We start from the raw sequence: 1,132,114 nt of genomic DNA on the forward strand, positions 1-1,132,114 counted from the left end.
TTTATGTAAGTCACAAAAATCACAATGAGAAACATAATTCAATAGAAAATATACATGTCTATATTTTATTTATCCTACCTGCAGCATATGAACAGGCAATGCTTGATAGTTCCGATGATGTCCTCGTCACCAAAGAGCGAGAATTGATTCGGATATTTTCATATGTTCAGGTAACTGGCCCAGTTAACTCTCAGATGTTTTTCAATGTATTTACAACATCATATAATACACAACTTCATCTTTCCTGGGGTAACGGATGGTCTTTAAATTTGCTGAAGACAGCTGAGACTGTCACATCCCAAAGGCATGACCTTGCCTCTCTGGGCTATGTAGGATTATCCGAGGGTCAGGTCAGAGACTTGAAGAACTGCAGAGAACCTACAGGTAAAGGCAGAGAGCAAATATAACTGATAACGAAGGTAAGTTTCTGCTTTCTTGCTTGATCACTCTTACCTAACAGCTCTACTGTTGGATTTTATGTATCCCCTCCCAGTTTAGATCTCATGGTCAGATTTTTCAGAGTTATCCTTTCTGGAACCATCCATTACTTTTCATTTTACTCTGGCAACTGACCAGCTGCTTCCATTGCTTCCATTGGTGCCTGTTGAGGACAGCTAAAAAATAAGGTTAAACAAGCAAAAATCCAACCACCACCACCATACTCTGATGGACTCCACCACAAATAAGCCCTGCCTGACATCAATCAAACCCTCTCTCCAGTTCTCCGATTCTTTTATTCATCCCTGTCCCCTAAAGCTGATTCTTGTTCTGGTGATTTATTAAATTCAATGCCCTTAGGAGTCAAGTAGTGAGGAAGCAGGCTAGGTAGGATATGGGGAGAAAAATGCAAGGAGGAATATGTTTCACCAGGAGGCTATTCTGTTCCACTGCAAAGCTCTAGTCATGAATTGCCCCCACAGAGATGGTCCCACCTTGAGTCAAGGGAGTTGGTGTTTTCCCACTTCTATGTCAATACCTGGCTGGGGTCTGCAGCCAAGAGGTGGTCCTATTCTAGAGAGGGTACAGCTGCAAGAACTTAGCAGCCAATAGTCATGGCAGTCAGAGGTGGGCACACTGCCAGTAAAGGGGATGCAGATGGGGTACCAAGAGTGACCGGTGTAACTTCCTTCATACTAGCTTTTATTCTTCACACCAGATTTTTTAAAGGCCTCCCCCATTCCATTTAAGGTCTTGAAGAAGTAAAAAAACTTGATGCCAATTTCCCTCAGCTCTCTTGCCACCTCAATACTTCTCCGTAACTCCGCTGTTTGTACCATCCCCAAAGTTTCTCCACATTTTTAGCCTTTCTTGTGTTTTGCCATTCTAGATCAACATAAGAAATATTTTCCAGAGGTTTTTTTTTTTCCCTTTTGCTTTCCATTTCATCACCGTCTCTCATCTTCAATATACTCATTTCTATACATTCTTCTTTTTTTTTAAAAAAAAAAAAAAGCTATTCCTTGATATTGTGCACTTTGGTCCACTATATTTTCTCACTAACAAACTTTTTGAAAGAGTAGTTTTGGCTCCTGTCTCCACTTAATTACCATCTGTTCATTCCTTAACCATTTTCTTTTTTGGCTCTAAATTGCAATATAATCACATATACTTGGAAGCGGTAAAAACACATTTTCTTCGCTGAAGGAATATCATGATCTGGTTTTTCTGCCGCCAGGATTATTACTGAAATTATTCCACAATAGATTAGCTATCTCCTCACCAAATTCAATGGCATTTTCTCAGTTTCAAAATCCTAAATGTCATTCACCATCACTGATTAACGCATTTTTTAATTTCTTTTATTCGGTAGAGTGAACTGGAGAAAAAGTGTATCCTTTTGTATTGTATGGAGAAAATTGTATCCTATTGGCTTCTATTTCTATTTCCGTGTAACAATAAGCCACAATCAACAGCATAAGAAGTTTCTTTCAAGCTAAGGACATTCTGCTGATTGTCAGGTTGCTTGTTGGACAGAAAACTTAGATGAGTGTCCTATTCAAATTTGGGTTCAAAGCAAGATTATTCTGCATAGGTGTGAAGAGAGAAACCCACAATGTGAATACCGGGTAGAGTGAATCATTAGTGAGGGAGTAAGAAGCACAAAATTTGGGATATAAAATACATTTTAAAATATATAAAAATATCTATGGGGATTTTTTTAAGTAAAATTTTGCATGCTATGGGACACAATTCTTCCTGTTAATCTCATTAAACCATCAGTCAAGATTATAAAAATTACGAAGCCTGGTATAACTATCTTATAAAAACCAGAATTGCCTGATTGACTTAGGATAGAAAGCAATCAACCAGCACATAAAAGTGGAAAATGGACAATGAGGTCATTCCTGGCTTCCTCAATTCTACATTATACTCTGCTTGAGGGGATCCCTGGGTGGCTCAGTGGTTTAGTGCCTGCCTTTGGCCCAGGGCATGATCCTGGAGTCCTGGGATCGAGTCCCGTCGGGCTCTCTGCATGGAGCCTGCTTCTCCCTCCTCCTGTGTCTCTGTCTCTGTCTCTGTCTCTCTCTCTCTCTCTCATGAATAAATTTAAAAAAAAAAATCTTTATACTCTCCTTGAAGCTACTCTTCAATTCCATTTGCTGGATATAGTGTGGAGGTGGTTGACCAGTAGTACATAACCTTCATTGAGGACTTACAATTAGACAGGCACTATGATAAACATTTTGTATAGATATTTTATTTAATACTCAAAACCTGTATGGAGGTTGGTTATATTATTAACCCAATCTTTCAGATAAATAAATTGAGACTTACACTGATGACTGCTTTAGCTATATTTAGTTGTAATTGTAACTTCACTTTTCCAATCCTTACTAGTAAACTGTCATGGTTTTGTTCACCTTTTTATGTCCTCTCTTCCCAAATACGACTACAGCTTATAAAATACAGACCACACCTTAGTATCCTTTGTATCTGACAGAATTTGTGATGCTGAGAATACCAATTTAGAACATACTTCTGAAGACACTGAAGGTGTCCTAACAGATTCAAGACACACAGGATGAAAAGCTTAGGCTTCTTAGCTTTTCAAATTATTATTTACGAAATGCTTACTGTTCTTAAAATAATCCCTTAGGCCACTTATTTAAGTAGAAAGTTCACTGGAAAAAAAATCATAAAGGCACAAACTCCATGAGGGCAGAAACTCCATAGGTTGAGTATGTCATTGACTAATATGTTTAATATCAGTGGTGATAGAATATTTGGCCACTGATAAAACACATGAATAAACCAGTTAGAAATATTTTGGATACTATAATTGCACACTGCATATGACCATCAGCCCTTCTAGTGCCTAATGCCTATTTACTGTCTCCAATAAATATTGGAATAAATGTGAAAGAAGGGAGAAAGAAAGGAGAGAAGGAAGGAGGGAGAAATGAGACTTTCTTCACAATTCTAAAATACGTTTAGCTGATATATAAACTCCATGTGTATGTCCCAAAGGAAGCAAAGCACAAAGCTTTTAAAATTTCCTTTTAAGGGAGCACCTGGGTAGCCCAGTTGATTAAGTATCTGACCCTTCATCTGAGCTCAAGTCTTGATCTCAGGGTTGTGAATTCAAGCCTTGTGTTGGGCTCTACTGTGGGTGGGGAATTTACTCAAAAAAAAAATTCCTTTTCAGAGGTAAATGTTGCTTATGGATTGATTGCTATAGTTAAAATTCTTGTAAAAAAAAGGGGGGGGGTTATTTTTTTCTTATAAAGAGAATACCACTTGATCCACACCTTAGGATTTGGTGTTAGGATAAATTTGTTCTCACCGTGGCTAAAGATGAAAAACACTTTTGATCCCTAGAAATGATGCTTTAGTAATACAGGTTTGGAAAAATCAGCTTTGATCTCTCCTAACACCCTCACATGTGCTTGAATATTTGCTAATTCCTTGTATCTAGTGGTGATATTTAAGAAGGACTCCAATTTACTGGTACCAGCATAACCTATGCCAACCTACTGGTGAGAAAGCAGCATGCTCTGGTAGCTTAACAACTCCCCAGATCCTCTATTGAAGCCACTGTGAGGGATAGATGGACTTCCATTGCACCACTTTCATCCAGTCACTTTTTATGGTTATAACTGCATTTAAAAGTCACCGTGGCTGTCACTGATCCATCTTGGCATTCCAGCTGATCCTCCATATAGTCAATCTTGCTGCTTGAAACCATCAGTATCTGTAGTGCAAGTATGTCAAGCAGTAGGAATAGGGAGTTCAGCATTTCATTGGCTGTCTAAATCAATCATTTTTTGAGCATGAATAAGTCATGCTTAAATGGATGGCTTCAGCCCACATTAAGCAACACTTGTGTGAGGAGAAAGTTGAAAAATAGAATAAATTCAGGTGTGGGGATGCCACAATGCATTCTCCTTTAGCCAGTCTCACTTTTTCTTTTGCCAAAATGATAGATATACAATCACTTTAATACAAATCCTGCTTAAGTCTCCTGAAACTGATTTAATAGAACAGCTTGTGATATTCCAGGAGAGAACTCATTAAGGAAATTCAAGATTCTGAAATCAGAATAGCGTTGCTGCCTTTCAGAACATGAAATGATAGATGGGAATGTCTTGCTATGCATGTTTACCAGAAGGCAGGTGTATTTCATTCCCTTGATCCCTTAAAGAACAGTTGAAGGATTTTTTCAGCATTAACTTCTCTCTTTTCAATTCCATCATCAATCTGTAATTCATTTCAGGATGTGTTTTTGTTGGGCATCTGTCTCGGTGAGCATTTCATTGGTTTCTTTTGAAGGTCATACCTTTGTATTTTTCCTACAGCAGAGTTGAGATTTTGCCAAGAGCAATGGGTTATGTGCTAAGGGACTAACCTATATTTCTTCAGTTTCACATTTTCCGTGGCCTCTGCCATATTTGGTTGCATACAAATACAAGAACAACTCACTGCCCCAAAAGAAACCTTAATGATTGAGGAGATAACTGCACAATAGAAATCAAGAGAAAAACAAGACCTCCATGCTGTAATGCAAGCTATAAACAGACACATGGACTATTTAGGTGAATTACCAAAACTCTCATTCAATATTCTCACACTTACATTCTACACCTGTGTTGATAAACCTAGTTGTATGATTTTACATTTCATATAAGATTAGAATCATCAACTAGTAACAAAAAAGCTGGCAACATTTACATTGGAAAAAGCATAATTACCTAGCAGAGAAAAACCAACGTTTATAATTCCATTATATTCATATAATAGAATACTATAGAGCAAACAAGCCAAATGATTTACAGCAAGAGTTCGCAAACTTCTCTTGTAAGAGACCCGGTAGTAAATATTTTAGGCTCTGTAGGTCATAAGTTTCTGTCACAACTACTGAACTCTGCTGCTGTGACAAGAAAGCAGCATAGACAATATGTAAGGCCGACTACATCCCATGGCCAATATTCCAATACAACTGTACAAAGACAGGCAGTGATACAGCTCTAGCCTGCAGGCTGTAGTTTACAACCCCTGATGTACAGTTAGGGAGAGAAACACAGACGAGTCTCAAAAAAAAAAAGAAAAAAGATTCAGAATGAAAAAAATAAGTTGCTAAATGATATACACAGGGTGATGCCACATATTTATTGAAGTAAAAAAAGACATGACATTTCATTGTATGGTGTTTATGGATCGACACACATATCCTAAAATTAAAAGAGCATGCAGAAGAGTGATAAACATAAAATCATGGTAGTGATTATATCTGGAGAGAAAGCTTAGGGGAAGAGGGAAAACAAGATGTGCCAGCTATTTCTGCAATAACTTTTCTTCTTAAGCTCTATGTTGGCTGCAAATATGTTCATTATATTACTGTATAGATTTTTGTGTAACTGAAATATTTCATAATCATAAAAATAGGCACTTTAACTCAAGCAACATGGCATGCTGGGGCAATTTAATAGGGGCAAAAAATGAATTATACCACTTAGTATCTCTAAGTTTATCAATATTTTACATGAAGCAAAAAGAAAATTCATGCATATAACAACAATTATAAAGTTAATAAAAAATAGAAAAATTCAATTTAGAACAGACTTCTGTTGAAGAGTCTAAACACATTTTAAATATATTTCAGAAAGAAAACAAAGTTAAGCTCTTGAGCTAGAATATTTTAATGCTTATATTGCTTTCTGTTATTGAAGACAATCATGTGGAATATTTCATGTTTGATTTGCCAAAAAGAGTTTTAGTACGTTGTAATCTTTTTCAGTGTTCAATATCATTTAAAACATATGTGAATATATTTGTATTCTCCAAATTTTCTAGGAATCTTTCCTTACTTCTCGGTAAAAGTGACTATACTATATTTTTAAAAACAGCATGGGATGGGCCTGCTTATTCAAAGTGGCTTCCTCAGCAGAAATTTTTAAGGTTTTAAGCAAAAGAACATGTGACTTTCAAATCAGAAAATTGTGAAAGTTATTCCAATATAAGTGACCTCAACTATACCTTAATTATCATTACCAGGCAATAAATCAGTAACCAAGCACTAATAAAGAGGATTCATAGGAAAGAAAATTCTTTCTTCTAAGTGTGGAATTTTAAGGATTACTTCTTGAAGGTATAAAATATCCTTCCAGTTACCGGGAATCAGAATAACAAACCTATAGAGGTTATAGACTTTTTGAAGACAATAAACAATTTTTCATGTAAGTATATATTAATTATTGTAATCAATACATAGACAATGTTCTAGTCCCTGAAAAGGCAATTGTGTATAGACAATCTTGGCTCTGTCGGTTGCAAGAACCTAGAAGTAACAACATCCTAGTAGCAATGAGCATACCTCACACAGAAATCTTAGTTTCTAATAATATTCTTCAGAAAAAGGAACCAACATCAAGACAGTGTGGTACTGGCACAAAAACAGACACATGGATCAATGGAACAGAATAGAGAATCCAGAAGTGGACCCTCAAATTTATGGTCAACTAATATTTGATGAATGGATAAAGAAAATGTGGTCTCTGTATACAATGGAATATTCCTCAGCCATTAGAAATGACAAATACCCACCATTTGCTTCAACGTGGATGGAACTGGAGGGTATGATGCTGAGTGAAATAAGTCAATTGGAGAAGGACAAACATTATATGGTCTCATTCATTTAGGGAATATAAAAAATAGTGAAAGGGAATAGAAGGGAAGGGAGAAGAAATGGATGGGAAATGTCAGAAAAGGAGACAGAACATAAAGACTCCTAACTCTGGGAAACGAACTAGGGGTGGTGGAAGGGGAGGAGGGTGGGAGGTGGGGTGAATGGGTGACAGGCACTGAGGAGGGCACTTGACAGGATGAGCACTGGGTGTTATTCTGTATGCTGGCAAATTGAACACCAATAAAAAATAAATTTATTATTAAAAAAAAAAAAAGGGATCCCTGGGTGGCACAGCGGTTTGGCGCCTGCCTTTGGCCCAGGGCGCGATCCTGGAGACCCGGGATCGAATCCCACGTCGGGCTCCCGGTGCATGGAGCCTGCTTCTCCCTCTGCCTATGTCTCTGCCTCTCTCTCTTTCTCTCTCTGTGAATATCATAAATAAATAAAAATTAAAAAAAAAAGAAAAGAAAAAGGAACCAAGAGGGGCACCTGGGTGGTACATTCGGTTAAGTGTCTGACTCTTAGTTTGGGCTCAGGTCCTGATCTCTGGGTCACTAGATGGAGCCTGGCATCGTACTCCACACTCAGCACAGTCTGCTTATGATTCTCTCTCCCTCTCCCTCCCCCTCACCCTCCCCCATGTGTTTCTCCCTATTTCTCAAATAAATAAATAAATCTTTTAAAAGAGGGGAAAAAAAGGAACCAAGATTCCACTCCTTGGAAAAATGTCTGAGTCTAGAACAGTGGCAGGGAGGACACAGGATAATCCTGATCATCTCATAGAACCAGAAAGGAAGGAAATGCCCAAGTACATAGACAGATGGGGACACACATGCACACACATACACACACACACAACAATGGGAGTATGTCAAGGACACATAGGCACCAACTGAAACAGCTCCTAGCTGTCGTAGCTGGAACAATCTGAGTAACAAAACGAAGTAGAATTGAATTATAACCAAATATAAAATAAATACCCATGACTGTGCCGATATAAAAAATAATTGAATAACAAATAGGGGAAAAGTGACAAATCTCCCACTCAGACAAATGCCAAATGATGTATATAGATACTCTATCCTCAGTGAGCTTAACCATAACTCCTTATTCCTTAATTCTGGGCTGCTCACAATAACTTCTTTCCAAAAATTACAGAATAGAAAAAGGGGGAAAAGAGTAACTTTATAATGAAGAAACTTCATAATGAACAAACACTACTTCAGTCAGGTGATCAAGGTCAACATCAACAGTAAAGTCCTGTCAATAATAGGAAGCTTTATATGATGTGAATAAAATGGCACTTTATTTTTGTGGTCTTCTGACCAAGAACACATCATCCCAGTCTAATGATGAGAAAAATGGACAAATGTAAATTGAATGACATTGTACAGAAGACCTGACCAGTATGCCTCAAAATTCTCAAGGTCATCAAAGACAAGGAAAATCTGCGAAATTGCCAGATCAAAGAGGATTCAAGGAGACATGACTACTAGATGTAAATGACACCCTGGATGAAATTCAGATAAAGGACATTAGGTGACAATGAAGGAAGTCTAAATAAAGTGTGGACTTAGCACTGAGTTATCAATAATGATCCCTTAATTATATGTACACTACCAAAGTAAAATGTTCATATAAGTGAAACTGGATGTGGGAAATATGGAGCTCTGTAATATCGTCACAATTTTTTTCTGTAAATTTAAAACTGTTCTTAATTAAAAATTTATTTTTAAAAAGAAGCAATTGTGCAGTTTATTTCTCCTTTGTTATTTAAACAGGAAATGTTTATTGGCTACATATAATTCAGCTATGTTGAAGTAGATCTCCCCCGAGCATTTATCCCCATCTGATGTAATGTATATTTATTACTTGAAAATTACCATGAAAGCAGAGTTTCTGCATGTTTTATTTAATGCTGTATCTCCTTCATTAGATTGGTTAGCTACTGTTAATCAACAAACCACTCTAAAATTTAGTAGTTTTAACCAATAGTCATTTACTATTTCTCACATGTTTATGGATCTATAGGTAGTTTCCCTGTGGGCAGCTCCCCTAGGAAATCTGTGCCAGGTTTGGCTGATTCTTGCCGGTTTCATTCATGAGTCTTTGGCCAGCTGGCTCGTAGCTGAAGGCTCATGGGTCTAGGATGGCCTTAGCTGCAATGCCTTGGCTCCTTTCTCTCTGCATGTCTCTCACATCCCTATAGCAGGTTAGCCTGGGTTTGTTCTCATGGTAGTTAGTAGCAGGGTTCTGTAAAAGGGAACAGAAATGTGCAAACATTTTAAAAATATTTCATGAATATTTCATTAACTTTGCAGTTGTTTCATTGGTCCAATCAAGTCACATTGGCCAAGCCCAAAATTGGTGTGCCAGGATACTATCAAAGGCTTTGGATACAGAGGTGTAAGAAAGGGAGGCTCTTGATACAATCAACCTATCAGAATCTTCTAGAATAGCGCTAGGCCCATAATAAATAATAAGCACTTGGTAAATATCTGTTGAATGACAGAATGAAACTTAACTTCTTTAAAATAACATAAAATTTTTATTGATTCTATACTATGTGCAGAACACATCTATTAAATGTGAAATCTAGAAATTTCCTTTATGAAATATAGACTCCTATAATACATATGCAAATATAAATTTAAATAAACAGAAAATGAAAAGATACATCAGACTTAACAACAGTCTTCATTAATGTGTGTGTGCTTGAGTTTAGACTTTCTATTCCATTTCATTAGTTTATCTACCTTTATATGAAAGTCCACACTATTTTAATTACTGTAGCTTTCTAATGGAGATTAATATCTTGTGATATAAATCCTCCAACTTTCTTTATCTTCTTCAGGATCACCCTGCCTATTCTTAGCTCCTTTGCCTTTGCAGATGAATTTTAGAATTAACTTATCAATTCCCACAAATTGATTTTGATTGAGATATATATATAATATATAGATATTAAATCTATATATTATTCTGGGGAGAACTGACATCTTTACAATGTTACAATCTAGTACCATACAATATCACTTCATTTACTTAATCCCTTACTAATAAAGTTTTATAGTTTTTTGTGTTGAAGTTTTGCGCAGCTTTCATTCAATTTTTCCTAGGTCTTTGATTTTTGTAGATGCTATTATTAACCAAATCTTTCAAAAATCTTATTTACTATGGTTGCTTGCTGCTATATATTTTAAATTTGATTCTTTGTTTTTTTTAAAAAAAGATTTTATTTATTTATTCCTGAGAGACACAGAGAGAGAGAGAGGCAGAGACACAGGATCAGGAAGAAGCAGGCTCCCTGCAGGGACCCCAATGTGGGACTGGATCCTGGGACTCCAGGATCACACCCTGGGCCAAAGGCAGACGCTAAACCCCTGAGCCACCCAGGGATTCCCCTAAATTTGATTCTTTTATATTGAATTTACAACCAGCACACTTACTAAATTCACTTTTTAATTTGAATCATCTGTTTATAAATTCTTTTGGAAGTTTTAGGTACACAACCATGTCCATCTGTGAATAATGATACTTTTCAAGTACGTGTGTGTGTGTGTGTGTGTGTGTGTATTTTACATAGATTCAAATTTGTCTTTTTTTTCCAATGTCAACAATAATATGCCAGTGATCTTTCACTCATTCTAATTCTTATTGAATTCATATCGAACCAACAATTCTTCTGTTATTCCTTGAAATGTCTTCTATGCACATTCCTTCATTTCTCTTTTCATAGCCCCTACCACCGTGTTTCTCATCAGTTATTATGGAGATAAATATAATAGTGTCTTAGTCATTCCTCATATATCCTCTCTTCCTTTTTTCACTCATGATTGACCCCTTCATTAAATTATATGATAGTAATATAATATATGATAGTAAAGTCTATCACATTACTATCAACATCAACTACTGTTCCTTAGGCCCAATATTCCCCTGATTCTTTACTCATTTCATGAAAAGTCTAAATTTCTCAACCTAGTAAATTTAAAACTATAAGAAATAGTCCCTAATATAACTTTGCAGCCCATTCATTTCTGAATTGTACATCAAGACAAACTGTTTACTTAATTCAAATCTTCATGCACTTGCATTTCCCTATTATAACTTGGCTTTCTTTAGCTCCTTCTACTTCACACCTATAGAATCTTTCCTTTTACAAATATTTTCTACTTCTTTCAAATGCATATAGAACTCCTGCTGTTCTTTTCATATAGAATTTAATTAGATACTGCTTTATAATATTACTTGATACTTCTCTTGAGCTATATAGATATTTTCATGTGTCCTGATTTCCCAAAATCAACAAGTTCCTATAACTCAAGATTTAGCAAATAACTAATTAATGAAACTATGTTTCAGGCATTTTGGAGACAAGGTGTTTGCCTGTCATGATCACAGCAAGATAAAGAATAGTCAAAATTAGATATATTTTTTTACTTTTTTTAAGTGCTGTAAAGAAAATGAACAGTAAGATGTGGTAGTAGGTGAGGTCAACTTTGCAGTCATCAGTAAAGGAATCTCTTAGGAGACCATATTTGTGTCAAGAAAAATATGATGAGTAAGAGCCAACTATGATATAAGTTGAGGAGAGAACATTCCACACAGAAGGAATAGCAAGTAAAAAACCTCTAACAGATGAAAGAGCTATTTATGCCGAAGGATTAGAAAGGAGGAGAGTTGTCTGGAGATAACTGAAGAGGGAGACCGTATTCATATATCTTCTTATATGAAGATATAAAGTTATCTTATAACTTTATAAGATAAAGTTAGAGGAGTATATAGATTACTAAGGAGCTTAAAAGACATTGAAAATATTTGGATTTTTCCTAAGAAGGATTGGAAGCCAATGAATGGATATAAAAGTAGGGGAAAACATGATTTCTTTTATTCTTGCATAAGATCATTCTAGCTGATGTGTAAAGACTTAGGTAGATTAAGAGCAAGAATAGAAACTGGAAGACAAGATTTGAGGTTAATTTCAGTTTTCTGGGGGAGAGATGATGTTAGTTGGATTCATTCAGGTGGAGGTTGCCAATATGGAGACAAGTCAATGGAGTTGAGAAATATTTTTTTAAGATTGATTTTATTTATTTATTTATTTATTTATTTATTTATTTATTTATTTATTTATTTGAGAGAAAGAAAGCACAAGCAAGAGGAGAAGCAGAGGGAGAAGCAGACTCCCTGCTGAACACAGAGCCTGATCCCAGGACCTTAAGATCATGACCCCAGCCAAAAGCAGCTGCTTAACCAATTGAGCCACCCACATGCCCCAAGAAGTACTTGAAAGGTGTAAAGATCTGGACTTCATAATGAATTCGATACAGACAGATTGAGCAGCCATTTTTACTGCGATTACAGGAGTCTTGGAAAGGAACAGGTTTTTGATGGGGGTTCCATTGTTAGAAGACTAGACTATTGACTAAAGCTTCATAGTGGCAGATGATATGAGTGGGGAATAAATAAATTTGAATTATCAGTGATAGAAGGTATTTAAGACTGTGAGACAAGATAGCATCCAAGAGGCCAACTAATTAAAGAAGAAAAGAAGGACTAGGACTGACCCCTGGAAATTCCAAAATTTAAAGGTCTGATATAAAAGGGGCCATGAAAAAAGACTGAAAAGGAGCAGCCAATAAGACATTAGGAGCCAGATAGTGTGGTGTCACAAAAACTCATAAATGGATATTTACAGAAAGAAGGAATAGTGGACTGATTAAATATTACTCAGAAGTTAGATAATTTAAGAAAAGTTCCCATATAATTAGGCAACATAGAGAAATGTGATTTTTTTTTTTTTTAGATTATTTGAGTAGTTGGTATGAAAAACAAATTGGAAGACTCAGGCTGGAGGAGGGAAAGAAGGAGGTGTTGGAGGCAGTGAAGATAGATCACAACTTTTTTTTGATAGATCACAATTTTTAAGAGATGTTTTTCTGTAAAATAGTGAAGAAATATGTGGTGTCAGCTGGAGGGTTTGTGAAGTCAAAGGACATTTGAGATTTTTGTTTTTTCTTTGGGCTGGTTTTGCTTTATTCACTTGAAGATGGATGTTTCCAGAACATGTGTATACACTGATGGGGATGAAATGGTTCAGAGAGAAGGACTAGTGATGTATGAGAGAGAAGCCATAAGTTGAAAAGTGATGTTTTAAAATATTGCTGAACTGATCTGACCCTGGCCCTTCAGGCTCATAAATAGAGCACACTCCTTATTGTTCCTATTACCAAAGACCTGGGTCAGCAGAGATAGATAAAACTTGGCATCATCCCAATGCCCAGGCTGACTATGAATCTCAATCTTCTCTCTTTTCCTTCATCTACTAATTTATTTTACATCCAAAGCTGTTAACAAGTCATGAAATATGTGTAATGTCATCCTTTCCACAGTTCCTTTATGGAATGAGACTAGTATCTTTAAGAAGAAAATGGTCAAATTTATATAATGAAAGCAATGAAGAAGCAACAAATACTGTCAGTCCACAAATTTACCAAACAATTTTTAAATTTGTTTTCATTAGACACCAAATTCTTCACATGATGGCTGTTTGCTGAAGTATGCTTGAAGGACTGTTGTAGTAAACCAGGTGACTTGACAGCAGGTGCCATACTGATGGATCAGGAGAGGAAGGGAGCCCCAACTGCAAAGGTAGGGACAAGCTGGGAGAAAAGGCAGCAAGGGGAACAATGGATAAGAAGGGAGGGAGGGGACAGGTATGAGAAAAAAGTCTGGAAGCTGCTGAAGTTTCCCTATCTGGCTTATTATGACTCAGGGTGTGTGCACAGGGCACATTCCTAAATATGTCTAGGTTCTTTTTATTTTTTTAATTTTATTTATATATTTATTCATAGAGAGAGAGAGGCAGAGTCACAGGGAGAGGGAGAAGCAGGCTCCATGCAGGGAGCCCAACGTGGGACTCGATCCTAGGTCTCCAAGATCACACCCCAGGCTGCAGGCGGCACCAAACCGCTGCACCATGGAGGCTGCCCAATATATCTAGGTTCTTGCACAGAATCCTGCTTTAGAGAATTTAGAGTAGGGGTGGGGCAGCTGAGGTTAGATAACTAGAAAACAGAGGAACAGCCCCTACCTAAGCAAGGTCAGCTCCTGCCGGGCACAGCTGGAACCCAGGATCAAGTGCTTGAAGAAGATGAAGGCAAGGCTGAAGTTCTAGTCCAGTCCAGCTTGCTCAGAGGCAGCTGAGTTGAACTATGAGAAGAGATTCTCAGGAGTCTGTTAGAAATGTATTCTGGTCTTGGCTGAGACAACTATGTGAGCCTCCTGTATCACATCACCTCTCTGGGATTCAATCACATGGTATGCATAACTAACCTAGGAGTTTGTAAGTGCAATGTCTGAGTGTCTGGTTAAAAAAAAAAAAAAAAAAAAAAAGACTGAACCCTGGTTGGAAACCCTTTCACTTGTTCATTCAGTCTTCCAATCTGTATATAATTGTGTGAATTACCTAGTTATTATTAACTTATCAGAAACACTTGTTGCAAATATCCTAAACATGAGGAATTGATAGTTTTGTTGATACTTAGCAAAACTGGGAGTTATTAAATAAAGACATGTTCTGAAGAGTACATCCAGAAGAGCCTTCCAGACGGTTTCTTGAAATAAAAGCTTGCTGAGGAAAAACCACTTATATCATTTTGATTGATAAAAAATTAATTTTTAGCATTGGAGAGATGGTTAAATATTTTTTATGTTTTCCTACTCATAGATATGCTGACTGATATTAAACATTTTTAAATAGCTGTGCATAATTAACTTTAAACCCCATTTTCATCTCAAACGGGCAATGTACTGTGTAATTATTAGTGACTAGCAAACCCTATTTCACAGCCCAGAAATTCTGTAAATCAATGACATACAATATTGCACTGTTCTACTTAATTTTTTTTATTTTTAAAGTCAATAGTATAGCTTGGGTACACATTCATATTTTGTTGTATATGTATAACATGTTTTGGTGCATACACATTTTTATGGTTACCTTATATATATCACAGGTAAGTAGTTATTTTATACATGGAAACATAAAATTTATTATATAAATAAAGTGAAAAAAAGAATACTTTTAAATACTACAATAATAATGGAATGAGACTATGGCAAGTAGTATGAAGGTAATTATAAAAACAGAACAAAGCAGAAAAACTGAAGTTTTTTAAGAAATGCTGTCTTAATAAAGAAAATTAAAACGCTGACCATCCTTAATCAAAGACTTGTCTTTTCCCCAATCAATGACTACAGAGAATCAAATTTATTTCTCAAGATCATTCTGGAGTTAGAGCCATTTTCTTACACTTGTAACTACTTTTCTTTAAATAGGCTGAAAAAAATTTTAAAGCTACTTTAAGAAATGGTGCTCAATTATGATTCCCAGTGTATCAAGGTGATTTTTTAAAATTTAATAATGCTACAATATAACATTTGAGTAGGTATAGCCCTACCTATATTAAAAAATGAAAGTTAAAAAAACTGTATTACTGCTACCTAAATATAAGGTTTGCCCAAAAAAGGCTCATAAAATCCTTTCTCAGCTGCCCTGAGGTGGTGGGCTGCAGGAACAGGCATTCCAATGAAATGATAACAGCACCAGCTGATTGGCCTGAAACAAGGTCACAGTGCAGACCAGAGAGAGCAATACTTGAAAAGTTGCCTGAATTTTGTTTTAGAAAGGTAACTTTTGCCTATTCTCTGAAAATTGCTAATTTTACTCTGAAGCTTGTGGACTCAAATACTCAAAAACTGAAAGTTAGAAATTCTTAATCATTTTTGCTATTCATTCAGTGACAAGTTCAAGGAAAGATTAACCAACCACCTTTGCAAACATTATCAATAGTTGAGACAAAATTATTTCTTCTCCTGTGTCTATTCACTACTCATCACAGGAGAGACCCAGAGAGGAAAGGTACCTGATACATATGATTTCAGATTTTAGAAATTTAAGAGCCGAAGAGGACCCACCTCAGAAATCATCTAATGCAGCTATCTGCACAAAGGAAGAAATTAAGGCCCCAGAGTGGAAGTGGCCCGGGCATGTGCACATGCACGTGTACAACCGACTAATGATACGGAAAATGTCACATGTTCTTTGTAAGGCAAAATCTTTTTCAAATGATATATGAGGATTCGCCATCTCCTCATTTTTGTTATTTAATTGAAGGTGTTTCTTTCAAAGAAAAGTAACATAGATCCCTATATTCTAGTTTACAGTTTGCCTACATTTTCTGTCCTAAAATGTATCTCTAAGAAATAGTTTTCCGGAAAACTGCTTATCAAAAGGAACAGGAATAAGGGTGACACTTCAGAACAGGTATCAGAGACCAGGAGACACAGAGCTCAATATAATAGCCCTCAGTTGGGAGCCTTGAGGCCACCTTGATTTGGTCTCTATTACAGCTAAGACAATAACTCTCCCCTTCTTAGAGCTGGCTCACATCAACGAGTTTATTTCATTTCTTAAAAATAATACATACCCACAGAATTCTTTTTTTGATCATAGGAGAAATAATAATTCATGGTTATTATAGAAAATCTGGAAACCTGGAAAAGAACAGGAACAATAATAAAAATCAATCTCAATCCCACTGTAGTGGGAAATTATTGATTTCATTATCAGAATCCATTCCTACTTCTTAAAAACCTCTAGTTTTATTTTTGAATTCGTATGTTTCTGGGAAAACAGATGTCTTTCGAGCACCAAAGGGGGTGCCCAATCAGTGTATATCCCCTGTCTGTGGCCACAGTGATAGTCAGGAGTAAAGTCAACTGTGTGATTGCTTTTTTGATGAAGGATATTATCTAATTATCATATTTATTGCTAATAGCTCCCAATATGTTTTTTTCAAGATTTTTAAGATTTATTTATTCATGAGAGACACAGAGAGAGAGGCAGAGACACAGGCAGAGGGAGAAGCAGGCTTCCTGCGGGGGACCTGATGCAGGCAGGACTCAATCCCAGGACTCCAGAATCACGCCCTGGGCCAAAGGCAGATGCTCAACCACTGAGTCACCCTGGTGTCCCTCCCAATCTGTTTTTGTTTTCCTTATTTTGTTTATGATATTTTAATATAAACAATTACTGAAATTTTTCATGCTTGCAAGTACACTTTTCTGTTTAGAATTTTGTTATTGCTTTCAGGTTGAAGAGTCCATTTCTGCTATGGCCTGAAATTTTGTGTTGCCCCAAATTCATAGGTTGAAATCGTAACCTCCCGATATAAGGGTAATAGGAGCTGGGGATTTTTCAAACTGATCAGTTTATGAGGGAAGAGCCCTCATGAATGGCAGCGGTGCCTTAACAAAAGACCTCACAGAACTCAAGTTCCTTCTACCCCATGAGGACACATGAGAAGGTGCTACCTATGAACCAGGAAGAAGACCCTTAACCAGGATGTTACCATAAGACATGTTGATCTCAGACTTCTAGTCTCAGAACTATAAGAAATAAATATCTGTTGCTTATAAGCTACTTAGTCTGTGATATTTTGTTACAGCAGAACAAATGGACTAAGACAATAACTGAACCAGAACCACTTACATATTTATCTAGGTTTATGGCATCATGTCTTGTATCAAATAAAAAAATTAATACTAGTTAGAAAAGCAACCCAAAAACTGTAAGTACTTTCTATCCATATAGTCCTAGGTTATTTTTTTTCATATGTGTTATTTTTAATTTATTTAGCATTCACTCAAAATACATTCATTGAGTTCAGACTGTATGTTAAACTCTGTGGCCATTACACTAACAGAGTTTCTATTAGAAATAGAATATATTCTATATATTCAGAATTATAATAGAAATCAGAATTATAATAGAATGTCACAGGGACTCCTGGGTGGCTTTGCTGGTCAAGCAACCAACTCTTGGTTTCAGCTCAGATCATGATCTCAGGGTCCTGAAATTGAACTCCACATTGGGTTCCATGCTGAGCATAGAGTCTGCTTGAGATTCTCTCCCTCTCCCTCTGCCCCTCCTCCTGCCCTGTCTGTCTGCCTGTCTCCCTCTCTCTCCCAAACAAATACATAAATAATCTTAAAAAAAATAAAGAAAGAATGTCCCAAACTTCAGATTTAGGAAGAGAATTTCCTTATACTTGAAGTCAATATGATGGACTCCATGAAGGATTCTGAGGAGGGCAGGGAAGGGTTTAAAGGCAGAGATATAAGAAGCTGAAGTATAAAGAGGGAGAAGCTTAGGGAACATGATTCACCTTCACTGAAACCTAGCACACACGAAGAAAAGTAGTTAAAAATAAGACTGGACAAATGGAGATAACACAACACAGAGGCCTTGAAAAATCAGACAAATTTGTACATTATTTCTGGCACAATGAGTCCGTTCAAAGGGTTTTTGCAGGAAATTGAAAAGAGAGATGTTTTAGCAACTATATCGCTAAATTGTATTTAAAGAAAAGACTGAATAATTACATATTTCTAATCTTGATAATAAAATAAAAAGGAAATCTGACAGCTTTTGATAGTGTCAAAGACACTTCACATGATAGCAGATAAGTTGAACCACACCTACAGTTTTCTTAACAATAACAAAGTTCATTCATCACTTTATAGGAAAATTGTTATATTGTTCTTCCTTACCATTTATTTGAAAATGAAAGGGTCAGGAATGCTATCCTTCAGGTCCTCCTGCGAGGTCCTCAGAGATAGAAAAAAAATTCTAATGAGAAATTAGTCAAATAAAGCAAGGAGAATAGCTGTGAGGGGTTTTCTCCTCCATCTTGTTCTCTTAAGATTTCCAAACATTATATTTAAGTTTTGAAGTAAATACTACTCTTCCTCTCCATTTTTAATTGCTTCTTAGGCTGATAGCTATCTTTAGAGAGACACAGTGAATTTCTAATTCCTATTCATGCATTGTACTCTTTGCTACTATGAAATTAAATTCGAGCTGAAAGTGGAAATTTTCCTGCTGCATTAATTCCACCACACACAGCATAGTTTGAATCATGTTGCTCTTCATGGTTTCTCCTGGGGGCAAAGTGAACTTCATAGAGCCAATTTATGACCCCCTATAGCAATTTTATGAACCTGAAAGTATGGAGCCACCTCTATGTGCTTTTCATGTACCTTAGAGAATCAGATTCAGATGTAATAGAATTAATCTTTGTATTATATTCCATGAAATGTTGACGTTCCTTCTGCCATACTAGCTCACAATGCCCTGAAAAAAATTTTACCTTAAAAAATTCTAAATATTGAAAATAATGGGTTTACATTTATCATGGTCCGTTTGAGCAAGATGCCCAGGTATAACTAGGGTCTTTATTTGAACTAAATCCTGATCTAAAGTCCTATTGTAAATGTGACCCCTAGATTTTTATGGCCGGGCTATAGTTTGAATGAAAAATTACCTCATTTAAACATAGTTTCAGGTAATGTTTTTCTTGACTTTTATACAATGAAGTGTTTTACTGCAGCTGCTAGTGGATAAGGTACAAATTTTCAAATCAATGTGCTCAGCACTTTTGAAGAAACTAATTCACTTTTCATAGAGCTAAAATCATATACATTTATACTCAAGCATTAAATTCCTAAAAAATATCTATTCTGTGATACTTACCTAATAGCAATACATTCATATTTAGTAACTAGTATATTAGTATTTTAGTACTAATTCAATTATTTGTACATTCTGGTTATGCTTTTATAACAACAGAAACAAAACTGCTCAAAAATGGTAATTGTTGAAATATTTCAACAACTTAGTAAGAGTAAATCAAACTGAGTGTCAGAATATTAGGGGAATAAATGTGTAGACAGTATTTGATTAGGCCATAGTTTATAATTAAACATACGCAAACTATGGTAAAATTTAAAATGCCATAAAATTATTATTATAAACATAAAAACTAACCATATTTTAACTAAGGGAACATTTATGAAATATGTGGAAAGTAAGTGACCTTCAGAAGAACATAGTGCGTATATATCTAAGCAACAAATAGCTCTGTAGATAATATTCAGGTAAGTGATTCAATTATCAAAGTGATGGCTTAATCCCAAAAACCTAAATTAGAAAATAGAAATAAATGAACAGATCAGAGAAAATATGGTTGTCTGGATACTCACTGACCAGTTGAGTACAAAGCCAGTTACTGACAGGATATCTGTTGACTTCAGAAAATGAAAAATAAGCCAAACTCAGAAGGTATAAACAAATTTAAAATCTTACTAATTAAAGCAAAAATAATAACTATGTGGGGCCCCTGAGTGGCTCAGTCAGTTAAGCATCTGCCTCTTGATTTCAGCTCAGGTCATGATCTCAGGGTCCTGGGGTCCAGCCCCAGCTGGGCACCCCACTCAGCAGATTGCTTATCGCCCTCAGCCGCACCCCACCCCCGCCTCAGTCCCTGCATGTCCTCTAAAATAAATAGACAAATAAACCTTTTTAAAAATATTCATAATAATAACAATATATAGTAGATCTTTTAGCATATTTAGAAGTAGAATGTGTGACAAAAATACCATAAAAGATGGGAGGGGGGAAAGAACTAATTTTGTGCAGATTTCTTCCACTGCCATGGAAGGATACAAAGTATTTGAAGGTAGACTCAGAAGCTAAAAATGTGCATTAAAATCCCAAAAGAAACTACTTTGATAAAAGAAAACAATGAGGTGTAGTTGATAAAACACTAAGTGGAAATAAAATGAAGTCATAAGAACAAAACTTAGTTGATACAAAAGAAGACAAGAGAAGAAACAAATTGGAACAAAGAACATATGAGGCATATACAAACAATAAACTCAGAGATTTAAATAAAATCATATTGATTAATTAAATAAGCAAGTTAACCTCAAATATAAATAGTCTAATCACTGAATTAAAAAAACAGAAACTTTAGAATTAAAAATCTAAACACAACTATCTGTTGTTTATAAGAACCAGAAGTTACACTACTGTCTGTATATTTGAAAATTGTTTAGAGAATAGATCCTAAGGATTCTCATTACAAGGAAAAAAACTTTTTTTCTTTCTCTCTCTCTTTTTTTTTCTATCTACATTAGAGAATGGATGTTAACTAAATCTATTGTGGTGATCATTTCATAGTAATATAAGTCAAGTCCTTTTGCTGTATACGGTAAATATACACACTGCTGTATGTTAATTGTATCTCAATATTTTTGGAAAAAAAACAAATTTTATGTACAACAACACAATGAGGATAAAAATTTTAAAATACTACAAATTTATGTAAAATGAAGTATATTTTGAAACAAAATATTACTAGGGATAAAGAGCAATATTTTATAATGACAGAGAGTGAATCAGCAGGAGGATATAAAAATCACAAATGTGGATGCATCCAAAAAACATAGCTTCAGAATAAATGAGGAAAAAAACTGGTGGAGCTTAACAAAGAAATAGACTAATCAACAATTTGAGTTAGATATTTCAATACTCCTCTCTTGGTAACTGCTAGAAAAAGTAGAGAGGCCATCAATGAAAATATAAAAGACTTGAGCAACTTTTATCAAGGTACTTGACCTAACTGATGTTTATGCTTAACTCCACCCAAAAATACCAGCATATGGGCTTTCGAGTACACTTAAAATATTCATCAAAGAAGAGCATATACTGAGCCATAAAATCCATCTCAATAAATTAAGACTAAAAACATATAAAGTATGTTCTCTACTCAAAATGAAATTAATGACAGAATAATATAGGGAAAATCCCCACAGATAGGGAAACTTAAACAACATATTTCTAAATTAGACATGGATTAAGCAGAAATCCAAGGAAATTAGAAAAATACTTTGAACTAAAAGAAAATGAAACCACAATACGTTAAAATTTGTTGGAAATCATGGCAATAAGTGCTTACACTAAAAATAAGAAAGATCTCAAATCAACGACCTAAGGAACTTCCATCCTAAGAAAGAAAGAAAAAAAATCATATTAAACCCAAGCAAGTGGAATAAAGGAAATACCAAATATAAGGATAGAAGTCAAAGAAATAGAAGGCAATAAGGAAAATCAATGAAATAAAAAAAAGTTGTTTTTTTGAAAAAAAAATCATTAAAATTGAGAAACCTCTAGCAAGCCATCTGAAAAAGAAAAAAGGAATAACATGCTTAGTCATCATAAATGAGAGGACATCACTTCAGATTGTAAAGACATTAATAAGATAATAAATATCATGAACAATTTCATGCCAATAAATTTGAAAACTTAAATGAATTGTATAAATTCCTTTAGAGACAAACTATCAAAGCTCATGTTTTAAATGAACTTGTGGTTAAAACTCCTTCCAGAAAGAAAATTCTAGGCTCACAGGGCTCCACTGTTGAATTCTGCCAAACATTTATTTAAAAAATCATCATGATTCTACACAAATTTATCCGGGAACTAGAATAGGAGGAAATATTTCTCAATTCATTTTAAGAGGATATCAAAATCAGACCAAAAAAAAAAAAAATTAACAAAAACTTCAGACTACTACCCACAATAAAGCATTAGAAAAAATCTTTAAAAATCTTAACAAATGAAATCGAGAAATCCATTTTTTAAAAGCAATACATCATGACCAATTAGAATTTATTTCCTGAGTGCAAAGTGGTTTAACATATGAAAATCCATCAGGAGGATTCACCAAATTGTGATATTAAAATTAAAAATGAATTGCCTTAATAGATGAAGAACAATACATTGGACAGCATTTCACAATCATCATGATAAAGAAAAAAAAAAAAAAAGAAAACAAAAAACCTCTTGGCAAGCCAAGAATGAAAAGAACTGTTTCCAATTGAAAACAAAATCTATTGAAAGCCTATAGCTAACATCATACGTAACTGTGAAAGAGTAAATGTCTTCTGCTTAGAATCAGAAGCAAAACAAGGGCGCCTACTTTCACCACTTCTATTTAACACAGCACTGGAAGTTCTAGTTACAGTGGTTAGGTGGAGATTTGAAGTGAGCAATAGAAGTTTAATCGTAAGTCAACTAGTAGAGCCTAATATTATTACCCTGTGAGAGAGGGAGGTACAGCCCAAATACCTAATTGGCCCTTTTCCAGCCTGAATTCAACTACTTAAATAGTTTGAATAAGGTTTTGATTCATTGTGTTTTATTTGGTAAATTGTACTGCTAAATAATGCCTTCTGAACATAGCATAAGAACGATACTATAATTGATGTTGGCAAATCGAACTCCAATAAGAAAATATAAAAAAATAAAAAGAGAGATGAATCATGAAAAAAAAAGAAACATATCAATAATAGTTGAACAGACAATACCAATAAACTAATCAATCAACTACTATTCTAACTGCTAATCAACTAGAAACCTGTAGGGAAGTTCCTTAAGAATTTCTGACTATTCCCACTATATCTCTCTTTGCTTGCCAAACTCTACGTTCATCTGATAAGTAAATACAGACTAAGCCTACTGTAGTAATCATTTCACAATATATGTAACTCATTTATATCACTACCCCTTAAACTTATACAGAGATGGATGTCAATTATTTCTCAATAAAACTGAAACGAAACATTTTTTAATTAAAAACATCTTTAATGGAAAGAAATGATCTGTGCAAATTCAGTAGGTAAGCTGTCTCTTGTGGATTGCCTCTGAAGTTTTTGCTAAGTGCATTTTAGATGCTCCTCTAAAAATAGAATCCTACTATATGTAATTTGTGTTCAAAAATTATACTGAACAACTACATACATCATAAAGCTAATCACATCAATAAACTGTAATAGATTTAATTTTCCATTTCGTTAATTTTTCACCTCTAGAGTAGGTCCTGCCTTGATCTTCAGAAACTGAATTTGGTTGTATTCCTTATGTGTCTGCTTGATGCACTCTAAAGTAAGACTGAACAGTTTCAGCTTCAAAAATAACACCAATAAAGTTTATGTATGAGAAAGGTGAGTACTTCTCTTTTGTGTATTCTTTCTCGATACACATAAATGCTAACAGCCCTGTACATATACATGAGCATAGGCATATTTTACTGAAAATCACTCATTTCACCAACTAATAGAACTCAATTCTGTATTTCTAAAATCATAATTATCAAAAGTATATACTCGTATAGTCAATGTTATCCTACGAGCATTGGACGGTGAGCATAGTGCATAGTATGATGTATAAACTTGTCAAATCACAACGTTGTACACCTGAAACTAATGTAACATTGTGTTCCAACTGCACTCAAAAAAATGTTTAAGTATAATTCTTCTGTAATGAACATCTTTGCTGAAAGCCCCACACTATTTCTAAAATTAAGGTAAGAAGTGTATTTCTATCTTTATTATTTCCTTGTTTCTGTGTTAGTATATATCCAAAGTGATGCATGAATGGACCGTGCTAATTGGAAATTAAATGAATATCCCAAGGTCCCACAGAACTTGCTGAAATCAGTGGTGACGTGCCTTAATCTATAGGCAGCATTAACTTCTGTTTTATGCGACAGTGTTCTGCTGACTGTTGAAACTCTAAGTCACCTTGTGTGGACCTCCTAATGCTTTTAATGGTAAAGCCATGGCTGCTTACTGTCTATCATTCTTAATAAGAGAAAGAAACCCTTAAAGCTTAGAAATAAGAAATGTGACTAAGTGCAAACATTTAATTTGGGAATTAAGAAGGAAAAAACAAAAGGGGCAAGGGATCAGAGTTGGGATCTCCAATCTTAGACCTCACTAAGGTCCCTGCACATGGAGGCTTCACACCTTGGAACAGGAGAGCAGGGGTAGTAGGGCTCTGGGAGCCCTTAGATCTGGCCCTTAGATCTGGCCCACACAAAGGAGAGCAGAGTAAAGCACCCAAATGCTCCCCCGCCCCCGCCACTCCTTCCACTCCTATACACAGGGTGCACCGAGCTGATTTGCATGTTCATCGCTGTCTGCTTTCTGAAGATCATTCTTCTCATCCTACATGTTCATGGAAATGAAAAATAGAACAGGATTGGGAGTGACTTTGCATAAAAAGTTGTCATGGGCAGGACATAAAAAGGAAGTGAATCAGCTTAGCTAATAGATAGCAACGAATGCAATAAGCCCCTGATTGAAAGAAGAAAACCAAAATGGGAGCAAAATAGAGGGAAAGCCAGGGAGGAGAGATACATATTTACACCTCTCTTATGTCATCCTTCATAGGTGAACACAACAGCACTGCTCACTGAAATCATTTTTACTGTAAGAAAACATACGTAGACACACACACATATATGTATGTACTGATAACTGTGAGCACTCCAGTGTTTTTTATGCACTCACAAATATCAGGCACCACATGGAAACAGTGAAGTGACTTCTGAAAGACATTTCCAATTACACGTCCAAAGGGTGTAAATTATCAGAATGATAAAAATAAAAAACAATGGGAACGGTGCTTGTCAGAGTATCTCCATTTTCTCACATTTATCTTGAATCCACATGCAGTGCTTTCATGGGGCGAGATCTGGAAATCAATACTGTAAGTGAAATATCATTGGCATCCTCTCCTCATTTCAGCTGTGGTGTGAGTGAAGAGCGGTGATGTCTCGATAAATAATGTTTAGCTTCAGTGTCTTTTACCCTCGTACCAAACAGATGAGCAATTTCTGAAAAGCAACTGTAGAAGATGCACTTTTACCTCTTCATCAAAAACATATAAAAATGAAATATATTGTGATATTTATTACCATGTATATTACAAACCACCATGGCGATCCAGTACAAATGGCTTTTTTCTCTGTGGCACCGACCTTCAAAAGTGATGATGTGGAAAGCCCTAGACTTTATGACAGCTTAACTAGAAATACATTACAGCTGCTATATTAATATGTAGTTGTGGCTTTGCTATAAAGCTGGAATATGGAAAGAAACTCTAAACCTTGTGCTCTGCTATAAACTTTAAATATGCAGAAAAATATGTTCATGAAAGCAGCAGAGGAGGTTGAGACAATGTTTATATGAAATGATGCTGCTGCTTCTTTGTAGCCTCAAAACTTCATGGCAGTTTTTGCATCACGTAATTCAGTATTAGCAACTGAATGGCTGGCCTCATCTTTAGCACAGCAGATCAGAAAAGCTTTCCAAGTTTGTAAGCGTGCACGTTCACACTTTCAGATCCCTGTGCATGGTGGCATGTGAGTCTCTACAGATACTCTATATTGAGTATTTCCTGTATAGAAAGAGATAGGTATAGATATGTTTAAATTCGATATTAAATCAACGAGTATGTTTCAGTGACCAAATGCTGAGTAGTGAAAAATTGATGGGCAATGAAATATTACTTTGAAAGCATCAAATGTGCTTCCTCTTTATGACTTCAAAGCACTTCAATATGCATAAATATTATGATGCTACGTTTTAGGAACCAATTTAACACCTATATTCAGTTTGGTGAATATTTTGGTTTTAAGTTCAAGCAGCTTTCTCTGACATATAAATGCTGTCATGGTGCATACCAAGATAATTTTTATAGGATTTCATATTTGCAAACATCCTCCAGCAGGGACATAATCTGTTCTTTTCTGTGATGGTGTAGGTGGGCATAAGATATGGCTTAAGCCTGCACTCTCAAATGGAGTCAGACATTTGAGGGCCTGTTTTAGTCAGCTTGGGCTGCTATAACAAAATAATACCATAGATTAGAGGGCTTAAAGAGCACATTCTTATTTCTCATAGTTTTTGAGGCTGGGAAGACTAAGATCAAGGTGAAAGCAGACCCAGTTCCCAGTGTGAGCCCTCCTGCTGCTTGCAGGTGAGATTGCCTTCTCACTGTGTAGTCACATGGCAGAGAGAGAGAGAGAGAAGGAGAGAGAGAGAGAGAGAGATCTTCCTATTTTCCTCATCTTAAAATAATACTATCCCATCATAGAGAACCCACCCTCATGACTCATGAAAACCTAATAACCTCAAAAAGGCCCTATCTCCAAATACCATTACATTGCAGGTTAGGTCTTCAATGTAAGAATGTCATTGGGGTGGGGGCGGAGGGACAAAATATAGTCCACAGCAAGACCTAATATCTTGATCCATTTTAGCAGATTTGCCAGTTTTTGCAAATCATTTAAACAACAGGCATGAGGTGGAAACAAGTTATATTAATTTTTATATTATTGTCATAACTAATTTCTGAATGTTGGTTTTGTATATAGTCAGCATTTGGTATCCTAGAAAAAGGAAAAATATCAATAACGTGTCCTTGAGAGAAGTATCAGCAGCCAAAATGGCAAAGAACTAGGTTGTAGATTTGGCTGAAGTGATAACTTACAATGGTGTGAAGTGAAATGAACAATATAACATAAATTAGGATGAAGGCAAAAGAGCAAATGAAGTAATACTTGTAAGTCACCTGCCATACACCGTGTCCAAGTGTTGGCCATTTTATTTTAAACACACTACAATTAATTCCCAATACTTGTCAAAGAAAGACGTAAGTAATATTAGTCTACTTTTATAGATGAGTAATAACTTGCCCAAAGGTCATACAGCTGATAGTTACAGGGCTCAGAACTGAACCCCAGGCTACTACACTGCCATGGGAAAGAGAGCAGAGATAATCCCTTGGCTCTGTACATCCCCAGGAAGAAAAGATGGAGAGAGAAGGAGATTGTTATTGAAAGAGCTGTGCATGACAGAATGAAGGGGGAGAAAAAAACCACATTTCCACATGAATCTGAAAATGGTTTCTGAAAAGAGAAGTTGAGATAATAATTCTCACAATTTATTTTGTTCCGATTTTTCTATTTGCCTTGTATGCTTTAAAACTGATAATTCTATTTGTTCTTTAGAGTTATATTTTTAAGAGAATTCCAGTGTAATCATGTCTAATCTGGCTAGAACTGGTTTATGTGCCAAAATGTATGATCTAATCTGCCTAATATTGTAGCCCCTCAGGCTGATGTGGCTATTTAAATGGAAATTGAAATAATTAATATTAAATAAAATTTAAAGTTCAGTTTCTTGGTCACAGTAGCCACATTTCAAGTATTCAATAACCACAAGTGGCCAATGGCTGCTATATTCGGCAGTGCAGATATAAAACATGGCTCTCATTGGATTAGGTTTTATGGGACAGGGGCTGCTCTTGAGTGTCAGCAAACTATGGCCTGTGGACCAAAGTGGCATACCATGTGTTTTTGTAAATAAAGTTTTATTGGAACACAGCCACACTCATTCCTTATGCATCATCTATGGCTGCTTTTTGTACTATCACAGCAGCCTTGAGGAGCTGCAAAAGAAACCATACATCTCAAAAAGTTTCTAACATATTTACTTTCTAGTCCTCTAGAGAAAGTTCACCAGTCTTTGTTCTAGAAGATGATTCTCATAGGGGTTTGTAGCTCATGTTCTGCAGATCGACATGCTGGAATTTGAAATCTGATTGTGCCAGAAATTACATTGTTTCTCAAAGCATTCTTTTCAGTTGTTTGTAAAATTAAAATAATAATACTGAGTTTTGTGAGCTTTAAATGAGTGAGGATTTAGTCAGCAAAATGACTGACTGATACATTGTAAGCCCTCAAAAAAAGGTTAAGTTTTTATCACTGTTATTTTCATTGATATTATTATTCCTGTAGCTGGCAAAAGATGTGCAGAAGTATCCTGTCTCTCAAATCTCAGATTAGAATTGCAATTCAAGAGATCACAAATTAACCAAAGGTACAAAGGCCCAATGTTTTACAGGCTCAATGCCGTAGGTAGATAATTTACTCCTCACAATGTATACTAATTTTAGGAATTATACATCTTTTGAAATTTTATATATTTTTTCCACCTAGTATGTCAGATACATAAACACATTTGAAATATACCATGCCCATGAACCAACAAGCCAAACTCTGTCTGAAATCCCTTTGGCGCGTGGTCCAAAGGCTTGGTTCTATGTGAAGCTGTATGGGGAAGCTAAATCTGTCTTTGATAATTGCTCTAATCCTCAATTATTTTATGCTTAGGGATGACCTCTCAACTCTTTGGCCTGATCAGAACGGCCAGGTGCAGTTTCCATGCTACTTACCTTCCTCCTTCCTTCTACTACCTAACAATAGCTCATGCTTGTGGTGCATGGGTGGCTCAGTCAGGTAAGTATCTGCTTTGGGCTCAGTCATGATCTTGGGGTCCTGGAATCAATCCCCACATTGGGCTCCCTGCTCGGTGGAGAGCCCACTTCTCCCTCTCCTTTTGCCCCTCCGCTTTCTCTCTCTTGCTCGATCTCAAATGAATACATAAAATCTTTTTTTTATTTTTAAAAAAAGCACAATAGTCTGTTCTTATAGAAAATTAGGAGGTTGTAGGGGAACTATTTACAGAAAATGACTTTGTCAGTAACAGAGTCACATACAGATGGTGGAAATTAACCGGTGGCAAAATTGTTTGGAAAGCTCCCAATATGATCTCATCTTCTTCTCCTTCTGTCACCCCTCTTGATTTTGGAACTTCTCATACCCCAACACCTCCCAGTCCCAGATCACTTAGACAAATGAATTCACTATTTTCATATGACCCTCCAGTGCCTAGAGCCTCTTTCCCAGACATTAATGTCCTAGGCACTTGCCCCATGCATTCAAGGACTAATGGATATGAGATCAAAGTAGAGTCTACAAAAATCAGGTCCGATGGGAAACCACACAGTTTAACAGGCTGTTCTCAGTTTTCTTTATTTTTCCTTCCAATGTTTCCTCAGCCCAACATTATGGACTTTTAGCTGGAGTTATTACTTGCAACAATATTTATCATTGCTTGCATGCATTAATCCTCTTTTCTTAAATATTATGTACCACACTTATTTCCAAATGAGCCTTGAAATAAAAAGAATTGGGGGAGGGGGAAAATGTTGCACTTCATATGTACCAAATAAAGAAAGAAGGGTAAGAGAGAGATGGAAATAAATCTACATTGAAATTGACTGTGCTTGAAATCATGCTGGGCCATTTACAAATAGTAACTTTGTGAATAATTCTTTCAACACATTTCTGAAGCAGGTAGTAAAAGCTCCCTTTTGTTACTGGGAAAACTGAGATTCCGAGAAATTAAATAATTTGCTAATAAGAGAGTATGGATCAAGTCCAGTCTGATTCCAACATTTATCTCTCATCATTTAAGGTAATCCATAGTGCATGCCATTTTATATGGTGGAATGTTTTTACAAGTGAAAATTATCTGTGATTCATCTCTTGCATAAATCTGGAGCATAGTACAATTTGATAAACTCACAAATAATCATAAATGCCAGCAATGGATTTGAATTACAGGAGACACATACAAATCTCTAAATAACCCTGTCCTTGACTTAAATTTGCAGTGAGGGCCATGTTTGAACAGCAGCTGGTAGAACTTCTTGAGCTTAGGTTCACTGCCTGGCACCACAAATTGCACAGTATAGCTTGCACTGCTTTTCTAGAATACATGCTTCCAGGGACCTAGAGCATTTATCTTAATCTGGAGCATTTGAAAGTAAATGGAACCTAGCACTCCCCACTAGATGAAACTTGGCCTTGGTTATTTCTGATGACTTCAGAAATCAGATCTCTCTCTGTTAGTCATCTTGGCAGATGATTTCAGACACCTGCCATTTATGCACAGGAGAAAGCACTAATGTGTTTTGGATTTTTGTTGGCTAAGAGCCTCAACCTTAAAATTCTTCTTTTACAGAGCTTAATTAAGCTTGAAATTGGTGACCTATAGGATATTTTACATTTAGTGATTTCTCTGAGTAACAACAATATTTGAACATCTTGTCAGATTTGAAAAGATTAATTTTTTTGTCTCAGTTTTGTCTTAGAGGAACTCAAACTCACATTGGGATGGTAAATATGCTGCTACAGCTGCTACAACTTCTATGTGACAGCAGAGGCCACCATTAATTGAGTGCTTTTTCTGCTATGGAGGTTCCTAAGGCTTTGATATACTGATCTCATTTATTTAAACAGCACAAGAACTCTGAGACACAAATCCATTGTTCTCACTTTACCAATCAGTTAATGGAGTTTCAGAAGGCATAGGGGGATTTACCCAGGGTTCTCTAACAATAGATGGCATACACAGAATTTGAACTGAGATTATTTGAGACCAAGCAAGATGTTCTGAACTACAGGTAACAAAAGGCAAAGGTACAGAGAGAAGTACTCATGTTTGAACCCAGAACCTTACGCAAACCACAGGGTAACAGGTGCAATAAAATGAATTGTTTCCCTGGAAACTTGTCCAGTTCTGTTCCAGTGTCTCAATCACCCTTTGCAAACTGTGTAGAGGTTTTAGCCTAGCTTAACTTTGCAATCACCTGGGAAGCTTTTGAAAAAATACCTACTAACTGAGCACCACTAACTAAATCAAAATATCTGGGAGAGGAGTCTATGTATTAGACATGGGTTCTATAGTGAACATTTCTTTAAGATTTTTATTTACTTGAGAGAGAGCGAGAGCATGTGCACAAGCTAGAGAGAGTGTGAGCTAGAGAGAGCACGAGAAGAGGAGCAGAGGAAGAAGAAGAAGCAGATATCCCCTTGATCAGGAAGCCTTGACACAGGGCTCCATCCCAGGACCCTGGGATCATGACCTGAGCCAAAAGTAGACACTTAACCAATTGAGTCACCCAGGTGTCCCTATAGTGAATATTTCAATAAACAATTCCACTAGCACCAGAAAGATAGGGTAATTTTGAACATAGTAGGGGTGACAGTTGTTTCAGTGGTATTAAGGGGAGGTAGATGAGGATGAAATAGTGGGGAGGAGAGATCCCAAATAAATTCTCCCAGCATTTTCAGGGATAAAAATCATTGGAGGCTGCATCAGTGCTTGCTGGTACCCACTCCCCCCATATACCTGTCCTACATCCACTAAAGTCTCTGAGGAGATCTCTGTGTCTTGACAACTGTAGTAGCCAGGCAGTCCAGTAACTGTATTGCAGTTTAAAAATACCTGATGAGTGGATAAATAGATGAAGTGATTTCAGTGTTCATTGGTTCCACAGAGGTGCAATGGAGCTTTTCAAAAAACTGCTTGCATTCCATAAAGGCAAATTTTATTGCCAAAACTCCTCTTCCAAAATATCATGATTCTTCTTCGTGGGAGTTAATTCAATAAACAACAAAGCATGATAAGTGGAACATATCTGGAGACTTATCTCATTGGGTCAAGGCAGCAGTGATGTCACTGTGAGAAATTTCTGCTACTTTACAAAGTAAATCAAATCTGGGTGAAGTGAAATAAGGATAAAGAAGAAATTCGCTTTGAGTTGGATGGAGTTAACTCTAAAAGCTGGAGTCCATTTCAAAAATAGATCCTTAGTAAATACTAAAATATCTGCCACTGAGATTACAAAATAGTAGTAAACCCAAGAAAATGCTTTACCTCTCATAGACTACTGTGTGTGTCTTCTGGAAGATTCAATTTACAAGGCTTGAGAAGGAATAATGTACCCTCAATAAGTCAATGGTTCCCTGCACGAATGTACATTTTTCAAACTTGGTCTCAGAAGTGCAGGAAGCTCATATACACCAGATAAATACTTGTTTTGTCACAAAAGTATCAAAACATTCCAGAAATAGATAACCACGTTGTAGTTAAGAAAAACCACAGGCACCTTATATGAAATGGCCAGAAGTTTGTAGGAACATTACCCATAGATTGCAAAATTCTGTATGTGAACCAGATACATCCACTTTTCTGCTCATTTCTATAGCATTCTCAAGCTTGACAGAAAATATTGAGATGTTTTAGAAATCTAAGTTTAAAAAAAAAGAACATAAACCCCTTATAGACCTTTCAAGGGGATCAAATGCATATCTGTTATTGATGGCAGACTTCAGTTACAGAAATTTTGTAAGGACTCTGCTCCAAGTTCTTTGTGTAAAACATGAATGCCCCAATGGACAAATTTCTTCCTGTAGATTCACTCATGGAATCCCTAATTTCAGCCTAGGCATTAAATATTTCTCTGAATTGGATCTGGAGACAAGTCATACACAAATATATTGGCAGCATTATAAAAGGCTTATGCTTTTTTCCCTAAATAAGACATTGATGCCTGGCGCCCACCCCCAGACATCCTTATTTAATTGGTATGGGGTAAAACAAATAATAATAATAATAATAATAATTGATATGGGGTGTGACCTGACATTTGAATTTTTTAAAACTCTCTAAGTAATTCTAATAGGTATAAATATAAAAAATATGTGAACCATATATTTGAAGAAAACTAGAAAATTCTAATGAAAGAAATTAGAAGAACTAAATAAATGAAGATATATTTTATGTTTGTGGATAGGAAGACTCAATATTGCCAAGATTGATTTCCAATTTGATCTATAGATTCAATTGCTATCCCAATCAAAATCCCAGTCTATATTTTTAGATATCAACAAACTGATTTTAAAGTTTATATGGATATCCAAAAGGCCCAGTATAGCTGATATAAGACAAGGAAAACAAAATCAGAGGACTGACAGTACCCAAAATCAAGACTTACTATAAAGATATAGTAAATTAAACAGTGTGGCATTAGTGAAAGAATAGACAAATAAATCAGTGGGACATTAAAACAGTGTGGCATTAGTGAAAGAATAGACAAATAAATCAGTGGGACCAAAGAGAACCCCCCAAATAAACCTACACAGATATAGCCAAGTGATCATTGACAAAGGAGCAAAGGCAAGTCAGTGGTGTTGGAACACCTGGATATCTACATACAAAAAATGAATCTGGACACAGACTTTATATCTTTCAAAAAAAAAAAAACAAAAAAACAACTCAAAATGGATCACAGATCCATTAAATTAAAACAGTGTGGCATTAGTGAAAGAATAGACAAATAAATCAGTGGGACCAAAGAGAACCCCCCAAATAAACCTACACAGATATAGCCAAGTGATCATTGACAAAGGAGCAAAGGCAAGTCAGTGGTGTTGGAACACCTGGATATCTACATACAAAAAATGAATCTGGACACAGACTTTATATCTTTCAAAAAAAAAAAAAAAAAAAAACACAACTCAAAATGGATCACAGATCTAAATGTAATGAGCAAAAAATTTTAAATTCCTAGAAGGTAACATAGAAGAAAATCTAGGTGATCATGGGTTTGAAATTACATTTAAGATATAACATTAAAAAGATAGTTAATGAAAAAAATTGATAAATTATACTTCATCAAAATTATAAACTATTTGGTAAAAGACACTATCAAGAGAATGAAAAATGTAAGCTACAGCCTGGGAGAATATATTGAAAAAACCCATGTCTAAAAATGGTATACCCAAAAAAGAAGTCCTAAAACTTAATACTAAGAAATTTTTTTAAAAATTAAAAATTGAGCAAAAAACCTGAAGAGGCATCTCACCAAAGAAAATAAACACATGGCAAATAAGCATATGAAAAGACATTCACACCATATATTAGAGAATTGCAAATTAAAACAATGTGACATGATTATGCACGTATTAAAATTGCTTAATAAATAAAACATTAACAATTCCAAACATTGGTGAGGATATAAAACAATAGGAACTCTCACTCATTGCTCATAGGATTGCAAAATAAATAAATTGTGGTACATCCATACAGTGGAATATTATTCAGCAGTAAAAAAAAAAAAAGAGCTATCAAGTCATGAAAAGACATAGAGGCACCTTAAATGCATAGTTAGTAAGGGATAGATGCCAATCTTCAAAGGATATATATTATGTGATTACAACGATATGACATTCTGGAAAAGGCAAAATCATGGAGGCAGTAAAAGATCAGTGGTTGTCAGAGGTTGGGAGGAGGGAGGAAGAAAGCATAGACTACAGAGAAAAAGCACTGGGGATTTTTCCGGGTAATGAAATCATTCTGTAGGATACTGCAATGGTAATTATGTAACAGTACACCATTTTTCAAAATCCATAAAACTGTAGAACAAAAGAGTGAACCTTGATATAAGATATGGACTTTAGTTAGTAACACCATATCAATATTAGTTTATCAATTGTAACAAATATACCACATTAATGCAAAGTTTTAATAATAATAAAAAGGGAAACTGTGTGGAGGAGGTGTTGGTGAGAAGTGGTATATGGGAACAATCTATACTAGAAAGTACTAGTAAGTACTCAATTTTTCTTTAAACCTAAAATTGTTCTTAAAAAAAAAAAAAAAGTCTACTAATTAAGAAAAGAAGAGTGACAAAGACATTGTTGATTCAACCTCAGGCCAAAAAATAACAGGAACTAGACTTAGCTTCCCACCTTATTTTCCTACCTAAAAAACTATAAAAATATGTAAAACAGTTCCAGGCAATGAAGGAGAGTGATCTATGAGAGGTAGAAAAAAGAATAAGATGAACTCTAGGAGAGCGAATCCTTGTTATGTAGAGCAAGTTCATGGCCATGGTGCAAGAAAAGGGAATGCAGATAAAGCCTGGTGGTATCCCACTAAGAATTCATCAGTTAATGAATGTGAGGAAATGACACAAAGTCTGGAAAGTACCAACCAGCAAGTTGAAAGGGAGCAATTCTGAGTTTGCAGAGACCAAGAAGAATTTCTCTTCAAAATAACCTACCTGGAAAATCTCATCATTGACAAGGCATCACAGAGGGTATCCAGAAAAATTCTACCTCAGTGAAGTAGAAATGTAGTCCAAGACAAACAAAGTTATTCCACTGTTTAACAGAGCTTAAAAACAAGCCAGAAAGGAACAGCCTATTTTTAAGTAACTTCACTAAATCCCAGACCACAGTGGAAGAATATTTAAAGGGATGAAAAAATCCAGAACCCAGGAATAGAAAAGTAATATTTGCATTCAATAAAAAATTGCCAGAAATGAAAAAAAAAAGGCAGGAAAATACAAATACAAATTGCCAGAAATGGAAAAAAAAAAAAAAAAAAAAAGAAGGCAGGAAAATACAAATGATGAGGAGAAAAATCAGTCAATCTAAAACAACCCTGGAGGAGATGACAAAATTAGTGAAAAGTTATAACTGTAATCTATATATTCAAAAAGCTAGAGGAAATATTAAGCATTATAAGTAAAGATAGAGAAGGTATAAATAAGACCAAAATCAAGGTCAAAAATGCAATGTCCGAGATGAAAAACACAGTGGTCGTGATAGACAACAGATCTGCCATTGCAGAACAATTTCTCAGTGAACTCCAACACCTGGCATTAGAACTACTCAAAATGAAACAGGAAAAAAACCCTACATTTTCAGTGATCATTGCTGAAAAATCAAAGGGTTTAATACATATGTAATTAGAATCCCCAAAAGAGAAGAAAGAACAGAAAAAAATATTTGAGGGAATAATGCCCCCAACTTTTGAAAGCATGATGAATACTCTAAACCTACAAACAAGAAGTACAATGAGCACCAAAGAAGGAGGATGAGGAAGAGGTTACCCCAAGACCCATCATAATCAACTGCTTCAGGCAGCCCAGGTGGCTCAGCAGTTTAGCACCTCCTTCAGCCCAGGGCCTGATCCTGGAGACTGGGGATCAAGTCCCGCATCTGGCTCCCTGCATGGAGCCTGCTTCTCCCTCTGCCTGTGTCTCTGCCTCTCTCTCTCATCTCTCATCTCTCATGAATAAATAAATAAAAATTGTTTTAAAAATAACTGCTTCAAATCAGTGATAAAGAGAAAACTATACATACATTTAATTTAAAAAAAGATAGTTTGCGTAGAAAAGAAAAATAAGAATGAAAGAAGACTTCCTGTAAGCCATCCACGACAAGAGGACAGCAAACACCAAGAGGGGGGAAAAAAACCTTTCATCCTATAATTCTATGGCCAGAAAAAAATATTTTTCAAAATTGAAGGCAAAATAAAATTTGACTCATATATAAAAATGCCAAAAGAATAATCGGCAGTAGACTTGTCCTCTAAGAAACAGTGAAGGGATTCCTGTAGGTGATGGGAAATAACACAAGATGCAAATACGGATCTATGCAAAGGAATAAAGGGCACTGGGGAGAGTAACAACCTCTGTAAATATTTTTTAAACTTTTTCTTATTTCTTAAGGATCTTTAAAAGGTATAGGACTGCTTTAAGTAAAAATAGCAACAATGAGCTTTCAGTTATACATTTAAAGTGTATGACAACAAGACAAAAGACAAGAAGAGACATTGACATACATTACGATAAAGTTCATCGTATGTATGTACTTGCTGTATGTCAAGTGGTGTAATTGTCACTTGAAAGTAGACTGTGACAATTTAAAGATGTAGACTATAAATTTTAAAGCAGCCATTAACTTAACACGACAAATGGTTATAGCTAACGAGACACCAAAGAAACTAAAATTGGACCATAAGAAAAATAATTAATGCCAAAGGAGGCAGGAAAAGAGAGCAAGGGGAATAAAAGAACAGATGGGACAAATGGAGAACAAATAACAAGATGTTAAATTTAAAACCAAGCATATCAACCTTCACATTAAATTTAAATGTAAATATTCAAATACATTTTTAAAATTCAGACTATTGTCAGATTGGATCAAAAAGAAAAATAAACTATATGCTGCCTAAAGAATTACATAGGAAATATGAAAACATAAATAGAATAAAAAATAGAATGCAAAAGGACATATAGCGCTAACAACATTAAGAAGAAAGCTTGAATGATTATATTAATATCAGATAAGTTTACTTAAGAAAAAAGAACATTAACAGAAATAGTGTCATTACATAATTATATATGAATCAATATTTTAAAAGAACATAATTGCAAATATTTATGCATCTAATAATAGAATTGCAAACACTGCAAGGATAAATAGAAAAATCTACAATTATAATTGGAGGTTTAAATACTACCCTCTCAAAAGCTGATAAAACAAGTAGACAGAAAATTAATAAGGATAAAGAAATAAATAATAATAGTATTGAGTATTGATCAACTTGATCCAACTGACTTATAATATAGTCAACAGCAACAGAATATGCAATCTTTTCAATTGCACATGGAACATTTAACAAAGTAGACTATTTTCTGGGCCACTAACAAGACTCATTGATTTTTAAAAAAAACTTAAATTATACAAATATGTTCTCTGACTCCAATGGAATTTAATTAAAAATTAACATTAGAAAGACACCTGAACAATTCTAAATATTTTGAAAATGTTCTTCTAAACTTACAGATTTAAGAAGAAATCCAAAATTAGAAAATACTTTTAACTGAATAAAAATGAAAGGACAATATAACCAACCTTGTGAGATAGAGCCAAAGCAGTATTTAGAACAAACTGATGATATCAGAGGAGTGGGAGTCGGGGTGGGGTTGAATAAGTGACAGGGATTAAGGAGTGTGCTTGTTGCAATGAGCATGGGGTGTTGTATGGAAGTGATGAATCACTGAAATGTACACCTGAATCTGATATTACCCTGTATGTTAATTAGCTGGAATTTAAATAAAAACTTTAAAGAATTTAAAGCATCAAATGCCTATATTAGAAAAGAAAGGTCTCAAATCAATTATCTTGATTTCTACTCGTAGAAACTAGAAAACCAATTTATCTCAAAGAAAACAAGAGAAATAAAGATCAAAGCAGAAAACAATGAAATAGAAAACAGAGAAATGATGAAGGAAACTGATAAAACTAAAAACTATTGCTTGTGAAAATCAATAGAATAGATAAATGTATAGTCACCGTGATCAAAACAAAGAAGTTAGAAGATACAATTATCAATAACAAAAATGAGAAAGAGGCTACTACCACCGATTTTATATATAGGAAAGGAAATTAAGTGACAATTTTGAACAATTTTATGCTGATAATTGACAACTTAGAGGAAATAAAAAATTTCTTGAAAGATATGCACTACCAAAATCTTACCCAAAAAGAAATATGTAACCTGAATAATGCATGGCTTTTCTGTTTTGTAGAAAAATATTTAATCCATGTAGCTAAACAATCTATCAATAGGCCTACCCATATACAATGACTTGATTTTTGACAAAAGAGCAATGGAAAATTCCATCAAAAAAAAGTATTCTTTTTGGGATGCCTGAGTGGCTCAGCAGTTGAGCATCTGCCTTTGGCTCAGGGTGTGATCTTGGGGTCCTGGGTTCGAGTCCTGCCTCAGGCTCTCCACAGGGAGCCTGCTTCTCCCTTGCCCTACGTCTCTGCCTCTCCCTCTGTGCCTTTCATGAATAAATAAATAAACCTCTTTTTAAAAAGTGCTCTTTTTAATCAATGGTGCTGGAATAATTGGATATGTCAAAAAATGAACTTTGATCCATGCGTACCATATAAAAAACATAATCCATTCACATAAAATGGGTCCTAGACCTAAATATAAAATCTAAAATTTTAAAACATCTAGTCAAAAACATAGAAAATATTTGTGATCTTGAGCTGGGAAAAAAAAGTTTCTTACTTAATTAAACAAGACTGGGACACCTGGGTGGCTCAACAGTTAAGCATCTGCCTTCGGCTCAGGGCTTGCCCGGATCAAGTCCCACATTGGGCTCCCTGTGAGGAGCCTGCTTCTCCCTCTGCCTATGTCTCTGCCTCTGTGTGTGTGTGTGTGTGTGTGTGTGTGTGTGTGTGTGTCTCATGAATAAACAAACAAATCTTTAAAAAAAATTAAACAAGACTCCATCAACAAAATTTTAAGAATTTCTACTTTTCAAGAGACAGTTTCTCCCTCTTCCACTGCCTACTGCTCCCCTTGCATGTGCTCTCTCTAGAATAAATGAACACAAATCTTTAAAGAGAGAGAGAGAGAGAGAGAGACTGTTAACAGCTTGAAAAGACAAACCACACCCTTAGAGAAAATATTTGCAAATCACTTACCTGACCAAACTGTTCTACTCCTAGATATTGTCCCAAGAGAAATAAAAGCATGCATCCATATAAACCTTGCACTTGAATGTTAATAACAGCTTTATTTATAATAGCCAGAAATTTGAAACAACCTAAATGTCTATGAACAGGTGAATGGGTAAACATATACCTGTACACCCATACAGTGGAACACCATTCAATAATAGAAAGAAATGAACTGTTGGTAGACACTGTAGCAACAATGAATCTCAAAATAATCACACTAAGTAAAACAAGTAACATCCAAACAAAGTACATACTGGTTGATTTTATTTATATAAAATTGTAAAATGAGAAAACTAAGCCCTACTGATAAACAGATCAGTTGCTGCTAGGTGCAGAGATAGATGGTTTACAAATGGGCCTGAGGAATCTTTTTGGAAGTCGTGGAAATATTCACTATCTTGATTATAGTGATGGTTTCACAGGTAGGTGTGTGTGTGTGTGTGTGTGTGTGTGTGAAAATGTTAATATGTTCCCTTTAAACGTTTATAATAGGTTAGTTATAAACCAATAAATCTTTTTTTAATAATAAATTTATTTTTTATTGGTGTTCAATTTGCCAACATACAGAATAACACCCAGTGCTCATCCCGTCAAGTGCCCCCCTCAGTGCCTGCCACCCAGTCACCTCCACCCCCCGCCCTCCTCCCCTTCCACCACCCCTAGTTTGTTTCCCAGAGTTAGGAGTCTTCCATGTTCTGTCTCCCTTAAACCAATAAATCTTAAAAAAAAAAAAAAAAACAGGTAACTTGATTTTATCAGAGAAATGAAAACTGATGAAATTAATAGAATATCTAAAAAAATTCTGAATGAAAGATCAAGGAAAAATTCCAGAATGGAAGATCTAAATAGGTAAACAGATAAGTGAATTAAGAAATAAAGGAATAATTAGCATTAGCACATTATTTAGTTAATGTGGGACAGGTATTGTGATAATGACCTTAGTACATGGAGCACGGGCTGTGGTGGCAGCAATGTTGGCGGCTGACAGCTCATGGGTGTGTCCTTCTCTGATACTGCCCTCTATCAAAGGAAGCTGCCTACCCAAGGTCAGGCCTCCTTTCTGAGGAGTTACTTGCATCCATTGATTGGTACAGGAAATGCAAAGACTCCCCCTGCACTCCCACCCTTGCTTTGATTGAGACATTTGCAGACATCCCACCTCTAGAGTTCCCCATGGAATCATCTGACTCTTCTGTTGCGTGTGCAGAGCAATTCACATTTCTCCCCACCAGAGCCTTCAATCTCCTACAAGTGTTGATTCCCAGAAGTTTCTCCAATTAACTTGTTACAAGCAAATATCAAAGCCTCAAAATCTATTTCCCAAGGAAAGGGGTCTGAGAGAGTTGATTATGTTATTGCATCCACCAAGCAATTCTCTAAGGTATGTTATGCTAGTATCTAGGTTTTACAAGTGAAAAAAGAACGGAAGTTAGAATTTTAAGTAACTTGTCAAAAATCACCAGGATAATGGTTGGAGGAGCTGATAACACAGGCCTTCTTACTGCCAAACTATACAGCCTCTTGGAGTGTTTTTTTCCAGGAATGAATCTAAAAAATCAAATTTAAGTGTCTTTTTAAATAACATTTCAGTTGGCATATTATATAAATGCTGAAAGCATAGTTTATCTTGATATATCAAATTATCTCAAGTAGCTTTATAAGGTGAAATTAGATATAAATAATGGTATAGATAGATGAATTAATAGCTAGTTGAATCACTGTACCCAATGAGTGTTGATTAATAGGGCCATGTCAAACTAGCCTGTGCATTTTTTGCAGGCAACATATTGTTAAGGCCTACACAGGCCTGCCACATATTTAGCACTGATAAATGCTTGTGGAATTTAATTGAAATCCTCTGGAGTCCCTGATGGATTGTCACCAAGCCCTATCCTTGACCTTGTCTTATATGATATTTATATCAATGAATTGAATGGAGCCCGCAATCATACCTACAAAATCTGTAATAAATGTTCCATTAAAATAGCACTAATAAATTACATATTAAAAGAAAATTCAAAGATACTTAATTCAGCAATATTTATACAAAAAAAATATTTATGAAGCAGCCAGTATGTACTAGGTCCCCTACTATACACTGAAGCCACAAAATTGACTAAAACATTTCTGATTGTCTGGTATAAGATAACGTTTAATAGATTTTATGAGAAGTGCTAGATTTACCTTCCACAAAAGCAATTACACAATTTGTAGTAACTGATCAAGGCTTTGGGTTTGCATTGGGCTGAGGATACAATTACAGGAAACCCAGAAGTATAATATTGTTATCAAGATTATCTGAGTCAGATGTATTCTGGATAAATGGAAACACAATGTAGATATAAATAAAAGGTAGAATGCCCAGCTGTATACTGACTTGGTCAGACCACATCTATAATACTATATTCAATCTGACCACCACATTAAAAACATCACATCTAACCATTTAAAAATGACACATACATTGGCAATTACCCAGATCAAAAAGAAAGTAGTAGGTTTGCTCTTCGATGCTTTGGAGAGGAGGTGAAAGAAAATCAGAAGGAAGCACATTTTGATTTTACCTATGCAAAAACTTTGTAACAACTACACCGATTTCAAAGAGGAGTGTTCTCTCTCAAGATATGGTGAGTCTTCTCTTCCAGGACGTATATTTTGTTTTTTTGTTTTGTTTTGTTTTGTTTTTTAATATAAATTTATTTTTTATTGGTGTTCAATTTGCCAACATGTAGAATAACACCCAGTGCTCATCCCATCAAGTGCCCCCCTTAGTGCTCATCACCCAGTTACCCTCCCTGCCCACCTCCCCTTCCACCATCTCCAGGAAGTATATTTTCAAAAGCAGCTGCATAATATTAGCTCAATAATTTTTAAAGTTATTTCTACTTCTAAAGAACAGGGAGACCTTTTGGCTTTAGGATCAACCATTTAAGGGGATTGAATGTCGTTATGATTTTTCATGGAGTTCATACATCCTGAAAAATAATGCATGTATTTCTTTCAATAATATATTTCCCCCAAGATAATATCCCCACAAACTCTGAGGAAAACCAAATTCGGAATGAACAATCTTTGTGAAATAAGTTCCAACAAATGGATTTTATCCTTTATTCTATGTATTTGAAAGCTCAAATTATTAACAATGTGGTAAAGATCATACCATACTTGTCTCCTGACCTCACTCTACCATATAATTTACAGCCATTTCAAATCTTAGCATAATATCTATATGTTCTGAATTAATGGAATATAGATATAATGCAGCTATTGCTTTTGGTGTCAATTTATTGAACTGAAACAACAATAAATTTTTATGTGTGTGTCATAAATATGATATGTATTTTTTTTCCTATTTGAGGGCAAAAGATAAATAATGTAAGACAAGAAAAATACTAAATGATATTTTGAATTCTCTCCAACCAGACAACAACTGCTATGAACATTGCATGTATTATTGAAAATAGGTAAATATTTTGGAGTCATCTGTTCTCTAAAGAGAATTAACATTTTTTTCTTTTTTGCTAAGATCCAAAGAAGAAGCTCTTATTTTCTCTCTCTGGAAAAAAAAAAGTGGTGAAAATCACTCACATGCCATCCATTGGAAAAGAAAGACTAAGGACACCTGGGGGTTCAGGGGTTGAGCATTTGCCTTTGGCTCAGGGTGTGACCCCAGGGTCCTAGGATCTAGTCCCGCATCAGGGTCCCCACAAGGAGCCTTCTCCTTCTGCCTATCTCTCTGCCTTTCTCCATGTGTCTCTCAAGACTAAATAGATCAAATCTTAAACAAAAAAAAAAAAAGGAAACGACAGACTACTAACCAGCTATAGAACAATGAGCCTTGTCCTGAAATCTTTGTATAAAAAAATTAAATGATTTTTATAAAGTTAACATCTTGAAGAAGAGAGATGTAGACAGGAAGAGAAGAGAGGAGGAGAGGAGAAGGAGAAGGAGAAGGAGAAGGAGAAGGAGAAGGAGAAGGAGAAGGAGAAGGAGACAGAAGAAGAAGAGGAAGAGGAAGAGGAAGAGGAAGAGGAAGAAGAAGAAGAAGAAGAAGAAGAAGAAGAAGAAGAAGAAGAAGAAGAAGAAGAAGAAGAAGAAGAAGGGCAGCTCTCTGGGGCACCTGGGTGGCACAGTCAGTTAAGAGGCCAGGTCTTGGTTTTGTTTCAGGTCATGATCTCAGGGCTTCTCATGATGAAGCCCCATGTCAGGCTCCGGGCATGCACTTGAGATTCTCTCTCCCTCCCCCTCATGCTCTTGTGCTTGTCTCTCTCTATCTCTCAAATAAATATTTTTTTTAAAAAAAAGCTCTCACATAGTACAGTGACTAGTAAAGTCAAGTAACACACACTTTTCTTACAACAAATATCAGCTGGAAAATACATCACTTCTCAATTTGTAGAAAGGCTAATAATTCATTATATGCAACTATCAACTCTGAAGACATTGGTCTTTTAACAAAAATCAAATAATGTGTCATGATTCTAAGACAAGGAGCTAATTAAAAAACAGAAAGTTGTGATTTTCACTTTGGGATATTGTAAGAGAAAAGGCAGATATGAAGAAATAAAATGGTTTGTAATGCATTTCTGTGGAATTTCATAAGAGCTAAAGTTTACTCAGAAAAGAAATTATTCAGACGATAATTCACAGAAAGAACTTTGATAGAACTCTATAATAACTTATAGCTTTGAGCAAATTTAAATCAGTATCAACATCCTGATAACAAATATAAGTAAAATACCTATTATGTGCAAGCCCTATAGTATGCACACTATACTGAAAAGAATAGTGAAAAGGAAATTTGAGGATGAAAAGAAATTTAATAAATGCACCCTGTTCTTACTGAGCTTAAAGTTGAGCAATCAGAGGAAGGAGATTGGCTTTACCACGAGTATCACAATTAATTTATAATGGCTTCCTGGAGTGCTATATAGTAAAGGAATCTGATAGAATGCCAAAGCTTTACAGGAAAGGGAGCCGTTTTTATTTATGAAGCTTGCCATTGGCATGGGAAAGAATAGTGACATCACGTGGATAGGCAGTATACGTAATGGTTAAAGCACAGCTCTGGAGCCAGACAGCCTGGGTTAAGAAAAAATAAGTATATTAGTATATGCTAACAATTAAACATATACCCATGTTTATACACCCATTTGAAGAGAGAATGAGAGATAAAGAAAAACCTATTTTATTGTGCATTAGTATGTAAGTGGATGAGAGATCACACAAACTATTAAGGAAAGATTTCATAGAAAAAAAGAAAGGAAACTAAATTGGTCTGTAGGAAAGGCTAAGAACTAAATAGGTGGAGTGAAAGTTCACCATAAGAGGGGCTAGGCTGAGCAATAGCAAAAAGTAGATTAATCCAGAATGAGGTTATTCCATAAACTGAAACATCTCTGTGAGTGTTGTTGTTCCAGTAGAACTCCTTGGATGAAGCAGAAATTTCTTTAGAAAGCCACAGAGAGGGGGCAGCCCTGGTGGCTTACCGGTTTAGCTCTGTCTTCCGCCTGGGTTGTGATCCTAGAGACCTGGGATCAAGTCCCACATCCGGCTCCCTGCATGGAGCCTGCTTCTCCCTCTGCCTGTGTCTCTGCCTCTCTCTCTCTCTCTCTCTCTCTCTGTGTGTCTCTCATGAATAAATAAATAAAATCTTTAAAAAAAAAAGCCACAAAGAAAACAGAATGCCAGAACAAGGATTATGGACATAATTTTATGCTTTAGGGAATAATTGATAGTTTTTAAACAAGGAAATAATGTATTTTAGAAAAAGCGTCTCTTAAAAGTATATTGGAAGAATTCTGGAAGCTCAAGGAAAATAGCTTCAACAAAGGAGGATTCCTGTGTCAGCCCTCCAAAAATCTATACAGATCATCAGATGGCATGTTTTAAAAAAACAAGAAAAATGTGAATTTAAAAAGGAGAAGATAAAAGAAAAGAACAACCCCCACCTGGTATTTTAGAGCTTTCCATATCTTTAGACCTCATTCAAACACTGGTGACTTAATGGATTCTACTAGTAAATGAGTCACATCAGGACAAATGTGTTGCCTCCATGAGGAGTTATTAGCTGTGGGCTCTGAGTTTACGCCAATATCCAGGGACTCAAAATACCCATATTGGTCCAAGAGTCAGAGTGGGGAATTGTGGAAATCATACAAATCAGATATATTTGTCCATCTAGCAATGAGTTCAGTGGACCAGATTAGATGATTCTATTACTTTGGAAAAGCACATGTCATAACTGTCAAAATCTTCATAGGTTGGCGTGTGTGTGCCTGTGAGGGCTATTATAGTAGAAAAGATCAAGGACAGTGCTTCTCCCAAAAATAAATAAAACAAAAGTGATATGGATTCTGAGGCAATTCCAGAAATTAATGCTGAGAATGAAGACCTGACAATGCAGGTGTTAATTCCTACTGTATCCTGAATAACTCAACTCTTTGGCTGACACAGGTTCCTCATGGATTCTGGAGGATGACAATACGTCATCATAAACTTACTCAGAAAGTGATATCTGTCACAGCTCCCATTGCAAGTATGGTTGTCTTTACTGGTACAAATGACTGGAGCCCCTTGCACCTGGTACGCATTTATGCATCTATGGGCTGGTGAATATTTTCTTCTCAATCCTGATTAATAAAGACAATCAGAAGATGACCTTTCTCTGGCAGGTACAACAGCACTACGCCCTCTTTGTCTTACTTAAGAGCTGTTTATAGTCTCTTCATCTCTGTCATAATGTGGTCTGCAGAGACCTCCTGGTATCCCGGAAAACATAGTGTTAGTATTTAACATGATTGTGTCATGCTAATTAGGCCTAGGAAAGTAGTATTCTGTTTGTAAGATTTAGGAAGACACATGTATGTTGGCAGGTAATGACAAATCCTGTGAAAAGCCAGGGGCCTGCTGTATCAATAACATTGCCAGGATTCAGTGTTCTACAACACGTCAAGATACCACCTGTAAAGTGAGAGACAGTGGCAATAGGTTTTTTAGTGTGGCTAAGCAAGTTGTGCATAAAATATTCACTTTAAAATTCCCATCTCATTAAACTTTTGAATATCTTCTTTTATGGCAGAGTTTAGCAAACTTTTTCTTTAAAAGGCCAGATAGTGGGCACCTAGGTGGTTCAGTCGGTTAAGCACCTGCCTTCGGCTCAGGTCATGAGTCCAGAGTCCTGTGATCAAGTCCCGTGTCAGGCTCCCAGCACGGAGCCTCTTTCTCCCTCTCCCTCTGCCTGCCAATCCGCTTGCTTATGCACTGTCTCTGTGTGTGTCAAATAAATAAACAAATAGCCAACTAGTAAATATTTTATACTTGTGTACCACGCTCTGTCCTTCTCAACTATTGGGCCATTATAGCATGAAGCAGCCATAGACAATGAATGAATGGGCATGATGGTATTTCAATGAAACTTTATTGATAGGCAATATACCATATGTGACCGGGGGTACATAGTTTATCTCAGCTTTATAATATACCAGGAAGTCCCAGCATCCCAAGCTTCTTGACTCTGGAATATGGGTTTAAATTAACACCTCCTCCCACTGAGAGAAATTGAAGCCAAACGGATGGCAGGCTAGGTAATACAATACTTAGCATCCTCTCTAATCTCACCTAAATGTTTTACTAATGGGGTACAATATCAAAGAATTTAGAGACCATATTTGAATAGTAAATACTCTATAAGTATGAAGAACCAAGTCTTAAGATTTTTCATGCATAGTGTTCACATAGAGGGGGGAGAAAGGGAATGTCCATGTAAGACATCTAAAAATTTCAGGGCTTTCTGCTTTATGGCTAGATGAAAAAATTTTTATGAACTTTGCTTCCTGGGATGACATTATGGAATCTGCTATGGCTATGGAAAAGCAATAATGCTTCCTCTCAATTTCATAAATCTAAACATGCAACTTCTATGATCTTTCTTGCACTCACTGTCCTCCAAATGGAACACTTCCTCGTGTATAATGTTAATGATTAAACAATCGGCTTTCAATGTGCATTTAGTTGATTGTGTGTTCTTCATTATCTTGATATCAGTGTTGTCCAACTTCAATCATAGGTATAGATCATACTTTAAGTTCACATCTCCATATCTTATGTTGAATACAACCAATGGCTAAAACAATGCTCAGAAAGATGATCAGCCCAGGCCTAGATGATTGTGATTTTCTATGACAGGAACCTCTCAACATGACAAAAGGGGAATATAAGGTCATCATTCTACCTCTAGACAGACCTTACAATACTTCAATCACTCCCAGACAGGTAACGAATACCTTTCCCCATTTCTGCTGGGATATTGTGAGTTGCTTATTACTTCTCTTTTATAGGCAATTGATTTTTCTTATGCACTCCATGTCATCATTACCGTCTGAGTAATGTTAATGCATCCTCACTATTGTAAACTATTTCATTTTTGCTTTAATGACTTTTTCCTCCTAAACAAACATTGAGAATCAGGAATTTTTAACTCTTGTCCTGCTCTTCCATTTACTGTTCATGTGACTTCAGGCAAATCACTCTTTCCCGAGCCTTAGTTTTCCATCTGTTGTAAGTATTCAATCACAACACTCTAAACTCATGATATCCCTTCAGTGGTATTAAACCACTGATTCTTTCCTGCAAAGTTTAACACACCTGCCAGAAAATGAGAAGTGTTTAAGGTTGAGATTAACTTAAAGTTCATCTTTATCTTAGTTTTTTCTCACTTGACAGTATTTCCTTTAGATCCTGTGTAGTTTTCCCTTTAACAATATAGACCATGCATTTGACACATTGACCACTCCCTCTTTTGCACTTCTTTGATCCCCACAATGTAAACTATATATATAATTTTTTTTTTTTTTTTGGTGCCCATTGCTAGATCCTCATCTAGCCTTCCCTCCGATATCTGTCTTCCTCAGGGCTCTGTCCTGATGTCCTCCTCCAGTCACCTCACACAATCCTCCATCTATACACATGGTTTCAAGCACCTTCTATGAATCGATGTCTGCTAATCGATATCTCCAGCTCGTATACTTCCAGAGCTGCACCACTTAGTGTTGCTGCCTGCTTGATATCACCAATCAGGTGTGGTGCAAGCACCTCCAATGTTATGTATCTGACGTGAAACTCATCACAGCTCCCACTTCTTCTCTGTGTAGTTCTATGCTTGTTCAATGTCTCATCATTCCCTCAATTGCTCAAGCCATGAACCTGGAAGTCATCTTTGAATATTCCATTCTCAATTCCTACATGCAACTAATGTCTCTGGAGAGTGTAACTGGGAGAAGGTACAAGTGGGACAGCTTTGCTTTTGGATCATATAACAGGCTTCTGTGGACAACTTCCCCCTCACCCCAAGAGGACATGAAGTTTGGTCCATGTGAGAAAAAGTTCATTAATTCATTTTGTAAAAAGTAGAATTCATATATTTTAAATGCCATGGTCTTCTCTAAATTTGAGGTTTACTTCCAGGGTGAAATTAGTGAGGTGATCTAAGGGAGTGTTCATCCTGCTAACTGGCTGCATTTAATTTTATTAATTTAATATATACACACCCCAATCCAGCCAGAAGTGCTTCTATTTTTATTCAAGTTAAAACAATAAACAATACACATTTTTATCTAACTCTGGTTTTTTGAAAGAAACAATCTAGAAAGAGACCCTGAATTGAGGTTTGTGCCAAATTAAAGAAGTATAGAAAAACTCTACTTTCTGTTAGCTTATAACATTCAATTTCCTTCTTCCATAAAAGACCAAGGATTCATTACCCATGTTGATATATTCCATGTCAGGTGACTGCAAATTTTCAAAAACACAAATAGAAACAAAGCTTTGACTCTTCCACAGTTTCTCTTCAGATAAACCTCATCAGAAAAATATTTACATAAGAACATGCATGAAATTACTTTTAAACATACAAGTTACAGCCACAATGAATAGAATTTAAATGGATTTTCTTATTTTTCATTTTACCAAGTGTTTAGTAAATGCTAGGCACTCTTTTAAGTTCTTTATAAATACAGTTGACCCTTGAACAATGAAGGGGTTAAGGGCACTGACTCTCCCACAGTCAAAAATTGCATATAACTTTTGACTCCCAAAAAACTTTAAATAGAATTATTTAGAGATTTTATTTATTTATTTGAGAGGGAGAAGCAGACTTTCTGCTAAGCAGGCTGCTGAGAACCCTGAGATCGGGACCTGAGCCAAAGGCAGACACTCAGCTGACTGAGCCACCCAGGCACTCCAAAACTTAACTATTAATAGCCTACTGTTGACCAGAAGCCTTACCAATTACATAAATTACTACACATTTTGTATAAGTATTATATGCTGCATTCTTACAATAAAGTATGCTAGAGAAAAGAAAATGTTACTGAGAAAATCATAAGGAAGAGAAAATACATTTACAGTACAGTATTGTATTTATAAAAAAAAATTTCATATATAAGTGGACCCTGCAATTCAAACCTGTGTTGTTCAAACACCAACTATACTAATTTATTTAACCCTCAGAATAAGCCTGAGATAAAAGAGATGTTTCATAAAGTCTGTAAGATGAAACAGTGCTCATTTTACAAATCAAGAAACTGATGGTCAGAGAGGCAACTTACCTAAGATTCTATAGCCAGTAAAGAGTACAACTGGGATTCAAACCAGGCTATCTGGCAGTAGAACGCATCTGCTTAATCATAATGCCATGGTCAGAGTATTTCTTAACCTGACTTCAATCAAACTCAACTGACATATGCTATATTTCTTGGAGAATCAGGGTAGTCAACTTTATCTGAGTTTCCAGATGTATAGTGAAGCACTATAAAATCTTCACAACCTATATGCAAATTATTCCTGTACTGTCTCCTTCCTTCTATTAGGCACAGGAGAAATGGTTTCCCCGCTATCCAAGTATCTGTCAGAAATTAGTTCCTAGAAGAAGATATACTTCTGTCTTAAATTTAACTTCAACAAGATCAAGGTGATATTCAAAGATGAGATTATTTAGAAGTGGTTCAGGACATAACAGCACTAGAAATGAAATGTAGTCAAAGTTTCTGAAAAGACCACAAAGACCAGAAATTTTGTCCTAAAGAAAGAAATGCTTGGAAATGCAGAATATGTGCATTAATAATTCACAAAGAAGTCTGTAGCACTACATAAAATATTCCTAGCCAGACCCTGGCCATGTGGCTTTAAATGAATTTGGGGAATAATTTTATAAACATCAGGTGTGTTCGGTCTGTGACAGACACCCACACAAGGGCATTTATATAAAAGCAATTGTTCTAACATGCGTTCTAAATGCTGACATCAATCTAACATCAAATGAACCTCAGGGACAATGCTCTAAATTTGAATGTTATTTCTGATTATTAAATAGTTATTTTAGATTTCTCTAGGCCATCGTACAGAAGCTAAGATCATTTTGTAAACTTTAAGCATGACTGTCATTCAAGTAATTTGATTAATAATATGCTGAGGGAAGCAAACTGATATAATTATGCACTCATATTTAAAATAGACACAACTAACTCTAAGATATTAACTAAAAACGCTATGGCATCATTAGTCTTCAGCTTATCAGATTTATACAAACTGCAAAGGTAGAATTATATGGCTTTTATTTATTTTATTTTTTGTAGACAACATTTTTGCTAAATGAATAAAGCTAAACCAGACACTTCGTATGTGTTTATTACCTATCAACTAATTTTTAGGATCAAATTAAGCTTCTTCAGTTCTTTAGCAAGTATCTTGCAGGATGGCCTTCTGACTGACACATAAGGTCAAACCATCCTGCCATCCCTGCTGCCAATCCAGAGGCCACAAGCACCTCTTATGTGTGCCCACTGTGATTCCTGTCACTGCCACCACATGACTGGTGGCTCTTTGTGTTACATACAAAAAAGCTAGGCAATATATTTTCACCACATAGGAAGGCTTCAGAATAATGGAACAGGTTTGCAATTAAGTCAGCATTGTCTGTTTTATAAAATAGAATTCAAAGCTAATAAATTCCATAAAATTTGACTTAGCCCAGAAGTGAATTTCACTCCAATACCTCTGGAGAGAGAATTTTAAATTACATGGTTACTTTTTAATTAAATATTCTTGACCATCAAGACTTATTTAGGTCATCGTTAGACAAGCCTATGCTCAGGAAACTTGCTGGATATTTATCCTCCCTTCTTTTACAGAAATGATCACTTAGAGTGTGATCTCTCTGAAAGTAAGCTTTTTCTATTATCTAATCATACATTCTTATAGCCCCTATCAGAATTCTTGGCACATAGCAGTTTCCTAATACAAATGTACTCATTCAGCCCAGCATTTATAAAATGTGCTCTATATCCCTGACCTACTTTATAGACATAAGATCACAGAAGTGGACCTGTCTTCAAAAAGCTTACAATCAAACAAAGGATATCAGTACAGCGTAGTAGATTTTCTGTGTGAGTCTGTGTCAAATCCTGGGAGAGTACACAGATGGTACACCTGCCTTCTATGGAAGGAAAGGCAGTGCTCAGATTAGATAGGAATGCAATGAGAAGGAGAGTGGTATGCACAAAGTCATCCAAGGTTGCAGGACAATAATGGTCAAAGTTTTAAGTAACTTAACTTGAAGGGTAGAGTGTGTGATAAGGGTAGTGGGAGAGGAAATGGGGTCATGGAAGAGGTATGATAAAATACTGGAGAAGCAGATCCAAAAAAATTTGAACAAAGTGGAAGAGTTTGGATTTTATCAGGAAGGCTATGAGAAATAGCTGGAAGTTATTAGTAGTGAACTAACAGGATTGATTGGGATTTGGGAAAGAACTCCTTAACAGCAACATATAGATTGAATTGAAGGGGACTGAAAGACACTGCAGTGACTCAGGAAAAAATGGCAATGATAGGCTAAATTATAGCAGTGACAATAGAGAAAGAAGGAAAAAACTTTTTTAAAAAAGGTTTTATTTATTTATTTATTTGAGAGACAGAGAACACAAGTCGGGGGAGGAGCAGAGGGAGAAGGACAAGCAGAATCTGCACTGAGCATGTATCTCAATGCAGGGCTAGATCCCAGGATCCTGAGATCATGAGCCCTTAAGATCACAACCTGTGCCGAAATCAAGAGTTGGACACTCAATTGACTGAACCACCTAAGCGCCCTGGAAGAAGAAAACATTCTGAGATACTGTGGAGATGGAATAAATAAGACCTCAAACTGACTATGAAAAAACATCGGGAGAAGGGAAGAACAGTTATGCCTGCTATGATTCTGCTCTGGTCACCATCGTGGATCTTGCACCATCATCAGGAGACAGGCTATGAGAAGAAGAGTATATTTGGTAGATTATGGGAGGAAAAAACTGATGAGATCTAAATGTGCTGAGTTTTGTTGCACTGTTGGATCATCTGGAAAGATGTTATCTAATAATACTATTCACTGTTATCTAATAATACTACTCACTGTCATTATTTTCACCCAAGCAATTTCAGATGGGTTCCAAAACTCAGCAGAGAAATGTGAGCCAGAGAAAGAACTTTGGGGATCATCATAACATTGGGCAGTGTTTTTCAACCATAATTGTGTATCAGAATCATCCAGGAGCATTAGAAAATGTCCTTGTCCAGTACTTCCCCCTCAGTATTACAGGGTATTAGAGGCCCTTCCCCTGGTAAGTCAGATGTACAGCCAACAGAGACATCACAGATGGGTAGACATGGAAGATGGAAGGTGAGATCTGGACAAGTAGGTAGGATGACAAGAGGTCTTAATGTTCAAGGTTTTCAGACCAAATTCATCACCTTACATGACCAGCTCTTTCTCTAGATTCTAGAATGTTACTTATCATAATGGGACTATGGGAAAATATGAACCACAATATGATGGGAAAATGCAAAGACACTAGAATCTACCGTTTTTGTACTACCTATCATGAGACATTGTGGGAACGCCAGCAACTATCCCCACCCTCAGTCATGCTGAGAAAGAATTCAAGCAGACTTTGAGAACCCTGGGGACTAGAGAAGATTCAAGGCATGATTCTTCTGTTGATGGTAGCCCTGTCCCTGGACATGTGGAAGCAAGCAAAAACTCTAGCAACACCATCCAGCTGGTAACAGCAACGTTGGTAGAGCCTCTAGTCTGAAAATACTGCATTTACATCCTGGGCTCGCAGGGAAATAGAGAGAGGGATGATGAACAGTTTTTCATATATGAGAACAACAAATGTGAGGGCTCCCTCCTCCCATCTGAAAGGACTTGTTGGTACCAACAGCCTCTTTTGACCTGGCCCTCCAGGTGGTCCACAGGAAATGACAGATCCAATGCTTCTCGAAGAAGCAGTCCCCAAAAGACCAATAGTATTAGCAATCAGGCTATTCCTGAGCTGAGCTGAGCATAACAGCAGAGAAAGAAGACTCCCTCTTTCTTTCCCAGCCCCTTACACATGTGTGTGAAATCATAGGCTATCTGTGGTATCACCTTCTTTGGAAGTCAGAGCCCTTCCTGCTGTGTTACAGCAAGTGGTCTGTACCTCTGGACCAAGCATTATCAACAGAAACACCCAATGGAAAGTCACCACTGTTCTTTAGGAAGCTTTATATAACTCTGGCTTGATCTGTTATATGTAGAAGAAGCAAGGCTTAAGTAGGCCAAAGTAGGTTATAAATATGAATCTAAAACCAGGATTTTTCCCTCCATATGATAGGGTATATTTGGAAATAATAAATACGGTAGTCCAGTTTGGCTAATTGTAGAATAAATACAGGAAATGAACTCAAAATAATGCTGGGGAAATGGTTTAGAAGATAATTTTATGCCCTAAGTCTCAAGGAAAAGAGTGAAAACCAAATTCAGTAGGGTGGAGAGACGGTAGCGTGCAGCATCAGTGCTTTTTGAACAACTCATCCATTCTATTGCACAAATATTTCAAAAAGACCCTGGGATATAAGACAATAAAGGAATGAGTATGTGGACGTGTGGGGAGAAACCAAGAAAGATAACAAGTACAAAGTCCCCAAGAGCAGAAAGAAGGCAGCCAAACCTTTGTTGACCTAATTTTGGATTCCAACTGCCTACCTAAATATTCCTTCATGGATATCTACCTTATTTATACAAGATTTGTTTTGTTCTGTTTTGTTTGTTCTGTTTTTGAGAGATACAATTTTTCACAACATGGGGTCTTTGGGAAGAAGAAAAAAAAAAAAAAGTCCTCTCCATCCTCTTTGTCCTCTAGAAAGATTAGAGCCAAAATAACTGTTTAACGAATCTACCACCACCATTGCTGTCTCCTAAGCCCTACTATCATTTTTTAGTAGACCAATTTTCTCTTTTATTGTCTGTCGACTGAGGATATACGGGAGCAGCCCTTTATTGTTATATGAAACATTCCCTGCAATTTGGGAAGGCTGAGTTTTCTTTTTGTACTTCTAATTATAAAGGGGAACCTGGACACAGCATGATTGAAGATATCAAACAGCTGTGATGAACACTTCTCTGATACTTTTGATTCATTAAAAAGCATATTTTGCTCCCTTCTGAGTAACAGCTTCCCAGAATTTCTGTAACACAATGATATTCTGACCAGCTTGATAGTTTCATATGTGCAAAACGTCATTTTTTTCAGCATTTTGAATAGAAGCCCAAAGTTACATGACTTTCTGGATGTTTTAAAGGACACAAAACACCTCAGAGAAAATTGCTTCTTAGTTATAGCTTCTGTGAAGCTAGCAAGAGTTTCAAGTTTACTGGTGTCTTTTCAAATTGGGAATATTCGAAACTTGGTTTTTTTTTTTTTTTCCCCATCATGTCACTGTAGGTCTTACCTCTTTACTCTCTTGATACTCCCTCTATTCAATGCAACTTCAGCCCAATGGTAACTCTTCATAATTTACAACTCTCCTAAAAACAAAAGGCAAAGGAAAGCTAGCAGCAAGTGCAAACAGAGCACTCTTTCTTGTCTCCGATGAAGTAAGTTTCTGGAGGATATAAAAATAGCATTATTCAAGAGGAGAAATATGGTCTTCAATTTGACCTTGACCTAATTATTGAACTTGAACCAAGCCCGGCTTCAAACCATGGCGATATTGGTAAAGTAAGGCAATATTATCTGACAAGATCCGCAAAACACCAGGAACTTCCCTGCTTAAAATACAACCTTTTCATAGAGGCTCCATTAGTAATCCATTCATTTGGGGTTCATGCTACTTTATCCCTACAATTACCTGCAAGCACCATTTATGCTGTGAAATACAGATGGTTTAACTTGAGTCTATGCAGCACTTCTCTTGGATATTTGAGTAATAGGACATGGGAATATAAAGGAAATGGGCAAGGATACATAACGTGGAGGTAAATGCTGGTCAAACCACACTAAGTCCATTTCTTCAACGTTTATCCTAGAGGCGGCCCTATGAGAGAGCCAATGGTTAAAACTCTGGCCTTTCTACAACCTTAGTGTAACCACAGAGGATGAGAGAAGGGAATGGGGGACCCAGTAAGTCGGTTTCTCCTTTAGAAATACAGACGCAGGACCAATATGCCCAGCCATTTTCATCAAATTAAATCTGGACGGAACACCCACTTGGATGGTTTCAGTCTATAGTAATTTTAAGTGCACGTTTTATGTCTTCTCTGACACAGAAGAGCACTGCAATAAAAAGGTGACAATTTGATACTTGCAGGCAAGTGAAAAGCAGAAAATTACTCCAACCTAGCAGAATAGGTTTTTTGAAAATAATATTAGGATAGCTGCCCTGAAGAAGGCAACAATTTGAGGGTTGAAATCCCAAAGAATAAAAGATGGGCTGTACAATGTAAAGGTTGTAAAATAATTGCCCATAACCATAAAAGTCTCTGTAGCATAAACATGGTGTGTTTTTGTTTGTTTGTTCATTTTTTTGTGTTTTTTTTGGCTTTAGTTTTCTTTGCCCACACCATGTGTCAGCAAAAGACAGAATATTATCATCACTATTTTGTTGCCTTCTTCATTATCCAAATGCTTTATAGACATTGATTAGTTAACTATATGAAACCTGCCAGGAGGGTCAGTATGATTAACCTGAAGGCAGAGCCAGAGTGCCCCAAGGTTAAGTGATTCATCCTTCCCTCCAAGGAGATCAGTGGAGGACAAGATCTCAACTCTAGAGTCCCTCCATCTGAAGCTGTTCCTAGCCTGGCTAACACATGTAACAGTGAAACTGCTTCTTCTTCCTCCCTAGCATAACTGATGCCAGAAAAGACTGGAGATTGAACACACTTACTGGTAAAGAATGAAATGTTATCCTGGTGAGATTCCCTATTCAATTAGAGTAGGTACATCTGGGTAAGCTTTCCAATCTGCAGCCAGTGGAGGAATTTCCACTTAAAGTTCTTATATCTTCTTGCAACAATTTGTTCCTTCTCTAAGTATTTACCTCATCATGCCCCCAGACGAAGGTTCTAGGCTCCAGAGATACTGAAGGGAATTTGAGATCCAAGATCCTATTCTCATGAGGTTTACTTCCTAAGGAGCTGAGACTAACAATAAAAACATTAAAGAAACAAGAATCCTAACAAATAGTGTAAGAATGGGGAGAGAATTGACACAGGATGAGGTGTAACTGAGCCTGGGTGATTTTTTAATGGGGTACTCAGGGAAGAAGTCTCTAAGAAGGTGGCCTGAGAGTAAGTGACAAGAAGGAGCTTAAGAAAAGGAAACCAAAGAACCTTCTGGGAAGAAATGAAAGCCAAAGGAAAATCCTTAAAGTGGAAGCGAGCTAGATAAGGCCCAGGACCTGGGTGCAATTCCCTGTGTTTGAGGGATGGTCAACAGCTGGGTGAGTTCAGTAATTCAAGGTTAGAAAAATCAGAGTACCAGAAGCTGGATATCAAAAAGGGAACTCTTTAAGTACTGATGTGACAAAGTCCTACTCCTATTTGTAAAACATTACTTTGGCTGTTATTTTGTGAGGAAAGACCAGAAGGAGGGAAACCAGTTAGCTGGCTGTTGGATAGCTGAGGAGAGACATGGTGCTGACCTGAACTAGGATGGCAGCAGTGAGGATGGAGATAACTGGATGGACTTATTTAGATTTTGATGGTAGAAGCCGTTAGGATTTGCTAATAAAGTTGAGAAATATGGGCAGTGTGGAAGCAAAGACAACTCCTTTATCTTCAGGTAGAAAAATGAAAGAAAATTAGAAAATGTTGAAATCTAAGGCTTGCCAAAATGCATTTCAACTTGGAGAAGGCAGAACACCAGGAAATAAAAGGAAATATCAGGAGTATCTCAGATAGCCTGGGAGGTCAGAAAATGCCTCTTTAGGAAGTGACTTTTTCTTTAAGATTTTATTTATTTATTTATTTATTTATTTATTTATTTATTTATTTATGAGAGAGAGAGAGAGAGAGAAAGAGAGCACAAGCTGGCAGAGTAGCAGGCAGAAGGAGAGTCCCTCCTGAGCAGGGAGCCTGACATGGGGCTCCATCCCAGGACCCTGGGGTCATGACTGGAGCTGAAGACAGATGCTTCACCAACTGAGCCACCCAGGTGCCCCTGGAAGTGACTTATAAACTAAAGTCTGAAAGACTTAGGTGGAAAAAATGCTGTGACTGTCACTGGAATGTAAAGTCATAATTCATATATAGAATGTCTTACTGACTATAGCCGTTATGTCTCCTTCAGGTTCTAGAGACAGAGCATCTGGTCAATTGGTTGAGTGGCCCTCGGGCAGGTATCCAGTCCTAGACCATTCAGCTGTAGCTTGGGAAATCAGAATGTGTCACAGGGTCTATGGTTTCCAAGTCGTAGGGGAGAGACCTTTGTCCTACAAGAGAAGTTGGGTATGACAGCAAATTGACTTATGTGTCTAATATAATCTTCCATTCACCTTTGTATTCACAGAGCTTAGCAAGAGTACCAGGCATATAGGAAACACTCAATGTCAAGTGATTAAATGAATAAAGCAATTAAAGAGACAGGAGGCAATTTGGGGCTTCTCTTAAGTAGTAAGGAAATCTATTTCCCAGATCAATCACAACCATCTTCCAAATGTACTATTGCCTCCATTCCCATAATCTCTTGAAACCATGCCTCACTAACAGACATGTTAACAATATGAGGATAGAAACAGTTCAGTTATTATTGACACCTAAAGTTTCTCACATCTGACTCCTGTGCTTCTCAAGCTTTACAGAACATAAGAATCACCCTGGCCAAATTCCTAGATCTCTCTCATTTTAGTACAGCCAGAGTAGAACCCAAGAATATGAATCTTAATAAAATCCAACTACTCCACTTCTGGCTGCATATTCAAAAGGAGTAAAACAGGATTTTGAAGAGATATTTGTATACTTATGTTCACAGCAGCACTAGTCACAATAGTCAAATGTGGAAGAAACTCAAGTTTCCATCCATAAATTAATGGGTAAATAAAATGTAGTACATACATACAATAGGATATTACTCAGCCTTAAAAAGAAGGGAAATGTTGACATATGTACAACATGGATGAACTTTGAGGGCATTATGCTAAGAGAAATAAGCCAGTCACAAATGACAAACACTGGATCATTCCACTTATTTGATGTATCTAGAGTATTCAAATTCACAGAGATGGAAAATAGAATGGTGGTTGCTGGGCAGGGGAGATGGGGAATTGTCATTTAATGGGTAGAGAGTTTGTTTCACAAGTTGAGAAAGTTCTGTAGATTGCATAATACTGTATATATCTGTAACACTACAAAACATCACACTTAAAAATAAGATGCTAAAATTTAAGTCATGTGTATTTTACCACAATCAAAAATAAAAAATAAAAGAATATGAATTCTGGCATGCCTGGGTGGCTCAGTGAGTTGAGCATTCCACGCTTGGTTTCAGCCCAGGTCATGATCTCAGGGTTGTGGGACTGAGTCCCAAGTCAGTCTTGATGCTCAGTGGGGAGTCAGCTTGAGATTCTCTCTCTCTCCCTCTCCCTCTTCCTCTGCCCTTCCCCCCTCTCGCATGCCCTCTCTCTTTCAAGTAAATAAATAAACCTTTTTAAAAAAGAATATGAGGGATCCCTGGGTGGCGCAGCGGTTTGGCGCCTGCCTTTGGCCCAGGGCGCGATCCTGGAGACCTGGGATCGAATCCCACATCGGGCATCCCGGTGCATGGAGCCTGCTTCTCCCTCTGCCTGTGTCTCTGCCTCTCTCTCTCTCTCTCTCTATCATAAATAAATGAAAATTGAAAAAAAAAATTAAAAAAGAATATGAATTTTAACAATGATCCCAAGTGATTAAGATGCAAGTGAGGACATTAATCTTTAAAACCACCACCCTCGGGATCCCTGGGTGGCGCAGCGGTTTAGCGCCTGCCTTTGGCCCAGGGCGCGATCCTGGAGAGCTGGGATTGAATCCCACGTCGGGCTCCCGGTGCATGGAGCCTGCTTCTCCCTCTGCCTATGTCTCTGCCTCTCTCTCTCTCTCTCTCTCTGTGTGACTATCATAAATAAATAAATAAAATTAAAAAACTAAAAATAAAAAAAAATAAAATAAAATAAAACCACCACCCTCTAATGGGTCCTTTCCCATATCTGATCTATTGCACACTGAAATGGCCTCATGGATTCTCTCTGCCCTCATTACCATTGTCACTGACTTAATTTAGTCCTTATCACCTACTTATTGGATTCCAACAGCTACATACTGTTGTTTTCCAGCTCTGATCTCTCCCTATCCTGCTCCACCCTGTTCTTTAACTCATATAACTTTCCCAAAATGATGATTTCTGTTTAATATAGATAGATTATGATACTGATAGAAGAGTAGAATGGAATGAAAGAAAATTTTTAAAAGATGTGGAAAATGGTCGACTACAAAGTCTATTATGTTTATATAAGAATTATAGATTTGAATTCAGTCTTTTCTATGGTTTAACCTCCTCAAACTTGAAGTCTTTTGCTTAACATGATCTATGAAAGAATCCTATTTATTTTCTTCCTCTTATATACTAAATACAAACACTGCCCACCACAAACATGGTCCTCGGTAGTTTCAACATAACATCTTTGCCAGGAGTATTTTCACCATAAACACGTTCACTGTGTAACTAATGGTCATAATGGCAATTTTGCCATAAAAGATAAAACGATGAAGAATAAAAAAGAGAGGCATTGAAAAAGATGTAATGAAACATGAAAAAATTAATAAAATTAATTCTCAATTTCTTCCTTCACTAAGAAAGGATCGATTTTCCAAATACTAGGATTCAAATTTATAACTGAGCTTCATAGTGTGTTGTGAAAGCCTTCTACACTTCTACACATTGTCCATTCTTGGCGTATTGTCATGTGTCCACTGATAGGCGTTCCTAAGTTCCATGGGGAATGTGAATGCAACCAAGTTTGTTCATTGTAACTGATATATTACCACTTTCTCATATAGCCTACTATGCAATCTGGCTTTACAGTCTCTTATTTCACATTTGCAGTGAGTTCCATCATTGTATTTTCCATCAAGTTGATCTACATAGTCGTTATCAGCTGCTATTTTAAGATCACCATGTCTACTCATCATTGTGTGGGCTCATCACAAGGGCTAAGTTTTTACATAATATAAAAATGGGAAATTTGTCAATGAAGAAATGGAACCAAACTGTCAACCAGTTATTTTATCTTTTAACACAAAACTGCCTTATAGCCAACTAGTTATACCATGAAAACTGCCTTACAGCCAACTAGTTATACCGTGAAAACATTTGCAGCCAAATGCTTGCAGGAAAGATGTCTACATCAAAGATTCTTATGGTGAAAATAGCAGACATACACAAACCCATCTCACATCCTCCACTCACCTACCTCCTCATGTTTTCTAGAGACTCTGCTTCACATGACCTGATACTCCCTGAAAGAAATCCAAAAATGAGAGTATTCAGGAAGTCTGGTGTCAAACCAGTCTTATCCACAAACAAACTGCATAAATGCAAAGCAATTTTCTTAGCTTCCCTGAGATCCATTGTTTCCATCTGTTACAGTAAGAGCACTGACTCAGATTAGTGGCTTTCAAACATTTTGATGACCAACCCCTGTAAGAAAAGAGGTTTTACCTGGCAAAAAAGTTTCACAAAATTTCCACACTGCTAGCCCTTACTCTTACTGCATGTGGGAGATGATGATATTTTATCTCCCAATCTTTCCTATTATATCCTGTATTATTTCTTTCTTAAAAAAAAAAAAAAAATGCTGGTTGCAACCCTAGTTGATTTCACAACACTACCAGATCAGAGTCCCAATTCAAAAAACACTAGTGTAGACAGTCTTTATGGTTTGCCCATTCTAATGCTCTATAAATAAATAAATATGGAGTTTCTTTTGCATATTTGTGTGTTTTCCTTATTTGTATATTATCAGTTATACAGATAAATTCTTGGGAGAAAAATAGGTTTCTAAAGATTCTCTGACCACTCTAATAAAACAGCACAGATTCCTACTGCAAATTCATAAATTAATAATTCATACATTAAAATAGTTTACTTAATAAAAACACAAGACAACAGAAAAGAAATTGGATTTCTGTCCTCGTCTTCTCAATGAGCCAAGTACAGATTATATTTCAACTATTCTTACCATGATTAAGGCAGAAGCACCACAATGGAAGGGATATCCCTTCATAATTTGGTTAAATCACTGGCTCTCAACCTTGGCTTTACTTTAAAATCACCTGGAAAAGTAAAACAATTTTCCGACCTCATTCTAGAAGTATTAATTCAGAATGTAAATACCAATTTACCAATTGGAAATACCAATTCTCAGTATTTTTGAATCTCTCCAAGTCAGGGTTGAGAACAATTAGACTAGTTGATGCAACAAAAAGTCACCATCCTTTTGGTACCCACTTAAGTCCAGCTACAGAAACCAATCAGAATGAGGGCAAACACCACAGATTTAACATTCCCTTTTAATCCCATGACCCCATATTCTTTGCTGTTGTAGACTCAATGTGCTGCCCCCTCAACAAAATTCATATGTTGAAGTGCCAGCCTTCAAGGTGATGATGGTATTTGGAGGCATCTAGTGGGTAATTAGGTGTAGGTGAGGCCATGAGGTAGGAATTAGAGGAAGAGAACCGGGCTTGAGAAGGTGGCTCTCTGCAAGCCAGAGTGACAGCTCTCACTAGACTCAACCATGCCGGCAGCCTGCTCTGTCTTTCAGCCTCCAGAAGTGTGAAGATTAAATTTCTGTTGGTTAAGCCACCTGGTCTATGGCCTGAGCTAATACACTCCCCTACACTTCACATTAATCTTCTTCTCTCTCATCATCTTCACAATCCATAACTGAGGACCATTATCTCCTGCAGTTTCAGCAAGAATGTCTTTAAGTCCCAAATCTCCTTTGTTGGCATGACTAAAATGCCTTAACAGCTCCTGAGTGTAAATGTCACACGAGATGGGTAAATCTATCCTTTCCTGTCAGTTGTACAATTCACTGTGGGGGGCAGCTGCCAACAGCTGGCAGATGCATCATTTTGAAGAACTGATAGCTGAGAGTGAGGAGTAGGAGTAACAAGCATCCCATCATACAGGTGATGGGAAGGTCTTGGAAGGTAGGCTGAAGCAACACAGGCATGTGGGAATACATTCAGGCAGACAGAAATAGTGATGGACTCAAGGGTGGTGGAAGCTGTGATTTTGGCTTTTAATATAACAAAGTCTAATTTCTGGGTAAATCACACATTAAAAACAAGCCACTGAAGAGAGAACATGGAGGTCAGAGAAAAATATACCAAAAGATAGTTCAATGAAAAAATTTAACAAACATTTAGTTTGAAGGGTTATGGTGCTTTTGGCTTTTGCTCTGTAGGCTTGATTTTATCATGGTGATTAGTTTTTCTCAATAATCAAATTAGTTGAATTTTGAGACATAAGAGGGTTGTTTTAAATTTATGAATCCTCGGTTCAGATGAAAGCTACTAGCTTTTATATGCTTCCTTACTGCCACCTGGTGTATGTGAATATATTGCAAGGGAAAGGCAACCTGGTACAACCAGCTTACCCGTGTAAGATCAAAGCTGTTGACTAATCAGCTTAATTCATCTATACCTTTGATGTAGTTCAATGAGTTGAAAATATAATAGAGAAGCATCTCCATTCACTAATATGGCTTTCTCTGGCCTTCAGAGACATAAGGACTTCCTATTGTTTTGAGATTATGACTTTTTTATGATAATATTAAATATATTTTAATAAAGTATCAGTGTAAAGAGGTGGTAGTGTTCTTATTTTATCATCATATTTTGATTAGTGTACTTGGCAAAAAGAAACTGGGACAGGCAATCCGTCTTTCTGAAGAAGGTAGGAGAGGTGTTCAGAGAGGTATACACACTCTCTCGCTTTCTCCTCTCCCTATCACGTGAACACCACCTCACTCATGTTGAGTTGGCTCAAAATCTAGAAAACAGTACGTTTGATGTAGATATCTCCTCAGTGGAAGTGCATAGATGCTTACTATAACTGCCTCTTGGGTGGTGATAAAAATCATACAAGGGTTTATGGTGAAGCAAGAATTGAGCTTCTTTCTCAGTTCTGAAGGCTTCTACCAGCTTGGCTGGTACCAGTAGATACTCTACAGAGATGGATAGGGATGCTCTATAGAGAAACGAGGGGTAAGGGAAAAGCTGCACTGAATCATGGCACATCTATTCCTGCTCTATGTAGCTGCATCATATCCATTAATTTCTGTGTCAGTGGACAAATATATTGGATCCTGCAGCACATGCATATATGGTGTGTGAGTGGTGTGTGTATGTGTGTGTGTGTGTAGGTGTCCATATTCTCTTCCTATCAATCCATCACCGAAGTAATAGCTCCATCTTACTCCCCCCACATACATATTCCCAATTTTGTTGTTACTGTTGAAATTTTGCAGGACTATAAAATCCACAAATCTAGGAAGCATTGATACGGTTAATGACAATAACAGAATGTGAAAGGAATGAGCTATTTTGGAGCCTTATTCCCTTCAGTCACTTACCAAGATGAGCACAAGCTGTTAATTATACAGCGCAGAAAATAGGCCAGCAGATACTGGTGAGATGCTAGGTTGAGAAAGGGGTGGCTGGTGGTGGGTGTGGCAGGAGAGGCTGGCTCATGAGAAAGGGGAGGATATACCTTAACTGGAATTTGGGAAGAGAGGCTGAAATAGGAGCTCAAGGCTAAGACTTATTCACATGTTTGCTTAGAGACAGGCCTGTACTTGGCCTTTTATTGCCCAGTGATCTGTAAGCATTGGTTTATGGGCATGTCCTCAACAAGAGACAAATTTTGGAAAGAGAAACACTAGGCAGCAGAGGCGTGGGTAACTGAACATGGCTCTCACTCCCTTCTTACCTCTTAGGTTTTATATAATAGTGACATCAATTGCTATGTTGTTTTTTTTTTATTCTCTTCTTCACACGTCTCTTTAATCAATATCATAGTCAAGGCTTATGAAACAAATGAGAAAAGTAGTTTATCAAACTCTAAAAAATTTGCCTACCCATTAAAATGTATATTCAATTTCTTAATTCTGTTCACCAAGACATTTAATATTTCTTAAAGCAATGCCTGATTATTCAAGAGATGCTTATTGTTTTCAAATATTGCAAGTGTCTATTGTTGGCAGAATTCTGACAGCTTCCAAAGCTTTAGCAAAGCTCACCAACTTGGTTTAATTCAGAAAAAGTCTCATTAACTTAACTAGATCAGAGAGTCACTCTGCCAAAAATTAACCTATTTAGCACAGAAATAGTTCCTCTTTACCTGTAAGTGTCATCAATCCCAGATCACTGCAGTCACACTGTCATTTTCTTTTTTCTCCACCCACAAAGACTGAGACTCCTGCAGCTCATAGAATGATCTGGCATTTTATAATATTGGGATCATTTAAAGGGCCAGGTACATGTTTTCTCAATTTTAATCTACACCGTCTCAAATACAACTTTTTACTCTAATGGATTTTATAGAAATTATCTTTCAAAAGCCATTTTTAGACTAATGTTAAAGTTCTACCAGTGATATTTATTTCAGGTCTTTTCTTTAAAATGAACAGTTACTGCTATTTGAATAAAACAGAGGGAGGTTGCTGAAAGGGGATTTTTTTGCTGCTGATTCATACAATAATTGGAAAGAGAAAAGTAGCATGCATGAAAAGCAGTAATAGTACTTTTTTATTCTGTAATCATTGAAGAGTGGGGAATTGTATAATATTTGATTCTCTATTAATACTTACAACGGCAATATATCAAATTTGAATATTTCTGTTCACTTTCATCAAACTGGGTTCTCATTGCTTTTTTAGTAGCAGTGGCTTAAAAAGCTTAAGTTATATTTATAAAATGAGCAGTTAAGTGTTTTATTGATGAGAAAAATTTAAGTTGAAATGCAGATATATTACTAAGAATCAGAATGATTGAGCGAGAAGGCAATTTAGAAGAAATATAATGGAATGCTCATTCTGACTCCTCGTTTTATTGTTTCACAGATGAGGAGACTGAGTCCCAATGAATTGCTTAATTCTACAGAGCTAATCTGTGTGTGTGGGGGGGGGGGGAGAATTTACTTCATTTTTTAAAGGAAGCCAGTAATGCATATTGCCTTAGATTAGGTGCTACAAAAGCATAGTTTATTTTCGGACTCTATAAAAAATGAAAAAACTCAGCTTCTTCTAGCGTTTAAGAAATACTATTTGCTAAGGTCTTTTGATTATACTATTCCTTACAGATAAAATAGGTAATAAATGAAATCATTTACATTATTGAGTTCGTCGTTGGTATTCATAATAGAAATGAGATCAATATTTTTTACGATATTATTAATTGAATTGGTGGGATTTTTGTGCCACTGAATAGATTTTTAACAAGTAATTGACACTTGAGACGGATTCACATTCTTACCTAAACCTAACATAGGCAGAAAGACACAGGAGCCTCCACAAAGAGAAAACCATTTAACCTTAAGCCCCAGAGGCAAATCAAAGCCAGTCCAAAGTTCTCACAGTGACCTACCCCCTTTTGAAAAGAGAAATACCCTAACTCCCAGCTCACATCTTGCAAAAGAAATGTTGTATCTGTGTCAGTCCTGAACAAACAGCCTCTTTCTGTAGCTTCAGGTTTTATTATTCTCAAGAATGGCCCTTGAGAGCCATCACAGCATTTATTATGTGGCCTTTCTAAAAGTTTCAGATCCCCAATAGTTAACTTCATCATCTAGTTTTGGTGTATATTTTCCTATAGATGAAATGGGCTTTACCAGCTTGTATTAATACAACAGGATTGAGGTGAATCTTGGCCTTTTGTTTTAAAAACTTCCTTTTAGAAGAAAGAGAAATTAAAAGAAAAATCACAGTAAAGGCATTTAAGACAATGAATCAAGCTCTAGAGATCTACTGTATAGCGTTGTACCTACAGTCAACAATGCTATCTTGTACACTTAAACATTTGCTACGAGAGTAGATCTCATTTTATGTGCTCTTACCACAATGATATAAAATTCAATAAAAGGTGGGGGAAAGAAATATCCTTAGAATCTGCTCTAACAAGTGAAGAGCTTACATCAAAAGAAACCCTTTAGTATTTTCCCTTCTTTTACTCCCTCTACCTGGAGTTGCCTCTGGTGTATTGCAAGCTGAGCTGCTTCCTAGCCTACCCTGCAGCTGTTAGGCTGAGGGCTTTGTGTCAAAAGCAGAGAACGTCCAAGATGCCTGCCTATAAGCAGCTGGGACTTTTTCCTCATGCTTAAAATCAAAGTTCTATCAGCTGAACTTTATTTAGATCTGGCAAGTCCGGCCTACCTTTCATCAAGTCAGGCCACATAGTCACCAGCAGGAACCCATAAGAAAAAAAAAAAAAAAAAATAGACCATACCCTTTTTCTAAAAAGAGACATTTGAGCAGGTAATTGCCCCCCAAACCAAATGAAAAGCGTTTCCTTTACCTGGAAAACCTGGGTTTACTTACCTCGCATAGATCAACCAGAAGAGTGAGTCACTGCCAGGTGTGTTCAAATCAGCCTTTATCTAAAGTTACGGTCACTTTCAGTGAACGATAAATTTCCAGGAAAACTCTTATGTAACAGATTTTATTTGGAAAATGTATAATGTATAAGTTCAAGGGTGAAAAGCTTCTATTACATGAAAGCATTTTGCTCTTTATCCTAAATGCAACAGGGAGTCATTGAAGAGTTTTTACAGAGCAGGAGCTCAGTCCTATGTGTTTTTGTTGTTGTTGTTGAAGATTTTATTTATTTATTTATTTATTTGACAGAGAGAGAGAGAGAGAACACAAGCATGGAGAGCTGCAGAGGGAGAGGGAGAAGCAGGTTCGATCCCAAGACCCTGAGATCATGACCTGAGCTGAAGGCAGGCATTTAACCCACTGAGCTATCCAGGCACCCCATGTCTATGTGTTTTTAAACTACTTTGTTTCATCCAGGGCTGCATTATGTCTTCCACATCATCCTTATGGACCTCTTCCTCCATTTCATATCTTATTTATATATTTATTTTATATAAAATACATTATTTATGTTTATATATTTTATTGCATATATATACAGAAACATACATATATATGCTTTATTTGGTTACTGTGTTAGTATATAAATGAATATAATCAAGGCTAGACTATATTTTTTCTTTTTTTCATATAATCCTGGCTGCATTCATTTATTCATGTATATTTTACATATGAATTCATATATATGTATATATATACACACACACAGTTCATTTTATTTACACATACCTCACTGTATTTGCATAAAGGTGAATATATATAATCCAGGCTAGACTATGTTTTCTTTTTCCTCTCTGATATTAAAACATTTTCCTGGGCCCCTAAAATTTTTGTGGACTCTCAGCCCTGTCCCTACTCTGCCCCATGCATAAGGCAGGCTGGTCTTATCAGGAGAGAACAGATTTTAGTCAAGATAAAATAGAAAACTATAATATGACAACAGGCAAGAGAAGGTGGCAGATACAGACAAGAAAAATCAATAAAATATGATTAGTTTAATTTTAAAATAAAAATAAAACATAAAACATTGACTCATACCCTTTAAATATATATTTAGAAATATATCAAGAAATATATATCAAGAAAACTAACCCAATGTTTGCTAAAGAGTGAAATGCCCTTATCCTGGTCCATTTAAATGGTGACTGAGAGCCAAGGAAAGAGAGGAGTGGAAAAGAGTGGCCAGCGAACAGGTGCAAAGGAAGAGGCCAGGGGTGGGATGGGGGGCAGAGGAACAGAGGTGGGAGAGGGAGAGAAATACAGAGCAGCAAGAAGAGAGGAAGAAGGATAATCAAGAGGGAAATGTATGTGAAAGCTCTTTGCACACCACACAAATGTAGGGGAATGTTAACAGCAACCTGAGGACACATTTGCCTGGGAGCCTGGAGCCAATCCATTAAAAACCTTTTAATGATCAGCCATGATCCTTCCGAGGAAATCCATAGAATGTGGGCCATTATCAAAACAGCACTTTTTAAAAGGAGCACGAAGGCTTGGCAAGCCAACATTTTTGCAGAGAGGCCTGTTGGGGAAATCTGGCATCACATTGGATGCTTGTTAGAGGAACTACACATGGGGGGTTGTCGTTTCCCTTGTTCTCTCTGTAAAGCTTCTGCAACGTCATTATGTGAAAAACACTCCAAGATAGTTTATATGAAAAAGGCCAATTGTGCTCACAGCCACTCCCTCCTCTCCTCCCAACAGAGTTTGACAACCTCTATGCTCTGCTCTCAGATCACCTTTTAATGCTCCGCCCTACGTGGAACAGGAGTGATACCCAGTGAGTCCAGCCTGGCTGGCTTCCCTCGGTGGCCCTACTCTCTCCTCTGCAATTTTGGTTAGTCTTATGTCGGCTTTGCCTGGCCATAGTACCCAAGTATTCAATCAAACAATGTAATTTAGGGGATCCCTGGGTGGGTGGCTCAGCGGTTTAGCACCTGCCTTTGGCTCAGGGTGTGATCCTGGAGTCCTGGAATCGAGTTCCACATCGGGATCCCTGCATGGAGCCTGCTTCTCCCTCTGCCTGTGTCTCTGCCTCTCATGAATAAATAAATAAAATCTTAAAAAAAAAAAAAAAAAACAGTAATTTAGATGTCGTGAACACAGACAACCCATTGACTCTAGTAAAGGAGATTATTCTCCATAACATGGGTGGGCCCCAGCTAATCAGTCAGGGGGACATAAATGCGAAAAACTGATGTTTCCCTGAGAAAGAAGAAACTCTGCTTTAAAACTGCAGCACCAGTTCCCACCCAAGACATCCTGGGCTGTCAGCCTGCCTTACAACATTCAGATGAGGCATCCTTCACATCCTGTGAGCCAATTCCTTGAAATAAATCTCTTAATATGTATATTCTCCTGGTTCTGTTTCTCTGAAGAACCCTGGCCGAGACAGTCTGGTACTAGGAGTGTTTCTAGAGAAACAGCGTCTTAAGGATGAGTTTTCCGAATTGGTCCTGGGGATTCTGGAACTAGTTCTGTAAACTAATTAAAAGGAGGCACTAATGATCCTAACACCAGTGTTAAAGAGGGTGCTGATGGTCCATGGGGTAATGTGGAAATTGAGACATGAAAAATATCACCATTGGATGCCATTCATCAAAATGTAAGATTTTTTACAGATGTAAAAGGCGAGCTTCTGGGTAACTATGTATTGATATCTTAGAACATTTTTGTCGAACTAATGAGTATAATAATGAAAGTGACTCATTGCTCCTAACTGTACGGAGGAAGTGGGTAAGGAAAAGGATGAGTTTATGGCTTTCAAACTCCCTGCTCTACTGCAGCATAAATGACCTGCAAGGTTCTGTGTCTGCCCTAAAAGAAATTCTTACCTCCTGGAGCTGAGGGGCTGAGATTCCTGAAACAAAAACAAAAACAAAAGCCAGAGACTCACTCATATTACAAGTGGCTAAATGATAACACAAGTGGAATTCTTGATCTCTCGGGATGTAGCTGGAAAATCTTCTGTTGGGAAGAATAAGCTTGTGACCAGTGGATCTAATCAACCATCTCAACAGAAGCCAGGAATAAAAACAAACTTATCCAGGTAAGATTGGTGGAGGGTCCTCTTGCCTGAGGGCTTACACCCTTTTAATTACATAGAAAAATACTGACAAGTTTTTATTTTAAAGAATTTTATATCAGCAGGAACACTGCCAGCCTGCATTTTAAAAGGAGCAAGATTCAGAAGATACACAGAGAAGATGATCTTGTGACAACAGAGTCAGCAAATGAAGTGTAGCTAGGAGATAGAGATTGCCAAGGAAGCCAGGTACAGGCAAGGAAGGATTCTCTCTGGAGCCTTTGGAGGGAGCATGCCCCTGCTGACACCTTGATTTCAGGCTCCTGGCCTCCAGGACTACGAGAGAACAAGTTTCTGTTGTGTTAGTCCACCCAGTTTGTGGTCATTTTGTAGAGCCACCCAAGGGAATTAACATAGCCACCACAGCCACCCAGTACATACTCCATACAAGCCTCTTCCTCGTTGTGGGAGGGGGGAGAAATGAGCGACACAGAGAAATTATAGATCTTCTGTTCCTTCTTGGAATGTATGGAAATTCAGAGGGCAGGTGGTTTTTCAAAAAAAAAAAAAAAAAAAGTTTTAATCTTTACTTACATTTTCTCTCAAGATCCATAATACAGCCTGGTGTATCAAAAATTGATCTATAGAAAGATGGTTCAAAAGAAAAGAAGGTTTTCCTTCTCTTGACTCAGATAGTACTACAATTATTAATTATTGCCAAAAAGACTAAACCGAGCAAGTAGAAGAAAGGTTGAGGAGAGATTAGAGAGCAGGCCAGGGAGCCAGTTTATTATAAATGCATGGCCTAGAAGTGAGTGTAGAGGCCCAAGAGCAGTTTATCACAGAGGCTGTTTGAGTTCAGAGAGATCTTAGATATTATGTAGTCTAGAGACATGGTATTTACCTGGAGACAAAATGTAGGGCAACTTTTCAGTATGCCTAGAATGTGAACATACGTAGTTTAGGCCTCTGAGGAATAGAAACCACAGGGACAGATGCACAACACTTATGTCCATGCCCCACGAACTGGAGAAGAGCCTGGTGGGAAAAAAAAAAAAAAAAAAAAAGCAACAGCTTGGTTCTCAATCAGTGTGCTGTGGCACCTTGGTGTGGCTCTCTGCAAACCCAAACCACATTTTGGTCTTACTGGGTCCTGATCATACTGTTTCAGAGACATCTGTCATACAGAAGACTGGGCTGAGTGGGTCCTGTGCCATGAATTCGAGCTATCTAAAACAACATGTTTCAAAGAAGTGTTTACCAGAATATGACAAACTAGAAGAGAATGGAATGAAAAAAAAAAAAAAAGTTCTAAAAAAAAAAACCAATACAGTGACAATATATTTAAATAGGTCCAAGATAACAGAGCAATAATTGTTAGTATTTTGTAAGATGTATACTCAAGTACTATTTGCGTTGTAATTAAACCTAATCTTTAAAACTGTTTTTGAAAGACTTTTGATCATTCGGTATATGCCGTTAAAAGCTGTGTGATCTCAAAAATGTTGAAAACTACTGCAATAAGATCTTTCATCATACTTTACAGATTCATGTTTCAGTAAAGTACCACCAACCTTGGTTAGCTGTGTTGTCAAATCATAATAGATTGAAAACAGGCAATTAGAGGGGAAGGACTCTGGGGCAGCCACACTTAGAGTTGACAGCCTGGTAATGAGGAAGTGAGGCTCTAACTACTATTTAGCTACCCAGTAAAAAGCTAATTTGTCATAATAATAGCAACTCTCAGGTGTTTCTGGAGGGCCTTGAGCCTAAATTGTGTACCCACCGAGATTCAGCCATGTGTGGGCATATCAGAAGGGCTGGGGAGTTACACACAAGATTATCTATTTTAAAGAACAATCTTAGAGCAGCCTTCAGAAAAGAGTACTTGAGGCACCCACAGTATCTGTTACTCATATTATCCTTTAGCTGAATCGCCATGAACTTGTCCATTCCTAAGGAATAATGAGGCTGCAATTAAGAAATGAGAGACCTGTTGCCATATAAATTTCTTTGAGTTCTTAGGGCCAAAATAATTCAAAAGTGAGAGCAAATGTCCTCTCTCCTTGGACACAGCAGCTTCAGAGATGTGACCTTGCCCCAGAGGAGCTTGCAGACATCACAGGAAATGACACCGAGTCAGCAAGTCCCCCGGCATGGTGGTGGGGGGTATGATAGCCCTCACTTCATCACAGGTAACAGAAGTCGTGGCATGCCAGTATCAGGAGGCAACATTCACTTTAGTGACATCTTAACTCAGTGCAGCAAGGACAGTTTGAGCAATCTAGATTACCCTGTCTGTGGCAGCAGGCCCAGCTGCAGTGGTGGAGTTGAGGCGTCTCCATGTGTCCACATCACTCAAGAGATCAGGAGCAGAAAAAGACACCATGGAGTATTTGAGAATTGTCCCTTTTCCCTCAGAACATAGGACACATCCTTAGGTGCTTTCAGAAATCATTATGGTGGTGGGGGTGGGGGTGGATTCGGGATTCCTGCAGTAACGAAAGGCAGCTAGGGTCAAAGAAAGTAGTTATTGCCATTACTGTCACTGCCTTTTTATTTCCTGCCAGACTCCCATGTGGTCCCATGTGATAGTTCTGGGGAAATGCTGACTACATTAAGAAAAAAGTGTTAATTATTTTAAATACACCATTTAAGATAGCAGGTGGTCCATAATACATTTTAGGTGTGTTTTCATCAAAATTGTTCTTTTATTTAAGGTTTATGCACTTGAAGCTGTATGCTTAAGTTATCTGGGAAATTCACTATGTAGAATAGCTCATCCCTGACAGCCAGATAAATAAGGTATTGCCACAATAATAGTAGTAAGCCCTGAACAAATTTGATTAACAATGGATTCAAGAACAACCAGTGTGAAGAACAACTCTTGGTTTAATTAGGAGCAAAGCAACTTCTATTTTCAATAATTATATATTAAAGTTGGGCCAGATTTCGTAAAGAATCAATTTTATTGTCCAACGCCTTTGTAAAAATTACTATTCTTCCTTCCCATCTCTACCATAGTCTGGCTGTTAGAAATGTAAATTTATGGTTGCTTTCTTTTGTAGCATAAATATGCAAGTACTGAAGTCTGTATAGTTGCCTTAGAAAGACTTTTCTTACCATTCACAGGGGAAGGCAAACATTTAACTGCTTCACAGCTGGCTGTCTTCTGCTGTGGGCGGCCTCTGCCATTCTTCCCATGCTAGAATGGACTATAAAATTAACAACTGAATGTTATGATACTCTGCAGGGCATCATGCATCTGGCCCAAGGATGCATGTTGGGCAGCAGTGACATGGGTAAGTAATTGCAAATAGAGATCAGATTCCCAAATTAGATTGGCTTTTTTTTTTTTTTGCAATAGCAGCTCTCATATCCAATTTGCATACTGTACATTATCAGCTCAAATGCTAATAAAATTTGCCCTGAGCAAATTGTTGCTTTGAATAGCAAAATGAAAGCCTGGGAGAAAAAGGAGAAAGTAGTAGTGGGGAGAATTCAAATGTACTAAATAATAAATGTAATAAATAATTTTTGCACGTTTTCCCATTAAAATATTGGATTTCCCTTGTTCAGGATTTTCTTTTAAATGAGAAAAGGCTATGCCTATACCTAGACGTATATCTAGACTGCAGACTCTCTCACCTCCGAGACCATGAGAAAAGGTAGAAAATATCTGGACTGTGAACTAGCCCCTAGGGTGTAGCCTTGGATAAGATCACTGAGGAGTCTTTCCTGAAAAAAAACACTTCATGAAGAAATACACTACCAAAATTGAGGCAGGTAGTATATTATTTCCAAAAAAATGATATGGCCCTCACAAGGTATGTTTGAGGATAAAATGAAATGTGTGTATACATGTGAAGTAATGTTTAAGTAGTCCACGCCCAGGATGATCATTCAATCAAAGCATCTTTTCTTTATTTAATAGGGAATGGAAAGCAGTAGTAAACAGAAGTCCTGCAAAGTTTCCATGTCTCAGACAAGAGGACTGGAGTAGCACTTTTGTTCTTTATCAGCTCATAAGAGGCTTTCCAAGTACCATCTCTTTTCTCCTAAGAAATGGATTATATTCTCAATTCATAAAAATATTTAAAATGGAGCTAAAAAACGTCCATACTTTTGCCTCAGATGCAGATATATCTGAAAAAAAAAAATAGAGCTGAAGCAACACAGATGAGCCTTTTAAATAGTTCTCCTTTCTGATTTCTAAAGCCAACAAATAGGACGTGTTTTGCAGAGGACACTCCAACAAAGAAAAGAAGGTCTGAAGTCCACTTGTTCACTCTCTCCTTTATCAGTGACTAAAACAGTGCTGGGACCTGCTTCGCTTCTTTATCTGGAACACTTCCATAAACAGAAGGATCCTCTCAAGTCTAATCATTTCTCTGAGGCTTGTCCAGAGAGCCAAGGAAATTAAAAGGGTAGAGGAGAAGGCCATCCTCCTTTCCGTTTGGTGGGATGACACCAACTCCTACATAAGATGGAGAAATGACTTTAAAATTATGAATTTCAGTGTATATTTTATCAAACTAGTATGTCTAATAAATTAAAAATAGAACTATCTTTCTAATGAGAATAAAGACAGCAAGGATATATTTAACTCATGAATAGGAAAACCAGGGCAGCCCGGGTGGCTCAGCCATTTAGCACCGCCTTCAGCCCAGGGCTTGATCCTGGAGACCCAGCATCGAGTCCCACATCAGGCTCCCTGCATGGAGCCTGCTTCTCCCTCTTCCTGTGTCTATGCCTCTCTCTCTCTCTCTCTCTGTGTGTTTCTCATAAATGAATAAGTAAAATCTTAAAAAAAAAAAAAAATAGGAAAACCATCAGGATGGGGAAGCCGGTTCAAGGCAGAATTGGAAAGACTGTTTCATGTCCCCCCCACATAATAATATCACAAGTTTCAGAGTCATCTATCAAGGGAACAGAAATCTTTTGCACCTCCACAGAATAGAGTCTACATGTTAACAACGTATGATTTCACACAGGCTTACATATAATAAATAGTAAATAGTAAAAATAGAGGTATGTCCATAAAAGAATTAAATAAGACCATGTTCTTTACAACATGGGGAAAACAAGCAGTGATCCTTTTGCTTTTTTTTTTTTTTTTTTAGACTTTACTAGTGCTAAACTGCTGAGCCACCTGGGCTGCCCAATCCTCTTGCCTTTTTTGCAAATTTTAGACAACCTTTTTAAATATCATCTAAATTAAATCAGTAACTTGGATTTCCTCTCAAGAAGTACTCTTTGCAGTGATTTAAGAAAGCTGTAGTGATTTAAATGCCCTTCACCATCTGAGATACGCCTTCCATCTTTGAAAACCCAGCTCAAGAATCTCCATAACCCCCATGTTAGAATGAATTGCTACCCCTTTTGTGTTCTCTGTACCTTTTGATTATAATCTCACTTTTCATAACTCATTTCTGTGCCTGCATCCCGACAAGATTGTCAGTTCTCTGATATGAAGATTATGTCTTAATCATTTTAGCATGCCAAAAGCCCTTCTAACACAGTGCTGTAAAGAAAATACTCCCTAAAATCATCATCATTGGTTGTGAACAAAGACCAGATTTCCATATGATTTTATATAATACCTCTTTATTGGAGGCTAGAGTAACCTGCCCAAAAGATGATTAGTTAGTAGCATATTATCCCCGCAGAGCGGGACAATCAGCAAAAAGTCACCAAGAATTAATGCAACATAGTCTCTTCTAACACATGTTAAAATGCACAATCCATAGTCACCTCATTTCATTTACAATATTCATAATTACACATACAGTATCTTAATTGGTTTAGATTTATTCTCCATTTTGTACAAAGGACTGTTGTCAGCCACAACTGGATGTGGCAAATATGCACTCATCCAGGATTTACAAGGCACTCATGCCTTAATTAACAGACCTTATATCCAATGAGTAGTAAACTCATTTAAATTTCAATAAAATTAAATGTCCATGTTTATGCAGTCCTTTATCTAAATGCTGCCATTTGAATAGCAACATCTATTTCATTTTTCCCTTGGTTTCCCTTGATTAAACTTGTAGTAGATTGTATTGAGGCTGAATTATCCAAAAAAGAATTCAAAAGTTCTTGGCATTTATTCAGTGTAGCAGGATGGAAATACTAAAGTTTTAGCAGTAACGACATCTGAGTTTCTGCAATGCTGCAGATTTTCCCAAAAGATGGGAAATAGGATGACTTAGACTAAACCCTAGTCAAAATCTAAGTGATATCTTTGTCAAATTACATGCACATGCAGTATGACTTTTTTAGATTTTAGATACTAGATCTAAGCTACACCAAATTAGTTGAGAGGTGGTTTTTCAGGAGAGCATTTATCTCCATATATGCCATTCATGTGAATAATTGTAAACTATGGTCTAATGGCCCACTGAATCATAATCTACTGGGTAATATCCAACATTTTTAGAAGAAACAAAGAATAAAAAAAATATGTTAGGGCTTTATTGTTGAAAATACTCCAGTGTGCTTTTGCATGTACATTTAGAAATTATTTAGTATCCATAAGGGAATGTGTGTGTGGGAAGGGAAAATGCTATTCCATTGGCTGAGGAAAAGTAATGCAAACAGCAGGTGCTTTGGTTCACGCCTAAATTCTGCATTAACTGACCAATTACGTGCAGAAGGACAACTCCCTTTATTACTACGGGCTGTGTCAGCTTCTCTATAATTGAAGAGATATTTGCACCAAATATTCCCTGATGTCTTACCCAGCTTTAATATTCAACCTCTATTTATATAGGACTAGGGAAGGATACCTTAGAAGCATTAAAAAAAAAAAAAAAATCCTTGCCTAAATCCTATCAAATCACTAACCACCAAAGATTTTTCTAAGTATTTATCTCTAACCCATTCACCTCTTTCTAACCTATAGTGGCACCGTTGGTTCAAGCTTCCAAGAATTCTTTTTTAAAGATTTTATTTATTTATTCATGAGGGACAGAAAGAGAGAGAGAGAGACAGAGACAGAGACACAGAGGGAGAAGTAGGCTCCATGCCGGGAGCCCATCGTGGGACTTGATCCCCGGTCCCCAGGATCACGTCCTGGGCTGAAGGCGGCCCTAAACCACCAAGCCACCCAGGCTGCCCCAAGCCTCCAAGAATTCTGCCTGGATTTTGGTAATAATAACCTCAGTTGGACTCAGCCATCCATCTACTCTTTGCCTAACGCCTACACATGTGCACACACACACAAATTCTTTATTTTTTTTCACACAATTCTTTTGCCCATTATAGCCAAATTGTGTTTTTAATGAAGAAGTGCATTCCTTTAAAATGTAATTAACCAGGGTCACTCCTTCCTTGGCTTTCTTTTTTCTCTTTGGATAAAGCCAGAAATCCTTCATATGGCTCTCCAGCCCTATCTCATAGCCTTTCTAGAACCCCTCACTCCAAAAATCTAGGACTTTTCTTAAACCCTCAGGATCTTCAGCATGAAGAGTTACTTTCACCTCTCTTTACCAAACAAGTTCCTCAGGAAATTTTTCCCCAATTCACATACCAGGTGAGATTGATACCTGTACTTTTCTTCCTTACTGTTTAGCACAATTATGGTCATTAAATTCTTTAATATCTATGTTGCTAGATGACTTGAGCCAGTTTGCAACAGCTGGCAGGTCACTCAATTAATTAGGAGCAACCTCCATTAAATAGAAGAGATTTTCTACAGTCTCCTCAAAAATATGCTCACTAATGGATTGTATGAGACAATTCAATGAGTCTCCAATAAATTCTTCTACATTCATTTATTAGCTAGGAGGCACCAAAACCTCCCCATATGAGTGGATCCCGCTTTCCCACCTGGACTCCGACACACACTTTTCTGGCCTCTCTCTTCTCACATGTAATATCTTCTCTGTAGACTCAGCCAACCTTCCAGTCACACCTGGTGTTACCCTTCTGGTAACCAGAGTAAGAAAGACCAGAGTTTCAAATGCCTATGTGTTGGACTGCTAGGCCTATTGTGTATGGTACTTTTGCCATTCCCAAGGTTACACTAGCTGAGTTAAAATTCACTTAGTTTCCAAAGCCCTCCCTCCAAGCCAGGAGGTTGATCTGAAGGGACTTCCAACTCTCAGGACAGGTGAGACCCTCACAGTGAGCCCAGGTAACAGTGCAGATGGTGGCTCTCTGCTTTCACAGTGAGCTCCATCTGGAGGGCCTTGGTGTATTTCCTCAGAATCAGCCTGAGGCCAAAACATCTATTTGTCAGTGGTTTAAATGTAGTGAATTTCAAAAAGAAAAGAAAAAGAAGACTACAGGGCTCATTCCTCTTTTTTTTAAAGAGCAAATTGGCTACTTTGTCTCAAAGGAGAATTTTCTTTTTTAAGATTTATTTATTCATGAGAGACACACAGAGAGAGGCAGAGATACAGACAGAGGGAGAAGCAGGCTCCATGCAGGAGCCTGATGCAGGACTCAATCCCTGGACCCCGAGATCACACCCTGAGCAGAAGGCACATGCTCAACTGCTAAACCACCCAGGTGTCCCCCAAAGGAGAAGTTTTAAATACATAAGGCTGCTGGGAGGGGCAGCTGAGTTTTAAGTTTCAAGTTAAAATAAAAATAAAGGTAATATAATAGCACACCTCTAGAGCAATTAATTGTTCTTTATTGACATCTACACAACTTAAGAGGGACCATTCAGGGAATTCTTCCCAGAACAAAGAAATTCTAGAGATGACTTCTGCCTCCTAATAGCAGAAACAACAGCAAGGATAATAATAGCAAAAATGAATTTAAATTCTGTCTAACCCGCTACATATGGATGCCATAATTATTCCTAATAGTTTGTTTAGGGGTTATTGGTACTAAAGATATTAAAGATGTCCTAATAGAAAGAAAAAAAGAAAGAAAGAAAGAAAGAAAGAAAGAAAGAAAGAAAGAAAGAAGGAAGGAAGGAAGGAAGGAAGGAAGGAAGGAAGGAAGGAAGGAAGGAAGGAAAGAAAGAAGAAAGAAAGAAAGAAAGAAAGAAAGAAAGAAAGAAAGAAAGAAAGAAAGAAAGAAAGAAAGAAAGAAAAGACAGGAAGAGGGGAGAATCTGCATCTTAAGAAAGAAAATCTCTTAAGAAAGAAAATGCCAAGAATGATTCCAGATGATGAAACAGAAGATCTGAAGGCAAAAGTTGCCTTTTTCTCAGCTGTAGTTTAGGTTGAAGGTTTGTCTTCAAAAGCCTTTAACTTATTTATTCCTTTCTTCAATGAATATTATGTGCTGACCCTGTTGCAGAGACCATGCTGGGCCCCTGTTCAAGGACCAAAGTGAACATATATGTAAAAATGCTTTGTAATGTATTATGCAATTATAGGCAAGGTATTGCCCCATGGCTAAAGTACAAAATTCAATTGAGTGAATTTTAAAGATATTATTGACTTTCTTCATTGATTCATGAATTGGCCAACAGTCAATCGAGCAGGTAAAAAGGAGAGCTGTACAAGGTGAAAGATTTTTATAGACCAAAGTGAGCAGGAACAAGGAAGGTACAGTGCACATGGGCTGATTGGGCAAAGTGGGTTACTTCCCCTATGTGGAGCAAAGGGGAGGCTTAGAGCCCAGTCCGTTAACTTGTACTGAACAGGCAAATGCTAATCGGTTGACCTAGGCCTTCCTTTTTGGAGAGAGCCAGCATAGGAATTTTTTTTTTTAAAGATTTTATTGATTTATTCATAGAGACACAGAGAGAGAGAGAGAGAGGCAGAGACACAGGCAGAGGGAGAAGCAGGCTCCATGCAGCGAGCCCGATGTGGGACTCGATCCCGGGTCTCCAGGATCACACCCCGGGCTGCAGGCGGCGCTAAACCGCTGCGCCACCGGGGCTGCCCCCAGCATAGGAATTTAATTAAGTTCTGGTTTGCTGACATGGAGCTTAGCGTGAGTGACTCCATCATGGACCTAATCTGGTGACTTTAATAACCATGCAAGTTCTCTTTTGCTGTAAGGTCCATATTGTTAAGGGAACAGAAGGACAGGGATGTTTCATTCTCTAACAGCATCACAAAGACCTCAGTCTTTAGAGTTGAAAAGTTCACAAGAGCTTAGACTGAGTAACGATCTCAAACTCAAGTCAACTTCCCACCATTAATGGCTGAGATTCGCCAAAGTATGGAAGGTGCAGCTGTGTCTTAGCTGGAAACGTAGCTGATGTAGCAGTTAGAGCCCCTCGCAGGGAGCCAACATGTTCACAGTGACTGCAGGGCAAACCTTACAATAAAACTGTGTGCTGCTGTTTTGATAGAATTTTATACATGTATTTGGATTTTACCTATGTGTACGATACCACAAATTGGGAAGCAGAGTTTGGCTGCAAGAGATCATCTAATTTGAAGTACAAAATTCTCTTGGATATTTACCTGTGGTTAGTTTACAAATGCAAGGTCTGTGGCCCATTCTAAACCGCTCTGCCTATACTGTGCTGATAGTGTTTTTATTTTCATGACCAGAAAAGATGAAGAAAACAAAAATTACCTGTGGATCTCTGCATCCCTTGCATCCCATTTCAAATATCCTAATCACCTCCAGAAGACCCCACTTAATCAAATGACTACATGAAATAAAACTACACGAGCTAGTTGGGAAAAAGATACTTAGAGCTTTTTCAGAGCAAAGAAGAAAGAATACACGGGTTTTTTCTAGCTCTTCTGCTCATTCTACAAATACGGAGTGTCTACTCTATGCCAGGCATTGATCTAGGCACTTAGAATAAATCAGTGAACAAAGGAGACAAATATTTATCATAATGGTACTTATATTCTAGCTGAGAAGGAAAGACAAAAAATAAACATAATAGATATATTGTAGAATTGTATTAATATGAGTAACACTAGCTATTGCAAAATAAATATCCCAATACCTCAAATGCTTAGTCCAAAAAGGTTTCTTTTCCTCCATGTCATAGTCTGTTATATGCTGGGTGCCCTCATCCATCTTGTGATTATCATATCTGGAAATGTGACATCTAAAGTCACTGTATGAAGATGCAAAAGAAGAGAAAAATAGAGGAAGCAAAATTGCCTTAACTAAGAAATGGTATGCATTATTTCTGCTTTTATATGATTGGCCAAATCAGCTCATAAGCCCCTAACTGCAGTGGAAGCTGGGAAATCTAGAGCAGCACATAGACATTTGATGAACACTAAAGAGTCTCCACCCTAGTATGTTAGAAGGTTAAAGTGTAATGAAAAAAAAAAAAAAAAAAGAATAGTGAAAGGGGCATTTGGAGTATGTGGGCACTGAGTAGTAAGCACAATGATATTTTAAGTAGGGTGGTCAAGGAAGGCCTCTGTCAGCAGGTAATTTTGGAAATAAGAATTTGAAAGAGAGAGAATTATTCACATGGATATTTGGGAGAAGAGACATTTAAGCAGGGGGAATTAGCCTGAGCAAGAGTTACAAAAGAGTGTATTTGGCTTATTGAAGGATTGTCTGAGAAGGCACTGCAGCCAGAGCAAACTGAGAGTGGAGGTGAGGAGGGGGACACGTTACGGAGGGGCTTGCCCACTCTAAGAACTTTAGAAATCTGGAACTTTGAAGTTGGAACTTTTGCAGGATGTTGAGAAAGGAGTAAAATGATTTATATTTTAAATAGTCATTCTGTCTTGTGTAATGAGAATAGGCTGTACTGTAGACGAAGGGTTAGGAACAGGAAACCATCACAATAACTCAAGATAAGATAACGGTGGCTTTTACCAGGATGGTAGAAATGAGGATGCAGAGGAGTGGCTGGATTCTGCAAATATGCTGGCGATAAAGCCAACGGAATTTCCTAGCAGACAAAATGTGCGCCAGAGAACAGACAAGCCACAGGCTAATGCCAAGATTTTGGCTTGAGCAACTCAGGCTAGAGTTGTTCTCACATGAGATGGTAAAGGGCAGGCTCTGAATTTCACCTAATGCACACATTAAGCTTAGATATCAAATTATGATTGTATAAGTACTGAGTTAATTCCAGACGTCTAAGCTTAAAATATAATTTAGGGAGTTACAGTCATATGGATGGCATTTAAGCAATGAGATTGGATGAGATTCCCAGAGGGGTGAGTATAGAGCAGAGGATTAGAGATTGAGCCCTGAGGCACTTCAGTATCAAGAGAGCAGAGGGAAAGGGGTGACATAGAAAAAATATCTGAGAAGGAACAACTAGTGAGGTGGAAAGAAATTTAAGAGCGTGTGGGATCCTGGAAACCACGTGAAAAAAAAATAACGGAAGAGGAGTGATGATGCCAAATGCTGTCGATAAATCCAGTTAGGTCGGGACTGATCATTGATAATTGAATTTCGCCCTAAGAAAGTAACTGAAGACTTTGAAGAGGGGTTTTTCAAACCCCTGAAATGAAAGAGAAGTGAAATGAAAGAGAATTCTAGTGAAGATGTGGAGCCAAGGGCTAATTTACAAGAGAATGAAGGAAAGAGGAATTAAGAACTCCTCAGAGAATTTTTACTGAAAATTGTACCAGACAATGGACTGGGGCATTGGCAGGGGTAGTGGGGGGATTGGGATAAAGAGAATGATTTTTAAAGATAGGAAATTAACCTCATTTTTACATGTTGATTTGAATGTTCCAGTAAACAGAAAAATAAATGATGTAAGAAAGAGAGGAGAGTGCCACACCCATGGATGAGCAAGAAGGAGGAGATCCAAAGTAGAAGTCAAGAGGGCACCTCAGTGGCTCAGTCGGTTAAGTGTCTGCCTTCGGCTCAGGTCATCATCTCAGGGTCCTGGGATCCAGCCCCATATTGGGCTCCCTGCTCATGGGGAGTCTGCTTCTTCCTCTCCCTCTAACCCTCCTCACCCCTACTCATGCTCGTTCACTCACTTTCTCTCTCAAATAAATAGAATCTTAAAAAATAATAATAATAAAGCAGAAGTCAAGAGATATGCCTTAGAAAGTAACCCAGATTAGGAAAGAAAAAGAAATATATGCCTAAAATGGCTCTTCAGGGAGAGAATGAAAGAGACACACACAGAGATAGACAGAGAGAGAGAGAGAGAGAGTGCCAACAATATTTGTAACAGACAGTGCTAGGTAAGATAACAGGTTTAGGAGAGGAATTTTTGTTAAAGAAAGTATTTTATAAATTCCACTAGCTGCCATTTAATACATAAAGGCTGAGCCAGGTAAAACGATCTGTAGAGTTCTTTTCATGATTGATAAGCCCTGAACTTAGAGTTAGAACTAAGAGGGCCATGACAAAATGGAAGCAAAACATAAACTAGTCACATTGAGATCTAGGAAAATGAGGAAAGGGAAGAGAAACAGGATAGGGGAGACAGATAGGAGGAAGGTGCACACAGGTTGACATTTGTCTTCATTCCCCCTCCCCCAGCCTAGAGAGTAAAGGGTCTAAAGAGACTTTAGGAACCTTTGGATAAGTTGAGGGACCTTGAAAGACACAGGGTTTTGCTTTGATTTATTGTGTATGCTCCAAACACACATAGTTGAAGGCTGTTGCTGCCTAACCTCCTCTGGTACCACTCATCGAAGGTTCCTGCTCACAACTCTTGTTTATGCAAAGGGAAACCTAGTTGTCCTCTGTTACCATAAAATGTGAATAAACTAGAAATATGTGCAAGTGTGATGGAGACCTTGCCAGAGTGAGCTGCCGTAGATGTCTGGTCTACTGCCTGGTTCTGGGCCCAAGAGGAAGCACTGCCAACCTCAAAGAAGATCCCCAATGATCTTCTTTAGAGATAGAACACCATGAAAGAACAGAAGGACACCGTGACAGCTGACTGGGTGCTGAGTCAGCAGAAAACGAGTACCAGAAGAATCCCAGAAAAACCAACCCAACCTCAATACACCAGCAGAAAATGCAGGCAATACATTTCTCAAGGTCCGGAAAGTAGTCCCAACCTATCCATAGCCTTCTCTGGGCAACCCTTATATAAAATGCCATCTTGGAGAGCTGGAGGATGGTGATAGAAATCTGAAATATTTTTAGCAGAAGATACTGAAAACCATCTAAACGCAGGACGGAGGCTCATTTGGCCGCCACCCTTCTTCTGATTGCCCTGTGTTTTGAGGACTAGCATCACTTGTTGCTTCAGGGTTTGCCTTCTGATTAGTTGGTGTCTGTACTAGACCAATCCCTAAATAATTTGATTTTCCTTCTTAAAGGTACTTTCTAAATTTTCATATCAGGCTGCTTTAAGCCTAACCAGACTAAAAAATATTATTTTCCCTCATTCTCAGAGAACAAGTAATCATGAAGAAGACCAGATAAAGTAGAGACAAAGTAAATGTTTTACATTTCCCCTATGATGCTTCCTATCTCCATGGTGGTTTAAAGAAGTGTACCATCTCACAGCAAGTACGGCTGGCCCAAGGAGAGTATGGATGCCAAGATGGTTAGGGCTACAAGGAATTGGTAGAAGTATTTACTCCTTTTTTCTTTCAATATGTACGTATTGCAGGTCTTCCATCCATGAGTCAAGGTCCCAAGATACTGTTCACAAGTCCATGGGGTAAAATCCTGAATGAGGGCATATATAGTTCCTAATCTGCAACATGTTTGCTATCACCACTAAATAGAGAATTTTGATTTAAAAAATGAATTTTAAGTATTCCACTGAGCAATATGAAATATACAGCATAAAAAGATTCAAGGTGGGATCCCTGGGTGGCGCAGCGGTTTGGCGCCTGCCTTTGGACCAGGGCGCGATCCTGGAGACCCGGGATCGAATCCCACGTCGGGCTCCCGGTGCATGGAGCCTGCTTCTCCCTCTGCCTGTGTCTCTGCCTCTCTCTCTCTCTCTCTCTCTCTCATGCTCATTTACTTATGACTATCATAAGTAAATAAAATAAAATAAAATAAAATAAAATAAAATAAAATAAAATAAAATAAAATGATTCAAGGTGATAGAGGCAGGGACTCTTTCCTGGTCATCTTCATCCTTGTGTCACTTTGATTTGGAGGTTGTGGTTCTTAACTAAAGCACTCAGTCAACTACTTTCCTTCTTTTAATTGGTCATTTTAATTGATCTCTAAAATTTATATGAGACCATATCAGGCAGCAGTTTGGAGGAAACAAGAAAATGTCTGGCATGTTTTTATGCAATTTGGGAAACTTCACAAACAGGAATTTTTTAAATAATGAAAATATTGAGAGTATCTTTAGTACATATAATACAGTACTTGATATAATGAAATAATAATGAAAATCAATGCAATTTAAATGTAAAAGATGCAGTTCTTAGATTTTATTGGGAATAGGTTCATCTAATCATGAGTGGAGGTACCAAACAGTGGAAGAATGAGCAATGAATCTCCACTGTGTGTTAAATTGCTGCCTATAGAGAACAGACGGAACTCACCTAATTTATTTTCTTTTTTTGAAAGGATTTTTAGATAAACCTTTTAAAAAGCACAGATCTTAGGAGTGCAGTTTGGGGAGTTCTGATGAATCTATGTATTCATATAACTAACACATCAATCAAGAATTGGAACATAACCATTACCTAAATGTTTCCTTCATCCTTTCCTGCCCCATCTCCCCCACTAGAGGAAAAACACTGTTTTGATTTCTACTTCCACAAATTTGTTTTTGCCTGTTCTAGAACTTCATACAAATTAAACCATACATTTGAACTCCTTTGTTTCCTGTTTCTTGTGCATAATGTGATGTGTGTGTGTGACTTGTTAGTTATTGCATATATTGGTGGGTGGTTCCTTTTCATGTCTAAGTTTTCCAGAAAACTTGGTGGTGTTTTCAGTCTTGTGGGTGGTATAGGTGACATTTCACAGAGCACTTTTTCATGTATTTGCTAAGCATTTTTATATCTTATTGTATGAACTGTCTGTTCAGGTCTTTGCCTATTTTTAATTGCTTTGTCTGCTTATCATTTTTTGTAGGGTTTATTTTTGTATTTTAGATACAAGTCTTTGTCTGCTATATGAACTGTATTTTTTCTCAGCCCGTGGCTCACTTCTTCATTTTGAAACTATTTTCTCTTACTTGCAGCTCATTTTATAATTTTATTAATGTTTGCCTTTTGATGCACAGATGGTTTTTAAATTTTATTACGTCTGTTTTGCTACAGCAACAAATACCAAGATAGGTTACCTAGTACAGCTAGAGAATAAGAGAACGGGTCTATTTTGTTTGGTTAAACAAAGGTTAACTAAACCCTATGTACATATTACCTTCTTCGATATTTAAAACATTGCTGTGAGGAGACATTACCCACTTCTAGGTACAATCTTGGGCAAAAAGAGGTTAAAATGAGTTGTCTAAAGAGGGACCCAGTATTAAACCAAAGTCTATCCAAATTCAAAGTTTATGTTCTTCCCACTATAAGACACAGATGCTCATTGAGAAAGAGAAATGATTTAATTTCACCCAGACTTTTATTTAAGATTTTATTTATTCATGGGAGACACACAGAGAGAGATTGAGGCAGAGACAACAGGCAGAGGGAGAAGCAGACTCCATGCAGGGAGCCCGATGTGGGACTTGATCCCAGGACCCCGGGATCACAACCTGAACCAAAGGCAGACGCTCAACCTCTGAGTCCCCCAGGCATCCCTCACATAGAGTCTGATACAATTCTTCTTGACATTGCATTCTTTAGTTCTCCAAACCTGGGACCATAAAAACTGAAAGAATAATCAGCCACACTGACTAAAACCTAGAGTGAATTTTTTTCCTAAAATTATTTCCCAGAAAAGGAGTCACCTCATCCTTGACTTTCAACAAAATCTATTAGGTTGCAGAATAAACTGCCATTTACATTATTTTGAGCTGTAAAATAATATATTGCTTGGAGAAAACATATTAATCTGAAACAGGCATCTAAGTTCTGAGGACTTCTATCAGCCAACTGGTAGGGTCTGTGCCAAAGAATCAATTAAACGAACAAACAAATGAGCCAATAAAAACACAGCACACATTTAGTGATCACTTCTGTAGGGATATCTCCGAATCGCATGCTAGATTTTGTATGAGTTAGGGCAATGCCAGATTCTGTTACAAATCAATTCTCAAATCTCTATTTTTTTAACAGAACTGAAGTAGAGTTCTTGCTGCATTAATGACAAATGGAGTTGCTGCCAGATGGCCAGAGACTTTCCTCCAGGAGTGCTGGAGTCTTATTTGGAGCCTCCATGAACCTCTGGAGGAGAGGTGAGCAGAATACAGCCCGCAGAACACAGCCATGCCTCTCTGTTGATCATATTGTCTATGTCTGCTTTCCAAATGCAACAGCAGCTTTGCCACAGAGACCACATCACCAAAATAGTCTAAAATATTACTGTCGGGTCCTTACTATAAAAACTTGCCAACAGCCTACAACTAGGGAAAGGGAAGATGGGAAAGGCACTCCCTTCAGCAGCCCCAACCCAGAAGTGACACACCTTGCTCCCGCTGAGATCTCTCTGGCAAGAACTAGTCACATGGCACCACCTCTCTGGGACCTCCTGGTTGAGAGGGGCTTGAGAAAGGTAACTGGGGCTAAGATGCTATTTCCCAGTGATGGTTCTAAACAGCTCAAGATAAAGCACAAATTTTTGGTGGACACCAACTGTTCCTACTGCAGCTGTCACTTTAGACAAGATTTTTAAAGATCTATTGGAACAGCAATAGAGATCACATATATGCACACTCAGAATGAATAAAAAACCAAATGTTCTAAAGCTGGGACTTGAGATAAAATTTCCAGCGACAGCACCCTACATAGATATAAAAATTTCAATATCTCACATTAGACAGCAAGATAAAGTGGTGTGAAAAAAACTGTGTTACATAATTCAAAATGCTGTTTTAGTGACACCGAAAGCATAAAAAAGGTATAAAAATGCATATGCAGAGTTTGATTAAAAACATTTTACAAATATAACACTTCCATATTGATATATCTCATGCCCCTTAAATATGTGTAATTCAATTAAACAATGAAGTATAAATACATATTTGACTATATCATTACTTGCCTAAAACTGTACCTATTTGTCATGTAAGGGACATGATAACCCACAGTATCAATGTCACAGGGTTAAGCAATCAATGGGATGTATTGATGACAAATGAAGGAATAAGAGAGAGCATAGGCTCTCCCATACTCCCGTTGCAGGAGATGTGCCTGCATGGACAGAGCTACTATGAAAAACCCTCCAGTAGTGGGAACCTTAGTCCTGTAAAGCATCATATAAGTGAGCCAGAGAAGGGGAACATCTAGTCTTCTATGAAATAATAGATTGAGGGATCTTGAGGCCAGGAAATGACCTTGGATTGCTTTCTGAGACCACCTAAAACACTGCACATATAACTGTTGAAATATCAGTGAAGGCTTTGATGCCAGATCATAAAAAGGAGAATGGGGAGATGTTCCCAGGGCCGCATCTAAGAGACCAAAGGTTGGTATCTCCTTAATGCTCATGTTAACCTAAAAACTTCGGGGAATGATATTGTCATTGGAAAAATAGAAGGATTGCCATATACTTGAGTTTGTATGGCCTATAGGCCATGGAGATTGTCCTTTCACTGATGCAGGAGACAAAAATTAAAATACTTTATGTAAATTGAGGTCAAAATTTTGGTGAAAATACTATTGAACCTTATTATCATAAGGGGTTTGACTTTTGTCTCCAATTTACATTAACTTGCTTTTCCCTTATTTCAAATACAAGTTAGAGCCTTAGCTAGTTTCATTTACTTTCTCTTGTCATATTTTTGCTGTGATTCTGCACCCGTATGACTTTTTTTCTTATGTGATGTTGGCTCCACTTTCAGGAAATACTAGGAAAAGAAGTGAGAGCAATAGTTATTAATCCAAGCATAATATTCTTAAGGCCCTAAAGCCTAGGGTGTGATGCTCAGATTTTTATGTTTAAGTAAAATTTTTAAAATGACTACATCTTCCAGGATAGTTCTCTATTATTTCTATTGAGTCTCATCTTCAATTACAAAATAAATTTGATTTTAGCACTACTGATACTCTTTCCAGTGCCTGAATTTTCCTTTATTATTAAAAAAGGTTGTTGGCTTCAAGAGAACCTAACCAAGATCTGAAAGGCCAGAGTGGTTTCAGAAATCCTGGAACTGCTCTTATAAGATTAAAAGAAAACCAATACTCACTGAGCACCTAGTCCTGTCATTTATTCAGCTAAGCATTTATATACATTGTATTTCACTTCCACACAAGAAAATTATAGGGGATATATTGATGTTGTCATTTATGATAGAAAAAGTGAGAGCCAGATTAGTAAAGCATCTTTCACATATACCCTAGCGTTAGCATTTGAGGCCAGGACTATCTAAAGAGTATTCAAGACAGGGCCATAAGGTAGATGACTTCTCTCCCAATGTCCTTGAGTCCTACTCTAAATTCCTAAGAACAAGAATCTAGTTTACCCACCTGGGTCAGAAAACCACATCTGGGTCAATGAGCCATAGTTAAAGGAACAAGCCTCAGAGACTTGGTTGCACAGTGGTTGAGGATGCCTCCTATAAGCCCAGGGCAGTCCAGAAAAGGGAGAAGGGGGGGATGACCCATGATCCAGCAAGACACCAAAAGAGGAACCTGCTGCATAGTCTTCAGTATTATCCCCCAGACCTGATAGGAATACTCTGTAATAGTAAACAGCCTAATCTAGTTCCCGTCTTTTCACCAATTCTTAGTAAATCATCTTTCACTGTCCAATTCTAATTGGTTTCCCAAATCAGGATGAGTCCTCTCTTAGCTATGCTATCATTCCTGGATCCCACGCCTAGCCCTGTTACTTTCCTTTTTGTTGTTGTTGTTGTTGTTAAAGATCTTATTTATCTGAGAGAGAGAGAGAGAGAGAACACGAGCAGGGGGAGGGGCAGAGGGAGAAGCAGGCTCCCCAATGAGCAGGGAGCCCGATGTGGGGCTCAATTCCAGGACTCCAGGATCATGACCTTGAGCCAAAGGCAGACCCTTAATTAACTGAGACACCCAGGTGCCTCCCTCTTGTTACTTTTCTAACACTAGCAAAGCCCATTTCCTCTGGCCTTGGCTTTTAATGAATCCCAAGCTCTACTCTTTCTCAAATACTGGGCAGTCTTTCACTAGGCTACACAGCTAGCATTTTCATCAGTGACTTCCTAAGATAAAAAGTAACTTTGTCTCTCTTACAGAAGTCTTGAAAGTTGTACTTTACCTTTTAAAAATTGCTTCCTCGAAAACGATCTGTTTAACAATCATAAACAACCCATCAGCATGTACACGCACACAAGCTTGCCTGTTGACCATATATTCTCTAAATACGACGAGTTCTAACACGGCACAGATGTGCTCAGTTCTTCCCATACTATATATGGTTGTAGAAAGTGATCCAATGACCAGCACAGCACTACTGCACATAGAGTACTGACAAAGTGTTTGTGGATTTGATTTGAGCTCCTCTGGAGAAGATATGTTACTGGAAACAGCAGCTGGAAAATAATGTTGCTTAAGAATTATGTAACTTCTCTTTATTATATAACTTCTTTCCGTTTCCTTTGTATTTGTGTTGTGTATATGTGTGTATACATATACAAATACACAAAACATATTCATACACAATATATAATGTTTCTTGGTGTATGTGTGTATATACATTACATATAGAGATCACATATATATTTATATACACACAAATATATATAATGTGTCTTTTCTAACTTTATATAAATCTAACCCACAAAATTTACCTTGAACAGATTTATTTTGTATTCATAGTCACATTAGTTATTTTAACATCCTAAAAGTCTTCTGAGATTTCCAGTAGTAATTCTGAAACACCCTTTACTTCAAAACAATGAAGTATATCTTTTAGAGCTCAAATAGAGTACAGACGCCCAAATCTCAAGTTAGATACAAATTTAAATAAATCTTCTACTACATTTAGCCAACTTATGAAATGATAAAAGCAATATAAAGGTTGGGGAGGAGAGGCATATGGGTAGAAGTTGCTCACTAACGCTGAATTACAGCTTCCTAACAGAGACCATTCACAGTGCAGGGCAAACAAAACCCTTGGACTGTGAAAGATTTATTTATTTATTCGAAAGAGCGAGCAAGCACAAGCAGAAGGAGCAGTGGGAGAGAGAATCTCAAACAGACTCAGTGCTGAGCGTAGAGCCTGACACGGGGCTCAATCCCAGACCAAGGGATCATGACCTGAGAGAAAACTAAGAGTCTGTGCTTAACCAACTGCACCACCCAGGAGCCCCAAAATCCTTGGACTTTTTTTTAAAGATTTTATTTGTTTGCTCATGAGAGACACACAGAGAGAGGCAGAGACATAGGCAGAGGGAGAAGCAGGCTCCATGCAGAGAGCCTGACTGGGACTCCATTCCAGGATCACGGGATCACGACCTGAGCCAAAGGCCGACGCTCAGCCACTAAGTCACCCAGGTGCTCCAAATCCTTGGACTTTTAAGAAGAAAGCCAATACTCACTGAGTATTGTATAGTATAAGAGTGATTAAGGACACACCATTACATAGACTATTCTACTATTCCTAAAATAACACCAACACTATCAGAGGGCCTGAAATGTCATGTAGTCTGATTTATTAGCCCTCTCAAGAGAACTTGACTTGTTTTGTTTGCTACAAATTAGAAAGATAAGAAAACTGAGCTACCTAATTATTTTACCTTAATGACGAAGCATTTTCTCCTTTCATCCCTGGGCCCAAAACCTGGTTTATGACAGCATTTTTTCCCCAACTCTATTAAATTATCCTCTTCAAATTTGTCTTCTATAACTTTTAGCTTTGTCTTAAAGGCCAAGGAACACCAAGGACCCGACAGCACAAACAAAAGATTTAGGAAAACCAGCAATGAAGTGAAGCAGTGGAACTTCCTCAAGATTATGACACAAAATCCATTGAGAGATATGGAAAAGAAGTTTTTCCCATTGTATCCAGCTTCCATCAACCCTACACCTTTCCCTCTTACCTGTACATGCGTCTCCTATGGACAAAACAAACATGGAAAAGTGTATGTTTTCAGTTAAAGTGATTTTATGAAATATTTAAATTTTAATATTAGAATTTGAATGAAAATAAACATAGCCCTAAGGTTTACCCTATATTCTCTTTCCCCATTGCTAGCCAGGACCCCATCTTAGCTCTCATCACGCTTAGTAGATTTCTAACTGTTCTTTATCGAGTATCTCCCTTTGTCAATATATTTTGCACTTCTAGCTATTTTCCCCCAAAGCACCACTATTAACATCTCACTGCCAGGTCATGAACCAATTATCTAATACGTAAAATTACATTTCTTTCCTGTAGTCTCTACTTTCATGACCTCATGCCACTTCTTGCCTACAACAGAAATTCTTCTCTCTAGCCTGGCAGGTCCTATTATTTGTCACAATGAGTCTGTTCTAGTATTTATGTTGTTACGTCCATCCAGAATGCTCTTTCGTCTTCACTTTTCCTGCCTAAATGCTGTATGGTCTTCAAGGTTGGGTTTACTTCTCAGCCTCTCTACAAACGTCTATCCAAATTCCACTGATGTTTCCAAGTTCTAAATTGGTAGGCTATCTATGACACGGGCAAGAGAACTTCTTGCCCATGACTTGAACCTCAGGCACCCTATGTATCTCTCAATCTCTTTCTCTTTCTCTCTGTCACACACACACACACACACACACACACACAAACACACACACACACACACACAGAATCCCTTTGCTAAAGAACACATGGATACTTATGTCATTCAGAGTCCAGTGGTCAATACTGGCAGAGGGCAACCCTTAACCTAAACATCTACTTTGGTTGATTGATACCGTTCAGGTCCTAGAGGCCTTCTCCATCTTATTTTCCCTATGGCGCATTTCACTGTTGGCGAACACCGTAAGGGATTTGGGTTTAGGGCCTGCCCATTTGTGATATGAACGCTGCTGTACGGCACAGGAGCAAGATGTGCTTTGATAAAAGACAAGCAAGACCCATTAACTTCTCACCCTGACTCTCCAACTACATGCTCACAGTGGAGCTTGCATAGCAAAATATCATTTCCCAGAACTGCCGAGTGTCCATGTTCTTGCTTCCATTACTAATTGATCTAATTTGCAGCTGTAGAAGTATTCATAATTTAGCATGGCATTTGCAACAATTACCAAGTATGACTAGAAGCTTTCTGCAGTATTAAAAAGTTCATATAATTCTTATGTTTATTTGTAAAAATTACATTTCTATAGATATAAAATGTATGAAGTATGATACAAATTCTTTACATGTGAAACTAGATGCTCACTGTATATTAGAAAATATTCAATAAGATTTCACCTTAAATTTTAAAAATAAAATTTTTATTTATTTATTTAAATGCCAATGTAAGGTTTTTTTATATTCATTAACTATAATTTATAAAATTTATACTTACCCATCTATTAGAATAGGTAATTTTGACTAGTTTTCAATATTTTAGTATAAAATAGTTTGGTTTTTCTTTTTAAAGATTTTATTTATTTATGAGAGACACAGAGAGATGCAGAGACATAGGCAGAAGGAGAAGCAGGCTCTCTGCAAGGAGCCCAATGTGGGACTCAATCCCAGATCCCAGGATCACACCCTGAGATGAAGGCAGAAGCTCAACTGCTGAGCCACCCAGGTGTCCCTAAAATAGTTTTTAAAAATTGGTTTATACTTTAGTAAAAATAATTCCAAATTCAGTGCCCTTTAATACAATTATATTTATTGATTAGTGATTTTAAGTCATTAGTGTAATAAAAAAAATATGTGAAAATATTAACTAGGAAGGTTAGCAGTTTTTTAACTTTCCTAAAATGAAGGGAACAAAAATAAATATGAAATAAATGTGTAATAGATTACAAATTATGTATGTTTATTTTATTGTCATTAAACATTAAAACAGTAATAACTAAAAACAGTCATTGTTGGTATTTTGTCAACTTTCAGTCATATGAAAAGCAAAGCTTTGCACAGATGTTTTTATTTCTTCATTACATAAAATACTTTGTCAGAGAAGGAGGAAAAATATGTCTTATTCAATACTTTGGTAGCTTCTCCTATAATTTTAAAACATGTAACACATGATAACTAGGCCTCCATTTGTAACTCCTGCCTTAAAACTTGCAACTATTGTACCTGGCCATAAAAATGTTTATCCAGGGGCATCCGGTTAAGTATCTGACTCTTGACTTTGGCTCATAGGATTCACTCCTTCTGCCCCTCCCCTCACTCATGCTCTCAATCTCTTTCTTTTTCTCTCTCTCTCAAATAAATAAATGAATAATCTTTTTAAAAAATGTTTATCCAAACTAAAATGTAAAACTACTTCCTTTTCTATTACTGTCGCCCCTGTAGGCATGTATGTCAACTCTCTTCCCCCATTAAATGGTGACTCACTGGGCATGTCTTCTTCCCTTCCCTATTTCTGATGGTTCTCATCACTATTGTGAGCAATACATTGTTCTCATCACTATTGTGAGCCAAGCCAATACATTAACAATGACTGTTAATTGGTTAGAAAAGAAAGGAGGTAAACACCATAAGATTTCACTCTGATGTGGAATGTAAGAAACAAAACAAATGAACAAAGAAAAAAAGAGACCAAAAAAACCCAGACTCTTACATATGGGAAACAAAATGGTGGGTGGCGGGGGGGGGGGGGGGGGGGGGGGGGGGGGGGGGGTGGAATAGGGGAAGGGATTAAGAATCCACTTCTCTTGATGAGCACTGAGAAATGGATAAACTCATTTATTGTAAACCTAAAAGTAATATAATACCTGTATTTTTAAAAAATGTTCATGAACAGGTGAACACATTGTAAATAAATACCAATAAAATTTTAAAAATAAAAAAAAATTTAAAAAGATGAGAGAAAATAATTACGAAATTTAAAATAACTAGCATTTCCAAGATGAGTCTTGGGTGCAGGTCGGTGGTGATGACAGGGTTGTATCCAGCCTGGAAGATGACAACTGCCCATAGAGACATAAAAATAGCATGAGGAGCAAGAGTAGACCTCTCTAATGAGGCTTTACATAGTTCCTGCCTGATAGAAAGCTGGTGAGCAAGAGTCTTCCTGATAGAAAAGCAGGGTTTTACAGCCACACAGCAACATTCAACAGTGTTTAATTTGAAAATGAGAGGAATAAGAAGTGAGTTCTTAGAAAGCAAATCTGCAGTCAATCTTTTTTGTTGCTCTTCTTTGCAACCATGTCAAACTCTTTCATTTCCAGACTCTCGGAGAGGTTGCTCCAAATTGATTTTTGGGTGAGCAAAATTGGAAGCTGTCCCCCCTCCCCACCACCTATCCTCACTAAAGAGAAAAGGCTTGATATTTAATGTTCAAATGACATTTAGTGACTGCCGGGTTACTGTTGACTATTAGCTTTCTTTAAAAAAAAATATTGAAACCATTATTTTACAAAGACATTTAGGTTTTGCCAGTTTGAGAGCTATTGTTGAACAGCTGCAAAACAGTTCAGTTAAAGAGATTTCTTGTGTGCAGAGAGCCTAACACTGCAAAATAAAACTGGCAGATTGCTCTCGTATTAGGTGCTTTAGTAAATATTTGTAAGATCATGCTCAAGGTAGCTTTTACTTGGGAAATGCAATTCACAATATTCCTGAAAGATCAATCGTGATTTTCTACAGTTTCCATATTCTTATTATCTGTTCCAAAATACATATATGTTCCTATATACATAAACCATGACTTGAAAAAGGATTTATATGAAACTCAAAATCTTTGCAAAAAAATACATCCTCATACTGAACTATTGTTAAAGTCTATTTCACATCTTATTTCTTATTTTCCTGTAATTCGAGTCAATAAATCTAAATAAAGCTCATTTAGATTTTAGCATATGTATGATATGTTCAAATTAAATTATGGTGAAATATAATTTCTAAAAGATTAAGCCTCAAGGACTCAGATTGGATACCAACTACCAGAAACTCTGTGAACCACAGTAAAACAAGATTAAACACTGAGCTCCTCCTCTTCCATTTTCTCTTCATGTTCCTTTCTTTTTCTAACATGAAAGCCATTTAATGGGGCCAAGCAAGACAGGCATTGTGCAGGAGTAGGGGAACCAAGGGACAGTGAATCCCGGTGACCCGAGGGATTGTTAGAGGCCAAAAGGAATGAGGACATGGCCACAGGAGGTGCATCCGGGCATGGTGCACCGGAGTTTAGTGAGGGAAAGAGAGGGATACCACACCCAGGGGCAGGCTAGTGCAGAATTTCCAAACTCAAGGCAAGTAAGGAAGGTTCCCGTATCTGTGGGGTAACATGAGTAAGGATGAGGAGGGCATGAACACAGGGTAATTTGAGGTCCAGCCCTGGATACCTGAGCACAGATAGGGTGGGGAGTGTGCCTATAAGGGGGGAACCTTTTAATATATACAGAGAAGCATACAGAAATGAATACAGCTGTAAATGTATATAGGCATGTATATACACATATTCATACATATATTCCTTAGGTTGATCCAGCACACTCCAACAGCAATGACACATCCAGTGTCCACATCTTAGTTTCCAAATACCATTCCTTCCCTCTGCACTTAAAGGAACCAAATCTCCTTGGAGAAATGGCTGATTCCAGAACTCGTGTAAGGAAAAGTGTTAGATGAGCCTTGAACATCTTGCTGTGCCAAAGAGGAATGAAGTACTGCAGAAAAAAAGTGCACTGATAGAAATAAATTGCAAGCTTGATGAAGAATGGAATATTTGTATAGTCTCAAAGTTACTTCCCACAAAATACTTACTCTTTATGAAGGAAAGACAAGATTTTTACTAAGCTTGGCAGACACCATCTTGATCAAGTGACCAAACTTGTGACTGGTAATGGGACAAATCAAAATTGTGTGCTACTTGATAAGAAAAGAACACGGTAGCACCTCTGTGATATCCTTGCCAAAGATGCATTGTCTAAATCTAATCGTGAGGAAGCATCAGGAAAACAAACTGAGGTGACTTCTATAAAGTAATTCTCTTGCAATCTTCAAAAGTGTCAGATGAGGAAAATTAAGGAAAGACTAAGGAATGCTTTCTGATTGAAGGAGAAAAAAGAAATATTACAACAGATTCCGAACTGGGATTATGAATCCTTTTGTTATAAGGGACATAATGGGGATAAGCAAAAGTTAATGTGGCCTGAGGAGAAGGGGGGTAACAGCGCATTCTTTACAACTTCACCCTGTTGATGTTTATATGGTGGTTATGCAGGAGAACTTCCTGTAGAAAAAAAATACTCAATGTCTTTAGGAGTGATGGGTCATCAATCCAGCAACTTACTCTCAAATGGTTCGAGAAAGAAAAGAATTATCGTTGCTACTTTTCTGTTAGCCTGGAATCGTCCAAATAATAAAATCTGAGCTGAACATATAAAGAAGTTCTCCTCTTAAGAGATAACACAAAATAATCTGAGAGAAGCCCTAAACTAATTTATCAGAATCCTATTCCCTCACCTAATTGTATTCCCATTTTTCATTTAGATAATATGATCAGAGCCTACTGTGCAAGCTTATATAGTAAAGTTATTACATATATAATACGGAAAAGTCAGGAAAGCTCACTTACACCACCTTCTATGATGCCTAAATTTCCATAAAAGGAATCTTTCCCCTGGACTAAGAATCATCTTTCAAAAGGACTGTTGTAGAAAATAATTTCCCGAATGCCAGATGATCAACTACAGATAGGAGAGAAGCACATGTGCAAGATGGGCTTATGTAATCCTTTTCTTGTCCAAATGTACTTTGAGAATAAAGGACAGGAGGAGCAAATGTCACATCCTAGGGGAGAAGCTGACCTTGAGTGGCCAAACCAAAGTCTATTGACCAAAAGAAAGCCATCAACACAGCCAGAGATCCATGAAGTCAGCATGACCGGGAAGAGTGTGGGGTCTGGTCTGGGACAAATGCTCCATGGAAGCCATGGGCTGTAAAGTGATTATACCCAAGAGATGAAATAAACCTGAAGGTAGACTGTAAGCACGAATGTAGGCTGTAAGCACGAAGCACTAAAAAGTTAGTCAAACATGATTCACAAGCCAGAGAACCAAAAAAAAAAAAAAAACAAAAAAACAAAAAAACAAAAAACAGGAAAGAAAAAGGTTTCCAAAAGCAAGTACACAGATGAAAGAGGTTTAAGGAAAGATTAACTTCCCACATGAGGGATGCTATTGTGCGGTCCTAGTCGATCTTTATCCCAATTTACTCCCACCTTTGGTTTGAAAGCACAGAGTAGAATAAGAGATAGACCTCAGTCTCTACCCATCTGGTCTCGGGTTTTGCAGGTGTGGAAAAGAAACACATTGTATTGTGGTAAACAAGAGATTCTCATTCAGAACTCTCTTCAAGGAAGGACTTTCTGCCTTTCTGTGGAGAATGCAGTAAACAGGCAATTAAAAAAATTGTTAACGAGGACGTGGAGAAAAGAGATCACTTGTACGCTGTGGGTGTGAATAGCATTATGGAAATCCGGAAAGATTCCTCCAAAAATTAAAAATAGACCTATATTATGATCCAGCAGTCCCACTCTGCATAGGAAATGAAATCAGTTTCTCAACAAAATATCTGCCTTCCTACAAATACTGCATTATTTACAATAGCCAAGATATGGAAACATTCTAAATGTCTGTTGGATGGAGGACTTAATAAAAAAATATGATATATATATATATATATATATAAAACGGAATACTATTCAGCTGTAAAAAAGGAAACCCTATCATGTGTGACAGCACGGATGAACCTGGAGGACATTAAGTAAAATAAGCCAGACACAGAAAGACAAAGACTCCCTGATCTTACATCTTGAATCGACAATAATCTAACTCATAGAAGATGACTATACTTTGGAGATATAACATGTGGTAATGTGATTGCTGCTAATAATAGTGAGTTGTACACTTGAAACGTGCTAAGAGGGAAAATCTTAATTCTCACCAAAGGAAAAAGAAAAGAAAGAAAGGAAGGAAGGAAGAGAAGCTGGTAACTATGGAGCAGGTCGCTGTGCACTAGTTATCAATCCCAAGAGAGGCTTCTGAACATTTTTCTCCACTGTATCTTGTTGTCAGAGTCACCAGGAGCACAATGCAGTTGAGCATTGCAAGGAACCATGCTTTACTCCCACAGAGAAGAGACAGCAAGACCAGCTTCCACAGTGGACACTGGTCCCATAACCAGCAGTTTTCACTGGAAGCCAATGCAGGGCACCTTGTCTTACACCCTTCCTGGGGCACAGAAATTCCCTGCCCCCTCCCCCACGGAGGAGACATGCCACATGGCACCTGCACAAGCTTCAAGCAAAGACAGAAGAGCACTATTTGAGCCTCACATGGGGAAAGATCCCCACACAGGGTGATAAGCCTGACACAGGCTCCTTATATCTTGGTAAGGACATGTCCTAAATGCAAAGCCCATTCTAATACAACATCATGAAACTGGAAAGATGGCATGTGCCAGACTGCTTAACTACATGAGGTGATGGACATGTTAATTAGCTTGACTAAAAAAAAAAAAATTAGCTTGACTACAGTGGTTATTTCACAATGTATGTCAAAACCATCATGTTTTATACCTTAAATATATACCATTTTTATTTTTCCAAGAAATAGACAATCTTTGCCTCCCAGCTCCCCCAGGGTTCTCCCAAAGCACAGAAAGCCAACTTATCCAAGGTGCTCTCTCCCCAGGACATCCCGCTTCCAGAGGCTGAGCAAGGTGTGAATAGGTGGAGTGCTCACTCCAGACTCCCCGCTGGGCCTCCTGAGGCTGCCTACACCCCCCACTCTGCTCTTTTCCCCTTCCTTTTATTACTGCTGATCCCTAATAAACGTCTTCTCTTATCCCAAATCTTATCTCTGTGTCTCCTTCCAGAAAACCCAAATTATGACTGTTGGTATTGGAAATTATCCAATTATCCAAATTATCCATGAGAAAGCATCGTGGAGTTTGGGATCAGAATCCTCACTGCCAAGCTAGCAATGAGGTAAATGGAGCCAGTCTCCAGTACAGGGCAGTGGTCCAGTTGTGAGCATGTTCACAGGTGCTGAACTGGGACTAGGTACTAATAATGGAAGGAAGCCCATTAGTAGGTGTGATGTGTCAAGCTTATGAGGCAAGCAGTGTTGATGGCAATCCTAAGAGCCAACGATGGTCTGATGTGCTACAGAGAGATGGCAAGCTGAGATGAATAAAAGCTAGTTGAAACTCGGGTGTGAAAGCCAGAGGATTCATTCTGGTTGTCTGTGCAGAGCCTGGGACTAGGGAAGACCAAATGAGACATTCGCTTCAGCTGAGCGTTAAGGGAGGGCCAAATGCCAAAAGCTTCAGTAATCAGGAGTGCCTTTCTCTGAGGCCTGCGAAACCTTCTTTAAAAAAAAAAAAAAAAAGATTTTATTTATTTATTCATCAGAGACACAGAGAGAGGTAGAGACATAGGCAGAAGAAGAAGCAGGCTCCCTGTGGGGAGCCTGATGCGGGACTTGATCCCAGGACCCCAGGATCACACCCTGAGCTGAAGGCAGATGCTCAACCACTGAGCCACCCAGGCGTCCCTTGCAAAACCTTCTTTAAGGGGATCCCTTTGGTATTATGCTGAGTGAAATAAGTCAATCAGAGAAGGACAAACATTATATGGTCTCATTCATTTGGGGAATATAAAAAATAGTGAAAGGGAATAAAGGGGAAAGGAGAAAAAATGAGTGGGAAATATCAGAAAGGGAGACAGAACATAGAGACTCCTAACTCTGGGAAACGAACTAGGGGTGGTGGAAGGGGAGGAGGGCGGAGGGGTGGGGGTGACTGGGTGACAGGCACTGAGGGGGGCACTTGATGGGATGAGCACTGGGTGTTATTCTACATGTTGGCAAATTGAACACCAATAAAAAATAAAATTAAAAAGAACTTACAAAAAAAAGAGGATCCCTTTGGAGTTGACATTGGGAGGAAAAAAAAGGAAGAGATACCAAATAAAAAAAAAAAAAAAAAAGGAAGAGATACCTACTTAACATAGCTGCTTATGGATATTTTCTTTTTCGGTGTCTACAAATGTTTTTAGAACATGTTAGCCTATGCAAGGTACTATATGTGTGGGTGTGTTAGATTTTGTCTATCCCAGGGGGTCCCACCAAGGAGATTTTGCTCCCAGGGGCCATTTGGTGATACCTGGAGATACTCTTGGTTTTCATGGTTGGGGGTGGTGTTCCCTGGCATCTATATTGTGTGGCCTGGAGATGCTTCTGAACATGCTATAGTACACAGGACAGCTACCCATACACAATAAACAATTATTCAGTCCAAAAAGTTAGTAGGTTGGGAAATTTTGGTCCACACCCCAGGGTGGTTACTGTTTGAAATATGCTCAAGACAAGGGCATGCTGCAGTATATGAATTATTAGATAAATGACCCTAATCAGGCGTTCAGGGGCTCGAGGTAGCCTCTACAAATGTGAACCATCACTATCTGAGTAGCACTAGTGGACTCCATAAGGAGCATTCGAAATTAGTGTTGTGGGACATCCGGGTGGCTCAGTGGTTGAGCATCTGCCTTCGGCTCAGGTCATGATCCTGGGGTCCTGGGATCTAGCCCCACATCAGGCTCTCTGCAGGGAACCTGCTTTTTCCTCTGCCTATGTCTCTGCTTCTCTGTGTCTTTCATGAATAAATAAATAAAATCTCTAAAAAAAAAAAAAAAGAAATTAGTGTTGTAAGAAGAGTGGATTATAAACCATGAGCAGGCACTTCTGTCCTTCCACGTGTAGGCATATGAGATCTGGCGATCCCTGGAGCCTGTGCACATCACAGGGTGCTCTTGGGCTAGAGCCCCAGTTCAGCGCATGTCTTTGGAGAATGTATCACTTGATCCAACAAGTTCAGCTGGCTCTTGGTAGCTCTCCCCAGTGCTAATTAACCCCCTGTGGTAGTGCCAAGCCCCTGCTGAATCAACCCACTGCAAACAGGAGTCGGTCTTCCGATCTCCGAAACCCTCTCCTCGGTGGCCATCATCAGCCTGCCCCCTATTACGTGTAGTGCATGGCGTAGAAAGAGGTGAAGGCTCAGGCCTCCTTCACCACAATATCACCGTGTCTTATGATGAAGCCAAGGACAAGGACAGCATTGACAGATACTGAGACAAGAGACCTCAGCATATTTGGACCTTTGTAATAAGCAGGTTATTTTTGGTAGAAATCAGTATCCATTTTGACACAGGCTCTCTTTATGAACACTGAGATCTCCAAAAAGCGGATTCCTGCAGGCTGCCTTGTACGATTCCTGGCGTGTCTCTCTCATGGTGTAGTGACCAAAACTACTGTCACTTGTGGGAGACTTCAGAGAGTTGCACGTCTATAACGAGGCCTTCTGATCACTCTGCTGTGATGAATGCAGCGCCTTTGTTCTCAGTAGTGTGCTATTTCAGTGGCAATTCCTGCCCAGTTGGAACAGAAAAAGATCCTGAATGCCACTTTGCAGCATTCAGTAACACCACTATTGGAGACTCCCCTCAAAACCCATATTCAAACTAAATGGTCCTTAAGGATACAGTTGGAGTTCCTCCTAAGATAATTATTTTCTTGATTTCACCATACCAATATACGAACATAAGTCCTTTATAGAAAATAAGTATTTTTTTTGTTCGCACACAGCCCTGAGAGATTTTAGATGTAGACACGAGTCCTCTGAAGCTGAACTTGTGTCAAAACAGTCACAATACTCTACACTTGATTTTTCATAATTTGCTTCAGTAGATACTTAATTAAACGCCATGTGATAGAGCTAGCACTCCCTTAATGCCTACCGCATACAGAGTAATATTTTGCTCTCAAGTGAGGGGAAAAAACCTGAAAGGAAAAATTTGTAATTGTTAGCTAGTATTCTCAACTAAGCGACACTCAGATCTGTGTCAGATCTTCTCAGAAAGTTAAATTGCACGTTATTATATTTTTACCACAAAACATTCATATTTACCTTATAAAGACCGCACTAGTTATTGTGAGAACATTTGAGGCTTGCCCAGTTTCTCTGATGCTCTTTGTTGTTGCTGCTTAAGAATGGAAAGCTCTCGGGACGCCTGTGTGGCTCAGTGGTTGAGCATCTGCCTTTGGGTCAGGGCATGATCCCAGAGTCCCCGGGTCAAGTCCCACATCAGGCTCCTGGCATGAAGCCTGCTTCTGCTCCCTCTGCCTGTGTCTCTGCCTCTGTGTGTGTGTGTGTCTCTCAAGAACAAATAAATAAAATATTAAAAAAAAAAAAGAAAAGAATGGAAAGCTCTCTGAAATCCGCCTCCATTAAAGTAACAGAGCAACATTTGGTTCTCACCACGTTAGGGGGTTCTGTATTAAGAGGGGTCCTAACCTCTTCTCCTTGAGGTAGATGCCTGGTGATGGGCAAATTCCTCTGCGTCCACCCTTCACACGTTAGGTGTCCAGTTCTGCATTTGGAAAAGATGGCCCACCGAAAAACGAGAGGGCTAAACCCAGTGGAGAAGTAATGAATGTTGTGTCTTTCTGTTTCTGCAAAGGGGAAGATTTTTGTTTTTAAGTCTCTTGATTTGCATGAATTTTCTGCCTCTTTAATTTAAAATAATTAAAAAGTAGGCTTAATTAGAAAGAAGAAAATCCTGGGTCCCTGGGTGGGGCTCAGTGGTTGAGCATCTATCTGCCTTTGGCTCGGGGCATGACCCCGGGGTCCTGGGATCCAATCCCATATCCCATATCCCCTGCAGGGCGCCTGCTTCTCCCTCTGCTTGTGTCTCTGCCTTCTTTCCATGTCTCTCATGAATAAATAAATAAAGTGTTTTTTAAAAAGACTCTGGTTAAAAAAGAAATGCCTGGTGGAGCTCCAGCCCCACTACAGCTACTAAGTATTCAAGCCTTAGAAAACTGGCAAAACCATTCCCCCGTGCAAGAAATGATATAATAAAATGATAAGGGATGCCTGGGTGGCTCAGTGGTGTAGCACCTGCCTTTGACCCAGGGCATGATCCTGGGATCGAGTCCTGCAACCGGCTCCCTGCATGGGGCCTGCTTCTCCCTCTGCCTGTGTCTCTGCTTTTCTCTCATGAACAAATTAAATCTTAAAAATAAAAATAAAAATAAAAAATAAAAATGATAAATCCGAAGTAGTTATGTTTGTTTTGCGCCCAGGATGAGGCTGCAGCAGCAGCAGCAGGGCGGGAGCCGGAGCGCGTGCGCAGGTGACCCAGGGCAAGTGGCCAGGGGGAGCCTGCGTGCATGCGCGGCCACGGGCCTCCAGCAGTGTGCAGGCTCCAGGCCCTGCGCAGGTGGGAACTGTCAGCTGATGGGAGCGTCGTTCCTCCAGGGGCCTGGGAACGGAGTGAGCCTGGGGGAGCTCTGGGGCAAGAGACGTTTGCAGTTGAGAGTCGCTGAGGCCTTTCTCTTCTGCTGGAGACACTCCTGCCAGGTGTGTGGAGCAGGGGGTGGCCGGGGAGCGTGGGGTCTGCTGTGTGGTGGTGCCTTTGAGTGAGAGGTGGGACAGGTCTGTGATGCGGAAGGTAGGGGTCAGCTCCTGACTGGACCTACCCCCCACCCCAGGGCCTTCGGGGAGGAGACCAGTTTGTTACTAGATGATTCGTTGGTCTTCTCTTTTTGGGAATGGAAGGTGCGAAGGGGTCTGCGTGGTGACAGAGGATGGCCTAGTATAGTCGCTGAATGTGGAGTCAGGTGGCACAGGCCTCTCTGGCAGCCTGCCTGCCCCCCAAGCATCATCTGGCAGCTCTGAGACCTGAGGCTCAAACTTACTCCTTTCCTATTAACCTACCCTGGGCAACCCAACCCAGCCTCAGCTGGGACACCCAATTAGAACCTTGGCCAGGTTTCTGCAATAAACACTTCTGATTAAAAAAAAAAAAAATTGGAAGCAATTATTTATTTATTTATTTATTTATTTATTTATTTATTTATTGCCTCTGAGTAAAATAGACTCAAGTGCCCTTCCCCTCTGCCGGAAGGAGGAAGGGCAAAGGTCACCTATGAGCGCAGTACAATAATTGTGTTAGTCTAAACATAAACGCTTAGACTGCTGGTAAACCAATCTGAGCTACCAGTCTCTGGCATTTCCATCCCGGGGAACCACAGTGATCAACAGCAAATTGTCATTGAACAGTTGTTGTCAGGAGAGCATTAGCAGCAGCTGTTGGAATTAGGCAACCAAATCTGGCCTCTTGAGAAAGCTGGTCCAGGTAGAATCAACAAAGTTTGTAAGTAAAATGGTTCTGAGCTCTGAGGTTGCATGAGAACTGAACCAGGTTGCACGTGTGGTTGGATAGGGGCAATTGAACACCCCAAGGAAGTGGCAGGGAGGGGACCTAGGTGAAATCTCAGGAAGGTCCCTGAGCTTTGAGAAATTTCTTCGGGGAGATCTGTGCAAGGTTAAAAAAAAAAAAAAAAAAAAGTTGGTAATTTGACTTTACAGGCATTTACTTTTCTGTGTTGGCTGTTATAAGCAGCTGCTTTTGTCTTGTGTGTGTTACAGATAAATACGATGATTACTGAACTATTTCTAAACAAATACTTCTGAGTTGCTGGGTTGTCTTTCCTCCATGTAATCATAATATTGGCCTTGTATAATAGAGTTGGCTATAAAAGGCAAGCTCTGTTGAATTTGTTAATTCCCTTTGTTATCTGAATCTGAAGCTAGAAGGTGTTGTCCCCAAGTATTTGGAGGTATCTTGGTAACAGTCACGTAAGAAACTGTAGTTGTGGGGGAAGTAATTTTTCCACTGAATTATCTTTACTAAAATGACACCTCTTAGACATGGTGACATGCTGTGCACGTCCTCCTCCAGGTGTGAAGGGCTCGTCCTTTGGGCTGCTGGGAGAGCTGCCTGATAAAAACTTGTGGGTGTCTGCTCTTGCAAAGGACCGCCTCAGCCTCATTTTTGTGTATGCCTACCCTTGAAGACTGACCAAAGGGCAGGCATGGAGGCTCCTTCAAGAGACCCAGTCTCCTACTCCCAACTCTGGATAGTTCCAAAGGGCCACTCCCAGCTGCAAAGCTCTCTGGAAACCTGTGGAGACCTTTGCTGGAATTGTAGCCTCTCTCCAATCCGCCTTTCCTTCTCTCCCTTCCATAGACAATGATCTCAAAAGCATTACTTAATAAATGCCATCCCCTGAGCACTGGATGTTATTTCTATATGTTGGCAAATTGAACACCAATAAAAAATAAATTTATAAAAAAAAAAAAATGCCATCCCCTTCATGGTCATCTCAGCTTCAGTCTGCTTCCCAGACAACACAGCCTGTGACACTGTGTGCCAGGCATGGTGCATCACAGCAAACACGAAGGTGAGATTTTGGAGCGATAGAAAACTCACCTGACGTGTTTCCTTGACAAGGATCACAGTCCTGGGATGCCGGAGGTTGAATGACTCAGTTGCCTCATGTATTTTGTCCATTTTTATGGTTGCTGGAAGCAGGAAGGGACATGTAATATTGGTTATACTATCATGGCTGAAGTGGAAGTGCAAAGGCACTTTTCTGTTATAAAAAAAGATAAAAATGGCAGACTCAAGTCAGGCATAAAGTTGGTCACTGACATCTACCTTGGGCTAGTATTTCTAATTGGATAATAGAGATGACTTCTTAAGATTTAAGAGAAAATGAAATTACTGAGTAAAGCAAACATCATTCTGGATAAACCACCCACAGGTATCCTTTGCCTGTTTAATTGAGCTAATGGGTATCCACAGAAATGATTTTGGTCTTAAAATCTCAGTAGGGGGATGCCTGGGAGGCTCAGTGGTTGAGTATCTGCCTTTGGTTCTGGGCATGATCCCGGGATCCTGGGATCGAGTCCCTCACAGGCTCTCTGCAGGGAGCCTGCTTCTCCCTCTCTTTCTATGTCTCTGCCTCTCTCTGTGTGTCTCTTATGAATAAATAAAATCTTAAAAATAAATAAAATAAAATCTCAGTAGGGACAGATAACCTTCTGATAATTACATGTAAGTAGAGTTAGATTTTTTTAGTCCTGCCCTTTTTCCCCAATAGGCTCTTGTAAAACCACCTCTTGTGTTCTGACTTGCTTTTCTTTTATTGACTTCCGTACTAGCTTTGCTCCATCTGTCAGGTCACTGCATCTACTATATAAATTATGAAAACTCACAGATGCCCTATATATTTATTTAGAGTTCTGTCATTAAGATCCATGTTCTAGCTCCTCTGACCCCCCAAAACCAAGTGCTCATATTCCTGTCCTAGTTATTTTTCCTTTTGATCTTTGTTTCTTTTTTCTTTGCATCAGCATACACATCGGTAGGACAAGGAAGAGACTGTTTCTTGTCTCTGAAAATGGAAAGTGTCATGTATCCTCCCCACTGTGGAAGCTACAATATCTAAAATTATCTTCCCAAAAACCCATATCATTTATGGTGTACCTGAATAAAATAAAAGGGGAAAATAACATTTGGTAAATGTGTTCCATATTAAGATAAAGTCTATTGGTTGAACCATTTTTTTTAATGCATTCCTTTAAGAAACTCAAATTGATTATATGAGGCCATATTGACTGAGTAATTTTATTTTCCATCTCCAACTTGTGCAATTGGAGACAATTAACTGTATGGAGAAAGATATAGATGCTAATGCACTACTCTGATACTGTCATGGCACCAACAAAACAAAACCATTTTTTCCTGGAAATGCCTGTGTAAGAATGGGTCACGTCATAAGGATGGACTTCCTGATGTACTAAAAATATATCTCTGGCAAGATTGCTAAGCTCCAGGGGCTGTCAGAGGAAAATCTTTTGGGTTATTAGTTGTTCATATTCTGACAGTAAAAAGTGTTCTCTTGAGACTTAGGGAATTCAGTGTGAGTCTGACATCACAGGACTGGATTTCTCTCCCTTAACAGACCCCGCCTGTCCCCTATGAGAAGTCAATCTTTTTTTTTTTTTTTTTTTTTTTTTTTAAAGTTTAAGATCTTTTTTTTTTTAATTTTTTTATTTATTTATGATAGTCACACAGAGAGAGAGAGAGAGGCAGAGACATAGGCAGAGGGAGAAGCAGGCTCCATGCACCGGGAGCCCGATGTGGGATTCGATCCCGGGTCTCCAGGATCGCGCCCTGGGCCAAAGGCAGGCGCCAAACCGCTGCGCCACCCAGGGATCCCCGAGAAGTCAATCCTTAAGACAGGGGAGGGAAACATGAAGAATTGTGATTATATATACCACTATGTTTTCCCCACAATAAGAGGACTCATCCTCCTTTTTAAATTTCTTTTGGCACTTTTAGAATTTTATAAATGATGTCGTAACTGTAGCTTTATGATACAGATTTAGAAGAATGTTGTGATTTCTAATTTATTCCTTAGGGTAAGAATGTTGTTTTAGTGTTTTTATTTAATTACAATCCACTTACACAAAGTTGGGATACCATATGAGTTTCAGATGAGGAAATGCCACCGACATATTCTAGTTGATCCATAGCAGTATTATAAAATTAAATATGCTGTATGCCTTACCTGAGCTCTCACCACCACTAGTATTAAGTGAAACACACCCACCTTGCAAATCTGGAAAGAAAGTCTGTGTTTTGACAGAGTTCAGTGAGAAGGAGCATCTTGCCTTAGCATTAAATGGTGAACCGACAGCTCTTAGAGAGAAGCAAATGCAATGAGGCCCAAGCCAACAAGGTCTGGGCACTTGCAGAGGGAAGGAGAGGCAGGAATTCTAGGTTGATAGGAATGCAATATGGGCTCACTGTCTGGGGAAAGGGAATTAGTACCATGAGGACCAATCTGCTTTCTAAAATTCTCAGGATGCGTGACCTGAGCAGCTGCACAGATTTGTACCTACAGAAAAGCTCCCTGCACAGCTACCACTGTGTGGGTGTGGGTGTGTGTTTGGAGGAGGGCTAGTCCATGCTCTGCTCATGAAGCTGTATACCCAGCTTGGGGCGGTCTCCATCTGAAGGAGAGGACAATTTCAAATTCATACCAAGTTATCATATGCAATAGTGGAGGCAGCCCTGTCATCTTCTCCTTACCCTTCCTCTCTCCTTTCCTTCTTTTCCTTCTGCCTTTCCTGCCCTCGTCCTTCTTTCCCCCTGTCTGTCCCGTTTATCAATCCTATTTCCTTCCTTATCCTCCTTCAGATGCTAAAGGGAGCATTACCTGGATATGCTGAGAAGTTGACTTTATTAATGAATCAGAGAAAAAAGAATAATAAAAAACAAGGCTTCTGGGGGCATCTGAGTGGCTCAGTGGGTTAAGCATCTGCCTTTGGCTCAGGTCATGATCCCAGGCTCCTGTTCAGCAGGGAGTCGGCTTCTTGCTCTCCCTCTGCCCTTCCCTGGCTTCTGCTTGCATGCTCTCTTTCTCTCTCAGATAAATAAAATCTTTAAAAAAAGAATAAGGCTTCTGGGGGAGGGAATGAGGAGGGAGGAATAGATAGGGTGTATTAAAATCTAGATCTGGGGATTTGGAATGGGTCCGAGTGTTTTGAGTGGACTGACATCATGGTAAAAAAACAATATTGGAGAGAGATTTTTCTAGCAAAGGTATCAAGAGTGACTTAGACCAAGAAGAGACTAGAGAGACTCATTTCAGTTTCTCATGAATGACTGAAATTGCAAGAAAATACCCATAAGGAAAGAAAGAACAGCTGAACTGCACTGGACCAAACAGAACTGGTCAGGACTACACTCAGGAAAATCAAGTGAGGGTCAGTGGGACAAGGTTATAACAAAAATCCAGTGACTGAATTCTGTAATAGAACATGTGTTGTTTTACACTGTTACTGGACTTTAGTTAACTTGGAACAACTCCCCACATGAGCATGTTAAACAGGTATGGAAACAAAAACAGAATATTGCAGAATACTGGAATACCGAGTAATATTTGTGTGAATTAGGAGTACTATTAATTCCTTCCTAATTAAAAGAATGCCAATTGACAGGTTAATGGGGCAAAGGAGTAAGTAACTCAGATCTCTCTTTCAATTACAATTTCTTGTTACAAAAATTCTAATGGCAAGAGTAAAGTGAAAATTTTAGCCTCATGTGATTTAAAAGTTAGAATTCCAAGACTCAATTTTGGCAATCTGTTTCCAGCATTTTATACATGTTCTTTAATTTTATTCTTTTTCCTTATAATGAGCACACAATTAACTGAGTATTCAACTGGAGCTAAAAATTCACCATTTTTAATAGCCAGTTATTTCAATCTTTGTCTCAGTTTTATGAAGTTTAGGAGACCTCAGTTCATCACGTTTTCTACTTATCACTTTATTCTTTTGGTAAATGAATAAGGGCGAATGCAATAAATTAGTCAAATAATGAAGGAACACCACTGTGAAAATTGGCAACACTGACAAAACAGAACTGTTGGCTGTCAGGCAGTGCCAACGTAGCTCAGAATTCTTGTTTTTGAGATAATGCATGGACTAAATTCAGAGCATTGCTGGAAGTGGTTTATGGATACCAGTGCATAATAATGTGAACTAAGGTTAAAGTTTATGAAAGATGGACATACAAAATTAAAGGCCCACCCACAGTTTTTAAAACCACCCTTCCAATGAAGTTTGTAATAGTGTCTCTGTGAAGGTGATAGAGTCAGCCCACAGAAGAATCTAGAATATAAAAAGATAAGAAATATATTATTTTAAATATAGAAATTGTCATTATTTAGATTTGCCAATGCCATATACATATCCCAGGTTATATATAATATATATAAATTGGGATATAAATATATCACACATATATATAAAACATATAATACATATATATGTGGTGTGGTGTCTCTGAAAAATGACAGCAGTAATAGGGAAAATGCTCATCTGGAGTTAATCTTAACCATAAACAAGAACTGGTTCATAATGTAAAAGTGATAGGATCTTGTGGAAGAGTGACTGGCATTCTGGAGAGTCTTAAAGAAATTGAGAGTCATACAAAGAATTGTCAGATATGTGTAATAGACTTAAATAGTGCAGAGTTTGTGGTTCCATGAAAAATATCTGGGGTATACTTCTTGTCTCCTATAGTTTTTCTGCTTCCTTTTCCATGACAAAATAGTTCTGTTTTAAATCTTCAATTACCAGCCTTAACTCAAGAGTCCTTAATATACGACCAATGACAACCATAAACACTCATCTGAGATTCAGTCTCCTATCTTCAGTTGCTTTCTGCATTATTTAATGTATTGACAAGTGCGTGGATATTGGGCTTTGGAATAACAAGATTCAAATCCCAGCTCTGCTCTGCAATATGTTGACTGTGCAACCCTTGGCTAGTGAGTTAATTTCTAAGTCTCAGTTTCTTTATCTTAACATTGGACAATACACATACATCAAAAATCTTATGTGAAGATTAGTGAAATCATATATATATATATATGTATATGTATATATGTAATGTGTATATATGAGATATATATCTCATATATACACATTTATATATCTCAACTAGAATAACACCTAACATGGTATTCATTCATTGATTCATTGATTCATTGATTCATTCATTCAATGTGTATCTATTGCTTACTACATGCCAAATACCATATAGGCAATAGTGATACAAAGGTAGCAGGATGGGCACAGTCCTGCCTTAACAGGGCTTAGAGACTTAGAGGTGAGATAGGCAAGCAAGAAGAAAATCACTGTAGTGTATTAATGGGATGGCAGACTCTTAAAGAGCCTTAAAATGGCTCCCAAAAGCAATGAAGTCTGCACTAAGACTAAACTGGGAATGAGCCTAATGAAGCCAGGGGCCAAAGTAGGGCAGGAGGGAAGACAACGCAGAGGAGATAATATGTGTGAAGGCAAAAGAGCTACATTCCATGCCTGAAGAACCTCGAAAGTTTAATTCTAGAATACTGCGCGCCAAGTATAGAGTAGCAAAAGTTGAGGCTGCGGTAGGAATGGAAGAGTCGTATTAGGCAGGGATTTACAAAGGAATTTATACTTCATCCTGAAGCTAATGAAAAACCAGTAACATTTTGAGCAAAGGTGACATAATTATATACTTTTTAAAAAAAAATCAATATGGATGGAGCAGACTGATGGTGAGCACTATTGGAAGTAGGGAAATCAGCTGGTTTATATTTGGCCTCATTCACTGGGTTGCCCTTCACTGTTGGTTCTCACAGATAAATCCACCCATCCCACAGTTTGTTTGGTTATCTGCTAGAGTCCTCTAAAGACTTTCTGTACCAACTGAAAAAGAATCACTCTCAGATCATGAATTCTACAGAGTTGGACCAGAGGGCCGTATTTTACTTGCCGTTTTTGTATGGCATGTCTACACAAATTAAATTCATTTCCCTTCCTATTTCCTAAATACGTATTATCTAACCACCAGTAAAGCCACGTTGTGAGTCAGCTAGTTGTGGGTAAATCCTTCAGGTACATGGATGCGATAGTAAGATGCCTGATTCTGTTCTTTTAACATCCTCCTGTTTCCCCTAAATTGTTTAAGACTATCAAATTGCTTGAAATATTATGAAAACTACTTGACTTAAACTAGCTTAATTTTCTTCGATTGCTGCTGTAACCCTTCATACAGGTAGTTTCCTTGCCATTTTATCTCAGAGTCTGCAGCAGTAATCTAAGTAGCTAGAGGCAAAGTGGAGAAAATTGATGACTACAAATATATATCGGATAGAAAACAGGATTAGGTAATAGATTGGATATTGGGAAAAGGAAAGTTAAGTGGATAGAAAAGAAAATAATATAAAGAAATACCACTGTTCAAGGACTTAATAAATACTATTTGCTCATCTATATTAGGTCATAGAGAATTGGATGTCCTAACATCACATCACAGTCAATGCATGAGTTAGATGTTTCTTTTCTAATCATCTGACATCATATCCCTCTAACTGACTTCTTTTTTAAAATCTTTTTTTAAAGATTTATTTATTTGAGAGAGGGGAGGGGACCAGGGGAGGGGAAAGAGAATCTTAAGCAGATTCCCTGCTGAATGCAGAGCCCAACTCAGGGCTTAATCCCACAACCTCTGAGATCAGGACCCGAGCTGAAACCAAGAGTCGGATGCTTAACTGACTGCACCACCCAGGTACCCCTAACTAACTGCCTTCTATTCATGGTTCTTAAGAATCAACCAGTTTAGAAATAAGGCTCTCCTGGATCCTTACATCTTCTTTTTCCTATGCATTTATTTCCCCAGTGCATTGTTAACTCATGCTTGAATCAATAGTGTAATTTTACATTTGGTCTTCCTGGTTCAGCCAAGCTGGAAGCAAACCTGAAAAAAAAATTAGTAAAGACCCTACCACCCACTTTCACAAATCTTATAGATAATTCTGTTGAGACCCACAAAAGTTAAGTGTACTGTCTAACATCATACAACTAGTAAGTTCAAAAATGACAATTATAACCAAGGAAATCTCTGTGACAATGTGGTACCTTTTCTATCACACCCCACCTGTATATTATTCTGCTTTCAGATTTATCTTCTTCAGACACTAATTTCAACACCTCAGAAGCTGCCAGTGGCTCTCCTTTGTCTGAAAATACAATCCAAATTCCATCATCAAAGGCTCTCAATTATCTGGCCTTACCTAACTGGCTCTTATTTCCCCCACTCCCAATCTCAGCTCAGACCTCTACATGTCTCTTTCCAGAATCATTCTCTCCTGCACGCACCACACTCGTTAGAGGCTATAATATTCATTTAACATGCCTATGACTCTAAAATTCTATTTTTTAATCCTTAGCACAATCTATCCTTTCCTTTCAAGTCCATTGAAGCTCCTTTCATTTTCTCCAAAACAACATTCTTTTGCTTTCTCAGCAATAATTGATCTCTAATTGAATTACTGCTTATATTATACATTTGGACAAAACAGTGTTTGTACCTTGCTAAATACTTAATAGGAGTAAATAAGTTAAAAAAAAAAGGAGTAAATAAGTTGTCTCTTACAAATTATTTTTAAAATGCTTGAGGAGGGCAGTAATCACACCTGGCATTTCTTTTGTGTTCACGTTAGCAAACACAGTGCTCATCATTATACTACTCACCCAGCAAATACTTGTTAAATGAACAAAATGAATTTTCGCTGATATTGTTAAAGAGAAATATATTTTCAAAGCAACCCTCAATTTCTTGGCTTTTACTTGGGGTCTCAGCTCTCTGTCTCGCACCATCTACTGGCAGAAAATTTGCATTGCTGAGAGAGGGAACTAATTTTTTTTTCCCCCAAAGCAAATCCCTGTGTCAACTAAGAGCATACTTCTTACTATTCAAATCAAACCAGCACCTCAAACAATCTTATATACTCAAGAATCCCTGGATCCTAGAATTTATATTTGGCCCCATCAAGAAGTTGTTCTCTAACACAGAGAAACAGTTTTATTATAAGTATTTATATATTTTAAATTAAATTTGGGAAATTGGCTGCTACTTTGCTTGATTTAATTTTAGAATTTATAGATATTTGTAATATACAAGTTCATCATTTGAGTTTGGCTAAAGTGCCTGTGGTTATTTGTTAAAAATTGAGTATCAAGAGCTTATTTCACAGTGTATCTGAACAGTATTTCAATTTTAAAGGATATTCAAATTACATAGTTTCACTTTGCTTGCTTTTTCTACAAATATAATGCTCCACAATTCTGAGAACAATTTTAGAGAGTATTATAGACCATTAGGCCTAGAAGACAATGTTAGTGATCGTACAGTCCCAAACACAATTTTATACACAAGGCTATTCCATATAAATCAATCTCCCCCTCCCACTTAGAAATGAACAGTACAGGGTAACATAAGTGTATTGTCTTATTATGATTTTTCTTATTACTTTCTGATCGAGTAAAACTAAAGTTATTCATTTGTTTGTGAGATACCTTCTACATTTTTAACCACCTTAGAACTCTGCCTCAAGGCATCTCAAAAGCCAAGAGTGTCATCAGGAATCTTAACAGTATTGTTTGGGAATATAAGATCAAAAATAGCCAGAAAATACATAAAAGAACATTGCTGAAAAGCACAGAGAATCAGGAAGTACAAATTCCCTAGAAATTGAAATCCCCACCCATATGCCAAAAATGTTCCTTTTCCATATTTATTTTTCATTTTTTCTCACACACCTGATATCCTTACCTTATCAAGTAGCTAAACTTATTTAGTATCAGCTGCATTTTCACCAATCTCTCCTCCACTTCTGTAGTTTTCAACTTTTTTGTTTTCTTATTTATCTAATAGAAATCCTAGTAATGGTCCACATGGCCCCTGAGTCATTGTAAGATTTTGGTGGACTAAAAACTAATCAATGTGAACTATATGGAGAAGTTAAAAGTATATTAGAGCTTTAAGATGTTATTATCATTCCTCTCGTAACCACTAGTGACTTTGCTGTAAACCGGAAAAAAAAAAATTGTCTTTGTATACAAGATTATAGGAATACAGGGAATTATGGAAGAAAGGGCAACATTAAATCTGTCTTAAATCTGTCTGCTTGGCTGAAGCAAAAGGAGCAGAGAGGTGAACTGGAGGAAATCAGACAAACGTTGGTATTCAAGTCAGGAAGTTGAGGTGGCCTAGCAGGCCGCCTGGCTTGGCTGTTCCCAAACACGGGCCAGCTCTTGTTCTCCTTTGTTCTTTTTTTCAGTCCCAACTCAACTGACTTACCTCCCCGACTACTCCAGACGCTTTCTCTGTTGGTCTCCAGTGTCTTCAGAACTGAACACTTTTTCTCTTCTCCAAGTAACCTCCTCCCTTCAACCTACATTTCTGGGTTTATCTTGGATAAATAGGTCTCTCCATCCAGAGCCATTTGATTTCCCCTGGGGAAAGAGAGGACTCTTGTTTACCCACCACAATGAGCCAGATTTATATATATACACATAAGCCTCAGTGTGGTTATATGAAGGAGGTCACTCGTTGACCTAGCAAGGGGAATACTCTCCATCTAAGTGCGAGTGTGTATGTGTTGATGGAGTGTAGTGTACAAATCACAGGGTCCACAGGTGAACTACAGCAGTCATCAGCTGGTCTGAAACACTGGCCAGATTAAGTCGTGGATTAATCCTTACAGACAGAAAATAGCCTACTTTGTGCCTCCCAGTGTCAGAAGCCATCTCCTCACTGTTCTGCCCTGCAGTGGTGCTCTTGACAGAAGACACTTATTCATCCTATAGGAATCATGAAGCTAGCACTCCATGATTTTCTGTGGTTATTCTAGCCCCTTCTAAGCAACAAGATAATGAAATGAACCCTTTGATGTGCAGATGTGATGTGTAAATCTATAGGCTTTAAAGGTTTCCACTGACAGAACTGGAAGTGGTAGTGAATGTCACAAAGCTCAAGTTCAGCTCTGTGCTTAGGTAGGAATCACTTGGCACAGAGCAAAGAAGACAAAATGAAGATTAGATATAGATTTTTTTTAAAAGGCAAACACAGCCAGACATCCTGAAATCCCTATAACCTAAGAATTGAGCTTAGTGTGGATGCAAAAATAAAATTTGAATATTAAATCAAATATTTGTAATGTCTCGTTTCTTTCATAGTTTTAATAATTGAACACTGAGGTCCTAGGGAATTTCTCCAAATGTGAATAACTTAAATATCATTGACCTATTTTTTAAAAACAAAACACTAAAACTCAATGTTTTCTCTCTATTGCACATAGAATCACTATATTCGTGGACATCTTAATTTGGAGCTTTATGTCATCCACTTCATAAATCTGTTTTATGTATTTTTTAAGATTTTATTTATTTATTCATGAGAGACAGAGAGAGAGAGAGAGAGGCAGAGACACAGGCAGAGGGAGAAGCAGGCTCTATGCAGGGAGCCCGACGTGGGACTCAATCCTGGGTCTCCAGGATCATCCCCTGGGCTGAAGGTGGCGCTAAACCGCAGAGCCACCCAGGCTGCCCCTGTTTTATATATATATATTTTTTAAGATTTTATTTATTTATTTATGAGAGACACAGAAAGAGAGGCAGAGACATAAGCAGAGGGAGAAGCAGGCTCCATGCAAGGAGCCTGATGTAAGACTCGATCCCGGAAATCCAGGATCATACCCTAAGCCAAAAGCAGACACTCACCCTTGAGCTACCCAGAAGTCCCATAAATTTGTTTTTTAGATCAAGCCTGGAAGTGTTGATAATTTCTTGCTAGCAAGGTCAACTATCAAGGCGTAGTAATGACTGTTAAGAGGGTATTAGGCAAGTCAGATCAAGAGGAAGTATCTCTACAAACAAGGAACCAAGATCCCAAATATAATAGAAGATCCAAAAATATAAATCTGCTGTTAAAAAAGACGATTAAAATAATGGCAACAAATTTTCCAATTCACTGTACTTGCCCAGTATAAATAGAAATTATATGAAATAAGATAGAAGGTATATATTATCTGTCCTCTTCCTCTAAGTTCAATTTTTGTCTTTGAACTATGTTAAATTTGATTTCTTCCCTTTTTATCTTAAGGATGCATACTTTGTTCCACTCATGCTTTGAGCATCAAAAAAAAAAAAAAAAGACTTTATTCTGCAGCTTAAATGTCATTTTGCAACTCTAATAATCTAATTAGAAGAGTCTTCTTCTATTATTCCACAAAATCTGAATTCTTGGTGTATTTTTGTGATTTCTTCCTGAACTTTTCCATCCAACTGGAAATTGTTGCTTCCCTGAACATTTTCAAGAAGACTAACAATGTGCTGTTAACATCACTAACATTGAAAAAACAATGTATTATCTTTGAAAATGTTAAATTACTGGCACATACGGGGTATTTTCCCCATAATTTATACATTCACTCATTCCACAGACTGATGAAGTACATTCCAAATCCTTAATTTAGAACCAGAGAACCTGAAGATGTATCTGAAAGCACACACAGATATCCAGACCCCAGTTAAGAGACAATGCATTGCAGTTAAAGCTACTACTTTAGGGGCTTATTTGAGGACACAAATGCACCAATGATTCCAAAAAGATACGGCACTACCTCGTTATATCTTGGTCATTGAGATTATTAGAAGCATGCCTTTGGCTTTATTTCCTCCAAATAAAAATCATTTGAGTCTATAAAAAGACATTCGTGTAAAAAAATAAGGTAGAGAACTTGAGGGTGTGAGAATATGTGAACAGTCTACAAGGAGTCTCAAGTTGAGAATCTCTGGTCCAGTTCAAGATCTTGATTTCCCCTCCATGAAAATTCTAGTTTCTACCTCACACTATCTGCCTCTGGTTGCCCTGAATTGTATCCCGCCTGCTTTATTCCCCCCATTGCTAGCTTTCTCTCCAGTCAAAGTATTAATTTATTCAGCAGCTGACTAACTATGGGGTCTTTTCTGTATCCTTTATGTCTCCACTTAAATTGCTCAACATATGGAGCACATTTATAATCGTTGTTTCAGTCCCCAACTCTGCCAGTTCTGACATATGGATCAATTTCAATAGGTCCTTCTTCTTATTCATGTTTCCCTGACTGATGTGCTAAGATGATTGGATACCAGAGAGAATTTTCTCTTGTTTGGTGCTGAATATTGCTTTATTCCTGCAAGTACTCTGGAGCTGTGTTCTGGGCCAGTTATATTAGATGAAAACAGTTTGATCCTTTCAGGTATTGTTTTTTGGATTTGTTAGGTGGGGTAAGAGCAGTGTTGAGGATTAGAATCAAGGTTCAAGATACCCTACTACGGAGGCAAGACACTTCTGAGTACTCTCTCCAGTACCTTGTGAATCTAAGGTTTCCTATTTCCTATTGCTGGTGACAATAGGTAATATTCTTGGCTCTGAGTGCAAGGCACTGCCTCTAATCCTTTCACTGGCTTTTTTCTCTGGCCTTGGGTACTTCCCTTGTATGCATTTACTGATATCTTCATCTGGAATACACAGAGGGGAACCCTCTACAAATTTGAGGGTCCCTCTCTCTGTCTTCTTTGTGTTACTCTGTCCTACAAACTCTAGCCATCTTGATCTCCCTGGGCTCTTAGATAGGTCTCCTCAACTCAGGGACCCTGTCCTCGTGTCTAGCACTGGGACATGGGCATTCCAACCAGCAGCAAGCTGGGACAGTCCTAAGGCTCACTTCTTTTTTTCTCATCTCTCAATGATTGCTGTTCTTTGTTGCCTTATGTCCATTGTCTTAAAAACCATTGATTTACATATTATTTAGTTTTCTTGGTTTTTTTAGGTGGGCAGGTAACACTAGTCTTTATTATTCCATCTTAACTGGAAGTGGAAGTCTATTATCTTATTAAAAACTGAAGTAAAAAATAAATAAATAAATAAAAACTGAAGTCAATTAGAGTCTCGGAATCAAGGATACATAACAAAATAATTTTGTTCATAAATTGTACGTACTCCTCACTGCATCAATTAGTGTACAGGCTAAGATATTATAACAAGTGAATAAAAATTCATGCTCCACGAGGTCATTTAAGACATTGATTTAGGACATGCCTCTTTGAGTCCTGTCTCTAGCCAGCCAGCCATATTTCCTGCTAACGCTTTAGGATTTCAGTTACTAAAAGGAAGATGGGAAAAAATGATGCCAAGGACAATAAAAGTTTTGGCCACAAACACTAAGAAAATTAATGTAAGTGTCTAATATTCTGTGTATACTTTATTTTATCTTTTGTTAAAAATACCTAAAATGGTTTTAGAGTTTGGGGAGAGGTGTAATTTTAAAAACTCTCAGGATTATAACAAATAATTAACATACTCAAAGATTTTCAATTAATCTATACTTATTCCTCACTTGAGTTTAACACTAGGCTGCTTTGGGATTTTTCTAAAATTTTGTAAAATACTCATTTAAAATATAAAGTAAATGCTTCACTGTGAATTTTCTATATCTGTTGTGATTTTAAAAATAGATGAATGTGTAGGAATTCTCAACCTTCTGTTTTCTTTTGATATGCCATTGTACACTATTCATTGACTAAATTCTTCAGGCCTGGTAACCTAACAAGTAGCTTCTCTTATCACTAGGTCCTGGACAAAATGAATCAAAGCACGAAAACTCATATAAGGCTGATTTGGGTCCACTACCCTCTCATTAATTTGATGAATTATATGAATATTTCAAATGTCAGAAGACCTATATATGTAGGTATATTAGTCAACATAAGAAAACAATTTAAAGATACCTCATGAGTGTATGGAAAGAACAGTTCTATAGACAGACGGTACCCATGGCAGACAGAACTTTGATTTTCCTGTTACACGTTTGGAGAGGGCTCCCTGGCTGCATAACTGGAAACCTAAGGTTTGGTTCTTGTGCTTCCCTTCCACTCATGTCTTCTCAGTATCCAACCAAGGACTCCACTAGGTTCAATAACATCAGCACCTAGATTCAAGAAACCATTGGTCTTTTTTATTTTATAGAAAGCCTCCAAGGGCATTTTATCCCTTTTTTAATATCTTGAGAGAGCTGGTCAATTCATGGCAGCAGATTTCCACATTTTTAACTTTCTAACAGCACAGGGAAGGGAGGTAGTTCTCCTTTAAAAAAACAGTAGGATTTAAAACCAGAAAGGTGCACTTACAATTTTCTATTCTATCTCAAATTTATGAATCATATTTTTGTAAGAATGTAACTATGGCACTATTCTTAATATATGCTTTTAAAATCTCACAATGATGCTGAATTCTAAATGGAGATGTGTGTTTTAAAAGCTTTAGGGTCCAGGGTGGGGAGCTAAAATGGCCAGGGAGTAGAAGGACCCTAGGCTTGCCTCAACCCTCGAACACAGCTAGATAATTACCAAACCATTCTGAATACTCGAGAAATTGACCTGAGGACTCTTAGGACAACTGTACAATTAGAGGGAGAAAAGAGGCCACTGCACGAAACATAGGAAGTACAGAGAGATATCTCTCCTTGGGGGAGGGGGGAATGATCATAGATGCTGTAGAGAGGAGGAAGCCCTGGTTGCAGAGAAAAGACTAGAGAGAGTGGAGTGCACAGGGAGTAGCACAAGAGGAATACTTGCCCAGAGCCATGGGCTGGGAAAAGGAGAGGGGCTGAATTTCGTGAGTTTTTGCAATCAGTGGGATTCAAAGACTGGAGTTTCAGAGGTCTGCAGTATGGCTGTGATAGAGAGCTAAGGATGCCATCCTAATCCTGGAACAGAAGCAGGCAAACAATCCCAAGGCAGACTGCATGATCTGAGGATCGCTTATGGGGCACGAGGAGAGAGAGACTCTTCATACTTTTTGGAGCACATCTAATAGAGGTGGCATTGCCTCTCTGGGGACAAAAGAACCATTGGGTGCTATTTCCTTCCCCCACCCCTCAGCATGGGTGCAGAGACACCTGCCGAGGGCAGCTAACTCAGACATTGGTGGTTTAGCCTGCTTCCTCCTAATCCCATGCCCCTGCACTCTGGTGCAACTGCCCTTTTGGGTCAAACCTGCATCTGTCCCAGTGCAGGCAGACCTTTTCCCAAAGGTCAAGTGCAGGTCCCCACCATACCAGGTCCTAAAGTTTAGAATTTTAAAAGTCATCAGGCCTGACTAGTGCAGAGCCCAAGGTACACTTTGCCATTTGCTTGTCACCAGGCAAGCAAGTGACCCAGAGGCAGACAGTATGAAATCAGTTATCTGAAAAATGTGATGGTGTGTGCACCAGGGGAAACTGCTCACTCCTCTGAAAGTGCTCCCATAAGAGCACCAAGCAGAGACTCCTCTCTCCAGGGACAAAGGAGCTGGCTGGTGCTATTTCCCTCCCCGATGCCTCAGCATAAGCCAACTTCAGTAAAACAGCACAGCACCAACATTGGCTGCCTAACCTGCTTATACCAAGTCCTGCCCCCCTACACGCTGCTGGTACTGCTTTTCTAGGGCAAGTCTGCCTAACTATGAACACAGAGGGCCCCTCCCCAAGAAGACCAGCACAAACCCCTGCACAACCACATCTATTGGCAATAGAGATTTTCAAAGCTTCATTTCTAGTGGAAATAGCATGAGATCTCTTTTAGTGAGCAGACCAGAGTACACCTAGTTAAATCTCAGCACACTCTCAGATCCAAACATACCCCACTACAGGCAAGGAGAAACCCTGCAGAGGACTGACCTGAGCAACAGACAGAGCAGCCATAACACAGCAGCAGAGTGCACATAGCACACACCAGAGACACTTTCTGAAGCACCAGGCCCTGGACATTATATAACCTTCATAAAGCCATTACTCTCAGGATCAGGAACATAACTGGCTTTCCTAACACAGAAGAAGACAGAGACCTAGGCAAAATGCCAAGATGGAGGAACTCATTCCAAAATAAAGAACAGTAAAGTCATGACCAGGGATCTTGTTAAAACAGGTATAAATAATATACCTGATACAGAATTTAAAGCAACAATCGTAAGGATACTGCCTGGGCTTGAGAAAGGCATAGAAGACATCAGGAAGACCCTTACTGCAGAGACAAAGGAGCTAAAAATGAATCGGGCTTAAAAGAAAAATGCAGTAACTAAGATTCAAAACTGACTGGATGTAATGATCACAATGATAGAAGAAGCTGAGGAATGAATAAGTGATGTAGGAGACAGAATTATGGAAAATAATAAAGCCAAAAAAGGAGGGAAAGAAAAATCTTGGATCATGAAAGTAGACTTAGGGAACTTGATGGCTCTATAAAGCATAATATTTCTATCATAGGAGTCAAGAATAAAATAGAGAAAAGAGGCAGTAGGCTTATTTGAGGAAATGATAGCTGAAAACTTCTGTAATCTGGGGAAGGAAACACATATAGATCCAGGAAGCACAGAGAACTCCTATCAAAATCAACAAAAGCAGGGCAATGCCAAGACATATTGTAGTTAAATTTGTAAAATATATAGAGAAAAAATCCTAAAAGCAGAAAGACAAAAGAAGCCCTTAACTTACAAGGGAAGACCAGTAGGGTTAGCAGCAGATCTTTCCACAAAAACTTGGCAAGCCAGAAGGGAGTGGTGTGCTACATTCAACATGTTGCATGGGAAAATTTGCAGCCAAGAATACCCTATGCAGCAAGGTTATAATTCAAAATAGGAGAGAGAAAGAGTCTCTCAGACAAAAACTAAAGAGTTCATGAACACTAAACCAGCCCTGCAAAAAATATTAAAGAAGACTCTGAGTGGGAAAGAAAGACCAAAACCAACAAAGAGTAGAAAGGAACAGAAAAAATTTCCAGAAACAATAAACAAGTAATAAAATGGCGCTAAATACATATCTACCAAGAATCACTCTGGGGGGACTTTGGTAGCTCAGTCAGTTAAGTGTCTGCCTTCTGCTCAGGTCATGATCCCAGAATCCCAGGATTGAGCCCATGTTATGGTCCTTGCTTGGTGGGGAGTCTGCTGCTCTCTCTGCTCCTCTCCCTGCTCATGTGCTCCCTTTCTTTCTCTCTCTCTCTCTTGCACGTGCGCATAAGTAAAACCTTTTTAAAAGGTTTACTCTGATTGTAAATGGACTAAATGTTGCAATCAAAAGACGTAGAGTGTCAGAATGGATTAAAAAAAAAAAGACCCATGTATATGCTGCCTACAAGAGACTCATTTTAGACTTAAACGCTTGCAGATTGAAAGTAAGGGAATGAAGAAACATTTATCATGCAAATGTATGTCAAAAGAAAGCCAGAGTAGCAATACTTATATCAGGCAAACTAGACTTTAAGCCAGACTGTAATAGATGAAGAAGGGCACTATATCATTATAAAGGTGACTGTCCAACAGGACGAACTAACAATTGTAAATACTTATGCCCCCAACTTGGGAGCACCCAAGTATATAAAACAATTAATAACAAACATAAAGGAACAATAAATAATAGTAGGGGACTCTATTACCCCACTCACATCAATGGATAGATCATCTAAGCAGAAGATTCACAAGGAAACAATGGCTTTGAATGACACGCTGGACCAGATGGACTTAACAGATATATTCAGAACATTTCAGCAGAATACACATTCTTTAAAGTGCACATAAGACAGTATCCAGAATAGATAATATACTAGGTCTCGAATCAGCCCTCAACAAGTACAAAAAGATTGAGATCACACCATGCATCCATTATAACTACAAAATTATGAAACTTGAAGTCAATCACAAGAAAAAATTTGGAAAGACCATAAGTACATGGAAGGTAAAGAACATCCTATTAAAGAATGAATGGGTCCACCAGGAAATTAAAGAGATTAAAAATACATTGGAAATGAATGGAAATGAAAACACAGTGATCCAAAACCTTTGAGATACGGCAAAAGCAGTCCTAAGAGAAAACTATATAGCAACACAGGCCTACCTCAAGAAGCAAGAAGAGTCTCAAGCAACTAACCTTTATACCTAAAGGAGCTAGGAAAAAGAACAAATGACACCTAAAGCCAGAGGCAGAAGAAGAGAAATAATAAAGATTTCAGCAGAAATAAATGTTATAGAAACAAAATAAATCAATGAAACCAGGAGCTAGTTCTTTGAAAGAATTAATAAAATTGATAAACCCCCTAGGCAGACTTATCAAAAGGAAAAAAAGAAAACACCCAAATAAATAAAATCACAAATGAGAGAGAAGTAACAACCAACACTACAGAAATACAAATATAAGAGAATATTATAAAATAAATGATATGAAAACAAATTGTGCAATTTGGGAGAAATGGATAAACTTCTAGAAACATAAACTACCAAAATTGAAACAGAAAGAAACAGGAAACTTGAACAGACTGATAACCAGCAAAGAAATTGAATCAGTAACCAAAAATCTCCCCCAAAAAACAAAAGTCCAACTCCAGATGGCTTCGCAAGGGAATTGTACCAAAGATTTAAAGAGTTAATACCTGTTCTTCTCAAATTACAAACAATAGAAATGGAAAGAAAACTTCCAAACTTATTCTATGAGTCCAGCATTACCCTGATTCTAAAACCAAAGATTCTACTAAAAAAGAGAACTACAGGGGCACCTGATGGTTCAGTCAGTTAAGTATCCCACTCTTGGCCTCAATTCAGGTCATAATCTCAGGGAGGAGATCCAGCCCTCCAGAGATTCTCTCTTCCTCTCTCCCTGCCCCCCACTTGTGTTTATGCTTTCTCCCTCTCTCTCTCTTAAAAAAAAAAAAGATAACTACAGGCCAATATCTCTGATGAATATGAATGCAAAAATTCTCAACAAAATGCTAGCAAATAAAATCCAACAGTGCATTAAAAGAATCATTCACCGCTATCAAGTGGGATTTATTCCTGGGCTGCAGGGGTGGTTCAATATCCACAAATCAATCAACATGATACATCACATTAATAAAAGAAAGGATAAGAAAACCATATGATCCCCTCAATAGATGCAGAAAAAGCATTTGACAAAGTATAATATCCATTCATAATAAAAATCCTCAACAAAATAGGGATAGAGGGAACATACCTCAACATAATAAAAGCCATATACCAAAAACCTACAGCTAATATCATCCTCATTGGGGAAAAACTGAGAGCCTTTCCTCTAAGATCAGGAATAAGGGATGTCCACTCTCACTACTGTTGTTCAATGTAGTATCGGAAGCCCTAGCTTCTAAAAGCAGACAACAACAACAACAAAAATAAAAGGCATCCAAATCAGCAAAGAAGAATCAGCACATCACCAAAGAAGAAATCAAATTTTCACTATTTGAAAACAACATAATATTTTTATAGAAAACCCAAAAATCTCCATTATAAAATTGCTAGAACTAATATATGAATTCAGTAAAGTCACAGGATACAAAATCAATGTACAGAAATCTATTGCATATCTATACACCAAAAATGAAGCAACAGAAAGGGAAATCAAGGAATTGATCCCATTATGATTGCACCAAAGACCATAAGATACCCAGGAATAAACCAACCAAAGGGAAAAAGATCTGTACTCTTTTCCTCTTTGGTTGAAAACTACAGAACACTTAAGAAAGAAATTGAAGATGATGCAAAGAAATGGAAAAAAAAAACATTCCATACCCAAGGATTGAACAAGCAAATATTGTAAAAATATCTATACTTCCCAAAGCAATCTCTACATATCATGCAATCCCAATGGAAATACCACCAGCCTTTTTCCCAGAGCTGGAACCAACAATCCTAAAATTTGTATAGAATTGCAAAAGATCCCAATAGCCCAAGCAATCTTGAAAAACAAAAAGCAAAGCTGGAGAGTCATCACAGTCTTGGACTTCAAGTTATACTTCAAAGCTGTAATGATCAAGACAGTGTGGTACTGGCACAAAAACAGACACATAGGTCAATGGAACAGAATAGAGAACCCAGAAATGGAAACTCTATGTTGACAAAGCAGGAAGAATATTCAGTGGAAAAGAGACAGCCTTTTCAACAAATGGTGTTAGGACAACCAAACAGCCACATGCAGAAGAATGAAACTGGACCACTTTCTTATATCATACACAAAAATAAATTCGAAGTAGATGAAAGACCTAAACGTGAGACAGGAATCCATCAAAATCTTAAGGACAGCAACCTCTCTAACATTGGGCATAGCGCTTCTTACTAGATACATTTCCTGAGGCCAGGGGAAACTAAAGCAAAAATAAAGTATTGGAATATCCTCAAGATTAAAAGCTTCTACACAGTGAAGGAAACAATCAACAAAACTAAAAGACAACCTATGGATTGGAAGAAGATATGTACAAATGACATATCTGATAAAAGATTAGTATCCAAAATCTATAAAGAACTTCTCAAACTCAACACCTAAAAAATAAATAATCCAGTTAAGAAATGGGCAGAAGACATGGATAGACATTTTTCCAAAGAAGACATCCAGATGGCTGACAGATGCATGAAAAGATGCCCAACATCACTCAGAATAAGAGAATACAAATCAAAACCACAATGAGACACCACCTCACACCTGTCAGAATGGCTAACAGTAACAACACAGGAAACAACAGATGCTGGCGAGGATGTGGAGAAAGGGGAACCCTCTTACACCGTTGGTGGGAATGCAAACTGGTGCAGCCACTCTGGAAAACTGTATGGAGTTTCTTCAAAAAGTTAAAAATAGAACTACCCTATGACCCAGCAATTGCACTACTAATTTTACTCATAGAATACAAAAATACTGATTCAAAAGGATATATGCACTCTGCTGTTTAAAGCAGCATTGTCAACATTAGCCAAACTATGGAGAGAGCCCAAATGTCCAATGACCGATGAATGGATAAAGAAGATGTGGTATATGTATACAATGGCCATAAAAAAGAATGAAATCTTGGGGCACCTGGGTGGCTCAGTCAAGCATCTGCCTTTGGCTCAGGTCATGATCCCAGGATCCTGGGATCAAGCTCCACATCAGGCTCTTGGCTCAGTGGGGAACCTGCCTCTCCCTCACCTACCTACTCCTGCTTGCTGTCTCTCTCAAATAAATACATAAAATCTTAAAAAAAAAAAAAAAAAAAAAAGGATGACACCTTGCCATTTGCAGTGACACGGATTGAGCTAGAGAGTATTATGTTCAGCAAAATAAGTCAAAGAAAGACAAATACCAAGTGATTTCACTCACATGTGGAGAGTAAGAATCAAAACAAATGAACACAGAAGGGATAAAAACTCTTAATGATATTGAACCAACGAGGGTTGCTGGAGGGGAAGTGGGAGGGGGATGGGATAAATGGGTCATGGGCATTAAGGGAGGACACTTATTGTGATGAGCATTGGGTGAGGTATGGAAGCGTTGAATTAACTATATTGTACACCCGAAACTAATATCACACCGTATGTTAATCCCTGAAATTTAAATAAAAACTAAAAAAAAAAAAAAAAGACATTTCTCCCAGAATGTTCTTGGGCATACTAGAACAGGGGAGGGCAGAAGCCTTGAAAGATAAAATTTCTTCATAATACAAGATGGAGAGGTGCCAGGGGGTGTCAGAGAGAAACTCTGGAGTTGAATTCTTATGAGGAAGAATATAACTAAGGAAGTGGATGGTGGATATAAAACTAACAAACTAAATCACTGAAATAAAATTTTGTACTTACTTGATACGCTTTAGGTCTGGGGGAGGTACAGGAGAAGGACATTTTAAAGTTTGTGGAGGGGGAAATAAGTTTGCTCTGTCGTTGTAAGCTTTCTGTGGCAGAGATCTTGAATGATTAATAAAGAATAGTCACCACCTGGATTTAGGGAATTTAAGCAATAGCATAGACACATCCCCTTGCCACATGCTAGCTAAGTCCATTTCCAATGTAATTCAGGCCATTATTATAGCTAAATACTGTCAAGATAAGCTGTTTCATGTCCCGTGAGAGTGAGCGTACACCGGCTTGTTAGGAGACGAAACTGCCTCAGCTTTATATTTCACATCAACTTTTTGTACCTCTGTATTGTAAACCCCTAAGGGTCTCCACTCTTCCAATTTTGTATGATTTTCACATCAAACCAGACTTACATTTACACATGAGTGCAGCAAGGCAATAGCACCTAATGAGCTAAGCCTTAGCTTTGAAATCTGCCATCCTGGCTCCTGCACTTACAAACTCTGTGATGTTGGATAAATTACGTAACTTCTCTGATGCTCCATTTCTATTATCAGTAAAGCAGGGGTGATAGTCGTTCAGTAAGTAAATAAATATTAACTGAGTGCAGGTCTGTGTTGGATACTAGAGAAGGAACAATCAACAGAATAGATATGCCTGCTTACCCTGAGAACTCTATAAGTGGGCCGGTTGTAGCATCAGATTTTGTTTCTTTAAAAGGATTTTATAAATCTTAAAGTGACACAATAGGCAGAAAATTCTTAGCAGAGTGACTGGTATATAATTGTTCAAAAACATGCTGTTTTAATGTGGGTTTTTTTAATCCTTTAAAATTTCATGTTATTTACATTCATTTAACAGAGAGCGTTGTGTTTTGATCACTACTTCCTTCACATGGCTAAAAAAAAAATAGCTACTTCTATAACATTGGTTTCAGACGTACCAAGGAAGCCCATATAGAACTAAAATACTCTTACCGCTTGATGCTAGACCTTAACAAACGTTCCAAACCCAAAATCACATCTCAGTTATGGGCAACAGTATGTTCTGGGGGAGTAAGTGAGCTACATACTAGAGGGAAGATGTGTTTAGCTTAGGTTTTGGAGAAAATTGAAATTAATACATTTTATAAAGTGAAATACTGTGGAGCTTGAAGGTATGTGTTTAAATATGAATCAAGTTGTATGTTATGACTTGAGAGGCATCTCAAGCTTATTCTTTTTTTTTTTTTTTAAGATTTTATTTATTTATTCATGAGAGACACAGAGAGAGAGAGGCAGAGACACAGGCAGAGGGAGAAGCAGGCTCCATGCAGGGAGCCCGACGTGGGACTCGATCCTGGGTCTCCAGGATCAGGCCCTGGGCTGAAGGCGGCGCTAAACCCCTGAGCCACCCAGGCCGCCCCATCTCTAGCTTATTCTAAACGTGTGCTGCCAGGAGACAGGATACCTAGTTGCTTCCAAATACTGGAATTTTTACTAAGGTTTTTGTAGATATTCAAAGTAAAGGACTGAACTTGGGGTGGAGTAATGATTAGAAACCAACACATTCATTGAAGTCGAGTCTGTGTCTTTCAACCATAAATGCAAATTGTGAACCATCACTGCTTCCCCCACCAAGCCGCTGTCATGTTAAACTCTCCCCAGTCATCTGGAATGCAGTTCACAAAAACTGTAGCATAAATAACCACATTTACATTTAAGTTGTTACTTTTCAGCTGAGGAAAGCGACCACAAGTGTGCCTCTACCTCTTTACACTGACTGGCAGAGAGACACAACAGAGACATCATCACTGTCCCAAAGGCAGAGCACGGTCAAGTTTAAGCTTATTTGAGAAATTTACTTTGAATATGGTTACCCAACCAATGCTTTTTTTATCTAGTTTACTAGGTCAGGATTTCAGCTTTCTTATGAGCACTCAGAGGGATTTCTGAGACAGTAACTGAGTATACAAGTATTTCCCCCCAGGACATTGCCTAGCTTTCCTGTAATTAAAGCTGATTCTTTTTTTAAAGGGAGAATCATATTTCTGATTTTATATTTTCCTGCATCAAAGAAGGGACGTATAATGTTTGTCTTCCACAGGGGAGCATAAGCGGAGAAGTAAACACAGGGAAGGCTTTACATCCCAGCCCCTGGGAGAAATTCAGCAAGGGCTGTGAATAAGGGGGTCAGTCATTTAAAGGCTGAAGCCACCCAGGAATTAATTACATCCCATGTAAGCAAGCTATCTGGCTGCTGCCGCGGTGTTTCATTATCTCTTGGTGCATCTTCCTAATGCAACTGAATTAAGAATATCGTTCCGTATCCAAACATTCCAGGTGGGAAGAAGTGCTCTTAACGATTCTTCTTTTCTCTCTTCAGCTCTGCTGTACCTGAAGGATGCATGTGGCAGCAGTGTCAGGCCACATGGTGATTCTCCGTGATGGCATTCCTCCCTTAGATGGGTAGATATATAGGGAGGAGATAGAGATCAAGCTTTGAAAAGCACCCCCAAAACCTTAAAAATCAGTGAAGCGGGGGCAATATGCAACCCTCCGGCAATATCTCATAAAATCAGCTCAGAGGCTTCTGGTAGATGTGCTGACACTGTCCAAAGAGTTGAGGTTCAGATTCCCTCCGAGAGAAATGTGATGTCCGTCCTTAATGCTGGATAACTAATTACTGTATCATGGAATCAACCGAAAACAAGTTATGCTGGAAAGAAATGGAAGAAGCCCTGAGGACATAGATCCATGGGAGTAGCAGCACAGAGAGCCTTGTGCCTGCTTCACAGCAGGTGCTAGCCTCACACAGGTGGCATCCAGAGAGAAAGCACGCGCCACAGGTGAAGGCTTGAGCTGGTGGTGGGCATAAATCTAGCATACCCTCTACTCTTTTTGTGACCTTAGGTAAATTGCTTATTCCTGTAAACTCCACCTTGCTCATCTCTGCCATATGGAAATTAAACCTACTTCAAGTGGCCATAGCCCTTTGAAAGAGGTGATGCTTAAGAGATCTGTAAATAATTAGCCCCCAGATCGTGTTAGTTGCCTTCATTAGTGTTACTCTTGGTGGGGGGAGGGAGAAGCACTCACCAGAGATGCTGGGTGTAGCTCTCGCGGAAGGGGAGGCTCCTCAACACCCCTGAGGCCCTCCAGTGATCTCTGCAGTCCTCAGAAGACTAATGTCTGTACTCTAGCTCAGAGCAAGAAGGATGGCTAGCCCCAGCCTATTAAATGCTCCGATCCCCACTCCGATTCATAAGAAAAGCCCATCAGGATTTTTTACCCAGAAAAAAAATCTGGATCTCATCCAAGCACCCAAAGTTTTGGTTCTCCCTTTTTCAATTCATAAAATGTGTTTAATGCTTATTTAATGGCAGAGCTGAAAAACACTACAAATTGGCCCAGAAATTGAGAACTATGAATGCACCATGTAATTTTCTTACATTTTAAATGGTTTCCTTTCTCTTCTCTTCCTTGAAGAGAAAGTGAATGCAAAAAAAAAAAAAAAAAATTTACTGAAATGGGCAAAACTTAAACCTCCAGCATTAAAAATTTTACAGTAGTGGAGCGGTAATCTTATGATATATGGTCTAGTCATATTAAATATAATTTCTAAAATAAAGAATTCTGTATCAATCTAAAAAGTGAAAATTTTGAATTTTCTAAGTACTGTGCATTGAAAATGTGAGCTTTTTTTTTTTAAGTTTTTATTTATTCATGAGAGACACACAGAGAGAGACAGAGATACAGGAAGAGGGAGAAGCAGGCTCCCCGTGGGGAGCCTGATGCAGGAATTGATCCCAGGACTCCAGGATCCTGACCTGAGCCAAAGGCAGACAGACACTCAACCACTGAGCCACCTAGGTGCCCTGAAAATGTGAGCTTTTTTTTTTTTTTTTAATGTGAGCTTTTAAGGTAAATTTAAAACTATAGATTTAGACTGACCTCATGCTTCCAAATTGGAAGTCAAAACAATTGATTGCAAGCATTCCCGTGTTCTAACATCTGCTTCTTCACAATTTCCATATCCATACATTTAATGCAATTTTTTCTCTTACCCAGTACAGTTAACCTGTAGGAGCATTACCAAGTTGTTTCAAATCTCTGCAAAAGACTATGTTCCAAGCATCTCAGTCACTTTCAAACATAGGAGTTTGAAGCAGTTCAGAAACTGCATGTTCAGAAAATGGTATGTGGAAAAGAAATTCAAAATGAACAGAATTTAAGATTGGGGAAGAATTTCAGCTTCTTCATATATAAAGCAAACCTTGCCTATGTATATTAAAATTGCAAAAACAGGTTTTCTTCCCCCCTGCAATTGTAGAGTTGCCATCTGTTAAAGTCAAATTTTAATAGGGTACACATAATAAAACTAATTTTGAGTGTGTACTGATAATACTGTGAATAGCAAAATATGATCAAGTTCTAAATGATCAACTTATTTATAAAGCAAACCTAAAGGGAATTATTTCTTTAATTACAACAGAGAGTTGGCAAACACCTAGAATAAAATAATATCAAGTCCCTGGAGTAATTAGAATGTTGATACAACGAACTATTGACTAAAGATGATAGTTCCTGATTTACCCTGATGCGGTGAAGATTTCATCTAATTATAAAAAGTAAGATACAGGATTTATGAAAACTGTTTATAGGAGAAGTGGGGTGAGATAAAAGCTGCTTGTTGATAAAGACCCAGCATTGCTGTCTTCGCTTCTTTCTCGCACCTATCACACTGACGTGCAGGGTGAACTTTCACCAAATGTTAGTTATAATAAACCAAATTTGGGGTTGCTAAAAACCAGCTGCTGAGATGTTTGAGAGCTTATTTAGGCTACAGTGCTGGGGTACAAGATAGATATTGTAGATCAGGGTCAGGCAATACGTCAGCTTCTATAATATATCTGGAGAAGAGAGATAATTAGATGGATATTCACAGGCTTTTTACTCATTTATTTATTCAGCCATTTAAAACAAATATTTACCAAGCTCACCAGTGTTCCAGAAAATATCCTCAGTCCCAGACACTCAGCAAGCATCAGGTTAGTCTTTGATCTCCAGGATCTTATAAAGTCAAAGCTTCACCTGTGCTCTGGCCACCTAAGCCGACGGGTGTCCTGAGAGAACAGGAGTGGTGAAATTTCTACTCCTAGATCTAATGTCATTCCTTTGCTTGGAATCCTCCAAGGTTTGCCCACAGTTTTAGAATAAAGTTCAGACTTCTTGGCGTTGCTTACAAAGCTCTCCTTCAGCCTCCCTCTGCATACCTCCTGACCTCAGTTATGTTCCCTCCTTTCACACTCTGAGAGCATGAATGAGTTATTTTGTTCCTCAAAAGCCTCTGCCCATGCTGCTCCCTTCCTCTGCAATGCCTCTCCCTGAATTCTTTACTGGAAAAATTGTATGGATCCAATTGCTGTTTCAATTCCTGATTTCAGTGTCTGCTTCCCATGGAAGAGAGCATATGTGCACATACACACGCACAGGCACACGCACACCCCACATCCAAACATATACCATTGCCTTTTCTGGTGCTCTTATGCTGAGCCTTTGTAATCCTGGAGCATCTTCAAAGTGCCTATCATTTAGGTTTGCAACCATTGGCTGTTTTGCCTCAACAAAGTTGCAAGAGGAAGTTGATCTTATTGAATGTTATATAAATAGCACTTACTAATTCATCCGGCCACTAACAGTTTCTCAATAGAAATCCTTACGTTATAACAGATGCCAAATATACCAAGAGATGATTCTGGAAATGAAGACGTTTCAGAAATGAAATAAGATCCTTAGGTTCTGGACCCTATGTATTTCAATTCGACCTTTTTCTGTCTTTCTGCCTTTTTACAACTTTGAGTTAAATATTTCCATAAGCCGTATCTGTATAAGCTGTGACATAATTTGACCCAAATTTAGAAAGAGACTAGATATTTGTGCAAAAGTCATAGAGTAAGAAAAGCAGAGATATTTGATGCTCAGTGAATCCTAAATGTAGTCTCTTCTATCCTCAGTGCTGAGGGAGGGTTCTAAGGGAACTGCCCGAGTTTCTTTGGTCACTCCAAAAAGGAAAGCACAAACATTTTCTACTGAGTTGCTAAAAGTGCCTCCCTGCATAGGTTTGAATGAAAAATAACAAGTTGGAAAGCTCAGAGATATGGTGTGGTGAAAGAAAAAAGTGGTGAAACCCTAGAGATTGATTTACTTTAGATGAACCATTCTTAATATCTCCTTTGTGTTGCATAAATTCACAAGAATGTTATTAATTGAATAGAGTTGATCGTTTCTGTGATTTTTTTTTCAGCAGTAATAAATGTGGCCCAGAGCTAAATTAAGACGTCCTTCCACTACTTTGGGCATAGCATTTTTTCTGAACAGCTGGTTTCCGTTAATAGGCATATCCTTCCTGCCAGAGCAAGCAAATTTGTAATCCCCATCATGCTGGCTGTGTAACTGCCCCAGAGCACATAATCACAGAGTACGTTCCTGTTGCTTTACAGGGATTTTTTTCTTTCAAAGTTGTACTTTGGGGAGACACACCATCTATTTTGTACTCTGGTTTCATGCCTTTCTTTAATTATAGCATCTGATATTTATGGTAAGGAGAAGGAAATACAACTAAAGGTGTACAATTACCTGTTTAAAATATGTGAGCTCACAAATCCTCAAAGTATAAAAAGTTCTCTGAGATGCTATAGACACATATTTCAAATCACAGAAGCATCTCTTACCACACAATTAGGAAATATTTAAAAAACAGGCTTTGGCCATACTATATTCAAGATTTAGCAAGCTCTGAAATGCCCTGATCAGGAGGGAAATGACTGCCTGATGATAACCCCAAAGTTAGTATTAGGGGTATTTGGCAATGCAATAAGATTTGGATTTTTGAGTTGTACTTGGTTTTATTTTTTCATTTTAGGCACTGATTCTATTCCTGATTTAGTAGTGGGAAAGCAATAATTGGGCTTAATACTCAGTTCACCCAGTAAATCAGATCATGGTTGATCCATAATTTCTGTTTGAGTTGACTCTCGTGGGGATCCACGTATGTTTAATTTGAAATATTTACAATTTAATTCAGAATGTACAGTTATTTGGAAAGAGAATGGGTAGATTACCTTTTCCACATGTGAAAGGAAAACTCATGTAAACAGTTTGAAGGTAAATATTTCATCTATTGAAGTGCAAGTAAAAATGTTTTCTATCACTTAAGCATAAATAAAATACACGATGTGATTTTTAAAGTATATAGGAAAAGGTTTCTTTTCAAAATTTCCTCAAAGGTTGGAAAGAGAACTGAGATGAGTTTAATCAGGAAGTGTAGGTAAGATCAGGCAGGAATAAGTGGGGAAATCATGCACGGTGATGAGACTGAGGCAAATGATTTCAAGATGGATTTACTTGGTGCCCACCCCTGAATGAGTCAGCCCCAGAATGTGGTCTCCTGGTGGGGATGCAAAAGACCCTGTTGGACGTGAAGAGGACACTTTCTAAAGATAATTTTAATTGACAGGAGGAGAAAATAGGCCTGAATTCATATTATCTAATAATATTCAGAAAAAAGAAAAAATCCAAAGAAGTGGGAAGAAATATAATTAAGTCAACACTTGTATCCAGAGACTTTTCAACAAAACAATTTCAATATCAGTTTATAAGTTGCCATTCTTTTCAAATATGCATGGGACTTTAATCATAATCAACAAATTCTGGGATATTAAACAGAATTATATAGATTGTATTCTCTGATCACAGAGAAATAGGTTAAAAAATCAACAGTAAGTAACTATTTAGAATCTCCATATGTTTAGAAATATACAGGCACAATAGCAAATATATCCCAACACATTTGAAAAGTTATATAAAATGAAAAAAATTTTAGAAAAACACAATTACAAACACTGGTGCAAAAATAAATAGAAAATCTGAATTGTCCAATGTCCGTTCAAGACACTGTTCCCATGATTAACTCTAGGCCACCATGAACACTCTAGGCCAAAATGGTGTCATCAGTGAATTCCACTAACATTTAGGGAAAAATAATTCAACTCCTGCACAGATTCTCCCAAGACAAAAAAAAAAAAAAGAGGGAGCATTTCTCAATTTATTTTAAAATTTCAGCAGGGTCTGAATATAAAAACTGACAGAAATATTGAGTAAAATACTGGCAAATCAAATCCAGCAAATATAGGAATAAAACATTAAAACCAAGATTGGATTTGCTCCAAGAATACAATGGTGTTTTGATATTAAAAGGCTCCAAATAACTTGCTACACTATGAAAACAAAAGAGAAAAAATATGACCATCTCAACAGTCGCAAACAAAATATTTGATAAATTTCAATATCCGTTCATGCCAAAAGCAAAAATAAAATCTTATTAAACTACCCAAGAAGGAAATGTCCATATGTAGAAACCAATTTCAGGTTAATTTTATGTATAATTACAAAAGGTAAATAATAAAACTTCTAGAATTGGAACCTAAAGGATAAGATCCTGTCATTCTGTAGGAATAGGGCAAGTTCTTAAACCAAATCTCACTAGCTATAAAGAAAAATTTGATAAATCAGACTATATTAATAAGAATGTCATGAAATTCATGAGAAGTCATCAAATAGAAAATATAAAAATAACCACCGAGTAGGGGTGCCTGGATGGTGCAGTTGGTTAAAAGCATCCAACTTTTGGTTTCAGCTCAGGTCATGATCTTGTGGTTGTGAGGTTGAGTCCCACATCAGGCCCCATGCTGAGCATGAAGTCTGCTTGAGAGTCTCTCTCTTTCTCACTCTCCCCCGCTAGTCCCCCCATTTGCATGCTCTCTCTCTCTCAAAAAAATACATACATACATATATACATAAACACGTAAAATATTTTTTAAAAAATACCAAGTAGAAAATATTTGCAAGCTGTATAACCATAGAAGCTCCTATCCAAGTATATACAAATTAATAAGTAACAAATAAGGAAGACAACTTAATAAAAAACAGGTAAATTACTTAAATCAGAAATTCACAAAAGATATTGTCCAATAATCTAATTAAAAACTTTCTATTTCTTTAGTCATCAGGGATATGCAAATTGTAAATGCAGTATGATACCAATGCCTGAAAACATAGCTAAAAAAGTTTTTAGTTGCATTACTAAACTAAACTAATTCCTGTTGGCAAACAGGAAGTCAGAAGAACTCTACCTCTGATCACAGGATGAATTTTACAAAAGCTGTTTGCCATTATCAAATAACACTGATAATTGACCCAACATTTTCGCATTTCTTTTTAGATGATTACTAACAGAAATACACTCACACATGCATCCGAAGGTCACACACAACAATGTTCATATCCACATTATTTATAATAAGCAAAAACTTAAAACAACCCAAGTGCCCAATAATAGTAAAATAGGTAAATTTATTATGATATACTCATACAATAGGAATAATAGCAATGAAAATTAACAGCTAAATAAAACAAAATGAATAGTTCTTATAAACTTAACATTGAACAAATGAATTTAGGCACAATATAGTTCATACAGTAGATTACATTTAAAATCATGCAAAAATAAATCTCTAGTGTTAGAAATCAGTATACTAGTGATCTTTAGGTAGAGGGAAAAGGTTGTGGTTGTAAGGGGCACAAAGTGGGTTTCTGAGGGCTGGTAATGTTCCATTTATTAACCTGGATCGTGTCACATGATTAAGTTCATTTCTTGGTTCTTCATTCAGTAGTACACTTATGATGTGCACTTTTCTGCATGTGGATAATATGTGTATTACACTTCAATGAAACAATTTTAAATAATATATTAGAGATTGCCATTTTCAGCAGTATGCTGGAATAGGTACTTAGAAAAAAAGTCTAATACAAACTGCTGAAAACGAAAAAGTTAGAAATAATATCACAAATCTTGGGGCACCCGGGTGACTCAGTCAGTTGATATCAGTTCAGGTCATGATCTCATGTATTGTGGGATTGAACCCTGAATCAGGCTCTGTGCTCCGTGGGGAATCTGCTTGAGGATTCTCTCTCTCCCTCTCCCTAAGCTCCTCCTCCTGCATGCTACGCGTGCTCTGTCTGTAAAATAAATCTTTTAAAAAAGAAAGAATATTACAAATCTCTTTATAAATGCGTTACAAGAAAATTAGCGACAGCCACAAAAACTAGGAAAGAAGAGGAAAATGAAAACCAGGCCTGGAAGTGAAGCAGTGACAGCTTTTGCTGTCATCTGACCTTGGGATATTTGATAATTTCATTAATGAAAGGGCTTGATTGCCTCTACGGAAGTTAGGCATTTGACCTAACATTCCCACAAAAAGGAAGGATTCTCCAAAGCCTACACTGTCAGGGAAAGGATGGACTAGGAAATGTGTGTGCATGTGTGTGTATGTATAACTGTGTGTGGTTGTATGTGCATGTGCACGCATGTTCAAAGGGAAGACAGCAAGGAACGTTATCAGGCTTCACCTCTGATTTAGATAGGAAAAAAGCCAAATTGTCTCCTTAAGAGCTGGCATGATACCTTCAAAAAGTATAATCCCACATTCCATCTGCTTTGGTTTAAAGTGTGTCCCGCCTACCAGGTGAGGAAGGTCTTTGGAACTAAGCACATTGCCAATTCATACTCAGGGCGATCAGATCAGCAAGGACCCAGCACTCACCTCATGTCACCACCCTTTTGCATCCCTGGTCTTTCTCACTCTGCTTTCTGGCTCATCTTCACTGTCTCCTAATATTATCTTGTGCTAAGCAGCCAGTCTGTACCCATCCATCTGTGATTTCAGAGAGGGTCCTAGGATTCCAGCACTTTTTAAATACAGCAAGATCGGGTGACACAATCAATATAATCACACTTGAGTCCTCCACATAAAAAAATCAAACTTGGCCCATCTGCCATGTAGCCTTCCAAGCCATCTCAGGGAGATCCACCTGTTGATGGTCACTTTTTTATGAAACTCTTCCTCGCTGAGATGGGACAGGATGTGGAATAACATGGGCCATGTCCTTTAGCTACTCCTCGGGCTCCCATTCAACCAAGCATTCTAGCAGCGAACAATGTCTTGGGTTGACCCTTCCAGTCAGGGGAACTGGCCCATTGGGTCCATTTGAATAAAGCTATGTGGTAGTCTTTAAATGAGGAGCATGTTTTTAGGAATCACCTGTCAGGGGTTGTAAAATTTTAATTTCATCAAATCAGCCTTCTCTGCAGTAGATCCTGCCTCTCTCCTGAGAAATTCCCTCCGAAGCTATTAATAAATGTGAGGAATTCTATTCTGGGCAGGCTTTTCCCCCAAAGTCTCGTGTTTCTCAGGATATTGAGGGCAACCTAGTCTTCCAATCGAAGTTGATCTTCCTTTGAAGTATCATATTACTTTTTCAGCAGTAACTCTCGCAATATTTAATACTCTCTGAATGTAATTATAGTTACAGGACAGTAACGTCACTGTTAAAAGTGATATTATTCCCCTAAATTAGCACTAGATTATAGAATATGCCTCAGCGAATCTTAGCCAAATTTATGGATTAATGCTAATGTATCACCCTAGTACAATTTGTATCAGTGAAAGATGAGTAGGTTAGTCTGAGGTTTCTTGTTCTTGTGATATTTCCTAATCTTACCTTCTTCATTTTCCATCTGTTTTCACAGAATTTATAGGATAATCTCTTATGTGACTTTGGTGGGTACCACCTTAAAGTTTCCTGATTTGCATTTTCCAAATGGAGTTTGATGGTTTTCATAAGGTTTCCAATTTGAATTGGTAATTTTACAAACTAGAACATTTAATTATTTCTAGTACTGAAAAAAACACTCCATTTAACCATAATCTCAGGTTTCAAAAGTTTCTGAAAACATGTTCAAAATATTGGACTTCTATATAATTGACGTAGGCTGAGGGAAAAAATAGGTTAAGTACATTTTTATTATATTTTGCATGATCTTGCTATTTTACTATTTTTTATAAATGTGGGATTTATATTTTATTTTTGAAAATCACTTTGTTCGGTGAATAAAAGAGAAGCAAAACCAGATCCATTACTTCTACATTCTCTTTGTCAACAGTGCTGGGTTTTTATTAAACACTAAGTATACTTGTGTTAAATAAATAGAGTAAATCTTTAAGTACTATGCTACCTACCATTTCCTCATTTATCTTACCGCATTAAAAAGAACTGTAAAGCATATAATCAACTTTTCTTACTTTTGATATTCTTAAGTGTCAAATAATTTGCCTTTTTAAAATTTTAGACATGACCAGTAGATATTTCTGATCCTTTTTATTCATTTTTGTTGTATATATACCCTCCCAATCCTGTACCTTGATATTTTTACACTCACGTTTGTCAGTGAATCCCCTATGCAGTTCACCTCTCCATTTTTTATCTACTTTGAAGAGCACTTTTGGAAGAAGACCAGAACACTCCAGTCCTAAACCATGAATAATTCATGTTGTACAACTTCAGCCTGACCTTCCCTGGCTCCCACAGATTCCTCCATTCAACTCTCATTGATTTTAGAGTGAAAACCGAGGCCACGTACACTCTCTTCTTCACACCCAAGAATCAATGTCCCTACTTTTATATAGCTTCCAGGCTCAGAGAAAGAATAGACCTTTTATTATACTCATGGACTTATAGAGATAAAGGGAACGTTGGAGGTCATTGAGTCTAAGTCTTTTTGTTTTACAGTCGATGACCTGAAGCCAAGAAAGGTATAGCTAGGAAACCCAAAGATCCAGGGATATCTATTCCATTATCCTTTTAATTCATTCTCTTTTGTTTAATTAAAAAAAAAACCCTGTTGTTGTCTATCTTTGCAAGATGCTGCTTTATCAAAAATTTCTTCTCTCTTGGGGCCTCTGGGTGGCATGTCAGTTAAGTATCCAACTTCTGATATCAGCTCAGGATGTGATTTCAGGGTTGTGATCTCAGGATCATGAGGTCGAGCCCCACGTTGGGCTCCATGCTCCACGTGGAGTCTGCTTAAGATTTTGTTCTCCCTCTCTCTCTTTCAAATCTTTTTAAAAAAATCCCTTGTCCCTTTAATATATTACTGGCAACTTTTGTTCACTCCATCTGCCACTATAACAATAATAAATGCATTAAATTATAAGCAAGGTAAAACCTAACAGTTGCTTTAAAATATCAGGCTTACTTTTCTTATATATCAGACTTCTAAATTTAGAATGGTAGAGGCCTCTCACATTGGTTCAGCAGCTTCAGGATGTCAGAACTGGCTTATCTGCAGTGAGTCAGCCTCCTCTTCATAGTCGCAAGATGACAACTTAGCTTCAGGCATCACAGGTCCTCGAGGCAAGAGGAAAGGCTTAAAGATACAGTACCAGTCATATTTGTACCTTTTACCAGAAAGCACAATTTTCCTCCCAATTCCACTCAAACATCTTCCATTTGTATCTTGTTGAACAGAAATATACCATGCGGTACTCTTGAATGCAAGGAAGGCTGGGAACTGTAGTGGGTTTTGCTTTATGATTTTTTTTTTTAATTGTGCACATTGCTGCCCTCAACAAAATTGAGGTGTTATCAGTAAGGATGATAGAGGACGTATAATGAGTTTGCAGCTAGCAATAGTCTCTGGTATACTGGTACCATTAGAATAGAATCCACCTTCCTTCTCATGGCCTCCAAAGCGAGGACCTTGAATAACTTGTCCCTGCCCCCCTCTTCAGCTGTATTTTGAACCTCCCTGGCCCTCACTACTGAATTCTAACCAATCAGCCTTCTTTCAGCCCTTTAGTAGGCCAGGCTTTTCTCCTCAGGGCGGCTTCTGTCTAGCATGTGCTTCCCTGCTCTTCCCATAGCTGGTTCATTCTGCCCTCAGATTCTAGAACCTTCAGGCTCCAGGTGAAACATTATTTTCTTGAAGAAGTTTTCCCTGACCATACTACCCAAAGAACATCTCCCTCTGTTCTTTATCATCAGGTAAAGAAGACTTTTTTCTTTAGAGCAATTATTACAATTTGAAAATAACCTCATATATTTTGTTAGTTTGTTTTTATCTCATCTTGATAGATGAGACGGCTGACATGACTCCTTTAGTCATTCACCTATCCAACAGAAGTTTATTGAGCAGCAGTTATGGGCCAAGCCCTATCCTGAGTGCTAGACACAGCAATGAACAAGATAAAAAGACCCTGACTGCAGAAAGTTCACATTTTAGTAGAACAGACTGTGATCGCTGTGTCTCTTATTTCACATACTGGCTGATGTCCAATAAATATTAATCGAATGCATTAATAAACAAGTATGACTTGCCAGAAACTATATTCACACTGAGGATATAGCCTTTATTCCTTTGGAGTATACCACCTATTCATGATTATATTTTTAAACAGAATAGTTTTTGGCTTAAACAATCTACCACAATCACTCTTATGAATTATAATTGAAGAATAGTATCTGCAGAAATTGCTCATTAAAGTTGGAATAATTTTATTAAGAACAATCTCTAAATAATTGGAGTAATTTACAAGTTATTTAAAATATTTAGACAAGAGGTTTAATGAGAAGGTTGGAATTAATGGCAACTAAGTTTCTATTGTATTTTTTACATCAAACCAAAGAGATAATGAAAAATGAAGATGCAGTGGGGCACCTGGGCAGCTCAGTAGGTTAAGTGTCTGACTCTTGATTTTGGCTCAGGTCATGATTTCAGGGTTCTGAGATCGAGCCCTGTGTTGGGCTCCGTGCTCAGCACAGAGTCTGCTTGTCCCCTCACCCTCTGCTCCTCCCCCTGCTCACACACTCTCTCTCTCTCAAATAAATTTTTAAAAATCTTAAAAAAAGAAAGATGAAGATGCTGAGATAAACTAAAAGATAATTCCAATGATAAAAAGAAGATCAATAGGTATAATTAAGGTTTTATAGTCTAACCACTATTATTTTAACCAGTCCAGGAAAGAAACCCTGGGTCACATGTATTTCCAAAATGTAATTTTTTACCATTAGATTTATTAAGAAAACCAAAAATGAAATTATGTGTATTAGCAACAGTTGTTGCTCCTAAAATAATGAAGATATGCATACTGTGCTTTAAGATACCTGATGATAATGTGATGGAAATGGCCCAAAGGGTCTGAATTGCAAATCATAATGTACAGGCTAACAAAAAGTTTCTCAACACTCCTAAATATTCAACAGGTGTGTGTAGTAGGAAATCAACCTCATACTGGACTACCAGCTCATTATCAAGGCCATGCCTCAGTTTCTCCACCTATAAATTTAGAGTAACAGTACCAAGATTGCAAGAGTGTTGTAATTGACAATGAGTAAGTGCTTTGTGTAGCACCGACTGTTACACATAAATTTGCTGTTATATACATATATAAAACAATATATAAACTTATTTTTATATAAAAATATGTACCTTATAATATGTTGTTAATATGTGTCATATATATAATATACAGTTGTAAAATATTTCTTGTTATATATAAAACAGCAAATTCTTATTTAGCAGTTTGTACTATGCAAAGTAATTTCTTTTTCTAAAAAATATATATATTATTACTCTAACCCATTAAAACACACACATACATATATATATACATACAATTGACCTTTGAACAACATAGGGTTTATCAATCCCCCAATGTGGTAAAAAATCTGTGTATAACTTTTAACTCCCCCAAATCCTAACTAATAACCAATTGACTGGAAGCCTTACCAGTAACATAAACAGTTGACACATATTTTTGTAGTTTGGGTTTTTTTTTTTTAATTGGAGTTCAATTTGCCTACATATAGCATAACACCCAATGTTCATCCCGCCAAGTGCCCCCCCTCAGTGCCCATCACCCAGTCACCCCAACCCCCCACCCACTTCCCCTTCCACTACCCCTTGTTCATTTCCCAGAGTTAGGTGTCTCTCATGTTTTGTCACCCTCACTGATATTTTCACTCATTTTCTCTCCTTTCCCTTTATTCCTTTTCACTAATTTTTATATTCCCCAAATGAATGAGACCATATAATGTTTGTCCTTCTCCGATTGACTTATTTCACTCAGCATAATACCCTCCAGGTCCCTCATGTCGAAGCAAATGGTGGGTATTTGTCGTTTCTAATGACTGAGCAATGTTCCATTGTGTACAGAGACCACACACCCTCCTTATCCATTCATCTTTCGATGGACACCGAGGCTCCTTCCACAGTGTGGCTATTGTGGACATTGCTGCTAGAAACATCGGGGTGCAGGTGTCCCGGCGTTTCACTGCATCTGTATCTTTGGGGTAAATCCCCAGCAGTGACACATATTTTTGTATGGTGTTTGTATTATATACAATATTCTTACAATAAAGCTAGAGACAAGGAAATGTCAAGAAAATCATAAGGAAGAGAAAATACATTTATAGTACTATACTGTATTTATCAAAAAAAAATTCATGTATAAGTAGACCAATGTAGTTCACACTTGTGTTGTTCAAGGGTCAACTCTATTACTCATGAAAATTGCTTGAACCTCTGATTTAATTCAATTCGAATTTTTTTTTTCAATTAGAATTTTGTAACTAATCATGTCCTGATCTTTCATTGTTACTGAATTTGCCCTTTGATTAGGTCAACTAAGTTTACTCCCAAAAAATAGAATGTAAATTTTCTTTGTTTTTGATGCATTAAACATTCTTTCTCATATTCACCTAAACAATTAAATAGAATAACTAAATACATGAAATTTAGTTAATCCCAGAAGCAAGAGTTGCTGTGGCATAGAATGTGACTATCTTTAGATAGTCAAACAGAATAACTAAAATATATGAAAAGTTAAATAATAATGCAAAGTCACTTAGGTCAACTGAACTAGAAGCTCCATTTGGGTAAAACAAGATCTTATGCTTTTTGTTTACTATAGTAGATGCTAAATAAATGCTGATAGATTGACTATTTAGTTGATAAAAATTAGATTTTCTTAAACTTACAGAAAAGTATTTTCATTCAATCCATATGGTTTTCCATTATAAATATTTTCACATGATTAATGTTTCATTTTTATATATTTACTGTTAATGAAATCAGATATTTTAAGAATATTTCTTATTCAACTTTATATTGAATATATATTATGTGTTTAACTGCAAGTTGAGTTAGCAAAAGCAATGCAGTTTTTTCATTCTTTGGACCATTGCCAAAATTGTCAATAAGGGCATGTCAACTATCAATAAATGAAAAACAGTATTTTTATACAATCAAACCTTCTAAAGATAGTCACATTCTATGCCACAGAAATTCTTGCTTCCGGGAATTTGGGCTCTACCACATAATGTAACCATGTAAAAGATATGCTCATAATAGAGAAATTCTGTCCAGTAGACATGCTTTCAGAATGAGTAATTCAGTCAGACATGTCTCTACAAATCTTTTTTCTGTTTTAAAAAAGAGCGATTGAGAGAGAAGAGGAAGTGTCTATAACCACCAGAAATAGCATGTACCAATCCAGTGAAAGATTTAAAATTTGCAGAAAATTCTGATGATCATCAATTCTATAATTTCTACCACATACACTGAATTTTAAGTGGAAGTTTGATTTATTTTCACTAGTATAAATGTATGAATGATAAGGCAGTGCTCTTTGAGATAAAATATGCTTTATCCCTGAAAATATATTCACATCTTTCATTCAGATTAGAGATAAATGCACACATCTGGGCCACTTTCCTTGTCATCAAGAGGAAAAGAGAAAAACTATTTTTCTTTTTTATTATCTCTTAAATATATGTAGATATTGATATATATGTATAGATATACATGTAAAGATACTTTTCTATATCTCAGTGAATACTGATACTGCTACTCTCTACTTACTGTTTTATTCTGTGATTTCTATAAACTTTGCATCTTCAGGTGCTATGCGTTTCCTAAGTAATTATGTGCCTTGTTGACTGCGCATATGCACATATGTGCAATGCTCTTCTGTCCCCAGGTGTCAGTGTTAACTTGTTCATTTAAGTCAAGCGACTGCTGGCAGGGAGCCCAGATCACTGGGGCCATGGCAGCTACATGGAGACTCCTTCCACAGTATTATTGATGATAACATTTCAAGCAGCTGGGATAGAGTTTGGAAATACTGTTCTCCCAGACATTTGGTTTCACCCTCCTCCTTGAGCAAAAGTGGACTGAGAAGTAGTATCAGAATAACATTTCTCCCTTCTCAACTCTACTCCACCGTATGTAGGCGAGGCATAGTCATGGCCCGTGGTAGTCGGAGCACCACTGGCTTGCCCTCAGTATGGATGTAAGAAGGGTACTTTTTCCCAATATTTATTTTTTTATAAAAATTGTTCATGTGGGGACATCTGGGTGGCTCAGTGGTTGAGCATCTGCCTTAGGCTCAGGGCATGATCCCTGGGTCTGGGATCGAGTCCCACATGGGCTCCCTGCAGGGAGCCTGGTTCTCCCTCTGCCTGTTCTCTGCTTCTCTTTCTGTGTCTCTTATGAATAAATAAATAAAATATTTTAAAAATTATACATATGTACATGTTTTACATACATATACATAGTGAAATGATTATTATAGCCAGGCTAATTAGCATATCCATCCCCTGTTATAGTCACTCTCTGTGTGTATGTTTGGTGAGAACATCTGAAATTTATTGTTTTAGTGAATTTCCAGTAAGTAATACATTATACACTATAGTCATCATGCTGCAGATTAGATCTCTAGAACTTATCCTACTTAACTGCTGCTTGACCCTTTGGCCAACAATATCTCTTTCATCCACCTCCCCAACCCTGGTAGCCACCGTTCTACTCTCTGCTTCTACAAATTCACCTTTTTTTTTTTTTTTTTTTTTAGATTCCACAGGTATGCGAGATCACATAGTATACTCTTTCTGCTGTCTTACCTTTCTTAGCATAATGTCCTCTGGATCCATCCATGTTGTCACAAATGGCAGTCTATATATGCAACGAAATATTATTTACCCTTTGAAAAAGGAGACTTTTTTAATACAAAAAGAGCTGTAAACATAGTCTCACCAAAATTATTGTGCTCATATATGACAAATAGATCAATCTGAAAGGTTTGCCTGGATGCTGTCTTCTTTACAGAAACATTTGCCATTCCTTCACCTAATTTGTGGATGCATATGTGAAAATATGAGATTAGAAGGATTTGGAACCACTGAATCTTTATTCTAAGATATTTAAAAAAATCAGAGTGATGTATCAGATGATATCTTCACTATTTCCAGACAGTGATGAGTACAATCAACATCAAAAGGTAGTTTTTTTTACTCTAGTGATCGTATTTCTTGAAAACAAAAGTTGTCTGTTATCTAATGCTATCTTCCATCAGAATAAGTTTAATGATCTACAACTTGAAAAATCAGAAAATGGTCATAATAGTTAAGCTTAGATGCTTTTTAAGTTTTCCTTGTCCTAGGGAAACCAAAGAAAGATAGCTTCATAATTCACTTACATATTTTAATTTCCTGTACTCACATTCCTTCTGTGAACTCTCACCACCAAAATATACACAAAATTCTTTATTTTCTCTGAATTTAGGTAGGCTTTTTTTTTCATATTGAGTCTATTCTATAAGCCTATAATCATGGTTTCTATTTTTCTTTGTGCTTTTTTTCTTTGCAATTCCTGGTGATGGGAATTGATGCAGAACGTGGTACCAGAATGTTTTACCAGTTGGAGAATTAAATTGCCTCATTTAAAATAATTCCAAAAAGGAGAAACTGTATGGTACAATTAAAGAAGTACTGAGCTTGCAGGAAGATCCTAGACTTTTAGGGTTAACTGTAGGACCTAGAGGAAATCTCTTTAGCTCCCTGGATCAGATCTGTGCCACTTTAATAAAATATGGCAGTATTGAAAAGTATTTTTATAAACTCCTAAGAACTCTAATATCCATGTAGCACCTAGCATATGCTGAAAATATCCAAGGGCTATAAAAACTATAGCAAAGTAAAATAATGGTATTTTCCTTGAGTGTTCTTAGATATTGGGGGGGGGGTAAAAAATGTGTAATATAAAATCTAGCCCCTTAAATTTTAAGTGTACAGTATAGTATTATTTTGTATACAAATTATTTAACAGCAGACCCCTAGAATTATCTCATCTTGCATGACTGGAACTATAGACATTAAACAACAACTCCCCACTCCCTCCTCCTCTAATTCCTGGCAACCACTATTCTACTTTCTGTTTCTATAACTATGACTATAGATACTTCATGTAAGTGGAATCATGCAGCGTTTTTCCTTTCGTGACTGGCTTATTTCACCTAGCCAAATCATCCATGTTGGCTTAGCATTCGACAAGATTTCTTTCTTTTTAAAAGATAAGTAATATTCCATTGTATGTATAAACTAAATTTCCTTATCTATTCCTACATCACTGGACATTTAGGTTGTCACCACCTGTTGACTATTGTGAATAATGCTGCCGTGAACATGCCATGAACAGACCACTCTCAAAGATCCCAATATCAGGGCATCTGGGTGGTATAGTTGATTGAACATCTGACTCTTGGTTTTGGCTCAGGTCTGATGTCAGGGTTGTGCGATCAAGCTTTGCATCAGGCTCCGCACTCAGCACAAAATCTGCTTGAGATTCCCTCTCTCCTTTTTGGCTCCTTCCCCCTGTGCTCTCTCTTTCTCTCTTTCTCTCCCTCTCTCTGAAATAAATCTTTAAAAAAAAAAGATCCTGATATCAATTTTGGGGGATAAATATTCAAAGGGAGATTGCTTAATCAAATGGTAATTCTATTCTCATTTTTTTTTTTAGGAACCTCCATACTGTTTCCTATAGTGGCTACACAATTTACGTAACCAGCAACAGTGTACAAGGGTTTTAATTTTTCCAACACCTCACCAACACCCCAGTAATTTTCTGGGGATTTGTTTGTTTTTTAATGATGGCCATCCTAATAGATATGAGGCAGTATCTCATTATGGTTTTGATTTATATTTCCCTGATGAATAATGATGCTAAACATCTTTTCATGTACCGTTGGCCACTTGCAGGTCTTCCTTGGGAGAATGTTTATTTAGGTCCTTTGCCATTCTAAAAATGATGTTGTTTATTTGTATATTTATTTTGCTCCTGAGTTGTAGGTGTTCCTTAAGTATTTTGCTTATTAACTCTTTATCAGATATATGGCTTGCAAATATTTTCTGCCATTCCCTTGGTTGCTTTTTTTCAATTTGTTGATTACATCCTTGCTGTACAGAAGCCTTGCAGTTTGATATAGTCCCACTTGTCCACTCTTGCTTTCGTTGCTGTGCCTTCAGTGTCACATTCAAACTATCATTACCAAAACCTGTGTTACAAGGTTTCCACCCTGGTTTCTTCTAGGAATTTTATGTGTTTAGGTCTCATGTTTAAGTCTTTATTCTATTTTGGGTTGACTCTTAGGAATAGTGTAATACAAGTCTAATTTCATTCTTTTGCTGTGAATATATGGTTTTCCCAGCATTCATTTGCTGTAGAAATTCTAACCATTATATAGTCTTAACACACTTTTCAAAGATAATTTGCTCTGTATTCTGTTCCATTGGCCTGTATATCTGTCTTTATACCAGTACCACACTGTTTTGATTATCCTAGCTTTATGATAGATTTTGAAGATATAAATCAGTCTTCTTAGATCTTAATTGTGACATAGTTTACACACATTCAGAAATGATAGATTAATATTAAACAAAGATTAAAATGAAAGGAAAGGAAAATGTTGTAGAGATCAATAAACATTAATTACTATTACTTGGTAAAACATAGAAAACGTGGATCTTATAGTTTGTGGAGAACTGTGCAAATAAAGCCCACTACAAGCTCAAAGGGGATTGCTTTACAGATATTTAGAAGTCTGTGCAAGAGTTGCAGAAATAAGGGACAAAGGAAGATGTGTCAGTAGAGGTAGGCATGGTCGTCTTTCACTGCGCACTTTAGAGCACATTTGTGATTAATACGCTCCATTTAATACTTGTTCTTTTCTTGTTTTCCCTTTTTTAAAAAGATTTATTTATTTTAGAAAGAGACAGTAAGCCAGGGAGGGACACAGGGAGAAAAATTCTCAAGCAGACTCTCTGCTAAGCGGGGAGCCTGATGCTGATGCAGGGCTCAATCCCAGGATCCTGAGATCATGACCTGAGCTGAAATCAAGAGCTGGCCACTTAAACAACTAAGCCATGCAGGCACCCCGATACTTGTTCTTTTCTTAGTGGTCATTCCACTTATTCCATGAATGGAAACCCCACTTTCCCTTGTGGACGCAGCTTCAACTGTGGTTCTCTCTCAAGTTGAGGCAACTTCATTGAGATTCCAAATCACTCACAAAGATGTGAAGCTGAATCCCTTGTGTTCAGTCTTTACCTCTTATGTTCCCTTTTTCTTCCTTCCTCCTAAAAATCCAAACTCTCCTAACACTCATGCCACCCAGCTCGATCCCCTGACATGCCTCTTAGTTTTGTCATTGTGTTAATTGCCAGGGCTGCCTGTATAAGCTCCTAGGGTGACTTAAATAACACACATTTCTTTCTCACAGTTCTGGAGACTAGAAGACTTAAGATCAAGGTGTCAGCAAGGTCGGTTTCTCCTGACCTCTCTCGTGGGCTTGTAGATGGCCTTCCCACTGTGTCCTCATGTGGGCTTTGCTCTATATTATGCATCCCTGTTCTTTTTTTTTCTCCTAATGAGGACCCCCATCATATTAGATTAGGGCCCCACACTATGACTTCATTTTACCTTAACTACTTTCTTAAAGGCCCTACATCCACATACAGTCACACTGGAGACTAGAGTTTCAATATAGGAATTGGCAGTGGCAAAGGAGGGGGGAGTGGGGTAGGAAGCATAATCCAGTCCATAACCAGCATATACTGCATTTTAGTCAGTTCCCATCACTTAAAGATGATTTTACCTGCTTTTTTCTTGTCTTTCTCTCCTCTTCAATTCTTATAACCATTCTTGTCATAAATACGCACTCACATGACCTACCCACCCAGTTCTGCTTTCAGTTCCATGAGCAACTCATCTCCAATATGTTTTTCTTCAACCAATCTGTTTCCAGGTGTCACATTTGCAGTAAATCCATCCCCTCTGAAACATCAATTTAAACATCAAGTTCTTTGATCAATGGTTCCTATGTTTCCAATTCATTGTTTCTACCCTTGAATCTCTAAAGCCATTCTCCTTGCTTATCACCACAGTATTGTCTTCTTCCTAAGAGTTTAGGTTCCATGTTCCAACAGTACATCATATTTTTACCCTTCATAGATGGTGTCAAATTTGTTTATGTTTCTCTCCTTTCTTGTTATTTGTTTAAAATGGATTGTATATAATTATATTTTTCTCTAGACTCCTAAATTAAAACCAGAACATTTATTGAGAAGTAAAACAACTGAAATTTCTTTTTTCATTTTCAATTCATAACTATATAGACCAATTAGGTATTCCATTGTCTGGATAGCCTTCCTATGTTAGTAAGATATTCCCCACATTTATAATAATTGACCATGTACTAAGTCATAAAGTAAGCTTCAGAGAAGTAAGTTTCTCTGCCCCAAGATAATTAAACCAGACATAATAATTAAAAGATGCAGTATATAAAACTTGCATTTGGAAATTTTGAAACATACTTCTAAATAATTTATTGAGCCAAAAAAAAGTATAAATTTAAAAGTGCAGCTAAGTAATATTTTTAAATACCTTGCTTTGTATTTCATATAATGAAATGGTGAGGTTTTTTTAAGATTTTATTTATTTATTCATGAGAGATACACAGAGAGAGGCAGAGACATAGGCAGAGGGAGAAGGAGGCTCCCTGCAGGGAGCCTGATGCAGGATTCAATCCCAGGACCCTGGGATCATACCCTGAGCTGGAGGCAGACGCTCAACCACTGAGCTACCCAGGCATCCTGAAAATCGTGTTTCAAGAGAACTTTATAAAAGAACAAACACTCCGTGATACCACTTATATAAGGGATATAAAGTAGTTCAACTTGTAGAAGTGGAGAATACAATAGCAGTTTCCTGAGGTTGGCAGGTGGGGAAAAATGGGGATCTATTGTTCACGGTGTCTACAGTTTCAGCTGTACTAGGTCAGTTCTAGAGATCTGCTGTACAGCACAGTATATGAAGTTAATGTAGTATTGTGCACTTCAAAATTTAAGAGGGTAGATCTCCTATTAAGGATTTTTACCACACACACACACACACACACAAATGGAGTGTTTTTACTACACAAAAAAATGTGTTTTTACCCTCACCCCCAAAAAAGAGTCTGGGAAGTACGGAGTATGTCTAGTACTTTCACTGTGGTGATGTATCACAGGTGTTTGCATATGCCCAAACCTATCAAAGTGTGCACACTATATACATGCAATTCTTTGTGTACAAGTTATAACTCAATAAAGCTGCTTTTAAAAAGAGAACTTTATAGTCTAAATGACTATATTGTAACATAAGCTGGGAATAAAATTAATTGGCTAAATTCTCATTTTAGAAATCTTTATCCTTGAGGGAAAAGCTGCAAAAGATGATAGAAGAAATAATAAATACAGGGTCAGAAATTAGAAATCAAGGACTCAATTGAAAAATAAAATCAAACTTAGTTCTTTCAAGCAATTAATAAAATAGCAAACACTGTACACGTTTATTAAGGAAAAAAAACAGAAAAATATAAAATTTCTACCTAAAAGAGAGACAAAACTACAGACATGGCAGAAATTCAAGACACAAGGCAGAGAGGAGTTTTTGCTCTGGTTAAAGATTTTATTTATTTATTCATGAGTCAGAGAGAGGCAGAGACCCAGACAAAGGGAGAAGCAGGTTCCTCACAGGGAGCCCTGATGTGGGACTCGATCCCGGGACTCTGAGACCATGTCCTGAGCCGAAGGCAGGTGCTCAGCTGCTGGGCCACCCAGGCATCCCTGCTCTGGTGCTTTAAGCCTCTCATTGTCCATTCCTTATGTAGAGTGCAGCTATAAATTCTAGATAGAATCCAAAACAAAATATCTGAAAACTCTGAGAAGTAAAGAAAAACAGATTGTTCAAGGGGTTCAAAACTTAGAGATAGAACTTACAGAGGAATGGATTTTGGGTGACTTTTCCACAGGGACAGGTCACAGGTATGGAGACCACTGCCCGAACAGCTAATGGTCCAATAGAAACCCCAGCAGAACCTCTGGAGTGGAATCAAGGAAAGCCCCTCAGAGCAGAAGAGAGAGGAGAAATTCTCAAAGGAAATAGAGCCAGAGAAGAACTTTACCTAATTTTATATATGAGCTTGTACAAGTATCAGCTTACCTCTTGGGCTTCCCATCTGCAAGATTAACCCAAATGAGAAAAGTAAACACTTAGCTGAGATTTGAACACTACTCAGAAAATGAGAGACAAAATTTACTATATAAACCTAATTATGTTTGCCTGCGAAGACAGAAGTGCTGATACTATCTAGAAGATTATAACTAAATCCAGAATCTGTACAACAAAACAAAACAAAAATTGCAAACAAAAATTTTTGTAATCACAAAAATTACAAATTATACAGTAAAATATCCAAAATTGCTCACCATGCAAACAAGCAGGAAAAGCTAAGCTGATTTTCAAAGAAAGAGACAATCTACACATGCCAGTTCCAAGATGATCCAAATGTTAGAATTATCAGACAAAAGCTTTGAAGCAGCTATTATAAATATGCACCATCATACAAAGGAGAAAAAAACATTTCAAATGAATAAACAGAAAGAAAATATTAGTAGAACAGAAAATATTTTTAAAAAACTAAATGGAAATTTTAGAGCCAAAAAAATAAAATCTGGAATTGAAAACTTACTGTATGCACCGATTAGCAGAACAAACATGTCCGGTAAGCAGTAAACATGAAGATAAGATAGATAGATAGATATATATAGACTATATATAGATATAGACTATATCTATATATAGACTCAATCTTTGTTGTTTTCAGATTAGAAGCAATAAATCTGTAACATTCCAAACAATGTAAGTAAATGGGATCACTTGAAGTGGCAAATGATTATTTTTTCCCCAAGTTAAGATGTACATTTCTTGGGTAGAGATAAGAAAAAATTCTAGTTAGTTCTGGATTTCACCTGAACTGGCTCACAGATTAATACTCTCAATTTGTATTTGACATATGTATATAAATAAATATAACCCTTGTGTGAAGATTCTGAAAAAAATATATATATATTTGTTTGGAAGAAGAGAGAGAAAACAGAGCGAAATGAAGAAAGTATGAGGTATCTGTGGGACAGTATCAGTGGTCTGATGCACATGTAATTGAGGTCCCAGAAAAAGAGAAAGAGGTTGGTAACCAACCCCTAAAAATGTCAAGAAATAATGGATTAAAACTCCCACAATTTGATGATAAACTTATATTTACAGATTCAAAACACCCAGTGAACCCTAATCAGGATAACATCAAAATATCTAGAAACATCATCATCAAACTCCTGAAATTAAAATGTTTTTTAAAAAAGTAAAACGTTAAAGGTGTCAAGAAAACAACACATTACATATGTGGACAGTTTGAATTACTGCAGATTGACATCAGATCAGAGAGGCCAGAAGACAATGGAATAACATTTTTAAAGTGCCAAACGAAAAACAAAGAAAAGAAAAGCACTCTCAGCTCAGAATTCTGTATCCAGCAAAAATATTTTTTTAGAAATTAAGGCAAAGTAAAGACTTTTTTGATGAAGGAATACCAAAACAATTTGCCACTAACAGCTAAACAAATATAAAAGAGTGTTTTTCTCTTGCTATGTATATATGGCTGCCTATTATCTTTTGGGCAATGTTTGTAGATGTAATTATATATATGAAAACTATAATAAAGTTAGTGGAGCATGAGAGTAAAGAAACCTATGTGGTTGCAAAGTTTTTACACCTTAAATGAAGCAGAACAAGATTAATGCTAAGTAAATGTACACGTTTAGTCAAATAGATGGTAACATAATACAAAAAATATTTAGCAAAAATATCTAATACAGAAGTTAAAATAGCATGCCAAAATTATTCAAATAATCCAAAAGAAGGCAGAAAAATGGGAAAAAGGGAAGAAAAACTGGAGAAGACAAATGGAAGATAAATAATGGTAGATAAATCTAAAAATATTGCATTAATGTTTTTGGTCTAAGTATTTCCATTAAAAGGCACAAATTAACAGAGTTTTAAAAAAGCAAAATTCATTCACAAGCTGCTGATGAGGGACACATTTTAGTATAAAAATTGAAGTAAGTTAAGAGCAAAGAGAATTAAAGATATGCCATAAACAAACCATAAACAATATTAAATGAAATGGACTTCAATACAAAGCATAACACCAGATATAAAGAGCAACAACATACAGTAATCATGAGGTGTAATTGATGAAGCATTCATAGAAATTATAAATGTGTACACCTAATAAAAGAGCCCCAAATCACAATGAGGATAAAATTGAAAGAATTAGAGAGCAAATTGGGCTATTTTACAAAGGACTGTGATACCACTCACTCAGAAATGCAGCATATGCATTCATTTCAAATGTACATATATATTCACCAAGAGAGACCAAAAAAAAAAAAAAAGAACTCCCTAAAATAAAACTTCAGACCAGATGATTTTACTGGCTGATTGTATCAAACATTCAAGGGAAAGTTTTAAACTTTTTTTCTAAGATTTCATTTATTTGAGATAGAGAGCAAGAGAACACAGTGAGGGGGAGGGGCAGAGAGAGAGAGGGAGAAGCAGGCTCCCCACTGAGTGGGAAACTTGACTGGGGGCTTGATCCCTGGACCCTAAGATCCTGACCTGAGCTGAATGCAGATGCTTCACTGATTGAGCCTTCCGGGCGTCCCTCAAGGGAAAATGTTATACAAACTTCTGCGGAAAAATTTTAAAAGGAGGAAGGCAGATAAATTTAGCACCAGAAACTGTCAAAGACATTACAAAACAATAGATGGAGGCTGATGGCACTCATAAATATAGATGATGAAACCTTTTAAATCCAATATTCAATGGATAATAAATTATGACCAGATTGAATTGATCAAGGAATAGAGTTGGTTAGGCATTCAAAAGCTACCAGTGTAATGCACCATGTTAACAGAATAAAGGACAGAGCACAGATTAACACTTCAATAGATACATAAAAAACCACTGGACAAAACCCAGCAACCATTTATAAGAGAAAAATAAAAACACTGACAAAACTACATTATAGTAGGAAACCCTCTCAAACCGAAAGAACATGTAGTTAACATCATATGCAATGAGGAATGACTAAATTCTTTCCTTCTAAACTCAAGAACAAGAAAAAGATGGCCACTTTTGCAACTTCAGTATCACATAGTACTGGAGGCTCTAGCCATTCTTACAAGGTAATAATAAATAAAAGGTGCGAAAATCAAGGGAGGGAGAAGTAAAGCTGTTAGCAAATGATATAATTGTATATAGAGAAAATACCAGGGAATTTTCAAAATGTCTAGTACTAATAAGGATATTCTGCAAAAATCAATTCCTTTCTTGGTAGTGGCAAATAATTGAAAATGAAATTCAAAAAACAATGCCATTGACGCTACAAAACATTATTTAGGAATGAATCTGACAAAAGAAGTCTAAGACTTTTACACTAAAAATGACAAAACTTTGCTGAGAAAAGTAAATGGGGATAGATTAGGGAAGTAGTTTTAAAAAGTTCATGGGCTGCAAAACTTGAAACTATTATAATGGCATTTCTCTCCAGAATGATCTGTCAACTCAATGCAGTCCCAATCAAAATCCTGATAGGCATTTTTTTGGCAGGGGTGGGGGAGGCAGTGGGCGGGGAAAATAAATTGAGAAGCATTGCATAGTGTATAAGGTCACTTTGAGGAAGCAAAGGAAATGTTCATGATTTGGATTTTGGAGACGGTTTCCAGGGTTGTACACATATGTCAGAATTCATCTATTTTATACTTGAAATACATACAGTTCATTGAAAACCCACTAGGCCCTCATATTGTAAAAACAAAAATATAAAGATGAGAAAATTTTGACCACCTAATGTCCATACATTTGAAAACTTACACAAAATGAGCAAATTCCTAGAAAATTATAAAATATGAAGACTGCTATGAAAAAATAGAGAGTCTGGACAATTTAAAACTAATAATTATTGAATTTATTTGTTTAAAACAATCTTTTCTCGGGCAGCCCAGGTGACTCAGTGGTTTGGCGCTGCCTTCAGCCCAGGGCCTGATTCTGGAGACCTGGGATTGAGTCCCTCATCGGGCTCCCTGCATGGAGCCTGCTTCTTCCTCTGCCTGTGTCTCTCCCTCTGTGTGTGTGTGTGTGTGTGTCTGTGTGTGTCTCATAGATAAATAAATAAAATCTTTTTTAAAAAAAGTCTTTTCTCAAAGAAAATACCAAAGACCAGATGGTTTTGCAGATGAGTTTGATCAAACCCATAATGAAAAGATCAAAGACTTCCTTAAACTATTTTTGTTTATTTCAAGTTTTTATTTGAATTCCAGTAAGTTAACTTACCACGTAATATTAGTTTCAGAAGTAGAATTTAGAGATTCATCACTTCCGTACAACACCCAGTGCTCTCCACAAGTGTCTCCCTATATACCCATCACCCATCTAGCCCATCCCCTCCAGCAACTTTCAGTGTGTTCTCTAGAGTTAGGAGCTTGTTTTAGGGTTTGCCTCTTTTTTTTCCTCTCAGATTCTTTAAAAGAATAGTGAAAGGGAGACCAGTAACCCAATTCAATCTGTGAGGCTAGAATAACCCAAACAGAAACATTAGATGCAAACAATACAGAAAATGAAAGTTAAAAACCAATCTCAGACTTGAACATGGTGCAAAATTCCTAAACACAATTATTAGTGAAACGAATTCAGCAGCATATGAAAATAAAATACATAATACCAAAATAGAGTTTATTCTAAGAATACCAGGATTGTTTAAAACCCAAAATCCAAGGGGTGCCTGGATGGCTCAGTTGCTTAAGCATCCAACTCTTGATCTCAGGATTGTGAGTTCAAGCCCTGTGTTGGTCTCCATGCTGGGTGTAGAGCCTACTTAACACCCAACAATCCAAAACTACAACTCAGAAAAGATCATGCGATTTTTTCAGAGCTTTGGAAAATGTATTATGTGAAATCAATTATTTATTATTTTCCTTAATTATCCCGGAAGCATGGAAGAAAACCTTCTTAACCAGATCAAAATTATCTCCAGAAACGAACTTAGGGGTGGTGGAAGGGAAGGTGGGCGGGGGGGGGGGGGGGGGTTGACTGGGTGACGGGCACTGAGGTGGGCACTTGACGGGATGAGCACTGGGTGATATTCTATATGTTGGCAAATTGAATACCAATAAAAAAATAAATTTATTTTTAAAAAGTATCTCCAGAACAGAAAGATAAACATTATTCCTAATAAGGAAACAAAAGAATTTTCCAGTAGCCCATTTAATGCTTTTGTAAAATCATTATAAAAAGTATACAAATTTCCTATCTTTGGAATTAATGACTGAAATAGAAATATCAAAATTTTAAAATGTTATGTATGAAATTAATGATGTCATGAATAATCTGTATGCTCTATGAAATGTGACCCTGGTAACATATCTGAAAAAAAAAAAAAAGAGGCTAAACTGAAGAATTATAGGACTCAAACTATCAGAAATCAGAAATGAGACTCACATGAGAATGTTCCCAACATAAGAGGGATGTTGAAAAGAAACTGGATGACAAAAAAAAAAAAAGTCCATTAAGATGGGGGAGATTTTTAGATTATTTTCCCAGTTATTTGTAGTCCTGTAAAATATATTCCATATAAGGTGTCATATTATAGCTTAGAATTAGTTCATTATTATGTGTTATTCTGATAAAGATACTGTGAATATCATTCTTTGATTATTTATACCATTGATTCAGTCAGTCAAAAATTTATTGAGAATTTACTAAGTGCCAAGGCACTCTTGAGCCATTAAGATACACAGGGAATGAAACAGATGAAACTTGGCCTTCATGAAACTTACATTCCAGTGAAAAACCTAGCCAATGGAGCACACCGCTACTCAGAAATCACAGGGAGTTTGAACAATAGTGGCAAACTGGAAATAAAAATCAGTGATAGTCAAAAGTAAGCCTACTATGTGGTAGTAGCTGTCAATAGGGCATTGAAAGAAATATGTAATTATCATAGTACATTATCAAAAAGTTTGGGAGGGCAAAATTCTGCTGGCAGTATGTGCCTAGTTAAGAAAAAAAGAAGTTAACCTACCCAAGTCAGAAGAGCAGTTATATTTACTGAACTACATCCTGAATGTAACACACTTACTTAAGGGCAATGTTGCAGTGCTGGGTAAAGCAATCCCTAAATATGTCAAGTGGCAATGTAAAATGGGTTCATTGCACCCTGGAAAATGCTTCATAATAAACGATGCCATACAAATATGAGCCCTTTGCTGGGCTAGTAACTCATATTCATGAAGAGGATGCATCCAGCGATGATCATTTAATTAACAAATATAGAAGATTCTAAAGAGAAATGATCCTTCCCTTATGCCGAATGTGTCATCCAATATCAGTGTCACTGCTGAGGTATCAGAAATGTCAGATAAATCTTCAAATGCCTTATACTCCATGCAGTGGAAGTAATTTCACTTGGGAATAAAACTGCCATTTGGCTCAATTACCTTCATACGGTCTAATTCTAGAAGGCAGGCAGGTTTCCTATTCAACATTCTTTTAAGTTTCGAAGGATTTCATCACCAGAATGATTTCCCTGGACATGGAATATGTTTCACTTCGGCATTAAACACAGTTTAAAAATCAAACAATCTTTGGGGTTTAGGCAATTTAGATCTCCCAGTTAGTGGGATTTTTTTTTCTAAAGCAAGCATAACAGTGAGGAAATGTTGCCATTGCACTGTATTGCCGATCAGATTTTAAAGACAACTGGCAGAGGACTGATATTTTATCAATGAATTGTGGAATGAGTAATTTATGTAAGGTCAACAAAGGTTTATAGTGAGAAGGCAGGTATCCAAAACCCTGTAGCACTGGTTATTTACCGTTCATTTCTGCATGAATGTTCCTTGTACACAGTAAGCTTTGCATTTAAAAGCACCTGATAAGATGGAAATTTAAGTTCATAGTCAAGTTTGTTTTTCAGCTTAGGGGTAAGTGATGCTTTGTTTTAGAAAAAAAATACAGCAGTGTTACTACAATGTATGCACAACACAATATAAATTCTATTTTTTAAAGATTTATTTATTTGAGAGGGAGTGAGAGTAGGAGGAGGGGCAGAGGAAGAGAGAATCTCAAGTGGACTCCCTGCTGAGCATGGACCCCCCCCCCCCCCCACACACACACACACACAGGACTCAATCTCAGGAAGCTGAGATTATGACCTGAGCGGACATTAAGAGTCGGATGCCCAACCCACTGAACAACGCAGGTGCCCCTATAAATTACAACTTTAAAAGAACATTTAAGTTGTATTTTGGACAAAATAGTTGAATTTTGACAAGCTAAAGAAAGATTTTACTATAGGGTGCCCCCCAAAATCAGATTATTTAATCAACATTATTCTGTTTTTAAATGATTTTTTTTTAAATTTTTATTTATTTATGATAGTCACACACACAGAGAGAGAGGCAGAGACATAGGCAGAGGGAGAAGCAGGCTCCATGCACCGGGAGCCCGACGTGGGACTCGATCCCGGGTCTCCAGGATCGCGCCCTGGGCCAAAGGCAGGCGCCAAACCGCTGCGCCACCCAGGGATCCCTAAATGATTTTTTTAAAGATGTATTAATTTGAGAGAGAGAGAGAGCACGAGCAGGGGGTGGGGGGGCAGTAGAGGGAGACAGAGAAGCAGACTCCCTGCTGAGGAGGGAGCCAGCCCAATATGGGGCTCCACCCCAGGACACTGGGATCATGACCTGATTCAAAGGCAGATGCTTAATCAACTGAGCCACCCGGGGACCCCTTAAGTGATTTTTAACTAAATATCTAGACATAACATTTAATTTTAAGAAACTAAATTTAGAAATATTTTCTAAAATGTAACTATTGTTGAGTCTATTATTACTTTACTAAAGTAAACAAAACATTGTATATATAATATTTAAGGAGTGAAAAAATAAAAGGCATGAGTGGAAGTTTATGTCCAGGTGTTTCCGATTTTGAATTTCTAATTGAATACTTCATGATACTGTGTTCAAAATGCCTTTCATAATACATTTTAAGTTTGGTCACCTTTAAGAATATATATTTTATTTTTCATAGATATGTTCAATTTCAAATTGTTTTCAACCTCCATTTCTTTAATTAGCACTGTACTCTTTTTCAATGGGCCTGTTTAAAATTACAACTATCAAAAAAATAAAAATAAAATTACAACTATCTTTAGCATTAGATAATTACTTAGTCATAAGAAATTTCTAAGTATTATGTAATAATACATTTTCATCTATTTCTATGGGAAAATGGATCTTTATTCTGCACCAATCATTCTCTCAAAGATCTTTTCTCATTATGTATATCTTGTCATCCCAAGTGTTTTGTACCAATAAATCCAGAGAACATTCTTACTCCCTAAGTCGTCCAAAGGAATGAGGAAGTGAGGGAAGAAAAACCTAATTAGCTAGAAGACAGTTCATTCTAGCTACTTAATTTAGAAAAACAAAACACTATCTGCTTTGCTTCAGTCTACTCCCAAGTGGAAAAATAAATAAAAGACAGGTGTTCGCTTTGATGAGCTGACAAAAGATATCACCGGAGAACAAAATTATATATTTTTTCACATAAGTTTGTTATCAAATAAACTCAAATTCAATGATCATTTCATTATTTCGTTTATATATATAGTTGATAATGTATTACTGCTAAGATTCTCATTTTTGCAAAGTTTATTCAGGTATATAATAACAAAAAATGGGCCATTTGTAAACATTGTATTGTTTCCAACCTGTATAAATTATTAACAGAATCTTTATAATTTATACATGAGAACTTTTATTATTCATAAATTAGAAGAAATCACCACCATCTCCTATTTGCACTTACTGAAATTATATTCACTATTCAACCCTCAGCTGAAACTTTTCCATTAAGATTTTGCATTTCACTTGCATATCATATTATCATAATCCCTAAGTATGTCTCTTTCATTTGAACTTCTTTATCACTTCTGTGGGGAAATAAAACTTGGATTTCTCAGTGCTTGTATAAAAAGCCTAGAGTCTTCACATGTGATGAAAACTAGGTCTGTATTCATTGGTTTAGCTAATTGTTCTGAGTTGTTCTGAAATGAGGAAGAAGGATACAGCTTCTCTTATCACCTGAAGTAGGTCCTTAAATTAAGCTCCCAAGGTGTCCAGAAGATTCAGGTGCTATCTCCCTAAATATTTACATTTCAAAAGGTATGGAATCCAGACCTTGGAGACATTTCTAGGTCAATACAGTCAGAGATTCCCAAAGTTTATTTGGCCTCTGAAAGACATATTTGCAATAACAAAGGGTTAGGGTGAGAAGCCAGGATCTTCTTGTCTCTTCTCAAAGGAACATAGTTAAATTGTTTTGTTTTTCTCCCCCTCTCTGTCCTTTCAGGAGTGAAGGGGGAATCCATTATTAATCCACTGTCCTTTGTTCCTCACCCATAGAGTATCCATCTAACTCCTATTTGAAGAATTTCCATTGCTCCTCATTGTATGGTCAAGGGGGGAAGGTGTGGAGCAGGGTGCAGGGAGGTAGTTACTAAGGACTCAGTCTCTGATCCAAAGCACCTCATGTGTGCATTCAGGGTAAAATTAGCAAAGACATATATTAACCTCAGTAAAAAAAATAAATAAATAAAACTTTTTAACACTTTCTGGTAACTTCATCTATCTTGATTTCCTCCTCGCTTTATCCCTTTGCAGTACATGTGCTTTGGACATTTAAGAAAGCAAGTGTTTGTCCCAGGCAGAGTGCTATCAGTGTTTGTTCCATGAATATGGATGGATTAAGCAAGAAATGAGCCCCTATTGTCAAGTTGGGATGTGGCAGGAGAATCTCCAAAGTGTGTAGAGTAACGGGCATTTGACCTTTGTAAGTAGCCATAATGGTATATGGCATTAGATAGTAGGAAAACCAAAAATTACCTATTTATACAGAAAAAAAATGCAGATCTTTAATTGGAAAAACATCTGTTCCTGACATTAGTTATTTATTAAATTAGGAATTTAAATATTTCTAAATGCATTTAAAAGTTTATTTAGTCTCTTGGTATAGTATTAATTTTGTCTTGTATACACATTAATGGTTGAGAGAGTTTTGCTGTATTTTTTTTCTGTTTTAGCTTTCTTTGGTATCACTGCTGTCAAACAAAAAAGGGCAAAGTGTGTACCAGGCAAGAAGATCAGCCTGTGAGGGCTCTGAGGAAGAGCAATGCAGCTGGGCCACGGTCAGTAAGGGGAAGAACAAACTAGATATTGCTGAAAACGTAAACCAGAGCCACATCCCATGGAGCTGGTAGGGCATGTGAAGGCTTATGTGGAGCCTTCGAAAGGAAGAAGGAAGCCACTTAGTACTTATTTTTAAAAATTTTATTTGGAAATAATTTCAAATGTAAAGAACAGTTGCAGGAATTGTGTTTGAATGCTATCCTTGACTCAGATTAACATTTTGTCCCATTTGTCATTTTTCTCCTGAATTGTTAGAGTATAAATTGTCTATATTATTCCCATTTCCCTAATTATCTCCAAGGATTTCCTAAGAACAAAGGAATTATCTTGCACCAGGACAGTATCAAATTCTGCAAATAGTAAGTGTTAACAATACCACAACCCATGTTCCAATTTAGTCAATTCACCCATGTTGGGCTATATTCATATTCTATCATTGCTCTAACAAGTTACCACAAATGTAGTGGCTTAAAACAATACAAGTTTATTTCTCACAGTTCTGTAGGTTACAAAGTTGGTACAAGTCTCACCGGACCACAATCAAGTCATTGGCAGACTGGGTTCCTTTCTGGAGGATTCCTCCCTCACTCATTTGAGTTGTCAGCAGAATTCAGTTCCTTGACATTGTAGGACCTAGATCCCTGTTTCCTTGCTGGCTGCTCAAGAAGCCACTCCCAGATTCTAGAGAGCATTTCACTTACTGGCTTGTGACCCCCCACCTCCATCTTCATGGCCTTCAAGGATGGTCCAGAACTGTTGTCTGTCTGTCTCTCTTTCTCTTTCTCTTTCTCTAACCATAGGAAGATTCTGACTTTTAAGGACTAGTAATTAGATTGAGCCCACCAGATAATCAGGATAATCTCACCTGATCAACATATGGAACCTTAATCACCCCTGAAAAATCTCTCAGCCATGGAAAGTAAGGCATTCCCAGGTTCCAGGATCAGGAAGTAGACATCTTAGGGGAGGGGCATTATCCTATCTACAGCACAGGGTAATAGCTCTGCCACTTGGCGCCCTAGCACCTTGCATATCTCCACCTGGGCCATATAGGCAAGATGGCCTTGAGTCCTGGCAGATGTCCTAGATTCCTCCTGGATTGAAGAAAGGTGCAGCCTTGGGAGAAGCTTCCATGAATCTGCTCCTCATCCCTCTCCCTAGTTTCAGTTGAGTAAGGCTCTTTCTGCTCCCCCCACCCACCCTTGCCACATAGCTGTAGGTGTCTGAGTAAGTCTACATAACTACTTGGCTCCTCAGACATCCACCACCCATGCCACCTGTTACCTGGCCACTGCAGCTGGTGTCATCTTGTGAGGGACACGGGGAGCTGACACCATGGTGACCTTGTCCATGGCATGTACGTAACACACTGCCTGAATCTATTGGGCCTGTTATCTCCTTACTGGCCAGATCCATGCAAGTGTGGCAGATCAGCTCAACAGCTGCAGGAGTGATCCTTTTGGCCTCAGCACCTACTATGCTGCTGCGTACGGCCTGCTTGACCACTTGATGTCCAATAATGTCCTACATCATGTTGTTTTTTTCCCACCTAGGATCCAACCCAGCATTATGCATTGTACTTATTTATCATGTCCCCTGTATTTCATTTAATCTAAAATAATTCCTTTACCATTCTCCCTGCTGAACATTGACATTTTTTTTTAAGATTTTATTTACTTTTTTATTTATTTAGAGCTCATGAGCAGAGGAGGGGCAGAGGGAGAAAGAGAATCTCAAGCAGACTCTGCACTGAGCATGGAGCCCGATATGGGGCTTAGTCTCACAACCCTGAGATCATGACCTGAGCCAAAATCAAGAATCAGATGCTTAACTGACTGAACCACACCGGCACCCCCATTGACATTTTTTTAAAGATTTTTTTTAAATTTACTTATTAATGAGAAGCACAGAGAGAGAGAGAGAGAGAGGCAGAGACACAGGCAGACCCATTGACATTTTTAGAGGACAGTTCTTCCATCTGAGTTTTTTTTTATAAATTTATTTTTTATTGGTGTTCAATTTGTCAACATATAGAATAACACCCAGTGCTCATCCCACCAAGTGCCCACCTCCATTTGAGTTTTATCTAACATTTCCTCCTGATCAGAGTCAGTTTATGCATTTGGAGCTGGAGTGCTGAATGGCTGTTGTGTGTTTTTATTGCATCACATCAAGATACATTTGACATCCATGTAACCATTTTAGGTATGCTCACTTCCATCACTGAGTTAAGCTAGTAGCCTAAACTAGTAAGTTTCTCCACTATGTCCTTACTATTTTTCCTTTTGCAATAAAAACTCTGATGTAGCAATATCTTGATTTTATGCAAATATCCTGCTCCTCCTAAAATTTCCACCTGCTAGTTTTAGCACCTTTTGAAAATTCTTGCCTAAATTATAAGGATGATCATTGCAAAACTAGTTTTCTAACTTCATCATTCAATATGTATTTGTTATTTGGCATTCTGCTAAAAGGAAGAGCTGTTCCTTCCTAATTACTTATTTAGTTGGTTACTTAATTATATTTAGTTATGGTAAAAATCATGAAATGCTTGTTTGAGGCTATCTAGTTTAGAGAATGGCATTGCTGTTTTCTTCTACTTTGTGATTGGGTTTCATGGGGGGAATTTTCAATAGCTGTGGTGTTGTGATTTTCATTTTTTCTATCTTCCTTATAGTAACTCTGTATGAATGTGATCTGCTCTTCCTTTTCCAATTCATTTTCTGGACAGAATTCCTTATTCGAAAGTGCCCTCTTCAATTAGAGTGAACTATAGCTTCATTCTTGGATAACATGGTTAGTATAGGGGCAAGTTGGTTGTCTTGTGGTTCTCTATCATTTCTGCAGTATCCTTCCTTTCCTCCTCAGACATTGTGCTCTCCTTCCACCACATATTTATAAAGATGCCCCCTGCTATCTATTTACTTTCTTGAGAAGGGTTGCTTTCTAAAGCAGCCACTCAGGCCCACACATTTCTGAGACCCTTCCCTATAACCAGAGCTGTGGTGAGTATCTTTACACTCAGCACTGGACTTTTTCTAGGGGTGACTTGGAGTGCAATTGGTCTGTGTCCTTAGACTTCTATTTGCTGCCACTCAGCTCACCCTCTCCTGCTCTCCATGTGCACAGGCCAGCAGTGGCATCAGAGGCTCCAGTGATAGTTCTGTTGTTATTTATGCAGTGAAATTTTTGCATGCTCCTTATTAACCTGACCAGTTGTTATGAAAATGCGCAAAGAAATTTGGATATAGGGACACCTGGGTGGCTCAGTGGTTGAGCATCTGCCTTCAGCTCAGGGAGTGATCCTGGGGTCCTGGGATTGAGTCCCCCATCGGGCTCCTTGCAGGAAGCCTGCTTCTCCCTCTGCCTGTGTCTCTACCTCTATCTCTCTGTGTCTCTCATGAATAAATAAACAAAACCTTTAAAAAAAAAAAAAAAAGAAAGAAATTTGGATATAGGTAGCCGATTACCTGAGGAAAAACTGGAAATTCACATAAGAATTTAGGCAGAGGGTTGATATGATTCAATTTGCATTTTGAAAAGATCCTTACTTCTTTGAAAGGAGTAGATTATAAGAATCAAGGCTGGATTCAGGACGTGGTTTCAGAGATGGTTATAGTTGTCCACGTAAAAGATTGTTCTGTTTGGATCAGAGATTCTGACAGGGGAGATAGAGAAAAATATACACAATCAAGAAATGGTTAGAAAATTTAATTGAAAAGACTTAAAGATTAATTATATGTAAGATGCCCAGCATCCTAGCATAAGCCCCAAGTGTGCTCTTACCTCAGAGCTTTGACATGTATTTTCCCACTTAATGGAATACAGATTACTAGATATGGAATGCCACCAGACACACACACATGCACACACACACACAAAGACGTCTACATCTTAGTCCCCAAAACCTATGAACACCTAACCTGACAAAGGTTCTTTGCAAATGTGATAACATTAAGGATCCTCAGATGGGGGTTACTATTGATTATTCAGGTGGATCCAATATAATCACAAGGGTCCTTATAAGAGACAGAGAGAAGAACCAACAAACCAAGGAATGTAGCCAATGTCTAACAGTGGAAATCATAAGGAACAAACTCACTCTCACCCTCCAGAAAGAAAGCAGCTCTGCCTGCACCTTGATTTTAGCCCCGGAAGAGCCTTTTTGGACTTCTGACCTCTAGAACTGTTGCTGAGTTTTTGGTGATTTATCATAGCAACCATAGCACAGTTATTCCATGTTTCTCACAAGGTACCCCTTCCCTTTCTCTAAAGCTCTCCTGAAATCTAACCTCATTAAGAAACCTTTCCTGACCATCCTATCTAGAATAATCCTCTCACTCTCAGTTGCTTTATTCTTCTTAATAGCTGTTTCATCAATTAACCTATTATGCATTTGTGTTCATTGTCTTTATTTGTCAATCAGAGCGACTTGCTTTTGATCACCAACTGCATTGTAGAGTCCTAAAACAGTGCTGGGCACATGGTGGTAAATATTTCCTGAATAAACTTATAAAATGAATGAACTATGGAATGGTAATACCATTTTCTAATATAAATAACACTGGTAGGAAAAGGATTTGGAGAAAAATAAGTATAGTTTGGGTATATGATGAGTCAGATGAGGCACTGTTTTGAACTCAAGAGGACAGCTAGTCCTATTCATGTAAATATGGCAGTCTTAATATGTGGTTGGTAGCTGAGATCATGGAAGTAGGTGACTTCTTCTAGAAACAGCATACAGTCCTTTATTGGGCATCATAATATGGGTTGCCTTACTTGTACTTCAGCATTCCGGAAAAAATATTCATTTTCTTCATCATCTCCAAATACAGGTTTCACCTTAACAATTTTATCTTAATTAATGGTACTGTCTACCAGTCATCCAAATAGAAACTTTGACTCTTCCTGCCTTTCCTACATCAATATCAAGTTACCCAGATGGGAGCAAGATAAAGACAATAGTCCTAACAAAAGGGAGCCAGGAGAGTCCAACAATTACACAAATTCTGTTGATTCTATTTCATATAAATCTCAGAAGTCCATCCATTGGCCCTGTTCCTACTGCCTATGCCCTAGTTCACAGATTTTCTCTTACTTGGTTTATCATAATAATCTCCTAGCTCCAACCCTCTTTTCGAATTTATCTTCCTATCATGAAACTAAAATATAAAATCTGTTTCCTGGCAATAAGAGAACTCCCTGGCATACTATACAAGATCTCTTACAGTTGGTTTCTAACATCCCATACCATACTTAATTTAAATCTCAAATTTCTACCCTCCCAGATAACCGCCCCCTCCAAGAGATGCTGTTTCAACCCCTCACGTGATGAACATGGCATGCTTCTTTATGCTTCTGTGCTTTTGCAAATGTTGTTGTTACTTCCCCATCTACCCAGACTCAACCCATTCTTCAAAATCCACCTGAAACTTCAACTCTTACATGGAACCTTCTATCTGCCTTTTGGACCAATGTTGGTTCCTCAGTGTGATCCCAAACTAATGTGCATATTTTTTTTATGGTGGAACTCTTAATACTCTTCTGAAATAATTTACTTGCATGCCTGTATTCATGCTTTGCAGTATTGTCAGCACTGCAAACTTTTTTTTGGTCACATTTGTTTCATACTCTCATGTGACTGGCATAGTGCCTGGCTTTTATTAGGTTCAAAATTACAGTATTATGAATGACTAAAGTCAAGCTCACTGAATTATAGCTTTGGAAATAATACATGAGGGAGGTCTAAAGATGTTTCCTAAAAAGCTTCTGATGCCAACTTGTATATGTTTATTTTTTATTATCTCTCCTTTTATTATCAAGAGGTACTATACTGTGCAATATTGGTTAAAAATGCTTTGCAATAATCAGAGAATAAGGGATGGGAGCTAATCATTTCAGGGTAAGGCAGTTTTAGAGAAAGATCACAGGAGACAGAAGTGGAAAAAAACTGAAAATCATCAAGGTTAAGATCACATTTCGGACTCCATTGTACCCCATCTTGTATCCTCTCATTCCACTGTGTACTCCAGCCTCCAATGCTGCCACCATTCTTAGGATGCATGATGGACAGCACTTTGTCTCCACTGTACTATACTCTGCGTCTTCCCAGAGTCTGGAACCCTGCTAGGGAGGGGTGAGAGGCTCAAAGAGCACAACAAGTCCAAATCCATGGGAGAATGGCTGTGGATAACTGGCTCTGTGTTCTGTTCATCAAGTGGAAAATTTTGAGATTCGTTATACACAACTCCTTAAGAATCCCAGGATGGTCTAGCCTCAGTTGCCCACGGTGGGAACACAATAGTTGTGGCAATGAACAGTATGGGGCAAAAGTAATTTTAAGAGTGTGGAGTTGGCCTCTTTTGTTAACTACTTCAAAAGCCTTGAAAAAGATATTTACAGGGTCAGAATTAGTACACTTACAACTCAAAGCATGCTGTGAAAGTCAGAAAACTTCGATGCAGTGTGAAAAGAAACCTTTATGTTGTAGACTCATGAGACAAACAAGGCTGAAAATTATATCCAGGACATATTTGTGAGGGCAACAGAGCCGAGAACAGACTATATGCATAAGCTCAACAGCTGATAGGAAAGTAATAGATCTAAGAGATGAGGCTTTGGGATATATAAAATTAAGATTTTTGAGTGCCCAGGATCTTTTGCATTCTATTTAGGTTAGCAGAATTAACTATCTCCCCATTGTTAGCAAAGGAAGTATCCCTTACCTGGAAAGGCTGAAAATACCTTACCTGAAGTAGATGTCTTGCTACATGATGCTCGTAGCTTCCTCCTTTAGAACAATCCATGTGGACTCCCATTGCTTCCAGGTTAATAATTGTAGTTGGAACATAGCACAGCCTCGATAGGGAAATAAAGTGCTTTCTCTAAGAGAGGTAGACATCCTCTCAGTTATGAGGCCTGGCTAAGTTTGCATGGGTAGCAAACAGGAACAGAGTGGCTTTTGAGGGTATCCAATCAGAAAAGACTGAAATCTGGTCAGGCAATAATGTATTGACATAGGAAGACTCATGATTTAGAATTTAGAGTTTTACGCATTGACAAGGACACTTAGCACCAGCCTAAATATGTTTATGTTTGGTCCTTAAAGTTAGGACATAACATTGGCCTGTAACAAATTTTGTAGAAATTGCCCTGGCAGAGTACCAGGGAACACCTCAGAGGTGTGGGGATGTCAGAATGGACCTTTTACACAAGACTGGAGAAGATGCCATCTGATCATATTTCCCAGGAGGGCCCAGAGAACAAGCCCTTTACTAACACAATAAAGAATCACAAGTACAGATGGCTTGCCCACTTTGATGATATGGTGATGGCTATCCTAGAACTAAGGTCTAGTTAATCAGTGGGAATGAGAGGATTCTGGAATGAGAGACTAGCTGGAAGTCCTCAACTGACCAAGGTAAGATGCATGCAGTCCTGTAATGGGCAATGAGCCTTAAGTGGCAACTGGGGTACTTTGATCCACAAAGATCTATGACGAAGTGTAATATTCTGAGGAATTAAAAATATAGGGAACCAACCATTTACGTCATTTAAGAAACAATTGAGAATTGTTTAGCAGAATGTTAATGTCAGCTACCACACTGGAAGGTTTGTAATCTCTCATTCCATTCCCAAATCTGATCAAGTTCACAGACCCAGGGCCCATTAATTGATGAGGAGGTGATGTTCAGAAAGGACTCTGAAAAGTTTCTAGAAGTGTGTAAAATCAATATTGCCCCAATCATTCCCCAAAGGGAACATTAGGCATATCCCAGAGTAACTGTGTGCTCGAGAAAGGGAAATACCCAATATTTTGAGGATTACTGAATATACCATCTGCTCTGACACCAATACCTGGGAACCCAAAAGCCATCATATTGCCTGCAAGAGTGGGGGCTTATGGAGGCCAGAGGATAAATGAAATCCTATCCCAATGAGGTATCACAGTGGATCACTGGGTCTATAAACCTATTGTGTAGTTTTTTTCCCCACTCTCCTAATCTATGACTGGAATTAATATACTTAGGATCTGGCCCAACCGGGACCTATAGAGAGAGAAGGGACCAACCGGAAGTCTCTGATGTGCACCATATCTTTTCTATTCAATCTGCTATTTTAGTTGAAGTAGTTAGAAAAAATTTACTTTACACAGATATGTAATTGGAAAAGGTAAATGTTTCATATCGTTTTCAGATAATTGCTGTTCTTTGATACTACACTAAAATTCAACAAGTAGTGACTTTTCAAATGTGAGTTTCAGTGTGGAATCCGAAACTGTATCAGTGAACCTTTCATACTTAGTTACTTAATAACCCATTTGCCTGTCTTGCATTTTGAATACATCTTTTTGCCGGTTCTGGATTTTATAGTATCTTCTTAATATGGACTCATTTCGTTATACAATAGCAAAAAAAACTTATTCATTATGATCACCACTGATCTTCTCAGAAAGGTCTTTAGGGATTTAGAAGCTGCAGTGCACAGTGCAGTTAAGCATTTTCCAGAATGCTAATTGTTGCTTTAAGGCTTAAATTTTGTCGTAATAAACAAATTCCATCAATTTTCCTTAAGGTGACAGGTTTGCTTCATTCATTTGCAATAAAATGTCTGCCAAGTTCCCAAGTCTCAATGACCAGAGTTTGTCCAGCTGTTGTTCTTTCAAGTAAAATGCTACTGTGGGGAAAAAAAATAAATGACTAGAAAAACTCAATCCTGAAGACAACCTTCATGCTTTGGTATGCAGCAAAAGGTATTACATGTACACTTCCCATTTCAGCACACAGAATATTGAAAATGCTGAGTAAAGTGTAACACAAATAACGTCTTATGGAAAATAGCTATATTTTCGAGACAGTGAACAGCAGAGTGACACTATTTTACCAGATCAGAAATGAATACTTTTATTTCATCAGGATATTCTTAACTTTTTCCCCTCTGAGTGCCTGGCAGTAGAGAATACAAGTACAGGTCGGTGCTTATTTGATTTGTACCAAGGCATCAGCAGCACTGCCAACCATTGATGTTGGCATCACTGGTGCAAGTATCAACGGTGTAAAAGGGGAAAATCACATCTTATATTATTATGAAAATAACTGGAAACAGGTCTCAAGAGTCCCTCAGAAATCCACAAACTATACTTCGAGAACTTCTGCCTTAAAGCCAATGAAGGCTGGAGTACCAGGTAGAAATAGAGACTTTTTGAGCCCCCAAATGTGATCTTTGTGAAAGTACCACACAGAATAAGGATCAGAAATTGCAACAACACTTTTCACGAGTCCCCAGCATGCGAGCAAAGGAGCTTCAGTCCCTGATGTTTCTTTCCACTGTGATGGAAACAGCCCCAGGTCCTAGCAGACAAAGAAGGCAAAGTTGCCTTTGAGAGGAAGCCAGTCACTGCTCTCCCCCCAGTTATCTTCACAGATAACCAGAGGCTCTGGGAAATTCACGTGCACCTTTTCCTATCGCCCTTAGAGCAAGGAACAATTGTGAGAATAGACGTTGAAGAGCAGCTGAAATGCCACAAAATTCCCAGAGGTTGATTTGCAAAACAAGATCTAACCTGAGTCTAGTAAAGGTTCCCTCTTCACCCTAACAGGCTTGTAATTTCATTAGCAAGGAAATACATCATTGAACTTTCTAAAATGTCTCCATAGTCCCCAGCACAGCACTGGCCCTATAATAAGACTTAGATAAATACCTGATTCACTGACTTATTGATATAATAAGAAGCTGAGCTGAGTTCGTGGGTGATGGAGGGGAACATAATGAAGCAAATATGCCCCAGGCAGAGATATTTCATGCAAACTCTCACATAATAGAGGTATGCACTCATGATCAAATTCTCTTAGTTCCATTTCCTTAATTTTTTTATTTGCAGATAAAATATCATTTTTAATGTCTTTTCATTTTCATAGACACTCCATATAGTTTGTCCTGTTCTGTAAACAATGCTCTAGTGGCTCATTCTCAGCTCGGCCTCACTCTGAGCCCTACAACCAACTGGTGGCCCCAAACAGTGCAGACAGCAGGAGGCTGACTTGCTGCCACCATGTCTCAGGCACAGCAGGTACTGGCGGGGAGTCCTGAGGTCCTTAGGAGGGCTGTGGCAGAGAATGCGCTGGAAGAGTCTAGTACTTCTCGTGTTATATGGCGAGGACTTGAAATCTATTTCCTAGGTATCAAGTGCTTCGAGAGTACCTCCCTCAAAGCACCATTTTGCTACTGTGACATTTAACAGACATTTCAAACTTGAGAATGCATTCAGCAGCTTTAGTATATGCTGGCATTGAACACAGCACTCAAAAATCTGGTCCGGAATGAAAGAAAGATCTTCATCTAAGCCCCTTGCCTCTGCAGAATGCTGCGATCGACTACAATGACCCAAAGAGACTAAATAACTTATTAAGTTTTAGCTCGTGTACAAACCATCTAGAAGATCAACATTTCATCATATGTATGTATTATATGTTTTATGTATATTTTCCATACATAATATGTATATACGGATTACATATATTTTATGTGTATCTACTTATATTTAGTATCCTCTGATTTTTTTTATTTGTTTGATTTTCAGAAAATGAAAGTCCCATTGCTAGCCTTCATCATTAGCAAAATGGGCTCTATGAGGTATAGTTTTAGGACCAGCGGAAGGGCCCCACCCCCCAGCCTTCTGAAATTCCCTCTGCTCAACCCCTTGTAGGTGAGCGAAAGCCCTTGCACAGAAGCAATGTTTTATGTACAAAAACAGCTGTCTTAAAATATACAGTAGAGACAGTAATTTTTAATTCCTTTATACAAAAGTATAAAAGAATTCCCCATTTGGTGGGCAGATATTGCAAAAGCCTGAGCTCCTGAGGGCAGTGGGTGCCATAACACAGTGTGGAGGAGGATGGAGTACCCCAGGGGGACAGAGGAGCTTTAAAGAAGGGAAAGATCAGAGCTACTGAACACCAGCTGCCCGGATTTCACAACTTCGTCAGGCCAATTCAGAAAATGTCAGTTCTTTGAAACAGTACTATACAAGACAGCCTTATTTAAATAATTCTCCTGAAGCATGGCTGCCCTCCACTAATTGCTTGTTACCCAGAGCTGTCCTAATAACAGAGTTATTTGGTGTTTTCTTTGCTTACTGTTTTCAGGGAAAAACATATTTTAGCTTTTGATGCTTGATTTTGTAATGTCTGCACGTGTATAAATATTTCGATTGTGATCACTTCTCTACAGCAAGTTCTATACATGAATGGAAGAATCCAAATGCGCAGGTAGCGTGGCCAGAAAATTCACCTGTTTGTTTGTTTGTTTGTTTGTTTGTTTGTATTGAGAAACCAGGGCCACACCCCTCCCACTCCTTCATCCTCTTGTCTTTATAAATGCTGCTGAGGGCTAGAAGCCTCTAAGAACAAAACACAGAAGAAGAAAGCAAGGACAGAAAACTGCCACGGGGTCCCGGCTCCTTCTACTTCAACAAACCTCTCTGCTTGTAGACGTCAGGTGCACCCATGGAGCTTGCTTCCAAAGCCTTGGCCCAGCTCTTCCAGGATTTTACTGCTTCCTCTTCTTTTTTTTTTTTTTTTCTCTCTCTCTCTTTCTCTTTCTCTCCCTTTCTCTTTCCCTCCCTCCCTTCTCTTTCTCTCTTTCTTCCTTACTCTCTCTCCGCATCTCAGACAGCTGTGTCTCCGTGTCTCATCTTCAAACTCCACTTATTCAAAAACTCAACTTACTTGAATATTGTTAATCCACGATGTCTGAAATTGACTTCTCCTGTCTTAAAACCTCTAGTGCTTAGAGGAGAGTTCTCCAAAAGAGCAGAATAGTAGAAAAAGAGGCATGAGTGAGCCCAAACGTGTTCTAGGTGTATTCTTTATGTTATTTTTAATTTTTTCTTTCCATGGTATGAACTCAGAAATGGAATGCATATATAATATAGAGAGAAATGGAATGGAATACATATTTGCACTACAATCGGTTTTCCATGGCCCACCAGAATATAAAATCAATCCGGAGTTACCATGAAGTCAGGCTTTCCATCAGGACTCTGGATGCTCCCTCTGTCCTCCGTGTGGCTCCTCCACCTGCCTCCCTCTGCCCCATCTGCGCACACTGGGTTGGGGCACATGACACCTCTGACCTGCCATTTGCAATCCAGTGGCTCACACCATCTTTCTATAATTGCTGTTCTGGAATTTTTAAGAGGTTCACCATTTTATAAATCCTTGTCAAATTATTCCAGCTTGAAGAATAATTCTGGTGGCGATATGCCCAAGTGATTTATTCTCTACTTCATCTTAAATATTCTCACAATCATTTTTCTCCTTTAAGTTTTTTTTCTTACTTTCATATTTTTGCTCTTAACTCTTCCTTCTCCTCAAATCCATCTAGAATAACAGTTTAAGGTTTCCATGCCATTGCTTTTTATCATTGTGCTTAAATTTTTTACTGCTTCTATACTAATGTTTTTAGGATTTGGTCTTAGCATTTATTTCGAATTGAATCTATTTTAACTGAAGTTTTAAATTTTAGCTTTAATGTTTAACTTTCATATTAGAGCTCAGCTCTCCTATGTTTATGGGAATTAAGAGTTAGTAACATACTCCCATCTGTTTAACATTTCTTCTCAACATTTTATGTTCTTACAATTTTTAAAATATATTTTCCCAATTGCACCTCTTCTCTTATTCTTTTCTATACCCTTTTATAACATTTGGTGAGAACCTTGGTCCCCTTCTGTGTAAATTGTGTAATGAGTCTGAATTATCAAAAAATAGAGGAGGGTGCAGGTTTATTTCTGGAGTTGTCCTTAGGCTTACTTCTCCGGCATTTCCAAACAGATCTAGACCTCACACCTCTAATGAGGAACGTTCAAAAACAAACTTGAAACACTCAATTTAACCTATAGGTTAATCCTTAAAAGATTTTGTTCTTCCCAGGTAGGCTTCCCTTCATAAGGGAGGGTCTCTCATCTTATGTAGAGAGAGACACATTTTGACATTTATAACCTTTGCACATATTATACACATGTACCATGAGCCTGAAGGTTTTGCAAATTCAAAGCTAGGGCAGGACCCTCCATTCACTGCCCCTGGCCTGAATCCTGAAGAAATCAGGTGGTTATAGACCTGCTGCCAGTTATAGACCTTATGATTAATAATATAGCAGTGAACCAGAGAAAAATTCTAGTTACACTTGCACACTCAATCAATTTTCTGGATTGTGACAGTTCCCTTCTCAGAGGACCATCCAGGGGTCCTCCAAGTGTTGGAATACACTGACCCCCTTCACTCATTGGAAGGGTTAAGGTGAAGGTTCCAAGGAAAATTTGATCCAGATTCTGAGAGATGGGTGTTTATTTATGTGGGGAACTATATTGGGAAAATCCCAGGATAAAAAACATACCAGACCCTAAAGAGAAGAAACATTTTTGCTTTAGATCAATTTTTCGGTTCTCTTTAGGAAAATTCTGTATCGCGATGGATAGAAATGTTCTTCCTAAAGGAGCACTGAATATTCTTCTGGGGAGAATATAATTTCAGAAAGAAAACCTAAATCTATAAAGTCCTAGATGAAAATCAAATTATTTGTGGGTTTTTGCACTTTATATCCCTTCTGGTGAACCCTACTATGTAGTTTTTTTGTCTTATCATGGAGTTAACTTGAATTTCCATATAATGACGAATGTCAATGAACATTTTTCCATGTGTTTCTTGGTCATTTGAATATCTTCTTTTGGTGAAGTGACATTCAAATCTTTTGCAGATTTTGTTTTTTTTTTTTTATATTCTTATTATTGAGGTATAAGAGTTTTAAATGTTTAACACAAATGATATGTTAAGTACCTATTTTGAAAATATATTTTTCAGTCTGTGGCTTTTCATTTTCTTAAAAACCCAGAGAGGCTTATGTGTTTTGGCCAGGATCACACAGCAAGCCCGCTTGATTCTAATTCCACTGTTGTTTCCAATAAGCCATAATAAAGGCAGACTTTCCCCTCATACCACTGAGGAAAATCTGTGGTATGAGAAACATACCCACAGATCAGGAATCTATGGTGGGGGAAGGGGGCAGTAATCTGCAATTAATATGTTGCCTCTTAAGAAGAAACCCTGTTGGTAATTTCCCAAGTGGAAAGACTACCAGGCTCAAGTATTAATAGTCAACCCTTTGGTTTTTTAAGACCATTTCTAATGCAAGAAATAAATCTGATTTTTAAAAGCCCTCAGGACACATGGGTGACTTGGTTGGTTAAGCATCCGACTCTTGATTTTGTCTCAGGTCATGATCCCCAGGTTCTGAGACTGAGTCCTACATTGAGATCTGTGCCGGGCATGTAGCATGCTTCGGGTTCCTTCTCTTCCTCTGCCCCTCTCCCCACTAAAAAAATTAATAAATCAATAAACTTTTAAAAGCCCTCAATGTTTGACATGGACTCTATATATAAACAAATTTAAGCTTTAATAGAATGCAAAAAAAAAAAAATAGCTTTGCAGAGATTTCAGTGGGCCAGTACTATAAAATAGCAGTTTATACATAAGCACAGAATTTTGCTGAAGTAACAGAACCCCCATTTAAGGCCATAACAATGACCTGAGTGTTATTCTCTTTTCCATAGGAACACACATTCTAATAGAACATCCCTAGTCCATGAAGAGCACTGATATGTTTGTACTGATCATTTGTATCCTTCCACTTCATTCCCTTTGAAGTAACTGGCTAGGCATAGAAGGATATACAAAGTGACCTAAACATGGACTCAGTCTACCCCTTTGGCCTAATGCTTCTGACCAACTTATTGACTTTATTTTCCTCTAAAAGCAAAATTTATTTAAATGTTTCTTAATGACCTGAAAGAATTCCTAGTTATATTCAGTTACTAATTTAAGACAGTACAAGAAATCACGGAAAAGCATCTTATTTCCTAAACGATTAACTTCAAAGGAAATTGCAACTTATGATTTACCAAGAAATTGTCACATTCCAGAGAGAAGATTTTATGATACATGCATAGTTTCTCCTCAACTGAGACAGATGCATATTCTTTCAATTATATGGAAGCAAGTTGTTTTCTGAGTTCTTACAATGCTTTCTGATTTTAAAAAATTTCATTTAAAAGCCTAATTGGAAAAAAACAGAAAGAGAAACAAATGCCTGGGGAAGATGTTCTTACCCAAGAACTGATCAAGGAGTTCTTTGAACCATGGGCTTTAATTATTGGCTGGTCATTTCTTTTTATCCACACTGTTGGCATGGTTCCAGCTACATGGATGCAAAGGATAGTCTATGTAAGTTTTAAAAGAGTCACTCAGTACTTACTTCTGCCAAAATTGTAGACTCATCATTTTAATCATTTTATTATATAGTCTGCCTAAAATGCATGCCACTGTTTTCCTTGATAAACAGCAGACTGGGCCTTATCAGGCCTGTAGGTCAGTAAACCTAGAATTACATGCAGAATTTGGACATGAGTATTCCTCAGATGAGCCCAATTCTAAATTTTGTTTAAAGTTTTTATTTTTATCAAAATTATATGCCTATGTTTTAAACTTAAATATTTCTGTACTATTGTTATATAAAATAACTTCCCTGACCAATTCTCCTTTGTCCCATTCCCTCCTCTCCTTAGGTAGCCACATTCAATTCTTTCCAAGCTGACATTTTAAAAAAATTACTTTGATATTATTAAATAGCATGCTTACTAATTCTTGACTATTTAGCTTTAGTGTTTTCAAAAGGATACCCATTACAGAGGATGAGGATGAATCTTTATTTTCTCTCCCACCACTCTGTACTTGCCTGTCCCTCATCTCCATGTACTCTTGTTATAGTTTAATCATAATATAAATCAATAGTCAACATATACGTTGATAGGACTATGTAAACACTATTCCCAGCTGAGTTGCACAATAAACTATGATTACTCAACCTCACTGTACACCTCTTTGTTTTTCCTGGGTTAATAATTGCATACTTGTCTAATTTTCTAGGTAATTATCAATTTAACCTTAAATATTCAGGCAATCCTGTATCTCTCCTTAGTAAATAACAAATATATAAGGTAGTCTATCAATTTCATCTTCTTTAAGAAATATCCTCTGGAGTCATCTGAGGTGTTCCCATATGGACCAGTTGTTTACTAAACCTCCATCCCCTCCTAAAGATTCCCTTTTCTCTCCTCTCAGTGAGTTTTTTTATTGTTTTTTATTTTATACCTTCCTCATTCCTGGGTTACTTTCTTATTTTGATAAAGGATATTTTCCAGTATCTCCCAAGATAGGATGCACTAGTAGTAAATTTTTGAGAACTTACATATCTAGCAATACCTACTTTTTTTTCATACTCCATTGATAACTTGCCTGAGTATAGAATTATAAGATTGGAAATCATTTTCCTTTAGAATTTTGTTCTCCAGCTTTTAGTGTCTAGTTGGGTTTCCCACCACCCCCCCCACCCAAGGGTTCTGGTATGTCTAGATAATTTTCCTTGGTGAAGGTGAAATTTTGCCCATTTTTCTAGACACTCATTGGGCCTATTTGCTTAATAACTCATGTATATCAGATCAGGAAAAATTCTTTAAATCATTGCCTGAAAAAAAAAATCATTGCCTGATAATTTTTTCCCTTCATTTTCTGTTTTCTTTCTGAAACTTCTATTATTTATATAATGTATCTGCTGTAGTTCTCTAACTTATTTATTATTTCTCCTATTTTCCATTTCTTAGCTCTGTTTTCTGGGAAATTAATTTTATTTTCCAGTGTCTACTGTTGAGTTATTTTTTTCTGCTGTCTTATTTTTTAATTTTGAGGTCTTTGTTTCCTATGTCAGCATTTTTAGTTTCATCTGTTCTTGTTTCATGGTTATAATAGCTCCTTTAGTTCTTTCAGGATAGTCATGATGTTTTTTAAATCATCTCCGCTTTGTGTGTATTTCTAATCATTTCCTCTGTTTCCTCCAAGTTTCCTTTTTCCCTTCTTCATCTGTTTAATCTCTCCCTCTCTCTTTAATAAAAGAGGTTTTCCTCAGCTATCTGGCAGGTCTAAGTTGTCTGTTTTAATTTAAGAGTAAGAAAGTAAGAATGGACTCAATAATACATGGGCTAAGACTCAAAGCATGAATTTTATTGTGAGATGAGCAGAGGCACCTAGGTGGCTCAGTTGGTTGAGCAAACGACTCTTGATCTGCTCAGGTCATGATCACAGGGTCTTGAGTTTGAGCCTCGTCTTGGGCTCTGTTCTCAGCATGGAGTCTGCTTGCCCTTCTTCTTTCTGTTCCTCCCTCTGCTTGTGCTCTCTCTCTCTCTCTTTCTCTCTCTCTCAAATAAATAAATAATCTTTATTATGAGGGGAGGAGACAAGCATTTTATTAGAAGATCAGTGATGTTGGGACATCTGAGTGGCTCAGTGGTTGAGCGTCTGTCTTTGGCTCGGGTTGTGATCCCAAGGTCCCGGGATCAAATCCTGCATCAGACTCCCTGCAGCAGGCTCCCTGCTTCCTGCAGGGAGCCTGCTTCTCCTCTGCCTATGTCTCTCCTCTCTCTGTGTCTCTCATGAATAAATAAATAAAATATTAAAAAAAAAAAGAAAGTAACCCTATGTGTTCAACATCCTTTGCCTAATCACAGATAGGAACAACCTAGCGACCACAACTAGCTAGTGTGAAGTTTATGCCACCTCTGAACCTCAGGGTTTACAGGTTTAGATCTGTAGAAGCTTCCACCCTCTCCTACCCCAATTCACAAGGTCCACAAGTTTGAAGTATGCAGTTAGGATATACTGCCACTGGGTAGTGGATCTCAGTATCATTCCTAAGGTCTCAACTATAAATTGCATATTTTGAAAGAGATTCAAAGTTTATCCACTGATGTTTCTGTTCATATTATTTATGAAAAGAAATGTTTTCCTTTAAAGTGCAAATATTTAAATGTGTCCTAAGAAGGAATACAAGTGACGTTGAATCGGTTTGATACGTAATTTCTAAGGGAAATATCCTTCTCACTAACCTTTGTTATAAAAAACAGTTTAATCCAACCCTGTTCTTTATATAAATATCATATAGAATATTCCTTCTAACACTTCTTGAATTCTAAATTTCAAAGCAATATTTTAAATATTTACCTATGACTTTTTAGCCTTCAACAACTTTTGCCTTCCAAACCTGGAAGATTTTGAAATACATCTTCATTTCTCCTAGTATTTTGTTTCTTCTGGCTGTTGTAGTCCGCTGAATTGCTAGTGATACCTGGATAAATCTTCCCACACCTCATTAGAGCAAGAGAGATCATGCCAAGAACCAAAATCTAAATCGGTCAAAAGCCATTGTGAGAATAAGTAATACTCAGCACTAAAAATAAGCAAACTATTGATACACATAACTTAGGTACATCTCAAGGACATGATTATGAGGGAAAAAAGCCACACTCAAAGGTCATCCACTGTATGATTCCATTTATATAACATTCCCCAAATGACAAAATCATAGAGATGAAAAGCAGTTCATGATTGGCAGGGAGGAGGAGGCAGGTATGACTCTACAGAGTAGCAAGAGAGAGATCTTTGTGGTAATGGAGTAGTTTTATATCTTGACTGCAGTGGTGGCTACACAAAGTTACAAATGTGATAAAATGATACAAAACTATACATACAATGGACCAATTTCAATTTCATGGTTTTGATATTGTAATAACTATGTCAGATAGAACCATTAGGGGAAACTGGGTGAAGGGTACCAGAAACACTCTGTACTATCTTTCCAATTTCCTATGAATATAAAAGAATTTCAGGGGCACTTGGTGTCTCAGTCAGTAAAGCATCTGCCTTCAGGTCAGGTCAGGATTCCAGGGTCCTGGGATCGAGCCCCACATCCACCTTGGCCTCCCTGCTCAGCAGAAAGCTGGCTTCTTCCTTTGCCCCTCTCCTTGCTCATGCTCTCTCATGTTCTCTCTCTCTCTTTCTCTCTCTGTCTCTCTCTCTCTAAGTAAATAAATATTTTAAGAAAAATAATTTCAAAATAAATTTTTAGAGAAAAATTTAAAAAGAATTAATAGGGGCACCTGGGTGGCTCAGGCAATTAAGCATCCAACTCTAACTTCTGATTCAGGTCATTATCTTAGGGTGGCAAGATCAAGCCCCATGTTGGGCTCCACACTCAGTAGGGGTCTGCTTCTCTTTCCTGCTCTCCCTTTGCCCCTCCCTCCACTCATGCATGCTCTCTCTCTCTCTCTCTCTCAAATAAATCTTTTTTTTATTTAAATAAAAAGAACAAAGAAACCAATATCTTTTAATAATCAAAACTTAGATACCTGAAATTTATACATTAGAAATTGCTTTGAAGTACACCATCAGTTGTGGGCACCTTCTGTCCTGTTGTGTCTAGAGATGAAGTGAGGCAGTAAAACTCCCAGATTCCAGGTAGCAACAAATGAGTTTTATCTCACTACATCATGTTCTACATCACCACAGTGCAATTCATTTATACAGTTTGAGGATCCATGTACCATAATTTCTATATTGAGTTTGGAATTTAGCTTGAGTCTTAATTTCTAAATTTGTGCTTCTTTTTGGCTTCAACCTATTGAAACGGCATTTTTTTTAATGCTTTAAACTTGAATGTCTGTATTCAGTAATACAGCACCTTAGAATTTTGCATTTTTTTCTTTATTACTTGTCATATAGTTTTATTACTTCTTGAAATATTGTTTTCTTTTATTGTTCTGGGCTAGAGACTGTTAAAAGGTGGCAGCAGTTGCTCAGAATAACAACAACATTTTATGGAGAAGTTTAGAACCTTTATTCCATGAAGAAAAGTCATTCTGAAGTTTTAATGGTGCCCCTATCAATCATCACAATTATGTTATTGTTTGAACCTCACTACTGGAAAACAATGTGTGATATTCCCCCAAATCAAATTTTAATGAATAACAACTTGGTATTTACTGCATTGTTATTGTATTCTGGTAGCTTTGATTTACACTTGAATCATATCAACCATATATTTAGTTGATATGAAAGGCATTCCCCAGGCTAAAAACGGACTATATTCTATTCACAAATTGATGATTTTTAAACATAAAGCTTATTTTCTCATAGTAACACTATTACTTATAGTTGATTCACAGATTAATCTACAGTCAGATTTAAACCTAGAATTGGATGTATTACAACCAGAACTGTCATGGACCTATCCACTATCATTAAAGATTTGTTGATGTTGTTCCAAAAAATCAAACAAATGCACAGTTCTTTGAGGAAGATCTATTCAAACAGAGTAAAATGTCTCATATTTCCTCATATTACGTTTTCTAACTCTCCAATTGCTTATAATCTTGCTCACATTCTGTCCAATTCTGGCCTCGTGCTGACCTCCTAAGTTCAGTGGGAGATAAGGCCTCCAGCAGGAAGTTCGGATTCCACAAAGGGCACCCTGCAGGGCAAGAAGGTCAATTTGAATCCCTTTGCACCTCATCTTCCTTGCCAGTCATCAAATCAGTAGCTCTCAATTTGAAATGCATCCTTCCCTATCTGCTCTATGATACTGTTATTGTTAGCCCTTTGAGCACTTCTCTTTCAGAGTGAACACAGCATCTGAGGATGCAGGAGGGACACTCTTCTTTGGGGTCTCTGTGTGGGTGTGAGGGTATCAGCCTGGTTCTGCCAGAGACACTGATACAGAGTGCTTCTTTGTCCATCCATCCACCTTGCAGCCTCCACATGGTGTGGCCTTTCCATGGGAACCTGAGCCCCTCTAAGAGCACCAGCACTGTAGAAGCCTCATACCCCAATTCCCTCTGCGGCCCCCACAACCCTCTGCCCCTCTTGTGCCCTATAGGTTCCTACTGAGCCTCTGGAACCCATGGCTCTGCAATCCTGCCCTACTTGCTAATCACCTGCTCGCTTCCTGCTGGGCCAAAGCTGTGAACTTCTTCTCTACTATCCAGAGGTGGAGAAGGGGACAAATAGAATGGGCAACATGAGGGAGACAGTAACCTAAAGAAGAGGTTAATCCTAAAAGTAGGGTGATGGTTGGACATATGCTAACATGCATCATTCCATTCTTCTCAACAGCAAAGAAATGACTGTACCTACCAAAAGAAAATTCAAACAAGGAGATTTCATAGGTTGAAATGAGAGAGCTCCATGGGGCTGCTAGTCAACATCTAAATAGCTTTCCTGTGAGATAATGAAGAGGTGGAGGTTTCTGTTTCAGGAGGAGAGATTGAGAGACCTTGGGAAGCTTCAAGACTCCTTGGTCTCTTGGGGATGTCCTTGGATTGACTAGACCAGATATTTGTGTGTAAATTGTATTCTGATGACCAGACTGTTTATGTATTTGGAGGGGAAGGAGGATCTATGTTTGGTCAGATCTGTTAGCTTCATTTAGCATGATTTATACTTTATCATGTTGACTATATATCCTATCCTCCAGGAAGTCCAAGTTTTTCTTTTTGTTATATCTCAGCTTGGTCTCACAGAATTAAAAAAAAAAAAAAAAAAAAAAAAGGCTTCTGATGTGTCTCAGAGATTTACCATCATGCCAATTAGACAACACTGGTCAGTAATTTTTTAAAAAATCAAGGCAGAGAGTTCTAAAATGCAGATTGTCTGAAGAAGGATGGGTCTGTTTGAGAAGTCATTACCACCCATCACTAAAGGTGTCCCAAGCAGAAGTTGGACATTGGAGCTGGAAAATTACAGAAAAGCAGAAAACCATAGAGGTCTTATCAGCCCATGACTTCTAGGATTCTAAAAGCTGGGGGGAATTTGAACATTAAAATAATTACAGTTAAGTTCATTGAATTCAATTTTAGCCTATTATTCTAATATACTATTTGTGTGGCACAGATGCAGTTCCATTCTTTTCCCAAAAGGAGACAGCCTATGTCCTTCAAAGTGTAATTCTTGTGCACAAAGTTGACATTCAGAAAACGTGATCTGAGAGGCCATGCACCTCAAACTGTAAACAATAAAGGAATACTTACCCCTAAATTTTGACAGTGACCTTTAAGTATTGTTCTATTTCCTACCTGTCTAATAATATTAAGGTTTAGGTTGGAATATGGAAGCATGAATTTAGCTCTGGGGAAAATACTACTGTTTATAACCATGGGAAGAATTAAAAAGGAAGGTGGAGTTTTTTTAAGAGTTTTAAAATAATAATCCATGGGTACAATAGACTAAAAAAGTAAAAACAAACATTTTACTTCCAACATGTTTTTATTAAATTTCATGTTTTATTTTTAATAAAAAATAACTTAAACATATCCTCTTGTGACAAACTGCCATAAGCTAAACTTTCTTAGATTCGTTCAGAGTTAGACAGGAATTAGATTTAAATCATTTATACTTCTACTTATATATTTCATCAATATGTTTTTCACAGTTCACCAATGACCTACCTCAGTGTTCACAGAGCATGGCACCAGCATATGCTTGGAACATTTGATTGCTTCAAGAGAAGAAGTGATCGCAGGTTACAAAGTGAGTTTTTAATCAGCTTTCTTTTATAACACTTATCCTCTCTTGCCATTGGCCTCAGGCTTCCTGTTCTCCAAAATTCTTAGGCTTACATTTTATCTCTTTATCTGTTCAAGTGTAGCAAGCTTGTATCCAGTTCTACATGAAATTAAAATGTGTCACCACTCTCCTAGAGACATCTTATATTGCTTTTAATAATGTGTCCATCTTCTGTCATGAATAGGCAAGCACTAGTTCATCCCTCAATAGATGGTATTGATTCACTAAACCCTAAAGATTTTTGACCTTTTTAAAAAGTGATTCCCACTGCACAAGATATTTTACAAAGTGACAAGGACTTCTGTGCATTGAGATGAAATTGGTACCATTTAAATTGAGCATATTTTCTGGGGAGATTCAAAAATTGTATCGTTAACTAAGGGACATTTTGAATAATTTCAGTGTGCTTTTTCTGAAAAGGGAAATAGTGTAAAAAATGAGACTTCATGATGTAAATTGAATCTAAAATCAGCAAAGGGATTAATAACCTAAGTTGATATTGATATAAATTAGCTGTGAAGCTGAATAATGCTTTTGGGTATGAAGGAAGGATTAAACCAGAAACTAATTAGGCAATGAATGATCCAAATGACTGTGTACTTGTGATTTAGAGTCAAAAGATCCACATTCTATTCCCATGTCTGCCACCTGATGAAATTTACTTGCCTCCAAGTGCACAGTTTCTTCACAAGTGAAAGGCGGGGGCTGAATTAGATGATTGCTGAAATCTTCTCTGGATTTGGCAATCTATGATTTAGCAGGTTCACATGTCATCCAAAAATAACCTCTGGTCCAAGCTGGTTAATTTAAACAAAAGTCCTATATTCATTCATTCAATAAATATGTATTAAGCAAATGTTACATAAAAAGCATTGTAAGGTCCGTTGTAATAGATATTTGAAATTCAAAGTTTGTCGAAGGAAGTTTGAGTCTGACCTATCTGTACCTCATCCCAATAGAGGTATCCTGAAGAGCATCAAAAGGCACATACGGTTTGGAAGAGAGGTTGGAACTGGAGCTAGGGATTTGTGAGGGATCAGCATGTACTTCTCTTTTGCAATCGATGAATCATTAATACTAAAGGTGAGCACCAAGGGTCACATTTATTAAGGTAGCACATAGACCCATGGTCTCTTCTGGCCTATGGAATCTGGTGACAGATAGTACTGCCATTGATTCCTCATTCTCAGACACAAATTACTTTTCTTCTTCTCTCCTGTATCCTCCATAGCTGTCATCATTATGTCTCTCACTTGAAATGTCTTGTAGTTATTAAAATAATTTCTCAAGAGTATACACATTTCAAAGGTAATTTAGTAACCTAAAGGGATTATCTGACAACAGTGGAATGTTGGGCATCAGTGATAAGCTCTTGGAGGGATATTTCTATGAGGGGGGTATTACCAAGGCCTTAAAATTATATCATCAAGGTGAACATAAACTATGCTAATGCAAAATGCATATTCTTGAGCTTGCTTTTGCAAGCCATGGTAAATCATTCTGTTCCTAAGATTAAACTGGTAGTATCCTACTTACTTCCACTTTCAATATAGACATACCCAGGCAAATCACATATGTATTTACTAAATTGCTCAAGTACTTCCCATTTTCAGGAGGTTTTGTGTGCATGTATAGCCAAGAAATATTCTCATACTTAATGGTACTGTGAACAGATTTCTGTTATTTATATGCTCTTCATACTCAAATCAGTGTTTCATAGAGTACAATTTCTTTCACTCTATATCTTTCATTAGATCTATCTCTATCTCACTAAGCATTCAGTTAAATATGCTCAACAGAGTTTATCAGTTAAATATGCTCAACATGAGAGTAATGAATTCATTCATTCATTCATTTATTAAACCTATATAAGTTGAGGTCCTAATATATACTAAGTGCAGCTTAACTTTTTAAGAATATAAAAGTGAGTTGGGGTACCTAGGTGACTTTGTTGGTTAAACATCTAATTCTTGATTTCAGCTCAAGTCATGATCTCAGGGTCGTGAGACTGAGCCCTTTGTTGGGCTCTGTGCTGGGCATGGAGCCTGCTTGGGTTTCTCTCTCCCCTTCTGCCTCCACCTCTTCCCCCTTTTCTCTCTCCCTTCTCTCTCTTTCTCTCTCTCTCAAAAAAAAATATATGTAAAGATTTATATAAAAGTGGATATATAAAAAACAGAGTGTTTCAACTGTCAAGTGGGAAAGACAAGCAAACTGAAAGAGTTCTATCATTGCTTATAATATAAAAATTATATATATGTATATATATATAATGAAAAGTTAAATAAAACTTTAAGAGCTATAAACAGGAGATGAATTAATAATCATATATCCAATGTCCATACTGCCCAAAGCTATTTATAGAGTCAGTGGAATCTCTATCAAAATTTCAATAACATATTTCACAGAAATAGAAAAAAAATAATTCTATGAATTATGTGTAACAACAAAGTCCCCTAATAGCCAAAGCAATCCTGAGAAAGAACAAAGCGGGAGGTATCACACCTCCTGGTTTCAAATTATATTACAAAACTATTATAATCAAAATAGTATGGTATTGGCAAAAAAAAAAAAAAGACATAGATGAAAACAGATATCGGCAAACATAGACTAATGGAACAGAATTGAGAGCCCAGAAATAAACCTACACATATACAGTCAACTAATATTTGACTAGAAATCCAAGAATACTCAATGGGGAAAGGGTAGTTTCTTCAATAAATGGTGTTGAGAGAACAGGATATATTATATGCAAAAGAATGAAATTGGACCCCTATCTTAACACCAGTCAGAAAAATTAGTTTGTGGTAGATCAAGTTCTTAAATGTAAGACCTGAAACTATAAAACTTTAGAAGAAAACACAGGGAAGAGCTTCCCAACTTTGGTCTTGGCAGTGATTTTTTGAATATGAAAACAAAAACATAAGCAGCAAAAGGAAAAATCAAGTGGAACCACATCAAACTAGAAGGCTTCGGTGCAGCAATACAAACAAAACAAAAAGGCAACACAGTATAGAGAAAATATTTGCAAACCATATATCTGATAAGTGATAATATCCAAAATATGGAAGAACTCATCAACTCAATAGCAGAGAAACAAATAATTAAAAAACAGGCAAAGGATCTGAATAGATATTTCTCTAGAGAAGACATAAATGGCCAACAGGTACATGAAAAGGAGCTCAACATCACTGAACATCAGGAAAATGCAAATTACAACCCCAATGAGATGACATCTCACACCTGTTAGAATGTCTGTTATCAAAAGGCAAGAGAAAACAAGTACTGGTGATGTTATGGAACCTTTGTGCAGCATTGATGGGAATGCAAATAGGTATAGCCATTGAGAAAACCAGTATTGAAGTTCTTCAAAAAGTTAAAAATGGAACTTCCATATGATCCAGCAATCCCATTTCTGGGTATATATCCAGAAATATATAAGAAAATGAAATCACTGTCTCCAAGAGTTGTCTGCACCCATGTTCATTGCCATTATTATTCATAATAGCCAAGACATGGAAACCTAAGTGTACATCAACAATAAATAGATAAAGAAATAAGGACAATGTGATTTTATATCTCTATATAGATATAGAATAGATCAGCCTTATTATTCAGCCAAAAATAGAAAGGAAATCCTGCCATTTGCAACAATGTGGATGAATCTAAGGGCATTATGCTAAGTGAAATAAATCAAAGAAAAGACAAATATTGTATGATCTCCTTTACATGCAGAATCTTAAAAAAGCCAAACTCAGAGAAACAGATAGTAGACTGGTGCTTGCCAGGGGCTGGGGGGCAAGGGAAATGGTATTGGTCAAAGATTATAAACTTCCAATTCTAAGATTCATAAGTTCTAGGAATCTAGTATACAGAATGATGACTATAGTTAACAACACTATGTTGTATACTTGAAAATTATTAAGAAAATAGATCTTAAGTATTCTGACCATCAAAAGAAGGTAATTTGTGAGACGATGAATGTGTTAACTAATTTTCTAGTGGCAATCATTTTGCAATATATACAACGATCAAATCAGCATGTTGTACATCTTAAACTTCCAAATGGTATATGTCAATTATATATCAATAAATTTGGAAAAATACAAGACTTTTCCCATTGATTTTCATTGCAGTAAAACTTACAGTGACTTCTGATATTTACCAAATACCATATAGTCTCTCTGAAAACTGTGTAGAAGAATATCATCTAACATTAGGTGTAAAATTATGTCATATATTTTAATTTGGCCAAATAAATTAGAAAATATATTCTGGTTCATGTGAAGTTTTCTTTGAAGACTCCGACTTGAAGAATATTGCATGAAATAAAGAGAATGAGTTAAGAATCTTGCATTATGAATGGAAAATAATAATTCAATTCATAGTCAAAGACTATATTCATATTCATTATTTACAGTCAATTAAAATACCAGAGGCAACTTTCTCTAAAACTACCAGCAATAAATAGAAATATGTATGTCAAGAAATAAAAGAAGATATGGAATTAATTATATAATGACAAAAAAGTTTTTTTTAAATGTGTTACATCTTTCTCACTCTAGTGGTTTCTAGTTTGTTTTGCTACATAAACATGTATTTACATGAATGTGTTTTGTATCTTGAGTTCATATCAGTTTATAGTTTTATATCATCCTGCTATATACTCTCACTGTGAGTATACAGTATACACAGGAGAATTCTGCATATATGAATTTCTCATTATAGAAACTTTCATCTCAATAGATTTTTTTCCCCCTCTTAGTCCATAATGCTCTAAGGATTGCTTACTGGTCAATGTTGATTTTAAAAACGCTAAGTGTGGGTTTATCTTTGATCTCATGTTTGACTTTGCAAATGAAATGACTCGGATTTGGGAAGACTAGGTGTTTGTGTTGGGCTTCATGCTGAATGGTGACAGCCGTTCCAGGCTCTCAGAAATAGCAGAGACAGATCTACAGCTTCACTCATAGCCTGTTCTTCATGGTGAGCAAAGTACATATGTATCAGTAGATTACTAAAGAGACTATAAAAATTGTTAAAATATAACTCAATAGGAGTTGAAACTTTCAGGCAATTGAAATATTAGTCTTCAGATCAAGAGAGGTTTTATTACTGATGTGTTGGAGCAGATCTCTCTGATGAACAAAACTGACACACTTGGGCACTATACCCCTTACAGGAAATGGAAAACTATTTATAATTGCCTCAGTGGAGTTTATGAGAACTGAACCTGTCCGGCTGAACTCTTTCTCAACACCGTCCATCCTTAGTTACAGCTATCCATTATATATTTTGTAAGTGTAATTATTCTCATAGGCCCATTTGGAGGTTGCATGATATTGGCCTTATTTTCTCTGGCACATTTGTATGTGATCAAAGATAAACCCACACTTAGTATTTTTAAAATCAACATTGACCAATAAGCAACTCTTTCTTTTTTACCAGATTGCAAGTGGTAAGACAGTGCAGTCTCTCTATTAAAATGAGATTTCTTTGCTTCATAATTTAAATTCCCAATAACAAATACGATGCAACAATGGATCCTCCTTCTATAATTTTGTTACTTCATGCTCTTTCTTCATAACCCTCATCAGAACCTGAAAACCATTGGAAAAATGCTAAAGTTGGTAAAACTGCATTTTTACACTTGAATTTCCACAACAAACTCAAGATTCTCTCACCCCTAAAAACCTAATAAATTGATATAAGCCCAGATAAATTAACCTGTGTATAACCTACTCTGCTTGCAAAGGATTCTAGAAGCAAATAACCCATAAGCAATGCTACATTTTTCTGGATTATTCGAGATGTTACATTAATTCCTTTGGGCTCTATTTTTTTAATCTCCAAAATGGAGAAAACAAATTAGCCTCATGTGGTTTTTGTAGGCTTAAACAAGAGAATTAAAGAGGGACAAACTGTACATGAACTAAGTGATTCTCTGCCTGGTTGTACAGCAGAGTCTTCTGGAAAACTTTAAAATTCATAGAATATATTCTCAGAGATTCTAATTAAATAGATCTGGCTTGGAGCCCAGGGATCTGTGTTCTTAACCTCATACCAGAGGTTCTGATGGGTAATGGTAACCAATTAGCTTAATAAAAGTTACCTTTATTGCTTTCTAGGATCCAAGTTTCCATATATTCCTTGTCGCTGTCCTGGGTGCTGCTGGAAGTAAATCAGTCTGATCCTAGGTTTAAGCTGGTTCACCCCTATAAGCCTTCACTTTCTTACTTGTATTTTTTCACTTACTGTCTCGTATCCTTTTTACTTTTCCTCCTGAGCCTTGAGTTCCTGGAGCTTCAGGAAACATTAGGACACCAGCCCTTGCAGCCTACATGGTTGTCTGTTTGCTACCCTCTGTTGTATTACCATTGCAGCTGGCTTGAAAGCCTTGACCTCAATTGAACATTTCTAGAACACTTTGTGGCAAAATTGATCCAGACCCTGCTCTGGCATAGCCAACAGTTTTGCCAAAATTGTGCCATGAATTATTGTGGTTGATATCATAATTTTTAATTTTGTATTGCTCTTCTCAGAAAATATTTAACACATTTCAGTATAATTTTTTAAACCTCTTCCTTGTTCCTGAACAGCCTTTAAACTTCAGGACTTCAGGAAGTGGTAATATATCAGCTACATTAGTTATGGCCGCATATAACAAGAACCCCAAAATAAGAACAGCCTAGATACTACAGATTATTTCTCCTTTGTATAAGAGACATCCAGAAATGGGCATAACAGAGCTGATATGGCAGCTCCATTGTAAAAAAAAAAAAAAAAGGGCATAGGGTTTGTGAACCTGTTATACTATCCTAGCAGGTGGCTTTTATTTATAAGATTATCTCATCCTATAGTATTGTTGGAGTTCCAGTGTTTGCATAAGCATTTCTGTTACCCAGTAAGGAGGGGAAAGCAAAATAGAGATTTCTCCCAGTTCTTTTTAGGTGTCCTCAAGGAAGTCCCAAGAGTTCCACATTGCTATAAGTCTACGATGCTGCAGGAGAAGTAGGGCAGTGTGGTCATCTAGCTGGGTACATTGCCATCCAGAATAAAACTGGAATTATTTTACTAAGGAGACAGGGATAACAGATACTAGGGAGCAAACTGCAGTCTTTGCCACAGGGTGATCAATAAAATAAATACTGCTAATGATCCCATCACAGTGAGATTTCCAACCCAGCTACTTAGTGTATTCTCTTTCATGTAATGTCTGGCCAATAAAACTGGTTGTGGAGAACGTAGCTGGGGGAGTATTGATGATGGCTTTCTCTGATTCCTTATCCAAGAAGTTGTTGAAAATACAACCAGGGAGACGGGAAACATAGGTCTCAACAGTAATTGCTGTTACTTTCTGACCACTTCCTTTGTGTCAGGAGAATTACATGTGCTCCATTATTGAGTCCTTACAACAAAACCAAGGGATTATCATTCCCATTGTACAGATGAAGAAACTGAAACTTAGAGAAGGTTAAGTAACCCAGGCTGTGCCCTTTACTCCAAGTCTGCACTGCTGTTGCTTGAAACAACTATTGCATGGCCTGTTTTAGGGTTGGGAGTCATTATGAAGCTGAAAGGTAACTGCAAGTTTATAAGCTAAGAAATATTAACAGATGCCTACTAGGGGATTCACATTGGAATGTGGGCATAGAGGGGACGTATCATCACATAATCACCACTTTTCAGAGCAGCATTTTCACAGTGTGCCCTTCAACTGGATATTAAATGTTATTTGATTTTTTAAAAAAAAGCTACGGTGAAATAAGTTTGAGAAATATTGGGTAAAATCAAGTTAACCTGGAGTTTTCAAAGTACAGAAGAGTTCACAGCTTTAAACATGCCAGTGTGCTTTCTCCATGTGTTCATTTTATGCCTTCTACTCTTGTCAATATGCACATAAGAAGTAATATCATAGGTAGAACTTCTTCCTAGCATTGTGCCATTTTTTCCATTTGGCTAAAGCGTTTTTCCTTTCTTCACCCTGTCTTTTCCTAGATCCCATCTAGGAATTATATCTAATTTTTTCTTAATCTTCTGTTGTAAACACAAGATCATAAAATAGTCATTTCTCTGTTAGTTTTCCCACTCAGAAACATGGGCATCCCTTGAGGTCAATACATATAGATCAAACTCATTTTGTGATAACTATGTGATATCACATATAATTTACCAATGACATTCAAAATAACAAACAATTGGTAAATGTCAATTGTATCTCAGTAAAACTGGAAAAAATTGTTTTTGTTTTTTCTGGACATTGATCAGTTAGAATGGTCTTCTAAAAAATAAAGAAAAAAAAGAAAAAAGAAAAGAAAAAAAAAAAAAAAACCCTGGTTTATTCCAATTGATTCTCAAACCTGCTGAGCAATTTCTAAACCATTTCTGTATGAGTTAATGTTAATGTTTCTTGGGTTTTTGTCACCACAAAAATAATTCAATAAATTTTATTGTAAGGTAATATTCTTATATCCTTTTACAGAATAAAATTGCAATTATCTACTAATTAGCATTTAAAATCAGTGTCTTTATTTCTATAAGAAATGGTCACCAAAAAATGGGATTGCTATTTCAAAGGGTACATGTATTTTTTAATTACTAATTTTTATTGTTATTACCTGAGAGACTCCAACTACCAGTGACATGAGAGTGCCTGTTGCCCACCTTTTTGACGGCATGAATTTTCATCACATCCTATTTTTTGATAATCTAATGGGCAAAAAGTAGAATTTGTATTTTCTAATTGCATATTACTGCTAAAATGGAGGATAAACATCTTTTCACTAATTTACTGGCACTTGGATTTCCTCTTGGCTGAGTTGCCTATTTATATACTTTGCCTCTTTTGTATTACTTATTTCTCTTTTTCTTGTCAGTACATAGCTTTTGCATATTGGGGCACCTGGGTGGCTCAGTAATTGAACATCCAACTCTTGATTTCAACTCAGATCATGATCCCAGTGTCCTGGGATTGAGCCCTCCATTGGGCTCTGTGTTCTGCAGGGAGTTCTGCTTGAGGATTCTCTCCCTCTCTTGTCCCTACCCTGTCTCTCAATAAGTAAATAAATATATATTTTTTAAATTCTGCATCTTAACCTTAATCTGACATAAATACTGGACATGGTTCCCCCACACTATTGCTTTTCATTTAACATACTTTCTTTGGATTTACACAAATTTTAATCATTGTGCAGTCAAATTTGCCTCTTGTTTTAAAGATTCCATGAGATCCCTGGGTGGCTCAGCGGTTTAGCGCCTGCCTTCAGACCAGGGCGTGATCCTGGAGACCAGGGATCGAGTCCTATGTCAGGCTCCCTGCATGGAGCCTGCTTCTCCCTCTGCCTGTGTCTCTGCCTCTCTCTCTCTCTCTCTCTTTCTGTATCTCTCATGAATAAATAAGTAAAATCTTTAAAAAATAAAAATTAAATAAAGATTCCAGAATTGCATTCTTGCTTTAAACAGTATCCTTCACTCCACAATTTTTCAGTGTCTATGTTTTCTTCTAGACTTTTTGTTTCATTTTAACATTATTATCCATGCTACATTCTATTTTCTGCATACTGTGAGGTAGGAGTCTATGCTTCTGTTCTTCCACATGAAGAGCCATCTTTGTCAGCACCACTTATGAAATAAGTCACCCTCTTCAATTACTGAATTAAAGTAACACATTTGTCACATATTACATGTCTGTATATACTAGATATATTTCTGGATGTTGTTTTTTCTACTACTTTATTTAGCTATTGCTTTTCTATTATCATACTTCTTTATTACTCTGATTCTGTAGATAGTTTCAGTATCTGATAACCCAAGAACTCTTTCACTATGTGATTCTTTCGTAACTTTGGGAGCTATTCTCCAATATTTATTTGTCCATTAGAATTTTAGATTTGGTATTCTGTCTCAAAAATAAAAACACATGAAGTGGCACTTTGTTAAATGCATATATTTGGGGATACAAAATAATTTTTTTACATTCTGGAACATAGCATGAGTTGAGCATTGTTCAGATCATTTTATATTTCTTAATACAATGTATAGATATTTTTTGTATAGAGCTACAAAGCAATCTAAGTTTATTCCAAAGTATTTTACAATTTTGTTATTGTTTGATTTTTTTTTTCATTTTCCATACAAACGAATTATTTCCAGTACAGATAAAACCTAATGAATTTTGTAAGGCTATTTTTTATTCAGCTAGCTTACCACCTTCTTATATTAATCTTACTAGATTTATTCCAGGGTGTATATTCATAATAAGTCAAAAGACAAAACAATCCAGGAGAAAAAAATATTTATAACAAAATGACAGATTAAAAATATATTTCTTGGGATCCCTGGGTGGCGCAGCGGTTTAGCGTCTGCCTTTGGCCCAGGGCGCGATCCTGGAGACCCGGGATCGAATCCCACGTCGGGCTCCCGGTGCATGGAGCCTGCTTCTCCCTCTGCCTGTATCTCTGCCTCTCTCTCTCTGTGTGTGACTGTCATAAATAAATCAAAAAGAGATTAAAAAATAAAATAAAATAAAAAATAAAAATATATTTCTTAACACATTAAAAAAAAAAAATAAAACCTGACAAACCAATAAGGAAAAAAATGTGATAGAAAATCTTATAAAGAATATGAAAAGGTAACTGATATAAAAGGCAAATACAAAGAATAACAGAAATGGCCTGTAAACATTTGAAAAGATGTTAAAACTCAGGACATTAAAGAAATGCAAATTAAAATGAACTACTATCACACTGGTAAACATTTCACAGGTTGCCACTGCATAGTTTTAAAGTGGCAATAACACTGAGAGACTCCTTAGCCATTCTTAATGGCAGTTTCAATTTAAATTGAACTTATGTCAATTGGTACCTACCTATTTGCTTGCCATTAGCTCCACCAGAATGTGAACATTCCAAAAGGACAGGGTTAATCACAAGATGAAAGACAGAGACAGGAAGGAGATTGTATCATGGAAGAAGAGAGTCTATTCTCTTTTCAGTTGCTAATGTCTGGAAGGACCTGCAGGGCAACTCATTACCAGAAGAACAAACAGCTTTGCTATTAGATAATCATGAGAGCACAGAGTAATGAGAATGTGCAGGTATCTTCTTTAGCCCATACAGATGCACCTCTGCTGCCTACGTGTTGTTTACTTCCCTCAAATCATTTCTCTTCTCTCCTTTCATGTTCCTTGAGTCTTTTCTACTATTTCCCCTTGACCCCAGGACTCAAGGCTGCATTTGGAGGAGTTATGTGAGGGACTCTGCTGCTGAATCTATTCAGTGAATCACTGGATAGAATCAGATATTCAGATTCTTAAGAGTAGAATATCTATCTATCTATCTATGAGACATTAAATTATTATTGACAGCCTTTCACAGCATAAATCAACTACATTTATTCTACTACAAAATGTTGCATATTTATTCCAAGGCGCTCCTCACTTCAGAAATGAATGCGAAGCAGGAGAGAAGTAGAAAGTAAACTTTGACACATAATACTCTGTGAAATATAGTAAAATATGTTAGAGACAAGAATCTTGTTGATCTTCTCTGGCTGTTTCTATATATCTCAGCTTTAAAAAATCTTATAGAATCCAGAAAGCTCAATCATATTCTTCCATTTAGTAACTGAGCCAGGTATTGACCAAAGAAAATCTGGAAATCACTAGAATGAGAATGTCTTGGACATTCTAGGATCTAGGTTGTTGCTTAGATCAACAGAGGACAAGAATGGAAAACACCTATGTGGGGTTTTTTTCGCCTCTCGTGTATATAAAATGCACTCACCTTTCAACTCACTATGGCCATTTGATTTATTTCCTGGATTTTGTGCCTTACCAGAACCCATCATTCAGGTTCAGGCCAGCACTTCTATGTAATGAATGACTGGAGCTTTTTATTCTTTTAAAGCCATTTTTTCTATGCCCTGTCTACATACCCAAGAACATAATAATTCAGGTTGAGGATGTTAAGGATTAGCAGGCAGAGAGTTCAGTCACTAAATCATTACATCAAGTTCTGGGTTCTTGCTTTTCTATCCAATTGTCTTTAGAATTCTCTTCCCAACTTCCCAGTCTATCCAGCTGATAAACACTACCCATTGTTCAGAACTCAGCTAGAATTAAGGAATCTTGCCCATCTCCCAGCCTTCACTGCCTTCTATATCCAGGCCAGGCTGTTAATCATAGTATGTATTATTTGAGGCTTTTGGGGTTGTAATGTATGAAAACAGCTACAGAAAAATTTAAGGAGTAATTATAAAAATAGAAAAGACATGAATGTAGCCATCCTCAAAATAGAAGTTGAGCTAAAAAGAAAGATGTTGAAGTCTCTTTCTCATCTTGTTTTTTTTTTCATTTCTGTTTTATTATTTTCTAGCTCTACAAACCAGTCTTATCTTTTTTCCCTCTGTCTACATACTGTATTGTGACTGCCACACAGTTTTAGTGGTTAATTTTACAGTCTAAACACATACAGAGATTTAGTAGCATTCAGAGCTCATTGTCATACTGAAAGAGGATGATTGACCCAGCTAGAATCAGGTGGACCCCAGGATCAACCACTAGTAGCTAAGCAACAAAGTTTATAACATGAGTGTCAGGACCCAAACCCTGTGGATAAAGAAAATTTTTCAGAAAATTGGGCAACATTTTAAGCAGGAAAAACCTCCCAAAATTGTTTGCTATAATCCATAATATCTTCTTGAACTGACTTACCTAACTTAACCAAAATAGAATAGAAATCGTTTGAGAGCTAGTACTGTATCTATCTCATCATTAATCTTTCACCATGTAAGGCTCAGGATGTGCCACATAATACGAGGATGTGCCTCATATTGTTTATTAAAGAAATGCCTTTTTATTAAACCCTTTTGAATGAAACGTTCACCTGGGTGCACATGGATAGTCTTATCAGAGCCTTAAGAAACTTGAGTAAAATCATAACCTTACATGGAGTATTTGTGGGAGGTGGGGCAAGACAGTATACTTTAGTGCCCACATGAAAGCATCTTTGGCCATATAATGAGACAGTAGAGCAAAGTGATTTTTTAAAAAAATAGGTTTTGGATTCAAGGACACCAGGGTTTGAATAAGGACTCTGCCACTTTATATATTGTGGGCTAAGTTATTTAACTTCTACACATCAATTTCCTCATCCATAAAATAAAGATGATAATATTGCATAGGAACATTTAAATACTGAAATGAGATAGTATATGTAAAATGCTGTACAAGAAAGTAAACAAACAAATGTGGGTTTTTTCCCCTCTTCCTACGTTTAGCATAGCTCCCTAAGTAAATTGCCCACCAAGATGCTCTGAAGTGCTTAGAGAGTAAATATAATGAGATTTAGGAGTCATAAATCAAACCGAGATTTCCAGCAAAACTCATATTGAAATATTGAAAAATTAAAGCAATAAGGAGATTACTGAGATTGAAAAAAGTTTAGACAATAATAAGTTATCAGAAAATTAAAAAAAAACATTTTGTGTATCAAAATTAGAAATTCATTTTATATATCAAAATTAAAATAGATCTGCATTACAGTAATTGAGATTTAGGGAAAGATTATCACCAGTCCTATACATAATTTTCCCCCAAATTAAAACAATTATTTTCAATGCAATACAATTTTAAATAAAATCTAAATATGATGAGGTGTCTAATAAAGTCCCCAGGATATTACATTGGACTTTATGTAACCTAACAAAAATTTTTTTATGGTCCTAAATAAAAAGATAAGATTTCTTGATGAAGGAAATAATAATCAGCTCATAGAAATGAACTTGTGTTTTACTAGCATTCATTCACATTTTGATTCATTGGAGAAGCCTCTGAATGTCACTATATACCAAGCACTCTACTGGATTTAGTTAATTACTAATGATGCTTCTAAAGTGCATCATTGCTTCAAAAAGAAGATAAATGTAACATTCACGTATGCCTCTTCCACAGTGTAGACTCTCCTAACGAAAGGAGAGATCAATTGCTATTTGTTCCTTTTGGCTTCGAAGATGAGGACCACTTGTCCAATAAATGGACATCAAAACTTCAAGGAATATGAGGCTATGTTCAAGTGAATCGATTTGCCCTAACAGAGAACGGTAATGGGAAAACTGTTTTATATTTTAGTCAAGTCCAAATATCTTGAAAAGATTTCTTTTTGAATTCCAGTATTCTCAATTCTGCCAGTAGGTTGAAATGAGGAGTTACCTTTTTGATCAGTAAAGCTTATAAAGTATTCATTCGCATAACCTCCGTGCTCAAGACTCTTGCCTTTTCCTCGTCTTTTCACTTGTTCAACATGGGATTTAAAATCGAATTATTTTTAGTTTAAAGATTTTTCCTCCCTCAAGACTTTTTCCAGCTTGTCTCAGTTCTCTTTCTTAAGCAAGGATTACATTCTCTTTTTGTCTCAGTTATGGATAGAATAGCAGAGTCCCTTAACTCAAACTGCTCAGATGTTCTGTTTTTCTGTGTTGAAGGCATTTCCCTCAGGGGTTTCTGTAATCATGCCAGAGCCTACAAAGTAGGTGATACTATGAGGTGAAAGGAAGCTCAGTTGGGCATCAGATGTAGAATTTTCCCCCCCAAATATCACCTATCGTTTAGAGAAACTGTATCTTGATCCACAAAAAATAGTTAGATCTCATGGACTCATTGACTCAACAACAAAATGAAAAACAAAACAAAACAGAACCCTGATGGATAAGTTAGAACGCAAACACATCTGTCGTTGATGAGAAAGGTCTCTGTCCCCTAATCTCAGATCACTCAGTTCTGTCTTTTTGTTGGAAGACAAAGAATGCATGAAAACAATAAAGCTAAGCAGTGAATAAAAACAGGAAAAATAAGAAAGGTGATTTTAATTCAGTTTTCCTGATCATAAAATGATTCTTGGTTTCTGGGCAAGATGGAATAACAGGGGTCTGATTTACTGTTCTCTTCTGCATAGATTCTCCATGGTCTTCATATTCTAAAGTTACTTGAGGCATAATCTCCCAAAAGCCACCCAAACCCATCCTCTCTACTCATTGCCAAGTGTTTATTTTTATTTTACCATATTGTAATCCTTCCTTTACCTGCCTTTCCCTAACTAGGCTGTATCCATCATTTGCATACCTTCAAACACTGGCATGTAGCTGGCTGTCAATAAATATTAAATAGGGAGGGAGGGAAGAAGGATGAGAGGGAGGGAGGAAAGAAGAAAGGAAAGAAGGAAGGAAACTATATATGTATGAGGATACTTTGAAAAGATTTATACTCAGTGACTACACTTTCTCTAGATTCCATCACAATTTTTCCTTTCCTTACACACTCTAAAAATTATTAACTTTTTTAAAGTGATTTTAATTTAATTCTTTCTGATGTTTAGGGAAGCATATTTAAATATAATGATGGAACTTTTTAAATCTCAGTGTAGAATGGGTTATTTCTGAAAAGATTTCTGAGGACTGCAGGTATAATTTTTATACATGGATTTTTTTTGTAATAGTACTACAAACAAGTTTCTCTTGGATTTTTTTGTTTTTATCCACTTCCTCTTAATAAATCTGTCAACATGTACCATAGGCTGCCATTTCCAAATGACTGTTGCTCATCAAACCACACCACCTTTATGTCCAAAAAACCCCACCTTCTTCTTACTTTCAAAATATTAATTTTCGGGGATCCCTGGGTGGCGCAGCGGTTTGGCGCCTGCCTTTGGCCCAGGGCGCGATCCTGGAGACCAGGGATCGAATCCCACGTCGGGCTCCCGGTGCATGGAGCCTGTTTCTCCCCCTGCCTATGTCTCTGCCTCTCTCTCTCTCTCTCTCTCCCTCTGTATGACTATTATAAATAAATAAAATAAAAATTAAAAAAAATATATTAATTTTCTAAACTACACAGAAATATTTTTGCATTTGAAAAATGGTATTGAGGAGTTTATATTAAACTCCAAAAAAGTTGAATGGTTAAACATGAAAATTAAAATCCTAAATCCCAGAAGATAAATTTTAGGCTTATTTAGTCTTTAAAAATATAAGTTTCTTAATTCTGAAGGTAGATAATTGAAAGAAGTAATATAAAAGTGTTTAACACTTAAAAATCAAAGAGACAACTTCTTAAGAAAATTTCTTTATAATACATTAAATATTGAATACATACTCAATCAAAATGTAAATAAAAATATTTAAATCCCAAAAGGTGATTCAAGAACATCTTAAAACTATAGTTATCAAATATATATATAACATCAGTGAGTCTGCTGATAAAATATATATATGAACTGAAACTCTTATATAATGCAGGTAGAAGTGAAAGTTAGTGTAACATTTTAGGAATTGATCTAGAAAGATTTATTAAAATGATTATAACCCTTGATCAAATATTTATATTTGTTGGTATTCTGAATACATTATCCAAAAGTAAAAGCAAACCACATGCATAGAAACATTCAATACTAGAATTACAGTATGTAATATTATTGTATAGCATTATTTGCAATAGTATATCATACTATAAAGAACCAAAATATCTAATAATAGGTTTTTCACTAAATACAAAAATCATAAAAACATTGAGCTGTTAAATTTAAAAATATGAAACTATTTAGCAAAGTGGAAAATGTTTATAATGTGATGTTAATTGAAAGAGGATATGACAAGTTCTACAGTATGTCTGTAATGAAATTATATATGGCCACAGAATAGATCTAGATGGGAACATGAGAAATCTAAATATTTGACTGATTACAAAAACAGAATAAGTTGATTTTTTTTAATTGACATATGTCAATTTAGATTCTTGATGACAAAATGTAATTGACGCACTCATTTTTTTAAATGAAATAACAGAAAGCTAAATTTAAAAGGATCCTTGCTTGGTAAGTTTCTTGAAGCTAGCTTACACAGTGTATGTGGCTAAAGTTCCCAGATTATCAAATAGAAAAATAGGGCTCCCAGTTAAATGTGAGTCTCAGATAAACAATGAATATGTTTTTGTGTGTGGGGTGAAAAAATTTTATTTTGGCTGATTTTTATAACTCTTTTGAAAATATTTCACCTCAAAGAAAATTGAACTCTTTCTACTACTAAGTCCATTTAAATATTTGAAACAGGGCCGTCTAGGTGGTATAGTCAGTTAAGCATCTGACTCTCAGTTTTGGCTCAGGTCATGATCTCAGGGTCCTTGGATTGAGCCCCAGGTAGGACTCCATGCTCAACAAAGAGTCTGCTTGGGTTTCTTTCCCTCTCCCTCTGCCCCTCCCCTCTTCTATGTGCTCATGCTTTCTCTCTCTCTAAAATAAATAAGTAAATATTTAAGAAATAAAATAAATAGTTGGAACATGATTTTACTATAGAAGCATTTGTTGCTTATTTGAAATTCAAAATGGAGTGATTACAATTTTATCTGGCAACCCAACTTATGCTACTTAGTACCCCATATCAACTCCAACCATTAGCCATTTATATTAAACAGTGGTGCTCCTGTGTAAGAAGTAGTAGGGGTAGGGAGGCAGATGAAAAAATCACAAGAAGATGCAGCCTTGGCTTTTACCAAATACAAAAATGTTTAATTTTATTGTCATAGTGCAGCCCGGGTGGCTCAGCAGTTTAGCGCCTGCCTTCAGCTCAGGGCATGACCCTGGAGACCCGGGATCGAGTCCCACATCGAGCTCCCTGCATGGAGCCTGCTTCTCACTCTGCCTGTGTCTCTGCCTCTCTCTCTCTGTGTCTCTCATGAATAAATAAAAATATTTTTTAAAAAAATTTTATTGTCATAATACATCCTCTAGGGAATCTTGATTTTATCCCTAAGGATCAGGAATAAGAACAGATTCTGACACAAAATTGAGATAAGAATGCTGAGGGAGAAAAAAGGAAAATATTGAGGGAGGGGCACCTGGGTGACTCAGCCAGTTAAGTGTCTGCCTTTGGCTCAGGTCATGATACTGGGGTCCTGGGATCAAGCCTTGTATCAGGCTCCCTAAAGCAGTTGAAGAAGATCCATAATGGTCCAGGAACCACAGTCACTGGTTGATCTAATCAACTCTTTCCAGATTATTTACTTTCTTCAACACTGTGCTCATGGTCATCTGTGGCTGGTTGGCTGAATAAAGCATGTGGCAATGTATAACAGCTTCCATATTATAGCTTTATCAGCTAATAAGATGTTTCATGGAAATCTGATATCCACTTTCTTCTGGATATATTATAAATCTCAGTATCTTTTGTCAAAGGTATAAATAGCCCAGGCCAAGGGGTTGGCTGGCTGTAGCAAAGACTCTACAGTGATAATCGACTTATGATGTTGCAAGCCTGTAAGGAAGCTGGTGTGGCTGGGGCTTAGTGAACAAAAGGAAGAGTGACAGATGAGTGCAGATAGGTAAATGGGCCCCAATTCTGGACCAAGTATTTGGATACTATCTGAACTTACATGAGCAGCCCTTGAGGGATGCAGAGGGAGGATTGATACTCTGATTTAGGCAAGTGATGTGGTTTTATTCCCATTAATTAGGAGTGATTTTTGACAGACAGCTTACTCCTATGTAATTGTTGCTATGAATAGGGGTTGCAGATCAACTTTTCTGGAAATAGAATCATGGAGGGTTTTTTGGCAGACATCTCAACACTCAACTGGCTTATATTTACTAATCCTATGCAGTGCTGTTAAGTCAATTTGATAAATAGACTGAATTTTATAAACAACATGTTGCTGAACCCAAACCATGATTATTCATCACCTTAACTACTTCAGTAATTTATTAAATTAATTGGTGTTCCTATTTTCACTTTTGCCCAGCTTCAATCCAGTCAACACTGAGCCAGTATAATTTTTAAATGTAAATCAACCAAATCGTGTAATTTCCATGCTTACAATGTTTTAATATGGGGGCTTGCTTCTGGGTTTCTTCTCAGGATATAAAGACCAGGAAGGATCATCACTCCCATCCATATATGACACAAAATCTAAGCAAATTTCAAGTTCATGGCTTTAAACCCACCAGGTGTGGAAGGAAAGGCATACTCACTACGGGGCATAAAACCTATCTATGTCAGACTCCACTGTCCCTGACAAAATATCCAGCTTTCAACAAAAATCATGAGGTAAATAAAAAGACAACAAGGAATAACATACTGCCAAAATACAAAACAATCTATACAACCATACTCAGATACGACACAGATATTGGAACTACCTAATGGGGAATTTAACTCTGTAAATAGCTCCAAAATATTCTTACAAATTCAAGATCAGATGACAAGTGTTACCAGAGGAAGGAAGGAAGAAAGGAAGGATGAGAGGGAGGGAGGGAAGGAAAGAGGGAAAAAGGGAAGGAGACGGGGAGGAAGGGAGGGAGCTAGGGAAAGAAAGGGAGAAGGGGAAAAGAGAAAAAGAAGGAGGGATGAAGTGGGGGAGAGAGAAAAAAACCATAACAGCAGTGAAGAATGCCTTTCATAGACATGACACAGCTGAGAATAGTCAGTAAACTTGAAGATCAGTCAACGAAAAGTCTTCAGAAGGACTTGGATCTCAATACTCAACAGTAAGAAAGCAAACACCTCAATAAGAAATGTGCCACAGATGTGGATGTTGCATCAAAGAAGATCTATAGATAGCAAATAAGGATAGAAAAAAATACTCAATATCATTAATGTAAAACAAAACCACAATGAGATACCAATTACTTTTTAGAATGACTAAAAAAAATTTTTTTCAAAGAGTTATTTATTTATTTATTTATTTATTTATTTATTTATTTATTTATGATAGACATAGAGAGAGAGAGAGGCAGAGACACAGGAGGAGGGAGAAGCAGGCTCCATGCAGGGAGCCCGACGTGGGACTTCATCCTGGGACTCCAGGATCAGGCCCTGGGCCAAAGGCAGGCGCTAAACCGCTGAGCCACCCAGGGATCCCCCTAAACAATTTTTTAATTGTTAATATCATACTTAGAAGGATGCAGAGCAATGGAACTCTCAAACATTGGGCATATGAAATGCTATAGCTACTTTAGAAAATACTTTGACATTTTCTTAAAGCTAAACATGTACTTACAATAAGACTTAACAACCTCAGTTCTAGTGTTTACCTAAGAAAACTAGAAATAATGTTCATACAAATACCTTTTACATAAACATTCATAGATTGGGTTTCTGGTTTTTGGGTGTTTTTTTTTTTTTTTTAGAGAGAAAGTATGCACTCATGAGACTGCAGTTGGGGGAGTAGGTGGAGAGGGAGAGAGAGAATCCCAAGCAGGCTCTACACCCAGTGCAGAGCTTAATACAGGGCTTGATCTCATGACCCTGAAATCATGACCTGAGTCGAAGTCAAGAGTTGGACACTTAACCGATTGAGCCATCCAGATATGCCTCATGGTTTTTGTTTTTAAACTCCAAAGACGAGGATTCCTGGGTGTCTCAGTGGTTTAGCGCCTGCCTTCACGCCAGGGCATAATCCTGGAGACCCGGGATCGAGTCCCACATCGGGCTTCCTGCATGGAGCCTGCTTCTCCCTCTGCCTGTGTTTCTGTCTCTCTGTCTCTCATGAATAAATAAATAAAATATTTTAAAAGATAATTCAGGTACTCTTCAAAGGGTAAATTGATCAAATCCGGGACATCCATTCAATACAGTGTTAATGAACAGTTGAAAAGAAGGGACTTCATTCACCCAACATGGATGAATTTCAAATGCATTGTTCCAAGAACAAGAAGTTGTATCCAAAAGGCTATGTATCCTGTGACTCCATTTGCATGGTGTTCTGTAAAAGACAAAACTGCAGGTAGGGACAGAGATCCAGGATTGTCACAGATTGAAAGAGAAGGAAGGAGCTGAGGACAGATGGGCCATGTGAGGATGCTGAGGGGTAAAATGATGCCTGCTTCGTGACTCTGGGGGTCAGTACACCACTTCGTGCATTTGCCAAAATCACAGGACTGCATGTCTCAAAGAGTCTGTTTTACTGCATCTAAAGTAAAATGAAACAAAAAAAATTACCAACAGCCTCTACAACACTTAGAATAAAATGGGAGTTGATTTCCATGCCCTGCAGCTGTGTGGCTCCTCTCTACCTCTGGCTCCATCCTCACCTCCCGGCCCAGGAAGCCCCAGCCACCCATCCCTTTCCCATTTCATGCTTTTCCACTTGCCATTAAACTCCTGGAAGATCTTTCCCCCCAGGTGTTTATTTGGTTGGTTCCTTCTTATCCTTCACATCTCCACTTTACTGTCGTCTCTTCGACACCCTTCCTTAACATCTAATCTAGAGCAAATTCCTCTTATTTGGCCTTCCCTCTGCCACATTACCTTGCTTGTCACTTTACAACAGTTATGAGAATTTGAAATCTCTTTGTTTGTTTCGTCATTTTTAAATGTTTTTTTTTTTTTTCTTATTCATTAACTGTCTCCATTTCTAGAACACAAGCTCCATGGAGGTGGTGGGGTTGGGGGCATGTCTCTTTCAGTTACAGAAGTCTCTGGACCATATAATAAGCATTGATAAGTATTTGTTCATTCATCATGTTAAATCTTCTGAGCTACTTCCTCCATGCTTCTCCCAGGCAGCACTTGACTCATATAAAAAGGAAGAAAAAGAAATGTTTGTATATAACCAAAATATTTCAAGAATAAGGTGAGTTATATTAATTAATTGATGAAATAATTTTTTAAAAGAGGTTTTGAGCCAGATCAAAAAAATCTCTACAGTTGCCCTAAACCACAGGTTTTGGTTATAATTTTGTCTGAACATGGACTCATTTATTATTGGGCTCTGGAAGTGGTTGCTTGAAAACACATGCACTCAGATACAGATTCCTTTTTATCTGAAAAAAAAAAAAATATTGTAAATCCCCTTGTGAAAGACATGAAAGCAGAAATTGTTTTGTTTGCCCCATCCTGGTGTTTCAGATGCTCAGCACAGATCCATACACGTAGTAGTAGCACAATCATTGTTTGGTGTATGCAATAAATAATTAATCAAGATGATTCCTCGATAGACAAACCCAGTGTACAAATGCGAAGCGTGGTGTAGAGATATCGTGGGTTCTACTGCCAGCTCTGAAACTAATTAGTGGTGCGACCTTAACCTTTCTGATACTCAGTTTCCATGGAATGAAGGAGCTCAGTTAGATGAGTCCTCATGTCCTTTCTGAACCTCTTGGATTTTCTCCTATGTTGTATTAAGGAATTTATTGAAAGATAGCTTTTAGAACTGGAACGGTTTTTCCTGCAGAGTCAGTGTTTCTGAGTGAAGCAAAATCTCTCAACTGTCCCAAGAAAACCTGGTCTATCCTGAATTTAATGTATTAAAAGAAACCAGAGAGAGAGAGAGAGAGAGAGTGTGTGTGTGTGTGTGTTTGTGTGAAACCAAGCAACACAACTTGGAATTGAATTAAAATGAAAAATAATAAAATTGAATATAGCTTATCTAACCAAACATAGTTTATCTTGGAAGCAGCTCCTTGAGGCAAAGTAATCTTAATTAGTGGAGAATGAGCTGGTAGATGGAAACTATTTTAGGAATTCTGAAAATGTTCTGAGCATTTTCCAGGCCTTTTATGTCCTGATGACACTCTTTTGCTTGTAATTATTATTACATCTAATATTTCTCAATGTATGACTTTCCTTTTTCTGGTTCTAATGTACCTCTCTGTCATAATTTCTACGTGTAACAGTCATGCTAAGTCATTCATTGACCTTCTCAATTGAAGAGAGAAAGATGAAGATGATTACAGGTTGTCCCGAGGCATGTGGCAGGCTTGCAAGGGGGCCAGGAGACAACTGAAGCCAACAGTAACAGTTTGTATTGGTGGTATAAGAAAGTAACTGTTTACAAGGAATTAACTAAGCTTGCAGCCATAAAAGGACTAGGCTATGGACTTGGTGGGATTTCTGAAAACAAAGAAAAGAGAAGATGGGAAGGGGGTACTGGGTGACCATCACCACCCTGGGTGACATTGGTCCAAGATGCTGTGGGTGTGTTCTGAGGGAACCAGAAGGAAAGGTAGAGCTGCTTCAGGACAGATGATTGGAAATAATTTTCCCTTTCATGTTCTTTAAGTCTTTCCACTGGCTCTTTCGGAAATTGGCCTTCCAGTCTTCTTGTGCTGTTCTTGTGGTCAACATGGAATCATAATATGCTATCTACCATTTGATTATATATAATCAAGTTTCAGAGTCATGTGGCATTCTTGTTAACATTTGAAAATGTTTAAACTCTTGAGTCCTCTGCCTGTAACACATTATGTGATGCAAATAGACACTGTCCTATTTACATCATAGCACTATGACTGTAGAGCTGTAAGGACACTGTAAATTTTGAAGGAAAAAGCCCTAAATGGTCTCAATGACAACCCAATGTTGACAAAGTAGCTTCTGTTGATATGGAATAAACAGCCGTAATGCAAGTATCACATACTTCGGTTGGAAATTTATTCTAAATGAAAAAGAGATGCAAAGGAAACAGGTCTACGTATGCTGGTAAAAACTACAAGAAATCTAAATTTTATCAGCTTACTCCCTCTTTGTTGAATGGGTCTAATGTGATGTTTCTCAAAGTGTGGTCCACAAATCACCTGCATCAGAATCACCTCCGTGCTTGTTAAAATGCAGATGCCTGAAATCTGGCCTGAGCTGCTGAGTCAGAATCTTTGGAGATGAGCCTGATATTCTGAATTTCAGCAAGCTTTCTATATTACATTTGTGTTTGCTAAAATCTCAGCATCTCTAGTGCAATGCAGGATCCCGTTGTGTCAGAGCAGGCACCATGCCAGCGCTTGGCATAGAGTTTACCAACCACAAAGTAAACTGCCCTTCCTCTCGCCCCACAACCCCCTACAGTGCTTCCAGACTCTTCTTGCCGATGACATAGATTAGATGCTTCCAAGCACTCAAAAGCCCAAAGGTTAATGAGGCATCTCATTCATATTTCATGATTGCTGTTTGCCCTTCTCTGCCTTTGGGACACACAATGGAAAAGTGCAATCAATAGAATAATATCAGGGGCACCAGACAATTAGAAGATACCAGAAATAATCCATAGACTCCTACAGTATTTAAAGCAAATGCCCTGAATTAATAAATTATCAACAGAGATCATTATTTCACCAGAATTTGTCCATGTGTGAAAAAAAAAATAGATCAAACCCTCAGAATAAACAGCACCTACAATTTCTTTGTTCAATATCCCACTCTCAACATGGCTGTTTTCATGTCTGTTCTGTTCCTTGTCATTGAGGCCATCAGTCTACTACTTTGTTCTTTGTGCTCACAGACTATTTAGAGCTCTTTACTCTCAAGCTAATATGCTCACACATGGGACCATGGTAGAAAAGACAGGGGGAGTTCAATATGTCTGTGTGGAAGACTAATTCCTCTGACATTCACTTTCTAAATTCTCTAAATCTCTGCTACATTTTAAAGTGTACTTATTGCGTAAGGTTTTTCTTAAAATCTTCTGGGAAAAGGGTTCTTTATTAATTATTATTCGCTGCATCCCCTCTTCTCTGGCTCTTCTATATAGCCCTTTGCTTTATATTTAAAAGTTGATTTAGGATAGTAATAATAAGCATTATTGAGTATCTAAAATATTCCAGAAGTTTTGTAGGCATTATTTTTTAATCTTAAACAGGCATTTGCCCAAAATATGTTTTTTGCAACTCAAGTCCTCCAAAGCATTCTTTTCAAAGAATAGGATTTGGGGAATTAGGTAATTTAGGAACTGCTTCACATTGTATCTTGACTTTCCAATTCCCCAAACACACTCACATATTAAATCATCTGAGGAAATCTACAGTGAAAACAAAACAATGCAAAAGCTATTTTCCCCAGAGTCTCTTATGTTGACTTGATCATGAAACTTTTAGGTTTAAGTGAAACCACTGTGGAAAATGCTGCCTTAAGCCAAATTTGAAAACATTTAATATTATTATTGTTATTGTTATTCTTACTTTACATATAGAACATGAAGGCAATGAAATAAATGATTTGCCCAAATCCATACCACCAATGGGTAGCAGAGCTGAAATTCTGACTCAGAAATCCACTTTGTATTCACTACTTCCACTGTATGCTTTCTTCTTCAAAACATTTTTGAAATTCTATACACTCAAAGAAACTCACATTTACCAATGGATATTGTATGTTCAAGGGGGGAGAATCCTTATTTATCAATTCTTCATAATTCCCCTCGGGAAAACAAATCTTGTTTATATAATAATGAGTATAAAGCATTAACCCTCAACACTGGTTTGCTCTGTGACCATTTTTAACATTAAATTTTAAGACAATTAAAAAAAAATTAAATTTTAAGACAAAATATTTGAAGTGGCAATTCATCCCAGGGCAAGTTTTCAAGAGATGTTGAGAAAGAATTTAGTGAAAAAGCATACTTCAGAGCGTGACATTAGGGAGAAATCTTCACAAAAGAAAAAAGGAAGGCAGGAAGAAAGGAGGGAGGAGGGAGGAAAAAGAACAGGAAAATTAAAGAATTAAATTTGGGGTGAGTGAGATGGCGAGAATAGGATTTGCTGTTCATAAGATCAAAGGACGCACTACCTTGCTTCCAGGAAAATGTTGTGCATAGATGTCTGCATAGAGAAGTCCAAGTGAAATAAGTAAAAATGTTCATGACAGCATTGTTTACAAGAAAAAATTGGAAAACAGCTTATGTCCAAACATAAGGAAGTGTTTAAGTTATGCTATAGAATATGGAGATAGGTTTATATGAACAAATAGGAAATAACTACAAGATGTGTTTTCCTCCATTAAAAAGAGGTCACAGAATAGTATGTATAGCACGATCCCAAATAGTGAAGCAAAAAGGTGAGGAGGCTGAGGTGAAGGAGATTGTGAAGGGCACCTTGCTTGCACGCCTGTGTTTGTTGCTATTTGTGTTTAATAGCCATAGGCACGTAGTCTCAGATTACTTTTCTTATTTAAAAATAATTTTAAGAGATCCATTGGAGAGTGTATGTAACGCAAGTGAACAAAACATCATCTGTATCCAGACAACCCGAATTAAACTGTAGCTCTGCATCCTATTATCTGGGTAACTTATCTTTTCTTAAATTTATTTGAGTCTTCACTTTACCAACATAAAATGGGGATAATTAATATGCGTCTCTCAGGATTCCAAGGCTTATAAAGGTGCCCAGGATAGGGTACTTAGGATTAATAATAGCAAATCACTTTGGAGAATTAGCAGTATATCACATATTTTATTGTGTGTTGTTGTGTATCTTTTGTTTTGTTTATCTGTTCCCGGATGCAAGTCCCTTGAAAAAAGATTTTGTGACTCATACTCTTAAATCTCTGTCTCTTCTACCATATTTACTTACCACTACCTGGTAATATTGTAGGATATTGCAGATGGGGGAAATAAAGTGGAATTATGTAAATTTTGGAGCTGGAAAATATCTTAGTTTACCTAGTCTGATTTCCAATTTTTTCCACTAAGAGAACAATTAGTTGTCATATTAATTAGTCCATTAAATTTGTCAGATTTATAGTGTGCATCCCAAGGTACTTTGTCTCAATGCTAACGGAGGTCTATCCTCCTAGGAAATCTTCCTGCTTAACTCCTTCATTGAACTTCATTTCCTAGTAAACGGGTGATAAGTTTAATATTTTTTTAGAGGCAAGACAAAGTTCTTTATTAGAAAATGTATCAAAACCTCAGCCCCCTGAGCCAGGTACAGAAGAGGAAGCTACTCCAGCACTGGCAAAAGTACCCAGGGAGGTTGCTTCACCAAACATACTTCCTCAGGACCATAATTGGACATTCACGGAGGTCCCAGGAAAAGTCAGACCACTCTTCTCTCCATGGAAGAGGAAGGGAGTCTAGCACTGTTCTTTCCCCAAGGGGCCAGGGTCTCCCAGGAGACATCACATTAAATCATGATGTAAGGATTCACAGTCACAAGGCCTGGCAGGTGATCCTAGGAAGAGGGACCCCATCCCCAGGCCTGAGGGAGCCCAGCTCCAGTCTAGCAGTGAGGAGAGGCCTCCAGCACAGCACTAGATTCGTTCCCTGCGCATAAAGGGGTGATGATAAGTTTAGAACATGGGATATTGGAAAGTGTACAAGTCTGAGAACCTTAAACTTTGGGAAGGCAGAGATTGACCGGAGTGGAGAGAGAGAATATAAAAACAATGGTACAAAAGACAAACCATCTGTTTAGTCATTCTTCACATTTATGTGCATCATGTCACTTAAAATAATGTCTTGTGCTTGCTTTGGTACATATATGTGTTGGATGGCTGTACCGTCTCAAGCAATAAAAGTAAGGAGAGGCAAATTGATGAAAAGACATCCCCTCTTCGCCTTACTTGTATCTAAGTTAATAGAGACCATTGGAATATTATGAAATATTTTTCAATAACGGTATTTCAGAGTTACATTTTTCAAGTTTCCTGTATTTCATCACAAATACATATCCTAACAGAGTAGGTCTTTCATATTTCAGGGCCAGAGAATTAACTCCCTATAAAGCAAATACTTTTACTTGAGGCAACATGCCCTACAGGAATCATAGCCTAAAAGAAATTTTTTTCCTATTATGAAATATTTTCAGTCACACAACGTGTATAGAAAATAACATAATCGGGCAGCCTGGATGGCTCAGCGGTTTAGTGCTGCCTTCAGCCCAGGGCATGATCCTGGAGACCTGGGATCGAGTCCCACGTCTGGCTCCCTGCATACAGCCTGCTTCATCTCTTCCTCTCTCTCGCTCTCTCTGTGTCTCTCATGAATAAATAAATAAGTAAATAAAATCTTAAAAAAAAAAAGAAAAGAAAAAATAACATAATCAACAAGGTGTACCCCTGAAAATTAACAAACAAAACATTACAGATACAAATGTAGCACCTCTCAAATCACTACCCTGGTTTGGACATTTTTCATTCCTTTCCTGTCTTCATACTTTGACTAGAAAGTGTTTGAAAGTATCCAAACTGGGACTACTGGGTGGCTCAGTGGTTGAGCATCTGCCTTTGGCAGCTCAGGGCATAATCCTGGGGTCTGGGGATGGAGTCCCATATTGGACTCCCTGCGAAGAGCCTCCTTTCCCTCTGAACTGTGTATCTGCCTCCTCTCCCTCTCTGTGTCTCTCATGAATAAATAAATAAAATCTTTTTTTAAAAAAGAAATTATCCTAACTACATATAAATTGTATCATTCTTTATATGGCCTTATACAACTTGCTTTATTTGCTTCAAGTTTTGTTTTTGAGGTTTATACATATTGACACTCATAGTTCTGGTTTATTTATTTAAGCTGCTGTTGGTAAAAGTCACTTATAAGAATATATGATAATTTAGTCTCATAATGATGAGAATTTATGTCGTTTTCAGATGACTTGCAAACAACATAGTAATAATATTCTAGTGTCTATATATCTTCTTAGTTCATGGGCATAAATTACATAATTGCCAGTCATAGGATATGTGCATCTTCAACCTTGCTAGATACTACTAAATTATTCTTCAAATTCACTTGCCAGTTTATACTCCTACTCACAGACATAAGAGATTTTCTGAGGTTTGAAAATCCTCACCAATACATAGAAGGGTCCAACTTTATAATTTTAAAAGAGCTAGCTAGTTTTGTTTTTCTTTAAGTATGTATTATGGTAATGAGATGTAGTTTGTTTTTTGTACCATACTTTGCAGATAGCAGAAAGAGATGAAAAGGAGAATTGGACATATTTGGGGTAAAATAAAAAATAATAATGATAAAACTTTGAAAGGCATCTAAGTATAAGAAAATGAGGAAATATTAAACATCCATTTTAAGGACTTTGACATGAGTGGCATTATAAATTCCCTTTGCAATTCAAAGGAATGCTCTAAGATAAAATCCTTTAATGTGTGTGTGTGCTTTATGTGTCGTACACATGTCTCCTGACAATTACAAGTCTCAATACATTATGTAAGACAGATCAATTAACTATGATAAAAGTAATTTATTCTTGTGCTTACTATTTAGAAAACATATTAGAACTTAATATTTTGATACGTTTGGAGTTTTATTCTGAACATTTTTTGTCTTCTAACTTTCAGTAGCTTGTTAGAGGGTTCTTCAATTTCTCATTTTGATCCTTCCTTTCTTGTTTACAGTTACAAAACTCTTCTAATGGTCTATAATCTAAAGAAGGTCAAGAATCAGTATTCCTTTCACTGGACAATTAGAGGTCCATGACTGTGAACTTTCTATTGAATGCCAGACTTCATTCAGGATGTTTTCACTTGGGTTTTTCTCAGGTTAGTATTGATTTCTCTTTTCAGGGCAATATCTTTTCATGTAGTAATGCCTTAAGCAGAACACAGATCCAAGAAGAATTTGAATTTTTATCTGCTGAATACTTATTTTCAAGACTTTTACATATATTGTCCCCTTCCTTCAAATCAAAAGCAGGGCTAAACCATTTTCCCTCGGAATTATATTTCATATTATAGGTTTAGAATTTCAAATAGGTAAGGGATTTGATTGGGGAGAGAAACATAGAGGGAAAGGAGTTGAATAAGCTAAAGAAAGGTCCCTTCTCAACTCCCCAGTGGTTTATATGGTTGCAGACTCTTAAATAATTTGCTATAGCCCAAGTTCTTGTAGGTTGATGCTGTTGATTTGTCAGTGCAAAGATGGGGGGCAGGCACATTACTCAAGCTCACAAAACTAACATATAAAATAAAAATATCAATTTATAGATTTATGGTAAGAAAAAATGACTTTGGAGGGGACCCACCACTCAAATCCTTTGGTCTTTGTACTTTTCCCTGCAGACATGCTACAAGAGAAGTCAAGTTGTCAGATTATATGGTGAACCTGGAAACCCTTTCCTTAAATTAATTATAAGAAGTGTAGATATTAAAAATAAAAATAATAAAGGCTCATGCATGAGAAGAACAAAAATGTCAGGGTTAAGAAAAAATACCTAAGATTCCTAATCATTTTCCCACAGACCATGGAAGATATTCCATCTATTGAAAGAGTTAGAGTTAACATCCCTCCCATAAATAAAACTCCAAATCCAGATATTTTCACTGATGAATGGTACCAGACATCTCAAGAAGACATAATACCAAGCCTATGTATACTCTTCTAAAAAAGTGTAGAGGAGGGAACATTTCCCAACTTATTTTATGAAGTCAGCATTATCATACCAAAACTAAGCATAAATATTACAAAAGAAAACTGCAGACTAACATTCCTCATGGCATAGATGAAAAATTGAATCAAGCAATATGTAAAAATGGTAATATCCCAACCCAGTAGGGTTTATCCCAGGAATGCAAAGCTAGTTTATGTTCAAAAGTCAATCAGTGTATCAACAGATGCATGATAAATGAAACATGGTATAGCCATACAGTGGACTATTAGCAAAAATAGAAATGAAGTATATGCTACCCCGTGGATGAAAATTAAAGATATTATGCCTCATGAAGTAAACCAATCACAAAGGCCACATATTATAAAACTCTACATATATGAAATATCTAGAATAAGCAAAGACATTACACAGAAAATAGATCAGTGGTTGCATGGGGGGTGGTGACATAAGAAAGAGAAAATTGGGAGGGAATGGTAAAAATTATCTAAAATTGGTAATGGTTGTACAAGTCTGAATGTAAAAAACATTCTATTGAATTGTTTGATATATAGGTAAAGCTGTTTAAAAAGTAATGTAATTTACATTAGCAAACTAAAAAAGAAAATCATGCAGTCATTTCAATAGAGGCAGGAAAGCATTTGCCAAGATCTAAAATCCATTCCTCATTAAAAAAAAAAAAATCTTAAGCAAACTAGGAATAGAAAGGAATGTCCTCACTTGATAAAAAGTATGTAGGACAAACTTACAGTTAAGCATCATACTTGTTTTCCCCATACAATCACATTTGTATCAATCATACATGTCAGTGGTCAGAAAGCTGATTAAGGAACTGCAGGTTGTCTGCTTGGGATCTAGATCCAACTGGTGGTAATTTCATAATGAATTTTGAAGAGATGAAAGAGGATTTCTACTTCAAAAATAGACTCTGATATTAATGGTTTCTTAATTACAAACATTTATAATCTAAGTAACATTCTTCTAGCCAATAAATTAAGCAATCTACATTGTCCGACCCAGTATACAGTTTTCCCACTATGTATAATAAAACTATTTTCCACATAAATGAGAATCTGTGCTTTGTAAAAATGCAGTTTTGGGTAAAGTGTTGAAGTTGGAAATGAAGGTGATGCTTGCAACTGCTCTCCAAAGGTGTCCAGCTACTACTCAGCTTGTGTGTTTGGCACTCAGTTATATGGAGGAAGAACTGAGGAATAAAATTTGACATGGATTTAGAAGTAAATGATTTTTACTAGGCAACACCTTTTTTTTTTTTTTTTTTTTTTTGGCAACACCTTTTTTTTTATTGTTCTTCTTTTTTGGCTTCTATTTTCTATTATTTATTTGTGCCTCTAGAAAAATTGTGTTTTTCCTGAGCAGTCGGGGGGGGGGAGGGGGGGCGGGTAGGGAGCTTGTTTCTTTTTTTGTTTTTATTTCTTAATTTCATGGTCACTACGGAGTGTAATCCATTATGTTCCCTGTTCGGTTGGTTACTTTTCATATATATGCATCATCTTACTCCATATTTCTTGCAGTAAATATACTCATCCTTGTTTTATTTCACTTTTTCCCCTCCAATTTTACTCTATCCCTATTCCAACAATTTATTGTTGATGTTGCTTTATCTTGTCATAGCATGTATTTTTAAACCAGTAAAAGCTGACATCATCCTGTCATGTGAGTTTCAAACACTATTATCCCCAAGCCCAAGCCAGCCCTTTCCAGATGTTGGAGGATGGGGAAAAAGAAGTGGAGACATATACAAAATCTTCCATTTCCTTAAGACAAGAATGCTTCCCAATTTCTGTTTCTAGCCTATTAATTCAGTGTATAGATCATCTTGCTTTCTTGTAGTGCTGACACTTTCTTTACAGCCATACTGAATGTAGGGCAACACTCTGATTTTTTTCATCGCTCCAAAATACCACTGACATAAGGCTATTATTGTAGTAGACAATTACTTCTCTAAAGAAAAGGGTGCTCCCTGTGGAGGCAGATTAGACCAAAGTAAATACTTCTCTATTTCATGCCATTTTGTAAATTGCTTTAATTCCTTATCAAAATAAAGGAAGCATATGAATATGCAGTTAAAAATCTTTCTGTTTCTATTGCTAATGTACAAATCTGTACAGAAGTGTTTAAAAAAAACAAACTGAAAGACTTCCTTCCTCAATTGCTTTTTTAGGGAAAAAAAAGTAGACACAAAAACAAAGATGTCACCATACTAGCATAAATGTGATAATCTCGGAATACACAGTATTAGAGAGAAAGTGGAGCTACAAGAATTCAAACATTGCTGTGGGAAGTTTAAAGTAGCAAATACACTTCAGAAAACAATTAAGAGTTATCTTGTAAGGTTGAGCATTTACATATCCTGTAGTCACATAACCTTATTCCTAAGAATAAAGACTAGAGTTGAACTGTCCAATGCAGAAGCCACTAGCCACCTTACCCTATGTCATTTTGAATTTTAAATAAATAGAATAAAATGCCCCATGGTAATGAGAAGACATGGTTCCAGACCTTGGTCTCTAATATGATTTTCCAACAAAAGGAATCAGGCTCCTTAGAGAAATGACTGATTCTAGAATTGGGGCAGGAAATATATACGATGAACCTGGAACACACACTGTCTCTCTTTCTGATGGAGGTGTGTCAGAGATACAGGAAACAACTGATGGCCAAAGCTGGAATAAGGAGCAACGCACAAAATTAGATTATTTCCCAACGTAGAAAAAAGTATGCATATGAGTTCATACTGATATATACTATTTATTGAATATGAGAGCATATGGAAGAGAAAAGACAAATCTCCCTTGTAGAATTCCAAAGAATTCCCACTCTGTAAGTGTAGGCTACACATAGTGACTTCATTCCAAAAAGTACAGCATGGAAAGGAAGTGCAGGGAGGCAGAGTAAAGAGTAAATCTTACAGACGATGATCAAGGTGATCAAGGTCAACGGGAGCAGTGGGTGGTAAGTCGTGTTGATAGTTATTTGTAGTATGTACCCTTGATATGATATGATAAAAAATGGCACTCTTCCTCTGTTGTCTTCCTCCCCCAAACCCATGACTCCAGTGTAATTATGAGGAAAACACCAGAAAATCCCAATAGCAGGACACTATACAAAATGCATGACCAGTACTCCTCAAAATTGGCCAGGTCATCAGAAACAATGTCTTCTATTTCCAACATCTTACATCAGTATTGTGCATTTGCTAATAATTACTGAACCAATATTGATTGTTAACTGAAGTCCATACCCTATTAATATTCACCTATATTATAATTTAGGTGCTATTCTAATCTAAAGTCCTATTCCTGTTCTAGGATGCCATCCAGGATACCACATTAAATTTAGTCATCATGTTTCCTTGGGCACTTTGTGACTGTGTCAGTTTGGGGGACTTGGAAATAGAACACATTGGGTGAGAGACATAGGGGAACTCTCTGTGCTACCTTTATAATTTTTCTGTAAATCTAAAACTGTTCTAAAAACTTCAGTTGTTTTTTTTTTTTAAGAAGAGATACGATCAGAGAAGCAAAACACCAGTAAAGAAATATGAGGAAACTCTATGGCATGGACTATCCTCTTTTTCCATTCATCTTTGCATCAAAATAAATTTTTTCAACACTCCATACGTTGATTTTTCTTAGAAATTAAATGCATAAAATCAATTATGTAAAAATTTTAAATTAAATAAAAATTAATTTTCTCAGTTGCACCAGCCATATTGTAGGTACTCAAAGATCCATGTGGGTATTGGCTGTGACATTGGACATCATAGATGTGGAGCGTTCTCCATCATTACAGAAAGTCTATTAGATGGTGCTGCTCTGTAGACACTCTTACAAATGTGCATCGGTAGATATACATAAGCATGTTTACAGAAGCATTGTTCATGATTTGTTTAAAGTGTAAAAACAAAACAAAACAATTCCCATCAACAGAAGAATGGATAAATAAATTATGACATATTCATAAAGTGGAATCCTATCCAACAGTGAAAATTAATGGATTATAAGTTCATATGTCAACGTGAATGAATCTTTAAAATGTTGAGTGAAAGAGGCAATTTTAAAAAGTCACATATATTATGAATCATTTTTAAAAATTCAGAAACTCCAAAACCAAATCATGCATTGCTTAGAGATACATTTGTATCTGGTAAAATTATAAGGAGAAGCAAGAGAATGATTACAAAATTCAGTCCAATCTGAAATGGAGGACAAAGGAGACATTTAACTGGGAGAAATATTTGGAGCTTCAGTGGCACTGGTAAAAATGTTTTTGCTCAGTTTGGGTGGTGGTTCCAGATTTGTTTGTTTTATTATTATGCTTCGCAATCTTCATTTTTATTTCATAAGATTTTTTGACAATATCATCTTCTCTGTCAAAGCCTTATCTGATTTCTCCTTTTGCTACATATCACTTACCAATTCTCTCTATTATGGATTTCTCATTCCCATTATCAAGTGTTGCTCCACTAGAGCAGTTGAAATTAAAACTGGCTATCATGGGTTTTACTATTTGTCTGCTGACCCTTAAACAGTTTTCGTGCTTCCAAATCTGCATTACTACATTTTAGTCTGGATTTGTAGCCTAATTTAGCACTTCAAAACTCAAAATGAATATTAATATATGCTTCTCAATTCAAGGGACATTATCTTGCAAGTCAAATGAGCAAGGCCAATTCAGACAATCTATTGTTTAATCTTGTGTCATCCAAATATTGACTGTTCTTATAATGGAGCATCATTACCTAGTGGAATCAACAGCACTTGAAATGCACGAAATGTTTCTGAACTCACTTAGTAGCCTTTATTAATATTCTTCCATAAAATGCTGTTGACACTGTTTCATTCATATTTCAAAATCCTCTCCTTGATTTACTTAACTAAATCTCTACCCACTCTTTCCAACACTTTATTAATTACTAACTTCCTTTTATATCCTGCTAGGGTTTTAAAACTAATAGGTGGGAAAGCCTATTTGGAATTATGTTTTTAGTTATTTCCCATGCTGCTTTTCTGAATTACTATATTCCTCATATTCATATTTTAAAACAAATTATATGTTTAACCACAACAGATGGATATTCTGGTTATTTTTAATGATACATAAATTTTTGAATTAGCCTATTTTATTTTTAATTATAATGTTTAAAAGTGCTCTACTGTTCAGAAATTAGATATAAAGAAAAACCAAATCAGGTTAATAGAAAAATAGGCAGTCTTTTCCAGTTAGCTAAACATTTCTCACAAAGTAAATTAGAGAGTAAAACTCCATAGTCTAAAGGTATAACCAAAGCTTTCCACTGCGATCATTGTTCCATTGTCTTATAGGTATGCCCTGAAGTATGTGCTGACTCCAGTAAAAATTGTAAATATCTATTTTCTTTTTTCAAGGATTTTATTTATTTGAGAGAGAGAGAGAGAGAGCACAAGGGTAAGGGCAGGCAGAGAGAGAGAGGCAGAAGTAGGCTCCCCACTGAACAGGGAGCCCAATGTGGGACTCGATCCCAGGACCTCAGGATCATGACCTGAGCTAAAGGCAGATGCTTCACCAACTGAGCCATCCAGGGACTCCAGTAGATACCTGTTTTCGAAATAAGAGAAAAGAAAATATTTTGGTTAAGAAATTATGTACAGCTGACCCTTGAATAACGTGGGGTTGTTAAGGGCCCCGACCCCCCTCTAGGAGGCAGTCAAAAACCCACATAAAACTTTTCACTCCCTAAAATCTTAACTACTAACAGTTGTTGACTGTTGACTGGAAGCCTTACCAATAACATAAGCAGTTGATTAAAATACATTTTGTTTTGTATATGTATTATAATCTATATTCTTACAATCAAGCAAGCTAGAGAAGAGAAATGTTAACAACAAAATCATAAGGAAGAGAACATACATTTACAGTACTTACTGCATTGATGGGAAAAACATCCACGTGTAGGTGGGCCATGCAGGTCAAGCCCCAGCTGTTCAATGGTGGACTGTAACCCATACCCACTTTTTAAGGCTCCTGTTAGGGATGAAAACCAGCCTCATTTCCACTTTCACAACATTAAGAGAGTAAGAAAGTGAAAACTCACGGTGTTGTAAACGAGTAGTGAAAGTTAACTAAATCTATAATAAATCTCCCTCAATGACAAGGCCAAGAGAACTGGACAGAACACCTGTGAGCCCCCTCTGCTGTGCCCCACCCACCCCAAAATAAGTAGAAATGTTCCTTGGTCATTCCCATTGTCTGGGCCTTGAAGCAATCAGAAAATGGCTCCCAATCCTGCAAAGGTCCAAGGTTGTTGCCTAAGACATACAGTTACCTGCCAGTAATCCATTCCCTGTATCCAGCTGGAAACTCCCCAATTCCAGTAAACGGATCTGCAGAAAGTGGAAGGAATTGGCAGTGGCAGGATTGAGAGCTGTGATTTCTGCAAGCAGGGGTGGCATGTGGGGCAATCCTAGAAACAAGAGCCTTAGCTGCCATGTTTATTGAGAACAGGGCCTTTCTATCATCCGATTCATTTATATTTGTAAAGAACCAAGTATTTTGTGACTTTTTTAAAGATTGTATTTATTTATTCATGAGAGACACAGAAAGAGAGGCAGAGACATAGGCAGAGGGAGAAGCAGGTTCCAGCCAGGGAGCCCAATTTGGGACTCCAGGATCATACCCTGAGCCAAAGGCAGATGCTCAACCACTGAGCCACCCAGGTATCCCAAGAGCCAAGTATTTTGGAAGAAGTGTCCACACCAGATGAAAGCAAATAGGCATCTAATAAAATGGACTGCCTACACAGCCATGTCCCTGCCACCTCTGCCCCGGCCCCACCCTGGCCCTAACAGCATTCACTTCTCCCCTCATCTGCATGGTAACAATGACTTGATACTATATGAGTCCAGTTCATGGACCATCGCTGATTGGACCATGGGTGAAAAATAGTTGGGCCAATGAACTTCTTCCCTAGGCCAATTGGACTTGGGAATACAATTTCAGATCATCAGAAGGTCACAGAAGAGACATTCTTTGAGAGCTAATGACCGCTGTTTTACAGCTTCAGTAGCAGAATTGAGCATAGGAGGGGAGGCTAGCCCTGAAAGGAAAGGAGGAGGAAACGGGAGGGGAGGAGAGGAGGAGAAGGAGAGTGGGAGGAAGAGGGAGGAAGAGGAGGATGAAGAAGAAGAGGAGAAGGAGGACGGGTGATGGAAGGCAAAGGCAAGAGCAGAGAGGAGACAAAAGCCCCAGTGACATTCTATCCCTGGCGCAATTGTTCCTGCTGCGCATTCGTTTCCAAGATACACTTTCGTATATTCACACTAATCTTTGTTTTACTCTAACTTAAGCCACCTACATGAATTTGTGCTGTGAATCCAGTACAATTCGAGGAAGAGGGCAGTGCTTGTTATAGAGAGAGAATTTAATTATTCTTTACACCACAACTTGCCGAAGTGCTACAAATAGACAAAGGAGCTTTAACCTACTCCAGAATATACAAATATTCTCATGTCACAAAGAGTGGAATGCGCTGCTCACAGCTCTGCTCGCAGGGAGGATTGGCTCTCCGAGCTGTGTTCAAAGCCACCTTTGAATGTGGCTGTCATGTAGCTGCCAGCCATTTTCAGCTTTCACACACACCACCCAGACTCCTTCATAAACCAAACGGGCTTTTTCCTCCTTCTGCCTCCACTTACACAGGACCTGCCATATGCCCATGGGAGTGGGCCCCAAAAGGGCTGGGGTGTGTTCCTGGTACAGGTGTCTAGGAGACCTGTTTTTTCAGCTTGCTCATGTCCTCTGGCCCTTTAGGGACTCTTCCAGATGTACTTTCCCATCTTGTGATCGCCTGCTACTAGGCTCGCCAGACTTTCTGACTCTGCTGATCCAACATAATGCAGCTCTCAATGAACAGTTCTAGATACAGTAGTCATTTGATGCCGCGTGATCAAGTTTTCAGTCTCCACCAGGGCTCAGTAACATGCCAGGAAGCGTCTCTAAAGTGACATAACTCTTTGCTACATGGCCCTGCTTCAAATTCCAGGGACTGTGTTAGTATTTTCTCACTGGGGCTTACCATGAAATTCACATTGAATCTTTCCCTACCATTAACACCCATAGTATCACAGGATCCGCTGGATCATATGACGCGAATGCCAGGGCCCTCAACCTTCCACAGAGCCCTTTCCTGGTGCAGTGCCAGCCAACGCCAACACCTTCTATGTCATGCAGTGTTAGAGAAGGAGCAACATTCCTGGTACTCTTGTGTCTCCTGGCAAGGGTACACCCCATCTCTTGCTCCTTGATGAAGTATTAAATTCATGTTCCAAGAAAGAACCGCTAAGTGAATGATGTTAGCTATCTAGTTTTACATTCTGGCCCCCCTTTTCATGCACCTGAGCTGGTAGGCAATACGTTGATAACTGGTGCAGAGATCTAGTGATATGATTTCAAGGAGATCTGTGGAGGTCATTCATCTCCCCAAATGTCTCCATATTGTGCAAAACATCTCTCATAGAGTGTGCCTTCTACTTCATGACCATGTCTATTGGGGCTTTCTTCAATGTAGATGATTCTGAAATCTGAATCTCTAGACTCGGTCTTGTCCAAGTTAACCCACTGGCCCTCAACTTTCTCTCCTGTCCTAGTTCTTTCCTCCAACCCTGTCCTGCTTCTCAGGATGGGAAAATCAAATGGAAGGCAGCATGGCATTTTGGAAACAGCAGCAGAATCCAAAACAGTCTTCACCAATGTAAGATTACATTTGAGGCTAGCTTGGAGGAAAGAATGAATTGAATATCTAGAACCAGAGTAAGGTAGGTCCAGGCAGCGGAAAGAAAAAAGGAAAGGTACAGGATGATGAGATGTGGCATGTGTGAGGAAGAGGAGTGATCCAGTGTGATCTGACAAGCCTTATAATTCTCCAGGTGGATCAGGGCGGGGGGGGGGGGGGTATTTTTGTTGTATTTTTAAAAATATCTCAAAGCCATTTCAAGGAATACAAGCTAAGAGCCATAGAAAAATGGAATATTGTATTTTATATTTGGACTCATCACTGTAGGGAAAAGAAAAGATGGTTATTTCCCAGGTCATATATACAACATGTCAGTTAATAATTTCTCATTGGACATGCACCCTTTTTCTCAGTAGCCCCTCAATGTTGCTCCACATCAAATTCATTGATGACTATCACCTTAGTGCTTTTCCCACCACATTAATGACTCCAAACCTATAATTTTCTGGCTTTCACTTCTTTTTTAATTCTTTTTCTTCAGGTTCCGTCTTTCCCTAGTCAATTGCTTTCCATTTATCTTGATTAAACCTCACTCTATTGATTTTTGTCCTTTCTCAAACTTCTCAGAAACCTGCTGTATATTAATTCTGTTTTCTGTGGTATTAACTCTCCCTCCTGGCACCGGGTTACGTTTAGGGAAGCTCTAAAATCCAACAACATTGGGTAACCTCCTTTTCAAATTTTGGATGCAATTTTTAATTCTAATAGGATGAGAAAATATATTTTACATTAGGAGGGGATTGTTCAAATAATTCACTCTTGCTTTACTGTAGAAAATTATAACACTAAAGAGGCATCTACTAAAAAGCTAAACTTTAATATATGCCTTCCTTTACAATCTTTACAAATGCCTTCTCTTTAAAATAAAGAGATAAGTGCATATCCCAATATCAAGGATACTGACTATTTTGAGCATTAAGATAATAAGCAGAATACAAATAATATATAATTACTTTTATTTTGCTGTGTATCAAATATTATGCATTCATTCATTCATTTAATTTTCATGAGAGTCCTAAGAATGCACACCTAAGTAATTTATTCAATGCGATGCAGCAAGGTGGGATTTGAACCCACATATTTCTGACTCCTCCTACTGTGATAGAATGCCCCACTTTTAATTTATTCATGCAACTTAATAACTTATTTTCTGAGAGTCTGCTATTTTCCACGCACACTGCTGGACACTGAAGATACAGTGATGAATAGATAATTTTCAGCTCTCATACATCTTGTCTGTGACTTAGACAAGTCTCTCTCTTAGGTTCATCTATATACATTACTGAACATAAAATGAAACCACTAGACAAAAAAAAAAAAAAAGAAAGAAAGAAAGAAAAGAAAGAAAGAAAGAAAGAAAGAAAGAAAGAAAGAAAGAAAGAAAGAAAGAAAGAAGAAAGAAAGAAACCACTAGACACGAGCTCCTTCAGTGGACCTCCCTGTACCTCAAAATGTGTTCATACCCGCCCATCTTTCCTTCTCTCCATTTCACTTCAGAGGGAGAAATGTCCATCCTATTCTCTTGGATCTACTGCCAGTGGCCAAAGCTGTGGTTTTGATCCCATGCACTTCCAACATTTCTGGAAACTGTTTTCCCTTAGTTATCACAAGACTCTCTCATCTTCAATCTCTCTCTCTCAACCAATTATTTCTTTTGGTCGAAATTCTCCAAAAAAATAATTGTTAATTTTTTTGGTCTTATTTCTTAAGCAACCACTTTCATTTTTGTCCTCAGCAATAACTTTAACAGCTTTTAGACTTGTTTTGACACTTTCGTGCATCCTATTCACTCTACAAACAAATGTGGTGTATCTTTTGCCTCCCCATTTTCCCACTTGAAGGTAAGAAGAAATAAATATTAAGTGCCCTAATCCCTCCCTCTACAGTATGATCCTTCTGAGGAATGTGTTTTGCTTGGCTCTGCAGGGTTTCCCTGGGAGATGTGGCTGTGGTCACACTTGGTGATGGCGTGCTATTTGCTGGCTGCATCCATCGCTGTCACATCTTGTTCCCCTACCAGCACACAGGTACTTCATCCACTCAGGTCCTCATCTCAGGTTTGCTCAGAGAACCCAAATTAAGAAAAGAGACCCTTTCAAACCAAGTCCTTTTTATTCTAATTCTTTACGCTCTTTCCAAATCTTTCTTCATATGTTCTCTGAAACTGTTTTGTTTTAAGCACTTCTCTTCTGGCTCCTGTGTGAACTTGTCTTGCTGCCTCTACCACCTTCTCCCTCTAAACCATCCCTTACACACTTTGAGTACAACCTTTCCTAAAATGTATACCTGCTCATGTCACTTCTCTGCTTAAAAACTTTTGAGGTCTTTTTTATTGTCCACAGAATGAAGTTAATGTCATTGATGTGGACTATTAAGCCCTTTTTAAATGCACACCAACCTACATTTTTGGTCTTATAACCTGCCATACTGCCCATGGTCCAGCCACATCAAATTAGTTATGCCTTCCCTAAACACGCACGATTTATTTTCATAACCCTTGTCTTTGCACACAGTTTCTTCTTCGTGGTGTGTCCCTCTTCTCTTTCCCTCTCTCCCTCACCTAGAAACACATTCATTCTTCAAGACTCCACCCAGATGCATCTAGAAAACATTCTTAGTTTTCCTAAACATGGCTATATTTCCAACGGGATGGTGTAGCACTCTGTTCAGATCTCTATCCCATGACCTACTTTCTATTGAAATTTGTGTTCACACATCTGTCTCTGTCACTAGCCGGTAAGTTCTCCCAGGTCGAGACCACCGTTTACCAATCTTGTTTCTGAATGCTAGCAACAATACCTAGCAATAAGTATCTGGATAAATGAATGAATGATAGAAACTATAGGGGCAGCCCTGGTGGCTTGGTGGTTTGGCACCATCTTTGGCCCAGGGTGTGATCCTGGAGACCCGGGATCAAGTCCCATGTCAGGTTCCCTGCATGGAGCCTGCTTCTCCCCCTGCCTGTGTCTCTGCCTCGCTCTCTCTCAATCTCTATCTGTCATGAATAAATAAATAAAATTAAAAAAAAAAAGAAAAGAAACTACAGTTAACTGATGTGAAAGGAAAGAAGCAAGTGGGATGACTCTAGGCTTTTCACTCTCCAGTTTCCTCCACCCCCCTCCTCTACCAGAACCACCACATATAAACTATAATTACTGAAGTATATTTAATTTTAAAGCAAGTCTCAGGTACAGCATAATTTTTGAAACAAGAAGTCCGTTCCAGCCCTAATAATATCTCTCAGACTACCACTCCAACACATGAAAATCTTTTATTAAAGATACAAACCTTTCATTTCAACACTAAAGAAAAAAATGCTAAAGTTCAAATGACTTGGGAGTTAACATGTTTATGCAAATTAGTTTTATTGCTAAAGTAAATTGTATCAAATTTTGATATGAGTAGAGGACTAACAACCAAGAAGGCAATGAGTCTCTGAAGAAGTGGGGCTACTGGTGCCCTGAATCCATTCCTTTGTACTGAGACAAATGAAATTTATGCACAGAAGTGTTATATTGTGTATTTCCACGTGTTCTACTAAATTGCAGATTCTTTCTTCTTCTACCACCAAAATGTGTCTATCAATGTCCCATTTCCTGAGGACCCTGCTCTGAACTTGTCTAGGCCGGCAAATATATGACCTCTTTTATAGTATTTCATTTACCTCAATTAAATATTTACTGAGTGTTGATTATATGCTCAGCATAGAGGGATGCTATATCTAATATTTCACAGTATATACAAGCCCAGTTTTTCCAACACTCTAAGTGGGCATTCATTGCCTCCAGGAAGAGTTGTTACGGTCAAGCCAGTTTAAGAGAGCCAATGCCACTCTTCATATAATAAAAATGATTTGAAAGAATGTGTCATTTAACAGAGAGAATATTTCCCTTTCCTGTACCTTAACCCATCCTCTGTTCCTTTTTTTTTTTTTAAAGACTTTATTTATGTATTTTGTTGTGCCCAAGATTGCGAATCCGAGAAACCACCAAGGAGCCGACACCAATGCAAACACACGAGGGTTTATTTACAAGCTCAAGCTTGGGTCCAAGTATACTCCATACAGCAGAGCAGAGGCTTGGACCCCGAGACTAAGAAGCACAGCAGGGTTATAGGGGCCAGTGGCCAATGAGATTGTAACATACGCAGAAAGTTGCACAGTCATGTTGGTCCACACGCAGGTGGCCAATTGAATTACGATTTACCTTATAGTGACCATTTGAACTAGCCTATTATTCTGGTTAGAATTGGCGCACAGGTTTGGCGGGCAAAAGAGGGGTTCTCATTCCTTGGCTGGTTAAAGGTCAGAGGTCCCGCATTCCTAAGTGTGCTGGTTTCTGATAAGGGTGTGCTTAATAGCTAAACTCGGGTGAGGGAGTGCCTTAAACTACAGGCAGGTGGTGTGGGGGGTTTTACATGAGATGGCAGGGGTAGCACAAAATGGAGTTAGTCCTGCTCTGCTTGTCCAGGGGTAGGGGATTTTTGTTAGATTTCCTGGGTCCCACATTTCCCCCTTTTTCAGAGGATCCTTTGCAGGACCCAATCATGGGTCCTGGGCCCCTGTTGACAAAGGCAATGGTCTTAATTTTTCTCGGCCTCCACATATTTAAGAGAGAGAGAAAGTGAGTGAGATTGAGGAAGAGAGCATGAGAGAGGGAGGGGCGGAGGGAGAGGGAAAAGCAGAGTTCCCAGCAGGGAGCCCAACTCAGGGTTGGATCCTGGGGACTCCAGGATCATGACCTGAGCAGAAAGCAGATGTTAATCAATAGAGCCACCCAGGCATTCCACCCACTCTCCTCTCCTTAGACCTCAAAGCTTCTGTACTGAGGATGAGGGAAAAGTAACTGAAGACCCAAATAAGTATAAATATTCAAGAGAAGAAGGCTTGAAAGAAAGAAAATCCCCCTGTTCTCAACAAACCCCATCCACATACATGCAGTCCTGTAGTGTTAAGATTGTTAGAGAAATATAGCAGCATGGCCAGAGCCAGCCTCCAGGGCGTCCCCTGACCTAGTGTGGAGTAGAAAATCAAACAAATTTTCCTGAGTCCCAGGGAAGATCAAGGAATTATCAGACGTTGAGCCACACTGAGAATGTCCTGAACTCTGCATGACATAGCTACAACCTGTGTGGTCTGATGAGATGGGACAGAGCCAGCCTGCACAGGTAATAACCAGTTTTCACACTCATCAATCGCCCAAGATCTGTGGGCCACCTCAGGAATGGGGATGCCCAGAATTGAGGACATCTTCAATTATCTGAGGTCAAATTTTTACCAAACAGAAGAATGAAGGCAAAGATAAAGAACTTTGATTTATAGCAAATGAAAGATACATTTCTTGTAAAACTGAAGTTGTGATCTAGCATTTATGCCAATACGTCAGCACTTACCTAAAGCAGTGAATGACTCTAAAAACAGAGTGAATTATAGGGTGCCTTCCTTAAAAAGAGTCTATGGAAGGAGAATGGACTTTAGACCCAGACTTTAGACACAGCTTGCATGTCCCCAGCTAGGGCTATGTGTTTATATTGCCTGGCTCGCTTTTGTCAGCTATAGAATGAAAATAATGTTTTAGAATTAAACAAGGGGTGGAAGTTAAAATCCTGGATACATGTTATGAGCTCAGTAGATGCTATTTCCTTTATTTCTACAAAAACTATTTTTTTCTTTTTTTTCTATTTTTTCTTAATTTAGAGGCCATATTTATATAAAAGAAAGAATAATCATGCCAAGATATAATGACTCAATCCTCTAATTACTTAGAAAGCATGACTGCGGACTTCTGTTACAGTAGGAAGAAGGTGACATTCTGCTGAATGTGTAGCGACAACTTTTTCCCTCCTACCAAATTCCACAATGCTGATTTCACCTGCTCCTAGATTTCTTAGATGTTTGGATCAGAGTTTAACCTAAGTGAACTCTGGTTGTAGTGGCCACACAGAGCTCATCTGTAAACTTGAGGTATTGTCTGATCACAATATAATAGAAGGAAGCTTTTTTTTTTAAGATTTTATTTATTTATTCTTGAGAAACACAGGGAGAAGCAGAGGGAGAAACAGAGGGAGAAACAGAGGGAGAAGCAGAGGGAGAAGCAGGCTCCCTATGGGGGGCCCAATGCCAAACTCCATCCCAGGACCCTGGGATGACGCCCTGAGCCAAAGGCAGATGCTCAACCACTGAGCCATCCAGGTGCCCCAGAAGGAAGCTTTTTTATTTTTGCTCACAGTGGTAAGATTTTGTGCAACTGAATTTGAATCGTAAAGTCCATTTCAAGCACACCCTCTTTAAGCACTGGTCTCTGCAGATGAAAGGAGTAAAATGAGGTTTCTAATTTACAGTGAGTGTTATGATGCACAAGGTAGCCATAGCTTTCGGGGAAGGAAAGTGAGGACTTGACACAGCAATTTAGAATTTTTATAGTTAGTATCATTTTCTTGTTAGTGGGTCCATTGACAATCATAATATCAGGGCATAAAAGTTGGTGTTAACTTTACTTTGCTATTCCCAAATTTTCACCTTATTTTTTTTCTAGTTCAAACAATCATTGACAATTATAGCTGAAGTGGATTGTAGAGATCAGTCAACCCACAGACAGCAGTGTGGCAGTTTCTAGGCAGAAGTTCATGTACAGGTGGTTTAATTTTCTCTCCTCAAAATGTTTCCTCCTCCTTTTCTTCTTTTTTCTTTCTTCCTTCCTTCCTTTGTTTTTTTTTTTTTTTGTTACTGTTCATTTCTATTTTTCTCTTTTTTAATATCAAAGTATGACTTAGATACAGGAAAGTGCCAAAAGCTTAAGTTTTTTAAAGATTTTATTTATTCATGAGAGACAGACAGAGAGAGAGAGAGAGAGAGGCAAAGACACAGGCAGAGGGAGAAGCAGGCTCCATGCAACGAGCCGAAATGGGACTTGATCCCAGGACCCCAGGATCATGCCCCAGGCCGAAGACAAGCACTAAACCGCTGAGCCACTCCCACATTTCAATCAAAATACTGAACATTTTTACAGTTTCTTGTAGCCCTCTTATAATCAAAACAATCCAAAATAGCCACTATTCTGATATCTGTACCCACAGATTAATTTTTGTTTGCTTAATTTTAAATCTTGCATAGACGGAATCCTATTGTATGCCATCTTTTGTGTGCATGAATACAGCTGCTATGAATAATCTTGTACATGTCTGTTGGCAGACATGTGCATCCATTTATGTGTATTTATCCAGGAATTAAATTACTAGGTCACAAGTCATAAATATTTTATATATATGCTTACATCTGCCAGTTTTCTGAAATGATTGAATTGGTTTATATATTCAGCAGCAATGTATGAGTTCTAGGTGCTCCACATCCTCACCAATACTTGGTAAAATGTTTTCAATGAATTTTAATTTGAATTTATCTAAGGTCTATGTGAATCTTCCTCAGTCTGTATGCCTCCCCCTGTTTCCCATCCAGACTTTAAGTTCAAGGCCCTTGAAGGCCGTTAGCCAAATAACAACTAATCTCATCCAATTCCTCATTTACCAGATGAAGAAAACTGGCCCCAGTAAGTCTACCTCGGTAACCCTGCATCATATAATTAGTAACAAATTTTGAATTAGATCTCAGATTGACTGGACTTCTAGCCCAAGCCTCTTTCCACTGCATGGCACTGCCACCCACTGCTACTCAGTCCCCCTTTTGACTCTTATCCCCAATTGCTAAATCCTCTTTCAGATAATTTTATGAAAGAAAAGGCACTTTTGATGATGGGCCTCGCTTGGCACCATATTGTTGGCCTGTATCACAACACTTTCTCTTGCTTCTCTTCTTGAACAATAAATGGAAAGCATAACTTCAATTATGTTTCAGAGAAGGTAGCATGCAGTAGTTAAAAAAAAAAGACTGGAATAGGAATCATCAGTTGACCACCTGCTAGATTTTACAATCATATTGAAGGAAAGAAGAGCCTACTAATAATGGAAATAGGTCTTTCTTATCCTGCCTCCAGGGCTCTATTACCACATTCACAAAATCTTTAGGGAAAAAGGGTAGTGGCTTACTGGCAAGTATTTCTTCCTCATCCCCACCTAATTCATATGGTATAAACACTCTCCTAAAAGCAGAGAGGGATATAAACAAAGTTATATGAAGAAACATGATGTGATTTGAATTAGGCAAAGACTATTAAAGAAGTTTGAAAAGTAACCAAAGACACTGACAATGTCTATTGTTTTCCTCAGTTTCTTTACATATGAAACGAGGAGTTAGCTGAATTATTTTTAAGATTGCCATTGGCTTGGTAGTTCTGTGAATGGATTAACCATAAACATAATTTATATGATGGAGGGAAAACATAAAGCAAGACCAGGGTTTATTTATGAGGATCTTGCTTGAGAAACAGACTTAATTATGTAAACTGGAGACAAGTGTCATCTGATGAGCTGGCATTTCCATTAATTGGTCATTGACATGAACTTGTCTTATTATTATGTCATCATCCATCATTCTCCTTCTCCCGCCTCACCTGCCTTCCAACTGTATTTGATTAAACAAATTTACGTTTAGTATTTGACAAAGAAATACTTTCTTTTCTTATACAGTCACACTGTATCAAAGTGATATATTCCTTACTGGTTTATCTGAGAAATATGTGATCAATTATTATGCTGTACAAGAGCAAAAATCTGAAAGCAATAAATCTATCTCAAATGAACAATATAAAATTGTATTTATAGAACCTGAAATGAAATTAACATTAGTCATCTTTTCACCAAATGATCTGAAGCATACTTCTTGTTCCAGAATGATCTGAAGCAATAGAATAAAAACTCAGAACTTTTGGGATTTCTCATGTCTAAAAAATAAATAAATAAAATAAATAAGGCCTGTGAAAAAGCTAGATTAAAATTACCAGGGAGTGTTTTGATTTGTTTTGACAGTTTGGGAACTCCAGTGATAAGACATTCAGTACCTCACTTAGGAATCACCTTTTCCCCTTGTCATACAAGGATTCATGTTTTCTTTAATTAGAAATTGATTAGAAGCCTAATAAAGCTTGATGAGTGGTTACACTAAAAATCCCTTTGCAAAAGGCTGAACTCTATCTACTTGCACAATTTCTTTCCTTGTGCTCACTCCATGTCCTCAATCCATGTCTGAAAAGAGGTTGGAGAGAAATTCAACTTATTTTTCTTTGTATAGTTTCTCACTAAATTTTTAATTACTTAGGAGCTGTTCTAATGGGTAGGTCAGAGTAACCGAAAAAGTGTAAATAATCTTTTTTTGTACAGAGTGAGATGAATAAATTTAAAGATTTGCTTGAAGTTTCTAGAGATTTGCAGAAGCAAAGATTTGCAGGAGGAGCACAGGCTTCGTTGAGAGAAATACTTTAGTTTACACCAACAGGAAGTGGTTTGTGATTCACTAAGACCAAAATCTCTAACTGTCCCCTTAAGGACAAATATATGCCTATTTGAGTCAGAAATGCAGATTCTGTGAGTCAGTAAAACAGTATAAATATCTGGGACTCCAGGATGGCTCAGCAGTTTAGTGTCTGCCTTTGGCCCAGGGCGTGATCCCGGAGTCCCGGGATCAAGTCCCACATTGGGCTCCCTGCATGGAGCCTGCTTCTCCCTCTGCCTGTGTTTCTACCTCTCTCTCTCTCTCTCTCTCTCTCTCTGCATCTCTCATGAATAAATAAATAAATAATTTTAAAAACAGTATAAAAATCTTTCAACAAAAGCTATTGAGTAAAGTTCAAAGTCTAGTAGCTCCACATGGCGGTGTAAATGATGGCCCTGGGTCACATTTTCCTCATAGTCAGGCTCAGGACTTACCAAGTGTGTATTTTGACGGAGATACAGAAAGAGGGTTACAGGTAAAACTTCTGTGGTGATGGGTAAGCAAGAGATCTTACTATTCTTTACCAGAGAAATAAAAAATTCTGTGGAAAAATAGATCAGTGAAAAAAGTCTGACCTAGAAGTAAAGCAAGCAAAGCACACTTAAAGCAAAAACAGGGTACAGAGAAATGCCCTGGCTGGCAGGTTCTGTTTGGGCCCAATAAGGAACACACTCAGCATCAGGTACCACCAGGGCAGTTACCTGAGCGAGAGTGCAACAGGGTAACACACAGGGATGTGGGGTCATGCCTAGGTGTAAGAGCAAGTGAGTAGAGACAACAGGCAGGAGTGTGGTCACCAACAAGCATGGTGAAGCTGAGTCGGGCAAGAAATGGCTCAGTGGGGATCAGAGGGACCATAGTCAAGGAAGTAAGAACAGCAAAAGATACCTGAGAAGATATCAGAATCCTGTCTTCCCACGGATTCTTATTGTTCCTGTTGTTCAGTGTGGTGGTTGATTTATCCGAGGAAATGACAGGGTCATTCTTCCCTACTAGAAGGATCTGAGGCCTAGAGGAGGGGTTTTATTTTCATCTAAATAAACTTTTTCTAGGTCTATACTGGATACTAGTCACCCTAGCCAGTCTGGAGCTATACCCAAGAAGCCAGTGGAAGCAGAATCCTTTGGATATCCTAAAACTTCCATTGTTCACTTCTTCCCTAAAACAAGAGTCCCAATGTAATAGCTATGCTCTTACCCACGATTCTCATATAAGCCAGAAAAAAAAAAAAATCCAAAGAGTCATATAGACTCCATGCTCAGCACAGAGTTTGCTTGAGATTCTCTCTCCCTCTCCTGCTCTTGCTCTCTCTCTCTCTGTAAAATAAAAAATAAATATATCTTCAAAGAGTCATAGAAGCTGGATATAGCAAAATAGGCAGCTCTAGGGAAAACAAAAATAACCAGTTGACTACTGCTCGTCAATTTGAGTGGAAAACTGAACCTGGATCCAGGATGGAATCTCAGTGAAACTAGAAAAAGTGAAAACATTTCTTATATGCCTCAGGGAAAAGTAAAGGCTGCGAGGCCATGTACAGGCCAGGTTTGGGAGGCAGACCAGGAGTGTTGGCTATAAATTTCAGTGATTGCACACCTGAAAGAATTTATATTTTTAAAAATCTTCAGGTATGGCAGTTTCTGTTTCAAAATATCCTTCCTAACCACAGTGAAGGGATTAGGGAAGAAAAGAACTAATTTATCTGAATTTTTAAAGCAGTATTTAAACTGGATATTTTTAGGTTAAAAAAAAAAAAAAACTATACTCAAACACTCTAACCTTTGTTTAGAAACTTCGTTTCTTACAGGGACACGGTTGGCAATTTTGAGTCTACTTAAGTATATTCTAGTGTTGAACAGATAAGCAAATAGTTTATAGATAATGAAAGCCAGGCTTCACACTGTTGAAGTTTTGAATAGAGAAAGGAAACGACTAGAATGAATTGTGCACTGGTGGATTAAGATTGGAGGTATTAGCATGAACTCATGGTCTTTAGATGACAGAGAGAGAGAGAGACAGAGAGAGACAAGATCTTTTTATGTGCATAGTTGGTATTGATTCGTGATTGCCTACTGCTGTCTGCTGGGAGCACCAGAAGCAATAACACCCAGGAGAAATAAACACTTTTTAGCACCACATCTTGGTTTAAATACATGATTCTCCAGTAAAAAAGAAACATTTAGAGCAGTGGTTAATTCCAGGGCTGGAGCAGGGAAAACTCAAGATGAGCTTGGAGAATCCTGAGAGGTTGTAAAGTGAGGAATTACTCCAAAACGAATAGGGGTTTCAACATGCTGAAACCACCACCCAAAGAGCTCTGAATAGCCCAACTGGGATGTTTTAAGATGAATGAATGAATGAATGAATGAGTGAATGAGATTATAACCCATGAAATAAAATAAGTACCAATTAGTAAATGTGGGAGACGAAATAGCTCTTATTCACAGCAGAATTATTTTTAATAAACATGGAAAGAGTGAGGAAGTAGACAATTACAACAGCACAGTAATAAGCAGGCAGGCAAGATCCAGCCATGGATGCTAAAATTAGTGGGCGAAATCTTGAGAAACTGTAATTTCTCAAACTATCCCCCCAAGATATTTATTAATTAAAAACGCAAACTACTAACGTCAGAGGGGAGAAGCCAGCAGATGCCACCTTCACTTGTGATAAGACAGAGTCTTCACGCACTCCCTGGGAAGGGCACAACACTTCTGTGACACTCTTGCCAAAATAAGCATAATCTCAGTCTCCTCCGGGGAAAACATCAGACCAGGGGAAGTTAAGGCACTTTTATAAAACAACAGTCATCTTCAAACGTGTCCTTGTCATGAAAGAAAAGACAGTAATTGTCCAAGATTCTGGGAGACTTAGGAGACATGACAAGTTGCAGTGTGGACGTGTGCATCGGATACTAGAACAAAGACAAGCTTTAGGGGAAAAGCTGGTGAAATCCAGATAAAGTCTGTAGTTTACATCATAGTATTGTGCCAAGGTGAATGTCTTGGTGTTGGTAACTGTATGACGGTTACATTGTGTTGACTAACACTGGATGCAATTGGGTGAAAGGTAGAGAGAAGCTCTTCGTACCGTTTTTGCAACTTTTATGTAAATCTAAAATTATTTCAAAATAGAGAGTTAAAAACTATTTTTACTTAATTATGTCTGCTGTCTTCTCACTGCATTTTGGATTGAATTGCATTGAAATGATTTAAACTCCAAGAATCAAAGACCAAGGAGGGAATGATGGGAGGAGAAAAAATAAGATGACCAATTCTCCAGAACTGAAGCTACTGAGGAGGACCCCAGGGGTGGTGTCAGGCAGTGTCAGGGGATGGGGACCCAGCTTCAGCCTAAATTATAATCTGCCTTCTCCAGCCATATTTCGTGGACTATGGAGCTGTGTCCTCCAGAAGAAAACTGACATTAGGGACTGAGGAGAGTCTGGAGAAGAATTTACTTAAGGCAGCATTTCTCAAACTTTAGTTACTTTGCATATCATTGTCACGATTCTTATTAATCCTTATGCCTCCCGAATGATTGCTTGCTGGATGATTTTTATGACATTGGCCTTGAAATTACTCACTTTTTAAACTTGCTCTTATCTCTGTGCTACCTAAAATCATCGTGGGGCTCCTGGGTAGTGCAGCTAGCCGAGCATCTGACTCCTAGTTTCAGCACAGGTTGTGATCTCAGGGTCATGAGATCAAGCCCCGCATGGAGTTCCTCACTCAACCTGGTGTCCGCTTGAGATTCTCTCTCCCTCTCCTTCTGCCCTCCTACTTACTCTCTCTCTCAATAAATAAATATTTATTTTAAAAATCATCTTGCATGTCACCAGTGGCTCACAAACTATAATAGAGAGGCAACTGAGTCTTAGAGGTTGTGAAGGAAAGCTACCAGAAATGCAGAAGCTAAGGGGACCCTTTCCCATACAACACATCACACACACACACACACACACACACACACACACACACACACACACACACCACTGTCTCTCCCTAAGCAGAGGGAAACATGGAAGAGGAGCCAGGCATTCTTGCAGCTTTGGCATGAGAAATGCCAGGCTTTGGAGCATTGAAGGATCCAGCAAACATAAGGTAGCTCTGGACCCTCTAGCACATAGACTATCAGGAGTAGGGGTGACTGTCAGGAATCCTGGAGTGGCAGAGACAGCAGAGGAGGGAGGAGTGGTGGTGGCACTGAGCCAGGGAAGGAAGGCCAGACTGGAGGTGGGAGCCCTTGTCACTATATCTGGAAGCACCCAGTATAGCTCAATGCATAGGCATAAAGCTTCTTGTGATTGTCAACAGGGTCCCACAGCTGTAAGGCCCTGTCAGGCAGGGCGTGTGCTGGGAACCACACTGAATAGGCTGGAAGGGGATTGAAGCAAACAATCGTGTTACAAAGTGACAGAAGGAACATGTATCATGACTGTTTGTGCAATACCTCATAGGACTCTGAGAAATAACTGGGGGCCAACTCGTGTGACTTCATGTGCTTGGAGGTACTGTACTAGTACCTGGGGAGGCAGTGAGAACTAATCTCGCAGGTAGCAGCCATGATATACAGTTATGGGAGTATAAATTGATAAAGCCATTCTACAAACATCTGGCAGCACTTAGTGAAATAAAGTGTGGGTGCATCTTATGATCCCTTAATAGGAGAAAATTTCCTACATGGTCTTCTAAGAGGAATTGTTCATTACAGCTTGGTTTGTGGTAGCATGTATTTGCAAGCAATCTAGCTGTTCATTATTAGAGTAGTGAATAAGTATAGTAGGGGCATACTATGGAACACTAAGCAGCAATCAGAACAAGGAATTACATGTGTGTAACATCACATGTTTTGAGCTTAAAAACAGAGAGTTGGGAGAAAGTACAAATTGATAAAATAATGTACTTGCTAACACTTATGTACACTTTTTATGTGTCAGGCACTATTCTAGGCCCTATATGCTTATGAACTCACTTGCTCCTTGCAAAAGCCTCATGAGTTAGGTACCGGCATTGTCCCCAAGATTATATGTGAGGAAATTAAAGCACATAGACATTAAATATTAAATGAGTCATCCAAGATCATATAGTAAATAAGTGGCAAAGGATATATTTTTTTTTTGCCTACCTCTAAAATCCATGCTTTTAACTACTACAGGATACCAGTACCTCTCTCAATAAAAAACAGGAAGCAACTTTGAATTCAATGCACAACTGTGATGTTAAAAAACACATACAGACTATCATAAATAAATAAAAAAGTTAAAAAAAAAAACACATCCCAAAATTTGAGTACAAATATATAAAGATACATAGTACACTTCTAAGAACATATAACGAAAAAGAGCGGAATGACTGAATATGCCTTTTTGGAGTAGAGCAGGTGAGAGTGAGTGAAGAGTAGGAGAGAAAGAGGAAAATAAAGTGAATGAAATAATGTAATATAAACTACATAAAATAGGAGTAAGGCTTAGAACTGACGAGTCATGCGGGGGAGTTTTAAGAGAAAGCAAGGGAGGCCCCGTGCTGAGAGTGTAGGTTCAGCGTCATCCAGCTTGGGAGTAAAACAAGCAAAGCCTGAAACTACTGGTCTACCACATAAATCAAAATGCACTCAGTAACTGGAGGAAGCATTACTCCAGGATAGAGAATCTGCCGTTTGGTTCGTACTTACTATATAATAATTCATTAAATTACTTGTCCATTTATTCACCCAAGCAGAATTGTTCTTGAGTTGAGATATAATTGACCTATAACAATATGTTAGTTTTAGATGTATAACATAATAATTTGATATATGTATATATTGCAAAATGATTGCCATAATAAATTTAGGCAACATCCATCACCATACATAGTTACAAACATTGTTTTTTCTCATGATGAGAACTCTTAAATGAGTTTCTCTCCTAGAAAAACTAAGAGAAACTCTTGGTTTATAGGTTTCTGTTTCTTTCTTTCTTTTTTTCTTAGATTCCACATATAAGTGAGATAGAGTATTTATCTTTCTCTGTCTGACTTATTTCACTTAGCCTAATGCCCCCAAGTTCCCTCCATGTTGTTGCATATGGCAGGATCTTCTTCCTTTTATGGCTGAATAATATTTTGCTATATGTATATGCCACACCTCCATTGTCCATTCATCTGTTGATTGGATGTCTTGGCTATTGTGAATAATGCTACAATGAATGTGGAGTGCATATATCTTTTCAAGATAGTGATTTCACTTCTTTGGATAAATACCCAGAACTGCAATTGTTGTGTCATATGGTAGTTCTATTTTTAATTTTTGTAGTAGCCTCTGTAGTCTTTTCCATTGCAGCTGCACCAATTTACATTCCCACCAACAGTGCACAAGGGTTCCCTTTTCTCCATGTCCTCGTCAACACTTGTTATTTCTTGTCTTTTGATAAAAGTCATTTTAACAGGTGTGAGATGTTTTCTCACTATGCTTTTGATTTGCATTTCCCTGATGATGAATGACGTTGAGCATCTTTTCATATACCCGTTGACCATCTGTTTGTCTTCTTCGGAAAAATGTGTATGCAATTAATCTCCTTTTTAATCAAATTGTTAGGGTTTGATTTTTTTGAGTTATGTGCATTCTTTATGTATTTTGGATATTAATTCCTCATCAGATATATGATTTGCAAATATTTTCTCCCATTCAGATAGGTTGCCTTCCCATTTCGTTGATGGTTTCCTTTGCTGTACAGAAGCTTTTTAGTTTGATGTACTCTCATTTGTTCATTTTTGCTTTTGTTGTCTTTACTTTTGGTGTCAAATCCAAAAACTCTGTGCCAAGACCCATGGCAAAGAGTTTTCCAGTTTTATTTTTTTCTGGGGTTTTATAGTTTCAGTCTTATATAAAGCAAAATATTTTGACCCCAAAATTTCATCCCTGTATGCCTCAGGTTCTATATCTTTGACCTACTAACTCTCTTTGTTGTGTCAAGAATTGTTTTTTAAGATTTTATTTTATTTATTCATGAGAGACACAGAGAGAGACACAGGCAGAGACACAGGCAGAGGGAGAAGCAGGCTCCATGCAGGGAGCCCAACCTGTGACTCGATCCCGGGTCTTCAGGATCACACTGCGGGATGAAGGTGGCACTAAACCGCTGAGCCACCAGGGCTGCCCTGTGTCAAGAATTAAATAATATCTGTTAATCTTATATCTAATTCATAATGGGTCTTCCTGGTAGCAACAATCACTACAAAATAAAACTGATGACTAAAGTTGTGCATTTAGGATTTATTAATGACTACAAAGCATTGGAAATATCAAACATTTCCTGCAAAAATATATCTCAAAATTTGGCTCAAGAAAACAGTACTTTTGATACACAGGAAATAATAGACACAAAAGAAAATGGCAGTGGTGGAAATTTTAATCTCTAGTATTGGATTAATGGATGGATTTAATCTTTTGTTGTAAAATTTATGCAGAAAACTGTTTTCAACTTAGTTTCATTAAAATAAAAATATAATAAAATTTAATGACTTTTACCCCTGCTATATAAAAAGTGATTAAGTAATATAATTATAGTTAGCTCCAGGAAATTCTTTCTTACTGAAAATTCATCCATGATGGTATTTAACGTATCTGTAGTAACAAGAAACCAACCCTCTTTTAGGGTCACAAACAGGGAGAACATTAGGTTCTCACAAACTTCAAAGCAACACCATGGCTATTTGGATACTGGGTAGAGCAAACAAACCCATCCAAATCTATATAAAGGTACTGGAAAATTCAATTAAAAGTTTAGATTTCAGAGTCAATACTGTCAGCTAGCAAGAGCAGGAAAGCTTTTCTAATCTGAGTCTTAAGTGAAGAATAAGATTTTAATGGGCACAGAGCATGGTCAGAGGAATAGGAACCATTTGAGATAATTAGTTAAATAAGGAAAATATGACATGATAAAGAAGACAAAGGATAACCTATCTGGCTTGATCATAGGTTATATGTAAGGAAATAGGAGAAGATACGGCGGAAAAAAAATAAGCTTGTGTCAGATTTCAAGAAATCTTTGAAAATCAATCTGCTTGGTTAGAAAGACCATCAAACTACCTAAAATTTTTGTTTGTTTGATAAGCGAACATTGATAAAATAAAAAAAAGAAAAATCTTCAAAATCTGGGATGCTTTAGGAAAAAATATTAGAAATTATGCACTAAAAGTCAGGATCCAATGATGGAATTTTGCACTTTCTCAAGTCCTAGTAAAATATCACACTAGCAAAAAGAGAATCCTCATAAGGTCCTTGTTCAGAGAATGATCTCTTTGCCCAGCAAGTGGAATAAATTTACTGCTTAGAATCCATCCCAACTGTTTGACGCAGCTCCAACCCAGCAGGACTCTGCCTTCACTGCAACCTTTCAAGGACTTGGGACCTCTGTCTGTGGCTGTCACATCCTGCTCAGGGCTCTTCATCTCTTCGGCTGAACCAAGCTAGCTGTTGTTAGAATGGAAAGAAGCCTAGAAGAGAGGACACAATTAGCTTCTCTGTTCAGCCACTCCAGAGCTTTGTCACCTGGGCAATTGCCTTGCCCAAACTGGGCTTCATTATATCTCCCTGCCAGATGAAGAACTTGACCTGGGATGACCTCGCAGTTTCCTCAAGCTCTGACTTTTTATGTCTCACAGACATTCCTTTAATAAGCTACCCAGCATTTCCAGAACCACTTTCTGCAATGCAACATAGAAAGTTCTCGAAAGCACGTGTTAAGAGATCCAGGTTCAGGACAAAATTATGAGGACATTAATATGTACTTTCTATATTCAGTTGAAAATACAGACCTCACAAATTTGCCTTGTTTCCATATACCTTTAAATAAGATGCATCTGAGCTACCTCAGCATAGCTGAGGTGTGGTCCAGCATCATTCTGCCCCACAGATTAGAAAACAAACAAGTTCTAGTTCCATTCTATTCTATTCTTTTCAATCTGCTCTTAATACTAATAATGGCAGAAATAAATGCAGTGATCACTAATGTAGAGATTAGGATCAGAAGACGTGTGTTTGACTATTATCACTACCACTTACTACATTACCCCGACCAAATTAATCTCCCTAAGCCTTGGTTTCTACATTTATAAAGTGATATTTTTGTGAGAATTAAACAAGATAATGTAAGGAAAGACTTGACTCTTATTAGAGCTTGGTAAACAGAATGTAATAATACTGTAAAGCATACAGAGAATATTGACTCCTAAAAGGGGATGCCTTTTAATATGGCAACTTCCCTTTAAAAAATGTCTGATTTGAAAAAGCTACCTGCTGACATTTACTGTTGTCTAATTAAGTGGCTCTTCATATTGACTTTATGGTAGAAACATTGGGGAATTTTCAAAGCTACCAATTCCAAGCCCCACCCACACCCAGTAAATCAGAATATCTGGCTCCCTTAGATGAGAGGATGTGCTGGAAAGATAGGCTACTCAATTTGAGAGCTCTCAGATCTCAAGATCTCGACATAATTTAAACTGTAGGGACTCAGATCTAATTGGATTGCATCCTCCCATAAATACCTGAAATTTATAGACCTGGACTAGTTTATAGGTGAACTCATGCTATGTTTTATACAGTGAAAATCCCCTGCAGGAAAGCAGTGATTTTTTTCCCCCCAAACCTGGGATTCTTATACAGTCTGTATATTCTGGGAAGTGTTCCTTTTCAGATATGCTGATGAATGTCTAAATCTGGAGTTTGGAATCAATTGTCTGTCATCTAGCTCAGACCTAAAAGCAGAAGGCACACCTGAATGATATATAATGACAAGATTAATACCACAAACCATACTGGACTGTTTTAGTATGTATGTTGGTGTGCTAGTACGTGATCTGATAACAGGACATGGAGTAATCTAGAAAGAAAAAAAACTTTAAAGTTTTTTATTCTCAGTATAAAATGTTTTCATGTATTCTCAGTTTATAATGCTTTATTCCTCAGTTTGATAAAGGTATTTTGTACTTAGGAGCTTTTGTTTTTAAAAATAAACTTTTAGGGAATACCTGGCTGGCTCAGTCAGAAGAACATGCAACTCTTGATGTGGGGGTTGTAAGTTCAAGCTCCACGTTGCGTGTAGAGATTTACTTAAAAAAAAAAAGGGGGGGGGGAATCCCTGGGTGGCTCAGTGGTTTAGCACCTGCTTTTGGCCCAGGGCGTGATCCTGGGGTCCTGGGATTGAGTCCTGCATCAGGCTCCCTGCATGGAGCCTGCTTCTCCCTCTGCCTCTCTCTCTCTCTCTCTCTCTCTATCTCTCTATCTCTGTCTTTCTCTCTGTGTCTTTCATGAATAAATAAATAAAATCTTTAAAAAGATAATAGAAAAGGAAAAAATATTAAATTTAAAAAATAAAATAAAAATATTTTTAAAAAGAGGGATCCCTGGGTGGCGCAGCAGTTTGGCGCCTGCCTTTGGCCCAGGGCGCGATCCTGGAGACCCGGGATCGAATCCCACGTCGGGCTCCCGGTGCATGGAGCCTGCTTCTCCCTCTGCCTGTGTCTCTGCGCCTCTCTCTCTCTCTCTCTCTGTGACTATCATAAATAAATAAAAATTTAAAAAAAAAATTAAAAAAAATATTTTTAAAAATAAAGTTTTAGGAGTAAAAGGGCCAAATAACTAAATTAAAAAATAAAGAGAAAAATTTTGATAGTTCATATGACTATTTCCATTTCAGGTTTGAAAGCATACTAGTGTTATTTCAATGATAACTTGTATATGCCAACATAAGTTTTAGCCATCGTGAGTCACTCCTGCTATGATAAAGATGAGATGACTACACCATTTTTTCCAGTGAAATTGCCACAGCTCAAAATGTTGAACCTCAATATATCATTAGCTATATTTAGAAATGACACATGGTACTAAATAACATTATCACTTTTCTCCAAAACAGGTGATTCTCTTTAGAAATTAAATTGCAAATTTGTCATTGGGGTTCCTAGACTCTGCCTCCCATAGCATATCGTGAATTAAATTGGCATAACTAAATATATCACTATCAGTCACCAAATATCCTGATGTCATATCTTGACAAATTTTTCAAATAGTACCTTTGTAGATGAAGCAGTTCATATCATAAACAAAGATATCTTTCACTAAAATAATAGCAAGTTTAACATCCTGTGATTATTACAATGGAGATTAATTCAAAAGATTCCCTGAAAATAAAAATTAAAAAAAAAAAAAAACAGGACGGGGAATAGAGACAGCACTACTCAGAGCTAGCCCCTGATCTTTGTCTAATTAATAATGTGACTCTGGAGAGATTACTTAAATTATCTGGGCTTCCATTTTCTCCCTCTATCTCTCAAATCGTTTCAAGCTTCAATATTCTGTAATTCTTTAATTATATGTGCTGTCATGTTTATAATCAAGAAAAGCAAAAGCTCATTTCCGTGATGCATGAAGTGAGTGAGTTTCTCCTTGGTTCTGTACTGATCTTTAACATGAAAATTCTGGTCTGCCTGGGACTGATATTTCTCCATTAAAATGAATCAACTTACTTCCCAGCCTAAGTTACTGTTCTGTGATTTGGGACAGCTATATTATTTAAGGAAAAGGTGAAGCTTCTGTAATAAGGAGGCCCCAGAACACAATGACCTAAAGAAGATAGAAGTTTATTTCTCTATCATCTATCATTCCAGGGGACCTTAGGAGGTGGGGAGGACAGCTCTTTTTCATGAGGTTGTTCTGGCATCCAATTTCTTTGCCTCATGCTACTCCTCCATTCCTCCAGGGTACTATGCTCATCATAATTTGGGAGTTGAAAATTTCGTTAGTAAAAGAAAAAGTTCTGGTTTCAAAACCTCAGTTTGTGGTGAAGAGTAATTCACAGAGGGGAAGTGATTTGTCAGGTGTGATACATCTACTCAGGGTTAGCATTCATCCGGCACTTTATCAATTTCGGCCATGTGTATCTTCCATTACTTCAAACTCAAAGAAGGCACTACTTTAGTTAAGCACCATGGAAAGATCAGTGGCTTTTTTTTTTTTTTTTTAATTTTATTTACTCATGAGAGACACAGAGAGAGAGGCAGAGACATAGGCAGAGGAAGAAGCAGGGAGCCCAATGTGGGACTCCATCCTGAGACTTCAGGATCACACCCTGAGCCAAAGGAAGGCACTCAATCACTGAGCCACCCCCATGTCCCAGATCAGTGACTTTAGAGTAATAAGCAAGCATCTGTTTCTCTCTTGAGCAAGTGACATGACACTGCATACAATGGAAATAATTATTTCATGGAGTTGTTGGTATGAAATCACATGATATCGGGCACCAGAGTAGATCAGTGCGTTAAGCATTCATCTCTTGGTTTCAGCTCAGGTCATGATCTTGGGGTCATGAGATCAACCCCCCCTTCCAACTCTGTGCTCAGCAGGGAGTCTGAAGAGTCTCACCCTTTGCCCCTCCCCCTACTGGGGTGCTCACTCTTTCTCTCTTTCAAATAAATTTTTTAAGAAGGAAATCACATAATGTAAATAAACTTACTTATAATGGAACTAGATACATAGTAGAGGCTATATATGCTCCTCACCCTTCCTCACACGGATATGGAAGAAAATGCTTTTCTATGCTCAAGTACTGCATTGTGGTAGCAAGATACTCTACCACAAATATCTCTTAAATGACCAGCCTTCTGAGCAATACAGTGATGTTTTACATTCGTGTAATCCTCTGCCATTATCAAACTACATTTGCACATGTGATCTCATTTGCTACCACACTGTGAGGCAGGTAGTGCCAGAAAAACCTCCCTCATTTCAGAACCACATGCATACCATTGTGTCACACTTTATACTTCCAAAGCACTCCAATATACTTTATACTATTTGATGATCACAACTTTGTGAAGAAGGAAGAGCAGATGTCATTGTCATCATTTTATATGTAAGAATCCCGAGTTTGGGAGAAGTCATTCGTTTTTTGTTTTTTTTTTTTAATCAGAATATATATAAATTTATATATGGTCAGTTCTCAAAAACTATTTTTTAAACAAAAAAAGCAAAGGGATAAATCTGACTCTTGATTTCAAATACTATTTTATCTTGAAGTCAGAGAGAAAACTATATCCCACAGTTAGGACAAGATCCTGATTAAAAATATGGACTGGTATATTTCCCACGGGACTGTACCAGAAGGTATCGGAGGTATTAGAGTCACAGAAATCAGGGCTTTTTCTCAGCATTTCTCTCTGAAAAGATAGAGATAACTGCCTCTGTGACTGTGGAGCCTGCCTGACTGCTCTATTACTTACTCTCCTCTCCTCCTACTTCAGCAGGCTGTCAACAGCAATGGCTCTGGGAGGTGGAGCTGTTGATCTACCACAGTGATGGTGTGGTTTCACTGGGCCAAGGAGGGATCTCTCCCCTAGGACCTGTGGATTCTCAAAGTCCACTGACTCTGCAATCTCCACTTCTGGGAGCTTACTCTTTTACAGCCAAAAATGCTTTGAGCTGCAGGGATCTATTTTTATCAACTAGGGATCTATTTAAAAAACAGACAATGTTAAGGGATCTATTTTTATCAACTAGAGGTCTATTAAAAAAAAATAGACAATGTTAAATGGTCATCATTCTTCGTTCAGTGGCTCTGTGATAGCAGATGCAATATCTCCATGATTTTCCTGGCCTTTCCTGGCAGCTGCACCACCAGCCCTCACATCCCTTTTCAAGACAAGATGAAATGGGACACATGCAAACATCTGCTTAAGGCTCTCTCTCATTGGCCAGAACTCTATCATATGGCCACTCTTACCTGCAAGAAAGCTAAACATGTAGGCTTAGAATAGCATCTGTTTTCACTAATCTCAGGGGAATAGAGTCTGGATATTTGGGTCATAGGGAACTAGCTTTCTTCCTAATGTATTTTTCTTTTCAAAATTAAAACAGAAAAAAATGACAATCTCCTAATCATTTTTTAAAAATTGGTAAATAATTATGTACCAATACAGAAAAAGTTCAAAACTATTTTGTATATACACACATCCAATGCCTAGAGAATGGTCTGGAAAGATATATACCAAACTTTTGACCATCATAACTCTGGGGAGAAATGTTAAATTCACTTATTTTATTTTATTTTATTTTGTTTTGTTTTTAAAAACAAAACCTCAAGTGTCACTTGCATGAATCTTTCTTTTAAAGAAGATACTGACCAAAAAATTCTTGGCGACCAAGTTCTTGAGATTTTAATTATCACCTATCTTCTTCATGAATATTCTCTCTATATAGAAAAGATGCTTCCACAGAGGCTATCTATACATTTAGCTTTTATCCAAGTGATTTTAATGAGATTGATTTCTTAAAGAATCTTTGTCCTCTGTGTTCTTGAATATTTAGAACCGTGATGTTCTACTGCAAAACAAACTTACTTATACCATGAACTCCTCACATTAATTTCTTCACCCTAGAAATAACATATAAAGTACTAATAAGATTTACTCTATGATGTTTAGTCAAACTAATATAACACATTTAAGTGCCACATGTACTATAGGAAAGAGAATAATTATGTGTAATGAATCTATAAATTACACAAAACCAGTGGGCTGCAGTTGAGCTTATTAGTGATAAAGAAATGGGATAATAAGCTCAACAATGGAATGATGTTCCATATGGGATTATTAAAGCAGCAATTTTTAAAAGAGTATAAATGGAAAACTAAAAGTACAATTAGTTCCAGAAGAATATTGATTGCGCCCTGTAGTTTTATGCAGAAACGATAAAATGAAAACATGTAGTTCTATGATTGACTATTAAAATATGATGCAGACAACATTTATAAGCCAAATGTCATTATGCTTAAGATAATATCACCAATGGGAACAATGTGTGCCTCATCACTACCTATAAATTACATTTCACACTTCCAACTGGATGCCTTGCAGCCTGTTCCCTTTGAAGAAACAATAAGAATTTATTTAAAAAAATGTTTAAAGTATATACACATTAAAAACTGGAATATTTGGGCCGTTTGGTATAGCTCATAGACCAATGTTGGCAAATAGGAGGCACATAAGAGCTATTGTTGAGTAGAGTAGATTGCTAGACTGAAATACACACCCAGGGATCCCTGGCTGGCGCAGCGGTTTGGCGCCTGCCTTTGGCCCAGGGCGCGATCCTGGAGACCCGGGATCGAATCCCACATCAGGCTCCCGGTGCATGGAGCCTGCTTCTCCCTCTGCCTATGTCTCTGCCTCTCTCTCTCTCTCTCTCTCTCTGTGACTATCATAAATAAATAAAAATTAAAAAAAAAATTGAAATACACACCCAAAAACATTATCTCTGGGAAATGAGATTAGAAGGCATTTACATTTTTCTTTCTTTTTTCTTTTTCTCTACATCTCTTAAATTGTTTTAAAAGATTTTATTTATTTATTCATGAGAGACAGAGAGAGAGAGAAAGAGGCAGAGACACAGGCAGAGGGAGAAGCAGGCTTCCTATGGGGAGCCTGATGTGGGACTCTGTCTTGGAACTCCGAGATCATGACCTGAGCCAAAGGCAGATGCTCAACCACTGAACTACCCAGGCATCCCCATCTCTTACATTTTTTTTTAAAGATTTTATTTATTTTATTAGAGATGGAGAGAGAAAGAGAGACAGAGAGGAGAGAGGAAGAAGCAGGTTCCAAGTAGGGACTCAATCCTGGGTCTCCAGGATCATGCCCTGGGCTGAAGGTGGCACTAAACCACTAAGCCACCAGGGCTGCCCTAAGTATTTAATGAATATATATTTCTTTGTCACCAGATAAAATAAATGATAATTCAATCTTTAAAACAAAGCAAATTAAGGCAAGCACCATTTGAAAACCTACTGGGTTTAGGTTACTGAGTCAGGTAGTTAGGAATAAATCACACTCAGAGTTATTTGAGGGAGACTAACAGGCAATGAGGTGAGGACAACAGCAAGGAGATACCTGATACCTGAGGCTTTACAGCCTCAGATTTTATGCCTGTTGTCACTTAGAAAGCAGGTATTCAGGAACATGTTGCTCTTCTCTGAATATAAACCTGAATATCTCTTTGCTATTCTGGGGTAATGGTCATAAATGAGCCAATAGCCTCACGGCCGGGTGAAGGGGGAAGAAACACAAAAGAACAATGTGAAAGAAAGATTAAAATGCCAGATTTGTGCTACATATGCATATGTGGTCTGAATTCAGGCTCTCCACATAGAATGCATCCTTCCCAAACAATCAGGAAAAATTGATTTAAAGGGGAGAAACCACATAAGACATGATCCCTTGATGCAACTTCATGGTAGTCCTTACCAGTGAACCTCTGAAGGTGATACTCTCGGATGATGAGCATGGATAGAGATTATAACATATGTGACATACAAAGCCATATTAGGCAAGGCAAAAAAATACAAAGATGATAATTCATAGAATGGTATTCAAATGTAATAAAACTAACTGAAAACAAAGAAAGAAAGAGACTTACAACAGGATTATTTAAAGAGTTCAAAGAGACACCATGCAGAAGAGTACCTTTCAGCAGGAACAAGCAGTTATGAAACAAGGAAAGGAGAAAGTCCAGAGCCACGGTAGTAATCCTAGATTTGAAACAAAGTCATTGAAATAAAAGTAAAATACTTAGTATACTAGTAAAAGAAGAGAATAGACACCGGTGAAAAGAGAATTAGTACATTGGAGAAACAAAGTATATCTCCCTTAATATAGCACAGAGAAAAACTTGAAAGAGAAGTCAAGGCTTAGAGAACAATGAGAGTGAGAAGCTCTGGCATCTGTCTAAGGGAAGTTCCAGAAAAAGAAGAGAGAACATGACTGAGAGAAAGTATATAATACAATAATGGCTGGCAGTTTTCTGGAAATCAGTCAAGAGATAAACCCTTGGTCCAAACAGAGCTAAATGAAATGCTTAAATCTACATCCAGATACATGTAGGGAAGTCAGATCATCAAAGATGAAATGATAACTATTTAAAGCCACTGGAGACAAGAGAGCAATTTTTCTATCAAAGAACTAAAATCAGACTGAGATGGATACCACATCAATAAAAATAGATACAGGAATGCAGTGGAGAAATGTTTCCAAAGTACTGAAGTTAAGTGATTTAGAATCTGAAATTTTTAAGCAACAAATTATTATTTTAGAGAAAGGATAAAAAAGACATTACATAAATACAAGAATATAGAAATTCATAGGCCACAGAACTACTCAATGTATTTCTGCCTAGTTCAGTTGGTGACCAACTGGAAAAAGCAACTGTTTCCAAGAATTGGACAACAGATGTGAAGGGAGTGGTCCTGGAAAGAAATAAATGACAAACTAAGCCCCATTTTCCAAATTGTGACATAGTGCATGAAACCAAACAGAATGCAGTGGCCTTGTTGGACTAAGGAAACTGATTAGAAATTGGGCATTGAGGGGAAGTTATGGAAAAACTTATGTAACTTTACTAAAAGAAATAAAAGAATTATAATCACATGAAGACATATACCATGTTTGCGGGGAGAACATACTAAATACATTTATTCTCTTCCAATTATCCTGTAAATTTCATTTCAATAAAAATTTATCCTAAAATTAAACATGGAAAAAATAAAGGTATATGCAAACCCAAGACAACTTTTTTTCGAAATGAAAACACAGAGGGAGTGTTCACACCTTGAGGCAGAGAAGATATTAAGACACAACATAAAGCAAAGGGAGATGAGTTTGACTATGCCACAATTCAAAAATTCTGTAAGGCTAAAGAAGCTATAAACAATAATCAAAATCAAGAAAAGGCCAGGAAAAAAGTACTATCCAGAATATATAAAGAGTTTTGGAAATAAAAATACATCAATAAAATGGTAAAAGGAGGAAACACTAGAAAAAGACAATTGGCAGAAGAGGGAATACTATAGCAAAGTAACTACAAAAAGTTGCCCAATTTTGACAATTATCAAGGAACCACTAATTGAAAAATGAGATACCCTTTTTCCCTCAAGTCAAACATAAAAATGTCTCATAGTATAAAGTGCTAGTGAAGATACAAGGAAAAGAAATCCTCATACACTGCAGGAGGGAGTCAGAACAAGTACGGCCACTCCAGAAGATAATTAAGCAGACTATAATAACATTGACAACACATAATTTGAACCCTGACATTTCATTTCTGGACATATTTCTTCCCTCCAGCATCTCACCCCCATCCCAAAATGCTTGTATATTTGCATGAGGAAACTCATTCAAAGATGTCAAAGATGTCTTTGCAGTGTATTTTTAATAATGAAAATAAAGGGAAGACCAACATAATTGTATGTAAACATAAGAATGAACAAGTAGCAGTATCCTTGCGATAAAATATAGCAATTTAAAAGAGTGAACTAGATTTATATATATTAAAGTGGTTTGGGATTAACATAATGGCAGATTATAGAGAGCACATACAAAATAAAATAAGATATATATATACTCACATATATGTGAATAAATATATATATATACATATATATATATATATATATGCTTGTGTATGTATTTTGCTTATTTTTAAGGAATGGAAGAGTAAGCATCATAGAATTTCAGGTTCAAAATTATGAGTGGATCAGCTAAACTTATAATACTTTAAGGAAAAAATACTGAAAGATTTGTGATAAAATATTAACAACTGTCCACTTCAGGTGGAAAAAGTAATTGTATAGTATTCTTGATCCTCTATTCTTTTAACTATCTTGAAGCTTAAAAAAATCAATGTATGTGTAACAGGTGACAGAATTTAGGAGGTGAAAAATAATTGAGAAAATCCTGGGTCATTGCAAATACTATCAAAAGTCACAAGTCATTTGGGGGACCTTGTTCTGCTTGTCAGATGTAGCGTTGAGATATCAAGATTTTCTCTTTTTATAAAAGAGGTAAATTAGAATGGCTTAGGCTTCAAGAAGAAACTTTTGTTGGTTTACCTTAAAAAACTCCCCCCTGAAATATTTGTTGGTAACACAGAAACTTGGAAGAATTCCTTTGTTCCCTGTTCTCAGGCAGTGAAGTTTTCCCTAAGAACATTTTGAAGCAAAAACCAGATACAAGGCCATGCTCTAACGGCACCATTAAATTGTTCAGCACTTGGTCTGGTACTTACAGTAATACTTAAAGAGTTCCCCCAAGACCCATCAGAATAGAGCTGAGATATTATGTTCATTCAAACAAATGTCTTGCAATTTACACCTAATGAAATTTTCTCTAACATTGTTTCCTCCGCTCCTCCCTCGTTAATCAATTAAGAAGGAGTAGAATTAAAATACCAACTGTAACATAATGCAAGAAAGTTTTCCAGCACTCCGTAACTGGGGAGTAAGCAAACTAGCACACGGTGTTTTTAAATGTGTGCAATACATCAGAAGTGGACAGAGGAAATTAATGTGAACTTGGGGAAAATAATACAGCTAATATTGTTCAGTAGCAGATCTTAGATTTTGTTTTTCTCTTTGATTTTGAAATTATTGGATACTTTTATGGATGTTGCCAGTAAAATAATTCTAGTTTTATTGCTATCCATATCCTGTGGTTTTATTTCCTAATAAAAAGATGTGTAGTGTTAGTGTTGTCCTGAAATGTAATTGATTTCTGAGAGGTATAATTTGCTATCTGGGAAATGGTCTTTTGAAAATTTCTATAAAATATAGTACATGGATGAATGAGATGCTGAGAAAGACTGCCGTGCCAAAGAGTAATAATGGAGATAAAAATTATTTTTCATTATTTCAGTATTGGGGAGTTTTGAGTTTAATTTACTGAGCTTTTAAAAGCTTTTATCAAAATTGTGTATTTCAATAGAAACCTTCAAAAATTAGTTTTGATGTCATGAAATTTTTTTCATTCCTCAAATCATTATGCTCTCAGTAATTTTAAATTGAACCCACCTTCTCTCCTACCAGAAAGGCAGACATACTTGGGAGGAAATCAATGATCACAAGAAATTTCACTGGGTAGTCCTTAAATTTACATGACAATTCTTGATTTTTTTTTAGGGTCTAGCCACAGGAATGTACCAAAATATCCCAAAGAACTTCAAATATATACTGAGAGCTCATGTGAAGCACACATCCTAAGCATTACAGGAGGCACAAAGACAACTGGGAGGAAAGATATATCCGCTTTTATTGCATCAATCTCCCATCTTTCAATCTCCTATTGAAAGATATCCCGCTCCTTACCAGAGACGTGAGGAGTATCTGCCCACAGATCCCAGCCCCAGCCTTCAAACGCTTCATCAGCCTAGCAAGGCCACTGGGGCTTTGGGAAGTAGCCCCAAGGAGAAAGCTGACTTTGCGTGCTTGCTTTTTCTCCAGAGCCACACCCTGCACCTCTGTTGTCAAATTGCCAAAACAGTTGCTTTGCATATTTTGCATATTTGCGCCTTTATGGTTGTTGATGATCTTCATTCCTACAGCATGGTCAGACCTGGAAGTCTATTCTCCTCTCTTCATATCCATATAACTATTATTTCTTTTTTCCTTCTCCTCCCACACTAGTCTGAGCTACCTGAGGGTTGGAATTATTTATTTGCTTATGATACAGACCTAAGGACCCAGCAAAATGTATATTGAATGAAACTAAAGGGACCAAAAATTTGAGTATGATTAGTGACCAAGGGTTTTTCTGATCCGGTTTTTATTATTTCCTCTGAACAAAGATGATTTCATTTTGGATTTCTCTTCAAAATAAGAATAAAATGATCAGAGGTAACAATCTCCGTATACAGATACAAAATCCCTTGTCCACAATTCTGAAAACCACTAGAACTCAATTTTTTTTCCAGTTTTGTGCCAAAATTCATTTGGTATTAAAAGCAGACCAGAAATGGCACGGGTGGTCAGCTATGTCTCCATGTCCCAGCCAAATGTACTGGCACGGATTATTGATCTTTGTTATCTTGTAAATTTTGGTTTAACTGAACAATGAAAATGTCAAGAATTAAAATTTGGGTAACATTGAAAAAAAGGAAGTGTATGTGATTATCAGCAGTGCTGAAAATGGAGTTATTGGACAACTATAAAGCATTCCTCCTGAAGAAAATAGTGTGGCACCTGCCACCATAGATGATTTAGAGGAAGGCAAAGACAAGATGCTGAAGCTTTATGGTGACAGTGATGACAAGAACCAAGGAAAACAGGGAAATTGTTTCAGAAGGGAAAAAATAAAGAGCTTAACAATGGGGTGATTAAAGAGTTCTGATTACAAAAAAAAAAAAATTTTAAGTATAGTGTTGATCAGTTTGCTGGACAAGCAAGCCACTGTCCATGAAACAGAGAATTTTCCATGATATGCTTATCAAATGTTGTGCCTAAGCAAATCACACATATTTTCCTTTCTGTTCTTCAAGATAAGGGACTATTAAGAAAATGGGACCTCGTCAAAATCCTTACATAATGCCAAAGTTTCAGTCTTCAGCACTCTTGCTCTACTGGGGAAATGCCAAACAATGCCATTCTGAGCCTTTACTTCTAGAATTAGACCAGCCAGATCACACCCTACGAGTATTCCAAAGTGTGATGTTTAATGCATGTGAGTTGGTGAAAATAATATAAAAAGATATTATAAATCAAAATCGACTTATCATATCAAATAGTAATATGTGAATTTAGACATGTTTGTATTTACCATATGTTAAAAATAATTATGCTATTAGAAGTGGTTTTGGAGGCAGGGTTTTGTAGGTCTCTGAACAATTCCTTTCCACTTTTCTAGCTTTCTTATTGGGTCAGCCTGTTCCACAGATAACACAAGAGAAACATGGTACACAGAGAAGGGAAAGGATAGAGCATAGAGCTATGATTTTTTGTTGTTGTTGTTAATTAGACTCTGGTATTATGAAGCTAAATTCTACTGCTATAATGTCCTTGAGAATTCCTTTGAGAAGAGATGTGGACCAGAATCACAGAAATTCTGATTTATTCACCCATGTACAAAGTGCTTTTTTTTCATTCCCCATCTTTTTTATTTATGCCATTAATTATGTCTAATATTATTAGAGTAAAATCACAGCATATAGAGCATTCCGGATCATTTTTCTGCACCATATTAGATTTCAAGAAAGTTGTCTGATTTTCACTTGTTTTTACATAATTGTGTTTGTATAGATGCAGCCACCAAATGGTTTTTTTTTTTTTTTTCTTTCTGGGACATAAAAACAATTTAATAAACCAGGTCTTGATCCACATTACCAATTAGAAACCTAAATACTGTGATTTGTTTATTTCCATAGTATAAACACAACTCTGAAAAAATGTGCCTCATTTCATGGATTGTTTTCTAGATAAATGAAACCTTTCCTTTTATACCTAATGGATTTAATGAAATGTATATAAAAAAATTTTCTCTTTCTCTAATAAATGTTTTTTAAGAATGTAAAAATTATATATCCAAACATAGACAATATTCTTGTAAGTTGTGTAGCTACAATTCCAAATGATAAAAAAAAACACTGAATGCCTTTCCATTGACTAAAAAAAATATAGAGATTATAAGAGCTCTTAACAAAACATGAAATGATCTTATCCCAAACAATAATAAGAACATACAGATCTGAGCAAACTTGAGATATCACTTTACCTTCCTAAATTAGCAAAAGAAATTCTAATTTTTAATTAACTTTGTCAAAGGTATGCAAAACTAATATACTTCTGTACTTTTACAAGCTTTCTTGGAAAGTAGTACAAAAGATATTGAATCATAAAAATGTTCACATATCAATTATTTAAAATAATTCTGGTGAAAAAAAATAGTCTCATAAAGGTTATTTAGTATCTAATGTGAAATCAAAGTACCACAATAATAAATGTTATGTTGACTATAATCACAACTATCAGTAAAAACCCAAAATCTTGCTCTTGCACAGAGATCTAAGAGAAAGCTAGAGCCTTATTTATCAAGAACAATCAAAATATTATCTTGTGGATTTTCTCTCCATCTTTTAAAAAAGGACAGAAGGAAATTATTTTTAGGCTGTAGAGCTGCTATATCCAATATACTAATCATTAGCCACATGTAGTTATTGAGCAACTGAAAAGGGACTAGTCCAAAGTGAGACATGCTATAAATATAAAATATACCCTGGATTTCAAAAATTTAATATAAAAAAGAATGTAAAATAAAAAATGTTATATTGATTATATGTTCAAATTAGAATATTTAGCTACATTGGATTAAATACTATATTATTAAATTAATTTTGCCTGTTTTTATATACATTTTAAAATGTGACTAGTAGGCCATTAAGCATGATTTTGAACTAAAGAACACCCAAAGACAAAGAGTTACAGATTCTTGAGAAAGTAGTCTACCAAATCTGTGAGGTGGCTCTACAGTGGACCAAGAAGGTATGGGCAGGATACCCACTGCTGGGAAAATGTTTGATTGGATCCACCATTAGTAGTAGTAGTAGTAGTAGTAGTAGTAGTAGTAGTAGTAGTAGTGAGACTGCTTTTGCTTGCAGCTGCATAAAATTCAATTCCAACTATATTGAATAATAAACAAAATGTATTATTTAATGGAACTCAAAAGTGCACAGGCAGTCCAGGTAACTTTTGATGCCATAATTCCATAATTCAACAATGTAACAAAAATCCAGTGTCCTGTATACAAAGCTGGATTCATACTAACAAGAGCCCCCTTGTGGCAGTAAGATGGTTCTCATGTGATAAACGGGAGAAGCTGTGCTTTAGACTCTCTAGTCTAAGACCAGCCAGGGAAAGAGAATGTGTCCTTATGTCTTTTTTTTTTTTTTCTCTCATGGAATGAAAAGGAAGTTTCTTTCCCAAAAGATGCTAACAAATGCCTCTCATTAGCCTTAATTGCATCCCAGTTTCATCTCTAAACCAATCACTGTTGCCAAGTGTTAAGATGAGCTGAATGACTTAAGGCAATCAGAGATCACCACCTGTATTTGAAAGCTCAAGGCTCGAGGTCAGTCCTGCCCAAAATGCACAGTTGGGAAATTCAGAGTTGTTTAGAAAAGGATAAAAAGGAAAATGGATGCTGGGGATGTACCCAACAAATATGCACTCTATAACCTGAGGCATAAACACAGAGGCAGGAATTCTGATGGGAATTTTAATTAACATCTTAGCATGAGAAAAAAATACCCACAAGGGAAAATGAATATATATACTTTGTTAGAATTTTTTTTACTTTGTACTATCTCCAAGTTCTTTGCTTTTCATCTCAGTTTTTTTTTTTCTCATAATCTGAACAATATAACCCTTAAGCTTAAGAGGCATAGGTATTTCTTTTTCTCATTAGGAAGAAAGGAATTAGTGAAGGGATACTGAGCTAAAGAGCTAGGAAAACATGGACACAAACCTAAGCAAGTATTAAGAGTTTGGAAGGACAGACATAAATCCCTCACTCCATACTTCTGCTTATCTGTCCATGTCTTAACTAGATTTATCCAAGGGAAAAAGGATTAAAATTCTGATTTGTCATTGACTATGACATTGCCTGTGCCACAATTAACTGGTAGATTTGCTTTCTATATATATTAAATGAGTAGTGTTGCTCATATACTTCCTTTATTCATATTAAGAGTAAGTTGGTAAGGTATTTCTTTTTTTTAAGATTTTATTTATTTATTCATGAGAGACACACAGAAAAGGCAGAGACATAGGCAGAGAGAGAAGCAGGCTCCCCAAGGGGAGCCCAATTCAGGACTCAGTCCTAGGATCCTGGGACCATGACCTGAGCCAAAGGCAGATGCCCAACCACTGAGCCACCCAGGTACCCCTGGTAAGGTATTTCTATCCGTAATTCTGTTTCTCTTATTTACCTTATGATCTTTCAATAAAGTGAATAAAACTGAAGGATTCTAGTTGTCTTAGCTGTAAGTGGGAATAAGTAGAAAGCCTCACTTAGACTCTGAGTCGAATTGTCTGTCCCAACTGACACTAGAAGTTCTCGATTCCAACCACTACATTAAGGGATTTTGAGTATTCACACATTTATAAAGGCATTTTTGTCCTATTTTGCTGTAATTCTTGTTGAACACAGTCACCTCACTTAAGAAATCCAAAAAGAATAAGAACAAGTAGAAGAATTTCAGCAATAATCCCCAAATAATAAGGAAGAGAAATAACTTGAATTCTGTCCAAAAGAGGAGGTAATAACTTGAATGACTGGAATGGGTAGTGGCAGAGAAAGAGAAAAGAACATCAAAATTCAGCCCTTGAAATGGAGGCATTCAAGGATATTGGCAGAAATCAAAGGTGGTTCTGCAGGATCAATTGTAGAAAAGCACACAGAAAGAAGAAAATATGAGAATAATTTTAATGTTAAATTAGTGGTTTTTCCAAGGTCGTATTAAATCCAATAATTGCTTGCAAGTAAAATCAAAAAATACTTGCCTTGGGTGAAACAAACAAAAGGATAGACAGCAGAGTTCCACTTTAAGCATTGGCAAACTAGCTCATTTGCAACCAGCCATCTCACTAAGAATAATTCAGTAACATCAAAAAAGATATTTTAGAAGTCTGTTTCAATGCTTCAGAAAATTACTATAGTAGATATGATGGTATATTCCCTACATGCCCCAGTCTGTCAATGAAGTACCCATTAATTATCCCAGCTGCTAAGAGTGTTGGCAGCCTTCAGCTTTCAACTGTGTCCCCTTCAAGGACTTGAAGACAGCCACCCTGTCTCAGGCTATATTCCTTCCTGAGGGCCCCTTTCATCCAATGACCAACATGATGAGGGAACAAAAAAACCTAGCATCTTTACCCCAGTACGACTCAACTCTAAAGGGCCATGCTAGCAGCAGAATATCATGTAAGGTCGGCTGAGGTTTGTATTGCAACTGCATTGTAGTTCAACTTCTCCCAGTCGGTCATATTTCCCTTACTCCCCATAGGTGCCAATCCCCAAAGAATTTACCAATAAATTTACTGTATGCAAATCTGCATCCCTGATTTAGCTTCACAATAGTGGATAGTTCCAGGCATGTGGTGGCAATGCTATTGTTAAAGCTTTCACTGATGATGAGCCAGGAAGGTATGCCAGTGAGAAAAAAGTCAGCTGATGGTAACAATGTATTGAACATTGAGAAATGCAGAGAAACGATAGTTATAAGGATGCTGGGATGGCTGTTGGTGAGGAATATTAATATTTTAGAGAAAGGAAATTAGTCTGAGGGTGAGTAATTGCCAATTTAATCAAAAGTGTAAAAGCCAATGGGCATCCTTGTCAGCATTTTATTTTTTGAGATTTTGCATTTATTTGAGAGAGAGAGAGAGCAGTAGGGAGGGACAGAGGGAGAGGGAAAAAGAGTCCTCGCAGACTCCTCGCAGAATGTGGAGCCCAACATGGGGCTTGATCCCACAACCCCGAGATCATGATGTGAACTGAAACCAAGAGCCTGATGAGTAACTGACTGCACCACCCAGGCACCCCCTTGTCAGCATTTTAAAACTCTTCTGCAGCCAGAGGGTAGAAAACTTTAAAGAACAGGCCCAAGATTATTATAAGATTATTAATTATAAGAGCAGCAGACCTGCTGCTAGAATGAATGAATTCTCAAACTACAAATCTGCTATGCCAAATGTTTGGGAGGAAAAAATGGGACTCTGAACCTCTTCTTCAAGACAAGAGGGTTCAGGGGATTCAAGATTTTTAAGCACATCAATTCAAACATCCTCATTCCATATCTCAACAGAGATCCTTTGGACTCCCAACCAAGATCATGCCACATGCAAGTGAAGAATTTTATACCTTTTGGAAAGAAAACATTCTAATAGAAACAGAGCAGATGACCATGGAACATAAAAGAGTCAGGAAATCAAAGCTTCCTATGATAAGCTGAGTTCTCTCAGACCCACGAAAGGCGGCAGGGCATAGCAGCAGTTCATTGTAAGATATATGTAGCTAATTTGGATTTGAGCTTGAGCAGAGCCAAAGAGTACACTTAAGACCCTCGCGTCATCTACCACTAGAGCACGAGCTCCTCTCCCTCACCTGACACCTAGGTCATATGTGTGGTCCCTTATAACTAACTGATAGAGGAGAAAAAGCACTGAATTTACAGTCTTCATGTATAAGCAAATAGAGATGGCCCTGAAAGACATCACTAAAAGTGAATCTTCCTCATGAGCAGAACCGTGGACAGTTTACCTTGTCACCCGATCTATGGAAAGAGAAGTTACTGCAGGCTTGAATACATACACATTGGTGAGCAATGGTGATTTATTGGGCTGGTTGATCAGGAGCTGGAAGGAGAGAAATTGGAAGATCAGAGACAACCCGGAGGTGTGAGGAGGAGGGTGTGGGAGGGTGTGTGCAGTGTGAAGTTCACTGAAGCACACATTTTGATAGCTTTGTGATGTGTCCCCTAGGCTAGGCTGCAATCCCCAGAATCCCCTGCCCAGTATGTTTCTTGTTAGGATGGGCTACAAGTAAAATTCTCTCTTGAGAACTGGAGGATTGAAGTGAAGAGTAACCATAGGAATGACAAGCAGCTCTTCTTCCCCTCATTGCTCAAATGCCAGTCTAGGTGCTATGGTGCAGAGATTTTGCAGATGTGATCAAAGTCCCAAATCAGAAAATTTTGAGTTATTCAAAAGGGAGACTGTCTGGGATAGGCCTAATATAATAAGGTAGAAGCCATTTAAAGAGACCAGACCTTCTCTGAGGTTTTAGAAACCCCAGGTAGAAAATGGGAAGAAAAAACATAAAAGAATCTCTATATTCTGGGTATGCTCTCATTATTGCTTATCTGAAAATCCTCCTCACTGGCATAAAGTAGCAGGTGGGCCTGCAGTTGCTCTTTCTTCAGTTTAGATCTTTCCTTGTTGTTTGCTTGATTCATAGGCCAGATAGGTGTGTAAAGCTCCATGGGGAAGAGCCCTCCCTAGCTTTAGCAATACCCTTATCATCAGGATCAGAGGGAACAAGACCAGACATGGGTTTCAGTTTGTCCTTGTGGAGTTCCAACTCATGCTCATGGGTTTTCAGGCTGTTCACAGTCTTGCTGACTCCTGGCTGTGGTCTCCAGGCTCCAGCATTAGACATGGAGACTACTTAGGCAGCCCTCACAATTGTGCCAGCCAGTTCACCATAATAAATGATGGGGCACATGACACCAAGTTCTAGAGAAAAAGGAAATCCATAAAGGTAAACCCATATTTGGCTTTACTTTTTCTGATGACAGATTTCTTGTGCTAAATCATCAGTTGAAAGACTCAGAAAGTAAGAATGAAGCAGAGGCTAGAAAGCTACACAGAGATTTCAGCAGTTTCACTGAGGCTAAGGGCAGGGAAGATTTTTACTTCAGGGCTAGTATAGGAGGGAGAGCCTGGAAAATACCCTCAGCACAAAGAACTACACCTCAGGAATAAGAATGTACTAGAAATTAACCATCTTCAAGGACTAAAGACTAGCTTTGACTTGGTATAATTTCTGCTTAATGTGATCTGCCCTCGGCCCAACTGCTTGTCAGAAACAGAAGAAAGTATTTAGCAGAGAAAAAGAAGGCCAAGAGCCAAAAAATTATTCCTACAAGATTTTTAAAAATATATTAAAAATAATCTGTATTAAAAAAAAAACCACAATTAAGAAAACTAAGAGAAAAAAATGTGGTATAGATATTGGTATTACCAGGTTGAGATTTTAAAATGCTGATCATATGTATATTAAATAAGATAGAAAACAACAGTAAAGGATAGAAAAGCATGAAATAAAAATCACATTAAAAATCTAGAACTGAGAAAACAAGAAATGCTAATAGAATTCGGTGATGGATGGTCTTACAAACAGATTAGCAACAGTTAGAGAAGATTTAATGAACTAGAAGATATGTCAGGAGAAAATGATTCAAAATGGAGTATAGAGAGACAAAAAAGATTAAAAATGCAGAAAAATAGAATAAGATACATAGAAAACATGACAAAAAGTACAATTGGAATTCCCCAAAAGACAAGGAGGGAAACTAGAACAGAACCATATTTGGGATCTGAGTCTAGAACTCTCAAAAATTTCCAATTCATGAGGGAGGGGAAAAAGTTTCCAAATCAAGATATAAATCCACAGACTCAAGCTGGAATAACAACAACAAAGGGTCAATCTAAAAGATAAGAGAAGTTTGATTTATCTTTTTGGATCCGAGCAAGTAGCTCCTTCATTAGAGAAACAAATGACTACAGGTCTAATTTTTAAGATATTTGAATATGTTTCTAAGATAAGTGAAAGCAAAATGTTGCTAAATATATAGCATATTGTTCCCCATGGCTAGGATTTTTTTTCCCGAATGCTGAAAAATCTAGGAATGTTTTATTTCCCCACTGTTATATATCCAACAGAAATCTGTCTGCATGTGTACCAAAGACATACTTAAGAATGTTCATTGCAGCATTATTCTCGAGAGCCCCAATCGGAAACCACTCAAAATATCTATCAGCAGTAGAATGAATAATTACCTATCACAGTATATTGACACAGTAGGATTCAACATAGCAATTAAAAATGAATGTTGGTGGGGCACTGGGTGTTTCAGTTGGTGAAGCACCCAACACTTGGTTTCACTCAGGTCACAATCTCAGGGTCATAAAATAAAGCCCCGTGTTAGGCTCTGCATTCACTGGTGAGTCTGATTGAGAGTCTCTCCCTGTCCCTGACCCTCCTTTTCTGCTCCTCCCCTTGTTGATGCTCTTTCTCTCAAATAAATAAATAAATAAAATATTTTTTTAAAAAATGAATGAACCTTTGCTATATGCAGCAACACAGATGATTCTCACACACATAAGCAAATGAAGCTGACATAAAAGAATATATGCTCTATGATCCCATTGAAATAAAATTCAGAAATAGGTAAAACTAATCTATGATGTTAAAAGTCAGGATAATGCTTACCTCTGACCCAAAAAAAAAAAAAAAAAAAAAAAAATGGGACAGCAGTGGGAAGAAAGCAAAACCGGAACGTCAGAGTAATATTCTATGCGTTGATTGGGTAGTGGTTACACAGGTGTGTTTATTTCATAAAACTTGATGAGCTGTTCAGCTATGATTTGTACTTTTCTGTGCATATGTTATATCCAAAACGTTATTTTTAAAAAGGGGGACATTTTTCACAAGGGCTCAGCAGTTCTGACGGAATTTAAGGTCAACAAACATTCTGGCTTCTGGAAATGCGAAAACAGAGGCGAGAAAGTGACATAACCTATGTGTCCCCTTTCTCTACCTTTCTTTCTCTCCCCTCCCTGCTTCTCGTGACTCCCTTACCTCTCTCTCTCCTTTCTCTCACGTCTACCTGCCAGAGTAAGACAGATGAAGTAGTAAGAGTAGTTAATAGTGTGATTAATATCATTTATTCCTAAAGGGTTTTCTTAATGGAAAATGTACAGGATTTGAAGTACTCTTGTTTGTTTTATTCCCAGCAGGAAGTAGAACAGATCTGATATTTTTAGCTTCTGTGTACAGACAAGGTAAGCACTCATTGAGATTGGCGTTGCCCATTCCGGATTCTTGTTAAATAGCTTGAATATGACCTCTGGCTTAGATTTTTTTAAATAAATAAAAGGTGGGGGGAGCTTCATGTCAAAGCAGATAGACACTAATTATAAATGTAAACTTTAAATTTTCTGTAAGGAAAAAATTTTGATTGCTGTAAGAATAAAATAAAGCAATCCGACAGTTTTCTACGCCAAGGGGACTACAGGTGATAGCTAGTAAATTGAGAGATATCTCTAATGTTCCAAAGCAATTTTCTGCAGCCGGAGTCATTCCTTTACACACCTGCAAAAGATTCAGAAGCCCATGGGGAAGTAAACATTTATTTCAAAAATAAACTTTAAAGTTTGGAAATAAAAACAGACAAGCTGTTTTCGTCTATAAGAAAATGTGGCTCTATGCTACCAGAGGTACTGTAATCAGGATTTCAAAGAGCGGAAAGAACAGGTGACAACTTACTCCGAGACACTCAAAGCAAGTGAACTGCAGAACAAGTGGAATTTACATCCAGTAAACACCAGCTAAGCAGAGAAAACCAGAAATAAGGAGGCAGGGGTTCCAACTCCAGTTTGCCTCAGATTCTGAATTTTCTCCTCTGTAAAATGGGAACAAGCAAGCATGCTCCATCAGGAGGGGCAAATGATCAGATGAAAATTCTCCCAAAGGAAGTAACTTGCAACTTGTATTTGTAATTATTATTAAAACCTTCTAAGGCCCATTTCTTCTTTTCCTTGTGCTTCCTCTTTTTCCTCCTCCTTTACATTTTTTTCTCCCTCTCTTTTCCTCCTTTCTCCTTATCTTTACCATTTTCTTTTTTTCAAAGATTTTATTTTTAAGATATTTCTATGCCCAACGTGACACTCCAACTCACAATCCTGAGATCAAGGTCACAAGCTCCACCGACAGAGCCAGCCAGGCACCCCTGCCTTTTTCTTCCTTTTTTACTTTCTCTATCATGGACATAACTGTCCATAGCATGTTATTTTGACTAACCATATGGTGTGTGTGGATACAGATATCAGTATAGATAAAGGTATAGATATAGATTTGTATTTCCCTCTTAACAATCAACTAAATTGCTATTTTTACTTGTTTGTGACCCAAAATGAATGTAGCTTCAATGGGTCACTGGTTTACAGGAGAAAAATTAAAAACTTTCTGTACTCCAATCTAAAAGAATCATCCTCAAAATAAAATTTTGTTTATTGAAATAAAAGATTTTGTTCGTTACTGAACGATATTTGAGGGTCACAAGGAGCCAACCTATTAGTGATTTTCCTTTCAGGGACACTGAACCAAACACAACCTCATTTCCTTTGGCTGCCCTGTGTCCTACCCTTGGGTGAGTATGTATCTAGCATGCCTCCCTTCTCTGTCCACTTCCAGAATGTTAAATGAGATCCCAGGATCTCTGATCAATGTTAATCAATCAATAAACACTTTCTTAGCATTCATAGTATGCATAGCTTGTGTTAGATCTTTGGGACACTTTGAGTCAACAGAGATGTGGTTTCTGACTTCAAATATCTTGCTACACATTTATCCTGGGAAACAGTATAAATTTAATCTTTTAAATAAGAATAGATCCATTAAGTCTTATTCACTCTTTCAATAAACATAGAGTACCCTTTGCTGGGTGCTATCAGACTGGTGAGGATACCAAGAAAATTAGGGGAGGATCACTCTACTTGAGGCATGTACCATCTAAAAGGGAAGAAAGACAAGTGAACAAACCAGTATATTATTATACTACAATGTAATAAGCATGGCAATAGTCAGAAAGAAGGATTTAACTCCCACTGAGGGAATCAAGGCTTCATAGCAGAAGAAGCATCCAGCTGAGGCTAAGGAAGCTCATGGGGACTGGTGGAAGCAAAGAACAGATAGGTGAAGTGTGGTTTTGTTATGTGTTGGCTTCTCTTCCTCTGTCCACCCCTCAAATGCTGGTATTCTTCAGAGTTCTCTACAGGGTCCCCTTGGCTTCCTACTCTGAACACGCTATTAGAGTCATTTCATCCACTCATGGCTTCTATGCCAGGACTCCCAAACCCCCATCATCAGCTTAGAAAACATCTATTTAACCACTGGCCAGAAATCTACCTTTAAAGTATCCAGAGCCACTTGACAGTCATCATTTCAAACTGAACTTCCTTTCTTGGTATTTCCCACCTATAATAATGCATCAGCCCCCTTAATTGGTCTACTCTTGTCCACTCTCAGTACTAGGGACACAACGATATCTCTAAAACATGAATTTAGTCTTGACATTTTCTCCTTTAAACTTTTCAAAATATTTCCATTGTTCTTAGAAAAAGTCAGACATCTTTTTCTTAATAAGATGCTGGATTGCCTGGTCATTGTTTACCTTTCAGTGATCTTTCTTGTTCTCTGGACTTCTCATTTTATATCCTAGTGATACTGAGTTTCCTTGAATTCCTCAGATCAAACATAATTTCAGGATTTCCCTGCTTGGGTGCTCTCTGCTCTCCACATAGTCTCCTCCTGTATTTTGTCCTGGGTAAGGCCTTCTCATTCTCCAGATGTCAGATTAAAGGCCTCTCCTTCTGGAATGCCATTCCTGGCCCTACAATGCAGGCTGGCTCCCATCCCCGAGGGTTCCCTCCACAGATCTTATTATACAGATTGTGCTTGCCCACTCACTCATTTGGCTATCCCCCCTCCACTGCAAGACCCTGGAGAGTGAATATGTCAGCCTTGAATAATGTCCTACTCTTTGGCATGTCAGTTCTCCACATGTCAGAGGAAAGACAGATAAGAACTGGTAAACATAAAGCCAGAGTGTGAGAGAAAAAAGCAAGAAGAAAGCAGTTTAAGAGAGTGCCAGGCACAGGTAAACCAGAAGAAAGAAAGCTCGCCTAGACAGAGGGCATGTGGTTCGGAGTCCAGAGAATTAAGGTATTGAAACTGGTGCTGGTTTAGAGATAATATTGACAAGCTCATATGGAAGAGCCTAGCTTAGGCATTACCCATTTCATGGCTAAATCCAATTCTTCTTTTCATTCAGATACTCCCTTGAAGAGCAGGATTATAGACCTAAGAGGTCACCTAAAGATTCTTGACTATTGGCCTCTCCTGAGGGATCTTTTATTCAGTTCCTCAGCTTCCATTGAACTCCTGGAGGGCTTGAACCACCACCCAGAATTAACATAATACAGGCTGGCACAGGGTGCTTTCTAGTTTAGTGAAGATATTTGTTCAAATAAGTTCATGTTCCTATCTCAATTGATTGAGAGTTGGAAAAGGACTTGATTATTTTTTAAGATCAACATATTAGTTAGATAAATACTTGCTATATCTCATTGGACTCATTCATGTAAATCTTGGAAGAGCCATTGGATCCTCTCTTCAGTCTTGCCATTACTGGAAATCAGTTGACAAATTAGCACAAAGCAAGACTATCATAGCTATAGAAGTTTGACCTAAAACATAATTACTTCTTCCATAACCAGCGTTACTCAAATATGTATCGTTCTGGAACGTGGTATGGAGCCATCATAGAATCATCACTAAAACGAAATTATTGAATTACTAAAATGTGCTAGTGTAAAATAAACTCAAGATAGTTCTCCTGTTTTTCTTTTTCTTTTTCTTTTTTTTTTTTTAAGTTCTGCTGCGCTCAGGAGATCAATTTTATGTTTCTATAGGTGGACTTATGGTATGTCAATAACTGAGAAAATGATGAAAGCTCAATAATCATGTGTGAATAGATTTTTAGCCTGTAGCCAGAGAAAGCAAACAGCTTGGGACTCACTGATTAGAAAGGTTCCAACAAGTCAAGGGGACATGTTATTATTCCATCTCACAGAGATGGATCCATCTCCCAGAGGGAGAGGATCCTTCTGGGAATGGATGACATATAGATCAACACAAGACACTCGGGGAAGAGTTCAATTCCAGGATCTAGGCAATAGCAAAGGCCTAAGCAGAGCTTCCTTGTGGGGGTAACTAGACTTCAGGCAAACCTCAGTCACTTACAAAATGTGAATTAGACCCAGTTCCTTTCTCTCAGTTTCTTTGATCTGCCTTCTTAATATAGGCTCTATTTTTGATTGGTCATGACCTTGAGATCCTAAAGTAGCCTCCACATCTCTCTGAGCTACCCAGTTCAAGGTTTAAATTTCAAGAAAGTCTGTGACTTGGGGAGTTCAAATTAAAGTCCTGGCTTTGAGTCTCATTGGACCGTTTTGGCCAGAGTTGAGACAAATTTCTTAACCAACCATTGTGACCAAGGGGATGAGACCTGTTGATTGGCTTAAGCCAGTTGGGTTCTAAGTTAGGAATTGACGATGGGTTTCCTCTCAACTAACTCACATGGCTGGATGATGTGTGCTATTATTTAGAAAGGAGCAAAAAAAGGCTACATTCTGGGAAGGCATCCAAAAAATACCCCGTTTCGTATCACTACAGTGACACCAAACATTTATTGTGTACATAGAATATGACAGACATTGTACTAGGTGCTGGGCTCGGGGAAGATTTAGAATGAAATATAGGGGATGTGGAAGATATAAAGATAAACATGACATGGTTACTGATTATGAGGACCCTAACCCTCTTTTTGGGGAGACAAACACCTTAATAATTTTCTTGGCAAATCATGCCAGGGAATCGACAAACATGAGTCCTTCATACAGCCACACTGGAGACCAACCTGCAAAACAACTTGGCAATGAACCTGGGTCTCCCTCCTGCCTTCATGTTCAGTGGTTCCCACATCTTGTGTACTAAGATCCTTTTATGGGGCTTATTTTGACAAAGCAGGAAAGGTCCAGATTATTGTGAGATTGTTGTAAATAGATGAGGAAGGAAGCAGAGATTTTCATTTTAAATTTTGAAAGGTTTTATAAAACCAGTGATTGCCTAAGATAACAGCGCTCATTTATTTAAATCACCCTCCATGTTTTCTTTCATAGTTTTCTTTAAATTTAATTTAGACAGCGATTATTCTTCCTCCAGCATTATGTCTTGCCTGTCTCCCCTCCTGCTGATGGTGTTTTTAAATAATGACAAAATGACATTAAAAATTCAATCAAAATGGCCATTTTTTTCATCACTCTTCGACTAGAATTATGTCTTAACTGTGAAGAATAGCCTTTTCCTCAGCGTGTGGAACATTATTAGAATGTACCGCCAAGATTCACAGGGTTTCTCTTAAAATACCAAGTCTCGCTTGTGTATTATAAAGCCACGTTTTCTGTGCCTGGCCCATAACCTAAGTATTTGGTTATCCTCTGAATTGCCAAAAATTTTGTAGTGCTCTGTTTAGATTTTCTTTAACATGTTATAAAATATCTGCTGCAGAAAATCTGGTTGGTTAGAGGATTATACAAAGTTAAAAGCGATAGAAGCTTTCTTTACTGCCCCCTAGTACCACTGTTCAGGCTTGAGCAAGAGACTGTAGGAACTGGTAAAGCCATTTTAGATAGACAGGAAAATAGAGATGAAATAAGCCCCAAAGGATAAGTATAAGCATCCTAAGAAATCCTTCTAAAGAAGAGCAGTAGGGGCACCTGGGTGGTGCAGTTGGTTAAGTGTTTGAATCTTGGTTTGGCTCAGGTCGTGATCTCATGGTCGTGGGATCAGGCCCCACATGGGGCTGCATGCTCAGCGTGGAGTCTGCTTGGTACTCTCCCTCTCTCTGTCACTCCCACTTGTTGTCTCTTTCTCTCTCTCAAATAAACAAATATATCTAAAACAAACAAACAAACAAAAAAAAAAAAACCAGAAGAGCAGGAAGGCCAGTGGTGGCATATAGACCCAAAAAAGATAAGTGCCAACGGGACTGTCAGCTTCTGGGTGGAGAACAAGTGTAGAATGAAAGAAAACATAGCTGGGGGAGGGGGTGTGAGAGACCATGGGTGTGCCCTGGAAAGGAAGGGCTGGTGAGGGGTCCTGGAGAGAGCCCTGTGGAGCCCCAGGGAGCACCCTCAGGGAAGAGCACAGTGAGGATTTCACTTTTCTGCTTCCCAATGTGTGGCCTAGCGTGCATGCAGTTTTTGATCGATTGATGCTAACTACCCCCCTCTCCAACCCTCTAGCCCCTCAAGCCAATAAATCCCTACGAGATTTGTTCAGAAACATCAGAATTCATATATGATGGTCCTGTCCATAGGAAGATTGCCGCTGGTAGAACAGCAGTAAAAAGTTGTAAATTAAAACACACAGCCCCCTTTCATCCTCTTAATTAACTCTGAGACATAGATTATTACATAACTCTGTCTCATTTCCCGGTTGTTTTGTCTGAGCTCAGAGTTAGTAGTAATAGGGCCACCACATGCTCCTTCTCATCTCTAACAGCAAGTGCTTGGCATCTCATCCTAAAGGAAATGCCAATTTTAGATGGTCACTTTCACATCTAGGTTCCAGGAGCTGTCAAAATACCCTTGATGATGTGCAGAGAAGTTCTTGCTGAGGGTCAAGTCTGTATCTCATATGGAATCTTTCTCCTTTATTTTGCCCTGAGAGTGAACTACTTCTCTCATCCTTCTTTGATGTCTCTAACTTTGTTAAGTCTCCCCAACCTATATCCAGAGAATTAAAGCAGGCTTCTGTGTTTTGACAGGGTAGCTAGGTTGGTTGACTGTTTGGAGTTATGTATGTTAGTAACCAATAATAGTTTAATAATTTTTCTAGGTAGATACATATGAATTTTTAATAGAACTCTTAATATTTTATCAGAAAGTATTATCAGGGGATCATGAAAAAGTAGCCTTTCAATATCCCCCACATAAACCATGGCTGCCTGCCTTCTTATGTACAAGATCCCTTCTCCCTGCCAATCTTACCGGAACCCTTTGTATTTTCTCCTATTGCTTAAGTGTCTGCATATTAATTTTATATGTGTATGCCTATTTGATGTTTGTTTATTGATCTTTCTGCCCTTTGGATCCATGTGCCTTGGTGATGCCTTAAATTTCTTAAATTGAAGGTAACTGGAGGAGAGGGAATCTGCCTAATTCTACCTAATATAGCATTATATTTAGGTAAATGTTCTTAATAAGTGATTTTTATTATCAAAAAATTATATGTGGGGACGCCTGGGTGGCTCAGTCAGTTAAGCATCGTACTTTTGGTTTCAGCTCAGGTCATGATCTCCGGGTCCTGAGATCAAGCCCAGTATCGGGCTCCATGCTGGAGGTGAAGCCTGCTTAAGATTCTCTCTCCTTTTCTCTTTGCCTCTCCTTCTGATCTCTCTAAAAAAATTATGTGCAATATTATGTCCCAGAATTATTTATTCACAGTATCTTTTAGGGGGTCTACTGTTCATTTGCCTTTACATTTAACTTTTTAAAATCTCTTGTAATAGTGTCCCCAGCAGAGAGGACAAGAGCAGCAGTCCTTCAAAAAGTGGGGAAAACATAGCAGACAGGGTCCCCTCATCCCTGAATATGTCCCTGATCACAGAACTCTGCGTTTCATTTCCCTGGAATGCAGTGCAGATCACATAGTTTTTATAAGACACATGTTTCCCCTGAGAATTTAAGATGACAGCTTTCTACTCAAGCCACCAACTTCCACATCTCTGTATGTCAAAAATTCGTTTCTTCTTTTTTTAACCTCTTATTTTATAAATGAGAGAATTGAGATCTTTAGAGGTTAAATGGCTTATTCATGGGGACACAGCTAATTAGCAGACTTGCGGACATCATTTATCAACCTTAAAATGTCCTTTCAGTACGTTGCCAAGTATAACCTATTACCTTAAGAAAGCTCCTTTCCTAAGAGCTAGGAGTTCTGTCAATACTTCCCACCTTCCTTTGTAATTAACTTTTGTTTTATCTCTCTTAATAGAGTCCATAAAACAGAGGACAAACAGCAGTAGGTATTTTTAACCTGTTACAGTTTCTGTATGTTATTAGACCAACTTTAAAACAATGTAAAATATCTAAAAGTAAGAACCAGCCGTGGTCTTCCCAACATCATAATGCCACACAAGTATTTGATATGGGGCTCCTTCCCAAACTTCTTCATTTAATCTAGCAATATATACTTTTTAGAAGGCTGTAGAGTATTTGTTAGATGGGTATTTATGTGTAGCATTGTTCTGTTTTTTTCTCTTAACATTATCATGTTCATTTTTCTATCCTTCTGCAAAACTACAAAAATTTCTACAAAATGCGTAATCATGATACAAGAGGATAATTAACATAACCTTTCCCTGATTCTTGGACACTTAGGTTATTTCCGGTTTGTTTCTCTTGTGAGTAATGCAGAAGAAAACACATCTGTGCAAGAAGAAGCACACCAGTCTTTACACAGGGAACCAAGCCTGGGACATATAGCCTCACGCCAGGTGAAAAATCTGGTTCAGATTTACTTCTGAGAAAAACAACATGCAAATATTGATCGTTGTCTTGACATGGAATACATTTGCTTTGTCATGACAGGGCTGGGGATAGAATGAACTTCTCTTTGAAACATTGAAATGTTTTTCTTAGAGTGTAGACTACTTTTTTGAACTCTAAATTCTGTATGTGTAAATATTTCCTTTTCTTCAATTTAGACAAGATAGGCAGTTTTATGTTATAGTATTATATATATACTATTGACCAAGTCCTTAATACATGTTATCCAGAACCTTCTCAGAAATGTATAAGGGAGGTGCTATTCCTCTGTTTTATAAATTTACAAATGAGTAACCTGAGGCTCAGAGAGCTTTGGCAACTGCAGGAGCCAATTGTCAGTCAGTTGACTTCTAGCCCACATTCTTGACATTGGACTGTCTCATGCCCCATCACAACTGAGCAAAAATGAGAGGAAACAATACTCAGTTGTTTCATTGGCACAGCTTTGTTGAGATGTAATCCACGTGCTATATGATTCACTCCCACCAAGTGTGCAGTTCAATGTTTTTTAGTAGATTCACAGATTCGTGCAACCAGACACAGTCTATTTTAGAACATTTTCATTGTGTCAAAAAGAATCCCCAAACCCTTTAGTTATTACCCAATTCCAATCCTCCCACACTCAACCCTGAGCAATAATTGATCTACTTTCTTTCCCTATGGATCTCCCCATCTGAACTTGCCTGTCATTGGAATCACACAACGGATGGACTTGTGTTGTGTCTGGCTTCCCTCACTTAGAATAACATCTTCAGGGTTCATCCAATTTGTAGCATGTGTTAGTACTTCTTTCCTTTTCATGGCCGAGTAATATTCCATTGCATGGATATGCCCCATTTTCCTTATATTGATGGACATTTGGGTTGATGGACATTTGGGTTGTTTTACCTTTTGTATTACGAATGAGGCCGTGACAAACATTCATATACAAGTTTTTATGGGTGCATATGTTTTTATTGTTCTTGGCTATATATCTCAGAATAGAATTATAAGGTCACCGTAATTATGATTAATTACTTAAGGACGTACCAGACTTTCTAAAGTGGCTGCACCATTTTAGAGTTCTACCAGCAGTGTATAAGAGTTTTCATTTCTCCACATTTTCATCAATGCTTCTTATAATCTGACTTTTTTATTCTAACCATCCTAGTGGGTGTTTTTGACTTCCTGTTCTAGTTGCCTAGAGATGCCAGGACTATATTCAGATGGACGTAAAGACTTTATGTCACTGTTGAGGAACAGTGACATATCCCCTTTGGGGATAAAGTAGATCTGACCAATCACAGAAAAAAGCTCAAAACCGAAGAAAAAATAAAAAACAAGGCAACTCAAAACTGCGTTTGTTTTTGTCAGACACAAAGGCTTAAGAGTGAGGAATACTTCTGTAATCCACCTATCCACAATCCTTATTAGACACTGAACTTATTTCAGTCGTAAAATGGTAGTTATTGGATATGTCTCTTTACCTCAACGCCCCCCCTCCTTCATTTCCTACCCCTTCATCTAAGTCACTTGTGGATGTGAGAAAATTTATTCTCTAAAGTCTCATCTGCTACTTACTTTTCAGGATTACTAGAGAATTTATTCAGTACAAATACATTTACTGAGCATCTTCTAGATCCTGACCTGGGCTATGGAAGGTGTTGGAGCTCTAGTTGTGAATACAAACCAAATAAAATGCTTGCCACATTGGGACTTATCACATAGTGAGGAAGAAGTTATCAATCAAATAATCACACAAATTTATATAAATCCACACCTGGGCTAGGTGCCACAGGGACAGGTATTTAATTTAGGGATTTACAAAAATGGTGTGTGCAGGGGAAGTGGGGAATTGGGTTGGCAAAGAAACTTTATTTGCAGGGAATATTTGTGACAGTGAGATGTTGAGTTTATGGCAGTGTATTAATAGTGTCACTTGATTTCAATTTTTCTTGGACCACACAAATAGCTTCCAGGGAGGTTTTCTTCTGGGAGCTCAGAGAAAAACGAAAGGTCTTTTTTCCTTACAATAAACAAAAATAATTTTGCTAACATAAAAGCTAGTGTTCTGAAAGATGTGTATATTAGCCTCACTAACAAGCTACCCCAAACATTCAAATATATTTCCGTGGACCTGATCACACAAAATCTGTTTTCTTTATGTGTATTTAGCTTTCTTTATTTCTTTTCCTTTGCTTCAAATCTACTTGTTTTTTCAGGTGTTTGTTACCGAGTCCTTTGTTTTACTATTTTAGATGTTTATTTCACATAATCGATGGCCCTTTTTTGAGTGTTTGAAGTTTTATCTGTTATTTTATCTACAAATAGATGAAAGTTTATTTTCAAAGCAAGACAAATCTCAGAGATTTCTACTTCGTATAAAGAGAAATGGCTTTGATCTTTTACATGTTTGTATCAAAGCCAAACTAGACTTCTAATTTATATATCTATTATTCCCTATTGTTTTAACACTGTTCTGTGGAGGACTGGGCTTCCAAACAAGTGGACTTTATCTGGATTTCTCCTGGCTTGTGTACATCTTTTTAAAATTGTTTTTAAAGGTTTTATTTATTTATTCATGAAAGACACAGAGAGAGAGGCAGAGACACAGGCAGAGGGAGAAGCAGGCTCCCCACGAGGAGCCCGATGTGGAACTCGATCCCGGGACCCCAGGATCATGACCTGAGCCAAAGGCAGATGCTCAACCACTGAGCCACCCAGGTGCCCCCTGGCTTGCTACATCTTAATGCCTGATGCTGTACAGCTAACATAGGCTCTGAGTTCAAATCTGCACCTGAGTCCAGACTCTCTTACCTACTCTGTGTGTGATCGTCAGTGGGCTGTTGAACCTCTCTAAAACTCAGTGCTTTCATCAAAACAAAAAATGGAATACTTCTGTGGGGTTTTTAGCATTAAACAATATAGTTAATATAAACTATTTTGTACATTTGAAAAAATATATTACAAAGGGTAACCTGTTGAATAATTACATTATTTTATAATGTCCAGTACTATAGATTCATCTGGAATAGAGGAAAGCTTTCTTCCTTCCTCTCAGGAGAGCTCAAGGCATTTCCTTTCTACATACTAATCTCTCTTGACCAGTGAGAAGGGTAAGCAACTCTCTTTGGGTGACTAGGGTCTGAAACCTGGCTTCTTGGGAAATCAAACACCAGCTGATTGGCCATCGAGTTCTACTGATGAGGGAGAAGTGTGCATGATGAAATGCAGCATCTTGTTTTATTTTATGGGAGGAAGGAAGATGAAAAGGTCAAGTCAGCCAGTCCTCAGTTGGGTCCCTAGAGTCTGAAGCGGGGTTACAAGAAAAAGGAGGTGGTGTCCAGAGCCTGCTCCGAGGCAGCACTTAGGAGCCAGAGGGTTCTGGAATTACCTTGGGGATGCCACTAAGTACTCAGGGAGCCTTGTGGCTGCCCCAGCCCTGCACTTGGCTTCACAGACAGAACCTGCTAAACTGCTAGGTTCAGAGCCTGATAGTGGCACCCAGCAGCAGCCACAAGGTGATGAGGGTGACCAGCCACTCCCAGTTCACAGGAACACCGAAATCACCTCAGCAGTGGTGTCAGCTGAAGCCCCAAAAGACAAGAGCTCCGCCCTATCGAGAAGTTAATAAAAAAAAAAAAAAAAATGACAGAGCTCTTTAAATATCTGGGAATTCTTGAAAAATTCCAAAGAAGAGAAAAGATCACCACCCAAACAACTGAGGGACCTCTTGCCAATTGGGCGGTTGTTTGTGGTGGAGGACAGGATGGGAGCCTTTGGGGATTTTTCAGCTAAAGCAGAGAAGAAAAGTGTGGCGTGATTTGCACTCTGAGTGATGGGAGGCAGTTCATAGCTTTTGCACATATCCACAAAAGGAATAAATATCAATTATTTGATAATGAGAGAAGCCTCTACATTATTTTGGCAGCGACACTGAAATAATAAATGCCTATATGATATTGTTATTATTTCTCCATGGTGGGTCCTTTTCTCAAATAAAACCCCGTGCTTTAGAAAACAGGTGTAAAACCATAGGAAGCCTGACTCCCTTGTTTTATCTCCCTCTTTCTCTTTCCTTTCTTTTCCCCCACATCCTAGCTGTTTCCTTTTTTCATCCAGCAGGGAAATCTCCCCTCAAACCATCACAAGGAGAAGTTTCCTAAGTAAGCACTTGATCATCTACATCCTGGACAGTGATTCTGAAATCTGCACGTGTCTGCGAAGAAAAGGTGATACTTAAAAAGTTAGCTATTTAGATAAAATATCTACGAGATCTTTTTTTTTTTTTTTTCAGGTAAAACATAACAAAACAGATGTGGTCACTGGTAACAGAAAGGGTTCTTTGGGGCTAAACTTAAGCTGAAAACCAGGACTTATTCAGATAAAGTATCTGGTGAGGTAAAACCGTAATACCTTAGTGTAATAAGATTCTGTATTAAAATAGCTGAAGTAGAAAAAAGTATATGTAATATTCCGCCTACCTAAGTAATTATGACTTACAATTTCTTTTACTGCTGTAGCTTCCAGGCCTGACCTTGTTTACCCTTGGAACTTCTGTTCTAGAGGCAGAAAGAGCCTTGTGTGGGCTGAGGAGAGACAGCAGGAGTCCTGACTCTTACAATGGTGTTGATTTGAATAGATGGACCAGGTGTTTCTTTTTGCTCTTTTAAGAACTGGTATTATTTTTCCGAGAGGCAGCAGAGTTGGCGTACATGCCATGTACTTCTTTTTTTGAGACCTTTTGAACAAATGCCTAACAGGACCTTAAAAAAAAAACATTTCCTAATAATTAAAGTGAGCCCCTGTGAACAGAAAGTTCCCAGTGAAGAGGCTGTCACATTCTTATTAATCATTATCTATTTTTAAGACAAAAAATAGTATCATGACAACCTCATGATCAGGTAAGAGGATACAGTCTCTGAAATTGTTAAAGCTTTCAGAGAAGGGCTTCCTGACATTCAAAATATTGCATACCCTGGTCTGTCTGATGTTTCACAATTAGAAAGTAATTCCTTTGGATAAGTATCCCTGACTCCTGTTAACAGAATGTACTATGCTAGATGAGTAAATCAGTAAAGAAAACCTGAGGACAGTTTTGCTAAAAGCAGATTCTCTATCAGGGCTGACTCATAAAAACACAATGTGAGTCACATGTACTTTTAGCTTTTCTAGGAGCCACGTTAAATAAGTAAAATTAAACAGCAGCAAGTAAAATTCATTTTAATAATGTATTTAATTTAAACATTTAAACAGGAAATAAATAGTAATGAGCTATTTCAGATTTATTTTTGTGCCAACCACGAAAGGACAAGTATTATATGATTCGACATAGGCGAGGTATCTAGAGCAGAGAGAGAAATCCATAGAGATAGAAAGTAGAGTGGTGGTCAACATGGGCTTAGGATGGAGGAATGGGGAGTTATTTTTTAATTGGTATAGAGTTTAGTTTGGGGTTATGGGAAAATTCTGGAAATGGACGGTGATGGTGGTTGCATCAGATTGTGAACTGCTTAATGCCACTGACTAAACACTTAAAGATGGTTAAAACAGTAAATGTTGTGTTATGTACATTTTAGCACACAAAAAAAGAAAATTCACCGCTGTCGTTCTGTGTTAATATTTAGTCTTTTAGGTCTGACTTTGTTTCCTTTACTTTGGGAAGATCAGCTTCTCCATGCTGCTTGATGATCATAGTTTAGGACGTGTTTGATTATATTATTAATCATAAAATTACACCTGTTTTCTATATGATGGAGTATCCAGGGGTTTATGTGACAGTGAGTGGGTTCAACTTTCACTTGGAATTAGAAACGCTGGAACCCAACTGAGACTCAAACACAATGTTGGAAAAGTGGATTCCTGGTATGGAGGCGGGTGTGCTCGAAAGGAAGAGAGCTGTTCAGTTCAGTGGAAGAACTGTTATTTTAAAAATACAATAAGTGAAATTCTGGCTTTTGATGAGACATTTTAAAACACTTTCTCATTAGTAAATGGACAAAAGGAATTGCCAGGGTTTGGGTTTTTGTTGTTGTTGTTGTTTTTCATAATGACTCCCACCAGTGCTGTACTCAGCCCAGCAACAGGTGTGGGCATTAAATTGGAAAAGAAGGGAACATCTTTTTAACTTAAAAGTCAATTAACCGGTACATATGTACTGAGCTTTAGGATAACCTTATCTTGATAATCAAACCTAAGAGCAACTTTATATTGTGGATGAGAGCAAGTTTCCAACTTTCCTGTTGGAAATGTTTCCATGTGTCCTGCCCACAGGACATGTGTCCTGCCCTGTTTCCATGTGTCCTGCCCACAGAAGAAATGTGATGCTAGGAAGCCCGTGTTCGGCTGTTGGAGAGACCTGCGTTCAGACCCCAGCGCTGGCATTATTAACTGCAAAGCATTAAGAAGTCAGCTAGACATTTTGAAGCTCTTTCTCACCTGTAGGATGGGGAAATATTTACTTCTCAGAATTGCCATGAGGATTCAAGGTAATTTACATGAAGTGTCTGACACTGATAAATGAACACTGCAGTTGCTCTCCTTTTGGAAGTTAGCTTAGGACTTATTCAACTTCTAGACCTACTTTTACTTTGAGGAGGGTAAAAACTTTATTTGTCCCTGTATTTCATAGAATAATTCCAATAGCAATTAAATAATTGTTTGTTTAATCACCCGATAAATGCCTCTCCCCCCGTAATATTTTTTTCTAACACTTTTTGTAAATCCCATGAAGTCCAGGGACCTGTTGTCTTCCCTGGTGTATTCGCAGATCCTTGAGAAATCACACAAAGAGATAAAGAGCCATGGAGAAAAGAGAATACTAAGGCTTGGGTGGTACCCCAGGATAGTAACCATAATTCTGAGACTAAGAGCTTCATTCATGTTCTACTGGACCCAGTTAGCATGAGCTATCAAACACAGGAGGGTGGGTTCCAGTCCCATCTGAGATGTCATCTTTGCCCTGCCATCTACTTCACAGTGGTTTATACTCTATATTTCATGATTTATATGACCAATGCATATGACCAGTGCATACGACCAGTGTATATGCATTGTGCCTACCACAGTGCCAGCACATTAAAAGTATTCAACAGAAACTTTTAATAAATCAGTTATAAATCAACCTTCTTCATGAACCAATGTGAAGGTACCCCTGACTTTGTAAACTGTAATGGTACTGTTCATATAGTCTATCACCTTTTGATCTAAACAGTCACAGAAATCTCAATATGTTCCTCTTGGCACAGATGAAATTGTAGAAACAACACTAGTCTGGTTTTGGAAAACGTGGCTTTTAAATCACTTTGACTTTGGTTTGTCCATCTTTAAAATAAGAAAGTTGACATAAATGAACTCTAGTTTCCTTCCACATATATCATTATTTGATTTTAAGATATGTATACTTCAGACAAGGAGAAAACAGTGAAAGATATAATTAAAACATTGAGTAATTTTTAGTGATTTAAAGCAGTGCAATAGCTTCCAGTTACCATAGTGTTCTGGGCAACTTATTTATATCCACCGAGTCTTAGTTAACTATTTAAATCAATGTATGTTGAAGATACTGGTCCTAATCACTCTGATGTCAGGTGAGAACTCTTGGGCAACTTCTCCATAATGCTTCCCGTAGATGGAGGCTCCTTGAGCCTGAGCAGGTATTCCTTTGTCTACTGTGTTGAAAATTTGGATGCTAAAAAATAGAGCCTTTGGAAAACAGGACCATAAATCTATCTACCCCACCACTCCACTCCTTGTTGACCCATAAAAGCAAACTGTTCACATAGATAGTTGGGTGACTATGTCTCCATCCAGTGTTATCTAATATAAACCAGAAGTACACTTCACCCTCTAATTTAAGGAATACGCAGAAAGTTATCTTTCTTGCAGCAGTCCTCTCTGGAGTGCTGTTTAGCTTCGTAGGTCTTCCTTTCAACTCCCACTTTCACTGGAATGATCCATTGAAATAGACTATTAGATAAGGTATTGTCCATCACCAGCAGACCTTGCAAAAAGATGGGGGTCTCCTGGAGCTGGCCTTCCGTCTTGCCTTTCCGGTAGCTTCAGAATCCCCAAGATTAGGTAATTGATATGTATATGTACAAAGTAGTGAAAGTCAAAATATTTAGGAACTGGCTCTGCAGAAGCATGAATCTAAAACAAAGGATGAGGGTATTTATTGCTGCAGAAGGGTCCTGAAAGCTCCCTGATGTGCCAGCAGTTAACCATTTACTTGCTGATTCCTGAGAAGGTCAGTGGTCCCAGGAATAGGTCTAGAGTGGCTGGATTGGTAGGCAAAAGAACATTTAGGGGACCTCAGGGAAGTATAATAAGAAGGAAGAACTTAATATTTTAACAATTAGTATGACCATAATATTGTGGGCTGATGGAGTATCAGCCTTGAGTATGTGTGATTGTTCTGCTAAAGAGTTCAGACAGTTTCAAAAGTGAATTACAATAGGAAGGAAAAGGTTAAAGCTCTAGCTAAATTAGATTTCTCCTTGCAGCTCCAAATGAAAGGCAGGCAAAAATGTAAATCCTAATCTTCATGTTCAAAATGCTCACCTCCTCCCATCCTTGGGATTGCGTCACATTTCCCAAGTAGCTCCTTAATCTTTCTGTTTGAATTTCCAACCACCTTCCCTTGGGAAAGCCTTTGCCTCCTCCTACCAAGAGAAACATCTTCATGTGGATCATTCTTCCCTTTGCCCAATAGTAAACCAAAAAGGCTTGAAGTGTCCCGAGAAGGATTTAGCCCAAAGGATAACAAAACTCCTCATCTTTAAACAGCTAGGGTGAGAGTGACCTCCAGTACTACTGGAAAGTTCCAGTCTGAGTTTTTTTTTTTTTTTTTTAATATTCTTACCAATGTGAGCTATAGGTCTCCCAATTTTTAGATTTTATTACACACTCCTTAAGGCAAGCACATCTACTTAAAAATCTCATTAACCATTTTCACACTACATAGTTGCTGAGAACTGAATTATGTTCCTCAAAGATTCATATGTTGAAGCCTAACCTCCAGTGTAACTGTATTTGGAGTAAGGAAGATATTAGGTTACATGAGATCATCATCAATGTGGAAACCTAATCTGATAGGATTCGTGTCCTTATAAAAAGAGACACCAGAAAGCTCACTCTGCCTTTGCCATGTGAGGTCACATCAAGAAGGTGGCCATCTGAGAACACCTGGGTAGCCCAGTGGTTGAGTGTCTGCATTCAGCTCAGAGTACGATCCCGGAGTCCTGGGATCAAGTCCCACATTAGGCTCCATGTGAGGAGCCTGCTTCTCTTTCTGCCTATGTCTCTGCCATTCTCTCTGTGTCTCTCATGAATAAATAAATACAATCTTGAAATAGAAAGAAAGAAAGAAAGAAAGAAAGAAAGAAAGAAAGAAAGAAAGAAAGAAAGAAAGAAAGAAAGAAAGAAAGAAAGAAAGAAAAGAAAAGAAAAGAAAAGAAAAGAAAAGAAAAGAAAAGAAAAGAAAAGAAAAAGAAGCCATCTGCAAACCAGGAAGAGAGCTCTCACCAGAAGCCACATTGGCCTGCATGTTGATCATGGACTTCCTACTCCTAGGCATTTTATTATGGCAGCCTGAATGGAATAAAACAATAGTCCAATCGCATAGTGAGGAAGATAATATTTTTTCAATTAACATGGGACTGCCATATCCTTTGTGCTAAATGATCTTATTTATTCAAGAAAAGTACTGCTTTGTTTTCTTTTTTTGGAGATTTATCTCCAACCTAGTAGCCTATTTCAGTCTTTGTTAAAAAGAATGCAAGCCTTGGGTTTAATGGTGGTTTTCCAAGCTTCCGAAAAGAACCCTGAAAAAGACCTTCTGATGAGGGGGATGAGCACTGAGGAGGTTTCTCTGATCATTCCATGTGCTACACTCATACCAATATCCTATAAATCTACTTCCTGCTCACAAAGAGCTCTCTTGAATTGTCAGAACTCTGAAACATACATAATTGTTTCATTTCAAAGATGTTAAACCTGGGCTCAGAACAATTAAGAAATTTCCCAAAAAAAAAAAAAAAAAAAAAAAACCCAGCAAATTAGCATAGGATACAGATACTAAACGAAGTCCTCATTTATGAGTCTAACACTTTATCCACTATGCTATTTTTTTCTTTCAGTTTTGTGCTCCTTCCCCTCTTTTGGTGCTAATCTTGATCCTGATAGAGGATAAGTTTCAAATGTTCAGAACTGTGTCAGCCTAATCAGTTTTACACAGCATCTTAGGCAGATGGCTATTAAAATCAACTTAATTCAAGATCTATTTATTGAGTATCTACTACATGCAAAGCACTATGTTAGGCGTTCTCTCCAGACCTCAGGAATTCAGTTACCAACTGATGATAGCCTGCAATCAAATTACATTATTTTAAAAAACATCTTTTTACAGACATGCCTAAATTGATTCTGGAAGAAATAAGGTTTAGGAATCTATGGAATTGTCTTCCTAGAATACTTCTCTTTTTTGTTGGCTCATTAACACCGCCCCAGCCCCCACTCAACTATTTTGATAACAAAGGAGCTGACTTCTTCTTATCTTATGTGAGCCACCCTGATACCTAACCCAAGCTGGGCCAATGAGTCCTTTTCCTAGGGTTTTAGAATTTGACATCCAGCGAATCAAAGTAAGTCTCTACTTGGAAACTAAAAACTGAAAGTTAATGGTTGGAAGCTATCAGTAAGGATACATTCCCCCACTCCCAACCCTGAGGGTAGAAACATAGTCTGCAAAAAAGAGATAATGATGCCAACAGATAGGGATAATGGAGGCTGACCCACTCTCAAGTCTCTGTTTTAGAGGTTCCTGAGATCCCTTGGGAAAGCTGCTCCTGTTCTTTCTAAAATTTGGTTTCTACTCTTCCTTTATTTCCAAAAACCAACATTCTGGGGATTCCTTGAATATGTTTGTTCCTGGTATTTTTATTTCCATTTTATGCTTTTTTTGCTTAAGTGATGTCAAGTTGGGTTTGTGGCTTCCAATCAAAGCCTCAACTGATACAAAGATCCACACATCATTTTAGTGGCAAAGTAGGGGAAGAGATTCAACTCATCATAGTCTATAAGTAAAAGTAAAATGTATGAAAATAAATTTTAACATCTTTAAATAAGATCTCTTCATTACTTGACTTTCAAACATTATTTCACAAAGAACACCTGAATTCTGCGTCTAGAAAGATACTTGGAAATTATTCCATGATAATATTTGAATGGTGCCATCATATTTTTTTACATCTAAGGACACAAAGTTCCAGAGCCTTTAAATGTCAAGCCCAGTTGTGTCAAGAATGGAATCAAGTCACCAGAGTCTGAGTGATATATTCCCTTCCATGCAAATATAGTGGCAGTGTCCAGGAACATACTAGACAACAACTAAGAGTAACACACTGTGCTGGACACTGGGGAAATCACTGTGCACATAATTGACGATACCATACAGAGTAGGATGGACATCACCTTTATCTGTCATTGACAGAGTTTCCATTTTCTCTCCACCTTTCTGTCTCTGGCTCTTAATCTTTTATCTATCTGTCTACAATTTTTACCTTTTCTCTGAGTTTATCCACCAGCAAGGTTGTCATATGTAACCACAAGGTATATTTATTTACCTGTCTTTTGTATCCCCTGTAGTCCCAAGCACAATGCATCAAAACTGGGATTGCCTGTTGGATAGTCATCAGGCTATCGGTGATAACTGAAGTGCTTCATAAGTGCTCATATTTTTCTGAAGGACCAACATTTTTGGAAATACCCATGATTAGAAGGCTTGAATAGAGTAAGAAAGATTCTGGAGGCACTATGTGGCTCAGTCAATTAAGTGTCCGACTGTAATGTCAGCTCAGATCATGATCTAGGGCTCACACCTAGTGGGTAGTTTGCTTGAGATTCTCTGCTGTTTCCTTTGTCCCTCCCTCTGCTCATGTGCCCATGCTCTTTCTCGCCAATAAATACATAAACAAAATCTTTATTTAAAAAAGGAATCCTTGAAAAAGAGAGATGAAGTTGAGTCCTTTACACTTTCTCTGCCAAATTCGTTCCTCCCTTCCATCTCCTTCCATATTTCCTCTGGCTAAATCTTCCTCACTCTTCAGGTCCTAGCTAATATCTCATTCCCTCAGGAAAGACTTTTCCAGACCCCCAAGAGTAGGTTTATGATTTCCCATAATAAATTTCCATGTATTGCATATTTCGACATTTGTGGTACTTATTACACTATTCATTATTTGTTAATATTTGCATTTGTCTCAAAGATGAAGCTCCTTGAGGAGCTTGTCTTTCCTGTTTTCTGGTGGATTAGTGAGACTGACCAGTACTTGGCATGTAAAAGACATCTAATAAATGCTGTATTTATGGATGGAATGGAAATACATTTTCATAGAAACCAAAACACAGAAAACAGGAAATTCATTCATTAATATACCTATTCACTAGTTAATCAAACATTCAATAAAGTTACAGAGCCTGTCTGTTATATTTCTAACACAATGTTATATGGAGATTGGAAGAAAAAAATCTATTGCCCCCTGAGAATGATGTTCCCTCTAATGGGGGGAGAGTCACTTTCACAAATTCTTCTAAGCAAATATAAACACTTCTAGATAAAATATAGCTATGCGAAATTTTCAACGTTACCAAAAACTATAGAGAAGTCAAGAAGAATCAAGCATATGAAACATATTACCTATAGGCATGGCATGGAATTAGTAAATTTAAGATTTGTAATTTTCTTAATTGTTTGATATGTTTAAGCCTTACCTTCTTTAAAAAGGTATATACTTAATTCTTGTGCTATAGTAAGTCTGTATATAGTCCTTCAGATTTTTTTAAAGAATTGCAGACCAAACTGTAACGTTCTATTTAAAATATATATATTTGAAATATTTTATATAAGTTTTAATCCATCACAAATACCCACAATATATATCATACTAATGCTAAATACAACTCTAATTTTGGGATAAGAGATGTGATAACTGTGTAAAAATATTCTACCAGAAAGAAGAAAATAAACATCTCATTATTCTCTGCTATTTATATGTGTATTCCACTCACTCCAGTGAATAATGAAGCGGCTGTTAAAAGTTCAGTAAAAGATAAAATACTAGTGATCCTGAACCCCAATTTAATTAGGCTTGGCCAGGATTTATTATGAGTGTAGAGAGACCGTCGAGCAAGTTTAAAGAAGTGAAGCTCAGTGGAGATTATCTATGCAGTGTGCATATGTATTTATAACTCCACTGGGCTCCTTTAACTCAACAAATAACCTTATTTTTCTCTTGCCCAAATAACTTTCTCTTTTGGAAAAAATAAATTTCCTTGAACAATAGGAACACTTATTTTTAAGTGTAGGAACTGGCTTTATTGTTGGTCAAAAGAGGCTATAAATCAAGTGATTCTTACTATATATTTGAAATCTATGACTAGCAATCTGGTGGGTTGAGAAGCTTGCCCTACTGAAACAGCCGTGCTGTTGCTACACTTAATCCTTGAAGGCACATGTTCTGAACTGTCGGGGCTCCACTAACTTGTGAAATTGTGATTATTCCTTTTGGGGACAATGTTACTGGGCCTTATCTCATGGTAAGATAAAGTGACTAAATTATATTCTGGGAGTAGAGCTGCTCACTCAATCAAGAAACAGGCTTTTCTAGAGTGTGCACAGTCCAGTCCCTGAAACAAAATGTCACTTCCTGGAGGAATAGCCCATCTTACCATTCATTATAGATGGCTGTGCAAGACAGTGGGACAGGTTTACCAACATGATACTATAGATGCCAATTTATTCCATAGAGTGAATTGTTGGATTTAAAATGCCATCTGTTTTTGTTGGGACATACTCGACCCCCTATCTCTGGAGAAAATTAACGTGACTTCAACATGCTATATGAGTTCACAGGGCGTAGGGAAGAGTTCCAGGAAGTTTAGACACAATTAATTCAATAGATACTCAGAGCTTTATAATTCTAATAGAATCCATTGTCGTGTCAAAAGTGTCTTCCAATATTATGCTGAAAACCTGGAACATCCTGTCCTTGAATGTTCATTGCGGTCGCTGAAAAGGGCTAAGGGAATTCATTTCCGTTTTGTTTTTTCACTCTTTGTTTGAACTTTTTTAACTAACTATTTTTTCCACCCTCCTCTCTTGCCATTGCTGGGGTAGCGAGTATTTGTACAGCTGTTCTCATCTCTGAGCTGCTGAATAAGGGCCTGATTATTTCAAACAACTTTTGTAATTAGCCTTCAAGAAGCAAATTGCTGTGTTATGTACAGTATCTGTGATTACGATAAAATGTTCTTTTTTATAACATTTCAATGTGGGCTTTAATTGGCAAGCCCCAGCAGCTTGTTGAGCATTCTGTGAACTCACTCAATATATTGAAAAAACAGAAGAATATTTGACAATCAATAGAACAAGTACAGTACTTTTAGCTCAGTTTGGTTTTAAAAGGATCTATTAAATCAAAAAAACCTAAAATGCAGTGTTGTACTTCTTCCCTGGAGGTAATTCTGTGACTCAGAAGTGGTAGTGATAACTTAGCAAGCTCAGTGATTCAGGCAGATAAATCTCCCAGGTTCAGCCATGCTTTGATATTTCTTTATTTAGCACTCGCTCAACAAATACTTAGGCAAACAGTTAAGATCCCTTAGAATTATTGTCAGGTACCCCCTGGGGAAATGCTCCCTAAAGCTCCCTGTCAGATATCACCAGAGAAGATGACGCTATGGGAGACTCCTGGGGCCAGCTTGAAGAATGAGCTGCCTAACTGGGAACTTACTACCCTAGCAAGGAGACAGGCCACATATGCTGGGGGTGGTGACTGTGCATGTTGGGGAAATACTTTCTGCAGCTAGCTATCCTTTTTCCCTGTTTGCCCTGTTTCCCAGGTGTGTTCAGGTGGCTATAATTTCAGGTGCTATGTGATTAGTGCATATATCTACATTTAGCCATGAAGAATGTACCCAGAAATCCAGGAGCTCAAACTGGACGAGACTTTGGCCTTTGTCCCTTTTAGGAGAGAGTGAATGCATTTCTGAGTAAATGTATGATAGTTGCCTTATGCTAATGGAACTGTCTGAAATTGTTAATACAAGTATGCATTACCTATGTTGGGAATTAAAGGGTTCTACACCCAATTTCAAAATGTGTGGGGTGGAATGGGGGGCTTCCCATACCACTAAGCAATTCTTAGCACTAGCTGGATGTCCTACAATTCAGCTCAGTTCTGACAATATCCACTCAGAGGTAACATCAGATCCCACAGGTTAAGGGGTCAGTTCTATAAGACTGCCCCTTGCCCTGACCTGACTTCAGACACCAGTCACAAGTCCAGGTTGCCACCTGTGCTTCTGACTGATTGGGTATAGACTTGCCAGCGTGGCTCATGTAACTCAGAGAAACATTTAACTTATAAGATTACCTATTTATCATTAAAGTGTATAACTTAGAAACAGCCAGGCAGGTACAGAGGTTCCCTCTCTAGCCAGGACACTCTGCCAGCAGATAGATCCATGTATCTACCAACCCAGAAGCTCTCCTAGACCTGTTTTGGGGGGTTTGTATGGAGGCTTCATTACATAGGCATGACTGATTAAATCATTGGCCATTGGTGATTGATTTGACCTCCAACCCTCCACTCCTCTCCAGCCATCCTTAGGTGCTTCCCAAAAGTCATCTCATCAACCTAAGCCCAGTTGTGGTTGAAAGAGCCTGGTTATAAATAACAAGACACTGACTTTGCCTTAATGGTTCAGGAACTGGGGACAGGAGACTAAATAATAGAACAGAAAATAATCTCATTGATCTTATTGCCCAGGAAATCACAAGGGTTTTGGGAGCTGTGAGCCAGGACCAAATATATATGAGAAATATATTTGGGTCATCTGAATGACTAAACGTATATTTCCTATGAATCACAATATTGCAGGAATCTAAGAGGTAAAATCTAGCAGACATCCATTGTTTATCCCCATTCTTTGTTCCTTCTTTATTCTGGTATAAAACCCTCTCTCCCTTTCTCTCACTGCCTGTCCCCAGTCTAATGATACTGACAATTATGAACACCAACAATATGGCACAGAGGTGATGCTGACTGGCCAAAAGGATTCTACAGAACCTTGTCCAGAGATGGGTGCTGGATTCAAACAGGCCTGGACCCCTCCACAGGGAGTGATCTTCATTCTGGGAGGTCATTGATGGGACTGGGTGCTGATGTCTTGGGAGACCAAGGCAAGGTTTCCCACCTGTGAGCTAAACATGGAAGAAATAAGGCTGTTGGTAGAACTTTTTTTTTTAAGATTTTATTTATTTATCCATGAGAGACACACACACAGAAAGAGAGAGAAAGAGAGAGGCAGAGACAGAGGGAGAGGGAGAAGCAGGCTCCATGCAGATAGCCTGATTCAGGATTCGATTCCAGGACTCCAGGATCACGCCCTGGGCCGAAGGCAGGCGCAAAACCGCTGAGCCACCCAGGGATTCCCCAGCTGGTAGAACTCCTGACATCGAAGACAACATTGTCATACTACCTAGGCAGGAAGCAGAACAAGAAAGACATATTTCAGATGAAGCCGTCATTGGTCCAATGGAGGACCAATGCCAAACTGTGGCATCTGGAGATCCAGCAAAGCAGTGAACCTGGTTTGAGGATTTCTAGAAGTTCCTGCAGCTCCCATACAACTCTGAAGAGATTGAGTGTCCTCAAACATAACCGACTTGTTAGACTTGGGTCTTTAGGTACACCCCAAATCAGTATTTTGATAAAAGTGGTTTTTTTTAGAGGTGATTTCAGGAAGCAAAGTGAAGAAGTGAGAGGTGAGACTGGAAGAAGGATGAAGAATACCAGTAAAGAGCAAGTTACTGCTATGTACAGGGAGGCCCAATCATACCAGGACCTTCTGAGAGACTGCATGCATCCTGCACAACAGACAGCAAAGAATCTGGATCTTTATCCACCAACTCTCTTCTCTCTCTTTAATTGAGGGTCACTCCTCAGCATTAACTTCCTCTGCACATTCAGCTTGCCCACAAGCTTGTCCATGTGGCCAGAGGTTGCTCCCACATAGAGGCACAGAAAGTTGAAACCATCTACAGGTGCCTCCCAAGGTGGGTCTAGGGCATGTATGTGGAACACCAAGAAAGACTGCTGCAATTTGTCACCACTCTTGGGGAATAGAGTTCTAATTATTTTATTAATTTGATTTACAAAAATAAATATTCTAATCAAAAAGACAAAATAAAAAAAATAATAAAAAGACAAAATAAGCCAATTCATGGAAACCACCTCTTTACACCCCAGCTCCAAATATAAATAAGTGCAAATGCAAATATTTAGTTTAAGAGTGGTTCATTAGAGCCAAGGTTTAAAAAAACAAGAAAAAAAACTCCAAGTGACATATACAGAACACGTGCTGCAACGACTTGAAGCAACGTGGTCCATGGGAGTAACCAAATATGTGATTTAGGACTAGGATTGTAAAACTTGAGTGAAGACAACAGTTTTAAAAATGTATCAGATAGATTCTAGATGTGGAAAATATAGCCACTGAAAGAAAAATGAAGAAATATATGTTTTTATTTCAAGTATTGTAAAGCAATGCATCCCAGTTACAAATACAAAAAAGTAACTTTAAATATAACAAAGTACTAGAAACATATCTTTACAATTCTGAGGGCAAAATTATTGAGCAAGAATTTATTGTATATTTGGCTAAATTATGAATCTATATGGTAGCAGAATTAAGATAAATTTAGATATACAAAGACCTTGCCGTTTACTCTCATATTATCTATTCTTTGAGAGATGCCTGAAGATGTACCTCAGCAAAATGAAGGAGAAAACAAAGACAGAAAGGACAGAACTTCCCAAAAACAGCCATTAATGGAAGATCTTGGATTATAGCCATGCACAGACCTGGGGAGTCACGAATCTATATATTAGTTAGAGCAGGAGGCAAGGAACTTCAATATCAATAGAGAAGGGAAAAAAACGTTTAATAGACAGTATGATTGGAAAGAGAGGGCATTCCAGAGAGGATGGGGAAAATGGCAGAGATGTGAAGCAGCATCATGTGTTCAGGGAACTTGCAACATTTCAGAAGTCAGAAGTGACAAGATATGAGTCTGGAGAGGTAAGCAAAGCAAAATCGCTCAGTGTGCCATGCATAGAAGATGTGTTGTTACCCCAGGCCATCACCACTGCTGCACACCCAAGAATATGACAGTAGGACCCCACCAGTACCCCCACCTCTCCTTTCAATCTCTGGCTTTTTTTTGGCAGGGGTGTGTGTGTGTATGTGTGTGTGTGTATGTGTGTGTGCCTGTATTTATTTATTTTTTGTTTAATTTTAATTTCAGTACAGTTAAAATATACTGTTATGTTAGTTTCAGGTGTAAAATATGGTTATTCAACAATTCCATGCATTATTTAGTGTTCATCACAATGAGTGTACTCTTAATCAGCATCACGTATTTCCCCCATCCCCCCCACCAGCCTCCCTCTGGTAACCATCAGTTTGTTCTCTATAGTTAATCTGTTTTCCAGTTTGTCTGTTTTTTCTTTTGCCCATTTGTTTTGTTTCTTAAATTACACATATGAGTGAGATCATATGGTATTTGTCTTTCTCCTACTGACTTATTTCACTTAACATTATACTCTCTAGATCCGTCCATGTTGTTGCAAGTGGCAAGAATTCATTCTTTTTTATAGCTGAGTAATATTCCATTGTTTACATGTATATCATTTTGTCTTTATCCATTCATCAGTCAAGGACACTTGGGTTGTTTCCATAATTTGATACTATACCAACCCATATCTAAATGGCCAAAGCTAACCGAGGTGAAATTTGAAGTAATCAAGTGTCCCCTTTGATGATACTTTTTGTGCCCTTTTGCTTCAGGGGCTGAATCTACCATCTGGAATCTAGGATTTTTGCTTCAATCTCTCCTCTACAAAATTTACTTTAGTAAAAGCTTCTAAAGTTAATCATTCATCATGTAAGAGTGCTACAAATGAATGTGCTGTTATCATTTTAAGCCTTTTTGACAACTGTGAAATAAAAAGTTTTGCTTTCTCCTTGGTAAACTGTTAACAATAAGCTGACAGTGCTCCAGTTGGGGAAATTTTTCTGAACTTATATAATATTATCATCATTTAAAACCAGATAACCCAGAAAGAAAACCTCTGAGGGTTTAAATATAATTACATATTAAATATAATTTACACATCTGTGTATATAATAAATTTACATAGATAATAAATATAATTACATTTAATTACATATTCAAATAATACAATAAAATCATACTTTTAAATTTAGCAAGATTTTTAAAACCTTGTAATCATATAATTAAGAGAAATGATAATTTTATAGTGAAAACATTTAAATATGTTCAAAATAATAGAAATATGATTATGCTATGCTTAACAAATTAAATGCTAATTTTTTTTAATTACATGTTTTGGTTTATATTTCCCAGCACTTCTCTTTGTAGTACCCTAAGTTTAGTCAATGATAAAACCCCTTAATACCACTACCTTTCATCTACTGAAATTACTGTAGTAATCTGTACTTTTCTTTAGCCCAGAATTCATTATCTTATACACACAGAGAAATTTTTCTTCAGTCTATATAACATACTCTGATAGGAATGGAAGCAAATTAAATGAACAAGAGATGCTACAGGATTGATTTAGTAATGAGAGAAACACTGATCTGCTGGGGCAGCCCAGGTGACATAATGTTAGAACAGTTCTAAAACTTTACCCTGTGTTGAGCCTATACTAGCTAAAAACAATCACTAAAGTTGGTAGATTTAGCCATGTTAACCTTTTTATTGTGTAGGAATAATGACGAACGTCCATTTTAGAAACCAGAGAAACATCAAAGATCTTTGCAAAACAAATACTTCTTTTCCAACACAAAAAATACTAAACCCACAGCCCTTAAATGTAATGCTTCTATTAATATAAATGTAAAATGTATATAAACATGCTCTGTACACTGTAAAGTGTCATTATACAAAAGTATTGTAAATGTCATAAAGTGGGAAAATAAGGATCAGGGTCAAATCTTAATCCCAAGGGGCATGGTAACCTCAACTCTTAGCAGAAGCAATTACAACTCGGTAATGATAAGATAATGTCGAGGGATTCCTAGATCCCCTAAACCTAGGGACTTAGATTGAATTTATGACCTAATCATTTGTGAATTCCTCTTGTGGCAAAATATGCTAATATAGGTAATATATAGATATCCATGTGTATTGCTTCCAAAGAGATGTTCGTTTTCTTAAGTTGATTTTTCCATAGGATTTCTATTTTCCCCATTAGTCTTAAGTCCATTGTTGTAGACTCTATGTAGAGTGACTATATAATACATCACCCAAACCAGGACACTTTTGCAAAGATAGGAGGTGCTATCAGGCATAAATATATCCTGAGGAGCCTGGGACATGTGGTTACCTTAGCTGTAGAGACGGACAGTATGGCTTCAACCTAATGAACTTCTGCAGCTATCCTTGTATTGAGGTTTTTTAATTTTTAAGCATGAACGACCTAAAACATGTTAATCATCTTTCATTTAGCTTTTTCAGATAGTTCACAACCTTTTAAAATTGTATGTTTAAACAATCAGAGATTTACTTGGACCTATCTATGAATGCTATCTATTCCCAACCTCTTTGGGATCAGTCAAGACAAGTAAAATGTAAAAGGTTATATATGGCACCAAAAATCAATCATTACCGCAAATATTTTTCATTAATTCTATAATTGATCAATAAGCACTATGTTTATTACATTCAAGTCATTACCAAATCATAGTGTATTGTAGGCGACAGAAAAAAAAAAAAAAAAAACATACAATCAATACACAGCTTGACAAAACTATCCTGGAAGTATCTACAAATAATTGGTAAAGAGGATACCCAAGAATTCTCAAAGGAGGTAAGGTTTAAGCTGAGTCTCAAAAGATAAGTTCATTGAGTTGATAATGACATTTCAATTCTCATGCATAAAAGTATGGAAGAATTCAGAAGTGTGGCATGTTAATGCAAGGAGATCCGAGACTACATCAGTATGACCTAATATAGCTTTTGACTGAACCAAAAGGTAAGTTAAAACTCAACCATGAAAGGCATTGGCCAAGGCTGATGATAAGGATACATATGGAAGATTAAGTTCTAAAGACAGTAAAAAAGGTGAGAATTACAGTTAGTTAAAATTGACCTTGAAAATCACATATACTGTCCATAGAGTACAGTATTCATTTTTTAAAAATATAATCCTATGTGGTGTCCTTGTGCACAGTAAGGCTCGAGATCCACTAAATTTCCTATAGGAAGGACCAAGTAAAATTGACATGCAGAGTATCCAGTCATTCAAATCTTTCTACTTTTAAGATAACTATAAAATCTGCAGGATAGGGAATAATCCTCTGCTTGCTTGCTTGGGTTATCAAATTCTGCTTTAAGATTAAGCCTCTATAACCATAATTCAAGCTAATTTGATTAGATGATGTGACTTCACTGTGTTGATTAGATTCACTTGATACAGATTGTACAGAACACATTCCATATAGAATGTTACAATAAACTAACTATAAACCCAGAATCTATAATTTACCATGAGTTAAATTAAATTTGTCTATCAAAGAGATACCATTTGTATAGCAAAATTTAAACAAATTTAAGTTTTATAAGATTAATTTAACTTATGAATAACTTTTAGATTAAATTATTCTCATGCGAATGCAAAATTTTAATTAAAAAATTGGCATTGAAACCTCTACTTGAAAAATACTGTTAGCGGTTAGTCATCAATGTGCTTGAAAACATGTATTTCTTTGTTTATAGATTTTTCTGTAATATGCTTTTTCACTAATTCAGCCTGACTCTGTCTCTCAAACTGCCCCTCCTACTCTTGTTATATTAATTTAAGTAGGTACTGTTTTAATGTTGTAGGCTTCTCCATTTCTAATTAAGAATGATATTAGGCAAATCAAATTAAAAATAAAGCAGAAGCTGCAAAACTGAGTTAAGATGTAAAGATTGTTAATAAGGTATGAACGCAAATAGATTACCATACTGTGGCTTTTTAAAAGGACTTACTTTAAATGATAGATCACTCATATCATGAGTATTACAAAGATGGGCTATCGTCTACCAAGAGTCATTTTTAATTTTTAAAATTACCTAAAAAATATTTAAACTACTAAAAAAGAATGTAGAATGAATTAGAGTCAGACACTTTCAAAATGAGGAACATAGAGATAAGGTGTTAGAATAAATTATCTATTCTGTCTGTATTATTTAGCGTTATCTTGGTGCTTTTAAATTAATTGTACTGAGCTAATGGAACTATGAAATTAGCCTTATTAAAAAAACCTTGAGATCTAGAGTGAGTAAATATTTATTGAGTGCCTACCGTTTAATGATGCAAGACAAGAGTTCTTTCCAGTTTTTGAATGGATGCTTGTATTGCGATGTATTTCCCCTTAGGACTGCTTTTGCGCATCCCAAAGATTTTGAACGGTTGTATCTTCATTCTCATTAGTTTCCATGAATCTTTTTAATTCTTCCTTAATTTCCTGGTTGACCCTTTTATCTTTTAGCAGGATGGTCCTTAACCTCCATGTGTTTGAGGTCCTTCCAAACTTCTTGTTGTGATTTAGTTCTAATTTCAAGGCATTATGGTCCGAGAATATGCAGGGGACAATCCCAATCTTTTGGTATCGGTTCAGACCCGATTTGTGACCCAATATGTGGTCTATTCTGGAGAAAGTTCCATGTGCGCTTGAGAAGAATGTGTATTCAGTTGAGTTTGGATGTAAAGTTCTGTAGATATCTGTATTCAAATAATTTGAGGTATTTTTTAAACAAACTTCTCAGTACATTCCATTGGAGGGCTCCATTTTTAAATTTTGTATTTCTCTATATCCCATCTTGTTCTACAAAAGACTTTAAAGTTGCCAATATATGAGGGTACTTTAAGGCATGTTTGAAAGCAATACCGTGAGTCAGTATATATCATATCAACTCCATTAGCATCGTACAAGCAAAAATACTATTGGATTCTGTAGAGAACAAGCTGCTTCTGTCTTTGATGATCAGAGAAGTCTTTAAGGATTTAGTACTATTTGAATCTGGTTTCAAAGGACAAATCAGATTTCAAATAAAGGGAATTGTAATTGCAAAAACAGATTATTTCAGAGTCCAGAAATGGGTTACTTAAAGGAAAGAAGACAGGCAAGCCCATGATGCATTTGAGCAGAGTGGATGCACCTAACTTTTGTTGATGGCTGATTAATTTGTTGGTTGGTTGAGAGAGGGGGGAAATAAGATGTCCCTTCATTGGTCTTTCAAGCACTGAGTTCAAGTAAGGGAAATGATGAAATTAGAAGGAGTCGTGTAGAGAAGACAGGCTTAAAAACCTATCACAGACAGACCAGGGATCAGTATCAGAGCAAGTTATTTAACCCTTGAGAACCTCTATTATTTTGTCTTCTAAAATAAGATTAATAATTGGTTACTACAAAACTTAAATAAGACAGCATATGTAGAACATCTAGCCCTGTAGCTCTGATGTGATTTTTACTATTGGAAAGAAAGAGGGCAATGCAAAATTTTGAGTGTTAATAAAAATGACAATGCTGTTGAGTGCTTACAGCGTGTCAAGCTCTGTTTTAAGTGTTTGGCAAGTATTAATTTACAGGAGGTTGAGGGAGTAGATTTCCCAAGGTCACAGAGCTAGAGCCGGGATTTAGACACCAAAACCAGCTCTAGTGAAGTTGTGACTGCAAAGGCCCTGGAGTCAGGTGCCTACATGTGAATCCTCCTGACAGCACCACTTTCTAGCTGTGTGACATTGTCAAGTAACCATCTTTCTGTGGCCTCAATTTCTTCTTCATGTGGAAAACGGAGTTACTCCTTCTTAAGGGTAAGTCTGTGTTACAGTGAAGCTTTGTTTATCAAAACACACTTTTCTCTCCCCTTGTCATAGTTTGCTGACCACTGGTCTAGCCAACTACCATCTGGGTGACATTTTGAAAATCATTTAACTAATTTTTCTAACTTTACTTTCCCCTTCAACGTCAAAGCATTATTGTGAGGGTAAAAGTAAATGAAGTGTGTAGAAGTGCTTTGTAAATTCAAACTACTATAGATTTTAGACTTTATAGTGTAAAGTTTACAAAATATAAATTGCTCTAATGGAAGATGGCATCCATTTCTATTGAAGAGCCATTGATCCCAGAGTCCCAGTGTCTCAGAATCTCAAGATCCAATGATGTTTGAACTGTTTCCTTCCTAAAATTTACAGGATCTGTGACTAGTCTTTAAAGCTTCCAATAGTGTATTTTTGATCTTTCATATCAAGCCTGTTCTTCCTATTCTGGGTTCTCATGGGCATGTATTCTGGAACTAATAAAGTAGAGACAGTGTCCATTGACACGGAGTTAGTGATACATGCTGAAAATAAATCAATTACAGGAAACCTTTGTCCATCAGAGTTCTCAAGATCCTGATTTGGTTCATTCTTTCAACAAATATTGATTGGGCTTCTATTACAAAGTTAAGCACATCAATGTCCTCGAGATACAAAGATGAATAAGATGAAGCCCCTAGTCTGTGGGAATAGACCTGTCACATGAGCTGTACTATTTCAGAATATGAAACTCTTCTACCTTGGATGGTTCAGTAAGCAAGCAATCTTTGAGCTGGACATTCAAAGATTTTGCTAAGGAGAGAATAAATGTGTGTAGTCATGAAAGGACATGTCATGAGAGGGCCATGATTCAGAAAAGACATTCATTTGCACGCTATCTTTGTAACTTTTATCATGGCTACATACCACATTCTATTATTCATGATTTCTTTTTAAATCAAAACATAGTTTTAAGTTTGAGTAAATTTATTTACAAAGAGTGACGCCTGGGTGGCTCAGTGGTTGAGCATCTGCCTTTGGCTCCGGGTGTGATCCCAGGGTCCTGGGATCAAGTCCTGCATCGGGCTCCCCATGAAAAACCGGCTTCTCATTCTGCCTATGTTTCTGCCTCTCTCTCTGTCTCTCATGAATAGATAAATAAAATCTTTAAAAATATATTTATTTGCAAAGGAAACCTAAGTTTTGTTGGAACAGTGTTCTCGGATATAAACATTAAAATAAATTAATGATTATATAAATAAAATATAGAAATAAATTTTAAAATGTTAATTCTAATGCCATTAAACATTATTTCCTTGACCACCAGTGACATGCATTGTACTTTGGGTAACGTTTGTTACTTTGGGTAACAGCATCTGGAGGACCGGTGAATTCAATGAGGGATTTGAAATTACCTAATAAAATCACAGAATGTTTAGTCTAGAAGGAATCTTAGAAGCCATGTAATCTAATTGCCTACATTTTACTGAGACCAAGGGAGAAAGTATTTTGCCCAAGATGGCAAAGATAAATCTTGAATTGAGAACTTACAACTTCTAATCTAATGTTCTTTCCAGTGCTCCATGGCATTAGATTTAGTTTTCAATACTTAATGACTCTGATAAATAAATTTATAGATCTCCAATTTTAGCATGAGTCATCTAAAAACTTGCTTGGAAAAGAATGCATTCAAGATGCCCTGTTCTTTGGTAATGACATTAATAGCTTTAAAAAACGCTAATGAGATTTCTAATTTCACTCGATACCACTGTTAGCCTAATGCCCAAAGATAAAAGAGTGAATAATGGCCCTTCTAAATAAACATGGCAAACACAAGATGTGTTCATCTCTGCTCTGCCATGAAAACTCCAGCAAAAGAACAGTGAAAGATTATTTAAAAAAAAAAAAAAAAAAAAAAAAAACGTAGCTTTCCCTCCAAAAAAAAAAAAAAAAGAAAGGAGACAACAGTAGATAGAAGGTAGCGATGAAATTTTGTGACAAGGAAAATAAGAGGATAAGCAGATACTGAATTAGCAGAGTAGAGAGATTGCTAGTATTGAAGTACCAACAAGCCAGGGCATGGGAAAACCAAAGCAAAAATTGAGAGCTCCCAGCACATTGGAATTGAAGGATAGGCTTTGAAGTGGAAGTAAAAGCAGAAGGATCAGTTGAGAGTCTGAATAAGGAGCAATTAGACCCTGCTATCTGTTCCTCAAACCACATAGCCAGACAACTGGCCCTTCTTGGGTAATTAAATCAGCAAGTCCCTGGGCTCGGGACCCCAGGCATAGCTGACAGCCATGCTTAAAAGTGAGCCTAGTGGGCAGGTGAGACCTCCTTCCACTCTCCCCGTACTCCTGGGACAGCCTAAGCAGGTGATGAAGGGATTCGTTTCTGATGAAAGTAACCAGGACCAAAGAAAGAACCTACAAGTACTGACACTTCAGTACCCCTTAATCAAATGAACAGTTAACCCAGTCAATTGTCCTGGAGTAAAGCTGACCAATCCCCCCAGGGCAAAAAGTGCCTCCAGCCCTCACACTGGCTTTGTAATAATTCTCTTTTAACTATGCATGGACAAAGGATCACCAGACATTTTAAGGGCAGCTTTAGCACAAAGAACAGTCAGAAATTAACAGAAATATGATCTGAAATTGAGAGATAAAGGGACTAGAAAAACCTAAGCAAAATTTTATTTAATTATTTCCAAGAGACAGAAGATAATTGTTTTCATTAAATAAAATCAGGTTACCAGGGAAAAAAATTTGAAGAACATTTAAAAATCAATAAAATTGGAAATTATTGAGTAGGAAAATACTTTTTTAAAATCAATGAAAGGTTGGGTGTTGAAAAGAGGAAATAACTCCCAAAAAGCAGAATCAAAAGATATATTATTAGGAAATAAGAATAGAAGAGAAAATATTTTAAAAAGTAGATTTCCCCAGTGAGACTTGTATAGAATTGATCTATTTTAATCATCAAAGAGGGGGAGGAGCAAGATGGCGGAAGAGTAGGGTCTCCAAATCACCTGTCTCCACCAAACTACCTAGAAAACCTTCAAATTATCCTGAAAATCTATGAATTCGGCCTGAGATTTAAAGAGAGACCAGCTGGAATGCTACAGTGAGAAGAGTTCGCGCATCTATCAAGGTAGGAAGACGGGGAAAAAGAAGTAAAGGAACAAAGGCCTCCAAGGGGGAGGGGCCCCGCGAGGAGCCGGGCTGAGGCCGGGGCGAGTGACCCCAGGACAGGAGAGCCCCGTCCCGGAGGAGCAGGAGCTGCACCGACCTTCCCGGGAGGAAAGGGGCTCGCAGGGAGTTGGAGCAGGACCCAGGAGGGCGGGGATGCCCTCGGGCTCCCGGGGACAGTAACAGCAACTGCGCACCCAGGAGAGTGCGCCGAGCTCCCTAAGGGCTGCAGCGCGCACGGCGGGACCCGGCGGGACCCGGAGCAGCTGAAGGGGCTCGGGCGGCGGCTCCGCGGAGGGGGCTGCGCGGCCCGGGAGCGCGAATCCAACAGCGCAGGCCCCGGAGCACAGGGCGCCGGGACACAGCCCAGGATCCCGCCTCCCCCGGGACAGGCAGAGGCCGGGAGGGCCCAGGACAGCGAGGACGCTCCTGCCCCAGCTGAGCACATCAGCGGCCCCGCCCCGGAGCCTCCAGGCCCTGCAGACGGAGTTCCTGCCGGAGCTGAATCCAGGTTTCCAGAGCTGCCCCGCCACTGGGGCTGTTCCTCCTGCGGCCTCACGGGGTAAACAACCCCCACCGAGCCCTGCACCAGGCAGGGGCACAGCAGCTCCCCCAACTGCTAACACCTGAGAATCAGCACAACAGGCCCCTCCCCCAGAACACCAGCTAGACTGACAACCTCCAGGAGAAGCCAAGGGACTTAAAGAACACAGAATCAGAAGATACTCCCCGGTGGTTCTTTTTTTGTTTGTTTGTTTTTGTTTTTGTTTTTGTTTTGTTTTGCTTTTTGATTTGTTTCCTTCCCCCACCCCCTTTTTTTCTCCTTTCTTTTTCTTTCTCTTTTTCTTCTTTTTTTTTTTTCGTTTTTTTTTTCTTTTTCTTCCCTTTTTTTTCTCTTTCTCTTTTCTTTCCTTCTTTCTCTCCTCTCTTTTTCTCTTTTTCCCAATACAACTTGCTTTTGGCCACTCTGCACTGAGCAAAATGACTAGAAGGAAAACATCACCTCAAAAGAAAGAATCAGAAACAGTCCTCTCTCCCACAGAGTTACAAAATCTGGATTACAATTCAATGTCAGAAAGCCAATTCAGAAGCACTATTATACAGCTACTGGTGGCTCTAGAAAAAAGTATAAAGGACTCAAGAGACTTCATGACTGCAGAATTTAGAGCTAATCAGGCAGAAATTAAAAATCAATTGAATGAGATGCAATCCAAACTAGAAGTCCTAACGACGAGGGTTAACGAGGTGGAAGAACGAGTGAGTGACCTAGAAGACAAGTTGATAGCAAAGAGGGAAACTGAGGAAAAAAGAGACAAACAATTAAAAGACCATGAAGATAGATTAAGGGAAATAAACGACAGCCTGAGGAAGAAAAACCTACGCTTAATTGGGGTTCCCGAGGGCGCCGAAAGGGACAGAGGGCCAGAATATGTATTTGAACAAATTCTAGCTGAAAACTTTCCTAATCTGGGAAGGGAAACAGGCATTCAGATCCAGGAAATAGAGAGATCCCCCCCTAAAATCAATAAAAACCGTTCAACACCTCGACATTTAATTGTGAAGCTTGCAAATTCCAAAGATAAAGAGAAGATCCTTAAAGCAGCAAGAGACAAGAAATCCCTGACTTTTATGGGGAGGAGTATTAGGGTAACAGCAGACCTCTCCACAGAGACCTGGCAGGCCAGAAAGGGCTGGCAGGATATATTCAGGGTCCTAAATGAAAAGAACATGCAACCAAGAATACTTTATCCAGCAAGGCTCTCATTCAAAATGGAAGGAGAGATAAAGAGCTTCCAAGACAGGCAGCAACTGAAAGAATATGTGACCTCCAAACCAGCTCTGCAAGAAATTTTAAGGGGGCCTCTTAAAATTCCCCTTTAAGAAGAAGTTCAGTGGAACAGTCCACAAAAACAAAGACTGAATAGTTATCATGATGACACTAAACTCATATCTCTCAATAGTAACTCTGAATGTGAACGGGCTTAATGACCCCATCAAAAGGCGCAGGGTTTCAGACTGGATAAAAAAGCAGGACCCATCTATTTGCTGTCTACAAGAGACTCATTTTAGACAGAAGGACACCTACAGCCTGAAAATAAAAGGTTGGAGAACCATTTACCATTCGAATGGTCCTCAAAAGAAAGCAGGGGTAGCCATCCTTATATCAGATAAACTAAAATTTACCCCAAAGACTGTAGTGAGAGATGAAGAGGGACACTATATCATACTTAAAGGATCTATTCAACAAGAGGACTTAACAATCCTCAATATATATGCTCCAAATGTGGGAGCTGCCAAATATATAAATCAATTATTAACCAAAGTGAAGAAATACTTAGATAATAATACACTTATACTTGGTGACTTCAATCTAGCTCTTTCTATACTCGATAGGTCTTCTAAGCAAAACATCTCCAAAGAAACGAGAGCTTTAAATGATACACTGGACCAGATGGATTTCACAGATATCTACAGAACTTTACATCCAAACTCAACTGAATACACATTCTTCTCAAGCGCACATGGAACTTTCTCCAGAATAGACCACATATTGGGTCACAAATCGGGTCTGAACCGATACCAAAAGATTGGGATTGTCCCCTGCATATTCTCGGACCATAATGCCTTGAAATTAGAACTAAATCACAACAAGAAGTTTGGAAGGACCTCAAACACATGGAGGTTAAGGACCATCCTGCTAAAAGATAAAAGGGTCAACCAGGAAATTAAGGAAGAATTAAAAAGATTCATGGAAACTAATGAGAATGAAGATACAACCGTTCAAAATCTTTGGGATGCAGCAAAAGCAGTCCTAAGGGGGAAATACATCGCAATACAAGCATCCATTCAAAAACTGGAAAGAACTCAAATACAAAAGCTAACCTTACACATAAAGGAGCTAGAGAAAAAACAGCAAATAGATCCTACACCCAAGAGAAGAAGGGAGTTAATAAAGATTCGAGCAGAACTCAACGAAATCGAGACCAGAAGAACTGTGGAACAGATCAACAGAACCAGGAGTTGGTTCTTTGAAAGAATTAATAAGATAGATAAACCATTAGCCAGCCTTATTAAAAAGAAGAGAGAGAAGACTCAAATTAATAAAATCATGAATGAGAAAGGAGAGATCACTACCAACACCAAGGAAATACAAACGATTTTAAAAACATATTATGAACAGCTATATGCCAATAAATTAGGCAATCTAGAAGAAATGGACGCATTCCTGGAAAGCCACAAACTACCAAAACTGGAACAGGAAGAAATAGAAAACCTGAACAGGCCAATAACCAGGGAGGAAATTGAAGCAGTCATCAAAAACCTCCCAAGACACAAGAGTCCAGGGCCAGATGGCTTCCCAGGAGAATTTTATCAAACGTTTAAAGAAGAAATCATACCTATTCTCCTAAAGCTGTTTGGAAAGATAGAAAGAGATGGAGTACTTCCAAATTCGTTCTATGAAGCCAGCATCACCTTAATTCCAAAGCCAGACAAAGACCCCGCCAAAAAGGAGAATTACAGACCAATATCCCTGATGAACATGGATGCAAAAATTCTCAACAAGATACTGGCCAATAGGATCCAACAGTACATTAAGAAAATTATTCACCATGACCAAGTAGGATTTATCCCTGGGACACAAGGCTGGTTCAACACCCGTAAAACAATCAATGTGATTCATCATATCAGCAAGAGAAAAACCAAGAACCATATGATCCTCTCATTGGATGCAGAGAAAGCATTTGACAAAATACAGCATCCATTCCTGATCAAAACTCTTCAGAGTGTAGGGATAGAGGGAACATTCCTCGACATCTTAAAAGCCATCTATGAAAAGCCCACAGCAAATATCATTCTCAATGGGGAAGCACTGGGAGCCTTTCCCCTAAGATCAGGAACAAGACAGGGATGTCCACTCTCACCACTGCTATTCAACATAGTACTGGAAGTCCTAGCCTCAGCAATCAGACAACAAAAAGACATTAAAGGCATTCAAATTGGCAAAGAAGAAGTCAAACTCTCCCTCTTCGCCGATGACATGATACTCTACATAGAAAACCCAAAAGTCTCCACCCCAAGATTGCTAGAACTCATACAGCAATTCGGTAGCGTGGCAGGATACAAAATCAATGCCCAGAAGTCAGTGGCATTTCTATACACAAACAATGAGACTGAAGAAAGAGAAATTAAGGAGTCAATCCCATTTACAATTGCACCCAAAAGCATAAGATACCTAGGAATAAACCTCACCAAAGATGTAAAGGATCTATACCCTCAAAACTATAGAACACTTCTGAAAGAAATTGAGGAAGACACAAAGAGATGGAAAAATATTCCATGCTCATGGATTGGCAGAATTAATATTGTGAAAATGTCAATGTTACCCAGGGCAATATACACGTTTAATGCAATCCCTATCAAAATACCATGGACTTTCTTCAGAGAGTTAGAACAAATTATTTTAAGATTTGTGTGGAATCAGAAAAGACCCCGAATAGCCAGGGGAATTTTAAAAAAGAAAACCATATCTGGGGGCATCACAATGCCAGATTTCAGGTTGTACTACAAAGCTGTGGTCATCAAGACAGTGTGGTACTGGCACAAAAACAGACACATAGATCAGTGGAACAGAATAGAGAATCCAGAAGTGGACCCTGAACTTTATGGGCAACTAATATTCGATAAAGGAGGAAAGACTATCCATTGGAAGAAAGACAGTCTCTTCAATAAATGGTGCTGGGAAAATTGGACATCCACATGCAGAAGAATGAAACTAGACCACTCTCTTTCACCATACACAAAGATAAACTCAAAATGGATGAAAGATCTAAATGTGAGACAAGATTCCATCAAAATCCTAGAGAAGAACACAGGCAACACCCTTTTTGAACTCGGCCATAGTAACTTCTTGCAAGATACATCCACGAAGGCAAAAGAAACAAAAGCAAAAATGAACTATTGGGACTTCATCAAGATAAGAAGCTTTTGCACAGCAAAGGATACAGTCAACAAAACTCAAAGACAACCTACAGAATGGGAGAAGATATTTGCAAATGACATATCAGATAAAGGGCTAGTTTCCAAGATCTATAAAGAACTTATTAAACTCAACACCAAAGAAACAAACAATCCAATCATGAAATGGGCAAAAGACATGAACAGAAATCTCACAGAGGATGACATAGACATGGCCAACATGCATATGAGAAAATGCTCTGCATCACTTGCCATCAGGGAAATACAAATCAAAACTACAATGAGATACCACCTCACACCAGTGAGAATGGGGAAAATTAACAAGGCAGGAAACAACAAATGTTGGAGAGGATGCGGAGAAAAGGGAACGCTCTTACACTGTTGGTGGGAATGTGAACTGGTGCAGCCACTCTGGAAAACTGTGTGGAGGTTCCTCAAAGAGTTAAAAATAGACCTGCCCTACGACCCAGCAATTGCACTGTTGGGGATTTACCCCAAAGATACAAATGCAATGAAACGCCGGGACACCTGCACCCCGATGTTTCTAGCAGCAATGGCCACTATAGCCAAACTGTGGAAGGAGCCTCGGTGTCCAACGAAAGATGAATGGATAAAGAAGATGTGGTTTATGTATACAATGGAATATTACTCAGCTATTAGAAATGACAAATACCCACCATTTGCTTCAACGTGGATGGAACTGGAGGGTATTATGCTGAGTGAAGTAAGTCAGTCGGAGAAGGACAAACATTATATGTTCTCATTCATTTGGGGAATATAAATAATAGTGAAAGGGAAAATAAGGGAAGGGAGAAGAAATGGGTGGGAAATATCAGAAAGGGAGACAGAACGTAAAGACTGCTAACTCTGGGAAACGAACTAGGGGTGGTAGAAGGGGAGGAGGGCGGGGGGTGGGAGTGAATGGGTGACGGGCACTGGGTGTTATTCTGTATGTTAGTAAATTGAACACCAATAAAAAAAAAAAAGAAAAAATAAATAAATAAAACATTCTTCCTCTCTATGAAGGAAGGCTTAATAAATATAGCTCAAGAACATATCCATTAGGAAGGCCTCATATAATTTATAGAATCTAGCAAACAGCTTTATTTTGTGTTTTAAAATAGCTTATCTATGGTTCTGTGATAAATGTGTTGTATTACAAGGAATTATTTATTTGTTCCACCAACTAAACATTGGTTTCTAGGAAGAGGGGACTTTTTTTTTTTTTATTCCAATTATCTGGAATAAATGACAAAATATATAGCAGGATCTAAATAAATATTCATTTCTTTCCAAAAAAAAAAAAAAAAAAAATCATCAAAGAGAAATTTCCCCAAGTAGTTCCTTGGGTATTTTCCATTCACATCATAGATGTTTGCATTAGACTTGCTCCAAATTGGGTTATCAAATCTTTTGATTGAGAACAGAATATTTTAAATGTTTAAAATAGTCAAGTGGCAGCTGAACCATATGAGCATAGTCTCCTATATATGTCACCATCACCTTATTCTTATTCCTGCTTTATCAACTTCAGCCCATTTGGCTCTCGTTGCTTAAACAAGCCTGCTGTGCTGTTCCTGGGGGAACTTTCATTTCCAGAGCTGCTTGATCCAATGAGTAAAGACCTTGGAGATACCGTGTAGAAATTCTTGCAACAATCACCTAATCGCATGGCCACCCAGAGATGCCAGCAGTTTGATCACTGTGTGAGGAAACCAGAGCTGGGCATTAGTAAAAGCACGAAAAACAGATTTGATTCAGGATCTGTTCAAAGGTGGGGGACAGGGGGTCACTTGAGTGCAGAATGAGTATAGACTTGAGTACACAGCATAGACAAGCGGGAATCTAGTGAAGGAAGAAGTCGGGGATGGATTCTCCCTTAAATTGGATTCCACGTGGTAGAGATGGAAGCCCAAGGTCAGGCTTACTCAAAGGAGCCTGACCAAAGTTTGGTCAAGGAGAGATCCTTTGTCATCACCTTAACACAATGGGGTGTTCACTACACTTGTAGTTTTCCCACATCATTTTAGAAACTGAGTTGAGCGCATGGCATTCCAGCCAGCTAAAACCAGTATGCAGGAGCAAGCAGCCTCCCCAGCCTAACCGTCCACACCCCACACCCACTCTGGTGAGCTCTCCTACATTGTGCCTCTCATCCCCCAAACGGAGATGTATGTGTGCACTCCCAAGTGCTGTACGGTAGAGCCTAAGAGCTCAACTTGAAACCAGAGGGTGTGGGTTCAGATTTTGATCCTGCCACTTGGTAGCCATGTAATCTTGAGAAAATTATCTCATCTCCCTCCAACTCAGTTGTTGCCTTTTGTAAATGGAGATAATCATTGTACATGAGGGGTGCCTGGGTGGCTCAGTGGTATCTGCCTTTGGCTCATATCATAATACTGGGGTCCTGGGATCGAATCCCACATCGGGCTCCCCATAGGGAGCCTGCTTCTTCCTCTACCTGTGTCTCTGTCCTTCTCTCTGTGTGTCTCTCATGAATAAATAAAATCTTTAAAAAAAGAAATCGTTGTACATGACCTCATAGAGTTGTGAGGATTCAAGATTTTACATGTAAAGCACTTGGAACAGTGTGTGGTACATGGTAAAACCTATCATTATATATACGATTACTAGTATATATATTCTTTGATGTTTGCTGTTCTGGGGAATATGGGATCTGCCAATCCCCACTCCCCCATGCTCTCGGCCTGAGACTTCTCCATCCATCCGCTCCTCTAAACCCAAACTTGCTCTCTCCCCACCACATAATTCTTTCCTATTTCTCTAGATTAAACCAGTGCCATATTGGAAAATAACAACAACAACAACAACAACAACAACAACAACAAAATCTCATAGAATCTTACAAAGAGGGTGAGACAAAACTGAATCTTCCCATCAGTGAAGCAAGCTAATTGTTCTGGATCCTTGGAAAACAAGAAACACTATTTTTAATGGGTACTATATTTTGATGAATATTTTTAAAACACAACATGATTTAGGGAAAAAAATATTAACTCAGGAGTTTTTAATGAAAAACAAACCCTTTGGGATCCCTGGGTGGCACAGCGGTTTGGCATCTGCCTTTGGCCCAGGGCGCGATCCTGGAGACCCGGGATCGAATCCCACATCGGGCTCCCTGCATGGAGCCTGCTTCTCCCTCTGCCTATGTCTCTGCCTCTCTCTCTCTCTGTGTGACTATCATGAATAAATAAATAAAATCTTTAAAAAAAAAAAAAAGAAAAAAGAAAAACAAACCCTTTGCCCCCAACATGCTCATCCTCTTCTTTCCCAAGAGCAAACATTTTTGACACTGAATATCTTTCTTCTTGTCATTGTCTTCCTACTCAACATAATATGCTTATATTAATATCTCTTATTTTTTCCACTTTATGCACCATCTAGTGCTTTTGTGCTGTGGATGAGGATGTAATTCATTTACACTATGTCCATCTCCCCCTCCGCCTCCTCCTAGCATAGTGGCATCACACTTTAGGTGAAATCAGTAAGCCATGGTTACATCACTACAAATACGGAGTGCTGTTTACTACAAAGCAAAGTGGTATATTGTGATTTTTTACCATTTTTTTTTTTTTTTTTTTTAGAGAGAGAGAGCGTGCACACTTGTGCGGTGCTGGGGAGGGGGCAGAGAGACTGGGAGAGAATCTCAAGCAGACTCCCCGCTGAGGGGCTCCATCCCAGGACCCTGACATCATGACCTGAGCCAAATCAAGAGTCAGACAGTTAACCAACAGCCACCAGCCACCCCTCCTTCTCCATTCTTGTAAAACCCTTTGTTTGCCGGGAATTTCAAATTGATGCTTTATCAGTTCTTCCACTATTTGTCTTTTCCATATTTGAAAGGGTTTGCAAGTTCTGCTTCTTCTTCCAAGAACCAGTAACTCTGAGGAGTTTCCATTTTAAGTGCAGCGTTGTCTGGCATTTTCATCTTCTTGGACTTCTGAATTGTTCCAGAGGGTACCTAGCTGCACTAAGTTTTGTGATTCATCCTTTCCAGTTCTATCCAGGTGCCGTCGTTGCTTCTTCAGTCCATTGTGCATTGGACTGACTTATGATTCTTCATGTCCTGTGGCTAAGGTTTGCTACTGAGCAACGAGAAGAGCGCAGGCTTCAAGTACTTAAATCGACCACTTACCGAATATGTGATCCTAGGCTATGTAATCACCCTGGCCCTTCAATTTGCCACTGTGCATTAAGAAATATATTAGAAAATTCTTCAAGAAATACGCATTTCCTTATTGAGCACATAACATGTCCCTCGGCACTAGTCTAAGCTCTTTACATGCATTTTTCTCATTTAATCCTCATACCAATTCATGAAGTAGATAGTAGCATAATCCTCATTTTACATCTAAGGAATCTGAGGCAAATGGAGTTTATAGAACATGCCTAAGGTCACACAGCAGCAAAAAGGTGGAGCCAGGAACCACACTCAGGAGGAGACTGACTTCCCAGCCCAGACTCTCACCTCTTACAGCGTGCTTCCCCTTAGAACGAAAATGTGTCTTGACAAACTATTCCCCATGATAATAAACCATACGGTTTCTCATAAGCATTCCATGTCCCAGGATTTATCTGTAAAGGCTGGTCAGTCTAATGGAACCTTCTGTTAAAAAACTGATCGGCTGTAACTAGTCTCTAGGCAGAGCCCGAAGCCAGCAAAGCGGAACAGTGGATAGAGTGACTGAGTACATTCCACACAGCAGATGGGACCCCACGGGCTGAGAGCTTCAGTGAGCCTTCTCGCTCCATTATGGCCTCAGCCACCACACCAGTGATGCAGAAAGTTCACGTCACACCTCCAAAAACCTGGCTCTGCAGCCTCCTACCCAGGTCTCTCATTACCAAGAAGCAAGCCTTATCCTCCTCCTTAACCTATCTCCTTGGCTCACCAAAAAGATTGCATGACACTCAACCCCCAAATTACTGGCTCTCTGAATCACCTGAGATGCTTTCCAAGATTGAGGGGACAAACAGATTATAATGTACACACACATCTGTCCTTCTGGACGTCACATCTAGAGACTCAGATTAAATAGGTCAAGGGAAGGGACACATTACACAGTTTTTATAAGCTCCTCAGATGATTCTGATGATCAGCCAGGTGTAGGAACCAGTGCTCCAGGCACCTAGCTCCATGGTCACATTGGAAGCGTCAGCTCTCTGCCCTGCGTGGCTTCTTCTGCAATGCAACGCCGTAATCAGCTGGCCTTACTCCTGTTTCTTTCTTTGCATCTTAGGGTGCCTGTTTAACTGTTGACCTTTATATTTTCTACTTAGATCATCACAGAGCTAAAACCACAAGCGTATTTCTCAGCAGATATTTCATGGACCTTTGATATTTGCCTTTTAAATTGATTCTTTTTATTGGATCTTTTTCCTTCTGTAAATTTTCCATATTAATTCCCATGGAAGTATCCCCAATTCTCATTCTCCACCGTTCACTTTGACCTTTACCTTGACCCCTCGACTCCCCTGGTTTCTGATTCACCATCAGATTTAAGTTCCCTTATCCCTTTGCACATCTGGGACCGTTACAGAGGGACCAGGCCACCAGATGGCCATAGACACATGTTTACTGGGGGGACAAGGAGAATGAGAGAGAGTTAAAGTCACCTAGTTATCTGATCCCCTGCTGCTTGCTTCCAGGCACCAGGCACCAGTGGCTCTGCTTTCTCAGCAGGAAGCTGGCAAATTGCAGAGTGGCAGGAAAGCTGTATGAGAGCCTGGAGTGGGGAGAGGACCAGAGCACAGGTAGAAAAGATGTCATTATCAAAAGACTGATACCTTGCACTTCAAGACTAGAGAAAGAACGGACAAAAATAGATGGAGAGAGAAAGAGAGATCTATTGACCCAGGTTAAGAGTGGCTAAGGGGCTTGTGCCAGGCTGTCAGAAAGTAGGAAATCCATGACCTCGAAAGTAGGATTATTTTCTGTGCTAGAGGTGATGCAGGATTAGGTGTTTGAAACAAAATTCCTCATTTGTAAAATAAACTGGGTCCTGATAGAGCTCAGACTGATGGGATGTGAGTAGGGAGGACACTGAATAAAGAGAGAGCTTTCATGCTTAGGTGGGTGAATATTTTGCTTCCCCCCACAAGGAGTGGCAGCAGCAGGAGGCATTCTGATTTGACTTCGAATCACATTGTTGGTACAATAATTTCATTAGAATACTTTCATTTTGGATGTTTATCAGTTTATACGTGCTTCAAATAAAAGTGCTCAGTGGACTGTGATCACTGCATATCCAATTTCGGTAATCCTGAGTTGGCCAGGCTGTTTAGTTAGCAAGTACCTGACACCTTATTTTCACCTGGAGGACATCTCCGCAGGACAGGAAACACCAGTGCTGGCTGGGAGGGGAGGGGGGCTCCCCTCCCAGATATATTATTGCTTTTTGAAAATGTTACAGAACAAAAACCACAGCTGAACATAAATACCACAAGGAAAAACATGCTCTGCCCCAACCTGAAAACCTTTGGCCTTGCCTGGCAAACTTACTTACCTTCCATTTATGCCTCAAAGTCACCCCACAATAAACTAGTTCATGTTCTCTCTGGGCATTTCTAGCTATTTTTTTTCTATGCTACCACAACAGTTTGAATGACTCTATAACGTACCCTGTTGATCATGATGTATTTTGAATAATTGGGTACATCTATCTCTCAATTACATTTTGAGTTTTCTCCCAGGAACTGTGTTTTATTCACCTTCCTAGCCCTTGACGGACAATGTGGTGACAGACAGGGAAGGGAGGGCTTACCAATGAGCAGCGGTAGGCATACTAGAAATAAATATTTCCATAAAATATTTTAATGATGTATAGGCGTGAGGCCCTATCCCGGGATAGGCTTGAAAATCTAGCTCTAAGATTAAACAGGCTGAATATCCAGCGGCGAGATAAAGGTAGAGATTTGTCACGACTCTCAGAATCTTGTCGCTGTGTTACATTTCCACTGGATAGAGGGTAAGAGCTCTGGATTTTGAGTCCGACAGCATGGAATTTACTAGCTCTGAGTCCTTAGGCGAGTCACTAAGGCTCAAAGCTTATCTCTTCCTCTGTATGGTGAAGAAGTTAAGGAAATGAAATAAGCACAGTCCTTGGTATGCAATAAATATTATCGTTGTCATTGTTATTCTGATCCAACCAGATTTGTACAAAAAAGGAAAAATATTATCCTGGAAAAATAAATTATCGATCCCTAGCCCTGCATTATGAATGTCAGAAAATCTTGTATAACGTTGATAAGTAGAGACTAGGTACTAAGCCAAAGCTGTGTGTCTGTGGTCTGCAGTGATGTCTATAAGCATGAATGAGACTGGTGGGGAAAAACCATGGGTAAATAATAATCGCCAAGTTACAGTTCATCATGTACCTGTTAGTATAGAACAAATGGCTTTCCTGAATTTTGTAGACTGAATTGTGTTCACGGAATAGAGCCCTAACCTACCATGTGCTTTGAATTTGATGATGGTGTCCTTAAGAAGAAAATTAAGGTTAAATGAGGTCATATAGGTTGGGCTCTCAACCAATAGGATTGATATCCTTAGAAGAAGAAAAAGAGATACCAGGAAGTCAGGCACACAGAAAAAGAGACCCTGTGAGACCCCAATGAGAAGAGACCTGTTTGCAGACCAAGAAGGGAGACCTCACCAGGACTTCCGGCCAACAGAACTGCAAGGAAATCAATTTCTGTTATTTAAGCCATCCAGTCTGTGGTATGTTGTTACAGCAGCCTGAAAGAATTAATACACTGAGTAATAGTACTCTTTGGTTTCTCACAATATGTTCTCTCTTTCTGGAAGGAGGGATCTGGAGACCACATAGTCTGGTCCTTCATTCCCAGTGGACTCCACCTCCTGTTGTGCATACACAAGTTTTCCTTCTACTCAGGGCCAGAGGGGAAGCTCCCACATCAAAGGCCTTCTCAGTGCTTATCTGCGAGCAAATATTTATGGCAGTTTCTTTTTATCTGTTAAAAACAAAACAAAACAAAACAAAACAAAAAACCCACAACCTTCTTTTTAAGGACACAGGAATAGCAGATGTGAAGTTATGGTTCCAATCCAAAGATGCCACCTCTGATGTCTGAACTTTTTCTAGAACAGACTCCTCCCAGAATTTCCCCAGCCTGGTGCATAGGAGGTCACAAAGTTTGGCTAAATGCTTAACTGAAAACTGAATAGCGTGTCAACTTATCTTATTCACACTCATATGCAGGTATATATACACACACACACACATTAGCTTTAGTTTATGGCACTTATTGGACAGGAGGAACAATAAAGCTAAAAAAGAAAAACAACTAGGGGATAAATTTGCATAAAGTCACTGAAAAATAAAATAAAATCATATCAGGAGCCTGCCCTGAAGTCCTTAAATTCAAATTTGCTAATGAAATTTTCAGTATTACCTTAGAAATACACAGATGTACTTTTTATTTTTATCTCTTTTTTAGCAGGTTCAGTTTTTACTTTCTCCCTTACCTTTAGAAAACGCATCTGTTTGGGATTTCTCCTGTTCCCAAGGCTATAGCTGGAGTGTGGAACTAGCTGATGCATAGAAGGGGCTGCCTTGTGCTTGCACCTCCCCAGGCCTCCATCCCCTGCCCCCAGGCCCCCACCCCCAGACTATTAAATTTGCTGCTGACTGCGCTGACAAAGCAGTCAGGAAGAGTTGGCTGTCTCCAATTTTGCTTTGGTCAAGGAATAGGAAAAAAAAAAAAAAAAAAGGAATGGGATCTGACCCACCTGCCTATTTCCTTTTCTAAAAACACAGAAAACTCACTTTTTCCCAAAGCTTGGGAAAAAGTCTTTCGTTGGAAGACTGAGGGAAAACAAGTCATGAATGTCTTCATATTTTTATAATACTTCAGCTTTCTGGAAACTTGCGTTGATTAGTTATTTGTTTTTTCTGTTTATGTAATAACTAACTAAAACTAATATTTCACTCATTACATTATCATGCATTGTGGAAAACTCAAGATGGGCTTTTTTTTTTTTTTTTTTTTGCATAAAAGTTCAGCAGTGAAACAAAAATACCTCAATGGCAAGCATCTATCACTCTCTAGTTTTCATTTCCTGAATATTTGAGGAGAGAGGAGGGAGGACATGATGACACCTGCCATTACTCCTGTAAAGAGTTCTTCATGGGTTAATTTTGTTCATTTTTTTAAAGATAGTTTTTTTCAGAATTTCTGTTTTGAATATTGCTTTCTACAGCTTCTGATGGCTCAGCTCACACTCGGACCTTCTCCCATTTAAAAAAAGTGAGAATAGAGGTGGTAATTTGGGATACTGTTCTGTACTTAATTCACTTGAATATCACCAATTTAGTGAAGCTTTTAAGAATCCAGAAGAAAAATGGTCTTTTCACAGACCTCTTTATCCAAAAAAAATGAATCTAACTACTACAGATGGAATTATATAACTGCTTGTAAATTTGATCAACAATATTTTTAAAGGATTAAAGTTGATTTCTAAGCCTTAATTAAAGAAGAAGGGAGGACAGATAAACACTTTCACCAAGAAATTACAACCAAATACAAAAATAAGACATTGAAACAAAAATCATTTTTGGCAAGCCACAATATCACAATATGAATAAAAAAATGAAAAGAGAATCAAGTGGGGGGAAAAAAAACTATTTAAAACTACAAGTATGTACCTGGAATAGAGCTATGATTTCCTGTGTATCCTATTGGCAGATATTTGCACATGAAGAAACTGGGAGAATAGAAATGATGTTGAGAAATTTATGTACAAATAACCTTAGAGATGATCTAATTTTTCATTCTCAATCTTCCTAGTAAGGAATAATAAGCAATCCAATATTACAAAGTGAATAACAACTAGTAAGCTAACTAAAATTAGCCAGCATTTTCCTCTCTGGAAATAAGTCCTGGCTGGGAAGTATAACTTGCTTCAGGATTTTCTCCATTTGTGACAGACAGAGAGGCAAAGGATATAGTAATGTTAAAAATTAAGGTTTATATATTTAGTATTTCTTTTTTTCCTTCATTTTTCTTTCATATTTTTTAGCAACCAACTGTCCTTAATCTAGATACAGAAGAGTCAGGTGTCTGCTATGAGTTGAGTTAACCCTTACATGTTTGGTTATATATTAGGGAACTGACAATTTAGACACCATCTCTGGACAGGTAGGAAAAAGACATAAACCAAAAAGACAGATTTTGACATAATTGTTGTGGCCATGACTCCTTCTTCCCATACAAGCATCTTCAAATAGATAAATACTTCTTGGTTTTATTCTTTTATGTCAAGAGTACAGTGTAAATTATTAGAATAAGAAGTAAATTTTGCAAGGTTACAGAAAACCAATTGTGTTACTATACACTTGCAGTGAACAATCCAAAAATGAAATTAAGAAAAAACAATTCCATTTACAATAACATCAGAAGGAATAAAATGCTTAGTAATAAATTTAACAAAAGTAGTGCTGAACTTATACTCTGAAAATTATAAAGCATGATTAAAATTAAAGATATAAATAAATAAAAATATCAATACTCCCTAACCTGATCTACAGATTCCATGCAATCTCTGTCAGAATCCCAGCTGAATTTTTCATAGATATTGACCAACTGATTCTATAATACATGTGGAATTACAAGGGACACAGAATAGCCAAAACAATCTTTAAAAAGAAGAATAAAGTAGGAGAGCTCAGACTTCCTAAATTCAAAACTTACAACAAAGCAACAGTAATCAAGATGGTAAGGTCCTGAATCAAGGACAGACATATAAACCAATGAAATGGAATTGAAAGTCAGAAAAAAAAAAAAAATCAGACACACTGTTGCCAACTGATTTTCAACAAGAATGCCTAGACCACTTAATGAAGAAATAATTCAGTCTTTTCAACATAATGATGTTGGCATGAGTGGTAATCACATGCAAAGGAAAAAAAAGAAGAATAAATTAGATCCTTCTTACACCATAAGCAAAAATAAACTCAAAATAGATCAAAGACCTAAATGTAAGTGCTTAACGTATAAAACTCTTAAGAATAAAACAGGAGGGTAAATCTTCATGACCTCAGATTTGGCAAAGGATTTTCAGACATGACATTAAAAGAATGAGCAACAAAAGATAAAAATATATAATTTTGGTATTGTCAAACTAAAAAGTTTTGTGCTTTAAAGGATGCCATGAAGAGAGTGATAGCACACAGAATGGAGGAAAACATCTGTATGTCATATATCATAAGGGAGGCATACCCATAATATGTAAAGAACTTACAACTCAACAAAAAGAGACAGCAATCAAATTTTCAAAATGGGCAAAGGGGTTGAATAGACATTTCTCCAAGGAAGATATACAAATGACCAACAACCACATGAAAAGATCTCAAAATCTTTAGTCATCAAGGAACTTCAAATCAAAACTACAATGAGATACCACATCACACCCACAAGCATGGTTAGAATCAAAAAGATAATAAACAGGTGATGGCAAACATGCAGAGAAATCAGAACCCTCATACACTACTGGTAGGAATGCAAAATGGTACAGCTGCTTTAGAAAACAATTTGACAATTCCTCAAAAAATTTAACATAAGGTTACCACATGACCTGGCATTTTCACTCTTCGGTATATATCCAAAAGAAATTAAAATACATCTCCGTAAAAACTTGTGCATGAATTACTATAGTAGCATTATTCATAACAGCCAAAAAGTGGCACTAACACAAATATCCATCAACTGACAAATAAAACAAAATGTAGTATATCCATACAACAGGGGATTTTTTTTTAATTTGGCCATAAAAGGGACAAATGTACTGATATGTGGTGCAACACCAATGAACTTCAAAAACATTATGAGATGTAAAAGCAGCCAGTTGTAGAAGTCCACATACTACAAAATTTCATTCATATGAAGTTCCAGAAGAGGGGAATCTGTAAGACAGGAAGTAGTTGCTTACAGCTCAAATGCTTGCTTGGTGTTGGGGGTGTCATGGGAGAAAGAAAAGAGGTAGTTAAAGAGTACAGGGTTTATTTTTGAGGTAATGCAATGGATTTTTTTTTTAAGACTTTATTTCTTTAAGTAATCTCTATCCCCAGTGTGGGGCTTGAACCCATGACCCCCAAGATCAATAGTCACATGCTCTACCAAATGAGCCAGCCAGGCACCCCGTGGCAATTCAATGTTCTAAAATCGATTGTAGTGATAGTTGTACATAACTGTGACTACATGAAAAACCATTGAAATTGTACACTGTAAATGGGTAAATTGTATGGTGTGTGAATTATATCTCAATAAAGGTGCTTTCAAAAAATTTTAAGTGCACCATATCAGTAATCCGGAAAGTAAAGAAAGTTATTCCATAAAATGCCTGATACATTATGCATTTTCATTTAATTTTTCATTGCTCCAGTATTTCCAGAATTGCAGCACAATTATTTTTTTCTAATATGAAACACATCAACATTATCTTTGGTCCCCAGAGCTTGCAGAGAAAAATTGGAACTCCTTAGCTTGGAATTCAGTGATCTTCACAATCTAGCTGTATACTACCACTAGAAAAAAAAAATCGATTTAAAAAGTTATATGAGCACAAGTAAATATTTAAAACCATACAAAAGGATATAAGTGAAAAGTGTAAATCTCCTTCCTATTTCAAATTCCTAGTTTCCCTCCTATAGGAAACCGATTGCCAATTTCCTTGGTATCTTCCCAGGGATGTTTTCTATGGCTCTGTACCCAACCTACTGTGGTCTCTCTCTCCAGGCATATTCCACTCATTTAGCACCTAAGATGGACTATCTTTATTATTAATTATGAGTTCATAGCACCAAAAATCCAGTACCTTCTATGTTGTAGATATCCCAGTAAATATTTGTTGATAGGCAAGATTAGAGGAAACTCCCCCCCCCACCCCAAAAAAAAAATTCTTGGCTTTCTGCTGACAGTAGAGACCTCAACAAGGCAAGAGAGGTAGCACAAGGATAGAAGTAAATGAAGGAAATATTTTCTGGAATGTTTTCACAAATGCAGAGGGACAAAAAAACAAAAAAGCCCAACACACTAACTTCCATTGAGAATAACTAAACTTGCTATTGCGTTTTGGATAAGTTTACATACTGGCTGAGAGTAAATCATACTCCCCACATGGAAATTCATGGTCAAATAATTGTGTTCATGAAATGTTACAATTATACACCCGTAAGCAATACTTTTTTGTCTTGAGGTCCATGGGATGCTTTACCAGATTACAAGTTCATTTCTAACACATAATAGATTTTCTCCTTGTAGCTCAAAACCTAGCAATGAAGACAACAATGAAACAATTGCTCTATTCATATCTCTGTATTTGATTCTTGGTATTGAGAAAAGTCATGTTTCTCTTTAAGTAACTTCTATAACCATTTGCCTTCTTCTCACACCTTCTTTTCACACTTTTTCTAGATATATTCTTTGACTTTTCTGAGTTAGTAATCATTATATTTACTTCCTTTATTTCTACATGTTTTATGAGATTGAATAACAATCTTAGTTTTTTGTACTCTTTCTGTTTTCACTTTGCTTCACTAATTAGGAACTTCTAATTAGGAACTAAGCAGGTATTCCCTTGAAGACCACAAATACAAAATTATGATGGATTCATCTTGCATTATTAAGTAATAATACTATTTTCAGATTGCACTTCAATCTCAAAGATTGGTTTTCCAAGATCCAATCTTTATCTTTCTAGGGTACTATTAATGGTGGCACAGTGCTAACTTGCCTGGACAAAATGCTTGCAAGTGAAACTAATAAACTTCATTAATTAGTGAGGTAGTTGAATGAGCAGGCTGCTTATTAGTGTTTGAATGGTAAGATGTTAAAAACAAACAACGGGGGATCCCTGGGTGGCGCAGCAGTTTGGCGCCTGCCTTTGGCCCAGGGCGCGATCCTGGAGACCCGGAATCGAATCCCACGTCGGGCTCCCGGTGCATGGAGCCTGCTTCTCCCTCTGCCTATGTTTCTGCCCCTCTCTCTGTGTGTGAGTGACTATCATAAATAAAAAAAAAAAAAAAAAAAAACGGACCACCTAACCATATAGAAAGTTACAGTTGAAATACCCAAGTGATTTATTTAAATGTTTTCAGTTGTAGAATTTCAACTTGCTCCTGTATGTGTTTATTGGTTTGTACTGTTGTTAAAATAATGATATGGTTAAATATTTCATTTCTTCTTTCCAGAAGGCAGTGATTAATTCCACATTTCAAGATTCTTTTCAGCCATGTGCTTTTTTAAAAAAGATTTTATTTATTTATTCATGAGAGACACACATCGAGAAAGGCAGAGACACAGGCAGAGGGAGAAGCAGGCTCCCTGCAAAGAGCCAGATGCGGGACTCGATCCCAGGACCCCGGAATCTGAAGCTGAAGGCAGATGCTCAACCACTGAGCCACCCAGGCATCCCCAAACATGTGCTTTACCTTAATACAATACAGCAAATAGACCAAATTAAAACTTGCCAATCTATTTGCTTTTCAAAAGACTGAAAACATCCCAAATTAATTCTAAATTTTTGTGTATTTTTTATAAGTTTGATGATTGACATTTGAGCTTAAACATGACTTCTATAACCTCATCAATCTGTGTAATATGTTTAACAAAACATACTTAGTAAAATGTTTACTTAAGAGAGACCTTCAGAATGCTAGTTAACAAATGATAGAATGATATCATATATTTGAGTACCTTAATATTTTTTAAATCATGCTCATTACAGACAACAGAATGATCCATTGGTGGAACTCCAACCACAGACCCACAGATGACAAGCTATTTAGTGAACAATTTACTGTGTGTCTCATTACCTTTTCCCCAACCACAGGCATGTTAGTTCATTCTATTAACCTTAATAAGGTTGCCTTTGAAGCTCTTTACTTCTAAGATTTAAATGGGAACTCTGTCATATGTCAGCCTACAACGGAACCTAAATAACCAGACCAATAAAGCAGATGCAATGTGTTAAAGACTTCATCTGCTACAGATGAGTTAGGATGCTTCCTTTTGCTTAAGTGAAGCTATTTATAGCCTGTCGGAAAATGAAAACTTAAGCAAGGAATAGGTTTTTATATCCTCGGAGCACTGATGCTCCTTCATCCTTTCAGGTTAGCGAAGCACATCTCTCTCTAGGGCTGACCTATATAATCCTCAGCCCAGAAAGTTATTCTAAACAGAATAATTTGAAAACCCATGAAGTGTATACACTAAAATTTAAGTCACAAAGAGCTTTCATGTTTCTAACTGAGCCAAGACAATATTAAACAGTTGATTTTGTATGACCAGCATATCCAAAGATTTGGTTCTTTACAAATGGAATAACTGCTTGTTTTGAATGCATTTTACTACTGAATGAAATGAAAGAGTGTTTAGAAGACTCATCATTTTTTGTTCGTTTTATAAAATAATTGGAAAATCCTGAGTCTTAGAAGTTAAGTGATCTTAACATCTAACCCCTCTGACAACTAGCTGCTCAGCCTCTGCTGGAAAACTTTGAGTCACAGAGAACCGAGTGCATCATTATGGAAAAGTCCAAGATTTAAAAATTCTTCCTTATGTTTAATCAAAAGCAGTTCCAGTAACTTATGTTCATTCTACCTCTTGGAGAAACCTAAATCAGTCTAAAGTCAAGGAGTAAATAAAACTATAGGTGAACAACAACAACAAAAAGCATTTCAAACTTGGTTTTCTCGAATCCTTGATTAAGTAGTTCAATCTACGTACAAGAACTTCCCAAGACATATTTACTAGAATTTCATGAAGCAAGGGAAGCCCTAATATGAAGAAAAATATATTTTTGGCATCTGAGAGATCAAAGATATATTTGTGAATACTTTTCCTCTCACTTTTGTGGCCTTTTTTCTATTTCCTTCAATTTTCCCTTTAAATTAAATCTCTTTTCCACTGAAGATGATTTCAGCTAGGTTCCTCTCTGATTAAAGTAAATGACATTGTTATTCCAAAGAGATGTTTGTTAGACTGAGTGAATATCCAATTGGTGAAATGTAGAGAATAGAATATTTTGGTACCTTTTACCACTCTGAGAAACCATTTCCCTCTCCATGTGTCCTAGGTAAGTCACCAGGGGGTAAACTACAGAGCTATTCGCATTGCTTATTAATGCACAGCCACACATTATTTGCTAACGGCTTTGCACCTTACAGGAAATAATGTCTTTAGCACTGAACCCCTAACGCGGGATAGCCTCTACCTCTCTGGGAGGAATTTATCCTCGAGGTCACATAACAAAATGCCTTTCTTTCAAATGACAGTATTAAAATTCAAATTCCGTCTTTGTTTTTGCACTGTGCTGAATCAAACAAAATCTCAGATTACATAATCATGCATGCCCATAGCATCTGAAAACTCCTCCTTTGGGGGGGATGTGATAAATGAGGATTGCATCTGGAACTTGGTTGCCAGAGGTAAAGGCTAAGTGTGAATTTGAATTGGATCCAAAGCCTGATGCTTAGTTGGACATTAAAACTGTCAAGTGGTCTTATAAAATACACCTGGTGCTTGCTTCACCGGGCCAGTGGGCCTTCAAAGTGCACTGATTTCCAAGTTGCATCCCACACTCTTGAGACTACCTAAACATCAAGAGATGTGAAACTGTTGACACAAGAGGCTATAATGTTTGCAATAAAATATTCCATTTGTCTCTTTTTTATCTATGCATTTTTTAAAATTATTTAAATTATAGGGCACTTAAGGATGTTGTTCAGGCAATCAAGTTTTGGACAGGCTTAACATTTAAACTTTTCTAAGAGTTTTAAGGAACCTTACTCTGTGAACTTCCTATAGCTGCATAGATTTATATAACAATGTGTTAAGGGATCCCTGGGTGGCTCAGCAGTTTGGCACCTGCCTTCGGCCCAGGGAATGATCCTGGAGTCCCGGGATCAGGTCCCACGTCCTTGCATGGAGCCTGCTTCTCCCTCTGCCTGTGTCTCTGCCTCTCTTTCTGTGTGTCTCTCATGAATAAATAAATTAAAAATCTTAAAAAAAAAAAAAAAAATGTGTTAAACTTAATGACTAATTGGTTGGCCTTTTTAATTCTTACTTTTTTTAAGAATTTATTTTTGGTGACATGACCCTATTTTATTACGCATTGGTTCTTATGTTCTGTTTTTTTTTTGTTGGTTTTTTTTTTTTTTTTGGTTCTTATGTTCTAAATAGACATTCTGGGTTCTTTTTTATGAAGGCATAACTTTCTTTCTGCACTGATACTTATAAGCATGTGAACAGTTGCTAATGAGGTTTTCATTGGCAAAGAAGGTAAGAATGAAGAAGTAGTTGCTTTTAGCATCTCTATTTAGAATATGTGGTGACTTGTGATAGATAGGGAACTATATTTTATTGTGCACCCTAGGAAATTCTTCTTAGACTTTCTTGGCCTCAGATTCCCCACTCATAAAATGGATATAGAAGTGTCACATTTTATCAAATCCAAGACACAGCTGATTGTGATATACATCATGTAACTAAGGAGAACAAAATACTATTTAAACTACAACACTGTCTTATCCCTTGGAATTGTTGTTTGATACCTATTAAAAGGTCTGTTTTCAGCCTTATTTAGACCTATTTAATCATATGTGACAGATTTGTCTCTGTGATTTTCCCTGTGCACAATAATTCTCAGAAAGAAGAAAGAAAGAAGAAAGAAAAGGAAGAAAAGAAAAGAAAAGAAAAAAAGAAAAGAAAAGAAAAGAAAGAAAAAGGAAGAAAGAATCCGGGAATCCTGGGATCCAGTCCTACATCAGGCTCTCTGCAGAAGACTACTTCTCCCTCTGCCTAGGTCTCTGCCTCTCTCTGTGTCTCTCATGAATAAATAAATTTTAAAAATCTAAAAAAGAAAAGAAAAGCTATATCCAAACTGTGAATTCACAGGCAATGAAAACTGTTTTCCTACCTACTATGGCTACAATCTTCCATTAATTAGAGACGTTCCTATCATCAGAGATATAGATATGTGGGGAAAAAAATATATCTAAGTCTCTATAAAGTATGGAATTATATTATGATCAATAATCTGATAGACCATTATTTTGTGGTTTGCTTTTGTTCTTAGAGCTATCAAAGTCTCTCAAGTACTATGGACAGAACCACTCTCAAATAAACTTCCCTCTAATTAAGTATACAGATAAGAGTGGCTTTTAACAGTAATTCCCTGTGAGATTGACCTAGAAGGCACCCAAATGTATAAGCCAGGCTATCTTATGTGCTGTCTTTCAACTTATACCACCTCCTGTGACAGGGAACCTTTAAAAAAATGATAGCTCCATTCTGTCAAGCTTTACAGACTTTAGGGCTTTATATAAATCCCATTGAACCTACATATTCTAACTTGATGGCCTCATCCTCGCTGAGTACTGCACTGAACTGCTTCAGTTCAGTCAGTCAGTAGAAGTATCTTTGGAATCGTTCGGTACATGCCTCCATGATTCACTTTCCCTGGCTCAGAATGCAAGGTGTACAGTACCGCAGACTTGATTTCTCCAAATTCAGTAACCTTCCTGGGTCACTCAACCAAATGAGGAAAACATTAGACTGCATAATGTAAAAATAAATCTCATAGGCAGGGATCTTTGAAAAGATTACAAATGTCTAGAGTTCATACTTAAACTCCCTTCGTCTATGTAATGAACACAAACCCAATTTGTTAAAATTCATCACTTTTGTGTTTTCAGAGTAAGAGCGAATTATTACAGAATAAATAAGAAAAGCTAGAGTCTGCTGTTGCCAATAATTGTGTATTCCTGTTCATGAGGATAAAATATAAAACGTATCATTTTAAAAGCAACCTGTTAAAAATTCTGTGAGTTTTCCAAATTTTGAGACATTTAGTGACTTTGTACTTACTATCTGTCCTCAACTTATAGCTTCTCAAATTGATTAAGTCTTCCTTTCAGTGACCTAGCCACACATCATTCCAAGGGGAGCCCTGACAAAGGGACTTTGGATGCCGCCCTGGATTTTCATCCTGAGATGTGCTCCTCTACTGCCCTCTACTGTAAGTATCAATAATTTCTACAAGGCTGCCAGAATGGATACTGTGTTATTCATTAAAAAGCAGAATATCAAGTAAAAGCTCTACTTTGGAAAGAAAAAAATGCAGAGATAAGCTTTAAAAAACAGATAATTTTTCATTATAAATTAACACCAAAAAAGTTGCTGTTTTAAGTCACCATTACTAAAACAGTGTTCCAAAAATATGACAAATCGTGCTAAGCAGAGTTGGCTACATTTGTTGAGGCAGGAGGAAATTATCTCAGGATCGCACATTGGAACTTTTTCCTTCACTCCATGGTAAGTAAATGAGTTAAAACATGAAGTATATAGTAAAGTCCATAAACTGATTTCTCCCAATTTCCTCTTTTTTAAATGTCTCCTTTCCTTACTGAGAAAAGATATTCATTTTTCCTCTTCCATCAAAAGTAAAATGTAATATATGGTCAATTATATTCACTCTTATTTATACTTGTATCAATTTCACTTTAACAAAAGTTGATTCAAATTAAGGCTTTTGTTATTTCATTTTCTTCTGTTCTGCCTTCCTTTCTTCCTGCAAAAAAAAAATATTTGTTGAGCAACTTGTACCTTGTTGAGAGCTGGAATTTGTTCCTATCCTCATGGAACTTACAGTCAATGAGGAGAAAATAGACATTTAGCAAGCAATTGCAAGAATCACTATTTAATTATAATTTTCCAGAACAACATTACAGATCCAGCAAGTAGTATAGATAAAGGCCTCTAATTGTGAGGAACTCTACAAATTGAAGAGAAATTGAAAGGTCAGCATGCTAAAGATATGTGGTATGTGAGGCTGGAGAATGAGGCAAGAGTGGAACATGCGGGATCTTTTAGGACCTGTGAAGTCTTTTGGCCTTCATCTCCAGAGCAGTTGGAAACCATTAGTCATTTTAGGAAGAGGAGGACATAATTAGACTGTGTTGAAGAGAGATAACTGTGCCATCTGGATGGAGCAGTGGGGAGAAGACTGGACGCAGATTCTTTAAGGGGATATTGCCTGAATCCAGTGAAATATTATAGAGGCCTGAAATAAGAAGGAGGCAGTGGATGAGTTGGAGAAATTTTTTAAATACACATAGGAAAGGATTTGGTGTGTGGTTGGAGGAAAGTGCAAAAGGGGGGAAGTTGTGGAATTAGACTAAAAGGAAGAGTATTTCTGAAGTAGAGGAGGCATGCAAATTCATCACTAGGTGTGCTAAGTTTCCTATGTTATTCAAAAACAAAAAACAAGGGGCACCTGGCTGGCTCAGTGGTTGAGTGTCTCCCTTCAGCTCAGATCATGTTCCCAGGTTCCTGGGATCGAGTCCCACATCAGGCTCCCCACAGAGAACCTGCTTCTCCCTCTACCTGTGTTTCTGCTTCTCTGTGTGTGTGTGTGTGTCTCTCTCATGAATAAATAAATCTTAAAAAAAAAAAAAAAACCTGCTCCTTTATCTTCTCCCGTGCTCACATGGCAGCACATATGCATACACATAGAAATCCTAACATTTTAAAGTGATTTCAGGCACATTTTAGTTATATGTCAGCTAAGCTGATATAGAAGACACATCCTCCCACCATAAATGTATTGAAATGTTAAATATTTAAATATACAAATATGTGAATATGTATATATGTATTTGTTTTGTGTATGTATGTGCATATGTATATTGTGTATAGATGTACACACACACACACACACACACACATATATATATATGTGCTTGATGATTCAGCTGCTGCTAATAAGGACTCAGACCCTGCTAGAGACCTGACAGTGGGGGACCAGAACACTAACGCACATCTGGGACTCATGTGGAGGGCCTGCGAGAAGTAAACCTTTGCATGATGCCACTTTCACTGATGAACTCAGCCAAGAAAAGCATAAGGAACCTCTGTTGTATTTTATCAGTGTATCAAAGGGAAAGGCAATTAAAAACCAGCTGGGAACAAACTAGCCTGAAATTTCTGCCACACATTGGTGCAAAAACTTTAAACTAAAATTTTAAAGTAAAATCTAATTCATAGATGTTGAAATCCAAAGGATATTTTTATAAGAAAACACAAACTACTGTTTACCTATAACCAAAACTTTTAAACCATATAAGAAACAAATAACAAGGGGATCCCTGGGTGGTGCAGCGGTTTAGCGCCTGCCTTTGGCCCAGGGCGCGATCCTGGAGACCCGGGATCGAATCCCACATCAGGCTCCCGGTGCATGCAGCCTGCTTCTCCCTCTGCCTGCGTCTCTGCCTCTCTCTCTCTCTCTGTGACTATCATAAAAAAATAAAAATTAAAAAAAAAATTAAAAAAAAAAAAGAAACAAATAACAAGGTGAAAGAGTCGGTAGATAGAGCCACTAGGAAAATTAAGACTTAAAAATTACAAGTGATTTAACAATCTGAAAAGGACTTAAAATAAGCTTACAATAACTGAAAAAGTGAAAGAAATAATAAATATCATAACAGGACATAATGGTGTGAATAAAACATCAGTTGGATTTGAGAATAAATGAAAAAAACAATTTTGAAAATATCAAAAAATTAAGAGAAAATACCTTCAGAATATGGTTGAGTAGCAAAAATAAATGAATAAATAAATAAATAAATATATAAATATTGAAAAGAGAATTGTTAGACTCTCCAAATAGAAAATAAAAGATTTATTTTCTAGAGACATCTAACCAAAAAAGATCTGAACTCAGGAATAATTGAATTTCAAAGCAAGATGCCTAAAAGAATAGTTCTATAGGTAATGGCTTGTAAGAGGGAAAGTAATGAAATCGATAACCCATTCTATCCTGTGGATCAACAGTAAAAAACTGTCCATAATGGGCACAGAACTTCCAAAGAAGTTTTTGGGATTTAAGTTTTAATTTTCAACTTGATGAAAAGAACGTCCTCCCCTATAGAAGTATGTGGCATAAGATCTGCTGTCTGCATAAACAACCAGAAAACTGCATAAAATATATGAAACAGCAGAAATGTGATGCCTGAAAGAAGAGAAACAAATAAGATGAACCCTATGATTATTTCAGCTTTTTATTCGAAACCAATTTCCACATTACAGCATAGATAGAAAACAAAACAAAATAAGTAAAAACAACTGCCTCACTGAGATGAAAAGACAGTTTCAAAATTTGGGGAGGTTAAGATGGCTGAGATTTACAGGGAAAAGTACTAAGGAACCATGCAAAAAAAAAAGCTTGAGAGATCTGCATAGAAATCACTTCAAGTCAAAAAAAAAAAAAAATAAGAAAGAAATCACTTCAAGTCTTTGAATTAATTTCTGGTCATGCATTAAGTACGAACTCTACAAGACCAGCCAAAAACAACATCTAGAAAACTATAAACTAAAAACTTCCCAGACTTCATTTTTTTAAAAAGATTGTATTTATTTATTCATGAGAGGCACACAGAGAGAGAAATAGAGAGATAGAGAGAGAAAGAGAGAGAGGCAGAGACACAGGCAGAGGGAGAAGCAGGCTCCATGCAGGGAGCCCGACGTGGGACTCGATCCCAGGTCTCCAGGATCAGGCCCTGGGCTGAAGGCAGTGCTAAACTGCTGAGCCACCCGGGCTGCCCCAAACTTCCTACACTTCAAACAGGGTTGGGAGATATTGGAATTCCTATTAGCCAGAGAAGGACAAACCTGTTAAATACACAGGGAATTCACTAGAGACCTCAAAAGAGTCATGCCTTAGTACTGAGACTCAATTGTCTTAGAGTAAAGACTGCAGTGCCAAAGACGTATTCTAACAAAGGCTGAAGACAACTCTCAGGAGGATGAAAGTAACTTAAAGTAACTTAACTGTCTGCCAAAACAAAGTTCAAGATCTCTAAAGAAAGAAAACAAAATTCACTCAACTATACAAAAATCATAATGTCAAGCATCTAACCAAAAATTGCTAGATATGTAAAGAAGCTGAATTGCTTGACCCATACCCAGGGTTGGGGGGAAGGCTACAGAAAGATCCCCAAATGGCAGAGATGATGATATTAGCAGATAAAGACTCTTAAAAAGCTATTATAATTATACTCAAGACTTTATAGGAATATGGAAGATATTTTAAAAAAATTTTTAAATATCTGTTTTAAAATAAAACAGAACTTCTAGCATTGAAAAATTACAATACCTGAAATGAAATTTCTTAGTGATGTCAGTATCATGGTGGTATAAGATGTCCATCATATTTGTACTTCTCTCTGAACAAAAATTCAGCATCTATCCACAGACAAAAATGCCCTTGAGGGAGCTGTGGGATTCCAGCACCATATAACAAGGAATCCAGGAGGAATCTTGCCTACCCATGCATAGAGTAACAGGTAGACAGACCCCAGCAGCAGTTGTGGACTCTGCAGCCAGCCATTCATGAACCAGCTCCAGCCTCACTCAGCTATGATCTGGAAGCCCCTGGAAAACACTGTCTTAGCTAATCACTCACATCTGAGAGAGCATTTGTAGAAGCACAGGTTTCCAGAGGACAGGATCCAGCACGCCATTAGAGCAAACAAACAAACAAATTTGGACACATGAATTTGGATTGGTAAGAGGAACAGCTTGACTTTACCCACATCATCCCTCTCCTAAGGCAGCACAGCTAAGGGCCCTCACCAAAACCAAAGATCTTACAGGAAAGGAATAACATTAACTTCTATTTCCTCATGATCATAGATGCAAAATCTTTAACAAAATATGAGCAAATTAAATCTAATAATATACACAAAGGATGATACAACATAACCAATTAATGGAGTTAAGATTGATTTGACATTTTAATATCAAGCAAAGTGATTGTCATATTAACTGAATTAAGTAGGAAAACCATATAATTGTAATCTTGTATCATGTAATCATATAATTATATAATCTTAACCAGTGGGGAGAAAAAAGATATTTCACAAAATTAGCTCATTTAGAGTGAAAAATCTCAGCAAACTAAGGAAGAGAAGGGAAATCCCTCACCCTAATAAAGCACATCTATGAAAAACCTACACATAACCTTATAATTAATAATAAAAGACTGAATGATCTATGCCTAAGATTTGAAGCAAGGGAAGGATGTCTATTCCTTTTGAAATTATACTGGAGGCCCTATCCACTGCAATAAAGCCAAAAATAAAGATAAATAAAAGACATACAGATTGAAAAGGAAGAAATAAAACTGTATTGTAGACAAAATAATCAAATTTGCACACATGAGCTGTAAATTCTAAAAAATCTAGAAAAGAGTTAAATGACCAATAAGTAAATTTAACAAGATCACAGGACACAAGACCAATTTAAAAAATAAATTATATTCTGTATACTAACAGGAAACAATTGATATATAACAGTTGATGTATAGATATCCCATAAGTGGCACAACCCTGAAGTATCTGTTTCCCAGCACTCCCAATAGGATGTAGCTCCAATGTCTGATAGAGATACCTAGTTTAGATACCTGGATACCTAGATATCTTCTTGTAGTCCCTTCTTTAATAACTCACCTCTTGATAAGTGCTTCTGTACCTCCAAGTAAGCCATATTTGACCCCCAAATACTGTGGGGGTTATGGATGCCAACCTCCCATGTAGTTGAAAATCCAGATATAACTTTTGACTCCCTAAAATCTTAATTACTAATAGCCTACCATTGAATGGAAGCCTTGCCAATAGCATAAATGTTGATTCTCACGTATTTTTTATGTTATATATATTAAATACTATACTCTTATGATAAAGCAAGCTAGAGAAAAGAAAATGTTAAGAAAATCATGAGAAAATGCATTTACAGTACTATAATATGTTTATAAAAACAAAATCCACACATAAGTGATCCATGTAGTTCAACCTCATATTGTCAAAGGGTCAACTGTAGTTACACCCCAAATCCCTGTCTTAGGTTCTGCTCCTGAGAAACCCAAACCAAACCATGTGGTGATATGGTATGGCCTGACGTTGAGGATATCATTGTGTTGTTGTGTACTTCCTGAGAAGTACAGACAATGGATCCTCTGTGTACAAATAGGCACAGATTATAAATAGGTGAAGTGAGGGATCATAGGCTGTGGGCCAGCAGTGGGGGAGGGGAGAATTGGGGTGTTGGGGCAGCGGGAGAGGAGTGTCTCTGCAGTGTGTGGTACTAGGCTATGCCTGTAGAAACTGTTTTGAATTGATTCCTTTATCAATGCATCATGATTCCTTTATTGATGTAATGTGATAACATCACCTTCAGTTCCCACTGATATTTGCAAGCAGTCAAAAGCCTATGATAACCAATGAAAAAGAGGCGGCAATATCATCTTGACAATCTGTCTACTTTTTCCCTCTTCGTGCTCCTGAGTGAGTGTTACTCCCAAAGGGCAAGTTGTGAGAGAGGAGGATGCTTTTCTCCTGCATTCAAAATTGCTAACCTCACAAGTCTTCATCTGGGAGATGGGAGAGGAAGAAAGTTTTTAATCAAATATGAGATCTAAGTTTTACAGTGGAATAGCCCAGAATTTTAATAACTGAGCCTATTTTAATATCCAGTCTTTAGTCTTATATTGAATTTTAGTATTAAAATATACGTATTTAATACTTAATTAAAATATACTAAAAATACTATAATACTATGTGCTATATATAATTAAAACATATTAATTTAATGCTTAATTAAAATGTACTTATTTTAATACTAAGAGTGACCAAAAAATTATGAATTGGAGTGATGTCCTAAATGAGACTCATATTCACCAGGAGATAGAGACGGGCAAAGGGTGGGTTCTGTGGTTTTAAACAGAGCACAGCTGGCAGTAGTCACCGAAAAATAAACACAGAGAAGTATATAATATGTACTATAATATGTACAGAGAAGTATAAAAATATACAGAGAAGTACATATGAGTATATAATATACATACATAAATGCTGTTTAAGTAGGCTACCTCTATTACCTGAAGTATGCAGATATATTTAACCATTGAAAAAATAAAGCATGAATTTGGGATGCTGCTTCTGAAGGATGGTTGTAAATACATCCAAATCACCTGGATTGCCAGGATTTCTGGGAGTGTGGCCCCCAAAACCTTCATTTTTAAACAAGCTCCTCATGTGAATCTTAAGAACATTACAGTCTGAAAAGTATTGTTCTTCATTTTATTCTGTACCTTGCCTTTTTTGGAGATATTTTCTCCTACTTTATTTTTCTTTTTAAAGATTGTTTTGGCTATTCTGTGTCCTTTGTAATTCCATATGTACTGCAAAATCAGTTTGTCAATTTCTATAGAATATGGTTATCTGCTTCATTTCATTTAATCACTGCATCAGATTGTAGTGTATTATTTAAATTAATATATTCAATCATTCCTCTATTTTGGACACTTTTAACTTTTTGCCATTTTAAACTATGCAACAGTAATATCTGTGTGCATATTTCATCAAAAGGTATGCAAGTACTATTCTCAGGCAGAGTTTTGGAGAGCTGGATCACAAAGTACGTGCATTTAAAATAATGATAGAAATGATCAAATTCACTATCAGAAAAGGAATTACCCACTTACAAAATGTAAATGTGTATGAAAATGCCTATTTCCCCAAGTCCTCTTTAACACTAGATATTATTCGTCTTTTCCATCCTTTAATTTTACAAGTTTTATTGTTTTTGTCTGGATTTCCATAATTATTAGAGAGTTGGGCATCTTTAGTGTATTTATTGGCATTTTTTTTTTCCTTCCATGAACTGCTTTCTTTTTTCTTACTGATTTGCAGAAGCTCTTTTTTTGTTCGGGCCAGTAGGTTTTTGCCTGATTTTATGCTGTATATATTTCTTCCCTATGTACTGTTTTATCTCTGTAGATTGTTTTTGTCTTTATAGAAGCTTGAAATCTCTTAGTCAAATCTGAGTTGACTTCTGAGTTTTATGAGTTACTGAGGAAGACCTTCATGATATAAATATTATTTTTTAAAATCTTTACTCAAAAAAGACTTGACCTTTATATTTAGCTTTTTATTAGAAATTTATCTATGGTATGAAATAGAATTTTATTTTTATTCATTTCCATGTATAGATAATTGCATCAAAGATACTTATTTAACAAGATAGTTATTAACTATATCGCTATATTTTTTGTCTAATGTAAATTGTCACCTTTGTCATAAACTAAATTCCCACACGTGTTTCTGAACTCTGCTTTGTTTTATCAGAGTATCTGTTTCTATGCTCATGCTACCTTTTTATTTTCTATTTTTTTATTATCTTTTTTAAAACTAGGCTCCACACTCAGTGTGAAGCCCAACACAGAGCTTGAACTCATGACCCTGAGATCAAGACCTGAGCTGAGATCAAGAATCGGAGCCACTTAGGCATCTGACCATTGTGCTACCTTTTAAAAATTATTGTGATGACACGTATTTTTCTTTACCTACTCATAAAAGTCTCTTCCTATTGACCTTCTTTAAAAAAAGAGTTATTAGGGTGTCTGGATGGCTCAGTCAGTAAAGCATCCAACTCTTGATTTCGGCTCAGGTCACAATCTCAGGGTTGTGAGATCAGTCCCCACCCTTCATCTGGCTCAGCGCTGCTTCAGATTCTTTCTCTCCCTCTCTCCCTGCCCCTCCTCAAACAAAACAAAACAAAACAAAACAAAACAAGTTATTCCTTTTCTGACATACTTACAAACCAGTTTGTAAAATTCCATAAAAATCTTGTTGGGATTTTGGAAAGGTATTGCATTATTTTTATTAGATTTATTTGGAGATTTTTTTTCTTTTTAGTGATAATGAGTCTTTTCAATTAAGAACATGTATGTCTTACTATTTAGAACAAAATCTTTTACTGAAAACAGGATAAGTTTTCAACATTTTTTTTTTTTGCAGGCCTCCAAAATTCTATAATTTATTGATAGAAAAACACGTAATCATCAAGACTATGATTTATAGGGTAAGGCTTTTAAATACTGAATAGTGGCAGGCTATGACGTGCAAAATATGCCACTGTGCATAAGGAATATTTTGAATGAAAAGCACTTGAAAACCAGCAGGTTCAAGAAGTGAACTCTGACCTCTCTTTGTCTTCCTGAAAGCAAGAGATAAAACTCCCTGGTGAAAGCTGCCCTCTGTATTGGGAGGAAAGAAACATTCTTTTTTTTTTTTCTTTAAACATTTTTTTTATTTATGATAGTCATACAGAGAGAGAGAGAGAGAGGCAGAGACACAACAGGCAGAGGGAGAAGCAGGCTCCATGCACCAGGAGCCCGATGTGGGATTCAGATCCCCGGTCTCCAGGATCGCGTCCTGGGCCAAAGGCAGGCGCCAAACCGCCACCCAGGGATGGCGCTGGGCGCTGCGCCACCCAGGGATCCCCTGGAAAGAAACATTCTTACCACCAGAGACCCAGAGTGGAGGCAGAGAGGATTCTGTACAAAGGGACCTTGTTAAAAGAGTTTATCTTCTGTTAGCCTCCTCAATACATTTTACTTACTTTTCCACATTGTCTTTCTTTGTTTAACCTAGTTTGAAGGCATTTGGATTTTACCACTTCTTTGGGTTTTCATTTACTTATGAGGGCTCCTATGTTACATAAAACTTCTATTAAATAACTCTGTATGCTGGTCCCCTGTTAATCTGTGTTACGTTAATTTAATTCTCAGGCGCAGCTGGTGATCCTAAAGAGGAAACAGGTGAAGTTTTGTCGTTGCCCACATTTATACAGCTATTCAGTACATTTGTATCATCCCTTTTAAATTCATTTCCCTCCCCCTCCAGGAGTCCTCCTGCATCTCAGTAAATAAAATTACCATATACCTCATTGCAAAAGCCAAAACTGCAGGACTCAAATCTCTCATACCACATGTTTGATGCATGACCAGGAAGAGCTGATTCTTACCCCAAAATACATCCCAAATCCCTGTACTTTTGTGCTTCTCTACTGCGATCACTATAGGACAGTCATCATTTCTTAGGTGATGTGTCAATTCAGACTAAGGTTGGATAGTGTATAACCAAAGGTTGACAGAGTGGGGGAACTAGATAACAATGGCTTAACTCGACAGAAACTTATTGCTCTTTCACAAATATAATGGTGTTTGAGACAAGGTAAGAGTTTGTTCCCTTTCACTACTGAAAGCCAGATTATTAATTCCTGAAACAAGAATGTTTTCTTTTATGCAAGTGGCTTCCAACATGCCTGGGAGTTCATGGAGTGGCCAGGTTTTCCTAAAGCCTTTTATGCATTTAAGTATTATCCATTGGTTAAATAAATAATATGTCTAGCTCATACTTATTCTATGGCATAATAGACATTTTTTACTGATATGCCAATCTTTTTGTGGTTAATAAATCCTACACAAATATATGTATATACACACATACATATTATGTATATATGATATGTATGAATTGTACATATATGAAATTATACATATATAAATTATGTGTATATATACATACACACAATAATGCATATATATATAGAGAGAGAGAGAGAAAGAGAGAGAGAGATCGAGAAAGATGGGGAGGGAGAGAGGCAGAGAGAGAGCTTACTATGCACCATATACTGTTTTTGGCCCTGAGAATATAGCAGTAAACAGATTAGGCCAAGTCCCTGCCTTTTCATGGAAAACAAGGTCAATAAACAAATGAAGGAGTGTTCTAAAGAAGAAAAACCATGAGCTAAGAGAGTAATTGGGGGAAGTAATTTTAGATAGGAAAATCAAAGGCTCTTTGAAGAGGTGACATTTGAGCTTGAAATGGGGCAATTATGTGAAGAATTTGGCAGGACAGGAAGGCAAACATTCCAGAAGGAAAATGAAATAGAAAGGACTTGCTCTGCATAAAAATCATGACAGGAACAAGTTTGGCAGGATCTTCATATGTAAGGGGAAGAAATGCTAGAAGATAAATTGCAGATAAGCAAAGGCCAGATTATTCAGGGCCTTTTCAGTTTGGATTTTATTCTTAAATCAACTGATGAGTTTTAAGCAAGCAGGGACATGATCTGTTTTACAGTTTAGAAGAATTTTGGCTACTCTGTGGGCACCAGAGTATAGATAAGCAGGTAGGTAGAAGAGGAAAAACAGACAGTGGTTATTATGGGGTCTGGATAAGTCACATCCAGGGATGGCTAGCTTGCTCTCAACGTTAGATCTTTCTCTGTTTAGCAATAGTACCTGTCATTTTTTTTTTTTTTTAAAGATTTCATTTATTTATTCATGAGAGACACAGACAGAGGGAGAAGCAGGCTCCATGCAGGGATCCTGATGTGGGACTTGATCCTGGGACTCCAGGATCAAGCCCTGGGCTGACAGCAGGTGCTAAACCACTGAGCCACCCAGGGATCCCCACAATAGTACCCATTTTTATCAGCTCTATTGCACCCCACTGAAAAGACTGCATTTTCCAGCCTCCCCTAAAGCTAGACCGGCCACATGATTAAATGCTGGCCAACCAGATTTGACCAAAGTATTGTGTGAGACTTGCAGGAAGCCTCTAAGGATGTTGAACTTCACCTGAGCCTGTGCTCCAGTAAGACGATGATGACTAAGAAATTCCCTCACCTTCTTGTTTGCTGAACACCTCCCCACTACCTTTTTGTGTTCCAGGAAAAGGATTACTTCATTTCTCTCCTCATAAGACTTAGATAAGACTCCCATAAGGCTCTCAGATGATTTCTTTGTGTTTATCTAAACCCCTGAGGAGGCCACAGTTCCTGCAAGTCCCTGTTTTTTGAGATAGAATTGACTACATAACACATTGGTTTCAGATGTATCCAACATTTCATTCTTTGTCTCATGAATGATTAGCTGATATTAGAAGTCTTTGCAGGGAAAGAGCTAAACACAGAGATAAGCATTTCCTGTTCAGCTGACTGAGATTTCCCCTAATTGCAAAAAGGTCCCAGGCCTACATCATCCCACCTAAGACTTATCTATGTCTCCCTAGAAATCAAAGGCAAAATTACACTGTGATGACACCTGGATCTTAGGATCTAAGATATGCTCATTATTACAATAGCCTGAAAATTATCTCCTTAATTGTCTGGTGCATTTTGTCTTTCGCATCTTTTTATAAGGCAGACAATGTATCTTCTTTGCCCTTCTTCCTTCCTAGTACTTGAAATGTATAAGGTGAAGGCTGGAGCTCAGGCAGCCTTCTTGGACACACAAGGTGGCATACATTTAAAATGAACCATATCGGGCAGCCCGGGTACCTCAGTGGTTTAGCGTCGCCTTTGGCCCAAGTTGTGACCCCAGAGTCCCCGGTGGAGGCCCACCTCGGGCTCCCTGCATGGAGCCTGCTTCTCCCTTTGCCTGTGTCTCTGCCTCTGTCTCTCTCTCTCTGTGTGTGTGTCTCTCAGGAATAAATAAATAAAATATCTTTTTAAAAACTAAATGAACCATACTATATCAGACTGTGGCAAGGCTATATAAAAGAAGCATAAAAACGTAATGAAATTATAAGCAAAATGATTGTGAGGGATTTGAGTGAATATCAAGGAAGACTTTTGAGATATTATACTTTAGATAGGTCTTAAAACAATAAGCATTTTTATTGATGGATGAGCCAAAATGACAAGCATGATAGAACCTGGATCCAAATTGACCTTAACAGGTTGGAATAAGTGATCAAAAGAATGAAATAGGCAACTGGCTGGATTTATGGACTGAAAGAAAAGGCAAATTGGGGTGTCTAGGTGGCTCAGTTGGTTGAGTGGCCTCTTGATTTTGGCTCAGGTCATGATCTCAAGGTGGAGAGATTAAGCCCTGCATAGGACTTTGCACTCAGGAGGGTATCTGCTTGAGATTCTCTCTCTCCCCCTCTGCCCCTCCTCTCCTCTCTCTCATTCTTGTTCTCGCTCAAAATAAATAAATAAATATTTTTTAAGGCAAATTAAAGTTATTTATCAAGGAATCCAGAAGAATCAGGGTGTTGGAGAAAGAAACGGAGAGACTCTGGGAGGAGCAATAAATGATTTCAGTTTAGCCACTTGAATCAGAGGTAATGGTCAAATATTTAAGTGGAAACATCCCGAAGGTAGTTAGAAATGCTGCATGAGCTGTCATAGTGAGCTCAGAACAGGTATGCATTTTGAAGTTGAGAGTAGATGTAGATGAGCTGATGGAAGCTGCCTAGAGATGGAAACTCCAAGACCACTCCAGGCAGCTGTAGAAAGAATAACTGTTGCAGCAGAGGGGAGTTGGCACCTTGGCTCATAGCCTCCTATAGATTTTCCCCCACCAGTTGTGTGGAGCCACACTGTTCTGCAAGACTTTAAAAGATGTGCCAAGAAAAAAGTGTTACTTGTTCCAGTGTCTTTGAGACATTCTGTGTTTGGAGATAAACAGCTTTTCCTGGTCTTCATGAGATGTTTAAAGATGGATAATGTGTTATAATTCTCAAAGGAGTTTAGTAATAGTGTGCTGTGTTTTCAGAAGTTACTGCACTGCAGAAAATTTTTATTATAGAATCTTTTGGAACAATATACCATATATTTTGAACTTTATCAGCTCAAGAAAATGAGGGCAGAGTGGAAGATAATTGGGAAGGAAGATAAAGAGCCATCTTTGTGTCCTGGAGAAAACCACATAACCTGCTACTAACAGGAATTCTTTGTTAGAATCCATTGAAAATTTGGTTGAAGCGATGGAATCTCTACTCTGAAAATTGTACCATGTTTGTATGTGTGGTGTCTTCTTTGGAAGCCCCGAACATGCCAGTGATTAAGAATAATGACTCATAAAAAATAGAAGAATGACTCATTAATTTTCTTTTATATACATTTTTACAAACTTAATTTTTTTAATATGCTGCAAAATATTAATACATAAAATACAAAATATGAAATCAAAAGTTATATTTCCCTCAGCCTGAGGTCTCCTATGTACTTTATCTCTTTTTCTCAGAGATCACTTTTTTTTTAAAGATTTATTTCTTTATTTGAGAGAGAGAGAGAGCACTAGAGGGAGTGAGCCGGAGTGAGAGGGAAGGGTAGAGCGAGAGGGAAAAGCAGGCTCTCCACTGAGCAGGAAGCCTGACATGGGGCTCAATCCCAGGACCCTGCGATCACGACCTGAACTGAAGGCAGACGTTTAACCAACTGAGCCACCCAGGTGTCCCTCAGAGATCACTTTTTTCTTTCTATGGATATCCAAATGCATTTTAAAATATAAGTGGGATTGTTCTGCCATTTGCATTTAAAAAATTTACTCTGTCATGAGTATTTTTCCACGTGACGGCATATTGATTTTGCTTATTTAAAAAAAATTCCTGGTACGATATAATTTTCTATTCCCTTGTCACCACTCTTTATTAATCCATTTGACAAATCTTTATTGAGTCTCTGTTATGGGTGTGGTATCCTGTTGGCTGGAGAATAGCAATGAACAAAACAGATATGGTTCCAACTCTTAGGGAGCTAGTAGAAGACAAATGATAAAGAAATAAACAGGTAAGTTAAACAACTACAGATTGTGAGGATAGCTATGCAAGAAAACAATCCTAGATGAGAGAAGGAGTGACTGGGGAAGAAAGATCTATACCAAGTCTTGATGAATGAGCCAGCTGTGAGAAGAACTGGAGAAGGGGCATCTCAGGCTTTTGCAAACAAGTACATTATGAGCATTCAGTTAGTACTCATCGATGGCTTGCTCTTTGCCAGCAACTCAGCTAGAGTATGAGGATGCAAAGGTGAACTATTAAAATTCGGTCCTTGTTGTGTTGGAGCCTGTATTTTAGGGTAATGAATTAAGATATAAAAGACCTTAGCACAATGACTATAACAAAATAATTGTTCAATAAATGTAAATTTGTTTTATTATTTAAAAGTTTGCAATCTGGAGACACATGGGTGGCTCAGTGGTTGAGCATCTACCTTTGGCTCAGGGCGCGATCCCAGGATCCTGGGATCCACTCCTGCATTGGGGCTCCCTACAGGGAGCCTGCTTCTCCCTCTGCCTGTGCCTGTGACTCTGCCTCTCTGTCTCTCTCATGAATGAATGAATAAAATAATTAATTACATATTTTTTAAAAAAATAAATAAATGTTTGCAATCTGATAAATTTATCTCACTGTTCAAATTGGCTTTTCCAAATGCTACCAATGTTATGATAAAGGAAATGTTCAACTTTTATCGTTTGTGGGCCTTATTCCTGCGCTCCCACAGAAATTATATTTTAACATTTACTAAGGTCAAAATGAGTCTGCAGAACCCCAAAGCATGGGTTCTATCTGCATCCCAGGCATGCATTGTACATCTGCTTTGTTAAAGCCTTAAGAAAGCATTTTGAACATAAAAATTAAGAAAAAGGAAGAAACTTACCTGGTTCCTGTAAGGTTCAAGTCCTATAGCCCTGCATATACTAGAAACTTACGATAAGGTCTACAACTTTCTTTTCTTTCTTTTTTTTTTTTTAAGATTTTATTTATTCATGAGAGATGAGAGAGAGAGAGAGAGAGAGGCAGGCAGAGACACAGGCAGAGGAAGAAGCAGGCTCCATGCAGGGAGCCCGACGTGGGACTCGGTCCTGGGACCCGATCCTGGGACTCCAGAATCATGCCCCAGGCTTAAGGCAGGTGCTAAACCGCTGAGCCACCCAGGGACCCCCCAGTCTACAACTTTCTGATATGTCCTTTGTCTAATGATTTGTAACTTTTTATGTTAAAAAATGTATATAACCCCATAGCAAATGTTCCTTTGCCAGAGAAGTCTCGTGTAAAGATTGTGTATCCAGGGCAGCTGCCCTGACTTGGGCTCAAATTAATCTCCTTTCTTTTAGAAATTCTAAAAGGTTTATTCATTTTGTGTCAACAGTTGTGTTTTTCACATGTTTATTTGCCATTTGAATATTTTCTGTAACTTTCCTGTATATATCCTTGGTCATTATTTTATTCTTTTATTTACCTTTTTTTCCCCTAAGATTTTATTTATTTTATTCATGAGAGACATACAGAGAGAGAGAGAAAGGCAGAGACACAGGCAGAGGGAGAAACAGGCTCCATGCAGGGAGCCTGATGTGGGACTCCATCCCGGGTCTCCAGCATCACACCCTGGGCGGAAGGCAGCGCTAAACCTCTGAGCAACCCGGGCTGCCCATATTGTTTTGTTTACCTTTTACTGATGGATTTATAGTTCTTCATAAGATCTAGATAGAACAACCACTTGTCTGTTATATATGCAAATATTCTCCCTTCACCTCCAGTTTGTTGTCTTTCTAGTTTCACTGGTAGCATCTTTAAATATGTGGACTTTTGAAATTTATTCTAGTTAAGTATTTCAATTTTCTTCTTAACAATTTTGGGAGGCACTTGGGTCTAGGTTATGCATAAAAACTTTGCAAAGGTGTATGCTACAGTTATAAACAGTGATGTCATCAAGATGTACATGGAGTACCATATTCATGGAGCAGGATAAATATTTGCTGCAAATCGATATGTGCTAGCACCGGGCCAGGTGCTTATCTATCACTTGATCTCTAAAGAACTCTTCCTAAGTAGGCAACATTGTTTCTCTCTTATACCTGAGGAAACTGAAGTTTCAATGTCCCACAGCTAGTAGGTGACATAGTTGAAATGGCCTGTGTGCCTCAACTATGATTGCACATTCATGGTATTTAATTAGCAGTTTGGTTTGAAACTGTGTATGAGATAACGTGTACATTTGGCTTAAGAGGCAAATAGGAAAAACACCGGGAAATTCTATTTATCTGGTAGCTAAAAAAATGAAGGAATATAGACAATAGCGTACTCTTCTATAACTGGATTGATGAACCCTGGGTATTGTGAGATAAACGGTCAGATATTAAAGCAGTTAAAACATTTCATTTAGGAACTACCAATAGTAGAAGAAACAGCTGAGCTCCATTCTGATTTGTGCAGAAGTGATTTGGATGTGTTAAAGGGGGAATAAGGGAGGGAGAAGATGAGGACCTAGTAGGGTCAGAGAACGAAGAATGACACAGGGTAAGTCAGCGTCAGTGTGATTAGGACAGCTCTGCTGTCCAGAAGTAGGGATTCTATCCCCCCGTAGAGACTGGGAAACAGAAGCTCTATCCTTCCTGCTGATTATATTCCAAAGAAAGGGTTTCAGGTGCTAGAAAGAGAGAGTGCATTAAGAGAGAGAAATAAGTACTTCTGAGTTGTTAGAGATACATGTCTCAATTGTAAGCCCTTTGAGAGGTCAGGGCCTATCATCAGGTGTTGGCTAGAACAAACACTAATTTTGGCAGCTGTGAAGATGGGAACAAAGGACTCCAATAATTCGAAAGTAATACCTAACAGACAGGATGGGTTCCCTGATGTCACGGGAGGAAACGCTAACAATTTAAACAGGCAGAATGACCATGAAGAATGAAACCAGTCACCCAGCCTCAAGTGACAAGCTTGCACAAAATTCAGCAAAATTTGCAAAAAGACTCCTGCAACACTTTGTGTCATGCTCTCCAAGGGCTGCCACATCCTGAAACTGCCACCAGAAATTATCAAACTGTATCCTGCTTGCCATTCTGCTCTTGAAACTAGTAGTTGGGGACTTAAGTCTGACCAGGTTCCATAAAAAGCACAAAATTTGAGTGTTTTGCCTAATTCTTCCCTTTCAGAGCATCCTCTTAGTTTGTAGCTGAAGGTTGCATTTCCCTGTTTGCAAACTGCATGATAATACAACCTTTCCTTGCCTTTGACCAAATCCACATATTCCAGGATTTTTTGTTGACAAGCTTTCTCAGGCAGGCATTTTATGGGGGTGAGAGGAACAGCACTGGGGTCAACCAAGCAACAGGCCTGGTGCAACTAGAAGCCATATTGGAAGTTGGTCAGGTGTGTTAGTCTCACAGAGGTCTCCAGGAGCTTTTGTGTGCTTGAGAGATGTGCAGTTCTCACTAGATCTTGGAGCCATGATTTATGAGCGACATTAAATATAGAGATTGGAACTAGGGTGGTCAAGTCTAAAAATCACATCACATTAGAACCTTGAGAAAATTCAGCTTAGCCTAGAAAAGGTAAAGCCTAGGTAGTTGTCACAAGCATGCTGTGGAGGTGCACACATGAGTCCTGTCTTTCCACAGTGTCAGCTTTATTTAGTCATAAAGCAAGGTTGACATAATTGTAAAGCAGTTTCAGGATTTCAAACTCAATGACTTTTTGCCACATGTTTACCTTAGCTTCCCATATATCATACCTAAGCAAAGCTAAGACAACAAAGTCACCCAACAAACAAGCTACAATAAGGGGTAGGAAGTTAATGAACCAAAATCAAAGTCTGTCTGGGAGTGTGCAGTTGAGATAAGGACTCACTCCAGTCAGAGCGAGCCCCTTGGCATGTGCTGCTTGTTATGTTCAAGCCATGGAGAATCTCTGTTCAGAGATCCATAGGGCCGAGCCTTTGTTGGCAAGTGCCTTTTTGATGTGATCAGTGGTGAAAGGATCATTATCTAGAAAGTCTGACAGTTTCTTGCAAAGGTCCTCACTTCTTAAAGTTTAATCAGACTTGAGCCTTCACAGATCTCCTTTGGGTTTGCTGATTATGAGTCCTGGGTATCCTCAGCTTGTACTATTTTCCATAATATCTGGTCTTTGCGACAACATCCTTGGCTGCAAAAATCACTGCTTAAAATAGGTCACTGACATGAGTGACTCTATCTTGCTTTGTGCTCTCTTCAGTACATTTAGGATGATTATGAGCACCAGGGATCCCTCTAACATGTGGTATTCCTGGGAGGTGGGGGGGGGGGGAACAATGACAGATACAGGGAGGGGATTTTTGCTTACCTTAAGAAATTTTCTGGTGATTAGGGTTGCTCAATTTTGGAAAAGGCTGCATGGCAACAGAATGAGCTCTCCATCCTGGGAGTGTTAAGGAACAAATGCAACCTCATTTGTTGGGTTGCTTAAAATTTGTTTGGGTAGCTTAAAATTTCTTCCGTCTAAAGCTTGACTGACCTTGGGGCACCTGGGTGGCTCAGGCTGTTAAGCGTCCAATCCTTGATTTCAGCTCTCAGGGTCCTGGGATAAGCCCCCAGTTCTTCTTAAGCTCAGTGGGGCATCTGCTTGAGGATTCTCTCTCTCTCTCTCTCTCTCTCCTTCTGCCCCTCCCCATGCTTTCATGCTGTGGTTTCTCTCAAACAAATAAATCTTAAAACAAAACAACAACAAAAAAACTCAAAAAACTTGATTGACCTGGAAGATAAAACAGCAAGTTATGTTGTCAGCCCAATGCATTTCCTCGGGAATGGCAAGGCACTGCAATTCAGGACCTGCAAGCTACGGCAAGACCCTAGGCAAGTCCAACAAACGGGAGGACCCCATTATTTCAGCTAGAAGGAGGCTGCTTTGAAGGGATAGTTGCAGAAAAGCAAGGTTCAGGGTGATGAGGGTTTCTCATTGGCCCGGTTTGCAGGGGTTGCTCAAGGACACCACCAACATCTTGTCCCGTTGGGGCCTGTTGCTTCCTTCTTCTGGAAGCTTCTCCCGTTGGGGTCTCTAATCAGTCCTTCCTCTAACTGGCAGGCGAGCGGTCCACGTTAGGGAGGTTTCCCTTTCACTACTTTCCGACAACTTTTCCTGATTCGGTGCACCAGGGAGGGAGCAGGGGCTGGGCTGGCGCAGGCGGGCTGGGCAAGGATGCAGCAGGCAGGCGGGGGAAGCAGGGGGAGCGGGGAGGGGCCCGGGAGCACGCGCCCCGGGGGGACGGCAAGTGTGCTAGGCGGCGAAGCCGGGCTGAGCGCCGCGGAGGGCAGCGGTCCACCAGAGAGCCCGGGCGGCACGAAGCCGGACGAAGCGGGCAGGGCGGGCGGGGACGCCTCAGCGCGGCGGGGGCGGGAGCGCGTGCGCGTGCGCGGCGGGGGCGCGCCGCTCCGGAAGGGGGCGGGGCCGCCTCGCGCGCCGTTCCTGAAGCCTGCGAGCGTCTGCCGCGCGCCGCCGAGGCTCCTCAGCTGAGCTCGGAGCGGTCGATCGCGCTCCGCTCGCCGCCGGCTCCACCCGCCGCTGTGTAAGTGCGGCCTCCGCTCGGCGAGCCGCCCGCGTCCTGGGCGCGTCCTGGGCGCGCGGGGGGCGGGGCTCCGCGGTCCCCGGATGCTGGCGGTGCGCGCGGGGCGGGAGGAGGGGCGGCCCCCGGGCGTCGCGCCCCCGGTCGTGGCTCCTCCCCGCCGAGCGGGTCCGCCTCCGCCTCCGCCTCCGCCTCCGCCTCCCGGTGGGGGCAGCTCCGCCCGGAAGCGGCCGGCGTTCCGGAGAGTCGGCGCGCGCTTAGTTAAGAGCGGGGGCGGCTTCTAACGCGGCGTTTCTGTTTCCTTAAGGCCGAGCCCCGCAGCCCGGCATGGAGCATGCTTTTACCCCGTTGGAGCCCCTGCTTCCTACCGGTACTGTACCTTTCCCCGCGCCCCGGGGCCCCTGGCCGGCCCCCTCGTCGCAGCCCCGAGAGGTCGGACGCAGAAAGTGTTCCCGTCGGCCACTGGTTCCCGAGTTCCGAGCCCCGAGGCCGACTCCCCGACCTCCTGCCTCAGTCCCCCCCCCCACGCCCCCCGTAATAAAAACCAAAAACCAAAAACCAAAGCGGGGGCTACACCGTCGTCCTGGCCGCACGGAGCGGCTCGGTTTCCCTGCCGGGCTGCCCTGGAGGAGCGCGAGCGCCCCCTGCGGCGGGAGCCCGTGGGCCGCGAGCCCTGCGACTAGGCTCATCCGCATCGCCTGCCCCGCCGAGTCGTAGACCCCGAGCTCATCCCGCCGGTGGTGCGTGGCCCTACAAGTCGCCCGAGGGCCGCAGAACTCGCCTCAGGGTTGTCACTGCCTTAGAGCTGCAGGCCGCCCTCCCCTGGGGCGCAGGCGGGAGGTGCATTTGCGAAGCTAGCGTTCCTTGTCGTGTGTAGTCACGGACCCACGGGATAACCTCTTAGTACTGTGTTTCCTCACCAGCTTTTCTTTGCAGTGTAGAACTTGTGTTTTATCAGTTTGCAAACTTCTTTAAAAAAAAAGAGAGAGATTTTTATTTATTTACTCACGAGAGACACGCAGAGGCAGAGACCTAGGCGGAGGGAGAAGCAGGCTTCTTGGAAGGAGCCCCTAAGCGGGAGCTTGATCCCAGGACCCCGGGAATCCTGCCTTGAGCGAAAAGCAGTCGCTCAACCACCGAGCCACCCGGGCATCCCTCAGTTCGTAAATTTAAACGGAAGGCATAATCCGATGTTTAAGGTTTCCCGTAAACACGTGAATAAACGGGTCTGGCGAGGGTATCTGGGGTTTGATGGGGTTTGATGTGGGCTTGCCCAAGTTGTTGCACATCCTGGGAGTGTGGTTGGTAAAGAACAGGAGTTAGGGACCTTGACTTCTTATTCTCCAGTTATTCACCATGCTGAGTTTTACACAAATGCCTTTATTATCTTGCTTGCACGTGAAGGAAAGTGGTAACAGAACTAGTATCTAAACCCAAACCTGACTTGGTTAAGAGGTTTGGGGTTTAATTATTACTGTAAATAGCTTTTCTTTTCTTTCTAAGATTTTATTTATTTATTCATGACACACAGACACAGGTGGAGGGAGAAGTAGGCCCTGTTCAGGGACCCCAATGCGGGACTGGATCCCCAGGATCACTCACGCCCTGGGCTGAAGACAGCGCTAAACCGCTGGGCCACTGTAAATAGCTTTTCAAAAGTTGAGAAAAGCAATGGCCAACATTTTTGCAAAATAAGTTCTTGGTAACTTGGTTATCTCGTGGTAGCCAAACCAACAGCATTTCCATAAGTAAACATCGGATCCCCGCGTTCTGTTGATAATTTAGTTTTGTGGTGAAAACCTAAGTGCTTTACTGTGATAAAAGAAATTTTTGACTTTTAGTATTGGTGGGCCCTGGGAAGCTAGCTATACTCAAACATTTACTAAGGTCAGACTGACTCTGCAGAACCTCAAAGCATAGGCTCTGTTTGTATCCTGAGCACATACTGTACATCTGCTTCATTAAAACAAAACCCAAAAAGGAACATTTTGTACACAAAACAAAAAGGAAGAAACTTCTCTATTTCTCATAAAGTCCTAGGAACCCTGCAAATTCTAGAAATTTAACATCTTCAGCACTCTGAAATGTTGTCTATTGACTTGTAACTTTTTATGTAAAAAAAAAAAATGTGTTTAGTTGTATGTGAAATGTTCCTTTGCTGGAGCACACTTGTCTTTGCTAAGATAATGTATCTAGGGCAGCTGTCCTGACTTGGGCTCTAATAAAATTTTTTTTTTTTTATTTTTAAGAAATTCTAAAAGATTAATTCATATTGTAGCAACATACGACTGAAGATTTCTAGTGTTTTCTCTGTTGAAAGGAATTTATCCTAGAGATAGTACAGTATAGTAAGGGAATCAGAATCTCTAGGTTTAAACCCTAGTTTTGCCACTATTTACTAGTGTTAAATTACAAAAATTCAGCAGTGAATGTTAGTGATGTAATTGACATTATTAATCAATTTGTGAAATTTGGCAGCATCCCAGCAGCAAGTAGAGGGGAGCTCCAGAAGGCTACAGAAAGGCAAAGGTTTTTCAAGGCAGGACAAGGAGATCAACAGAAATAAAGATTGTTTGGAATGAGGTCATCTTCCTTTGGGGAGATGGAGCATGTTCCAGAGAGACACAGGCAGAGGGAGAAGCAGGCTCCATGCAGGGAGCCCGACGTGGGACTCGATCCCGGGTCTCCAGGATCACGCCCTGCGCCGAAGGCAGTGCTAAACCGCTGAGCCACCCAGGCTGCCCTCAGACATTTAATGTGTACCTAGTAGCGAAGTAGCTTTTCAGTCAGTAACTTCGGTGGATCTCATTTGTAGACGTGGTTTACCTGTGATACTTACTCAGATTTAGTGCAGCGGGCTGCCCAACAGTTAAGCTGGCTCTCTTAGCTAAATGCCGGGTGGACCAAAATGTTTACCCCTCTGAGATCCCTAGGTCAGAGAAAGATTTATGGGTTTTTTGGATTTTTTTATTTTTTAGTAGTGGGGAGCAACTAAAAAGTAAGTTTATTATTTAAAGAAAAACAACTAATGTAGATTGTGAGAGTAACTTATTAATAGTTGGCATATGTTCTAAATACTCATTTTGGTCCATAGGCCTCAGCATGTTATTAGTCTTGTTTTAAAGAAAATGGATTCATATTATAAATTGTTTTGTAAACTATTCTTTTGGGATAGTGAAAATGTTTTTTGTTTTTTGTTTTTTTGTTTTTTTTTTACATTGTATATGTTCAAATTTTTTCAAACAAGTGTTTCTAAAGTCCATCCTACTTAGCCAATGTTATCATTCTAAAATTTTGGTTTTGTAAATTCTGTGTGTGTATATGTGAAAATAAGTAAGATAGGAACTGTTTACCATTTTCCAGCAACTTTTTTCACTTATTATGTTATCCATTTATATAGATATCTCAAGGTTTCTTTTTAACTTTAATACCAATGTACCTAATATATAATTAGTTTCAGGTGTACAATATAGCGATGCAAAAACAAAAAAAAACCAAAAAAACGATGATTAGATGCCACAAAGTAGGTGGCAGGGACTTAACTGTGTGTACGTTTGTTGTCAGGCCTGAGGGCCTCATCCATCCTTGTCAAGGGGAGTACTCGTTTTCTCTCCTTTCATACAACACTTCAAGTTGCACTATAGACTCAAATGAACTAGTCTTTCTTATTAGACATTTAGGGTATTTCTAGTTTTTATTGTTACTATCTACAATGCATATTTTTGATCATGATGTTTTTGCATATATATGAAAATGTCAGTATTATAAATTCCTAGAAATGAAATTGTTGGATTAAAAGGGTATGTTTGCATTTCTGTTATCAGGAGGAACCGACAACTAGCTAGTGTGTATTTTTTGTTAGTAGGTGCTGTAGGGGTACAAAAGTGAAAGGTGTGATCTCTTCTATTCATGAGTTTATGGTCTGGTTGGAGAGTTGAGAACAAAATAAATTCTAGTTAGATGTTGAATTATGTATTATAGGAACCCACATAGAGAAGTTAGGAACTCAGGGGAAGGAGATGAGTGCAGTTTGGAGTAGGCAGGAAGTCATGGAATGGATAGACCTCAGCTGTGCCTCTTTAAAAAGCACTAGATTTCAATTGAGAGTAGCCTAAGGGGAGCAAGAGAGTAACATAGAAGATGTGCCCTGAGTGAAGGCTTAGTGCTGCCTTCGACCAGGTATGAGCTCACCTGGTGGTGAGTGAAGAGAAGTAGGTCTGAGAAGGTTGGAGAGTGCAAATGAAGATTGTGGTTGAGGAGTGAGGGTAGTACCAGATTGTGGAGGATAGAGAAATTTAAAGCAGGATGGGAGACAAGAAGTGTTTCTGAAATTTTCTGTATCTCCCCGCCCCTTGGAACATTCTTTTTTTTTTTTTTTTTTTTTAAATTTTTTTTTTTTATTATTTATTTATGATAGTCACAGAGAGAGAGAGAGGCAGAGACACAGGCAGAGGGAGAAGCAGGCTCCATGCAGGGAGCCCGACGTGGGACTCGATCCCAGGTCTCCAGGATCACGCCCTGGGCTGAAGGCAGCACCAAACCACTGCGCCACCCTGGGCTGCCCCCCTTGGAACATTCTATGCAAAGCTGTCATCTCTGTCACAGTTCTGTATTGTTAATCTCATATGGGTTAAAGTCCTTCTCTTGGACTTGAAGACGCTTTGAGTTCTGATTCCTAACTACTTTTCCAGAATACATTTTATCCTTCTCTGTGCCCAAGCCAAGTGAACTACCCATGTTTATTAGAACATTTGTTCCAGATTTAATACTCTTGCCTTAGCTCATGCTAAATTTATCCCCTAGAATGTTCTTTTTCAATCCTTAGAGTTAGTATTACATTTTAGCCATTTGGTGGATGTCTAGAGGTATCTCTGACTTTAATCTATGTTTCTTTATGGCAGAATGCTGATTTTTTTAACGTTTATTGGCCTTTTGCAGGTCTTTTGTGAAATATTTATGACTCTTGCCATAAAGAAGGGGAGGGGTCTATCGTTTTACTCTTTTTTTATTTTTAAGTAATCTCTATACCCAACATAGGGCTTGAACTCATGACCCTTAGATAGTCATATGCTCTATCAACTGAGCCAGATAGGTGCTCCATCTTTCCTTTTTTTTTACAAATTAATAAAGAGTTGCCTGGCTGATGCAACATGTGATGCTCAATGTTGGGATTGTGGGTTCAAGCCTCACATTGAATGTAGAGATTACTTAAAAAATAAACTATTTTAAAAAACAATTTGTAATTTTTGTTTTTCTAAAAATTGATGTATAATTGACATAATACTGTATTAGTTTCAGATGTACCGCTTAATGATTTATGTGCATAGTATTGCAAAATGATTGCCAAGCAGGAGTTTCTCATATACTCTGCATGCAGCTCTTTAAATCTTGATTTTTCTCATCAGTAATATACAGAGAATGAGACTTTCCAAGGACAGTTATTGGGAAGATTTAAGATTACGTGTAAAGCATTTTAACACTGATAAATGGCAAGAATACAAACATTTTTATTTTTCTCATTGCCTTAACTTTTTATCTAAAGATTTTTGTTTTAATTCATAATGAACAATATTTAACTGTTCTAGGCATACAATTGCTGTTTTAAACTCAAGCATAGGTGATTTTTCAAAATGTTTTTGTAAATAGGGACAGTTTCTGGCTTTGTTCTTCAGTGATCATTTTTTTTTCATGAGCTTTATATTCTGAACTCCATATGTTTGAAAGTAGATTTATTTTAAACACCTGATTGCTAAAATAAAAGTGAAGAGTCAGACTATCTTCAGAACCATTATTTCACATGTACTTATTTCATAAATGTAAGACACAGCAAATGAAGAGGTATTTATTTCTGGCTTATAAAAATATTGATGTTATTTAAAAATTTTTACAACATAGTACATGCGCATTATAAAAATTTAGAAGGTAAACAAAAGTGAAATAACAATGCCATATTCCATCCTCTCAGAGATTACCACTTATTGCCATATATGTGTGTAAGTGGTATGTGTGTATTTATATCCCTCCAGATATTATACCATGAAGTATTGTTAAAGTATTATATATATAATTATATATATATGTTATATATGTAACTATACAGTGAAGTGTTTTTAAACCTAAAGGAGAACATACTATAAGTTGTTTCATTCAGTTCACAACTCCACATTTTCTACCGAAAATTTCATAGTACCTGTCCATATTTCAATTTTCCCCTTGTTCCAAAAATAACTTTTCTAGTTTCTTGTTCCCAACTGGGACCACCTGTGTGTTCTTCAGTCTTTTTAAATCTTGTTCAGTTGTTCCTCAGTTTTTAAATCTCCCTTAAGATTGAATATTGAAATTTTAAATCACTTTTATATCACTCTTAAATGGATCTGATGGAATAAAAAATATGGCAGATATGAAACATTATTCACTTAATATATAAAAAACTCTAGTTTTAAAAGTTCTATTTTATTTTCCCCACCTAATTTGATCATCATAAATAAATTTTATGCTAGAAGGCCTTTTATCTATCACTTGGTATTTCTTTGCAAAACGATTATATACATTTAATTTTTAAAAAGATTCCTGTGACCATAATGCTCTTGGGAATTATTTCTTCTAAACTGAATTACCATGGTTGAGATTTATTCTGAATTTAATTACCATTTTAAGTACTGTTAGTACACACTTGATCAAGTCACTGTAATTGTATTAAAATTTTTTATTATAACTAACATTTACATAACACTGTGCTAGGTGTAGTTTTAATGCTTTAATAGGGCGAAGCCTATACAAAGTTTAGGAACTAGAAGACTAAGGTTTGAGTTTTAGTCCATTATAAATTATGTGACATTGGGCATGTCACTTAATTTCTTAGAGCCTTAGTTTCTTTATGAAAAATAAGAATATATCCAAACATTAAGTCCTTGGGCAAATTTAAGATAAAGTATAAAAAGCTGGTTTAAGGAGTAAAGTTCTATGCAAATGTACAATTCTTTCCAGTAGATGAACTTTATTATACTGATGATTACATTTTGGATTTTCTATGATCTTTTTTTTGAAAGTGAGAGAGCGGGGGTGAGTAGGGTCAGAGGAAGAGAGAGAATCTTAAGCAGGCTCCATCTCACAATGCTGAGATCATGATCTGACCCGAGATCAAGAGTCAGCCGCTTAACTGACTGAGCCATCCAGGCACCCCTCTACCTTCATTTTTTTTTTAATTCTTAAAGGGGATATAGCTACTTATTTTAGTGTTTTCAGTCCTATTAGGCAAGTTAGCAGAACTATTCTGTTTCCTGAATTCTGTATTTTTTCTCATGCTTCTTCAACTTTATAGGTTCATGAAATTATTAATAGTGGACATACTTTTTTGATGCCTCATGGTTAAATGGTAATAAATCCAGGAATATTCTGTTCAGTATAGGATTCATGCCATCTCTTATTTTTGGAATTTAATTTCCATTGAAAATGTCCGCTAACCTAACCTCACAAGAAGCATGATAAACTCTAAAGAGGAGTATTGGCGTTCTCTAATTTACCAGTTGCTAATTTGGGAATTTCTGGGAAACTGAATCCGGAGTTCTGACTTTTTTATAGTGATAAATGTATCCTGGCCACCTGTGTTCAGTAGTTCTCTGTATTTTGAAAGAAACCTTCAGATGTCCCAAACATAGCTCTGAATTATGAACTCCCATCCCTAATCTACTCAGGAAATCATAGTAAGAATAACCCAGGGGTAGACTTGAGTCTTCTGTATTTGCATTTTGTTTTAAGATTAAACATGCTTCAGTATATAGTAAGAACACATTTTTTTTGGTTATATCTACCAACTAGTTAGGCATTTTTTTTTTTTTTTTTGAAACTTGATTTGGTGTCCTCTCTGGGTCTGTACTGTACAGTACAGTGGCCACTAGCTGCATATGTCTATTGAGCACTTGATATATGGCTGGTGTGAGTGAGGAACTGAATTTGTAACTTAATTGTAAAAGCCAAAACTCTACTCGGTAATTGGAAAAAATTTAAATGTTTGGAACAATGTATTCATGTACTAAGGCTGCCATAACAAGGTACCATAGACTGGGTGGCCTGATTCTCAGGCTAGGTGTCCAAAATCAACGTGTTGGCAGCTTTGGTTTCTTCTGAAGCCTCTCTCCTGGGCTTGCAGATGCCTGCCTTCTCTTTGTATACTCGAGGATTGCCTGTTGGATTGTTTTACTTGTGTTCTAATCTCCTATTCTTACAAAGACCCCAATCCTATTGGATTGGGTCCACCCATAGGATTTTTTTTTTTTTTTTTTTGCTTTAATTATCCTTTTAAAGGCCCTATATCCAAATATCCAAATAGAGTGACATTCTGAGGCACTGGTGTAGGACTTTAACAGGAATTCTGGGAGGGCATAACGCAGCCCCATACAATATGGCAATTTACTTTCAGCTGAAAGTGTTTTTGGTTGTCTTGGTCCATAATTCAGAATTGTCATGATTACTAAGGGAGGTTTTTAATGTCCCTCCAATAGAATGTAGATGGTATATGAATCAAAAAGACAGTTTTAGTCGTACTTAGTTGATGTTTTGTGCTTCTATATAAAGTTGATTAAAACGCTTTTTGTGTATCAGTTATGGGCCATACTGCAAGAGATGCTATAGAAAAATAATTGACAAACCTTACTGTGAAGAGTTCAGCCTGCAGCAGGCCATTCAATCCAATAGAAATGTAATTTCCTATGTAACTTAAACTTTTTTCCAGTGGCCTCATTAAAAAGATAAAACAAGTGAACTTAATTTTAATTATATATTTAACCTAATATCTAAAATGTTACTTCAATATATAATCAGAATAAGCAACTATTAACGCAGTAGTTGACTTTTTTCATTAAATATTTTTTATTCGTTTGAGAGAGTGAGCGCATGTGTGTGTGCATGCACCAGAGTGTGAGCAGGGGCAAGGGTCAGAGGGAGGGGGACTAGCGGACTCCCAGCTGAGCAGGGAGCCTGGGTCAGGGCTGGATCCCAGGACTCCGGGATCAGGATCATGACCTGAGCCCAAGGCAGACACCTGACTGAGCGTCTGAGGTGCCCCAGTAGTTGACATTTTTTGTACTAAATCTTCAAACACCAGTGTGTAGTTTACATCTGAATTCAGATGCTAAATTTTCTTTAGAAATATTTGATCTGTATTTAATGATAATTTGTGACAAATATATAGAAAACTTGTCATTTTTTTTAAGATATCATTTATTCATTTGACAGCACAAGCAGCGGGGAGCAGCAGGGAGAGGGAGAAGCAGAAAATTTGTCATATACTCTATTCATATCAGCAAGGAGCAACTAATAGACTCATAATTTTGGAATGAACTTCATACACAGGAAATATTCCTTTACTAAGGGGAAGCCTTTGGAAATGGATATTGGAGTTCGTACTGGGACTAAAATCCTGAGTTTTCTGATGACCTATTTTTCCTAAAAGTAGCATGGCATTTTGTTATTTAGATCAGAGCACTATGCCTGCTTTGAAATTTGGAAAACTTGCAGGCTTTTTTTTTTTTTTTTTTTAAACTTTATGGATGGTAAAGAAATCTCTGGCTAAAGCTGCTGCTTAAGGATTGTTATATTTTTGTTATCTGGGGCTAGTTATGATATCTAAGAGACAAAGTAGTGGATTTTCTAGTTTCAGGGGTTAATCATCTTACTTTACTCTCCTGCTACATCAGAAATCCATCCCAGGTAGTTGTCAAGTCTCTTAAATGTTCAATGGGAAATTTACTCCTTTGACTAGTTACACTTTCCTTGGGGTAGGACACATAATTGTTGGAATTCTTTTTATTCACTTATATTTATTTCTGACTTGCTGCTATAACTAACCTTCACTTTGTGTGTTTGCTGTAGTTAACTTTTTCCTGTGCTTTGATTGATTCTCATACCTGCTTTAGTTTTTGTCGTTCTTTTAATTAGTGTCACCATATTTGATGACAGAAATGTTTGGCTTATCCTCATTGTTAAGGGACAAATTGTTTCTTTTGCCTTAAGTAATATCTCATTAACTTTATAAGCCAGCTTTTCCACATCATCTAGAGAATCAATTTCCTGTGTTTTACTGGCATTAAGTCTCTAGCATCCCCACCTCATCTTTCCATATTAGCATTTTAATAGCTACATGCTTTTAGAAGCTAATGCCTCCAAAGTGTTTAAAAATAATCTTAATTCTTAAAAAAAATTTGTAACTTGGTATAATGTAGCTTTATCAGAAGTACTAGTTTTCTTTTAGATGGAACCATTGAAATTACCAAGTGATGTTATGAAGGCAGTTTTAATGTTCACAATGCTAAAATGTTATGGCTTGATCACACCAAAAAAAAAAAAAAAAAAATATCTGTGGGTTTTGATACGTTAACACCAGATGTCTTTTGAGGTTTTCTAGGAAAATGAGGTGTGTTTGTGCATTAACATCCCATCAAATGAATTTTATTATCTTTTTTTTTCTTGATTAAATCCATCAGAAAGAGTTATTCTTTGTAGGTGGCAAACAGATGCTCAAACAAATGGATTTCATTCTGAGAGTATTCCTGTATCTTTATCACACCATTGTCTTTGAAGTTATTCATTTATCACAGTGGAAGAGTTTCTTTTGTTTTTATGACTTTTGGAGAATTTAAGCTTTTGATTTACTTTGAGGTCATGTGTAAGGTTGTGGCTTCTGGCCCAACTGCTGCTGCCTGTTGAAGCAACTTTGTTTTTCATTTTCAAAGTAGGAAAACTGCTGTTGCAATTTATTCCCAATATAGTAAAGATGTGAGTAGTGAATCCGATGTGTGTGTGGGTGCAATCTTAGAAATCCTAGTGTTTGCAGGACAGGTGTGTCTTCCTTAGTGTCCCTCTGAGATGGCCATCTGGCTTTTTTGCTTGAACACATTCAGGTAGCTCTATTTGAGGAAACATATACCATTGTTGGACAACTGATTGTTAAAAATGTATATTTAAAATAGGCTGAAGTAGACCTTTCATTCCCTTATTTTCCAGCTGAAACTGTGTGGAAGACTTTGACTTGATTTCTTCTTAGCTGCCTTCAAATATTGAAACACTTTAACCAGATTCTTCCTCTTTTTTCTCTTCTTCCAGGCTAAATACTATAGTCATTTGTGCAACAGTTACTTGAGTGCTGATATTAGGAGCTCGTCTAGGTACTGGAAGAGATACCAGCAATTTTCTTGAGTTTCATACTTTTTAAATCCACTAGCCCACTATGGGTATCTATAGTCTACACCTGGAAAATTGGGTGTTCTTGTCAAGAATGCTTACTGGGAACTTTTTTTTTTTTTTTTTTAAGATTTTATTTACTTATTCTTGAGAAATACAGAGAGAGAGAGTGGCAGGCTCCATACAGGGAGCCCGACGTGAGGCTCGGTCCCAGGACTCCAGGACCACGCCCTAGGCCGAAGGCAGGCACCTAGCTGCTGAGCCACTAAGGTGCTCCTTAAGAATTCTTTTTCTTTTTTTCTTTAAATTAATTTATTTTTGTGTATTTTTTTATTGGAGTTTGATTGGCCAACATAGAGTATAAAACCCAGTACACATCCCATCCAGTGCCCCCTCAGTGCCTTAAGACTTCTTTAGAGTAGTTTTAGGTTTACAACAAATTGAGAGCAGGGTTGTATAGGTTTCCGTTGTGCCCCCTGCACATGCACAGCCTCCACCATTATCACTTCTTACCAATCACAGTGAGACATTTGTTAAAATTGATACTACATCATCACCCCAAGATCATAGTTTATCCTGGGGGTATACATCCTATAAATTTGGACAAATGTATAATAGATCCATCACGAGAGGATCATATGGAGTATTTTCACTGCCTTTAAAAATCCTTTGTGCTCTGCCTGTTTATCTAAGTTCTCCCACTCCCAACAACTACTTAGCTTTTTGTTTTCTTCAGAGTTGTGCCTTTTCCAGAATGTCATAACTCTGAATCATATAGTTTGTAGCTTTTTTCAGATGGACTTCTTTAATTGATCATGCATTTAATGTTTCTCCGTGTCTTTTCATCGTTTGAGAGTTCTTTCCTTTTTTAGCACTGAGTAATATTCCATTGTCTGGAGGTACTACGGTTTGTTTATATACTTGCCTACTGGAGTACTTCTTGGTTGCTTCTACGGTGTGGCATTTATGAAAAATGCTGTCCATATCTGCGTGCAGGTTTTTGAGTGGACACAAGTTTTTAACTCCTTTGGATGATGCTTAGGAGCACCATTGTTGGATCATATGGTAAGAGTATGTTTAGTTTTTGTAAGAAACCAGCCAGCTGTGTTCCAAAGTGGCTGGACCGTTTGGCATTCTCACCAGCAATGTGAGACTTCCTATTGTTCCATATCCTCACCAGCATTTGGTGGTGTCAGTGTTCTGAGATTTTGGCCATCATGACAGGCTTGTTATATTATCTGTGATAGTGTTGTTTTAATTTGCATTTTCCTGATGACATATGATGTAGAACATCTTTTCATATGCTTATTTGCCATCTGTATATCTTCCTAGGTGAGGTGTTCAGGTCATTAGCTCATTTTATAATTGCATTGTTTGTTTTCTTATTGTTGAGTTTTAAGTGTTTCTTGTATATTTGAAAAACAACCCTTTATCAGGTGTGTCTTCAGCAAATATTTTCTCCCAGTCTGTGACTTACCTTCTCATTCTCTTGACATTGTCTTTTGCAGAGCAGAAATTTTTAATGTTGCTGAAGACCAGTTTATCAATTATTATTCCTTGGGTTGTACCTTTGGTGTTATGTCTAAGAAGGCCTAACCTTACCTAAGAACATCTAGGTTTACTTCTATTTTACCTTGTGGGAATTTTATAATTTTGCATTTTACATCTGTTTTGAGTGGATTTTGGTGAAGAATGTAGGATCTGCATCTAAATTACTTTTTTTGCCTGCGGATGTCCAGTTGTTCCAACATTATTTTGTTGAAAGGACCATCTGCTCTATCGTCTTGCTTATGCTCCTGTGTCAAAAGATCGGTTGACTGTATTTGAGTCTATCTCTGGGCTTACTATTTTCCACTGATATATTTGTCTACTCTTTGCCAAGACCACACTGGGAAAGCTTTAAGTTTCTTAGCATTAAGTGTGATGCTTACTGTAAGTACTTTGTAGATAGTCTTTATCAAGTTGAGAAAGTTCCCCTCTGTTTCTAGTTTACTGAGAGTTTTTATGATGAATGAGTGTTGGATTTTTTCAAAAATTTTTTATGCATGTAGTCTTATAATCCTACTATATTTCTTTTTTAGTCAGTTGATGTGATGGATTACATTGATTTTTGAATGTTTGCTCAGCCCTGCATATCTGAAATCTAACTTCATTGTCATGTATAATTCTTTTCATACTTTTCTTGAATTCATTTTGCTAATATTTTGTCAAGGATTTTTACATCTATCTTCATGAGAGGAGATTGATCTGTAGTTTTCTTAAGATGTTTTTGTCTGATTTTGGCATAAGGGCAGTGCTGACCTCAGAAAATGAGTTAGGAAGCATTCCCTCTGCTTTGATCCTTTGAAAGAGATTGTGTAGAATCTTTCTTATATGTTTGGCAGAATTTACCAGCAAACCTACCTGGGTCTTGTGCTTCCTATTTTGGAAGATGGTTAATTTTTGACTCAATTTCTTCTTCTTTTTTTTTTTTTTTTTTTTTTTTACTCAATTTCTTTAATAGATACAGGTCTATTCAGATTATCCATTTCTTCTCGTGTGGATTTTGGCAGATTGTTTTTTTTTCAAGGACTTGATTTATCTAGAGTATCATGTTTTTGAGCATAGTGTCATCCATCATATTCTCTTTATATCCTTTTAATTTTCATTGTATCTATAGTGATGACCCTCTTTTATTTCTGTGTTTCCCATTGCTTTAAATGGTAGTACCTGCAGGGTATTGAGAGTCTTGCACCAGGAAGGTTTTGAAAAATCATCAGAGGAGATGGATGCTTTAGGATTCCTAAAAACAGCAACAACAAAACAGGAAAATGGAGCTATACAGACCTTTCTTTGTATTTAGAAATTTCCTCTCCTTTTTTTTTTAAGATTTTACTTATTTATTTATGAGAGATATACACACACACACAGGGGTAGAGACACAAGCAGAGGGAGAAGCAGGCTCCCCATAGGAAGCCCAATGTGGGACTTGATCCTGGGACTCTGGGATCATGCCCTGAGCCAAAGGCAGATGCTCAACCACTGAGCCACCCAGGATCTCTAGAAATTTCCTTTCTAAGAACTTGCTATTCACGTTGAAGCCCGCAGACCAGCACCATTGGTTTTATTCAGGAGCTTATGAGAAGTGCACAGTCTCTGGTTGACTTTAGAGTGACTGATGGAATAAGAACCTTATTTTAACAATATCCCTACATGAGTCTTATGCTCTTTAAAGTTTGAGAAGCATGGACTAAGAAACATCAGATTCTGTTTTAAAATATTTTTAAAAAAATCTCCATCACAATTAAGGATGATGTTTATCATTATCCAAAACTTCCTTTAAGCAAGTGACATATGTTTTTTGTTTGTTTGTTTGTTTTTTAGCTTTATCATTTTCCTTAGAAATGCATAGTGTGATAATGCAACCAGGACACACCAAGTGGCAAAGAATGACTCATCTGCCTGACGCTGTGGTGCCTTTCTGTGCCTGAGCAGTAGCTGAAGTGCATGTCTCCTTCGCTAGCAACCTGTGTGCTTTTCAAAATACCCGCATATGATCCTGATCTTCTATCAATAGAGTTGGGATGGTAACTTAAGGCTTTTCTCATAATAATTTTGTTTTGATGTCATTTAATACTCTTTTATCTCTCTTGAGGAAACCTACTCGTTTATGTATTTTTAGGCCATGTAACATTTTATTCAGTGAGCCAGCATTTGAGTGCCTACTATGCATGTGGCATTTTGCTAAATTCACACAATTGAGTTGTGTGGCACAAGTCTCCATGGAGGTTATAGCCTAATAGGGCAAAGGGATAAGCAAATCAGAAATTAGAGTGCAGCGTGACAAGAGAATCACAGAGGAAATCCTGGATATTAAATGAATTACATAGAAAGGATTTGGGGATTTAGGGCTTTTGGAAAATGTTTGAAACTGGGAAATCTACATAAGTTATTTTACATCTCTCAGTGGACATGTGGGTTGCTTCTCTATTTATTTATTTTTATTATTAATTTTAGAAAGCAGGGTGGGGAGAGGGAGAGGGATAGAATCTTAAGTAGGCTTCATGCCTAGCTTGAGTTCATGACCTGAGTTGAAATCAAGAGTCAGTTGCTAAACAGATTGAGCCACCCAGGTGTGCACCCCCCCCACCCATGGATATTTGAGTCGCTTCTATATCATGGCTATTATAAATAGTGCTGCTGTAAACATAGGCATGTATATGTGTTTTTTAAATTAGTGTTTTTGTTTTTAACATGGATATTGTACTTTGTCAGATGCTTTTTCTGCATCTGTTGAAATGATCATATGGTTTTTATCCCTTCTCTTGTTGATGGGGTTTATCATAATGATTGATTTGCACAACTTTAACATCCCAGGAATGAATCCTACTTGATCATGGTGAATTATTTTTTTAATGTATTGTTAGATTAAATTTGCTAATACTTTGGTGAGAATTTTTGCATCTATGTTTGTTAGAGATATTGGCCTATAGTTCTCTTCTTGGTGGTGTCTTTACCTGGGTTTGATATTGGGATAATGCTGGCTTCATAGAATGAGTTTGGAAATTTTCCTTCCTCTTCTGTTTTTGGGATAGTTTGAGAATAGGTATTAGCTCTTTTTTAGATGTTTGGTAGAATTCACTTGTGAAGCCTTCTGGTCTTGGACTTTTGTTTGTTGAGACTTTTTTGATTACTGATTCAATTTCATTGTTGATAATTGGTCTGTTCAGTTTTGTATTTCTTCCTAATCTAGTTTTGTAAGTTTATATGCTTCTAGGAATTTATCCATTTTTTCCTTCTATGCTGTCCAGTTTGTTGACAAACCCTCTTTCATAGTATTTTCTTATGATTTTTGTATTTTTGTGGTAGTGGTTGTTAGTTTTCCTCTATTTCTGATTTTGAATCTGCTTTCTCTTTCTCTCTCTTTGAGTCTAGCTAAAGGTTTATCAATTTTGTTGCACTTTTCAAGGAACCAGTTTCTGGTTTCATTGATCTGTTCTATTTATTAGAACATAAACATTTATTTATGTTCTAATATTTATTATTTCCTTCCTTTCACTGACATTGGGCTTTTCTTTTTGTAACTCCTTTCAGTGTAAGGTTAGGTTGTTTATTTTTCTTTTTGAGGTAGGCCTGTGTTGCTTTAATCCTCCCTCTTAGCTTTTGCTGCATCCCAAAGATTTTGGACCACTGTTTTTCATTTTCATTTGTCTCCATGTATTTTTTAATTTTCTCTTTGATTTTTTTTTTTTTTTTTTTGGTTGACACGTTCATTATTTAGTAACATGTTATTTAGCCTCCACGTGTTTGTGCTCTTTCCAGATTTTTTTCTTGTGGTTAATTCCTGGTTTGATAGCATTGTGGTTAGAAAAGATGTGTGGAATACTTCAATCTTCTTGAATTTGTTGATATTTGTTTTGTGGCCTAACCTGTGATCTGTTCTGGAGAATGTTTTATGCACTTAAAGAATGTGTATTTCCATGGTTGTTGGGTAGAATGTTCTGAATATATGTTAAGTCTTTCTGGTTTAATTTAGTGTCTTTCAGAGTTACTGTTTTCTTGTTGATTTTGTTTGGATATTCTATCTGTTGATGTCTATGAGGTGTTAAAGTCCCTTACTGTTATTTTATTACAATTTGTCCCTTTATATCTGTCAATAGTTGTTTTATGTATCTAGATGCTCCCATGTTAGATGCATACATACTTAAAATTGTTAAATCCTTTTTTTTTTTTTTAAAGATTTTATTTATTTATTCACGAGAGACACACAGAGACAGAGGCAGAGACATAGGCAGAGGGAGAAGCAGGCTCCATGCAGGGAGCCCAATGCGGAACTGGATCCCAGGACCCCGGGATCACGCTGTGAGCCAAAGGCAGAAGCTTAACCACTGAGCCACTCAGGCGTCCCTGTTAAATCCTTTTGTTGGATTTTTCCCTTTATCATTATATAGTGCTCTTCTTTGTCTCTTCATACAAAGACTCTTCATACAGTCTTTGTTTTATAGTCTATTTTGTCTGATATTGGTATTGCTACCCCAGCTTTCTTTTCACTTCCATTTGGATGGTAAGTGTTTTTCCCTACTTTCACTTTTAGTCTGCATATGTCTTTAGGTCTGAAGTGAGTCTCTTGTAGGCAGTTTATAAAAGGGTCTTGCTTTTTTGTCTATTCAGCCACCCTATGTCTTTTGATTGGAGCAGGTAGTCTATTTATATTCAAAGTAACTACTGATAGGATTGTACTTGTTGCTATTTTGTTACTTGTTTTCTGGTTGTTTTTGTGGTTATTCTCGTTTCTCTTCCACTCTTACTTTATGGTTTGATGGCTTTATATATATATCCCCTTCTCTTTATTTTTTCTTATCTGTTAGAGTTTTTGCATTGTGATCACCATTAGGCTCATATGTAAGATCTTATGCACATAGCAGTCTATATTAAGTTGAACCCATCTAAAAGCACAAAATTTTAACCCCCTCCCCCCCTTTTATGTATATGACACCACACTTTACATCTTGTTATTTTGTAAATCCCTTGACTAGTCTTTATGGATATAATTGACTTTAATGCTTTTGTGCTACTATAAGTATATAAGTTTTATAAGCAGATTAGTCTGCTACTTTTATTATATGTGTATTACTTTTGAAATTTTTCCCTTTCATAATTTTCTTACTCTTGACTATGGCCTTTTCCTTCTACTCAAAGAATTCTCTTTAACTTTTTTGTAGGGCTGATTTAGTGGTGATGGAATTAACTCCATTAACTCTTGTTTCTCTGGGAAACTTTATCTCTCCTTTTATTCTGAACAATGGTTTTGCTGGATAGAGTATTCTTGGTTGCATGTTTTTTTCCTTTCTGAATTGCAAATACATCATGCCACTCTCTTCTGGCCTGTGAAGTTTCTGCTGAAAAATCAACTGACAGCCTTTCCCTTATGTAATTGTTTCCTCCTGCTGCTTTTAAAATTCTTTGTCATTACTTTTTGCCTTTTGAATTATTATGTGTCTTGGTGTGGACGTTCTTGGGCTAATTTTGTTGGATGCTGTCTGTGCCTCTTGGATCTGGATTTGTATTTCCTTTTCCAGATTGAGAAAGTTTTCAGCTATTATTCCTTCAGATATGTTTTCTGCCCCCTGATCTCTCTCTTCCTTCTGGAATCCGTATAATGAGAATGTTACTATGCTTGATGATGTTGCTGAGTTCCCTTAACCTGTTACCATTTTTTATTACTCTTTTTTTTTTTCTTTTTGTGGTTTAGCTTAGTTGCTTTCCATTACTCTGTCTTCCAGCTTGCTGATCCATCCTGTGCTTTTTCTAATTCTAATCCACTGTTATTTCTCTGTAGTGTGTTTTTAATCAGTTATTGACTTCTTTATCTCTGATTCTTGTATTTTTGTGTTGAAGGTCACTCTGAGATCTTCCACTCTTAAGTTTAGGGAGTATTTTTATGATGATTACTTTGTATTCTTTATCAGGCCTATTATGTTCATTTCATTTATCTGTTTCTGTGTAGTAGGAATGTCTGTTCCATCTCTTGATCTTACAGTGGTGGTTTGATGAACAGATCCTGTGGTGCCCCGTAGCCCAGTGTCCCATGTTCACCAGAACTTGGTACTTTGGGAATGTTCCCTCTGTGTGTTACATGTACCCTGCTGTTGTGGCTGAGCCTCATTTGGCTGCAGTGACTCACTTTGCCTGCTGTGGACCAGATTTGGTTCCTGCTGTTAAGACCAGTCCAGGGCCATAGTGGGCTTATATAGTTGGTTGGTGTCAGCAGTCAGACCCGGTGCCTGCTTGTAGTCCATTTACTGGGGCTGCAGTGGCAATGAACTACAGGCTGCTCTCCCTAGGTTGCCTCCTGAGAGACTTTTGTTGGTGGGCAGGCTGGTATTCAGCCCAGATGCCTGGTGGGGCTGGAGCTGGAGACATACTGACTGGCAGTTAGAAGACTCAGCCGCCAAGACTGAGTTACTAGGGTATGTGGTTATCTTCCTCTCTCCTCTCCTCAGGACAAGAGTCACTTTGAAATGATGCTGCTTCTTGCTGGAGCTGCTTGCAGGTGAAACAGGGCAGGAACCCCTTGGGGAGGGAATCCTGCTGAGTGGGGCATGTTGGATGGAACATACCTGCAGGCAGACATGGGGCTGGGATGCATGCACTGCATCAGCAAGGTAGGTGAAAAGTGTGGTTTCTTGCAGGTGTCTGTCCACCTAGGCTGGCGGGGGGAGGGGTGTGAGAGAAATGGTGTCCACCTCTTTTGTTCTTGGAGAAATCTCCTAAAGTCCCTACTCCTCCAGCACACATTCTGGGATTAGTAAATTCCCTACAGGTACTTTTCAAAGTACTATTTCTATGCTATATCTTGGTGGGATTTTTACTCTGTCCCTCTAAGGGTGGGCATTTAGTTTCCCCTTGCCCTCTGGCTCTCCTGTAGCTGAGCCTGCTAATTTTTGAAGTACGTGCTATTAAGTCCTGCTCGTTATAAAAACTCAGAAAGTTCAGCCCTGCTAGTTTTCAAAGCCAAATGTTATGGGGACTTGTCCTTCCAGTGCAGGTCCCCTGTGCCTTGGGTACTGGGTGTGAAGTCTCCCCCTCCCTTCCTTGAGCTTGTGGGGTATCCCTCCCATTTGTAGTGAGTCTGGCCAGGAATTTGGTTCCTGACAATGTTTTCATCTTTACTTTTATTTGCCATGTTTCTTCGTCTGTATGGTTAAGTAGAAAGTCTATTTGGCCAGTCTTTGAGTTCTTTTCTGGGTTGGATGCACTGATGTGGTTGTTGTGGGACAGGGTAACCTCAGGATTCTCCTGTTCTGCTGTTGTCCCAGAAGTCCATGATTTTATACATTTTAAGTTTTGTATGCTTGTTCTTTGTGTGGTATGTATTACCTATTGACTATAGAAGATGACTTTTTGTTTCTACACTAGAATGTTGCAGTCAACTGAAAATGTCTCTCACCCCCCGATTTTAAGTTTTTTAAAAATTAAAATGAATTTGGAAATAAGATGAGAAGCATTTGGGACTGAGGTATCCAAGGAATGGAAAGTAAAAGAATATATCTGTGATGGAATGGAAAGGCTATGACCATTGACATAGGAGTATCAGGAATAGAACATGACCAGGGAAAAGTGAAATGATGGGAATTTACAGGTATCTGGTTTCTGAGGCTATTAAGTAAATTTTATAATCAGACTAGTTTGTGGGTGAGAAGCCTGATGGAAACAGTGTTTACTTTTTGTTCAAAACTGTAAAATAGTTCACCTTTTCAATTTCTACTTTCTCTTTCTTGATTGGAATTACTATTATCATAGGAACAATTAGGTTTTGAAAGTCATCTTTGCCTATTAAAGAGTCACCTAATTAGTGTTACCTGCTTCAGTGGCTCTGTTAGGATTTGCCTTCAGTAATTCCTGCTGATGAAAGTCTTATGTGAAGGGAGTCCAAATGCATGCCAGCTCATACAAAATGTCATTCATAGAAACAAGTAATTCAACTGAAATGTGCATTGGGGTCTGATATCAGACACTGTGAAAGGATTATGCATATTGAAGTATTGTATACTTGAAATCGATCATAAATTCACCCTTTCTATTACTGTTAGGAGATGAGTTACTGTTTCCACTTGCCAGGTAAGAACAATACTTGAGATAAAATCTGACATTACACTTTTGCCCTTCAACTGCTTTTTGAAGTGTAAATGGCCTATGTTTAGCCAATCTCCTTGTTATGAAATTGAATCATTTTTATGGAATCTGAGCTAGAACTGCTGATGCAGCTATTAACAGACACAGAAGAACTACTCAGTTGAGAGGAGCACTTTAAAGGTGGTTGAGTTCAGGGAGGAATTTTCTGCTCTCTTGTATCACTCTATTTGTGCCGTGTGTGAGCTGCATAAACTGTACTCATTTTTATCTGTTTGTGTTTGCATAATAGCTATTTGTGTTTGTATCCTCAGTATAAAGATGATGATGATTAACTCATACTTGCTGAGAGCTTATTCTGTGTGAGGAGCTATTCCAAGAGTTTTACGTGTATTACCTTGTTTGTTCTTCCAACCTTTCTCAAGAGGAATATATTTACTCCCGTTTTAGACTTGAAAATACTAAAGTACAGAGGTACCTTGGATATCTTGCCTGAGGTCACATATCTAGTTATTGGTAGAGTCATGGTTTATACCTAGGCAGTCTGGCTGCGGAGCCTGTTACATAGACCCTATACAGTATTGATTCTGTATATGTGCATGTGGGATGCCTGATAGTATTCTATTTCTCCTTGGGAGGCTTTCCCAACCTCTGTATCTCTTCTCTCTAGGACTGCTTTAAACTTGCTCTCATCCTGATCAGTGAGGCCACCACTATTCTTACTTGGCGATTAGATCAGTTAGGAATGTCTTTGGATATAAGGGATAGAAACACTAATGGCACAGTACATTTAATGATTAGGGCTTTATTTTTCTTAAATAACAAGAGGTCTTGGACGTAGGTGGTTGAAAGCTGATGCAGCTGCTGGATACTCTTGATAGGGACTCACACCTGTTCTTTGTGCTCTTCCATCCTTACCTGCTGACTGTTGACTTCATGCTTGTTAGTCTCATGGAGGCAAAAATGGTTTTTGTAACTCTAGTATTAAAGATCCATTCCAGGTAGAAAGAAAGGGATGGAGGGATTCTAAAAGGGGACAGCCAGCCTTGCTCATCCTTTTATATACAAAAAGAAAAAGCATTTCTAGAAGATTCATGCAATTGACATTTTATGTCCTATTGGCCAGAACAAGGTCATATGATCAGTCCTAGAGACCAAGCACATGGAATCATGTTATCATGACTGGTTTAGACCAGACACAGTGTGTCATCTGGGGCTTCAAGGATATACTACCACCCACATAAGTTGAAGTTGTATTAACAGAAGAAAGATTGGGTGGAGGTGGGTACTGGGAAGACAGGTGACCACGTTGACCCTTTAAATGAATGAATATCTTTAGGTAGATACTGTGATGGAAATATTATTGAGACTTTGGCTCACTGTTTTTATATGCTTTGGTGAGTTTTTGTCTGCCACTGTTATCACTGTGGTGTTCTAATGGTATTTTTCTATTTCTCTTTTCCCTTTTACATTTATTTGTATCAGTATGAACTTGTGTCTATTTTATGGATTAGAATCCAACAATATCATTTATTTTGTTTCATAAATTTTTACAGCTTTGACCATAGAGAGCTAAGATGGTTTCCCCAGCCCTTTTGAGCTATCTCTATCCTTTTTAAGCATTTTTAATTTCTGGCACAATAGGCCTATTTTGTATTTTCCCTGTCCCAGCATTTGAATCAACAGTTCAAGGAGCCCAGGCTCCTTTTATTGGAGAATAGTATTTAGAAGCCAAGATCTTGGAATTTTCTCTGCTTATTGCTGTTGTTGTATCATTTTTTTTAAGACCTTGTCTGTGGGGAGAGCCAGGGTAGTATGTACACTAACTCATGCATACATATATCTACTCTACTTCTATATGTCTGTAGATGTGCACAAAACATCTGAGTTCACACTGATACCTCAAATGAAACCCAGTATCACAGGATTCATTTCAGCCTTCCTGTGTTCCTTATTTGCATTTTCTTTGACAGTGAGAAACCTGGTTCTCATTCTCCAGGATATGTTTACTTGTTTGTTCAGCCCTAGTGTACGTATAATATGCTTGAGAATTGCTAACCCATTACCCTGTGAGAAACAAATTCACTAACTGCAGCACAAAATTTGTACATCATTCTTGTTCTCTTGAGCCTTACAGTATCTGGTCACTGTTTCCAAAGTGCTCTTTGAATTTTATTGTGCTATTTAACAAATCAAATAGTTGTTGGATTTGTCAAATGTAGGATAAAATGAAGAAAAATAGGAAAGTATGTAAAAGATGAAGGAATTAGGGCTGTTTTTTGAGGGAAATATGTGTGTTTCTCTGAAATCCTAGATTGGTTTTTGACTTCTGACACAGTTGCTAAGAGGTATTTTAGGTAATTTTGATTCAATTATCAATTTATCAGAGAGGTGAAATAATATGTTAATACAATACTTAAATTCCTTTGTATATTTTACTAGTATTAAAATTGTTGATTTTTAAAAATTCCCTTTTGATATGCTTGCAAAAAGTTATATTTTAGTATGTTTAATAATGGCACATGATGTATATCCAGCCTGATCCCATTACGAATTGTTTTAAAATAATTAGGTAACCTACCTTTTTTTTTACTTTAAAGGTCATTTTACCAGAACACTGTATGTAGTATTCTTGGAGAATGCCAATAGTATAATGCATTAAGTCTCTTGCAGTGATAAAATTATTGTTCTGTTTTCTAGAAGAGGTGAATTTGAGAAAAATTGGGAAGAGTTGTTTCCTTCTTACATATAGACAGCCAAATTAAAATATATATATATTGGAGCCCACCAGATTTCTTATCCTTAATGGAGCACCTAATTTGGGTGGTACTGTAAATAGAAACATACCTGAACTGAAAAGTCGTGCAAGAAGAGATATAATGATTGTATATTTAAGAGTTTTTAAAACAATAGTAGTTATATTTGCTCTTATATATATATTTTTTAAGATTTTATTTATTTAAGAGAAAGAGCACAAGCAGAGGGAACAGTAGGGAGAGGGAGAAGCAGACTCCTCACTGAGCAGGGAACCTGACCTGAGCCAAAGGCAGATGCTTAACTGACTGAGCCACCCAGGTGTCCCTAACTTATATTTCTTTTGTGTGCCATAACTTAAAGAAAAATGTCTTCGCACACAATATCATTCTAGTCAACTTAAACAGCTCCAGTAGATAACATCTGGCCATATATATAGCCAGCTTATTGAGAAAATCCAGAGTATATTACATTTTATATTTTGTTAAATAAATACCCTATTAAATACTATCCAAGTATAATAAAATTGTAACTATATTCATTACTATGTGTCTGTTCTATGTCTGCGGAAACAATCAAGTTTTAAAGTCTATCTTGGGAGGATTTGCCAGGTAACAAAATTCAGTGGGTCCTGTAAGGAGTAATTGCTGATTTGAGTTAATCAGAGTTATGTCTGTTAGAGTTCACTTAAAATGTAGAGTACAAAATGGGATCTCAGGAAAGCTATAAAAGTTATTTCATTGGGTTTAATGACATGACTTAAAATTAGAAATGCAACTGCCACTGCATCTTATAAGTTACAGCAAGTAATATTAAAACAAAAAAGATTGATTATAGGTTCTTGTCCTTTTCCCTTTTCCCTCTTTTTAGCTTTAAAATATTTATTTTTATTTATTCCTTTTTTTCCCCTTTCAAGCCTCTTTCCAATCTCATTTGATTTTTAACGATTTTGAGAAGCAATAGGAAGTAAAGGAGATCTCAAAACAGATTTTTGAAGTGGACAGAAGGGGCATGTGTCATGCATGTATATAATTTATCGTATGTGATGATTTTTAGAATTATAAGCATAACAAATGTATATATAACATATATATAGCACATGTATATAAAATGTAGGTACATAACAAGGTCTCAAAATCAATATTAATATAAATTGTCCTTCCATCTAAACAACCATCTGTTCTCTTGTAGCCTTCCTCATCAGAGTCTTTTCTGAATAGACAGGCTTTTTTATGTAGAATTCTGCCAATAAATTATGTATCCCAATATGTTCCCTGTTTTTGATAAAACTAGACAGTATTTGAAAACATAGAAACCTCATCCAAAACTAATCACTGCAAAGTGATCAAATAGGATTGCATGGTAGCTGGTTGCTAAATGCTGTATTCTGCTGTAAAATAGCATAAGGGCACACAGGGACTGTGGTTTGTGAGCATTTTGTGTTACTGGATATACTAAGTGTCAATTTTAGTTAGCCTTTGGGTTTTATGCATAGCCAAGGTTATTTGGTTTTGTAAAAATAAATTAATGGGGAAGGATTGTTCCTGTGGAGTGTCAGATTTTACTCTGTAAAAAAAAATTATTTTCTTGATTAGCTTTAACAATAACTTTAAATTCATGTAGACAACTGATTTTTTTTTTTTTAATAGTTTCAAACTTTTTTTTCATGGGAAAGAAGTTGTAATGTTGGTCAAGGTCTCAGACTAGTCTTTAGAGGCTCACTTAATGTATGAATGTAGCAGGATTGTCCTAATTCTAGTAGTGAGATATTGTTTCTAGCTTCTGCAATTCTGGCAGGAAACTTGAGATTGGGACTCTGGAGGGGGCTGTGGAGGCAGGTTTAAAGGGAGTGGAGGAAGGACCTCCCCTGCTCCTGAGGCCTTCCGTACTAGAAGTGGTGGCTTCTGTATGTCTAGGCTCAACTCCTGTTGGTGAGTAATTACGGAGCCTCATTTTATGTAGTAAAGCTCCATTTGCCCAATAAACCACAGGCTACATTATAACATTTCAGTTTTCCTCTTTCATATAGTCCTTGTGCATGAGCAATGGTAACTTCAAACTAATTATAATATGGAACTGAAATCTGAGTGTTCCTGGAGAAGCTTGGAATACATTGACAGCTTTTTCTTTGAAAATTACTTTAATTTCTTTTATCTTTGTTCAGTATCTTAAGCTTTTAAAATAAGTAGTTTTCAGGAGAGCTGCTCTTCTTTCCTGTAATGTCAGAATCCCACATAGTGATAGCAGGCTAAAATTCACTGAAAAGTAATTCTCTCTCTGTCTCTGTCTGTCTCCTCTTTAATGACAACACTGTCAAACTAGCAGTGGAATGATGCAAATAATTTTTGTGGGCTCTAGCTATTACTGTCCTACACGTGGAATTTCAGGTGTATTGAGGCTTTATGCAAGCTTGAAGTATAGGCAGCTGATCTGATAGTTTGCACATGTGAAGGTTTGGAAGTTTATTGTGTTTTTTTTTTTTTGGAAATTCCCATGTAAAGTTTCTAAGGGATGACAGAGTAAGCTGAGTTACTCTACAATTAAAGGCTTCATGATTTTTCTCTCTTTCAGGTTTCTATTGTCCATAGGAACGGCAGAGTGATGTTTCTTCCAAAGCTATAACCTTCAAAATCCCTTCTTTCTTCAGACTTTCCTCTAAAGTGTTACATTTCAGTAATTCTGTGGTTAGCCCTTGAGAATCCATGATTTCTTTGCTATCGAGAGAAATGACAATCTTGAGATACGAATGCTATTCAGGAAACTTTACTAGTGATCAGATAGCTACAATTCTGGTTAATTTGGATTGCAATTTTTGGCTGGGTTCTGGATGATACAGCATTGTAATGGTCACCTGAGTTCAGATTTGGCATTGTTGTCTAGGTTTTGCCCTACACCTCTTTTTCCTGTAGGAGGGATACTTCTGTCTTTTTTCTCTACTTTTACACTTCTGACTATTCTTGAAATGTTCAAGTATCATCTTCATGGCCTCCTCCTGGGAGAAACTAGAGTCCTGTTCACTTTGAACCTGGGAGCCTGTGGCCCTGGTGTGCCTCTGCAGGGTGCGTTGCATTGTCTCTCTCTTTTTTTTTTTTAAGATTTTATTTATTTATTCATGAGAGACACACAGAGAGAGGCAGAGACACAGGTAGAGGGAGAAGCAGACTCCCTGTGGAGAGCCTGATGTGGGACTTGATCCCAGGACCCCAGGATCACGCCCTGAGTCAAGGGCGATGCTCAATCGCTGAGCCACCCAGGCATCCCAGGTGCATTGCTTTATCTCTGGTCAAAGGAGGAGGCTGTTGGGGATTCTTAAGAGCTTGGCTTGGGTGGTGAAGAAATCAGATGTGTTTTCTTTGTTAAAAGGGAAAGGATAATGAGGCATATGACAAAGTATGTGGTAGAGAGTGGTTGTTGACTAAGGAATTAAGCATTGATGGGCTGATTTAATCCTAGATCATTTAGGGCTTCTGCTCTGACCGAAGAGTAAGAAGTAGCTAATATGTTGAAGAAAGTATTTTTTAGAGAAAAAGTGGTGGGCTTCTCATTTGATATAATTACAGATATAGTGGACTATTCTATTCTATTGTTTTTCGCTGAACCTTTGAATAGACCTCTTGGAGAGCAGTAACTGAATGTGAAAAGTGACGTCATCTCTGAAACAGAGTGCCGGAAAAATGCCCTCAAAGTCTCTGAAATTGTATGCAGAGATCTAGCATTAAAGGAAAGGCTTAGTAGAAGTTGCATATAGGGCCAGAGTTCTTTAGTGACTTTAGAAGTCAAAGTATTTTTTGAAGTTTTTTTGTATAGTATGAAACGTCATGATAATATACAGGGGAAAAAAGTATATTTCAATTGCTACTGCAGGGTACATAGAAGAATGAGAATAATTTGCTATGAAAATACGTATATTTGGTTATATTTGGATCTTCAGTGATGTTTGTATGTATTTGTGTGGAATCCATTTTGAGTTTAGTTACATACTTAACTAAGGAACACAGAAATGAGGCTCAACTTGCAGAATGATAAACTACTTTAATAGAATGTCATAATCACAAGAGTAAAGACCAGCTAACCATTTTTCTATTATACTCAGAATTTTCATTACTATAAAATTTCACGTTAATAAACAGCTAAACTTTAAAAACAACTTTCGTAAATTTAATTAGTTGTTTATTAACAAATAGAGAAGCACAAACTTGCTCTTCTTCTTTTTGAGGAAGCGGAATCTGTATAGTTACCTAAGCCTTAAATTTCATGATATTGAGTTGGGATTACTGACATTTAGTATATGAAAACATATATGCTTTTGGAATTACTTTAGAAATATTCCTTCATGTTTTAAAGTAGAATAATTCTCTGGTTGAAAAATGAGCTTTAAAGTCTTATTTTCCACAAATTCTTATTAGAATTGAGGATTTATATTATATCAAATTATGTTAAATTTGTGTCATGCTGATTAGTAGAGGTTGGACGTAAAAATGTAAATTGATTTTTTTTTTTGTGTGTGTGTGTGTGTGTGATAAAGAAGACTGATACAACTAGGGAGTTTTCTTCCCCCTTAGAAATATATTATGAGTTACAAAAACGTGGAAAATGAAGAATACATTAAAACTTGTAATGAAGGAAGAAGAGCATTTTTTTTTCTTCTGCCTCATATTGTTTAGTAATTTTAGAGTAAATGTTGCGGAATTAACTCTAGCCAGTCTTATTGTGAAGAGGGAGGATGTTTGTGGATATGTCTAAAGCTAATTGCAAGCAGTATTTGGATCTTTTTTGAAAGATAAAAGGTGATGAACTTAATGCTGTGTAGTTCCGGTAGCTTTAGTACTGGCAGCAGGAAATGAGCTGTTTGTGAAAATAGCATGAAATGTAATTCAGAGCATCTGTCTAATTTATCAGCAAGAACAAACTGCTCAAGTTTTAAAATATATCAATTGCTCTAGGTACCCATTATTGACCTGTTCAACCTTCTAATGTTTGCTTAAAACTAGAGAAAAGTTTGTCAGTCGTCTTAAAATAAGCCAAATGAACCTCTTATATTTCTTTTTAAGTATTAATTAAAATTTGAATTTGTATCCTGCTCACTATTAAAACAAATAAAAACTTGATTAAGGTATAATAACCAGAACCAGGAAAGTATTTAGCCTGATGAGTTTTCACATATTGGATGTACCCCCCCTGTCATCAGTACCCAAATCTTCTTGCTAGGCCTGTAGTGAGGACTGTGGGAGACCTCCGTAGGTCTCTAGATTTAGCAGTGTGGAATCATTGCTGACTGATGTGAGTGTTTGCATTGGGTGGGAGTGAAAGCCTGATAGTGTAGTGGGTTTAAAGAGAATGGGATATCAAGAGATTGGGGAAAAAATTAGGATTTTCCAAAAAAATTTTTTGAGGGATTTTGCATTAACATCAATGAGAGAAATGGAGAGAGCACTAGGGATATAGGTGTGTGTGTGTATGTGAAAGTATGGAGAATTAATACTCCACATTAAGCATTATGTGAGCTGATAGGAATGGTTATATGGGAGAACAAAGGGTAGAAAAGGACAGAAGTGATGGGATTTCATGATGAGCTCTAGTACAAGATGGAGTGGGATCCAGGGCATGGGAAGAATGGAGTGGAGGAGCATGAACAGTTGCTTGTGTAGAAAGGAGAGCAGTGATGATGTAGGTGGGCAGATGTATTTGTGTGACTTTGTGCAAGTTTCCTGACTCCCTTTTATTGTTGAAGAAAGATGAAAAGGTAAGAGTGAGAAGGAGGTTGGAGGGGAGAGAAGTGAAATAACTAGATGAGCATGGAGCATGTGGACCTTGTGTAGACCTGTTTCCAGTCGTTCAACTTGGGCCATCCTCTGTCCCTGAGAAGCATGTTGTGACTTTGAATAGTTTTTTCATTTGATTTGAGATTAGTTATTCCCATTTGTCATCAAATAATTCCATCTCCATGTATAATTCAAAGGTATTTAAAATGCCCCCCCCCCAAGCCTTTTAGCTCTGCTGTTGTAAAAGTCTGGAAAAAGTCAGCCAGTGTCCTCTCAAATTTTCAGTCCAAGAACATGCAGGATTTAACACCGGGAAGTGCTTAGTGGGGCCGGACTCCTCACTGCTGGCTCTGGGGTCCTGGCCATCTCAGTGGCCCTCTGCTGTCTTCTCATCTTCACACCTGGAAGTGGAAGTGTAGTACTATCCATTCAACAAAGCACTCAGAACATTTAGGGCTCAGGGAGTGCCAGTTAGAAAGGATGATTGCTCACCCCTTCAGCTTCCATATTGTGGCAGAAGCAGCTTTAAAACAACAACAACAACAAACTTCCTGGTTGGAAGCAGTTAGCCTCTTTTGAGTCCAATTTCTTTCCCTTGGTCACTCCCATTAATCTACAATACATACAAATGCAAAACTCAAGTTAATTTTTTTTTTTTTTTTTTTCATTTAGTAAGGTGGGCCCAGCTCCAATCTGCTCTGACAGTGACTGCTCTGACAGTTGCTTTTGATTGAGTTGCCTGGTGCCTTCCAGGAAAGGTCTCTCCCTCCTGATGTGGGAAAGGTTCATATGACACAAATACTTCCTCAGTGTTTCTTCCTGGGTCTGCGATAAAATTGGCTACACACCAAGAAGTCGCTGAATAAAGGAGAACCACAGCATGAGTGGATTCTTCTTGCTTTTGGGATAGGGCAAAGGTGGCTGGGTTACGATCTCTAAATATTTGTCGAATACTGGAAACCTTGTCTAACCTGATGATTTTCTATATTAAAAAAAAAACAAACTCAAAGAATTTATATGTGTTCTGAGGAAATAGGACATTTTGGGGGTTTCACCAGATGAGTAAAACTGCATTGTGCACAAAATGTGCTGTTTTACTGAGAATAGTAGTGCATGTTAAAAAGAGGCATTTTTGTAAACTAGTTTGTTGTAATTGAGTCTCAGTGAACCAGGAGGCCATGACAGACATGGGAGCTGACTAGGAAATAGTTTATGGAAGCAGGAAAGCACTGGATATTAGACCTGGTTCTTAGCTATTTTGCACATCTGCTGAGTGCAAACCCATCTGGTGTGCTATAGGGGAGACCAAAGTTTCTGCCCTTGAGGTATGGTGTGGCGATGGTATAAAATTGTAGGATTTATGAGAACCCAATTTAGTCCATTCTCCCTCTTATATATCCATGCAGCCAGAGTATGCAAATGCAGCCTCATACTGTATGGTGATGATTAACTGATGCCGTGGTTTGTCAGTGTACAGGTAGGATTGCAGGAGGCTGGCATCTGCATGTAACTTGTTATAGGATCACTGTGCTTTTAACTGTTCAACTGATTTCACAGCAGTTACCACATAGTTACATTTTCAAGTTACAGAACATTTAATCAACATAGGAATTTTATTTTGTGGAGGGGAGGAGACATGACCAATTCAGAAAATTCTGTTTAACACCAGGTGGGCTGCAATTTTTTATCTTTTCTTGAACCAGTATTTTTAGACATGCCTTGTTGGTTACATACAACTTCTTGGATGCTGATCTTCCTAAAATAATATTTAGTCATCCTTTTTGTAATAGCCCATTTAAGGACTATAATTCCATTTTTGACAAGAATATAAAATTTCAAGTGTTGAATTTTGCTTTGTATTTATTTGTAAATGAATTTTATTATGGCTGTAAGAAAATTGGTGAGTGCTTGATTCAAGACAATATATACTTTTAAAGTGAATATAATCTGTAAAATTAGCCTTAAAGTGATATACAGAATATTATATCATTTAATATGGCAAAGTGTCAAAATAAGGATTTTTTGGGTAACAATCTTATAAAGTGAATATAAAGTGAATATAATCTGTAAAATTAGCCTTAAAGTGATATACAGAATATTATATCATTTAATATGGCAAAGTGTCAAAATAAGGATTTTTTGGGTAACAATCTTTTTTTTTTTTTTTAAAAAAGATTTTATTATTTATTCATAGAGACACAGAGAGAGAGAAGTAGAGACATAGGCTGAGGGAGAAGCAGGCTCCATGCAAAGAGCCTGACATGGGACTCCATCCAGGGTCTCCAGGATCAGGCCCTGGGCTGAAGGCGGCGCTAAACCGCTGCGCCACCAGGGCTGCCCAACAATCTTAACACTTCATGGAAATGAATAGTAAAGTCAGTAAAACAAAATGCTAATTATCTGATTCAGAGATCACTAGGAATATTGAGTGAAAGCTAAACTAGAGAATAGCAGTGTTATACTGCTTCTTGGATGGACACAGCTTAACTAGAAAAAATTAGATCTTAATCAGAAAGGCAGTATCAAGTTTTAGGTACAAATTTTTATTTCAGTGTAAAATTTGGTTTTTGTGTTGTGTGTCAAATATATTGTCTTGTAAGTGAGCTTGTTTTTTTAATAAGAGAATTATTTACTTTTTGTTTGTATATTTTGAGGTAAAGGATATGTTGGTATTCAGCTTTTAGCTTGTATACTTTGAGCTCTGGTGGTGGTAGTCTGCTAATGAATATTTTAGCAAGCTGACCCAACACAGGCATTTTAGGAAATTCTAGTACTTCCCGTTCCATCAATCAATAGTGATTGAGTTACCTACTCTTGATCCCAAGCCCTGGTAGGCATTTTAAGGATTATGGATCTGTCACCAATATTGGACATGTATTTCCCTAGTACTCTGTTTTTGAGGAATGGTGGTACCATGTTGACAAGGTATATCTGAAATTAGTAACTTTAACACGTTAGTTGAGATAAAGTCTGTTATTAATATAATAACTGCAGTAATTATCTTTTGGTTAATATTTTCCTGCTTCTATTTTTTTTTCTATTTTTATACTTTTAGATGTATGGGTCCTTATATTTTAGCTCTCTTATAAATAGCATACAGCTGGTTTTCAGTTTTATATAGAGTCTAACTATCTTTAAACAAGAAACTAGAAATTCTACTTTGTTTCTTGACTGTAATTACTGATAATTTGTTCTTATTCCTCCAACTTTTTTTTAGAATGAAAGTTTTTGTGTGAATGCGTCTTAATTTTTTACTTTGAAATAAATGTAGATTTACAGGAAGTTGCAAAGAAAAAATATATATGGAGGTCCTATGTATACCTCACCCAGTTTACCCTAATGATAACATCCTGCATAAATATAGTAGATGTCAAAACAGTATCAAAACGAGGAAATAGACATTAGTACTTTTCACAAAGCTGATGCATATTTCACCAGTTTTATGTGTATTTGTGTGTGCATGTGACATATACTTTAGTCTACAGAGTTTTCTCTTGTTTATGTCTGTAAAACTGCCACTAAATTCAAGATATAGAACTATTACATCACCATGGGCTCCCTCATGCCACCTCCTTATAGCCTTACCTACTTCTCCCTCCCTGCCCCCCTTTTCTAGCCCTAACTTCTGGCATCCACCCATCTGTTCTGTTGCTGCAATTTTCTCTTAAGAATTTTATTTAAGTGAAACTATACCATATGTAACTTTCTGGAATTCTCTTTTTTCCACTCAGTATAATTCCCTTGAGGTCCATTTGAATTGTTGAGTGTTTCAAGAGTTAACTCCTTTTACTACAGAGTAAGACCATGGTAGAAATGAAACTTTTTAAACCATTTACTCGGTTTGGGCTGTTTCCAGTTTTTGGCTATTTCAAATAAAGCTGCTATAAACCTTCATGTATGGGTTTTTGTGTGAACAGGTCTGTGAACAGGTCTTTATTTCTCTGGGATAACAATTGTCCAGGAGTGCAATTGCTGGATCATGGTAGTTGCAGGTTTAGTTTAAGAAATGGACATATTCTTCCAGGGTTGACTGTTCTCACATATGCATGAGTGATCCAATTTCTCTGTAGCTTCCCAAACATTTAGTATTGTCACTCTTTGTATTCCACATATTCTGGTAGGTGTGTAGTGATCATCATTGTGGTTCTAATTTGCATTTCCCTAATAGCTATGGTTCATGCGCTTATTTCCTATCTGTATATCTTTTTAGTGAAATGTCTATTCATGTTTTCATGCGCTTATTTCCTATCTGTGTATCTTTTTAGTGAAATGTCTATTCATGTTTTCTGCCCGGTTTCTAATTGGATTCTCTATTTTTTTTTTTTTGTAATTGTTGAATTTTGAGAGTTTTCTGTATTTTAGATACAAATCCTTAGTGAGATATATGGTTTTCAAATATTTACTCCCAGTCTATAGTTTTTCATCCTCTAAACAGGGTCATTTGCAGAGCAAAAATCTTTGTTTTTGTTTTTGTTTTGTTTTGTTTTGTTTTTTTTCAGAGCAAAAATTCTTAATTTTGACAGGATTCTTACCAATTTTTCTTGTTGGGTATCATGCTTTGGGTGTCAAATGTGTCTTTCTTTGTTCTTATCTGGGCATTTTGTTTTTATAATTTTTATTTTATGGTAGATAAAGAGGAAAAAAGTTGAATGTTCTGCCACTTTTAACTGAACATCAGGGTAAACAAATAATTCATATGAGGGAGTTTCTCTTTATAGAAGTATTCCAGGTAATAAGTAAAAGAGTAATGATAGAATTAGAATCTCACCAACTCCTATAAGCAATGATAAAATTAAAAAGCAGCAATTAAATTAGAATCTCAAATCCTAACAAAATGATTGATGTAGACTGTGACCACACCAAAAAGATGTTTTAGTCCATTTGGCTATTGTAACACAGTACTACAGCCTGTTAGCTTATAAACAACAGAACTTTATTTCTCACAGTTCCAGAGGCTGAGAAGTCCAAGATCAAGGTGCCAACATGGTCACCTTGTGTTGAGAGCCTGCTTTCTAGCTTTTGGCTGGCACCTTCTCTCTGTGTCCTCACTAGGTGGAAAGACTGAAGGGTCTCTGTAGGATCCCTTTTATAAGGCACTAACCTCATTTATAAAAGCTCTTACCCTCAGACCTAATGGCCTCCCAAATGTCCCACCTACTACTAATGCTGTCACCTTTGGAGGAAGCTATCTAAAGTGAAGCTGGTACTTTATTGTTATGTAATTTGTGGCTTTAAAAGGTTAACTAAAATAGCAACCAAGCATATTCAGTTCTAAATAATAACTGGGTGATGGCATTAAGGAAGGCATGTGATGTAATGTGCACTAGGTATTATATAAAACTGAATCACTGACCTCTACCTCTGAAACTAATAATATACTATATGTTAATTAATTGAATTTAAATTAAAAAAAATAAAGAGATGGGACAGTTAAGATATTCTTAGATCCTAGAATTTGCTTTGGAGGTAGTTAAATGTTAACTTTATATATTTTTTTAAATTTTTATTTATTTATTTATGATAGTCACACAGAGAGAGAGAGAGAGGCAGAGACACAGGCAGAGGGAGAAGCAGGCTCCATGCACCGGGAACCCGACGTGGGATTCGATCCCGGGTCTCCAGGATCGCGCCCTGGGCCAAAGGCAGGCACTAAACCGCTGTGCCACCCAGGGATCCCTTAACTTTATATTTTAAGTTAAACATACCAGTTAGAAATTTTAAGCACAAAAAACATAAATGGGGTATATAACTTATTGACGAAGCCTAACATTGGGTTAGTTGGCACGGGAGAAATAAGTAGCATGTTCAGCTCCACTGTCAGAGCAGGCAAGAAGAGTAGATTTAGAGCCTGGGGTTGGGGAGGCAAGAAATTGACCAAACTAATAGATTATAAGAAATTTAGACAATAGAGGAGTATTCTTTTTTTTTTTTTTTAAGATTTTATTTATTTATTCATGAGAGAGAGAGAGAGGCAGAGACATAGGCAGAGGGAGAAGCAGGCTCCATGCAGGGAGCCTAACGTGGGACTCGATCCCGGGTCTGCAGGATCACGCCCTGGACCAAAGGCAGGCGCTAAACCACTGAGCCACCCAGGGATTCCCCTAGAGGAGTGTTCTATGTGATACCATTAGATACAGTCAGCAAAACTTAGAATATGGAATGAATTGCCTAGCTCCTAAAGCAAATAAATTGCAAGGAAAATAAAAAGAGATGGAAGGGAGACCTGGATTAAAACACACTTATGAGGGCACCCGGGTGGCTCAGTGAGTTAAGTATCTGCTTTCGGCTCAGGTCATAATTCTGGGGTCCTGTGATCAAGCCCTGCATGGATGGGGGAGGGGTTCCCTGCTCAGTGGGGAGTCTGCTTCTCCCTCTGCCCTTGCTCCTGTGCTCTCTATAGCTCACTCGGTCTCTTGAATAAATAAATAAAATCTTTAAGAACAAACAATTATGTATGGACCTTATTCAAATTGTCATTTGAATGAACCAAACTTAAAAAGGATTTTTCTTTGATACAAGAAAGTTGAATACAGTGTAATAGATACTAAGCAATAATTGTTCCTTTGATCTTTATTTTTTGGATGTGACAATGGTATCGTGCATATGTATTTGAAAAAAAAAAACCCTCATCTTTTAGAGATGCCTGCTGGAATATTTATAGATGAAATGATACCTTGTCTAGAATTTATTTCAGTATTGCTTTTGTTGCCTTTGTGTTGAAAAGCTGAAAGAAGGTAAATACCATGTTTTCTTAGAGTATAAAAGTTACTACTCTCCAGTACCGCCTACCTTTAGCTGTGTACAGAAGTCCTCAATCATGAATGAAGACCTGTCTTGGAAATGATGTAATTTTGAATCTTGTTCCTGGATTTTGTTTATAATGAACTGTTAGAAATTTATGTTGAAGATAACTGTCATTTACCAAGTCATATTCCATGGTTATATTCATATGCACGTATTTGGACTTGGTAGTTTATGATGTGGACAAAAGTGTCTTGTGCTTTATAGGATAGTTAATATTGTCTTATGGAAGGAAAGAAAGTCAGTGATCATTTTCAGCAGTTTAGTTGACGTAGACATATGTTTTCTGCCAGAAGCCCGAATATGTATTCTTCTGACATATTTACTGTTTCTATAAACTATGGTATTCTTAAATATTTCAAAAATGTGACTACTATAATATTTATCCTCTGCTGATATATTATTTACAGCATAAACTAGGGTTATAAATTATAAGAAAAATTCATATTAAAACAACTACAAATTCCCAAGAGACAATATTTTAGATACCAATCAGTGCTTTCATTAATTCCTGAAAAAATTTTAAATACCTGTCTTTTATAGTCCATTTTCTAGTGTTCCTCAGCCCTGTATGATTTCAGTCTTGTTCATTTCATAGCTAAAAGTAAAGTATTGGGGGATCCCTGGGTGGCGCAGCGGTTTGGCGCCTGCCTTTGGCCCAGGGCGCGATCCTGGAGACCCGGGATCGAATCCCACGTCGGGCTCCCGGTGCATGGAGCCTGCTTCTCCTTCTGCCTGTGTCTCTGCCTCTCTCTCTCTCTCTCTCTCTCTCTCTGTGACTATCATAAATAAATAAAAATTAAAAAAAAAATAAAAGTAAAGTATTGGAAATTTATGAAGTTCAAGTGGCATGGTATAAGTAATAGAAGTCAGCACCTACAAGTATGGATGATACCTGTGGTAGGAAAGGATGAGCAGAGGAGGATAGGGTGCATTTTTTGTTAAACTTAAAAACATTTTGCCTAACTTTTTAGGGGCCTCATAAGTGGGCATATCAGCTCATTCTTGAGCTTAAAACTATTATTATTTTTTTTTACATTGTAAATATCAAAAATTATGAACTACCCTAGATTTTACCTCACTTGGAAGCTAACAAGTCAGCCAGCCCCATTCTCATGGACACTGGATGAAAGACACAAGACCCATAAATCAGAGATGAAGGACAGTTTATTACTCACAGCAGTTAACAGTATTCAGATGATTAGTGGTTTTTGTGCCAGTTTTCTGGATCTCATTTCCCACAAGATGATGTGAGGAGGGTCAGAGGACTCCTGTTTGTGCTGTGGATTGCATTACAGACTGGAACCCAGAATCCAGAACTCAGGAATCTCAGATTTTTTATAATGAGAAGTAAATGCCCTGGAAGGAGATAATTATCTTTATTTTACTGGGGAGTAAGCATGCTGGCACTTGGCTGCAGAAGTGACACTGTCTCTGTCTTCCAAACTATCCTTGAAAAGATAGTCTGGAATAAAAACAGTTGACATCTCATGTTTAAGGACTGGTAGAAACATGAGAGGCCCGTGGAAATATCTTCACCAGAAATAATGAGCACTGTAGGTATTCGGTATTAAATGCCAACTACTTAATGAATTTTGAACAAAAGGATGAATGAAATATAAGTGCAAACCAAGTCTCACAGTCGACCGAAAAATTTGGAAGAGAGTAACTTACATAATTGAGTAAATACTTGCTTTCAAAGAAGGTGTTAGAAACATCTTAGCAGATTTTTTTTTTTTAAGATTTTATTTATTCATGAGGAGAGGGGCAGAGGCACAAGCAGAAGAAGAAGCAGGCCTCCCGCAAGGAGCCCAATATTCGATCCTGGATCCCAGGATCATGCCCTGAGTGGAAGGCAGATGCTCAACCACTGAGCCATCTCCATTGTAGCAGATTCTAAGAAAAACTGCATTTTTGCTTTAACAAACTAAATTTCATTTTTTTTGTAATAATTTCCTCAAGAGGAAAACCTTGAGTTATGTTTTCTTAATTTTATTTTCCATTAATGGATTTCCTTATACCTCTTTTATCTTATAATTGTTCTTTGTAATTTTCCCTTTTATTTTAGGAGGTTTCTTGAACATATCTTCTACATCTATAATGAAGTCTTTTGTCAGTGACTATTCTGTTGTTTACTTCTTGTATTGAATTTCATTATAATTTGTTTGTCACTCCTCACTCCTGTACAACTTTCCTTCCTTCCTTTGTTAACCTCATAATATCCTCAAATCTCTGAAGATTGTCATTAGGAAGTTCTTTGATCCCTGTGATCATCTCAGAGGTGGTAGTTTTGTAATTCCTTGCTCTTTTTCTTTAATACTCCTCTTTCTTATCCTTAGGTATCTCTGAACTCCGTTTCATAGAACAATGAAAATGTAAGACCTTTCAAACAATAGGACTTGTAAATGCTAACAATCTCCACCAAAATGGCCCTTCATCTTGGAGATTCCTTTAATTTTCTCATCTGCTGTCTGCTTCTTTGAAAGTTCATAGGCAGTCTCTTACTCTGCTGGAAACTGTGGTTTCACCTATGGTTGTTGAGAATCTTCCACTTAGCTTTTCCTGAGTTGGTAGTGGTGATGGTTTTTCTAAGTCAAACTCCAGGCCACAGACCTCTTGGGATTTGTGTGAAGTTAATCATAAGTAGGAAATCAACATAGGCTTGGAAGGGGTAGCTTAGAGGTTAACCACTGAGGTTTTGGTGTGAAAGTATGGCATTACTTTGCCATTTGGCAAGTTACTTTCTTTTTTCAAGTCTTAGTTTTTCCTTCGGCAAAATGGGAAGAGTGATGGAATTTTCCCCATAATATGCAATACTTTGATTTCCAACTGGTGTTTTCCTTTTTATCCTGTATTTAGTGGGTACTCATGAAGTATCTCCTTTGTAAATGTTACCTTATTGCATGAGAAGTTACTGTATAACAGTCTGTGTAACAGTATAATTTGCTGTATAATGAAATAATAGCATCTTATTATTCTTTTGAGGCTGACAATCCTCAGGGAAATGAGAGCTCTAATCATCTCTTCTTACAGCCCTACATTATGGCTCTTGCCATGTCCCTGCTCACAGGGAGGACCTGCCAGGAGTTCCAGATGACAGCTTGCTGTGTTGGCACCTATTATTCAGATGCTGATGGGATAAGTTTTGGGGCTTTTATACTTGGGAGCAGATCTAACCTGTCTTCTTTAGATTTCATTCATAATCTTATTCACATTCTTTTTAGCTTTTTGAGCAGTCTGTAATTTTAGAAGCCCTACCTGCTGAATCATAATGGTGAAGAACATGAGTTGATTAGCAAAAATAATGTTAAGAGCTATTTCATTTTAATTTGAGTGTGTCAAGTCTAATGAAGACATTCACAGCCTTACAGCTATCTGGAACACCTTGACATTGCTCTAAGCAATAGAGCCAATAATAGCCCTATCAGAATGGAGATTTTTAAACATATCAATTATTTGAGTCTTCAGAATTTTCAGTTGAAATTAATGGTGAGGGGCAAGTGGTGATCATTACTTAAAATGGTCTAAAATATATTTTACTGTGTGCCTACCACCTCTGTCTCTAGATTTTTCCATGGCCATTACTTCTGTTAAAAAGATAAACTGAGGCACATGAAAATTTTTCAAGTTTATTGGAGCAGATAACTGTTTGAATCAGGCAGCCACAAACTGAAGTAGTTAGGAGTGTTCAGCTGCCAGGAGCTAGGTGCAAAGCTTTTAGAGGGCAGCCATGGAAGCAAGGCAAGGAAATTATTTGATTTGCTGTGCGTCAGTGGTTGCCTCACATGGCAAAGAAAGCCTGGTTAGGTGTTTGTGATTAGCTGTTCTTAAATTTCATTTACTCAGATGTCAATGGATTTACAGTCAACTCTGGCTTAGGTTCCCATTTCCTTACGCTATCAAGTCTTTAGAGCCATCCCAGTTTAATAACCTTCTTAAGCCCTCTTTTCCCATTCACAGTAATTGCCAATTTTTTCGTATGTTTGACCCTTTTTGCATATATTTTCTCTGCACGGAAAGCCATACCTCTTCTACCTGTGGCACTATTGCACACCCTTCATGAGTGCTAGAATAAGTTTTCTGTGACTAATCACCCTGCCACCTGCCTCCAAGCAACCCCAGGGTAGGGGAGGGGTTATTTCACTTATGTAGGATCTCAATGTACTTGGCAAATTGGTTGGTTTTATTTCATCTGTTGTTCTTCATGTTGTTTATTTTGAGACTTAATTTCTTCATTCACAGCAAAACATTAATAACCATCTTAATATCATCAGCCCCTTACGGCATCACGGGGGAATAATGGCTCCTAAATATAAAGATTAGTTTCTGTTAGAAAAGCAGAGAATATTAGGATCATTGTTGGTTAATGCCTACTGTGTTTTATTCTGGCATCTTAATTTCACAAACTTTAACTGATTTATTTAGAAGCTTTATTACATTCACAAATATTCATGGTATTGGTAAAAAGAAATAGCAAGAGTAGCTTAAATACTGGTGTTGATTGCACTGATGATGTCATTAAGATAAATAGTTTTATTGACAATTAAAGAAGGAAAAATGTCAGTTAAACTCTAACACGACGCTAAGATACCACTGATTCTAAAATACATTCTGAATGCCTCCTAAAATGCTTTTTAGAGATGTTAAAATGTGCAAAGATGTTTATTTTTAAATCAGTGAAATATGGTAATGCTCTCTATACCTTCTAAGAAAGATTTAAGACCTTCCTCAAGGAACAAAGTGAGAGATTGGTTTCCATTTTTCTCTCCTTTCCTTCATTTGCCTTTTTGTAAATGTGCAAGCGAGCAGGGAAGTCTGGTATTTCCTGATAGTGGAGAGATAGAGGTCTTAGCCTGAAAGTAGGAAACAATAATGAGGGGCACCTGAGGGGCTCAGTCAGTGAAGCATCTGCCTTTGGGTCCTGAGATCGAGTCCTGCGTCAGGCTTCCTGCAAGGAGCCTGCTTCTCTGTCTCCCTTTGCCCCCACTCATGCTTGTTCCATCTCTCTAGTGCTCTGTCTCTCTTAAATAAATAAAATCAATTAAAAAAAAAAAAAAAAGGAAAGAAACAACCATGAAAGGCAAATGAGACTTTGTTTGTGATTGGAGAATTGCAATTCAGGGAGCAGAGATTCAGGTACTCATGCAGTGTTCCTGCTTTAGAGTGAAAGTAAGGGATGTCTAAAGGAAAAGGAAGGGGAAGCAATCACATGAAATAAGAGAAAAATTTTCTGTGAGTGTTGTAACAAGCTAAGTTCCTCGAGGTTATACATTGAGTGGCTGCTGATTTTATCTTCAGGAAGTCCTTAACTTTCAGTCTTGTGATCATGTGTCCATTTTGCTGACTTTGCAGACAGTTGTCATTTTGCCAGGTCCACAGCTTTTGGCCCTGTCCATACAAGGACAGGCAAAGTTTTCTCCAGTGGCTACTCCAGCTCCATTTGAGAATGGCTCTGGTCATGTTGGTTTTTCACAGACGACTAGACAAAGGATCTGGAAATCCACCAAATTATATAATGTGCTTTGTAATGCTAAACATGACCTAAAAATAAGAGGACTATAAGTTGATAACTGATTAGTCATATGTTTCATTAAAATTATGAATAAATGTATTGTTTGATCAACTTTGTATTATAGGACATTTTATGGGATAGCAAAACCTGCCCTGCATAGGGATTTGGAACTAAAAATAACATTGGATGCATGTTGAGAAATGAGTTGACTTGCTTTAAAATCTCACATGAAGGGTGCCTGGATGGCCCGGTTGGTTACTCATCTGACTCTTGATTTTGGCTCAGGTCATGATCTCAGGGTTGTGAGATTGCGTCCAGCATTGAACTCCATGCTCAGCAGGGAGTCTGCTTGAGATTCTCTCCCTCTGCCCCTCCTCTCATGCTCTTTCTCTGTCTAAAATAAATACAATCTTAAAAAAAAAAAAAAAAAAAAGCACCTCACATGATCGCTAGGTACAAAGGTTAGTTGTAAGAGCATGAGTTGTGGTTATCTTTGACCTGATTCCATTAATGTGTGTGTTCGTCATGTGCTAGATGTAAGGAAAGTCTCATGATGGTTTGATTTATTCTCAGGTTTTGATAGCTTTTTACATGTTGTACTTTTACAGCTTACTGATCATTTTGTAGTAACATTGAGGTCATAGAGGACAATTTGGATGGCACTAAGCACCCTACTTGTAGTTAAATGTCTAGTGGAATGAGCGGTAAACTCAGAAACAGGATCTGAAATCTCAGCTGGATTCTGGCAGTAGTTAATTATTTGAATCTTTTTCTTACTGGGTCTTGAGTTCTTTTGATATTGGCTGCTTTTCCTCGAAAATTATAGTCCTTCTCTTCTTGGACTCAGACTGTCACTTTTATGCTGTGAAACCAATAGTTGGCTGAGTTGTAAACACTGTTGAGAAAAAGGTGTATAAAATACCTTGTTGCTGAGGAGAGAGAGGAAGAGAATATTTGTCCCGTCCTCCCCTTCATGCATCTTCAGGAGCAAAATGATAGAATTTCCTGCTTTTTTCCTTTGTTGAGAGCATTATCTTTGTGATGATAGTAATTGATGTGAAAGCCTTACCACAGATCCCTTTAGTTGCTTTAAATTAAAATAAAATTAAATGTGTAAATAAGGAGGTCAGAAACATGTTTCAAACCCCAAATTAACTTATGTTTGTGGCTTTATTTCCACTTACTGCTCCCCTTTCTTATTTAGCTCTAGCTAAATTCACTTTGCCTACCTTTCTCTGAGCATTCAGGGCAAGCAGTGGCCTCAGAGTCTGCACTGGCTGTTGCTTTTCTCACAGGAAGCCTCGGGCCCCATCTCTCACTTCCTACTTACATTATCACCTCCTTGGAGTCTGGTATTCTTCCTTTTCTACTTTCCTGATTAATTTTTCTCCTTACCATTTGTCATAATCTAACATCCTGTGTATTTTTCGTATTTTTTCCTTTTGAGGAACATAAACTCCATGCTGCAGGATTTTCATTGCTGTATATCCCTTGTGCCTAGAACAGTTCTAGGTATATAAGAAAGTGTTGAGTGATACTTGGTGAATAAGTAAAACTGTAGTGGCATTTGTGGTTATTTTTCTTGTAGGAGAGAGGTTGAATTACAAAGTATTGTGTGTATAATAAACGGTTTTCCATATAGATCACGAATAGTTCTGCTTTAAAATTTAAATGATTGATGAGATAAAACAGTGAAAGATTCCAGATGCATTACAAAAATTAGTCACTGGGATTGGGTGTGTCACAACTGAATGTAGTCAGTAGAGCTTTTTCTGGCAAGTAAAGCGAATCAAAAACCAGTATGATTATGTTCCTTTTTATATTTTTTCCTTTGGTACAAATCACTTTCTATTTACTGGAACATTTCATTCTGTGTCTCTCTGTATGATAGAGGAATTATTAAACTCATGAGATATCTTTCAGGTAAAGTATAGGACATTCAGATGTTTTTACTAGAACTTTAAAATTAAATTGATTATTAAATTTTATTTATTTACAGTCAAGAACTAGGGAACTTTACTTTTTTTTCTTTTTGAAAGTTTTTATTCTTGTTGAGGCTCTGATACAATAATATCAAGCAATTGACGATGGCAGTTCATTGAGTGTATATAAAGCTGATTCAACTTACTTTGTCTTTGAAGGTTACCAGAAATCTAGGGATTCAAAGCATCATTCTTTTTGAAGAGCAGTGATTGCAAGAGAGGGTCTCCAGATGCTTACTAAATAGGAAGTTTGCAAGGCACTTGTTAGGTTCTAAATGGCCATGGCCATTTGCAGCGTGAAAATTGGCAAGTGCTAGAAATCAGGGTTCCATCTCCCTTTAGCTATTTGGGCTGGTATTTTACAGTGTAAATTTGGTAATTTTCATCAACTATATTCCCTTGGATTCCAATAGGCTTTTTAAAAAGGCTTAGAAAGAGGAAAAGTTATAACCAGTTTCATGGAAATGTGCCCAGGATATTAAAACTTCCTTTTTATGTGTTCTGGCAGGGGAAAAAGGGGGAAATGTACATTATCTCCCTTTGGCCCATATCATTTCCAGATATATGTGTGGGTGGAACAGTGGTAGTGGGGTGTAGTTTACGTGGAACCTTCTTGGCATTGGCAACTTGAGTATAAATGCTACTGATTATTCACTGGCCTATAGATCTTTGGAGCTTTGAGCACCAATGTCTTACTTTATAATGAATGCCAACGAAAGAAATACAATTCAGTTTGTAGCTGATGTAGAACTGGACCATAGGGTTCATTAAGTAAGGAACACCTATATTGAGCCTCTCATGGTTTGTTCTTTATATTAAAAGACAATTCTGGGCAGCCCGGGTGGCTCAGTGGTTTAGCACCATCTTCAGCTCAGGGCATGATCCTGGAGACTGGGATTGAGTCCCACATCGGGCTCCCTGCATGGAGCCTGTTTCTCCCTCTGCCTGTGTCTCTGCCTCTCCCTCTCTGTCTCTCGTGGATAAATAAATAATAAAATATTAAACAAATACAAATAAAAAATAATTCTAAGATTGTATCTCTGTTCATACAGCTTATGTTATTAAAAGTAATTTTATAAGACCTAGAAAGGCTTAGAGATTAATTGGAAAGTTAGAACACTCTAAAATTGTGATGGATACATTAGTTTCTGAGGGTAACTCTTTAGTGATACAAGAAACAGCACAGTGAGTGGTTTTTAAGTTCATATTACAGGACAGTTATTTCAAGACTTCTTTGTGCCAGGATCTATGCTGAGTTTTGAAAATAAAAGGGATAAGCAAATTATTTTTTCTGCATGCCTAAAGTGTATAACTTGTTATTGAAGGAGAAATGTATAAGAATGATTAGTTGGAAAGAGTTAAATACTATGGTTTATAGGTGCGAATAATGGGAAAAGAGAGAGGTAGGGAAAATGAGTACAATATTTGCTCTAGGTTTTAAAAGATAAGCAGGTCTTTTCTAGAACAGATAACTACATTTGTTGGGTATTGATTTATTTTGTTCAGACACCATACTAAGCCCTTTATATGTTTTTTTTTCCCTGTTGAATTTCCCATTATTATAGTCTATACTTTGTGGACTCAGACATGTTAATTATACTTCTCAAACATGTCAAAGTCACACAGGTAATAAATAATAAAATTGGGACTTGAACTAGGTCTCTTGAATGCCAAAGTTGATGTTCTTAATCACTGCATCATTCTGAAGATCATTTAAAGCAAAAGGAAGACCATGAACAAAGACATGAGATCTGTGAAGGTGCCTGGAGTGTCTACAGAACAGGGAACCACTCTAGATCAGTTCAGTAGACTAGAACCCAGCAGGAGTTGAGAGGGTAACTTGAAAACCTAGGTCTGACATAGCTAGCCACTGCCAAAACAGGATATGCCCTTTAGCCACTGATGTATTTGGTTAATGTTATTGGTGCAGGAAATTCAGAAATGAGCACATGGCCTGGCCTTCAAAGCCTGAGCCTAGTAATGATACTAGTATTTTTTTTTAAAGATTTATTTATTTGAAAGACAGATCTAAACAGACTCCACACTGAACAGGGAGCCCAACATGGGCCCTATCTCATGACCCTGAGTTGACACTTGAGCTGAAACCAAGAGTTGAACAGTTGAATACTTAATCGACACTGAGGGGTGCCACCTAGACGCTCTTCAGTTATTTCTTGCTTTGCATACTTGCCTAGAAATTTTTTTTTAATTAAAAATTAAATTTTTTTGATCTTTAGATGAATTTCTTCAGCTTTATAGTTTTATTTAAGTATATATATATATATATATAATATATATAGATATATTTACCATATATAGTTCAGTTCAGTTATGCTGTGTATATACTATATACTGTGTATATGGCATACAGTCTTCTAGAATTTTACTGTGTGGTATGAAGCAGGACATTTATACCATCTGTATCTTCAATTTTCATCTAAGTGGGAGGCCCTTTTGTGTTCCCTGTTGAACCACTAGGTTGCTCTAATTTCAGCGCTGCAGCTCTTGACTTAAAAAGTACGTTGTGCACGCTGTTAAAATCCTTTATAAAGTTTGGTAAACAAATACTAAACCCATTTGTGAATAAATGAACCAAAATGCAAAGATGGCTTTCTTTTAACTAGCATGTGGCTGGTGCTACCTCCCACCTGCCTTTGTCAACTTCTTCTTTTCTGATAGAGCAGAACTATCATTTTGAGGTCTACCCCAACCTGTTTTCAGTTTCTAATCTGATTTAATCTGCTGTTTTTTGCTGAAAAATAGCACCCCCCACCTCCTCCTTAAAGAGCTTTTAAATGGAGTAGAGAGTTGATTTCAGCATTTATATGATATAAAGGCAAATACAGAAAAAGTTAATGATTTCTCTCTCCCCTTTTGATTCTCATTCTCCTAAGGTAATTGGATTTTAGCTTGTTACACCTTTTTCTGTGTTCATTTCTGGCAAATGTCTACCTTAAAAATAAAATAGCCAGTTACTTTACCAGTAAAATGAGTTTATCAGGGATGGCAGAGAAATTGCAATTGGGGACAAATAAACTGTGGTGAACCATGGGCAAGTCTGTGTGTGTGTGAGAGCGCACAGGAGCAAGGTCAGCTTTTATGAGGTTTAGGAAAAAAATTGAGTTGTTTTCACTGGAATTTCATTGGAGAAGAACACGAGTTTGACGTTGTGGTTTCTCTCTCGCCGCAGGAGGTGGTTAGTGTCTTGTTGCTGGGGCAGGTAGGGATCTTCCTTTTCTTGAAGGCAGGAAATACAACTCCTATGTGAAATGAAAAGTGCCCATCCCTTGTCAAAATAATTCTGAACCTGCAGTCTTCCTGTTGGTGATGCAGGCTGAGAGTGGGTGGGTAGTGTGTGTGTGAGAGCACAGGAGCACTGGTGTGCGAGAGCGCCCCCTTCAGGACTCCACACTCCATTTTCAATGAGGTTTCATGTAACTATTGAAAAGTTCTTTGTGAGAGCAGTAGGAAAATACTAACAGAATTGAGACTTGGGTACATTCTTTTTTTTTTTTTTTAAGATTTTATTTACTTATTCATGAGAGACAGAGAGAGGCAGAGACACAGGCAGAGGAGAAGCAGGCTCCATGCAGGGAGCCTGATGGTGGGACTTGATCCTGGGACTCCATCCTGGGACTCCAGGATCACACCCTGGGCCATCGGCAGGCACTATACCGTTGAGCCACCCAGGGATCCCCAAGAGTTGGGTACATTCTTAAATGGAACACAGATATATAAAAAATCTTATTACCCTAAGCTTTGAAGAACAAATATTTCTCTAGTTTCCTATGACCTATTTTAGTGCAAGGAGGAAAAAAAACCCTGCGTTCTGTTCTATAAAGTAGAGTGTGTTGCATCTTTATTTGCTGTCCTGAGAATCTGGTTGTGAGTCACTTTCCCTAACTGCTTAAAAAGCACTTTTAAAAGCATTCGGTTTAAATAGTTAAATTACTGGTAATTTTGGGAGGAAAGATTGCTCGAGTGGTCCACAAATTATCTGCTTTTAATTTTTACTCTAAAACTTAAATAATGTACTATTTTAGTAATTCTTTGTTGTATTCCGCTGTGGCATTCAGTGATTGTTGGCCAGAATTTTTGGGTTGGAGGAATATTGTCTGAAATGTTCGTTTCTTTCCATTGGTTAAAATTTTATTTTACTTTTTTTTAATCCTATAAGCACAAGTGCTAGGTTGACAAGATATAAAAGATTAACATGTAAAATTAACGCTCCCTTCTATTTTTGTGTTTTAACACCTTTCCTCTTTGATAGATCCTCTTTGCATTTGCAAAAATATATGATATATTTTCTTTATAAAATGTTCACACAGATGGTTGTATAACATATCCGTTTAGCACGTTGCTTTTTCTCTTTACTGTTATACTGGAGATTGTTTGATATTAAAAGATACGGAGTCATCTGTGAGGAACATAGCATAAACCTATGCTAATGCATTGTTTTTGTTCTTATTCTTTTAAAAATAAAAACAAATCTTTGGATGGCCTTGCTTATAGAATTTGTGTATATATCATTTCTAGGATAAAGAAAAAAACAAAACAAAAACAGGAGTTGAGAGATCTGACCTGTTGACCTGGACCTGGATGTGTGTGAGGGCCACTGAAGTCGTTAGCTGTTAGTGTGTGAGAATGTTTACCTTTGTCCTAGTGCAGGTCATTTGTTGTCAAAGCTCAGCCTACTGATAGAAGTTCCTCTTGAATTCTCTAAAAGCCCATTCATGAGCTAAAGATGTTTATTTACCTTGAGTTTAGTAAGATTTCTTCCAGTGTGGTTTTGCCTCCTGATATGATGGACTGTGTGTCTGTAATCCAAATTACTTTGTGGTACATGGTTCTCTAGAATTAAAATTTGTGTATTTATTTCCTTTATTTTTTTATTAAAGAGTGAACAAAGACTTTTATTTAGAAGTGCTTTGATGACATGATGTGCTGTATAATCGGTGTCAATTCGAGAAGGACATTGAGTCAGTGTCTAGTAAACTCTGAAATTCCAAATAAATGTCACTTGTTTTCTCTGAACTAGAGGCCTCAGAGAATATCGGACTGGTTTGAATGTATCCCACTTTAGCTTAATTTGGACTTATTTTGGTTATAAATATTGGTATTCCTTTTGAGTCAAAATCCTGTGTAAGGAATATTAAAGTTCTCCATATTGTCATTATTTATAAGATTGCTACATGTGAAGCCCCCTCCCCCAGTCCTCCCAGTATTTCTCATGGTACCTAACCAAGCCCAAATAGAAAATCTAGAGAATGAATTTTAAAAGATAGTATTTTTTGGCGTGTTGAACCTCATTGGCCCTCACTGATGGCCAGTGAGGTTGCAGGAGTAGCCTAGGGATTAAAGGAAGGCCTTCTGATTTAGAAGCATGTGCCAAACTTAAATGGATTCTGCCTTCAGAAAATGTTATGAATCGACTTTTCAAGTGTGAGTACTATCAAGGACCTAGCTGTCAACATGTCAAAACCAATGTGAAGGACTATAATTTTTTTGTACTTCATGATGAACCCTTAAGGTTATGACACTACATCTACAGTTTGGTAGGCAGTGATTGATTTATTGATTGACGGGAAACACAGTTTATTGTGGTCCAGGTCAGCAGGGCAAAGGACAGTTGATGGAGCAGCTTTGAATTCTGTCAGTAACTCGAAAGGTGTCAGTATTCCAACATGAAGAACTCCGTTTCCTTCATTTGACTTACAGCGAGAATGTGTTTTTGGGAACAAGTATATGGCTAACCTTTGCAAAAGTGAAAAAAGAAAATATTTCTTGGTATAGACTTTTCTTTTATGTTCAGAAAGACTTAAAACTTTTTAGACTTAACTTCCTTTTCTTATTCCCCCTACCTACACAATAGAAGCTTACCAGGTGTAAAATGCATCTCTGGCATAGTGTATTCCTGTGAGAATTTATCAGGAGAATTTTGTTTTTAGTGACAAAATTTTTATAATATGAGGGTCATCAAACTTGGACAGAACCATTTATGGTTGCTTTGTGGTAGGCAGTGTTCTTCACAGAAACTGATTTAAACCTTTTAGAATCTAAATATACTTTCAACCTGTAGATAGAATGATAGTAACTAGATACAGAACAAGGTTTGCAGGGCTTTCTGGTGTAATACATGGCTTTTTTTTTTTTTTTTTCCCCCTGGAATAGGCACTAAATATAAATATCCACTTAACCTGAAAAGCCTTCATGTAATCTTATGGCAAAAAATTTCCAAACTCTTTATTTTAGTTGCACTTCTGCAGAACATCTCCAGTTTCTTTAGATTTGTCTGAATTTATAATGATCAAGATACCATTTATTCAATATAGTATTGGAAGTCCTAGCCAGAGCAATTAGGCAAGAAAAATAAATGCATCCAAATTGGAAAGGCAGCTGTAAAATCACCACAATTTCCAAATGACATATTATATATATAAAAGTCTAAAGACTCCATCAAAAAACTGTTAGAACTAATAAATTCTAAGGTTGTAGGTTATAGATTACAAAATCAATACATAAAAATCTGTTTTTCCCCCTAATAATGAGCTATCAGAGAAATTAAGAAAACAGTTCCATTTACAGTTGCATCAAGAGCATTTACAGTTGCATGAAGAGCCTAGGAGTAAATTTAACCAAGGAGGTAAAAGACATGTGCACTGAAAACTATAGTTCCTTGATGAAAGAAAGTAGAAAAGACACAAATGAATGGAAAAGATATTCCATGCTCATGGATTAGAAGAATTAATATTGTTAAAATGCGTAGACTACCCAGGAGAACATACAGATTTAATACAACCCCTATTGAAATTCCAATGGCATTTTTCACAGAAATAGAACAATCCAAAATGTGTATGGAACCATGAAACACCCTGAATAGTGAAAGTAATCTTGAGAACGAAAAACACAGGTTGAGGCATCAAGGTCCCTGATTTCAAATTATATTAGAAAGCTGTAGTGATCAAAATGGTACGTACGGTATTAGCATAAAAACAGACACATAGGTTAATGGAACAGAGTAAAAAAAAGCCCAGAAATAAACCCATGCTTATATAGTCAATTGATGACAAAGAAGCCATGAATATAGAATGGGGGAATAAATAGTGTTGGGAAAAATGGACACACACAAAATAATAAAACTAGACCACTATCTTACATCATACACAAAAAATAAAATGGATTAGAGACTTCAACATGGGACCTGTAACTGTAAAACTCCTAAAGAAAACAAAAGGGGAGTAAGCTCCTTGACATTTGTCTTGGTGATGATTTTTTTTTTTTTCTTAAATATGGTAACCAAAGCATCAGTTGGGATGTCATTCTTTTTTTTGGGGGGGGGGGAGGGGAGAAGTCGTTCTAAAAAGCTTATGCACAGCAAAGGATAGCATTGCCAAAAGAAAGGACAACTTACTGAAGGGGAGAAAACAATCATATGGAGAAAAGGGAACCCTTGTGTACAGTTGGTGGCAATATAAATCAGTGCAGCCACTATGGAAAACGATATGGAGGTTCCTCACAAAATAAGAATAGAGCTACTTTATGACTCAGCAATTCCATTTCTGGGTATTCAGAAAAACAAGTATCTCCACACTTATTGCAACATTATTTATAATAGCCAAGATATGGAGGTATCCTAAGTGTCTATTGATGGATAACTATATAAAGAAAAAATATATATATGTGTTGAAATATTATTCAGTCACAGAAAAGGAGATCTTGCCATCTGTGACAACATTGGGGTGGGGGGGATCTTGGGAATATTATGCTACTTGAAATAAGTCACAGAAAGACAATCATATGATCTGTTGTTTTACGTGGAATCTAAAAAAACCCAAAAAATAAGCTTGTAGGTACAGAGAACAGATTGCTAGTTGCCAAAAGTGAGGAGTGGGGAAAAAATGGGCCAACTGCGTTTGGGATTTTTTTTAATATAAATATATTGAAATTAAAAAACCAAACATAAACATTTAAAAAACACCATTTTGCTGTTTTAAGGCAAGACAATTGGTTTTATTGCTTACTTTTCCAGTGTCTCTCCTGGAACGTTTTGTATAATAGTCATTTAAGAGTAGTACTGAGGATTCCAGAACCTAGAAAGGGATATTGTGTTTTACAAGGGTATTTTTTCATTCTGTAAGGAATTGTATTAAGTTGGGAAACTGTTCATCCCCAGAGAAATAAGAATTGAAGAAGAGTCACTTGATTAGTAGAGAAAGTAGCTGGAGTAAATATATTATAAATGAATGTAAACAATCGGAAGAGGTACCCAACAAATATTTGAGTGTGTTTTATGCAGACGAGGAAGAAGTTGCAAAGGATCCTGAGAAGGAGTGGCCTGGCAGGTAGGAGAACCAATGGAGAATAGTTTCCAAAAAGTCAGGGAAAGAACATGATTCAGGAAGGATGGATGCAAGATGTGATCTAGTTTGTCATGCTATGGAGATGTGTCAGGCAAGATGAGAACCTATATTCAGCTGTTGAATTTTGAAATAGAAGGTCACTGGTGACTGAGACACTAGTTATTTCCGGGAGGTGGTGGGATGAAAACTTCATTGAAGTGCATTTTGATGAACACTGAAACAAAGGGATGGAGTGGCAGCTGAAGGTAGATGGCAGAATGACCATCTAACTTATCCCTTAAACCAGGGCCCTTTGCTAATGGAAGGGGGCAGATTTTATTATGCTAGTGCAACTGGGGTATATTGACTGGTCACTCTTGGTGGGTAGAGCCAGGGATTTCTCAGGGAGGTATCTGTTAATGTCTACTCTTTACTTTCTCTGAAGCAATTTCTTATATATGATTTACCAATGCTTAGTCCATTGGTAATTTGATTATTTTAATAGACTCGTATGAAATATTTCTTCAGAGCTTTTAAATACTTCTGCTTTTCCACATGCAATTTATTTCTTCAAAGAACAAAATGACTTGACAGTTTTGATTTCCCTGTACACACTTGAAAAAAATATTACTCTTAATTAATTTTTTTTTTTTTAATTTATGAGTCATAGAGAGAGAGAGAGAGGCAGAGACACAGGAGAAATGAGAAGCAGGCTCCATGCCAGGAGCCTGACGTGGGACTCGATCCTGGGACTCCAGGATCGTGCCCTGGGCCAAAGGCAGGCGCCAAACCACTGAGCCACCCAGGGATCCCCTGGCTTTCTACTATTATTAGTTAATATTTCAAGGCACCATACAAGTCTCAACTTTGATTGCCTATTAGACTCTCTTACGGTTTTGAAAAAATATGATGCACAGGCCCAACTGGCAGCATGTTGAATTAGATTTCTAGGGAAGGAGATTGGGTTTTTAAAAAAATCTGTGATGCTCATACACAGTGAGGTTGTAGAGAAAAGGGAATCATTGTGCATGAGTGGTGGCAATATAAATTGGTGAGGTTGATAGCTACTTCTCTATAGACTTTATTCATTTGTGATAATTGATGTAAATCTGAAGTTTGTATCTTACTATTATTCTTTTTTCCTCCCCTCCTTCCTTCCCTCTTTCCTATCATTTTTTTTCCTTCCTCCCTCCATCCACCAAGGTCTTCTCAGAATTGGTAAGATTGTATTTGAAAGTTAAGAGCTAATTTTAGCTCTTAGTTTTAGGCAGGAATGATGAGTTGTCATTTTCATGTATAATTATGCTTTTGCAGAATTTGTATTATCTTTAACATGTGTTGAAAAATATTTTTAAGGTACTCAGCCATTTGCAAAGATTAGTTTCTGTAAAAATCTGTCACACAGGTAAATTGCATCATCATAATGTATTGAGAGAGAAGTGAGTAATGGTGCAGTGATTATGCCTTTGTGTGGATCGAGCTCTTTTTCTTTAGGAAATCTCATTTATAATAAGTCATGACCATTTACTACAAGGACAAGTGAGATGCTAGTTCCAAATAATATATCTGATAAGGGGCTATTATCCAAAATATACAAATAATTTGTACAACTCGATAAAAAAATATCCAATGAAGAAATGGGCAGATGACAGTTTCTCACTTTTTTTGTTTAAAGTTTATTTTGAAAATAAACTCTACATACAACATGGGGCTCAAACTTAGACTTCTGAGATCAAGTCCAATGTTCTACCAACTGAGCCAATCTAGTACCCCTGACTAGACCTTTTCAAAAGAAAACATATGGATAACAAACAGGTATATGAAAAGATGCTAAATGTCATAAATCATTAAGGAAATGCAAATCAAAACTACCACAAGAGATCACCTCATGCCTGTTAGAATGGCTATTATCAAAAAAGACAAGAAATAACAAATGTTGGTGAGGATGTAGAGAAAAGGGAATCATTGTGCATGAGTGGTGGCAATATAAATTGGTGCAGTCACTGTGGAAAACAGTATAGAGATTCCTCACAAAATTAAGAAAAAAGCTACAATATGACCCAGCAATTCTACTTCTGGATATTTATCCAAAGACAATTAAAACACTAATTTATAATTTAAACAGATAAAAACATCTCCATGTTTGTTGCAGCATTACTTACAATAGCCAAGATATGGGAGCAACCTGTGTCCATTGATGGATGAATGGATAAAGAAATTTTGGTGTGTGTATATATATATATAGTGCAAATAATCAGCTCTAAAATAGAATGAAATCTTTCAATTTGCTATAATATGGATGGACCTTGAAGGCATTATGCTAAATGGAATAAGCAAAAGAAAAATCTCATATGATGTTTTCTATATGTGAAATCTAAAACAAAACCTATAGATACAGAGAACAGATTGGTAGTTACTAGAGGTAGATATGGGTGGTAGGGGAAATTGGTAAATTTTTCTTTTTCTGTTTAAATAAACTGGATTTAAAAAAAAATGATCTGAAATAGAAATTGGATTTTTTGGTATTTGCTGTTCTGTTTCCTTGCTTTACCTTCTAAATTAAAAGATAATCTTGAAATAATACATTTTTCCAAAATGAAATAGAATTGTCTTTGTCTTCCGTTGCAATGGGCTTTTTTCCTTGACTTTATATTTGAAATCCAGACTTTTGGACTCTAGTGACCCTTGTTGAAGTAATTGCTGAATCATTACTTTATGGAATAGTTTTTAGTTTTTTTTTCCCTTGCTCCAGGACTTTAAAAAATTTAGACTTTATTAAAAAAAAAAAGCTTTATATTTACAGAAAAATTGTAATAGTGAAGAGAGTTCACATAGAATGGCCCCTACCATGTTCAATTTTTTTGTATATTAATATTTTACTTGAGTATGGTACATTCATATAATTAATGAACCAGTATTAATAGTTGCATAGTTTATTCATATTTCCTTAGTTTTTACCTAATGTTAATTTTCTGTTTCTGGGTCCCTTTCACATATTTGTCATATCTCCTTAGGATCCTGTTTGTGGCAATTTCTCTTTGTACTTACTTCAGGATTTCCAGGTACCTTTGGAGTACTTGGGTTTTGATATATTCAGGATTAGGAGTTTTCATCTTCTGCTATAATTGAAACCCCTTTGAGAAAGCAATTCTGGTACTACTGACTTAATGTTTGAGAAGTTGAGGCCAGTCTATGCTGTTGTGTTCTTTAAAATGGAGTGTGTTTATATTTTATAAAGAAAAAGTTCTCTTATTCTTGCAATCATGTCCTCTTGTCTTACATTTCTCTTTGAGATTGCCTTAGGATACTTGATTTAAAAATCTGTAGTCTTTATAGTGTAACAAGAGAGTTCTGCATAGCCTTTTAATTTTTTTTTTGTGTGTGTATCCCAGAACCATATTGTTGTGACAGCTTAAAAAATACTTGAAGTAGTGCTATCCATATTCTTCTTTCCATGTTCCTGACTTTCCCTCTTCATATAAATTTTGGTAAATTTAGAGTCAAAGGCAGTGTCCCATGATTTAGTACCCCAGAGTGATGTGTTCTAGATTTTAGAATGTCTGCATTGAAGTATACTGCCATAAACTGTTCAGTTATAATAGGTAGTTTGGATGCTACTTTTTCTGCAACCTATGGATTAATAATCATGAGGGCTTTGAGTGTGAAATGAATGCCAAACTGATTTCATCAAGTTAAAATTCCAGAGGAGACTAGATGAAAAAAGGAAAGGACATCAGTTCCTAGTACCTAGATAGAACAAGCTTAACATAAATGTTATATGTAGAAATTGGTGAAGTAGTTAATTCTTGATCATTAATGACTTAATGTATGGCACGGTTAAGATTTACTAATTTTAAACCGCATCATTCTTTTCAAAAATGCCTTCCCAGGTATTACCTTCATGAAGGTATTGGTTTAGAGGAGCAATAGTGTGGATAATAAAGCTGTTCCATTCCCCCTCATCACATTGCTCTTGAGCCACAAAAATGCTGAGTTTACATATCAAAGAATCTGTGACAGAAGGCAGTTTCATTCCTTCATTTAAATATACGTATCATATTGTTGAATGCCTTTTTTAGCAGTGCAGACCTTGTCAAATATATTAAAGGACCATTGATTTATCCAAATTATTACCTCCTTGCCATTAACATTATATTGAACACTTACCATGTGTCAAGCGATTAATTTTTTTAAAAATTATTTATTAGTAAGGGAGGCAAGTAGTAGGGAGAGAGACAGGGAGAAAATATCAAGCAGACTTCCTTGCCCCCCCCACTCCCACACAGAGTCCTGGGGGAAGGGGGTTAGATGTGACCACCCTGAAATCACAACCTAAGCTGACATCGAGTTGGGTACTTAACCAACTGAGCCACCTAGGTGCTGCCCCCAGGCTACAAATTTCCTGTATTGATGTTCTGTCCATGCTGAATGAATGGGTTAAAGTTTCCCTTCCTGCATTTTGATGCATGCTTGTGCCTCTTCCAATTCCTATGTAGATTATTGCAACTTGACCCAGCCTGATCGCTGCATTAACACTTAGTTTCTCTCTATAGAGTAGGGGAACCCCAAGTAATAGTGACTTAAGGTAGAAGTTTAGTTTTTTTCACAGAAAAGAAGTCTGTAAGCAGGCATTGAAGTGGTGGAATGGAGGCTTCATGGAGTCATGGGGGACCCAGGCTCCTTCAGGCTGTTCCTCTTGTTTTTGTGGAGGCCGAGAAAATGAAGGCCATTCCACTTTAAGTTCAGTGTTATCACAAGTACAGCCATCCCAGGCCCCTGTGAATAAGAGCTGAACTTTACCTTACCTCAGTTACAGGAAAAAAACAGCTTACAGCTTAAAGTCCTAGAAAGCCCCATATTAGACTAAGAACAGAGCCCAAGCCAAGGGCAGGAAGCCCCTATTAGAATAAGAACAGAGCTCAATGCCCTTGAAGGCCCCATATCAGAATGTAAACAGAACTTGTGGAATTGCTCCCCCCCTTCTGGAGTTCCCCTAGACCAGTCCTTAAAACTAAGCTGAAACCCACCTCGGGGTCCAAGTCCCTGCTCCGCTGTGTCAGGTATACTTGGACCCAAGCTCAAGCTTGTAAATAAACCCTAGTGCGCTTGCATCGGTGTCAGCTCCTTGGTGGTTTCTTGGATTCGCGATCTTGGGCACAACATTTGGGGGCTCGTCCGGGATCTGAGAAACCCCCAGGACCCCATCCGGAGGGTTTCACGCATGGTGAGTGCACTCAACTCTTTCCACCTTTTGTGCGCATATTTTCTAGGAGCTCTGAACTGTACTTTTACCTGTAGGAATTCCAGTCTGTATTGGGTCGACATTGGCTTAGGTGGACGTGCTGGCAGGCTGTCGACCGGGGGTCTTGAGGAGACGTCCCTTGCCCCCACCTGGAGGACGGGGTCCTCATCTGTAAGGAGGATGGAGGTCCTCATCTGTAGGAGGACAGGAGTCCTCGTCTGTAAGGAGGACGGGGGTCCTCATCTGTAAGGAGGGCCGGCTGCCAGCCCTTCAGGTTACTTTCCATTTTGTCTCTGTGGTCGCATTGAAATGTTGGTCTATGTTACTATGTCCTTGTTAACTGCATTTGTCTGTGTTGTTGGGCCCTTGTTAATCGTCTTTACTGTCTGTGTCTTGGTGTGGATTGGGGACATAATGGGGGAGACAGAAACCACTCCCCTGTCTCTTATGCTCTCCCACTTCTCAGATGTTAGGGAAAGAGCTCGTGTTCCGAGCATAGACATACTCAGAGAGATTACAAATTTATTGCATATCAGAATGGCCAACCTTTGACGTGGGATGGCCCTGAGAAGGAACTTTTCACCTACCTATTATCTTACAGGTTAAGGCCGTGATCTTCAGGGACAAACCGGATGGCCACCCTGACCAGGTGCCCTACATCCTGATCTGGCAGGACATGATTGAGAATCCCCCCTCCTTGGCTAAAACCATTTTTACCCCCCAAAGCAGGACCCACCCAGATTCTAGCCCTGCGGAAAGCCGAGAAGGAGACCAACTTTATGCCCCAAGCGCCCCTATATCCGGTCTTCCAGGATTCCTCCCCGGAGGACCTGATTCTCCTGCCACCCTACCGGGCACCCCCTCCCCCTTCCACCCTTCCATTGAAGACACCCGGGGCTGCAGAAGGGGCTCCACCCCTCTCTGACGAGGGAGTCCCTGTGCGCAGGGCAGCAGTGGGGACACACAGTCAGACCCACTGGACAGCCCCACCTCTGAATGCGGAGCCGGCTGACTCCACCACCCTTCCTCTCCGCACCATGGGGCCCCCCGACGAGACTGGCAAACAGCTAATGTTATATTGGCCATTCTCCACCAGTGATTTATATAATTGGAAAACCCAAAATGCAAAGTTCTCTGATAATCCGAGAGATCTAATCAGGCTTTTAGATACTGTTCTCATTACCCACCAGCCTACTTGGGATGACTGCCAATAGCTCTTGCAGGTTCTCTTCACCACCAAGGAGAGAGAACGAATTCAGGTAGAAGCCTGGAAGTCTGTCCTGGGAGAGGACAGACAGCCGACTCAAAACCCAGACCTCATAAATCATGTTCCGTCTTCCTCCACCTATTATCCCCAATTTAAAACCTGAGGTGCTTGCTGAACTTGATGATCACCAACTTCTTTTCTCCCTCCAAATGTTACAATGAACCCATGAGCAGGTGTGGCCTAAGCTGAGGGCCCTCTATGAGACTGGGCCACCCCCGGACACCCATCAATATCGGCCGGGTGACTGGGTGTACGACGTGCAGAGATACCAACACTGGACACTTCAACCTTGCTGGAAGGGACCTTACATCCTGATCCTGACCACTCCCACCGTTCTCAAGGCCGACGGGATTACTCCCTGGGTCCGCTACACCCACGTCCGACCAGCTGACCCACACGCCGTTCTCAAGGATTTTGTTCCAGAATGGAAAAGCCAAACAGACAAGGACAATCCCCTAAAGCTAAGACTCCCTAGTCTGAGGTTGTCTGTCAAAATAGAAGGGGATTAGACTTAGTCTTCTTACAACAAAGGGTGGGGGGTGGGTTATGCACTGCCTTAATGTAGGATGTTGCTTCTTCGCTGGAATGTAAATGGGAGCAAGAACAGCAACAAGGTTGGTTCGAATCCTGGTTTAATCATTCCTCCTGGCTCACTCTGAGAGCAACCTGGACCCATGATTGGGTCCTTCCTTAGGTTCCTCTGAGAGGGGGAAATGTGGAGGCCGACAAAATGAAGGCCATTCCACTTTAAGTTCAGTGTTATCACAAGTACAGCCATCCCAGGCCCCTGTGAATAAGAGCTGAACTTTACCTTACCTCAGTTACAGGAAGAAAACAGCTTACAGCTTAAAGTCCTAGAAAGCCCCATATTAGAATAAAAACAGCCCAAGCCAAAGGCAGGAAGCCCCTATTAGAATAAGAACAGAGCTCAATGCCCTTGAAGGCCCCATATCAGAATGTAAACAGAACCTGAGGAATTGCTCCCCCCCTTCTGGAGTTCCCCTAGACCAGTCCTTAAAACTAAGCTGAAACCCACCTCAGGGTCCAAGTCCCTGCTCCCCTGTGTGGGGTACACTTGGACCCAAGCTTGAGCTTATAAATAAACCCTCGTGCGCTTGCATCAGTGTCGGCTCCTTGGTGGTTTCTTGGATTCGCGATCTTGGGCACAACAGTTTGATCATCCTAGGTGGCTGCTCAAATTTTATTCAGCAGTTCCTCAATTCTTGATCCAGCTGGCAGGATGGAGGAAGAAAAGAAGTAGAGGATCGAGCACCTTCCATTTTAAGGAGACTCCCTGCAAGTAACTTATAAATAAGGTCTAATACATGTCTCTTTGGCCAGACTTAATCTAAAAACTACATTTAGCTACAAAGGTCTGGGATATATAGTTTTTCATCTGGACAGTAATGTGCGTAAAACAAAAAACAGAGAGCAAAACAAAGTAAAAGCCAAAAATGAAACAAAATGAAAAACCCCCTCAAGATTCTGTTGTTAAAGAAGAAAAAGAATATCCTGAGGCAGTTGCTGGTCTCTGCCACAGTCATTCAGTCATTCCACACAAAGGAGCATCCTAGGTTCCCTTTACCTCTTGATAAGTGATTTTTGCCAACTCTCAAACCTCTTGTCATCGCTGTTTTAACTTGTTTATGCCTACTCCTGCTTCCCTTCTCCAGAATTAGTGGGAAGAGTCCTGAAATCAGAGATGGCTCTGACGTCCTTTATTTGCTAGTTAACTCTAAATGAATTTGTAGTTGTGAAGGTGTGTACTGCCATCTTTTGTAATCCACTTCTTACAGTGGTTGTTGTAAAATTGTTCACATTGTACTGTAATTCCATATTTTCACCTTGTTTTTGTTTACATGTAAATAAATCAGCCACACTCCACCTCTGCCTGAGTTCTGTGTGTCCTACATGTGTTCATGTACCTCGATCTCAGTACCTGTTTTCGTCAATAGGATGTAAGTCTGAGTACGGCCAGAAGCTCAGCAGTGCCTGAACAGGAGTAATTTGTGCCCTATATAAAAGCCTGCTTGAATGAATGAATGAATCCCAGCCTTTCTTCCTCTTCCTTCTCTCCAAAATTTAAGATTGTTCCTATATTTAAAGAGCCTTCTCCCTACTTTGCCGCCAGTTCCCCTGCATTTCTCAGAGTTCACTTTTTATTTTTTAGGAAGAGGCATCCGCCTCCTGGTTTACTAACTCCTTGTTCTTGAGGCTCCCTCTGTGACTTTTCAGGTTTTGCTTTGAGATTGCCCCTCCTCGTTGGCCTCTTCTGGTTGTTTAGTCTCTGCGACATCTCTGCAGCAAGCTGTGTTATTGACAGCGCATTCTGGGAAGTATGCTCTTCGCCCTTGTACCTTTCTGGCTTTTCCTTCTGCATTTCCTTTGTTGATGTCCTTCAGCTCTGTAGTGGTGAGCAAAACAGTATGGTGTTGCTTTCATCCTTTGTTCTTTTGTCTCTACCCTTTCTTTGCAATATCTTAGCTTCTGGGCTGCTCTCTGACCTTGGCTATTATCTCTGTATGCGTGATTACCAAATAGACACAGATTGCTTTTACTACTCATTTCTGCATCCCTTTTAAATCCTTCCTGTATGTCACAATTTACACTTCTCTATTTAAACACTGTGTCTGAAATCTCTGTTGTTGGTCTTATGTCTTGGGTTCCTGTCATTAGGGCATTGCTTCTGCAACTGCATGGTAGTAACCCTAATGGCAAAGGATAGCAATTTCCTGTGTGGTGCTTTCCTTGTCTGGAATGCCTCTTCCTTTATTCTTTCTAACTTCTTTTTTTTCCTTTTAAGGAAAAATCAAGTTCAAAAATCTTCATTTCACAAAGATCTCTAGGGTGACACCAGGCCTTATTGACTTTCCGGGCTTTGAACTCCTGCCACACTCATCTCTGTATTACCTGCTCCTCTTCATATACTTCTCTTGTACTGTAGAATAAATCCTCTTCATTATAAATGTTTATCTCACAGATACTCTGTAATCTTATTTCTCTTTGTACTCTCAGCACCTGCAGTATAATCAGCACTTAAGAATGTGTGCTGTGGATGATGGCATCCCCTTTTCATTTCCTTATCTTGTTCCATTTCTAACACTGAGATTGCTTAAAAAATTAATTTTTCTTATCACCAAACAAACATTTCTCTTCCATAAATGAAAAGGAGTGCTTGGACTGAGCTGAATGACAGGTTTTCAACAACCTGATTGCATTTTGCTTTGCACTATTTTTAGTACATAATAAAGGGCTTGAAATGATTGTTAGAGAAGTAACTTTTCTCTGTCTTTTGAGTGTCTTCATTTTTTTTTGAGTGTCATCTAAAAACTTGGAATAAAAGAGCCATGAAAAGAGCTAGTGGGATTCTCTGCATACACAGACAAAATTTTGTATGGGGAGGAGAGAGAATGTGAATAAATGAGAATGAGTGTAAAAACACGCGTCCTCCAGGCCCTACTGGTTGGTAAGTAATGTCAGGATGATGTCGGACCAGACAGACAGAAGAGGAGTTGTGTCAAAAGAGTGGATGCCCCTCACCCCCTATAAAAAGAAGCTTCCCCACTTGTTTTTATGATAAATTGTTTTTTTTAAATCAATTCCTCAGCAATATAGCAATGTGACAGACATATTGAATAAAGTAGATGTAGTTAAATATTGGTGTCTTTTAAAATTAAGGTATGAGAAATTAGCTGTGGTTGAAATTTAGCTCTGGAGATGGAAAATCTGGATTAGTAAAATGTTTCCAGACTCAGATGAGGGTAACAGAGGCCTCTGACTCCATTCACCTACTTATTTCACTTTTTTTTTTTTTCATAGGGAAGTTGAAATACTGCCTTGTCGTTCTCAATCAGCCCCTGGACAAATGTGTTCGCCATCTTTGGAGCAAAGGTAATCTTAATTAGTGTTTGTATTTCCTTACTTTCTTTATTTAGGATAATAAAACTACTAAATATTCCAGAATCTAACTACAATACCAAAAAGTGGAGCTTGAAGTAATTTAATTATTGAATTATCAGGTGAATGAATCTGCTTTTATGCTAAGCAGTTTCTATGGGTGGTTTCCACAGCATGGACCCCCAAGGACAGAATTACAATGTAGCATCACTACTCTGTATTTCAGATCCACTATGTAGTTCATCTTGAGTACTCACTGTTTGTTGAGGTGTAAATAAAAAGCCACAATAAAAAGCATCATTCAAGCCTCACTCATCCTAGCATCCAACAATGAGATATCTGCAGGGTGACCAGATTTGCAAAATTAAAAAAAAAAAAAAAAAAAAAAGAGAGAGAGAGAGAGAGAGACTAACCATATACTAGAATCTCTAGGGATGCTGAAAAATATAAACATGCATAGTTTTGCAGAATTAATACTTCTGTGAGTTTTCCTTTAAGAAACAGGCTTTATTAACTGCCTTTTTTTTTTTTTTTTTTTTTTACATTATCCTTTTCGTTTTTATAGCATTAGCTCTAGGCTAGAAAATAGTATTAAATATCATTTGCTGTTTTGAACCTCAGCTTTTCCATGAAATCTTGAGCTTTTTTCAAAGGGGATACTTGTGTTAAGGTTAGCAATGTAAATTTTAAGCCAAATTAGATAGGCAGAAGAACATGATTCTTGATATATTGATGCATATTTCAGATGATTCTCTTATTGTAGAAATCTTTAATATTCTCAGCATCAAGGTTATGTGTCTTATAATGCAAACCTGTTCTGTCAATAGGCTCACATCTGCGGACAGAAGTAGTTGTGATACTAAGAGGGAATAGATCATTATGGATGATTTTGTATAATGAATTTTTATTGTCCTATGTGATTACCATGAAAACTCTTTATTCTAAGTTTAGCCAACTGAAAATGTCACATTGTTCTACTGAAAGTTGGAAAGTTATTTAATCAGTAACTTCACTGTCATAGAACTTCTCACTTGCTTGTAATTAGGCATTCAGGTGCCATCAGAAAGGTCTTTTTGTTGTCAGTTCAGTGCCTAGTGCTGTGTCTGGCACGTAATTGCTTAGTAATTATAACCAGTGAAAGAGTGAATTTAATATGATTCAAATTGCTAATTAATACCAAAGTAAACTGGTTAGGCACATCTTTTGTAGCTGAACTCATTATCAGGTTTTATTATATTTTTAGGAGAGTGTGTGAACAGCTGTGTTTTATCGCACATCTTAAAAATAAAATAATCATTGACAGGAACTGCTGGAAATCTTGGGTGAGGAAAACCACATGTAGGAAGTCTGATTTCAGAGGGGGGAAGGGTCCTATTTTGTCCATAGTGTGAAATAATGTAGATTTTTTTAGCTGACTGAAGTTTCTCATTGCATTAGTTTCCTGCAATGAATTTGATTCGAAAAAGTTTCATGCTGGACACACACCAACTATATTTAATTTGTGTAAGAAATGAATGCTAGGTCAGTCTGTATACATGGAAAGAACTATAGGTATCTAAGAGTAACATGGAGTGAAATGGTTAGATAAATCTCATTTCCAAAAGAACTTTTCTTTAGGTTATCTATATGTGTTTTCATATATATCTCCAGGATAATTCTTGGCTCTCTGGAACCATTAACCATTGTAAAGAGTGGAACTGTTAATAAGTACTGAGGAAAGATAGAATAGGTTTTTTGTGATTCTCACAAAGAAGCTATGATTTTTTGTTTGTAGTGTCCTGTTTTGTGTTGCTCGTCTTCTAAGTAAAAGTAAAAAAAAAAAAAAAAAAAGGTATTGGGTACCTGGGTGGCTCAGTTGGTTATATGGATTTGGCTCAGGTCCTGATCTCAGGATCTCAGGGCTGTGACATTGAGCCCTGCATCAGGATCCACACTCAGCAGGGATTCCGCTTAAGATTCTCCCTTGGTCTCCTTCTGCCCCTCCCCTTACATGTATGCATGCATGCTGTCTCTAAAATAAATAAATCTTCTTAAAAAATTGGGTATTGAGGAGGAGGTATTGACACTTGTTTTGATGAGCATTGGTGGTTGTATGAATCATGGAATTCTACTCCTGAAACTAATATTGCACTGTATGTTAACTAACTGGAATTTAAATAAAAATTTGAAAAGAGAAAACAAAAACCAAACAAAAAGAAAAAAAAATAGGGAAACTCTGAGTTTGAGTTGCTGATGTTAACAAAAGTATAGAACAGCCTTCAGAAGGGCCTGGGATGGAAGGCAGTATTGTGGCTTGGGATTTGAGCAAGGGCCAGAGGCAGCGTGCCTGCTCCTCTTTGTCCCGAATATGGGACATTTTCTGTAACTCTCTGTAACAAATCTAAAGATTTGTGAAGAGCAGAAATCATGGGGTGAAACCCAGGCTATTCTATCAAAACACAGACAAATTCGAAGTCTGTTACACATGTGTAAGTCTTTTATATAAAATCGATGATTTATCTTACCTGAAGACTTCTGGAAAGTAGGTATTTCCTGAGATTTCTTTAAGGGGAAAGACTATTTTGAAGATTTATTACTTTTGCAATGTTTACTTGATGTATTATGCAATTATTTTAAATGACTCGAGAAGGGATTCAAGGGAGATTAAAAGTAGAGAAGATTATAAATGTATTTTTTCTTTAATACCTCATGAAGTTTCAGTGATTTTTCTTGGTTATAGGTCTTGGTCAGTTTTAATCCCTGCCTGTCCCAGCAGTTTGTGTACTCAATTTAATCTGGAGATATAAAACAAATATGTAGGTAGGTAGAGGAAAAGGCAGATAGGACAGTAGCCAGTATCTAATTTTTCTGTAACTACCAGAGGTTATTGGCATTTGTGAAAAGATACTGCTCTCAGATTTCTTAACTTTTTTTTTTTTGAGTCTTTCTCTTCCAGTAAATGTCTTTGTCACCCTGAAATATGTGATAAGTAGAGAAAAATCAGAATGTTTGTATTTGAAGGATTCTACTTATATCTTGTGCAGATCAGTTATTCTCTCCTTGGGGTCACTATGCTTACCAGGACCTTCAAAGGTAATAGGAGAACTCTGAATTACATAAAATTAAAAAAAACAAAAACTAATAAAAAATCTGACATTCACTTACCTGGGATGAGGTTTTAGATGGACCATATATCAGGTTTCTAGGCATTTGACTTCTTAACATATATCATTTTTAATGTGAGTTCATGGCTTTTCTGTCTTTTCCATTTGATCCATAGAACATGGTGGCCATGGGAATTAGATTATGAATAGATTATCAGATTACACTGATGCCAGGTACTTATCTACAGTGTAACACTCTTTTCCTTTAAAAGCAGTTGGTTTTTATCACTTGATTTCTCTTTTTTAAGTTCTCTGGTAACCTTCAGATCATGCCAGGGTATGAGCACTGTATCTGGTTCATTTCCAAGGAGGCTTTAAAAAGTTGAAAACATTTTGACAAATCAGGCAGATCTTTGAGGTTAAAAGGAGGATGCCCACGAAGCATACATGAATGGAAATAGAAACAACGCCTTTGATTTTATAGCATCAGTGTTTTCCCTTCTGGTTCATTTGTAATTGATGCTTGCTGAGGACATTCTAGGTCAGGCCTTGCATCCAAAGCTGGGATGTAACGGTGGGCTCTCAGGTGGCTACAGTTGAATTAGGGGAGCATAGACTAACTATGCTTCATGAGGTGTTTCCTCATGAAGGCAGGTCAGATGCTCTGAGAGTCACAAGTCCTTAGAATAAGCTCGCTCATCTTTGTTTCTTAAGTACCTGAAATTATCATAGTATTTGATTGACTGTACTTTGGTCATGTTTGTATGCCTTATGCTTTCTTTTTTGAAATAAAAACACCTTATATAAATCAGTTTTTAATAGAATTCTGACTTGCTTTACTAGTTAAACTGATCTCGTGCTAGTAATTGCCATCAGTTTTAAAAATTTTTAAAAGATTTTATTTATTCATGAGAGACACTGGGAGAGAGGCAGAGACACAGGCAGAGGGAGAAGCAGGCTCCCCATGGGGAGCCCAGTGTGGGACTGGATCCCAGGAGGCCTGGATCATGACCTGAGCCACAGGCAGATGCTCAACCACTGAGCCACCCAAGCTTTCCAGTTTTAAGTTTTAAATGATGTAGAAGTCTGCTGTAAAGAACCTTGCTTTGACAGTTTTGTTGTATTACTCCTTTCCTTTATAAACTGTGTATGCTAGGAATTGGTAACCTCCTTTTAACTGGTTATTTGAAGTTGAGCTCACCCAAGGTTAGAAAATCTGTATTATATAAGGTGGTTTTTTTTTTTTTTCTTCTATTCCCATTTTTCTATTCAGTGGGATCTCTACCTCATTTCCAGTGGGATTATTCTCAAAATAAGAGAAATTGAATACGTGCTATTTTTAGGTGTAGATTGATTGGTTTGCTTTAACATATGTGGTATCAATCACTTGTTTTAATCTTACTACATCTATTAGTATACTTTATCCCTATTAGAGGGATTTCCATGGAAACATGTTTTTTGATAATTACCTTAAAATTTTAAAATTACCGGCCCCTGGATGCCGCCGAGTAAGCATCGTTAAAGTCTCCCTTCCCACTGCCGTCACGTCTAAGTTAGTCTCCCAAAGAGCCTGAGCAGCTGTGGAAGCTCTTCATTGGAGGTTTGAGCTTCGAAACAACCGAAGAGAGTCTGAGGAGCCATTTTGAGCAATGGGGGACGTTTACGGACTGTGTGGTAATGAGAGACCCCAACACCAAGCGCTCCAGAGGCCTTGGGTTCCTCATGTACGCCACTGTGGAGGAGGTGGACGCAGCCATGAACGCTCGGCCACACACAAGGTGGACGGGAGAGTCGTGGAACCAAAGAGGGCTGTCTCCCTGAGAAGATTCTCAAAGACCCGGTGCCCACTTAACTGTGAAAAAGATTTTTGTCGGTGGCATTAAAGAAGACACTGAAGAACATCATCTAAGAGATTATTTTGAACAGTATGGGAAAATTGAAGTGATTGAGATCATGACTGACCGAGGCAGTGGCAAAAAAGGTTTTGCTTTTGTGACCTTTGACGACCACGACTCTGTAGACAAGATTGTCATTCAAAAATACCATCCTGTGAATGGCCACAGCTGTGAAGTAAGGAAAGCCCTATCGAAGCAAGAGATGGCTAGTGCTTCGTCCACCCAAAGAGACTTAAGTGGTTCTGGAAACTTTGGTGGTGGTCGTGGAGGTGGTTTTGGTGGGAATGACAACTTTGGTGGTGGTCGTAGAAGAAACTTCAGTGGTGGAGGTGGCTTCGGTGGCAGTCAAGGTGGTGGTGGATACGGTGGCAGTGGGGATGGCTATAACGGATTTGGTAATGATGGAAGCAACTTTGGAGGTGGCGGAAGCTATAACGATTTTGGCAATTACAATAATCCTCAAATTTTGGACCTATGAAAGGAGAAAATTTTGGAGGCAGAAGCTCTGGCCCCTATGGTGGTGGAGGCCAATACTTTGTCAAACCACTAAACCAAGGTGGCTATGGCCGTTCGGTCAGCAGCAGCAGCTATGGCAGTGGCAGAAGGTTTTAATTACTGCCAGGAAACAAAGCTTAGCAGGAGGGGAGAGCCAGAGAAGTGACAGGGAAGCCACAGGTTACAACAGATTTGTGAACTCAGCCAAGCACAGTGGTGGCAGGGCCTAGCTGCTACAAAGAAGGCATGTTTTAGACAATACTCATGTGTATGGGCAAAAAACTCGAGGACTGTATTTGTGACTAATTGTATAACAGGTTATTTTAGTTTCTGTTCTGTGGAAAGTGTAAAGCATTCCAACAAAGGGTTTTAATGTAGATTTTTTTTTTTTTTTTGCACCCATGCTGTTGATTGCTAAATGTCTGATCATGACACTGAATAAATGTGTCTTTAAAAAAAAATTTTTTTTTTAATTACCTTAATGCTTCTATTATAGCTGTCTCTGGAAGGGCTAGTCCTGGTCCTTTTTTTTTTTTTTTTTTTAAGAGTCAGTTTCTACATACTGTGTTTTGTTTTCTCTCAGGCCTCCTATCTCACAGCTATTTCTTTGTGCTTGTTTATTTTTTTTTTCTTTGTGCTTGTTTAATGATTGATTAAAAAAAGTGGACATTTGTTCCTTTTTTGTACATAGCCTAGATTATTATTTATTCATTTTGCAAACATCCTCTCATCCTTTAAAGTCCAGCACCAGTGCTGCCTCTGGTGAAGGAAGGTTCCCTTACCTTACCTAGGTAGAGTGATCATTTTCTTAGCATTCATATTGTTTTTCTATTACTTATAAATGTCACCTTATCCATCCTTGAGGAAAAGCACCTTGAAAATGGATACAAAATGCTTTGCCTGAGGGTGTTTTCTCTTCTCTTCTGTGAGACTAGCCTGGGAGGGTAGTGATTGTAGGTCATGTTGGCAATTTCTGGAGGCCATTGTTGATCTTTAATGCTTTTGAGATCCTGGAAATCCTCCTGCCCTTCTGGGAGCCCAAGAGCAGGTACATGCACAGGGGATATCTGTTGCTCTCTCTTCTGATTCTTCGGTCCTCAGCCTTGGTTTTAAATGATGTAGAAGTCGGCTTCTGCTAAACTTGAACTCTGTCACTCATTTCTTTCCCCCTCTGCTCTCTGACTCCCAGATGCTTATTTTGTATTTCCTTGTACAACTAGTTAGAACTGAAGTTTTCATTAATCTCTTGTTCTTTCCACATAGCTCATGTGCAAATGTATCACCTTTTGCCTCTATGATTTTATGCCTTTGATGGTTGAGGTGCTAACAAATGTGTCATTGGAGTATATCCTCTTTATTCATTAAATTATTATGGTAAAGTACATCTTCTGTTCTATACAAGAGTAGAAAATTATGCAGTTCAGCAGTACTCCTATCTTTTGACATTAGTGTCTAAAGAGATTTATCATATATTCTTATTATAATACTCTTAAAGCTTTAAAATAATTTTATGAAAACCGTAGATTAACTTTATTTTTGTGATATATAAATGATTTCTTCTTTAAATTTCCATCTTTAATTATAGAAATATGTGTGCATTATAAAAATTTAAAACATCATGGTTTGTAATGAAAAAAAATCAGTTCCTAGTAACTATTTACTATTCTCCTTATTGTTTCATGCTTAGATTTTTGCCTTTTTAACTATTTCCTATGAAACGATTTTCATATGTATTTTTCAGTATCAGGGTAATAGATGAAACCAAATAAGAAAATGCCCCTAAAATGATGAGTGCCAGGCCATATGATTCTGTATGCTTCATGGCAGGTAGTGTAGACATTTTAACTGCCTGTTGGACTTCATTGTTTATGCCACTAAGGCCTGTGTCCTAATTAGTAGATCAGCTTTGTTTTGTTTTGTTTTTAGATTTATTTATTTGAGAAAGAGAGCATGTGCACACAGAGAAGTGGGGCAGAGGGAGAGAGAGTCTTTAAGCAGACTCTGTGCTCAGCATGGAGCCCAATGCTGGACTCTATTTCAGGACCCTGATATCACAGCCTGAGCCGAAGCTAAGAGTTGCATGCTTAACTGACTGTGCCACTTAGGTGCCCCTAGTATGTCATTTTTAGATGTGACCAGAAAATGGCTTCCAGGTTAGCAAAGCTACTTATGTTTTATATATAATATGCATATAAAAACTACTGACATTTACTCCATGTTTAATATTTACTTGTATCTGTGTGCACACGTAAGCTTTCTTTTGCCTGATGTTAAGCCTCACTGGAGTGATCCTGATGTGTGGTTAATGAGAGCTGTATGAGCATGTTGTTGATAGTTACCCTTGCTCAGGAGACTGAGCTGCAGCCTATGTAGTGTGGTATCCTTGGTGAAACAAAGTACAAGGAAAAAAAGTCCCAAAGAATTCTAGTTCTATGCTAACTAGATGGGGTAAAGCCTGGAACACATCAGTAGAACATCCCCTCTGGATAACTCTCCAGGGGCAAATGCAACATACTGCATTTCTTTTCTTTCTATTCTTTAGATCAAGGTACTCGGGAGTTAGGAGGCCTTCCCTGAAATGCAGATTTGCCATGTTTATCAGCAATTCCCAGCAGTCTGTAATGAGAAATAAAGGTTTCTCTTTGGTGGTTTTTCTCTATTTCAGTTCAGAATACAGCTAATCCATTTAGTGTGAAAGACTTCTGAAAGAACATGCTGGAGAAGCCACCAGAGAAACATGGTGGAGTTGACATTTTCTACCCCATTGTATCATGTGTTGTGCCCTTCAGAATCTAGAAGCATTTATTTTTACCCAGATCCTACTTTAAACCCTATATACTGTTGTGTGGTAGATAAATATTAGTGTCTCTGTGTGTATTAAGTGTTTGTCCTCCTTTGCTTAGTGGCTTCTCCCTTGTAAGAGGGTGTTTCAAGGCCAGCTACATCTGGAAGTTTATTTAATCGAGTATAGAGGAGTTGAACATTTCCATTGGTTAGTATTTGTATATAATTATAGATTAAAAACTAACTTGAACTCTTCTGTAGTATTAGTCTTTGGGGGAAGCTGAGCCTCTCTGAGCTTTTAGTTTTACAAGAATAGCTGCTTGGAATCTTTGGGAAGAAGCTGCCACTGGGAGGCAAAACGATAGTGAGAGGGTCTAACCAACGGGTTCTTTACCACCTCACTGGAAGACCCATTTAGCTGAGAGAAAATCTGGTCCACATTCTTTCCATGTCTAGCTGGTGATATTTAGCCAACCTGAATGGGGCACCAGAGGAGAAGACCTTAGGGCAAAACATTTGTTTAAGCTACTACAAGAGGAAATATTCTATTTTTTGAACACATTCAGTAGAACTGAACAGTGTGAATCATTTAATGGCAGATTCTTGACGGAAATAGTGACACCTTCTAGTAAGGCTTCATTGTGATCTAAATAGTTAATTATGAGTTTAACTTTTAGGTATAAGCTGGTTATGACTACCTGGATAGGTAAAATAGCATGTACATTTTCGTTCCTTGAGTATATTGGGGCAAAGGCCTAGCAGAATGTTCTCTGGGAAAATGCTAGGCTTTAGGTTTTCAGATTTTAGTTAGGATGATCTGGGAGGCATCTGTTCTAGTAATGAGTAGCTTAGTCATTAGACTTAAGAATCCTGTAATAGTTAAGCTTATCACAGTTTATTGAACTACCAAATTGATACCATTTGTGTCATTTTCTGTGCTTAGTGTTTCGCAGAACTTATGCTTTGAGCACATTTAAGTGAACATTGAGCCAAAGATCCAATGAGCAATTTGCATACTTCGTTCAGGTCCATTAAGTAAAACAGTTATGTACAAGCTGTGGTCCCTGTAAATAAGGCTGGCAGAAAAGATCTGTCCCAGTCATACAGAAACATTTGGGAGACTACAAAAAGATTATTTGATATAGAAGACATTTCAGTATATTAGTGGCATAGCACAAAATCCGTTTTGTTTGATATGAGACCGGAGACCTAATTTTACCACTCCTATCTCCAAGATGATGGTCCATTTCTATTGAAAGAGATCTTTTATCATTCTGGGTATTATAATACAAATATTATCAGATACTAAAGACCTCCGTTATTTTCATTCCCAAGATTCCCTCCTAAGCTTTGTGTTATTCTAGTAACCATAATAACATAATTTGTAACACAGTTTCAGTACTTGATATTTGAAATACATCTGGGGGGTGCACCTGGGTGGCTCAGTTAAGTGTCCAACTCATGATTTTGTTTTTTTGTTTTTTTTTAGAAAGCATTTCTTTTTTTCTTTCTTTTTTTTTTTTTTTTTTAATGATAGTCACAGAGAGAGAGAGAGAGAGAGAGAGGCAGAGACACAGGCAGAGGGAGAAGCAGGCTCCATGCACCGGGAGCCCGACATGGGATTCGATCCCGGGTCTCCAGGATCGTGCCCTGGGCCAAAGGCAGGCGCTAAACCGCTGAGCCACCCAGGGATCCCTCAACTCATGATTTTGGCTCAGGTCATGATCTCATGGGTTGTGAGATGGAGCTGCGTGTCGGGGCTCTATACTCAGTAGGAGTTGGCTTGAGATTCTCTCCCTCTACCCCTCCCGACACTCATGTTCTCTTTCTCTCTCTCTAAAATAGATCTTTAAAAAAAATATTTGAAATACATTCATAAATCTGCTGTACTTCCTAATTCATGGTACTTTATGTAAACTGCTGCACTTGGTATTCTAAAGAAAGGTCATTTTTAAAGACCAACCTTCATAGCATTACATTTTCTAATATGTTTACTAAAAGGCAAAAAACTCTTACATTACTTTGTTTTTTAATCCGTATTTTTTTTTGAGCATGGTCTGTGTCAAGTGATGTGCAAAAACTGGGATACCAGTGAGAAAGACACAGACCTTTTTCTTAAAGTACTTATAATCTAGTGTCTGATGTACCCATTCCCAACGTACATGTCAGAATTGTCACCGTAAAGTGTATTACTGTTAGGGACTGATTTGTTTTCCCCCAAATCATCTGTAGAGTCCCCAGTGTGATGATATTTGGAGATAGTCGAGGCACCTGGGTGGCTCAGTGACTGAGCATCTGCCTTTGGCTCAGGTCGTGATTCTGGGATCGAGTCCTGCATCAGGCTCCCTGCAGGGAGCCTGCTTCTCCCTCTGCCTGTGTCTCTGCCTCTCTCTCTCTGTCTCTCATGAATAAATAAGAAAATCTTTATCTTTTTGTATTTTTCTTTATTGGAGTTCCATTTGCCAACATATGGTATATATTTAAAGACGTAGTTAAGATTACATGAGGCTTTAGGTGGAGTCTTAATGCAATAGGAATGCTGTCCTTACAAGAAGACGACACACCAGGGATGGTGCTCTGAGAAAAGGCTATGTGAGGATGCAGTGAGAAAAGGTGCTCATCTGCAGCCATGGACAGAAGCCTCAAGAGAAACCAACTCTGCTCACGCCTTGACCTTAGACCTCTAGTCTCCAGAACTGTGAGAAAATAAATTTCTGTGGTTTAAGTTACCCAGTCTGTGGTATTTTGCTATCGAATCCCTAGCAAACTAATGCAATTATATACAAGGCTTCTTGGCAAGTGGATAATTGTTCAATTTTCTCGTCTCTAGAAATAGCATTGATCTCAAAGGTCTTGTATTTATAAGCCTGGTGCCAGGGATTCTTATAGGCAGTCTAGATCTTACTGTAGTATGTTGTAGTTTCAATCCATTACTGGTAGGCATTGAACCTCCCCTGGATTCAATGCTAAATAGCCTCAGACTGAAACTGATACTCCTTGTCTACAGAGGATATTTTAGTAACTTCAGAAAAACAATGAAAGTATCGTATATGTTAGGTATTAATTCGATGGATATAAATGGATTTGGAAAATAAATTCTGTACATCTTAAATATGGAAAAAGTATAAATCAAATAGAGTGAAACAAATTTTTTTTTGAGTGAAATAAATTTAAATAACTCAATTACCGGTGATTATTTTGGGCATTAATTTATTACCTTGTATGTATGCATTTGCTTTTCTTGTAAAACCTCAATTAGAAAGTTTCTTTGCATTACTTTGGGACCATTATACCTTCAGTCTGGATATTTTTGTAGGTCATTTGACCTCAAGGCCAACTTAAAATGGATTTTTTTCCTTCCTCCTTTATAGGATGTGGTATTTATGAGATGTGGCTTGTTTGCAGTATGGTAGCCAGCTCTTTTGCATAAAATATATTCATTGAGTAGTACATAATGGATTGCAAATCCCACCATGGGACTTGGTGAGAATGTTGATACTAAATAAAATCATCTAAGGATAGAAGGATGTTTTAGATGAGGGGGACAGTAGTTTTTAAGAAAAAACTTAAGTATGTTTATAAAGAAAAGTTGTTCATGAGCATACTTTAGTTTGTTTTTATAGTTTTGTGCTTCTTACTTGGTAACAGACACGTAGGTTTTTTTTTTTTTTTTAAGATTATATTTTTAAGTCCTCTCCACTGGTGCAGGGCCCGAACTCGCAACCCCATGATCAAGAGTTGTGTGTTCCACTGATTGAGCCAACCAAGTGCCCCCAGACATACAGTGTATGATAAAAAATGTTTTGCTTTTTAATAGGTACATTAGAAAAATATCTCACCTTTCTTCACTCTCAATTCCTGCCTCCCCCCGCCCCCATACACACACACACACACACACACACACACACACGCACACACACTTGGGTAGTTTTTGTGAGGTGAATAGACTCATTGATGTAGCTGTACTGGAAAAAATGATTCAGCAGACTGTCCAAGGATGGTGAATGATGTGGGTTAGTGAAAAATCAGCCAAGGTATGTTTGCCAAATTTTCATCTTTTAGAAGTTACCTGCCTCTCTTCTTTCTATGTAACTTAGTAGTGAAAACGGGAAAAATACCAGTGGTGGTAGTTATTTCCTCCCAATAAGTAATAAATGAATGACTGTGAGAATTGAGCGTTATAAAATGTTTTAAATTCTTTCACCTTGCAGTTGAAATTTATAGGTAAGTGATCAATGTGTAAAACATATTTCAAGGTAGTGGATGTTAATGGGAAAATAATAGAATCATCCAGAATATTTGTTTTTGAGACTATGATTCTGCCATTAAATAAAATTGTATTATTTTATGCTGAAGATCAAAGTGTCAAAAAATGTACCATCCCCTCCTGTAGTCCATCATTCCCTTTAAGAACACAGGAGTATTTTGCTTGCTCAGTAATGTGATTATGTTTTTGGGATGTTCTTGAAAGTTCACAACAGAGACAATAGAGGATAAATAAGGTACAATGAATTTTTTTCAGCCGTCAGCAGCTTTTGGTTATGTTAAAAAAATAGATTGGTAATATTATTTCAAATGTACTTAACATTATCAGCCTGGATCATTCATTGGACAGGTATTTATTGAATATATAACTTATCACTGGTCACAAACCAAGCCAGTCTTTTTGCTTAATGATTACTTTATACATGTTGTTTATAACGATGCATGTGGTGATTTTGGTGCTCTCCTTGGGGTTCCACTGGCACTCACTCGTCATGCACTGCACTGTGCATTATTCCTGTTCAGCAGCATATAGAATATTGCAGAAATAATAGAAGGGGCAATATCTTTGTACTTGATGGAAATAGGCTGGATTTGTCACTTCGGAGGGAGGAGAAAAGATAAATATAGACTAACATTTGTATGAATATGATTGTACATAGAAAATGCAGGGATCTTGGGGATCCCTGGGTGGCTCAGCGGTTTGGCGCCTGCCTTCAGTCCAGGGCATGATCCTGGAGTCCTGGGATCGAGTCCCATGTCGGGCTCCCTGCATGGAGCCTGCTTCTCCCTCTGCCTGTGTCTCTGCCTCTCTCTCTCTCTCTCTCTGTGTGTGTCTCTCATGGATAAATAAATCTTAAAAAAGAAAAGAAAAAAAATTTAGGGATCTTGAGAAATAAAAATACGCCATCTTCAACAACTCTATATTTATGTAACCCAGTAGATTTGTTTTCACTTACTATATGACTTATCCGTGTCATTTGCTTAAATTTACCACATTCTCCTTTGCTTTGATTATGTAGACAGGACTATTGGTTTTGTTTTTTCTTACTTTTTAATTTTTTAAATATCAATTACTACCAAATCAAAGACTTAGAGAAAATACGCTTTTAATCCTAACATTCAATTAGGCCTCTGAGGACTATGCTCCAAAACTCTCATTAGTTGAATAAAATACCATCTCTCGTTGGAAATAGGATAGGAGTATTGTCAGTTGTCATGATGTTACTTACCCATGGAATACTGTTTCTAGTTTTTAAGGGACATTTTTTAGCAGTGGCCTCCATAATAACTTGCATTCCATTTGTTCCCTTTTTATCTTGTCCAAGCAAAAGTATAACATGTGAATGAATGTTACAAGTTAGTCTAAAACTAGCATTTTTTTTCCTGAACAAATTATAAGCATGCTTTAATAACTTCCCAATATTTTCTTGGAGAGGCGAATTGTTTATGTTCTCAGAGTATAACAACAAATCAAGATATATCAGCTTTCTGGGTTTTAAAGAAACAACATTCCTTTCCTCCAGAGGAGAATAATAAATAGACCAAATGGGCAGACTTTTTTCTCTTTTTGTAAATAGAAAGTAATCTTGTCATATTTAACAGTATTAAAGACATTACATATGTTTAGTCAAATGTGGTGTGGAAATGGTTTGGAGGTCCTACTTGCAGAAAATGGTTTTTCTATCATGTCTATGACATCTGTTAACTCTCCATAAGCACACAGCTATGAACTATTGTAGCTAAGCATAATCCTGAGAGGCCTTCTATGGTAATTGGAGACATTACCATTCATTCAGTTTAACAAAACTGAGGTTGTGGTATGAATGTGTATATTTTATTCTTTATTAGCCTCAACTCGCACTTAAGTTTCTAGAAGGAAGATGAAGCCATGTAATACCTGTATTCTTTGTTAAAAACAAAACAAAACAAACCTCTGGTTACAGCAAATTTTGATGAACTGTGAATCCCTGCAAATGAGAAATTTTTTCTGCTAATCTTACTTTTGGGGGTTTGACATTTAGGATTCACAACTTCTCAATCAGTATGAAAACAACTTGGTTAAGATTCTGTGCATTCTATTTCTTTTCTCTATCCACATTTGAATGTTGGTCTTGGTACTCAGAGATCTTTTGCCATTAAAGTGGGTAGTTATATGAACTATATGGTACTTATTATATCAGAAATAGTCACTAATTATTTTATATGAAGATTTTTATACTTGTTAAACAGTGGAACAAACTGAAAGTGTTTATGTATTATTTAATATTTGTTTCAGTGGGGGCAGCCCCCGTGGCCCAGCAGTTTAGCGCCACCTTCAGCCCAGGGCCTGATCCTAGGGACCCGGGATTGAGTCCCACGTCAGGCTCCCTGCATGGAGCCTGCTTCTCTCTCTGTTTATGTCTCTGCCTCTCTCTCTCTCTCTCTCTCTGTCTCTCATGAATAACTAAATAAAATCTTTAAAAAATTTTTGTTTCAGTGTAGTATCGATAACTTCATTAGCATTTCAATTTTAGAATGAATGTAAAATTTCCTTGTGCCTACTGAGCATTTTGGGTTTCTCTTAAACAATTTTATATTATTATACAGTTATTGATGGTGTCTTTAAAAAAATTTAAACGGTGAAATAACTAATTTTACCTGTTTTATATTCAGTTTTGAATCAAAAGTAAAAGACGACATATTCCTTGTGGTACACGGATAGTGTCACATCAGTAAATTTAAGTAGTATCTTAAGCAAAAGTAAAAATTATTAGTTGCATTTGTTTCTTCAGTTTTTTTTTTTTTTTTTTTTTAATTTATGATAGTCACACAGAGAGAGAGAGAGGCAGAGACATAGACAGAGGGAGAAGCAGGCTCCATGCACCGCGAGCCTGACGTGGGATTCGATCCTGGGTCTCCAGGATCGCGCCCTGGGCCAAAGGCAGGCGCTAAACCACTGTGCCACCCAGGGATCCCTGTTTCTTCAGTTTAATGAATGATACCAACACAGTTCTGTAACTTATTTTAATGCAAATCAAGAAATATATTTGCACAATAAGTGAAGAAACATTACTAAGATAAATATAGCAAGTGTTGACAACTATGGAATAAAAAATTATAAAATTGAATGAACTTAAAAGGTATATATAGGGGAATGTTTATCACCAAACTTTCTTTTGGTTATTGTCTGTATTGTTTCTCTTTCTTGAATGTATCAAGACAGCCTTAACCTGATGTCTGATTGATATTAGGATCATCAGATGAGGAGGTTATTATATTTGCCTGAGTAATTGGTTACTATCACCATCTTTATTTCGTTTGGTCTTTCCAAAATGCTCATTTTTCAGCTTTGATATCTTAAGTAAAAGTGAGGAGACACTGCTCCAAAACAACGTAATCCATATTTACTGCTGTTTTCATCTTCTTATAAATCCAGTGAAAAGATGTTTTTTTAAAATTAATATTAATTAGATCCCTTTCACGAAGATGGCGCCGAAGGCGAAGAAGGAAACCCCTGCCCCTCCCAAAGCCGAAGCCAAAGCAAAGGCTTTGAAAGCTAAGAAAGCGGTGCTGAAAGACGTGCACAGTCACAAAAAAAAAGAAGATCCGCACGTCACCTACATTCCAATGACCCAAGACCCTGCATCTCTGAAGGCAGCCCAAGTATCCTCGAAAGAGTGCCCCCAGGAAAACAAGCTTGATCACTATGCCATCACCAAGTTCCCCTTAACTACTGAGTCAACCATGAAGAAAATAGAAGACAACAACACACTTGTGTTCATTGTGGATGTCAAGGCCAATAAGCACCAGATCAAACAGGCTGTGAAGAAGCTCTATGACATTGACGTGGCCAAGGTCAACACCTTGATCAGGCCTGATGGAGAGAAGAAAGCATATGTTCGACTGGCTCCTGACTATGATGCTTTGGATGTTGCCAACAAAATTGGGATCATCTAAACTGAGTCCAGCCGGCTATAAATCTAAATATAAATTTTTTCACCATTAAAAAAATAAAATAAAATTAATATTAATTAATGAAATTACTTGTTTTTCTAATGGCTTCTTCAAATTTGCATGATTCTTGCCCATCATTTATTTATTACCCTTGCAACTTGGCATGATTAAGATCTTACTTTGGCACTTTTGATATTATAACAGATGATGGTAATTTTAATTTTTTTAGTAACTTTTTAAATAAATAATAAGTTGCTATTTTAAACTATTTTTAAGTAACTATTGGAAACTTTCTCCAATAAAATAACTATCATGTTAATACTACTGAAGGAAATTAAAGAATTGAAAGACATATTTTTACCCAGGATTATTTAGTAAATATGTCTGTAGATAACCAATTTTGTAAAGGGAGAAATGCAGATATTTCTCACTATGCCAAGATAACAAAAATAAAATTCCCGTGTCTGGATGAGAACATTTTCCAATTTCAAAAATTCCTTTATTTCTCTTTATTTTTTTTTTCCCTCCGGGAAATGGCATCTTTCCTGAACAAATTTTACAAGGATGAATGAACAAATGTTTCTTTGAGCTTTTGGAGATAAGCATTATATAGAAGCAAATAAAGTCAAGGGACTTTTCCTGAGATTTAAATTCATTAGCACAGCACAGACAGCTACCATAAGAAAGAATCAAGGTTTTAAATGGACACATTAATGTCAGAAGTGGAGGCTGTATTTATTTTTCCCTTCAGTATTTCCCTGCTTCCAACTCCTTTGCCACCTCCGCCGACACATAAAGCAGTGCTTTTTAACTGTATCACCTCTTCCCCAATTTTGCTTTACAATTATACTTGGAGAACAGCAATAGATAATTTTAATTAAACGGTATGGAAGTTTTTCCAGGGGGAACTACATGTAATAGGATTGTTTTAGCTGTTAACTTTCACTGTTGGATTAAGATTTGTTTTCAAATTGCTAAGCGGATGCTCGCTGTATTATTAGCCTGAAATATGCTTTCTACTGGAAATTTATGTGTTTGTCTCTTAGCACATTTGGAACTACCTTATCTTTCTCTTAAAATCAGAACTTCTGTGGTTTTCACTAAGGCTCACTCTTGGAAGCCATCCATACCCACCTGCCGCCTTTTTTTCAACCTTGAAGATGTATGGAGGTGTTGCCAGTTTTCTGATGATGATGCTTTGTTCTTAGCCATTACTCGTTTCTGCCCCCAGCTAATCTCTTCTGGGTACTATCCTGTCCTACTTGGTTGTAGTTGGTCTAGGAATTATTTGCCTACCAGTGAGGATTTTCAATCGATAGCTCTTCTGTATACCGTCTTCAGATTAATTTATTCTCCCTTTGCAGAAGCTTTGCATATGTCCCCATTGCCCTACAGGATCAAGTTCATCTTCCTTAGGCTTTTGTAGGCTTCTGTATTTAACATTTCTTTATATCCTCACCCTTACATTTGCTGTCTTCATGAGTAGATGTTTAACTTTTTGAGGGTAAGGTCTTTGATTTTTATCTCTTAAAAGTGCTCACGTAACACCGTGCGTGTTGTGGACCATTAAAGATGATAGAATCTCTACCGTTTGTGCCTCTGCTTGCCTTCCTGTCAGTCTTGTCATTCTGCCTCTGCTTGTCTGTCTATGCCACTTTGTTCATTGTTATCTCAGGTCCTGCATTTCCCATCTGATGTTTTCTATCTATTCTATCTGACATCTTTCCTCACTTTTTTTTTTTTTTTTTGTAGGCACATAAACTCAGTTTCAAGTCCTTTTCTTGATTTCCAGGATTGAACAACCAATTTTTTTCATATCATTGTCTTTCTGGGTTCTTGATAATATGAGAGCTCTGTTTATTCTATGACAAGGAAAATTATCCTTCTAGAGTATAAAGTATTTTAAAGAATTTAAAAAGTAAAAGCGAGTTCTTCCTCATGTATATCTTTGTATTTCTGATTACCTTACATACAATGATAAGTTAATATTATAGGTGATAGCAAAGTTGACATATAGAATCATTAAACAACTAACCCAAATATGATTTTGACAGCTCAGATATCTTAGTTCTGCCACCTGGTAGCATGACAGATCTCTGTAGACGTGATGCAGTCGCTTCAGAAGATACCGTTAGTTCATTAAACAGTTAAATATAGAGTTGCCTATTTGACCCAGCAGTTCCACTCTGAGGCGTATCCCCAAGAGAAAAGAAAACACATGTCCTCATAAAATCTGTATGTGACTGTTCATGGCACCATTACTCAAACTAGCCCAAATGTGGAACAATCCTAATGTTCATTAACAGGTGAATGGAGAAAAAAAAGTGCTCTGTCCATACCCTGGAAAAATGTATAGCCATAAAAAGGAATAAAATACTGCTATCTGCTACAACAAGGATACACCTTGAAAGCAGTAAGCTAAATGAAAGAATCCAGATACAAAAGACCACATACTACATAGTTTCATTCATATAAAATGTCCAGAATAAGTAAATGTATAGGAACTGAAAATATATTCGTGGATGCTTACAGCTGAGGTATGGGAATTTAGGGGAGAATTACTTAAAAGGAATGGGGTTTCTTTTTAGAGGGATGGAAATATTCTAACACTGATGACAATGATGGTTACACAACTCTCTAAATATTCTAAAACCACTAAATTCTTTAGTGTTGGGATCCCTGGGTGGCTCAGCAGTTTGGCGTCTGCCTTTGGCCCAGGGCGCGATCCTGGAGACCCAGGATGGAGTCCCATGTCAGGCTCCCTGCCTGGAGCCTGCTTCTCCCTCTGCCTGTGTCTCTGCCTTTCTCTCTCTCTCTCTCTCTATCATGAATAAATAAATAAAATCTTAAAAAAAATAAATTCTTTAGTGTTAATTTGATGGTAGTGGAATTATATCTCAGTAGTTACAAAAAATGATAGACATTAAGGTGTAATTTAGTATCTTCTAATCTTTATTTTCTAATAGCTTTTTTTTTTTTTTTTTTTTTTTAAGATTTTGTTTACTCATTAGAGACACAGAGAGACAGAGACAGGCAGAGGGAGAAGCAGGCTCCCTGCAAGGAGCCCGGTGTGGGACTCGATCCCTGGAACCTGGGATCAATGTCATGAGCCAAAGGCAGATACTCAACTGCTGAGCCACCCAGGCATCTCTATTCTAATAGCTTTTGATATTTGTCTTGATTAGGATGTTCTCTTTTCTTACGAGCTGTAATTTATACCAAACTTGTCTCCCACTCCATCCTCACTTCTGGATATGTTCATGCAGTTTGGGCTGTTGGTTCTGAAATGTGACGTGCATCAGAGTTAACTTGGCGGGTCCCAAATACAGCATTTCAGACCCATTACGTCTGGGGTTGGGCTCAAGAACTTGCCTGACAGTTTTTGACAGAACCCCTCTGGTCTGGTTTGAGAACTAGTGCTTTATGTCTTACAACATCATTTTTTTTTTTTTTAAGCACATTTATTAGCTTCTGAAGCTGGCCTTGGTAGAACTTAGGTTTTAGCTTTTAGCTCTAGGATTTCTCTTGTTCTGCATCTCTCTTTTACCAGTGAGAATACAGCTTATTAGTATTCTATTTAGTTTCCTTTTATGAGTACACTTACCCCCCACACCTCTGCCTAATGTGCTTGATGTTTGAGTGAGAGGTTCTTATTTACTATCCAACTTTATAATCTTGATTTTCCTTAACGTTTGTGGCACTATTTTCTTTGTACATCTGCCTTAGAAAGTTCAGAAATCGTATGCTTCACAAAATAAAAAATTTTGAGCAGAAAAAAATCTTATAAAGTGATACACTTAAGAAGCTAGACACACCATTTTTTGGTGCACTTTACTATTCTTAATATTTGTTTTCATTCCCAGATTAAAGACTGGCTTTAATTTGTTTTAATTAGAACATTCTCATTTGAAATGTTTTCACTAGGTAAGCTTGATATGGAAAAGTGTGACAAAGCATTCATTATTAGCAAATTCTTAATGAAAGAAACTGCTTTGGAGGAAATTTATCTTCTTGATTTAAAACAAGCAAACAAAATATTTTCTGAAAAGAAATATCCTTAGGAACTGTCATCACAAAGTCCTTAAGCCTCTTGTCCAATGTTAAGAATTAGTGATGGTTCAAAATAGTTATTAAACTAATAAATGAATGAGCCATCAGCTGGGGATCTGGCAGGTTGCTGGGATTACAGATATGATGAGACCCTTGCCTTGAAGGGATTTACAGTCTGGTAGTGTGCATTGTAAATCAATCAGAGAGGACTTACTTAGCATTTGAGATTTACCGGTGCTGTGCAAGATGCTTGAAGGGGGTCTGAGAGGCATATAAGGAAGGCCCTGCCCTTGAGAGTTTTTAACCTGTATTGAGATGAGACCCAGCACAAGAGATAGCCACCTGATATATGTAGTATATTGAGTAGTAGTGACTATGCATGCTGTTGAAATTAAAAAAGGGATATTGTGGATTGAGCTGGAGATGTCTGTGGATGATGCACATGCATCAGGAGTTCATTGAAAAACAGCTGCAAGCAAAAATGTCATCTTTGATAATAAATTGCAAGGAGATCAAAAATGATGTTTCAAAAAGAAAAAAAAAACAAGCTAGAATGTAGAATTCTTTATTGTACTGATGTGGAAGGAGCAGCTGTTAGCTATCAAACTGAGGATCCTGATGGATGCTGGCCAATTTAGTGCCCCTCTTTTGCCTACTGTGTTGTTAGAGGGCCATTGGGCTTTGGCTGGCACCATAGAGTTTGGGGAACTGTCTGGAAGAGCAGAAAAACCTAGAGGCCAAAAAATGGACAGCATACTTAGAATGTTTTACAGTGTTGGAATAAGTAATGCAGAATTTTATTTAATGAACAAAGGTAGGAATATAATGAAAAATATAGTAATACAGAGAATATTAAAAGCAATCTAATAGTTTGTGCTTATCAGCCACATGTGAGCATTAGAAAAGTCTTAGGTCATTATGACCTTAGGAAACTTTCTTATAGCTCTTCTGAGCCAAAGAACTGGATTGTGTCTCTTTTATATAATGGTAACAGTAACCTAGACCTGTATGGGGAATGCTATGTGCCTCAGGTGGGCGTTTATACGCTTAAAACTCTGATTTTAATTTAAAAATTCCTTTTGCATTTTAAATATTCTATGTATGTGTATTGAACTGTAGTTAAATTTTTTATTGATTGTTTTATTATTGCACTAACATTGGTCTTGCATTGGGTCTTGTGCCTTCAGATTTATAAGAACATCTCACTTGATTTAGGCAGATTTTTAAGTTGAGCCCATATGTTTGCTGAAGTGAATTAGTCAATAATTTATAAGCATTATGGGTATGTACATAATATATATTTGTCTTTTTTCTACCTTATTCCAAAAATGATTTAATAAAGAAATTTAAACTTAACCTGCTTTTCAACACTGCTGATTAAATATGTATAAAATATTTATCTTACCCATAAAGACTGTGTAATGATGTTGGACCCTTATGTCATATGTGGTAATATTTGCAAATGTATAAGAGACAAAAATATAAAAAATAAAAAAAAATTAGACTCTATCTTTGAAGCATCACCAAAGGAGAATTGCAGATATGTGGGCATAATTGAAAACACAATGTCTGGAAAAGGAAGTAAAAATGGAAAACGTGATTAGTTATCTCCTAGAACTTAGCCTCATTGTCTTCCTCTTTTGGATCACTTTGCAGAAGAGCTGTTGTTGTCTTGTGCTTTTTTTGGCATAATGTTTTCTATACTATTAAGATTGCTGATGAAGCAGTTTTAAAAAGAATGCTACACTGTTGGCTCCCAGACTTTTTGTTCCAAGTTGCTGTATTCAGAAATGTGAGTTTTAATCTTTGCAGAAAGTTCATAGAATGCTCTCATTGACACAATCAGGATTCATTTTCCTTTCTCAGATGCTTCTCAAATGGCTTATTGATTGAAATGGTGAAATTTTCATGGTCCAAACATGTCACTAAGAGTAACAAGCCAAGTTGATGCATGTGTAGTTAGTGACAACTATGTCACTATTACCACCAGGCCAACAAGTACTGATTTCATTAATTAGAACACACCCTAATTTCAAAATGTTAAGATATAAAAGGAATGTGTATATTATTATTCAGTGGTGTGTATAGCTAAACTTTTTGGTTGCTCAGTACTCTCCCTTTTTGCCAGTTCTCTCTCTCTCTCTCGCCCTTCTTTCTTTCTGTCTCTCTCTCTGGTAAGAGTTCCACATGTCTTTAGGGGGATTGCTGCACCCTCACCCTAACCATGTAGTCTTAGGAGGAGCTACCAATCATATCCCAGCCATCAAGTATGATCCCCCAAGGTATATCCACTTATGCAAGGATGGAAACATGACTCAGTCTGTCAGTATTGTTTGGAGTATATTTTTAAACTGGTGATAGCTAAGCCTCTCTGCTATTGTCTCCTTGTATGAGAGATAATGAGTTCGGTTACTCTTGCAGCCATATGTTCTGGTTTAGGCTGGTGGGGGAGGGGACAAACTCTTTGCAGAAAGCTAAGAAGCTAATAAGAGTTTTTGCAAATAAATTCATCTCTTTTACATTTAAGGTGATTCAAGTTGAGATAGCCCTGACTGTTAAAGATTTGTCTTTTAAGATTTCATTTATTTGATAGAGCTCCCACGAGTGGTGGGGAGGGGCAGAGGCAGAGGGAGAAGGTGCAGCATACTCCCTAATGATGAGGGAGCTTAAAAAAGCAGGGCTCAATCCCAGGACCCCAAGATCATGACCTGAGCCTAAGTCAGGTGCTTAACCAACTGAACCACCCAGGTACCCTCTGACCACTAAAGATTTTGTAAAATATGATTTGTCTTTGTTTAGTGTTCTGTCTTTACAGTGAAACATAAATATCACACCAGCCATGAAGGTGATTGTGATTTTTGTCTTATGAATTTAAATCTAACCAATCTTAGTTTTCTCATTAGCTTTTGAGTTCTATAACTAAAGATTCTTTTGCTCCTGTTTTCAAGAATGTTACCCTTGTAGTAAATGGGAAAGAAATAACCTCTTTATCAATAAGAGAACTTTTAGATTAACCATCTTGTAGACACAGTTTTTGATGTGGCGCTAATAAGGGAAAGTAAACATAAAACTGTTAGATGTCTGAATTTGTTTTCCAAGTAAATAATTGAGATTTTAAGGATTGCTTACTGGTTGATCATCTGGTTTACATTTGATTTTTACTAACATGTTTAACTGAGAGGAAGAATCATTTTGGAATAAGGAATATTACAGTTTTAGCACTCCCAGAAATCTGAAGTATGGAGCACTCCAGTTTACACATGGGACATTTGTTACATCAAGCTTCAGACTACTGCGGATGATTACTCAGGAGAATCAATAGTCCCATTAGATGTGAATTTTAATAGTAATATTTATATGCAATTTACACAGAATCTACCTGAACGTTAAAAACTAGACTTTGCTAAAAAAAAAAATTGCCATTTTATTGTCTTTGATTTCTTTCACCAGTATTTTATAACTTTTACCATGCAGAACCTTTCTGTGCATTTTTTGCACTTATACCTAAGTATTTTGCTATTTTTGAAGTGTTTAAAAGTGATAATTTGTTTTAAATTGGGGTTTCCACATGCTCATTGTCAGTATATGGAAATGTGTTCGGATTTTATCTGGGGTTGAAGTCGTCCTCATGTCAAAAATTACACTATTTGTTCCCATAGGAAATAAATGAACCACATAAATGACTTTGTTAATAAGGTAAAATCTTCAAGACTTTTTTTTTGATAATTTTTGAAGTTTTTGTATAATTTTCAACCACATCTAATAAATCTCTTTAAATATAACTTTATTTTTTTTGGGGGGGGGGGGGAATCCACAAAGAAAGTATTTGCCCAGAGAAAATAGTTTTCTAAGGAAGTGAGTGATAGATACTGATTTTGAAATGCACTTACAGCATAATATATGCAGAAACAATAATTGAAGCTTAATTTTTCTGTCAGCTATTTTTTTAGATGAAACTTGTTCTGATGATTTGCTTAGTTTTAAAAGTCAGCTTGACCAGATTTGCCTCTAAAATCACTCAGTATATTCCTTTTAAATAGACACATTACCCGTAATGATTTGGACAACTAGTTAATGGCATTTAAAATGAACTTACACATATTGATTTGCTTATTCAGTCATCTGTTTAAGAGCATATTTAAGTAAATTCAGAAGTCAGAACACACAAATTCATGTTTAAAGTCTTGCAGTGGATTTATGTGTTACTTTCTTAGTAACCTCAGGTTTGCTAGTAATTTCGTTATTCTCTGATAAGGTCTGCCTTTATTGCTTCATGTTGACTTTGCTGCCTTCACACAGTATTCACTACCACTCTTTACTGGTTGCAGAGTTACCACCACCATAAATAAATAAAGCGTGAGGAGAAGGAAGACACAGAATAGTCAATTTATTTTCATGCATTTTTGGTTGCCGTCTAAATCACAATTGTCAGAGGAAAGTGGAGTTTAATGGTCATCCTTAACAAGTTTAGGGAAAAATGTGCAGTTTTACTCTTTCCATGTTGAGTTTTATGGATATATCACATTTGGTTCAGATCATGATGATCCAATAATGACACTTTATTATCCAAGCTTGATGAATTGGATTGGGAAGGGTTGTTTATTTTATCCTTCCATTTCACTATAACTAATACTTTGACAAGAGTGAGAGACACTGACTGATGTTATACAGCGGCTGCGGCTGTTTTTTAATGAGGTGCTAGAGTTAAAATAGAAATATCTCTGGCCTAATTCAGTCCCTGGCAGGTAAGGCTTGTTCTGTGTGGTCGGTTTCTCTATTGGAGCTCTCACAAGCTTCATTTCAAATGTATGCATTGAGGATTATAATACAAACACATAGGATTATAAATGTATATAGTGAATAATCCTTTACAGTGTTTTAATTTACATTTACCTGCAAAATCCTTTTATTCAAGTGAAATCATACATGAGAAACCTTTGGAAGTTCCCAGGCCAGGAAAAAGATGGAAGTGGAGACCTTTGGCTACCAGGCTGCCCTCTACTGCCTTCCCATCTCTGCCCTGATCTATTACAAGCTATAAAATTATTGGGATTCTTGCTCATCTTTTCTTTGCTGTTTATTAGGCTTTTTTCTTCTGCTCATAATAGTTAAGCAGTAACTACCTTTGATTATAAGGAAGATTTAAAATGATTGAATGATATACTTTAACTACTTTAGATGGAATACCTCCAAAGTTGTTTTATTTTGTTTTACTTCATGAACTGCTATAACTGTAGGCAACATGACTGGAGAGGAGGGTAATTTTTAGAGAATTGAAAGTTTTAATATGGGAACTTGGCCATAAAATCAATCCAACGTAAATAGAGTTCCATTATGCTTTCATCATTTTGGTATTTGTTAACCAGTTTCCTTATGTTGGCTATGTAAGAAAATAGTGACAAAGGAAAAAGATGCTTGAAATGAATTATTCTATAAATGTCACATATTTTGTATTTTCAATTATGTGAGGTTTGAACCAGTATTCTTTGATTAAAATATTTAAATGATTTTTTTTTAGATAGAATTAAGGTTGTAATATTCCTTTTTGATAGCTGGAATACAGTGTGTATCAGTTGGATTGGCCTGCTAATATGGCTTGTCCTTTAGCCAAGACAAGATTTATTGAAGCAGGTTAGATTGCTTCAAGACTAAAGGACAGTCTATGGGTATTTTGGAAAACTGGTTTGTGGACCTGTCCATCATTCTTCTGAAGGGGCCACTCATGGCATTCTTGAAGCATGTTAACAGTGAATGTTCTTTATATATGATTTTTAATCGTTTGAATGTTTTATTATACTTCATTATTTTCCTTTTAGATGTTATAAGAAAGATATAGTCATTATTACCCTAATGTAAGTGGGATTTTGAGACAAAGCATTGGTGCATAGCTTAGTATAAAATTTGAGTTTATAATTAAAATAAATTTATGATTATTTTAAAAACAGTTAAACAGTATAAAAAAGAGGGACATCTGGGTGGCTCAGTTGCTTGTGTCTGTTTTTGGCTCAGGTCATGATCTCAGAGTCCTGGCATCAACCTTGCATCAGACTCCCTGCTAGTGAGGGGTCTGCTCCTGCTTCTCTCTGCTCCTCCCCCTGCTCATGCTGCCTCTCTCTCAAATAAATAAAATCTTAAAAAAAAAAAAAAAAAGTTAAAAAAGGGACACCTGGGTGGCTCAGTGGTTGAGCATCTGTCTTTGGCTCAGGGCATAATCCCAGGGTCCTAAGATTGAGTTCCACATCGGACTCCCCCAAGGGAGCCTGCTTCTCCCTCTGCCTGTGTCTCTGCCTCTCTGTGTGTCTCATGAATAAATAAATAAAATATTTTTAAAAATAAAGTTTAAAAAGGAGTTAAATGGTAGTGAGAGCTTTTCAATGAAATATTTCAGACATTGTGAGAATGGCATAACATCCCCACTGCAAGTCTATGGAGTGAGTGTGTTTACACATGTTTGCCTCCCAATTGTCTACAATGGAGTCCATGTATTTTTTATTTTATAAATAGAAACAACAAAATCTGTTTTGGATTACCGTGAGGATAAAGTGAGATAATACCTAAACCTGGAAGACTGTAAATACTTGATAAATTATGGTCATTATTAGAAATGTTATTTTTAAGAACACTGTACACTTACACAGTGTGTAAGTTTTTAAGTAAGTCTCTTAGCTTTTTTGAAATTTCATGAATGCACTATATTTATGGTCCAGTGGTGATGTTTGCCGAGGCTTGTCCTCCTTATTCTGTTTCAGTACTGGATTATATTTTTTCAACTGGATTCAGTATTCTATTTGTTCTTAAGAACAAAAACAAATGGAAAATGCAAAAGAAAAACAAAAGGCAGCCCATCTTACCAAGCCCAATATTTTTATCAATATTGCAAATATGATTTAAGGTTTTAGACAAAGTAAAAAACAACAAAAGGAACAGAAAAGGGCACCAGATGTTTGTGTGTTGATTTAGCATCCTGCAACTTTACTAATTTCACTTATTCCAACATTTTCTGATAGTCTTTAGGGTTTTCTATATATTATATCATCTACAAATAGTGACAGTTTTACTTTTTCCAATTTAGATGCCTTTTATTTCTTTTTCTTGTCTAATTGCTCTGGCTAGGACTTCAAATACCATGATGAATAAAAGTAGTGAGAGTGGACATACTTGTCTTGTTCCTGATTTTAGAGGACAAACTTTATTTTTTCACCCTTAATTTGATGTTAGTTATAGGCTTGTCACATATGGCCTTTATTATGTTGATATGTTTCCTCTGTAACCACTTTGTTGAATTTTTATCATAAATGGGTGTTGTATTGTGTAAAAAGCTTTTTCTGTATCTATTGATTTGATCATATGATTTTTGTTCTTTATTTTGTTAATGTGTGTATCATTCTGATTGTTAGTGGATGTTGAACTATCATATTCCTGGAATAAATCCTGCTTGATCATTGTGTATGATCTCTTTATTGTTGAATTCAGTGTGCTCTTATTTTGTTGAGAATTTTTGCATCTATGTTCATCAGGGATATTGGCCTATAATTTTCTTTGCTTGTGGCATGTTTGGTTTTGTTATCAGGTTATTGTTGTCCTTGTAAAATCATTTTGAAAGTATTCCCTTTTCTATTTTTTGGAAGAGTTTAGGAAGGATTAGTATTAATTATTTAAATGTTTGGTAAAATCCACCAGTGAAGGCATCTGGTCCTCAACTTTTGTTTGAATAGGCAATTTTAAGAATCCTCCCAACAATCTCCTTTCTAAAAATTCACTTGTTCACATCTTCTGTCTTATTATGATTTAGTCTTAATAGGTTGTATGTTTCTAGGAATTTATCCATTTCTTCCAGATTGTGCAGTTTGTTGCCATGTAATTGTACCTAACAGTCTTTTATAATCATTTGCATTTCTTTCATGTCAGTTGGAATATCTCCTCTTACATTTCTGATTTTGAGTCCTTTTATCCCCCTCTTGATAAACCTATCTAAAGGTTGTCAGTTTTCTCTTTTTAAAGAATCAGCTCTTTTATTGATCTTTTCTATTGTGTTTTTAGTTTCCATTTCATCTATTCTGCTCTAATCTTTGATTATTTTCTTCCTGCTACTAACTTTGGGCACTGTTTATTCTTTTTATAGTTTTATGAGGTGTAAAGTTAGGCTGTTTATTTGACTTTTTTATTTCTTGAGGTAGGCATTAATCACCATGGACTTCTCTCTTAGAACTGCTTTTACTGTGTTCCACAAACTTCGGTATGTTCCATTTCCATTTTCACTTATCTCAATTTTTTTTTAAATTTCTCTTTTAATTTCTTTTATCCATTGTTTCAGTTTAATCTACAAATAATTGTGAATTTTCCAGTTTTTCTTGTGTAATAATATATAGTTTTATACGATAATGATTGGAAAAGATGCTTGATATGATTTCAAGCTTCTTACATTTATTAAGACTTCCTTTGTGGTCTAGTGTAATCTATCTTTGAAAATATTCCATGCATACTTGAAAAGAATGTGTATTCTATTGCCTTTGGATGGAATGTTCTGTAAATATCTGTTAAGCTCATCTGGTCTAACATGTCATTTAAACCCAAATTCATTAAAGATGCAAGATATAAAATCAATATATAAAAATATGGTACTTCTATACTCTAATAACGACCTATCAAAAAGAGAAATTAAGAAAACAATCCTATTTATAATTGCATCAGAACGAATGAAGTACCTAGGAATATATTTAACTGGGGAGCTTAAAGACCTATATATTGAAGACTACAAGACATTGATGAAATAAATTGAAGAAGATGCAAATAAAAGGAGAGATATTCTATGCTCATGGCCTGGAAAAAATAATATTGTTAAAATGCCTATACTGCCCAAAACAACTTATAGATTCAGTGAAATCCCTATCAAAATTCCAATGGCATTTTTCACAGAAAGAGAACAAAAAGTTCTAGAGTTTGTGTGAAACCATAGAAGATCCTGATAGCCAAAGTGATCTTGAGAAAGAACAACAAAGCTGAAGGCATGATGCTCCCTGATTTCAAACTATATAATAAAGCAACAGTAGTTAAAACAATATGGTATTGACATAAAAACAGACACACACACACATACAAAAAAAAAAAAAAAAAACAGACACACATACAAGTGGTACAGAATAGAGAGCCCAGAAGTAAACCACATAGTCACAGTCAATTAATTTATGACAGAGAAACCTGGAACGTGCAATAGGGAAGGGACAATCTCTTCAGCAAATAGTGTTAGGAAAATTGGACAGCCATATGCAAAAAACAAACCTGGACCACTATTGTACACTATACACAAATATTAACTCAAAATAGAGACATGAACATAAGACTTGAAACCACGAGACTCCTAGAAGAAAACATAGGCAGTAAGCTCCTTGACGTAGGTTTTGATGATGGGTTTTTTCGACTCTGATAGCACAAGCAAAACCAACAAAGATGAAATAACTGGAGTTACATCAAACTAAAAAGCTTATGCACAGCAAAGGAAACCACCAACAAAATGAAAAGGTAACCTACAGAATGGAAGAGAATAATTGCAAATCATATATCTTAAAGGGGGCTGTTACTCAATATATAAAGAACTTGTGACACTCTGGCAAAATGAAAACATAACCAATCCAGTTAAAAATGGGAAGAAAATCTGAAGAGACATTTTTCAAAAGAAGACTTGCAGATGGCCAACAGGTAAATGAAAAGGTGTTCTACATCATTAATTACCAGGAAATACAAATCAAACCTACACACTTGTTAGGATGACTATTATCAAAAGACTAGAAATAACAGGTATTGGCAAGGATGTGGAGAAAAGGGAAGCCCCATGCACTGTTGACAATGCAGACTGATACAGCCACTATGGAAAACAGTATGGAGGTTCCTCACAAAATTAAAAATCCAGAACCCACTGGATGACCCACCAAATCCACTTCTGGGTATTTGTCAGAATAAAATGAAAAACACTTATTTGAAAAGATGTGCACCCCCAGCATTATTTACAATAGTCAATTATGAGAACAACCTCAATGTCTATCAGTAGATGAGCGGTGATAGAAATTGTGGTGTGTGTGTATTTATATGGTGGACTATTACTCAGCCATGAAAAGATGGAAGTCTTGCCACTTAAGATAACATGATGTACCTAAGAGACATTATGCCAAGTGAGATATATCAGCCAAAGACAAATACCATATGATGTCACTTATATGTGGAATCTAAATAAATAAGCCATGTATCATGGATACATCATACATTCACATATATTGTACAAAAAACTAAACCTAATGTTACAAAGAATAGCTTAGTGGTTGCCAGAAGCATAGGTTGCTGTGGGTAGGAGACATGGGTGAAACTTTTTTTCCTTTCTCAGGGGATTGTTAAATGAATTGGGGAAAAAATGGAAAGAAAAGGACATAAGGAGAAATGATATAATATCTGAAATTGTATCACCCAAAATTATCCCATTAACACCTTGAAGTATTTCTTTCTAAATTTGTGTATGTGTGTGTGTGTGTGTGTGTGTGTGCATGTGTGAGATTGTATTAACTAGGACATACTCTTTGAAAATTGATTTTTTGCTTATTGATATTTCATAGGAACTTTGAGCAGTCCTGTTGCTCTGTTCTGCAGAATAAATGAGTAGTATTTTCTCTTTGCCTTTAAAAGAAGCACCCCTCTATCAGAAGCAGTTCTGCCCAGTTTCTGCTTATGTTTTCTCCCCTTTGCACTGATATTCCTCTCCAAGTTTTTTTTTCTCGTCATGGGCTAAACTAACTCATAAGAGCTTTTTTGTTTTTTTTGTTTTTTTTACTTATTTTATATATTTTTTTATATTTTTTTAAGATTTTATTTATTTATTCATGAGAGACACACAGAGAGGTAGAGAAATAGGCAGAGGAAGAAGCAGGCTCCTCGCAGGGACTGGGATCATGGCCTGAGCCAAAGGCGGATGCTCAACCACTGAGCCACCCAGGCATCCCCCCCCCCCTTTTTTAAAGTAAGTTTATTAGTAGCCTCTATCTCAAAATGTAGCTTAGAGATATTGAATGTCGATAGGTCCTAATCTCTTCCGGGACAAAAATTGGTCTTCTGATAAGTACTGAACCTCAAAGATACTTTCAAGTAATAATGAACAAACAGTACTAATCATTTAGGACATAAGCAGTTCTTTAATGCATGTGCATTAAAACTTGTCAGTAAACTTAAAAAAAAATTGAAGTTCAGAATTATTCATTTAACAAATATTTAGCTGGATGTATGCCTACATACCACCCATTCTGGGGCTGAAATGATAAGTAAGACATAGCCTCTGTTGTCATGGAGCTTGTAGTTTATTGGGAAGGGATACAAGGAAGACAGACCATAAAGGAGTAAACAAGAAAAGGAAAATAGCCAATGGTGATACAACTGAATTAGAGCAAAAGGTGAGGTGGTCAGGGAGTGACTCTCAGAAAAGGTTTTGAGTTGCCATCTATACATAAGAAGCTAGCCACATAAAGCCCAGGTAGCAAAGCATTCCTGGCTGAGAGAACAACAGGTGCAGTGGCCCCAAGAGTGGAATGGGGCTGGTGTATTAGAGAAACAGAAAGGAGACTGTTCATGCCTAGAGGATAGGAAGTGATGAAGGTATGCGATTTCTCCTTCAAGTGGGAGAAAAAATACTCTTTGAGAGTTACATGCATACAAAAGGTGAAGAAAGAATTAAAAAATTTTTCATAATAATTATACATACTTAACCACTTTCTTAGAAACATTAAATCTGAGCTGTTAGATTTTTCAGAACCCTTTTTTAACTTTACTGCTTGACTGTTTTCTTTATTAAGGCTGAGAGGGATTGTGTGTCCAAAACTTCAATTTACCATTATTGACCACAGAAAAAAACTGGGAAGAACCCTACTTTGCATTTTTTTATATGAAGGCGGTAGCAATTCAAGTGCTTGCAGTTGATGGTGGTGGGAGTGATAGCAGTGGTCATGAGAGCTGACATTTTAAGTGTTGACAAAGTACCAGGCACTCCTGAGATCATTTCATAGATTCATTTAATTCTTAACAGTAGTAGGAAGTAGGTGTTCTTATAGTCCCTGTTTAACAGATGTGGAAATTGAGACACAAAGAAATTAAATGATTTGCCCAAGGTCACATAAGAAGTCACACTTGTTCACTGTCACAAACAAGAAACCGAGATAGAATTCAACCCCTAATTTATATATATATATATATACTTAAAGCAAAACTTGCTAATAAGTCACTGGTAATTAATTTCCTTTTGTCATATGAAAAATTAATGATTATAAAGCACAATGGGATCTAATCCTTAATTTTTTCTTTATGGAAAATCTCCTTCAAACACTCAAAGTGTATATAAAACTTTTTTTAGGTATTTAACAAAGCTTACTTTTTCTTTTACATTTTTTTTTTAAGATTTTATTTATTTGAGTGTGTGCAAGCAGCGAGAGCAGCAGGCAGAGGGAGAGAGAACCAGGCTCTCTGTGGAGAGAACAGAGAGCCCAATGTGGTACTTGATCCTAGGCCCCTGGGATCATGACCTGAGCCCAAGGCAGATGTTTCACTGACTGAGCCACCAGGTGCCCCTAAACAAAGCTTTTGAAGGAAGAAAGTGAGATGGTAGACTTTTGTTTAGTTACATTATTTTTAATATAATGAACATTTTTCAGGATTTAGAATCCTTGGAACCTATAATGTTTAAATTTGTAGGAGGGCATACATGCTTGGAATCTAACACATAGAGCATCCCTAGAGCTTAAACATGTCATGCTTCCCAAAACAGTTCTAGGGAAGCAGCTGCATTGCTGCATTAAGGGTCTGTTACGTTTTAAATGATCTCAAGGGCTTAGTTGGCCACTTACACTTTATTTAGAACAATTTGCTGAATCTGAACTACAATTTAATAATTTATATTTTATGTTCATGCACTCAATTATATGCCACATTTTTATTAGGATGCAATGACAAAAGATAACAAATTTACTTGAATGACTGTTTAAAGATCTAGCTATCCAAGGCGTCAACTTCCCTAAATGTATTTGACCCAAGGTACTGTACAGTGTGAGTAGTACTTGATGATAACATCACTTATTGTTTGTCTTGTTGATATTAATCCATTAATAAATTTTTAAAATTTATTTTTATTTTTTTATTTTTTATTTTTTATTTATTTATGATAGTCACAGAGAGAGAGAGAGGCAGAGACACAGGCAGAGGGAGAAGCAGGCTCCATGCACCGGGAGCCCGATGTGGGATTCAATCCCGGGTCTCCAGGATCGCACCCTGGGCCAAAGGCAGGCGCCAAACCGCTGCGCCACCCAGGGATCCCCCATTAATAATTTTTTAATGGTTAGAACTGAATAACCTTGTTTGCTAATTCTTCTTGACTTCAACTAACGTGTATGGAAGGGCAGTGTAGAATGAGGTAGAGTTTTTTGGTTTGTTACATATTTTTTGTAGTTGTTTAGTAATGGCTATGATGTGTTAGATTTGTCTTTTAGTCACAATTATTTACAAATTATATTGTCATACTATATAATCATTTTCTTTATAAGGGTAGCTCTGAGTGAATGATTAGATTCATGTGAACGGATAACAGTGGTCAGCTTTTTGCTAAGTGGGGAGAATAGATTAGTGAGTCCCCATGTACACATCATCCATCTTCAACAATTACTAACTCGTGGCCATTTTTGCTTCATATATACTCTTCCCCACAGGATTATTGTGAAGCAAATGGCAGACATCATGTCATTGTCATTCACAAATAAGGAAGTTATTTATGAAATGTATTCCTAAGTCTTTGTTTTATGTGGTTACACTTAATATTAGTATAATATGCTTAAGCCTTTTCTGTTGAAAAAGCGCTGGAGGGCCTCATTTGGCATGCACGATTTAAGGCAGATGCCCAGGAAAGATGTGAAAACAGATGGAATTTTTATGTGTTCTCAGTGCTGTGACCAAACGTGCCACAGATCTTTCCTTGTGATTTCCTAGATAGAAACATTGAATCCTCTTTGATGCTTTCTTGTTTTCCTTCTCCCCTTTCTGATAGGTCTTCAAGCCCTATTGATTTTTTTCATTCTTTAAATGTCTTCTTAATTCACCTTTAATTGCATATATCCACTGCTGCCATCTTCCTTCACTGATTATTTTAAGTCCCTTAAGCTGTTTTCTCTGATTGCATTTTCTTTTTTGTTGCCATTCACCTCTTGGACTGCTCTTCCTTGCTTTCACTGTATCCCTTTGTGGTGTCTATAGTGTTTATTCTACCCCATTTAAATTCCTTTTTCTGATATTCAATTTCTTCTATAAGCTGACCTTGTCATAACCTCAATTTTTTAAAATTTTTATTTACCAACATAAACCTTTTAGGCTGCTCTCTTGAATACCCTTCATACGTGCTGGGCCATGCTCATTCTTGCCTCTCTGCTTTGATGTACACTCTGCTTGATTTGTAAATCTGTCCTCTGTCTTCTTTGATCGATAGTCTACCCCTGACTAAAAGTCTAGCTTGATGACTGTGGGCCTGTACTGATCCTTCCCTTTCGTAATTTTCATGAGTATGACTATGCGTCATGAAAATGGACTCTTTGGTTGCACTTTTTCTTGTATTGTTCCAAATTCTTCTGGATCTGTGTTTCTAAAGTAGATGGATATCTTCTTGGGTATAGGGAATTTTTATAACAGTATGGTCACATGAGATGTACTGTATGTGTATCTGTTGATTAAAACTCTTGAATATGATATATACATGTACTGTTTTGGCTAACTGGGTAGTTTCCTTAGAATAGACATTCCCTTGTCTTTTTTTGAGGGTGATTGATTTCCCTTCTTCCTATTGTATTTGCTTTGAATCATCGTTCCAGTCAAGTACCTTTAGTTTCTGATAAAGGTGAACCAAGAGGGAGTGGCAGTTAGCACCCTCATGTCATCTTTATCACCATCATGACGGTGCCTCTTGTACTGAGCACTGAGCCCATGCTTACGCGTGTTGTGAGTGGCTAGTGGGCCTTCCTAATATCCAAATCTGTACTGAATTCTACTTTTTCAAGAAGCAGGAAAGGAGAAGGCTCTAAAGTTAATTAAACTCCTTGAAAAATACTTTTTAAAATAGTAGGCTCATTAAATGAGTGAAGAGCTTTATGTTTCTTCTGCAGGAACACATGTTTATTTATAAGAAGGGGAAGGAGAGGAAATGAAAATGAAGGATAGCTGTACAGAGCCAGGTAGGAGAAAAAGCAAATGAGAAGTGAGAATATAAAAGAAATGCAAAAAGACTTCAGTGAGTGTAAGAGCAGTTTCGAGTCCAGAGAGGAAGCCTGAGAGGGATAGTCTGGATTATGAAAAAGGAAAGGAAAAGATGAGATGAAACTTTAAAAACTGGAGGGAGGGGCCTGAAGTTGGAAGGGAGGAGAATGTAATCATCCTGTCAGGGCCATCAGAGACTGCTGTGTTAAATATACGCTACTACTTCTCTTATTTTTTTCTTAAAGATTTAATTTAAAGGAGGCGGGGGTTGGGGGGCAGAGAGTCTGAAGGAGACTGCACTGAGTGTGGAGCCCAGTGGGGCTCGACGCAGGACTTGATCTTCTGACCCTGAGACCAGAAACTTAGCCCAAACTGACTCAGGTGCTTAACTGACCACATCACTCAGGTGCCTCACTACTTTTCTTGTTTAAAGGAGGAAGATAGTAAGAGGAAAACAAAAAAAAAAACAAAAAAAAAAACAAAAAAACTTATAAGAGGTTGTTACCAGAAGTGACTCTTGAAAATTAACAAAAAAGACTGTATTATTAAAGATCTTAAGTTGTTGGTACTGGTGGTGATTTTGTCTGTTTATTCTGCATTGCTTGCTGGTTGTGCTGTCCCATTTGTGAGCTAGCCTGTGCAACCATAATTGAACAACTCAACTGCACCTCACACCCATCTCCACTCAGACCTCAAAGGATCAAAAGTAAGCTTTTAGAGGCATAACCTCTTCATCTTTTTGGACTGTGTTGTTTGCAATAGGGTAGTTACTACTCCCATGTGGCCATTTACATTTAAATTAATTACAGTTAAATAAATTAAAAAATTCAGTGCCTTGGTTATCACCAGCCACATTTCTAGTGCTCAGAGGCCACGTGTAAACAGAGGTAACTACTGCGGTCAGGGCAGGTCTCGAACATTCCCATCATCACATAGAGTTCTGTAGATAAATCCAGACTCTATGCCTTACAAGAAGAGAAGCTTAGGGTTTAAAAATATGATCTTAAATATTTTGCTTTCATGATGAGAATAAAATTATCATATGTTAAATATACAATTTGCAGTTACGATAAGGAAAGAGAAAAATTACTCATAAATTGATGCACCCTGGTTGTAAAAAGTTTGTTGACTGAGGGTATAAAGTTCTCTTCCTCCCCATTTCAACATGTGGCCTTTTCTGCATAGCTTTCTTCAGTTACTTAGAGTCATCCAAGGGTATCTGAATACACCTCTATCCCCAGGCCTCCTTTGTTTCCAAATGAAAATGATTCCAGGCCCATGAAAAACACAATCTGTGTTTTATATTGTAATGACTTTAAAAGGCCTTTATGCAGTCATCACGACCAGTGTTCTCTCAAATTGTATATTCTGAGATTTGACGTCTTCTAATGTAGCGTTCCTCTGTTTTGTCTAATAAGTTTTACCCATGGCTTGTGACTCCAAGGCTTTCCCTTAAAACAATGCGTCATCCTTTTTGGTGGAGGAGGCAACTGGGTGTCCTCATTTCTCTCTTGATTCCCAGGTGAGTCCTACCAGGCGAGTTTGTTGAGAACTGTTTTGACCGTGAACTTACCAAAGATTAACTTTGGCAGGTTTGTGATCGCTGACAGATATTAAATTTGCTTCACCTGAATAGACTGTGCCGTTGCCTGCCAGTAGAATATATTTACAGTGCCTGAGTAGTCTGAATTCTGACATCATGTTGTAAAATAGATGGAGGAAATATTATGGAATTAGTAATGAAACTATTTTTCTATCTGCACGTTATCATGTATTAAGTCACAGGAAATATTCTTGATCGATGAAGTTATTCAGTCATTAGTAGTAAATTATTTAATATATACTTGCGGAATAAATACATGTAAGTTCTCCTAAATAATTGAGGATCTTCTCAAGATTGAAGTTGCCTACAGTCGAGTGGCTTAGGTTTGCTTATGTTTGTGAAGCAAATATTAACTTTTGGAAGAGTCAATGACTAGTTTCATGTGTTTATAAAGTCACACCCAGTCTGTTTTATTCCTTCTTTTAATTAAAGCACGTGAGTGATGTTTATTAAAATCTAGTTTCAAAAACCATTTAAAATAAACTGTAATAACTTCGTAGTGAAAAAGCATTGTGTCATTGTTTAATTGGTGTGGTTTTTTTTTTTTCTTTCCCGGCGGTATATAGAGCAATGGTGTTTCTTTTTCTTTCTTTTTTCTTTTTCTTTTTCTTTTGTTTGTAGGGTAGGGGTGCGTGGGCGGGGGGTGGGGGGGGAGGTTGGTGGGGGGGGGGAGGTGGCGGTGGGGAGGAGGTGGAGGAGTCGGGGGGAGGGAGGGGGGGGGGGAGGTGTGTGAGGGAAGGAGGGGCGGGGTGAAGGCGTAAGTTAATGACTGGGGTCAGGGAATGGAACGGGAAGGTATTTACTGGGCGGGCATTTCCTTTTCCTTTTCCTTTTTCCTTTTCCTTTTCCTCCCCTCCATCCCTCCCTCATCTCCCTCCCCTCCTTTTTTTTAAGATTTTATTTATTTATTCATGACACAGAGAGAGAGAAGCAGAGACACAGGCAGAGGGAGAAGCAGGCTCTATGCAGGGAACCTGACGTGGGACTTGATCCCAGGTCTCTAGGATCCCTGGGTGGCGCAGCGGTTTGGCGCCTGCCTTTGGCCCAGGGCGCGATCCTGGAGACCCGGGATCGAATCCCACATCAGGCTCCTGGTGCATGGAGCCTGCTTCTCCCTCTGCCTATGTCTCTGCCTCTCTCTCTCTCTCTCTCTCTCTGTGACTATCATTAAAAAAAAAAAAAAAAAAAAAAAAAAAAAATCTAGGATCACACCCTGGGCTGAAGGTAGCGCTAAACTGCTGAGCCACCGGGCTGCCGCAATGGTGTTTCTATTAATGATGTCTTAAGTCCAGATGAACTATATTGTATTTGAACTTAGTAACTTTAGTTGACTATGTGAAGAACTTACAGGGAAACAAAGCGCACTGTATAGCATAGGATGGCATGGTGGATGAGTCCCGCCTCTACCTTATCTTAGCTATGTTGTCTAGAGCAAAGTCAGTTTATTTGAACCTTGAACCTTAGCTGCAGAATAGGGTAGTAGGTCAAATTTAGTAGTTATTAACCAGAAATTAACACTATCTTCATCTGTTCAATACTGTATCTTTTCAATAGTTCCTTTTATGTTATGATGAGGTTAATAAAGATCCTCCCTCTCCTCCCCTCCCTGCCCCCCTCCCCCCCACCAAATAAGCAGTTCATTTTACTGTAAATGTGCACCCACCCTCCCAGCTGTTCTTCTCATTAAACACAGGGACTGAAAATTTCCAAAGAGCTCTTAGGTTTCTGTTTCTTTCTATTTTACAGTAGATCCCTGTTTCTATTACACTGTGATTATAGAGTGTTACTTATCCTGTTTTCCTGTTTGGAGTTTGCATGACCTTTTCTTTATGTCCTAGATACATAGTTTTTGTGAGTTTTGTATGGACAGTAGAAAAGATCTATGCTCAGATTACGGGGTTTGATATACTTCACTTAATTGTACCTTACTAGTTATTTTTTCATGTCCTTTATCTTCTTGGATTGAGAAAGGACAGTAAGATCCTACTGGTATTGATATGTGACCCTTACTTTCTTTTTGTTTTCACTTATAAAGTATTCCTTTGCCCATTTTCAATGTTTTGGAGTTACTTTATTTTAGATACAGTATTTAGAGCACACATCTCGGTAATTTATTAGAAATGGAGAGGGAAACAGTCCAGATAAATGACATCAGAAAAGATTTTAAGGGAAGCCTGATGCTTGAGTTAATTCTTTATAGAATGAAAGAAGGGCTTTAGTATATGAGATGACAGGGACAGAGACAGACGGGCAGGAGACAGATGGGCAGGAAAACAAGAGGCTGAGAGGAGGGGGAGGGAGGGAGAGAGACAGGGAGACAGAGAAGGGCAGGGAGATAGGGAAGGAGACAGGGAGGGAGGGCAGGTGGATGATGGACGGGGAGATGGAGAAGGAGATAGTCAGGGAGATAGGGAGGGTGAGGGGAGGGTGACAGGGAGGCAGGGAGATGAACAGGGAGATGGACAGAGAGACAGGCAGGTGGCCGAGAAGGACCAGTGGGATGGGTGCTTCAGGCAGAGTTATTAGCAGAGGCTTTGATATGAGAGCCAGCCAGTCATCCTGTTTATAAGTTGTGGTAAGTTGAGGTTTTTCTTCTAGTAGTCTTTTCAAGAAACTCACTGGGAATGAAATTTTGTGGATTTAAAATGCTTCAAGATGGGTATTTGTTTCCTTTAAACTTAAACAGTCTGACTGGAAATGCTTTCATTTCCTAAGGACTTCATTGGGATCATGTCAATTCGTCAAGTATATTGAATGTTTCTGTGGAGAATTCTGAGGCTACTGAGATTTTTCCCCTCTGACTGAAGAATACAGTTGGACTTTTATCTCCCAAGTACCAGCAATTTTAATTAGACGTGACTCAGTCATTACGTATTGGATTTCCTTGGCATGCGCGCTGTGCCCTCTCAATTCATCCGCTCAAGTCTCCTGCTAGTTCTAGAAAATTGGTCTTTGATTTGTTCTGTGCTCTTCTTGAGAAAGTAGTTATACACGTGCAATTTTTTAAAATCTATTTCTCTTTTTTCTTTTAATCTTTCCTAATTCATTGTTAATTTCCATTTATTTTCTCTCATTTCTCTATTTAATCTAACATGTGTTTTACTCAGTGATGCTCACTCTGCCTCAAACAACTTATTGTTTAGATTTAATTTCCTGGATGAACTCTTTAGGTTCATAACTCATCTTGTTCTGTGAATTTGCCGTATCTTTCAAGAGCTTCTGTATCTCCTCTCGGAATGTCTGTCCTTTTTCATCAGGTCCTTTGAGTCGTGATGATATTTCTGGTCCTGATTTTCACTGCTTGATGTCCCTCCTCTCCTTTCCCTCCTTACCACTCCCTCCTTTAACTTCTTGGTCCAGTTCTTTCTTATTGATCTTTGAATGAATTGATCTGAAATTGGTTTCTTTCGGGGCAGGGAGGACAGGGATAGCAGGAGTTCCTCCTCAGACACAGTGAGGGGCTTCTTGATGATGTTTGACCTTGACTCACTGCTGCTAGCCCAGGAGCAACCAGAAGACTGCTCACAGTTCTTTATGCTTTTCCCACCTTATTTCAATGACAGTGTCTCCTGCATTGATTTTGTATCTGAACATTTAGTCAAAGACCTCTTCTCAGTAACTCCCCCCATCCCCTGCCCTTGGTGGCACTTTTCCACACACTGTGATGGGACAACAGATTTTTGCCTAGTTTTATAGAAGATGGGAACTTCATTTCTAACTTTTCATTCTGCTGTTTTGGAATCAGGAGAGAACAGAGACATCTCTACTCCGCTGTCTTAAAACACTCATCTTTAAATTTTTTTTTCTTTAAATTTTTCTGTAAATTTGTTTTGGCTAACAGAAGACTTCTTTAGAGTAATATTCAGGATTTGGCTTCATGGCTCTTTGCATTCCTCCTTTCACTGCTTGGCAGTTTTTCTTCTGGTTGTTCATTAGTTTTCCTGGGCACCCGATTTCACCATCTGTGGGTGGGTTTCTCAGATGGGTTAACTATGAACAAGAGTGGCCTCAGTGTACTGTGCGGATTGTTTCCAGGGCACACACTGGTGTTGCATTTATTCACTCTATCGTAGGGATCAATATTTCCACCTCAGTTAATTTCTCTGGACCATAGTGTACTTCTTTGCACATTTATGAGGTTGTATATCCTATGAATTTTTAAAATCAGTTGAATACATTTTTTAAAAAGATGGGAGTAACTTTTATTTGGGGGCTATCCCATCTGGAGGCACTGGTTTCCTATCAGTGAGTTCAACTTAGTGTTGCTTTTTATGTTCCAAGGAGCAAAGATACAGAGGGAAAAAATCATGGTTCTATCCTTTGGTGGGGGAAGGAGATAGTTATTTTAGTTTCGATCAAATACCAAAAGTTATTTTCAAACACTGCAGCTAAAAGAAGGAAAAAGAGAAATAGAAAAACAACAACAAAACCCAAACCCTGCCAGTCTGAAAACAGCAGCTCGGCTGCCATGCAGTACTTATAATTGTTTCAAATTTACAAACCCAACAATGAAACACATTTTGCATAATGAAATATTTATTTTTATCCATCATGCTTGCAAGCTGCTCTCCATTCATCATGTTTGCAAACAGCAACAGCAACGTTTCTTTAACATGAGCCAAATGCAATTTCCAGCTGTTGAAATTAATTCTTTTTAAAATCCTGTTAAAAACTATCATCCAACAACGAATCTCAGTATTTTTATTTTTGCTCTTTCTTACATTTCCACTGACTTTTGTTTTTATTTTGCACTTGTTAATGAAAGTGTTTGCAGTGATGCTTGATGTTTGCGATAGAACTAGAATAAATAAAAGGCCTTTTCTTCTTTTTGTGTAACTTTCTGCGTTCACTGAGTTGATCAGAATTCTAATTTTGTATCCCATTCATCTCTTAATTTAAAAAATAATAAAATGATAAAGGCACCTTTAGCCTTAGAACAAAGAAAAGCTAGTGATAATATTTTTTTAAATTGCTGTAATATGAAGATTCTTCTGTTCTCATGTAGTTTTTTTGAGTTAGGACTTGTGCTAAAGCCCTGAGGTTGTAAGATACTCTTCAGCTTTTTCCTTTGGGATGAGACAGGTTCATATATGCTGGGGTGATAGGTTTAGTCCTGGGCACTGTGTTCCCTTATCATGTTATTGATACATCTGCTTACCCTTTAGATATTTGTGATTCTGATAAGTAAGTAATTGGCACTGTGAGATAAATAATTGGTTAAAATCTATTTTCTGTGGGAAGTTTTGTTTCACTTGTCTGCAGTTGCCTCCTTTAGGGAAGAAATAATACAAGAAGATGATTATTGTTATTTTAAATGAAACTTCTGAGTTTGCCACGGGTTACCAGGAGTAACGTGGATCCGCCTAGATTCTGCCAGAGTAGCTAGCAGAATTTGTTTTCTCTCAACTCTGGGCTTCTGCCTGAAATGAATTTGTTTCCTTCTTCTTTTTCCATCTAGCTAACTCATATTTTTCAAATAATAAAACATTATTATTATTTTTTATTTGTCTCAGTTCCTGTGGTTTGGTTTTTGTGACTAAAGCTGAATGGGCTTTGCCCTTTCTGCATGCTCCCATAGAGCTTTAAACTTTCTCCACCTCATTGTGTCATTATACTTGTCCCTTATATCTTCTTTCTTTAAGGTTTTAATGTATTTAAGTAATCTCTACAGCCAATGTGGGTCTTAAACTCAAGACTCCAAGATCAAGAGTTGCATGCTCTTCTAACTGAGCCAGCAGGTACCCCTCTCATACCTTCTTGACCAGTGTTGGTTAATATAATGTGAGCCACAAATAAAGACTTGAATTTTCTTGCAGCCATGTTAAAGTAAAAAGAAAGAGAAATTAATTCTAATACTGTTGTATTTAACACAGCATATTCAGAATATCATTTCAGCATAGAACCAATATAACATTATTGTTATGTTTTGTATTATTCTTTTTACACTGAGTCTTCAAAATCTAGTGTTTATTTTACAGTTGGAGTAGCACATCTCAGTTGAGACAAGCTGCAGTTCAGATGATCAAATGTGTAAGTGGCTACTGTATCGTATAGCTCTATCTAGACTGTGCTCTCCTGGACAGTTGTGTCTGGTTATTGCTGGTTAGATATCTGGCTACAGTTGGTGCTCATTCGTTCATTATCTGCCTACAAAGGAATGAATGAGTAAAATCTATCAGGAGGGTTATGTAGATGGATGCCTATCCCTAGTAATAGGAATACCTACTGTCAGGAGACCTGAGGCACCCACGGCTAGAAGAATCCCGTATCTAGTCATAAGGTAGGGCAGTGGAGAACAGGCTTCCTAGAGATAAGTTGCTGAGAATTTATTACAGAGGACAACTCAGCAGGGGAATTAAGAAGGTGGCCAGTCTCCATCCAAGACCCACTTTCTAGCTGGTAGACCCTGATCCAGAGTATTTGACAATCAACACCTTTCACTTTTGCTAGTAGATGAAACTGCTTCTGGCACGGTAGTCGTAATAAATTCTTAATCAAATCTTGTGCACACCTATTTAATACAAATAGAGACAAATGCATTTGCTTCAGTTTGCTACTTAAAAAATAAAATTTTACTTGGTGTAAGTTGTTAAAGTCATTGTGGATAATAGTTCAGTATCGTGTAGTAAAATTAATAATGTGCAAATTCTATGACCCAGTAATTATCCATTAGGTATATACCATTGAGAAAATGTTTGATTTGTGAACAAAGAGGCATCTAAATGATAATTGCAACATTTAAAAAAATAGTTAAAACATGCATCTATAATAAATCAGATATTTTTGACATGTTTGTAAATTCTGTACAGTAGTTAAGTGAATCTAGTAGTCTAGACTTTTATTTCTAAGTGGAAAGCCCTTATTACACAATGTCAAATCATAAAAAGTTTTGGAACATGATTTTTTTAAAAATTAAAAATAACACATATCACATAATATCATATGTGGCTCATTGATGTAAATGCATGCTAAAGGAAGTTAAAAAATAAAACTGTGAAGGTAAGCCCTTATATCCAGAATCATGGTAAGGGGATGGGAGTAGGTTTGAGCATTAGAGAGGTAGGTATCTAGAGAATATAAATAAACTCCTATAGTTCTTTAGGTAACACAGAGTTCTGAGTGAAAACAATTGGCAATTTTAGGTGGAGGTCACAGAGATGTTCTCCTATTCTTGGCTGTGTTTTAAATGATTTTAGACTTATAAGATACATTCTACACATTTAGAGGATTTCCTTTAGGTCTGTACTATATTTTTTTGAAAGTAAAAATTTAGGATTAAAAATGCTAGGGATATTTTTCTTGGTATACTTCCTATGAATTATTTCAGTCCTTTGCTGAAAAAGGATGCACACCTGGAGACGTGTCCTTTTGATGAACACAGGTACAAAAGCGCATTTTATAACTGAACTTTGTTCTATATTTCAGTCTAGAATTTTAATCTAGATCGTGATAGAAAATATCTAATAAACTCAGTGTCCCACAGGACCTTTTGTACCCTCCTGAGTTAAGATAGAAAGTACCTTAAAAATCTAGAATAGCCTGAGCCATTCAAATATGTTTGTCTTTTTTTTTTTTTTTAAGATTTTATTTATTTATTCATGAGAAACACAGAGAGGCAGAGGGAGCCTGGTGTGGGACTTGATCCCAGAACCCTGGGATGACGACCTGAGCCAAAGGCAGATGTTCAACCACTGAGTTATCCAGGTGCCCTAAAGACATTTTGGCTGTGATGTATGTCTCTTGAGGTCAGCAAGCACTTACTGCATGTGTGAGGTACTACATCAGGCTTGAGGGTGGCCAGGAGATATTAGTACACAGGGGAAGAAGGAATTGGCTCCTTGAGACTTTGCAGGATATTAAAGCATTTGGGGAGTGTTTTGTCAATATTCTGTGGTTCCTTTTGCACTATCCTCCACATCCAGTTTCTCATCCAACAATCACTTCCACCTCCCGACTGTGTGTTGAGGGTTGAGGTACATTCATTTCTCCCTACCTTACGTGCTGCCCTCTTGGTAGAAGCCACCATCTTCCCTCCTAACTAATTTCCATTACTTCCATTCCTGTCTCCTTCTAACTTGTTCCCAACATGGAACTATCTTTAGTATATAAGTTAGAGTACAACAGTCTCAAACTTAAAACCCTTAATGACTTCCCTTTATATTTAAGCAGGTCATGGTATAGAATAGAGTTTAATGTGGTCTTTGACTACCTCTCAACTTTATCTCTTAACAGCTATGCCCTTATCTGACTAAAGGCCAAAGCAACTGGCCTTTGTTTAATTACTTTAAAAAATAAGCCTTTTCATATCTTGATAAATCATGCTTTAAAGATTAAGATGAATTTTATCTCTAACAGTACCCTGAGATAGCTTACAAACTAAGAAACGTGGTAGTTAATAAAGCACTTATCCACCCCCGTGAAGCACTTTGCTTTTTAATTGTGCTTCATCTCATGTGGTGGTGATGCTTGGCCTAAGGAGGTTTTGGGTAGTCACCTCTTGCTTTTAACCTGAATGCATGGATTCCTCCTCTTTCTGTCTTCTACTAGGAGCACTATCTCTAGTTCTTTTTTCTACTCATAGCCTTCAAATAGCTCCTCCACCTCTACTTTTTCTTTTTTTTTTTTTTCCCTAAGCAGAAAGGAGAATTAGGGTATAATTGTTTGTGTTTATTTAGAAAAAGAGCATAGTCAAGTTGTAAGACTATAATGTGAAATTCTTATATTATTTGGTAGTAATAATATGTAATTATTTCTGTTTCTAATTATTTTGTAGTAAGGCCCAATTAATGAAGTTAACCTATTATTACCACTTTTAATGATGATTGTTTAAGAGAATAGATTTGTTTGCTAGAAACTCTCACTAAATAGTGTTAAAATATTTTTATAAAGATATCAGAGATACTAGCAAAGGTACAGACATTATCCGTAGGTTTTTTTTATCTACAAAATAAGATAAATGTTATCACTTTCTTGTACAGCAAATATCTGATTTTGATACATTTCACTTTTGATACATGTAACAATAAATCTCTCATTTGATATGTCTCACATATAATTTCTGAGATCTGTTAACACTGATTCATAAGAAAAAAAGAGTAGGGGAAGGAATTCTGGTACCAAAGGAACAGGCAAAGGATGCAGATGATCTCTCTACCTTCTATAATGTTACCTATTTGCATCAACAAAGTGATTTTTATTTAAAGACTTTTATTTTTGCTAAGTGGACCAGGCCCCATCGTTGACCTTTTATTTCAACTCTTAGTAGTTCTACAAATGTTATTTTTGCTCATTCATACAGATTTGCCACTTCTCCTTATTTTGTTACCACCACCTTACCAATCTTTGTATATTATGAAATGAACTGAACAAATAGAAGTTGTTGATTTTCATGCTCACCATCTAGGGTGATATCTGTGCAGTGGTGGTTCTTATCAGACTTGGTTGTTGATGGAAATTACCCAGCAGTTCCCAGAAGACAGTCAAAAGGACTGAAGACAGTCAAAAGGATTCACAAAAGGTGAATAGCGGCTATAATTTAGTAATAAGGGTCAAATGAATATGAAGCATAAATAGGGTGTGGGATCATACCAGACGTTTTTCCAGAGTATCCATGTAGAGATTATCTGCAAAGTCTTATTGAATTATTCAAAATGTCTACAATGGAGGTTAAGATGGTAGATTTGCATCCAGAATAGAAATGAAGGCAATTTAGTTAGGAAATGTCTTGCTTTGTTAATTCACCTGACTTTGGTAGTTAGGTAGAACATGGTTTCTAGGTGATAGTCTTGCTTTTAATTTGGAAGTTTAGAGAATAACAATGAACAGTCTGCCTTAGAGCTGGGTATTATGGGATTATGGGCAGCCTGCTGAGGTATAAGTGGTCCCCTGGTTAGAGCACTTGATCTTGACTGGAATGACTTTGCCCTGGTGGGGACATTTGGCTTGTCTGCAGATATATGACTTTGGTCTTCACAACTTGGGGCTGCTACTGGCCTCTACTTGGGTAGGGGCTAGGGATGCTGGGAAACATTCTACAATGCACTAAAAAACCCCTCACTACAAAAAGCCCAAAATGTGAATAGTGTCAGTGTTGAACAACCCTGTGTTATAACAACCCCAGCAAAGGTCTATTGTATGTTTTCTTACTCACTGTAGATTGAGCATGCATATTTGCCACCGTAACCCTGTAGTTAAAATTTAGCAATTCGGACTATACTCAGCCTTTGTGTTTTTTTTTTGTTTGTTTTTTAAAGATTTTATTTTTTTATTCAAGAGAGAGACACAGAGGCAGAGACACACACAGGCAGTGGAAGAAGCAGGCTCCCTGTAGGGAGCCTGATGCAGGACTTGATCTCAGCACCTTGGGATCACAACCTGAGCCTAAGGCAGACACTCAACCACTGAACCACCCAGGCATCCCTCAGCCTTGTTTTTAACAACTCACATTTAGACAAACATACATGTGCTGGCTTCACATATATAGGACCATCTTTTTCCGTGCTGCTTAACTATTTGCAGTTTTTACCCATTATGAGCTTTACTCATCTTTTTAAAAAATGTTCCCTATGCTAGTTAGGATAAACAGACCCTTGGCTGTTTTATTATTTTTTTGTTTTTAAGATTTTATTTATTTATCATGAGAGACACAGAGAGAGGCAGAGGCATAGGAAGAGAGAGAAGCAGGCTCCCTGTGAGGAGCCTGATGTGGGACTTAATCCCTGGGCCCTGGCATCATGACCTGAGCCAAAGGGAGATATTCAACCACTGAGTCACCCAGGTGTGTCCCACTCTTGGCTGTTTTTAAGATATTTAGTAATGAAGTATTTGGTATCACTCTGTGTTAAAGAGGTACCTGATTTTAGACTTTATAAATTCCATCAAGGATAGCTAAATGTCATACTTTATCTTTGTGGTGCATAACTAGGAGGGGAAGAGATAGAAAGGTGGCAGAGAGAATTTACACTGCAACATTTACCTATAGATAAAAAGAAAATCTTCGTTATATGGCATGAGCCAGATTATTAGGACTAGCACAGCACTGTGTATATAGATGCTCTATATAAACCACTTCTTTTTATTTGAAATATGGAAAATTCTGTGTTACTGACTAGATTAAAATTTAAAGAGTGTGCTACCTACTTTGTAGGATATTACAAATGTGAGCTTTTAAATAATTATACATAAATATATTATGAATAAAACTTTTATCTAAAACTGTTATGTACCAAATAAAATAAAATAAAATAAAACTGTTATGTAAACAGCAAATAATTACACATTTCAGTACTCCTATGAGCAAAGTAATTGTTGCTATGTCACATAGAGAATACGTTATTTTCATGAAATCCTCTGAATGAAAGCGTTTGCACATGAAATAATGTCTTGATAGGAAAAGCATGCTTATCTATCTCTGTTAGCCATGTCCATGGTTAACCATGTCCTCAAGCTGACAGATTTGGACCATGAACAAGGCTTTGCTGGTGATACTCTGCCAATTATTAGTATATACTCTCTACAGAAATATGCAGTTCTTCTCCAGGGCTTGGCCAGTCACAGATTTGAGATACAATAAGGTATTATCTCTGAATGATAAAAGATTTGGTGTCTTTGAAATAGAAATTAACATTTATATATTAGGGCTCTTCCTGTTACTTTTTTTTTTTTTTTTTTCATTCATGAGAGACACAGAAGCAGAGGGAGAAGCAGGCTTGAGCCAAAGGCAGACATTCAACCACTGAGCCAGCCAGGTGTCCCTAGGGCACTTTCTGTTTCAAATGCTGGAGAACCCAGCTCAAATTGGCCTAAGCTCAAACAAGGAGTTTATAGCTTATATAATTGAAAGGGCTAATGCCTAGCCCTTGCCTTTGGTATGAGACCCAAACAGTGCTCATGCCCTGATTGCTTTACCTCTACTGTATTGACTTTATTCTCTGTGTCGATATGATAGATCACAGATCCAGGCTTCTCAATTTCAGGTCTGAGTCACTGGTTGCAGGACAGTAGAAAAGAGAATGTGGTAAGTCTCTTGTGGTGTCATTATTTTTGGCAGGATCACAGAGGAGATTGTAATGGCATAGATTGGGCTATATGCCAAATCTGGATTTGGGTGTAGATTTAATGTTACTTATGACCAAGACTGTGAAAATATATCATTTTCCTAACCCTGCCCTCTGCTGTAAAAGTATCACTGTAACCAATATCTTATGCTTATAATTATATAAATGTAAGAATCAATACCTGTATTATTTTACATATTATTTTACAATTTTATCTTACATGTTTTTTTTCCCTTTTATCACTGATCAATATATTAAACATTCCCACTTATGGAAGATCTCCAAGGAAGATCCTATAACTTTTCTTTTAAAAAACAGAAATATCCTACATAGATGTTCTATTTCTTTATGAAGTGTTTAAGAAATACCAAATTTAGAGACCAAGATAGCCAAGAGACACGCCGCCTTCCTCAAGGATGTCTGGGCCAAAGAGCCGGTGCTGGTTGCGTCCTTCACCATTGGGGGCCTCGCTGTGATTCTGCTCACCCTCAGTCCCTTCACCAAGTACGCCACCATGATCAACCAGGCCATGCCCTACAACTATCCAGTGCCTCTCCAAGATGATGGGAACATGCCCGATGTGCTCCAGGACTCCCAGGGTCCCAGCCTGGAGTGGCTAAAGGAATTGTGAGCACCTCTGGTGACATGGAGGTGGCCCCTCCCCTGTAGCCAATAAAATGCATAGAGTGACCCAAGGGGGGGGAAAAAAAAGAAATACCAAATTTGCTTAAATATAATAGTTCATTAAAGAAAACTTTCATGAATTCTTACATAGAACCTCTTTCTTATTAGGCTTCATTATATGGTTGAGTTTTTAACACAGGAAGAGAATGACTGTAGGTAAATGTTTGTTAAGCAAGAGATAATTCTGGAAGAATTCATTGATTTAAAGCCTCTTGGCTGATTTAAGTATGAAACGTGAATTATTGCTAAGTATTGTCTCTAATGATGAAAATGGGTTAAAAACACTTTTCTTCAATGTAAAATAAATGTAAAACCCAGAACTACAAAACTTCCAGAAGAAAATATAGGGGGAAAACTTCATGACATTAGTTTTGGTGGTGATTTCATGGATATGAAATCATAAGCAACAAAAGCTAAATTAGGTAATAGAGATTACATCAAACCAGAAAGTTTTTGTACAACAGAGGAAATAACAGAGTGAAAATACAACCTACAGAATGGGAAAAAATGTTTGTAGACCAAATATCTTCCAAAAAAAAAAAAATAACAATAGCAGCTATAAAGAGAACAAATTGGTGGTTGCTAGAGACAGTGGAACTGGGATGGGAGAAATGGGTGAAGAGGATCCCCCACCCCAAAACAAAAAATAAAAGGAAGAAAATCTTGCAATATGTGAAAACATGGAATAACCTGGAGGACATTAAGCTAAGTGAAAGAAGCCAGGCACAAAAGGAAAAATACTGCCTGGTTCCCTGTATATGAGGTAGCTAGAATAGTCAAACCTGGAAGCAGAGACTAGAATAGTGGTTGCCGGGGAGCCCTGGTGGCGCAGCGGTTTAGCACTGCCTGCAGCTCGGGGTGTGATCCTGTGAGACCTGGAATCGAGTCCCACGTCGGACTCCCTGTATGGAGCCTGCTTCTCCCTCTGTCTGTCTGTCTGTCTGTCTGTCTCTCTAAATAAATAAATAAATAAATAAATAAATAAATAAATAAATAAATAAATAAATAAATAAATCTTAAAAACAAAAAAATAGAATAGTGGTTGCCTGGGGTTGAGGGAAGGAGCAAATGGGGAGTTGGTATTCAGTTCTAGAGATCTGTTCTACAATACAGCACCTATCATTGACAATACTGCATTGTTTAGTTAAGCTCTTAAGAGTGTAGGTTTCATGTTAAGTGTTCTTACCATAATAAAAACAACACAGTTCTCTGTAGTGTTTGATAGTTAACCTTCCATTGGCATCTGTGTAGTTGTGTATGGACTCACATGTTTGTCATTGATTATCATTTCCTTCTTGGTGTGTCTTTGTCAGTGAACTGTTTCTGAGTCTCATCCAGAAGGGAACTACTTTGCCTCCCCCATAATTGGACTAACTTATATGGATGCTACAGCTGTTATGGGGGTAGAAGTTGGGGATGGAGTGGTTTACTGCTTCAGGCCAGGAAAGAATCCTCTCTCAATCCAGTAATTGACAGATGAGATTGATTTCAGGTACACAAGGACTAATTGAATCTTTGGGATACTAGGGAATAAACAAGATTTGAGTAATTGGAATTATTTAGCTCTCTAGGGATACTGTAAGACTTCTTCTAAATAAGATTCTGGATCTTCCCTTTTGTCTAGATTAACCGCAGGCATCTTCAGTCCTGACAAAGTCTGACAAAGCAGTTAATTCCTTCCAAAAATGGGATTAAATCTGGAATTGTTACGTGTATTTCCCCTTTTTAGTTATTACTGTTGAATTTCAAATTATAATTATAACGTAATTCAAATTTCTTGTACAAATATTTTTAACAGCACAGCATTTAAAGAGTGAAAAAAAATGTCTTCTCCATGACCCCATGCCCATTCCTCACAATAAGCACTGTTAAGGAGTTGGGTGTGTGGAATACAGAAGTGGTCTTGGGTTTGGATTAACAAACTCAAAAGACATGATAGGCTTTACTCGGCACTAAGTTTACTTAGCTTTAAGGAAGGGTACAAGACAGAAAATAAAACTTGTTTGATACAAAAATAGTAAAGGTCTAGTCATATCCCAGGAGTGACTTTGAAATGTTCCAGTCATTCCAGTTTAGGATGCAAATGGCCACAAAAGCCATTGATTCTTGGGACTTATCTTATGTTAGTTATGAGCATCCTCAGGACTGTGTTGTAGCATCCCTCTGTTCTGCAGCACAAGTGCATCTCATCAGTGCTAATTACTAATTACTTGATATGCATTCTTGATAAAGTAACTTTTGCCCAATTCTTAAGTTTTCTTGGATTTACTATACTCCTATAGGTTCTCTGAATTGCTATTGCAAGAGACCCTCCCCACAGGGAGCTTGCTTCTACCTCAGCCTGTGTCTCTCTGTCTCTTATGAATAAATAAAATCTTTAAAAAAAAGTGTTACATAACAATATATCTGATAAATGATAACATACAAATGCATGTAAGAGCTACCCTCTTTTTTTATGGTTCCCTACTATGGTTATGATATTTTGCCAATACTCAGCTGGTGACCAATTAAGTTTGCTAGTAGTTTTTCATGATTATACATATTATCACAATGAACATCCTTGTACATGTGCCCTTGTGAATTAGGGCACATGTTTATAAAGACTACATAGAAATTTTGGGTCAGAGAGATGCACATTTAAATTTTTATTTGCATTAATTAATCTGCAAACTGTCCCTCAAATTTAAGTGTCATCAACAGCATATAAGAAAATATTTCCCATGGTACTTCCTTCTAGCTTTGTCTGTGTGGTCTTCCTGTAGTCCTTGAAAAATTCTGTGAATCTGGCAAAATATATAATAATTTTTATTATACATTGGGATCAGCGGGTTTTGGATTGCCAAAGTCATAGGACTAATAAGTGACCTAGATTAGAATTGAAATCTTCGATAACTGTTTTCTCTGAATTAAACTGAAAAGTGCTTTTAAATTTTATTTACTTTTTCATTTTAATACTTGCAACTAATTTAATAGTCTACTGTTGAGAAAGTCAAATTATTTCTGTCCAACTTTATTCAACAGAAATTAAGAAAATAGCCAATTAACCTCTGATTTTGAATGGAGCTCTTCATTATCTGTCAGTAACATTAGATTACATTATGCCAGTTTAAAAAAAGTTGTTAGTTACAGATGCATTTGATATACTTACTGGTAGTACCAATATATAAAGTTAATGATTTTAATGTATATTATCAGCCTAATTGCTCAACCATTGACATTGTAATATTTGACAGATATGCAAAACTTTTGCTGTATAAGCCAATGAAAATTTTACAAGATACAATTTAAATGGTGAAGTGAATAGATTTTTGAGGATGATCCATTATAACTTACAAAAAACATTTTATGTAAAATTACTTCTACCTTTGGTTCTTTTAGTTTGCCGCTTTCATTAACAGTAATATTTGTAACTCATTTTTCTAGGTGCTATCAATGAATTCATGCCATCATTATTTATGTTTGAAATACTCTACCATTCAAACATAATTTTATCTACATATATGGAAAGTATTTCAAACTAGATGCAATATTTTATTACTAAAATTTAAAGAGGGTAGAATACATTTTTTTTTTTTTTTTTTGGTCAGACTGTGTTGAAAACAAATAGTTTTAGGAACAGATAGGAACTTGTTTCTCCTTTCAGGGAGATTGTAGCCCTACTCTCAACTTAAAGGTAATGAGAGAAAAGTCTGCAGATTTCCTCATGGTTATTTTAGCATCCTTTGCCATTTAAAACAGTAATAGATGTGGACAGATTTGCTTCCTATGATCTAAATATTTCTCTTTTCATAAGCTGCTCTAAAAATATCAATTTAAATTTAGGCATAAGAAGGAATAGACATTAGAGAAAGTTTCGGTAATATGAAAGTAACGCTAATCTTACCTGAACTGGATTTATTGATAAGCAGTTTTACAGATTTGCCACTGAAATTCATGTCTCACTTCCTTGTTATATTTTGTTGCTTTTATTATTGTGGTGATCAGAGTCTGCAGCACATCAGACTTTGGTCTCTCTCCTGCTCAGTCGTAAGACCAGGGTATTAGATCTGTGTGTAATTTTGCTCTTGTGTTTAGGGCCTGGAACATAATAGGTATAAATGTTGAATTTCGTCAGATCTTTGTGGAAGACTATACTGTGAAGTTGACAACTCATTCTATTCAATAATCCATAGCCACTAAAAACTATTTCTTAGGTTTTCCTATTACTTGGGTGAACTGATTCTTATATAAAAAGATGTCCTATATTGTTCATTTTGTTCACAGAATATTGTTTTATATACTTAAATTGCTGATAGTTTACCATCTGTTTCTATGTATCAGTCTTTCTATCTCCGTATTCAGTTCCATGCCCATATTTTATATGTGAGACCCATTTTGCCTTTTGATGGTTTTGAGCTTTAAGGTTTTGATATTTAGGAAATGTGCAGAATATTCTGTGATCTTCTGCAAGTTATATTTGTGGCTTCATGTGAATGTGGGTGCCATTCCTCCTAAGGAAATGTGTCTTGTAGGTAATTAGTAAATATCTTTGTAAAAATTCTTATTTTTGTCATGCACTGTTTATGTAACTTAGGCTTTTTCTTTTTTTCTTTTTTTTTTTTTTTGTCCAGGAACACAGGCTTTTTTAGATTTATATTCATTCTAACAAAAATCGAGGAAGAGGACTGACGTATATTGAATGTTTAATGTGTTCTGGTATTCTGAAATTAAAAAAATAACAACAATAACAAAATAGTAATCTGTGGATTAAGAGAATTTGAAGAACAGTTGATCAGCAGCATCAAATTCCAGAGTGAAAGCAAGACCTAAAAGTCTCAGTTGGGGAGACAGCCAGTCTTACACGAATATCTTAGTATTTCCCAAATTTTAATTTTGTGCAACCTGACAGTTAATAGTGTTCACACATTATTTAGATGGTTACTTAATCTTAAAAAGTCTTAACAATCTTATATCTATAATTTTATTTTTTAAAGAAACTTTTTATATCAGAACAAAATATGAAAACTTATACCTGCCATAAATAGAACATATCTGTAAAAATTAATGAAGGACAAAACGTGATAACCATGTCCCATTGTCTCTTACTGAGCATGAGGCCTCTCTTCTTTCGTAAAGAAGAAAAAAAAACTAGCTTCAAGAGATATTGAAGACACACTATACACTCTTCCTCTTTTATTTAGTAAGAGGAATCCAAAAAGATACAAAAAGGAAATACATGCTCTCTTAGGTGATTCTGAATTACTTGGGTGTGTGCTGTGTAGGATCACTTCTATTGCAGTGGTCACTGGCTGAATGTGAAAAGATCCAAAGAGGAGAAAGCGTGATGTGTGTGTCTGAGTGCCTACTTTTTAATGTTTATCATTTGTGAGGTACTGCTCTAAGCTGCTTATATTGAAATGTTTTTTTTTTTTTTCTATTTGAAGCTCTTTTAAGAGCCTGTGCTGATGGAGGTGCCAACCGCTTATATGATACCATGGAAGGAGAGAGGGAAAGGTATGCTTTCTTTTAGTCTGTGTCCAAAACACCACTAATTCTGTTCTTCAGTTTGTTTTATTCTCTCCTTGATGAATGTTCCTCCTTAACGTTGCTTCAAAATTAACAGAAAACCACCTCACTGAGAGAGCTGCTCCACCATGTTGTATTATTTCTCTGTTTTGAGTATGTCTCTGAGAAAAACTAGGCCAATCATATTCTTATTTAAAAACTCCTCATTCTAGTCAAACAGATAAAGACAGTTATCCTATGGTTTCACTCATAAGTGGAATGTAAGAAACAGCACAGAGGATCATAGGGGAAAGGATGGAAAACTGAATGGGGAGAAATTAGAGAGGAAGACAAAGCATGAGAGACTCTTAACTCTAGGAAACAAACTGAGGGTTATTGGAGGGGAGGTAGGTGGGGGATTGGGGTCACTGGGTGATGGGCGTGAAGGAGGGCACTTGATGTGATGAGCCCTGGATGTTATACGCAACTGACGAATTACTGAACTCTACATCTGAAACTAATGATGTACTATATGTTGGCTAATTAAATTTGACTTAAGAATTTTTAGTAAATAAGTAAATAAAACCCATTGTCTCTGCTACTTCAGAAATTTCATTAAGTAGCATTATCAAATTTCAAAATCTGTAAGGGCTTTGAACGTTGACTAAAATAAAACTCAGTTTATTTTTTTATTTTTATTTTTTTTAAGATTTTATTTTATTTATCCATGAGAGACAGAGAGAGAGAGAGAGCAGAGACACAGGCAGAGAGAGACAGAAGCAGGCTCCATACAAGGACTCGATCCCGAGACTCCATCACGCCCTGGGCCGAAGCTAGATACTTAACCGCTGAGCCACCCAGGCATCACTAAAACTCAGTTTAAATGAATAAAAACCAACCTCATATAAACAAATGATACATCCTATGGCAGACGTGAGATTTTTGTAATAGTATTGAGTAAAGCTGAGTATAATTTAACTTAGTTACTTTTGAGTTATGCACACACATATATTTTAGGAGATAAATGACTTATTTCTTAATGATTTGTTGTCTGTGCTGTCGGTTTTTCTTATCTTTGCATGGTGAGCTATTTTTAGACAAGAGAATACGTTTGATGAGAGTAAATTTAAATCCAGCTCATTGCCAACATGTTTATAGTTCAGCCTCTTGGCAAACATAAGAATTTACAGTCTAGGTATAAGTAGACTAGCTGTGAAATTTAGTTCCACTTCTATCATATGTGTTATTAAATGTACTGAAATGTTTATAGTTTGAGAAATCACTTCCTTGCTGCAAAAAAATAAAATAAAAATATTATGATTCAACATACCACAGGTGTGAATTAAATATATGTAGTTTGAAATGATGTAAAATACAACTTTATGGCATCAGAATTTTTAACTTCAGGCTTCTAATATTGGAGCTGCTTTTTGAAAGCAGCCGGTTGCTTATAGGAGGAGAACATGTTTCCTTTGAGACTGGGAATGCTAATGTCTAGGGACTGGATGAATTATCAAAGAGTATGGCAATAGTGACAGCCTAGTTTAAATTCTTAACATTTTATGGTTCTTTATTTTTTAACTTTATGGTTTCCTCTGACCATATTCTCTAAGACCTGACATGGACAGTGTATGAAAAATACTCTAAACAGTGCCCGGGTCAGTTCAGGGAAGAGCATGATGCCCATGAGGCCAAGATTATGAATTGGGTATTGCGTTTCATGCCTATAGCTGGCTTACTGGCAAGAAACCTAGTACTGAGTACTATTTTTCTCATGGTAGGTGTAGCTCATGAACATATTTATATGAACCAGAGCTGTGAACAGATATTAACACAGTGCTTCCTAATTGTGCTGTGACCATAAAAACCATCTAAAATGCTTGTGAAAAAAAATACAGATTTCTATACTGATTCCTCTTACTGGATTGGGCTGGACGCTAATAAGATAACACACGATGCTTTTATTCACATTAGAAAGCAAAGCAGATTATGAAGTTTGTGGAGTGAATACCATCATTTTTGCCTAAATTTCAAAATAACATTTCTAATATTCTTAACAGACTTACAAGTAATCTTATGGAAGTCTTCCAAAAGATCTATATGCTTTATCTGAGAATCGTTTGACTGTATACAAAGATGTTCAAAGAAAATGTACTTTCCATTCCTTCTCTCGTTGTAGTAATGTGTGTGCCGTGATTCATACTCTGACACTTAGGGACATGGCTGGCCTGGATAGAGTGTCTAAATGGTGATGAATATACTAACTGCCTCATGTGGGAATTAAATCCTTGGAGTAAACCTCATTAAATACAAACTGTAACCAGTTACGCTAATTGGATATAGGTGACTAAACATGGTTCCTATTAGTTGCATTTTTAACAGAAAAGCCAGACAATGAAAAAGGAAAAAGATAGAAGTTTTTAAAAGCCAAGTATGATTGGCGGATCTGCTTGGCTTGTTGTATTTGTTTATTTAAAGTCCATATCTACATTGTAATACCTTATAATTATGCAATAAAACATGAATGTGTAGAGAATCATCTCCCACTGAAGACATTTGGAGTGGAAGGAAGACTGATGTCGGAAGAGAGAGGAGCAGGAGGAGGAGGAGGGTTTATAGAGGGTTAGAGCTGTGGCAAGCATCAGCAGTGACTTGACGTCTGATCTTGTGCCACTTTATTCCATCTTCATAAATGTCTGAAAATGCCTATATCTGTTTTTTCATAAAGAAGTCCTAGGTATTTTATATTGCTGAGAAAATAATACGTGTTGATTTGAACATATGTCAGTGAGTTGAGAGAAATAGAGGAAAAAAAAATATCTGTTACTTCTTAAGGAGCAAAGAATTACCTTGAGTCCACTCTGCTGGTTCTACTCTTTGGAGCAATAGAAACTGTGACTAAGTTTTCTTCTTTAGGTGAATATAAGCTCCCTGGTGCCTAGAAAATTGTGTGAGAATATTAGATACTCCACAAATATTTGTTAATAGATGAGTATTTTATTACAGTTATTCTGTTCTCTCTTCTCATAAGGTTTTGAGTGACTTTGGTTGACCTTCACATTTTAGATAAACCAGATAACCTAAGCCCTGAGGACTGACAGGTTCCTCAATTTGGCTGTCAGACTGAGGCAGGTTGAAGACCCAGTCAGGGAAATGTAGGATGGGCACCGCCAATGACATTTGAGTCTCAGCTTTAATTATGGACTTGAGATTAAAGAGGAAGAGGTTTTAGGAAGACTCCATACATTGTACTACTCTCCTCTCCTCCTCTCCCCTCCCCTCTTTTTTTCAGTCGAGAAAAAAGTCTAACTTCATTTATTTGGTTACCTAGTTTCTCCAACATTATTTTCGAAATCATCTGAACTATCCCCACTGATTTCTGATTCCAACATAATATGTAGATTAGTATATATGATATGTATTTTTTATTGCTGAGCTACAATGACATGATATTACAGATGTACAGCATAGTGATTCCACAACTCTGTTCCCATACTTTTAATTGACTGTTTTCCTAACCCCAGATAGCTGTTTTTAGAAATGTAGGGTACTGTGGTGGGGTATTAGATGTAGGAGCCAGTGCCTCCAATTATTATCAGCTTTAACCTGATACTGACTGAAGTTGCATGTCAGTGTTTTGGCAGTAATCTATAATTAAAAACTCCTGATAGCCTCATAACATCTGCCTCCTGCCTTCTTAAAAGTAGATAAAACCCACCATTGGTCTGAACCAGGATGGTAAAGCACAGCCTTGTAGTCAGAATAATCACAGGATGCAGAAAGAAAAAAGTACAAGTGAAGCAGGGTAAGATTTTCTAGGAAGATTTTATGGAACAGATTTTGTTTCTTGCCCATCATTGATAGCCATTGGAGGACTCATTTGTTTTTGTATTTTATAAGAAACACATTTTAAAAAATTTATTGTGAGAGAGAAAATGAGAGAGAGCGAGAGCGCGAGAGAGAGCATGAGTACAGGGAGAGGTACAGGGAGAAGCAGATTCCCTGATGAACAGGGAGTCTGACTTGAAGCTCTTCCAGGGACTCTGGGATCATGCCCTGAGCTGAAGGCAGACGCTTCCCCGACTGAGCCACCCAGGCACCACTCCCTCTTGTGTTTTTCTAGTGACAATTTTGTTGACACTATAGTAGATCAGCGAAGTGTTAAATGTTCACGTCAAAGAATATTGAAAGATTGCTATTTGTGGGTAGCAGGTAAACAGTAAAAGTTGTGGGAGAGTTAAGCGCCCTGCCCACCCCCACCCTCCGCTCCGACCCAGTGATTCCTCTTTCTGTGTCTTTAATAGATACTCAAAGAGTATCTGTGATAAGATGCTTTCATCAGTTTCTAAGCAGGGTCAGAAAAGCCATCAATGATGGCAGTGAATACCAACTTTTTCCACTGTAGGAGATCTTAAGAACAAGCATATAGAAAAGTGTACAAATTATAATGATAGAGCTCAATGAATTTTCACAAAGGGGAGCAGATGAGTAAATGGTACAGAGATCAATAAATAGGCTATTACCAGCATTGCAGAAGCCCTCCTCATGCTCCCTCCCATCACCATCTCCCCTCACAGGACACTGCTGCTGACCCAATACATGTTTTGTTAATTTTGCATATCTCTGGTCTTTATAAAATGGAATCTTAATATATCAAATTTTGACTATATGGACTTTTTCTGATATACAGAATTGATAGCTGTCTGACCCTGAAAAATGAATCAAGAAACATTTTTATAGGTTCTTATAAGAGAATTACACTAATTCTAATTAGGTCACACTAATTATGATAAGATGTTGAAGAAGTGATGGTGTCAAGAAGAGAGTGGGCGATGTGTAGAAACCAACCAGAATTACAAAATCAATGCCACATGAAAGTAATCTGACTGTATGGGAAAAAGAGTTGATCTCATTCTTTAAAAAAAGTACCTTTAAAGCTACGTAAACATTTGTAAACCTTATTCTATTAAGAAAGTTGAGGTAAACTGATCAAAAAATAAAGTAAAAAGAGCTTTGGAATGAGACAGACTCTCCTAAGAACAGTCCAGTGGCAGAAATAGGAATGTAGCATTTAACTTGTCATTCATTTATTCATTCAAATGCTTATTGGATACCTTCTATGGTTAGACATTTTCATAGTTACTGTGAATGTATGTTTCCCACCCACAAAAAAACTTAGAGTAATGGAAATAAAGAAGAAATTAGTACACAATATGATAGATTATAAAGCATATAATGAGAAAATTCTAGTCCAGTGTGATAGGTTGTGTGAAAGAGGAAAGCACAGAGGATGGACAGTTAATCTAGAATGAGGGTACTAGAAACAATTCTGAGGATCCCATTGGAGTGTAAAAGGTTAGGGTGTGTGTGTGTGTGTGTGTGTGTGTGTGTGTGTGTACACGGGAGCAGGTGTGTTGACTAGCAGGGAGGAGGGGAAGTTCTGTTTTGTCTCTTGGATACAGTCTAAACTCTTTACCTTGAGTTATCAGGGTTTGTCTTTTACATATCATTTTAGCCAAGCTGTTTCCTCTGTTTTCTCCTTTGCCTTCTCTTCTCACTGCCTGGGTTTCAGAAGAAACTTTGGGTAGTTTATTGTATTTTATTAATCAGTATAAACCACAATGACTTATATCTAGAAAGATTACGCCCATTTTGTCTGAAATCACGTATAGAATATGACGCACTTTTTTTCAGAAAGTCTTATATTTACATTGTGTCCTCATTCCTATCTCAATGAGTCTTTTATCATGAAATGAAGATTCTTGCCTTTGGATTCATTAACATTTTGAGAGTAACATGAATATCAGTGCTACATGTGAGAGTGTTTTTTAATTGTGATTTTAAAGGACACAGAGCCTCTAAAACTCATCTGTATACTAGTCTGAGGAATAGCTATGAATTTTGGTGTCATTAGCTTATAGGAGCTTGAAATGGGGAGGAGGAGTTGTTTTTTGGTTATTTTTCTCAGAATAATTGACGAATACAGCATCCTAAATAGAAAGTACTATAGATGATCATATATAAACATTATTCTAATTCAGCTCGGATGTTTAAGAGCTGCTCTCTGTTAAATTTAAAAGATAAGCATCCAGTAAAAATTCCCTGAAATCACACAGTTGACCATTCACATAGACAGGCCTTGACGAAGTGGGATGATGGGAGAGTTTGTAGCGCTCAAACAGGAAAGGAGGAGTCGTGCTTGATCCCTTATTTTCGTTCAGACCATTAATTTTCTCACAGTTTGGATTTCATACTTCCCAGCTTTATATATGCTTGCAGCTTTCTTACGAGCAGATCCATACCACTTTTCAGAGTGATCCAATGGGAATCTGACTATCTAAACTCCCTGTGCCCTCGCTAAGCCAACTTCAGACTGTGATTTAAATAACTAAGTAACAACAACAACAAAAATAATAACTAAGTAACATATGATTCTAACTGTTACAGATCGGCTTCAAAACCAGGCACCTGGCTGCAAGTATCTGACACACTCTTGAAGGAACCAGTGACCTGTCTGTCCCCAGATGGATAACTTAACAGTTTTGTTCTCTGTCCATTCACTGCAGATAACAGGAATTCCAGGTTAGGAATTGTGGAGTGAGAAGGCATGCACACTCTTTAGTTAGATCAGGATCCAGGCAGCCCCGGTGGCCCAGTGGTTTGGTGCCACCTTCAGCCTAGGGTGTGATCCTGGAGACCTGGGATTGAGTCCCATGTCAGGCTCCCTGCATGGATCCTGCTTCTCCCTCTGCCTGTGTCTCTGCCCCCTACCCCCCTCTCTCTGTCATAAAAAAAAAAAAAAAAAAAAAAAAATCTTAGATCAGGATCCAAAATCTGATTCCATGACCTCATTACTAGGAGACATTGGCAAGTAATTTCACTTCCTTGAGCTGTTATTTCTCCATCTGGGACATTTCAGGAAGAGATTAGGGTCTTGTGGAGTAGTCAGAGAAATCTTTATGAAGAAATATATTACTTGGGCTGCTTACACAAGAGTTGGATAAACAGGATAAAGGATGGCTCTTCAAAGTTATGATGTGATGAATTATAGAATAGTTGAATATGCGTTGGACAATAGCTGTAAATATTCTCCCATGGTTAATGCTTTGCATGTAGTAATTGTACAACATCCTAGAAAGGTCGTAAGCTCTTTTCATATTGTGGTTGGAATGAAGGAATATAATATTTAGCTTTTCTGATTCTTTATTTTGGTTTTGATCATCTTTGTTCAGGTATAATTTCATACAATAAAGTTCATCCACTTTAAGCATTCAAATCAATATATTATGAAGTAGTATACAGGCATATCCACCAGCAGTCAAGAGTAGAATGTGTCCATCATCCCAAAAAGTTCCTTCCTGTCTCTTGGCATCAGTCCCCAACTCCTTTACCCTGGCTCCTGAAACCTTCTAGAATGTCCTATAAATGGAGTCAGTCATTCAGCTTGTTGTCTTATGTATCTGCCTTTTTTACTTACCAAATGTTTCTGAGGTTGATCCATGTGATTGTGTGTAATTTGTCCCTTTTCACTGTTGAGTGCTGCTCTATTATGTGGGTACACCACAATCTTGTTTGTTCATTGGATGTGGTTGATAGACCTGATTCTTAAGAATTATCTTTTTAGTTGGAATCTGTTACCACTTTATTCAAGTGATTCTTTGGGAGGAATGTTAGTTCTTTTAGTCAAAGCCAAACATAATTTTCGAAGTTGTCACTTCAACCCTAGAAGTTATATAAATAGTAGTAGAGATTCATATATAACACTTACATTCCCCGTATCTTAGTGAAAATCTTGCAAAAGCTTGCTCAGTACCGCTAGTTTTTTATGGAATAAGACCATTAATATAAAATTATTATGGAATGAATTGGTGTCAAGGATCTGAGCAGATACTGTGTTCTCAGCCTCTAATATATATGACAATTGATTTCAGTTGACCTGTGACTGTAATTTTCTCAGTGACTGGATTTATTTTAACTAATGTTTGTGCATTTGATGGCATAGATACTTTCAGTATGTTTGAACATATAGAAAGGAAACAATGTGTACTTAAGGAAATCTAAAGATCATTGGTTTACCTTGATTTCTTTTTTTTTTTTTTAAAAAGATTTTATTTATTATTTATTCATGAGAGAGAGAGAGAGAGAGAGAGAGAGACGGGCAGAAGGAGAAGCAGGCTCCATGCAGGGAGCCCAACGTGGGACTCGATCCCGGGACTCCAGGATTGCGCCCTGGGCTGAAGGCAGGCGCCAAACCGCTGAGCCACCCAGGGATCCCCTACCTTGATTTCTTGTAAGCCTAGCCTTAAGCAATTTTAGTCACTTGCTTCAACAAGTTTCTATTAAAAAGTATTTATTCAATCAAATTACTAAGGTCTGTAAGCATGTCAACATTATTGGGTCTTTGAATCTAAGTGATGGAAGGTAGAAATGATTAGTACATTTAAAAGAAAATTTGTAATAGGAGTCTTGTTATTAAAGAACGCTACACAATAAACTGAGGGCATATTTATCTTGAATTGTTGATTGAATTAGCTTTGTAATATATTTTAGTCTGTTGGTTATCAAATGCTATAAATCAGAGATCTCAAAGTCATCCATGCATAGCTCTGAATCATTTAGGGGGGCCTAGGGGGTGGAATGTGTATGTAGAGATGCTATGTTTGTCAGATCATGCATGAAGTCAGAATAAATTTTCAGAGTGAAATCATTTTAAGCAGCTGCAGGAAGTCAGTTTACAACTAAATTTAATCAGAGGCATTGTTCTTTATGGCTATTCTATTTCATAAAGTATGTTCCTGACAAAACCCTTTTCTTTTCCTGCACTGTGGATGGAGTCTTCAGAAATAAATTTCCCTCAGATGATTTTTCAGAGGAACCTGGATCATCTATCAAAAGTTTTGAGTAATACATGACTCTTTTAATTTTACTGTTTGAAAACAAACTTGAATAGTTTTAGCACTTGTTAATATAATTTAAGAGTTCATGTTTTTCAAGGTTTTCAGCTTATTTTCAATATATTATTAGATTGTAGAGTTAGTAATAATTGAGAATAATCACATAATATATCCTATGTGATTATTATATATAATATATATTATATATTATTTATAATATTATATATTTCAAAATATTAGATTGCAGTTGAGAATAATCACATATAATTATATATATTATTAATATATGTGTAATGATAGAGAATAATCGCATTATATATATTATATATACCATATGTATGTCCCTGTCTGATTTTTCATACTTATTTAAGTGTGTGCACATACATGCCTGCTTGCACATGTACACCTAGATACTACTGTGTGGTTTTCTCATTATTAAAATTTTGGCTTTGTATTATCAGACCAGAGTAAGCAGCATGACTCCAGTAAGACAGCATGCATTATCTGTTGACACATCATTATAAGACATGAAACTTGAGTTGATGGTGGGATTGCACCTGAGCCAGCTATGGCTTTCCTATTAAATAAGGTCAGAAAAGTGACAGCTAGAATTCAGTTTAAGCAAGGGCTAGTTAATAAATTTTGTGAGAATATATCCAAATGGCACTCACACCAAGATAAGCTCTGGACTTTTCACTTACAATTCTGGGTTAGAGATCTGAGAGGTGTTTGAGACTATATTTCTTGAAGACTTCAATTTTACCTCTAGCCAGAGAATTCAAGAATATGCTGAAGAGTCTCCAAAAAGCTATTTAAAATATGACAGAAAATATTTTACCACCCTAAGGAAAAAAATCATTGTGTGTAAATATATATATATACACACACATGTTTGTATATATCCATGTATATATTATGTCTAATATGCATACCTCAGAGCTGCTTCACAGTCAGGAGAAGGGAACTTAAATGATGAGCAGGGAGACACACTATTCTGTAAATGCCCAGATTGAGAGGATAAAAATCATAAATATTAAAAATGTTGACTTACTCTGCAAATTGTCTGATTTAGAATTGCACTTAGCACTTTTGTTGAATGAGATCAGCCATGCTTTGCTTGGACTGTAGGGAAGAAGGTGTTCATCCCACAGCATTTAGATCCATGAGCTCTGTTTTGGATGTCTGGTTACGTTCATTTGTGCTCTGGATACCATGCATGCGTGCCTGACATCTGGGGTATGCTCCATAAGGCAGGAGGGGCCGTGGAGGGGGTGGTTGTTTAAGCATTAGTGCTGTTTAGCAATGATTACTGAAAATATTGGTGCCATCTAAATACTGGTTTCTCTTACTTGATCAGTTATTTTAAAAACCATTGGCATGCCCATTGAAATGCCAAGGAGTTAGTTTTAACATGGAGGTACTTTTTTTTTTTTTTTTTTAAGAACACTGTATCTGATTAACTTATAAAAACCCTCTTGTATTAAAAGAAACAAACACCCCTCTTTTTAAACTTCATTGATAACATCCCTCTTTCTTCTTCTTTCTTTCAAGTATTATAATTCCTTCAAAACTCTGCTCATGTGTTGTGTTTCCCCAGAAGTCTTTGCTGGTAACTACCAGTTTCTGTAGACCTAAGTCAGACATAAATTAAAATTTTCTGAGCAATCTCCAACTATTATCCTACATTATGTTGAAATTGTCTGTAGGTGTTTCTACTTAATTAGACAAAACTCCTTCTTCTTGTTTTATCTTGGGAAATAGCTCTAGCACACAGGACCAAATTTGACAAAAGATGATAACTAAATATTTTTAGTTGAACAGTATTGATAGTTTTCCCTGAAAATATAATAATTTCCTCAAAGGCCAGTAGATGACAAATCCTGAATGAACTAGGTAAGGGTATTTGGTGGCTAGATTTCTTGCTCTCACATGTTATGGTCAGTGTCCTTCCGAGGTGTTCTCTTACCCATTGCTTCCCTTGTAACATTTATCACAACACATTGGAATCACCTCTTTGCATGTCCCCTCTAGCCTATCCCCCCAGTGAAAGCATTGCATTATGTCTGGGCTTTTTCATGGTCTCCTTCCCAGGAAGCAGGTCACTATTATATTTAATAGTAAGAATGATTAGACATGCTCTTCCATAAAAATGTAATGTATTCTACTTTCATAGATTAAGTATGAAAACATATTTCTGACCCAGTAAAGTAATTCTTAGTTACTTTTATTTAAGAGAAGAATCAGAGACTAGTATTAAAAGTTCTTCAGGTAACATTGTTAGGAATTAATTTTTTTTTTTTTTATCAGTGGGGTTCCTGATTATAAAGAACAGAAAATCTCTGACCAATGTAAACAACATTGATAAAATCAATTAAAAATACTATAGTTAACAATAAGTGGGAAGACTGGAAAGTTAGGCTTGGAAAGAAATATGCCAGAAGATGGAAACCAAATCCATGGTATATTTGCATGTTAAGAACAAGGGAAAGCTTGCACTCCGCCCTCTATGAGCCAGGCACTGGGGCTGCTGCAGAATTCCCAGTGGCCTGTCTTTTCTTGTGTAAAAGCATTTGATTGACCAAACTGAGAAGGTAAGGGAAAATCTGCCCTTACCTTACCCTTGTTTGTCTGGGTGGCATGAGTAAATACCTGACTCCTGTTTGTTTCTGGAGTGGGCTGTGCCTAGCATCAAGATTCACACTGTGTTAGCTTCTGTAAACATGGGTAAGGACAGCCAAATGCAAATACAAATGCAAATGCAAATAAAATCTCCACAAATGCCCACCCACAACACCTCCTCTCTGGCTGCCCCTGCTATATCACTGTGTCCTGGGATCAGCTAAGGGTCTTCAGGAATCTCCTTCATACTTCCCCTGCCATAGGCATCTCTGTAGCTTAAAACATACTGTGACATAAAATGCCCCTAGAATACAAGATTTTTCCCCCCTCACTCTCTTAATGACAGTAAAAAGGAAGTAAATGTTTACCTATCATATATGTAAATGATAAAAGACCTCTCATGTATTCTGAGAAATTTAATAACATTCCTCACAGATTTTTAGACATGGGTTTAGTGAAGTGTGTGGGTGGCTCAGTCGGTTAAACCTGATTTGAGCTCAGGTTATGATCTCAGGATCATGAGATTGAGCCCTGAGTTTGGGCTCCACACTGAGAGAAGCCTGTTTGGGATTCATTCTCTCTCTCTCTCTCTCTCTCTCTCTCTCTCACCCTCTTCCCCTGTTTCCTCTACCTCCACCCCTGTGTGTGTACTCTCTCTCTCTCTCTCTCTTTCACTCTCACGAAAAAAAAAAATAAATAAAGGTGGCATAGTGTATACTTCTTTAATTTTAGAAAGCCTTGCTTTTAATCAGATGATTGTTTTTCTCTGAGTTCATGTTATCGTGTATATTTTTCTGAGTAGACTCCTTAAAATACCACTCCTATGATTCATGATTTTTCTGCAGGGTTTGTGATATTTTTTAGATTGCTTTTAACTTTTAAAAATATCTTCCTCTCAATGAACTATTACCAAGACACATTTACATCACACAGCATTAGGTTTTCTTTACTTGATCTGAATCTTTGTGGCAATTAGGAGAATTTTTTTTCGTCATTTGCACTATGTAAAAAGGTTTCATTGCTTAAAAGCACAGCTTTAAGAATACAATAATACAAATTATTACAAAATTCCCTTGATTTTTCATTTTAGGAAGAAATTTGCCCTGATTTAGTTCTTACTAAAAAAATTAGAAGTTTATAGATGGAAAAAAATGTCTTGTGACTGAAGCATAGCACTTAAAAAGGCAGCTGAAGCTAGAAGCTTAGAATGCAGTTTTCTGTCTACTGCTCTCATCATGTTTTTTTACTTCATGCAAAATTCACTTATTTATCACTAGCGGCCTCTAGTGTGTATTCAATTTTTTCCTAGGCTGTACATTAGTGGGTTATTAGTAACTAGAGAGCAGTTCCATGTGTTAGGAGCAAGAAAAACAACTATAGTTTCTGTCATCTTATCATTGTATCAGTCAGTGAAAAGAACATTTTCACATAGGAATGTGGTCTTAATACTCCTTTTTACCAGTAATAGGCTTTTATGGTGAATTTCCTCAGTATGGCAGCTATTCACCAACTTGTACCTCTGATGTGGTGGGGAGAAGTAGTTGATGGTCATGAATAACACTGGTGCAGTCTGATGCTTTAATATGATGGAGTCAAGTTAGGATACAGGTGACATTACCAACAGGTTACCAAAACCAACAATTTTAGCCAAATCATATATAGCAAAGTCTGAACTTTGTGTTCAATTTTAAACAAGCAATTTTTAATGAAATTATAATTACAAATAATAGCAATAGGAAAATCAATTCACTTAAATGAGCCAAATCTGTACTATTTAGTATTTACCTTTTGATTATTGATTTGACTTTATACATTCCTTTTCTTTCTTTCTTCCTTCTTTTCTTTTCTTTTCTTTTCTTTTCTTTTCTTTTCTTTTCTTTTTTCTTTTCTTTTCTTTTCTTTCTTTCTTTTCTTTTCTTTTCTTTTCTTTTCTTTTCTTTTCTTTTCTTTTCTTTTCTTTTCTTTTTTTTCTTTTCTTTCTTTACAGAGTGTGATATAAGTAGGGCAGGAACAGAGGGAGAAGGGGAAAGCATCTTAAGCAGACTCCATGCTCAGCTTGAAGCCTGATGCAGGGCTCAATCTCATGACCCCGATTTCCATGACCTAGGCTGGAATCAAGAATTGGATGCTTAACTGACTGAGCTACCCAGGCACCCACGTATAGTCCTTTCTCTTAAAGATATCTCGTTCACTACCCTCACGCACTCTCCTACTTGTAGAAGTAATACAGGTTCATTATAAGGAATTTGTGGAATATAGGAAGATAAAAAGTAAAATAAAAATAACTTAAATTCACCTAGTTTCTCAGTATTCATATTTTTACATAACCTTTTCATTTTCATATTTTTGTAATCATGTTTCTCTTACTGAGTGTATGCATGCACACATAATAAAATAGGGATTTTTGTGCATATATTGTTTTACAGCATACCTGTTTGACACTATTATGAACACATTATGTCATTAAATACAAGTTTCATTACGTTCTTTATCAGTCTTCATATGTCAGAAGCATGTTTGCAATTTTTTATAATATCAGTAAGTAAAACTTAGATAAGTTTACATGAGTTCTTGGCACTTAAAGTAGATTCTTGGAAATTAAGATATGAGGTCAAAAGTTATGAATTTAAAAGTATTTTTTCCCACTTTTCAGGCTGTTTTTTCACTTTAAGAAATATTTTATTTATTTATTCATGAGAGACAGAGAGAGGCAGAGACATAGGCAGAGGGAGAAGCAAGTTCCAGCCAGGGAGCCCAATTTGGGACTCCAGGATCATACCCTGAGCCAAAGGCCAATGCTCAACCACTGAGTCACCTGGGTGCCCTGTTTTTTTACATTCTTGATGGAATCTTTTGAATCACAAGAGTTTTAAATTCTGAGGAAGTCTGGCTTACCTATTATTTCATTTGTGGTTCTGGTGCCACATATAAGATTCTTTGCTAAATCCAAGATTGAGATTTTACTCTGTTTTCTTCAAAAATTTTATAGTTTTAGCTTTTACATTTAGTTCTTTCAACTATTTTGATTTTGTGTGTGTGTGTGTGTAGTGTGAAATAAGGGTTGAACTTCGTTCTTCTGTCTGTAGCTATCCAGTTATTTCAGCCATTTCCAGTTATTCCAGTCATTTGTTGCCAGGTGTTTTGAGACCACAATTCTTGCTCTACTGAATGGTGTTGGTACCCTTGTCAAAACTCAATTGACTGTAGATGTATGAGCTTCTTTTGTACATTCTGATATCTGTTCCATTGATCTGTATGTCTAGCCTGGTGCCATCATCACACCATCTTGATGATTACCTTGCTTTGTCGTAAGTTTTGACATTGAGAAGTATGTCCTCCGACCTTACTCTTCTTTATTAATTTGCCTATTCTGAGTTCCTTACAATTGCATATGAATTTTAAAATCAGTTTGTCAGTTTTTACAAAAAGTCAGTGGATTCTGATACAGGTTGTGTCAAATTTGCTGATGAATTAAATCATATTGATGAGCACTATTGCTATCTTACAATGTCAAGTTTCAAAAAAAAATGCAAAAGAAGTTTAACATTTCTTTTGGACAGATTAGTAGAAAGACACAAAATACTGAAACTGACTAAGAAGAAATAGGCAATCTGAATAGACTTCATGGCAATGAAGGGATTGAATTAGAAATTTGGAAAAAAACAAAACAAAACAAAATACCGAAACTACTTCAAAGGAGAGCCTAGTTCCAGATGGTGTACCATTGATTTCTAAAAAGCATTCAAAAAATAATTAATACCAGTTCTTCAAAGCCTTTCAAAAAATAGAAGAGGAAATGCTTCCCAACTCATTTTCTAAGGTTTGTGTTCCCCTAATACCAGAACTAGACCAGTAAGAATACAAGAAAATGGTAGTTCTATTTTTTTAAATATGGATGCAGGAATCTCCAACAAAATAGTAGGAAACTGAATCTAACAGTGTATAGAAAGGATTATCCACCATGACCAAATGTGATTTATCTGAGGAATGAAAAGGTGGTTCAACTTCTGAAAGGCATAAAAAGAAAGAAGTAAAACTATCTCTATTTGCAGATAATATGATCTTACTTATATATAAAATCTTAAGTATACCACTAAAAAAAATGATTAGAACTAATAAGTTCAGCAAGTTTTCAGGGCACAAGAGCAATATATTAAAACCAGTTATATTTTTATAAGCTTTGAGTGAACAATTTGAAAATGAAATGATGAAACAATGACATTCATGATAGTATCAAAAGAATAAAAGTATATATATATATATTTTAATTTTTTTAAATTTTTATTTATTTATGATAGTCACACAGAGAGAGAGAGAGAGAGAGAGAGGCAGAGACACAGGCAGAGGGAGAAGCAGGCTCCATGCACCGAGCCTGATGTGGGACTCGATCTCAGAGCCCTGGGATCATGCCCTGAGCCAAAGGCAGATGCTCAACTGTTGAGCCACCCAGGCGTCCCTATTCTGTTCTTTTGAATTACTTGTTTTATCAATTTCTAAATGAGTATTGTTGAAAATGACAATGAATTTGTCTTTTTAAAAAAATTTTTGCTTTGAGTATCTTGGGCTGTTTTAGTATATATTGATTGGCTGATTGTCTTGATTAAGTTATCCCTTTATCATTATGAAATTGCCCCTTCTTTATCTTTACCAATATTCCTTCTTCTGATATCCACCTTGTCTTATAGTGATATATCTACCTTGCTTTCTTTCTGTGAGTATTTGCATGGTATATTTCTTTATATGCTTTTTTTTTTTTTTTTTTTTTTGCACATAGGGGTGCACGTATATTTTTATTTGTTTATTTTTTAATAAATTTATTTTTTTATTGGTGTTCAATTCACAAACATACAGAATAACACCCAGTGCTCATCCCGTCAAGTGCCCCCCTCAGTGCCCGTCACCCATTCACCCCCCCCCCCCCCACCCACCTCCCCTTTCACCACCCCTAGTTCGTTTCCCAGAGTTAGGAGTCTTTATGTTGTGTCTCCCTTTCTGATATTTCCCACACATTTCTTCTCCCTTCCCTTATATTCCCTTTCACTATTATTTATATTCCCCAAATGAATGAGAACATATAATGTTTGTCCTTCTCCGATTGACTTCACTCAGCATAATACCCTCCAGTTCCATCCACGTTGAAGCAAATGGTGGGTATTTGTCATTTCCAATGGCTGAGGAATATTCCATTGTATACATAAACCACATCTTCTTTATCCATTCATCTTTCGATAGACACCGAGGCTCCTTCCATAGTTTGGCTATTGTGGACATTCCTGCTATAAACATCGGGGTGCAGGTGTCCCGGCGTTTCATTGCATCTGTATCTTTGGGGTAAATCCCCACCAGTACAATTGCTGGGTCATAGGGCAGGTCTATTTTTAACTCTTTGAGGAACCTCCACTCAGCTTTCCAGAGTGGCTGCACCAGTTCACATTCCCAACAACAGGGCAAGAGGGTTCCCTTTTCTCCGCATCCTCTCCAACATTTGTTGTTTCCTGCCTTGTTAATTTTCTCTATTCTCGCTGGTGTGAGGTGGTATCTCATTGTGGTTTTGATTTGTATTTCCCTGATGGCAAGTGATGCAGAGCATTTTCTAATGTGCATGTTGGCCATGTCTATGTCTTCCTCTATGAGATTTCTCTTCATGTCTTTCGCCCATTTCATGATTGGATTGTTTGTTTCTTTGTTGTTGAGTTTAATAAGTTCTTTATAGATGTTGGAAACTAGCCCTTTATCTGATACGTCATTTGCAAATATATTCTCCCATTCTGTAGGTTGTCTTTTACTTTTGTTGACTGTATCCTTTGCTGTGCAAAAGCTTCTTATCTTGATGAAGTCCCAATAGTTCATTTTTGCTTTTGTTTCTTTTGCCTTCGTGGATGTATCTTGCAAGAAGTTACAGTGGCTGAGTTCAAAAAAGGTGTTGCCCGTGTTCTCTAGGATTTTGATGGAATCTTGTCTCACATTTAGATCTTTCATCCATTTTGAGTTTATCTTTGTGTATGGTGCAAGAGAGTGGTCTAGTTTCATTCTTCTGCATGTGGATGTCCAATTTTCCCAGCACCATTTATTGAAGAGACTGTCTTTCTTCCAATGGATAGTCTTTCCTCCTTTATCGAATATTAGTTGGCCATAAAGTTCAGGGTCCACTTCTGGGTTCTCTATTCTGTTCCATTGATCTGTGTGTCTGTTTTTGTGCCAGTACCACACTGTCTTGATGACCACAGCTTTGTAGTACAACCTGAAATCTGGCATTTTGATGCCCTTGGATATGGTTTTCTTTTTTAAAATTCCCCTGGCTATTCGGGGTCTTTTCTGATTCCACACAAATCTTAAAATAATTTGTTCTAACTCTCTGAAGAAAGTCCATGGTATTTTGATAGGGATTGCATTAAACATGTAAATTGCCCTGGGTAACATTGACATTTTCACAATATTAATTCTGCCAATCCATGAGCATGGAATATTTTTCCATCTCTTTGTGTCTTCCTCAATTTCTTTCAGAAGTGTTCTATAGTTTTTAGGGTATAGATCCTTTACCTCTTTGGTTAGGTTTATTCCTAGGTATCTTATGCTTTTGGGTGCAATTGTAAATGGGATTGACTCCTTAATTTCTCTTTCTTCAGTCTCATTGTTAGTGTATAGAAATGCCACTGATTTCTGGGCATTGATTTTGTATCCTGCCACGCTACCAAATTGCTGTATGAGTTCTAGCAATGTTGGGGTGGAGGCTTTTGGGTTTTCTATGTAGAGTATCATGTCAAGGCGAAGAGGGAGAGGTTGACTTCTTCTTTGCCAATTTGAATGCCTTTAATGTCTTTTTGTTGTCTGATTGCTGAGGCTACGACTTCCAGTACTATGTTGAATAGCAGGGGTGAGAGTGGACATCCCTGTCTTGTTCCTGATCTTAGGGGAAAGGCTCCCAGTGCTTCCCCATTGAGAATGATATTTGTTGTGGGCTTTTCATAGATGGCTTTTAAGATGTCGAGGAATGTTCCCTCTATCCCTACACTCTGAAGAGTTTTGATCAGAAATGGATGCTGTATTTTGTCAAATGCTTTCTCTGCATCTAATGAGAGGATCATATGGTTCTTGGTTTTTCTCTTGCTGATATGATGAATCACATTGATTCTTTTCTGAGTGTTGAACCAGCCTTGTGTCCCGGGGATAAATCCTACTTGGTCATGGTGAATAATTTTCTTAATGTACTGTTGGATCCTATTGGCCAGTATCTTGTTGAGAATTTTTGCATCCATGTTCATCAGGGATCTTGGTCTGTAATTCTCCTTTTTGGTGGGGTCTTTGTCTGGTTTTGTAATTAAGGTGATGCTGGCCTCATAGAACGAATTTGGAAGTACTCCATCTCTTTCTATCTTTCCAAACAGCTTTAGTAGAATAGGTATGGTTTTTTCTTTAAACGATTGATAGAATTCCCCTGGGAAGCCATCTGGCCCTGGACTTTTGTGTCTTGGCAGGTTGTTGATGACTCCTTCAATTTCCTCCCTGGTTATTGGCCTGTTCAGGTTTTCTATTTCTTCCTGTTCCAGTTTTGGTAGTTTGTGGCTTTCCAGGAATGCGTCCATTTCTTCTAGATTGCCTAATTTATTGGCGTATAGCTGTTCATAATATGTTTTAAAAATCGTTTGTATTTCCTTGGTGTTGGTAGTGATCTCTCCTTTCTCATTCATGATTTTATTAATTTGAGTCTTCTCTCTCTTCTTTTTAATAAGGCTGGCTAATGGTTTATCTATCTTATTAATTCTTTCAAAGAACCAACTCCTGGTTCTGTTGATCTGTTCCACAGTTCTTCTGGTCTCGATTTCGTTGAGTTCTGCTCGAATGTTTATTAACTCTTTTCTTCTGCTGGGTGTAGGATCTATTTGCTGTTTTTTCTCTAGCTCCTTTATGTGTAAGGTTAGCTTCTGTATTTGAGTTCTTTCCAGTTTTTGAATGGATGCTTGTATTGCGATGAATTTCCCCCTTAGGACTGCTTTTGCTGCATCCCAAAGATTTTGAACAGTTGTATCTTCATTCTCATTAGTTTCCATGAATCTTTTTAATTCTTCCTTAATTTCCTGGTTGACCGTTTCATCTTTTAGCAGGATGGTCCTTAACCTCCACGTGTTTGAGGTCCTTCCAAACTTCTTGTTGTGATTTAGTTCTAATTTCAAGGCATTATGGTCTGAGAATATGCAGGGGATGATCCCAATCTTTTGGTATCGGTTCAGACCCGATTTGTGACCCAGTATGTGGTCTATTCTGGAGAAAGTTCCATGTGCACTTCAGAAGAATGTGTAAAAGAAGAGTTTGGATGTAGAGTTCTGTAGATATCTGTGAAATCCATCTGGTCCAGTGTATCATTTAAAGCTCTCGTTACTTTGGAGATGTTCTGCTTAGAAGATCTATCGAGGGTAGAAAAAGCTAGATTGAAGTCACCAAGTATGAGTGTATTATTATCTAAGTATTTCTTCACTTTGGTTATTAATTGATTTAAATATTTGGCAGTTTCCACTTTTGGGGCATATATATTGAGGATTGTTAAGTCCTCTTGTTGAATAGATCCTTTAAGTATGATATAGTGTCCCTCTTCATCTCTCACTACAGTCTTCGGGGTAAATTTTAGTTTATCTGATAATAAGGATGGCTACCCCTGCTTTCTTTTGAGGACCATTCGAATGGTAAATGGTTCTCCAACCTTTTATTTTCAGGCTGTAGGTATCCTTCTGTCTAAAATGAGTCTCTTGTAGACAGCAAATAGATGGTTCCTGATTTTTTATCCAGTCTGACACCCTGCGCCTTTTGATGGGGTCATTAAGCCCGTTCACATTCAGAGTTACTATTGACAGATAGGAGTTTAGTGTCATCATGATATCTATTCAGTCCTTGTTTTTGTGGATTGTTCCACTGAACTTCTTCTTAAAGGGGAATTTTAAGAGTCCCCCTTAAAGTTTCTTGCAGAGCTGGTTTGGAGGTCACACATTCTTTCAGTTCCTGCCTGTCTTGGAAGCTCTTTATCTCTCCTTGCATTTTGAATGAGAGCCTTGCTGGATAAAGTATTCTTGGTTGCATGTTCTTCTCATTTAGGACCCTGAATATATCCTGCCAGCCCTTTCTGGCCTGCCAGGTCTGTGTGGAGAGGTCTGCTGTTACCCTAATACTTCTCCCCATAAAAGTCAGGGATTTCTTGTCTCTTGCTGCTTTAAGGATCTTCTCTTTATCTTTGGAATTTGCAAGCTTCACTATTAAATGTCGAGGTGTTGAATGGTTTTTATTGATTTTAGTGGGGGATCTCTCTATTTCCTGGATCTGAATGCCTGTTTCCCTTCCCAGATTAGGAAAGTTTTCAGCTATGATTTGTTCAAATACATATTCTGGCCCTCTGTCCCTTTCAGCACCCTCGGGAACCCCAATTAAACGTAGGTTTTTCTTCCTCAGGCTGTTGTTTATTTCCCTTCATCTATCTTCATGTTCTTTTAATTGTTTGTCTCTTTTTTCCTCAGTTTCCCTCTTTGCCATCAACTTGTCTTCTATGTCACTCACTCGTTCTTCCACCTCGTTAACCCTCGTCGTTAGGACTTCTAGTTTGGATTGCATCTCATTCAATTGATTTTTAATTTCTGCCTGATTGGATCTAAATTTGCAGTCATGAAGTCTCTTGAGTCCTTTATGCTTTTTTCTAGAGCCACCAGTAGCTGTATGATAGTGCTTCTGAATTGGCTTTCTGACATTGAATTGTAATCCAGATTTTGTAACTCTGTGGGAGAGAGGACTGTTTCTGATTCTTTCTTTTGAGGTGAGGTTTTCCTTCTAGTCATTTTGCTCAGTGCAGAGTGGCCAAAAACAAGTTGTATTGGGAAAAGGAGAAAGAGAGAGAAAAAAGGAAAGAAAAGAGAAAAAGAAAAAAGAAAAAAGGAAGAAAAAAAGGAAAAAAAGAAAAGAAAAAAAAAAGAAAGAAAGAAAAAAAGGGGTGGGGGAAGGAAACAAATCAAAAAGAAAAAAAAAACCACGGGGGAGTATCTCCTGATTCTGTGTACTTTTTTTTTTTTTTTTAATTTTTATTTATTTATGATAGTCACACACACAGAGAGAGAGAGAGAGAGGCAGAGACACAGGCAGAGGGAGAAGCAGGCTTCATGCACCGGGAGCCCGACGTGGGATTCGATCCCGGGTCTCCAGGATCCGCCCTGGGCCAAAGGCAGGCGCCAAACCGCTGCGCCACCCAGGGATCCCGATTCTGTGTACTTTTAAGTCCCTTGGCTTCCCCTGGAACTTGTCCGTCTTGCTGGTCTTCTCGGGGAGGGGCCTGTTGTGCTGATTTCCAGGTGTTAGCCCTTGGGGGAGCTGCTCTGCCCCCTGCCTGGTGCAGGGCTCAGTGGGGGTTGTTTACCCCGTGAGGCCCCGGGAGAGACAACCGCAGGGGAGGGGGGAGGCAGCTCTATAGCCCTGGATTCAGCCCCCGCAGGAACTACTCCGTCTGCAGGGCCTGGAGGCTCCGGGGAGGGGCTGCTGATCTGCTCAGCTCGGGGCAGGAGCGTCCTCGCTGTCCTGGGCCCTCCCGGCCTCTGCCTGTCCCGGGGGAGGCCGGATCCCGGGCTGTGTCCCGGCGCCCTGTGCTCCGGGGCCTGCGCTGGTGGGTTCGCGCTCCCGCCCCGCAGCCCCCTCCGCGGAGCCGCCCCCGAGCCCCCCCGAGCTGCTCCGGGTCCCGCCGTGCGCGCTGCAGCCCTTGGGGAGCTCGGCGCACTCCCCGGGGCGCAGGTGTCTGTTAGTGTCCCCGGGAGCCCCAGGGCATCCTCGCCCTCCTGGGTCCTGCTCCACTTCCCCGCGAGCCCCTTTCCTCCCGAGAAGGTCGGTGCAGCTCCTGCTCCTCCGGGACGGGGCTCTCCTGTCCTGGGGTCACTCGCCCCGGCCTCAGCCGGGCTCCTCGCGGGCCCCTCCCCCTTGGAGGCCTTTGTTCCTTTATTTCTGTTTCCCCGTCTTCCTACCTTGATAGAAGCGCGAACTCTTCTCACTGTAGCGTTCCAGCTGGTCTCTCTTTAATTCTCAGGCCGAATTCATACATTTTCAGGATGATTTGAAGGTTATCTAGGTAATTTGGTGGGGACAGGTGATTTGGGGACCCTACTCTTCCGCCACCTTGCCCCTCCTCCCTCTTTATATGCTTTTAACTCAAAACCATCTATGTAGTTTTTTATAGATTGCATACCTTTTCATTTAATGTTAAATCTAGGCCTCTGGGGCAGCCCGGGTGGCTCAATGGTTTAGCATCACCTTCAGCCCAGGGCCTGATCCTGGAGACCCGGGATCGAGTCCTACGTCAGGCTCCCTGCATGGAGCCTGCTTCTCCCTCTGCCTGGGTCTCTGCTTCAATCTCTCTCTGTTTCTCATGAGTAAATAAATAAAATCTTTAAAAATAAATAAATAAATCTAGGCCTCTCAGTTTAGCATTTGGCCTATGTACATTTAATGTATTTATCAATATAATTACATTTAAATCTAATATTTTGCCACTTTTTCTATTCTTTTTTTTTTTTCGTTTTCTTTCTTCTTTTTTTATTTTTGAATTCACAGTATGGGGCTTGAACTCACAATCCTGAGATCACAACCTGAGCTAACATCAAGAATTAGATGCTCACCTGATTGAGCCACCCAGTAGTTCCCCTTTTCCTTCTTTTGTATCAGTTTTTTATGATTTCATTTTATGTTCACCATTGGATTATTTGCTGTACCTTTGTTGGTTAATCTGCGGTTAATTCTCCAGCATATTTTTCCATTTCCGATATTGTATTTTTTTGTTTCTAAAAGTTCCATGTACTTATTTTATATCTTCCATTCCCACTCATTGTGTTCATGTTTGCTTTTACCCTTTCAAGTGTACGGATCATGTTTGTAATAGCTGGTTTCATGTCCATGTCTGTTAGTATCAGCTTGTGTGTATTTTCTTTAGCTGGTGATGGTTTTCTTCTTTGCCTGCCTGATAATTTTTGCTTGTGTGTATTTTCTTTAGCTGGTGATGGTTTTCTTCTTTGCCTGCCTGATAATTTTTGATTGGATGGTGTACATTTTTAATTTGAAATTGTTATTAGATTTGTTATATTCCTTTAACAGTGTTGATTTTTGTTCTGAGACATGGTTGAATAATTTATGGCTGAATTTGATACTTTTGAAGCTTTATTTTAAACTTTCTTGGTTAGGTCCAGAGAAACTTATTCTGGGACTAATTTAGTCTTACTTTTAATATGAGACTTTACTTAATGACCTGTTTATTACTATGTCTCTGTACTTTTGGTGACAGGAATATGGATTCTACGCATTTATTTCTAGGAGTTGTTGTGACCATTGCTTTCTGGTGGTCCTCCCCCCACCCTGGACTTCTCATTTGTATATAGATGAGTATGTGTCCAAACACAAGCGACTCTTCAGCTTTCTAGAGCTCTCTTTCTCCCTGTAGTTCCATTTTCTCAGGTACTCTATCCTGTATTTCCTAGCTTTTCATCTGCCCTTAAAATTGGTCTACTCATTTGAGGAGACCACAGGTCTCTGTTTTTCCTCACTAGGAAACTGGCTAGAAACTGGCTCCAGGAAGAAAGCTGAGGTAATAAGAATGGGGCTCATCTCATTTGTTTCAGCAAGCACTGTCCTGAGCTGCCTACTGTCTATGTCTGGATACCATTGTTTCACATATTTTGTCTTGTTTTCTAACTGGTTGTTGTGGTGACAGGTCAATTCCCATAGAATAGGCAAAAAGAGCAGGCCATATATTTTAATTTCTTACAAAATTTGCACTGTTGATATTGAGTTGGAACACTCAGTCACAAAATTGAATCTACTTTTGTTTGCTCGTGGCCTAGAATGAAATATACTTTCAGCAAGCCTCATATGATTTTGTAATTGTACCTCTCCTTAGCACTTCTGTATTCATTAAAAACAGATCACAACTTTAAAAGTATAAGTAGAGCTTACCTAAGGATTGATAGCTCATGGTTGGAGTAACTTTGCACTGCACTCACACTGCTCTTTGATTACCATGCAGCTCTGATTGTACATACAAGTAGAGTGTATTTCAAATAAGAGCCAAGATCTTAGAAATGGAATTGCATCTTGTGAGGGAAGTATGGCAAGAAAATTTCCTTGTGCCAAGCAAGATTATCTTCAATTCAGAAAGGAGGAGGAGGAGAGAACATTTTCAATCTGTGTGACATCTGTGTATATTACTTCGTACCTCTCAACTTGGCTTTCTACCATAAAATTAAGATGATAAAAACCTTATGGAACTGTTATGAAAATAAAATAAAAATTTAATAATAAATATTAAATGGATCAATAAAATTGAGACTGGCATATAGGAAGTATTCAAAAAAATATTTCCTGGAAGTTTTCTTCTAGGGAAAGAGCCCTCAGATCTTTCTCCTTTTTATTTTTTCCTACCTTTTTTTTTTTTCCTTTTCCTCTAATTCAAGATTCTTTTTTTTACAAAGTTACCTGTTTTCCCCCTATCATTTCTCTCTCCTCACGTGTCCTTAATTTTTATTTTAAATATGTGATACAGAGATTTTTCTCTGTATTTCTTTTTTTTTTTCTCTCTGTATTTCTTATTTTTATAATTATTTTTCTTTTCTCTGAGTATTTTTGTTATCTCTTTTTGTTTTTCTTTGTTATTTTATTAAAATCTTCAAAAAAAATCCCATCCTCTGAGATAATCAATGTCAACAGCTTCATTTATTCACTACCACCATTTCTTTCATTCTTATACAAAAATGTATGAATATGTTTACAGGTATTTTTGTTTGTTTTTATTTGATTATTTTAAACTATGTTATTATTACCAAAACTTATGGGATGCAGCAAAAGCTATATTAAAAGAGAATTTAATAGTAATAAACATCTTCATTAAAAGAAGATATCAAACAACCTAACATTACACTTCAGAAAACTAGAAAAGGAACAAATTTAATCTCAAAGTTAATAGAAGGAATAAAATAAAGATTTAGAGCAGAAGGTAATGAAATAGAGAAAAAGAAAAATCAATGAAGGTAAGAGTTGGTTTTTTTGAAAAGATAAACCATATTGAAAATCCTTACCCAGACTAACCAAGAAAAAAAAAGAAAGAAGAATCAAATGACAGAGACATAACCAGTGCCACAGAAATAAAAAAAAAAAGTTCATAAGGGGCTATTATGAGCAGTTACGTGCCAACAAATTGGACAGCCCAAAGGGAGTATATAAATTCCTAGAAACACAATAAAGCATACCAAGACTGAGTTGAGAAGAAATATCCTCAACAGATCAATAACAAATAAGATTGTATCAATAACAAATAAGATTGAATCAGTAATTAAAAACCTTCCAACAACAACAAGAAAAAAAACCCTTCCAACAGGAAAAGGCGAGAACAGATGGCATCACAGATGAATTTTTCTGAATTTTTAAGGAAAATTAATACCAACCCTTTTAAAATTCTCCCAGAAAATAGAAGTAGAAGAAATACTTCCATTTTTTCATCAAGTCAGCATTACCCTGATATAAAGCCAGAGATACCAAAAGAAAACCATAGAACGATATTCCTGATGAACAGATATGCAAAAATTCTCAACAAAATAGCACACCAAATTCAAGAGCACATTAAGAGAATCACACAATAGGACCAAGTGGCATTTATCCTTGCTGTGCAAGGATGGGTCAACATATCATCAACATGATACACCACAGTAGCAGAATAAAGGATAAAAATCACATTATCACCTCGATAGATGCAGAAAAAGCATTTGACAAAATTTGACACTCTTTTGTGATTTAAAAAACTCTCAAATTACTTCAATACAACAAAGTCGGGGGATCCCTGCCCTGGGTGGCTCAGCAGTTTAGCGCCTGCCTTTGGCACAGGGTATGATCCTGGAGTCCTGGGATTGAGTCCCACATTGGGGTCCCTGCATGGAGCCTGCTTCTCTCTCTCTCTCTCTCTCTCTCTCTCTCTCTGTGTCTCTCATGAATAAATAAATAAAATATTAAAACACACACACACACACACACACACACACACACACACGACAAAGTCCATATATGGAAAGCCAACAGCCAACATACTCGGTAAAAAACTGAAAATTTTTCCTCTAATATTTGGGAAAAGACAAGGATTGTGTACTCTCACCACTAATATTCAACATAGTACTAGATATACAAACCAGAGCAATTATGCAAGAAAAAGAAATGAAAGGCATCCAAATTCTAAAGGAAGAAATAAAATTAGCTCTGTTTGCAGATCACATGACCTTATATCTCTAAAACCCTAATTAGCGGCCACACACACACAGACACACACACAGAGTTTTAAAAAAAATCTCTTGGAACAAATAAATGGATTCGGCAAAATTACTGTATACAAAATCATTATGCAAAAATAAGCTGCACAGAAACAGCAAAGTATCTAAAAGGAAACTGAGAAAACAATCCCACTTACTAAATCATCAAAAAGGAATAGAATACTTAGGAATAAACTTAATCAAGGAAGTGAAGGACTAGTACACTGAGAACTATAAAATGCTCATGATTGGGCAGCCCGGGTGGCTGAGCAGTTCTCTCTCTCTCTCTCTCTCATGAATAAATAAAATCTTTAAATATATATACATATATATATAAAATAAAGTGCTGATGATCTCATATTACCTTTTTATAAAAATTAAAGGAAATTTTGGAGGTGATGGATGTGTTTATGACATAGCTTCTGGTCATAGTTTTATGGGTGTGTCCTTATGTCTAAATTTATCAAGTTATATACGATAATTATGTGCAGCTTGTATATAAAACGTTTTTTTTTTTTTTTTTAAATCTCAAAGTAAGAGCATATACATTTTTCTAGAACTTGATTTTTTTTCGACTTCATAACATAGAGTAGATGTTCCCTCTAAGGACAGTTGTGAACTCTAGGATGGAGTCAAATCATCTTAAAGTTGCCTATTTCCCTATTAAGGGACATTATATTTTATTTAGCCTTCCCTGTATTATTCAACGTTTAGTTTTTTTCTCCTTATTGTTACTATACAGATGTCCTCTGTACTGTTCTTTGTAGGATAGATTCTTAAGAGGGATTGCTGGCCTGTAAGCTGTATTCCATTCATGATCCCATTAGTCTGTGAGTGTACTTGTTTTTCATCAGGTTAGCAACACTTGCTCCTAATTTTTGACAAGTTCTTGCATCAGTATCCTATTATTGCTTTAATACTTATTTCCTTGCTAAGTAATTAGTTACTTACCATGTTTTCATATACCTAGTGCCTTTTATATTTCTTGTGTGACTTTTCCTTGTGTGAATAGCCTTTGACAATTTTTTCTATCAGATTTGTTTCCTTTACCACTTTGGAGTACTTTTTGTATATTAGAGATAGCAGTCTTTATGCATTACATATTTTACACATATAGAAATACTATATGTTGACCTTTCTTATACTTTTTTTTTATAAGCACATTGTTACATTTTTATGCAGTCTAGTAGGATTTCTTTGTTATTGTATGTTTTCTCTTTCCTCAGAATATTTCTTTTGTTGAAAATTATACAAATATTTAAGTATCTTTTGGCAACTTTATTACATCTAGAGACTTATTTGTGAAGACAGTTGAACTAATTATTTCTATATATACAGTCATTTTTCCTTGTTGTATTTTAGATCACTCTCTTTTTTGCCCCCTCCCCTTATTGAAGTTATGCAGTTTTGCAGAGAATGTTAGTTCAAATCTTGTGAATGATTAATTCCTCCTTTCTTCAGACAGAGCACCATTTTTTGCCTTGTATTTGTAGCCATACTCTTTTTCAACAGTGTTCTGAGACATTCTTCTCCTAACATATTTCTTAATCAAAATCCCTTCCTTCCTTTAGCAACCAGCACAAATTGTTCTCTTCTGCTTCAGTGATACATTTCTAACATATGCAGAGTGAGCAAATTAACACTGATAAATAAAATCCTCAGGGAGTCATGTGGTTGTATAGAGAACTTTCTCCAGGACAGAGTCTGGCTCTATTTCATAAATGTGGATACTTGGAAGGCTGTAGACATTAGCTGTCCGAGAACAAAGATTTGGCTGCCTGGGTTTGAATTTTGGCTCTTATTAGCTTTATAACCTCGGGCACATTACTTACCTTCTCTAGTAATAACTTTTATTTTAGCTGAAGAGCTTTACACTGTGCTTATTACTGTGTGCCAGGCATTCTCTAAGTGCTTTACATGGATTAACTCTTAATCTTCACAACCACTCTAAATTACCTTCATTTTACATGTGAAGAAGTGAGGCTCAGAAAAGTTCAGTAATTTGGACAAGCTAGGAAGTAGTGGGCTAGGCATAACAGGAGGTTTGTAATAAGGGCTTCTTTTTCACTCTTTTCTTCCCCTGGCTTTGCCCTCCTGGCCTTTCTCTTGCCCTTTTACCATTTTACCATCTTCTCCTCTCTCCCCACTCCCACCTCTCCCTCTCACTATTCTTTCCTTCTCCCCTCTTTCCTACCACCATTCCCCATTCTGTCCCCTCCTCTCCTTATTTCCTCTCTCTCTCCCCACCTTGTTACTTCATTGTATTAGCATTGGCATCTGTGTACTTGGTGCTAACACATCACATTTAGGCATATTTTCTAAATATTCAGCCTCCCTCCCTCTTGATTATTATGTGCAATAGGTCTTTAGCTCACTAAGCTCAGCTCTTTTTGAACTCTTATTTTGTCATTAGTGAGTGGCAAGTATGGTAAGAGTTAAATGTAAAAACTAAGAGTCTACACCATTTATGGAGTGTTTGGAATACCTTTTAGTACCAGCCAGTCAGTGCCAGTAGCTTGAGGATACCAAGGTGAGATGTACTGGTGTGATCGATGCTACTGGTGAACAGACGTATGGTCAGTGGAGACAGGATTCTGTGTACCCTTAGTCACTTGCTATAAGCACTCAGCCCCTAAAGAGTTACGAAAATAATCTTCCTGTGTAAACTCTTTTATATCATTACATCATACCTCTGTATCTGTGAAGTGTCATACCCAGTAAGTGCCTCTTCAGAATGCCCACTACCATGGCAACCGATGCCTCAGAAATGTGAGATGGGCTTTTAATTGTTCTGTCCAAAAGCACATTTCAGGAAGTTTCAAAAACTACTGTATTGTATGACAAAAAGTTATAATTATCGTAGTCATCTCAGCCTGTATATCAGGTGTATTTTTGGCATGAGCCTTCTTAGAAATAAGTATCCTTGTTCATTTTTTTCTTTATTCATGTTTAAAGCATGTATGTTATTTTGGAGAAAATTATATTAAAAAGTTAATCAGTTATCTTGTATCAATATAAGTTTGTTTTCCTGTAAATATTTTATGTGAAAATATAAGTAAATTTATATGATTTCTTTCCTTCATGATTCACATATGTGATAAAAAGAGATCTAATTCTGTTTAAAATTACATATCCTGTGGGGACCAACACTAGTTGCTTGTATGTATCAGTTTTTATTTTTCATTTTTACTTATTGTCAAAATCAATATGACATTTGGAAACTGGCAAATTGATTCTAGATATCTGAGGGTCTAAAATCTGTAGAGCAATATAAAGTCAGTTTTATGAGGAAGTTGGATGATTCATACTGCACAGAACCCAAGTCCTAAGTTTAAATGGCTACTTTACATGGTGAAATAGATTGGATACTAGCCATATGTACAAAATTCACTTGACTTCTTGGGTCTTGGTTCCTTACAAAGGATAATAAAGATATTGGAGGAATGATTCCTTTTCCTCCTCCCAGCAATACCTCATTCTTGCTGGATGTTCTCAAGAATACGATAGAGTGGGTGGCTTGTAAACAGCAAGCACTTAGTTCTCATGGTTGAGGAGGCCGGGAAGTACAAGATCAAGGTTCAGTGTGTGGTAAGTTCTACTTCCTGGCTCATAGATGCCTGTCTTCTCGCTGTGTCCTTATATGGTAGAAGGGACAAGAGAGCTGGAGTTTCTTTTATAGGGGCTGTAATCCCAATCATGAGGGGGCCACCATTCTGACCCAGTCACCTCCTAAAGGCCTCACCACCTAATAACATTATATTAGATTATATTTAAGATTTCAACATACACATTTGAGGGGTACACAAACATTCAGACCCTAGCAAGCAATAATAAATTCTGAGACCTATGTGAGTTTTGTTCTATGGGTGGTTGAATGTTGTTTGATGGCAGCATTTTAAAGAAACTTCACGTCTATTTTTAGACCTTATATGGGTAGAGTAAAAAATATTTGCCTAAATATGTGTAAAATGAAATTAGTAGTAATGGATATGTAGCCAGGGACGTTTTGAGAAGAAAAGTTTACAGGAAGATGTTGAAACCAGGCAAGTGATTTAAAAACTTAGATACTTCCCAATTCTGAAATAAACTATTGTCTTTTGTACATGGCTGATGTTGAGTGAATGTAACAATTTTATTAATTACCAAAAATTTCCATAGGCAACCATCGTTGGTTAACAAACCACAAAAAACTAAGCACTTAATGTGGTACAGATCATTGTGGGGGAACTTCTTACCATATGTCCTAGGAAGACATAAAGCTCAAAGAAGAGTTGGTCTAACACAGATTAGTTGGATTAGGTTAGACCTAAGAAGTAATATTTTCAATTAAGTTAAAAACTTGAAAAAGATGGCATGAAAGGACAGGGCTAATATGGGGTGTTCATGTTCATCTTTATTCATTTTATCCTGTGTGCACTGGGACGAGGTGGCTGAGTGGTTAAGGTGATGGACTGCTTATCCCAAGTGCATACATAAGCTGTACTAAGTACAGTTTCTTAGTACCTCAGGCCCCATTTCTCTGGTTCTTACCCTTTGACCCTGTAGTGATGTCCATTGTCCGGTGCTTGTAGCTGCACCCTGCATTGGCGAAAAAAGGGACCTGTGGTTTCCCCCCTTAAATTTATTAAGTGGGTTGTGGCAGCTTCTGCCCCCTTGCAAGAGTCTCTATGAAAATTCTATAACCTCAACCCATTGGTGTCAGTAGAATCTCTCTAGGAGCCCGATAGCTTCTGTCTGTGTCTTGGCTTTTATGACCTAGAGATGTTTCCAAGTTCTGGGGCTTCAACTCTTGATGCGTATAATACTCAGTAAAATAAAGCTCTGAACAAATTATAAATGGTTGGGAAGAGAAATAAATAATTATGATGTAATTAGAGACATTCATTTTGGGGAGTTCCCTCCCTCTACTATGACTTGTGTAGTATTTCAGATGTGTCTAGAAGCCTCCTGTTTCCAGAAATATGTCAATAGGGCATTTGGAAAATGTCTTTGAACTGACTCCTGCTCTTCAGAGAATGCGTAATCCTCTTCTTCATCTGTTCTGTTCTAATTTGTTGATGCTCTGAACCTGTGTGAGGGCACAGTAATGTAAACATTTGTAGACAGTATATGTAGACAGTAATATGGAAAGATTAGGAGTCTTGGTATTAGGGTTTTTGAACTGGGAGTTATTTATTTTTAAAATATTTATTTATTTATTTATTTATTTATTTATTTATTTATTTATTTAAGAGAGAGAGAGAGAGAGAGAGAATGAGCAGTGAGGGAGAGGGAGAAGGAGTAGATTGCTCATTGGGAGCCCAATGTGGTGCTCGATCCCAGGACCCTGAGATCATGACCCGAGCTGAAGGCAAGACACTTAACCAATGAGCCACCCAGGCACCCCTGCACTGGGAGTTTTTTAAATGAATAATCTTCTTTAATCTTTATTTTTTATTTTTTTTTTATTTATTATTATTATTTTTTTTAATCTTTATTTTTTAAAGCAGGATAAACATTGGCAATTGACTAAGTTGATGAATTAGCCTGGTATATGAGTTGCTTTTAGTCATATAATATAGAAACCAAGAGTATTAGACATCCTCTTGGCATAGTTTTAAAGGTTAACAAAGAAGTACTCTTAATTAGTTGATTTACTTGGAATTCTTTCTTTCAGCTTTTTGCCTGAATTCATCAGTGGAGACTTTGATTCTATTAGGCCTGAAGTTAAAGAATATTATGCCATTAAGGTAAACTACAAACACTTTTATATTTAAGATCTCATATGGTTGCTTTTCCTGTGTTCTTTCTGGCTTCCTTGGTGTATGTGTAGGGATTTAGAAACTCTTTGGATATTTAAAAACAAAGTTTATAGCAATTTTAATACACATTCAAATAGAAATTTAGAAAATGACAAGTGGAAGCAGTCTAAGTAATTCCATCACCATCTGATAATCATTAATGCTTTAGTCCTTTAAGCATATATATTTTAAATGAGTCTGTAGTTTATATAGGCTCATTTAATAATATACTATTGCTGCCTATAACCTCATTGGTTAATATATATTTTTCACAAGTCATTTTTAATTTCCTTTAATGAATATACTGTGTTTAATTTAACCAATTCCCAATTGAGTTATATTTAAGTTATGTCTTATTTTTTGCATTGTGAACTAATAAAAACATCCTTGTACATGAATGTTTATAAAAATGCATAATTCTGTCCCCAGAATTGAGAACCACAGTTTTTTTCTTTAATTTTAGTTTTCTTGAAACCATTATTACTGTGTTCTGTATAAAACTATTCATTACAATGTGAAATTAATGATGACACACAGCTTATTAAAGCATTCATTTTATCACTACTATTGTGAAAACCTTCCAGAGATCCTTACTACTACTAAGAATATGTATATGATCTAATTGAGAGTGATAGAAGGCACATAGGACGGTATTACAGTAATTAATAACAAGTTTTCACTGGTTTTAGAGGACAATGCAGTGTTTTTAAAATAAAAATTGTAGCCTCAGCAATTCTTTGAACCACAACATCATCCTCTGTGTTATTCTAAACCAGCATTAGCAAATCACACATAATTGTAAAAGAAACAGCAATTACTGAGATAAAAATGTAAATTCTTTATAAAGCGTGGGGATGGGTGAGATAAATTCATAAAGAAGAAAGGGAGGAAACCTTTCATAGGAAGGAAAGAAAGAACTGAGAGAGGATAGGAAGGAAAAAGAAAAGAAAGAAAAGAAAAGAAAGGAAGGAAAGGAAGGAAAGAAGTAACAGAATCAAACGCGCACAAGGAAGAAGGAATCCCGGAGTCCCTCCCTTCCTGCCCCACTCCCACATCTCACGCACTCCCTCCTCCCTCCCCTCCCACCTAACTACCCTCCCTAACACTCCCTAACCACATAAATCAGACCAAAGACAATCATGATTCTAGATAGGGAAGCAAAGTTATGAAGGTTATAATGCACAGGCTGTTATAATTTGAAAATTCTGGGGCTGGCAGTGAATTGCAGATCTGGGCATGTTCCCTCTGCCCACCAGCTGATCAGACTCTCCATCAGCAGATGAAGACTGTTCCCAAGTCAGTGTCTGATATTCATGCACAATTACTTCAACATTGGCATCTTTGTGTTCATTCCCCACAGTCTCCCTTCTCATTAACTCCATACCTCAACCTCATTGGGATGGAAAGCCCTCAGCCTTGCTTACAACGAAAGTTTTACATAGTCTAGATATTAATCATATCTTTGGAAGTGGAAGAAACAGCAGGAGAGGCAGGAACAAGCAGACTTAGAAACAAGTTGAAGATCGGGCCAGATGTGACTTTCCTCCCCCTGTCTTAAATGCTGCTGGCTTGACAGAACTGGAAGTGTCAGTCTGGTCATTCCCATCCAAGATGGGGAAATAACAGAAAAGAAGGGGAACCCAGCTCCTTAATTTCTAAATGCAGTAAGATGAGGTCAAGCATAAAGGAAGATTTTGAGTTAACTACTATTTGATGAATTTCTCCTATAACTTCTGCTTCAGTTTTTTAACCTCAAAGCTAATTTATATATATAAAATTTATATTGAGATTTAATTTTTAAAGTAAAATTAGCTAATCTAATAATTCCTACATTGTGTAATTACAAATTGACATAGTACAATGCAGCTTTTTCAAGTATTGATGGGAATCATGGATTTTGAACTTCTCTGATCTGTTCCCAGAGGGGCATCAGTGATGTCTTTTATATAGCTAATGTGCCCTGTATAACACATGGTGAGTGTTTAGCCTCAGTTTTAATAATGATGCTAATGACAACAAGTTAATGCAGCATCCCACACAATTCATATAAGCCATTATCTCCAATTTAAGCAGTCTTTAAGCTGCTCTTCTACAAATGAAAGAAGGTGTGTCTGCCTTCAAATACACTTTTTTTTACCCCTCCTACTTGATATGAGTTTTCAGTGAAGCTGAAACTGGGGCTCTAGTGAAGAAAGTAAAATAAAGAAGTAATTTAAAACGCTGAAAGTTTGTTAAAAATGATGAAGTGGGTTTTATAGCCAACATTTATCCACACAGTTTTCTCCCCCAGTAGATATGTCTTTGACTTAAAGGAAAAACTCAGGTTTACATGAGTATATAAAACTTTATTTTTCATTTTTTAATTTAATTTTATTTTGTTAAAGATCTTATTTATTGAGAGAGAGTGTGGTGAGCAAAACATAAGTAGTGGGAGGGGCAGAGGGAGAGGGAAAAGCAGACTCCCTATGGGGCTGGATCCCAGGACTCTGAGATCAGGACCAGACCTGAAACCAGATGCTTAACTGACTAAGCCACCCAGGCGATCCTGATTGTATAAAACTTTAAATTGGTTTTCTTGCCTAATTTCTGAGAACTTTATAACTTTATATTTTAGTATATGAAGTATTTGTCCGCTTTTAAACAGAATATTTTATATCCCAGATCTTGCCATCTGTAATAATTATCTGTTGTTGTTATGGAATAAATTATTCTAAATTTTAGCAGCTTGAAACAGCAAGCAATTTTTATTTCACATATTCTCTCCAGGTAAGGAATATGGAAGTTGATTAACTAGGTGCTTCTGGCTCAAGGTTTCTCATGAGGTTATAATGTAGCTGGGTTTTTCAGTACTCTCAGAGGCTCCCCTGGGGCTACAGAATTCTGTTCTAAGATTATTCATATAGTTGCCAATTGGTCTCACTGGCTACTATTTCTCAGTGGTTAGAGATTGGAGACTTTAGTTCTTTGCCACTGGGCTGCTCACAGCATGGCAGGTTGCTTTCCAGAGAAGAGAGTGAGAAGAACATGTGTGCAAGACAGCCAGTCCAAGACAGAAGTAGCTGTCTGTTTGTGACCTAATTTCAGCAGTGATATACCATTTTACCATCTCTTCTACAATGCTGGGTACATACAGACCAACCTGGGTACAATGAGGGATCAAATGGCACAAGGTTATTAATACCAGATGGCAGGAATCCTTGGTAGCCATCTTGGAGGCTGGCTTCCACACCATCTGACTTTGTTCTGATAAAGCCTGCATGTTGGGCAGGGAGAAAGATGTTTTAAGGACATTATAATAAATTCTTGGTCTTTACTTAATAATTTGTAAGAAGGAAGAAGAAAACAGCCGTTAGCCTTTTCTCTTTGATTCTTCTTCATATATATAACCTGCTTCAAGCAAAGTTACAAACCAACAGTCCAATCATTACTCTTTATGTTCATAGGCCTTATTATTTATTCCTTTGGGTTTTGGACAAGTAGGGGGCAGTTAAGTCCACCACTTGATTCCATATGGTCCATAGGAATGCATATGATATGCCTTTTTAAATTTACTCCGTAAAGTTTTCCTTTTCAGATGGAGATGTAAACTCTTTATGTTCCTCCTTTTGCCCCTGTGCCTGAGTTCCTCCCTGAGTGGCTTGTGAATATTAGCTCAGAATGAAGAATGTCTCTTACAGATTTTCCCCTTGATATTTTTGTTTATGTATTACTCTCTGAGTCAGTGTTCCTTGATTGAAGGCTAGAATCCTGTATTTCAGCCTTCTTCATTACCCAATCCGTCATACCCACATTTATTTTAGTTTCTTGAGAACTTTTGAAGAAACTGTTATATCTTGTAACACCTGATAAATGCTTTGATTGATATGTGATCTGTGGGGTCTTCTCTAGATACAGGAAGGAGATTTTAAAACATGCTTTCTTCATATTTAGGAGATTAAGGGACTAGTTGCTGTATTTCAAATGCCTTAAAGAGCCACAGAATAATAAGTTTTTTCCAAAAATGTAGGTATATAGAATAGATGAAAATATATGGTAAATAAAATAAAAATGTACAATAACTTAAAATATAATAAAAAATCAAATAATGTTATATAGCCCAGTTTCCTGCTGAAAAAGCTAAGACCCATAAAGTTTACATGACTCAAAACAAAATGGTAGGACTAGTCAGAGACAGCTCTTGGGTCAATATCCATGTCTTCTATAAAAAGAATTTTGTTAAAACTGGGACTCTGCTGCCACTAGTGCTTGTCAGCACATTGTATCTTTGGCCTGTTAGGCAAGTTGCTTGCACAAGGTATTTAGCATCTCTGGGAATGAATGCCAGTGTCACTATCAACAGGATAATAGTCATTGTGTTAACCATTCACTGTACCTTCACATTTGCATCATGTCACTCACTTCTACTCAATTCTAGGGTGGCAGTAGTTGGGCCAGACCAAGAATGACCAAGCAAACAAAGAAGTTATTAAATTATATAAAATCAATTTATTGGACATAGGATTGAGCCAAGATAGAATGTTGAAGAACAAAGGTGATTTGGTAATAGAAAATTAGCAAGAGGATAGGTAGCCTATAAGTATATGAATGTCTTCCTTTGTGCTACTGATGAGTATTTTGGCATTCCAGAAAGTGTTACTATAAACAGAAGGCCACGTGAATATAACTCTTATAGTAAGTTGGGAATAGGACTCTAGATCTAACTTCTGTTATTATATTCTCTGTTAATCCTTCCAAGTCTTGGAATATCACAATATGGTATCCTAACAGTGGCTGAAAGTACTAGAACATGGTGTGGACCAAAGACTGTGATAGAACTTCAGTTACAAAAGCAAGACTTGATTGAAAACATACTATGAACCCAGTATATATGATGAATGAGACTAGCAGAAAGGTTGGGATGATGCTAAACCAATTACAGACATAACAAGATCATTTTAGGCCACCAGGTAGTTCTAACACTGTAAATTCAGGAGTAGAGATAGAGATCCACACATATGATTGTCTCCTTGTCTTTCATTATATCTTTTTCACAATTGGGAAAGATAAGATTTTTTTTTGAATTATTGAAGAATATATTAAATCAGTGTTTTCAGTGAGGTTTTCCCATTGTTCTCTAACACTGGCATGGCCATACCCAAATTTTTGAAGACTACTCTTGAAAGACAAGGGTAGTATGTCTAAACTTTTTTAACCTGTGCTCTTTTTCATAACTATAAGATATTATAAGTGTTATATACAATAAAAAGTTGCTCATCATTTTATATCTCATCTTAATGGCTGTTACCTCTATAAATGTTTGTTCTATTTTTGGAGACTGGGATTTTGGGTTCAAATATCACTTTTCCCAGTAAGAATAATGGGATCGGCTTCTGGTTAACATTTGAATAGAATGTCTGATTTTCGTAAGTGGACTACAAATGTTAAGAAATATATATTAGTTGTGTATTAATTCCAATGTAAAGATGAGGACACTGATTCTCAAATAGTGGGGATGTCAGGTAGATCTAAATGTAGTTACTTAGGCAGAGATGTCAAATAACTACTTATTCTTGGCTATTAGTACTGTACATTTTGGTTTTGGGATTTTTATTAAAAAAACATTATGTTTTCCTGAAATAACTGTGTGAATTATTTTTTGAGTTGCTAGCTTATGAATGTGGAAGTCTTACTAAGGCAGGTGAAATTAAATCAGGCCTGGCTTTCTCAGACACTTGTAAAAATGATCATATAATGTTATACATGTAGAAGTACTCTAAAAGTGCTAAAGCACTATTTTAAAATAAAGTGGTAGTATTTTGTTTTACTTTCTAAAAGAGTTTACATAAGAGCTTTTTTAAAATAACTATTCTCAGTAATACTGCTTTTAAAAAGATTTCAATCCATTTATTTCCGTAAGTGTACAATTTATGAACCCAGATTTAATAAATTAGAATAAAAATTACTGAAAACATCATTTTGAGTTTGATAATGCCTCAGTGTGAGTTATATTTAAATTTCACAGAATCAGGGACACCTGGGTGGCTCGGTGGTTAAGTGTCTGCCTTCGGCCCAGGGTGTGATCCCGGAGTTCCGGGATCGAGTCCCACATCAGGCTCCTACACGGAGCCTGCTTCTCCCTCTATCTGTATCTCTGCGCCTCTCTCTCTCTCTCTCATGAATAAATAAATAAAAATCTTAAAGAAATTTTCACAGAATCTCAGTAGATGTTTTTAATTGGGGATTAAAAACATCTTTATTGATCTCCTGAATTTCATGAACCTTATTATTCCCTCCTTCTAGCTGTGTGTCTTTCCCATTTCTGCCCAGCCACATGCCAACAACTTTTAGATAGGGTCAAATTAATTTAGAGATAATGGCAGAAGGGGCTGTTAGAAATTGTAAAACGTTAGCCAGTTTGACTATTATACCAGACAGAGGAAACTGTGTGAATATGTAAAGCTTAACTCCATTGATTGGTATATTTCTTTAAAAAATAAAAACCCCAGGTATAGTAGATTTTTAGGCTTGCACATTAAGACTGATTAGCATATGTTGAGGTATAAAGGGTCTATTAAGGGAATTGTAGACGGGCAGTTTCCACTGACAACTGAGTGACAGGTTCTTCACTTTATATTCTTAAAACAGGTTGGCTCTTCCTTATTAGCATCTCACCAGGGGAATGATGAGACAGGCAAGGATCTCTCTCCAATATACCTTAATTCTTAGGCTTGCGTCAGTCATAGTCCTTTCAGATTGACTTTATTTTAAATGGTCTACATTTTTCAAAGTCTGTTTTGTTGGAGTTTAACTTAATTTAGGCATTTAAAAAGGGGAAGTCTATGCCCCTACGTTTTTAAGAATTCCTGAGTGCTTCACAAATGACCTCGGCTGGCCCTCTGAACTGTCCTTATCCTACTGTGTGTTCTCTAGAACTGTGACTCTGTCTATTTCCACTCACTCGTGTGTGTCATGGGATGCACCTGCTCAGCAGTCTTTCACCTGTTTGGCTCCCCACCTCTATCTGTTGGGATTCCCTCCTTTGTACTTTTCTTGCTGAGCTTGATATGACTAATTTTTTCTTAATTTTCTTCCTTGATCTCTGTTAAGACATGATCTTCTGCAACCTGAATATGGTCATTAATCCTGGTATCCCTTGTAGGTAGTAGGTTCTTATCACAGTTTCTATGAAGCGGGTAGGTAGTCCCGCTTTAGAGCAGCAGACCATTGGTGCCACATAATACTCGATACAAAAAAGACTGCTGTAACCAAATGGACTTGTGAAATTTGACATTTTCTGTGCCCCTTTTGGAAATTCATGGACACTATCATTTTAAGGAAGTCTGCCAAAAATCTAATTTTGTTCACCTTTGTATTTCTCAGATGAGTTGAACCATGGAACACTTGCCCTTTACCTACCAACACCTAATGCGCATTGGCTTCTTGCTAGACTAAAATGTATTTGGATGATTATAATCTTATTTCACTGTTTCAGGTTTCTTCTTTTAAAAGTTGATAGGAAAAAATAATCAACACAATCTTGAAAACAACAGTGATAGCCACCAATGATTTTAAAGTGCTTACAACCTGCCAAATATTTTATATGTACTTTGAATTATAAATTCATTTATCCTTGCAACAGATTTCATTAGGTCAGAACTGTCATCCACACTTTACAGATGCAAGCACAAGGAGGTGGTACAACTTGCCCAAGCCTACGCAGCTAGGAAATGGTCAAGTGGGATCTAAAGGACCACCCTGGTGCCAGAATCTACAGTTTTTTTCTAACTATGCCATAATCCTTTAGTAGAAAGAAGGGAGTTTTTTCTTGAAGCAAAGTGAGGTTCAGGTTCCCATGCTGAGGAAGTTCTGTGGCTTCCTTTTCTCTGTGCAGCATTTAATTTCCCTTTCCCACTTCTACTTAGTTCTAGGTAATTGGGCAATGCTACCCTCCTGGACTACCTTCACTGCCTCTAGCTTTCTGCTTTTAGGAGACCTGGCAAGGAGCCCTGGTGGAGCCTCATTCTTTTCTTTGCATATTCAGAGTGGTTGTAAAGGACAGAGATCTGCTCTGGGTCTGGAGCCTTTAGAAACATTATAAAATAGAAGCTTATCCAGACATGCTACTTGAGGAAGAATCTCTCTAGCTCTTTGTTTTCAGGGGTTTCCAAGACCATCCCCAAACTCATGATTCAGTAAGAGGACCGACTCACAGGACTTGGCTTATAGTCATACGAGTGGCTGTGATTTTTTTATGTAATTGAAGTGTAACTGACACAGAATGATTTTTAAAAGATTTTATTTATTTGAGAGAGACAGAGCGAGTGCCAGGAACAGGGGGAAGGACAGAGGGAGAAGGAGAAGGAGAAGCAGCCTTCCCCGCTGAGCAGGGAGCCTGATAGGGGGCTGGACCCCGATAGGGGGTCCAGCCCCCAGGATCTTGAAATCATGACCTGAGCTGAAGGCAGACGTTTCACTGTCTGAGCCACCCAGGCACCCCAACATACAATGTTGTATTAGTTCCGGGTGTACAACATAGTGATTTGACAATTCCATCATCATGCAGTGCATGATGTAGTGCAACTGTAGTTATCATCTGTCACCAAGAAGGTTACTATAGTATTATTGAGTATATTCTCTGTGCTGTACTTTTTATTTCCATGATTGATTGATTGATTGATTGATTTAATGACTAGTTTGTACCTTCCCTTTCACCTATTTTATCCATCTCCCTAGGCACCCCCCCAGCCCTGCCATTGTCTCTTCTGGCAACCATCAATTTGTTCATCTGTATTTATTTATTTTTTATTTATTTATTTAATTTGTTTTTTAAAGATCTTATTTATTTATTCATGATAGACAGAGAGAGAGAGAGAGGCAGAGACACAGGCAGAGGGAGAAGCAGGCTCCATGCCCGGAGCCCGACACGGGGAGTGGGACTTGATCCCGGGACTCCAGGATCACGCCCTGGGCCAAAGGCAGGCGCCAAACCACTGAGCCACCCCGGGATCCCCTGTTCATCTGTATTTATGACTCTGTTTTTGTTCATTTGTATAGATTTCGTGTATAAGTGAAATCATACGATATTTGTCTCATCATTTCACTCAGCATGATACCCTTTATGTCCATCCATGTTGTTGTGAATAGCAAGATTTTTATGGCTGAGTAACATTCCATGTCTTCTTTATTTATTGCTGTATCCATGTACACTTAGGTCGCTTCTGTACCTTGGCTGTTGTGAATAATGTTGCATTTAACATAGGGGTGCATATCTCTTTTTAAATTAGTGTCTTTGTTTTCTTTGGGTAAATATCTAGAAGTGGAATTCCAGGATGATGCTGTGGTTGTTTTTTTAATCCTTTGAGGAATTTCCATTCTGTTATCCACAGAGGCTGCACCAATTTACATTCCCACCAACAGTGCGAGAGGGTTCCCTTTTCTTACATCCTCAGGAGTGCTTGTTTTTTCTTGCCTTTTCTGATACTAATCATGGCTGTAATTTATTACAGTGGAAGGATACAAAGTAGAATAAGCAAAAGGAAAAGGTAGATGTGGACAAAGTCTGTAGAAAACCAGTCACTAGTTCCAAGAGTTCTTTCCCAGTGGAGTCACACAGGATGTACTTAATCAAATTGTGACAATAAATGTGAGGTATCATCACTAGGGAAGGAAGCACAATGGCCAAAATATTACTGGAGGCACCCACACCCTCTGCATAGCATGTATCAAAATTCCAGACTCCCAGGAAGAAAACAAGCAGGTGCTCAGCATAAAATCATTGAATAAAACAATTTAGGCACTGTTAGTTTTTAAGAAAAAAAAATTTTTTTTAATATAGAGAACTATTTACCTTTCAGGTTCTCAGTTGGGAGCCAAGGGCCAACCTTGCAGGCAAAGCTTTTTTAGGATAACAGTCTGAAGCCTGCTATGTTGACACTTTTGGGCACTCTCTTCCAAAAGAACTCTGGCTCTGCTCTTAGGAGGAAAGCCATCATTTAAGACCCTATGCTGTTCTAAAAAGACTTTTGACTTCCATTAGTGGAAGTAGTGACTTTCTTGTTTGGAAGGCTATAGTTTTCATTCAATGCGATGTTGAAAGGAAAGGTTATCTTATAACACCCAGGCAAAAAAAAAAAACAAAACAAAAAACCACCCAGGCCAGTGAAGATTGCACTAGATGAGAATGTCTCTTTACGTTTGGAATCGAATGGAGAATTGCAACAAGGCTAAATTGCGTTTATTCTTTTTCTTTTATGCGTGATCTAGAAAACCAGAAGAACACTAAATTATATCAGGCAACCTGTTACTTAGGGTTTTTAAGAGTTTAATCATGTGACATTCTTGCTGAAGAAATCATTACTTGTAGGCTGTCATTTGATGATAAATCTTTTTAGTGGAAAAGTGAACTGTTTTTAGAAGGTTGGCAAATAAAATGGAAGGAGCAATCTACTATAGTATGCTTTATACAATAAAGAGGAAAGTGGGAAATGGTTATTTTGTGATTGCATTTCTACAGAGTAAAGACCATTTTCATACCTGTATCAAGGAACATAGATCATTTAGATTCCAAATGGCTTTATCTAACTAAACTTGAGAACAAGTTTGGGCTAATTTTAGATCTGTATCTTTGGTTATCCATAGTATATGTCATTTTGCCCTGTGCCTGCTATACTCTTGATCTGGCAGGCAGTTTCTTATTAGAGTTCCGGTCAGTTCATTTTAATGAATAATTATGGAAGCTCATTATTAATACTTTAACATATCCAATTTTTAGAAGACTCTTGAATATATCTCCCCAAAATATTTTTAAGTGTTTATCTTGCTTACATACAATAAGAAAGGCAACGTTAGCAGTAAATAGGGGGAAATAAAGTGTGTGAGAGCCAGAATTTTAAGACTCCATAAACTCTTATTGTTGCTTAAAAATAAAACTCTTATCATTGCTTATTTACAAAAAGAATGCATGTCAGTATTCTAATATGATGGGGTAGTAAATTATTTCATGTTTTCAGAACCAACTTGAAAGAAAATCTTTGATAGCTTCTTGCCTCCTTTCTTATACTCTGTTGATTGACACTTATTTCCCTTTCAAAAAATATCCATTTCTCTCATACTGTCCTTGAGCCCCTCAGTCCTCAATCTGATGAACCAATTCCTGTTTCATCCCAGCTTCACACTCCAGAATTATCTTTCTCTTCCCTTGCTCTCCAACAAAGTTCTCTTTCTCTTTATGAAAGTGATTTCTCTTTGCTTATTAAGAAGCAAGTATAGCAATTAAATTAATTCACAGTAAGAAATTCATGATGAATTTTCTTTCCTACTGTTATATTTTAAGAAACTCTTTACCCTCCTATGCTACTAGTGGGAATATGTATTTTTATATCCCTCTTAGAAAGCACCCTGGCAGCATATATCAAAGATCATAAACTTTCTTACAGTTTTCCCAGTAATTTCATTTTCTAGTAAGCTAATTCTAAGAAAATAAACTGAAAGGGACTCATACACAAAGATATTGATCTTATGGGTAAGTTTAATAGCAGAAGAAAAAGCGAATTGTCATGAATATAATGATAAATATAGTGATAATATGATGAATTAGGAAAGCAGAGAAAAGGAGAGATAGATAGCTAAGCATTCCTTGCCCATTTTCAGGTGTCTGAGGTCTCTAAGCCTTGGACTACTATGGAAGCAGCATGGAGTTGGGCAGGAGTCATGAAAGATTTTCAGGTATTTAAAATACTGGAGAAAACCAACTAAATCAAGGTTCAAAATAAATTATAAAGGCATTTTTCTTCTTAAACCTCCCAAAATACCCAAAGTTTAATTAAGCAGGGTTGAGTACAAAGCATGGTTGGTTAAGAGTATGGGCTTCAGATCACATAGAATGTCCTCAACAGCTGTGTGACCTTGGGTAAGTTATTTAATCTCTCCAAACTTCACTCTGCATATCTTAAATGTGATAATTACATTCACCTTATAAGGGTATTGTGGGGATTCAAGAACATAACTCCTGTGAAGTGACTAAAACCTTCTATAACAAAACGTCTACTGAAATACTAGTTATAAATGTTATTAATTTATAATTTATAATTTTATAATTTATAATTTTATATATTTAGTTGTAAATTAATTATAATTTTATGATTTTATAATTTTAATTAATAGTTACATACATATTGCATTTAATTATCCTAGGTGAGAGGCTATATGCAAGCCACTCCAAATAAATATTCAGGATTGGTGTGCATGGTACCTAGGAGAAAATAACACTTCTGAATTCTTAACCTTATAAACTCAGCCCATAAAGTTACAATAGAAGTCTCAGAGCCCCATAAAATCTCTTCAGGGTAATTTGCACAAGTCCTTTCTTGTCCTGGGTAGATGGATGGGCACCAAATGACTTCACCTAAAATGAATAAGCTAATCGCAGATTTGGGAATGCTTTCACCAGACTTAACTCCTTGCCTCTTGTTTTAATGAGGCCAAGTCTCTCTGTGGATATAGTGTATAAAATAACAATTGATATGTTATTGTAATTTTTGTCAAAGGATCTGTTTTTTTTTCCTATTAAAGAGTTTTAGAGGAGTCAGCATCAGATAACTTCATAGGTTTTATGTGTGCTAAATGTGAAAACTCATTAACTTATATTAGTTAAATTTTTGGCAAACAGTAAATTAAGTAATCGAGAATGACATTCTAACAGCTTTTGCATTGGTCTTTTGCAGTTAGGTTGATTATTGACACTCATTGCCTCGTAATAATTTCTTTTAGTTGTCAGTAAATTCTAAAATAGTTTGGTAAGCATCCACAAAAAGTTCTTGGGAGAATATTGACAATGTGTGGCTTACTCTAGTAATCTTTGACGTGAGGTGGTCTGACTATACCATCTGATGTTTCTGGAGATTCTTCTGAAGTGCTGTGGTGAGCATTTACTGGGTTCATCCCAGTACCCAGAACTGTATGTGCATTATCATGTGGAACCTCAAGATTTTAGGGGCACCTAGGTGGCTCAGTAGTTGAGCGTCTGCCTTTGGCTCAGGTCGTGATCCCAGGATCCTGGGATCAAGTTCCACATCAGGCTACCTGCAGGGAGCCTGCCTCTCCCTCTACCTCTCTCTCTCTGCCTCTCATGAATAAATAAAATCTGTGGTTTTACCATGATTAGGATCATGCACTACACATATTCCATATATTTTTGTGTTTGCTATAACTATCAATGTTGGCAGTATTAAAAAATTGAAGTGAGCTCTTGTCATTCTAGGGCATATTCTGAACACTGTTTATTGCTAAACTTTTGAGTCCCTAATATCAGTTGATTTTTTTGTCATTTGTCTTTCTCTTAAGGAATAAATTACAACTCATTCAAAAGTATTCCAAATTATTTATGTAGTACTTCATACTGCTTCATTTCTTAGCCTCCGTGTACATTAGTAATTCTCTTTCCCTCTTTGGATGTTAATTTTGTTAACATTGTTGGATTTTCATTTGCTTAATTGCATATAAAACACTAATATTTGTCACCACTTGAAGAGTCTGTATTAGTTATGCCCTAAAACAAAAGTGTTACATGAGTTTCTTATGGCAGCAGTAGCATAATACCTTTGAAAAAATAACGACAATGCTGCATTTCTATTAGATTTGTTGTCTAAGGCTTGTCCACGTTTATGTTTTAGAGAAGCATGCCATGAAGGGAGTGGTGGTTGTATCCGTCCATCATTTGTCTGTCCATCAGACTTCTATTGAGTGCTTAACATGACCAATATTGTCCTAGTGAAATGCAGAGGTTAGTTTCTGGATACTCAAGGAGCATTGAGTCTTCCTCTCCTGACTGGAGATCATGTATTCCCAAAGTAGTAGGCAAAGATTTTGCTAGATGAGAATTTTTGCCTGTGTATGTGATCTGTTCCACCTCAGTTCATTTGCTCCATGAGTGCACTCATGTGTAAAGTTCTACTTCCTTTTACTTAAGTTTGCTTCTTCTTTATATTCACTCTCCTCAAATCTGCTAAATTATCATGTTGACAATAGGATTAATTTACCTTATTTGTAACTTTTTTACATCTTTCTGCGCCTTTAATACTTGCTTTTAAATTTTGATTTCCTGGACCTTAAAGCACCTATCTTTTTAATATGAACTATTTCCTTGATGTTGTGAACTATTTCTGTTTCTTAGTACATGTGTTCTATTAGAATATGATTCTCAAAAGTGCAGTATTTTGATGTTCATTATACCTCTATGGAGAACCTAATGTAATCAATCAGTAATTTTCTGAGTAGGTTTCTCATTGCAGTGTATTACAGTTGGCTCTAGTTTAGAGTGTAGCTTAGCCCCAAAACCAAAATGGTATTTCTAAAGCCCACACTATCCCCATTATTCAACATAAGAAAGGAACAATTTATGAATGAATTGAAGACTGACTTTCTTTCAAGCTCTTACTGGATAGTAGTGGAGTATGGCTAGGAGTTTCTCAGTATAGAAAGAGGAGGAAAAGAAACCTCCCTATACCTTGCTGTCTTTCTTACATTCACACACACACATATTTATATTTTACATGTTTACTAATTATGATATTCATGGTTTTTATTTATCACTGGGCCATTAGTATCTGGTAGATTCCTACTTCCTTTGTATACAGTACAATTTGTTAAAACAGTATATAGAGAGTAAGCCCCTAAAAAGAGGTTGGCTGGGCCTCTGATAATTTATTTATAATTAAATGTTTTTTTAAAAGATTTTATTTATTTTTAGAGACAGAGAGAGGCAGAGACATAGGCAGAGGGTGAAGCAATCTCCCTGTGGGGAGCCTGATGCAGGACTTGATCCCAGGACCTCAGGATCACGATCTGAGCCAAAGGCAGATGCTCAACCAGCTGAGCCACGTAGGCACTACTTTGAACTTATACTCAGTTCTCCTTACTTTGCCTTTTATGTTTGGTTGTGGTTTGGAAGGCATGGGGTGGGCGTTGTTGTTCCTTATCTTCAGAAGACACTTTTTAGGTTAGAACAAAATTAGAATAGCCTTGATATTTATGCGGCCTGAAATTTTTGACATCGATCCAAATCTTTTCTGTTTGAATTCTGGCATAAAACAAAATTAATAAAATGTAATATTAAAAAAAATCATCTTGAAAAAGTGATGTGTCCATAAAGGGAACTTATTATTAGAACTGAGTTATTTATTTATTTATTTATTTATTTATTTATTTATTTATTTATTTATTTATTTTCTCTGAGTTATTTGAATTTCTAGTTGTATAATAACAAAAACTTTACAAGGCAGGTGCATAGAATGAGATTGGAGCCACCTACTGGCTCATAAAGTAGTAATTTCTGTCCTAAAAAATATATTCTAAGCAACTACAGAAAGTTGAAGACAGTAGTAGTTGAAACAGAAGTTTCCACCCTAACATTGGTATGTTAAAGCTGTTTTAAAGAGTTTTGGAGATGTCTGGATGGCTTGGCAGTTGAACGTCTGCCTTCAGCTCGGGGAGTGATCCTGGGGTCCTGGGATCGAGTTCCGCATTGGGCTCCCCATAGGGAGCCTGCTTCTCTCTCTGCCTAGGTCTCTGCCTCTCTCTGTGTGTCTCTCATGAATAAATAAATAAAATCTTTTTTATTTTATGTAGCTTATGCTTTGGAAGGTTTCTGTATAAACTGAGGGTTTCTGATGTATAGATGTATCAGCTAATATTAGAAACCATTTATTAGAAAGTAATGTACTTATTGGACCAAATTTCTTAGCTTTTATATCCTGAGTTCTTGTCTTAGTGTGAGTTTTTGTTTGTTTTTTTAAACATCTAACCCTGTGAAATTCTTCACAGAACTCAGTGCTTCTGACTCCAATAAATGAAGTCAATTCTATATCATAAATAATTATAAATAGATGTTAATGTATAATAAATGAGCATCACTTGATACCTTACAGCATTTCTGCATTTTTCCTTGTCTGCTGGATTTGGATAGTTTCTCTTTGGTTTTACATTTCTCCTCTTTTAGATTTTAATATGTTATTATAAGACCCAGGAAACAGTAAAAACATCTGTAGTTGGCCAAAGGCCTGGGCTTTGGCTGATACTTTGTATTGCAGGTCTCCTGTCTAGGTGTTGTAAGCTGCCCTGTGAGGGCTACTGGGGCTATTTACACTTCCAGTGAATTCGTTTTTAATCAGTGATGAGATTAGAATCATTTAAACTCATAAAAATTCTAAGTTCTGGGTTTAGATAGAGTCTGAATTTTTCAATTCTGGTAATTTGCCTCCATGTTATGACTCACGCTTTTCTTTGTGCCTGTCTTAAATTGATGAGATAAAGCCTTGCTCGTATGTTTCAGAAAATCTCACACGTTTTCTCGAGATACCATTCTTGTGGAACCAACTATGATGTCATATGACCTTTTTGTGTCAGATATCTAGATATTTATTCCCACCTCACGAGAGTAAGGCAGTAAGATTTCTAGATGTGCATTATTGCACCCAGCTATCCAGGGATTCACAAATCAATTTAAATCTCTCATTTTCATTTTCTTAATCTACATAATACTATAGTGGGATAGATTATTTCTTCGGTTCTCATTCACTATAATTTTTCCTATGGATCTGTGTTGATTCTGTGAAGATAAACAATGGTTTATTAATCATCTTTATATTATTGCTGTTTCTGTTTGCCTTTTTCATTTCATTTCTTTTTGCTGGAACGATTATATCTTCATCTCTAAAAACAGGAAGGTGATTTCCCATTGTTAAAATGCAGTATTTAGCAATAAGATACCAAGCTCTCTTACCCCTTTGCCAGCATAGGTTTTTATTCCTCCAGAGTATTAGTTAAACATTATCAGTTACTTACAATGTAGCAGACTGGTGCCATGCACTAGAAATAGTAATGCATGAAACATAATTCCTGTCCTTGGGGAACATTCAGTATAGTGATTTGTGTGCGTGTGTGTATCTGCATGTGTGTACGTGTGTGTGTGTGTGTGTGCGTGGTGACAATCTAATCTCCTCACCCCTGATAATATCCCTGTAGGTTCTATCATATTCTAACATCCCTTTTCAAGGAGTATTAGCCTGAGGCAAGTCAACTTCTTTATGCCCTCACTTGGTGACTGTAGTAAATTTCAATGTTCTCTTCAGGTCAGAAAAGTACATGTCAACCATTTTGTAAAGATGACATATACATCTTTTAGGGCATAATATATTTCTGAATGATGAGGAATTAATTTTTTCATTGGTCACTACCTTGTAGGACAGTAGTCATAAATGAATGAAGCCCAGGTTGAGCTTGACACATTTAGAGAGACCTTGAAGGTAAAGAAGAACCTTTAAATCTACTGAGAACGGTTCTTAGGATAATTTAGGACTCAGTATGGGTGTTTGGTATCCTTGAAAACTCTTTGAATGGCAACTTTATATACTGGATTATATTTAACTTCCCCTTACTCAGCTGTTTATGAGAGACCACGAATTGTTAAGTTCGTGAATTAAGAAGTCTCAAGTCCCATTGCACTCTGGTTTTACATGCCTTTGCCTTTGTAAGACATTGGAGGAAAAGGTGTCATTTCAGAAATATTGTTTCTCTCACTGTCTTGGTTCACGAGTGCCAACAAGCTGGCACTTTTGTGGCTTCATATTTATAAATATATTCCTGGCTTTTCACTAGGTAAGGTATCTAGTGTAGAAGAGGCAGAGACCATATAAATTTGCTTCATTATGTCTAAAAGATAATTCAAGAGACATATTTATGCAGGTATAGCTCTTCATGCCTCTTTTTACAGTGGGTAAGAAAGGTGCTATAAAGGAATTTTATAGAACAGCTGACTTGATTTTACTTAAAATATAGTTTTATCATTAGTTCAATATTAATATGAGTTTTTCCGGTTATGTAGGTAAACTTAGGTCTACTTAAAGAGGTTCAAACTTTTTTTAGAAATAGCTTTACTTTTAACTTCAGGTAGTTTTACTGTGAATATATTTTATAATACTTGTATCAGAGTCCTTATGTTAATTTCAAATGTCATCCCAGCAGTGATTCTTAAAGACCATTAATGTAGTGTAAATCTGCACTTTTGTTGAGTAAAGTGATTGTCATAATCAGACCATTATTGTGATATTCTAACCATTTCTGAGATGTCTTGTTATGTGAAATAAAAAAGATAATGATAATGATACTAATGATCAGGGTATAATATAAGCATAATAGGCTATGTCTATTGATACCTTATCTTTACTTTTATAGTGTTTTATCTTGTAAGGCTGTCATCATTATGTATTCTTACCTTTTCTCTTACTTTAAACACATAGGGATGTGAGATTATTTCAACGCCTGACCAAGACCATACTGACTTTACCAAGTGCCTTGAATTGCTCCAAAAAAAAATAGAAGAAAAAGACCTACAGGTAAGATCTACATCTTTTTTGGTGGTTAAGAGTCTTAGTGCCAAGGATGTAAAAGATCCTGCTTCAAGTTTTTACTCATTTGAAGTGATTAGTTATTCTAGTGCCAATGTTTTGGCTGTCAGATTTTTCCCATATGTTGCATAAATCTGTACTTAGCTGCCAAGTATTACTGTTTGCACTTAAATCAAAAGTCAGAGATCTAAATACCTTATAATGATGAAGTCACAAAATGGATGAAGCGGACTTTGATAAAGCAGTAAAACTGGCATCTCATTCTTGGCCTACAATGAGTAGCTACTTTTCATTTCTCATTCTTCATTTCCATGTAGACCTATGTGTGTTTTCTCTTTATATGTTTTCTCTTTTTAAATTCTGTATGGGCAGGTAAAACAAGAAAATATGGCCTATATTTGGCCCATGAGTTATCATTATAAACTCATACAAACAAACAAAACAGTCAACTTTTTAAGTCCAGGAGGAATCTGCTACTTGCATCTGTAGATTCTTTAAAGTATTCCTTAATGATTTTCACCTAGCGTTCAAGCATTTAATAATTAATTAGCTAAAATGCAAGCTTATATTTTATTACATTTTATAATCCTTTTTGATTATAAGAACAAAAGAATAAAATATGTAGTATTTTTTATTATGACATAAAATATTTTTTAAGTCAATGTTTAGTGACGATCAACAAAATAAACCTGAATCATTGAATGGCAGTTGACTATCCTTTTACTGACAGGGGCTGGAGAGTAAGCTGAGGTGCATAATCAAATGTGTAATTTTTAAACTAAGAAAAGTAGCAAATACCTTTATATATTAAAATGCTTTTTGATAGTACAAGTAACAAGAAATGCATTTCAACCTGGCCTCAATAGTCAGGCGAGATAAGGTAGTCTTATATACAGCTCAGTCAGATGTCCTGTCTGTTTCTTTTTCTGTCTTCACTCTGTGTTGTAGACTTTATCTCTGGTCTGGCTCCCCTGACTGCCTTCAGTGACCACGGTAGCAGCATTTTACCCCTTCACATGTAGGGGATTAAAGGAGCAGGGCAACACTTCCCATCATCATCATCAAACTTAAGTCCTGATATCCCTCTGTTAGGCTACTCTTGGTTTTGGCAACAGAGGATGAGAGTAACCTGATTATAGCAGGGGTTCAGATCCATCCGCAGGTCTCGTAAAGATTACATGACTAAGACATGGGGGGCAGGACAAGATAGATGTTGGAGAGGCACTTCAAGAAAAACTTACTCCCTCACAAAAGTTTTTCAAAGATTTCTTTTGGCATCTATTTACTAAGTTGAGATAGTAGATCATTTTCTCTCTTTGAAGATAAGCCTTGTTAATTATCCTAATTGACAAGTAGCACATTGTACAAACTGAACAAAAGTAATTGAGTGAACATTTCCCATCTCTGTTGTAGCTTGAACTATACCAAATGTATTGTGCTATTTCCAGAAATAAATTGCTATAATTAAATATTTGTTTAACGAAAACAGAACACAGCCCATTGAGAGTTACCTGCTTCATCCAGACATAGCTGATTTTGAGTTTCTTAGAAAAGAAATTATAAAATCTTCACAACTTGTGTTTCAGTTTTCCCAGCATCAACGCTGCTATTATTGGAAGCTGGGAATGCAATTATGTGTGTCAAATTGATAGTATCTGTAATACAGTATTTGGTCATTAAGTCTGAAAATAAAGAATCCTATCTCAAGCTCAACACTGAAATTCAGAGAGAGCCTCAGACTGGGGTAAGAGGGTAATCAAGTATGTATGATCTGTGAAACAAATCTGGTAAGGTCGTGGATGATCCAGTAGGGAGGACAGAATCAAGACCTGTTAGAGCAATCCTGCATTGAGCAGAAAGGACCAAACCCTCCTAGTCCCACTGTGCTTAATCAGGGCTGGAAGCTCTCAGGGAAGGGGGTGGCCTTGGTGGCCCACTGCACTGCATCTGAGAGTTCCAGTGGGCCATGACAGCCAGCGGCCCCCCTCACAGCCCTAATGAGTTCTTTCTGGGGAAGGGGGGCGGTGTAGGTTAGAAGGAGCAGTGCACTTCCACGGCTGCCGCAGGCCCCCAGCATGATTTAGACCCAACACATTCTCCAGCCTCATCTTGCACTACTTTTTCTCCTTGTTCATAAAGTATGACCTATTCCCTCTTCTTCTCTGCCTTGAGGTGTTGCCTCCTCTGCCTAGAATATTTTTGCACATCGCTTGAATATTTTTTGAATTTTTTCCTTCTCTTCTCCTATACCACAATGGCAGACTAGGTGATGTCATTAGGAGGACTTCTCTTCCCCATCTCTCCATGTTAGGTTCTGCTGCTCTGTGTGTCAGTACCCCTTTCATTCTCCTTCAAGGCAGTCTTAACACTTCCAGTAAATTTGTTGGTTATTTCTGTTTACGTGAAGCCTTTCTTCCCAGCCTGACCATACAGCTCACAAAGCTGGGCTGTTCACAACTGTACAGCAGCACCTTGCATGTAAAGGGTGCTTTGTGAATGTTGAGTCTCTGTTGTGTGCTGTGCGAGTGCCCAGGGGAGTTGAACACAACACAGTAGGGGGAAGGCTTCTTAGAGAAGGATTGGATGGCAGAGGGAAGAAGAGTGTTCAAGGATGGATGCCTTGGTGTACAGGGAGGATGGATAGCTCTTCAGCGAACCAATGGCAAGGAGTTTGAAGAGCATTAAGATGGACGACAATGTGATTAGTTTGCTGTTTTAAAAAGCATAGTTGGGTAAACTGAAGGCTCCATTTTTCACAATGAAAACCTTTAATATAACCTTCAGGTTATAGTAAATTTGATGGAGTATCTTTGAGCTTCCACTCGACTTGACATTTAACCTGGAGGTACATCGTTTCATCTGATCTAATGTAATAGCAAGAGAAAAGCAAGAAGAGAAAGATTAGCAAGGAAAATAATTAAAAGATGCCCCTCCACATATCCTCCTATGCCCAAGTGAGATCATCATGAAGACTATTAAAAATTGAAATGCACATGAACTATATAAAAAGATCCTTTATACTTCTCTACCTAATAAGTACCATCAAATTATCATACATTTCTGTTTTTCTACTTATTAAATTATAAATATGAATTTGTCATCTGTGTCTATATTTTATAGCAAGCTCTTGTTAATTACTAGCATTTACTTTAAAATATTAATTGCAAATAAAAGTAAAGTAATATCTAATATGTTAAAAAACTGTACTATGTAACATCGTAGAACTTTATAGAATTTGAATTAGCCTGTCCTTACCCTAAAGGAGCTTACTACCTAGAACATGTGATTAACTTTGAAAAATTTGCCTAAATCACCACATTTATTTATTTACTTATCTATTTTAAACCTGCTCACCCTCAACTTTTATTCTTTTGCAAAAGGGTTCACTGATACATGTGACTTTTTAATGCTTTGCTTTCATGTTACCACATTGTTTATCTGTAACTGAGTCATGAATAATACATTTTCAAGATGCCATCTGATATGACTGGATCTTCAAAGAGCACATATATTTTCTGATGTCATGATGCATGCTTGAGATCTAAACCTTTGAATTCAGTGGAAAACATTAAAAGCTATTGCTCCAACTTTCTAAAAATGTAAGATGCATGTTGTTTAGGAAGAAGCAGAAACAAATCCAGATTATAAGGCCCTTAGAATAACAGGCCTCCTAAAATACAGTTTAAGATATTTCCTACTATAATTTGATACCAGAATCATTACTTCAGTCTCTGAGGTTTTTAAACACAGATTTAATATGAGACAAAATTTGGGTGGAAAAGCTGTCATTAATTTCATTCACACTGTACGTGGTGTTGATTTAAACACATACTAGTTTTGGGATCCCTGGGTGGCTCAGCAGTTAAGTGTCTGCCTTCGGCTCAGGTTGTGATCCTGGAGTCCCAGGATTAAGTCCTGCATCACACTCCCTGCATGGAGCCTGCTTCTCCCTCTGCCTCTGTCTCTGCCTCTCTCTCTCTGTGTCTCTCATGAATAAATAAATAAAAATCTTTAAAAAAAAACAATGAACACATACTAGTTTTATTTGCCAAAACTTGAATGCATTTTATCCCCCTTGTACCATGTTATTTTTTAAATCAATTTTTCAATCAAATAATGCAGGATGCTGAAAAAGTACTGTATGAATAAGAGCAAATGCCTAAATTTTATACACACACAGATATTAATAACTACAAATCAAATACTACATAAAGACTATGGGATTATTACATATTAAGTTCTTTTTTATACAATTTTAATAGCCTGAGCAAATATTGAATTGTGATTTGTATGTATTAGAATAGTTTTTATGCATTTATATCTGAATTGGGGTTCTTGATTATTGACTTTAGGTAAGGAATATTAGATAGTCTTTTTTTTTCTTTTTTTATAAAGATTTTATTTGTTCATGAGAGACACAGAGAGAGAGGCAGAAACATCGGCAGAGGGAGAAGCTGGCTCCCTGCAGGGAGCCTCATTCAGGACTCCATCCCAGGATCCCAGGATCTTGACCTGAGCCAAAGGCAGACGTTCAACCACTGAGCCACCTAGACGTCCTAGATAGTCTTTCTATTTAATTCCTACATGGTATTTCTCAGATAGATACACTATGTTTAGATATCTGCAGATACTATGAGTTTTAGAATATTTATGTCTACTAATTATCAGTATTGGGTTAGGTGTACATTATTGTTTTGTAATGGACTAATGGCTTTGTTATATGTCCATACTAAATAACTGTTGCTCCTCACTTAAAAGGAATTTAAGACTTTATCTGATTGGAATAATTATTCATAGCACTATAATAAGCTCTGACTCAGAGGGTTGCGCGAAGAATGGTGATAGTGCTCTGAGAAGTGTCTTCTGAGGGTCTCCACTGTCCTTAGTACAGTCTACTCTAATGGGCCAGGATCTTCAGCAAGATTTCAATCTCATTTAAAGCACAATTTAATAAATCTGTTGTGTGTGTCAGTGTATATTCTGGAAAGAGATGAGAACTAAATTCACAGTAGAGATACTTGGCAAATACCACCTCAGTCAAGTAATCAAACATCAGTCTCATTACTTCACGTGTCCTCCTTAATGACCATCACCCAGTTATGGAAGACTGATGATCACTGAACTCTACCTCTGAAACTAATAATACATTGTATGTTAATTAATTAAATTTACTTTAAAAAAAGAATACATGCCATTTTTCAGATATCAGATTGCCAAATATTTAAAGTTAGATAAAATGAGTGTAGGTGAGGGTACAGAGAAGGATAAATTCTCATTTATTCTTGGTAGTATTAAAATAAATTTGGTAGTATTTCTCAATTTTATTTTTTATTTTTTTAAAGCTTTTAATTATTTATTTATTCATGAGACACACAGAGAGGCAGAGACACAGGAAGAGACAGAGGGAGAAGTAGGCTCCATGCAGGGAGCCCAATGTGGGACTCGATCTCGGGTCTCCTGAATCACACTGTGGGTTAAAGTTGGCGCTACACCACTGGGCCACCCGGGTTGCCCGTATTTCTCAATTTTAAATGCTTATATCTTTGTTTCAGCAATTCAACATCTAGAAATTTATCCTGCAGTTTACAAAGATAAATGTAAATGGATATTTATAGTTGCATTATTTGTCATAAATAAAAAACTGTCAATAGGGGACTGGTTAAATTATGGTAAGTCTCATTTGGTGATATTTACAGAGGAAATAATATGTATAGGATCTACTTCAAAATAATCATGGGATTTACTTCAAAATAAACATGTTGACTAGGGGAGTAAGGAGAAAGTATAGATAAAACACGATTGACCGTGTATTTTATAATTTTTATGAAACTGGTGATGGGTATAAGTGATTCATCATACTCTTCTCCTTATTTTTGCATATGTTTGAAATTTGCCATAATAAAAATATACAAAACTAAATAAAAGAAAAAAGTAAGTGATGAAATAATGTCAGCAATAATTCCTGTTTATAGCACATGCCCTTCAAGATAACGTAAAGGGTGCTAAGGGCACTTGTGAAATTCTTCCCTAAAACCTATAATCCCAGTTTCATCTTTGAAAAGAAATCCAAGGAAGTCAGAATGAATATTACTCTGCCAAATACCTGACCAGTATTTTCAAGGTCATGGAAAACAAGGAAAGATGGAAAAACTGTCACAGACCAGAGGAGCTGAAAGAGACATGAAAACTAAATGCAGTGTGGCATTCTATTTGTCCCTGAACTGGAGCAGGGTATTAGTGGAAAACTGGCAAAATGCGAACAAAGCCTGGAGTTCAATTACTAGTAGTACGTTGGTATCAGTCTTAGGTGGAACAGATGTACTGTGGTTATAGGAGATGTTAGCACTGGCTGGGACCGGGGGAAGGGTACAATTCCTGTACTATTTTTGTGACTTTTCACTAAATCTAAGATTATTCCAAATTAAGAGGTTTACTTGAAAAAGAGATGCTTACTGTTTCAAATATGCTATTAACTATCAGGTGGTATAATCTTTTTGTGACATGACTCAGTGTTACAGAATAAAAAGGCAAGTACTTATTGACACCTAGGCAAATCTGAAATACCTTTTTATGAATTCTTTCACCTTTAAAGTGTTTCCTCAAAAAATCTCAACCTGTGAGTCTCTATTGCATATTTTGGAAACTGTTTTATCTGAAAACTAAACCTGCTTGAAACTTTGCTGGAAACTTGATAATTTTTAAACTGTGGTAACAGCCCAGGTCCGCAAACTGCCCAGTTTCCCAAGACATCAGAGAGTGGTAGGACTTGATCAAAGAGAACTGGCATTCTATATAATTTTTTCAGGGTTGGCTCCGGAAGGAGTAATCCTGCTCATTCCTGCCCTGCCTCTTTACCTGTCAAAATCCTGTCATCTCCATCAACACCTTCGTTTTCACCTGTTTTTCTTAGGGGGATATCCTGTCACACTTCTATGCCATTGACTCTCTCATTTATACTTCCTGTCCGGAATGCCAAAGCCTATTTCTTTTCTTTTTTTTTTTTTTTTTTAATTTATTTACGATAGTCACAGAGAGAGAGAGAGAGAGAGGCAGAGACATAGGCAGAGGGAGAAGCAGGCTCCATGCACCGGGAGCCCGATGTGGGATTCGATCCCGGGCCTCCAGGATCGCGCCCTGGGCCAAAGGCAGGCGCCAAACCGCTGCGCCACCCAGGGATCCCCCCAAAGCCTATTTCTAACCTAACTGGAGGGCCATAAGAATTTCATTTCAGTGTCTAAAACACAATTCATCATCTTTCACACAGAATCCCATTTTCTCTTTATTTTCCATCTCATGCACTGGCACTACCATCCATCCACGTGGCAGAAACCTAAGAGTAGCCTTATATTTTGCTATACCATCCCTTACCACTTGGTCACAACTCCTTTAATTCTGTAGGTATCTCTTGTGCCCACTTTATCCTTTCTAGTCTTACTGCTACTAGGTTATTTCAGACCATTATCATTTCTCAGTTGGGTTATTTTATGAGCTTCTATTTGTCCTCATGTTAGTTTCCATTGCATTGTGGGTTTTTTTTTTTTAAAGATTTTATTTATTTATTTATTCATGAGAGACAGAGACAGAGACACAGGCAGAGGGAGAAGCAGGCCCCATGAAGGGAGCCCGACGTGGGACTCGATCCTGGGTCTCCAGGATCACGCCCTGGGCCAAGGGTAGGCGCTACAACGCTAAGCCACCCAGGGATCCCTGTATTGTGGGTTTTTTGTTTGTTTCAAATTTTTATTTAAATTCTAGTTAGTTAACATTATAGTATAGTATTAGTTTCAGGTATAAAATTGAATGATTCATCACTTAAATATAACACTACTGCTCATCACAAATGCCCTCCTTAATCCCCATCACCTTTTTAACACCTGCCTGACCCACCTCCCCTCCAGCAACCCTCAGTTTGTTTCCTATAGCTGAGTCTCTTATGATTTGCCTCCTTATCTATTTTTTTTACTTACTTCCCCTATATTCATCTCTTTCATTTCTTAAATTCCACATGAGTGAAATCATATGGTATTTGCCTTTCTCTGACTTATTTCACCTACCATAATACATTCTAGCTCTCTCCATGTCCTTGCAAATGGCATGATTTCATTCTTTTTGATGGCTGAGTAATATTCCTCCTGTATATATGCATATATTTATACATGTGTATATATATATACATGCACACATACATACACACACACACCACATCTTCTGTATCCATTCATCAGCCAGTGGACATTTAGGCTCTCTCCATAGTTGGGCTATTGTTGATAATGCTGCTATAAACATTGGGGTGTGTATGCCCCTTTGAATCTGTATTTTTGTATTCTTCAGATAAATATCTAATAGTGCAATTGCCAGAACTGTTTTTAACTTTTTTGGGGAAGCTCCAGAGTGGCCATAACAGTTTGTATTCCCACAAACAGTGTAAGAGGGTTCCCCTTTCTCCACATCCTTGCCAATGTCTGTTGTTTTCCTGAGTTGTTCATTTTAGCCATTCTGACAGGTGTGAGGTGATATCTCATCGTGGTTTGGATTTGTTTTTCCCTGACAATGAGTGATGTTGAGCATTTTTCCATATGTCTATTAGCTATTTGTATGTCTTCTTTGGAAAAATGTCTATTCATGTCTTCTACCCATTTCTTAACTGGATTATTTGTTTTTTGGGTGTTGAGTTTGAGAAGTTCTTCATAGATTTCAGATACTAATCCTTTATTAGATGTGTCATTTACAAATATCTTCTCCCATTCTATAGGTTGTCTTTTAGTCTTGTTGATTGTTTCCTTCACTGTGCAAAAGAAAAGAAGCCTTTTATCTTGATGAAGTCCCAATAATTCATTTTTGCTTTTATTTCCCTTGCCTTCCACCATGTGTCTAGTAAGAAGTTGGTATGGCTGAGGTCAAAGACGTTGCTGCCTGTGTTCTCCTCTAGGATTTTGATGGTTTCCTGTCTTACATTTAGGTCTTTCATCCATTTTGAATTTATTTTTGTGTATGGTGTAAGAAAGTGGTCCCGTTTCAAGTTTCTGCATATGGCTGTCCAGTTTTCCCAACACCACTGCAGTGCATTGTAATTAGATGTCAGATGTTCAAAGTCTGGGCCTGGCACTCTTTTTAGCTGTGTGTTGACAGAAAGAGAAATAGGTAATAGAAAGCTGTTTAAGTTTTTTAAGCCTCAGCTTTCTCATCTGCAAAATCAGAATAATAACTTACTTATATCAGCAGGTACAGAGACAAAGCACTTCATTGTCTGCCACATATAAAATCCTTAATAAAAATTTAATAGTATTAATAGTCATATATTGTATACTTTAGGTCTTGTGATCTGCAACATATTTTATAAAATGTATTTATATATTTACATAACATTGTATTTTGTAAATTATAAAAGATGTATAATTTATATATAATTGTTAGTATTTCACAAAATATATTACGATATAAATATATTGTGCTCTCTTGATTTTATAATATAATTTTAGAATTAGACAGTGTTTTAAGAAATCTTATAAACTAGTTACAGTTTATAGCCCAGGTTATATGGACTTACCTTAACATTGGTTGTTTCAGACATATTCTGATTCCACAAGAACTGTCTTAATGTTAGAAACTTGAAATAAATGGGGAACTCTTTACACATTGAAATGTTTCTCAGGGGATGTCTTCAGCCTTCCTCCTTCCCAGGGAACTGGTGAGAATGGTAACTGTGTGTTTAGTACTAGCATTCAGTAGGGAGGTGAGTTACACAACCCAGCTAATCATTGTTTACTCCTTGACTTGGTGCGGAGAGAAAATGGGACATGTACTCTGACTTCTTTAATCCTGCCATAGCCATGGTGTGCCTTATACTCACTAAGGGTTGTATTTACAATTTAGAGTTGCAACAGCAGACTTCCTCCCTTTAGACATACTATGGAAGCTACTGAGGATATTCCTCTAATTGTTTTAACAAACTTTTGCATGGTACCTATCTTGGTCGTTATACTTGGTTGGATGACTGACCTCATGGCTCCGACCCTCCAGTCTAATAGAGGACACAGATGTACATGTAACCATAGAATAACTCAGGCTACAATTATTGCTGTACCGTGCCTCTGCAGGAAAGATTCACCTTTTTTTTAGTGAATTGTTTGTAGACCCCTTCTCTGTTTCACCCTTTAGCTTTTCATTGGAGAAAATAGAATAATATAATTATTTTTCTAATGAAATTGGGGCTCATATCCATGTGGCCTTCCATGATCTCCCTTTTTAAATAACACCCCTCATCCCGCATCCTCTCCCATCACTTGACTCAGTCTTTATCACCTTGTCTGCTGGGTCTTCTCCATCACACCTGTCACCATCTAACATATATATTTAGGAAATTTATTTCTATTACATCTTCACACTGCAATGTAAATTTCATATGGGCAGGTAACTGTACATGTTTATTCTCTGCTACATTCCCAGGACAACACCTGGCACATAGTGGGCACTCCATATGTATTTATTGAATGAATAAATGAATGCGTACATAGATGGAAGAATTTTTTTTTTAGCAAGGCTTTTTTTTTTATCAAATGTTGGTAAATTGTATTAATCTACTTTAACAAGGTGTAACCTGCTCCAGCTATTGGCCCATAATAATTGAAAATTTTTTTTGGCTTTGGCAGCATATGGAGCTATTATTCAATCATTTATACTTTTAGTATACTTTTTCTCTTCATCTTATGGATGGGGAGGACATATGTGTTGTGTGTGATTAAAAATGGTACGTGTAATGCCTTCTTTTCATTTTATTAATTGGTCTTTTGTAATTTCTGAAAACTGCAACTTTTTCCCAGTTCTAAGTTACTTGCAAAAGTTGAGAGCTAAAAAATGAAAATACGTAGAGATTGTCTCATAAGCCACTGCCATTGAGAACTTGACAAGAATAAATCTTGCCAACTTCCTTAAAGTAATACTGAAAGTAATACCATTCAATTCCAACATCTGCTGGATAGCTGAGGCCTTGTAAGACTTATAGGACAGCTTTCTCTACTTTCTTGCCTCTGCCTGTCTGCCTCAAAGCAATGTTGTAAACTTAAATCAATAATTTTTATGAATTTCTAGGAAGAAACACATGTATACTTATAGTAGACATATTCAGCTATACTTAAGTATGTCTACACAAAACACCTCTTGTTTTTTAGTATATAACCAGCATTGTTCTCTTTTTCAAGTGCCAGAGTGACTACTTACATATTCAGGTTCTGGAACAGATGCTGTGCAAGTTAAGTATCAGACAAGGAAGGAAGCAAGGAGAAGGAAAGTATTCTGGGCATTGAGTGAACAAGCAGGCTGTTTCCTAGATCATTTTGGAGAAGCCTTCAAAAGAGAAATTCACATCTCTGTTTTTCCTTCTTCTTAGAGACCAGCAATCTTTTTTATAGTGCTGTGTAACAAGAGAAAATAGATACACCCAGTGCTTTGAAGTGACTCGGGAGCTGTTGCTACGGATATAAAAAGCTTACTGCCTCAGCGACTGTGGCAGCCTAATCCATCCCTGCCAGAGGAGAAGCGTGCTTTTATAGGCCCCGGGACAAGGGTTAAGTTTATCTGCTTACCAGGAATCTCAGTTGGATGACTCACTTGCCAGATAAAATTTCTTATTAATGCAGAGAATTGCAGATATGGTTGGTGTGATGCTCTTCTGCAGAAGACATGCTGACCTTACGTGAAAAGGACTATTTTATTTTGAATTACTGCATTGTGAAGGTGCAGAAACTGCAGACAAGAGGAGGAAACTCTGTCTTGGGGTCTTCTGTAAGAATAATGCACATATAGTGGAATATCCTGAGAGTACACAATAGATTAAAAAATTTCTCCTTATTCTGCAGCCCTTAGCAAGACATATGTGGCCATACCCTAGCCATGAGTGTGATTGTCCACAGTAGTAATAACAACTGTATCTGTGGGGTGCCTGGGTGGCTCAGTTAGTTAAACATCTGCCTTCAACTCAGTTCATGATCATGGTGTCCTGGGTCGAGCCCCACGTTGGGCTCCCTGCTCAGCAGGGAGTCTGCTTCTCTCTTTGCCCCTCCCCTGGCTTGTGTTCTCTCCCTCTCTCTCAAATAAATAAATAAAATCTTTTTAAAAATTTTAAGAAAATAACTATTTGTAAGAAATGATTTGTGTACAGTTTAAGTCATGACTGAAGAACTAAAAGGTTGTTACTGCTTATTATGGGGATGTACATATCAGATCAATTTATTTTCAGTGGTAGTTAATTAAGTAATCAGAAGAGAAATATACATAGAAATACATTCTTCTTGGGGCACTTGGGTGGCTCAGTGGTTGAGCATCTGCCTTTGGCTCAGGTCATGTTCCCAGGGTCCCGGGATTGAGTCTTGCATCAGGCTCCTTGCAGGGAACCTGCTTCTCCCTCTGCCTAGGTCTCTGCCTCTCTGTGTGTCTCTCATAAATAAATAAATCTTAAAAAAAAAAAAAAAAGGAATACATTCTTCTTTGTGTTAGATGATGAGTATAAGTATCTCAGAAAGTCCCATTTAAATCAGAGGAGAAGATGAAATTTGCATAGTATTCCACTTTCCATTCTTCTATTAGTAGCCAGAAGTAGAAAACGTCGTTCTGTTTCCATGACCGTCTGCTTTCCCAGAGCAGTTCTGCTTAGCATTCCACGGTCACCATGTTGGTCCGTAAGAGCAAGTGGCATACTAAAATCCAGATGCCTAGAGTAGATGGCCAGTGATTGCAGCTCCTTTTCTGGATCCACGATGTACCTTCCCCTCACCATGTATGTGAATTTATGTCATTTCCAATATGAACAACTGGATCGAGATATTTTGAAACATATTAGGAAAGGGGGAGTATCTGAATTCAAAGTACACTGATTGCATGCTAATTCTGTCTCCTCATCTATTTCTACTCAAGATTTTAGATGCTTATAAAATAGACCCTAAATATTCTGATTTTTAAAGCATCCCTATAAATAATTTCAGAAAGAGGAAGTTATTATTGAACAAACATTTTATCCCAAATTACATTCAGTTTACTATGATGCTCTTGGATGTGGAACACGTTTTGCAAAATAGTAAATAATAGCATTGCTTATAGCATTAAGGTGAACTGGAGGATGATGAGGTGATCAGCTATTTTGTGTGCATGTGTTAGGTAAAGCACACTTACATTGCAAAAAAAAAATAAGCTTTAAGTAATTAATGTCACTGCAGTAACAGTTTTAACATTCTCATTTGGTATTATAAAATGGTCGAATGCATATCTAGAAACCAGAGTGCTAATGACCAAGTGCAAAATTTGCAATCAAAATGTTCTCTATTCTCCCAAAAGGTGGAAAGGGGATAATTAACATAAACTATTTATATTGCTCCAGATTGCAAAACCTAAGGATTGCGCTACAGCAAGTCTGATAGCCACCTATTATAAACTGGTCAATAAAAAATGAAGAGTTTTATACCACTAAACTTTGGGAAAATAACGCACTCAAAGTACTGCAAATAGCTAAATCCAATTCATCTAGACAAGGAAACCAAGAGTATCATTTATCACTTTGGACAAGAATATGCAGCGAAGACTTTCTTTATGGTCGAAGCAAAGCAAGAAATACTGTTGTATAAAAATGAATCCCGGTGATGCAAGAGAGGATAATTGGTATTAAGAAATGATCTGCCAGTGCAGAAATACTCATCGTCAGGGAACAAAGCATTTCTTACCAAAGTCCATCTGTTTGCAGAAAGGTTTGGACAATTATCTGTCTCTTCTCACCTTGCTCAGTAGGTGGAAATGACTAAAGAAAGTAGGTACAGTTTCATGTCCCAGATTCCACAGAAGGGGAAGAATGACAGCTTAGTGCTCTTTCAGATATTCAGCTTCCTTAGGGAAACACGTATGTTCGAGAATTCTTAGCCAGAGTGAAAAGTATCTGGTCTGTGTTGAACAGGAGGCTCCAGAATGCAGAATGGAATTTTTTCATTCATCTACCAAGCAATCATTTAGCTTCTGTGGACAAAATTTGTATAATGCAAATTGTAACAGCCTTTCAAACTGTACTTCCAAATAGCTGATTGTTTCTGAATATGGTATAAATTATCTTTTTTTTTTTTTTATTTTACACCAAATACTAGCTGTGTTGAAGATGCTATGTGAGGCATTCTAGCTGTTCTAAAACACAAGTAATACAGTTTTCCATTTCTCAGGACCCCCATAATTCAAAAAGAATATCTTTGTGAATATCTTTTCTGTAGAAATATCTTCGTATCCTGAGAATGTGAGGGGTTTGGAGACCATAATTACCTCCAGTAGATTTATAATATCCATGTACTTATTTATATAAACCGTGACTTTATGTAATTTTACTTACTCATAAATATATTCCTGAGTCTTCAAAGAGTTTAATTTTCAGCAGAGATAATAGAGTAAAATCATGCAAAAAAAATCCATTAGTGTGTTTATTTATTCTATCCAACTGTCCTTGGCACTCACTTCCTGATACTGAGAAATGTGAACACATGTAAATTAGTTCTTGCCATCCCTTGGTGTTTTTACTTGGGAAGGAAAAAGACCATGTTTCCACATTTTTGTATATATCAGTGTTGTATTGTTTATACGGAAAAGATGTCTCATTCCCAGGGATCTCATTGATATGGCTTGAACTTATAGTCCAATTGATCAAGGGAATATTAGTACTCAGGACAAATCTGTGAGGGAAGACAGAACTACTACTAAAAAAAATTCAAAGCTTTGTCCCGGGTCAACCAAAAAAGCATTGCATTATTCTAGGAATGAATGCACTCATCCTGTACTCTCTCATGACCAGGGTACCTGACATTAAAGTGCTTCAGGCATTCTTAATGGCAGTCAGAAAGTAAACCAAGAAAAATTCAAACAGCGTATGCAGGAAGAGCTCTGAGGATGAGAACTGTTCACAGCCATCGTCATTGTTAGATTGTTTGTGGTCAACATATGAAGAATCTTTATTTTCTAGACAAGGAATTTAAATTTTGATATACAGGTGATGGCAATCCACTAAAGAATTTAGAATGGAAAGCCACAGAGTCATTTTGAAAAACAGCATAATGGTTGTATGCAAGCTGAATCAAAGGACAAAAATTACAGTGACACAAATGAAAGAATCGATTGCAGGATGCTTTGAAGAATAACTCTTTAGTCATTTTCCCCATTAAGATTTTGAGAAAAGAATAGAGACCATAAAATAAAGTCCATACTTGTTAATGATTTGGTCTTGTTTGCCAGAGAGTTACAGCATGAAAACTAACTGTTGAGCTTACCATTCAGCTGACAAAAGTCCTTTATGTGTACCCAAGTACCCTGCTAGGTATTCTAGGTTGAGAAATGCATCCTGAATAAGACACAGTTCTGACTCTAAGAATGTGTGGTCTTTGGAGTAGATGCTTTTGTTAAGCAGATGATCCTGATAAGTTCTTAATGATGCTGTAGCTGAAGTCTCTTGGGACCCATGAGAAGCCTCTTGGTAGTGAACCTTCTCCAGTGTCCACTCTCCTTGGGCACAAACCAGATTAGGAGCTGCCCTGAGTGAGGGGAGTGTTTAATTCTGAGTATTTAGGGTGAAAGGTAAAACTCATCCTTTGGTATGTCAAAGGGTAGGCAATAATGAAAATACATGCAAGCTAATAGAGACTGAACCTGTAGGGTGGAAACCACACATACAGCCTTATGGGACAGGTCAGTCTCTCCTGTGTCAAGGACCTCTGCCGCAAAGAGTTCCTTCTAGTCCACACAAGGAGGCTGGAGTCCCGTCTGCTGAGCTGTCCAGAGAGGCACAGGGACATAGTAAGTTCCCCGTGGTCAATGAGAGTATGGGCTACCTGGGCTTTTATGCTAAACTTCTACTAGGGGATTGTGGTTTATAGCAGTCAGGAGTCTTAGTACAGATCCTTATTAGTGCCTTCCTAGTTTTTCTTTTCAAATGCAGATAAGCTTGGATACACTGATCACTTTTCAGTAATGTAAATAGGTCCTTTCATCCTCTTTTTTTTTTTTTTTTACCTTTCTCTAAAGTAACATGTTCAAAAACAGTTTTATATGAACACATTTATGACATTTCTTAATAACATATTTACAGTTTGACAAAGTTGGAAAAAAATACTCTGTTCAAACAAAATTCTTTTTTAGAAAGTAGAGGTAGGCATCCTTTAAAAATGCCTTCACTTAATCACACCCTTAACCCTGAATGTTCCTAGATTTCTTGTCTATGAATGGAAGACTCATTATCTTGCCATTGCAAGGGATATTATTTCTTTCTCACCCAAAGAGGCTTACCTTAAACTGTGACCCATTGAGCCTGGTTGAAATTTAAATGGAATGCCTATAGTCCTATTTTCAGAAACTGCCTTTCAGCTAGGTATATTCTGTGTTTGTGAGTATAGTATCTTCCGATACCATAAAAATACAGCCTTTCATTTCCTTGGTGTCTCATTGTACTTTGTATCAATTACTGGAATTACTTTATAGGCTTATTAAAACATTTTGACATTGCTGATTTTTTGGTCAGTTTATTGTTTTTGGTCTGTCTTGATCCAGCTTCTTTCTTCGTGGCCTGTGTTGAGTTTTCAGTCTTTAAATAAGAGTATCAAACAATTGGACCAAAGGATCTCATCATCCTGTTCAAGCCTTACCTTAGTACAGTACCTATCTGAAAGTTAAGTGAAGCTTAAGAATAACATATCAATTTTTTGAGCCCCTACTCTTTGTATTTGTTAAGTTGGCTATGCTAATGTTAGTTTTAATTCTCACCAGTAGGGTAAACATATATCTTGGTTTACATAGCATAGTCTTGGTTTATGCTCGTATTCTTGGTGTAATTATGTATAATGTCCCCAGTTTACTTTCAGAAGTGTCTTAGTCTGTATGCTAAATTGTATGGTCACCCCTATTTATCAGGGAGAACCATAAAAAAATTGTCCATTTATGCAACTCTAGAATTCAATTTATGAAAAGTGAATGTAATTAAAACTTGCTGACAGCCACTGTCTCTGCTGTAGATTTCATGCATGCTGTATCTAAGTCTTTTCGAGGACAAATGCAGAAAAACATACCGTTTGTTTACTGAAAGGTTTTTACTGCTCTAATAGAAAAATGAAATTGCTTCTCCCTTTAGTGTTCTGTATCCCTCAACCAGTCTTGTCATGATTTTATTAAGGCAAATTACGCAAAGCTAAGGTTTTCATTTATTTTTCTAAACAAAATAGACACAGTTTTTATTTAACCTGTTACAGTGGAAACCAGAGAACCTTATGTGGACTGTTAGAAGTGAAAGGAATCTTGAAAAATACATTAATGAATCTGTTCTGTCCCTTACCTTTATAGATGAACCACCAAAGTCACAAGGAGGTTATGTAACTTTTATGTGGTTACATGGCTTTTGAAAGAATATACCATCCTTTAGTCAGATCTCCAATATGTTAATACAGGGCTTCAGGGTTCCTTTTGCCACACACAATTGCATAAGGCAAAGGCTAACAGAAAGAGTCCATTAAACTACCCTGACTTGAGTGTAGGAAATAAATAGAAACCATTTAGAAGTTGACTTTTTTACATTTTATATATCACAGAATATGGCCTTATAGGCATGTGTTGAGTACTTGAGTGTATATGTGCACAGATACAATATTTAAAATACTTTCTCCATGGGGCTAATAAGATTGTAAGAACGCTTTTTTAGAATAACATATATTGAATCCTTGTTACATCACAACCAGTAGAAAACATGTTAGTCTTTGAGACTGTCTTCTATTCTTTAGAAAATAGTAGGCATGTTTAAAAATAAATGATTTGCCCTAGGGCATGTATGGCCTCTCTTCTAGTGCCTTCTGAAATTCATGGTTCATCCTCACTAAAAATCCCTTGAATTCACAGCGTCTTTATGTCTAACTCCAGTATAAACTGGGCTTTTCCTCAAGGACAGCAATTCTCTATTAGAGAATTGCTGAACAGCAGCGGTAGTAATGCTGTTGTTTTGTTTTGTTTTTGCCACTACTTTTATTAGAATGGGCTCTGAAAGAGGTAGGTGTCTTTATTGCTTTCTGCTGTTTTTAGATTTGTGCTATCTAAAACTGTAGCCCACTAGTCAACTTGAATACTTGAAATGTAACGGATTCAAATTGAGATGTGTTATTAGTGTAAAATACATTGATGATTTTAGAGACTAAATGTGAAAAAAATGTAAAATATCTCATTTTTACCAGCTTTATTGAGATATACCTAACATATGAATTTGTATAAATGTAGGGCACACAACATCATGATTTGACACACAAATGTATTGCAAAGTGATTACCATTATAGTTAGTGAATACCTCTATCATCTCATGTAATTACTTTTTGTTTTGTTTTGTTTTGGTATGGTAAGAAAATTTAAGATTTATTGTCTGAACGACTTTAAAATATATAATACAATGTGAGTAACTCCAGTCACCATGCTGTACATTAGATCCCCAGAACTGACTCATCTAATAACTGGAAGTGTGTACCCTGTGGCCAACATCTTTTATTTCCCCACCACCAGCCTCTGGCAACCGTCATTCTACTGTTTCTGTGAGTTTGGCTTTTTTTTTTTTAATTTATTTTGTATTTTTTTTAAGATTCCACATATAAGAGAGGTCATAGAGTATTTGTCTTTCTCTGTCTGACTTAACTTTATTGAGCCTAATGCTTTCATGGTCCATCTATGAACATCCATGTTGTTCTTACTGGTAGGATTTCCTTCTTTCTGGTGGCTGAATAAGAGTCCATTTTGCCTGTGTGTGTGTGTAATCTTCATCCATTCATCTGTTGATAGTTACTTAGTTGTTTCTTTATCTTGGCTATTGTGAATAAAGCTGCAATGAACATGGGACTGCAGATCTCTCTTTAAGACCCGAACTTCCTTCCTTTTGGATATATAATCAGAGCTAATTTGTATTTCTCTGATGATTAGTGATAGGGCATCTTTTCATGTACCTGTTGGCCATTTGTGCGTTGTCTTTATTTTTTTTTTTAAGATTTTTATTATTTATTCATATAGACACACACACACACAGAGAAAGAGAGAGAGAGAGGCAGAGACACAGGCAGAGGGAGAAGCAGGCCCCATGCAGGGAGCCTGATGTGGGACTCGATCCCGGGTCTCCGGGATCACACTCTGGACTGAAGGTGGCGCTAAGCCACTGAGCCACCCGGGCTGCCGTGTGCATTGTCTTTAGAAAATGGCTAGTAAGCTCCTCTGCCTATTTTTTAATCTGATTGTGTTTTTGCTATTGAATTATTTGTGTTCCTTATAAATTTTGGATATTAATTTCTTGTCAGATAATTTGCAAGTATTTTCTTCTATAAGTTGTATTTTCCTCTTGTTGATAGTTTATTCTGCTATGCAGAAGTAGTTTGATATAGTCCCACTTATTTACTGTTGCTTTTGTTGCTTGTGCTTTTAGTGTTGGAAACGAACTAGGGGTGGTAGAAGGGGAGGAGGGCAGGGGGTGGGAGTGATTGGGTGACGGTCACTGGGGGTTATTCTGTATGTTGGTAAATTGAACACCAATAAAAAAAATATATATTAAAAAAAATAATAAAAAAAAATAAAACATGGTGGACAAGACTAAGGTCAAGGGTCTTTTCCCCTATGTTTTCTTCTAGGGGTTTTATAGTTTCAAAGTCATATGTTTAAGTCTTCAGTTTATTTTGAGTTGATTTTTGTGACTGTTATAAGATAGGGGTCCACCTTTATTCTGCATGTGATTGTCCGGTTTTCCTAACACCTCAATATTTTTAATAAAGATTACATCCTTAAAATGATATTTAGATATATTGCATTAAAATATATACTTTAAAATTAATCTTACCTCTTTTTAAAAACTTCTTAAAATGTAGCTGTGTAGCAACTAGAGCATTTAAAACTCCCTCTGTGTATCCTCTTATATTTGCATTGTACAGTGCCGTTATATTCCATTCTTCTTTTGCCCTAAAAACTTTAGTTTCAACTTCATGGCAACCTCAGCACTCATTGCTATAGTTCTCATTGTGATAGTCTTGGCCATTTCCCCTCATGTCTTGATCAGGTTAACATATAGGTCACCAATACTTTTTTCAACAGTACTGTCTTGATCTGTGGTAAGTTCTACATATACTCGAATCAACCTTCCAATACACAGACTTCTTGTTTCCTTAAACTTATCCCATCTAGTCATCTTACTTACTTTTTTAACTAAATTACTCAGTTCTATGAATACACCTAGGCCTTGTTGATAGCAAATAAGCCCTCTATTACCTCCATTTTGTCCATTTGACTCACTTGTTTTGTACCTTAAATCCAGCAAATCTTCAACTTAACCAGTACTCTGATCCACTGACCATGCTCTTTTCATATCCTTCAATCCTTGTTCATTCTCTCATTTACTCAAGAACTGTTGGCTGGACACTTCTTATGTACCATTTCATGTGTGATATAATGGTGGCTTTATACCCCCTGACAATTTCTGTGGCTTGAGCTGTCATTGTGATGAGGTTGTGGGCATTTAAAAAGTGGAGAAATTCTGGATACATACTGATTTTTGGGAAATACATAGGTCATGTCATTCCTGTGCTCAAAACGGCTCCCCATTTAATGCCAGTAAAAGAGACTTTACAATGAGTTAACAAGTCACTACAAATGTAATTCTTCTATTTTACTCTGATTTCTCCTACTAATTTCTCATTTAATTTTAGCAGCTAGCCTCCTGATACTTTCTGAAATTGGCTGAGGCCATGTAACTGCCTCAGGGCCTTAATACAGTCTGTTGTCTGAAGAATCCTGCCCTGGGAATCCATACACGTGGCCACCTCCCTCATCTCTTTGGGTCTTCGTGCTGTTCTATTACTTTAGCAATATAGCCTGCCCTAGCTCCTATTTAAAGTGAAGCACATTCCCAACCTGTCATTTTTTATCTTCCCTTTCCTGCTCTGTTTTCTCCTAATTTTAGCACTTACCAGCATTTCGCATCCTAATAGACTTATTTGTATGTGTATTATCCCTCCATTTGAATGTCAACTCCATGAAGGCAGGGTTTTTTTTATCTTCTTTATTGATATACCCTAAGGGTTTAGAATGGCACCTAAAACATGGTAAATGATCAATAAACTTTACCAGAAGTAACAAATAGGAAATAAGTTACGCTTTACAAAAGCCACAGACTATTTGAACCCTTGCTAAGTAGGGAAGTACTATTTTATAGGAATTAGATGATGTTAACTCAGCCTAATAAAATAGCTGCTTGCCTCTGGTTATTTATTCAATTTTTCCTGAGTTTTTATATGCTTAGGGGAGCTCAGTAAATACTTGCTGTCTGCTCTGTTGCAAATACTGCATCTAACACCTGGAATACATGGGCCTCTTCTAGAAGGAGAGATACTCAAGTATATCAACAGTTATAACAAAGTGCAACTAGGTGTATTGTGAAGAATAATTGTTATTGAAATTGTTTTGTCTGATGCAGACACAGACATCTGAAATGAAAGGATTTGTTATACTTACAGGCGCTAAAAAGGAAGACATGGTGTGCCATGCTGGGGGTTACATGGGAGGAGTGCCTAGCAGGCAGGCTCAAACAGGTGGGGGGCTGGAAGATAGAGTGGGGCCCCAAGGGGGGATACTTTATTGGGGATCAGTGTAGGTAGACAAGCAAAAGCGTGAGAGGATTTCACTGGTGTATTTGTTTGTTTTTGTTTCTGTTTTTTAAAGATTTTATTTATTTATTCATGATAGACATAGAGGGAGAGAGAGAGAGGCAGAGACACAGGCAGAGGGAGAAGCATGCTCCATGCAGGGAGCCCAACGCGGAACTCGATCCCAAGACTCGATCCCGGGACTCCAGGATCACACCCTGGACCAAAGGCAGGCGCTGAACCGCTGAGCCACCCAGGGATCCCCTCACTGGTGTATTTGAATGTCACTAGGTCATAGGAGAGCAAGAAGTGGAGGCTTGTGGCAGGGACAAGCCTATCACCCTGCATACCCGTTCACCTGCGCCAGGTGCTCACAGCTTGTCTGAGGATGTTGAAGCCTCAGGAAATACAAAGTCTTTAAAATTTACAACATTTAAAAAAAATAAAAAAAAATTACAACACACTGGGTAATATTAGAAATAAATGCGCAAGGCTTTGGATCCACATAGAAGAATCACCCTGGTAGTCTCTAAATTTCAGGTTGAACACTGTCCCAGTGGCATTGTAGTCCTAAAGACATTACTCTAGCCTTGTAAAACCTATGTAAATGCGCAGGGGAGGTGTCTGTCTCTCTTCTGTCTCTGTGAATATTGGATGCCCTACTAGGAGCCAGAGCCATAGGCTGCAGAAACCTCCCAGGCCGACCCCACCCCCCCCACCCCCCCCACCCCCGCCTTGCCTGCAGCCCCCATTGATCCTCTAATGTTTTTAATCAGTCTTGCTAAATACTTCCTGTAGGGAGAATGAGTAGTGATGAGAAGTAATCTTGCCGCTTCTTTATTCTGAAAAATTCAATCACTGATCTACAGACACTGCTTATTCATCATGATACCTTAGTGCAGAAGAGGGGGATTAAATTTCAGCCTTAAAGGTTACAGGATCCCTCAAGGCTTAGAGTATAGTAATGAAAAATTGAGAATCTGAAGAAAGGATTCCAGAATCTGCATAGTGAATAAACTCTCACCAGGCCTTGCTTCTGATGTGAATTTAGGATTATGTGCATAAGAGCACGCCACGTGCTTTTTACTAGAGCCTTAACACTTTTGCTATGTTTCACATATAACTTCTTTGAATATCTTTTTCTTTAGTTTAGAGCAAATTCTCTTCAGTTTTTCTGAGGTTGTATATAATTTCTGGGCTTATTCCCCACTGGTTTGGAGTGGCCTTACTGATAAGTCCTCCTAGTTAAGATGAGGAGCCATTTCCTTGACTTGATACTCCAAACAGAAGCAGTCTCCTCCACAGGTCTAAGCCTACTTGCCTGCGAGTTACCCACTTCCTCTGAAGATTAACAGATGTCCCTTTCTTTGCCCGTGTACTCAGAGTAATATGTGCTTCCTGGACCTCAAATCTAGTTCTTTGAGTTCTTGGAAGATCTCCAAAACTAGTAGTAGGCCCTCTACCTGTGTAGTGTGCCTGTCCTGATACCCTACCTTTTACATGAAGCATCTTACCCAAGTTAAAATTCCCATTCTTCCTACATTCTGATAAAGTCAGAAATAGAAAACTCATTTCAAATATCTTGGTTCTTCTATGTAATTTACCTTTTGTGTTTTTATGGGACCCATTTTGATGTACATATTCCCACAACATGCAATTAATGTTACTTCCTTAGGCGATGTGTCATTTTTTGCAGTGTCTTCGCTTACTCATTCATCAAACACCTCACTGTCTTCAGTGTTAGGGCTATTCAGAGTACCAGGGCTGTAACAAGAGGACCAAAGAAACACAGCCTTTGGCTTCATGGACTTCATACCACTATTGTTCCTCTAGGAACTGTACACATCATATAGATGCTTGGTTAACATGGTATTCTTTTAAATCATGATGTCTTTGTGGACTAAATGTTATTTAAGCTTTTTTTCATGAACTATTTTAAAAACCTAAAAACCTATTAATTACTCCCTATTTTTAAATAATTTCTATTGTATTCCAGATAGAATAATTATTATTGCAGTCTGTTTTTGTTGTTTGTAAGGTTTTCTTATAATATTTTAGTTAAGCTCTTCAATCCTTCCTCTTCCATGGTGAATATACCAGCTTTGACTGTGTTGCTGCATTATGAGATTAGGATAACCAGAAGAAGGTGCATAGGGTCAAGGGTGGAGGCAGTGACTCTTCTGTTCTCAAGCCCGTTGTGGGCTATTTTATGTAGGAGAAGGTTATTCCCTTTCACTTCCCTGCAGCCTGTCTTTACTCTCTGTCTTATATAGAAGGAAAGTAGGATAAATATCTTCGACATATATTTTCAACAACAGAATATTTAAAAAATTAGTTACAGGAAATGCTCTCTTGAAACTGTTAACTTGAAAAATAACATCAAACTATAGATAACAATAACAAAAATGTTAATAATAATATAATTATAATAATACCAAAAATAAAGGTAATAAAATAATATTTTTTATTCAAATTCAATAGAGTTAACATATGTTACTAGTTTCAGAGGCAGAATTTGATGATTTGTCTGTTGCAGATAACACCCAGTGCTCATTACATCAAGTGCCCCCTTTAATGCCCATCACCCATTACCCCCACCTCCCCTCTAATGACCTCGTCTGTTTCCTAGAGTTAAGGGTTTCTTATAATTTACCTCTCTGTTTTCCTTTTATTTCATTTTCCCCTCCCATCCCTTCTGTTCATCTGTTTCTTAAATTCTACATAGGAGTGAAATAATATGGTATTTGTCTTCTCTGACTGACTGACTTTGCTAACATAATACCATCTAGTTCCATCCACCGTGTTATAAATGGTAAGGGAATAAAAGCTAATATTTTTAAATAATCACTGTTTCCTAAACATGTTGTCAGTGCTTTACACTTAACTCTTTTAATTACCTCATTTAAACTCCACAACAACCTTATCAATTATCAATTGGCAAACACTATCCTATTTTTGCATGTGAACATAAAAATGAAGTCCTGAGAGTTAGGCAACATTCAGTAAAAAAGACAGTACGGGTCCCCAGAATACTTAAATTCTAGTGAGGCAACAAACCTGTATATTAGGAAAGAATAGCCCACAGGTATGTTATGGGGATGAATGGGAGAAGCACCGACTGTGAAATCAGGGAAGATTCGACTTGGAAGGAACACAGAAGCAGAGTTGTAAAGGTAAAGTTGGCTAGTTTTCTCGATCTACAGGCAGATGGGAAAAAGATAAAATTGGTACTTGAAAGAGTTGGTTTTGAAATGTGACTGCTACTCACCAATTTTGTGACTTTAAACAAATGACTTAATTCCTTTGTCTGAACAACAAAAATGATAACTACCTTTTCTTTATGGCTTATCAAATAAAATATAGTATTGAAAGCTCATTTTCTTTGTTAGATGCTACTTAATTATTGAAAATTCTTAAAATATATGTGACTTTCAGTTTTTCTTTGCCTTGCTTAGGTAGACGTAATTGTGACCTTGGGAGGTCTTGCCGGGCGTTTTGACCAGATTATGGCGTCTGTGAGCACTCTGTTCCAAGCTACATGCATCACTCCTGTGCCAATTATAATAATCCAAGAGGAATCTCTCATCTACCTTCTTCAGCCAGTAAGTGAAGAATAAATATAATGTTAGCACTTTGCTTTCACAGAACTTCTAATATTTGAGTAGACTTGAGAAAACATGAGCCTACTGTGTGTCTTGGAAGTTGATACATGAGTGAATTGACCATGTTTGTCTACTTGTGTTTACCCTGATCTACTACCTTAGAGCATGGAGCAGCAAAAATGTAGAGGAGAAGCCTCAGAGTTTTCATTTTATTATACCCAGGGAAGGAAAAAAAAAAAACAAACAAACCAGACTTGTAACTTTTAATTAAATTGACTAAGAATTAAATTTAACACCTTTGCATTTTGAGCAGCTGAATGTGAATGCCACTTGAGAAAAATCTCAACAGAGGAAACACAAAGCGTGGCAAATATTTCAGATGGAATTCTCATATATTTTCAGTGTTGTCGTTATAATTGGAAACTGGATTTGATTTTGTTAAGCACTAAAAAGAAAATCTTTAGCTTTTATTCTTCCTAAGTTGCCTGCTTATTAATTTCACTGCCTCAGAATAAATTTCTAATGATCATGTCATTCACTTCCCATGATGAATATCGAGGAAATTTTCTATCAACATAGTGCTTAGAACAGAATTCTTATTAAAGAAGTTTTATAAGGTTGATCAGAGGGTTCATCTAGAAAAATAATCACTTGGTAACATTATTAAAAGATAGTGGGCAGTTGTTTTTCTTTTTTGCCTCTCATTGTAATGTACTCCTTACAGCATTGCTTCATCCCATCTGCTCTCCACCATCTGTAACATGTCATTACCTAAAAATTGTTGTTTGGTAATATAGTGGGTATGATGCATGCTCCCTGTTGTTCAGCCAGCTTTGCATTTTTTTCCCTTTTTGCATTGCCTAGCTTTGTTGTTTTCTGGAACACTTCCTATGAGATGTGAAAAGAGACCTGCAGGATTCAGTTTTCAAACTCCATACTGTCCATTTATTTAGTCAATAAACAGTTATGGAGTGCCTGCTATTTATTGCACTGCTAGGCAGTTGAGGACTTAAAAAAGATAATAACATGACCTTTGCTCTCTAGCACACGTCCAATGTTTATAAAAACAAACACAAAGCACTGTTAAAAGATTGGTACATAAATGAGATGAAAGATTATATAATTTGGTCCTAAGGGTAGTAAGGAAAGTCCACCCAGAGGCACTCATATTTTATTCATTCAGTTAATTCAGCAAATATTTATTTGGTACCTACTATATGCCAGGCACTTACTTATCCAGGGATATGGTGGCCAACTAAAGAGACAAATTTTTGGATTTTGTGGAACATTTGTTTTTTTGAGGCTACATTGGAGCAGGAGGATCTTTGAGGATGAGTAGATGTTTGCTGTGTGAGATGATGAGGAAGTCATGAGGCAGGAGGAGCCACTAAAGAAAGATGGAGGCACAGGGCATGTTGTAGGATCTACAATACAGAAAATGCTAGAAGATTAGACTAGAAAACTACATAGGTCATGAAGAGCTTTAAATTTGCACAGTGTAGTGTGGACGTTTTTGCTGTAGGTTATAAGAAGTCGTTAAAATGTTTCATTTAACGGTATGATGTGAGCAGATATGCTTCTGTGATTTCTAATCATATGTTTGTTAAATACCTATAATTTCCTAACAATTTCTGAAGGGTGAGACTTTCTACCATTGTAAATCATTGAGCTTTATTATGTTGTATCAAACTGATGGGATGGTTGCTAAAGTCGTCACCCTTAACTTGGCTGGATGTAGATATTCTAGTTAATAGATCACTAGTTAGTTTCAGCTGCAGGATAATAAGTTTTAAAAAGTAAAACTGGAGATTAACTGATAAAAAAAAGCCACATCCGAAAAATGACTTTTGCCCTTAAGAATTGTGTGGTGTCCTGTACCATCGCTGTAATGTTGTGTAATTGTGGACTTCCTAATTCAGCTTGGGATTCACTGGATTTCCTCCATCTACAGATTGCCGTCTGTCATCCTTTTGGAAAACTCAGCCATTAGTTTCTCAAATATTGTCTTGGCGCTTTTCTTCTCACTTCCTTGGCAACTCCAGTTAACTGTAAATAAGATCTTCTAATTGTATCATGTGTATCTCAAAACTTCTTTACATTTTCTGTGCTTTACCCTCTCTGGGCTGCGTTCTGAAGCTCAGCACCTGTGTTTCTTACCTCTCTTCTGCTTCAGCCATGTCTGTTTTGCTGCTAAAACCATCCAGAGTTTAAGCTCCCACCATGATTCTTCTTTATATATGCTTGTCCTCTACTTACTTTTTCAAGATGGTTTCTTAAAACATAGTCACCATACTTACTTTATGGTCAAGAATAATTCTCATACCTGCAGTCTTTATAAGTCCACTGACTTTTGTATTCACTTTTGCTTTTATATTTTTGTGACCTCGATTTCTTCTGTGTGTTGTGATTTTTGGCCATGACCTTATATCTTGGGAACTTTCCTTGTCGGAATTATTTGAAGTGTACATTAAAAGTGAGTCCAAGGAGAATTTAGAGCAGACTCCTAGGCCAGTTATTTTATAGGCATTAACAACTTGGGATTTCTTGGGGAAGACTTTTTGACCATCTAGGTGTCATGAATTCTAAAGGCAGTTCTGCTAGGAGTTGGATTTCTGGTTACAGGTGCTCAGGGGGGCTTGCTCCCCCTTGTCATCTACAGAGTGCCAGGGCTCGGCCGTGGTCAAGTGGGAGTGTTATTTATATTTATCTTACACTGAGTCTCCTTTTACACTCCCACCATGGGCAGACCTTGTGCCTTGTCTCCTTATGACCTTCCATACTTGGATGCCTTGGAAACCAAAGCTCATCTGCTTTGGTAAACACCAAATATTTCAAAGATGAAAGTTAGATTTGGTTTTCTTTTCAGTCTAACTTCTGTATCTGGCTTCTGAGTATCCTTAAAAAACAAAAACAGATGTTTGATGCATTTTAAAAGATTTCTTTTAATGTTTTTCTAGTACTTTTTATTTTAAGTTGATCAGGGTACTCATTTGTGATAGTGCCTCTGTAACTGGTCTTACCTGGATATGTTATAGAAATAATAAACCCCCAATCTCAGAGGCTTGACTGAAACTAAGTTTTTGAAGTTTTTCTCATCAGTAGAATATCTGGTCTGGTTTGGGTGGCATCTTCCATTTTATATCTAAGCCAACTGGAAAAAATTATGGCATTGGGAAAAGAAATAGCTGGAAAGTGGCACTGCATGTTTTTAAAACCCAGGCTGGCCATGTTGTATGTCACATTTGGTGGGAACACAATGACACTCCCCCCACCCAACCCTGCTAGGCAGTCTAAGAAAAGAAGGACATTGCCCAGGGAGAGGAATCACTGTGTGAGCACAGAACCTTGTCTGTCTCAAACTTACAGAAACAGAAGTTTGGAAAGAAAGTCTAGAGTTATGACCATACACATAGTTTCTAGAGCATACTTTTTTTCTCATTTATAAAATATGTGTTAAACTTTAATTAGTTGTTAAAAGAGAATCCTCAGTTCCCCAAACATAGTTACCATATAAGGTGTAGCAGCATAGCTTACCTGCTCCAAAACTGTGCCTTCTAGATTCTTTGTCTGGTAAGTTGTGATTTTTGTTTCATTGAAATAACTAAAGAATTACCTATCCTAAGAAAGTAATTATTACATAGTGTGGAGCCAAAAACCTCCTGTACAATCATACCCTCTGTCTTGTAGAGAGAGAGGTGACAGTATTTAGCATAGACTTCACCTGTGGAGTAGGGAGTGCTTGCTTTGCTCCTCTTTGGCATTCAATTCTAGAGAAATCTTCCCAGAGACACATAGTAGGTCCTGGTTTTTCAATTGCTTTTAGTAAGAAAACACTAAGATGATTACTAGTGTAAATGCAAAAGTCAAAATGAGTATGTTTGAGTGTTTATGATATGAGCCAATCTTATATAGTGTGCTGTATTGTTTTTAAAGATTTTATTATTTGTTTATTCATGAGAGACACATAGGCAGAGGGAGAAGCAGCCTCCTTGCAAGGAGCCTGATGTTGGACTCGATCCCAGACCCTGAGATCACACTCTGAGCCGAAGGCAGATGCACAACCACTGAGCCACTCAGGCATCCCATTGTGCCATATTTTTAAGCAGTTTTAATTATACACTTATGAAATGTGATTAACACTAAAAATTAATCAAAAGCTATACTGAAATTAGTGCATAGAACCATTCTGCATTCTAGAAATGGGACTCGGATCATTTTGCCTGACTCTGCCATGTGTGTTTTCATAGAACTATGTGTGATACTATGCGTGTACTAGAGCATACATCTATATTAGGCAGTGTGCATGTTTTGAGGGGAACCTCAAAAAGGGTGTCTACAGTAACTGTTTATCATTAATAGGACTGATCATAATCACAACCACAGTGAAACCTCATAACTTTACATTGAAACCATTTTCAAATATTGTGAAACTAGGGCCCAGGAGAATCGATCTGGTATGCCTCAGTGCCAAATCAAGAATGGTTTAAAATTTTATTAATGTATTTTTTAATTGAAAGTCAACAAATAGCTGTTGACTCAAAAAGGAAGATAATTTTGGAACTTTTACAAGAAGGATCTCATTCGAGCCTCGTAATGACACTGTGAGGAAAGCAGGACATTCATTTAATGAAGTGTTTTGGCTCAACACTTTGCACTGAACTACATTTCCTTCTTCTTGGGGTCAGCGGATTAACCTGAAAATAGCAAACTCTTAAGACAAGTTATAGTTTGGGCTGGTAGTTATCCATAAACAGTGTTCTACTGAGTGGTCAGTTGATGTATGTTTGGGATTGTGTGTATGTGTAGTTACTCTCTACAACATTATTTTCTTTTTTTTAAATTTTATTTATTTATTCATGAGAGACACAGAGAGAGAGAGAATGAGAGAGAGAGGCAGAGGGAGAAGCAGGCTCCATGCAGAGAGCCTGACGTGGGACTCGATCCCGGGTCTCCAGGATCATGCCCTGGGCTGAAGGCGGCGCTAAACTGCTGAACCACCCAGGCTGCCCTACAACATTATTTTCAAAGATGAATTTGGAGTATACTTTGAGGGTATACCCCACCTTGTTGTTCCTCTAAATTAAACAAAAATCACTCTGAATTTCCTCAAGTATAAAAAAATCTTCATAAAACAAGAACTTTTATCTTTTAAGAAGATTGAATGAGATTACCTTTGAGCTTTGCTAAAATACTTCAAAAGTGGTAAAATTCAATGTAACTTAATTATTATGAGTATTATTTTTGAGAACAGCATTTTCTAGAATTGGTTCTATAATTATAGATTGTCTGAACACAAAGATAATAGCAGGAAGATGAGACATGTTATGGGAGCTGTTGTTTTGACAGGTAAAATGTTTTGATGCTGTGCTTTGCTAAGAGAACTCTTCTGTGTCTAGTAAGTGGCTATGCTGGCTCTAGATCATAGGATTAAACTGTGATTTTTCTGATCTTTATAAAAAAGCTACCCAAACTCCCAAATTATCTTAGCATTTCTGGGATAGTCTACATGTGAGACTCTCTTGAGACTATCACATAAAGAAGTATCCTTATTTATTAGAGTCATTTTGGTCAGTAGGGGCTGACCTGCATGTCCAGGAGCCATTCCCTTAAAGATACAGAGATTGTTCCAAACTGAAGTCTTTCTTCTACATTCTTTTTTCAGTCACCTTTCTGTGACTTATTTTGGTTATTACATATAGAATTTTAAAATAAGGAGATAATAGTGTAGCTCCAAATCCATGTAAATATGGAAAAAATGTTTGGAATATATAATGTCTTTTATATTGTGTTTTGGCATATTTCACTTACTGTGGGTCAGAATGTCATGAGTGAAAGCCTCAGTAGGTAGCATTTACTTTGAAGGAATGTTCAATCTGCCATTTTTAAATAGAAGATTAAATATAGAATGCATAATAGCTCCTCCCTTAAAAGTAAGCATTTCTCTTTTACTTCCAAAAATGTCTTCTTAATAAGACTTTATGACCTTTTATGAGCAGGAGATTTTATGAAACCAGTGAGAGACATTTCCTACACGAAACACCACTGATATCAATTACTAGTTAGGCTATATTCCTTCTGAAGACAGTTCGGCGCTCCCAGCCATGTTTATCATGCCTGCCATGCAGAGTGTGGGAGGTTCCAGGTTTCTCATACATACTTTCTCATTTTCTGGTCCTGTGATTCTCAGGAGTACAGAAACATTAGCTTCTGTACACTGAGCATAAATTATCTTTTATCTGCAAGTTTTATGGCAGTTGGTAATACAAGTTAATAGGATTTATGACCAAGAAATGAGATGTCCAAGAGTTAATAAGGCATGCCTTTTACATTATCCTAAACCTTGTTCAGTGATTCCTAGTCAGGATTCCAGTATCTGATGCAGGGGAATGGTGTTACAGAGCAGACTTTCATCACTTTTTATCTCACCTGAGCAAACTTCTAAATGTGTTGTAAATATTTCTTCCCCATGACTACTGCTTGTTTTCTCTCTCCCTAGAACAATTATTTGCTGCTTAAATTTCTCACATTTTATAAATTAGGCTTTTGCAGTGCTGGTAATGAATATGATAGGAACATGTTAAGACTGATAGAAACTGGATAACCATGATGTAAATTTGGTATGCATGGTGGTTTCTGCTGAGAACTGAGGGTGTTGGTGTGTCTGCTCACATGTACGTGTGTCCAGGACTGTCTTATCAGTGATAGCACCAGGGAAAGGATTCTAGAATATAAACTATATAGTAGGGGCTCAGTCTAGTGTCCAACTCTTAATCTCAGCTCAGGTCTTGATCTCAAGGTCATGAGTTCAAGGCTCATTTTGGGCTCCGTGCTGGGTGTGGAACCTATTTAAAAAACAAAACAAAACTATATAGTAGCATAGAACCTTTAAATATTAGTGCAAATGGTATAAAATCTTAAAAACCATTTTATGGATGAGCAGTTCCAGGGACTTGAAGATAAAGTGATTTGCCCAAGGTCAGACACAGTGTTTCTTTGAAAGAAAATTGATGCTATGAGGCCTTGCCCAGCTTCCTAGGGAAAATGTTTCTCTGCCCATTCTCTCCTTCTCCTCTCTCCTCATCTGTGCACTTTCACTTCTTCTACTATATGACATTTTAAAATTATAAACCAAAATCTGTCCTATTTAGAGCAGTGTAACTCTTATTGTGTTATTTATGAAAACATGACATTTTAATGAGCAATAAGACAACAAAATTCTAGAGCTATATAATTCTCATTTTTCTAAGTGCCCTAATGTCCTCTTTAGATTGCCATAGAAATATTTCCTTTATGGTTTTATCCATGTTTAATTAAACTAATTTTATGTAACTAAGAAGTTAAATCAGACATTCATAAAGAGTTTATTTTATAGGTATTGTGTTCTGTTTTGTTGATTTACAGCATAGAATATTTCAACAACAAACATTCTTCAAACACCTGTTATATAATAGACACTGTGGTAGGCAATGAGAATGTGGAAATAAAACACATGGCTTCTGTTCTACTGCTTATAGCTCGATGGAGAAGCCAGAAGAATAAATCACAAAATTCAGAAATCCAAGAAGGGCTCCTGGGTGACTCAGTTGGTTAAGCTTCAGACTCTTGATCTCAGCTCAAGTCTTAATCTCAGGGTCATGAGTTACCTTAAAAAACAAAAACAAAACAAAACACTGAGTCCGGTGAGGATGGCATGGAAAAAGCATCTAATTCAGATTGGGGATGGGGTTGCTGGTGATTGTGTAGATAGTTTCTCAGAGGAGATAATGTCTGATAGAAAGCTAGGCAAAGGGAGATGAATAAATGTAATGTGGAAGGAATATCCTGTGCAAGGAAACCTGAGAGAAGGTAGCACGGGGGAGCTCTAAATTGCTAGATCCTGGGGAGCTATAGGAGATGGCAGCTAGAGGGAAGAAAGATCTAGAGCATGGAGGACTTGTTTGCATTCTCAGATAGATGGTCTTTATATTGATGGCTACTCTCAGGTATTAAACATTTGTATCAGGGGAATGACATTAGATTATGATTTTGAGAGTTTAGTTTGGTAACAATATGGAGAATATATTGGTCAGGGAAGAGATGGAGGCCTTTCAACTCTTAGAAATCCAAAAAGGAAATGATGAATAAGTCAACTTCACCTTGCTGATGAGTTCCTTGGGATGTATGCTCAGAAGTCTTCTTTGGAGGACCACAGAGGGAAGAAGTTGATGTAATGAGTAGGATTCTGGATTAAGCAGCTGGTCTGTCTTTCTTCAGAATAGAGAATATGAGAAGAACAGATGAAGACAGGAGGTTGGCCAGTTGACTCTGGGACATAAAAAGATGGATCTGTTTTGAAACTAGATGTACTTAAATACAGATATATAAAGAATTTCTCCTTTTAGGCAATTCTTCTGTGTATGTGTGTATGTGTGTGTGATTCTATTGAACTTATACACACACTACACACATACATATAGCTTGACCTGGTAATATACCTTGAGAATCATCAACACATACATGCTAATTAAAAACTTGGGAGCGGACTCTTATACCCTGGAAGAAGATGTGGAGTGAAAAGATCAATGGTAGAACCCTAGAGAATAGAATACCTTACAGGAAAAGAAATAGGAGAATTATAAGAGTGGTATCACTGAGACCAAAGTGGTTTGAAGAGGCAGGGAATGATCAGCTAATGTGTTGAGAGTATAAAAGATATACCAAGTTTGGCAGCTCAGAAGAAATTTGATCAGGTACAGTTTTATTGGCAAAATATGGGTAGAAATCAGATAATTGCGAGTTGATTATAAAATGAGAAGGATGATAGAAATCTATTGCTCACCCCATCTCACTGTTCACTCATAGAAGTTAAATTTGGGGGATTCACCTGGGAACCAATGATGGCTTATAAAATTATTTTGGTGAGGCCATTTTCCAAGCTAAACAAAACCAGAACATGCATGTTAAGGATTATACCTTTCTTTCCCAGGATGAGCAGAAGTGCAGCTGTCATGCTATGCCTTTGTAAGATGGCTTGCAGATTGATGAGCACTGATCATATCACTATATGGTGGTGGAGTACTTTTCAACCTATTTCAAGTCCATCTTCTCTTCCTGGCCTTCCCTTAGCCCCACAGTCCTGGTGGGCCCTTCCCCTCTTTTGAATGGGCACCTTGGTCTGGGCCAAAGTGGGAATCAATGAGTTTGATCTGTATGTTGGCAAATTGAACACCAATAAAAAATAAATTAAAAAAAAATGATACCTTCTTTTTAAGAAAGCATTTCATGCATTTACTCCTGGAGAAACACTTCCTCTGTCACAGCAGTTGTCACAAAACATGACTCAATTCATGGTTTCTGTGCTTTTGGTCCAATTTTTAATAAATATTTTTCTTTGGTTTTGTTTATTAAAAAAATAAATAAATAAAATGAATCTCCTTTTTTCTGGTCTATCATCTTCTCAGTGTTACACAACCTAAGAAAATTGTTCCATTGGTTTTCCAAACTGACCACAACTACTGCTTTCCTGTGCAAAAAAATAACTTTTAAGTTCCTGTCTTAGAGCCCTACTCAAATTTTCTGACTTCTACACACAATTTCTAAGTATGCCTTTCTGAACTTCCCTCATCTGGATCATTTTCATCACTTTTTAAAATCTTTTTTTTTTTTTAATCTTTTTTCTCCTGTGGACCTCAAAGAGTCTATCCCTAAAACAAAATTTACTAAGTTATAACTTTCCTCATTTTCTAAACCTTAAAAAAATTAGTTTCCTATTTATGATCAAAGATGAAATAATTATCACACTTAGTTCATCGGATGCTAGTCAAATCCAAATAGGAAGTTTTAGATGATTTAAATACACTATTCCTATTAACAGGTGTTCATAATCGCCTCCTCTTGTAAAATACAGGGCAACTGAGCATCCCAGGCTGTAATTTAGTCCACTTATTTCTCTACTGACATGAGCTTTCTTCCTAATTGGTTGGAAGCTCATTCAGGGGAGTGATTACTGCTTTCAGTGGCTGCAGGTATATTTTTACCCTTGAGAATGATGCTGGCAGGGCTGGTAGGTTTAAAGGCAACCTGGATACAATGAAGTCACAGAGGGAAAGGCATGCAATAACAGCCTGATACCTGCCAGTCACCCGTACTGTGTACAAGTTCTTTAACCTTATGAGTCTTTCAGTCAGGAAGATTTATAGAAAGATGCCCCATCAGCAAAAGCCTATGGTGATCCCTCAGTGATTCCAAAGGAACAAGGGAGGCAATATTAAATTCAATCTCTATGGAAACTGTTTAAAAACTTATTTGAACATTGGCCTTTCATTTTCAACCCATGAGTGACAGAGAATCCATTTTGGAGACTGGATGCAATCCATAAGTGTGCTGGGCGTGGGTGAAACAATGAAAAAGACAGCATCAGCGTTTGTGTGAGCTCTGTCATCGTAATTCATCATAATCCAATTGTAGATAATGTAATGGAATATTGAATGCTAGGTGTCAGAGTTTCCTTTAGCTCCCCTTCCATAGTCCTCTGTGGCAAGGACACAAGCACACTGTGTCATGTAGACTTAGTTCAATTGAGCGTTACTTCAGCATCTCCCTTTGATTGAAAACAAAAGGTTGCCAATGCGGTATCAATGAACTGTGAAGTGATCTGAGTGTTACCAGCAGGGAAATGAAATGAGCCTCTGGAAAGAAGATTGGCACAAGTGAAAATTTCTGTATAAAGGGCTTCATAGGGCTCCAGCTGGGTGGTATTACTTCTTATCCAATTAAGATTTTTTTTCCCCTGAATTCGTGAGCATTATGATCTTGTTTGTTCCTAAAATGATCAAAACTGAAAGTGGAGAAAAAGTGGAAAACATATCTAAATAAAGTTCAGCTAGAAGGGCTCAGATTTGAGGGTACTTTTTTAAACTGCTCCATTCATCCTGGATATTATGAAGCTTTTCCAAGGAACACTGTAAGATGCCTTGCCCTCTTATACACACTTCACATAACATACATGTGCATGCGTATACACACACAAAGCATCTCAGTACTTCTAAGCCAGTCTTAACTGAGAGGAAGGCAAGTCAGTGTTCTGGCTCTCTGCTCAACTGGGGAGATTTCTTTTTCTTTTCTTTCTTCTCTCTCTCTCTCTTTTTTTTTTTTTTTTTTTTTGAAAACCACTATCCTCCGTAGCTGTTTTTTAAAAGGTCCACTTAATCCATAACTTTGTCATGATCAGAATGATATTTGACTTAGATGCATATGGAATAGTTTAACAGTGAAATTTATAAAAATGCATCAGTTAAGAACCAAGTTAGCAAAGCAGAGTATAACATAGGATGAGCTACAGACTGAGAGGATTAAACTTACTTTGACAGAAAATAAGATTAAAGATGTGCCAGTCCCATACTGTCTTCTGAAGCAGACTGAGATACTACTTATATGATATCAAGTAGATAAGTCTCAATGTTGAAAACATACTGACTGTTAATATCCTTTTGAAATATCTTGAGCCATGTATAAGTTATAAAATAGCCTCTATACCTGAAAGGTTATAAGATTATATTTTAATAATATTTGTAGAGATATGCAGCTTTCACATGTATGAAATCCTGTCATCATCACCTCACTTGACTCTCCAGCAGTCCTTTTAAGCAGAGCACTCATTGTTTCTATTTCTCGGATGAGGAAACTCTGAGTAGCAAGAGTACGGTACACCCATGGATAGTCTAGGAATTTTCCGAATCCTACTTTTCTGCCATTTGCTTTATAGCCTTCTGTTAGAATCCATGCTTACTTTCTGAATATCAGTGGATCCATAGAGAGGGTTCCAAAAGAATGAAGGAAAAGTAATCAGCAGCAAGCATTATTTATGCACAGAGAGTGGCTCACTCAGGAGTATGCACTGAAATCATAGCTTTATTTTTATCCTTAGTCAATTTTTTTTTTTATTATGGAAAGAGCCATATTTACAGAGAATTCGAAAGACTGGTATGATGAAACATTCCAACTAACTATTTGTAATTTTTTAAATATCATATGTGCTCTATCTATGTATATAGACTTTTTTTTTTCTTTTGGTAACCATTTGAAAGTAAATTGTAGATATCACATCACATTATCCTAAATACTTCAATGTGGGGGATGGTATTTAGAAACAAAGATCCAGGTGTAATAGATGTGCTTATTGCTACTGTGGTGGCATTGCTTTTAGACTTTTTCAGAGAACTGAGATTTTTAAACTTTTGCTAGAACTAAGTTCTTGCTATTAGACTTTTTCTAGAACTAAGAAATAATAAAAAAAAAAGTGTGTGTGTGTGTGTATAAATCATGGGTTCACATTGATATCTTTAATTGAGTTTTAATATATAGTTTTTAAACTTTTATATTTTTATTTCTTTAACCCACCCTCCCCCCTGTAAAATCTTAGATTGAAATGTTATACTTGTATTATACTGTAATATACAGTAGCTAGTTCGGATTTATAATTCCTACATTACTACTAATAGTAAACCTACTGAGTGAAATTTAAGATTTCTTTGTAGGTCAGTCTTTATATTATATTCCAGCCAGAGTACTGTATCTAAAATTGCTCTTTAAATATTAAAATTCGTTCTTTCTAGGGTTATGCTGCCTATTTAATATATTATTAGGCTCATTTGTTGCAGTTGATTTGAAGTTATAAGACTTCATTTTTTAATTATTTAAAATATTTTACAATAGTTACATAGCCCAAAGGCAAAGCTTGATAAAAGATACCGTGAGGAGAGGTCTTGCTTTTATTCCTATCTCCCTCACCACCACCACCCTCCTTCAGAATATTCCAGATTCTTGCAAAAAATAAAAGCAAAAGCAAAACCAAAATAAATATGTACACATCTTTTTATTACCCCCTTTTTATGTGAAGTTTAACTTTCTATATATATATCTGTCTCTATCTCCTTTTTTTCACATATTTTGGAAGCAATTCAGCATAGAGACCATCCTCATTCCTTTATTATGACTGCTTAGTACACTTTTGTGTGGACCTACCTATATACCATCATTTATCCATATGCAGCTTTTTGAAAGAACATATTGGAAATTCAGACTAGGTAGTTTTTTGAGTTGTGGTTGTGTATATTTTGAGAACAATCCTCAGGTGATTCCATGCACTTTCCAATTTGAGACCTGTTTTGCTCTCAAAACACCTTATGAGGTAGAGACAATATGACCAAATTTTAAAGATGAGCAAACAGGGTCTGAAAAAGATAAATTGACTTCCAGGGGTTATTCCACTCCTTAACAGTAAAACCACATTCCAAATCCAAGTTAGACTGACCCTTTAGCTTTCTCCACTCCATGATTCTGTTTCGAATTATATGAATCCTGTACTTGGTATGATGTCATTCAGTGTAGAAGAAACAATTTAAAAAGATAAACTCATTGGGGTACCTGGGTGGCTCAGTTGGTTAAGTATCCAGCTCTTGATTTTGGCTCAGGTCATGATCTCAGGTTTGTGAGATTGAGCTCTGTGTTGGACTCCATGCTGGGTGGTGTGAAGCCTGCTTGAAATTCTCTCTCTCCTTCGCAACATTCTCTCAACCATATGCGCTCTCTCTCTCTTCCAAAAAAAAAAAAAAAGGATAAACTCATTAAACATAATTCTTTTTAACAGAGAATTAGGCTTCCCTGCCGCCCTTTGTAGAGTGTATATGTTTTTAAATAGAAATGAATGGACACAATCAGTTTTCTTATCAAAGAAAAAGAATATGCTATTATAGCCAAAGTAGTAATGATAATGAATCAGAGTCTTTCTTTTTGGAAAAAGTCATGTTGATAGAGGAGCCTCAAAATTGATTAATTACGTACACGTTGGCCTTTCCAATTGTCTGATGATAGGAAGCCAATTTCACTCCTAACCAGAAGCCCTCAAGGTAAAAGGCACAGACTATGGAACATTGGTCTTATTTTATCAGGGAAGGTTAATGTACAAAAATGCTGCTCAGGGGACAGTGGAGAAGGATTTATTTTCTCCTGAGTGAAGCTAGGCTATTAAGAATTGGGCACTCTTTGAAATTTTGATAATAGTAATTGAAAAGCAATGAATAGAGCTTAATATTTTTTTCTGAGCATATTTCACATTATAAAATATTTCTCAGAGCCAGAGTAAGCCTTAGGAAATATAAAAGAACTTGGACAAGTTTTTTCATATATTCATTCAACTAACATATTATTAAAGACTTATTTGTATCAGATATTTACAAATTGCTGGACCAAAGAGGAATAAGTTCCTCTCAAAGAACTAATAGTATCATCATTAATCATGATCATGATTTCACAATAAAATAAACTAAGTTCTGTAGTACAAATATAGAGAGAATATCATGGAAGCTTACCGAAGCAGCACATCATGGGCAGATCGTACCTCTAGCCAGATGCAGAGATGAGATAATGTCCAGCATTCTACTTGCACATGTACTGCTCTGTACTCTTAATTGATACATTATGCTGTTCCTGAGAAAAACAAATTGAGGCTGTTTTCCACGATAGAGTCCTAGATAGGCCATAGATACAACTCCATCTGCAGACCTTACATTCTGTTCATTGAACTTACCTCATAGATGCAAAGATTCCTGCCCTATTTAAGCACCAATTCATTGAAGCTGCATTCATAACATGATTTTAAATAGTGTTAAATAATGGCTACCAGTTATTAGCAGCCACACTTAATACTGCATACCATCCAGTAGGCTCCCATAAAGAATTTCATTTCTAAAGCCAAATAGTGCATAATTCTTTACATTCATCTTATCTTTAACACACACTTCATTTAAAACAATTTTATGAACCAAATTCTAACTTACTACTTAGCATAAAAATGTTGATGTGCAACATTAAAAAAAATTAATGCTACAAATCTTGTCCTCTCTTCCTTTTATCTACAATGCTTTTTATATGAAAAATTGCATTTATATCTAAAATAGAAGGTTATTACAACAAGGCTCTTTTGGAGAGGAGTTATACTCAAAGAAGGGAAACATTCAGAATCATTACAAAGGGAACTGGAAGGAGATTGTATATCATAGTTAATTATAGAATAGATATTTAATGAGCAAATATATGAAGAAGCAATGTGATATCTATTATCCTATGCTTTGTTAGGTCTGAAAATTTTAAATTACTCAATGCACACGTAGTGCTATCTAGGGCTCTGGCTCTGTGTGGAAGGCTTGGGTCCTGACTGTGGCGTTTACTGACCATGGCTTCTGGAGACTCTCAGTTTCTCTCCATGAGCGACTGGAATGATAATGCATGTGCTTTTCATGAAAACTAAAATGTTTAAGGCCATGTGCATGAAAGCTTGTTTTGGTTTTGTTTTGTTTTTTTGTTTTTTTGTTTTTTTTGTTTTGTTTTGTTTCTTTCCTTAGGGCTTCGAGTGGAAAGGGCTGAATTAATAAAAAATTATAAGCACAGTGTCATCATTGGTCATTTTATTTCACTATTTGATTGGGATTTGTTGATTCAAATCCCATTCCCCTCTAGGATTCCCTTTCTGTCACATAAGAAACCATCCTAATATATTATAAGTTATCTTTTTGTTTGTGTGCCCTTGCAAATTGTATATTGTTTTTATCACCACCATAAAAGAATATTTTTGTATCTATCTCTAAAAGAAAGGACTCCTAAAAACCATAATTACAGTACCATTTTTACACCCAGAAGAAGTTAAGAATAATTACTTAATGTGATGAAGTAAAGTGTTTAAATTTCTTTCATTATTTTAAGATGTTTTATGGTTGGTTGTATGATCAGGGACCCAAATAAGACCTGTCCTTTGCAGTGGTTTGATATTTCTGTTGTTCAACAGTAGGCCCCCTTACCTGACTCTGCCTCCACTTATCTTTTTCTTCTCCTTCCTCTTTTTATTCCCCTCACTCCTCAACATTTTCCTTGAAGAAATTTATCATTTGTTCTCTGAAATTTTCAGTCCAGGCTCATTGCATGGCACGATGTCATTAAATACCTTTTTTTTCCTTTGAATTTTTGTAATTTTTGGCTAATTCTAGAGTTGTGATCAGACCATTAAAAAAAAAAAAAAAAACTGGCCGGGGGAGGGGGGGTATTTCTGAAATGGGTAATACTACATCACAACATTTGTTTGCTCTTTATTGTGATGTCATAGCCATTGGTAATCATCGTGCACCCCTATGACCTCATGAGCAGTTGCTTAACACTACTAAACTTCTGCCACTGTTACTTCACTGATTGCCTGAAATGCTGCTCTAAAGAGAAGCTTCCCTCAGCCAGCTCCTGGGTTATCCTGTGGAATAGTCTGTAAAGGAAGGCAGGCTATACACTTAATTCTTTTTCCTTTTATTGACCATTTTTCAATATAATGAATTGATCCTCTAATATTCCTTTTTTTTTAAGTTGCTTTATGCATTGCAGCAAAGAGGGAGCCAAAGCTCACAAACATTCTGCACAGTTTGACAAGAGACATTGCAGAGGAAAGAGGGACTTAGGAAGGATCAACAGTATCCTACGGTCTTGGTGGATGCATTCCTGGGGGAAGTGGACCTCTAATTCCTGGTAAAGGGGGTCTCATTCTTAGAGGGGGCATGCCTCTATTGGTGTCCCTGGAGCATGGAAAGGCTGGCTGGTGGGCTCATAGGGTTCTAATGTCATGCATATGGGGGAGCCTGGAGGTGGTGTTGCTCAGCCCACAGGAGTGGGTGGGATCCCCTAACCTGGTGGATATTGAGGTGGGAGTCCAGCACTGCTGGCAGGAGCAGCAGTTAGAGCACCTGCTGTAGTACCTCTTCCTGCAGTCATTCATTTTTTATTGAGATGCCCCCCAACCCCTTGGACGGGGTCTGCTAATACAGTAGGAGCCTGGGGAATTGGAACACCAGCTGGCACTTCTCTGCCACCTGTCTTGCCAACCCCAAGGCCTCCTGCAGCTCCAGCAAGTGGTACCTGAGCAGTGCCAGCATCCTTAGAGGATGGCCCTTTCACAGTCATGGAAACCATGTTTTCCCCAGGTAGCAGCACCAGACCCCAAAGCCACATTTCCTCACACTCTGGCTGCTTCACAATCTTTGGCTTGGTCTTCCTGAATTTGTCACAGTCCACAAGGATAGTTCATATTCTTGTTAAGGGTGCCAATGAAAATATGGCCATCTTGCAGGATACATCTCATTCTGTGGTCAGTGTGCTCAGCAGCTTGCTGCTCTTTCCCACACTCATGGTTGCTGTTCCATCAAATCCAGTGTCCCCAGTAAGATTTTAAGATCCTTAAAACCTGAGGGAAGGCTGCAGACAAAGATTTGATGCAGGTTCTCCTACAAATAATGCAGGCTTGAGACAGAAGCTTCTAACAGTAAATGGGCCTCAATTTTTCACTTGGAAATCGGCTACTTGGATGTTCCAGTCCTGCTTTACCACCTGTTGTCTCTGCTAAGAATGCCTGTCTCAGTTCTGGCTGGAAACTCACTGCAGGTACTTGCTGCTGCTGACATTGCCTTGGGTACAGCTGACACTCTCGGTGGCTCAATGAGTTGAGTTTGTCCTTCTAAATTTGACTTGAGCATCACCTGCCATGTGTGCTGTTCAGTGGTCTGTCTCAGGTATAAGTGGTTGCTGGGCCACTCCCATGTGCTGCTGGCCACACCTCAGAACAGATTGTCCAGCATCTCCAACAGTCACTACACTCCGCTGATTCCATAACGTTCTTCAACACCAATTGGTTATTTCTCTTTGAGCTCATGTTAAGCCTATTTGATACGTACAATCAGTCCATTCTAGGTAATTATCCTTATTGCTATTCAAAGTGTCCCATATTTGGCCAGGGGGAGCATATTCAATTTGGCTCCCAAATGAATCCTTTTGACACAAACCCACTAGTCTTTGATAAGTTTCTTCCTTTCTATTTCTACAGTATGTTCCTGGCTCCTCTTGTACATTCCCCAGCTGAGTTTTGGAATTTCTCCAAAGGGCCCCCTTAATTAGAAATAATAGTTAGAGACCATAATCAGGGCATTAAAGGGAATGCTTGTAGCTACTAAGTAGATTCACTTGACAAAGCCAGAATTTTTTTTTTTTTTACACTTAACATGAGTTTATACTTCCCTCTCAGACTCAGTACCGTAGGGAGGTGTACCCTTTTGATGAGCAGAGTTTTAAAATTTTGATGATGTCCACTTTATCCATCCTTTATGTTATGGATCTTGCTTTTGGTGTTTTATCTAGGAAATCTTATCTAGCCTAAGGTTACAAGAGTTTCCTTTTATGTTTTCTCTTAGAAGTTTTATAGGTTTAGGTCTTACATTAGAACTATGATCCATTTTGATTTTCTTTTTGTATGTCACGTGAGGTATGGATTGACATTCCTTCATTTGCATGTTGATATCCAGTTGTTCTGGCACCATTTGTCATAAAGACCATTCTTTCCCCCCACTGAATTACCTTTGCAGCTTGTCAAAAATCAGTTATCAGTGCTCATGTGGATCTGTTTCTAACCTCTCTGATATACTCCACTGATGTTTTAGTTTGTCTATAAGCCAAGACTACAGTGATGTGATGCAGTGCAATGAATAGTTTTTTTCATGTGTCTTTTTGTATTTTTGCCAGTGTGTCTTTTGGATAGATCTCTAGAATTGCAATAACTGGCACAAAGTCTGAATGAAGCATGTTTCAAGTGCTCCACCAAGGGTAGGACAGTGCAGTGATAAGACTACCTATTTCCTCTTTATCTAATAGGTAGGGAATAATACTCCAAAATAATTTTAATTTGTATTTCTATTGTTATCAATGGGATTGAGCATATTTTTATATTTTTAAGAGCTGTTCACATTCTTTTTCTCTGGACTGTCCATCTTTTTCTATGAAGTTGTTGGCTTCATTTTCTTCAGTTACTGTTAGAACCTCTTTATATGTCAGTGGTGTTATTACTCCTTTGTCTATAATGTAAGTTATATATACTCTTCTGTTTTTCTTATTTATGATTTTATTTGGGTGTGTATGTATGCATTTTACATAAATGAGGTTTTTTTTTTTACTTATTACCTTTGTATAATTGAGTGTTTTTATACAATTGTATATAATTTGTATGTAATTCTATATAATTATATATTTTTAATAATAGGCTTACTTTTAAGAATAATTTAAGACTTACAGATTAGATTGAATAGATTGTACAAAGAGTTCCCATATATGTCATCTTATCCCCCACACATAGTTCTCCATGTTATTACTAATTTATTGTATGGTGTATTTGTTATTCTTAATATTGATTTATTATAATTAACTAAAGTCCATGGATCCTTTCCTTACCTTTTAACTTAATATCCTTTTTCTGTTCCAGGATCACATTAAAGATGCCATGTTACATTTAGATGCCATATCTCCTTAAGTTTCTCTTGATGGTGACATTTTTTTCAGACTTTCCTGGTTTTTGTTGACCTTGACAGTTTTGAGGTGTACTGTCAGATGTATATTTTAAGATAGCTCTCTGATAGAATTTGTCTCATGTTTTTTTCATGATTAGACTGGGTTCATGTGTTTTAGAGAGGAAGATGTACAGTTAAAGTACCATTTTTATCACATATCAAAGGTACATACAATCAATATGATTTATCACTGTTTTTGTTCCTTGATCCCCTGGTTAGAAGTAGTGTGCGTCAGCTTTCCCCACTGTAAGGTTGCCCCAAGCCCCCCACCACTTCTGTATGTACTCTAGAAGAAAGTCAATATGTGCAGCCCACACTGAAGGAGTGGGGAGTTACACTGCCACTCCATTGCTGTAGTTACATCATTTATTTGGAATTTTTCTGTGTGGAGGTTTCTCTCTTTTTCTCCCATTTAAAAATGTATTTAGTAATTTATTTTTCTCAGGTTAGACTCATGCATACCTATTTTATATTCTGATTTGTATTCTAATACTGTTTTCTCTATTTGGTTGTTCAGATTGTTTCACTTTTGGCCATTGAGAACTCTTTCACTTTGGTCATATGCCCATTTGACATAGCCCCATAAATTGTGTGTGTGTGTGTGTGTGTGCGCGCGTGTCTGTCTCTCCATCCGTCCCATACATGTATATATGTGTAAGGTTTTCTTCCTACTCTAAGATGTTCTGGGCTCATCCTGTATATTTCCTGCCCAGGTCTTAGAATCATCCAGTGCTCCTTAGAGTTCTGTTTCCTTTTGTTAGAGAATGATATTAGAAACCAAGTTCTGGATGGTAGGTGTGCTTATTGCTACTGTGGTGTCATTTTTTTAGGCGCTCTCAGCAAAGAAATATAGGTATGTGTACTAACCTGTGTATACACCTATATTTATACATATTTCTATATGCATCCATATTAAGTGTGAGTTTTTACTGATAGTTCCAACTGGAATCCATTACTACAGGGATCATTCTAGTTTATTTGCCTTGCTTGCCTTTAATCTCCACTCCATCAGTGAGAAACCTGGATCTCACCCTCTGCCACTTACTGAATTATTGGATTTCAGTGTACACAGAGAGCCGTATTAGAATTGTTACCTCGTACCTCTGTAGGAAACTTTATCAGCTAGAGGGCAGTACTTACATATAGTTCCTTTGCCTGTACTTTTATATGCATTTCCAAAGCTACTTAAGTCAGCATCTTTATTCCTACTCTGTTCATTGAGGTTGAACATTTGTAGTGCAAGTAGTTTCCCCGTCACAGTCTGCATTTTCCCCCCAAGACCCCCTGAACCTCCTAAATGGTTCTTTAAAATTACATGCAGTAAAGTTCATTCTTTGTGTTCTTGGTAGAGTTCTGTAGGTTTTCACAAACCTATACTGTCCTGTATCTGCCATTAGAGTATCATGCATCACAAGATCACCATCCTAACAGTCCCCTGGGCTTCCTCTTTTCACTGACCCCTACCTTTCCCTCACACCCTTGGGAACAGTGCACTCATTGTTTACTGTTGCTATAGTTGTGCCTTTTCCCAAGTGTCATATAATTGGAACCATACAATGTGTTGTTTTTCAGACCAGCTTGTTTTGCTTAGCAGTTGCATTTCCTCCATGTCTTTTCTGATTGCCTTTTTACTCGGCATCTTTTTAAAATCTTTCTGTGTTGCCATATATACATCTATTCTTTTTAAGTTTTTCATTGCACTATATGTTGGGCATCTAGTTTATTTGCCCAGCTGCTCTGAATCTGGGACACTAAATTGCATCCAAACCTTGTATCCCCCAACCCCACCCTGCTTCACTACCACAAATAATATTGCAATGAGCTGTCTTACATATATGCCTTTATGAACCCATGTGAGCTTTTCTTTGACACATATGTAGTTAAAACAGGAATTGTAGTTAGATCATAGGACATAGGTTTACTCTATTTAAGTTTGAGATTACCCCTAGAATGCATTTACCAAGCCAGCAGTGTGTGAGAGTTTATTTTTCTTGTGTTTTAAAAATTATCACCGTATCTTCACGAACACTTCATATTATCCAGATTTCTGGATATAAAGTATATAGGAATCAAGTGATATCTTGCTGTGTTCCTTTGTATTTCATAATGACTAATGAGTCTGAATATCTCTTCATATAGCTTGTTAGTGCCTTTTTTATGTTAGAAGTGTTTGTATATTTTTATTTTGTTTTGGGGGGGTTTTGTTTTTCTTCTAACTCCAGTATCATTAGCATACAGTACGGTATTAGTTTCAGGTGTACAGTATAGTGATTCATCACCCAGTGCCCATCACGACAAGCATACTCCTTAATCCCGCTTGTTAATGTTAACTCATTTTTTTCTGTTGGGGATACTGTCAGCTTTTTATTGCCGTGTTTCTTGTATATTTTAAAGATGGATCTTCTGTCAGTTTTGAACATAACACGGTGTCTCTTCTTATTACATCATCTGTCTATTAGCTTTGTTTATGGTACCTACCCTTTGTTGAACAGAATAGTCAATTTAGTCTTGGGCTTGGAAGGTGGTACCATTTACTGACATGCTAAAAATGGGGAGAGGCAGACTGTGGGTAAGACCCAAGACTGATTTGACTGTGTTAAGTCAAAGATACCCACTGAGCCTTCAAATAGTCTTGAGTAGGCAGTTGCTGAGTCTGGAGTGAAAATGAGGTTTTGTTAGTCTTAATATTTTATGTTGTTTATATTGTTTTCATTATTCTTTGAAGATTTTCTTATTTTTACTTTTTAAAACTTGGAGCTGTCTTTAAAGTTTTGAAGAAAATTTTCATTTAAGAAATTGGATTTGAAGATACCTTCATTTGTATCACAGTAGTAGTTTTTTGCTTACAGATGTAATTTTGACCATAATTTCATTTTTTTTTTCTAATCCTAAAATCTTAATCTGTGTAGCATTGTGATACAATTTTAACCGTACTCACCCTAACTTCTGCCACCCTAACTCTCCTGGCTGGTTTCAAGGGCTCTCTGGATGTATTTCTTAGAACATTTCCTATTCACTGTATAAATGATTTTTCCTCCATTTCACACTGAAATTATAAAAAATAACTCAAGGTGACTCTCATCTTTAAATTGAATATGAAAATAGTTTTGAAGCAAATCTATAATGTGTTCATGGGATTTAGTTATCAAGGATTGAATATTATAGTTTCAGGACTATCTTCCATGAGAAAAAACATGCCCGTGGGTATGCAAATGTGCATCTTTTTAAACATGGAAATAGTTTTTACCTCAGGATTATTATTTTTAAAGGCAGAACCTTAATCATTAAATGCTTTTTTGAATAGAAACAAGGCACTTTACAGTTCTTGTCAGAAGTTTATCTTTGGCAACTTCTGAGCCTGCAAACAACAAAAAAAATATTTGAGTCAAACAATAATGCTAATGTACCTTTTCTTTTCTCTTGAAGGGTCACTCACAATGGTTATTAATTCTAAATTCCTCCAGACTATAATTTTTTACAAGATTTGTTTATTTTCATCAAATAAAAGAGCTATTTCTGTTATATACAATTGTATAACCATCTGTCATTTATCTTTTTATAAACCATAACCAATTCATTATCAGATATATATGTATTTTAAGAAAAACTAATCCTTTTGGTTTTTGCAAATAATATGAAGAATCTAATTAGGATAAACAGTTATTAACATAAATGCATGGTTTTATACCTTAAAATACATTCACAGTTTACTTTTTATTATTTAGGTAGATTTCTACTGTATATCTTAGCTATTTAAGTTTATTGTATTACCTTAGCTATTTAAATTTATAGAGATGATGTTTCTTTCAACAAGGGATGTGTGACCATCCTTGAGAAGCCAAAACAAAGAAAATCTTTCTTTTAGGTACAAAAAAAAAAAAAAAAAAAAAAAGCCTTATATTGCTGAGCTGAGCACTCATAAAAATGACTGGTGGTACTTTTCAGGCATCATTCATCAGACTTACATTTTAGAGAGAAAAAAAAAATCTCATTATCCACTCCATATTCATTTAAGTTTTAAGTGCTTAGAAGACTTGTCATAACCTAGACTTAAGGTCTGAAATGGTAAATCTTGACACATCTTCTAGCAGCTCCTCCAGGCACCACTAGAGCTCTGAGCGCCCCCACGTACAGGAGTTTTCTGTTCTGTTCTGTCCTGGTTCTTGCACACTATTTCCCCAACACTCCTCACTTTATAACGTTATTAGTTTCCACATCATCCCTTATTTTAAAACCAGATTAAAAAAAATAAAAAAAATAAAAAAAATATAAAACCAGATTAATCTAGAAGTGTCCCATTTGGCAAGAAATACCAGAAGAATAGATTGGGCATGTTGCACTTGCATTAACACACTTAATCACAATGGGCAAGTGAAGAATATTTTATTATATTCAGATGGGCCTAGAGAATCTGATTTCTCTGAGTCCATAAAACATTATATTGACCTTAATTTTGTGCTCTTTATGCACAGCCCAGCGCACTCTCTCTGCCACATCATGCTGGCTTCTCATATAGCAGAATTACTCTGATTTTTTTTTAATTGATTCTATTTTAGTGTATAAGTTTGGGCTGAGAGAGAAAGGACTGGAAATATTATTTATTCATTAGTATCTGAGAAGTGGCAGGTTAAAATGGGCTACTTGGCCTTAAAAGCATATGTATCATATATATCAGTCTTTCACTTACAGAAGTATGTTATTTATGTTAACATTTAGATACTAACTTTCCTCATTTGAGGAAGTGGTATCTTTCTTTCCTTCTAGAATGCATTTTTTCCTAAGTTATTTAAAGAATAGAATGAGGTTGTTTATTAACACTCAAAGCTACTAAGGCATCAACCTTTGGCTTTCAGAAGAGGAACATAAATAGAAACAAATTTAATGGAGAAAAAAAATGCCTTGTTTTAAAAACTCTCTTTTTATGGTATCTAATATTAAGTTCTCTTTTAAGGAAAAGAGAGAAGTTTGGTTAAGACAGTATCTATACCATGAGTCCTAATTTATTTCTACTGTATACACATGGCAGCCTGGCTCCTGTTACTTCAGTGACCAGTGTTCCTAAATATTGAACAGTTCATTTTTTTTTTAAAGATTTTGTTTATTAATGAGAGAGAGAGAGGGCAGGCCATGCAGGGAGCCTGATGTGGGACTCGATCCCGGGTTTCCAGGATCAGGCCCCAGGCTGAAGGCAGCGCTAAACCGCTGAGCCACCCAGGCTGCCCAAACAGTTAATTTTTTAAGTAATATACTCGAACTTTCATTAAGGATTTAAAATTCCCACAAAATTACATTTTCAAAAAAAAAAAAATTACATTTTCCCAATAGCTTCTTATGCCAGCTGTTAGATCCAGAAAATGAGGCTTCAAATTTTGACCATTACTTAATACTATGTCCAAACCAAGCAGCACTGTGAATTGTGGAATTCATGGAGGTGCTAGGATGTAAAATAAAGCAGTGAAATTGGCTCATTTTTAAGACGAAGATTTGGTCATATTAGTTTTCCTTTCATGTAATAGCCTCTATGTCCACTTACTTGGTCTGTGTTTTCACAGCAGCCTTGACTTACCGAGAAAGTGATGTCACGTGGCTGTGTAGACTGGCCTTAGAATGGAGGCTGAGGCTGGAAAGGCATGGTGTAGACAGAGGTGAAATTATATTCATGTGTTTCTTATAAAAGCACCACATGGAAATTCTAACGTGTTTCCTGTCTCTTGTTTTCTCTGTTGGATTATTTAACAAAATTAAATAATAATTAAGGGTGAATAACAGAGCCCCTGTCCTGATACAAGCACAACGTTGACACATTAAACCTTACCTCATCCATTTTTGTTGTTGTTGTTTGCCATGACAAAATAATGACCAGGAAGTAGCTGAGATTTATTGAAAAGGGTTCTGAGTTAAGTACTTCATGTGTGCTCTTGATTTAACTGCTGCAACAACTTGTGATATTAGATTGTCTCTCAATTTAGCAGATGAGAGAATTGAGATATAAAGAGATGAATTTTGTTGTCCAAAGTCACACAGCCAATAAGTGGCGGGACAGCATCTGATCCACAGACCTGAGTCTGTGCCAATTCACACCGTGGTGTATCTGCTTCTCTTGGCCCTGTTGTTGCCGACATAACGATAAATATGAGCTAACACACAGTGACTGACATTGAATGCCAGTGCACTCATAAAACAGTCATCTGGATGGCCATTCATAGAACTATATTAATTTTTATTAGGATAAACAACTAAATGAAAAAAACTCATTTGATTATTTTCATAGATCAGTAAAAATAACTCATTAAAAGAAAATCATGCTTGCAGATTAAAGATCCTGAGCTATCAACTATTTTTCACATGGGATCATTTTCAGCCATTTGGGAGATGTATCAGTATATCTCAGAGAAAATGCCCAGCTACTGTGGCTGAGATGTTACATGCCAAATATTAAAAACTAATGTTACTGATTATTAGAATAAAGGCTTCCCATGAACTATTTCTTCATGTTCCCTGCAATAAAGAATAACTGACATCAATAAAGAAAAAAATTAATATTTTGTTCGGACTTTAAAAATATCTTTTAATCTTACTTGTTTATTCTAAGTAGTTAGTTGCATATACACATAACTTTTTTACTTGTCATTGTGTCCTTGGCTTGTATTATACTATGCCCAAATCCCACACAGCTTGCACATTTTGAGTTTGGAACAACAAAGTCACAAGAGCATCAATCATAATAAATAGTCACTAAGTCTGCAGCAGTGTTTAACTTGGATTTAGAGAATGAAAGAAAAGAGGATATTAAGATAGCAGTGGCATTTAAGAGCAGGACTTTTATTTTTTATAATCCCAAAGACTGTTTTCTTACCAATGACTTCAGAAATTAAACCCTGAAAACATCCGTTTTGTGCTGGTTTTTCTAGGTGCCAGCACTCAACAATGAAAATGCAGTGCTTTTCTTGTCCAGGTCTAGAGGAAAAAAAGTGCTATCAGTTATTTAGAATCTGATTTATGCCTTAAGAGAGTGGCTGCCACTCTCTGTGATTTCATGGAAGCTGGGTATCAAGGAGCAATTTTCGAAGAATTGAAAGCTGGTGCAGGGTTATGAATAAACTCAGAGAAGCTTTGACCTTCCCTGTCAAATGATAAGGCCATAAATATGTTGGTAATTCTGCTTTGTTGTGAGTACCTGTTCTTTTCCATCATTGTGGAGTTTCCAGGATACCATAAATTGGTACCAGCAGACTAAAACAAATTTTTTTATTGTATAAAAAAAAAAAAATTAGAAGAGGGGAAAATGTAAAGGTAGGAAATACAGGAAGCAGCCTCTTGTGTGTGCTCCTGAAGTACGTCTTGCATTAGAGGACCCAATTTTGGAAACTTTATAGTACCCAATCAAATTTAAAATAACTACTTTGGTCACATTTCATCTTTGATAGTTAGATAGTTAATATACATTATGTTAATGCTTTTTTTCCTTATGCCAAATTCATTATGAAATATGGCTCATTTTTGCTCTGATGTGGTTTTATTTATTTATTTATTTGTTTGTTTATGAAGATTTTATTTATTTATTCATGATAGAGAGAGAGAGAGAAAGAGAGAGAGAGAGAGAGCCGGAGGCACAGGTAGAGTGAGAAGCAGGCTCCATGCAAGGAGGCTGATGTGGAACTCGATCCTGGGACTCCAGGATCAGGCCCTGGGCCAAAGGCAGGCGCTAAACCTCTGAGCCACCTAGGGATCCCCTGATGTGGTCTTTTAAATTGATCACGTATGCTACAGGGAGTTTAAGTGTATGTAATGTTGTTAAGCATATACGTTCTGTTTTAATGAATGTGTTATCTTAATTTCAGTGAGAAGAAATTTCATGATTGTTGGGGAACCTTCTGTGCCTCTAACTTCATCTTTCCCCTTCCCCAAGATGGTAGCTTAAGAAAGAATAAAGATGAGGGAGAATCAGTCCCAATATTTGCACAGAGAGGGAGGCAAAGAAAAGCTAGTTGTTTTCCTTTAGAAACAACTTACCATACTTCCACTTTTTTTTTCACACACTCTTCTGAACAAAAGCAAATATATGCATAAATATGCAGATTTATATATATTTGCCTATTCTGTTGTATGGACCTTAAAAGAAGTAGAGAGGGCACAGAAAATGAGAAGGTGAAAAACAGTGGGGATCTAAAGATAAAGCAGTGCAGACACAGGCACCCAGAAACGGACAGCAAGAGATCAGGAGTGCATTAGCCATCCATTGCTGTGAAACAAATTGCTACAGACCTTGGTGGCTGAAAACAGCTAAGCATTTATTTTATGTCAGAGTTTCTTTGCAGGTCTGGAATTTGGGCTCTTCTGGGTACTTTAAGCTTGAGGTCTCATGAAGTTCAGTTGCCTTGGGCATCAGTCATATGATTCCAAGGCAACTCATTCATGTACCTGGCAAGTTGGTGCTGGCTGACTGGGGAGGGGTACAGCTTCATCCCTCTCCATATGGACTTCTATAGGGCTGTATAAATGTCCTCATGACTTCCCTCAGAGCAAGTGATCTATAAAAGCAAGCAAGCAAGGGGGCAACTGTCACATTCTTCATGACCTAGCCTAGAAGTCACACACCAACACTTCTGCAGTACCCTGTTGATACACAAGTTTAGTTCTATTCATTGTGGGAAATCACTACACGAAGACAGAAATACCAGGACATAGGGCTCATTGGGTGCCATTTTGGAGATGGACTACCACAGAGAAATATAGGAAAGGGGTGGAGACACACAGGAACACACAGACTTGTATGAATAGGAGAGGGTGAAAGAATAGGTGGTTCAATTATGAGGATGATCATTGTGCAACATGCTTGATTTGTGACAAACATAAAGACTGCTATGTTACCAGTTGTTCCTTGCTGCAAACCCACTGCATCACACCTCGTATGCTTAACTGTGCCTTCATGATTATCATCTTTGCAGCACAGAACTATAAAGCTAAGTGGCATTAAGGCATGATATTTATCTCAGAAATCTTACTGTAATGTTACCTCAGGACATCAAAACCATCTGCTCTTTCCTTCAAAAATCAGAACTTTGACCTTTCTCATATCAAAGACTCTTGCCCCACATGTAAGAGGTACCAAAATACTGTAACAATTAAGATTGTGAGCTGTCTAAATTGAAAGGTCTATTTATTATAACATTTTACCAACACATAATATATAGTAGGATACTTTTCAGGTTACTTTCAGAGGACAAAATTATCCTAACATTCTTGACACGAAAAATGAGAGTCAAGTAAATTGTCTAAAATTGAAAGTAATGTGTTGTTTGGTTGCCCATTTTAATCCTTTTAATAATAGTGAATGTTTATGGAGCATTCACTGTGGCAGGCACTATTCTAAGTACCTCACATATCAAGTCATTTAATCCTCAACAGTCCTTTTGTTCTGGTTTTATAGATAAAGAAAATGAAACACAAACATGGTGAAAAGGGATTCAGATCCATGAAGTCTTTCCTTAGCACCTGTACCCTGAACCACAGTGCTGTGCATATAATAGGCTCCCTCAGGCTAGCTCAGAACCAGGATTCATTAATAATGACAGCATTTCTCTCAGAGCCACTCCATGGACAGAACCTAGTGTCTAGCTAGACTTCTCAGGCACTAGACAAAGGATATAGAAAACTTCCAGAAAGTTTAGGAGTGTTTCTCTTGAGGTATCAGTATTATAGAAGGTATTATAGTAGGTAGATCTGACTTGACTTTGTCAAAGGATCACTTTAGCTGTTGAGTTGAGAATAGGCTTGGTTGGAACAAGAGGAGATCTTGTTGTGGGGACTTGGACAAAGTGGTAGTGAAGGAAATTATGAGAAGTGTTAGGAATCTGGGGATATTGAGAATATAGAGCCAATAGGATTTCCTTATGAGTACAAGAAAAGGAAAATTTTTTGCCAAAGCAGTTGGAAAGATGGAGTCCTATATCAACTCAGATCAAGACGGGGTGGTTTTGAGGTAAAAGATCAAGGTGTGTCGAATAGGCATCTGGATGTTCAGGAGCAGAGTTAGAGAAGTCTCAGCTAGAGATACAAATTTGGGATTTGGGATATATGGTTAAGCTCACAAAGGGCATAATTGTAGATAGATTGGAGGAGAGTATCTAACTGAGACTAAAGGACTGAGGCCTGGGGCAGTCCATCTTTAGGATCTGGACAAAAGAGCAGGACACAGCAGAGGAAATTGTCGGTGAAGAAGTGAACCAAGGGTGTAGCATTCTGCAAGCAAAGTAAAGATGGTATGTCAAGGAGGAGAGAGTGTTAGCCCATTGCAAATTCTACTGGAAGGTGAGGACTAATAATTAACCACTGGGTTTAGCAATTTGGAGGTCATTGGTTATTTTGATGAAAACCAATATGGAAAAGAGGTATAAGCAAAAGTTTAACTGGAATGAATGCAAGAGAGTTGGAAGCAAGGAACTAGAAATCATGAATTAGTAAACAGTAAATCTGGGAGATTTAATGTAAAGAAGAACAAAGGGATAGGATAGTGAGGTGGTAGGTATTACATAAATTAGAGATTGAGAGCAGTTCTGTGGAAACACTAAGCTTAGTGTTCCCTTCCTGATAAATATTTATTGTATTCCTACTATGTGTCCAACACTCTACGAATTTTTAAAGATATAAAAATAAATGAGACGTGGCTTCTCTCCTTGAGGTGTTTACTTTCCACTGAGAGAACTAGACATAAAACAGTGCACTGGGGAACCTCGAGGGGGTGCAAGTGGCCAGGTTGCGGCCTCCTGGAGAAGGATGATGGAGTAAATGATGGTTCATCTGAGTCTTGGAATTTGTACCATCTGATTATTAACCCAACTGTTTCCAATTAACATTTTAGGATGTAGGGGAGAAACAAAATTGTCCTATTGGTTCCAGACTAAAGGTAGTCAGATATTTTTTAAAATACTTTCTGTGTGTTCATTTTCTTAATCTTAGCCCAGTCATTGATTTTGCTTGTACTGTTCTTTGTGAACCTCCAGAAAACCTAATAGCCTGTTTTGAAAGCACAAGTGTGTGCCCCATACATTCTTATCAGCACTCTCCCTATATTCAGCCACTAACAAAGGACAAGTAAATGAACGAGGACATGTAAATGGAATGAAGCTAGATGGATGAAGTCAAGGGAGATAACTGTTCATTCACTTATTAATTCCTTCATTTACTGCACAAGTAATTGTTCTTGAGGATAAACTTCAGACTGGATCATGGAAAAGCTTAACTTAGACACTGAATCCAGGGAACAAAAAGTAATAATGAGAAGAGCAAAGGTATGACGTGTTATGACAGCTTTTGAAGTTAGAAGCCTAGAAAAACATGATAGTGTAGTAAAAAAGACTTCAAAATGGCACCATACTGGAGTGTAGACCCCACATCTTCCAGTTACTAGTTGAGTGATCTTGAGAACGTTAATGACTACTGAATCTGTGATCTCCTAGTAGTAACTCTACCACTCAAGCCTGCTGTGGGAATTATGGTGCCCAGCAGAGTGTTAGGACCTGGGCAATATTCAAAAATTGTTACGTCACTTCTCCCTGTCTTTACTGGAGCTTTCTCATTATTTCTTCCAGTTTATAAAGTTCAGCAGTCAGGCTGGGGTTTGAAATAAATAAGTAATTGCCAAGTTGTCTTTTTCTCCCCCCTTCTTGAGAGCACTAATAACATCCCATGAGCATTGTGAATATGAATGGAAGAAACCTCAAACTAGATACCCAACTCAGTCACACATGCTGAACATCAGCCATGCTGCATCTCTGCAAGCAGAAACACTTCCCAGAGTCTGTTCAGATAGGATAATGACCAGGATCCTTCCAAGAATTCTCTCCATCCCCTCTACTCCCCTGAGTCTGACTGACTTGAAGCTTCTGGGATAAGAGAAGGGAGAAGTGTATGGGGGACGGGGGTTGTTGAGCCTGACAAAAGGGAGAGGTCAGCTAGAAGGGAATATTGGTGCCTGAGTAATTGTGGGGAGCTGTCTGTTGTAGGAGACTCTACATACAGTGCTTTTATAGGAGGAAGGTTGGGGTGGTTAACGATACAGGGAGGAAAGTTGAAATGTATATTGCAGTGCTGGTATTCCTGCCAACCCTTGACTAGTTATGGGAAAAATTGAAAAATAAGTCCAGTAGACTTAAGAGTCTGAATTGAACTGTATTTAAATTATTTGCTTGTATTGATAAAAAGAGAATCTTGGGGGCACCTGGGTGGCTTAGTTAAGATTCTGACTTCAGCTCAGGTTAGGATCTCAGGGTCCTGGGATGGAGTCCCCAGGCAGGCTCCCTGCTCAGTGGGGAGTCTGCTTGTTCCTCCTCTCTCTCTCCCCCTCCTCCCACTCATGCTCTCTGTCTCTTTCTTTCTCAAATAAATAAAATCTTTAAAAAAGAGAAAGAGAATCTTGTGTTATCTTAGTAGTAGTTTCAGTTCATACTGAGCATTCCCAAAACAAAGGATTGCATTTTAGATGTGATGACTAGATGAGACCTCAGAAGGAGCTTTTAGAACTTTTCTAAAATCAGCGATCAAAGTTCATGTTTATACTCCTACAAAGAATGACTATTTCAAAATAGGGGTACATTTTAAAAAATAATTTACTAAAAACTAGAGTGTTTATAAACCAAATGGAGATATGATTCTTCTCATTAAGACTAATTAATGCTTTATGAAAGTTTCACATAAAATGTTTAAAGACAAAAATTTCTTTTTCTACCTTCCTGCTAATATTTCAGATTAGTCTTAGGAGACTAATGTATTTTCACGTGTAGTTTCCTTCAGAAATTCATGGGACAAAGTTCCTAGGCTTTGTAAAACAAAAAGCAGAGAGAAGAGTGGAAGGAAAACTTGTATTCCCTTTAAACTTGGAGGACCTGCTGGAGGGAGCAGGGCAAGTACTTCAATTTCTGATGTGAATGTTTGAAGCCCTGTTCTTGGCACCTTATGCATGTTATCTCACTTAGCCCTCAAAGTAACCCAGTGAGGTAGTATTGTAAACCCCATTTCACACACAGACATAGAATGGGTACTCTGTATTCACCTTTACGGGTATTTTGAGTATTGTTGGCAAGTGCTCATAATTATTGGCGATGTGTGCCTCTGTCATACTGTCCAGTGAGGCATATACATCTACACAAAGAAGTATACATGTCTCTAATGAGTTCTTTCAGTTCAACTAGACTATTGTTCATCTACTCAAACTTTGATAAAGATTTTACTAAGCGTGTTGACATGCTTTTCTTTTTGCTCTAAACTCAGGTATTTATTAGACACTTAATTTGTTTATTGCATTGTGCTATAAATCCAACAGAAATAAAAGGCAGAAATAAAACATTTTATCTTCAAAAGATACAACATGAACCCATCTGAGAGGTACGTCACAGTAACAAAATGCTAGCGTAAAGATGGTAACCATTAGAAGCAAGTGATCTGTGTTACCTGGAAAACACAAGGAGTTTTCATACAAAAGTAGAGCTTGCCCTTTGCTTTGAAGTTTGTCCAGGTTAGGGATGGAGAAACAGCATAGGAATAGACAGGAGAACATGGACAATCGTGATCATTCCATACGTTAAGTAGAATAACAACATTCATCTGAAGCTATTTGAAAACTCTACCATCACTCTGACTCAAAATATATCATTAGTGTAACCTGTCTTGTTAGAAATGCTTGCTTCTGGGGTAAGTATTGTCTTTAGAAGTCATCACTTAAAATGTATATATCTTTGGGAGAAGCCAAGCGTAGGTTTCTGACACTTTAGTATGAGGGCACTCACCACACCACCTCTCCTGACTGGAATAGGATGCAATGTAAAAAGTTTCAATGCATAGTGACAGAAAAGAAAGGATAAACATCAATTTCATCAGTTTTATTTTTAAATAGCCAGTGTTGGGAATTAATGAGGAAATTAGCCTATCATTATAGTATTCTGCTGTCTCTCTTTTTTTTAAATTTATTTATTCATGAGAGAAGCAGGCTCCCTGCAGGGAGTGGGACTCCATCCTGGATCCTGGGATCACACCCTGAGCTGAAGGCAGCCTCTCAACCGCTGAGCCACCCAGGTGTCCCATATTCTACTGTCTGTAATATTAGTAGGTATTTCATAAATATTTTTGACTTTTGAATTAACAAACTAGCTTAACTAGCATGCAGAAGGCTTTCTTTTGATAACCATCCAGTATTGTCATTAATCTTTTAATTTTTTAAAAAGACTTTATTTAGGGCAGCCCGGGTGGTTCAGCTGTTTAGTGCTGCCTTCAGTCCAGGGCGTGATCCCAGAAGACCTGGTTCGAGTCCCATGTTGGGCTCCCTGCATGGAGCCTGCTACTCCCTCTGCCTGTGTCTCTGTCTCTGCCTCTCTCTCTGTGTCTCTCTGAATAAATAAATAAAATCTTTAAAAACAAACAAACAAAAAAGACTTTATTGATGAGAGACACAGAGAGAGGCAGAGACACAGCCTCCCTAAGGGGAGCCGGATGTGGGACTTGAGCCTCAGGATTACGACTTGAGCCGAAGTCAGGCGCGGAACCACTGAGCCACCCAGGTGCCCCTGTCATTAACCTTTTAATCAGAGAGTAAGCCTATCTCATGTCAAAACACATAATGTTGCCCTGAGGTTATCCAGTAATTTCCAAAATGAAAATCAGATAGAGATCATTAATTTCAAAACACATCATTGAAATGTTTTGGCTGAGGAAATAGTAAACCAAAGTATTACAGTTTTGGATGCGGTATATAAGATTACTATTCCAAATCAGTATTTTCCTATGTGGATTTCATGAAATGCAGATGCCACAGGTATGTATGTATGTATGTATGTATTTATTCATTCATTCATTCATTCATTCATCCATTCATTCATTTATTCATTTATTTTTTTTTATGGTAAAAAAATTTAGATTTATAGTTGGCTGGACTCAGATGATCCCAATTTTGTTGGCAACATCCAAAGCATCATAGTCAGGAGCCAGTCAAACATATGCTTTCTTCTCTCCATCAGGCCTGATCAAGGTGTTGACCTTGGCCACGTCAATGTCATAGAGCTTCTTCACAGCCTGTTTGATCTGGTGCTTATTGGCCTTGACATCCACAATGAACCAAGTGTGTTGTTGTCTTCTATTTTCTTCATGGCTGACTCAGTAGTTAAGGGGAACTTGATGGCATAGTGATTAAGCTTGTTTTCCTGGGGGCGCTCTTTCAAGGATATTTTGGCTGCTTTCGGAGACGCAGGGTCTTGGGTCGTCAGAATGTAGGTGACGTACGGATCTTTTTTGGTGTGTGTGACTGTGCACACCTTTCAGCACCACTTTCTTAGCTTTCAAAGCCTTTACTTTGGCTTCAGCTTTGGGAGGGGCGGGGACTTCCTTCTTCACCTTTGGCGCCATATTCGTGAAAGGGACCACAGGTATTTATGAGGTGTTATTTGAGGGGCAGGTGGAGGATATGTAGTCAGGTAAGCTCTCAGGTAAACAGTGTTTCTTTGCTACACAACTACCTAGAACTTCTAACCATGCTGGTGTGCATTGTGACTTCCAAGAAGAGAATCTTTCCGATCTTACCTGATCCTGGGAGTTGTATTCTGCGGAATGCACTTTGGAAAATGTGCTTCTGCCATGATTGGAAACTAAAATCTATCTATAGAGAAGGTATTAATGAATTTTCAAAAGGAAATATCGTCAATAAAATAAGTAAATATGTTAATATAACATTAATTCATTATAGACTATTTTGAATAAAACCAATACACTTGAGTTTTGAATTCTGTACTTGTGAAGCAGAATAAAAGTAAAGATACAAGTCTTCTAGCCCTGATACTTTACAGCCACAAATTCACTGGGGAGACCATTTCTCTTGCGAGTACTTTCTGTCACATGAGCAGTCTTGTGAAAATACACCATCACAGAGGTCTGTGTTCGCATGAGAGAGGTAGTCACTTTTGGCAAATACAGTATAGATACCTCCATCTACCCTCATCCCCACCCCCGTGCTTGCTTCCTGCAAGCTATTTAATTTCCTACAGTGTTTGTTGATAAATATTTTAACTACCTGGACAAACAAATGAAAAATGAGCTACCAGAGCTTGTCCTTGTGTTTAATCAGCATACAGTGGTATTTCATTCATACTGGGTCTGTGTGCCAGAAACCTTAGCTGCAGTTAGCCACAGGGTGTAAGTACAGCATTAACAGCAATTTGATGAATGGTCATCCACTTTATAACTGTCATGGGCACCTCCTTCCTGAATCTTCTGCACTAAATACAATGTTCTTCTTCTGTTTGGTTGCTTTGTGAATGATCTTGTTAAACTACTGTGTATTTTGTGAGATCCACACAAAGATATCTTGGCATAAAACTTGGCATAGTTACTGTATTTAATGATTCAGAGATGTAAACAAAATTCAGATGGCTCATTGATGTGTTTGCAAAAGCTAAATCTAGGATGAACTTTATGTTTTCTCTCAGTGGAATCTTAGTCATTTGCAAAGGGTAAGCATAATACAAGTAAAGTGACACTGATTTCTAATCCTTTCTTTACGTATTTGTTGGTATATGTTCTGCTCTTGGTTGGCATTAGTCTAGCGAAAGTGATCTGCCGATGCTGACTGCCTATAACTTGCTCATAAGTATAGATTTCCAGCACAGATGCCAAGCAATAGCTTTGCTACCTTTCACTAAATTACAATTTCATACTGGATTGCAGTTGTTAATATGTTTAAAAATAACCATGATTGGAAAAGCAAACCATCTGATCGATTTTTGTCCCATCTTTACTATATAGAACTGCCTTTGACTTCAAAGAGTTATTTTAGCTCCAAACAGGGGACGGAACAGGAACTTGTGCTGTGATTCATGAGAGTAGATGGAAGTCAATGATTAGTTCATGTGCCTCTAGTCTCCAGTAATGGCATAAATCTTTAGGGAAGTTCTTTAATGTCAGGCTGTATGCCTGCCTATGTCAAATCACATATAGGCTAGCATATATTATGAATCGGGAAATCTGAGGAATGAACAAAAATTCCTTTTGTTGTTCATTTTTTAAAGATGTCACACAGACTGAAGATACAGGAGTAAAGCATAATAATGCTCTCCTTTAACCATACCAAGCTAAATCTGCATATTTATGAACACAAAGACCATTCACATATGGCTAAACATCTTTTTGGAACAAGAGAAAAAATATTAATTGACTGCAGGCTAAAGCCTATCTGTGACTTTTCAAGTCTACAAACTAGTTTATTCCCAGATTAAACATTTCAAGGTGTGTTGAATGTTAACATAATGAGGGAGGCAATGAATATATAGCAAGCCTAGAAAAAAAAGCTTACCACTGTGTCATTTAAATCAGTGGATTTTATAACAGCATCCTCTCCCTGGAATAATAAAACTTAACATGTATATGTGCTGTTTCCTTTGCATTATATGATACAAGTTGAAAAATCTTCTCTTAGGGAGTTAATGTCCACCCGTTGAGAAACCATTCCTTACTTCCTTAACCATTCTTTTTTTTCTCTTTTTAATTTAAAATTCCAGTATCGTGAACACAGTGTTATATTAGTTTCAGGTGTACAATAGAGTGATTCAGCACTTCCATACATCACCTAGTGCTCATCACAAGTGCCCTCCTTCATCCACATCACCTATTTCATACACACCCCCACACCCCCCATTGCCCTGCACATCGAGCTCCTCCACCATTCTCTACAGAAGTTAGCAGGAACACCAAACATACGAATGTGCTCAGCTGACCACAACCAAACCCTAACGCAGACCACAAACAATGAAAAGATCAGGGTTAACTATAACACACCGAAAGTAAGATAGCCCAACGACACACAGATCCCTCTTTGATAAGGAATGAAGAAGTCACAGTCTCTAACTGTGGGCCTCATTGTCAAAGACGTGGTTACCCAAGACAGGGCTAGAGCCATCTGGGCCAGATGAGCATCCCTGCCCTTCTGATGCTGTCTGCCACCCAGTGCTCACGAGGCTGTGGGTGACCTGTAACCCCCTGGTATGCTGTGCTTTCTGATGGGCACCCTGGGAAGATGGGCCTTATCAGGCCATGACCTACCAACATGAAAAGCCACCACTGCTTTCTATCCCTTTGCTGCTAAAACCAAGGTACTATGAAGGAAATCAGAATTTCTACAATACTCCTTTTCATTGTGAAGGAGGCTTTCAGAATTTGTTAAGGTGTGTTATGTTTGGCACCTTATGGATGATAATTTGTGTTATCTTTAGCATCTGTACCTTCAGAGAAAGTTATTTCTGTAAGGGAGAGTGGTAGGGAGAAACAATACTCAAACTCGCCTGGCAAAGCTAGTCCATGTAAATCAATTTAGGAGGAAATTCTGTATGAAGAAATTAAGGCAGCTGATGATTTAAACAAACAAAACTGCCTGGTTTTAGGTGGGGGGAAGCAGCATAAGTTGTAATGGCTGCTGAGAAACAGCTGCACAATTCCCTCTGGGCTGTACCGTTCATCTGGCGGAATAGGTTTCACACCCACCATCCCACCGCTGCCAGTCCCAGTAAGGGACAAGAAACTGAAAGGTCATAGAGATACTTTTTTTTTTTAATTAATAAACTATTTTTAGAACAGTTTTGGGTTTACAGAAAATTGAGCAGATTAGACGGGAAGCTTCCGCATGTCCCCTCTCCTGCTCACAGGCTCCCCTCTTATCTCGCATCAGTGTGGTGCTTGTGTTACAGATGACAAACCAATATTGTATATTATTTTCAAAAGCCCATAATTTATGTTAGGGTTCACTCCTGGTGTTATAGATTCTGTGGGTCTTGACAAATGTATAAGGGCATGTGTTTGTCATCCTCGGGTCACACGGAATAGCATCACTGCCCTGACAACCTCCTGTGCCCCCCACCCCACCCCGTCCTGCCCTACCTGCAGGGCGCAGTCAGTAGGTGTCCTGACTCTGCGTCATGGCTTTGCACCTGTGTACCCTCCTTCATGGACCTGAGTTCTGCTCCTGTCCCTGGGCCACCCTCTGCCCCCCACTCCTCTGCACCTGACCGGGTCTCTAGTTAGTGTCTTTCCTACTTCTCTGTGCTTCACCTTCCTTGCAGTGGTCACAGTCTGCCCATAGACAGCTGCAGGAGGGACGTCTCTGATGCTGGCGCAGAGGTTTATGAATGAGGAGTGTGACCAGAGGAAGGCCAGAGCTATTTCAAGTCTCCCTCCTCTGTCCCTTTTCTGCTTCTTAGGCATGATACCCGCATTACCCGTTACTAAGGTCAGACCAAATTTTTCAATCCTGCCCTTTAAAAATCTACCACTTTATTTTTTAAAAAAAGATTTTATTTATTTATTCATGAGAGACACACACACACACACAGAGAGAGAGGCAAAGACACAGGCAGAGGGAGAAGCAGGCCCCATGCAGGGAGCGCGACGTGGGACTTGATCCTGGGTCTCCAGGATCACACCCTGGGCCGAAGGTGTCACTAAACCGCTGAGCCACCCGGGCTGCCCAAAAATCTACCACTTTATGCACTATTTCTTGACTCTCTTACGATGTAACCTGATGAGAAGATGAGGGCCACTTACTTTCTTCCACTCTTCCTTACTTGTACCTTCTGACAGTTACTGCTTTTACTCTGAATATCTAAAACATTCCCATTGCTATAATAATAGTTTCTATGCTTTTGCTCTAAACTGACCTAAAACAAAAATGACAAAGATCAGTTTTCAAAAACAATATTAGTTTTCATTTCACTCCTGAGTTTTTTCCATTGCTGTATCCCAATTATTCCTCTTTCTTGAATTATTGTTTAGAATTATTATAATATTTTCCCTATTTTTTTCTTCACAAGAGTCTAAGAATTTCTGTCCTATATTGCTTTATATCTAAAAAGCATACTGTTCTTTTTTATAAGATTTCAGTGTTGAGTCAGTGATGTTGCTTGGTTCATGGCACATTATCATCCCTGGTCCAGGCAAGAATCCTTATTGATTGATCCATTTGCCTCCTTTTTATCTCTAAACCACATTCTCATTCTCCTTACTTTTCCCATAGACAGACATGTTAGTGTGTACATATACACACACGCATATATATTTAAATTTTTTATATATATTTAAATTTTGTTATTAGAAGTATCTTGTTGAGTTTGTATTTTTTTGAATTTATATAGATGGGGTCTGTAATCTATCCTAATTCTGTTTCTTATGGGGCATTGTTTTCACAATGCATTATATTTTCAGTCCATCCACATTTCTCTGAGTGCATCTAACCCATTGCTTGGTGTATGTCTACATTTGATGCCCATGTTTTTTCCAGTTATGGGCATCAAGTACAAATATATTTTATGTTTTCTTTAAACATTCATTGTGTTTGAATATATTTAAGCCCTCTTAATTGAATATATGCCTTCTGGTTGAATGTTCAAATAAAAATACATATTTATGAGTTGTATAGGTAGTAAAGACCTACATGAACTTGTGTTAAGTTTCAAGAACTGATAAATAATTTAGAGAGTTGTTTTCCTAATAAAAGCAATCCTTTGACTAAAGACAAAGCTACTTGTACTCTAAGGTCTTATATAGAGGAGAGTAAGTTCTCAGAGCCTGTAACAGAGTATGAAATACAGAGTTGAAATAAAATGCTGTAGAAGGAGGTATAAGTACCTTACTGGTAATGTGTCATATATCCAACTTTTAAATAATATTTTATTAAAATAAAGAATATCATATACCCTAAGGATAATGAATAGAATAGAAACGTCATGGAAAGTCATTACTTTGCAGAAGAAGAGGAATTTCCAAGTGTTCTATTTAAAAGCAATCATTGTAGCCTTGATTAAACATTACATTTAACTTTAACCTTTTTATAAACTGAAAACTTGAAACATAGTAAATTATATCAGCTTTCCTAATCCAGATGGAGGAAGCATACTCATTCCTCAAGGTAGATACCATTTCCTGGTAGAGATACTTCTCACTGAGCATCCCCTAGAGTAACCATGGGTATAGGAAGCAGGCTAACTGTTATTAGCAAGATTAACATTGAATTCTGAAAGCTAGAAGCCCAAGTCTGAGGTAAAGTAGAGATTTTACTTAGGAAGCAGTGTTTTATTTACATTCGAGCAAGTATTTGATTAAAACCCTAGAATCATCATAGAGTGCTACATCGTTTAGCATGCGGAATCAGTTTAGTCTTCGAATTGGCAAGTATAGGTAGAAATCCTGATTCTGCCCCCTTGTTATCTGTATGGTCCTGGACACATTTAATCTCTACAAACTTCAATTTTCTCATATGTAAAAGTATTTACTAGCAATAAACTACCTTCTAAAATTGTGGCTAAGGTTAAATCAGGTGAAAGTTCCTGGGATTCTTCAGCATGTACTACTTAAATTTGATGTTAGGATTAAGTATGATAAGCTGTGTGAGGTTCTGGGATGGTACCTGGTGCATACGACCAGGTCTTCAGGGCACACTGACATCCTGTCCTTTCTCTTCACTATGCTAATGATCATTCCGTCTCTACTTCAGGGGAAGCACAAAATGCATGTAGACACTGGAATGGAAGGTGATTGGTGTGGCCTTATTCCCGTTGGACAGTCTTGTAATCATGTTACGACAACAGGCCTAAAGTGGAACCTCAGTAAGTAAAACCCTTGCACAAAGGGTGGTTTTCATTTTTTCTTTCTTTTTCTTTGTGTGTGTGTGTGTATGTGTGTGTGTGTGTGTGTGTGTGTGTGTGTGTGTCTGGTATATGCCTAGCAGTGAGCCTGTTGGATCACAGGTATGTCTGTATTAAACCTTTCATTGAACTGCCGGGCTATCTTCCAAAGCAGCTGCACCATTTCATATTCCTACCAGCAATGTGTGAGGTCTCCAGTTTCTCCCACAGCCTCACCAACACTTGTTACTATCTTTTTATTTTGTTTTTACACATCTTAGTGGATATGCCATCGTATCTCACTGTGGTTTTATTTGCTTTTTCCCTGATGACTAATGATGTCAAACACCTTTTCATGTCCTCATGGGTCATCTGTTTATTTTCGTTGGTGTAGTGTCTTCAGATCTTTTGCTCATATTTTTTTTATTTAAAGATTTTATTTATATATTCATGAGAGACACACACACACACACACAGAGAGAGAGAGAGAGAGAGGCAGAGACACAGGCAGGGGGAGAAGCAGGCTCCATGCAGGGAGCCTGATGTGGGACTCGATCCAAGGTCTCCAGGATCACGCCCTGGGTTTAATGCAGTGCTAAACCACTGAGCCACCTGGGCTGCCCTTTTTGCTCATATTTTAATTCCATTATTTTCCTTTTAAGGTTGAGTTGTAAGATTTCCTTATACATTCCAGAAATAAGTCTTTTATCAGATACATCACTTGAAAATACTGTCTCAAAGTCTTTGACTTATATCATTTTCTGAGATTTAGTTCACTAAATTTATTAATTTAGTTTTGATGAAGTCTGATTTTCCTCTTATGGATTCTACTTCTGGTGTTGAATCTAAGAATTCTTTGTCCATCCTTCTTCATGATTTTGTGTTCTTGAAGCCTACTTTACTTTTCAGAGAAGTAGCTATTCTAACTAAAGTAGCAAGTTCTTTTCATAGTCAAACCTCTGAGATTTTATAAGATTAGCTGCTTTTACTAAGTTTTAAAATGTTTCCCAGTACTTATTAACTGTAATAGGTCCTAGTTGTACTAAAACTGTCTGATTTGAAAGGAACAGAAAATGAGTGGATCTTTTCATGAAATAAGTGCTGATTCCAAAATAAACCATGAGGCTTCTGAAATAGGTCAACTCTAGTCTCTTTAAGAATGGTAGTAATTTAATCAAAGAGCTTTGTGGATGTCAAAGGGATTGTCTCCTGATTGACCAGTTACCTCTAAGCTTGTAAAAAACTAAAATATGGAATCTTGTCATTCTTTTATAACATGTAAAACTCTTAGGTTCCCACGAGGAAATAAATATTTCAAGAAGTAAATAATTTGAAGATAAAAAGATATTTTAAGAGACTTTTCTATGAGCCACTGCTGCAACAATTAGGAAAAACTAGAGGTATTTTGAGGCAAATGTCTAGAGAGCTCATCAGAATTTGAAAGGACAGTGAGACAGATCCACTCCAGTGCACAGAAATATATGACAGGCTTTGAAGCTGTTTAGCTGAAGCTGACATGAGCTCCCATTAGAAACTTTTTATGCAAACATTTCCAACCTAAAACAAATGTACTCTTTTAGATTTCCATTCATTCCCAGAACCCAGTCTAGACACTGGTGAAGTCCTTCTGGAACCGGCAGTGACCTCACTCTTCAGGGCTGGCACCAAGTTAGGAGGAGTACTGAGCAGGGAGGACGGTTGGCAGTCCAGCCAGTGGCTCCACTTCCTTTATCTCACGGTGATGGGACAGAGTCAGAGGATTATACAGGATCCACTAGGGCTCTCCAGAATATCTTCTGATTCCCTGTGTCCTACAGTAATGGGTACACCCTAATTCCATGTAATGAAGCTGACTCTGGGAAGGGGGCCTCGGGCATGCCGTGGCGTTTAATCTTACTCTCTGTGATAATTTTTAGTCCTGCAGAAATACTCTGTACTATTACTTATTTATATATTTACAGATTGCTTTGACTTTGCAACAATAATATTTTTCCTCTACAATTTTACGTACAATGTATAAATAGTCACTTAATGCAGTATGCAGGGCAAGAAAACGAGACAAACTGTTTCAGCAATTCTCTGTGATCAAAGTGCTAACTAATGGGGTCTTGTGATAGGTAATATTACATCATTAAAAAGTGGTAATAACAGCTGGGAAATGATGCAATGTCAACTTGAAGAGCAGTGTCTAGATATCTTTCATGGAGAGGGCAGGGGCCCTACTTAACTCACTGTCATTGTGAAAGCAGAGCCCTCGGTCAATGTCAACCTATCAGGCACACCTATGAAGTGACAGGATGGCCCAGGAAGGATAAAGAAGGTACAGTAACTCAGGTGCTGCTCACCTCTTAGGTCAAGGAAAACCTGCAAGTGCTCCTAAGGAAACCTATCAGTTTCCCTCAGGGATTTGAGGGTGATCTGGCTGTGACACCATCACCCATTGATCAGCAGGGTTGATCTTGGCTGCTCTGGCTGGCTAGGCAAGTGTCCCCTTCCACTCTCACCACTATTCCTTGTGCATTGCTCCCAAGGCTGTGCCCTGGATCATAGAGGACAACCTTCCCTGATAGAGGAGAATCATTCTTTGATCAAGGGTATACGAGTAGCTGTACACCCCTGCTAGAACCTCCAGACCAGCACTCAGGGTCCATGTATAGGAAAACGTAGGGTAGTCAAGCTTCCAAGACACCAGACACATCCGTATGAGGTGCTGTGTGTGGCAGTCTGCCTTTCTTAAAAAAAAAAAAAAAAAAAAAATTCCTGCAGGGGGTCCAGAGGTTGGCTGTGTCCCAGTCATTACCCACTCTAAAACATGATGCCCCAAGTTCTGAAGCTAATCTGATTTCCCTGTTTCAATCTGCAGTATCTCTCATTACATTCTGTCTCTCAAAAAGTGCCTTTGTACTCAACACCCAGAGTGAAACTTTACAACTACGTGTATGACAATAATTCACTTCATAGCCATATGCTGTGAACATTCTGTGACATGTGTCTGGTACCGGGGTTTCTCTAGGCCGTGTACACTTGGGAGTAAAATAGCTGCATCATAGGCAAGAGCACCTTCCCCTTTACTAGGTGTGCCATATTGCTCTAATGGTGGGTATGCCATTGTACGCTCACCCAGGAGAACGCAGGAGCTCCCATGCTCTGCATCCTCATGCAATTCTTGGTATTGTCAGATCTCCTCATTTTTGCCAGTGTGATGCATGTCAGTGATATTTCATCATGGTTTCTGGTTACCACTGAGGAAAGCATTTTTTGTAGTTATTAACCATGCCGGTTTCTTCTTCTGTGGATCACTTTCTTTTGCCCTTTTAGCTATTGGACTATTTGGTTTTCCCTTGTTATTAGAAGTACTTCAGGGATCCCTGGGTGGCTCAGCGGTTTAGCGCCGCCTTCAGCCCAGGGCGTGATCCTGGAGACCCGGGATCAAGTCCCAAGTCAGGCTCCCTGCATGGAGCCTGCTTCTCCCTCTGCCTGTGTCTCTGCCTCTCTCTCTCTGTGTCTCTCATGAATAAATAAATAAAATCTTTTTTAAAAAAAAAGAAGTACTTCAGTCCCAATTATCTTCTTCTTGGCTGTACTTTGCCTTTTCCAGTTGTTTACTGCATTTCTGTATGTGTTGAGGTTAGTAAGTTAAAGGCAGTCAAATGTATCAATCTTTTTCTTGGGGATTTGTAGTTTTTGTCTGAAGTCATCTTTCTATTCCCCACAGTCATAAAGACATTCTCACATTGTAGTTTTACGTCTTATTTTTAGGTCTTTTCTTGCACCTGAAATTGATTTTTGTGTATGATATGAGCTAGAGATCTGATTTTGTTTTCCATTACCGATAACCAGTTGCCCTAGCACCATTTATCATACTTTCTCCAACCATAAGTCTTCACATTCAGGGGGATGTTTCTTGAATTTCTAGTCTGTTCTCTTGGCTTACACACTTCTTTCTGTACTGATCCTACACTGCCTTGATTACAGTAGCTTTATAATACTGAAATATGGCCAACTGGAGTCTCCCAACTTTGTAGAGAGAATTTCATGGTTATTCCTGGCTTTTCAGTCTTCATAAATGTTAGCATTAACTTGATGAGTGTCATGTACACAATTCCACTGTAAGTTTTATTGGAATTATTTTTCATTTCCAGATTAGTTGGAAGAATACAACAATTGAGGAAGAAAATTCCTATGTGTGATTGAGTCTTCTGTAAACATAATATCTCTCTCCATTTACTTAAAAGTTTTTCATTGCTTTCAATAATTTAAAAATTTTGTCCATAAGATCCTGCACATCTTATATAAGATTTATTTCTAGCAACCCTATATTTTGTATCGATATAAATTACACCTTTTAAAAATTTCCATTTTCTGAGCTCCTTGGTAGTATATAGATAGACATAAAATTGATTTTATATATTATATCAGTATATTGCTGAATGTTTTTATTGTTTCTAGAGGAGGGGAGGGGCAGAGGGAGTGGGAGAAAGAGAATCTGAAGCAGGATCCATATCCAGTGAGGAGCCCCATGTGGGGCTCCATCTCATGACCCTGAGATCATGACCTGAGCCAAAATGAAGAGTCAGATGTTTAACTGGCTGAGCCACCCAGGCATCTCACTTTTATTATTCCTAAAAAATGTGAGTATAGATTCACTTGGGTTTTCTATTTTTGATGGTCGTATTTTTGATGGCGATCAAGTTTTGCGTTTGGTCAAGCCTAACTGAAACAGGAGCCTTAAAAAGCCTATTTCTTTGTTCCTCATGTAATATGACAGAGGTCAGTGGTTACAGGGCATGGCTTCTGTGCGTCCTCAGCCTTTGCCTCAAAATCACAAGATGTTGCAACTCCAGCTACTCAGGTCCCAGTTCAGCATCAGGAGAAAAGAAAGAGCAGAATGGGAAGTGAGAGAGGAGAGTGCCCATGGCAGGAAAACAAGGCTTCAGGGTTCGGCCATTTCCAGAAGTCCTTCCTGCCTCCACCCTCTTTTGCCTCAGTGGCTGGGACTTTCGAACAGCCACCCTTGCTGCGTAAGAGGCTGAGACGTGCAGTTTTGTGTCTAAAGACATGGGCATCCCCAGTGACAGCCAGATGCTTTTGGGAGGCAGAGGAGAATGAGTAGGAGTCTGCTCTTCTGTCAAGAAGTGTCTTTTCAGTTAAAAATAGACCTGCCCTACGACCCAGCAATTGCACTGTTGGGGATTTACCCCAAAGATACAGATGCAATGAAATGCAGGGACACCTGCACCCCGATGTTTCTAGCAGCAATGTCCACAATAGCCAAACTGTGGAAGGAGCCTCGGTGTCCATCGAAAGATGAGTGGATAAAGAAGATGTGGTTTATGTATACAATGGAATATTCCTCAGCCATTAGAAACGACAAATATCCACAATTTGCTTCGACGTGGATGGAACTGGAGGGTATTACGCTGAGTGAAGTAAGTCAATCGGAGAAGGACAAACAATTATATGTTCTCATTCATTTGGGGAATATAAATAATAGTGAAAGGGAATATAAGGGAAGGGAGAAGAAATGTGTGGGAAATATCAGAAAGGGAGACAGAACGTAAAGACTGCTAACTCTGGGAAACGAACTAGGGGTGGTAGAAGGGGAGGAGGGCAGGGGGTGGGAGTGAATGGGTGATGAGCACTGGGGGTTATTCTGTATGTTGGTAAATTGAACACCAATAAAAAATAAATTTAAAAAAATGATAAAATAAAAGTAAAAAAAAATAAAAAATAAAAGAAGTGTCTTTTCTTTGTCCACCATCTTGATGAACAGTTTAGCTACACATAGGAAGGTAGCTACACATACAAACAAAATCTTACCTTCCCTTTCTTGTCTTGTTGCTGTTGAAGAATCTACAGTTAATAAGCAAACCGATTCTTATGCATTTCTAACCTGTCATTAACCCTGTCCTTTAGACCTCCTGTTTTTCTTGGATGTCCTACATGTGTACTACCACATGCGTAAGTGTAACCTTTCTTTTTTTTAATAAATTTATTTTTTATTGGCGTTCAATTTACCAACATACAACATACAGTGCTCATCCCGTCAAGTGCCCCCCTCAGTGCCTGCCACCTACTCACCCCCACCCCCTGCCCTCCTCCCCTCCCACCACCCCTAGTTCCTTTCCCAGAGTTAGGAGTCTTTATGTTCTGTCTCCCTTTCTGATATTTCCCACACATTTCTTCTCCCTTCCCTTATATTCCCTTTCATTATTATTTATATTCCTCAAATGAATGTGAACATATAATGTTTGTCCTTCTCCGATTGACTTACTTCACTCAGCGTAATACCCTCCAGTTCCATCCAGGTCGAAGCAAATGGTGGGTATTTGTCGTTTCTAATGGCTGAGGAATATTCCATTGTATACATAGACCACATCTTCTTTATCCATTCATCTTTTCGATGGACACCGAGGCTCCTTCCACAGTTTGGCTTTTGTGGACATTGCTGCTAGAAACATTGGGGTGCAGGTGTCCCAGCATTTCATTGCATCTGAATCTTTGGGGTAAATCCCCGCAGTGCAATTGCTGGGTCGTAGGGCAGGTCTATTTTTAACTCTTTGAGGAGCCTCCACACAGTTTTCCAGAGTGGCTGCCCCAGTTCACATTCCCACCAACAGTGTAAGAGGGTTCCCTTTCCTCTGCATCCTCTCCAACATTTGTGGTTTCCTGCCTTGTTAATTTTCCCCATTCTCGCTGGTGTGAGGTGGGATCTCATTGTGGTTTTGATTTGTATTTCCCTGATGGCAAGTGATGCGGAGCATTTTCTCACGTGCATGTTGGCCATGCCTATGTCTTCCTCTGTGAAATTTCTGTTCATGTCAAGTGTAACCTTTCTTTCATTCTAGATGATTTTCTTTCACTCTGATAAGTGGTACGGTTTATCACTTGTGCGAATTCCTCAGATAAGGACATGGTGGTTCAAGCTGTGGGCAGTGATTTGCCTAAATTCACATCGTTAGGGATGGATAAACACAAAATTTGAATTCAAGTCTGTAATGCTATTTTTCCCTGTTTCTGATTAGTAAATGAATGATTTTCTGTAAAAGGCAAGTTGATGTTAAAAAGAAATCATTAAAATGAATTTGGGATAAAGAGAAGAAAACAAGAGGAAGGAACATGTAGAGGGAAAGCAAGAAGTGGAAAGGATTGGCAAGAAGAATTTAAATTCTCTGGGATGGAGCTCTGAACTTCTTTATGCTTTGGCCTAAGAAAATACCAAATGGAAGGGCGGGGGGTGGGAGTGAATGGGTGACGGGCACTGGGGGTTATTCTGTATGTTAGTAAATTGAACACCAATAAAAAATAAATTAAAAAAAAAAGAAAATACCAAATGGAATAGCCATCCCTCTTATTTATAACACTCAAATTGAGTGTGAAATTATGCATTCATTGTTCCTTCTTTTACGTGTTTTCAAAATCCAAAAATAAATGACAGAATGAAATAATTTTATAGCACTGAGTGAAAGAGACTCAAGACTACCCCAAGTGGAATATTTTTGAAGAGAAAAATTAAGAGAAAACCATTTGAAAAGATTTTTCATCTCAGTGGAAAATAATTTATAGTAAGTGTGTACCGGTACCAAGATTTTCTGTGGGAGTCCTCTGTGAGGAGTTTTAAGTGCCAGCCTAACAAGGGAACAGCTTATGGAGCTATAAAACAACACCTGGTAATAATGCAGTTTCAGTGAGAAGGACCCTGAATTCTCACTCCATTACGGCTCTACGTGATTCTGGTCAGTTAGTGTTGTAAGTCTGGAGCGCAGGGGAGAGGTCAGTGCCAGAGATAGAAGCTTGGGAATGGCTGGCATATAGGGTCAGGGCTCAACAACAGCTGTGCCCACTTAGGTTATAACCTTTGGTGAGCTTGTGCCACTAATATGTGAGATATTTTATATTTTTATGTGTCTTTGTTATTATTTTTAAGTATTGCTTTTCTAGTCTAGTGCTTTAAAAATGGCACTCTTAAACTGTGACATCAATAATTCCTGTTTGTTTTTTTTATTTTTTATTTTTTAATAAAATAATTTTTATTGGTGTTCAATTTACCAACATACAGAATAACACCCAGTGCTCATCCCGTCAAGTGTCCCCCTCAGTGCCCGTCACCCACTCACCCCCACCCCCTGCCCTCCTCCCCTTCCACCACCCCTAGTTCGTTTCCCAGAGTCAGGAGTCTTTATGTTCTGTCTCCCTTTCTGATATTTCCCACACATTTCTTCTCCCTTCCCTTATATTCCCTTTCACTATTATTTATATTCCCCAAATGAATGAGAACATACACTGTTTGTCTTTCTCCGATTGACTTACTTCACTCAGCATAGTACCCTCCAGTTCCATCCATGTTGAAGCAAATGGTGGGTATTTGTCATTTCTAATGGCTGAGGAATATTCCATTGTATACATAAACCACGAATGGATAAAGAAGATGTGGTTTATGTATACAATAATTCCTGTTTGATTCAAGGACAATATCTTTCCTATCTTTTTTTTTTAAGATTTATTTTATTTTTTTAAAAGATTTTATTTATTTATTCATGAGAGAGACAGAGACAGAGACAGAAGCAGGCTCCATGCAGGGAGCCTGACGTGGGACTCAATCCTGGGTCTCCAGGATCATGCCCTGGGCTGAAGGCAGACACTAAACTGGGCTGCCCTGATTTATTTATTTTAGAGAGAGAGTGCATGGTGGGGAAGGGCAGAGGGAGAGACAGTCTTAGGCAGACTGTGCACTGAGCACAGTGCAGGGCTCAATCTCATGACCCCGAAATCATGACCTGAGCCAACCAGCTATGTCACCCAGGAGCCCATTATCTTTTGTATCTTAATTCTTTGATAACTGGTCACTCACTTTGAATTGAATTAAAGATATTGTTAATTTTTTTTACATAAAAAACATGCATTAGTGATCAAAGATGATAATAAGGATGGATTTTTGTCTATGTGTGCCTCCGTCTCCCCCAAGGAAGCTGTTAGTGAAAGTTTTCCACCCCCAAACTGTTTTCTCAAGTTTACAAATAGGTGAAATTACTGTATTTCATCACACTTAAGATGTCATCGATTATAAGATACATTATTATTTTATGTTCACTAAGGAAAAAATACTAATTATAATTGCAGAGATGAGGGGAAATGTACATATTAGAACTGATAAAATATGGTAGATCAAATAGTACAGAATTTATCAAATTATATGCAGAGACATAATTTGTTTTTATACTTTGTTTACTGACTTCAATGAAGTCAGCTAGGATTCTGATAAGGGCTGTTGATTCAGCGATCACTTTGAGAAGTAAATCCATCTTATACCAGTGTTAAGTCTTCCAATCCATGAACCTGGGGTCCTTTCATTTGGATCTTTAACTTCTTTCAACAAAGTCTTGTTGTTTTGATACTACTGTAAGCTTTGTACTTCTGCTAAATTTGTTCCTATGTATTGTTTTAATCCTAATGTGATTGGAGTTCTCTTTTTAATTTCATCTTTAGGTTGTTCATTGCAAGTGTATAGTAATAGAATTGATTTTTGTTTCAACTGATCTTATATCCTATGACCTTCCTGGATTCACTTATTAGTGCTATTCGTGTTTTAGTGGATTTCTTAGGATTTTTTTTTTTTATATTCAAGATCATGTCCTCTACAAGTGAAGGTAGTTTTCTTTTTAATGTGAATTCTCTTGTTTCTTTTTCTTGCCAAATTGTCCTGGCTAGAACCTTCAGTACAATTTTAAATATTCAAATAATATTGAAAGCAGCAAAAATGGACATCCTTGTCCTGTTCCTGATCTTAGATGGAAAGCATCCAGGTCTTTCACCATACATATGATGCTCGCTGTTGGTTTTTTCTAGATGTCTTTTATCAAATTGAGGAAATTCCATTCTAGTGATAGTTTGCTGAGTGCGTTTATCATGAAATAGTGTAGATTTTTCTTTTTTAAATATTTTCTATTGAGATGATCATATGCTTTTTTGTGTTTTTTTTTTTAAATTCTGTTGATTTAATGTATTACATTAATTGGATTATGGATGTTAAGGCAAATTTGCATCCTTATGACAAATCTCACCTATTCATGGTGTGCAATTCTTTTTATATATTGCTGGATTCTGTGTTCTGTTTTGTTGAGGGCTTTTGCATCCATATCCTAAGATAAATTGTTTTGTAAGGTGGTTTTGTTTTGTTTTGTGATGTCTTTGACTTGTTTTAGTATCTGAATAATATGGCTACCTACTCTTAAAGTCTAGGCATTCAAGAGGGAAACTCTGGGGAAGTCAGCCAAGGCAACAAAAGCAAGACACAAGGGAAGTAGGTCTAGCAGGCAAGATGCAGATTTGAGAAGAACAAAGCATAGAGGGAAATCTGGTTGCAGGAGATCCCTGGTGTATGTTCTGATCCAAAGACAGGTGGTACCTTGCACCTTGGCCCTCTTTTGTCTGCTTACTGCCACAAAGGAGGGGGAAGAAAAGGAGACCTACAGGGCCAGCTTGTTTCTAATGACTAAACAGCAAGGGCCTGGCTGGCCCTTCTTAGGAGCAGATATCACTGAGCATTGAAGCTAGCACAACTTTATGGGGAAGAAGTTGCATTTACACAAAAACTATATATAATATCCTATAAATGTTCTTTTAAAAATCACTTATACATGGACAGGAGAAATCTTTACCCCTTCTGTATTTAGTTAGCCATCAATGACTTTGAATGTCTGTGGCTTTGTATGATTACTTTAAAAATGTCATTAATGTTCTCATAGGCCATTTTCACCTATAAATGGAAAGTGCTAGCTATAAATTCCAGTATTGATTTGTTTTCATTAATAATTTTCCACTAAGAATCTTTTCAAACCTCAGAAATAAAAAGTTCTCTTACAAATTTATTTAAATTTAAATGTGTGATGCAGGGGGAAAGATTTATTTTTCATCATAGCCATACCTGTAATATTACATTTATATTATTTATATAACTTAGGATCATAATTGCAAATAAATATTTTCACAGAGGTTTTCCAAGGAGACTATACATTTCTATTTATAGAGTACTGAATATTTCCAAGTATTTGGTAAAACTTTAAAATGTAATAGTGATACCACTTTCATTACTCAAGGCTGTACTGAGAGATTTCTTAGGCTTTGGACTACATTATGGAACTAGCAGAATATTACTTTCTTTATTAATAGGATGTTTTAAAAAAGAATCCTATTGATACTACGTCTTGATTTTTTTAATGCATTCTTATAGTAAGTGCCAGTAGATGACAATTTCTATGATGTATGGGCTGGACTGTGTGAACACTATCTCCTTTACTTAAATTCTAGGATAATTATAGTAGAGTAATGTCAAGATGATAGTATCACAATAATGTCATCAGTTGTTGAGACCTAGGATTTTCAACTGAAATAACTAAGATATTAAAATGACTTCCAAATAAATCAAAAATAAATTAATCAAAATGACTTCCACAAACCACACAGCTTCCCAGAGCCAGAGCTGACCTAAAACTCAGGTGTCTCCACTCCTAGCACAGAACATTCTCCTCCTGATCTCCTTCACTACTAGCACTGCAGGAAATTTTGATGTTTGATAATAGATCTAAGTATATATAAAGATAGATAAACTTAAAATGTGTGATGTTTGCTAGATTAAAAAATAAGCATGTTTGTATCACTTTTCATGATGTAACTTTTCAGGTGTATCAGTTTCAAATTGCTGCAGTAACAAATTACCACCAACTGGTGGCCTGAAGCAGTGCATCTATTATCCTAGAGTTCTGGAAGCTGGAATCCCAAGTTGGTCTTAAAAAATTAAAATCAGGGTATTGAAGAGCTGTAGGGTATTAACAGATCTGCTTCCAGGAGGAAGCTCCAGTTGGAGAATCCTCCTCTCACCATTTCCAGCTTCCGGAGGCTGCCCACATTTCTCGACCGTGATTCCTTCCACTATCTTCAAGGCTAGCAGCATAGCATCATCAAATCTCTCTCTCTGACTTCTGTCATTGTTACATCTCTTCCTCCAGCTCTGACTGTATAGCTTCCTGCTTTTAAGGGATTTGTGATTACACTGGGACCATCTGAAGAATCCAGAATAACTCCATCTCAGAATTTTGATTTAATCACATCTTGCAAAACTCCTCCTGCCATATGTGATTCATTCACAGGTTCTAGGGATTACAATGTAGACATTTGGTGGTGGTGGGGCATTATTCAGCCTCCCATGTCAGGACTGTAATCTATGAATTAAATAATTTTCTTAAATAATACTTATTGAATACAATTATTAGATCATTGAATCTGTGCAGTTACCCTGAAAACTAACGTGTGAAGACTTGTTTACATTGCCAATGAGAAACTGAATTTAAAGTATTGTCGTTCATCTGGCCTCTGACAACTTGTGATAAAGACTCAAGGCAAAATAAAAACAAATTGTGTGAGCACAATTTATTTGGTGTCCACAAAGAGAACAAGGGTACCAGTTTCCACCCATCTGGTTTGTCTTCTTCAAAGATTGCTGTCAGGTTTAGCTAAGCATATATCCTGATCTGTGGAATCATGTGGAAAGTCAGGTTTACACAGGCCAGAGCCAAAAGCTCCATTCAGCTGTAGAGTTCTAAAGCAGTCTCTTATTAGACATACTCCTTTTATTTTAATCCTTTTTATACTTCTTAACTTGTTTAACTTTTGAAGCTGTACTTACATGAGAAACTGATAGCTTCTATCCAAAACAGTCAAAAGGGTCGCCTGGGTGGCCCAGTTGGTTGAGTGTCTAACTCTTGATTTTGGCTCAGGTCATAGATCTCAGGGTCATGAGATTAATCCCACATTGGGCTCTGTGCTTAGCACAGAATCTGCTTCAGATTCCCTCTCCCTCTGCCCCTCTCCCCATAAAACAAATAATAAATATTAAAAAAAAAAAAAACAGGCAACAGTCTGATGTCTGATTAAGATGGTGAAAAAACAAAAGGCAGAAAATTTGACTCTTCCTTAAGTTGCTTTTATGGCCACATATTTTTAGTCTCAGGGCTCTAAAGGTCATTAGAGACCAAGCAGGTATTAATGAATTAAAAGGACACATACTCTTATCAAACTACTAGTTTGTTTATGCCACTGTCGCTGTTATTTCTACCCTTTATGCACACCCCAAACCACATGCACATACCTGTACTATGAGATATTACAAGTTTGGGCTTCCTTAGTGTGTACCTAGATTTCGTCAGTCAGGAGTAATAGGCCACAAAACTGCCACTTTTGATAAGTTCTGAATATTAGCACTGAGGAATCATTGCACAAAGTGACAATCATGGGAAACTCAAGGACCTAGCTTTGATGAAGAAGGCAAAGTTAGCGGTGATATTGAGACACAGTAGATATTATTTCTCTGGAGAGAAGAATATATTGAGGAGCAAGACTATTTTTAGACTATGTCATTGAGAAAGGTTTTCAAATATTCTATTCATAAGCAGATATTACATTTTCAGACATTTCAGGCTAGTAACAAACATATGGCCTACTACAAACTTGTATTAAATATATATTTCATTAACTCAGCTCCAGTTCTGGTTTCTGTGTAGTAGGATTTGAACCAGACATGAATGATTTTTCTTCTCTTAAGGCCTTGCCCTCCTGGATTCTGCTGAGAGCACAAGGAACCAACAATAATTTACTATATGCCATAATCATCCTGTTTTGTTTTGAGAAAACTCCCTACAACCTGACAACACACATTTATTATGGTTGATTCTAGGCATTTAAATATGAAAACAATTAACGTGCATTTGTAGGGAATATGACAAATGGGAATTTGTGAGCAGACCAATTTTTCACTGACCTGCATTCAAGAACACTATTATAACTCAGGTTGGCCTCCCCAATTTTTAAATGAGTTGATTTCCTAGTATTTATGTGGGCAGGTTGACGGATGAGAATGACTTTAGTGTAAGCTCCAGAGTCGCCTTCTTTTTCCACTCCTCCAGGTTGTACTTTTGTGCTGATTCAGATGTGCACCCCTGTGCATTCAACCGTCCGGTTAATATATTGAGACGAGAAAGCAATAACTTTTGGTCATTACATGAATTGTAGAGAATATTGAGGGGTGCAGGTGAATAAACTTTTAATGTGGGAATAGATCACTGGGTGTAACTTTGTACTGGGTCCAGATAATCCTACTTTGCATTGTGCATAGCACTTTCATGTATCCCACCTCTCTTCTGTATTCTCACTGTCATACAGGTTTAACATCAACCCCCATACCAACACAGAGTGATATTGTCCCCATTTTATAAATGAGGAAGTTTGAGTCATAGGTTATTAAATGAATTGTTCAAGTTCATATTTCCTGAGTCCTCTTTGCACCTAGGTCGGATCCATCACTGGTGATTTACATAACTATTTGTAAAAGCTTTGGACAGAGTGAAATATCCTATCTCAAAATCCTTTATCTAAAAGAAAGTGGCATTTTCCTTGAACTTGGGCAGCATCAAGACAAAGGAGATAGAATTAACACCTTAGCAATGAAAATCATGTTGCAAGCCCCACCCAAGACACTCCTTTCTACTCGGCAGGACCCAGATCATACAGTAGAATCCACATAGCTTTGTAGAGCGGGTAATCCAGGTGTCATTTATGCTCTCCATGATATGATTTCTGGGGTGACTGTAAACCAAATGTCAGTCACTATGGTTCTCAGGATACTTGTAATAAAGATTCAAGGTGGGGGACACCTGGGTGGCTCAGCACTTTCTTCCGCCCAGAGTGTAATCCCTGGGTCCTGGGATCAAGTCCCACGTTGGGCTCCCTGCATGGAGCCTGCTTCTTCTGCTGCCTGTGTCTCTGCCTCTCTCTCTGAGTCTCTCATGAATAAATAAATAAAATCTTTAAAAAAAAAATAAAATAAAGCTTCAAGGGGGAAAAAAGATGTATTTAGCATTCACAAAGTAGAGTAAATGGTTAAAATAGAATTTTTGAGTGTCTGCAGATTCAAGGATGAAAGAGAAAGAACAGTGATGAAAGGGCAGGATGGCTTGGTTGCAGAAGGTATAGATTGCATGCAGGTTTCTCAGCAGTGAGCTGCCATTATGTCCTCTAGATTGCTTGGAGGCCAAATTGTGAAAAAGTGGAAAATATTTGGAGAATACTAGGCTTAAATTAAAAGAAGGGGAGATCAAACTGGGGAAATATCCAGTATATAGATTAAAATAGAAGCATCCACATAAAAGGGCTTTTCTGTATAACTGTACCCCAGGTCAAGTTTGTGAAGATATTTTTACTTTTTTTTTGGTGGGGGGGAAACTCAAGGTGTACAAATTACACAGAGAGGAGGTAAGTTCTCAAGCGTAATTCTTCATCGAGGAACTACACTGAATTCTTTCCTCTTCCAGAGAAGAGAGGGTAGAGATTTTCTGGCTGTAAGATTTAGAAACAGTCAGAAAATGGGACAAATCAGTGCTTTAACCCCCTTGACAAAGCAAGTCTCTGGAGATTACTGTATAACATATAACAGTTTGTACCTTGAGTGTCCCTCAAAATGCAGCAGAAAAATATATGCTGCGGGTTATCTTGGTTAGTAACGAGGACAAAAGAGGACAGTAGGGTTTAGATTCTGACTCTAAAATGAAGGAGTTCCATGGTACTGGGAGCCCCTGCAGACTCTGCACCCGAGGATTGGTAAATGATGTCAAGACTTTTTTCAGTTTGAACACTGGCTGCTAGCACCACAGAATGGAAGAATCCAGATTATAAGTGCCAACAGCTTAGATTTTCAAGGAGACCTCCGTCTCCTCAGTTAGCTATGTGTGGGCAATTAAGAGAAGCAGTAGTCGGACCAGAATCAGGGGGTGTTTGTCGGAAAGCTGTGTCAGGGCTGACGTGGTGTTGTGTGGACCCATCTCGCAGAGGTCTCCTATGATGTGGTTCATCGTATGAAAGTGCTTTGAACACCATGGAAGAGGACATCCTGTGGCATCACCACAGTTCATAATCTCCTGCTGAAGGTGAAGCCAGGAATGGGAAATAATTACTGTCCCTCATTTACACTGAGGCAGAGTGGAAGCTCTGGCTGTATCCAATAAATTGCTCTTTGATGGAGATTCATTAGTACTATTGTTGTGTCTCAGCAGCCCTGGTGTCAACGTCACTCTTTGGCTCCCTTCTCAGTTTAATTGCAAGGTTCACTTTGGGCAAATCTCATTGGCCTTTTTCAGTCATCTGTTTTCTGGACCCATTTAGTTGCAAATTAACAACCCCTCTCTCTCAACTATCTATCCCTAAATCTGGTTTTCCTTCTGTGTGTGTGTATATGTATGTCTGTGTGTGCGTCAAAGAATGTACTTAGAAAAAAAATTACTCAAACAAGAAGGCTTTCTGATTATTTTTTTTAGCCCACTACAACTGATAATAAACTTTGATTTTTAGCCACTTAAAAAAATATATTGGGGCACCTGGGTGGCTCACTGGTTGAGCATCTGCTTTTGGCTCAGGTCATGATTCAGGGTCCTGGGATTGAGTCCCCCATTAGGCTTCCCACGGGGAGCCTCCTTCTCCCTCTGCCTATGTCTCTGCCTCTCTCTGTGTGTCTCTCATGAATAAAAAAATAAAATCTTTAAAAAAAATAAAAAATATATTTAGAATGTATTGGTGGCAGTTTAAATGTGACATGTTAATTAAGAAAAATTTACACTTGTGGTGTTTGTAATTGACCTGCACAGACAAGGATATGGTATAGACAAGGATAAAGTTTTATTTCCTACTGCCTTGTCTGGTACATGCTAATTACTACGTGAATTACCTAAATAGGTTTCACCCCTTATAGAAGGATGGGATAGATACATTACTCACAGGGGGAAATCTGGTTTGTGCTTGGAGGACAAAGTAAGGACAGTGATTCTGGCTTTGTTCTTGTTCTGGTTCTGCTGTGATTCTAATACAGCGATGAGCCCTCCTCTCACCTGCCCCAAGTACTGAGTTCTCTTTTGTTGAAAATGAGTGACTTTGAATGAAATCATCTCAGTCTCTTTCATGTCTAGCATTGGTCCTCTTTATTCTCAGTAGCAGAATTGTACTGTTATGTTTTTCCTCCTGAATGCCTGTGAAGAGCATTTGAGGTCCAACGCACATGCCTTCTCCCCTCCAAGGCTTGAGCCCATTTCCCAGTAATCCCAGTATGTCTTCTCCCTTTAACATCTCCCCCAGCCTCCTGCTGCTCTTAGTCGTTTCCAGTGGCCACTTAAATCATATCCTTCATGAAGCTTTCCTAACAAAATGTGATTTCTCTTTCCTTTCAATTCCAAAAATGGGCTGTGCAGCCTTTCTGCGTATTTACCTGTTAGCATCTTTCCTTGGTGCAGATTTCTTACTCCCTGCACTAGAATTCATTTGCCTCAAGGGTTTGGTGCCTGTTACCTGGGATGCCTCCTAGTAGGCTAGAATAACACCTTGTGTGTATTATGTCATTAGCATTCTTGTTTAAATTAGCACGTGCATTTTCCCCACGTGAATTCTGTCACAGAGTCAATTGCATGTTAGTGAAAGATGCTGAGGCAAGAGTTCTTTATCATAAACCTTTAAAACAATTAGGATAACAAAAGATAAGTTGAATTTTATTGGTGAAAATAGCTGTGAAGTCTGCCAGAAGTTGATGAGGCTTAAAGTAATGCCATTCAGGATGTGATTATAAGCAGAGATGGTTGCTGAGTGTAAGGGTGTGTTGGAGAGGGCCCTACCGAGGAATGGTCCAGGGACGCCTGAATCTAGAATCTCACCTTATTGGGGATTTGGAGTTTTAAAGGAACTCACTCTTCCCCTAGTTCATATCTCTTGCCCATTTCTTCACTGCTCTGAGCATGAGGCAAGGTCTGAAACATTTCATTTTTTGGTCCTCCCTCCCTCTTTTAAAGATGTATTTATTTATTTTAGAGAGAGTACACACAGGGATCTCAAGCAGACTCTGCTTAGTGCAGAGCCCAGTATAGGGTTTGATCTCACAAGCCTGAGATCTGACCTAAGCTGAAATCAGCTTAAGCAATAGAGTCACCCAGGTGCCCCTTGTTCCCTTTTTATAGATGTTGAAGATCATATTAAACTATAATTTGAGAACGTGTTATAAAAACAAAGGGAAATGAAATTGGTTCTCTTATTGTGTGTCTATTCATGAAACTTTTAAGATTTGCTTTGCAGAAAGAGGGAGAACAAAGAATCCTAGTTCTATTTTACTGTGTCCTATGCGGTGTTCTTACAGTATTACCTAAATGTAAAAAGTGCATTCATGTTTGTTGCAATTATTTTGCATCCTTATCTTATCCACTTAACTAGGTTGTATACTTCTTTTAGTTGATGAGCCCCTTAGATTTTGTTCCCATCCTATTTAGTGAAATCCTTAACACGAGATGTTTAAATGACTTGATTTATAATAGGACTCTGGGGCAGCCCCGGTGGCCCAGCGGTTTAGTGCCGCCTTCAGCCAGGGTCATGATCCTGGAGACCTGGGATCAAGTCCCACGTTGAGCTCCCTGCGTGGAGCCTGCTTCTCCCTCTGCCTGTGTCTCTGCCTCTCTCTCTCTCTCTCTCTCTCTCTCTCTCTCTCTCTATGAATGAATGAATGAATAAATAAATAAAATCTTTTAAAAAATAATAGGACTCTGTATCAAAGTCACTCCATCCTTTTCGTATTCAGACCTTACACATTTCTCTAGCATTGTCAACTAGAAGTAACTAATGAAGTGGTTACTTAGCCCTGGAAACAAACTTATTTATAGGTTGGTAAGAAATATGGATTCTTGGTGGGGGGGAAGCAAAGAAGGAACAATGAGGAAGGAAGGGAGGAAGGGAGGGAGGGAGGGAAGATTGTATAGGTCATTTGAAGAAGCCACTGCCATTTAAAAAGAAAATAATGAGTAGGAAAATAGGCAAAAGAGAGTGAAATTGTTGGATTTCACTGAAGGAAATCCAATTTCACTCTTGAAAATGCAGAACAGTAACAGCACAGTAGGGATGGAAGCCAGATTTCTGCTTCTTAAGGTGATTAGAAAGGAGTTTTGAGTGAATTCCAAGAGCACAATGGCAGTAGACATATTAACTTTTAAAAAAGAAGTTTATCAGTGATTGAGGAAAAACTAGAGGTGTAGAGTTTTATTATCAAGGCAGCCTTTATGTCCAAGGTGTAAAAGAAATCTGTCTATGTTGAAAGTCAAAGGAATGTAGCTGCAGAGACCCAGAGAGAGGTGGGGGATGTGGGAGATAGGTGCGTACAGTGTGCGATGCCATCCCTCAGGAGGCTGGAAGGTGGAATCCAGAGTAGACGTGAAGCCTTTTAAGAGAGGTATGTTTAGCTCTACCTTGAAAACCAGGAACGAAGATCAAATGAGAGGTGTGGCACTAGGCATTAAGGTGGGAAGACACTTATGGATGAAGGCACTAACCTTAAGTGGCATGGATCTTTACCAGTACATCTGTGAAAGCATCAGTAGGTAAGCCACTGGGTATAAGATTGATTTAGAAAGTTTAAAATACCTATGAAGGAGAGGGTGTTAAGATACTAAATAACTTCTGAACAAATTTTAGACCACAGCAAGGACTAACTATGGAAGATTCCTCAGTTATGACTTCTTCTCTAGCAGAATTCTAGAGAACAGGGGACAGTGTGGATGGGTGGGGGGGGGGGGGTGCGGTTTGAACAAGGGCAATGGAGCCTTGGGCAGTAGCTCTGAAGTCCCCATCAGTTGTAAATTCTACCGCAAATAATCATAACTATGTGTAAGTACTAATGATTTTGATCAATCCAAAAAAATTCACTGAAGCAGGTTAAGGGTCACTCTTCACATAATGTCTCCTTGGTGATTCAGTGTGCTTCGTAAGATCAAGAGGACACCAGTGGGATAGGTTCATAGTTATGGGGCCTGGGTGTACTTAACACCATCATCTCTTGGTGCTTCGTGCTGTCTGAAGGACTGTTACTGATTTACATTAATTCTTATGGCAATCACAAATATTTAGAGCGTCACAGTTGAAATTTTCCAGTTAGCTGTGTTTTCTGTTTAATTTTACCCATGAGCATATTTTTAATGAAGAAGATAGGAATAGAAGAAGAAAATGCTAGTAGTACCTCAATAACTATTATAGTTGCACCTCAACAATCTGAAAACTCCCGTGTGGCTGGGCGAGCGGTGGGGTAGCACTGTCCTGTCAGTCAGTACAGCCAAACACATTTAAGACAAATTTGTTACCTGGAAGTCAACTGATGTATTTTGCCAACTTCATTTCTCATTAAGAAAATGCCCTTGTCTGCTTGGTCTGCTTCTGAGTCTCCTTCTATCTGCTCAATGATCTGATCACAACTAAGCAAACTAAGACTTTACTGTGCTTTCAGCCTCTCCCTGAAATGTGACCTTTAACCAGTCCATCTGGAATCTCTGATCAGCTCTAGTCTGCGGGATAGGACCCCCCCACACCCTAATCCTCAAAGGGGGTAACCTCGCCTGAAGCAATCCACTCTTTGTTAGAAACTTCTTCCTTCCTCTCCACCACCTTCAGCCTGTAAAAGCCTTCCTTTCATTTGTGCAGCTCCTCTAGCTCCTTCTTACTTGCTGGGTGATATGCTTTCCCAACGCAGGAATCCTTTAAAAAGCCAGTTAGATCTTTAAATTTACACAATTGAATTTTATGGGTTTTTTATTTTAACCACACAGAAGATGTGGAAGAGGCAGTACCTAGGAGGGAATCAAAGATAATACCTGAGGTGAATCTAAAATGAAACATTTTGCCAAGTGAGTTTCTGTTTAACAGTCTGACTATAAATAAGATATGCTTGGAGAGCTACCTCAAAACAAAAGTTTTTTTTTTTTTTTAATTTTTTTATTTATTTACTTATGATAGTCACAGAGAGAGAGAGAGGCAGAGACACAGGCAGAGGGAGAAGCAGGCTCCATGCATCGGGAGCCTGATATGGGATTCGATCCCGGGTCTCCAGGATCGCACCCTGGGCCAAAGGCAGGCGCCAAACCGCTGCGCCACCCAGGGATCCCAAAACAAAAGTTTAAGGAACTCTGTTCATCACTGTGATCCAATTCTGCTGTCCCTAAATCCAAGAATTTGCCGTGTGTGTGGAGTCCACCACTAGATGAAAGGCTTTCAGTCCGTAGTGAAAACCAAATAGTCTTCAGTTCACTGTTGTCAGTCATCCCTGATTCAAGGCCACTGCCCTAGAATGGGCCATTTATTGATGACCTGACCTCCATGGCTTCCATTCTCTGCATCCCATCTTCTTTTCTGGGCTTCTACAAGACAGCAGCTGCCTTTTGAAGATTTATACCCCCCAACCAGATGTGATCTTTCATTTCCCTGAATCTTCAGAGCACCTTGCATGTCGGTTTAAGCCACTCATAGCCTTGGATTGTAATATCTGTATAACTGCCTCTGCCCTTTCCCTAACTAGATCATAAATTTCTTAAAGGCAGAAACTGGGTCCTGATAATTCTTGAACCCTCTAAATCACAATTGACATCCCTTGGACATCAGTGAACCAATGTAAAGCTTGGAAGGAAGAGGTGGTGGGTTTCTAATCTCCCAAACCGCCATAGTCATAGAGAAGATGTGTCCTAGAAGTTTGGAAAGGGTTACATGAGATAGTGTACGTAAAGTGCTGGACACAGAGTATAATAAGCAATGGACATTATTATGGTGATGATTTTTATGGGTGGTCAAAATATCAATCTCAAGAGGACCCAAGAGTGGCCCATCCTAAGTGACTGTCATCCTGATATCGATAACATTCTGAAATATTGACTGTTGTAGAGCCAATGAGATATGATAGCAAAAATTCAGCTGAGAAAACAGGCCTATATCCTTAATTAAGAAAAAAAAGTGAACAGTGGAAAATCACTTCTGAGTCTTATAAATAGGAAATTGGATTTCCTAATGGGTAATTTAAAATACTTTGGGAACATAAATATACCTGGAGCACTCAAGCTATAAGTTGGTGACTCAGAGAACGAGGGCACAGAATCCTGAAATAAGCAACAGCAAATGGCCACTTAAGCTCTTAAAGAGCAAATTGCAGAAAATAAATTAATTCACTTAAATATGCATGAATCTCCTGAGTGGTGGAATATGCTGAAATGGTGCTGAATGATTTCCTTTGTTGTGTGTGTTCTGAAGTATTAATAATGCCTTGTGCTTTGTGCCCTGTACCTTTGATTAGAACAAATCCCAGAACCTTTTACCTTTTTAAATTGTTTTTAAAACAATTTTGATAATAAAACAGGAAATTCCAGTCAAAGTACAGATTGGTCTCATTGATTTGGAAAAGTGGACAGCAGGCTTTGCAAAGGATAGATGGATCTCAAAGGGAATGGGAACTGATTCAGATTAAATTGTTAGAAGAGATCTTTGGGGAGGCTGACATAATTTTGCAGAAACTTCTTAAAAGTTTGAAACTTGTCAACCTTTCCCCCGAAACACATGCCAAGATTTTATCAACCTCTCTGATACTGCATGGCACAGCAGTTTATGTTCCAAGAATCTATGCCATTGTAGACTACAGGGTATATTTAGAATATTTGTCAGAATTATTACTCAGTTATTTCCAGCACTTTTCATATCCTTTAATTTTCATCGTGGGAACCACAGACATGAAAATGCTGGGGCTTCATGTCCTAGCATACTTAAAAACAAATTCTACAGTCATATAATTGAATAAGTAAAGGAAAGGAGCCAGGAAGAGGAGGCAGAGACATCAAAAGTAGAAGCAAATGATCAGCTAAAGGACTGTAATGTTTGAGGCCATATTCTAGCTGATGTTTTTAAAGGAGAGGGCTTTAAGGAAGTTACTGTTTGCCCAGCACACACCTATTATTAAGGCAGCTTTCTTTTATGGCCGCGTTTCATTTTTGATGCCAACTAGTGAAGGGGAGCTTGGCGGCAGAGTGAGGGCTGGTGCCAAGAAGACCCGAGTGATGGGGTGGTTAAGGCTTAGAAAATAAATTGGCAGCCCTGCCTGAGAACAAAAATAATCAAAAGAATTGCCAAGAACCATAAAACCAGGGGAGTAGGGATATGAAATGCATCAACTTGATTTTCTGAACATGGAGAAATATTAAATCTATTCTAAGTCTGTTATGATATCCATGTATTTTTCTGTATTACAGGAGTTTCTGTATTATAGGAATTTCTATTTTGCCTTAGGGCTATGAATAGGATCAAGTCAGATCAAGCTTTTGTTTTTTTTTTTTTTTTAAGTTTGGAAAAACATACTTTTCTACATGGTTTAGATAATTTGTAACTTAGGTGTGTGTGTGTGTGTGTGTGTGTGTGTGTGTGTGTGTGTATCCCTATTGTTGAATATTTCCTTTGATGCCAAAGGCTCATCATTTATATGCTAATTTGTTCTCTTGGGAAGCTATGATCTGTCACAATTACAAACAATATTTGAAGAGAAATCTTTTGTAACAACTATTAAATGAAACAGCACATTCCAAAAAGATGGTGTAGCATCTGCAAGAATATGTCATGATAAGTCAGAAGTATTGACGTAGCTCAAGTGCACAGTAGAGGTGCTGATGAGAGATGCTGCTAGAAATGTAGGTGGGGTCAAATCACGAAGGGGTTGTGAACTGTGAAAGGAAGTCTGGATTTGTCTGTAGGCAGTGGGTCAAGATTGTGAACAGAGAAGGGAAACAATCACCTTTGTGTTTAATGAAGATGACTCTGGAATCATTGTATGAATTGGATTAGAGAAAGATATAGTAAATATTTTTTTTCTTTTTAAAAATCAGTCCAAATAGGAAACTAGAACCTTATGTCAATTATCTAAGCATTCAAACACAGCATTCCTTTTACTCTAAGGGTAAGATCTGTTGAGTGACTTTTTTTTTTTTTAAATGATGGCTGCATTTAATATATTATCTTTTTCAGTATGTACCATTGACCTTTACAATTCCAAGTTCAGGGGTGCCTAGGTGGCTCAGTTGGTTGAGTCTCCATTTCTTGGTTGTGGCTCAGGTCGTGATCTCATGGGTCCCTGAGATCAGTGGTCAGGCTCTGTGCTCAGAGGGGAATCAGCTTGGAGATTCTCTCCCTTTGCCCCTCCCCCTGCTTGCATGCTTGCGTGCGCGCTTGCTCACTCTCTCTCTCTCACTCAAATAAATATTTTAAAAATTTATAAAATTCCAAGTTCAACTCCATGTCTGCTCATAAAAGAGTGTATTCTCATCTTTAGTCACATAATTTGTGGGATGACTTGGTTCTTTCCAACAAAAACAAGCCTGGAAGTATCTCTTATCTTTGTAAAATGTCCCAAATCTGTTTCTGTAATTTATTCTGTCCTGTGTTCTGTCCCAAACAGATGATCTACCAGTTTCTTGCTTAAAACAGGGTCATGCGGGCAGCCCGGGTGGCTCAGCGGTTTAGCGCTGCCTTCAGCCTGGGGCGTGATCCTGGAGACCCGGGGTCAGGCTCCCTGCTTCTCCCTCTGCCTGTGTCTCTGCCTCTCTCTCTCTCTCTCTCTCTCTGTCTCTCTCTCTCATGAATAAATAAATATAATCTTTAAGAAAAAAAGAAAACAGGGTGATGCAATTTAGAGGACCAAATATACTATCAGTGAAGTCTGTGGACATTAGAAAATCTTCACAGTTCCAGCAATTGCACTGCTGGGGATTTACCAGCAGTGAAAGATACAGATGCAATGAAACGCCGGGACACCTGCACCCCGAGGTTTATAGCAGCAATGTCCACAGCAGCCAAACTGTGGAAGGAGCCTCGGTGTCCATCGAAAGATGAATGGATAAAGAAGATGGGGTTTATGTATACAATGGAATATTCCTCAGCCATTAGAAACAACAAATGCCCACCATTTGTTTTGATGTGGACGGACCTGGAGGGTATTATGCTGAGTGAAGTGAGTCAATCAGAGAAGGATAAACATTCTATGGTCTCATTCATTTGGGGAATATAAAAAATAGTGAAAGGGAATAAAGGGGAAAGGAGAGAAAATGAGTGAAAATATCAGTGAAATAAGTCAATCGGAGAAGGACAAACATTATATGTTCTCATTCATTTGGGGAATATAAATAATAGTGAAAGGGAATAGAAGGGAAGGGAGAAGAAATGGGTAGGAAATATCAGAAAGGGAGACAGAACATAAAGACTCCTAACTCTGGGAAACGAACTAGGGGTGGTGGAAGGGGAGGAGGGTGGGGGGTGGGGGTGACTGGGTGACAGGCACTGAAGGGGGCACTTGACGGGATGAGCACTGGGTGTTATTCTGTATGTTGGCAAATTGAACACCAATAAAAAATAAATTTATTATAAAAAAAATATTAGTGAGGGTGACAAAACGTGAGAGACTCCTAACTCTGGGAAATGAACAAGGGGTAGTGGAAGAGGAGGTGGGCGGGGGGTGGGATGACTGGATGTTGGGCACTGAGGGGGGCACTTGGCGGGATGAGCACTGGGTGTTATGCTATAATTTGGCAAGTGGAACTCCAATTTAAAAAAATTTTTTTAAATCTTCACAATTCTATACCTAGAACCACACACCCACTCTGCTGCATTTCACACTACCTGCTGCTGCTTATAGAAGGATTATACTTATAGGTAGAATTCAAGTATTACCTGTAGAGATGTACTTATGTAGATACCAACTGTTCATTGATGCTTCATTAAGAGTGTATGCCCTATAATAAATGAAAAGTGGACACTTTTAAGAACTTTCAGTATGAAATAGTGTTCTATCGCCATTATTTTTCTAGTGATTAACTTTTCTAATAGCTCTGCGAGATGTTTTTCTAATCAGTGCACATGAGCCATCATCAAAACTAGAATTCCTAATTCTGAGCCAAAACAGTTGGAGACCAACCAAATCAGGACCTTTAATAAGGTTTATGAGGAAAAAAAAATCCATCAATCATTCATTCCCTTCCCAGGTCTGCGTACATTACTGAACAATTTTGTCAAACTTTTTCTACTAAAAAACCTTTAAGAAATTTGAATAGTATACCTATTAGCATATAGTATTATCTAATCAAAATATGATTAGTGAGGGTGAATCAGCTAATGTATTCATAATTTTAATCGTGTTAACAGCTCTGAAATTGGCTGATAATTGCTTTAGAATTAGAGGTTCTAATTTGTACATTGGTAATGTGTTTCCAATCACCAGCCAATATAATAACAATAATACATTATATTTCTCTCTTCATTGAGATCATGATGGACAGCTGAGATAGGATCTTTCCACCAGAACTGGATATCTAACTTTTTTCCTTAATATTAAAAACTTCTGAAGTTTCTGAAGATGGCAAGGCCATGTTTCGCCTACACTGGTCAAGCCTCTCCTGTTTTCTGTGGTTTTAATTCAGGGGAAGTCTGTGACCAGGAGCAGCCTCCTCCATGTCATTATCACTGTCAGCAGTTCCCTAGGTAATATACCAAGCAAAAATGCTCTGTACCCCACTGAAAGCCAAAAGCTTGGCCACATAGTTTTATCCATGTTTATGGTAGGCATCCATCAAGTTAATATAAATCAGAGAGACTTCAGAGAAAAAGATTCCATTGCCTGTGAATATTTCTAACAATGTGTTTTAAACCTATAAGGTCAAGTATGTTAACACAGTGATTTTAAACATTTTATTAAATTGCAAAACCCTTTGCTCAACCACAATTTTACCTAGAACCGTAAACCATAAACGTAGATAAGCAACTGTTTTGTTTGAAGTATAATACTGCTGTTACAACAGATACTAACTTATCACATACTTTTTTTTTAAGTCACTGAAATGAATTCATAACATTGCACATACAATTCTTATTTTGGTTATGGCCTCTGCTTTATTTTTTTCTGCAAGAAATAATAGCTAATAAATACAAAGTGAATACTTCAGGCTTCCTGAAGTGTCAGAAACTCTTTTGAGGCACGTCTATGAATTGTCTTCTATAATCCAGCAATGTGAAGTAAGTTTCGCAGGTGAGTAACTAAGGTATAGAGATGAACTTTGTTGCCTGGGGTCAGGAAGCCTCTAAGCAATAGAGTTGGAACAGACCTCTGGCCATCTGATTCCAAATACCACCTCCTACTAAAGGTAAAAGTAAACCTTCACTAGGATCTTAGAATTCACAGGGCTGCTATAGAGAGGTTTTTGTCAGACATATTTGAAGAGAATCTTGTGGAGAATTAGTTGCCTTATAGCTTTCTGATAAATTAGCCCACAGGCCAGGGGGTTTGTCTTAGTACCTTCTTTTTTACCATTTGAACTATTTTTGAAGTAAATGAGTGTATCAACCATGGCTGCACAGTGGAATCACCTGGGAGGTTATAAAATGTACTGAAGCCTGTACTCTTCTGTTCTACATGTGGAGGGTCTGATTTAATTGGTCTATCTCCGTTGTTACCTGGATGTTGTATTTTTTTGCTTTTTGTTTTAACTCCCTAAGTGTTTCCTGTACAAAGTTAAAAAGGGCTCATTTAAAGCTAAGCCACCTTTCTGCTGTGATCATGTTCTCACAGAGGGCATACATGAGATGGGTATACCTGAGAGTGGGATGGGCTACTCAGATCATTCCAGGTTACGTTTTCCATGCCTATCACTACATGTTTTACCAAAGGGTGGTGGGCAAATAGACCACCTGGGAATATGGAGTCATTTTTTTCCTTTTTTTTAATTTAAATTTTGTTAACATACAGGGCAGTATTAGTTTCTGGAGTAGAATTCAGTGATTCATCATTTTCATACAACACCCAGTGCTCATCAAAAGTGCCCTCCTTAATGTCCATCCCCCATCTAGCCCATCCTTTTCTTTTTTTTTTTCCTTTTCCCTCTTCCCATATGTTCTCTGTTTTCTTTCTTAAGTTCCACATATGAGATCATATGGTATTTGTCTTTGACTTATTTCACTGAGCATAATATCCTGTAGTTACATCCATATCATAGCAAATGGCAAGATTTCCTTCTTTTTGATGGCTGAATAATATTTGTGTGTGTGTGTGTTTCTGTGCATGCCACATCTTCCTTATCCATTCATCAATCAATGGACATTTAGGCTCTCTCCATAGTTTGGCTATTGTTGTTAATGCTGAGTCTTTAAATGACTATTCTTCTGTAATTCCACAGAACCCAGTTTTCCCCCAAAATCCTCAAATGAGCTCTTGAAAAACACTCTCAGTTGGTCCTGTTCGTTGTACATATGTTTTATGACCCCCTAGCTTTACACCTTTGTGATATGAAAAACAATAAAATCTCAAGTTCGGACAAGCACTATTTTGGATAATAGAACACAGGCCTGGAAATGTTAACATTCAGCATGAAGGAAGCATCTTGTTTGTTTATTTAGCAGTAGTGGCTAAAAAACCTATTCTTCATATGGGTCTCTTACTATTTCTTTCATGACCCACATAGCTGCTTTCAGCTAGAGGGCATGCCCTTAGGACTATGGCAGAGCCAGATGATTAGTGTCTGGGCAGGCGGTGGGGGCTCGTAGCCCTAGCAACATGCAGGTACATACATCCACCCATACATGTACAGGTCCATAGAGATGGGGAGGGAAGGGAGGGAAAAAAAGAGAAGATTGATTTACATGCCTATCACTACATGCTTTGCCAAGGGGTGGGCAAATAGATTAGCTCTCTTTTCTGTGATTGCATGTGCGGGCAATCATGCTTCCATCTAGAGTAATTAAACATATTCATTTGTTTTCTCGGAAATAACTAAAAGTAGATTATATGCCATGAAGCGATTTTCACTTCAGAAAACAAATACTTGTTTAGTAGTAGAACACCAACTCCCCCAAAACATGCATTCACTCCTCTTTCCACTCCTACTAATTTTGGTGTGTTCATTTTTTTTTTAAATCATGGCTGTTGAGTTCCAGTAAGTTTACTTATGCTGTGATATTAAGGATGTTCCTTTTATAAATCACTAATTTAAATTTATATTGTGTTTACTCCTTTTTTCCCTTTTTGCATTCAGATTAAATGATAATTTTTTATATAACTTTATATTTCCTGTAGATAAGTTTTCTTTTTTCTGAGGATTTTGTTAGAACATGGATTAACAGAATCCTTGGAAGCGTGCAGACAGATACTTGCCTAGGAAAGATATGAATGGAGGAGGAAAAAAATAACCAATGTGCTCAAAATCAAAGCCTTCCGGTCGCTGGCGGTAGAGAGCAGAAGAGCAGAATTCTGTCTTGGATAGCTCCCCCATTAGTAACTGTGGACTATGAATGCACAGAACAATTAGTATTGAATCAGGGAATCGCTAGAGTTGTACTTAACTTTTTTTTTCAATTAAAATATGTCATGTGCAATATTAAAGTAATTGAAATTACTACATCAAATGATACACTGACCTTATAGTAAATGTGTAGAATTCTCTAAAACAAACTTCCCAGCTAGCTGTTCAATAAAACCTTGACGCATAGGGAAGGAGAGTAATGTGATGCTTTGGCAGTTTATTTGTTGGTTTTCTGATCCAGGCTGTTGCCCAGCCAGGATTCTGAGAGCCCTGGGGTCCTTGTTGGATTCCTTTTAATACTTCAACCTCTAGATAATTGAAAAATAAAATCATTGTGGTATACTTGAGGAATTGCAGGTCAGGATTGATAGATTACATCCTTTCTCTCTCTTTTTTGTCCAGATTGTCATCCTGCTTTCTCGTCATTCTAGCACCCTCACTGCTTCTGGATCTGAAACATCTGTCTCTGTATTATTCTTCACTCTTTATTTCTGTCACTGAGGTTCAATTGGCTGCATGGACAGGAAGGATGAGAGGCTGCTTGAAGCAACAAGCTCCACACAAGGGGGAAAAAAAAACGCATCTCTCCACTGTCAGCTCCTTAAAGTACTAACTGTCTCAGACAAAGGCCCAGAGAGACTGCCAACCTCAGTGGCCTAGGTGAGCTAGCATTCATCAGCCAAAAGAGTCTGGCAAGGCATCTCCTTCCGTGCAGAGCATAAATAGCCAAGAGGGTGAGGACTGCAGGGCAGCTGTGTCTTTTTAGCAGTCTAATGGGAGAAAGAATTTCCTTCATGGGAAAGCTTTATCTTGACAGTCAAATGGCCCTGATGATCAACTGCCAGGCTGGCCCATCCCTCCTGTTTGTTTCAGGATTTACCTGTAAAGAAATAGCCAGTCTAATGAAACCTGCTTATTGAACATCTGATCAGCTATGACTTGTTTTCTAGCCTGGTACTTGGGCCAGGACAAACAAGTGTAATTCAAGTGTACGGGAAAGAGAGTAGTCTGATCCTACGACGGCAGAGTTTGAACTATTTTGCCCCTGTTTCTGCAGTTACATTACATTGGCCATTAGCAACCCCTGCAAAAAGGTTAATCAATCAGTCCGTCAATGCGAAATAAAATAAAAGTCTGGGATTCAGGACCAGAAGCCTTGACCTTTCTCCTCCTTAAATGCTTTAGCTGATTTACAGCAGTTCCTTGCTCCAGACCAAGATGACAGACGCCTTTCTTCGCGCTATGGTCTGACTGCGGTACGGCGCCTCTGTCTTCAACCCTTTGTCCTCTACCTTCAGCAGACACTAAATCTACCTCCCTGCAGAAAATTACTTAACTTCCTGGGCCGGGAAGTAAAAAATCAAGTGCCATAAAAAAGTATTCTTTTGGTTGAGTCAGACCCAGAATCCACAGGAATGATTTATTATGAATCATTTTATCAATGAATCACTTGTCCACTTCAAGAACAGACGTTGTACTCTGCCTGGCAACAAGCTAAAGTAGATACAGCCAGAGAAACAGAATTATTTCAGCAGTTCAGCCTTTGTGGGACGTAATACTTAACAAGGATGTTTTAATTAAATTACAAATTAGAGCTGTGTCTTGCCATTGCAAAGTGATTTCTGCTTTTAGAGCAAAGGTGGTTTTCACTGTACCCAATATGATCTTTTGCTGTGTGGGGCAGAGGTAACAAGGCCTATGAGCAAAGCCTCATTGTTGGACCTGCAGTGCCATCTACAGAACAGATTGAATAATGTAGGTTCCACTTCTTAAGCACTTGAAATAAGGCAGCCACAAGGGAATTCAGCTGTGTATCTGTTTAGAGTTTACAGGAGGACTTTGTTACTACATAAAGAAAAGGTTATATGTTTGCAAAATGCTGTTATCCTGCTTAAGTCTCTATCATATTCCTCAGGGAATGGAGTATTGAGTTTTGGGGGCTTTTTGTTTTTTGTTTTTGTTTGTTTGTTTTGTTTGTCTAATTAACTGGAGCACCCTTTTGTTTCAAAAGTCCATTTGAATAATCTCTGTAAGATGTAGTATTTTAACTTTCTGGTTACTTTGGATAGATTGCATGGGACTTAATATCAGTCTCATGATTGATTGATTGATTATGTCTACTGCTTATATCCATCTCTTCCTGCCAGAAGAACATACCTTATTTGCTGATTTTTCTCAAGAACCTAGAACAATGCTTGCACAAAAGCAGGTAGCCAGACACTTGTGTGTGAAGGCATCAGTAGCACTGTACTTTGCTAGGAAGAGGACCAAATACCAAACGTGGAAAGTCATTTATCTGTTTTGAGTCTTAGGTCCTTCTGTTTCAAATAGGATCCAATATTCTTCCCATCAGTCTGTTATGAAAAGCAAATGAAATAATGAATAGCAAAGCACAGTAAGGTACTATATAATTTAGCCATTTCCCCTAAATATTGTTTTTGTTTTGTTTTTGATAGATTACTAGAAATGTAAAACATTTAAAACCCCCTAAATCCCCCATAATTTTCTGAGGTACTTTTAAAATGTACATATCTGGGCCCCAGACCGTGTAGGTTGGGACCTGGCAGTTGTCATTTTGTAAAAAATTCAGGTGATCCGGAAGCACACTAAAATTTCTGAACTTCTGGCATGGAAAAGAGGTGGTAATCGAATTGAATCTAAAATAAAAATGCTTCTTTAATATTATCCCCCCTGCAAAATTACTTCCTGATAGGAAGCTGTTTCTGATAAAATGTAGAAGGATAAAATGTATTTTCCTTTCTTTGTTATAAGGAAAATACAGAAAAAATGAATTGATCCGTTATTATTTAGCTTATGGTATAGTGTACTACCTCTTAAAATTTTGAATATAGACATATGTAAATAAAGATTCCCTTAAAACATTAAAAGTATTGTTAGCAATTTTATATATATTTACAAAATGTAGAATATAAATGTTGTTAATTTTAAAAGGAAGCAAAGGACAAATCTAAGCTTTTGTAAGACTGATTTTTAATTTTAATTTTATTTAGGAAATGCCATTGTTAATTTGTGTGCTAAAATGCTAAAATGCTGTACAGTATATTAATATGTTTTAGCATATTACAAAAATAGTTAAGTCCTTAGCCTTAAGGTTATTTCTCTGCCATCCTCTTTTCTTCAGCATTTTTTTAAGGAATAAATGGGAAAGATCGTATCTTTAAGGTGAACAGATTAACCATGCAAGAATAAAAAAAAGACGGGGTTTTCTTTTTTGATAATAGATTTATAGATAGATATATGCTTCCATAGCATGTAAGTATCTCTCAGGCCACTTAAACATGTTTATACTCATTTTTAGATTTGGTTTTGCTGTGAGGACAATGTCTGTATGCTGTGACATTATCTACCCAATAGCACTAGCCTTATTGTATGAATGAATGAATGAGTTGTTTAAAACAAAACCGGAGTACTTTGGATAGTGGCAAAAGCGGAATTTGCAAGCAGATGGTCTTAGGTGCAGATTCTGGCTCTATCTCTAGATATCTTCCTTTAACTCATTTTCTGAATATTATATACACTCATGTACTTATCAGTTATTCATATATATTCATTTATATAGTCTTTTTGGGGAGAGGGTGTCCATATACCAAGCACCACTATGCCATACTGTCAAGGATAAATTAAATCCCAAGAATTCAAGGGCTCCCATGACACATTTGGGGAGGGGGTCATAATATAATGAACAGGTAAAATACAAGTATGACAAACAATCAAGATAAGTAGACACCATGATAAATGGCATGGAGGAGATGAGCAAATTAAAAATAGAGTAATTGAGGAAGGTCATACTAGCTTAGGTTTCCATGGAAGGTCCTTTTGAAGAGGTGAGATGTAAAGACTGAGAAAGAAGTTGGAATGCAGAAAGCTGAGGGGAAAGAATTCTGGACAGAGTGGAAGGGAGAGGGCTTGGTGTATTGGAAAGCCAGAAGAGGGGCCTGGGATGGGGAGAGTGGTTGAATGGGGCATGGCTATGAGATCAAAAGGGAAGCACCAGTGAAGCCTTGTCAGCCATGGGGGGGGGGGGTGTGTACATTCTGTTCTGAGGTCAGTAGGAACCCATCTAAGGGCTTTAATCAGGGAGTGGTCCTGACAAATGATCTACATTTGTAAAAGATGACTCACAGAGGTGTCATTACACCTCCAAAGTATTTTTTGAATCTTCCCCTCACGTCCAATTCTAATACTCCTGTCTGAACTGAGTTCCTCATCTCTCATCCCATCTACTGATTGTCTCTCAGCCTTCAATTCTATCCCTTCCAGTGTGTCCCTCACAAAACTGCCAGATCAAACTATCCAAACTATCCTGTCACTCCCCTGAAACATCTGATGTGTCTCCTTTGTGTGCATGTGAGATGAAGTCCAAGCTCAGTAACCAGCTCAGGAGCCTTTATGGCCTGGCCCCACTTTGTTTAGAAACAGTTCCCTGTTCCTCCCAGCTTGTTCCCACCTCCCTGTCTTCCTATACTTCCATCTGTCCTTGCTCTTTTGGACTAATTCCTCATTAAAAAAAAAAAAAAAAGCCTTCTTGTACTCCTTACCCCTATCTCTTACTACAATCCAGAACTTACCGTACCATATTTCTGTTTAATGGCCTTATCTGCCTGGTAGCCAGGGGGCTTTCTGTAAATGTAGGGTAGAGATTTGGAGCAAAGACAGCCATGCCAATGAATGAGACGTTGGCTGAGCGCCCAGCTAGCGTTGGAGCACAGTCTTCACAGACAGCAGTTGCTAACCAGGTCATCATTCACTTGCCTTCTCCTTCCTTTCCCACTTGTCCCCCGGGTCTGTCTGGCAGACTCCCGTTCCTTCTCCTCATGTGCACGTACTCTACACAGGGCACTCTGCTGGTCGGCCTTGTAAACAGATGGGAAAATCCTGGATCTGTCTCCAGAGGACTTGGGCTCTAGTAGAGGAGCTGGAGCAGATTCCACAAAGAAGCAGCAGCTATACAAATATGTAGGATGAAGTGATAAATGAGATTATGGATACAAAGAGCTAGTCTTGAACTGAAAAGAAAATCTCACCTCATTTATTTCTTGGAAAAGAAAACTGGAGAAAAATTTAGCATTACTAAGCCTTCATTACTTTTCCAAAATATCCTGCAGCGTGCTTACTAATGTATTAGGAAATTCTCATGAATAAGTCACTCTAATGTCACATCTCAAAATATGTGAACAAAGGGTATTTTTTCAAGTTTTTGTGCATACTTAATTTTGTATGTTACCTCTAGGAAATGTGTATGCGCGCGTGCGCGCACTCACACACATTATAGGTTTGATGTGCCATAAATCCCATTACTCTTTTAGATAGTCTTAAGTGCTGATAAATGAATTAACCTATTTTTATTACTTAAAATATGTTAAAATGGATTCTAGTATGAAAGTATTTTAAAGTTTGAAAACATGTTTCTTAAGAAAATTATTTTTAATGTACAACAGTAAAATCCATTCGGGTTGGATCTTACACATATCAGAGCTCTATCCTAATTGGCTTTACTATTATTTGTTTCATTTTTTTCTCATAAATCTAAAAACATCCAACTTCTAAGCATTTAAGACATAAGAGATTGTCTTTTCCTCCCAAATAAGTAATTTTTAAAAATTCAAGTTCTGAGAAACATCCATTTAAATGTCATTCATTTTTATAAGCATATAACTCGCACAGCACTGATTTGTGATCTCAAGAACACTGTAGCCCCTCAGAAGATATGTGATCTTGTATGTACATCAAGAATGCAGGCTAGAGGGCAGCCCCAGTGTCGCAGCGGTTTAACGCCGCCTGCAGCCCGGGGCGTGGTCCTGGAGACCCAGGATCGAGTCCCACGTCGGGCTCCCTGCATGGAGCTCGCTGTCCTTCTGCCTGTGTCTCTGCCTCTCTCTCTGTGCGTCTCTATGAATAAATAAATAAAATTAAAAAAAAAAAAGAAAAAAGAATGCAGGCTAGGGGATCACTGGGTGGCTCAGCGGATTAACGCCTGCCTTGGCCCAGGGTGTGATCCTGTGTCCTGGGATCAAGTCCCACATCAGGCTCCCTGCATGGAGCCTGCTTCTCCCTCTGCCTGTGTCTCTGCCTCGCTCTCTCTCTCTCTCTGCCTCTCATGAATAAATAAAATCTTTTTAAGAAAAAAAAAGAATGCAGGATATAGGAAATTCTGTTATGTGTTCCAGAAAACATACTATAAGAAATACATACAGGAGAAATCATGTCATGCTCTGGACAGGCCTCACAGTTCAGGCTTGAGTTAAGCTGGGCCTTAAAAGTTAGGTAAGAGGAATAGATTTAAAAAAAAAAAAAAGGAAAAAAAAGAGATAAAGGGAGATAAGAAAGGAGAATATGAACACTCGTGACAGGAGGAAGAATATATAAGTACATGTGGAAGCAGGAATGAGCATGGTGGCAACTGAGCAACCCACCTTTCCTCCTTCTTCTTAAAATACCCTGAAACCTAATTATCCTAGTGTTGAAGCTAAAGATAGGCCTGTCATAGACCCCGGTGAAGGCAACTCTGGGGCTGCCTCCTAGAGAAGAGAACTGAGGAGTACAATGGTTCAGCCTCCTTCATTGGTAGGAATAGACTTCTGTGTGGGATGGGGAAGGGGTGGGAATATGGACCTGAAAATAGCACTATTCAGCCCTGACCAAGGCTTCCAGTTCCTTGAGCACAGTTTTTATCCAAGATGCAAACAGCAACTAATCCTTTTAGCTGAATAACAAGAGAAATTCAGTTAGATCCATTTGGGATAGCTTGACAGTTAATACATTCTGTGCCTCCTCTGCACTCCATCTCCACACACACACACACACACACACACACACACACACACACACCTACCTACCTCATCCCTCAGTCTAGAGGGTTTGGTTTAAAATCGTAAAATTGCAAAGGCTCAGTGTAATGTAATTCCCCACCAAGTTTTTATAGTTACGTTAACATCATCCAATAGCAAGTCCAGAAGTAGGTGAGTTAGGATTTTATCCTTTAGTAACATCACTTTGCTATCATCTGGGTGTTATATTATTTAAATATTTCTTTTCTTACTAAAAGAAATTGTGTTTTACAGAACAGAAGTTTGAGAGTTTAAGATCCTTTGCTATGTACAGTCAGAAGGATAGAAGCACATTAATGATGTAGCAAGAAGTGAACAGAAATCAATTCATATATGTCTGAACAATGATGTATGATACTGAGTTAAAACACACACACATACACACAAACACACGATTGTGACAAGAGAGGCATGGAGACATTTCCAAAATAGAGGGAAAAAAGAAGCGTCGTCAGTGCTTCTAGTATTATTTATGGTGCTCCCCCAAAGGATGGCGTGGATGAAGTGAATACCAGAAACTTCAAGGCCGATTGTGATCCTGGAAAGAACCTGATGTAGAAACCACGTAGATGAAGCCTGGGATGGGGGTGGGGCGGGCAGGGAACCGGTAAGGAAACGTGAGGAGGAGAGGGGGTGCAGTGGTGGAGAGGAGCCAGGGAACCTGAATGGACATGTAAGGAACCTCGCATCTTCGTGTATGCACTTTGTGTGGTTCTAGGGATAAAAAGAGAATATCCTTAAAATCCCAGTCCCAGTTATCCGATGCCACAGACGTGTTCCTTTGCAGGTCTGAGGACGTGGGGCGTGGGATGACCCCTGTCCTCTCAGTGCAGTGATTTCTGCACTGTCCTCAAACGCATGCCGCGGGGGGACAGCGCGTACTGGTCGTGTCCCCGCCACATGAGCAGGCGCAGGCAGAGGCGGCCTGTGCTCATCGCCCGAATGTCTCTGTGGTTGCTGACTTTGAACTGCTCACGGGTGGTAGTCGCTGCAGGCTCTGATTAGATAAATGGATGCAAATGGTAATTGTAACTGATGAATGATTGATGATGGCTTTGTGTGTGTTTCATGCTGCACCCGTGGAAGCAGCCTCTGGCCTCCCAGAAGTGTTGCCTGTAACTGGAGGATGATTAGTCGAAATGTAGGCTCTAGTTTGTTTTCTTGGCAGTGGTTGCAGGCTGGGAGGTGGCGGGGGGCGGGGGGGGGGGGTGTCGGGCAGGGCAGCAGCTGTGGCATGTCCTGGGACGGCTGGGGCAGTTTTCTCTGGCCTCTGTGTGTCCCCAGTTTCATGGTTTCGTGTGTCAGATCACCGTGAGATTGAGAGGGCCAAGAGAGGAGTCTAGCCTCAGCATGGGGACTTAGAAAATCTAGCCAGTACTGCAGTGCTGATGGCTCAGTTAAAAGTACCCGGTGCAGGAAAGCCAGGCAGCCTGACCTACATTAAATAATAATGGTAAATACACATACACATGTATTTATTTATTTAGTACAGCATTTCCTGAGTTTTAGAACATATTTAATAAATCATCTAATGCTATTTAGATAAAATGGTAATTCTTGGCATCTCTATAAAGGTGTGGGTGTGTGTGCTTGAGGGTAGACAGACATATCTTGGTCATTTTTATTGAGTATATTTGACTTCCTGAAGCAAAAACACAAGCAACGTATATATTGGGGTGGGAAACACAAAAGCATGAGGAGGAATTAAATAAGCCTACTGACATGCAAATGGTACATCAGAAGTTTCATAAACATATCCAAGATTTCTTGCTTTTTCCTTTCTAAATCCAAAGAATGAATCCTATCTATTTGGCCCATCTTTCTGAACTGTTGTCCAATCCCTGGAGATTCTAGCTGAAGTGAGGCTGTCAAGAGTACAACCATGAACTGATGAAAAATTAGAATGTAGATTGCCAAGAAACCAATTTATGAAATGAGGCTCACTGAGGACCTGCTGCATATTCCTATTCAGCACTGTTTTCCCTGCTGGTTCCCCATATCTGGGAGCCCATCATCCTGAGCAGAAGGAAGGAAACAGGGCTTGGGAAGAACAGCCAGAGCAGAAAACGTCCTGGAGCCTGAGGACCAGGCTCTTGTCACATCTGCCTGGTGCAGTTTATAGGACCTTGAAGAACCCTCCATTTCCAGATTTTCTAACATGAGAGTCCTATTATTTATCTCTCTCTCTCTTTTTTTTTTCTTTTTTTCTGTCAACTGTTCCACAAAGAGTTTGGCAGAACTTGCAAGAAGACATCTAAACTAAAATGACAAAATAGAGAAAGAAGTCAGAATCCCAGTGAAAAATCAGACCCAGAGATGTAAGACAAAAAGCAAATAACTTTAATAATTACTTGGGACAAGAACTTGGTTGGAGCCAGGTAAACTCCGTATTTACCTAGCTTTTTCTTTTGTTGTCGGTGGTGCTTTTTTAAAGTATTGACCAGTACCTCCTCATTAGAATAGGACTTTGATCTGAGTGAAAATCCAAAGGAAGCCATGCACTCAGCTGTCCTTGTCTCCTAAACACTTCCTAATTTTTCTTAAGCCGGGACATTTCTCTTTTTAGTGGGTAGAAGCAGTTTGGAAAGAATCATAAGGAAATCTGTAGTTTCTGTTTCTATCTAGAAGTTGGTAGATTCTTACCTCCTCCTCTGGCCCCCATATGGCCCTGCAGGGACTGTGAGACTTTGGCTTCCACTGTGGGTAAGGTGGAAGAAGTGCTGTCTCCTCGGCCTTCCTACAGGACTTTCTCTTCAGCTCTGATTTCTAGCAATAAGCCCACCAAAGATGTCCATCACTGCTGCTACTGTGTTTTGATTTCCAGTAGTACTTTCTTAGAATTTTCATCTCTCTGCTGACACTGCCCATCTGTTCTTGCATGCTGTTGACTTACTCATTAGAATTCTTAGAATATTAATCAAAGGTGTCTCAAATTCCTGCACCCCTACCACATCTGAGCCTGCTTCTGATTCTTGCTTTGTCTCTTCAAATTGTTTTTTTTTGTTTGTTTTTTGCCTTTTAATGTACCTTGTCTTTTTTTTTTTTTCTTGATAGCTGGACATGATGCACTGAGGTGAAAAGAGCTGCTGTATATAGGCCTGTAGGGTGGTGGGGAGGTATGGGAAGAGATAGTGTCCTGTGGTCCTGTGATTAGGTCTGTCAGTGAGCCTGAGCCTCTGGACTGTGGACTCCACACCCACCTCTCAGATGTCTCCCCATCTCCCCACTTTGATGGGAGGGGATGGCTGAGGTGGGCTGTTGCTGGGTATCTCCCTTCCCTCCAGGGCACCTGGGCTCTGATAAAATCCCAGCATTATAGACCCTGTTAAATACAGTTCCCCCTGAGGGCCAGCCTTGTTGAAGAGAAGACACAGCGCCCAGCTGTATTCCAGAATGTTCCTTTTCCTTTTCCCCAGCCAGAAGCATGGGGGAACTTTGCTCTGATACTTACCGTGGGAATCTAGTCAAGCTCCTTGAGGTAAAACCCGCAAAAATGTGGAGATTCCCCATGACTGGGTCTCCTTAGAGTACTTATCCCTCAGGCCTGAGCCCACCAAGCCTCCAGCAGTTCATCTACTGTAGTTGAGATTTTCTTATCCTGCATTGGTTCCATGGAGGTTCTGGTTCAGGGCTTTCTGCTCTGGCTAAGATGTGATTCTCTGCACTCACCTGCTGGTCTCAGTTTGGGGGCAGCACTTTGTCCTCTGACCTCACTTCTCTTACAGATCTAAGAAGAGTTGGTACTTTTCCTAAGGACCTGGGTCAAGACAAAAAGTGTGAAAGACTATTGAGTAGTTGCTGAATTGAACTTACAAATTGGCTCAGCATTATTGTCCTACAGGTCACAGCCTTCATTATGCCGCTTTGTGCCACTTATTTCTAAATCCACCCCCTATCTTAAACTCTGCTAGAATTCACACATGACATAACTCACCGTCAAACAACTTTGACCAGACTTGTGACAGTGCAGATGCAGAAACGCAGGGGTCTGTATTGTGTTCCATATGAGGTCTACCACCGTAGAATGAGAGGAGGTTGTTTTAGGAAGCACTGTGAATTAAGAAAGAAAAGAAAGAAAGAGAAAAGGATTCATACAGAGTTACTGTGTGCACAGGATGAAGGTAGAAAAGTCATGATTCTCCAAACCACGAGAGCCAGATAAAGCCCTGTTAACCTGAATTAGATTCATGGCTTTCAGTATGTTTTATAAAAGTAAAGAAAAGATAGGAAGGAGGAAATTGACCCATTTGACATAATCTGAATGGCTAGTTTAAGTCATGCATTCATTACTCAGAAACCTCAGTCTCTGTCAGATGTCTGCTCACACTTTTTTCCCTGCTTATTTGCCTCCCCCCTCCCCTTTAATTAAAATATGAAGAAACGACTGAGAGCAGGTTTCTCTTGTTGCTTGAATCAAAACATCAGTTCTGGTGGAATATGAAACAGACAAAGGAGATGAAACTTGGTCAGCAGTTTTCACCCAGGGGCGGGGTTTGTGTGCACTGGCGGGTAACCGGACCACACTACTCTGCAGAGCTTAGAAATTGAATTTGGGAAGAATAATAAACCCAAAATATATAAATGAATTGGAAACCAAGTGCTATTTTGTTTCAACACTTACTAAGAAAAAATGTTCATTTACCTGGATTTGAATTTGTTTAGTCTCCATCAGATATGTGTATATATCATGCTGGATGGATCTCCATATTGCTCCATTTCTTTCCGATCTTTGTTTCACAGCTACTGGAGCAAAATTCACAACCTAATTAGGTTCTAGAAATAAAGAACATTTTCTATCTTCTCTATTTGTTGCTAGTAAAACCACTTAAAATGTGGAGTGAGGAATCCATCTACATATCTCTATTTTTTCATACACCTGCTACCTTGGTCTCTTTTTGTTAACCTCACTACCACCCTTTTTATGTCTTTAATTTTTGTTTTAGTTTATTATCATAATTACTTCATAAAAGAATATGCAAAACTTGACTGGTTTGATGCCTATTTCAGAAAACAGTGTGGTTTAATCTATTGTGAGAAATTCTCCAAAAAGAATCTTGAAAACTAATTGGGATGGAGAGCAGTGGTCATGGAGACCATGTTTAACACCTTTCAGAGAGTTCTCCTCACGTAATACTAAAAAGAGAGAGAGAGAGATAAGGGAGAGCTCTTCCTTTCCCTAGGTCATGGACACTCTTCTTAGAATTTGTAAAACTTCTCCCAGATACCAAGGACCATGCCTTTCATTCCTGTAGTTCTGTTCCAGTGACCTATTCAGCTCCGTTGAGCACGGGCATCCCCTGTCCAGCACCAGGTTTGTATGTAGCTGTGATTTTCTGCTTGCAGCCTAGGAGCACAGTATATTACTTAATAAAGTAGCTTCTAATCATCAGTGCCTTGATTAAAAGAATATAATAATTTTTCCTCAAAAACAAACCTACCCAGGTTTCCTCCACATCCCTATCCCCTTCAGGAATCTGATGGCAGTGCTTTATTTATTGCAGGTGGGACAGGTGAGCCAATAGACCCTTATAGTCACTTTTTACAATTTTGTAAAGTCTCTGTCTACCTGAGCCCAGCTCAGGAATAACAATCCAGTGACTACAGCCTAATTTCCAAGATGGTTTTAAAGAATTCAAAAGTAGGTCTATCAAAGGATATTTAGGAAGACTAACTTCCAATTTAAAGGAAATGAAGAGTGACTTTGGGAAGGATGCAGAGATAACAAGAGGCTTGAGTGAAACAGGAAAAGGAAGAAATGCAGTTATCTTGGATGCAGTTCTTTTTCAAGCGTGTGTTCCTTTGAATTTTAAACTTGTCCAGATTCTTTTATTGCTGTTTTCAGCTATCACATTGATCTAGGAGAAGCAAGTTGGGGCAATTAAAATCTTATTCCAAAGTGGAACTGCCTCTAGATTGATTGGTAGTGATGTCAAGGTGGCCAAAGAGAAGGAACTGTGGGCTTGATTTCTTATTGACCAAGGTGTGTGTGTCTGAGTAGTCCATGCCAAGTACAGAAATAGCAGGTGCACACTCTGGAGGGCTGTAGTCACTGGGGTTTGGTGCTTCTAGGCAGGCCACGGGGACTCCTGTCCCAAATTTAGCACCACCGGGTTATCAATTATTTTCCAAACTCTGCCACCGGAGATTCACTCATACTGACATTTCAGTTCAAGTCAGTTAACACATATATTTTGAATCCAGTCTTTATACACAGCTCTGAGAACTGTAAAGGATTCAGAAATTAATAAAGGTGGTCCGATCCAGAATTTTCAATCTAGAGGATGGAGACATTTTTTGTAAGAATGTATGTTGCATGAATTGTAACTTCAAACCAAAAATAAGAACTAAAATCAAACAAATAAATAAATTAACTTAAAATGTTTAAAAGTGGGGTAATTAATCCATTTTTACTTCAAGAAGCTACAAAGAAAATAATGCAGTGTAGCTAAGGAAGTCAAATGAAAGAAAAAGGAAAAATTAAAAATGACAAAATTGTTAAGTAGTCACAAAGCTGATTATTTTTTTAAGATTTTATTTATTTATTCATGACAGCCATACGGAGAGAGAGGCAGAGACAGGCAGAGAAAAGCAGGCTCCCTGCAGGGAGCCCAGTGTGGAACTTGATCCCAGGACCCTGGGATCACAACCTGAACCAAAGGCAAACACTCAGCCACTGAGCCACCCAGGTGCCCCACAAAGCTGTTTCTTAAAAATAGCAAGAAAAAACTAGGAAATGAACTATCAGATGGGGCACCTGAGTGGCTCAGTTGGTTGAGCATCCATTCTTGATTTTGGCTCAGGTCATGATCTCAGGGCCATGAGATCAAGACCTGCAACTAGTGCTGCATGAGGCTCAGTGCTCAATGGGGAGTCTGCTGGAGATTCTCTTTTTCTCTCTCCGTCTTCCTCTCCCATACCCCCCCCAAATAAATTTTTTTTAAGTGGGCCATCAAAAACACAAATAGCACAAAAAAGTAAAATCAGAAATATAAAAGGACAAGCAAAGCAGAGATTAAATGAAAAAAGTGTTGTGTAAGCATCTACTAGATACATTTGAAGCTGTATTCATTCCAGCAAGAATATGGCACTATGGAGTAGACCCAGAGATATTTGTTGAGAGCAGAATCTGGAAGGAAATGTAGATCTACACCTGCTAAGATTCCAAAATATCCCAAAAAGAACAGAATACTAGATTTATAAACATCTGATTAGATTTTTAAATATTTCTCTTTCCGTCCCTCTTGAAATAGCTACGCTATCATGATGAAGACAAAAGTTGCTCATTGAGAAACCCATTTTTCATTTGGGAGAAAAACGTAAAACCAATATAAAATTACACATGCTATGATTGGACTATGCTAAACAAAAAAAATCACATACATGCATAAAGATTGAACGTGGGAAAATATATTTAATTAGAGTAATAGGATTATGGTTAATTTTTCTTAGTTTCCAGCCTTTCCAAAATACTGTTTATATCACAGAAATGCAGCACAAAACAAAGTGTCACCTGTATATGGGCCCAGATTTTGAACAGTTCTACAGACTTTCTCCTAGTAAGGTGACAAAGTACATTCTCCCTAACATTACCAAATTGTGGATGGTGTCAAATTATTCCTTCATGAGCCACCCCAAATCTCCCATTTCCTTAGTTGAATGCATACTCTTGGGTTGTTATTCTTTAAATGCCAACTACCAAGGCAGTCCTCAGCCTCACAGAAGGCAATCCATATAAGAAATCTGCAGTACAAACTCAGTTTATATATTTAGTGGGAAATAGAGCATATTTCTTAGTAAATTAAGAGACTCTCACTAGTGGAATAATTCCAGTGTCCTCTACTGAATGCACTTGGAGTAGAATGGACTGAAAGTGCACTCAGAGCACTCCCCTAGAGGTGACAGATACTGGGAATGAATCTGATCTTGGACTTTGAAATGGATTAGCTGGGATGACTGTCAGATACTCAGTCTCCGGCATGGAGAGAAAGGAGGCAAACATTCTACCATATATCTAAGACTGTCTTAGCCTTTGCATAAATAAAATGATTTATTTTGGAGCTAGCAACTAAATTGCTCATTTTAAAATGTCTGGGGAATTTGTTGAGGTTGGCAGTGGTACTACTTCTCAGAAGATGCCACAGAAAATTCTCATTTGCTGCCTACACTGTGTTTTTGTGAGTGAAAGTTATCTATTTTGTGATAGAAAGGGAGAAAATATTGCCCTAAGTTTTGGTTATATTTAGTGTGTCATTATAACTTTTGGTCTTATTAATACTTAGATGATTTTGGATAGAGTACTCAGAATATTTTTGCACATCATTAAAAATTATATATCATGTCAAAAATTGGATGAATTGATGACAACTTGGATGAAATATGACCTACTTTGCATATATATAAATATTTCAAATACTGTATTCAGGTAGAAAAGTACAGATTTTTTTTTTTATTTCTACAGTTACTTATACTTAGAAGGGCAGTCAAGAACTTAAAGCAGCACTGCATTAATTTAGACCATTAGTAATTACACAAAATCTCTATCCAGAATAACATATTACAGTGCATCACCTGAAGAATCACATACTGCCTTACTACCTTCTTCCACCTTTAAAATCTTCAGAAATTCTCTTCAGTTTCCCATACCATTTAACATCCATGTCTTTGATTATGAGATCCTCCAAAATAAATAAAATTTAAAATCAACATTAAAAAAATTTCCTCTTTGCAAAAACCTATGTTGTCAAAGTAATGAAACATGGAAAATGTAGTTCCATCCCGATCTGCCATAGGTAATTGCTTCCAAAAATTTGGTATTTATCTTTCTAGAACTTTATGTCTTTGCTACTATGTGTGTGTATTTATGATCCATTGTGAAAGGTCATTTCTCTCTTGCAGCTTCTAAGATTTTTCTTTGGGCATTGTCTCTCCTCATTTTGATTATGATGGGTTTCATTGTGGGTCTGATTACATTCTACCTAGAATCCCTTGAGCTTCTTGCATGTCTATATGTATATTTTTAGCCAGAAAACATTCAAAATAAATACACTCTATTGGTTTTATTACTGCAAACATGCTATATATTCTTAAATATACTGCCCTACTTTATAAATATAGAGCCAACATATTTGTTTAATGCACACATAGCATCATGATGTTTAGAGCTACTAGGACATATTAAGCCAACTCCTGTTTGATATATATGTGGATTATGTCTATCTTTTTTTATTACAATGTTGTAGCCAAAACCCCTGTAAGTATATTTATATGAGTAGTCAATAGAAGTAAGATGGCTGGATCGTGGGATATATATACATATACATACACACACACACACATTTACACGTGTGTGTATATATGTATACACATGTGTGTATATATTCACATACTTGCCAAAATGAATTTTCTTTGCCAATCTAGTGGGAAAAAATTGTAATTTTAATTAGTTGTGAAATTATTACTTACTTAATAGGGAAACAGAGCATCTTTTCTTCTAATTATAGACTTTGTAAAGTTTTTTAATTGCCTGTTCATTCTCTGCTGGATTGTTCATCTTCTCAGTTGCATGAAAGGACTTTTTTCTCTTAGGCTTATTGAGCTTATATGTATTGCACATTTATTTGTAGTTTGTCTTCTGACATGGTGCACATACATACTTATTTATTTTACCCCGGAAAGTTTTGAATCTTTAAGAATTTTTTTTGAAATGCACAAATGTAGAAAAATAATATAATTCTCCTTCACATTTCTATCATCTAGGATTCATAGTTCTTTATGTTTTTGTTTCTTTTTTTTTTTTTACTTAAAGAAATAAAACATTTAAAACATTACAAGAAGCTAGTCTTCCAGACTACCACTCCGAACCTCACATATCTTCCTGAGTGATAAAATGTTCTACATCCTTCTAAAACTTTCTATGTATTTTTGAATGTCTACATGTGTTTCTACACACAATATATCATGTTGCCTTCTGTACTTAAGATGTCTTTTGTAAATAAGAGCAAGTTTTATGTAATATTCCAACTTTTATTACTGAACAGCATGTTTGTGAGATGTATTCATTTAGATATATATAAATTAGCTAAATATGTGTAATTTTTATGCACTCAGATTTAGTAGTCTTCTGGGTCTTATCTATAATATCCTTTCCTCTTGTCAAAAGTCTAAAACTACCCAAGTATTTTCTTTTTTTTTTCTCTCTTAGTTTTTGTTCTCATTTCAACTTTTGATGTGGATCATTTGAAATTCATTTGAGGGTAAGAAGTAATGTAGGTAGGGAACTGATGCCACTTTGTCCTCCAAATTGCTGGCTGATTTGCTTACAGCTCATTCATCAGCTCATCATGTGTTTTTACCAATTGAAAACACTGCCTTTATCAAACATACAATATCCAAGTACAGATGATTGATCTCTGTGATTTTTCTGTGCATTTTTCTTATCCCTGTACTGTTTTTGATAAGGATAGCTTTTTTCTGTACATACTTTCCTTGGTATTCTATTTATGCTTTCAGTGAGCTTCAGAATTGCTTTATTTTGTTCCTAAAAGGAAATCGTACTTTTATTGCAATTTCATTGAGTTTATAACTAAGATTAGGGGAATTTTTCGTACTTTTAATTTGTTCTCCAGGCACGTATCTATTTATTTATACCTTCTTTCACGCTCGTTCAGTAAAATTTTACAGCTTCTCTCATATAAATTCAGTACATTTCTTTTCAAGCTTATGTATGAAACTTTTTTTGTTGCAGTTGAGAGTAAAATCTTACCTTTCGTTCTTTCATATTTTCTGTCTTAATATCTGTACATTATATGACTTTATCAAATACATTGTTTTCAGTAGTTTTTATGATTATCATAGGTTCTATGGGTTTATTTGTTATCCGTATATCTTGCTTGGTAAAGTGTTAATTGAAATCAGTGGTTCTCACCTGGGGCAGTTTTGCTTCCCATGGGACCAGTGGCAATGTCTTAAGACCTTTTAGGTTGTCACTATTAGGGATCCTACTGACATCTGTTGGATAAGATAGGAGAGGCTAAAATCCTGCAGTGCACCAGACAGCCTTCCACAGAGAGATTATTATCTAACCCAAAATGTCTAGAAATACCACAGTTGTTAAAACCATGATTCAAGTCTTTGCCTATTTTTTTTTATTGGATTGTTGGTCTTGATATTAGTGAGCTTTGTGTGTGTGTGTGTGTGTGTGTGTGTGTATGAGGAGGGGCTGCTGATGCACAGTGAGGAAGAACTGGAGCACAGCCAGGACACAGACATTGAGGATGGGGCCTTGCAGTAAGCAGCCTGACAGGAGCAATGGCCACCGGCAGGAGAAGGGCATGCACTGTACCAGGCCTAAAACTGGGCACCCACTGCTGGAGACCACCCCCGACAGGTCCCAGGAGAGCTGGCAGCAGGCACCTCCTCCCCCACACATCCTAGCCAGTGCCATATCCTCTATAGGTGGAGTTATCAGCCTCCCATCCCCATACGCCCTCCCTGTTGGCACTGCCCAGGCCAGAGAGCAGAGCACAGAGGTTTCCCCACACTCTACCTCCCCTCAGAGAACACTCCCAGGCTTGGAGTTTTTCTGTAGGTTTGAAGTAGGGAGGGTTCCAGGGAGGGTACCCAGACAATAAAGAGATTGGATCAAAAAAAAAAAAAAAAAAAACAACCACACACATATAATAATATTAGTGAGCCTTTGTGTGTGTGTATATATATGTTACATATATAAATATACATAGATAGATATACATATATAGATATACACACACACACACGTATATATATGTATTCATTCTAGATAGGAGTCCTTTTTTTGGATATCTCTTTTGCAAAAACTGTCCCCAGTCTATGTCCACCTTGTCAATTCCTTAACGGTTTCTTTTGAAGAACAAAAGTTTCTAATTTTAATGAAATCTAATTTTAATGAAATTTTAATGAATTTTAGAAGTCATGTTTTTTTGTGTGTCTTACGTAAGAAATCTTTGTCTAACCCAAAGGCATTAAAATGTTTTCTTATATCATTGTCTATAAGTTTCATAGCTTTTGCTCTTATATTTAGATTCATGATCCATCTTGATTTAATTTTTGTAAATTATGAGTTAAGGTTTGAGGTTCATATTTTTGCAAAGGTTGCCCTATGTTTCCAGCACCATTTGTTGAGTTTTTTCCCCAATTAAATTGCCTTGAAATTTTTGTTGAAATCTATTGCCACATGTATAGGTCTTTTTCTGGACTCACCAGTTTGTTCCACTGATCTCTGTGACTAACTATATCCCAATACTAGAGTGTCCTAGTTATCCTAGCATTATAGTTAGAATTACGTCATGTAAATACTCTAACTTGGATCTTTTTAACAAGACTGACTCTTCAGGCCCAAGAACACAGTGTATTTCTCCATTTCTTTAGGACTTAATTTCTCTCAGCAATGTTTCATAATTTTTAGTTGACATCTCTTATAATCTTTTATCAAATTTATCATTAATTATATTCTATGTCTTGAAGTTATCTTAAATAACTAGGTTTTTTGAGGTTTGGGGATTAGTACTGTATTAGCTCACTTCAAAAGAAAAGGATTTGGCTCTTTTTTAAGATTTAGAGAAATTAACAAATGGCGACTGTACGAAATGCTTTCCTCCTTTCTTCTCAGTCAAATGCTACCCATCCATTTGAGTCCTGGGTAGGAAGTCTTCCATTTGAGGGAAGACTTTTCTTCTACCCGCTTTGGTTCTGTGGTAGGAGCCTGAGACGCAAGCTGACAGAACACAGAGGAACAGGAGAAAAGCATACAAGTTTGAGTTCATGTTAATATTTTTACGTGCACGTGGAAGCCTTCATGTATAAGAAACAAAGACCCAAAGAAAGACCCATAGGCCTGAGTTCGTATACCATTTTAACAAATAACAATAAATTGTGGAGACTTGTCAAGATAAAGGAAAAAAGCATTTGGGCTAGGGGCAGTAAATTGTGGCAGAGTGACTAGGAAATATATGGGGGGAACGAATGGAAAAAAGGCTTATTTTATTTAGTCTGTTTATATAGATTCAGCTTGGCATCAACTCCCTGTCTCCAGGGCACTGACTCATGGGAAATGTATGTCTGGCTTTGGATACACAGGGGGAGGTCAGAGAGCCCTTCCTGCCTCTGCTATTTCTTACATGCCTCCTGCTCAAAATGGCCAATGTACCAAAGTGGCCTATTTGGAGTGGTGTGTTCTGATTCCCTTCAAGATGTAGCCCTTCTCTGTCTTTCTAGATGCAATTTTTCTACATAATTCCAATATAGTAAATGTTATAGCAATTATTCTCTCTTCAATTCCCTCAATAAACACTAACTTCCACCCTTCTTTATATATTTACATTGAACCATTATTGAATTTAACTAAACTTCTTAGGAGTTTAACCTTATTTCACTTTCTACAATTCATGTATCTTGAGTTTTCTTTATAGTGCATGGCATAAGGCCTTACACACTTTATACATCAGGCCCTGAACCCAAAGACAGGTTTCCATAAGAAACCTTAAAATAGAATTATTTCTCTGAGGAAGAGAAATTGATATTTGAGGATAAACATTGGTTATAATGTTTTTGGCTAGCTTATAGATGGTCTGACAATTCACCAATGATTAATTACTGATTGACTATTTCTCTGAGATACATGTCTGACAGACATTTCCTTTGGAGAAATGTTAGAAGGATATAGTGAGATAACATCAAAATGAAAAATCATGGCAAGACTGATAATTCTTTTTCAACACACTGGATATAAAGGTGCCTGGAATTGATTTTCTAAGGCTTTAAACGGGCACCAGGTGTGATGAATCATAAAAGTTGTACATGTGAGTCACCTCACATAGGTAATGGCATTTACCCTAAAGTGGACTCATGAAATTAAAGTTTTGGTGTGTTTTATACTGAAATGAATGTTGCTGCTAATAGGGTAGGACACTAGGATCCTACTAAAGAACAATTAAACAGAAACAAAAAACTTAGACCCAAGGAAAACATCTTGACAAAGAAAACCTATAGATTCTCTTTTTAACATTAAGATAATAGAGCATTTTAAACTAAGAGTCAGAAAATGAACACAACAGTTTCGCTGCCTCAACAAACATCTGGGAAAGCCTGCATTCGTCGGGAGCTTCTCCTGCTGGACACAGTCACCCACCAGTGTATCTGTGCCATGTGGTGACTGGGATACAGACATATGTAGGTCTGGATCTGGGTGCAGGGGTACAGAAGGATTGGAAGCCACATATGCACCCATCTTACAAAGTTTTACACTAGAGAAATCAGAGATTGAGGGTAAAATTTAAGTAGGGAAAAAAATAGAAAGTTATAATGAATCGTCTTCATAAAAGAATCAGGTATTTTTAGCACTTACTGACGAAGCCATCTATCTCCTTCCCTACCAGTGGCACTGGATTCCCTTGCCAGGAGCAAGCAGAGGCAGCATTTGAAGAGGGAGTCCTCATGTGGCCTAAAGTCTGGTACCTAGTGCCTGAGGAAAACTTTGGTTTCTAGTGCAAAAATTCTATTCAATGTAATAATTGGACCAAAAGACTAGAAGGGTTGTACAGAAGTTCATTCCCCCAGAGCAGGAGAAACTCAGCTTGAGAAATTGAAGTTGTTGATATTAATAAGGAACAGGAAAAAGTAGCAGTATTTCCTACCTGGAAATAATTTATTGATTTATCAGAACTCTGAAAAGTCTTTAGATAATGAAGTCTGTTATCTCAGAGATGGTGCTTTATCACAGCCAAAATATCACTTTTTATGATATATACTATATTCTAAAGCTTGCCATAAATGGTGATTTTTAAAATAAAGTGATTTAAAAATTATGCTAGTGACATAGTAATGCTCTATATATTACACTTTTTTCCCCCCTCTTCACAAGAAAGTACAAACTCTTACGATGCTGTATTGAAGAATTGCTACTGGCCTCATGGCTGCTGCCTGAAATAAAGGCAGGGCATGTGGACAAACATTCCCTCACAGTCCTTGGTCGTGAGCGCCTCAGCAGTGTAGGAGGAACTGTGAATGGATCACACAGCCATGGAATACTACCTTTTTTGCCTTACTCATACCCTTCTAGAGGGTTAACAGTATTTGCAAGGCTTTGGGGGCTCAGTAGAGCATACTTTCAGATAATTATTTTAAAAATCACTTTTGGGTTTCATTCCTACATCACAAAATACTATTCTGAGCCAATCTTCTTACAAGTAGTTAATTTTTCTTCAAGGGCATTCATGGCATCCTTTTATTTTGTTGACATTTTTCTGTTTTCATATACTTTATTAGAACTCTTCTTTTAACTTATTCTCATCCACTTAGCAATTTGCCTACTATCATCTACCAATTTGTAGCTGTAGTCCACATCCATACAATTATGGGCTTGTTTTCCAGAATATTTGTGAATATACAAACACTGACCCTGACTGTCTACTCTTCAGACTTTTTGTTGAGAGAACTGATCACTTCTCGTTTCATATGGTGACCAAAGCTAATTTCCTGTTCAAGACCAAAATATTTATCCCAACTCTACCTGCACTCCCTACTCCCAACCTATTTTATGGAGAACCAGAATTTTTTGGCCAACCAAAAAATAACAGCAAAAAATACTTCTTTGTAGATCTTGAACAACAAAGGTCTTTAGAAGATCATCTCACATATGCACATTCACATGTGGGTTTAACTGCTTCTGTCCTTATATTTCCCTTTTCAAGCCTTCCGAGAACTCAAGAATTTTAGTCAGGTATTTCTGTTTTGAGTCTGATTTATGAACTCTCCCTTGTCTGGCCAGGTGCCGGCCAGATTCCACAATTCATAATCTGTCAACAGGAGTAATGGCCCATTTCCAAAGGTGAAGCGTAACATTTCTTTCTGCGTGCATCAGATAAACAGATTGTATGGCTGCTCAGTGATCTATCTGAAGAGGGCAGAAGAGCACACTAACCTTCCAGTACACCCCCATTTTCACTGTGGTTCTTTTCTTTTATGCTCTTCATTTTTCTTCATAAGGGGCAGACCTGATGAATAACAGAACATCCAATCACTAGTGAGCAGATTGTCCGAAATCTAGAAGGTGAATGGACTGTGGTACCCAGTAAATTTGAAAGCATCTCAACCTTCAGACCTTTGCATAAAAAGCCAGTGGATGGGGATAAAGTTTCAGTTATGCAAGATGAATAAGTTTTAGAGATGTGTTGTGCGACATCATGCCTAAAGTTAACAACAGTGTTTCAAGCTCTTAAAAAGTCATTAAGAGGGCAGATCTCATGTTATGTGTCCTTGGCACAATAAAAAAAGAAGGAAAAAAAGAAAATCACTGAGATTAAGAAGAGAATTGGTTTTGGTTTGGTTCCTTAATAGCACGAGTTGCTTCTTTAACACTTAATGGTGATGAATCTTGGGGCTCCTGTTGACAGCTTTTTCATTTCTCTAACACTAGACAATAGATGGGCCTTTGCGTTCCAGGATTTAGGGGGCCGGCACCTCAGGAAGAGCATGTAAACTAAATAAGCTTCAACTGTTGGGTCTCATTTTGTTTCATTGCCACAGACTCTTTGTGTATACTTGAGGGTTATTTCTGCAAAGATATAAAATTTCCATTTTTTCAAGGTTGGGACAATATTGTAGGAGGCATTCAGTACACTTGGCCTGGTGTAAGCCAATCTGTCCAATTATGCAGGACACAGATACGTAGGTGATCTCAAATGGAGGCATTATAAGAGAGGCACTCAAAAGTCCTCAGGCACCAAATGCTAAGATAATTCATTTTGCAGTCAACATAGGGACTCCAGATGCTATCAAGTTGATCTAAACTTAGCCAGGTTAACTATCTCCATCTTTGAGTGTGTATGTGCTTTCTTTGTGTACAGTCATTTCAGAATTTTAAGAAGGAAACAAATAAGTTAAAGGTAAAGGGTGCAAGGGCATAGAATTCATTCCACGAATGGGGTAACCAGAAAAAGCAGAATGAGGCAGTTTGATCACTAAAAGAGATATATCAGTGACTGGATTAGTGAGAAGGTTTTATTTTTGTTTTTCTTTGTTTCTTTTTTTAATAAAGAAACTTGTGTTTCGGGCAGCCCCAGTGGCGCAGGGGTTTAGTGCCGCCTGCAGCCTGGGGTGTGATCCTGAAGACCCGGGATCAAGTCCCACATCCGGCTCCCTGCATGGAGCCTGCTTCTCCCTCTGCCTGTGTCTCTGCCCCTCTCTCTCTCTCTCTCTCTCTCTCAATGAATGAATGAATGAATGAATGAATGAATGAATAAATAAATATTTAAAAAGAAACTTGTGTTTCAAGAAGGAGGGAGAGGACATGGGGAAGGAAGAGAATAATGACACGTGAAAAGGAGGGGTTAGGTTCTGAAGTATTGGCCTACCTCAGTAGTCCTTACACTTTCATGTGTCTTGTTAAAATGCAGATTTTGATTCTGTAGGTCTAGGGGGAGGTCAGGAATTTGACTTTTCTAACAAGAACCCAGGAGATGCTAATGCTGTGTTCTTGGCACTTGTGATCTAACTGGGAGACTCTTTGAATACATGTGAAACTAATCATGATCGTTTGGGCCCCTCTCTATAAAAGTGCAAAGAAGACAAGTGCTAAATAAATAGCAAAATATTTTCCAATAAATGCAATTAAAATCTCTCAAACTTTAAGGCTGCCATTGCATCCCAGATGATAAGGAGATCACTCCATATTAGACAGGAAAAGTGTTGTCATTTAGTTCATGTGAATAACACAATTACGGATTAAAAAAGAAAACCTTTTAAGAAAATATAAATGAGCAGAGAAAATGAGTCAAAACCATCAAGGGTTATTACCATAGTTTCAGTTTAAAGAACTTTATTTCTAATATTCTTATACACACATACTCACAACTATGCTGATACATAGTAAAAAAGTAAGATCTTGTTCATCATCTGCACATTTTTATGTCCCTTTAAAAAATCTGAGCATGCATTCCAGCTTAGCATTTTGATCTTTGCATTTCTGCAGGAAAGGGAAGAAGCCATGTGGCTTTGTACTCCACTGATACTATAGCCCTCTATATTCTGCACATGTTTGACTTATCTTTGGTTAAGAGGCAGAACATAGCTCTTATGTTTTAAAGATAACTTGAGAATGACCTGATGAGGAAGTTAAATGTCTCTTTGTGAAATAGAAACATGAATCTTCTCAGATTAAAAGAAACATAAAGAGATGATAAATATATTAATCAGGTTTTTCAACACAGATCCTTGAACCTACTAAGACAACGTAATAAAATATCACACGCTTATCACAACCTGTATTTGATCTTTTTAATTTTTTTGACGGAGAAGCAAGGGCCTTAATCTCTACTTTTTACTACAGACAAAATTAAAATTAAGTTATTCTAGTATTTTTATCATTATAGATCGGGGTAAAAATATTACCAGTAAAATTATCTGTGCATGGAAATTCCTTGTTTGTTTCTTTACAACATTTTTTTAAAAGATTTTATTTATTTGAGAGAGTGTGTGCACAAGCAGGGGGAGGGAGAGGGACAAGCAGCAATCTGCTGAGCAGGGAGCCCGAGGCTGCAGGGCTGGATCATCATGACCTAAGCTGAAACTAAGAGTGGAACATTCAACTGACTGAGCCACCCAGGTGCCCCTCTTTACAAACATTCCTTAAATCTATAGTTATTTAAAAATAAACATTTTTTTAAAGTGAAGGTAAAATATACACTACCTGTGCTTCGTGGCTTTGGGCATTCTTCTGTCTTTGAAGCCAACAATGTCCGACCACCTCTGCCTCTCTTTTACACTTTTAAGGGACCCTGGTGATGACACTGAGCTCACCCAGATGATCCAGTCATCTATTTTAAGGTCAACTGATTAGAAAACTTAATTCCAGCTGCAGCCTTCTTTCCCCATTGGCCATGTAGCAGGCATATTCATAGGTTCTGGACATGGACATCTTGGGACAGCTCTTAATCCTGTGTATCAGCCCCTTACTGCTGACCTTGCTCTACTGAAGCCAGCAGCGCAGCACATCTGTTGATGGCTAATGAAATTCCAAAGTCCTCAGAAATTGGCTGTAAATAACTCTGGTCTTATCTCTACAACCCTCTTTGGTCTGTGGCACAGGTTATAAGGGCAGAAAGCTTTGTAAATATGCAGATTATTGATTCTTAATAAGCCTGTTTTACAGTTCCTAAACCAGAAGTTTCTCTTCTTTTTTTTTTTTTTAATATTTTATTTATTCATGAGAGACACACAGAGAGAGGCAGAGACACAGGCAGAGGGAGAAGCAGGTTACCCGCAGGAAGCCCGATGAGAGACTTAATCCCGGGACCCCGGGTTCACAACCTGAGCCAAAGGCAGACGCTCAACCACAGAGCCACCCAGGCGCCTGAAGTTTCTGTTCTTGTAATCCTAGAGGAAAGGAGCTTCAAAATTTGGCATTATGGATAGCAACCTTAAAACTGGCTTTCTAGAAATGGATTATGTGGGCAGGAGTTTCCTTCAAGGTACAGTAGAGCATAGGCTTTGGAGTTAAGTGGATTTAGGGCCAGGTTTCACCTCACCAACTTTATTAGAAAAGTCCACTGGAATTCAGCTGTATCCAAAAAACACCAACTGGATTTTTCTGAATATGTATGAAACTGCGTTAGTGTGATAGCATATCTCAAATATCTCTAAAAGGTAGATTGATACTTTCTTTAAAAATGAGAAAAAATAGTGCTTAAATTGTCTAAAGTAGTTTAAATATACTTATTTAGAAAGTGATAAATACACTTATTTAGCAAATGATAATGCCTTTAGGGACACATGGTAAAGGTATGCATTTTAAAATCACTTTGCTGGTGTGATGCTAGTGATAAAGGGACTCTCCCCACCTGATGCTGCTGGAAGCCATAGTGAATTCCATGAGGTCTTTTCTTCGATTAAAAAGAAAGGGAGGGAAATATCAGAAAGGGAGACAGAACATAGAGACTCCTAACTCTGGGAAACAAACTAGGGGTGGTGGAAGGGGAGGAGGGCGGGGGGTGGGGTGACTGGGTGACGGGCACTGAGGGGGGCACTTGAGGGGATGAGCACTGGGTTTTATTCTATATGTTGGCAAAGTGAACACCAATAAAAAATAAATTTATTATTAAAAAAAAAAAGGGAGGCAGCAGACAAGCTGACTTGTTTCCTGCTAAGCTTCCTCTCCTGGCCTAAGTAATCGATTGCCACATGTAGACAGGAAAAGACCAATCTAAAGATGGATAGAGGAGCAGGTGGGTGCTCCCAGTGATGTCCATAACCTCTGAATTTTTCTATCTCTCATGCATCAAGGTGTCTTTTATCCTGGGATATCTGGTAAAAACCAAGATTATCGTGAAAGTGGGCAGTGGGCAATTTAGGAAGTGCCCTGTCTCCTGGTGACAAAAGCTTTGCAGCTAAGCACAGTAATTTATGTTGATAAATTGCAGCTGTCAGAGTGTCCAAAGCACTTCACAGGATATGTTTCTAACTTTGCATTTCTCATTCATGCATTCTGATGTATAAACTTCTATTTAAAAAAAAAAAAGCACAGCAAGTTTCTGCAGATATTCTCTAAATTGTCAAAATGTAAGAATGATAACAGATTATCACTATTTCCTTTTTCCCTCAGAGTTGCTAAGGATCCTAAGGTTGAAAGAAATGTTAAGAGGAAGAGACCATTATTTATTGGAAAGATTTTAGGTTTCCGAGAAAACAAAATGTCAGAAAAGTAGGAAAAGAACTATTCCCAAACAGGAAACTATGTACAAACTAACAAGAAGCATGAAAGGCGGTGGGAAGCCTGGGCAGGTAAAGCAGGTACGACCAATTGCCGAGAACAGGAATAAATAAAACAGGTACAGAAATCACACAGGCTAAGTTCTCTATGTGACAGTGTCATGCCTACTGTATGTAACAGGGGCAAAGTGATAGAGAAAATCTGCGTTCCAGTAAGAGCTTGCAAACTTCAGTTCCAATGAGATTTTGCCGTTGTATCTGTTGGCTATTGGCACAACGATGCTGCGTTTCATGCCACCTCAGAACTCGGTGCTTTAAAGCCACAACCATTTCTATTGCTCCTGCAGCTGCGTCTCAGGTACGATTTGGCTAATCTAAGACTGGACTGGTTTCACAGCAGTTGGTGTGTCGCTGCTCTGCCTCTTAAAATAGATCCATGGGACATCTGGATGTCTGTGCTGCCCATGTCTCTCTTTGGAGTTCGTGTTAGCAGGTTCTGGTCAGCGCAGTGGCAGACACGCAAGACTGCAAGGAGAAGTGTGCCAAGCCTCTTAAGCCCTGAGTGCTGACCTGGCACACTGTCCTCTCCATCTGCATGCTATTGGCCAAAACAGTCACATAGCCAAGCCCATGTCAAGGGACAGAGGTGTATTCTGCTCTCTAAAATCCCTGCAAAATTGTACCAAATTTTGTACCCAAGAAAGCTTCTGTGGCAGATAGTAAGACAACATAGATAAAATTCATGTCTTTAAGTGAATTTTTTGAAAAAAAAAAAAAAACTTTAGTTTTTTTTTGTTTTGTTTTGTTTTTTTTTAAATAAGTCATGCATCAACAATCTTAACCTATGACACAGATGCAGTTTTTGGCTTTCATGTCTCCATCCCGTAACTACACAAGAAACGATCAAGCTGTAGATTATCGTTTGTATTTTTTTTAACTGATCAACTTTCACTTATAGCTGTAGGTACTTGAAAACACTCGTTACAGAAAACATTTGTTGAAGAAATGAATGAATGCAGTTATCTTAGCCAGAAGAAGGGAGATCAGTGCTTTGCTAATCACGAGCTCCCAGATTGAGCCATTAACATTAGCTAGACATTCTCAAGGCATCAATCAACATAAAATAGTTTGTGCTTTCAGAAAAATAATTTAAGGCCTGGGTTTTCTGCTAACAAAGGATGCATAGTTATCATCTTAGTGGAGCAACAGTATATTAGAGGTTTAATGCAAAGGTATTTTATTCCAGTTCCTACTTCAGTACGCTCTATCATAGTTGTCAGATGTCCCTGAAAATACTGCTTTCATCCAGTCAGTCCTTATAAAAATTATACAGTAGTTCCCTACTGCTTTTAATAGTCTAGAACTAAACTCTTTCTTCATTGGATTCTTTCTAGGCCCATATAGGTATCTCTTGAAAGATAGCACCACTTTGCCAAATCATGAATATTAGTGATGACATTTGGATGTGTGTTGTGGAGAACTACTTAAATGGGGAAAAGTTTACAGACCATCTCTTCTCCCTACGTTTGAGCATTGAAGAATACACATTTTGCATAGGAAGCACACTGAATGGTACATTGTAAATAATAATTGCTTTACAGTGAGTATTAGGTTTTAGGGAAAGACTGGAACAGCCAGAGCCAGGAAAAATATTGTGAATATTTAATAGGGTAGAGCCAGATATGTAGGGAAACTTGAGTAGCACCCAGTTTCTTGTCCTAAACTTTGGTGCTAATCCTCAAATTCAAAAGTAGATTCAGAGCTTATCACCCATAATTACAAAGGGTTATATAGGTCTAGAATAGGTCATGAAGGCTGGATAGGATAAAGGACTTTGTCGCTTCTAATATTTATCATTACAACATCTGAAGGTGGTATGATTAATGATTCTTTAAATTAAATGTCACTAATTTGGATTGTGTGATTATTCATCAACCCTTTTATTACCTAAAGAGAAAGAATTTGCAAAGCAGGGTAAACAATGGGTCACTTAAACTATTTGGACAAACAAATCATTTTAAAGAATTTTAGGGTACATTTACTTTCTTAAATGAATTCATTTATAATTATTCGAATTCATCCATCAAACCTTTCTGCAACTCCTCCTACCACAAATTGGTATCCATTTATTTTGCTTTGTGTCTAAATCTTAAACTACATATATCTGACTAAATATTTTGGATCCTCAAAACTTCATGATGAATATTTTGCATGAACCCCAGGGCTAAGATAAATTGTGGCCAATGTGTGCAGCCTGAATTCTCTATCTTGACTCCTTAGACTTTTTCTGACTAATTTGGTTGGATTTGCCAAGATCATCTAAACCAGTTTGTTCACCTGGCCACACAATAAAATTTGTTTAACTAAAACATGTCTGCTAGTGACATGGAGCTGATAGAGGTTCGGTTCACTTTGCATTGGATTCACCTCCCCTTCTCCCATTAAAGCTCTTCTGGCTGCAGGTCTTAAAAATGGGAAGTTGGAAGAAATGTGGCTTGGAAAGTGATGTAGGAAGTTGTGGGATTGCTGTATTTTGTGATTGATTTTAATGCCCTTCTAGATAAGCCAACAATTAGGGTTTTCAAGGCTGGGGGTGGTAGTTGCTAACTTCCGGTTCTCTTTCATGACCAATGGTAGAAATATCATCTCTTACCAATACTAATTTCTAAAACCCCGAGAATATGCTTTGCCTAGCAGTCTTTGACCCAGAAAATCCCCTAACTATGGAAGATAAACAGACAACTCCCTTCTAAGTTAGTCCAGGAATAAAGACCTTAAGATGTTTCCCATTGCCCTTTGGCAAGTGCCCAACCTAAGCAGGTGGCCTTTGCTTTTCTTCTGTTTATTGCCGTGGGGATTCTTGTAATTGAAAGAATGGTGAAATTGTGTGCAGTAGAATTGATACTCGGAGGTGACAGTCCTCCGTCAGGGCAGTGGGGTGACATCAGATAAATCACCAACCACATGCACTAAAAGGAAAGTCAGCATTCTGGCATTCTGAGAGAATGTTTTTTCCTCACCACCACCACCAAGAAAAAGGAGGAGACTTGCAGAATTGTACCTTGCCTAAACTTTAAGTCACAATGTTAACATTTTTCTTTTTAGTTTGAGTCAAGTGTCTTTTCTTACAGGAAGTATGTCAAGTATATTAAATCAGGATGAAGAGCAGCTTCCTTTCGTCAGATTAGCATTTGCAAGAGGGTATAGGAGAACGTGCTGTTTGTTGTCCTTGCCATCAGACTACATACAAGGCTAATGAAATATCATCTCTACAGTCAAGGTGTCTATGGTTTAGGGGGAGAGAAAAGACATAAATATATTATTTTTAAAGTATGAAAATAATGCAAAGTAGCATATATAATTTTTTAAAGAGGACCAATGTCTCGACATACTCTGTGCCTTAGTTTGGGCTGCTGTAACAAAATACCATGGATAAGTGGCCTATAAACAGTTCTTTCTCATAGTTCTGGAGGCCTGGCTAGATCAAATTGCTGGCAGGCGTGGTGTTGGGTGAGGACCCATTTCCTGGTTCACAGAAGGTGATCTTCTTGCTCTGTCCTCAAATGGTGGAAGGACTGAGGCAAGTCTCTAGGGTCTCTTATAAGGGCACTAATTCCATTCATGAGGACTTCACTCTTAGGACCTAATCGCCCAAAAGCCTCACCTCCTAAAACATCACCTTGGGAATTGGGATCTTGACATGAATTTTGAGGGGGACACAGATGTTCAGTCTACAGAACTTCATGTCAAACCACCTTGGGGAGGGGGAAGCAGGGATTTTTTTTCCCTCATCCTACAAAAGCAGAATACAAGGAAAATAGCAAAAATATAAAATAGGAATATCACAATGTCCTCATAATCTTCTAACACACTGTCAACATTTTGGGGGTTTACTTTATGTTAGATTTTTTAATTAGAAAACTCCTATCTTTAAGCTCTTATAGTTTAAGGCTGTGTTAGATTTTTAGCTTTTCTTGCATTCTGTTGTGTTTTTAAGTAGCATATTTATTTAATAAGTATTTACTATGGATCTCCTCTTTGCAAACATATTAGGAATGGAGGATTCAGGCATAGGCCTGCACCTCAGGAAGCTTAGACGCCAGTAGACCATGCTGTTGACCATACCGATTTCAGAGTCTACTCACCAGTTAAGCTTTTCCTGTCCAGTGTGTTTGTTTTCTGACTCAAATATGTGGCTTTACATTCTCCAGTTAAACATACTCCTGTTGCTTTTGTTTCTTTTAGGATAGCTTTAATAAGACATAATTCACACACCATATAATTCACCCTCTTTTAAAGTATATAATCTTCCCACTGCTTCTGGCTTGTAACTTTAACTTTACAGGATCATTGTGTCTCTTGATTCTTTAAGTTTACCTCTCCAAGTATTTTGTCATCTATAGATCAGATTAATGTCAGTGGCTCTATTCCAAGGCGATGATACACAGTTGAACAGGATTGCACCAAGGACAGAATCCTGTATCACTCAAGGCCTTCCCAGAGAGCCACTCATCAGTGCTCTTGGGAAAACATACTCAACATATCTGAATTAATCTGTCTGTATAATCCTTTAGCCCATACATCACCATGTTCCTCTTGATAATATACACAAATAAAACTCCTGTCTCTAAAAAGCAAACCATTACTCAGGAGTCATTGTTGGACGCTCTTTACAAAGACCTGAGTGCAGCAGTGGATCCCAGTAGCATCCCGTAACTGGACCCAGGCTTCCCTCGGACAACACAGAAGACCTGTGCCCTTGGGGAGGCAATGAAAGCCAGTGTCCGCTGAGTAGCTGATGCTGCATCATCTTCTCCTGGCAGAAGTCAACTCTTTTCTTTCTTTGCTCCCAACACAGCTTTGAGGACCCCTGATGTTACTGAACTTAGCACCACTGTTTGGTCTTATGATCCTGCATAAGGATCATAAGACCATCTTTAAAAATATTTTCCCATCTTTAAAAATATTCACCCTTCCTGACAGGATTATAAAGTAATGATAGTAAATCTGTGATGATAAAATGTAGAGTCCTGTTCTTGGGGAGGTTGGCTGTTTGGTGTCTGTCAGTCTATAGGATCTAATCCATCAGGAATGCTCCCAGCCAGCTTTCATGAGTATTCCAGAACATCTTCGGGACCACAGCCTGGCATCCAGAAAGCCTCACATCCATCCACGTTCCCTGCTTTGGGCAGCTTATCGGGGTGATAGTTTCCTTTCCCTTCTGTATCTGAATATAAGTTTCTTTTATCTACTGTATAGGCTTCGTGCCAAATTTTTGCCTATATTGCATTTTGAGCCAGAAATTCATTCTTTGTTTAAATTTAAAGTCAGCACCTAGTGAACTATTTGCTTCCTCTGTTTTGTTTTTGTTTTTTGTTTTTTTTTCCTTTGTATAATTTTTTTTCCTTAAGGGCAGCATCAGTAAAGTAACACAGTGTCTTTCACAGCATGCATCTGGTCCTCTCTCTTTGCTTCACACTAAGGAAAAACATCTCCTGGTTGGTAAGCAATTCTTTATAGGACTTCTTGCCAACTGGCAACAATCTTCTGGGGATTTTTTGTAAGCATTTAACAATATTTAGACAGAATGACAGATACTAATGTTTTATTTTAGTAGGGACTTCTGAAGAGTTGAGACAGTTACATGAGCACTGCTACAGTGTGGTGTAAATACAGTATCTTGCTCTAATTTTCTCCCTTGGCTCAGTTCCTGAAATGTGAAGGGAGTTCCTTTCCTTATCATTTGTGTTAACGACCTATTGTTCCTCCAGCTGTCTTTATTCTCTCTCTCCACCATAAATTGATTCCAGTGGGAGGGAAGGCACGATAGTAAATCAGTAAATCTATGCTCTTATGTCCTCTTTTGTTTTGTTCAACTCTGTAATTACACTTCATTTTCCTAGAGTAGCAGATTTTCAAAGTTAAATCTCATGAATTTCAATATTTATACATGTACACAATAGGAAAAAGACTAAACTGCTCTCTCCCTTTATTCATGCCTACCAACTAATATTTGCCATAATGAGATAAAGGTAAATACTTTTCTCAAAAAGATGACTATGATTACCAAATAACACCATCTATCATTTTGCCTTTTTAGAAATGAATGAGTGCCTACTTAAGAGAAGGGGAAAATAAATTTTTTACTCCTCTCTAAAATCAGTGTGACCAAATAAAGGTCTCTGGAGGCTTCCAGGTCATGAAGAATGCCCCTGCTTGCCTTTAAACCCCAGCAGGCCACAGCTCCTAGCAAATTAATTATTAGAGGGTCACTGTTCTGATTTCTCAGGGCACATTAAATTAGTCAAAATTTATTGGGTATATTCCACGTGTAAGGCATGGGTTTTAAGTGGCAGAAAAATAATACTCAACATATATTGAGCCTTTGTTCATGTGCCAGAAAATGTGCAGAAAATCTGGATTTTTTTTCATGGTATTTTCTTATCTCCTTCTATTATCATCTCAGAGGAAGCAAGGATGGACCATGGGGAGGAAGAAGTGGTGCATCAGGTGTATGTTCTGCATGGAGAGGTTTAACTTCTGTGAGCCCTCATTTCCAAAGTTGTAATAATACCTAAGTTATCTGGTTATTATGAGGATTGTAAGAGTCAGTTCAGGTAAAGCTAAAGCTAAATCATAGTTCAACAATGCAGAGCTATTCTCAGAGTTAAAAAAAAAAATAAAGTTAAAAAATCCTACCACATATCTGTCACAATACCAGGCACTGAGGACACTTTTGCATTAGGGAAAAACAAAGTCATTGGTATCTTAGCACAGTGTCAGTGGGTTGACTGAGGTAGAACTTGCATTGCAGCCATTGTAGAATGGATGGAAATTGAAGAGTAGTAAAATCATTCCCATCTAGGCCCTAAAGCTATGAAGAGAGACAGAGTGATAGCTAAAGGGGCTTGGTGTTAGGGGAGCTGGTGAAGGAGTTTAAGATGGTAGAGCCTTGAATGCATCTAAGTGCTCACAGAAAGGAAGGGAGGGCAGGAGGGGAAGTGCTTGAAGAAACAGGAGAGTGGTGAATGATCTGTAGGTCAAAGCTGGGGAAAGTAGGGGACAAAAGAATCCACAGCATCGGACAAAAAAAGGTTTCCTTTTCTATCATGACTAGATGAAGGGAAGCTTTCTTTGCATGGGCATCTGTGTTCCCTGAGAAGTTGGGGTGAGCCATATGCTCAGAGTACATCAGTAGATAAGCTATTGTTAGGTGTTAGCAAGTATCAGGTATATAGATATATAAGAGGTCTTAGATATGTGGAAGTTTTTATCAAGAACTTAATAACTGACTAAGGAAACATAGACCGCTTCACCTGAGGATCGAGTTGAAGTTGAGAGCTTTCCTCCATGTGCTTTTTAATTATCATTTTGGAAATAAATGAATACCAACCAAATGAGAACAAGCTGAGACTTCAGAGTCACTCGTAGAGTAACTCATTTTGGCAAAGACACAAAGGCAGGTGAGGAATAGTAAAGCTTTAATGGAAAAAATGGAAGGCTTCAGTTATGCCCTGATTAGGGTGTGTATGGAGAAGCTCGAGACCGGCTAACTACAAGAGGGGTATCCTATGTGCTTGGTTAGAGGAGTATGTTTGGCTTTCTTTGGTTGGTCTTAAAGTTGGAAACAGGGACAAAAATTAGGGAAGCTATCAGTTATTAATCAAGTCCTGGCTGCTTGGGGCCACTTATTACTAAGGTATTATTTGGTTTCCTGGATTGCTAATGGGAAGAGCAGTCTGACTTCCACAAGTCTGCCTTACAGCAGGCTGGCTTCCTGGGCTGGTTTCAGCAGGTGGTGGGTCAGAGTTCTATTTCAAATATGGTCTAACCATTGTCTATCCGCATATTCCGTCTCTTACCACTTTACTAGGATTAAAGTTAGAATGACTTTCTATTTAAAATCTCCTGTTGCTTTAGTTAAAAGAATGTGGAACCCGAGTGAGAGAAGAGACCCAAGAAATAGTTAATAATGGAATGGAGATAAGGGAATTTGTAGGAATACATTTCAGGAATGAAAATAGAAGTTTATACTGTACTGTAAAGGGATGATTTTTTTTAAAACTGCATCACATAATTTTGAACCTTGCAGAAGGTAAACCCAGGCTGTGGAGTGGAGCAGCAGGCTGGCCCTCTCCAACCAGCAGAGGGGGACTCAGGAAGTCACCTCACACAAACCTTGTACTTTATACCTTTAATGCCGAGGTCCAGTGAGGATAAGGGACTTGGGTAGGCTCTCATGGCTACCTGACACTGGACTTCCACCCCATGTTCTCTCATTTTCAGGGATGTGAGAACTAGCCATAATGTCGAGCACATGGCAAAATTCCTTTTCAAATGTAGAATCACAGAGTTTGAATGATGCAGGATACTGACCCAGACATTCCATTAGACACTACTCCACGGAGCTGTCTAGAACCATAATAAACCGATTATGAATACCTACTATTCACACTGGCTCTTTTGGCTTAAGAGAATTTAAGGAGAATTTAAACTTATAAATGTATAAGTATATGGCATGATAAACGTTGTGATTAATGGTATGTCTGATTATGCATACTTTTAGGATTATTGTTTCTCTTCCAGAAATTTCTTTGTTCCTATGAGATATTTGAGGGGCACTTTACCTGATAAGAGAAACAAGCATGTATTAACATTGATTGATTATATAGTAAACCTTTACCTTGCCTCTCTTTACATAATGAATCTCTCTTCTCCTTACTGCCTGACAGGAAAATTTAATGGTATGTTTCCTCCAGTAGTAAAACCACTGAGCCTTAGAGAAAGTGCTTTGTACATCCAGTGAGGGAAACACCTTGATACCAGTGAGGAAGAGTCAGGATTTCCACATCAATATGTTAAAATGAAAAGCTTAGCAATACACTTGGTTTATGAGAAACATAGTAATATTTCTCAGAGTTCCATCCATCAATGTGTGGTACCTTATGGATCAAAGATAATCTGAACTTGCTAATAATTTCAAAAGGTAAAGGGAGAGAATGAGAAGCAAGGGTTTCGCTATTGAGGCAAGTGTTCTTCCCCACACCCTTATCCCCACCCCAGTGCTCCTGGACACACCTGGAAGATGGCCTAGAAGCAATATTAGATAGGTTCTGGAAAATCTGGGGTTGGTATGCTTCAGTTAGTAATAACCATTTAAGGAGATGCTGAGATCTAGGAAAGGGATCTCTTTTGAAGTCAGTAAAAGACACTTTATTGAAAGTTCAGGGAGAGTTGATACCAAAGAGTTATGGTTGGTTTGTGTCTTGGCTTTCTGGATGAAATTATCTGACACCAAGAGCCACAGCCTGGGTAGATGTTTGTAGAACAGACACCCAGTTTCGGATCAGTTATTTTTTTTTAATGGGTACCAAAGTCGTTCTTAGTCTTTATGTTGGTTGTTTTATTTAGGTATTCATTTATTCATTCAATAAATATTTATAGTAAGTCCATGATGTACTTGGCACTGTGCTAAGTATATAGATATAATGGACAGCAAAACAAACCTGGTTTCTCCTGGGCTTACATGAATCTGAGTGGTGAGCAAACTGTAGAAATATCATTTTTAATATTAATACTTTTGTATAATTGCATAAACAATTAGGGAGAGGTACCTTTAGGGATCTCTTGTTCTTATTGGGAGTTTCTCAAATTGGAAGACTATATTCTATGAATTGAGATAACCCTAAGCATAATTCTAAAATAGCTTTCCTCATTTCATTTTAATAAAGTTCTTTACTAATAACACAAAGGCTCTAAATTTGCACATACAGTGAACCCTTAATTCCAGCCAGCAGCCCTGCCAATGTGTGTTATAATGTCAGAGTCTCGAACTATTGAGCATAGCAAGTCCATTACCACACAAATAATGGATTGCTGAAGCACCTCTCAGCATTCTCATTGAAAGCCAGCCTTTTTAAAACTCATGACTCTTTTTAATAAACATAAAAGATCACCCTTAATGTCTGATTTTCACAGTAATTTTGTACTTAAAAAGAGATTAACACAATTGCAATTTTAAGAATTTTTTTCAAACTACCTTCAACTTCCCACTCTACCCCTCAGAATTACTCTTGTACATAACAAAGCATATGAATGTCTAATGTGCATTACAGTAATTAGAGCTTTTTCACAATTTTTACAAAATGTTTTTTTAAAAAAGGGTGGGATACACAGGGTCAGAGATTTCAAGCATCTTAAATGGTAATTCAGTGGACCCAACAGAAATTTATTAAAGGCTTTACAAAAAGAGAAAGACCTTTATGGTGCATTTTTTTTTCTCTTTCCCATTATAATTACCACTCTCTCTCTCAAACTCCAAATGTCATAATTTAGCCACACAGGAGGATCTTACACCAGAAGATATTCTGCTGGCTCTGTATGTCCTAACTGGCTGTGTACCTGTTTCTGAGGCTATATAAACCCCTGGGTTTTGACTAAATCCAAACAGGAAGTAGATCCTTTTATCTTAGCATTAGAGTACCAGTAACATAACATCATGTGCCAGAGCATGTCTTCTGCAGTTTTTCATAAGCAGTATGTTTGGAGGTTGAACTACACACAGTCAATTGCACTGTTAAAAATTTAATGTCTTTGCCTGCAGAGCATACCCGTGTATTAATTTAGTGGTGCATTAAACCTCTGTGTCTGAGGGTCATGAGCTTACATCTCCAAGCCTGGTAGATATCTAATAAGGTTCAATATGATTAATATGGAGTCTTTTATTAAAAAAGAAGACAAGAAAAGAAAAAAGGAAAGGATGTCTTTTTACTTGGATTTTATATATTTTTTCATGACCTATAAAATCACTTACATAACACACATTAACTAATCCTAAAACACACCACCATTCTTGTATTGCATATTATAAGAGCCATAAAGGAATAATGACTGTTTTAAAAAGCAGTTTACATTTGGGACCAGGTTTTAAAAAACTATTCCTTTTTTATTCAAAAATTTAAAATATTAGGGCACCATTGGGAGAAAAAGACCTCCTGAAATGTCAAATTTAGTGAAGAATGTTGAAGCACATTTAAATCATGAATCAAGAAGACAGCAGTCACTCTCTCAGTTGAAACTGCTAGGAGGCACATGTGTATCCAGATGCCTAAAATCATGCCTAGGTCCAGAGGATGCTCATCTCTATTCTCCAGTAGAAATCTAAACATGTCTCTTAAAGAAGAAGGAAAGACACAATCAACTAAGATGGTTTCTTCATCCCTTGACAGAGAAACAGGAAATGAGATAGGTTTTTCTCTTTGGATTTATTTGGAAGGGTAAGACTTATATGGAATAAGAGCCAGAGCAGAGAGATTTCATCAGTCAGATTCATGCCTATAACATCTAGGCATAGCTCTGCTGTATGTTCTGTAGGAAATGGCCCTTTGATTCTGAGGAGAGGGACAGGCATCATTGCTGTCATGCATCTGAGAGTGGAAGGTGGGATACTGGATACTGGATACTCTAGCACTACGAGACTGAGGCGCAAGAGGCTTCATGGCTGCTACTTGTAAGTAAAGCTGCCCCAAGGCCAAAATCAAGGCAGCTGTTACTCCAGATCCTTCAGGTGGCCTCAAGTGTTCAAGCAGCAGTCAATCTATAGTCATAGAGTTAGCAAAACTCTACTACTGAGCATACAATGTCCATCATCTCTGCAGCAAGGGATTTGCCAATACCCAGAGGACATTTGGAAGAGCATTCATTGATGAGGCCCAAAGGAGCCAGATCAAATACATTTTCCACATGATTCAGATGTTATAGGAAGAGTAAGGGGAAAGACATCTGCCCCCAGATAGCTGCTTTAAAAAATGTCTTTGATTAGGAGTAGAAAAGAGAGAAGTCACAATTTTAACTATTGGTCTACTACTGACTAGACCGAAAGAATAGCTTAGAACCTGCTCATCAACAAGGTACCATGAGGGGCTGAATCAGATGTGCTTCTCTTTCATTCCACTGCCAGCTAGACACTGGAGAGCATCAGAGGAATGGAGGAAGCCATCAATCTACTGTCTGTATACATACTTGCAGGGAATATATGAGGTGATCTGCTTGCTTCTTAATTACTGATGCAGAAAAGATATTCTCAGGCTATTTCTACATGTACTTGTGACTTAAAAGTTTTTTAAAATTAGTTCAATTTTAGTAATGACTGTTTTTACCAAGCAGATGAGAGCTGTAAATTTGTCTATGTCATGCCAAATAAATAGGACTTAACTTGCAGCTTTCATATAAATCTAGCTTCTACACACTGTATAACTTGGGTTTTTAAAAAATATTTTATTTATTCTTGAGAGACAGAGAGAGAGAGGGAGGCAGAGGCAGAGGGAGAAGCAGGCTCCCTGTGGAGTAGGGAACCTGACGTGGGACTTGATCCCAGGACTGCCTGAGTCAAAGGCAGACACTTAACTGACTGAGCTACCTGGGTGCCCTGTATAACTCAGTTTTTTAAGAATGAGTTTTTTTCAATATACAGTGGAGAGTCACCTTGTTTTGGGTATAGTTTTCCTTCTTTTTTTAAAAAAAGATTATTATTTATTCATGAGAGAGAGAGAGAGAAGCAGAGGCAGAGACACAGGCAGAGGGAGAAGCAGGCTCTATGCTGGGAGCCTGACTCAGGACTGGATCCCGGGTCTGCAGGATCACGCCCTGGAGCTGAAGGCAGGTGCTGAACTGCTGAGCCACCCAGAGATCCCCATAGTTTTCCTTCTAATAGTTGCAAATACAGTGATTAATGACAAATTAATTTGTAGATTAGTTCCCCTAGATTTACAAGTAAAGTCTGTATTTTGTTTTGACTATACCATGAAATAATCATATTAAAAGTAAAGGTAGATTCACCTTAATTTTTATCTAATGTGTTTTGTAGATATAGCAAAATGTTTTTACTAAAAGCAAGTATGGAACCATGCCCTAAGTAGTAAGTCTGTTGGATCATTTTCTCTTTATGCCTTGTCCAGACTGTTACTACTACTTAATAGTGGCTAATACCATCAAGGAAAAACCCTCCTATAGTGTTGTAGAAATAGCATCTGTGCATTTTTAAATAAGAAAATGCAGTACAGAGAGTTTCAAGTAAGTACTCTGTGCCCCATAAGGGGTGAGAAATCTCTGAATCAGTTCTGCTGTTGGTCTGAAGCCCATGATGTTGGCCTGTCCGCAGAATCCCTTTCTTCTGTTCCATAACTAAACATTAGAAAAAATAGGTGGCATTGCCACATTTTCAAGCACTTTACATATTTGGCATGCAACTCAAATCATTTAACTTTGCTTAGTCTGTCTATAAAGGGTTCTGGAAGGTCTCCCAAGGTGTTAGGTCCTGTAGCTTGACTCCATGACAGCAGAAGGCAGAAGACTTGCCTGCTCTGCATCCTCCAGTTGATAAAATATCTTAAACTGGTTTCCCAGTCTTGAAATAAAGGGGTTGAATATTCAACCAGTGGTTCTTGGTCCACATTTTCTGAAGTTGTTAAGACCCTAGCAAGTTCCCCCAGGCCACCTTCGTTTCAGAGTGGCCTAGAGCCAGGTGACCAGATCTCTGAAACCAGCACCTGAACTGGCTGAAGTAGGAGCAGCTCCACTACTATCTATGTCAGATCACTGAGCAGCATAGGGAAGGTCCCTTTCGGATTAGAGATTCTGTGATAAAAGTAGTTAGATCGAGTCATGTACCTGATTGGGAGAAAAAAAAAGGCATCATTTAACGTACAAGATAGATATGAGTGCCACCACACCACAGTTGGTGTAGCAAATGCTAAATAGAAAGTTATAAATTTGAGGTGTGGATAATATGTAACTTTGCATGCAAAGGAAGTTCAGCAAAAAGAGTTCAGGTTGTCATTAGGAAAGGATCTGTGGTACGAGTATTGAAAAAATGGATTATTATAACTAGAACAGGGAGAAATATATTAATTATGAATTAAAATGGCTGCTTTTTAAGAATGGCTAATATTTCCAGGTTCATTAGAATATTCATATAGTAAGATGCCAGCTATTCCTAATATGAAATATTATCATTGTATATCAGTAAGGAGAAATAAAAAATGAAAATAGGTCATGATGAAATATAGTAGGAACAAGCATATGTATTTATGGGTTTATGGACAAAGTCTGAGACACTGTTTTATTACCATTGATATAAGAAATCATATCTGTTAATACTAAAACATTTGACCTAAATTAAATGCTGTTTTTCCTAAAGGACAGCGGTCAGACTCTAACTAAATGAAATTCTGTTCTAAAAACAGCCACATAATTTAGTGGACCCTGCCTGATAGTAAACATTCATCTACCCTTTGTGTTTCAGAAGTATTTTTCAACCAGGCAGTGAAAAGCCACTGTGGCCATGGGATTTCATTTTTAGGAGTCCCAGTTTCAGGCTGAGAGAGAACAGAAAGCTCAGCCATTATGAAAGGAGCTGGAGTCAGAGTCAGGCTGATGGCGGGGTGGGGGGTAAAGCACAGGACGCTGTGTGGAGCGAGGAGACTTCCCGTGTCCACACCGTCCCTCGGATCTAGGGCGGAACAGGTGTGTGAGCCAAAGCAGAGAGCGGGAGACAGTTGGGGACACAGCAGCAGGGAAGATGACATCCAGGAGAAGTGGACATTTCACTAGCAAGGCCTCCCCCGAGAGGAACAGCTGGTCAGGCGGAGTTAACCAAGATGGAGCCAGACTCTCAGAGGAATTTTCATGGCCAGTCTTCCAGAACTTCCAGGGCTTTTGTAAACTCAGGGACTCAGAGTCCTGTGATGAATCTGGCTAGATCTTCCCGGCTATAAATAGATGGTGAATCAATTTCTAATCATACTTAAACTTCACTCCTGAAATTAATCAATATATGCCATGGTTTTTCTAATTTTGCCTAGGAGGTGGAAATAGATCTTTTTTTTTTTTTTCATATATTGTTGTGTTTTTGTGTTGGGTAAGTATAAAGATATGTGATAATACAGGGTTTTTTTTAATAAAAGCCCTAAATAACCATTCATATTAGTAGCCTCATTTGTAGCTTGTTTAAATTTGGAAATATTTCCTTAAAGTGGTTCTGCTCTTTGATCTAAGGTGATGTTCCTTCTATATGATTTATATGGTTCCTCCTCCAGGGATGAAAATCCATGTTATTCTGTTCTTGTTTTAATTTCATTAATTTTTAAAAGTATATATGCATAAACACTTTCCCAGTTGTGATCAATGTATATGTCAATTTTTTTTACTTCTTTAAATTCAGCAATTTTTCTATAATGCTGGACAGTCTTCATCTTTAATGACTATATCGTATTCATCAATATTCTATAACCAATTAGCGTGGCACTGGAAAATTGTAAGAAATTTATTTTTAAATATGTCAATGTTTTTATCTGACCTGGCGTCCAAGAGCAGCAAGTCGACTGTAAAGTAGACTTACCAGGCATTCATCCCTTTTTAGAGCTTTATTTCCACAGCCACCTTTGGGTTTGGCCTCTCACGTCACAAACCAGGATATGTCTTTGCCCTTCCTAATTTCCATGCATCCACCACCTCTGTCCATACTCCAGGGGACAGCTGTAATCCAGGCCCTACCCAACTTGGGCTAATAGGTACCTTTACCAGTTGAGCATATATCCTGTAACAGATGACCTTATGGTCTTATGCCTGAGATGTGAATAAGCTGCTTCATAGGCTGGTTTAATCAAATCTTGTTTAAATGAGTAATGTCCTTCAAAGCAGTTATAGGGGTTTTTTCCAACCCCACACATGCCATTCGTTGAGCCTCTTCCTCCAGGAATAAGAGGTGCCGTGGTTGCTAACAGTCCTTCATTGCTCCTTATTCCTCCCAGGAGAGCTGTGCCTTTTCTCGAGCATAATGTTTATGTCTGTCTGCTTGGGGTTATCTGATTTGACTTGGTAAATTCTAAAAGAGCACAGATTATGTCTCCTTAGCTTATTTTCTGCAGATGTCACCTGCAGGTTTGAGATTAATATTCAGTGATTACATGATGCCACCTCCCATATTCTTCTCTTTCTTCACTTTTCCATGCCGTTTCCATTTGTTTGATGTACTTAAAATAATCTCTGTTGACATTTGAAGGATAGAAGCAAATGCCACTTTAAAGCTTCCTCGGTGCAGATGAAATGATAATAATACACATTTCCAATACTTGCATGGAGAAGTCAAAGACCATCACAGACATTAACTCATTCATATCCAAAACAGCCATATTTGGCAAATATGGAGGTCACCTGAAGAATTTAGAGCAAAAGTCAGAATATTGTGGTGGGAAGCTCAGCTCTATCTTCAGGGAGGACACTGAGGCCAGCAGCACAGAAGGGCTTGCCCAGGGTTTTCCTGCCAGTCAGCCACCAATTGGGATGAAACCTTTGTCTGGGATGGTCAGCTTTGCCACATGCAGCCACAACTGTCACACTTGTGTGCATGTTTGGGAGATAGGCCAGTGTCCACAGGAGGCAAGGCTGGGCCCCAGGAGTTGAAGGAAGTTGAGCAAAGTAAATCAGCTCAGCACAGCCCTGGACAGACTCACATTCCCTTCTTTGCACACACATTTAAATCTGATACGGACTTTCCATATGGAAAATCTTGGGCCGTTCCTACACAGATCATTCATTTTACCATTAATAATGAAATAGGCCACATTTTATGGATTTGGACTGTCCATTTTTCTTTTTTTCATAAAGCAGTTCTGATGTGCGCTTTAACTGCAGCATGGGCCCTGGGAGTGGAACATGATAATGATATATTAGGGAATTCTTGTTAACAAAGAAAAATAATAACATATTTTAGAAAAGCCTGAACATTTGAAAGCACTTGGGAAACCTTTTCTAACTGGCATAATTAGCTTTGGTTCCTCCACACTGTGGCATGTTCTCGGTCTAATTGTTTTGGGGACAGAAGGCTGAGTGGAGACACAGGCAGTGTGGAGACAGAAGAATAATTGAACATCAGAGGCCTTCTAATGACTTCCGGCCCGAATCCAAGGGCAAGGGACACATGCAACTTTGGAGAGATGAAGATAAATGCAACCACTTTCAAGAAGAATTAGAATAGCCCTTAGACACTTGAGTTCAAGAAAGGATTGGTGGTCAGGACAGAGAGGTGACCACAGCTCACCTTGGGAGGAGACTTCAGCCCGTCAGGGTTTGGAGAGCGAACCTCCGACAAGAAAGCTCAGTGGAGGGCGTGCTCTCACAGTGAAGACGTCCGCTCTGACCACTTTTCTAGGCACTGGACATAATTTAAATTCCATCAGGAAGTGTTAACTACAGGCTGTCCTGGGTGCGCTTTGGTTAGGTTGATGAAGGAAGACCCTGTCCCCCCGTGCCAGGCTGTGTGCCTGCTGTCCCTTTGGGGGCCCTTCCAAGCAGCTGAACATGCACATACCACAGGCTAGCTGCCTGCTTCCCAAATGTGGCACACATTTTCTTCAATTTGGGTTTATTTTAAACACACTTCAAGTCAAGGAGCGTGTCTTGATTTGATTCTCCTAACAGCATTAGTTCAGCTTTCGAGGAAGCAAATGTGAATAAGAAGAAGGTGCTTTCCTTCACGAGTTCTCGTCTTTTTAAACTTTCCTCCCAAATTTTAACATTGAATTTTAATATTAAAAACAACAACAACAAAAAAAAAAGCCCGGCAGCCCCGGGTGGCTCAGCAGTTTAGCGCCACCTTCGGCCCAGGGCATGAACCTGGAGACCCGGGATCGAGTCCCATGTCGGGCTCCCTGCATGGAGCCTGTTTCTCCCTCTGTCTGTGTCTCTGCCTCTGTGTGTGTGTGTCTCATGAATAAATAAATAAAATCTTTTAAAAATGAAAAATAAAACCTCAAACTTACAGAAAAATTGAACAGTACGGCAAAATCTCTATACTTTCCCTCGAGATTCAGAACTGTTAACATTTCTCTACATTTGCATGTCCTTCCTGGTGTGTGTATTATTAATTCAGCCTCCAGGGGTAAGGAATGAGAGAGAGCTATCCAGGCTGGAGGGGGACATTGGACTTCAGACTGAAAAGATGGGTATGTTCCAGAAGGAGGGTAGACATTAAAACTTCTCATGGAACTAGGAAGTTCCTGATCTATTAAGGGAACAGCAAGTGGCATGGGGTGGCTAGCAAGTAGGTTAAATGGGAGGAGATAGCCATTTGAGGAAGGGCCTTGAATGCCAGGCCAAAATGTTTGGGGTAGGAGGTAGCAAGGTGATGAGCAATGAATTTTCATCATTTATCCTTTCAGGCAGGAATGGCCAGATCAGCTAGGGAATTTAGAGGAGTGCGAGGAGAGGCAATGACTAGGAGTAAGAAGACCATCTGCTGTATGTCCAGGCAGGAGTTGTCATATTAAGTTCCTTTATAACACAGGATGTATTCTATTGGTAGTTTTGTTATGTTTGTTTAGGTTCTGCATTTTTTATTGTCTTGTCTAGTTTTGTAATCTTTTCAGCCTTCAACTTTAAGGGCAGAGGACTCTGTCTTTCTTCCTGCTGAGCATATGCCAAATATCCAAGTGTGTGTTGATCTATTCCTGTCATAAGCTGAAATAATTTGAAATGACTTGTTATGCTCACTTGAATTTAATAGTCCCTTTATAACCTGAGACTCTCTGAATACATATCTGCAGATGAATCAGTCTGATGATAATGTTCCCTGGAAAAACAGATAACTAATTCATTAAGTATGGTTTCTGCTTCAGTAACCTAGATCTGTACTGTTCAATCAATACGGTAACCAGTAGCCACATGTGGCTGTTAAACACTTAAAATAGATCTGATCAAACTGAGAGAAGCTGTAAATACACACCAGATTTCAAACTTAGTATATAAAAAAGGAATGTAAAATATCTCAATAATAATTTTTCTTATATTGATGACATGTTAAAATGACAATATTTTAGATATACTAGATTACATGAATATAAAGTGGCCCACTCTCACCACTTTTCTTCAACAGAACATCTGAAGTCTTAGCCAGAGTCATTAGGCAGGAACAAGAAATAAAAGCCATCTACGGTGGGAAGGAAGAAGTAAAACTGTCATATTTGCAGATGACATAACACTATATAGAGAAAACCCTAAAGACTTTTTTTTTTTAAACTGTTTAATAAAAGAATTCAGTTAAGTTGCAGGATAAAAAAAATCAATATCCAAAAATATACTGGGTTTCTATACATTAATAGTGAACTATCAGAAAGAGAAATTAAAAAAACAATCCCATTTACAGTTGCATCAAAAAGAATACAAATAAAAATAAATAAAAAAAAGAATACAAATAAATTTAACCAAGGAGATAAAAGACCTGTATACTGAAAATGATAATACTTTGATGAAAAACAATGAAAAAGACACAAATGGAAAGATATTTATGGTCATGGATTGGAAGAATAGTCTTAAAATGTCCATATGACCCAAATCAATCTATAAATCAGTGAAATCCCTACCAAAATTCCAATGGCATTTTTCACAAAAATAGAACAAACCTAAAATCTATATGAAACCACAGACAACTCTGAATAGCCAAAGCAATCTTGATAAAGAACACACCTGGAGACATCCTGTTTCCTGATTTCAACCTATATCACACCAAGCTACATTAATCAAACAGTGTTTTATTGGCATAAAAAGAGACACAGGCCAGTGGATCCAGATGAGTTTCTGAGCCCAGAAATGAATCTGTGCATATACAGCCCATTAAAATAAAGGAGCCAAGAATATCCAGGGGGAGAAGGACAGTCTCCTCAATAAATGCCAGTGGGAAAGTAGACCTCCTCTATTCTGTGTCATTTACAAAGATCATCTCAAAATAGATTAAAGACTTAAACATAAGATCTGAAATCTAGAAGAAAACAGAGATGGTAAGCAGCTTGCCATCAATCTTGGCAGTGATTTTTTGGATTTGAAACAAAAAAGCAAAGGTAGCCACAAAATTAAAAATAAACAGGTGGGTCTGCATCAAACTATCAACAAAATAAAAGGCAGCCTACTGAATGGAAGAAAATATTTGCAAATCCTATGCTGGATAAGGGACATCCTAAATATATATTCATAAAATTTAATAACAAAAAATGTTGATTAAACTTTTTCAAAGAAGATCTTCAAATGGCCAACAGATACATGAAAAGGTGCTCAACCTCATCATCGGGGGAGTGTAAATCATAACCACAGTGAGGTATCACCTCACACTTGTTAGAATGACTATTATCAAACCGACAAGAAATAACAGGTATTGGCAAGGATGTGAAGAAAAGGGAACCCTTATGCACTGTTGGAGGGAATGCAAATTGGCGCAGCCACTATGGAAAACACTATAGAGTTCCTACAAAAATTAAAAATAGAACTTCATATGATCCAGCAGTGCCACTTCTGGGTTTTATCCAAAGAAAACAAAAACACTAACTTGAAAAGATATATACATCTGCATATTCACTGCAGCCTTATTTATACTTGCCAAGAAATGAAAGAACTTAAGTGTCCATCGGTGGATGAATGGATAAAGAAAATGTGTATGTACATACATACACACAATGGAATATTATTCAGCCATAGAAAAGAAATACTGCCATTTGCAGCAACATGGATAGATCTTGAGGGCATCATGCTAAGAAAAATAAGACAGAGAAAGACAAATACCTTATAATCTCATTTATATGTAGCTACTTAAAAGAACCCCTCAATACAGAAAACAGATTCATGGTGGCCAGAGGCTAGGAGTGGAAGAAATGGGTGTAGATGATCAAAAGATAGAATTTTCCAGTTATAAAACAAGTCATCAGGAGGATGTAATGTACAGCATGTTGATTATAGTTACTATCTTGTTTATTTGAAGGTTGCTAAGAGAGTACATCTTAAAAATTCTCATCACATTAAAAAAATATTTGTAACCATCTGTGGTGATGGACATCATACTGACACTGTGGTGATCATTCCTCAATATAGACATATTTTGAATCCTTACATAGTGTATCTGAAACCATTGTCACTTATATCTCAACAAAAATAACAAATGTGTGTGTATATAAACATTTTACCTGTTTTTACTTTTTTAATGTGGCTACTGGAAAATTAAAATTTCGATATGTGGATCCTGTGATATTACAGTGCTGACAGAGATAATTGGACATTTCTGTGACACATGCTCTCCAACTCATATTTTTTTTAAGATTCCAATAAATATACATGAAAGGCATGTATTCTGCAGCTCTCTACTAGGACTAGTTTGAGTTTCTGCCATCAACAAAGTGTGAAAAAAGCAATACTGATACTTAAGTCTTTGATAATTTTTAACAACCACCATAAGTATCAATGCTGTTTTATAGGAAACAACTTTAAAATAGGAATTCTGGGAGGGATATTTTTATTAGGAAATGGTAAATTAGCAATTTTTAAAAATTGAGGGTTTGCCCAATAGAAGTCTGTAAACCGGTTGTAAATCTGTAGTTCAAATAATTAAAATGGTAAAGACCAATCCAGTGAGCTGGTTTCAGAGGCAGTATAGTTTGCTTTTTCTGCTAATGAAATGTCATATTTTTGTAATATATGGCATTTCTCCAAATTGGCTAAGCATCTTAAGAGAACAAATGATGAAGGTAGAGCATGCGGCGGTGCTATTACGTCTGAGATAGTTGGTGATATGTCCAGTACATCTGACTGCACTCCCAGGGCTTAACATAATGTTCCAGAATGCTGGGGAACCTCTTGAGATCCATCAAAGTAGGTTCATTAAACATTTGTGTGGCATACATGGTATTCATTTAAGGCTTAGAGTGGTTTGCACACTTCCACGGCTTTGCCCACTTAGTCCATCAGGCTGCTGACAGTTCCAGACTTTAGGGGAAACAGAGCAACCTCAATTCTCTTTTCAAAGCTCTTCAAAGAATTGCCGTAACCTCCCTTGGCAACATGTGTCTAACAACTTTCATTATCATCATCATAGCCTGTGGATTTAACTTCTCTGAATTTCATTTTCCTCATTTGTAAATTGCAGATAAAAACCTGCTATACTCAGAGCACGTGGTGTGCACTGTAAGTGTTCAGGTGACATCTGGGATGAATGAGAATTACTCCATCTCAAGCATCACCTCCTTGCACAGCATCTCCCAGGCAAAGCTCGTTTACTCCCTTCTCTTACTCCCTCAATTTCATCTATTTAAGAAATGTTGGCGTTGGGACGCCTGGGTGGCTCAGTGGTTGAACATCTATCTGCCTTCAGCTTGGGTCATGATCCCGGGGTCCTGGGATCGAGTCCCACATTGGGCTCCCCGTTGGGGGGCTGCTTCTCCTTTGCCTGTGTCTCTGCCTCTCTGTGTGTCTCTCATGAGTGGATAAATAAAATCTTAAAAAAAAAAAAAGGAAAGAAAAAGAAATGTTGGCATTGCCTTCTTTATAATTCACGTATTTATTTTACGAAATAATCAGATTCTTAGGAAGCCAGTATAGGAGTCAGGCCTGTGGGGATCTGTGTGGCTCCTCACTCACCCAAGAGTTCACTTCCTACTTGAATATACAACCTATCCTGGCCCCATCATTATTAGCCCTTGGGCCACACTTGTCTAGTCCACTGGGCATGACTGTATGTACGTCAGTACGTCCTTTCTCCAGTGTCCAGCAAAGAGGATAGCCTTGGCCAATACCTATCAAGCAAGTGATTTACTAGCCTGGCAAAATTTATCTCATTGTACCTCCCAGCTGGCCATAAACTAATCACTTGAACTAAGGCATCTGCGAATTATTCAAACCATGCCAATCTCTCTTTTTCATTTTAAAATACTATTAATGTGGAGAAAGAAAACCTTGACCTACCCTCGTGTAACACACAAAAAAATGGTTGGATAATTTAAATTCTAGTAATTTGCCATCTTCTGCTGTAGCATCCTCAGTCTTTCCAGCTTTAGACAAAAGCTAGTAGGGTATCATTAAAAGCAGCAGAATATTGAGTGCCTAACTCTCATCCTTACCTTTGGGAAAGAAAACAGTGTGAGATAACGGAAGAAAATTATAAAATCTATGTTAATGTTTCTCTTCTTTTTAAGTACTTCTAATTTTCTAAAATATGAAAACCCAAAAGTTAGGCTGTGCTTCTGTGTTCCCTAATATATCTGCTGTTACATTTCATTGGAAGGAAGGGTAACGTAAGCAGCCCTCGTTGGCCACTACGGTTGTCGTGAGACCACAGTTGCCCTTAAGACAACTGATGACACTAGCTTTGAAGCAAACGCTGCACTTCCACATTCAGACAGAGCAAGCAATTTTACGTTATGTTTGCCACGTGTGATATGGTTTCCTATAATTTCACACAAAGCTGTAACTTTTACTCTTATCTCTAGTTAAAACAAGACTTGACTTGAATAACTGGTTATCTAAGAATCATAGTTAGTTCTACTCTCTAACAACAAAGAGCGGAGGGGGAAGAATCACATCTCAGTTGTCTAAATGTGGAATTGAATCTAAATGATAAGCCAGCCAAGGTTTTGGACAGGTTCTCTGGGGGTAGATCTGAAAAAGTAATTTTTGAGAGAGTGATGGCATCAAGATGGCAAATAGGTCATTCCTAAAAGTCCAGTCCCCTTCACAAGAAAGCAACAGTTACCACGGATGAGACACCACTATAAAAATCCTAGAACATGAGGGTTCTAAAGCCTAAAGCACAGAGACCGAGATGGACTGCACGAGAAGGCCGAGAGCAGCAGCTCCCCCCAGGGCAGTATGACACTTCACCAAGAGGACCCCTGAGCCTGCAGTGTCTCCAGCAGGAAAGAGAGCGCGAGGTGGACATCTAGCTCCCCAGTACCGAGAATCACTTCTCAGGATCTCACATCCAGGGGGGTAGTGTGTAGCTTGATTGCTGGGGGTCAGATCATGATTTTAAAAGGGGGGGGGAATAGAGTCGATAGCAACCACATTTGAATCTTGGAAGACCGAGTTTCCACTCAGAGCAGCATCGAAGTAGAAATCTCAGCCAGTGGTTGTGCTTCTCTAAAGAGTCAAGATTGTGCCCCAGGCTGACCAGGAACTTGGTGGGGCCCAGATCTGCCTGGTTCGGGACCATAAATAATGAGTCATGCCAGCCTTGGAGCCAGACCTTCTTGAGCAGGACAGCTAATTCGTAGGACTGTCTACTGCTGAGTGTAGCTCCCAGCACAGGAAGCCTGGCCTGAGCCCCTGTGAAGCTGTTCACCCCAGTAGCACTCACGTGAAGAACTTGGCCAGCAGTGCTGGCTGTCTGCAGAGCCAGAATGGTAACCCTGTTTGGCCAAGGAGCACGATTCCACCCAATTCCCCCAAACAAGAGCCTTGCAGGCCCTGGGGCCTATTCGATGCCCCCAATCAACTTAGCAAAACTAATCTACGGTCCCATCCACTACTGACCAGGAAACCCAACCACAGCTCCCAGGAATCTGCATTGCCCACCCTGCCATCCCAGTTACAGCAGCACTGGAGTGGAGAGCCCAGCCAAGCACCCCTTCTCATCTGCAGGATCAAGACCATAGCCTGTTTGGCCTCCAGAAAAGAGCCTTGCCAGCCTTGGGGCCTCTACAGCAACTCCACCTAAACAGGGAAACTAACTTGTAGCCCTGATCCCTGCTGAATACAGCCTCTGCCCACCTAACCGAGGAACCTAACAGGGGAAGCCAGGTAGCCCATCCTGCAGCCCTGCTTACGGTGGCACATGAGCTGTGAACATAGCCTGTGGCTCTGCCCATCAGCAGAACAAAGCTGGTGACTCCATCTGGCCAGAGATGGTGCACAGTCCTGCCTGATTTGGGTCCCCAAACAACAAGCTATGCTGGCCTTAGCCCCTGTTCTGCTGCTCTGCCCAATCAGGGAAACTAATTCATAACCATGCCTATTTCTGAGAATAGTAGTAATCCTAACTGTCTAGGAAACCTGACCAACAAATCCAGGCAACTGTGAAGCCATCCTACAGTTGCACTGGGCAGGCAACACAGTCAGTACATGGAACATTTTTTTAGGATCCTCTATTAGGCCACAAAAAAAGTTTTAGTAAATTCAAGAATATTGAAATCATACCAATTATCCTCTCTGCCCACACTGGCATAAAACTAAAGATCAATAACTGGAGGAAAATTAATGAATACATAGAAATTAAATAGCATTCTCCTGAATAGCTAGTAGATCAGAGAAGAATTTCAAAAGATTTTGTATCCTGCCACGCTACCGAATTGCTGTATGAGTTCTAGCAATCTTGGGGTGGAGACTTTTGGGTTTTCTATGTAGAGTATCATGTCATCGGCGAAGAGGGAGAGTTTGACTTCTTCTTTGCCAATTTGAATGCCTTTAATGTCTTTTTGTTGTCTGATTGCTGAGGCTAGGACTTCCAGTACTATGTTGAATAGCAGTGGTGAGAGTGGACATCCCTGTCTTGTTCCTGATCTTAGGGGAAAGGCTCCCAGTGCTTCCCCATTGAGAATGATATTTGCTGTGGGCTTTTCATAGATGGCTTTTAAGATGTCGAGGAATGTTCCCTCTATCCCTACACTCTGAAGAGTTTTGATCAGGAATGGATGCTGTATTTTGTCAAATGCTTTCTCTGCATCCAATGAGAGGATCATATGGTTCTTGGTTTTTCTCTTGCTGATATGATGAATCACATTGATTGTTTTACGGGTGTTGAACCAGCCTTGTGTCCCAGGGATAAATCCTACTTGGTCATGGTGAATAATTTTCTTAATGTACTGTTGGATCCTATTGGCCAGTATCTTGTTGAGAATTTTTGCATCCATGTTCATCAGGGATATTGGTCTGTAATTCTCCTTTTTGGCGGGGTCTTTGTCTGGCTTTGGAATTAAGGTGATGCTGGCTTCATAGAACGAATTTGGAAGTACTCCATCTCTTTCTATCTTTCCAAACAGCTTTAGGAGAATAGGTATGATTTCTTCTTTAAACGTTTGATAAAATTCTCCTGGGAAGCCATCTGGCCCTGGACTCTTGTGTCTTGGGAGGTTTTTGATGACTGCTTCAATTTCCTCCCTGGTTATTGGCCTGTTCAGGTTTTCTATTTCTTCCTGTTCCAGTTTTGGTAGTTTGTGGCTTTCCAGGAATGCGTCCATTTCTTCTAGATTGCCTAATTTATTGGCATATAGCTGTTGGGGATTTACCCCAAAGATACAAATGCAATGAAACGCCGGGACACCTGCACCCCGATGTTTCTAGCAGCAATGGCCACGATAGCCAAACTGTGGAAGGAGCCTCGGTGTCCAACGAAAGATGAATGGATAAAGAAGATGTGGTTTATGTATACAATGGAATATTACTCAGCTATTAGAAATGACAAATACCCACCATTTGCTTCAACGTGGATGGAACTGGAGGGTATTATGCTGAGTGAAGTAAGTCAGTCGGAGAAGGACAAACATATGTTCTCATTCATTTGGGGAATATAAATAATAGTGAAAGGGAAAATAAGGGAAGGGAGAAGAAATGTGTGGGAAATATCAGAAAGGGAGACAGAACGTAAAGACTGCTAACTCTGGGAAACGAACTAGGGGTGGTAGAAGGGGAGGAGGGCGGGGGGTGGGAGTGAATGGGTGACGGGCACTGGGTGTTATTCTGTATGTTAGTAAATTGAACACCAATAAAAAAAAAAAAAAAAAAAAAGAAAGAGTACCTGGAAACACAATATACCAAAACTTATAGGATACAAAAAAAGCACTTCTAAAAGAGAAGTTCATAGCTATAAGGCACACATCAAGAAAACAGATTTCAAATAAACAACCTATCTTTACACCTATGGAATTAGAAAAAGAAGAACAAACTAAGCTCAAAGCTTGCAGAGGAAATACAGATTAGAAAGTGAAATACAGAAAAGACCATTTTAAAAAAAAACTAAGAGTTGGTTCTATGAAAAGATAAAGTTGACACCTTTATGTAGACTAACCAACATAAAGGAGAGTACTCAAATCAACAAAATTTATAAATGAAAAAGATTACAACTATAAAATCACCAAAATACAAAAGATTGTATGAAGCTACTATGAAAACTACACCAACAAACCAGACAACTGCAAAGAAATGGAAAAAATCTTAGAAACGTATACCCTACCAAGGCTGAGTCAAGAAGAAGTAGAAAATCTGAACAGGTGAATTACTAATACGGAGCTTGAATCAGTAATGAAAAGTCTGCCAGTGATGTACCAGATGGCATCACTCTGCATTTTACCAAACATTTAAAGAAGAATTAGTACTGGGACACCTGGGTGGCTCAACGGTTTAGCGCCTGCCTCTGGCCCAGGGCGTGATCCTGGAGTCCCGGGATCGAGTCCCACATCGGGCTCCCTGAATGGAGCCTGCTTCTCCCTCTGCCTGTGTCTCTGCCTGTCTCTCTCTCTCTCTCTCTCTCTCTCTCATGAATAAATAAATAAAATCATAAAAAAAAAAAGAATTAGTACGAATCCTTTTCAGACTCTTCCAAAAAATCGAGGTGATAGAAACATTCCCAATTCCTTTTACAAGGCCAGTGGTAACCTAATACCAAAGCTAGATAAGGACATGACAAGATAACTACAGGCTAATATCCCTGATAAGTACAGATGCAAACATTTTCAACAAAGTTACTAGCAAATTAAACTCAACAGCATATTAGAAGGATTATTCACCATAATCAAGTAGGATTTATCTCTGGGATGCAAGGATGGTTCAACATTTATACAAATCTGTAAATGTGGTACATCACATTAATAGAATAAAAGAAAAGTGATCATGATCATCTCGATAGATGCAGAAAAAGTATTTGACAAAATTCAAAATCTATTCATGATAAAAACTCCTAACTAATACATAGAATATGCCCCCTCCATATAATAAAGGCCATATATAACAACCCCACAGCTAACATCATCCTTATGATGAAAGTCTAAAAGCCTTCCCTATAAGATCAGGAAGGAGACAGGGGTGCCAACTGTCACCACTCCTATTCAACACCATACTGGAAGTCCTAGCCAGAATACTTAGGCAAAATAAAAGGCATCAGAAGTGGAAGAGAAGAAACAAAACTATTTGCAGATGATATGATTTTATATGTAGAAAATCCTAACACCTCCACCAAAAGAAAAATCAACAAATTCAGCAAAGGTACAAGTTACAAAATTAACATACAAAAATCAGTAGTGCTTCTATATACTAACACTAAGTTACCTGAAAAAAAAAAAAAAGAAATGATCCCATTTGTAATAACACCAAAAACAATAAAATAATTAGGAATGAATTTACCCAGAGGTCAAAGATCTCTACACTGAAAACTACAAGATATTAATGAAAGAAATTAAATAAGACACAAATAGAAAGATATCCCATGTTCATGGATTGGAATAATTAATGATTAAAATGTCCATACTATTTAAATCTCCATACTATCAAACTATCCAGATCCATCTATAGATTTATTGCAATCCCTAACAAGATTCTAAAGGCTTTTTTTTTTTTTTTACAAAAGCAAAAAACAAAACAAAACAAAAAAACCTAACATTTGTATGGAACCACCAAAGACCCTGAATAGCTAAAGTAATTCTGAGAAAGAACAAAGCTGGAGGCATCACAGTTCCTAATTTAAAACTATATTATGATGCTGTAGTAATCAAAATAGTATGTTACTGGCATAAAAATTATACATCTAAGCCAATGAAACATAATCTAGAGCCCAAATTAACCCCCCACTGATGGAATAAACTAATATTTGACAAGGGATCCAAAAATATGCAATTGAGAAAAGACCATCTCTTCAATAAGTAGTAATGAGAAAATTGGATATCCACAGGTGAAAGAATGAAACTGGACTCTTTTGTTAAACCAGTCACAAAAATTAACCCAAATGGAATAAAGACTTAAACATGAAACCTGAAGCCATGAAACTCCTAGAAAAAAAAAAAAAAAAACCTAAGGGAAAAAATTGCCTTTTGATAGGACACCTAAAGCACAAACCACAGATTAAAAAATAAACAAGTGAAATTGCATCAAACTAACACAACAAAAGCAACAACCAAAAAAATGAACCTGTTTTTGACAAGGATCAAAAAATCTTTGCAAGCTGTATACCATCTGATAAGGGGTTAATATCTAAAATACATAAAGAACTCATAAAATTCATTAGTGAAAAGAAGAAAAAGCAAATAATCCGGCAGAAAAATGGCCAAAGTACCTGAAGACATTTTTCCAAAGAAGATATTCAAATAACCAACAGGTGATGAAAAGGTGCTCAACATCATTCATCATTAGAGAAATGCAATTCAAAACTACAAGGAGCTATCTCACCTTAAGCCTTGTAGGATGGCTATCATCAAAAAAACAAAAGGTAACTGATGCTGGCATGGTCTTAGAGAAAAGAGAAACCTTGTATGCTGTTGATGGGAATGTAAATTGGTACAGCCACTTTGGAAAACAGCATGGAGTCCCCCCCACCACCACCACCAAAAAAAATAAAACTAGAACAACACTATGATCCAGCAATTCCACTTCTGGGAACATATCTGAAGGAAATGAAAACATTATGTTGAAGAGATATCTGCACACCATGTTCCCTAGCAAGCATTATTCACAGGAGCCAAGAAATGGAAACAACCTCAGTGTCCATCAGTGGATGAATTGATAAAGAAGTTGGGGTATATACATACATACACACACACGCACACCCCACTGGAGTATTATTCTGCCATAGGAAGGAGGAAATCCTGCCATTTGCAACATGAATTTTTAGGGCATTATGTAAGTGAAGTGAGTCAGACAGAAAAGAAAACAAATACTGTATGATCTCACTTATATGTAGAATCCAAAAATAACAACCTCACAGAAAACCTCAGGTAGTTTGTTGCCAGGGGCACAGGGGTAGCGGGGAGTTGGGTGAAGGTGGATACAAACATCTGGTTCTAAAATATAGAAGTACTGAGCATATCATGTACAACATAAGTGTAGTTAACAATGCCTTATGGAATATTCAAAAGTTGGTAAGAAAAGATTCCAAAAGTTCTCATCACAAGGAGGAAAAAAATTGTAATACATGCTAACCAAATTTACTAAATAATCATTACCAAATAATCATTTCCTAGTATATACGTATGTCAAGCCATTATGCTGTGCATCAATATAGCTCAATAGAACAGGAAGAAAATAATCTGTGGGAAGTTGTCTGTCTGCCAATCTTGTTATTTTGCTTCATGATTGACCCTCCAACATTTGGGTTAGGGGGAGTTTAATCATAATTCCAAGTATTTTCCTCAAAAAAATATTTTTTTCTTATAAGGAAAACTTTACAGTTTGCTTGAAAAGCATGATTCTTTGACTTGAAGGAATATACTCCAAAATAATTGTAGTGACATACTGAATTAAAACTTATGATTTTTGTATTTCATCTTATTCATCTTAGTCTTCTTACTATTGTAATCTCCGTAAAGTTGGAGACTAGAAAGTATTTAATTGTGACCTTTCATTATTTCTGACCGTACTGCTACAGACTCCATGTGTCCCCTAGAAGTCATATGTGGAAGCAGTAACCCCCAAGATGGTGGTATCGGGAGGTGGAGCCTTTGGGAAGTAACTAGGGTTGAACCAGGTCATGGGAAGGGAACCTCTCATGATGAGATAAAAACTATATTCATTCTTTCTCCATTAAGAATTCATGCCTTAAAAAAAAAAAAAAAGAATTCATGCCTTAGGGAAACCTAAGTGTCTAGCCCTAATGATCTGAAATTGATAGTCTACCTTCAGAAAAGCAGAAAGGAATTTATATGCAACTACAAACTAGAGACATAATTTTGTGCCCTTGTCCTTTGAGCTTATGTAAAAACCAGGATTTAATCTAATCAGTTTCCAGAATCTTAAAATGCATTGTGTCAAATTCAGGCAGTTATGCATACATTGTTCTTCTCTGGGGCATTTCCACTGTACAGGTGGCAGGTCCGCTAAAGCATCCAAACTTGTCTTTATGAATAAAATGGTTTGCAGTGCTCAAACTGTTCCCCAACTTTTCCCTTTTTGGCCATTGGGAAAGCCTTGAAACCCTAGGCCTGGGCCCGAGGTCTGGAGGTACCTGGTGTGCACCTGATTCCAGGCAAGGTCGCTCTTCAGGGAGCCAAGGCCTTTCTCCAACAGATCCCAAACAGACTTTGTCATGAGTCCATGACCACCACCCTAACCCACTCTCCACATCATCATGTCTAGATTTATAAACATATGTGCACAGTAGCATCATTTAGAAACTTCATCTCAAAAAAGTGCCAAATTACTGAAGAGGCAAGAGCTTCTTAGACTGACATATATATATATATATATAATCAGGGTGATTGTCACATGAGATCCACTCCGTATTTTTGTATAGTTTTACCTTATTACTTTGTGTTTGCATTAGTAAAGGCATGGACAGCTCTGAAAAATAAGTAATTTGAGATTTAATAAATAAACTGTGTTAACTGGTAATACTAATCATACAGTATCCAGTAATACTATTTCTGAATTTTTAAATTGCCTCTTCAAGATTTCCTCAGAAAGATAACAAGCTCCCTCTAGTGGGAAGTGAACATTATAACTGAGTTATTTCCCCCAAAGCAGTGTGACTTTTTGTTTAAAGGAAAAACGCTCCGTTTATTTTTCTCTCTGAATTTTAGCAAAGAGAATAATATTGGTTCTCATGGAATGTCTATAGGACAGTCATGAGTTTGGAGTCATGTTGATGAACTGCAGTTACACAAGCAAAGTGAGGTTATCTGACTTACTGCCCTAATGCCTTGGCATTAACTCCAGCTAACCTGTTAGAATATATACATACCTACATATATATGTCATTGGTAAGTAAATTCTATCGCTTAACTCCTAAGCCTTTATTTTGATAATTAAATAGTTAGAAGACTATCTCATCTGTTGCCCTCATTTTACAGCTGGGCTTATGGATCTCTCCAGATGACACAGTGGGAAATCTGCTTCGACCTTTGAGTTCCTATTAATTTTACAGAAAGCAGGCCTTGCTCATTTTGGCTTTTCTTAATTTATGAGAAAAATATAACCAAAATCCCATACTTTTTTGGAGTAATTAGCTTTCCGCCCCATATCATTCAGACTTGAAGCTAAAACTGCATGTTTATAGCGTTTAATAACTTATGTAAAATGTTAATTCTGAATCACCCAGAAAAATTATAATTTCACTCAGGCAAGGAAGTAAGTAGCACAGTACAAAATGGGTTTTGATTTTACAATCAGTAATGAAAAAATAATAAAAAAATTTAATGAAATTTTGTATGAGAATGGCATATATCCCAGAATAGTTAAAAACCAATAACCCACTCCCTGAAAAGTGGTTATGGCAAGTTATGGAAACTTTCAGTTTTAAAATCCCACAGCCTGTGTTTCCGCGTGCTTCACTGCTTTTTGGTAACTGTTGACAAAGTTCTTCCACACTGGAGAAAAGGTTGCCTCTCAGTAAACATTTTGTTTTATTGTTTTCTTATAGCAAATAACGTGCTTGGTTTTGGAACACTGGTCAGTACTTCCAATACCTATGATGGATCTGGTGTCGTGACCGTGGAAACGGACCATCCGCTGCTCTGGACCATGGCCATCAAAAACTAACCCAGCAGCTGGCATCCACAGCCATGCCTCTGACTTACCTCATTTGCCGCTGACTTACTGCTCGAGAAGAGTTCACCTTGGTTTACAGAAATTTACACCTCTCCATGGAAGCCCACTAGTTTTAAAGATGTTAATGTTTTGATAATTGAGGTAACACAAATGACAGATCTCAGTTTTACAGTGAAGGAGAAAACCCTACTATTTGTTAAGAAAGTAAATAAGGTCTATTATATTCACTTGGAAAACTAACATGGCTCATTGCGCTATAAAATTAAGTATCAATTACTGTTATTGTTATCATTCCATTTATCCTAGAGCATTGCTTTTAATTTGGAAGCCGAGAAAGTTCTCTGTTGAGGGTCCTTGGTGTCCAACACCTAACCTTCTCCTGCCCATCCTTAAATCCTTACACTGAAGGCTACTTCTGAGTGTCTATTATGCTGGAGTTCTCTGTATAATACAGAGGACTTTCAGATTGGGTGGTTACAAGCGCACCATTTCGCCCTGGCCTCATCACTGTCTTGATGTCTCACCTATATCACCTGTAGTTTACCTACAGGTGAAGAAATGCCATGAAGGGTAAGTGACGCCTCCCAGAGCCCTGCTGGCACAGTCACCCCAAGCCCAGCTGTGCAGTGAGCGCTCTGGGCTTCGGTGGGGTGACAGATGGAAACTGCCCTCGTCGTAATTACAACCAAGACTGAAAATGCTGTGCAGAGGAAACTTACACATGAAACGGAATTGCTTCTGACACTCCTCAGACTGAAAAAGCAGTGATTCACAGATCCCGAGTTTACACCAAGTACTAAGCATCTGGGTCTGAAAACACGAGTGCCCGTCCATCCATCCACCCAAGCTCCCGACACCTTTCCTTAGACAGACCCTGGGAGGGGCTGGCTGGGTGGTGCCTGAACTTCCTTCCCACCCTCGGATTCTAGACCCTGACACCTGGCCGGCAGTGCATGCGCAGGGTCACCAGCTCCGCAGCTCCAACCACCTGGGGCACTGAAATGCACTCGCATTTCTTTTATGAGACCCTCTTCCCTCTTCTTACCCTTTTCTACCCTATTTACCAAACCAAATGTTGCCGTACAAACCATGACATAAGGAGAACCCACCCACGATCCTCCATGTGCACACATCCCCATTTTGCTCTCAAGGGGCAAAGCAAGAGTTGGACTTACTTCCTTCTGTTATGACAAAGCAAGAGTTGGACTTCAAGTGGAGAATGAAAGGGGGATCAGTTGAGCTAGCATGCAGTTGTTCACCGTGAGAGGTCAGTTTTCACTAGTATGCAAATAAAGGAGATTGAAATCCGATGTCAAAAAAAAAATAACTGAGTTACCAACATGCATGTGTGTGGTCTTTAAGAAAATAGTCCATTAAAAAAAAAAATAGTCCATTTTCTCAACTGTGTCTCACTGTCACCAATCTCTCACGACCGATGTTTCTGTACAAAAAGGAAAAAGCTGCCCAAAGGACGGTTAATGACAATCCCACTTCACTCATCTGGTTCCAGAGAGCGCCCGGTATTACTAACACTCTAACCTGCACATGCGCTAGAGCACATGTGCCAGGTGCTCACACCTGCTCTCTCCACTCGCTGCCCATCTATAAGACAGGGATGATGTGGCGCCACTGGTTACCTGGTAGGCCTTAGGAAGGACAGGTGGATTGCTTTCAGAGATCTTTATAAGCTAGAGAGAAAAGAATAAAAGAAGCTGCCGTAATAGAGAAAGTGAAGAAAACCAGTGGAGGAAGAGCCCCGGGGAAGGAAGAGGAGAAGGATCAGAGCACAGGGAGCGGCCCTGAGCCTTTGCCATGTTCTCTGCCAAGTGCAGATCCCAGAGCTTCCGGCCCTGTACGGCCTACCTTCCCATTCACAGCACACACAATTGCAAAGAAGCCAAGAAGCCAGGGGAAAGGTCAGTCGAGCTCATTTAACTCAGAACCTCCGAACCACTGCCCGAAAGAAACCAGAAAACCGCGGTAGATAAAGTGGGCAGCATTCTTGACACTTGTTAGTATTTTTTATTTCACATAGAAGTTGAGGCTAGGCCATTGTGTATTCATTACTAGAAACGTATTCTTTACATATAAAAGAAATGACTATTTTTAAAAATTTGACTACAAAAAAACAAAACGCATGTCCTGTTTATCCTGAAACTCTTTTACCAGTGTTACTAAGTGGGTACGTACAAAAAGCATATAGTTTCTGAATGCAGTAAGCAGAAGGGGGGAGAGCACTGAGAGAGCCCACACCCCCCACCTGCGAATCATGCTGGAGCCATTGGAGGCCCGTGGAGGGCTCTCCCTCCCAGGGCAGGGCACCTCTCCCACTTCCTGCCAGGCTCCTGAACAATAGGTATTTGACCCCGTTCCATTCCTTCAGGCTGCCTTAGTGCTAGTTTCCTCTCGGTGTGCTTCCTCGCCATATCATCTAAAACACGTATCTGTTATGTTTTTACTAACAGCAGGAGTCCGCAGTGAGATCTCAGGTCCCCAGGCAGCCCCTCTTCCCACCTTCCTGTTCAGTTTGGATCCTGACCTCCAGCTCACAGCCATTAGGGATACTGGAGGCTGGGCCCTGCTGGCCAAGTGACCTGTGTGCCGCTTGGCTCCTTTGACTTCAATCTGCTTCCTCATTACGTGGGTTGGATGTATGGCTTTTGTAAATCTAGTGATGGTCACCCCAAAAATAGCATCTTACCTATATCACTGATTAGGGAAAGCATGCTCTGATTGCTCTTCTGCGCAGGCGGCTGGGAACGACAATGGCCACAGCTCATGCAACGCCGGTGGGCGTCACAAGTGACTCCGAGATGTGATAAGCTGTGTGTGGTCCAAGGAATTCCAAGAGAACCACTGTCCCAGATGGAGGACGGCCAGGGCAATACGTGTCCGTTCCTGAACTTCTGCCAGGCACACAGAGCAAGGTTCCCTAGGGATGGGAGCTAGGGCCATGCCAGTAGTCACAGGATCGTCCGAGCGAGGGCAGGTGGCCGTGCCAGCGTGAGCATTCACGAATAGAAGTGCGCAAGCATTTGTGATTGCTTCCGTATGTGCAGAATGCATCTTAAACAGACCTTGCGTACCGCCCCTGCCCAAATTCATGCCTCCCAAAGTTTTATTTGAACAATCAAAATAAAGCAGCACATGGACTGCTTGAGATCAGGATTGACATCGGCAAAATAGGGCCAGTCAGTAAGCCTTAAGAAACTAGCCGCTTCCCCAAGGTTCCCGGACTATACAGATGGTGTCGTCTGAATGGGGACTTTCAAATTCTTTTGATCACAACCCGTTAGAAATACATTCCACCGTATGGCCTAGACAACACATGCACATACGCAGTATGCTTTAATAATTGTATTTCTAAATTAACCTCTAATTAAAATTCTAAATAATTTTATTCAAAATTGAAATGAAAAATGCCCAGAAAGACAAAACATGCCAACGGGTAGAGTAAAACGCATAAAGGGACTTCTAAAAACTCTGTATGTGTAAGTGCTTTCCAAAGACAATGTCTAATTGACCACCTTACCCTTCCCACTTGGTAATAACGGTTTTCGTTCTTCGACGTGTGCTAAGAGCAGTTAACCTACCAGGGACAGCAGGCTGCGTGGGATCTTACTTGGGAATAAGAACATCAATTTAGCTTCATTAGGAATGGGGAGGGGAGCTAGATTATTTAAATCCTTTCTAAAACATTTCTGTGCAGAATAAAATAAATGCTCCTTATACCTGGAGGGAGATTAAAATCAAAGCCACAAGGTCAGGCCATTCCCAGGGAGTCAATATATTGGGAATGGAAATTCCTGGCACATCCAGTACAAGTCCCTTCCTTGCCCACGGCAGATCTCCCTTATCATAGTTTCCTGTTTTGATAAGCCCCAGGCTGAGCCCCATCTCAAAACTGTTCTCCATCGGCTTGGCACCCCTGGACGCTCCGAGCTAACGTGTGATCTTGCCGCTGTACACGAAACAGCGAGGCTTACAACCCCAGAAAGAGGCCACGGCCACGTCATTTTCTTCACAGGTTACAAAGGACTTGTTCACTGTGGACTTCATTCTACTCCCGAAAGCAAGGACTTCATATATGGCAAAAGAAAAAGAAAAACTAATGCCATCCCTGCAAATGACATGAAAAACATAACCGGGACCCTGAGATCACTCAAAGTTAAGAAATCAGAAATCTCTCATGAGAAGCCCATAGCTGATCCCTGAGAACCAGGAAATCCAAGACCTACCATACTGTGTTCTTAGTCCAAAGGTCAAAGAAGGTTTTTAACTAACGATAAAAGGCATTGATAAAAGATGACAAATCATACCTTAAATATTTATTTCTCTTAAAAATACCTTTGGATCCTAAAGACTAGTTGAATATTTAATAGCCGGTTGTATTTTGAACAATAAACATGGGAAATTAGAGATATAAAACTCTGCAGAACTGAACAGAGTCCCATCTGAGTGGCATAATTAATTTTGTGCTTAGCTGCTTAACACTGTGAATCCTCTGCTAGAATATAAATCCCCTGGGAGCACACCCTGTGTTTCATGTTATCTGCTATATCCTCTGTCTCAGAATAGGGCCTTGTCCGCAGCAGGTGTGCAAAAAATCTGTGCACGCTATCACTGGTGCATTAACTAACCTCCCACACCTATACCCGTGCCCCAGGACACAGTGTGTGGCTTCCCGAGTCCCCGAAATGATCCCAGATTTAAGTAGAGATGCTAAAGTTTTAAGTAGATACCACTTAAATAGGTTCCTCCGTCCTAAAGATAAAATCCCCAATTCCAGATTGGACAGACCGGTTATACATACGTGCTCACTCATGTATCTGAAAAAGGAATCGATGTTCAAAGCACCAAGGCTGGGCTTAAAGACATCATCTGAAGCAAAGTCCAGCTACTAACAAAAGACCAAAGAATTTTAAGTCTCTTGAGATAGGCAAGGACAGATGCAAGCCACGAGGCAAGTAATGACAGAGGTTTAGGAAATCCGTCTGGACCATAATAATCGAGATCAAAATTAATGTAAAGAGCATGTGTGACTGGCCAAATAGGAAAAAAAAAAAAAAAAAAAAAAGGAAGAATATGAGATTAACAAATTTTGCAGAGTGAAAAATCTTGTAGCTGGAGCTATTTTCAGCTTTGGAGGTTCAAGGACTGACCCTGGCCGTCCTAAATTGAAGTAGACGGCAGGCAAGAATAGATGTTATTTCAAAATACTTGGAGACCCTGACATTCGGTTCCAATTCCGATATCGTTTGTGTTTACATCTCCTTGTTCCACAAATCACACCTTTCGCATGCAGAAGAAATTAGCCTGAGGAGTCTAAAACCATTAAGAAAAGAATGGTATGTTATCTCCCCCGGAATTGCCCATACTAACTAAACCTCATTATTTCTGATTCTGATTTAGGGTCCTCTATTAATAGGTAGCACCCCTAACTTTAAAAAAGTGTAAATGCCACAAAAGGATTGATTTTCATTAAACAAATGATCTTATCCAAAAAAACCTGTCTTCCTATCTTATTTATGTAGTTACTCAGCAAATATTTGTAGAATGCATGAGCAGCCCCTCCATGTTACAGCAAGACACTCTCCTCACACAGAAACTCCTACAGTTCGACCCACCAGCCCCTGCTGCATAAACCCAATGACCTTACTATCATCGGTTATAAAATTAGAGAAATAATCATCTCAAAAAGTGAGGCTTTCAGTATGGCTGTGGTACAAATATTTGAAAGGCATAGAGTAAGGGATTTCTTAAAATAATAGGTTTTACTTTTTTTTATACCATGGAAATATTAAGTGTCTGACAATCGTCTCTCTACTGTGTCAACGTCATTGATTTAAGAAATATCTTTCACTCACTCTACTTTTCATTCCCTATTCACAAAAGAGAATTTCCTAGGCCCCAGTGGTCTACAAGTTCTGCTCTTTTATTTGCAGGCCTTAAAATTCGGGGAGCCTACATGAGTAATGAGATGAGGAGAAATGGTGCAGAAAGTTGTTGGGAAGCTTTTTGTTGGTGAATTTATTATGCATATTTTAAAGTTGACCTTTCAATCCAAGTTTTTATTCAATTCCATTGCAAGGGGTTGAGCAACATGGTCAGTTTGAATATGTGTATGCCAGTGGCACTGAACAATGATTTTATGAGGAAAAAGTCACAGATTATCACGAAGAAGCCAATACATTCTTTTAAAGGCTAAATGGGGGCGGGGGGGGTAGGATAGAGATTTTTTTTTTTTTTTAAGGAAGAGAGTATGTTTTCCAACAAAAAGAAAAACGTGCTCTCAGTTTTAAGTGGACACACAACTCATTTTCATAATTTCTTTTCTAAATGAGATGTTTGCTAGTGGCTGTGCGTCTGCGTGGATACCTAAATGGCGTTAGTCACCCTCCTGCCACCGTTCCTCATTCCTGTCTTCAGGAACAAATAGCTTTGCACAAGTTGCTCTAAGGTTAACCTTTCTCCTGGGCGGGTGTGTGATTTCTAAGAGCCGAAGCTCCGGAGCACAAAAATCAAGGAAATGATATTAGAGTCAAAAGGGACGAGATGAATGGATTGACTACAAATTCAGAGTAACCGAAGCCCCACGTTACTGTCGTTTCCATTTATTCATATCTGGTCTTCTCGAAACATTCCATACGCCAGGACCCTTCGTAGACTCCGTGGGAGGCACACTTCATCTTAACATGAAGAAGAACCTCCCGACAGTTCCGCCATCCGACAACCACAGCATGCACCCCCCTTTCCCTCTGGCCCGGGCGAGCACCCCGGGGGTTCCGTCCAAGGCTGAACAAACACTCGCGGGGGCCCAGCCTCTAAATTAACTTGCAAGATCCCTGCCGGGTCAACTCCCCGGGAGACCCGGTGTGGCCCCGCGTGAAGTCTGAGGGAGGGGATGCATCTGCTTTCTAGATCGTGCTGCGTACCAAAGGCATCAAGAGCCACCTGGACTTCGTGTTTCTTACAAACGTACTCTTGGGGCCTTGTTGAAAATTGACAGCAACTGCCGGGCTCGATGAGAGGTCCCAGGTCCCTGGTCCCAGGAGACGAGCCCAACCCTGTGCCAGGTCCGTGTAATAACGAGTTAGCTTCAATCAAGCAGAAAATCCAGTTAAGCGGGAGCTTCCACGTTGTCGTCCCGCCGTCCCCGAGCGCAAACCTGAGCGGCTCCCGCGGGTCCCACGGCAGCAGGTGGCCTCGTCTGCCCCGGGCAGGAGCGGGCCGGGCCGGGCAGGGCCAACGCACGCGGCGCGCACCAACAGTCTGACCGCAGCTACATAAATATTAGACGTTACTACAGGAGAACAGATGTACTTTTTTTTTACCATGGCTAGCTCTGAATAATCAAAGTGCGGGTGACTTTTTCTTCTATCTACTTCTGTCTTTTTTCTACGCTTTTAAAGAAAATAAGCAGCATGGTTTTTTTTTTGTTGTTTTTTTTTTTTTTAAGCAGCATGTTCAATGGCATTTTATTTTTTGAAATAGGATTGTATTACTCAATTTAAAGTCTTTATAGGTAAGGAAAAAAATAAATCGTCACATTTTAATAAAAAACACTTTCTAGGGGCGCCTGGGGGGCTCAGTGGTTGAGCTGCTGCGTTCGGCCCAGGGCGTGACCCCGGGGCCCAGGGATCGAGTCCGCGTTGGGCTCCCTGCATGGAGCCTGCTCTTCCCTATGCCCCCCCCCTCTCTCTCTCTCTGTGTGTCTCATGAATAAATAGAATCTTTAAGGAAAAAAGAAAAAGCACTTGCTGACACTGCAAAGGCATCTGCCCAAGCAGACAGGCCCCAGGGAGCCGCAGTCAGATCCTCAAAGGCTCAGCAGACGGGGGCGCAGGGGCAGGTGGCGGCCGCGCGGACCCCAGTGCTCTGACCCAGTCAGAGTTTCTCAGACACTGAGACAAGCACCTGGGCCACTCTTCAAGAACACACACTTTTTCTCTCTCTTGCAAATGAAATGTCAGCTTTCCATTCAATCGGATATTTCCTCAACCAACGTCTTGGAGCACCTCCCCCTTGAATCCATCTTGGTGCTCACGGCCACCCCATCCGAACCCCTCAACCCTCTCCCCGGGCTCACCCGCGGAGCCAAAGCCCCGTGGAACCCCAAACGCCTGGCTCCCGTCCGCCTGCAAACAGCCAGCGGGAGACACACAAGCATCGGGACTGGCCTCACGTTAAAGAGGGCGAGCAGACACGGCAGAGGGGGCGCAGGGGGACAGCACCCCGAGCGGGGGCCCCGCCACAGCGGGCGCAGAGCCGACACGGGGCTCCATCCCACGGCCCCGAGAGCATGACCTGAGCTGACACCAAGAGCCAGATGCTCGCACGACCGCACACCCGGGCCCCTCTGATCTGCCCTGGTACCTGCGGCCTCAGACAGCATCTGCGGGGAGCCCCACACCTCGGCTCGGAGACCCAGGACCCTTCGCCCCCAGCGCGTCCACCACTAGCCCGGGTGCGCCCCCCAGAGCCAGCCCCCACGACCCCCGTCCCCATCCCTGGGCGCTCAGCCCCAGTCCCCGAGGCCCTCCTTTCTCCTCTTCCCCTCCCTGTCGGTCGGCAGCCCTAAGATGTATTTAGGATCTGACCGTTGTCGCCACCTCTGCCCTTACCGTCCCAGCCCGAGCCGCGACTCTGTCATCGGAGCCACTGCCACTGCCCGCAGCGGCCCCCACTCCTACTGCGGCCCCCTCCTGACTCCCGGCACAGTGGCCGCGGCCGGTCATTCCGCTTCTCCACGCAAAGCCCTGCAGTGGCTCCGGAGTCCCCAGGGCGATCGCACCACCAACCTCTACCCGCCCCCGCACCCGCTCCCCACGATGCCGCAGACACACGCAGGCCCGCCGCCGCCCGGGCTGCTCCTGTGCAGATGCCCACGTGGCCGCCGCCACCCACCTGGAGCGGGCCACTGAGTAAAGAGCTCTGCCGGCCACCCCAGCCCAGCCCAGCCCACCCCATCCCGGGCGCTTTGAGTCCCCGCTACTTTGCTTTAAATCCTTTTCCCCCCAGTCGATGGCCTCCTGGCCTCCCCGTGATCCTTATTCACTGTGCCCCCCCCCCCCCCCCGAGCAGCACCCGGCGCGCACCTGCCGAGGACTCCGCACCGGCCCCCTGGCAGCTGGACGAGGGCAGGCCGGCAGGTGCACGGCCCCCAGAGCCCACAGCCTAGCTCTACGGAGGCTTCCTGGAGACGCCGGGTCTCTACACTCCTCCAGGGTCGGGGAAGCGTCAGGAAGATCGGCAGCTGCCTCCGGCCCAGCACGGGGCGCACTCTGACCGGGCCACCGGACGCTGGCGGCTGGGGCAGGCGACACAACCCGGGCTGTGTGGCCCTTAGGAGGCTGCCGACCGGGCCCGAGCGTCCCCCAGGCCAGGACACAAGAAGGGGATCGGCCCCGACGACGCCTGGATGCGCCGATGCCCAAAATGAAGCACCTAAGACGCCCCGTCATCCCGGCCGTCCCGTGGCTACTCCCCTACATGGCGAGACACGCTGGGCAAGAAGGGCCCCCCCCCACCCAAGAATATTCTCGGCCGCGGTAATCGAGCCTTCTGCCTTATTCAATAATTAGCTGGACTGAAACCCTTCTGCACCCATTTTCCTGTACTTCTGGCAGCAAATAGATAACCTCGGGCGACGTTTAATTAGCACTTTTTAAGAATGGTTTGCTAAATTAGTCAACTATGAAATAACCTCACCCAAATGATTAGGTTCAAATTGCATTTGAAATCCATCACCTGTTTTGACCGTAGGAACATCCCGTCACTCCAGGATGGTTAACCACAACGTGCGTCAGTCCGTTTTATTATTTTTTTTTTAAGATTTTATTTATTTATTCGAGAGAGAGACACAGGCAGAGGGAGAAGCAGGCTCCCTGCAGGGAGCCCGACGTGGGACTCGATCCCGGGACCCCAGAACCGCTGAGCCACCCGGGGTCCCGGTCAGTCCGTTTTAACACGCGCAGAGCAGAGTGTCAAGCCCGCCCCGCTGGCCCGTCGCCGCGCTGCTGTTTCGAGGGCCCTGCCGGCCACTCGGGGTTGACGTTTCTATTCCCAGAAGCAGCTCTGGCTCCGTCCTTAGCCCAGTGGAGACGCTATTTCAAGATACGCCTCCTGTGACCAGGTCCGTCAGTGGCCACCCGGCGGGACGAAGGCCGGGCCCGCCGCAGGGGGGACGTGCTGGTGGCTGCGCCTACCGGCTTGACAGCTGTGCCGATGCCAGTCTCACGCCCCGACACCCAAGCCGGGCCCCCGAAGCACCTCTTACTCAGCAAGCGGGTTCTCCTAATTCTCTCAAGAAGACTCGGAATCGGGAAGTTTTACCTGCAACTCACGGGTGTGCACGGGGAGCAGCAGGAGGCGTCCACAGCTCAGCCAAGGTTAGTGGGGGCCAGAGGGCCCTCGGGGCTCCGGACCGCACGGCAGCTGCCCCCACCCTGTGCCCATCGGCTCCGGCCACCAAATCCCCGGGCACTGGCCTTGCCCCTGGGGCTGAGCAAGGGGGACACAGGCGATCTCCCTGGGGAGGGGGGCCAAGGAATCGGGGAAGGCGGCTCAGCGTGACCCGATATATTATTGTATCAATCGTCCTCAAAATCCAAGTGCCTTCCTTGTGCCCTGAATGGTTCCAGAACTCAAAGGCAAATAGGTCATACTCCTGTGGCGTGACCCCGACTTGAGGACAGTGTCTCGGGCGCCCAGCACCGCTTCAGCTGGTCTTGCCCATTCTCCGTGCTGCCTCGCTCGTGCTCCTCACGTACAGGGCAGTCACCCCGTAGAGGAAAAGGAGACTTCTTTCCTGCTCTCATTTGCTCCATGAGATCTGCTCTACGACCCGTGGGTGGCTGCTAGGAGAGGTCACATCTGGCCGGAATTGACAGGACTGTCCCCTAGCTCCAGCTGGCAGTAAGAAGCCCAGCAGTTCTAGCCTCCAAGTTGTTCTCGGGAGCTAGGTATAAAGTTCGCACAATCCCATGGCAGGAAGGACCCTAGAAGACGCTGGCTCTGGTGCCAGAGACTCACTTGACTACTGAGCAATCCCACTGGGGGCAGACAGGGCCCTACAGACGTGCCCTCAACTCCACAGACATACCATAAGCGCGGTTAGATTCGTGAAACTTTCTAATTCCCTTAAGGCCACTGAGCTATCTCAGGACATTTCCCCAGGCATCCCGACATGCAATTAACTAATGATATAGGCATTTTATTAGCTATTTGTTCAATAATGAAATGACATATTGGAGAACGTCCTCCACCAGGTGGCAGCCAAGCCTTGCTAAAACATAAAACGTGTATATCATGAACACATACACACACGTGTGGACGTACTATAGAGGTATAGATTAGACATATGCTGCAAATACTATAGACACACTGTGTGTGTGTGTGGACTATATACAGACAGTCCCATTTTTATGTTGGCTGAATAGTCAGTAAACTCTTACAACCAGATTTTCAGCTCAGTTCAAGTGCCCGCATATCGTTTGAAGAGTGTCCTGACGATGAAGGACTGAGGCGATGGGGAACTGGCACAAATGTCATCATCGGGATAGAGGGCTTAGGGACGCCCGGGTGGCTCAGCGGTTGAGCACCTGCCTTCAGCCCAGGGTATGATCCTGGAGACCCGGGATCGAGTCCCAAGTCGGGCTCCCTGCATGGAGCCTGCTCCTCCCTCTGCCTGTGTCTCTGCCTCTCTCTTTCCGTGTGTCTCATGAATAAATAAAATCTAAAAAAAAAAAAAAAAAAAAAAAAAAAAACCACTTGTAAGGACAGAGGGCTTAAACAGCTGCTCTGGGGGAGCTATTGGCAGTTCAACCTGAATTGGCTTCAGGTCCCTGATAATCTTCATTTAGCCACTCACGTGGTCAGAGAGTGGAGCACGGAGCTAGTTTTAAATACAAGGCTTTTAGTTAAGTCCAGTTCAATAAACCATGCATGGCGAGTCGGCTTTCGTCAGCCAGCGTGCCGGACACTCCTCTGCAAAGGCCTGCATCCTGCCTGTGAGAAGTGCACATCTGCTGGGGACAGAATAGACTCATTCACAGCAAGGGGAATAAAGGCACCGTCCCTTCCCTCCTCAAAAGCAAATCCAGACTAGGCCTCTCCTTTATCCTTCCCCGAGGGCCTGGGGCAAACTGCGGAAACACTGACAGTAAGAAGTCGATATATTTAATCCTTCCAAAAAGCCCTGACATCAGACCAGTAGACAAACCATCCGTGGCTTCAAAGAGGGGAAGATAATAGCCTGTGGCCATATCACTTCTGAGGCTGCCAATTGCTCTCAGAAAGAAAACACATTCATTCATTCATTCATTTATTTATTGAATTTAGTGGTTCTTTCCTTCCCCTGTTACCTCTTTTAACTAAAACTGGCCTGCCCAGCTCCCATCTCCCCGAGTTTTCTCCAGCAATATTGTGGTATGTGTGAGACTGTGTGCGGTTTGGGGGGAATGGGGCACGGGGCTTAATACTCCCACCCTTAATGGAACACGGACATAGATGTCGCCCAGAGACAGCTGGTCCAGACACAGGGAAACAGGACTACGTAGGAACCGAGTGGTGTGAAGCATCCGCTCAACACACATAGTCTCTCTAGTGGGAAGAAACATTTAAAATAGGAAATGGTAAAAAAAATAAATAAATAAAATAAAATAATTTAAAAAATAAAATAGGAATTGGTGAATAACTGAGCAGCACAGCACTGCTTCTTCCTCCACACTCATGCTGTCATCCACCACATTCTTTCCCGGTGTATCTAAATAGGATCTCCAGTCCTTCCCCCTCCACAATACTTGGAGCAACCCCTTCTAATCAGGCAAAGTTAACACAACAGTTGAAAACTATTTCCCAAATCCCACCTGGAGACAACACCTAGAAAACAAGACTCTTGATTCCAGAACTTTCCGATATGGTAGCCACGTATGTGTATCAAGCACCTGAAATATGGTTAGTATGGCTGAGGGACTAAATCTTGATGCTTATTTTAATAATTAAAATTTCATTGACATAGCCACATACAGTGGGTGGCCACTGGATTGGACAGTATAGTTCTAGAACATTTCCATCCACACAGAAAGTTGCACCAGATGGCACCAGTCTAGTCCATAGCAATATCAAAAAGCTTTAAGGATTCACAGAACTCACACCAGAACTTTGTTCATCTTAGCATGGCCTTACAGGAATTTTACAAGTTCTTTACAGATTCCTTTCTTTATTTGTAATAGGGGAGGATAATACTTGAATCAAATTAAATCTGATTCAGGGCTTGTACCTGCCCTGAAGCTGAGAAAGTCTAACTCAGCTATGTTTGGGGCACAAGAAGCTTTGGTACGGTTCAGGGCTGAGATGCTAACTGTCCACACCCACATCATCCATTCAAAGATGGGCAGTGCCACTCCAGGAGGCCTGGGCCTAGAGATCCTTCATGGAACAAGGAGGCCAAGCTCGCAGAGTTTATCTCCCACCCCCACCCCAGCATCCACACGCCACCACCCAACAGAGCTTCATTAACCAACTGAAAGTCGTGTCAATGAGGCGTGGCTCCTCACCATTCACAGATTACAAACACATGTGTGCATGCACGCGCGCACACAGACACACATACACAATGAAGGGTGGAGGAACTTACTCATTACAAGTCAGCTACCCCCTGGTTTTGGCTAGTTTGGCCTCTCCACGGCCCTTAATTAAGCTTTCTCCTCCTGTTATCAGATTTCAGTAATTTGAGAAGAAATAATTCCTTTCAACTCTGCTTTAGAGGCAGACCCTCCACCCTACACCTGATCTTGAATCTGCATCTCTGTTTGCTGTGTAGAGGCAGTGTTGGTGTGGGGATGGGGAAGTTGGAATTGTCCACAAATCAAAAATACTTCCATTCTTTCAGATTTGTTTTCAGCAGTGACACTAAAATACAGATTAATAGGCTTAATAAAGTATCCTTCCCGGGCAGCCCTGGGTGGCTCAACGGTTTAGCGCCGCCTTCAGCCCAGGCTGTGATCCTGGAGTCCCGGGATCGGGTCCCATGTCGGGCTCCCTGCATGGAGCCTGCTTCTCCCTCTGCCTGTGTCTCTGCCTCTCTCTCTCTCTCTCTCTCTCTCTCTCTCATGAATAAATACATAAAATCTTAAAAAAAAAAATAAACTATCCTTCCCGATTTATCAGGGATGGCTGGTTTCTAAATAGCAAGGGTACTCACCACGACCAAGCAAGCGACAGCACTACCAATACAACTGATGATACATGTTGCCACTATAACCCCCCTGGTCAGTGCAAAGCCAATAGCTTTAGGACCAAACTGCATCTGGACGTGCCTGGGTCTGTTCCCTTGGGCTTTACCCCCATGGAAATGGTACCCTCTGGAAGATGTTCAATACGAACAACAAAAATAATATGCCGTCTGACGGTTCCTTCCAAATTCAGGCAGGACATCTTACCGCTGACAAGGCAGGGAAGACAATTTTCAAGTGACTTCTCCATTTAGGATGCTCCACCGTTTGTGCGAGGCAGCCTGTTCTCCTGCCCTGTGTCCAGAAGACGAGCACCGACTCTTCCATGGTGTCAGCACCGGCAGGCTCCACAGGGCTCCAGGAACACCAAAGCCAGCTGCTTCCAAGAGGAACTGTGACTAAGCTCTGCCTCACCCCACGGACTTCCTCACGTTACGGGCACAGAGGTCTACTTCATCACCAAAGGCTGTTAGGGGCAGAGCTTGCATTACTCATCTTTGTTCTCCTTTCTCCTTCTCCAGTGCTTGGCCCCGCCTTATTTCCTCTCCTCTCACCACATATTCTTGGAACTCACTCCTTGGGCAAGTCCACATCATTTCATTTGCTCCTTTTATTTTGGAGAGGGAAACCTCCCTGATGCCCCCAGACCTTTTTGCTGACACTGGCAAGAACTGGTTTTCGTGGGTCGTGCCCTAGAGCCCTGCCTGATGTTGGCAGGGACCACAGTAGGCCTTCAGTGCTTTGCAGAGCATCTAAGGCAGAGTCAGCATCAATTCACAAAAAGGAGGAATGAGTACTGAATCCTGTACGCAGCAGCAACTGGACCAATGCCCACGTGTCAGCGGAGAAGACCTCTAGGATCAGACTTCTTTTTTTTCTTTGCTACACTAGAAGGATGGAATGCAAACATATCCCCTCACTTTCCGAGCCCTGGTCTGCCCTGTTCTCAAGAAAAGGTAAACGAAGTTTTGATTGCTAATAATTCAGTCTGGGGACAGGTTTGAGGGGAAAAGCAGAGTGGACTGGAGCAGCAGACAACAGGAAGGACCCTGGTGTGGGACAGAAAGAGCAGTCCTGTGCTGGGGGCACGGGCTGTGTCGGGGGGAAGCGGCGAGACCCCGGGGAGGAGGACAGTGTGCTACTGCTACGGAGGCAGCAGGAAGGCTTCCTTGGCCAAAGATTCCTTTCTCCCCCCGGGAGAGCTCTCGGGCCTATGGAGGAATGCGTAGACAAGGACAAGAGTTTCTTGGTGATGACACATGTGAACTGATGACAGGAAACCAGGTGGGCTGTCCTGTACAAGACCCAGAACCTCTCAAAGCCCTTGCTAGGACTTTCTCGGTAACCTACAGAGATGGGTATTTAGCAGCAAAATCAGAATGGCTTGGAGAGCTTAAAGGTGGCACTCCTCACATATATGAGTGTGTCATCATAGATGCCAACATGCCACAGTTAGTAAATAAGCAGGTAGCCCTCGGTGTAGGTTCTGTACTCATTCAGCTTTTGCATGAGCTGTTGGTCACACTGCTAACCTCTTGATCTAATTGGGAAGCGCGAGAGCTGAGATACCGTGTGGCTCTTAACAAGTTGCATCAGACAACGCTACTCCTTGCTCAAGGTCAGGGACAGAGCTCACGTATGCTTCTCTTCTGATGGTTAGCATTCTTTAAAGTCTAAGGTCAAATTTATGGCGTAGAATTGTCCCAGAACAAATGATGCTTTTTCGCCACTCTGCCTCTAATGATTTATTACTACAACCGTCTTCTAACTCGGAGGTCAAAGAATCAAGGAAATTGAGATCTCCCTCTGCAACTTTTAAATTAAAATCTATAAAGAAAATTTCAAGGTGAGAAGAGACAGAAAGCCATAGCAATATATAAAGCACAAGAGAAAGGAAAATTGTATAATACTCTTAATAATAATAATAATAAAAAAAACTGTCAGCAGAGAAGGAGGCAGCCTCCTTATTCTAACCCCTTGCTTACTGGAGACTGATCCTTCCAGGGTAGTGAATAATGGCAGGATCCTCAGAACAATTTTATACGGATAGCTTCGTGGTATGAAGCAAACTTTTAAACACACAATTAAGCTTGAAAAGAAAGATGTCTAAAGAAAACCATAAGGGCTTGGTCATCATCTGCCCAAACAAAGGAGTAAATATTCACGGCAGGTCATGCTCAGCGTGCAGTTTGCAGGACACTCCTCAAGCAGAGCCAGAAGGTCATTCTGATAACTAATGTGACTTGTGGCGTGTACCTTAGTGAAGGCCTGTTGGGCTGCGGACACGGAAGCCCCAGCAGAGTTCACTGTTGACTATTATCAGGATTCAGGACAGTTTTGCATCACACACCTGTGGTTTACAGGGCACTCTCATGCCAACCGGGCAGCACCTGTGCTTTTCCAGGCATCTCATGCTGTATCACCCAGAGCAGGACGCAGAACCCAACTTCTGGAAGTACGGCCAAATCTCAAGGGAGTGAATGCCGAACGCAGTTTCCCTCTACCCCCCTGATGCTATCACCACAGGAGAAGCAGAGGTACCTATGAGAAGTTCTATGATAGCGATGGTGGGACAGAGAGATAAAAAAAAAAAAAAAAAAAAAAAAAAGCCAATAATGGAGAAAGACAGCTTGAAACAGTGCAACAGTGAAAGCATATTGTTTTGAACAAAAGAAAGGGAAAATTTGGCAGATATGACAAAGAAAAGAGTTGGTAAGAGTTTGTAACAGATGAGAACCCTGTTTCTCAAAGAGAACAGCCATTACTAGTATCAAAATAATTAAATGTACCATCTGCTAAAACTTGAAGATCCCTGGACCCTACTCCAGAGGCAAAACATCAGAATTGTGGAGGTGGAGTGAATCGAGGGTGCATTTTAGCTCGTTTCCCAAGGGATCCTTGAAACAAAGAGATAGTGTGAGAAGGGGAAGGAAGATGACGGGCCCAGCCTATGTCAGCTTGGAGGGCCATGGAGCATCCAAGAGGAAGGCTCTGAATGCAACTGAAAAGACAGGACACCAAAGGGGAGACAGGACAGAACCAGAGTCATGGATCTGGGATGAATCTGAGTCTCCTGGTAAAACACAGGCAGGCAATGATACTTGAAAAGGGACTTTATATACAGTCATATTCAGCCACCAAATAACTGCCTATTTCGGAAGAAATATCTTACTTGTAGATATTGGTACAAGCAGGGCCTCATTTCTCCACATGGGAGCCCAGAAGCCCGTTAACTGCCAGCCCCGACCCTCTAGTGGCAGGAGTGTAAGGATGCAAGACCAGGTCAATTAGATGCTTCTGCTCAGGACTTTGAGTCCTAGAGGAGTAACTCAAAGACACAGAAAGAGTTACGAAATGATTCAGAGCAATGGCCTCCCAAGTGTCAAAACACCCATGGAGATGCCAAATCCAGATTCTTCTTCAAGGGGTGGGAACTTAACTCCTGCAAAGCCATTTTCCAAGTAAGACTTTTCAGTCTCTCCCTCCCCCACCCCGAATCTATGAGCTATCCAAATATTTTTCAATAAGTTCATGTTTTGCCTACATTTTTGAGATTTGGAACACTAGAGGTCAAAAATAAACCCATGACAAACTTCTCCAGCTACTGGAGAGAAAGAAATACAGCCAGGAGACGGAGAAAGTACGCTCAGAAAGCAGAGGGTCAAAGAACTGCTTGAGATAAGGATTCAGGAGAACATAATTCTGGAGAAATTAAGAGTCTGCTGAAGAGAGAGAAGAAAATGATGTGGGAAGGTTGGCCATTTCCCTCTCTGCCTCTCAGACTGCTTTGATCGTATTCCTACTTTAAGAACCAGCTCGAAAAAAAAAATAAAAATAAATAAAAAAAAAAAATAAGAACCAGCTCGTTATAATGATTGTCCCCCTAGCAGACTCTGGTGCCACCAGAGTAAGAACCTTGGCCTATTCCCTGCATCCACAGGGCATCCCCCAGTGCTGTCCACAGCGGGCACCCCAGAAATATGAGGGAGGTGGAAGAAAGGAAAGACTGAACCTTGGAGAATTTAGAATACGTGGAATCCTAGTACCCGTGGTCCTCCTGCGACACAAAGCCAGCCCCCTTGTGGTCCCTCCTCCTCCCTGGGAGGATGCCCTGGCCGGAACTCCCACCTCAGCCTCTCCCCAGCTGGGTGGTTTCCCTGCTGGCTCCTTTCAAAGGCACCCCCTCCTTGCCTTTCTCCTCCCTACCAGAATCTTCACTGTCCCTTACCCTTTTAAGAAAGGCAGGAAAGGTCTCTGATTTCAAGCAGCTTTCTTTGGCTCTCTGTCCTGCAAAAATTCCAGACTCCAGGGAAGGTGAAGGGCTTACTCACGTGTCTGATGTGTGAAAGAGGAAAAAGTATGATGAACAAAACACAGATTACTATCCCCAAAAGTGATCTTCCAACATCTCTTTCCTACCTACTTCCACGAGAATCTGAGCGCCACTGAGAACCCAGGGTCGTCTTCATTTGTGCCGGTGTGCAACCTCAACATCAGGCTTCGTCCAGAGAATGTGCTAAATACACGTAACAATTACACGCGCTCCAGCGGAAGAGAAGATATTGATGAGACAAAGGGGTTATTAGGGATCCAAATAGGTGGGCAGAATTCTAGGGGAAAATAGAAGAATCAGATGAGCTACACCGTGGGAGAGATTATATCTGGAACTATGAGACTCCTCTCAGACAGCAGGGAGAGGCCGGAGGGTACAAGGAAGGCCGCCTCTTTCTGGTGAGAAGAGTGAACGCACAAAACTTCATTGTTAACAAAACGTGTCTGTTACCTGTCACCTGTTCCCATTCCACCATGTGTGCTAGTTATTGGGGCAGCAGATAACCTGTCCTCTTTCTTCTGAGATCTCCAGGTCACAGCCTGACAGACTGACTACAGTACAGCACCCAGCGATCCTGGAGTTGGCGCCCAAAGCCATGATCCTACAGAACTTTGAGACTGTCTCTAGAAATTGGGAAGAAGGAAGCAGATAGAGACCTGGTGACCAGAAGAGCAGGCTACATGAGACCTGACAGTGCTCCCATAAAGAGGCCATTCCCCACCCCACCCCCACTTCCCACTGCCCTTGTAATTCATGGGGGTCAGACACTTGCACAGGACAACATGGGGCACAAAGGTTGGGGTGAGGGAGCTGAAAAGTCCTCACTTCCACTGGCAGGTCTGAGGAACAGGATGCGCTTCCCAGGTTATAGGACAACGAGGGGGTACCTTCCTTCCCCGAGCATGTGGAGCAGAATGCCCAATGCACTGACCAGTGCTGGACATGTAGTAGGAGCGACAACTAAACCTTCTTATTTCTAAGCCCTGGGATTCCCGGGTCTTTATTTTTTATTGTTATTTTGCAGCATAAGTGATCCTATCCTGACCTGTCCCACCCACTCTGCGATCCTCCCACCACCACCACCATGCCCCAGTAAGGTCTGTACTGTACACATCTTCCGGGGATGGCCCTTTCTGTATAAACACTCTTCATTCGTCTCCAACCTGCCTAAAGAAGTTGCAAAACAACACTGCAGTCATTCTAAGTCACTATCTACCACGCACTTGTCACTCCTCTAGAAAAATTCTCCCAGTGGCTTGAGGGAGAAATTTAAGCTACATTTGGCAAGAGAACGTTGGGGAAAATTCATAGAGCCCCTCAGGTTTTAGGACCAGGGATCCAGAAGACTCACCTTTTCAAATGTATAAACTTTCTTCGGATAAACAAGGTGCCCAGTTCACCCCTGTTCAATAGGAATTTGGGTATTTGTAAGTGTATAATCCCACTAATCCTTTGGTCTCCTAGAATCCCCACACCTCGACCATTTTCTTCCATGACCAGAAAGAACGCGAGGCCAGTCTCGCTCCGTGGGTGTCAAATCTCCCAAGTGTTCTGGGCCCTGTCACACCAGGTCTTTGCAGTTTGAATAATTAGGATTTGCTATAAGTCATATAGAGCCCTATATTTGAGATGGGAGATTAAAATGGGACATACTCATTGGTTCTGGGCATCTCAGACACTGGTTCTCTGATGTCCCGAAATCTAAAATTCCTTTAGAGTTGCATTTGACTATTTGCTTTTCCCCAAAGCAGCTCGGTTTTCCAATGCTAAGCATTTAGAATCTAAGAATGCTGAAGTTATATCGACTTTGTGAATGAAGAATGTGAATAAAGGTCATCTTTGGATGTGCAAATATTATTTTAAGTATTGAGAGAAGGGAGAAATGAAAGGGGTCATCTGTGGAAAAGGGGGTCAGGCATGCGAGGGCCGTGCTCAGGAGGCAAGGGGCCCAGCAGGGTGTGGAGGGACAGCTGACGTATTCAGATACATGGGGGCACATGGGTGGGCGTTCACAGGGGAGGACAGCTAGTTCTCCACTGTTCACCCCATGAGGAGCAGGAAGGCCACTGCGGGAGGCAGTTTCTATAGACTGTTTCATTGGATCTTCCCAGTAACCGAGAGGAGACTGATATTGTTATCTAGGTTTTACACCAAAAAACCTGAGACTTGGATGAATTTATAAAGCTAAATTGCAAAGCAAAACCAAGGCTTCTCTACTCCATAGCCAAGTTCTTTCCTTTGCCATTTGATAAATTCTACCTGTTGAGAGTCCCAGACTTGTAACCTCATTCCCTTCCGTCTACCAGTAGGGAGCCCATGTTGTAGCCTTACCCCAAGCTAAATCAGATGTATCCCCTCAATATTCTACATGGGATAAATCACAGTTATCACACCTATCATGCTTAGGAGAAGTCAAAAGTGAATGCTGAGTTTCACCAAAACTGTTTTCAACCAGGTGAAGTTGTTAAACAACCACAAGCTTTCAGCAAACCACTATGCTAAGATAATAAAAGATGCAATTGTGAGTGATCTCAAATGTCAGACTTCATGGGGACTGAACTATATAGACTCTTTTCTGACCAATGAACTTGCTTAAGCCAATATAGACTTAGAGACTCATCCCATTCCATTCAGAAAGGAAGATTTCAATCATTACTTAGCATAACCACCTTGACACCCCCATTCCAGCGGATAAAGCCCCATAACCCCTACTTTCACACTCCATCCCTATTAACTACTTAGTGAATTTCTTCAGTAGTGGACCTTCCCTTGCCTGGCAAGCAAAATAATAAACTCATGTTTTAGGTTCTTTTTCTCTTTTATAGTCTGGTAGGCTTTGTTTTATTTGGTGACACATATTATTACCTTTCTCCATCCTGATTATGGAGAAAGGCATCCAAAATGTCTGCCCTTTCCTAAATTGTCGGCTTTCAAGAACAGTCAAGAATTTTGAATCTCTGGTATACGTATCCAAGGTAATTCGGGGAATATGTGAGTCATACATCTCTAAGATACTGACCTTCCATCAAGCCAGAAGTATCCTGATTCCAGTGATCTCTTAGAGTTGAAGCTGATGCTCTGAAAGTGATTGTATTATATTAACTCCAGGGAACTCCTAAGGAAAACTTATTCCTGCACTTCTCACAGAAATCACTCACAGAACTCCACCATCTGTGTGTGTGGGGGGGAGAGAGAGGGAGAGAAGGAGAGAGAGGGAGAGAGAAGGAGAAGGGGAGAGGGAGAGAGGGGGAGAGAGAGGGAGAGGAAGAGAGGGAGAGAGAGGGAGAGGAAGAGAGGGAGAGGGGGGAGAGAGGGAGAGAGAGGGGGAAAGAGGGAGAGGAAGGGGGGGGAGAGAGGGGGGGAAGAGGAGGGGGAGAGGGAGAGATTGGCTATGAATTATTTTAATGGTATAATAATACTCTAGAAGGGTACCAGCACCTGCTCAGCATTCTCACTGATAAACATAATTTGGAACACCTGCTAGCCAGCGGCAGCTATTTCAGCCCAAGTTTTATGTAGTTTGTTTTAGTTATCATTCCCAAGTTTCTCAAATAAGCAAGCCAATAACTATCTTCAGAAACCAAGATTATACACTGTGACAAGATGTTCATTTGCCAAGTAAACATTTGCCAAGAACCCACTATGAGTAAGGTACTGGGCTAGATTGAGAAATGAAAATCTGCACAAGATGTAGAGGTTATTACCCTCCAGGGGTTTAAAAGACTTCAGTCAGGTGTAAAAAGCAAGATAAGAATCTCTGTAAGAGTGTTCTAGGTGCCTAATAGAGTCATATTCTGAGTGGTGTAGGAACACAGCAGTAGCAACTAATAGCGACTAGTGGAGGAGTTTACCAGAAAAACTGACAATCAGATTAGGTCTTACAGAACAGCAGGATTTGGTCAGGGGTGGGGGATACACTGGAAGAAGGTCTTCCTAGGCAGAGACAAGAGCATGTCCAATGCACTGAAAATGAAGAAATTTGGATATGATGAAGATCTCACAGACTTTAAAATTAAGTGGGCGAAAACAGTGATGGAGGTTGTCATGAAGTCAGCTTGTAAAGATCTGATTATGCTAAAGTAAGGAGTTTGAAAGTCACAGTGCAGGCAGTCGAGAGCTAAATGAAACTTAAAAAGTAGTTTCTATGTGCTTCCACTTCTAGTCAATAGGGAGTAACAGATATCAGATTTATCATCATCTAAAACAACCAAAAACCATACAAAATATATGCAACAATGATTTTCAGACATTGGACAACATCCAATGCAGGGCAGTCATTCCTGAGAAGAAAAAGAAACAAATGAGCGGAAACTTACAATTATCCCAGCATACTGTCTGGATGAAAAAATCTCACAATTTGAGGATACTACAAATGCACCAAGCCAAGAAGCTATAGGAACCCCGAGTACAAGATCCATAAATAAAACTACAGTAAAAAATAACAACTATAGGAGCACCTGGGTGGCTAAATTGGTTAAGCATCTGCCTTTGGTTCAGTTCATGATCCCAGGGTCCTGGGCTCGAGCCCCAAGTCAAGCACCCTGCTCAACAGGGAGCCTCCTTCTCCCTCTCCCTCTGCCCCTCCCCACTGCTTGTACACACACACACACACACACACACTCTCTCAAATGAATAAATAAAAATAAGAAATAACAATAATAGGAAATAATAATACCAGAGAAATATAAAAGATTATAAAAGAATACTATGAAAAATTATATGCCTACAAGTTAGACAACCTAGATGAATAAATTCCTAGAAACATATAAGCTTCCAGTTCAGAAAATTTGAACAGACTATCAATTAAGTTGAGTCAGTAATCAAAAAAAGAACTGCCAATAAATAAAGTCCAGAACCAGATGACTTCACAGGTGAATTCTACGAAACATTTAAAGAAGAGTTAATACCCATTCTTCTCAAACTATTCCAAAAAGTTGAAAAGGAAAGCTTCCAGATTTATTCTATGAGATCAACATTACTCTGATACAAAAAAAAAGAAAGAAAGAAAAAAAGGAAAAAAGAAAAGAAAACCACAGGCCAATATCTTTGATGAACATAGATGTGAAACACCTCAACAAAATATTCACAGAATCCAACAATACATTTTAAAAAATCATTCACCATGATCAAGTGGGATTTATTCCTGGGACACAAGGGTGGTTTATTATTCACAGATCAAGCAAGGTGCCACATCACACTAACAAGAGAAAGGGCAAAAAAATCACATGATCATCTCAATAGATGCAGAAAAAGCATTTGACAAAGTTCACCATTCCTTCATGACAAAAATTCTCAACAGAGTTAGAGGGAACATACCTCAATATGATAAAGACCATATATAAAAAAACACAGGTAACATCATACTCAGTGGTGAAAACTCAGAGCTTTTCCTCTAAGATCAGGAAAAAGACAAAGATGTCCTCTCTCACCACTTTTTTTCTACATAGTACTGGGAGTCCTAACCACAGAAATCAGACAATAAAAAGAAATAAAAGGCATCCAAATTGGTAAGGAAGAAGCAAAATTCTACTGAATAGGAGAAGCTATTTGCAAATGATATGTCTGATAACTGATTAATATCTAAAATATATAGAGAATGTATATAAGTCAATACCAAAAATTAAAAATTAAAAAGTGGGCAGAGGGCATGAACAAACATTTCTCCCAAGACAGCATACAGATGGCCAAGAGACACATGAAAAGACACCCAACATCACTCATCATCAGGAAAATGCAAATTAAAATCACAATGAGATATTATCTCACACGTGTCAGAATGGCTAAAATAAAAAACACAAGAAATAACAAACGGTGGTGAGGATGTGGAGGAAAAGGAACCCTCACGCACTACTGGTGGGAATGCAAGTTGGCAAAGCCACTGTGGAAAATAGTATGGAGGTTCCTCCTCAAAAAACAAAAAAACAATTACCATATTAACCAGTAATTCCACTATCAAGTACTTACCCACATATGAAAACATAATTCAAAAAGATATATGCACCCTTCTGTTTGCTGAAGCATTTACATTAGCCAAGACATGGAAGAAACTTAAGTGTCTAATGATAGATGAATGGATGAAGATGATGTGATACACACACACACACACACTGAAATATTACTGAGCCATAAAAGATAGTAAGATCTTGTCATATGTAACAACATGGATGGGCCTAGAGGGTAAAATGCTAAAGTGAAATAAGTCAGACAGAGAAAGACAAATATAATATGATTTCACTTACATGTGGAAGGAACAAAGGAAAAACAGAAAAACAAAAAGACTCTTAAGTACGAAAACAAACTGGTGCTTGCCAGTTCTTTTCCATGTAACAGATGAGAGATGAATGAGAGAGGAGTGAAAGAGACAAAGGGCATCAAGAGTACACATCTTGGGGGAGGGGGGTGCGCCTGGGTGACTCAGTCAGTAAAGTGTCTTCCTTTGGCTTGGTTAATGATCCTGGAGTCCCAGGATTGAACCTCACATCGGGCTCCCTGCTCAGGAGGGAGTTTGCTTCTCCCTCTGCCCCTCATCCCACTTGTGCTTTTTCTCTAATAAATAAATATTTTTTTAAAAAAGAGTACACATCTTGGTGAATACTAATATACAGAATTGCTGAATCATTATATTGCACACATAAAACTATTATAACAGTGTCAGTTAATTATATTTCAATTTTTAAAAAGGAAAAAAAGGGGAACGCTGGGTGGCTCAGCAGTTTGATGCCTGCCTTTGGCCCAGGGTGCGATCATGGAGTCCTGGGATCGAGTCCCATGTCGGGCTCCCAGCATGGAGCCTGCTTCTCCCTCCTCCTGTGTCTCTGCCTTTTTCTCTCTGTGTCTATCATAAATAAAAATAGATAAATAAATCTTAAAAAAAGGAAAAAAGACACTAAGGTACACTGTAATCAAGCTATTTAAAACCAGTGATCAAGCGAAAATCTTAAGATCAACTGTAGTCAAAAAAGTGACATGTGCATAAGAACAAAGCTATGACTTCTGGCAGACTTCTCTTCAGGAACAATGCAAGACAGAAGATAGTAGTCCAACATCTTTGAAGTACTAAAAGAAAGAAAAAACTGTCAGCCTAGAATTCTATACCCAGTTTTCAAAAATGAAGGCAAAATTAAGACCACTCAGCATATAAACACTGATAAGTTCATTACCAGATTTTATCACAAGAATTGTTGAAGGGATTTCTTCAATATGGAAAATAATACCAGATGGAAATCTAGATAGATTTCTAAAGCAATGAACATTTACAAATGACAAATCTGTAAGTAAATATGAAATACTATTTTTTCTTATTTTAAAAGAATAACTGCCCAAAGCAAAAATAATGCAATGTATTATGGGGTATATATCATATGTAGAAGGAAAATATGTGACAGCAATAGCACAAAGGAGAAGGGGAGGCATAGAAGCACACTATTGTAAGGTTCTTATATTTCACTGAAGTGATATAATGTCATTTGAAGTCACACTGTTATAAGTTAAACATGTATCCTATAAGTCCCAAAGCAACCACTAAAAAAGTCAATGAAAATTTAAAAATTAATATTACTACTAATAAGCCAACATGAGATAAAATTGGATCATAAAATACTTATTTGAAAATAAGACATAAAAAGAGGAAAAGAGAAACCAAGAACAAATATGATGAATAGAAAACAAAAAGCAAGAGGATAGATTTAAACCCAACCATAGCAATGATCAGATTATATGTAAATTGTCTAAATATCTTAAACAAAAGGCAGAGATCGTCAGATGGCATTTAAAAAGCAAATTCTTTTGCATATATATATATATATATATATATATGCGCAAACCTATATGCCACCTAAAAGAAACCTACTTTATTTTTAAAATTTCTTTTAAAGGACAAACATTGGGAGGGGAGGGGCAAGTTGGCAGAAGAGTAGGGTCCCCAAGTCACCTGTCCCCACCAAATTACCTAGAAAACCTTCAAATTTTCCTGAAAATCTATGAATTCGGCCTGAGAATTAAAGAGAGACCAGCTGGAACGCTACAGTGAGAAGAGTTCGCGCTTCCAAGGTAGGAAGACGGGGAAACAGAAATAAAGACACAAAAGGCCTCCAAGGGGGAGGGGCCCGCGAGGAGCCGGGCTGAGGCCGGGGCGAGTGTCCCCAGGACAGGAGAGCCCCGTCCCGGAGGAGCAGGAGCTGCACCAACCTACCCGGGCAGAAAGGGGCTCGCGGGGAGGTGGAGCAGGACCCAGGAGGGCGGGGATGCCCTCGGGCTCCCGGGGACACTGACAGACACCTGCGCCCGGGAGAGGGCGCCGAGCTCCCTAAGGGCTGCAGCGCGCACGGCGGGACCCGGAGCAGCTCGGGGGTCTCGGGCGGCTCCGCGGAGGGGGCTGCGGGGCGGGGGCAGCTCGGAGGGGCTCGGGGGCGGCTCCGCGGAGGGGGCTGCGGGGCGGGAGCGCGAATCCAACAGCGCAGGCCCCGGAGCACACGGCGCCAGGACACAGCCCAGGATCCGGCCTCCCCCGGGACAGGCAGAGGCCGGGAGGGCCCAGGACAGCGAGGACGCTCCTGCCCCAGCTGAGCAGATCAGCGGCCCCGCCCCGGAGCCTCCAGGCCCTGCAGACGGAGTTCCTGCCGGAGCTGAATCCAGGTTTCCAGAGCTGCCCCGCCACTGGGGCTGTTCCTCCTGCGGCCTCACGGGGTAAACAACCCCCACTGAGCCCTGCACCAGGCGGGGGGCAGAGCAGCTCCCCCAAGTGCTAACACCTGGAAATCAGCACAACAGGCCCCTCCCCAAGAAGACCAGCTAGACGGACAAGTTCCAGGGGAAGCCAAGGGACTTAAAGTACACAGAATCAGAAGATACTCCCCCGTGGTTTTTTTTTTTTTTCTTTTTGATTTGTTTCCTTCCCCCACCCCTTTTTTTCTTTCTTTCTCTTTCTTTTTTTTCTTCTTTTTCCTTTTTTTCTTCCTTTTTTCTTTTTTCTTTTTCTCTTTTCTTTCCTTTTTTTCTCTCTCTTTCTCCTTTTCCCAGTACAACTTGTTTTTGGCCACTCTGCACTGAGCAAAATGACTAGAAGGAAAACCTCACCTCAAAAGAAAGAATCAGAAACAGTCCTCTCTCCCACAGAGTTACAAAATCTGGATTACAATTCAATGTCAGAAAGCCAATTCAGAAGCACTATTATACAGCTACTGGTGGCTCTAGAAAAAAGCATAAAGGACTCAAGAGACTTCATGACTGCAGAATTTAGATCCAATCAGGAAGAAATTAAAAATCAATTGAATGAGATGCAATCCAAACTAGAAGTCCTAACGATGAGGGTTAACGAGGTGGAAGAACGAGAGAGTGACATAGAAAACAAGTTGATGGCAAAGAGGGAGACTGAGGAAAAAAGAGACAAACAATCAAAAGACCATGAAGATAGAATAAGGGAAATAAACGACAGCCTGAGGAAGAAAAACCTACGTTTAATTGGTGTTCCCGAGGGTGCCGAAAGGGACAGAGGGCCAGAATATGTATTTGAACAAATTCTAGCTGAAAACTTTCCTAATCTGGGAAGGGAAACAGGCATTCAGATCCAGGAAATAGAGAGATCCCCCCCTAAAATCAATAAAAACCGTTCAACACCTCGACATTTAATAGTGAAGCTTGCAAATTCCAAAGATAAAGAGAAGATCCTTAAAGCAGCAAGAGACAAGAAATCCCTGACTTTTATGGGGAGGAGTATTAGAGTAACAGCAAACCTCTCCACAGAGACCTGGCAGGCCGGAAAGGGCCAGCAGGATATAATCAGGGTCCTAAATGAGAAGAACATGCAACCAAGAATACTTTATCCAGCAAGGCTCTCATTCAAAATGGAAGGAGAGATAAAGAGCTTCCAAGACAGGCAGGAACTGAAAGAATATGTGACCTCCAAACCAGCTCTGCAAGAAATTTTAACGGGGACTCTTAAAATTCCCCTTTAAGAAGAAGTTCAGTGGAACAATCCACAAAAACAAGGACTGAATAGATATCATGATGACACTAAACTCATATCTGGCCATAGTAACTCTGAACGTGAACGGGCTTAATGACCCCATCAAAAGGCGCAGGGTGTCAGACTGGATAAAAAAGCAGGACCCATCTATTTGCTGTCTACAAGAGACTCATTTTAAACAGAAGGACACCAACAGCCTGAAAATAAAAGGTTGGAGAACCATTTATCATTCGAATGGTCCTCAAAAGAAAGCAGGGGTAGCCATCCTTATATCAGATAAACTAAAATTTACCCCGAAGATTGTAGTGAGAGATGAAGAGGGACACGATCTCATACTTAAAGGATCTATCCAACAAGAGGACTTAACAATCCTCAATATATATGCCCCGAATGTGGGAGCTGCCAAATATATAAATCAATTAATAACCAAAGTGAAGAAATACTTAGATAATAATACACTTATACTTGGTGACTTCAATCTAGCTCTTTCTACCCTCGATAGGTCTTCTAAGCACAACATCTCCAAAGAAACGAGAGCTTTAAATGATACACTGGACCAGATGGATTTCACAGATATCTACAGAACTTTACATCCAAACTCAACTGAATACACATTCTTCTCAAGTGCACATGGAACTTTCTCCAGAATAGACCACATACTGGGTCACAAATCGGGTCTGAACCGATACCAAAAGATTGGGATCGTCCCCTGCATATTTTCAGACCATAATGCCTTGAAATTAGAACTAAATCACAACAAGAAGTTTGGAAGGACCTCAAACACGTGGAGGTTAAGGACCATCCTGCTAAAAGATGAAATGGTCAACCAGGAAATTAAGGAAGAATTAAAAAGATTCATGGAAACTAATGAGAATGAAGATACAACCATTCAAAATCTTTGGGATGCAGCAAAAGCAGTCCTGAGGGGGAAATACATCGCAATACAAGCATCCATTCAAAAACTGGAAAGAACTCAAATACAAAAGCTAACCTTACACATAAAGGACCTAGAGACAAAACAGCAAATAGATCCTACACCCAGGAGAAGAAGAGAGTTAATAAAGATTCGAGCAGAACTCAACGAAATCGAGACCAGAAGAACTGTGGAACAGATCAACAGAACCAGGAGTTGGTTCTTTGAAAGAATTAATAAGATAGATAAACCATTAGCCAGACTTATTAAAAAGAAGAGAGAGAAGACTCAAATTAATAAAATCATGAATGAGAAAGGAGAGATCACTACCAACACCAAGGAAATACAAACGATTTTAAAAACATATTATGAACAGTTATATGCCAATAAATTAGGCAATCTAGAAGAAATGGATGCATTCCTGGAAAGGCACAAACTACCAAAACTGGAACAGGAAGAAATAGAAAACCTGAACAGGCCAATAACCAGGGAGGAAATTGAAGCAGTCATCAAAAACCTCCCAAGACACAAGAGTCCAGGGCCAGATGGCTTCCCTGGGGAATTCTATCAAACGTTTAAAGAAGAAACCATACCTATTCTCCTAAAGCTGTTTGGAAAGATAGAAAGAGATGGAGTACTTCCAAACTTCTTCTATGAGGCCAGCATCACCTTAATTCCAAAACCAGACAAAGACCCCCCCAAAAAGGAGAATTATAGACCACTATCCCTGATGAACATGGATGCAAAAACTCTCAACAAGATACTGGCCAATAGGATCCAACAGTATATTAAGAAAATTATTCACCATGACCAAGTAGGATTTATCCCTGGGACACAAGGCTGGTTCAACACTCATAAAACAATCAATGTGATTCATCATATCAGCAAGAGAAAAACCAAGAACCATATGATCCTCTCATTAGATGCAGAGAAAGCATTTGACAAAATACAGCATCCATTTCTGATCAAAACTCTTCAAAGTGTAGGGATAGAGGGAACATTCCTCAACATCTTAAAAGCCATCTACGAAAAACCCACAGCAAATATCATTCTCAATGGGGAAGCACTGGGAGCCTTTCCCCTAAGATCAGGAACAAGACAGAGATGTCCACTCTCACCACTGCTATTCAACATAGTACTGGAAGTCCTAGCCTCAGCAATCAGACAACAAAAAGACATTAAAGGCATTCAAATTGGCAAAGAAGAAGTCAAACTCTCCCTCTTCGCCGATGACATGATACTCTATATAGAAAACCCAAAAGTCTCCACCCCAAGATTGCTAGAACTCATACAGCAATTTGGCAGTGTGGCAGGATACAAAACCAATGCCCAGAAATCAGTGGCATTTCTATACACTAACAATGAGACTGAAGAAAGAGAAATTAAGGAGTCAATCCCATTTACAATTGCACCCAAAAGCATAAGATACCTAGGAATAAACCTAACCAAAGATGTAAAGGATCTATACCCTAAAAACTATAGAACACTTCTGAAAGAAATTGAGGAAGACACAAAGAGATGGAAAAATATTCCATGCTCATGGATTGGCAGAATTAATATTGTGAAAATGTCAATGTTACCCAGGGCAATTTACACGTTTAAGGCAATCCCTATCAAAATACCATGGACTTTCTTCAGAGAGTTAGAACAAATTATTTTAAGATTTGTGTGGAATCAGAAAAGACCCCGAATAGCCAGGGGAATTTAAAAAAAGAAAAACATATCTGGGGACTTCACAATGCCAGATTTCAGGTTGTACTACAAAGCTGTGGTCATCAAGACAGTGTGGTACTGGCACAAAAACAGACACATAGATCAATGGAACAGAATAGAGAACCCAGAAGTGGACCCTGAACTTTATGGTCAACTAATATTTGATAGAGGAGGAAAGACTATCCATTGGAAGAAAGACAGTCTCTTCAATAAATGGTGCTGGGAAAATTGGACATCCACATGCAGAAGAATGAAACTAGACCACTCTCTTGCACCATACACAAAGATAAACTCAAAATGGATGAAAGATCTAAATGTGAGACAAGATTCCATCAAAATCCTAGAGAAGAACACAGGCAACACCCGTTTTGAACTCGGCCACAGTAACTTCTTGCAAGATACATCCACGAAGGCAAAAGAAACAAAAGCAAAAATGAACTATTGGGACTTCATCAAGATAAGAAGCGTTTGCACAGCAAAGGATACAGTCAACAAAACTCAAAGACAACCTACAGAATGGGAGAAGATATTTGCAAAAGACTTATCAGATAAAGGGCTAGTTTCCAAGATCTATAAAGAACTTATTAAACTCAACACCAAAGAAACAAACAATCCAATCATGAAATGGACAAAAGACATTAAGAGAAATCTTACAGAGGAAGACATAGACATGGCCAACATACATATGAGAAAATGCTCTGCATCACTTGCCATCAGGGAAATACAAATCGAAACCACAACGAGTTACCACCTCACACCAGTGAGAATGGGGAAAATTAACAAGGCAGGAAACAACAAATGTTGGAGAGGATGCGGAGAAAAGGGAACCCTCTTACACTGTTGGTGGGAATGTGAACTGGTGCAGCCACTCTGGAAAAGTGTGTGGAGGTTCCTCAAAGAGTTAAAAATAGAGCTGCCCTACGACCCAGCAATTGCACTGCTGGGGATTTACCCCAAAGATTCAGATGCAATGAAACGCCGGGACACCTGCACCCTGATGTTTATAGCAGCAATGGCCACAATAGCCAAACTGTGGAAGGAGCCTCGGTGTCCATCAAAAGATGAATGGATAAAGAAGATGTGGTTTATGTATACAATGGAATATTACTCAGCTATTAGAAATGACAAATACCCACCATTTGCTTCAAAGTGGATGGAACCGGAGGGTATTATGCTGAGTGAAGTAAGTCAGTCGGAGAAGGACAAACATTATATGTTCTCATTCATTTGGGGAATATAAATAATAGTGAAAGGGAATATAAGGGAAGGGAGAAGAAATGTCTGGGAAATATAAGAGAGACAGAACATAAAGACTGCTAACTCTGGAAAATGAACTAGGGGTGGTAGAAGGGGAGGAGGGCGGGGGGTGGGAGTGAATGGGTGACGGGCACTGGGGGTTTTTCTGTATGTTGGTAAATTGAACACCAATAAAAAATAAATTAAAAAAAATAAAGGACAAACATTCATTTGGGGAATATAAAAAATAGTGAAAGGGAATAAAGGGGAAGGGAGAAAAAATAAGTGGGAAACATCAGAAAGGAAGACAGAACATGGAAGACTCCTAACTCTGGGAAACAAACTAGGGGTGATGGAAGGGGAGGTGGGTGGGGGATGACTGGGTGACCAGCACTGAGGTGGGCACTTGACGGGATGAGCACTGGGTGTTATTCTATATGTTGGCAAATTGAACACCAATAAAAAATAAATTTATAATAAAAAAATGTTTAGGATGGGAAATTTTATATTATGTGATTTTTACCAAAATAAAAAGTAATTTAAAAATTAAAAAAAATTTCTTTAAAAGATTTCATTTATTTATTTGACAGAGGAGTATAAGCAGGAAAAGTAGCAGGCAGAGGGAAAGGGAGAAGCAGGCTCCCCACAGTGCAGGGAGCCTCATGTGGGACTTGATCTCAAGACCCTGGAATCATGACCTGAGCTGAAGGCAGACATTTAACAGATGAGACACCTAGATGCCCCAGAAACCCACTTTAAATATAAAGTGGTTTGTACTCATCTCTGAAGACTGCACCAGTCTTAACATACTGCAGCTGTAGTGCTTGCTTCTCCTCTTAAAAGCTACAGGCTCCAGCAAATGTGGACTTTACCAAAGAGTCATGTCAAGTCTTACTCTGTTCTCTACAACAAGCACTAAAAAGCTACATTTTATCCCTAGCTTTTGGATTCTTCAGTTGTCAAAAGGGCCAACACTTTCAGGAAGCATTCCAACTCCTGGCCTTACCAGATATGTGTTATGTGTAAGACTGCGAATTAGCAGAAACTATAATTTATGCCATGTAATCTTTTTTTCTCCCTTCCTACTAAAAGGCCTATATTCATTTTCATTCATTCATTCATTCATTCATTCAACAAATCATTAACATTTACAAGTTAGCCACTAAGCCAAATGCAGTGAATATACCAGTATATATTGGTGAAACAGACCAGCATAGTTTCTGTACTCATGGAGCTTAAAATACAGTAGGGGCACTCTTTAAACAACAAAAAAATAATTACATGTTGTGTTAAGAGTGGTAATGGAGAAGGCTGGGAAGAAGGTGGAGTAGGAGGACCCTAACCTCATGTCAGCCCATAGATACGACTAGATAACACTTACATCAGCATAAACAACCCAGAAAATGACTTTAAGACTACCAGAACAAACTCCACAACTAAAGTTAGAAGACACCATACTGGAGAAGGTAAGAAGGGCAGAGACTTAGTTTGAGAACAAAACAGATGGTGGCCATCCGCAGTTGGAAGGGATCCAGGGCTGTGGAGAAGGGCAAAATATAGACTATCACACCTGGGAGCCCACATAGGGAACACGAATCCCCATAACATTTGGCTTTGAAAGTGAGAGGGGCCAAATCTGAGTTATTACAAACAGCAGGACCAAAAACATGGAGTTTTAAAAATCAGTGGGCTCTGCTCTGGGAGAATGTGGAGAGCATTAGGAAGCAGAGTCCATGCCCTAAAAGAGACAGGAAAACAAACAGCCATCAGAGATACACTATGGAAGCAGCAGTTTGGAAAACCTGGGGGCAGTAGGAGGGAGAGTTATCTACTCAGAGCACATTCTAGAGAGGCAGGAATCTCCAGGAGTAAAGGAGCTGTCACAGGCCATCTCTCTTGCCCGCTCTCCAGCATAAACACACAATCTCCTGGGGGAACTGGCATAGCACTCACTACCTAACTTGCTTACACCAAGTCCTCTTCTCCCTGCACTTCAGAAGATCTGCCCTTCCCAGCCACTTGTACCTCAGTCTCAACACGGCAGGGCTCCTCCCCCAGAAGACAGGCCCAAACCTCACCAGCACTGTGCCTCGTGACTCACACCTTTGGCAGGGCCTCAGTTCCAGCAGTGGTTGTCCCTTCCCAGCCACTTGGACCTCAGTCTCAGCACAGCAGGGCTCCTCCCCCAGAAGACAGGCACAAACCTCACCAGCACTGTGCCTCCTGACTCATAACTTGGCAGGACCTCAGTTCCAGAAGTGGTTGTGGCAGCAGGTCTCATTACACAAGCAGACCAGTGCATACCTTGTTAAAATATGTCCCATCCAGCTAGGGACAAAATGGTTCCACAACAGGCAAAGAGAGCCTCTACAGATAAATGGACTGAAGGAAAAAAGAGGCCAGGACTCAACAGCAGGGCACACGTAACACACAGAGGAAACACACCCTGAAATGCCAGGAAATACTAAACAGGGATATTGCAAAGCACTCTAGAGCCTCTTCTTTATAAGGCCATTACCTTCCACAGCAAGAGATGTAGCTGACTTTCCTAATACAAAGAAACAGACACGGAGAGTCAGACAAAATGAGGAGACAGAGGAATATGTCTCAAAAGAAGGAAGAGGCCTAAAGCACAGCAAAAGACTTAAGTGAAATGGATATAAGTAATATGCCTGATAGAGAATTTAAAGTAACAATCACAAAGATACTCACTGGACTTGAGGAAAGAGTAGAGGACATCAGTGAGATCCTAAGCAAACAGATAAAAAGGAACCAATCAGAGATGAAGAACACAATAAATGAAATTAAAAAATACACTTGATGGAATAAATAGCAGGCTAGAGGAAGCAGAAGAATGAAGTAGTGACCTAGAAGAGAAAGTAATGTAAAGTGATAAAGCTGAGCAAAGGAGAGGAAAAACTTATACAAACTGAGAATAGCCTTAGGGAACTTAGTAACTCCATCAAGCATAATAACATTTGCATTACAGGGATCCCAGAAGAAGAAGAGAGAGAAGAGGGGACAGGAAATTTACTTAAAGAAATAATAGCTGAAAAATTCCTGAATTGGGGGAAGGAAACAGATATCCAGATCCAAGAGGTACAAAGATCCCCCCAAAATATCAACCTAAGGAGGTTCACACAAAGGCACATTGTAATTAAAAGGACAAAAAGTAGTTATAAAGAAAAAAATGTAAAAGCATCAGGAGAAAAGAAGTCAGTTTCACACAAGGGAAGCCTCATAAAGCTATCAGTGGATTTTTCAGCAAAAACTTTGCAGGCCAGAAAGGAGTGGCATGATACATTCAAAGTCCTGAAAGAGAAAAATCTACAGTCAGGAATACTCTATCCAGCAAAGCTATCATTCAGAATAAAGGAAAGATAAAGAGTTTCCTGGGCAAACAAAATATAATGGAGTTTATGAGCACTAAACCAGTCCTACAAGAAATACTAAAGGGCACTTTCTGAGTAGAAAAGAAAGACCGTAAGTGAGAGTATAAAAAGTAAAAGACACAAAAGCAGTAAAAATAAGTATTTCTATAAAAATAATTCAAAGTTTCATAAAATAAGAGGATGTAAAATAGGACACCAATTACCTAAAACATAGGCAGGAGGGGAATAAAGAATGGGTTCAAACATAAGCAACCATCAACTTAATACAGACTACTTAATGCAGATGACATATACAAACCTAATGGTAACCATACAACAAAATCCAGTAGTTGATATGCAAAGAATAAAGAGAAAGGAATGCAAATAAATCACTAAAGAACACCAACAAACAATGAAAGAGAGCAAGAGAAGGATCTGGAAAAAACTATAAAAACAACCACAAAACAAGAAACAAAACAGCAACAAATACACATCTATCAATAATTACTTTGAATGTAAATGGACTAAATAATAAAAAGACATAGAGTGACGGAGTGGATACAAAAACAAGACTTATCTATATGATACTTACAAGACTTATTTCAGACCTAAAGACACCTGAAGATTGAAAGTGAGGGGATATAGATACATTTATTACACAAATGGTGTCAAAAGAAAGTCAGGGTAGCAATAATTGTATTGGACGAAATAGTCTTTTTCCTTTTATTTTTTTAAAGATTTTATTTATTCATGAGAGACACAGAGAGAGAGGCAGAGACATAGGCAGAGAGAGAAGCAGGCTCCATGCAGGGAACCCAATGTGGAATTTGATCCCGGGTCATGCCCTGGGCCAAAGGCAGACTCAACCACTGAGCCACCCAGGCATCCCAAAATAGTCTTTAAAACAAATACTGTAACAAGAAACAAAGAAAGACATTACATAACAAAAAGGGGACAATTCAATAAGAAGATACAATTGTAAATATTTAGCACCAACATGGAAGCACCCAAATACATAAAACAGTTAATTGGGTAGACCCTGTGGCCCAGCGGTTTAGCGCCGCCTTCAGCCCTGGGTGTGATCCTGGAGACCTAGGACTGAGTCCCACGTCAGGCTCCCTGCATGGAGCCTGCTTCTCCCTCTGCCTGTGTCTCTGCCGCGCTCTCTCTCTCTCTCTCTCTGTCTTTCATGAATAAATAATAAAATCTTTTAAAAAACCCAGTTAATAACAAACATAAAGGAATTAATCAATAGTAATGCAATAATAGTAGGGGACATTAACATCCCACCTACATCAATGGACAGATCATCTGAACAGAAAATCAGAATGGAAATAATGGCTTGTATGACACACTGGACCAGATGGATTTAATGGATATATTCAGAACATTCCATCCTAAAACAGCAGAATACACATTCTTTTTAAGTGCACCTAGAATATTCTCCAGAATAGATCACATATTAGGCCACAAAACAAGTCTCACCAAATTCAAGAAGCTCAAAATACTACCATGCATCTTTTCTGACCCCAACACTATGAATCTATAGATCAACCATAAGAGAAAAATCTGGAAAGAGTACAAATACATGGAGGTGAAATAACATGCTGCTAAACAATGAATGGGACAACCAGGAAATCAAAGGAGAAATCAAAAAGTACATGGAAGCAAATTAAATGAAAACACAATGATCCCAAATCTTTAGGATGTAGCAAAAGCAGTTCTAAGAGGGAAGTTTATAGCAATACAGGCCTGCCTCAAGAAGCAAAATAAAAATAAAAATCTCAAATAAAGAACTGAATCTTACACATAAAGGAGCCAGAAAAAGCAGTACAAACTCAAAACCAGCAGAAGAAAGGAAACAATGAAAATTAGAGCAGAAATACATGATATAGAAACTCAAAAAGCAATAGAACAGATCAATGAAACCAGGTGCTGGTTCTTTGAAAAGGTCAACAAAATTGATAAACCTTTAGCCAGACTCATAAAAAAAAAAAGATCCAAATAACAAACAAAATCATGAATGGAAGAAGTAAAAACCACCACCACAAAAAGACAAACAACTGTATGAGATTATGAAAAACTATATGCCAACAGATTGAACAGCTTAGAAGAAATGGATAAATTCCTAAAAACATATGACCTACCAAAACTGAAACAGGAAGAAATAGAAAATTACAGATCAATTACTGAATCAATCATCAAAAAACTCCCAACAAACAAAAGTCCAGGCCCAGATGGCTTCACAAGCATATTCTACCAAACATTTAAAGAAGAGCTAATACCTAATCTTCTCAGTTTGAGAAGATTCTATTCCAAACATAGAAGAGGAAAGAAAAATGTCCATTCTATGAGGCCAGTGTCACCCTGATACCAAAACCAGTAAAGCCACCACAAAAAGAGAGAGAGAGAGAGAGAGAGAAGTACGGGCCAATATCTCCAATGAACACAGACACAAAAATTCTCAAAAAAATACTAGCAAACTGAATACAACAATACATTAAAAAAAAAATCATTCACCACAATCGAGTAGAATTTATTCCTGGGACACAAGGGTGGTTCAATATTCACAAATCAATCAACCTAATACATCATCAATAAGGGAAAGGGTAAAAACCATACGATCATGTCAATAGATGCAGTTAAAGCATCTGACAAAGTACAACATCCATTCACCATAAAAACCCTCAACAAAGTGGGTTTAAGAGGGCACATACCACAATATCATAAAGGCCTTATATGAGGAACCCACAGCTAACATCAAACTCAGTGGAACAAAACTGAAAATATTTCCCATAAGGTCAGGAAAGAATGTTCAAGACAAGAATGTTAATTCTCATTTATTCAACATAGTACTAGAAGTCCTAGCCATGTAGGCAAAAAATAAAAGGCATCCAAATTGGTAAGGAAAAAGTAAAATTTTTTGCAGATGACATGATACTATCTATAGAAAACCCTAAAGACTCCACCTAAAATCTGCTAAAACTGATAAATGAATTCAGTAAAGTCGCAGGGTACAAAGTCAATGTGCAGAAATCTGCTGCATTCATATACACTAATGATGAAGCATCATTAAAGTAAAATTAAGAAGACAATGTCATTTATGATTGCACCAAAAATAATAAAATATCTAGGAATAAGCTTAGCCAAAGAGATGAAAGATCTATACTATGAAAATTGTAAAACACTGATGAAAGAAACTGAGGATGACACAAAGAAATGGAATGACATTCCATGCCCAAGGATTGCAAGAACAAATGTTGTTAAAATGTATATACTACCCAAAGCAATCTACACATTTATTTTTTTTAGATTTATTTATTTATTTATGATAGACAGAGAGAGAGAGAGAGAGAGAGAGGCAGAGACACAGGAAGAGAGAGAAGCAGGCTCCACTCCAGGAGCCCGACGTGGGACTCAATCCTGGGACTCCAGGATCGTGCCCTGGGCCAAAGGCAGGCGCTAAACTGCTGAGCCACCCAGGGAGCCCCAATCTACACATTTAATGCAATCCCAGTCAAAACACCAACAGCAAGAAAAACTTGGATAGCCAAACAATCTTGAAAAAGAAATACAAAGCTGGAGGTATCGGGCAGTCCTGGTGGCGCAGCGGTTTAGCGCCTGTGTCTGTGTCTCTGCCTCCCTCTCTCTCTTTGTGTCTCTATGAATAAATAAATAAAGTCTTTAAAAAAAACTGGAGGTATCAGAATTCTGGACTTCAGGTTATACTAAAAACTGTAGCAATCAAAACAGTACAGTACTGACATAAAAATAGATACATTTATCAGTAGAAGATAATAGAAAACCCAGAAACAACCCCACAATTATATGGTCAATTAATCTGTGACAAAGGAAGCAAGAAGATAAGATGGGGAAAAGACCATTTCTTCAACAAATGACACTGAGAAAACTGGTCTTTATTATACCATACACAAAAATAAACTCAAAATGGATTAAAGACCTAAAGGTCAGACCCAAAATGTGAATACTAGAAGAGAGCAGTACTGTCTCTGACATCAGCCCTAGCAACATTTTCTAGAGATGTCTCCCAGAGCAAGGGAAATAAAAGCACAAATAAACTATCAGAACTACATCAAAATAAAAAGTTTCTGTACAATGAAGGAACAATCAACAAAATTAAAAGGCAGTCTTCTGATGGGAGAAGATAATTTCAAATAACATATCTGATGAAGGGTGAGAATCCGAAATAGATAAAGAACTTCTACAACCCAACAACCAAAAAAAAAAAAAAAAAAAAAACCCAAGTAATCTAATTTAAAAATGAGCAGGAGACATGAAACAGGCATTTCTCCAAAGATCAACAAAAGGCCAACAGACACATGAAAAGATGTTCAATATCACTCATCATCAGGGCTAATGCAATCATCAGAGATACCACCTCTCGGAGCGGCTAAAGTCAACAACACATACACGCGTACACAGTGGAATATCACTCGGCCATAAAAAAGAATGGAATCTTGCCATTTTGTAATGGCAGGGAGAGAGCTAGAGAGTATAACTCTAAGTAAAATAAGTCAAAGACAAATACCAGACGACTTCACGTGTGAATGGAATTTAGGAAGCAAACGAGCAAAGGGGGAAAAAAAAAAAAAGAGAAAGACGAACCAAGAAACCCTCTTAACTATGGAGGACCCACTGATGGTTACCAGAGGTGAGCGGGTGAGGGGATGGGTGAAACACGTGATAGGGGATGAAGGAGGGCACTGGTGATGAGCGGTGGGTGACGTGTGGAAGCGCTGAATCACTCTATTGAACACCTGAAACTAACATAACACTCTATGTTAACTATACTGGGATTAAAATTAAAAACTTGGTTGAATTTAAAGAGAGATGTAAAAAAAAATAAATAAAAATAAATAAAAAGAGATGTAATGGAAACAAAGAGAAAATATTAGGACACAGGTGTCAAGCAGACAGCGTGGCCACGGATCCATCAGTGAGGGATAACGTTCAAGCTAAGACCTGAGGAGGAACTAGCCACAAGAAGGATTCTAACAGTTTCCAAGCACAGGAACAGTGTATGGAAGACCCCAGAGCATGAAAAACTTGAATATTATGCTCACGGTGCTGGAAGGACAAGAGCAGTCACCTGGGAGCAAGTCAGAGCCGAGCGCTGGAGCCAGACCATGCAGGGCCATGGCCAGAGTCTGCGCCGTCCTCTACACACAGGGGGAAACCACTACAGCACACACATGGGGGCTTAAGGTACGTTTTTGGACTCTCGTGCAAGCCTGTGGAGAATGGATGCTAGCCCAAGAGGAGTGGAAACGGGGACACAAGTCTAGGGAGCTGTAGCTTCAGGACAGGCCGGAGAGGAGCAGGGCCGGGACCACAAAGGTGACCTGCGGATGTCAAGAGGTGGAGAGGTCTTGTGGACGTCGAACTGGCAGCATTATTTGGACAGTTTATACATCAGCCAGGAGAGAGGGCAAGCCAGGGTGACTCCGACTGGGTGGGTGGTGCAAAAGTAAAGAGGACTGGAGGGGTCACGAGTTCTGGGGTGGGAAGCCGGAGTTCAGTGTGAGAAGTCTGAGAGGCATCAGTGCTTGCCCCGGCTCAGGAGCCCAAATCGATGGAGAAGCCAACAAATCGGGGTCCGGAGCAGTGTCTCTAAGAGTTCAGATCAGAAATTAGATCCTTGGATGCAAGATTTAGGTAACAAGGTCTAGTTCATCTCTTATTCCAAAAGTGGCTTTTCCCATCTCTGTTGCTCTCTTCCCCTCTCCCTGGGCCTTCGCTGGCAGCTGCCTAAACTCCAGGCGGCCCAAAGCCCCCGCTCCCTTGTCAAGAGCTCAAGCAGCAACCCGGTTGGGAAGATAGAGACGATCAGAAGCCTCCTACAAACTGAAGACTGGGTATAGCAGCCTACCCGGTTCTATTGCTCCCTTGTCTTTCCAAAAACTGAACAACAGGTTTTGCAGCTTAATCATTTCTCCGGTAATCAATCTCACCTCCTATCATTTCATTTCTCTACCTCACTGATGTGAGCCCAGTATTTCCTCATTCCCCCCTCCACGCAAAGGAAGCCTCTCCCAGCTGCTAACCCACACTAGTGATCTCGCCCTTCAGGGATATCAGGCACAAGGAGGCATTTAAAGACAAGGGTGGGTCATCTGCAATCCCAAAGCCTTATGATTGTCACCCTAATGTTAGTGGACCTAAAAATGTGGAGTCCTCCAAGGGCAGAGGAACCTGCTGACCGTGACATGACCTCCCTTTTCACTCCATTCACCAGACCTGGAGGGACCTTGGTCATGAGCGACAAGGAAGGCTTCCAAGGCCAGGAAGACACATGTCCATGTCCTGAAAGGACCAGAAGAACTATAAGGACCACACTCTGGCCAGAAGACCGAGCTCTCCTCCCACACTCTAAGGTCTCCCAGCAGAGCACTTTCTCCTGGGAGCCGCTGACCCACACCTGAAGACCAAAAAAATCTGTCAAGCCACCAGCAGAGGGGTAGCCCCAGGATACCAAAGGAGGAAAAACACCATGTTCGGGGAATTTTACTCTCATAAAAGCTGCCCTGCTGGCCTGTCCAGTTTATGACCTCAGAATCTCTGACTCCTTCTTGATGACCCTTCAGCTGAACCCTTGCCAGCCTGGCTGCCTAGCTCTTTCTGGGCAATGAACAACTTTGCAGTTCCTCATGGGTTTGGGACTATAAAAAACCATGGACCAGATCAATCACTGGCTGGAAGACACTTAAAAAAAAAGAAAAAAGAAAAGAAAAGAAAAAAGAAAGCTGTAAGAAAAAAAAATCAGAAGCTTTATTTCATGTTTGCTTTTTAGTTGTGAAAAATGTAAGGCTTTAAGTTTTTTCCAACAGGTGGAAAATAGTTAAGTTGCAGTATCACTCAAAAAATTCTGAAGCCTGACACAATACGGGACTGTGTAACTGAGGGACGAAAAGTCTCAAAATTATATATGGAGAATGATAATTTTGTAGAACATACATAAAATAATGGCAAAAATGCAACGAGAAACTATACAAACAATAACAAAGGTTGTTGTTTGACACCAAATTGTTTTTCCTTTTCCTGCTCTAATCCTTCAGTATTTACCAGTATTTTCCTAATAAATTAGCATTCCTATTACAATAGAGATATTATAATTGTTTTACTTTTTTTTAAGGTGTTCCTTCCAATGTAGTAGGATACATAGGAGGAATTTTATTTTTTTTTTAAGATTTTATTTATTTATTTGTGAGAGACAGAGAGAGACAGAGGCAGAGGGAGAAGCAGCTCCATGCAGGGAGCCTGATGTGGGACTCGATCCCAGGTCTCCAGGCCTGGACTGAAGGCGGAGCTAAACCACCTGAGCCACCCGGGCTGCCCCTGTTTTACTTTTTAATTTTTTAAAAAATTCATTGTAAGTAGGGTGGCTCTGTCGGAACGTGGAGCTTACTTAAATAAAATCTTAAAAATCAAATGAGACAAAAATTATTTTAAGAAGGCTCCCTGCCCAGTGGGAGCTTGGACTCATGACCCTGAGATCAAGAGTCACATGCTCTACGGACTGAGCCAGCCAGGCGCCCCTATTGTTTCACTTTTTTAAAAACAAATTAGACATAAATTCCTCTGCTTTCCTCCCCACAGCCCGGTTAAAGAAATAGATATAATGTAAATCTAAATGTTTTAAAATTGCTGTCAACAAAAGGTTAGTAGTGCTACTATACCCAAAATTTTTTCTTCTGTGAATTTAATGTAACTAAGTCCAGAAGATCTGAATTTGTGATCAGAACACTGGGATCAACGATAAAAAATTTTTTTTGAGATCATCCTATTTTCACATACAGTTGTAAGAAACGATACAGAGAGATCCCATGCCCGCATTTCCACCCAATGGTAATATTCGTGACCATATAAGACCACGCCAGGAAACGGACATCCACAGACCTTACTCAGATGTCCCCAGTTTTACACACCCGCTAATTTGTGTGTGCGTATCTATGTACCCAGTTCTATGAGATTTTATCTCATGTGTGGATTCACGTGACTGTCACTGACCACACGTCAGAACATTCCCATCACTGTGGCTCCTTGAACAGCCACATGGCTCACCCTCCCTCTCCCGCTCCCCAACTCCTTAGGTAGGTAGGGTTAGCGGCGATCAACTTTTGGCCAATGAACAATCATGGATTCCCCCATGTGCAAATCACTGTGCCAAGCCCTGGCGGACGGTGACAGAAGTATAAATAAAATAAGCCGGATAGCCTCGTGGTTAAGAGGACAGGCAGGAACCAGACGAACTGGGTTCAAATGTTGGGTGTGCCCCTTACTGGCTGTGTACTCCGGCAAAGTACTCAGCTCTACGCCATCGTTTCTTCAATAAAATGTGTCTAATAATAGTACCTCCTGGGGTTATGAAGAGGATTCAAGGAGTTGGTATTTGTAAAGCAAGTAGAAGGTGCCCGGCACGAAGAGATGTACATTAACTCTCTAGAACTCACGATCCAGCAGAGAGCCCACGGAACTCTGACCAGGTCAGCCCGTGTTGACAATCCGTGCAAGCCCAGGGCAGGGGGAGCACGTGGGAGGGAGCTGCTGGCTCCAGCTGTGGAAAGCTGAGGCAGGCTTCACAGAAAAGAGAAGATTTGGGTTGGGCTTCGAAGTCTGAGTAAGACTTTGAGAGAAATAAAAGGGAAGGGACGGTGTTTCATGCCTATAAAACGACATGACCTGTGGCCCTGAGGCAGGAGGAGAAGGCAAGAGCCATTCGGAGAGAGGACAAGGCCTCAACTGGAGCCCGCGAGGAGGCTGCTCGGGTGGGCAGGGGCCGTGGCCTCAGAGGAGGGCTGAGGGAAGGCTGGGGCCAGGTTCTGAGGTGTCTTGGATGCCACGCAATAGTTACCCCCAGAGCTCTGCAGTCCTGGAGGAGACGGGCAGGGAGCTGAAGCTGCTCCAGTCCTCCAGAGCACAGGGAGGAGTGATTCAGAGCAGATGGGAAAGTGCTCCCTCCATCACAGCACTGCTCTGGGTAGGAGCACGAAATCTTGAGTGTTTGGGGCATGGGGAATTAGAGGTTATCAGGCCAACTCATGCCAGAACCTGTGTTCTCCCTGCCTGGGCAGATCCCCCACCCCAGCCAGGTGTTCTCAATGCCCCACACAGGCAACCTCCTGGGACTCCCAAAGGAAGCCACTGGGCACCAGCAGCTTGGTGGGCGTGGGGCCACGGTGTCTACTGATTGTCTGGCCCTTTGCCCTCTTGAGGCTCAGGAGCCCTGGTCCTGGAACCTGTGACTGGCCCCAACTCCCCACGCCCTGCCTTGGACAGGTGCCTCTCCCCTGGTGGTTCCGGGGCCCTCACCCGCCTGGGTGCTGTGACTCTGCTCTCTCCCTGCCCTGGGCCTGTCCACATTTCCGGTCTTTCACAACCATAATTCTCGCCTCTCTGGTCCCAGGCCTTCCAATGACCTGTTGCGGCCTCAGCCTGGGTGTGGCCTGTAGGACAAGAGCAAATTACCCTACTTCTGCCTTGAAATTTTTCTCAACCGGCCACCTTCTGGCTATTTTTCTCAGTGTAGAAAGAGAAGGACAAAGAATGCTTATTTCCCTTGTCTAACCTAATGGTCCGGTCCGTTGCACACAGACTGGGAACATGCCTGATTACGCTGCTTAGTAGCACCAGACACGTTTCTGTTATTCTCCTACCCATGAGGAGAGAAAGGTGTTGGAATACATGATTCTTGGTCAGATGGTGGTAGCGGTGGTTTATAATTTGACTCTGAAAACTAAGAATCCCCCAAAATAAAAATAAGAAAACCCTTCTCCCTAAGCAAGGGAATTTATCTGAAGGTCACCAAGATGAAATCTAACCAAACAAGACTTATTCCCAAGCACTCCTAAAAAGACACATTCTTGCCCTCCCTATGAAGAGTGGTTCCTCCTCCCCTACCTCCCGCCCTTGCAGCTGGTCCAAGTGACAGGACTTTTGACAGCATGTATCCTCAATACAACCCCTTCCCAAGGAAACACCTCAAGATGTTCTTCTAAGCCATAAGAGGCCAAATGCACTCACAGCAATGAAATCAAATTTTCATGTAAACAAAGAGTATGTCATTTCTTTAAAAAAAGGCCACACAACAGCAAGCCAAGAATAACAAAAAAAGAAAACTTACATTTTCCTAATGTCATGGTCCAAGCCCAGCAAATTCAACGATTCGTGTGTTTAGAAAATGGCAACCTCTTCAATTCCCTAAAATGCAAACACTTTTATACGATTAGACCTTGACTATTGCTTCAAGGTGGTGTTCAATCTGTTTTTTTTTTATTTTTTTAATTTTTTTTAATTTTATTTTATTTTGGTTTTTTTTTTTTTTTTTCAATCTGTTTAAAGGTGATTTGAGTCTTTGCTTTTCTGACCTTCTCCCAGGCGGAGGGCAACCAGACAGTGTGAGGAAATACAACATAAATGATAGAGAAGAATGATTTATTCTTAATCTAATGCGAGATTATCTATTAACAAATGAAGTGTGCCAGCTTCTCACTGCAGCAGACGCTTTAGGGAAGGTCAAAAGGTCAATCCCCACCCTCACATCGCACGGGGGCCCCCCACCACCCACCTCCCGACTCTCATCCCCAGGATGGTTTTAATTGACTTTTTTTCTGAAAGGTCTAGGAGTGTCTCAAATTCTAACATGAATAAAAATCACCTGAGGGGCTTGTTACAGTGGCTATTTCTGAGTCCCTCTCTAGACTTCCCCATTTACATTTCGGGGAATAGGGCCTGGGAGCCACATTTTGCACAAATTCCCTGAGAAATTCTGATCTAGGGGAAAGTCAGGAAAACTCTTGGAGGAAACAGTAGGTCAAAAGAGAATAAAACTGGAGTACTCTGGGCGTGAGAAGCCGGAGAGCTGAGGTGGAGAGAAAGGGGCAGGGGTTTGGAAGGCTCCTGTCCTCGGTTCGGGGCTTGGTCTCACCTCCTGGGCAGGCAGGGACCACTGGGGGGTTTTAAGCAGGGCTGGGGGGGCGGGGGAGTAAGCTTTGCATGTAACTTGCCTCTTCTCTTAAGCGTCAGCTCACAGCTCATGGGTCACCCTCCCTTCCTGCCACCTCAGTCCTAGGCCAGGAGAGATTCCTGCTCCGCTGGGCTGAGAGCCTGGGCACAGTCCTAACTCGCCACGGACCACACTGTATCGACACAGTCCATTTACCCGGAGTATGGTTCTAGTTCTCTCTCCGCCGGTAAGCCTCTGCAGGCAAGGCGTTGCCTGGTGCCCAGTGCCTGGCATACAGTAGGTGTCCCATAAACGCTTAATCAAGCAGACTACTGTGATCCATTTGCAACCATATCACCATCTGAGAGTCCTCGTGCAGAGAGCAACCTCAGTGCCCACCCCCACCCCCCCATGCCACGCTCACGGGCCCCAGTGATTCATTTCTAGCTAAGAAACTGGGCCCTATGTCTGAACCTCTCATTTATCAGAGAATATCAGTCTAACAGGGGTCGCGATGAAACCTCAAATTCCTGAAGTTTTGATCGTTTTGTCATGAAATTAACCCGTTTATGCTTTTACCATTCTAAAAGGACTAAAGCTCCGGCAGCTCTCCCAGACCCCAGCGTGTAGGCCAAGCCCTGCGGAGGATGGGAGACACAGGGAAAGCGGTGCATGGTGATTACAGCAGGGAAGCACGTGCTGTCCAGAGTCTTTTAAGTCTTAAAAGCAAAACACCTGGATTCTGTTCTGGAACACCCCCCCCCCCCCTCCATCCTCCACGGCACCCCACCCTAGCCCCAGCTCCAAGCACCTGTTTCAACCTGGCCCGGCCTTTCCACTGGAGGGCAGACTGCAGACCTGGGGGGTGGGGGAGCAGGTGGGGGGTTGGGCGTGGGGGGTTGGGGGTGGGGGGTGGCAAGGAGCATTTTAAAAGCGGTAGGCGTTTGCTGAAAGGCAAGAACTGGTGTACGAGGTAGGAGTCACAGCCCCCATGTGGGAGCTCCCTTCCGAGGCTCCCGGGCAGAGCCAGAGACTCAAGCTGGGACCTCGGGTGGGGGTGGGGTGGGGTGGGGGCCCCTTGGCCCGTGCGCACCGCGACCCCGACCCCGACCCCTATGCCGACCCGGGGCGGCCTACCTGGCGGCGCGGGCTCTGTGCACCTGCTCCCGTCCCGTCCCCGAGGCGGGCTCTGTGCTCCCGGCCCCTCCCAGGCAGGGGTCATCCCGAGGCCTGGGCGAGCCCCGGGGAGCCCCGGGGCTCGGGGGTGGGGGGCCCGTCGCCAGCCCCGGGAGGCCAGGCGGCCCTGGCCGAGCGGCCGCACACCTGGGCCGGGAGGGGTCCTGAGGGCCGCCCCGCCCCGCAGCTGCCCCACGCGCCGCCCGCCCGGTGGGCCGCGCCCTGGGGCGGGGGCGGGGGGTGGGGGGACTCCCGCACACCTGCCCGCCCGCGAGGCTTCATTAGGTCGCGGGGCCGCCCGGCAGGTGTCGGCGGCGCGCATCGGGGCCATGGAGCCCACGCGGGAGCCCTGCCCCGAGCCGCGGGGTGAGCGTGGGGGGAGCGTGGGGCGGGCTGGGGGGGCTGGCAGGGCTGGGGCGGGAGGGAGGGAGGCCCGCCCCCACGCACCCCATCCCCGAGGGCCCCCCCGTGCACCCCATCCCCGAGGTGCCCCCGCGCACCCCATCCCCGAGGCCCCCTCCGCACACCCCATCCCCGAGGTGTCCCCCGCGCACCCCATCCCCGAGGTGTCCCCCGCGCACCCCATCCCCGAGGCCTCCCCCGCGCACCCCATCCCCGAGGTGTCCCCCGCGCACCCCATCCCCGAGGTGTCCCCCGCGCACCCCATCCTTGAGGTCTCCCCCCGCCCCGCTCACCCCATCCCTGAGGCCCCCGTCTCCCTGCGCGCGGGGCCGTGAGCCCCAGGTCCCCTCCTGCGTCTGGGTGCCGACCCCCTCCCCTCGCGCACCACGGCGTGGCACTGGGATAACGTCGCGTTCACTGAGCACCTACTGCGCACCAGGTTAGCCGGCCTAAGATGCTGGAAACCGGGGGTGACCCCCCGCCCCCCCATCCTTCCCCCTGCCACCGCCAGCCCTCTTCACCAGCCCGGGCCCCCTCCTGCTGGCCGCACGGGGAACGCTCTAGAGACACCCCCAATCCAGCTGACCAGTCCCTGGACTTACTCTAACGCTAATAATACACCATATATTAATTGAATTTAAGGAAAACAAAGAGTTTTTAAAAGTAGAAATAAAATAGTCAGGCCTGCTGCGCACCCTGGGAGCCAACCTGCCAAAGCCCCTCACCCCGAGGCGGCCCATCTTTCTGGGCCAGGTGGTTGGAGCGTCGTTCCTGAAGGCCTCTATGTCCCGCAGTTTTCATCAAAATAACAGTAGCTCAAAAAACAAAACAAAACAAAACAAAAAAAAACAGCAGCTCGTAGCCACGAGTTAGCCTCCATTTCAAAATCTTACAACCTGGAGGACATGACAAAGCGTCTCTTTGAGCTGCGGATCTTGGGGGTTATGAGTAAGGGGGGTGTTGAACTGGGACGGTTTCTGGGGGCAGAGGGGACAGGAGAACTGCCTAATGATCAAGAGCCCTGTGCTATAGGGTCTTGGGCAGATCACTCAGCTGTGGGATCCGTGTTTCATCTATGGGGCTGAGCTGTCAATAGTGCCTTCCTCTCTGGGATTAGGTGCGCATCTTTGAAAGACGCTTAGGACAGAGTCCGGGACGTGATTAGTGCCTGATGAATCAGTCCCAGCCTAAAGGCAGACAGCCTTGGAGGAGGAGTGAAAGAGGCTTTTGGTGCCCGCTGGACCACTCTTCCATACCTGTGAGGGGAGGGTTGGCTTGGGCCCAAAGCCAGAATGAGGTTCTCCTTTGTGGGGTGGGGGAGGAGGGTGCACATTGGGGGGTGAGCAGGGCTGGCAGGGGCAGAGTGGGTTCTGCGGAAGGGGAGGATGGTTGTCCCCGTTAGCTCCCTTGCTGTCCTTGCCTGGGCTTCTGGAGACCAGAGTCTTGTAGGACTTGTAGGTAGAGTAGGACCTTGTCCTACCTCGTCTCTACTCCTAGTCTTGTAGGCAGAGTAGGACCTTGTCCCTACTCTAAGCAATAACGCCCGTTTGGGCAGCAGGAACAAAAGCCAGTCTTAGAAGCTGCAGGCGCTCAATCTCTCTCCTCCCAGGGCACTCCCAGATTTACGGTTTGTCCCTTAGAAATGTTTGAACAGACAAGATGCTTATCCCTTGACTCAGTTCCAGGTGTCTGGGGGGGCGGGGGGGGAAGGCCAGTAACTCACAGGAAATAACCAAAATAACCACCCCCCAAATTAGGATTGCTCTCCTACCATCTGTGTATGTGAGCTCAGGCTCACCCTCCTAGGTGCATATATTTGCTCGCATTTTTCAAATCAGTGGATCATCTCGTTTCATCTTTACAATAGCCAAGTGAGAACCGGGAGCCTAGAATCCCTGCCCTCGGACGAGTGGGGGAATGAAAGTGTGAGGCCCAGCAGGAAACCGGCTGCAGAGCAGGAAGCCACACATCCTCTAGGTCCAGGGTCTTCCTTCTTCCTGGAGCTGGAAGGTCACTGGGTGCTGTTCTCCACAGGCCAGGAAGGTAGAGGCCAGCCCCTGGCTGCTGGGCCAGAGGAGGAACCGCTGCAGGGCCCAGCCCCCCACACTCGGGATGCCCCAAGCGAGGACCTGCCCCCCATCCACGCTGCTGGGGAGAAGCCGCCGGCAGAGGCCCCTGGAGAACCAGCTGGGTTCTCCCCAGATCCTGGGAGGGGGAGCCAGCCATCTGGCTCTGGGGCTCTCCACAAACACACGGTTACGGCCCCACCCGGACCCCAGCCTCCTGGGGAAGGCTGTTCCTTCCCAGGGAGGGAGGCAAAGCCCGGGAAGAGATCCTACTCCCCAGCCTCCAGTAAGCAGAGACCGTCCAGTGCCGGGGGTTTGGCCTCTTCATCCTCTGCCGATGTCATTAACTCAGCCCATGCCACACACAACCCAGTGCCTTGTGGGTCAGGCCGGGGGCCCTGCCATCTGGCCAACCTCCTCAGCACGTTGGCTCAGAACAGCCAAAACACAGATCAGAAGAGGACCCCAGAAGTGACGTGCCAAGTCCGGAAAAAGACTCGGACCCTATACCGCTCAGGTAGGTCCCTGAAGGTGAGGGAAAATCCAGGTGAGCCCTGTGAAAGGCGGGCTCAGCAGAGAATACAGTAGCCCCCCGAGACAGCAGTGTGGGTCGTCTGTACATCCCTTGTTCTGAATTCTCTCTTGACCGGTGGCAGGGTCACAACCCCTGACCCTCAAAGCAAACATTGGGTGGCCTCATCGGGAAGTGAAATTGGGACCAGGTTAGAAGGAGCAGGAAAGTCAACACCACACAGTTCCCTGCCGCAAAGCCCAGGAGAGGGAGAGAAGGCCCCGGCCCAATGGGGAACTTAGTCGCAAGGCTTTGGAAAGACCCTTGGGTTGGGGACAGTGGTCTCATCTGGAAGGTGTCGGTTTCTCCTCTGCTGCTGCATCACTGTTTGCCCTCAGGCAAGTTTCTTCTTCTTCCAGACCAGCTGGAGGAGCTAGAAAGGATCTTCCAAGAAGACCACTACCCAGACAGCGATAAGCGCCGGGAGATTGCCCAGACGGTGGGGGTCACCCCCCAACGCATCATGGTAAAGGGGGTTGGCCCCACAGATCTCAGGGTGGAGGAGAAACCAGCAACTGGAGCTCTTGAGGAGCACAGCAAGTGCTCAGTGTCTCCCTGTAGGGGCCGAGGTCAGGTCTTCGATCCGGCTGTGGTCCTGCCTATTTCCACGCTGCCACAACCTCTGATTCGAAGAGGAAAATCCCTCAGAGCCACCTAGATGAACCTTTCATAAAACCACTCTCACAGAGAAAGGTTTCTGACCTCCCCAAGTCCTATAGCTCATGGTGCGACAATCAGAACCCAAGTCTTCGTCTCTTGCATGGTTGTGGAAACTCTTCGATGGTCTCTCTCTCCCGCCTACAGGTGTGGTTCCAGAACCGCCGGGCAAAGTGGCGAAAAGTGGAGAGGCTGAATGGGAAGGAGAACAAGGATAGTCTTGCGGGCCCTGTCCCCACCACTGCCAGCAGGTAAGTGTCCCTCTTCTTCCTGGATCGTCATCCCCATAGGTCGGAAGTGAGGTCTAAGGGGGCCTCCTGGGGTCCAGAAGGAGAGTGTGTTGGAAAGTTGGCCGTGAGGGCTAGAGTGGCTGGTTGATACCTAGAGAGACTTTGGTTGGAGGGGGTCGAGAAGATGCCAGAGTCTTGCAGGAAGGCAGTGTTCGGGAATCTGGAGTCCCTTTCTCCACACTGTAGCCCTGGTGCAAATCCAGGGACCCCAGGGCTACAATCTTCATTCTGTCTGCCTCCAGCTCTGCAACTGAGCTGCCACCTTCTGTGACCCTGGACCCAGAGCCTGGTACCTTTCCTCAGGAGCCCCCTCTGGATACTCTCATGGGTAGGATGACCACCTTCTGAGGGTTATGTGGGGGAAATGGCAGCTGGAAAGACAGCAAAGAAAGAGTCCTTTCTGGGGAGATGTGGAGTGGTCCAGTGGGGCATCTGTTCAAGGGGGCCTGGCCATGGCACACTTCTATCATCCCTAGTTCCCAATCTGCCTCCCCATTTCCTTACCTGTATAATCCCTCTTTGACTTTGCTTCCTAGAGCCCCCCATACTGCTGACCTCTGACCAGACTCTGGCCCCACCCCAACAGCCTGAGAATACTCAAAGGGTGGCAGTGACCCCGCCACTCTTCAGCCCCCCACCTCTTCGAAGAGTCAACCTTCCTTTTCCCCTGGGCCCTGTCCCTACCCCTCAAATGATGCCTCTGCTGCTGGATACTCCTGGCAGTGACAACAGCCACAAAGAAGGCCCCTGTGGGTCCTGGGGGACAAGGTACGGAGCCTAATGGGGGACCCTGGGAGGGGTATAGAAGGAGAAAAGATAGATGGAGCTGGGGCAGGGGCAGGGGGGAGTTAGCTGAGAGAAGCAAGGAGTCCTAATCGCGATGAGGATTGAAAGCACCAGTGGATTTGAAGTGGGAAAGATCTAGACTATCACCGCAACAGGGCAGGAAGGAGGGTGAGAAGCCAGGAACAGGAAGAGAAAGGAGAGGAAGCAGCAAGTCTGGGGTCCTGGAGATGGGGAGGGACTGACCTACGGGGCGGCAACGACGAGGAAGCCACCCCGAGCCTCGCAAAATGCTCCTTTGGCCCCCACAGCGTCACCCCACCACCCGCCTGTTCATACTTGGAAGAGCTGGAACCCCAGGACTACCAAGCGGGCACCCAGCCGGGGCCGTTCCCCTTCTCCCAGGCGCCCCAGGGCCAGCTCTACCAACAGCCTCAAGCCCAGTTCCCGTTCCTGCACCCCTTCCCGCTGCCCACCCCCCACCCCCTGCTGCCCCCACTGCCCGAGGACCCGCTCTTCACCTCGCCCTTCGGCCCGGGCGCGGGCCTATCTCAGGGCTACTTCCCGGGGCCCTCCGTCGGGGCAGATGGTGCTGCAGCCACCTGCTGGGAACGTGGGTGAGTTGGCGCTGGAGGGCGCGAGGGGGGTGGGAAGGGCGGGCCGAGCAGGGCCGGCGGCCAGCGAGCCCCTCTCCCGCACCCCTGCTTGGCTGTGGCTCCCTGGGGGCGCGGGGCAGAGTGGGCGCTCAGGAGTCAGGAGGCTGAAGTCGGCGGTGCAGCTCAGCCACTCCCAGCTTTGCCGAGTCTCAGTCTCCTGGACTCTGACATGGGAATAGCAATCCCATTGCAGGGAGGGGGGGGGGGTGCAGGGGGTTAGAAACAATAGGAGGGGAGAAGAATAGGAGGGGACCGAGTAGACGGCGGCTGACCCTGACCTGAGCAGGCCGACAAGCCACTGGACCTCTGGAACCCGGTGCACCCCTCGTGCTAAGGCTGCACCCCAGTAGAAGGGGAGGAAGCCGTGTGGGCGGTTTGCAGTCTCCCTGCTGCCTGCGTGGAGGGCCTCGGCCTGCCCGGCCGTCCACCCCGCCTCGATGTTACCAGACCACGGAGCCCCGAGGCAGGGCCATGCCGGGTCCCCAGGGGAGCTCCTGGTGCTAGGACTCTACCCCCACTGGCCCTGGGAGCCTCAGCTGTGTTTCTGGGGGAGGATGGGGGGGGTGTCGCCGGATCTGCTCAGCTGCAGTGGATGCCCTTGATCCTGTCTGACCCCCCTGTACCATCCATCCCGCAGGTGCAGTCCCCTGGAATGACCCTTGCTTGCCAGAACTGCCTTTCCCCGGTCCCTTCTGTCCACAGACCCTGGGTGCCCTCCCTGGAGGTGAGGGCTACTTGCCCGATCTGTTCCCAGGCCCCTGTGCCCCGGCGGTGAGCAGCAGGCAACCCTCTGCAGGCGTCCCCCAGCTGGCCGGAGGGGCCCGACCGGGGCCAGGGCCCTTCCTGGGCAAATCCCAAGAGGAGCAGCCTGCCACCTCTGCAGGGGAGCCCTTGGCACCCCAGGAAGTCCGAGAGGAAGACCAGGACAGCCGTGGCCACTAGTTGGGGGGCCGAGGAGGAGAGGGTTGGGTGCCTCGGAGGAGACAGTGGTGTGAGGAGGGACTGTGGAATCTGTTGGCTGGGGGGTGGGGGGTAGTGGGGGGAGTGAGATGCTTCCCCCTCCAAGGGCTCACCTTGCTGGACCTGATCTGAGAAGGCTGCGGGTCGGCCCCACCCTCTGCAGCCCCGAGACAGGATGGTCCGCGACCTCTGACCTCTGTGCAAGCTTAGGTTTCCTTTCCTTGCCAGAGGAGCCAGTGTCTGTTGTAAGCATTAAATGAGTTTACTCTTGGGCTTCTCTGAGTAATTCTGTGTCTCCCGACTCACTAATTAAGAGCTGCATTTCTTTCACTCCCTTCCACTCAGCTGACCGGCTGTTGGCTGCAGTCCTACATGTCCCAGGCGAGGTCTCCACTGGGTGCGAACACGTTGGCATCCTCCCTGAGCCCATGTCTCTGGCCCGACCAGAAATCGAGCATCCTGGGCCTCGTTTTCAGTCCTGGCATTAAATCATGTTCTGTTCCCAAACTCAGGCAGGACTGAACCCGGAGCAAATCTGAGCCTGGACATATCTCTCTAGGATTTGGGCTCTGTAGGGATAGGATTACAAGAGACAAGGATATTTTAGGTCAAGTCTCTAGCCTTGTGAATCATAACTTGTTTTTCCAAAGCTCTTTTGTGGGGAGGGAGGGTAGGGATAAGACGTGGGAGCACTGAGAAGAGAATATTCCTGTGTGTGTGTGTGTGTGTGTGTGTATGTAGATACACACACACATATATATACATATATATACACACACAGATATATAATACATATATATAATATCTTGCCACCCCACATATGATGGCCCTAACAGTGCCAAAATACCTAGGATTTGAGGGCCACTGAATCAAACTACATTTCTGCATTTGGTGAGTGTGTGTGAGGGTACCATTCTGGACCTCCAAATGCTATGATTATTGGAAAATACACTTATAATACAAGTTTCTTTTTTTAAGTAGTTAACTTATATTCATCATAATAGTTCTAGAGTCATGACTCCTAAGAACCCAAAAGGCAGAGTATTTGGAAATGGAGAGGAAACTTCCTGGTTACACGAGAACACGTATGCATGCATCTCTGCAGGGTTTTCTGGGCCAACAGTATTGAGTAGCTCTGCTCTGCGGCTTTAGCCACCATCTCTTCCTGCCACTCCAGGATCCTAACAGCCAGGCATCAACAACCTTAATTTAGGAATTAGAATGTATACATTGAAATATGAAAGGACTTGGGTTATGATACATATCTGGGTCTTTTAAGGTATGTATTTTACAAATGTCTCTTCACACTCTGTCCCATGAGGCCTGTGGCATCATGAGCAGCCTAAAAGCAGACAGAAGGGGGAAAGACGGAAGGCTCTCACCGTTCCATCACGTGCTACTGGTAGTTCTGCTCTTTCTAACAGCCACTAGGATGTTCTGTTGCTTTCAAAGCCCTGTGGGACTTTCAAACCCCCCCTTCTTAACTGGTTCAGGCTCCTGCTACTCAGATTGGTAGGGGCAGCAGGGTGGGTGGGGAGGGGGGTGGGATGGGGGTGTGGGAGTGTGGGAGGGGTAGAATGGGGCAAATGGAACAATGTAGACATGGAAAGCCAAGAACTGGAGGGAGATAGACTCTAAGGTCAACGCCTGTGTGCAACACTCAGCTAAAAAACGTTACACTAGATCTAATGGCCTACTAAAAGTAAAATGGGTTGAGAATTCAGAAATAACGATAGACCAAACAGAGAAAATGGTGAGTAGTTATTAGGAGTGTAGAATCCTAGAAGCAGAAGAAAACTGATTAGCTGAGAAGTCCAACCTCTTGACAAAGGCCAGTCTCCTCTAAACCACCTCAGATGGCGGATCACCGAGTCTTGCTTTTCCAGTTGCAGGCTGCAGAGGTAGGTGGCTAACGCCTATACCAGGGCCCACAGAATTTTTGAAAGCTTTGATTATTATAGTTCTTTCTTCTACTAGGAAGAAGTCAATGTTGTTTCATCTGAGTTTTGCTTTCCTTGTGCTCTATAAAGGATAAATCTAGTAACATAAAATCTGAGGAGCCTGTGTCATTCCTCTAAGCCTTGGCCTCCTGTGGCTTGCTCTCCAGGCTCTTGACCACCCTGTGTGCCCCTTTTCAAAAGAAGATGAGTTTATGGTCGTTCCTTTTAGGAGAGGTGCCAGAACTGAGCCTGACTTTAGTGCAGTCTGGCCACCCGCATTGTATACTGTGACTGTCCCCTTTATCAAAAAGGGAACCCTTTTCTATTAATGTTGTCTGGAGAGGAAATGGATTTTTTTTTTTCCCAGCCACTTCATATTCTTGGTCCCAAACTGTCAGCTGGGACCCCTGGGTCATTTTAATAGAAACTGTTTTAAAATCATTCTCTCTTATTTTATGTTTGGACACTTGTTATTTTTGAACCTAAATATACAAAAATTTACATTGTTCAGTCTCATTTGGTTAATTTTAGCCCGTTATTGAGTTTGTCAAGATGGTTTGGGGTCCTCCTATAACATTATCATTTTTTGCAATTTTGTTCTCTGCAAATTCGATTAGTACGTTTTCTACATTTTATAATCATCATTAGTAAACAAGATAAGTAATTACAGAAATTTTGACATCCCTCCTTGAAAATACTCCCTCAATGAACACACTTTTGGGGCTGAAATTCAAACTGGCTAAAAATCCTCAACTATATTATCATCCAGGGCCATCCTTTGTTATCTCTAGCATTCTGCAAAAAACATTTTGGGGAAACACTTTGCTGTATGGCTCACTAAAATCTAAACACATCTCTTTATAGCAATCTAATGATTTAGTATTCTTGTAGACCTAACAAGATAGTAAATGAGGAGTCTGGCATGCCTTCTCTTAGGAGACGTCTATTGTCTTTCATGACTATTTTTTATCTTTTGATAATTTCTTCTAGAAATTTATGACAATTACACATTTATTCTTCTTTGGTTTCTACAAATCATGCCTTTAAAAATTAGGATAATTGCCTCTGTTAAATCTTCGAGATCCTCCCCTGTCCTATTCTGGAAGAAATATAGAATTATTTCAATTTGGCTAGAAGATTGTGTTTGGGTTTGAAGATCATCTTATGTTTTTGGTCCAAGCTTTTTACTTTCTAGACTACCATCCTTTCTGGAGAAGAGCAGCTAAAGTAAGCAATACAGTAAAATGTTCTCTGTATTATGTGTTGACATTATAACATCTGCCTCAAGGAATATGTTTGTCCTCTTCCTATTCCCAGTTCGGCTTTATTATTATGATTGCCAGTGTTATTGTTAGGAGTAGACTTCAGCATGTTTTGCAGCACTGAGCTGCTTCTGGGCTTCACACTTAGATTATCCTTGGAATTCCAGAATGTGCTGCCTTTTAACATTTACATCTTTTTCAGTCCTTTTAAAATCTGACCTTGTAGCCACTCCATTACTTTTTGCATGACTTCTTTAGTTCATTATAATTGTGATTACATCCACAGAAATTTATTTTTAATAGTTCACATCCGTCTGAGCCATCTAATCTGGAAAGATGCTGTGCTTCTTACAGTTAGCTGTAGCTTTTGTTTTGGTTTTGGTCGGAGCGCAGGAGCAAAGGGTGCATGCTGGAGAGCCCTGATCTTAGATCACGGGGCAAGCCACATCTCAGCATTGCTCCTACCTCCCCTTCCCCTAGGGCACCCTCATCCTCTTGACGTCATCATCCTCAGCGCTGCAACCTCAGGGCTTTGCCCTGGGCCAGAGCAGAATCCTTCCTTGCAGACTTCAGGAAAAAAACCTAACCCTCCAATTTAAGCCTTCACTGTCACAAAATTTTCACTAGATGGCAATCTACCACCAGTTTCATCGTGGCCTTAAACTATTGTGGTTGTTTATAGTCCGAAAGCCTGTGCTAATTCTTTCTCCAAAATACCCTAGAGCCACCAATATCAGGTTCAAAGATATTAATGTCATTTGGGTTGCAGCTTGGTTTGCCAGATAAAATATTAGATGTCCAGTTAAATTTGAATTGCAGATAAAAAATAATTTTTTGGTGTTATTATGCTTCCTGCAATATTTGGGTGTTCTGTATTTTTATTTATCAAACTTGGCAGCCCTAGTTGCAGTGCTTTGCTAAGGACATCTATGTCCATGGAAGCTATAATTGAAAATCTGTCCAGGAGGCCTCCAGGTCTCTACTCAGCTTTCTGGTAACTCAGACTCCTGAGCAGTCTGGGTTCATGGTAGGATCCGAGTTCACTTAGCACCGCCTCCTGCCCACCATTATAACTCTCCATAAAGCCTCCACACGTGTCTAAAAACACTCTAAAATCTCTTGGGAGTCCTATTTCGCTTCTGTTCCTATTAGCTAATTTTTTTCTATTCTTTGTATATTTTTTAGAACGTCCATTATAATTTATTTTTGACTGTATATTGATTGTAATATCACTTGCATAAAAAGAACACATAAAAATAGGCTACAAGAGACAATTTGGCTTTTGGTGATTCCATTCCAAGTGTTCAATGGTCTTAAGAATAGCTCTCATTAAAAAAAAAAAAAAAAAGAAAGAATAGCTCTCATTACCTGGAAATGAAACTTCTTCACTCACCTGGAAGGGGTGTTCTTTTAGTACAGAGGGACAGTCTGGGAGATTTAGGGTTCTTACATTTGTGTTTAGTTTATATTGTTCTTTTAAAAAGACCCTCTTCTTTGAATTTCATAACAAAGTCCTGAGAAATAAAGGCAGAGACATCCAATCCATCATTCAGTGGGGATTTACAAGCACCTACAGTACTGGGTGAACACAAAGATACATGAAATGTCTTTCTGGCTTTCAGAAACAAACACTCTGATTGGGGAGCACCATCACAATTCAGGAGGCCAGTGCTGTGCACAGCCCCCCATGAGGACCAAGTACGGTGCAAGTCCCCACGTCTGCTGGGGCAGAGAAAGCTTCAGAGTTCAGGGCCTTAGGAAGGAAGGAAGAGTAGAATTTGGGTAGGCAGAGAAGAAGGGGGTGCCAGGAAGAAGATATAGTGGGTGTAAGGCCACTGAGAATGGAAATTCAGAGAAGCTGGCTGTGCATGTTGGAGCAGCCAACAGAGGGGCCATGGTGGAGGAGGAGGCTGGTGAGGAAGAGAGGGAAAAGCCTCAAGTGCAATGCTAAGCCCCTTGAGCTGTATTCTTTGCTCCATTAGAGGCATCAGCAGTTTTAACTCGGCAGGCTGACTTGCCCAGATTTGTGTTTTAGAAAGACCAGATGAGGGGGATCAGATGGGAGATGCAGGGAAAACAGACGAGGCTACTGAATGCATCCAAGTGAGAAGCAACGAGAGTCAATAGTGTAAAAATAGAAGAGGGTCCAATCCTAGAGATTTTTTTAAAGATTTATTTATTTGACAGAGCACGAACAGGGGGAGTGGCAGAGTGAGAAGCAGGCTTCCCACTGAGCAAGGAGCCCAGTGCAGAACTCAATCCCAGGACCCCAGGATCAGGACCTAAGCCAAAGGCAGACGCTCAACCACCTGAGCCGCCCAAGCACCCCAATCCAAGAGATTTTTAAAAGCAGGAATCAGTGCCATACGATAGACAATTTGTTAAAAGGAATCACAGTACAAAGGAAGAGGACAAAGACCTTTTAACTAAGGAATGTCAATTGAGAAAGGAATAATGGGCACTGGAAGAGTAGGGATGACTGTGGTGTTTGGGGATGTGGAGGCTAACGTGCCTGTGTTTATCTGGGTGGATGTGTCCAGGGAGAAAAATATGGACCTAGTGTCTGTCCATGAGAGACAAGAACTAAAGGGCCTGTGGCAACTACAGGGCCTCCTCAGCATAAAAAATGCAAGTTGAGGTCAAGACACCACACAAAATTGCACAGAAGGAAGCGTGGAGAAAAGTGGTCTCAGGGTGGACTCACGGAAACACCAAGAAAGGGCAGGAGTATGGGGCAGAAGAAAAGATGGCTTTGAGGTAGATAAGGAATGGCCTAAGAGTAGGGGTGCAAAGAGCGGGAAGAGGTGTTGAAGGGGCAAAGATCAAGAGCTCAATGGGTCAGTATTTCTAGAAAGGAGGTTGGACAAATAACTGTGCACAATAAGTGTAATTATCTCAATTCACAGTGGAGGACACTGAGGTTTGAATGATTTTCTAAGAATGCCTTAACCAAGTCTAGAGAGAACTCTTAGGTGTTTATTTTCCACTTCACCAAATGCAGATAAGAGAGTCTTGCTTCCCAAACACCAATATAGCATTTAAAAAAACTGAAAGAGCCTTTATAGGTAAAAGGCTATTAATGATAGATAACTGTGCGTTTGTACGCTTTACGAGATCCCATGAGGAACTGAAAAGGCTTACTTTACTTTGCCCAGAAATTGGTCCTCAGACAAAATAATAATGATGATGGTAACTGTACACTTACTATGTACCTAGCTCTCTAATAGGGAATTTCATTTCACAATGATCCTGCTAGAAGATATTACTCATTCAACAGATGAAAAATCTGAGACTTAGAGAAATTTAAATATTTGCCCAAACTTGCAAAACAAACACATTTTGGATAGGAGGGAAACCTGGGGGGGGGGGGGGGGGGGGGGGCGCAACTTCAAGAAGAAATGTATTTTGATCATTTTAGAGGGAGACAATCAAGGAGGTCAGAAGGTGGGGGGAGCACCCCCAAACAATGGGTGCCACCTAGATTAGGTTTAGAATCAGATCCTTCCATAGATCCTAGATCTGCATTTAAATGCCATAAAGACTCAGGAGCGTTTAGTATGATTTGAAATAGAGACCTGTCAGGAGGGGTGGGGGGAGAGGCAGCAGTGAGAGGGCGTGGAAGGCGTGGACAGTGGGAAAGTCATTCCAGTGTCAGGAATTGGGTGTTGAGACTAAAACAGTGGTAGGAGAACAAGAGAGAAACAGTCCATGTGAGTGATGCTATGAATCCATTAATGGAATTTGACTAGGTGGGCAGGGAAGAGAGAATGTCAAGTTGACTCCGGGTTGTAGCGCCCAGGCATCCTGGGAGTGTGACTGACAAGATGCAGAGGCCAGAGGAGCTGGTTCCTCCCTCCGCATCGTAGGATCTGCGTCTTCGTTCAGAGCTTTCACATTTTATTTGTCTCTAAGTCTCATTATTCTGGTCAAGTTGCCTCAAGTACATTCCTCTGCACGGTTTTATTATCTGAGAATGGAATTCCCACCCACAGAGATCCCATGGTCCTTTCTGGTGTACTTTCACCCAACTGTAGCTAAGGTCATCCCTTTCATCAAATCCTATCCGTGGCATCCCTCTCTCCAGCTTGGCACCCATGCCCCAATCCATATTCTCGTAGCCTGCCAGGGGTGCAGTCTGTTTTTCGGCACCCGCCTAGAACTTTCAGTGATAATAAGCATCTAATGTTTCCAGGCATTCTGATTTGTCCACTTGTTTATTTCACCTTCTTGCTCGTTATTCATTTTGATTTGACTTTTCTGTTACTTCCTTTAACTCCTGATTATTTGAACTGGTGAAATCAGGGACATTTCCCTACCCGGTGTACAAAAACGGTCCCCAGCACCAATTTAAAGGACTACTGTCAAATGTTTTTAAAAATTATCTTAGATATTCATTTTTCTTAATTTTCAACAGGAAAGCTCCTTTTTTCCTCCCTTTTGTGAATGCTAGGTTTATTTTATTTCAAGGAGAAAGCCCAGTGTCTCTGTATTCCATCTATAGTAAAGATCCTCTTGTGACCTCTTACCCTAAAGGTAAACAGCCTCTTTACACACACACACACACACACACACACACACACACACCCTGGAGTGCTTTAAGGCTCTGCTGTGCTAGGGTGATAAACAGTTATGAAAACCACACCTTATCTATGTTCTAGTCTGTTGCCTGGCCAAGCTCAGTTCTATCACCAAATCTAGCTACTAACAATTCCACAAGTCTGACCACCACCTCCTCCCCCGTCCCCACACATAGCCTGTTTACTCAATCCTTGCATTTTATGGCAAGTCACCCTCCACCTTTTGTAACGAGCACAAGCTCAGCAGATACTTGCTCAAAACCTAGGGGTGAACATCGGCTGTTCTAGTCCGTAGTTGGTAACCAACTGGCTGTGTGACAGCAGGCAAATAAATCTCTCCTCTGCAGGCTCCACTGTGACAAGATTTACATTAGACACAAAGATCTTTAGGGTTCTTTTGACTCCAACAGTGGATGATTCTCTCATCCTCACCACAATTCAATCTCAATAAGAAAACCCTCTAGAATAATATCCTCTAGTTCCATCCACGTCATGGCAAATAGCAAGATTGCATTTTTTTTGATGACTGAGTAGTGGGTATTATGGAAATAAGTCAATCAGAGAAAGACAATTATTGTATGATCTCACTCATGTGTGGAATTTAAGAAACAAAACAGAGGATCATAGGGGAAGAGAGGAAGAAATAAACCAAGATGAAATCAGAGAGGGAGACAAACCATAAAAGACTCTTAATCATAGGAAACAAACTGATGGTCGCTGCAGGGAAGGGGTGTGGGGGGACAGGGTAACCGGGTGGTGGGCATCAAGGAGGGCCTGTGATGGAATGAGGGCTGGGTGTTATGTAAGACTGATGAATCACTGACCTGTACCTCTGAAAACAATAATACATTGTATGTTAATTGAATTTAAATACAATTTTTTAAAAAAGAGAAGAAAACCCTCTAGAAATAGCTGGATGAGTCCCATCCAAGGGTCCCTCCTTTCTCTGGCTTCTGCATTTTCCTTTTTTTTTTTTTCCTGGGACTGTCTACTTCTCTGATGGTGAAAGACTCCTGCTGAATTTGTGGCCACTACCACAGTAACTCAGGGTCTGTCGCTCGCAGCCCCTCTTTCCCCCTTTCCCCCCAAAGTCCAGAGTAATGAACTTTCTCCCTGGTGTTCAGGAGCCGCTTGGTCTGTGAGCAGATTTAGAACCTCCATCTTACTCGGTGCAATAAAGTGACTCGCTCCCACTCTCCTTCTGAATTTCCATTTGCATTGTTCAGAGATAATTGCGCTCTGAGAGGCCTGGGTAACCTGCCAGGAAAATATTTATCTGCCCATTGGTGCTCCTGGGGAACTTTGTGGGCCAGACCGGGCCCCTCCCTATAGCAGGCTCTGCCCTCAGGCCAATGACTCATCCACCAAGCAGCAAGGATCAGTAGTCCCTCCCTTGGAGCTCCTTCACCAGCTCGGAAAATGTTGATAGCACACACCAACTCAGCTCCTTTCCTCCCTGCACTCCCTGTTCACAGGCCACCCAGAAAGAATAAACACCCTCATCCACTCACCTGAATTCCAGTCTCTGTGCCTGGAGCCTCGTTTTTGCAATGCTCCCTGGGAATTCAGCAGGGTGGATGGATGCTTTGCTTCACCCTCTTCTGAGGGGTGGGCTAGAGAAATGTCCACTCCGTAATTGCCATTTAAAATGAGAGGGTTGGAAGAAGTCAAAGAGTTTTAAGTACAGAGAATGTCCTCAGTATATTTGAATCGTGACTGAGTTTGGCATCTGTTCCTCTTTAGCTCATTTGCTTGTAACCTTTGGCCTCTCTGCACACCTGATTTCAGAGTTAGAAGATAACCTTAAACAACAGCATTGGAGTTACTGTAATCATGCAGCTCCTGAGTCATGTTTACAGCGAATGCAGCTCTGGGGTCACTTAACTGTTCGTGATAGAACCGAATCACCACCACCAAAAGACATTGATATAGAGGTTTGAAAAACCATGTACAAACATGCACAAGTCTTAATGATGTGTCTTAGGGTGGGTGGGTGAGAAATAGTTGTGTCTAGAAAGGGCCACTATACCAAAATACTGGATTTCTAATTTAACCTCATTAACAAGAAGAGGTTATGATAAGGGGAGTTATCACTTAATACTTAAAAACAGTCTGTAATGGGTAGAGCGATGTGGGATCCAAAATGAAACTGGCCTCATTTCAAAGTGGCAAATAAATGTGTGAAAGAAAGAGAGCCAGTGAGTATAATTTCTTTTAGATTTTGTTTTCTAGACTTTTAAACAACTTCTATCCCAAAGACAGGGGGAAAAAATTAAACTAAAATTTAAAAAATCAGTCATCATGGGACCAAAATCCATTTTGTTTTGAATCATGGATATAGAAGTTGTTGAAGAGATAAAAAGAAAACAAAATTAGGGGAAACAAATACATCTCAAATGTGAACCTTCCAGATATTCACACTCACATGTAGGCTGATATTACTAAAATCATCATAAATGACCATGACAAACAGTACAAACAGTACACGATAAAAATCTTAAGATCATAGTTAACTATAAGTGAAGTGATGGTGAAGATAAACTGTAAAGAAGAGCTAAGCTGTATTAGTGGTAAAAGTGACAGATGGAAATTCAATGTGGTCAAGGGCACAAAGGAAGTAATTCAGCATAAATGTACATGATGCTAAACTCTAAGCTTGTTACAATCCAGAAAAGGATTATAAAAAGCTACTGTTGAGGTTTCCTGAAGACACTACCCTTGTGCATGGTTTCGCTAAAAAAAAAAAAAAAAAAAAAGAAAAAAAACAAACCAAACCAAAAAAAAAAAAAAAAAAATCCAAAACAGTAAATATTCATACATGTCTCAAATACAATTCTGTCCAAAAAGTGTTGGTAAATTGTTGTTTCTAGGACAATGATGCCAATCGGAGTTAAAGAATAAGTTGAGTTAAATTCTGGAAATCTGAAGAAAGGGGAAACATTATGTAGATCTATACCCAATTCTCAAAAACCCAAAGTATAGGAAACTTAATAATTCAACTGAGTAGAGATGACTCATATCTAAGTTTCTGTTTGTTTGATTATTGTATTTAAAGCCAAGGATCTGGGATGCCTGGGTGGTTCAGTGGTTGATCACCTGCCTTCAGCTCAGATCATGACCCCAGGGTTCTGGAATCGAATCCCACATCGGGAGCCTGCTTCTCCCTCAGCCTGTGTCTCTGCCTCTCTCTGTGTCTCTCACGAATAAATAAATAAAATCTTCAAAAATTAAATAAATAAATAAATAGATAGATAAATAAATAAATAAATAAATAAATAAATAAATAAATAAATAAATAAATCCAAGGCTCCAAAGACAGGGAGAAGCCAGTTGTCTTTTAATTTCCCAGGTTAGGTGAGAGTAACTCAATTAAATGAATACATATTAAATATCTAAAGACAGTTTTAGTCTTAGAGATGTCAATTTGAAAGGCACTCAGGCAACCTTAGCAACTTCACAAAAAGAAGCATTCAACTAAAAAAAATATTTGCCTGTGCATAATTCCTAGCCAACACAGCGATGTAGGATTCTCTATCTCTTACTGGGTTGCCTTTCTCAGTTGAAGAGCATCACTCTACATTATTTCTCATATAGAGCCCTCAGACAGGAGTAGCACAGTCATCTTTTAACTTGGATCATTATAGTTTTCGCCGGGACATTATTTCTCTAGAGAGCCCTCAGACAGTGTACAGTGTTCTTTTGAACTGGATCATTGTAGTCTTTGCGTGGACATTCTGCTGTTCTGTTTCATCTCTAGAAATGCTCAGAAGTAGAATTGCATTGCAGCTTTGTGCAAAGGTGAGAATAATACTATAAACTTTGAGGTTTCTGGGTCTAAACCTGTCTCTTACATTTAAGGAACCTGAAACATGGACAGACTGAATCATGGCAGTGCAGTAACTGGAGGTGGTCTCTTGACTTGGGTTCTAGGACTCTTCCATTATACATGCTACTTTTCACAAGGAGAATGAAAACAGCTGGGAAGACACCTTCACCATAATTCAGGTCAAAACATAAAATCTGAGTGGTCTGAGTAGGATGTCCAAATCCACTGAAACTAACCTATGCCTTAACTTATGGGTTCAATAAAAAAGAAGGTTTGAATGGGGTTTTCATCACCCATCAATTTCTTCTAAATCCTTATACAACCTCTGAGGCCAAAAGAAACAGGAAAACTGCCCAAACTCTTGGAAGTCACGAAGCAAGAGTTGGCATCTGCTGTGACCTAGGTACCATCTTGGTACCTAAATCAAATGGCCTGGGATCCTCACAGGATTCCATGTTCTGTACCCTTTTCAGTGTCCAGGAGTCTGAGAAGAAAACACTCAGAGAAGTGCCAAGTTTATTAGAGTGAGAGAATGCTACCCTCACATCGCCACCAACAGACATAGATCCCAGAGATGCATGCCCTGACCTCACACCAATAATTATGGAAAATCTCTCGAGTTGACAAGAGGCCACCAAGTTGACCCTCTCATCTGATGTGCTAATCCCCCTTAAACATCTCCCTCCAACGGACTGAGGCTACATTTTGTTTAACTTATAGCCATGATGGAAACTTTGGTCAGCCCTGAATCTGCAGCACTCTGGAAGCAGAGAATGTTTAAGTACTATACGGTAGTAGAGGTAAAGTTCCTTAGCTTAGGCCCTATTTGTCCCTTTTCTTATGAGAAAAGGTTCTCAGAGTCCAGTGCAAAGTCTAAAAATCCCCCCAATAAGCACAAAGCACAAAAAGGAGCTTTGGTAGATGCATTTTGTCAAGTTTTCAGACGGTCTAGTTCTTGATCCACAGAAGGCCTCTGTTGCAAGGTTCTGGGGGCCAGCCCTTTCCAGGAGCATCTTGTCCTTACGCTCAGGGAATTCCTCCCAGAAAACTGCTAGGTCTGCTGCTCCACCAGCTGTAGTTTGGCAGTCTTGACTCGGTGGGCTTCACTCACGTTCCGGGCACGGACCTCTCGGTTGGAAATGAACTCCACTTGTTGCATAGGGAACCAGCCTCGCTCCCCATCTGAGAGTCTCATGCCCTCCAGCCAGCCTATGGGCACAGGGTGGGTGGGAAGAATTACCTGGGGCAGGCCCACAAAAAGTCCCTTTGGATCTCCTTCCCCCAAACTTTTCTGAATAGTAAGTCTAAAAGGACTGAAGAGACTAGTGTGTGAACCCGGGCTGTTCTAGGTCTGGCAAGGTCTACAGCTGCCTACTTCCTGGGCCTTCTCCACTCTTATGGGTTGAACAGTGTTCCCCCAAAATATATGTTGAAGTTCTAACCACAAGAGCCTCAGAATGTGACCTTATTTGGGAATGGAGTTCCCAGGTGTAATTAGTAAAGTTACGATGAGGTCATACTTGAGTAAAGTGGACCTTAATCCCATACGACTGGTATCCTTATAAGAAGAGGGAAATTTGGACACACACACACAGACGGAAGACAGAGGTAGAGACTGGAGTTAGGCTACCACAAGCCAAGGAATACCTGGAGCTACCAGAAGCTGGAAGAGGGGAAGGAAGGATCCTCCCCAAGAAGTGTCAGAGGGAGTATGGTCCTGCCCACACTTTGATTTTGGATTTCTGGCTTCTAGAACCAGGAGAGAATCAACTCCTATTGTTTTAGACACCCCCATTTGTGGTGCTTTGTTATGCAGCCCTAGGAAACAAATACATACCAGCTATAGGATCCCACCTCCAACGCCCAGCTTACTCACAGATTCTCCCTCTTACCATCGCTGCTTTGCTGGGTCACCATCACCACGTCTGCCTTCTCTAGTGCCAGCTCGTCGTTCTCTCGGGGTTTGTAGGCTCGAAGGCACTGTACTTGAGGGGAGTCTTTGGAAGACAAGAGCATGAAGAGAGGTTAGAAAGGCAAGTGATGGGAACAGAAAGTAAGGATTACAGGGGGGAAGTTGGAGGACTCAGGGGAGATAAAGGTCAGGCTTTAGAAAGTTAGACAAGAGACAATGGGAAAAATCTGCATCCTCTACCAGGAAACAAAATGGTGGAAAAGGAAATGGAAATACCGGAATTGAAATGAGTCAAAAAATTCTATTTCTCTGGGGAAGACGAATTGAGAAATACGTTGTAACCGCCTTCAGTGACTCATTATTATAAATATTCCAATTCTGCTAAAGACCCATCTTCCCTCTGTAACCTTCCCTGACTCTTTAGTCCTCAGTGGATTCTGAACTCCTTTAAAATTAATTGTCCAGGGGCAGCCCGCGTGGCTGAGCGGTTTAGCGCCAACTTCAGCCCAGGGCATGATCCTGGAGACCCGGGATCGAGTCCCACATCAGGCTCCCTGCATGGAACCTGCTTCTCCCTCTGCCTGTGTCTCTGCCTCTCTCTCTCTCCTCTCTGCGTATTCTCATGAATAAATAAATAAAATCTTTAAAAAAAAAAAAAAAAATTTAATTGTCCAGGGACACCTGGGTGACTCAGCAGTTGAGTATCTACTTTCGGCTCAGGTCGTGATCCCGGAGTCCCGGGATCCAGTCCCACATCGGGCTCCCTGCATGGAGCCTGCTTCTCCCTCTGCCTGTGTCTCTGCTTCTCTCTGTGTGTCTCTCATGAATAAATAAAATATTTAAAAACAAAAACAGAAACCTAATTGTCCATTTACCTCTCATCCAGTTGCTTTGTGTATATTATCTGTCTCCACTGCTAGATTGTAAAATCTGATTCTGTGACTCACTCTTCATTTCCTTTCTAGCACCAGATGTGGGATTGGAAGAGATGCAACCTGTGGGGGTCCAGGTATGACCTAAGGAAGGCGCTCTTCATCCCCTTTAGCTTTAGTTTCCTCACTTGTAAATGACTGGGTTGATCAAGGTGATTCCTTGCAAAATTCTGGATTTTCCATACTTCAGTATTTTTGTGGACCAGAGGAAATTTCCATAGTTTTGAAGCTCTAGATAACAAGCCTCAGAGGACTCCTGACCCATAAGCATTCCATCTTACGTCGCTCTATGTGACCACAGTTCACTGGTTCCCTCAGAAAACAAATAGAACACTATTATATTATTATCTCTACTCCTCTTTCTTTTTATTCCTTTCTTTGAGAGAGAGAGCATATGAGAGAGGATGAGCAGGGGGATGGCAGAGGGAGATCCATGGGCCTTGATCCCGGGACTCATGACCTGAGCCCAAGGTAGATGCCTAGCCTACTGAGCCACTCAGGCATCCCTGTAGTTCTTTTTCTCAAGCTTATCTCCAACTGCCATTCACAAGACCACAGTGAAGGAGGAAGAATCATCTTGCCTTCCTTTCAACTGGGGAAACAAAAGCCAGCAGATGGGTCACATAGTGAACCAGTTACTAGAACTCAGTTTACAGCCTGGTTCTCCTACTTCCTTTTCCAAGATTCCTTGTATTTGTTCTTTTGAGTTACCAGTGTTCCTCTGAGTTCAGTTCCTCCCTGGATACCAATTAGGGAATTCTTGCTGGTGGACAGCTGGGGGCTTATGGGAGACCCAGAAATCAAGGTTTCACATGGATGCAAGACACATTTGGTGTGTGTGTGTGTGTGTGTGTGTGTGTCTACATGTGGGTACCCGGAAGCCCAGGCTCAGGGCAGTGTTCTCAGGCCATTCTGTACAGGAGATCGTGTGGTTAAAACAAATCGACTAGGTTGCTCTTCTCCCACAACTCCCACTCCAGCCCTACTTTCTCCCCATATTTCCCCCAAGACCTTTAGCAAGTGAAATCTAAGGTAAAATAATAGCAGGATAGACTTAAGGGAACAAATATTTTAAAAGAGTAAATTATTGCCCAAGGGAGAAAGTATATGAAGGACGAGGCACTACCATTGTGGTGAGTAGTTTTAAGTGGATCATCTCAGGTGCTTAAGCTCCAGTGGCCAGACTTCCACTCTCAAATTCTGGATAAAAGCAGTAAGTGGAAGTCTCTCAGGGTTACGATCCAGCCCCCTAAACTCCTGCATCCAAAGGTGACCTCCAGCCCTATTTCCCCCTTTTATACCCTTTTATACCCTCACTCACCATAACACTCCAGAAGGTCCAACTCCTCTCTGGGCATGGCCAAGGCTGAGATCCATCGAAGCTTTTCACTTCTGAGAAAACAAAGCAGGGTCAATGCTTCAGCTGCAGCTCTGGGGTGGAGGACGATGGCCAATGATGGGGAAGGGAAATAACTGTGGAAAAGACTTGTCTGGTTCAAAAAGTCTAGTTCAATAACATCTAGGATGAAAGTCAATGACTTTGCTTGGTTGGAAACATAAGATCTTGAATTGTATGTTAATGTGTTTATCACCCTTTATTTTTCTCTTCTTTCTAAGCTCAACCTCTTAATGGCAGATCTTTCAAGTGGAGGCATAATATCAACTAGACACATGAGATTTTCCATTTTGTACTAAGCAAAATGTTCATCTCGGTTTAGATTCCCTCTATCACTTTGCATAATTCTCAATACTCTACTGCCCACCTCCCTTCGATCAGATATCTCAGAGATGAAAATTATTTTGTAATCGTAATTAGATCAAGGAAATGTGTCTATTTTTTTTTGCTCATGCAATATAAACCAAACTAATTTTGTAATTATCTGAAGGATTTTGTATTATGTTAGCCTCTGCTTCCAAAAACACTGGAGTAATTGAGACCCGACACTACTTCTATTTGAGGAAGATGCTGCCCAAAACACTAAACAAAGAACGTGAGTCTGTATTTGATTACTTGACTTTGGTGACGTTTTGCATATGAACCCCTATATCAGCATTTGTTCCATAAGTGAAGACAGGTATGATTGATCCCACCCTGAGCTGTCTTCTGAGAGACAAAACTGAAAAGTGCCTGCAACACAGGAATTCTTGGACCACTTGGGGTCCTGTCAAATTTTTTTTTTTTTAATTTTTATTTATTTATGATAGTCACAGAGAGAGAGAGAGAGAGAGAGGCAGAGAGAGAAGCAGGCTCCATGCACTGGGAGCCCGACGTGGGATTCGATCCCGGGTCTCCAGGATCGCGCCCTGGGCCAAAGGCAGGCGCTAAACTGCTGCGCCACCCAGGGATCCCCCTGTCAAATTTTTTAAAGAAGAGCCTTCTTATATCTCTTATAACAGCAACAGTAGCTATAGTCTTGTAGTTGATTCATTATTTTAGGCATATGTACCAGATTTTATAGGTCTTATTCTTTAATATTCTCTAAAGTGTATGTATCTATACATACACTATCTATGCAAATGTATTTATTATTATTATTATTATTATTATTATTATTAAAAAGATGAGCAAATCAAAGTTCTCAACACTCTAGATTTCTGTTCAACAGAAGAATGGCTTGGAAGGTGGGAGGAAGGCAAGCTAAAGACACCCCAGGGCTTATCTTATCCACATACATGTCCACCAGCCTTTGGCACTTAAGAGTTTCTGTTTACACACATGGGCATTACGGACAGGACATTAGGAATTCTTTAGTTACTCTATACCAGCCCATCTCCATCCTGTTATATCACAAACTTTGTCCCTCTTGACTAAAGAGCATAAAATAGATGCTCAACTTTGGTAGCAACTCTGTACCCTTTCCCACCCCATCTCTTGCAAGGTGTCCATTAGCTCTAAGGGTTTGGGTTGGGATTTCCCAATGGATGCTCTTTAGTCCAGAATAGGATAAATAGTGTGTGGCTGTTTTCTGGACACATTTTCTGCCCCAGCCCCACTTCCTTCCAAGGCAGTCCCCCCTCCTTCTCTCCCTCTCCCAGCCGCATCTCACTGGGTCTCTGTGCTGAAGAGGAACTCGGCCTGGGTGCCCTGCGCGTTGTGCAGCAGGAAGAGTCGGAAGAGGTTTTTGTGAGGTCCGTGTAGCTTCATTTCACACTTTTCCCCTCGGATGGAGGAGAAGGGAGCATGGTCAAATACCAGGAATCGGCTACCCCTGCAAAATACAAGGCTAGTTAACCCGACTGTACAATTGTTATATCTGTAACACAGTATGAGTCCCGCTATGTGATCTTGTGGCATAATTTGGTGGGATCCCTTCTTTCTCTTCTCTAGGCCATGACCTGCACTCCCTGGGCTGAGCCCCTGAGAAGGGCTCCTTAGGGAACATGACCCCCCTCTGTCCCTTTCGTCCCTGCCCTCCTGCCCTATCCCATTTCCCTCTTGTGCCCTGGCCTCCCATTCTAGTCACTGACTCTCGGGGCCGAGACAGCAACAGACAGTCATTGAAGAGATGCAGGTGGACAGGACGCGTGTTGAGCTTCCTTCGCAGCCCTGGGGACAGACTGAACTCCAGGGCTGTCACCTCTCCACTCTTCACCAGCCAGCGCGACTGCGAAATGAGCGGGAATATCTGTAGCATAGGGAAGGCAGAAAAGGCAGTGTCATAGGCAGGGCAGGTGTGAGGCTTCCTCGGTCCTGCCCTCCCTCCCATGCCTCTTCTTCATGAGTTCCACCACTGACCCTCACCTCCTCCCCAGGTCCTCCCTGCTCATAACCCATCTACTTAGACTGTTTCTCTCAGAGCCCCCCACCTACCACCGTCTACCACTCTGGAGCTCCCACATCCATGGCTCCTGCAAATGGAAGGTGCCTATGGTCCAACCCAGGATACTGATGACACGAGAAAGCTCAGCCCCAGAAGCCTGAACTGGAGGAGAATCAGCAGACCCTGATGTGAGGGACTAAGGTAGGGGACGGTACGCTGCGTATCTTAGAAGTGAAAGATCTGGGCAGTAATGACATCTGTGCTTTCTCCGACAATAACCAGAGATGTGGGAAGAGAATGTGGGGGCATATGTGGGAATGAGAATAAAGAGAAGTTGGTGGGGTCTGCTTGGAGTTGGAAGTTGGGTAAAGGTAAGGGTACTGGACCACAATTATCATGTGGATCAGATTTTCCTTCTCTTTGAGGGAGGTAAGGACGGTGTCTGTTCTGAGGTAGAATTTGAATGCAGAATGTTTATTTATGTTTGTATAGGGATAGGAGATTTTGGTCTTGTATTTGAAGTCAATTTCATAATGCTTTGGTTAGACTAGATGAAAACGAGAAAATACTGAATGGTTTAAACACAAAACGTATCTTTACAAAGGTTTTTACATTGATAAGTTCTCCCTCACCTGCCCACTTCCCAAATGCATATTAACCCCTCAGGTAACCCGCTTAGGTGACCACTGTCCTTTATTTCCCATGTATCCTTCCAGAGTTTCTCTATGTCTACACCAGTGAACACAGATTTGTATCTTCCTACTTTTCACCAAAGATAATATCCTATAATACACACAGCTCTGTATTTACCCTTTTTCACTTAATAATATATCATGGAGATTGGGGCAGGCATGTGGGTGTCCCAGAAACAGGACAGAAGAGAAGGCGTGCAGACGTTAAGGGCAGAGACCGAGATAGTACGAGCAAGATGGTTCTACGTTAGACGGTGACCTGTGGGTTATGCTAAAGTGAAGATTCACAGGTGGGGTCAGGGTGCAAGAGACCTACTCACTTTACACTCGAACTCAATCTTCTGGCTCAGGTAGATGAGCTCCTCTGTCCGTCGCATCCTCTGGACATTGTTATTGCAGTCTCGGATCAGCTGAACATAGAATAGAGTGAGGAGAGAGGAAGAACACTGTGTTAGAGGTTTTGACCTTGGTCTCCTGCAAGAAATTTGGAAGTTAAGGGGCCCCTGGGGGGCTCAGTTGGTTAAGTGACTCTGGCTCAGGTCATGATCCTGATGTCCTAGGATTGAGCCCCATGTCAAGCTCCTTGCATAGCGGGGAGTCTGCTTCTCCCTCTCCCTTTGCTCCTCTCCCATGCTGCACCCCCCTACCCCTGACCTGCCCTTGATGTCATGCTCAGGTGCTCTGCCTCTCTCTTAAATAAATAAATAGAATCAAAAAAGAAAAGAAAAGAAAAAGAAAAGAAAAGAAAAAAAGAAAAGAAAAGAAAAGAAAGAAGAAAGAAAGATAAAAAGAAAGAAAGAAAGAAAGAAAGAAAGAAAGAAAGAAAGAAAGAAAGAAAGAGAAAGAAAGAAATCCATCAATCAACCAATCAATCTGGAGGTTGGTTGTGACAGCCTCCATTTTTTCTGGCAGGCTGGGATTGCATGAGGGTAGAATTGAATTGAAGTTCTAGGCCTCTGGTATACCTTGTATGACCTGAGAGGATATTCCTGGGTGGGGTGAACCTAAGATTTAATTTGGGGATGGTGGTAGTGAGAGCAAAGCCCCTTGGGTGTGGAACATCCTCAGTGCGGGAAGGAGGCCAGGTGGGGTGGAGGGTGGGTAAGGAGGGTGTTCACAGGTTTGGCTGGGACGCTGAGGAAGGTGAGCAATCCCCTTAGCAGGGTCCTGCGCTCTCTGGAGTCATGCACCTTGGCAGAAGAAGAATTCTCTGTGAAGGCCAATCGAGGGGTGTGAGTGGGGGTGGTGGCCGCCTACCTCCTCCAGCGCATGATGTGCCTTTGTGGCCTCTGCTTCCTCTGGAGATCCAGGCTGTGTTCTCTTCAGAATGTTCTGTAGAACAAACCGTAGGCAGGCGCCAGGTGGAAGGAAAGGATGGGAACACAGGAAGAAGGAGTTATGGAGGGTCGGCTAAGGCGGTCCAGAAACACCATTTTTGCAGCAGATCCCCCCTGAGGAAGAAGGGTGTGGGCAGCGGGGAGTCGGCTCCATCATCCACAGGGTGCGGAAGAAGGGTGACAGAACCTTGGGGCTCCCGCAGATCACCCCTCTTGGGGGGAGGGGGGAGGCCCGAGGAGGGACCCCTGTACCTGGAGCAGCAGTTTGAGACGCGTGATGCGCTGGAAGGGCAGGATCAGAAAGGACTTCAGGGAGAGGCGCTGGCAGACGGGGTCGCTCTCCAGCTTCTCCAGGACCTCTCGGAAACTGCTGTTGCTGTTCCTGCGTGGGCGAGCCTCAAGTGAGAAGGGACGTAGGGGGCGCGGGGGGACGGGGGTGGGGTGCAGGGCGTGGAGATGGCACAAGAGAGAGCGGGGACAAGAACACGCATCGTGTGGATACCGTTTGGGGTTAGGGTTGGGGTTTGGGGGTTTCCGGGCAGGGTCCCTGCAGGGCCCGCAGGGGGACCGCAGGGGGGTCAGGGCTTACAGCAGGACTTGGAAGGTGCGCTCCTGGTAGGTCTGGTTGGTGACATACGGCAGGTAGACCCGGCGAAAGTCGGGAGCGTGGTTCAGGACTACGTCACACACTTGGAAGGTGAAGATGTTGCTCTCGAAGTTCTCCTCCAGGTCGGAAAGGAACCTGCACGGTATCCGCACGAGTCTCCTGAGACCTGCGAGCAGCTGGCTGACCCCCGCCATACCCTGAGTTTGTGACTATTAGCCGGTAACTTCGACTGACTTCTCAGCTCTGCGCCCCTCTATGCTCTAGGGTTCCCTGCAAGGCAATCTCTAGTTTGCCCCTCATATAACCCTCTGATCCCTATTTTCCATTTCCTGTTCTTCTTTTGCTTCTGTCCTGGCTTTCTGAGCTTTCCCTGTTTCCCAGAGCCCACCTCCAGGGCAGCGCCTACCCACAGTACGTCCCTTCCTCAACCAGGGAAGCGTTTCCCATTCGTGTGTTGACCCGTTAATGGATCTGTGCACCCACACACCCTCTCCTCTTCTTTGCTCTCCCTCCCTACTCTGACAGCATTGGGAATCATGAAAGGAGCAATGAGAAGGCTTCTGAAAAGGGGGTGAGGAGGAAACACCCGATGGTTTATAGGCTAAAGATACTGAGGCTGAGTGAATGGTGTTTGGGAGAAGAGGAATCTCACGTGGTGCTGACTTCACGCACGTCCTGTAAACGAGAGAAGAGCCACTGGTATTCCTGGTTGGAAAGGGTGGCCCGCAGTGGGGCTGAGAGCTGGAAATGATCCACAGCTACATGCAGACTGCGTAGGTATGAGGCCTCTGACACGATCAGCTCAAATTTGGCCTGGGAGGTTGGAGAGGAGATTAATTTAAAATAGTTATGGAGTGCCCAGTGTATGCTAGCCAGTGCGTGACGACATTCTACGGGCAGAGCAGAGGACAAGGCGGATCCTCTCATAGCTCACAGTCACGTCAGAGCCTAACCTGGGATCAGGAGAGAGAAAGAGCACTGGAGCCTGTGGGAAGAACGTACAAGCCCCTATAGGTATAAGAGAAAAGGGTACTTTCAAGAAGCTTAATAAACTGAGCATCTTTTGAACCGAGTATCTGTACTAAAGTAGTGGCAAGAGATGAAGCTCAGAGGGCAAATAGAGGGAGGTCAGGAGGATTGCGTGAATGAGGTAAAACAGTTTGGACATATGGGAAGACTGAAAGAGGCTTTATGTAGGGAAATCACTTGATCAGATTTGGCTTTTATAAAGGTTATTTCTGAGCATGGCATGCCCCTAACCGGGCAGAGGAGCCACGTTAGGAAACTGCCATAGTCATCCCAAGGCAACAGAGGGAGGTCAGAAGAGCCACGGGATGGGGAGAGGTAGGCCACCTTCGAATCACCTAGGAGGGAGATTTGAAAGGACTTGGTTCTTTGCTAGAAATGAGGGCTGAAACAGCAGACAGTCACAATTTAATGGCTCATTTGTTGAATTTAGTAACTGAGTGAATGGCGGACTCACTCACTGAGCCAGAGAACTTTGAAAGAGGAACAGACTGAGGGGATGAAGGTGATTTGGGGTCTGAGGAGAAATGGGAGGAAGCAGGACATTTGAGAACCAGATGGTGCTGTTGTGGTTTAATGGAGATGGGCCAGCGCTTGAGAACTCATTTGGAGGTTCCAGCAGGGGGCGTAATGGCTCATGGCCCTGTCCTCCTCCGGCCGGACTGCCCCATGCTCATCTAAGCACGTCTCTTCAAGGTACACGCAGAGAGGGACAGAGGAGACCAAGACGACACACACCTGGGTGATGACCCTCACCCACAGCAATACTGAACTGGGGGCGCTGAGGTACATCTGAGTACTGGTTCCAACATTCACTGACCATATGACTTTGTGGGGCCCATTCAACCTCACAGAATCTCCGGGTTTTTGTCTTTCTGTGCAGGTACAGTGACCCCATGTCACAAAGATGTTATGACAGTCAAAAGAAATGGGATCGGTGTAAACACCTCGTAGACCCCAGAGGGCTATTTTATGGAAGGACTATGTGCCTATAAGCATAGAGGCTCCTCTTCCTAGAAATAGGAGGCCAGGGCTAGCCCGGGACCCCCAGTGGACTTCCCAGTACACTCGAGTGGGTGAAAGAGAGCTGGGGTTCATATCATCTCCTGTTGTTTGGTCCATAAGTATTGGGCAGATCACGGATTTTTTATATATCCTCCATGTGCTTTAGAAGTTGAGGTCAGAATAAGGCCCCCAAGTCTGAGCTTCAAAAAACCTACACATTTATAGCTGCCTCTGTTTGATTTGTTTATCCATAAGTCCTTCTGGCCAACATCTGACTCCTTCCCACCTCTGAAGAGGGGAGAGTATGGCACTAATATGTATCAAACCATGTACCAGACATCACGCTAAAAGCTACATATGGGTACTTTACTTAAACCATACAGCAACCCTGAAAGGTAGACATTATCTTTAAGTCTTAGACAAGGAAACTGAGATTTGGTGAAGTTATAAAACTTGCCTAAGATTACACAGCTAGCAAATGGCGAAGCCAGGATTCCAACCCCGGTTGGCCTGACTTGAAATTAAAGTACAGTGGTAAACGTTTTTTGAGTGATTGCTATGTACCAGGCACTTCTCCTTTTTGGTTCTCCCACTATTTGAGACCCAGTGTTACAAATGAGAAAACAGAAGGTTTTCTGGCCAAAGTTGAATAGCCAGCAAACAGCAAAGTGGGCTTCACGACCAGGTCATTTACTCCAGAACCCAAATACGTATACAGGATTCCATGGTGCCTTTCCATGGTGCCCTATTGTCTTCCTGGGAAGAGAGGTTCCAGGCCCTATTTTAGACTGATTATTAAGACAAGCTCTTCCATGTGAAACCCGTTAATGGTAATAACGTAACAACAAACAGCCTCTACTAGAGTCTTGCCATTGGGTGTTAGGACCGAGCCGAGCCTGATGGTCATTTCAAAGCCTCTATGAGACCAATGGGCCACAAGACAGCAGCAAGGGCCAAAAGCCACTCAGGTGCCTCAGTTGAAGAGAGAAACTTCAGTGTAGTGTGGAACCCTGATTGAAGAGGGAAGTTTTAGTCTAGCCTGAGCCAGCAGCGAAGGGAGTAATTGCACATCCCTCCCAACAAAGTCAGGGGCATGGTCACTTGGTATGAAGCCCGACCAACAACAGGTAGGAGGAAGCGGCCCCACGCCCTGCAGAAGTGGGGAGCAGGGCCGGTGGTAACATCCAGAAAGCAATTCAGATGCATCAGCGTGGAGACCAGTGACAGCCATGGCGTGCATAGAGCATGTGATGAGTGGTGGTGGCGGTGAGCAAGAAACGGGCATAAGACTTTGCTCTCCCTCCTGCACCGCCACCCCCTGCCCCAACCCTGCCCCGCTGGGTACCTCTTGCAGTTTTTGATCTTCATGGGTCATGGAGAGCAGCACGGTGCTGTTGCGCACCACAGGGATTTCCTGCCAGAGGGAGCCACTGGAGGCCATGGACAGGCGCTGCAGGTAGGATTCGGAGGAGACCAGAGCCTTCCGGGGCTGCCGGGGGGAGGCGGGCCCCGTGGCCTCTCCCAGGCTGTCCAGCCGCTGCTGGCTCTGAATCTCCTTGTTCAAAACCACATCGCTGTATTCCTGGTAAAGCAGCTGAGCTGCAAGGGCAAAGAAGATGACAGAGGGAGAGAATTAGGGAGACAGGGATGGGGAGGCATAAAGACAGAAGCCACCAAACTGCTTCTGGCTGTCCTGGCAATTCTCTCTCCTTGGAGAGATCACGGACTGCCCCACCGAGGGTGGCTATGGGCTCCAGTCTCGGGCAAAATGCCACGTGGGGCTATACTTCTGTTTCAAGGGACTCACAGGAGTTGATGAGCTTCGAGCGGCGTCTTGAAAAGCCTCCCATCACCTCCTTTGGTTTCTTCTCCCTATGGAGACAAGGAGGAGGGCTCTGGGTGCTTGCTGGCCACTGACGCAGAGAAGCCCCAGGTGACCATAGATGAGATAGTCTCTAACCTCTGGGACGCGTGCTGGGATGTCAGGGCCGAATCCCCTCAAGAGGCAAGCTGTGGCCCTGACCCACGTTTAGGTAGTTCAGAGCTTTTTTGGATGTCATGTTGGACGTTTACAGGGGGGTTAGTTCATGGCTACAGAACCTAGGAGGACGGGAGAGTCGGACCCAGCTGACAGCCGGGTAGGCAAGAGATGCCCTTACCCTGGAATCCTGGTGTACGTCTCTTCCCTTCCCTACCCCTGGAAGACACAGGGTCCCAGAACCCTTGTCAGATCATGGAACTCTCAGTGTCCTAAGAAAGGACAGTCTAAGTGTGTCTGTCAGGAGAGAAGGGGACTCACCGAAACACAATGGTGTCTGAAGGGCCAGGGGCCTTTTCTACGCCTGGACCTCTTGTATCTGGAAACAGAAATGGTGAAGTCACTGAGATTTTGGAGGGACATTCAGGGTGGCCAAGAAGGCAAAACTTAATGTAGGAGATGCAGGCCTCTGAGGGAACAGAAGGGCTCAGCCGGGAGTCTGTGCAGGAGAGCAGTGCCAAAGTAGAAAGCATTTGAGGACACGATTAGCAGGTGTGTCCCCAGCCCTGGAATCCTGGTATCAGACGTGAATTGGACAAGAAGAGGATGTCTTCTGTACCACTGGGAGGACATTGAACAGGTGCTGGTAGCTGGAAAACATGTGTGTCGGGGGGAGAGAGGAAACATCCATAACAAAGTTGGGAAAAACAGGTACACAGTCAAACACCACCATGGCCAGGTGGAAGAGTGGAAGGAGAAGGAAAGTCCTACAGCGAGCTCAGAGAGACTCTCGAGGGCTTCCCTCTGTGTTGACATTGGGTAGGCAGATGAGCAGGTGGATGAGGAGAAGCCCCGGGGACAGAAGATGGGTGAGGTGGTAAGAGCTGGAGAAGGCTTGAGTGTCACCGTGATCTTGCCCCTCTTGCCCCTCGCTTACCGGAAGAGCCCTCAGGCAAGATGGAAGGTCTGCGCAGGCCTTGCCGGTTCCAGCCCTTGTGCTTACTGGACCCCTCACCGGGATCTGCGACCCGCCCACTGACGCTCTCCAGCGGTCTCCCTGTGTCCCGCCTGTGGGGCCAGCTGGATGCCTTCTCCAGGTGGGGATGGCTGAGCTTTTCCGACTGCCTTGCTTGGCCTACATCCAACCTCCTCAGGCCATTGGCTCCTTCCGGAGGGGCTGATCTTCTCAAAGATCCTCTGGCAGGGGCCTCAGACTCTTCGGAGGGTCCTGGTTCACAGGTGGGTCCCTGGAGCTCCAGACTCCAGTGTGTGGTTGGGGAAGACGGACTGAGAAGGGTTGCCACATTGCTGAAAGCCATGCCAGGGGACACTTCACTCTTACTCCTGCTGGTAGAAGCCAAAGAGTCTGTTGATCGGCCCATGGCTGGGGGCCAGGAGGTACGTCCAACAGAATGGGGAGCAGAGACTGTCCGCTCTTGACAAACAGGCCTTGGCTTACCCCGACCCCCTGAATTCATGAGTTCTCCCTGAGTGCTCCTACTCCTCCCCTTGGACTTGGGGGGTAACGGAGGTGGTTCAATGGGAGGATCCATAATAGGGACAGGGGGGAGAGGCCTGTAGATCCTTGGATTACTAAAAGAAACAGAATGGTGGGGCTGGGACAAATCAGGAGTTGGGGGCAATGGCTTTGTATCTCAGCCTACGGGAGAAAGAGGTCAGAGTAGGGGTGGGAGTGTCCGGGGTAGAGGGCAGAGGTCGATGCTGCCTTGCCACGAGGGGGTCAGGAAATGGGGGAAGTGGGCCTTTGGGGGGACCATGTAGCCCCGAACCTGGGGCCAATGGAAGAGCATGGCCACACCTCTTCAACGTGGCAACTCCTGCATGGAGGTGGCTGTCTCTCTCTACCACGGAGGGGTGGACATGCCTCTTCTCTGGGGGAGGAGGGGGCAGAGGTTCAGGGATCCTCCCATCTACAGAGATAAAGGGTGGGGAAGAGCCATAGGCAGGAGACTCTGGGGCAGAGGCTGAAGTGTGTGGGGAGCCACATGGCTGGGTGCTACAGGGACTACTGGATCTTTCCAGATTTGAAGTGAATTCTTGAGAGTCCCACCCCAGAGTAGATAATGAACTAGGGGATTCGGGAATGATCCTACAGTCCCTACCACTTTTCCTGTCCCTTCTTGGGATCACAGAGCCATAGATGGCAGGTTTGGGGGCCCTTTGGGGCAACTCTGAATGAGAAAAGGAAAGTGAGAGTCCCAGCAGGTCCGGAGTTGGCTCTGTCCTATGAGAGCCTGGGAAGGAGTTGCTCCTTAGGTGCTGGACAGTCCCTGCAGGGTGGCCTGGGGGGCCCTGGGGGTGGGCCCAGATGGAGCTGGTGGGTGTTTCCACGGTGGTCTCTGCAGAGGGAGCGCCAGGGAGGGCAGCTGGGGGAGTCTCGGAAGCCCCACAGTGATGTGCGTGGGTGGTCCGAAGAGTTGCTCTGGAGGTTTCTGGAGAATGCGCAGCAAGAAAGGGCTCCCTCCTGGGAGAGCCAACTGGGGGGCTGGCAGACAATGATGTAGTCGTCCGGGAGGAGACTTCAGCAGGACCGGAAGGAGGTGGATGGGGAGTCCTCGGAGGAGTTGCAGGGGTACCGGCAGAGACCATCTGGGTCCCCTGGCCGAACACTGCCCTCTTCCCCAGCTCGGGTCCCTCCTGCTGGCTGTCCTGAGCTGCTTCTTGGGCGGGCGACCCCCCAGCAGGAAAGGAACCAGGTAAAGAAGCAGGCCGGCCCGACCACCCTCCGGACTCCAGTGGAGGAGGCAGAGCTACAGGGGATGGTTCCTCAGCCCTAGGCTCCTCCCGAGGCCCAGGAGTACCGGTCATGGGATAACAGGTGTCTGGAAACAAGTCACAGGGAGAAGAGACCTCAGAGGCTACCAGAGCCAGTGTGGAAGGACCATCACGTGCTTCCCCCTCTTCTGTAGGCCCCTCTCTGCCCTCTCCCCGAAGCGGGTCCCCATCCCAATTCTCCGGCTCCTCCTCCCCTGACCCCACTGCCTCCGCCTCCCGCCCCTCCACCGAGGCCACCTTCCCCCGAAGACCTCGAAGACCTCGACCTTCTGGCCTTCCAGTTACTTGCCCTGATTTGCCCACCACACTCCACTTCTCCTCATTCTGAGCAGCCCCGCTCCCCTCCTCTGGCCCCCCTGTCTCCCTGTTCCCCTCCTCTCCCTGCTGTAGACCCGGCTGGCGCCGAGGCTCCATCCCCTGCTCACTGCAGCGCAGACCTTCCAATTCCCCAGAAAGCCCCGTTCTCTCTCCGTGCTTTGCACACATCGCACGGCCTCGTCTCTGCTCCTGTTTCTGCTCTTGCTCTCCTGTACCATCCGCCTGCTCCCCGCCCTGTTCCTGTCCCCCTAAACGCCCATCGCCCCCCGCCGCTGCTTCCTCCCGGAAGGCCGCTTCGGCCAGTCCCTGCTCCTCCAGCCCCCAGGCATCCAGAAGGCACATGAGTCCCCCTCTCCCTGGACTTTCTTCGGCCCCCGCAGCCCGCAGCTCTTCCCCCTGCTTGACAGAGTCCCCCGGGAGCTCGGGCTCTGCAGGGTGCTCTTCACAGGGAGGCCCAGATCGGGGCTGAGCGGAGGTGTCTGGAGAAACCTCCTCCTCTTCTGCATGTCCAGTTCCCCCAGGCAAGGAAGTGAGCTCTGGTCTAAGCTCCATCTCCACCCCGCCACCCCGCTCTCTGGACACTGGGACCGTGTCTAGATGTTCACCCTGAAAAGGGCAGGCCCCGCGCTCTGCGTGAGCTGGTGTCCTTGCCCGACCGTCTGCCAGGCTCTGAGGCACCGGCTCCTGGCGCTCCGGGGTGTCCCACGTGTCACCCACGGTGTCTTCCTGGTCGGTCTCCACACCTGCAGGGGCTTCCTCGGGGAAGGAGGTCATGCTCTCAGTTGCACAGCTCTTCACATCCTTTAGGCCTCCCTGCTGGGGCTCCAAGAGTCCTCGTCCCTCTGCCCATGTGGACGATGGCTCCCAGCCTTCTTGAGCTTCGGGCCCCAAGGTGGCAGTCTGACTGCTTCTCCTGAGAGGTTCCGGGATAATGCTGAGCTCTGCTAAGGCAGGGATGGGGGTCAAGGCCCCGTGTTGGGGCTCCTCAGCCTCCATCAGGGCTGAGCCCTAAAGAGGAATAAAACACAAAGTTCTCATCACCCTTTCTGCTTCTACCTATCAAAGGAACAGAGAGCAAGAGTGGGACATTTCTTCGGTTCCATTTAGAGTCCCTCTTGGTGACAAAACGTACTCAGCAACGTAAGCAACGGCCTCTATGAAATGTACCACTGATTTGTTCATCTAATAAATATTTACCCAGTGACCTCCCTCAGGGCAGGGCATTCAGTGGTAAACAAGACAGACCGACTGTGTCCTCATGGAGCCTGCAGTCTGGTGGAGGAGACAGATCATAAATGATTAAATTAGAGTATAAGACCGTTGTCAAAGAGCACCAAGCACTCCCAGTGGTCATTACTCTCTAGATTGTATTATGTCATACTGTCTCCCAGTCTATGCTCTGGACACCAAGCATGACTCAGTCCTCTATAACTCGCAGACACAGTGAGTGACACACCCTGAATCCAACAACCCAGCGAAGAGAGGGAGGGAGATCTTCCTCCAAAGCTCCTGATGGGATTAAATAGGTCTGTGGCCACGGCAGCCAGTGTAGCGTGATCTCCCTGTGCACCCTCTGGAGTTCACTCACCTTAGCTTCCACAGGATCTAGCAGAGCCTCGTAACTACTTAGCAATTCTCTATTCCCTTATAGAAGCAGCTGTCATAGGGGCACCACACTGGGTGGCTCAGTGGGGTCAAGCGTCTGCCTTCGGCTCAGGGCGTGATTCCCCGGGTCCTAGGATGGAGCCCCGTGTTGGGCTCCCTGCTCAGCGGGGAGCTGGCTTCTCCTTCTCTTTCTGGCCCTCCCCTGGCTCGTGCACGCGCTCTCTCTCTCTCTTTCTCTCTCTCTCAAATAAATAAATGGAATCTTTAAAAAAGATTTTTTTAAAAAGCAGCTTTTAGAAAGTAGTATGGTAATGACTTACTAGATTGGAACCGTAGGAGACACAGCGGTTACCCGCTCAGTCAGGTCCGTGACACTGGGCTACCCTACGTCCCCCTGCTTCCAGCATCCCCGGAACTCCTTCCGCCACCTCTTGGAAGTTTGTCCTTTCCACCTATCTTCTCACTTCCAGCAGAAAACATCATCTCCCACCTTGCAAAGAATTTAGAAACCCAGAGAGGAACTGCTTGGGTTCCTGGCAATTCAGAGCGCCCGGAGTTTCGCGCTTTTCCTCCTTCCTGCTCAGACAGCCCAACAGGTGGCCATCCCCTTGCTGGCCATGTTCTCAAGCCTGCCTTCTCGGTCACCTTATGCGATGGATTTTCTCTTCTTCCCGCACCTTCCCCCCGCTCTGTGGTAACCATCCCACAACTGAAGCATGGTCATGGCCTTCTTATCTAAGCTGTGAAAGGAACTGTTCAACCCTGAGGTCCTCATCTCCTCCCACTCCATGTCCTCCACTAAGCAGCACTCCGCCCACCTCCCCCACGACCGACCGTCAATGTTAACACCAAGGGACACTCAGTGCGGTGGTCCTTGTCGGTGTCTGCCACTACTGCCATCGGAAATACTTTCTTGTCATTCAGGAGCCCACACATTCCTGGTTTAACCCAGTCCTCCAACCAGGGGCCTGCCCTCCTCTCTGTAGACGTACCAGCTATCACGCACATCACTCCTCCTCTGAGCATTTATACAATCGCATGTGCATTTTGATTTACCATCTGTCCCGAACAAGAGGTGGTGAGCTCCACGAGATAAAGAGCTATGTCCATCTTGCTCGGCTGTCTACATCTAGCATAATACCTGGCCCATAATGAGTGCTCAATACGTGCTTTTCTTTAAAAAAAAAAAAAAATATTTATTCATGAGAGAGACAGAGACACAGACAGAGGGAGAAGCAGGCTCCTTGCAGGGAGCCTGATGCGGGACTCGACCCCAGGACCCCGAGATCACGCCCTGGGCCAAAGGCAGACGCTCAGGTGCCCCTCAATACGTGCTTCTCCATTACAGAACAAAATTCTTGTTTCCCTCCTGGCCCGCCTTCCCCAGATGGAATCTGCGGCCAAGTCCTGTTGAGCCCACCTCCTCCTTATCCCTGGAGCCTGTCCACTTCTCTCCATCGGCACCGCTAGACCCTGGTGCCCTCTCCTGTCCTCTCTCACCCAGGCCACTGTACCCGGGGCACAGCCTGGCCACTGGCATCCACACAGCTCCTCTTGCACTATGGCCAAGACATTCTCTACTCCGCAGGGCAGTGATCTTTAAATGCCCCACTTCTAGTGTAAAATCTCCAGCAGCCTCTGACTGTCACCGGGACGAAACCCAAATATTCAGCCTGGGTTATGTGCCCTCCTCGCCTCACCTCTGCTTCCCCTGCAGGGGCCTCAACAGCTGTGGGCACCCCCACCCCCTGCCTCCACATGTGCTGCTCCTCTGCCTGGAATCCTCTTCTGCCCCAGCGAACCCTTTGCTACTCTCACACTCACTGCACTTGTAATTACACATTTAATGTCTATTTTCCGGGCTAGAGCGTGAGCTTCGTAAGGGCACAGACGCTGCCATATTCATCCTCTGTCTCATTGCCTGCAGCTTCGCTTGCCCTCAGCAAAGATTTATCGCATGAGTGAAGAAAGGAAGACGACGGAGTTAAAGGCAGGTTGCTCAGTTCTTATATCTGCCTTGTGTGTCTCTCGCTAATGTTGCTCAGTGTCTTTTTAGACAATCGTAGAAATCATTTATGTGAACACCCGTTTTCTCATTTTACGAAAGGGTCTGAACTCTTTCTTTGCAAGGATTTCTAATAAAGGTTAAGTAACGTTAAAAAGTACCCTGTTAACTTCAAGAGTCACAGGAGTGTCGGGGATTGTAATTACTGTGGAGGAGAGAGAAAGTATAAAAGAGAAATGCAGGATTTTATGAGTTGGGAGAACCTTTAGAGACACACAAGAAGCTCCGCTTCACTTGCAGATGGGCAAGCTGAAGGTCACAAACCTGGACACTTGCTCAAACTTCTTAAGTAAATGGTACAGGTGACCTCAAACCAAAGTGTCCAACCTTACGTCTACTGTAGGCAACCGGAAGCCCAGCTGTAAGAAGCTGGCAGGTCCTGGCCTAGAGAAGACCCGGGGGCAGGGGGCTATGGAACCCACAGCTGTCCCTGGAGCCGCGCATCTCCTGCCTCCTCCAGGCTTCAAGCCAAAGCCCACCGCCCAGAATGCCTGCTGTCCTGCCAAGAGACTGCACAAGCACACACGCTTTCACAAGCACCCTTGCGCGAGCACCCATCCACACGCGCGCACACACGCAATAGGCCGCCCTTGCAGTTCCTATGCAATAGAGCCTGACATAACCAAACAGACAGGTCCCTAGCCACCCTGGAGATGTTGTGTGTGACAAGTTCCTGGCCACCCCAGAGACGCAGATACCATCTATATGGGGCAAAGAGCCATGTCCAACATAAGCACACTTGTGAGAAGGGCTTTCATGTCCCTTTCCAGTTAACTGACACAGTGTGTGATTTGCTCCCCGTTTCTAGACCGAAGTACAAAATACTATAATCACGAGATGATACCGTGACGTGACCCTATTCTCTCAACCACACATTAAATACTAGAGTTGCTCACCGCAAACACTTTCTGAAACTTGGCTAAGGAGGGAAGGAGGCTGTGCATACACCTGAGGTCTCCCCTCACCCACACCTGTATTGTCCTTGCCCTGTACCCATGGGCATGCTCATGTCCCCCAAACAAGAAGCTTCTAGATACACGTCTGTCTGCCCTCTCTATTCAGGCTGCATCCCCATGCGCCCTGGGGTCCATGGACACCTTCAGTTCCATTCGAGTTACGTGACGCGTGTCTGTCTCCCACAAGCCCGCTGACACTATTTCTAGCACCGCCTTTATCCATTTGGAAATACTGGTAGTCACCAGATCAGCCACCATTTACCACAAAGGAAGAACGTATCCTATGTCCCCTGTACCTGATCCTGTCCTAGTAATCTGATTGCAAGGTAAGACAAAGCGACAATGTGAGAAAGCTGAAGGAAATCTGCAAAACATGGTTCCGCCCGCACAAAGCCATCAGGGGAGAGCCTTTCTGCATCGCCCATTTGAGGTTCCCTCCTCATCCCCTTCTCCACCAGGGGTGAGTAATCGCTATTTGTCTGCGCACAGGCAAAGATGGGGCATGGCATCACGGTCATCTGGCCTTCCTCCGGACCAGACACCTTTTGCACCTGCTGACCCTGTCCACATGCAACTTCTTTCAAGACCAAGCCCCAAGTCCCTAGTGAGTGAGAGAGCTCAGTGTGTCCTTTGGGGCCCCCCAACACCTGAGCCTTGTCCATGTCTACTCACCAGAGAATTGTATTTCAAAGATATCGTCTCCTCCCTATCATGCTGCTTGTTCTTCAAACCGGTGTTGAGTGCATGTGTTTTTTTGTTTTTGTTTTTTTGAGGATCGTGCTTCCTGGATTTGGTAGCCGTGCCAGGCTCAAATATCCTGACTTATACCACAAATCACTGCAGTACTCTTGAGCTTACAGCACTACTGAGTTTACACTAGTGCCTATACTGTTGCTCGCGTTAGGAAAACACCTCCCAAATCAAAATACTCTCATTCTGATTCAGAAAAATTAGACCACCATAGAGCTGTATGTCATTATTCACTGTTTGACATAAATGTCCCCAATTGACAAAGATATGAAAATCAGAGTAGCCTTCTGGGCCACTGACTGCTAACACCTGTGTTCTATCCACGTGAGGAAAGCTCCTCCATCCCAATGAAGACTGAAATAAACATCTCTTATCTGTTCCCTAATGTCTGAAAATACATTATCCACTGTCTTGTAGACCCCATGGGCTGACTCCGAACATCATTAGCGGCGACGCTGACGTCCGCCCCACAAATCCATCTGTGGCCCTGGTGCCATCCACAGAGAGAAAGTGAATGTGAGCAACCTCTTTGTGTCCTTACCGTAGACCCTGAGGGTGACCTTGTTCGGTCCTATAAATGACCAGCTCCTGTTCACTCCACAGACGCAGACTCATCCCTGTCTACACCAGATGCTGTACGTCGCCTGTTTGAGTCTACAGCAGTGACACTTGAGCAACACTGCTCCTGTTCAACCCATGATCCTGTGTGTGACCCCATTCTTGTCCATACCATGTAGTGACAGACACCACGAATGACATGTTCCTGCCTATCCTACAGACACCATAGGCCACAACCTATGACAACCTCAGACTAACTATGTTAGGGGAAGCCATAGACACTGGGGACCCCTAATACATGACAACTCTTGACTATACTTAGAATTACTATTTTCTTTTAACAAGAGGGATTCCTCTGCAAACCTCCTGACTTCCCGCTCTTCTCCACTAGGATACTAACAGGCAATCCTCTTGCCAGTCTCTCTTAGAAACCTTCCTCCTCAGCCCCCAGGAATGCCCCCAATAGACACGGCTTGAGTTTCTGTTAACCCAAATTGGTTAACCAATAATTCCCCACTTTGCCAGGGCCTAGACCCAGAGCCTCTTCACAGTCCAGGTGTAGATAAAACAGGAAGTCTGCGAAAGAGGCCACATCCGGGGTTGTTTAGCTGGGAGTTGGGGTTTCTGGAGTGGGCCAAGGATGCAAGACCGGGGAATGGTCAAATCCGGGAGCAAAGCAGGCAAGAAAGTGGAAAAGAAAGTTCTCTCCCTGGTCTGTCTGACACACCCTTCCCCCTCAATCTGACAAGAGTCCTGGCCAGAGTTCACTTCTTAGGTAGACAGGAGGGCAAATCTGTCTTGGGAATCCAAGATCCAGGAAAGGGAGAGCACCTGAGGTCTGGAAATCCACTGGCATCAGGACTAGGTCTCCCAGGACAGTCCTGCGGGGAAGGCAACTGTAAAGGATGCTCAGAACCGGCCCTGTTCTAGCACACGCACACCCCACCCCCCGGACCCCCCCCCACCCCCAATTCAAGGAGCTCCCTTCGCACTCCCCAACCTCAGAATGCAAAGTCACCGTAAACACGAAGCTTTGGGAGTTCTTCGCATATATGGAAGAAATAGGGTGGGGGCAGGACTGGAGTCACCTTTGCGGGTTCGGGCGCCTGGGCCAACAGGGGAGAGGCGTGCACTTAGACACACGCAGTGTGCGAATCCGTAGGAAGATTCACGAAGGAAGGGCCCAGGCCTGGGTAAGAAAAAGGAGACAATAAAACACGTCTGGATTGGGAATAGGGCCACGAAGGGAGGCTCAGTGACTTCTTCCTCCGGGGGTAGGTTTCCCCAGAGCCGGAGCCTTTGAAGGAAGGGCCCTGCTCACGGGCCCAGGGAACATCTGGGGGCAGGGTGCGCGCTTCCAAGGCGGGGGCCAGGCCGGAAGCAAGTTTCCAGGCAGGAGCGTTTCCTCCAGCTTCCCTCCCCGCAGCCTGGGGACGCGGTCACACCCCCAGCTCTGCCCATCTGCCCAGCCCCCCATTTCCGGAGCGGGTGCCCCGCGAGCCGGCCGGCCGGGCCCGGGGCGCAGGCCCTGCTTCCCCGCGCTTCCCGGGCCCTCCCCCCCCCGCCGGGGCTCGAACAGCCGCCGGCCCGGCCCGAGCGGCGACGGAGCAGGCACCCACCTGGGCAGCGTCACATGCTGTCTCGGCCGAGAGGCCCCTCCGGGTGCCCGGCGCCGGCCGCCGTCCCCGCGCAGGCCCCGCCGCCGCCCGCCGCCCGCCCCCCGCGGCCCGCCCTCGCCGGACGGGAGGAGGCCGCTGCGCTCCTCGGAAGTTTCAGGTGTGGGAAGGGGGACACACCTTCCCGGGGGGGCGGGGCCGGCCGCGCTCGAGCCCCATTGGTGAGCCGGCGGCTCCCGCGTCACGGCTGGGAAGTGGCGGGCGGGCGGCCGCGAGGGGAGCCCGGGGCGCGGGGCGCGGGGGGCGCGGGGCGCGGGCGGGGGCGCGGGGCGCACACGGGGGCCTCCCGGGGGTCAGGGCGCTCGGAGGTCGCGGGCGGGGGCGCGGGGCGCACACGGGGGCCTCCCGGGGGGTGCGGGAGGGGGCGCGGGGCGCACGCGGGGGGCCGTCCGGGGGTCAGAGCGCTCGGAGGTCGCGGGCGGGGGCGCGGGGGGCCTCCCGGGGGGCGCAGGAGGGGGCGCGGGGCGCACACGGGGGGCAGCCCGGGGGTCAGAGCGCTCGGAGGCCGCGGGCGGGGGCGCAGGGGGCCTCCCGGGGGGCGCAGGAAGGGTCGCGGGGCGCACACGGGGGGCAGCCCGGGGGTCAGGGCGCTCGGAGGTCGCGGGCGGGGGCGCGGGGGGCCTCCCGGGGGGCGCAGGAGGGGGCGCGGGGCGCACACGGGGGGCAGCCCGGGGGTCAGAGCGCTCGGAGGCCGCGGGCGGGGGCGCAGGGGGCCTCCCGGGGGGCGCAGGAAGGGTCGCGGGGCGCACACGGGGGGCCGCCCGGGGGTCAGGGCGCTCGGAGGTCGCGGGCGGGGGCGCAGGGGGCGCACGGGGGCCTCCTGGGGGGCGCAGGAGGGGGCGCGGGGCGCACGCAGGGGGCCGCCCGGGGGTCAGAGCGCTCGGAGGTCGCGGGCGGGGGCGCGGGGGGCCTCCCGGGGGGCGCAGGAGGGGGCGCGGGGCGCACACGGGGGGCAGCCCGGGGGTCAGAGCGCTCGGAGGCCGCGGGCGGGGGCGCAGGGGGCCTCCCGGGGGGCGCAGGAAGGGTCGCGGGGCGCACACGGGGGGCAGCCCGGGGGTCAGGGCGCTCGGAGGTCGCGGGCGGGGGCGCGGGGGGCCTCCCGGGGGGCGCAGGAGGGGGCGCGGGGCGCACACGGGGGGCAGCCCGGGGGTCAGAGCGCTCGGAGGCCGCGGGCGGGGGCGCAGGGGGCCTCCCGGGGGGGCCGCAGGAAGGGTCGCGGGGCGCACACGGGGGGCAGCCCGGGGGTCAGGGCGCTCGGAGGTCGCGGGCGGGGGCGCGGGGGGCCTCCGGGGGCGCAGGAGGGGGCGCGGGGCGCACACGGGGGGCAGCCCGGGGGTCAGAGCGCTCGGAGGCCGCGGGCGGGGGCGCAGGGGGGCCTCCCGGGGGGGCGCAGGAAGGGTCGCGGGGCGCACACGGGGGGCAGCCCGGAGGTCAGGGCGCTCGGAGGTCGCGGGCGGGGGCGCGGGGGCCTCCCGGGGGCGCAGGAGGGGGCGCGGGCGCACACGGGGGGCAGCCCGGGGGTCAGAGCGCTCGGAGGCCGCGGGCGGGGGCGCAGGGGCGCACGGGGCCTCCCGGGGGGCGCAGGAAGTGGTCGCGGGCGCCACACAGGGGGCCTCCCGGGGTCAGGGCGCTCGGAGGTCGCGGGCGGGGGCGCAGGGGGCGCCGGGGGCCTCCTGGGGGTGCGCAGGAGGGGGCGCGGGGCGCACGCAGGGGGCCGCCCGGGGGTCAGAGCGCTCGGAGGTCGCGGGCGGGGGCGCAGGGGGCGCAGGAGGGGTCGCGGGGCGCACACGGGGGTCCGCCGGGAGGGGGCGGTCAGGGCGCTCGGAGGTCGCGGGTGGGGGCGCGGGGGGCGCAGGAGTGGGTCGCGGGGGGCACGAGGGGCCGCCCGAGGGTCAGGGCGCTCGGAGGCCGCGGGCGGGGGCGCACACGGGTGGGGGGGCTGCCCGGGGGCGGGGGCGCGGGCCCCTGCGATCCCCCCGGGTGTCTCTTCTGTGTCTTGTCCAGGTCGCCCCCGAAGCCCGCCCTGGATCCCCGCTCACGCCGCTTTAGCTATTGGCTGATGCATGTCTCCGAACGTCTGAGGTTTGGGGTCCGAGCGCTTTACCTCCCTGGAGGTCCACCTGTCTCCAGCTCTCGGGGCCTAGTGTCTTTCCTCTGAGTTCTACCTGCTTGCTTCTGTGCTTTTAAAGTTCGTTTCAGGTCGATTATATATCATGGGCGCATGTATTCCTTCTGTATTCTTCCCAGGACGTGGGTGTGTAGTCAAGTACCTATGTCTCAGGTTTTCTCATGCTTGTCCTTTTTTTTTTTTTTTTACTGATTCTTCCAGGGAAACCTTATATTCTGTAGGCCACGCTTGAGGGGGTCTAACTTTATGCCTCTCCATAGACTTCAAAGAATGCCACAGTGATCTGTGGGGTGGCCACACACACACACACACACACACACACACAATCCCTCACCTACGGGGACAGAGATTCTCCATATGTTTATTCTAGGCAGACCTAGAATGCCCTTCTCCGCTCCATTCATTACTCCAGGGATTTCCATGGTGACATAAGCCAAGTACGATCTTCATAGGCTCTCTGTTTTGTCCTTGGGAATGCCATGATCTGTAAGCCCAAATATCTAGTGGGTTAGACCATTTCCAGATTACCGTGCTGTGGACTGCCCCACTGATCCTGCTGACCACGCCTACCCACATTTTTGAAGACTTTAAGGTAGATCACCATTAAGGTAGAATGGTGTTTTCTCCAATAAAGTCCTGAAGCATCTCTGTGTTCAAACAATGTGCTGCTTTGGTCACTGCTACCCAGAAGGGTTAAGCCCTAAACAGTTCACCATCCTCCAAGCCTACTCAAAGCTTACTGCATTAAGGTGTGGGAAGCAATGAGGAAAGCACGATTAGGCATTCAGGTCTGTAAGGGCAGGCCTAGCAAGTGTCAGAAGCTCAGCGAGAGGCTGAGAACAGGGAGTGCAGGAAGTCAGAGTTTACCCTAAAACTCTTTCTGGCCTAGGAGAGAAAACTCAGTCCAGGGGGCACAAGGGAGCCCTTGATTTCTGGTGGGGGAGCAAAGCAGGGGGATCCCTGCTATTCCATGCTGCCTCCTGGGTGTGGGCGACGCGCCCCAAGGTGCTGGAGCTGCCTGGGAAACCAGCCTGGCTATTCTTTCTACTCCCCTCCATCCTGACGTGGTTCTCCCCAGTGACACTCTCTGTGCCTTAGTTTCCCCTGAATGTCAGGTCTCACAGAACAGACTCCTCTTGTTCTACTGGCTCTGACCTATCAGCATTTTTTTTTTTTTTTTTTTTTTTTTAGGTCACCACCCTTGATTCAATAACCTCTGGGCTCTTGTCCAGAAAGTTAAGGATATAAGGCTGGCCCTGACTCTTCAGGTAGTGGTGAGATGTAGGAAAGTTAAAATGTCTCCCTTAGGGGGTTGGCTTCTTCCAGGGGGCCTCTCTGTCTGCAGGGTGTACACCTTTGGGGACTGATCCATCCCTCTAGGCTCCTCTTCCCTTGACTTTGCAAACCATGGTTCTCATTTTATTCTTCTTTTCCATTTCTTGATGCTGCTCATGGTGCCTTGGCTTCCTGATCAAGCCTTTCATCCTACCCTAAGATTTTGATATTTCATTTGGGCTTATATTTCTTCTGTGAAGCTCTAGGGAGGAGAGAGAATGAAACAATGGAAAAAGAATGCGAATTTAGATTCAGGCTGGGGTGGATTTGAATCCAGCCTTCACCATTCACTTCATGCAAAATGTGGTGTCTTTAACTTTCCTGTGCTTCATCTCCCTAATGTCCTAAATGGGGATGATACTATTTAACAATACCTGCCTCACTGGGCAGCTGTGGCGCTTCAGTATGGGATCCTATAGAGGTCACCTTACCGCAAGTGTAGAAGGTGATTGATATGGGTTAGTTTCCTTTCCTAGCACTGCCTGATAGTTATGCATGTTGAATGAATAGATTTACAATAACAAGGTGATAAGAGTTGGGAAAGGTGAGCATATTCAACATAAAGTTATTTTAAAACAAGAGCTATATTAGAAGGGAGAAGAAAAAGTGTAGGTTCTAGACATTTTCATTGGAGACAGTGCCTTTGAGATCCAGCCATGGAGATGAGGACAGGGTACTGTCCTGTGTAGTTCTGGGTAGCAGGGACTAAAGGAATTACAATGACCTTTTTCAAAGCAGGAACTCACTGAGTTATGCCTGGGTTCTCGCTACACTGACCAGACATCATCCGGTGTTACTGGCTACATGGTTTCTCACTTGGTTGACTCTGACTCTCAGCTGATCCTGTGCTAGTTCTTTGAATACTGCTCTGGCTTTTCTGACTCTGCTTTTTGCCTGATCCCATGACCCCCTTTGGACCTTTTAGAAATGACTTTGAACTCAGTTCTTAAGTTGGCTGACCATGGTCTCTCCATCCTTCTTTAAATTCACCCTGACATGGATGCTGTGGTGCATAGCTATCCTGTTCTATTCTGATGAACACATTTTTCCTTTCCCATCCTTGGTCTTCCCTTTATTTCCTTTCTTCGCCTTTGCACTTGGCCCTAGCCTAAATTTAGAGTGGCTCAAGGTAGAAATTCATTTTAAAAAACGCATTTACTCAATATGCATTTTTTTGGAAACCAGATATATACAAAGACCAAGTCTCTGCCCCAAGGAGCCCTCAGTCTAATCAAGGAGAGAAAAAAGTAGCAAATAATGATATCAGAGTGTGATAAGTGTGGAGATATACACACAGTGCAACAGCGGGCATAAAGGACAGAGCACTGCTTGGGGAATAAGAGAAATCTTAATGCATAAGGTGTTGTTAGAGTTGACTTGTCCTAAAAAACTACTCTGTACCTGGTGGAGAGGGGAATTGAGGAAAGATATACCAACATCAGAAATGGGATGTGTGAAAATAGAATCCTGAAAACATTCTATGCAGGGAAGGGCAAATGGTGTGGATTTAACATGAGGTATGGGGAAGAAATGGTAGAGAAGGAAGAGAAGAAAATGTTAACTATGTAGGGTGATGGATATGTTATGCAGCTTGATTTTGGTGACCATTTCAAAATGTCCACACCTATTGCAACATCTAGTTGTACACCTTCAATATATATCATGTTTTTTTAAAATATATGTATATATATCATGTTTATTTGTCAATTATACCTCAGTAAAATTGAACAAAATCCTTTAGAGGAGCCCCATCTCTGAAACTATAAAGTCTAAAACTCAGTAGCATGCATGGTTCATGAGCCCCTTCATCATCCAGTTATGTGACTCCACACTCTCCCCTGGTCTCTGGAGACTCGTAGTTTTTGAAATTTCTCCTGTAGGTATATTTTTTAACTTGGGTGCAGATATCAGAGGAAAATATAGATGCTTCTGCACCTTATTCAATTGAATCTCTAAAATATCTGGTAAATACTGTCTGAGAATGACCCGGTGTTTCCACAGAATGGTCACAGCAATGTAGAGTGCCACCGGTCATGGAAAGGGCAGGATCCTATCTTGCGCTGCAGTAGGCAGTTCCCAGAAGTGCCATTATTCAAATTGTCTTGCTTTTTGGTGTGTATTTAGTTTCAGGATGTTTCAGAAGTTTTCCACCAAAGATTTTTGGACAATAAGGATGGGGCTGGGGATGATCCCCTTTTATAAAGAGACTAAAACTGATGGCATCCACTTAGAGGAGTTCTGGCTTTATATCCATGGTTCTCAAACCTGGCAAATTAGCACAATCTCCAGGAAAGATTTTGTTGTTGTTGTTGGCTGTTGTTTGCTTTTAAGTGCCCCATGTGATTAAGACTTTGAGAGTCCAGATCTGGGAACTGTGACATGAGCAGTGGTTCTTTACCAGAGGCTTCCATCACAGTCACCTGCTGAGCTTTATGAATTTGCCTTTGCTCAAAATTCTGTAGGTGTGGGGTCAAGCAGAAATATTGAAAAAATAGCTCCTCGCTGATTTGGGTGCCTAATGATAATGGAGACCCTCTGATCTATAGCAGTGGTTTTAAGACATCTTTTATCCTACCTTCTATTTAAAAAAAAAAAAAAAATTCAACAGGTATCCCCAACATACAAGTGTTTCATTTATTTGTAAACCACATAGACATATTTGTTTATAAGAGTGGGCCCAGGGTATCCTGTTGTTGCTCTGCCCCTAGGTTCCCACTTACCTGCTCTTTCTTCCCCGGGGGGGTAAAGAGGTTCTGATAACAAACGAGAGCCATGTATCACTGTGTCACACTTCTGATTTCGAGGCAAAGAGGCACAGAAACATTAAAAAGAAAAACACAGTTAGGAGGGCTGTTTAATCCTTTCCCTTTAGAGATGATCAAATAACTTTGGAGAAGTTGTGACTTATGAGATCACACTCCTCACTCCTAGGCAGTGGCCAGCTGGGGCTGAGCCATCTTCCCAATTACTTAGGCTACGAACCAAGGTCATTGAACACTTAGATTGCCTGTGTTCACAGTCTCAGTGCTATGCACAGATTCAAGGTAGAATGCTTGTCGTTATATAGGGGATATGCAGAGGCAATTATGACACGGACTCTGTCTCAAAAGAACGTGGAGAATTCACACAGAAATAGTAAAATAATATTCCAAATGCCAGGGAAATTCAAAGGAAAGTATGACTAACGTGGGCCAGAGCGGTAGGGAAAGTTCTACTGAAGAGCCGCCCCTGGGTGCACACTATGGGTAGGTGTGGGAGAGATATTTCCCTGACTGGGTCATTCCCAGGTTCCATTCCTGACACACATTCACGCCCAACAGTGGTAAAAGCAGCCCTTTGGAAAAGGAGGGGCTGAAGGTGAGCACAAAGCCTTATGACATCCACTTGGGGATGTGTGGAGGTGGTGGGAGGTGTTCCTACCTGAACAACCTTCATTCACCCTTTTGATCCGAATCAATTCCCACCAGAACGTTTTTTTTCACAATGTGCTTCTCTGGCAGATTCATCAGACAACACAGAGATCTGGTTCCCATCAAAAGTGTATTTTGGATTTCTAGCTCCTGAAGCAAATGAGTGTCCTCTTTGGCAGAAGCTATAGCACCATCTTGTGGAAATAAATGCTTTAGATCACAAGCCTTTTTGTTCTGGAAATCTTAGTCTTTAAAAATACCAATCTTTCTGTTCTGTCTCCCTTTCTGATATTTCCCACACATTTCTTAAAGACTGCTAACTCTGGGAAACGAACTAGGGGTGGTAGAAGGGGAGGAGGGCGGGGGGTGGGAGTGAATGGGTGACGGGCACTGGGGGTTATTCTGTATGTTGGTAAATTGAACACCAATAAAAAATAAATTATAAAAAAAAAAAGAAAAAAAAAACAATCTTGACACTCATTCTTGGCTCTACATCATTCTTGGAATACGCAATTTATGAGTAACAAAAGGTATCTCCTATATTTTCAATCTTTGATGGCTGTGTTAGCAGCTCTCCATCAGTGACAGCTTTCTTATTTTCAGAATAATGAAAATACTTAAGATCCAGTATTTTCCCCATCTCAGACTTGTTTCTTTTAGGCTGTGTCCCCAGGTTTGGCTTTTAACCATGCCCCAAGGGATCCTGTCTTCTTTGATTTCAGCAAAGCAACTCTAAATCCCCAATGAGAATAAAAGAAAATAAAGGAAGAAACACCGGCTCCTATGGCCATTTTCTGTCCTCCAGGAGTTGGGAAGAGGATGGCCCTTCATCTTGAGAGAGCGAACACACCACAGTGGGGAGCTCAGAGAAGAATGCGTAGCTGCCACGGACTTACAGAATAATTTCCCAGAAATTTAATTGGGTCCATCAGAAAAATAAGCCCCAGGAATATGTTTCATTTCAGATTGTAAATTCATTGGCCCATTGAGTAACTAATGGGACTTCTAAATACGAGTGCTCTACCCTCCAGTGGAGAGGAAACAATGCTCAGTCTTCTCAAATCCTTCTTTGCCCTGGGTTGGTCTGCATCCATGTGGCACTGACCTCCCTGCAAAGGTTTGAGACTTCACCAGGCTGTCCTTGACCAGCCTCAAGCTTCATTAAAAGTAGATTTGCAGAATTTAAAAAATCTGCTTTAGCTTTTTCAAAAATCAGATTAAAAAAAAAATTGCACATTGACATGTTTCAGAGTTTGAAAGTACAAAAGTTGCCCTTTCACACATGTTCCCAGCTAGCCACTTCCCTTCCCTGGTCACTCCGATATTGCAAGTTGTGCATGAAATGCTTCCAAAAACATTCTCTGCTGTTAGTAAATACATTATTATAACTATCCATGATAGTCCACAATATATTTTGCAAACCTGGGTTTGTTTTATTTGTTTTGTTTTGCTTAAATATATAAAGATTTTTCTATAGTAGAACAACAACAAAAAAAGCTTCCTGGTTTATTTTTCAGCTGTGCAATATTGAGTGGAGGTAGCATGATTGATCACGCCAGTCTCCTACTGAGGTAGTTCCAGTAATTTGGCAGAACACACAATAGTGACTAACCTTGGCATCCGTTGCTTTGCACACGTGTCAGTCTACCTGTAGGATATATTCCTGGAAGCGGAATCACTGGGTCAAATGGTATGTGCATCTGTAATCGTGGGAGGCATTGGCAAGTCTTTCTCCGTGGAGGTCACTCAGACCAAATTAAGAAAATGTATGACACACTCACTACTTGTTTTTAAAACTTTTTGATCTCTGCCAACCTGAGAGATGAAATAGCAATATTTCAGATAGTTACTATGGTAGTTTTTGTAATTATCTTGTTATGAATCTGAGCATATGAACTCAAATTTTTCACAGGGCTCCGTCACCTAATCAATTCTCTTTCTCCAAAGCTACATTGATAAAACACTGATTTCTTAATCATTTAGTTTCTTGAACAGGTAAAAATGACTCAAATTTCTAGCAGCTTTCTTCCCTTTCTTCCTCCCTTCCTCCCTTCCTTCCTCCCTCCCTCCCTCCCTTTCTTCTTTCTTTCTTTCTTTCCTTTTTTCTTTCTTTCTTTCTTTCTTTCTTTCTTTCTTTCTTTCTTTCTTTCTTTCTTTCTTTCTTCTTTCTTTTCTTTTCTTTTCTTTCTTTTTTTTTCTTTTCTTTTTTTTCTTTTCTTTTCTTTCGATTTTATTTATTCATGAGAGACACAGAGAGAGAGGCAGAGACACAGGCAGAGGGAGAAGCAGCCTCCCTGCCGGGAGCCCAATATGGGACTTGATCCCAGGACCCCGGGGTCATGACCATGGCTAAAGGCAGATGCTGAACTGCTGAGCCACCCAGGCTTCCCAAGAACAATGTTTAGTACTTCTTTTCCATTTAAAAAATATTGACAGGTATATTACCTTATCTGAAGCTCACAAGGTCCCCTTGGAACAGCCAGGGTGGGTGGGATCTTATCACCATTGTCTAGATGGGGAAGCAAAACAAGGATACAATTGATTGTGGCCTATCTGAACCTGGCTTTACAGGATTACCCACTATATTGCAGTGTCATAGTTCAGGACTGATACTGGCTGAGTCTCTCAAGAAGTGACCCAGAGAGCTGTTGCCATTTAAAATTTCTGTACTGGAGTAGGGCCTCCAGGCTTTGTCTTGAAGCTTTGAGTGGTATTTCACATAAAATTAAAAATAAAAAAAATCAGTTGTATATACCAGTGAGAGTGCCGCTGTTGAAGATCTGTGGAGGAGGCTCACATGTCTCTCTTTCTTCTCTCAGTACTCCGTAGAGTTTTTGCTGTTGTCCTAAAGAGCCACAGACTGAGTACTTGTGGCAGAGACCGGTAGATGTTTACCAGAACAGTTTCCTCTTATTCCTGGGTGTATATCTCCATATCTCCCAGATTGCCCTGCATTTTTGTGTGACTATACTGATGTGGGGAACAAAGGCAGAAGGAAAGGTAGATAAAACCAAATCTCCTTGTAACCTGCAGCCCATTGACAAGTACTTGAGATAGGCAGATTATAACATTCCTCCAGGATCTCAAGGCTTCTTTGACATATGAAAATCCTTTTGCAGTTCCCCTTATCTTTACTTCTCCCAAGCCCAAGGTATATAATCAGTTGCTCCTCACAATCCCAGGGCAGCAGGGAGAGCAGGCCGCAGCCCTTTCTGCCCATGGGTACTGTCTCCATACTTTAACAAAACTGCCATTTTGCACTGAAGACATCTCAAGAATTCTTTCTTGGCCATGGGCTCTGGACCCCATGGACACACCGACATTCAACAACTACATCATTTGGGGCCCAACGTGGGGTTTGAGTCTTTTCATCTGGACTCTAAGCTTTGGTGCAAACTTGCTGAGTACTTTCACTCCTCTTCCTTTGCTCTCATCCCAAGGGTTCTTCAAGGAGTACGGGCTTATTGGAACACTTTCATGTTGATTGCTCAGGCTGCAATCCTCTAGCCCATGGGTACTCTATGAGGAGGAGAAAGCCTGATATTTGGCTGGAAGTTAGTACCCTGGCTGGGATGGTAATAAGACCCAGACACTTGGTGCCCTCTCTTTATTCCTGTCCTTACACAGAGTTGTCTGTCTTGGGCATGAGACAGCCACCTGTCACCCGGATGGCTGCCAATCTTAAGACTCCCCTGTGAGGTTTCCTCCTCATTGGTCTAATGTGATCCTCTTCACATCTTGGTCTGGTTGCTTCTGGCCACAAGAACTCCACCCAGAGTTGGCCAAAACCAGTATTCAATTGAATTAAAATCCAACCAGGGATTGTTTCCTAAAGAAGTTGGCTGTAAAGACTACATGTGTTGGAATGTTGCTTAGATCATGATGGATTTCTATCTTTATTTTTTCTGTCAATGTCCTCTACTAACTACTTAAGTTACAAAATTGGGTACTTTCCTCTTGTAAAACTTCTAGTATTTTCCATAGGTTAAAAATGGCAGGTTCTTTGTGGCCTTCACAGTGGGGCCTTGATGGCAAGGCATAGTTGGTCCATATGCCGGCACCCATCGTAGTCTAGAATGTGATGGGGAATGGGGAGGAGGGCAGGCCTCCCTCCTATAGGGCTTTTGTGGCAGGCAGTGATCCTACCAATTTCATTTGAGGGATGCCTCGAGTCACTTTGATACCAGGAACCTATGACATATTCTGTGTGTGGGACACCAGCTGGATGTCAGGGGAATTTCCTTGGTAATCAATGCTCTCTCTTCAGTCCCCAAGGACTCTCCCTTGGGATGCCTTTTAACCCACTGGAAACAAAATTTAAGAAAGGTACTACATGGCCTCAGTAGGATCTATTGGATCTCTTCTGTGGGAAACAGGGCAAATAGAGGGAACATGACTTAAATGATGGTTAATTGTCTCAAGCTCTCATGGGTAATTGTGAAGATGGCTTTCAACATCTTTGTAACCTGAAACTTTAAAGTTTTGCTTAGATAATAAATGGAATTGAATTCACTGGGCTCTAGGCCTTTTCCAAATGAACATTGATTGCTGAATGTAGGTTTGTGCAAAATTTTGACTTCTTACTGCAAAGAAACTAAGGATATTTGAGTCTATTAGTAAACCTGCCTTGTACTTAGTAGATTCATAACTCTGCCTTCCAAAGAATTCTGATGTAACAGTTCTCACTTTGTTACTACTTCTCACTGGAGACTAAGGTTTCTAAGAGTCAAAATTCTGCTAAATGTAATTAAGACTGATTGAAATACAGGATTTAACTTAAATGGAAGGACCTCTACCAACTCATATTATGTACTCTCACTGCAATAAAATTAGAGGGACATCCTTCAAGGGCTCATATCTAGAATAAAACCTGTACCTCCTTCACAAGAAACCAATGAGCAAACTAACGTAACTTCTTATTCCTGTGAACCAGTAGAAGATCTCAAATTTCTCTTCAAAGCACAATTAAAGGACTAGAGGAAAATTTTAATTCACTATCACGGTCTTTTTATCAGGCTTCTCTTTCTCATTGTAATATTAACTTTAATTTGCTTTTTCTGGTGTCTCCCTGCCTGGTACCAAGACTCCCTCACTGCCATAGCTTCCAGCTGATAGATGACCCTTTCTACTCAAGGAGGTTCATACATGTTGTCTACCTTGGATTGGCTGCCTCTCTGCCTTTAGTAACTCCTATATATAAATTCCCCAACTGATCAATGTTGACCCATAGGTAGGGACATCTCTATGCCTCTGTTCAGCAGGAAGAAGTTACAGAAAATGAGACCTTCCGCTCTCAGCAACCTTAAAGATTTAAGGGCCAAAATTGTTCACGGGCAATGATGTGGGAAACAAAGCAGAAGGAAAGGCAGAGAAAATTAAGTCTCCTTATAACCTGCAGCCCACTGACAAATACTTGAGATAAGCAGATTATAACATTCCTCCAGGATCTCAAGTCTTCTTTGACATATGAAAGTCCTTTTAGAATTTCCCTTATCTTTACTTCTCCCAAACCCAAGGCATATAATCAGTTGCTTCTCACAATCCGGGGCAGCAGAGAGCAGTAGGTGTCAGAGCAGCAGCCCTTTCTGTCCATGAGTCCTGTCCCTGTGCTTTAACACAACCATCTTTTGTACCAAAGACATCTCAAGAATTCTTTCTTGGCCTTTGGCTCTGGACCCCACCAAACACACCAATATTCCAAAAACTATATATGATCAAGTTTTAGCCAATGGGATGTGAGCAAAAATGCCCGGTCCACTTTTAGGTCAGGCCACTAAAGCTGCCATGCTGCTTCTTCCAACATACAGGACAAGCTTGGGAGCCATATGGAAATGAGGATGGCTTCTTTCCTAAGGTCTAAGAGTTGCTTTTCTGTTTTTAAAAATTGCAAGGCTAACACTCGATTACTTTAAAATTTTCTAAAGACAACCTACAGAATGGGAGAAGATATTTGCAAATGACATATCAGATAAAGGGCTAGTTTTCAAGATCTATAAAGAACTTATTAAACTCAACACCAAAGAAACAAACAATCCAATCATGAAATGGACAAAAGACATGAACAGAAATCTCACAGAGGAAGACATAGACATGGTCAACACGCACATGAGAAAATGCTCTGCATCACTTGCCATCAGGGAAATACAAATGAAAACCACAATGAGATACCACCTCACACCAGTGAGAATGGGGCAAATTAACAAGGCAGGAAACCACAAACGTTGGAGAGGATGCGGAGAAAAGGGAACCCTCTTACACTGTTGGTGGGAATGTGAACTGGTGCAGCCACTCTGGAAAAGTGTGTGGAGGTTCCTCAAAGAGTTAAAAATAGACCTGCCCTACGACCCAGCAATTGCACTGCTGGGGATTTACCCCAAAGATACAGATGCAGGGAAACGCCGGGACACCTGCACCCCGAGGTTTATAGCAGCAATGTCCACAGCAGCCAAACTGTGGAAGGAGCCTCGGTGTCCATCAAAAGATGAATGGATAAAGAAGCTGTGGTCTATGTATACAATGGAATATTCCTCAGCCATTAGAAACGACAAATACCCACCATTTGCTTCAACGTGGATGGAACTGGAGGGTATTATGCTGAGTGAAATAAGTCAATCAGAGAAGGACAAACATTATATGGTCTCATTCATTTGGGGAATATAAATAATAGTGAAAGGGAGTATAAGGGAAGGGAGAAGAAATGTGTGGGAAATATCAGAAAGGGAGACAGAACATAAAGACTGCTAACTCTGGGAAACGAACTAGGGGTGGTGGAAGGGGAGGAGGGCGGGGGGTGGGGGTGAATGGGTGACGGGCACTGAAGGGGGCACTTGACGGGATGAGCGCTGGGTGTTATTCTGTATGTTGGTAAATTGAACACCAATAAAAAATAAATTTATTTTTAAAAAAATAAAAAATAAATAAAATTTTCTAATGGTATAGTATTATTTTCCATAGTACACTTCCTATTTTAGAGTCATCTTTAACCTTTTAATGTTTATCATTTTGAACATTTTTCTGTCCCTTAATATGCCTGAACACACACACACACACACAAATAGCTTTTTCCCTACATGAATGAGAAAGTACTAGATCAATATGACTTCATTTACTTACTTATTTTAGGAGAATCTTCCCTTCTCTTCCCACTAGAGAAAGAAAACTTATTTTAATAGTTGCATACTGTTTTGTGGTATAAATTTATGATATTTTATTTAACAAACCCGCCAGTGAAGGACATTAGCTCATCTGCAACATTTTGCCATTATAAATAATCTTCAATTAAAATAAATGTACATGTATATATTTTGCACACATATATGAATATTTCTGCAGGATATGTTCCTAGAATTGGAGTTCTTGCATTAAAAGGAGTACAAACTTTAAGTTTTGAAGCTACATCCCCAAATTAGTACCAAATCAAATTATATTGCCACCTAGACTATTGCCCATACAGTCAGCAACACTAGAAAATATCAATCTTTTTATTTTTGTCCCATTTGATGGGCAGAAAATGGTATCTCATGCTTTAAAGTTTATTTCCCTAATTACTAGAGAGCCTGTACATCTCATATATTCATGAGTGGTTTGTCTCTGTTTATATCTATATAATTTTTGCCCAGTTAAAAAAAAACTGATGTGTATATTACTATTTTGCTCATTATATATGTATTAAAAACTCTTAGATGTATTTCTATCTTTTTTAAAAATGTGTTTTCAGAACATTCAGGCTTATTTTCTTGAATGCTACTTAATGATAGGAAAAGATTCTACAGGCCTAGGCTATAGAGAGGCAGTGTGCTTACTGGTTATGGGTGTGGTTTTTGGAGTCAGGCTGACCTGGATTAGAGCCCAGGCTGTCACACACTTGTAATCACAGCAAAGTTCTTACTGTTTGTGTGCTTGCTTTCTTCCTTTTTCCTTCCTTCTTTCTTTTTCCATTTGTGCAATGAAAGCACTAAACTAATTAACTCATAGAATTGTCATAAATTTAGATGAGATAATAATGCATATATCTCAGCACAATGCCTAATACCCAGTAGGTGCTCAGTAAGTACTGGATATGAAAATTATTATTTACAATGTGGGCAACCGAGATACCAAATTAGACATAAAGTTTGGTTTCTGGTCCTAGAACCTTTCCCAATGAAAGTTATATTTAATAAGATCCCAGGAGGCTAATAAAACTGACTTTTCTAAGAGTAGGCATTTCATTTCGTATTTAAGCCAGCTGTATGCACTTTCAACAGAGCACCAAAATATTCAACTCACTCGTTGACTCAGCAGGTACTCTTGAGTTCCTCCTATGTTAAAGGCCCAGGATATTCAATTATCTTTGAGTCCACTTCGTTTTCTCTGCATGGAACTTAATCTTTATTCCTTTGACAAAGTGAAAATCCAAATTCCAAAGAAATGTGAGGAAATCAACAGAGACAGAAAATGAGAAAATAAGAAAGAATCTTAAATATTGTTTCGTTCCACTTTTCATTTTATCGGTGAGGAAACTGAAAGCTAGAAGAGTTAAGCAACTTTTCTAAGGTCACATAGTGAGTTAGTAGGGGAACTGAGATGAGGACCCAGATATCCCAACTCTGAACCAGCACTCTGTGGACTAAATCCAAGTCTGTTCAAAGATCCACCTCTTCTTTTGATCAAACATGATTTCAAAACATAAATAATAATAATAATAAAAGAGACACACGGGTTACAAAAAAAGACAAATCAAAATGAGCCAACAAAGTTTGTCAAAAAAGCAGGGAGCATAAGACACTTCCTTGCTGGTGGGGAAACCCAGTTCTGCTGTCATCCAGTGGGACTACATTCCAACCTCCTTTCGTTTTTGTCTGTCCTCAACAACCCGTATTTAACGATGATACTTTACATTCACAGCAAATAGTAAACAACAATCCTGTAGGTTGGTGGTTGGCAATCCCTGGTCCACATGCCAGCAATGCTGCAGGTGCTAATTTCAGGTGGCAAGTGAACGAGCTACCACACACAGATTCCCACCCCTATCATTTCCAGTAGTTACTGCCCGTAATTGTCTACACCCTCTTGCCAGTTTTCAAGGGCAACACCCTAACATGGCTTCCCATCTGGCTCCAGCATCGTCCGGCCTTCCAGAATCAGAGCCTCAGCAATTCTCACCCTTCTTTGAGAAGTCAGTGACCACTGCTTCCTAGGGTAGAAATGAATAAACATCCTCAGGATTTTTTTAATATTTAGGGTTTTAAATCATATATAGTTTATTGTATATTTCTGCCCTAGTTTTTTTCCATTGTTCTCTGTGAACTTAGAGCAATAACATATTCTTAGTTATTAATATCCATCACATAAGAACATACTAAAAGCAAGAATTGGATAAATCTAATGGACAATAAGATGCCCTAACCTAAAGGAATGAAAGGTCACTTAGCCCTGGGTCCATAAATTATGGGTGGAAATGTAAATATAATGAATATTTATTTGTTCATTCAGTTGAAGTTTACCAAGGACTATGAATAGTCCTAATGCCAGCCATTCAGGTTATGAACAGCCGTAGATCCTCTGCAAAAGAGCAATTCAGAGTTAATTTAAAGCCATATTGCCTAGTTTTGAATTATCTTTCCACGAGTGAATAATTCTGTGACCTTGGGTAAATTAACTTCTCTAAAGTTTATTTCCTCATCATTGTATAATGATAGTAATAGTGTCCACTCCACAGATTTGCTGTAAAGCATTCTATGTACTGTCTACCATACAGTAAGTGCTCAATAATTATCAGCTACAATTATATTTCTACTATACGATAATCTGCCATTTGAAGGATGTAGAAAAGGTTAGAAATCAGAAGATAGTTCAACATTGAAAATTCAGAAATGAGGCTAGTGGATAAAGGGTCCTTTATTTACTTCACAAATGTTTAGTGAGTGTGTTAAGATATTGGGGATGAAGAGATGAACAGATTCTTGTCCTTCCTGTACAGAGATGATAAATAATTGTATCATAAATTCCAGGTTAAAGATGGTACATGTTGGAAATAAAGTCTGCAAAGGAAAACCCCAACTGAAATCTAAATTCCTTTAGATTTAGGGAAAGTGTTCCATGTTTTCTTAGTGGATAGGCTAAGTCAGTCTGACCTAATACTAACTATAGTAATAGCATAGTCTTATGTTTGCATAGCACTTTGAGTCTTCAGAATGTTTCCATTTGTACCCTTCTTGGTTGAGGCCTCCAGCAGTCCTGTGGGGCTGCCTAGGTAGCTCTCATTCTGCATAACTGATGGGTGAGGGAGAGAGAGTCAGACAGTCTTAAAGGATTTCCCTGGAAAGAGCACAGCTAGCAAATGGTAGAGCTGGGACTAGAACCCAGGTCTCTAGCCACAAATCTTGCATGTTTAAGATTCCAGGCAGCATCTTAGGCTTCTGGAATGCTCAGGCCAACCTTAGGAGAGCACTGTACAGAGTCAGAAGGCCATGCAGGTAGCTCCCTGGGGGTGGTTTCTGGGCCCCACACTTGTCTGCTGCTCCACCTTGTACCAGGAGAGCTTTTTCCTTGGAGACACATCCTTGGTGTTACAGCTCTTCACCATTTGTCCTGCTGTAGCACTGCATGCATCCCACCAAATGCGGCCCTGCAGGGCCCAACACCTGTCATAAGACAATAGATTAGACTGTGTTAGGCAATATCTGAATTACAAAATATATCCAGTTTAAATTACAGATAAATTACAAGAACACTTTTGAAAGGTTTTAGTTTGGTGAATCATTAATTTAAAACTGCATTGTTGACCTCTTTCTTCCATTGTTTTGTTTTATGGTCCAGACTGTGAAGGGGCCCCTTTTCCCTGGCCTCTGGGGTCACAACCCCTTTTACTACCTCACCCTTATTTCCATTCTAGTATAAAGTCAAGTTGTTGTGTTTTAACCTTTCAGTCCTTTGAGACTTATTATAAAGGTAACTAACTCTGATCCTCATGATGGGTTTATAGGCAGGATTTCTGGTCTTGAGCATGGGCACCAAGACTGCCAAACTTTTTGAATTCAGTGCTGGGGATCTACTTCCAGCAGGGTCGGGTCATACTGGATAAGGATCGCCTTCTTGGAAACCTCATCCTGGTATTTCTGACAACAGGCAAGCAGGGCTTTGGAGATGGACCAGCAGATCGCACCAACCTGGGCCACATTGCCACCACCTATTGGACTCAGATGTCCTGCCTGGCAAATCACTTCTTGCACAGAACAGGTTCCCATCACTTGTCCCATCACTTCCAGGTGCTGCCCGGTTTTCAGTGCTCTGGGCTGTGGCCGTCTCCTTGCATCCAAAGATGACTGCAGTGTGGAGGATCTTCTGACTGCAACCCCCACCCCCCCCTCCACCTGTCCTCCACCCGGGAAGGGAGCTCAAGCTGAGTTCATCCCAAACATAAGTACCTTCCCTCCCAATGCCTCTCTCTGGCTGGAGGTTGAAAGTTTCCTACTCTCTTCCTCCCTCTCCATTTCCTGCTTCTGGAACTTCACAATCTCTCTGACTTTTAATTAGTGGTTATGCCTATGGGTTTGACAGTCAGATCACCTAAGTTTGATCGTGGACTAGATACTTATGAGCCGTGAGTCTTTGGTTAAGTTACCTGATCTCTTTGTGTCTGTTTTCTCACCCAAAGAGTAGTTAATAGTCCCTATCTCATATGGTTGTTATGAGGATTAAAAAAGATAATACTTACAAGCTACTTAGAACAGAGTGCGTCACCACAGTAAGGACTCCATAGGTGTGTGTGCACCAATGCGCGAGTTTGTACATGAACATGTGAGTGGTGTGTGTGAAACTAGAGATGCCTTGTTTCTCTGTCTTGCCACCATGCTGAGTTGTAAACCAACACCTTAATGAGAACAGCCGCCATCCCTACTCTCTGCTCTGTGCTCTGGAAGTCCTAATATTCTTAGTAACTATGACCATAGGACTCACCAACCCAGACAAGAAGCCTTCCATAAATAATCTCTGGCTCTTGCAGCCTCATTGTTGCTGGTTTTAGACTGAAAAGAAACCCACATTTGCTTAACATATCCTAGGGTGGGGTAGGTTAGCCTTATTCTTAATTTGATAAAACCAATAATGATGTACTACACTGTAGTGTTCAATAGAGAAGGTTTGGGAGTCATCGTTGGGGCATGGGTCTAGCATTTGCCATTTGCATCCATAAAATGGGAGAGTCATGAGAAATGGGTTTTTATGATAAAAATAAGGTAATCTCTGTAAATTAGCTATCTACGTGCAGTGGATGGTGTGAAGTAAGTACATAATAATAATGTTAACTACTATTATTACTGTTACAATCTTTTTTCTCCCCCCAGTTGACTCTGCTCAGGACATTCCATCACTACCTGATCATTGAGAGTTGGGTTGTAGCACTTGCTAACTCCTTCTAGTGAAGAGTGTGTGTTTACTCAGAAAGAATCACAGATACTCTTCTTAAGCAGGTGAGAAGAGTTTATAAACAAGTGGCCATCGGAAGCCCAGGGCAGTCTGGAAAGTGGATTTCATTGGGTAATTCCCTGGGATGCCAGCTGAATGTATGCAGACCTCCTTTCTGAGCACAGTAATTCCAAGACAGATTGCAAGGTTTAATCAACAAAATCAGTGTTTCCCCCTAAGCCTGAGTAGGCATTGAGGTACATTCACTATTAGAGGAAGTACAGTTAAGGTGAAACATCCTAATGTAGGGTTAAAAGGGAGAAAAGTATCAAAGAGTCCTAAGTCTCTGTGGCTGCAAAATTTTAAAAAATGATCACTGACACGGCTACATATGGTAAAGTGCACTTTCTGGTATTATTGAGTACATCTGATAGAGTCAGAGGAAGAGGGTCTATTTTACCCTTTTGGGATCCACAGCAGTAGATGAAATCAATTTATTCCTGTAGGTGTTCTTAACTGACTATCCAGTTCAATGAAAGAATAAATTTGATAGAATTAAATATAATGAATACAATAAAACCCAAATATTTTCTGAACAGAAAAAGAGAGTACATTACAGAGTCTCTTGGATTATTCAGTCTCAGATATAAAAAGAGAAGCTTAGGAGGTACACGGTACCCAAGGCCCCAGGGATTCCAATGTCACTCCAATTGGGAATGACTCTCCTTGTATAGCACTCTCTTCAGGGCACCCTTGACCTCTGCATTTCTCAGGCTGTAGATCAGTGGTTTCAGCATAGGGTTGAAAAAACTGTAAAATAAGAAAAGGATCTTCTGCTGTTCTTCAGGGTGGCGGGATTTGGGGACCATGTACATGACAATGGCGCTGCCAAAGAAGAGCCCCACCACACAGAGGTGGGAGGAGCAGGTGGAGAAGGCCTTTCTGCGGCCCTCCCCAGACTGGATCCTCAGGATGGCCAACAGGATTCGCGAGTAGGACACCAGCACCAAACAGAGGGGCACCACTAAGATAAACATGCAGGCAACAAAGATGACCACTTGGTTAAGCCGGGTGTCAGCACAGGCCAGCTTGAGGATAGACAGGATTTCACAGAAGAAGTGGTTGATTTCATGAGGCCCACAGAAGGGCAGCCTCAGGATGAGGCTCACATGGACCAGAGCCAGCAGGAAGCCACATGCCCAAGAAGCCACCACCAGGGTGATGCAGACTCTCCAGCTCATGATGACACAATAGTGGAGGGGGTGGCAGATGGCCACATGCCGGTCATAGGACATCACCACCAGGAGAAGACATTCAGTATGAGCAAAACTCAAGAAAAGAAAGGTCTGCGTCAGGCAGCCAGCAAAGGAGATGGGCTTGTCTGGCCTCAGGAGGTTCACCAGCATCTGGGGCACTGTGTTGCAGGCATAGGCTATGTCGACGATGGCCAGGTGGGAGAGGAAGAAGTACATGGGGGTGTGCAGTCTGAGGTCCAGTGAAATGAGCCCCAGGATGAGCCCATTTCCCAGCAGGGTGAGGGTGTAGAACAGGGTAAAGAGCCCAAAGAGAACCATCTGAATTCTTGGGCCAAGACAAAATCCTAGTAGAATAAACTCTGTGACCACGGTCTGATTTTCTCCCATTTCACTGTGAAAAAGATAAAATGGAATGCTTGGGACAGAATTGTCAAAAAAAACCCCAGCTAGATGCTATATTATACATTTTGTCAGTTTTAGAAGACAAACTTTGAAAATTAACAATCCAGTTACACATTAAATTAATCACTTAATCTGACAACCAGTTTTACAGAAGGGGACTGTGTCACCAAGGACAGATTACCTAGAGCCAATGACACTGTAATGGGGAGGAAGAATGTCAAGCCAAAGAGGAAATAAAGCAACCATGAAATACGGATTATCTCGGAGCTACACATGCCAGGATTAAGAGAATTGCTGGAGTGTAGAGGTAATCAGTAATGGAAGGACTCCAGATATGAGAATTAGAGTAGCCTAGGAAAGAAATGTGAAAATTCAGTTTCTTAATAGAAATATCAACTGTGCTGTTCCCAACAACACAAATCCACCTTTGCACTTGAGAGGAGCTTATGTGATGAAAGAAGGAGCATCTTTTGTGATTGTTTAGGTCGCTAAGAAGGAAATTAGTGGATATGCTACATACATATGGGCTCTATTGACTATATTTTATAGTGGGTGACAAACACAAACTGACAATTGGCCATTTAGCAATCTACTGATTGATTCCCAGTTACTGATTTACCAAAAAGTGGTTCTGAGTAACAAGCCATAAACTTTGTAGGAATTGGTTTTTGGCAGGCCGCCCAGTGTTTATGTGTCGTGAGTCTAGACTTTGTGTGCAGGCGTGTAAACAAGTATGAGGTTAGGTGTTCATGCTTGACTTGGAGGCAGTGGTGTGTATGGATCCATGTGAAGACATTTCAAGATGCCGTCCCCTGTGCACTCATCTCTTCTTCTATTAAAAGAGCAAATCCAAAAAAATAAAAAAATAAAAAAATAAAAATAAATAAAAAATTTAAAAAAAGAGCAAATCCAGGTATTGCTATAACTAGGAAAGGCCATGTGTTGGAGGACACATGTTGGAATGACGCAGTGTTGGAGGACTCATCTGTGTGATGGCTTGGCATTTGCATCACATACCCTGTGTGAAACCACAAGAAACAACCATTTATTAAAAAACGAACTCTGTCTTAGCTTGATAATATAAGAATTGCTAAATGCTTTATAGATAGCTAATTTAAAAATTTTTGGCAAAGTGATGATTCAGCGAATTTGTCATTTTACGGATTGCTATAGCAACACCCTGGTGGTCAGGTATCTGAGGCTTCTATGAATTGGTGATGTGCCAGATACTAGTTGGCTTAAGTCCTTAGTAACAGCTTCCCCAACATACCATGTAGAAATCAGCATCTTTCTAGTGCACCCAATTTTTTAGTGCCTTTATGAGGCAAAAATGACCTGAGGCTGAACTATTGAAGTTGTGCCCGGTTGCCTCCAAAGAAAAGTCTCTCCAGGATTCACACAAGGAAAGATTCACACACAGTTTTAAGACATTGGTCCAGATGTCATTAATTTCAAAGGAGAAGTTAATGAGATGCTCCCTGGGAACTTGAGAATGAGAGAAATAACACTGCTTCTTGAAAAATACAACTTGTAAAATCCACTCATAATGGATGAGAAGAACTGGAGGAGGAAACAAGACAAGACAACCCGGGTCAACATGCAGGTGGGGAGTTGTGAGTCCATCACCAACTCCACTCACAGTGCTTTGATGAACTCATGGACCCAGGGTAGGAGGATTGGACAGTAAATAGGAGACTCAAATGCAACAGTTGTGTGGGATGCGTGTCCACAGAAAGGTTGAGGAATGGAGAAGGAGGTGACCCATGAGGCCCGGTATTTGCTAGCTCATTGTCAGCACTGTCCAGGGACTTCTGGCCTGCTTATATGGGAGAGCTGTTCTCCTGACGGGTCTGTATCCACAGTCCAGGTGGCCTGAGTGATCAGCGATCTGTAACCCCAGCTGTCTGATCTCCAGTGAATCCCCTTTACTCAGGGCCCATGCTCACCAATTAACCACAAGGTGTTAATTTGCCTTCCTAGGCAGCTATTTTGACAAAGAGGGAATGTGCTACTAAGCAAAGCTCTTGCCAATATTTTTATAATAAATAATTCCATTCAGGTTTATTCACAGTTCTTTTTTTTTTTCTTTTCAGTTTTGATAATATGATACACATGGAAATGTATAGCCTTAGCAAAATTTCCAAAGCTAGATCTACAAAAGTAGGACCAGGCCCAGGACAGAGATAACCCCACTTAAATACAACCCAAAGAAAGTTTTTCTGAGCAATTAATTGGGACCTGGAGGACATCCCCATTAGATCCCTTTCTAGAAGCAACAAATGACATTTTTTGAATAACCATTATCAATTTATATCATCAAGTCACAAATGGATCTAATGATTATACTACAGACTCCTAACACAGGACCAGAGCTTGATTGTTTTGTTTAGAATTATATAAAAAAAAATTACTGTGTTAGAACAGCCCTTTAAATTTATTTGGAAAACATACAAAGCATATGAAAACATTTAGTTGTGAAAATACATTTGTGAACCCACATCTTATAAAAGCGTAATCTCTTTATTCCATCCTTCCTTAATTCCTTGCAACTTCCAAATGGTCACATAAAGAAAAAAAATTACTTGCAAAGTCTGAATCTCTTTGAAACTTAAGAGACAGGAGGGCCTCATGAATACTTTAAGAACAGTTGCCATGGGGTGCCTGGGTGGCTCAGTCTATTAAGCATGTGCATCCAACTCTTGATTTTGGCTTCAGATTTTGGCTTCAGGTCATGAGCTTAGGGCCATGAGATCGAGCTCTGCCTCTAGATCCGTACTCAGTAGAGTCTGCTGGAGAGTCTCTCTCTACCCTTCCCTCCTGCTCACACTCACACGCTCTCGCGCACTCTCTCTCTCTTGCATGCTCTCTCTCTCAAATAAACAAATCTTTTATCAAAAAAAAAAAAAAAAGAACGGTTGCCATGTGAGCTGGAAGTCTGATTTCTTTTATAGGAGTCATAATATATGCTTTTGAACAGGAACAAGTGTACTCATTTTTGTAATTCTGGAACTTACAAAATATTTGTTGAGTGAACAAATGAATGAATGCATATACGAGAATAAGTGAATGTCTAAATATTGAATTTTTGGACTGTCTTTGCACTGAGTCTGGAATTTCTGCCTTGTTTAAATCTTGCTTGTCCAAGTAAGGACTCTTTTCCCAAGGCAAAAAAATTGAGATTCTAAACTAGAATCTCAAATGTTTAAGCATCGGCCAGTTGAAAGACACTTCTATTTTCTTTTTTTCCCCATCTTTTATTTTATTCTACATGATAATTGAAAGCATTTCATCTGAATCAGTGGATTAAATTTGCTAAAGGACTGGTGGAAGTAAAAGGAGGAAATAAAAAAGAAATTAAATACATCTCAGTTGCTAATGTAACATTCAGACGTTGTTTTGTGCTATAAATGATGTGTCTTAGGTGTATATACCAGTTAGCAATTTAAGAATTGGCAGACTGATGACTAATAAATTATCCAGTGTTCTTCATGGTTTCAAAGTAAATATCTAAGATTGAAATCATTTCTTTACACAGGAACAAACCTGCCAGTACTAGACGGGGCCTAGGTTTCAAAAGTAAGGTTTAAGATCTGGTGAGCTGACAAACTTTTCTAATGCTGTAGGCATGAGTCACCCAGCATTCCTGAAATGAAAACTATTTCTAAATCCTCAAGTTAAACTGAAGTATTGGATGGTTTAATTCCAAGTAATACAAAAAATAATTGTTACTACTAATGTATTCAATAGAACCCTTCTCTGTTTCTCTTTTAATTCAATATATTGAAAGTTTCTGAGATTTTTTTTTTCCTCCCTGACCCATATGTTGCTTAGAAGAATGTGGTTTAATCTCCAAGTATTTGGGGATTTTCCAGCTCACCCTCTGCTTCTGATTTCTACTTCAATTCCACTGTGGTCTGAAAGCACACATTGTGTGCCCTTCTATTCTTTTGAATTTGTTTGGGTGTGTTTTATATCCCAGGATATGATCTACCAGGGTGAGTGTTCCACGTGAGCTTGAGAAGAATGTATATTTTGCTCCTTGTTGTTGGATGAAGTAGTCTATACATGTTCATTCTATCCAGTTGGTTGATGATATGGTTGAGTCCAGCTATATCCTTATTGATTTTCTGTGTTCTGGGTCTATTTCTGATGAAGGGATGTTGACGTCTCCAACTCTAATAGAAGGCCCATCTATTTCTCCTTTCAGTTCTACTGGTTTTGCCTCTATATTTTGATGCCCTGTTGTTAGGTGCATACATGCTAAGGATTATGTCTTCTTAGAGAACTGACCCTTATCATTATGTAATGTTCCTCCTTATCCCTGATAATTTCCTTGCTCTGAATCTCTCTCGTGTTGGTTATGTCGCCCTGTCCCTGTTCCTCTGCCTCACTATATCATTGTCTGTATTCCGATCTCCTTCCTCTCCTGGTGCCCTTTATGACATTCTATTTCCAATTTTCCTTATATCTCTTTTGTAATTCCCCAATCTCAAAATCTTTCTTGTTTCCTTCTCCGCAGTATTTCTAGAGACTTATCAATAGTTCCATATTTGAGTGGTTTTCTTAGAAGATTTTGATCACATAGAAAGCCTATATTCAGGTTAATTATTTCTATTTGGGTTAATTCTCTTATAAAGCATATATATTTATAACCTTGGGAAATACAATCTTACAATTCACAGTAACAATAATATCTGTCAACATTCATCTGGGATATCGAAATATTATGTCTTGTTACCAAAATGACCAATAAAGGCTCCACTTCTATTTCAGAATTAATTTAACAAGAACTTACACTTAAAATATACCTTGAGGGATTGAAGAAATCTTTTTAATCTAATCAGTAAAAAAATCATATATTGGACCATGCATTGTGCCCAGAACATTGTAGGTGTTAAATAAATATTTATTGACTAACTGGATATCAATTTGATTAAATACAAGAAAACAAAACACTAATGAGCCTGCCACATTCTCCCTTGAGCCAGATTCTCAAGGCAAAATCCCAAAACGTACACAAAAAATTCCTCAAATATTTAAAGGCACCATAGACAGACAGACAGACACACATACACACACACACACACACACACACTCATATATATTCCAAGCTTGGGAAAGTCTAATTTAAAAGTTGAGTACTTTCTGTGTGCCTGACATTCTTCTCCCAGTTATAGGCAATGGAAGAGCTGCGTACGGGCAGCATAGATTGTATTTGGTGGTCTTGTTGACATAAACACAATAAGCTACACTAATGTCAGTTTTCCTGAAATGTGAAACCACTTGTAATATATCCCAGTGGAAAGTCTTTGGCTTAAGAACATTATTTCACATATTTAACCTAAATCCATCACACAGAAATTACTTTTCTTTACCCAGCATCACCGTACACCAGGTTATTGCTTTCCTGCAGCTACTTACCGCTGTATAAAATGAAATGAACCAAATTCTATACATACTTTATTTGTGAGCAATACATTCAAATAAGCATTGATTTTTCCTCAAACTAGCCCCATCACAGAATAATAATCAGCCCATATATAGACAAGACTGAATTTCCTTAGCTGTGCTTAAAAAGAACAGTAGTTAACAGAGTTATAGTCCACAAAAGGATAGATGCTACCCGCCGTCTAACAGGAATTAATGATAAAGAAAATAAGGTAACCAGGTTTGCTCCCACATTTGGACTTAGGGATCTCAGAAGGGAAAAGTACCTGGAAGTTGGGCAGGATCCTGCTCTCTGGGAGCTTCTGTGGGAGCTGCACAACCCTCACTTTTGTGCCTGATGGAAAATGGGGTCAAATCCCCAGAAAAGAGCTTTTATCCTCTGATGGCCTCAGCCAAGTTGGCAGCACCCAAGGGCTCACTGGACAGGTGGGCTGTGACATGCACTGCACACCCACCTCCGCTGGGAAGGAGACACAAAGCACTTCTCTCTTTCTGCCCTCATCCCCAAGCAGGACCCGTGATGAGAAAACACAGCCAGCCCCAGAGCACGCCTCTGAGGCAACATCAGTCATTACAGTCCCTGAATACTCAGCATGATTTGGATCTCATGAATCCCAGCACTGCCCTAATTCCCAAACCTGCAGACACTTCAGGGGAACCTCTAAGGAAGCAGAACCAGTGTCATGGTGAAGAAGCTCCCGGCATTCCCCTCTGTCCTTCAGCTTCTCCCCCACTGTAGTCTGGGCCCCTTGTGTAGCAGCAGAGGTGAGAAGAAAGGACCCTGAAAATCAGCTGATGCCAAGCAACAGCTCAAGGTGTGGAGGCAAGGTGCTGGAGGCAGGAAGCAGAATGGGGAGTCCAAGGAGAGCCAAGGTGTCCCAGTGGGGCTTATTACAACATGCCTGCGGAGGGGTTTTCTAGGGTACCAGCCACCCAAGTAGGTCAACCTTGGAAGTCTTCCAAGTTTTCTAACTATTCTGAAGTGAGGAGATTCTAGGTCCCATCCATCCCTCAGGGCAGGGGAGGAGAGAACCCTCTCCACAGCAGCTTCTCCTCTAAGCCACTACCTCTCCCAGGAGGGTGGAGATATTTGCTGCCTAAAGTGTTCTCATGTTTATTTCTCTATTTAGTAGGCAAAGGAGGGCTAGGCATTTCACATCAAGCAACTGTGCAATTTACAGATTAATGAGTTTGTTATAGTGTGATCCACAGCCTGCTGGGGTTATGGCAGAAACTTGAGGAAAATCTTGCGCAGGTTATCACATTTTAAGAACATGATTAACTGTGTTCCAACTGTACATGTCCATTGTGAGAAGAACTACATATTCATCCAGGGTCACAAGATTTTGCTCCTAATTATAGAAAAAGGCTAGTGTGTAGTAGGCAATCCATAAATAATGAAATCCTTGGGATGCCTGTGTGGCTCAGTGGTGATCCCCGGGTCCTGGGATCAAGCCCTGCATCGGGGTCCCTGCATGGAGCCTGCTTCTCCTTCTGCCTGTGTCTCTCTCTCTCACTGTGTCTCTCATGAATGAATAAATAAATGAATAAATAAATAAATAAATAAATAAATAAATAAATAAAATCTTTAAAAAAGGAAAAACAAACCAAAAAACCCCCACAAAAAACACTAAAATCCTTTCTTCTCTCCCTTCTCTCACTCAGGTAAACTATAGAAAATGTGGAAAGTAGAAAACTCATGTAAACAACAAAAATCATGTGAAAAAAATTGGATATGCTTTTCTATATTCAACACTATAAAAATATCAGTTATAAAAAGTCATTTTAGGGAAGCCTGGGTGGCTCACTTGGTTAAGCATTGGGCTTCAGCTCGGGTCATGATCCCAGAGTTCTGGGATCAAGCTCCATGTCAGGCTCCTTATGATCTCTCTCTCATATAAATAAAATCTTTTTGGGGGGCACCTGGGTGGCTCAGGGGTTGAGTGTCTGCCTTAGGCTCAGGGTGTGATCCTGGGGTCTTGGGGTTGAGTCCCATGTCCAGCTCCCTGCAGGGAGCCTGCTTCTCCCTCTGCCTATGTTTCTGCCTCTCTCTCTCTCTGTGTCTCTCATGAATAAATAAAATTTTTTTAAAAATTGAAAATAAAATCTTTTTTTAAAAAAAGTCATTTTAGGGTATAAAAATAGAAAATTTTAACAAAGACATCAGAAGAACTTAAATATAAAATTTTATGATACAAAACAAAATAAAATGTAGGAAATGCATCACTTCAAAATAACACGTTTTCTATTATATATCAAATTGATGCAACTTTTAACCTGGGCCCATCTTCTAAAAGTGTCAGAGGAGACAGGAATATATTTAAAATATAAATATATACAAAGAAAAGTAACACACAGAGAACAGACAGATCCTATTTGATATTAATATTCTCTCAAGTATTTACCTTATATGCCAGCAAGTGGAAATCAGAAAACTGCCTTTCAAGAGCAAGCACTAAAGTGAAAACCTGTGTAAAGAATGGTTTTAGAGATTATATTTCTATTAATAGCACATTAGGAATATTGATTACAGATACATATTTTGACCAAAATGAAAAATTAAAAGTTAATCAGTAATTAGGTATAACATTTGGGATTATCACCCAAACTAAATTTAGGAAAATCCTTCAAGAACTTAAGTGTCAACATTTATAAACTCAAATCTGTCAAAATTCTGTTAAAATCAAACTGAAATAACTTTTATCTTGATAGTACTTACTATTTAAAGAGAGTAACAATGACATAAATACACAAAAGAACTAGCATATAGAAAAACACAGGATTAGTTGAAACAAGAACATTATCTACTAGCATCAGGCATTTGATTTCACACATTTCTACCTTTTATGCATAAAGTCAAGTACTGCTAGAATTTGACCATAGAGTTCATTTAATTGTAACAAAGATAAAAATCAGCATAAAACAGGTGCATATAAACATCTCTCAAAGTAAATTACCATAACAGATATTTTGAACAAAAAGCAGAAAATAAGGTTGTGAGAAATGCACAAGACATGAGTGAATGCATTTTTAGGATGGCATGACAAAAATGTATTGGTAGAGAATGCAAATGGTAATGTTCTCAAATGTATTTCTTTTTTTAAAAAAAAATTTAATTTTTTTAAAAGATTTATTTGACAGAGTAGCGGGGACAAAGAAAGAGAGGAAGAGTCTTAAGCAGACTCCCCACTGAGCGAGGACCTGGAAGTAGTGATCAATCTTAGGACCTTGAGATCATGACCTGAATCGAAACCAAGAGTTGGACATTTAACCAACTGAACCATGCAGGCATGTTGTATTTCTCAAGTAATCTCATTTGTACTTCGTAAGTAATTATGAGTTAAAAGGACAGAAATTTGTTTGGAATCCTTAACAACAGGGGAGAAAGAGACAGAATTTAAAAGGGCAATTTTTAGAGATTATTTGTGTCAGTTGCTAGTGTTACCTTAAGGAAGACATAGCTCCTTAAAAGATGTGCTCTTCTCTTCCTTACACCTGGTTGTCTCTGGGCTGCACCTGCCAGCATGTGACTGTACTTCCCAGATCTCTCACGTTGGTGGTGGTATGAGGTGGTGTCAAATTCTTACAAAAGGAACATAGGCAGAAAAGATTTGTGCCACTTCTTTTTATTATTTATTATTTATTTTTTATTGGAGTTCAATTTGCCAACATGTAACACCCAGAGCTCATCCTGTCAAGTGCCCCCCTCAATACCCACCACCAAGTCACCCTGTCACCCCGCCCACCACTACCCCTTATTCGTTTCCCAGAGTTAGGAGTCTCTCAAGTTCTGTCATCCTCACTGATATTTTCACTCATTTTCTCTCCTTTCCTCTTTATTCCCTTTCACTATTTTTATATTCCCCAAATGAATGAGACCATAGAATGTTTGTCCTTCTCCGATTGACTTACTTCACTCAGCATAATACCCTCCAGTTCCATCCACGTGGAAACGAAGCAAATGGTGGGTATTTGTTGTTTCTAATGGCTGAGTAATATTCCATTGTATACATAGACCACATCTTCTTCATCCATTCATCTTTCGATGGACACCGAGGCTCCTTACACAGTTTGGCTACTGGGGACATTAATGCTATAAACATTGGGGTGCAGGTGAAGGGGAAATACATCACAATACAAGCATCCATCAAAAAATTGAAAAGAACTCAAATACAAAAGCTAACCTTGCACTTAAAGGAGCTGGAGAAAGAACAGCAAATAAAACCTTCACCCAGCAGAAGAAGAGAGTTAATAAAGATTCGAGCAGAACTCAATGGAGTAGAGACCAGAGGAACTGTAGAACAGATCAACAAAACCAGGAGTTGGATTTTTGAAAGAACTAATAAGATAGATAAACCATTAGCCAGCCTTAGTAAAAAGAAGAGAGAAGGGATCCCTGGGTGGCACAGCGGTTTGGCGCCTGCCTTTGGCCCAGGGCGCGATCCTGGAGACCTGGGATCGAGTCCCACGTCAGGCTCCCTGCACGGAGCCTGCTTCTCCCTCTGCCTGTGTCTCTGCCTCTCTCTCTCTCTCTCTCTCTGACTATCATAAATAAATAAAAATTTAAAAAAGAAAGAAGAGAGAAAAGACTCAAACTAATAAAATCATGAATGAGAAAGGAGACATCACCACCAATACCAAGGAAATACAAACGATTTTAAAAACTTATTATGAGCAGCTATATGCCAATAAATTAGGCAATCTAGAAGAAATGGACGCATTTCTGGAAAACCACAAACTACCAAAACTGGACCAGGAAGAAATAGAAAACCTGAAGAGGGCAAATAACCAGGGAGGAAATTGAAGGAGTCATCATCAAAAACCTCCCAAGACACAAGAGTCCAGGGCCAGATGGCTTCCCTGGGGAATTCTATCAAACACTTAAAGAAGAAACCATACCTATTCTACTAAAGCTGTTCAGAAAGATAGAAAGAGATGGAGTACTTCCAAACTCGTTCTATGACGCCAGCATCACCTTAATTCCAAAATCAAAGACCCCACCAAAAAGGAGAATTATAGACCAATATCCCTGATGAACACAAATGCAAAAATTCTCAACAAGATACTAGCCAATAGGATCCAACAACACATTAAGAAGATAATTCACCATGACCAAGTGGGATTTAACCCCGGGATACAAGGCTGGTTCAACACTCGTAAAGCAATCAAGGTGATTCATCATATCAGCAAGAGAAAAAAACAAGAACCATATGGTCCTCTCAATAGATGCAGATTTGTGCCACTTCTAAGGCTGCAGTGGGTATGAGGCGAGTATGCCTCCTGCACCATTGCTCTTCCCATCACTGGCTGGAAGTGAAGGTCTCCAAGGCCAGGAGGATGGTGGCCCCGTGAGGTAGAAGGTCCCTGCATCACCACATGAAAGACTGTGCCACTTGCCTGCATAGGACCTCACATGAGCAAGAAGTATACTTTTGTTCTGTAAAATCACTTTGGTTTGGGGCTTTTATGTTACCCTTTAGCCCACAAATGCATTACTCAACATTTTTATGGAGATAAAAGGAATGAGGAAAGGCTGGTAACTCTAAAACTAAAATATTAGTAGCTTCCACGATCAATTCACATGGTAAACATCATCTCTTTACAGCGCAATAAACTGGGCTTTTATTTATGTCATTGCTTTTTGTAGTTGCTTTAGAGTCTGGGGAATCATAGGTTACTTTGGATCTTGTTTAGTTTCTTATTTATTCCTTCCTTCCTTCATTCATTCCTTCATGAGGGACACAGAGAGAAAGAGAGGCAGAGACACAGGAAGAGGGAGAAGCAGGCTCCCTGTGAGGAGCCCGATGTGGGACTTGACCCCAGGACCCCGGGATCACGACCTGAGCCAAAGCCAGATGCTCGACCACTGAGCCACCCAGGTGCCCCTGCATCTTACTTGGTTTCTCATTCAAATTATTTCAGTTAATAACATAAGTCACCTTATCTAAACATTACAGCAAAGTATGGAATAATAAAGTAAATAGCTATAAAAGGATATTTTCAAAGAGACACCTTGGTATGATTTAGCAGTCCAAGAAGATTCTAAATTGCTTTTAGTTGCTTAATTTTGGCTTTCACTAAGATATGTGAAAAATGTGTTCTGATAAATATTTGAGGACTCAAAGGACCAGAGATACCTTGAAAGAAGGTTTTTTTAAAAAATTATAATGTCAATACATGTTCACTGTAAGATTATCAAAAAACACAGAAGTATATATTTCTAAAAGCAACTTCTGTTGAGTGCTCAGTGCGTATCATCCTTACATTCATCTTTACATTTATAAACACACATATGTGCACCCATGTGTATACCTACATCTATATGACTTCATGAAGAGCTAGAAGTTTCTCCTACAAAATTAAAACTTTTTTCAGTGTGACTTATTTTCTTCATTTAGCTATTTGAGGAGCAATTCTATTATAGCCCACTATAGAGAGTACTTGTTCTTTTTGATATGCTGCATATGTACTTCTTATAATTTACTAAGTCCAAAATGAATAAATTTCAGATTATTTGGAACCTTTTATGATAAATTTCAATTCAAATTACTTGTACACATTTCTTTGTACAATGCATATGTTGCATACTTCTCTAGGTTCTTAGGATTGGTATTTCTATTTTTTAGTGTTGAATAGAGATTTCCATTTTTTTTAAGATTTTATTTATTCATGAAAGACACACACAGAGAGGCAGAGATATAGGTAGAGGGAGAAGCAGGCTCCCTGTAGGGAGCCTGATGTGGGACTCGATCCCAGGACCCCAGGATCAAAACCTGAGCCAAAGGCAGAGGCTCAATCACTGAGCCACCCAGGTGCTCTGATATTTCCATTTTTTTTTTTTAGCATCAAAATCTGTGCCTATTTATACTGCCACCAAAAGTGTGTGAATGTTTATTTTGACCCACATACTCAGCGCTAGTATATAGTATTGGCTTTTTTTTCTCCCTTCACAATCTGTTGATCAAAACGTAAGTTCTCATTTTAAAGTAGATTTTTCTGATTAAGGATGAAAGCATCTTCATATTTATTCTTGATTTGTGTTTTTGTGATTTGTGTTTATTGTGATTTGTGTTGTGAATAATCTGTATCTACATATTTTTGTTCACTTTTTTCATGGATTTGCATATTACCCTTCAGTTTTATATACGTTGAAATATATTAGGTATATTATCATCCTCTTTCTTAGGATGAATTTTCAGGCCAGTGAAAAATTCAGTCTTACTCTTCTTGAGCTTTAGTGTATCATAGATAAGCAGGGTGCCATAGGTCGGGCTGTGTATGGGGGACTGTGTAACTTAGAAGTTATAGACACAGTCTTCAGCCATGGTCTTGGAAGACTTAGGTGAGAGTCCTGCTGTGCCACTCACTAGTTCCATGACCCTTGAGGGGTCCTTAACATCTCTGTGCCTTGATTTTTTTCATGATGAATGAAATCTAATGGTAAAACTTACTATTGGGAATTGTTGTAAAGATTAGATTGATATTAATGGATATGTCCTCATAGAATAGTACTTGGTGTGAAATAAGCAGTCAATATATGCAAACTCTTAATATTATTATGCCAGTTATGCAACACCAGAGATCTGGGACCCTTTGCAAAAGAACAATATTCTTAACCCTTTCCAAACAGGATAACAGAACTGTTTGTTTTTTAAGAGGGACAGTTCATATGGAATATGTCTTATTCTCTACATCTTATGCCATCTATACTTCTAAGATAATAACATGTGCAACCTCTTTACTAATTTGGTGTTTACTTTTGAATTCCTACCACGTGCAAGTTTTAAGAATTCATTGCATTCAATTATTCTCAAAATAATCCATCTAATTTTGTCTCCTAGTAAGAGAAAAAAATTGAAATGCTAGGAACTTAGCAGAGACGCATAGAATTAGAGGTATTTACAGATCATCTAGTCTGACATTTCATTTTACAGGTGGGAAAACCAATGCCCGGAAGAATCAAGTGACTTTTCTAAAGTCACACAGAAACCTGATGGAATTGTTAGACTTAAGGTAGGAACTCAGAAGTCCTGCCTCTGTGCCAGCCAGCCCTCCCAGGACAAAACCAGACTATGCTCACAAACACACTTCTTCTCTTGACTCAATGGTGTTACACAAGTGAAAAGCAAACAAATAGCAGAGAATAAGCAAAACAAAAAACCAGATGAAGTTGAAGTAGTGCTCTAATCAAATTTCATTAGGAAGGAGGGAAAGCAGACACTTCCCTGTGGTCTCGGAAAAGATATCACAACTGTGACATCTTGTGAGACCCCATTAGAAATCTCCTCCCTTTTTCCTCCCTAAGAACCATAGATTTAACCATGCTTCTCCACTGCATGAACATTCAAAGTATGGACTGTGGCTCAGCATCATCAGCAAGATAGAAGAGATTGTTAGAAATGCAAATCTCTGCCCATCCCATTCAGGGCTGCTGAATCATAACCTGTATTTCTGCAAGATCTTTGATGATTTGTATGCACACCAGAGAAGCTCTGGTCTACGCCGTCTAAAAAAGAATAAACAATCAACCTACAGGTCAGTGGTTGTCAGTGCCCACTCCACATGCCAAAGACACCCGGGAATCCAATTTCAAATGGCTTGTGAACTAGCTCCCACCTACAGCATCCCACCCGATCATTTTCAGTAGTTACAACCCCTAATTCTCCACCATCTTGCTAGTACAAGCACCTCCTGGCATACTGTAATCAGAAGCTTTCACAAATTGGCATGCTCTTTTTCAAAAGGCTCATATCCTTAAAAAAAAAAAAGGCTCATATCTTCACTTCTACATATTAGAAACAAATATACATAGCTCTTTTTTTTTATATTAAGAAGTAAATACCTTCTAATATGTTTGTAATTCTCCTGTAATCACTGGCAAATGAGACATAATTAATCATTAATATTCACCCTATTAGAAAATTTTTGCAAGAACTGAGTGCATTTGAAACTAAAGTGACTGATGGACAAGATGGCTAACTTTGTAAGGATAACAATAGCTACTATATTTAAGTTACATATTTGATGAAGCTACATATTTTATATTTATAAAACCATATATATATGGAGTTTTTTTGGATAGGAGTCTAGGCTAAATGACTGTGTATGAGTCAGCATTTGTTTATTTTTTAATAATAAATTTATTTTTTATTGGTATTCAATTTGTCAACATACAGAATAACACCCAGTGCTCATCCTGTCAAGTGCCCACCTCAGTCCCCGCCACCCAGTCACCCCCACCCCCACCCCCCGCCCTCCTCCCCTTCCACCCCCCCCCCCCATTTCGTTTCCCAGAGTTAGGAGTCTCTCAAGTTCTGTCTCCCTTTCTGATATTTCCCACTCATTTTTTCTCCTTTTCCCTTTATTCCCTTTCACTATTATTTATATTCCCCAAATGAATGAGACCATGTAATGTTTGTCCTTCTCTGATTGACTTACTTCACTCAGCATAATACCCTCCAGTTCCATCCACGTGGAAACGAAGCAAATGGTGGGTATTTGTCGTTTCTAATGGCTGAGGAATATTCCATTGTATACATAAACCACATCTTCTTTATCCATTCATCTTTCGATGGACACCGAGGCTCCTTCCACAGTTTGGCTGCTGTGGACATTGCTGCTAGAAACATCGGGGTGCAGGTGTCCCGGCGTTTCCCTGCATCTGTATCTTTGGGGTAAATTCCCAACAGTGCAATTGCTGGGTCGTAGGGCAGGTCTATTTTTAACTCTTTGAGGAACCTCCACACACTTTTCCAGAGTGGCTGCCCCAGTTCACATTCCCACCAACAGTGAAGAGGGTTCTCTTTTCTCCGCATCCTCTCCAACATTTGTGGTTTCCTGCCTTGTTAATTTTCCCCATTCTCACTGGTGTGAGGTGGGATCTCATTGTGGTTTTGATTTGTATTTCCCTGATGGCAAGTGATGCAGAGCATTTTCTCATGTGCATGTTGGCCACGTCTAGGTCTTCCTCTGTGAGATTTCTCTTCATGTCTTTTGCCCATTTCATGATTGGATTGTTTGTCTCTTTGCTGTTGAGTTTAATAAGTTCTTTATAGATCTTGGAAACTAGCCCTTTATCTGATACGTCATTTGCAAATATCTTCTCCCATTCTGTAGGTTGTCTTTTAGTTTTGTTGACTGTATCCTTTGCTGTGCAAAAGCTTCTTATCTTGATGAAGTCCCAATCGCTCATTTTTGCTTTTGTTTCTCTTGCCTTCGTGGATGTATCTTGCAAGAAGTTACTGTGGCCAAGTTCAAAAAGGGTGTTGTTGCCTGTGTTCTCCTCTAGGATTTTGATGGAATCTTGTCTCACATTTAGATCTTTCATCCATTTTGAGTTTATCTTTGTGTATCGTGCAAGAGAGTGGTCTAATTTCATTCTTCAGCATTTGTTGACTACTATGACATGAGCCTTCACCTAGCCATTGAAGATGTAAGTATCAGAAGGTCCTTTACAAAAGGGTCATTCACAGTTAATCTAGATTGGATTGACTAGATCTGAATTCTGATTCTACTATGACATTGAGTATGTTACTTAATTCTCTAAACCTCAGCTTACCTTCTATAAATGAAAGTACCATTAATACTTCACAGCTCTGATGTGAGGACTACATCTAAAGAATATAACATGGTGTCTGGTACACAGACATTACTAAATAAATTTTAGCTGCAATTGTTTTCTATCATACTCTGTTTTGCAAATAGAAGAATTTTAAAAAATGTAGAAATCATAAGATAGTTTAACATTGAAAATTGTGTATAGCTAATTGATAAAGGCTCATGAATGTACCCGACCAATGCTTGAGTGCCTCCTATGTGCTAAGCAGTGTGTTAGTGTGGATGAAAAAGTGATGAACAGATTCTAGTTCCTACCCTTGGGGAGCTCCCATCTTAACCTGTGAAACTTGATACCTAGCTGAGCAGTGTTCCATAAATGCCACCTGAAAGATCATAACAATATTCAACACCAAAAATGAAATCTAAATTCCTTTGTCTTGGGAAAGGGCACCTTTAGATAAACTACTATCAAGCATCCATTCTAATTCTACTCCAACACTACTTCATCAGTGTGACACTGAATCATCTGTCTTCCCCTTTCCTGCTTCCCTGCACAGTTTATGGCCCAAGCTAGCCTTTCTTGGTCTCTGACCCTTGGAGTCAAATTCTTCCTTGTTGCCACACCCACTGTTTACATATCAGTTTACAGTTAAGGTGCTTCCTCTAGCAAACAAAAGCTTCTGTCAGAAGTCTAATGCCCATCGCTTGGTCTTTGTCACTGGTTTTGTTTCACTACCTCCATTTCTCTGATCATTATTCACAGATAGTTCCAAAGAGGCCATGTGGTTATGACTATAAGGTCAAGGATCTGATTGCCTCAGTTTAATCCGGGACTAGACAGTCAGCATTTTGATACTGGGCAAGTTACTTGACATCCCTGTGCCTCAGTTTCCCTATAAGTAAAGTGAGGGATATTGTTTTTTTGCCCCAAAGGACTGTTTTGAAGATTAATAAGATATGTGAAGTGCATTGACTAGCCGAGAGGTGTGTGGGGGCATATATTATGGTGTTGTTATCTTGGTTCTGGGTCTTAGCTCAACTAATCACCAATCTCACTAAGAACGGCCTTGGTTCTCATTTGCTTTATGTTCTCTGTTTCCCTAAAAGTCCAAATATTTTTATGACTCTGCCCTTAGGAGTCATTGTCCATGACAACCAGCTTCTCATAAATGATCTCACCTTCTAGGCCTTACAGAGCATAGATCGACTTACTGTGGCACATGAGGCTGGAAGTACACCCTCTTTCACATAACACATCCATCTTTGGGATAATTTAGCCTTGTTCTTCTTTATTGATAACACGGATGTTGGTATACACAATGTACACTGTTGTGGTTAAGTACTGAGGGCTTAACTAGTTAGCACAACAAACTATTGTCTGAGCCAGACTGTCAGGGCAAAAGCCTGACATTTGCTACTTTCTGGTATGTGTGTATACAAAGTGGATTTTAGGGGTGCCTCGATGGCTCCGGCAGCTTAGCCTCCAACTCTTGATTTCAGCTCAGGTCACGATCTCAGTGTTGTGGGTTCGAGCCCCACGTTGGGCTCTATGCTCAGCAAAGAGTGTGCTTCCTTCTCTCCCTCTGCTCCTGCCCATATTCACACTCTCTCTTTCAAATAAATAAACAAAATATTAAAGAAGGTGGATTTTATAGGTAACATCCTACAAAGCCACCTGAAATGTACAGGGTTCATGACTGATTGTTGGATTTGTAATGTAGAATGAATCAGTAAAAATCAATCCACTACTAAATGAGAATAGCCAGCTATACTATACTAGCCACTTGCACTCTCTGGTCAAATTTCCTATTTCAAGGATGAGACATCTAATGAGGGAAATGATGCACCCAGGTGGAAGTGCTGATAACAAGACACCAGAAAACTACATATTGATATAGTTTGTACATCTACATAATTTGCAGCTCAACACTCAAAATTTTCTGGAGAATCCATAAACAGCTCAAATTGTTTTCTTTGCTACCCCTTATCAGCCCATTCAGGGAGAGAATACCCAGCTTGGCTCCTTTGCTAGTTACTAGTAACCAGTTTATTTCTGAAGCTGTGAACAATATGCACTGTTCTCACATTGTCTACAGATTTTTCCTTCTCCTTCTTTGTCCAATATACTTTGCATTAATTTTGTTCCTTTGCTCAGCCTGCTCATTCCTCCCTGAGTCAATAATTTTCATTTAAAATTTCTCACCATCATGCAAAACACTAAATAAATATCTCTGTGTTATTCTTTAACAGTTGTCTTTAGCAGGGCAAGTAAAATTTTAGGAGAATGGACAAGTGTGCCTCTGGGTTTAGAGGGTCATTGCCCTTTACTGCAGGGTTTTTTTCTTCCAAATCCTATGATATACGTAGTTTTTGTGTTTTAAATACTTAGGGTTAGAGAGATAGATAGGCTGTATTCAATTGATGGGATCCAGAAAATGGATTAAAACAATTTTTAATTTCAGATATTAAATTCAATGAGCAAAGAAAAAAATCATATCTGATAAAATCACACCTGCTAGATAATCAATGAATGTAACATATCTAAACCTTTTCATTCAAAAGAAGAGAGAAGGCGGGATCCCTGGGTGGCGCAGCGGTTTGGTGCCTGCCTTTGGCCCAGGGCACGATCCTGGAGACCTGGGATCGAGTCCCATGTCGGGCTCCCGGAGCATGGAGCCTGCTTCTCCCTCTACCTGTGTCTCTGCCTCTCTCTCTCTCTCTCTCTCTCTCTGTGTGACTATCATAAATAAATTTAAAAAAAAATTAAAAAAAAAAAAAAAAGAAGAGAGAAGGCTTGCTCTTGTGTCCTTTAGGCAGATCTAAGAAGGAAGCAGTGAAATTTCCTGGATTTGGGCACTAATCTAACACTCAGCCTGGTGATTCCAATATCACTCCAATTGGGAATGACTTTTCTTGCACATTGCTCTTCTCAGGGCACTCTTGACTTCTGTATTTCTTAGGCTGTAGATCAGTGGGTTCAGCATAGGGTTGAAAAGGCTGTAAAACAAGAAAAGGATCTTCTGCTGCTCTTCAGGGTGGTGGGATTTGGGGGCCATGTACATGACAATGGCACTGCCAAAGAAGAGCCCCACCACACAGAGGTGGGAGGAACAGGTAGAGAAGGCCTTTCTGCGGCCCTCCCCAGACTGGATCCTCAGGATGGCCAACAGGATGCGTGAGTAGGACACCAGCACCAAGCAGAGGGGCACCACTAAGATAAACATGCAGGCAACAAAGATGACCACTTGGTTAAGCCGGGTGTCAGCACAGGCCAGCTTGAGGATAGACAGGATTTCACAGAAGAAGTGGTTGATTTCATGAGGCCCACAGAAGGGCAGCCTCAGGATGAGGCTCACATGGACCAGGGCCAGCAGGGAGCCACATGCCCAGGAAGCCACCATCAGGGTGATACAGACTCTCCAGTTCATGATCACAGAATAGCGGAGGGGGTGGCAAATGGCCACATACCGGTCATAGGACATCACCACCAGGAGAAGACATTCTATCAGAGCAAAAGTCAAAAAGAGAAAGGTCTGCGTCAGGCAGCCAGCAAAGGAGATGGGCTTGTCTGGCCTCAGGAGGTTCACCAGCATCTGGGGCACCGTGTTGCAGGCATAGGCTATGTCGACGATGGCCAGGTGGGAGAGGAAGAAGTACATGGGGGTGTGCAGTCTGGGGTCCAGTGAGATGAGCCCCAGGATGAGCCCATTCCCCAGCAGGGTGAAGGCGTAGAACAGGGTGAAGAGCCCAAAGAGAACCATCTGAATTCTTGGACCAAGACAAAATCCCAATAGGATGAATTCTGTAACCATTGTTTGATTTTTCTCCATTTTACTATTAAAGAGAAAACCAGATAGCTATGTAACAGAATTATTTTTAAACAACTCTTTTATTTATCATTCCATAAATTTTTGGTGTGCACAAGACTATTAGAAAACAACTTTAAGAATTCACCGAGTTATAAATAAGATGGAAAAAGGAAGGAAGAAAAGAGAAAGAAAGAAAAAGAGTCACCTATTTAAACAAATTTAAATATTCTTTTGCTAAATTCTTAACATATCTAGTTTTATAAAAGGGAAATATGGAAAGAAAAAGGGAAATAGTGATTACCTATGGTGAGCCGTTGGCATTGTGATGGAATTAAAAAATATCAAACCATATTACAAAGAAAATAATTATGAAATATGGATTGTCTCAGAGCTACATATGTACAAATCTGTAAGAGAATTACTGCAGAGTATTAATAATCAGTATAGAGGACCTTTGAATGAGAATGGTCCTGGGAAAGAAAACAACTTTACTTACTTCAGCTGAAATCTTGATTGAGTTTCTATCAGTATGTAAATCCCATGTTCATTGATTGGAACAATTAATATTGTTAAAATGTCCAAAAAAAAAATGTCCATACTTCTCAAAGCCATCTATAGATTCAATGTAATCCCTGTCAAAATGCTAATGACATTTTTACAGAAGTAGAAAATAAATTATAAAATTTTAAGGAACCACAAAAGACCTTGAATAGTCAAAGTAATCCTGAGAAAGAAGAAAGCAGGAGTCATCACCCTTCTTGATTTTAAGCCATATATTAAAGGTAAAATAATCAGAACTATCAGACATATAGGACAATGAAAAAGAATCAACAGCCCAGAAATCAACTCATACAAACACGATTCACTAATATTTGACAAGGGAGCCAAGAATACTTGGTGCAGAAAAGGTACTCTCTTCAATAAATGGTCCTGGAATAATTGGATATTCACATTTAAAAAAATGAAACTATACCCCTACCTCACACTGCTCACAAAAATTAACTCAAAATGGATGAAAGACCTAATATAAGACCAAAATGCATAAAATTCCTAGAAGAAAACATAGGAAAAAAGCTTCTTGGCATGGGTTTTGGCAATGATTTTTAAAATATAACATGTAATGCCCACGCAACAAAATAAAAAATAAATACGTGGGATAATATAAAACTAAAAAGCTTCTGCACAGCAAGAAGTGATCCAAAAAATGCAAAGAAAATCTATGAAAGCAGAAAAAAAATTTGCAAACCATATATTTGGTGAGGAGTTAATATCCAAGACCTACGAAGAACTAATACAGCTCAATAACAAAAACAACAAAACCCAAAAACCTCCCAAATAATCAAATCAAAATGAGTAAAGGACCTGAACTTTTTTTTTCAAAGATGACATACAGATAGGCTACAAATACATGAAAAGGTACTCAATATCACTAAGCATAAGGGAAATGTGAATCAAACCCACAGCAAGATAGCTCTTCACACCTGTCAGAATGGCTAGCAACAGGAGTTACCAAAGGCTGGAGGAAAGGGAGCCCTGTGCACTGTTAGTAGGAATGTAAATTGGTGCATCCACTAAACAAAATACTATGAAGATGCCTTTAAAAATTAAAAATAAGGGGATCCCTAGGTGGCCCAGTGGGTCGGCGCCTGCCTTTGGCCCAGGGTGTGATCCTGGAGACCCGGGATGGAGTCCCACGTTGGGCTCCCTGCATGGAGCCTGCTTCTCCCTCTGCCTGTGTCTCTGCCTCTCTCTCTCTCTGTCTGTCTCTCTCTCTATCATGAATAAATAAATAGAATCTTAAAAAAAAGTTAAAAATAATATTACCATATGATCTAGCAACTCTACTTCCGGGAACATCTCTAAAAGAGAACACTATGTGGAAGAGCTCTTTGCACCCCCAGATTCATTGCATCATTACCTATTATAGCCAAGACATGGAATCAATCTAAGTACCCACTGATGGATAAATGAAGTTTTAGTATACATATGCAATTGAAATTATTCGTCATAAAAAGGAAATAATCTTGTCATTTGCAACAACATGAGAGCATTATCCTAAGTGAAATAAGTCAGACAAACACTTGATGTCTTTTACATGTGGGATTTAAAACAAATAAAAATAACTCAGAGAAAAATAATCTTATCTGTGATTACCAGAGGAGTAGAGTGGGTGGAAAGGGAATTGGATGACGGTGTCCAAAAGGTGTAATTTCCAGTTATAAGTACTGCGGATGTCAGGTACAACATGATGACTATTGTTGATGATGATGTACGGTATATTTGAAAGTTGTTAAGAGTAAACCCTAAGAGTTCTCATCACAAAATGTCAAATCTCTTTTGCTTTCTCTCTCTCTTTTTTTTTTTTTTTGTATCTCTATGACATGATAAATGTTACTAGTCTAGTAACTAGACTTACTGTGTTGATCATTTTACAATATTTGTGAGTCAAATCCTAATGCTTGTCAACTCTAAATTTATATAGTGGTTTATGTATACAATGGAATATTACTCAGCTATTAGAAATGACAAATACCCACCATTTGCTTCAACGTGGATGGAACTGGAGGGTATTATGCTGAGTGAAGTAAGTCAGTCGGAGAAGGACAAACATTATATGTTCTCATTCATTTGGGGAATATAAATAATAGTGAAAGGGAATATAAGGGAAGGGAGAAGAAATGTGTGGGAAATATCAGAAAGGGAGACAGAACGTAAAGACTGCTAACTCTGGGAAACGAACTAGGGGTGGTAGAAGGGGAGGAGGGCGGGGGGTGGGGGTGAGTGGGTGACGGGCACCGGGGGTTATTCTGTATGTTAGTAAATTGAACACCAATAAAAAATAAATTTAAAAAAATGTGAAAAAAATAAATTTATATAGTGTTCTATGTCAATTTAATCCCAATAAAACTGGAAATTTTTATTTTTATTTTTTAAAGATTTATTTATTTATTCATTCAGAGAGAGCGAGATAGAGGAAGAGACACAGGCAGAGGGAGAAGCAGGCTCCATGCAGGAAGCCCGATGTGGGACTCGATCCTGGGTCTCCAGGATCACACCCCGGGCTACAGATGGCGCTAAACCGCTGTGCCACCGGGGCTGCCCAAAACTGGAAATATTTAAAAAGGCCATAGCATAGAATGACTAGAAAGAGGAAATATACTCAGCTTACTGTTAATTTAATCCTTTGTATTTGTAACATGCATTTTAACTGAAATCTCAAACACAGAAGTTCCATTTAAGCCAAAAAATAGCAGCTGACAGCAGGACCATGAATCAAAATATACTTTATAAGTAGTGAATGGAAACAAATTATTGACACATTGGTAATTCAGCTTGCCTATTGAGAAATGGCATCAACAAGCTAGTGATAAAATAGTTGGTCTATGAATTTTATCATAGACTTGATAAACAAGAGAATATCAGGAAAAGGTGACTGGAGAGTTCTGGGAGACTCCAAAATTATAGTCAGGGTGCGGTGATACAATCTCAGGGAGGCAGACCAGGAGAATGTGATGGTGGACTAAGTGTAGTCAGATGTGTGGTGTGGGCTACCTGTCCGGAGACAGGCTGTGGGGGGAGAAAAGATGATCAATATGAAGCATAGATACGAGGTCAGAGAGGCAGCATTTGTCTGTGATTCTTTAATGACTTTTGGACACAGAAGTCTGACCAGTTGTCACAATGATCCTAGTTACCTAATGATTTTACGTCTACAGCCTAGATGAATGGCTTGGGTGACCAGCACCCCTAGTCAGAAAGACCTCTGATTAGCCTCTCTTACTTTGATTTCATGCTCACCAATTAAGCCATTAGGCAATAAATTACCTTTTTGAGTAGATATTTCCACAAAGAAGGAATGTGTTGATCAGCAAAGTTCTTTGCTTATTATATAGTCACATTTTGAGTTTTAAATAAAGGAACATTTAGATACTCTGGCTTACACAGTGTCCCACTGTACTTTGGATAGCATGATGCAGTTCCTGAACAGAATTTCCAAAGCTGGACCTAAAAGGGAGGACCAGAACCTGGACCCAAGTAACCTCCTTGAAGCAAGACCCAGGAAAAGAAACAGAACCCTTCCTAATAGCAACAGATATCTTTTTTCTTATAAGCATTATTGATAAATTATTAAATCATCTGGATACAGGAGTAATTTAAATAATATATTTAAATTCCTCATATATGACCAGGGCTTATTTGATTTTAGGTTAATATTAACATTTTCTGTGCTTAACAAACCTAAATTTATTTTTTTAAGCACATAAGGCATAGAAAAATATTTGCCTGTGATATACATTCGGAGCTACCCACTTATAAGATAGTAATTTTTTCCCAATTTTCCTTTATTCTCTCAACATGAAAACATAAATGAAAAAGAAATAGAGTACAAACCATGGTTTTTTGCCAATTTAAAGACAAATAAAAAGGAGGCCAGGGTACATTAATATTCTTTCAGTATAGTAGCTCTGTTTCAAATTTGATTTCTTTTTTAGGATTTTATTTGTTTATTCATGAGAGACACACAGAGAAAGAAAGAGAGGCAGAGACTCAGGCAGAGGGAGAAGCAGGCTCCATGCAAGGGAGCCCAACGTGGGACTTGATCCTGGGTCTCCAGGAGCATGCCCTGAGCTGAAGGGGGCACTAAACCACTGTGCCACCCGGGCTGCTCTTGATTTCTTTGCAAAGCAGTGGAATAGGCTTGTTAATTTTTATATCCTGGAAATTAATAGACATTGGTCAAAGGGACAAATAAATGAATATAAACAAATGAATAAACATCTAAACATTGATTTCTTTATATTGGATTTGATCTCTTTTAAAATATATTCTACTATGATCATGCCAAGTTCAGCCCATTGTTCCCAAAGGAAGTCAAGTATAGCCATTCAGAAGAATTGCACCCCTGGAGATATTAAAACACACTTTAAAAAATTTGATAAGACTAACTGAGGGATTTGCTAAATGTTTTAAACAGTTACATTTTCAATACACTTTTATCTATTTTTCCTTATTTTATTTGGTACTTAATGACATGTATCAGGTAAAAGCAATCAAATCAAATGCAAACAGATTAAATCTTTTCTGGGCTGATGAGAGTTAAGGGGATGTGGCTCAACACTGTAATGTGTTCCAGGTCCAAATGTCACCTTTGGGCACAGTGATGTGTGTGTGTGTGTGTATATATATATATATATATATATATATATATATATATATATATATATATGCATAATTTCAGGATTTTGAAAGTGGTAAATTGTTGTCTGGTTAATAAATAATCAGGCAAAACTCAAGTTCTAAAACACCTAAGAAGAAAATCATTTTGTATATAAACATCAGAACATAGAAACCTATGTTTTAAAAAATAAATCTTGAAGGGTGAAGAGCTAGCAAGTTCTCTTCTAAAGTAGTGGATGCCCATAACGGCTAACTATGAAAAGAGCACAGATGTCCCATCAACAGATGACTGGACAAAGAAGATGTCGGGGGTGTGTGTATATATATATATTACTCCACTATCAGAAAAGAAATCTTACCATTTGCAATGACATGGATGGAGGATTTTATGCTAAGTGAAATAAGTCAATCAGAGAAAGACAATTATGATTTCACTCATATGTGGAATTTAAGAAACAAAGCAGGATCACAGGGGAAGGGAAAGAAAAGTAAAATAAGACGAAATCACAGAGGGAGACAAACCATAAGAGATTCTTAACTATAGAAAACAAACTGAGGATTGCTAGGGGGGCAGGAAGGGGGGGTGACAGGATGGGGTAACTGGGTGATGGAATGAGCACTGGATGTTATATGCAAGAGATAAATCACTGACCTCTACCTTTGAACCTAATAATATACTATATGTTAATGAATTGAATTTAAATAAAAATTTTAAAAAGTAGTGGACTTGGGTGAAGCACAATTCCTAAAATAATCACCTATTGTGATTCCATAGCTCAGCTGAACTGTAGGGCTGCTTACCTGCAAGTAGCAAGGAAAAATTGAAAACTAATTCATCTTATTGTTTACATTGTTATGAGCCAAGACTTTTCCAACTTGTCTTATGGGATAAGGGTTGGTAGGATGTAACTTTTCTGGATGTAAGAACTATTGTGGACCATAAAGAGCTGAGTGTCAGTTCCATGTAATTATAGCCTATTTGAGAATCTTTTAAAGGTTAATAGTTGATCATGCTATTGATGCTTCCTATGTACCGGTCACTGTAGAAGCACATAGTGAAGCAGGTCAATGGTACTGAGCTTTGTGAAGATTTTCTTATAAAAATGTGCTTCAGGAGAAAGAGCAGGGATAAATAAAACAGCACATATTAAGCATAAAAATCCTATAAAAAAGAAAATTTAAAGTATTTTTGAGTATGCCATCCTGCCCCTACCTCACACACCAGCACCTAATACCTTGATCCCCTTTCTATACTTTTCCCACGCCCACTACAAAAACTAATCTTCCAAGCTATGAAAAATCTAACATTCACACATATTAATTGAATACATTCCAGTTGTCCTCATTGCTAAGCTTAATAGAAGATAAGCATATGACATAGATCTAGTATCGATTTGGTTTCCTATTCCATTACAAGTATCTCATAGACTTAGTATGAACTGTTCCTATGTTAACAGTAAGTAAATGCATAATTTATATAATAACCTAACATGCTAATTTTCCTGATTTAACATCATTTTGTAATATACCCTACTGTAATTTTCTTTGGCTAGGAGGATTATTCCATATATTCTATTTATCCATCCATCCAACCATTTTGGACAGATAGAGAAAGAAAAAGAAAGCATGAGTGGGGAAGAGAGAGATTGAATCTTAAGCCTGCTCCATGCCTACCTCAGAGCCCAACATAGGGCTCAATCTCAGGACCTGAGCTGAAATCAAGAGTCAGGCACTTAACTGACTGAGCCACCCAGGAACCCCTCCTTATGTTCTATGTAAATCCATGGCACAGAAATTTCTTATTTTTTTCATTAGTGTCATCTTTTTCAGGTAATTGTCTATCACATGGAAATTGCTCCACCAATGAAACAAATCGGGGATCCCTGGGTGGCGCAGTGGTTTAGCACCTGCCTTTGGCCCGGGGCGTGATCTTGGAGACCCAGGATCGAATCCCACATCGGGCTCCCGGTGCATGGAGCCTGCTTCTCCCTCTGCCTGTGTCTCTGCCTCTCTCTCTCTCTCTCTCTTTGTGTGTGTGACTATCATAAATAAATAAAAATTAAAAAAAAACAAAAACAAAAATCGACCAAAGCCTAAACACTTTTATATTATTTATCTATAAAATGTATATATAATTTTCATTAGATATTCAATATCTAATGAAACTATTCATACAGAACGTGAATAGTGAGTATATATGTTTAACATTAACAAAGAATATTCATTTCTCTTTCCAACACTTAAATAAAGATTAGCGGACACAGTGATAGTCCACAAAAGGGTAGATGCTACCCCCTAACAGGAATTAACGATAAAGTAAAATAAGGTAACCAGGTTTGCTCCCACATTTGGACTTAGGGACCTCAGAAGGGAAAAGTACCTGGAAGTTGGGCAGGATCCTGCTCTCTGGGAGCTTCTGTGGGAGCTGCACAACCCTCACTTTTGTGCCTGATGGAAAATGGGGCCAAATCCCCAGAAAAGAGCTTTTATCCTCTGATGGCCTCAGCCAAGTTGGCAGCACCCAAGGGCTCACTGGACAGGTGGGCTGTGACATGCACTGCACACCCACCTCCGCTGGGAAGGAGACACAAAGCACTTCTCTCTTTCTGCCCTCATCCCCAAGCAGGACCCGTGATGAGAAAACACAGCCAGCCCCAGAGCACGCCTCTGAGATAACATCAGTCATTACAGTCCCTGAATACTCAGCATGATTTGGAATCTCATGAATCCCAGCACTGCCCTAATTCCCAAACCTGCAGACACTTCAGGGGAACCTCTAAGGAAGCAGAACCAGTGTCATGGTGAAGAAGCTCCCGGCATTCCCCGCTGTCCTTCAGCTTCTCCCCCACTGTAGTCTGGGCCCCTTGTGTAGCAGCAGAGGTGAGAAGAAAGGACCCTGAAAATCAGCTGATGCCAAGCAACAGCTCAAGGTGTGGAGGCAAGGAGCTGGAGGCAGGAAGCAGAATGGGGAGTCCAAGGAGAGCCAAGGTGTCCCAGTGGGGCTTATTACAACATGCCTGCGGAGGGGTTTTCTAGGGCACCAGCCACCCAAGTAGGTCAACCTTGGAAGTCTTCCAAGTTTTCTAACTATTCTGAAGTGAGGAGATTCTAGGTCCCATCCATCCCTCAGGGGAGGGGAGAGAACCCTCTCTAAGGTAGCTTCCCTGCAAAGCTTCCTGCCTCTTCTGGGATTGGGAGAACATTTCCTACCTATAATGTTGTCATATTTATTTGTATTCCACTGTTTTCTTACACTGGATGTAAGGAGGCCAAAATGGTATTTGGGAAATCTCTTATCATGTGATTACAAAATAATTACAAACTACAAACTAGTTCATTACAGTGTGATTCCTGTCTTGATGGGTTATAATGAAAACTTGGGGAAAATTATCAAGTTTGGAAAATGTGTCCAGCTGTGCTCCTACTCTACATACCCACTATGAGAAGAAACACACATTCAGAGACACCAAAAATGCCTCCTGATCTTGTGTGAAAAGCCCAGTGCACACTAGGCAATCCATAAATATTGGGACCTTTTATGTGTGTGTTTTTCAGGTGACTTGCAGAAAGTGTGGAAATTTAGGAACTTAATACAAAAGAAATAGTAGCAAACTGAAATCTTGAAAACAATAAGATATAGTTCTCTAGTTTATCAATATATGACCATCAGTCATAAAAAGTAGAAACTCTGAAGACAATAAGAAAATGAAATATAAATATTTTCGGTACCAGACAAATCTTAACTTTGGGAAATGCATCATCTCAAAATTTCATGTTTTCCATTGCATATCTAGGTAGCATTGCTTTAACTTGTGGACAACTTCTAAAAGTGATCAGAGTAGGGGGACCTGGCTGGCTCAGTCTATAGAGCATGTGAGCTTTAATTTCGGGTCATGATTTCAAGCCCAATGTTGGATATAGAGCTTACTTAAAAAAAAAAAAAAATTCAAAAAAATTTCAGAATAAAACGTAAACATATATAAAAGATAAATGTTTAGAAAGGAAAATAACATATAACATAGTTAACCCTTAAATGCAATAAATATACTCTCAAATATTTATATTATCTGCCAGCATTGGGCATTTTCTATAAACACTGATTTCAGCCTGCATTTATAACTTGTGGTTATAGCAAGATCCACCAGAATTTGTACATAATATCCATTTGGAAGTAGAATATAAATCAATACACTGATCATTTAAATACTTCCCAAAATAAATTGCTTCAATAATTGGTTTGCAAAATGTTGGCTTTTCATTGATGAAGTATCTGAGTCAAGGATGAACATATCTTCAGGAAATCGTAACAGATAATTGATGGAAAATAACAAATGTTATTATCAATGTTTTATTTGAATCTTGAAAACTGGGAAAATAAAGAGAATTTATTAGAGTTTATCCTTATTATGTTTATTATTTATATCCAAAGTATAGAAACTTCAGTTGTAGACATCTAGGTTCATTATAAGAATTGTAACCCACTGGGGGAAATTTTTCTGCAGTTTGGAAGAAATACCTTCAATATTATTCAATTCCATTTGCTCTGATTCTAGTTTCTTTGAGCCTTTTTTTTTAAATTCATTCTTCAGAGTTTGGAAAAGAAAATTGGGCTATCTTGAATAATGAGTACAGGCACTCCTTTCCCTGGGGGAAAAAAATCCTTCATTATAAAAGTTGATATTGTCATCTAGGTTAACCATTATTATCTTGTGAGTTTTGTGAGGGTTATTAAGTTTCGACCATTTTGACCAATTCCAGGTTAATTAATAGAAAACTAGTTTATGGACCTACCAAACTGATGACCAGGCCTTAAGCCCCTAAGGTTTTTTTTCAAGAGAAGTTGATTTGACTTTTTCTGGAATCCACTGAATCACTGAGGATTGTCCATGTGTTCCTTTGTGCCCATAATCTCCCTATGAAGAAACCCCACACAAGATAAACACTGATGCTAAAATTATGACTCTCTAGTCTGATCATCAGGATTGCCATAGAAATGGTTAACCAAGAGGAGTTAGTATGGTTATTAAGGACTAAATCTATTAAGGACTAAACATTAACATCATAAACAAGAACATTGATCTCCTCATTGAAATATTTGTTCAGTAACATAAAAATACTTTGATGCAATTAAGTAGTTTCTCTTAATCCCCCATAGTCCTAATTGTTTAGGAGTATTTAACTCCACTAAACCTGGATAGAACTTATTTCTTCAATTTACTTCAGTATTTACAATCAAAACGCTCCTATAACTGCTTAAAAGCCTTATCTTCAAGTTTAATGGCTTTTCAAGTACTTGAGCCTTAACTATAACCCCAAATAAAATTTAAAATTACAATTTGTAAAAGGTATGAATTTACTGTAGGCCCTGTAAAAAGTGTCATTTTCCTCTAGCAGTAGAAAAAGAACTGAGTGATAAAATTGTACAATGGAGGGCACCTGCATGGCTTAGTTGGTTAAGCATCTACTTCTGGCTCAGGTCATGATCCCTGGGGTCCTGGGATCAAAACCCAAGTCAGGCTCCCTGCTCAGAGGGGAGCCTGCTTTTCTCTCTCTCTGCCCTTCCCTTCTGCTCTTCTCTCCCTCCTAACAAAATCTTTTAAAAAATTATACATTGTAAAATTAATAAAATTATCAAAATTTCGTCTGTGTATTTAGCCACCAAAGAATGTAGAGTGTTTTGAGTTTTTTGCTTTCAACTTTGCAACTGCACAAAAAACTCACCTAACCCTTTTTGAGATTACAGTAGTGCACATGGCATTCCATATAAAGTACCAGGAACTTCTTGGGTATGAAGCTATCATTTGGGATCTGCTCATTTTAGAAATAACCAATATATGATAAATCACGCACTTTCTTTATTGTTTCCTTTTTAACCTTCAAAGGATCAACCAGCCCCTTGGGCATTCTATCCTTTATTCATTTCTTTTTTATACATCATTCACTGTGTACCTTCCCTGTAAACATTCTCTTCTAGAACTTCTCCCATACCTCTATTTTCTAAACACAACAATGGAGAAATCTTTTTAAAGCTTATATACTATGTAGGTGGTGGCTTTTGCAAAGCCTCCCAGATTTCTGTGAGAAACTTGGTTTTATCTTTAAAACCAAGGAGAGAAAAAAAAAATGAGTGTAGTGGGTAAATAGGGAAATGTATACTTTTCTAAAAATCTCAGATTTAGAAGATTGTGAAATTGAATAAAGTCATCCATGAAATATATCTAGGAATGCTGACCCAAGATGAAGCAGAGGGTTGGATTCATTATCTCCAGATGACCTGGAAATAATGTGATCCTGGAGAGACAGTGACCCTCACTTTCTTTACCCAAAGAGAGCACACATTCTCACAGGCTGAATCAGGATATGTATTTAGACCTACATCCTCTTTAGAGGCTCCCCTTGCAGGAAAAAAAAATTAATAATTTTGCTCTAGAAGGTGTTATAGGAAGTACTTACAATGAGTCCATCAAGATAAAGATTTCCTGTTCCAAGAAACTGATAGTGTTATGAAAGAATTCTCATGTGATCAAATTAATTTGGAAAACATTAGTTAAAAATTGGAATAAAAATCTTTACTACAGATATTTTTACAATTTTCACTATGCTAATATGAATTGTGAGCTCTAAAGTAAGGCATCTAATATGCAATAATGTTCAAACTTACTTGACCATATAATTTATTTTTAAAGCCTTCTTGAGGAGCTAGTGTTTTGAGAAAAACATTTTGAGAGGCATGAGGCTAGACCACTGCTTGATGAAGACATTATAAAGGGTATTGTTCTAGATCTTCAGCTTCCAAATCATGGTTCATGGACCAGCTACATCACAATTTGCTATTGGTAATATTTGAAGATACAGATCTCTGGGATACATTCCACATCTACTGAATTAGTGGTCTAAGTGGTGGTGCAGAAGATGGTTCTATTTTTAAATTTTTTTTTAATTTTTATTTATTTATGATAGTCACAGAGAGAGAGGCAGAGACACAGGCAGAGGGAGAAGCAGGCTCCATGCACTGGGAGCCCGACGTGGGATTCGATCCCGGGTCTCCAGGATCACGCCCTGGGCCAAAGGCAGGCACCAAACCACTGCGCCACCCAGGGATCCCTAAAATTTTTTTTTATTTAAATTCAATTTAGTTAACATATAGTATATTATTAGTTTCAGGGGTATAATTTAGTGATTCATCAGTTGCATATAACACCCAGTGCTCATTACATCAATTGCCCTCCTTACTGCCCATCACCCAGTTCACCATCCCCCACCTCCCCTCCGCAACCATCTGTTTGTCTCCTAGTGTTAAGAGTCTCTTATGGTTTGCCTCCATCTCTGTTTTCATCTTATTTTTATGTTGGCTCAGATAATTCTCATGCTAAGTTGGGGTTGGAACCTCTTGAGATAATATCTTCCTAGGTCACTATCAATCCTGATGCCATAAATCTTTTCATAAAGCTCTCTGTATTCCCAGCACTCTCTTCAAGGCATTTTTCACTTCTAAGTTCCTAAGACTATAGATAAGGGGGTTGAGCATGGGGTTGAAAAGGCTGTGAAACAGGAGCAGGTATTTCTTCTGCTCCTTGGGGTTCCCATATCTGGGCCCAACATACATTATGATGGCTGTGCCGTAAAAGAGTCCAACCACACAGAGATGAGATGAGCAGGTGGAGAAGGCTTTTCTTTGACCTTCTCCAGACTGGATTCTAAGGATGGCACAGAAAATGCACATATAGGAGATTACAATTGAGGAGAAGGGTCCCACTAGCACAGAAATTGCTCCAGCCAATACCATAATCTCATTGATGTGGGTATCTGCACAGACAAGTTTGAGAACAGCCATGATTTCACAGAAAAAGTGATTGATTTTCTGGAATCTACAGAAGGGTAAGGGGAGAAGTAACATGAGATGAACCAAAGACAGAAGGACTCCAATGGTCCAAGAAGTCAGCACCAGGGTGATGCAGACTCTCCAGCTCATGATCACAGAATAGCGGAGGGGGTGGCAAATGGCCACATACCGGTCATAGGACATCACCACCAGGAGAAGACATTCTGTGACAGCAAAGGTCAGAAAGAGAAAGGTCTGCGTCAGGCAGCCAGCAAAGGAGATGGGCTTGTCTGGCCTCAGGAGGTTCACCAGCATCTGGGGCACCGTGTTGCAGGCATAGGCTATGTCGACGATGGCCAGGTGGGAGAGGAAGAAGTACATGGGGGTGTGCAGTCTGGGGTCCAGTGAGATGAGCCCCAGGATGAGCCCATTCCCCAGCAGGGTGAAGGCATAGAACAGGGTGAAGAGCCCAAAGAGAACCATCTGAATCCTTGGGCCAAGAGGAAATCCCAGTAGGGTGAACTCTGTGATATATGTCATATTGTCTCCCATTTTCCTAGGACAGAATAAACTGAGTTAATGTTTGTGATTTTTAAAAAATCTTTAAAAATAAATTCATGTTAACTTATTTGAAACCTTTTTATAGGACAGTTTTCAGAAATACTTTCACTAAATTTTTGTGTATTTTAATGAATGTATAAAGACTTCAATAGCCCTGAAGTAAATTTAAAAATAGATATACACACATACATATTTCCTTTGTTGTTGTTAATGTTTTTGGCAGAGGCTAAATGTTCAAAGTTAAAATTTTGTCACATGTTAATCAAATACATGGCTTTTGTTTCATTCAGTGAGCTACTCTATGTTCTTCAAATAAATTCTGCCTTTCTTTGCTTATATTAGTCAGAATTATTGTTTTTTTTTTTCAAATATAATGACTCCTAACTGATACACCCAAGTGCCCAAGTCCTTAAAATACAACAAGTGTAATCTTGAGTTGGAAGGAATCATTAACGATAGAATATGCTAAGGTTAGATATACCATTGACCATATTCACCATTAGCCATTAACCTCTCATCTGCTTGTTTAAACACAGTTTCCAATCTTGCATGTACTGTCACCTCCACAACTAATATCTCATGAAATCGCCTCTTGATCAAGTATAAAGACTTATCTTTAGCCTAAAATATCACCTTATTAGGTTTCCACAATATTTAGATGAGCATTTACATGAACGACTGAATAGATTTATACTATCATTTATTTAAACAAAAAAAACCCCCAGAATCAGTAACTTTTATTTTGACTCAATATTGATAAATACTCCAGAAATACCCACCTCTGCAGGTGACAGTAGCTACCGTGAAGGATAATGCAGAAGGAGTCTCTGAAATCCTTGAGATTGAACTAAATCATCTTTCTTACTTTATGATTCCACAATTAAAATGTAAGTACAACCATGATATTGCCCTTTTCACTTAAAATTTATTCCCATCCTTCATGTAAGATCATCTTGGAGACAGCAAGGATGAGCAATAAATCCTTAATTTAAATGGCTACAAAATAATAAGCCTGCTTAAAAATGATCCCATTTGCACTAAAACCCTCTTATTACCACTCCAATAATAAGTGTCATGCACAGGATGTTAAAAATAATTTAGAATATTTGCTGATTTCCTATAATATACCTACCACTGCTCTGCGGGGCGGGGGGGGTGCGGGGGAACTATCATGATAGGAACTCCAAGCTCATAGTCATTGCTGGCACTCTGTCCTCATACTATTGCACGTAATAAATAGATAAGCATTTGTACACTTATTCAATAACTCTGGAGAGTCTTCCTTACGTATTTATTTATATATTTGACTTCCCTCTATGAATGACACTTTGAATCTAGTTTTTTAATAAAGGAGTGATGTTTTACTGTTTAATATTAAGTATTTACCAGAGAGTCCCCTGCACATACTTAGCTCTTTACCTTAAAAATAGCTACCAGTCAAAAATAGCCATTAATACATTGGTTGTATTAATATATTGATAGGTTAATAACATTTTACTCAGAATATTCTATTAACCTATCAATGAATAAACTTTATGTATTAATAACAATGTACCTTATATAATATTAAATTGTAAAACCTAACAGGAAACAAACATGATGTCAAAATATATTTGACCAGGACTCACAAAAGCAAATAGGAAACCTGTGTGTCTAGAGATGATTGTTGTATAAAGACCCCAATAAATCTTCACGCAGAAAAGGCAAACATATCTAGCGTGGATGAATTTACTGATGGTGCTAGAAGCCTTGTTGCTCGTCTGAGAACTGCCAAGGAAGGATCTTTGCTCCTCAAGTTGCTTTTAAGAGAAGTCTTTATTAATTTATCATCTCCACAAAATACCTTCCCAATTGCCAGGAGAGCTGTGTATAGGGGACGAGACAGTAGGTCTCCCTTGTATCAGCATGCTCCCTACAGAGTCATGAAGAACCCCAGCACTGTTATTCTCCTGAGAGGTGAGAGGACTGGTAGTTCCTATTTGTGTCTTTTAGGAGGCTAGAGAGAGAGCGAGATCTTTAGAAGTCAAAAACAAGCAGTCCCTTCCTGATTGAAATAATACACACATATAAATTCATTCATTCTCTGTCACCATGTGAATATTATAGCTCCCAAAATACCAGGATTTGTTACAGTTTCACGAATTATGTTGTTCCAGATCCTAAACATTCAGGAGGCACTTGGGAGATTCAAAGATCCATGCGTGGTTATTTTTTGACAGTGAAATAGAAGAACAAACCTTGACATTAATTCCTACACCCTTTTCTTTTAGTGTTGTCTAGTTTTCCAACCATCCTGAAGGTGTTTGGAAAATGAACTTAAATTCAAAGATCTTAATCATTATATCATTTTAGATAGTGACTCAGATCCTACATCCTTGAGCATAGATCTACAGATGTGTGGGCATCTGTGCTGGGAATTCACATTGGACATGCCCTGGTGTTTATCGACCCGGCTGGAAGAACAGCTGGGCAGAAGGGCTGACCAAGTTTACTTTTGAAAATTTCCCTTTTTTGATAATTCTGATCCTGTCCTCATGGGGACAAGCGAGTCTATATACCATAAATGTAGAATGGCTTGGAGTGTTGGACCTCAAAGGCAAGGCCAAGTGGGATGCCCAGAATGAGCTGAAAGGAACTTCCAAGGAAGATGCCATGAAAAAGCACATCTATGAAGAAGATGATCTAAAGAAAAAATACAAGGAACTGGATTAGCCACTAGGCACACATGTCCTCTAAATTGGTAGAATGTCTTGCTTTTCTAACACTGGAAAGCAGACGGCCAACTCCCATCCTCTCAACCCATATGGATGAGGCGAAATATATTTAATCTACCTAAGAGAGTAGGCATATACTATCACAGCATATTCTGCAGGATGCTATCAACAATCCAGTGTACTTGCTGTGTGTCAGGTCACAATTTCTATCATGTCTATAATTTCTGAGTAACACAATATAAGCTGGGAGGAACGATCCCTTGGTCATTTGCCCATTTTTACCTCCTTAGCTGTGAAGAGGGTCTAATGGACTAAGATGATGTTGTGTTGGAAAGCGTATCAGAAATCAGATATTCCGGGCAGCCCAGGTGGCTCAGCGGTTTAGTGCTGCCTTCAGCCCAAGGCCTGATCCTGGAGACCTGGGATCGAGTCCCACATCAGGCTCCCTGCATGGAGCCTGTTTCTCCCTCTGCCTGTGTCTCTGCCTCTCTCTCTCTCTCTCTCTCTCTCTCTCTCTCTCTGTGTCTCTCATGAATAAATAAATAAAATCTTAAAAAAAAAAAAGAAAGAAATCAGATATTCCAAAGCCCTCCCATCGGGGTACTGACCAAGGTACTGCAGACAAGAAAGGGAAATTAGCCGTTGTAATGCATTTTATCCATAATCATGATGAATCATGGTTCCACATGAGGTAGAGGGAATTGGAAAGCCAATGACTGATTTACTGGTCTCCTTAAGAAGAAGGGACTATATTGAGAGCCCAGCATGGGTCTCTGCTGCGGACAGAACATATATTCAGCTGAGCAGAGCAGTGGAGTAGAGAGCAATCTTGGTGAGGGGCAGCCTATGCTGTTAGATTCATGCAAAGCCCCCATCTCTGTTGCTATGGCTACTGCATTTGGGTGCTTATCCCTTTGTTCTGGGGTGGCCAAGAACAAAGGCTGACATTCCAACTGAATCATCTTGTACCTGATTAAAAAAAAAAAGCCATCATCAAATAAAGTTGCAAATGTACTTTTAATTTATCTACAGATAAAGCTAGTCAGAAGCTGTTTCAGGCCGTAATCTGTTAGAATTATATCCTAGACAGTCTTGAGGAACTGGGTTAACCAGTTATTTTCATCATTTGGCTTCATCCAGTGTTAGAAAAGCAAGACATTCTACCAATTTAGAGGACATGTGTGTCTAGTGGCCAAATCCAGTCCCTTGTATTTTTTTCTTTAGATCATCTTCTTCATAGATGTACTTTTTCACGGCATCTTCCTTGGAAGTTCCTTTCAGCTCATTCTGGGCATCCCACTTGGCCTTGCCTTTGAGGTCCAACACTCCAAGCCATTCTGCATTTATGGTATACAGACTCACTTGCTTGTCTGGCATTAACGTGGGATATACAGATTCTCACAATATTTCAACCGTGTTCCTTCCAGATCTGTGACCAACAAGTCAAACTATTTGCTAATTTTCAGGAGTCGGTGCAAATTCTCACTTCAGGCAATTTCTGTCTCCACAGTGTAAATGGCAAGGTGAATTGCCACCTCCAGGCAATGAGAGACTTACCCTTATCAATGACCACCTGTGTGGCAGATACACAGCAGAGAGGGAAGAACCATGATAGCTGGGATAGAGTTGATACCAGGATGTGAGGATCTGGGCCATTCTGCTTACTTTTGTCTTCTGTGCTTGCTCGTCCTGAGTTACACTGCATCTTGGTGTGAGGCATGGCTGCTGTGGTCACTCACTGTTATGATTCGGTGTGTCGTATAACATCTCAGCTCAACATAGGCAACCCTGCACTTACAGTTACTTGACACTCTACGAGTAGTCACTGCTAAGGCTCAATAGTACATGAAGAGTTGTGTTTTGAAATGTGTAGTATCTTCTGGAATAGAGGGAAAGACCCTGACACAGAGTCCCTGTTGCGTGTGCTACGATTCACCAAAGACCCCTTCAAATCCATGTGGTCTGCTGATGAAATGGCCCAAGTGTTATAAAGAGCTACAAAGTGTATAGATCCAATGGTTTGTATATATTAACACACCTGGGTAAGCCCCATCCAGATCAAGGTATAGAACATCCTCAACACAAGAGAAAATTCCCTTTTCTTTTCCCCTCACCACACCACCAGCGCCCAAAATCACTTCCTCACTCTGAGGAAGGAATTCTGACTTCTGTTACAACAAAGATTAGCTTTGCTTCTTTTTTGAGGCTCATATAAATAAAAACATACACGCATACTGTGTAATTTATGTCTGGCTTCTTCAACCCAATATAATGTCTTTGAGATTTATCTATGCTGTTGTATCATTTTTTTATGCTGCATAATATTCAGTATAGTTCACTATTCTGTTATGGAAATTTGGGTTATTTCTAGTTTTCGTCTATTGAAACTAGAACATTCTATGAATATTCTTTTTTAAATATTTTATCTGAGAGAGACAGAGAAAGGGAGAGTGTGAGCTGGGGCGGGGGTTGAAGGCAGAAGGAGAGGGAGCAGCAGACTCCTTGCTGAGCAGGGAGCCCAATCTAGGGCTTGAACCCACTACCCTGGGATCATGACCTGAGCCGAAGGCAAATACTTAATGGACTGAGTCACCCAGGCAGCTCTCATATGTGTTTTCAGTGGGTATACCAAGGATAGAATTGGACAAATCCTAGGACAGGCACATGTTTAATTTTAGTAGATATTGCCAAACAGTTTTTCAGTATGGTTTTATAATTTTAGTTTTCCACCACTTGGTATTAATTTTATAATATTAGCTATTGTGATATTTGTGTTTATTGATGATTAATTGTACTGAATACATATGTTTATCGATCTTTTGAATAACCTTTTGTATGGAGTACCTGTTCAAATCTTTTGCCCAGTTTTCAATGGAGTTTTTCCCGGTCATTGAATTTGTAGACATTCTTTACAGAGTCTGGATCTAAGTGCTTTGTTAAATAGGTGTAAGAAAGCTATTTTCACCCAGATTGTGGTTTACCTCTACGCTTCCCTACGGAGTCTTTTGATAAACAAATTATTAGTTTAATGGCATCCAGCTTCATTTCTTTTTATGATTAGTGCTCTTAGCTTCCTGCTTTAGAAAACAACCTACCAAAAGATCATACTCTAATTTTTCTCCTAGAAGAGTAATCATTTGCTTTCATGTTTAGATCTAAGGTGCACTCAAATTATCTTCGTGGATGGTATGAAATAGGAGTGAAGGTTTTTAGTTTTTTGTTTTTTGTTTTTGTAAAGATGTCCAACTGCAAAGATGACTTCAAACTACATTGGTAATTTTGTCAAAAATATTGATGAAATACATATGTATCTATTATTGTATTCTGTTTTCTATTGATTATCCTTAAACTAATAGTTAACACAACAGTATATATTAAGCCCTGTAATCCAAAGTGTAGCTTCCAATTTTGTTCTGTCCAAAGTTATTTTGATACTTTCCTTAAATTTTCTTGTAAATTTGTGTAATAATTATGTTTTTAGGGTTTAAAATTTTCCATTTTTAGTTGAACTTTTATTTTGATATAATCGTAGGTTCAGATACAGATGTTAAGAAATAATACAAGGGTTATTATATTATTATAATACTGTGTACTCTTTACGGTTTCCCCCTTTGCTAGCATCTTTCAAAACTCACAGTGTATGGACACTGGTACAGTCCAGGTGGGTAACATTTTCATCACTACAAGAATCTCCCATGTTGCCTTTTTCTAGCCATGCCCATATGGTATATAATCTTATGTGATTTTTTTTTTTTTTTAACTCCGGAGATTCACACAGGTTGTTGCATCTATCAATAGTAGCTCCTTTTATTGCTGAGAAGTACTTTATGGTGTGGATGTGCCACTGTATAACCATTTACCTGCTAGTGCCATCTGGATTGTTTCTGTTTTGAGCTATTACTAAAAAATCTTCTTTGTGTACAGGCTGTGTGTGTGTTTAAGTCATTTTCCTGAGATTTATGTTTTGGTAGTTTTAAAACAATGAATTAAATTTCCTTAGTAGTTACAGGATCATGTGAATGAATTCTTCATATTAAGTGAGTTGTGGTAGTTTGTGATTTTTGAGAAGTGGTTCATTTAATCTGAGTTACTTGTAATTTCCTTTACCATCCTTTGATGTCTGCAGTGATATCCCCCCTTTCATTCTTATATTTTTAAGTCGTGTCTTTACAAGTACTCTTGGGGGTTTCTAAATTTTATTGATCTTTAAAAAAAACAACTCTAGTTGTTTATCTTGATTTTCCATTTTAAATTTCAGAATTTTCTGTTCTTATATTAATTCCCTTCCCTCTCCTCCCCTCCTTTAAATTTATTTTGCCTTTCTTTTTCTAGGATCTTGAGGTAGGGATATCTATTATTCATCTGAGACTCTCATTTATATACTTATGTATTTACATATTTAGGTATTTATTCATTTATATATTTTAATTCCAATATAGTTAACATACAGTATTGTATTACCTTCAAGTGTACAATATAATGATTCAGCAATTCCATACATTACCCAGTGCTCATCACCAGTGCGCTCCTTAATCACCATCACCCATACCTCACTCACCTCCTCTCTGAGAACCATGAGTTTGTTCTCTATAGGTAAGAATTCTGTTTCTTGGTTTGTCTCTCTCTTTGCTCATTTGTTTCTTAAATTCCACATAGGAGTGAAATCATATGGTATCTGTCTCTCAGATTTTATACTCTCTAGCTCCATCCATGTAATTGCAACTGGCAAAATTTCATTTTTATGGTTGAATATTCCATTGTGTGTGTGTGTGTGTATGTATACCTATATGTGTGTGAATATTCCATTGTGTGTATATATATGTATACATATATATATACACACAAAAAACATCTTTATCCACTCATCTATCAATGGACATTTGGGCTGCTTCCATAGTTTGGCTATTATAAATAATGCTACAATAAATAAAGGCACAAATGTATACCTTTGAATTAGCTTTTTTTTTTTTTTTTGTATTTTTTGAGTATATTCCCAGTAATGTGACTTCTAGATTGTAGGGTAGTTCTGTTTTTAATTTTTTGAGGAAGCTCCATACTGTTTTCCACAGTGGCTACACCAATTTGCATTCCCACTAATAGTGCATGAAGGTTTTCTTTTCCCCCATCCTTGCCAACACTTGATTCTTATTTTTGATTTTAGCCATTTTGACAGGTGTGAGGTGATATATCATTGTAGTTTTGAGACTTTTCCTATTTTCTAATGCATGTTTATTATAATATGCACATATTTAATCTAATTATTGGTACAATAAAAGTCTGATATTTTTAATTTTTTTTTTTTTTTTTTAAGATTTTGAGAGTGAGCAAGAGAGGAGAGAGCATGAACTAGGGAAGGGGTAGAGAGAGAAGCAGACTCCCTGCTGAGCAGGGAGCCCGATAATGGACTCAATCCCAGGACCCTGGGATCATGACTTTAGTAGAAGGCAACACTTAACTGACTGAGCCATCCAGGTGCCTCTTTTTTTTTTTTAATTTTTTTTTATTTTCTGTTTCAACTCTTTCTTTTTAAAATATTTTTGACTTCTTTGGGTTACTTGACTTTTTTTTTTTTTTTTAAGTTTCATTTTGATTTACCAATAGGGCTTTTGTGCATTCCTTTGTATTGTTTTTTTTTTTAATAGCTTAATGGTTGCTCTAGGTATCATACATCATCACATTCCAGTTGATGCCATTTTTTTTTTACCAGTTTGAGTACAGTATTGAAACTTTATCTCCTTTATGTCTTTACTCTCTCCAATTTATATATAGTCTAACAGTCTTCAATATTTTCTCTAAAGTTTAGAATAGCACCAAATAATGCTATAATTTTGCTTAAGCCATCAAACATAATTTAGGAAACTTATGAGGATAAGAAAAGCCCATGGAATTTACTCCTAGTTCTGTTTATTGTTATTTTTCTTCCTGATATTCCCAATATCCTTTCTTAATTTCTATTGAGTGATAACACTTTTAAAGGAACAGTTTTGTTGTGTATTGAAATCTATGCTGATAGTTTTTAATTTCACTAATATAGTGTTCCAGTGTGTTTTGGCTTCCATGATGTTTGGAAGAAATCAGCTAAAATCTTACTGTTCCTTTGAAAGTAATGCATTTTTCCCCTGATCATTTGTAAGGTTAATTTTTTATTTTTCATTTTCAGTACATTTCCAACGAGGTTTTGATTTTTCTTTTCTTTTTTTTTTTTTTGGTTGAAATTTATCTTTTCTTAATTTGAGTGTAATTGACATACAATGTTAGTTTCAGGTATACAACATAATGATTTGGCTTCTCTATACATTATGCTGTGTTCACCACAAGTGTAGCCACCATCTGTCACCATACAATGTATCATATCATTGACCATATTTTCAGTGAAGTTTTCTTATATTTATCCTGCTTGAGTTCTTTTGAGCTTCTTCAATCTGTATATTGGTATTGCTTATCAGACTTTTTGAGTTCTTGTCATTATTTCTTCAAAATAATCCATCCATTCCATTTTTTTCTCTTTTCTTCAAGAACTAGGAAATTAAAGTTTATTGGACTTTTGGAGTATCTACCACAACTCTACTTTGCTCTCACATTCTTTCCGTTCTTTTTTCTCCCTCTGCTTTAGTTTGGTAACATATAGTGAACTGTATTTGAGTTAACCAATCCCGGGTTCAGTTGTATCCCATCTTCTGTCAAATATATCTAATGAGTTATATATGTAAGGGGTTTTTTGTTTTGTTTTTGGAGAAGATTATGAATGTTTTTAACATTCTTATTTTCTGTTGAAGTATTGTTTTGTCATTCAGTTTTTTCTTTATATTGATTAGAGATATTTTAATGTCCTTATCAATTCCAATTATCTGGATGACCTGTGACTTTGTTCCTAATAACTGATTTATCTCATTAATTTTTCATGCCTTTTATTTACATTTAGGAATTTTAAAAATTTTATGTTGAAATTATAAGTTATAAGAAACTCTCAAAAGTTTTGTTTTTGTTTTTTTTTCCTGGAGCACAGTTAAATTACTTGAAGATCTCTTACTCCTCTTAAGCCTAGGTTTCAAGCTGTGTGACGGTGAGTGTATTTCATTTTCCTTCTTTACTGCTAGGATATAACATATACTTTTAGGATATGGCAATTCACCCAAGATGTGGGATTTCTGGAGTCTCAGCTGAGTTCCTAAGTCCTCCCCCCACCCCCCAGTATATCTCCCCATTCTGGCTGGCTCTGAACTCCAGTATCTTCCCCTGCATTTGTTAGTTCCAAATTCTCTGCTCTAAATTCAGTCTCCTCGCAGCTTTTTTCTACTAGAGTTCTCTTTTCTTAATCCATTTCCTTAATCCATTTTCACATAACTAAGGAAAACTAAGAACTCAAATGGCACTTTCATTTATGTTTCTAGGATTTTCTCTTTATTGCTCTTCCTCCTGTGGTACACTGACCTCCCCAGTTCCTAACTCATCTAGCAGACTTGAACTCTGATCACTACTTTCTCTGATTCCTGCTTGGGTTCCATATTCCTGCACAAATACCAGAGAAACACCTCCCTGGGGCAGCTAAGGGTAAATGTGGTACTTCCCTCATGTGCATCTTCTTCATTGTTTCAATGACTGTCAAATGTTGCTTACTATGGGTTGTTGATATCATTTACAGCAGGACAGTAAGTCTGATACCAGTTACTTTTTACAAGACAATATACTATTTTTAATGCAAAACTATAAAATCTTTTCTGCACTTAAAATTTTAACTAAAAATATAGTTAAAGGTTATTGAAGAAAAGAGGTCTTAATGATTTGATTTCATAAGAAAGGATACTCATTTAGGAATAATAAATAAATCTTAGATGTATTGTCACTTTGCATGACATTACCTGGAAGTCACAGTCCCTGCATGATTATTATTCTTTTTAAAGATTTATTTTAGAGAGAGAGAGAGAGAGAGAGAGCGAGCATGGGGGGAGGGAAAGGGGATATTTCCAGCCAACTCCCTGCTGAGCACAGAGCACAGGGAATATCTCCAGCAGACTCCACACTGAGCATAGAGCTCAAAACTTGATCCCATGACCCCGAGATCATGACTTGAGCCAAAATCAAGATTTGGACATTCAACTGAGCTACCCAGGGACCATCCCCCCCGCCACACGATTATTTATGTAGTTTATCCATTGAGAAGTGAAGTCTAGCATGTTACACTATTCCGCTATATATTTATTAATTTATATTGCTAGGGGGATGTCTGGGTGGCTCAGCAGTTGAGTGTCCGCCTTTGGCCCAGGGCATAATCCCAGCATCCTGGGATCGAGTCCCACATGGAGGCTCCCTGCATGGAGCCTGCTTCTCCCTCTGCTTGTGTCTCTGCCTCTCTGTCTCTCATGAATAAATAAAATCTTTAAAAAGTTTTTTATATTGCTAGGCTTTCTTTTAATGATTGAAAAGGCATGACAAAGTGAAATATTATTACCTGAAAATACTTTGCTGCTCTGGATAATAAAAAGGTGGAAGCTTTAAGGAAAACCTTGTCATTCTCAAACATCTCAAAGGGAAAAGACTTGACCTAGCTATAAGTTCCATCCTTCCCCCACATAGACCCTATTTGCAATGCTCTATACAAGGCATTCTTCACCTGAACATTCTTGAGGCTGTAGATGAAGGGATTCAGCATTGGATTGAAGAGACTATGAAACAGGAAGAGCATTTTCTCCTGTTCCTTTCTCTGACTAGAGTCTGGAACCATATAAACCACCATCACAGTGACAAGCCTAATCACACAGAGGTGAGAAGAGTAGGTGGAGAAGGCTTTTCTTCAGCTTTCTCCTGATGGATTTTCAGGATGGTCCAGAGGATGCTAGTATAGGAGACTAGCACCCAAACAAAGGGGCCCAACTAAGATAAATATACAGGCAGCAGATGATAGCTTCATTGATTCAGGTATCAGCACAGGCCAGTTTGAGAACAGACAGGATTTCACAGAAGATGTGGTCTACTTCCGAGGTCCACAGAAAGGCAGCCTTAAAAGGAGAATTGCATGTATCAGAGACAGAATAAATCCACGTGTCCAGGAAGCAATGACCAAGACTGTGCACACTCTCCAGCTTACGATGACAGTGTGCTAGAGTGGGTGGCAGATCTCTACAAACCTATCATAGGACATCACCACCAAGATCAGGCACTCTTTGTGAGCAAAAGCTAAATACAAAAATGTATTATGCATGGAACAAAAGGTATGGTTCTCTTCTGATTCACTAAGTTTGTGAGCATCTTGGGGGACATTGTTGGAAGCATAGGACATGTCAATGATGGACAGGTGTGAAAGGAAAAAAGTACATAGGGGTGTGCAGTCTAGAATCTAGACAGAGGAGTCCAAAGATCATGCCATTCCCCAGCAGACTGAAGACATAAAAGAGGGAGAAGATCCAGAAGAGGAACTTCCATCTCTGCACTGAGCTGGAACACCACCAAGATGAATTCTGTAACCCATGCTTGGTTATCTCCCATTCCTTAAAGGTAGTCTGTCAAGGACATAAAGGTGAAAGAAAGGTCAGAGCTAAGCAGTCAATACAACTGGAGTTATTTAATTCAAAAGAATTTTGAGGAGATATATGTTGGTCCCTATTGTATTGCAATTTCAGATATGCTCTAAATTCTCCATGCCTTATACTGATACATATTTTACACTCAAAGTCAGACAAGGGCAAGACAGCCCTTCCTCGCCTTGTAGCTGCGCCTCATGGAACTTAAGTTCTCCTGGTGGTCACAGCAGGGAGGTAGAGGGAAGATGCATACCTGCTTACAACCACTGTAGCTTGGAAATGGCACACATCATGTCTCACTTTTTTAGGCCAGAAACAATCACATGTATTCATTCTAATTTCAAGGAAGCCTAGTAAATATAAAGAATTACAGAGATATTTTATCATCTCTGTCTGTAACTTCCAACCATTTCATGGGACTGGTTTTTATTGGCTTACTAACAATTATAGTCAAGCCTTTCCCACTTCTTGCTCAGTGGGGACATAGTGGTTGCTTGAAACTGGCCCTGGTGGGAGTATTAATATTACAACATTGTTAAGTGTAATAAATAAGGTCCCCTTCCTCCCTAGAAAGCTTGTTAGACATTTACCATTCTTCATACATAATAGTGCCTTTATAACTGTTCAATATAGTGATTTTTCTCTCAACTTTAGGGTCTACTTTAAGAATTACTCTTTTTCCTTGTGTAACTAACATCAAAAGACTTCTCAACTGGACCTCATCTGCTACACAGAAGAGAATCCATTTACCATATATTATTTAGCATAACATCTGAGCATTTAAATACATATGGTAGGGATCCCTGGGTGGCGCAGCAGTTTAGCGCCTGCCTTTGGCCCAGGGTGCGATCCTGGAGACCCGGGATCGAATCCCACATCGGACTCCCGGTGCATGGAGCCTGCTTCTCCCTCTGCCTGTGTCTCTGCCTCTCTCTCTCTCTCTCTCTCTGTGTGACTATCATAAATAAATAAAAATAAATAAATAAATAAATACATATGGTAGATGCTCATTTTGCATAGTTGCAAATTTTCTATGTAAATAGTTCTCAGTACATCATTGTAAGCTAAATTCACTTATACTAAAGTTGTAATTTTTCTTCGTATATATGATTGTTTTTGTTTTTTATGATCCACTTGATGGGATGATCTGAGTAATGAAAACATATTGGCAATGTTTGTATATACTTTTGTATATTTAAGATGGAAATATATTGGAGAGTGCTGTGAGATATATCTTGGACACATGCATAGGTACTCACTGTTTAACCACTGAGTGGCAAATGATCTATTTGTAGAAGTTCAAAGGGATGCATTTAAGTACATGAAAGTTCTTTGATATTCTAAGCCTTGACTTCTTTAAGAGCTTTTTCTTTGCTTATACAAAAATAATTATCATAAAGAACAAGACAGGCAGCCAGCTAATCCTTTCTAGGCCTAGTTAAACAGTCTGGATAAAGATGGTCCTAATTGCTTTGGTCCACTCAGCTGTTCTGGGCACCAACTTATGAGCACTGATACTAAGTGTACAATCTTGGTTAAAGATATCAGTAAAAATAATTATGCTGTCACTATTTTTTTAAGACATAGTCAAAGATGAAATAGTGAGGGTGGGATACAGAGACCATTCAATTGAATTCACATGCTGCATTAACCACATAAAATATACTCTGGAATATGTATTATCATATACATCATTTTGTCCTTTTGAGTGATCACCCTAATTCAGGTGTTTTAAAGACACTTGGAAAGTTTTTGTTAAATGAATGTCAGATTCAATGAAAAACACATTATGCTTTTGCAAAGTTGTGACTTTTGCTTTAAGGAAAATTCTTACTATTAGATGTTACAATTAGATGTGATGCTACTACTCTTTTTATTATTAGATGTTAATGGTTTAACAATAATTTTACTTAAAAAACTATAATAATTCAACCTATCAGCTTAGAATGTATTGTTTCCTAAGGGTAAATTGGAATTGGTTTCTTATATTAGACTATCACAAACCTATGGACAAATTGTAACAAATGCATTTTGCAGTTTTATCTGATTTGCACTTACCGGAGAAGTCTGAAGAAAAGGTTATATTAATTAAAAGAAGAAGAGTTGCTTAAATTAACTTTGAAGTTACAGTTTCAATATATAGTGATATTTGAAGTTTTTAAACTATGAACCAGAGAGAAGCATCGGTTAAGATGGAGTAGTGTCTCTTTGTGGGCAAAAGCTCACATGATGTCCTAATGCTTTATTTTCTATAAATATGATCAAGTGAGGGAAGATTCTACATAACAGTGTATTGAATATGTGATATTAAATTAAGCTGCAAAAATAATTGTCGAGAGTTCAGAATTGGTTAAGAAACATCAGGAATATCAATCGTTTTAGACACTATTAGAAACAATCAGCAATGATTAAAATATGTTCAATTTTCAACTGGAAAGTTAATAAGAAAAACCTATTTCTACTATTTCTCCTAGTGTTCTAAGAAGAATACTCGCCTCTTGTACATCACAATCTTTTTTAATTTTTAATTTTTAATTTTTTTTTCACGATCTTATTTTACAGATTTTCTTTCAATTGTGGTTATTTTACAGTTTTGAATTATTAAATCATTTATTTCTCATTTTGGTTACCATTATGTTGACATTCTTTTTAAAAAATTGACCAAAACTGAAAATACGAACTAAGATATCACAGAACATAAAGTCATTACAGCAATGGAAGAGAGAAGAAAACATGAACAACTACTCAATTTGTTAATTGCTGCAATTAAAGTGCATCAGTTCATGAAAATAAACAGTAAAAGCACTTCTTCACCTGGTGTGTTTTCTTTTTTTTTTTTTTTAATTTTATTTATTTATGATAGTCACAGAGAGAGAGAGAGAGAGAGAGGCAGAAACATAGGCAGAGGGAGAAGCAGGCTCCATGCACCGGGAGCCCGACGTGGGATTCGATCTCGGGTCTCCAGGATCGCGCCCTGGGCCAAAGGCAGGCGCCAAACCGCTGCGCCACCCAGGGATCCCCCACCTGGTGTGTTTTCATTGAATATACAACACAGGAACCCCTGAAAAATGCTTCATGAGCTAAGGAGTTTTGCTCCACAGCTCCATCTCTATGGGAGCTTCAGAAAATCCAGCTGCATTGGTATCCATGTTATCCTACACTGGGACCAGAAAAAATATTTCCTAAAACACAGATGCTATCATAGTATGACATACAGCAACATTCAAGAATAAACTGAGAGGATATAACTTAGACATAGCTATAAATCACCCTTAACTATTTCATTGTTCTGTGAAACACTCTCATTAGGACTTTTGTTTTTAGGCTAATTGTCAGTCACTCAGTGACGTCAAGAGGAATAGTGGATTTTGTGTTGAAAATTCTACTGGTGGAGGTATCCATAGCTACCTACTATCCTTATCCTTTCATCTCTGCACATCAATACCTTCATCTAGGTGTGTGAAGTCCTTTAATCTCTGTGGCTGAGTTCAGAGAGCCACAGACTGGATAAGAAATCTCCTATTTTCTTTGCCTTCTATCCATTTTCATATGAGCACCCATTCTGACCTCCACCCTTAATCACAGTGTTTGAGGTGATGCAGAGTGATGTCAAATGGAGTCAGAATGCCCATGCTTGCAGCCCAGCTAGGAAGAGCTCCGCATGAGAATTTGCCACTGCAGCTGACTATAACACAAACTGACTCAGGAAGGCAGATATCCAGGATATGATTTTTTTTTTTCACCTTGGCCCAGGTGATTTCTGCTGTTTCCGTTTCCTCCAGCAGTAATCCAGATCCTAAACCACCTACTAGTGTAAATAAGTCTCTTCTACATGTGGTGGTGTTAGCTCTAGCTGTTACCTTAAGATTCTGCTTCAATCTAGAGACAATCCCACAGAGGATAGACCTATTCCTCCTTCCAGCCGTCTCCAAAGTGAGAAATCCCAGGGTTGAAAATATTTACTTCACTTTCTGATGTTAGAGAATAATGTAGCTATTGTTCTCTGCACTTACTTTATGATCTGTTCAACATAATTTTCATGACTCTCTGAGGAACTTAGATTTTCCCCGGGGGGTTGGGAGGGTGGGGTTGTGCTTATACTCACTGTACATGCATACCTATTTCCTAAGGGAAAAAAATTGTTAAACATTCTCCCTGGAAGGAAACAAGGATCATTTATGTTTGTCTTTGGAGGAAATACATTTGGGGAAGACAAGAGCAGACAGATTCATAGAATGCAAATGGATTTGCAAATATCTCAAAGACTATAACCTGAGGCAAATCTCACAATTTATAAGACATTAACACTTGGATGTATGATAGTTCTGCTAATTCAAAGCTCTTATCCCCAAGTTGGTTTACAAGATCTCGGTCTCCCTAATATCTACTAAATGGGTGCGTATGGGGCCAGCGCTGCCACCTGTAAGGGGAGTAAATCCTTTCAAGATGCATATTTTCATCTACTAAAGGAGACTTGGGTGTAAAGTAGTGAGATCATCATAATGACACTGGTGTTTAGTATTTACTGTGTTTCAGGACCTCAGAAATATGCGTCACACATACTATTTTAATATGTTATCTCCATGTTACAGATGTGGAGTATGAAGTTAGAGAAATACATAAATCGTCCATAGTCTTTCAACTCCCAGCACCAAGAATAGTACAGATACTAAATCTTTTGCCCTAATTATTGAAGATAAACTCGTTTTTAATAGTTCTTCAATTAACCTCTCAGAGAGGTTCCACTTGCCTTCCTCAATTCTTATGAACTCTTACTGGTTTTGTAATCCTTCTGGAATTCCCATTCATATTTCCCTGGTATGACTCATAACCTCAGAAGAGAATGACTTCTATTTCTTGCTGTAGGATTCTTTGGTGTACAGTCTGTATGAATCTAATCTCAAAAATGGCTTCTAAATGTTTATACTGTTTTCTAGCTCTAGGATTGTTGCTCTAGTGCTGTTGCACTGGGCAGTTCATATAAGGTGTCCACATTATTCTTTATCCTAGCACATTTACATCCACACAAGGCATAAGTGATTATACAAGTAATGCAAATTAGTTTTTTCAAATAGGCTTTATAAGAGGAAAGCAAAACAGGAAAATTAGGTGACCTGTTGGTTGAGATAGATGAATCAGAGATGTAGAATTAGTGTTACACACTAGCACATTATCTTCTTGAAATTATTTGGTAATAATAATCAAATGAGATAATATTTTTTTAATATAATTCATTATTAAAGTTTTTGGAGTTAACATCTTTATTAATAGTAGATGCATCTTCAGCGCACCTGTAGACAGAATAATGCGCGCACGCGCGCACACACACACACACACACACACACACACACCAGTTAATATCTGAATTCTAGGAATTTAAAGATCTTGAAATGCAAAGATTATCATGGATTATTCACAGGGGCCACTATAATCACAAGAATCCTTGTAAGAGGAAAGCAGGAAGTCAGAGAGGAAGAGAACATGCTATGCTGTTGGTTCTGAAAATGGAACCAAAGAATGTAGGCAGACTGGAAAATTTAAAGGACAAGGAAATAAATTGTTCCCTGGAGCCTCCAAAAAGAACACAACCCTGTAAGACCCATTTTAGACATAGATCTTTAGAATTACAGGATATATATTCATGTTGTTTTAAGCCACTAAGTTTGTTGTAATATGTTTCGGCAGTAATGACAAAGTAATATATGAATGATGTTTTATTTTCAGTATTGTTATAAAAATAAATCTATTTCTGACTTCTGTGGGGACTCCAATAAAAATTCAAAGAGAAACTAGTGATTTCTGTTTTTTATTTGAGCATATAAAGAGCTGGGAAGTCATCAGTCCTGTCTTCACAGAAGAAATCTGAACACACTGAAAACCAAACACTCTTCGTCATTAAAAAAGAAATTAATAAGATGCATTTCATTAAAATTAAAAGGTGTGCTCTGTGAAAGACACTGTTAAAAATATGAAGTCAAGCCACAGACTGGAGAAAACCTTTGCACATATAGGAAAAATGACTTGATTTCAAAATATACAAATAACTCAAAACTTGACAAGAAAATAATCCAATTTAAAAATAGGCCAACAGCCTAACAGACATCTCTTCAAGATATACAGATGGCAAATAAGCACATGAAAAGATGCTCCACCATCATATATCATCAGAGAAATGTGAATTAAAATAAATATCACCACACATCTATTAGAATGGCTAAAATCCAGAACACTGATGACAGTAAACACTGATTAGGTTGTGGAGCCCTAGGAACTTCATTCATTGCTGGAGAGAATGCAAAATGGCTCAGCCACTTTAGAAGGCAGTTTGATAGTTTACTATAAAACTAGACATTCTTTTCCCATGTGATCTACCAACTGTGCTACTTGGTATTTACTCAAATGATTTAAAAGCTTATATCTACACAAACACCTGCACACAGATGTTTAAAGCAGATTTATAACTGCCTAAACTTAAAAGCAACCAAGATGCCCTTCAGTAGGCAAATTGATAAATAAGCTGTGGTATATCCAGAGAATGGAATAGTATTCTGCACTAAAAAGAGATGAACTACCAAGCAAAGGCAAAGCATAAAGGAAACTTAAATGCACATTACTATTGAAAGAAGCCAATGTGAAAAAACCTACATATTATATGATTTCAACTATATGACACTGTGAAAAGCCAAAACTATGGAAGCAGCTTTAAGATTAGTGGTTGCCAGGGACTAGCAGAGAAGGAGGGATGAAGGGGTAGAGCACAGAAGATTTTTAGGGAAGTAAAATTTCTCTGTATGATGCTATACTGATGGATACACGTGATTATACACTTGTCCAAACACATAGACCGTACACTAGGAGTGAACCCTAATGTAAACAATGCACTCTGCATGATAATGATGTGCCAATGTAGGTTTATCAATGATAACAAGTGTACCATTCTGAAGGGGGGTGTTATGCATGTGTGGAGGCCAGAAGTATATAGATTATCTCTATACCTTCCACTCAATTTTGCTGTGAATATAAAATTGCTCTAAAAATAAAGTTAATTAAATAAAATGGGCAAAAGATATGAAGAGACACCTTACCAGAAAGATATACAGATAGCAAGGAAGCACCTATACTCAGTAGCACATACTCATCAGAGAATTTCATATTAAAACAAGAATGAGATACCACTCACTGCACATATATTAGAATGACAATGGTCCCAAACCATGGAAATATCAAATGCTAGGCAAGGATGCGAAGCAACGGGAACTTTGATTCATTGCTAGTGGGATTGCAAAATGGCACAGCCACTTTGGAAGAAAGTTTGGTGACTGATTACAAAACTAAGCATACTCTTACCATTTGATACAGCAAAGCATGCTCCTTGTTATTTAGCTGAAGGAGCTGAAAACCTATGGCCACAAAAATCCTGTATGTCAATGTTTATGACAACTTTATTCTTAATTATCAAAACGTAGAAGTCCCAAAGATAAAAAAAAAAAAGTTCCAAAGATGTCTTTAATAGGAAGATAAACAAGCTGTGGTGCATCCATGCAATGAAATATTTTTAATAAAAAGAAATGTCCTATATTTCCTATAATGTCCTGTGAAAATCATGAAGAAACCTTAAAACATATTGCTATGTGAAAGAAGCCAAGCTGAAATGGCTACATACTGTATAGTTTCAACTATGTGACATTCTAGAAAAGGCATAACTACAGAGATATTAAAAAGATCAGTGGATGAAGAGAAATTAAGGAATAAGTTATATTTACAACTGCATCAAAACCAATAAAATACCTAGGAATACACCTATCCAAAGAGATGAAAGACCTGAAAACTGAAAAACACTAATGAAAGAAATTGAAGATGACATGAAGAAATGGAAAGACATTCCATTCTCATGGATTAGAAGAATAAGTACTGCTAAAATGTCTATACTACCTACAGTAATCTATGCACTTAATGCCATCCCTATCAAAACACCACAGCATTTTTCAGAGCTAGAGCAAACATTCCTAAAATCTGTATGTAATCACAAAAGACACCAAATAGCCAAAGCAAGTTTGATAAAGAAAAGTAAAGCTGGAGGCATCACAATTCCAGACTTAAAGCTATATTACAAAGCTGTAGTCATCAAGACAGGATGGTATCTGCACAAAAAGAGATACATAGATCAATGGAACATAACAGAAAACCCAGAAAGGAACCCACAACTATATGGTCAATTAATCTTCAACAAAGCATATCCAACAGGAAAAGACAGTCTCTCCAACAGATGATATTTGGACAAACTGTACAGGAACATGCAAAGAATGAAACTGGCCCACTTTCTTACATTATGCACAAAAAATAAATTCAAAACGGATTAAAGATCTAAATATGGGGCAGGAAACCATAAAGCTCCCAGAGGAGAAAAGAGACAGTAACCCCTTGGACATTGGCCTTAGCAACTTCCTTCTAGATGTGTCTCCTAAGGCAAGGGAAATAAAAGCAAAAATAAACTCTTGGGACTTCATCAAAATAAAAAGCTTATGCACAATGAAGGAAATAATCAACAACACTAAAAGGCAATACACTGAATGGGAGAAGATATTTGCAAATGACCTATCTGATAAAGGATTAGTATCTAAAAATCTATAAAGAATTTATCAAACTCAACACCCCAAAAATGAATCCAATTAACAAATAGAAGACACAGACATTTGTCAAGGAAGACACACAGATGGCCAACAGACACATGAAAAAATGTTGATCATCAAAGAAAATAGAAATCAAACCTGCTATGAGCTATCACTTCATACCTGTCAGAACAGCTAAAATCAACACAAGAAACAAATGTTGGCAAAGATGTGGTAAAAGGGGAACCTGTTGGTGGAAATACAAAATGGTGCAGCCACTCTGGAAAACAATATGGAGGTTCCTCGAAAAGTTTAAAACAGAACTACCCTATTGCACTTGCAATTGCAGTACTAGGTATTTACAATGACTAAGGATACAAAAATACTAATTTAAAGAGATACAAACACCCTGATGTTTATAGAAACATTATCTACAATAGTCAAATCATGGAAATAGCCCAAGTGTCCATCAGCTGAGAAATGGATAAAGAAAATGTGGTATACACACATTTTCTTTATCCATTTCACACACACCCCATAACATTATTTAGCCATAAAAAAGAATGAAATCTTGCCATTTGCAATGATGCAGATGGAGCTAGAGTATATTATGCTAAACAAAATAAATCAGAGGAAGACAGATACCATGTGATATCATTCATATGAAATTTAAGAAAAAAAAAGTGATCAAAGAAAAAAATAGAAAGACCAAGAAACAGACTCTTAATTATAGAGAACTGATAGCTACCAGAGGGGAGGGGAGTAGGAGATAGTTAAATAGGTGATAGAGATTAAGGGGTGCACTTGTAATGAGCAGGGGGTGTATGGAAATGTTGAATCATTAAATTCTACACCTGAAACTAATATTAAGTGTGTGTTAAATAACTGGAACTTAAAAACAAATTAAAAAAAATAAGAAGATTAGTGGTTGCTAGGGGTTTGAGGGGAGAGAGGGAGAGATGAATACGCAGAACACAGATCTGTAGAGCAGTGGAACTATTCTGTAGGATACTGTAATGGTGGATACGTGTCATTATACATTTGTCAAAACTCATGGTGTGTACAACACAAAGAGTGAAAGCTAATGTGAACTGTGGACTTCAGTAAATTAAAAAATTTACCAATATTGGCTCACCAATTATAACAAATGTACCACAAATAATGCAAGATATTAAAAATAAGATAAATTGTGTGGGGAAGGATGAGGCAGTACTTGGAATTCTTCCAATTTAGCGCTCGATTTTTGTGTAAGCCAAAAACTGCATTCAAAGTCCATTAATTTTAAAGAAGGACATTTCTGACTTATCTGACAAACAATTGAAAATCAATTTAAATCTGTTATTCAGGTGAAAGTCCTTAGTAAAGAGAACACTTTCAAAACTAAAGGAAATGCTTGGCTAGCGACCACAGAAAAAGACACTTTCTATAAAAACACTAACCTAATGAGTATTGCTCACTATTGTTTCATAAATCCAGAGGGTGTTTTTTTAGTACCATGAAATATAAGTGATATTAGTTCTTTCAAACTTATCTCCCATCTCTTGGGGTCATCCCAAACCATTTTAAGATGAATTGATTCAAACACTAAAAATATTGGTAGGAAAATTTATCCAAGAATCTTTACAAGTGAGCCAATCTTGCCATACTGACAATTACCCATAAGCCAGAAATAAATGTTAACGTTAAATAAATGTAATAAATAAATAAATAACGTAATAAATAAATGTAACGTTCCTCAAAGTCTTAGCTTCCAGACCCATTCAAATATTTTCATATGGACTTCATTGACTTGGTCATAATGTGAAATGTGTATGTAAGTTGTTTATATAATTCTGGTTGAATTAAAGATTTCCACAACTTTTCACCATTTACGTGGATATTACTTCAAACAGAATTTAGAGTTTCTTGTTTATTTCACTGTCCTCACAACTGGGGAGAATAGAAGCATGTTGCTCTTCAGTATTTTTATTAAAATTATGGTCTTGGGATGCCAGATTGAGCACCTCTCATTACAGTAACAATCAATAAAGACAGCTTTTCGTGATAGTTATCAACTGAAACATTTAATATTTTATTGTGGAAAAATATACATAAAATTTTAATGATTTTTAAATCAGTTCAGTGGTATTGAATCATTCACATTGTGAATCATCACCATCACCCATCTTCAAAACTCTCTCATCCCAAACAGAAACTGTCCTCATAAAATAATAGCCCCCTATTCCTCCCCCCCTCCCCGTCCCTATAATCATTATTCTATTTGTTTCCATAACTCTGACTATTCTAGGTATTTCTTTTGCTGCCAGCTTGCTAAGTACTTGCTAAGTATTGTTGAACTTTTCAGAAAACCGATTTGTATTTTGTTTTTCTGTTGAGAGTTTTTCTATTCCCTAGTTTATTTACTTCTGCCCTAATCTTTATTATTTCCCTCCTCCTGCTAATTCAAGATTTGATTTTTCTTTTTTTCTTTTTTTTTTTTTCTAGTCCTTTGAGGTATAAAGTAGGGCTCCTGGTGTTTGTCTGAGATGCTACAATCTCCCTATGAAGTATGTTGGAATGTTTGCCTTCTCAGCCTCCCCAACATGACCACCAAACCTGCCATTCCCATCAGGGCACTAAATCATACCAGATGGAAAACCACCACTCAGGCCATCCCCTGAAAGCCAGGAAGTAATACCCATGGTCCACTCCCTCCAGAGGGAAAGTATTGTTAGGAATCTTCTGGTCATGCCACACTGGGCCAGCGATGTAGAGCGACTTGGGCAAGAAAAAATGCCATCAAGTTGCCTGACCACTCTACGATATCTCTTCCTGGCTTTGTGCTTGTCTGGGTGCTGCAGCCTCTTAACTGGTTTTTCACAATAGCAATTTGATCAATAGTATAGTCTCCATGGAGGAACAAGAGCTCAGAAATTTCTGTTCTGCTACCTGGCTAATGAGAATTCTCACCATCAAATCATGCCTCTTCTAGGGGAATTTTGAGTTTTATTGCAACAACAGCCATATCTCTTGGAGAAAAGGAAAAAAGTTCCCTGATACAAAATTCTACCTTCCTTTATATTGTCCTCTTTTTTTGCAATGCTTTGTTGAAGGCAGCCTTCATCTGAGCATTTCTCAGACTGTAAATGAGAGGGTTCAGCAATGGGTTGAAGAGGGTGTAAAACAGGGTAAGGATTTTCTGCTGCTCCTCACGTTGGCTATTGTCTGGAACCAAATAAACCATCATGGCTATGCCAAAGTAGAATCCAACCACACAGAAGTGGGAGGAGCAGGTGGAAAAGGCTTTTCTGCGCCCTTCCTTTGTTTGGATCTTCAGGATGGCCCAGAGGATGCGCATATAGGAGACCAACATCAGAGAAAGGGGCCCAACTAAGACAAACACGCCACCAGCAAAGACTAAGGACTTCATTGATCCAAGTGTCACCACAGGCCACTTTGAGGACAGAGAGGATTTCACAGAAGAAGTGGTTCACTTCCTGGGGCCCACAGAATGTCAACTTTAGGAAGAGAATTAGATGCACTAGGGCCAAGGAAAACCCACATGCCCAGGTAGCAATGACCAGGACCACGCACACTCTCCAGTTCATGATGACGGTGTACTGGAGAGGATGGCAGATCGCCACAAACCGGTCGTAGGCCATCACTACCAAAATCAGGCACTCTGCACCAGCAAAAGTCACAAACAAAACTATCTGCATAGTACATGAGACAAAGGAGATCGTTTTCTTGTGCTTCACTAGGTTTTCCAGCATATTGGGCAGATTGCTGGAAGCATAGCATATGTCAATGATAGCCAGATGAGAAAGTAAGAAATACATGGGGGAGTGCAGTCTGAGGTCTAGCCAAATGAGTCCCAAGATCATGCCATTTGCCAGCAAATTAAAGATATATAACAGGGAGAAGATACAAAAGAGGAGCACTTCAATGTCTTCACTGAGCTGGAATCCCACTAGGATAAATTCCGTGATCCACGATTGGTTGCCCTCCATTCCTTAATGATAGTTTATAAAGGACTAAAGTGGGATAGAAAAGTCAGAGCTGGTCACCAATGAAAATTGAAGTTATTTACCTCAAAATGAACTCAAAGGAGGCTTGTATGCTTGTTCCCTACTTGACTTCTTTCTCCTCCAATTATTTTTTTAGTTTAAAATTTTTATTCTGAAATAATTCAGACTTTCAGATCAGTATCCAAAAATTAAAACAATACTACTATATACATATTACCAGATTGTTTTAAATCTTTATTATTTCTTTTTCTCCATATACACATTGTTTTCTGGACCACATAAGAGTAAAATGTAGCCACAATGCCAATTTGTCCCTAAACTCAATTGATTTTTTTTTTTTCTAAAGAACAAGATTTACTATCTTCAGGATAATTTTAAAAAATCAGGAAATGTAACATTAACATGATTCTGTATTCTAGATACAGATTTTTCTGTCCCTCTAGTCCAAGGCATAATCTAATATTATGCATTTTATCTCCTCTAATCTGAAATAATCACTCAGCCTTTACCTTGAAATTGATATTTTTGAATGTATGTCTCTTGATTTGGGTTTTCCATTGATTACCCATTTTTTAGTTCAAAATACACATTTCTAATAAAATTTTTTAAAAGTTTCCTTCTTAATGGCTTCCATTAATACCCAGATAATATTAATCTGTCCCAATATCAGTGATACTAATGTAGATCTCTGGTTAAGGTGGTGTCTCCAGGTTATCTCCATTATAAAATCACAACTCCAGAATTTAAAGCACTTTCTTACTTCTGGCTAAGTTATTCTAGCCTCATCTTGTACATTTCTCACTTCAGCTTGAAATCCGTTATTTCATGAAAAGGATCTAGTTTCTTTTAGTGAAGAACTGTATTTTCAGAAAAATATCGGATTTTATTTTTTATTAGATCTTTATATTTATCATGATTGTTGCCAAATTTCCAATATTCCCCATTTAATTAGTAAAGCATAAAACTTAGCACACAAACTATTAAAGGAGATAATGAAGTCTTATTTAATCCTAATGCATCTTTACAGACTTCTTTGGAGAGCCAAATCTGTTTTTACTAAGTTAAAATTAAAGAAAATGATCTGGATATTATGCAGTTTATTTTGGGGAAATGGATACTAATAATCCCAGAATCTTACCATCTTGCTTAAATTTTTTTGTTTTTCTTTATATTTAGATACTCATAGACTTGGTAATTTCTGATTCACAGATTAGTTTCAATAGTCTGGTTTGCTGTGTGAATGAAAAAGCACCTACCTACCTCATATGAGATTTTGACATCAAATTTTCAAAAATATTTTAGTAAAACATGGAATGCAATAAAAGACTAAAGAGATAATACTGTGAAACATAGCCAAAGGTGATCATTGTTAATAATTTGCATATAGTGTTTCATTACTTACTGTACATATGTTTTCATACAAAATTAAAAATTAAATGAACAGTATTATTTCTCTCATTTAGAATCATTTGCTGTACATTTTCCATGACAAAATATTTTTCTACAACATACTGACAGTTGCATATTTTATACCTTAACTTATTATATTCTAGCAATATTGTATGCAATATACATTGTGTACAACACTAAATTTTATAAATGTTGTGTATCTTTTATTATTTTCCTATAATAAACTCCTAAACATCAAAGTTTCTGGTCAAGTCTATCTCCATCATTCTCTGTCTAAAAAAGCAAATAGGCAAGGATAAAAAAAATCTAGACATAACATCAGAAGAAATCAATCAGGGGATATAATCTGATGATCATGACTTGAATCTCAAACTCATCTTTCCTATGAAGTTGTCCCACTTTAGCTTTTCAGCGGTCATGCTCTCAAGTTTTTATATGATTTAGTCCAACTTGGTATAAGATGTACTTCCTTCAGTTCATTCTCTCATCTTTATATTAAATACCAAGAAAGAGTAAGACTAGTTACTGGAAAGTGGAACTTTATGAAGTTTAAGAATAATCAGACTACAATGTAGGTAACTTCTGGTTTACTGGATTAAATCTGACTTTCTTCATCTACTTACAGTGGAGAGCCATTTACCCTCCAATCTCAGGAAGCTGATTACAACTGGGACATTTGGCTGGATATCTTTCTGCCCAAATGGTTCCATGTGGAAGTAGTTATCCCAACACCACCTATTCAGGACTTTCTTCCTAGACATCTTTTTACCTATTATTTAAGACCAAAAGATGCGCTTTGTTTGTATTCATTGGTTTTTCTTAATTCCAATTTGTGGTCCAAGAGGTACTCCTGTTTCCTAGATGAATGACAACATGGAATGACTTGGCATTTAAGGCCAATATTATCCATTACACAGAGATTTCTTTACATATACAGTCATTCAAGTTAAAAATATTTTAATGCGATCAACACCATAGCTCTTTGATACAAAATATTACATAACTGTGATAGATGTTTACCACACATGGCCAAGGCATGTTTTCTACAAAGCTAACATATTTCCAGATGATAGAAGGTGAATATCTTAAGAGATGGATATAGTTTTAATTCCTATTTCTTGACTTTCTTTTATGCTTATAGTATTAGTAATAAAACTATTCTTGAAATTATTTTATGTATCATTATATATCCTTGTGGAGAATGTCTTTTAGAATAGCTGGTATAGGGGTGCCCGGGTGGCTTAGTGGTTGAATGTCTGCTTTTGGCTCAGATTGTGATCCTGGGGGTCTGGAATGGAGTCTCACATCAGGCTCCCTGCAGGGAGCTTGCTTCTCCCTCTGCCTAGGTTTCTGCCTTTCTGTGTCTCTCATAAATAAATTTAAAAATATTAATAAAAAAAAGAATAGCTGGTATAATTCTTGATTAAACAGACACTCAAGTGTTTGTTAAATGGAAGAAACAATTTGTGTATATATACTTATGCATACACACACACACACACACACACACACACACATATAAGGTCACATGTCAGCATTACATTGTTCCACACAGAGTTTTACATATCTCAAGGGTCATAAACCTCAAACAGATACCAAAAATTACAATGTCAAAACTCTCAAAATTATTCTAGTTTTATGAATTCATGTTTTACTAGTTTATCTAACTCTCCACATAAGCATCGTCTATCTATTGAGCAAAACATGAATTCTACGTTACTAGAAAGAAGTTCAAAATTAGAAGTTAATCATTTGAAAACTGCTTTCTTACAAAGATGCTATGCACGATTCATGTAATTTTAACACAGTGTTTCTACAGGGTGTTCTTGAATAAGCTTTGGAGGTATAGACAATAGTGTGTATCTGCAGATAATATGGCAACACCTAAAGGAATTAATGTCTTGTAGTTGCTTTGAAGTTATGCCTAGGAGAAAGTTTCAGGCAAATTGCTTTATTGAAAAATGAGCTTATAGGAAATAAAAGAACCTAAGAAGGAAACTTGGCAACACATGTGGCAACATTTTGAACCTTTGAAAAAATATCGGAATTAAAGGAGGTATCAATTATGAGGGTAGTGGTCCTTTAGGAACACTGAGTCTAACAAAATTGTAGACATAGTCCCAGATGCCAGTGTTTCTATAAATATGATTGTATTTGCAAGGGTTTCTATAATTGTGCTTTAGGTTTGTAACATTATCAAGTTTTGCTGCAACTACAAAACATTATGGTGTGTAAAACCGGCATAGTAACATCTTGACTTTTTAGGTTAGGTATTTTTGTGTCTGAATTAACTAACTCTTATCTTCATCTCCATTACTATATTTTCATTTCACTGAAAAATACTTTTAGAAATAATGAAAGTAGATTAAATCTTCTAAGTAATGCAGCTCTGAAATAGAGAAGAAAATTTTAAGAAAGCCTAAAAAAAATCTCCCCTTTCCAATAGAGAATAAGTTAATAGCAGTTCAGAAAACAAAGATCTGAGTGGTCAGTATGAGCAGTTCACCCCCCCAGGGCAGTCCTGTAACTGCCAGGGAGCTTTACTCTGTTTCTCCAACTGTAGCCAGAGATATTGGCACTTATTCTATCCTACTTTGTGGTAGGGACAAATGGTTGTATCAGGATTGTAATTACTGAGCCTATATTGAGTGATAGCCTAGGAACATTTTGGTAAGAAACAACTATGTAGCAAACTTACCTCTTACAGGATTTGGTCAAGGAAAAGACTTGGCTATACCTATTACTAGAATTTTGCTTTCCATTAACAGGTTACTCTACCAATATCTTCTTCTATATTAGTTAATAGAAGGTCCTTTGATTCTTTGGGCCACATCAAAGCCTTATCCAGGAGAAATGCCTGCATATGAAGCCTCTCCTACCTTCCAGATTCCTACTCAAACAGTAGAGTTGGCCTAATTTGGAGCCCACCACTCAACCACACTGAGAAGTGAAGAGAAAGCTACCAAAGGATCACATGGTCCCTGCCACATACAGCTCAGTGGGCAGAAGCTCCTGGAGCTGGTGAAGCATGGAATCAGGCTATCTAGTCCACCTGTCTGCAAGGCAAACTTTGAGTCAGAAGAACTCAGGATATTTCACTCAGGAATGTTACTCCACTTAGGGTGATATCAGTCAGGCTGATTTCTGCTGCCACCTGTTCTACTTCAATTATCATACTGAAAATCATCCCCCAGTGCAAATAAATCTCTCTGCATCAGCAGATGTAAGCACTTGCGAATCTACTTTGATCAAAATCAGATCCTTCAGAGTTAAGTTACATAAGAAGTTGTAGAAGTTTGCAGAGGAGAAACCTCAGATTCAGGAGCACTTAACTACAATTGCTGGTGGCTTTGTGACACAACATGAAATTCTAAATTAAACCACTAGGAATAAAGGTTTTATTTAAATTAGCTAAGAACTCAAATTCCCAGAAGAACCATAAGATATTATAGGTCTTTACTTCTCCCTAAAGGGTGTGTGTGGGGGGGTGGAAATCCCTGAAATTTCTCTCTCTGGAGAACAAAGAATTTGTCTAATTGACCTTGGAGGAAAATGCTAGGAAGAGGTGGGGCACCATCATGCTCTTTATACTCACAGACTTTGAACACCTCATGAGTGAAGGGGGAAAAAAAAAAACAAAACACAAACCTAAAGGAGATATCAAATTATAATATTAAAGCTTTCAAAATGACTGTAGTTTTATGAATTCATGCTTCTCTTCAGACCTGTGAAGGTCTAGGAGAGGCTGGAATTTTGATTGTTGAGAGGTAGTTTCCAGTAACCCATAATGGCAAACCCGAGAAAGAACAGATCTCAAAGTCAAGGTGTAGCTAGCTCTATTTGCAAGAGGGTGTGATGTGTGCAATTATAGAAGGACTGTAATAACCATAAGCAATAATTATTGAGTATTTTATTTCAGATAATGTGCCAAATGCTTTACATGGAATATATATATTTAATCTAATAATTTGCAGCCAGGATGACTCAAGTTTAAGTAAATTAAATCAGCAGTTCCCTAATCTTTAGGTCAGGGACTCATTCTCTTAAATTGTCCATGAGATCAAAATTATTTTCATAATAATCTAAGATATTACTCTTTTTCTATTCTCATTCACTCATGAAGGCATAGTGGAGTTTTTCAAAGGCCACATGACACTTTCCACTTTAAGACTGGATATAGAAGCAAATACAAAAATCTTGCTATCCTTGATAAACATTAAAGGATTTTATAAAAAATATAAAACAATGCATCTTTTCACTCTTGTTTTAAATATATATTATATGATGCAATTATCCTTTGAGTGATTTAAAGGTCATAAAATTATTTTGATTTCTAATATAATAAATACCAAAGTTTCTTCAGGTCTTCAAGGATATTTACAATTGTGAAGTTATCTTAAAACCAGACAATTAAAAGAACCATTGACAACCTGCCCCAGCCAGAGCTGCAGTCAAATGATGTCTGTCCAGCTTCAAAGCATGTTAAGGTTTGTTTTTATTGCTACTATAAGAAATTTTCATGTGAAACCCAATCCCATTGATTGAGAATGGACCAAGAAGTAGGAGAAGCTTCATCTATAGTTTCTCTCATGGTTCCTTCCTTTTTCCTAGATTGTGGAGTCGTTTTCTACTTTTTTCACCATTAAAGGATATTGAATTTCATCAAATGCCTATTCTCCCTTAATTAGATGATCATGTGTTTTTTCCTTTCATTCTACAAATGTGGTGTATTATGTTGATTTTTGTATGTAGAACTAAGGCTGCCTTCTAGGGATACCCTTCCCCACCACCCACCTGCCCGCCCACCCTCCATACAGTATGATGTTTTTAGTATGCTCCTGGATCCAGATTCTGGTTATTGGGAATTGTTTACTTATTTATATAGAAATGCAGTTTTCTTGTTTTGTAGTGTTTTTTTTTTTTTTCCTGACTTTTATAACAGGGTAATACTAACCTAGAATAAGTTAGGAAGTGTTCCCTCCTCTTCAGTACTTTGGAAAAGTTTATGAAAGATTTTTTATTTGTTTAAACAGTGGTAATATTCACCAATGAAATCATCTGGTCTAGACTTTCATTGCTGGGTAGTTTTTAATTATTCAATCTCTTTACTAGTTATGGATCTATTCAGATTTTCTATTTCATGTGGAGTCTCTATAGGTTGTATGGTTTTAGGAATTTACCCATTTCATCAGGTTATATAATTTTCATGGTACTCTCTTTTTAGAATGCACCACTGGGGGCAGGGTGTGTGTGTCCCATGTCCCATAAATTGACATATTCTATTTTTGTTTTCAATAGTTTCATGGTCAGGAAGCCTGGGTGGCTCAGTGATTGAGCATCTGCCTTTGGCTCAGGGAGTGATCCTGAGGTCCTGGGATTTAGTCCTGCATCGGGCTCCCTGTGGGGAGCCTGCTTCTCCCTCTTCCTATGTTTCTGCCTTTCTGTCTCTCTCATGAATAAATAAAATCTTAAAATAATTTCAAGGTATATTCTAATTTTTTGTATTTTCTCCTTTGAAAAAAATCAATTGTTAAAAAGCATGCTCTCTAATTTCCATGATTTTTTTGGTTTTCCTATTATTGATTTCAAGTTTTATTCTACTGTGATCAGAAAAGATGCTTTGCATAATTTCAGCCCTTTAAATTTATTAAAACTTGTTTTTGCTTTACATATAAATATTTGTATATGAATATAAGATGATTATAATAACCTTTTCCCCCCTAACTTCCTAGGGGGGAAAATACATCTATTTTACCTTACAAAAGGAGACTGAAACAAGGGCCTATTAGGGTACCTGGGTGGCTCAGTTGGTCAAGCAGTGGCCTCTTGATTTTGAGCTCAGGTCATGCTCTCAGTGTCCTGGGATCAAGCCCCTCAGCCTGGACTCCCTACTCAGTGGGGAGTCTGCTTCTCCCTCTCTCCCTCTGTCCCCCACCCCACTTGTGCTCTTTCTCATGCTCTCAAATCTTTAAAAAAAAAAAATAAAATAAAACAAGGGATTTTCTTTTTGCTTGACAATACAATTCATAAAACCATACAAGTATTTGTTGTGGGCATTTCTATAATTAGTTTTTAAAATGTTTGATTTACAGGATGCCTGGGAGGCTCAGCAGATGAGCGTCTTGCCTTTGACTCAGAGCATTATCCCAGGGTCTGAGATCAGGTCCCACATCGGGTTCCTGTGGAGAACCTGCTTTGCCCTCTTGCTGTGACTCTCGGTCTCTCATGAATAAATAAAAATCTTTTTTAAAAAAGTAAATAAAATGTGTGATTTACCTATTCCTAGAAAAATTAAGTTTTTGGGAAGCTTACTTGACAAAAATAATCTGGACTATTTCTCTTTATAAAATCAGTTTCTAGAAATAAAAAATGAGGGTCATAAGCATATTTCCCAAATTTTGTGATTAATACTGATTTCAAAATCTATGACCATCAGTTTAACACTGTCAGTTATCATATGAATGAAATGGTAAAAATAGATTTTAAAAAATTACAATGTAATATATTCTGACAATCAAATATTCTGGTGCTCGTAGACCCGGAATTCTACAAATAGCTGTCATATTTATAAACATAAAAATCACCATGTCAAGTTTCTATATTCAAAAACATCTGTGAATATCTTTTCCAATTACAAGTTAAATAAACTGAATTATTGATTCTACTTAAGAAATATCTATCTTAGTTTGGGTTCCTCCAGAAGCCAACTCTGAGACAATTATTCATCTACATGTGGTTTTTAGAAGGTAATCCCAGGAAATACAAGTAGAGGTGTAGGAAAGGGGGAGAACCAAGAAAAGCCAGTCCCTGAAGGGTAGGTGATCAAGTAGGACAACACTGTAGTAACAGGCACTTGAACCTAATGGGAAAATCTTGGAAACTGTGTAGAATATGCACCTCCATGTGAAGCTACCTGGATGGCAAGGGGGGGGGGGGGGGGACGTAAATCTCCTTGAAGCTGAACTGATACATTAAGTTGAATCAGTTCTTTGATTGAAGGCCTTGGAGTGGATGGGCCAGTCATTAGTGCTCTCTTGCCCTGCCCAATAGGCTAGAAAAGTGGCTCTGGAGGCCAAAATGATCAGGCAAAGAAATTCAGATGCTGGCACCTGGAAGTCAGGAGTCAGGCCCAGGTACACTCAAGGAGGAACACAAGGTATTATGGATGGGCCACCCACAGCACCAGCTACAAAATCCAGGCAAAATGTGTGATCAGTACTGAGTTCCACAAAGGGTTTCTCTGATTTCAAATCTATGAATGATTTAATTTGTCCTTATTATATGAATAAAATGCTATAAATGAGGATTTTAAAAATCATGGTGTATCATTTCACCTTTGAAATCCAAAATCTGATTGGACAACAAGTAGGGGACTAAGTATGATTTTCTGGTTCTAAATTGAAGGAGATAATTAATTCTTAAAAAACAAATATATATATGCTTAATGATTTTTATAAAAAATTATAGTAGAATAGATATTAATCCATAGTTAAGTCAAAAATACAGTTTTCTTATTTCAAATTTGGCTTTTCTTACATTCAACCTACTAGCCTCCAACAGGTGTCTCCACCTATAGAATTTTATAAAACTCTGGATAAAACTTATGGGATATTATCTAATTTTAGCTCCTGTAATTTACCATAAATGAGAAAAATATTTCTGCATATTCAGTATGTATTGAGAATGATGTGGCAAATCTGTATAAATGAATTAAAATTTCCAGTTTATTACTCTAAAAGTGTTCAACAGACTCAACAATTAGGAAGGCACACTTAGGATGGTATATAGGTGATATATAATGTTCATGGAGTTCATTTTCAGGGGATAGGAAGGAAGGGAGTCATCCTTCAAACACGAAACTGCAGAAAAGCCTAATTTTTATAGCATTGTCATCAGAGAAAAACAAATACACTGATTTCAGATATGAACCCTAATTTTAAAAAATCAAATGTCAAATACAGCATATTGCAGGCACTGATTTACAATTAACTTATTATAGTGACAAATTTCTGTGTAGTATGCAGGGAGAAGAGGGCAGAGGTTTTCTTACTTAATGATAGCTTATGAGTCCCTCAAGCAATATTGAGTCAGCTAACTAGTAAAAACGATTCTAAGGCTTTCATCCAATTTCAATGCAGGTCTTTAACATCCAAAGTTTGGGTAATAATGTTACAATTAATGCCATTAAAACTTTCAATGTTATTAATGTCAGCCCAACCATTAAAAGCCACCACGGTGGCTGCTGCTTCGATGGCTAGTTCTCCACTGCCCTTGTATCCTCAGTTGGGATTGCTTGAGGCCTTAGCTACTTTGCTTAATGTAGAATCTCTTCCATACAAATTCATAAATTTATACATAAATCAAAAAGACAGCTTCTTTCCTCTTGCTAATAGTACCCTGATGACATTGCCTGATTCGTTGGCTTTCAGAGCAGAGTGGGACCCTCAAATAGCTATCCTTCTTCATTGTCTCTCTCCAATGCTCCCAATTATCTGCTATTAGCTTCTCAGTCCAGCTCTCAAAAGATTCAGTCTTAAAATTCATGGTATATTTCAGGCATGTTGTCATCATAGATTAGAAGAATATATTTGTCACCTTGCATATTATATAAGAATCTATGTTAGGGAAGATTCAGTTAATGTATTTAAATCTCTACATAATTTTAATGTATTTAGAATTATTTGGAAAAAAAAAGAATTATTTGGTAAAAAAATAAGTAGCATCAATAATTGTGATATTATAAAATGATCATTGGAGGGTTTTATCTCTGATATTTACAATTCCTAGAACTTTTCCCACCCTCCCTCAGGTCTGCAGAGAATTGATCACTGCTTTTCCCTGACTTATTGCAGAAGTGAAACTCTTTTGGTTCTAACCCCTCATACTACCTTGGTGGACTCTCATGTCTTATAAGCTCAGTAGGTGCTACGTAGAATGCCTTTCCAGTAATTTCCTATTAACAGATCATTAATTCCTTCAAGCCAAATTTGGTTTAATATCCTTTTAGCCCAATAAATTAGTAACTTGAATCTCAAGTATAAGAATGTTGACAATATGGACAAAAATAACCACATTATTGCAGTTTAAAGGAAGGTGTTAGAAATTCTATGCCTCATCCCAACAATACAAGCTCTGACAAGATTTTCCTTGATTTTCTTCATTTTCCTTTTGTTTTCTGTAAAATTTAAAATAATTAAAAATATATATTTCATTTGTTCTGTTATTTTTTTAAAAAAAGGACTTAAAATAAATGTGAAAAGCATAAAAAGCAAAGGCATTTCCTGAATATGTTACCAGGTACAAATGCATGTGAAACAGAGAAATTGTTCCTGTAATAAGGATGTTTTACCGTATTTTCACCAGCTAGAACTTTCTCCCCAGATCTGGTAAGTGACAGTGGTGGTCACATTATCCCACTCTAGGATCTGAAAAAGGGTTCTCCCTAGGCTGAGGACCATTATATAAAGGGGAAAAAAAAAATCTATTCGGTCATCTGTACCAGCTTCAGGGCTGCAAGAAGTAATTATGAAATCTTTATCCAATAGCTACAGGATTACTTCCTGCAACTTACTAACATCTCCCTCCTGTATAGCAGAGAAAAAGACCCTAATGTTCCTTACTTCACTGGCTGGAGAATATTTCTAGGATACAGTAGAAACACTTGGTTCTCAGCAGGGGAAGAAATGAAATATAGGCCAAGGACAAATGACATAACACCTCTGAGTTCACCATCATCTGTAATGTGAGACAAGAGGATCAGATGGCCCTTATGCCCCTTTCAGTTTGATACCATGAACCAGGGACAGCTAGTGTCACAACCCCTTCCCATGAATGACCAGAGTGGGATTAAGAGGAGCCAGACACCTATCATCATGGGTAACATATCACTCTGAGTCTCCCAACCTAGTGGAGAAAAATGGGTCTTCACAAAAGTAACCTTTCTACTTCCTAAGCCTATAAATTTCTGCTATACATTTCCTTCTGAATCTGGCAGGCCTTGTTACAAATCTAGAGGAATTATAGCAATATACACAAGAACCCAACCCAATTTCCACATAATCAAGAAGGCTTAGGGAAATTCTCCCTCTGCCTATGTCTCTGCCCCTTTCTCTCTCTGTGTCTCTTATAAATAAATGAATAAATAATTTATTATCTTAAAAAAAATCGGGCTCCCCACAGGGAACCTGCTTCTCCTTCTGCCTAGGTCTCTCTCTCTCTCTCTCTCTGTGTATCTCATAAATAATTTTTTTTTTTTTTTAAGAAGGTTTAGGGAAGAAAGGGCTCTTCTCAAAATTCCCTCTGGAAGATTAGAGGTCAGCAATCCTTAACACAATAAAAAGAGGATGAAGATGTTCATTTACAGAAAGTGAACATTAGAACAACATATGATAAAGTAAATCATTTACATGCTATATTTTGTCTCCAAAGTATTTGTATCAGTCTCAGAGGTCCTAAAATTCTCTTAGTGGTTAAATACAGTATAAAAGGTACAGCATAAAGCAGTCTATCCACCCATCCATTCATTCGCTGAAGAAATATTTTAGGTACCATTCTAGTCCTAACCATACAATGATAAGCAAGAGAGATAAAGTGTTGTTCCTCCAGGAACTTGCATTTTAGTGGGGAAGATACACATTTGAACAATGGGTGAGGAAAAAAATAGAGCAGCATAGGTGGATAAAGAATCAATTGTTCAAGGATGACCAAAGCTGGCATCTCTACGAGGTGACATTTGGGCTAACGCCTTAATGAAAAGAGGTTTTTATTTTGTTGTATCAGTTATCAGACAAAAGAATCACTTCCTGCTATCCATATTCTTTTAAAACCATCCATTTAAAAATAAAGAAGTAGTTTTCAGATTGTTCTCTTACGGAAGACACTTCTTTTTTTAGATTCTTGGTACTGCTCACTTTAATGATCTAGGAAAGTCCAGAAAAAGATTCATTAGAACTCTGAAAACTCACACAGACTCAAAATGAAGGGATGAGAGCAGGTATTCTATGCAAGTGGAAACCAAACAAGATAGAAAGTGGGGTAGCCATATGTATCTCAGACAAAATAGACTTCAAGCCAAAGATGTAAACAAGAGACACAGGAGGTCATTATATAATGATAAAACTATCACTATAGCAAGAAGATAAAACAGTCATATGTATATACACTCCTAATATCAGAGCACTGAAATATATTAAATACCAACAGATCTAAAAGGAGAGATAGACCATAATACAATAATAGTAGGGGGCTTCAGTACTCCACTATTAGCAATATAGTTCATCCAGACAGAAAATCAACAAGGAAACATTGAAACTGAACCACATTTAAAAACAAATGGACCAAACAGTCGTTTAAAGAACATTTCATCCAACAGCAAGATATACATTCTTCAAGTGCACCTGAAATATTCTGCAGTATAGCTCAAATGATAGAACACATGACAAAAAACAAATCTTAGCAAATTTAAAATCATACCAACTTTCTGACCACAGGGTTATAAAACTAGAAATCAACAGTAAGAGGAAAAGTGGAAAATTCACAAATCTGTGGAAAGTAAGCACATTTCTAAACAATGAATGGGTCAAAGAAACCAAAAGGAAATAAAATCTTAAAATGAATAGAAATGGACATATTACATATGAGTTATGGGATGCAACATAAAGTGATAAATACATATGTTTAAAAATCAGAAATATCTCAAATAAACAGCCTAACTTTATACCTCATGGAATGCAAAAAAGAGCAAATGAAGCCCAAAGTTAACAAAAAGAAAGAAAGAAAGATCAAAGTAGAAATAAATGAAATACCAGAAAAACAACAGAAAAGATCAATAGAATAAGAGCTGGTTCTTTGAAAAGACTGACAAAACTTTAAGCTAGATTAATAAGTCTAAAAATCAGAAATGAAAGAGGGAACGTTACACCTGTATTATAGAAACACAAAAATTGAACAGACTATCACAAATAATTATATGGCAACATATTAGGTAACCTGAAAAATGGATAAGTTTCTAGAAAAAAAATAGATAACATTCTAGAAACACATAACCTATCAAGACTGAATCAGGAAGAAATAGAAAATCTGAACAGATCATAATGAATAAGATTAAATCAGTAACCAAAAACCTCTCAAAGCAGAAAACTACAGGACCAGTTATATTCACCAGCAAATTCTTCCAAACAATTTAAGAAGAATTAACACCAAGCTTTCTCAAACTGTTCCAAAAACTTTTTTTTAAATTTTATTTATTTATTCATGAGAGACACACAGAGAGAAAGAGAAGCAGAGACACAGGCAGAGGGAGAAGCAGGCTCCATGCGGGAGCCCGATCCTGGGTCTCCAGGATCATGCCCTGGGCTGAAGGCGGCGCTAAACTGCTGAGCTACCTGGGCTGCCCCTGTTCCAAAAACTTAAAGAGGAGGGAACACTTCCAAACTCATTCTATAAGGCTAGTATTACTCTGATATTAATGCGAGATAAAAACATAAGAAAACTATAGACCAATATCCCTGATAACTATAGGCAGAAAAATTCTCAAGAAAATATTAGCAAATCAAACTCATGAGCACATTAAAAGGATTATGCTCCATGACCAAGTGGGATTTGTCCCTGGGATGCAAGGATAGTTCACACATGCAAATCAATAAATATGTCACATTAATAAAATGGAAGATAAAAATCACATAATCAGCTCAATAGATGCAGAAAAAGCATCTGACAAAAACCAACAGCCTTTCATGATAAAAGCCTCAATAAATTAGGTATAAATGAAACATACCTTAACATAATGAGGGTCGTCTACAACAAACCCACAGGTAACATTATACTCAATGGAGAAGACTGAAAGCTTTTCCTTTAAAATCAGGAACAGACAAGGATGCCTTCTCTTACCTCTCATTCAACGTCCTACTGGAAGCCCTGTAACTAGCACAATTAAACAAGACAAAGAAAAGGCATCCAAATCAGAAAGGAAGAAGTAAAATTATTATTGTTGTAGATAATATGATTTTGAATATGAAAAATTCCAAAAACTCAACTAAAAAACTATTGAAATTAACCAGTGATTTCAATAAAGTTGCAAGGTGTAAAATTAACATGTAGGAATCTATTGCATTTCTATATATGAATGATCAAACATCTCAAAAAAAAAATCAAACCATCCCATTCATAATAACATCAAAAAACAATAAAATACTTCAGAATGAATTTAACCGAGGAAATGAAAGTTCTATACTATGAAAACTATAACACTTTGTTGAAAGAAATTGAAGATACAGAAACAAAGACCTCTTATGTTCATGGATTAGGAGACTCATTATTGTTAAATAGTCCATACTACCCAAGGCCATCTATAGTTTCAATGCAATTACCATCAAAATACCAACAGCATTCTTCACAGAAATAGAAAAAACAATCCTGAAATTCACTTGTAGCCACAAAAGATCCAGAATTACCAAAGCAATCCTGAGTAAAAAGACAAAGCTCTTATTTCAAACTATATTACAAATCTATAGTAATAAAAATAGTATGGTACTGGTATAAAACATAGACACACAGGCCAACAGAACAGAGAGCCCAGAATTAAACTTCAATATATATAGTCAACTAAAATTTGACAAGGGAGACAAGAACACCCAATGGGGAAAGGATGATCTCTTCGATATATGGTATTAGGAAAAAAGGACAGCCTTAGGTTAAAGAATAAAATTGGACCCCTATCTTATACCAGCAGAAAAATTAGCTTGTAATGGATCAAAGACTTATGTCTAAGATCTGATACTATAAACTCCTAGAAGAAAATATAGGGAGGAAGCTCCTCAACATTGGTCTTGGGAATGATTATTATTTTTTTGAACTTAGTTGACACACAAATTGATAGTTTCAAGTGTACAACTTAATTGTTTGACAAAATTATACATTAAACTATGTTAATGACAAATGTAGCTGCCATCTATCCCATTACATCACTATTGCAATACTCTTGACTATATTCCTTATGCTCTGCTTTTCATTCCTGTGACCTACTCATTCCAAAACTGGACCTGTATATTCCTCTTCTGTTTTGACATTTGGCAATAATTTTTTGGATAGGATACCAAAAGCAGAAATAGAAGGAAAAAAAGTTCAATAAATGGGACTACATCAAACTTAAAGGCTCTGCACGGAATAATTAACAAAGTGAAAAGGCAATCTATAAAAGGGATGAACATTTTTGCAAACCATGGATCAGACAACAGGCTGATACACAAAATATATAAAGAACTCATACAACTGAATAATGAAAATGAAATAATCCAATTTAAAAAACGGGAAGAACTAAATTAATGTATTCCAAAGACATCTAACTGGCCAACTGGTACATGAAAACATGCTCAACATAACTATTTACAATCAGCTAGCAGAATGGCTATCAAGAAGCAAAGAGAAGGACAACTGGGTGGCTCAGGTCATGATCTCAGGGTCCTGGGATTGAGCCTCACTTTGGGCTCCCTACTCAGCAAGGAGTTTCCCTCCCTCTGCCCCTCATCACTCACGCTCATGCTTGTGCATGTGTGAGGTCTCAAATATTTCTTTAAAAAGAAGATAAGATATAGCAAGCGCTGACAAGAATGTGGAGAAGAACTTTTGTACACTGTTGCTAGGAATACAAACTGGTTTAACCACTATGGAAAACAATATGGAAGCTCCTCAAAAATTAAAAATCAAACTATTGGATGACCCAGCAATTCCACTTCTGGGTATATAGCCAAGGAAATGAATCAAGATTTTTAAGAGGTATATGCACTCCCATGTTTACTGCAGCATTATTCACTATATACAAGATATGGAAATAACAAAAGTCCCTAAAAGATAAATGAAGAAGATCACACACACACACACACAATGGAAACTCTCAGCCATGAGAAAGGAGCATCCTACCACTGTGACAACATAGATAGACCTTGAACATATTATGCTGGGAGGGGTCAGAGAAAGAAGAGTATGACATCACTTATATGTAGAATCCTAAAAATCCAAAGTTGTTACCAGGAGATGGGGGTTGGAGAGACAGGACAAATGTTTTTAAGGGTATAAACTCACAATGAGTAGTATATATTCTCTAGAGAATGCATAGTATAGTGAATATCGACAACAATATTGAATCTAACAAACTTGCTAATAGACACTAGAACTTAATTATCTCGATCAAAAAAAGGATAATAATGTAATAAAAGGGCTAGTTATCCCTACAATAGCAATTATATAACATATAAATGTAATGAGTTAATGTTGTACACCTTAAATTTACAGGTTATATGTCACACGTTTCAATTTAAAAAATGAAAGGCAAATTATTATAGAAAAGAATATAATCTCATCAAAGACGTTTCTGAGAATCAGTCATTTAGAAGCACTGGAAGAAGAATTTAATTTACTTCATCCACCCCATTTAATAATTTCTATTTCAGTCCCTACTGTGTGTCTAAAATCATACAAAATAATAACAGATTATAAAAATTTAGAAAAAAATTTTCTATTTCTGAAACCAGTAATCCAGTTTGGGAATGTTTTCTAGATATATTATTTTTATCATTATTTGGGTTTATCTCCTCTCTCCTCAGGATTCTTAGTAATTTATTTATTTTTTAAAATTTTTTTTAGAAAATTTTTTTTTTAAATTTTTATTTATTTATGATAGTCACACAGAGAGAGAGAGAGAGAGAGAGAGAGGGGCAGAGACACAGGCAGAGGAAGAAGCAGGCCCCATGCACTGGGAGCCCGATGTGGGATTCAATCCCGGGTCTCCAGGATCGTGCCCTGGGCCAAAAGCAGGTGCCAAACCGCTGAGCCACACAGGAATCCCGGATTCTTAGTAATTTAAATGAAGAAAGCTGCTTTCCACAGGACTGTAGGTACATTTTGTTTGCAGGATTATTGCTAAGCAATAATCAAGTTTTCACCTTGCAGCTGACAAACATTAACTATAACACTGATCACAGTGGTTGATTAGAATAGCATACCTGTGGTGCCATATTGGCCTTGATCACCATTCAGTTTCTATCTGTGCTCCTTCTTCCAAATTCCTATACTTTTCTAAGTCATTTTTTACATTAAAAGAATGTATTCTATGGTCCTTCTGCCATTTATTCATGTATGCTTTCATTCACAAATATTTATGAAGACCTTACTATATATAGGTCAAGTCTTTGTGAAAAATTTTCAAACACCAAGGAAAAAGATTGATCACTAAAGTAGACAGAAATCCTGTTTAAAAAATTTTTAAGGTTTTTTATTGTTAAATAACATGAGTGTTTGGAAATTGACATTTCTCCCAATGTCAATGGGATTTTAAAGTTCTGTACCATGACTAAATATTACATATATAAAATAGCACAGCAATCTGGTCTACTTCATTCTCACTTCCCCAGGAGATGAATATAGACATCCTCAAAAACACTTATTGAGAGGACATTATGAGTGTTTAAGCTTAGGTTCAATTTTAGATGTATGGAGAGAGGGAGACAATTGAGAGGACAGACCAGGAGAAAGAAGCTATAGCTCCCCTCCTTTCAATTCCTTAGGATTACTTCACAATGCCTGTGTGGGTGACTTGGAGCCAGTCTATACAAGGGAGGTAGAGGGTAGATAACATAGGAGAGTGGACATTTAGAGCTGGACAGCTATAGAGAGATTGGAAGCAAAACTGCTTCTGAAAAGTTAATAGGATTTAGATGGTTAGTGTTAAACACAAAGCTAGATTTGAGACACAATTTTAAAAGGCTGTTTATTCATAGACTTTTGGCAAGGCAACCCATCTGCTCTTGCTTTATGTCAGCAGGGATTCAAAGGAGTTAGCGAGATTAAGTTTTATACAGAAAAAGTGGAAACAGAGACAGTCTCTGGTTGGCAAGCACTCTACTCTGGTGGGATTTGGGGTGGCGGGGGAAGTCATGGAATCTAATTGGGCTTCAGGGACATTAGGCAGTCCTTGGTTGGTCGTAAGGGGGTAAGCACACAGTTTAAGTCTAAAGCCAGAGGATTGGGATCCCTGGGTGGCGCAGCGGTTTGGCGCCTGCCTTTGGCCCAGGGCACGATCCTGGAGACCCGGGATCGAATCCCACGTCAGGCTCCTGGTGCATGGAGCCTGCTTCTCCCTCTGCCTGTGTCTCTGCCTCTCTCTCTATCTGAGACTATCATAAATAAATAAAAATTAAAAAAAAATAAAATAAAGCCAGAGGATTATTTCAGTGTTAGAGGGGTGGTATTTTCTATGACCAGCAATTTCCTGGAACAAGTGGGTCAATAAGAAGCTTACTTGGTAGTCAAGTGGTCATAATGGTCCTCATGGGGTTGCTGGCTGCCATAGCTGACAGTCCATCGCTGGTAGAGAGGTGAAGGCCACCCCAGCATGGAAAACTACATGAATGAAGTCCTCAGGTGAGGATGAGCAGACAAAGGTCTTGCCATTCAAACAGTGAGAAGACCACCCCAGTGAAAGATCATGGAGAAATGAAACTTGTGCTTCCAGAAGATGAATTTTAAATGTCGAGAATTGGAATATGGATTTGATAGAAGAGAACTTGGGATATCATTTACAGGGCTTTGAAAACAGGTGTGAAGAAAGCACACGAATTTAAAGGTTTGGAGAGCACTTTGTTACTAGGAAGGGACCAAGTGGCTTATATGTGAATCATGACTAAGCACAGAGATGTTACTTTGAAAATAATTCTGGCCTCGGTGATACACCTGTTCTTTGTGAGAAAAACAATATTTAAAAACTGGAGGAAAACACTCTCCTACACAATTTCTGAATACCAGAGACCAAGAGAAAATTCTGCCCAATTTTATCAGTTGAAAATACAAAGCCAACTGTTATGACTGAAGAGTTTGTACAGGTTAAGAAAAATACTCAAGCACTACATGCTCACCCTAGGAGCCCGTTTTCCAGAAGTTTTGGGGGACTCTGGGTCAACTAGTTAGAAAGTAGCTAAGCAGGAGAGTCTTTAGAAAAGAAATTGCTTCTTTTATGCCTACAGATGTAGGGTTTATTCACTACGTGGGCTTAATTTTCTTAAGTTCACGAATAAGCAGAGACTTTTACCAGATATTTCAAATTTGTGTTCTATTCACCATGTAAAAGGCAAAAGCGATCAATATTACCATCAATACATTCCATTCCCCTCCAGCAGAAATTCAAACCACAACTCTCTCAGTAAAAACCAAAACCCTCCTTTTGCGTGAAATAACCCCTGTCTTCTCTGGTGGGCATCCTCCAAGTGCAGATACCTTTGAGCCCCCCAATAATAAAGAAGCTATCATTAGGGTGGCCCCAGAATCACATGAACCATGCCCTGTACTAAGGAAGAGTTGGAGGTGAGTTTCAAGCACTTACCTTCAGTCTCCCCCTCCCCCCACTGCAGACTCAGAGCTGGAGTGGAAATTCAGCCCACTTGGGAAAGCTGAGGTTTTCAGTTGCTACACTACTCACAAGGTCAGGATGGAGGCCAGGGGTGACTTGGGATGCTGGATGTTTCTTACTGAAGTTCATTGCTCTGTGATGGCGGCTCCTTTTCTCAAGAGCTTCCCCACTCCCCAGTCTTGTCTTTTCCTCTGCACTCAGCATCCTCAAGCAGCTTCCCTGCTCCCAAACCAGCCCTGAGGTAGGCATTTCCTCACTGCCCAGATCAAGAGAACTCCGCGCACACAGAGATGCATCCCCATTTGATTAAAATGGGGATGTTTTCTACCCTTAGAGGGTCCATGGAAATCACTTGGGAACTTCTGCAAATTCTGAGAGGCCACAGTCTCCTGATTCTAATGATATAGGTCCAGGGTGGAGTCCGGACCTCACGGTTTGTAAAAGCTCCCCATGTGATGCTTATGACACCAGCTGAGGCTGGGAACCCTGATAACATCAGCGCCTAAGATGCTAATAGATGTTGTGGGGGTTGGGGTTGAGAAAGAGGACGGGTGTATTTGTAGAATTAAACTTGTTTCCCAAATAACTTCTAACCAGGAGAAACTTTGGGAGGATAGTTTTTGATCTTTCTCACCTAGAGGAATTAAGACGTGGGGAGAAGGAATACATGTTACAGTCAAACTGAATTCATTTTCCTCTCCTCTTGCTTGTGGAACAGGGCTTGTGAGGAGGTGGGGGGTGGGGAGGTAGATGGGGGAAGGGAGGCTAGGGGAGGGAAGTGTGGGGGAGGGGAGCCTGGATTTTGGGGGAACACCAAGGAGAATTTGAGGCCACACATGGATCTCTCCACCTCCTTACCCCTTGTCCTGGAGCAATGGGCTGCCATCAAATAGTGAAGAACACCTCCTGAGAGCCTTGGAAGAACCTTCAACCAATCCTTTTCTCCAGTTTAAATGGATACACTCCAACCCTCGGAAAAGCACCAGTTGGTGTAGATTCAGAAGTGGCTTCTCAGGGGGAGAACCTGATTCTCATAGGAAACCTTCCCTGCATCCCTCCCCCAGCATCCCTTCAATCTTATCTACTCTGCATCCTCCCCACCAGTGGGATCATCTCCCAACTTCCTGGGTTGAGAGTATCGATGTCTCTGAGTCCACTCCCTCTTCCGTGGATAGGAGAACTTTGGGGTTTGGAGAAGGAAAGAAAAGATGTGGCTGGTCTGAAGGTCATGATCAAAAAAGAATTTTCCGTTTATGTAGTTTATCTCATGTGTTATTCCTTGATTGGCACCATCTGTTTCACCAGGAAACTTATGAGCAAAGCAGATTCTCAGACCTCAGTCTAGGTTTACAGAATCAGAAACTCCAGAGGTGGAGCAAAGCAATCTGAGTTTTAATAAACCCTCCAGGTGATTCCGGTACAAGCTAGTGTAAGAATCACAGGCTGTCTGAGTTTTCTCTGGGCTTCTCCTTTCTGACCTTGGGTTACTTAGAAAAGAAAAGAAAGAAAAAAGAAAGAAAAGAAAAGGAAAGAAAAGAAAAGAAAAGAAAAGAAAAGAAAAGAAAAGAAAAGAAAAGAAAAGAAAAGAAAAGAAAAGAAAAGAAAAGAAAAGAAAAGAAAAGAAAAGAAAAGAAAAGAAAAAAGAAACAAAGGGAAGAAAGGGGGAGGGAAAGGAAGGGAAGACCTGGGGGGAGAGAGGGAGAAAGGGAAAGGGATTTTGAGCTCACCTCATGGTTCTATTTCAAGCAATTTGCTTAGAGAGGTTACTGAGTAAACCAAACACAGTGCTGCCTCCTTCTGGCAAAAACATTTTGTAGGAAATACAAAACCATACAATATGGAAATGTCTGGTTAAAGATTATTAGGCTAGTCACAAAATGAGTGAAAGATGTAGGTAAGTCCCTTACCTGACAGTCAGCTGAGTGGGTAACCCTGCATGCCCAGAAAGGCTCTTGAAATACAGACGTGTGTTAGAAAAGTGTTGGGACATATCAGGGGCTCTAAGTGCTTTTCAGGAGGGGCTGTGAGTAGCATCTTGCAAAAATGTTGTCTCACAGCAGGTTTGGGAGAACTGTTTTCTCAGTTTCTAATCTCTTCTCACTAACCTACTTTATGCATTAAAGGGGAAAGGTAATATGAGGCATAGTTTTCTATCCTCGGATCCCAATAGCAGCCGTAACACCAAGCTCACGGTAGAGGTATTTAATCTGTCATTTATCAGTCACACGGTTCTGTGTTACCCATTCCCTATGCATTTACAAAATCTCAGTTTGTGTGATTCGTCTGTGAGGTTGGTATCTCCATTGTACAGGTGAAAGAATGGAGATAAAGAGGTTAAAGAACTAGGCCAGGGTCAACAGCTGGTAAGCGGCAGAGTCTGGATTTGAACTCAGGAAAGCGGCTTCTAGAAACCGTGTTCTATAAACTGCTCACTAGTGGATGGGCTGTCATTCTGCTTGATTCTCCAGCAGTCAGGGGTCAAAGGACCTTAGAAACCCTTAAAGAAGTTGGGCTTCCAAGAGCCCCAGTGGGAGGGAACGAAGCACCTCGTCCAGGTCATTGAAGCAAGGCCAGTTCCTTGAGTTGCCCTGTGCACCCACTGCCCACCGATGCTCGTCCATTTCTGCTACAGCCCTCAGTCCTTGGCCGAACCTCCTGTACCCGATCTGAGCATAGGCACCGTGCTTCACCCTTGGGATTCCAGAAGCCAGTAGAGAGAGTGACCCAGGAGCCCTCTCCCAACAAACGAGGGTTCCCTAGCCGTGTCTGTGCTCCTCGGCACTGTAGCAGGTCCTCTACATCATCCCTAAGGAAAAAATGTAACATCACAGGATGGAAGATATTACTGCCTTGATGTTTTTAGAGCCCCTGACATTTTCTCAAGGTTTTAAAAAAAAAAAAAAAAATCACTGTCTCAGATAGTAGGAGAATGAAAGGATCCATGTTGAGGACAGGAAACCAGAGATCTGAAGGCTTGAAGGTCATGAAAGAATACTGGCCAGGTGTGCTAGTGGTTACTACTAAATATAGGACTACTCCCAGTACCACCATTTCTTCAAGTTTGACAGGCCTGATAGTGAGATCTCTTTGAAGCAGAGCTCAAGTGGAAGGAGACTTCCAGGCAGAGGGACACAGGATTCTGATACTAGTGGATCCACAATCGGGAACAATCCCCGACCTCACACCTGACTAGTGGACTCCAGATACCGTGTACGTGAGGGCCACTTTCTCAGGGTGTCTTTGCGTCCAGCCCGGAGCTGATGCGGTGTCCCCTGGGCAGGCCTTGATCTTCTGGGGCAGAAGCCTTAGTCCTGTCTTCATGACAAGGGCACAGTGTCGAGAGTCTGCGCTCCAGCCACACAGCAGTAGGGGAAATGAGATTCCTTCCCATCTCCCCAACTCTCATCTAGTGGCGGTGTCTGCTCTTTTAACCTCGCCTATCTCTGAATTCTTGACCTCTGACTAACCTCTGGAGTATTTTATTGCTTTCCTCTCATGCCTGTGTTGCATCCAGGTGTGTGTGTGAGTTTTCCCTCTTCCACCACTTTCTGGTTGAGAATGACAGGTATCAGCTTGTAGGGCACAACTTGTCCCTGCTGTGACTCAGCAGAAACTTCATAGCTTTTGGAAGACCCTCTGATCACTAGGAGGCTGCTCCTTGCTGGTCTTATCTTCCGATAGAAGGTTCTATAGGCTTTCCTATGGTGCAGCTTACAGTACAGTATTCACGACTACGTCAGAACAGCAGACAGGTAGGTAGCTCTGACTCCTTCAAGGCGTATAGCTGAGCACTGGTGTAAAGTGAAATGCTACACTACAAATTATACCCTAAAAATAATGATTTTTGAACCAGATAGAGATAGTTTTTTATTGCCTTAATTTCAGAGCTTTTAATAACTTCATTTCTGTTTTTCTATCCTTTCTTTCCACACAAGACATAAGACAATGGAGAAATGCTTTAAAATTTTACTTTAAAAGTGTATCATGTTTAATATTACAACCATATGACTTTTCCTATTTTTTATTAAATATAGAAAATAAATATTTGATTCACCTGAATAACTTCCTAGTTTACAAAGCTTGTTTATATTGCTGAATAGATATAAGCTCATTCCAAATATACAGCCAGACATCTTAGAATCTGAGGTATATTGACTTTGGGCAACAGAGAAGCCAATTTTTTAATTCTCTTTGGAAGCACTGAATTGAAACACTTCAGTCTTCTCTAGAACTATTTTCCATTTCACGTTTCAGCAAAGATTTAATTGCTCTTGGGGGAATTTCTAATTCTAAAAATGGTGGCAATTTGTATTCCAAGGAAATAGAATTATCTTGCTCAGAAAAGGGAAGAAACATAGAATTGCCTTTATATTACAATCATGTATTGGCAGCACATGTGAACAATGTAGACATAAAATTATGATGGAAAAAAACTGGTGACAAAGAAGCAGTGGGCATAGATAATGGTCCTCTGTCTAGTGAAGTGAATTCTATTTATGTGTTTATTTTTTTAGGCATATTAAATGTATTAAGCAGCAATTTGGACTTCACCTTTTTGGTTGTCTTTTTCAGCATATATATTTGCTTACATTGTTGAATACTATATATTATATGCTTTGAATACTATATATATTTTTATTTGGATACTATATATTTTTAAATGAAAGTTAATCATGCTTAATTTTATACTTATTCTAGAATTTTATAACTCTTGACATTAATAAAGTTTTCATGACTTGCCAAAAAACAGAGAATTAATGTCATGATATATTTTAAAATAAAACTAAAAACCTCTGCACAGCAAAGGAAACCATAAGCAAGATGAAAAGACAACCTACTAAATGGGAGAAAATATTTGGAAATCATTTACTCAATAGGGCTTAATATCCAAAATGTATAAAGAACTCATATAACTCAATGGCAAAAAAAAAAAAAAAAAAAAAACCCATTTTAAAAGTGGGCAGAAAATCTAAATAGATGTTTTCCCAAAGGAGACATACAGATGGCCAACAGGTACATGAAAAGGTGCTTGACATCACTCGTCATCATCAAAACCATAATGAGATATCACCTCACACCTGTTAGAATGGCTATCCTCAAAAAGACAAGTGATTTCAATTGTTGTGAAGATGTGGGGAGAAGGGAACCCTCATGCACTGATGATGAGAATGTAAATTGGGGATCCCTGGGTGGCGCAGCGGTTTAGCGCCTGCCTTTGGCCCAGGGCGCGATCCTGGAGACCCGGGATCGAATCCCACGTCGGGCTCCCGGTGCATGGAGCCTGCTTCTCCCTCTGCCTGTGTCTCTGGCACTCTCTCTCTCTCTCTCTCTCTCTCTCTCTCTCTGTCTCTCAGTCTTTCATGAATAAATAAATAAATAAAATCTTAAAAAAAAAAAAAGAAGAGAATGTAAATTGGTGCAGCCACTGTGGAAAATAGTTATGGAAGTTCCTCAAAAATTAAAAATAGAGGGATGCCTGGGTGGCCCAGTGGTTGAGCGTCTGCCTTCGGCTCAGGGCATGATCCTGGAACTCTGGGATTGAGTCCCGAGTTGGAGACTCTGATCACTAGGAGGCTGCTCCTTGCTGGTCTTACCTTCCGATAGAAGGTTCTATAGGCTTTCCTATACTATATATAGGAAATTAATCCCAGAGTTTCGGCTCCCTGTGGGGAGCCTATTTCTCCCTCTGCCTATGACTCTGGCTTCTGTCTGTGTCTCTCATGAATAAATAAATCTTTTTTAAAATTAAAAATAGAACTATTTGATTCAGCAGTTTCATTCCTGGGTATTCAACCAAAAGAAATGACAACACTAACTCAAAAAGGTATCTGTACCTCCATGATTACTACAGCTCTATTCACAATAACTAAGACATGGAAACAACCTAAGTGCCCATTGATGGAAGAATGGATAATGAAAATGAGGTATATATTCAATGAAATATTAATCAGACTTAAAAAGGAAGGAAACATTGCCATCTGTGACAACCTGGATAGACCTTGAGGACATTAGACCAGTGAAATAAGTCAGACAGAGAAAGACAAATATGATCTGATCTCCCTTGTGTGTGGAACCAAGAAGGAAAGAAAAGAAAGAAGAAAGGAGGGAGAGAGGGAGGAAGGAAAAAAAAGAAAGTAAAGAAAGAAAATAAAATAAAGAAAAAGAACGAAAGAAAGAAAGAAGAAGAAAAAGAAAGAAAGAAAGAAAGAAAGAAAGAAAGAAAGAAAGAAAGAAAGAAAGAAAGAAAGAAAGAAAGAAAGAAAAGGGGAAAAGAACTAGCTCACAAAGAATGGATTGATGATTGCCAGAGGCCAGTGTGTGGGGAGTGAGTGAAATGGGTGAAGAGGGTCAAGAGATACAAAGCTCCAGTTATAAAATAAATAAATCATGGGGATGTATTCTCAGCTAAATGACTATAGTTAATAATACTGTATTGCATGTTTGAAAGTTGCTCTTAAAGAGAATAGATCTTTAAAGTTTTCATTACATGAAAAAAATATATATGTATAGTGACTGATGTTAACCACACTTACTGTGGTGATCATTTTGCACTATCTACAAATACTGAATCATAAAAAAAGCAGCTCTTACTTATTTGATCACCATTAGCATCATGAAGACAGTTGTTCAGTCTGGTAAATCCAGGGGAATTTCTGCCACCATGAAAGAAAAATGATGTTAGCTACATTATAGTTGTCTCATGATATTTGGTCCTACCAAACCATCTTCAGATAAGTTGATTCAAACATTACAAAAATATTGGTGGGAACAATTTGAAGAACTTCAATAGGTCATTCAATTTTATTAGAAATTAATTTTTAAAAGGTAATTATTATAACCCAATATTAAATGTAATGTCTGAGCAATGCTCAAAACTCTTACCTCTAGAACCATTTAAAGATTTACTAAAGAAAAAAAAAATAAAGATTTACTAAAGAATTACCTTCATTTTACCTAAACATTTAATGTATTTTAGGATTTTTTCCATAGTTGCTTATTGGGCTAAAGCTTTCCCTAACTTCTTCCTCTTTAGTCCTAAACTATTCTACCAGAGAATTTAGAGTTTCTCTAAACTCCTATTTCATTGACCTCAAATTGTGAAATACAGTCATATAAGTGCAACATTTTCTGTATTGAAATTTCAGATCTACTTTGAAAATTCTGCCTTATGGTATTAAGCTTACTGTTTTTCCAGCTACCACAAGATGATAAAAAAAAAAAAAATCACATACTTCTCAATACATAAGCCAAAGAAATGCACTGATGTAATTTTTTACATTTAGTTTTTTCCCACATGTTAATATTCCTGGATTCAAAAAAATAAAGAGCATTTAGTATTTTTAAAGAAAGACTAGGGAGGGGCACAGTTGCTTGGGTGACCAGCTCATGGTTTCAGGTCATGATCTCTTGGATTGTGAGATCAGGCCAGTATCATGCCAGACTCAGTGGGGAGTCAGCTTGCAATTGTCTCCCTCTGCCCCTTTTCCTGTGCACTATCTCTGTGCACACACACACACACTCTCTCTCTCAAATAAATAAATAATAAATAAATAAATAATAAATAAATCTTAAAAAAAAAAAAGACTAAATGTTCTGATAATTTAGATGTCCCAAATCCTAATGAGGTCTCTCAATTTTAGAAGAAATTCTTTTCATGGAACATTGTCCTATTTTTAGAGCTAGAACTTGGACAGTTACCATTTTTAATTCAAACTTCTAAGTGGGAACTTTTGAGTTTTGCTTCAGCAAACTACATAATTTTAAGGAAACCCCACTCAAATAATTCTATCAATGCTTCACATGGGTTTTTTTCTGCAGTACTCTATACAAAGAAGCCTTCATCTGAGCATTCCTCAAGCTGTAGATGAGAGGGTTCAGCATTGGGTTAAAGAGACTGTGAAATAGGGACAGTATTTTCTCTAGCTCTTCTCGTTGATTGGAGTCGGGGACCATATAAACCAACATGGCTATGCCAAAGAAGAGTCCAACCACACAGAGGTGGGAAGAGCAGGTGGAGAAGGCCTTTCTGCGGCCCTGCTTTGACTGGATCTTTAGGATGGCCCAGAGGATGCACATGTAGGAAACTAGCATTAAGCAGAGAGGCACAACTAAGACAAACATACAGGCAGCAAAGATGACCATTTGGTTGAGCCTAGTGTCAGCACAGGCCAGCTTGAGGACAGATAGGATTTCACAGAAAAGGTGGTTTACTTTCCTGGGTCCACAGAAGGGCAACCGTAGAAGGAGAATTGCATGTACCAGAGACAGAAAAAATCCACATGACCAGGAAGTGACAGCCAGAACCTGTGCACAGTCTCCAGCTCATGATGACAGTGTACTGGAGGGGGTGGCAGATGGCCACGTACCTGTCATAGGACATCACCACCAAAACCAGGCACTCTGTAGCAGCAAAACCCAGGTACAGAAATGTCTGCATTACGCAGGGAACAAAAGAGATGGTTCTCTTCTGATTCACTAAGTTTACCAACATCTTGGGGACATTGTTGGAGGCATAGGACATGTCGATGACAGCCAGGTGTGAGAGGAAGAAGTACATGGGGGTGTGCAGTCTCAGGTCCAGACGGATGAGTCCCAAGATCACGCCATTTGCCAGCAGACTGAAGATATACAAGAGGGAAAAGATCCAGAAGAGGAGCACTTCCATCTCTGCACTGAGCTGGAACCCCACCAAGACAAATTCTGTGACCCATGACTGGTTGCTTCCCATTTCCTAATGACAGATTTTCAAGGACTGAAATGTGACAAAAGGTCAGAGCTGGGCAATCGACAAAAATAGGAGTTACTTATCTCAACATAGGCTTGCAGAAGGGTTGTATCCTTGTCCCTATTTGCCAACTCCCTTATTCCCTCAAACTGCTAACCTTCTTGATTTGAACTTATAATATGAAAGTGTAAACTCACAGAAAAGGGTCAAGAGTTATGCAAAGAACTCCCACCTACCTTCACACAGATTCAACAGGTTTTCATACTTCTTTCATGTTTGCCTTATTCTCTTTTTCTCTACGTGTATGTACTTTTTCAGAGTGTAGGATGAATTCAGTAACTTTCTAAATACTGAGAGTTATTGTAAAAACCCTAAAGGGGTTAGCGGGTTATACATTCTTGATCAAGTGCATACTGGGCTGAAAAATGCATATGGGTCACTCGAAAATATGATTGTGGTTACAAACTCTGCACATCACCACCCTCATTCTGTAATCCTGATGAGGTGTTGTTGTGGGGTCATAGTCCTCCTCATTTGAACCATTTTATTGTAGTTTGCCATTAGGTACTACAAAGAGAAAGAATGCAGTCTACTTGAACTTCTCTAGGCCCCACTGAGAGGCTAATTAGAAAACCGCCTGTAGGGGTGCCTGGGTGGCTCAGTGGTTGCCCTCTGCTTGGGGTGTGATCCCAGGACCTGGGATCAAGTCCCACATCAGGCTCCTTGCAGGGAACCTGCTTCTCCCTGTGCCTGTCTCTGCTTCTTTCTCCGTGTGTCACTCATGAAGAAATAAATAAATTCTTTCTAAAAAAGAAAAAGAAGAAAAAGAAAAGAAGAAGAAGAAGAAGAAGAAGAAGAAGAAGAAGAAGAAGGAAGAAGAAGAAGAAGAAGAAGAAGAAGAAGAAGAAGAAGAAGAAGAAGAAGAAGAAAGAAAGATGAAAGAAGAAAGAAAGAAAAAGAAAGAAAGAAAGAAAGAAAGAAAGAAAGAAAGAAAGAAAGAAAGAAAGAAAGAAAGAAAGAAAACAGCCTGTACAAAGAAAGGGTCTTTTCTACTCCTTTGAATCAGAGTAGATTCATATGAAGGGGCTCTTTTAGGCGCCTATGAAAAGTATGAGCTTGGTCAATATTAACAGTAAAGAGGTATATCCTCACTAGGAAGATCTGGATAATCCTCAAGATAAAAATCAAAGATAAAAAAGGGGAGTTATACCAAATGTCACGTATTTGAACTGAGATTCTCTTTCACCAAATAGGAAGTCTTGTGGGCATGTACTATGTCCTGAACAGCTTTATATCTTGAAATAAAAGGTAAAGTTCTAGATGAAACAAGTACTCAAGACATGTATGTTAGATGGATGATTGTCATTTTAGTTCAAAAATGGATGTACTAACTATCTTGTATTTGGAAGTTTCATTTGACAAATCAATGGATTCTACTTCCTTGGAGAAATTCACAGTTAGAATATGAGGAAAATTGAAGAGAGACAAAATCATAGAGTCTTTCATCTCCATGAGTGTGATTGCATTTGGGAAGGTTCTATGTCAATGTGCATTAAGTTTGCAACATGAATTTTTGCTACAAATAAAGACATGCCTACATTATGTGAAGCGGGAGGGGAGACTGCAACATCAGTATTGTCAAATTCTTCGGAGGCACAGTGGGATACAATAGACAATGTCTGAATCACACTTGATCTGTGAACATAAAGGATAAATATACTGTTCAAAGCACTGAATGCATCACTAGTCAGTGAGAACATCTGTTTTTTTTTAGAACATCTGTTTAATAACTTTCTAGCCTAGTGATTTCTGTATCTGATTTAGTGTATCTTTTCATTTTCATTATCATTATTATATTGCTCATAAACAATGAATAAAAATAAAATTAAAGATAGGTTAAAACTCTTAAGCAGATACAATGCTGTCATCGAGAAGAAAATGTCATGGTAGTCATACCTAAAATTTCACCTCCCCAGTGGAAGTAAAGAAACAATAGCAGTGTAAATAAGGAAACCTTTGCTTCGTCAGTGGGAGCAGCTTTTCTGGGTTGCTAGCTTTTCCTGGACCCTAGAAAGTTTTCTTGATCCAGGGAATGATCTCTATTTTTCCCACCCTCATCAGGAACACTGGCACTCCTTCTATCTGATTTTGTGATAGGCAGGACATATATATAAGATACGGTGATTTTTAAGCCTGATAATGATCACAATAGGGTGATAACCTGGGATGGTTCCAAAAAGAATAACTATATGGCAAGCTTACACATTATAGTGTTTCAGCAAAGACTTACTGTAACTCTTACTGTAAAGAATTTTCTTTTCTATTGACACAGGTAACTCTAGACATCAAGATCTTCATTTAGGCTAGGGGATATATAAAGTCCTTTTCTTAATTTGACCATTTAAGAACCTTTTGCAGAGACAATGACTGCATGCTTCTAAAGCTTCTCATTGTCTGAGCCCCCTCACACTGAGACAGTGGTGCTAGCTCTGCCCTCCATCCATCAGTTACATTAGGAGGAAATGCTGAGGGAGATGCTGGAGGAGTTCAAGGATGCCTGCCCACCACACATGGGCAGATGGTCTCTAAGGTAGGAGAGGCAGACATCTACCTATAGTGCACAGTGTGGGTCAGGAGGGAAGATCACCCAGGAATGTCATTCTTGTCCACATAGCCCGTCCTTTATCACTGAAAATCACCTCCCAGCATAAACTGATAATGTCCTCTGCATTAGGACAGGTTCGCACTGGGTTTTCTCACAAGAAGTAATTCTGACCTACAGTCAACCCCACAGAGTTGAGAAATGTACCTCTAGAATGGGTATAATGTCCTGTTCCCTGAGTAGCTTTCAGAAGATTAAATCCCAGATACAGAAAGAGTCACTCAGTGGACTTGCCGAAGACTCTTCAAAGAACCCCAGGAGCACAGCTTTTATTTTAGAGTCAGATGAATTAAAAAACATTCTTGAGTTTCTACTGAGAATTCCAATTCCCAGAATGATCACAAGCTATTACAGCTATTTGTCTTCTTCCTAAGAATCGGGAGGGAAATCCCTAAATTTCATCTCTGGGGGAGAGCTCAGGTTGTATCTGAGGGTCCTTGGAGGAAAATTCTGGGGAACAAACAGGGCAGATATTGGCATCACACTGTTCCTGCACAAACTTCCAACTGTCTCAAGGGTTATAAATGGGAGACAAATGTCACAAATTACTAGACCCAAACTCTCTAATTGATTACAGTTGATGAAATCGGGCCTCTCTGCAGTCCCCATCAAAGCATCTGAAGGGCTGGGACTTTTAGATGCTTGAGAGGTGGATTCCCATGGAATCCTGTTGTGACAACCTTGAGTGAGAATGCATCCCCTGAGCCAGGACGTATCTCTACCTGCAGTAAGGGTGGGTAAATACAAACGACAAAGGCTTCTAACATTGACAGGCAACCATTATTGAGCCCCTCTCTCGTTTCAGAAAATATGCCAAATGCTCTATGTGGACTACCTGGTTTAATCTGATCAACATTACCATTTTATCAATGTGGAGATTGAGGCTGAATATACTAAGTTCCTGATTCTTAAGTGTGGTCCCGGGACTGGGGGGCATCTCTGAGAATCTCTCAAAGGGACCATTGGGTCAAAACTATTTTCATCATTATATTTAGACTTTTTGCCTTTTTCATTCTCCCTCATGAGTGCACCATGCAGTTTTCCAGAGGCAACATGACATGTGATCTTGCATCAGCGAGAGTGCAGTAGAAATACAAAATTCAGCTCTTCTTGCTTGAGCCAGCATTTAAGATTATTCAAAATGTAAACCAGGGGCTCCCGACTGGGTCAGTTGGTTGAATGTCTGAATCTTGAATTTGGCTCAGGTCATAATGTCAGGGTGGTGAGATCCAGCCCTGTGTCAGGCTTCCCCTCAGTGTCAAGTCTGCTTAGGATTCTCTAACTCCCTCTCCCTCTGTCCTTCCTCTGCTCTGGTGTTCTTCTCTCTCTCTCTAAAATAAAAAATATATATATTTCTTAAAATTGTAAAACATAGCTTCACTCTTTTCTTCACTCTTTTTGCTTTATTGATAGTTACTTTTCATGAAAATACATTATATTAATATATAAGAAATAATTCCAAATGAATTAAAATATTTAGTGAAGTCTCACTTTTGATTTCTATTATGATACATATCAACAAATACAGCCACATAAATATATTTTCTTTGGGAACTCAGTAATTTTTAAGAGTTCAAAGAAGTCCCAAGACCAGAAAAGTAGAGTACCATTGCACTAACTGGTAGATTACCAACCTAACAAGGGCCAGAGCTGGAAACAAATGGATTTTATCTGACACTAAAAGTTTTATAGTTTTCTCCTGTTGGTGTCACAAGTAAAAGCAATGTAACAGCTTAAAACAATGCTATAACTGGTATCTATATACAATGGAATGTTACTTAGGCATAAAAAAGAATGAAATCTTTCCATTTGCAGCAACATGGATGGACCTAGAGGGCATCATGCTAAGTGAAATAAGTCAGACAGTAAAAGACAAGCATCATATGATTTCACTCATATGTGGAGTCAAAGTAACAAAACAAATTAAGAAAGGTAAAAAAGGACAAACAAACAAACAAAAAAAAACACAGACTCTTAACTCTAGAGAACAAACTGGTTGTTACCAGAGGGTTGGCTTGTGACAGGATGGAGGAAAGCATGAATGGGATTAAGAGTACATTTATGATGAGCACTGAATAATGTATGGAATTGTTGAATCAGCATATTGTACACCTGACACTAACATAACACTGTATGTTAATTATATTGAAACTTTTTAAGAATTAAAAAAATAGAGATGCCTGGGTGGCTCGGTGGTTGAGCGCATCTGCCTTTGGCTCAGGGCATGATCCCTGAGTCCCCGGATCAAGTCCCACATTGGGTTCCCTGCATGGAGCCTGCTTCTCCCTCTGCCTATGTCTCTGCCTCTTTGTGTGTCTCACATGAATAAATAAGTTAAATCTTAAAAAAGATTTTTAAAAAATATATGTGTGTGTATATATACAATGTAAAAAAAACCCACAACTGTACAAATAAGAATGAAAAACAAAAAACGAGCCACATCTGTTCTCTCCTAGTTTCCATGGGTCAGAGTCCTGCAATAGGACAGCTGGATTCTCTACACCTGTCTCACAGGCTGACCCCAAGGACACGGCTGAGTCTACAGTTCTCACCTCTACATGATGCCCTCCATCCTCACATTCAGATCTCCTGACCTCCTCCCCTGCTGCTAGATGAGGAAACTCCCTAGTTTTAGAAAGCTCACCTGACTAGGCTAGGCCCACCAACATAACCTCCATGGTTTACCATGAGTTGATTTGCAAAACATCTTCACAGCAGAGCCCATATTAGCACCTGATTTAAAAGAGGGGGCAGGTACCTCAGGGGACCATCTGAGAATCCTGACACCTGCAGTCTTTTCTCTTAACCAAGTAGCAGTGCTTGGATCCTGCCTTTTTACTCAGACAGATGCTATCCTGTCACTGCTCTTCATCATCAGCCACACGTCCTCCAGGACTCCCACCCCAAATTTTCAAAAATCATTCTGAATCCCAACTCAGAGGGACACAATTTCCATTTCTGTGTCTCACTCTAAGTGATAGGATCAGAATATTTTAAAGTTCCTTTTAATTCCCAAGTTACACAGATTTAACTGAGTTAACCCTTTTTTGCGCAGTCCACACACCTGGCCCTTGGCCAAGGTGCTCTTATAGCAAAATGATCATATTTTTCTAGGCATCTACATTTAGAAACACACATATGAAGCAGGTGTAGCAATGTTTTACTTAATATGATAGATATAGCAATAATGTGACGATGGCCCATATTTGGAGGAGCCCATGGGGACTCAGGATAGACTCAAAGAAACAGCGATATCCCATAAAGCCATCACATACATTTTCACATTTTTGTGCTAATTTGATTACTTGCTCCCCTTGGAGCTATGTTGTTTGTACCTTGAAATGACCTTGAGCAGAGCTATTTCACATAGAAATGAGCTGATGTTTAGCCAAATCAAGTGCTTCCCCAGACCAGCCATTCTCCATTGGTATTCCAACTTGAGAAGACTTTAGCTTGATTTCCCAGTACATTAGGTCATTAGCATCAGCACTGACATATCATTTATTTGCATCAGATAGTTAAATTTTATCAATAATGCCAATGGTACGTCACAGCACAGTATGGTCATTGTACAATTCAGTTTCATTAGAGAACAAATCAGTAAGAATTACAGATGTATTTGCCGTGATCCTCCAACAGATTTGGCCCCTGTCCATATACCAGATTATTATTATGACAGATGTCATTACAATTATCCATGATTCACTAATTTCTGAGTTCCAACCAATTGAAGACCAAACGAGTTATCCTACCTCAACTTAAAGGCTTGTACTGAAACTAGTGTTTACTGTGTGTCATTATGTAACGATGAGGACTTGGTGTTACACAGAGCAGTTCCTTTTCCTCCCAGCTGACAACATTCATACATCTTAAAAACTCATGGGCTTTGTTGCTCCCTGAAGAGTTTCTCAACAGAGCCTGGAGCCTCCATTGTCACCCTACCTGAGTGCCTGCTGGTACCTCATGAACATTTTTCCCTTCTCAGCAGCTGACAGAGAAGCCCCATTTCTGTTTTCATCTTTGGTAATTACAATTTAGTGACAAAAGGATTGAATTTTGTTTACTTTGTTGTCATAGAAGCAAGCGGTATATTTTAGAAATTTGTTCTGAGATCTGAAGAGATTATCTCTTTAAAAAAAAAAACATTTCCAAGCAAAAGTTATTTATTTTCATTTTGTTTTGCTCTTAGAGAACAGAGATTCAACATTTCCTGACTTGAAATTTACAATCGTAAACTTTTCTTTTGAAAATTGGTTTCTTCTAATCCATTTTAGTACTGGGGATTGGGAGACCTGAGAAGAAATCCATCACAGTTGTATGAGGGTCAGAATTGGGCAGGTGATTTTTGAGAAAGAAGGGGCCAACTGTAGCACATACTATTATACAGTACTCTATAGCTCAAGGTGGAAGAGAAGCCAGATCGATTTAAAGGAGATGACAGGAAGTAAGGTAAGTCAAGCTCTGTAGATCACAGAAATTCTCAGCTTTAGAATTCTCCTGTATCATCAGTCTACTTGATGCTCTCTCTTTACATGGCAAAGATGTGCTCATTACAGGAACTTCAGCTTGTTCTCACACAACACTTTATTGGGTGTCTTCTGTGGAAATGCTCATGAAGACAATGATATAAACCTTCCCTTCTCCCATCTTCAGCCTCCCGACCAACCTGGTGTCATTCCTATGTGGCGCTGGCCTCCTTCCAGGACCTGTGAGGACAACAAACTTTGTGTTTCCCTGCCTGTGTCTCCTTTTGTGGTCATTCCTGACTCACCATTGCATTTAAAAACATACAACTCACTTGGTCTGTGACTTGCATTTCTTGTTTCTTCATAGTAACTTTCATTATCAGAAGGATTTATTTTGAAAAAGCCTAATCTTTATCAAGTCTTCCAATTATGTGTCTTGTGTTTTTTCCAGAGAACGAAGAATCTTTGCATACCCACAGGCATGAAGGTATTCATCTTTTTTATTTGCTAAAGTCTCTATGGTTTCAGGTTGAATGCTTAGGTCTAAAATAGTCTATTTTAACGTGGCATCTATTATACCGTAAGGTGAAAAATGCCACCTATCATATTTCATGGGGAGCAAAGTGTCCCCAACCATGTTGATTTTCCCCATCCCTCATATATGCCTATGCCTGTATAAGGCTCTCCTCAGGGCACCCTTCACCTCTGTGTTCCTCAGACTGTAGATCAGTGGGTTCAGCATAGGGTTGAAAAGGCTATAAAACAGGGAAAGGATCTTCTGCTTCTCCTCTGGGTGGTTGGATTTGGGGGCCATGTACATGACAATGGCGCTGCCAAAGTAGAGCCCCACCACGCAGAGGTGGGAGGAACAGGTGGAGAAGGCCTTTCTGCGGCCTTCCCCAGACTGGATCCTCAGGATGGCAAACAGGATGCATGAGTAGGACACCAGCACCAAGCAGAGAGGCCCCACTAAGATAAACACACAGGTCCCAAAGATGACCACTTGGTTGAGCCTAGTGTCAGCACAGGCCAGCTTGAGGACAGATAAGATTTCACAGAAGAAGTGGTTGATTTCATGAGGCCCACAGAAGGGCAGCCTCAGGATGAGAATTAAATGGACGAGGGCCAAGAGGAAGCTAAACACCCAAGAAGTGACAGCCAGGACCATGCACAGTCTCCAGCTCATGATGACAGTGTACTGGAGGGGGTGGCAGATGGCCACGTACCTGTCATAGGACATCACCACCAAAACCAGGCACTCTGTAGCAGCAAAACCCAGGTACAGAAATGTCTGCATTACGCAGGGAACAAAAGAGATGGTTCTCTTCTGATTCACTAAGTTTACCAACATCTTGGGGACATTGTTGGAGGCATAGGACATGTCGATGACAGCCAGGTGTGAGAGGAAGAAGTACATGGGGGTGTGCAGTCTCAGGTCCAGACGGATGAGTCCCAAGATCACGCCATTTGCCAGCAGACTGAAGATATACAAGAGGGAGAAGATCCAGAAGAGGAGCACTTCCATCTCTGCACTGAGCTGGAACCCCACCAAGACAAATTCTGTGACCCATGACTGGTTGCTTCCCATTTCCTAATGACAGATTTTCAAGGACTGAAATGTGACAAAAGGTCAGAGCTGGGCAATCGACAAAAATTGGAGTTACTTATCTCAACATAGGCTTGCAGAAGGGTTGTATCCTTGTCCTTATTTGCCAACTCCCTTACTCCCCCAAACTGCTAACCTTCTTGATTTGAACTTGTAATATGAAAGTGTAAACTCACAGAAAAGGGTCAAGAGTTATGCAAAGAACTCCCACCTACCTTCACACAGATTCAACCGGTTTTCATACTTCTTTCATGTTTGCCTTATTCTCTTTTTCTTTACGTGTATGTACTTTTTCAGAGTGTAGGATGAATTCAGTAACTTTCTAAATACTGAGAGTTATTGTAAAAACCCTAAAGGGGTTAGCGGGTTATACATTCTTGATCGATTGCATACTGGGCTGAAAAATGCATATGGGTCACTCGAAAATATGATTGTGGTTACAAACTCTGCACATCATCACCCTCATTCTGTAATCCTGATGAGGTGTTGTTGTGGGGTCATAGTCCTCCTCATTTGAACCATTTTATTGTAGTTTGCCATTAGGTACTACAAAGAGAAAGAATGCAGTCTACTTGAACTTCTCTAGGCCCCACTGAGAGGATAATTAGAAAACAGCCTGAAAAAAGGATCTTTTCTACTCCTTTGAATCAGAGTAGATTCATATGAAGGGGCTCTTTGGGTACCTATTAAAAGTATGGGTTTGGTCAATATTAACAGTTGAGAGGTATATCCTCAATAGGAAGGTCTGAATAATCCTCCAGATAAAATCAAAGATAAAAAAGGGGAGTTATACCTAATATCACATATTTGAACCGAGATTCTCTTTCGCCAAATAGGAAGTCAGGTGGGCATGTACTATGTCCTGAACAGCTTTGTATCTCGAAATAAAAGGTAAAGTTCTAGATGAAACAAGCACTCAGAAAATGGATGATTGTCATTTTAGTTCAAAAATAGATGTACTAACTATCTTCTATTTGACAGTTTCATTGACAAACACAAGGATTCTACTTCCTTAAATTCACAGAGAAATTCACAGTTAGAATATGAGGAAAATTAAAGAGAGACAAAATCATAGTCTTTCATCTCCATGAGTGTGATTGCATTTGGGAAGTTTCTATGTCAATGTGCATTAAGTTTGCAACATGAATTTTTGCTACAATTAAAGAATATGCCGACGTTATATAAAGTGGGAGACCGTAATATCAGTATTGTTAAAATTCTTTGGAGGCACAGTAGGTTACAATAAGCAATGTCTGAATCATATTTAATCTGTGAACATAAAGGATAAAAACTGTTGAAGGCACCAAATGCATCACTATTCACTGGGAACATTTGTTTAGTAACTTTTTAGCCTAGTGGTATTTGTGTCTGAATCAGCATATCTTTTCATTGTCATTTTCATTACCATTGTTACCATCTTGGTGTTAAAAAAATAAACAACATAAAAATAAAATTGAAATTAGGTTAAAACTGTTAAGCAGTGGGGTTTCTGGTGATGCAGACTGTTAAGATCCACCTATTATTTTCTGCTCAAGTCATGATCTCAGGGTTGTGAGATGGAACATATTGGGCTATGCACTGAGCATGGAGCCTGCTTGAGAGTCTCTCTCTCTCTCTCTGGTCTCCCCCTACTCTCTCCCTCAAAAAACAAAAATTAAGCAATCTAGTACTGGCTTAGGAAGGAAAATGTCAAGGTAGTGATACCTAAAATTTCAACTCCTTCGTGGAATAAATGAAACAATAGCAGCTCAAAAAAAGAAAGCTTTCCTTGGTCAGCAGGAGCAGCTCTCTCTCAGCTGTCCTGGACCCCAGAATGTTCCTTGACCCGGGGAATGATATCTATTTCTCCCACCCTCATCAGGAGCACCCTATCTGATTTTGTGATAGGAAAGACATGTAAATAAAATATAGTGATTTTTAAGCCTGATAATCATCACAACAGAGTGATGACCTGGGATGGTTCCAAAAGAATAACTATAAGGCAAACTTACATACTATAGTGTTTTAGCAAAGACTTACTGTAACTCTTACTATAATTTTCTTTTCCGTTGATACTGGTTGCTCTGGACCTCATGATCTTCTGGGTGCCTGGGTGGCTCAGTCACTTAGGTGAGGATCTCTTGATTTCTTTTTTTTTTTTTTTAATTTATTTATTTGTGATAGAGAGAGAGAGAGAGAGAGAGAGAGAGAGAGAGAGGCAGAGACACAGGCAGAGGGAGGAGCAGGCTCCATGCACCGGGAGCCCGATGTGGGTGGGATTCGATCGCGGGTCTCCAGGATCGAGCCCTGGGCCAAAGGCAGGCGCCAAACCGCTGCGCCACCCAGGGATCCCGATCTCTTGATTTCTACTCAGGTCATGATCTGGGGAGACTGGGATCAGGTCCCTCTCTAGGCTTGCTCTCCCTTTTGCTCTCTCCTAAAATAAATAAATAAATATTTTAAACAATGATCTTCATTTAGCAGGGGGATAAAGTCCTTCTATTAATTTGACAATTTAAGAACCTTTGCAGAGACAATGACTGCATGCATCTAAGATTTCTCATTGTCTGAGCCCCCTCACACTGAGACAGTTGTGCTAGCTCTGCCCTCCATCCATCAGTTACATTAGGAGGAAATGCTGAGGGAGATGCTGGAGGAGTTCAAGGATGCCTGCCCACCACACATGGGCAGATGGTCTCTAAGGTAGGGGAGGCAGACATCTACCTATAGTGCACAGTGTGGGTCAGGAGGGAAGATCACCCAGGAATGTCATTCTTGTCCACATAGCCCGTCCTTTATCACTGAAAATCACCTCCCAGCATAAACTGATAATGTCCTCTGCATTAGGACAGGTTCGCACTGGGTTTTCTCACAAGAAGTAATTCTGACCTACAGTCAACCCCACAGAGTTGAGAAATGTACCTCTAGAATGGGTATAATGTCCTGTTCCCTGAGTAGCTTTCAGAGGATTAAATCCCAGATACAGAAAGAGTCACTCAGTGGACTTGCCGAAGACTCTTCAAAGAACCCCAGGAGCACAGCTTTTATTTTAGAGTCAGATGAATTAAAAAACATTCTTGAGTTTCTACTGAGAATTCCAATTCCCAGAATGATCACAAGCTATTACAGCTATTTGTCTTCTTCCTAAGAATCGGGAGGGAAATCCCTAAATTTCATCTCTGGGGGAGAGCTCAGGTTGTATCTGAGGGTCCTTGGAGGAAAATTCTGGGGAACAAACAGGGCAGATATTGGCATCACACTGTTCCTGCACAAACTTCCAACTGTCTCAAGGGTTATAAATGGGAGACAAATGTCACAAATTACTAGACCCAAACTCTCTAATTGATTACAGTTGATGAAATCGGGCCTCTCTGCAGTCCCCATCAAAGCATCTGAAGGGCTGGGACTTTTAGATGCTTGAGAGGTGGATTCCCATGGAATCCTGTTGTGACAACCTTGAGTGAGAATGCATCCCCTGAGCCAGGACGTATCTCTACCTGCAGCAAGGGTGGGTAAATACAAACGACAAAGGCTTCTAACATTGACAGGCAACCATTATTGAGCCCCTCTCTCGTTTCAGAAAATATGCCAAATGCTCTATGTGGACTACCTGGTTTAATCTGATCAACATTACCATTTTATCAATGTGGAGATTGAGGCTGAATATACTAAGTTCCTGATTCTTAAGTGTGGTCCCGGGACTGGGGGGCATCTCTGAGAATCTCTCAAAGGGACCATTGGGTCAAAACTATTTTCATCATTATATTTAGACTTTTTGCCTTTTTCATTCTCCCTCATGAGTGCACCATGCAGTTTTCCAGAGGCAACATGACATGTGATCTTGCATCAGCGAGAGTGTAGTAGAAATACAAAATTCAGCTCTTCTTGCTTGAGACAGCATTTAAGATTATTCAAAATGTAAACCAGGGGCTCCCGACTGGGTCAGTTGGTTGAATGTCTGAATCTTGAATTTGGCTCAGGTCATAATGTCAGGGTGGTGAGATCCAGCCCTGTGTCAGGCTTCCCCTCAGTGTCAAGTCTGCTTAGGATTCTCTAACTCCCTCTCCCTCTGTCCTTCCTCTGCTCTGGTGTTCTTCTTTCTCTCTCTAAAATAAAAAAATATATTTCTTAAAAATGTAAAACATAGCTTCACTCTTTTCTTCACTCTTTTTTTTTGCTTTATTAATGATAGTTACTTTTCATGAAAATACATTATATTAATATATAAGAAATAATTCCAAATGAATTAAAATATTTAATGGAGTCTCACTTTTGATTTCTATTATGATACATATCAACAAATACAGCCACATAAATATATTTTCTTTGGGAACTCAGTAATTTTTAAGAGTTCAAAGAAGTCCCAAGACCAGAAAAGTAGAGTACCATTGCACTAACTGGTAGATTACCAACCTAACAAGGGCCAGAGCTGGAAACAAATGGATTTTATCTGACACTAAAAGTTTTATAGTTTTCTCTTGTAGCTGCCACAAGTGAACACAAACTTCACAGCTTAAAATAGCATTTAAAAACATACAAAACACTTGGTCTGTGACTTGCATTTCTTGTTTCTTCAAAGTGACTTTCATTATCAGGACTTATTTTGAAAAAACCTAATCTTTATCAAGTCTTCGAATTTTGTGTCTTGTGTTTTTTCCAGAGAACGAAGAATCTTGCATACTCACAAGCATTAAGGTATTCATCTTTTTTATTTGCTAAAGTCTCTATGGCTTCAGGTTGAATGTTTAGGTCTAAAATAGTCTATTTTAATGTGGCATCTATTATAGCATAAGGTGAAAAATGCCATCTACCATATTTCATGGGTTACAAAGTACCCCAACCATGTTGATTTTCCCCATCTCTCATATATGCCTCTGCCTGTATAAGACTCTCCTCAGGGCACCCTTCACCTCTGTGTTCCTCAGACTGTAGATCAGTGGGTTCAGCATAGGGTTGAAAAGGCTATAAAACAGAGAAAGGATCTTCTGCTGCTCCTCAGGGTGGTTGGATTTGGGGGCCATGTACATGACAATGGCGCTGCCAAAGAAGAGCCCCACCACGCAGAGGTGGGAGGAACAGGTGGAGAAGGCCTTTCTGCGGCCTTCCCCAGACTGGATTCTCAGGATGGCAAACAGGATGCATGAGTAGGACACCAGCACCAAGCAGAGAGGTCCCACTAAGATAAACACACAGGCAGCAAAGATGACCACTTGGTTGAGCCTAGTGTCAGCACAGGCCAGCTTGAGGACAGACAGGATTTCACAGAAGAAGTGGTTGATTTCATGAGGCCCACAGAAGGGCAGCCTCAAGATGAGAATTAAATGGACGAGAGCCAAGAGGAAGCTAAAAACCCAAGAAGTGCTGGCTAAGACTGTGCACATTCTCCAGTTCATGATGACTGTGTAATGTAGAGGATGGCAGATTGCCACAAACCTGTCATAGGACATCACAACCAAAATCAGGCACTCTATGTGAGCAAAAGCCAGATACAGAAAAGTCTGCATGATGCAAGGAACAAAGGATATGGTTCTTTTCAGATTCACAAGATTTGCCAGCATCTTGGGGACATTATTGGAGGCGTAGGACATGTCAACAATTGCCAGGTGAGTGAGGAAGAAGTACATGGGGCTGTGCAGTCTAGCGTCTAAGCAGATAAGCCCTAAGATGACTCCATTTCCCAGAAGGGTGAGGGTATAGAAAAGACAGAAAAGTCCAAAGAGAAGGAGCTCCAGTGCTGGATCGACCTGGAATCCCAGCAGGATGACTTCTGTGATCCATGTCTGGTTGCCTCCCATGCTCCTATGACAGAGATGGTCAACTTCACATTCCCAAAAGGAAGGTCTGAGCTCCAGAGTAATCAAGACTCAAAATATCACTAAATGAACATTTAGAAACACGGATTGACTTTTCTGTCATTTATTTTTAGATATGTGTAAAACACTAAGTGTACTCATAAAAATCAGAAAATAATTCCCCTTGTATCAATGGAATGATAGGATATATCTGCATATAATTTAATATAAATAAAATATATTACAACATATTATACATTATTAGATACTGTACCTAATTGCACACACACACACACCTGTTGTTTTGAAAAATTAAAGTGCTCTAGCTTCCCTTCAAGGGTATGAGTCTTGATTATTAATGTAGTTAGAAGAGATATGACCCTGATCAAATGTCTGCAACAGGACACATAGGATAGTCTTATTTCCTAATCTTGCTTGTCTTCTTGGTCCAAGATGTGAAGCGATTAGGCCTTCTGTCCTTTGTATGCTGCTTATCCATTTACCTTCTCAGATGCTTTTCTACCCATATATTGCAGATTTGAAGCACCTTCTAAATAAGGTCTCAATTTCATAGTCTTTAAAACTTTGTAAACCCCTCATTTTCAGCTAGTAATATTCCTTGCATGTTTCTTTTGGTGCCTCTTTTCCATCTCCAATGTTTATGGTTTTATTCTGTGAGTTTTATTTACTATTTTATCAGCGCTAGATACTGAAATTTAGTCATAAATGAAAGAATGCTTTCGCTCCATGCAATGAACCTGTAGACACACCCAAAAATTCAAGTAAATGGGATGACATTTCTGCAGCTTTCTCAACTATGAATCTCAAAAGGGAAAATGAATTTACATTAACAGCTGTATTGTAACTGTATTTTCTTTGGGTGATTTCTCTTTTCCCTTTTATAACATAATCACAGAAGAATCTCAGAGTTTATTTTCTTGTGACAGAACTTTCGTCATCGTATCTTCTCAGCTTTGGCAACTCCTGTTGCCATCGACTCCCCTTACACCTTCCTCACCTGTTACCACGCTGACTGCCCACTGCTGTTCTGATGGGTTCTGAGCAGGTCACAGGGAGTGAATACAGGTTCCTGTTGGATGTTTCTTTCCAGGAAGCTCTTCCTGGGAGGTGCCTGGGTTTATCCAGGGAGAAAAATGTTCACGGAACAGCCTGATGGTGACATTATGCCTCAAAACCATGTAACCTGGTGCTTGTTGTCTCTTTAGACTTTCTTCACAATGTTCCCAGAAACAACCTGAGAACTATTTTTACTTTCAAGTTAGGCTGTAGTTTCAAATCCAACAGAATATTTTAAAAATAATTCATTTGTTTCTTTGTAAAAATTTAGATCCTCAAATTCATATTTTAAAATCAGGATTACATTATAGAGACTATTTTTTAACTACCAATTTCTCTTAATATAATGAACATTCTTCATGTATTAAAGTAATATTTTATAGGTATTACTTAAAACTAATGTAATATTCTATTATATTACAATTTATTTAATTTCTTATTGTTGAAAAATTTGGGGTTCTTATTTCTCTTATGTTTATTAGCATTGAGATAAATATTCTTAAACAAGCTTTGTCTATATTCATGATTACTTTTTTTTTAAAGATTTATTTATTTATTCATGAGAGACACAGAGAGAGAGAGAGGCAGAGACACAGGCAGAGGGAGAAGCAGGCTCCATGCAGGGGAGCCTTGTGGGACTTGGTCCCGGGACTCCAGGATCACGCCCTGGGCCGAAGGCAGGCGCTAAACTGCTGAGCCACCCAGGGATCCCTCATGATTACTCCTTTAGGATATATCCTAAAAGTCAAATTGCAGGGACACCTGGGTGACTCAGTGGTTGAACGTCCTCCTTTATCTTAGGTTGTGATCCTGGGGTCCTGGGATCAAGTCCCACTTGATGCTCTCTGCAGAGAGCCTGCTTCTCCTTCTGCTTATGTCTCTGCCTCTCTTTCTGTGTGTCTCTCATGAATAAATAAATAAAATCTTAAAAAGAAAGTCAAATTGCAGATGCTAAATAGATAGACATTTCAAAGCTCGTAATACCTATGGCCAGCTTCCCTACAGGAAAAATGTACCAATGTTTCCCTCGGATTATGAGAATTAGGCTTCAATCCCACATGGTCAGCATTACTAAATATTATAAGTTATCAACTTTGAAAATGGAATATGTGAAGAGTTTTATACAGTTTAAATTTATATATTTCAACAATTCTTTAACACCTATTCCTTGAGTGCATTATCTGTTCCATCCTGTTTTAAACTCTGGAAGAATAGAGGAGGGAAAGTAGACACATTCTGAAGGGGACACAAGAAGTCGGGTGGTGTATTTGTCACCCACTCTTCATGTTTCCATTTAGGAGAGATCTCTCTCACCCACCAGATGGAAGTACTGGAGGATTCCAGCGCCTTTCCTGTTCTCTTATTTATAGGCTTTGTGGAACAGGAAACAGAAAATGAGAATTCCCCTTCTCTGCTCTCTTTTTTGGTCATACACATTTCTACTCTTTCAGGTTAAAGCCTACAGGAGCATGTATTGTCCCCCTTAGGGATGGGGGTGGGCTAACGGTTGGGATTTTAATTTGGAGAGACATTTTTTTTTAAAACATATAGACTATGTTTTCCAATAAATCTCACTAACAAAACATATGTTTTTAATTTCTACCTGATTCCTGGGTCTGTTTCTCTATTTCTTCAGATCAGGAGCAAGGAGATTGTCATGGTTGATTACCATCCCTAAAACACCAGGAGCAAAAAAATAAAATATCTGTTGATAGTAGAAAGTACAATGAAGAAAATGAACAGGGTAATAAGATTGAAAGTCATGTGGTATGAAGAGGGGTCCTTTAGATGGGATTGTCAGGAAAAATCTTTCTAACAAAATGACACATGGGTGGAATCCAAATGATGAAGTGGAGTCTACTCAGACTACAGCCAAAATAGAATGTTCCTTGTGCAGAGAACAGTAAAGACGAAATCCCTGGGCTGGAAGGACTTAGTGAGGTCTGGTCCAATGTACCAGAACCAAATTTACCAAGATGATGTAAATATTCATTGTAACCCTGCTTATCTTAAAAAAAAAAAATTAGAACTGATATAAAGGTTTTAAGTTGGAGATGGATTAAGATATTTGGCTACTTTTATAACATGGAATACAATGCAACCATTAGAAAGGTTAATATAAGTTTATGACTCAGTGTCAATAATGTTATATTAAAGACATGTTTAAATTTCTAAAATAAAATAACCAGAAAGGAAAACCCATGACTTAATAAATGTATTCCTGAGGAAAAATAAATAAAATGAAATTAAAAATAAAAAGATTAATACAGATCTTTTTATAGTGAAATGAAAAAATTTTCCACCTAAACTAAAAGAATTTGCATACAATATGATCCAACTTATATTTTAATATGAACATACACATATATCTTTTGTGCCTACTTACATATATGTAGAAAAATTTCTATAAGAAACTGTTTATATTGATTATCTCAAGAGTAGGATTATATGGGGATTTATCTTTCATATAAATTGTTTACTTATTTGCTCATTTGCTTAATCAACTTTATACATTACCGGGGGGAAAAAACAAGATATTTTTATTTTGGAAAAACCTACAACGTAATATAAAACTAAAGAGGCACATTACTCCTGCTCATCTTGAGAGAAATCCTCACCAAATTTTAACAGCGATCTCCTGTCGAAGCAGATTTTCTTACACCTTCATATGGGAGAAATAAATCACTGAATTATGAAAAGTAATTAACCTTTGATAGGAAAGGGGAAGTTGAAAACCTCAATCTCATTTTTCTTTGTACCGATTTTTCCCCCTAATCCTAATAGAGAAGAAGATCAAGATCTTCTATTGACTACAAGTAGAATTAAATCATAAATTAAGTTGAAAATTATTGTAACACCCACCAAAATGTGAATGAGAGCACAGGCAGAGCTGTGATGCTGCAGTGATCAGAGAAAGTGGCCTTTGTCATTCAGAGAAGCACATCCTAATACCCTTTTAATTTTCTTATCTGCAGGGACGACTGGGTGGCTCAGTGGTTGAGCATCTGCATTCGGGTCAGGGAGTGATCCTGGGATCCAGGGATGAGACCCGCATCCAGTTCCCCACAGGGAGCCTGCTTCTCCCTCTGCCTGTCTCTGCTTCCCTCTCTGTGTCTCCCATGAATAAATAAATAAAATCTTTAAAAAATTTTTGTTCTTATCTGCAATGCCGGTTTTAGGGGTTGAAGCTAAAAACCAAACACTGAAAACAATAAAAGCAGTGCCTGTAAGCAGACCCAGAAGTGACAGGGAATTTAGCTGTCAGCTGAATTCCATCAGTATCTTAGAAAAATTCATTTAGCATCAGCTTGCTTACTAGTAGGAACTTTTCAACCCAAGCCAGCTCATGAAGCTTCCTCTTTCCCTGAACATTACTCAACTGTTGCATACCCATGTTTGCCTCTGTGAATTCCCTTTGTTCATAATCCTGCGGTTGACCAATAGGCTTACTAGCAGAGGCATTTGTGCAGAGTGCAGTGAAATTGCCAATTTGAGAGGTATTTGCCCCCTTTGTGTGAACTTATGTGTCTGTACCTCTGTGGATTTGGTATTTCTCTTAAAAGGAAGTGGTAGTCTTAAGCTAACTTCCTAAGTTTTGGGTGGACATTCATCGGAGGTCCCAAGAAATGGCAGTGAATTATGATCAGTAACATATTACTGATTTTATATGGGCTGAAAGGCCTACTTTTGACTTACTGACTTATTTTTAAATTCATGCAAGCAAAGCACAGTTAAGGGATGCATATTGAAGTACCAATTAGCAGATATGAAATAGGAAGCTGTCCAACCATCTGGACCATACAATTCTGTTTGAATAGAATATGGCGCTTTGTGGACAAACTAAATATTGTGTCAATGGGTGCCAGTGAATCAAGCTGACTAGGAGGGCTCATGGAGCTCTTAAGGCCCGAGTCCTCCAAGAATATGGACATTTTGTAGATTTCTAAGGCTCTTCTGAAATAAGCATGTCCGGTCACCATGGAAAGCAAGGCACAAGTAATGACAGAAAATGAGATAATGCCTTCAGCAAAAGCTTGAAGGCATGTCTTTGGAGCTGATAAAGACACAGGAAGCAGCAAAGACTCAATTGCTTTCCAAAGATGTCTCTGGATGAGTCATAGGAGACCTCCTGCAGGTGAAGTGTGATATGAGCTTGAAGAGGAAGAGCAGACAGGCTGAGCACAGAGCCTGTGGCCAGGGAAGCCTGTCTGGGCATGAGATGGATTCCTGGGAGTGGATCCAAGAAAAAGCCCAGTGGGCTCATCTGAGATGTGTCCTTTTGTGCTCCTACTGCACCCAGGTCCGTGACCTAAGACAGCAGACACAGGGATGCTTCAGCTATCAGATATGCCAGTCATTAGCTTCTCTTTCCCAAATGATTAGAATTGTTTGGCTAATTCAAGTTCATAATTAAAACAATTCTGCAATTATAGAGCTTTACATGTAATTTTTTAAAAGATATTTCTGAAAGAAACCAGTAGCCAATTTCCAAAATGGCAGGAATAAATAAGGAGACAAATAGGATTCTTAGTGAAACAACTTGCTTCATCAAATGTGAACTACAGACAAACCGTATGTCATACTGGATATCAATTGTACCCTTTTACAGTTTGAAGGAAGATCAGGAGACTATCACTCTATATAGTAACTCTTGGGGCACCTGGGTGGCTCAGGTGGCTCAGGTCTTGATCCCAGAGTCCCAGGATTGAGCCCCATATCCAGCTCCCTGCTCACTGGGGAGCCTGCTTCTCCCTCTCCCTCTGCTCTGCCCCCTGCTTGTATGCTCTCTCTCTCTCTCATGCTCATTCTTTCTCCCAAATAAATAAATAAATAAATAAATAAATATCTCATAATGGTAACTATCTACACACACTAATTGTTGATGAGCTCATTTGTTGAGGACAAGTATAAAAATACAACATAAGGTGAAAGTAATTTTTTTTCCTTTTAAATATTGGCATGGTTTTGCATTTTGAATTTCACAATTCTAGAAGCCAGATTTGTTTCTACCTTTGAGAAAAAGCCTGGGGCAAATAACAACACAGAGAGAGATATCTCAAAGTACTTAAGTGTCCACTCCAGCTGCATATTAAAGAAAGATCTTCAGTGCATAGAATAAGGGATAGTTTCACGGATGCATTTCTCTGGTCTTCCATAGCATGAAAATTCACTGAAATTGCTCTGAAAACAGCAAGATCCCAGAACAAGGATGACAGCAGCATGGATAACAGGGCTGGTCAGAGCATTGTTCCAATCTCCCTTCTGCAGGGTGAACTGCATAAACTAGAGTCACTTACTCTATGCCTCATTGTTTTCATCCACAAAAGAGTGAGAACAGGTGTCTAAAAGGGCTAATGTGAAGAATAATTACCATGAAACTGGCATATATTAGAAGTGATATAAATGTTAACTGCTAAGTATTAAAAAGACCACAAATTTCAAGAAAGAGTCCAAACCATCAGGATTAGCGATCCAACAAAATCATGGTATTGTCAACTTTTTCACATTCCTCTTGCCTTGCCTTTTGGTTATCTTTTGAATTTAAATAGAAAATATGTCAAATAAATAACACACCATTTTACTTTCATTTGTTAATGTGTTTTCATGGTGATTTTAAGACAATTAATTTTCAAAAGGATTTTAAAGAAATGGAAAAATCCCTTAAAGGAAACTCACTCCTGGATTGAAGAGGAAAACATCAGTTTTAAAACTCAAAATTCTCTTCAAAGGAAAGGAGGCCGTACTTTGGGTATTTAGCACTGCCCCACAGTGGGACGTTCTATTGATCACTCTGAGTGAGAGCCCTGGGGTGTCAAAGACGGTGTTCTGGGACAGCACATATCTGTCCAATTTTCACACTCACAAAGTACTTACCATTTCCAATAGTTACTTCAAGACTCAGCTTGATCCTAGTACCAGATTGTAACAAACATGGATTCTGAGCCCAACTGCCAGGGTTCAAATCCCGACTTTGCCGCATACTAGTTTTGTGACCTCTCTTGAGTTTTTCCGGTCCTCAGCTCCACCAGCTGCAAAATGGTGTGAACAATAAACCCTACGTCATGAGTTAACTCATATAAGACACTTCATAAGTGCTTAATGATATATTACAGATCTGAAAGCTGTCATGCAGAGTAGCTTCTGGATCAAATAATCATAAGGAAACATGTTAAGAATCGCAAAACTCCTCTGCTAAAACAAGGGACAAAAAGAGAATCCCTCCACCAGCAGATCTGGATTTCCCCTGCAAGAGAAGGTCATCTCTTTCTCAGGCAAGGGACGAATGGGTCCTGTCTGGGTGACAATGTTTCTGAGCGTCTGCTGGGGCAGGCAGTTAACAGGCAGGGAAGGAAGGTCCGTCTCAGGGCAAGTAACAACTTACCTCTGACTTCAGGACTTTTTATTTGTAAGAAGAGGCACCTGGGCCATGTGACCCCTGAAGTTCTTTGTTATCTTTTGTCAGTCAGAGCATATCTACTGGATGGTTAGTGGATTCCTCTTCTCTGACACAGTCATGACAAAGGCAAGAGCTGCCCCATGAGGATGATGAGGGGAATGTGAAGAGAGGGTCCTAGAGGGTCAGAGGCATCGTGGCTACACCATGGGAATTAGTAATGGTATCTAGAGATTCCCATCAGGCCCTAGTTATGAAGATAGGTTTAGGGCCTCACATGAAAGGCATTTAATCACTAATGCCCAGAGCCAGGGATTGCATTCCAATCCTACCCTTTCCCATTTCCCACCTGCAAACCCCTTTTCAGGGCTAATGAACCACATTTACTTACAGTGGTATAATCTGTGTTCTTTTCTTCAAATGTGGCCTTGGGTTTAGAAGAAACCTCACAGGGAAGGACAGGGATTGATTCTCTGGTCTAAAAAGACCTCATCGGGAAGTGAGAACCCACATACACAGTTCTCATGGCAGAACTTGATAATGGATTTGCTTCTGCAGGTGAGGGATTTGTTCTGTCATCATTTGAACCCAACTCTGTCCCCACAGACACAAATAATGATTCAGGGCACAGAACCCTGTGGCATTGCATCCATTCATATTCTCCTCAGAGAGATTTAAAGAGTTTGCTACTTTCCTATGGGCAGATGAACCAATAAATACCTTTCCCACATGTATTCATTTTGATCTTTCAGTATCTCATGGGAATTTTTATGTGCATTTGTTTGGGATTTGTGTTTGCTTGGGATTGTGTGAGGCCAGGCCAGGATGTCTCTAAACTATGCAAGATCTTGGCACAGAAAATAAAAAATTCAAGATTGTTTCATAACTTAATTTCTCTCAATAGGTATTTTATCAGCCTTAAAATTGTTCAACTCTATAATTCTTCCTGTTTGTAGAAGAGAGGCTGTGTTTTCTTGATGTCTCATGATAGGGGGCCCCATGGACCCCATTAAGACACCATCTCAGAGAAACTAATTTCTCCCAATGGAGAAATGTTATTGCCAGGAAATCACTGTACATTTCTCACAAATATTCTTGACTTGACAGTTTAGAGTTTAGATATACTTCTCCCTTAATTTTCTTTAGTTTGGTCTCCATTTCAAACTTTTCGAGATTTCTGAACCACATTTTTATTTCTTCATTCTGGGTTAAGGCCTATAGTTAAAATGAATCTCAATAAAATCTTTTTTTTTTTTTTTTTTAAAGGTGCCTGGGTGGTTCAGTTAATTAAGTATCTGCCTTCGGCTCAGGTCATGATCCCAGGGTCCTGAGATCCAACCCTATGTTGGGCTCTGCACTCGGTGGGGAATCTGCTGAAGATCCCTCTGCCCCTCCCCCCTGCTCATGCTCTCTGTCTCTCTCTAATAAATAAATAAAATATTCTTTAAAAAAATAATCTCTCTCCTCTTGCACATCTCATGTGGTAGGTGATGTTTGATGATTGTAAAGTCCTTCCACTTCTAACTTTCAGAGTCTATGTAGAGTCTTACTTCTTAAACTTTGGTAGAAAAGGCACTTCAAAATAAAAATAATATTTAATCTATCGGACAGCAGAAAAAATATATTCAAGGGGAGGATATTGGAGTTATTTCTTTTCTTAAAATAATCTGTGTCAGGTAGAGCCTCACTCCACATACTTTATTCTTCAACACACTCCACTTTATTCAAGTACTACTCCTCAATAGCTCAGACTCTTGAAATGCTTTTCCTTGTTTCAAGTCAATTTTGTCCTGTAGTACCCATTTGACTTCAAATATACTAACAATCCTTCAAAGTACATAGGGACCCCTCTTCAATTATCCAAATCCAGATTGGTCTCCCTTCTCTGGAAGATTAAAAGCACTTATCATAACATCTTTCAAAGTTGTGTTTGGATAATTTTATAGTTCTTTATCTTTTTATTGTTTGTATATTCCTTGTATATTACAAGGAACACAAGAATATTACAGAAAAATAAATTTTACTCACCAATACCCAGATAGAACCAAGGATAATAAGTTGGTGCATGCTCATTCAAATATGCATATTTAGGGGATGCTTGGGTGACTCATTTGGTTGAATGTTCTTCTGACTCTTGACTTCAGCTCAGGTCATGATCTCAGGGTTGTGAGATTGAGCCCTATGTCAAGTTCCACACCAGGTGTGGAGGCTGCTTAAGGTTCTCTCTCTCCCTTTCCTTCTGCCCCTCCCTACCTCTCCCTCTTAAAAAGAAACAAATATGTATATTTACCACTTTTATTTCTTTTGGTTGAACAATATGATATTTAACACAGTGTATTGTGGATACAAAGAAGTGTCCTGATTTGTCTCTTTTTTTTTGTTTCTAATCTTTGAAGTGGAGAAAGCAAAAGCATTTCTTCTGAAAAGTCTTAGACTTCTTTTATTATTAATATTTGTATTGATTAATATTTTATATTTTAGTAAGAATAAATGTTACAAAGCACATTTGGCTTTATCATTAGTGATGGACCTTTATTAAAGAATGTCAATTTAGAGATAGAAGTGTTTGCAGATCGCAAACACAACACCTACAGCTGCACCTAAATATTAATTTAATATTTGCCATCTCTGAGACAGAAAATCCTCCTTCAGAGGGCTTGAGTCTGTCTTTCTTTCTTTCTTTCTTTCTTTCTTTCTTTCTTTCTTTCTTTCTTCTTTCTCTATGTAGCACATAGAATTTCAATGGGGTATTTGAAGAAGATAATACAGTATAAGTGATTATGAGAAATGAGAAGTATTTATTTTTTTTCCACTTCTGTCTTGATAAACCTTTCTAACTGTATAAACCTATTGAAGGATGTGCTCCATCAAAACAAGGGTAGTAAACCAAGGAAGAGGAAGACATGAGATTAATGAACTAAGAAATCTAACATAGAAAGGAAGATGAAATTACCAAGGAACAACCAGTCAGATAGGAGAATGAAATCTCCTGAAGGATGGGTATATTATTTGAGGCAGCTGATGGGGATTAAGAGATACAGAAAACCTTAGGAAGAGGGAGTAAGAGCCTAAGTGGAGGGGAAAACAAGGCAATTTATTAACATCATGTTTATTATCTGTACCTAGAAACATTTAGTTGCTATCAGGTGAGGGAAAGTATTGGCCTAATAAAGAGTTTTCTATACAAACTTGTTGCTGTTGCTGATATGTTGTGGATGAATGGGCGTTCACTGGGATATTGTTTCTCTTTCTTCCACTAGTAGACTTTTTTGGAAAATGCACCTTCTTGGTTCGGCTGATCAATGGGACCACGTTGCATTGCACTCTGCTCAGGACTGGAGAGTGGGTGCTTAGCACCACTATCTTCCCTAATCAAATGTTTATCACAGACCAGTAATGTGTCAGACATTAAGAGATACAACTGCTAGAGACAAAATCTGCATTCTTTTTACTCAACATTTTAGTGGTAAACAGGAGAGTTGCTCTCATGTTACCTTCTTTCTTAAAAGTCTACATACCTTCTTTATCAGCCTATCTCCACCTATTTTTAGTGGGAAAAAATGGAATTTTTTGTTGTAAAAAGAAATGAGCTCATATGTAAGAAATAAAGCAATCCTGAAAAGTACAAAGAAAAAATCTAAAATTATTCCATATCAAAGCACCCTGAAATAACTATTATGGCTAAACAGCTCAGTATCCCAGAGAATTTCTTCAAGTAAATACACAGATTCAGGGCTAATAATAATTTATTAAAATGTAATCACATGATATTTTATTTTTATTTTATTTATTTAATTAATTTATTTTTTTCACATGATATTTTAGGAGAGTATCTTGACTTTTTATTTTGTGTAAAAAGAATATTTTCCCCAAATGAAAATAAGCTAAGCAATTCAGAAAAATACATCACCCACACATTTGGCTAATGGACTCCCACCTAGCTCTGTGTGCTTAGAGAAATATAAGGAGGGAAAAATAAACAGATAATATTTTAATGAAAATTGGTTCATACTTCTCATGCTATTTTTAAGTGCATATATTTTTTCATCTAACAGAAGGAAAAAATACCTATTATATAACTAGATTATTCTAATTCAGAGGCCTTTTTAATCTTGGAAGATTCTTAATATAAACTTTTGGATATAACATTAATTTTTCATTGTATTTAGAGGTTGTAGCCATTAGATTTTAAACATTATGTCTTATTGTGAGAGAGTATCGATTGGACCCCTAAAGGTAAAGGAAGAGAAAAAAGCACACTTCAACTTCCTACTTAAGATTCAAGAAGTCTTGCTTCACAACTTGAACCATTTAGCAGATACCGTTGGCTGTCTGCCCTATGGCCATTACTTCTTTCTTGCTGAGCTAGTACTGATATTCTCAAGGTATTAAGCAGTAAATTCATCAGAGAAAGTGGCTCTCACTCTGAGCCACAGGGGATTAAACCATAATGGATCTAAACCAAGCTCTCAATTTCATCCTCTTTGTCAGCAACTGCTTAGAGGTGACCATTTGGCCCAATTTTGGCCAGTGGAATACCAGAAAAAACCTGCAGAGAGGGAGTGATTCCAGAAAAGATCTTCCTTCTTGATAAAGAGGGAAAGACAGACCAAAAAAGTTTCTCTTTGCTTCTTTCTTTATCAGTTGTAAATATTGATACATCAGAAAATTTGACCACCAAAATATCTGAAAATGACTCACCTACCATATGGCCAAGAAAGGGAAAAATCTCCATTATGCCTTTATTCCTAAGGTCTGTTTATTTTGTAAAGTGATTTCAGTACAAAGATAAACTGGAGTGATATGGTAAAAAGTTACCTAGTCCAGACAAGTGGGATGAAATATGCTGATCTCTGAGGAGGTGATGTTTGAACCTGATAGACGAGTGAGTAGAAGAGGATTCCGCGTCTTGTCTTTTCACTTTTTTATGCCCGTTTATTGATTGATCGGATGTTCTTAACTTTCAATCTACTCAAATTTATCAATGTTTTCTTTTGTGGCTATCAATTTTGTATATTATTTTTAAAATTCTTCCCCTTCTTACCTTCTAAAAGCTTTATGTATAGTTTGTTTTTAACATTTAGGTCGTGAAAACACTAGGAACTGAGTTTTCTGCGTGCTTGTGGACTTATTTTGACTAATATTTTTGTTAAGATATTTGCATCTCTGTTCATGAATAGGATTAGACTGTGATGTTCTGTTTCATAATGATTATCTCAGGTTTTGTATCACTGGCTTAAAGTATAAGAGTATTTATATTTTCCAAAGAGAAAGAGTACTGGGTTTGTTAAATTAACAGATTTACAAGGGCATTCAAGGACCCAGAAACAGGTGGAAAAGCTCACAATCTTGTAATACTCCAAACCTTCCTCATGCTGATGACTTCTTCCCTAGAAATCTCCTCAGGGCACTCTTCACCTCAGTGTTCCTCAGGCTGTAGATCAGTGGGTTTAGCATAGGATTGAAAAGGCTATAAAACAATGATAAAATCTTTCTTTGTTCTTGAGAATGGCTAGATTTAGGGGCCATGTACATAACAATAGCACTGCCAAAGAAGAGCCCCACCACACAGAGGTGGGAGGAGCAGGTGGAGAAGGCCTTTCTGCGACCCTCCCCAGACTGGATCCTCAAGATGGCCAACAGGATATGAATATAGGATACCAGCACCAAGCAGAGGGGTGCGACTAAAACAAACACAGAGCCGGCAAAGAGAACAATTTGGTTGAGTCTAGTGTCAGCACAGGCCAATTTAAATACCGACATGATTTGACAGAAAAAGTGGTTGATTTTTTGTGGTCCACAAAAGGGCAACTTAAGAATCAGAGTAATGTGGACCAGAGCCAAGAGAAAGCTGAACATCCAGCAAGTGGCAGACAAGATAATGCACACTCTCCAGCTCATGACGACAGTGTAATGTAGGGGATGGCAGATGGCCACATACCGATCATAGGACATGACCACCAAACTCATACACTCTGTGACAGCAAGTGCCAAATACAAAAATGTCTGAAGTATGCATGGAACAAAGGAGATGGTTTTCTTCTGCATTATAAGACTTGCCAGCATCTTAGGGACAATGCTTGAGGCATAGGACATGTCAACAATGGCCAGGTTTGAGAGGAAGAAGTACATGGGCGTGTGCAGTCTGGAGTCCAGCCAGATGAGCCCCAGGATGAGCCCGTTCCCCATCAAGGTAAGGCTATAGAATAGCAAGAAGAACCCAAAGAGGAATATTTCAAGTTTGGGATCAACCTGGAATCCCAGCAGGATGACTTCTGTGATCCATGTCTGATTGCTTCCCATGTTCTTTTGACAGATAGGTACAATGTTGTACTTAGCACAGGAATTTTGGAGCTGAGTGGTAGAAAAGGAAAAAGGAATATGTTCATACAGAGTGAGAATTTATATAGAGGCTAAAATTCAGTAATTCATGGATCCAATCCAGTCTAAAGTCTGTGATGTTGATCTGTACTTTTGGCTTTAGAGATATCTAATAAATTCAGTTATTGACCAATATTAACAATTAGTAGACTTCATATAAAAGTTGGAGTCTCTGGCTGCTTTTCAAAAATAAAAGAAATGTCATTTCTTGAAATTAATTTTAAGCAATAATCAGCTGAAGCTAATAAGGAGTTAGAGTCAGATTCTCTTTCATTTACCTCTGCTTCCACTAATTTCTATTTTCTCCCAGAAATATTATCAGCAATAAAAAACTGACACTAACAATTTTATCATTGTACTACACTATTGGTTGTATATTTAGTTAAGTAGAAAGATCTGTGCTCAGAGTTCCTAAGTCTTCCTATTTCAAACACATGGAGATGAGAAATTAAAATGTAAAATACCAACCCCAAATAGATAGCCAGAGTTTAAAATGAGATCATTTTTGCAACACCAGAAATGAATCGGAAATATATATGCTTCAAGTATGAAGGCAGAATGTTATACCTGGAACTCAGCTCTTACAGAATCAACTTTTGGGAAATGGGATATATTAATATGATTGCTTGAAACCAAGGGCTTGGATGTAAAAGGAGGTATAAAACAACTATTGGGCTGCTGAATAGGTGACTACAAAGAAGTCAATATACTTCCTGGCTCTCTCATTAGATTACCAGATCCTGAGATCTACTGTATTATATATTACATATTATATATTATATATGCAGGGCCCATGGAGCTGGGTAAAGAACAGCAAAAATTCAAAATCACAAGACAGAGAGAAAGAAATGGTGGAAAAAACAAACTAAAATAAAAACAATACTAAAAACAAAAAAATCTTTCACTCAGAATGTGTGTGTAAATACACAGTTTGGGAAAAATAAGTCCTGCTAAAGAGGAGAAACAAAGTAAACAACTGGAACCTTGAATTCATTCAAAATGTAATAAATGTATAGTCCAATTTTCCAAATACTCTAAAGATGGTTAGGATGCACCAATAAGTTAATCAAGGAGTAATACTTACTGAAATGCTTGATAAATGAAGAAAAATGAATAAGGTAGCCATAAAAGAGTGTATGAAAAAAAAAAGAGTATATGAAATGGATCAAGCACAGATATTTGAAATAAGGTGTAAAGATACATAATTTTATAACCAATAAGGAAGAAAATTTCCAGACCTCATATTAAAGAGAGAAATAGTGTACTGGAAGGTCACATTTAAGAACCCACTCAGATGTTCATACAGACAAAGGGTACTGTTTTGAAAGAGCAATCTTGAGACATGAATAATAGATTGAGTGGCTAAACTTAGACATGATAAAGTTTCCAGAGAAAAAAAATGGAGAGGGTAGTGAAGAAACAGTATTTGAGCAAAATATGTTTCAGCAAAAATGTTTCAGAATTCAAAATAGATCTAAGTCCTTAAATGGTAAAAAGATGCATTCCACTTAATGAGTGCAAAAACTAAAGATAAATGTACACTCAAGCAAAATGAAGTAGTTTTCATTACTGAAGAATATATGAATCTTCAGATAAATAATGTATTCTGGTAAGAGAATAGGATAAATAAAAATTCTCAATGAATGCTAACAATTATCTCTTCAACTGCTATTTTCCTCCATCCTCTATACTTTACTATGTCTAGACCTTGTAGGTCTTTTATTCAATATGTAGTGATCAACTTATGTCCCTTAATTACCCTTCCACATTTTTTCTTTTTTTCTCTTCACCATGAAATAGACTTTTTCATAACTATTTATTCTATGACTGAACATTTATCCCATCTGCCTGATTTAAAAAAAAAAATAGTGACTTTGTTTCTTCCTTCCCAAGAGTTTAACGATTCTTCCTATACACATCATTCTTGGTTCATTAGTATGCTCTTTTTGTTTCATACATACATACATAGGTATTGTGATTTTTTTTTTAAGTAGGCTCCATGCCTGGCATGGAGCAAACTCACAACTTTGAGATGAAGACCTGAGCTGGGTGCCTGGGTGGCTCAGTTGTTTAAGTATCTAACTTTGGCTCAGGTCATGATTTCTGGGTTCTAGAATCAAGCCCTAATGGACTTTGCACTCAGTGAGGAGTTTGCTTGTCTCTCTCTCTCTCCCTCTCCCCTGTCCCCTGCTTATGCTCTCTCTTTTAAATAAATAAAAAATAAAAAAAGACCTGAGCTGAGATCAAGAGTTGGGCACCTACCTGACTAAGCACCCAGGCTCCATGACTTTGTGATTTTTTAATAAAGGCAATAGTTTCATTAGTCTCTTCAATAACTTTTGTTAGACTATTTTATCATTTACTTTTCCCAGGATTAAAGGGAAATATTAAGAGATACCAAGTATAAAAACAATGAAATACGTTGGAACAACAATTCAAGTGCCAATGACTTCTCATCAACAAGAAAGAGTCTGAAGACACAAGCTACTACCTTAATGTGCCAAAGAGGTAAGCTGTTATTCTAAAACATTGTACCTTCAAGAACTCTCTTGAATGAACAAGAGCAAAGTAGGACATTACTGGACATACAGATAAGGGGAGTATTGACACCTACAGATCCTCACTACATGATTAAAGTATATTTCTTAATAAGAATAAAAGTGAATCAGTGGTTCTTTTTTAAGTAGACATGAAACCTACTTAAAATACACAAATAATACTGATATATCACTTGAAAAAATATGCTGGTAAATTTTATGGCCTATGGATTATAAAATAATTATTTTGGTATCTTAAAGGGTGAGGTGAAATCTAAAAATAGTAAGTAAACAAGGAAGGAATGTTTGATAAGTAATGAGTGCTAAATTTCTTGATGAGAATTGAAACCCCTAGTGACTTTGAATTCGTTAGAATAATTTCTTTAACTTGTATATTACCAATTAATGAAAATTATCAAAAACAGACATAAAATCTATAGTTTTCAAAAATTATAAGGCAAATAAAAGAAACTAAAAGCATTATCAACCCAGCAGCAGGCAGAAGGGAAAAAAGGAGAAATAAAGAAGCAAATAAGATTTGATAAACCGAAATAAGCTGGCATCAATAAATCTACATATATTATCACATCATGTGTAAATATAAGTCACTAAAAGAAGAGTTAATAATACTAGATAAAATCAGGAAATCAAGTCACAAAATCCTTACAAGAATCATACCCACACCACCCAAACATAAATCCAAACTCTCTGTCTGTCTCTGTCTCTCTCTGTCTCTCTGTCTCTCTCTCTCTCTCTCTCTCACACACACACACACACACACACACACACAAGTTAAAAAAGAAATAAGGAAAACACATGTTCTTGTCACATAGAAACTGGTAGTGGCCATAATAATATTGTTCCAAAGCATTTAGAGATAGGAGATACTATACAATACTAATGGGGAAAAAATCCATCAACAAGGTAAAATTCAGGATCTCTTTCCTAGAGAAAGACTTAGCAAACTTCAAATAGAAAGGAACTTTAATCTGAGAAAGAGTATTACAAAACCTATAGAAACATCATACTTAAATTAGTGAAATATCAAAAGCTTTGTCTCTGAATTAGGAGACAAGCCTGCTATACTCCACTAACACTGTATCTATTTAACATTAACTCCATAACTCGTCAGCAATAAAGCAAAAAGAAAAAGTAAAAGGCATAAAATGTAAAATGGAGAATATAAAATGTCATTATTTATAAAAACACAATTATGTATATAGAAATTTTTTTTTAAGTATAGAGAAACTATTGAAATCAATGAGTGATTTTTAAAATTCTGGGTTCAAAAATCTGCATAAAATGAAGGATATTTATATGTGTATTTGTGCATTTATAGAGTAGATGATTTATAAAGTTCTAAATCTCTCCAGGTTGATCTATACTTTTAATGAGATTCAAATCAGAATCCCAGCAGGTTTTTTTACGTGTGGATTACTAATCTTACTCTAAATATTATATGAAAATGCAAAAGGTCAAGGATAGCCATGGAAGTCTTGAGAAGGAAGAATGAGGTAGGAGTTACTCCATCGACTATCAACATTTATGAAGCTACCATTATTAAGTCAATGTGGTATTAGGGCAAAGATAAACAATCAGGCCAATTATTAGCCCAGAAATTCAGAAACACATCCATGCACTCATGCAAGCACACTCAAGTGCACTTATTCGATCTCCAGCAAAAGTGGCACTGGCATTGGCAATGAATAATGCGGGGTCAGTTAACTATCCATGTGGAGTAAAATTAAAACATGGCCCTCACCTCACATAATACACAAAATAAATTCCAGGTAGGCTTTAGATCTATATATGAAAGGTGAAAGCAACCCTGCCTGTATACAAATTAGAGGATCTTAAAAGTAGCAAATATTTCTTATGCAGACTCCAAACAAAGAAAAGATTGTCTCATTACAGAATTACACACATTGACCTAGATTCTATTACTTTTCTTTTTGCATTTTTTAAAATTAAGAATAACACATTTTCACTTTAGTTGCATTGTTTTAAAAAAAAACACTTCTCAAAAGTAACTTAAAAGGTAAAGGGTGCATTTAAATTTTGAAAATTTTATAGAGCAAATGTTTTCACTGACTATGGTACCAGATATAGAACAGAGGTGAATGGGTGACAGACACTGAGTGGGGCACTTGACGGGATGAGCACTGGGTGTTATTCTGTATGTTGGCAAATTGAACACCAATAAAAAATAAATTTATTATTAAAAAAATTTTTTTAAAAAGCAAAAAAAAAAAAAGAACAGAGGTGAGGTAGATAAGTTCTGTAGTAGTAGTTTTTATCATATTTCCACTAGCTATACTCTCCTCATAACTTTAATAAGTAAAAATAGTGATCACATAATTCCACTCTAGGATCAAAGGGTGTCTCTAGGATGAGGACTACAATTCCTGAAGAGTAAGCCTGGGACACCAAAAAAGAAAAAGCTAATCAGTCACCTCTATTAGCTTCAGTGATAAACAAAAAATAATAATGGAATTTTATCAAATAGCTACAGGATTTCTCCCTGCCACTGACTAAGATCTCCTTCCTGGGCAGCATATAAAAGGAGCCCCAGTGTTCTCACTTCCCTGGTTGGAAGATACTTCTAAGATGTAGTAGGAGCAGATAGTGCAGTAGGGGAAGAAATGCAGGTCAAGATAAATTGTGTAAGACTCTGGCTTCATATTTAATTTGTAAAAAGAGGCAAAAGAATTAGATGAATCCTAGGCCAATTTCAGTTTGATACCATGAGTGACAGACATCTGATTCCACTGCCTCTTCCCATATGTGTGACTAGGGAGGGGTTGTGACAGCATAAATATGGTATTACTGTTAAGAACCCCAGAAGAGTGGGAAAAAGAAATCTTCTTTTTAAACCTGAGATTTCTGCCAGCCTTCTGTCTTTCTCCTCTGTTATTCCTCAACCAGTTTATCTATAATGATTTGTACAAAGGGGGATGCTATTTCTGGTATATCCCTTAAATTCGGCTTGAATGTACAGGGAAACTCACAGAGATGGGCAAATGAGTCACCTACTCCCTGAAGTGGAGTTGGTGCATGGTGAGTCCCAGATATCCTTTCTACCTTGACCAAAAAGACGGTGCTCAGGGATGCTCGGGAGGTGTCCATATGTGAGGGCTTTATACTCTGATCACCTAAAACCAACCCATTACCCCCAGAGGCATACCTGTGGCATCCAGGGAACACATTACAAAATGTCTTCCCACCATTCTACGTCTCCCCTACAGAGTAGGGAGCAGTAGTAAAACCTCTGCAGAGTTCTCTAGCTTTGTTATCCGTGTGGTGAGGGTTCGGGGGTGCACCTGCTTATGCAGAAAAGTGAGAACTCAGGGAAAATGGAATGAGTGATCCTACTCAGGAGGATGTTGGCATGAAAATGTAGCAGATAGAAGTCATACTTTATGGCTTATGTCAATAGAACAAGCCTCAAGTATTTGGACTTCTTATGTACTTGATCTTCAAGTGGGCCTTCTTCCATGCCCCTTTTGGAATAGTTTAAAGGTTATGATGTAGGTGTGCCCCCCATGGGGCTTGTTAAGACAGTACCCCAAGGGACAATTTCCTCCTTAGGGAGTGAACAATCTCTATCTGCAGAAAAGTATTACTGTAAAGTAAATAATCAAAAATATCCATTGCCAATATTTATTTTTACATGGAAACTCAGAGATTCAACCCTATTCCCTCAGTGTCTCCCTGTCTTCCTTTGATTACAAGTCACCCTCTAAATACTTGTTCATTTTTTTCACATTTCTTTTCTGTCCTATGCTTAAAGAGGTAATTTTAATGACTCTGTTCTAAGCCTTTAGGTATTAGACTGAATTTAAATGGTGGATGGCTTTGCCTTCCTCCTCACATCTGGAGAAGAACACGTTACCCTGATGACTCAGATCCCTTTAAATTCATGAGTATTCATATCATTTTGGTCCTTGATGTTACCAGAACTCATCCTGTTTCCTTAGTTTCCTCTCTAAGATGATTTTTCCCTGTATTTTCTCTCTTTAAACCTCCCATGAGTCCTCCCACCCACAGTCCCAGCCACCGACTGAGAGTTACTGAGAACACAGAAGCTAGCAGATGATAATTCACAATTTTAACACTGACCAGGATCCTGGATCCACATTTATTCTCAACTCTTCTGCTGTTACTGTGGTTACTGGTGTTGACCCTCATGAAGGAGAGCCTACCACTCATGCTATGAATCCCATCCCTCCTGCCCACTCAAGAACTTCTCTCCAGCAACATGTCTCAAATGTCTCTGCTCCTGTTCCCCTGAACACATCCAATCAGCATGTGAAACTCTTTCTCAAAGATGTCAATTATCTTGACTATGCTAAACCCAATGAGCAGTTCTGTCCTTATCCCACTTGACCTGCCAGCACCATTTAACCCAGTCAATAGAATTCTCTCTTTGAAACACTCCATCCCATCAACTCTGATCATTTTCTGCTACCCCTGTGGTCCTTCTACTTTCCTGGCTGCTCCTTCTTGTCTCCTTGGGTTTCTCTTCATTTCCCGTTATCTGTGAACACTGGCATTTTTCAAGATTTATATTTTGTATCTATTTTCTATCCACTTTCTATGGGACCTCATCAGTCCCAAAGATTTCACTGCATTTTACATGCTGATAACACTTCAGTTAGTATGCCCTGCCAGGCCTCTTCCCAAATGCAGTGTTCCTGACTGAATGTTAGCCTTGTGCACATCAGTGTGAATCAACAGTGTTCACTGACCTCCTATCTCAAGAGAGTAAGTCCAACATTTTTAAAGCCACTTATAAGACGTTAATTATCAGCTTCCCTCTGTTTTCGAGTGTGCATGCTTTATGTAAAGACTGTTCTGTAGTATACATTTAGAAATGCACTTCTCTACCCCTATGCCCTCTGTTCTTTCTCTCTTCCTTCCTTCTAGCTGTCTTTGGTGATTACAATAACTTTATATATTTTTTTGTTCTGCTAATTAAACATTCAAAGCATTCATTGTATTCTCAGATGTTGATAAGATTTAGTCTTAATTCCACAATTTGGATGAGAGTGTAAGGATACTGGATCTAAGGTCTACCTAGACTCTAACCCCAACATCAACATTTATTTTTTATTTTTTAAATATTTATTTATTTATTTGAGAGAGAGAGTAAGCAAGTGGGGGGAAGGGCAGAAGGAGAGGGAGAGAATAGACTCCCCACTGAGCATGGAGCTCCACAGTGGGGATCCATGGGGGGCTTGACATGGGGTTCACCAACAGGCTCCACCCAGGGCTCTAGGCAGGGCTTCAGGTAGGGCTCAAACCCAGGACCCTGAGATCATGCCCTGAGCCAAAATCAAGAGCCAACAACTTAACCTACTGAGCCCGAATCTCAACATCAACATCTGTACACTAACTGCTATTTGTTTTCCATATGTTTTATGATGTTTTGTTCCTTTGTTCATTCCTTCATTACTGGCCCCTTTTTGTTAAATATTTTGTGGTGCACTATTTAATGCTCTTGGCATTTCTTTATATATATTTTCTTAGTGGCTGTGCCCCTTGGGATTATGATTAGCATTTTAATTTATAATAATATAATAATATGGTCCTGGTTAATATCAACTTAATTTCAATAGTTTACTAATTCTTTGCTTTTATATTGCTTCAACTTTATTCTCTCCTTCTAGAGGCTGCAGCTCTCCTTCTGCCTGCCACTCCCCCTGCTTGTGTTATCTGTTTCTCTGTCAAATAAATAAATAAATAAGTACATAAATGCATAAATTAATTAATTTTAAAAAGAAAAAAATTTTGTTCTCAAACTTGAAATAAACTGTCATTTTTTTCCCCATAGTGAAGAATTTTCCAGTAGCTGCTTAAACAGTATCTTTGGTGACTAACTTGTACTTATGCTTGGCTCTCTGCTAACTGATATTCATTTGATTCTCTAATTCACTGATTAGTTTGCTAGAGCTGCGGTAACAAACTACCACAGACTTTATTGTGTAAATAATAGAAGTTTATTCTCTCACAGTCCTGAGGGTTAGTAGTCTGAGATTTCGGTGTGGACCAGTTTGGTTCCTTCCAAGGTCCCTCTTCTTGACGTGTAATAGATGACTGTCTTCCCCTCTGTCTTCACATATTTATGTCTGTGTCCTAATCTCTTATAAGAACACCAACTATATTGGTTAGGGCTACTCTGAATACCTCACATGGATATAATTACCTCTATAAAACCCCATCTCCAAAAAGCCCCGCTTTGAGGTATCACAGGACCATGATTTCAACACATAAACTTTGAGTGAACATAATTCAGTCCAACCCAGCTAATTACTTGCTTGTCAGACAATGAAACCTTATCACTTAGTATGTATGATTAACAACCACAAGTCAACTTGCTTAACATTTGCTTCTCAGGTACATGACTTGATATTTCAGAATAATCACATCTTTTGGAATATGGTTGAGGATTGTATTGCCCCAGTTCTTACCTATCTACTAATACAGATTTCAGTTTAAAAATAAAACTGTTAACTATAGCAGTTTGCCATTTATGTGAATTATATATATATACCCTTCTAAACCCTCTTCAAACTGACATTATTTTCATGCTGTTTTAATCATTAATGATATTATTTTTCACAAAATGTTTATTTGATAATATTTAATGTTTAGTTGAGCAAAGTAAAGTTGCTATGATAATTAGAATTGAGTTTAGGCTTCAGATGAGTGTGTTTGGAAAGTACACAAATAGTAGAGGTTGTGCTCCTTGAGAAAAAGAGATATACAAAGTGTGCTCACATTTACAGAGGCTTTCTTCCAGAAGATATTTCCAAATGGTGGCCATAAAAATAGAGTCCAAGCAGAAGGCTGCAGTCTTGCTGAATGTAAGCAACAGAGATTACAGTTACAGAAAAATAAGAGAACTGAGAATTGAGTTGGCATAGGGATGTGGAAGAGGAAGGAACTGTATTAAGAGGAGTCGGGGGTTTTCTTAGGCATTTCTTAGTCCTAAGTAAGGTACATGGATGCTGAAGCCTAATGCAGACCAGTGGCTGAGTTGCCAAAAGATGAGAAGAGCTGAGAGTAGCAGAACAAAAACTTCAGAAGTTGCAAAATGTTCAGGGAATTTTGGAGTTGCAATCTAGCTGGGATGTAGATCTCTTCATAAAGACCTTGGTGTAGGCACAGAAATAATGCCTGAACAGTAAGGGTAAAACTGAAATAGATTAATTTTAACCAACTTAAAACAGAACCCCAAGAGAAACAAGGTGATCTTTAACAAATTTCACTGCTTATTCAGAGAAAAACAAAATATATCAATAATATTTATAGAAGTATGACATAATCTGCAGCTTCTAAAATGCATCATTTAACACATGAAAAAGCAGGGAAAATTTATCAATTATCAAGAGGTAAAATAGTCAATGGTAGGGGTCCCAGATATAATAGATATTAAGGTTACAAATAAAAGCTCAAATAATGATAATTTATGTTAAAGGAAAGGGAAACAAAAGTATAAATAATAAAAAATGTAATATTTCAGTACAGTACTGGAATCTCAAAAAGAATCAAATATTCATCCTGAAACAGCAATATATAATAATTTGAAAAAACACAGGATGAATTTAACAGATGATTGCCCCCAGGGGAGATAAGAACTAATAAACTCATACTAAGATTAACAGAATACTATGAAATAAAATTATAAAAAGCAAAATAATAGAAAAATTAAGTTGAGTCTGAAAGTTATAAAAGAGTGTGGTAGAAAACAATTCTAACATATACTCAAAAGAAAAGAAAAGCATAATGGGGAAAATGCAAATTTTGAAGAAATTATTTCTAAGTATTTCCCAATCATGATGAAAGTATGCTCCCATGAATGCAGAAATCTCAGCAAATCACAGGCAGGATAAATTGATATAAAATATACTTGTAAATACTATAGTAACATTTCTGAAAGCCAAAGATAGATATTTTTAATACTTAGAGAAAAAAAATTACATCCATTATGATCAGAGAGCATTCCTGCAGCTAGAAAAAGGTATTTCTTAGGATTTCTTTTTTTTTTTTTTTTTAAAGATTTTATTTATTTATTCATGATAGTCACAGAGAGAGAGAGAGAGGCAGAGACACAGGCAGAGGGAGAAGCAGGCTCCATGCACCGGGAGCCCGACGTGGGATTCGATCCCGGGTCTCCAGGATCGCGCCCTGGGCCAAAGGCAGGCGCCAAACCGCTGCGCCACCCAGGGATCCCTATTTCTTAGGATTTCTTGCAGTGTAGACCTACTTGCAATAAAGACTCAAATTCATTTGTTTTCTTGTTGGTTTTATTTTTGTTTTTGTCTGGGAATATGTTTATTTCATCTGAGTTTTGGAAGAGCACTCTTCCACATGTAAAATTTTTGATTGGCAGCTATTTTTCAACACTTTAAAGATATTCTCTCAGTGTCCTCTGATTTCTGTAGATTCAACTGAGACGTTAGCTTCTCAATTAACTGCTTATTATAGTATTCCCAATGGCAATGGGGGAAGGGTCCAGTTTCAAGAACATGTCTTTATTCTAATTTCTTGCCTTACATAAGCAAAGGCTATATCTCTCATGGGCCAATTGCAGTCATTGCCACCTGGAATCCTGGGGATTGAAAGTGACCCGAAAGCCACGTGCTGGTTTACAATCTCACCACACAATTGGTGGTTGTGCCTCATCTTGGTCCTATGAGAATTTTATTTATGCTCTTAAAGCCCAACTGTACATTTAAAAATTATGGTTTTTAAAATATTTTATCCAGTATTTTTAGGTGCTTTATCAAAATATGATATTCAAGATAGTTACTCTGGTATATTGTTTGTGGTTTCTATCCTAGAAATCCTAAAACTAATTTATATAGAAAGGAAGCAAAATAATTACTATTTCTCTTTGCACAAAAGTTAGTGTAAACGGAGAGACACTATCATTACCCAAGGTCACTTTCAGCACCTACCTATAAAACCTTGTTTCTCAACTAAACATTATTCCTTTTTATACTTCCCACTCCAGTTTCCCACTTAAGTGTTGTTTGATGGTACCCTCATCGTTTCCTATTTCCGATGTCATTTCTTTATCTATTTGCAAATTATTTGATGTGTATCTCCATTTCTGTTTCCTATTTTCCAATTTTACCATAATTTTTCTCTACATGATCAGATTATTTATAAACCTGCATTTAACTATTTCATAGATTTTTCATTTTTAAAATTGTGCTGTTCAAAAAACTTTGTATTTCTTCATTATATGCACAATACAGTTTCCTCAGTTGCATTTGAAAATTCAGATAAGCAAATAAAAGAAAAATCCTTTCTTTATTATCAATGTGAATTTTTTCTCAAATATTGGATATTATGCATATGGCATTAGTAATCTTCCTTTCTTCATGTAATCTGAAATATAAATATATTACAAGTCAACAAATATACAATAAAACAATCCTAATTTTTAAGAAGATATTCTTTAGTATGCATGTTTTATTTAAATATATTTTATCTATATTCTAATATTGAAAATCTTAGATATTTCCAATCACAGTTAGGAGGTTATTCTATATGATAAGAATAAATCTGAAAGCACATGAGTATTTCTCTAAATTCCCCATTCGTATCTCTGGCTGGAGACCAACACGCAGCACAATTGCATAAAACATCACAACAGGGTAAGAAGGAGAACTGAGTGCTGGAGAAATCACATGGCTAGATGTACAAGCCTGAGGCAGCTCTCCTGACTCCTAGCTGCCTCCATATCTTCTGGAAGGGATTCAAATGATTCCACACGTCCCCAGATGGTAGTGATGGATTCAAATGCTAGAAAAGTAGGGCTATCACTTTCACAGGGAATCACCATGGTGCAGATGAAATAGCCTTGTCTCTGATGGCTATAGGATGGTTCTGACCAGACTAGAGTTCAAAATGAAACCCACAGCCAAATCCAAACCCATAACAAGGGCTAAGGTGTGGATGACCCACCATAGAAATATAATGGTTGCTGACTAAATATAATAAGAGAACATACTTTCCACTGCCTTAAACTCCAGGATCAAAGGCTAGACAGGACCTGGGATAGTTTGAGAGAGGCTAAATCTCACAGATAATGGCCAGCCTTCACCAAGGATCTAACAAATCTCAAGGAGAGACAAATACATAGGCCAGGATGAAATAGCATGAGAAAGAGGCTCTTCCAAGCAGGCAAGACTAATTATCTATATTTAATAGAAAACTTGAAAGTTCATGTCATCCCAATGCACATATATAATTTCACCTTCCCCACTCCCCAAGTCTTTCACTGTTATTAAGAATATTAAGCCAATCACAAAAGAATCAATAAATTCTTTATTTTTGGATCAGCTATTTAGAAGAAAAAAACAGACTTGTGATCCTATAATATTTATGATTATTATTATCATCAGAATAATGCCAGTCTCCCTTATTAGACTGTAATCTCATATAGGTAGAAATTGCATATATTTGGCTCATTACTGGATTACCAAAATCTAGCACAGTGTGAGGCACGTTGTAGGTCATAAGTAAGTGATAATTATGTAGGCAGCCTCTAAGGAGGTTAAGCTAAAGCATAACCAAATGCAGAGCATTCATAAGCCAACTTTCCCCAACAGAAGTTATTGAATAATGAAATAATAACATTCATGGAATATTTATTATAGCCCAAATTGTAGACAACTCAACTCACCAGAAATATAATGGATAAACTGTGATATGTTTATGCAACATAATGCATATGAAAGAGTTAATGAAACAGAGCCACATGCAACAACCTGAGTGATTCTCACACAGTGAAAGAAGGCAAATAAAAATAATGCCCTCTTTGTGTGTGATACATGTGAATGTAGATGCATCTACATCTACATATATAAATTATATGCACCGCTACATATAGATATACATAAAATATTGCGATTCTGAATTGTATTTATATATGTACTTTTAATTAATTAAAAAAAATTTTTTTTTGAGAGAGAGCATGGGTGTGTGCACACCACAGGCACTCAAGGTGGGGGCAGGGCAGAGGGTGAGGGAGAGAGAGAATCCCAAGCAAGATCCATGTACAGTGCAGAGCCCAATGTGGGGCTCCATCCCACGACCCTGAGATCATGACCTGAGCCAAAAATGAAGATTCAGACACTGAACCAACCGAGCCACTTAGGCACTCCATCCACATACTTTTAAAATATTGATTATTTCTTTAGAGAATTGAGATTGTGAAAGAAAGTCATTTCATACTTCCTAAATTATTTGAAATCTTGGCATTTTAAAACATATAAAAGACTACATTTTGCAAAATTCCTGATTTTTTTACTAGTATAGTAGAAGATCTCATTTTCCATGGTCTCATTTATAAGTCATAGTCCTCATTCTTTAAAGATATGATAAATGTATACAGCAGCTAATATTAATAATTACCATTTATTGAGCTTTTATTATGACTCATAGATTCTGTTAAGCATTTTGCACATAGTATTTCTGCTTAGAAACCTACATGCTAGGGACACCTGGGTGGCTCAGCAGTTGAGCATCTGCCTTCAGCCCAGGTCATGATCCCGGGGTCCTGGGATGAAGTCCCACATCGGGCTCCCTGCATGGAGCCTGCTTCTCCCTATGCCTGTGTCTCTGCCTCTCTCTGTGTGTCTCTCAAGAATAAATAAATAAAATCTTTAATTCTAACTTGAAAAGAAAAGAAAAAAGAAAAGAAAAGAAAAGAAAAGAAAAGAAAAGAAAAGAAAGAAAACCTACATGCTTAGTATTAATGAACTCATTTTATCCACAATAAAATCTAAATTCCAAAGAATTCTGGTTTATTGCAAAAGTTTGCACATCTAGCAATTGGCAGAGCTTTATAAAAACCCAGCTTATCTGAACTCACAATCATGTGTTTTCAACCTTTATTTGGTCATATAGTTATGTCTGTATAACAGATGTCCTTACAAAAGGGCTGCTTTATAAGACAGAAGTCCATATATTTTCCTCTTTATAACACTCTTCCCCCCATCAAAAAAAAAAAATCACCTTATTCTAAAAGTTGTATACTTGCCTTTTATACAATTTAAGTATATGGCAGATTTGACAAAAGAATTGAAAAACAAAAAAGCCTCTATATATCCTTTTCTACTCCTTCTTAACTGTTTTCTCTCACTTCATAACTAAGTGCTAGAATTTCAGTTTGAGTAAGATGGTTATTTAACTTAAATCTCTTAATTTAAAGTCAAATTATTCCTGATAATTTGTAGCTCAAGTATTATTCATCAGCTAGTCATCACAACAATTATAGTCTGTTCTCATTTGCTAGAAAGTTTTCTCCAAGTGTTGGTCAATTCCCATGGGAGACAATCGACCCAATCAATGAGAGAAAGAGTTCATTCAAGAACTCTCAATGACTTTCATTCTGTTCTCTTCTCCTCCATGAATCTCCACCTCCATTCCCCAAGTGGAGAAAATGAGTGACAGGGAAAGCCCCAGTGTCCAAATACTTACTAGTGAGACAGCCTTTGGGGTTTTCTTGTTATTGGTAGTGGCATCACGGTTACATTTTTCATTCCTTTCCCCGTGAAGCCATGGCTCATGGTCTTCCCCACTCAAGTTGATTATGCCTTAGAAAACTTTACTATCACAAGAATTTATGCAGGAATTGTATTCTAAATGTATGAAGATGACAGCTATTGAATTTCAAATATTGAAATTACTATGTTCTCAATCTCTCCCAGTTGCTATATCTTACACATTCTTCCAATACCTTGCTTTATTTTATTAAATGCTATCTACTAGTCCTGATTACAGAAAAATATACAAACTTATTTCCTTTTATTCAGAATATTTTGCATAATATATTACAAGTGTGTCCACAGTGCAGCTAGTGGGAAGTTGTTTCCCTTTCCTTGTGCAGCATTGACATTCAATATCAGAGGGAGGTAAGTAGAATGTACTTTCTTGGGAGAGGGTGCCAGGAAAATCTGAAGATGAAAAGGATGCCCTAGAGCATGTTTATGAATCTTGGTAAATACTGGATAAGATGATTTCTCGGGTCCCTTTAAACTCAGCTACTTTATTATTCTACAGGTTTTCATGAAGTTCTTTCTTTTTCAAGAATCCTCTTCAGAGCAGCTTTGACTTCTTTGTTCCTCAGACTATAGATAAGGGGATTGAGCATGGGATTGAAAAGGCTGTGAAACAGGAGCAGGTATTTCTTTTGCTCCTTGGGGTTCCCATATCTGGGCCCAACATACATTATAATGGCTGTGCCATAAAAGAGTCCAACCACACAGAGATGGGATGAGCAGGTGGAGAAGGCTTTCTGGCGCCCCTCCCCTGACTGAATCTTCAGGATGGCACGTAGAATATGAATGTATGATATCACAATTGAGGTAAAAGGCCCTACCAGCACAGACACGGCCCCAGTCAATACCATAATCTCATTAACGTGGGTATCTGCACAGGCAAGTTTGAGGACAGCTATAATTTCACAGAAAAAGTGGTTGACTTTCTGGGGTCCACAGAAAGGCAATGGTATGAGTAACCCTAGATGTACTAGGGCCAGGAGCACTCCTAAAATCCAGGCAGTCAATGCCAGGGTGATGCAGACTCTCCAGCTCATGATGACAGAGTAGTGGAGGGGGTGGCTGATGGCCACGTACCGGTCATAGGACATCACCACCAGGAGAAGACACTCAGTATGAGCAAAGGTCAAGAAAAGAAAGGTCTGCGTCAAGCAGCCAGCAAAGGAGATGGGCTTGTCTGGCCTCAGGAGGTTCACCAGCATCTGGGGCACCGTGTTGCAGGCATAGGCTATGTCGACGATGGCCAGGTGGGAGAGGAAGAAGTACATGGGGGTGTGCAGTCTGGGGTCCAGTGAGATGAGCCCCAGGATGAGCCCATTCCCCAGCAGGGTGAAGGCGTAGAACAGGGTGAAGAGCCCAAAGAGAACCATCTGAATCTCTGGGCTGAGGGGAAAGCCCAATAGGATGAACTCTGTGACAGAGGTCTGATTTCCCGCCATTTCCCTGTGAAAGAGATAATGGAGCTTACCAAGTCTGGATGCCTGAGGGAAGTGTTTAAACGTGATCTATGTGTGTCATCATTTATTTCCTGAGAAAACATCTTCAATGACATTTTTGTCCTGTTTGTCACTTTCTAAGTGAAAGCTATGCATTCCAGATGACACAGAAGGAAATGTTTTCACTGCAATAAGCTGCATGCTAGCATTCTATTACAGTATTCAGTAAACCTCATGTTTATTAACCAACTTTCACCACAGCTTAAAATATTAATACTTAAATCGCCTTCATGGAAGTGGGTATTTCCCTCAGTTTGTAATGATTCTAGCAGAGGTTTGCCTATGTGGGTTTCCAGGTGGCGGTATGCATATATCCATACATGTGAATTTGTGCTGCTGCCTCAAATATCTTTAATATGAGGATGGGAAGAAGGATAAGGTGCACGTCAGTGATTCTTCCATTAGGTTTTTCTCATGAATTTGTGCCTTCAATATATGAATTATTTGTTAGCCTTGCCAACCTCACTGACAGCATAATCTTGAACAAAGTAGAGGATGGCAGGCCATTTGCCCCAAATTTGGCTAGATTTCAAATGGAGACCTTTGTCTTTTGACTTTTGTACCTACAGATGTTCTATTCTGATTGTGCTATCTTATCATCAGGATGGTACCCCGGGCACCCCTATTATACTTGATGTTATATTTATATTCTGTATCTCTTTATCTACCTGCTTACCTACCTACCTAGTTTTTCCCAAATATTTTGCCATATCTTACAATAAGAAATATCTACTAGGTACATACATGCGTTAGTATATACATTCTTGAGTCCTTATTATGTGCGATGTATTTTCTATATTATTCTATTCTATTTAATTAGTAAAAATGTTGGTTTAATGATTTCATGGTGGGTCATAGCCTGGGTCTTAACAAGTTCTGTTCCCTATCTAAGCCTAGAGCAAGAGGCTCTATTTGTAGAACCAATGGCATATTTTATGGCCTAACTCTATGTAAAAAACTTATTATTTATCATGGATCTTTAGGTTTTAGTGGCTTATCAAATTTTTAAAAAATCTTTCCACACAGAGTGGGTACTCTGAAGTTTGGATCATGCAAACTTTAATCCATTGCTTCTGTTTTGTTTCACTCCATACCTTTCTTCAGTCCAGAATCCACCTGAATTTCACTACAATAATAATCCTAGGAAAATTCATAATTGAGTTCCTATCTATCAGGTCCTCATTTGACTTTTCTCTTAAGCTGGTATTTGAAAGGTCCCTTAAACCAAAGCAAGTAACCTTTTACCCTGTTTCAAAGATAGAGTCAGAATTCATAACAGAAATTATTGAAAGATGATTTTATCTTAGTTCAGAAAATAACTGTAATAGTGGGAATCACCTCCTTGGAAACTGGTTGTTTTATTGGAGATGAACTTCAGGTCAGTGAATGTTTTAAATCAAAAATTGACTAACCATCTATTTGAGACAGGATTCCTGTGTTGAATCAGAAGAATGCTAAGGTCCCTTCCAACTATAGGATTCATTGGCCCTAAATGTATAGAAAATTGTTAGCCATATTCAGTTCACCTTTCTTGCAATATTTGGAGCCAATGAAGACAACAATGCTGTTTCTAAAATTTCATATGATGAAGGCACACAATAAACCAAAGTAGAAAGACCAATGAGTACCTCATCTTCCTCCTACCTGCAAATAGCTAAAAGACAAAATATAAAATGCACAGATATCTACTAAACATATTCTATGTCCTGCTTCATCTCAGCTGAGGGTATAGAAGACAGTTCCTGTCTACTGGTATATATAACCTGGTTGGAAAGACAGGACAGTTAAAAGGAGTTAAAAGGATTCACAGAAGATACTTATTCTTATATTTAATACATTATCAAAAGAAATTTCACATTCAAAAATAAAACCTTCAGGACACTCTTCTTCTGTAACAAATTCCTTTTTTTTAGTCAGTCAAGCCCATTATCTCATGAAAACACCATTAGGTGTTCATTAAGGTGTTCATTAAGTTCATTAGGCAATAAAAAAGTTTGCAAACAAAACTTTCAAACAGCTATGCCATAATTTAAATAGGAAACTCAACACTAAATGCAGGAGAGTAAATAATACATATTAAGTGTATCTAAAAGGGGTGATAACTTTTAAATATCCGATTAGCTAAAATCTATAAATAGCAGAAATTTGGCACTGGCCAACACTAACAATTACATTTTGCATTATAATTGTTCATTACAGCCTGTCAGACATTGTATAGTGAACAAAGACTGGGTAATAAACTTATCTCATATTTACAGCTAAAAATAAGGAGACAAACTGCAAAGAAGTTGGGTGAAGTGCAAGTAAACCAATAAACAGCATATATAAGTTAGTTTTGGATTATTTTCTTCCAATGATCTCTTGGAAGAAAAAAAATTCTCAACAAAGGCGACAGTATTTCTTTGAGAAGAGAGAAATTTACTCTCTGTGTAGCTTACCCACCTCTCAAGCTTCTGAGTGTTTGGCCTAGGGGGAGAGATGAAGACTCATCCTGCACATCACCATCTATTGCTCCTGGGGAAGACGGGCTCTCACTGTACTTACCTCTGGTTTTCTTAGAGTGACATTCATGACAAAATGCCACTGATGATGATTTCTTCACTCACTGCGGGGTCCATGACCCTAATTGTAAGAAGCATTAGAATGTCTTTCAGGTTCCTCCATATATCACAATTAACACAACCTTGGATTTATTTTGGTTTCAAGAACTCCAACAACGCCTCCACCACCCACCTCAACTAACACCCAGAAAGATTAAGTGGTATTTAGGGCAGATGAAACTCATATATTTTTCCCATACTCTCTGGTGTTGGCTAAATTTTATACCACACCTAGCCTGACTGACCATGCATCCTATTTTTTCCATCAAGTCACCACAAGGAATACAATTTATAAAGTAAGACCAGGTAGCAGGACCTATAGAAGCTATGGGGAACATGGCAAAGAGTCAGGAAATAGGATAAGGTGTCCCGAATGGGACTTGTTAAATCTTGTTTTGTAGATTTTAACTAGAGTACAGAAAGAGAAGGAAAGCTCTCATCAGGAAACAATCTCTATTTTTTAATTTCCAGAGATGCTGAGCTCAAGGGGGTGGAAAGACCAAAGTTCCCCTAGGTCTGTACCTACTACATTTTCTTTTCTTTCTAAAATGGAAATGAACTAACCCCATTGTATAATTCTGGAAAATACAATGGAGTCAATTTGATGGTGATTTTGTGGCTTAAATTTCTTTTGTTCTTTTATCTAAATCTATTCTTACACTCAAATATAAAAGAGGTAGAACATAATTTCCTAAATTAGTTTTTAAAGTTATTTTAGTATACATACCAACCCACTAAGAAAATTATGGATAGACTAATTATTTTTTACCCTGAGAGCACTGACCTGCAATAAATCTGAAATGGGCTCTTCTCCATCACACCTGTTCAGGGAAAAGGCTTATTGGTCACTGGCATCCGGATTTGTACCCTGACATGTCGGAAAGATTCTACATGCCCTATAATGTCCAAGGGCATTTGGTGCCTAGAGAGAAACAGTCATCATTACCAGTATGCTATTCATGGTCCAACTTGTTAAACATATAAACTTATCATAATTCTTCCTTTTCTAAGTCTACTGGCATATAAGGCTCCTATTTCTATTTTTCTCAAAAAATTTTTTTGCCTTCAAATCTATTTTATCTGAAAAATACCTTTTATTTAATAACAAAAATGCTATGCTTGGTTTAGTAATTATTTAAGATTTTTGTATTTATTTTACCTTTTTAGATTTATTCAGGAAGTTACTTTTCTTCTACTATCCTTTTCTAGTTTTGTTATCAATGTTGTATTAGCCTTATAAAATGAACTGGATAGTTGTCCCTCTTTTTCTGTTCTCACAAAGGTTTTACATAATATAAAAATTAGCCTTCCCTGAAGATTGGTAAAATTTGCCTTTAAAACTGTATAACTTAGTGTTCTCTGATTGGATAATTTTGGTCATCAACTCAATTTTTTGAATATTTATTGTTCAGATTTTCTATTTCTACATAAGGAAGTTTTAGCAATATTTCTAATTTTAATATTTATTGAAATAAATTTTGCTCATAGAATTCTGTTTTTAAATCTCTACTTTTTTTATTATCTAAGTTATTATTCCTATCATTGTATATAGACCTTTCTCTTTTTTTTTCCCTCATCAGTCTTACCTATTTTATTGGTGTTTGTAAAAGAATTAGGTTTATATTTTAATGATCTTCAAAATCTATTTTAATTCTTGATCATCTTCCTGAGTTGAGAATTGAACTTACTTTTTGTGTCCTATTTTTTTAAATAAATGTAACCAGAGATATAAATTTGCTTTTTTCTGCCCTTTTAGGTATGTATCTCAGTATGATATTTGGAACTTTCATCATTATTAACTTCATTTTAAAAACACAAATGATACAGAAGTACATTTTTAGGTTTCCAAATATTTGTTTTACCTTTTATTATTAATTTTAAATGTATTATCACTGTGGTAAAATAATGAATCCTTGTAATATTTTTCTTTGAAAATTGGAGAGGTTTTGTTGCTCTGTATATATTCAAATTTCATGATTTTTATATTATTTGAATGTTATGTATATTCTTTATTTCTTTTTTGTAAGATTTTATTTATTTTGAGAGACCAAGAGAGAGACCAAGAGAGAAAGCAAGCACTAGTGGGGATGGGTGGGGAGAGTCAGAGGGAGAGAATCAAGCTGACTCCATGCTGAGTGGAACCTGATGTAGGGCTCGATCTCACTACCCTGAAATCATGACCTGAGCCAAAATTAGGTGTTAGATCCTTAACCCACTGAGCCACCCAGTCACCCTCTCTTTTTCTCGGGTGTAGGATTCTTTATGTATTAGATCAAACTTGTATTTGTTTTCTAGAACTTGTATTCTGTTTTCCAGAACTTGTATTTCTAAATCTTTTCAGGATTATCAATTTGTTTCTGAAAACATTTTGCTAAATACCCCACTATCAAGTTGGATTTAAAAAACTTTTCATGATAATTCTCTGAGGTTTTATTCCCCCTAATTCTATAGTGTAGCTATGTTGTCACATACGTACATATTTACAATTGTTACATCTTCTTGATAGTCTATTACCTGTATTTGGTTTTTTTTTTTGTTTTTTTTTTTGTACCTGTATTTGTATGTACTAACTCACTCTATACTAATTAACGCTTTCTCCCTTATATAAACACAGATGCAAATATCTGCCTAGTATTTATATTATTGCTTCATTTTATCACATATTTGCATAGGATATGTTCTTCAATACCCTTATTCCAGGCTCTTCTTTGTGATTGTGTTTTAGTTGCTCTTATAAATAATATGTAGCTGTATTTTACGGATTTGAAAATATCAATGTGGAAATAGGAGATTATAATCTATTTTCGTTGTAAATATTGAGATGTCTAGACTGTCTACCATTTGTGTTTTCTGTTTCGCACTCTTGTTCTTGGCTTTTAGGATTTTTTTTTTTTTCTTTTGTTTGCTCTGTAAAGAGATACTATAGCATTGTCTGACCTGGTGCCCACTTTTTTTTTTTTTTTTTTTTTTTTTACACTTCATTGTTTTGTCTTCATTTAGTGAACAAAATTCCTAACTGTCTTGGGCATTTTCACTCAGGGTATAGGTAATACATGCACACTGTAATAACTGGATCCCCTTGAAAAACATCAGATAATTTTAGAAATATTCTATAGTAATTTTCTGTTCTTTAGCTCTCATACTTGCCCAGATATTTTATGTAATTGCTTGTATAACTGCCCAAATTTCAGAGTGTTTTTCAAACCTCTCTTTGAATCAGATGGGAATCCCACAGAAAAAGAGAAATCATATAGGTATTTCAATAGAGAATTTAATGTAACAAAATGGTTAAAGTGGTGTTGCAGAATTTCAACAGTAAAATTGAGCTCTGTGATACATAGGTAGGAGCCATGTGAAGCAACCACCATTCCTAGGGCTCAGATCCAGAACAGAAGTTGGTGTAGTTACAATCTAGAAGGTCAGAAGTCAGGGTTCAGACTTTACCTCTGAGGGAGAGGTGCTCCCCAGTGTGCACTGTTGCCCTCCAGTGAGAGTAAGGAGGCTCATTCTATGGGAAAATAAAGACTGAAGCACCAGGCACCTGCTGCCACTGGCAAAATGAAGAGTAGTTGAGCAATCCTGACAAAACCAGCAAGCAAACAGGAAGGAACAAGTCCCTTTCCCCTTAGTCCCAGCTCCCAGTGTCCCTTAGAGCTCCCCACCCACACAGCACAAGAAATTCTAAGCCCCTGTAATCAATAATCCAAATGTCCCAGTGTAGTTTGGGTACAATATGCTGGGGTTTCCAATAAAGAACAATTTCTACATCACTCCTATTGAGAACTAATTAAGGGAGAGACATAAGAGTTACTGAAGAAAGACTAAGTGGAGAATGTGATTTAGATGTGGTACCCAAATAGATTTGTTAACTCCTTACCCTGAAATGAACCCATTGCTAAAACATAGGAAACACTGTAAAACAACAGGCCTCCCTTACAAGACCCAGCCTACATACAACTAACAGCACAGAGGGGCAGAGGAGATAGCTGAGAGCTGACACCCAGAGGGATGGAGAATGGAAGATGGGAAGCCGTGCATGCAGAGTTGCATCTCACAAACTGACAATCAGGCATCGCCTCCATGTTGATTCTTTTAAGGGAAAGGTAGTTATTACCTGCTCACCTCCATCATACACCATTATCCCCAACACAAACATTACCCAACATGCTATAAAAGTACTGTACTGTAAGTACTAGGCTGTTTCTGGGCCAGCTTCTACTTAAGATCAGTAAATGCTAGTTTACATTTTGTAAACGTGGCAGTCTTCCTACATGATGATGATGTTCATGGTCACATGGATTCTCTGACAGATGCAGTTAGGACCCAGGAGACTCACAGTCTTATCAATGTTTTGTATATGATACAATGTTTTGTGTCAACGTATATACAAAGTGAATGCTAATCCTTTTCCGCAATACTGATATTTTAAATGTATTATGCTCTAGCCAGTAATTGAGTTAAAAAATTAACACTATAATGATATAAAAGCTAATCTTATTATGACTAGCTTTCCCGTCATACAAAGTTTTTTTTTAATATAATAGATATGCAGTATTACATTAGTTTTAGGGATACAACATAGTGATTCCACAACTCTATACCTTATGCCATGCCCACCAAAGCTATAGCCACCATCTGTCACCACACAATACCATTACAATTCCACTGACTATAGTCTATGAAGGAGGCAAGAACATATATAGTTTTTTAAAAAAATCTTCGAAGAAGCAAAATTTCATAATTATTAAATGCAGTCCTACCAGAAATCCTAAACTTGGGCTTCTTTATCTTAGCCATCATTATTATTTTCAACAGCTTTCCTTCTCAATTACATCATCATGGAGCTATTCTCATTGGAAAAGTACCCCAATTCATAATCTGCAGAAGGAAAACACTGACAGCAGCTGACAGGTCTCCACTCTCAAGAGCTGCAGAAGGACAAAATTACTTGAAGTAAGAGTCACTAGGAATCTTTCTACCCTATATTTGAATAGTTTGACATGGCTTCCATTTCTGCTACATATTAATATTTCCAGAGTGACTTCTTTTGTTTCTATCCAATATGACATAAATTTACCAGAGAGAGAAAACTCTAATATAAAAAGAAAATAGTTTTATTAGAGCCGAAGGTAGGACAGCCCAAGGAAAACACAATCTTCACAGGGAAGAAAGTGCTCCAGAGAATGAACAGTTTTTACAGGGTTATATACTTTTTTGGATCTTGCAAAAGCTCAAAAGATTATGCACTAGCATATAGGCAGGAATCATGAGTTGTTGGTTTTTTTTCTTTAAGATTTTATTTATTCATGAGAGACACACAGAGACATAGGCAGAGGGAGAATCAAGCTCCCTGCAGGGAGCCTGATGCAGCCTGGATCCCAGGATCCCAGGATCATGACCTGAGCCAAAGGCAGATGCTCAACCACTGAGCCACCCAGGCGCCCAGGAATCATGAGTTTTTAACATGAAGGAATGTAGGGCATAGCAGTATTAATATCTCAAGGATAAGATGGCTTTCCTTTAGGCTACCCATTCACAAAGTAGATGTACAATGCATGCTTGGTGAGCCATAAATCAAGCTTTGGTTTGAACAAAGTTCAATCATACAAACTTCTAAAGAGAGTTTTTCTTCATCACCATCTGAAACATCATGTGACCTGTCATTGTTGCCCTATCAAAGAAGGAAGGATGAGAATTATGTGTGTCTGACCTCTTTACGTTTGCTGTGCTCTAAAGGGGTTCTGCACCCACCTCTACTGAGTGTGTGTGTTGGGGGATTCCCCCCACATATACAATAATTCTCTAGACACCAGCAAGGTGTTCTCCAGTTCAACTCCATTCTGACCGTATATATCCTGAGATAATGTCAGATTTCACATTCTGTCAGATTTAGCATTCTGTCCCCACCAGACTGCCCCCCATATCAGATGCCCTCCCCGAGCTTCTGACTTCCTGGCTACAGACCAGGAGTTCCCACTACTGCCTCTTTGGACTGCAGAGGACAATCAGACTCCAGGTCATTACCTGTGTGCTTCTCACTGATTGGCTATAAATCAGAAGGTTCACGTTGACACCCTCCTTGGGTTTGCTTAATTTTCCAGAGCAGCTCACAGGACTCAGGAAACTTACTTTACTTACTTACTTACTTTACTTACTGATTTCTTATAAAAGGATGCAAATCAACAGCTAGATGAACAGATACATAGGCTGAGGTCCTAGACAAAGGAGCTTCTGTCCTTGCAGAGCTTGGGACCCTGCATGTGGAAGAGTTCTGGTTCCCAACCTGGAAACTCTCTGAACTCTATCCTTTTGGGTTTTAATGGAAGCTTCTTTGCACAGGCATGACTGATTAAACCATTAGCCATTGATGATGCATCTAACCTCCGGCTCCTCTGGTTCTCCTGGCAACCAGCCCCTACTTTAGCTGCTTTCCAAAAGTCACTTTATTAACATTAACACAGCTGTGGTGGAAGGGGGCTTGTTATAAATAACAAGACATCCATTTCACATTTATGGCTCCAAAGCAATTTCAGGAACTGAAGACAAGAGACTGAATGTGATAATAAAAGATGCTCCCATTGCTCTTATTCTTCAGAAAATTACAAAGGTTTTGGGACCTGTGAGCCAGGAAGCATGGATGAAGGCCAAACATATTTCCTATAAATCACAACATCACAGGTCAATATCTCATTTATTAAATATTTTGGGGGCTGAAAGAGAAATCCCATCAGGAAAATCTTAGGTTCACCAGAATCTGATATTTTGTTTGTTTTTTAGGGTTTTTGTTTGTTTGTTTGTTTTACTGGGGCATCTTTTATGATTCTAACTATTTTCATCCTGTTTATGAACCATCTTTCTATGCAACTTATTCTCAAAATCATAAAAAAATAAGGTATTTCTTTAGAGTACTGGTACTCAAACCTAACTATACCTGGGGCCTTAAAAAAAAAAAAATGCGGACCCCCGGAGACTCTGATTTAATTAACTTGCATGTGCCCAAGCCTCAGGATTCTTTAAAGCTCCCAGGTGATTCCAAAGTTCAGCCAAGGGCAAGGACCATTTCCTGTGGTTATCTTTTTCTTATTTTTTCTCTTCCTTGGTCATTGCCTTTTCTTTCATTCCTTCAAAAATTCCCATTTCAACATCTGGTTTTCTATAGGTTCATAATTCACACTGATAAATTCTGTTGCTTATCTAGCAGATTAACAGAGAATAGCTTATTTTCTTCTAGAATCATTAATTTTGTTCTATTTGGGCTTACTCTTCTGGAAGTTTCTGGTGACATTCACTGAGTGCTAATCCATTCGAGGCAAGGGCTGAATGTTTTCAATATCATTTTTCTCATGGTTAACATCAGTATTCTCAAATGAAAGGCAAAATCTTAAAAAAAAAAAAAAAAAAAAAGAAAGGCAAAATCTTCATTCACAAATTGAATGCCTTCAAAGAAAAATACAGTTCCTTGTTGTGGAGTCTTCAAGCCCAGTGGCCAAGAAAGAACTGTTGAGACGTTTTATGGTGCAACTCTGTAAGTTTATTTAAGTAGCATAAGGGCAAGGACCCATGGGCAGAAAGAGCTTCACTTTTGCTGTATGCAGCTGGTGGGTATTTGCTTAGTGCTCAAGGGGGAGGGGACATGCAGGGAGTGTTAGATCATAAATGTTTCCTCGAATTTCTACTCGTAAAACCACTTTTGCAAGATTTCTCTGGTGCTTATCGTTCAGCTCCATATTAACTATCGGTGAGATGTACCGGCAGTCATGAGACCCTTTAAGAATGTAGCAACCAGGACGTATTTGATCCTTATCAGAACTCTGCGGGCTATAGGTCAGCCTTCTGGGCTAACGGTGAACATTTTTCTGCTTCTATCCCACATCACTCCTCAAAAATATGCTTATTCTATGTCCTCAGATAATGATCACCCCACTCGACCTCTTCACAGCATATTTTGTGATAATTAATTGTGTATCAGGACCCACAGCACAGAGGCTGCCCTGGTCGTCTGGTCCACATCAAAAGTTAAACTGAAGTCCTGGGGCACCTGAGTGGCTCAGTGGTTGAGCATCTGCTTTTGGTTCAGGTTATGATCCCGGGGTCCTGGGATTGAGTCCTGCCTGCATCAGGCTCCCTGCTGGGAGTCTGCTTCTCCCTATGTATATGTTTCTGCCTTTTTTTCTGTGTGTCTCTCATGAATAAATAAATAAAATAAAAAATAATAAAATCTGAAGTCCTGCACTTGCAGCAAATACCTATGGAGCAATCCTAACATACACCCATCACAGTGCTCCAACTTGGCTTGAACAGCTTACCTTACCCTAGGACATCGGACCTACTGGCCTTATAAGGAGATCCCCAAACTCCTAGCTAGTTGTGTCCTATTTCCATGGTGCCTCTTCGAATGGTCCTATAAAACTTGCTCTTGCCCTAAGTCCTTTGGGAACAGTGTTCAGAGGTGGGTGAGGCACTATACTACCCTAATCCATGTGATGAGGGAGCAGGAGGCTAGCTGAGGACAAAGCACAAGCTGACACCCTGCAAACCACCCCTCCTCCATTCCCAGGTGGGATGTGTGTGACATTCCTCAGGCTCTCCTGGCTGCCCTAAAGCTAAAGGAAAGAAAAACAAATGGTTAATTTATAGAGATTACATTCTTGCAAGACATGAGTCTCCCTCAGTTTATAAATGTCTTAGGGATTTACAAGAAAAAACATTCTTATCAAAATAACCTAGCTTCCAGAAGGAAATACAGATAAAATTAAATGTCCTTATAATCTGCAGCCCATTGAAAAATAACTTGAGGCAGACAGAGTGTCAGGTTCCTCCAGGAAGCTCCCTACTGTCTTAATGTTGAGGCCTTCCTAGAGGGAAAAACAACCTTAATTTGATGATCTCCAGTATCTTGGAGGTCCTCTTTAGCATATGAAAGTTCTTTTGAAATCCTCTCTTTTCCTTACCTCCCCCAGCTCCCAAGTATATAATCAACCACCCCTCACAAACCCGGGGCAGCAGCTCTTTCTGCCCACAGATCCTGTCCCTGTGCTTTAATAAAATCACCATCTTGCACCAAAGGCGTCTCAAGAATTCTTGGTTGTTGGCTCTTGACCTCACCCCACCAAACCTCACCTATATTCCAAAACTACATCACATGGATTGTTTTCCTTTGAATAAAGAACATCAGGGTTATTACTAACTTGTTTTAGTTTTATCATCTAACATCTGATTGTCCTTCACTACTTCTAGTATTTTCTTACTGGAACCCACCTCCTCAGCATACTCTTCCTTCTGAGAGGCCTATTCTGTCTCTTGAGATCCATCATTCTCAACTGCTGGCTTGACTACTTGCCTCAGCGAACAGGTCACTCTCCTTCCTTCCTCCCACATTTTCAGACATGCCATCAGCACCTCTCTGCAGCAGCGGAGGTCAGGATTTCTGGAGTCAGGGCAGCCTGGCAGTACAGACACTGAGCAGACCCAGAATGGCAACAGAATTCATGCACCTGTGCATGAACAACGGCCTTTGTCTGTGGCTAGAAGTCCTGTGGCATCACCACAAGGTGGGTAGACTTTGAAGTTACTACAGATGGGGCAGGGGTTCAGAGGCAGGAAAGGTGATCTACCTTTGCATTTTTAACATATACTTTAATTCTAAATTTTTCTAATGAATTCTACAATTATTCAAGATTTTCATCTTCTCACTAGCCATGACAAGGGACTTATTTTGATTTAATGACTCATTGGTATTACTTAATCAGCATTTCATGGCTGACAAGCATTTCCTTTTTCCCTTTTTTCATATAAAAAGCTGTTTTGTTTATGTTAACAGTTACATTTACTAACATATCATAGCAACTTGTATGCTCAGCATGTTTTCTTACATCATATACTTCCACTTCAAAAAAGATGCAAGTACATCCATTTATAGTTCTCCCACTGAAGGCCTATGGGAGATACATTTTGTTAGACTTTATCTCATAAGATTTTCTCTCATTTGATTCTCTTATTCCTAAATGAATTTTGGCTAAATGTGAAATCATAGAGTGATGCTTCCTGCCATCATTTTGAATGTTCTCTTCTGGCATCTGTTTTGCTGAGAAGTCTGCTATTACTTCCTTGTGTCTATACTCAGTGTTCCTGCGTAAAGATAGGATAACATTTGGGAAGCACCCAGCAGATTCCCCCATATAAAGCAAAAGCATCCTTTTTCCTTTTGCCCTCAGCCCTTTGGAAATTGTGACTATCGTTAAAAGAATATACATAAAAAGAAGTTACAACAAAATATAATCTGTCTATTAAAGTCCTATAGCTCAAATATTGAAACAATTATTAGTAATCTCTAATATACTCAGGCATTTTCTGTAATTTATTAACAAAATATAGTTTTTGGTTCTGTTTATTCTTTTTGAGTCAGAGCCACTCCTGAGACCTTCTAGAGGACATTGCTTTATAATTCATCTATCCCAGCTACCTTGGCAGAAGCTTGGTCTTTTTGGTCTACATTTTCTCAAGTATTTTTGAACTGACATAAAAGTGAATGCAATCCCCTGATTTTTCTAATGGGTCCTTATAGAAACATTCTGAACCCAAACCTTTGGCTTATATTTTGTGTGAGATACATTATCCTATATTTTCCTCTTCTTCCCTCTTTGGTTTTTAACCTTAATTTAAGATATACATATTTTAGTGATTATAATTATTTCCTGGGTGTAGTTGAAATATCATTTTTATAAAAATATTGTTTTTTTTCTTTTCTACCTTTAAAATAAGTCACACAGTAACTCCATCCATAGTGCTTATTGTCACATTTAGAGTTAATATTTCCTTAATTCAAATTATTCTTTTTGTGGGGGAAGAGGGGGGGAAGGTGAGGGCATACACAGAGAAGGGAGCAGAGCAAGTGGGGCAGAACAGAGCAAGCAATGTCCTGATACTGTAGAGATATGGAGACTCAGATAATGGTCAGAAACAAAATGTTTTGCCCTAATTTAATGAGTAGGATAGTCAAAGAGTTGGAGACAGCAACCAGGCTTTTTGAGAAGCAAGAAGAAAATCATACATTCATACAGGAGAAAGATGGAAGCCAAAGGTTTCCCCTGTGCATCTTAATTTCATGGAATAAGAAAAATGAGGACTAATATTGATACATGAGAGGATGTAAAAAAATAGATCTACAGAACATGGATAATAATATACAATCACATATATCATATACCTGAATGGCATGTGATCTCACCAGAAAGAAAGAGAATTCAAAAGATGCCATACTTAGCATGTTAAAGAAATAACTATTGTCATACTCTTTTGGCCTAAGTGTTCCCATACTTATGTTAAAAGGGAAAAAAATTACTCTTCTAATAATTCTGACCACTTGGGCCCAGAATAAGTGATCAATATCGCCTGGAGCAGATGCTCTTGGAATTCTGTTGAGCTTCCGACAAGTCTTTACCAGATTTTGTCATGTTAGTGGTTCTAAATGTGAGTCTACAACATTATGTTACACTATTGGCCTCCCTTCATATTGTCTTCCTTTTACAATATTTTCTTACTCTTGTGATACTTTACGCCATCATCTTAATGGTCAGTTGTTACCTACACCTGGCTTTATAATCTGAACACTGGAAAAGGTAACTTTGCCAAATAACTGACTCTCATGTTTATTCTGAACACAAATTCACTTAAATTGAATGGAGCAGAATTAAAATGAAACAAAGATCCTGATACTTCTCTGCCTTTCATATATATATGTACATATATATTTATATTTATATATTTTAATATATTTATATATATATATATAAAATCCATAAAATTAAACTTTGATTTTCAAATAGATTCCTTGGGCTCAGATTCAGATAATTTTTCATAACTAATGTCATCATCCTTAGACTTGAAGTTTCTTATGCAGGAGGGAGCTGTGTAACAAGGTATTTATTCTCTTACTAGAGGTGCACTATTGTACAGAGTATATTATGGCATTAGTAGCATATACTTACAGCAATAAGGAAGATGAAAATCTTAGATGAATTTAAAGGGATATATGAGAGAAAAAAAAGCCTCAAAATAAAAGAAACTGTATTTTAGGTAGCTCTGGAAACTGGCCAGAGGAGTCCATGGCTCTCTGCTCCAGGGCTTCACTTGTACACAATTCCCTTACAGTCTGTGCTTTGTGGTCTGGAAGTACCCCATGTTTAGGGACAGAATCTGATCAATACATATTTTTAATATTGAAAATCTGAGACATTAGGTTTTTAAAGCATATATATTACCATTCCTCCAAATCTCACAGAAAACAAGTCCTCCACCTTTAAGGCTGTCCCTGGCATCCCTCACAATGATCTCTCCTTCCATAGCACTCTCTTCAGGGCACCCTTGACTTCTGTGTTCCTCAGGCTGTAGATCAGTGGGTTCAGCATAGGGTTGAAAAGGCTATAAAACAGAGAAAGGATCTTCTGCTGCTCCTCAGGGTGGTTGGATTTGGGGGCCATGTACATGACAATGGCGCTGCCAAAGAAGAGCCCCACCACACAGAGGTGGGAGGAAGCAGGTGGAGAAGGCCTTTCTGCGGCCTTCCCCAGACTGGATCCTCAGGATGGCAAACAGGATGCGCGAGTAGGACACCAGCACCAAGCAGAGGGGCCCCACTAAGATAAACACAGAAGCAGCAAAAATGACCACTTGGTTGAGCCTAGTGTCAGCACAGGCCAGCTTGAGGACAGACAGGATTTCACAGAAGAAGTGGTTGATTTCATGAGGCCCACAGAAGGGCAGCCTCAGGATGAGAATCACATGGACCAGGGCCAGCAGGGAGCCACATGCCCAGGAAGTGACAGCCTGAACAGTGCACACTCTCCAGCTCATGATGACAGAGTAATGTAGGGGATGGCAGATTGCCACGTACCGGTCATAGGACATCATTACTAAGATGAGACACTCCGTGTGAGCAAAAGCCATGTATAAAAAGGTCTGCATTATGCATGGGACAAAGGAGATAGTTTTTTCCTTGTTTAGAAGGTTTGCCAGCATCTTTGGGACATTATTTGAAGCATAGGCTATATCAACGATGGCCAGGTGGGAGAGGAAAAAGTACATGGGGGTGTGCAGTCGGGAGTCCAGTGAGATGAGCCCCAGGATGATGCTGTTCCCCAGGAGGGTGAAGGCGTAGAACAGGGTGAAGAGCCCAAAGAGGAACACCCGCAGCTTTGGGCTGAGTGGGAATCCCAGGAGAATGAATTCTGGGACCCATGTTTGATTTTCTGTCATTCCCTGGTAACAGTGTCTTTATCAGTCTCTGCTGCTGCAGTAGGCTGTGTGCTGAGGAGTGAACACAGGTCTGCGTTAGTTATTCAACAGAAAGAGGGGGTTTAAGGTATATGCTGTGTGTTACCTCAGCTGGCAATCCTTTTTAGAGCCATTATGTCAAATCCTTTAATCTACAGTAAAGCAGAAAGAAAATCTATTCAAGTAAGAATAGGTGAACACAAGATTTCATGTACTATTTTGATTTCTACAGAATTTTATTTGACTTTGATTGAAGATCCCTATTTTCACTACTGTGATGGCAGCCACAGAATCATTTATTTTCCAGAATGACTAATTATTTCATTTTGGGGAAGTCCCATAGCCATATTATCATATACTTTTTCTTTCTAATTGATTTAGTTTTAAATTTTGTTCCCACTTTTTTTTTTATCATTTGGTTTGCTCTTATTTTATAAATTGCAGAGTACATTGCACATAGCAGGTGCTCAACAAATGATAGAGTACATAAATGAAAGAATGAATGAATTAGGGAATAATATTTATAAATGAAACCTCAAGGAGGTCTGTTTCCCTCTCTGTTCCCTAACTTTAGGTTCACTAAATTTCACTAAGTTTTAAAGTTCACTAAAACTTTAGGGTTTCAGCAAATGAAGTTGGCACTAATTTTTTACTTCCAAGAAAATCTATTTCCCTTTTGAGCATAAACAGAGCAACATCACTAATCTGGTCAGGATTCATAGAAGTAATTTATGGTATAGGGTCAGACTTAACCACCTGCAAGTGGTTATCAGAAGACTCAACTATATAATGTTGCTACTTCTGCCGCACTTTACCCTCTTGCAGGACTGCTTCCCTGGTTCTCTGTAGATGCTATTTCTGCCCCCCCCCCCCCCATTTGGACAGTACCTAATATAGCACCCATTTGTTGGATGGATGGGTTGGTAGATGGATGGGTGGGTCGATGGATGGGTGGGTGGATTGATGAGTAGAAGGCACTACATTAGGAATAACATCCAAAGTCCCTATCCCAGAATTTAATCAAGTCTTTTGACTCTTCTTTCATTTCTTCTGGCTGCCACTCTACCAATCACACAACCACAGGGATGACAGAAAGGGAAATCTTGAAATGTTCCATAGAACCAATTATATACACCTATTATTCGACAATTCATGATATACATGATCATTCTCAATAAGCAGTTTATGATTCCAGATCTGAAAATTTCAACACTATTTTAAGACCAGAAAGCTGCCTGCCCATCCTGACCTCTTGTTCAGGATGCTAATTTCTGGAGCATCCTTTCTCCAGACCCCAGCTTCTCACAACTACCACACTTTGAAAAAGGCCCCTTACTCACTGTGATACCAAGCTTTGTCTAATCTCAGAGATAGGATTAGATTTAGAAGAATTTGCACAGAAGTCAGCTGAGATTTTGAAGGTGAGAGCTGATGATCTTGCACCCTCCACCTGTCTCCAAAAGAGGGATTTCAGGTGCAGGGCTTGTCCCTGTTCCCTTGACACAGACTGATACAGGTGCTGGGGCCTGCTCATCATGAACATGAGCAGTAAAGGTTTTATAGCAAGCTCACCTTGATCCAAGCCCACCCAGATTTCCCTGAGTGTCCCTGGGGGAGATGAGACAAAGATACACATCTCTACCAGGAGAACCAAAAGTTGTCTTTCTGTTTCCATTTCTCTGGCCCTGGGGATAGACATTCAGAAGAAAAGGAGCTGGCAAATGATGACTTAATACCCAGCTGGATCCATACATGTGAAACTTGTATAGTAATAAGATTAAACATACTCCTGGGGCCACATTGTAAATTATACCCTCCAAATATTTGGATGGTGATGGGTTCCTGGATCTCAATCTTGTCCCAAAGGGATTTGTGGAGCTTGTAGAAGGCAGAGCCTTCTTCTTTTCTCTCATCTTTAGGAGAAAATGGGTTGAAAGTTGGCATTAGTTTTTTTTTTTCTTTCCTCCTTATATAATTCTAAATTGGGTGTTGGTAGATAAGAAAAACTCTTCTATCAACCTTCTCACACTGTGCTGAGTCCTCTCCATGTAGTACCTGAGATTTTTACGTGGAGTTTTAGAAGTAAGGGAAAACAGAAACCAGAGTAAAACTGGCCTTGAAGTCATGTCTGATAGAAGCCTTGGGGTTTGGAGGACAGCACATTTTTGCTAGGATATACTCATGAAGTTCAGTGAACCTTCTAATATAATAATGCCTTGGACTGAGGTGTTGACTTTATATTCACATTATAAAACATAAACAGAGGATTTCTTGAGAATTTCTCTGATTGTCTCTCTTATATGTGTCAGTCCTATATGTGCTTGTATGTGTATTTATGTGTATTTTCTCAATGGGCAATTTTTTGGAGAGAAACCTCCAAACTCATTTATCAGATCACAGTTGGTTCTTTACTTAAAAGTGAAGTATATTGTTAATGTGTGAAAACTGTAGTTCTCTGTTAATAAGGGAAGGAAGGATATAGCCTATGTTTTTTGGCTCATATCCTAGTCAAGGACTCAAAGCCTATGTATTTCTATGAGCAGAAGAAAGAAGCTCAAGGAATAAATGGCCTGAAACTTTGAAGGAGTGAAAAAGAAAAGTTTAGAAGCTATATATAGTGGTTAAAAAATTAACTGAAGCTTTTAAGATAAATTTGACTACCTGAAATTGGAGAATTAAATAAATATTAAGAGGATTTCCAGTTTAATATGGATACTTTAGAGCCATAATTATCTACATGTAGATACTGTATGATTTAAGTCATTCTTTTACTAATGCACTCATTCAATTTACATTTACTGAGTATCTGTTTTATGTGGGCACCATCCTAGACACTGGGGAAGCAAAGATTAATGAGATACTGCCTTGATCTTACGGGGATCTTATAGTCTTATAGTCTCCCTCAAAGTGAGCCATGCAAATAAACAATATAGGGTTGTGATAGAAGTGTGCTTGGTATACCATGGTACTGAAGGAGGGTGTGATAGATCATTCTGAAGAGGAATTGGTACAGGCTTCACAATGATGAGATACTTAAGCACTCTTTAGGAGGATGTAAGGTGGATAGGACATGCCAAGCTGTCCCCTAGGGCATGAAGAGGGAAAGGCGAAAGAACAAAAAGATTCACAAATGAGCTTCTTTACCATGTCAAGGATGTTGGCCTTCCTTTTGAATAAAGACTAGAATTATGTGACTAAATATGTGGTTACAAAGACTATTTCTTTGGTGTAGAAGACTATTTAAAATACTATTGGAAACAATGAGGCCAAGTTATCTGAAGAATTGATGTGTTCCAGTGAGAGATAATCAGTACTTGGCTTAGGGAGATAGCCATGGGGATGGGGATAACACATGTGTATGACACACAGTTATCAGTAGTTGGTGATGTTGTGTGTGTGTGTGCTGATGCCAAAAGCAGGTCTTGGATGCTTTCTAGGTTTTTGGTTTATGTGGCTGTTTATAGAGTGGTTTCATTCACCTTATACAAAAAAAGAAAAAAAAAAAAAAAAAAAACTTGAGGGAGAACATACAGCAAGGCCTGAAAAAGAGTATAGTTTTTAACATGATGTATTTGGTGTGTCTATGGCACAAAAAGGTAGATGCGTCTAATAAGGATTTAACCAAATTGCTCTGGAGTTCATTAGAGATACCTAGCCCAAGGACATGGATTTGGGAATCATATGCATTAGGTGATAGTTAAAGCCATGATAATAAAAAAGAGTATTTAAGGAGGGCAATTTTAGTGAGAAGAAAGGACAAGAACAGTATCTTAAGACTGGCCAATATTTAAGAGATGGACAGAAAAAGATAACTCCCCAAAGGAGAGTGAGAAGAAAGATCAGAGAAATAGCAAGTAAGAAAACAGAAAAGAAGGAAATCAGTGAGTTATGCCATATGTTATGCCAGGACACATACCAAGATCCTCACTTTGATCCTATGAGTAATTCTATTTTTTTAGATACAAGAAAACTTTTCTGCACAGAGCTACACTAAAGTTAATATTTATAGAAAAAATAAAATAAGACCAAATTACTAAGAGAAAGCCATTATTATTCTTCAAGAAAAATACATCACTTTTTTTTTTGCATCATTTCCCATTTGCATTGACCTGTACAAGGGTGAACTTTATGCAGCATGTGGAAAAATTTTAATTTTAAAGAGCCAGTTATTAAGATGTTTTTTTAACTTTTTAAAAAAGATTATTTATTTATGATAGACAGAGAGAGAGAGAGAGAGAGAGAGAGAGGCAGAGACACAGGAGGAGGGAGAAGCAGGCTCCATGCCGGGAGCCCAGTGTGGGACCCGATCCCGGGACTCCAGGATCACACTCTGGGCCAAAGGCAGGCATTAAACCACTGAGCCACCCAGGGATCCCCTAGTTATTAAGATGTTAATCAGAAATATAAGACAGTACAAATGTACAGTGACTTCATTGTGAAAATGGGAAGTAGTTATTACCCTGTGTGTAAAAAGGACTCAGCTGATAGCATATAATGTTAAGGATAAAGAGGCAGATGACCACCAAACATTTCCAAAGTGAATATTGTAGTTCATCCTTCTAGAAATTCATCACATTCAAAAGAGCTTCTGTTAGTACCCTGGAAGCATACCCGTCGTCCAGTAACTCATTGCATTATTCTTAATTCCTCAACATACCCAGAAATGCTGATGATTAGGAAAATAACGGATTTCACACCTTATTTTTTTTTTTCCAGTTAGGGGACAAAAGTCAACATGATCTCTCATACCTCCAGAACTGCAGTTTAGACTCAAAAGAAGGGGAAGGAGTAAGGAAATTCTCAAACACAGAGTCAGTGTCAGATAGCCCATGCATTAATAATATGATTTTGAAGGGCAAACTGTATGTCTGGTAATCTGTTGGGTTTTTTTTTTGTTTTTGTTTTTGTTTTTTTAAGAAAATCATTCAATTCTCCCTTAACCTTTTGACTATTACGCATTTTGTAGCATGCTTAGGTGATATAGAAATGTTTCTCAAAGCATGGTCCAAGGACCACCAGCATGGGAAGAGCACTTCACTCGACGAGGAAGCAAAAAGCACTTTACAAACTCTAAAACTCAAAGTAAATGCACGGCACCATTTTTAAAAAGGCAGGGAGGGAGGCGCCTGGGTGGCTCAGTGGTTGAGCATCTGCCTTTGGCTCAGGTTGTGGTCCTGGGGTCCTGAGATCGAGTCCCACATCAGGCTCCCTGCAGGGGACCTGCTTCTCCCTCTGCCTGCATCTCTGCCTCTCTCTCTGTGTCTCTCATGAATAAATAAATAAAATCTTTAAGCTAGGACAGGTATGACTTCTTCAAGACTAAAGGCAAATTTCAGATAAGAATCCAGGCATCTCGAATCTAGTGTATTTAAAATGCAATATTCAGTTTTTCTCTCCTCGCCTTCTCTATCACAGTAAGTTGCCTCACTGCACCTACCCCCAAGTTACTCAAGTGAGAAACAGTCACTCCTGCTTCTCCTTCCTCTCCAAGAGGTATTTGAATTCTGTTCATGGCAGACTTCTAGTGGCTTCCTATAGTAGGTACTCAATTAACTTGCTACATAGATAAGTCAACACATAGATGATAGGCTTATTTCATAATGGCTAATTGAAAACTGTTAAGAACATAACATATTAGTCACTTTGTGCTTTTTATAAAATATACATTTTTGTTGAAAAATATTGCATGTTTATAGCCTTAGAAAAGGAGATTTTTCTGCTATGTTTGCTCATGGATCACCATTTCTATCACCCTGAGCTGGTTGGTAAGATGTTCAGTTACAGAACTCCCTTTGCCTAACTTCTGTTAATTCCGGGTTTATTATTTTCTTTCCTGATCTCCTTTTCATTTCTTTTTCCTGAAATTATTTTCTCCAACCTCCTTCCTTCCCTTTTTATTATTTTCTTCTTTCTTCCCTCCTTCTCTTCCTCTTACCTTCTCTTCTGTATGTTCTTAGGTCCTTCCCTCCCCCAGCATCCCTCTTCTCTTCTGAATGTAAATGATTGTCAAGCATGGTGTGAATCACAATTAAATGAAGAATGTCAAACAGGACTTGAGACAACAAGGTAACAAATAGCAAAAATCAAAGCAAACAAAACAACAACAATGAAAAAGCTTTTTAGCAGCCTCAGATCTTAAAGTTCCTGAACTAATTCAGGGGATGCATGCCCCATCCTTCCCCTTCCTATCACCAGAAGATCCAAGTGTGAGTAATGCTCAGGCTCCCTGAGTTAGGAACTCTATCAACTTAGCTATTTCTCCTCTTCCAGAAGGCCTAATTCTTCATATTAAGAGAAACCTACTGATAATTTTAATTTGTCCTTCCCCCTTTCTTGACAAATAGCTGATAGATGGATCTTTTTTTTTTTTTTTAAATTGGAAGCTCTTTGTGGCTTCCTTTTTTTTTTTTAAATTAATTTATTTATGACAGTCACACACACAGAGAGAGAGGCAGAGACACAGGCAGAGGGAGAAGTAGGCTCCATGCACCAGGAGCCCAACTTGGGATTCGATCCCAGGTCTCCAGGATCGCGCCCTGGGCCAAAGGCAGGCACTAAACCGCTGCGCCACCCAGGGATCCCTAGATGGATCTTTAGTAACACAGTGAGGCAAAGAATAGGTTTTTTGGCTCACCCTCTGACCCACCACTGAATGCCAGTGAACTCCACACCCACCAACCATGCCCACGGGTATGTCCTGGGCCACCTACCTGAAAATGTTTGCTGCCAGCCTCCTGACCATGTGTGCTGGCACTGAGGTGGTGCACAGGTACCACCAGCAGGAGCTGACAATACTGAAATTCCACCAAAGCCAGGAGAACTCAAAACAGAGCTTTTGGGACTGAAAGAGACAAGAACCTCAAATTTCTCAGCAATAGAAACCTCAAAATGCAACTCTGCCAAGAACTCCATGAGTAATATTATAAGTACTAATTATATATTTTTAAAGTTTTTTGAGTCAAACTGGTTGTCTTTAAGCACCTAATGCAATGCTAACTGCAAGAGGAGGTGTCCAGGTGTTAACTGATGCATTGAGCGGTGAATTATGGATTGACCAGTGTTTCTTGAAAACTGCAAAGTTTATCTCATCAGCTTTTTTAATGTGGTTGAACAGATACTTCGTGTTGAATATCATGTGAGAAAGAATATTTGCAATGTTTCCTGCCCTTATAATTCTGATTTATTTCTCTGAATAAGCTTGACTATCACGGCAAATATAAGGTAACTATAATAAATGTGTCATAGACAATGAAAAAAAAATGTTTTTTTTTTCCAGGGGTGCCTAGGTGGCTCAGTTGGTTAAGTATCTGCCTTTGGCTCAGGTCATGATCCCAGGGTCCTGAGATAGAGCCCCACATCAGGCTCCCTGCTCAATTTGCCCAACTGCTTCTCTCTCTCCACAGCTTGTGTGCTCTCTCTCAAATAAATAAATAAATCTTTAAAAAAAAAAAAAAAAAGAAAGAAGAATAGGTCTTTTCCAAAAGCTAACACTGGACTCTTTGTAATTATGCTGATGTTCCTCACTGAATACGGCTGTGCATGAGCTAACATCCATAACAGGAGGGCTTATGCTATCACTGGTAAGTATGGAATAGTGGCCATGAGCCTCAAGTTTGGGGTCTCTTTTAAGATTTTCTTTTTAAGTTGCTTCATGCCAGTCCTGGACACACCATCGTAGTGGAAGTTTGCAATATAAATATATTTTCCCTCTTCTCAGTGAAAATTTGAATAATATATAAAACATCTGTAATACTGGTATGTTATTCAAAGACTATTGGTTTATCATTGATCAAGAGAATAAGAGGGTTTCATGTTTCTAATAACTAGAATGAGGATTAGTCAAAAGAAAATCCAGGAGTGCTTAGAATCTGAAGTTTAAGGCAAAGTTTCTCTTAAGCTTTTGAAGTTAAGACCTAGGTGAAATTCATGTGATTTAATGATTAATGACATAGAACTGTCCCACATACAGAATCTTGAATGTCCCCAATGCCTAAAGACCATGAGATGTCTCATCTACATCACTCAGCAGAGGTCAGATGTTTGAGATTTGGTGTATTTTGCTCAACACTTGTTATTTGAACAACACCTAAAGATGAATGAGAATCTCCCATCACAGTGAATTCCTTGCCAATTAGTACCCTTTTGATAAATTATTTTGAAATAAATAAAAATTGTTTAGTCTAAATTTGTATATCCTGCTTAATTGTATTTTCTATCTGGAAACAACAATTTTTTAGTGCCATATAAACTAAAACACACACTTTTATGTAGTAAAGTAAGTAAATAGGTGTTTTTCAAAGAGAATGAAAACATATATTCCAAGACATATGTACAACTGTTCAGAGCCACTTTTAATAAAATAGCAAAACAACACAAATGCCAACCAACAACTTGGTTTAAATGGATTTAAAAAATCATGATATATCCATGCAGTGGAATACCACTCAACAATAAAAATACATGAACAGCCGATACATGCATTAACATGGATTAATCTCAAAGTCATGTAAAGTGAAAGAAGCTAGACCGAAAACATATTCCATATGATTGCATTCATATGAAGTTGTGGAACAAGCAAAAACTAATCTATAGTTCCAGAAATCTATCTATAGTGGTATGTCAGTGGTTGCTTTGGGCAGAGGATGAGGGGCATAAATTCACTGTAAAGAGACACCAGGAGAATTTTTTGAGGGATGGAAATGATCCATATCTTGATTGTGTTGATTTGTCATAACTCATTGGCCTTGACTCTTAAAATAGATCCACTTGTGTATAAATTATTCCTCAATAACATTGTCTAAAGACCCAAATCATTTCATACTGCTTGCTCCAATTCTAATCATACCCTTCTGGGTGCTTCTAGTCTATCACCATGACATAGTCGTGAATGCCTTTCCAGTTTTGAGAAAGTCTTCAAAGTATATGCTTATTTGTTCAATGCTTTCAATCTCTCAACCATGTTACCTCCATACTCTGCATCCTGGAGTGCCTCCAGCACATATGGGCAGACTACTGCATGATTATCCCGCCCGTACCATGCAACTGGCCAACTGCTGATTTCTTTTTCTAGGAAGAGAAGGTGGGAAGGATGGGAGTATCTAACTATTGGATTTCATAGCTTTATTTTCTTCTCTTCATCATCATCTTTGTTTCCACTGATTTCTTCTTTTCTTTCCATATTTGTCTTTCATTGGAAACTCCGTATGTGGAGTTTTATATAAGGTGGCAGGATGGTCCAGCTATCCATTTTGTGAAGATTTCCTCAAATATGAATGTTTCCTGGACTGGTTGGCTTATCCAATGAGGCCTTTAGTCTTGTGCCTACCTGTGAGCAGGAGGGGTAGAATGCACCTGGTTTGGGTGCAGGGAGAGTAACTGGGCAAACATTCTCATTCTTCAGTGCTCAGACTTTCACTGAATTCCCCTGTGTTTAGACCTAAGCCTCACTGGCTTCTGCTTTATCTGGGATCCCAGAATCTAGGGCTTCTTATCCTCAATTACCCTATTAAATGAGCTTCCAGATTCCTGCCCAGGCTGAGTTGTTACCTAGCTGTGTGGATTGGTACAGAATCCAAAGATTCAACCACTGTAATAACAGACTTTCCTCCTGGTCCCCTGTTTTCTTCTCTTTTCTTTCTTTTTTTTTTTTTTTCTGTCCAGGGTCCACTGTTGCTAAGATATTCAAGTCTGCAGCCTCTCAGGGGCTCTTGGAGGTAATGTGTCTTACCTCTTATTGGCTTCCCCTTCTGCATGCTCATTAGTTGGTAGCTTCTTGTTTGATAAATTAGTTATCACTCCTCCCTCTGCTTTCTGTATTTTAAAAGATGCTGCAATTCATCTTCTTCACTTATGTTTCCTCTGCCATTCTATTTGCTCCTGTGCATTATACATTGTGCTCTATTGCCATTTTGGTGGTATCTGGGAAGGGAGATGAGATAAAGATGTATGATAAATATCGTTCTAAGACAATACATATTATCACTTAAGTGATAATAAAAAAAAATTGTGTCTTCTGTCAACTAATTCTTCATTCTAAGAATTCTCTCTAAAATGAATTTATGTAATTTTTTATGGAAGAAAATTGCTCTAGCATATTCGGGAAAATCTTTGGACTATTAGTAGATTGCTGGCTTATTTTTCAGGAGTTATTTAATAAAAGGAAGAATTGTTTACCTTTAAATATGGTGGGAAGATGCTTTATTAAATTCCATCAGAGATACCCCATCAGTTTTCCCTGACTGGATTGTCTATAATGAATTGAATCCATCCTGGGTTCTTCTTCCACTTATCTTAATCCTAACCCTGTTCCATCAGTATGTTTGATAGATGGTAAGTGTAAAAACCAATATGAATGCAAGGTCAAAGAACTCAAAACTGGTCATTTCAGCAATAAATATTAGTCTATTTCATAACTTGGCTTCATGGATCCAGACTTACTTCTATGAGTTTGAATTAAATGTTCTTCATCATGAATTATTAGTTCAATTGAATGTCCAATCTGGTTTGTGCATGTATAAGAATACATACACAATCTTTGTGTACTGGTTTCCTAGGAATGAGGGTATTGCCTGACACATCCAACAGGTTAATTAAAGACCTGAGGTAAACTGATTCTAGGGATGGGGTTGGTGAGAATATTTATGTTCCTCACTGAAGAATGGCCAGTGTTCTGGCTCCTTCAGTTGTTAGCCAACAGGACAAAGATGAGAAGCCAAAGGCTTCATTCAAATATGAACCTAAATGGAAGAGCCTCACCCATCAGGGATTTATTAAAGCTTCTGGTTTGCTTTCCCTGGCTTCCTTCCTCCCTCCCTGGTTGGCTGTGAAAAAAATCTAGAAAGTTTTTAAGTTGAAAGGTATACGCACCTCTGAGCCTGCCCAGGGAAATCACATTCAGGGTTTCTCAGAAGTTTTCTTGCTTTTGCTCCCAGAGAGCTCTTACAACTTCAGTTAGTTCACTAAAGAAACTTATGGAGCCATTTAGAGAACTCATTAAAAAGACACAGCTGGAAAGTTGCCTCAGGTATTTTGGCAAAGATGAAAAAAAACTTTTTAATTGATCTCGAAGGAATAGAAACTATTTCAGGATTTAAAAAGTAAGTGTCAGGAAAAATCTCCTTGTGGAGTTCATTAAGCCTTACCTCTATTAATTACAGAGCAGTGCTCTCTGCAGGCAACTGCTTAAGAGACCATGGGGCACATGCCTTTTGGGAAAATGTCCTGGTTGTTACACTGTGGGATGCCAGAGTAAAGGTTAAGAGGAATGTGGAGACACACTTCTTAGAGAATGGAGCTCCAAGCATCTTATCAATGGATTGAGGTCTTTTTCCTAGTCACACATTTAAATAAGAGAATAATAAACCAAATAACTGCCAATATATTCCAGGCACAGTACTAAGACCTTTATATTAATTATTGCCAATCATCAAAATAATTTTTTAAGATGTATTTATTTATTCACAAGAAACACAGAGAGAGAGGTAGAGACACAGGCAGAGGGAGAAGCAGGTTCCATGTAGGGAGCCTGACGTGGGACTCAATCCCGGGTTTCCAGGATCATGCCCTGGGCTGAAGGCAGCAGTAAACTGCTGAGCCACCCGGGCTGCCCTCAAAATAATTTTTATAAGTGAATATCTGTTGCCTCCCTATTTACAAAAGAAGAAGCAAGTTCAGTGAAGTTAAATATCTCATCCAAAGTCATATATGTGACAGATTCTAAATTTTAAAATTGATTCCAAAGTCTTTTCCATTTTTCTGCTGAGTCTAGCATGAACTCAAGCATAGTCTCCCTCAACCTACTTATAGTCCCCAGTTCAATGCAACTAGCCACCCTATATAGTTTTCCCTTGGCAATAGTAAGGAAGCCATAGCATGGCAACATTAACTGAAGACATGATGGTAAAGGATATAAGCTAGAACTTCCTCAAAGTAACATTATTCTAACATTTCCTGCTGCCAGCACATATATCCCAGTTGCTATTAACCATAGATCTAATTCTATCATCTCCATACCACATAGTTCATTTAGACACATTTGCTGGTGTACTAATACAATAAAATTTTTCTCAATAGATAGGTACCAGGGGATCCCTGGGTGGCGCAGCGGTTTGGCGCCTGCCTTTGGCCCAGGGCGCGATCCTGGAGACCCGGGATCGAATCCCACGTCGGGCTCCCAGTGCATGGAGCCTGCTTCTCCCTCTGCCTGTGTCTCTGCCTCTCTCTCTCTCTCTCTGTGACTATCATAAAAAAAAAAAAAAAAAAAAAAAATAGATAGGTACCAAATTGATGGCAAATTATTCAACCCTGTCAGTTCCTCTACAAAACTTAACCAAGGCTCAAGGCATGAGGTAATGCTTAGGGTTACTAAATTACAATGTTTGTCTGGGTCCTCCAAGAGTGGATACCATGAGATAATTAGATGTGTATGTTATTTATTGGGGAAACATCATGAGAAAAAATGAGGAGGGATCTAGTGAAGGTTTGGAAGGCCATTTGATTCAGGTCTTATTCCTATGAAGGAGAGAAGGAAGTAAGGGAGCATATATACATGTATCACCTAGGGTCATCACAGAAAAGATGGCTCACTTAAATTTGGTAATTCAAAGAAAGTTTAATGAAGGAACTACTTAATAAGCTATATGCAGAGTATCAAGAAGCAAGAAGGAAAAGTATAAGATCCCAGGATAATGTAGGATCTTGGGCTGGTAATAAAACTTCTTTACTAACTCTAGGCCTAAAGGAGAAGAGGAGATTCCTGTTATTAGAAGCTGGAGACAAAGAGGAATGTGTAGCAAGGATGGCTGATAGAAGCTGGAATCTCAAGTCATTTGGACTCAATCCCGGGTCTCCAGGATCAGGTCCTGGGCTGAAGGTGGTGCTAAACCTGTTGAGCTACCAGGGCTGCCCTCACTCTCTTCCCTTTCTCTAGTCTCTTGTCTTTGTTCCCAATGAGCCAATTCCAATAAGAAACCAGAGAGCAGTGAGGCCCCATGGTGTAGTACACAAAAATCAGCCTTACTGAGCAGAACAGAACAGAAAAAGGAAGCATGAATGTGAAAGGGGCGGAGGGAAGATGTACATACACCATTTAATTGGTATGTTCATCAGAACTGGCCATGGTTTTAGACTCCATTAGATCGGAAACCTCAAGGGAATGCCTCACAGATTTTATTTATAAATATTTACTTATAGGAATAAATAACAGCTTGAATAGAGGTAAAAAGAAGGGAAATTGCTTCTTTAGAAAAGATTGTCAAGTAATAATTATAAAAAGAAATGACAGAATTTGAAAATCACTATTTTATCACCAACTCAATAATTGATTCAGGCAGTCAATGAATGCTAAAATAATTGGTTGAAAATATTGTTAGAAGACAGAATCCTTACATAGTCTCCAAGATTCATAATGCAGAACACTATTGAATTTGAATGGACAAAAATCGTCCTTTACAATGGAGCAATCTGGTGGAAACCACCTAAGCAAATCACCGAACAACATTAGCAATAATAGGACAGACTGATATTATGTGCCTCCTGATACAATACACTGGGAAGAACACAACATCATCTATGTAGAGTTCCTCCCCAGAAAGTTTTATCTGTATCTAGATATAATGAATCCAAATTTCAGGACATTCTACAAAACAATTACTCTGGCCTCTTTAAAAATATTAAAGACACAAAAAGCAAAGGGAGAGGAAACACTTTGAGATTAAATGACACTAAAGAGATAAGAAAGTAAATACAATGAACAGTCTTTATTGGATATCCAGTTGAAAAAAAAAAACAAGAAAAAACTAAAAGCCATCATTATATAATATTATTGTATCAATGTTAAAATTTTGTGAGTATGATAATGTTATTGTGTTTAATATTTGTTTTTAGGAGATTCATGCTAAATTATTCAGGAATAAATGGCTGTGTACAATATATTCTATTAAAGTTTACTCATACTATCTAAAACATACATTTAAGTGATTCAGCAAAAATATATATTTGCAAATCATATATGTTTTGTATATATTTTATATATTGGAATTCAGATTACATTAACAAAAATCATATTATGTATATTATATTTTCTTTCCTTAAACTCAGGACTATTGACATTTTAGACTGGAAAATAATTCTTTGTTGTGGCAAACTGTTCTATACATTGTAGGATATTTAGCAGCACCCCTAGTCTCTACCCACTAGTCACCTGCAGCACCTCCCTTCCTTAATCATGGTAATCAAAAATATCTCCAGACATTGTCATATGTCTGCTGAGGAAGAGGCACAAATTCACTACTGATATATGTCTAAGTGTATCTTTAAATATAGCTAGCCGGCAACCAATAGAAAAGTAATATACATAGGTAGGTAGACAGACAGAAAACATGTCAAAGTACCAACAACGAGCAACTAGTAAATGTAAGAGGAGATATGGGTTTTCATTATATTATTCTTTCCAAAATTCTTTAGCTATAAAAATTTTACAATAAAAATATAAGGAAAAAAATGAATCAAATAACACATCAACTGAATTGGCAGACAAATGTAACACAAAACTAAGAAGACCGGGAAAACCATAACATATAGGATATTACATGACAGCCTAACTTTGATCCACTTTCCTTCTCTCATTACTTATGTTGATTTATTTTTGATAGCCAAAAATTCACAAGAAAATCTGTTCATATACATTTTCTTTCTCTTATTTAAATTATCCAATGCAGACTAGTTACTTGGCATAGAGGTAATCATCAAACATCAGAGTCATCCCTTGTCATGTTCAGCTTTGGCTTTTAGAACACAGTGTCCTGTTTATGAAAAATAATCAAATACACAAAGAAACCCTACCTTGAAGGGGAGGTCTGACAAATGAGCACACTGTTCCCAGCCAACCTGCTCCGGTACCCTCACACCAACCTTCTCTCCTTCACTGCCCTCATTTGCCATTCTTTCGTCGGAAACTCCTGAGATTGATGAAACTCAGGTCATTCAGCTTCAGTTAATTTTAATTCAATCGGGGGTGGGGTTCACTGGGTGACGGGCACTGACGGGGGCACTTGATGGGATGAGCACTGGGTGTTATTCTATATGTTGGCAAATTGAACACCAATAAAAAATAAATTTATAAAAAAAATTTAATTCAATCACTTAAGCTGAAGCTTAATAATTTTGCCAAACTGGCATTTTAGAATCAGTCCAATGTGATGAGAAAAGAAAAAGAAACAGCACAGTATGGGTCACATAATTGCCTGTTTGCCCTTTGCTAACCAGGGGCTACCCTCAGACCCTGTGAAATGGGTAAAGGAAACCTCACTGAAAATGAAGTGGAGAGCCCTGGAGGGGGCCCTCACACACGTACCACTCCTTGCAGCCTGCACCACCAGCTGGAAGATGGTTGGTAGTGCAGGCTGCAAGGGAGGGCACGTTTCCATAGGAGCTTTATCTCCTGCCTTTAAGGAAAAGAAGGAGGATCCCTCCCTGCCCAACATTAAGGTACTAACCACCTCCTTCAGCCAGCAAGAAACCATCACAGCCTCGAACTCATTCTTATACAATGAACTTCTGTGCAAAATAACCCTCCCCAATTTCCCCCAAAGCCTAATAAAAGCTGACCTTCCCTTTGTCTTCAGATTTACTGTAGTTTGCTTGTCCCCAGTTGCAATTCCTCTGCTATTCCCAAATAAATTCATTTTGCTAGTAAAGTAACTGGCTATTTTATTTTTAGGGTTGGCACTCTGAGCCCTGTGGCCTCCCATAACCTCTGAATATTAAATCCACTCATCAGCTTTCCTGTTTCATTTAAGTCTACTTGTCCTTGTTCTTTGACCTCATGGGAGCCTCTAGTCTCCTCCTGTCCTACATTTTCTTCTCTTAATGTTCACTTCTTTTCTTACCCTGCTTAGACTCCATGTTCCATCAATAAAGAATATTATTAATAAATAAGCTCAATCTTATTGCCGTTTAACTGAAATTGGCAGGAAAATACACCATCCTTGGATCAATCCCACTGTCTTACTGTCTTTCCCACGGCACTCCGGCTGATAACTGCTGGAAAAAAAATTACTGGAGACACCTGGGTGGCTCAGCAGTTTGGCATCTGTCTTCGGCCCAAGGCGTGATCCCCGGGTCTGATATCGAGTCTCACGTCGGGCTCCCTGCATGGAGCCTGCTTCTTCCTCTGCCTGTGTCTCTGCCTTGCTCTCTCTGTCTCTCATGAATAGATAAAATAAAGTCTTTGAAAAACAATTACTGGAGAAGTGGTTTCCAATAAAATCAGTAAAATCCTCATCATTCAAGTGTTCTTGGATAAACACCTATGCTTTCCTCCTTCTTTCTAACCAATGGGGAAAGCATTCCCTTCATATGAAAGCCCATTTTCTACACAAGTGTTCTTGATTCCATCCTTTTCTTTTTCTCAAGAAATGGATAATTTCAGTTTTCCATATTTCCTCTCTATTGGCTCTGGATGCCATTATACTCAAAGAGCACAGACAAGCAAACCTGTCTCACCTGCTCCTGGCCTGTCCTTTCCAGCACTGTCAGAATTGTGGAAGATCTTTTCCACACTTGTTCTCCTTCCTTTGATGTACCCCAAAACCCAGCTTTTCACTAAAACGCCACTGAAGTTATTTTAGTAAGTTACTAATGAATTTCACATCATTTAAAACCTTAGATGTTTTAGATGTCACCTTAGGTCTTAGATTATTTTTTAATCCCCAAATCTCAGAAATAAAAAGGGGGACTTCTGGTTTTAATATTGAGGTATACATTTATCATAGTCTCTTGAGGCTGTTATAACAAAATACCATAGACTGGCTGGCTCATAAACAACAAATATTTATTCCCCATGGTTCTGAAGGCTAAGAAGTCCAAGGCTATGGTCGAGGCCGATTCAGCATGGAGTGAGGCCTGCTTTCTGGTTCAGAGACAGGTGTTTTCTAGTACTGTCCTCACATTCTGGAGGGGACCAGAGATCACTGTGGAGCTGCTTTTATAAGACCACTAATCCCAATCATGAGGCTCCTCCTTCATGACTTGTCCACCTCCCGAAGGTCCCACCTCTTAACACCATCACACTGGAACTCAGAATCTCAATATAACAATTTTGTGAAAAATCAATCTACATCTTAACAATAGTGAATCATCTTTTCCATGAGCATAACATATCACCATTTTTTAAGGTATCCTTTAGGTTATCTCAAAAATATTTCCTAGTTTTCAGAATAGAGGTCTTATACATTCCTTGTCAAATTTATCCTCCAATGTTTCATAGTTGTGTTGCTACTGTAAATTGTTTTAGTTTTTAAGTTTAAATTTTATTGTTTACTGTTTAGAAATATAATTGATTTTGCATATTGATCTGGTATCCTGTGACCTTGCTGAAGTAATGTGTTAGTTCCAGTTTTTTTTTTGTAGTCCCTCCTTCTGCACACACACACACACAATCATGTTATCTGAGGATAATGATATTTTTCTTCTTCACTTCAATCTATACACATTTTATTTCTCTTTACTGCCTCATCCTACATCCTAGGACCTTCAGTACAAAATGGAATAAAAGTGGTGAGAGTAGTCATTTTTGCCTTACTCCTGCTTTATAGCAAAATCATTCAGTATTTCACCATTACATTAGTTTTAGGTATTTTATAGTTACCCATGATTAGGTTGAAGAAGTTCCTATTTATTCCTAAATATGTGGATCTTAAAAACTTCTTCTGCATCTATGAAGATAATCATATGAGTTTCCTATACTTTTCAGATGCAACACCCAAGACATGATGCATGAAAGAAATAATTGATAGGTTAGACGTCATTAAAAACTAAAATTTTGGGCAGCCTGAGTGGCTCAGCGGTTTAGTGCCGCCTTCGGCTCAGGGTGTGATCCTGGAGATCCAGGATCGAGTCCCATGTCCGGCTCCCTGCATGGAGCCTTCTCCCTCTGCCTGTGTCTCTACCTCTTTCTCTGTATTTCTCGTGAATAAATAAATAAATCTTAAAAAAAATACACTAAAATTTTGGGCTCCTGGTGGCTCAGCGGTTGAGCATCTGCCTTTGGCTCAATGCTGATCCTTGCAATGGGATTGAGTCCCACATTGGGCTCCTTGCAGGGAGCCTGCCTCTCCCTCTGCCTATGTTTCTGCCTCTCTCTGTGTCTCTCATGAATAAATAAAAAATATTTAAATAAACCTAAAATTTTCTGTCTACAGAAGACAAAATCAAGAGAATTAGAAGACAAGCCACAGACTGGAAGAAAATAATTTGCAAAAGACACATCTGATAAAGAACTTGTATCCAACATATACAAAGAACTCTTAAAACTCGATAATCAGAAAACAAGGGAATTTAAAAATGGCCAAAGATTTCAATAGACACCTCACCAAAGAAGATATACAGAGGGCAAATAAGCATAGGAAAAGAGGCTTGCTCCACAGCCTATGTCCTCAGGGAAATGTAAATTAAAACAACAGTGGGATACCACTATTAGAATGGCCAGAATCCAGAACACTGACAATACCACATACAAGTAAGGATGTGAAGCAACAGGAACTCTCATTCATTGCTGGTAGGAATGCAAAATGATATGGCCATCTTGGAAGACAGTTTTATGTTTTCTTACCAAATAAATACAGTCCTATCATGCTATCAAGTAATCATGCTCCTTGGTATTTACCAGAAGTAGTTGAAAACCTATGTCATGCAAAAACCTGCAAGTGGATATTTATAGCAACTTTATTTGTAATTGCCCAAATCTGAAAGCAACCAAGATGTCCCTCATTAGGTGCATGGGTAAATAAACTGGGTATTATATCTAGACAGTGGAATATTGTTCAGTGCTAAAGAATAAGGTAACAGGCCATGGAAAAACCTTAAATGTATATTACTAAAAGAAAGGAGCCAATCCAAAAGTGTTATATATGGTATGGTTCCAACTACATAACATTCTGGAAATAGCAAACTATAGAGACAGTACAAAGATCCGTGGTTGCCAGAGGTTGAGCAGAGAGGGATGAATAGGTGGAGCAAAGAGAATTTTCAAGGCAGTGGAGATATTCTCTATGATTCCATAAGAGTGGATACAAGTCATCATAAATTTGTCTAAACCCATAGAATGTACAACCAATAGTGAGCTCTAATATAAACTACAGACTTTGGAGGATTATAATATGTCAAAAAGGCTCATCAGTTATAACAAATGTATCACTGTGCTGGAGACTTTGATAATGAGGGAGGTTATGTATGTGTTGAGGCAGGGAGTATATGGGAAATCTCTACAGCTTCTGCTCAATTTTGCTGTCAACCTAAAACTGTTATAAAATTAAAAAGCATTTTAAAGCAAGTCCAAAAATTACCTAACTCTGTTTTTTTTTCTATAGGAGTAATGGTTCAGTATTTGTTAATTCAGTCTTCACAGCAACTTTATAGAGCATTAACTACCACAAATAACAGGAATCAGCTCGGGATCCCTGGGTGGTGCAGCGGTTTGGCGCCTGCCTTTGGCCCAGGGTGTGATCCTGGAGACCAGGGATCGAATCCCACGTCGGGCTCCCGGAGCATGGAGCCTGCTTCTCCCTCTGCCTGTGTCTCTGCCTCTCTCTCTCTCTCTCTCTCTGTGTGACTATCATAAATAAATAAAAATTAAAAAAAAAAAAAAAAAAACAGGAATCAACTCTATTACCCTGGTTCAAAAGGGAAATTTCCTACTGGGTTTGGCTCTTCCTTTGCTTGTCTAAGAAATTTCATCTGCTTCAAAGATAGTTGAAAGGAACCAGAAGAGCACAGCTGATTCTTGTTATTTGTAGTGGTTATGTTCTATAAAGTTACTTTGAGCATTGAACTAACAAATACCAAACTATTGCTCCTAGGGGAAATCTAGAGTTAGGTTCTTGCAAACCTTTGGTCACAACATTTTAATTAACCAAAATGCTGTTCACATCATATGGGTAACAATGCTTTATCAACATCCTTGCAAAACAAGCCCAACTCGTTAGCATTGAAAATCTGTTCTTGTACAAAACCCTTTTCTTGTATAACACTTAGCAGGTATTTTTTAAATTCTTCTGCAGCCATCTTATCTGCAGGCCATCTCGCCTGCCAGTTTAACATTGCCTTTATAAAAATGTCAGCCAGCCAGCTTAGCTGTGAAGGGTTTAAGAAGTGTTTAACACTTTCTTGATTTGGGGTAACATGATCATAAGTTTCTTTGGCCTTTGGCCTCACAATAATGCTACCAATTATGTTTTTAAAAATCATGAATGCACAAATTTAGCCATTTTTCCAATTCTCCTATAGCTTCTTCATGCACTATAGTTGTTATGTTAGCAGTTTCTAGAGAGTTTCTCTAGAAAACTCTCTAAAAAGTTTCTCCCTTTTTCCAGATATTCTTGATGCATTAACCTTGGATTCATGGCCAACCGAACCATAAACTATGCCTAAAGAAGGTTACCTAGCCTTCATCTACCAGACTTATAGTTCTTTTCCTCCATAAAACCCATCACGATCTCTTTGCATTTAGAAACACTAGACAGTAATTCAGCACAACATTTTGGGGACCGTTTGAAATAGCAATTTCCAACAAAAACCACAGGAATTTGAAAACTGTGGTATCAATTAGACAATGAAAAGGCCATTAGTATACAACATGAGAGCTGAAACAAGAAGGCAGGGTATCAGCTTGTTCAGCCTCAGCTGGAAACACACATATTGGGAGACTTGCAATTTTTCCCATCCTGCACATACTTATGAATGACCATGAAAGCATCCTGTGTGTTGATTTGGGGTTACAAATAAATTTTAGCAAGTAGACAAACTCAGAAATACAGAATCTGCAAATAATGAGAATTGACTGTGTCTTTGAAAGTATTCTGCAAGAAAAAGGGAAAGAAACTAGAAACTCAATGGCTGATAAAGAATACTCAAGAGAAATTTTCCCCACATAACAGATGACAGTGGTAACCAAACATTTCTTAATATATTTTTCAAAAAAAAATTAATGAAACTCTGCTTTATAAAACAAGAATACTTTGCAGAGACTTAAGACTTTTCAGAGAATCTAGAATTTAGGAACAGTATATTGATGTAGTAGAAGGAAATAATGTATGAAAAGACAAAGCTTAAAATAGAAATGAAAAACTTTGCAAAAATACTCCAGAAATGAATTTAAGATTAGAAGGGGGAGAAGAGAATAGAGACACAGCTGGAGACACATGAAGAAAAAATGAGCATATAAATAATAAAAGCTGAACAAGTGATACTGAAATACAGAATTAAAATTAATTAGTAGTAAAATGATAGGTATGGAAGATAGGCATAGGAGACTTAATACATTCATTTTCTAGAAAATCTAAATAACAAAACACACATTTTTAATATAAATTCAAAATATTTCCTGAAGTAAAAACATCTAGAGATTGAAAAGGCAAACTGTGTCCCTGAGAAACTAGCACTAAGTGGTCATATAAGGAAATAGTCTAGTAATGTTACTAGATTAAAAAGGTAAAGGATCATGGGTTAGCTAAGCCAAACACACACACACACACACACACACACACACACACACACACACCACTATTTATAAGGCAAAAAGAATCACTCTGGACTTACACATTTCCATAGCAATACTCAATGCTAAAGTTTGTGAAGTCACTCATACAGAGTCCTCCAAGAAAGAAAGTGTCATCCAAATTTTATACCCAGCCAAATGGTTGTACAAATGCAAAGGTACAAATAGTGTAGAAATAGAAGGAATTTAAATAATATCAGTCCTAGAAAGTCCATGACAAAAGAAGTCACAATGAGCATGGAATCGTTTTTAATTGCAGGACTACAATGAATATAAATATGAGGATTAAGGTAGTAGAGCAGAATTCAAATGCTTAAAACATGCCCTGTAGAAACATATTATAGGTAACAAAAGTTGAGAGGTGGAAAAAAGACAGTAGATTGTGTAATGTTGACTTCCTCATATTTAAAATCTGGCAACAAAGTGTTTCACTGAAATCTGACAAATCAAGTGAATGAGATATAAGTATATTTAATTACTGAGAGTGATTATCAAGAATGATAATATGATTAAGTAAAACCAAGTGATGAGGAGAAAAAATTAAGGTATGATTAGAGTACATAGACAGGGATCCCTGGGTGGCTTCGGCAGTTTAGCACCTGCCTTTGGCCCAGGGCATGATCCTGGAGTCTCAGGATCAAGTCCCACATCAGGCTCCCTGCATGGAGCCTGCTTTTCCCTCTGCCTGTGTCTCTGCTTCTCTCTCTCTCTCTCTCTCTCTCTCTCTGTGTGTGTGTGTCTCATGAATAAATAAATAAAATCTTTAAAAAAATAGAGTACATAGACAAATTTCATTATTGCCCATACCAAGTAATTACTTATCTGTGGCAGTATATTAAATTCAATATAAATAAATAGAAGATTAAAAATGTAACAGAAAATTATAGATATGAAACATAACCTCCAGAATGAAACTACAGTTCTCCTAATTTTAATAGAAAAGTACACAAAAATATAAAATATACAAGAGTTCTATAAAGTTATAAATACACTAAGCTTAACATAAAATCACATGATACAATCCAGACCATTTTAGTTATAACAATAAATATAAATAAACTTAAACTGACATATTAAAATAACTTACAGGCTGAACAAAAAAAAACAAAGCTCAATTCTATGCTGTTCATAAGAAACAGTTAAAGCAAAGAGATTTAGAATGTTTAGGAAAAAAGTGTACGTGATGGCAGACAGAAACACAGACAAAAGTAAAACAATACTAATATCAGATAATATTTTTTTAAAGATTTTATTTATTCACAAGAAACCAAGAGAGGCAGAGACATAGGCAGAGGGAGAAGCAGGTGCCCTGTAAGGAGCCTGAAGCAGGACTCGATCCCAGGACCCCGAGACCACGACCTGAGCCAATGGCAGACGTTAAACCATTGAGTCACCCAAGTGCCCCAATATCAAATAATATTTAATTCAGACTAAAAAGTATTAATAAGTTATATGAGAGCTAATAACACTAAATAATGTGATTAATAGAGGTTCTAATAGTTATAACCACATAACTTCGACTGAAATAAGATCAACTGTCATAAAGCAAAAACTACAGGCTATTCAAGGAGAAATAGAAAACAGAAGCAGTGAGAGACGTTAATTCATCGTTCTCAGTTCATACCAGATCACTGAAAAATTTAAGATATACAGAACTAAAAATAGCATAATTGATAAAGTAGATCTAATTAACATTTTGCAGATTCTGAATCTGCAAATAAATCTTCTTTCAAATGCCAATAGACAGATCCCTCCTGGTGGTCTAACAGTTAAGATTCAGCATTCTTAAATGCCAATAGACATTCTCAAAAAAAAAAAAAAAGAGAGAGAGAGAGAGAGAGAGAAAGAGAGCCATATATCAAGCCTCAGGGAAAATAATTTTAAAAAGTAGAACTGATATAGGTATTATTTTCTGAACAATTAAAAAATAGAAAATACTAATAAAATAGGAAAATTAAAACTCCATAGTATCTGAAAAAGTTAGTACAATGTGTAAGCACTCCATGAAGAAAAATCTTTAAAGCACTTATTAGTGCAGCAAACTTAATCAAATAGAAGAACTTACAATATTATTGAACAGGAAGACTGAGCATGAGAAATTTGCCAATTCCCCAAAACAAGTCAATATTCATGGTGCAATCTCCAAGCAGCAATAGGATTTTTTTTTTCTAACTGGATAGGGTGATGCTAAAATCATATGGAAAGGTAAAAAGCATGAATCACTAGAAAAATTCTATAAAAGAAGAATTATGAGGGCCAGTGTCACCCTGATATCCACACCAGAAAAAGACACAAAAAAGAGAACTATAGGCCAATACCTCTGATGAACACAGATGCAAAAATCCTCAATAAATGTCAGCAAGTCAAATACAACAATACATTAAAAAAATCATTCACCATGATCAAGTGGGATTTGTTCCTCAGTGTAAGAGTGGTTCAATATTCATAAAACAGCATGATATGTCACATCAATCAGAGAAAGGATAAAACTCCTACAATCATTTCAAATAGATGCATGAAAAGCACTTGACAAAGTACAACATCCATTCATGATAAAAACGCTCAACAGAGTAGGTGTAGAGGGAACACACCTCGACATAATATGAAAAACCTCCAGACAGCATCATACTCAATGGTAAACAACTGAGAGCTTTTCCCCTAAGGTCAGGAACAAGACAAGACAAGGTTGTCCTTCTATTGTCACTTTTATTCAACATAGTACTAGAAGTCCTAGCCACAGCAATTCGACAACATAAAGGGGAAAAAAGGCATCCAAATTGGCAAGGAAGAAGTAAAACTTTCATTATTTGCAGATGACATGATACTACCTATAGAAAAATCCTGAAGACTCCACCAAAACCTGTTAGAACTGATAAATGGATTCAGCAGACTCACAGGATACAAAATCAATGCACAGAAATCTGTTGCATTCTTATACACTAATAATGAAGCAGCAGAAAGAGAAATTAAGGAAAGAATCTTATTTACAACTACACAAAAAAAATAATAAAATATCTAGGACAAATTTAACTAAAGAGCTGAAAGACCTATACTCTGAAAACTATAAAAAATGAAAAAAACTGAAGATGACACAAAGAAATGGAAAGACATTTTGTATATTTACAATAGCCAAACTATGGAAGCAGCCCCAGTGTCCACTGACTGCGGTATACATCTACAATGGAATATTACTCAGTCATAAAAAGAAAGAAATCATGCCATTTGTGGCGACATGGCTAGAGCTAGAGTATAACGCTAAGTGAAATAAGTCAGAGAAAGAAAATATCGTATCATCTTACTCATATATGGAATTTGAGAAACAAAAATGAGCTAAGGTGAGAAGAAAGAGAGAGAGAGAAGAAAAAAACAAACAAACCAAGAAACAGACTCTTAACTATAGAGAATAAACTGATGGTTATCAGAGTGGAGGGTGGGTGGGAGGATGCCAGAAATAGGGGATGGGGATTAAGGAGTAAGTACACTTATCATGATAAAATAAAATAAAATGACAAAAAAAGAAGAGTTGAGGATAACTGACGTTTTCGTATTTTCAAACTTCACAAAATTACAGTAATTAAACCGTGTGTTACTGGTGCTTGGCTAGGGAGATGTACCAGTGGATCAGAATAAAAAGATTGTAAATAAACAAATATATATTGGATTGTGTTCATGATGAAAGTAGTATGTCAAATCAGTGATGTAAAGATGGGTTGTACGATAAATGTACTGAAACCACTAAATGTATGAGAAAAATAGTAAAATTGGATTTATGTCTGTCACTTTGTACCATTATATCTCCCAGGAAGCCAAATTCATTCCCAAGACACTGAGAAGCAAAGCAAACATTTTCACCCACTCTTCAATTTTAAACTATGGTAAGTGCATAAACTCTTTTAAAAAATGAAATGCAAAGAGCCTTTTGCTATATTCACTTTTGAAATCGTGCATCCTTCTGATTATAAATGGCACATATGTCGTAGAAATGTGAGTATAGAACATAGAGGAAATCAAGACAAAATAAAAAATAATCTCAATAAGGCAAAAAGAAAGCAAACAGCTTAGATATCTTTTCCTTTCTTTTTATGCTATGTAACTTACTTAATTACACTTATTTAAGTCACATATGATATTTTAGACATAATACTTCTCCAACTCAATTTCATGCCCCAACTTTGAAAAATTTTTGTATTTGAGTACAGCTGACTACATTACATTAGCTTCAGATCCATGGTGTAGTGATTCAAGTATTAGCATGATACCCTCTAAGTCCATCCATGTTGGCATAAATTCACCCACCAGATTTTATTCCAACTCTCCACCTGTGTCTTTAACATCAGCACCTGTCATCAGGGCTACTTTGTGAATCATCTAACAATTTTCTAAAGCACACCATTTTTATCTTCCTTTGGGTTGAGATGCAACATCTTTGAATCAATGTGTTATACTATAGTGAATCTCATTCTAAGCTACAAGTGTACTTTCATAAAACGTCAGGATATTTGCCTTTTTAATGTATTCCATTTTTTTTAAAGTAGGCTCCACTCAGTATGGAGCCCAATGTGGGGTTCGAACTCACAACCTCAAGATCAAGACCTGAGCTGAGATCAAGAGTCAGACACTCAACCAACTGAGCTATGTAGGTGCCCCTTTATTTTATTCTTTATATGTAATTTTTGAATCTAACTGCTGTTATTTAAAAGACTTTAGAGGAGGGGCAAGGTGGCAGAAGAGTAGGGTCCCCAATCACCTGTCCCCACCAAATTACCTAGAAAACCTTCAAATCATCCTGAAAATCTACGAATTTGGCCTGAGAATTAAAGAAAGACCAGCTGGAATGCTACAGTGAGAAGAGTTCGCGCATCTATCAAGGTAGGAAGACGGGGAAACAGAAATAAAGGAACAAAGGCCTCCAAGGGGGAGGGGCCCGCGAGGAGCCCGGCTGAGGCCGGGGCGAGTGACCCCAGGACAGGAGAGCCCTGTCCCGGAGAAGCAGGAGCTGCACCAACCTTCCCGGGCGGAAAGGGGCTCGCAGGGAGGTGGAGCAGGACCCAGGAGGGCGGGGATGCCCTGGGGCTCCCTGGGACACTAACAGACACCTGCGCCCGGGAGAGTGCGCCGAGCTCCCCAAGGGCTGCAGCGCGCACGGCGGGACCCGGCGGGACCGGAGCAGCTCGGAGGGGGCTCGGGGGCGGCTCCGCGGAGGGGGCTGCGGGCCCGGGAGCCCAAATCCACCAGCGCAGACCCGGGCACAGGGCGCCGGGACACAGCCCAGGGATCCGGCCTCCCCCGGGACAGGCAGAGGCCGGGAGGGCCCAGGACAGCGAGGACGCTCCTGTCCCAGCTGAGCAGATCAGCGGCCCCGCCCCGAGCCTCCAGGCCCTGCAGACGGAGAGCACTGGAGCTACTGCGGGGGCTGAATCCAGGGCTCCAAGCTGGCCCCGCCACTGGGGTTGTTCCTCCGGGGGCCTCACGGGGTAAACAACCCCCACTGAGCCCTGCACCAGGCAGGGGGCAGAGCAGCTCCCCCAAGTGCTAACACCTGGAAATCAGCACAACAGGCCCCTCCCAGAAGACCAGCGAGACGGACAAGTTCCAGGGGAAGCCAAGGGACTTAAAGTACACAGAATCAGGAGATACTCCCCTGTGGTTCTTTTGTTTGTTTGTTTGTTTGTTTGTTTTCTTTTTTATTTGTTTCCTTCCCCCACCCTTTTTTTTCCTTTCTTTCTTATTTCTCTTTTTCTTCTTTTTTTCTTTTTTTCTTCCTTTTTTCTTTTTTCTTTTTCTCTTTTCTTTCCTTCCTTCTCTCCTCTCTTTTTCTCCTTTTCCCAATACAACTTGCTTTTGGCCACTCTGCACTGAGCAAAATGACTAGAAGGAAAACCTCACCTCAAAAGAAAGAATCAGAAACAGTCCTCTCTCCCACAGAGTTACAAAATCTGGATTACAATTCAATGTCAGAAAGCCAATTCAGAGGCACTATTATACAGCTACTGGTGGCTCTAGAAAAAAAGCATAAAGGACTCAAGAGACTTCATGACTGCAGAATTTAGATCCAATCAGGCAGAAATTAAAAATCAATTGAATGAGATGCAATCCAAACTAGAAGTCCTAACGATGAGGGTTAACGAGGTGGAAGAACGAGTGAGTGACATAGAAGACAAGTTATTGGCAAAGAGGGAAACTGAGGAAAAAAGAGACAAACAATTAAAAGACCATGAAGATAGATGAAGGGAAATAAACGACAGCCTGAGGAAGAAAAACCTACGTTTAACTGGGGTTCCCGAGGGCGCCGAAAGGGACAGAGGGCCAGAATATGTATTTGAACAAATTCTAGCTGAAAACTTTCCTAATCTGGGAAGGGAAACAGGCATTCAGATCCAGGAAATAGAGAGATTCCCCCCCTTAAATCAATAAAAACTGTTCAATACCTCGACATTTAATAGTGAAGCTTGCAAATTCCAAAGATAAAGAGAAGATCCTTAAAGCAGCAAGAGACAAGAAATCCCTGACTTTTATGGGGAGGAGTATTAGGGTAACAGCAGACCTCTCCACAGAGACCTGGCAGGCCAGAAAGGGCTGGCAGGATATATTCAGGGTCCTAAATGAGAAGAACATGCAACCAAGAATACTTTATCCAGCAAGGCTCTCATTCAAAATGGAAGGAGAGATAAAGAGCTTCCAAGACAGGCAGGAACTGAAAGAATATGTGACCTCCAAACCAGCTCTGCAAGAAATTTTAAGGGGGGACTCTTAAAATTCCCCTTTAAGAAGAAGTTCAGTGGAACAATCCACAAAAACAAGGACTGAATAGATATCATGGTGACACTAAACTCATATCTGTCAATAGTAACTCTGAACGTGAACGGGCTTAATGACCCCATCAAAAGGCACAGGGTTCAGACTGGATAAAAAAGCAGGACCCATCTATTTGCTGTCTACAAGAGACTCATTTTAGACAGAAGGACACCAACAGCCTGAAAATAAAAGGTTGGAGAACCATTTACCATTCGAATGGTCCTCAAAAGAAAGCAGGGGTAGCCATCCTTATATCAGATAAACTAAAATTTACCCCGAAGACTGTAGTGAGAGATGAAGAGGGACACTATCTCATACTTAAAGGATCCAACCAACAAGAGGACTTAACAATCCTCAATATATATGCCCCGAATGTGGGAGCTGCTAAATATATAAATCAATTAATAACCAAAGTGAAGAAATACTTAGATAATAACACACTTATACTTGGTGACTTCAATCTAGCTCTTTCTACCCTCAATAGGTCTTCTAAGCACAACATCTCCAAAGAAACGAGAGCTTTAAATGATACACTGGACCAGATGGATTTCACAGATATATACAGAACTTTACATCCAAACTCAACTGAATACACATTCTTCTCAAGTGCACATGGAACTTTCTCCAGAATAGACCACATACTGGGTCACAAATCGGGTCTGAACTGATACCAAAAGATTGGGATCATCCCCTGCATATTCTCAGACCATAATGCCTTGAAATTAGAACTAAATCACAACAAGAAGTTTGGAAGGACCTCAAACACGTGGAGGTTAAGGACCATCCTGCTAAAAGATGAAAGGGTCAACCAGGAAATTAAGGAAGAATTAAAAAGATTCATGGAAATTAATGAGAATGAAGATACAACCGTTCAAAATCTTTGGGATGCAGCAAAAGCAGTCCTGAGGGGGAAATACATTGCAATACAAGCATCCATTCAAAAACTGGAAAGAACTCAAATACAAAAGCTAACCTTACACATAAAGGAGCTAGAGAAAAAACAGCAGATAGATCCTACACCCAGGAGAAGAAGAGAGTTAATAAAGATTCGAGCAGAACTCAACGAAATCGAGACCAGAAGAACTGTGGAACAGATCAACAGAACCAGGAGTTGGTTCTTTGAAAGAATTAATAAGATAGATAAACCATTAGCCAGCCTTATTAAAAAGAAGAGAGAGAAGACTCAAATTAATAAAATCATGAATGAGAAAGGAGAGATCACTACCAACACCAAGGAAATACAAACGATTTTAAAAACATATTATGAACAGTTATATGCCAATAAATTAGGCAATCTAGAAGAAATGGATGCATTCCTGGAAAGGCACAAACTACCAAAACTGGAACAGGAAGAAATAGAAAACCTGAACAGGCCAATAACCAGGGAGGAAATTGAAGCAGTCATCAAAAACTTCCCAAGACACAAGAGTCCAGGGCCAGATGGCTTCCCAGGGGAATTCTATCAAACGTTTAAAGAAGAAACCATACCTATTCTCCTAAAGCTGTTTGGAAAGATAGAAAGAGATGGAGTACTTCCAAATTCGTTCTATGAGGCCAGCATCACCTTAATTCCAAAACCAGACAAAGACCCCACCAAAAAGGAGAATTACAGACCAATATCCCTGATGAACATGGATGCAAAAATTCTCAACAAGATACTGGCCAATAGGATCCAACAGCACTTAAAATTATTCACCATGACCAAGTAGGATTTATCCCTGGGACACAAGGCTGGTTCAACACCCGTAAAACAATCAATGTGATTCATCATGTCAGCAAGAGAAAAACCAAGAACCATATGATCCTCTCATTAGATGCAGAGAAAGCATTTGACAAAATACAGCATCCATTCCTGATCAAAACTCTTCAAAGTGTAGGGATAGAGGGAACATTCCTCAACATCTTAAAAGCCATCTACGAAAAGCCCACAGCAAATATCATTCTCAATGGGGAAGCACTGGGAGCCTTTCCCCTAAGATCAGGAACAAGACAGGGATGTCCACTCTCACCACTGCTATTCAACATAGTACTGGAAGTCCTAGCCTCAGCAATTAGACAACAAAAAGCCATTAAAGGCATTCAAATTGGCAAAGAAGAAGTCAAACTCTCCCTCTTCGCCGATGACATGATACTCTACATAGAAAACCCAAAAGCCTCCACCCCAAGATTGCTAGAACTCATACAGCAATTTGGTAGCATGGCAGGATACAAAATCAATGCCCAGAAATCAGTGGTGTTTCTATACACTAACAATGAGACTGAAGAAAGAGAAATTAAGGAGTCAATCCCATTTACAATTGCACCCAAAAGCATAAGATACCTAGGAATAAACCTCACCAAAGATGTAAAGGATCTATACCCTCAAAACTATAGAACACTTCTGAAAGAAATTGAGGAAGACACAAAGAGATGGAAAAATATTCCATGCTCATGGATTGGCAGAATTAATATTGTGAAAATGTCAATGTTACCCAGGGCAATATACACGTTCAATGCAATCCCTATCAAAATACCATGGACTTTCTTCAGAGAGTTAGAACAAATTATTTTAAGATTTGTGTGGAATCAGAAAAGACCCCGAATAGCCAGGGGAATTTAAAAAAAGAAAACCATATCTGGGGGCTTCACAATGCCAGATTTCAGGTTGTACTACAAAGCTGTGGTCAAGACAGTGTGGTACTGGCACAAAAACAGACACATAGATCAATGGAACAGAATAGAGAACCCAGAAGTGGACCCTGAACTTTATGGTCAACTAATATTCGATAAAGGAGGAAAGACTATCCATTGGAAGAAAGACAGTCTCTTCAATAAATGGTGCTGGGAAAATTGGACATCCACATGCAGAAGAATGAAACTAGACCACTCTCTTTCACCATACACAAAGGTAAACTCAAAATGGATGAAAGATCTAAATGTGAGACAAAATTCCATCAAAATCCTAGAGGAGAACACAGGCAACACCCTTTTTGAACTCAGCCATAGTAACTTCTTGCAAGATACATCCACGAAGGCAAAAGAAACAAAAGCAAAAATGAACTATTGGGACTTCATCAAGATAAGAAGCTTTTGCACAGCAAAGGATACAGTCAACAAAACTGAAAGACAACCTACAGAATGGGAGAAGATATTTGCAAATGAAGTATCAGATAAAGGGCTAGTTTCCAAGATCTATAAAGAACTTCTTAAACTCAACACCAAAGAAACAAACAATCCAATCATGAAATGGGCAAAAGACATGAAGAGAAATCTCACAGAGGAAGACATAGACATGGCCAACATGCATATGAGAAAATGCTCTGCATTACTTGCCATCAGGGAAATACAAATCAAAACCACAATGAGATCCCACCTCACACCAGTGAGAATGGGGAAAATTAACAAGGCAGGAAACAACAAATGTTGGAGAGGATGTGGAGAAAAGGGAACCCTCTTGCACTGTTGGTGGGAATGTGACCTGGTGCAGCCACTCTGGAAAACTGTGTGGAGGTTCCTCAAAGAGTTAAAAATAGACCTGCCCTACGACCCAGCAATTGCACTGCTGGGCATTTACCCCAAAGATAGAGATGCAATGAAACGCCGGGACACCTGCACCCCGATGTTTATAGCAGCAATGTCTACAATAGCCAAACTGTGGAAGGAGCCTCAGTGTCCATCGAAAGATGAATGGATAAAGAAGATGTGGTCTATGTATACAATGGAATATTCCTCAGCCATTAGAAATGACAAATACCCACCATTTGCTTTGAGATGGATGTAACTGAAGGGTATTATGCTGAGTGAAGTAAGTCAATCAGAGAAGGACAAACATTATATGTTCTCATTCATTTGGGGAATATAAATAATAGTGAAAGGGAATAGAAGGGAAGGGAGAAGAAATGTGTGGGAAATATCAGGAAGGGAGACAGAACATAAAGACTCCTAACTCTGGGAAACGAACTAGGGGTGGTGGAAGGGGAGGAGGGCAGGGGGTGGGGGTTAGTGGGTGGCAGGCACTGAGGGGGGCACTTGACGGGATGAGCATTGGGTGTTATTCTGTATGTTGGTAAATTGAACACCAATAAAAAATAAATTTATTAAAATAAAATAAAATAAAAGACTTTAAATTCCACACTCCCAGATTATGCCTTTGAGTACTTTCCCATGACCGATTCAATTTAGTGATTCAGTTTATTGGTTTGTTGTTTATCTTCTCACTCCAAATTGATTGAAAGTACTTCTTTGTATCTTATTTAAACCAGCCTCCATTCCACTTAAAGCAGTTAATTCTCTGTTATTACCTCCTCTATTCTTATGCTCAATGTCCCCTAAGCAGGTCTTTGTTCTATCCTTTCCACCGCACTAAATACTCCTTTCTTGATCCCATAGTTGTCTGAATCCTTGTGTATACGGTGTTCAGGATTCAGCACAAACCCCACCTCTTCTAGAAACTTTATTATTTAATGCACTGTGCTCTTAGGACATTTTTCTTATTCTTCTAAATCTTACAGAGATCTTTGTACATTTTACTAAGTGGTTTTCACTCATATTGAATGATTCAAATATTTTATTACTACCTTTTACATATTAATATTTTATGTCACTGTATTGATGGTTAATTACGTGAGATAAGAAGCATGTTTTTTGATTCTTAGTATCCCATGTAAGTTCATTTCACATAATAGATGCTCAGCCATATGCAGACTGTGAGAAACTGCTTAAATTTTCAAAATCTCAGTGTTGTTATTTGTATAATGAAGAGTATTAGACCAGATGATCTTGAAGCCCTGCGTAGAACTAGGCTCCGAAGGCCTATTTAATTGTTGAGCATTACTCATACTTCCCACTAGATGGTACCAACACCAAATAAACACTGCTCGAAAAACTCAACTTTTTAAAAAAGTGAGTTGGAGAAATGAATAATCAGAACAGGGAGCCTATCCGGGCATGGAGCCTGCTTCTCCCTCTGCCTGTGTCTCTGCCTCTCTCTCTCTCTCTCTCTCTCTCTCTCTCTCTCTCTCCTCTGTGTGTCTATCATGAATAAATAAATAAATAAATCTTAAAAAAAAGAACAGGGAGCCTATTAACAGTTATAATTTGTGAAATAAATGATAGAAAATCATAGATTTTTTTCCCCACTTTTAAAACTGGACAAATATATAAGACATAAGACAAAAAATTTTTAAAAAACCATAATAGAGGTAAAAAATGAGAACATTCAGAGGGTGCAGATACTACTTTCAGCTACAGAAATCAGCATTGGTCTTCAAGGGAATTGGGGTATTTTAGATTAATTTTGGGCTAGGGGTTTGATTTGTTATATCACAAAATAAAAAGTATGTTAAAGCAGATAGTGGAGGATATTGAATTACAAACTAAGGTCTGTGCTCTTCATTTACCAGATAATGAAACAAAACTAAAGACTTTTCCATAGTTTCATGATCAGAGCTGTGTTTTGACGTTACATCTACTCACAGGAAGACTGCATGATCTCATATGTGTATGGTATATAACAGACAAACTCACAGAAGTGGAGAGGACATTGGTGATTGACAAGAGACATGGGGAGGTGATAGTCAAAGAGTGTAAAATTTCAATTATGCCACAAAAATAAATTCTGGACATTTATACAAGGACAGTGCCCATAGCTAACAATACTGCATTGTACACTTAGTTTTTGAGATAGATCTTATGTTAAATTCTCTTATATTGTTACAAAAATAACATTAATAATAATAACAGTGATAAAGGAGGTGGGTGGAAGGAAACCTTAGGACGTGATGGACATGTCTATGGCCATGATGGTGGTATATTTTCAGGTGTATACTTAACTCCAACTTGTCGAGTTGTATACAGTAACTATGTACAGCTCTTTACATGTCAATTATACCTCAATAACATGATTTTTAAAAATATAGGGTGTGGAGTGTGGCTGTTTGGTGAAAACAGGAGGATGGAAAAAGGCTGAGTGGCTATGCCAGCACATTCACATGAGGGTTTATGACAGCTTAAAGGTGAATGATGGCCACGGTGATGGAGCATATCAGGCAGGGAATGCAGTGAAGGATGGAACGGAGTGGAGGACAAAGAAAAAAAATGAAATCAAAGATAATGACTGGATAAAAACTGGAGAAAATTGGGGTCAGCTCTACTCATGTGGGTTATGAAGGAATTTTAAAAGGATGAATTTGAATATCTTGGATTTTAGAAGCAGACACTACAGCTTTTCTGCCAGTAAATCCAATGTTTCTGCTCAGCAACAGTGGCAGTTCCCAATTCCTATTCTAGTAGCATGCTACACATTTGCTGAGGATTTAAAAAGCTTTGAAATCTGGTGAATAAGTGTTATAGCATCTAATGCAAATAACTCATAGACTGTTGGTAATAGCTACAGAATGTGTAGATCTCTGGGATTCTTTTTAAGATTCATTTATGTTTGAGACGGAAGGAAGAACAGAGGGAGAGAATCTCAAGTAGACTCCCCACTGAGCACAGAGTCCGACATGGGGCTTGATCCTACCACTCATGAGATCACAACCCACAGGATCACCACCTGAGTCAGAACCAAGAGTCAGATGCTCAACCGACTGAGCCACCCAGGTGCCCCAACCTTTGGGATTCTTAAGGAACCTTTTGAATATATTTAGAATAGTTGGAGAAAAATACCATGCATGGTCCTGGGAAACTTCTTATTTCCATTCATTATTCTTGGCCGCACCAACTACATCCCAGGTGCTATGTAGACTCTAGGGACACAGAGATGAGTGAGACACAATCTCTGCTCCTTTGAGCTCAGAGAAGAGAATATAGGGCAGCTGATTGTGACTCAGGCAGGAAAAGGAAGCCACTAGCTAGTAATCTTCCTAGAGGAGGAGATGTCTATGTTGAATGAGAAGAAAATAAAAACAAAAACACTAATCTTAAAGCTGGAGAAAGATGTTGTAAGCCTAGGAAATCACCAGAACAAAGATGGGGTGCCTGAATTTTGTACTGTAGAAACTACGAGATGTTTGAGAACATAAAGTGCTGGGTGTGAGTCCCGGGCAGAGACGCTGGAGAAGCAGGTGCTGAGGGAGGAAGCAGATGCAGGAGCATGAGGGCCTCTGACCAAGCTAAGGGCCACGTCTTTGCAGATGGTGGAGGAAAAAACTGTTGTAAAGAGCAGTATGGCAGGGGGCACAGCAGCATTTTAATTTGGAGGAATTATTTTATCTTAGAAACAAATATTACAGCATTTTTATGCAGCAAAAAAGCAGAAAATATGAGGAAAGTGAAAAAGGAGAAGGAAGACAAACATTTGCAATCCACATGCTCCTAGACAAACACTTTTTACATTTTGTGTCTATTCCTCCAGATTTTTTCCCTTATTAAATTATTATTGACCACATGGTCTTCAGCACATAAGGAATCTTTCAATGTCCCGGGCTAACCATGATTCAAAAGGGAAATGCTCCAAGTGTTAAATACGTTTTATGCAGAGTTGTAATTGCTGTATTAGCCTGCTCTTCTTCTGAGCCCTACTGTTACCATGACAACCTTCCTAGCAAAAGGCAAGGTTGATGAAGTTGCTTTGATCCAGAAGCTTCACATTGCTGTTTGAGGTTTCAAAATTTTTAATATCATATAAACCAGAGCCAACCTTTGTGCACACTCTGTCATACATCAGAAATCTTAAATGACCTAAATTTCATAGTTCAGTGTAACTTTTCCCTACATATAGACTTATAGGGTCATAACTGGTCCAATCCATCGATACTTCTGGACCTCAAGAGAATCCAGCAGTGAACAAAAGTAAAAAAAGCAAAATCACCCTGTATAGATTTACCACACATTGAGCTTTCTTTAAATTTATTTATTCATTTATTTTAGAGAGAGAAAGAGCAGGAGAAGGGGCAGTGAGAGAGAATGAGAGAATCCTCAGGCGGACTCCCTGCTGAGTGTAGAGCCTGACTGGGAGCTTGTTTCCAAGACCCTGAGATCATGACCCAAGTCAAAATCAAGAGTTGGACGTTGAACTGACTTAGCCACTCAGGCACCCTTACCACTCATTGATCCTGATGTAGGATCCCTAGTGCATCATGTGAGGAGAAGCAGCTTCAAGGGGGAAGCAGCCTCCTCAGTTCTCTCAAACACTGCAGGGCTCTTAAAACTTCATTTGATGACTATTTGACCATCTACTTTCTCCTCTGCATCGTAAATCTTATTCATTCTACCTCCTTTTCTGTCTTCTCACGGAAGTACACATATGCCATATGCGCATGTGTTATGGGATCCTTGTGTACACCATTTTTGTAATTTATTTGTAAATGATTTTTTTCTCTGTACTTTATCATGAGCCACTTTCCATGTCATTTTTTTTTTTTTAGCTACAATATTTTCCATTGTAAGGATAGGCAATATTTCACTCCATCTAACTCTATTTTTTCACACACTGGGCTTTCTTTCTTTCTTTCTTTCTTTTTCCAATTTTTCTGTTATAAACAACATCACAATAAACATCCCGTTAATTATTTCCACATCAATGCATAAATGTCCAATATTGAAATGATTGTTCCATAGGCCAGCTTTGGCCTTCTTCACAGAACACGCTACTCTGGCTCTCACTACAAGCTTCTGCAATTCAATGGTCGTCCTGTCTATAAAACTTTCACCCTAATAAAGATAAAATGAAATAAAATAAGTGCTTTATTGAGCAGTTACTCTGTGCCAAGCATTCATCTGAGTACTTTTCCTGTATTTATTTAATATTCTAAATGAGACAATGAAATAGGTATAATTATTTTGCCCACATTTAAGCAACAGGAACTAGCTTCAAGCCAGAGCCTGTACTTTTCCGTCACTATGCTTTACTTGTCATGGTTGGCTCCCTCTCTTCATTCAGGTTTTGTGCAAAATGCTACCTCCTCCTAGACCTTCCCAGAGGGCTGATTCTAAACTATTTCCAGGTCACATGCTACCACCATGCTGCTTGTTTGCCACATGCCGCACCCTGCCCACTGCCCCAAATCTAGTCTCTGACAAATAACAGACATGTGCCTATATTAATTCCACCTGTTAGCAAGGCAAACAGCAGAGAAAGGACAAATGAGATTGTTCCAACAGCGCCAAAGAACAGATATTTATATAGTCTGTCAGTAAAAGAACAGCCAAATAATTACTAAGTTAGACATAAGCCTGATGAACTTTTTGCATATAAGCTTTGGTTCAATTTCTCTAACTAGGCTGCAAAATTGCAACATCCCATCAGCCTCTGCAAGCTGACCTCTAACCATATGGGGCTCTAAACTCTGTACCTTTGTCTGTTGTACAGTGTTAGTCAAAAACATTTGGCAACATTCTATTTGCTCAGACTTGACTTTCTCAGGGAGGGCTTTTGTAACCATCTGATTAAAAATGTCAAATCTCCACCAGAGCTTGTTATTACTCTTCCATGTTTGCCCACACACACCATAGTGCTTACTGCCACCCAAACTGGTATGCGTATTGGTTTCCTAGGGTTGCCATAACAAATCACAACAAACCTGGTGGCTTAAAACAACAAATTTATTTTCTGGAGGCCAGAAGTCCAAAATCATACTTCCTTCGAAAGCCCTAGGGGAGAATCAGTCCTTGCTCTGCCAGTTTCTGGTGGCTGCAAGCATCTCTAGGCTTGTGGAAGCTTGTGGAAGCTTAAATCCGAGCTATATCCATCTTCACATGGCCTTTACCTCTGCCTTCTCCCCTTCTTTGTCTTATGACAAACTTGTCATTGGATTTGGGGCCCATACAGATAATCCAGGATGGTTTCATTTTGAGATCCTTAACTACATTTCCAAGGCCCTTTTCCAAATAAGCTCATAATCACAAATTCCAGCTTGAGGATGGGACAAATCTTTCTGGGAGCTGCCATTCAACTCATTACATTATGTGTGTTATGTATGCATTTTGTATGTACAAATATACTGTCTGCCATTTGTTCCTAAATACAAGTTTTTATGTTTTTTTATAAAAATACATTTTCATTGATTTGATGAACTCCATTATGGCTTGGTTGGTCAAAAATCAATCCTGAGGCTTGGTCTCCAAGTAAACTGTTAAAACTGACTACCAAAGTCTACATGGTAGACTACTTACCCCCAAGCACAGGGAGCCTAATGTGGGACTCGATCCCTGCACTCTGGCATCACACCCTGAGCTGAAGGCAGACACTCAACCACTGAGCCACCAGGTGACCCTGAATGAAAGTCTTTTGAATCATGTCGATTTTCCTCATAACTATCATGATAGGGAGACAAAGCAGGCATTATTATTATTTCTGTTTTACATACAAATTATCAGTGTTTCAGAGAGTTTAGATGGTTTGTCCCACATCACAGGACAATACGTACCCAGGACTAGAACTCAGGTCATCAATAGCAAGTTGGTAATTTTTATCTCCCATTCACTACTTCCTGTTTTTCAATGCATGCATTTCACAGCCCTATTAGATTGTGATATTGTGATTGGTTCATCTGAATTATCTCAGAAAATAATCATGTTTCTTTTTATGTTTTGCTTTAAGTGGAAATATAGGTATAATTACTTCTTTATTGCATCAAGAAACCAAAACATGTTCCAGGAGCAAACATTAAATCATTTCCTTTCTGAGAACCATTTCCTTTCATATGTTTATTCTCTAAAATAAGGTAGGCTTGCATTTTATCTTTGTTTCTTTGCTTTCCTGAGGAATATATCCTACATTTGTCCATTTTTATTTTATTAACAGTTTCTCCAGGTACAGCAATTGATGATTCTTTTTTTTTTTTTAAAGATTTTATTTATTCATGAGAGACAGAGACACAGAGAAAGAGAGAGAGGCAGAGACACAGGCAGAGGGAGAAGCAGGCTCAATGCCGGGAACCTGACGTGGGACTCGATCCCAGGTCTCCAGGATCACACCCTGGGCCGAAGGCAGGTGCTAAACCGCTGAGCCACCCAGGGATCCCCACAATTGATGATTCTAACCAAACCCCTACATCCTTACCTTCTACACTCTGTCTGCTGAAAAAGCATGTTTTCTCTCAAGAAAGATCCCATGAGCTAAGGACAGACCCAGGGCTCAGGAGACCTGGGCTTTTAACTTCTGCAACCCACTGTCTGTGATTGTACATTATTTACCTTCTAAGGTTCTGTTCTGCAAGTTTGTAAAATCCAGCAAAGAATCATACCTAATGCCTCTTACTTTAAAAAAAAAACAAAAAGAAAAACAAACAAACAAAAAAAAAAAAACAAAAAGAGAGAGAGAGAGAGAACATTTTTTGAAATTATTATTTGTTTTCAGGTGAAAGATGTGAAAATGCTAAAAGCCATTCTGTTTTCAACTGTTCTAATGGAAGGTTTAAATTCCTGCTGAGGGGCACTTGGGTGGCTCAGCAGTTGACATCTGCATTTGGCTCAGGTCATGATGCTGGGGTCCTGAAATCGAGTCCTGCATCAGGTTCCCTGCAAGGAGACTGCTTCTCCCTATGCCTGTGTCTCTGCCTCTCTCTCTCTCTCTCTCTGTGTGTCTCTCATGAATAAATAAAGTCTTTTAAAAATAAATAAGTTTCTGCTGACACTACCATGTTATATTGAATGCAGCTTAAAGTATAGCTCCCTTTGTCATTGACAAACTGAATCAAGAGTGGGCACATCTATACCCTTCTGTGCATGTGTGGCACATTTGATCAGAGAGTCTAGTGTTCACAGCAGGGTATCAGATAAACAAGTAGGAGAGCTGAGAGTCACTCTGGTATGGTACGGGAATCTGTCAAATACTAAACTTGGACCAGTTGCTTGTATTTGAGATGGTATTCTGAGAAAAGACAGCCAGAGGGAGTAAAAGTAGATTGAAGAGGAGGGAGAAGAAAAGTTGATTAAAGTTTCCTTCAGCAAATAATATGTTTGCTAATATTTATTTATTTACCACTTATTTTTTGCTCATCCACTAGATGATACAAACATATTGTAATATCTAGAAGGGAAATATGAAATTCAATACAAAGCCACAGTATCAGTGATGTCGGAAGACAAATTACAATTTTATTAGGTATAGTTCATGTACAGTTAACAGAATGCACTCTAGCTACCTGAAGAAGAAATGTTGTAATGCAAGGAACCGGCTGCTTACAAAAAATATTGGGCGGACTAGAGGACAGTCTCTACTGAGATTGGCTGCCAGCACAACATCCAGGATGGGATTGTTGAGGACGCTGCTACCTCTGTCTTAGTCAGGAAGCCATCCCAAATCTGTTGGCCCACAACCTTTAATGCTTGCTAGATCCCCAAACAGCTCATTCAGATGCTACCAACTTGCTCACCCACTTCACTCCATTAGGGATTTACTCACAGTGTCAAAACCCTATTTTAGGTTCCAGCCAAAGAGAATTCTCTCTACAAGGGCTATGCCCTTAGACCACAGACCACATGTGCCAATGCAGACCTCACAACATAGCCAACAGCCTGTGGTTGATGTGGATGTGGTGATGTCGTATTAACATGAGTATCATAAGCTCAGGCATTAAAGGAGAAAGTACCAAGGACGGAAGGAGGGCACCAAATCAAATTCTAATAATTCTAACTTCTACTAGTAAGTAAGTGACTAGTCTGATCAGATAGCTTGGCAATAGGCCAGTTTCTTCAGAGCCTCTTTGACCTCTCTGTTCCTTAGGCAATAAATGAAAGGGTTGAGTGCAGGGGTGACAATAGCATAGAAGATGGAAATCACTTTGTTCATGTTGAAGGCATGGATGGCTCGGGGCCTGGCATACATGAAAATCGTGGCTGAATAGAAGATGGTGACCACCACAAGGTGGGAGGCACAAGTAGAGAACGCTTTCTGCTTTCCGGTAGGCATGCGTAGAACAGTGGCCAGGATGCATCCATAGGACAGAACAGTGATAGAGAGGGGGAAGAGAAAGATGACCAATGCCAGGACAAAGTCTACCAGCTCAGCTACAGACATGTCTGTGCAGGAGAGGTTAAGTACTGGAGAGATGTCACAGAAGAAGTGATTGATGACATTGGGGCCACAGAAACTGAGGCGAGAGATAAAGTAAATCTTAGCTAAGGAGATGCCAAAGCCAATGGCCCAGGAACCAAGAGCCAAGCGGAAGCAAAGCCCATGGCTCATAATGGTGGGGTAGTGGAGTGGACGGCAGATGGCTACATAACGATCAAAGGCCATGGCAGCCAGGAGCACACATTCTGTGCACATGAGGGCAATGAAGAAGTAAAGTTGTATCATACAGTGAGTGAAGGAGATACTGTTGTTCACAGACCAAAAACTAAATAGTAATTTAGGCACAGTCACAGAGATGTACCAGGTCTCCAAGAAAGACAGGTTGGCCAGGAAGAAGTACATAGGCTTGTGCAGTGGCCGGTTTTGCTGCACCAGCAGGATGATGACCACATTTTCAGCCACTGTCACAATATAGGCCATGAGGAACATCAGGAACACTGCTACCCGCATGCCCCAGTTCCCAGGAAACCCCACCAGAATGAACTTGGTGACCTGGGTCTGGTTCTCCACTTCCATACTGGAGATACAGGACTTAGCTCTCCTGGGGGGAGGGGGGGGGAGAAATCACTTGGTCAGAGTCCATGGTCCAGTTAGAATCTTCCATCCTTTGCCTCTCTGACTAACAATATTAGTAGCAGATATCACTTATTCATAATATATTATAGGCTAGACCACACACTGGGTACATTATGCTCTAACGTAATTTAATTCTTACATAGCCTCTTGACATGTTATTATACCCATTTTAGTGATAAAGAAACTGAGTCTTGGAAAGACATTAAGCAACTTACCAACTTTTCACTGGTCACAGGGCAGGAATCACATTGAAGTCTGTGGCCAAAGCCCATGTTCTAGTATTCTACAGTGCCTTCACAACCAACCCCAAATTAAACAGTATCCAGGCTCCATGTTGCAAGTTACCACTGTCAATTCCAAAGGATATGCATGGCACTCCTGGTCCATGTCTATGCAGCACTTTGGAAGTTCTTCCTTATGACTCATTTACCCCTCACATATCATAAAATCCTTTCTCTAGACTATCCATGGAGATGGAGTACAGCCGTCATGATCTGATGATGCTGATCACGTGAGGTACATGAGACTGAGATCAGGAGAGTTAGGCTTTCAGCGTTAAAGACCTGGACCTCAGTCAAGTACCAGGTCTGCCCTGGTCTGCTATATGATCTCAACATCTTATCCTCTCTGAAACCCAATTTTATCTTCTGTAATGTGAATATTAATATTCATTCAGCTTATGTTGCCATGGATCAAAACCCAAATGAAAAAATGTGAATGAAATTTTCTGTGAATTGTCAATGACAACAAATGAGAAAGGTGTCTTGCCCCCTGTTATTAGGGCATTAGGAAGGGAGCTGGGGCTAACAAGAATGAGGAGAGGAGCTGCTGTGAGCCAAGCAGAGTGGAGATCAAACAAACACTGGCTTTGCTCCCAGGGAATTTTAAGTCCTCGAGGGTGGGCTGGGAGTCTCTGGGAGGAGAGTATCTAAAATAAGCAAACAAAAAGAAATGTATAATAAAATTTGAGACAGTTTCTATGAATATTACAGAACAGAAAGTGATACGAATATGATTGGGGAAGTTCACTCTGACCTCTGAGGAGGTGACCTAGGGAGAGCAGGGTTCCAGGGCCCCAGCCCTTTGAGTTGCTGAGGAGTGACAGTGCTGCCTGAAATGGGGCTGCCACCATAAAACTGTGTTTCATGAGGGAAGGGAAACAAGAAGTGGGAAAGGTAGGCAGGGCCCTGGAGGTCATAAAAAGAGCTCTGAATGGTGATCTCAATACAATGAGAAGCATGAGAAGAGCTAAAGCTCGGTAGGGGCACAGTATGGTTTATGATTTATGATGCAAAGGTAACTGTCAGCAAGAGTGGTAGGCAGCCTGGTTGCAGACTATTCAGAGAAGGTGGCAGTAGCCCTAAATACAGTGGTTTCAGGGAGGTGGGCAGATTTCTGATGCATTTTAGAGGAATCCTTAATTGTAATTGATGGGTTGAATAGGGAAGATAAGGGAAAGAGAGAAATATGAGAGGAATCTGAAATATATTTATTACATTGGAAGGGACCCCATTTACTAAGATGGGGAAAATGTGAGATGTTTACAGGCATTTCCTCAGAGTTGAAGAAATGGCAATGGGCAAGAATTTGGCAGAGTAGTGTTTTGATTTGTCTTAATGTGAACCTTGAGCAATCAGTCCAGAATATTCTCTAACAATAATTTACTGAGCACTTAGTAGGTGCTGAGAAGTTTACGCAGTATTAAGTACTTTTCATACAATATCCCATTGAATCCACAAAACAATACTACTGAGGTAATGTATTCTAATTCCCCAGAAGACACTGGTTTAGACAGAATAAGAAACATTTCCAAGTTAGAAGGTGATGAGATCAGCCTTACAGCCAAGCTGAGGCTTGTCTAATGGTAAGTGCATGGCCTGCCCCCCTAGACTGACTCACATAAAGATGAGAATACCAGATTTGAGGCTCATTACCATGTTTTTATATTTAATATGTCTATTTTAGGAAATATCCTCTAATTCTACTGGAATTTCATCATAGGCATCAGCTATAAGAGATGAATCCAAATATGGATTCATATGACATAGATATTCAATATGACATAGATACATATTCAGACACACACACACACAAAACCAGAAATAAACGTATAGAAATCCTTGGTAACTGGATCAGAGCAGAGCCAATCATTGGACTAAGACTTGAAACATAAATAAGTGGGATAATGAGACATTTAGGCAGATGAATCAGAGTGAACAAAGACCTAAGAGTATGAAACAGCCTGGCATTTTCAGGGAAACAGCTGATTAAAGCCTTTGCTGTGTGGGTGGGAAAATTATGAGAGAATGAATGAGTAGCAAAGGCATGGAGAGAGAAAGAGACAGACAGAGAAATAGTGTCAAGTGCCAGATGACAGAGACCTCCATATGAAATATTAAGGCATTTAAAAATTGTCCTGTAATACAGACAATAAATAGTTGCTGAATACATCCTCATATTTCACCCTGGCTTTGATGTGTGGAGATGGATTTGCATGGGACTCAGCTGGTAAACCAGGGATGGAGAGGCTAGCTGGAAGACACCCTCATAGAAGACACTTGAAGACACACAAGAGGACAATCTCCCCATTTACAATGTTTGCTAAAGAAACAAAGAGACACATTTAGACATGTCTGTTCACAAATTACACAAGGAACTCTGCATTCCTAGAGGAAGCTCGACAGAAAGAAAAGAAGGGAGGGAGGGAGGGATGGAGGGAAGGAGGGAGGGAGGGAGTGGGGGAGGGGGGAGGAGGAATGGAGGGGGTTGGAGGCAGGCTTTGATTTCTTCCTTCCTCAATTCCTGAAACCAGAAAGCCTCATACGAAAAATCCTCCCTCCATCCCATCTCCCGCTTCCCTCCGCCCTCCCCCCTCCTCGCCCTCCCCCGCCCTCCCTCCCCCCCCCCTCCTCCCCTCAACCATCGAAAGAAGAAAAACAAAAGAACAAGAAGAAAGAAAGAAAGAGAAAGAAGAAATAAGGATTTTTCCTATTTCTCACCAACTAAAGGAAGAGTATGTAGGTACTAATTATTGCATACTAGTAAGAGAAACTGGCCATATTTATTGTCAATGTATATTTACCATAAGATTCCTTTCACTCATAATAGTTTCTACTCCATTAGCGTTAACTCAAACTTATTCCCCTCATAGCAGATTTTTACCATTGATTTACAATCAAACATCTTAGCTTCTTTCTCCATTCTTATGCCTGCTGCGTATGCATTTTCCCTTAATTTTGTCTGGATTCTCTACAATTGTGTGTTTTGGTAATTAAAATTTGATGAAAAACATAACCCGCATCCCTGCCAAGAATACAGTGTTTTTGTAACCTCTTCATAAATGAATTATTGGGAGGAGGCTGCAGCATAGGGACCCCAGGAGGCATGGTCAGGATCTGCAGGTTGGGGTTGGCATCTGGGGTACCTATTTCTGATCCAACGCCAAGAGATGTCCCTCAAAAGCTGCAGGGTGTGTTCTCTGCTCACTGCATGCCTGGCTGTACGTGACAGATGAGAGTATCACTCTGACCAATTGATGGGAATTGGGGGCGAGCACAAGGGACATGACAACAGTATTAAATATTTAGGATTTAAACATTGCTGTGGTGGCAGGGGGAGAGGGGGAGTCTGAAAGAGACCTGCCTACATAGTTAGAAAGTGATGCTCTGAGAGAAGACACTTACCTTGGCTCAGTAGCCTCTGATGGGATGGAATGTGGAAAGAAATTCTTCACTGATTCTAAAATAGGAAGAAGTACAAAAGAAAGATTCAGGTACTGAATGGATGTGAAGAACCCACTCTCCAAACCTACAAGTGAATGGGCACAGATTACCCAACTGCTTCCAGACTCATAGCCAGGACTAAATGAGAGGTGAGCCCCAGGCTGTAGGATCACATCTGTGCCTGATGTGTCACCAAGCTGGCTCCCCCAGCACCCCTGGGCCACAGCACCCATTGTCTTCCTAGTGGAAGCTGCAGTGGTCTTAGACTCACCACGCTGTGAAGAGGTTTGGATTCTGAGGGCTTTAAATGGTATCAAGACTTTCTCTACATCTCTGCCAAGACCCAGGAGGAAAGTGCCTTGATGATGCCAGTTCAGGTCTCTTGTGGGAGCGCTGAGAAATTTCTATTTGCCTTTTGTGGCATTCTTATTTGCATTAATAATAGAAGTTCCATAGAGGGAAAGATCCACTTATGGTCACATGCTTTTGAAAAGAACTGGACTTGAATTTATTCTTTGTGCAAGCATGAAGAAAAACATTTCTACTTTTAAATCTATTTGTAGATTTTCAATTGTTATTCAATCTTCAGGTTACTTGAAACAAGAAGGTTGTATCAGTGTTTCAAGGGAGACATTAGCACCCAAAGTAGACTTAAATTGCAGTTAAGATTTTTACATTTAAATAAAGGTTTTTTTAAAAAAAAGATTAATTTATTTATTTTACAGAGAGGTCAGGAAGGGAGGGGCCGAGGGAAAGGGAGAGGATCTCAAGCAGAATCTGACTGATGAGCATGGAGCCCAACACAGGGCTTGGTCTCACAAACCTCAGATCATGACCTCAGCCAAAATCAAGAGCCAGTCACTTAACTGACTGAGATACCCAGGCACCCCACATTTCAGTAAAATTTTAAATAAAAGTTTTTATTTTAAATGCTATGTCATAATTGTGTGCTAAATACATTTGTCATGATGTGATCATCCTTACTTTGTCAGCTGCCTTTGGGAAACACTTACCAATATTTCATTTTCTGAAACAAAACTCTGTTTCATTAAACATCACTTCTCTGTAGCCTGTTGAAATCCTAAGAAGCTCTCACATAAAAAAAACTGTCAAATTCACTGTGGTTTCATGAAATGGTAAATGGAGCTATTGATAGTTATAAGCAATTCAATCTGCAACAAAAGGTTATTATGGTAATTACACACATTTTTTTAAGGAAACGATGTTTTATTATTTTATTTTTTTAAGTTTTATTATTTTAAAATTAAGAACTCTCCACTAAAAGACTCATAAGCATTCTTTAATATAGTTTCCCTTATAGGACTGAAATGTAAAACAAAATTATTGTAGCAAATAAAACTAAGGCACACCTTCAGTCACCTTAAGCATCTGCCTACAGCTTAGGTCATGATCTCAGGGTCCTGGGATAAAGCCCTGCCTCAGGCTCCCTACAGGGAGCTTGCTTCTCCCTCTCTGTCTTCCTCTCCTCCCCTCTCATGCTCTCTCTCTCTCTCTCAAATAAATAAATAAAAATCTTAAAAAACAAAACTAAAGGCACACCTTTCAGATCACTGGCCTCAATTTATCTCAAAGTTCTATAAAAACTCTGATGGCCCCTAAAATGTATAACTTGATGTTATCCACAATTTTCCAATATGGATTTTAAATATATTGTTATGTGGTTGTCATTAATAGAAATAGGAATGACAGAGTGGCCACCAAACAACAGTTGTGCTAACTGTTCTGGTTACCTGTTGTGGGCTGTGCGCTAGGCAGACTAAACAGGGCGGTCGGGGGCACACTTTTCCTGCAAAAACAAGAAATGTACATCTACAGTGAGCAGAATCTATGAACTACTTTGACTGTGATTCCTTATACAAGAGGTTTGGAGTCTCAATTTCCTACAAATAATCCCCTAAGTAGGTTGGAGATGTTCAGCTGATACAAATGGTATCTTCTACAACATGCTGGCACTATCGTATCTTAGAATTCAGCTATACAGGCTTTCCTTGGGATTTTTTTTTTTCATTTGTACCTGTTGGCAGGTCCAGTTTGGAGAATTCTGCAGATCTGAGCCTAGGATATGTTGGGAAGCAGTAAGGAAATCCAAGAAACTCACTGTCGTGTTGTTCTTCAGGTCCCCAGGTCCCTTGGCTATCTGCCTTCTTTTTGTTGGTCTTCTTATATTTCTTGTGTTGTATCCAGATTTTGTAACAGTAAGGGGCTCATTTTTTTATTGTTGAGTAATTTCCCAATATATGGATATATTTCCACAGCGTGTTATCTATTCACCTCTTGATGAAGGTAACCCTCATCAACTGTTATCCCTTGTCTCAAGCTACTGTAGACAATTCTCTTGTCTTTAAATATTTTTTGGCAAATGCCACCTAGGAAGCCCCCTCTGCCCCAAGAAGGCTGAGTCAGGGAAGCAAAGGTAAGCCTTTATTTTGATCTTTCAGATAGCTTCCAGATAGGGACATTCAACTAAAATTCTCTGAAAATAAGCTCCATATTGTTGGGTTTGGCTACCAACCTGCACCAAGAGTGTGGGCTGTCACCTTCATGACTACCATCAGTTGACAGGTGAGAAATGATAGGTAAATGGTGTGAAGGTAATTCTGGCTTCATAAAATTACGTGTAATTTGAATACCCCAGCCCCATGGTACCACAATGCAAGAAATTCATAAGCTTTACCATCATCGCCATTTTTATACTGGGTCCCAGAGTCCTACAAATGGCAATTCTGAAAGTTTTTGATAGCTTATTAGCTATTTTGATAGAAGGATGGAGTCTTGGGATTCCCTGCTCCATGATTTTCAGTGATGTTTACTGAAACATCATTACTTTAAAGTAAAAATTTATATTTAAGTATATTGATATACATATACTTTATATTTTGTCTGCGTTTTTCAACTTTGCCAAACTTCCTTATTAATTCTAGGACCCTTATTGTAGATTCTTGGGGGATTTTCTCTGTAGATGATAATGCTGCCTAAGAGTAAAAATAATTCTATTTTTTTCTTTCTAATTTGCATCCTTCTATTTTTTTTCTGGCCTTAACACTTTGACTAGTATCTCCAGTTGAAGGAAGATGACGAGCATGGACACCCAGATCTTGTTCTCAGTCTCCGAGAGGAAATCATTCAGTCTTTTACCTTTAAGTATGATGAAGGCTATAAGTTATTTGTATAACTTTATCAGGGTTTAAAAAGTTCCCATCCATACCTAGTTTTTAAAAACCTTTATTATGTTTAATTTGTAATTATATTAACTAGCATTTTTGCTTCTATTAAGATGATTAACTGGGTTTCTCATTTAGTCTATTAATATAATGAAAGGCACTGGTTTATTTTTATATTTTGAACCAAACTTGCATTCCTTGCATAAACTCCTCAAGGTCATTTTGTAAGTTACTTTTGTAAGTTATTTTTGTAAGTTACTGAGGTTTGATAATATTTTATTAGAATTTTTGTGTATCTGTTCATGAAAGTTATAATTCTGTGCTCTTTCCTTCCTTGTAATGTCTTGGTTTGGTCTTAGTGTGAAGGTAATTCTGAGGCTTCATAAAATTATGTGGTGTTTCCTCTTTTTCTATTTTCTAGAAGAGTTTATATAGAACTAATACTATGTGTTTCCTATATGTTTCATAAAATTTATTAGTGGGCCTGATGTTTTCAGTGCATGAAGATTTTTAGCTCTATGTTCAATTTCTTTCATAGATAGAAAATTGGCAGGTTACCTATTTCTTCTTATGAGGGCTTCGGTAGTTTTTTTTTATTTCCCTGAAATGTATCTGCTTCACCTAAGAAACAATCTTCTTGAAATGATTGATATAAATCTATTAAAATATTGCTGTAGTATTTTTTCAATGTCTGATGGGTCTTTAGAAATATAACCTCCATTTTGAGTTTATCTTTGTGTATGGTGAAAGAGAGTGGTCTAGTTTCATTCTTCTGCATGTGGATGTCCAATTTTCCCAGCACCATTTATTGAAGAGACTGTCTTTCTTCCAATGGATAGTCTTTCCTCCTTTATCGAATATTAGTTGACCATAAAGTTCAGGGTCCACTTCTGGGTTCTCTATTCTGTTCCATTGATCTATGTGTCTGTTTTTGTGCCAGTACCACACTGTCTTGATGACCACAGATCTAAATGTGAGACAAGATTCCATCAAAATCCTAGAGGAGAACACAGGCAACACCCTTTTTGAACTCAGCCACAGTAACTTCTTGCAAGATACATCCATGAAGGCAAAAGAAACAAAAGCAAAAATGAACTATTGGGACTTCATCAAGATAAGAAGCTCTTGCACAGCAAAGGATACAGTCAACAAAACTAAAAGACAACCTACAGAATGGGAGAAGATATTTGCAAATGACGTATCAGATAAAGGGCTAGTTTCCAAGATCTATAAAGAACTTATTAAACTCAACACCAAAGAAACAATCCAATCATGAAATGGGCAAATGACATGAAGAGAAATCTCACAGAGGAAGACCTAGATGTGGCCAACATGCACATGAGAAAATGCTCTGCATCACTTGCCATCAGGGAAATACAAATCAAAACCACAATGAGATACCACCTCACACCAGTGAGAATGGGGAAAATTAACAAGGCAGGAAACCACAAATGCTGGAGAGGATGTGGAGAAAAGGGAACCCTCTTGCACTGTTGGTGGGAATGTGAACTGGTGCAGCCACTCTAGAAAACTGAGTGGAGGTTCCTCAAAGAGTTAAAAATAGACCTGCCCTATGACCCAGCAATTGTACTGCGGGGATTTACCCCAAAGATACAGATGCAGGGAAACGCCGGGACACCTGCACCCCGATGTTTCTAGCAGCAATGTCCACAATAGCCAAACTGTGGAAGGAGCCTCGGTGTCCAACGAAAGATGAATGGATGAAGAAGATGTGATCAGGATCCCTGGGTGGCGCAGCGGTTTAGCGCCTGCCTTTGGTCCAGGGCGCGATCCTGGAGTCCCGGGATCGAATCCCACGTCGGGCTCCCGGTGCATGGAGCCTGCTTCTCCCTCTGCCTGTGTCTCTGCCTCTCTCTCTCTCTCTGTATGACTATCATAAATAAATTTAAAAAAAAATTAAAAAAAAAAAGAAGCTGTGGTCTATGTATACAATGGAATATTCCTCAGCCATTAGAAATGACAAATACCCACCATTTGCTTCGACGTGGATGAAACTGGAGGGTATTCTGCTGAGGGTAAGTCAATCGGAGAAGGACAAACATTATATGTTCTCATTCATTTGGGGAATATAAATAATAGTGAAGGGGAATATAAGGGAAGGGAGAAGAAATGTGTGGGAAATATCAGAAAGGGAGACAGAACATAAAGACTCCTGACTCTGGGAAACGAACTAGGGGTGGTGGAAGGGGAGGAGGGCGGGGGGGGGGGGGGGGGGGTGACTGGGTGGCGGGCACTGAGCGGGCACTTGATGGGATGAGCACTGGGTGTTATTCTGTATGTTGGTAAATTGAACACCAATAAAAAATAAATTTATTTTTAAAAAAAGAAATATAACCTCTTTAATTCTTGATATAGTTATTTGTGTTTTTCCACTTTGTTTCTTGATCAATCTGGCATGAGGTTTTTCAGTGTGATTAAATTTTTCAAAGAAACTATGGTTAGTTTCATTGAATTTTTCAGTTGTTTTTTTCTGAGAATTTCTTAAATTGTTCTCTATTTTTTTCCTTCTGCATTCTATGTGCTCAATTTGATCTCTTCTGTCTAGTTACTTAAAGTGATATCTTGAGTTATTGACTTGAGACATTTCTGATGTAAGTATTTAATGCTTAAAATTTTCCTCTAAGTTCGTTTTCAGCTGCCAGATAAAAGTTCTTATATATTGTATTTTCTTTTTATTCAATTCATTTTTCTAATTTCTTTGACTTACAGGTTTTTAGAAGAATGGGGTTTATTTTGGGGATTTCCCAAAAATCTTTCTGTTACTTGTTTCTGATTTAATTCCACTATATTTAAAGGAAATTCCATTATATTAAAGAAAATATCTGCACAATTTAAATTATTTAAACGTGTTGACATTTGTATTCTTCTGTACTGGATTCAGTGTCCTAAACACATCATTTAGGTCAAGTTGATTCAAGTCCGCTCTATATTTATTGTTTTTTGTCTACTTAATCTATCAAATACTGGAAGAATGATGTTAACATCCCTAATAATAGTGGTAGATTTGTCTATTTTTATGTATCTTTAGCTCTATTATTAGATTATTAGGATATATATGTGCTCTTTTTTAATCAATATTCTTATAATTATATAATGTATGTTTTCCCCTGTAATGTTTCTTATTCTGCTGATTACTTCATTGATATTAATATTGTCACTCCAGCTTTCTGATTTTAGTGTTGCATGATATATACTTTTCATCTTTTTACTTTGAATACGCTTATGTCTTTATATTAAAAATGGATTGATTTTAGAAAGCATATATTTGGGTCTTTCTATGTTATCCTACATTATGTTCTTTATCTATTAATTACTGTGTTTAGGCCATTTTGATTTAATATTACTGTGAATAAACTTGCCTTTAAATCTATCAAATTTCTATTTGGTTTCTACCTTTGCCTCATTTTTTGTTTCACTTTTCTGCCTCTCTGCCTATTCACATTAATTATCTTAATTATTTTATTTTATACTTTTTGGCTTCTTAGTTAAACCTCTTTGGGGGAATCCCTGGGTGGCTCAGCAGTTTAGTGCCTGCCTTCAGTCCAGGGCGTGATCCTGGTGTCCCCGGATCGAGTCCCACATCAGGCTCCCTGCATGGAGCCTGCTTCTCCCTTTGCCTGTGTCTCTGCCTCTCTCTCTCTCTCTCTCTCTGCATCGCTCATGAATAAATAAATAAAATCTTTTAAAAAAATAAAAATAAACCTCTTTCAAGTGAGTAATAAATTTTGGAAGAATTTTCCAGAGACTAACTCCTATTTTCACAAATGACCCTGGTTGAGTCAGCACAAAGTAGGGGTATTCTTGAAAACCACTCCTGAAAGCCAACCAGTGTGACTAGCTTTGACTAAAATATACATCGGAGTGAATATGAATGACATTAAAATGTGTCCCATTGAATTTAAACTAAATATACCTATACTGATTTGATTACTGCACCCCCTCCCCCCAAATACATGTCCACCCAGAACCTTGGAATGTGATCTTAGTTGGAAATAGGATCCTGGCAGATGCAATTAGTTAGGGATCTTAAGATGATACCATCCTGAATTTAGAGTGAACCCTAAATTCAATCCTCTTTCTGTAAGAAGAGGAGAAGACAGAGAGAGCCACATAGAGAAGATGCCTTCGTGATGACAGAGGTAAGCAGAGGGAGTTATGCTAATACAGACAAGCAACACTTGGGGCTACCACAACCTGGAAGAAATAAGGAAGGATTATTTCCTAGAGCCTGCAGAAGGAGCATGATCCTACTGAGATCTTGATTTTGTAATTCTAGACTGCAGAACTGTAAGAGAAAGTGATCCTGTAATTTTAAGCCACCTAGCTTTTAGTCCTTTGTTAAGAAAACCCTAGGAAATAACTACAGAACCCCAACTTAATTTTCCCTTAGCTGGATCCTCAAAATGCTCAGAGCCACTTGAGTACCTGCCACTAGGATGTGAGAGATGGAAAATAAGAATAGAATGTGACATCAGCTCAACTAATTGCAGTTAAAAATCTTAATTTTGAAAATTTCCATAAGCATCTTTTACCAAAAAACCACATGCCTATGTACACTGGAGGACTCCATGCAACTAAGGGACCCTGAAGCTTAAACTTCTTTAACTTCATGGGAAATCCACTTCTGGATATAGGAGGGGAGAGTTAACTGTAAGGGCAGTGTTCTTGAGATTACCAGGGAGGTATATGTAAGGAATGATCATACATGTGGGCTTGAAATCTACATTAAGAGGAATAATAAGACAAACCGGGCAGGGGTAGTTGGTAATGGATGAGGAAAAAATGATAGAATTAATGTAGTAGGGGTTATGGTGGGGTTAAGATTTATTGGAATTATACTAGATGGTGTGAACTGGAAAAAAGATATAAGGGTAATGGTCAAAGAGTGGGATGCTGGGATGGTGGTGTTAGGAGGAGTACAATTATTGACAATGGAAAGGACTAGGGTACAATCATAGAAGAGTGTGGCTGGACATGAGCTAGGGAATCAAACACTGGCAGAAATCAGGAAGTCAACTGAAAGGCCAGAACGCTGAATGATCGTCATAAATGTTGAAATGTTCCTATGCACAATGGAATTAGTGGTAAACCAGGGTAAAATGAAGAAATTGGATAGCAAATGAAGAAAAAAGGATGAGGTGATGATGCTATAGTCTGATAGCACATGCTTTAAAGGAACTCGAGTTATTTAGGCTAAAGTAAAGAACAATAGTCTGGAAGTGGCAGAGGATCAAGAGAGACACAGTCTTCACCTTCCTACCCGGTACTAGAGAAAAAAATGGGAGAAAATGACTCTGTATTTGAGAAGGCAGGGAAGAATCAGAGTTCACAAGAAAAGTCAGGTTGGAATTTGAGCATGAAAGAGATGAACACAACCAAAAAAGATACTCAGATAATAGAGTATTTTGCTGATAACAGAGCACGAGTTTCAGGGGACAGTTGGAAATGATTGCGATATTGGAAGTGTTCTGCTCAGACGCATTGGCCAAATTGGAATAAAAGCTCAGGTGATGGACAGCCTGTGAGGCATAGGCTTCCTGTGGAGCCTCAGATGAACAGGATGGTGAGGCCTGAAAGAATCGCTTGGGATCATCTCTTAAGGGAAAGTGGTTAATCAGAGTTAATTAAAATGTCTTTCTAGACACTGGGCTCTATCCAAGTCCTCACTCTCCATGGGGGCAGCAGCTTCATTCTGTACTTACCACTCTGGTCTTTATTTCTTCACTGTCAACACATAGAAATTACAGCTTTCAAAACTTATTTTTATACTTAGAGGGTTCTGGCTTGTTGCCTGTACCACCACAACTTCACTTTCATGCCTCTGTTTGTATTTTAAGTCATCTTTTCTTGCCTGAAGTTGCTTTCATATTTTTTTGTTGTAATTGTTACAGTCTTAAATCAGGAGGGATGGGTAATAATTTTGAGTTCTTACACACATAAATATGTATTTCTGTCATTAATTAAAAGTGAATGATGTCAAGAGAATTAAAGAACAGGTCACAAACTGAGAAAACTTTTGCAAATGATACATCTGATGAAGAACTATTATCCAAAATGTACAAGGAACTCTTAAAACTCAACAGAGAACAAACAAGTCAATTAAAAAAAATGGACAAAAGACTCTAATAGACATCTCACCAAAGAGGATACTCAGATGGAAAATAAGCATATGAAAAGATACTTTGCAACATATATCATCAGGGAAATGTAAATTGAAACACCAGAGAGCTCCCACTATGCACCTATTAGGATGGCCAAAATCCAGAACAGTGAGAATACAAAATAATCCTCATTTACTACTGGTAGGCATGCAGAATGGTGCAGTTACTTTGGAAGATCTTTGTGAGGTTTCCTAACAGAAGTAAATATTTTGGCAGCCCTGGTGGCTCAGCAGTTTAGCGCCGCCTTCAGCCCAGGGCATGATCCTGGGATCAAGTCCCACATCGGGCTCCCTGCATGGAGCCTGCTTCTCCCTCTGCCTGTGTCTCTGCCTCTCTTTCTCTCTGTCTCTCTCATAAATAAATAAATAAATAAATAAATAAATAAATAAATAAATAAACTTAAAGAAAAGAAGTAAATATTCTTACCATACAATCCAGTAATCATCCTTCTTGGTATTTAGCTAAAGGAGTCAAAAACTTATGTCCACATAAAAATCTGCACACAAATGTTTATAGTAGCTTTATTCATAATTGCCAAAATCTGAAAGCAACAAAGATGTTCTTCAGTAGGTGCATGGATAAATAAACTGTGATACATGTAGACAATTATTCAGTTCTAAATTATTATTCAGAATATTATTCAGTTCCAGAAAGAAATGAGCCATCAAGCCATGAAAAAACATAGAAAAAATATAAATTCATATAAGAAAGTAAAATATAGCTATCTTTATTGAGTATGATTACAACTGTATAACATTCTGGAAAAGGCAAAACTATGGAGATGATTAAAAAAAAATCAATGGTTGTCAAGGACTCAGGGTGGGGAGAGAAGGATGAAAAGATGGAGTATGGAGGATTTCTAGATCAGTAAAACTACTCTGTATGATACTATCATAGTGGATACATGTCATCATAAATCTGTCCAAACCCACGTAACAGTAAGAGTGGACTCTAATGTAAGTGATGGATTTGGGATAATGATGTGTCAATATAGGTTTATCAGTTGTAATAAATGCACTATTCTAATATGTGTTGGTAATGAGGCAGGCTATGCCTGAGAGGAGACAGAGAAGATGTGGGGAATCTCTGTATTTTCTTCTCAAAGTTACTGTGAACCTACAACTGCTCTAAACAATAAAGCCTATTTAAAAATAGTAAACAATGCTTTGATCTAGTACAGAATTTTTCTTTACTAACATTACTCTCAGGTATTTATAAATAAATATTATTCTCCTGTCATCTAAAATTGCAAAGACTGATTACAGCTGTCATAGGCAGACTTCTAATTTGGCCCCCAGGATTCCCACCTCTTGGTGCCCATGCCCTGTAGAGTCCCCTTGCCTTCAATATGAACATGACTTGTGAATAGGATGGGATTTCACTCCTGTGATAATGTTACACTACATGGTAAAGGGAATCTTGAAGATGTAATTAAGATTCCTCATCAGTTGACTTTTATTTACTCAAAAGAGAGATTATCCTCAGTGAGTCTGACCTAATTAGGTGCACCCTTTACAGGTATTCAGGCTTTCCTAGAAGTCAGAGACTCAACTGTAGAGATTCTTCTGCAGTTCTTGAAGAAGCAAACCACCATGTTGTAAGGACAGAGACATGTAGCAAAGCCATGGAGGTGATGTCTAGGAGATTATTACAAATGCTCTCCCACTAACAACAAGCAAGATAATGGGCACCTCAGTCAGACAACTGCAAGAAAATGAGTTCTTCCAACAGCAAGTGATCTAGGAAATGGAATCTAGATGAGGTCATAGCTCCAGCCGACACCTTAACCTGAGCTGAGTGAGATTCTGAGCAGACAGTGCAATTAGGCTGTGCGTGGACTTCTGACCAGCAGAAACAGAAATTTGTGTGGCTTTTAGCTGCTAAATGTGTGGTAATTTGTTACACAGCAATAGAAAATACATTTTCTAAGTGACCCTTTCGTTTTGTTTATCTTCTAGATCTTTATAAACTTTCATTACACTTGAAATTCAGTTATTTCACCAATGCAACTATAAACTTTTTTTTCATATGGCAAGACTCTTTCATTCACAGCATCAGCTCCTCCTTTATTTAAATGAAGTTTTCAGTAGTTACAGTTAATAGCAGAAAAACTAAGCAAGGAGTGAATTAAAATACTAAAAACAAAGTGAAAAATTTGAGAAGTTCATGATATTTTAAGTAAAAGGCCTAGAAAAAAGCCAAGCTTCCCTTTAGAGAAGATCTGATGTTAATGCACAGGTAAAAGGGGCAAGATAGAAGGCTAAGCTTATCTTTTCATCAAAGTGGCCTTTGGATAATAAAGGAAGAAAAAGCACTCACCCCCCAAAAATAATAAGATTTCCTCCTATAATGCACAAAAGAACAAACTAGCTATTTTAAATTAATTGCACTCATCCGGATTCTGAATTTTATCCTAGGATTCTAGAACACTAGTATAGGCTATTTCACTGCCCTCTGTTGTAATCTGTAAGGAACCACGGAAAATAGGATCTGCACCAGGAAGTTAAGAACAAAAAATGTGGAGTATTTTTACTTGAAATTTTCAAAATTATCAGGAGGATGAATTTGAAAAGACGGGCATATTAGCTTGACAAAATTCTAGGATTAACTATCAAGCATTGTGAGCATTTAGTAGCCTATTGTTAGCACTCATCAGAAACAAGATGGAGTTCATTATGAACAATGCATACTAACCATGCTTTCCATATTGATAGGTTGGTAGGTTGATATAAAAGTTTTTTTTATTTTTTATAACAACACAGTGTATAGATTAGTTTTGGTTAGGACAGAGCTGATAGGCTGATAGTTCACAATGCGGTGCTATTATTTGTTATGGCCTTAATTATGTCCCACCAAAATTCATATGTTAGAGTCCTAACCCCTCGTACCTCAGAATATAACTATATTTAGAGATAAGGCCTTTAAAAATATATTTAAGGTAAAATGAGGTCATATGTGCAGACCCTAAAACAATATGACTGGTGTCCTCATAAGAAGAGGTGGTTAGGACACAGACATACATATCCATACAGAAGAAAGACCATCTGAGGACACAAGAAGGCAGCGACCTGAAAGCCAAGGAGAGAGGCCTCCAAGGGAACAATGCTATCAATCCCTTGCTACTGGATTTCCTGCCTCTAAAACTGTGGGAAAATAAATTTCTGTTGTTTAAGCCACTCAGTCTATGATATTTGTTATGGCAGCCCTATCAAACTAATACAGCATCTACTCCTCACCAGACATCTTCAAGGAGGGCTGAACAGACCAACAATTTCACTATAGTTGACTCAGTCTGTACTAATGTCACATTCAACCATTTCAGGTGATGGTTGACCACTTGCCAGTCTTTCCCTCTGTCCTTTCCTCTCCCTTTATTCCAACCTTATTAATGTCTAGAGCTCTAGCCTAAAAGATAGAACTAGATTCACTGGGGATCTTAAGTTGTGCTTTGAAGAATATACTCTTGAGATGCTAAAGATTCCTTGTTACTAAATGATGAGTCTAGAAGAATTTTACAGAGGCATTGGCATTGGTTTTGATGTGTAGGATCATTTTTTACTTTACCTGACAGCCATCCTTGCAGAGGTTCTAGAGGACCAAAGATTAGTCCAATATAAACACCTTCAAGTTACATATTAACATCCCTGGGGATGCACAAGATCTGGGCATAGGAAGTACAAGAATAGACTTCACTTCCAGATAATAAATAGATGGTGCTCAAAGCATCAGGAATTGTTGTTATGCGAATTTAGCACACTTATATGCAAGCAGGCAAGAACCAGAATATAACAATTAAAAAGGTATTTGACAAAGTCTTATTATATCCTTCTCGATACAATGATTGAAATAAGCTTGAATAATCTATTTTAAAGTAGATCTAAAAGCATATACAAAATCTGCTCAATAAAGGTTTTCAATGTGGAAGTAGGTTCACAGGGATATAAAATTGACATGTAGTACTTAGTAATTCTTTTTATAAGTTTTTCTGTTTATTATGTCTATGAAACAGAAATAGAAAGTAAGCTAATGGAATAAATTTGAGAATCAAGATTTAAAATATTCTTAGTGGGTTGGTGTGATGGCTGAAAATCAATAAGAAAATTAGTAGAGCTAAATATAAGCGTCTTCATTTAAGTTTTAACAAAATAAGAATGCAGTGGGTATGGAGATTTTGTAAACAGTTTATAGGAAATAGGTCTTGGGAAATTAGTTAAATAAAAAACTATAGTTATGAATAATTTTGGAAATAATGGTGATGCTTGCACAGTATTGAGAAAGTAATTAATGTCCCTGAATTGTACCCTTAAAAATGGCTAACTTGGCAAATTTTAGGTTTTATATATATTTTGCTACAATAAAAAAGACTATTGTGAAGCCAAGAATATTTTGCATATTACAAGCAAATTTGATTCTTGAAAAGCAAATGAGAGCCAACATACCTGGGTGAACAAATATTGCATCATATATTATTTATTTCAGAATATTATATCATACTCTAGACTAAGACACAAATGGTGTTAAAATTCTAAAGCTGCCATCATTTGAGAAAGAGTTAAAAAAAATCATTTGTGGTTATCCAGGGGGAAATAATGTTGTTCTACAAATAAATGGAACACTGTCATATAGAAAGAGGAACAGACATTCTCCATTCTGCTCTACCAGGTAAAAGTTGACCTAACTGATGGAATTCATCTCTCTATTTATTCCACACCAGGTCTGCTGGATGAAGCTGCAGATCCGTTTCTTCATACCTTGATATACTAATAAAATTTTTTTAAATGGTCAGATGAAGTCTAAATACCTGCTGGATACCTGAAAGAAGATGATCTAAGAAGAGGCTCTCTTGTGGACCACTGACATGTGACTTATCTTGCATTGGCCTATATAAGGAAATTAATTAATCAGGTGGAGGGATGTTTTATCCAAACACAAGGCCATATTAGTCTTCTTTAGTGTAAATGTGGGAGTCCTATATACCCTCAGCCGATCTTCTTTCTGGTTTTGATGACAGCTAACAAGAAGATTTTACAGCCTTTACTCTTTATCTCTGAATTTCTTGAGAACCTTTTGAAGAGCAGCCATAACTTCCTTATTCCTCAAGCTATAGATCAAGGGGTTCAACATAGGCGCCACCACAGCATAGAATAGAGCAACCATCTTCTCCTCTTCCACTGAAGAGGCTGACCGTGGACCCAAGTAGGTGAAGATGGTAGCCCCAAAGCACATGCAAACCACAGTGAGGTGGGAGGCACAAGTCCCAAAGGCTTTGCTACGTCCCTGAGTAGAATGGATATGCAGAATGGTAATAACTATACGACCATAGGAGAACAGAACCAGGGAACAGGGAAGCATGATCACCAAAAATCCTGAGGTGGCCACCATGACCTTGTTGAAGGAGACGTCCACACAAGCTAGCCGTAGCACTGCTAGGGTCTCACAGGCAAAGTGATTAATAACATTGTGACACAAGGGAAGCCGGAATGTAATGATTGTTTCCATCAGCGAATTTGTGAAACCAGCCACCAAGCAGCCGGCAGCCAACCCCAGGCACAGCTCTCCATGCATGATGACTGTGTAGTGCAGTGGATGGCACACTGCCACATAGCGGTCATAGGCCATGGCTCCCAGCAGGAAGAACTCAGACCCACCCAATGCCAAGGAGGTATAGAGTTGGAGCACACAGTTATAGAATGGGATGGACTTCTGGGCTGAGAGCAGGTGGGCCAGCATTTGTGGGGCAATACTATTTGCATAACAAAGGTCCACAAAGGATAAAACACTAAGGAAGAAGTACATGGGGTTATGAAGCCTGCTGTCCAGTCTGATCAGAAGAAGAATGAGGACATTTCCCACAAGAGTCACCAAGTACATGGTCAGGACCAGGAGAAAGAGGAAGACTTGAGTTTCCCAGTCACTGGACAATCCCAGCAGAACGAACTCACTCACCCATGTCTGGGTTTTATTTTCCTGGCCCATGAGTTTCTGAGGACCAAATTCCAAAGATGTTGAAAAAATAAATCATTGAAAACTCAGGATTGGAAGGGTAGCTTTTAGACCATATGGAGAGCCTACTCATCTGAACTGAAAGTTCTTCTAGAACATCTCAGCCAAATCATCATCCAAACTCTGCTTGAAGGCATCCATAGATGAAGAACATAATGGGACCCAGCTGTGCAGCTAGAAATCAAGGAGTAAAGAAGTTACATTCTTAGAACTCAATTTATTGGAATGTAACTTCTTCCCCAAAACATCTGCTCTTAAATGGAAGAAGGAGATTAATGAAGTATTTAGACTTAAAATCCTACTTAATTTAGTAGTTATTATAGAGAATTCATGTATTTTTGGTGAAAGAAAGTTTTTGGTTCACATGAAAGATATTTTTTCTGAATTCTGAATGATGTTCAGTCCCACTTAACTTCCTTTTGTTTATTGGGTTTCCCCTCTAGATATCTTAGACACAACCCTACTTACCCCTCCTCAGTAGAATACATCCATGAAACCCTGGATATTTTCAATAATATTCTTATATTTTTATTAATAAATGATTTTGAATGTACTTGCCCTTTGAGAGTGACAAGTGGAAGGCCTCCTCTCCACTTAAATCATTACCAGTGGCTGCACAAGGTGAGATCAACCCAAGAAGGCCACTGCCAAGAATCAGGTATTGCATGAAGATAAAGTATACATAGCTTCTAGAATTCATCTCCTGTGTTCCTCAAGGGGAGTTTAATAAAGTATTTGATCATGTGAGGTTATTACTTAATAATAATGCTTTCTCAAGGAAGGAACAGCTCATTCATTTCTTAATATAACATTGATTAGTCCTCGCCATTGAAGATAGGATACGTCAGGTAGTTAATTACAGAACATGATGACATAGGCAGTAATTCTTTGACCCCCAAACAAAATTCCTTTCTTTTTCCTTTTGCTCACTTACAAAAAGAAGGATCCTGATAAGAGTCTGAAGTCTTAGAGACCATTTTAGTGACAATGCATGAAAGATATACATAAAAGACTATTACTCCAACGGTTCCTAGCTATTCATGCTATAATTATAGATGGATAACAGATTATAACTGAATTTATCAAAAACTTGCACTTTCAGCCTAAAAAACTTAGAATAATTGTTAGAGATCCTACTTCTTATAACATAAGTGGTTGGGGACTTAAGATTTAAAATTCCCTGTCATGAAGATAGCAATATTCAGACCATTAGTGATAAAATATTCAGGATTTAGCACTGTTTTGAATAAGATCCAAAGTGCCAAGGAATTTATTAAAAACTGAGCTTTTAAAAATTGGGTGTCATACATAAAGTAGTGGAAATGATCAAACGGTGTCAGAAACCCATTCAAGGACTTGCCCTGGAAGCTTCCAGTCACTCGCACCAGAATTAACTGGAATAAATATTTAGCTACAAGATTGGCAAAGAGATTCACAATCCTTAAAACATAAATAAAGTTCTTTACTATGTAATGAGATAAAGGATTAAAAATCTTCATGATAAATAGGTAGTTCATAATCAAGAATTAGATTTTTCCAGAATGTTCAAAATTAATGGGTTGTTTAGTTTCATGGCTAAAAACCAATAGCACAGTCTTAATTCTTTTGTGTTCCCTTGCTTGTAATTTCTGTTGTCCTATACCTATTTGTACATCAGCTTCTTTTCATTTTGCCATATTTTACACTGAAATTTTTTTAAAAAGTCATTATACTGGTTTAAAAAGTTCCTAGTCGTGAAAGCCCTGAAAAAATATGGACTGGTATGTTTTCAGTGGCTTCTATCCTTACATAAATGTATTTTTAGCACTCCAGTGCTTTTTAGAGATTCACCAATAACTAAAGGGACCACAGTAGAAAATACAGATCTCTGTATGACATCACAAATCTGCAGTTTTAGAAGAAAATGAAGAGGTAGATGTTGAAGAAATTACTTCATGCTTCCTGATTTGTGTTAAGATTTCATGAAATAAAACAAACAACTGTATAAATCACACTTAATAAAACCTGAAATATACCAAAGTGGGATGAATTGTTTCCAAGGTTTATTTCTATTGTAACCTGTTCTTGAAAGCAATGCCAGTGACTTGTACCATGTTGTAAGTAAGACTTACTCCAAAAAAAAAAAAAAAAAAAAAAAAAAAAGACTTACTCCAGATAACCTCTCTTCATTCCTGTTTGCCAAGGACTCAAATAACTGTGATGCAGCCACTTTTCCAAGTTATGTCAGAAGGTGTGTATGTGCACACAGGTGCCAGGAATGTGAAGGTCACAGTAGATTCATTTACATTGTTTGCACTTCTATAACCAGGACTCAAAAGTCAGTTTTAAAAAAATCAAACAAACAATAACAAAGCAAGCAGTACTTTTTTTTTTTTTTTTTAAGTAATATGTTAAAGTCAAAGCATATCCTGTTTCTTTGTAAAAGTGTTTCAAAAGACTTACCCAAGTCAATTGCCCTGTGAATCACTGAATAGTCAGGTTCAGTTTTGGAAAATCTTCTCAATCTTACCTTTTCTTTTTTTTTTTTTTTTAAAGATTTATTTATTTATTTATTCATGAGAGAGAGAGAGAGAGAGAGAGGCAGAGACACAGGTAGAGGGAGAAGCAGGACTCCATGCAGGGAGCCCGACGTGGGACTTGATCCGGGCTCTCCAGGATTGTGCCCCGGGCCAAAGGCAGGCACCAAACTGCTGAGCCACCCAGGAATCCCCTCAATCTTACCTTTTTCTTTTGGGGGCAGATGGTGGGAAGCAAACAAGCTCCTGAAACACTCTCGCCCAACCGGAATGCAAAAATTCACTGGGTGGGAAAAAAATGTTATGAGAAGAATTAAAAACCATAACTAACATTCTATTTCTATAAATATAGAAAGTATAATTACCAAATTATACTAAATACTTTATATAGCTAATAATTAATATAACATAATAATCTTCACAACAACTCTGAACTTTGGCCCATTATTACAGGTAGCAAAGGAGATGAAAGACTAGACAGGGGAGGAGTCAGCATGTAAACAGGGTTACCTGATAACCTCGGGCACATGCCTTGTACACCTATACACAGCAGGACCCATGTGCCACACAATGATAGTCACTGTTTAAAGGCTGTGGGTTCACCTAACAAAATCAGGAGACATACAAAGAGGACTCAGTTTCTACTTTTCATCCCACTCACCTTGGAGTTGTGGTGGAGCAGAGTAGGTGCCTTCCACTTACATGTGAAGTTGAAATCTTGTTTTCAGACTTCGCCAACAGGAGAAACAAAGCATATCTTCCTCATTTAGAAACTCTATTCTTGCAGAACATGATTAGCTGGCCTCTTTTACAAACTCGGCAAGGTGACCCTGCTTCTACTTTGGTCGCATTTGGTGATGACTACAAGAATGGGTCTCTGGTAGGGAGTCCTTTCCTCTTCCCTTAAGGAAAAATGAAGGGTATGATTATGCACAACGATGGAAACAAAAGCGATCTAATATCAGACATAGATAAAGGCATGTGCTATTTTTTAAAAATCAGTCTGCAAAATAAGATTAAACCTAAGTGTAGTTTTGTCTAGCCAAGTGACTATGCCTCACAAGGAAAAGATGAGCCACAACAAAGGATCCTGGATTGAGAGGATGAGTCTTGTCTGGTTGGGGAGATTTGTCCATTCTGATTTGCCTCCCACGGGGGAACTTGGAATCTATTTTCCTTTGTGGTGAGTGCTTATAAATAGTGCTAACATATCCCCCCTCTGTTTGTATAAATAGTTAACAGTCACACTAGCATAAAAAGTAGGCTATGTTTTCAGGTCACTTGGTAATCACACCAAAGGCAGAGAGGTAAAAAGTTAAACCATTACACAGGTAGAGAAGAAATCTACTTCCTTCTAGAGTGCTCCCGTGTGGTCTCACATACACTCACTCATGGGCAAGCTGTTCAGCTCTTTTATACCTACTTAGTGGTACATTCGCAACATGAAACCACAGCTCTGGGATGTACTGACACTGAATTGTGCACTATAAAATGCGTAATTTATATGTTATGAATTATACCCCAATTAAAAGTCTTCATTAGGGGCCCCTGAGTGGCTCAGTGGGTTAAGCGTCTGCCTTTGGCTCAGATCAGGTCCTGGGATGGTGCCCTGCCCTGGGCTCTCTGCTCTTCAGGGAGTCTGCTTCTTCCTCTCCCTCTCCCTCTGTGCACAACTTCTCTCTCTCTCTCTCTCTCTTTCTCTCTCTCTCTCAGAGAAATAAAAACTTTGGGGAAAAAACTTTATTAAATGCCTTTCATTAAATAACTTCTTTTAAAAGTCAAAACTAGCCCAAATATAAATAAACTTATTTGTATCTGAAAGAAAAAGGAAAGGTATGCAAAAGGAAAGCTGAAGAAGAGGATATAATTGTAATTTTCGATGCAAAGAAGAATAAATAAATGAGCAAAGTCATTGACAAGCTCTCTAGGGAAAGAGGGAAAAAGTCAGAGAGAATTAATGGTCAGAAAGGAAAAAAGAAACCAGAAAGGAAGACAAAATTAAGAAAAGAGTACAATGAAGAAGCCAAGGAAATTGAAGCCAAATGAGGAAGAAACGGAACAATGGAAATGGGAGAAAAGAAAATTAAAGATTTATTGGTGCCCCTTTCTTGACATTTACTCAATTAACACATTGCTAAAGTTATCCAGTATTTTATATACCAATTTCCCATATTTTGTTTATCTTGGTATTCAGAGTGTTATTTTAGTCCTCTGCAGTGAAATTTTGCAGAATTTGGTTCTATCATGGTTAAAATCCTGCTCAAAATAGATTTACCAGAGAAATTGATGAATTCTCAGGAAATATGAACAGTGAAATCTCTCAGGACCACCCTCTCATCATCATCACACACACACACACACACACACACACACACACACACACACACAAACACCTTCAGGACAAATTTTCCCTCAGTTACATTACTGAAAACCCCCAAATTTCCTACCAAAAGATAGGAGACTCAGAAACACTAAGCTAAGGTACGTATAATTGGCGTTATTGACATTATCTGTTCTTCAGCCACTTTATCATAAATTGCTTTGTAAAGAGGCGCAAATCCTTTCCCAGAATCATCTCTACTTTGCCAAAGCACATTGGAGATGATCAGGAACTCATATCCCTTTCCTTTGAGCTTTTAGAATTATTTTGAAAGGAGAGGGATATGGGGTGAAGAAAAGAAGAAAATGTAAAATGCATGGAGAGCAGAAAGGAAGAGGGGATTTGAGGAGAAGGTGTAGACTCCTGGGTGGGGCTGCCTCCTGCAGGTAAGGCTCTCACCTCCCCCACCCTCCCTTCTGCTCCACTCCCAACTAGTCCTGCTCCAGTATTACATTGTTTTCTCTCCCTTGCCCCAGAGGACTTAGAGAATGAGCTTCAAGCTAGGGCCAGGCATGGTGAGTAGCCTACACAAATTTTTATATCATTAAAATAGCTGCATTTATCGTTACCAACAGCTCTGCATCTTTGGATTATTTTCACACAGATTGAACACTTAATTTTTGTTTTGAAAGACCCCTTCCACTGGAAGAGAGTGTTATGGAAAAACATATATTCCTCCAAAGTCCTAGCACATCAGTTTTCAGATCTGAAAAAATAAATAAAGATAATGGCATAAACTGTGCCTTTCCTAGAGGAATATGCATAGTTATCTAGCAATAAAAAATAACAAAAATTCTTTATTAAATAAACAAATGGAAATAAATACATTTGAAAATTACTATTTTAACAACATGCATCGGCTAACAACCTATTCGGTGTGCAAATATGGACAGTGGGACCTAGCAAAGCAGCATTAGGTTCCTGACCAGCCCCAGACGGGCACCTGCGGGAAACATTTCAAACCAGGATGTTAACTCTAAAGACTTATTTCACAAACAGAAATTCCGTGTCAAGAGGAGGGAGCTAGTCTCTAAGGGAGTCATCTTTCTACTGGTATCAGCAAAAAAAAAAAAAAAAAGGCCCATCAGCACAGATCTGACACTTGGCCCCTCTTTCCAGGAGTCAGTGGGTGAAAAGAAGAGATGAAGACTGGTGCCAACTTGTTAGCAGGCTCAGCCCTCCACAGCCAGGGAGATCCTGAAATGACTTGAAAACTCTAGCTGCTTAATTTAAATGGCCAGAACACATGTTCTTAGGACAAATCTCCAGAAGACCCCTATGTCAAGCCGCCAAGCTCTTAGGCTTTAAGAACACAGGAGGGACTACAGATTACAGGAACCTGGTTTCATAATTCATGTTGCTAAATAAGTGTTAAAGAGACACTGACCATGGCGGACTCACCTCTGGAGAGTGGAGGAGGCCATCCTGCGAGATGGGAGGGGTGGGCAAGTTGTGAAATTTGAAGCGAGTGCAATTGCAACAGGTAACTTTCTCTAACTCTAGTGATGAAATCTCAAGGGGCCAATTATGCTTTGTTTATTAGATTTCTTTTATTTTCCCTCCCCCTCTGTCTGGTCACTTCTGCACCAAACACCCTACGCTACATTTCAACTTTGCAAATCAAAGTTTTGTTTCCTTGTCTCCAGAGCATGGAAAGGAGCTCTCCAAACTTTAATTTCTCAAGGGGATGGGGTGTGTCTGAGTCTTCAGTGACACCACCTTTGCATGGTAGAAATTTTTATTCCACTTTATGAGCATGAAGATGTGATTAAATCTCAAATTCCTCATTGCAGTTCACCCATCTCCACATTCCTTTGAGCAATAGTCCCAGCCAGGCAATCCAAGGGGCTGATGGGATGCTTTGTGGTTCATTATCTGCTCTTGGCATGGACAGGGAGACTTTTTGATGCCAGTCCCTGGATAGATGCAGCCTATGGTAGGACTGCTCTCTAGGTTTGGAATTTTACCACCATATCCTGTAAACTTCTTAAAATTTCCAACTTTTCCATTAAGGAAGATAATCTTCAATACCCTGATTTATACTTAGAGATATTCAGTGTTCAGAATCTTTAATAAAAGTGCAGCCATCCTGTGTGGGCAACTCTAGTAAGGATGTTAAACACTGCGAGTGAAACCTGTAGAAGCCTGGTGTATTCCCTTCTCCAAGAGTGGGGTAGACTCCACTCATGTGCCTTGTCTCTGTGAGAGTAACCAGGCTGCTCTCACCCTCTGCTCAGCTACCTGGCATTGCCCCAGATACAGGCTTGTGACTCATTCTCCCCAACTTTTTCTGGAGCTTTGACGATAGCATCTTCTCCCAGCTAATGATCTGAGATCCATTTTCTTTTCCTTTTTTTTTTTTAAAGGTTTATTTATTATTTGAAAGAAAGAGAGAGAGCAAAAGGTGGGGAGGGGTAGGGAAAGAGAATCCTCAAGTAGACCCCTACTAAGCATAGAGCCCAACAAGGGGCTTCATCCCAGGACCCGGAAATCATGACAAGACAAAACCAAGCGTCATACGTTCAACCTCACTGAGCCACCCAGGTGCCCCTGAGACCCAATTTCTAAACAAAATAATCTGCCTGCAGAGTGCTGCCTATGTGAGCGTTGGAGTTGGAAGGGCAACTGTAGTAGAACCTATATTAGCTTTGGACCCTAAAAAGACAAGAAAAGATTGCCTTCTAGCTTCCAAAATATTGCTGGCAGTTCTCATAAATATTTTTTTAAATTTATTGTTTTCTTTGTGGATTTATTATCTTTTTTCTTATCTTTTTACCATAGTTTAGTACATTTTTAGGAGAGACCAAATATAAACTTATTTGTAAAATCACTTATTTCCTCATCTTTAAATATTTGGAATTAATTTTTCATGGCATATTCATAGGAAAGGTGACATTTCTTTGTACTGTTAGTATAGCCATGTGTCCAAACATCATATATTTAGTAGTACATATTTTCGTATATTAACTTGAAATTATACATTTATGATATACTAAATTCATATATGCAAAAGTTTCTTCAGGGATTGTATTTTGATTCATGCCTTTTTCTACACCAATACCACGGTTTTAATTGTACTTACATATAATCGGCTTTGATATATACTAGGGCAAGCAATCCCTCTTTTTCAAAAACTAAATTTAAGGGGCACCTGAGTGGCTCAGTCTGTTGAGTGTCTACCTGTGGCTCAGATCATGATCTCAGGGTCCTGGGATTGAGTCCCAAGTTGGGCACCCTGCTCAGTAGAGTTTTTTTCTCCCTCTCCCTCTGCCATTCCCCCTGCTACCCTGTCTTTCTCTCTCTCTCTCTCTCTCTCTCTCTTTCTCTCTCTCTCTCTCTCTGTCAAATAAATAAATAAACATCTTTAAAAACAAACAAAAACCCCATTAAATTTAATAAAAGTTAAATGCCATAAATCCACAGGAAACATTATACCTAATGGAGAATCTGTAGATGCTTTTCTCAGATCAGGAACCAGAAGGATACTTGCTATCATAGCTACTGTTTGACCTGACATTAGATGCCCTATGATATGAGAAAAGAAATAGATTAAGATGTATAAAGATTACAAGGAAAACAATCACTATTTACAGATGATATTATATATCTAGAAAAAAATTCAGCAATCAACTAGATTTAATATGAGACCGCCTCACAGAAATCAGTAATGTTTCTGCACACCAGCAATAACCAATGATAAAAATAAAATGACATTATAATATCAATATAAATTATAAGGTATTTAGGAATTTCTCAGCAGAGAGAATACATGATTTTTATAGGGATCTTTGCCCAAACGTTCAGTCCTTCCAATATTCTTAGTCTACTTTTCCCATTTTCCTCTGTAGCAATTAATACCTATAATATACTATACATGTTCATTGTTTCTTATATTTATTATTTCCCTGAAGTAGAATGTAATCTCCACGAAGGCAGAAATTTTTGCTTGCTTTTCACTGTTGTATCCTCCATACCTGGAAGAGTGTCTATATAATATGTGTTTAAGAAATATTTGTTAAATGAATATGGAGAAAATATTAAAACTTTAAATAGCACCTTAAAGATTATCTGAGTAACCCCACAGACATTTCATTCTTTGGATGAGACAATTTAATATTATAAAGATTCAGTACTCCAAAATGATTCTACATGCTCGATGCAAACCTAATCAAAAATTTTAGATGAACTTTTTGGGGAACTTAATAAAATTACTCAAAAATGTATGTGGATTACATCTCTCTATAACAAGTTATAGACTGACTACAAATAAATACAAATGGGTCCATAAATATAAATAGACTAGCTATTTGATTATATATTTAATAACTTTGAAAACGATGACTTTGCCCATCTTATTTGATAAACTACACATGGCAAATGAAGACTTACTACAAACCAAAATGACTCAAAAACAGAGTAATAGAATTATATGGTGTAAGAGCAAACAAATGAACCCAGAGAATAGAGTTCAAAAACGGATTCGTACAGGTAAGTTCAACGTATGTTAAAGGTACTGCAGATAAATGAGTAAAGAATAGATTGTTAATAAGTGGACCACAACGTGGAATAAAACCCACCAGATCCATATCTGACAACCTATGCAGAAGAGAATGTCATTAAACTAAAGAAATAAACTGTGAAAGGTAAAAGTAGAAAATTTAATTAAATAGGAAAATAGGATATTTTATGACCCCGCTGCAGGAATTTTTTTTTTTAATAAAAAGAATATTCCTTCTCCCTTGCAGGGTAATTCCATCACAGACCCTCAGACATCCACATTTTCTGAACCTTTTTTTTATAAATTTATTTTTTATTGGTGTTCAATTTGCCAACATATAGAATAACACCCAGTGCTCATCCCATCAAGTGCCCCCCTCAGTGCCTGTCACCCAGTCACCCCCAACCCCCGCCTACCTCCCCTTCCAACACCCCTAGTTCGTTTCCCAGAGTTAGGAGTCTCTCATGTTCTGTCTCCTTTCTAATATTTCCCACTCATTTTTTCTCCTGCAGGAATTTTTTAATAAAAAGTTCATAAAGCATAAATTATAGGACAAAAACCTGATGAACCAGATTATATCAAAACAAACGACTCTGTGAATAAAGTTAACAGATAGATGACAGCTTGGAGATATGTATTTGCAATGCCATAACAGGAAGGACTAATATTTATGATACACATACCAACATGATTATGTCTTCATATGTGGACTCCTGATTCCCATCTATCTTCACCCCAGGCTGTTCTATCCATGCCTTCGCCACCTCATGAGGTTCATGATAACCCATCATTGCAGTGGTTAGACCATCTACCACTCTCTTTTTCTGTATCTGATTCAAATCTGCAAGAATATCCTGTTGTTTCTACTTTCAAAACATACACAGAATACAGTCCCTTGTCATCTTTACTCCTGTATCCTGGTGTGAGCACCATCATTTCCCACTTGTTAATACAAGAGCCTGCAGCAGATTTCTCTGCTTCTACTCCTATATCCTAGCACTCAGAGTGATTCCTTTGAAACAAAACTCAAATCATGCCATTCCTCTTTTCAACCTTGAAATTACTCAAAATAAGCCCTAAAGTCATCATGGCGGACATAGGCCTGTTTTCTAACTACACTGTGCCTAGAAGACTCTACTCATGGCCACTTCCTCATCTCCTCCAATTCTTTAATCAACTCTCATCTCTGCCCCATTCTGTATGTAAATTTTCTCTTTGCCCCTACTCCTGTTCCCTCTTACCTAGTTATTTTTTCCAAAGAACTTATCTTTTGTAGCATATTTGCAATTAACTCATTTTTACTACCTCCCATTCCTTCACTACCCCAAGAACATAAGCCCTTGCTCTCAAGGGCCTTATGTCCTTGGTTCCTGCGTATATTCCCTAAAGCAATTCTCAGACAGCTCTTTAAGTACACATTATCATGATGTTCATCATAGGGCTATATGTGAAGTTGGAGAGTTGGGTGCCACAACAGAGTCACAGCTAGAATATGGTTTCCTTGGATTACTATGAATGGTTAGAAGTAATAGACTAGCAATATGTATGGATCTTAAAGATACAGTGTTGAGTGAAAAAAACTAAGACACAGTATCAATATTTAAAAATATAATGCATTTTTTAGGGGATCCCTGAGTGGCTCAGCAGTTTAGTGCCTGCCTTTGGCCCCAGCCATGACCCTAGAGACCTGGGATCGAGTCCCACATCGGGCTCCCTGAATGGAGTCTGCTTCTCCCTCTGCCTGTGTCTCTGCCTCTCTCTCTCTGTGTGTCTCTCATGAATAAATAAATGAAATCTTTAAAAAAAAAATATATATATGATATATTTTTTAAAAACTATGTAAATATACTCTCAAACATAATTACACTCATTAAATATATTAGAATAGTTGTCCTCACAGCAAGGAAGAAATGAGGAAAAAAAGAGAATTCAAAAAAATTTTAATTGCAATATAGTTAACATATACAGTTATATTAGTTCCAGGTATACAATATAGATTCAACAAATCTATATCTTACTCAGTGCTTATCATGATGAGTGTATTCTTAATCCCTTTCACCTATTTCACCCATCCTCCCACCCATCTCTCCTCTGGTAACCATTTCTTCTCTAGAGTTAAAAGTCTGTTTTTTGGTTTGTCTCTTTTTTCTTTGTTCATTTTATTTCTTAAATTCCACGTATGAGTGAAACCATATGGTATTTGTCTTTCTCTGACTAATTTATTTCACTTCACATTGTGCCTTCTAGATCCATACGTTGTGGCAAATGGCAAGATTCCATGTGTATACACACACACACATCTGCATATGTATATATAAAAACACACACACAGAAATTCTTTATCCATTCATCTATCAATGGACACTTCAGCTGCTTCCATGGTTTGACTATTGTAAATAATGCTGCAATAAACCTAGGGGTGCATATATCTTTTCAAGTTAGTGTTTTCATATTCTTTGGGTAAGGGCCCAATAGTAAAATTACTGGATTATATGGTAGTTCTACTTTTAATTTTTTGAGGAACTATTATACTGTTTTCCATGGTGGCTGCAGATAATTAGTTGATGTTAAACAATAACAGGGTCCTTCTGCAGGTGATAATGTTCCATCTACTGAGGAATATTGTTAATCAATTATCTCTGCAGAAGCAGTTGAACTATGTCAGGCCTCACATGTATACAACTAGACTTTATCTTAATCAGGATAAAGATGTAAGCAAAGGGAAGCCTGGGTGGCTCAGTAGCTGAGAGTCTGCCTTCAGCTCAGGGCATGATCCTGGGTCCTGGGATCAAGTTCCACAGTGATCGTTCCCCTGCAGGGAGCCTACTTCTCCCTCTGTCTGTGTCTCTGCCTCTCTCTCTCCGTGTCTCTCATGAATAAATAAATTAAAAATCTTTTAAAAAATATGACCACATATTTTCTAAGACAAAGGCACCTTTTGCAGGTCAAATGGCCTGGGCCACTCAAATGAATTGCAGGAAAAGAAAGAATTGTACAGAACTATAGATCAATAGACTTCAAAGACACCAAATTGAAGAAAAATGGGCAAAACCAAACTACAGTGACTAGGGATGCTTGTTTGGGTTAAAAAGCCATCAAGAAATGCAGGAAAACAATTGCTGCAGTGGTCAGCATAGTAGTTACTTTGGGGGAAAAGGTGTCGGGCTTGGGATGGGACACATGGAGGGTTTTTGGCAGTAGCTGGCAGCTCTTTGTTTTTACTTGAATGGTTTATGTAAGAAGGATTGTCTTATCATAATTCATCCAGCCACACATTTGTTTAGTATGGTTTTCTGCCTCTGTGTTTTATTTTACAACATCAAGTAAAAAAAAAAAAAGTTTTAACTAAACTGTCGTGTGAAGAATAAAATGTAGAAAGCAGAGGTGCAGAGAGACCAGACTGGTCATATACCTTGTCCATAAGGCTAAAGGATTCTAATGATGGAGTGGGTATAAAATAAAGGAATCAATAATTATTCTGAATGTATAAGTTTCCTTTTGCTGTTATAGTGAAGGTGTATTAGGACAAGAGGAAAGGAAATCAGGAAGGAGGGTAGAGGAAGCAAGCACAATCATTCTATTGTTAATGCAATTCACATGATGTAAGTGAAGGTGTTAAGCAAGCAATTGGAAAAATGCGTTTGGAACTCATGAGAAAGGTTCTTATCTGTCTTGGAGCTAAAAAAAAATATATATATGTATATATATATATATAATAGCTGGAAATTGAGGTATTGAGAGATCAGAGATTGGCAGAAAGAGAAAGAGAGATCTATAGATAGATGTCATGGTTCCAGATAAGATGATCACCTGGAGCAGACATCTACTGTTCTGTAGCAGAACAGGGATCTACTACAGCCATGCAATAGAAAAAAAGGCTCACTTCCCAGGCATCCGACTATTGATTTCTACTCAGATCATGATCTCAGGGTCCTGAGATCAAGCCCTGAGTTGGGCTCCACACTGAACATGAAGCCTGCTTAAGATTCTCTCCCCTTCTCCTTCTGCCCCTCTTGTGTTCACTCTCTCACTCTTTAAACAAAAAAAAAAAAAAAAAAGAAAGAAAGAAAGTTTATTTTTAATAATTGTATATGGATAGAAGTTTGCATGAGCCCCATAAGGTGTCCTAAAAACTATTTTAAATATAGTTGAATATCTATACCACCACTCTACCAAGTATTTTTTATAGATTATCCATAATCTTCAAAATAATCATACATGCTGAAAATTATTACTTCTTATAGTTGAGGAAACTAGAGGTCAAAGATATTAAACACATTTGTCAAAGCCCCTTTGCTGTTGAGGTGTGGGTCGACGTGTGAAGCATGGCTGTCCTTACTCTGAAACTTTTCACTGTCCACACTGCATTTCCTAGGGGCAAATGCAGGAAGAATAAGAAAGCAGAAGAGGGAAGGTGAGCTCTAGAAGTATGGCCGACCCAGCAGACCCCACCTAATAACTGAAGGCTTTTGTTTTCAACTGTATGTATAATAGGGCAGGAATACATAGTCAAAATGTGGACTAAAGTGAAAAGTTGGTCTTCAAAAACATGCTCAGTGTGACCTACCTTATCAGGAAGTCTGGGGAAAAGGGCATGTCAATCATTTCCTCTTTGTCTGAAATATTGTTCTTTAGGCTACTGGAAGGAGAAATTTTTTTGAATCTTTACCTTTTTTCACTACATTTTCCCAACAGTCTCCTTAGGGCACTCATTACCTCCTTGTTCCTCAAGCTGTAGATTAAGGGATTTAGCATTGGGGTCACCACAGCATAGAACAGAGCGACCATCTTCTCTTGCTCTGCCGAGGAGCCAGCAGAAGGTCGCAAGTATGTGAAGATGGCTGTTCCAAAGCACATGGAAACCACAGTGAGGTGGGAAGCACAGGTCTCAAATGCTCTGCAGCGTCCTTGGGCAGAGTGAATATGCAGAATGGCAGCAACTATACGAACATAGGAGAACAGGACCAGGAAACAGGGAAGCATGATCACCAGAGACCCTGAGATGGCCACCATGACCTTGTTGAACGAGACGTCCACACAGGTCAGCCTCAGTACAGCCAACATCTCACAGGCAAAGTGATTGATAACATTATGGCACAAAGGTAGCCGAAAGATGATGATTGCCTGCATCATTGAATTAATGAAACCAGCCCCCAAGCAGCCGGCAGCCAAGCCCAGGCACAGCTCTCCATGCATGATGACTGTGTAGTGCAACGGATGACACACTGCCACGTAGCGGTCATAGGCCATGGCTCCCAGCAGGAAGAACTCTGAGCTGCCCATCGCCAGGGAGATAAACAGCTGGAGCACACAGCTGTGGAATGGAATGGACTTCCAGGCTGACAGGAAGTGAACAAGCATCTGTGGGACAGTGCTGTTGGTGTAACAGATGTCCACCAATGACAAGACACTGAGGAAAAAGTACATGGGTGTGTGCAGCCTACTGTCCAGTCTGATGAGGAGGATGATGAGGAAGTTCCCCAGCACGGTCACCAGATACATGATCAGGAAAAGGACAAATAAGGACACCTGGGTGTCCCAGCAGCTGGACAGCCCCAGCAGAATGAACTCACTCATCCATGTCTGGTTTTCCCTGCCCATGAGCCTTTGAGGACCAAACCCAAGTTATGTCAATAAATACCAGATACTTAAGGTGGCAGGCGGCCTGATGAGGTCATTCAGGCCACACAGCCATGTTAACATTAAATTGTGTGCTTTCCCAGATTATTTATCTCTTTCAGGGTTTGGGATCACAGTAGAACCCATTGACATGGCTCTGAATTAAGGAAGGAAAAAAGTTTTCTCCTTCCTTAAATAGGTAAGGTTTTTATTAAAATGCTTAGACATTGGAGATAAATAACTGTAAAACATGCTTCTCTTATTTAGGGCCAGTTCTGAAGCATGGAGTTTGTTCACTTCTTTGTCAGATACCAGTATTTTCCTCCTTGCTGCCTCAAAATCCATATTGAATGGAGCCTAGCAGGTATTAACTGTCGTTGTTGTTTTTTTTCTTTAATTTACTACTTTAATTGTGGAGTCTCTATGAAAATGAAATACTCATTTTCCACCCTTTTAAAATCAGAAATTTTAGGTTATAAGTTAGAAGGTAGCAAATATAATTTTTTTTTTCAGTAGCAACAATTGTCAATGACATTTCAGGGTTGGGGAAGTAAAGAATGAAGACCTTGGGCAATCAGCCTCTGTTCTGAAGAATCTTCACTGCTTGTCTTGTATCTGTGTGAGAGGGTAAGAGGAAAGAATGTGCGATGTTATTTCCCTCCTCCTTTGGAAGAGCAGCATACCACGGGTAGGCAGGGTATGTCTGTGATAAAACAAATCAAAGTCAAAGATGCATTAACTAGCTTCCCTAACGCATGGTAGCCACTCAAATACTTTCCACATATATTAGCCTATTAACTAGACCAGAAGGATAACTAGCTGTACATTCTGCTGATTCTATGTGTCCTGGGTAGTCCTCCAAGTCTAGGCTTGGAGACTAGAGTGTGATTGAACATCATTAACTGGAATTAACTCAGTGAAAAGACTGTTGATTATCTTTTCCTTTGATCTTCCCCCACTTTTATCTCCATCTGAAATATTTGACCATTTTTCCCTCTGAGGAAATTGTCACATTCCATCCTTGTGCTACCATAACTTACACGACCAGAAGGTGATACTCTAGTCTGCTCAATGACATTTCCAAACTTTCTAATCATGCTCATGTATTACTATTTCAGGAAGCTCCAAGGTTCTAGTATTCAGAAAGTCTCTTTAGAATTCTTAGTAATCTTATTTGTACCTTATTCAAATCACAAGTGATTTCCAAAAAAACTCACAGACTAAATAAAGTCTGCTCTCAATTTCCCACATCCACTGTCCCTCTACTTACTCTTATTTTGGAAGGAGAAAATGAAACTCATGCACAGCTGTCCCAAGGAGATATTATTTGCTTGTTGTCTATGATCAGATAGTGCCATTAAGGGGCACCTGGGTGGCTCACTGGTTGAGCATCTGCCTTTGGCTCAGGTCGTGATCCTGGGTCCTGGGATCGAGTCCTGGATCAGGCTCCCTGAAGGGAGCCTGCTTCTCCCTCTGCCTATGTCTCTGCCTCTCTCTGTGTGTGTCTCATGAATAAACAAATAAAATCTTAAAAAAAAAGATAATGTCATTGAATATGTGATGAAAATCCTACTTGTGTTGATTGAGGGTATTCGTGACAATAGGGTAACTAACCAGAGATCATACAGGGCCTGAGATGCTTGGATTAGACAGTAGAGAAGGGTCTGTGGGGATTTGCATATGATAATCCTTCCTTTATCAATGAATAAATCAAACTTGATAAACTATACTCACTCTAAGAGATAATTTAAGCTACAAGGGAGAGCAATAGAAGTACAAAGTGTTCCGTAATTCTTTAGAATTTAGTCTAGAGTCTCACAAGTTTAGCAAGTCACTTGGTAACATTTTTATCAAAGAAAAAGGAAACCTACCTCTTTATCCCTAATGGAAAAGGAAAAGTTGAGATACAAACATATCAGGGCCAAAGTACCCAGGGACAAAGGAGAGGGGCAAATGACCTTAAAGGGGAAAAATTTGTGTCTGGGACCATCAATGGAACTTGACCATCTACAGATATAGCATTTCATGAGCTAGTCCTGGGAAGGTGAACAAGGTAGTTTCTAATGATGCTAGACTACACGAAACAAGTTGCATAAAGGAATTTGACCAGAAAAGAGCTATGAGAAAAAAAAAAAAAAACCAGTGCTGGGGGTAGCTGATTATTAATGTATTCTCAGGGACTAAATAAGGAGAATTTGTTTAAAAATTTGATGATGATCTTGAAGAGTTGTGAATCTTTCACTTCTCAACAACTAATAATTACTTAAGGGCTTGATTTTAAAATGCAGTAATACCTGATTTTAGGTCATTAATTTCCCTTAAAGGTCCAGGCAGGTGTGGATTACAAAAAGAAACACTCAGGGGCACCTGGGTGGCTTAGTCGGTTAAGAGTTTGCCTTTTGCTCGGGTCATGATCCCAGGGTCCTGGGATGGAGCCCCATGTCGGGTTGGCTCCCTGCTCAGTAGGAACTCTGCTTCTCCCTCTCCCCCCTTGCTCGTGCACGCTCTCAAAAAAATAAAAAATAAAAAAATAAAAAAAAATCTTAAAAAATAAAAAGATAAAAAGCACCCATGGTTAGCATATCATGTTTCTGTATCATCTTCATGGTATTTAAAGTGCCTCTCTCTGGGAATGAATGAACTGCTATGCCAATAAACACACATTTCCCAGTTCAATTCTCATTACCAAGTTTCCCCATCTGTCTAAAGGGATCATACATTCAAGTTTATCCTAATTCACTGGAGGGAAATAGAAATGAGAATGGAAAAGGACATAAAATCAATAGTACTTAAAAAAAAATCAATAGTAAAAGGAATGATTTTAACCGAAAAAGGAGGTTAAAAATAAAACAGATAAAAGTTTAAAATATTTTTGAAAATGTGTTGTATAAATAAAAGTTTAAAGCATATTCCAAAGTAAGGTGGAGGTATTGTTACTGATATAACAGCAAGCCTGCACTGGAATTGTGGTTCAAGCTCCCTAAAGTTACACATCATAAGTCTTCTTCTCAAATAGCACCTCTTCCAGGTGGTGCAAAAAAACAAAACAAAACAAAACAAAAAGCACCTGGAAAGTGTGATATTTCCCAAAAGCTATTAATTGGCTACATTGCTCTCTCCATCCTATCCCCAATTCTTATGCATACCTACACTGCTTGGAGCAACAGAAAGTTTGAAGCCAGCTATTTAGATGAAATCACCTTCTGACCATCATCATTTAAGAATGCTGGTCAGCACAAACCTGTCCGCTGGTGTAGATTTCCAGGAGTAGGCAGGTGTTGAGGGGTGCAGAGTGGTGGACAGGACATGACCTACAGTGGCTAAGCCCAGCGATTCCTATGGATGCAGCCAAAGCTCTGTGCTAGGTGCTGCATTTCTCAGAGATATCTGAAGGAACTTTCTCCCCAGTTTGGCTACCCAAAATATGTATTCTTTATGCTATCTATATCTATAGATACAACATGTTAACTATACTGGAATTTAAATTAAAACCCTAATACATTTTCCAAAAAACTTAATAAAAAATATATATATATATGTATTTTTTTTAAACCAATTGCCAAAGTGGGATATTTATCTCAGATTCAATCCAATCACCACATGAGCCAAGGAAGAAGATGTGTGTGTGAAAGGAATCCTGATTTCCTGACTGCTGGTCCTAAGAACCCGGTGGAGCATGATTGCCTTACCTCTGGGACAGGAGGTCATCATTGCCCCAGGAAGAGCAGAGATGGGCAAGATCTGGGATTTGGAAGAAGCAACTTTCTTTTCCCTCAGAGAGACAATCTCTACAGGCCAATTATGTTGTGCTTGTTAGGTTTCTGTTACTTCTTCTGTGAATGGTGATTTCCTCACCTGAAACTCTCACTTATTTTTTAAAAGAATTTACAAATCAGAATTTAGTTTTTCCTGACCCATGAGAAGACAATCCAAAGCCCCTGTTTCCCTTGGAGACATTCTCTTGTCTTTGCAGAAGCTTCCATTTGAGAAATTACAACTTGCTCATGACTTTCTGGCCATGTACTTGAGATTGAGACCATTTGACCCAAAGTGCTCAGTTATTCAGGGACCACCTAGGGACCCTTCAAGAAACATCTCCTGTAACATGATTCTGAAGTTGTATAGGAGCTATGGTCAGATAATCGCTTCACAACTGATACAGCTATTTGGTTAGATTTTTTTCCCCATTTTTGTCTCACTACTGGAGGGCTTTTAATTGGGCACTATCAAATTATTTAACTATTTTTTGATCTATATATCTGCCCTCATATTCTACAACTATGACAGAAATTTATGAGCCAGTTTAAAGCATCTCAAATTACATATTCATTCTATGGATGGACATTTGGGCTGTTTCTAGTTTGTGGCTATTGAAAACAATACTACTATGAACATCCTCGCCTCACCTTGCCTCATCCCTTCCTGTCTGTCTCACACACACACTGTCACACTCAACCTTTTGTTCTAGAAGAGGACATTTCTGTTACCTATAAAGTAGAATAGCTGCATCACAGATCATGTGCAGGTCTGGCTTCAGCTAATATTGTGTTTGTCAAAACAGTTGTACCAATTACATTCCCACCAACTACATTTGTACGAGGACTTCTTTTGCTCTAAGCTTTATCCTCAGATTGTCAGTTGTCATCATTGTAGCCATTCTGATGGGTATTATAGTAGTATCTCATTGTGATCATATTCTACTTTCCCCTGATGACTAACAAGGTTGAGTATATCTTTAAATATTGAGTGGCCATTGAAGATTCCATTTTCTGAGGTGTGTGTTCAGTGTCTTGCTTACTTTTTCTATTGGGTTATCTTCTTTCTTATTGATTTTAGATCTTTGTGTATATTTTTTATTTATTTATTCGAGAGAGGGAGAGAGAGGGAGGATGAACAGGGGGAGGGGTAGAGGGAGAGGGAGAAGCAGACTCCCGGCTCAGCAGGGATGTGGGGCTTTATCTCAGGACCCTGGGATCATGACCCAAGCTGAAGGCAGACAGTTAACCAACTGAGGCACAAAGAGGCACCCTCTTTGTGTATTTTTAATATGAGTCTTTTATTTATATGGATCCCAAATATTTTCTTCCACATTGTGGTTTTTTCATTCTCATAATGGTTCTCTGATGAAGAGATGCTCTTAATTTTAATATAGTTGTATTTATTGTTTTTCATATAGTTATTGCTTTTCTTTTGTCTTGAGTGAGAAATCATTGTCTATCCCAAATCATAAAATTAATCCTCAATGTAATCTTTGGGAGCTTTAATGCTTTACTTTTCACATTTAAAACAACAATATATCTGGAATTTATATCTGTTTATTACATGCAATAGGAGCCCAAATTTATGTTTTTCTATGTGGATATCCAATTTTACTGAGAGATCATTCTTTCCTCACTATTCTCCTTTGTTGCCATAAATCAATTTTTGATTTATACATGTAGATTGATTTCTAGACTCTTTTTCCTGACCCACTAGTCTACTTGTCTATTGTTATAAAAATACTACACTGCTTTAATTCCTGTAGCTTTATAATAAAGCTTGTTTTTATCATAGTATAAATACTCTAACTTGATTCTACATGTTTTTCTTTTTCTTTTCTTTTGGCTGTCCCAGGCTATTTGAATTTTCAATCTGATTTGAAAATTATCTTGAAAATTTTCAGGAAATAAAATTTGCTGAAATTTTAATTGGAATTTAACCTAAAAATAAATTTAGGGAGGGGCACCTGGCTGGTTCAGTCAGTAGGGCATGTGGCTCTTGATCTCAGGGTTATGAGTTTAAGCCCCATGTTGGGTGTTGTGATTACTTAAAATTAAAATATTTTTAAAATGTTTTTAAAAAGTAAATGAGAAGTGACTTTTCTATGCTCTTGAGTATTTCAATCCATAAAAAGATATTTTTCTTCCATTTACTTAATACCTGTCCATTTTTTTTCTATGTAGCAGTGTTGTATATCTCTTATTACATTTGTAGCCAGGTGTGAAGCTTTAAAAGGCTACCTTAATTATAATCTTCTGAATTACATAAAAATATAATTGGCTTTTATATATTAAATATGTATACATGGAATGACTTTTATGGATGACTGGTGTAATTTCTTCATTATATATTTGATAGAATTCACTGATGAAACCATGTGACCCAAGTACTCTTGGTAGAAAATTCTTAAATATGAATTTAAAGTTTTTAGTATATAGGACTATTATTTTTCTTCATGTGTCTATTTTGGTAAGTTTATTTTTCCTAGGAATTTGTCTGTTTCATCTAGATATTTATTTCTAAAATTTACTAGCCCATGCAGATGTGTTAACTAATTAGAATTTAAATAAAAACTTGAAGTAAAAAGATAAAATAAAATAAAACAAATTAGGGGCACCTGGGTGTTTCAGTTAGTTAAGTGTCCAGCTCTTTGATTTTGGCTCAGGTTCTGAGCTCATGGTGGGGAGATGGAGTGGAGTCCATGCTCAGTAGAGAGTCTGCTTGAGATTCTCTTTCTCTCTGCCCCTCCCCCTACTCACGCACATGCACGCACTCTCTCCCTCTTTCTCCCAAATAACTAAATAAAATCTTTTTAAAAAATAAAATAGGGGTGCCTGGGTGGCTCAGTTGGTTAAGTGTCTGTCTTCAGCTCAGATCATGGTCCTAGAATCCTGGGATCAAGCCCCACATGGGCTTCTTGTTCAGCAAGGAGTCTGCTTCTCCCTCTCCTTTTGCCCCTCTCCCTGGCTCATACTCTCTCACTTGCTCTCTCTCTAAGTAAATAAATAAAATGTTTTAAAAATATACAAATAAATAAATAAAATAAAATAAAATATACTAGCCTATGTTTTTTATATTTTCTATATATTTTTAGTGTATACAGAATCTATTATGTCTCCTTTTCTTTCCTGACATTATTCACTCCTTCCATTTCTCTCTCTCTTATTCATCTTGGCAGTGAGTTTTGTTTGCTATAAGATATTTCTAATATCATTTGGTTTAAGGAAAGCAAGAAAGAAGGAGGATGAAAGTATCATTTAATAGGTAATAGGTAGAAGAAAATATTTCCTCCTTTAAGAAGATAAATCCTTTTTTAAAAAGATTTTATTTATTTATTCATGAGAGACACAGAGACAAAGAAAGGCAGAGACATAGGCAGAGGGAGAAGCAGGCTCCATGCAGGGAGCCTGATATGGGACTCAATCCCGGGACTCCAGGATTATGGCCTGAGCTGAAGGCAGATGCTTAACCACTGAGCCATTCAGGCATCCCAAGAAGATAAATCTTAAGACTATAAAAGAAATTAAATACCATTCAAAATTATCCCAAAATATATGTGAAGAGAATAAGATACCACATAGCTCCTCTGAGATTTCTGGTATAGGACAGAAAATTATTAGGATACTAAAAGAACCATAGCTATTATATGAGGGCCATTTCTCAGAATTTCAGGACACCCTACAAATAGGATCACTTACACTGAAAATAGGAAAATTTCTAAATTTCAGAATGAGAAATAAATACATGTGCTAAGAAAAAAAATATATATATATTAAATTGAACTTACTTTCTTTTTCAAGAGGAATGCTGGACTATTTAAAAGGATTTGATTTCAGCAATGTATTTTATGGCTTTATTGTAAATTCTATCAACATTAAAAGACATATACTTTCTAATTTGCACAAGACTTTCCAGAGAAAAGAAAAATAAGGGATCATGTGTTAACTCACTGTATGAGTTTAGGATGGCCATCATACCAAACGTTGAATGAGAAAGCAAAATAAAGGAAAATTATACTTCAAGCAGATTCAGGAAACCAGATAGAAAATTCTCAAAAAAAAAAAAAATAGTAAGGTACATCTGTCAATCTATAAAACGAACCCATCATAACAAAGTCAGTTTTATTCAAGAAGGAAAGGTTGGTTCATATTGAAAAGAGTTGATGTTATTGACTTCATTAATAAATAAGAGAAGAAAAAATAATATGATCATATTAATAGATACAGAAAGTAATTTCAAATGTAACATCAACTCATGATTTTAAAAAATAGAGGATTTGCTAATATGATAAAATGTATAAGGAATAAAAATACTTATTGTGATTGTTTTGAAAGTAATCCTTGTATGTTCAGACAGAGAATAATAATGCTACTTATACTCATCTCTATTTAGCATTATACGGGTGGTCCTAACCAGTGCAAGGAGATGGGGGAAAATATAATACTATGGAGATTGAAAAGAAGTAACAGTACTGTTATTTTATTTGCAGATTATATAATTTTCTATGTAAAGATTCCAAAAAATCCATAGATAAATTATTACAATTAATAAAATAATTAGGCATAGTTTTTAGGTTAAATAAATCAATATCAAAGGTCACTGTGAATTTAGTTTCCAGTGATAATGGAATAGCAGGGATGGTATTTTTTTCTCTTATCTTGAACTAGAAAACTGAACAAAATAAATGAAGCAATGGCTTTCATACATTGGACAAAAGGCTGTGCAAGATGGGGATGCCTAAGAGGAGGGAAACAAGTGAGGTGAGCTACAAGTACCTCTGCTCACTGCCTAGAGAGTTTCCAGGCCATAGGATAAGGAGAGAGAATCAAAATAGAGTTTGTGGTCATCCTAAATTGAAAAGACAGTTCATAGTTTGGAAAAGAGGATGAAAGAGGAGAAAGTTGCAAAGAGAGAACTTGTGTTATCTGAAAATCAGTGTCCTTAAATCTTTTGCTGATTATTGATCTTTGTGTGAATGTGAGAACCTACAAAGGCCAAGGATAGAACCACCAGAAAGAAGTACACAGAATCATCTCTAGAGGTGACAAAAGGCCCAGAAAAGTTCTCACCAGCCAAAGGGAAGCACACAAGATATTGAGTAGAGTCTTCAGATAGGTATAATCTTGGTCAATAGTACAAATTGATCCTACACTTCAGCCTGTTCTGGATCCAACCTGACAAATCTTTTAAAAAGCCTCAAAAGATTAAACAAATTCTCAGCAACTGAACCACTTCCCAGGACAAAGTGCAGAAATATTTAAAGGAAAGCAAAACTATCCCATGCCCCCAAAACATGAAACTCACAGTGTTTGTAATTCATAAAAATAATTCCAGTCATGCAAAGAGACAGGAGAGTTTCCAGACCATAGGACAAAGAGACAGAACCCAAACAAACCATAATGAAAAGTCAGTCAATGGAAACATATACAGAAATGACATAGGTGATAGAATTAGGATATAAGCACATTGCAATAGCATTACAAATACACTTCACATGTTCAAGATGACAGAGGAAAACCCAAGCACAATGAGGAAAGATTCTAAGGACATAAAAACACCCAATTCAAACTATAAGGTGATGAAGCATATAATATCTAAAATGAAAAATGACTGGATGCAACGAGTAACTGACTAGACAATGCAGAAAAGGAGTTTGGAGGACTTGTAGACATAGCAATACAACTCATCCAAAATGAAAGAGAGAAAAAAACAAGATTGAAAAAATTGAATAATGTTTAAATAAGCTATGATAAATAAAAAAATATGAAATCAGAGTCTCAAAAGGAAAAGGGGAAGATGAGGTATAGGAAAAGATATAATCAATATTTTAAAAATATTAACCCAAAATTTCCAAATATAATGGAAAGAATGAACCTACTTATTCAAGTGGCTCCACAAACCCCAATTATTAAAAAAAATACTAAAGTACTACATCTAAAAAGCAAAAAGAAAAAGAAAAATTTTAAAGTAGTTGTAGAAAAAAATATGCATTACATACAGAGAAAAAAAAGATTAACAGAAGAACTGAAAGAAAAAAATGCCAAAGAAGAATTCTATGCCACTGAAAATAAATTTTAAAAATGAAGAAAAAATTATTCAAAAAATGAAAGATAAAGATACATTCATCAGGCAAATGATAGAAGTATTTACAGTCGGTAGACAAAAGCATTTCAAGCAAAGTTAAGGACATAAACCCAAGAAAGACAATAATAAAAATAACTATAAGTCAATAGAAAATAAAAATAATGAGAAAACCAAAGAAAACAAAAGCTGAATTTTTGAAAATATCAATAAAATTGATAAACTTCTATCCAGACTGATCAAGAAAGAGAGAAGATACAAATTATCAATATAAAAAATGACAGTGGTAACATCACTACTGATCTTAAACACATCAAAAGAATAAAAACAATTAAAAACCTCCCCACAAATAAAACAATAGGAATAGGATGCAGTGGCATCACTGGTGAACTGTACTAAAATTTTAAGGAAGAAATATTCTAGAAAATTGAAGCAGAACTTTCTCCAATTCATTATTTAAGCATTGTACTAATACCAAAACAGGGCAAAAACATCACAAATTTTTAAAAAGAAAACTATAGATCAAAATCACTCGTGATCAAGGACATAAAAATACTTAAAAAATATTAGCAAAATGTATCCAGCTATATAAAAAAATAAATAGAAGTCTCCTGAGAGAGGGCACCTGGGTGGCTCAGCGGTTGCACATCTACCTTTAGCTCAGGTCTTGATCCCAAGGTCCTGGGATGAGTCCTGCATCCAGCTCCCCACAGGGAATCTGCTTCTCCCTCTGCCTATGTCTCTGCCTCTCTGTGCCTCTCAATAAATAAATAAAATCTTAAAAAAATAAAAAGGAGGCTCTTGAGGAAGATGGCAGCAGAGTAGGAGGAACTTAGGCCTGTCTCATCCCATGAATACAATTAGATAACTATCAAATCACCCTAAATATCCCAGAAATTGACCTAAATATTGGCAGAACAAACTCCACAACTAAAGGGAGAGGAGGGGCCACATCGAAGAAGGTAGGAAGTGCAGAGACAGGGTTTAGAAGAGAAACAGATCACAGCTGCTGCAGAGGGGAAGGAGCCATGGACTCAGGGAAAGGACAGAGAGAGAGAGAGAGAGAAAAGAGAGAAACACACAGGGGATTGCACAAGGAGAACACTTCTCCATAGCTCTTGGCTTAGAAAACAAGAGGGGCTAAACCTCATGAGTTCTTGCAGTCAGTGGGGCTTAAAGCCTGGAGCTGTAAAGGTCAGCAGACTGGGTTAGGATAGAGCCCTAAGGGCACTGTGCTGCACTGGGAGACAAGGCAGGCAAACAACATGGAGACAGACAGCGTGGAAGCAGTGATCTGAAGAGTACCTGGGGCACACAGTGGGGAGATAATTTGCTCTTCTAGAAGCATGCCCCTGAGAGACAGCATTCCCAGAGAGATCTCTCAGAGAACAAAGCTGCTGACTGGTGCCATATCCCTCTCCCACCCCTCATCATAAATTCAGAGCCACGTACCAGAAGTAATGCAGTCCCAACACTGGCTGCCTAACTTGCTTACACTAAGCCCTACCCCCTGCAGTCTCGTGGAACCACCCTTCCCAGTCATGCTTGCCTCAGTCCCAGTGTGGTGGGCCCCTCCCTCAGAAGACCAGCACAAACCCCTGCCCCCCCAACACCTCTCAACCAGAGAGTTTTTCAAGGCCTCAGTTACAGTAGAAATAGTGACAGGCTTCATTTCACAAGCAGACGACAGCACACCTAGTTAAAACTTACCACATTCAAGCCAGGGACAAAACTGCCCACAGCAGGCAAGGAGAGCCTCTGCAGACAGTGGGACTGAAGGACAGAGCAACCAAACACACCAGCAAAGCACGTGCTGCACACACAGAAGACACTCCCTGGAGCATCAGGCCCTGGACTGTACATTACCTCTTCTTCATAAAGCCACTACTTCCAGGAACAGGAGAAATAACTGGCTTTTCTGACATAAAGATACAAGCAGAGACTTAGACAAAATGAGAAGACAGGAATTTATCCCAAATGAAAGAACAAGATATGGCCACAGATGGAAATCTAAGTGAAACGGATATAAGTAACATGGCTGTTGGAGATTTTAAAGTAATTATCATAAGAATACTCACTGGATTTGTGAAAAGGATGGAAGACATCAGTGATCTACCACAGAGATAAAGTTATGAAATCAATCAGATGACAAGTACAATAAACAAGAATAGAAATATGCTTGATGAAATGAACAGCAGGCTGGAAGAAGCAGAGGAATGAATCAATGACCTAGAAGACAACATAATGGAAAGCAATGAAGCTGAATGAAAGAGAGAGAAGAATTATGCAAACAAGAATAGACAGGGAACTCAATGACTCCATCGAAGGTAAAAACATTTATACTATAGGAGTCTCAGAAGGAGAGAAAGAGGAAAGAAGGTAGAAATTTTGAAGAGATAATTAGAGAAAAATTCCCTAATGTGGGGGAAAAACAGATATCCAGGAGGCACAGAGAACTCCCATAGAAATCAACAAAAGCAGGCCTACACTAAGACAAAGTTACATTTGCAAAATATGGTGATAAAGAAAAAGTCTTAAAAGCACTAAGATCAAAGGAGTCATTAACTTACAAGGGAAAAATCCATAGCGATAGCTGGAGATTTTTCAACAGAAACTTGGCAAGCCAGCAGGGAGTGGCATGATATATTCAAAGTGCTGAATGAGAAAAATCTGCAGCCAAGAATACTGTATCCAACAAGTCTATCATTCAGAATAGAAAAAGAGATTAAGAGTTTCCAGACAAACAAAAACCAAGGGAGTTCTGCAAGAAATATTAAAGGGGAGGGGCACTTGGGTGGCTCAGTTAGTTAAGCATCCAACTCTTGATTTCAGTTTAGGTCATGATCTCAGGGTTGTGAGATAGAGCCCTGCATCAAGCTTTGCACTGAGTGTGGAGACTGCTTAAAATTCTCTGTCTCCCTCTGTCTTGCCCCTGACCTCTTGCTCATGCTTTATTTCTCTTTTAAAAAAAAAAAAAGAAGAAAGAAAGAAAGAAAGAAAGAAAGAAAGAAAGAAAGAAAGAAAGAAAGAAAGAAAGAAAAGGAAAAGAAAAAAAAGAAATGTTAAAGGGGACTCTGAGTGGAAAGGAAATACCAAAATTAATAGTATAAAAGTAGGAAACACAAAAACAGTAAAAATGAATATTTCTTTAAAAAATCAAAAATCACCAAAAAATAGGATATAAAATATAATGACACATACGTAAGCAAAATGTAGCAAGAGAAGAAAAGAATGGGTTCAAACTTAAATGACCACGCACTTATTATAGGCAGATATTCTCAGAAGAGGTTGTATACAAACCTAATGGCAACCATATATCCAAACCTAATAGCAATGACAAACATATAGAGAGGAAGAAATTCAAATAATCACTCAAGAAAATAGGCAAAACATGAAAGAAATACAAGAAAGGATCAGAGAAAATCTCCAGGAAAAAAAAACACAAACAAGTAATAAAATGGCAACAAATACATATCTCTCAATAATTACTTTGAATGTAAATGGACTAAATGCTCCAGCCAAAAGAAAAGAAATAACTCAAATATCTATCAACTGCTGATAGATAAACAGATTGTGGTACATGTGCATCATGGGACACTACTTGGCAGCAAAAAGAAATGAGGAGCACCTGGGTGGCTCAGTCAGTTGAGTGTCCAACTCTTGATTTTGGCTCAGGTCATGATCTCATGGTCATGATATTGAGCCAGACTCTGCACTCAGCTGGGAGTCTACTTGAAATTTGCTCTCTTCCTCTGCCTTCCCCCACTCATGTGCACTTGCACACTCTCAAAATAAACAAACAAACAAACAAACATCTTTTAAAAAAAAGAAATGAACTACTATATGCAGCCGTGTACACGAGTTCTGATGTATTATTACAAGTGAAAGGAGACAAGCAAAGCATAAAAGGCTATATCATTATGATTACTTTCCTTTTAACATACTGGAAAAGGCAAAATTATAGGCACAGAAATGAGATTAGTAATTTCCTGGAGCTGGGGTGAAAAGAGAACATTGACCACAAGCTAGAGAAAGGAAACTTTTGTTTTATTAAGATTATTTATTTATTTATTCATGAGAGACACAGAGAGTGGGGCAGAGACACAGGCAGAAGGAGAAGCAGGCTCCCAGAGGGGAGCCCGATGTGGGACTTGATCCCACGACCCCAGGATCATGACCTGAGCTGAAGGCAGATGCTCAACTGCTGAGCCACCCAGGCACCCTTAGAGAAAGGAAACTTTTGTAAATATTCTATCATCCTGTTTCTGATGGTTTTAAACATTTGTCAAAAATTACATAAGTATACACTTTAACGAATTTTGCTGAATGTAAAATTTTATATCAATAAACATGATTTTAAGAAAGGAAAATGAAAAGGACAAATAAAATAATAATGAAAAAAAAGTTGGGACACCTGGGTAGCTCAGCAGTTGAGCGTCTGCCTTCGGCTCAGGGCGTGATCCTGGTCCAGGGATCAAGTCCCCTGTTGGACTCTCTGAGAGGAGCCCTGTTTTTCCCTCTGTCTTTGTCTCTGCCTCTCTCTGTGTCTTTAATGAATAAATAACATCTTAAAAAAAAAGGAAAAAAAAAGGTTAGAAGTAGAAATTCAGCAGATATTCAAAGAACAATAAACAAAACTATTAATATATTTATGTCAATAAATTTGAAAACTTATATCAAAGGACAAGTTCCTGTTAAAATATAACTTACCAAAAGCTGATGGAATATAAAATATCCTGAAAAAAAAAACCTAAAGCCTTAGAGAAATAAAATCTATGTTAAAGATATTTCCTCAAAGATAAGCTATCTGGGTGTGTCCCATCAAATTTCCATGAAACAGAATCACTTCAATTGTTCTGCACTCTGGAACCAAAATATGTAGTTGTGCATTAGACAAAACATGGAGCAATGAGGTAGTAAGAAAATATTATCAAACCCCTCCCCTATTTTGCTTGGCAATGGACGTGCCCTGCCATGGGACTTTTTATCTTGAAGGGATGCCTTTTTCTAGTTGGAACAAAGACTGTGTTGTCTTACCAAACTATAAGCCCTGCTATCAATCTTCTACCAACAGTAGAAAGTTGGGTCACATCATGTCTACATTTTATTCCATGTCTATAACACATAAGTTTATGACAATCTATGAAATTGATTGCAGGAACTGACTCTTCTGAATTTCTATATGCATGTGCCATTCAATCGTGCCCCTTCCTTCAAAAGAAAAGAAAAATCAGGAAGTGCAAGAGACTTGTTCAGTCACACTGTCTCCTTTCTGTTAAGTGTCATATTATGGATCTCTAAGTGTTCACAGATTATCACAAATTTGACTTTCACTTGACCTCTAGCAATAATACTTAGCATTTAGTAAGTGCAGTAGAGAGTTCTTATCTAGTACTTATAAAATGCCTAAATAATACATAATGCTTAGTCCTTACAATAGCCCTTAGCAGAATTGCATCTCGGTAAAATTGCCTGTAATGAAAATTTAAAGACTTTTTACCTATAAGATCTTTCTTATCTTTGAGACCTTTTTTATCTTATAATAAGTCTCAGTAATTTTACAGAAAATAAAATATCAATCAAATTAAATTCTTTGTAGTCTTTCCAAATTCTCTTCTGATATTGGTTTCCTCATATTTTGAGTAGGAATAATAATGCCAGATCCCCCTCCTGAGTGGATAAACTAAAAAGAAAGAGGGCTATAATAATCATGGCAATAATCTTTGTTGAATATAAGAATGTTATGGGCTGAAATGGGTCCCTTCCAAATTCACATGTTGAAATCTTAATTTCCAAAACCTCAGAATGTGACTATATTTGGAAGCAAGGTATTTAAAGAGGTAATTAAGTTAAAATAAGATCATTAAGGTGAGCCCTAATTCAATATGACTGATGTCCTTATAAGAAAAGATTAAGAAACAGACATGCAAGGAGGGAAGACCAGGGAAAAGACAGGAAAAAGACACCCACCTACAGAAAGGACAGACGCCTCAAGAAATCAACTCTGCCAACACCTTGATCTCAGACTTCTAGAATCCAGAATTGCAGAAAAATATATTTCTGTTAAGCCATCCAGTTTGTGGTACTCTATAATTGCAGTCCTTACAATGAATTAATAAAACAATAGAATAAGATGATAGTTACAAAAATACTTCAAAAATTAAAACTCTGACATAAAGCAATATTGCCCAAATTAACAATAGCAAAAGTAATGTCGATACTGACATCTATATGTACTGATTTTTCTCTTAAAAATTGTCTGTACAGGAGGTTAGAGAGATGGAATACCTTGCCCCAAAACATGAAGGGATTTAGGGATTTAGATCTAGCCAGCTCTAGAATCACCAGTCTTTCTTGAATCATAGGTTTTGTAGAATACACTATTTTAAAAATAATATTTTATTTTGGGTCAATGATTGTTAATAACAATAGAAGCTTTATATTTAAAATGCCTAACTTAAAAATTCCCAAATAATAACACCGTATCTTTACCCACTATTACATAAAATTCTCTGATGTGTCACAATAAAATCAAGTCAAAGTTTTGGTGTTTTTAAATTCTCTTTATTATAGTTATGGCTTCTGATTTTTTTAAAAAAGATTTTATTTGTTTATTTGAGTGAGAGAGAGAGAGAGAAAGAGAGAGAGAGAGAGAATGAGCAGCGGGGAGGAGCAGAGAGAAGCCAACGCCCCACTGAGCAAGAAGCCTGATGTGGGCTTGATCCCAGGACCCCAAGATCATGACTGGAGCTGAAGGCGGACTGAGCCACCGAGGCACCCTGGCTTCTGATTTTTTTTTTTTAAATAGAATTTGTTTTTCAAAAAATAATGGTAAGCTCTTTTGAGAACCTAGTCTGAAATATTCATCTTCCGCAGAAAATAGGAGTCACAGATTCATAGAGTAATGTAGCTTTATGGAAGTGGTTCCCATCTAGTCCAGTTTCCTCACCTTTCAGATAAGGTAAAAAAAAAAAAAAAAAAGTCTCTGGAAAGTGGTTGATTTAGAAAGCCCTGGAAAGTAGTTTCTCCTGTGAGAGAACCTCTATCTTCTCACCACTAGAAATAATAAAATATTTTAGAAGTAGTGTGGGACAATGGTTCAGCACACAGCTTCTAGCAGCAGATAACCTGAGTCCCAACGGAGAAAAGTGAAAGAATCTTAAAACTATTTTGAGTTCGCAGATACATTTTCTCATAATATTTGTCACAATTAAAAAGATGACTCCAGAATCCAAACACAAATTTAGTTTTAGAAGGCTTTAAAAACCTAAGATAAGACTTCTATTTCCAGCCAAAACAGAGAAACTGGAAATGGATTTACCTTCACACCTGGGGGTTCTGAGTACAGTACAACTACAGATCAGGACAAAATATACAAAGGACAATTTTCATTGGAAAGCAAGAAATGAAGTAGAGTAATCTCTAAAATATGGGAAAGAAATACCATTTTAATACTAATTAAAAGAAAACTGGAATTTCGATGTTGATATCAGTCAAAGTAGATTTCAGAACAAAGAATATTATCAGGGATAAGGAAAGGTATTTCATAATGATAAAGGGTTCGATTAATAGAGAATACAGAACAAGTATAAATATTTAAGTGCTTAACAGCAGAACTTCAAAACACATAAAGCAAAAACTGATAGAAATGCAAGAAGAAATAGACAAATCCACAATTATAGTTAGAGATTTCAATACTTATCTCTTAATAAGTGAGAGAACAAACGTAAGGAAGGGAATAGTAAGGAATTAGTAAGGTAAGAGAAAAATCTGAACATTATCAAACTCAACATAACTGACATTCATAGAATTCTCTAATCAACAATAACAGAAAATACTTTTTTTCAAGTGTGCATGAAGCACTTATCAAAATGGAATATATGATGAGATGAAACAAGTTATCATGAATTGAAATGATTCAAGTCAACAAAATATGTTCATGCCTGGTCAAAATGCCTCAAATCTGACACAGAGCTTAGCTGAGGAAGGGCCACGTAATCCAAGCTAAGCTAATTCAAACCCATCTCTGAGACTTTTCTATTCGAGCCGGTCAACAAGGTAGGATTTTATTTCCCACATCATAATGTATATCTGGAGCCTCCAAGGTTACATTTTCCACCTCATGGAGGAAATCTAAGAACCATAGAATAGAACCATAGGACATAGGATAGAATAAGGCCAACAGAAAGAACCAAACCTGAGAAACAGGAAAAAACAAAAAGATAGACATACTTCAAAAACACTTTGGATTCTAGATTCGCTATTCAGATACCAGTTCATTACTATATTCCACAGTTGCAGTATTTAATTTACTTAGTCCTTAATTTTGCATATATCAGTTTGTTTTGGATTTTATTTCTAGGAAGTGTAACCATCCTACTATGACAATAACATTATAACTCTGGGGATTTATATCTTCAGTTAACATTATATCTTCAGATATCATTATATCTTCAGTTCACATTTTCAGTTAAACATTGATCCACACACGGCTAACATCCCAAGAGGGGTGTCCATGTTGAAATTTATGATGCTTTTGGAATCAGACAAGTCACATCTGCACTGAATCCAGCCTCTCAGTGTAAATTTCTATCTGTCTGAACTCACAGGAGGTATATATACATGAATCCCAACCTCTTCCTCTGTGCCACATAGATACTTTTGAGAAGAGGTGCCAACAGAAACCTGGGAGACTTAGTAGGCCTCTAAAATGTATAATTTGGGGGGCACTTGGGTGGCTCAGTTGTTGAGTGCCTTTGGCTCAGGTTGTGATCCCAGGGTCTTGGGATTGAGTTCTGCATCAGGCTCCCTGCAGGGAGACTGTTTCTGCCTATATCTCTGTCTCTTTCTCTGTGTCTCTCATGAATAAAATCATTAAAAACAATAAAAAATAAAATTTATAATTTGTAAGTGTAGCACAAATGCTAGGTAATATTGCTCTGTTCCTTCAGATTTTTATGAATCTGACTTAAATCCTATATTTTATAGGATATAGGATGTAGATGGGAATTCTAACATCCCCTATAAAACTTAGATATTTAGGATCCCAAAAAAGTGAATAAGCATGTGTGAAACAGTGCTATCGTATAATAGAACCCTAAAAAACATAGCCATTTAGTTAAAAGAAAAAAATATATATATAAAATATTTTTATTCATTCATTATATATATATATTAATTCATTCATATATATAACAGTTCATTCATATATATATATATATATATATATATACACATATACAAAAGTAGGTACCAGAAAAGTGTTATAAAACAGAATTCTGATTTTTTTGGCACCAAAAAAAATATATATATATATATTTCAGAAGGGCTTGATGAAGTATCTCAGCACTGCCATCAGGTGCATGGCCAGGAACATAACAGATTCTCCAGTGACTCAAGTCCCAAGGATGGACTCACTCAACAACATCCTGCTGTCCATACCCATGAGGTTATAAAAGCCAAAGTAGGTGTAGGAACCAATTGGGCAGAAGGATTTGTGTAGATAGAGTAGGCCAAGTCCAGGAATGGAAACTGAAATAGGCAGACTTGAAGCCCATAGTTAATTAACCTAGACTATTTGTCTCCTGTCCTTTGTGCTTGTGAATATTTATGCCCAAAGAAGAAATAGTTCTCTACAGATAGAGCAACATTTCTCAATTATTTATTCAATATTTTCCACCTAAGGAAGAAAAGTTGTTAGGTATCTTTTTCTTAACCACTCACTTCCCATGAAATTTTAACACCACAGATACAATATATATCTGTTTTTGTACCATGGCCCTTCAAAGGACCGTAAACCATTACAATAATTATGTTTATTCCCACAGCAAGGACCAATTTTCACTCCCTTGGGGATAAAATTCCCCCCCATTAAGAACGCACAAAACAAAATTTGTTCTTTGGTGCCAAAAAATCAGAAGTCTGTTTTATAACACTTTTCTGGTACCTACTTTTGTGTCAGACTTCTTATGTTGTTCTGGGTGGTTTAGCTAATAGTCCTAAAACATTTTTAGAGGGTCAGGGAGGACAGGAGTTGGGGGGAAATGAGAAAGATGCTTTACTAGAAAAAAAAACAACAACAATAATAGCTAACAGTTATCAAGTGTTTTTCATGTGTCGGATATTTTACTAAGCGCTTTAAGTATAATAATTTCATTCCATCCTCTCAGACTGACTACTCACTAGAGGCTTATGTTTCAGAGAATTAAACTGACTTTTAAGTTTTGTAACTTGTCCAGGATTGTATTTATTGCTTAATGTGCTGTTGCACTTTGATGAGGAAGATATAGAAGGCTCAACAGAGTTGGGGAGTAAGGTGCATACAAGTGATTTTAAAAATGTTCTATAAGATGAAGGAAAATGATATTGAAGATCAGAGAGCAGCCTTGCCTAATGATGGAGCAGAAAGGACAACCAAACCGTATGGACTTGGTAGTATGCACCTATATTTAATAGGGTCAGGTTTAGATATTAAAATTATGGATTTTAAAGGAATGGGGGTTACACTTGATGGTCCCATTTATCAGAATGAGGGACAGTAGAATGAAAGCTTCAGCTTGGATATAAGAGAAAGTACTCCCTACAGACCTGCCACTGTTGTTAAATTCTTCAAGGACTAAGAAGTAATGCAAATCATCCAATTAGTATTCAACAGAAATCTAAGCTGGTGCTCAATGCATGAGGCACCTCCTCCATTCATCCATTAGTATGGAGTCCTTAGATCTTGGGTAATTGAATCTAAATGACTATGAAAAATGAGATGCTTTATGAAATGGAAACTGAAATGAGAACTATTTCATCTTCTCTTAGAAGCCTTCACCTGTATGACCCTCATTCCACATCTAGGGAAAAAAAAATCCCCTCTTTCTTTGAATTTCCAGAGCTCTTTCTGTGTGTATCTTGTGTTATAATTTTACATTTTAAACCATTTCTTCTATGTTGCTGTAGAAAACTACAGCCCCGAGGCCAAATTTGGCCTGCTGCCCATTTTTGTATGGCCACAAGAAAAAGGTGTTTTACATTTTTAAATGGTTGAAAAAATCAAAAGAAGAATAATATTTTCATAGCTTATAAAGTCCAAATTTCAGTGTTCATAAATTAAGATGTATTTGTACTAGCCCCACTCATTCTTGTATGTGTTGTCTATGGCTGTTTTAGTGCTACAATGACAGAGTTGAGTAGCTGGGTGACCTGAAAAGCCTAAAAGATTTGCAATCTGGCCAATTATAGAAAGTTTCCGAACCCCTGCCTTGGAACACTGTCGATTTTTGGAGGCCACGGCCATATCTAAACACAACTCTGGTACCCCACAATGCCTACAGTAATGTCTTTAACAAAGTTGATGCCATAAAATGATCATCTGTGACTTTATTTGGAGAAGGCTAAGAATAAAATGAGTCATATCAGAGGGAAAACTTGACCACTATGGCCTTGTAATTGATATTGCATGAAATTCCAGACAGAGGTATCCACAGCTAATGGGGCACATTATCCTAGACCCAATATGAGCTTTTAACCTTCTCCATTCCCACAGATCTTATCCCGTCTTTCCTCCTCTGCACTCTTGGCAATGGGTACCTCCTCTTGTTTCACAGAGAAAAGAGGTGCCAGTGGAAGCCCATCAACTCCTAATCACTAATTCCCAAATACAAATCAGTGAAACAAGAAAGAACAGATTCAATGGAGAGACAAAGGGATGGAAGGAGACTTTCTTCATTTTCTTGAAGAAAGTGAGATTCACAATTATATTCTTTATTCTCCATCTCCTACATATCCCTTGTTTAATCACTTCTTCCCCTTTTACTTTCTTAGGTTACTGTCAGAGGTGAGGTACACTCACAGATGATACTCCATTACTAAATTTACAAAGGTTGAGTAGGGCCCCGTGTGTGTGTGTGTGTGTGTGTGTGTGTGTGTGTGTGTGTGTTTGTGTGTGTTGGGGTAGGGGGATACAAGAAGGCTCTTAATGTGGAGACTTGCAAGTAACATCTGCACAGCAGACTGACCTATCTTGATAATCCAAAATCCACATCAAAACTGCATTACCTTTCATTGATTGCCTAAAGAAAGTGCTTTTCTTATATTAACTATGTCTTTGACATTTTACACATTTATCTCATTGTTCATTTGCTTACTTTAGTTGTAAAGGTTCAGAGAAAAAGCTTGCTGATTTTCAGAATTAGAGAATTTTTGCCTTTGAATGCATGTCCATGTATATACAATAAATTAGCAGTGACTGGATCTCAGATTTTCCTTAGCCAATAAAGTTATTGTGTACAAACAACCCTTGGTTATATTCTCATCAGGGTAAAACAAGAATTTTAGTTGCTGTTTCTCCACCCAATTATTTCCATTACTCAGGATAGTCTTTATAACCACATGTAGTGAATGTAGCACAAATAAATATCTTCATTCTTAGAACAGTGACTCACACAATTACTGAATATAGTTACATATACCACACATTTTAAGTGAGTCCTCAAATTGAAAATGATTTTGTTCCCACTGGGAACATGATAACCTTTTACAAAATGTGGATGAATAAAAAACTGTGTTCCAAGATAAGATTCATGAATAGGTCCATAATTACAACAATGTGACAAATCAAAAGAGTAAATTATTGTCTTTAATTACTCTTAGGCCATATGAATGAAGATTGAGTAAGGGTGAGTTCTTTTACTTTTTTTTTCCTCTTTATTTTTTAGAATTATTATTTTTATTTAAATTCAGAATTTAATTTATTTTATTTTAATTAAATTTAATTAACATATAGTGTATTAGTTTCAGAGGTAGAGTTGAGTGATTCATCAGTTTTATATAACACCCAGTGCTCATTACATCTCGTTCCCTCCTTAATGTCCAACACTTAGTTACTTTGTCCTCCTACTGTCCTCCCTTCCAGCAACTCTTAGTTTGTTTCCTGTGATTAAGAGTCTATTATGGCTTGCCAAGGGTGAGAAGTTCTATTACAGCAGTGCTCAACTCCACTGAACATGCTGCTGTGACTTAAAAATACACCCACATCCCACACCCCAACTGAACCTCCAGCCTCCTACCAGTACATGTGTCGTCATCTCCTTCCTGGTTGCCAGGGCAATGCAGGTGATGCCTGCCATATCGGAGTTAACTGGGATAAAGCGCAGGGAAAGTTCTTTTCTCTAAGTGATGCTCAGGATTCATCAAGTTGCCAGTTTTGACGTTATTCCAGATAACTGCCCTAATAGTTTCTGCCAGGCTCCCTTCACCTCCTTATTCCTTACACTATAAATCATGGGGTTCAGCATGGGTGTCAAAACAGCATAGAAGAGAGAGATCAACTTCTCCTGAAGGACAGAGGGGCTGGAGCGGGGCTGGATGTAAGTGAAAATCGCCATACCATAGCACAGGACAACCACTGTGAGGTGAGAGGCACAGGTGTGGAAGGCTTTCTTTCTTCCCTCTGTGGACTGGATCTTTAGGATGGTGGAGATGATCTGGATGTAGGACAGGAGAACCAGGCAGAAAGGTGTCATCAGCAGAACAATGCTAGAAACCGTGATTGCAATCTCGTTGGAGGAAGTATCCACACAAGCCAGTCTGACCACAGCCAAAATTTCACATGATATGTGATCAATGTACTTGTTTGTGCACATGGGCAGCTGAAATGTGATGGCAGTATGGATGAGAGAGTTCATAGAGCCACTGACCCAGGAGGTGATGGCCAACCTAGTACAGAGCCCTCCGTGCATGATGACCGAGTATCGCAGGGGGTCACACACAGCCACATAGCGGTCATAGGCCATCACTGCCAGTAGAACAAACTCAATCCCACCCAAGCCCAGGGAGAAGAATAACTGGGCGGCACAGCTCACAAATGGCATTGCTTTATGGGCTGCAAGAAGATGTGCCAACATCTGAGGAACGATGCTTGTGGCATAAGAGACGTCAACGAAGGAGAGGTTGGTGAGAAAGAAATACATGGGAGTGTGGAGTCGGCTGTCCAGTCTGATGAGAAGAACGATGAGGAAGTTTCCCAGCACTGTCACCAAGTACATGACTAAGAGCAGGACAAAGAGGGAGACCTGTGTGTCCCAGTCACTGGACAGGCCAAGGAGAATAAATTCTCTCATCCATGTCTGGTTATTTGTTCCCATTAAAAAAATGTGAGAACCATTAATCTGCAAACAGTTGGAGATAACAGAAGCTGTTGAGTCAAAGAACCATTTTAATGAGTACATACTGTATACAATTAGCTAGGCTTCACCAGATATTTCAGACAATTTATCAGTCAACGTGACTCTGCATCAGAGTCAGGGCAGCACCTTCATAAGGACATGAGATGGTCTCAGGGGAAACCCAGGTAAAGCCTGGAGATAATGCAGTACAATTCTAGGAGCTCACATCTTTACCAACTTACCTCAGATTCCAGGGCAAGAAGAGTTTTGTAAGTGATAATTGTAGGTAAAATGATAAACAATGAAAAAACTTGGTTGGAAAGTTTTAAAAAGCTATCTTACATATGTCAACTAGACCCATCATAGTGAAAAGGGTGTATTTATCACTAAAGGAAATATTGGGAAGAGTCAGGTCCTTGTGGAAAGATCTGGAATCAGAGAAGCTAAATTTCAAAATGGTTTTATTTATTACTTATTTGCAGCTATGTGATCTGAGCTAGGTGACAAGCTTTTATATATGAAACAGAGGAATATTGTACAACTCACAAGTACATTTAAGCTCAAATGTAGGTAATTTAATGGGATAGTACTTTGTGAACCTTTACTGGTAGTAGTATTATAGTAGTAGAAGTATTAGTAGTAACATGACTTCTGCCTTGAGGTCAACAAGGTAAAAAACATGATTTTCTTCATGCATCACCTCTCCAAATTCAAACGTAAATAAAATTGGAGGCAATCTTTCCCAGGGCTAAGAGCTTTAGGAATGGATGGGAGGCTTTGAAGACTTTTTGGTTTTTTGATTGCCTTTGATCCTCTTTGGCTTTGATCTCTCAGCCTTCAGTGGGATCACAAAGGGAAAGATATTGTAATGATATCTTGTTCTTTTTATTCTTCTCAATTTACTACTATTAATAATCTATCCTTTGTATATGGGCTTAAAAGAAAGCAAAGAAGACTTGATACAAAAGAGGTAGGAAACACAAATGTTTAAGGACCATTCTTCATTGTCCAAGGCAGAGAATAAAGTATGATTCATGTAGATGCATGCTAGGAAACAGGAAGAAACTCCATTGTTCCTGTTTCTCTATTCAGGAAGTGCTTTTTCCATAGAACTAATTTGTTATTATATCAATTTTGAACAATAAACAGGAATAATTAAAATTTTAAAAAGTTGAATCACTGTCTATTCACTAACTTTCCTTTTCTTGCAGTGTACAAAATAAGGGAAAATAGCAGCTAAAGGCAGCAAGAGGTACTAGGGGCAGAAACAGAGCTGCCTGCCAATCCCAGAACCCATAAAAGTGTCAGGCTAGGATCACTGAGCAGAAAAATGAACACTCTTTATGTTTCAACACTCTTACCTCTTAAACAACAAAACAGAACAAGTCATTCCAGAAATGCCTTTCTCATTCATGATTCAGACATGTATATTTTCATAAATTTCTTTAATTTCCTTCTCAAAACCTAATCTGTTCAACAGTTACTTCTTTCCTGCTGTATCATGACACTTGTACTACCACCCTTCACTTTTCTTTAATCATGATTAGTCTGAGAAAACATTTACTTGCCTCAAAACTAGTGTTGATCAATGAGCACAGTTAAGAATTAGTTCTATTGAGCTTTCCCTCCTCCCTCCTCCCAAATTTGTTCGCATTTTCTTCTCAGTATTTGTTACAACTTTGGCTACTTTACCTTTTTGTCAGGGACCTAATACTCTTTTAATATACAATAAAATCTAGGAACGGAGTTCACCAAGATAGCAGAACAGGAGGCTCCTGACTTTCTTTCCTTTCATGGATACACCAAATAAACACCTATATACAGACCAAATCCCTCTAAGAGAAATCCGAAACATAGTGGAGTGACTCCTACACATAGGATGATTGAGAAAATGACCACATTGAAACAGGTTAAAGATGCTGAGACACAGTAGAGGCACAATCCTCACTACTAGCACAATTCCTTGTAACCCATCACTCCCAGCTTCTCTCTGAGAATAAAGTAATTGGACTGCATATCCAGCACCCCAAATTTTATGGCTATCACCTGAGGGACTGATTCCCTAGCTCTCTGATCCAACAGGGCTCAGCACTCAAGAGTCCCCCACGTCCACTTATCTTACACATACAGAAAAATAAACCCAAAATTAAAGACTAAACTCTAAGACTTGAAAACTCCTAGAAGAAATCATGGGGAAATTATCCTTGACATTGGTGTAGGCCTGATTTTTTTTTTTTTTTTTTTTTTTTTTTATAAATTGACACCAAAAGCTCAAGCAACAAAAGCAAGAATAAACAAGCGGGACTGCATCAACTAAAAGCTTTTTCACAGCAAAGGAAACAATCAACAAAATGAAAGGGCAATATAAGGATTGGGAGAAAATATTTGCAAACTAGATATCTGATAAATGGTTAATTAATATCCATACTATATAAAGAATGCATACAACTCAATAGCAAAAATAACAAATGACCAGATTTTAAAAATTGGCAAAGCCCTGAAGACACATTTTTTTCAAGAAGACATACAGATGAGTAACAGGTATAGGAAAAGGTATCTCAGCAACACCAATCAGAGAAAGATAAATGAAAACCATAATGAGGGCAGCCCTGGTGGCTCAGCGGTTTAGCGCCGCCTTAAGTCCAGGGCCTGATCCTGGAGACTCGGGATCGAGTCCCACGTCAGGCTCCCTGCATGGAGCCTGCTTCTCCCTCTGCTTGTGTCTCTGCCTCTCTCTCTCTCTCTCTCTCTCTCTCTCTCTGTGTGTGTGTGTGTCTCATGAATAAATAAATAAATCTTAAAAAAAAAGAAAACCATAATGAGATACCACCTTACATGTTCAGATGACTATTATAAAAAACAAAACAAAACAAAACACATGTTGCCAGAACATGGAGAAAAGGTAACCCTTATACATGCTTGTGGGAATGTAAATTGTTGCAGCCAATATGGAAAATAATATGGCATTTCCTAAAAAAAATTTTTGAAAATAGAACTACCATGTGATCGAGCAATCCCACTTCTGGTACATACCCAAAGAAAATGAACTCAATACCTTGAAGAGATATCTGCACTCCCATGTTCATTGCAGCATTATTCATCACAGCCAAGATCTGGAAACAAATTAAGTATCTGTTGAGTGGAATAAAGAAAATATGATACATGTACATACATGGAATATTTTTCAGCCTTAAATAAAAGGTCCTGCCATTTGCAACAACAAGAATGAACATAGAGGACATTACACTAAGTAAAATGGGCCAAATACAGAAAGAAAAAACCCACATGATCCGACTTATATGTGGAATCTAAAATGTTAAATACGTAGAAAAAGAGAGTAGAAAGGTAGTTACCAGAGGAAGAGGAAATGGAAGATGTTGGTAACAGGGTACAAAGTTGCAATTATTTAGAATGAATAAATCTTAAGATCTAATGTACATCATGATGACCATAAGTACCAATACTTTTTTTCAATTTAAATTCTATTAGCCAACATGTAGTATATCATTAGTTTCAGATGTAGTTTTCAATAATTCATCAGTTGCACATAACAGTGCTCATTCCATTGGAAATTTGCTAAGAGAATTGATTTTAGGTGCTCATCACACATACAAAAAAGTCAACTATGTGAGAAAATATGTTAATTGCCCTTACAATAGTAATCATTTCACCGTGTATGTGTATATAAAATTTTCATGTTGTATACCTTAAATATGATTTTTACTTTAATAAAACAGATAATAAATCCCACTTTCCATTCTTTGGGTCATATTATGCTCATACTCAACAAATCTCAAGCCACACCTTTCTATATATATTTTGAGATTTATTTATCTACCCCAAAATTAATAATCCATGCTGTCTACTCAGAACATCATATTAAACAATAATATACCCCCGTGATTTCTCCTTGGACAAGAGGACCATGAAGGAAGGAATTCCTCATGCTTTTATTTTATGAATTATGGTGGATATAGGGTAGTTACTTGGGCCATAACTAAAAAAAAAAAAACACACAATATGTGATATAATATGATAGATGTCATTGAAATAGTCCATGAAAAGTTATTTCCTTAAAGCACTGTCATTAATGCCTGAAATCCATTAGTGTTATGTTGATCACTGTCCTTTTAGAGACATGATTTAAAATGAAATAATATTTTACAAAATGAAATTATATTAAATGGAAGTTTTGTAGGCAGTACCTAATCTTGTAAACTAGTATACCAGTTTACACTGACCCATGAAAATAAGTCATGTAAGAGTAGAAAATTCTAAGTTTCATGAATGACACTGAAGTTGCAGGAAAAGTTAGGTCTGAACTATGAAGACAAATTTTTTTTCATTTAAAATATTATCATTGGTGGGGGCATCTGAGTGGCTCAGTCAGTTAAGCATCCAACTCTTGATTTGGGCTCAGGTCATGATCTCAGGGTGATGGGATCCAGCCTGATATGGAACTGTGTGCTAAGCAGAGCATCTGCTTGAGTTTCTCTCCCTCTGCCCCTCCCTTCACTCTCTTTCTCTCTTCCTTCCTCCCTCCCTCCCTCTCTCTCTCTCCTCAAAATAAATAAATAAATATTTAAAAATAAATTAATAAATAAAATATTATCATCATTGGACTTCAGCTAAAAGTAGTTCTATTTATCTTCTCATAGTATCCAGTAATTATTAGTTACTACAGATATCAGGATAGAAATGTTCTTATCTCTATGACAAAGAAATAAAAACAAAAGGCACAGATGAATGCATAAAGAAGATGTGGTCTATGTATACAATGGAATATTCCTCAGCCATTAGAAACTACAAGTACTCACCATTTGCTTCGACATGGATGGAACTGGAGGGTATTATGCTGAGTGAAATAAGTCAATTGAAGAAGGACAAACATTATATGGTCTCATTCATTTGGGGAATATAAAAAATAGTGAAAGGGAATAAAGGGGAAATGAGAGAAAATGAGTGAAAATATCAGTGAGGGTGACAAAACATGGGAGATACCTAACTCTGGGAAATGAACAAGGGGTAGTGGAAAGGGAGGTGGGTGGGGGGTTGGGGTGATTGGGTGACAGGCACTGAGGGGGGCACTTGGGATGAGCACTGGGTGTTATGCTATATGTTGGCAAATTGAACTCCAATAAAAAATATATATATATATATATATATATATATATATATATATATATATAAACAAAAAACAAAAGGTACTGAGATTTCTCAAAAGAACCTTTTTTTACATGACACAATACACCTAACTTAAAAGTTAAATTTTAGTCAATCATTATGATCTTATTTTAAGTAAAACAAATTCATTCATTGATCTTATGGAGACTGTTACATTTTCTGTATTATAAAAGTTGAAATGGTAAACAGGTTAAACATTATTTTTCAACCTATTCTATCTCCATAAATTGAACCACAATTATTTTTCCTATTTTTAAATCTCCTACAACCTGATAACACCATCAACTGAAAGTATATGTCACCTGAAGAAGTTGAAGAGGGAAAAATTCAGACAATGGTGCTTGCTTATGTTAAAACCCGGACTGGCCTTTATGTCCATGGGGCAGATAAAATTTAGCCTTAGCTGATGCCTCCCTCCATCTGAGTCTGCCTTTTAACCCTTCATCTATGAACAAATACTTTCATGCTATCTCTAACTCCCTATCCCAAGGTCAGCACTCCAGTAAAGTGGTCCATACTCTAAAATTGCCCTTTCCTCTCCCATCTTAAGAAGGATATCAGCAAAGTCAAGATTTTAAGTCAAGTTAAATATCTTTCTAATGTTAAGTTCTCAGGCAGTGATTTTTAATAGTATTTGTTGTAAGCATCTGGCATGTTGGAGTCTTAAAAATGACGCATTACCCAACTATCATAATTTACTTAAATTCTGACCCATGGACCTCCCAGATGGGATCCCCTTTCATTCCGACTCCCTATAGCTCTGCAGTATGTCTGAGAGAAAGGATATTGCCCCAAGTAGCAATTCTCAACATAAATTAACCTTTTAGCCTTTACCACATCCTCCCCATATTCCTGCTCTAACAATATTGATACAACCTTGAGGAATTATGAGGAATTTCTCATCAGGAACAAGATGAATCACCTGACCCATACCATACACAAATAAACCAAGTATGACAGAACTTTTCATAAGTTGGTACACACAGACAGAATCATCACTTGTAATTCTCTAGAGATGTCTTCAGATGCTGCTATCTGCATTTATTAATCAATTTTTAGTTACATTTAGTTTCCATTACTTCTTTATGGACAAATAGTCCAAAATACTCAATTTTCCTTTAGAAGTATATCCAGGACTTGACACATGGGTATATTTATCTATTCAACACTCAATGCCACATTTAACATCATACACCAGTGAATGTGTTATCCATTTAAATATATTTAAATTAAATTCATCAAATAATACTTTCTATTGACTATTGCTTTGTAAATTATTTTCTCCTTTTCCCCCACATCAAAAAGAGAGAAGTATTGATTTGAAAAGACTCAGAAGACTATAGAAGGATTCTTCAATATCTAAAATTCCAGGATTATGTTTCAAAATAATAACCCTATCCACTATTTATGCCAATTCAAGGAGTTCATTGATGGACAAAACCTTGAATCAGCCTCAAAAATCCAGCTTGAAACCCAGTTAAGGCTTACGGGTGATCCCCTTATTCATATTTTCCCCCATTCGTTATAGAGTTGATGCTTTATGGCTAAGAGAAAAATGCCAAAAGCTTTTTTCTCCCCTGAAAGTTTGTACATCATCTTTTGTAATACACCATTGAGTCATAATCACATTTGGGCTTCTCATTGGAGTCCTCTACAGTCTTAGCAAAGACAGATTGCAAGTCTCAAATTCAGAAGCAGAGCATATGAACGTAAATCCCACAACCTACAGATAGGCTTTCTTTCATGCTGGTAAAAATAAACTAGACCAACTTTTACACAATTGAGTCATCAATAGAAATGATGCTTTTATTTAAAGAAAAAGTCCTCTAAACTATGGCTTTATTTTTTGCATACACTGAATTTCAGGCAGGCATATTTGCATCATACTAATATTTGGAAACAGAATATCCCAGAGCCACTTGGGAAGGTGATATTTCAAAGATAATTTTTAATCCTGAGAGGGCAATTAATTTTTCTTCTTGGATTCTTGTTATCTATGTCACATCTGGATTTTGTTACATGACCCTTCACATATACTGAATCCAGTTATTGAGGGCCCAGTTTCTCCAACATGTGCAATCCTGAAATTTACCATTTGTTAGATACTTTATCATAATTTCATTTTGTAAATGCGCAGCTTCTTTATACGTCTTGTCCTTTGTAGGGAAGACTAGCACGGTATAATTCCCTCAATCAACAATGTCTCCACATTACAATTCTTCCAGCCCATTCTAGAGAACCAACACTGAAATCAGAGTCAGGAGACTTTATTTCTTGTCCCAGCTCATATTCTTAAGTGTATATGAATTTGGGTAATCTACTTAATCACTTTACATTTCAAATATCTACCATTGAAAGGAAAATCCAAGTACTTTGTGTATATGTATCTATACTCCTAGAGAAATAAGTGAGAAAAGATATTGTAAAGCAATTGAAAATTTATCTTGTCTGGAAATATCCTCCTACTACATGTTCAAGAATACTAATCAAGAAAACCTAACTAATCATTTCATAGATCTGAGCTTGTTTCCTAAGTGTTTTCCTCCCTAAAGATGCAGAATTCATTCATAGGAACTCCACTTTTTAATAAATCAGGTGCTTCCTCCCATTCCCTGCCATTGAACTTTTTCTCTTTCTATCCGTACATAAGTTTTGAAATTAAGAATGCTTAGAACAGAAATATACCTGAGCTCTAACTTCAGAAAGACAGAATCGCTTTGTGACATTTGCCATATTATTTAGGGTGAGAAGACTGCAACATCTGTAGGTCACATTCCTGATCCAAACTCCATAACAAGTCAGTTAACAAGTCTGATCAGTTCTATTTCTGCCCCTCTAGACACTGCTGTGTACACCCACCCTCTGTTGGTGCACCCATTTGAGCTCTCAAACACTGACCAGTGCCTGACAGACATGTATACTTCAGCCTTAGTTTATGTCGGTTTCTTTTAAAAAAAAAATTTTTATTGGCGTTCAACTTGCCAACATATAGCTTAACACCCAATGCTCATCCTGCCAAGTGCCCCCCTCAGTGCCCATCACCCAGTCACCCCATCCCCCTGCCCACTTCCCCTTCCACTACCCCTTGTTCATTTCCCAGAGTTAGGTGTCTAAAGAATGCTTCCCTCCAACAAAGTCATGGACCAGAGAGATGAAGAGTCTTAGACCCCTCAGATTCTTGGTTGAGAACTATCTGGGGCTCATTTAGATGTGAGGGAAATAGCTACTAGAAAGTTTATAAGTGCCCCAGAATTGGCTCCTATGCAAACCTAAAGAGGTGCAGCAGTGTCTGAAGCAGCAATGGGAGGCTGACAGACTTCCTCAGGAGCTTTATGCATTATAGTATCCATCACTGTCACCACTCCCAGGCCTCAAGGGCAGGGTCTCCATGCTGCCCTGCTTCTCCCTCTGAAGTCTGTTCTTCTCCACTCTCTTCAAAATTACAACAGTCCCCTGAAGCCTACGGTCATTCAAAAAAACCAGGGATACTAGTTTTCTGAGGTTTTAGAATATTCTCCATGCTGCCCTGCTTCTCCCTCTGAAGTCTGTTCTTCTCCACTCTCTTCAAAATTACAACAGTCCCCTGAAGCCTACGGTCATTCAAAAAAACCAGGGATACTAGTTTTCTGAGGTTTTAGAATATTCTCTAGAATATTTAGAGTATTAGAATATATATTTAGAATATTCTCTATATTAGAATATATATTCTAAATATATTTTAGAATATTCTGAATTTTAGAATATTTGGGATTCTCCCAAATCCCCATTTAGCACTCGTGCCCCTACTCTACTGAGCAACGACTAGGTCTGCAACCAAGCCTGGTGGGAAAAATAGCAACAGCAGAAAACAGTTGTCCCCTCAAGCTCCAGGATACTCTCATCTCTCTTGAACACAGGAGCATTGCACCTCATTCTCCTCACATATGTGCAAAGACCCATTAGACCTGCTGCAAATTTTACAAAGATGGATGCACACCTGAGTATATCTTTCATGGTGCTATTCAAGTTTTAAGAATACTAACATTGCATAATAGATTTAAGACTTCAAATAAGATCCCAAAAGGGGGATGTAGAAAATCTTAAGCTTTACACAGGTGCAAAAAGGAAAGGGGAAAAAAAAAGTTCATTGGAATTCTCAACCCAGAAGGACAGTGTGTTAACTTTCTATTTGGGTTAACAGAAGGACAGTGTGTTAACCTCTCCAAATCTTAAATTTTTCTGAATAAATTAAATGCAAAATTCACAGAATGCAGTTACATTACATTTCTGAGATATTCTCCAGGCATCACGAACCTTCTAAGTAAATCGTTTGTCCATTCATCTCTCAATCATACACCCATCATTTATATATCCACTCATTTACACAGTCTATAACCATCTCCATATTCTCTCAGCCATCTGCTTATCTGCTCAGCCAACCACGTATGTATCCCCTTATCATCCACATGTCACCTCATCTTTTCCCTAATGTCCAGTAACTGTATTCTACATCTTCTATTCTCAACAATGTGAATATCATCCTGTTTGTCCCACTTTCATTTTGCTATGTTATTATAATGTCTGAAACTACAGCGCCCACTGACTTTGACAACATTTCTGTGACATTTGGAGCAATAGAAAGGGAAAGTAGAGATGCTTCTCATTCCTCACCTGAATTTTTGAACTCCCCTAAGATTGACAGATTTGGTTGGGTACATTCTCTGAGGAAAGTTAGAAAAATTCCATGGCTGTTGAGTGTAGTCACAATAGCCAGATGTTCATATCACTGCTGTTTTTCTCCACTCATCTGCAGATAACAAAGAGAAACTCCCAAATTCCACACTTTGGTAAGGACCCCACAGCAATCCCAGTCACTTCTGCACCAGACCTGGGAGGCCTTTCTTTTCGTTCAACTTCCATCACTTACCAAGTTATTGATATAACTCTTAAGAAAACATTGTCACATGGATCTTTTCTCTCCATTACTAAAACTGCTGACTGATATTATCTTAGCATTTGTATCAAAGTGCCAAGTAATTCAGTTCATTTCAATGCATAATAACCTTCATTCTACTTAAACTTATTGAATCAGATATGTTCCGGAGGGTCCAGAAAACGGTAATTTAATAAGCCTTTCAGGTATTTCTGATACAACACATTTGAGAATTCCTGGAACAATTCATTCTGTAAACCACTGTCACATTAATTTTTCATTACAACACTTTATTCTACCATTACTTATTTCACAAATCTTTGATCTTAATGACTTTAATGCTGTATCTCAACTAACTGTGAGAAAAGAAATTCAAAGTCAACCACAATCTCAGTTTTCCCTGTTTGTCTCCTCTGTAAGCCCCCACCCATCCTACAATTCCTGCTGTTCCCCAAATAGAAAATGCTCTCTTTGGACCAAGAATGTCATCTCATCAGTGTCAGCCTATGAATAGGAATATCTTCTTCAAGAAGCACTTGACGAACGCACTAATATATACTATCAACATGTAAAAAAAAACCAAGAACATAAATGTTTGCTCCAAGCACTGCATATAATTTGGATATGCTGCTTCCAGGTAAGTGATTTGTTGGCTTAAAATTCCTTGGCCCAAAGAGCTTTATTTGCCATCACTATAGTAGTACTTAGCTGAAAATTAGCATCTACTTCCCTATTTTACTTTAAATGGGACTTTAAAATGGACTTTAAAGAGTAATTTAGCTTCTAGATTCCAGTTAGGTTATAGAAAGATTAAATGAACATCACCTCCATCTTAAACAAGAAAAGAGCAGCTAATCTACAAAACCATAATGATTTTAAAAGTCATTAGAAAACTAAGGTATTTCATTTTATTTGGGAAGTGATAGTTGCATCCAGAAAGACGTGGGACATGGACTTTGCCTTACCTGGGCCAGATTATGGGAGGAATGCAGGGCACCATGCAAACCTGTAAGAATTGATTTATCAGATTGGTAAAGGCTGAATGTGGGAGTACTATGAGTATACAATGGCTAGGAACCAGGGGAAAATAAAGAGGCATTCACACATATTCTCAAGATTTTCTCCCCATACTTATACCACTCTTCACAAGAATGTTTGAGGGAGATAGAAAGCCTGAGAAAGTCTCCTTCATAACGTGGGTCTTGGTAAAGGCAGCCACATCTGCCACAGTAAGATAAGGAACTCTCTAACTACCAAATAATCTCCATTATGGAACAAAAGCCCGAGGCCACTGGGGAAGGGCACCAAACCCTGTTATCCTCAGAGACAGATAAAGGTTTATTCCTGAGGGAAGGGAGAACAGGAAAAACAAACAAATAACTCTAGGTCTGGGGTTTCCAATGGGCAGGAAACCAATCTGGATCAGTCCAAGAGCCATCTCCTAGCACTCTCCATATGCAGTCTAATAGAAGGAGCCTAAAACTCATGGTGGTTCAGCAACACTGGGAAAAGCTCTCTAACCACCAAATATCCCACAGTAAGTGTAAGTCATCATAGAGAAAATGGAATTTTTGGTGCACTGAAGATAATCATAGCAACATAAAACTCAAACTCATTGAGATCCTAGCTGCACTGAGTCCATACCCTCCCACACACTACCTCATGGGGCAAACAGAAGAGATGTGTCCACTGCAAAGCATAATACTATTTATCTCATAGTCTGTTATCCTACACACACATGTCTGAGTTTAACCAAAATTAAAGATCAGAGTAAAATCAAGAAAAAAATATGCTGTTACTAAAGCAAGCAATTAACAGAACCAGAATTAAATATGACCTGCATATAGGAGCCATCACATAGAGCTTTAAAATAACTCTCATTAAAACATTAAAGGGTTTGTGGAAAAGATGGACAGTGTCATAAATGCATGAGAAGTTTCAGTAGATAGTTGAAGTTTTTTTCCTATATGGAAAAAAAAACTATATGGAAGAATCACATGGAAATACTAGACTGAAGAACACAATAACAAAGATGAAGATTGCTTATGGGTAAATTCAACAGAACTGAGAAAAAAATCAGTGAGGATAAAATTGATAGAAATTAGCAAAACTGAAGTGCAAAGAGAAAACTTATGATGATACAAAGAGAAGAGAGCATGGGATAATATCAAACAAGAGCTAACTAACACACACAAAATTAAAATATCTCATCAAAGCACTGCTAGAACTGATAAGCAAATTCAGTAAAGTCACAGGATAGAAATCAATCTACAGAAATCTGTTGCATTTCTACATACCAATAATGAAGTAGCAGAAAAAGGAATTAAGAAAACAATCCCATTTACAATTACACCAAAAATAATAAGATACCTAAGAATTAACTAAAGTGAAAGACCTGTACTCTGAAAACCATAGGATACTGATGAAAGAAACTGAAAGTGACACACAAAGAAGTAGAAAGGCATTCCACGTTCATGGATTGGAAGAACAAATATCATTAAAATGTTTATACTGCCCAAAGTAATCTACACATTTAATGCAATCCCTAAAAATAATATCAACAGTATTTTTCACAGAGCTAGAGCAAACAATCCTAAAAGTTGTATGGCATCACAAAAGACCCCAAATAACAATTTAAAAAAACAAAGTAAAGCTGGAGGCATCACAATTCCAGACTTCAAGTTATATGCCAAACCTGCAGTCATCAAGACAGTATGGTACTGGCACAAAAACAGACACATAGATGAATGGAACAGAATAGAAAACCCAGAAATGGACCCACAACTGTATGGTCAATAATCTTTGACAAAGAAGGAAAGAATATACAATGGAAAAAAGATAGTCTCTTTGACAAATGGTGGTGGGAAAACTGGACAGCCACGGGTAGAAGAATGAACCTGGACCACTTTCTTACACCATACACAAAAAGAAACTCAAAATGGATGAAAGATCTAAATATGAGACAGAAACCATCAAAACCCTAGGGAAGAACACAGGCAGTAACCTCTTTGACATCAGCCCTAGTAACTTCTTACTAGATTCATCTCTGGAGGCATGAAAAACAAAAACAAAAATAAAATATTGGGACTTCATCAAGATAAAAATCTTCTGCACAGAGAAGGAAATAAAAAAACTGAAAGACAATCAACAGAATGGGAATCACATATCTAATAAAGGGTTAGTATCCAAAATCTATAAAGAATTTATCAAACTGAACACCCAAGAAATAATTAATGAATAATCCAGTTAAGTAACAGGCAGAGGACATGAACAGACATTTTCCCAAAGAAGACATAGCAGATGGCTAGCAGACGCATTATAAGACACTCAACATCACTCAGCATCAGGTAAATACAAATCAAAACCACAATGAGATACCGCCTCACACCAGTGAGAATGGGGAAAATTAACAAGACAGGAAACAATAAATGTTGGTGAGGATGAGGAGAAAGGGGAATCTTCCTGCACTGTTGGTAGGAATGCAAGCTGGTACAGCCAATCTGGAAAACATTATGGAGGTCCTGAAGAAGTTAAAAATAGAGCTACCCTATGACCCAGCAATTACACTACTAGATATTGTACCCCAAGATACAAATGTAGTGATCTGCAAGGGCAGCTGCACCCCAATGTTCAAAGCAGCAATGTCCACAATAGCCAAACTATGGAAAGAGCCCAGATGTGCATCGAGATGAATGGATAAAGATGTGTAGTATATATACAATGGAATGTTACTCAGCCATCAGAAAGGATGAATACTTACCATTTGCATTGATGTGGATGGGACTGAAGGTTATTATGCTGAGTGAAATAAGTCAGTCAGAGAGAGACAACATATGGTTTCACTCATATGTGAAATATAGGAAACAACACAGAAGATCATGGGGAAGGGAAGGGAAACTGAATGGGAAGTCATCAGAGAGGGAGAAAAAGCATGAGAGACTCTTAACTATATAGGAAAGAAACAGGGTTGCTGGAGCAGAGGTGGGGGAATGGGGTAACTGAGTGATGGACATTAAGAAGGGCATGTAACAGTGAGCACTAGGTGCTATATGCAACTGATAAATTATTGAACACTACATCTGAGACTAATGATATACTATATGTTGGCTAATGGAATTTAAATTTTAAAAATAGTAAGAAAATAAACAACAAAGTGAAAATTGGGCAAAAGATGTGAACAGACATCCCACCAAAAGCACACAGATGGCCAAAAAAGCAAAAGAAAGGATATTCAACATAATTAATCCTCAAAGAAATGCAAATTAAAGCCACAGTGAAATGTTACTACCCACCTTTCAAAATTACTAATCTAAAAAAATGATAGTAACTGACACTAGTCAGCACTGGCAAACATATGGAAAAACTGAACCTCTCACTATTGCTTGTGTAAATGCAAATGGTGCTACCATATTTTAAAAGTTTGGTGATTTCTTATGAGAAAACTTGCTCTTATCATAACAGCCACAGAACTCCCACGTAGGATTTCTTTTCACCCAATTGAAATCATTTATGTTCACCCAAAAATCTGTACTTGAATGTTTACAATACTTTTTGTTCATAATTCCCCCAACTTAGAAACAGTCGAGATGCACTTTAAAAAGTAAACCAACATATGTGGTACACCCATACAATTAAACTATTACTCCACAAATAAAAAGAATGGACTACTGTAACAAAAAAACATGAATGCATCTCAAATGCTTTATGCTAAGGAAAAGAAGTCAGACTCAAAGGCTGTGTCCTACTGATTTCATTTACATGAAATATATTTTGCGGGATCTCTGCGTGGCGCAGCAGTTTGGCGCCTGCCTTTGGCCCAGGGTGCGATCCTGGAGACCCGGGATCGAATCCCACGTCAGGCTCCCGGTGCATGGAGCCTGCTTCTCCCTCTGCCTATGTCTCTGCCTCTCTCTCTCTCTCTCTGTATGACTATCATAAATAAATAAATTTACATGAAATATATTTTGCAATAGAGAAATCTGATTGGTGGTTGACCATCAATGGTGTTCAGAAAATAGTTTGACGAAAAAGGGGCACAAGAATATGTTTGGTTGATGAAAATTTCTGTCTTGATTGTGGTGGCGTATATGATTGCATACATTTTTAAAACTCATAGAACTCTGCACACACAAAAAAGAATGAATTTACTATATGTAAATTATGCTTCAATAAAAACTAAAATAAGGAATTAGCTTTTATTATTTATTAATCTTAGCATAGCACTTAGGCACAAAAAAAATCAAATAGTAAGGAATTTGGACTGTTGGTTCAACATCAGTTTATATAAGGATGTGAAGCTTTCAATGATCACATTTCAATACTTGGTATCTATTTAAAACTTAAAAAGCCAAAGCAATCTTAAACACATTTGTAATAATTATGAGAAAGTCTAAATTCCTGGAAATAAATTGGATTATGAGCTGCTTGAAGGCAAAGATCATTCATTAGTTATAAGTAGCAGGGTACTAATTCAATGTATACAGGATATTTGTGAAATGATATTAAAATAATAATTTCATTGTACTATTCAAAATGGGTTAAATGCTGAAACAAACAGTTCCCAAAGAAGCATGGCTTAACACAATAAAATTTATTTCTTATTTATACAAATTCCCATGTGGGTGACACTGGTGGGGATGGCTCTTCTGGGTATCTCTCCTCCAGGCAGTGATTCAGAATCCAGGCTTCCTCTGCCCTCTGAGCTCCCAGAGTCCCATGCTGGATCCATATATGGGGGGCTTCAGAGCAAAACAATGAATAATGGAGGCCAGTGGCTGGGAGATTTCAGCAGGCCAGGCCCAGAAGTGGCATATTTTCTTTCTTGGCCTCGACATTTCAGAAGTTAGAACTTGGTTCCCTAGTTCACCTCACTGAGAAGTTAGCGGAAATGTTTTTATGAGCAACTAGGCCAGTTTCTGCCACATGCATTGGACTCCGACTTGATTAGGCTACATTTGAGATCATGTGTTTATTTCAGAACTCTATAATTTAAAAGGGATATTTAGAATGCTTAAGCCCTATAAAAGAAAACGCTTGATAGTAAGAAGTCTGAGATCATGCTAATGAGTATGCACTGAGGAGCGGGTAGCTTGATCATTCCCTCCCCTCAGTGTCTCTCAGAAAGGACCCAGTAGCAGCACGTGGTCTTCAGCCTCAACAGAACAGACCAAAGAACCTGACCCAGATTTGAGATCTAGCCTACTTTTAAAGCTGGTTTGCTCTTGATCCAGGAAATAAGTAGTATAAAGAATATTTTTAGGGGCACCTGGGTGGCTCAGTCAGTTAAGTGTCTGCCTTCGGCTCAGGTCACCATCCCAGAGTCCTAGGATTGAGCCAGACGTCAGGATCCCTGCTCAGAGATCCTTGCTCAGAGAGGGGACTGGCTTCTCTCTCTCCAACCCCCTACCCCATGCTTTCTCTTGCTCTCTCTCACTCTCTCAAGTAAAATATTTTTTTTTAAGATTTTTTTTTTTGAGAAAGCATGAGCAAGAGCGGTAGGGGGGCAGAGGGAAAGAGAGAGCATGAGCAAGAGCGGAGGGTGGGAGCAGCGAGAAGGAAGAGGAGGGGGTATGCAGAGGGAAACACAGAGAGAGAATCCTAAGCAGGCCTCCATACCCAGGACAGAGCATTCAATCTCATGACCCTGAGATTATGACCTGAGCCAAAATCAAGAGTCAGATGCTTAACTTACTGAGCCATCCAGGCCCCCCCAAAGAATATTTTTAGAAGCAGGTGGAGAATGGGTTATACTTCATATGGAAACTCTTTGTAAGACAGTTATCCTTGTAACCCATACAGTGGAACATCAAGTCAATATCCACAACATTGTACCATATAAGGAAATAACCTCTCTAATCAATAAACTATGTCATCAAGGCCTAATGTCTAGGTATCCAGCCTTGAAGCTTCTATCATGATAAACCAGTGCAATCTACTCTTTATCTGCACCTGTTGTTCTTCAAGATTCAGTGTTTCCATATTTGTCCATTTGGGGTTTACCCATTACAAGGCAAATCAGGTTAGGGTATCATGAATGTCAACTTCAAGAGTAACCCAAAAGAAACTCTCTAGATATTTCATCTGCAGTATAAACAATCTCCTACTTGGTACTTATCACTTATCACTGGTCTTTGAAATATCTATGGCAGATTGAAATGATGAATAGAGCCTATGGGAAGATTTGATTGGAGAATCAAAGTGCTGGTCCATGGGGTTTTGAGGTAAGAAAATGCCTCTTTATCAGGTTACCTGTTCTTTTGAGAAAAACTCTTACTTGCTATTGGGCCCTAATAGACCATGGGAATGCCTGGCCATGGGAAACCAGGTCACCATGAACCTGGAGTTGTCCATCAAAACCTGCTTTGAGGAACAAATCATAAAGTAGTATGTGTGAGACTAGGCCTGAGCACATCCTGAAGACTCAAACTGTCACAAACAATTGGTTAATACGTCCACCATGTCTGTTCTTGTCATCCTGCCATTGAATCTTTAACTCATAATATGCCCTCCTATGTAATCCCTATGACTATTTCACTGAGAAGGTATGGTCCTGAAAGACCATGGAGAAAGTGTTCTTCCTAAAGAGGAGAATTTTATACAGTACATTTCACTATAACTTTACATGGAAGGAGAATAACTGGAAACCAGGATACACACTGATTTAAAGGCCATGCATAATCTTACCTCAATATAAAAGACAACATTTAGAGGATTGGGACACAAAGCTTTAAGGAAGAAATAGGAGTAAATTCATGCATGTTCCATAGGATTTCTGGTGAAAAAGGAGGTTCTCAGTTTCCATGTGGACAAGAATACTGGCATACTTCTGAAGCCAATCAGCCTCATTTCCCAAGCATACCAGTGTTCATGGTGACAAGGATGATGACTACCTATGGGTTCAACATATTGGATTTTATTTAACCAATATCAGCTCAATTACTAACAGTACTGACTATACACCTTACCAAGAGCAGAACCAACCTTAAGCCTCCAGTAGAATACGGTACTCAGACTGTGTTCTTTACATTCCATTTCCCATCAAAAGGAATCTGTGCTTCTTGGAAAAATAATTTCAATTATAAGGCAAGAAAGGTAAAGATGGGAGTGTCATGTTGTATCACACCAGGAAGTAAGGGAGCTAGTAAAGATTTTAGGGTCATGTGGGGAAAAAAAACAAAACTAAGTGGCTAATCTGAATAGGCTCTTTGGTAGCCAGAGTACTGACGCCCTAAAGATGCCCATGTCCTATTCTCTAGAACCTGTGAATGTTATTTATATTCATATCCAGAACCTGCCTTGCATGTTAAAAGAAACCTACATATGCATTTATATTAAGGATCTTTAAGTGAGGAGACTGTCCTGGATAATATGTGTGATCCCAGACAAGGGTCAATATAGGAACAAGGAGAAAGGTACAGAGTCAGGAGAAAGAGATGGAAGCCAAATCAGAGTCAGAGAGAGGTCCAAAGGTGCTGTGCTGACCTTCAGAGTTAAAGAAAGGGGCATAAGCCAAGGAGTGGAAGCCCCCTTATAAAGCTGGAACAAGGGTGGCTGGGTGGCTCAATCAGTTAAGCCTCGGCCTTCAGGTTAGGTCATGATCTCAGAGTCCCAGGATTAAGCCCAGTCTGCTTCTCCCTCTTCCGGCTCATCCTCTCTCTCTCTCTCAAATAAATAAATCTTAAAAGAGAGAGAGAGACAGAGAGAGACAGAGAGAGACTGAAAGGAGAGAAAGAATATAGATAGAAAGATAGGGAGAAGAGAAGAAGAAATATAAGATAAGAGAAAGAAGAAAGATAAGAGTGTAGGTGGAGTGTGAGTGTGTGATTTCTAATCTCTATACTATAGACTCCCTCTGCCTCTATCGCTTCCCTTGCCCTCTCTCTCCTCTCCTCTCCTCTCCTCCCTCTCCTCTCCTCTCCGCTCCTCTCCTCTCTCTCCTCTCTCCCTCTCCTCTCCTCTCCTCTCCTTTCCCGCTCTCCTCGCCTCTCCTCTCCTCTTCCGCTCCTCTCCTCCTCTCCTCTCCTCTAAACGAAGAAGAGAAGAGAAGGCTAGGACAAGCAAGAAGTCAAATTCTTCCCTAGCCCTTCAGAAGGGGATACAATCTGTGGACATCCAGATTTTGGCTTGGTGAAGCCCATTTCAGACTTCTGAGCCCCAGAACTGTGAGATAATAATTTTGTGTTGTTTTAAGCCACAAAACTTGTGATTTCTTACAACACTAAGAGGAAATTAAAAGAGACTCCTACTCAGTAATATGAGACAATTTGGACATCAATAAGGACCATAGTGCAACAAATAAGAATAAAACAAATAAGTTTACACTGATGAGTCCATTATGATTTTTTTAAACATCTCTTTTGTTGTCCAAAAAAAAAAAGTGGTAAAAAGAAAAAATAAAACATTTATATTGACTTTCCGCTACCAACTATACCTCAGGGTGAGGAAGAAGTTTCCATTTACAAATGTATTTCAAATAATAAAGAGAAATTGACAGTATAATATCCCTACCTTGAAACTCCCAATAATTTAATGGATCTAGGTCAGTAGTTTTCTACCAGAGGTGATTTTGCCATCCCTGGAGACATTTGGTAATATCTGGAGACTTCAGATTGTTAAAGTGGAAGGAGGTAAGGAGAGAGCACAACTGCCAGTTAGTGGGTAGAGGTCAGGAATGTTGAAAAACATCCTATAATGTGCAGAAGAGCCCCCTCAAGAAACTATCTAGCCCCAGATTTCAATAGACATTGGCTGCTATTGAGAAACTCTTAGCTAGGCAATAACTGCAATAAACTCTAGACAAGAGAAACTGAACACTGTGGCATGATAGAAGTACATGCCACAATCTGAAAAATCTTACCAGAAAAGAAAATACATTATTTTATTTATTTTTAGAAAATACATTTAAATCTGATCAAGCTTTCATATCTAAAAGAAGATACAGGGTCAATAGAATATGCAAAACTACACTCCGGGGATGTCATCAAAAAATTCAAGCTGCGTGGGAATCCAGCTGGGAACCCTGTTTTATTTAACAGATAATTCCAAGGGGAAAAAAGGAAATTGAAGGCGAACCTATAGATTAAGCAGGTTTTCAGAGACATAGTAGACATTGGCAATTATGGATTTTATTTGGATTCTTATTTGAACAAACTGTAATATACATTAGGTTTTTTACAAAATACCTCAATGATATTTTCATGGTTATTAAATAATGAACCATTATAATGAATTATAATGAAGATTATAATTCTCAAATATGCTTCAGTGTCCAATTTTTTTAAAAGTTGTATTTAATGGCTTTATTGTTTCCAACATCATCTTATTTTGCCCTTGAATCAACAGTACTTTCCTTTCTTACGCTGAGAATGTCATTCACAAACAGTTACTAATGAGGAATGTCTGTGGTCTCCAGATATCCACCTATATTACTTAGTGAGAATTTAAATTTCTGAGAAAAGGCAGTCCTGGGGGGGGGGGGGAAATCTATAAAATGAAAAAGATTAAAGTAGAAATTTAACACATAAAATATAAAATTACACTCATCTGTTTCTACGTATGTGAGGCCCACTCTCAACATTTCTGCTTCCTGAGAAGTGAAGATCAGGAAAACTTTTCAGGTAAACCCAAAGAAGCTAAGTGGCTGAGTGAGAGCAAAGGGATCACAGGATGGGAGGTGGAGAAAAGTCATACTGAAACCACATACCAGTCACAGAAATGAGGTATAGTACCATCATATATTCTCCTCCTTGAAGTGTCCTGTATATATTTGACTAATTTCCTTCTTATTTTATATCTTTCTCTTACACTGTATAGAGGATGTGTTCATTGTGGTCAATTTTTCAACTAACTCCATAATTTACAGAATATTAGACAGGATATTGATATTTTAGAAGACAAATGAGATCCACATGGGAATTTCAAACTGAGAGAAGACAAAGTATTCCCCTGAAATATCTTTTAAATCACGGGACTTGACTTTTTTCTTTCCCTATTGCCACCATCTTAATTCAGATTCCTCTAATGTCTCAATAGTGATTGTGGAGTAGCCCCTAGTTAGTCTCCTCTCTCCAATCTCTTCTTCCTCTGACATGTTTGCCAAAATGAATCTCAGGACTGTAAGTTTTATCAAGCTACTGCCTGCTTTAGAAATATTTATTGGCTTGAATTTGGCATTCGGTGCCCTCCAACACCTGGCCCCTGTATACCACCTGCCTCATCTCCACTACTTCCTCATCCTCTCTGCCCTATATGCCCAGTTTGGGATGTTTTTGAATTTTTGTGCTCTCTCCCAGCTCATCACAATTCACAAGGTGTTCCTTTGCTTGGATTGCTTGTTATTTGGATCACTTGTTCTCACTTTCCTGGCCCCCAACAAGACATTTTCTGGCCCTTTCATACAGGGAGACTTCTGCAATCACACCCAAAGTCTTATCCTCTGTGAATCTTCTCACCCTGCATTTTATTTATTTTTTTTAAGATTTTATTTATTTATTCATTACAGACAGAGAAAGGCACAGACACAGGCAGAGGGAGAAGCAGGCTCCATGCAGGGAACCCAACATGGGACTCGATCCTGGGTCTCCAGGATTACACCCTGGGCCGAAGGCAGTGCTAAACCACCGAACCACCCAGGATGCCCTCACCCTGCATTTTAATTGCTTCACTGTCATCCTTGCTATGCCATTATATTGTCAGGATTGATTCATATTGACTACTGTGTCTCAATGATTCACTGTCACTGATACACAGTTGATATTCCACTGATATATCTGAATACCCAACAAGACAAATTTAGCCCAGTACCACTGACATCTACTGGGACACATGCCAACTTTGAAAAACTTAGGATTGATTACTTTTAGGTAGATGTAAAATGTCAAATGAGCTTTGGATTATATGAAGCTTCAATCCTACTTGAACACTGAGAACGTGTGATAACATGTTATCAAATGGAAGAACTGTGAATCCCCTGACTTACACAAGACACAGGAAAAAAAGTCATTGAGATTTCTTCAAGGGAGTGAGGAGATGAGCTGTTATCCATTCTTTATCCTCTTTCCCCTTCCTTGTCTATTGTACAATATTTCTCCCCCACTTTGTTTCTTACTTAGGTGTTTTCTCAGAGATGAGGTCTGGTCCCAGATAGTCTACTTCACTAGTTTACAAAGATCAGCTAGGGCCCTGTTGTGTGTGGGAGGAGGGATTGGAGAAAGTGTTCAGAGAGAGACTAGAGAGGGGACATTGCACAGTTGACCCAACTATCCTGATTCCCAAAACACGTATTAAAATTGTCTTGTTTTTCAATGGCTTTGGCTCAGGAATTGGTCCTTTCTAAGACTGACTATATCTTTTATATTTTATAAGTTAATTCCAATTTTATTTGTTTATTGCTTTTAAAGTCTCAGAAAGAGGTTAGGGATTTTTCAAAGATAGACAGTTTTAACATTTCAATTGTGCCTCTTACATATTCAGTAAAATTCTTCTCAAACTGTTTGTAGGCTGTCAAGTAGTGCCCCAAACAGGCTTTTCCTTGGCCAGTAGTATACATTCTCATCACTAGAAAACAAGACCTTCAATTGATGCTTTTGTCTTGAGGTATCTTCATCACTGAGAGAAGATGCTATGTGCACAGGTAGCAGGTCCAGCACACAGACATCTTCACAGCCTTGATAGCATCTCTGTCCTCAGAACAGTGACTCACACAGTTACAGGATGTGGATACATATGCTGTGCAGTATTCTGCATCTAAAAGATGAAAATTCTCTTGTTCCCAATGGAAGCACTATGACTCTGCGCAAATTTGAATGAATAAGAACCAGTGGTCCAAAGTAAGATCCACAAATAGGTCCAAGATTAGAAACAATGTGACAATCAAAACAATGCCTTTTTTCTTAGTACTCTTAGGCCATATGAATGGAGATAGAGAAAGTGTAGGAAGTTCTATTACAGCAGTGCTCATCTCCACTGAACATGCTGCTGTGACTTAAAAATATGCCCACATCCCACACCCCAATCCAACCTCCAGCCTCCTACCCAGCACCACCAGTATATGTGTCGTCATCTCCTTCCTGGTTGCCAGGGCAATGCAGGTGATGCCTGCCATATCGGAGTTAACTGGGATAAAGCACAGGGAAAGTTCTTTTCTCTAACTGATGTTCAAGATTCATCAAGTTGCTAGTTTTGAAGTTATTCCAGTTAATTGCCCTAATAGTTTCTGCCAGGCTCCCTTCACCTCCTTATTCCTTACACTATAAATCATGGGGTTCAGCATGGGTGTCAAAACAGAATAGAAGAGAGAGATCAACTTCTCCTGAAGGACAGAGGGGCTGGAGCGGGGCTGGATGTAAGTGAAAATCGCCATACCATAGCACAGGACAACCACTGTGAGGTGAGAGGCACAGGTGTGGAAGGCTTTCTTTCTTCCCTCTGTGGACTGGATCTTTAGGATGGTGGAGATAATCTGGATGTAGGACAGGAGAACCAGGCAGAAAGGTGTCATCAGCAGAACAATGCTAGAAACCATGATTGCAATCTCGTTGGAGGAAGTATCCACACAAGCCAGTCTGACCACAGCTAGAAGTTCGCAGGATATGTGATCAATGTACTTGTTTGTGCACATGGGCAGCTGAAATGTGATGACAGTCTGCATGAGAGAGTTCATAGAGCCACTGACCCAGGAGGTGATGGCCAACCTAGTACAGAGCCCTCCGTGCATGATGACCGAGTATCGCAGGGGGTCACACACGGCCACATAGCGGTCATAGGCCATCACTGCCAGTAGAACAAACTCAATCCCACCCAAGCCCAAGGAGAAGAATAACTGGGCGGCACAGCTCACAAATGGGATTGCTTTATGGGCTGCAAGAAGATGTGCCAACATCTGAGGAATGATGCTTGTGGCATAAGAGACGTCAACGAGGGAGAGGTTGGTGAGAAAGAAATACATGGGAGTGTGGAGTCGGCTGTCCAGTCTGATGAGAAGAATGATGAGGAAGTTTCCCAGCACTGTCACCATGTATGTGATCAAGAACAGGACAAAGAGGGACACCTCTGTGTCCCAGTCACTGGACAGGCCAAGGAGAACAAACTCTCTCACCCAAGTCTGGTTACCTGTTCCCATTAAAAAATCTCAAGATTATTAATCTGCAGAGAGAATCAGAAACAACAAAAACCAATGAATCAAAGAATCATAAAAATAACTTCTTACAAACACATATTGTTTTACCAGATGTTTCAGACCATTTGCTGGCCAAGATGACAGAGTCTATCCCAACATGTATTATTTCTATTCTGCATCAGAGTCAGGGTAGCACCTTTATAAGTACATGAGGTGGTCTCAGGATGACCCAGTTAAAGCCTGGAGATAATGCAGTGCAATTCTAGGAGCTCGCATCTTACCAACTTACTTCAGACTGAGAGTGAAGGGAGCTTGGTAGGTGACAGTAATAGGTAAAATGACAAACAATGAAAAAACAATCTGGTTGGACTAGCCTCATCATGATAAAATGAATAACTATATTACAAGAGGCAAGCACTCACGCTTTGGGAAGAAGCAGGGCCTTGTGGAAAGTTCTAGAATCAGAGACGGTAGGTTTGAAACCTAATTTAGTTAGTAGCTTTGTTATTGTGGTTCAGTGACAAACTTTTACATATGAAACAGGACAGTATTATACAACTCACAAGTACTTTCAAGCTGTAAAGTAGGTAGCTTTAGAGAAAGTACTTTCTAGACTGTACTGGTATTCATAGTACTATAGTAGTCTGAGTATTAGTAGTAACATGACCTCTGCCTTAGAGTACATAGAATAGCAAAGGAGTTTCCCATGTATAACCTCCACAAACTCAGATATTAATGAAATTGGAGACATTCTACGAGAGAACTGAGGGCTTCAGGATGACTGTCATGTTGAGGACCTGGGACCTTTTGTCTTTTTTAGAGCCTTGATCTCTTCAGCCTTTTGTGAGAGAGGAAGGGAAAAGGAAGTGTGATCATATCTTGTCCTTTTCTATTTTTCTTCTCAACTTGATGTTCTTAAGATTCTATCTTTTGCATATGGGCTCAGAATAAAGGAAATGACAGTGTGGATGTTTGACTTTCTATTTACATAAGAGGAAAGGAAACAAATGTTTAAGGAGCCTTCATCATTGATCAAGGCGGAGTATAATATATGTAAGAATATATGTAGATGTATGCTGGAAGGCAGCTTCTTTTGTGCTTTCCTTCATCCCAGAAAGGCTTTTAAAGTAGATCTATATGTTACAATATCAATTTTGGACATTTAATGTCCATTTAACAGAAACTGTTCAAACTTAAAATTTTTTTTTTATACGATCGACTCATTTTCACTATTACACCATGCCTGTCCATCCCCCAACTTTCTTTTCCTTGGGGTGTACAAAACAAGAGAAAGATCCAACTTTCCTATACTAATGGATCGTATAGTGGATATAATGGATTCCCACTGAATCAGGGGAGATAGCCATTATTTGGTGATGATAACTGATCTAATCTTTGATTTCATACTCTCTACCTCTTTTATTATCTTTTTCAACTATCTCTTTCAATAAGGATCTTATTCCTTCTTTTATCCTCTTTGCCATCCTGGGGTTTCTTTTGTTTCTCTTGCCTCTCATTGACCACTTTGCCCTCATTAAAGAAAAAAATATACAACCTCTCAGTACAGGGAGAGGAATCTTTGCTATCTATCATTCTAATTATTTCCTCTTTCACATCCAGAGTTCTCAAATGATTGGTGTCCACTATTTGGAATTATTTTATCACAGAGTTCATCCCTTGAGCCATAAGTGAGGTTTTCACCTAATGGTTTTCACTAAATGAGGTTTTCACTAAAACGTGGAAATTATACTCTTAAAGGTCACTGGTAATTTTCTGGTAGCAAATATACAGGCTTTCATTTGATTTCCACTATTTAACTTTTAACAGTGTCCAGTATTTGCTCCTTCAAACTCTTGACTCTATCCTGTGCTTCTGTCTTGAGTTGCCTCTGATCTCTTATTGCTTGTCTGCATTCCTGGGGGGATTTCTCCAAACACTCCCGCTGCATGCTATGAGAATCTGGTCAGTTTGGTGCTCACCAACTGTACATTTCTATGGCTTTTTCCATCGAAGGGCTTGTAATTTCTAATTACAATCATTAGAAGGGTGATGCAGCTCACCCTCAAGTCTATGTTTATCTCCTGCCCTTTCCCCTAAACGCCCAGATGCTTTCCCCAACGCCAAAATGAGTGTCTGTCTCATAAATCTCTCACCAAGGCCTCCACTCACCCCCTCACACACAGGATCCCTCCTGACTCCTTCATTTATGTCAATCCAACAAAAATTCTCCCACCTTCCCAGCACATCATGCTTGACTTTTCCCTCCTCCTCCCCACTCCATGGAATAAATCCTTTATTCATTTCCTTTATTGCATATTCCTCATCCTCCCATCATGGCATTCACACTCACACTTGCTTTCATCATCCCACCTCATGGAGCTCAGGGCATCCTTTTAAATTTCCCTGATGCCACCTCCACTCACTCCATACTTCTACACACTTCCTCCAAGTTCATCAGGAGATATAAGTGTTTCCCCATCACTTCACCACACAAACACATCTATGATGTCTGCACATACACAGAATTAAGGTTTACCTGTACAGAAGAATTTCCACACAATCCTCAATCTGGCATCATTCTACTTCTAACTTTTATTATCTCTAGCATTTATTATCATACTGTGTGTTTTACAGCAAAGTATTTTATTAAAATAAGCTGTTAATACCAAAGTAACTTTCACTGATATGTTAGCTGATTACTTTTAACCCACCAAGGCTGCTATTCATTTCCAAAGACCACTGCCTTATTTCAAAAGCCTTAATATCCAAGTATACCTTTCGTCCATACTTGTATAGTCCTTTTTGGGACTCATGGTACATAAAGCAGATTTGCCTTTGGGAAGACAAGTGCAGGAGGAAATGTGTTCATCAGATGCTTTTAGCATGCCCTGCAGTTAATATCATCACCTTAATACTTTGGGACTGGCTCCACTTAAATTATCTGGGTTTCTATCCTGGCCTAGGGTGGAAAATTGACCCGGTGCCAGGTGGAGACTTCAGATCTCACCACTCCTATCAGAAAGCCAGAGCTTGGTCTTCTCAGATCGAACTGATTTGTAAGATCTGTAGCTCTCCCTGAACATGTATTTTTCACTGAGGTCAAAAAATGAAGGGGAAATGTGGGAATATGTGTTCCATTTGTCTGCATAAATAAGACAACAGAAATATTTTATTACAGGGTTAGGCAGGCAACTGATGTTCAAAACCAGTGTTGAATAATGACCACAGTTAAAAGCCATGTCTATTTAGCTCTTCCTCCTGCATAGTGTATTTTATTCTGTCTTCTGAGAATTTGTTCTAACTCTGGCTACTTTACCTTTTTTGTCAGGTCCACAATATTCCTTTAATAAGCAACAAATGCTATTTTACATGTTTTCTCAAAAAATCTAAAACCACTCTCTATATGTTTTGAGCTATCATGGTCTACTCACAAACAAATAATCCATGCTGTCTGCTCAGAACATAGTATTGAGGAATGACATATACTTTGGTTAATCTTCTTGGACATGAACACCTAGAAGGAAGGACTTTGTGTCTTTGTTTTATGAATTATGGCAAAGTAAGATAATTATCATAGCCATAACAAATAGAGCACGCTGTGTGACTTGGTGTGAAAGATGCCATAGAAATAGTCTATGAAAAATTTCCTCTTTAAATACTGATACAAATGCCTGAAATCTGTTCTTTTTATGTGAAACATTCCTTTTGAGGACATAGTTAAGTATGAAAAACACTAAATGGAAGGCTTAAAATATATAGCAAATAATCTTTTTTGTGAACTAGTATGTGAATGACTCTTATGTTGCAGAAAACATCAGGGGTGAAGTATAGACAGCAAGATCAAATTTTCCCAGTTAAAATATTACCTTTCTAGACCTTAGCTAAAACTAGTTCCCAGTGCCTCCTCCCATTATTCAGTAATTGTTAGTTATACAAATATCGGGACTAGAATGTTCTCTCCATGACAAAGAAATAAAGACATAAAGCAGGTGAACAAATTTCTCACACAACACCTTTTATATGACAACACCCAATTTAAAAGTTAAATTTTAGCCAACCATTATGATCTTTTTAAAAAGTAAATCTATTCATTGATTCCATGGAAACGGTTATTTTTTTCTGTTATAAAGTTGATGCAAATTGTAACAAGTTAAATATTATTTTTCAACCTATTCCACTTCCACCTCCTTAAACTCAACCACAATTATTTTTCTTATTGTTTCAGTCTCCTACTACCTGATGACACCTTTAGCTGAAAGAACACGTCACCTAAACAAGATGAACAGTAAACAATTTAGACAGCAATGCTTGCTAATGTTTAAGCCAGGACCGGCCTTTATCTCCATGGGGTAGATAAAATTTGGCCTTAGCTTATTCCTCCCTCCCTTTATCTGATTCTCACTCCTAACCCTTCATTTACAAGCCAAATAGTTTCACACCATCTCTGTAACTCTTTATGCCGAGCTCTACCTTCCACTAAAATGATCCATGCTCTAATAAAATTGCCCATTAGAAATATGGTAAATTCTTAGGCAGTAATTTTTGATAAAATTTGTAAACATGTGGTATTTAGGAGTCATGTAAATGAGGCATCTCCAACTCATCTGTCATAATTTACTTAAATTCTGATCAGTAGACCTGCCAGATGGGAGCCCCATCCATGTTGAGCCCCCTACAGCTCTGCAGGATGCCTGAGAGGAAGGGTGTCGCCCCATGTAACTATATGGCTTTTCGACAGAGTAGAGTGCTCTTTTAGCACTTTCCACAACCTCCCCAGATTCCTTCTCTAATAGAGCTGATAAGGCCCTGAAGAACTATGAGCAACTGCTCATCAATTAAGACAAGACACCTGACCCACAGACAAAATTCAACAAGCACTGAAAGAATTTACACCAAGCTGGTACCACATAGACAGGATCATTACTTGTGGTTCTCCGGAGATGTCTTCAGTTGCTGCTGCTACTCCTTATGTTTTTAAATCACTTTTAATTGCTTCTACTTTCCATTGCTACTCTGTAGACAAACACTCCAAAATACTTGATTAAATTTTATAAGGATGGAACTATTCAGAATTCCACAAATGGGTGAAAGGTTTCATATATCTTCTCTATTCTCAGCATTCATTGTCAAATTCACTAACTCATGTGTAAGCATTTAAAACTAACAACATTTTCCACTTCTTTTGTCTGGCTGCTTCAATAAGTTATCTTCTCCCTCCCCTCGTGTATTAGGAAGAAACAAGCATTGATTGGAACAGACTCAGGAGCTTGCACACTGTGGAAGGATTCCTCAGTGCCTCACTTTCCAGGATTATAATTCAGAACCATATTTCTTCTCACTATTCACTCCAACTTGAAGAGTGCATGGATGGACAAAATATTGGATCAGCCTCAAAAATCAAATCCGAAACACTGATGCTTATGGGCAAGCCCACTACCCATATTTTCCCCATCAATAATGCCCTACAGCTAAGGGGGAAAAAGTTCTTCCTCTTCTGAAAGTCTATACACATCTTTTGCAATCCTCCATTGAGTCTTAATCATATTGGCTTCCTATTTGGAGTCCTCTACAACTTCACTCCCACAGACCAAAGTCCTGAATATAGAAAAAAAGCACATTAAGGTGAGCCTCATAACCTACAGACATGTTTTGTCTTATGCGGGTCAAAAATTAACCAGACCATACATTTACACACTTCAATTGCCAATAGAAATAGCACTTTAATTTAGAGAAAGATTCATCGGATATACAGCTGAACACTTGAATGTTGTATACATTTAATGCATTCATCATGGGCAGAAATATTTGCAACAACCTAATGTTTGGAACAAAGAACCCAAGGATCACTTGGGAGGGTGATCTCAAACAGGTTTTATATCTTCAGAGGTAATCAAGGTAACCAATTTGCTACTCTCCATCTAAATTTGGTGCCTGGAATTTCACATAATCAAAATTATTGAGGCTCGGTTTCTCCAACATATGCTGGCCTCAAATCATCTTGATGACATGTTTTATTATGGTTTCATTCGGCAAATGCTCAGCTTCTTTGTCTTGTCCCAAGTGGGGAGACTGTGGCAGTATAATTTCCTCAATCTACTGTGTCCCCACAGTGCAATCCCTACAGCCCAATCTAGAGGAACTAACCCCAAAAAATGAGAGTCAGGAGACCTCCATTCTAGTCCCAATTCACATTCTGAGTGTTGTAGGACTTTGAACAATCCACTTACTCATCTTACATTTCCATCTTCCAACACTGAAAGAAAAATCAAAATATTTGGTATACAAACTCTTTGAGAAAATTGAGAAAAGAGACTTGATAATTATTAACAATTTATCTTTTTGGAAATTTAATAGATTTCTACTACATGTTCATGAATATAATACCTATCATCTTACAGATCTGGCTTGGCCTTAGGTCCTCCCCAAATATGATGCAGAAGTCCTCCTTACTATCTTCAGTTTCTTAATATTAATCATCCCCTTCAGTATCTCCCCCATTTCACCCCCCCTTTCTCTCTGTTAGTATATAAGTTCAGCTTTGAGAACTCTTAGAACAGTACCTGAGCCCCCTATTTCAGGAAGACAGAATCACTTTGCAACATTTGCCACGCTATTTAGGGTCAGAAGATTGCAGCATTTATGGATCACATTCCTGATCCAAAGTCCTTAACAAGTCAGATCAGTTCTTTTCATGCCCCTCTAGACACGGCTGTGTACACCCACTCTGTTGGTGCACCCATTTGCGCTCTCAAACACTGATTAGTGCCTGACAAACAGGCGTGTCTACCTCAGTCTAAGTTTATGTTGGTTTCTAAAGAATGCTTCCTTCCAACAAAGTCATGGACCAGAGAGATGAAGAGTCCCAGGCTCCTCAGGTTCTTGCCTAAGAACTCATCTGGGACTAGTTTACATTGTGAGGAAAATCGCTGCTAGAAAGTTCACAGGTGCCCCACAACTGGTTCCAACACAAACCTGGTGAGGTGCAGGAGTGTCTGAAGCAGAAACGTGAGGCTGATAGACTTCCTCAGGAGCTTTATGCATTACAGTATCCATCACTGTCACCACTCCCAGTCCTCAAGGGCAGAGTCTCCATGCTGCCCTGCTGCTCCCTCTGAAGTCTGTTCTCCACTCCCTTCAAAATCACAACAACCCCCTGAAGCCTAGGGTCATTCTAAAAAGCCAAGGATGCCAGCTTACTGAGGTTTTAGAATATTCTCCTATATCCAAAACCTGAAGTCCAAAAAGGGTTTATGCCCCCCCCTCTTTTTTTTTTACTGATCAGTAACTAGGTCTGCAATCAAACCTGGTGAAAAAACAGTAATCCCCTTCAGATCCAGGATACCCTTGTCTGTGCTGAACGCAGGATCATTGTGCCTCACTCCTCCAAGATGCAGAAAGACCCTACTAGACCTACTGAGTGTTTTACAAGGATGAATGCACATCTGAGTACCTCTCTCATAGTACTATTCAAGTTCCAAAAATAATAACACTATGTAAAAGGATTTAAGTCTCCAAAAAGGATCTATAAAAATAGAGTGTGAAGCTCTCCAGGGGAAAAAAAGGGGAAAGTGATGGAGATCCAAAATCATTAACACAGTCAATTTTCTATACCTCTTCAAATTTGTAGTATTTATGAAAAGATTGAATGTAACTTTGACAGACTGCAGTCACATGACATCTCTGATATATTCTTTAGGCAACGTGTCCTATAAGTGAATCAGCTGTCCATTCATCTCCCATTCCAATACCCAGTCACTCTCCGCATCACCATTTACACATCCACACACTTTCTCAATGTCTGTAAGCATCTCCATCCTCACTCAGCCACCTGTGTATCTGCTCAGTCACCCATGTGTGGAACCCCTGGTCATCCACATGCCACCTCATCTATTTGCCTAGTGCCCAGTAACTATCTCCCACACCTTCCATCCTCACCAATGTGAATATCATCCTGATGGTCCCACTTTCATTCTCCTATGTACTGTAATGTCTGAAACTACGGCACCCAGTGCCTTTGACAATGTTGTGATATGCCAAGCAAGAGAAAGGGAAAGTAGAGATGCTTCTCATTCCTCACATGAATTTCTGAACTCCCCTAGAATGACAGAGTTGGCTGGGTACTTTCTTGGAGGAAAATAGGAAAAATTCCATGGCTGAGAGAACTGTAGAAACAGTGTCTAGATGGTCACATCACTGTTGCTCTCCTCCTCTCATCTGCAGGCAACAAAGGGAAACTCCCAAATTCCAGACTTTGGTAAAGACCCCACACCTCTCTCAGTTGCTCCTGCTCCAGATCCTCAGGGCCTTGTCATTCACCCTCCATCACTCAGGTTATATCACTCTTAGTCGAAACATTTATCCCATGGATAGTTCCTTTCCATTGTTAATGCTGTTGTTTTAGTATTTGCAGCAAAGTGCTAAGTAATTCAGTGCACTTCAAAGAATGATAGCCTTCATTCTACCCAAACTCACTGAATCAGACTCTACACAGGAGGGTCAGCAAACTGTGACTTCATGAACCCTTCAGGTGTTTCTGATAGAAGACATTTGAGAACTCCTGAGACAATTCGTTCTGTAAACCATAGTCACATTAATCTATTATTGTAACACTTTGTTCTACCATTATTCACTTCACAAATATTTGATCTACAGTCTCCAATGACTTGAATGCCACATCTCAACTAACTGAGACAGAAGAGGTTCAAAGTCAACCACAACTGCAGTTTCCCCTGCTTCTCTTCCCTGCGAGGAAATGCTCTCTTCTGCCCAGGAAGGTCATCTCATCAGTGTCTGCTTAGGAATCAAAATCGTTTTCTCAAGAGGCATTTGTGACAAATGCAATTAGATATACTATTAATCTGTAGGCTTGGTTTGCAAGATAAACAAGAATATAATGGATCGTTTGCTCCAAACACTATGCATATTATTTGGATAAGCTGTTTTCACATAAGCAGTTTATTTGACTTAAATTCCTTGGCTTAAATATCATTATTTGCCATTTTATATTTTACTTACCTGTGAATTATCAATCTCATCTCCCGTTTATACCTTGTCTTTTAAAACACACCTTAAGGGGTGCCTGAGTGGCTCAGTCAGTTAAGTATCTGTCTTCAGCTTACCTCATAAATCAGGGGCCGAGATCCAGTCCCACATCAGGCTCCCTGCTCAACAGAAAGTCGGCTTCTCCCTCTGCCTCCCCCGTACTCGTGCTTCCTCTCTCTCAAATAAAATCTTTTTAAAACAATGAATAAAATAAATCCTTAAAAGTAAGTGAAAATGTACCTGTCTGGTGCAGGATGTTTCTAGGGGCAAAATGTGGAGGGGCACAGGGTACTCTCTGTATTTTCTCCTCAGTTGTGTTATAAATCTAACACTGCTCTAAAAACAGTTTCCTTTAAAGGAAAAAATATGGGACACCTGGGTGGTTCATCTGCCTTTGGCTCAGGGCATTCATTATCCCAGGATCTGGGACCCAGTCCCACATTGGGCTCCCTGCGAGGAGCCTGCTTCTCCCTCTGCCTATGTTTCTGCATGTCTCTCTCTTTGTGTCTCTCATGAATAAATAAATAAATCTTTAAAAAAATAAAATAAAGGAAAAATATAAAGCACTTGAACTTGTTCTAGCTTTCACTTAGGCTCTAAAATGCTAGAAAGAACATTGGTTCCCTCCTAAAATAAGAAAGGTTAAACCACAGAATAATAACTGTTCCTGAAATCATCACAAAGCTAAGATTGCAGGACAACCCAAGAGCATGAAACCTCAGGAAAGATCAGCACATCCAGGCAGAGATAGGATGAGTCTTACTCACCTGCGCCAGAGCCAGGGAGGAAAACAGGCCAGCAAATAAGCCCCTGAGAATTGCTTTAACAAAGCACTGAAGTTAGAGGGTGGGTTCCTAGAAGCATAGACTGGCTGAGAGCCACAGCAAAGAGCGGTGCCCACCAATTCTCAAGATTTTGAGACACGCTTGGGACAGGCCTCGCCAGGATGTTCAGGGAAAAGGGGGAGCCAGAGGAAGCCTCCTGCATGGTGCAGGTCTGGTGGAGGCACCACAGCTGTGTTGCAGAAGCCAAGCTCTGGGCCCAGGTCCTGCCTCCATCATGTAACAAAAGCCTGAGCCACTGGGGGAAGGGCAGCAAACTGTTTCCCTCAGAGGCTGATGAAGACTCATTACTGAGGAAAGAGAACAGGAAACAAAACATATCATTCTTTCATGATGGTCCTTGGGGCAGGAAGCCACTCTGTTCAGACTGGGAGCCCTCTCCTCAGTCTGCAGAGGTGGAAAGTCCCCCAAGATGGCCCCAACCCTGAGACCTGGGGACAAAGGACATGCCTGAGACTGAGAAAGAGCCAGGACAGAGGGATAAAGCCTCAGCCTCCAACACCAGGCCAGCAGGATTGAGAAACAAGACACAGCTGTGAACCAGGGCCAGGGGCAGCCTGCAGACAGACACTCTCCACATGCAGCCTCACAGCAGAGCCGAACACTCACGCTGGTTCAGCGGCACTGGGAAAAGCCCTCCCAGCCCTGGACACTCCACACGAGGCACAAGTCTCAATAGGGGAAAGCAATTTGTTGGTAGATGGGGATAATCACAGCAACACAAAACTCAAGCCCCACTCAAGCCAGGAGTCCGTTGATTCCCACGCTCTCCTCACCAAGCAAGACCACAGGACAGACAGATGACACGTGCCCATTTCAAGGCATAATGCTCTTTTCCTTACAGGCAAAATGTTCCATTTTCAGGCAAAACTAAAGGTCGGAGGAAAAAGCAAGAAAAATGTCAGTGTCCCTGAACCAAGAAATTAGCAGAACCAGGATCAGATGTACTTGGTGGCAGGAACTATCACAGAGGGGTTTAAAATAACTCTCACAAGTCAGTTCAAGGATCTAGTAGAAGAGATGGACAGTGTCATTGTGGGACCCAAGGAATTTAACAAAAATCCCCTACCCCTGGACAAGCAGAGCAGGACTGATAACCCCCACATGACCTGCTTATTGTTTAAGGCACTCCCCCACCCTAGTCAAGGTGCTGAGCACACCCTTATCGGAAACCGGCTCATATAGGAATGTGGAACCCCTAACTGCCAAAGAATGTAAACCCCGCCTTTTGCCTGCCAAACCTGCGTGCCAGTCCTGACCAGAGTGATAGGCTAGTTGAAAGGGTCACTATAGGGTAAATTATAATTCAATTGGCCACCTGCGTGGGGACCGACATGACTATGCAACTTTCTGTGTGTGTTACAATCTCATTGGCCACTGGCCCCTATAAAACTGCTAGGCCTTTTAACCTTGGGGTCCAAGCCCCTACTCTGCTGGGTGCAGTATACTTGGACCCAAGCTCAAGCTTGTTAATAAACCCTCGTGCGTTTGCTTTGGTGTTGGCTCCTTGGTGGTTTCTCAGATTCGCAATCTTGGGCACAACAGTCATAAGTGCATGAGAATTTCCATAAAGATTGGAAGCTACATGGAGGGATTAAGTAGAAGTGCTGGGCACAAAGCACACAGAAACAGAAGCAAAGGTTGCTTTTGAGTTGACTCAGTTGAGCTGAGAAATGATCAGTGAGCATGGGACAGAGGAGCAGGTTCAGAGGGATCACCTGCGCTGTTGACCTTGGAGAGGGGGGCGAAGGGGCAATGGCAAAGTCATGGGGGCCTGGGGAAGGCAAAGGGATCCTGCGATGAATGGTGAAGGGGAGTCCGGAGCATGTCAACTGGTTGTAGAAATGAGCATACAGCATCTTCACGGACTTTCCTCCTTTGTGCGTCATGTGTTCATTTGTATTTTTGACCGATTTTCTGCTTTCAACCCCTTTCCTACTATTTTATATCGGACAATCCTTGGTTGTCAATTTTATAGTGAATCCCACAATTTAGGGCAGCCTGGGTGGCTCAGGGGTTTAGAGCCACCTTCAGCCCAGGGCGTGATCCTGGAGACCAGGGATCTAATCCCTCATCCGGCTTCCTGCATGGAGCCTGCTTCTCCCTCCGCCTGTGTCTCTCTATCTCTCTGTTTCTCTCATGAATAAATAAATAAAATATTTAAAATAATTCCACAATTTACAGAACATTCAGATAGGATTGTGACTTTTTATAGATCATGAGTCTATATAGGAATTGCAATTTGAGATATGAAGTGTTCCTCTGAAATCTTACATTTTTTAATTGAAGTATAACTGACATACTCAATTAGTTTCAGGTGTACATCATAGTGAATCAATATTTTTATATATTATGAAATGATCTCCACGATAAGTGCAGTCGCCATCTGGCACCATACAAAAAGTTATTACAATATTACTGGCACTATTCCCTACGCTATATATTATAACTCCATGACTTATTTTATAGCTGGAAATCTGTGCCTTTTCATCTCGGTCACCTATTTCACCTGCCCAACAACCCCTCCCCACTCTGGTAGCCAACAGTGTGTTCCCCGTAGGAGCCTGTTTCTGTTTTGTTTGTTTATTCGTTATGTTTTTTAGATTCCAAACATAAGTGAAATCCTGTGGTATTTGTCTTTCTTTGACTTACTTCACTTAGCTTAATGCTCTCTAGTTCTATCCTTGTTGTCACAAATGGCAAGATTTCGTTCTTTTGTATGGCTGAGGAATGCACACATGTACCACAATCTTTAAGCAGTCATCTGTCGATATATCGATATCTTGGCCATTGTTAACAGTGTTGCAATGAACAGAGGGGTGCATATATCTCTTCAGATTGGTGTTTTTGTTTTCTTAGGATAAATACTCAGAAGTGGAGCTGCTGAGTCATATGATATTTCTATTTTTAATTTTTTGAAGAATCTCCATACTGTTTTTCGTAGTGGCTGCACCAACTTATATTCCCATCAACAGTGCTCAAAGTTTTCCTTTTTTTTTTAAACCACATCCTCACCAAAATCTCTTGTTTCTTGTGTTTTTGCTATTAGCCATTCTGAGCAGTGTGAGATGATATCTCATTGTGGTTTTGACTTGCATTTTCCTGATGAGTGATGTGGAGTGCCTTGTCATGTGCCTGTTTTTCATCTTTTTGTCTTCTTTGAAAAAATGTCTATTCAGGTCATCTGCCAAATTTTTATATGGGTTGTTTGTGGGGATTTTTTAAGTAGTAATTTGTATAATTTCTTTATACATTTTGGACATTAAATCCATATCAGATATATGATTGTAAATGTTTTCTCCCAGTAAGTAGGTTGCCTTTCTGTTTTGTTGATGGCTTCTTTCACCGCACAGAAAATTTTTAGTTTGATTTAGTCTCATTTTTAAAAATTTTCCTTTTGTTGTGCTTGTCTGAGACTGGTCCACAAAAATATTGCCAAGACCAATATAAAAGAGCTTAATTCTTTTTTTTTTTTCTTGTAGTTTCATGGTATCAAGTATTACCTTCAAATCTTTAACCATTTTGAATGTATTTGCATATGGCGTAAGATAATAATCCAGTTTCATTCTTTTGTATATGGCTGTCCAGTTTTCCCAACAGCAATTATTGAAGAGATTGTCTATTCTTCTTGTTATCTATTGAAGAGATTGTCTATTCTGTTATTCTTGCCTCATTTTTCATGAATTAACTGCCTACATATGTAGGGGTTTATGTCTGGGCTTTCTATTCCATTCCATTGATCTATGCATCTGTTTTCATGCCAGTGCCATATTTTTTTGATTGCTATAGTTTGTAGTATACTTTGAAATTAGTTATTCCTTCAGCTTTGTTATTCTTTCTCAAGATTGTTTTGGTTATTCAGTTGTTTTTTTTTTTGTAGTTCCATACAAATTTTGGGAATCGTTGTTCAAGTTCTATGAATAATGCCATTTAGTATTTTGATGGGGGTTGCACTAAATCCTCATTGGAATTGCTTTGGATAGTAACGACATTTTAGCAATGTTAATTCTTCCGATCCAAAAGCATGGAATATCTTTCCACTTATTTGTGTCATCTTCAATTTCTTTCATCAATGTTTTATCGTTTTCAGAGTACAAGTCTTTCATCTCCTTGGTTAATTTTATTTCTAGCAATTTTATTCTTTTTGATACAACTGTAAATAGAATTATTTTCTTAATTCCTATTTCTAATAGCTCATTACTAGTATATAGAAATGCATCCGATTTCCACATGTTAATTTTATATCCTGTAGGACTTTACTAAATTCATTTATTAGTTCTCCTGGTTTTGGGTAGAGACTTTAGGGTTTTCTTTTTTTTTTTTTTTTTTTTTTTTTTTTTGAGTGGTTTCAAAATTTAGTCTCAAACATTCTCTATTTTCAAAGGCAAAGAATGAGAACAGAGAAACTTTTAAGTAATTATAAATCAAAAGCATCAAAAGTTGGCTCTGAGCTTTCCAAGATTTAACAGCTACAGGTTACAAAATTATTTAAATTTTAATTATATGAAAATTAACCCCCGCTAGGTCTGCTGTGGCTAAATATGAAGGAGATTTTTTTAAATTGTATATTCTATTAATCTGATATCTGTGACTCACCTGGTGTAATATGTGGCACCAAGCTTCACCTGCCAGTGGGAAGGCCTTTCCCAATTTTTAAAATATGAGGGTCAAGGAGATCTCCGAAAGGAGTTTTCCAAAAAAAAACAAGATATTATTTCATTCTTCCTTTAATGTAAATGTCTATGTACACCTCACAATATCCGAAAATCAGGTCTTTTTTTTTTTTTTGTAAAATTACTGTACATACCTACTCAGGTTAATTTTATTATAAACGATTAATGGATGTTAATTCAGAAATTCATTTATTTAGTTGGGATTCCTGTCAAACCCTGTAGAACCTATTGTTCCCTCAATAGGGAAATCTAGTAATACTTGAATTCTATACCAACTTTTTTCTAATATATTTCAACTCTTTGTGAAATTATTTTTCACAAATTGAAAACAGACTGATAGCCAATGAGACACAAAAGGATTTTTAAAAATACATAATTACAGAGAAAATTATGAAATTATTCAATCCTGTAATTAAAGACATTGCATAAATCGTGTTTAGTTAGGTGGATTAACAAATGTTATAATCACTGTGCTCTTTGTTTTGGCTATTTTTAAAGATGTTCAAAAATGCTTAACAAAATTTGTTCTACTAAATTATCGCCTGATTAGATTTATAAGCATTAACTACTATTTGTATGTCAGATTTATAAGTCTACTCTGTTAGGTATTTGCAGTTTAGTTGAACATACAAGTGATATTAAATTTTAGGCAGATTTAATCATTGAATGTTAATCAAAAGCATTAAGCGAAGAGAAAAAATAGAAGTGATTGTTCTTATAAGTCTTAGAAATAAGTTCTATAAGCTGAATGTAAAGATTTGAAGGAGAAAAATGTACCTAGAGATAATTTTAGTATACAGGATAACAATTAAAATATGAGGACATGGGAGTATTGCTTCCTATGTCCAAAAGCATTTCTTGGGAATTAAAGGATTAACAATTTCTATCAGAATGACTGTCATTGAATCTACTTTAGAATTCATGCAAAATGGAACTAAAATCAGAATTATGATATCGAACAATCAATGTACTCTTATGAAATCCAGAGAACTGCCATGTCTCATTACCAGAACTTCCAGAAATTAAATGTCTTAGAAAACCTAATAGGAGGAGCAAGATGGCGGAAGAGCAGGGTCCCCAAATCACCTGTCTCCACCAAACCACCTAGAAAACCTTCAAATTATCCTGAAAATCTATGAATTCGGCCTGAGATTTAAAGAGAGACCAGCTGGAATGCTACAGTGAGAAGAGTTCGCGCTTCTATCAAGGTAGGAGGACGGGAAAAAGAAATAAAGAAACAAAGGCCTCCAAGGGGGAGGGGCCCCGCGAGGAGCCGGGCTGAGGCCGGGGCGAGTGTCCCCAGGACAGGAGAGCCCCGTCCCGGAGACGCAGGAGCTGCACCGACCTTCCCGGGGGAAAGGGGCTCGCGGGGAGGTGGAGCAGGAACCAGGAGGGCGAGGATGCCCTCGGGCTCCCGGGGACAGTAACAGCAACTGCGCGCCCAGGAGAGTGCGCCGAGCTCCCTAAGGGCTGCAGCGCGCACGGGGGACCCGGCGGGACCCGGAGCAGCTGAAGGGGCTCGGGCGGCGGCTCCGCGGAGGGGGCTGCGCGGCCCCGGGAGCAGCTCGGAGGGGCTCGGGCAGAGGAAGAGGCTCCGTGCGGAGGGGGCTGCGCGGTTCCAGGAGCAGCTCGGAGGGGCTCGGGCGGCGGCTCCGCGGAGGGGGCTGCGCGGCCCGGGAGCGCGAATCCAACAGCGCAGGCCCCGGAGCACAGGGCGCCGGGACACAGCCCAGGATCCCGCCTCCCCCGGGACAGGCAGAGGCCGGGAGGGCCCAGGACAGCGAGGACGCTCCTGCCCCAGCTGAGCAGATCAGCGGCCCCGCCCGGAGCCTCCAGGCCCTGCAGACGGAGTTCCTGCCGGAGCTGAATCCAGGTTTCCAGAGCTGCCCCGCCACTGGGGCTGTTCCTCCTGCGGCCTCACGGGGTAAACAACCCCCCTGAGCCCTGCACCAGGCAGGGGCACAGCAGCTCCCCCAACTGCTAACACCTGAAAATCAGCACAACAGGCCCCTCCCCCAGAACACCAGCTAGACTGACAACTTCCAGGAGAAGCCAAGGGACTTAAAGAACACAGAATCAGAAGATACTCCCCGGTGGTTCTTTTTTTGTTTGTTTGTTTTTGTTTTTGTTTTTGTTTTGTTTTGCTTTTTGATCTGTTTCCTTCCCCCACCCCCTTTTTTTCTCCTTTCTTTTTCTTTCTCTTTTTCTTCTTCTTTTTTTTTTTTTTTTTTTCTTTTTTCGTTTTTTTTTCTTTTTCTTCCCTTTTTTTTCTCTTTCTCTTTTCTTTCCTTCTTTCTCTCCTCTCTTTTTCTCTTTTTCCCAATACAACTTGCTTTTGGCCACTCTGCACTGAGCAAAATGACTAGAAGGAAAACCTCACCTCAAAAGAAAGAATCAGAAACAGTCCTCTCTCCCACAGAGTTACAAAATCTGGATTACAATTCAATGTCAGAAAGCCAATTCAGAAGCACTATTATACAGCTACTGGTGGCTCTAGAAAAAAGTATAAAGGACTCAAGAGACTTCATGACTGCAGAATTTAGAGCTAATCAGGCAGAAATTAAAAATCAATTGAATGAGATGCAATCCAAACTAGAAGTCCTAACGACGAGGGTTAACGAGGTGGAAGAACGAGTGAGTGACCTAGAAGACAAGTTGATAGCAAAGAGAGAAACTGAGGAAAAAAGAGACAAACAATTAAAAGACCATGAAGATAGATTAAGGGAAATAAACGACAGCCTGAGGAAGAAAAACCTACGTTTAATTGGGGTTCCCGAGGGCGCCGAAAGGGACAGAGGGCCATAATATGTATTTGAACAAATTCTAGCTGAAAACTTTCCTAATCTGGGAAGGGAAACAGGCATTCAGATCCAGGAAATAGAGAGATCCCCCCCTAAAATCAATAAAAACCGTTCAACACCTCGACATTTAATTGTGAAGCTTGCAAATTCCAAAGATAAGGAGAAGATCCTTAAAGCAGCAAGAGACAAGAAATCCCTGACTTTTATGGGGAGGAGTATTAGGGTAACAGCAGACCTCTCCACAGAGACCTGGCAGGCCAGAAAGGGCTGGCAGGATATATTCAGGGTCCTAAATGAGAAGAACATGCAACCAAGAATACTTTATCCAGCAAGGCTCTCATTCAAAATGGAAGGAGAGATAAAGAGCTTCCAAGACAGGCAGCAACTAAAAGAATATGTGACCTCCAAACCAGCTCTGCAAGAAATTTTAAGGGGGCCTCTTAAAATTCCCCTTTAAGAAGAAGTTCAGTGGAACAGTCCACAAAAACAAAGACTGAATAGATATCATGATGACACTAAACTCATATCTCTCAATAGTAACTCTGAATGTGAACGGGCTTAATGACCCCATCAAAAGGCGCAGGGTTTCAGACTGGATAAAAAAGCAGGACCCATCTATTTGCTGTCTACAAGAGACTCATTTTAGACAGAAGGACACCTACAGCCTGAAAATAAAAGGTTGGAGAACCATTTACCATTCGAATGGTCCTCAAAAGAAAGCAGGGGTAGCCATCCTTATATCAGATAAACTAAAATTTACCCCAAAGACTGTAGTGAGAGATGAAGAGGGACACTATATCATACTTAAAGGATCTATTCAACAAGAGGACTTAACAATCCTCAATATATATGCTCCGAATGTGGGAGCTGCCAAATATATCAATCAATTATTAAGCAAAGTGAAGAAATACTTAGATAATAATACACTTATACTTGGTGACTTCAATCTAGCTCTTTCTATACTCGATAGGTCTTCTAAGCAAAACATCTCCAAAGAAACGAGAGCTTTAAATGATACACTGGACCAGATGGATTTCACAGATATCTACAGAACTTTACATCCAAACTCAACTGAATACACATTCTTCTCAAGCGCACATGGAACTTTCTCCAGAATAGACCACATATTGGCTCACAAATCGGGTCTGAACCGATACCAAAAGATTGGGATTGTCCCCTGCATATTCTCGGACCATAATGCCTTGAAATTAGAACTAAATCACAACAAGAAGTTTGGAAGGACCTCAAACACATGGAGGTTAAGGACCATCCTGCTAAAAGATAAAAGGGTCAACCAGGAAATTAAGGAAGAATTAAAAAGATTCATGGAAACTAATGAGAATGAAGATACAACTGTTCAAAATCTTTGGGATGCAGCAAAAGCAGTCCTAAGGGGGAAATACATCGCAATACAAGCATCCATTCAAAAACTGGAAAGAACTCAAATACAAAAGCTAACCTTACACATAAAGGAGCTAGAGAAAAAACAGCAAATAGATCCTACACCCAAGAGAAGAAGGGAGTTAATAAAGATTCGAGCAGAACTCAACGAAATCGAGACCAGAAGAACTGTGGAACAGATCAACAGAACCAGGAGTTGGTTCTTTGAAAGAATTAATAAGATAGATAAACCATTAGCCAGCCTTATTAAAAAGAAGAGAGAGAAGACTCAAATTAATAAAATCATGAATGAGAAAGGAGAGATCACTACCAACACCAAGGAAATACAAACGATTTTAAAAACATATTATGAACAGCTATACGCCAATAAATTAGGCAATCTAGAAGAAATGGACGCATTCCTGGAAAGCCACAAACTACCAAAACTGGAACAGGAAGAAATAGAAAACCTGAACAGGCCAATAACCAGGGAGGAAATTGAAGCAGTCATCAAAAACCTCCCAAGACACAAGAGTCCAGGGCCAGATGGCTTCCCAGGAGAATTTTATCAAACGTTTAAAGAAGAAATCATACCTATTCTCCTAAAGCTGTTTGGAAAGATAGAAAGAGATGGAGTACTTCCAAATTCATTCTATGAAGCCAGCATCACCTTAATTCCAAAGCCAGACAAAGACCCCGCCAAAAAGGAGAATTACAGACCAATATCCCTGATGAACATGGATGCAAAAATTCTCAACAAGATACTGGCCAATAGGATCCAACAGTACATTAAGAAAATTATTCACCATGACCAAGTAGGATTTATCCCTGGGACACAAGGCTGGTTCAACACCCGTAAAACAATCAATGTGATTCATCATATCAGCAAGAGAAAAACCAAGAACCATATGATCCTCTCATTGGATGCAGAGAAAGCATTTGACAAAATACAGCATCCATTCCTGATCAAAACTCTTCAGAGTGTAGGGATAGAGGGAACATTCCTCGACATCTTAAAAGCCATCTATGAAAAGCCCACAGCAAATATCATTCTCAATGGGGAAGCACTGGGAGCCTTTCCCCTAAGATCAGGAACAAGACAGGGATGTCCACTCTCACCACTGCTATTCAACATAGTACTGGAAGTCCTAGCCTCAGCAATCAGACAACAAAAAGACATTAAAGGCATTCAAATTGGCAAAGAAGAAGTCAAACTCTCTCTCTTCGCCGATGACATGATACTCTACATAGAAAACCCAAAAGTCTCCACCCCAAGATTGCTAGAACTTATACAGCAATTCGGTAGCGTGGCAGGATACAAAATCAATGCCCAGAAGTCAGTGGCATTTCTATACACTAACAATGAGACTGAAGAAAGAGAAATTAAGGAGTCAATCCCATTTACAATTGCACCCAAAAGCATAAGATACCTAGGAATAAACCTCACCAAAGATGTAAAGGATCTATACCCTCAAAACTATAGAACACTTCTGAAAGAAATTGAGGAAGACACAAAGAGATGGAAAAATATTCCATGCTCATGGATTGGCAGAATTAACATTGTGAAAATGTCAATGTTACCCAGGGCAATATACACGTTTAATGCAATCCCTATCAAAATACCATGGACTTTCTTCAGAGAGTTAGAACAAATTATTTTAAGATTTGTGTGGAATCAGAAAAGACCCCGAATAGCCAGGGGAATTTTAAAAAAGAAAACCATATCTGGGGGCATCACAATGCCAGATTTCAGGTTGTACTACAAAGCTGTGGTCATCAAGACAGTGTGGTACTGGCACAAAAACAGACACATAGATCAGTGGAACAGAATAGAGAATCCAGAAGTGGACCCTGAACTTTATGGGCAACTAATATTCGATAAAGGAGGAAAGACTATCCATTGGAAGAAAGACAGTCTCTTCAATAAATGGTGCTGGGAAAATTGGACATCCACATGCAGAAGAATGAAACTAGACCACTCTCTTGCACCATACACAAAGATAAACTCAAAATGGATGAAAGATCTAAATGTGAGACAAGATTCCATCAAAATCCTAGAGAAGAACACAGGCAACACCCTTTTTGAACTCGGCCATAGTAACTTCTTGCAAGATACATCCACGAAGGCAAAAGAAACAAAAGCAAAAATGAACTATTGGGACTTCATCAAGATAAGAAGCTTTTGCACAGCAAAGGATACAGTCAACAAAACTCAAAGACAACCTACAGAATGGGAGAAGATATTTGCAAATGACATATCAGATAAAGGGCTAGTTTCCAAGATCTATAAAGAACTTATTAAACTCAACACCAAAGAAACAAACAATCCAATCATGAAATGGGCAAAAGACATGAACAGAAATCTCACAGAGGAAGACATAGACATGGCCAACATGCATATGAGAAAATGCTCTGCATCACTTGCCATCAGGGAAATACAAATCAAAACTACAATGAGATACCACCTCACACCAGTGAGAATGGGGAACATTAACAAGGCAGGAAACAACAAATGTTGGAGAGGATGCGGAGAAAAGGGAACCCTCTTACACTGTTGGTGGGAATGTGAACTGGTGCAGCCACTCTGGAAAACTGTGTGGAGGTTCCTCAAACAGTTAAAAATATACCTGCCCTACGACCCAGCAATTGCACTGTTGGGGATTTACCCCAAAGATACAAATGCAATGAAACGCCGGGACACCTGCACCCCGATGTTTCTAGCAGCAATGGCCACTATAGCCAAACTGTGGAAGGAGCCTCGGTGTCCAACGAAAGATGAATGGATAAAGAAGATGTGGTTTATGTATACAATGGAATATTACTCAGCTATTAGAAATGACAAATACCCACCATTTGCTTCAACGTGGATGGAACTGGAGGGTATTATGCTGAGTGAAGTAAGTCAGTCGGAGAAGGACAAACATTATATGTTCTCATTCATTTGGGGAATATAAATAATAGTGAAAGGGAATATAAGGGAAGGGAGAAGAAATGTGTGGGAAATATCAGAAAGGGAGACAGAACGTAAAGACTGCTAACTCTGGGAAACGAACTAGGGGTGGTAGAAGGGGAGGAGGGCGGGGGGTGGGAGTGAATGGGTGACGGGCACTGGGTATTATTCTGTATGTTAGTAAATTGAACACCAATAAAAAAAAAAAAAAAAAAAAAAAAAAAAGATCAATTGTTGCTAGGGGTTAGGGACAGGGGGAAGATGAATAGGGGAATGCAGAGCATTTTTAGGATAGTGAAAATATCTGCATAATACTGTAATTATGGATACGTGCCATCATATATTTGTCCAAACCCACAGGATGTAAAACACCAAGAGTTAGCCCTAAGGTAAACTTTAGACTTTTGATGATTGGTGTATCTTGCATGATTGTTCATTCTAACAAATGTAACAACTGATGGGAATGTTAAAGATGGGAGATATTGTACATATATGAGGGTAGAGGGTATATGGGAAATCTGTTCCTCCCATTTCATTTTGCTGTAAACTACTGTAAAAAAAATCTTTAAAAATGGAGAAAAAAAATTAAGGAGTATGTAAATACATCTTACTTTCCTATGAACATTCACTGAAATATTAATGGTTAGTTTCTTAGAAACAACAAATTCCAAACAAAGTCAGAATTGTGTTTAATTAGAGCTTAAATTAAGCTGTGATGAGTGGTTCTATTACAAGTGTGGTCTGAATATGATACATATTTCTCTGAATTTTGAAAGTCACTGCACATGGTTAATCTACTATTTTTAAATATGACATATAATGATTTTAGAAACTACCTCTGATGATTAAAAATCTACAAATACACAAAGTTTATATACTGAAATTATTCATCAAATGTACTTTGATTTAATTGAAATAACTTAAAGTTGTACCATAAATTAAACCATATGGTCATATATCATGTTTTGTTAAATAAAAAACATTTATAAAGTGAAAAAAAAAAAAAAAAAAAAAAAAAAAAAAAAAAAAGAAAACCTAATAGGCTTTACAGACTATTACATTAACATGAAAACTGATCCTGTTGCTAATGCAGAATCTGTGTAACTACCACTGAAAAAAGTTCTGTCTCTTGTTTTGGGAAGTAAAATATCTAGGTCTAAGCAATTTAAAAAGCTTTCAGTTAAAAAATTGGTTTGATCAGACTACATGGTTTCTTGGCAAATATGAAGTCAACTCTTTAAGAAAAACTATTCACTCACATGAACTCACTAACCAAGAAAAACATTGATTATCTTAACTAACTTTTCCTATAGGATCTCTCTGCTGAAAATAAAACAATATTCGATGCTGAAACAGAAGATGGATCCTATGAGTGTCTTTCTACAGAAGAAAAAACCTACCAAAATAGTTTATTAGCCTTCCCACATTCACCAAACACCTCAGCATTCAGAGAACTGCCAGTAATGTACAATGGAAATGAATAAAAAATGAGACTCAGAGAGAGATTTAAGCTTCAATTTCCTCCCTGGTTATTGGCCTGTTCAGGTTTTCTCTTTCTTCCTGTTCCAGTTTTGGTAGTTTGTGGCTTTCCAGGAGTGTGTCCATTTCTTCAAGATTGCCTAATTTATTGGCATATAACTGTTCATAATATGTTTTTAAAATCGTTTGTATTTCCTTGGTGTTGGTAGTGATCTCTCCTTTCTCATTCATGATTTTATTAATTTGAGTCTTCTCTCTCTTCTTTTTAATAAGGCTGGCTAATGGTTTATCTATCTTATTAATTCTTTCAAAGAACCAACTCCTGGTTCTGTTGATCTGTTCCACAGTTCTTCTGGTCTCGATTTCGTTGAGTTCTGCTCGAATCTTTATTAACTCCCTTCTTCTCTTGGGTGTAGGATCTATTTGCTGTTTTTTCTCTAGCTCCTTTATGTGTAAGGTTAGCTTTTGTATTTGAGTTCTTTCCAGTTTTTGAATGGATGCTTGTATTGCGATGTATTTCCCCCTTAGGACTGCTTTTGCTGCATCCCAAAGATTTTGAACGGTTGTATCTTCATTCTCATTAGTTTCCATGAATCTTTTTAATTCTTCCTTAATTTCCTGGTTGACCATTTCATCTTTTAGCAGGATGGTCCTTAACCTCCACGTGTTTGAGGTCCTTCCAAACTTCTTGTTGTGATTTAGTTCTAATTTCAAGGCATTATGGTCTGAAAATATTCAGGGGACGATCCCAATCTTTTGGTATCGGTTCAGACCCGATTTGTGACCCAGTATGTGGTCTATTCTGGAGAAAGTTCCATGTGCGCTTGAGAAGAATGTGTATTCAGTTGAGTTTGGATGTAAAGTTCTGTAGATATCTGTGAAATCCATCTGGTCCAGTGTATCATTTAAAGCTCTCGTTTCTTTGGAGATGTTGTGCTTAGAAGACCTATCGAGTATAGAAAGAGCTAGATTGAAGTCACCAAGTATAAGTGTGTTATTATCTAAGTATTTCTTCACTTTGGTTAATAATTGATTGATATATTTGGCAGCTCCCACATTCGGGGCATATATATTGAGGATTGTTAAGTCCTCTTGTTGAATAGATCCTTTAAGTATGATATAGTGTCCCTCTTCTTCTCTCACTACAGTCTTTGGGGTAAATTTTAGTTTATCTGATATAAGGATGGCTACCCCTGCTTTCTTTTGAGGACCATTCGAATGGTAAATGGTTCTCCAACCTTTTATTTTCAGGCTGTAGGTGTCCTTCTGTCTAAAATGAGTTTCTTGTAGACAGCAAATAGATGGGTCCTGCTTTTTTATCCAGTCTGAAACCCTGCGCCTTTTGATGGGGTCATTAAGCCCGTTCACATTCAGAGTTACTATTGAGAGATATGAGTTTAGTGTCATCATGATATCTATTCAGTCCTTGTTTTTGTGGACTGTTCCACTGAACTTCTTCTTAAAGGGGAATTTTAAGAGTCCCCCTTAAAATTTCTTGCAGAGCTGGTTTGAAGGTCACATATTCTTTTAGTTGCTGCCTGTCTTGGAAGCTCTTTATCTCTCCTTCCATTTTGAATGAGAGCCTTGCTGGATAAAGTATTCTTGGTTGCATGTTCTTCTCCTTTAGGACCCTGAATATATCCTGCCAGCCCTTTCTGGCCTGCCAGGTCTCTGTGGAGAGGTCTGCTGTTACCCTAATACTCCTCCCCATAAAAGTCAGGGATTTCTTGTCTCTTGCTGCTTTAAGGATCTTCTCTTTATCTTTGGAATTTGAAAGCTTCACTATTAAATGTCGAGGTGTTGAACGTTTTTTATTGATTTTAGGGGGGGATCTCTCTATTTCCTGGATCTGAATGCCTGTTTCCCTTCCCAGATTAGGAAAGTTTTCAGCTAGAATTTGTTCAAATACATATTCTGGCCCTCTGGCCCTTTCGGCGCCCTCGGGAACCCTAATTAAATGTAGGTTTTTCTTTCTCAGGCTGTCGTTTATTTCCCTTAATCTATCCTCATGGTCTTTTAATTGTTTGTCTCTTTTTTCCTCAGTTTCCCTCTTGGCTATCAACTTGTCTTCTATGTCAGTCACTCGTTCTTCCACCTCGTTAACCCTCGTCGTTAGGACTTCTAGTTTGGATTGCATCTCATTCAATTGATTTTTAATTTCTGCCTGATTAGCTCTAAATTCTGCAGTCATGAAGTCTCTTGAGTCCTTTATACTTTTTTCTAGAGCCACCAGTAGCTGTATGATAGTGCTTCTGAATTGGCTTTCTGACATTGAATTGTAATCCAGTTTTTGTAACTCTGTGGGAGAGAGGACTGTTTCTGTTTCTTTCTTTTGAGGTGAGGTTTTCCTTCTAGTCATTTTGCTCAGTGCAGAGTGGCCAAAAGCAAGTTGTATTGGGAAAAAGAGAAAAAGAGAGGAGAGAAAGAAGGAAAGAAAAGAGAAAGAGAAAAAAAGGGAAGAAAAAAAAAGAAGAAAAAGAGAAAGAAAAAGGAGAAAAAAAGGGGGTGGGGGAAGGAAACAAATCAAAAAGCAAAAAAAAAAACAAAAAAAAAACAAAAAAAAACAAAACAAAAAAACAAACAAACAAACAAACAAAAAAGAACCACAGGGGAGTATCTTCTGATTCTGTGTTCTTTAAGTCCCTTGGCTTCTCCTGGAAGTTGTCCGTCTAGCTGGTGTTCTGGGGGAGGGGCCTGTTGTGCTGATTTTCAGGTGTTAGCAGTTGGGGGAGCTGCTGTGCCCCTGCCTGGTGCAGGGCTCAGTGGGGGTTGTTCACCCCGTGAGGCCGCAGGAGGAACAGCCCCAGTGGCGGGGCAGCTCTGGAGCCCTGGATTCAGCTCCGGCAGGAACTTCGTCTGCAGGACCTGGAGGCTCCGGGGCGGGGCCGCTGATCTGCTCAGCTCCGGGCAGGAGCGTCCTTGCTGTCCTGGGCCCTCCCGGCCTCTGCCTGTCCCGCGGGAGGCCGGATCCTGGGCTGTGTCCCGGCGCCCTGTGCTCCGGAGCCTGCGCTGGTGGATTCGCGCTCCCGGGCCGCGCAACCCCCTCCGCGGAGCCGCCGCCCGAGCCCCTCCGAGCTGCTCCTGGAACCGCGCAGCCCCCTCCGCACGGAGCCTCTTCCTCTGCCCGAGCCCCTCCGAGCTGCTCCCGGGGCCGCGCAGCCCCCTCCGCGGAGCCGCCCCCGAGCCCCTCCGAGCTGCTCCGGGTCCGCCGTGCGCGCTGCAGCCCTTAGGGAGCTCGGCGCACTCCCCGGGGCGCAGGTGCCTGTCAGTGTCCCCGGGAGCCCGAGGGCATCCTCGCCCTTCTGGGTCCTGCTCCACCTCCCCGCGAGCCCCTTTCCGCCCGGGAAGGTCGGTGCAGCTCCTGCTCCTCCGGGACGGGGCTCTCCTGTCCTGGGGTCACTCGCCCCGGCCTCAGCCCGGCTCCTCGCGGGGCCCCTCCCCCTCGGAGGCCTTTTGTGTCTTTATTTCTTTTTCCCCGTCTTCCTACCTTGATAGAAGCGCGAACTCTTCTCACTGTTGCATTCCAGGTGTTCTCTCTTTAATTCTCAGGCCGAATTCATAGATTTTCAGGATGATTGGAAGGTTTTCTAGGTAATTTGGTGGAGACAGGTGATTGGGGACCCTACTCTTCCGCCATCTGGCTCCTCCCCGACTTTAGGGTTTTCTATACATAGTATCATGTCATATGCAAAGAGTGACAATGTTACTTCTACCTCTCCAATTTGGATGCCCTTTGTTCCCCCCTACCTAATTGCTGTGGCTAAGACTTTTAATACTATGTTGATTAAAAGTGGCAAGACTGGGCATCCTTGTCTGATTCCTGATCTTAGGAATCTTAACTAACCCATAGTTAGCATCATACTCAATGATGAAAAGCTGAAAGAGAAGATGGGTTAATTACCTATGGCCTATGTTCTGCTGAGGTACATTTCTTCTGTACTCACTTTGTTGAGAGTTTTTTATCATAAATGAATGTTGAATTCTATCAAATGCTTTTTTGCCTCTATTGCAATAATCATATAATTTTAATTCTTTTTAAAAATATTTTATTTATTTATTTATGAGAGACACACACAGAGAGAGAGAGGTAGAGATATAGACAGAGGGAGAAGAAGTCTCCTTGCAGGGAGCCCAATGTGGGACTCAATCCCAGGACTCTGGGATCATGCCCTGAGCCAAAGGCAGACACTCAACCACCGAGTCACCCGGGCATCTTTTTTATTATTATTATTCTTTATTTTGATAACGTGGTATATCACATTGATTGACTTGCAGGGGTTGAACCATCCTTGCGTTCCTGGAATAAATCCCACTTGAGTGTGGTATATTATCCTTTTAATGTATTGTTGAATTTAGGGCACGTGGGTAGCTCAGTCAGTTAAGTGTCTTGATTTCGGCTCAGGTCATGGTCTCAGGGTCATGAGATCAAGCCCTATATCAGGCTTCACACTCTGCATGGAGCCTTCTTAAGATTCTTTCTCTTCTTCTTCCTGTGCCCCTCACCCACCATGCATGCTATCTCTCTCTCTTTCTACAATTAAAAAATGTATTGTTGAATTCAGTTTGCTAACATTTTGTTGAGCATTTTTGCATCACATTCACCAGGGCTATTGGCTTGTCATTGTGTGTGTGTGTCTTTGCTTTTTTGGCTTTAGGGTTATGTTGGCCTCACAAAATGAGTTTGGAAGCATTCCTTTCACTTCATTTTTTGGGGGAATCATTTGAGTAGGATAAATATTAATTTTTCTTTAAATGTTTGGTATAACTCACCTGTGACAATGTCTGGTTCTAGACTTTGGAGGTTTATCAAATAAAATTCATTTTAACTACTTGTAAGTGGTATATTCAAATTGTTTCTTTCTGATGCATTCTTAGAAGGTTGTGTTCCTAGGAATTATTTATTTCTCCTGGGTTTTCCAATTTTTTGTCATATAATTATCCGTAGTAGTCTTATATGATCCTCTGTATTTCTGTGGTGTCAGTTGTAACTTGTCTCTCATTTTGATCTGTCTTCTGTTTTCTTAAGTCTGACTAGAGGTTTGCTACTTTTGTATGTCTTTTCAAAGAATCATATTTTCATTTCATTGATATTTTCAATGGTCTTTTGTCTCTATTTTATTTTTTCTCTTCTGATCTACATTATTTCCCTCTTTCTACTAACTTTGGGCTTTTTGTGTTCATCTTATAGTTCATTTTGGTATAAATTTAGATTGCTTTTTGTGGGGTTTTCTTGTTTCTTAAGGCAGGCTTGTATTGCTAAAAACTGCTTTTTTCCATTAAGACTGCTTTTGCTAAAAAAAAAAAAAAAAGACTGCTTTTGCTGCATTCCATTATTTTTAGAAAGTTGTGTTCCCATTCTCATTTGTCTCAAATATTTTTCATTTTACTCTGTGATTTCTTCACTGACTCCTTAATTGTTTACTAACTTGCTGTTTAGTGTTCATGTATGTGTTTCTTCAGTTTTCTCATAACTTATTTCTAGTTTCACAATATTGCACTTAGAAAACATGTTTGACATGATTTTAATCTTTTTTAATTTATTGAGACTTGTTTCATGATCTAATATGTGATCTATACTAGAGAATGTTCCATGTGTATTTGATTTTAGCATATGTGCTGCTGAAGTAAGCTCTCCATGTGTACTTGAGAAGAATATAGATCTGCTGCTTTGGGGGAAAATGTTCTATATGTATCGATATGTTGTTTAAGTCCAATGTATCCTTATTGAGTTTCTGTCTGGATGATCTATCCATTGATGTAAATGGGTATTAAAGTCCTCTACTATTATTGTAAAAATGTCGATTTCTCCCTTAATATCTATTAATATATGTTTGATATATTTTAAGTGCTTTTATGTTGGGAGCATAAATATTTACAAATGTTATATTCTCCTCTGGATTGACACCTTTAGTATTATTTAATGCCCTTATATTTGTTACAGTCTTTGTTTTAAAATCTGTTACTACTTCAGCCTTTTCATTTCCATTTGCCTGGAATCTCTTTCTATTCCTTCACCTTCAGTCTGCATGTATCTTTATTTTTTGTTTTATTTATTTATTTATTTATTTGACAGAGAGAGCACAAGCAAGGGGAGCAGCAGGCAGAGGGAGAGGGAGAAGCAGGCTTCCCACTGAGTGGGGAGCTCCATGGATCATACCCTGGAATCATGACCTGAGCTGAAAGCAGACACGTAACTGACTGAGTCAACTACACATGCATGCATGTATCTTTAGATCTAAAGTGAGTCTCTTGAGATGCCTGGGTGGCTCAGCAATGGAGCATCTGCCTTTGACTCAGGGTGTGATCCCAGAGTCCCGGGATCGCATCCCACATCCTGCTCCCTGGGAGAAGCCTGCTTCTCCCTCTGCCTATGTCTCTGCCTCTCTCTCTCTGTGTGTCTCTCATGAATAAATAAACAAAATCTTTTAAAAAACAAACAAGTATCTTGTTTTCAGGATATAGATGGGTCTTGATTTTTAATCCACTCAGCTTCCCTATGTCCTTTGATTGGAACATTCAGTCCATTTAGATGTAAATTAACTATTGACATATATGCATATGTCACCATTTTGTTAATTATTTTCTGGTTTATGTAGTTCTTTTCTGCTCCTTTTATATTCTTTCAGTCTCTTTCCTTGTGGTTTGATGGTTTTCTTCAGTGACATTTTTGGGTTGCATTCTCTTTTTTTGTATATCTAATACAGGGTTTTGGTTTGTCGCTACCATGAGGAATATACATATATGTATGTATATGTGTGTATGTGTGTGTGTGTAAAATCATTCTATTTTTAGCTGAAAGTCAATTAAGTTTGAACACATTCTAAACCAATTTTGAAATCTGTTAAATCACATGATTTGACTTGATTTTTTTTCTTTCCCCATTGCCACTACTTCAGTTCAGATTCCTCTAATATCTCAATAGTATCACTCAAGCAATCAGCCAGCTGGTCTCCTGGCTTCTAATTTCTTCTTCCTCTGAATCATTTTCAAGAGTGATAATTCAAAGACGTAACTTTTTATTAAGCCAGACCCCTGCTTAAAAATCTTTACTACCTTCATAATGCTATTAAAATTAAAAGATAGTTTGGCATTTGGTGCCCTCAGTGATGTGACCCTTTTATACCTGCCTGCTTCATCCTCACTAATTCTTCAATCTTCTCTGCCCTGTAAACAAGCTTCAAGACATTTTTTGAATTCTTGTGCACTCCTCCAGCTCTGTAACTTTCACTAGTTGTTAATTTGCTTGAGTTGTTCTCATCTCAAAAACTCATTTTCACTTTCCTGATCTCCACAAGGACCTTTTCTGATTATTTCATACAGGACTATTTCTGCAATCACCCCAAAAGCTCACTACCTGAGAAACGTATTCACATTGCATTTGAGTTACTTCATCATCTATCATCCCTGCTGTGTAGTTACATTATGGTCAGGAACGATTCATATTCACTATTATGTCTCAAGAATTATTCAATGTTACAAACATGTACTAGAATTTCCATTAAAATTTCTTGAATTAACACCAAGAGAAATTTAGCCCACTAGCATTGATATCTTTTGACAATCTACCTGTATCACACATTTTAGAACTGGATTATTTTAGATTAAGTTAAAATATCAAATGGGCTCCGGATTAAATGAGACTTCACCTCTTGTCACTGAGATTGTGTGATACTGTGTTCAGAAAGGAGAGAACTACAAATCTGACTTACACAAGACACAGGATGAAAGGACTTTGAGATTTCTTCAAGGGAGTAAGATGAGCTACTATCCATTCTTTATCCTCTTTCTCCTTCTTTGCCTATTGTACGATATTTCTCCCCCGCTTTGTTCCTTACTTAGGTGTTTTCTCAGAGATGAGGTCTGGTCCCAGATAGTCTACCTCACTATTTTACAAAGATCAGCTAGGGCCCTGTTGTGTGTGGGAGGAGGGATCGGAGAAAGTGTTCAGACAGAGACTAGAGCGGGGGACACTGCATAGTTGACCCAACTATCCTGATTCCCAAAATATGCATTAAAATTGTCTTGTTTTTCAATGGCTTTGGTCCTTTCTAAGACTGACTATATCTTTTATATTTTATATGTTAATTCCAATTTTATTTGCTCATTGCTTTTAAAGTCTCAGGAAGAAGTTAGGAATTTTTCAAAGATTAGACAGTTTTAACATTTCAATTGTACCTCTTACATATGCAGTAAAATTCTTCTCAAATTGTTTGTATGCTGTCAAATAGTGCCCCAAGGAAAATGTGACTTTTCCTTGGCCAGTAGTAGCCTTGTACAAACACCTTTAGTTATATTCCTATCACTATAAAACAAGACCGTCTGTGATGCTCCTTTCTCAAGGTAGCACTCAGACAAAATGCTATGTGCACAGGTAGCAGGTCCAGCACACAGACATCTTCACAGCCTTGATAGCATCTCTGTCCTCAGAACAGTGACTCACACAGTTACAGGATGTGGATACATATGCTGTGCAGTTTTCTGAGTCTAAAATATGAAAATGCTTTTGTTCCCAATGGAAGCACTATAACCTTGCACAAAATTTGGATGATTAAGCACCAGTGTTCCAAAGTAAGATCCATGAATAGGTCTCTGATTACAAACAATGTGACAATCAAAACAGCAAACTGTACTTTTTGTTCATCACTCTCAGGCCACATGAATGGAGATTGAGTAAGGGTGGGAAGTCCAGTTCAGCAGTGCTCATCTCCACTGAACATGCTGCTGTGACATAAAAATATGCCCACATCCCACACCCCAATCCAACCTCCAGCCTCCTACCCAGCACCACCAGTATATGTGTCGTCATCTCCTTCCTGGTTGCCAGGGCAATGCAGGTGATGCCTGCCATATCGGAGTTAACTGGGATAAAGCACAGGGAAAGTTCTTTTCTCTAAGTGATGTTCAAGATCCATCAAGTTGCCAGTTTTGACGTTATTCCAGATAATTGCCCTAATAGTTTCTGCCAGGCTCCCTTCACCTCCTTATTCCTTACACTATAAATCATGGGGTTCAGCACAGGCATCAAAATGGCATAGAAGAGAGAAATCAACTTCTCCTGAAGGACAGAGGGGCTGGAGCGGGGCTGGATGTAAGTGAAGATGGTCATGCCATAGCACAGGACAACCACTGTGAGGTGAGAGGCACAGGTGTGGAAGGCTTTCTTTCTTCCCTCTGTGGACTGGATCTTTAGGATGGTGGAGATGATCTGGATGTAGGACAGGAGAACCAGGAAGAAAGGTGTCATCAGCAGAACAATGCTAGAAACCATGATTGCAATCTCGTTGGAGGAGATGTCTACACAGGCCAGCCTGATTACAGCTAGGATTTCACATGATATGTGATCAATGTACTTATTTGTGCACATGGGCAGCTGAAATGTGATGACAGTCTGCATGAGAGAGTTCATAGAGCCACTGACCCAGGAGGTGATGGCCAACCTAGTACAGAGCCCTCCGTGCATGATGACCGAGTATCGCAGGGGGTCACACACGGCCACATAGCGGTCATAGGCCATCACTGCCAGTAGAACAAACTCAATCCCACCCAAGCCCAGGGAGAAGAATAACTGGGCGGCACAGCTCACAAATGGGATTGCTTTATGGGCTGCAAGAAGATGTGCCAACATCTGAGGAACAATGCTTGTGGCATAAGAGACGTCAACGAAGGAGAGGTTGGTGAGAAAGAAATACATGGGAGTGTGGAGTCGGCTGTCCAGTCTGATGAGAAGAATGATGAGGAAGTTTCCCAGCACTGTCACCATGTACATGATCAAGAAGAGGACAAAGAGGGAGACCTGTGTGTCCCAGTCACTGGACAAGCCAAGGAGAATAAACTCTCTCACCCAAGTCTGGTTTTCTGTGTCCATTAAAAAACATATGATTATTAATCTGCAGAAGAAGACAGAAATAGTAGAAACTATTGAATTAAAGAACCATAAGAATAACTTCTTAAAAGAATGCATATTGCATATGACCTTCAGCCTTAGCCAGATGCTTCTGATCATGCATACAGTATAATGACAAGCTTGATCCTGATATACATTATATCTACTCTATGTAAGAGAGATAATCCATTCCTTCAAAATGACAAGACAGTCTTAGGGATTTCACGGAGGCCTAGAGATAACGCAGTGTGATTTTAAGAGCTCTATTTTTTAACTTACCATAGTTCCCAGGGCAGGAGGTGATTATATGTGATAGTGGGGGATCAAGTTATAGGCAATGAAGATAAACATGATCAAATTCAAGAACAGGGGCGCCTGGTGGTTCAGTCGGTTAAGCGTCTGCCTTCAGCTCTGGTCATGATTTCAAGGTCCTGGGATCAAGCCCCACAACTGCTCAGCAGGGAGCCTGCTTCTCTCTATCCCCCTGCCTGCTGCTCTCTCTGCTTGTGCTCTCTCTCTCTCTCTCTCACTCTGTCAAATAAATAAATAATATATTTAAAAATATAAAAATAAAACGTTCAACCTCTTAAAAAAGTCAAGAACCACATTACACATATCTACTACTGCACTATCTATCTACTACTATGATTAAAAAAAAAAGTAAACAACTTACCCAAAAAAGTGGGAGAAAGAAGGCCTCTTGGTGGCTCAGTTGGTTAAGCATCTACCTTCAGCTCAGGTCATAATCTCAGGGTCCTGGTATCACACCCCACATAGGGCTGCCTGTTGAGCAGGGAGCCTGCTTCTCCTTCTCCCTCTGCTGCTCCCCTTGCTTGAGCTCTCTCCCTCTCTCTTTCTCTCTCTCTCAAGTAAATAAATTTTGAAAGATCTTTAAAAAAAGGAGAAAAAGATTCAGATGTGGAAGATATATAGTACAAACATGGCTAGTGTCTCACAGACAGATCTGGAATTTGAGTGCCTGGATATGAATCCTCTCTTATGACATACCTGATATGTGATTAGGTTTTCCTATATAAAATGTGATAATGTTGCATAATTCAGGAGTAGATTTAAGGTAATATGTAGATAATCTATTAGGAAGTTGCTTATAAACTGTTACTGGTAACGGGACTTCAGCAGTATTTAGCGCTAGGAATTGTTAATATGAGTTCTTCCCCAGAAAGAGAAACAAATATACTTGTCCTCACATCCCCTCCATCTTATGCTCATTACTAGAATAATCATCCTAAAATACAAATTTAATCAGACCACTTTTGCACACATACCGATTTGGGATATCTGTCTACAGAATTAAGAACATCATGGACAGGGGAGTATCCAAGCACTAATTAAAGAGGACCTGCTCTAATTTTTATTAATTTTAGCATTTATTATCAGAACTGTTTTAGAGCAAAGTGTTTTACTAAAGTATCCTGCTAATACTTAAATACCTTGCATGGATATGTCAACCAATTATTTTTAACCCATCAAAAGTATATTTATTTCTAAAGTCAATTCCCTTGATTTTATTTTTTTAAAGATTTTGTTTATTTATTTGAGACATACACAGAGAGAGGCAGAGACACAGGCAGAGGGAGAAGCAGGCTTCATGTAGGGAGCCTGACATGGGATTTGATCCTGGGTCTCCAGGATCATACTGGGCTGAAGACAGGCGCTAAACCACTGAGCCACCCAGGCTGTGCAATTCTCTTGATTTTAAAATAATTTAAGTTCAAAATAATTGATGTCCATAAATGCCTATGTTCTACAGTTATAGAGTCTCCTCTTGACCTCTCAGGAGATTAAGAAAATAGAAATAGCATCTATGTTTGAAAAACCAAATGAAGGAGGAAATATGGGTCTGTCGGTTGATTTTAACACTTGCAGTACACACTATTTTCATATTACTTTGGATCAGCTTTCACCTAAATAGAGCTAGATTCCTAGTTTGTCCTCAGATACACAATGAAATAATTGGTACACAGTGTGCTACTCATCCAAACAGTTTGTGTTGAAAAGATATAGCTTGGTCTTCTCAACTCTGATCCACAAACTTGTACTATTCATTGATGTCAATGGATAAGACAGACTTTTGAGATTATTTGTTCCATTTTTCTCAGTAGAAACAAGATGCCCAAATCCTTCTCAGAGAGGACACAACTCTTGTTTAAAGCCAGATGTGAACAATGAACACTGTTAAGAACCAGTCTAGATAGCTCCTACTCTTGTACAAGACTATTTTGTGTTTTCTCCTCAGTATTTTTCCCGACTCTAGCTGCTTTTTAGTACTTTAGTACTTAGTATTCCTTTAATAAATAATAATAAACTAATCCTCTTTAACGTCATTTGGGTCATATCTTCCTCATATACAACAATCCTCAAATGACACTTGTCTATGTATGTTTTGAGATTTGTTTACTCAAAACTGAACGATTTAGGCTGCCAGTTTAGACTATAGCATTTAAAAATGATGTAACTGGGTAGTTCACCTCCTTAGACATGAGCACCATGCAGAAAACCTTTTCAGATTCTTACGTTTTATGAATTGTGATGGATATAGGATAATTATGGTGACCACAATAAAGAGAACACAAAATGACATAATATGAAGTTGCTATTGAAATATTCTGTTTTAAATTTTCTCCTTCTTGACCTATCACGAATGCTTGAAACTCCAATAATAGTAATTTACCCCTTTAATGTTGAAATTGTTCTCTTTGTGAATTTTGTAGATGTAATTATTCTAAATAGAGTTTTTAAAATACCAGGAGAAAACTGAGACACTTACAGATGGAGAAGGGATCAGGAATATCACTGAAATTACAGGGAAAATCAGGTCTCAGGCATTGATGCAGGCATCAACTCTTCATTGTTAAGATAGAAACATTGGCCACAGTTAAAGTACCTCCATGTGCCTTCTCCCATTATCCAGTTATTATTACAAACAGCAAATAGAACCAAAATGCTTTCTCTCTTGGAAAGAAGGGATATGCAAACAAAAACCAAGTGTTCAGATTCCTAATCCAACACATTTTATCTAATTAATACAACTAATCAAAAAGCTCAACTTCAGCAGTTATGGTTTTTTCTTTAAGTAAAGAAAATCTGTCCAATTGCCTGAAATCTATGTGACCTTGTGCATTGGGGAGCTTGTCAGTCTTGGTTGGGACAAGTGAAAATCCCAAATACAGAACAGAACACAAGAAGGTAGGTCCCACAACCTGCGCCTGCAGATAGGGCTCTCTCATACTGCTCAAAGTGACTCAGAGCCATACCTTCAACAAGGTGAACTGGCCATAGAAATGGCACTTTCATGTAGAGAGAGATTTCTCTGACTCCCGACTGAAGAGTTGGTTGATGGCCACAGTGAGAGCATCCATCCTGAGCAGGAGTACTTGCATCATCCTAACCTATGAAAACAGATGAGTCACGGGGGGCTTGGGTGGCTGGTATCTCAAAGGTGGGTTTGACATCCTGAAAGAACAATTACTTTATTCTCTTTGTGGTCTGGTGAACTTCTAGCCTGCCTTGGTTACCTGACTTTTCACTTCCTCTGAGACCATTTCCCAAGTCCCAGTTTCTCAAACATGTATGAACCTGACACTCACTTTTGGCAACATATTGTATCATGGTCTCCTGTAAAGCCTTGTCTTCTTTATACTTCTTGTTCCCTGTGGCTAAGACTAGGGTTTTCATGGCAATACAATTCCCGCTGTCTAGCAAGTCTCCATGGTGCAATCCCCACAGCCAGTTCTAGGGAAACCAACCCTGGGATGACCAGAATCTTGCCTCCAGTTCATTGTCTGAGGGTCAGGGGTCTATGAGTAGGCCCTTAATTGCCTTACATCTTCATTTATCTGTTACAAAAAAAGAAAACCATAATATTGTCATTATCAAACCCTTCAGAAATAATTGAGATATGAGGATTTAGAGCAAGTGATAATGTATCTTTCCTGAAAATGTAATATACTATAATACTCCCACATCCTGCTAACCAATATCAATACCTAATGAAAGATTTTCTCTTTCTGGGCTTCTTCCCTAATGGTCTTTCTCTCTCTGTGTCCATACTAAGCTTTGGAATTGAGAATACATATTACCCAAGCCTCACACTCCTGCAAAGCAGTCATTTCACCACATTTGCTATAATGCTTAGGATGAGAAGATTTCACCAGTCCTGTTTCATGCCCCTGACCCAAGTCCCTAACAAGTCACATCATTTCTGTCTCTGTCCCTGCCGAGGCCACACTCCCACAGGCTGTGGATGTCTCTCAGATGTTAATCAGTGCTGACAAAGGAGATGTGTCTGTTTTCCTCTAGATGTAAGCTGGTCTCAAGAGCTCTCCCTCCAGCACAAGGATGGACCACAGGAAGAGACACCCCAAATTCCTTGGGCCCCAGGGCTCCTCAGTCACCCGGGACTACTTGCCATTGCTAGGGACACTACTGGGAGGACATGGACAGGAGCTCAGAAACAGCTCACACACAGACCTAATGAGCTTTGGCAGCAGCTGCATTTGCAGGGGAGGGCTGACACATCCCCCCAGGAGCCTCCTGCATGGCAATGTTAATTGCTGCCACCACTCCCAATGCACAGGACAGGGCCTCCACCTGCCCTTCTCCCTGTGGAAGGTTCTTCTCCATCCCTCTGCCTCTCACATCTTCATTGCAGCTTTAGGCCATTCTAAAGAGTCAGAGAAGCCAGCCTTCTGAGGTTGGAACATGTCCTCCTAGAGCCCAAACCAGACTTTAGCCTTCAAGACCCCAGTGCAGGGAGCAGTGACTGGGGCTGCATCTAAATCTGGTGGAAACACCCATTCTCCCCTTCTGGCTCCAGATGCCCTTACTTCTCCTTCTGGAGACAGGAGAGATGTGCTTCCCTCCCCTGATACACGTGCAGTGTCCAGTGGGTTTCTCTGGCCACTGCAAGTATGATGGATATCCTAGGACATTCCTCATGGAGTTATTTAAATAGCATTCCTCATGGTACTATAACAGCATCATGTAGATAGATTTAAAGATCTAAATGTACAAAAAGTTGATAAAGGAAGCATTAGCAACTACTGAAAAAATAAAATGGAAAAGAATTAAGATCATCTAAGATCCTTGACACAAAAAGGTGATTTTTTATCCCTCTTCAAACTCTATTTTTAGTTTAACTTTGTTTTTATAGAGATTATAGCTTTATATGCTGTTGAATGAAATAATACAGAAGTAATTCTTGTGCTGTTTGCCCAGTTCCCCCCAAGGGTAACAACTTACAAACCTATAGTACAATAAGATAACATGATATATAATAGGCTATAAGTCTACAAATTATTACATGCTATGATATGATATTGTGATTTATTTATATCACAAGATATTGGCATCAATATCGTCAAGATACAGAATATTCCATCACACAAGAATTCCTCATGTTCTTCTTTCATTGCCACACCTCCTTCTGTGCAGCCCCCACCCTCTCCTTGATTTCTGGTAATCACCATCTGTTCTCCATAATTTTGGCAATTGAAGACTTACAAATAATAGAATAATAGAGAATATCCCTTCTGGGTCTAGCTTTTTCACTCAGCATAATTCTCTAGAGATTCATGCAGGTTGTTGTGCATATCAACCATTCGATCCTTTTCATTGTTGATGAGTATGCTATGGTGTGTATGTACCACCTTTTGTTTAACCATTCGCAGGTTGAAAGACATCCAGATTATTTCTGGTTTGGAAATATTATCAACAAAACTGCTATAAATCCCGAGGTTCAGGTTTTTGGGTGACTATAGTGTTCACTATAGTGGGAAATCCCCACTATATGGGAATGGGAAAAATCCCCAGGAGTACAATGGTGGGGTTGCCTGGTAGTTGTATATTTAGGTGTTCGGCTTTTTGCTCTGCTCTGTTTTTTAAGAAACTACCAATCCATTTTCCAAAGTATCTGCGTCATTTTATATTCTTGTCACCAATGTATGGATGTCCAGTTTGTCCTCATTCTCATTAGCATTTGGCATTGTCACTATTTTTATTTCATTTGCATTTTCCGAACAGTTCTAAGTGTTGAAAGTCTTTCTATGTACTTATTTACCATTTGTCTATCTGCTTCAGTAAAATGTATCTTCATGTCACTTTGGATAGTTTGTCCTGCTGCTGTTGAACTTTAAGAATTCCTTATGTATTCTAGATAGTAGTTCTCAGTTGAATATGTGGTTTGCAAATATTTTCTCCAGCCTGTGCCTTAACTCTTCATTGTCTTAACACAGTCTTTCTCGGGGTAGAATTTTATAAACTTGGTGAAATCCAATTTATCACTTTTCATCTTATAACACATGCTTGTATCACATTTAAGAAAACGTTGACTGCCTTAGATTGCAATATTATTCTCCTATGTTTTTTTTTTCTAAAAATTTATAGTCTTGTAAGTCTGTAATGCCTTGAGTGGTAACTTTTTCATTAGCTATGAGATGGAGTTATTCTTGACTTACAAATTCTATACATGGTTAGGATTGCACATAATTATTTTATTTTTGAGCTCTTGCATGAACATGCTCAAGGAGACATTGACCCAGGATATAATGGCCAATCTAATACAGAGACTTCCATGCATGATGACTGAGTATTGCAGTGGTTCACATATAGCCACAGACCTGTTATAGGCCATCACTGCCAGTAGAACACTCAAACCCACCCAAACCCAGGGAGAAAAATAACTGAGCGGCACAGCTCACAAATGAGATTGCTTTATGGGCTGCAAGAAGATTCACCAGCATCTGAGGAATGATGCTTGTGGCATAAGAGACATCAATGACAAAGATATTGGCAGGAAAGAAATACATGGGAGTGTGGAGTCAGCTGTCCAGTCTGATGAGAAGAGTGATGAGGAATTTTCCCAGCATTGTTACCATGTATGTAATCAAGACGAGAACAAAGAGGGAGACCCCTGTGTCACTGGACATGCTGAGAAAATCAATTTTATCACACAGATCTGGTTTTCTATCCCACTAAAAATTGTGATGATTCTTAATCTGCAGAGAGAGTCAGATATAACAGAAGCTGTTGAATGAAAGAATTATGAAAGTAACTTCTCATGAATAACATGGTGTACACCCCCGGCCAGACTTAGTCTGATGTTTCAGATCATTCATGATCCAAAATGAGGCATGATCCCAACAGGTAGTATATCCACTCTGCATCAGAGTCAGGCCAGCACCTTCCTAAAAACACGAATTGGTCTCAGGGAGACACAGGGAAAGCCTGGAGATAATGCAATGCAATTCTAGGAGCTCACATCCCAGAAACTTACCATAAGGGCAAGAAGAGAATAGTAGGTGACTATTGCAGGTAAAATGATAAATGATGAAGAAAACTTGGTTAGAAAGTCTTTTAAAAACTACCTTACATATATCAACTAGACCCATCATAATGAAATGGGTAAATTTATTACAAGAGGAAATACTGGGAAGAGTCAGGTCCTAACGGAAAGATCTGGAATTAGAGAACCTAGATTTAAAATTTGATTTTATTCAGCAACTCTGTTATTTTGATTCTGTGATGAAATGGTATGTATGAAACAGATAATATGACATAACTTACAAGTACATTTAGGCTGAAATGTAGGAAACTTACAGAGAACATCCTCATGAATTGTTAGTGATAGTACTGTGGTATTAGTATGGGTATGAGCATTAGTATGACCTCTGCCTTCAGGGAACTAGCAAACAGGATTTCCCCCATGCTCACCCTCTGAATATTCAGATGTAAATAATATTGGGGGCATCTTTTAATAGGTCTGAGGGTTTAGGGATGACTGGGAAGCTTCGAGGGCCATTTGTCTTTTTGATAAACTTTGGTCTCTGCATTGGATAGGATGCGGCAGGGATTATAATTGTATCTTGTTCTTTTTTTTCCCCCATTTTCAACGTGTTGCTGTTAAGAATCTACCCTTTGTATATGGCATCAAAAGAAGAGAAATAAGGGTATGGATGATTAGACTTTCTCCAGACAAAAGATGCAGGGAAAGCACGTGTTTATGGACCCTTCTTCACTGGCAGAGAGGAGAGTAAGAGTTCATTTAGCTGTATATTACAGTAGGGTCTTCTTCATTTTCTTTGCTCAAGAAGCACTTTTTCAGTAGAACTATATAGTATAATATCAATTTTGAAAATAGAACAGTTTCCTTCCTAAAAGATTTTATAGGACAGACTCACTCTCATTAATACTCTGTGCCTAGCTGTTCACCAACCATCTTTTCCCCCAATGTGCAAAAGTGGGGATAAAGGGAGCAGGAGGGCTTGAAAGTAGAAACAGACCTGCCTGCCCATCATTAAACCCATGGATGTCCTGCTAGGGTCTCTGAGCAGAAAGGTGAAGAACTGTCTACACTTCAATTCTCTAACTTGTTAAACAAAAACAAACACACACAGGTAGCCCCAAAATGCCTATCTCTTTCATGGTTCAGCCACAGACATTTTCATAAACTCTGCTGATGTCCTCCTCTTAACCTGATCTCCCCTTTCAACTGTTCCTCCTCTTCAGCTCCATCACGATCCCTCCACCCCTCACTTGGCTTTTCTTCAATCGTGGTCAGACCAAAAAAAAAATATATCTACTTGCCTCAAAAATGACATTCAAATTTAACTCTAAAACCTCAAGGAAAAAATATGTTAACTGTTGTTGAATTTTAACAAATCTGCAACAGAAAGTAGACATTTCTTTTTCCACTCATTTGGCAAACACTTGTGAAGTGTCATTGCTGCTAGAGGCTGAGATTTCAAAGTGAATATCATACCTCCCAACTCGTAAGCTCATGTGGATGAAAAAGACATAGAACAGACTGTCATCCCATCACTGTCCCCTCTTCCAAGTACGAGTCTCCTGGAGAACAAGCCAGCACATGACTCACTCTGCTCCTCTCACCTACCCCACACATCTCTCTACAACAGCCCTTGTCTTGTGACAGATGAGTGACAGTGTCACATCTTAAAGAAACCAGCAGATTCATAGTAAAAACAATTCCTGCTTTGAATCCTACATCTCTTCTGCTGTCTGAAGTGTAAAGCAAGCTACTCAGCCTCTTTATTTTTTCATCTCTAAAATATGGTCAATACAGATGGTGTAAAGGGGTGTTGGTAAAATCAAGGAGTTGAAGGTCGAGTTGCTGCATAAGACCCTGAACCAAGGCAGGTGTCTTGTCATTTAGTGATAATATGCAATAGACTTCATGTCCGTGATCACATTCTGGATCTTATTCCTTCATTCATTCCCCTCCCTACCATCTTCAGATTTCTCTTGTCCCTGCTTTTCTATGACCAAAAGCAAAACAAAAGAAAAAGACAAAAAGAGAGAGAGAGAGAGAGACCGAAGGGAGAGAGAACTATATCCTATGTAATTGCCATTCTAGCTCTTACTCTATTTCACATCTCAAACTTTTGGTGTATGCTTTCTAGATTCATTTCCTTGTAACATGCATCCTAACATCACGGAAATTTCCACCCTCCTTAGACAGTAGAATTTTCAAATTAAAAATACTAATAACCTGCTGATTCCACAGATTTTTATCTATTTCATTCTTCATTTTAACAGTGTCAAGTATTTTAACCCTTAACTCTATCCTGTGCTTCTCTACTGAGTTGCCTCTGATCTCTTATTGCTTATCTGCATTCCTGGGGGTATTTCTCCAAACCTTCCTGCTTCACTGCTGGGAGAATCTGGTCAGTTTGGTGCTCACCAACTATATTCTTCTATGATTTTTTTACCCTTGAAGGGCATGTCATTTCTAATGACAACCATTGTGATCAACTGTGTGCAGCTCACCCTCAAGTCTATGTTTATCTCCTGCCCTTTCTTCTAAATGCCCAGATGCTTTCCCCAACGCCAAAATGAGTGTCTGTCTCATAAATCTCTCACCAAGGCCTCCACTCACCCCCTCACACACAGGATCCCTCCTGACTCCTTCATTTATGTCAATCCAACAAAAATTCTCCCACTCTCCCAGCACATCATGCTTCACTTTTCCCTCCTCCTCCCTACTCCATTTATTCCATGGAATAAATCCTCTTTATTCATTTCCTTTATTGCATATTCCTCATCCTCCCATCATGGCATTCACACTCACACTTGCTTTCATCGTCTCACCTCATGGAGCACAGGGCACCCTTTTAAATTTCCCTGATGCCACCTCCACTCACTCCATACTTCTACACACTTCCTCCAAGTTCATCAGGAGATATAAGTGTTTCCCCATCACTTCACCACACAAACACATCTATGATGTCTGCACATACACAGAATTAAGGTTTACCTGTACAGAAGAATTTCCACACAATCCTCAATCTGGCATCATTCTACTTCTAACTTTTATTATCTCTAGCATTTATTATCATACTGTGTGTTTTACAGCAAAGTATTTTATTAAAATAAGCTGTTAATACCAAAGTAACATTCACTGATATGTTAGCTGATTATTTTTAACCTACTAAGGTTGCTATTCATTTCCAAAGACCACTGCCTTATTTCAAAAGCCTTAATATCCAAGTATACCTTTCGTCCATACTTGTATAGTCCTTTTTGGGACTCATGGTACATAAAGCAGATTGGCCTTTGGGAAGACAAGTGCAGGAGGAAACGTGTGTTCATCAGATGCTTTTAGCATGCCCTGCAGTTAATACCATCACCTTATTACTTTGGGATCATCTCCATTTAAATATAGCTGGGTTTCTATCCTGGCCTAGGGTAGAAAACGGACTTGGTGCCAGACGAAGACTTCAGATCTCACCACTCCTATCAGAAAGCCAGAGCTTGGTCTTCTCAGATCTAACTAATTTGTAGGATCTTTATCTCTCTCTGAACATCTTCAATGAGGTCAAAAAACAACGGGGAAATGTGGGAAAATTGTTCCATTTGTCTGCATAAATAAAGTAACAGAAACCTTGTAGTACAGGGTTAGGCTGGCAACTGGTGTTCAAAACCAGTGTTGAAGAATAACCATAGTTAAGAGCCCCATCTATTTAGCTCTTCCTCCTGCACAGTGTGTTTTATGCTGTCTTCAGAGAATTTTTTTAAGGATTTTATTTATTTATTCATGAGATACAGATTGAGAGAGAGAGAGAGGGAGAGAGAGAGAGAGGCAGAAGGAGAAGCAGGCTCCATGCAGGGAGCCCGACGTGGGACTCGATCCCAGGTCTCCAGGATTACACCCTGGGCTGAAGGCAGGCACTAAACTGCTGAGCCACCCGGGGATCCCCCATCCTCTGAGAATTTGTTCTAACTCTGGCTACTTTACCTTTTTGCTAGGTCCACAATATTCCTTTAATCAACAACAAAATCCTATTTCACATCTATTGAGTCACATCATATTCATACTCAACAAATCTGAAACCACACCTCTACATAGGTTTTAAGATACCATAGTCTACTCACAAACAATCCATGCTGTCTGCTCAGAACATAAAACTAAAGAATGACAGACTCCTTGATTCATCTTCCTTATGGAAGCATTTTTTCATGCTTGCATTTTATGAATTATGGTGGATATAGGGTAATTAATGGCCATAACAATGGAGCACACACTATGTGACCTAATAAGAAGGGTGCCGTAGAGATATTCCATGAACGATTATCTCCTTTATTTTTTTAAAGATTTTATTTATTTATTCATGAAAGACACAGAGAGAGAGAGAGGAAGAGACACAGGCAGAGGGAGAAGCAGGCTCCATGAAGGGAGCCTGACATGGGACTCGATCCCAGGTCTCCAGGATCACACCCTGGGCTGAAGGCGGCACCAAACCCCTGAGCCACCTGGGGCTGCCCTGATTATCTCCTTTAATTACCTTTACTAATGCCTGAAATCTGTTACTTTTATGTGGAATATTGTCCTTTCAGTGAAATGTTTAAATATAAACTGATATCAAGTGGGAGGTTTAAGTGATAAAGTACCAAACCTTATTGTGAACTAGTATATGAATGGCACTCACATGTAGGAAGACTTAGGGGTAAAGTATGGGAAAGCAAGACCAAATTTTGTCAGTTGGAATATTATCATGTTAGACCTTAGATAAAACTACCTCCATGTGCCTCCTCTCACTATCCAGTAATTACTAGTTACACACATATCAAGACTGAAATGTTCTGCTCTTCATAACAAAGAAATAAAGTGCAAAAATAGACATACAGATTTTTCCCTCAACCCCTATCACACGAGAAAATATACATAAAGTTAAATTTTAGTCAACCTTTATATACTACTTTTTAAAAAAGGAAATGTATTCATGATTCCATGGATATATTTTCTGGATTATAAGGTTGATAGTTTTCAACATCTCTACCACCATAAATTCAACTGCAAGTGTTTTTCCTATTGTTTCAATCTCTTATCACCTGATAACATTTTTCAGGTGAAAGTATATGTCACCCGAACAAGATGAACAGTGAACAATTCAGACAATGCTGCTTGGTGTTATTAAATCCAGGACTGTCTTTTATGTCCGTGGGGTAGAAAAAAATTAGCCTTAGTTTATTCCTGGCTCCCTTTATTTTGTGTCTGTCTTCTAACACTTCATCTATGAACAAATACTTTCACGCCAACTCCCTATACTAAGGTCTGCCTTTGAGTAAAATATTTCATGCTCTAAAGTTGCCCTTAACAAATTTTAAATTAAATTAAATAGCCTTTTCCTCTCTCCATCTGAAAAAGAATATCAGCAAAGTTGAAATCTTAAGTCAAGTTAAATATATTTCTAATAGGTAATTCTCAGGGAGTAATTTTTGGTAAAATTTGTAAACACGTGGTATTTGGGAGTCCTGGAAATGAGGCATCTCCAACTCATCTGTCATAATTTACTTAAACCCCAACCAGTAGACCTGCCAGATGGGAGCCCCATCTATGTTGAGCCCCCTACACCTCTGCAGGATGCCTGAGAGGAAGGGTGTCCCCCATGTAACTATATGGCTTTTCAACACAGTGAAGTGTCCATTTAGCCTTTTCTACACTCTCCCCAGAACTGATAAGGCCCTGAAGGACTATGAGCAAATGCTCATCAATTAAGACAAGAAATCTGACCCACAGACAAAATCTAATAAGCACTGACAGACTTTTCACGATCCTGGTGCCACATAGACAGGATCATTACTTGTGGTTCTCTGGAGATGTCTTCAGTTGCAGCTGTTCCCATTTTAAAATCACTTTTAGATTCATTTAGTTTCCATTGCTAATCTAGGGACACACACTCCAAAATATTGGATTAAACTCTGCAAACATAGAAGTATTTAGGGTTTAACGCACAGGTCTCTCTTCTACTTGCAATATTCATTGCCACATCACATTTCCCTGCCCCGATGAGTGCTTTATACACTTAAAACTATCCAACTTTCTCCACTTCTTTTGGCTGGCTACTTCAAGAAATTATTTTTACCTTTTTAAATCTACATTACAAGGGGAGAATTTTTATTTGAACAGATGAAATTGCACACTATAGAATATTTCCTCGGTGCCTCACTTTCCAGGATTATAAATCAGAACCATATTTCTTCCCACTATTCATGCCAGTTCGAAGAATGCGTGGATGGACAAAATGTTATCAGCCTCAGAAATCCAGTCTGAAACACTGAGGCTTATGACTGAGCCCACTACCCATTTACCACCCCCCCCAGTAGTTACATCAATAATGCCCTACAACTATGGGGGGGGGGAGCTTTCTCTCCTCTGAAAGTCTATGCACATCTTTTGCAATCCTCCATCAAGTCTTAATCATATTAGTTTCCTATTTAGAGTCCTCTACAATTTTACTGCACAAAGTCCTGAATATAGAAACAAAGCACATGAAGTTGAGTCTCACAACCTATAGACATGTTTTGTCTCATGCTGGTCAAAATACACAAGAACCATTACTTCACACACTTGACTGTCAATAGAAACAGCACTTTAATTTATAGGAAGATTCATCTGAGCCATGGCCAATACTTAGTTATTGTATATAGTTAATGCATCCATCACTGGCAGGAATACATGCACCAACCAAATGTTTTATGTTTTAATGGTTTTACATCCTCAGAAAGCAACCAGTTTGCTATTTCCCACCTGGACTTGGTGCCTTGCATTTCACATTATTGCCAAATATTGAGACTCAGTTTTTCCGATATATGCAATCCTCAAATCACTTTGATGACACATTTTATCATGATTTCATTCAATAAATACTCAGCTTCTTTGCATGACTTGTCCCTAGAAATGAGACTACATACAACAATATAGTTCCTTCAATCTATACTGTTCCCATAGGGAATCCCTACAGCCCAATCTAGAAGAACTAACCCCAAAAATGAGAGTCAGGAGATCTCCATTCTAGTTCCAGTTCACATTCTGAGTGTTGTAGGACTTTGAATAATCTACAGATCTTACATTTCATAACACTGAAAGGAAAACCAAAATATTTGGGATACAAACTCTTCGGGAAGATTGAGAAGGGATTTCATAGTTACTAACAATTTATCTTTTTTTGGAAATTTAATACACTTCTATTACATGTTCATGAATATTAATACCTAAACTATCATTTTATAGATCTGGCCTTGTCCCCTAGGTGCCCCCCTAAATATGGTAAAGTCCCTCCTAGCATCCTCAGTTTCTTTTTTAAATTATTTTTAAAGATTTTATTTATTTATTCATGAGAGACACAGAAGGAGAGGCAGAAACATAGGCAGAGGGAGAAGCAGGCTCCCTGCAGAGAGCCCAATATGGGACTCCATCCCAGGACCCCAGGATCATGACCTGAACTGAAGGCATATGTTCAACCACTGAGCCACCCAGTGCTCCCAGCTTTTTTAAAAAAAAATTAAATTCAATTCAGTTAACATATATTGTATTATTTGCTTCAGAGGTATAATTTAGTGATTTATCAGTTGCAATATAATACCCAGTGCTCATTACATGAAGTACCCTCCCTGATCCTGATGCCTATCACCCAGTGACCCCATCCACCCACCCACACCCCCTCCAGCAACCCTCAGTTTTTCTACAATTAAGCGTCTCTTATAGTTTGTATCCCTCTTTGATTTCATCTTATTTTATTTCTCCTTCCCTTCCCTATGTTCATCTGTTTGCTTCTTAAAGTCCACATGAGTGAACTCATATGGTATTTGTCTTTATCCGACTGACTTATTTCATTCTAATTCCATCCACGTCATTGCAAATGGCAAGATTTCATTCTTTTTGATGGCTGAGTAATATTCCATAGTGTGTGTGTATGTGTGCGTGTGTGTGTGTATGCATATACCACATATTCTTCACCCACTTATCTGATGATGGATATCTTTCCATATTTTGGCTTTTGTGGACATTGCTGCTATAAACATTGGGGTGCATGTGCCCCTCCAGTGACTGTGTGTATCCTTTGGGTAAACATCTAGCAGTGCAATCGCTGGTTTGTAGAGTAGCCCTATTTTTAACTTTTTGAGGAACTTCCATACTGTTTGCCAGAGTGGCTTCACCAGTTTGCATTCCCACCAACAATGTAATGTAATTTCCCTTTCTCTGCACCCTCACCCACATCTGTTATTTCTGGAGTTGTTGATTTTAGCCATTCTGACTGGTGCAGAGTGGTATCTCATTGTGGTTTTGATTTGTATTTCATGTGATTTTTCAGGATTTTTTAACGTGTTAGCCATTTGTATATCTTCTTTGGAGAAATGTTTGTTCATGTCTTGTGCCCATTTCTTGACTAGATTATTTGTTCTTTGAGTGTTGAGTTTGACAAGTTCCTTATAGATTTTGGATACTAGCCTCTTACCTGATAAATCATTCACAAATTGTTGACTGTTCCCTTTGCTGTGCAAAAGCTTTTTATCTTGATGAAGTCCCAATAGTTCACTTTTTCTCTTGTTTACCTTGCCTTTGACGACATGTCTAGTGAGAAGTTCTACAGCAGTGGTTAAAGACAGTACTGCCTGTGTTCTCCTCTAGGATTTTGATGGATTCCTGTCTCACATGTAGGTCTTTCATCCATTTTGAGTTTACTTTTATGTATGGCATTAAGAAAGTGGTCCAGTATCATTCTTCTGCATGTGGTTATCCAATTTTCCCAACACCATTTGTTGAAGAGACTATCTTTTTTCCATTGGATATGCTTTCCCACTTTGTCAAAGATTAGTTGACCATAGAGTTGAGAGTCCATTTCTGGGTTTTCTATTCTGTTCATTGATCTACATGTCTGTTTTTGAGTCAGTACTATACTGTCTTGATTACTGCAATTTCTAAATATTAATCATTTTCTGCATCCCACCCCCCCGCATTGTACTCTCTTTCTCTGAGTGTGTAATTTGGATATGAGAACCATTAGACCAGAAATGTCCCTGAGCCTCTAGCTTCAAGAAGGCATATGACTTTACATTTGCCACACTGTTTAGGGTGAGAAGACTGCAGCATCCATAGGTCACATCCTTGATCCAAACTCCCTAACAGGTCAGTTAACAGGTCAGATTAGTTCTGTTTCTACCCCTCTAGACACCCCTGTGTATACCCACCGTTTGTTAGTGCATCCATCAGGGCTCTCAAACATTGATTAGTGCCTGACAAATAGATGTGTCCACTTCAGTCTCAGTTCATGTCAATTCAAAGAATTCTTCCTTCCAACAAAGTTATGGACCAGAGACATGAAGAGTTCCAGACTCCTCATAGCTCCTGGCTAACTACTCATCTGGGACTAGTATACATTGTGAGAAAAACAGCTGCTAGAAAGTTCACAGGTGCCCCACAACTGGCTCCAACACAAACGTGGTGAGGTACAGCAGTGTCTGAAGCAGCAATGTAAGGCTGACAGACTCCCTCAGGAGCTTTATGTATTACACACTCCCAATCCTCAAGGGCAGAGTCTCCATGCTGCCTTGCTTCTCTCTCTGAAGTCTGTTCTTCCCCATTCTCCTCAACCACAGGAACCTCCTGAAGCCAAAGGTCATTCTAAAAGAGGAGATGCCAGTTGTCTGAGACTCTTAGGATATTCTATAGCCCAAATCTGACACTTAGCACTTATGCCCCTATTCTACTGAGCAGTGATTAGGTCTGCAACCAACCCTGGTGAAAAAACAGTCATCCATTTTGGCTCCAGGATACCTTCACTTCTCCTTCTCAACACAGGAGCACTGTACCTCACTCCCCTGATATCTGTGCAAAGAGCCGACTGGTCCTGCTACAAGCTTTACAAAGATGGATCCACACCTGCGTACATCTCTGAAGGTACTATTCAAGTTTTAAGAACAGTAACATTGCATACAAAGATTTAAGATTTCAAATAACATCCTAAAAGGGGATGCAGAAAATATTAAGATTTATGTTGAGACAAAAAAAGAAACAGGAAAATGTCACGGAAATTCTCAACAAAGAAGTACAGAAGTGTTAGTTTTCCATACCTTCCCAAATCTTTAATTTTTATTTTTATGAATACGTTAAATGTAAAAGTCACAGGATGCAGTCACATTACATCTCTGATATACTCTCTAGGCATCATGTACCCTGTAAGTAAATCGTTTGTCCACTTATCTTCCATTCAAATACCCACTCTCAGAATCATCATTTATATATACACGCATTTACCCACTGTCTATAACCATCTCCATACTCACTCAGCCATCTGCTTATCTGCTCAGCCAACCACGTATGTATCCCCTTATCATCCACATGTCACCTCATTTATTTCCCTAATGTCCTATAGTTATCTCCCACATCTTTTATTTTCACCAATGTGACTATCATCCTGCTTGTCCCCTCTTTCATTTTGCCATGTTACTATAACATCTGATACGATAGCACCCAGTGACTTTGACAGTGCTTCTGTGATATTCTAGAAAGGGAAAGGGAAAAGAATAGAAAGGGAATACAAAGGGAAAGTAGAGATGCTTCTCATTCCTCACCTGAATTTCTGAACTCCCACAGTTGACAGAATTGGTTAGATACTTTCTCTGAGAAAAGTAGGAAAAATTCCATGGCTGAGAGAACTGTAGAAACAGTGTCCAGATGGTCACATCACTGTTGCTCTCCTCCTCTCATCTGCAGGCAACAAAGGGAAACTCCCAAATTCCAGACTTTGGTAAAGACCCCACACCTCTCTCAGTTGCTCCTGCTCCAGATCCTCAGGGCCTTGTCATTCACCCTCCATCACTCAGCAGGTTATATCACTCTTAAACAAAACATTTGTCCCATGGATAGTTCCTTTCCATTGTTAATGCTGTTGTTTTAGTATTTGCAGCAAAGTGCTATTTGCTCTAATTAATTCAGTGCACTTCAAAGAATGATAGCCCTCATTCTACCAAAACTCGCTGAATCAGACCCTACACAGGAGGGTCAGCAAACTGTGACTTCATGAGCCCTTCAGGTGTTTCTGATAGAAGACATTTGAGAACTCCTGAGACCATTCATTCTGTAAACCATAGTCACATTAATCTATTATTGTAACACTTTGTTCTACCATTATTCACTTCACAAATATTTGATCTACAGTCTCCAATGACTTGAATGCCACATCTCAACTAACTGAGACAGAAGAGGTTCAAAGTCAACCACAACTGCAGTTTCCCCTGCTTCTCTTCCCTGCGAGGAAATGCTCTCTTCTGCCCAGGAAGGTCATCTCATCAGTGTCTGCCTAGGAATCAAAATCGTTTTCTCAAGAGGCATTTGTGACAAATGCAATTAGATATACTATTAATCTGTAGGCTTGGTTTGCAAGATAAACAAAAAAAATAATGAATGGTTTGCTCCAAACACTATGCATATAATTTGGGTAAGTTGTTTTCACATAAGCAGTTTATTTGAATAAAGTTTTTAAGTTTAAGGAATTTAAGGAATTTAAGTTTTTAAGTTTAAGGAATTTAAGGAATTTAAGTTTTTAAATTCCTTGGCTTAAATATCATTATTTGCCATTTTATATTTTACTTACCTGTGAATTATCATGCACCTATCCCACTTATACTTAGCCTTTTAAAATATACCTTTAAAAGTAAGTGATTATGGAGGTGCCTGGCTGGTTCAGTCGGTAGAACATGCAACTCTTGGTCTCAGGGTCATGAGTTTGAACTCCATGTTGGGTATGGAATCTACTTAAAATAAAATTTAAAAAAAAAACAAAAATAAAGGTGAGTGAAAATGTACCTCTCTGGAGCAGGACATTTCTAGAGGCAAAACAGGGAGGGGCACAGGGAGTATATGTGTACTCTCTGTATTTCCTGCTCAATCGTGCTATGAATCTAAAACTGCTCTTAAAAACACAGTCTCCTTCAAAGGAAAAAACATATAAAGCACTTGAGCTTGTTCTAGCTTCCACTTAGGCTGTAAAAAGCTGGAAAGAACATTGGTTCCCTCCTAAAGCAAGAAAGGTTAAACCACAGAATCATAACTGTTCCCGAAATCATCCCAGCTGAGATTGCAGGGCAACCCAAGAGCATGAAACCTCAGGAAAGATCAGCACATCCAAGCAGAGATAGGATGTGAGTCTTAACTCACCTGGGCCAGAGCCTGGGAGGAAAACAGGCCAGCAAATAAGCCCCTGAGAATTGCTTTAACAAAGCACTGAAGTTAGAGGGTGGGTTCCTAGAAGCATAGACTGGCTGAGAGCCACAGCAAAGAGCGGTGCCCACCAATTCTCAAGATTTTGAGACACGCTTGGGACAGGCCTCGCCAGGATGTTCAGGGAAAAGGGGGAGCCAGAGGAAGCCTCCTGCATGGTGCAGGTCTGGTGGAGGCACCACAGCTGTGTTGCAGAAGCCAAGCTCTGGGCCCAGGTCCTGCCTCCATCATGTAACAAAAGCCTGAGCCACTGGGGGAAGGGCAGCAAACTGTTTCCCTCAGAGGCTGATGAAGACTCATTACTGAGGAAAGAGAACAGGAAACAAAACATATCATTCTTTCATGATGGTCCTTGGGGCAGGAAGCCACTCTGTTCAGACTGGGAGCCCTCTCCTCAGTCTGCAGAGGTGGAAAGTCCCCCAAGATGGCCCCAACCCTGAGACCTGGGGACAAAGGACATGCCTGAGACTGAGAAAGAGCCAGGACAGAGGGATAAAGCCTCAGCCTCCAACACCAGGCCAGCAGGATTGAGAAACAAGACACAGCTGTGAACCAGGGCCAGGGGCAGCCTGCAGACAGACACTCTCCACATGCAGCCTCACAGCAGAGCCGAACACTCACGCTGGTTCAGCGGCACTGGGAAAAGCCCTCCCAGCCCTGGACACTCCACACGAGGCACAAGTCTCAATAGGGGAAAGCAATTTGTTGGTAGATGGGGATAATCACAGCAACACAAAACTCAAGCCCCACTCAAGCCAGGAGTCCGTTGATTCCCACGCTCTCCTCACCAAGCAAGACCACAGGACAGACAGATGACACGTGCCCATTTCAAGGCATAATGCTCTTTTCCCTACATGCAAAATGTTCCATTTTCAGGCAAAACTAAAGGTCGGAGGGAAAGGCAAGAAAAATGTCAGTGTCCCTGAACCAAGAAATTAGCAGAACCAGGATCAGATGTACTTGGTTGTAGGAACTATCACAGAGGGGTTTAAAATAACTCTCACAAGTCAGTTCAAGGATCTAGTAGAAGAGATGGACAGTGTCATAAGTGCATGAGAATTTCCATAAAGATTGGAAGCTACATGGAGGGATTAAGTAGAAGTGCTGGGCACAAAGCACACAGAAACAGAAGCAAAGGTTGCTTCTGAGTTGACTCAGTTGAGCTGAGAAATGATCAGTGAGCATGGGACAGAGGAGCAGGTTCAGAGGGATCACCTGCGCTGTTGACCTTGGAGAGGGGGGCGAAGGGGCAATGGCAAAGTCATGGGGGCCTGGGGAAGGCAAAGGGATCCTGCGATGAATGGTGAAGGGGAGTCCGGAGCATGTCAACTGGTTGTAGAAATGAGCATACAGCATCTTCACGGACTTTCCTCCTTTGTGCGTCATGTGTTCATTTGTATTTTTGACCGATTTTCTGCTTCTTTCACCTCTATCTCTTACCATTTTATATACAGTTGTTCATGGTGGTAAATTTTGCATTTTACTCCATGATTTACACAATATTTATACCAGGATAATGACACCTTAGAGGAAGTGTGGGGTACACGTAGGAATTGCAATCAGGGGAAGTGCAGTGTCCTTCGAAACCACTTTTTGTTTTCAAAGATTTTATTTATTTATTAATTATGGACACAGAGAGAGAGAAAGAGAGAGAGAGAGAGAGAGGCAGAGACACAGGGAGACAGAGGCAGAGGGAGAAGCAGGCTCCATGCAGGGAGCATGACGTGGGACTCTATCCCTGGACTCCGGGATCACACCCTGGGCTGAAGGCGGCGCTCAACCACTGAGCCACCCCAAATCTCTTTTAGATGATGTGACTTGGCTCGACTTTTTCTTTTTCATTCAGATTCTTCTAATGTCTCAACAGTATCACTGGAGAAATCAGCCAACTGGTCTCCTGGCCTATAACCTCTTTTTCCTCCAAATCATTGCCAAGAGTGATCATTCTAAAATGTAAATTTTATCAAGTCATATACTTGTTTAAAAATCCTTGCCACCTACACATTGGTTTTAAGTAAAATTAAAATATAATTTGGCATTCAATGCCCTTTGTGATCTGACCCTCTTTACCTGCCTCCTCCATCCTCATTAGTTCTTCTTCTCTGCCCTGCAATCATGGCTTCAGGGAATTTTGAACTCTTGTACTCTCACCCAGCTCTATCTTTTTTCAGTGGCTGTCTCCTCTTGGGTTGTTGTCATCTCGGTAACTTGTACTACTTTCCTGAACTTTTCAGTTTCCAGCTGAACTTTTTCTGGTCTTTTCATACAGGAAGACTTCTGCAATCATCCCAAAGGCTTACTCTCTATGACTATTCACCTCACTAGTTTACAAGGAGCAACTAGGGTCCCGTGTATATAGGACGAGGGATGATATGTTCAATACGAAGACTAGAAGGAGACAGTGCATAGATACCCTCCTTCACCGAATGCATATAAAGCTGTCTTATTTTTCATTGGTTTTGGATGAGCAGTCTATCCCTTCTAAAATTAACTAGAGCTTTTATATTTTATATATTATATCAAAATTTATGTGTTATTCTGTATTTAAAGTCTAGTAAAAGACTTAATATTTATTTCAGAAATGGGGTTGTTTAACATGTAAATGGTACTCCTTACATATGTAGTAAAATTCCTCTTAAACTGTTTGTATGCTGTCAAGTAGTGCCCCAAACAGGCTTTTCCTTGGCCAGTAGTAGCCTTGTACGAACACCTTTAGTTACATTCTCATCACTAGAAAACAAGATCTTCAATTGGTGCTTTTGTCTTGAGGTATCTTCATCACTGAGAGAAGATGCTATGTGCGCAGGTAGCAGGTCCAGCACACAGACATCTTCACAGCCTTGATAGCATCTCTGTCCTCAGAACAGTGACTCACACAGTTACTAGATGTGGATACATATGCTGTGCAGTATTCTGAGTCTAAAATATGAAAATGCTTTTGTTCCCAATGGAAGCACTATAACCTTGCACAAAATTTGGATGATTAAGCACCAGTGTTCCAAAGTAAGATCCATGAATAGGTCTCTGATTACAAACAATGTGACAATCAAAACAGCAAACTGTACTTTTTGTTCATCACTCTCAGGCCACATGAATGGAGATTGAGTAAGGGTGGGAAGTCCAGTTCAGCAGTGCTCATCTCCACTGAACGTGCTGCTGTGACATAAAAATATGCCCACATCACACACCCCAACCCAACTTCCAGCCTCCTACCCAGCACCAACAGTACATGTGTCATCATCTCCTTCCTGGTTGCCAGGGCAATGCAGGTGATGCCTGCCATATCCGAGTTAACTAGGAGAAAACACAGGGAAAGCTCTTTTCTCTAACTGATGTTCAAGATCCATCAAGTTGCCAGTTTTGATATTAACCCAGATAACTGCCCTAATAGTTTCTGCCAGGCTCCCTTCACCTCCTTATTCCTTAGACTATAAATCATAGGGTTCAGCATGGGCATTAAAATGGCATAGAAGAGAGAGATTAACTTCTCCTGAAGGACAGAGGGGCCAGAATGGGGCTGGATGTAAGTGAAGATGGTCATGCCATAGCACAGGACAACCACTGTGAGGTGAGAGGCACAGGTGTGGAAGGCTTTCTTTCTTCCCTCTGTGGACTGGATCTTTAGGATGGTGGAGATGATCTGGATGTAGGACAGGAGAACCAGGCAGAAAGGTGTCATCAGCAGAACAATGCTAGAAACCATGATTGCAATCTCGTTGGAGGAAGTATCCACACAAGCCAGTCTGACCACAGCTAGGAGTTCGCAGGATATGTGATCAATGTACTTGTTTGTGCACATGGGCAGCTGAAATGTGATGGCAGTCTGCATGAGAGAGTTCATAGAGCCACTGACCCAGGAGGTGATGGCCAACCTAGTACAGAGCCCTCCGTGCATGATGACCGAGTATCGCAGGGGGTCACACACAGCCACATAGCGGTCATAGGCCATCACTGCCAGTAGAACAAACTCAATCCCACCCAAGCCCAGGGAGAAGAATAACTGGGCGGCACAGCTCACAAACGGGATTGCTTTATGGGCTGCAAGAAGATGTGCCAACATCTGAGGAACGATGCTTGTGGCATAAGAGACGTCAACGAGGGAGAGGTTGGTGAGAAAGAAATACATGGGAGTGTGGAGTCGGCTGTCCAGTCTGATGAGAAGAATGATGAGGAAGTTTCCCAGCACTGTCACCATGTATGTGATCAAGAACAGTACAAAGAGGGACACCTCTGTGTCCCAGTCACTGGACAGGCCAAGGAGAATAAACTCTCTCGCCCATGTCTGGTTATCTATTTCCATTAAAAACTATGAAGATTATTAGTCTGCAGAGAGACAGAGAGTACAAGCAGCTGTTGAATTAAAGAACCATAGAATAAAAAAAAAAGAACCATCAGAATAACTTCTTCAGAGAATGCACATCGTAATAATCTGTCAGAACTAGATATTTTTTATCATATGGACCAAGATCATAGGCTTAATCATAATACTCATTGTATCTACTTTACATAAGAGAGGAGACGAGCACCTTCATAAAGACAGGGTGTGATCTCAGGGAGTCAGTTAAAGCCAGGAGATCAAACAGTGCAATTGTTGGAAGTTTAATATCTCTCCTGTTTACCTGAGTTTCCAGGGCAGGAGGGAAATGTAGATGACAATGGGTGGTAAAGGAAGCAATGACGGTAAACGTGGGTCAAAGTTCAAGGACAACCCTACATGTATCTAGTGCACAAAAGATGATGAAATGTATAAATAAACTACAAAAGAAAAAAAGTTGGAGGAGTAAGATATATACTGCAAATAGGCTGGTGTCTCATGGAAAAATCTGGAATTGGAGAAGGACAAACATTATATGGTCTCATTCATTTGGGGAATATAAGTAATAGTGAAAGGGAATATAAGGGAAGGGAGAAGAAATGGGTAGGAAATATCAGAAAGGGAGACAGAACATGAAGACTCCTAACTCTGGGAAACGAACTAGGGGTGGTGGAAGGGGAGGAGGGCGGGGGGTAGGGGTGACTGGGTGACGGGCACTGAGGGGGGCACTTGATGGGATGAGCACTGGGTGTTATTCGGTATGTTGGCAAATTGAACACCAATAAAAAAAATAAATTTATTATTTAAAAAAATCTGGAATTAAAGAACCTGAATATGAATCTTGTTTTAATGACTTAAAAGAGATGAGATTGAGTTAGACATTTAAACTTTACATACAAAATGGGCAACATTGCATAACTCACAAGTGTTTAAGTTCAAATGGAGATAACCAAGGGGAAAGTACTTCATAAACTCTTCCTGGCAGTAGCAACTCTGTTTATGGCTATGAGCTATAGCAGGAGCCCGACCTGGCAGAGAGAGTAACAAGTGCTGTGCTCCCCTCTCATATCCTGTCCATAATTTCAGACATTTGAAAAAAAGGAAGCAAAACCTTTAGAAGATTTGAAATCTATTGGGCAGGAAAATAAAGGTCTTTTGAGAATTTGGTGTTGTTGATCTTTGGAAGGAGAGAGAGAAGAGTGCTCATTTCATCCTCCTTTTTTCACTTATTCTGACTTGTTTTTTATTTTTCTACAACTCTAGCCCTTGTGTATAGTCTCAGTAAAAAGGACAGTATGGAAATGGCTTTCTTTGGCTTTCTATAAAAGGAGGAAGAGTAAACAAATCTGTTTAGTTTAGTTTTGTTGACTATTTAGCAGATCTGCATAGGAAGTCGACATTTGTTTTTGATTAATTTGGAAAATATCTTTAAGTCCCACCTTTGCTGGATGTTGGGATTTCACGGGCAGTATTATGCTTCCCTTTACTCCTAATGCTCAAGTGGAAGAAAAAGACACAGAACAGATTGTCTTCCCATCACTGTCCCCCTGTTGCATGTGCAAGCTATTTGGACAAGGCAGCCCATGACTCACTCTGCTTCTCTCACCCACCGCACACATCTCTCTACTACAGCCTTAGTCTCATGACAAATGAGTGACAGTGTCACATCCCAGAGAAAGCAGGACCTTTAAAGCCTGGAAGTTCTTGCTGTAAATACGCTCTCTCCTGCTTGCTGAAGGCTAGAGCAAGCTACTTAGCTTCTCTTAACTTTATATTTTTTTAAATTTATAACATGTGGGAAATATTGGCCAAATGAAAGGGTCATTGGTGAACTCAAATGTTTGAAAGATGTACAGTTGGTCCATCGACACTTTGTGAGGATAGCTGATTGACCTTTCATTTCACTTTGATCACCTTTGGGATCTTATTCCTTCATTCATTCCCCTTTCTACTATCCTGGGTTTCTCTTGTTCCTGGTTGATTCCTTTTCCCTCATTATAAAAACCCAATTGTTGCTACATGATTACCATTCTGAGTCTCTCTTCCTTTCACACCCAGAGTTCCCAGATGATTGGTGTCCACTTGCAGGGTATATTTCCTCACAACATTCATCCTTCAAGCCGTGGAAATCTAGTTCCCATCTTCACAAATCCATGGATACTGCATTCTTGAAGGGCATTCATGGCTTTCTAATCATCAGATTCAGAGATCTTATTCTACTTTATTTCTTTATTGTTTAAACAATTGAGCTGTTTGTTCCTTCAAACTCTCCACTGTATGATACTCTTCTGTCCTGATTTTCTTCCAGACTAATGTTTTTGTCTATAGTCTTTGATAATTATTTTAAACTCTCCTGCTGTGTTACTGTGAGGATTTTCTAAGGTTCTATGCACAGAACTTGTGCTCTTCCTATAGCTACTGCTTGAAGGACTTGTCTCTAACACTGGATCTTCCATCTCAAGCCCACAGTGACCTCCTGGACATCTCTACAAAGTCCAGATGCTTCTTCACAGCTTAAGGAATGATTCCTAAATAGCTCACCATTGATTCGACTCATATCTCCACAAGCTGTATGTGCACCAGGCTCCGTTACCTCTATCAATAGGCTAATAAAATTCTTCCTCTCTCCCAGGACATCATGTTTAATTTTTCCTTCTTTCTTACACTCCACAAAACAAATTCTCTTCTTTCATTGTTCAATCACAAATCTCTCACCTCCCCCTTCAACTTCATTCACACTGCTAATATACCACCACTGCCCTGTCTCTTTCTATCTACTTGCTTTTGAATCTCACTGAGCCAGCCTATGTCCACTGCTGCTAATACTTAATTACCTTTCATGGATACATTAGCTAATTACTTTTAACCCATGAAATAGTATATATACTTCTAAAGTCCTTTCCCTTGGTTTTAAATTTTTTTGTTTTAGTTAATTGATATCAAAATATTTCTGTTTTCTACAGTGATAGAGTCCATTTCTGAACACCTGGTAGATTAATAAATTAGAAAAAAACATCTATGTTTATTCTTTTTATGTGGAAATGATTCTATTTGTGAATTTTTAAGATGTAACTATTCCAAATGGGATTTGAAAGATATAAATTATCTGACCTTATTGTGCTTTGAAAATAGGTCACATAATTAGAAAACTGAGACCCTAACAGATGGAGGAGACACCAGTAGTAACACTGAAATTATAGGAAAAATCAGGTCTCAGGCATTGATACAGACATCAACTCTTCATTGTTTAAATAGAAACATTGGCCACAGTTAAAGTACCTCCATGTGCCTTCTCCCATTATCCAGTTATTATTACAAACAGCAAATAGAACCAAAATGCTTTCTCTCTAGGACAGAAGGGATATGCAAACAAAAACCAAGTGTTCAGATTCCTAATCCAACACATTTTATCTAGCTTAATACAACTAATCAAAAAGCTCAACTTTAGTCAGTTCTTTAAACAAAGAAAATCTGTCCATTTGCCTGAAATCTATGTGACCTTGTGCATTGGGGAGCTTGTCAGTCTTGGTTGGGACAAGTGAAAGTCGCAAATACAGAACCACAACACATGAAGGTAGGTCCCACAACCAGCAGATAAGGCTCTCTCATGCTGCTCAAAGTGACTCAGAGCCATACCTTCAACAGGTGAACTGGCCATAGAAATGGCACTTCCACGTAGAGAGAGATTTCTCTGACTCCCGACTGAAGAGTTGGTTGATGGCCACAGTGAGAGCATCCATCCTGAGCAGGAGTACTTGCATCATCCTAACCTATGAAAACAGATGAGTCACGGGGGGCTTGGGTGGCTGGTATCTCAAAGGTGGGTTTGACATCCTGAAAGAACAATTACTTTATTCTCTTTGTGGTCTGGTGAACTTCTAGCCTGCCTTGGTTACCTGACTTTTCACTTCCTCTGAGACCATTTCCCAAGTCCCAGTTTCTCAAACATGTATGAACCTGACACTCACTTTTGGCAACATATTGTATCATGGTCTCCTGTAAAGCCTTGTCTTCTTTATACTTCTTGTTCCCTGTGGCTAAGACTAGGGTTTTCATGGCAATACAATTCCCTCTGTCTAGCAAGTCTCCATGGTGCAATCCCCACAGCCAGTTCTAGGATGACCAGAATCTTGCCTCCAGTTAATGAATTGAGTCTGAGTGTCAGGGGTCTATGAGTAGGCCCTTAATTGCCTTACATCTTCATTTATCTGTTACAAAAAAAGAAAACCATAATATTGTCATTATCAAACCCTTCAGAAATAATTGAGATACGAGGAATTAGAGCAAGTGATAATGTATCTTTCTTGGAAATGTAATATAATACTCCCACATCCTGCTAACCAATATCAATACCTAATGAAAGATTTTCTCTTTCTGGGCTTCTTCCCTAATGGTCTTTCTCTCTGTGTGTCCATACTAAGCTATGGAATTGAGAATACATATTACCCAAGCTTCATGCTCCTGCAAAGCATTGAAATGCAAAGCATTTCACCACATTTGCTATAATGCTTAGGATGAGAAGATTTCACCAGTCCTGTTTCATGCCCCTGACCCAAGTCCCTAACAAGTCACATCATTTCTGTCTCTGTCCCTGCCGAGGCCACACTCCCACAGGCTGTGGATGCCTCTCAGATGTTAATCAGTGCTGACAAAGGAGATGTGTCTGTTTTCCTCTAGATGTAAGCTGGTCTCAAGAGCTCTCCCTCCAGCACAAGGATGGACCACAGGAAGAGACACCCCAAATTCCTTGGGCCCCAGGGCTCCTCAGTCACCCGGGACTACTTGCCATTGCTAGGGACACTACTGGGAGGACATGGACAGGAGCTCAGAAACAGCTCACACACAGACCTAATGAGCTTTGGCAGCAGCTGCATTTGCAGGGGAGGGCTGACACATCCCCCCAGGAGCCTCCTGCATGGCAATGTTAATTGCTGCCACCACTCCCAATGCACAGGACAGGGCCTCCACCTGCCCTTCTCCCTGTGGAAGGTTCTTCTCCATCCCTCTGCCTCTCACATCTTCATTGCAGCTTTAGGCCATTCTAAAGAGTCAGAGAAGCCAGCCTTCTGAGGTTGGAACATGTCCTCCTAGAGCCCAAACCAGACTTTAGCCTTCAAGACCCCAGTGCAGGGAGCAGTGACTGGGGCTGCATCTAAATCTGGTGGAAACACCCATTCTCCCCTTCTGGCTCCAGATGCCCTTACTTCTCCTTCTGGAGACAGGAGAGATGTGCTTCCCTTCCCTGAGATAAGAGAGATGTGCTTCCCTTCCCTGATACATGTGTAGTGTCCAGTGGGCTTCTCTGGCCACTGCAAGTATGATGAATATCCTAGGACATTCCTCATGGTACTATAACAGCATCACGTAGATAGATTTAAAGATCTAAATGTACAAAAAGTTGATAAAGGAAGTATCAGCAACTGCTGAAAAAAAAAAGAAAAAGAATTAAGATCATCCACGATCCTTAACACAGAAGGGTGAAACTTCTTTCCCTCTTCCAACTTTTTCAGGTTTATAAACATATAATTGACAAATAAAATTGCAAAATCTTTAAAGCACACAACATGATGATTTCATGTGTATACATTTTGGAGGGATTCACATTTTATTTTTAATTAAACATTGTAGTTTAAGATCTCGTGGATATACATACTATTATAGGAAATAAATACAGAGGTATCCTTGTACCTTTGCCCTGTTTCTCCCATTGTAAGTAACATCCTGCAAAGCTATAGTGCCATGTCATAAGATAACATGATATATAATAGGATATAAGTATATACATATTATAATCATATGATATATAATAATGTGATATTAATATATCACAAGATATTGACATTGATGTAGCCAAGAATGTTCCATCACTACAAGAATCCCTCATGTGGTCCTGTTATAGCCACACCACTTCCGTGCAGATCTTATCTTTTCCTTAACCTCTGGTGATCACTATCTGTACTCCATAACTAGAATTTTGGCAGTTGAAGAATTATATATAAATGGAATCATATTCTATATCTCTTCTGGGATTGGTTTTTACTCAGTATAATTCTTTGGAGATTCACCAGCTTATGTCTATCAATTTTCACTTCCTTTTATCGTTGATAAAGTATTCTATGGTGTGTATGTACTACCTTTTACTTAATTACAAAAAGATTTTATTTATTTATTCATGAGACACACACACACACACACACACACACACACACACAAAGTGAAAGGCAGAGAGACACAGACAGAGGGAGAAGCAGGCTCCATGCAGGGAGCTCGATGTGGGACTCGATTCTGGGTCTCCAGGATCAGGCCCAGGGCTTAAGGTGGCGCTAAACCACTGAGCCACCTGGGCTGCCCTGGATAGTGTTATTATAAATAAAGCTGCTGTAAACACTAATACATAAGTGTTTGTGTGAGGGGATGCCTGGTGGCTCAGCTGTTGAGTGACTGCCTTTGGCTCAGGGCATGATGCTGGGGTCCAGGATCAAGTCCTACATTGGGCTCCTAGCAGGAAGCCTGATTCTCTCACAGCCTGTGTCTCTGCCTCTCTCTCTGTCTCTCTCATGAATAAATAAACACAATTCTTAAAAAAATAAGATTTTGTGTGAGAATAAGTGTTCATTTCTCTAAGATAAATGGACAACAGTGCAGTGGCTGCTCATAGGAGGGTACAAATCAAAGTAATATATTCACAGATGGAATCCCAGAAGAAGAACAGAAAGAAAAGAACAAAGAATAAGTATCTAAAAAGATGACAGGAGGTTTTCCATAAATCATGAAATAGATCAAACTACAGACATGGGAAGTTCAGAGAACACTAAGGGGATAATTACAAAAACAAGCAAACAAATAAAAATGACTAGAGATATATTTCAACTGTTTTAAAGAAAAAAGGTGAAAATGTTAGAAGTATCAGGAAAAGCATATATGTTATATGCAGAAGAACAAAGAAATGAATTAAAAGACTTCTCCTTAAAAATATACAGTCTGGGAGCACCTGGCTACTCAGTATGTGGAATGTGTGACTCTTGACCTTGGGTTGTAGGTTCAAGCCCTATGCTGGGTGTAGAGATTATTCAAAGTCTTTAAAAATACAAACAAAAAATAAACCTACGCAAGCTGGAAGGAAATGGAGTAACAATAATAAAGTGCTGATAAAAAAAGAATAGTTGTCAACTCAAATTTCTATACCCAGAGAAAATATCTTACAAAGATGAAGAAGAAATAGGAGTTCATCAGACACACACAAAAAAGGATTTATTTTATTTATTTATTTTTCATTTTTTAAAAGGATTTATTGCTGGAAAATCCACACTACAAAAAAAAAATGTTCATGGAGATTTCTCAAAGGGAACAACACTATTCTAAACAGAATCTGGATACACACAGAGATGTGAAATTATTTTTTAAAAATTTAACAGACAAGATAATAGACAGTCTAGAGTAGAGGCCACTTAGTGTCATTTCATAAGAAAGACCAGGCGCAGCACATGGTCTTCAACTTCAAAAGATCAGACCACAGAATGTGATCCAAACTGGAGACTCAGTTTGCTTCTAACTTGGTTTTCTTTAAATTTTGTTTGCTCTTGGTCCAGCAAATACATATTACAAAGAGTATTTTCAAAGATCGGGATGTAAAGGGCACCTGAGTGGCTCAGTCATTTAAATGTCCAGTTCTTGGTTTTGGCTCAGGTCACAATCTCATGGGTTGTGAGATCAAGCTCTATATCAGGCTCCATGCTCAATGGAGAATCTGCTTGAATTCTCTCCTTCACCCTCTCCCTTTTCCTCTGCATCTACCCCCTCTGTGCTCTCACACACACTGTCTCTTTCTAAATAAAAAATAAATATTATTTTTTTTAAATCAGGATGTAAATGGGAGAAAAGTAGTTATAAGAACATTTGGTGAATAATTGATATGAAGGAAATTTCTAAAAAAAATTTTAGGTGGAATAATAGTATTTTTGTTATAAATTAACCAAAAAATATTATTTTTTTATTTTTTTAAAGACTTTATTTATTTATTTATTTATTTATTTATTTATTTATTTATTCATGAGAGACAGAGAGAGAGAGAGAGAGAGAGGCAGAGACACAGGCAGAGGGAGAAACAGGCTCCATGCAGGGAGCCTGACGTGGGACTCAATCCTGGGTCTCCAGGATAGGACCTGGGCTGAAGGCAGCGCTAAACCGCTGAGCCACCTGGGCTGCCCAGTTTATATATTTTAGAAGTTCACAGTAAAATATTGTTTCAGAATGATTGAGGGAAGAGGAAATGGTGAGGCTGTATATAAAACAAGATTGGCCATAATTTGATCATTTTGAATTTGAGCGTTGTAGTCATGTATACATGGAGATTTGTTACTATACATCTTCTTCTGTAGGTTTTTGAATTTTTATAATAGAAACATTTTGGAATTCTAGCAAGAGCTGATTGTGTTCATGTAAAAAATAATGAGACAGCTCTCTCTATATTAATGACACAAAATGGTTGTATAGTAAAAAGAGCAAGATCTAAGGTAGTTTGGGTGTGGCATGCTACTAATTATGTTTAAGGGAACTATACATACACACATACAAACTATGTTTGCCTTGAAAGAAGACTGCAGTACATGTGTGAAGAGATTTTTGGTTATAATGCACCTTTTTGTGCTGTTGGAAAAGTTTTGACAGGCACAAATAATTCAAAAGAAAGTAATATGTTTTAAAAATCAATTTGCAAAATCTTGGCTTTATCCCAGCAGTGTGGCCTTAAAGGATGTTTCTTATCCTCTCTGGGGCTCCAGTGCCGCTTCTATGAAATGGGTCTAACAAAAATGCTTTCCCCCAAGGCTAACACTAAGCACCAAATTAGTTAACACATGGAAAGCACTTCTTGCCTCACTTATGAGAATTCAAATCTCATAATTTTACTTGTATTGTTGAGAAAAAAAAAGAGATAAGGAAATGGTCTAATGCTTGAGGATTCACAAGTCTCACCATGTTAACCCATTACTCAAGTAGAATAATCTGTTGAAGAATCGGGATGTCTTCCACTGGGAAACACTATCTGGTGGGTTGCTTTGTTGTATATGCTCTTACCCAGTGTCTCTCCACTGGAGGGTCATTTTGTCCACCAGGGGACATTTAGTTGTCTAGTGGGTAGAGGCCAGAGGTGCTACCAAAGACCCCACAATGGACAGGAAAGTCCCCTACAACAAAGTATTATATGGCCCCAAACATCAACAGCGACAAGGTTGAGAAACTGCTCTAATCTAATCTATTAGATTAATCTAATCTAATCAAGATTTTTTTGACTAAAAGACGTGTGTTCATAGATGTTCTAAGATGACACACATGCATTGAAGTATCACTATCCATTGTGACTAATTATCCTAAAGCCCAGTGGAGATTAAATGTTACAGTCCACCAGAGAAACAAGACAACCTTTCATACCCAGATGTCCCCAAAGGGCTTGTTTTACAGACAAACTTTATGGATATGCCATTATGGTTATGAAACACTGAATCAGATTTTTTTTCTCAAATATTTCTCAGCACCCAACTTTAAGTTTCCTATTAACGGCCTTAGTGTAGCATTTCCTCTTATGCTGCCCTGCATTGACAGGTCTTTCCTTTTTCCTGAGCATCCAGAATGTCCTTCATAAACATCCACTAATTGGGAATTCCTGTAATCTCCAGTGGGCCCACTAGAAATTAATGTATTAGCACTGACTGAGAAAATGTCATCCTGAAAAGTATACAGTCTATGCAATGAAAATGAGAAAAACAGAAATTTAGCCAGTAGACTCTGAGGTACATGATATGTTTCCACATACCTAATGCCCACTCAACATTTCTGCTTTCTCAGAAGGAAGACTGGATGACCCTTTGGGTGAAGAACACCAACAAGTTGTGCAGCTGGGTGAGGGTGAAGGTGAGGGATCATGGGACGGGAGGTGGACAGAAGTCACATGGTGACCCTACACCAGTCACAAATAGGGTACAGCATCTTCGCATATTCTCCTCCTGGCTGTTGCTAATTTTCTTCTTTTATCACCTTTCCCCTATCACTTTAAACAAGGTATATTTGTGGTATGTGTTTCACATCAGTAGACAGGTAGCAGACTATCCATGCAGGACTTTGACATTCCAGAGGAAGAATGGAGTAAACATGGAAAGAAAGTGATATGTTGATTTGGGTGAAATGTAAGCCATCATCTGTCATGATTTTTTTTTTCAACCAGCATCTGAACCTTCCTTCTGTGTTTGGGGTATCCACCCCTCAAAAGAGGCTAAAATGTTCTCAGCATCCCTTACAGCAAGAGCACAGAGTGTGACCCAGGCTCTGTCAGTTTGGTGTTTCATGCCAGATTTGGGACAAGGACTAGCAATGCAAGAAGGGAGGAACTACCTAGAACACAATGTTATGAGCCCAGAACTCAAGGCAGAGCAAATGTGGTTCCTAGAATCAGCAGTGGTAACAGTGCAGGAGTGGTGAGTATCTGCAGAACACACTACAGTCTCCAGGCTCAAGAAATACTGGTGGTGTCTGCCATGGACCAGTTCTGCAGAATGTTTTTTGATCATTTTTCATAATGTTGTTCAACTCCACGCCTAATTTCAGAGATTTTGTGAGCTGTTTAGTACCCTTTAATAACTGTGTTTTCTGCTTACATTAGCCAAACTTTTTCTCGAGTGCTTGTGACTATGATCACTGAATGATGACATATGGAAATTTGGTAAATAATAGGAATAGCACAATGGGTGGGTATTTTTCTTCTTTCCACTTTTCTGTTTCACTATCATAACAGAAGAAGGGGGGAAATGGATTTCATTTTGTGTTTGCTTATCTGATTTTTCTTTTAAATCTTGTCTCAGGCTATAACCACAGGGAGGAGACCCTCAGAGAATGGTCGCAAAGATTAACACTTGAAGCTTCAAGGCACGAACCTCAACTCACTCTCCTGCCATGACCTGTTTTGCACCAAGATGATAGCTTTGCCCTATAAAAGAATGACTCACCACAGAGAATCAGGCAAAGCACTTCAAGCTGTCTGTCAGCATTTGCCTCTCTGGCCAGCTTTCAAAGCCAGCCTTCTGTCTCTGCCAGGGTCAATTTTCCTAGCTTAAGTATTTAGAGCTAATTGAAAAGATGTATTTGGTTTGCTTTCCTAGCTACCTTTATTCTCTGGGAAAATCTTTAGTATTTCCCTCTATCTCAATCCTCTCCATCTTTTTGTCCTACCACTCGAAACCCCAAGGGAAGCTTGTTAGGTTTGTAGAGGCATGCCATTCCAAAAATCATGAAAGCACCCTGACTAGTTCTTTCCAGTTGTAAAGGCCTTTGGGTTTTCTCTTTCCTTTTTGGAGAAATGAAATGCAACTCCCTTCCCTTTGTCATATGGATTTTCCTGACTATCCCTGGTTTAAAGTTCATTGGCATTTAAGAATACTTCATAAAAAGTACTTCGGAATTAGTGACCAACAACTTCTGCAAGTTTTTTTTTACCATACTTCTTCCATGAGACATCTGTCTAAAAGTCTGGATCCCTCCAAAAACAAAACATTTTAGTTTAATATTCAAATACTGCTTTTAAATTAGCAGATTCAGTTTTAGGTCGCCAAATTTTCCAAGAATAGAAACTCATGAAAGTACATCTATAAACCTTGAGTTAATGATCTACCACAATTACCATCAGCAAAATAACCATAGTTTGCAAAGTGCATATCCAAGTGATGGGCAGCAGGGAAGTTTTTCCTGAAAAAAAATGAACCTATAAGCTGAAGTATAAAGTATAAACAGGAGTTAATATGATGTGTGTGGGGAGGGTGTCCTGGGAAGTTGAGAAGTAAACAGGAACTTGATTTCTGAGGAAGAGAAGAGTCTCTGCACAGCTTCAGCTGTGGGAGGTATCACAGATCTGTGTGCTACCAGAGGAGCCTGGACAGGTGAATAAAGTCAAAACTCATAAGCCATGATAAATTTTAGTCTCTCACTACCAAAAAGGACATGAGTATACTACTTGCCTGGCTGCGATATGAAGAAAGGATTGTTGAATACAGGAATAGATGTGGGGCCAACCAGGTCAGAGGTGTGGCCTCTGACCTGGGGAGACCTGACACTGGTTACACTAGGGCAAAGTGGTAGCCCTAGATAAAAGGAAATGAATTTGAAATCTAGGAGATGATATTGATGTTGCTTAATTATGCATTGACTTTCCTCTCATCAGAAAATTCTTTATTGAGTTCTTGATTATTATCTTGGATGGTTCTGTATACACTCGGCCACCCTCCTGACTTGAACTCATCTCCCTTATTCTCTAAGTCCCTGCTATTCTCTGATCATGCTTGGCACTTTCTACCTTAGATCTTTGCCTAGGGTGCTCTGTTGACAGGGATACTCTTCTCCAAATACCCATATGGCTCATTCCACATGTCCTTCAAAGATCTGCCCAAATACTGTATTCTTATTCTCACTGAGACAACCAAGACCTCCCTTCCCTTCACACAATTGATCTTCTTTCTTTCCTTTTTTTCTGTAGACCAATCATCTTCAAACACTCCTAAAGATTAACGTTTCCTTTTCTTATTATTGTCTTTATTGAGTCTCTTCCCAGTAGAATGTAAGCACTGTGAGGAGAAAGAGTTTAGTCTATTTCACTCACCCATCTATTACCAGCTCCTAGAAAATGCACAGAATATGTAAATTCACAATAAGTAGTCACTGAAGGAATGAATAAATGAAGACGGAATATATATTCATCACCATTGTCCTGATGATGAGACCCAGCAAATACCAAAGTAATCTTTCTTTAGAAATGCCTGGGTGGTTCAGTGGTTGAGCTTCTGTCTTTGGCTCAGGGTGTGATCCTGGGGTCCGGGATCAAGTCTCGCATCTGGCTCACTGCAAGAGGCCAGCTTCTCCCTCTGCCTTGTCTCTGCCCTCTCTCTCTCTCTCTGTGTGTGTGTGTATGTGTGTGTCATGAATAAATAAATAAAATCTTTAAAAAAATCTTTTTTCACCTTTGTATCTCAACTGAACTTAGTGTGTTTTTTTAATTTATTTTTTATTGGTGTTCAATTTGCCAACATATAGCATAACACCCAGTGCTCACCCCATCAAGTGCCCCCCTCAGTGCCCATCACCCAGCCACCCCCACCCCCCGCTCACCTCCCTTTCTTCCACCCCTTGTTCGTTTCCCAGAGTTAGGAGTCTCTCATGTTCTGTCTCCCTTTCTGATATTTCCCACTCATTTTTTTCTCCTTTCCCCTTTATTCCCTTTCACTATTTTTTATATTCCCCAAATGAATGAGAACATATAATGTTTGTCTTTCTCCAACTGACTTCTTTCAATCAGCATAATACCCTACAGTTCCATTTTGCTTTGCACGTCAAAGCAAATGGTGGGATATTTGTCATTTCTAATGGCTGAGGAATATTCCATTGTATACATAGACCACAGCTTCTTCATCCATTCATCTTTCGATGGACACCGAGGCTCCTTCCACAGTTTGGCTGCTGTGGACATTGCTGCTAGAAACATCGGGGTGCAGGTATCCCGGTGTTTCATTGCATCTGTATCTTTGGGGTAAATCCCCAGCAGTGCAATTGCTGGGTCATAGGGCAGATCTATTTTTAACTCTTTGAGGAACCTCCACACAGTTTTCCAGAGTGGCTGCACCAGTTCACATTCCCAACAGCAGTGCAGGAGGGTCCCCCTTTCTCCACATCCTCTCCAACATTTGTGGTTTCCTGCCTTGTTAATTTTCCCCATTCTCACTGGTGTGAGGTGGTATCTCATTGTGGTTTTGATTTGTATTTCCCTGATGGCCAGTGATGCGGAGCATTGTCTCACGTGTTTGTTTGCCATGTCTATGTCTTCCTCTGTGACATTTCTGTTCATGTCTTTTGCCCATTTCATGATTGGATTGTTTGTTTCTTTGGTGTTGAGTTTAAGAAGTTCTTTATAGATCTTGGAAACTAGCCCTTTATCTGATACGTCATTTGCAAATATCTTCTCCCATTCTGGAGGTTGTCTTTGAGTTTTGTTGACTGTATCCTTTGCTGTGCAAAAGCTTCTTATCTTGATGAAGTCCCAATAGTTCATTTTTGCTTTTGTTTCTCTTGCCTCCATGGATGTATCTTGCAAGAAGTTACTGTGGCCAATGAACTTAGCATGTTTATTTCCATGTTGCTGATTTTTGTACATGTCAAAGCCATCTGTCTATGCTTTCTGCACTAAAATGACATAAAATCAAATTCTGCAGCATAGTCAACTCTGCTAAGTCCTTTAATCCACAGCTTGAGGAACATGGTAATAAAAAACATCCTATAAGGAGAATTAAGATCAAAATGCAAGTCCATTCATGAGTGAAGTCATCCAAATATCATTTTTTTTCAAATATCATTTTAAATGAACATGTGCTTGGGTACTATATTGCAAAAACTATATCATCTTGCTTTTCATGGTCAAAGTCAAGACACACTTGAGTTTAGATAAGTTGTAGCCTCTGGAATTTAGAGTATAAATATTGACCTAAAGACTATAATCATTTGCCTGTAACTGATTACCTTGAACATAATAACCTGATATGCTCAGCAGCTTGAGGATTAATACTAGTTAAATATTTTCTATCACTTTTAAAGTATATTACTTTTTAAAATGAGATATAACTTTTATGCAATAAAATATGTAGATTTGAATGTTCAGTGCTGTGAATTTTGGCATATATATATATATATCCATATAATCTGCAGTCAAACAAGATATGAAACATTTCCAGAAACTTCCTTTGTGCCTTGTGCCCCTTTGTAACCAATATACTCCCAGAGGCAACCACTTTCTGATGTTTTCACAATAGATATTAGTCTTCCTGTTCTTGTAATTCATTAAAATGGAATCTTCAGAGGCGCCTCAGTGGTTCAGTCAGTTAAGCATCTGCCTTCGGCTCAGGTCATGATCCCAGGGTCCTGGGATGGAGGCCGAGGTCAGGCTCCCTGCTCAGCAGGGAGTCTGCTTCTTCCCCTTTCTTCCCCCTCCTCCTCCCTCAGCTCATGCTTGCTCTCTCTCTCTCTCTCTTTCAAATAAATAGAATCTTTTAAAAAATGGAATCTTCAGTATCTATTCTCTTGGGTCTCACTTTTTTCACTCATTACCTAATATATATGTTTATTTTTTAAAAATGTTTATTTTCTGTCTCTTCTCAATAGGGCAGGTACTTGTGTTTGTTCACTGATGCATTCCTGGTGCCCAGAACAGGGACTGCCACATTGAAAGTGTACAAAATTATAATGATATGTTGTTGGGACGTAAGTGGCTAAAATGGGTAGCATGAGGGATGCGTTGTGGTGGTAGAGCACTTCTGCATCTTGATCACAATCAAGATACACAAATCTACACGTGTGATACAATGGCATAGAACTGTATACACACATACACACACACTTGTACACACACCAACCCAGAGGAGTGCATATAAAACTGGTGAAATCTGAGCAAGCTCTGTGACTTGAGCCAATGTCTCTTTCCTGGCTGTAATATTGGACTATAATTACACAACATGTCACCATTCAGGAAAACTAGGTGAAGGGTACACAAGAATTCCCTGCACTTTTTTTTTTGTTTTTACAACTTTCTATGAATCCATAATTATCTCAAAGTGAAAAGTTTTTAAAGTTGTTGAATGAGTTAATCAATTGAATAAGCAAATACACAGCTATGTTTTTAAAAAATAGGGACTTAAAAAGAAGAAAATATTTAATAATGTTAAGAGTAGCTTTCTTTGGATCTTGTAACAGTGGCAGATTTATTTCTATCTCTCTATCTAGATGTTTAAATTCCTAATGGAAAAAAAAATTAACTTTAGGCTTTCATTTTTGTTTTTTTGTTTTGTTTTGTTTTTCCTTTAGATATTCTTTGAGTCTCCTGCCATAGAAGAGGCTTCCAAATAATCCTTAAAATGCAAAGACATAAACCCTGCCTCACTCTCAGCCCCCTAAGCTGAGCCCCCAGTGTACCCTAAGGTGAGAGCATGTCCCTGGTACATAGTGAACCACATGGTTAGCTAGCAAAGCTGCTTTTGGATACCAATGGTCTCTCTAGCCAGCCTTTTTAACCCGCTTGCTGCCTTCTGCCACTGGAGTTGTCAATTTGTCTTGCTTGGCATTGGAAGCTTAATGAAAGAACAGATTTGGTTTGTGGTTCTTAGGTAGTTTGCCTAAGGGAAATATTTTCTCTGTACCCCTCCCACCCGAAACAGAAAGAGAAGTTTTGTGGGCATGTGAGGGCACAGTGCTCCTAATGCCATTGGAAAGCCATGCCCATGACTCATTCTTTCCATTCCTAGAAGGCAGCTAAGCTTTGAAAATTGCACTTATTTATTTTAATGCAAAAAAAACCTCCTTCCTTCTCCTTTATGCTTCTTTACCGGATAGCCGCTGGGGTAATAATGTTCAGAAGTCTTTGGAACTAGAAACCTCCAATTGTGAAAAATGTCTTCAGTGAAAAGGCTATGTGAGAAACAACAGCTAAGAAAGATTTTGATCCTTTAAAAGGAAAAGAAAAAGCACATTTGAACAAGACTAAAAGATTTTTAAGTGGTTTTGTAATTTCTTTTCATCCAGCTCTGTGAATTGTCAGAGCCAAGATGCTCCACAAGCCACATCTATAAATGTTACTGAGTCAGGAGCATCTCCACTACAAAGCTCCAGTCCCTCAGGCTTCTAGTGAAGCCCAGATGGAAGAAAAGGAGCTTCTGCAAACAGTAATTCTCCTTTTCACTCACTTCTCCTACTTTAAAAACTCTAGGCTGTTTATCTGTCTCCTTATCACTTCTCTGAGGGTGAACCTCCTCCTAAGCATGTTCTGAGCTGAAATAGTAAGTAACATAGATGAGGGAGTTTTTTTTTTTTTTTAACCTTTAAGAGCTCCTGGAATATGCAAGATTAGTTTACTAGGCATTGAGGATGAGAGGGCAAGGGTGAGGGGAGCAGTCATAACCGGTACATGTGGTTGCAGTGGGTTGATCTTTGTGTATGTATGAGGCACAGGAAAGTGTGTATCTATGAGTTAAAGACTCTGTGAGCCCAAAGGGGCCAAAGTTTCCTTAAGGATTATTTGTTTCTGTGTTACTTCACTTGTGTTACTATAATACCTTATTTCTCATCTCAGAATCTCCTGACATATTCCTTTTTTCTTCTGCTGTGTTGAAAGGGAATTGTCTCTCTTCATTTCCATGACATGAAAATTGAGGTCCGGGGAAAAATGAGGATTGCCCAGCATTACACAATGAATTAATGACAGAACACAGGCCCAAGTCCCCAGGTTCTCTACCTTCCATCTGTTCTTTCCATCACACAGCCCCTGGAGCTGAGCACGCTGGCCCGCTGGTTCCACATGTTGGGGGAACAGGTAAGGGCAATCCACCAGCCAGCACACACTTGGCACCCAGGCTTGGGTGCAAGCTTGATTCATGACAGCAGATGCAGATACATCCACTTTTGCCATTCCACCTTCTCCTTACCCTTCTGTCAATAAAAGCTAAGAGAAATGTTCTAAATAATCAAGTTAAAAAGGTTAATGTGATACAGGAACTATGGCAATACAAATAAAGCCAGGCCAGTGACCTTGGGTATGCCATCGCTACCACATTTGGAAAAAGTGAGTTTATGGGGTTGTACTAAATTAAAATAGGATTGGAGGACTGTATTACAGGGGGGCTAATTGAGAGATTTTTGTGAAAGAAACTGCTTGGCCAATATCACCTTAATCAAGTAATAAGCATGAACATCATTTGTAATGGGATAAGTTGAAATCACGTGATAGAGTGAAGAACTCCTCATCACTTCTGTGATTCTCTGGACAAAACGTGTAATCTGAAACTCAGGATGGGGAAATAGCAGAGAAATTCAAAATGTGGATAGAGAAAGTACCTGGCTATAGTTGCCAAAGTGTCAAGGTCATAACATGAAAGAAAGACTGAAGAAGACTAAAACAATGAAAAAAATTAACATGTGTGATTCTTTGGAACAGGCACTGCCAAGTCCTTCGGGGGGATCATGGGATCTCCAAAGGTCAGGGAGGCTCTGGGATCGATAATGAGTTGGGCAAGACTCTGACTTAAATGTCCGACATCTTTCTATGGAAATCATCCAACTGGCTATTAAGACATTTTGGTTAACTTCAACCAGGAAGTGAAGTGTCTCCAAGGGAATAATGTTTGTGATCTCCTGCCCATTGAGTTTTCATCAGTAACAAAAGTTGAGGTATCCTTTCCACCTTATCCTGCCCTGGCCAACGTGGGGTTTGCTGCCTCTCAGAGCTCTTTGTTCTCAGAATAAAAGATCCGCCATCAGTTCAAATTGTCAGCTTGAAAAAAAAAAAGTCAGCTTGTTCATCATCCTCCAAGAGGTGAGCTACGGTCCAAGATGCAGTCTCAGCTGTTCCATCCTGAGTCTTGTAATTCTCCCTGGCTCTGCCTTCTTCTTCTACCATTTCAATTACACATCAGCAAAAAGAACTCCAGGCAGCTCTCAGGCTATGCAAGCAGAGTCATGAGTCAAGCTTGACTCTGTGCTTGGCTGAACCAGGCCATATTTTCAGCGTCTTTACTATTGCCTTAAAGAAGACTTTTTGTAATCTCATTAGAAAATTCAAATTTTTGCTTGTCCCCTGATAGATACTCAGAAATCTGGCATGCATTTTCTCAACCCTCTCTGCTCTCCCCAAGACTCTAAGACCAGCATCCAGCGATGCACTGAGCTATTGCTTTCACAGCTTTCAACTCCTGCATCACGTTCAGATTTTACCTGCCGTAAGAGTCCTTTGTTTCTTAGGCCCCTAATGTATTTATATGTTCCATAGTTTAAACTCCTCCTGACTTCTACCCTGCCTTTCTGCACCTTTACATGCACTTGATTTTCTGAACTTGGTAGAAAGACATGGATGTGATTGTCCTGTTGCCCACCATGGCCCCAAAACCCAGGATTCTGGAACTAAAACCAACAAATCCCATTCTGTTTGGATTTGTCATTTTATCCATTGATAATGTCTTCCTCCAAAATGTTAATCCATATGGACTTGTCCTCACCAGCACATATCCCCACCCTGCTATGAGCCACCATTCCCTGGCATCTTTTACAGCACAGAATAATCCTGACTTTGCTATTGAATTATCATTTTTAAATTATAGACTTAATCTTTAGAAATGAGAGCACAGCATCCTCTTTTCCCCTCAGAACACTTTTTAAGTACCATTATTACTTTCTCAGGGTCTACTTTAGCTTTTTGAAACTATTTTTCTAACAGTTGAGCAACCATGGTTAAGCAATGCCCTTGGCTCAGTTCTATGACTTGATGGTATTCAAACATTATAGGGCAATCAATGCACAACAACAGAGCAACCTTCGAGTTACCCAATTCAACAGATGCTCTAATCCCAGAGAAGGACTAATCATTTCTTATTACAAGTGTGTATGATAGAGTCTAATCCATGTAGAGATTTTGGAGCAACTTCTTTTTTCTGTTCAACCGGTTGCTAAACTCCATCCATGGGCACAGGGCTTTAGTCCTATAGTCTCAAGGTTTATCCTAAACATGGCACCTGCAATCAGCAGCAAACTTTCCTCCTGAGTCTTCTCTCCCTTCTTTCCCGGCCCCTTGGTCCTGTTCCCCTCAACTGCTCACCACAAGTCCTCTGTGCCCAGTCTCCAGCTTGAGTTTCCAGTCATTTTTCTTGCTCTATTCAGCTTCTTTACTTATTCCAAAGCTGAGATGGGAAGGAATAATGAGATGGGAAAGTAGAAGGAGCAGGATTCTTACCAGACCAGCCTCCGCAAGGATTGTCTAGGAGATACACGGATTTATAAACTGCAGATACTAATTTTAAGCTGGTGAATCTTCCTAAATTCCCCATACCCTGGCTTTTATTTTGAAAATATGCTTCTCTCTCATTGAAGGCTCCAAATGCAGTTGGGCTCCAGGAAGGAAAGAAAAGAGAGAAAAACTTGTTCTGCTGCATATGTTTCAATCTGTACCAAAAAGGATTTCAGTGCACCTGGATGGCTCAGTCAGTTAAGTGTCTCTGCCTTTGGCTCAGGTCATGATCCCAGGGTCCTGGAATCGAGTCCCACATTGGGCTCTCTGCTCAGCGGGGAAGTCTATTTCTCCCTCTACCCCTTACCCCTGCTCATGCTCTCTCTCACACTCACTGCCTCTCTCAAATAAATTTTTTAAAAGAGTTTAAAAAAAAAAAGGTTTTAGTCAACATGGCGAAAGCTTACATAATATTTGGAAAAGAAGATATTGTCAGATGTATACACACATACCAAGGGATTGGGAGTATAAATATATAAAACATTTCTAGAGGATAATTTGTTACTATGTATCAAAAACCCTCTAAATGCTAATCTTTTGTCTTGTTTCCATTCCCCTTCAAGGAATCCATCCTATATCAGAAATGCAAATCAAGAGGTAAATAAAACAGATACTTTTAAAACAATTATTGTGACTAGCAAAGTTCTGGAATAATCTAACTTCCAAAATGGAAACTGACCAAATATAATTTCAGTAAATGAGTTGAACTGCTACACAGCTGTTAAAAAACCATGTTTGAATGTTTAATAGCACGATAAAATATTCAATATATAAATCATGAAGAAAAGAATACAACATGGAACTGTATACAATATACAAGATGATCCCAATTTTCTAAATATATGAATATATGTAAATATATAAATAGACTCTATCTAGCTATAGATGTATAATAATTGATCAGAATCTTAACTAGGGTTATCTCTAATATTGGGATTACATATAGGTCATTTAAAATATTTTCTATAATGTTTGGTATTTCCCCATTTTCTATAATGGACATATAGTAGTTTCGTAATAATAAAAAGTGTGTTATTTTAATATAAATAAGCAAAAATATTGACAAAGTTGTGTTCATGTCTAGATCCTATAAAGCTAACATCGCTATGGTGCTAAATCTGGCAAAGTCAGTATAACAAAAGAAATCCACAGACCAGTGTGTCCCAAAGTTGATATTCCACAGAAGTCTGACCCATATACTTTAATAAATATCACAGGGAAATGTTTCATTTTTGAGTAAATATAAAGTGTTGCATTAAATAAACGTAAGGAGTATTATTTATTGCAGGACTACTCAGAGCCTTCAATATGCTGATATGACTTTGAATCTGCAAAAATGGGTATAGAACATGGAATTTCTCAAAGTTATTTGAGCAGCTCACTTATTAATATGTTCCTGACCCCTGTTCCACAGAAAAATAATCTAGGACTGCTGTATAGATGAAGCTCATTTGAAAAAAAAAAAGAAAGAAATAGATCAAAACTCCTAAAAAAAGCATTAATAATTTTAAACCTTGATTAGAACATAATTTACCATAATCAAGTGCATATATTCCACCAATATAAGAAGTTAAAATCTACTGGATCTAGTATGATGTTTAGTGAGATGTTTTGTTCATTCCAGATTTTATATATTTTGGTATGCCAGAAATAAAAATATATTTCCTTAATATGATAAATATTACCTCACCAGGGACACCTGGGTGGCTCGTCTACCTTTGGCTCAGGTCATGATCCTGGGGTCCTGGGATGGAGTCCCACAACAGGCTCCCTGCAGGGAGCCTGCTTCTCCCTTTGCCTATATCTCTGCCTCTCTCTGTGTCTCTCTTGAATAAATAAATAAACTCTTTTAAAAAATTATCTCTCCCTTTTAAATCAATAGCTAACATCACACTTCTTTAAAAAAGATCAGTAGCATTCCTTCAGACCAGTATGACTGGTTGGAAAATGTAATGAAAAAAACATGATATTTTAGATGAACAATCTATAAATAGGATTTATATCTGTTCTAATGTCAAAACCTCACATAATCACAGTGGTTACATTCCCGGGTTTGTGTTTGACTTCTTCAGCCCTGCTGTACCTGCCAATGAGATACATCAGTCCATTTCTTGAGGATATTTTTCAGTAATCCAACAGCTATCCAACTTAGTGGGGATGTTCATTTTTCTGTCTACAAGCAAATAAAACACAGGGGCTGTGATTTTTTTGTTTAGTCTTTGGCAGTAGCAGAGGTTGAGGACAGGCCCCAGTACCTTCTAGATAGAGTTCACTATGAGCATTGCCCGGCCATCACTAGACCTCCCCAAGGCTTCCAGGTCAGACAGAGGCCATAAAATGAGTTAGGGACAGAATTGGCAGTTAGCTCAGGAGGTGGGGAAAGGAGGTTTTCCTCACACCTGAGGATCTGTCACAATTTCTTGCCTTTCAGAATGCATGCACCTAGGTCAGCTTCCAGCTTCTCTAGGGCTTTCAGCCTTGCATCCAGGCCCTGGTACAAAAGGGATGAGGACAGAACATTTGGCTAGCTCAGGAGGGGTGGGTGGGTTCGGAGGCTGCAGCTGTTCCTAATGTCTTCAGGATATAGGAGTTTCCTCCAGAAATGACCAGCCTAACTGTGACTTGCCCAAGGGTTATAACCTGAAATCCAGGCTCTAGATCAGAGGGAATGGGGGCCTAGCAGGAGACTAGCTGAAGAAAATGGGTGGCTTTGAAGGCTCCCTTGCTCCCAGGCTCTGTCAGTGTCATTATCAAGGAACACCATGTAAGCCAAGGGGTGTCCATGAGTGCCCCCTAAGACTGTCTAAGTCTGTGTCAGGTCTGTCAAGACTTGTTTCTGAATGCTTTAAAATTATTTTTCTTCTGTTACAAGGATGTTAGTAGATTTTGTTTTTCTTTCTCCAAACCACCCTATTTGAATTTCCTAATTAGAATATAAAGAGAGACAGAGAGCCCAGATTTAGGGTGTGGAGGTTATATATTTCAGTGATCGGGAGAAAAAAAATGCCTGTGAAGCTTTTTTAGGTTAATGTAAAAACTGAACTATTTGAGAATTCTATAAAGGAAAATAGGTGAAATCCTTCCAGGAACATGTTGTTAGCATAAATGCTTACTACTGTTAGAAGGCAGAAACAGGAATTTCCATGTGAAGATGGCAGAAAGAGGCCAGATCACAAAATTCCCTCCCATCAATATATAATGAAAGTAATTTAAAGAAAGTTGTAAGAGCATAAGAAAACATATGTAAAAAGTGTAAAGCAAAGAAGGAATGGGGCACACCATCATTCCATAAAGCCTAAATGTGAATATAATTTTAAAAACGCATGGCGTTGACTGA

General features: G+C 38.8%; 22 protein-coding genes, 7 long non-coding RNA genes, 1 other non-coding gene and 3 pseudogenes across 40 annotated transcripts; 5 read left to right on the forward strand and 28 right to left on the reverse strand.

The window, feature by feature from the left end:
• Nucleotides 1-105,880: 105,880 nt before the first annotated feature.
• LOC119869522 lies at nt 105,881-132,029 on the reverse strand. The gene is made up of 4 exons (XR_005371041.1): nt 131,906-132,029; nt 116,505-116,659; nt 107,229-107,320; nt 105,881-106,271 (listed from the first exon to the last, which is right to left on the reverse strand). It is a non-coding gene; the product is annotated as an uncharacterized LOC119869522 (long non-coding RNA).
• Nucleotides 132,030-178,869: 46,840 nt separating this feature from the next.
• LOC111090154 lies at nt 178,870-215,964 on the forward strand. Its single transcript, XR_005371042.1, has 3 exons — nt 178,870-179,508; nt 186,599-186,696; nt 215,827-215,964. It is a non-coding gene; the product is annotated as an uncharacterized LOC111090154 (long non-coding RNA).
• Nucleotides 215,965-222,348: 6,384 nt separating this feature from the next.
• Nucleotides 222,349-344,660, reverse strand: LOC102153920. 6 transcript variants are annotated; one of them, XR_005371201.1, is made up of 4 exons: nt 343,653-344,660; nt 311,512-311,621; nt 222,744-222,842; nt 222,349-222,416 (listed from the first exon to the last, which is right to left on the reverse strand). It is a non-coding gene; the product is annotated as an uncharacterized LOC102153920 (long non-coding RNA). The 6 variants fall into 6 exon arrangements; XR_005371203.1 differs by lacking the exons at nt 222,349-222,416; nt 222,744-222,842 and adding exons at nt 290,146-290,315; nt 307,378-307,576; XR_005371204.1 differs by lacking the exon at nt 311,512-311,621.
• Nucleotides 265,356-280,410, forward strand: LOC111090214. Its single transcript, XR_005371207.1, has 4 exons — nt 265,356-265,403; nt 266,714-266,770; nt 277,896-278,005; nt 280,047-280,410. It is a non-coding gene; the product is annotated as an uncharacterized LOC111090214 (long non-coding RNA).
• A 363-nt stretch (nt 344,661-345,023) lies between the features above and the next one.
• Nucleotides 345,024-670,817, forward strand: TPK1 (thiamin pyrophosphokinase 1). 5 transcript variants are annotated; one of them, XM_038559277.1, is made up of 8 exons: nt 345,024-345,238; nt 359,410-359,612; nt 407,137-407,208; nt 495,271-495,343; nt 513,667-513,762; nt 538,881-539,027; nt 579,945-580,056; nt 584,843-585,339. In XM_038559277.1, the coding sequence occupies exons 2-8, from the start codon at nt 359,533-359,535 to the stop codon at nt 584,971-584,973; spliced, it is 711 nt and encodes a 236-aa protein (XP_038415205.1). In that variant the 5' UTR covers nt 345,024-345,238; nt 359,410-359,532; the 3' UTR covers nt 584,974-585,339. The 5 variants fall into 5 exon arrangements, with proteins under 5 accessions (XP_038415205.1, XP_038415203.1, XP_038415206.1 ...); XM_038559275.1 differs by lacking the exon at nt 359,410-359,612 and adding an exon at nt 462,745-462,814 and having other exon boundaries at nt 345,033-345,238; nt 584,843-585,332; XM_038559278.1 differs by lacking the exons at nt 359,410-359,612; nt 584,843-585,339 and adding exons at nt 462,745-462,814; nt 609,678-610,004 and having other exon boundaries at nt 345,037-345,238.
• LOC119869673 lies at nt 348,366-348,495 on the reverse strand. The gene has a single exon (XR_005371764.1). It is a non-coding gene; the product is annotated as a U6atac minor spliceosomal RNA (small nuclear RNA).
• On the forward strand, nt 456,999-457,293 carry LOC102151506 (NADH dehydrogenase [ubiquinone] 1 alpha subcomplex subunit 3-like; the record flags this gene model as incomplete). The annotated part of the gene is made up of 1 exon (XM_038559280.1): nt 456,999-457,293. A coding segment is annotated over one exon (270 nt), but the record flags the coding sequence as incomplete, so codon positions are not given.
• LOC111090216 lies at nt 459,994-492,294 on the reverse strand. Of its 2 annotated transcripts, none has more exons than XR_005371209.1 (4): nt 492,100-492,294; nt 465,655-465,743; nt 461,205-461,398; nt 459,994-460,104 (listed from the first exon to the last, which is right to left on the reverse strand). It is a non-coding gene; the product is annotated as an uncharacterized LOC111090216 (long non-coding RNA). The 2 variants fall into 2 exon arrangements; XR_005371210.1 differs by lacking the exon at nt 492,100-492,294 and adding an exon at nt 468,282-468,361.
• Nucleotides 546,377-555,054, reverse strand: LOC111090215. The gene is made up of 4 exons (XR_005371208.1): nt 554,861-555,054; nt 553,376-553,493; nt 547,163-547,331; nt 546,377-546,670 (listed from the first exon to the last, which is right to left on the reverse strand). It is a non-coding gene; the product is annotated as an uncharacterized LOC111090215 (long non-coding RNA).
• Nucleotides 555,189-556,593, reverse strand: LOC102153990 (annotated as a pseudogene).
• Nucleotides 617,662-620,864, reverse strand: LOC111090217. Its single transcript, XR_005371211.1, has 4 exons — nt 620,766-620,864; nt 620,058-620,173; nt 619,793-619,880; nt 617,662-618,382 (listed from the first exon to the last, which is right to left on the reverse strand). It is a non-coding gene; the product is annotated as an uncharacterized LOC111090217 (long non-coding RNA).
• A 46,833-nt stretch (nt 670,818-717,650) lies between the features above and the next one.
• NOBOX (NOBOX oogenesis homeobox) lies at nt 717,651-723,971 on the forward strand. Its single transcript, XM_038560560.1, is given in 9 exon segments — nt 717,651-717,995; nt 719,481-720,306; nt 720,720-720,826; nt 721,165-721,268; nt 721,550-721,635; nt 721,844-722,075; nt 722,402-722,666; nt 722,668-722,707; nt 723,384-723,971. Coding segments are annotated over 9 exon segments (2,310 nt in total). The 3' UTR covers nt 723,689-723,971.
• Nucleotides 723,972-734,799: 10,828 nt separating this feature from the next.
• ARHGEF5 (Rho guanine nucleotide exchange factor 5) lies at nt 734,800-759,315 on the reverse strand. Its single transcript, XM_038559281.1, is given in 16 exon segments — nt 734,800-736,520; nt 737,204-737,308; nt 739,477-739,547; nt 741,203-741,364; nt 741,624-741,781; nt 742,929-743,018; nt 743,866-743,940; nt 744,198-744,327; nt 744,535-744,687; nt 745,205-745,365; nt 747,929-748,182; nt 748,391-748,455; nt 748,883-748,940; nt 749,499-750,211; nt 750,213-752,683; nt 759,229-759,315. Coding segments are annotated over 15 exon segments (4,812 nt in total). The 5' UTR covers nt 752,672-752,683; nt 759,229-759,315; the 3' UTR covers nt 734,800-736,362.
• Nucleotides 759,316-779,246: 19,931 nt separating this feature from the next.
• Nucleotides 779,247-780,188, reverse strand: OR2A9B (olfactory receptor family 2 subfamily A member 9B). Its single transcript, NM_001388517.1, has one exon. The coding sequence runs from the start codon at nt 780,186-780,188 to the stop codon at nt 779,247-779,249; it is 942 nt and encodes a 313-aa protein (NP_001375446.1).
• Nucleotides 780,189-799,096: 18,908 nt separating this feature from the next.
• On the reverse strand, nt 799,097-800,038 carry OR2A9 (olfactory receptor family 2 subfamily A member 9). The gene has a single exon (NM_001388560.1). It carries the CDS (start codon nt 800,036-800,038, stop codon nt 799,097-799,099), a length of 942 nt encoding a protein of 313 aa, NP_001375489.1.
• Nucleotides 800,039-812,636: 12,598 nt separating this feature from the next.
• OR2A7 (olfactory receptor family 2 subfamily A member 7) lies at nt 812,637-813,569 on the reverse strand. The gene has a single exon (NM_001388867.1). It carries the CDS (start codon nt 813,567-813,569, stop codon nt 812,637-812,639), a length of 933 nt encoding a protein of 310 aa, NP_001375796.1.
• A 3,908-nt stretch (nt 813,570-817,477) lies between these two features.
• On the reverse strand, nt 817,478-824,975 carry LOC106559802 (acyl-CoA-binding protein-like). The gene is made up of 2 exons (XM_038560561.1): nt 824,957-824,975; nt 817,478-817,662 (listed from the first exon to the last, which is right to left on the reverse strand). The coding sequence occupies exons 1-2, from the start codon at nt 824,973-824,975 to the stop codon at nt 817,478-817,480; spliced, it is 204 nt and encodes a 67-aa protein (XP_038416489.1).
• OR2A59P (olfactory receptor family 2 subfamily A member 59, pseudogene) lies at nt 824,847-825,569 on the reverse strand (annotated as a pseudogene).
• Nucleotides 837,475-838,408, reverse strand: OR2A58 (olfactory receptor family 2 subfamily A member 58). Its single transcript, NM_001388561.1, is given in 2 exon segments — nt 837,475-837,821; nt 837,823-838,408. Coding segments are annotated over 2 exon segments (933 nt in total).
• Nucleotides 838,409-866,029: 27,621 nt separating this feature from the next.
• On the reverse strand, nt 866,030-866,961 carry OR2A13 (olfactory receptor family 2 subfamily A member 13). The gene is given in 3 exon segments (NM_001388562.1): nt 866,030-866,035; nt 866,037-866,538; nt 866,540-866,961. Coding segments are annotated over 3 exon segments (930 nt in total).
• A 7,780-nt stretch (nt 866,962-874,741) lies between these two features.
• On the reverse strand, nt 874,742-875,674 carry OR2A37 (olfactory receptor family 2 subfamily A member 37). Its single transcript, NM_001388821.1, has one exon. It carries the CDS (start codon nt 875,672-875,674, stop codon nt 874,742-874,744), a length of 933 nt encoding a protein of 310 aa, NP_001375750.1.
• A 4,859-nt stretch (nt 875,675-880,533) lies between these two features.
• OR2A14 (olfactory receptor family 2 subfamily A member 14) lies at nt 880,534-881,466 on the reverse strand. The gene has a single exon (NM_001388856.1). It carries the CDS (start codon nt 881,464-881,466, stop codon nt 880,534-880,536), a length of 933 nt encoding a protein of 310 aa, NP_001375785.1.
• A 12,838-nt stretch (nt 881,467-894,304) lies between these two features.
• OR2A12 (olfactory receptor family 2 subfamily A member 12) lies at nt 894,305-895,237 on the reverse strand. The gene is given in 1 exon segment (NM_001388968.1): nt 894,305-895,237. A coding segment is annotated over 1 exon segment (933 nt).
• Nucleotides 895,238-910,936: 15,699 nt separating this feature from the next.
• Nucleotides 910,937-911,869, reverse strand: OR2A25 (olfactory receptor family 2 subfamily A member 25). Its single transcript, NM_001388563.1, is given in 1 exon segment — nt 910,937-911,869. A coding segment is annotated over 1 exon segment (933 nt).
• A 14,977-nt stretch (nt 911,870-926,846) lies between these two features.
• On the reverse strand, nt 926,847-927,780 carry OR2A5 (olfactory receptor family 2 subfamily A member 5). Its single transcript, NM_001388513.1, is given in 2 exon segments — nt 926,847-927,058; nt 927,060-927,780. Coding segments are annotated over 2 exon segments (933 nt in total).
• A 40,952-nt stretch (nt 927,781-968,732) lies between these two features.
• Nucleotides 968,733-969,659, reverse strand: OR6B1 (olfactory receptor family 6 subfamily B member 1). The gene has a single exon (NM_001388564.1). The coding sequence runs from the start codon at nt 969,657-969,659 to the stop codon at nt 968,733-968,735; it is 927 nt and encodes a 308-aa protein (NP_001375493.1).
• Nucleotides 969,660-987,839: 18,180 nt separating this feature from the next.
• OR2Q1 (olfactory receptor family 2 subfamily Q member 1) lies at nt 987,840-988,781 on the reverse strand. Its single transcript, NM_001388868.1, has one exon. The coding sequence runs from the start codon at nt 988,779-988,781 to the stop codon at nt 987,840-987,842; it is 942 nt and encodes a 313-aa protein (NP_001375797.1).
• Nucleotides 988,782-1,002,867: 14,086 nt separating this feature from the next.
• Nucleotides 1,002,868-1,003,803, reverse strand: OR2Q2 (olfactory receptor family 2 subfamily Q member 2). The gene has a single exon (NM_001388869.1). The coding sequence runs from the start codon at nt 1,003,801-1,003,803 to the stop codon at nt 1,002,868-1,002,870; it is 936 nt and encodes a 311-aa protein (NP_001375798.1).
• Nucleotides 1,003,804-1,026,839: 23,036 nt separating this feature from the next.
• OR2F1D (olfactory receptor family 2 subfamily F member 1D) lies at nt 1,026,840-1,027,793 on the reverse strand. Its single transcript, XM_038559212.1, has one exon. It carries the CDS (start codon nt 1,027,791-1,027,793, stop codon nt 1,026,840-1,026,842), a length of 954 nt encoding a protein of 317 aa, XP_038415140.1.
• A 23,282-nt stretch (nt 1,027,794-1,051,075) lies between these two features.
• On the reverse strand, nt 1,051,076-1,052,029 carry OR2F1 (olfactory receptor family 2 subfamily F member 1). Its single transcript, NM_001017516.1, is given in 1 exon segment — nt 1,051,076-1,052,029. A coding segment is annotated over 1 exon segment (954 nt).
• Nucleotides 1,052,030-1,084,104: 32,075 nt separating this feature from the next.
• LOC119874718 (olfactory receptor-like protein OLF3) lies at nt 1,084,105-1,085,058 on the reverse strand. Its single transcript, XM_038559213.1, has one exon. The coding sequence runs from the start codon at nt 1,085,056-1,085,058 to the stop codon at nt 1,084,105-1,084,107; it is 954 nt and encodes a 317-aa protein (XP_038415141.1).
• Nucleotides 1,091,558-1,092,061, reverse strand: OR13M5P (olfactory receptor family 13 subfamily M member 5, pseudogene; annotated as a pseudogene).
• On the reverse strand, nt 1,107,960-1,108,913 carry OR2F2 (olfactory receptor family 2 subfamily F member 2). Its single transcript, NM_001389074.1, is given in 1 exon segment — nt 1,107,960-1,108,913. A coding segment is annotated over 1 exon segment (954 nt).
• Between the last annotated feature and the right edge of the window lie 23,201 nt (nt 1,108,914-1,132,114).

The sequence above is a fragment of the Canis lupus genome, chromosome 16 (assembly GCF_011100685.1).
Source record: "Canis lupus familiaris isolate Mischka breed German Shepherd chromosome 16, alternate assembly UU_Cfam_GSD_1.0, whole genome shotgun sequence".
NCBI lineage: Eukaryota > Metazoa > Chordata > Mammalia > Carnivora > Canidae > Canis > Canis lupus.

Bases quoted from the DNA above. Each gene is read 5' to 3' on its own strand.
- TPK1 (XM_038559275.1), top strand. From the start codon at position 345,196: ATGGAGCATGCTTTTACCCCGTTGGAGCCCCTGCTTCCTACCG. The intron at 462,815-495,270 runs GTATGCTTTCTT...TCTTTCTTTCAG, and splicing joins ATGGAAGGAGAGAGGGAAAG to CTTTTTGCCTGAATTCATCA. The intron at 513,763-538,880 runs GTAAGATCTACA...TGCCTTGCTTAG, and splicing joins TAGAAGAAAAAGACCTACAG to GTAGACGTAATTGTGACCTT.
- OR2A9B (NM_001388517.1), bottom strand. From the start codon at position 780,188: ATGGGAGAAAATCAGACCGTGGTCACAGAGTTTATTCTACTAGGATTT.
- OR2A9 (NM_001388560.1), bottom strand. From the start codon at position 800,038: ATGGAGAAAAATCAAACAATGGTTACAGAATTCATCCTATTGGGATTT.
- OR2A7 (NM_001388867.1), bottom strand. From the start codon at position 813,569: ATGGGAGACAATATGACATATATCACAGAGTTCACCCTACTGGGATTT.
- OR2A37 (NM_001388821.1), bottom strand. From the start codon at position 875,674: ATGGGAAGCAACCAGTCATGGGTCACAGAATTTGTCTTGGTGGGGTTC.
- OR2A14 (NM_001388856.1), bottom strand. From the start codon at position 881,466: ATGGGAGGCAACCAGACATGGATCACAGAAGTCATCCTGCTGGGATTC.
- OR6B1 (NM_001388564.1), bottom strand. From the start codon at position 969,659: ATGGAAGTGGAGAACCAGACCCAGGTCACCAAGTTCATTCTGGTGGGG.
- OR2Q1 (NM_001388868.1), bottom strand. From the start codon at position 988,781: ATGGGCCAGGAAAATAAAACCCAGACATGGGTGAGTGAGTTCGTTCTG.
- OR2Q2 (NM_001388869.1), bottom strand. From the start codon at position 1,003,803: ATGGGCAGGGAAAACCAGACATGGATGAGTGAGTTCATTCTGCTGGGG.
- OR2F1D (XM_038559212.1), bottom strand. From the start codon at position 1,027,793: ATGGGAACAAATAACCAGACATGGATGAGAGAATTTATTCTCCTTGGC.
- LOC119874718 (XM_038559213.1), bottom strand. From the start codon at position 1,085,058: ATGGACACAGAAAACCAGACTTGGGTGAGAGAGTTTATTCTCCTTGGC.